Genomic DNA, 1,028,582 nt, shown 5'->3' with positions numbered 1-1,028,582 from the left:
ATATCCGTGAGAGGCTTCAGTTGGAAAATAATTATATTGGTGGAACTGACCACAAGTATAAAATTAGAAGGAATTTTAGCAGAAGCAATTGGGGTAAATTTTCATTCATTGGGAAGGGCGTAAAGGAGTGGAACAGTTTACCAGCGGTAGTGTTTGATACTTTTCCAAAATCTGTGCAAGTATTCAACAAGAGAATAAACAGCAATAGGGAAAATAAATGAAATGTTAGAGGGCATTCGACCAGTGCAGGCTATTGTAAATAAAAAATGTGTGTTAAAAAAAATTAATTCCATCCCATCAATCAATCAATACTGATCTGCATTTAGGGCAGTCGCCCAGGTGGCAGATTCCCTGTCTGTTGCGTTCCTAGCCTTTTCCTAAATGATTTCAAAGAAATTGGAAATTGACTAAACATCGCCCTTGGTAAGTTATTCCAATCCCTAACTCCCCTTCCTATAAATGAATATTTGCCCCAGTTTTTCCTCTTGAATTCCAACTTTATTTTCATATTATGATCATTCCTACTTTTATAAACGCCATTCAAACTTATTCGTCTACTAATGTCATTCCACGCCATCTCTCCGCTGACAGCTCGGAACATACCACTTAGTCGAGCAGCTCTTCTTCTTTCTCTCAATTCTTCCCAACCCAAACTTTGCAACATTTTTGTAACGCTACTCTTTTGTCGGAAATAACCCAGAACAAATCGAGCTGCTTTTCTTTGGATTTTTTCCAGTTCTTGAATCAGGTAATCCTGGTGAGGGTCCCATACACTGGAACCATACTCTAGTTGCGGTCTTACCAGAGACTTATATGCCCTCTCCTTTACATCCTTACTACAACCCCTAAACACCCTCATAACCATGTGCAGAGATCTGTACCCTTTATTTACAGTCCCATTTATGTGATTACCCCAATGAAGATCTTTCCTTATATTAACACCTAGATACTTACAATGATCCCCAAAAGGAACTTTCACCCCATCAACGCAGTAATTAAAACTGAGAGGACTTTTCCTATTTGTGAAACTCACAACCTGACTTTTAGCCCCGTTTATCATCATACCATTGCCTGCTGTCCATCTCACAACATTTTCGAGGTCACGCTGCAGTTGCTCACAATCTTGAAACTTATTTATCACTCTATAGAGAATAACATTATCCGAAAAAAGCCTTACCTCCGATTCCACTCCTTTACTCGTATTTTTTATATATATAAGAAAACACAAAGGTCCGATAATACTGGTCCATGGAGTTTGGACAGCCAAAGTAGGGGACTACCTGTAGGGGTGAAGTACAGTGGGGACTTCGAGGGCCCTGGGATCGCTACGGTAGCTGTGAAGGCCCTTCAGGAACTCTAAAAAGTGGTTGCAAAAGGGGGCTCTGGTTATGACGCAGCAGGGCGTTATGATACTTAGGTTCCAAAATGGGTAAAAAAGTAAATAAATGCAATGTAAATTTTAATCTTATACCAGTTGCATAGTATTATTTGAAGTAATTCCACATACTGTATATGAGTTGACTATGTTTCTAAGTATAGGAGATATTATAAGTAGAATTTTGTAAGCAATATAAATTTATTAAGGATCTGTTTGTTTAATAGAAAAAAATTGTTAGCATAAATTGTATTTTATTGTATTCTAGGAGAAAAATTCTTCTCTTCTTAATTTAAAATTTAGTGCTTGACAATAATGTTTTAATGTACCATTTGCCACCGAGGTAGACACCTCATTTGCAAATAATGAGATTTTGATTTGATTTGAAATACGGCACACTATACTTGTCCTCGAGGTACTTCTGCCAAGTTTCGCTAGAGTTCTCTTTACTGATCTGACTCGCCCGCTCATTGCAACACGTTCGAATATGAAAAACTCTAAAAAATCATTAAAACTAGTAATTTCAGACGGCAGCAAACAGATATGAGATCAAAAATAGACCAAGAGCAATTGTTTGACTTATTTTCTACAACATATTTCTTACAATATGCTTAAACGAAATAAGCAATTCACGAAAGACGCAGAGTAATCTGATAGCGAGTTTGTCACTTCTTACCGATTCCTTTAATTGTGCCTCAGAGTATCCGATATGCGGTTCGAGATTGCGGTCGTAAATAACTTTGGGATTAATCGCCCTTTCACCAATTATCAGCGATCCAATCTTTTCCTCCGCACATCTGATATTTTGACATTCGTATTGAAGCAGCTGTTTGGTGAGCGATGTTATGCCCGTTACGCAAATATTTAGCGTCGTTTCACCGTATTTCTCTTTTTTCTTCCCGTAAAATTAAATTTGTGTTCCCCTCTGTGGTGTAGTGGTTAGTGTGATTAGTTGTCACCCGCGGAGATCCGGGTTCGTTTCCCGGCCCTGCGAAGAAATTCGAAAAGTGGTACGAGGACTTGAACGGGGTCAACTCAGCCTCGGGAGGTCAACTGAGTAGAGGTGGGTTCGATTCCCACCTCAGCCATCCTCGAAGTGGTTTTCCGTGTTTTCCCATTTGTCCTCCAGGCAAATGCCAGGATAGTACCTAACTTAAGACCACGGCCGCTTCCTTTCCTCTTCCCTTCTTCCCCGCCTGTCCTTTCCAATCTTCCCGTCCCTCCACACGGCCCCTGTTCAGCATAGCAGGTGAGGATGCCTGGGTGAGGTACTGGTCATTCTCCCCAGCTGTATCCCCGACCCAAAGTCTGGTACTCCAGGACACTACCCTTGAGCGGTAGAGGTGGGATCCCTCGTTGAGTCCGAGGGAAGAACCGACCCTGGAGAGTAAACGGATGAAGAAAAAATGATTTCGTTCTAATAGGAATAAAGGTCCTAAATGTCCAATTTTAGCATGCTTTTCAATTTGGTTTGCTTTTTGGTCAAGTTCAGATACGTAAAACTTTTTTTTCTGATTTCATTACCCGTATCCTACTTCTCAATTTACAGATAAATGTCTGTAATCTGTTATTTAATTTTCTCATCCGTATATTTTTTTAGATTTAACAGAGATACTCGTAGACTTTCCTTGATATAGAAACTAGACTTGTACTCCTTTTTCGTTTGTGGCTGACGTATGAATATATGGTATGTTCATCGTTATCTGAATCGGAACTCTTACTAAATTCTGATGGAAATACATCATTTTTGGGAGCTGGACGCTTCCTGCGTTTGACATTTTCCTGTTTGTGAACAGAATACACGATGAAAACAAAAGGAAATTTGATTGATGTGCTTACACTGAAATCTGTTTTATGAGAAGAATTGCTAGGTACCTAAAGAGATCCTACTATATCACTTTGCCTAGAAATAGTTTGCTTCCATTTCTCGCTTAAACCGCACTCGGAAGGAAAACTATGGAACGTCAATTTTTATGCTTTTTTAGTGTCATCCGAAATACAGAGATGTACACAACAGTGCACCTTCTTCTCAACCTCACAGACACTCACCGACAGAAACAATATTCACAATAAATTGCACAAAATCAACACAGCATTACAATTACTCCGCATATCACAATGTGAAAGTCCGCCAAGAACAGAACGGAAACCTGACATCTAGCGGCCAAACCGTGAACATGTTCGGGCCGCTTTTTCAGCGACAAATTAGAAGCTATGTCCCGGCCTTGTATATCTCGTAGGCAACGACCCGACACGGTGTGGTCACACGTGGACAGCCGTGGAAGACCTTGCCTTACCAAGTGACCGCTGCCCAACCTCTAGGACCTGCAGATTCCAAGGTGTTGTGTGGTCATCACACCGCATCATCTCGGTCGTATTCTTCGTTTTCTTGCCTCACCGTCAGATGACTCCTCGATTGTAATCACGCAGGCTGAGTGGGTCACTTACCAGCCCTCAGGTACAGCTAAAAATCGCTGACCTGGTCGGGAATGGAACCCGAGGCCTCCGGGTGAGAGGGAAACAGGGTCCTCCTACCCCACGGGGCTGGCTAAATACACGAACACACAAGTAAAATTTTACTTGTGTTCTTATGTTGCATTTAGTACTCAAGAATGAAGCTATGTGTGTCATAGAACCTGGTTGCAGCTCTGCCACTACTAATGACAGTCCTGCTTCAAATTTTCCTTCTTCTGATCCTGGTTATTGGCCTGAGTGCATGATGGACGAGTTTAGAGAGTAATGTATTCAGCTTGGGCCTCAATACTTCCAAAACCGTTCAGTTACGGGATGGTATCTTGAATTCAAACAAGTGCAAAAATCACAAAATCGTTATTTGTCAGACAGTTTATTTATGCGCAAACTCAGGAATGGAGACTCTGTTGAAAGGATTTGGCTTGTATATTCACCATCTACTGGAAAAGTGTTTTGTTACCATTGCAAATTACTTTCAAATGACAAGATGAACTCTACATTTTCTTCACATGGTTTTTGTAAATGTAAAAAGCAGATGAAGCTGTTAGTAGCCATGAAAACAGTATAGAACATGGGAATGTAATTAATTCCTGGCTGTATAGGCTGTATAACGAGTTGATAGTCAGATAGTTGAGTCCCAGTACTGGGGCGAGGTGTTAAAACGAATTGTGGCAGTCATAACATTTTTGTGTGTGCGAGGACTAGCATTTTGTGGAGAAAATGAGATTTTTGGAGTGCATAATAATGGGAATTACTTAGGAATGCATGAACTAATTTCCCAGTTTGACACTTTTCTGAAGGAGCACATTTCAAAACGCGGTAATGAAGGAAAAGGGAATCCTTCGCATTTATCAGAAAAAATTGCCGAAGAACTGATTCATTTAATGGGGAAAAATGTTAAATGCAAATTACTATTCACTGATAGCAGACTCTTCCCCTGATTGTGCACATGTAGACAATTGTCAATCTGCATTCTGGGGAAGTCAAAGAAAGGTTCCTTTATTTTAAGGCTATAGAAAGCCAGACAGGAAACACATTGTTTAATGAATAAAATCATTTTTGGATAGCAGAAGCATACCTTTGAGTCAATGCAGATGTCTTTCTTGTGATAATGCGGTGAATATGTCTGGCCAGTACAATGGGTTTCAGGCATAACTAAAGAAGGAAAATGAATTTGCCCCGTTCGTGCTTTGTGCAGGACACTCATTAAATTTAGTCGGAGTAAGTGCTGTTGAATCCTGTCGTGAAGCTTTGAAGTTTTTCGCTTACCTACAACGACTGTGTGTTTATTTCTCAAGCTCTCCTCGTAAATGGGCTATGTTATTATTTATAAGTTTCATTTTCAGTATTGATTGGAAATACTATACAGACAAGCAAAGTGTTCCACCTATCAATACTTATTTATTAAAATGGATTTACATTAGTACCGGTTTCGGCCTTGTAAACTTCTGGAGCCTTCCACGTGGCAGGCCGAAACCGGTACTAATGTAAATCCGTTTATAATAAATAAGTATTGATAGGTGTAACACATTTCTTGTCTGTATAGTAATGGGCTATGTTGTCGAGAAATTTGGAACCGCACTTAAATTACAAACTTCTTCACCTGAAGAGTTTGAGTCAAACCAGGTGGTGTTGTCATTATGAATCAGTGAAAGCCTTGCGTATCAACTATGAAAATATTTTGTGTGTATTAGATATTATATGTGAGAACATTGAAGAAAAACATGAGTCCCGGGGGGAGCAAAATCACTGAAAAATAAGTTCATGAAATTTGAATCGGCTTTTATGTGTGTCTTTTGGCATGAAATTTTGGAAAGAATTGATAAAGTTAGTGTGAGTTTAGAGAAACCTACACTAGACTTGTTAACAGGTTGTAAAGTTCTGGAGTCTCTGGTCACATTCACAATCAATGAAAGTGGTAATTTTGACAAATATGAAGAGGCAGCTAAAAGGTTATGTGAAAAATACCTCACAGGTTTTGAGCACACATCTGAAAGACAATCAAAGAAGAGATATGCTGATGGTAATGCCCTTAACGAAATTATTTTGAAAGGAAGAACAGAATTTGAAGTTGAAACATTTCTGGTGATAATTGATAGTTTATGTAGTGGACTTAATAATCGCCTTCAGTCTTACAAAACATCTCAGTCATTGTTCCAGTTTCTAGTAGACTGTAAGGCTTCGTGTACTGTGAATGAAACTTATCTTAATAACTGTTTACGATTTTACCGATATGATCTCGATGAAACTTTAAAACTATAAATTAAACGTCTTTATAATATCGTTAAAAGTGTAGACGTAGTTACTGCCCAAGAGATAGCTAAATACATATACGAAAATGATTTGATTTGTATATTTCCAAATGTATTTGTGAAATTGAAATTGTATTTGGTAATTCCAATAACCAATTGCGAAGCAGAGCGTTCTTTCTCTAAACTGGCATTAATCAAAAATAAATTACGGTCAACGATGCTTCAACCAAGGCTTGACGGTTTGACTATCATGTCTTTAGAACATGACATAACAAATGAGTTGTCATTCGATTATGTTTTACAGTCATTTGCAAATCTGAAGGCAAGGAAAAAGACAGTTTTAATGTAAAAGTTATTCAACTACCAATTAGGTCAGTTCACTACAGCACCGATTATTCGAAAGAATTCGGGGATGGGAACATTCAGTTAAGAGAGTTTTCGGGTAGCTAATCATTTGCGAAAAAGTCTGCTCCTACGCCTTAAGAGAAATGCAGTGATACTGAAGACTTTCAAAGTTTTTCCTGTTTCAAGCTTCGGTCCTTATTGTCAAATGGACTTATAATTTTCTAATAGGTATCACTCTTCATTTAAATGTTCATTACTGTGTCCATCCAGCTCCAAATTCTTGAACTCATCTTGATCCGCCAATATCATCTTTAACTACGGTAGTCTATTTTAAATTTATCACAAAAACATAAAATGACATGTGTTCATTCTGACGTCATTTCGAAATGTACAATCATTCATTTCATTTCAGTACCTGCCACATGCGCCACTGACAGCAACGGCAGTATCGTTAACTACGTCGGAGTAAAAAATAGGTGAACTTTGGATGAAAAGAGTTACAATTGGCTGAAATGGACCTAGATTACAATTATAATACATTTTAAAGATATTTCTGTATTTTTGGATACGAGGCTGCTGAGGTAGGAAGGAGAAAACGTTATTTTGTCACAGCACTTGCGGATATACATAACGCAGATATTTGAATTTGCTGACTGTGACACTTTCTGTTCTATTGATCGACATTCGGATAATTTACTGCAGGCAGGAACGAGTTTGCCAATGATATAACGAAGGACGTTGTTCGCCGTGCGGTACGATAGCTCGTGTGTGAGTCTCACTCCTGCACGGGGTTTGGTGACTAGTTTCTTTGTGTGTGTGTAGAGAGTGGACGGTAGGTCATGGCTGCCTCCAGTGGGGGGCCTTTGCCAGTGTCGGGTGATAAGATATTAGTGGAGCGTGAAATTGAAGTTCAAATGGAGGAGGAATCCATCTCTGATAAATCTTCAGATTCCGAGCAACCACCACTACCCAATTTAATCAATAGTGATCAACGAAGTCCATCTACAGTAACTCAACAACGTTCTACTGAAAGCCAGCCCGAACAGCGATCAACAGTACAGCAAGTGGATACTGCACCTGAGTATTATAACAAATTTCACCATGGTCCATATATAGTTTTCGTAGAATCCACTGTAGATAAGAACGTCGGTCGGTTACACCCCATGGCCCTCGGACGACGTTTTTATGAACAGGACTTACACGTAAAATCAATTCAAAGAAAAGGCAAAAACAGGATCCAAGTGACTTTTCATACTGCCATGCAAGCTAATGCGTTTTTGCGTAACCCCATATTAGAAACATTAAAAATCAAGGCGTATATTCCCTCATCACAGGTTTTACGAGTGGGTATAATACGTGGTGTTGTTAAGGATTTTTCCCATGAGGAAATCCTTAACTATTTGGATACTGCAGTACCGGTTAAGTCCGTTCAACGGCTTAATCGGAAAGTCGTACAGGATGGTGTAACAAAGTATCTCCCTACCGGATCTGTTAAGATTATTTTTTGGTTCACAATCGCTTCCTCAACAAGTAGCATTGTATAAAGTATATATGGATGTAAAACCCTTCTTTTCACCTATTCGTTGCAGGAAGTGTCAACGATACGGCCACACCGAAAAGCAATGTCAGGCAAAAAATTACCGTTCTGGTAAATGCTCACAGTTACACGGAACTAACCAGTGTACTGAACAATTTATTCAATGTGCCTATTGCAAAAAAGACCATCTCACGGGATCATTTGACTGTCCCGAACACAAATAAGAAGTTCGAATTAAAAAACTCATGAGTACGGAATACATTCCATTTCCCGAGGCAAAAGCTCGGGTAGCACTTACGGTTTATTATCCGGACCAACAACCGAACCAGTTTCCCCCATTGTCGCAAGAAAGTAGGTCACCTTCGATTGAAAATCCACGGAAGCGAAAGTTCACTCAAGTTGTTATGCAATCTCAGCCCTCAGCACCTGAGCCAGGTTATGACAAACAGGGTTATTTAGCAATTCTCCGTAACGAAAATGTACCTTTAGAACGACTAACTCCGTTACCGAGTACATCAGTAGCAGCTGAACCAGTGTTGACCACTCAGCCTACTCCTCAACACCGAGGACAGAGAAATATTTCAGCCTCTCAGGCCCAAAATTATTCTCCAACGAAGGAATACTTTCACCAAGAAATACAACGCATCATTGTAATGTTAATACAACTGTTGGGTCACGAACCCCAACTCAGTAATGTACTTTATAAATTAACGGATCATATCATGTCTATAAGTTCATGATCAGAATTCTTCAATGGAACGGTAGGAGTGTCATTTCCAAACGACATGAATTATACACGAAACTTCTCATATTTTTACAAGAAACGTGATTTAAACCTCACTCTCGTTTTCGATAAGGTGGCTATCAGATAATAAGACACGATGGAGACGGTTATGACGGGTTAGCCACCTGTATTCAGAATTCTTTAAGTTATACTACGTTATCTATTTAATATCTTTTACCGCACACTTATGCAGTAGAACTCATTTATAATAATATTTGTTTTCTAACTATATATTGTCCTCCGCATATATATATTACCCAAGGCCAATGGGCGCATTTTTGTTCAATTTGAACAGTTTCAATACATTTTCGTTTTAGAAGACTTCAATTGTCATCATACTGAATGGGGAAGTTCAACAGATACAGCAAAAGGATTAAATTTATTATTAATGTCCAATAGACACGATTTTTCAGTTCTCAATGACGGCTCTCCAACTCGTATTTCACCTCCAGGTTCTCCACCTAGCGCGGTCGATTTAACACTTTGCCGAACGAGCACTAAAGAAGGATGCCTAGGAGAAGAAAATCAGCTGAAAGGGATTCATGTGATTCACCACAATCATCAGAGACAGCAATACCAGAAAGCACCGAGTACTCAGGGAAAACTTGTGAGGAAACGATTGAGATCGTCAGTAGCAGTCAGTTGGATGAACGAGGAGAGGAGTAACTGGAGAAGTTGGATGTTGGAGCACCATCAGGACGAACTCAAGGAGGGCAAGCTAAACAACCAGAAATAGGAACGTCAAGTAGGACAAGGAAACGACCAGTATTACTAGAGCAGGATTTTTTAAGGTAAAAGGTAGCAATAGTTATAATCTAAATGGAGAGCTAAATTTGTTCCAACAGAATGTTCAATCTTTAAGAAATAAAATTCTAAGTATAGAGGTTCTGTTGGCAGATAACCTACAAGAGTATGATGTTTTATGCTTAACTGAACATTGGTTGATAGAGGTTGAGATTTCAAACTTTGTATTAGAAGGTTATGCTCTTGCAAGTAAGTTTTGTAGAAAGAAAATGAAGTGTGGAGGTTCATGTATATATGTGAATAATAATATCAAATGTAAGCAGTTGGATAAATTTGAATATCTGAATGTAGAGGAGCATTTCGAGGCTAGCTCAATCAATCAATCAATCAATCAATCAATCAATCAATCAATCAATACTGAACTGCATTTAGGGCAGTCGCCCAGGTGGCAGATTCCCTATCTGTTGCTTTCCTAGCCTTTTCCCAAAATGATTTCAAAGAAATTGGAAATTTATTGAACATCTCCCTTGGTAAGTTATTCCAATCCCCAACTCCCCTTCCTATAAATGAATATTTTCCCCAGTTTGTCCCCTTGAATTCCAACTTTACCTTCATATTGTGATCTTTCCTACTTTTATAGACGCCATTCAAACCTATTCGTCTACTAATGTCATTCCACGCCATCTCTCCGCTGACAGCTCGGAACATACCACTTAGTCGAGCAGCTCTTCTTCTTTCTCTCAATTCTTCCCAACCCAAACATTGTAACATTTTCGTGACGCTACTCTTTTGTCGGAAATCACCCAGAAAAAATCGAGCTGCTTTTCTTTGGATTTTTTCCAGTTCTTGAATCAGGTAATCCTGGTGAGGGTCCCATACACTGGAACCATACTCTAGTTGGGGTCTTACCAGAGACTTATATGCACTCTCCTTTACATCCTTACTACAACCCCTAAACACCCTCATAACCATGTGCAGAGATCGGTACCCTTTATTTACAATCCCATTTATGTGATTACCCCAGTGAAGATCTTTCCTTATATTAACACCTAGATACTTACAATGATCCCCAAAAGGAACTTTCACCCCATCAACGCAGTAATTAAAACTGAGAGGACTTTTCCTATTTGTGAAACTCACAACCTGACTTTTAACCCCGTTTATCAACATACCATTGCCTGCTGTCCATCTCACAATATGTTCGAGGTCACGTTGCAGTTGCTCACAATCTTGTAACTTATTTATCACTCTATAGAGAATAACATCATCCACAAAAAGCCTTACCTCCGATTCCACTCCTTTACTCATATCATTTATATATATAAGAAAACATAAAGGTCCGATAACACTGCCCTGAGGAACTCCCCTCTCAACTATTACAGGGTCAGACAAAGCTTCACCTACTCTAACTCTCTGAGATCTATTTTCTAGAAATATAGCAACCCATTCAGTCACTCTTTTGTCTAGTCCAATTGCACTCATTTTTGCCAGTAGTCTCCCATGATCCACCCTATCAAATGCTTTAGACATGTCAATCGCGATACAGTCCGTTTGACCTCCAGAATCCAAGATATCTGCTATATCTTGCTGGAATCCTACAAGTTGAGCTTCAGTGGAATAACCTTTCCTAAAACTGAACTGCCTTCTATCGAACCAGTTATTAATTTCACAAACATGTCTAATATAATCAGAAAGAATGCCTTCCCAAAGCTTACATACAATGCATGTCAAACTACTGGCCTGTAATTTTCAGCTTTATGTCTATCACCCTTTCCTTTATACACAGGGGCTACTATAGCAACTCTCCATTCATCTGGTATAGTTCCTTCGGCCAAACAATAATCAAATAAGTACTTCAGATATGGTACTATATCCCAACCCATTGTCTTTAGTGTATCCCCAGAAATCTGATCAATTCCAGCCGCTTTTCTAGTTTTCAACTTTTGTATCTTATTGTAAATGTCATTGTTATCATATGTAAATTTTATTACTTCTTTGGCCTTAGTCTCTTCCTCTATCTCGACATTATCCTTGTAACCAACAATCCTGACATACTGCTGACTGAATACTTCTGCCTTTTGAAGATCCTCAAATACACACTCCCCTTGTTCATTAATTATTCCTGGAATGTCCTTCTTGGAACCTGTTTCTGCCTTAAAATACCTATACATACCCTTCCATTTTTCACTAAAATTTGTATGACTGCCAATTATGCTTGCCATCATGTTATCCTTAGCTGCCTTCTTTGCTAGATTCAATTTTCTAGTAAGTTCCTTCAATTTCTCCTTGCTTCCACAGCCATTTCTAACTCTATTTCTTTCCAGTCTGCACCTCCTTCTTAGTCTCTTTATTTCTCTATTATAATAAGGTGGGTCTTTACCATTCCTTACCACCCTTAAAGGTACAAACCTGTTTTCGCATTCCTCAACAATTTCTTTAAACCCATCCCAGAGTCTGTTTACATTTTTATTTACCGTTTTCCACCGATCATAGTTACTTTTTAGAAACTGCCTCATACCTGCTTTATCAGCCATATGGTACTGCCTAACAGTCCTACTTTTAAGACCTTCCTTTCTATCACATTTATTTTTAACTACCACAAAAACAGCTTCATGATCACTAATACCATCTATTACTTCAGTTTTCCTATAGAGCTCATCTGGTTTTATCAACACCACATCCAAAATATTTTTTCCTCTGGTTGGTTCCATCACTTTCTGAATCAGCTGTCCTTCCCATATTAACTTATTTGCCATTTGTTGGTCATGCTTCCTGTCGTTCGCATTTCCTTCCCAATTGATATCTGGCAAATTCAGATCTCCCGCTACAATCACATTTCTTTCCATGTCGTTTCCCACATAACTGACTATCCTATCAAATAATTCCGAATCCGCTTCAGTGCTACCCTTTCCCGATCTGTACACTCCAAATATATCAAGTTGCCTATTATCTTTAGAAATGAGCCTTACACCTAGAATTTCATGTGTCTCATCTTTAACTTTTTCGTAGCTTACAAATTCTTCTTTCACCAGAATGAAAACTCCCCCTCCCACCTTTCCTATCCTATCTCTACGATACACACTCCAGTGCCGTGAGAAAATTTCTGCATCCATTATATCATTTCTCAGCCATGATTCAACTCCTATTACAATATCTGGTAAATATATATCTATTACATTACTTAATTCTAATCCTTTCTTTACAATACTTCTACAGTTCAACACTAACAATTTTATGTCATCCCTATTTGATTTCCAGCTTTGTTGAACTAGTGGATTATAAGTTAATACTTATATGCATTTATAGAAATCCTTATAGTAATGTTGAAACTTTTTATAATTGTTACGGAACCACATTTATTCCATGGACTGCCGTGTCATATCTTACTGGCATATCTATGAACATTACAAGTGACACAACACTGTTTATCTTGTTTGTGTAATCTTTGGTTGTGGTGTAGATGATGGCGTACAATGTATCTCTTGGTCAGTGCAGTGAATTGTAAACTTGTTTTATGTAAATAAATTGGAGCATTTGTGTTAAACTGTGTTAACGTTACTTTATAAGCACTTTTCTCAACATCTGGCGACCGCGACAGGATTAGTTTCCGCGTAAATATGGCAGAAATTACGAAATTGAAAAGTGAACGAACACAATTGCGCCGATTGTCTACACGTGCTGGCAAAAAGCAGAACAACCCACAAGAGAAGAGGTCTCCGCAGGATTCAAGATCTTCGAGGACAAAGCTGAACGATTATTCGTGCTCGATGAAAAAATTCGTCATGTTTGGTACGCCGTAGAGCACGAAGAAGAAGAAGAGATCGCTGCCGAATACGAAATCATGGAGGGATACCGCGAAAGGTGGTTAACCTTAAAGACCAGGTATGAGAATTTTTTGCATGATGACACGCTCAGCGACAATGGGGCAAATAGTATTGCTAGTACTAGTTCTAGTAAATCGAGGAGTAAAAGAAATTTAAGATTGCCTAAATTAGAACTTAAACAGTTCGATGGAGGCGTGCGTAACTGGATAGCCTTCTGGGGGCAGTTCGGAAAGATACATGAGGATGACGAAATCAAGGAAGAGGATAAATTCCAATACCATTGCCAGGCTACTGTACCCGGGACGTCAGCTAGAGAACTCGTGGAAAGTTTCCCACCCTCAGCTTCAAATTATCAGAAAGCTATAGAGCAATTAAAATCGAGGTTTGCAAGAGATGAACTTCTGATTGAGATTTACGTTCGTGAACTCTTGCAATTAGTACTTCAAAGGAGTAGCATGCTAAATGATATAAGTCTACGGAGTCTTTTTGATAAACTGGAGACTCAGTTAAGGGCACTAGAGTCACTAGTGGTTACTAGCGATAAATATGCGGCAATGCTCTTGTAGAATCAGCACTACCAGACGACATTTTGAAAGCATGGGAGCGGTCTCGTATGTCGCAGGCATGTCAGAAGGGTGACCAATCTAATTATCTCGAGACACTTTTGAGATTTTTGAGACAAGAGGTAGAAAGTGAAGAACGTCTCCTTCTGGCTCGTTCTAATTTCCTAGGTGGCTGTGGGAGTGCATCGCAAAACAACAAAGAAAAGCCACCGACAGCAGCAGTAATTTTCTCGAGTGAAGAGAAAAGGGGTGATAGGGCATGTATTTGGTGCGATAAAGGGAACCACATGTCTCAGGACTGTTTTAAAGCTAGAGGTCTCACTACAGAGAAAAAACAAGAAGTTTTAAAAAAGAAAGGAGCATGTTTTCATTGCCTCAAGGTGGGCCATAGTGCAAAAAAGTGCAAAGTTGTACTCAAGTGCTTGATTTGTTGCAAGGGGCATCACACTATTATGTGCAATGGTTTAAAGGATATAATTCCAGTCGATAGCAGCAAGAAAAGTTCAGTTGAGAAAGGAAACGAACCAGGTAGAACAGAGAACTTACTGTTTCATCAAAAGGGTCAGACATTTTTGCAAACTTTGGTAGTTAAAGTGTTGGTGGACAAGGTTGTTAAGTTGGCAAGAGTGTTACTAGACTCGGGATCTCAAAGATCATACATCACGAAGGACAGTGTTCACAAGCTTGGGCTGAAGAAGATAGGGGAAGAGACGTTAATACATAATCTGTTTGGTGGAGTAGAGACAGGGCGAGAAGTGCATGGTATTTATGAAGTTACTCTTAGAAGTTTAGATGAAAATTTTGAGTGCACCATTCCTATGTTGGACCAACAGAAAATTTGTGATTTTGTACCCCGGCTTGAGACACAGCGGTATTACCCAGTGCTTCGAAACCACAACATAATCTTATCAGATGTCGGCTATAATGTTCCTGAGGTAAAGATATTACTTGGGGCAGACGTAATGGGGCAACTGCTAACAGGCTGCAGATTAGTTTTAGATGACACGATGGTTGCTCTCGAAACTAAGCTGGGCTGGACGGTGATGGGGCAGCGTAGAATATTCAGCAACTGCAATACAGTAACTGACCTCTTTTGTATGCCAGGTTTTAATGTAGCTGATTGGTGGCGTCTGGAAGCCATAGGCATTAGCGACCCGGCAGATGTCAAACCCAAAGAAGTTCTGGAAGCAGAGACACTTGAATTCTTAGAGAAGACAGTGAAAGTTGACCAAGAAGGAAGATACGAGGTTTGCCTTCCCTGGAAAGAGGGGCACCCGCAGCTGAGGGACAACTACGATCTAGCGGAGAAGAGATTGTTGAGTGTAAGCAAAAGACTAGAAACCATTGGCAAGTTGGAAGAGTATGATGAAATCTTTCGTGAATGGCTGCGGGAGGGCATAGTGGAAATGATACCCTCTGCCAGCAAGAATGATGGTCACTACCTCCCTCACCAGCTAGTAATAAAGGAATCTAATATGACCACCAAAATTTGGCCTGTGTTCGATGCCTCAGCCCAAGATAAAAGAGGCAACTCACTTAACAGCTGTCTGGAAAAAGGGCCCAATTTGGTGGAATTAATACCCAAGCTGTTGATACAATTCAGAAAACATGCTATTGGAGTGACAGCTGATATCAGAAAGACATTTTTACAAATCAAGCTAGCCCAAGGTGACAAGGATTTTTTAAGATTTCTTTGGTGGAAGGACTGCCGTAACAAAGAGGTGGCAATCCTCAGGCACTGCAGAGTTGTCTTTGGAGTGTCGTCTAGTCCATTTCTACTGGGTGCGACTATATCACATCACTTGAGACATGCGCCTGAGGAACTGAATAGTACTGCAGAGCGACTCAGAGACTCTATCTACGTGGACAACTGTGTTACCAGTGTAGCCAATGAAGAACAGCTGCAGAAATTTGTGAGGGATGCTACTGCACTATTTACGCGGAAACTAGTCCTGTCACGGTCGCCAGATGTTGAGAAAAGTGCTTATAATGTAACGTTAACACAGTTTAACACAAATGCTCCAATTTATTTACATAAAACAAGTTTACAATTCACTGCACTGACCAAGAGATACATTGTACGCACTGATGTCTACAGCACAATTTGATCTTCGCGGATGGATCAGCAGCCCCATTCATCAAGAAGACAGAGCTGCGATGCAAGATGGAGTTGTTCCAGTCCTGGGTCTCTTATGGGATGTCACTACAGATGAGCTTCTCTGTGATGTCAAAACCATTGCGATGACCACTTGTCGAGTTACCAAGAGGAATCTGTTGTCTGAGGCTCAACGTGTTTTCGACCCAATTGGCTTCACATATCCGTCTACCTTACTACCAAAGCTGATGCTGCAAGAAACATGGAAACACAAATTTCGATGGGATGAAGAGCTTCCGGATAGCATTACAAGTAAATTCAAGAACTGGGTGGAGCAGATGCAATGGTTAGCTAGATGTCGCCTTCCAAGGAGAATGGTACAAGTGGACTGGGGAGCGCAAGATATCAGTCTTCATGTATTTTGTGATGCGAGCAAACTTGCTTATGCAGCTTGTGTATTCTTAAGGGCAAGGAGAGGCGCAGAGGTATCGGTCCAGTTGGTCCAGGCTAAGGCGAAGATTGCTCCTGTCAAACATGTCACTATACCACGTTTGAACTGTTGGCAGCAGTCATTGGTACCAGAATTTCTACCCAAGTGAAAGAGGCGTTGGGACTACAACGGTGCAGAACATTCTTTTGGAGCGACTCGTCAGTAGCCTTGACTTGGATAAAGCGGGCGGACAACTGGAGTACAATCGTGGGTAACCGTTGTCATGAAATACGACAGTACACCAATACTGATGATTGGCGCCACCTACCGGGGACTCTGAACGCAGCAGATCTTCCATCAAGGGGATGCAGTCCAAAGGCACTCTTTGAGAGCAAATGGTGGGAAGGACCACGGTGGCTAAAGGATAATCCAGAGCAGTTGCCTTTTTATGAAATTGCCGCACCTGAAGACGAAGTCAATATTGAGAAACGGAAGATAGTTATATCGAGTGTGGCGTGTAGTTCACATGACTTTTGCTCGCGTCTCTTGTATTTCTCAAGTTATGTCAAGAGTCAGAATGATTGGTTGGATCATCAGATTTTTCCGCAACCTTACTAAGGCAAAACAAGCAAGAAGAGGTGAACTCACAGGTGAAGAAATGAAACAAGCCGAGAACACCTTGTTGAGAGTTGTGCAGCAGGAATGCTTTCGAGATCACGAGCAGGAACTTGAGAAGAAAGTCAGGGTATTCAAGGACGAAATGGGAGTTCTGAGGGTTGAAACAAAACTTACCTTTGGGGAAGAAAGTGAAGCATTCACGAAACCCATCTTGTTGCCGTCAAACCATGCCATCGTGACCAGATTGGTTTGGGACGAACATCATCGGTCACAGCATGCAGGGCTACTGACGCTGTTAGCTAGACTCAGGGAAAGATTCTGGATTCTTGGAGTTAGGAAAGTGGCAAAAAAAGTTATTGCAAGATGTGTCAAATGTAAAAGGTACAAGGCTAGTCTTACAGCACCAGCTTTTGCTCCTTTGCCCAAGGATAGAGTGGGCTCAACAGCAGCTTTCGAGGTCTCGGGAGTGGATTATGCTGGACCGCTGTACCTAAAGTCTGGAGAAAAGGCGTGGGTTGTATTATTTACTTGTGCGGTGTATCGTGCGATACATCTGGAGCTGGTGCAGTCTTTGACAACTGATGCTTTCATTCTGGCGTTAAGAAGATTCATTGCCCGGCGTGGCAGAATTTCTGTGCTGTACTCAGACAACGGGACCACTTTCATAGGACTTAATAATGCCCTGAAAGCGTTGGATTGGGATGAGATTGTCACCCACTCGGCTGTGAGAAGGATTACTTGGAAATTTATCCCACCTACAGCAGCCTGGTGGGGAGTATGGTGGGAGAGACTAATCAGAACAGTGAAAGAACTACTGCGTCGAATCTTGGGACGAGCCTCTGTGTACTATGAAGAGTTATATACTGTGTTGTGTGATTGCGAGGCGACGATCAACTTTAGACCACTTACATACATTGCGGACCATTCGTCTGAACTAAAGCCTTTGACACCAGCAACATTTCTGCAGTGTATTGCTACAAATGAGACTCCAGATTTGGATGCAGTTGACAAGGTTGACTATGTTAAACGATGTAGGTACCTCCAGAAACTACGTGAGGACCTACGACAAAGATTCAGGAATGAATATTTGGCGCTCCTAGTTCACCACGGCCAGAGGAAGACCAACAGCATCAAGGTGGGAGATGTGGTATTGATAGGAGCAGATTCCACAAAACGCACCAACTGGCCCCTCGCGGTCGTCGTGGAAGTTTATCCAGCGAAGGATGAAGTAGCAAGAGTAGCCAAACTGAAGACATCTGAGGGAGAGCTGATCAGACCACTCCAGCGTCTCTATCCATTGGAGGTGCACACAACTCCAGAGTATTGGAAGCAGCCTGAAACTGTGACTATCACTTCGCCTGAGACAAAGCCTCCACATGAAGAATTCAAATTGTCAAAAGGGGGGCGGAGAATTAAAGTGCCATCAAGACTTGATTTGTGAATACTCTTGATGTGACCTTGCTTTTGTGTTCATTTATTTATTGTGTTCATTTATTTATTGTGTTATGTGTTTGTGTTTCAGTTGTGGTACGGAGTATTTTGCAATTGAAAATAACAATTGCAAGGTGGGAGAATGTTACGGAACCACATTTATTCCATGGACTGCCGTGTCATATCTTACTGGCATATCTATGAACATTACAAGTGACACAACACTGTTTATCTTGTTTGTGTAATCTTTGGTTGTGGTGTAGATGATGGCGTACAATGTATCTCTTGGTCAGTGCAGTGAATTGTAAACTTGTTTTATGTAAATAAATTGGAGCATTTGTGTTAAACTGTGTTAACGTTACATTATAAGCACATTTCTCAACAATAATAATATTGAAATTATTTTAGATGACCTACAGAATAAGAACAAAAATGTAATAATCATGGGTGACTTCAATGTAAATTTTTTAGGGAATAATAGTGGGCGAGATAAGCAAAGGCTAGAAATGTTGTTTTCCTTGTACGGTCTAAAGGCAGTTGTAAATCAACCAACTAGAATATATGGGGATACAAAGTCAGCAGTAGATCAAGTTGTATTGAATGAGGAAATGTGGAACTATGAAATAGAAGTTTATGATACAGGTTTTTCAGATCCTTTTGCTCAAATTGTGCATCTAAATTTTAGGGTAATAGGAAACCATATTTTTAAAAATAACAATGTAATTTACAGGGAAACTAGAATGTGTAACAAGGAAAATATTTCATAGTGGCCAAGGAAACTTGGGAGAGTGTATATAGATATAACTCAACTAATGAGGCCTTCAGTGAGTTTTTGGGTTTGTTTGATTATTATTATCAAGTGGCAATACCACTCAAAAGGGTAATTGTAAAGAATTATAGGAATGGGTGGATTACAACAGGAATTAGAAATTCAAGTAGACGATTAAGGTTTTTAAGCAAATGTGTGAAAGGGACTAACACCTCATCTGAATTGAAGGATTATTATAAGAAATATAAGAACATATATCAAGAAGTTTCGAAGGATCCAAGAGATTGCATAATGAGAATGAGCTAAAAAATTCGAAAAACAATGTATGTGGAACATTATAAAAAGGGAGAAAGGTACTCCAGTTCCATTAAAAATAATATTACTCTTACAAATGCAGGGAAAGAAGTCAGTGATCCAGAAGAAGTTCCAGAAATATTTAGTAACTATTTTCTAGAAGCAGTTTTGAGGTTAACAGAAAATTTTCAAACATCAGTGATAAGAACAAACTTGAATACAGCTCACAGGAATGTATCATCCATGTTTCTTATTCCTGTGACTGAGCAAGAGATAGATAAGATAATAAAACAGATGGGTAAAAAGAAGTCTTCTGGTTTATATGGTTATTCAAACTACCTTATTAAATGCTGTTACCAATACATAATCAAGCCTCTCTGTTACTTGATAAATTTGTCACTAACCACTGGTAAATTTCCAGACAAATTCAAGGTAACCAAAGTTGTTCCGATACATAAAAAGGGTAGTGAAGAAGATGCTGGTAACTATAGGCTGTCTGCCTCCCCTCTGTATTCTCCAAAATTCTGGAAAGAATTATGTACGATAGACTGTTATAATTCTTGGAGAAGCATAATATATTGGCTGGTTGCCAGAATGGCTTTCGTAAAAATAGATCAACTACCACAGCATTCATTAACTTTATTGAACGGATATATGACACATTAGATGGGAAGGGTGCATGTTTAGGTATTTTCTTGAACTTAACGAAAGCTTTTGATATAATTGACCACAGCTTGCTTTTAGAAAAGTTATACATGTATGAAGTTCGGGGAATGGCCTATGACTGGTTCAAATCATTTTTAGGGGATAGAAGACAGATTGTTGAAATATCATATACGGGAACTGATTTGAGCAAAAATGTAATTAAGAATGTGTATTCCTGTGCCAGAAACATAGATCATGGTGTTCCACAGGGGTCAGTTTTAGGACCATTATTATTTTTAGTATTTATTAATGATATCGTCCAAATTGTCGATGATATTGAAGGAGTGCAATTAACTTTGTTTGCAGATGATATTACTGTTTTGTAGCTGATGAAAGTTCTGAAGGGTTAGAATTGAAAGCAGGCAATGTAGTGAGTAATATCCTGAGCTGGCTTGAAGATAATAAATTAATTTTAAGTAAACAGAAAACTTCTGTGATTAGATTTCACCATAAAATTAATTTAAATATGGAAATTAGTCCAATATCATTTGGAGAGACCATAATTGAGTACTCATCATCAACAAAGTTTCTTGGCTTGTGGATGGATGAATCATTAATCTGGGAAAAACATACAGAGTTTACAGGGAAAAAGCTTAGTAGAATTCATTTCATGATAATATCTTTGAAAAATAGTTTTAATTTAAAGGCTTGCCAAATTATGTATTTTGCAAATGTCCATCCCATACTAACCTATGGAATCATTTACTGGAGGAATTCACGATATAGCGAAGTCATCTTTAAGTTACAAAATAAAATAGTTAGAGGAATGGCTGGTGTCGGCAGGAGGACAAGCTGCAAGAAATAATTTAAACTTTATTTTATTTTACCATTGCCTAGCCTTTATATCTTCCATACACTTGTATATATGAAGGAGAATGTAAACAGCTACACCATAAACTCTGATGTACATAGGTATAATACTAGAAATAGACACAGTCTGCACATAGAACCTCACAAAACTAAAGTATATGAATCAAGTTTGAGTTATGCAGGACTACATTTATTTAATAAATTACCAGACTACATTAAAGCAGATAAAACCATGTTCAAACTTTAAGAAATAATTATTCAAATTTGTTTCTAACCATTGTTTTTATTCTATTGAAGAATACTTAGCTCTTGAAAATTAACTTATGTATCACTTTTTTTAATCTGTGCCTCTTTACCACATTGTATATTTCTCTTTATTTATCTTGGCATGTATATTACTGTTTTATCCTTTGTTACTGTAAATATGATTATTGACGTGTCCCATATTACTGTATGATCAGTTGGACGAAATAAAATACTATACAATACAATACAATACAATACCACATGGCATACTTTGGCAGATACACTAGCGATCATTTTCCCATCCTCATCTCGTATGGTCTTAGTAAATGCGTCACGACATCATTATCACTGCAAACAGTAAGTAATGTACGCTCATATAAACATTTTAATCCGAAATTTATCGTGAATACGTTAATCAAGTTTTGCAACGTAGTCGTGGTAATAATATAACTTTTCCGTCCTTAATTGCCTTTTTGACCCACTATTTAAACACCTTTCACCCTGGCAGACCCATTAAAACATTTAGACCTCCCCCAGTTATCTCAGTGAAATGGTGGGATAAGGTCGGTCATGATCTTACTTCTCGGCGCAAACTGTTATTCAAATTATATCGTAAGTCCATGACTCAATATAATCATCTGCATCATATCCCGAAAACGAAACTAATTTTTAATTCCAAGAGACGTAAGGCATGGCAAAGATTCCTCTCCCCTTTAACCTCTCACCTACCTTCTGCAAAATTATGGAACGCAATTCCATGATTACACGAACCTTTCAACAAAAAACCCAATATTCTTTTCCGCAAACGGTATTAGAAGATTTTCTACAGTCGATCACCCCGGCCTCGGCAATACCCCCATTCATATCCCCGCTAGCTCATGATCCTACATTGTTACAACCGATAACCTATCACGAACTTCATCCACTGAAAATAGTTCATCGCCTGGACGTGATGCCATTACGTATAACATGTTTAAATTACTCCCCTCTCAAGCTCAGTTTTTATTATTGCAGTATTATAATATTATCTTCAATTCCGCTCAAGTGACAACACAATGGAATAATTTTTTATAACTTCAATATTAAAAGCCTGTAAACGCCCAAACGTTCCGGAAAATGTCCGCGGAATAGTTTTAGGTTCGTGCATCCGCAATGTATCAATTTGCTTTTATGCGAGGGCGCAGTAGACAAGATGCTATCATAATATTGATCTTATTAGCTCGATGGGGGAAGCAAACTGGACATCAATTCAGTCTTACTTCATATTTTATGGGAAAAATTATCTAATCATGGTTTTCCCTTTATATTTATATCTATCTTGCACCAATCATTCACTAACCGTACAATAACACTAAAATCTTCTCAATACCAAATTCCCAGTCGTCAAACATCACATGGCTTACCACAGGGATCCATATTGAGTGGAAAGTTATTCGCTTTATGTATGAAAGAACTAGAATCTATTGTAACACCTTACGCCCGTATATTAGCTTTTGCCTATGACTATGTAATTTATTGTTCCCATACTAACATTGACGACTGCAGGAGAACGATATCGCAAGTTATGTGTCTTGTTTTTCAGTGGCTAACTTCACATGGCCTTCACCTTTCACTTCCTAAGTGTGCAGCAATGATTTTCACTCCCAAGCGAGCGTTTGATAAAAGTCCTATAAGTTTTGGTGGCTATAGCATCCCCTTTGCCTCCAACACTCGTGTTTAGGTATTTGTCCCGACCAAAATCTTAATTGGAATTTTCAGCTTCAGTGGCTATATCGAAAGTCAGAAGGTTATTTTAACATCCTGAAAACAGTAACTAAGCGTAATTGGGAAGCTGACCCTTCCTCAGCTTTACAGTTGTATCGAGCCACAATCAGGCTCCGATTCAAGTAGTTAGCGCACGGGACAAACAATATTTAGCCCCCCCCCCCCCGATCGCTTTTCTGTTCATCTAAAAAATATAATCATTTACAAATTAAGGATTACATTTTTCAAGATCGTGAGTTTTAAAACACCACATTATGCAAACAAAGTTAATTCTCATAATTAAATTTATCAAGGCAAATAAAGGTAACAGCCAAATAAGAATCATGCTGTTTTGATTTCTATTTAAAAAGCTATTGGTTCAATTTGATAGTTTGTGTGTAAGTAAATAATTTTAGAAATAAGACACATATAAATTATCATTAATTTATTGTAATATATTTCGATCACATTTTAAAATACAAGTTTTGTATATAGGCTACAAGATTTTTTTCCTAGCAAACTCTTGAAAAGTTTCATCAAAGTTGGTTTTCAAGGTTAAATCTTTTAACATTTCATTAAGAAGTTTTGCCCTCTTAACATTTTTACCAAATACTTTAATATGATAATACCGGACAGCTTGCTGTTTTCAGTGAGAAAGTCGATAGTGCTGCTACCTACATGGCTTGGTGTGACCAACTCTTCAATAACATATTGTCATCTGTATGATTCTTGGCGCACTGCCGTGTTGTTTATAATGTATCAGTGTTTGTCACTAAATAATCTTACATTGCAGTTATATTCCAAGAAAAGTGTTATGCGCTGAACAAATTACCCACAAGCTAATGGGCATGGGAACTGATAAGGACAGCAAGTATTAAAAAAAATTATGACCTCGCATCTGTGTTGAGGTTACATTCTATGACCCTTATATTAAGAAAATCAATCAAATACTCTACTGAAATGTTAGTGGGACGTAACAACAATAATATTAACATATATGGAACTCTAGTATACTCAAACTTGAGGGTCCACATTGTTAAACAGTACCATAAATTTCACAAACGAAAAACTTGTGGGCCTGTAGCGTAATGGTTATCGCGGTAGTCTTAAAATTGAAAATTGAAGGCCATGAGTTTCGAATCCAGTCATTTATTACTGTAAGAAAATAATAATAATAATAATAATAATAATAATAATAATAATAATAATTTTCGTTGCGTCCCACTAAGTACTTTTACGGTTTTCGGAGACGCCGAGGTGCCGGAATATAGTCCCCCAGGAATTCTTTTACATGCCAGTAAATCTACCTACACGAGGCTGACGTATTTAGCACCTTCAAATACCACCGGACTGAGCCAGGATCGAACCTGCCAAATTTGGATCAGAAGGCCATCGCATCAACCGTCTGAGCCACTCAGCCCGGCGTAAGAAAATTCTTCTTCTTTATCTGTTTACCCTTCAGGGTCTGTTTTTCCCTCGGACTCAGCCATGGATCCCACCTCTACCGCCTCAAGGGCAGTGTCCTGGAGCTTCAGAATCTTGGTCGGGGGATATAACTGGAGAGGATGACCAGTACCTCGCCCAGGCGGCCTCAGCTGTTATGCTGAACAGGGGCCTTGCGGGGGCATAGGGAGATTGGAAGGGATAGACAAGGAAGAGGGAAGGAAGCGGCCGTGGCCTTAAGTTAGGTACCATCCCGGCATTTGCCTGGAGAAGGATGACCACTTCCAGGATGGCTGAGGTGGGAATCGAACCCCCCTCTATTCAGTTGACCTCCCGAGGCTGAGAGGACCCCGTTCCAGCCCTCGTACCACTTTTCATTTTCGTGGCAGAGCCTGGAATCGAACCCGGGCCTCCGGGGGTATTAGCTAATGACATGAACCACTACACCACAGAAGCGGGCAAGACAAGTATTTCAGTGTATTACAGGCATAGGCTTGAGCACCAGTCCAACTAATTTAATACGTGTGTATGGTAATGCTTCATGCATAAATTTGTGAAAGAGACTTTAGGAAATTCTGAACACTTCTTCCTTGTCAAGAACATCCTAGTTCACTCACCGTAACCCCAATGTATAATACATATTATGTATTTCTGTCTTCAGAGGTACAACAGAAAATTCAAAGTACAGCAAAAAAGAGAGAGCAGCGTGAGCTGAGTTATCCTGTAGCATTCGGGAAGATCGGCCGCATTGAAGAATAAGAATAAGAAGCAGAAGAAGAAGAGGAGAAGAAGAAGTTAAAATAATGGATCAGAACTCCTGATCCTTAATTACAGCTTCTCTTTCCCAAAATTGCAATAAATCATGGATGTTGTTAAGTTATCTGCCCGCTCTGGCGCTTTGGCTGAATGGTTAGCGCTTCGTGCCTCCCGTTTTTATGATACCTTCATTCTTCGGAGTGTTGGATCTCTTCCATTTCCCTTCTGATTAGTGTTAATAGAGGATGGCTGGCCAGTTGTACTTCCTCTTAAAAATAATCACCACCACGGAAAGGTCAGCGTACTGGCCTTCGGTTCAGAGGACCCTGGTACGATTCCCGACTGAGTCGGAGATTTTATTCGCGTCTGTTAATTCCTGTAGATCGGGGGCTACGGGTTTGTGTTCGTATTCATACGCATCTTCAAATATATACAACACATCACACGAGAAACAACCACAGAAACACGAGGTAGTGAATATATATCCCTCCACATACGATTGGTGGTAGGAAAGGCATCCGGCCGCAAAACTAGGCTAAGTCCATACAACGTCCTTTGTCAGGCTAGAAAAAATTGGAGAGAGTAGGTAGTTCTTAAATATTTCCACCAGAGGATGGTTGGATCCTCAAACAAATGCTGCTTTTAATTTTCAAGACATAGCGAAAGGCACGGGTAACATAATGCTCGTTTGGAGGTTTATGAAAGAGGCATTTCATATTTTAAAATGTCATTCTTAATTATTATGATTATTCAATTTATTATTTTAACAAAAATATTTCCAATGAGTGTAGTGCATTCCTCTCAACTGTAGGATAGACGAGTATGCAGTTCACACCGACACGCTAGATGTCACCACCATCGCTGTTCGCACTCAACTCAATGCTGTTGAGATAGAGCTGTCCGGTATTGGTGTATTAAAGTATTTGTTTTTACTCCGCTTAAAATTGAAAAATCCCTTTCTGCAGTATAGTTAGTTATTGGTAACGTCAAAAACATCCTAATTGTCATTTCAAGGTTGGGAAAAGTACTTAATAAATTGTTTTGCTTAATATAAGAATACACTTAGGCAAGTTTTGGAATCCCTCGTGTTCAACTACATTTGAAAGTTTACACACTCATTTACAAAACCTTGACTGATGTCTTCAGGGTACAGCGAACTAAATTTCAAAGCAGTGTTCTTCACTTCTGATGATTCGGATGAGCAAGTCAGTAGTAGAGGTAACAGTTGAAATTTGGAAGCTACGACATCATATGCTTCTTTTCTTCTTGCTAAGTTTCCTATAAGTGTGCCCATTATTTTATGGAACACATTACTTTTTAAATTTGTTCTTTCATCTAGGTCTCCTTCAATCTCACGTGTTTCATCTGCAAATATTTTCCATTTTCTTACTCTTGAGTATTTTCAAAGCAGTTTGCTCATATAGGTAAAACGCATCCCTTTTCGCTTTGTTGAATCCTTACAGGGTTTTCAATTGTTTTACTGCTCCCTCAAGATTAAGATGTGCATACTGCAAGTTTTTAGAACACTTGGTCATTTTTTTCCAAAATGTCGTTCCACACAACTGACAGAAAAGTGGTCTCGAAATTCTGAAATTTAGTTTCAAGGTTTTGTGCCTAAAGTCTACAAGCAGGTTTTTCACTGGACGCAGCCAAAGAAAACCACTGTGGCAGTGCAGCATTCTGCGGCAGGCGAACCAGCAAGATTTAATTAATGTGCTGCACACGGTATGTATTCAGCGAAGGGACTTTGCTGCTTTATTCGGGACTGAATTCCTGAGTAAGCTCCTAACATATTGGAAGCATTATAATAACTTCGGCCCCTACAGTTCTTGTTGATTTCGAAAGTCTCAAGACAGTCAAATACAGCTTTTTCTAGTCCAGCAGATGTATGCGATATTCCAGACAGAAGCTCAATGAGTCGTTATACAGGCTTTGGCTCTGTTTTAGGTACATATCGAAAAACAATAGCCAACTGGTCAGTGTGAGAGCGATAAGGCGTCGAATCTACAATGCGAGTATAGTATCTAGCTTCTTTTACTGCATCAACTACAGTTTTAAGCACACAATTCCCCATTACTTCAATAAATTCATAACATATTTGAAAAGAAAATCTGAGATGTGCCCTTGACCTTTGTTACCATATTTCCCGACGTGCTGGGCAAGGAAAGGGTCATATTCACTGATTAACTCGAGGCATCCAAGATATAACCATTTGAAGTTGATCCAAAATCCTCATTGTCTCCTTGGAAAGGTAAACACCTAACTGACAAAAATCGCACAACAGAAACTATTCTTGAGATTATACTTCGCCAGTAGTTTACCTCTTCTTCATACTGAGTAAACAGAATTGTATCAACCTGCATTAACTGTTTTTGTCTGAAGATGTACGTAAGAACATTACGCCTGTGATCATGAGAATGTTCATGATGTTTGCGTAGTTCGTAGCTGTGCTTCCAGTCAGTAAAACCGGTAGAGAAACGAGTTTTGCATTGTTTGGTTGAAATAAACAGCATTGAATACAGAATACTTTCCCAGTTGGCTGTGAATACAATAACCAATCTAATAAACAACGTCCTCACTATGAAGAGTACTCTTAAACATGTTTTGAGACAAGGTTCTTTTACCATCATTGTAAGTTCGCAGAGATTTCAAAAATCCACCATTACGTTTTGTTTTGGTCATTCTCAACTACTGAATTAAATCGGCATTCCAAGTAGCAGGATCATCTATAGGAAATGAATTAGGAAAGGTTACCTCAGGTTGTGATTGTGAAATAGTTCCAAACGGCTGCTGGACAACTTCAGGCTCATCGTTCAATTTAATACTAACACAGGGCCGATCAGGTTGTATATCTAGGCCTTGTAAGTCTTCCTGTGTAAAGTTAAATGGGACGGATGACGAAGTCGAAGGTTTTATTAAGTCATCATGGCATTCCGATTCCGAGGTTGGAGTTGAACGAGTCAAAAACTAAAGCACTTCCCCATTTTTGGCACTTTATTAAGTGGTTCAAGTTCTTCACTCTGCCTTTTAGCAGCGCGTTTTTTTGTATTCAGCACCACTAAACTTTTTACTCGTGGTTAAATACTGAAAAACATGTAAGAATTACACGAGACAATGAGTTGGCTAAGTGAGATTATCAGGTGGATGGTGAGCGGATGTAAAGAACAATACGCACACGAACCGTCACGAGCCAATGACAGACAGGGCACTAGCAGAGTTGCCAAGGCACCAACTACAATTGCCTATCCAGCACCCGCAAGAGTTAAATAATACCTTTATTGTTATTTAATTTTCTTCATAAAATTTAAATATATAGATTAAATTCATGTTTTAAAGTTTAGTTTAAAGTGCTTTATATAGGCTAATAAAATAATTGGAATAAAGTAAAAGTAATTTGAGTGTGTTGAATTTAAGACGTAATTCACACAGGCCATAATCAGCCGCCGCCCCTCAAAAACTCGCGCCCTGGGCAAATGCCCAGTCCGCCCATTTGTAATAGGGGCCTGGCCACAATTCGATCTACATTGGATTACAGTGCAATTATAATTGACTTAACACCTAAACAAACTCTCTTAAAATTAGATAGAATACAATATTCCGCATTACGCATAAGTATTGGTGCTCTTAAAACTACACTTACCCGTGCTCTGTTAGTTGAGGCCAAAGAACCACCTCTTCACATTCGTAGGTTAATGCTGGCAAAATAAATTTTTCTCAAACATATCGCTCGATCGAATTCCATTATAATTCATAAACTGAAATTATTGTTTGAATACTATCGGCAGCGTCCCCCAACAAGTAGAAGATACCCAGCGATATATAGCATATGTTGAAATGCAAAATATTCAAGACTCGATCCAACGAACACCTCGCTTAATTATGCATTCATGCAATTATGATACTCTCACTTTCAAACCATCAATAATTATACCTTCTTCCTTCCCATCAGCCCAACCTTCCTACGGAACGGAATCTATTAAGCCAATTCACAAAAAAATTAAAGGATTTTTTAACCCATAAGATTACAATATATTCACCGATGGAGCAAAAAGCCCTATTGGAGTAGGAGCAGATTTCTTTGACTCTCAAGCACACATAAGTTTTAAATATCCTCTACCGAATATTATAACTATATTCGCAGCAGAACTATATGCGATCTATCAAGCACTATTATATGTCCAACGTCTTGGTTTACGGAAGATAAATATCTTTACAGATTCTCAAAGTGTCCTGCACGCTTTACACTCATTTTCGCAATCTCACCATATACGAGGTTAAATACTTGCTCTATCAACTTGAGAAGTCAGGCGTATATATTACGTTGATATGGATAAAAGGGCATACTAATCATTTCGTTAATGATCAAGCTCATTCTTCAGCCAAGGAGGCAAGTCACGATACCTTAAACCCACTACAAATCAAAATTCCGATTTCTGACTTCTTTTCTCGCATTAAACAAGACGCTAATCAAGCTTGGGAAACATTATGGCGACTTTCTTCTGATAATAAGGGAAAATACTATTATCAATTACAGCCCACTATCCCGATACAACCATGGTTTTCCAAAGGTACGTATACGCGCCGACACATTATCAATATAATGCGATTACGTTTTAATCATTCCTTAACCCCAGCCTACAAATTTCGTTTTCATATTTCTAATCATCCATATTGTACATGTGGATACAGCAATGGAGATAGTGAACATCTATTTTTCCAATGTCCTCAATATGCCTTCCAAAAACGATTACTAATTCAGAAATTAATAAGTCTCCACATACCTCTGCCAACAAGTGTTTCAGTATTGTTGTTTGAACCATCACCACATATAATCACTCTTATTAACCAATTTCTTGATTCTACTCAAATACGGTTATAAACATACCTCGCTCATTTGTTATTTGCTACATTCACGGAAATAACACTCCTACATGGCCTTTCAAGTGCTTAGTTTAGCATCTTATCTCGTGTTAATAGTAGTGCAGTGGTTTCTAATAATTTAACATCACACTTGGTTATTCGTGTGCAAATAAACTTTAATAGTGATGCGTGTGCATATCAAATTGAATAATATAATTAGGTGAAATACTACCTGTGACTTGAGACTGGGGAAAAGGATACTTCAATCCCAAACAAACTTCTCAAGAAAGAAAAGAAGAAAGAATGACTTGTAAAAAAAGTAGTACAAGTCATTAGAAGTGTGACGGTCCAGAAATAATGTGTCACTGCTCCAACTGCTCCAGTGACAAGACTGGAGCAGTGACACGTAGCCGGTCCAGTGACAAACAGGTCCAACCACAAATGGAGCTGAGGAGCATGGCAGAGCGCGGTGACACGCTTCCGGTCCAGTGACAACCAGTACAAGCACAAATGGACCTGAGGAACATAGCATAGTAGGTTTACGTAGTCAGCGGAACGTACGATTTGCTCTGTTCCTCGATTATGTCATGATCACGCCCGTCTTATCTGATTCGATAATGGCACACTAGTGGTAGGTTGAAAGAATCGAAACTATTTTTTTATCTTCAATTAATAAATAAATACATAGTAATGTTATCTGTTTTACGTCCCAATAAGTACGGTACATTTACTGTTTTCGGAGACGCCGAGGTGTCGAAATTTTGTTCTACAGGAGTTCTTTAACTTGCCAGTAAATCTACTAATAATGTTATTTACTTTATGTCCCACTAACTACTATTACGATTTTCGGAGACACCGAGATGCCGAAATTTAGTCCCACATGAGTTCCTTTACGTGCCTCTAAGGCCCGGTTTCATCAACACATGTTAAATATATACTAGCAAGTAGTTAGTTAATACGGAGTTAGAAATTTAACATCTTGTTAGGTTTCTTGCGTTTCATCAAACTTTTCTTGTGAAATGTTAACTAATCGACTGTTAACTCTCCCAATATTGCAAACTGGTGTGAATCAAGGAGGCAGTGGTACGAACATGCTGTTTTACAGCGCGCTCCGAAGCGCTTTTGTTTGAACACAGCTGTAAAATATGGCGCATGCAGTGAAACGGAATCGTAGTTCTAATTTTTCCTCCTTCGAAAAAGACTTGTTAATTTAATTAGTTAGTAAATATATATAAGTTATTGAGTGCAAGCGCACAGATGGCTTGACGATAAAGGAAAAGGACGAGGTGCGGGAAAAGTGCGCGAGGGTTTCAATGGGGTAAACAGATACTTTTCTTAGCGGGTATCCGCTGTCACCTAACAAAATCACTTCGTTAATTGTCCCGCTTCAAACTGTGCTCCGATATGGGAGTTATTAAATATTGTATTGTCGTGTGGAGAACCAGTCTACCTAGCAAGTATATCCCTGATTTGGAGGTTAGGCTCACTAATCACCTGAACATTAACAGAGAAATATCCCTCTCGATTACGATATATTTCGGCCCAATTGCCTCCAGGTGATTGGATTCTTACATGTGTGCAATCTATTGCACGTAGAACAAACACCAGAAAAACGGCTTATTTCATAGAAGTCGCGGAAAATTTGCTGACGCTCTTCTACTGAAGGGAATGTAATGTTATATGCCTCCCCCTCATGGATGCTATTGCTGCAGACACTAGTCAAACAACTCTACTAACAGTGGCTTTAGAAATTCCAGCATTGTCTCCGACCATTATATGTAAATAACCAGTAGCAAAAACTGGTAATATTATCAGTACCTGCAACATTGGAGAAAGAGGTAAGTTTCTCTTCGTAGAATATTCTAACCTCACTCGTATTTCGTCAACAACCTTAGCAACGACTGTTTTCGATAACCTGTATCTATGAAGAAATTTCGGATCCGTCAAATTTTCAAAGTCATTACGTCGCTGAACTCTTCTTCGATCAGGATTGTTTTGTAAAAGATCTAAATAGAGCAATTCCGCCTCGAAAGCGAGATTCACAGCAGCCATTTTGGAACAGGTTGCTAAATGCTAATGTTAGCCATTTAACATTGGAAATGGCTGATGTTAACTTTAATACGCAGTTTAACATTTGTTAATGTTAACATTTGTTGATGAAACGCAAATTTTCTTAAATCGTATGTTAAAATTATTTAACACCTTGTTAAGTACTAACATGTGTTGATAAAACAGGGCCTAAATCTACCGATACAAGACTGACATAAATTGAGCACCTTCAAATACCACCCGACTGAGCCAGGTTCGAACCTGCGAAGTTGGGGTCAGAAGGCCAGCGCTGTACCGACCAAGATACTCCGCCCGGCACAATTTTATTTCAAGAAGTACATTACAAGTAGACTTTCTGGAAAAAGTAACGATTACAAGTAATCCGATTACTTTTACCCAGTTACTTCCCAACTAGGAACATGATAATATTTTGTGTGCAATTCTTCCCTAAGATTCTGACATGTGAATGACCTATAATGATTTTTAGAAATCGCCGATGATCATTTTGAAATATCTGACGTTTTAAAAAGTATTCAGTGTTGTGAATTTAAAATGTTCATTGATCATATTCGCCAGATTAAATGATTAGTCATAGTATTAAAAGTGACGTTCAACTATATTTTAACTATGTTAAGAAGAACAGTCATTAATAATAATCACAATAATGCATTATTATTATTATTATTATTATTATTATTATTATTATTATTATTATTATTATTATTATTATTATTATTATTATTGAACCGTGTAAACTGTGATCCCCCTCCCAGACTATCTTTCTTCAGTGTTTTTACAGTGTATGTGCTTGCAAGCTGTACTATGTATTGTGTAATTTGATGTATTTACATGTATTTTATTTCCTATCCTTGCCCCTCTTATGGAATAAATGTATTTTTGCCCGTTCCGCATGTCTTCAGGGAAATGTAGAAGTATTCTCGCCCTGAAGAGTCCTCCCTCCCTTCCGAGCTCTCTCTATCTCTCTTGCTTCGCGCCCCTCTGCAACTCCCTTCTCTTCTAGAGGGGAGTTTCGGTCCACGTGACCGCTGCTCGGCTCGCGGTCGTTCTCCTCGGCCGGCCGGGTCATTCTGCTGTTTGCATTGAGAGCAGTCTGTTATCTCCCGGCCTTGCCTTCTAGCCCCTCGAACCCGGCACGCTAGCGCGGAGGTAAGAGAGATAGAGGGATCTTGCTATTGTACTGTCCCCTTAAGATGTCGAAATTTAAGGTGCCTGAGGTAAAAAGGAGGCTTGTCACTGTGTAATGATAGGAACTTTGTGCTTTGGATTCGATCTTTATTTAAGATTTCTAGTTGATGTGTTTGATTCAGTTTAAAGAAAGTATTTTTATGGCCGAAACATTCCATAGTGGGGTTAAGTAGGTTGCTTTTCTACGTTATTGTAATCCACTACGGATTCTCTATGTGCCTTCGGGCGTTGCGTTGGTTAAGAATTCGGAAGGCCATGCTTAATTTATTCTCAACCTTATTGTAATATTTGAAGGTCTTTCATATTATGTTCGGGAAGTTGCAAAGCGAAACCCTTCACGTATGCATGTGTACTTGTACCTGGTAGAGAGGGCTGGCTCCCTCATTAGTGTTTTGTAATAATTCTGAATGTATATACGGGTATTATCCTCTTAATTGTAAATTGTTGTTACTTGATGTTTTTAAAGCAGTTAAAGTTTCCGAACTTGTAATTAACCCTTTACTGCATACTGTTGCCCTCAGGCAACATACAACTTTTCACCTGTATAAATGGAAATAGATTGTGGACAGAGGTAGTTTTACGGCACACCTTCAACTGTACAGTCATTTAAAGACATATACCAGTGATGCCTTTTTTTTTTTTTTTTTTTTTTAACATAACATAAGACAAAACAGCCCTACAACCAAAGGTACTCCTACCACCCCGTCAGCATCCACGCGTACCAACCACCGTTTATTTTCCGTGGGCCCTCCCCATCACATTACCACAGGCTTCAAGAGTACCTCTGGCTCAACCTCAAAGACATTACCGACCTACGGTCGTGCAAGTATACTTGCGCCCTGCAATACGTACCCATGGCCAGTAGGCAGTAATGTTCGGTCTTTGAATGTTAAAAGCTTAGCGTGAAATCGTGCTGCTGCTTAAATGCTTTCATTCCCCACCCTGAAGGGGTGGGGCGGGCCACCTAGAGGGTGTCGCCCTCTCTCTGGCCAAGAGATGCGGGCGGGTTGGGGAGATGTGATGGAAGAAGGAGGTGGGTAAAGGATGTGGAGAGTTAGGAGATGGGAGGGGAATTGCGTCTATCCCTAAGTATTTATTCTTTATTGAAGTGAGAATACAGTTGTGATTATGTCAAAATGAGCTGTGAACAAAGAGGAGAGGGGTTATACAAGGTGAGAGGAAAATAAATGAAGGGCAAGGGTGTTATAAAAGGAGGAGAAGCTAACAAGCGAAGTTAGAAGAAGGCGAAGGATATCAAAAGAGGGAGGTGGGGGAAAGTAAGGAGGTGGGGGCGGGAAGAGATAAGGATGAAATGATGGAGGAGGTGGTTGGGGAGGTGGGGCCGGCCGGGGACTACTTCGAGGTGTGGAGGGATGAGATGAAGGTTGTGGAGGTGAGCGAGATGGTTCTATGCGATGACGACGGCCGTTGAGGTGGATCCCGGTGGCGATGAGGCGTTCAACGTCTTCAGCAGTCGGCAGATGAAGGCGGACGAGATAGGTGGGTCCAGCGGAGTTATAGATCCGAAAGGCTCGGCGCACTGGTATCCCTGTCTGGCGGAGTGTTTGGATGATAGATGCTGATGGAAGACTGGGCTCCACACCGCAGACGACACAGCTAAAGGTGGTAGTGCCGGTGGAAGGCGGTGGGACCAATGGTGGCTGTACCAAGTTGCCAGGAGTATCTTGATGGGAATATCCCTCTTCAGATGACGGAAGTGATGAGCGCTGGGGGTGTGTGGGGTCAGTGGAGGGAGGTAAGGGGAAAGGAAATGTCATGAGAGGGGAAGGATGAGTGGTAACAGTAGTAGTGATAGGAAGGGAAGAGGAGGTGTGAACTGAGGTAGTAATGGTGGAGGTAGCAGTGGTTAGAGTAGTGGCAGAGGTAACAGGAGGGAAGGACAAAGGGGGCGGGGGTGAGCAGTAGGGAGGTGGTGTGGTCGTAGCGGGCGGATCGATGGTTCCAGGCGGAGGGTCGTCGGTGTCTGGTAGCTCAGCCAAAAGATCCTCTGGAGTAGGTTCAACTGCATAGAGATGGTTGTGGATGCGTGCGCCATTCTTGATGATGGTAGAGACGTCGGCTGGAGTGGATAAATAGAGAAGTACATCGGATAGTGGTTGAGCTTCGTCGTCGACTAGCCGGCAGGCACCATAGGCACCCGCCGGACGAAGAGCAGCGAGGACATCTTGGTCTGAGAAGACGAGAGGAACGTTGCGGGCAAGGCAGGTGTAGAGCATTGTGGGAAGGCCGACCTCCTACGTGGTGCCAGCCTATATGCTTTGTTGTCTCGGCAGGGTGATAAGTAAAGTTGAGCAGTCACCCGGCCGAAGAAAAAATATGCGTTGCGTTGAAGCAGAGGAGAGCAGTCGTCGTGTCCCCAACCAGAGCTCTTGAATGTTAAAAGCCTCTTGGAGATGTCGTCTGAAATCGTGAAAACTCGTATATATACCCCATTATGGCAATCCACATCACATACGAGTGTTAAGCTATTAGTCCTAGTCAAGAATTGCTGTTACATCTAAAACACTGAACGTAAGTTGAACATTGAAGCTCGAAATTTTCTTCACCAAACGAAAACAAAAAAAATTCATGCAGTAAAGGGTTAAGGAAGCTTGGCGAGATATCGTTGTTAATTGATGTTGGTATCTTTCGCTTAATACGACCTTTATCCAGCCCCTTCGGGCCGCCGCTTTTCCTAGCCCGTCCCTGCCGTACCAATTATTATTATTATTATTATTATTATTATTATTATTATTATTATTATTATTATTATTATTATTATCCAGAAATCCAGAAAGGAGTGAGGCAAGGCTGCAGTTTGTCCCCTCTCCTTTTCAATGTTTACATAGAACAGGCAGTAAAGGAAATCAAAGAGAAATTTGGAAAGGGAGTCACAGTCCAAGGAGAGGAAATCAAAACCTTGAGATTTGCCGATGATATTGTTATTTTATCTGAGACTGCAGAAGATCTCGAGAAGTTGCTGAATGGTATGGATGAAGTCTTAGGTAAGGAGTACAAGATGAAAATAAATAAGTCCAAAACAAAAGTAATGGAGTGCAGTCGAACGAAGGCAGGTGATATAGGAAATATTAGATTAGGAAACGAAGTCTTAAAGGAAGTAGATGAATATTGTTACTTGGGTAGTAAAATAACCAACGATGGCAGAAGTAAGGACATAAAATGCAGACTAGCACAAGCAAGGAAGAGCTTTCTTAAGAAAAGAAATTTGCTCACTTCAAACATTGATATCGGAATTAGAAAGATGTTTTTGAAGACTTTTGTGTGGAGCGTGGCATTGTATGGAAGTGAAACATGGACGATAACTAGCTCAGAAAGAAAGAGAATAGAAGCTTTTGAAATGTGGTGTTATAGAAGAATGCTGAAGGTGAGATGGATAGATCGAATCACGAATGAAGAGATACTGAATCGAATTGGTGAGAGGAGATCGATTTGGTTAAATTTGACGAGAAGAAGAGATAGAATGATAGGACACATCTTAAGACACCCAGGACTTGTTCAGTTGGTTTTTGAAGGAAGTGTAGGTGGCAAGAACGGTAGGGGTAGACCAAGGTATGAATATGACAAACAGATTAGAGCAGATGTAGGATGCAATAGTTACGTAGAAATGAAAAGGTTAGCACAGGATAGGGTGGCATGGAGAGCTGCATCAAACCAGTCTATGGACTGATGACTCAAACAACAACATTATTATTATTATTATTATTATTATTATTATTATTATTATTATTATTATTATTATTATTATTATTATTATTATTATTATTATTATTATTATTATTATTATTATTATTTGTAGAAGCGTGTTAATGCTGAAGTAGATTGCTGTGGATTTCTTTCTTTCTCATGAAATATTGAACACCATACCGGTATGTCCCCGTCCTGTTCTTGTCACAACCTCCCTAACGGTACGGGACGCCGACGGCTGTGTCACACGACCGTTTGCGAATAGCAGTAACAACACTTCCCGGTACAGCAAACTGCGAGTCGCATCGCAACACTGCCACAGTAGCAGTGGACCGGTAGTGAAGAGGATCCTGGACAAAAATCTTGCTATTGTACTGTCCCCTTAAGATGTCGAAATTTAAGGTGCCTGAGGTAAAAAGGAGGCTTGTCACTGTGTAATGATAGGAACTTTGTAATTAACCCTTTACTGCATACTGTTGCCCTCAGGCAACATACAACTTTTCACCTGTATAAATGGAAATAGATTGTGGACAGAGGTAGTTTTACGGCACACCTTCAACTGTACAGTCATTTAAAGACATATACCAGTGATGCCTTGTTTTTTTTTTTTTTTGTTTTTTTTTTACATAACATAAGACAAAACAGCCCTACAACCAAAGGTACTCCTACCACCCCGTCAGCATCCACGCGTACCAACCACCGTTTATTTTCCGTGGGCCCTCCCCATCACATTACCACAGGCTTCAAGAGTACCTCTGGCTCAACCTCAAAGACATTACCGACCTACGGTCGTGCAAGTATACTTGCGCCCTGCAATACGTACCCATGGCCAGTAGGCAGTAATGTTCGGTCTTTGAATGTTAAAAGCTTAGCGTGAAATCGTGAAAACTCGTATATATACCCCATTATGGCAATCCACATCACATACGAGTGTTAAGCTATTAGTCCTAGTCAAGAATTGCTGTTACATCTAAAACACTGAACGTAAGTTGAACATTGAAGCTCGAAATTTTCTTCACCAAACGAAAACAAAAAATAATTCATGCAGTAAAGGGTTAAGGAAGCTTGGCGAGATATCGTTGTTAATTGATGTTGGTATCTTTCGCTTAATACGACCTTTATCCAGCCCCTTCGGGCCGCCGCTTTTCCTAGCCCGTCCCTGCCGTACCAATTATTATTATTATTATTATTATTATTATTTGTAGAAGCGTGTTAATGCTGAAGTAGATTGCTGTGGATTTCTTTCTTTCTCATGAAATATTGAACACCATACCGGTATGTCCCCGTCCTGTTCTTGTCACAACCTCCCTAACGGTACGGGACGCCGACGGTTGTGTCACACGACCGTTTGCGAATAGCAGTAACAACACTTCCCGGTACAGCAAACTGCGAGTCGCATCGCAACACTGCCACAGTAGCAGTGGACCGGTAGTGAAGAGGATCCTGGACAAAGAGGATAGAATAGGATAGAATAGAATAGAGATGAAACTCAATGATAAATTTCGGTTCCAAGCCACTTGGCGCTAGTAGTTTTAGTCTCTTTACCGAGATAGCGCCACAGTGTGCATTCTGGTGCAATACCTTAGTATTACTATCAACAAATAGCGCGGAGAATTAACATCCGGCGCAGTGATGCACATCCGTTTTAGCTTAAAGCCCCCCATCCCTTCCCCTGCCACCCCCTTCCCTACATCCTCCCGCCACCCCCCCACCCCCTACCATTCGTCGATTAGAATGCAGTTCTACTATTTGCATGCCCAATACATTGTAATTCATATATTTTTATTTTCAAGTACTTACTATGTTGTAAATAATGATCTGATACCCCTAGTTCGTATGGCATACTATGTTATTGAGAACATAACCTCACACCACAAAGCAGCTTTAACTTAAATGAATGACACATTAACACAAAGCTGATACTATAATAAATAAGAAATCCCTTCAAAACCAAGACAGCAGAGCGAAACATATGCATATGCAAGAGAATGGGGTATCACATCAATATCCAAGTGAAAATGAAAACCTACAACCTGTTTTCCAGTCATTGACCGGGTCAGGGATTGAATGAATGAAGCAGATATAGGCTATTAGTACGGTGGGGTCGCCACTCCCAAAGTGATTTATTAATGAGTGATAGATGCTATGAAATGAGAATGGAGAGTGTTGCTGGAATGAAAGATGACAGGGAAAACCGGAGTACCCGGAGAAAAAACTGTCCCGCCTCCGCTTTGCCCAGCACAAATCTCACATGGAGTGACCGGGATTTGAACCACGGAATCCAGTGGTGAGAGGCCGACGCCCTGCCGTCTGAGCCACGGAGGCTCTCAATATCCAAGTACCATTTGAAAATAAAAATAACAGAATTAAATGCACTGACACATGAAATATATAGAAATGCATCATTATAGAGTCATTTCTCTTCCAGCCATGAGGTGTGCTCAAACAGGAAATACAAGATTTGAAGACTGACAAATAATGATACAAACAAAATAAGGAGACAGAAGTGTATTATTACTACTATAAAACACATAAATAAAAAGTGACCAGCAATGTAGAATAAAATATTAACTTGAAGTATCACATTCACAATCTTAACATTAAGCACAGAACAAATTCCACAACAAGTGTAGAAGACAGTGAAATAGAAGCCTATCTGTAACTGCAGTTCCATTCAGTAGGTATGTTTATAAGCATATTTAGGTGAATGTTGTGATAAGTTGTGAACAATGTCTTGAATATCGTACATCAGTACGCATCTTCAACACAACAGCTAGTGCACAATACATGAAAATTTGCAGGGCAAGTAAAATTTTAACCTTTGATATCAATGTGAACATTTTTTGAAAATATCAGAAAGACAATTTCACACATCACCGACATATCACATGGCAATTTTGACACTTACAATGATAAGTTTGATTAATGCACGATAATCCTGCACAAAATTCACACAGGTGGGAAATAATAATATTCATAGGACCACTTCTATAGGTCATTTATGTTTTAAAAACACTTCACACAGGGTTGTTACAGCCAAATCACATGACTGAGACGAAGGTGACAACTGTAACTGAGTTCAATGAACATGTGATTTACTTACAGGGAAAGTCATGTACTGTATGTTACTCGGGTTTGGATGCCAAGAAGAACTCGAGGTCTCAAGGGTGTGATCATATCACTAGCTGCTGGCTTCTTTTGTGTTTTGAATACATCTGAAGCCATGAAGGAATTGTAAGAACAGTATCAAAGAGAAGAAAATATCACTTCAGTGTATTACTTCACTTTAATGGTTCCTTGTAATTAAATTACTTCCCTGAAAAAGTAATCACTACCACAACCACCACTCATTTAACCACTAAAAGAGGGTGTGGAACTGCAAGGGAAGTGTATTTCTCTGAAATTGAACGTTCCAAAATATGAATTCCTAGTATAAACAATCTTCGGGAGCATCCCATGGTGAAATACATATACAGCAGAGTCTCATTAATCCAAACTAATTGGGACCGGAGTCTGTTCGAAATTTTCGGATTAACTGGAAAATATTTTCTAATAATAATCTTATTATTTTTACATCCCGCTAACTACTTTTACGGTTTTCGGAGACGCCTAGGTGCCAGGATTTTCTCCCGCAGGAGTTCTTTTAAGTGCCAGTAAATCTACTTACACGAGGCTGACGTATTTGAGCACCTTCAAATACCACCGGACTGAGCTAGGATCGAACATGCCAAGTTGGGGTCAGAAGGTCAGCGCCTCACCAATCTGAGGAAAATAGTGTCTACAATACAGTAGAATACATACTGTAATTTGGAATGTCCATTCTTTAGCGTTTACTGATGCGATGTATATGAGACGCTGGTTTAACACTGCATCTTCGAGTAGGTTTCAATCACTACGGCAAAAGAAATTAACACACTTTGTAAAGATAAACGACCAGTGATTGATGGTTTATGATGATTAATTATGTTTCCATTAAGTTATTCTTGTAAAATATGACTAATAAAATGCAAGTAAATCTTCATTCTATAATGTGTTCTTTCATTTCAATAAGGATGTTTAAAAAAATGAATATTTCAGTTTGGATTAACGGGACTCTAGTGCATTATGAAAAGCGTAGAACTTCTAGTATCAGACCAAGACAGACAGCCTACTTAGAAGATACGGAACCACTGAAGCTTATAATACATTGAGTTTTTTAGTTTACGCTGAAGATTAGCAGATTCTTTTACTTCCCTATTATACCTGGTGCACCACCAAGTTTCACAGATGAAGCAAAGAACTCTGAGAAACTTCTGCAGTAAAATATTGCCATGGCCACAACCAACATTGTGAAGCCAAGAAAATTCAATCTCCCTTTCCAAATTCCCTGCTAGAGTTTTAATCAAATCTGCTATCTTTCGATCTGCATCAAGTATTTTCTCAACGAGAGTCACGACCCAAGCAACAGCAGAAATAAGACTTTTCGAGGGATATGTCAAGCGTCTTTGATCGGGGTCCTTCCCTCGAGAGTCAATGACTTCATGCAGAAAAAGATCTGTGTCAGCACAACACAAAACAGACCTGCAACTCTCGCAGGGACCAAGGTCCCAGAGGCTCTTTGCAATATAGCCACTGACATAGGCTGTAGAGCGCATAATGCTGTCACCTGGATATCTGGCCTCATCAGAATCAACAGTGACAGGCATTATGTCATCCACAGGCCTGGAAGTAGGCACATTAGGTTCATGACCACCACAAAGGAACTGTTGTAAATTGGACAGAAGCTCTGCATCATCGTTCATGCAATTGGAACCTCGCATGATGTCTCCAAATACCAAACCACTGATGATGCAGGTCTTCAGTGCATCTACAAACTGCCACATTGTGGGATGATCATTGCAACCACAATGTGATCGAATTAACCCAAACACATTTTCAAGAGCATCCTGCTTGAGATACCTCAGCTGCAAATAGCGAACCTCAGCAGCCAGGTTCTCACAGGTGCGGTTAAAAGACTTGATATTTGTCCATAAAAGTTTCATAGCCTTAATGGATGTAATCCAAGGATGCTGGAAGGGCATTTTCTTCTCTTTTGGGGCCTGACCTACAACCCTGGAAGGTACTATGAAAATCAAAGTGTCCAAACATTTTACGGCCTCTTCCCACATCTTCCAACGTGGACTGTTAACTTCCAATCGCACTTTGAGTGGAGCTCCGTCTGTAAAAAGTACAAGATAAACCAAGTCAGTGATATGTGACAATTATTAGTAACTTTCTGTTACCTAGGTATACTTGCTCTTTCCTATTATAAGAAATATGCTACAATTGTACTCACTCATAGGATACGGCAAACATCCATTGAAGGAGTCCATTAAGTCATCAAACAGTTTGCAGTATTGTGCAGTCGCAAGGCCAGCCGATGGCAAGAGGCCTGATATAAATAATGTGAATGAATGAAACTGGACATTAAATATTGATCGTCAGGAATAATTTTCTACAGCCCGTACATTTAAAATCCCATGAGAAATAGAAGCTCACCATTTCGAACTCTATTTTGCAAGGCACAAACAACAGTGTTACTGAGAACTTGGGCAGCAATGCTGACGTTCATCTTCGCACGGGAATCAGGTGCTATGTGTGTACCGGTCAGTTTCTTGAGTGCGTGTCATCCTCATATACTGCCTCAATGTGCTTCCAGCTTGCTACACCTTCAAACTGCAAGCTGGTAGTCGTGACAACAATTTTCGCATCATACTTCAAGAGACTGTTCCGAGCACACTTAATGAGATGGGGAGGATCAAAAATGGTGACAATGCTCTTGCCTCGGGAGGAGAAAACCAGATTATCAGTTGATAAGAAGTTCTTTCCCGTGAACTCATTCAGTGCTGCTCTGTTGCTGGGACCAAGATCACACACCGTAGCCATGACATTGGCTCCAGCATCAAAACAAGCACCGAGCACCTCCAGGATGAGCTTGCTTAGGTACACTGATGACATCCCACTGTTACTGAAGTAAAAAGCAACGGGCTACTTCCACTTCCGTACCAGTCCACGAAGCATGAACACCAGAGCATACTTCGCCGGAAGGTTAGTCCTACCCAGGTGTCCATGATCCTCCAAACCATCAATGCAATCAAATTTCGAATTGTAACGCAGGCCCGCTCTCAATGACATCTCGTCAAAGATGAGATAGCACAGTCTGTCACGATCCGACATTTCCTTCAGTGAATGCTTGAGTGTGTTGAAGATGGCATCATTGATCCCAGCAGTGTAGGGCACAGAATTAATCAAGGATTGCAGTGTCCTTTTACAAGGGAGCACAAACACTTTACTCAGGACTGGGTAACATCTTGGGCTCCTCTTATAAACAGACAGTGCTAAGATCTTCTCTTATATGGTCCAGCGCCTTCCCCGTGGTCTCTTCATCGAGCAACGTAATTGTGACCTGAAAATAGTAGCTGCAGAAGCTGACGTTTGCATCTGTAAAAACTGCTTGCTTTTACAAAAGGAAATATCTCTCAGCTCCTTTTTCTTAGCCCAATACTTCTTTTGCAACCGAAAGAAGGCATTGTCTCTCATCTGACCTTAATTCAAAAGTTTTTCCTGCCTTAGTACGCATCTTCAGATGAGACAAGGTCAACCTCTTCCTTTTTCTCTTCCCTGAGCCAGTTGATAATGAGGTACTTCCTGCATCAGTATCATTAATAACTGAATCAGTAGCAGAAGAGGCTACAAATGAAGGCTCGGAAGATTCCTCAAGTGGTAGGCATCCTAGACTTGTATCGGAGACATCTGGGATTGGAGGACCAACGGAAAGGCGAGATACACAGCGTGGTGTAGGAGTTGAGGTGCTGGGCAAAGAAGGATGGATCTCAAGATTGCTTGAGGACAGAAATGGAGTTGGGTTACAAGGTTCTACAGGAATCGGGGAGACAGGAGGAGTAGGCTGGACAGGTGGAGATACATGGGGAACATGACTGAGGAGATGAGAAGCTGGACGAAGTGAAGGTACAGCATTCCTATTAAGCCTCACCAGTAACTCGTTCTGATAGCATGTGTTAGTGAAGTGGGCACTGCAGACGTATAAATGCGTACAGTCTTTCGGCGCCAGCCCCGACAACCGCTCGTTTTGGCAAAATGCCACCCACTCCTTAAATCTGCAACAAATGATACAAGTACAATTAGAAACGCTGAATCTATATCATTTAATAGAATGAGTAAAATGGTAACAGTAAACGTTAGTGATTAGACACAGAATAGTTACGTATAAGATCATTCAAAATCGGCAATTTGTACGTGATGTTATGCCGTAAAATATGATCTCACAGGTTTTTGAAATATATACAAATATAACTTCTTACCTTCCTTCGGATTTCTGGAGGAGATGAAACTTCACGTCAGAATTCCGTGAGGTATTCCCACACCCGGAAACTAAACAGTTTTTCTTTCTATCCATTGTTCTCCTCGTTTTGTTTGCTGGATTTCTATTTCTAACAATGCAGGCACATGGATAGGATAGAACGCCAAATAACAACACAATCAAAGCCGAGATCAAAGCAATAGCAGCATGGGAACTATCGCTTAAAATCGATACAAGTTCGAACGAGGTTAATCGATTGGGTAAAGTCGAATTCGATGCAATCCAGCAATCTTATTTCCACAATGCTTGACGTTATATGACTAATTGATTTGTTAAAAGGGCCCACTGAATGAGTTTAGACTTGAAATACTTCACTTCGAAACAAACTGCCTTTAATTATTAACATCGCTCATTTCATGCTTACTTGCGTGCCATCTACTGAACATGTACATAACTATCTACACGTTACGAATGACCTCCAGCGCCATCTAAAACAAGAGACTGAAACTACCTGAAGCTAGCTACAGATTGGAACCAAATACTGTATTTGTTGGAACCAAAAGCCCTCTTTGCTATTAGACTTATTATCTTTGTATTAGACTTTCACCCCCAATGCACTTTTAGTCGAATCCTGCGAAGCTCCCTTACAAGTACGTAGAAAAATACTTGCGACGAAATATTTACTTAAAAAGTTTTCTTTAACAAGCCATCCTTTAATTCCGAAGTTACAGTTACTCTCGGAGTATTATTCCGTACGGCGTCAGGGTTTACGAAGATTGCCAGTACTGTTTCATGCTTTTACTACATTGAAGTCGAAACAGTATACCTTCATACACAGTGTTAATTTAATACCCTATACCTTACCCTATCAGGTTTCTTATTATAAGCCTCAAATCATATGGCCTATACGTAATGGCTCTACTAACGTTACTTGTCTGCAGGGGACCGAGATTTGTCCTGTTAAAAGAGTGAAATTTTCTAATATTCCACGAAGCATAAACATTTTTACAGATGGGGCAAAGAACATTAATGGAGTTGGGTCCGCTTATTATATACCTTCTCTAAATGTTCAAGAACAATATGGTTTGCCTAGTGACTGTTCGATTTTTACGGCGGAGTTATTCGCTATACAGCAAGCTTTACTTTTTGTTCAGCGACAGGGATATACGCGAGTTACACTCTATACGGATTCGCTGAGTGCATTACAATCTTTGGTTTCGTATGAGTTATCCTATAATTGGTATGTATACAATGTCAAGAGTCTCCTTTATATGCTTGACAACGTCGATATTTACATAACTTTAGTATGGGTACCAGGTCATGTGGGTATCGAGGGCAATGAAAAAGTAGATTGTCTTGCAAAACAAGCTTCTCGTCTTCCTGTACCGAATAGGTACTAACAATATTGTTCCTGCTTCTGATTATGTAGTTGTTATCCGACAGGATGGGCGTCAAGAATGGCAGAATTACTGGAGACAGGCTGCACAAGTCAAAGGTAACTTCTATTATCATTTACAACCAACACTTTTAGTTAAACCTTGGTTTATACGAGGATCATATTCTAGACGACATATTATTAACATCATTCGGTTACGGTTTAATCATGCCCTTACACCACAATATAGATCACGTTTCCATTTAACGCAGGATACAAACTGTTTGTGTGGTACAAATATTAGTAATGGCGACTCCAACCACATTTTATTTGAATGTTCTTTATATACTAACCCCCGTAAAAAACTTATGACTAATCTCAAGCGACTCAAGCAGGTTTTTCCAACCAGTGTTTCTTGTTTCCTCTGTAATCCTACAGTCGAGATTATTAGAGTGCTAAATTTGTTTCTAGATGAAGCCAATATCGTGTTATAATTCTGTCTGTAATATAGGGTGAGAATTGAAGGTTCCATTTGAGTGATTCCTCATATCATTAGTGTATTACAGGAGAGTGCTATTTTGGATTATTCGTGTGGGTGAAGCTTTAGAAGAAGTGTGATTGCAAGATTGGAAGTTTCCCGTATGAGAACAGTCTGTTTTTGCAAACTAGGGTTATTATGTGATATAGTGAAGATCAGTGTTTTGTGTTTTCTACTTGCAAGCTCAAGTATCTATTACTGAACTGAAGTTTTTCATTTATACTAGTGTGTTTACATGAGTAAGCGAGTATTGACTGGGTGAAATGTCGTAGACACAGACCATAAACATCAGCAAGCAAGCAAGCAAGCAAGACTTTCACCCCCCTGATAGTCTCGTCCGCGACATCGTACTGTATGGTTCGTTGTGTTCGAGGTTTCGTGTTCGGTGTCTGAAGTTTCTAGAACTTACTCCTGCGTTCGAGTGCTAGCTTGCGTGTGATTGTGCAGTGGTGGCATGAGTTCTGATAGTGGAGGTACTCGGGACTTTCATCCCGCGTCAAATAGTAATGTTGAACGGGAAGAAGAAGTGAAAATGGATACAAACGTGAATGATAGTTCTAATCCTACCTCTTCGTTGCAAACTTCGACCCAATGCAATACTAACCCTCCCCCTCCTGCTCAACCTCCTAATACTAGTGCATGTAATTTATACCCATTAAACCACCCAGGACCGTATCTTGTTTTTGTTTCATCCAAACAAGGTAATAACATTGGCAACCTACACCCTATGGCTATAGGGCGTTTACTCCATGAAAGGAACTTTCCTGTTAAATCCATCCAGTATAAAGGCCGTAACAGAATTCAGGTAAACTTTCACTCTCCTAATCATGCTAATGACTTTCTGCAGAATAAGTTCCTTGATACACACAAGTTGCATGCCTTTATTCCTCACTCCGATATCTTCCGCGTAGGCATTATACGCGGTGTTGAGAAAGATCTAACTGAATCCGATATTCTTACTTTACTTCAGAGTGACGTCAAAGTTCATTCAGTTCATCGCCTACGCCGTAAATCCCTCCAAGATGGTCAGGCAGTACATCTACCTACCGGCTCCGTAAAGATTGTTTTTTGCTCCAAAACGTTGCTCAAATATGTTTCAATCTATCATGTAATGTTAGAAGTCAATCCCTTTATATTTTACCCCATTATTTGTTCCAAATGCCAGCGTTATGGACACACCATACGCAATTGCCAGTCCACTAACTTTCGCTGTCGCAACTGTAGTTTGAATCATCCTACCTCAGACTGCCTTGCTAATGTCAAATTATGTGTACATTGCAATCGGGAACACGAAACGGGTTCATCAGATTGTGCTGTTCATCAGAAGCAAGTGGAAATCAAAAAACTCATGTGCACTGATAACATCTCCTTCTCAGAAGCTTCTGCTCGACTATTTCCACCTACTTATTCTGAGTATAATAACATTCAACAATTTCCTCCCCTACCCTCTCAACATCCTTCTCCTATACCAGACGCCCCTCGCAAACGCAAATTCACACAAGTGATTGTTAAGGATTTGCCACCTAAACCTTCTCCCGGATATGATAGAGCTGGGTATCTCCAGCTAGTGCAATCCACTACATCTTCTCGCCCCTCTCAATCTCTGAGTTATCAATACCCCATTCAACCCAGTCAGCCAACTCCCTCAACATCGAGCCCGTCAATGCCGCTGTAACCCGCACAGCATCACCAAACAGCTACTACACTCCCACAGAGAGAACATGTTCAACAGTGTGTTCTCAATCTTCTCGTGCAGCTTACTCAACTAATTGGCGATCACCCCAATATCTTACCAGTTATTAGTCAACTTCGCGAATGTTTAATAATGGTAGTACGCATCCTTCAATGGAATGCTAGGAGCCTACAAAATAAACAATACGAATTCAAAATTCTCATGCACGAAACATCTCCTCATATAGTCGCTTTGCAAGAAACTTGGTTTTCTCATACAACTCACTTTTATTTTCCAGGATATTCTATCGAACGCCATGACGGACCAGGATTTGATGGTGTCGCACTTATGATACATACTTCGTTATCGTACACTCCATTACATCTACAATACATAATACCAAATACCTATTCCCTAGGTCTTATATATCAGAACACATATGTTATAAACTTGTATAATCCCCCTGATAACTACATCTCTTTTGCCCAATGGTTCAAATTTTTTAATCAGTTTCCACCTGATACCCAACTGTTGTTTTTGGGAGATGTCAATATTCATAATACTCAGTGGGGAGCCCCGCTCAACACCTCCAAAGGCACACAGTTCTTACATGCTGTAACTCAACATAATCTCTTGCTTCTGAACGATGGTTCCCCTACCAGGCTCACTCCTCCTGGTTCGTTGCCTAGTGCAGTCGATCTATCACTTTGCCGCAACTCCATTGCCTCTATAACCACGTGGCGGGTACTCAGTGACACTCATACAAGTGATCACTTTCCTATCCTCATTACTTATGGCCACGGGTATATTACTAAAAACCCACTTAACGACCATTATATCGCTCCACTACGTTCCATGAAACAGTTCAATGCTTCGTGCTTTAACTCCTACATGGTAACCCAATTGGAGACCTTCCCTGTAACAGAATTATCCTATCACTCATTGCTCAAAATAATAACACAATATCTGGACCTCTACCATCCTTTTACACCACCATCAAACTCCATGACAACTGGTGCCTCTCAATTAAAGTGGTGGGACAGTGAATGTCACCAATTAATCCTCAAACGCAAGAGACTCTTAAAAATTTATCGTAAAACTCTAACCCCTTCACACTACTTTCACCTCAAACGTCATATTGCTCATATCAAACGTGTATTCAATCAAAAACGACGACAGGCCTGGAAAACTTTTATATCCTCTTTCCTTAACCATATTTCTGCATCTCAATTATGGAATGCTATCCGTGCTCTCACCCGGGCTTCCACTCACGTCCCACGCCCTCAAATCCCGCCGACTATTCTGAATGACTGTCTAAGGTCCCTCACTCCAGATCATGCACTTCCACCTTATACTCCAGCTATCTCTGCTTCCACTCGTCAGTGTTCAGTTCTTTCTCGTCCCATCACTCTCCCTGAGCTCACGTACGTTCTTAACTCCTGCAAATCATCCACTCCAGGTCCTGATTATATCTCTTATGCTACGTTACAACAGTTGCCGACCAAAGCCCTACAAGTGCTTGTTCAGTACTTTAATTTTGTGTTACATACTATGACTCCTCCTCCCGAGTGGAACACTTTTTTCCTAGTTACGGTTCCAAAGCCTCGACGTCCAATGACCTCCCCTCACAATATTAGGGGAATAATTTTGCCGTCTTGTATACGCAAACTATTTCTTAAACTCCTGCTCCAAAGGTTTCTCTGGTACTTAGAATATTATTCCCTCCTTCCCAAGTATCAGTATGCTTACTGTAAGGGTCGAAATGCTCAGGATGCGATCAATATGCTTATAATAGACATCTTATTAGCTAAATCTCGAAAAGAACACACTATTGCTGTCTTCCTCGATATACGAGGTGCCTTTGATTCCGTCCCCCTGAATATGTTATGGGGTGTGTTATCACAGAAAGGCATCCCAACCACTTTCATAACTCTTCTACATCATCTGTTAACGTCTCGCACTCTACTCTTCAAACCTCCTCTCACTACGCCATCCCCTCGTCAAGCTACTGTCGGCGTCTCTCAAGGTGATATCTTCAGTGGAATACTGTTTGCTTTATATTTAACCGGCCTCGAGCAACTTGCCCTCCAATCTGCCCGAATTCTTATGTATGCCGACGACATAGTTCTCTACTTTTCCCATAAAGACGTAGATGTTGCTCGCAAATGCATAACACGGCTGCTCATTCAAGTTCAGTCCTGGTTACACACTCATGGGTTCTCTTTATCACCCGATAAATGCTCTGCAGTAATCTTTACTACCAAGCGGGTTTACAACTCCGAGCCTTTACTGTTCGATACTTATGAAATTCCCATACGTCCCCACCATAAATATCTTGGCATTATCCTTGACCGTAAATTACAATTTTCCCAACATATACAACACCTACGCAACTGTACTGCCACGTATATTAACCTCCTAAAAGCCATTACACGTCGTTCGTGGGGAGCTGATCCTGCTACAGCAAAATTAGTCTACTGCTCCACCATCCGTGCTCGTTTCGACTACTGTGCACATATAATTGATCTTGCATCACCCTCCGCCCTTCAATCCCTCAATACAACTCAAAACCGAGCACTACGAGTTTGTTTTGGTGCGTTGTCTACCACACCTACTAATGCCTTATTAGTTGAAACTGGTGACCCTCCTCTTCTCCTTCGACGCCGATTTCTAGCATCTAAGTATCTCCTCAAACGACTTCTCGTGCTCTCCAATAACCTTCTACCCAAAATACAATTACTCGCTCAATCATTCTCAACACCTATCACACATCCTTGCCGAGCCCCTGCCTTAATTTGGGCATTTGAGTCTGTCTCCCCTTTTAAATCTACTATTATTCGTAGTCATGTGCTACCATACTATTCTGTAGCATACGACGTGATTCAATATACTCCTACTATTATTCATTCTAAAGAATCTTCTTTTGCTATGCTCCCTTACCGGCTTTCATTTTTTCCTCTACATTCTAAAAACGTTCGCATTTCATCCACTAATGCCTGTCCCAATTTTTATACTGATGGATCGAAAAATTCTTGTGGTGTCGGCGATGCTTTTTATTACGAACAGACTCAGTATGCTGAATTGTTTCACTTATCGTCCCACTTTTCTATTTTTCTGCTGAACTCCTTGCCATAAGACACACATTACTGTACATCAAACATTCATCCATACAATCTGCTAATATATTCACTGATTCTCTCTCCGTGCTCCAAACACTAAAATCTAACAAGTTTACGCTGAACTGGTATGTTTATAATGTCAAACACATCCTCTTCAATTTACACCAATCAGGTATCCAAATAACCCTCATTTGGATACCTGCACATAAGAACATACCAGGCAATGAACGAGCCGATCGCTTAGCGAAAGAGGCTTCCCTCTTATCTACAACCCCAGCTACATTTTCTGTTCCAGCCACCGATTTCATATCTCTCCTCAAATCACAACAACGACACATATGGCAAGACACATGGACAACATCTGCATGTCAGAAAGGCAAATTCTATCATAGTCTCCAACCCATACTACCTACTACTTTCTGGTATCAACACGCCACCTACACTCGTCGTCATATCATCAATATCATACGTCTTCGCTTTAATCATTCCCTTACACCTCTCAATAAATTTCGATTTCGCTTACAACCGCATCCCCTATGTCATTGTGGATCTGTAGATGCTGATATCAATCATCTCTTTTTTCAATGCCCATGTACAACTCTCCTCGCCGATGCCTGTACTCCAGCTTAATACAATACAATTATCCACTCCCTTCGTCAATTGCATGTCTCGTCTACAAGCCCTCTCCCACAATCATACGTATCTTAAATCAGTTCTTAGATCACTCTAATTTACAACTCTAACCCCACTTTCCCACCATACATTGACACTACTTACATATTTCATCATATTCTCATTTGCCTCCCGCCCTCCCTAACGCCTCCTCTTCAAACAAGACACATAGCTACCGTTTATTCTCATCTCCCCCTCCACTGATCGCGTGTACATTTTCATTGATGTTCATATCAACACACTGTCGCCCCTCTTCATCTTTTGTTTACGATTTCACTGACACTTTGCCCTCTCTACATCCCCCATATACACTGACTGACAGAGCAAATGCAACACCAAGAAGGAGTGGTCAGAACTTTATGCCAATTGCAGGGTAGACTGACGTCACTGAGGTATGCTCTTGATGTGAAATGCGCCGCTGTGCTGCGCACGTAGCGAACGATAAATGGGACACGACGTTGGCGAATGGCCCACTTCGTACCGTGATTTCTCAGCCGACAGTCATTGTAGAACGTGTTGTCGTGTGCCACAGGACACGTGTATAGCTAAGAATGCCAGGCCGCCGTCAACGGAGGCATTTCCAGCAGACAGACGACTTTACGAGGGGTATGGTGATCGGGCTGATAAGGGCAGGTTGGTCGCTTCGTCAAATCGCAGCCGATACCCATAGGGATGTGTCCACGGTGCAGCGCCTGTGGCGAAGATGGTTGGCGCAGGGACATGTGGCACGTGCGAGGGGTCCAGGCGCAGCCCGAGTGACATCAGCACGCGAGGATGGGCGCATCCGCCGCCAAGCGGTGGCAGCCCCGCACGCCACGTCAACCGCCATTCTTCAGCATGTGCAAGACACCCTGGCTGTTCCAATATCGACCAGAACAATTTCCCGTCGATTGGTTGAAGGAGGCCTGCACTCCCGGCGTCCGCTCAGAAGACTACCATTGACTCCACAGCATAGACGTGCACGCCTGGCATGGTGCCGGGCTAGAGCGACTTGGATGAGGGAATGGCGGAACGTCGTGTTCTCCGATGAGTCACGCTTCTGTTCTGTCAGTGATAGTCACCGCAGACGAGTGTGGCGTCGGCGTGGAGAAAGGTCAAATCCGGCAGTAACTGTGGAGCGCCCTACCGCTAGACAACGCGGCATCACGGTTTGGGGCGCTATTGCGTATGATTCCACGTCACCTCTAGTGCGTATTCAAGGCACGTTAAATGCCCACCGCTACGTGCAGCATGTGCTGCGGCCGGTGGCACACCCGTGCCTTCAGGGGCTGCCCAATGCTCTGTTTCAGCAGGATAATGCCCGCCCATACACTGCTCGCATCTCCCAACAGGCTCTACGAGGTGTACAGATGCTTCCGTGGCCAGCGTACTCTCCGGATCTCTCACCAATCGAACACGTGTGGGATCTCATTGGACGCCGTTTGCAAACTCTGCCCCAGCCTCGTACGGACGACCAACTGTGGCAAATGGTTGACAGAGAATGGAGAACCATCCTCAGGACACCATCCGCACTCTTATTGACTCTGTACCTCGACGTGTTTCTGCGTGCATCGCCGCTCGCGGTGGTCCTACATCCTAATGAGTCGATGCCGTGCGCATTGTGTAACCTGCATATCGGTTTGAAATAAACATCAATTATTCGTCCGTGCCGTCTGTGTTTTTTCCCCAACTTTCATCCTATTCGAACCACTCCTTCTTGGTGTTGCATTGCTCTGTCAGTCAGTGCGTTGCTCAGATATTTCTTTCCGTCTGTCCAAAGTCATACACTCTCACATATATCCACCCCTCCGTCGTTCCCCTGCCCTCTCCTGCTTGTCCCTTATATGTTGGCCCCGTGTGTATGTTTTGTAGAAGTCGCTGAGACGGCCACTCTAGCGTGAAGATTAGTATACCTTGTGTCCCTGTGCTTTTCCTATATCTCCTAGTCTTGTATACGTATTTCCTCACTCTCAATTGTCTACGTGATACGTCTTTTCCTGAACTACTTCAAGTGCTTTGAACCCATTTTGTGAGTCTGCTGCATGGTCTACTTCCCTCAATCTTCAAGTACTTCGTACTCAGAAAACATTGCCAACTGCATTGGTGTACTACTTTATTGAAATTGTGTGCGTGTGTAGAACTAGTACAAATATAATGCAGTATTGTGTCTGGGTGAAATAACGAGCCCAAATCAACTTCACGAACAGAACAGAACAGAACACCCCTCTGCTCCTGGAGCAGGTTGTCACTGCTCCATTCGGAGATTAGGTGACGCGTACCGGTACGCCAGTACCGCCACACCTCTACAAGTCATAAAACTACAATGTCCTTCGTTATCTCATAATACCACCTGTGCTAGCTTTTTACATGTTGATTTAGTTTTAAATTCAAGTGATGCCAAAAACATGGGAATGAAATCGTATTAAGTTCTGTTTTGTATGTCGATTTGATAGTGATGATGAGACAAATGTAAAATATGTTTAGGCATTATGAAATATTAACAGAAAAACAGAAAAATTGTAGTCTGTTTCAACACCTTAATCCGGCACTGCCTTCCTATAATCGTATCGTTACTTTCAGAGTAAATTGTCTACTGTAATAATCGAAAATGAGTTCTCAAACCGTTTGAACGCTACAGAAAAATCTGTGTTCTAATTTTTTCCTGAAATTTCTCTATCGACTCAAAAGGATGTTACTGCCACAGGAAAAAAAGGGGGAGAAGGGCGTTCTTAAGTACCTACAGCAGGATGCAAATGCGTGTCAGTCTAAATATTCTTTCTTCATTTGTAATTTACAAACATGTAAGAGATCAATTTCATTTAATCATATTGGTATGCTAATGGCAGATGCAGCCATCTTATTTGGGTATCTGCATACTGAGCAAGGTAGAATATTGACAAACATTTTTTTTTAAAAACCGGTGGAATGATGAATTTGATAAACATGATGTTCGGGCTTAGATTGAAAAATATACTATTTCATGGAGGTAATTATGGTTTTCGCATGACCATTTTTGTGATATCAACTATCATACCTTCGAAGCCAGGTATAAAATACTAGTTCCTACTAGACTGCTTGTTTACTTGTCCTGTTTTCTGCGTTGCGGGACGTGGTTGCCAGCGGTATCCACTCTTTCACTCTGTACTGTAATTATTTGTCTGAAAGTACTTGCTTATTGTTGCAACGTCCTTTTTTCTTTCAGAGTACTGTAAGAGCGTGTGGGCGCTTGCGACAGTGGAACGAAACCTTGAGCTTTGTTGTGGATAAGCTGATGGCTCTTTCGGTTCAGCATATTATTGCCAGCTGTTGTTGTTATAAAAATGCTGCCTGTTACATGGAATGTATTATTTATTTATTCTCGTTTTTCCCGATGAATGTCGCGCTGACAATCGGGGTACGACTGGGTATACTAAAGACCTTATAACTCCTATCGATACCATAAGTATGCTATTTACTTTTAAGTCTGTAGAAGTTTTGGTCTGTGCGTTACGAGCTTTATCATTATTTTCCATATTTTCTCCTCCATTTTCGGCAATGTTAGCTTTATATTCAGCTCAATTTATGTTTTATGACCAAATATTTATTGGTACTTCTATATGCTTTCTTTCAGATGACTTCCTGTTTCTAGTATGTGGCTAATGCAGAAAAGGAGTGCTGAGAATTGAACATATGGAGTTCATATTTCCATTAAATTGAAAATCCTGCAACAATGGAAATGTATGGTGGTCCAGTAAAAGTTGAACCAATGGGATTTTATAATTGTATTCCACCTCCTCCACCTCCCCCTTCATTAAGTCGAAGTGATATTGGGAACAGTGCTGTATCTTCTCCAGAGAAGGAGAATCCAGCTCCAGTGTCAAAATCAGACAGTGTTATTCCTCGTTCTAAACCTCAGGCTTGCAAAGTGTGTGGAAAAGTACTTTCCTCAGCTTCGTCATATTACGTTCACATGAAACTTCATTCGGGCTCAAAGCCATTCCGTTGCACAGTGTGTGAAGCAAGCTTCTGTCGTAAACCATATCTTGAAGTACACATGCGCACACATACAGGTGAGCGCCCCTTTCAGTGTGATATGTGCATGAAGCGTTTTACTCAGAAGAGCAGCCTCAACACGCACAAACGTGTGCATACTGGAGAGCGGCCATATTCCTGCGATATCTGCCAGAAGCGCTTTGCTGTCAAGAGTTATGTCACTGCCCATCGCTGGAGTCATGTGGCAGAGAAACCACTCACTTGTGACAGCTGTAATGTGACATTCACTTCTAAAAGTCAGTTTGCTCTACACATAAGGACTCATGCTGCCGGAGCCAACTTTGAGTGCCATGTCTGCGGACGAACTTTTGTGAGAGACAGCTACCTCATTAGACACCACAATCGTGCTCACAGAGATACTCCTACAACCTATGAGGGAGGATGTGATATGCGGTACAGTCTTCCTTTGTTTATTGAGGTTCCTTGTTGATAGCTAGAGTTTTTGTTATGTTTTTATTTTTTCATGAATGTTTGGCTTTTTTGAAGCGATTTTAGTCGTTGAATGTGGTATACCTGAGAATTGTGGCTTTGATATTTAGTATGAATACAGTGTATGAGTACCTAGGCCTTCTTCTTCAGGCACAGATGTTCATGGAAGTCAGTTTTCTACCCTGAGTAAATTAGAAAGATGTGTTGAATTCTATGCTCCTTGAGGGTGTGTTTACAGAGCACATTGACTCCAGGAATTGGCCTTGAAACTTGTACCGCATGCATTCCGCTGCAGAAGATGAAACTTGCCAAGCCTGGAGGAGCTCTATGACGTTTGAAAGTGCCTTTAAAATTACTACTGCCATAAGGATGTCAGTTCAGATTTTAAGATTGTTTGTCAACGTTTGGTGTGCAACAGTAATAAAAAAATTACTGCTGAAGACTTGCTATGTGGTCATTTTCTTTCAATAATGTAAACTGCAACAATTTTGTTGAAAAACTCAAACATAAATTAATATATTGTGGACTTTTTAAACACACTCTGAAGAATGGAGCATTAATTTGCATGTATTTGAGTGCATGAAATGCTGAAGGCTGCAGTGAATTGATATGCATGTTGTAAAACAGCATGGTAGAAATATAGTGTGTACAATTTACGAACTTCATCGTATTGATACAGTTAATACTAAGAAACAATGTTAGGTTTTGGTCCACCCAATCAATACACATCACTTTACAAGTGACAAACTATAAAATTAATAATGTAATATGTTTTTTATGTGTTTTTTAATTAAATAGTTTTTCCACTTGTAAAATGATGTGTATTGATTGGGTGGACGAAAACCTAACATTGTTTCTTAGAAATATAGAGTCTGCCCTGCAGGGATTGTAACATCATATGTTAGTTTCAGTGCTGCTGTTCTTACCTAGAAATGATTCTGGAGGAGAAATCTGTTCATAATGCTTGGCAGAGGTCAACCCGCCCACCCCTAGAAGTATGTTTCCTTTTATAATCTAAAGTAATGGTCCAGGCGCCATTACCCATTACTTCTGGCCGAGATATCAAAGATTAAGACGTCATTCCCACGAATGAAGAGACAGAGATTTCATTACCAACTACTGCAGAAGTAAAATTGCTAAAAAGGCCCACAAAGTAATTTAGTAGTTGTAACCTATCTGTGCACAATCGGACCAATCTCTGACACTCCCTTTGAGAGGCTCTTTTCTATTGCCGCGGTGCATACTGTCTGCACGGCAAGAAAAAGAAAAAGACAGCTATATCAAACCAACAGTTGCCACGAGTGCTATTCTTCTCACTGCAACGTACCTCAGCGCTACTAGTGGAAACATTAAAAGGACAGTCACTTCGCGTGTTACTAACATTTACATTCAAAATTGTTAGGTATGGGGATCCACTATTCAATACAACAAATAGTAATAATTATAAAGTCATCACATATTCATTTTAATTGGGACCAGTTTCGGCAGTAGGGTATGCCATCATCAGCTTAGAAACTAGAGTACATTACATTTCTTAAAGTTATTAACATTACTTTTTTTTTAATGTACATGCTTAAACTGAATTACTTTACATCTGTACAAGGGTTTTTATCATTAAAATTGAATATAGAAAGGTGTACACCAAAATTCAGTTAAAATTACAAAAGTGGAATGAGCTTGTGAGGACAGTAGCTACATATGAAATAGAGTTCCCTACTTCAGTAATAACATTTGTATTCGATGGACCATTTGATGGACTAGTTACAACAAGTTAAAGTTCCTCGTAAATGTTCAATAATTATTCGACTTGGATATAGCAAAGTGTGAAGTTTAAATAAATATCTTACACGGCTGGCTTCTGTGTCACAGGTTATTTTATCCACGTGGATTATTGAACGAGGAACTTTAAGTAAACAACTGGTTGTTGTAACTAGTCCATCAGCCTATCTGTAATGACTACAAATGTTATTACAGTTGAACCTGCTTTATGCGTAACTCTGTTCTGTGTAATTCATATTTGTACGTAATTTCCTTTAGGTCCCGGCAAAATGTAATTTAAAAGCGTGTTATTTAAATCTTATTTATACGTAATCTGTTTGTACATAATTCGCTGTTATACGTATTACGTGTCAGTGAAATATAACTGAGTTTTGCATAATTGTAATGAGCGCGTGCTTTTTAAAAAAAGAAACTACTGTATTTGTGACGTTTCGTAGCACTTTTCGATAGGACCAATAAAATAGGTACTTAAAAATTAAATTTTAAGAGCCTTCCCCTAAACTAGAATTTCATCCAGGATGAATAAAATTGTTTATAACTTAAACTGTAATTTCTTATTGACTACTCTGTATACCAACTTTCATTAAATTCTGTTAACCCATTTTCTCGTGGTTCACGTTGATATGGACTTGGCATCAAAAATACAAATTCATGAATATCTGTGTTATCAAAGCCGGTACGGTAACAATGTATGACATAAACGATCGGAAATTTAATTCTATGTAACTTTCGTTGTGTAGTATTTATTGATAGGACCACTAATAATATAAATATTTGAGAATTACATTTTAGGCCTTCCCCTAAACTGCCATTTCACTCAGCATGAGTAAAATGATTTATAGCCTAGATTGTAGGGGCTCATCCCCCTACTTCACACACCGATTTTCATTAAATTCTATTCAGGCGATTTCTCGTGATGCGTGTACATACATACAGACAGACAGACACAGGCAGAAATTACGGAAAAGTAAAAAGTGCATTTCCTTGTTAGTATGGACATGACTGTTACAGAAATACCATTCTTTTCAAATTCTGAGTAATGTACTGACAAAACTCTTATTTTATATATATATACTAGCTGATGTATCCGTGCTTCGCTACGGAATTCTCAGAAAGACTGACTTTGTGGTTTTCCTAACTGAAATCAACATAGGTCATTACAAAAACGTAAGTATGAATGTAGCGATTAAAAGCAATGCTATCACATAAAATACCGTACTCGATCAAATGGAAAGCCACACGTTTTATCACTTTTAACGAACAGTGCTGCGGTTAGATTGCGGTGCCAATCTAATAGTCCAAAGTTCCAGAGCTGAGATGACCAGGCCGCAGATTGCCATGAACACTCATCTGTCATTATTCTGCTAAATATGCACACTGTTCATTCCAATCAGTGCCTCAGAGTAGGGACTGAATAGTCCGAATGCTATGATGATCCAGTGTGTTACGTACCAGTAGTATGAGAAAATTTATAAACCAGGGGAATGGCATGCTAAAGAAGAAAGTTATCTAACTCACCAGCTACTTCCCATCAGTATTCAGGCAGGCTGTTACACTCTGTCCGACTGGGCGAGTTGACCGTGTGGTTAGCGGTGTGCAGCTGTGAGCTTGCATCCGAGAGATAGTGGATTCGAACCCCATTGTCGGCAGCGCTGAAGATGGTATTCCGTGGTTTCCCACTTTCACATCAGTCAAATGTTGGGCCTGTATCTTAATTAAGGCCTAAGTCACTCCTAGCCCTTTCCTATCCCATCGTCGCCATAAAACCTATCTATGTCGTTGCGACGGAAATCAAATAAAAAATACTCTGTACGCAGCAGTAATCCTATCTACCGGAGATGAGGGGCAACAGAAGACACGAAGCACATCACGACAACCAATGGTCAATGTAATTTTATTGTTGATCAGTGTTATGAGCTTTCTATATTGTAGGCCTTCACATTTAGTTTTCTTTCGACTCTGTGATTTGTAAAATATTTTATACCATAAACTGTAGTTTCTTATTCTCCGACTTTACATACTGATTTTCATTAAATAATGTTTACCCATTTTCTCGTTACTCGGCGCTGATATGGACTTAGTAACAAAAATTCAAATTCATGAATATCTTTGTGATCATAGCCAGTACGGTAACAATGTATAAGACATGAATAATAGGAAATTTAATACTATATAACCTTAGTTATCTAGCATTCATCGACTACACTTCTTATAAGAAATATTTGAGAATTACATTTTAGGCCTTCCCCTAAACTACCATTTCACTCAGCGTGAATAAAATAATTTACAGCCTAGACTATAGCGACTTATCTCCTGACTTTGCATACAGATTTTCATCAAGATAGTACTACTAATAACAACAATATTTGAGAATTAAATTTTAGGCCTTCCCCTAAACTACCATTTTTCTCAGCGTGAATATAATTATTGACAGCCTAGATTGTAGCAATTTATTCCCCAACTTTGCATACCCATTTTCTTTAAAATATGACCACTAATAACATAAATAGTTGAGAATTCAATTTTAGGCCTTCCCCTAAACTACCATTTCACTCAGCGTGAGTAAAATGATTTATAGCCTAGATTGTAGAGGCTCATCCCCCGACTTCACATACCGATTTTCATTAAATTCTCTTCAACCGTTTTCTCGTGATGCGTGTACAGACAGACAGACAGAAATTACGGAAAAGTAAAAAGTGCATTTTCTTGTTACTATGGACATGACTGATACAGAAATACCATTATTTTCAAATTCTGAGCAATATACAGACAAAACTCTTATTTTATATATATAGATAGATTAGATATTGGCTGAGTGGTGAGCCTACTGGACTTCGGTTGAGAGGGTCCCTGATGGAGATGGGGGTTTTAATATTGTCTGGGAGCTCAGAGCCTGGTTTTCCTTTACATACAACCAGAGCCCTTCTTTAAACTTGATATGACTAAATTGCTATTTTTATATAGTGAATAAAGTAATAGAGTGGAATGCCTCCAAGGTAAAATACCACCGATCGAGTTGGCTGTGTGTTTTGGGGCACACGGCTGTGAGCTTGCATTCGGGAGATAGTGGGTCGTCATGCAACCTACCTGTGTTGATGCGATGTAAAAACAAAAAAGTAAAAAATCAAACATTAACACCATTAAATAAGAATAATTCAAGTGAGAGAGCAGACACCTTTCACTTCTGGTAGTTTTTACGAGTTGCTCACATGTCTTCCTCTTCCTTTCTTTCTTTTGTTCAAAGACGTCATGACTCACAAGTTTTATCTTCAGTCTCCGTTGTTCATTCAACATCTCAGTTCGTTCAATCGTGTATGCCCTCGTCATTTTCAGTTGGTTCCAGTGATTTCCCAATAGTCCAGCTCTCACAACCGTAAAGTGGTACACTCCAGACAAAGGATTTTACAAAAGCCTTTTAATTGAAGGGAATGGTTAGTAGGAGCTGTTCTTTTGATTTCCTTGGTGCATCTTCAGTGAATAGCTCATTCCACGTTAAGAAAACTACGGACCTACAAGGAGTGAACACACCCTCTCTGAGACACTCGTAATTCCTCGTCATTAAGGGATATTACATTGTACTTTATAATGAAAGATAGATAAAAACGATGAGGCATTTTTGCCCGTGAGTTATTAAAATAACCACATAACATTTCCTTTTTCATAAATACATTTGAAGGGAGGAAGCACAATGGTAGGAACAGCCATCGCTTCGTCGCCTTGCTCTGGTACAACCATCGTGTAGTCCCTCATTCTGTGAACTGCTGGCAGCGCAAGTCATCTACAGTATTTATTTGTTACGTCTGTTTTCTAGCCTTTATTGCCTGCAGAAATTAATGCATCTTTCACCCCTCATACCTATAAAAATTATTTGGCTATTTTCTCACCCACTTTGCCTTACACTTCAATGCTGAGGTTTTTTATGTGCCGTAGTTTACCCCCGTCCCATTTAGTATGTAAAAATAATTTGTAACTTAGTTTCTTCCGCTTTTTGTCTTGAACTTGAATAAGTACTGAATTTCACAAATTTATGTGCCGCCGTTTTCAGCAGAGCCGTTCGATATGGCAACCCTGTTGTCATAAGAGCAATACTGTTTTCTTAATGTGAAATTAACTATAGGTAACAGAAATGTTGCACTTGTTCTATTTTGGAATTTCCTATTTTTATGTTTGTACTAGCAAGATACCTGTGCTTTGCTACGGTTTTAAACTGAATGTTATTATTCCAAGTTTTACATTTTGGAGCGTGTAAAATATGCCCTCAGTTCGTACGTCAAACGGTTTTGGGAGAATGATTATTTATTTTCTGATCTAACCCTAATTTGAACCCCATATGGAAAAATTTGAATGTTTTAAACCCTATCTTATTTAACATCTAGGGTGTAAAAGCAACCAGCCTGTGAAATTTTGATTTTGTACGTCAAACAGTAATGGAGGAATGAATCCTTTTTTCAAGGGGTGGATGTTTTAAAATATTTATTAACATCTAGGATACAGAAGACCACCCTTCGTGCCTGAAACAGTTTTGGAAGAATGCCTATTGTGTTTTTGAGAATCAACCACCTTCTAAACAACTTAGGGGAGAAATATTTTGAAGTATACGATATTTTACACGTAGGGAGGACCCTTCCCATAAAATTACAAGTATGTCAAATGGTTTTGGACGGATGAATAATTTTGTGTACGGAGCCAACCTCAGTTAACACTTTAGGAGTGGAATGTTTAAAAATATTTCCTACTTCACACCTAGCATTTAAAATATATACCTCTATCGATTTTTTTTTTTTTTTTCATACGTTAAACTGTTCTGGAAGAAGGAATGAATATATTTGTTTTTGGATCTTATCCCACATTTAACTCTCTCTGGGTTAAATTTGTTTCAAACATTCTGTTATTTAACACCTAGGATATCATTTGAAATTTTAACTTGGTAATTCAAACGGTTTCATATAAATGCATATTTCTGTCATCATTTCTCACCCCCCACTCAAAACTCCTTCGGGGTGTATTGTCTTAAGTCCTTTTCCCCCCAAATACGAGTTTCTTTATTTTTAAAGAATATTCCAAATACCAATTTTCATATCGGAACATCCTTCATTTTTGAGGTATAAGTATTCTCGTACAAAGAATTTCACTCGTTTGTCAATTCGTTTACCCCCTCACTCTTAATTGGATTTTTGAAAACAAAAGAACACATGTTTCTTTATTTTTAAAGGAGATTCCAAATACAAATTTTCATGTCTCTACCATCTTTAGTTTTTGAGATATAAGTGTCCTCACAAAAATAAATCAACCCTTTTTTCAGTCCCGTTTATAACACCCCCTTAAGTGTTTTTCTGAAAACAAAAAATCATCTTACTTTATTTTTGAAAGAGATTAGAAATATCAGTTTATACATCTGTAATATGTTACTATAAATATGCTCGTTTTAAAAATTCACCCACTTTAACACTTCCCCTTAAGTGGATTTTCAGAAAACAAGTTATGCATGTTCCTTTACTTTTACAGGAGATTCCAAATACCAGTTTTCAGTATTTGATATATAACCCCATGGCATTACAGCCCTTGAAGGGCCTTGGCCTACCAAGCGACCGCTGCTCAGCCCGAAGGTCTGCAGATTGCGATGTCAAATCAAATCAAATAAAAATCTCTTTATTTACAACTGAGGTGTCTTCCTCGGTGGCAAATGGTACTCTAAAATACATTATTGTCAAGCACTAAATATTAAATTAACTTTTCTTTGCTAGGGGTTTTACGTCGCACCGACACAGATAGGTCTTATGGCGACGATGGGATAGTAAAGGCCTAGGAGTTGGAAGGAAGCGGCCGTGGCCTTAAGTAAGGTACAGCCCCAGCATTTGCCTGGTGTGAAAATGGGAAACCACGGAAAACCATCTTCAGGGCTGCCGATAGTGGGATTCGAACCTACTATCTCCCGGATGCAAGCTCACAGCCGCGCGCCTCTACGCGCACGGCCAACTCGCCCGTTATTAAATTAACAAGAGAAGAAAATTTTCCTATAATACAATATTATACAATTTACGCTAACAATGTTTTCTATTAGACACACAGCTCATCCTTAATAAATTTATATTGTTTACAAAATTCTACTTATAATATCTCCTGTACTACTTACAAATATAGTCAACTGATATACAGTATGTGGAATTACTTCAAATGATACCATACAACTGGTATAAGATTAATATTTACATTGCATTTATTTACCTTTTTTTTTTTTCTTTACCCATTCTGGAACCTAAGTAGCATAACGACCTGATGCGTCTTAACCAGAGCCCCTTTTGCCACCACTTTTCAGAGTTCCTGAAGGGCCTTCACAGCTACCGTAGCGGTCCCAGGGCCCTCGAGGTCCCCACTGTACTTCACCCCTACAGGCAGTCCCCTACTTTGGCTGTCCAAACTCCTTAGACCAGGGGATGGAATTAATTTATTCACACACATTTTTTTATTTATATTAACCTGCACTGGTTGAATGCCCTATAACACTTCATTTATTTTCTCTATTGCTGTTTATTCTCTTCTTGAGTATCTGTACAGATTTTGGAAAAGGATCAAACACTACCCCAGGTAAACTGTTCCACTCCTTCACACCCTTCCCAATGAATGAAAATTTACCCCAATCGCTTCTGCTAAAATTTCTTCTAATTTTATATTTGTGGTCAGTCCTGCCGATAGAATTGTTTTCCAACTGAAGCCTCTCACGGATATCTCCCCATGCTTCTTCTCCTGTATAGGCTCTATATAATCCTGTAAGTCTAGTTTTCTCCCTTCTCTTACTTAAAGTTTCCCACCCAAGTTCCTCTAACATTTCTGATACACTACTCTTTCTCCTGAAATCCCCTGTTACAAATCTTGCTGCTTTCCTCTGCACACTGTCTATTTCTTTGATTAGGTATTCTTGATGAGGATCCCAAACACTGTTTGCATATTCCAATAATGGACGAACCATACTCAAGTAACTTTTTTCTTTTAACTCTTTCTTGCATCCTTTAAGTAGCCTCATTATGACATGTAACGATCTGTATGCTTTCCCAACAATGTCGTCAACATGACCCTTCCAGTGCAAATTACATTCAAATCTCACACCTAAGTATTTGCACTTGCCATCTTTTGGGATAACTACCTCATCCAAAGTATATTCAAATTCAGTTTTAAAGCTCCTGTTTGTAAAAGTTGTAACAGTTGATTTGCCTCCATTAACCTTCATATTATTTTCTTCAACCCATTGTTGGATACTTTCAAGGTCCCTTTGTAACTCTGAACAATCCTCAATGTTGTTTATTTCCCTATAAACAATTATCTCATCTGCATGCAATCTTATTTTTGATGTTATATTGTTCCCTAAATCATTTGCATATATTAAGAAAAGTAACAGACCGATTATACTACCCTGTGCAATTCCCTTCCAAACTTTCTCTTCCTGCGATACATCATTTCCTACTTTGACTTTCTGAACCCTTGAATTGAGAAATGTTTTTATCCAACGTGTAACCCTTACGTCCAATCCTATTCCCTCCAATTTCTTTAATAATATTCCATGTTCCACTCTATCAAAGGCTTTGGAAAGATCTATGGCTATGCAATCTAACTGACCTCCTGAATCCTTTTCTTTATAAATTGGTATTATTATAGATTACTTCCATTCCTTTGGTATTACATTATTATTTATGACATAGTCAAAGAGAAACTTTAAATAAGGCACTATTTACCAACCCATTGTCTTTAATACCTCCGCAGTAATTTGATCAATTCCTGCTGCTTTTCCTTGCTGAAGCAGTTGGATTTCTCTTAAAATATCTTCATTTGTGAATGAGAAGCTTCTTGTTTCCCTCTGTGTATCTCCCTCTCTATCTTCTGTTTCGGTTTCCAACTCCTGACAATCTTGTACTGAATCTCTGTATTCCCTACTAAAGAGGTTTGCTTTCTCAGTATCTGTTAAGTAGTGTTCACGCCCCTCTCCCACCATTGTAGGAATTTCGATTCCTTTTCCTTTTTGATTCCTAATATATGATTACATCTTTTTCCATTTCCCTTTGTGGTCATTACCCTCTTTTATCCTCATAAAAGATATTCAACCCCTGTTTCACTTTTTTTCATCCCACTTCAGGGGATTTTCTAAAAACAATAAAAATATATGTTTCCTTATTTTTAAAGAAGATTCCAAATACCAATTTTGACATCTTAAAACTGTTCAGCTTTTGAGATATAGATACACTCATTTTAAAAATTCACCCCTTTTTCACCCCATTAGCGATGGAATATCCAAAAACTGTCCCTTAGTGAGCACCTACGTTCTAATATAAATGTATCCCCAAAATTTCATTTCTTTATGTCCAGTAGTTCTGGCACGGCGATGATGAATCTGTCTGTCAGTCAGGACATGTTATTTTATATAATAGCCTATAGATTAACTTTCCTGCCATCTTTGCTCAGAATTAAAATTTTGGTTTTCTTACTATTGATTTTAAGTTTGTAATGTTTCAATGTATAACACAGAACAGTCAACATTCTATTGAATTCCTTCTCAGTGTCTGTTACTATGGAAATGTCATCAGCAAATCTAATACTGTGGATTCTTTTCCATTTATCTTTACTCGTTTAGTCCTTTCGTTTAAAACACATATTGCTTCTTCAATAAACAAATTGAAAAGGTATGGTGAGAAAGGACAACCCTGCCTTATTCCTTTCTTAATTCTTGTCATGCTTGTACATCCATTCAGCACTACATTTGTACACTGGTTCTTGTAAATTTTCCAGATGAGCCTCCTATCTTTCCAGTCAGTCTTTTAAACATTAATACGTGATCAGGATGAGAGTGGAAATTCTCATGTTCTGTTAACTGCTGATTTCCATGGTTCAAAGTCAGTTGTTGCCTATTGGGATGTCCCTCCAAAATTATACACATTTTGTAAAGTCTCCATTTAAAAGCTTTCTTTCAAACAGGACTTTTGTCAGAAATCGCTATTTGTCTGGATACATCCAGAAGTTGTCCTGATTTTGTTTCACTCTACTTTTAGCATAGTAGTCACTAAGTAACATTATTCATAAGCCAAAAGTAAGAGCAACCATATGGTTTTTTTTTTAATTCTCTTGGTACTAGATAGTCTTCTTGATTTTCACTTACAGCAGACCAGAGCAAATGCCTGAAAAGCCTTACATCTGATATGTTTTTGACACAACATGGATTGCTGAAAACGACTTTGATAAGTGGTGCAAATTGTCACAAATTAGCAGAAGAGAAGAAGGGAAAGTGAGTGAATTGTGTCTCAAACACCTAAATTAAATTTGTTTTTCCACAGGATCCTACAATGACGAAAATAAAAGTGATGGCACCTGCACACCTGTACACCCACTTTTTGTTGTGTTTCCATTGGTGAACTTATCATAAGCCCTTATAAGAGGCACAGTCTGATAACTGCATACTCTCAGCGTCCCACTCTGACGAGTCTAGTGTCAGACCTAAGACAAAACGCTGGTTTAATAGAGCAAACACCTGAAAAGCCTTACATCTGATGTGCTCTATTGGTGAAAAATATCTAATTCCCTCCATGGGAATTTAGAATTTTCCAATCCATGTTGTGTACGCAACACAAAAATCACTTAATAAAACTCTCACAATGTGAATAAAAATGACTCGCTTTCATGCACTTCTCTGGAACTCTTGATATTATGGAACATTAGCGGCCTTCTCGATTCACTCAGTACGACACGGTTGTCTCTAGGTGGTGTTGGTTCACCGCCCACTTGACTAAGTTGCAGCCCGAAGTCATCTCGATACCCGTACGCTGAGCCAAGGGGGCTGTGTTTCACCATTGTGGTAATGTTATTACCGACAGCTTTGACATAAGTGGAACAAAAATTCCGTTATTCATGTTGGTAGCTTTCGCTTTAGAATAATACGAAAGTGCTCGTTTTCGAACAGCGGGAATGATATCGCCCGTAATGCTTGTCCGAGGACAGCAATCCTGTTGCTGATTTTCTACGTGTTCTAGTCCTTCCGTCAGGCTATCACGCATCCTTGACAGTGTGCAGTCAATCTCTGGAAAATTTCTGTCACTTGAACTCCTTCACGAGCAAGATGTATTGTGCAGTGTAGGGGTGCCGGTGTTCTCCCCAGAAATTTTCGTCAGCTGGGTGGGGAACACTACGCAAAAAATGAATATGATAAAATTTCAATTTATTCTGCTCAGGGCAATAATAATAAACATTGAACTATTTTAGTGATGCTACAAAGAGGACATTATAGAGTATTTTGAACTTCTAGAGTTCCAGTGCTCATTCATAATCCTCGGTTGCTGTGGAGTGCCAGATGTGTTTGTTACATCCCATGGAATCGAGTGCTCGCATGCGATTCCATGCTAATCCAGACACCGCTCGTGCACGACATTAAATGATAAGCTAAACATTTAAACTTCGATGTAACTCGTGCAATTAGGCTGACAATAATGAAGAAAGTTTTACAGTATTTACATTTTACTTTGGAACACACAGTGACTCAAATATGTATTAATAGTATGTAAACCGAGTGAGTTGGTCGTGCATCTGTTAACTTTCATTCGGGAGATAGTGGGTTCGAACCCCCACTGTCGGCAGCCCTGAAGATGGTTTTCTGTGGTTTCCCATTTTCACACCAGATAAATGCTGGGGCTGTACCACTGTTACTTCCTTCCTTTTCTGTCCGATCTTTGCCATAAGACCTATCTGTGTTGGAATGACGTAAAGCAACTTGAAATATTATGTAACTAACACATATTAGGTTATGATAGCCGGGCGGTCAGTGAAAACGGATGGTCCTAGGGAGAACACTGGGTGCACCTGTTGCTCCGACATTGTGAGCATCGCTGACGAAGCGGTTGGAAGTATATAACAGCGGGCTCTCCCCACACCTAACGGCCCCGCCCAAGCATACTAGAAGCACGAGTCCGGTTCTACCAACTGTCGATGGTCAGGAACAAAAATCCTGTTTATATTTGATTGACCGAAGTACATCAGTCAATCCTCTCCCAGCCTTTGTGTCTCTAGTTCCAGGCAGGTATGGAGAACAGAGGATAGAGAGTGAGGAAGAAGGATAGTGTTGTGAAGGAGGTGGGAAGTTTTTGAGCTACAACTTTCTGTGGTGATTGCTGTGGTTTTTTTTTAACAAGTTTTCGCTATAAATCGTAACACTTGCTGCTTCACTATTCAGAATGAACAACCCATCTCGGCTGGCTACAGCTCCCTTATGCTCTAAGCGAAAACCTGTATCCTTCCTGATTTTACCCTAGGGAAATAATAATCATGAACATAAATGGCTTGTTAGTGTCAGAGGGCTCAGTGAACCTTTGAAGCTAATTAGAAGAAATTACATGATAGTGAAAGATGATGACTAAAGACAAAAATGAAAATTAAAGGTTACTTATAAGTAGCATAGCATAACAATCAATCGTACAGGAACTCGCCCAGCTGAAAGGTATAAAATGGCAGGGAGGGATTCAGTTAGGTGGAAATGTAGTAAGCAGCCTGGCCTATGCTGACGACTTGGTCTTAATGGCAGATTGTGCCGAAAGCCTGCAGTCTAATATCTTGGAACTTGCAAATAGGTGCAATGAGTATGGTATGAAAATTAGCCTCTCAAAGACTAAATTGATGTTGCTAGGTAAGAAATTCAACAGAATTGAATGTCATATTGGTGATACAAAGCTAGAACAGGTCGATAATTTGAAATATTTAGGTTGTGTGTTCTCCCAGGATGGTAATATAGTAATTGAGATTGAATCAAGGTGTCGTAAAGCTAATGCAATGAGCTCGCAGTTGTGATCAACATTATTCGGTAAGAAGGAAGTCAGCTCCCAGACGAAACTGTCTTTACATCGGTCTGTTTTCAGACCAACTTTGCTTTACGAGAGCGAAAACTGGGTGGACTCAGGATATCTTATTCATAGAAGTAACAGACATGAAAGTAGCAAGAATGATTGGTGGTACAAACAGGTGGGAACAATGGCAGGAGGGTACTCGGAATGAGGAGATAAAGGCTAATTTAGGAATGAACTCGATGGATGAAGCTGTACGCATAAACTGGCTTCGGTGGTGGGGTCGTGAGGCGAATGGAGGAGGATAGGTTACCTAGGAGAATAATGGACTCTGCTATGGAGGGTAAGAGAAGTAGAGGGAGACCAAGACGATGATGGTTAGACTCGGTTTCTAACGACTTAAAGATAAGAGGTATAGAACTAAATGCAAATCGAGGATTGTGGCGATGTTTAGTAAATTCACAGAGGCTCGCAGACTGAACGCTGAAAGGCATAACAGTCTATAATGTATTCCACTTCAAGTGATGACGTCCGTTCGACGGATGGACAGGTTCTCTCTTATAACCCCCGCTACTTTACCTTATAAAAGATGCTGAAAGTGTCATCGTTGATAATGAGGGACTTCACAAACACCAATAGCGAGAGTTATGTCTTTTCACGCAACCATTAAGATGAAACCAAGCCTCATCCAAAAAGAACGCACATGTCGTGGGTGGAATAAACGATGATTCAGTGATGTCACTCACTCTCGTGGCTCTGTGCAGAAGAAACTAAAACCCCTACTTGCCTTTCCTCTGTTAAAACTGTTGATGCACACGCATGTTCTTTAGTGAGCACTGAGGCAGTAGTTTACTAGCTGATGTACCCGTGCTTCGCTACGGGATTCTCATAAACACTGTCTACCTGAAGTCATCACAAGAAATTTTGTGACCAAAAGCAATGTTATATAAAATACTCGATCAAATTAATAAACCGCACATTTTCTCACTTTTAACAAACAGTACTACGGTGCCGATCTAACAGTCCAAAGTTCCAGTGCTGCAATGGCCAGACCGCAGACAGCCATGAACACTTCTCTGCCATTATTCCGTTAAATATGCACACTGCTCATTCCAATCAGTGCCTCAGAGTAGGAATTGAATAGCTCAAATGCTATGATGAACCAGTTTGTTACGTATCAGTAGTATCAGAAATTTATCTAACTCCCCAGCTACTTCCTGCCAATTTTCAGGCAGGCTGTTATACTCGGTACGACCGGGTGAGTTGGCTGTGTGGTTAGGGGCGCATAGCTGTGTGCTTGGATCCGGGAGGTAGTGGGTTCGAACTCCATTGTCAACAGCCCTGAAGATGGTTTTCCATGGTCTCCAATTTTCACACCAGGAAAATGCTGGGGCTGTAACATAATTAACGTAGGGGCGGATTCCTTCCTACTCCTAGCCCCTTTGTATCCTATCGTCGCCATGAGTCCTATCTGTGCCGGCGCGACGTAAAGCAAATTAAAAAAAACTTGGTATACAGCAGTAATCCCATCTATCGCAGATGAATGGCACCAGAGACACAAAGCAATCACAACAAACAATGGTCAAAGTAATGTTATTGTTGATCAATGTTATGAGCTTTCTGTATTGTAGGCCTTCACATTCACTTTTCTTTCGACTCTGTAATATAAGGCCGTCTTATAAAATTAATTATAGTGTAGACTGTAGTTCGTTATTCCCCAACTTTACATACTGATTTTCATTAAATTCTCTTTACCCATTTTCTAGTGACGGCGCTGATATGATCTTAGCAACAAAAATCCATACTCATGAATATCTCCATTAACATAGCCGGTACGGTCAAAAGTTATAAGACATAAATTGATCGGAAATTTAATACTATGTAACTTTATTTATATACTAATTGTCAGTAAGACCACTAATAACACAAATATTCGAGAATTAAATTTTTGGCCTACCCCTAAACTACCATTTCTTTTCAGAGTGAATAAGATTATTTATAGTTTGTATTGTAGCGACTTATTTTAGAACTTTACATACCGGTTTTCATTAAGATAGGACCACTAATAACATACATATTTGAGAATTAAGTTTTAGGCCTTCCCCTAAACTACCATTTCTCTCAGCGTGAAAAAGATTAATTATAGCCTAGATTGTAGCGACTTATTCCCGGACTTTACGTCCCGATTTTCATTAAATTATCGTCAGCCGTTTTCTCGTGATGCGTGTACATACATACATACATACATACAGTCAGACAGACAGACAGAAATTACAGAAAATAATAAACTGCATTTCCTTGTTACCATGGACATGACTGATAGAGAAATACCATCCTTTTTAAATTTTGAGCAATGTACAGACAAAACTCTTATTTTATATATATAGATTACATGAATCTGTGCTCGTGGAGGTGGCACTTCACCAGGAAATTGCTGGACAAGTGCATCGCGTACCCGTCGAGCCGATTCGTACTTAAAATATCTTTTACGTACGAAAATGCGGTGTTGCAATGAATAAATGTCTCACAGACTGACTACTGATGCTACTCACTGCAACACTTCCGTTACCACTTGTTTTTAATAGACCAGTTTTAAATGGTTAAAATTAGTTTTTATCAATGTAATATTAGACCTTGAGGAACATTTTATATTGTATGAACCGGAGTCCTTGATGCTTATGAAGTATTTCGGTGAAGTGCAGGAACAGCTCATTGTATGGGCGGCACAAAAGAGTGAAGTGCTGCTAACGATATGAAACAAGAACCAAGCGTAGAGTGGCTTCACTTTAGGAGGGGAGCACTTGAGTGTAATTGAATAAAATGGAACAAACAGGTCAGGAAGGAAGGGTTGATATGGAACAGGGATGTACCGCGGAGATGTAAAGGGTGATCAAGCAATTTGCGCAACAAAGGGTTTTGCACAAACATTTTGATGGTGTATGGCATGGATTGACTAGTTGTACAACTGTTTGAAACACATTGGGAGAGACCGAAATAATTTGCGCAACACTCCCTGCTTGACAAGCGGTCCAAACATTTATGGCAGTGTTTGATGACAGTTGGCCGTGTGAAGACGCTTTCCCATATCTACTGTACCCGAGTCCTGTTAGTATAGTGTCAACAAAAAACGTTAATAAAGAATTTTGGAAAGAGTTCATCTCAGTTTGTTGCGAGTTGCCTGAACTGTGGAAAGTGTGAGGTGTATAAAAATAAGAAGGTACGGTATCTCAAAGTGGCTACTAATCTCTGTTCTGCCGATATTAGTTCGCTCGTGACTGTCCTACTTTTTTCATTGGAAGGTGTAATCATTTCTAGCAGCACACCAAACGTATCTGCATCTATTCAAAGATAGTTGTTGTAGTCTACTGCAGAACTTCTGCTACTAAACAGTCACTCCCCTTCTTCAACCATTCCTTCATCCATATTCTCTGCTTTGCTTTTCGCTTTGTTTTCTTTTCAGTCAAACAAGCAATAATTAGCGCGGCACAAGCAGCTTCTGTGTCGGACATACTCTCCTCTTCAAAAATGAACTGGAGTTTGCACAAACCAAAGCAACGTGTACGTAGCGAAGTTTGCGCAAACAGGACGTTGCACAAACCCTTTGTTGTGCAAATTGTTTGATCGTGTATGAAGGCCTTTAAGGAATTATCTACAAGCATTATTTTTTGCTAATTTTGACGTATGGATCAGAAATGTGGGTGATGAAGAAGAGGATAAAAGTAATATACAAGCCAGGGAAATGAAGTTTCAAAGGTGTCGAGTAGGTTTAACAAGAATGGACAGAGTAAGAAATGAGGATAGTGAATGATTCGCTACAGGAAGAGATTTAAAAATCAAGGTTTTGGTGGTATGGACATGTTAAGAAAATGGGAGAAGAGAGGATACCAAGAAAGATGTTAGGGAAGGAGACCAAGGGACAAATCGCTGAAAGGTGTAAAGAAAAGAAGGGAACTGGATGTCAGTGACAGAAAGGAAGTGGTGGATGTTCCAAGCAGACCAAGCCTGTGGTTGGAAACTGCTCCAGATGATGATGATGAAGAACAACATTAAATAAGATAACGAGAATATATCGCATTACAACAAAGAGAGAACATTTTCCTTCATCCATGGAGAATGAAAGCTTTTAATTATTAAGAGACGTGTAATCAGGTAAATTTCTCCACTACACAGAATCATGGACATAAGACAAGAGAGCAAGTAATAATAATCCTCGGTCTGGCTTGTCTACAGCAAGTGTGCCACAGGTTGAGAGAGACAAATCAGTCTCGGTTTTGTGCTGCTGTTCATAAAATGTGTTCCATTAATGGGTTGTAAACATTGTGGCCCGCTTTCTCCAACTGTATGTTAAATTTTACTTAACAAATGTTAACTAACAATTGTTATTAATTTAACACTTTGTTTAAAAGTGCCCTGTTTCACGAACACATTTCCGACATTTGTTGCGAAACAGTTGTTAAAGACAAATCAACACATTTCAGTGAGATTTTTGAACGCGTTTGGCAGTGAGCGTCTTTTTTTTTTTTTTTTTTTTTACATAAAGCGCTCCTAGTGGTGTGTCGAAGAGGTATTTTGTCACACAGACACATGGTTGACATTATTATAGGTTACTGTTAGCGGAGACCGATAAGACTTAAACATGTCAAGTAAGAGGCAACAAAAGCGTTATGATGAATGCAAGTTTTTATTTCGTTTACTTTTAATTTAAAATTATGCGACTGTGCTTAAAAAATGAAAGTATGGACTGTTATATCACAACATTCGATATAGCCTATTCTTATATTCTTAACACCGGGAAAATGTGGTAATTTATGTGTTTTGAATGGTTTTCGAGCATTATTTTATGGCAGGGAAAATAATGTAATGCCTTGTTAATGCTGCAGTGGCAGCAGGAATCCTTTGCAGGATTCTACACACTTTTACTTGCACTCGTGAACATAGTCGCCTACAATTACATGAAAAGTGTCTCAAGCAAGTATAGCCCAGACCCTGCGGTCAACCGATTTCACCGAGCTTCAATGTACCTGTGGGGAGACATTCAATGGTAACTCGTGTATAAGGGTGTAAGTCATAACGGTTTCGTTTTCGAAAAAAAATGAGGTCAGATGTCATTATACAGAATCCGCTTCGGACAAAGAGGAGGTGGTAGAACAAATTTTACTTAAACATGTCAGGTCTGCAACCTAATAACTTCTGAAAAATTGATGAATCCCCGATTCCAATGCAAGGCATATATACTTGGGAGTTACATCACAGCGGAGTGGAGTGGTGGCCACGTGGTCACCGTATTTGTCCGCGAACCTCGTAGACGTGAATTTGAGTCTCGTCGCAGCTATGATTTTTGCACAAAATAAATTAATATGCCCGCCTCTGTGGTGTAGTGGTTAGTGTGATTAGCTGCCACCCCTGGAGGCCCGGAATGGATTCTCGGCTCTGCCACGAAATTTGAAGAGAGATACGGGGGCTGGAACGGGGTCCACTTAGCCTCCGGATGTCAACTGATTAGAGGTGGGTTTGATTCCCACCTCAGCCATCCCGGAAGTGGTTTTCCGTGGTTTCCCACTTCTCCTCCTAACTTAAGGCCACGGCCGCTTCCTTCCCTCTCCCTTCCAATCTTCCCATCCCGCAGCAAGGCCCCTGTTCAGCATAGCAGGTGAGGCCGCCTGGGCGAGGTACTGGTCACCCTCCCCAGTTGTATCCCTGACACAGTCTGAAGATCCAGGACACTGGAGGGTAAAGAGATAAATAAGAATAAGAAGACGATTAAATTAATATTTGAAAGAACGTTAAGATAAAAATTGGAACAAAAATATTACAGAAATCGCAGTACAGTTTATTTTCTACCTCAAATTAATATAGACCTAAACGTTCTCACAGTTACTGCTGGATCTCTTTCTATATATATATATCTGGATCCCTTTCTATTAATTTTTGGTAGAAAATAAAGTTCACCTGCAATTTCATTATTCATTATTCACATTTTACCTTCACATTCCCAGAAACAATGATTTCATTTGTATTAAAAATGTATGTCTATGGCTGGACTCGAACTCATGTCGTCGCGGTTAGGAGACAAGTACGATGACCACTCGTCCACTGCTCCACTTGTCAGGCTTGCAACTCTTCAAGCATATAGATGTTGTATAAGAATCGGGGGATTCATACATTTTTCGGAAATTATTAGGTTGCAGACCTGACAAGTTTGAGTAAAATATGTTCGCATTTTAGTGTTCTATCACCTCCATGTGGTCCGAAGCGGATCCTGCCTCATGATATTTGTCCTCACTGTTGGAAACTCTAACGTATTTTCAATATCGTCTGGTATCTTGTTCATTATGGCTTTGGTAATTAGAAATATGTCTTCTGACAACTGTAGAAAGTAGTTATTTTTTAGTATAGGTCGTCCTTTGTCTTCATACAGCAGTAAACTTACGTCTTATACATGCCTCCATTTTTAAATTTTAGCATTTGTTAAGAGGTTTAACACGGATGCTGGCAGGTTAATTTAACACAAGTATTAACATTTGTTAGAGTTAACAATTCTTGATGAGACGACCATTTTGTTAAATTATGTGTTAAGTCTCCTTAACAGCGGAGTTAACACTTAACATTCGTTGAATAAACCGGGCCTGTGTGGTAAAATGATGCTGTTAATACAGGGGGAACTTTCCATGTGGTGCCATTATAAGTTAAAAAGCCGGGCTTGCTTCGTATAATGATTCCAACTCCTTTATTAAATTTTAAAAACATACTAAACTGCATTTAAAATGATAAATATGAAAATTAATATTCATTAAATAAAATCGGAAATTTACCAAATAAAATAGGAACTTTACCAAATGAATGGAGAGTTGCTATAGTAGCCCCTGTATACAAAGGAAAGGGTGATAGGCATAAAGCTGAAAATTACAGGCCAGTGAGTTTGACATGCATTGTATGTAAGCTTTGGGAAAACATTCTTTCTGATTATATAAGACATGTTTGCAAAATTAATAATAGGTTTGACAGAAGGGAGTTTGGGTTTAGGAAAGGTTATTCCACTGAAGCCCAACTTGTAGGATTCCAGCAAGATATAGCAGATATCCTGGATTCAGGAGGTCAGTTGGACTGTATTGCGATTGACTTATCTAAGGCATTTGATAGGGTGGATCATGGGAAACTACTGGCCAAAATAAGTGCAATAGGACTTGACAAAAGAGTGACTGAATGGGTGGCTCTGTTTCTAGAAAATAGAACTCAGAGAATTAGAGTAGGTGAAGCTTTTATCTGTCCGTGTAAAAATTAAGAGGGGAATTCCTCAAAGCAGTATTATTGGACCTTTATGTTTTCTTATATATATCAATGATATGTGTAAAGAAGTGGAATCAGAGATAAGGCTTTTCGCTGATGATGTTATTCTGTACAGAGTAATAAATAAGTTACAAGATTGTGAGCAACTGCAAAATGACCTCGATAACGTTGTGAGATGGACAGTAGGCAATGATATGATGATAAATGGGGATAAAGGTCAGGTTGTGAGTTTCTCAAATAGGAAAAGTCCTCTCAGTTTTAATTACTGCGTTGATGGGGTGAAAGTTCCCTTTGGGGATCATTGTAAATACCTAGGTATAAATATAAGGAAAGATCTTCATTGGGGTAATCACATAAATATGATTGCAAATAAAGGGTACAGATCTCTGCACATGGTTATGAGAGTATTTAGGGGTTGTAGTAAGGATGTAAAGGAGAGAGCATATTTGTCTCTGGTGAGACCTCAACTTGAGTATGGTTCCAGTGTATGGGACCCTTACCAGGATTACTTGATTCAGGAACTGGAAAAATCAAAGAAAAAAAAGCGCCTCGATATGTTCTGGGCGATTTCCAACAAAAGAGTAGCGTTACAAAAATGTTGCAAAGTTTGGGCTCGGAAGACTTGGTAGAAAGGAGACGAGCTGCTTGACTAAGTGGTATGTTCCGAGCTGTTAGTGGAGAGATGGCATGGGAGAACATCAGTAGACGAATAAGTTTGGATGGTGTCTTTAAAAGTAGGAAGGATCAACACAATATGAAGATAAAGTTGGAATTCAAGAGGACAAATTGGAGCAAATATTCGTTCATAGGAAGGGGAGTTAGGGATTGGAATAACTTACCAAGGGAGATGTTCAATAAATTTCCAATTTCTTTGCAATCATTTAAGAAAAAGGCTAGGAAAACAACAGATAGGGAATCTGCCACCTGGGCGACTGCCCTAAATGCAGATCAATAGTGATTGATTGAATACACAATCGTCGGACCTTGTACTCACTCTTAGTTCTTACCTGCTTACTTACACAAGTTATTTGAAGGGCGCCAGCTACAACTCAGTGCAGCAATAATAGAATGAGAATCTTGAATATCTCTAGGGTGTGGGGTAATAAGCTTACTTTTGACAACATACCATATATGTTCTGGGAAAAGGAGATTGGCATTCGGTTTCCCCATTAAATTTGAGGTTATTTAATTCTGTCATTGAAATAATACGATAAATTCATTTGATAGAACAAAATATATTCTTTAAATAATTTAAATAAAATAGTGAGAACTGCTGCGATTAAAACAGATGAGAATATGAAATTATGACATTGCAACTGAAAGAAACTAGGCATGAATTTGAATTCTTCTTGACCGGACATTTAACAATTATACACAAAATATATCCCTCACTGGTTCACTTGACTGTACCTTCAACACTTTGAGTGTAATTACGACGTATTCCTTTGATCTGATGTTTACTGTAGATGTATCAAGGCTAATTTGGTGATGTATCCTTTTTGTTTCATTGATAACTAAGTATCCATGCGACTGCTTCTTCTCCATCGATATGACTTCTTGGTAAGTCTGTACTGTATGACTTCGTGGTAAGTTTATCCCTCGAACTGAACTGACCGACTGAGGTCTCACCTTCCACTTGGCTCCATCACTGTTCACCTTCTACTTTACTTCTTCTCTCTTCACCTTCCGTTTGATTAATAACTAATGACCGACTGAGGCCTCTCCATCTCGTTCACACTCCGACCAACTGTGGCCTCTGCTTCCAAGTTAATAATGACTGTTAACCTTCCGCTTTACTTCTTCACTCTTCACGTTCCGTTTGATTAATGACTGATGCTACAATATACAGCCACCTTATATAGACTGGTTGACACACCTACGTAATCTCCAGAAATAACTATGATCTACTCCCACCTCGCGACAAACGTTACACCCTATGGCGATATCGCCCGCAGCACCCAATAGGTAACTCCAAGAACGTGAGCTCACCGCTAAATAAGCACGATGACGTAGCAGTGACCTGGCAATATTGCACAATGTAGCAATGTCATATCCACATCTGATATACAGCAACTCTTACTGTACATGTCTTTAGTGTTAATCTACAGACACGTGTATATATATATATATATTGCAGAAGTGAATAAACCAATAATAATAATAATAATAATAATACAATAATAGTAATCTCACAGATAGGGAACAATTTGTGAATTGTATGAATACCAACAGTAATTACCAAACTATCTCAGTCGGAGTCCCACAGGGCTCAGTGTTAGGACCGTTACTTTTTCTTATTTTTATTAACGATATTGGTAACTTACATCTCAGAGGTAGATTATCACTTTTTGCAGATGACACCAATATATTCTATACCGGTAATAACATTCAAGAACTTGAACAAAATATACAGCATGATGCAAATTTAATTGAAACGTGGTTCTGTAAAAATCGATTTACAATCAATCTGAAAAACACCAATTATATTTTATTTCATAAACCTAAAAGTAATTATTTTTTGGATTTACATTTGACGTTTTTTGGGCATTCAGTGCCTAGAGTAAAGGCTGCTAAATTTCTTGGACTAATTATTGATGAATCACTAACGTGGAAGAATCATGTTGAATCTATCTGTGACAAATTGATCCCAGCTATTGGCATTCTAAATAGACTGAAATACAAAGTTTCTCATGATTTATTGAAAAGTGTTTTCCAAGCGCTAATTGAGAGCCATACTACTTATATGATCCATATATGGGCATGTTGTACTAAGGAAGTTGTTATACTGCATAAAAGAGCATTGAAAATACTTTTTAAATTGCCTCTGTTAACTCCTACTGAACAATTGTACAGACTGTGTAATGTCCTTTCACTTGATAGCCTACGACAGAAATCTTCTTTGGTTATGATATATATAATTATTCGTAATTTGGCACACTCAAATACTTTATGTAAAACAAATTCAGTAATTCACAATTATAATACAAGAAATGCTAATAATATCCACTGCATTGTTATCCATTCAAATAAATATGGAATTAATTCCATATGGCATTATTCTGTTAGTCTGTACAATAAACTGCCGGAAGATATAAAGAACGCCTCTTCAATAAAAATGTTCAAGAAGAAGTTAAATAATTATCTTAAGTAGAAAAAATGTAGATTTAATGAATTTTTAAACTGACTTTTACATTTTCTTTCTTTTATATTTAGTAATTGGTGTGACTGCTTGTTTACTCTTACAGGGTATCATTATGAAGCAATTCAACTATATAAAACAAAACATATACCGGTACATATGATTATTTTTATAGGATATATTAATATTTTATGAAACTAATGTAACTTATGTGTGATATGTAGTACTTAGCTCTATTCATGTAAGCAAAATTACTATTAACTGATTTGATGTAACAAACTTGTATTACTGGAGTGTATTAATTTACTTTATAAATACTCTGAAGCCATGATAATATTACAATGTACTGCACCACAGCGAGCTTTAGCTCAGGTGCCTCAGCTAATAAATAAATAAATAAATAAATAAATAAATAGATAGATAAATAAAAACAATAATATTGCAGATGAAATAATAATAATAATAATAAAAGTACAGATATTACCTTGTAACGGGATTTGAACCGTTACAGTCATATGGTTTCAATTGTGGAATAATCCAGAATGAAAACAGGTTATTGAGAAATTGTGTAAACAAGATTGAAAGGTAAAAAAGAACATCAGGCACATCTGAGTACTTACATTTCTTGCTGGTGATTAAGTGTCTTGGCAGGTAAACCGTGTGCTATGTACTCTGGAGGTAACAGCCAAGTAAGGGAAGGCTTGAAGGGTTCGAAGGGCATGGTGAATGAATACACGTTCTGTGGTTGTATAGCGGGTATGGACAACGCATTCATTCACTCTACCCTGAGGAGGTAAAGAGTTCCAATAAGTTAAAAGAAATATGTATCTGTTGAGAGACCAGACTGACGAATGGTTCATCGAAAGGGGGGTAGCAGCCTTTCGGTAGTTGCAAGGGCGGCAGTCTAGATGATTGACTGATACGGCCTTGCAATAATAATCAACATGGGTTAGCTGTGTTGATACTAGTACACGGCTGAAAGCAACGGGAAACTACAGCCGTAATTACCTCCCGAGGACATGCAGCTCTCTCTGTATGAATGATGTACTGATGATGGCTTCCTCCCGGGTAAAATATTCCGGAGGTAAACTAGTCCCCCATTCGGATCTCCGGGTGGGGACTACACGAGAGGGGGCGATCATCAGGAAGATGGATACTGACATTCTGCGAGTCAGAGCGTGGAATTTTAGAAGTTTGAATCGTTGTGGTAGGTTAGAGAATCTGAAAAAGGAGATGGATAGGTTAACGTTACATATAGTTGGTATAAGTGAAGTACGTTGGCAGGAAGAACAAGATTTTTGGTCAGGCGACTACCGAATTAACAACACAAAATCAAACAGGGGAAATGTAGGAGTTGGTTTAATAATGAATAAGAAAATAGGGCAGCGGGTAAGCTACTACGACCAGCATAGTGAAAGAATTATTGTCGTCAAGATAGACACCAAACCAATGCCCACCACAATAGTGCAGGTCTATATGCCTACTAGTTCAGCGGATGGTGAAGAAATCGAAAGAATGTATGAGGAGATAGAAGATTTAATACAATATGTAAAAGGTGATGAGAATCTAATTGTGATGGGAGACTGGAATGCAGTGGTAGGCCAAGGAAGAGAAGGTAGTACAGTAGGAGAATTTGGATTGGGACAAAGGAACGAAAGAGGAAGTCGGCTGGTTGAATTCTGCACTGATCATAATTTAGTCCTTGCCAATACTTGGTTCAAACACCACAAACGACGGCTGTATACGTGGACGAGACCTGGAGACACTGGAAGGTATCAAATAGACTTCATTATGATTAGGCAGAGATTCAGAAACCAGGTGTTGGATTGCAAAACTTTCCCAGGAGCAGATGTGGACTCTGACCACAACTTGTTGGTCATGAAATGCCATCTGAAGTTGAAGAAATTGAAGAAAGGAAAGAATGCAAAAAGATGGGATCTAGACAAGTTGAAAGAAAAGAGTGTGAGGGATTGTTTCAAGGAACATGTTGCACAAGGACTAAATGAAAAGGCTGAAGGAAACACTATAGAGGAAGAGTGGAGAGTCATGAAAAATTAAGTCAGTAGGGCTTCTGAAGAAATGTTAGGAAGAAAGAAAAGATCAACTAAGAATCAGTGGATAACTCAGGAGATACTACACCTGATTGATGAACGACGAAAATACAAGAATGCTAGAAATGAAGAGGGCAGAAAAGAATACAGGCGATTAAAGAATCAAGTGGATAGAAAGTGCAAGGTAGCTAAGGAAGTATGGCTGAAGGAGAAGTGCAAGGATGTCGAAGGCTGTATGGTCCTGGGAAAGGTAGATGCTGCATACAGGAAAATCAAGGAAACCTTTGGAGAAAGGAAATCTAGGTGTATGAATATTAAGAGCTCAGATGGAAAGCCACTTCTAGCGAAAGAAGACAAAGCAGAAAGATGGCAGGAGCATATCCAACAGTTGTATGAAGGTAAAGATGTAGATAATTTGGTTCTGGAACATGAAGAGGCTGTCGATGCTGATGAAATGGGAGACCCAATTTTGAGGTCAGAGTTTGACAGAGCTGTGAGTGACCTCAATAGGAACAAGGCACCTGGAATTGATGACATTCCCTCTGAATTACTGACTGCCTTAGGAGAAACCAGCATGGCAAGGTTATTTCATTTAGTGTGCAAGATGTATGAGACAGGAGAAGTCCCATCTGATTTTCGGCAGAATGTTGTTATACCTATTCCCAAGAAAGCCGGTGCTGACAGGTGTGAAAACTACCGCACCATTAGTTTAGTATCTCATGCCTGCAAAATTTTAACACGTGTTATTTACAGAAGAATGGAAAAACAAGTTGAAGCTGAGTTGGGAGAAGATCAATTTGGCTTCAGAAGAAATGTAGGAACACGTGAAGCAATCCTGACTTTACGTCTGATCTTAGAGGATTACAAGTTGTCCATTTATGACCGTATCGATGTTTCATCAAGAAGTAAGTATTAATAACCACCTAATCGATAATTTATTAATGCCTCAGGCAAAATTGAATAAAATTAAAACTTACAGGACATGTTTCGACCACTTAGTGGTCCTCTTCAGCTGTATAAATAAAGAACTGAAAAGAAAAACATTATGACAATAAGCACAAATAAAAGTTCTTTGGAGACTCCTTTGATAAAAATGGAGGTCATCAGAATAGGTCATCTTGCCTCTCGTTCTTGTTTGGAAAAGATGTTTATTCTGCGCTGTCTAGAGGGTCTGTTTTTGAGCGCGACCTGGTGAAGTAACGATGTGATGCAGTTTGACAGTTCATGGAAAGCTCTGGAGAGAAGGGAAGTAGAGTTTTATCGTCATCTAAAATAACATGTGAGGGAGGAGGGAGATTGGGCTGTGCTTCTGCGATGTCGTGTTTGATTATATCTCTTGTTCGTCTAGTCTGTTTCATGTCTACCCATTCTAAGTATTTGCTAATATTCTCATATAAGATGTTTTTATGCTCGTTGTTTTCGTTGAGATTCTCTTCACCGTTTTCCAATTTATCAAGAACGATGTGGATGTTTTCCAGGTTGTTCATAAGATTACCTTTATTAATCATACAGATAATTTTGATATCTAATTAAGAAGTTCCTTGAAGTGAATTTTACATATCCTTTTTCTTTTTCTGAATGCTGTTTAAGTTTAATTTGTTGTTGGTATTTGCATTTAGTGATTTTATTGATGAATTTCAAACTGAAACCATTATGTAGAGCCTGTTGACGAATGAAAGAAAGTTCCTTTTTTCTGTCTGTAAAATTCACCTTTAATAACCCGAAGATTTACGAAATCACCAACTTATTCAAGAAACACAATACCAAGGTAGCCTTCTCTACAAACAACAACACGAAACATAGATTCTTTAGTCATAATAAAGCTAATAAACTTAAAGATGACGAATTCCAGGAATCGGGTATTTATAAGCTGACTTGTGCTCAATGTAAAAAAACTTACGTGGGACAATCTGGAAGGAACTTCTCAATTAGATATCAAGAACACGTCAATGCTGAAAGATACAAAAGATTCTCTGCCATGGGATCCCATATGAAAGAGTCCAACCACAAATTCACCAATATAAAACAGGACCTTCAAATTAGTTGCAAGGGCGGCAGTCTAGATGATTGACTGATCATAATACTCAACATGGCTTAGTTGTGTTGATACTGCTACACGGCTGAAAGCAATGGGAAACTACAGCCGTAACTAACTCCCGAGGACATGCAGCTCTCTCTGTATGAATGATGTACTGATGATGGCTTCCTCCCGGGTAAAATATTCCGGAGGTAAACTAGTCCCCCATTCGGATCTCCGGGTGGGCACTACACGAGAGGGGGCGATCATCAGGAAGATGGATACTGACATTCTGCGAGTCGGAGCGTGGAATGTTAGAAGTTTGAATCATTGTGGTAGGTTAGAGAATCTGAAAAGGGAGATGGATTGGCTAAAGTTAGATGTAGTTGGTATAAGTGAAGTACGTTGGCAGGAAGAACAAGATTTTTGGTCAGGCGACTACCGAATTAACAACACAAAATCAAACAGAGGAAATGCAGGAGTTGGTTTAATAATGAATAAGAAAATAGGGCAGCGGGTAAGCTACTACGACCAGCATAGTGAAAGAATTATTGTCATCAAGATAGACACCAAACCAATGCCCACCACAATAGTGCAGGTCTATATGCCTACTAGTTCAGCGGATGGTGAAGAAATCGAAAGAATATATGAGGAGATAGAAGATTTAATACAATATGTAAAAGGTGACGAGAATCTAATTGTGATGGGAGACTGGAATGCAGTGGTAGGCCAAGGAAGAGAAGGTAGTACAGTAGGAGAATTTGGATTGGGACAAAGGAACGAAAGAGGAAGTCGGCTGGTTGAATTCTGCACTGATCATAATTTAGTCCTTGCCAATACTTGGTTCAAACACCACAAACGACGGCTGTATACGTGGACGAGACCTGGAGACACCGGAAGGTATCAAATAGACTTCATTATGATTAGGCAGAGATTCAGAAACCAGGTGTTGGATTGCAAAACTTTCCCAGGAGCAGACGTGGACTCTGACCACAACTTGTTGGTCATGAAATGCCATCTGAAGTTGAAGAAATTGAAGAAAGGAAAGAATGCAAAAAGATGGGATCTAGACAAGTTGAAAGAAAAGAGTGTGAGGGAATGCTTCAAGGAACATGTTGCACAAGGACTAAATGAAAAGGCTGAAGGAAACACTATAGAGGAAGAGTGGAGAGTCATGAAAAATGAAGTCAGTAGGGCTGCTGTAGAAATGTTAGGAAGGAAGAAAAGATCAACTAAGAATCAGTGGATAACTCAGGAGATACTAGACCTGATTGATGAACGACGAAAATACAAGAATGCTAGAAATGAAGAGGGCAGAAAAGAATACAGGCGATTAAAGAATCAAGTGGATAGAAAGTGCAAGATAGCTAAGGAAGAATGGCTGAAGGAGAAGTGCAAGGATGTCGAAGTGTGTATGGTCCTGGGAAAGGTAGATGCTGCATACAGGAAAATCAAGGAAACCTTTGGAGAAAGGAAATCTAGGTGTATGAATATTAAGAGCTCAGATGGAAAACCACTTCTAGGGAAAGAAGACAAAGCAGAAAGATGGCAGGAGCATATCCAACAGTTGTATCAAGGTAAAGACGTAGATAATTTGGTTCTGGAACATGAAGAGGCTGTTGATGCTGATGAAATGGGAGACCCAATTTTGATGTCAGAGTTTGACAGAGCTGTGAGTGACCTAAATGGGAACAAGGCACCTGGAATTGATGACATTCCCTCTGAATTACTGACTGCCTTAGGAGAAACCAGCATGGCAAGGTTATTTCATTTAGTGTGCAAGATGTATGAGACAGGAGAAGTCCCATCCGATTTTCAGAAGAATGTTGTTATACCTATTCCCAAGAAAGCCGGTGCTGACAGGTGTGAAAACTACCGCACCATTAGTTTAGTATCTCATGCCTGCAAAATTTTAACACGTATTATTTACAGAAGAATGGAAAAACAAGTTGAAGCTGAGTTGGAAGAAGATCAATTTGGCTTCAGAAGAAATGTAGGAACACGTGAAGCAATCCTGACTTTACGTCTGATCTTAGAAGTTCGAATCAAGAAGGACAAGCCCACGTACATGGCATTCGTAGATCTAGAAAAGGCATTCGATAATGTTGATTGGACCAAGCTATTTATGATTCTGAAGATGATGGGGATCAGATACCGAGAACGAAGAATTATCTACAATCTGTATAAAAATCAGTCTTCAATGATAAGAATTGAGGGCTTTGAAAAAGAAGCAGCAATCCAGAAAGGAGTGAGGCAAGGCTGCAGTTTGTCCCCTCTCCATTTCAACGTTTACATAGAACAGGCAGTAAGGGAAATCAAAGAGAAATTTGGAAAGGGAATCACAGTCCAAGGAGAAGAAATCAAAACCTTGAGATTTGCCGATGATATTGTTATTTTATCTGAGACTGCAGAAGATCTCGAGAAGTTGCTGAATGGTATGGATGAAGTCTTGGGTAAGGAGTACAAGATGAAAATAAATAAGTCCAAAACAAAAGTAATGGATTGCAGTCGAACGAAGGCAGGTGATGTAGGAAATATTAGATTAGGAAATGAATTCTTAAAGGAAGTAGATGAATATTGTTACTTGGGTAGTAAAATAATTAACGATGGCAGAAGTAAGGAGGACATAAAATGCAGACTAGCACAAGCAAGGAAGAGCTTTCTTAAGAAAAGAAATTTGCTCACTTCAAATATCGATATCGGAATTAGAAAGATGTTTTTGAAGACTTTTGTGTGGAGCGTGGCATTGTATGGAAGTGAAACATGGACGATAACTGGCTCAGAAAGAAAGAGAATAGAAGCTTTTGAAAGTGGTGTTACAGAAGAATGCTGAAGGTGAGATGGATAGATCGAATCACGAATGAAGAGATACTGAATCGAATTGGTGAGAGGAGAGCAATTTGGCTAAATTTGACGAGAAGAAGAGATAGAATGATAGGACACATCTTAAGACACCCAGGACTTGTTCAGTTGGTTTTTGAAGGAAGTGTAGGTGGCAAGAACGGTAGGGGTAGACCAAGGTATGAATATGACAAACAGATTAGAGCAGACGTAGGATGGAATAGTTACGTAGAAATGAAAAGGTTAGCACAGGATACGGTGGCATGGAGAGCTGCATCAAACCAGTCTATGGACTGATGACTCAAACAACAACGTCATGATCTACGAACAACAATATGGCAGCTGATCCAGCACGCAACATTTCCATGCGACATCAAAAGATAGCCGCACCTATCAAGATCTCCATACAACAAAATTGTCACTAATTTAGCACACAATTTTATGGCCATAAATATTCGCAAGATACTTTTCATGATAAAAATTCTGCTGCCTTCAGTGATGTTACCGCGTGTAAGGGGCTTTGCTGTGACGTGGTCGAAACGCTAGTCATAGACAGTGGAAATATGTACCTACTGTATATAGCAGTCAGAACATGAGGAAGATGATGAATGTCCATGCAAAATAAATGGCTGTAATTCCTGATTGACACTCAACCATGTTCAAACAGTCGGCACTGCAGCACATGGTGCCTGTTTCCAACCATGTGAAGTCTGAAGAGTGTAGAGCATTGCAAGACGTTCTTTTTGCTATGAAAAGTGACAGTAATATGAGCGGAGTGTCACTTCACACTGCAGCAGACCATGACACTGGATGGGAGTGAAAGAGAAGACCCTGAGGAGAAAGTGGAAGCAGCTCGAGTTATGTGGTCACCATTCTGCGTTCCCAAGTTGAGACACTGTCCAACCGTGTTGGGGAGTGAATTTGTCTTTGGAGTGTGTTATGAAGTGTGAGGAATAACTAGAAAGTCATAAAAGTTAGTTACGGACGTGTTGCATCATATAGTCATCCCAAACTAATTTTTATAAGAGAGAAAAAAAACGAGGAAGAGAGCTTTTTCCCATCTGACAAAACTTGCTTCTTCCAAGCGTACTCAATACAAACAATATTATGCTCTCATAGCTGTGCTAACGTATTCTGAATTTGTTTTAAATTTATCATCTTGCATAAATATTGTGTTTGGTCTTTACAATAAAAAATTATTTTGCAGGGTGATCTGAAAAACTTCATAAGACCCTTCGTAAAATTCCTGTCAACTCTATTAAGTTCTTACAGTGTGATCATACACCCGGTGCGTCCGCTGCACCTAACAAACATTACTGGTCGATTCTCCTTTACCATCCACCAATCGACAGCTGGCCTTAACTATGTAGTGCACCATCACCTTTGCAAAAACATGTATGCGACAGCTAGTTACACAATACAGGGCATTACAGCTTAGAACATCTTGTCTGGTATTCCTTCCCGCTCCACCAGAATCAAACACCTTCTCCACATTCCCCACACTCAGCACTCAATACTTCAACGATCTTTCCTAATCTGCCTCCCAACTTTCTTTAACACTATTAATACGAGACAAGAGCTTTATATAGCATCAAGTAAAATTATATTCGAGAGGGGAGTAAATAGTCTCTTAAGGATAAGTTGATGTGAAGTGGTTATATCGCCCTTTTGACCCACGACGAACATGGACATTCTCACGGTTTTCGATTTGGACAGTTGTCATTAGTATGCTGTGTACCTGATCTTGTTATCTTTTGTTTTATTTGTTATATTTTATCACGAAAGTTTACATTTGTTAATTAGTCTGTCCTCTGCAAACCATGTGACCTTGCTGTAGTGGGGAGGCTTGCGGGTCGCATTGAAGCAGATAGCTGAGCCGCAGGTGCAACCATATCGGATGGGAATCTGTCAAGGGACCAGACTAACGAATGGTTCATCGAATATTATCAATCACTACTGATCTGCATTTAGAGCAGTCGCCCAGGTGGCAGATTCCCTATCCGTTGTTTTCCTAGCCTTTTCTTAAATGATTGCAAAGAAATTGGAAATGTATTGAACATCTCCTTTGGTAAGTTATTCGAATCCCGAACTCCCCTTCCTATAAATGAGTAATTGCCCTAATTTGTCCTCTTGAATTCCAAATTTATCGTCATATTGTGATCTTTGCTACTTTTAAAGACACCATTCAAACTTATTCTTCTACTGATGTCTTCCCACGCCATCTCTCCACTGACAGCTTGGAACATACCACTTAAATGGTAATTCTAAATTCCCATGGAGGGAATTAGATATTTTTCCACCAACAGAGCATATCAAAAATCAGATCAAAAAATTAGATGTATGGCTTTTCAGGCGTTTGCTCTATTAACCAGCATTTCGTCTTAGGTCTGACACTAGACTCGTCAGAGTGGGATGTGTCAGACCCTACCCACTTATGCTGGGGTGTATGCAGGTGAACTTATCAGAAGCCTCTTATGTGGCACAGTCTGCTGGTGCCACATAAGAGGCTTCTGATAAGTTCACCTGCATACACCCCAGCATAAGTGGGTAGGGTCTGACACATCCCACTCTGACGAGTCTAGTGTCAGACCTAAGACGAAATGCTGGTTAATAGAGCAAACGCCTGAAAAGCCATACATCTAATTTTTTGATCTGACATACCACTTAGTCGAGCAACTCGTCTCCTTTGAGTAGCAGCGTTACGGAAGTTGCAAGGGCAGCAGTCTAGATAATAATAATAATAATAATAATAATAATAATAATAATAATAATCGTATGGCCTCAGCTACCGCGTGCAGACATTTCGATTTGACGCCATCTGACTGTCTGCTTGTCAATTTCGAAGTTCCGTTTTACTGTAGGTCCATTAGATGGCAGACAGAGTAAACCGGATCTCTCTTGGGCGTCTATGGCTGAGATTTAATTGATTTTGTCGGGTAAATACCAAATGTATCACCAGAGATCTTTTACATGCCGACATCGTACGACATGGAGTGTCGAATGGACTTTTTTCCGCCCTTCAAAAATCCGACTACCTCTGCCGGGTTTGAACCCGCTATCTTGGGATCTGGAGCCCGACACTCTACCACGGATCCACAGAGGCAGCTTAGCAGTCTAGATGATTGACTGATATGGCCTTGTATTAATACTCAACATGGCTTCGCTGTCTTGATACTGCTACACGGCTGAAAGCAGCGGGAAACTAGCCGTAACTAACTTCCACGGACACGCAGCTCTCTCTCTATGAATGATATACTGATGATGGCGTCCGGCTCCATGGCTAAATGGTTAGCGTGCTGGCCTTTGGTCACAGGGGTCCCGGGTTCGATTCCTGGCAGGGTTGGGAATTTTAACCTTAATTGGTTAATTTTGCTGGCATGGGGCCTGGGTGTATGTGTCGTCTTCATCATCATTTCATCCTCATCACGACGTGCAGGTCGCCTACGGGAGTCAAATCGAAAGATCTGCATCTGGAGAGCCGAACTTGTCCTCGGACACTCCCGGCATTAAAAGCCATATGCCATTTCATTTCACTAATGATGGCTTCCTCCCGGGTAAAATATTCCGGAGATAAAATAGTCCCCCATTCGGATTTCCGGGTGGGGACTACACAGGAGGGGGCGACATCAGGAAGATGGATACTGACATTCTGCGAGTCGGAGCGTGGAATGTTGCAAGTTTGAATTGTTGCTGTAAGCTAGACAATCTGGAAAGGGAGATGAATAGATTAAAGTTATATCTAGTTCAATCAATCAATCAATCAGTACTGATCTGCATTTAGGGCAGTCGCTCAGGTGGCAGATTCCCTACCTGTTGTTTTCCTAGCCTTTTCTTAAATGATTTCAAAGAAATCGGAAATTTATTGAACATCTCCCTTGGTAAGTTATTCCAGTCCTTAACTCCCCTTCCTATAAATGAATATTTTCCCCAGTTTGTTCTCTTGAATTCCAAATTTTTCAGTGTTTACATAGAACAGGCAGTAAAGGAAATCAAAGAGAAATTTGGAAAGGGAATCACAGTCCAAGGAGAAGAAATCAAAACCTTGAGATTTCCCGATGATATTGTTATTTTATCTGAGACTGCAGAAGATCTCGAGAAGTTGCTGAATGGTATGGGGTCTTTCCTACTTTCAAAGACGCCACTCAAACTTATTCGTCTACTAATGTCATTCCACGCCATCTCTCCACTGACAGCTCGGAACATACCACTTAGTTGAGCAGCTCATCTTCTTTCTCCCAATTCTTCCCAGCCCAAACTTTGCAACATTTTTGTAACGCTACTCTTTTGTCGGAAATCACCCAGAACAAATCGAGCTGCTTTTCTCTGAATTTTTTCGAGTTCTTGAAACAGGTAATCCTGGTGAGGGTCCCATACACTGGAATCATACTCTAGTTGGGTCTTACCAGAGACTTATATGCCCTCTCATTTACATCCTTACTACAACCCCTAAACACCCTCATAACCATGTGCAGACATCTGTACCCTTTATTTACAATCCCATATATGTGATTACCCCAATGAATATCTTTCCTTATATTAACACCTAGATACTTACAATGATCTCCAACAGGAACTTTCACCCCATCAACGCAGTAATTAAAATTGAGAGGACTTTTCCTATTTGTAAAACTCACAACCTGACTTTTAACCTCGTTTATTATCATACTGTCCATCTCGCAACATTATTGAGGTCACTATGCAGTTGCTCACAATCTTGTAACTTATTTATTACTCTATACAGTATAACATCATCTGCAATAAGCCTTACCTCCGATTCCACTTCTTTACACATATCATTGATATATACGGTATAAGAAAACATAAAGGTCCAATAATACTGCTCTGAGGAATTCCCCACTTAATTATTACAGGGTCAGATAAAGCTTCGCCTACTCTAATTCTCTGAGATCTATTTTCTATAGCAACCCATTCAGTCACTCTTTTGTCCAGGCCAATTGCACTCATTTTTGTCAGTAGTCTCCCACGATCCACCCTATCAAATGCTTTAGACAGGTCAATCGCGATACAGTCCATTTGACCTCCTGAATCTGCTATATCTTGCTGGAATCCTACAAGTTGAGCTTCAGTGGAATAACCTTTCCTAAACCAAAACTGCCTTCTATCAAACCAGTTATTAATTAGACAAACATGCCTAATATAATCAGAAATAATGCCTTCCCAAAGCTTACATACAATGCATGTCAAACTTACTGGCCTGTAATTTTCAGCTTTATGTCTATCACCATTTCCTTTATACACAGGGGCTACTATAGCAACTCTCCATTCATTTGGTATAGCTTCTTAAACCAAACAATAATCAAATAAGTACTTCAGATATGGTACTATATCCCAACCCATTTTCTTTAGTATGTCCACAGAAATCTTATCAATTCCAGCTGCTTTTCTTATTGTAAATGGCATTGTTATCATAGATAAATTTTAATACTTCTTTAGCATTGGTGTCCTCTATCCTCACATACACACTCCCCTTGTTCATGAGTTATTCCAGGAATGTCCTTCTTCGAACGTGTTTCTGCCTTAAAATACCTATACATACCCTTCCATTTATCACTAAAACTTGCATGACTGCCAATTATGCTTGCCATCATGTTATCCTTAGCTGCCTTCTTTGCTAGATTCAATTTCCTAGTAAGTTCCTTCAATTTCTCCTTACTTCCGCAGCCATTTCTAACTCTATTTCTTTCCAATCTGCACCCCCTTCTTAGTCTCTTTATTTCTCTATTATAATAAGGTGGGTCTTTACCATTTCTTACCACCTTTAAAGGAACATTCCACATTCCTCAACAATTGTTTTAAACCCATCTCAGAGTCTGTTTACTTTTTATTTACAGTTTTCCACCGATCATAGTTATTTTTTTAAAAACTGCCTCATGCCTGCTTTATTAGCCATGTGGTACTGCCTAATAGTCTCACTTTTAAGACCTTCCTTTCCAACACATTTATTTTTAACTATGACAAAAACAACTTCATGATCGCTAATGCCAGCTATTACCTTGGTTTCTCTATAGAGCTCATCTGGTTTTACCAGCACCACATCCAGGATATTTTTCCGTGTAGTTGGTTCCGTCACTTTCTGAATCAGCTGTCCTTCCCATATTAACTTATTTGACATTTGTTGGTCATGCTTCCTGTCATTCGCATTTCCTTCCCTATTGACATTTGGTAAATTCAGATCCCCGCTACTATCACATTCCTTTCCATGTCGTTTCCCACATAGCTGATTATCTTATCAAATAATTCTGAATCAGCATCAGCGCTACCCTTTCCCAATCTGTACACTCCTAAGATATTACATTGCCTATTATCTTTAGAAACGAGCCTTACACCTAGAATTTCATGTTTCTCATCTTTAACTTTTCATAGCTTACAAATTCTTCTTTCACCAGAATGAATACTCCCCCTCCCACCATTTCTATCCTATCTCTACGATACACCCTCCAGTTCCGTGAGAAAATTTCTGCATCCATTATATCATTTCTCAGCCTTGATTCAACTCCTATTACAATATCTGGTAAGTATATATCTATTAAATTACTTAATTCTATTCCTTTGTTTACAATACTTCTACAGTTCAACACAAACATTTTTATGTCATCCCTACTTGATTTCCAGTTCCCTGTTCCCTTATCGGCGATCCGTAGGCCATTCCGTTTCCCTGAATGTACCTCCCTATTACCCTTCCAAACAAATTTCCTAACTTATACGTACCACTGCGGTTTAAATGAAGGCCATCTGAGCGCAGATCCCTATCTCCTACCCACCCATTAGGATCTAGAAATTTCACTCCCAGTTTCCCACATACCCACTCCATAGTCTCATTTAAATCCCCAATCACCCTCCAGTCAGTATCCCTCCTACACAGTATTCCACTGATAACAATCCCCGCTTCCTTAAACCTCACCCGTGCTGCATTTACCAAATCCCACACATCCCCAACTATGTTGGCACTTATATCAGCTTGCCTTACGTTGTTAGTACCAACGTGAAACACTACCACCTTCTCCTTCCCCTCCTCCCTCTCTTCCACTTTCCTCAACATCTGCCTCAACCTAATTCCTGGATAATACTCTACCCTGGTTCCCTTTCTTCCACACACTTTCCCCACGTGTCTAACGATAGAAGCCCCCATGACCAGAGCCTCAACCCTACCCACCTCATTTGATCCCCTCCCCTCCTGGTCAGCTCTATCTTTCCTGATAGCTGCAGAAGCTACTTCCTCCTCCCATTTCTCTTTCCTACCTTTTCCTTTCCTCCTTCTTCCACACATCTCAGCAAGAGTTCCCTGTTCTTCATCTTCCCTCTGTTGTTCTACCTGGAGTGGCTCGTACCGATTTCGCACAGACACCTATCCTGAATTCTGATTCTGAATAGAGCCCTTAGCCTGCAATCTCCTTCCCCTTAGAACATTAGACCACCTGTCTTCTACAACATCCCCTTTCCTTCCTCTCCCTCTTGTACACCTACTGTAACCTGTACATTGTTTGAGCGAGGCCTATCTTCCTTCCTGTCTTCTGTGAGAATCCTAATTATCTCCCTCAAACTCTCCATCTCCTCCCTCTTACCCCTCAATGCCTCGCCACACTCACAGTCTCTACACTTGCACTCCTTAGCCATTCTTTACGGAAAAAAATCAAAATAGAAGAAAAAATAAAATACTTATGTGCAAAAGAAATGAACGGAGGTATATATTGTCTGGAAAAGTACTCAAAGATCGCACAACAATAAGGTTATATACGACCATACTACAATACTACTTAGTCGAACTCTACTTTTATCCTACAACACCCTAACAGGATAAAAACTGCTGTTAATTACTGAATACAGATGGGAATACACAAGAATTGCACAAATCTAAACTGCAATTAAGCCTGTCCTAATTACAACAATAGAATTTTAGTAAGAGTGTTTCTACGGATACCTCTACTATAATACCAATATAAATGGTCTGTGTGCCTTTGCTGGCGGGACCTAGTGTTTACAGTGCACTATGTCTTCTGGTATGGGCTAGAGCAATTTTGTTACTTTCATTGATCTGTCTCGGCTTTATCCTTGGCTTTGACAAAATGAAAGTGACTGAGGTATGAGTGATGCTAGTAATGCCATTCCTTCTGCAGCCAGTCCCTGCTATGAATGGTGTGAAAATATTGCTCATAGGGTTGGTTGGTGCATACATTTCAGTGGGCTTGGCAGACTGATATGTAATGGTAACTTCTGGCTCGTGAGGAAAGCAACGGGAAACTACCTCACTCCTCATTTCCCTAGTACGCCTCTTCAGTGATGCCTAGGCCATATATGACAGCTGATGGCAGAGCTGTTGAGGATCCAACCAGCCTTCGGGCTGAGGACTAAACATACATACATACATAAATGGTCTGTTATTAGACATTATAAATTTTCCAGCTAACTCATTTCCGGTTGCCAGGGTTTCACCCCCCGTGTGCCAGGTCGGGCTCATCAGTTGATTCTATACCATCTGATGGCCAAGCAGGCATCAGTTTTTGGTAGTGAGACAAAGTCTCTCATAGTGCATTGGCACTGCTGGTGGGTTCAAGTAGCCTACACAGTGTCCTTCACGGTATGCACTAGCCATGTGTCTTGGTGGGTGTGCTAGGTACCAACTGGTGAGCCCAACCTAGCACACGGGAGCGAAAACCTGGCAACCAGGAATGAGTCAGCTGGAAAATTCATAATGTCCAATAACTGACCATTTATATTGGTATTATAAATTTACTCATTCGGGACAAATATTTCAGATTCCCTATGGGAATCAACATCTATATCATACCTCTACTATACCAGTAAGTTACTACACAAATATTTTACAATAATAAAATAAGCACGCTAAATTCGAAAAAGATATTACTCCTATACTATCGTACGGTACACTACAATAATTTTAAACTACGTTCAGATGTATCCTAATTACAATACCGGTACCATATGTCACTACTAAGCACAAACAGAAATGAAAATTGCAAGTTTGAAATTTGCAAGAACTACTGTACGCAAAGATTACGAACAAAGCTAAATGCTTAGAGAGGTTATTATTAGTTCTATGCTCTAATTGATTCACATGAATATAGCAGGCAAGATACAGTACTATCTAAATATACTGTATCTACACTACAATTCTCAGCTGAAATGTGGTTATATGAATTTTTACCGCTGGTGGAATTACTATTATTTTCTATACTATGCGGGATGGAGAATAAAAGTGTCCTTAAATGCTGAAAAATAAGAGGTTGTCTACAATAATTTCTGTCAAATACTACGCCGGAGGCTTGAACTGCAATATTATTGGAATATATCAATTTGATTATCAACTTTTACTCAATGAATAAACAAAGGTGGAAAGTACAAAGTATGCAGGGAATTAAGACTACAAATTATCGGAATATAGTAATCGGCTGATTTTGTATTTATTTACACAACTACCATGTGCATGTAGCAACAGTCGTCAACAATGCAAAAACTTTTCAGTCACTACTGATCTGCATTTAGGGCATCGCACAGGTGGAAGATTCCCTATCTGTTGTTTTCCTGGCCTTTTCTTAAATGATCGCAAGGAAATAGGAAAATTATTGAACATTTCCCTTGGTAAGTTACTCCAATCCCTAACTCCCCTTCCTATAAACGAATATTTACCCCAATTTGTCCTCTTTATCATCATATTGTGATCTTTCCTACTTTTAAAGACACCACTCAAACATATTCGTCTACTGATGTCCTCCCACGCCATCTCTCCACTGACAGCTTGGAACGTACCACGTAATAAATATCATTTTTGGTCCGTATTGATGATATTAGATTGAAATAATAACATTAAGTTATTTATTAGACCACCTGATCAATACAAAATCGTCTTGGATGATTTACATCAATTTGTTAGCTAATAATGGGACATGTTTCGCCTTCCCTGAAGGCATCATCAGCCATAGTCTTAACCTTAAATTAAAAATAGGCGTCTAAATAACATGTAGTAATGAAATGAATTTTAAAAATCTTGAAGAGATTTGAAGTAAAATAAAGTTAAAAATAACAATGATGGTTTGAAAATACAATGTGATGAGATACAATAGTGGAAGTATTAACAAAATTAACATTAGAAGGCTGCTAAAATAAGTACAATGGATAAAACAACAGATTGTTATACAACAAGTAGTAAGATTGCATAAAAGTAAAGTTGATAGTCATGGCGGTTATAATTAGACAATGGCGAAAAATCTTATATAATCAAAGTAAAGAGGAGAGAATAAAAGTCAAAGTTAGTCGAGAGATCCAAAGTTCATCATGATCTTGAAGATAAAAGACGAAAGTCAGATGCATATGTTGAAGTTGTAGAACACGTTGAGGATATGAAGTTGGTGAATAGAAGTTGGAGAACAGTTTCAAATAGGATCACTATGGACCATCTCAAAATTTGAAGTGATGTTCAAATGTTGTAAATTGTGAGTTTGTAGATATTCTAGTTGAAAAAGCATATAAAAGTGGAATCATTTGATGGTGACAAAGATAGCTTGTAATATTATGAGTTAGAAGAATTTGCAACCGTAGACTTCTTGCTACGTGTGTTATAACTGAAGTAATGTTAATTTTGTTAATACTTCCACTATTGTATCTCATCACATTGTATTTTCAAACCATCATTGTTATTTTTAACTTTATTTTACTTCAAATCTCTTCAAGATTTTTAAAATTCATTTCATTACTACATGTTATTTAGACGCCTATTTTTAATTTAAGGTTAAGACTATGGCTGATGATGCCTTCAGGGAAGGCGAAACATGTCCCATCATTAGCTAACAAATTGATGTAAATCATCCAAGACGATTTTGTATTGATCAGGTGGTCTAATAAATAACTTAATGTTATTATTTCAACGTACCACGTAATCGAGCAGCTCGTCTCCTTTCTCCCAAATCTTTCCAGCCCAAACTTCGCAACATTTTTGTAACGCTACTCTTTTGTCGGAAATCACCCAGAACAAATTGAGGTGCTTTTCTTTGGATTTTTTCCAGTTCTTGAATCAAGTAATCCTGGTGAGGGTCCCATACACTGGAACCATACTCTAGTTGGGGTCTTACCAGAGACTTGTATGCCCTCTCCTTTACATCTTTACTACAACCCCTAAATAAGCTCATAACCATGTGCAGAGATCTGTACCCTTTATTAAAAATCATATTTATGTGATTACCCCAGAGAAGGTCTTTTCTTATATTAACACCTAGGTACTTACAATGATCACCAAAAGGAACTTTCACCCCATCAACGCAGTAATTAAAACTGAGAGGACGTTTCCTATTTGTGAAACTCGCAACCTGACTTTTACCCCATTTATCATCATACAATTGCCCACCGTCCATCTCAACACTATCGAGGTCACCCTGCAGCCGCTCACAATCTTGTAACTTATTTATTACTCTGTACAGAATAACATCATCTGCAAACAGTCTTATCCTTGATTCCACTTTTCGCATATCATTGATATATATATAAGAAAACATAAAGGTCCAATAATAGTGCCTTGAGGAATTCCCCTCTTAATTATTACAGGGTCAAATGAAGCTTTGCCTACTCTAATTCTCTGAGTTCTATTTTCTAGAAATATAGCCACCCATTCAGTCACTCTTTTGTCAAGGCCAATTGCACTTATTTTTGCCAGTAGTTTTCCATGATCTACCCTATCAAATGCCTTACATAGGTCAATCGCAGTACAGTCCATTTGACCTCCTGAATCCAGGATATCTGCTATATCTTGCTGGAATCCTACAAGCTGAGCTTCAGTGGAATAACCTTTCCTGAACCCAACTGCCTTCTCTCAAACCAGTTACTAATTTTGCAAACATGTCTAATATAATCAGAAAGAATGCCTTCCCAAAGCTTACATACAATGCATGTCAAACTTACTGGCCTGTAATTTTCAGCTTTATGTCTATCACCCTTTCCTTTATACACAGGGGCTACTATAGCTACTCTCCATTCATTTGGTATAGCTCCTTCAACCAAACAATAATCAAATAAGTACTTCAGATATGGTACTATATCCCAACCCATTGCCTTTAGTATATCCCCAGAAATCTTATCAATTCCAGCTGCTTTTCTAGTTTTCAGCTTTTGTATCTTACTGTAAATGTCATTGTTATCATATGTAAATGTTAATACTTCTTTAGTATTACTCACATTCCCTATCTGGACATTATCCTTGTAACCAACAATCTTTACATACTGCTGACTGGATACTTCTGCCTTTTGAAGATCCTCGCATAGACACTCCCCTTGTTCATTAATGATTCCTGGATGTCCTTCTGTGAACCTGTTTCTGCTTTAAAGTACCTATACATACCCTTCCACTTTTCACTAAAATTTGTATGATCAAAAATCAAATCATAATCTCTTTATTTGCAAATGAGGTGTCTACCTCGGTGGCAAATGGTACACTAAAATACATTATTGTCAAGCACTAAATATTAAATTAACAAGAGAAGAAATTTTTCCTATAATGCAATATTATACAATTTACGCTAACAATTTTTTTTTCTATTAAACACACAGCTCATCTTTGATAATTTATAATATTTACAAAATTCTACATATAATATCTCCTATACTTGCAAACATAGTCAACTCCTATACAGTTTGTGGAATTACTTCAAATGATACAATACAACTGGTATAAGATTAAAATTTACATTGTTTTTTAACCTAAGTAGCATAACGACCTGCTGTGTCTTAACCAGAGCCCCTTTTGCCACCACTTTCAGAGCTCCTGAAGGGCCTTCACAGCTACCGTAGTGGTCCCAGGGCCCTCGAAGTCCCCACTGTACTTCACCCCTACAGGCAGTCCCCTACTTTGGCTGTCCAAACTCCTTAGACCAGGGGTTGGAATTAATTTTTAAAAATTTTTTTTGCTATTTGCTTTACGTCGCACCGACACAGATAGGTCTTATGGCGACGATGGGATAGGAAAGGCCTAGGAAGTGGAAGGAAGCGGCCGTGGCCTTAATTAAGGTACAGCCCCGGCATTTGCCTGGTGTGAAAATGGGAAACCACGGAAAACCATCTTCAGGGCTGCCGACAGTGGGGCTTGAACCCACTATCTCCCAATTACTGGATACTGGCCGCACTTAAGCTACTGCAGCTATTGAGCTCGGTATTAATTTATTTACACACATTTTTTATTTACATTAACCTGCACTGGTCGAATGCCCTCTAACATTTCATTTATTTCTCTGTTGCTGTTTATTCTCTTCTTGAATATCTGTACAGATTTTGGAAAAGGATCAAACACTACACCTGGTAAACTGTTCCACTCCTTCACACCCTTCCCAATGAATGAAAATTTACCCCAATTGCTTCTGCTAAAATTACTTCTAATTTTATATTTGTGGTCAGTCCTGCCGATATAATTATTTTCCAACTGAAGGCCCTCACGCATTTCTCTCCATGCTTCTTCTTTTTTCTTTTAATTCTTTGTTGCATCCTTTAAGTAGTCTCATTATGACATGTAACGATCTGTATGCTTTCCTAACAGTGTCATCAACATGACCCTTCCAGTTCAAATTACTTTCAAATCTCACACCGTAGTATTTGCACTTGCCATCTTTTGGGATAACTACCTCATCCAAAGTATATTCAAATTCAGTTTTAAAGCTCCTGTTTGTAAAAGTTGTAACAGTTTATTTGCCTCCATTAACCTTCATATTATTTTCTTCAACCCATTGTTGGATACTTTCAAGGTCCCTTTGTAACTCTGAACAATCCTCAATGTTATTTATTTCCCTATAAACAATTATGTCATCTGCATACAATCTTATTTTTGATGTTATATTATTCCCTAAATCATTTACGTATATTAAGAAAAGTAACGGACCGATTATACTACCCTGTGCAATTCCCTTCCAAACTTTCTCTTTCTGCGATACCTTATTTCCTACTTTGACTTTATCCAACGTGTAACCCTTACGTCCAATCCTATTCCCTCCAATTTCTTTAATAACATTCCATGTTCCACTCTATCAAAGGCTTTGGAAAGATCTATGGCTATACAATCTAACTGGCCTCCTGAATCCAATTGATCTGAAATGTCCTGCTGAAATCCCACCAGTTGTGCCTCACAAGAAAATTTCTTTCTAAATCCATACTGGCTCCTCATGAACCAATTTTTATCATCACATATCCCTCTGATGTAGGCCTACTTTGATATTAAACTCTCCAGTATTTTACAAACTATACTGATCAGGCTGATTGGTCTGTAGTTCTCTGGTTTCCTTTTATCACCCTTTCCTTTATAAATTATGCTTGCCATCATGTTATCCTTAGCTGACTTCTTTGCTAGATTCAATTTCCTAGTAAGTTCCTTCAATTTCTCCTTACTTTCACAGCCATTTCTAATTCTATTTCTTTCCAATCTGCACCTCCTTCTTTGTCTCTTTACTTCCCTGTTATAATATAGTGGATCCTTACCATTCCTTACCACCTTTAAAGGAACAAACCTATTTTCACATTCCTCAACTATTGCTTTAAACCCATCCCAGAGCCTGTTTACATTTTTATTTACCATTTTCCAGCAATCATAGTTACTTTTTAAGAACTCCCTCATGCCTGTTCTATCTGCCATATGGTACTGCCTAACAGCCCTAATTTTAATACCTTCATTTCTTTCACATTTATTTTTAACTACGACAAAAACAGCTTCGTGATCAATAATTCCATCTATTACTTCGGTTTCTCTATAGAGCTCATCTGGTTTTATCAGCACCACATCCAAAATATTCTTCCCTCTAGTTGGTTCCATCACTTTCTGAATCAGCTGCCCTTCCCATATTAACTTATTTTCAATTTGTTGGTCATGCTTCCTGTCATTCGCATTACCTTCCCAATTAACATTTGTTAAATTGAGATCACCTGCTACTATCACATTCCTTTCCATATCATTTCCAACATAGCTGATTATCTTATCAAATAATTCTGAATCAGCGTCAGCGCTACCCTTTCTTGGTATGTACACTCCAATTAGTTTTAGAGAAGAGCCTTACACCCAGAATTTCATGTTTTTCATCCTTAACTTTTTCGTAGCTTACAAATTCTTTCACCAGAATGAATACTCCCCATCCTACCATTCCTATCCTATCTCTACGATACACACTCCAGTTCCGTGAGAATATTTCTGCATCCATTATATCATTTCTCAGCCATGATTCGACTCCTATTATATATCTGGTAAGTTTATATCTATTAAATTACTTAATTCGATTCCTTTGTTTACAATGCTTCTACAGTTGAGCACTAACAGTTTTATGTCATCCCTACTTGATTTCCAGTTCCCTGTTCGCTTAACACCGCTCCCTAGGCCACCCCGTTTCCCTGAATGTATCTGCCTATAACCCTTCTAAACTTATATGTACCACTGCGGTTTAAGTGAAGCCCATCTGAGCGCAGATCCCTATCTCCTATCCACCCATTAGGATCTAGAAATCTCACTCCCAGTTTCCCACATACCCACTCCATAGTCTCATTTAAATCCCCAATCACCTTCCAGTCAGTATCCCTCCTACACAGTATTCCACTAATAACAATCTCCACATCCTTAAACTTCATCCGTGCTGCATTTACCAGATCCCACACATCCCCAACTATGTTGGCACTTATATCAGCTTGCCTTACGTTGTTAGTACCAACGTGAAACACTACCACCTTCTCCCTTCCCTCTACCTTGTCTTCTACTTTCCTCAACATCTGCCTCAACCTAATTCCTGGATAACACTCTACCCTGGTTCCCTTTCCTCCACACACTTTCCCCAAATGTCTAACGATGGAATCCCCCATGACCCGAGCCTCAACCCTACCCAACTCATTTGATCCCCTCCCCTCCTGGTCAGCCCCATCTTCTCTCACTGCTGCAGAAGCTACTTCCTCCTCCCTTTTCTCCCTCCCATTACCCTGTTCCACCTGTCTTTTCCTTTCCACTAGACTACATTTCCCTTTCCTACCTTTCCCCTTCCTCCTACTTCCACACATCTCAGCAAGAGTTCCCTGTTCCTCATCTCCCCTTGGTTGTTCTACCTGCAGTGACTTGTACTGATTTCTAACAGACACCTGTACTGAATTCTGGTCCTGAACAAAGCCCTTAGCCTGCAATCTCCTTCCCCTTAAAACATTACAGTAGACCACCTGTCTTCTGCAATTTCCCCATTTCCTTCCCATCCCTCCTTTACACCTACTGTATCCACTACATTGTTTCGAGGCCTACTTTCCTTCCTGTCCTCTGAGAGAATCCTAATTATCTCCCTCAAACTCTCCAACTCCTCCCTCATACTCCTTAATGTCTGGCCGCACCCACAGTTCCTACAGTTGCACTGCTTAGCCATTATTTACGGAATAATGAAAAGAAAAGGAAAAATAAATAAAATTACTTATTCTGTGCGAATAAAAATGATAGGAAAGAAATATTGTCTAGGATAGTTCACAAAAATTACTCAACAACAAGGTAATTAATATAAGCTACTACTACACTACAATACTACTTAGTTGTACACATTTTTTCTACAACACCCTAAAACTGTTAAGTACCGTAATTATCCAGGGAAATTATCGTGTATTCTCTTTAACTTCTTTTTAAATCGAAGTTTACAGGCGAATCGTGTTATTTAATTTAATAAATTATTACTTTTGTGATAGTTTGAAGGGATATCTATACGAAATATCGGAAAAGTTGCGGCGGAAGTTACAATGAGTTACAATTCTTTATGATAATCTGCCTTTGTAAGTATTATACTAACGAACCTACAGATATTTAAAAATATTGTTTTAAAAGTTAATATTATTACATAAAGTATTTCCTAAACCTAAAATTCGAACAAGGTACACCTAGCTAGCCTGCTTAACCTAGAAAACGTAATCTACTGCACACCAACTGAACTACTTGTTATAAAATTCAAATAAATATCACTACTTCCAATTTCTACCAACAAGCACTAAACACCAATATATAAAAAGCACTAAATGGAACACAATAGGTTTTAACTACTATATCACTATTACTATTTGTTTTACATCACACTGACACAGATAGGTATTTTGGCGACGATCAGATAGGAAAGGCTAAGAGTGGGAAGGAAGTGACCGTGGTCTTAATTAAGGTACAGCCCCGGCATTTGCCTGGTGTGAAAATGGGAAACCAGGGAAAACCATCTTCAGGGCTGCCGACAGTGGGGTTCAAACCCACTATCTCCCGAATACTGGATACTGGCCGCACTTAAGCGACTGCAGCTATCGAGCTCGGTATACGTGATATAGTGCAAGAGCTCTCTCAACAGCCAACCGTTCACAAGCGCATCCAACAGTATAAGTGAAGTACGTTGGCAGGAAGAGCAGGATCTTTGGTCAGGTGACAACAGAATTATCAACACAAAATCAAACAGAGGAAATGCAGGAGTTTGTTCAATAATGAATAAGAAGATAGGGCAGCGGTAAGTTACTAATAATAATAATGTTATTTGTTTTACGTCCCACTAACTACTTTTTAAGGTCTTCGGAGACGCATAGGTGCCGGAATTTAGTCCCGCAGGAGTTCTTTTACGTGCCAGTAAATCTACGGACACAGGGCTGTCGTATTTGAGCACCTTCAAATACCACCGGACTGAGCCAGGATCGAACCTGCCAAGTTGGGGTTAGAAGGCCAGCGCCTTAACCGTCTGAGCCACTCAGCCCGGCAAGTTACAACGACCAGCATAGTGAAAGGACTATTGTTGTCAAGATAGACAGCAAACCAATGCCCACCACAATAGTGCAGGTCTATATGCCTACTAGTTCAGCAGATGATGATGAAATCGAAAGAATATATGAAGAGATAGATGATTTAATACAATATGTAAAAGGTGATGAGAATCTAATTGTGATGGGAGACTGGAATGCAGTGGTAGGCCAAGGAAGAGAAGGTAATACAGTGGGAGAATTTCGATTGGGACAAAGGAATGAAAGAGGAAGTTGGCTGCACTAGTTCTTACCAATACTTGGTGTAAACCCCACAAATCATCATCATCTGCATTTAGGGCGCTTGCCTAGGTGGCAGATTCCCTGTCAATTGTTTACCAAGCTTTTTCTTAAATTTTTTTGAAAGAAGAATTATCATGTTGCAAAAGTGAATAACAGAGTCCAACTTGTTGGCTGAATGGCCAGCGTACTGCCATTCGCTTCAGCAGGTCCCGGGTTCGATTCCCGACCGGGTTGGGGATTTTAATCATTTCTGATTATTCTTCTGGCTCGGGGACTGGGTGTTTGTGGCTGTCCTAACACTTTCCTCTGCATATTCAGACAACACGCGGCACTGTCAACCACCATAAAAACATGCAATAGTGATTACGTCCCTCCATATAGGGTTGGCGTCAGGAAGGGCATCCAGCCGTAAAACAGGATCATATAGACATGTTCAACACATTTCACACCCGCGGCCCCACAGAAGTGCAAAAAGCGTTAGAAAAAGAAGAAAAGTGAATAGCAGAAATGTACCCATTGTCAGAAACATAGTAAACTAGTCAAACCATTCTACTACAACACCAATCAGTACATTTGTATCAAAAAGTGAAAAATCCAATGAAGAGTCTGCTGGAAAAGTTAAGGAAACTGAAATAAAATTACTGTATTTGCTTGTTTTGCTGAAGCTAACGTTGGTCTGTCGTGTCATTATACTTTATTTTAATGTGGATGATGAGTTGTGGGGAAAATCTGGTAAATTTGAGCAATGCAACGGGAATTTCTACTCAAAGTATCTGGCAACACTGATTCTGAGGCACCTCTCTCTGTCAGCGGCTTGTCGTGACGTACTCACTTCCTAGCACTCTGTGGCTTTTTGTAGTTTAATAATTTTTTGTATTATTGCTGATCTTGATTTGATCTCTTCTTTCCGCTATAAAAGAAAGCTACGTATTGGGTTGTAGGCTTTCACATCTTTTGACCGTGATATAAGGACATAAATAACAAGATCTGACTTGACTGATTCATTTTGGGGATACTTTTATATTACAGTGTAGACAGGGTTTGTGGATATTCCATCGCTTAAATGTGTATGTCTCAAAAACTTGACACTTTAGTCATACACATTGATATTTGGAATCTCCATTAAGATGAAAGAAATGCTTATTTTTTCATTTTCTGAAAATACTCCAATGGGGGGGGTGTGAAAAGTGGTAAAAAGCTGGGCTTCAATTCTTTCTATGAAGATACTTATACAGTATATATAAAAACTGAAGACATTACAGACATAAAAATTGGTATTTGAAATCTCCTTTAAAAATAAACATATATTTCTTTGTTTTTGTAAAATCCACTTAAGGAGTGAAAAGAAGTGAAAAAGTGGTGAATTTTTAAAATGAGTGAATTTTTAAAATGAGTGAATTTATACTATACCTCAAAAACTGAAGAGGGTACAGATGTGAAAATTGGTCTATATATATATATTTATATAAGGCAATACGTACCCACTGAGGAAGAGTTTCAAAAATTCCACCCCTAAAGAGATGAAACAGGATAAAGCTCTAAAAACCGTAATATTCATTATTCCAAAGCCATTGCCCCGACAAAATTGAAATTGCACTCAATGATGGCTTCTTTATGTACTTGGTGTTAAGTAAGACAAGTTTAGAAATAAATTCATCCCTTAAGGATAAAATGGGGATTAATGGCAGAAAATAAATATATTCCTGAAACCTTTGAAATACAAGGTTGAAATGGTTCCTCTTGTATGCCTTAGATTTTCAATAAAACGTAGTCTTAAAATAGTACACCCCTACGGGTTTGTGGTGGCTGACAACATACATATTCATTTCTCTCCAACCGTTTGACATATGGGCTTGACATTTCACGTGATGGTTGTCCTGTATGCCTTAAATTTTGAATAAGAAGTGTTCTTAAACAATACACCCCCAACGGGGGGAGAGGGTTGACTAAGGTGTGAGGTCCTGATGACATAAATATTCATTTCTCTCAAACCAATCAACACACAAGTTTGAATTTTTTTTTTTTGCTAGGGGCTTTACGTCGCACCGACACAGATAGGTCTTATGGCGACGATGGGATAGGAAAGGCCTAGGAGTTCAAAGGAAGCGGCCGTGGCCTTAATTAAGGTACAGCCCCAGCATTTGCCTGGTGTGAAAATGGGAAACCATGGAAAACCATCTTCAGGGCTGCCGATAGTGGGATTCGAACCTACTATCTCCCGGATGCAAGCTCACAGCCGCGCGCCTCTACGCGCACGGCCAACTCGCCCGGTAGTTTGAAATTTCACATGACGATTGCTCCTATATACTGTACCTTGGATGGGCGATGACTTATGACAAAATTGACAAAATTATTCATCCCTCCAAACCTTTTGACGTGTGAATTTGAAATTTTTATCTTTGGATGTTGCAGGTATCAAATATGATGTAATTCAAAATATTTTGTGTAAGTTATCAGCTTTGGGATTATGTAAAAGTTGTTGGAGTTGTAAAAGTCTCCACAACAGCCAAGGTACTTGACCAATTTTCTGACTCTCTCTCTGTATTGCCAAATAAAGTTATTTGTAAAACTCTGGGGTTTAACTGAAATAATGTTGAACTTCATACACAACTGAAGGGACATTTGTTTGAGACTGTATACCATTCATGCTACCTACGAATTCTTGCGGACGTTGATTTAAACCTCTCAAGTTACTAATCACTTTCCACAAGCTTAATACATAATATAATATATATACAATGCTTATAAAGTTAAAGGTTTCCACCTATTCAATACATTAACATAATAATTCAATTAAAACATCACATGTTTATTTAAAATATCATGGTATACATTATGGGACCGGTTTCGGCATCCATCGTGCCATCATCAGCCATTGCGATATTGATTGCAAGGTATATTAGAAAAATAAAAAATATAATACTATTAGTGCAGTGTAAAATGTATACTAACAACAAATCTTAAGTCATTATATGTACATTAAAATGTGGCTAAGTGACAAAGAAAATAATATGTCTTAAAAAACACAATATTATCTTGTGCGTCCAAAATTATTGGGGGTGATTAAAAATGTCTATAATTTGGCCTAGCGAAAATACAAGGATGTCCATATAAAACTGATTGTTAGTTCTTGAAAACATCTGCCATGTTGATACACAATTTCTAGAATGTTGTTCTTTGGTTCCTCATAACTGTAAAGTTGATATCATATACAAGTTTTTTCTTTCCTTTTGAAAACAGTCTGTGTTTGACTATTGTGAGAAGTATCTGGTTTTTGATATATTATATTTTATTTTAACTTGAACACTGCTACGTAATATTGTTCAATGTAAGTTAATGATTGGCTGAGGCTGAGGTTTATGGCTGAGATCTTGCCAGGTGGCATTGGGCAGATTAAACCTGATCTCGAACCAGCACGGACCTAAAAAAGGAATTGCGTATTTAGATATTAAGTTACCGAGAGTCAAACGCGGTAGTTTAGAAAGAAAATAATAATATATGAAACTCACCTCTAGGTCGATGTGACTGCGTGTAGTGTAAATGAGGAACTGAATACGAAGTGTCAAGCGACAGCCAGCAGGCGTCAGCTGTGAGGCGGGGCGTATTATGTAGAGGAAGGGGAAGTTGGAGAGGTTGCGGTAGCGTGTAGCTGCATGTCAGGGGGCGTGGGCTTTGCTGGGGATAATAAGCTAAGCATACATTTTACACTGCACTAATAGTATTATATTTTTTATTTTTCTAATATACCTTGCAATCAATATCTCAATGGCTGATGATGGCACGATGGATGCCGAAACCGGTCCCATAATGTATACCATGATATTTTAAATAAACATGTGATGTTTTAATTGAATTATTATGTTAATGTATTGAATAGGTGGAAACCTTTAACTTTATAAGCATTGTAAATCTCGAGTCAATACGGACAAAAAATGAAATTTTTAATATTAAATAAGTCTGCCTACCAGGCAAAAAGCAAAGATCTTTATAAGAGCTTACGTATTAAAATAGGGAAATTGTGCAAGGATATTAACTTTATCAAAAAATGCATTACAAATAAATTAACTCCAAAATTTCTAAAAATTAAAAGGCACATTTTAACACATCAAAGAAAAGTGCAGGAAAAAACTAATAAACTTTGGCTTCAAAATGAATTGAAATTCTTACATAAGAAAAAATCCTTTCCTCCAAAATACAGTGCAGAACACGGTAAATACGATACTTTTCTACAAACAAAACATATTAGACAGAAAATTCCAGGCTCTTCTCAATGAATCCAACTTGAAAAAAGTGCCATTCAGAAATGCAACCCCATACAACACACAAAGTAAAAACCTAGCCCAATTTCACCAGCCATTCGTAAACTTGTCAAAAACCAATTTTAACCAAGAAGAAATAGAAATTCTTTCCAAAGGACCTAAACATAATTGGCCTAATTATAATATCGCTAACATGGCTAAACAACTAATCATTGAAACAGAGGCAGCTATCAGTAAAATGCCTACAGACACTCAAAATGAAGTTAGATATGAGGCTAAAAAACAAATCAAAAACATCTTCAGCACACCAATTAACAATATAAACACATCGCAGCTCAAAGACAGAAAAAAGATTTGTCAACTTAAAAATAAAATCAGAAATTCAAATGTTATTATTACCAAAGCAGATAAAGGCAACACCACTGTTGTTTTAGATCAAACAGATTATATTACAAAGACACAAAACTTTTTCACAGACAAAACTTTCACAACCTTAGACAAAGACCCAAAGACCAAAAACAACTTAAACAAATTCTTAAAAATACAACATGCCTGTTTACTGATAGCGAAAAGAACAAACTGATCAATATGAACCCTGGCCTACCAACCGTAAAAAGCACAACCTAAAATACATAAAAATGGTGTTCCTATACACCCTATAATAAATTTCAGACCGAGCCCCTTATATAGAACAGCGCAATTTATACAGCAATTTTTGAGTAAGCATTACACTTTTCAAGCTAATAAATCATTAAAAAACACTTTAGAATTAATTAAACAACTGGACAATTTCAAATTACAACCATATCATACTATGCACTCATTTGATATCACCAATATGTATGCTAACATTAAACCAGAAAAAGTTATACCTGTCATCCTAAAAAACTTGCGCACTCATAATTGACTCAGCCAACTGGAAATAGACAATTTCATGCTAATTTTGAAGTTTTTAACCAATAATAATAATTTTACATTTAACAAAGTAATATATAAACCAGCATCAGGCCTCCTAGCCGACATTTACATAGATTTTTTGGAACATACAAAAATCGTAAATAACAAGGAATTCAACAATAGAGCCCTATGGTCTAGATTTGTGGATGATACCTTAATAATAATGGACCAACGTATCACTGATGCACCTTCCACCCTAACACACCTCAATAACATCGATAATGATATCAAATTCACAATAGATTCCCATCCTCTTTCAAATATAAAATCTGCAGGAAACCGACACACACAGCTACAACAATCAAACACGATTCTGTACATCCACCCAGTCACAAAAGAGCTACATATAATACATAGAGCATTTAATGTACCCACGTCTAACACAGAACTCAACACTATACGCAAGATCGCAGTACAACAAATGTTTTATAGAACGCATAATTTACAAATTCAAAAACCAGCCCAGGACCAAGTTACAAAAAGAAGTAACTAAAGTAAAAACCTATGCTACTTTCACCTTCAACCACGATATTTTCCGATTAACGAATATTTTTAAAAAAAGAAACATCAATATCTCCTTCAGAACTAACAATAGAAACCTTGACATTTTTCACAATTCCAAATCGATCAAGGTAAAAAATCCATTTGATAGATCAGGCGTATATAGGTTTCATTGCAATGATTGCTCCAGTGTTTACATAGGACAGACCGGGAGATCATTCAATATTAGATATAAAGAACATTTAATGTCATAAGATATAAGAAATTTTCAGCAATAGGCCAGCATATACATGAATACAAACACAATTTTCATGGTATTAACAGCGATGTAGACATCATTGAAACAATGAACAAAGGCCTACTATTAGACCTAACGGAGCAATGTTACATTACATTAGATCAATATTACAACCCCAATTACAATCTAAATGATCTTCCGGAGAAACCCATAATTTTATTTGACATGCGTATTTCAGTGATAAATAATCTAAAAATTCCTAAAAATCAATCAGTACATAAAACATTACGCAGTGCACTGGCTTATTATCCCCAGCAAAGCCCACGCCCCCTGACATGCAGCTACACGCTACCGCAACCTCTCCAACTTCCCCTTCCTCTACATAATACGCCCCGCCTCACAGCTGACGCCTGCTGGCTGTCGCTTGACACTTCGTATTCAGTTCCTCATTTACACTACACGCAGTCACATCAACCTAGAGGTGAGTTTCATATATTATTATTTTCTTTCTAAACTACCGCGTTTGACTCTCGGTAACTTAATATCTAAATACGTAATTCCTTTTTTAGGTCCGTGCTGGTTCGAGATCAGGTTTAATCTGCCCAATGCCACCTGGCAAGATCTCAGCCATAAACCTCAGCCTCAGCCAATCATTAACTTACTTTGAACAATATTACGTAGCAGTGTTCAAGTTAAAATAAAATATAATATATCAAAAACCAGATACTTCTCACAATAGTCAAACACAGACTGTTTTCAAAAGGAAAGAAAAAACTTGTATATGATATCAACTTTACAGTTATGAGGAACCAAAGAACAACGTTCTAGAAATTGTGTATCAACATGGCAGATGTTTTCAAGAACTAACAATCAGTTTTATATGGACATCCTTGTATTTTCGCTAGGCCAAATTATAGACATTTTTAATCACCCCCAATAATTTTGGACGCACAAGATAATATTGTGTTTTTTAAGACATATTATTTTCTTTGTCACTTAGCCACATTTTAATGTACATATAATGACTTAAGATTTGTTGTTAGTATACATTTTACACTGCACTAATAGTATTATATTTTGTATTTTTCTAATATACCTTGCAATCAATATCGCAATGGCTGATGATGGCATGGTGGATGCCGAAACCGGTCCCATAATGTATACCATGATATTTTAAATAAACATGTGATGTTTTAATTGAATTATTATGTTAATGTATTGAATAGGTGGAAACCTTTAACTTTATAAGCATTGTAAATCTCGAGTCAATACGGACAAAACATGAAATTTTTAATATTAAATAATAAAAGAGGTTTCATCATCCGTGCTGCCCTCTGTCTTAGATTTTAAATAAGAAGTGATCGTCAAACAATAACCCCTGAGGAGTGGGAGAAGGACCCATTCAAAGCATTAAACCCAAAGAAACCGAGATTTTCTAGACACATATCGATGGACGTATGGGAGGCAGGCGCGGAATATCTGCCCAATAAGGAATTCATACACAACCTACGATTTGCCTGATCCAGAAGAACTTTTCTCGGAAGAAGAAGTATGGACTGCCATAATTGCAAAGATAATAAAGCATGTGGCCCTGACGAGATTTCCAATGGACATATAAAAGCATTAGTCCAGCATTAGTGGGATTATTAACAGTCTTTTTCAACGAATGTCTGAAAACAGGACAGGAAGATATAGAGGCAGTCCTGTCAAGGCCCAAGGGAAAACTCCATGCCATCTTCATTGATTTTGCAAAAGCATTCGAAATATAATCATACAGAAATTGGAAACTTTGGTCGGTGATCAGAATTTTCTATGCAGGATCATTAGGAATATTCTAAACTACAACTTTATTGAAATCAGTGACGGTCCTTCTCACTCAAAACCTATTAGACAGAATATTGGAATCCTGCAGGGTGACCTTTTGAGTCCCCTTTTATTGATAATAGCCACAGCAGATGTTACTCAGTCCGTGTACTCAGAAAATCCAGACAAGCTACAAATATACATCTAGGCGAATGATAATGGTGTTAATGTCAATGTCACAGGAAACACTTCAAACAACTGAGACTGGGCAGAAGGGAAAGACCGTGTCGATATCCTTTAGACAAGGTGGAAAGCTAGCAGTCTCTCTATACAAGTCACGTCACGTATCTGCTGTGACCAGTTCAAATAACATACCAAATCCAGGGCAATGTACTACATGAACGACAAGGTAAAAGCAGCAATACAATCAATGACATAAAGCAGCTCGGCAAATCCCTCAAAACAGCTATTAAGCTGTTGAATGTGAAGGTATCGCTAGGCCTTACATATGCTCTAGGTAACATCTGGATGTATCTCACAAAGAAACAATTATTAGATATCGAAAGTATAAAATCATCTTTTCCCAAAAAGGCCTTTGCTTGTCAAAATTCACTCCATCCCATCTTGTATACGTGCTAGCCAGGGAATTATACTACATAGAGGAACTACGGTTTAACCCTCTAAGGCACAAAACTGTTTTTTCAATGTTTGTTTCTTTTTAACTGTATAGATTCCACAATAGTGAATACCGACAATTGGTACTGATTTTTAATCCATACAAGTATTTCAGGCCTAAAAATCATCAAATTATATGTGGTTACTTAAGTGACCACTGTCCATTTAAGCACCCAGCCGATACACAAAGGGATAGTGGTTACAAAAGTAACCAGTTACTGTTTCTAAGGTAATTAGAGACTTAAGTATAAAAGGATACATTACTTATAAAAGATAACATTTATATTGAATAAGTCTGTATAAACTAAATATTGAGTTAGCAAGCCCATTACAAGTTACAAGTACACTTTTATTTCTTCTATAGCTCTACAGATTTCTCGTTCTAGCTTGTAATAGAAGAAATATATAACAAAAGAAAAAAAAGGTATGTAAATGTAAAGCCTAGGTTGAATTAGCATGTCTGGTCATCCAACTCTAGTCTTGTAAGCCACAACCTAGAACAATGCTCATATCACCCCGTCCTTGAATCATATTTCACTGATTCTCGACCAGAAAGCTACAACTCTCAATTAAAGTCATCCCAGATCCCTTGATCGTTTGTAAATGCCAAACTCAGGACATCTTTAAAAGCTCATCCAAGAAAGCAGGGTGGTCGTAAAAATTACTATATTATTCAGATTGCCAAAATATCAAGAATTACACGATCCTTTTATTTCCACATTCCATAATTCCGCTCCATGCGCAGTGCCAATTTCTCACGGATAACATCTTTGCGTCAAATTAAAATGATCATTCACGATTAGAAAACAAATCGGTAAAGATGAAAGAACTACGATATCAACACGAAGAAACAGACAGGTATATAAAAGTGTTAACAAAGGGGCAGTAGTGTATATAAATACACTTATTTTGCATTGATTGTGATTTGAAGTCTTCCAAAACACTACCTGGCTACTGTATTACACAGAAACAAATCTTCTGACAACCTACTAACGATCTGTTGTTGATCAAAACAGCGAAAGCTGGGGCTGTACCTTAATTAACGCCATGGCTGCCTCCTTCCCACTCCTAGCCCTTCCCTGTCCCATCGTCGCCATAAGACCTATCTGTGTCGGTGCGACGTAAAGCAACTAGCAAAAAAAAAAAAAAAAAAACAGCGAAGAATGCATAATACCGCTTCACCAACAATAAAACAAGGACAAACTATCCACAAACGATGGCTGTATACATGGATGAGATCTGTAGACACTGGAAGATATCAAATAGTTTTCATTATGATTAAGGAGAGGTTCAGAAACCAGGTGTTGGATTGCAAAACTTTCCCAGGAGCAGACGTGGACTCTGACCACAACTTGTTAGTCATGAAATGCCATCTGAAGCTGAAGAAATTGAAGAAAGGAAGGAATTCAAGGAGATGGGATCTAGACAAGTTGAAAGAAGAGAGTTTGAGGGATTGTTTCAAGAAACATGTTGCACAAGGACTAAATGAAAAGGCTGAAGGAAAAAAGAAAAGATCAACTAAGAATCAGTGGATAACTCAGGAGATACTAGACCTGATTGATGAACGACGAAAATACAAGAACGCAGGAAATGAAGAGAGCAGAAAAGAATATAGGCGACCGAAGAATGAAGTGGATAGAAAGTGCAAGATAGCTAAGGAAGAATGGCTGAAGGACAAGTGCAAGGATGTGGAAGGTCGTATGGTCCTAGGAAAGGTAGGTAGGTGCTGCATACAGGAAAATCAAGGAAACCTTGGGAGAAAGGAAACCTAGGTATATGAATATTAAGAGCTCAGATGGAGAGCCACTTCTAGGGAAAGAAGACAAAGCAGAAAGATGGTAGGAACATATACAACAGTTGTATCAAGGTAAAGACGTAGATGATTTGGTTCTGGAACAAGAAGAGGCTGTTCATGCTGATGACATGGGAGACCCAATTTTGAGGTCAGAGTTTGAAAGAGCTGTGAGAGACCTAAATAGGAACAGGGGACCTGGATTTGATGACATTCCCTCTGAATTACTGACTGCCTTAGGAGAAACCAGCATGGCAAGGTTATTCCATTTAGTGTGCAAGATGTACGAGAAAGGAGAAGTGCCATCCGATTTTCGGCAGAAGGTTGTTATACCTATTCTCAAGAAAGCCAGTGCTGACAAGTGTGAAAACTATCGCACCATTAGTTTAGTATCTCATGCCTGCAAAATTTTAACACGTATTATTTCAGAATAGAAAGACAAGTTAAAGCTGAGTTGGGAGAAGATCAGTTTGGCTTTAGAAGAAATGCAGGAACACATGAAGCAATCCTGACTTTACGTCTGATCTTAGAGGATCGAATTAAGAAGGACAAGCCCACGTACATGGCATTCGTAGATCTAGAAAAGGCATTCGATAATGTTGATTGGACCAAGCTATTTGAGAATCAGAAGGTAATTGGGATCAGATACAGAGAACAAAGAACTGTCTACAATCTGTATAAAAATCAGTCTGCAGTGATAAGAATTGAGGCTTTTGAAAAAGAAGCAGCAATCCAGAAAGGAGTAAGGCTAGGTTGCAGTAAAGGAAATCAAAGAGGAATTTGGAAAGTGGATCACAATCCAAGGAGAGGAAATCAAAACCTTGAGATTGCCAATGATATTGTTATTTTATTTGAGACTGCAAAAGATCTCAAGAAGTTGCTGAATGGTATGGACGAAGTCTTGGATAAGGAGTACTAAAGAAGTCCAAAACAAAAGTAATGGAGTGCAGTCAAACAAAGGCAGGTGATGCAGGGAATATTAGATTAGGAAATGAAGTCTTAAAGGAAGTAGATGAATATTGTTACTTGGGTAGCAAAATAACTAACGATGGCAGAAGTAAGGAGGACATAAAATGCAGACTAGCACAAGCAAGGAAGAGCTTTCTTAAGAAAAGAAATTTGCTCACTTCAAACATAGATATAGGAATTAGAAGGGTGTTTTTGAAGACTTTTGTGTGGAGCCTGGCATTGTATGGAAGTGAAACATGGACGATAACTAGCTCAGAAAGAAAGAGAATAGAAGCTTTTGAAATGTGGTGTTACAGAAGAATGCTGAAGGCGAGATGGATAGATCGAATTACAAATGAAGAGATACTGAATGTAGTCGGTGAGAGGAGAGCAATTTGATTAAGCTAGATTATATCATGTAATTAATTAAACCATTATATAGAAATTGACAAATATTGGAAGGTGGGAATCTCCTTATAAGTTAACCTTAGTTGTGTTGAGCCAATACGGGACAAAATATGAGATTTATAAGCTGTTGGCTAAATTTGACGAGAAGAAGGGATAGAATGATAGGATACATCTTAAGACATTCAGGACTTGTTCAGTTTGTTTTTCAAGGAAGTGTAGGTGGTAAGAACGGTAGGAGTAGACCAAGGTATGAATATGACAAGCAGATGTAGGATGCAGCAGTTATGTAGAAATGGAAAGGTTAGGACATGATATGGTGCTAAGGAGAGCTGCATCAAACCAGTCTATGGACTGATGATTCAAACAACAACAAATTAGTCTGTTGACAGTACAAGTGAAATTTGCTCAGTGTAGCTGTATCTTATGCTTCGTAAACTGTCATACGGTTAGTACGCGACAATTATAAACATTCATTTATTTATTTATTCAGGATGAAACTCCGAATTACAAAGATCCAAGTTATGAACAGAATATATTAATCTAAAACAAAAGATATACAAGGGGAAGTCAGTAAGTATCTACAATCAATATGAAAAGAATACACACTTTTAATTGACATCATGTTTCAACTGAGTCACTCTGCCTTTCGATGCACATGGTCCACCGTTTCACAAGCTTTCTGATAACCTCTGCAAAAAAGGTTTTTCTTTGCACCGCTTCCTTCACCTTTTGATTGGAGCTGAATCGACGGCCTCTTACAGAATTTTTTAAGTGGACCAGACAGATAGCAATCAGACGGGTCGAGATCGGGACTGTACTCAGGAGGCTCCAACACCTCGAAATGTAGCGGTGGACGCGCTTTGTCATGGAACAAAAGAACTCTGTGTCTGTTGCAAATTGCAGGTTTCAGCTTGTTTATCAGCATATCACTGTAATGCTTACTGTTCCCACTTTTCCTGGTAACGTTCCAGGATTGGCCCTTGACAGTCACTTTTGGTTGATTCTTGAATTTCTTTTTGACTGGGGATGCGGGATGCTCTGAAGTTTGCTCTCTGGTTCGGAAGCTATGTTTCATCTCCAGTGATGATCCATTTGAGAAACTTTCCACCTCCGTTAGCAGACGGTCCACTAGATCCTCTTTAAACACATCTCGAACACACTTTCACTAATGTGTACATGGTTTGCCACATCATCAACAGTCATTCGTCTGTTCAATATTGGCATGAGCTTTCCTCATCCTTCACGCTTGTGTCTTCTGGTGTGCCCTCAGACCCCATAAAATGGAACGCTGTTCTTCCTACAGAGAGTGGCGCAAGTTATACTGATCTGATACCACAGATGTAGACAACGTTGGCAGCACACAACGCCAAAGAGCCAACCTAAAGACAATTAGAGCAACATTTCAGAGACTTGCTTACATATAAATATTTACTAAGGACATAAATATACACACAAAATACTGTACAATCCCTTATAATACATATTTACATAAGTGACGACATTAACAAAGGAAAATACACTTACAGTAAATACAGGAGAAGAAACAGAAAAGAACAAGAAGGAAAATTAAGTTATATGAGAAATATCATGACAGATGGAAGGAAACAAAATGAAAGTTTCTGGGTTCTTGTTGATAGGGTATTAAACATAATACGTACAGAAAAGAACCTTTGGGTGAGAGAAAGCTGGGACTAAGGAATATGGAATAGGGTCTTCATTCTGGTACTACGGGATGGGACGTGGAGGGGGAGTTGCTTTAGGTTGGGTACTTTCCTCCGAGCAGAAAGGGTTTTGAGTTTTAGTTTCCTGAGTACTTGGTTAGTGCGTAAGTTGGGACAGGCAGGGACCCTGGGTCTGACGATAGCACAGAAAAAAGATTGTACACAGTCACGGTGGCTGAGGTTTGAAGAAGCAGAAATTGACCAGACTAGGGAGGTGTATTCAACAATTAGTAAGATTGCGTAGGGTATGAAATGAACACTAAAAGTTATGGCATACCAAGAGAAAACGTATGCTCATGTGTGAAACAGAAATGGTTAAGGAGTTGTGTATCTAGTACGCTTTCCGGTAAAATGCTTGCTGGAGTCGCCGTGTGAATCCCACTTGACCCTGATCATCCGCAAAGCCAGTGTATCTTAATGCCCTCACGTCAAGGGTTTATTTATTTCTTCTTTTCCAAATTTGGCAATCTATGGACCACATAGAACTTAAGGCTTCTTGGTCTTTCTTCTGTTCTCAAAACGTCTTCATTCTTTCACTTGTCAATTTTCTCTCTGATCTGTTTTAGTGGTGTCTCTTGAAATGATTTTAGACTGTAGACTCATCTGCAGTGTCTACCCACTTGCAGCTGAACAGGTGTTCGTGTACTTGTAGAGCTCCTCATTTCTCTCTTTCATCAGTAGTCTTCCGAGTTCTTGCAGCTCCTCTTTTTTAAATCACGCACTTGGAAGTGTACAATCCTTACAGTTTTATTACCGAGTTATAATGTCCGATAGCTTTGCCTCTTTATCCAGTCCATTTACTTGGATCCATTCACCCAGGCTGTCCTTTTAATTTACCTCGCTTGGTGCTTGTACTCCATATATTCAGAGACTTAAGATCCACTTTTTTGGTGATTTCATGTAGCCTCTCCAGGATCTTTCGAGCATCTTCTTGGTTTTTAGCAAGGTCATCTGCAAAAGCTAAACACTTGATTTCTAGATCCTGTCCTTTCTTCTGCAGGTGTTTATTTACTAGTTGTAATCTGTGTGGAAATCATTTGTGGTACAGGTGCATTCTGTCTTGGTTCACATGTCAATATGGGTCGAATGTGGCATGAATGGCATTGTATTTGATGCTCAGAAGCTTAAAATGTGGATAAAAATATTAAGCGCTCGTGGGATTCAAACCCACTTATCAACAGCACATGCGCCAGCACATCTGTGCTTAGTGCGTGGACCCACGGTGACTGTTGCCTCGATCTTATCAAAAAGCGTACTTGCTGTAAAACTACTTCCCGCTTCACAAACTTGCATGTTTTCTATCCGTATGCCATCACTTTAGCATTAATTTCACAACCAATCGAAAGCTTATAATTGGCACATATTTTTTACATAACCGAATCATAGTTTGATGCATTGGGTAAATACCTGATGCATGCATGTTTTTGCAAAAGTCTTACTGGGCTTTAAAAGGCAACTATAGCTTGGTACATGCCAAGGCAGAATCTACCATCACACCACTAATGTTTGTTGGGATGCCTAAGAACGGGAAAAGTCAGCCGCAGGTATATTGTGATCTTAACCTTTTAAGTGCTGAGCTCAGTGCCGAGTTTTTCCATTCGTATGTAAAACAATTTGTAGAAGCCTCAATTTTTAACTTATCAGTGGGCTGATTAGCTTAAAATGTTTATAAATTTTGGTTCTTTATAAACCTAAATGCAAATGGAAAATCCTACACTTATGTTCATTTTTTTTTCACAGATAGGTCTTATGGCGACGATGGGATAGGAAAGGCCTAGGAGTTGGAAGGAAGCGCCCGTGGCCTTAATTAAGGTACAGCCCCAGCATTTGCCTGGTGTGAAAATGGGAAACCACTGAAAACCATCTTCAGGGCTGCCGATAGTGGGATTCGAACCTACTATCTCCCGGATGCAAGCTCACAGCCGCGCACCTCTACGCGCACGGCCAACTCGCCCGGTCATATTATTTTGAGAGAAAACAAAATTGTTTAAGAAGCCTTTCTCGTGGACAGTTGAGATTTCTTCTGATGATGCAGAGCGCAGTTCTCTGTGAAACATAAAGAATTTCACCTTATTTTCTTGACACAGCAAAAGCCCAAAAGCCTATACAGTATCAACAAAATTGCACTTATCAATCAATCAATCAATCAATCACTCACTCACTACTGATCTGATCTTCACGTTGGTACTAACAACGTAAGACAAGCAGGTATAAGTATCAACATAGATGGGGATGTGTGGGATCTGGTAAATGCAGCACGGGTGAAGTTTAAGGAAGCGGATATTGTTATCAGTGGAATACTGTGTAGGAGGGATACTGACTGGAGGATGATTGGGAATTTAAATTCGTTGGTATAATACTTACAAAGGCAGATTATCGTAAGGAACAGTACCGTAACTTCCGCCGAAACTTCTCCGGTATTTCATATAGATATCCGTCCAAACTATCGCGAAGGTAATAATTTACTACATTAAAAAACACGATACGCCTGTAAACTTCCATTTAAAAAGTAGTTAAAGAGATTACACGGTAATAGTTAACAGTCGTATTGTTATTGATTATTGTCGCTCCTCATATTCAAATATTTCATTGTTGGCTACAGTCGTGAACAAAGGGAGTAGTGTAGTCAAGTAAATATAAATAAAAATCAGCTGATCTTGTATTCCATTCATTTGTACTTCTGAGTAGGTCGTTAAAGTATCCGTAATTTACATTTCGCTCCCTCGATCCTTCAGTATTTATGAGCGGGGGCTAATAATAATGAAGTTCATATATCCCAGTAATTGCAGTTTAGGTCCCCGAAGCAGTAGGAGTAGTTTTGATAGAAATATTTGAGAAATTATTGTAGACAACCTAGTATTTTTCAGTAGGCCTAATTAAAGACACTTTTATTCTCCGTCCCGTGGAGTAGGGAAAATAATAGTAATCCACCAGCTGTAATAATCACATAACCACATTTCAGTAGAATTGTAGTGAAGATAAGGTATAATATATTAGATAGTATCTTGCCAGTTATATTGGTGTTTTTCTTTGTGTATGGCAATCCTCTCGCTACTTAAGCATTTAAATAAACGCAGTGTACTGTACCGGTAGTGTGTAATAGGAGTTGAATCATGGCTGAGAAATGATATAATGGATGCAGAAATTTTCTCACGGCACTGGAGTGTGTATCGTAGAGATAGGATAGGAAAGGTGGGAGGGGGAGTTTTCATTCTGGTGAAAGAAGAATTTGTAAGCTACGAAAAAGTTAAAGATGAGACACATGAAATTCTAGGTGTAAGGCTCATTTCTAAAGATAATAGGCAACTTGATATATTTGGAGTGTACAGATCGGGAAAGGGTAGCACTGATGCGGATTCGGAATTATTTGATAGGATAGTCAGCTATGTGGGAAACGACATGGAAAGAAATGTGATTGTAGCAGGAGATCTGAATTTGCCAGATGTCAATTGGGAAGGAAATGCGAACGACAGGAAGCATGACCAACAAATGGCAAATAAGTTAATATGGGAAGGACAGCTGATTCAGAAAGTGATGGAACCAACCAGAGGGAAAAATATCCTGGATGTCGTGCTGATAAAACCAGATGAGCTCTATAGGGAAACTGAAGTAATAGATGGTAGTAGTGATCATGAAGCTGTTTTTGTTGTAGTTAAAAGTAAATGTGATAGAAAGGAAGGTCTTAAAAGTAGGACTGTTAGGCAGTACCATATGGCTGATAAAGCAGGTATGAGGCAGTTTCTAAAAAGTAACTATGATCGGTGGAAAACGGTAAATAAAAATGTAAACAGACTCTGGAATGGGTTTAAAGAAATTGTTGAGGAATGCGAAAACTGGTTTGTACCTTTAAGGGTGGTAAGGAATGGTAAAGACCCACCTTATTATAATAGAGAAATAAAGAGACTAAGAAGGAGGTGCAGACTGGAAAGAAATAGAGTTAGAAATGGCTGTGGAAGTAAGGAGAAATTGAAGGAACTTACTAGAAAATTGAATCTAGCAAAGAAGGCAGCTAGGGATAACATGATGGCAAGCATAATTGGCAGTCATACAAATTTTAGTGAAAAATGGAAGGGTATGTATAGGTATTTTAAGGCAGAAACAGGTTCCAAGAAGGACATTCCAGGAATAATTAATGAACAAGGGGAGTGTGTATGTGAGGATCTTCAAAAGGCAGAAGTATTCAGTCAGCAGTATGTAAAGATTGTTGGTTACAAGGATAATGTCGAGATAGAGGAAGACACTAAGGCCAAAGAAGTAATAAAATTTACATATGATAACAATGACATTTACAATAAGTTACAAAAGTTGGAAACTAGAAAAGCGGCTGGAATTGATCAGATTTCTGGGGATATACTAAAGACAATGGGTTGGGATATAGTACCATATCTGAAGTACTTATTTGATTATTGTTTGGCCAAAGGAGCTATACCAGATGAATGGAGAGTTGCTATAGTAGCCCCTGTGTATAAAGGAAAGGGTGATAGACATAAAGCTGAAAATTACAGGCCAGTAAGTTTGACATGCATTGTATGTAAGCTTTGGGAAGGCATTCTTTCTGATTATATTAGACATGTTTGTGAAATTAATAACTGGTTCGATAGAAGGCAATTCGGTTTTAGGAAAGGTTATTCCACTGAAGCTCAACTTGTAGGATTCCAGCAAGATATAGCAGATATCATGGATTCTGTAGGTCAAATGGACTGTATCGCGATTGACATGTCTAAAGCATTTGATAGGGTGGATCATGGGAGACTACTGGCAAAAATGAGTGCAACTGGACTAGACAAAAGAGTGACTGAATGGGTTGCTATATTTCTAGAAAATAGATCTCAGAGAGTTAGAGTAGGTGAAGCTTTGTCTGACCCTGTAATAGTTGAGAGGGGAGTTCCTCAGGGCAGTGTTATCGGACCTTTATGTTTTCTTATATATATAAATGATATGAGTAAAGGAGTGGAATCGGATGTAAGGCTTTTTGCGGATGATGTTATTCTCTATAGAGTGATAAGTTACAAGATTGTGAGCAACTGCAACGTGACCTCGAAAATATTGTGAGATGGACAGCAGGCAATGGTATGTTGATAAACGGGGCTAAAAGTCAGGTTGTGAGTTTCACAAATAGGAAAAGTCCTCTCAGTTTTAATTACTGCGTTGATGGGGTGAAAGTTCCTTTTGGGGATCATTGTAAGTATCTAGGTGTTAATATAAGGAAAGATCTTCACTGGGGTAATCACATAAATGGGATTGTATATAAAGGGTACAGATCTCTGCACATGGTTATGAGGGTGTTTAGGGGTTGTAGTAAGGATGTAAAGGAGAGTGCATATAAGTCTCTGGTAAGACCCCAACTAGAGTATGGTTCCAGTGTATGGGACCCTCACCAGGATTACCTGATTCAAGAACTGGAAAAAATCCAAAGAAAAGCAGCTCGATTTGTTCTGGGTGATTTCCGACAAAAGAGTAGCGTTACAAAAATGTTGCAATGTTTGGGTTGGGAAGAATTGAGAGAAAGAAGAAGAGCTGCTCGACTAAGTGGTATGTTGCAAGTGATAAAAATCATTGCTATCCGTATTGAAGATACTGAATGTAGGATGCTAAAAGGTTAGTTTTTTCCACCTATTCAATACATATAAATTTTATAAATTAGGAATTTATTGTTGATTCCACTTGAGACATGTTTCGCCCTTTGACTGATGATGCCCTCAATGAAGGGCGAAACATGTCTCAAGTGGAATCAATAATAAATTCCTAATTTATAAAATTTATATGTATTGAATAGGTGGAAAAAACTAACCTTTTAGCATCCTACATTAAGTGGTATGTTCCGAGCTGTCAGCGGAGAGATGGCGTGGAATGACATTAGTAGACGAATAAGTTTGAATGGCGTCTATAAAAGTAGGAAAGATCACAATATGAAGATAAAGTTGGAATTCAAGAGGACAAACTGGGGCAAATATTCATTTATAGGAAGGGGAGTTAGGGATTGGAATAACTTACCAAGGGAAATGTTCAATAAATTTCCAATTTCTTTGAAATCATTTCGGAAAAGGCTAGGAAAGCAACAGATAGGGAATCTGCCACCTGGGCGACTGCCCTAAATGCAGATCAGTATTGATTGATTGATTGATTGATACATTGTAGTATACATACAGTACATTTAGATAGTGCCGTATCTTGCCTGCTATATTCGTGTGTTATCTTTGGTGTGTATTAGACCGTAATACTAATAATAATTTGTCTAAGCATTTAGCTTCCTTGGTAATCTTTGAGTACAGTAGTTCTTGCAAATTTCATTTCTGTTTGTGCTTAGTAGTGACATACGGTACCGGTATTGTAATTAGGATGCGTCTGAAAGTAGTTTAAAAATTACTGTAGTGTACTGTACAGTAGTATACGAGTAATATCCTATTAGAATTTAGTGTGCTTATTTTATTATTGTAAAATATTTGTGTAGTAGAGGCATCCGTAGAAACTCGTACTAAAATAATGTTGTTGTAATTAGGATAGGCTTAATTGCAGTTTGGAATTGTGTAGTTCTTGTGTATTCCTTTCGATATTCAGTAATTAACAGCAGTTTTTATCCTGTTAGGGGTTGTAGGATAAAAAATATAGCACGACTAAGTAGTATTGTAGTGTAGTCATATATTAATTACCTTATTGTGTGATCTTTGAGTACTATCCCAGACAACATATCCCTCCGTTCATTTATTTTTTGCAAATAAGTTATTTTATTTTTAATTTAATTTTTTTCCGTAAAGAATGGCTAAGGAGCGCGAGTGTACGAACTGTGGGTGTGGTGAGGCATTGAGGGGTATGAGGGAGGATTTGGAAAGTTTGAGGGAGATAATTAGGATTCTCACAGAAGACAGGAAGACATTTAGATAGTGCCGTATCTTGCCTGCTATATTCGTGTGTTATCTTTCATGTGTATTAGACCGTAATACTAATAATAATTTGTCCCTCAAACAATGTACAGGTTACAGTAGATGTACAAGAGGGAGGGGATAGAAAGGGGGGAGTTGTAGAAGACAGTGGTCTAATGTTCTATGGGGAAGGAGATTGCAGGCTAAGGGCTCTATTCAGGATCAGAATTCAGGACAGGTGTCTGTGCGAAATCGGTACGAGTCACTCCAGGTAAAACAACAGAGGGAAGATGAGGGACAGGGAACTGTTGGTGAGATGTGTGGAAGTAGGAGGAAGGGAAAAGGTAGAAAGGGAAATGTAGAGTAGAGGATAGGAAAAGACAGGTGGAACAAGGTCATGGGAAGGAGAAAAGGGAGGAGGAAGTAGCTTCTGCAGCTATCAGGAAAGACAGGGCTGACCAGGAGGGGAGGGGATCAAATGAGGTGGGTAGGGTTGAGGCTCTGGTCATGGGGGATTCCATCGTTAGACACATGGGGAAAGTGTGTGGAGGAAAGGGAACCAGGGTAGAATGTTATCCAGGAATTAGGTTGAGGCAGATTTTGAGAAAAGTAGAAGAGAGGGAGGAGGGGAAGGAGAAGGTGCTATTGTTTCACGTTAGTACCAACAACGTAAGGCAAGCTGATATAAGTACCAACATAGTTGGAGATGTGTGGGATCTGGTAAATGCAGCAAGGGTGAAGTTTACGAAAGCGGAGATTGTTATTAGTGGAATACTGTGTAGGAGGGATACTGACTGGAAGGTGATTGGGGATTTAAATGAGACTATGGAGTGGGTATGTGGAAAACTGGGAGTGAAATTTCTAGATCTTAATGGGTGGGTAGGAGATAGGGATCTGCATTCAGATGGCCTTCATTTAAACCGCAGTGGTACGTATAAGTTTGGAAATTTGTTTGGAAGGGTAATAGGAAGTTACATTCAGGGAAACGGGATGGCCTAGGGAGCGGTGATAAGGGAACAGGGAACTGGAAATCAAGTAGAGATGACATAAAATTGTTAGTGTTGAACTGTAGAAGAATTGTAAAGAAAGGAATAGAATTAAGTAATTTAATAGATATATACTTACCAGATATTGTAATAGGAGTTGAATCAAGGCTGAGAAATGATATAATGGATGCAGAAATTTTCTCACCGCACTGCAGTGTGTATCGTAGAGATAGGATAGGAATGGTGGGAGGGGGTGTGTTCATTCTGATGAAAGAAGAATTTGTAAGCTACGAAAAAGTTAAAGACGAGACACATGAAATTCTAGGTGTAAGGCTCATTTCTAAAGATAATAGGCAACATGATATATTTGGAGTGTACAGATCGGGAAAGGGTAGCACTGACGTGGATTCGGAATTATTTGATAGGATAGTCAGGTATGTGGAAAACGACATGGAAAGAAATGTGATTGTAGTGGGAGATCTGAATTTGCCAGATACCAATTGGGAAGGAAATGCGAACGACAGGAAGCATGACCAAAAAAAGGCAAATAAGTTAATATGGGAAGGACAGCTGATTCAGAAAGTGATGGAACCAACCAGAGGGAAAAATATCCTGGATGTGGTGCTGATAAAACCAGACGAGCTCTATAGGGAAACTGAAGTAATAGTTGGTATTAGTGATCATGAAGCTGTTTTTGTGGTAGTTAAAAATAAATGCGGTAGAAAGGAAGGTCTTAAAAGTAGGACTATTAGGCAGTACCATATGGCTGATAAAGCAGGCACGAAGCAGTCTCTAAGAAGTAACTATGATTGGTGGAAAACGGTAAATAAAAATGTAAACAGACTCTGGGATGGGTTTAAAGAAATTGTTGAGGAATGCGAAAACTGGTTTGTACCTTTAAGGGTGGTAAGGAATGGTAAGGACCCACCTTATTATAATAGAGAAATAAAGAGACTAAGAAGGAGGTGCAGACTGGAAAGAAATAGAGTTAGAAATGGCTGTGGAAGTAAGGAGAAATTGAAGGAAATTACTAGAAAATTGAATCTAGCAAAGAAGGCAGCTAAGGATAACATGATGGCAAGCATAATTGGCAGTCATACAAATTTTAGTGAAAAATGGAAGGGTATGCATAGGTATTTTAAGGCAGAAACAGGTTCCAAGAAGGACATTCCAGGAATAATTAATGAACAAGGGGAGTGTGTTTACGAGGATCTTCAAAAGGCAGAAGTATTCAGTCAGCAGTATGTCAGGATTGTTGGTTACAAGGATATGTTCAGATAGAGGACACCAATGCTAAAGAAGTATTAAAATTTATCTATGATAACAATGCCAGTTACAATAAGATACAAAAGTTGAAAACTAGAAAAGCGGCTGGAATTGATCAGATTTCTGGAGATGTACTAAAGACAATGGGTTGGGATATAGTACCATATCTGAAGTACTTATTTGATTATTGTTTGGTTGAAGGAGCTATACCAGATGAATGGAGAGTTGCTATAGTAGCCCCTGTGTATAAAGGAAAGGTTGATAGACATAAAGCTGAAAATTACAGGCCCGTAAGTTTGACATCATTGTATGTAAGCTTTGGGAAGGCATTCTTTCTGATTATATTAGACATGTTTGTGAAATTACTAACTGGTTCGATAGAAGGCAATTCGGTTTTAGGAAAGGTTATTCCACTGAAGCTCAACTTGTAGGATTCCAGCAAGATATAGAAGATATCTTGGATTCTGGAGGTCAAATGGACTGTATCGCGATTGACCTGTCTAAAGCATTTGATAGGGTGGATCATGGGAGACTACTGGCAAAAATGAGTGCAATTGGACTAGACAAAAGAGTGACCGAATGGGTTGCTATATTTCTAGAAAATAGATCTCAGAGAATTAGAGTAGGTGAAGCTTTATCTGACCCTGTAATAATTAAGAGGGGAATTCCTCAAGGCAGTATTATCGGACCTTTATGTTTTCTTATATATATAAATGATATATGTAAAGGAGTGGAATCGGAGGTAAGGCTTTTTGCGGATGATGTTATTCTCTATAGAGTGATAAATAAGTTACAAGATTGTGAGCAACTGCAACGTGACCTCAAAAATGTTGTGAGATGGACAGTAGGCAATGGTATGTTGATAAACAGGTTTAAATGTCAGGTTGTGAGTTTCACAAATAGGAAAAGTCCTCTCAATTTAATTACTGCGTTGATGGGGTGAAAGTTCCTTTTGGGGATCATTGTAGGTATCTGGGTGTTAATATACGGAAAGATCTTCATTGGGGTAATCACATAAATATGATTGTAAATAAAGGGTACAGATCTTTGCGCATGGTTATGAGGGTGTTTAGGGGTTGTAGTAAGGATGTAAAGTAGAGGGCATATAAGTCTCTGGTAAGACCCCAACTAGAGTATGGTTCCAGTGTATGAGACCCTCACCAGGATTACCTGATTCAAGAATTGGAAAAAATCCAAAGAAAAGCAGCTCGATTTGTTCTGGGTGATTTCCGACAAAAGAGTAGCGTTACAAAAATGTTGCAATGTTTGGGTTGGGAAGAATTGAGAGAAAGAAGAAGAGCTGCTCGACTAAGTGGTATGTTGATATAGATGTTGATTCCCATAGGGAATCTGAAATATTTGTCCTGAATGAGCAAATTTATAATACCAATATAAATGGTCCGTTATTGGAATTTGCTCATTCAGGACAAATATTTCAGATTCCCTATGGGAATCAACATCTATATCATCTGATGGCCAAGCAGGCATCAATTTTTAGTGATGAGACAAAGTCTCTTAGTGCATTGGCACTGCCGGTAGCTCCAGTTAGCCTACGCAGTGGCCTCCACGGTATGCACTAGCCAGCGTATTGGTAGGTGTGCTAGGTACCAACTGATGAGCCCACCCTAGCACACGAGGGCGAAACGCTGGCAACCAAGAATGAGCTAGCTGGAAAATTTATAATGTCCAATAACGGACCATTTATATTGGTATTAGAAGTGGTATGTTCCGAGCTGTCAGCGGAGAGATGGCGTGGAATGATATTAGTAGACGAATAAGTTTGAGTGGCGTTTATAAAAGTAGGAAAGATCACAATATGAAGATAAAGTTGGAATTCAAGAGGACAAACTGGGGCAAATATTCATTTATAGGAAGGGGAGTTAGGGATTGGAATAACTTACCAAGGGAGACGTTCAATAAGTTTCCAATTTCTTCGAAATCATTTAGGAAAAGGGTAGGTAAGATAGGGAATCTGCCACCTGGGCGACTACCCTAAATGCAGATCAGTATTCATTCATTCATTCATTCATTCATTCATTCATTCATTCACTATGGAGTGGGTATGTGGGAAACTCAGAGTGAGCTAGATCCTAATGGGTGGGTAGTAGACAGGGATCTGCGCTCAGATGGCCTTCACTTAAACCGCAGTGGTACATATAAGTTAGGAAATGCGTTTAGATGGGTTATAGGCAGGTACATTCAGGGAAACAGGGTAGCCTAGGAAGTGGTGATAAGCGAACAGGGAACTGGAAATCAATTAGTTATGACATAAAAATGTTAGGGCTCAACTGTAGAAGCATTGTAAACAAAGGAATCAAATTAAGTAATTTAATATATATAAACTTACCAGATATTGTAATAGGAGTTGAATCATGGCTGAGAAATGATATAATGGATGCAGAAATATTCTCACGGAACTGGAGGGTGTATCATAGAGATAGGATAGGAATTGTAGGAGGGGGAGTATTCATTCTGCTGAAAGAAGAATTTGTAAACTACGAAAAAGTTCATAAGGCTCATCTCTAGAGATAATAGGCAACTTGATGTCTTTGGAGTGTACAGACCGGGAAAGGGTAGCACTGACGCTGATTCAGAATTATTTGCTAAGATAATCGGCTATGTGGGAAACAATAAGGAAAGGAACGTGATAGTAGCAGGTGATCTCAATTTACCAAATGTCAATTGGGAAGGTAATGCGAACGACAGGAAGCATGAACAACAACTGGCAAATAAGTTAATATGGGAAGGGCACCTGATTCAGAAAGTGATGGAACCAACTAGAGGGAAGAATATTTTGGATGTGGTGTTGGTAAAACCAGATGAGCTCTATAGAGAAACCGAAGTAATAGATGGCATTAGTGATCACAAAGCTCTTTTTTCGAAGTTGAAAATAAATGTGAAGGAAAGGAAGTTCTTAAAAGTAGGACTGTTAGGCAGTACCATATGGCTGATACAGCAGGCATGAGGCAGTTTCTAAAAAGTAACTGTGATCGCTGGAAGATGGTAAATAAAAATGTAAACAGACTCTGGGATGAGTTTAAACCCAGTTGTTGAGGAATGTGAAAATAGGTTTGTTCCTTTAAAGGTCCAAAGGAATAGTAAAGATCCACTATATTATAACAGAGAAGTAAAGAGACTAAGAAGGAGGTGCAGGTTGGAAAGAAATAGAGCTAGAAATGGCTATGGAAGTAAGGAGGAATTGAAGAAACTTACTAGGAAATTGATTCTAGCAAAGAAGTCAGCTAAGGATAACATGATGGCAAGCATAATTAGTGGTCATACAAATTTTAGTGAAAAATGGAAAGAGTATGTATAGGTACTTTAAGGCAGAAACAAGTTCCAAGAAGGACATTCCAGGAATCATTAATGAACAAGGGGAGTGTGTATGTGAGGATCTTCAAAAGGCAGACGTATTCAGTCAGCAGTATGTAAAGATTGTTGGTTACAAGGATAATGTCCAGATAGGGGATGTGAGTAATACTAAAGAAGTATTAAAATTTACCTATGATAACAATGACATTTACAGTAAGATACAAAAGTTGAAAACTAGAAAAGCAGCTGGAATTGATAAGATTTCTGGGGATATACTAAAGGCAATGCGTTGGGATATAGTACCATATCTGAAGTACTTATTTGATTATTGTTTGGTTGAAGGAGCTATACCAGATGAATGGAGAGTTGCTGCTATAAAGGAAAGGGTGATAGACATAAAGCTGAAAATTACAGGCTAGTCAGTTTGACTTGCATTGTATGTAAGCTTTGGGAAAACATTCTTTCTGATTATATTAGACAAGTTGTCAGGATTAATAACTTGTTTGACAGAAGGCAGTTTGGATTTAGGAAAGGTTATTCCACTGAAGCTCAGCTTGTAGGATTTCAGCAAGGTATAGGAAATACCCTGGATTCAGGAGGCCAAATGGGCTGTATTGCAATTTACTTATCTAAGGCATTTGATAGGGTGGATCATGGGAGACTACTGGCAAAAATGAGTGCAATTGGACTTGACAAAACAGTGACCAAATGGGTTGCTATATTTCTAGAAAATAGATCTCAGAGAATTAGAGTAGGTGAAGCTTCATTTGACCCTGTAATAATTATGAGTGGAATTCCTCAAGGCAGTATTATTGGACCTTTATGTTTTCTTATATATATAAATGATATGAGTAAAGGAGTGGAATCAGAGGTAAGGCTTTTTGTGGATGATGTTATTCTATATAGCGTACAAGATTGTGAGTAACTGCAACGTGACCTTGATAATGTTGTGAGATGGACAGCAGGCAATGGTATGTTGATAAACGGGGTTAAAAGTCAGGTTGTGAGTTTCACAAATAGGAAAAGTCCTCTCAGTTTTAATTACTGCGTTGATAGGGTGAAAGTTCTTTCTGGGGATGATTGTAAGTATCTAGGTGTTAATATAAGAAAAGACGTTCATTGGGGTTATCACATAAATATGATTTTTAATAATAGGTACAGATCTCTGCACGTGGATTTGACGGTATTTAGGGGTTGTAGTAAGGATGTAAAGGAGAGGACATCTCTGGTAAGACCCCAATTAGAGTATGGTTCCAGTGTATGGAACCCTCACCAGGATTACTTGATTCAAGAACTGGAAAAAATCCAAAGAAAAGCAGCTCGATTTGTTCTGGGCGATTTCCGACAAAAGATTAGCGTTACAAAAATGTTGCAAAGTTTGGGCTGGGAAGACTTGGGAGAAAGGAGACGAGCTGCTCAACTACGTGATATGTTCCAAGCTGTCAGTGGGGAGATGGCGTGGGAGGACATCAGTAGACGAATAAGTTTGAGTGGTGTCTTTAAAAGTAGGAAAGATCACAATATGAAGATAAAGTTGGAATTCAAGAGAACAAATTTGGGCAAATTTGACCCCTTATTTACAATGATATTTATATGATTACCCCAATGAAGATCTTTCCTTATATTAATACTAGATATTTACAATGATCCCCAAAGGGAACTTTCACCCCATCGATGCAGTAATTAAAACTGAGAGGACTTTTCCTATTTGTGAAACTCACAACCTGACTTTTAACTCTGTTTATCAACATACCATTGCCTGCTGTCCATCTCACAACATTATCAAGGTCATGTTGCAGTTGCTCACAATCTTGTAACTTATTTATCACTCTGTACAGAATAACATCATCTGAAAAAAAGCCTTATCTCTGATTCCAGTTCTTTACATATATCATATTATATATATATATATATATATATATATATATATATATATAAGAAAACATAAAGGTCCAATAATACTGCCTTGAGGAATTCCCCTCTTAATTATTACAGAGTCAAATGAAGCTTCACCTACTCTAATTCTCTGAGATCTACTTTCTAGAAATATAGCAACCCATTCAGTCACTCTTTTGTCAAGTCCAATTGCACTCATTTTTGCCAGCAGTCTCCCATGATCCACCCTATCAAATGCTTTGGACAGGTCAATCGCGATACAGTCCATTTGACCTCCTGAATCCAGGATATCTGCTATATCTTGCTGGAATCCTACAAGTTGAGCTTCAGTGGAATAACCTTTCCTAATACCGAATTGCCTTCTATCGAACCAGTTATTAATTTCACAAACATGTCTAATATAATCAGAAAGAATGCCTTCCCAAAGCTTACATACAATGCATGTCAAACTTACTGGCCTGTAATTTCCAGCTTTATGTCTATCACCCTTTCCTTTATACACAGGGGCTACTATAGCAACTCTCCATTCATCTGGTATAGCTCCTTCGGCCAAACAATAATCAAATAAGTACTTCAGATATGGTACTATATCCCAACCCATTGTCTTTAGTATATCCCCAGAAATCTGATCAATTCCAGCCGCTTTTCTAGTTTTCAACTTTTATATCTTACTGTAAATGTCATTGTTATCAGACGTAAATTTTAATACTTCTTTAGTATTAGTCACCTCCTTATGTGCCCACGCGTGCACTATCTTTATACAAAGTAAAGAGACCAAAATTATATTATTTCCTAAAATCCGTAGTCCACTAACACATATAACTTGTTAGGAGTATATAAGTTGATATTTTAAAATACTTTCTAAACCTGGAATGTGGTGATAGTTCTGCACCAACTGCACTGGCACAAAAGTGAATCTCGAGTTGTCATCAAACACTACTTGGCCCTCAGAGCCTGTCACAGTTACATGAAAGTCCGTCCGCCACGAAAATAGTGATGAAGTAGCTTTTGTACTCACAGTGATTTTCTTCTTTCCTTTAGAAGGAGGCTCTGTTTCTCTCTCACATACATTATTTTCGGCACTCTCTCTATTACTCTCACTTTGAAAATCGCTTAACAGTTCATTAAAATCATCATCTTCATCATCACTTTGTGCTGTGGTTAATAACTGAAGGATTCTTTGATCCGAAATAACATCGCTGCAAGAGCGACTAAATTGTTGTTCCGCCATGTTTGTTTACATCACAGATAAACTCCACAGACGTCTACAAAGAGCTCTGTAAGTTACTTCCCGAAGCTATAATCTCTGATCAATTAGTTCTACATAATGCCCAATAGATGGCAGAAAATGTCAGGGATCAAATTGGCACTCGAAAGTGAACCGCGAAACTCAAAAAATTTAAATTCTCGCGCACCGTCTATAGCACTCATCGGGTTTGTCAGAAGCTCATTTTCATTATACACCTAAAGTAAGTTTTTGGAATGGAATATTTGGCTTCCTTTCCGCTCCCATCCCAAGAGGCCAGCGGTGTTCTCAAATAAAAGTGAACTTGTCAAACATGTTTTTGAAGATCCTACAATAAATTAGAAATATAAAAACAAGCATTTGTAAAATAATCTTATAAAATCTGTGCCATCTTTGAATGTGTCTCTATGAATATGGTTAACAAATTTACTGAAAACATAAATGAAATTTTAATTTTGGTGAGATAAACAGATTGTTTGTTTTTTATGTTCTTCATACCTTTTGCATCATAATCAATTTCAATAAACATATAGAAATATTTTCACATTATTGAGCTGCTAGGAAATTTTAAAAAATTAATCAGACCTCTAAATATTTTTATACTTGTGTGAAACATATTGTTAGTTCCACAAATCTTTGTGTACTGCTCTAGAACTACTTCGGACTTTTCTTTTTGTAAAATCTATTTCAAAGTAAAAAGAAATATTTTTTTGTATAGTTTTTGTTTTCGGAACCTCCCCCCCCCCCCCCAAAAAAATATTAAGCTTTTCTGAAAAAATCCTCGATATGGCCTTGTTATGCTCGACTGTTTTTGCCCCCAGAAATGAACCTGGTTCTCATTTTTGGTGTACACCGAGCGAGCATCACGGCTGCGTCTTGTTCCACAAGTAGAAGTCTAGGCAGGTCCTCCTCTCGGATCTCAGCAACCATCACCCATCTAACTATGGTTTCAGTATTTTGATTTTTGTATTCCTGCTGACATTTCTACTTTTAGACAAGTCTTCTTTCTTTCTATATCCGTTTACCCTCCAGGGCTGGTTTTTCCCTCTGACTCAGTGAGAGATCCCACCTTTACTGCCTCAAGGCCAATATCCTGGAGCATAAGACGCTGGGTTTGAGGATACAATTGCAGAGGAGGACCAGTACCTCACCCAGGTGGCCTCGTGGGGGATGGGAAGTTTTGGAAGTGATAGACAAGGAAGAGAGAAAGAAGTGGCCATGGCCTTAAGTTAGGTACCATTCCAGCATTTGCCTGGAGGAGAAATGTGAAACCACAGAAAACCACTTCGAGGATGGCAGTAGGGGGAATTGAACCCCACTCTACTCAGTTGACCTCCTAAGGCTAAGTGAACCCCGTTCCAGCCCTCATAGAGATTTTCAAATTTTGTGGCAGAACCAGGAATTGAACCCAGGCCTCCAGGGAAGTGGCAGCTAATGTCACTAACCACTGTACCACAGTGACAGCTACACATGTCTTGCAAAGCATAATAGGATTGATTTCCACATGCCATCATTTCATGAATTTCTGTTAATGCTTTTTTATCTTCCATATTGTTGACTGTAAATATTTGAATATGCCACATACAAGTGGTGAAGCTGCTTGTCATTATCATGAACATATTTCCAGGACTTGTCTGATTAATAGAACTGAAAAAAAGGATACAAAAGGGTGATTGGTAAATGTAAGAAAGATATAGAAGCTAATAGGAATGGGAAGCGTTTGCTGGTCTTCTGTGCTAGTATGGGTTTAGCTGTTATGAATACATTCTTCAAGCATAAGGCTATTCACTACTACACATGGGAGGCTAGGCGTACCAGATGCATAATAGACGATATCTTAACCGACTTTGAATTCAGAAAATCTGTTAGGAACTGCAGGTATTGTAGAGATTTTTTGATGGTATGAACTAAGTATCTCTAGGCCTAGGATAGAGAACGTGAAATCTGTCTGCAGACGAATAAGGGTAGAATACCTCTACGTCGAGGAAATTAGACAGAAGTTCATGGATATGATTAGTGAGAAGTTCCAAACAGCGGACAGTAAGCAGGTTCAGGATATAGAAAGAGAATCTGTGGCATACAGGGATGCTGTAGTAGAAACAGCAAGGGAATGCCTAGGAACAACTGTGTGTAAAGATGGGAAAAACCGAACATCTTAGTGGAATGATGAAGTGAGAGCAGCTTGTAAATGTAAAAAGAAGGCTTATCAAACAAGAGCTGAGGTAGGCACGGAATTGTACATAGATGAAAGAAGCCGAGCAAAACAAATCCAAGAAGAAGTTGTAGGAAGATTTTGGTAATAACCTGGAAAGACTAGGTCAAGCAGCAGGGAAACCTTTCTGGACAGTAATAAAGAATCTTAGGAAGGGAGGGAAAAAAGAAATGAACAGTGTTATGAGTAATTCAGGTGAACTCATAATAGATCCCAGGGAATCACTGGACAGGTGGAGGGAATATTTTGAAAATCTTCTCAACGTAAAAAAATCTTCATGGTGGTGTTGCGAACATCCAAGCTCATGCGGAGGAGGAAAATTATGTTGGTGAAATTACACTTGAGGAAGTGGAAAGGATGGTAAATAAACTCCATTGTCATAAAGCAGCAGGAATAGATGAAATTAGACTTGAAATGGTGAAGTATAGTGGGAAGGCAGGGATGAAATGGCTTCATAGAGCAGTAGAATTAGCATGGAGTGTTGGTAAGGTACCTTCAGATTGGACAAAAGCAGTAATTGCACCTACCTATAAGCAAGGGAACAGGAAGGATATCAACAACTATCGAGGTATCTCATTAATTAGTACAGTAATTAGCAAAGTATTTGCTGGCATCTTGTAAGGGAGGGTGGAGAGGAAGTTGGATGAAAATCAGTGATACAGTATTTCATAGATATAGAGAAGGCATATAACAGAGTACTGAGGGAAAAAATGTTAGCCATTATGGGGACTATGACGTTAAGGGTAGATTATTAAAATCAATCGAAGGCATTTAAGTTGACAATATTGGGCTGCAGTGAGAATTGTTGGAAGAATATTTTTTCCGGTTCAAGGTACTCACAAGGGGTTAGCCAGGGCTGTAATCTTTCACCTTTGTTGTCCATAGTTTTCATGGATCATCTGTTGAACCATGGCGAATATAAGAACAATGTGAGGACTCCTTGAGTTCAAGTGCGCCCCGCCATTCAGCACTAGAGTGTGGTAGGTCCACAGTACCGATCAGCCGGTCTTAGGAATGGTGACACAGGAAACATATTACTCCGTAACTCATAAGTATATACACTGTCTTTTTAAAAAAAATGAGAGATTACAATTAAAGTACCACGGCAGAGAACAATGGAAAAATATCATACACGGAAATAAGAGCTACGACCTTCATCACATGTCGCGAAAAGCACAAGTTACTCGTGCGTACATAGCATATTTAAAAAAAACCACCCATGACCTATTTAAAGGTAATACTCCACTTGCCAACTCAGTTTGTCGGTTACTGGACTTTCGAAAACTTGCGTGCAGATTTGGCGGATGTTCGAGATTGTAAATCTCGCTGGATTTCTTTCATTCTGAAGAAAAATCGGCACTTCAGATAATGATAAACAAGTCTGGGGATTATATCGATAACATGTTGAAGACAACAGCCAGCTTCTGAAGGATCAGCTGAAATTTTGTATATAGAATCGATACAATCAAAAAATATTTTGCCCCACATCGATTTTGAGTTCACTTTTTCACTAATTACTTTCTCGGCCTGGAAAAGAATGTCACATATACTTTTCGAAGGGCGCTTTAAATACACTTGCTTGAACCGTAGCCTTTTATTTCGGAGAGAGCTGAAAATGTACTTTGATTATTATCATGTAGAGAATGGGCACAGGGCGAACACTTAATAAATTTAGAAGAGTGCTTAACAACGTACCCAGCCAAATGGTACACTAAACACTTCTCAATCGAAGAGTTTCAAACAGCGCTATCAAATTCATGTACAGAGCTTTCCTAGTCTTCGATATTTACTGCATCTTGAACCGCGATTTTTTGCTTAATGGAAGTTTCCACTAATTGTTTTACTGTCTCATTATGCATTTCCACATTCCGGGCTAACATACGAGGTCAAGATCGTCTCCCGCTTAGGTTCGCAATTTCCTCCTACATTTAAAGCCTGCTTTATAGGGACGTACACACACTGAAGTAGATGCAAATGAAGGAAATCTATTGTCGATGGATGATCATCTGAACTGAACGCATAATTCCGAAGTTACATGTTATAAACCTCATTTTAGGTCCGTATTGAAAATTTAACAGTTCAACAATGATAAAGGTGTTTTAATTTATTCCACCTATTCAATACTTATATTTTCACGTATAGTTGTTACATAATTAAATTCTTAGTTACATGGGACATGTTTCACCCTCAATTAAGGGCATCTTCAGCCTAAATACAATAATCAAAAATACAACTAAATTAAAAGTGGAAGTTAAATACAATCATCAAAAATACAACTAAAATAAAAAGTGGAAGTTAAAAGTTTAGTCTGTTATTAAAATTAGGAACAATAAAATTGTGAAAAATGATAAAATAAAAAGATGCTAATGGAAAACTGTCTTATGATTAAACTATAATCTTGTCGGAGACTAAAACTTCTATTAAAATTCTAATTAAAACAGTTCATATAAAATATTGGAAAATCAAAGTGGTAGTAATAAAAAGCCAACGACATGAGGGCGTGTACACAAGCATAAACTTGATTGTCATGAATACAATCTTTTCAAGGCCGCTGATGAAATTCGTAGTAAGTAAGGCAGAAGCGTCTATTGAAAAATTGTAAGAGGCCGTTAGTACCGGTAGGTAATAAAATGGCTGAATCCTTGCCAGAAAATGTCAACAGATGCAGAAATAAGTTTTCTGTAAGAGAAGGAAAAGAAGAAATAAGAAATTGAACGTAAGGAGAGAATTCAGTCTTACATAATTTTGAAACAGATGAGGACTTACATGTAAGTGGAAGTTGTTATTTGTTAACTACTGTTGAGTTGGTTGCTGCCCGTCTGTTGGCTCTAAGTCTGGTGTTATAACTGTGCTGCAGAGGCGGTAGCGAACTCGGAGGGGAAGGAATGGGGGAGTGCGGAAGGGAGGAGAGGATGGGTGGAGTCAAATGTGACGAGGCTGACAAAGGGGCGGAGTCAACTGCATTGCTGGAAGTAGGCCTAATATCTGTAGATATGGGAGGAGTATTAGGGTTTGAAGAATTAAATATATTAGGTATCCTAAATTTATTCGAACTAACTGACTTTAATAATTTCGGCATTAATTCATGTAACATACTTTTATTGTCCGTGGTTTCATTGAGATTCTTTTGCTTATTGTACGTCTGATCTAAATAGATGTATAAACTTTCTAATTCATTCAGCATTCTTCCTTTTTGTATGTTTCTAATTATCGTTAAGTCTTTCTCAATGGATTCAAATCTGTGGCCAGTCTCCCTCATATGCAAACTCATCGCTGAGTATTTCCTATGTTTTTCCGCGTTAACATGTTCCATGTATCTTGTCATAAAATTTCTCCCAGTCTGTCCGACGTATGAAAAATTACACTGAGTACATTTAAGTCTGTATACTCCCGATCCTAAATAACGATTCTTATCATAATTAACTTTTTTATGATTAAAGAATATGGACTGGTTAGTATTAGTAGTTTTAAAAGCTATATTAAAATTATGTTTCTTGAATACGCTAGTAATCTGGTGTATAGCTGGATTATTAAAAGTGAATGTAGCATACTCAGTTTTTTTGGTCTTTTCTGGTATCAGATTCGTAGATAATTTGTTCTTAATTTTATTGATTAATTTGTTGATCATTTCTATTTTGAAACCATTTTGTTTAGCGAGGTATCTAATATAATTTAATTCTTTCTTCAAATTCAAGGGAGATAGAGGGATTCTAAATGCTCTATAAATTAGACTGTGAAAAGATGCTTGTTTATGTGAACTCGGGTGTAAAGAGGAATTGTTTATAGTTGTAGATGATTGTGTCGGTTTTCTAAATATTTGGAAATCAAAAGTGTTAACCTTACGCGTAACTGTTATATCTAGAAAATTCAATGAGTTATCGACTTCGTCCTCTTTCGTGAATTTCAAATTAGGTTCGATTTCATTTAATTTATTTAAGATTTCTTGACTATTAGTGACATCTTTGTTTATGATTACAAATGTATCATCTACATATCTCAACCATAAATCTATTCCTTTAATTTTTGCTATTATTTCATTGTGTTCGATTGAATCCATAAATATGTCGGCAAGGATGCCCGATATTGGGTCACCCATTGCTAATCCATTCTGTTTATAAATATTATTGTTAAATGTGAAGTAGTTATTGTCTAATACGAACTTTAACAATCTAGTGAATTCTTCTACTTCCATTTTACTAAGATTACTGTGTTTACAAATATTATCATGAATGATATTAACAGTTTTATCTGTCAGAATATTCGGGAACATATTCACTACGTCATACGAACACATCATCTGGTTTGGAAGTAAGAACATAAGCAATCCAAGCCATAATGTAACCCAAAATAAGGTAAATGAATTATGGCTTAAAAATGAAATCAAGGCATATTACAGGAAGAAGTCCAAATTGAATTTGCAATTATATAACGTTCACTTAGCGGTGACTCAGGATTTAGCCTCATTAGAATGGCAGTCTTTTTATCAACACATGGAACACAAATTAACATACGCACTTAGTAAGAAACAGGATACATTGAATAAGAAATTGAATCATTTAATAGACACACAAATACGTCGTAGTAAACAAACGAAACAAGAACAAATTAAGGGCCCATCGGACAATGTTACTCCCACGGTAGTTAACTTGACCAAGGTAAAATTTACGGAAGGAGAGAATGACCTACTTAAAAGGGGTCCAAAATACAATTGGCCTAATAAAGATAGAGAAATAGATATCATTAACACAGTTGCAGAAGCGGAGGCGAACATATCAAAACTCCCACGCGATGTACAAGATGAAGTAAGATTGGAGTTAAAGAAGAAATTACCTAGACTGGCTAAAGAGATTTATTCCAATTTTGATCCCGAACAACAGAAAACAATAAAAAACATGAAATCGAAAATTGAAGATAACAATATTATAGTAACCAAGGCTGACAAGGGGGGTGCGATCGTTTTGATGGATAAAGATACATATATCAAGAAAACTGAAGATTTTTTTGATAATAACAAATACACATTAGTAACAAAAAATCCGCTAACTAAAATTCAACGCAACTTAAAAGCCTTACTTAAAAGATCCACATCTCTCTTTACTGAACAAGAACAATTAAAACTTGTCAATATGAATCCTAGGCTCCCGGAAACTAGAGCTATGCCCAAAATACATAAAAAAGATATTCCGATTCGTCCGATTATCAATTGCCGTAATTCTCCCACGTATAAAGTCTCCAAATACATTCACAATTTTTTGAAAAGACATTACACTTTTAATAATAAACAACCATTAAGAAATTCCATTGACTTGTGTGACATATTGCTTGGATTTGGCGTACTTCCAAACCAGATGATGTGTTCGTATGACGTAGTGAATATGTTCCCGAATATTCCGACAGATAAAACTGTTAATATCATTCATGATAATATTTGTAAACACAGTAATCTTAGTAAAATGGAAGTAGAAGAATTCACTAGATTGTTAAAGTTCGTATTAGACAATAACTACTTCACATTTAACAATAATATTTATAAACAGAATGGATTAGCAATGGGTGACCCAATATCGGGCATCCTTGCCGACATATTTATGGATTCAATCGAACACAATGAAATAATAGCAAAAATTAAAGGAATAGATTTATGGTTGAGATATGTAGATGATACATTTGTAATCATAAACAAAGATGTCACTAATAGTCAAGAAATCTTAAATAAATTAAATGAAATCGAACCTAATTTGAAATTCACGAAAGAGGACGAAGTCGATAACTCATTGAATTTTCTAGATATAACAGTTACGCGTAAGGTTAACACTTTTGATTTCCAAATATTTAGAAAACCGACACAATCATCTACAACTATAAACAATTCCTCTTTACACCCGAGTTCACATAAACAAGCATCTTTTCACAGTCTAATTTATAGAGCATTTAGAATCCCTCTATCTCCCTTGAATTTGAAGAAAGAATTAAATTATATTAGATACCTCGCTAAACAAAATGGTTTCAAAATAGAAATGATCAACAAATTAATCAATAAAATTAAGAACAAATTATCTACGAATCTGATACCAGAAAAGACCAAAAAAACTGAGTATGCTACATTCACTTTTAATAATCCAGCTATACACCAGATTACTAGCGTATTCAAGAAACATAATTTTAATATAGCTTTTAAAACTACTAATACTAACCAGTCCATATTCTTTAATCATAAAAAAGTTAATTATGATAAGAATCGTTATTTAGGATCGGGAGTATACAGACTTAAATGTACTCAGTGTAATTTTTCATATGTCGGACAGACTGGGAGAAATTTTATGACAAGATACATGGAACATGTTAACGCGGAAAAACATAGGAAATACTCAGCGATGAGTTTGCATATGAGGGAGACTGGCCACAGATTTGAATCCATTGAGAAAGACTTAACGATAATTAGAAACATACAAAAAGGAAGAATGCTGAATGAATTAGAAAGTTTATACATCTATTTAGATCAGACGTACAATAAGCAAAAGAATCTCAATGAAACCACGGACAATAAAAGTATGTTACATGAATTAATGCCGAAATTATTAAAGTCAGTTAGTTCGAATAAATTTAGGATACCTAATATATTTAATTCTTCAAACCCTAATACTCCTCCCATATCTACAGATATTAGGCCTACTTCCAGCAATGCAGTTGACTCCGCCCCTTTGTCAGCCTCGTCACATTTGACTCCACCCATCCTCTCCTCCCTTCCGCACTCCCCCATTCCTTCCCCTCCGAGTTCGCTACCGCCTCTGCAGCACAGTTATAACACCAGACTTAGAGCCAACAGACGGGCAGCAACCAACTCAACAGTAGTTAACAAATAACAACTTCCACTTACATGTAAGTCCTCATCTGTTTCAAAATTATGTAAGACTGAATTCTCTCCTTACGTTCAATTTCTTATTTCTTCTTTTCCTTCTCTTACAGAAAACTTATTTCTGCATCTGTTGACATTTTCTGGCAAGGATTCAGCCATTTTATTACCTACCGGTACTAACGGCCTCTTACAATTTTTCAATAGACGCTTCTGCCTTACTTACTACGAATTTCATCAGCGGCCTTGAAAAGATTGTATTCATGACAATCAAGTTTATGCTTGTGTACACGCCCTCATGTCGTTGGCTTTTTATTACTACCACTTTGATTTTCCAATATTTTATATGAACTGTTTTAATTAGAATTTTAATAGAAGTTTTAGTCTCCGACAAGATTATAGTTTAATCATAAGACAGTTTTCCATTAGCATCTTTTTATTTTATCATTTTTCACAATTTTATTGTTCCTAATTTTAATAACAGACTAAACTTTTAACTTCCACTTTTTATTTTAGTTGTATTTTTGATGATTGTATTTAACTTCCACTTTTAATTTAGTTGTATTTTTGATTATTGTATTTAGGCTGAAGATGCCCTTAATTGAGGGTGAAACATGTCCCATGTAACTAAGAATTTAATTATGTAACAACTATACGTGAAAATATAAGTATTGAATAGGTGGAATAAATTAAAACACCTTTATCATTGTTGAACTAATTCTGAAGTGCCGTTCCAAGGGATCCTGGGTGAGCTTTCCTGTTAACAAAGCCATTCACACATTTCGAAAGTACTCTGTACAGTAACCATCAGTGATTCCAAGGTTCTGTTGGAGGCAAAGGTGTTGTTAGTAGATCTCACAGTTTGAAGAAAATTAACAAGAGCTGTATGGGAAGGTGAACCTCTACGAAGAGCCTGAGAAGGGATGAATGCATTTAGTGCATCAGCAACAATATTTATATCACTGGTAAATGTTTCAGTGTCCTCACTACCATGTAATCCTGCCAGGCCCATTTTGCAATAAAATTTCATACCTTTGGCAAGACTGTCACTTTCTTTCTTCTTTATTCGTGTCAGAAGTATCAACTTTACTTACAGATATTTAACAAAACCAACAAGATATCTACATTCCTACTATACAAATATACAAGTCTATTATACAATCACAGATAGAGCAACAATATTCGAGAGCTAGATGATGCTTGCCCAGTATTGGGCGACGTCAATAGCGTTGGGGGAGGCTGCAATCAAGTCTTTCATAGTGCACATTGAAGGACATAAAACACACTGACATAGATGTTGGATCGTCTGCTGCTCTCCGCAATCACAAAGTGATGAATCACTTGAGAAGCCCCACTTCCGCAAGTTTACTTTGGTTCTGCCGACTTCTGTACGGAGTCTGTTAAGGGCTTTCTATACTGTCCACTTCTCCTGGTGTCCACATGGAAGACTCTCCTTCGGCTCTATCCAGTTGGAAAGGTGGTGGATTCTTTCTTTCCACATTGTGACTCTAGCATTCTCTGCTTTCCCCTCAAGGTTAACTGATGTGCGGAGAAAACTTTTCCTAGATTTTAGCCTCTGTGTGGCTGGTTGGTATCCATAGAGTGAATGTGCTTCTGAAGAAGATGCCTGGAGCCTTTCTTTGTTAGCTGCTACCTCCCTACGAATCTCACCGGGAGCAATACCAGCTAAAAGTTGGACCTTCTCAATGGGTGTAGGTTTCAAACATCCAGTGATGATCCTGCAGCTTTCGTTTAAAGCGACGTCGACCTGCTTCGTATGAGCTGATCTGTACCAAACTGGGGAGGCATATTCTCCTGCAGAATAGCATAGAGCTAGAGCTGATGTTCTAATTGTTTGTGGTTGTGTTCCCCAACTTGTTCCTGATAACTTTCGTAGAATGTTGTTTCTGGCAGCTATCTTTTGTTTCAGGTTTTGGCAATGTTTCTTATATGTTAATGTGCGATCCAGCATAACTCCCAGGTACTTTGGTGTAAAGCAGTGTTCCAGTAAGTTCCCCTTCCATAGTACTTTGAGTTTCTGAGAGGCCTGCGCATGCCGCAGATGGAACGCACAGATTTGAGTCTTTGCTGGATTTGGTTTGAGTTGGTTTTTCTCATAATAGGTACCTAGCTCTTCTAATGCAGCAGTTAAAGAGATCTCTGCTTCATCAAAGGTATCAGTTTGAGTAGTAAGTGCAAGGTCATCGGCATAGATAAAGCTTTTAGTATTTTCTGGTAATGGCTGGTCATTAGTGTAGATGTTGAAAAGAATAGGAGCCAGTACACTGCCTTGAGGTAGTCCATTCCTTTGATTCCTCCATCTGCTTCGGCGTCCTTGGAATTCGACAAAAAAGCGACGATTTTCCAGGAGAGTAGCTATCATCTTGGTTAGCTTGATGTCTGTAATCATTCTATAAAGTTTGTGTAATAATATCCTGTGATTTACTGTATCGTAGGCGGCTGAGAGGTCCACAAAAGCCACACCAGTAATCTTCTTCATTTCAAACCCGTCCTCGATGTGCTGGGTTAGATGTAAAACCTGTGCTGTGCAACTCTTTCCTGGGCGGAAGCCACATTGCTGAGGGATTAGGACTTGGTCTACTACTCCCATTAAGCGATTGAGCAACATTCTTTCCATTATTTTGTATAGGTGGCAGAGTAAGGAGATTGGTCTGAAATTTTTAGGGTTCGAAGGTTCCTTTCCAGGTTTCAGAAATGCGATCACCTTGGATTTTCTCCATATTTTTGGAATTTTTAGGGAAGTAAAGCAGTTGTTGAAGAATTTTAAAACCCATGCCTGTGTGGTTGAACTGAAGTGTTTTATTTGTTCTATTGTGATATCATCTAATCCTGCCGCTTTTCCATTCTTGGCGCATTTAATCGCTTTCTGTAATTCCGTTATTTCAAATGGCCGGGATAGGTTACTGGATTTCATTACCTCGCTTTTTAGAATATTATATTCCATCTTCTTTATTGGGTGATTTGTTTTCCCATTGATGGCAAGCTGATTTGCGATTTGGTTTGCCGTAACATTTGCATGGACTGGTCCCTTGGTTGGATCGTTGCTAAGTCGTTTGAGAAGCTTCCAAGCCTTTCGGCTATCCCTTGACATGTCAGTTTCCTCCATAAGTTTGATCCAAGCATCTTTCTTTGCCTCTGCAATTGAGGGAAGCAGTTTCCTTCCAGCTGAGATAGTGTCTTCACTTAGTGGATCTTCCTGAAACAGTGAAATATATGTGTTCATTTGGGCAGCTGTGTCTGAAGTTAGACCTTGTATATAGTTAACTCTGCATCCTCGTGGTATGGAAGCGCGGGAAGCTTTCTTCACAGCTTCAACAAACTGATCATAAAACTCTGGTGTTGGGTGGATATCTGATATTATTTTATCAAGGGTTGAGCTGAACTTCTCCCAGTCTGCTTTTTTGAAATTATATCTCCTTCGAAACGGAACCTTTATTGGTTGAATTGCAGAGAAAAGTTGACACATTATGGGTCGATGCTGGGTATTTGGAATAGGATTGCACATTGATTTCACACATTGCTGTGCCACGTGTTCACTCACAAATATCAGGTCTGGGTTGAAGCCTCGTCGCCATCTACTGCTGTTAAAGGATGGAGGTAGTTTGGGGTCATGAATAAGTTGTAATTGGTAATCATCAGCCCATTCTAACTGTCACTAAAAAGTTGGAAGGCAAGCCTAGCATTCATTCTCTGGAACGATGAGCAACTGTCAGCTTGGGGCACGCTCTAAGCCCAGCATATCCTGATAGATCTTCTTTGAACAGTTCCCTATAGAAATTGAAATTAATGATTTTGTCGTTATAGTGAAGTTCTACTTCATCATTAAAGTGGTTTCTTATGCATTTCAATACATGCACGAAGTTGGAGAAAGCCCAGATCTTTCTCTTAATATGTGCAGGATTAATGATGTGAGGTTGTAGAGAACTTGTCTTGCCACTGATTCCTAACGATTTCCAGGCCTTTTCATTTGTCTGACTACCATCACAAGTAAATCCAACCACCTTCACCCCAGCCTCTTCTAACTGCAAAATCACCTGTATTAGAATTTTTGCGAGAATGTCCCCTTGAGTAGCATAAACAGCAACTGGTTGCACCCAATTATGCATAAAAGGTACGAACTTGAACACTAGTGCGTGGCTTGCAAGCAAGGTCTGGCGTGTGTTCACATAAATCCGTCTACTTTATGGCAAACACTCTTCTCTTAGCTTAACTTCATAAAAAATAACAACACCATAACATGAATTATCATTTTCATCCTTAAGAAACTCTGAAATAGCATTTATGCTATGCGAATTAACTCCATAAGGGCACTTAAGCCCTTTACAAAGTTTTCTCAAGTGACTTTCTGAGGGCAGAGGCAAGAGGTCATGTCGCCGACAATGACGGAATCCTTTCGGTGATTTTATTCTCAACAATAAACTCTCTAAAATGAATTCATTGCTATACCTCATTCCATTAGAAGATTTCACCTGGCATTTCTTAAGCTTGGTATTGATTATCATCTTGCTAAGGTGTTTGTTATCTCTATAATTAAATTCCTGTGTATTTATAACCTGCTTCTCCAGTAAATTAATTGTCAATTTTGCTGAGTCTAGACTGGATCTAGCTCGAATTAAATTTCGATTTGCATGTTTTAGGCACCTTTTGAGCGATCATATTGTCTTTTTGGCATCAGAAAGCACACAAGAATAACCCAAATTTTGATCAACATTCTCCATTCGCTGCTACATTCCCGTCTTCAGTCTTCTTTTCCAAGTGGTGTTTAGATTCTTTTCCCTGTTGGGAGTTTTGTGGGACTTGATCTGACTTGAAAGGTATTTTGGCAAATTAGGGAAAATGTGAGGCACTGCTCCTGGACGTAATTTCCATCTTACATGAGACATAACCACTTTTTCACCATTCACTATAAAATTATCTGATTTTACTATCAGAGAAATGAACTTGACAAATTCTACTATTGTGCGTTAACACAGTGTGGAATAGCTCTGGCCCATTTCTCAAATTTATTTCTATCCTTCGGTGGTGAAAAGAATCTTACTCTACCACAGCATGTTGAACTATTAATTTAATGAAGCACAACACACAATGAACTGAGTTTAAGAACTGAAAGCTAAGACAATTCAACTTATTGACTTGAAATATCTTGCACAATAACGTCTCCCGCACTTTTCTTTGCCGGTACTACTGGAGCACGTGTTGGACACCGTCGCTTGCAGTGCTCGCAGTGGCGGGTCCACAAACTGAGTCATCACACTTGGTTCTTCTATTCATCATAGTTGAACGGTAATAAGTGGCAGGGAGGGATTCAGTTAGGTGGAAGTGTAGTAAGCAGTCTGGCCTATGCCGATGACTTGTGCCGAAAGCCTGCAGTCTAATATCTTGCAACTTGAAAATATGTGCAATGAGTATGGTATGAAAATTAGCCTTTCGAAGACTAAATTGAGTCACTAGATAAGAAATTCAATAGAATTGAATGTCTGATGGGTGATACAAAGCTGGAACAGGTAGATAATTTTAAATACTTAGGTTGTGTGTTCTCCCAGGATGGTAATATGGTAAGTGAGATTGAATCAAGGTGCAGTAAAGCTAATGCAGTGAGCTCGCAGTTACGATCAACAGTATTCTGTAAGAAGGAAGTCACCTCCCAGACGAAACTATCTTTACATCGTTCTGTTTTCAGACGAACTTTGCTTTACGGGAGCAAAGGCGGGCTGGGCTCTGGAAATTTTATTCATAAGTTAGAAGTAACAGACATGAAAGTAGCAAGAATAATTGCTGGTACATATAGATGGGAACAATGGCAGGAGTGTACTTGTAATGAGGAGATAAAAGGGTAAGTTAGGAACACACTCTATGTATGAAACCATATGCATAAACCTGCTTCGGTGGTGTGAGGCAAAAGTTTTTGACTATATTAAGGAAATAGGTACAGAACTAATCGAGGCCATGTAATTAGTTAAAAATAGAGGATTGTGGCAGTGCTTAGTGGATCCACAGAGGCTTGCACACTGAACAGGCATAACAGTCTATAATGAAGATGTCTGTATGTTCTCAGATTAAGAGTATTGAGCGGTGTGTCCTAAGTCCGTCCCTCAGTATACTCTCCATCTACAGTTAGTTACATCTAGTGAGGTAATTGGACACATTGACTTTCTGATACATCGGGCATTTCCTCTTCCTTTGTTAGCCTTTGCTTTAATTGCACTTCTCACCTCTTCTAGTGTTGCGTCTTCTTCAATCAGTTCTCTTCTATCTACCAAAATTTCCTCCTTTCTATCATCATCATCATTGTTTCCATTGAACAATTAATAAAAGTATTCTTGCCGTCTTTCCAAGGTCTTGTTTTTGTCTCCAATCAAGTTACCACTGCTCCACCCTCAAATCCTTGTGTTTTCTTGTAAAACCTTAGGACCTCATATCTGTCCTTCATTTGCTCCAATTCTTCAATTTTCTTTCTCTGCTACGCTGAGTGGCTGCCTTATGACCCAAACTTGGCTGAAGGTGTTCAAATACATAAGCCTCGTGTTGTTAAATTTACTGGAATGTAAAAGAACTCCTGTGAGGGAAAATTCTGGTACCCCGGCATCTCTGAAAAAGTCAGAAGAAGTTAGTTGGACATAAAAACAGTCGGGGTTATTCGGGAAGAGCTGAATGAAGTGTATGTGGCTCAACTATTCTGCTCATTGTGATATTCATTGTAGGGAATAGATTCATGCTGTGCAGTAGATGCGTACAATTGAGATCTTTATTTGCCATATACAATGAAATAGGCTTCGCCAAGTGATAATAATTTAGTACTTAATATTAACAAGGCTAAATGAACATACACCTTTTATTAAAACTTAATACTAACATTATGCATTTCTAAGAATTCAGAGGCATTATAAAATGGATTTTCTATTAACGAATCATACAATTTCCCTTTAAATTTCCTTAAAGGAGTGGATTCTGCAAATTATGGAAATTTCTTAAATAATCACTGCTGATTTTATGTGAGTGAGCAGTTTTTGACAGCCTATGAATTGGGATGTCAATGTCTGCTTTGCTCCAAAGTATCATGAAGGTGAATGTTTTCCCTAGTACTGAATTCATTTTTTGTTTGTTTTTTAACATATGTTAAAGAGACATAAATATACAAATTTATAATTGTCAGTACTTCAAGCTTAATGAAGAAAGGTTGGCAGTGGTCAACTGCACCAGTTCTACACAATGTGCAGGCAATCTTTTTTTGTATTAGAAGAATGACCCTACAAGTAAGACTAAAATATGCCGTCCTTCGGTAGTCACTGCTAACTATATTTTTTTTACAAACATGATTAATATGTGTTTCCCAGTTCAGTTTGGCATCAATCTGAGAATCCAAAAGTTTGACTGACTGACTTTCAATATCTTTGGATGAACCTTGTGTGATAGATTGAGTTTTATCCTGATTACACAATAGCCTATTCTATGAAAACCAATGCATTTCAGTAGCAAGAGCTTCCTGCCGGAGATGCTCTGGTATTTTGTAATTAACGTTGTATCGTTCGCATAGGATATAAGAGTATGAGCTGTGACATTTTGCAGTAAATCATTGATTGCCAGAATGAATAAAAATGGACCGAGGACAGAGCCCTGGGGCACACCAGTTGTAACTTTCTTCAAAGTGGAATACCTGCTTTTAATCCAGAGAAACTGGTATCTGTTAGTTAAGTATAACGAGGTTAATAAAGTATGTTAAATATTTATATATATTTGGTACAGTGTTATTAGGACACAGAAAGCATCGAACTTCTACAGTCAAGTCAGGAATCTCCTCTGGGACTGCAAAATACCACAGAAAGTGAAAACAATCATGTACCACAGTTACTTCGAACCAATCCTCATGTACGGTTTAGAGACATGTAACCTACTAAACAAAGACTTCAGTAGAATCCAAGCAACTGAAATGAGATTCATTAGAACCATGAACCAAACAACCAGAAAGGACAAGATCAGAAATGAAGTGAATAGGAAAGTAGCTGGTATTGAGGTTCCTATTATCAGTGTCATAAAGAAACGCAGACTTCAGTGGTATGGGCACATAATGAGAATGAACAGGGAAAGACCTGCCAGAAAATATTTCAACCTTAATCTCGTAGGAAGAAGACCACAGGGAAGACCAAGAAAACGTTGGATAGAGACTGTAAGATCAGATGTGGAGGAGAGAGGATACAAATGGGAGGATACCGGATCAGAAGATGTATGAAGACAGAAGGAGATGGCGCGCGCTTGTACACCACACCGAGGAAACTGGAGTTGGGAAATTATGATGATGATGATGATGATGGTGGTGGTACAGTGTTATTCAGAACGTAACAGTTGGCGATGAGGTGAAAATGTAAATAAGTATTGCTGATATCCTACACAGTACTATGAGGCGACTGTTGTGGTTACACTCAGGGAATGGATGTAGAACAATTTGCTATGCATTCAACAACAAGGCCTGCTTAACAACATTCCAAAGGAAGAGAAGTCTCGCGTACAGGCATTTCAAAATGTTGTTTCTCGGAAGGAAACATTTTGCATGGAGGGCTTAGAGAATTATCTAGCAATGAAAAATATCACAGCATCTCTATAGGTTCTGTGCATTATAATTGGATTGGATCGCAGTAGCTGTTCTCGTAACCAACTGTCCCGTAAAATGTTTATGAACTGATCTCTTAGAAAGACATCCGAAATTGAAACTGTACGTTGACACTGCATTTCTCAGCCCCTATACATCGATTAGAACTCAGCTGTGACTCCCAGAATAACTCAGGAATGTTTGGTTGCTGTAGGAGCGATGACATAGTTCGGCACCAACCTCAGCAGTGTCATTTGATATCAAATTTGGATGTGTTGTTCGGACTTCATCAATACCAGTGCACGTGTCTACCAGTTGGAGCGTGACTGCAGATGGGGTCGAAACTAGTCCCAGTTATATACAAGCTAGTAGTGTGGACCCTTCTCTACCCTTTGATAGGGATTTAAACTTTTCACCTAAATGCTTGTTCCCAGTATTATTGTTTATCAGAAAGAGGGACAGTTCTCACAACTCTCCAACGCAATTCGGCTGAGTGCATATTCACAGTGTCAACGTACAGTTTCAATGTCTTTCTAAGAGATCAGTTCATAAAGTTTTACGGGACAGTTGGTTACGAGAACAGCTACTGCGATCCACTGTCACTACTTTTGATGAATTCCTAACTAAAGCAACATTATTGGAAACTCCTAGAATCAAAAGTAGGGCATTAACCAGACAAGCCTTTTTGTCAACAACAGGGATTACTACGCCGATTTTTGTGACTATTCATGTTCTACTTCAGGTTTATACCAGATTTCTCCACAATGTCATATCCATTACTGTGCCTGCTCCGCAAAGGAATGTGAAGCCGCATTCCTCAAGTTAAAGGCAGAGTTGTCTAGCGATGGGGTCTTAACGCCCTATGATCCAAACTGACTTTAGATGGGCTTGGTAGACTGATGTGTAACAGCACCTTCTGGTTCAGTGAAGAAAGAAACTCCTCCTGTCCCTAATACACAAATTCAGTAATGCTTAGGCTACCTATGACAGCTGTTGAGGATCCATCCAACCTTCGGGCTGAGTAGTAATGCATTTTACTTTTCGTTCTAAATGAATACCTTGCTGATAGTGGTTAAGACTGGTCCAGGATAAATATAGCATGTATCCTAACTGATAGACAGGATGAAGAGAGTGAAGAATGTGGTGACTGACACAGTCCAAAAACGAGCACAATTTTATCACCTTTAAGTACAAAGAAAACCCTTTAGTATCTGCATGGCCGTGCATCTGGGAGCTAGTGCATTCGAATCCCACTTTCGGCAGTCCTGAACATGGTTTCCCATTTTCACACCAGGCAAATGCTGGGGCTGTACCTTAATTAAGGCCACAACTGCTTCCTTCGAACTCCTAGCCCTTTCCTATCCCATCGTCGCCATAAGACCTATCTGTGTCGGTGCGACGTAAAACCGGTAACCAAAAAAAAAAACCTGTATGATTAACAGTAGAGATAGTTAGAGCCCTGTGCGGACATACGCATCTGCTTTCCTTCATCCACATCCACAAATTGTTATCCGTGGATATTGCAAATATTTAACTACAGTATATTACAGCCAGGGTATTGAAATGGATAGATCTGTTAACCCTGGCACCAGACCCTCTTCAGTCTCAGGTTTGTTGTGACTATTGGCCTTCCTTCCATTAACTGAGGACAACAGCCAGTTAGGCTAAGGTCAGATTTACGGCTTTATGGTCTTATATCAGCATTCTCCCATGCTAATGTCAAGGGTCGCCTAACCACAAGCAAAAAATAACAGCGTACAGTAATAATGAACACATCCGCCAAGGCGGATATCTGCAACCGTAGCAGACTTCACTGTCCAGTTCCTGAGATCAATTTTACAGAAAACAAGAAGAGATAAGATCCGGAATGAAGAGATCCGTCATAAAGCACGCGCTAAGCAAAAATGTAAGAACATACATCAGCATTATAGACTCCTATGCCTTTCAGCATTCAGTCTGCAAGCCTCTGCGAATTTACTTTCTTTCTTTTTTTCTTTACGTCGCACTGACACTCATAGGTCTCATGGCGATGATGGGACAGGAAAGGCCTAGGAAAAGGAAGGAAGTGGCGGTGGCCCCAGCATTTGCCTGGTGTGAAAACGGGTAACCACACAAAACCATTTTCAGGGCTGCCGACGGTTCAAACCCACTATCTGCCGAATGCAAGTTCACCGCACGGTCAATTTGCCTGGTAAACGTCTCCACAATCCTCTATTTGTAACTAGTGCTGTGGCCTTCAAGACTCAAATGGTATGGCCATGTAAAAAAAAAAAAAAAAAAAAAAAAAAAAAGTATCAAATGAGAACAGCAAGAAAATGAGCTGGAAGGCAAAAGACCTGCAAGGAAGAGGAGTGGAACGGCGACAGGAGGATGATGCTTAACTGATACAAGTAGCAATTAGCTTTGTGAAGTAAGCTGGCTCCTTTTATAAACCAAATAATGTTCACCTGGAAACAGAAATTAAAATATAGCAATTGACTGCAAGATCATTTCTGTTTCTAGAAAATATTGGAAACTGGGATCTGCTCAAGTCCTTGTCAGCCTGCCTGTCAGTACTTGGAAAGCACACAAATTTTCAACATTGTTTTGTTTGAGTCATCAGTTGGTACCTAGCACAGCCACCAAGACGCATGGCTAGTGTACAGGAGCCACTGGCAGTGCCAATGCACTATGAGAGACTTTGTCTCATTACCCAAAAATTGATGCCTCCTTGGCCATTAGATGATATAGATGTCAATTCTCATAGCTAATGAGTTAGCTGGAAAATTTATATTGTCCAATAACGGACCATTTATATTGGTGTTATAAATTTACTCATTCGGGACAAATATTTCAGATTCCGTATGTATCATAAGTGGTATGTTCCGAGCTGTCAGTGGAGAGATGGCGTGGAATGACATTAGTAGACAAATAAGTTTGAGTGGTGTCTTTAAAAGTAGGAAAGATCACATTATGAAGATAAAGTTGGAACTGAAGAGGACAAATTGAGGTAAATATTCATTTATAGGAAGGGGAGTTAGGGATTAGAATAACTTAGCAACGGAGATGTTCAGCAAATATCCAGTTTCTTTGCAATCATTTAAGAAAAGGTTAGGAAAAGAACAGATAGGGAATCTGCCAGCTCGGTGACTGCCCTACAATTCAGTAGTGTCTGATTGATTGATTGATTGATTGATTGATTGATTGATTGATTGATTGATTGATTGATTGATTGATTGATTGATTGATTGATTGATATCACACCCTATCCTCTGCTACTATTTTAATTTCTACGTAACTAGTGCATCCTACATTTGCTTGTCATATTCATACCTTCGTCTCCCCCTACTGTTCTTACCACCTAGGCCTATACCAACTGCACAAGTCCTGGGTCTCTTCTCCAAAACCATTTCTCTTTCTTTCTGAGCTCGTGCCAAGTTGTCAGTGTTCGAAGTGAACAAAGAAAGGCTAGTCTGCCATTGTTAGTTATTTCACTACTCAAGTAACAATATTCATCTGCTTACTTCCTAACTCCGTTTGACTGCACTCGATTACTTTTCTTTTGGACTTGTAGTCCTTACCCAAGACTCTGTCGACACCATTCAGCAGATCTTCTGCAGACTCAGTATCATCAGCAAATCTTATGGTTTTGATTTCCTTTCTTTGGATTGTGATTCCCTTTCCAAATTTGATTTCCTTTACTGCCAGATCTATATAAACATTGAAAAAGAGTGGGGAACATTAAGATGTCATATTCATAAGAGATTTCTTAACTTTAATAATGTCATCATTGTGAACTCTCTGGGACTTTATATTCAAGAAGGCTTCTTAGTCTGTGAGGATCCTTAGTACTGCAGAGAAAATGATGATGGAGTTTGTTTTGAATTGTGGCCAAGAACCCTGGGTGAGGCAGCTACCGTTCACTCATCTTCTCATGCTACGACTAGTCTCGAGGAGGAATGAGGAGAGGGTCTCGCATATTGCACATCTGCGCAGATGTACCAAAACTCTGGTGTGACTTCTCTTGTAACTTAAACATATTTTTAAAAATTGACTCCTAAGAGAAAATTAGGTTTTTCCAACTTTCAATACACCATTAAAAAATAAGAAATAATGAAGTGATTTTTATAACAGGTTGGACCATTATCAGCTGGCTAGGCAGGTGAAATAAATCAAGATCTTGAGGTATTAGATATTCTAAACAAAGGTTCTTTCCTAGACGTCACTGAAAACCTCTATATTCATTTAGACCAATATTTCAATCCCAACCTAAACTTAAATGATATCTCAGAGAAACCAAAGATCCTATTCAACTTTCTCATTGAATTTTTCAAAAACATGAATATCCCGAAAAACAGATCTGTCTTTCAGATTATGCATAATACTTTGTCACGCCACACACTTTCACCCCATCACCCTCCATACTTCCCCTCCTTCCACTCCTCCCCTCTCCCCTCCTAATCCAACAACGGCCGCTCCTCAGACCTAAACTATCCAACACGCTCTGTTCCTCTTCATCTCACGCCATAGCTTTACCGCCTCATGTCCCGCAATAAACATCATAGAAACCTGCCCCCACCCTACACGTAACGCTACAACAATACACCACAAATACTGGCACAGTCATCCTCCAAACTCTCAACAACGTATTCCTCAATACCTATTTTATATTCTTGTCGAGCTGAATACCGGACCTGTGAAGATTACAAGATTATTTTGTGCATCTACAGAATGGTGTGTTAATGAAGCTATGTAATATAGAGAGAGACTTTCAAATGTGGGTAAGTGAAGAAGTTATATCATGTTCAAGATCATGCTTTCACATCTCTGCACAGTATTTAAAATACAATTTACCATTGGTCTTTTATAGCTATTGTTGAGAGTTAAGGAGAATTTCCTGTTGTGTATGTTTATCAGGAACTCAAGGGAGACTTCACTAGTTAGTCGGAACATAGAAAGAATGATGAACTCTTCTCAGAAGAACTCTTAAGGTTTCACCTTTTTCCTGCCTGCTGGCTCTTTAGAAATGTGTGCGCGTGCGTCTTGTATTCAGAAATCACTCAAGGCAAATATTTTCGCACTGCAAGTTGTGTGGTCAAACTTATTTTTAATATGTAAAATTTTTGCTTTCTCAACGATGGATTTGTTTCTACATTCGTCCCTGTTTTTATCTCCTCGTAAGATGTGTATTGTTTAATGTAACACCTTGTGTAAAAAATTGGGTTAAATGAAGGAGTTATATTATATTCAAGATCATACTTTCACGTCTCTGCACAATATTTAAAATGAAATTCACCGTTGGTCTTTATAGCTATTGTTGAGAGTGAAGGAGAATTTCCTGTTGTGTATGTTTATCAGGAACTCAAGGGAGACTTCATTAGTTAGTCGGAACATAGAAAGAATGATGAACTCTTCTCAGAAGAACCCTTAAGGTTTCACCTTATTTCTTCCCCGCCTGCTGGCTCTTCAGAAATGTGTGCACGTGTGTTTTATATTCAGGAATCATTCAAGAAGAACACTTTCGCACTACAAGATGTGTGGTTAAGGTTATTTTTTTAATATGTATAACTTTTGTTTTCTCAACGATTCATTTGTTTCTATACTTGTCCCTGTTTTTATCTCCTTATAAGATGTGTATTGTTTAATGTAACGCCTTGTGTAATATAAATGCCTGAATGCTTGCCTATTCCCACATTTTGGCTGATGATGACGCAAATCAGCGTTGAAACTAGTACCAAGTACAAATACATGTTGTAAATAAACTATAACATTTTTGTATTGAAAAGGTGGACCATTTTAAGTTTTCCTATCATCCTTTCTCAGTTCAATACGGACAAAAATGAAATTCCTAGGTTTAAATAAAAGATCATTAATAGTCGGAACTCAAGAGGACAAATTGGACGATGAGAAAGTGATTATCAAGGGAAAGTTTCGTCGATAGCGTAGGAAAACAACCGACAGGGAAGCCTTAAATGTAGATAATTCAACTTGTGCACTACGCAAGCCTTATTGGGGGAAAGTTACCACATTCCTGTGCTCGACGGTTTACAACAGCTGCCTTGCACATCTTCAAATTTTTTGTCAGTTAAGACCCTTGTTGCACACCACTTTTCAAACAAAGCACAGACGGTATCAAACTTTCCAGAAATCATTTGCAATACTTCTGCACACCCCTATTTCTATTTTAAAAGATACGTTTCATCAATAAACACTTAATGCTCAGCGATATCAGTGTGTATCACTAGCACTAGACTTACAGGACAGCCTTTGTCGTATTTCCGTGCTAGTTTGGGAGTCATTCATCGAGTTCGATCGTGTCTTTCCCCGTGCCGTTGTACCTCCTATCATTTAATGCCAGGTTATGAATGACATACCCAGAGAGAGTATACACGTGTATTAGAACTATACCGAGGGATGCTCTTTGTGTTACTGCAGTCGGTTTGGCGGAGAAAATGAGGTTACTGTGTTACTTCTGGGGCTTCAGGGAGGGCAAGTGGTGATGTCTCTCACAGGCAATAACAGCCGTAAGTGCACACACAGTACAAGAACACACTTGTACCAGATCGTTCCTCCTCTCGTCTGTTCATTGTAGTAACGTTCTTTATTATTTAACATGCTCGAAGAGCGAATGCTGCTGCGTGTCAGGGAGGGCAAGTGGTGATGTCTCTCACTGGCAATAACAGCCGTAAGTGCATACACAGTACAAGAACACACTTGTACCAGATCGTTCCTCCTCTCGTCTGTTGGTCACAGCAACGTTCTCGATTGCGTATTCCTTCACTCACAACATTGTAAATGCAATGAACGAAGGAAACAATGCCTCCTCCTACGGTGTAGTAGTGACTGTCTTCAGGATCTGTCGCACACGAGCTGGAAAGCTGCCTGTATTCTTCTTCTCTTTCTACGGTGTTCGTACAGTAGTCAATTTGCGCAGAACAAACTGTACTCTGCCCACTGGGGCTGGGAAGCGACTGTGCGAAACAAACGAGAAATTTGTACATTTGCACCAAGCACCCTTCTCTCCTCTGACGGCAAGTTGGCCCGGAAATAACAAAGTAACCTGATTGCACCACTGTTCTTAACAGAGCATTCCTGTTTTTTTGTCGGTCTCTCTTAGAAACGCTGCCTCATGCGTGTCCCCTACTTTAACCATGTATACAGTCTTACATTTTTTTTTTGGTATATTTACTCAAGAAAGGGCACCTGAGCCGAGGCTCTTATGGCGCAATACAAGATTAAATATTGGCAGAGTTACAAAATATTGACAATACAATAATAGCTTATTTCTAAATACGTTACAGTCTCACAAATATAAATACAATATATAATACCACTGTACATTAGTTGGTTGAAAGATTTACTGCTCATTTTCTTTTGCCCATTGATTATTTATTTTTTGTTTAAATTTTGAAATTGTTGTTGCCTGTTGTATATGTTTTGGAAGAGCAGAGTAGTGCCATAAGGAGTTACAATCATACTTACTAGTTTTTACAAATTCGGTATGGACTCTCTTTGCTCCTCGAGTGTTATATGAGTGTGTAATACAGATAGTGTTTGTATGATATACCGTCATAGCTGAAGCTCTATGTGGAGTGGTACAAGTCTGTAGGTGTTAAGGGTGGTAAATTAAAAAGTACTTACGTTATAAAAGATGCTGGAAGTGTCGTCCTTCATAATGAGGGACCAGTACCGAGAGTTATTACACTACCAGGCCTGATCAGCGGCTTGTAAACCTGTACGCTTTGAACAGCTTTGTAGCTCCGTGTGCAGAAAAAACTGAAACCCCTACTTGGTAGGTGACCGTTCAAAATTCCTCTGTTAACACTAGAACCGCGCCGATCTGTATACCCCCTAGAACCGCGGCTGGGTCACTTATGACCCACCTCTCTAATTAATATTTTCTGAGATACCGGAAAGTGTTCACGACATATTTGGACTCTTCATCTACCGCCACCCATATTCGTCTGGTTTTGAGGCCACACATTTCGAAGGGAAGAGCTGCTCGTCAACAGTTACATATGCTCCATTAGGTACTTGCAATGAAGGCGTACCCATGCAAATTTGTCTTATTTTAGTCTTTCAGACCTTGTAGATTTAACGTCATATCTCAAGAAACGTATTATTTCTCTGAATCTATCATGAAGCATTGTTGATATTACAATAGGATTGCCCCACTTCTCTGACCACAGCGAGTCCAGTTCTAAGCCTTTAGCTCCTATGGCGCCGCGAATGTATCCGTTATCGGCAAATTGTACAATCCCTTGACCGTTAGCGATGGCCTCCTCTCCCATTGAAGGAACTGAACAGTGCTCCTGGCCACGCCCCCTGTGACGACCTCAAGAAGTCCCTGACATTTTTTAGATATTTTAGATATTTTAGATATTTTATTCTTCCACCATCAAGTACAGAAAATGTACACTAGGTATTGTCGGTATAAATAAAAATAATCTATATACAATATCTTAGTAATTATGCCTGAGTCATTAGAAAAATTATTTTAGCTACCTATATTACGTCAGTTTTTGAAATACCACATTCTAGATACTCTTCTACACTATAAAATGCCTTTTTCCTTAAGAATTGTGACAGTACCCTGTTAAATGCACTATTGTCTAATGTTCGAATAGGTAGTGGAAGCTTATTGTACATCTTAAGCTGTTGATAACAGTGGCTGTTTGTGCTTTTACTAAGCCTGGAGTAAGGAGTATCCAGATCATTCTTGTATCTTGTGTCGTGCATGTGAACTGTAGATCTTTCTTTAAATTTGGAAAGATTCTCTTTCACATGCATAATATTTGTAAGAATATATAAACAGGGAACTGTCATAATTTTTAGCCTCACAAAGGAAGTTTTACAGGAGTCTCTAAATTCTAATCCAGCAATTAGACAGACTGCCTTTTTCTGCCATATAAATACATTATTTGATGTGGGACAATTTCCCCATAACCTGATCCCATACAGTATATGAGGGTGAAAGAAAGCATGATAGGATGCAAGTAGCATATCCCGACTGATGCAGGTTTTCAGTTTCCGCAACAGATACCACACCCTGGATAATCTCTTACAGAGTTCTGATGTATGTATTTCCCATGTAAGTCTTGTATCTACATGTAGGCCTAATAATTTAACAGAATTACGGCAGCCATTATTTACAGTGTGATCCAAGGTAAATATGATATTTTCTGTTTTAGTGACGTTAATAGTTAATTTATTGTGATGAAACCAGTTTTCAGCAATTTTAACAGATGTGTTGACTTGGTTTTGTAGTGTTGTGATATCAACATTACTGTTTACGAAAGTTGTATCATCAGCATATAGAACTGATGTGCAGGGAACATTACATGCTAGGTCATTGATATAGACCAAAAACAGGAAAGGTCCCAAAACAGACCCTTGTGGGACACCTGCTTTAACCGTTTCCATACCAGATTTTTTATCACTTATTACCACCATCTGTCTCCTTTGATGGAGATAGGATGCCATTAATTTCAGTTCATGACCCCTTACTCCATAATAACCAAGCTTGTGAATTAGGATTTCATGCGAGACACAATCAAAAGCTTTCGTCAGGTCAATTAATGTAGCACCTGTGACTGTTTTATTCTCAAAATTATTTAATATGTCTTTGATGACACATTCAACTGCTTTTATCGTTGAATGACCCTTCCTAAATCCAAACTGTTTGTTGTAAAGCAAATTATTTCTGAAAAAGTACTCGTCGAGTTGTATAAATATACAGGATTCAATAATTTTGCTCAGAATGGGTACTATTGTTATAGGGCGGTAATTTGATGGGCACATTCTATCCCCCTTTTTAAAGATAGGTATCACTTTAGACATCTTTAAACACTCAGGAAAAACACATTGTCTAAGCATTAAATTTATTAAAAATGTCAATGGCATTAATATCATGTCAATAACTGCTTTGATTGTATTGTTAGAGAGACCATAAATGTCTTGGGTACTAGATGAATTCAAATTTGTGACAATACTTCTGACTGTTTGCAGATTTACTTCCACCCACCTAAAATCATTATTCAGTACATTTGAGGGAAGATCAAAGTTATGCAACCAGTCTGAGAAATTATGTTTACTTGCATCCCCATCTGATGAAATGCTATTATCCTGATCACATGTGCTTTCATGTACACTGATAAAATACCTATTACACTGATCAGGTTCTAGAGGAATCACATCTTTGTTATTTAAAGTATGACTAGCACTTCTTATGATGGACCATGCAGCTTTGCATTTATTGTTCGCACTTTGGATATACCTGTCATTTGCTGCAAGTTTAGACTCATGTATAATTTTTATATAATTTCCCGTAGTTTTTGAATATTTCTTTATCCTCTAAATTATTATTTAATTTATACTTATTATAATAAGCTAACATAATGCTATGCATTTTACCCAAATTAGGCGTAAACCAGTTTCTAACTCTATTTCTTGGTTTACAGCAGTTGGCCTTAATAGTTACAACTTTTTCAGGGAAGGCTGAATTAAAATATATAATTATCGTGTTAATGAAATAAGAAAATGCAAAGTTGACATCATTAATGGCATAAAGGCTAGTCCAGTCTGTTCTTATTAATTTGTCTTGGAATTCATTAACCCCTTTAATTGATATGACACGTCTGATGCATTTTAATTCTTTTGATGACTCGATGACTCTTCTCTTACAGTTAACTTTAAATTCAACCCAAATACCACCATGGTCTGACAATACATCTTGTCCTAGAAATGAACATTTGTAAAATGATTTGTGTACATTGGTTACAACATTATCTAGGCATGCATTATTTCTTGTGGGTTCACCATGTGTACAATATAAGTCATGCGATCTTAACATATTAAGGAAGTTTTGCGTATTTTGTGATACCTCTAAGATATTTACATTAAAGTCACCAGCTATAGCAATCTTTTGATCATATTTACAAGTTAAATAAGAAATCAACTTCTCTAACTGTAATATAAATAGTTTTACGTTGGTGTTAGGGGCACAATACACAGATACTACAACAAAATCATATTCACACAATCTAATAGCTACTGATTCACATAGGTTTTTAATGCAAAAGGAGGAAACATCTATTACTTCAAATTTAAGTGATTTCTTAACATATATTGCAGCTCCACCATGTGTTAGTGGGAAATATCTAGTAAAAATACTTCCTAATTCATAATCGTGAGGTTTATATAGATTGGTCTCATCTCTAGTCAGCCAGTGCTCATTTACACACAAAACATCAGTAGGCATTTTATTGAGTATTACATCTAATTCATCCAGATTATTTCTAATTGACTGTAAGTTAATGTGAAAAATAACTATGTTGCTCATGATTGTTTCTACTGGTTCATTGATTTTAGTGAACTGATGATAACCTAACCTAGTCTGTCTACTTTGCACATTAATACTATTCTCCAATACAGTTTTAAAAGTACCTAACCTGTCTAGACTACCATAAGCATTAATATCATTCCTTGACTCTAACACAACAGACCGACCTACATCGGTCACTTTCTCTAGTTTTTTAGAGTATATTAGATACAATGTTAAAGTTCCTTTATCTTTGTTTTTCCACCCGAAAATAATATTTACAACAAGTAAAAACGCACCGGGCTATATAAACCTAATAGCCTGAACATAAAAATCACAGTGATAAAGAAACTACAAACTAAATACTTTAGGCGTAAAATTTGCAAAGTACCGTATCTAAATTATAATCCATATGTTGCGAAATGAAAGTTTAGAAATGAATACCTGCTCTATCACGATTTGCTACAGCTTCATCTTCTGATCGGCGTCTCCGAAGACCGTAAAAGTAGTTAGTGGGACGTAAAACAAATAACATTATTATTATTATCATCTTCTGATGACGAATGTGAAGGTACGAGCTGTGATCCTTCATCAGACGAAAAATCCAGTAGTTCCCCTTCAGATTCCTCATCTGAAATGTCAACCATTTACACACCAATACTGCAAAACTAACAAAGCATGACTAAGCGGCTTCCTCCGCAGCCAACGTGCTCTTGGGCACAGTATATATGCTTAGAGAATCCCGGTCACACACGGACTAAGCTAAATGGAAGAACAGATGACGGGTCAAATCTGACCCAGCCGCAGTTCTAGGTAAATCTGGATTTTTTAAACAGGGGGTTGCCCCCTGAAAGCAAAAATTATGTGTGGTTGTTAAAGTCATAAAAAGTCATAAAATTCTAGCACTCCAGGTAGAGACACAAAGGAGAAAACTAACAGCTGCAGTTCTGGTTCGTGTGCGCGTGTGCTTTTATTTGAGCACTGAGCCACTTGACCAGGAAATTGGGCATCGCGTACCCGTCGAGCCGACTCGTACTTGTTGCAATGATAACTGTCTCACAGAGTGAGGTCGAACACGTGCGCGCCTCTCATCTTGTACTTAAAGGAGGTACACTTTTCATAGCCCTGAGATTGTCCATTCCTAAGATGTGGATGTCATTGTGTGCGGAGAAGTAATTGAAGGATTTTCTCATGTAGGTAGATTGTGAAGAACGTGTTGAGACAAGACAGATGATGGCAGTACAGGGTCAAACTACTTCTCCTTGCATGTGCCTTCGTTGTGGTCGATTTTGCAGGTTCACTTCAGTAACATCACAATAATCAAAATGAGGCAATACAAGTTTGTTTTACTTTCTCTGGAAAAATGTACTTTAGCCTGTTTAGAGAGTGAAGAGAAGAAAATATAGAGTGACCCAAAAGGCGCCAAAACCCGGGAGTCCTGGCACCGGCTCTTTTGTCATCTGGCGCAAATTTAGTTTGTTCGATTGCATTTAAAAAAATTTTTAAACCTAGAGACCTTGGCTTCCACATACCTCTCCCCTCATTACTTGACTTTTGTCTGAGGTCTGTAGCATTGTTGAGAAGGGTGTTCATTGTTGTCTCGCTAGGCCCCGCGGCAGTGGTGTCGTGTCAGTCCCTTGTCGCTGAATGAGACGAGGGTGTTGTGTCTTTTACAGTCTGTGGAGTGAGGATGAACCTCTTTCTCGACGGTTTTGTACCACAACACGAAAGGATGGTGTTACAAAATGGACAAAAATTCCTCCTCCTAAAAACGTGTGCACTCGAGCCCACAACGTAGTCAACTCGAAACTGATAGCAAGAAGTGCATCATCGCCTCAAGAACATTCCAGAATATTTTTCACAAATGATGATTTGTTGCAACTAATTGTAAACTGTACAAACCTGAAACAGTCGGAGGAAATTATTCTTGCAAATGAATTTCTTGTCACTATATGGATTATCATGAAGAGGATAATTATTTCCAGTAAGGTAATTATTTTGGAAGAACCCCTCCGCACCATCCAGGGATAGACTACAGGAATAGCATTTCATGGTTAGAAGAATCTAAAGCAGTCAGCTAAATTATGCAAGATATCGTGTTTAATAAAGTTTATTCCTATGCATGAGAAGTTTTTATATGCTCTGATGTTAATTAGTATACATTTATTTTCAATAAAATATCATGGTATTCAGTTAATAAACCTACACCGCTCACGTCGCACCAACCTGTCCAAGGAGACAATACTTCACAGAATATTAGGCGTAGAGAAGTAATAATTTATTGGCACCAAAATAAAGTACACAAAGTGACCAACACAGTGGAAGTTCCTTATAACATACGCTCAGCGTGTCGCTGTCATTCATCAACAATACCTGGAGTCGAGGGACATCCATAGGTGTGGCGAGAAATTGCCATAAGATGTCTTTTAGCATCCCCAATGAGGTCAGACTATCGTGGTAGACTTGTGACTTGAGGTAACCCCACAACCAGTAATCACACGGATTGAGGTCGGGATGTAGGTGTATCTGACGCCCTCTCTCAGAACATTTCCTTTTACACCGTACACGGGTCTCATGCGGCATTGTCCAGCGCCATCTCTTGACCCATGCCATGTGAACCTTGTCCGGCTCCAGGGCTAAATGGTTAACGTGCTGGCCTTTGGGCACAGGGGACCCGGGTTCAATTCCCGGCAGGGTCAGGAATTTAAACCATCATTGGTTAATTTTGGTGGCACGGGGGCTGGGGGTTTGTGTCGTCTTCACCATCATTTCATCCTCATCACGACGCACAGGACGCCTACGAGTGTCAAATCAAAAGACCTGCACCTGGCGAGCCGAACTTGTCCTCTAAAAGCCATACGCCATTTCATTTCAGGCCAACCATGTGTGTCAATTATTACCTCTCTACCTGCAATATTCTGGGAAGTATTGCCTTGTTAAATACTAATGAACTTTTGGGTCACCCTGTACTTCTTTAATGAGCAATTCAAGACAGCGATTGTCATTTGATACCCCTTGATTAAGACCCCTCCTCTGTAATTCACTTTCTGTTTGGTGTTAATTTAAAAAAATATTAGTAGCAGACTTCTGTGAATATTTAAAACATGGTATTATAAGGATTTGGGGTTACAGCATTGAAGTACTCTGATAAGCAAAAAATGTGGATCATTACAATTAATTTTTAACTTATTTATTTACATCAAACCTTGGAGATGAAGCCATCAACTTTGAGATGCACATCCTCTTGGAGATATTTGAGGGTGAATATCACTCCCCAGTCTTCTCGATACTTTCTACCATTAGGTGATTGAAGACAAAATCACGACTAGTCTGAAAACAGCACCACAGTCCAGGTCCGGTACACACCAAGGGCGGTCTTTGTCGTACAGTCCTCCCACTCACAGGATCGTTCTTACTTCATCGAGACAATGTCAGGCCTGAATTGCGTAACCTCCACATCTTCTCTGATAGGTACAGAGTTCACAGATCATCTCACAGCAGGTTGCTAAGATCCGTCGTTTGTAATTCACTTTCTGTTTGGTGTTACTAGTAGCATAGTAACTTCCAATTGGAGTCATCAGTCACATTAGCAGCGTCTTCTCGGCGTCACTCAACAAATGTGAAAATAGGACTGAAGGAATTTGTAGACCGGATTTGTGTGCAAACTCATAGTTTGTTTGCCGTAATGTAACCTCCATATTTGCATGTATTTGAGATTAGTGCCTACATTTCAAACTTCGGATTTATTGTGCATGTTTTTTACTTTTATTATCCATGTTTTAATGTGTTTTACAAGCATTCCTCAAGAAAATGTAACGTAATAAATGCTGTGTAAACTCTTTTGGCAATGAAAAGGTTCAGAGGCAACTGTACTTATCAAGACACACTTCCAAATCGTACCAGAATCAGTCAAGAAGCTAGGAACACATGGATCGTATCTTGGTGATTCGCTGGAGATTATGGAGTACAGAAACTTGAAATGGATACCTCAGACTCCGCCTGCAAAAAGATGTCGTGATGTCTTTATAGAAAATCCAGGCTATGGCATTGTATTAACTATAAACAAATATTCGCTCCCGAATTCAAGTGCCATCCTGTCACATTGAAGCTGTTGTAGACAAGCGGGGTGTACAGTGACATGTTTCTTCGCACGTTACACGCTGGGAGACGTGTGCATATAGTGTTGTTTGGTGCGGGCGAATCACATGTGTCTAACTTCCTAGCTCATGAAACTTCCCTAAACGCTGTATCGTTTTGTTGTTTATTCCAATTCAATATTTACAAAGTGACCCAGTTCGTAAATCTTCCCGAAACTCTCACCAGCGCAGAAACTGCCGTTTTTTCACTGGGGACGTAAATAGGTTCTTGGCGACTGCTACCCACTGACGTGATGTAATTAGTTCCTGGGACCAACTGTGGGCGCGCTATTTAATAGTTGCTATGGTAATCAACAAGTTATTGTTAACTATGGAGGTTGCTATATCAAAATTACTGACTTTAATGATTTGAAGAGTAAGTTTGAAGATTTGTTGTCGGCCTGATAACTCGGTGTTGCTGTCGCCATTTGATGTTTTCATTCCTCCCGTAAAAGGGCTATACTGACAATAACCATCACGCTTACTTTCCCCTCGATGAAACATTACAGCAGCCCATTTTAAAATATTATTATTTATCCGGCAAAAGTTGAGTTAGTGCAGCATTTTCACCCGGCTGGGCCGCAAGGTGGCTTTACATCGCACCGACACACATAGGTCTTATGGCAGCGATGGGATAGGAATTGGAAGGAAACGGCCGTGGCCTTAATTAAGGTACAGCCCCAGCAATTGCCTGGTGTGAAAATGGGAAACCACGGAAAACCATCTTCAGGGCTACCAACATCCACTATCTCCCGGATGCAAGCTCACAGCTGCGTGGACCTAACCACACAGCTTTAGGCCTCTTGACATCAGCATAATCTACACCTCACTGTGTCCAGATTTAGAATGACCATGCTTTGTTTTCTTCAGACCAAACATAATGGTTCGCCCAGAACCGTTTACAAAGGTTATTACTCCTCCTGTAAAAATTTGTATTTCTATTATTTCTGTCCCATGAATTACAGAAGTGACATCGGCAAATTCTATGCTTTATAGTGACAAGATTCAAAATTGCTGTATGGCTAGCCCTGAAATATTCGAAAATGTTATTTTTTTTCTCCTTGTTATTGATATTATTAATCATGGCTGGTGGTGGCAAGAATGGACTGTGCCATTGGCTGAAGATTTGCCCAATGAAACGTCACTCCCATAATTCAAGACAGCGAGGTGTTATTAATTACATATGCTTATACTTTCCATTCTTCCTCCCGACTACAACGTTGATTAGTGTGCCTGTAACATTGGTTCATCGTTTTAGCACATTTTATACGGCTTAAGTTGGTCATAACATCTCGCTGTGTTCAATTATGGGAATGACGTTTCATTGGACTAATCTTCAACGATGGCAGAGTCCATTCGCGCCACTGCCAGCCATGATTATTACATTATTTATACTGGTGAGGGTTTTCTGAAGTTTTACCATCCACCTTTTTTTTGCTGGCCAGTGTAGTTTCTGGTTGGAATGAACCTTGTAATTTTTTTGCAGAACCAAATGACTCACTCTACCTGGAGGTGGGAGGAGCTGTGGAGGATCTGCCTCATTGTCGTCATTAGAGAGCTGCAGCGTGTGTACTTATTAAAGTGACGTACAAAGTAATGTGCATCTTGTAGTCATACTAGAACTGCTTTTTGTACCTGGTGCCAATTAAAATGTGTGTGTTAGAACAGAGCTCCTTGTTTTACATTTTGATAGAACTTTTATAAATTGTACATAGTTTTGTAGAATGTTATTTTACATAATATTTAGGCGCTTTTAACTGATATCTTTTTCTATAATGTTTCTGTGCCATTTGACATGCTCACCCTTACTCTGTACTTAATGTTTGTATACCAAAGAAATGAATAGCATTTAATGTACGTGTTGACTGACAAATGCATTTTCACTTCTTTTACCCCAAAGAACTTGGTCCTGTAACTAACGGGCAAACTGCTTTCCAGGTTCATGATCATGATGATGCTCGTGGTTTTAAGGGGCCTAACATCTAGGTCATCGACCCCTGATGGTACAAAATGTAATGACAATTTAAAACTCATCCATTGACCAGAATTCAAAACGTGATGATGAAGAATGAATGGATGAATTTAAAGTAATCAGCGGATCCAGCTCACAATATTGAAAGTTGTACCCGTGCTTCGCTACGGGATTCTCAGAAAGACTTGTCTTCATGGTTTTCCTAACTGAAGTCAACTTTGGCCATTACAAAAACATCAGTAGGAATGCACATGTTGTCACTTTAACGAACAACAGGCCACAGACAGCCGTGAACACTCCTCTGCCCTTATCCCGTTAATAGCTCGAATGCTATCAAGAACCAGCATGTTACGTACCAGTAATACCAGGGGAATGGCTTGCTAAAGAAGAAAGTTGTCTCAACTCCTTATCTACTTCCCGCCAATATTCAGGCAGGCTGTTATACTCGGCACATCCAGGATAGTTGGCTGTGCGGTTAGGGGCGTGCAGCTGTGAGCTTGCATCCGGGAGGGAGTGGGTTCAAACCCCACTGTCGACAGCCCTGAGCTGGTTTTCCATCGTCTCCCATTTCCCACCAGGCAACTGCTGGGGCCGTACCGTAATTAAGGCCAGGGCCACTTCCTTTCCACTCCTGCCCCTTTTCCTATTCCATCGTCGCCATAAGATCTAACTGTGTTGGTGCGACATAAAGCAAATTTTTTAAAAACTCGGTATACAGCAGTAATCCTATCTATCGGAGATGAGTTGCAACAGGGATACAAAGCACATCTCAACAAACAATGGTCAGTGTAATGTTATTGTTGTTCAATGTTATGAGCTTTCTGTATTGTAGGCCTTCACATTCAGTTTTCTTTTGACTCCGTGATATTAGGGCGTCTTACAAAATTATTTGTAGCGTAGACTCTAGTTCCTTATTCCTCTACTTTTCATACTGATTTTCATTTAAATTCTCTTTACCCATTTTCTCGGAACTCGGCGCTGATATGGACTTAGCAAAAAAATTAAAATTCATGAAAATCTGTTATCATAGCCGGTACAGTAAATATGTATGACACATAAATGATCAGAAATTTAATACTATATAACTTTAGTTACCATTAGTTACCATTTCACTCAGCATGAATAAAATTATTTATGGCCTAGATTATAGCAACTTATTCGCTGACTTTTCATACCGATTTTCATTAAGATAGGACCACCGATAACATACATATTTGAGAATTAAATTTTAGGCCTCCCCTAAACTACCATTTCTCTCGGTGTGAATAAGATTATTTATAGAATATATTGTAGCGACTTATTTCCGGACTTTACATACCGATTTTCATTAAGATAGTACCACTAATAACATAAATATTTGAGAATTACATTTTTAGGCCTTCCCCTAAACTACCATTTTTCTAGGTCTGAATAAAATTGTTTATGGCCTAGATTATAGCAACTTATTCCCCGACTTTACACACCGATTTACATTAAGATAGTACCACTAATCTCACAAATATTTGAGAATTAAATTTTAGGCTTCCCCTAAATTACCATTTCACTCAGCATGAATAAAATTATTTATGGCCTAGTTATAGCAACTTATTCCCTGACTTTTCATTAAGATAGGACCACTGATAACATACATATTTGAGAATTAAATTTTAGGCCTCCTCTCAACTACCATTTCTCTCGGTGTGAATAAGATTATTTATGGCCTATATTGTAGCGACTTATTTCCGGACTTTACATACCGATTTTCATTAAGATAGTACCACTAATAACATAAATATTTGAGAATTACATTTTAGGCCTTCCCCTAAACTACCATTTCTCTCGGTCTGAATAAAATTGTTTATGGCCTAGATTATAGTAACTTATTCCCCCACTTTGCATACCGATTTCCATTAAGATAGTACCACTAATAAAATTAATATTTGACAATTAAATTTTAGGCCTTCCCCTAAACTACCATTTCACTCAGCGTGAATAAGATTATTTACGGCATAGATTATTGCAACTTATTCCCTGACTTTTCATACCGATTTTCATTAAGATAGTACCACTAATAACATAAATATTTGAGAATTACATTTTAGTCCTTCCCCCAAACTACCATTTCTCTCGGTCTGAATATAATTGTTTATGGCCTAGATTGTAGCGAATTAGTAGCGGACTTTACATACCGATTTTCATTAAATTCTCTTCAGCCTTTGTCTCGTGATGCGTGTGCATACATACATACAGACAGAATTTACAGAAAATTAAACAATGCATCTCCTTGTTACTATGGACACGACTGATACAGAAATACGATCTTTTTTTAAAAAATTCTGAGCAATGTAAACTCTTATTTTTTATATATAGATATAATCCATTGACTAGAATTCAAAAAGAACAGACGAAGAACAATGATTATGAACATTATGACATGCAATTCCTCACATTCCCAGAAACAGTCTTAAAACAATGGGCTGCTTCCAGAGACAGTCATGAATCAATGATGCTTGTTGTCTAGGTATGCTAAGGGTTATTCTGCCCGAAGGCAGGTCCGAACTTCCGCAGAGGTGTTCCTGAGCCGGAGTTTACGTGCGGTAGGGTGGTCAGTTCCTTTCCGCTCCTCCATTCCCTTACCCTCCACCAACAGCGCGTGGCAACCCATCCAACTCCTGACCACACCCAATGTTGCTTAACTTCGGAGATCTCACGGGATCCGGTGTTTCAACACGGCTACGGCCGTTGGCCTTGTTGTCTAAAGGGGTCCTAAATCTAGATCAACGGCCCCTCATAATGGTACTATCGCCAGGAAAGTAAGAATTATGATATTTCTCTTGAGTAACGTAGACTGATGGTGTTCCACACATTGTGGTACTACTCACAGGTAACGCAGACCTGTGGTGTTTCTCACATTACGGCACCAGTCATAGCCAATGCAAAACCATGGTGTTCCACACATTATGGTTCTACTCACAGGTTTAGTTTAGATATTAGCTTCTTGAAGCAATGTATTATGCACAATTTAACACCGAACTTTCTGAAAGGAACGCTCAAAAAACATCGTACCGCACCACATTCCGTCCAAGCCCAACAAAAAACGAACAAAATTTGGTTGAAACACGAACTTTGTTTTTTATATAAGAAAAAAATCGTTTTTAAACAGTAAACTTTACGAGTCTCACCTTGAAGCAGCCAATCTGCTTCCTGGGATTCAATGGAATTTATTTATAAATCAGGTTAATAATAAAATGTTTGACATACTCTCACAAAAACAGTTTACGTTAGAGAAGAAATCAGCTGCATTAAAATGAACAGAAATGCATCAAAAACTAGTTTGCAAAGAAACTCAATCGAGAATTTCCATCCTCCTGTTGTTAATCTTTCGAACGTAATTTTAACCACGGAAGAAACTGCCATTTTAGCGAAGGGTCCGAAGCATAATTGGCCTAATATGAACGAAATAAACGCAGTCACTAACTTAATGATTGAGTCGGAAGCTACAATCAATAAAATGCCGCTAGAAGATCAAGACGAAATTAGATTTGAAGTAAAAAGAAAATTAGAAAAGATGTTCAGTTCTAATAAAGTAAATAAAAGAAATCCCCCTATCAATTCTAATGCCAATAATTTTACTTCCGAACATAAACAAATTGCGGAACTCAAAAAGAAAATTAAAAATAACGATCTGATTGTCACAAAAGCGGATAAAGGAAATACTACAGTTATCATGGACAAAACTAAATACATATCTAAAACCAAAGAATTTTTTAACAACAGCACGTTTACAATAATCAATAAAGATCCTACACAGAAAATACAGCGGCAGTTAAAACAAACATTAAAGAATATATCTTTTCTTTTTACAGATCAAGAAAAATCAAAACTATTAAATATGAATCCAGGTCTACCCACAGTTAAAGCCCTCCCTAAAATACATAAAATTGACGTCCCTATCCGTCCTATTATTAACTATAAACCCAGCCCCCTATATAAAATTGCGCAATTTGTTCAACGATTTTTAACTAAGAACTATCAATTTCTCTCTAAAAAAATCCTTCAAGAACACTACTGAACTAGTTGAAAAAATAAAGTCATTTAATGTACAACCCAACCATACCCTTCATTCTTTCGACATAGTAAATATGTATCCAAGCATACCCACAACCAAACTTTTCTCCATTATTGAAGATAACTTTAACAAACAGAGCTCTCTCAGCAAATTAGAAATACAATATTTTATTTCTCTTCTGAAACTGGTCATCAATAATATTTTCTTTAAATTCGATGAAACCATCTATCAACAAAATGGACTGGCTATGGGATCACCCGCTTCGGGAATTCTAGCGGACATTTATTTAGATTTTCTGGAATATACAAAAATAAATAGCAACACTTTTCCTCATGTGGGCCAGATATGTTGACGACACATTTGTTATAATGGATGAAGAAATCAAGAATGCGACCTCTACCCTGCAAGAACTAAACAATATTGACCCCTACATCAAATTTACACTTGAGTCCGAAAATAATAAAGTAATTAATTTTCTGGATTTAACTATTCTCAGAAATCCATCTGCTCTTTCATATAGAATTTTCAGAAAACTGACACAAACTGCCAATACTATTCGTCAGGATTCCATACGCCCTCAAACACACAAACGTGCAGCGTATAATAGCATGGTTCATCGTGCATTCACGATACCTATGTCTAAAAAAGACCTCAATAGCGAACTCAACACTATAAGAGCAATCGCCAAATTCAACGGTTACAGCGGATCATTTATAGAACAGATAATCAATAAATTTAAACACCGGCCCAAGACTACTCTCACTATAGAAAAACCTATAACTAACGTTTCCTCTACTTTTACATTCAACGACGGTGCCCATCAAATCACCAATGTTTTTCGAAAACATAACGTAAAAATCTTCTTCAGAACTAATAATAGGACCTCAGAATTTATACATAATTCAACATCAGTCAACACCTCTAACAGATTTTCCAAATCTGGAGTCTATAGATCAGTGGCGGCGCGTGGATAAAACGTCTGGGGGTTCACTGCTGTGGAAAATAACGTGTTCAGATTATTATTGTTGATGTTTACATGGCTGTAAAGTAGTGACATTCCTTGATTAAAAACGCGACTTTGCTTTGCAGACTGCTCGAAGAAGTTACCAAAACAATGAAGAATGAAAGACAGAGAATATGAGGTGCAATTACTTAAAGCTGATCCAATTTCCCCTCATTTTGAAGTCGTTGCTTACGTAGGAATAACTTCTTCAAGAACGTGTTAGGCAGACATGTGTTGACGTAGATTGCTGTTTACTTTTCATAAAACACGTATTACTAATCAAAAGTTTCATTTAATTACATAAACTTAGACTACGTACGTCTATTGATGCTATACAATCCGTAGTTTGCAAAATATTCTGGCTCGTTGCGGTTAATTACATCAGAATGGCAAAATCGCCAAATTAAAATCCCTTCAAAACCTACCACATACGGCAAATTTTGACCGCGCGCTCTGACAATGCTTCGGCTAATTTCGGAACTGCTCGATGTAACTCGTGTCTATCGCTGGTCCAGTTGCCAGCGATTCGTGGGCTATGTTTTCCCTACTTCTCATAACCCCTCGCCTTGCGCACCCTCCTTACGTTTCACGGCTCCGCGCCTTCAGTCCTGAAATTGAACCTATTCGCAGGTTCCTGAGAGCAACCGAGCGTTGATGTCAAAAATACCGCTACGCGCGCTGATATACAGAGCAAATTTAAGGAATAGGCTCTGATAAACCATTTTACCTAGACTTGTCTATTTCTAGGGGGTTCACTGAACCACTGAACATATAGAACGCGCCGCCACTGCTATAGATTCAAGTGTATCGACTGCAGCGCCTCCTACGTGGGACAAACAGGACGCAACTTCATAACCAGATATTCAGAGCACGTCAACGCGGTAAGATATAACAAGTTTTCTGCTATAGGCCAACACATTCACGACTCTAACCATAAGTTTACTGATATACAACATGGTTTTGAAATACTTCAAATAGCAAACAAAGGGCCAATTATGAACATCGTCGAAAATTGTTTCATTCATTGCGATCGATATTTCAACCCTAACTATAATTTAAATGAAATTTCCGAGAAAACTAATATTCTTTATGATCTCTTAATTAAATGGCTAAGAAATATTAGACCACCTAAAAACAATTCGATCTTTCAAACCATACGCAGTACATATCCTCATCATTTTGCCCCCACTACCACATCCTTCCGCTCCACCTTAGCTCCGTGACAGATGCTCCGCCTCTACCCCTCCCCTCTCCTCCCTTACGCCTCGCCCCTTAACCTTTTAATTGCATCCATCTGTCCAGCTCTGTCCGCCGATCACTCAGGCTGCTCAAGGCGAGTTCGTTTCTAGTATTCTCTGGGTTTTTCTAGACTTTTCTTTTTTTTCTTTCCTTCCTATCTTTTGCCTAATTCGACTTCTAATTTCTTCCCAAGGTTCCTCAACCCATATTGAAGTGGGAATTAATTCTTTGGATCTTACCAAGTTCATGTTTACTTTTATTTTCCGGAACCAAACTACAGAACACACATAGTGTCAACTTCATATGACAATAAACTTCACAGCATAATTCAACAGTTTTAGAAAACTAAAGTTATATATAAGCTGGACAAACCGCCATGGGTATACAACAACGGAGTCATCATTTTACCGGATTTTAAAATTGAATGCAACTTCATCTACGATATTTTATTTTATATTCATCTGTGCTAATGTTATAGTGTGTTTTTAAGTTGTTTTAAAGTCATATTTCATATTCATCCATGCAGATGTTATAGTGTGTATAAAGTTGTTTTAGGGTTTTATTGTGTTTGCCCGATTTGACTTTGTGGCTGATGATGGCACATATGTGGTGCCGAAACTAGTACCTCATTTGCACGATATGTGATTCTTTCACATTTATAAATATCTTTGTATTGAATAGGAGGAACCCTCTTATTTTTAAATATCGTAGGCAGTGCCAAACCATGGTGTTCCACACATTGTGGCACTACTCGCAGGTAATGTATTACACACAACTAAAGCAGACCTGTGGCGTTTCTCACATTACGGCACCACTCGTAGGCAGTGCCAAACCATGGTGTTCCGCACATTGTGGTACTACTCACAGGTAATGTATTACACACAACTAAAGCAGATCTGTGGCGTTTCTCACATTACGGCACCACTCGTAGGCAGTGCCAAACCATGGTGTTCCGCACATTGTGGTACTACTCACAGGTAATGTATTACACACAACTAAAGCAGATCTGTGGCGTTTCTCACATTACGGCACCACTCGTAGGCAGTGCCAAACCATGGTGTTCCACACATTGTGGTACTACTCACAGGTAATGTATTACACACAACTAAAGCAGATCTGTGGGGTTTCTCACATTACGGCACCACTCGTAGGCAGTGCCAAACCATGGTGCTCGACACATTGTGGTACTACTCACAGGTAATGTATTACACACAACTAAAGCAGATCTGTGGCGTTTCTCACATTACGGCACCACTCGTAGGCAGTGACAAACCATGGTGTTCCACACATTGTGGTACTACTCACAGGTAATGTATTACACACAACTAAAGCAGATCTGTGGCGTTTCTCACATTACGGCACCACTCGTAGGCAGTGCCAAACCATGGTGCTCGACACATTGTGGTACTACTCACAGGTAATGTATTACACACAACTAAAGCAGATCTGTGGCGTTTCTCACATTACGGCACCACTCGTAGGCAGTGCCAAACCATGGTGCTCGACACATTGTGGTACTACTCACAGGTAATGTATTACACACAACTAAAGCAGATCTGTGGCGTTTCTCACATTACGGCACCACTCGTAGGCAGTGCCAAACCATGGTGCTCGACACATTGTGGTACTACTCACAGGTAATGTATTACACACAACTAAAGCAGATCTGTGGCGTTTCTCACATTACGGCACCACTCGTAGGCAGTGCCAAACCATGGTGCTCGACACATTGTGGTACTACTCACAGGTAATGTATTACACACAACTAAAGCAGATCTGTGGCGTTTCTCACATTACGGCACCACTCGTAGGCAGTGCCAAACCATGGTGTTCCACACATTGTGGTACTACTCGCAGGTAATGTATTACACACAACTAAAGCAGATCTGTGGCGTTTCTCACATTACGGCACCACTCGTAGGCAGTGACAAACCATGGTGCTCGACACATTGTGGTACTACTCACAGGTAATGTATTACACACAACTAACGCAGACCTGTGGCGTTTCTCACATTACGGCACCACTCGTAGGCAGTGCCAAACCATGGTGTTCCACACATTGTGGTACTACTCACAGGTAATGTAATACACACAACTAAAGCAGATCTGTGGCGTTTCTCACATTACGGCACCACTCGTAGGCAGTGCCAAACCATGGTGCTCGACACATTGTGGTACTACTCACAGGTAATGTATTACACACAACTAACGCAGACCTGTGGCGTTTCTCACATTACGGCACCACTCGTAGGCAGTGCCAAACCATGGTGTTCCACACATTGTGGTACTACTCACAGGTAATGTATTACACACAACTAAAGCAGATCTGTGGCGTTTCTCACATTACGGCACCACTCGTAGGCAGTGCAAAACCATGGTGTTCCACACATTGTGGTACTACTCACAGGTAATGTATTACACACAACTAAAGCAGATCTGTGGCGTTTCTCACATTACGGCACCACTCGTAGGCAGTGCAAAACCATGGTGCTCGACACATTGTGGTACTACTCACAACTAAAGCAGATCTGTGGGGTTTCTCACATTACGGCACCACTCGTAGGCAGTGCAAAACCATGGTGCTCGACACATTGTGGTACTACACACAACTAAAGCAGATCTGTGGCGTTTCTCACATTACGGCACCACTCGTAGGCAGTGCAAAACCATGGTGCTCGACACATTGTGGTACTACACACAACTAAAGCAGATCTGTGGGGTTTCTCACATTACGGCACCACTCGTAGGCAGTGCAAAACCATGGTGTTCCACACATTGTGGTACTACTCACAGGTAATGTATTACACACAACTAAAGCAGATCTGTGGCGTTTCTCACATTACGGCACCACTCGTAGGCAGTGCAAAACCATGGTGCTCGACACATTGTGGTACTACTCACAACTAAAGCAGATCTGTGGCGTTTCTCACATTACGGCACCACTCGTAGGCAGTGCAAAACCATGGTGCTCGACACATTGTGGTACTACACACAACTAAAGCAGATCTGTGGGGTTTCTCACATTACGGCACCACTCGTAGGCAGTGCAAAACCATGGTGTTCCACACATTGTGGTACTACTCACAGGTAATGTATTACACACAACTAAAGCAGATCTGTGGCGTTTCTCACATTACGGCACCACTCGTAGGCAGTGCCAAACCATGGTGTTCCGCACATTGTGGTACTAATCACAGGTAATGTATTACACACAACTAAAGCAGATCTGTGGCGTTTCTCACATTACGGCACCACTCGTAGGCAGTGCCAAACCATGGTGTTCCGCACATTGTGGTACTACTCACAGGTAATGTATTACACACAACTAAAGCAGATCTGTGGGGTTTCTCACATTACGGCACCACTCGTAGGCAGTGCAAAACCATGGTGTTCCACACATTGTGGTACTACTCACAGGTAATGTATTACACACAACTAAAGCAGATCTGTGGCGTTTCTCACATTACGGCACCACTCGTAGGCAGTGCCAAACCATGGTGCTCGACACATTGTGGTACTACTCACAGGTAATGTATTACACACAACTAAAGCAGATCTGTGGCGTTTCTCACATTACGGCACCACTCGTAGGCAGTGCCAAACCATGGTGTTCCACACATTGTGGTACTACTCACAGGTAATGTATTACACACAACTAAAGCAGATCTGTGGCGTTTCTCACATTACGGCACCACTCGTAGGCAGTGCCAAACCATGGTGTTCCGCACATTGTGGTACTACTCACAGGTAATGTATTACACACAACTAAAGCAGATCTGTGGGGTTTCTCACATTACGGCACCACTCGTAGGCGGTGCAAAACCATGGTGTTCCACACATTGTGGTACTACTCACAGGTAATGTATTACACACAACTAAAGCAGATCTGTGGCGTTTCTCACATTACGGCACCACTCGTAGGCGGTGCCAAACCATGGTGTTCCACACATTGTGGTACTACTCGCAGGTAATGTATTACACACAACTAAAGCAGATCTGTGGCGTTTCTCACATTACGGCACCACTCGTAGGCAGTGCCAAACCATGGTGTTCCGCACATTGTGGTACTACTCACAGGTAATGTATTACACACAACTAAAGCAGATCTGTGGCGTTTCTCACATTACGGCACCACTCGTAGGCAGTGCCAAACCATGGTGTTCCGCACATTGTGGTACTACTCACAGGTAATGTATTACACACAACTAAAGCAGATCTGTGGCGTTTCTCACATTACGGCACCACTCGTAGGCAGTGCCAAACCATGGTGTTCCACACATTGTGGTACTACTCACAGGTAATGTATTACACACAACTAAAGCAGATCTGTGGCGTTTCTCACATTACGGCACCACTCGTAGGCAGTGCCAAACCATGGTGTTCCGCACATTGTGGTACTACTCACAGGTAATGTATTACACACAACTAAAGCAGATCTGTGGCGCTTCTCACATTACGGCACCACTCGTAGGCAGTGCCAAACCATGGTGCTCGACACACTGTGGTACTACTCACAGGTAATGTATTACACACAACTAAAGCAGATCTGTGGCGTTTCTCACATTACGGCACCACTCGTAGGCAGTGCCAAACCATGGTGTTCCGCACATTGTGGTACTACTCACAACTAAAGCAGATCTGTGGGGTTTCTCACATTACGGCACCACTCGTAGGCAGTGCCAAACCATGGTGCTCGACACATTGTGGTACTACTCGCAGGTAATGTATTACACACAACTAAAGCAGTTCTGTGGCGTTTCTCACATTACGGCACCACTCGTAGGCAGTGCCAACCATGGTGCTCGACACATTGTGGTACTACTCACAGGTAATGTATTACACACAACTAAAGCAGATCTGTGGCGTTTCTCACATTACGGCACCACTCGTAGGCAGTGCCAAACCATGGTGTTCCGCACATTGTGGTACTACTCACAGGTAATGTATTACACACAACTAAAGCAGATCTGTGGCGTTTCTCACATTACGGCACCACTCGTAGGCAGTACCAAACCATGGTGTTCCGCACATTGTGGTACTACTAACAACTAAAGCAGATCTGTGGGGTTTCTCACATTACGGCACCACTCGTAGGCAGTGCTAAACCATGGTGCTCGACACATTGTGGTACTACTCACAGGTAATGTATTACACACAACTAAAGCAGATCTGTGGCGTTTCTCACATTACGGCACCACTCGTAGGCAGTGCCAAACCATGGTGCTCGACACATTGTGGTACTACTCACAGGTAATGTATTACACACAACTAAAGCAGATCTGTGGCGTTTCTCACATTACGGCACCACTCGTAGGCAGTGCCAAACCATGGTGTTCCACACATTGTGGTACTACTCACAGGTAATGTATTACACACAACTAAAGCAGATCTGTGGCGTTTCTCACATTACGGCACCACTCGTAGGCAGTGCCAAACCATGGTGTTCCGCACATTGTGGTACTACTCACAGGTAATGTATTACACACAACTAAAGCAGACCTGTGGTGTTTCTCACATTACGGCACCACTCGTAGGCAGTGCCAAACCATGGTGCTCGACACATTGTGGTACTACTCACAGGTAATGTATTACACACAACTAAAGCAGATCTGTGGCGTTTCTCACATTACGGCACCACTCGTAGGCAGTGCCAAACCATGGTGTTCCACACATTGTGGTACTACTCACAGGTAATGTAATACACACAACTAAAGCAGATCTGTGGCGTTTCTCACATTACGGCACCACTCGTAGGCAGTGCCAAACCATGGTGTTCCGCACATTGTGGTACTACTCACAGGTAATGTATTACACACAACTAAAGCAGATCTGTGGCGCTTCTCACATTACGGCACCACTCGTAGGCAGTGCCAAACCATGGTGTTCCGCACATTGTGGTACTACTCGCAGGTAATGTATTACACACAACTAAAGCAGATCTGTGGCGTTTCTCACATTACGGCACCACTCGTAGGCAGTGCCAAACCATGGTGTTCCGCACATTGTGGTACTACTCACAGGTAATGTATTACACACAACTAAAGCAGATCTGTGGCGTTTCTCACATTACGGCACCACTCGTAGGCAGTGCCAAACCATGGTGTTCCGCACATTGTGGTACTACTCACAGGTAACGCATACGGTGTACGTAACATAGGTGTACTAATCACAGGGACTCATACTATCATGTGGTGTTCCTCACATAGGTGTACTAATCACAGGGACTCATACTATCATGTGGTGTACCTAACATAGGTGTACTAATCACAGGGACTCGTACTATCATGTGGTGTACCTAACATAGGTGTACTAATCACAGGGACTCGTACTATCATGTGGTGTACCTAACATAGGTGTACTAATCACAGGGACTCGTACTATCATGTGGTGTACCTAACATAGGTGTACTAATCACAGGGACTCGTACTATCATGTGGTGTACCTAACATAGGTGTACTAATCACAGGGACTCATAGTATCATACGGTGTACCTAACACAGGTGTACTAATCACAGGGACTCGTACTATCATGTGGTGTTCCTAACATAGGTGTACTAATCACAGGGACTCATACTATCATGTGGTGTACCTAACATAGGTGTACTAATCACAGGGACTCATACTATCATGTGGTGTTCCTCACATAGGTGTACTAATCACAGGGACTCATAGTACCATACGGTGTACCTAACATAGGTGTACTAATCACAGGGACTCGTACTATCATGTGGTGTACCTAACATAGGTGTACTAATCACAGGGACTCATACTATCATGTGGTGTACCTAACATAGGTGTACTAATCACAGGGACTCGTACTATCATGTGGTGTACCTAACATAGGTGTACTAATCACAGTGACTCATACTATCATGTGGTGTTCCTCACATAGGTGTACTAATCACAGGGAATCGTACTATCATGTGGTGTACCTAACATAGGTGTACTAATCACAGGGACTCATACTATCATGTGGTGTACCTAACATAGGTGTACTAATCACAGGGACTCGTACTATCATGTGGTGTACCTAACATAGGTGTACTAATCACAGGGACTCATAGTATCATACGGTGTACCTAACATAGGTGTACTAATCACAGGGACTCATACTATCATGTGGTGTACCTAACATAGGTGTACTAATCACAGGGACTTGTACTATCATGTGGTGTTCCTCACATAGGTTTACTAATCACAGGGACTCATAGTATCATGTGGTGTACCTAACATAGGTGTACTAATCACAGGGACTTGTACTATCATGTGGTGTTCCTCACATAGGTGTACTAATCACAGGGACTCGTACTATCATGTGGTGTTCCTCACATAGGTGTACTAATCACAGGGACTCGTACTATCATGTGGTGTACCTAACATAGGTGTACTAATCACAGGGACTCGTACTATCATGTGGTGTTCCTCACATAGGTGTACTAATCACAGGGACTCGTACTATCATGTGGTGTACCTAACATAGGTGTACTAATCACAGGGACTCATACTATCATGTGGTGTACCTAACATAGGTGTACTAATCACTGGGACTCGTACTATCATGTGGTGTACCTAACATAGGTGTACTAATCACAGGGACGCGTACTATCATGTGGTGTACCTAACATAGGTGTACTAATCACAGGGACTCGTACTATCATGTGGTGTTCCTCAAATAGGTGTACTAATCACAGGGACTCATACTATCATGTGGTGTACCTAACATATGTGTACTAATCACAGGGACTCGTACTATCATGTGGTGTTCCTCACATAGGTGTACTAATCACAGGGACTCGTACTATCATGTGGTGTACCTAACATAGGTGTACTAATCACAGGGGCTCATACTATCATGTGGTGTACCTAACATAGGTGTACTAATCACAGGGACTCATAGTACCATACGGTGTACCTAACATAGGTGTACTAATCACAGGGACTCGTACTATCATGTGGTGTACCTAACATAGGTGTACTAATCACAGGGACTCATAGTACCATACGGTGTACCTAACATAGGTGTACTAATCACAGGGACTCGTACTATCATGTGGTGTACCTAACATAGGTGTACTAATCACAGGGACTCATAGTACCATACGGTGTACCTAACATAGGTGTACTAATCACAGGGACTCGTACTATCATGTGGTGTACCTAACATAGGTGTACTAATCACAGGGACTCGTACTATCATGTGGTGTACCTAACATAGGTGTACTAATCACAGGGACTCATAGTATCATACGGTGTACCTAACATAGGTGTACTAATCACAGGGACTCATACTACCATGTGGTGTTCCTCACATAGGTGTACTAATCACAGGGACTCATACTATCATGTGGTGTTCCTCACAGAGGTGTACCAATCACAGGATCTCATGCTACCATGTGGTGTTCCTTCATAGGTGTACCAATCACAGGGACTCATACTACCATGTGGTGTTCCTCACATAGGTGTACTAATCACAGGGACTCATACTACCATGTGGTGTTCCTCACATAGGTGTACTAATCACAGGGACTTGTACTATCATGTGGTGTTCCTCACATAGGTGTACTAATCACAGGGACTCATACTACCATGTGGTGTTCCTCACATAGGTGTACTAATCACAGGGACTCATACTACCATGTGGTGTTCCTCACATAGGTGTACTAATCACAGGGACTTGTACTATCATGTGGTGTTCCTCACATAGGTGTACTAATCACAGGGACTCATACTACCATGTGGTGTTCCTCACATAGGTGTACTAATCACAGGGACTCATACTATCATGTGGTGTTCCTCACATAGGTATACTAATCACAGGGAATTGTACTACCATGTGGTGTTCCTCACATAGGTGTACTAATCACAGGGACTCATACTACCATGTGGTGTTCCTCACATAGGTGTACCAATCACAGGGACATGTACTATCATGTGGTGTACCTAAGATTAGTGTACTAATCACAGGGACTCATACTACCATGTGGTGTTCCTCACATAGGTGTACTAATCACAGGGACTCATACTATCATGTGGTGTTCCTCACATAGGTATACTAATCACAGGGAATTGTACTACCATGTGGTGTTCCTCACATAGGTGTACTAATCACAGGGACTCATACTACCATGTGGTGTTCCTCACATAGGTGTACCAATCACAGGGACATGTACTATCATGTGGTGTACCTAAGATTAGTGTACTAATCACAGGGACTCATACTACCATGTGGTGTTCCTCACATAGGTGTACTAATCACAGGGACTCATACTACCATGTGGTGTTCCTCACATAGGTGTACTAATCACAGGGACTTGTACTATAATGTGGTGTTCCTCACATAGGTGTACTAATCACAGGGACTCATACTACCATGTGGTGTTCCTCACATAGGTGTACTAATCACAGGGAATTGTACTACCATGTGGTGTTCCTCACATAGGTGTACTAATCACAGGGACTCATACTACCATGTGGTGTTCCTCACATAGGTGTACTAATCACAGGGACTCATACTACCATGTGGTGTTCCTCACATAGGTGTACTAATCACAGGGACTTGTACTACCATGTGGTGTTCCTCACATAGGTGTACTAATCACAGGGACTCATACTATCATGTGGTGTTCCTCACATAGGTGTACCAATCACAGGGAATTGTACTACCATGTGTTGTTCCTCATATAGGTGTACCAATCACAGGGACTTGTACTATCATGTGGTGTACCTAACATAGGTGTACCAATCACAGGGACTCATACTACCATGTGGTGTTCCTAACATAGTTGTACTAATCACAGGGAATTGTACTACCATGTGGTGTTCCTCACATAGGTGTACCAATCACAGGGAATTGTACTACCATGTGGTGTTCCTCACATAGGTGTACTAATCACAGGGACTCATACTACCATGTGGTGTTCCTCACATAGGTGTACCAATCACAGGGACTTGTACTATCATGTGGTGTTCCTCACATAGGTGTACCAATCACAGGGAATTGTACTACCATGTGGTGTTCCTCACATAGGTGTACTAATCACAGGGAATTGTACTACCATGTGGTGTTCCTCACATAGGTGTACTAATCACAGGGACTCATAGTATCATACGGTGTACCTAACATAGGTGTACTAATCACAGGGACTCATACTATCATGTGGTGTTCCTCACATAGGTGTACTAATCACAGGGACTCATACTACCATGTGGTGTTCCTCACATAGGTGTACTAATCACAGGGACTCATACTATCATGTGGTGTTCCTAACATAGGTGTACTAATCACAGGGACTCATACTACGATATGGTGTTCCTCATATAGGTGTACTAATCACAGGGAATTGTACTACCATGTGGTGTTCATCACATAGGTGTACTAATCACAGGGACTCATACTACCATGTGGTGTTCCTCACATAGGTGTACAAATCACAGCGACTTGTACTATCATGTGGTGTTCCTCACATAGGTGTACTAATCACAGGGACTCATACTATCATGTGGTGTTCCTCACATAGGTGTACTAATCACAGGGAATTTTACTACCATGTGGTGTTCCTCACATAGGTGTACTAATCACAGGGACTTGTACTATCATACAGTGTACCTAACATAGGTGTACTAATCACAGGGACTCGTACTATCATGTGGTGTTCCTCACATAGGTGTACTAATCACAGGGACTCATACTATCATGTGGTGTACCTAACATAGGTGTACTAATCACAGGGACTCATACTAACATGTGGTGTTCCTCACATAGGTGTACAAATCACAGCGACTTGTACTATCATGTGGTGTACCTAACATAGGTGTACTAATCACAGGGACTCATACTACCATGTGGTGTACCTAACATAGGTGTACTAATCACAGGGACTCATACTACCATGTGGTGTTCCTCACATAGGTGTACTAATCACAGGGAATTGTACTACCATGTGGTGTTCCTCACATAGGTGTACTAATCACAGGGACTCATACTACCATGTGGTGTTCCTCACATAGGTGTACCAATCACAGGGACTCATACTATCATGTGGTGTACCTAACATGGGTGTACAAATCACAGCGACTTGTACTATCATGTGGTGTACCTAACATAGGTGTACTAATCACAGGGACTCATACTACCATGTGGTGTTCCTCACATAGGTGTACCAATCACAGGGACTAATACTACCATGTGGTGTTCCTCACATAGGTGTACTAATCACAGGGAATTGTACTACCATGTGGTGTTCCTCACATAGGTGTACCAATCACAGGGACTCATACTATCATTTGGTGTACCTAACATGGGTGTACTAATCACAGGGAATTGTACTACCATGTGGTGTTCCTCACATAGGTGTACCAATCACAGGGACTCATACTAACATGTGGTGTTCCTAACATTAGTGTACTAATCACAGGGACTCATACTACCATGTGGTGTTCCTCACATAGGTGTACTAATCACAGGGACTCATACTACCATGTGGTGTTCCTCACATAGGTGTACTAATCACAGGGAATTGTACTACCATGTGGTGTTCCTCACATAGGTGTACTAATCACAGGGAATCATACTACCATGTGGTGTTCCTCACATAGATGTACTAATCACAGGGAATTGTACTATCATGTGGTGTTCCTCACATAGGTGTACCAATCACAGGGACTTGTACTATCATGTGGTGTACCTAACATTAGTGTACTAATCACAGGGACTTATACTATCATGTGGTGTTCCTCACATAGGTGTACTAATCACAGGGACTCATACTACCATGTGGTGTTCCTCACATAGGTGTACTAATCACAGGGAATTGTACTACCATGTGGTGTTCATCACATAGGTGTACTAATCACAGGGACTCATACTACCATGTGGTGATCCTCACATAGGTGTACGAATCACAGGGACTTGTACTATCATGTGGTGTTCCTCACATAGGTGTACTAATCACAGGGACTCATACTATCATGTGGTGTTCCTCACATAGGTGTACCAATCACAGGGACTTGTTCTATCATGTGGTGTTCCTCACATAGGTGTACTAATCACAGGGACTCATACTACCATGGTGGTGTTCCTCACATAGGTGTACTAATCACAGGGACTCATACTACCATGTGGTGTTCCTCACATAGGTGTACTAATCACAGGGACTCATACTACCATGTGGTGTTCCTAACATAGGTGTACTAATCACAGGGACATATACTACCATGTGGTGTACCTAACATAGGTGTACTAATCACAGGGACTCGTACTATCATGTGGTGTACCTAACATAGGTGTACTAATCACAGGGACATATACTATCATGTGGTGTACCTAACATAGGTGTACTAATCACAGGGACTCATACTACCATGTGGTGTTCCTCACATAGGTGTACTAATCACAGGGACTCATACTATCATGTGGTGTTCCTCACATAGGTGTACCAATCACAGGGACTTGTTCTATCATGTGGTGTTCCTCACATAGGTGTACTAATCACAGGGAATTGTACTACCATGTGGTATTCCTCACATAGGTGTACCAATCACAGGGACTTGTACTATCATGTGGTGTACCTAACATAGGTGTACTAATCACAGGGACACATACTACCATGTGGTGTACCTAACATAGGTGTACTAATCACAGGGACTCGTACTACCATGTGGTGTTCCTCACATAGGTGTACTAATCACAGGGACTCATACTACCATGTGGTGTTCCTAACATAGGTGTACTAATCACAGGGACATATACTACCATGTGGTGTTCCTCACATAGGTGTACTAATCACAGGGACTCATACTACATTGTGGTGTTCCTAACATAGGTGTACTAATCACAGGGACATATACTACCATGTGGTGTACCTAACATAGGTGTACTAATCACAGGGACTCGTACTATCATGTGGTGTTCCTCACATAGGTGTACTAATCACAGGGACTCATACTATCATGTGGTGTTCCTCACATAGGTGTACCAATCACAGGGACTTGTTCTATCATGTGGTATTCCTCACATAGGTGTACTAATCACAGGGACTCGTACTATCATGTGGTGTACCTAACATAGGTGTACTAATCACAGGGACATATACTATCATGTGGTGTACCTAACATAGGTGTACTAATCACAGGGACTCATACTACCATGTGGTGTTCCTCACATAGGTGTACTAATCACAGGGACTCATACTATCATGTGGTGTTCCTCACATAGGTGTACCAATCACAGGGACTTGTTCTATCATGTGGTGTTCCTCACATAGGTGTACTAATCACAGGGAATTGTACTACCATGTGGTATTCCTCACATAGGTGTACCAATCACAGGGACTTGTACTATCATGTGGTGTACCTAACATAGGTGTACTAATCACAGGGACACATACTACCATGTGGTGTACCTAACATAGGTGTACTAATCACAGGGACTCGTACTACCATGTGGTGTTCCTCACATAGGTGTACTAATCACAGGGACTCATACTACCATGTGGTGTTCCTAACATAGGTGTACTAATCACAGGGACATATACTACCATGTGGTGTTCCTCACATAGGTGTACTAATCACAGGGACTCATACTACATTGTGGTGTTCCTAACATAGGTGTACTAATCACAGGGACATATACTACCATGTGGTGTACCTAACATAGGTGTACTAATCACAGGGACTCGTACTATCATGTGGTGTTCCTCACATAGGTGTACTAATCACAGGGACTCATACTATCATGTGGTGTTCCTCACATAGGTGTACCAATCACAGGGACTTGTTCTATCATGTGGTATTCCTCACATAGGTGTACTAATCACAGGGACTCGTACTATCATGTGGTGTACCTAACATAGGTGTACTAATCACAGGGACATATACTATCATGTGGTGTACCTAACATAGGTGTACTAATCACAGGGACTCATACTACCATGTGGTGTTCCTCACATAGGTGTACTAATCACAGGGACTCATACTATCATGTGGTGTTCCTCACATAGGTGTACCAATCACAGGGACTTGTTCTATCATGTGGTGTTCCTCACATAGGTGTACTATTCACAGGGAATTGTACTACCATGTGGTATTCCTCACATAGGTGTACTAATCACAGGGACTCATACTACCATGTGGTGTTCCTAATATAGGTGTACTAATCACAGGGCATATACTACCATGTGGTGTACCTAACATAGGTGTACTAATCACAGGGACTCGTACTATCATGTGGTGTACCTAACATAGGTGTACTAATCACAGGGACATATACTATCATGTGGTGTACCTAACATAGGTGTACTAATCACAGGGACTCGTACTATCATGTGGTGTTCCTAACATAGGTGTACTAATCACAGGGACTCGTACTATCATGTGGTGTACCTAACATAGGTGTACTAATCACAGGGACATATACTATCATGTGGTGTACCTAACATAGGTGTACTAATCACAGGGACTCGTACTGTCATGTGGTGTACCTAACATAGGTGTACTAATCACAGGGACTCGTACTATCATGTGGTGTACCTAACATAGGTGTACTAATCACAGGGACATATACTATCATGTGGTGTACCTAACATAGGTGTACTAATCACAGGGACTCGTACTACCATGTGGTGTTCCTCACATAGGTGTACTAATCACAGGGACTCGTACTATCATGTGGTGTACCTAACATAGGTGTACTAATCACAGGGACATATACTATCATGTGGTGTACCTAACATAGGTGTACTAATCACAGGGACTCGTACTATCATGTGGTGTTCCTAACATAGGTGTACTAATCACAGGGACTCATACTACCATGTGGTGTTCCTCACATAGGTGTACCAATCACAGGGACTTGTACTATCATGTGGTGTACCTAACATAGGTGTACTAATCACAGGGACACATACTACCATGTGGTGTTCCTCACATAGGTGTACCAATCACAGGGACTTGTACTATCATGTGGTGTACCTAACATAGGTGTACTAATCACAGGGACACATACTACCATGTGGTGTTCCTCACATAGGTGTACTAATCACAGGGACTCATACTACCATGTGGTGTTCCTCACATAGGTGTACCAATCACAGGGACTTGTACTATCATGTGGTGTACCTAACATAGGTGTACTAATCACAGGGACTTGTACTATCATGTGGTGTACCTAACATAGGTGTACTAATCACAGGGACTCATACTACCATGTGGTGTTCCTCACATAGGTGTACCAATCACAGGGACTTGTACTATCATGTGGTGTACCTAACATAGGTGTACTAATCACAGGGACACATACTACCATGTGGTGTTCCTCACATAGGTGTACTAATCACAGGGACTCATACTATCATGTGGTGTTCCTCACATAGGTGTACAAATCACAGGGACTTGTACTATCATGTGGTGTACCTAACATAGGTGTACTAATCACAGGGACTCATACTACCATGTGGTGTTCCTCACATAGGTGTACTAATCACAGGGACTCATACTACCATGTGGTGTTCCTCACATAGGTGTACCAATCACAGGGACTTGTACTATCATGTGGTGTTCCTCACATAGGTGTACCAATCACAGGGACTCATACTACCATGTGGTGTTCCTCACATAGGTGTACCAATCACAGGGACTTGTACTATCATGTGGTGTACCTAACATAGGTGTACTAATCACAGGGACACATACTACCATGTGGTGTTCCTCACATAGGTGTACTAATCACAGGGACTCATACTATCATGTGGTGTTCCTCACATAGGTGTACCAATCACAGGGACTTGTACTATCATGTGGTATTCCTCACATAGGTGTACTAATCACAGGGAATTGTACTATCATGTGGTGTTCCTCACATAGGTGTACAAATCACAGGGACTTGTACTATCATGTGGTGTACCTAACATAGGTGTACTAATCACAGGGACTCATACTACCATGTGGTGTTCCTCACATAGGTGTATCAATCACAGGGAATTGTACTATCATGTGGTGTTCCTCACATAGGTGTACAAATCACAGGGACTTGTACTATCATGTGGTGTACCTAACATAGGTGTACTAATCACAGGGACTCATACTACCATGTGGTGTTCCTCACATAGGTGTACAAATCACAGGGACTCATACTACCATGTGGTGTTCCTCACATAGGTGTACCAATCACAGGGACTTGTACTATCATGTGGTGTTCCTCACATAGGTGTACCAATCACAGGGACTCATACTACCATGTGGTGTTCCTCACATAGGTGTACTAATCACAGGGACTCATACTACCATGTGGTGTTCCTCACATAGGTGTACTAATCACAGGGACTGATACTATCATGTGGTGTTCCTCACATAGGTGTACTAATCACAGGGACTCATACTACCATGTGGTGATCCTCCAATAGGTGTACCAATCACAGGGACTTGTACTATCATGTGGTGTTCCTCACATAGTTGTACCAATCACAGGGACTCATACTAACATGTGGTGATCCTCCAATAGGTGTACCAATCACAGAGACTTGCACTATCATGTGGTGTTCCTCACATAGGTGTACTAATCACAGGGACTCGTAATACCATGTGGTGTTCCTCACATAGGTGTACTAATCACAGGGACTCATACTACCATGTGGTGTACCTCACATAGATGTACCAATCACAGGGACTCATACTATCATGTGGTGTTCCTCACATAGGTGTACCAATCACAGGGACTCATACTACCATGTGGTGTTCCTCACATAGGTGTACTAATCACAGGGACTCGTACTACCATGTGGTGTTCCTCACATAGGTGTACTAATCACAGGGACTCATACTAACATGTGGTGTTCCTCACATAGGTGTACTAATCACAGGGACTCATACTACCATGTGGTGTTGCTCACATAGGTGTACTAATCACAGGGACTCGTACTACCATGTGGTGTTCCTCACATGGGTGTACTAATCACAGGGACTTGTACTAACATGTGGTGTTCCTCACATAGGTGTACTAATCACAGGGACTTGTACTATCATATGGTGTTCCTCACATAGGTGTACTAATCACAGGGACTTGTACTATCATGTGGTGTTCCTCACATAGGTGTACTAATCACAGGGACTCATACTATCATGTGGTGTTCCTCACATAGGTGTACCAATCACAGGGAATCGTACTATCTTGTGGTGTTCCTCACATAGGTGTACCATTCACAGAGACTTGTACTATCATGTGGTGTACCTCACATAGGTGTACCAATCACAGGGACTCGTACTACCATGTGGTGTTCCTCACATAGGTGTACTAATCACAGGGATTTGTACTATCATGTGGTGTTCCTCACATAGGTGTACCAATCACAGGGACTCATACTATCATGTGGTGTTCCCCACATAGGTGTACCAATCACAGGGACTTGTACTATCATGTGGTGTTCCTCACATAGGTGTACCAATCACAGGGACTCGTACTATCATGTGGTGTTCCTCAAATAGGTGTAGTAATCACAGGGACTAATACTATCATGTGGTGTTCCTAACATAGGTGTACCAATCACAGGGACTCGTACTAACATGTGGTGTTCCTCACATAGGTGTACTAATCACAGGGACTTGTACTATCAGGTGGTGTTCCTCACATAGGTGTACCAATCACAGGGACTCGTACTAACATGTGGTGTTCCTCACATCGGTGTACCAATCACAGGAACTTGTACTAACATGTGGTGTTCCTCACATAGGTGTACCAATCACAGAGACTCATACTAACATGTGGTGTTCCTCACATAGGTGTACTAATCACAGGGACTTGTACTATCATGTGGTGTTCCTAACATAGGTGTACTAATCACAGGGACTCATAGTATCATAGGGTGTACCTAACCAAGGTGTACTAATCACAGGGACTCGTACTAACATGTGGTGTTCCTCACATAGGTGTACCAATCACAGGAACTTGTACTAACATGTGGTGTTCCTCACATAGGTGTACCAATCACAGGGACTCATACTAACATGTGGTGTTCCTCACATAGGTGTACTAATCACAGGGACATGTACTATCATGTGGTGTTCCTAACATAGGTGTACTAATCACAGGGACTCATAGTATCATAGGGTGTACCTAACCTAGGTGTACTAATCACAGGGACATGTACTATCATGTGGTGTTCCTCACATAGGTGTACTAATCACAGGGACTCATAGTATCATAGGGTGTACCTAACATAGGTGTACTAATCACAGGGACATGTACTACCATGTGGTGTTCCTCACATAGGTGTACCAATCACAGGGAATTGTACTATCATGTGGTGTTCCTCACATAGGTGTACCAATCACAGGGACTTCTACCAACATGTGGTGTTCCTCACATAGGTGTACCAATCACAGGGAGTCATACTAACATGTGGTGTTCCTCACATAGGTGTACTAATCACAGGGACTTGTACTATCAGGTGATGTTCCTCACATAGGTGTACCAATCACAGGGACTCGTACTAACATGTGGTGTTCCTCACATAGGTGTACCAATCACAGGAACTTTTACTAACATGTGGTGTTCCTCACATAGGTGTACCAATCACAGGGACTCATACTAACATGTCGTGTTCCTCACATAGGTGTACTAATCACAGGGACTTGTACTATCATGTGGTGTTCCTAACATAGGTGACTAATCACAGGGACTCATAGTATCATAGGGTGTACCTAACATAGGTGTACTAATCACAGGGACATGTACTATCATGTGGTGTACCTAACATAGGTGTACTAATCACAGGGACTCATACTATCATGTGGTGTACCTAACATAGGTGTACTAATCACAGGGACTCATAGTATCATAGGGTGTACCTAACATAGGTGTACTAATCACAGGGACATGTACTATCATGTGGTGTACCTAACATAGGTGTACTAATCACAGGGACTCATACTATCATGTGGTGTACCTAACATAGGAATACTAATCACAGGGACTTATACTACCATGTGGTGTTCCTCACATAGGTGTACCAATCACAGGGAATTGTACTATCATGTGGTGTTCCTCACATAGGTGTACCAATCACAGGGACTTGTACTATCCTCTGGTGTACCTAACATATGTGTACTAATCACAGGGACTCATACTATCATGTGGTGTACCTAACATAGGTGTACTAATCACAGGGACTTATACTACCATGTGGTGTACCTAACATAGGTGTACTAATCACAGGGACTTATACTACCATGTGGTGTTCCTCACATAGGTGTACCAATCACAGGGACTTGTACTATCCTGTGGTGTACCTAACATAGGTGTACTAATCACAGGGACTTATACTACCATGTGGTGTACCTAACATAGGTGTACTAATCACAGGGACTCATAGTATCATAGGGTGTACCTAACATAGGTGTACTAATCACAGGGACATGTACTATCATGTGGTGTACCTAACATAGGTGTACTAATCACAGGGACTCATACTATCATGTGGTGTACCTAACATAGGTGTACTAATCACAGGGACTTATACTACCATGTGGTGTTCCTCACATAGGTGTACCAATCACAGGGAATTGTACTATCATGTGGTGTTCCTCACATAGGTGTACCAATCACAGGGACTTGTACTATCCTGTGGTGTACCTAACATAGGTGTACTAATCACAGGGACTCATACTATCATGTGGTGTACCTAACATAGGTGTACCAATCACAGGGACATGTACTATCATGTGGTGTACCTAACATAGGTGTACTAATCACAGGGACATGTACTATCATGTGGTGTACCTAACATAGGTGTACTAATCACAGGGACTCATACTATCATGTGGTGTACCTAACATAGGTGTACTAATCACAGGGACTTATACTACCATGTGGTGTTCCTCACATAGGTGTACCAATCACAGGGACTCATACTATCATGTGGTGTTCCTCAATAGGTGTACCAAACACAGGGACTTGTACTAACATGTGGTGTTCCTCACATAGGTGTACCAATCACAGGGACTCATACTAACATGTGGTGTTCCTCACATAGGTGTACTAATCACAGGGACTTGTACTATCATGTGGTGTTCCTAACATAGGTGTACTAATTACAGGGACTCATAGTATCATAGGGTGTACCTAACATAGGTGTACTAATCACAGGGACATGTACTATCATGTGGTGTACCTAACATAGGTGTACTAATCACAGGGACTCATACTATCATGTGGTGTACCTAACATAGGTGTACTAATCACAGGGACTCATAGTATCAAACGGTGTACCTAACATAGGTGTACTAATCACAGGGACTTGTACTATCATGTGGTGTTCCTCACATAAGTGTACTAATCACAGGGACTTATACTACCATGTGGTGTTCCTCACATAGGTGTACTAATCACAGAGACTTGTACTACAATGTGGTGTTCCTCACATAGGTGTACCAATCACAGGGACTTTTACTATCATGTGGTGTTCCTCACATAGGTGTGCTAATCACAGGGACTCATACTACCATGTGGTGTTCCTCACATAGGTGTACCAATCACAGGGAATTGTACTATCATATGGCATTCCTCACATAGGTGTACCAATCACAGGGACTTGTACTATCATGTGGTGTACCTAACATAGGTGTACTAATCACAGGGACTCATACTACCATGTGGTGTTCCTCACATAGGTGTACTAATCACAGGGACTCATACTATCATGTGGTGTTCCTCACATAGGTGTACCAATCACAGGGACTTTTATTATCATGTGGTGTTCCTCACATAGGTGTACCAATCACAGGGACTCATACTACCATGTGGTGTTCCTCACATAGGTGTACTAATCACAGGGACTCATACTACCATGTGGTGTTCCTCACATAGATGTACCAATCACAGGGACTCATACTACCATGTGGTGTTCCTCACATAGGTGTACCAATGACAGGGACTTGTACTACCATGTGGTGTTCCTCACATAGGTGTACTAATCACAGGGACTTGTACTACAATGTGGTGTTCCTCACATAGGTGTACTGATCACAGGGACTCATACTACCATGTGGTGTTCCTCACATAGTTGTACTAATCACAGGGACTCATACTATCATGTGGTGTTCCTCACATAGGTGTACTAATCACAGGGACTCATACTATCATGTGGTGTTCCTCACATAGGTGTACTAATCACAGGGACTCATACTATCATGAGGTGTTCCTCACATAGGTGTACTAATCACGGGGACCTGTACTATCCTCTGGAGTTCCTCACATAGTAGCACTAATCACAGCGACCTGTATTATTCCGGTGGTGTTCCTCACATAGTAGCACTAATCACAGTATCTCATACTCTCCTGTGGTGTTCCTCACATAGTAGCGCTAATCACAGCGACCTGTACTATCCTGTGGTGTTCCTCACATGGTACCACTAATCACAGGGACCTGTACTATCCTGTGGTGTTCCTCACACAGTAGCACTAATCACAGGGACCTGTACTATCCAGTGGTGTTCCTCACATAGCAGCACTAATCACGGGGACCTGTACTATCCTGTGGTGTTCCTCACATAGTACCACAAATCACAGTATCTCATACTCTCCTGTGGTGTTCCTCACATAGTAGCGCTAATCACAGCGACCTGTACTACCATGTGGTGTTCCTCACATAGTAGCGCTAATCACAGGGACCTGTACTATCCTGTGGTGTTCCTCACATAGTAGCACTAATCACAGGGACCTGTACTATCCAGTGGTGTTCCTCACATAGGTGTACTAATCACAGGGACTCATACCATCATGTGGTGTTCCTCACATAGGTGTACCAATCACAGGGACTTGTACTATCATGTGGTGTTCCTCACATAGGTGTACTAATCACAGGGACTCATACTATCATGTGGTGTTCCTCACATAGGTGTACTAATCACAGGGACTCATACTACCATGTGGTGTTCCTCACTTAGGTGTACTAATCACAAGGACTCATACTACCGTGTGGTGTTCCTCACATAGGTGTACTAATCACAGGGACTTGTACTACCATGTGGTGTTCCTCACATAGGTGTACTAATCACAGGGACTCATACTACCATGTGGTGTTCCTCACATAGGTGTATTAATCACAGGGACACATACTATCATGTGGTGTTCCTCACATAGGTGTACTAATCACAGGGACTTGTACTACCATGTGGTGTTCCTCACATAGGTGTACCGATCACAGGGACTTGTACTATCATGTGGTGTTCCTCACATAGGTGTACTAATCACAGGGACTTGTACTACAATGTGGTGTTCCTCACATAGGTGTACTAATCACAGGGACTCATACTATCATGTGGTGTTCCTCACATAGGTGTACCAATCACAGGGACTTGTACTATCATGTGGTGTTCCTCACATAGTTGTACCAATCACAGGGACTCATACTACCATGTGGTGATCCTCCAATAGGTGTACCAATCACAGAGACTTGCACTATCATGTGGTGTTCCTCACATAGGTGTACTAATCACAGGGACTCGTACTACCATGTGGTGTTCCTCACATAGGTGTACTAATCACAGGGACTCATACTACCATGTGGTGTACCTCACATAGATGTACCAATCACAGGGACTCATACTATCATGTGGTGTTCCTCACATAGGTGTACTAATCACAGGGACTCGTACTACCATGTGGTGTTCCTCACATAGGTGTACTAATCACAGGGACTCATACTAACATGTGGTGTTCCTCACATAGGTGTACTAAACACAGGGACTCATACTACCATGTGGTGTTGCTCACATAGGTGTACTAATCACAGGGACTCGTACTACCAAGTGGTGTTCCTCACATGGGTGTACTAATCACAGGGACTTGTACTAACATGTGGTGTTCCTCACATAGGTGTACTAATCACAGGGACTTGTACTATAATATGGTGTTCCTCACATAGGTGTACTAATCACAGGGACTTGTACTATCATGTGGTGTTCCTCACATAGGTGTACTAATCACAGGGACTCATACTATCATGTGGAGTTCCTCACATAGGTGTATCAATCACAGGGAATCGTACTACCTTGTGGTGTTCCTCACATAGGTGTACCATTCACAGAGACTTGTACTATCATGTGGTGTACCTCACATAGGTGTACCAATCACAGGGACTCATACTATCATGTGGTGTTCCTCACATAGGTGTACTAATCACAGGGATTTGTACTATCATGTGGTGTTCCTCACGTAGGTGTACCAATCACAGGGACTCATACTATCATGTGGTGTTCCCCACATAGGTGTACCAATCACAGGGACTTGTACTATCATGTGGTGTTCCTCACATAGGTGTACCAATCACAGGGACTTATACTAACATGTGGTGTTCCTCACATAGGTGTACTCATCACAGGGACTTGTACTATCAGGTGGTGTTCCTCACATAGGTGTACCAATCACAGGGACTCGTACTAACATGTGGTGTTCCTCACATAGGTGTACCAATCACAGGGACTCATACTAACATGTGGTGTTCCTCACATAGGTGTACTAATCACAGGGACTTGTACTATCATGTGGTGTTCCTAACATAGGTGTACTAATCACAGGGACTCATAGTATCATAGGGTGTACCTAACATAGGTGTACTAATCACAGGGACATGTACTATCATGTGGTGTACCTAACATAGGTGTACTAATCACAGGGACTCATACTATCATGTGGTGTACCTAACATAGGTGTACTAATCACAGGGACATGTACTATCATGTGGTGTACCTCACATAGGTGTACCAATCACAGGGACTCATACTAACATGTGGTGTTCCTCACATAGGTGTACTAATCACAGGGACTTGTACTATCATGTGGTGTTCCTAACATAGCTGTACTAATCACAGGGACTCATAGTATCATAGGGTGTACCTAACATAGGTGTACTAATCACTGGGACATGTACTATCATGTGGTGTACCTAACATAGGTGTACTAATCACAGGGACTCATACTATCATGTGGTGTACCTAACATAGGTGTACTAATCACAGGGACTCATAGTCTCAAACGGTGTACCTAACACAGGTGTACTAATCACAGGGACTTGTACTACAATGTGGTGTTCCTCACATAGGTGTACCAATCACAGGGACTTGTACTATCATGTGGTGTTCCTCACATAGGTGTACTAATCACAGGGACTCATACTACCATGTGGTGTTCCTCACATAGGTGTACCAATCACATGGAATTGTACTACAATGTGGTGTTCTTCACATAGGTGTACCAATCACAGGGAGTTGTACTATCATGTGGTGTTCCTCACATAGGTGTACTAATCACAGGGACTTGTAAATCATGTGGTGTACCTAACATAGGTGTACTAATCACAGGGACTCATACTACCATGTGGTGTTCCTCACATAGGTGTACTAATCACAGGGACTCATACTATCATGTGGTGTTCCTCACATAGGTGTACCAATCACAGGGACTTGTATTATCATGTGGTGTTCCTCACATAGGTGTAACAATCACAGGGACTCATACTACCATGTGGTGTTCCTCACATAGGTGTACTAATCACAGGGACTCATACTACCATGTGGTGTTCCTCACATAGGTGTACCAATCACAGGGACTCATACTACCATGTGGTGTTCCTCACATAGGTGTACTAATCACAGGGACTTGTACTATCATGTGGTGTTCCTCACATAGGTGTACCAATCACAGGGACTCATACTACCATGTGGTGTTCCTCACATAGATGTACCAATCACAGGGACTCATACTACCATGTGGTGTTCCTCACATAGATGTACCAATCACAGGGACTCATACTACCATGTGGTGTTCCTCACATAGGTGTACCAATCACAGGGACTCATACTACCATGTGGTGTTCCTCACATAGGTGTACCAATCACAGGGACTTGTACTACAATGTGGTGTTCCTCACAAAGGTGTACCAATCACAGGGAGTTGTACTATCATGTGGTGTTCCTCACATAGGTGTACTAATCACAGGGACTTGTACTACAATGTGGTGTTCCTCACATAGGTGTACCAATCACAGGGAGTTGTACTATCATGTGGTGTTCCTCACATAGGTGTACCAATCACAGGGACTTGTACTACAATGTGGTGTTCCTCACATAGGTGTACCAATCACAGGGAGTTGTACTATCATGTGGTGTTCCTCACATAGGTGTACTAATCACAGGGACTTGTACTACAATGTGGTGTTCCTCACATAGGTGTACTGATCACAGGGACTCATACTACCATGTGGTGTTCCTCACATAGGTGTACCAATCACAGGGACTTGTACTATAATATGGTGTACCTCACATAGGTGTACTAATCACAGGGACTCATACTACCATGTGGTGTTCCTCACATAGGTGTACCAATCACAGGGAGTTGTACTATCATGTGGTGTTCCTCACATAGGTGTACCATTCACAGGGACTTGTACTAACATGTGGTGTTCCTCACATAGTTGTACCAATCACAGGGACTCATACTAACATGTGGTGTTCCTCCAATAGGTGTACCAATCACAGAGACTTGTACTATCATGTGGTGTTCCTCACATAGGTGTACTAATCACAGGGACTCGTACTACCATGTGGTGTTCCTCACATAGGTGTACTAATCACAGGGAGTTGTACTATCATGTGGTGTTCCTCACATAGGTGTAACAATCACAGGGAGTTGTACTATCATGTGGTGTTCCTCACATAGGTGTACCATTCACAGGGACTTGTACTAACATGTGGTGTTCCTCACATAGTTGTACCAATCACAGGGACTCATACTACCATGTGGTGTTCCTCCAATAGGTGTACCAATCACAGAGACTTGTACTATCATGTGGTGTTCCTCACATAGGTGTACTAATCACAGGGACTCGTACTACCATGTGGTGTTCCTCACATAGGTGTACTAATCACAGGGACTCATACTACCATGTGGTGTACCTCACATAGGTGTACCAATCACAGGGACTCATACTTTCATGTGGTGTTCCTCACATAGGTGTACTAATCACAGGGACTCGTAATACCATGTGGTGTTCCTCACATAGGTGTACTAATCACAGGGACTCATACTACCATGTGGTGTTCCTCACATAGGTGTACCAATCACAGGGACTCATACAATCATGTGGTGTTCCTCACATAGGTGTACTAATCACAGGGACTCATACTACAATATGGTGTTCCTCACATAGGTGTACTAATCACAGGGACTTGTACTACCATGTGGTGTTCCTCACATAGGTGTACTAATCACAGGGACTCATACTATCATGTGGTGTTCCTCACATAGGTGTACTAATGACAGGGACTCGTACTACCATGTGGTGTTCCTCACATAGGTGTACTAATGACAGGGACTTGTACTATCATGTGGTGTTCCTCACATAGGTGTACTAATCACAGGGACTTGTACTATCAAGTGGTGTTCCTCACATAGGTGTACTAATCACAGGGACTCATACTATCATGTGGTGTTCCTCACATAGGTGTACTAATCACAGGGACTTGTACTATCATGTGGTGTTCCTCACATAGGTGTACCAATCACAGGGACTCATACTATCATGTGGTGTTCCTCACATAGGTGTATTAATCACAGGGACTCATACCATCATGTGGTGTTCCTCACATAGGTGTACTAATCACAGGGACTCATACTATCATGTGGTGTTCCTCACATAGGTGTACTAATCACAGGGACTCATACTATCATGTGGTGTTCCTCACATAGGTGTACTAATCACAGGGACTTGTACTATCATGTGGTGTTCCTCACATAGGTGTACCAATCACAGGGACTCATACTATCATGTGGTGTACCTAACATAGGTGTACTAATCACAGGGACTTGTGCTACCATGTGGTGTTCCTCACATAGGTGTACTAATCACAGGGACTCATACTATCATGTGGTGTTCCTCACATAGGTGTACTAATCACAGGGACTCATACTATCATGTGGTTTTCCTCACATAGGTGTACTAATCACAGGGACTTGTACTACAATGTGGTGTTCCTCACATAGGTGTACTAATGACAGGGATTTGTACTATCATGTGGTGTTCCTCACATAGGTGTACCAATCACAGGGACTCATACTATCATGTGGTGTTCCTCACATAGGTGTACTAATGACAGGGACTCGTACTACCATGTGGTGTTCCTCACATAGGTGTACCAATCACAGGGACTTGTACTATCAAGTGGTGTTCCTCACATAGGTGTACTAATGACAGGGACTTGTACTATCATGTGGTGTTCCTCACATAGGTGTACTAATCACAGGGACTTGTACTATCAAGTGGTGTTCCTCACATAGGTGTACTAATCACAGGGACTCATACTATCATGTGGTGTTCCTCACATAGGTGTACTAATCACAGGGACTTGTACTATCATGTGGTGTTCCTCACATAGGTGTACCAATCACAGGGACTCATACTATCATGTGGTGTTCCTCACATAGGTGTATTAATCACAGGGACTCATACCATCATGTGGTGTTCCTCACATAGGTGTACTAATCACAGGGACTCATACTATCATGTGGTGTTCCTCACATAGGTGTACTAATCACAGGGACTCATACTCTCATGTGGTGTTCCTCACATAGGTGTACTAATCACAGGGACTCATACTATCATGTGGTGTTCCTCACATAGGTGTACTAATCACAGGGACTTGTACTATCCTGTGGTGTTCCTCACATAGTAGCACTAATCACGGGGACCTGTACTATCCTGTGGTGTTCCTCACATAGTAGCACTAATCACAGCGACCTGTACTATCCTGTGGTGTTCCTCACATAGTAGCACTAATCACAGTACCTCATACTCTCCTGTGGTGTTCCTCACATAGTAGCGCTAATCACAGCGACCTGTACTATCCTGTGGTGTTCCTCACATAGTAGCACTAATCACAGCGACCTGTACTATCCTGTGGTGATCCTCACATAGTAGCACTAATCACAGCGACCTGTACTATCCTGTGGTGTTCCTCACATAGTAGCGCTAATCACAGCGACCTGTACTATCCTGTGGTGTTCCTCACATAGTAGCACTAATCACAGCGACCTGTACTATCCTGTGGTGTTCCTCACATAGTAGCACTAATCACAGTACCTCATACTCTCCTGTGGTGTTCCTCACATAGTAGCGCTAATCACAGCGACCTGTACTATCCTGTGGTGTTCCTCACATGGTACCACTAATCACGGGGACCTGTACTATCCTGTGGTGTTCCTCACATAGTAGCACTAATCACAGGGACCTGTACTATCCAGTGGTGTTCCTCACATAGTAGCACTAATCACGGGGACCTGTACTATCCTGTGGTGTTCCTCACACAGTACCACTAATCACAGGGACCTGTACTATCCTGTGGTGTTCCTCACATAGTAGCACTAATCACAGTATCTCATACTCTCCTGTGGTGTTCCTCACATAGTAGCGCTAATCACAGCGACCTGTACTACCATGTGGTGTTCCTCACATAGTAGCGCTAATCACAGGGACCTGTACTATCCAGTGGTGTTCCTCACATAGTAGCACTAATCACAGGGACCTGTACTATCCTGTGGTGTTCCTCACATAGTAGCACTAATCACGGGGACCTGTACTATCCAGTGGTGTTCCTCACATAGGTGTACTAATCACAGGGACTCATACTATCATGTGGTGTTCCTCACATAGGTGTACTAATCACATGGACTCATACTATCATGTGGTGTTCCTCACATAATTGTACTAATCACAGGGACTTGTACTACAATGTGGTGTTCCTCACATAGGTGTACTAATCACAGGGACTCATACTACCATGTGGTGTTCCTCACATAGGTGTACTATTCACAGGGACTTGTACTACCATGTGGTGTTCCTCACATAGGTGTACTAATCACAGGGACTCATACTATCATGTGGTGTTCCTCACATAGGTGTACTAATCACAGGGACTCGTACTACCATGTGGTGTTCCTCACATAGGTGTACTAATGACAGGGACTTGTACTATCATGTGGTGTTCCTCACATAGGTGTACTAATCACAGGGACTTGTACTATCATGTGGTGTTCCTCACATAGGTGTACTAATCACAGGGACTCATACTATCATGTGGTGTTCCTCACATAAGTGTACTAATCACAGGGACTCGTACAATCATGTGGTGTTCCTCACATAGGTGTACTAATGACAGGGACTTGTACTATCATGTGGTGTTCCTCACATAGGTGTACTAATGACAGGGACTTGTACTATCATGTGGTGTTCCTCACATAGGTGTACTAATCACAGCGACCTGTACTATCTTGTGGTGTTCCTCACATAGTAGCACTAATCACAGCGACCTGTACTATCCTGTGGTGTTCCTCACATAGTAGCACTAATCACAGTACCTCATACTCTCCTGTGGTGTTCCTCACATAGTAGCGCTAATCACAGCGACCTGTACTATCCTGTGGTGTTCCTCACATGGTACCACTAATCACGGGGACCTGTACTATCCTGTGGTGTTCCTCACATAGTAGCACTAATCACAGGGACCTGTACTATCCAGTGGTGTTCCTCACATAGTAGCACTAATCACGGGGACCTGTACTATCCTGTGGTGTTCCTCACACAGTACCACTAATCACAGGGACCTGTACTATCCTGTGGTGTTCCTCACATAGTAGCACTAATCACAGTATCTCATACTCTCCTGTGGTGTTCCTCACATAGTAGCGCTAATCACAGCGACCTGTACTACCATGTGGTGTTCCTCACATAGTAGCGCTAATCACAGGGACCTGTACTATCCAGTGGTGTTCCTCACATAGTAGCACTAATCACAGGGACCTGTACTATCCTGTGGTGTTCCTCACATAGTAGCACTAATCACGGGGACCTGTACTATCCAGTGGTGTTCCTCACATAGGTGTACTAATCACAGGGACTCATACTATCATGTGGTGTTCCTCACATAGGTGTACTAATCACAGGGACTCATACTATCATGTGGTGTTCCTCACATAATTGTACTAATCACAGGGACTTGTACTACAATGTGGTGTTCCTCACATAGGTGTACTAATCACAGGGACTCATACTACCATGTGGTGTTCCTCACATAGGTGTACTATTCACAGGGACTTGTACTACCATGTGGTGTTCCTCACATAGGTGTACCAATCACAGGGACTCATACTATCATGTGGTGTTCCTCACATAGGTGTACCAATCACAGGGACTTGTACTATCCTCTGGTGTACCTAACATAGGTGTACTAATCACAGGGACTCATACTATCATGTGGTGTACCTAACATAGGTGTACTAATCACAGGGACTTATACTACCATGTGGTGTACCTAACATAGGTGTACTAATCACAGGGACTTATACTACCATGTGGTGTTCCTCACATAGGTGTACCAATCACAGGGACTTGTACTATCCTGTGGTGTACCTAACATAGGTGTACTAATCACAGGGACTTATACTACCATGTGGTGTACCTAACATAGGTGTACTAATCACAGGGACTCATAGTATCATAGGGTGTACCTAACATAGGTGTACTAATCACAGGGACATGTACTATCATGTGGTGTACCTAACATAGGTGTACTAATCACAGGGACTCATACTTTCATGTGGTGTACATAACATAGGTGTACTAATCACAGGGACTTATACTACCATGTGGTGTTCCTCACATAGGTGTACCAATCACAGGGAATTGTACTATCATGTGGTGTTCCTCACATAGGTGTACCAATCACAGGGACTTGTACTATCCTGTGGTGTACCTAACATAGGTGTACTAATCACAGGGACTCATACTATCATGTGGTGTACCTAACATAGGTGTACCAATCACAGGGACATGTACTATCATGTGGTGTACCTAACATAGGTGTACTAATCACAGGGACATGTACTATCATGTGGTGTACCTAACATAGGTGTACTAATCACAGGGACTCATACTATCATGTGGTGTACCTAACATAGGTGTACTAATCACAGGGACTTATACTACCATGTGGTGTTCCTCACATAGGTGTACCAATCACAGGGACTCATACTATCATGTGGTGTTCCTCAATAGGTGTACCAAACACAGGGACTTGTACTAACATGTGGTGTTCCTCACATAGGTGTACCAATCACAGGGACTCATACTAACATGTGGTGTTCCTCACATAGGTGTACTAATCACAGGGACTTGTACTATCATGTGGTGTTCCTAACATAGGTGTACTAATTACAGGGACTCATAGTATCATAGGGTGTACCTAACATAGGTGTACTAATCACAGGGACATGTACTATCATGTGGTGTACCTAACATAGGTGTACTAATCACAGGGACTCATACTATCATGTGGTGTACCTAACATAGGTGTACTAATCACAGGGACTCATAGTATCAAACGGTGTACCTAACATAGGTGTACTAATCACAGGGACTTGTACTATCATGTGGTGTTCCTCACATAAGTGTACTAATCACAGGGACTTATACTACCATGTGGTGTTCCTCACATAGGTGTACTAATCACAGAGACTTGTACTACAATGTGGTGTTCCTCACATAGGTGTACCAATCACAGGGACTTGTATTATCATGTGGTGTTCCTCACATAGGTGTACCAATCACAGGGACTCATACTACCATGTGGTGTTCCTCACATAGGTGTACTAATCACAGGGACTCATACTACCATGTGGTGTTCCTCACATAGATGTACCAATCACAGGGACTCATACTACCATGTGGTGTTCCTCACATAGGTGTACCAATCACAGGGACTTGTACTACCATGTGGTGTTCCTCACATAGGTGTACTAATCACAGGGACTTGTACTACAATGTGGTGTTCCTCACATAGGTGTACTGATCACAGGGACTCATACTACCATGTGGTGTTCCTCACATAGTTGTACTAATCACAGGGACTCATACTATCATGTGGTGTTCCTCACATAGGTGTACTAATCACAGGGACTCATACTATCATGTGGTGTTCCTCACATAGGTGTACTAATCACAGGGACTCATACTATCATGAGGTGTTCCTCACATAGGTGTACTAATCACGGGGACCTGTACTATCCTCTGGAGTTCCTCACATAGTAGCACTAATCACAGCGACCTGTATTATTCCGGTGGTGTTCCTCACATAGTAGCACTAATCACAGTATCTCATACTCTCCTGTGGTGTTCCTCACATAGTAGCGCTAATCACAGCGACCTGTACTATCCTGTGGTGTTCCTCACATGGTACCACTAATCACAGGGACCTGTACTATCCTGTGGTGTTCCTCACACAGTAGCACTAATCACAGGGACCTGTACTATCCAGTGGTGTTCCTCACATAGCAGCACTAATCACGGGGACCTGTACTATCCTGTGGTGTTCCTCACATAGTACCACAAATCACAGTATCTCATACTCTCCTGTGGTGTTCCTCACATAGTAGCGCTAATCACAGCGACCTGTACTACCATGTGGTGTTCCTCACATAGTAGCGCTAATCACAGGGACCTGTACTATCCTGTGGTGTTCCTCACATAGTAGCACTAATCACAGGGACCTGTACTATCCAGTGGTGTTCCTCACATAGGTGTACTAATCACAGGGACTCATACCATCATGTGGTGTTCCTCACATAGGTGTACCAATCACAGGGACTTGTACTATCATGTGGTGTTCCTCACATAGGTGTACTAATCACAGGGACTCATACTATCATGTGGTGTTCCTCACATATGTGTACTAATCACAGGGACTCATACTACCATGTGGTGTTCCTCACTTAGGTGTACTAATCACAAGGACTCATACTACCGTGTGGTGTTCCTCACATAGGTGTACTAATCACAGGGACTTGTACTACCATGTGGTGTTCCTCACATAGGTGTACTAATCACAGGGACTCATACTACCATGTGGTGTTCCTCACATAGGTGTATTAATCACAGGGACTCATACTATCATGTGGTGTTCCTCACATAGGTGTACTAATCACAGGGACTTGTACTACCATGTGGTGTTCCTCACATAGGTGTACCGATCACAGGGACTTGTACTATCATGTGGTGTTCCTCACATAGGTGTACTAATCACAGGGACTTGTACTACAATGTGGTGTTCCTCACATAGGTGTACTAATCACAGGGACTCATACTATCATGTGGTGTTCCTCACATAGGTGTACCAATCACAGGGACTTGTACTATCATGTGGTGTTCCTCACATAGTTGTACCAATCACAGGGACTCATACTACCATGTGGTGATCCTCCAATAGGTGTACCAATCACAGAGACTTGCACTATCATGTGGTGTTCCTCACATAGGTGTACTAATCACAGGGACTCGTACTACCATGTGGTGTTCCTCACATAGGTGTACTAATCACAGGGACTCATACTACCATGTGGTGTACCTCACATAGATGTACCAATCACAGGGACTCATACTATCATGTGGTGTTCCTCACATAGGTGTACTAATCACAGGGACTCGTACTACCATGTGGTGTTCCTCACATAGGTGTACTAATCACAGGGACTCATACTAACATGTGGTGTTCCTCACATAGGTGTACTAAACACAGGGACTCATACTACCATGTGGTGTTGCTCACATAGGTGTACTAATCACAGGGACTCGTACTACCAAGTGGTGTTCCTCACATGGGTGTACTAATCACAGGGACTTGTACTAACATGTGGTGTTCCTCACATAGGTGTACTAATCACAGGGACTTGTACTATAATATGGTGTTCCTCACATAGGTGTACTAATCACAGGGACTTGTACTATCATGTGGTGTTCCTCACATAGGTGTACTAATCACAGGGACTCATACTATCATGTGGTGTTCCTCACATAGGTGTATCAATCACAGGGAATCGTACTACCTTGTGGTGTTCCTCACATAGGTGTACCATTCACAGAGACTTGTACTATCATGTGGTGTACCTCACATAGGTGTACCAATCACAGGGACTCATACTATCATGTGGTGTTCCTCACATAGGTGTACTAATCACAGGGATTTGTACTATCATGTGGTGTTCCTCACATAGGTGTACCAATCACAGGGACTCATACTATCATGTGGTGTTCCCCACATAGGTGTACCAATCACAGGGACTTGTACTATCATGTGGTGTTCCTCACATAGGTGTACCAATCACAGGGACTTATACTAACATGTGGTGTTCCTCACATAGGTGTACTCATCACAGGGACTTGTACTATCAGGTGGTGTTCCTCACATAGGTGTACCAATCACAGGGACTCGTACTAACATGTGGTGTTCCTCACATAGGTGTACCAATCACAGGGACTCATACTAACATGTGGTGTTCCTCACATAGGTGTACTAATCACAGGGACTTGTACTATCATGTGGTGTTCCTAACATAGGTGTACTAATCACAGGGACTCATAGTATCATAGGGTGTACCTAACATAGGTGTACTAATCACAGGGACATGTACTATCATGTGGTGTACCTAACATAGGTGTACTAATCACAGGGACTCATACTATCATGTGGTGTACCTAACATAGGTGTACTAATCACAGGGACATGTACTATCATGTGGTGTACCTCACATAGGTGTACCAATCACAGGGACTCATACTAACATGTGGTGTTCCTCACATAGGTGTACTAATCACAGGGACTTGTACTATCATGTGGTGTTCCTAACATAGCTGTACTAATCACAGGGACTCATAGTATCATAGGGTGTACCTAACATAGGTGTACTAATCACTGGGACATGTACTATCATGTGGTGTACCTAACATAGGTGTACTAATCACAGGGACTCATACTATCATGTGGTGTACCTAACATAGGTGTACTAATCACAGGGACTCATAGTCTCAAACGGTGTACCTAACACAGGTGTACTAATCACAGGGACTTGTACTATCATGTGGTGTTCCTCACATAAGTGTACTAATCACAGGGACTTATACTACCATGTGGTGTTCCTCACATAGGTGTACTAATCACAGGGACTTGTACTACAATGTGGTGTTCCTCACATAGGTGTACCAATCACAGGGACTTGTACTATCATGTGGTGTTCCTCACATAGGTGTACTAATCACAGGGACTCATACTACCATGTGGTGTTCCTCACATAGGTGTACCAATCACATGGAATTGTACTACAATGTGGTGTTCTTCACATAGGTGTACCAATCACAGGGAGTTGTACTATCATGTGGTGTTCCTCACATAGGTGTACTAATCACAGGGACTTGTAAATCATGTGGTGTACCTAACATAGGTGTACTAATCACAGGGACTCATACTACCATGTGGTGTTCCTCACATAGGTGTACTAATCACAGGGACTCATACTATCATGTGGTGTTCCTCACATAGGTGTACCAATCACAGGGACTTGTATTATCATGTGGTGTTCCTCACATAGGTGTAACAATCACAGGGACTCATACTACCATGTGGTGTTCCTCACATAGGTGTACTAATCACAGGGACTCATACTACCATGTGGTGTTCCTCACATAGGTGTACCAATCACAGGGACTCATACTACCATGTGGTGTTCCTCACATAGGTGTACTAATCACAGGGACTTGTACTATCATGTGGTGTTCCTCACATAGGTGTACCAATCACAGGGACTCATACTACCATGTGGTGTTCCTCACATAGATGTACCAATCACAGGGACTCATACTACCATGTGGTGTTCCTCACATAGATGTACCAATCACAGGGACTCATACTACCATGTGGTGTTCCTCACATAGGTGTACCAATCACAGGGACTCATACTACCATGTGGTGTTCCTCACATAGGTGTACCAATCACAGGGACTTGTACTACAATGTGGTGTTCCTCACATAGGTGTACCAATCACAGGGAGTTGTACTATCATGTGGTGTTCCTCACATAGGTGTACTAATCACAGGGACTTGTACTACAATGTGGTGTTCCTCACATAGGTGTACCAATCACAGGGAGTTGTACTATCATGTGGTGTTCCTCACATAGGTGTACCAATCACAGGGACTTGTACTACAATGTGGTGTTCCTCACATAGGTGTACCAATCACAGGGAGTTGTACTATCATGTGGTGTTCCTCACATAGGTGTACTAATCACAGGGACTTGTACTACAATGTGGTGTTCCTCACATAGGTGTACTGATCACAGGGACTCATACTACCATGTGGTGTTCCTCACATAGGTGTACCAATCACAGGGACTTGTACTATAATATGGTGTACCTCACATAGGTGTACTAATCACAGGGACTCATACTACCATGTGGTGTTCCTCACATAGGTGTACCAATCACAGGGAGTTGTACTATCATGTGGTGTTCCTCACATAGGTGTACCATTCACAGGGACTTGTACTAACATGTGGTGTTCCTCACATAGTTGTACCAATCACAGGGACTCATACTACCATGTGGTGTTCCTCCAATAGGTGTACCAATCACAGAGACTTGTACTATCATGTGGTGTTCCTCACATAGGTGTACTAATCACAGGGACTCGTACTACCATGTGGTGTTCCTCACATAGGTGTACTAATCACAGGGAGTTGTACTATCATGTGGTGTTCCTCACATAGGTGTAACAATCACAGGGAGTTGTACTATCATGTGGTGTTCCTCACATAGGTGTACCATTCACAGGGACTTGTACTAACATGTGGTGTTCCTCACATAGTTGTACCAATCACAGGGACTCATACTAACATGTGGTGTTCCTCCAATAGGTGTACCAATCACAGAGACTTGTACTATCATGTGGTGTTCCTCACATAGGTGTACTAATCACAGGGACTCGTACTAGCATGTGGTGTTCCTCACATAGGTGTACTAATCACAGGGACTCATACTACCATGTGGTGTACCTCACATAGGTGTACCATTCACAGGGACTCATACTTTCATGTGGTGTTCCTCACATAGGTGTACTAATCACAGGGACTCGTAATACCATGTGGTGTTCCTCACATAGGTGTACTAATCACAGGGACTCATACTACCATGTGGTGTTCCTCACATAGGTGTACCAATCACAGGGACTCATACAATCATGTGGTGTTCCTCACATAGGTGTACTAATCACAGGGACTCATACTACAATATGGTGTTCCTCACATAGGTGTACTAATCACAGGGACTTGTACTACCATGTGGTGTTCCTCACATAGGTGTACTAATCACAGGGACTCATACTATCATGTGGTGTTCCTCACATAGGTGTACTAATGACAGGGACTCGTACTACCATGTGGTGTTCCTCACATAGGTGTACTAATGACAGGGACTTGTACTATCATGTGGTGTTCCTCACATAGGTGTACTAATCACAGGGACTTGTACTATCAAGTGGTGTTCCTCACATAGGTGTACTAATCACAGGGACTCATACTATCATGTGGTGTTCCTCACATAGGTGTACTAATCACAGGGACTTGTACTATCATGTGGTGTTCCTCACATAGGTGTACCAATCACAGGGACTCATACTATCATGTGGTGTTCCTCACATAGGTGTATTAATCACAGGGACTCATACCATCATGTGGTGTTCCTCACATAGGTGTACTAATCACAGGGACTCATACTATCATGTGGTGTTCCTCACATAGGTGTACTAATCACAGGGACTCATACTACCATGTGGTGTTCCTCACATAGGTGTACCAATCACAGGGACTCATACAATCATGTGGTGTTCCTCACATAGGTGTACTAATCACAGGGACTCATACTACCATATGGTGTTCCTCACATAGGTGTACTAATCACAGGGACTTGTACTACCATGTGGTGTTCCTCACATAGGTGTACTAATCACAGGGACTCATACTATCATGTGGTGTTCCTCACATAGGTGTACTAATCACAGGGACTCATACTATCATGTGGTTTTCCTCACATAGGTGTACTAATCACAGGGACTTGTACTACAATGTGGTGTTCCTCACATAGGTGTACTAATGACAGGGATTTGTACTATCATGTGGTGTTCCTCACATAGGTGTACCAATCACAGGGACTCATACTATCATGTGGTGTTCCTCACATAGGTGTACTAATGACAGGGACTCGTACTACCATGTGGTGTTCCTCACATAGGTGTACCAATCACAGGGACTTGTACTATCAAGTGGTGTTCCTCACATAGGTGTACTAATGACAGGGACTTGTACTATCATGTGGTGTTCCTCACATAGGTGTACTAATCACAGGGACTTGTACTATCAAGTGGTGTTCCTCACATAGGTGTACTAATCACAGGGACTCATACTATCATGTGGTGTTCCTCACATAGGTGTACTAATCACAGGGACTTGTACTATCATGTGGTGTTCCTCACATAGGTGTACCAATCACAGGGACTCATACTATCATGTGGTGTTCCTCACATAGGTGTATTAATCACAGGGACTCATACCATCATGTGGTGTTCCTCACATAGGTGTACTAATCACAGGGACTCATACTATCATGTGGTGTTCCTCACATAGGTGTACTAATCACAGGGACTCATACTCTCATGTGGTGTTCCTCACATAGGTGTACTAATCACAGGGACTCATACTATCATGTGGTGTTCCTCACATAGGTGTACTAATCACAGGGACTTGTACTATCCTGTGGTGTTCCTCACATAGTAGCACTAATCACGGGGACCTGTACTATCCTGTGGTGTTCCTCACATAGTAGCACTAATCACAGCGACCTGTACTATCCTGTGGTGTTCCTCACATAGTAGCACTAATCACAGTACCTCATACTCTCCTGTGGTGTTCCTCACATAGTAGCGCTAATCACAGCGACCTGTACTATCCTGTGGTGTTCCTCACATAGTAGCACTAATCACAGCGACCTGTACTATCCTGTGGTGATCCTCACATAGTAGCACTAATCACAGCGACCTGTACTATCCTGTGGTGTTCCTCACATAGTAGCGCTAATCACAGCGACCTGTACTATCCTGTGGTGTTCCTCACATAGTAGCACTAATCACAGCGACCTGTACTATCCTGTGGTGTTCCTCACATAGTAGCACTAATCACAGTACCTCATACTCTCCTGTGGTGTTCCTCACATAGTAGCGCTAATCACAGCGACCTGTACTATCCTGTGGTGTTCCTCACATGGTACCACTAATCACGGGGACCTGTACTATCCTGTGGTGTTCCTCACATAGTAGCACTAATCACAGGGACCTGTACTATCCAGTGGTGTTCCTCACATAGTAGCACTAATCACGGGGACCTGTACTATCCTGTGGTGTTCCTCACACAGTACCACTAATCACAGGGACCTGTACTATCCTGTGGTGTTCCTCACATAGTAGCACTAATCACAGTATCTCATACTCTCCTGTGGTGTTCCTCACATAGTAGCGCTAATCACAGCGACCTGTACTACCATGTGGTGTTCCTCACATAGTAGCGCTAATCACAGGGACCTGTACTATCCAGTGGTGTTCCTCACATAGTAGCACTAATCACAGGGACTTGTACTACAATGTGGTGTTCCTCACATAGGTGTACTAATCACAGGGACTCATACTACCATGTGGTGTTCCTCACATAGGTGTACTATTCACAGGGACTTGTACTACCATGTGGTGTTCCTCACATAGGTGTACTAATCACAGGGACTCATACTATCATGTGGTGTTCCTCACATAGGTGTACTAATCACAGGGAGTCGTACTACCATGTGGTGTTCCTCACATAGGTGTACTAATGACAGGGACTTGTACTATCATGTGGTGTTCCTCACATAGGTGTACTAATCACAGGGACTTGTACTATCATGTGGTGTTCCTCACATAGGTGTACTAATCACAGGGACTCATACTATCATGTGGTGTTCCTCACATAAGTGTACTAATCACAGGGACTCGTACAACCATGTGGTGTTCCTCACATAGGTGTACTAATGACAGGGACTTGTACTATCATGTGGTGTTCCTCACATAGGTGTACTAATGACAGGGACTTGTACTATCATGTGGTGTTCCTCACATAGGTGTACTAATCACAGCGACCTGTACTATCCTGTGGTGTTCCTCACATAGTAGCACTAATCACAGCGACCTGTACTATCCTGTGGTGTTCCTCACATAGTAGCACTAATCACAGTACCTCATACTCTCCTGTGGTGTTCCTCACATAGTAGCGCTAATCACAGCGACCTGTACTATCCTGTGGTGTTCCTCACATGGTACCACTAATCACGGGGACCTGTACTATCCTGTGGTGTTCCTCACATAGTAGCACTAATCACAGGGACCTGTACTATCCAGTGGTGTTCCTCACATAGTAGCACTAATCACGGGGACCTGTACTATCCTGTGGTGTTCCTCACACAGTACCACTAATCACAGGGACCTGTACTATCCTGTGGTGTTCCTCACATAGTAGCACTAATCACAGTATCTCATACTCTCCTGTGGTGTTCCTCACATAGTAGCGCTAATCACAGCGACCTGTACTACCATGTGGTGTTCCTCACATAGTAGCGCTAATCACAGGGACCTGTACTATCCAGTGGTGTTCCTCACATAGTAGCACTAATCACAGGGACCTGTACTATCCTGTGGTGTTCCTCACATAGTAGCACTAATCACGGGGACCTGTACTATCCAGTGGTGTTCCTCAAATAGGTGTACTAATCACAGGGACTCATACTATCATGTGGTGTTCCTCACATAGGTGTACTAATCACAGGGACTCATACTATCATGTGGTGTTCCTCACATAATTGTACTAATCACAGGGACTTGTACTACAATGTGGTGTTCCTCACATAGGTGTACTAATCACAGGGACTCATACTACCATGTGGTGTTCCTCACATAGGTGTACTATTCACAGGGACTTGTACTACCATGTGGTGTTCCTCACATAGGTGTACTAATCACAGGGACTCATACTATCATGTGGTGTTCCTCACATAGGTGTACTAATCACAGGGACTCGTACTACCATGTGGTGTTCCTCACATAGGTGTACTAATGGCAGGGACTTGTACTATCATGTGGTGTACCTCACATAGGTGTACTAATCACAGGGACTTGTACTATCATGTGGTGTTCCTCACATAGGTGTACTAATCACAGGGACTCATACTATCATGTGGTGTTCCTCACATAAGTGTACTAATCACAGGGACTCGTACAACCATGTGGTGTTCCTCACATAGGTGTACTAATGACAGGGACTTGTACTATCATGTGGTGTTCCTCACATAGGTGTACTAATGACAGGGACTTGTACTATCACGTGGTGTTCCTCACATAGGTGTACTAATCACAGGGACTTGTACTATCATGTGGTGTTCCTCACATAGGTGTACTAATCACAGGGACTCATACTATCATGTGGTGTTCCTCACATAGGTGTACTAATCACAGGGACTTGTACTACCATGTGGTGTTCCTCACATAGTAGCACTAATCACAGCGACCTGTACTATCCTGTGGTGTTCCTCACATAGTAGCACTAATCACAGTATCTCATACTCTCCTGTGGTGTTCCTCACATAGTAGCGCTAATCACAGCGACCTGTACTATCCTGTGGTGTTCCTCACATAGTAGCACTAATCACAGGGACCTGTACTATCCTGTGGTGTTCCTCACATGGTACCACTAATCACAGGGACCTGTACTATCCTGTGGTGTTCCTCACATAGTAGCACTAATCACAGGGACCTGTACTATCCAGTGGTGTTCCTCACATAGTAGCACTAATCACGGGGACCTGTACTATCCTGTGGTGTTCCTCACATAGTACCACTAATCACAGGGACCTGTACTATCCTGTGGTGTTCCTCACATAGTAGCACTAATCACAGTATCTCATACTCTCCTGTGGTGTTCCTCACATAGTAGCGCTAATCACAGCGACCTGTACTACCATGTGGTGTTCCTCACATAGTAGTGCTAATCACAGGGTCCTGTACTATCCAGTGGTGTTCCTCACATAGTAGCACTTATCACAGGGACCTGTACTATCCTGTGGTGTTCCTCACATAGTAGCACTAATCACAGGGACCTGTACTATCCTGTGGTGTTCCTCACATAGTAGCACTAATCACAGGGACCTGTACTATCCTGTGGTGTTCGTCACATAGTAGCACTAATCACAGTATCTCATACAACCATGTGGTGTTCCTCACATAGTAGCACTAATCACGGGGACCTGTACTATCCTGTGGTGTTCCTCACATAGTAGCACTAATCACAGTATCTCATACAACCATGTGGTGTTCCTCACATAGTAGCACTAATCACAGGGACCTGTACTATCCTGTGGTGTTCCTCACATAGTAGCACTAATCACAGTATCTCATACAACCATGTGGTGTTCCTCACATAGTGGCACTAATCACGGGGACCTGTACTATCCTGTGGTGTTCCTCATATAGTAGCACTTATCACAGGGACCTGTACTATCCTGTGGTGTTCCTGACATAGTAGCACTAATCACGGGGACCTGTACTATCCTGTGGTGTTCCTCACATAGTAGCACTAATCACGGGGACCTGTACTATCCTGTGGTGTTCCTCACATAGTAGCACTAATCACAGTATCTCATACAACCATGTGGTGTTCCTCACATAGTAGCACTAATCACAGTATCTCATACTACCATGTGGTGTTCCTCACATATTACCACTAATCACAGGGACCTGTACTATCCAGTGGTGTTCCTCACATAGTAGCACTAATCACAGTATCTCATACAACCATGTGGTGTTCCTCACATAGTAGCACTAATCACGGGGACCTGTACTATCCTGTGGTGTTCCTCACATAGTAGCACTAATCACGGGGACCTGTACTATCCAGTGGTGTTCCTCACATAGTAGCACTAATCACAGTATCTCATACAACCATGTGGTGTTCCTGACATAGTAGCACTAATCACGGGGACCTGTACTATCCTGTGGTGTTCCTCACATAGTAGCACTAATCACGGGGACCTGTACTATCCTGTGGTGTTCCTCACATAGTAGCACTAATCACAGTATCTCATACAACCATGTGGTGTTCCTCACATAGTAGCACTAATCACAGTATCTCATACTACCATGTGGTGTTCCTCACATAGTAGCACTAATCACGGGGACCTGTACTATCCTGTGGTGTTCCTCACATAGTAGCACTAATCACAGTATCTCATACAACCATGTGGTGTTCCTCACATAGTAGCACTAATCACAGTATCTCATACTACCATGTGGTGTTCCTCACATATTACCACTAATCACAGGGACCTGTACTATCTTGTGTTGTTGTTCGCATAGTAGCACTAATCACAGGGACCTGTACTATCATGTCATGTTTCTCACTTAGTGGGAACTAATCGTGGCATCGTAAGGCCCTGTTGTTCCTCACATAGTGGGCACTAATCGCAGGCATCGTAAGGCCCTGTTGTTTCTCACATAGTGGGAACTAATCGTGGTATCGTAAGGCCCTGTTGTTCCTCACATAGTGAGCACTAATCGTGGCATCGTAAGGCCCTGTTGTTCCTCACATAGTGAGCACTAATCGTGGCATCGTAAGGCCCTGTTGTTCCTCACATAGTGAGCACTAATCGTGGTATCGTAAGGCCCTGTTATTCCTCACATAGTGGGCACTAATCGTGGCATCGTAAGGCCCTGTTGTTCGTCACATAGTGGGAACTAATCGTGGTATCGTAAGGCCCTGTTGTTCCTCACATAGTGGGCACTAATCGTGGCATCGTAAGGCCATGTTGTTCCTCACATAGTGGGCACTAATCGCAGGCATCGTAAGGCCCTGTTGTTCCTCACATAGTGGGCACTAATCGTGGCATCGTAAGGCCCTGTTGTTCCTCACATAGTGGGAACTAATCGTGGTATCGTAAGGCCCTGTTGTTCCTCACATAGTGGGAACTAATCGTGGCATCGTAAGGCCATGTTGTTCCTCACATAGTGGGCACTAATCGCAGGCATCGTAAGGCCCTGTTGTTCCTCACATAGTGGGCACTAATCGTGGCATCGTAAGGCCCTGTTGTTCCTCACATAGTGGGCACTAATCGTGGCATCGTAAGGCCCTGTTGTTCCTCACATAGTGGGAACTAATCGTGGCATCGTAAGGCCCTGTTGTTCCTCACATAGTGGGAACTAATCATGGTATCGTAAGGCCCTGTTGTTCCTCACATAGTGGGAACTAATCGTGGCATCGTAAGGCCCTGTTGTTCCTCACATAGTGGGAACTAATCGTGGCATCGTAAGGCCCTGTTGTTCCTCACATAGTGGGAACTAATCGTGGTATCGTAAGGCCCTGTTGTTCCTCACATAGTGGGAACTAATCATGGTATCGTAAGGCCCTGTTGTTCCTCACATAGTGGGAACTAATCGTGGTATCGTAAGGCCCTGTTTTTCCTCACATAGTGGGCACTAATCGCAGGCATCGTAAGGCCCTGTTGTTTCTCACATAGTGGGAACTAATCGTGGTATCGTAAGGCCCTGTTGTTCCTCACATAGTGAGCACTAATCGTGGCATCGTAAGGCCCTGTTGTTCCTCACATAGTGGGAACTAATCGTGGTATCGTAAGGCCCTGTTATTCCTCACATAGTAGGAACTAATGGTGGTATCGTAAGGCCCTGTTGTTCCTCACATAGTGGGAACTAATCGTGGCATCGTAAGGCCCTGTTGTTCCTCACATAGTGGGCACTAATCGTGGCATCGTAAGGCCCTGTTGTTCCTCACATAGTGGGAACTAATCGTGGCATCGTAAGGCCCTGTTGTTCGTCACATAGTGGGAACTAATCGTGGTATCGTAAGGCCCTGTTGTTCCTCACATAGTGGGCACTAATCGCAGGCATCGTAAGGCCCTGTTGTTCCTCACATAGTGGGAACTAATCGTGGCATCGTAAGGCCCTGTTGTTCGTCACATAGTGGGAACTAATCGTGGTATCGTAAGGCCCTGTTGTTCCTCACATAGTGGGCACTAATCGCAGGCATCGTAAGGCCCTGTTGTTCCTCACATAGTGGGAACTAATCGTGGTATCGTAAGGCCCTGTTGTTCCTCACATAGTGGGCACTAATCGCAGGCATCGTAAGGCCCTGTTGTTCCTCACATAGTGGGAACTAATCGTGGTATCGTAAGGCCTGTTGTTCCTCACATAGTGGGAACTAATCGTGGTATCGTAAGGCCTGTTGTTCCTCACATAGTGGGCACTAATCGTGGCATCGTAAGGCCCTGTTGTTCCTCACATAGTGGGAACTAATCGTGGCATCGTAAGGCCCTGTTGTTCGTCACATAGTGGGAACTAATCGTGGTATCGTAAGGCCCTGTTGTTCCTCACATAGTGGGAACTAATCGTGGCATCGTAAGGCCCTGTTGTTCCTCACATAGTGGGCACTAATCGTGGCATCGTAAGGCCCTGTTGTTCCTCACATAGTGGGAACTAATCGTGGCATCGTAAGGCCCTGTTGTTCGTCACATAGTGGGAACTAATCGTGGTATCGTAAGGCCCTGTTGTTCCTCACATAGTGGGCACTAATCGCAGGCATCGTAAGGCCCTGTTGTTCCTCACATAGTGGGAACTAATCGTGGTATCGTAAGGCCCTGTTGTTCCTCACATAGTGGGCACTAATCGCAGGCATCGTAAGGCCCTGTTGTTCCTCACATAGTGGGAACTAATCGTGGTATCGTAAGGCCCTGTTGTTCCTCTCATAGTGGGCACTAATCGCAGGCATCGTAAGGCCCTGTTGTTCCTCACATAGTGGGAACTAATCGTGGTATCGTAAGGCCCGGTTGTTCCTCACATAGTGGGCACTAATCGCAGGCATCGTAAGCCCGTGGTGTTCTGCAGTGAGTGGTAGCAATGACGTGTACTCTATAACCCAAACTGATTCACGCTCTGTTGCTAGTAATCACAAACCTAGTGGTACTATTCACAGGTAAAGGTGACCCATGGTATTCCTCACGTGATGGTACTAATTACAAGTAGTCTCATGGTTTAATTCAATCATCCCTCGGTCGCCTGTTTTGACAGGCAAGGGATACTCGGATGTATTCTTTGTTTGCATCTCCCACCCATAGGGTGTTTTCCTGGTTTTATATAGCGCCCGTATTCACTACCAGCGTGATTTTTGCATGTGTTTATAGGCAGCTGCACATATTCCATACAGTTTCGGTCCCTTGCCTGAGGGTGGTACAGTAGTTTATCTAGTGTCCACTAGAATGTAGCAGTTATCAGGAAGTTCAAACTGAAACCATAAAAAGTGTAGTTTCTCTGTGCGTTGATCTCTACCGATGCACTCGATGTGCTGTCAGCTGGGTTACTGTCCTCGTTTTGATATCTTGGATATTTGCTTACAAACCAGGTCACAAATACACTAGTCCAAGGCAGTACTATGAAATAGAAAGGACAGCAAGTTACCCTCACATAAGGGAAAGAACAAGCTGACATATCGGCTAAAGAAGCAACTCGTCCTCCTGTACATGATCCAAACGTTCTAATTCCGCACACAATTGTTTCTCCTTTTCTTACTACAAAGATCCGAAAACAATGGTTAAGTGACTGGACACGGAAACAACCCACAAGACTTCATGAGATAAGTTTGATGTTTCATTCCTCCAGCGTCAGGAACGTGTGCTCATTACTCGAATACGTATAGGCCATAGCAAACTGATCTTCTCTAAGAAACCTTCACCAATATGTAACACCTGTTAAAAAAGAAAAACTGTTGCCCACGTTTTACTAGAATACCATCTTTACGATCAACAAAGACAATTATGTAACTTAAACCAGAATAATAGTGTACGTGACATGAACAAAGATATTCAGTGTAAAAACATCATTAAGTTTATTAGACAAACAAATCTATTCAAAGACTGTAATCACTATCTGATTAATATGTACTATTGTTATTTGTGCAATTGTACTGTAAATCTATGTAATCAACGTAATTATTCCTTTATTTATAATTATGAATGTCATGATATGACTTTTTAAGCGACAATAAATAAATAAATAAAAAAACAGGTCACATATCAAGTGATAGATCAGGCAAGATTTTTATTTGTTACATCAAGTTTTTAGCTGCATTATTTTTTACTCTGAATACCTTTGCAGAAATTTGGGCTTTCATCGTTTACATGAAGAAAAAAATGAAATGGCGTATGGCTTTTAGTGCCGGGATATCCCAGGACGGGTTTGGCTCGCCAGGTGCAGGTCTTTCTATTTGACTCCCGTAGGCGACCTGCGAGTCGTGATGAGAATGAAATGATGATGAAGACAACACATACACCCTGTCCCCGTGCCGTACGAATTAACCAATTAAGGTTAAAATCCCCGACCCGGCCGGGAATCGAACCCAGGACCCTCTGAACCGAAGGCCAGTACGCTGACCATTCAGCCAACTAGTCGGACAGACGCAGGCTGATGATTGACCTGTACCGCGAAAAGAAAGTAGACGGTAGTGCAAGGTTGGACTGTGTCTATACCTAAACACACTATTCCTAAATAGTTAAATTTTAACTTTTAATTTCGTGTGGCTATTTGTAGCCGAGTGCAGACTCTCCAGTGAGAGGTCAGCATCTGCCATGTGTAAGTAACTGCGTGTTATTGTGGTGGAGGATAGTGTTCTGTGTGGTGTGCGAGTTGCAGGGATGTTGGGGACAGCACAAACACCCAGCCACCGAGCCACTGGAAGTAACCCCTACCCGGCCGGGAATCGAACCCGGGGCCCTCTGGACCAAAGGGCAGCACACCATGGAGCCAGACAATTTTGTATTTAAATAGTAATTGTGTTTATCAGTAGCTACAATCAGATACATTTTTATTGTTTTTATTGGTATAACTTGAATGTAAAAGTTTTTTCCGTACATTTTTTGTTTTTCATAAGACTAGTATAATTGTACTTGCTGATTGGAAACTCCAATTTGGATGGCTGACACCTTCGTATGTTTCGCTGTTGTGTAATAATGTAAGACCCAGAGTCTGTGTTGTAGATGTCATTTACTGTAATGACAGCCTTTGTGGATTAAAGCCACTTATTTGTTACCAAAACAAAGCCGAGCTTTCTGCCATCAGGGCATGTTAAGTTCTGCTTCTGACAGTGAGGAAAGAAATTCTTCGAAGGAACGTGGAAGTTACGACCGCACTGACTGCGCTGCGGTGGTTGGGAGGGAAGTTACTGATTCACCACACTCTGTCGCCAGTTTTTTGAATCCACCGTGCTGTGCCATGGTGGTATTTTGCACGTATTTACGGAAAACAGGTCTCCATATATTAGAAAATTTGAAACCGTCTTCACTGTTGAAGTTATTTGCGCCCAGCTCTATCTCTATGGCTCTCCTCACAAGTCGAGCATAGAAGACTTTATAATAACAATAATCTTATTGGCTTTTCGTCCAACGAACTACTTTTACGGTTTTTGGAGCCACCGAGGTGCTGGAATTTAGTCCCGCAGTAAATCTACGGACACAAGGCTGACGTATTTGAGCACCTTACAGAGTGACTGACCTGATATGTTCTTTCACCCTTTTTGTCATGCCAGTATATGAGCAACCACAACCACATGGAACTTGAGATGCCCAGTTCTTGTTTTACTGGTCAAAAACTGGAATTATATTGTACTTGCTAAGAATGCCACTGTTCCCTCACAGCTCCCGACTAATGTACTCGAGCGGTTATCGGCATTTGCAACGTTCGAACGAGAGCTGCTTTTTGTACCATCTAACACATCGCTAAAGCTAATTTACCTTAATTTTCTGTGAACTTCATCTTACTGTTCATTTAATGTTTCCCTTCCATGTGGCCAGACCGATGACCGTGTCATCTACGTAACAATAGAATGGTGCTGTAGTTAATACAGCAGACTCAAAGTGTTCCATACAGGTGAACCCATTGCTTCTCCTTCCGTCTGTTTGTAATAAGTAGAAGTAGGTTTAAGAAAACTGCTGCCAGATTGGTCAAGTCCTCAGACAGGTATTGTCTGATGTAAGCAAGTGTTTCTTCTACTAGTATATTAGTATAAAGTTACTTGGGAGGAAGGAGATGAGCTGCTCAACTAAGTGGTATGTAATAGCAATATAGTTGGTCTGTTATTGGACATTACTGTATAAATTTTCCAGCTAACTCATTCCTGGTTGCCAGCGTTTTGCCACAGTGTGCTAAATTGGGCTCCACAGTATGCACTAGTCATGTATCTTGGTAGGTGTGCTATTTACCAATTAATGAACCCAATTTAGCATACTGGGGTGAAACGCTGGCAACCACGAATGAGTTAGCTAGAAAATTTATAATGTCCAATAACGAACCAACTATATTGGTATTATAAATTTACTCATTTGGGACAAATATTTCACGTTCCCTATGGGAATCAACACCTATATCATAAGTGGCATGATCCGAGCTGTCAGCGGAGAGATGGCGTGGAATGGCATTAGTAGACGAATAAGTTTGAGTGGTGTCTTTAAAAGTAAGAAAGGTCACAATATGAAGATAAAGCTGGAATTCAAGAGGACAAATTTGGGCAAATATTCGATTACAGGATGGGAGTTAGGGATTGAAATAACTTACCAAGGGAGATGTTCAATAAATTTCCAATTTCTATGCAGTCATTTAAGAAAAGGTTAGGAAAACAACAGATAGGGAATCTGCCACCTGGGCGACTGCCCTAAATGCAGATCAGTAGAGACTGATTTTAACGAACAGTACTTCGGTGCCGCTCTAAGGGTCGTATTCATGAACGAGACTTTGACTTCGACTTACGTAAGTTCACTTAGTTGAGTTTCGTGGAAGTCTGTTTCATAGACGCAACTTTTACAAAGTAGACTCTGGCGTAAGTAGACTTTGGTAAGTTACGATGTGAAGAATTAGATATGAAGTTGGCAATGAAAACAATGGAAGAGCAGTGCAGCGTCTCCCATCACTCAATGATTTTTCTTAATAAAGAATTAGAAGAAGAAGAAATTCAGCTGTCTCCTGCGTTATAGATCGCATTGAACTTTAAACTCAATCCAATACAGTTAATACAATAATTTTTTATTTTTATTTCTCGACGATGGATGGAAAGAAAAAATTGCCAGCCTTCAACAACTATGAAAGGGAGGTTTTACTAGAACTAGTGAAAGAGAAGAAAGATACAGCTGAAAACTTCATCTCGTGGTTGACTATGCCCTGACAATTGAAACTAAAAATTCCTTTCCTATTACGGAAAACCTCAGCATGGTTGCAATATGGACTTATTATTGGTACATGGGTGCAATCAATAGTTGCAACCACTCCAGAGAATCGGGATCTTTTATACACACATCGCACATTATTTTGACATTCAGCTTCATTTGGGAACGAAACAAACTGTGGTCTCTTTCGGGCAGCCAGGATCAATATTCTTCTGATTATTCTATATACTGAGGGCTGGCTTACTCCTCGTAAATCAGCGGAATCAATGTGGAAGTTACCTGAAAACCATGGAAGTGTGAAAGGCTATTGTATTTACCATAAGAATGCATTAATCTGTACTGATCTTCCCTTAACCTAACTAGATAACACAATGAGTAGAAAGTGTAAAAACTTTGCGCTATAGTAAGAATAATTTTAGCATAATATCTTAATGGCCGGGCGAGCTGTTCGTGCGGTTAGGGGCGCTCGACTGTGAGCTTGCATCCGAGAGAGTGCGTTCGAACCACACTGTCAGCAGCCCTGAAGGTAGTTTTCCGTGGTTTCCCATGTTCACACCAGACAAATGCTGGGGCTGTACCTTAATTAAGGCCACGACCGCTACCTTCCCATTCCTGGGTTTTTCCTATCCCATCATCGTCATAAGACCTATCTGTGACGATGTGATATAAAGCAAACAGAAAAAAATTAACGAAATTAGCAACTGTATTATTGGAGGTATGGGTGATCCTCGATTATTATATTTCTGTAATTCGTCTTCAAACATCGTTAACACATCTAATACTGTACGTTAGTCGATCTATATCACTTTCTGAACTCATTTTCTGTATAAAATTCAACTAAGTTCCGTGCATCTCTTATAATACGCTGAGGATTAGGCACAACGTACTGAATAATTCCCTGGATCTCTTCAATTTTGTCTAAAACATTAACTACACCAGCAATATCTACCATTTTGTTATTTTTCCGATCTCAGAGTCTACTTAAGTACGGAACATCGGCGACTTGGAAGTAAAGTCGTCATTTAAGTTTACTTACCTCCAAGTAGCGATTATGAAATGGAAATGGCGACTTACCGCCTTTTAAGTCTAAGTCTAAGTCAAAGTCTCGTTCATGAATACGACCCTAACAGTCCAAAGTTCAAGAAGAGAGTGATCTATCTCCCCAGCCCCTTTCTGCTAATATTCAGGCAGGATGTTACACTCAGTACACAGCAGTAATTCCATCTATTGGAGATGGATGGCAGCAGAAGACATAAAGCACATCACAACAAACAATGGTCAATGTAATGTTATTGTTGATCAATTTTATGAGCTTTCTATATTGTAGGCCTTCACGTTTAGTTTTCTTCCGACTCTGTGATATTAGGGCATCTTATAAAATTATTTATACCGTAGACTCTAGTTCCTTAATCCCCAACTTTATATACTGATTTTCATTATTCTTTTTACCCATTTCTCGTGATTCGATGCAGATATAGGCTTAGCAACAACAATCCAAATTCATGAATATCTCTGTTATCGTATCCGGTATGGTAAAAAGATATAAGACATAAATGATGGGAAATGTAATACCATATAACTTTAGTTAGGTAGTATTTATCGATAGGACCACTATTAACGTAAATATTTGAGAATTAAATTTTAGGCCTTCCCCTAACCTACCATTTCACTCAGCATGAATAAAATTATTTATGGCCTATATTGTAGGACGTAATCCCCGACTTTACATACCGATTTTCATTAAATTCTCATCAGCCGTTTTCTCGTGAAGTGCATACGTACAGACAGACAGATAGAAATTATGGAAAATTAAAAAGTACATTTCCTTGTTACTGTAGACATGACCGATACAGAAATACCATCCCTTTTAAATTCTAGAGCAATGTATAGACAAAACTCTTAATTTATGTACCTCTATAGGCTTTAATCCAGATTTATTTATTTATTTAATATTTATCTATTTATTTATTTATTTATTTATTTATTTATTTATTTATTTATTTATTTATTTATTTATTTATTTATTTATTAGATACAGCCTATGGAGGGCCATTTTACACTAATACTAATAAGTTTAAATATGGTTCATGTTTGTAGGTTACTGTAGTCACGTCCTAGTTTGTGAACCATGGGCAACGGCTGAGTGGCCTAGTAAGTGGTCCTGAGAGTCGGGATACCAGTTGCTATGGAATGGGAGTGGGCATCTCGGACATATTCTGAGTCCTAGCCCTCCTTGTGCTCAGGCGGCTAGGACTATACAATTCACCGGTGGTCCATAACCCGTTAGAGGAGAGATCCTCACTTGGACTATGTGCAAGTAGGGCAGCATCCTGCTTCATGAATTTACCGAGCTCAGAACACTTTAGGCAAGCCTCGGACCTATGGGAGTAATGGAGTCCCACTCCCATTTGACAGGCGAGGGACTCCTTGGAAACAACTTGGCGAACGAAATGGAATTCGATGGGGAGCTGTCAATATTAATGGGGCTTATGGAAGAAAGAAGGTAGAACTGGCTGAGTCAGCAAAGAGGATGCATCTGGATGTGCTAGGAGTAAGTGATATTCGGGTAAGGGGAGATAAGGAGGAAGAGATAGGAGATTATAAAGTGTACTTGATGGGTGTTAGAAAGGGAAGGGCTGAGTCTGGGGTAGGGCTCTTTATCAGGAATACCATTGCACGCAGCATAGTTTCTGTTAGGCACATAAATGAGCGAATGATGTGGGTAGATTTGTCAGTTGGAGGAATTAGGACAAGAATTGTGTCCGTGTATTCACCATGTGAGGGTGCAGATGAGGATGAAGTTGACAAGTTTTATGAAGCATTGAGTGACATCGTGGTCAGGGTCAACAGCGAGGATAGAATAGTCCTAATGGGCGATTTCAATGCGAGAGTTGGGAATAGAACTGAAGGATTCACAATTAAGTATTTATTTATTTTCCACCTAGTCGATACAATGATTGCTTAAGGCAATTTTAAAGGTAATTAATTTTAAGGACACTTCCTCTAAAGCATTACTTTGTCAATTTTATATATTTTTCATCTAAACAGTGTTATGTGGCTGAAGATGTTGATAATATACGAACCATGTACCACTTTTGACCTTTAAAATTGCCTTAAGCAATCATTGTATCGACTAGGTGGAAAAAAAATAAATAAATACTTAATTGTGAATCTATTGAAGTGCGATACGGACCATGAAACTGATTTTATGTAATAGAACGGGATACGAAAGCGTGATTGGTAAATGCGGGGAAGATACGGAAGCTAATGGGAATGGGAAGCGTTTGCTAGACTTCTGTGCTAGTATGGGTTTAGCTGTTACGAATACATTTTTTAAGCATAAGGCTATTCACCGCTACACATGGGAGGCTAGGGGTACCAGATCCATAATAGACTATATCTTAACAGACTTCGAATTCAGGAAATCTGTTAGGAATGTACGAGTTTTTCGCGGATTTTTCGATGATACAGACCACTACCTGATCTGTAGTGAACTAAGTATCTCTAGGCCTAGGGTGGAGAAAGTGAAATCTGTCTGCAAACGAAAAAGGGTAGAAAATCTCCAGGACAAGGAAATTAGACAGAAGTACATGGATATGATTAGTGAGAAGTTTCGAACAGTAGACAGTAAGCAGGTCAGGATATAGAAAGTGAATGGGTGGCATACAGGGATGCTGTAGTAGAAACAGCAAGGGAATACCTAGGAACAACTGTGTGTAAAGATGGGAAAAGGCGAACATCTTGGTGGAATGATGAAGTGAGAGCAGCTTGTAAACGTAAAAAGAAGGCTTATCAGAAATGGCTCCAAACAAGGGCCGAGGCAGACAGGGATTGGTACGTAGATGAAAGAAACAGAGCAAAACAAATAGTTGTTGAATCCAAAAAGAAGTAATGGGAAGATTTTGGTGATAACCTGGAAAGGCTAGGTCAAGCAGCAGGGAAACCTTTCTGGACAGTAATAAAGAATTTTAGGAAGGGAGGGAAAAAGGAAATGAACAGTGTTTTGAGTAATTCAGGTGAACTCATAATAGATCCCAGGGAATCACTGGAGAGGTGGAGGGAATATTTTGAACATCTTGTCAATGTAAAAGGAAATCATCATGGTGGTGTTGCGAACAGCCAAGCTCATGGGGAGGAGGAAAATGATGTTGGTGAAATTATGCTTGAGGAAGTGGAAAGGATAATAAATAAACTCCATTGTCATAAGGCAGCAGGAATAGATGAAATTAGACCTGAAATGGTGAAGTATAGTGGGAAGGCAGGGATGAAATGGCTTCATAGAGTAGTAAAATTAGCATGGAGTGTTGGTAAGGTACCTTCAGATTGGACAAAAGCAGTAATTGCACCTATCTACAAGCAAGGGACCAGGAAGGATTGCAACAACTATCGAGGTATCTCATTGATTAGTATACGAGGCAAAGTATTCACTGGCATCTTGGAAGGGAAGTTGCGATCAGTCGTTGAGAGGAAGTTGGATGAAAACCAGTGTGGTTTCAGACCACAGAGGGGCTGTCAGGATCAGATTTTCAGTATGCGTCAGGTAATTGAAAAATGCTACGAGAGGAATAGGCAGTTGTGTTTATGTTTCGTAGATCTAGAGAAAGCATATGACAGGGTACCGAGGGAAAAGATGTTCGCCATACTGGGGGACTATGGAATTAAAGGTAGATTATTAAAACCAATCAAAGGCATTTATGTTGACAATTGGGCTTCAGTGAGAATTGATGGTAGAATGAGTTCTTGGTTCAGGGTACTTATAGGAGTTAGACAAGGCTGTAATCTTTCACCTTTGCTGTTCGTAGTTTACATGGATTATCTGCTGAAAGGTATAAAATGGCAGGGAGGGATTCAATTAGGTGGAAATGTAGTAAGCAGTCTGGCCTATGCTGACGACTTGGTCTTAATGGCAGATTGTGCCGAAAGCCTACAGTCTAATATCGTGGAACTTGAAAATAGGTGCAATGAGTAACGTATGAGAATTAGCCTCTCGAAGACTAAATTGATGTCAGTAGGTAAGAAATTCAACGGAATTGAATGTCAGATTGGTGATACAAAGCTAGAACAGGTCGATAATTTCAAGTATTTAGGTTGTGTGTTCTCCCAGGATGGTAATAATTGTAAGTGAGATTGAATCAAGGTGTAGTAAAGCTAATGCAGTGAGCTCGCAGTTGTGATCAGCAGTATTCTGTAAGAAGGAATCAGCTCCCAGATGAAACTATCTTTACATCGGTCTGTTTTCAGACCAACTTTGCTTTATGGGAGCGAAAGCTGGGTGGACTCAGGATATCTTATTCATAAGTTAGAAGTAACAGACATGAAAGTAGCAAGAATGATTGTTCGTACAAACAGGTGGGAACAATGGCAGGAGGGTACTTGGAATGAGGAGATAAAGGCTAATTTAGGAATGAACTCGATGTATGAAGCTGTATGCAAAACCGGCTTCGGTGGTGGGGTCATGTGAGGCGAATGGAGGAGGATAGGTTACCTAGGAGAATAATGGACTCTCTTATGGAGGGTAAGAGAAGTAGAGGGAGACCAAAACGACAATGGTTAGACTCGGTTTCTAACGATTTAAAGATAAGAGGTATAGAACTAAATGAGGCCACAACACTAGTTGCAAATCGAGGATTGTGACGACGTTTAGTAAATTCTCAGAGGCTTGCAGACTGAATGCTGAAAGGCATAACAGTCTATAATGATAATGTATGTATGTATGTATGTAAGTATAAAAGTAACAAAGGTATAAACAACAATATTAAGTAACAACAATAAATTAACAATTTTAACAGGAACAATGTATCAACAACGACAACGATAACTGGCAAGTGTTGGTTGAAGAAAGGTCGAGGGTTGGAGGGACGGAAGAAAATAGAAACCTCGAGAGGACTTCAAAGGAATCTTTTAATTTTTTTGTTTGAGGGATGCGAAAGGTGTGAATATGTCGATTTCAGGTAGTGAGTTAACAAGAGTAGGGAGAAGGTGGAAGATAGAGCGTTGTTGTAAGGGACACATGATGAGTGCGCCAGCTGCGTGTAGGAAGGAGTATAAAGATGTACGCCGGAAGAGTATTACATTTGGTGTAGCCATTGATTATTTTGTGAAGGCATGAATTGTAAACGGCTTCTCAGGTCAAGTATACCCAGGTAGTTCATAATGTCAGTTTTAGTTTTGTTCTTAAAAACAGGATTGCGACTCTTAAGAATGAAAGTGAAAACTGACCCACACTAACGTCTTTGTAATGAACGTGCCCCACAGGCATGATTTGAGTAGAGACTCGTGTGTGTACATACAAGTGAACAAGGTCAATACATATATTGTTAAAATTTGTAAACATTTTTGTAATACTCAGGTTATTGAATGCAGCAGTTTCGATAGACACTGTTATACAAAACGTGGACTCCATCTAAACAATTCAGGTAAACGATTTTATTAGAACAAGCTTTTGATAATGTGAACTGGAATATGTTAATGAAGATTATGACTAGTGTTGGTCTAGATTTTAGAGATAGACGAATAGTATATGAACTGTGTAACAACCAAAGAGGCATCATAAACATAAATGGTGAAGTATGGGAGGCTTATATAAAGAAAGGAGTACGACAGGGATGTAATTTGTCACCAGTGTTGTTCAACCTGTATATTGAGAAATGCATTGAGGAATGTACAGAGGAAATGGAAGGAATAAAGATAAATGGAGTAGAAATCAAAATGATAAGATTTGCTGATGACATAGCTGTCACAGAGGAGAACAAAGAGAAACTACAAAGTGCATTAATAAAAATGAATAAGATATAGAGAGATAAATACAGGGTGGCGCACGAATAGTTGACATATTTGAAAAGCAAATATAAAATGCAACTTATGTGCAATGTTGTTAACATTTTGCGCACACCTTCCCTGTTTCATGGAAATATCTGTAGAGGTGACACTGTTGCTTTGTCTCCAAATTCTTGCATTCCAGTGAGCTTTCTGCCACGGCCGACTCTCCGTTCAGCAGTGCGCCAAAACAGTTATCTTTTAATGCAAATCAAAAAGTGTTACGGCGACACAAAAAAAAAAAAATTCGAGCTGTATTTCAGACTAGGTGGGTACCAGCAAGGAACACCACCCTTCGCTTATACAGAAACTTAGAAGAACAAGGCAGTGTGAAGGAAGAAAAGCGACCACGTGCGCCAGGAGTTCGGTCTCCTGAGGGTCGCCATGCAACGCAGCCCACACAAGTCAACACGGGGCTTCAAGATAAAGTGGAATATCGCACTATTCAGTTCAAAGAATGTTACACGGCGACCTGTACAAAATGTCTGTGCTACACAAGCTAACCGACCTTCTCAGGCAGAAGAGTTTGCAGTACTCAAGATAAAGATGAAGTACTGTTCAACACTTGGTTCTCTGACGAAGCCTATTTTCATCTCAAAGGGGCAGTTAATAAACGAAATTGGGCTACAGAAAACCAGACTTTATTCACAAAAGAAACACGTGTGGGGAAAAAAGTGAGTCTGTAGCTCTGTCAAGTCACGGGTTAATTGCACCATTTTTCTTCAGTCAGACAGTTAATGCACAGCGATGCAAGTACATGCTGGAGAATGAATTCATGCCTCAAATTCTCGCTGTACCTATTCATACGCAGTGGTTTATGCAAGATGGTGCAACACCTCACACAGCTAACGATGTTCTTGAGTTTTTGAGGGGAGTATGTGTTGATCGTGTAATGTCTCATCGTTACCCACAGTATAACAATTGAAGCGATGCGCCGAAGAGAGATCTAACCGACATTTTTTCCAAAAGTGAGATTTCAGCGGAATGAGGATCTATATGGACATCTCTGCATAGTGGCGTAGTCATGTGGAAGAATTCGGAACTTGTTGCTGTGCTAGGGGGTGGAGAACATCTGTCTCGCGCGGAAAAGGGATCTAACTCCAGTCCAAGATGGCGGAACATAGTTCTTTGCTTGTGACGAGTGCATTAAAACATGAAAATTCAACTAAGAAACGCAAACGTAATGTGAATGAATGGAAGGACGTCAAGCGCAAACATCTTAGGGATGCTGGATTGGCATCTACTTCAAGGAAAGGTGTCGCAGTTCCAGGGAGGAAAGCACCAGAACCGGTGAGTATGCTTGCATGGAATAGAGATCTATATGTATGGAGTGGAGTTGGTCAGTGTATAGAGTACGATTTTTCAAGCTTTCAGTGACTAGTGCAGCCGTTTACTGAGCTCGTGGTTTACCGTGTTTCACAGGCAACTGCATGGATAGCCGATTTCTTCGTAACTCCTGATCCCAACCAATTATAAAAAGAGTTTCGTGTATGCTTATTGGAAAGTAGAGATATAATTTTTTAACAAAGGCATTATTTCTCTATGACTATTTAGAACAGGGCCGGCCCCGTGGTGTAGGGCTAGCATGCCTAACTCGTACCCGGAGGCCTCAGGTTCGATTCACGGCCAGGTCAAGGATGTTTACCTGGATCTGAGGGCTGGTTCGAGGTCCACTCAGTCTATGTGATTGGAATTGAGGAGCTATTTGACGGTGAGATAACTACCCCGGTCTAGAAAGCCAAGAATAACGGCTGAGAGGATTCCTTGTGCTGACCACATGACACGTCATAATCTGCAGGCCTTCGGGACGAGCAGCGCTCACTTGGTAACCCAAGGCCCTTCAGGGCTGTTGCGCCATGGGGTTAGGGTTATATAGAACAAGACGACATATTATTAAGCGTAAATTCCTCTACTGCTTTATTCATTATAGCCTACTTATTTCCATGCGTATGTTTATATGTAATCGCTAATATATTTCAGTTACTTTTTCCATTACTTAAGAAACATAATAGTATACAGATGGCTCTTACAGCGCATATTTCGAAGCTAAAACATTTTTCCTGTTTTATTGTTACAGAATAAAATATGTAAATGCCGGTATGAAGGATGTGATACACTCACCCCTGCACTGAAGGACGATCTCTTTAGAGAGTACTATGCCGGGAGCTATGATCAGCAATCGGCAATCCTTATTGCGTGCATGTCACTTGTTCCAGTTCAACGTAGAACAGGGGCAGATGCTGAGGAATCCAGACGAAGTGCCACCTACATGTATACAATTTCTGTAAATGGAAAGCGTTTACGTGTGTGCCAGAAAACATTGTGTGACGTTTATGCTGTTAGTCATAAACGTATACAAAACTTACAGAAGAAAATGAAAAGTGGAATATGCAGCCCAGAAGATGGACGGGGATTACATAAAAATCGGCCGCACCGAATATTAGACGACGATAAGCAACTTATACGGGAGCATATCGCCTCGTTTCCAACGTATGAAAACCATTATTCGCGCAGGAAGAATATTGGGAACTCTGAATATCTCAGCCCAAACCTTTCATTGAAAGCAATGTACCGACTATTTTTAGAAAAACATAGTGACTTAGAGTCACTCTACCGAAATGTGTTCCACAACAATTTTCAGCTCAAGTTCGGTCAGCCGAGATGAGACACTTGTGATAAGTTGTACGTAAAACAGCTTGCAGCTGAGACACCCGAGGAGACAGAGAAGATATACAGAGAGAGTGAGCTCCATCATAGGAAGGCTGGGAAAGGCTACACAGCATTAGCAAATGGCACAATTTGTGCAAAGGAAAATTCGAACGTCATTGTGCTGTGCATTGACCTGCAACAAGTTATATTTTTTACCCAAACTCACTCACAGCTCAATGTTCTATCAACGCCAGCATTCGTGCTACAACATGGCTGTTCACAATGCAGGTACAGGTGGAGCGAATATGTTCGTATGGAATGAGACTATTGGAAAAAGAGGTTCCAACGAAGTTGCATCCTGCCTCTTAAAATATGTGAGGTCTCACTTCTCCATTCTTACCCCTCATACCGAAAGGAAATTAATCCTTTGGTCCGACAGATGTGTTGGACAGAACAACAACTGGCAGATTGTGTCTCTACTGCTCTACTTAATTCGACTGGGCTATTTTACTACAGCTGAACGAAAATTCCTCGTATCGGGACATTCATTTCTACCGTGCGACAGGGACTTTGCCCTCTTGGAACGGAAACTTTGTTTGAGTTCAGTGCAAATTCCAACTCAACTATTGGAAATATTTGCCACTGCGAGACCATCAAATCCCTTTGAAGTGACAAGGATGAGCAGAGACGACTTTTTTGATTTTGGACACGTTGAGAAAGGGATAAAGAGAGACCCACACCTCAAAATCACTACAGTAATGTGGCTTCAGTTAAGTGCAGATGACTGTAATTCCATAGGTGTGCGTAAAACTCACAATGTGTTCGAGCCGTGGAATTCGCACCACTTATTTTCACTGAAGAAAAGGAATGCGATCACGAAATCCCTAATTATACCAGAGGAAGTACCTAAGGCGTATCACATGCCCTTACCCCTCAGAGAGGAAAAGAAAAAAGACTTGACTGACATGCTGCAGTATATCTTGCCAGAACATAGGAGTTACTATGAAGGTATTTTGTCTATGTAAACGTGAACTGTGACAATGTGCTACTTTACACCCTCTTTGGGCAATATATTCTGTGTTTATTGTAATTTTTTTCTGTTATTCTTTGTGTTTTTGTTGTTTTAGCTCTAAATACATGCAACCATGAACATGGACAATGTTTTTTGATATATTGTGACCTTTTTATGAAAGAAGGAGAAATAAAAACATTTCTGTGCATAAAATAGCCCACGTTGGAGTATCTGTCCGCTATGACATAGCAACTATCAATAAACGGTACTTGTGAGCCACTTAGATCCCTCTTACACATTTTTTTCCTTTTGTTATAAATAATTTCTTTTGGACGTAGTTGGTGGACTGTCTAATTGTCTCAATCAACATACTAGTTATCAATCTGCACATAATGGCACAATTTTTACCTAAATTAGGTTTAACTACGTTTTTCGCAATTTACTCATAATACAGTTTTTGGTGGATAGACCCCTATTCGGCGCACCACTTCAATTATGGAGGATTCTTCTGGCCTCTTTAAAGCCCAGATTTAAATCGTTGTGATTTCTTTTTATGGGGCTATTTGATAGAAAAAATCTTTGCTTCAAGACCTCAAAGCCGCATGCAAATGCGTGCTCGGTTTGTGCTGCTCTCCAGTGAAATAGATGAAGACCTGTACCGCAAAGTAGTCAGAAACATGCGTACTCGTCTCGAAGAGGTTATCCGCCAAAGTGGAGGCCACATTAAACCTGTGATATCATGAAATGTATTTCCAGGGTCCAAGCTGTCTGTGTCTAAAATTTCATTCGTATTCTGTGAAAAATAAAGTTGTTATTCTAAAATTAAATGTGTCAACTATTCGTGCGCGACCCTGTATAACATGAAAATTAATACAAAAAGACTGAAATTATGGTATGCAACCACCAATATATTGCAGTCAACATCAGAATTAGTGATATACCACTAAGGCAAGTAAATGTCTTTACCTATTTTGGAAGTAAAATCACTCCAGATGGCAAAAGTTCAGTCGACATAAAGAGCAGAACTGCCCAAGCAAACATTGCTTATTACAAGAAAAGGATACTACTTACATCAATGAATTTAAATGTGGAGACTAAGAAGACATTTATTAAGTGCTATGTATGGAGTATGGCCTTGTATGGCTCAGACATCGGACTATTAGTGGAGGTGATAAGAAACATCTGGAAGCATTTGAGATGTGGTGCTGGAGGAGGATGGAAAAGATCTCATGGACAGCAAAACTCATAAATGAAGATGTTCTTCGACGAATAGATGAAAAAAGATCCTTTTTAGCACCAATAAGAAAGAGAAGAGACCAATTAATTGGCCATCTCTGTAGGCACAATGACTTCATAGTTAATGTCATGGAAGAAATGATCCAAGGTAAAAGAGGAAGAGGAAGACCTAGACTGCAATATTCAAGACAGATCAGAGATGACGTAGGAACAGGCTCATATGTGGAAATGAAAAGATTAGCGGATTACAGAGAAGAGTGGAGAAGACGAATTGCAGCGAACCAATCTTAGGATTGAGAATTAAGAAGAAGATATGTACTTTGAAAAATGCAACTTCCTTAGTTTATAATACTCACCAGGAAAACTAGTAGAAAGACTCAGTGAACTAGAAAATGTTATGAATTTTAAAAGGCCATGTAAACCAAAACTAGCATCGGTGACCGAAACAGATTGGTCACCAAATTAAACCATTATCAAAGATAGTTTAGTAAGTAGCCAAACTCAGGTATTTTATTCTCCTATTCATAAAATACCAGTACATGAAACATCAGGTCATAAATCTCCACCAGTAATGAGTGATACAAAAAGTAGTTGCCAAGAGGTAAATGGCATCCAAAATAAGGATAGCTAGGGTAAATCTCCCAATTTATTGCAAGTGAATATCCAATGCATTAGAAATAAGTTGCTGGAATTAGAACACTTTTGCCAAACCGAGAAAGTTGATGTGATTTGTGTATTGGAGCATTGGCTTTCTGAAAATCAAGAAGAATATTTTGTGCGCCGTGGATATACTGTTGCAGATTTGTTTTGTAGGACTAAAAAGAAAAACGGCGGAGCTGAGATTCTAGTTAGAGAGTGTTTTAAATTTGTAAAGATTGATTTAAGTCAATATTGTGTGGAATTAGAGCGAGAATTTAGTTGTGTGAAGCTGGTTGATCAGAATTTGATAATCGTTAGTTTGTGTACATCTCCAAATGCTGATGCTTATGTATTTCTTAAGAATTTTGAACTAGTAATGGAAAAAATTTTGAAGTTTAAGGCCAGAGTTGCTGTTTGTGGGGATTTTACATAGAGAGGCATATTCAGATGGGCAGATTTCTAAAAATTTCTGAAGTTACTAAGAACTCTAAATTTAACTTGCACGAACAAGCTACCTACACGTAATAATGCATGCTTGGATAATATTATTGTAAATTTTTCAAGAGATTTGTATGAACTTAAGACTTGTTGGTGGGGGTTTTACAGATCATGACCCCTTGTTTATATCATTATATCTTAACCAGCCCGACATAATTTACAATCACGAACCTGTTCTGATGTGGGTAAGAAGTCAGAGTGATGATTATATTAACATATTTACTAGAAATCTGAAAAAAATTAACTGGGGCTTTGTATTTGAATTTCAAATGGGCGAAAATGATATTGAAACTGTATTTGGAAACTTTTTAGATAAATTAGTTGAATTGTGGCATTTATGTTCACCACTGGTAAAAATTAGTTGTAATGGTAAACTTAAACTTAAACTGATGAATTGACTCGGTATAGAGAAAGAATGCTTTTGCTGTATAGAATTAGTAAAAACTCTTGTCAAGGAGGAACCGAGCAGAATGGCGTGTATAAAGCTTATCTTAAATAGTACAAGAAAACATCCCTATTCGAACTCAAGACACATTTCTCGATCTTGAAGAACTGAATAATTATTTCTTAAGCTCTGTAAAAGAAATCGGAGATCAAATTACGACAAATTACATAAAATCAGCTTCATGGTCCGTATCGCACTTCAATAGATTCACAATTAAGTATTTATTTATTTTCCACCTAGTCGATACAATGATTGCTTAAGGCAATTTTTAATGGTCAAAAGTGGTACATGTTGACAATATACGAAACATGTACTACTTTTGACCATTAAAAATTGCCTTAAGCAATCATTGTATCGACTAGGTGGACAATAAATAAATACTTAATTGTGAACAGGTACGGCTGCGAGTGACTTTTTTCACATTCAACCCGTCTGCTGAAACACTTTCCATTGGGTTGAAATCACATCTGATGAAGTAATAAAGTTAGCTTAAAATTTTCAAACTCTTGAGTATGGATTGTAATTGGTTATCTAATTACATCATCAAAAGAATAATACATTTGATTTCTGAACCTCTAGCTTTTATTTTTAATAAGTGTTTAGAGTTAGCAGTTTTTCCTGATCTACTTAAAATTTCTAGTTATTCCAGTATTTAAAAGTGGGGACAAAGAATTTCTTCAGAACTATCGTGCAGTCTCAATTGTTCTAATAATTTCTAAAATATCTGAATCACTTTCGTACAGTCAACTTAGCAACTATTTTGAAACTTACAATCTCCTATCTGACAGTCAGTTTGGGTTTCGACAAGGTAAATGTACTACTACTGCTGTTCTTGAAATTGTCAATCAGATATTAACAGCTTTTGAAAACAAGCAGGCCATCTCTTTGGTGTTATGTGATCTAAGTAAAGCTTTTGACTGTATTAATCATGAAACTTTACTTGCAAAGGTTGAGATGTATGGTGTCGAGTATCCCTCACTGAACATAATTACTGTAAGTCATACTTTAACAGGTATCAGTTTGGTATTCCACTTTGAAGAAAGTTACAACTGGTGTGCCACAGGGCTCTGTCCTCGGTCCATTTTTATTCACTCTGGCAGTCAATGATTTACCACAAAATGTCACAGCTCATGCTCTTATATTGTATGCAGATGATACAACATTAATTACAAGCATCTCCAATTTGCATCAGATGTCACAGGAAGCTCTTGCAACTGCAATGCATTGGTTTTCATCCAATAGGCTGTTGTGCAATCAGGATAAAAATCAATTTCTCACACTAGGATTATCCAAAGATATTGAAAGTCAGTCAGTCAAACTTTTGGGTTTTCATATTGGTGCCAAATTGAACTGGGAAACACACATTGATCATGTTTGTAAAAAAATATCACGAGTGGCCTATTTGATATGGAAATTGAGGGATTTAGTTAGCAGTGACTACCTAAGGATGGCATATTTTGGTCTCTTCCAGTCACACATTACTTATGGACTATTATTATGGGGGTATTCTTCTTATTTATATAATATTCTTCCAGTACAGAAAAAGGTTGTCCGAACAATGTGTAGGGCTGGTGCAATTGATCATTGTCGACCTCTCTTCATTCAGCTTAAAATACTGACAATTATAAATTTGTATATTTATATATCTTTGACTTATGTTAAAAACAACATAAATGAATTCAGTACTAGGGAAAACATTCACCTTCATGATACTCGGGGCAAAGCAGACATTGACATCCCAATTCACAGGCTGTCAAAAACTGCTCACTCACATAAAATCAGTTGTTTAAGATTATTTAATGAATTAAGTAATTTTAAAAGGAAAATATGATTGGAAGAATTTTATTCTGTGCTATTTACTCTTTGATTTTCTGACCTTCCCCAGCTTAGAATGTTCCCAATAATGTATATAACGAAGTAGACAGCCACGTTTTCAAGAGTTTGTCCCTGCGTGTCGTGACCTTGCCGTCTGTGCGTACGTTGCCTGTTTTCTTTTAGCAGCATGTTCTGCCATCTGTTGAGTATATTTAGAAACTGGGAAAGGTCAGAGAATTAAAGAGTACGTAGCAAAGAAAAATATTCTTCCATGATCATAGGAAGTGGCTTATGTGGAGCCTCGATAGCTAAAGTACTCCGCTCCTCTATTAATAAAACACTCGCAATGCTATATGCAGTCCTGTAAGCAGTTTAGGGGATTGCACATGGTTCTGGCCGCTAGTCAATTTGAGCTCTTCAGCTGACCAAAATCATCATCTTATGAGGGTGAATTTCGGTTTGAACAAAAGAAAAAAATACAGGGAGGACAAGTAAAGGAGCTTTCATAACAATGTCATGTGAAATTAAAGACATAGTTAATTAAATATAATTTTAATGCCATGTTGTTGATGATAAGAGATGAATAGCAATTGTTTCGTTATTGATCACCTTGCAACACGCACGTTCAGTGCTGCTCACAGCTTGGATCAGACAGTGAAGCAACTCCAGCATAACTTTGTTCCTAAGGGACATCTCACTTGGATGATCCCACATTTTGGGGGTTTGGACCCTTGTTAAAGAGTTTTGGAGTTCAATATATAATGCAACACATCATGTACTTGACTGATCAATCGCCGAGTGGGTTCTTCATTGGGCCCAAGGGACGGAAGTTAGACGGCGTGAGATCCGGGCTGTAGGGTCCAGTCCATGAAAGTTTTGTGAGATCCTGTAAGGTGCGCACACTTGTATGGAGAAGGCGAAGTTCGTTTGCACTTTTGTGGCTCCGAACACACAGAAGTCATTTCTTCAATTTCCTTACATTACCACAACTTCAGATTCCCAGAAGACCACAGCCATGACTACCAGCTGAGGGTAGAGTTTTTAACTTTTTCTTGGTGGGAGAGTTGGTGTGGCGCCACTCCATGGATTGCCGTTTTGTTTCCAGTTTGAAGCGATGTATCCATGTTTCATCGCCTGTGACTGTCTTTGACAAGAAATTGTCACCATCAGCCTCATAACGAGCAAGCAATTCTGCAGACATATTTCTTCTTTGTTCTTTGTTGTCTTCTGTTAGGTGTGGAGGAACCCAGCGGGAAGAAAGCTTTGAATACTCCAACTGCTGGATAAGTGCGTCAGCACTACCAACAGAGACGTCAAGTTCAGCAGCGAGGTGTTCGACTGCGATCCATCTTGTTAAAAATTAAACAATTGAAAAGGAGGTTCAACCTATTCAATACTTAAAAGAAGGAAATGCAGTAATCACATTCCTATTTAAATGGGACCGGTTTCGACCTTAGTCCAGGTCATCATCAGCCGTAAAAAGATGTACAATGTTTATGAATATTGGAGGTCAGAACTAAGGTTAAGTTAAGAGTAAGTTCCCACCTTCCAATACTTATCAATTTCTATATAATAGACTTATTAATTACATAATATAATCCATATAACCTCTAGTACATGTTTCGTTCCGATATGGAACATCTTCAGCTAAAATTGGTAAAATGGCAAGACAATTAAAATACATTGATGTTAAGATGATACATAAGCTAAAAGATATGATAAAATGGCTCGAAAATTAAAACATATGATAAAGATGATGAGATAAAGTTCATTCATGTTGGTTAAAAACACAACAAGTCAGTTTTCAAGTGGCGAATTAAAAACAGCGATAAGGTTCTTCATGTTGGAGGCGTGTACATTTTGTCGATCTTGAAGATAAATTGAAGAATACAGGATTTTCTTATATGTGATTTATCGAGGAAATCTTGATAAAATAACCGTAGTTGAAGTTGAGTTTGGTAGGATTATTAAAATGTGTCTTAAAGACAATCTTGTCGTATTTAACGTCCTCCCTTACGCCGTGTTGTTAACTCACAGTCAGTTAACAACGTGAGTTAACAACACGGCGTAAGGGAGGACGTTAAATACGACAAGATTGTCTTTAAGACACATTTTAATAATCCTACCAAACTCAACTTCAACTACGGTTATTTTATCAAGATTTCCTCGATAAATCACATATAAGAAAATCCTGTATTCTTCAATTTATCTTCAAGATCGACAAAATGTACACGCCTCCAACATGAAGAACCTTATCGCTGTTTTTAATTCGCCACTTGAAAACTGACTTGTTGTGTTTTTAACCAACATGAATGAACTTTATCTCATCATCTTTATCATATGTTTTAATTTTCGAGCCATTTTATCATATCTTTTAGCTTATGTATCATCTTAACATCAATGTATTTTAATTGTCTTGCCATTTTACCAATTTTAGCTGAAGATGTTCCATATCGGAACGAAACATGTACTAGAGGTTATATGGATTATATTATGTAATTAATAAGTCTATTATATAGAAATTGATAAGTATTGGAAGGTGGGAACTTACTCTTAACTTAACCTTAGTTGTGTTGAGCCAATACGGAATAAACATGAGATTTATAAGCTGTATTGGAGGTCAGTTTCACGATCTTAAGGCCCATGTAAGAGAAGGCTTTTTGTTTAGCTTGGTTAGCTTGTGCATTTAAAGATAAAAACCTCATTGTTCCGTACTGAAATTATTGATGTTAAAAATTAAATAAATTAAATTAAATGGGCCTTAAGATCGTGAAACTGACCTCCAATATTCATAAATATTGTACATCTTTTTATGGCTGATGATGACCTGGACTAAGGTCGAAACTGGTCCCATTTAAATAGGAATGTGATTACTGCATTTCCTTCTTTTAAGTATTGAATAGGTTGAACCTCCTTTTCAATTATTTAATTTTTAAGATCAATAATTTCAGTACGGAACAATGAAGTTTTTATCTTTAAATGCACAAGCTAACCAAGCTAAACAAAAAGCCTTCTCTTACATGGGCCTTAAGATCGTAAAACTGACCTCCAATATTCATAAACATTGTACATCTTTTTACGGCTGATGATGACCTGGACTAAGGTCGAAACCGGTCCCATTTAAATAGGAATGTGATTACTGTATTTTCTTCTTTTAAGTATTGAATAGGTTGAACCTCCTTTTCAATTATTTAATTTTTAACATCAATAATTTCAGTACGGAACAATGAAGTTTTTATCTTTAAATGCACAAGCTAACCAAGCTAAACAAAAAGCCTTCTCTTACATGGGCCTTAAGATCGTGAAACTGACCTCCAATATTCATAAACATTGTACATCTTTTTACGGCTGATGATGACCTGGACTAAGGTCGAAACCGGTCCCATTTAAATAGGAATGTGATTACTGCATTTCCTTCTTTTAAGTATTGAATAGGTTGAACCTCCTTTTCAATTATTTAATTTTTAACATCAATAATTTCAGTACGGAACAATGAAGTTTTTATCTTTAAATGCACAAGCTAACCAAGCTAAACAAAAAGCCTTCTCTTACATGGGCCTTAAGATCGTGAAACTGACCTCCAATATTCATAAACATTGTACATCTTTTTACGGCTGATGATGACCTGGACTAAGGTCGAAACCGGTCCCATTTAAATAGGAATGTGATTACTGCATTTCCTTCTTTTAAGTATTGAATAGGTTGAACCTCCTTTTCAATTATTTAATTTTTAACATCAATAATTTCAGTACGGAACAATGAAGTTTTTATCTTTAAATGCACAAGCTAACCAAGCTAAACAAAAAGCCTTCTCTTACATGGGCCTTAAGATCGTGAATCTGACCTCCAATATTCATAAACATTGTACATCTTTTTACGGCTGATGATGACCTGGACTAAGGTCGAAACTGGTCCCATTTAAATAGGAATGTGATTACTGCATTTCCTTCTTTTAAGTATTGAATAGGTTGAACCTCCTTTTCAATTATTTAATTTTTAACATCAATAATTTCAGTACGGAACAATGAAGTTTTTATCTTTAAATGCGATCCATCTATCGCCTCGAATAAGGTTGTCCGAAAATCAGATCAAAAATTAGATGGATGGCTTTTCCGGCGTTTGCTCTATTAACCAGCGTTTTGTCTTAGGTCTGACACTAGACTCTTCAGAGTGGGATGTGTCAGACCCTACCCACTGACGCTGGGGTGTATGCAGGTGAACTTATCAGAAGCTTATTTATGAAGCACAGCCTGATAACTGCATACGGGAGATAAAACTCCACAATGGAATTAATGCCCGCCTAGCAATTCCAAATGGAAATTCTAAGTTCTCATGGAGGGAATTAGATTCTTTTCCACCAATAGAGCATTGGTGGAAAGGAATCTAATTCCCTCCATGGGAACTTAGAATTTCCATAAGGTTGTCCGCACGTTCCACCTTTGCAGGCGTCACAGCTGTGCGCGGCCGGCCGTTACGCGGGAGTTCAGACCTTGTCGGGATGAGGAAACACGCCCCGCCTGACAACTCACTGTGCCAGATCCCCGTAGACATTCTCCAAGCGCCTCTGAATATCTGATAGCTGCCCTCTGTTTGGTATGCACATCCGTTACAGACAAGGCTAGTTCTAGCGCTGCCACGTATCGGAAATTAATAAAACTCTACAAGAAGAGGTGGGAATATTCAAAGATATCCCGAACAAAATTCCAATTCTTTAAAACCGAAATTGGTTGACAAATAAAATGTGTTGCTTTATATACTGAATGCTCCTTGTATAAATTGTTAATCGAAATTTACCTCAAAATCATAATTTTTTAACCACCGCTACTCCTGCTTATTTGACTGAGGTTCACTGAATGTAATATTTTCTGTCATGTCCCTCGTTTCCAATGAAACGGTACGTCAACCATTAGGATCGGATCTTCCACCCAAAAGGGAGCACACAGGTGTAGAATATATTGGAAGTGGAAAGTGTTAAGTAGATATTTGTGTTCCCACGTAACCTGTACAGTGTAAATGTAACTAGTAGATTTCATTTCTATATTTACTGGAACTGTCCAGAAAGTTGTGATATCAATTTTTGAACAGCGTGTGTTACTTGTGTATTCTAGAAAGTATGCTCTGACTATTCTGGAATTGGAAGATTCGCGATCGTATGTATTCGACAAAGTATTTAAACATTACATAAAATAAATTTCATCGTAAAGTTCGTATTGTCGTACATATACTTTGAGGTTAAGTTAATATTACACCTTTACAATACCATAAGTTTATTGTCTATTTATTTAAACAACATTATTAAATAATACGGGACATGTTTTGTCTAACTTGTAGACATCATCAGCCGTAAGATCAAGAAAAAGCTTTAAAAAGGACAAGGACAGAACAAACACATATTAACGGCACACTCAAGAAGAATTTTAACAACAAGCTTTACTATTAACGTTAAAATTGAATAACTGAAAAAGAGGTTCAACCTATTCAATACATAAGAGAAAGAAATGTAGTGATTACATTCTTATTTAATAGTAATTAGAATCTGGACCGGTTTCGACCATGGTCCAGGTCATCGTCAGCTGATCAAAACATAAAAAACATGAAAAACAATGCATATAAAAAAGAAAAAGATTAAGTGAACTCTGGATCGGTATAAGAGGCAATATAAAATGATGATGGGGGTAGAAACTGTGAGTCACTTAAAAGAAAACAGTGTGTAATTTTATGAATGGTAGTACGGCACACGCAATGATAGGTAAAGTCTCACAATGTTTATGAACAGCGGAGAACGGTCAAATGGGTCAGGCACAAAGTCACAACACTATCGAACAACATATGAAGATCTATCAATATATTGAATTCGAAGATTTATCTTTAAAAGCTTTACTATATCGTTCTCATGTGTGTGAATTTAAGTTTTTTTCGTCAACAAGATTTGAATGTTTGTACTTGGAACAATCTGGAACATCCTCGCTATTTTGATTGACGTGTTCGACAACCAATTTATTTTATTGTGTTTGTTCTCCTTGTCCTTTTTAAAGCTTTTTCTTGATCTTACGGCTGATGATGTCTATAAGTTAGACGAAACATGTCCCGTATTATTTAATAATGTTGTTTAAATAATAAACAATAAACTTATGGTATTGTAAAGGTGGAATATTGAAACTTAACCTTAAAGTATTTAAACATCGTGACTGAAGTAAGTGTTGTGATTGGTCAATCCGGGCAAGCTCCTGTGTTCTGATAAGCTACTCCAAGGCCAGGGTCCCCTTTAAAAGGGGCTAGGGAGCATTTCGTGAGAGGCGTGAAGTCTTAAATCTCCGAGCCGTCTTGGTTTTGGCCCGCCGAGCCTGCCAAAGTTTTTGACGTCCTGAACGTCTCCTCGGTACCAGCATGGGTTGCCTAAGGGTAAGCGCTGTTGCTTTTTGTGCATTTTAAGTTCCATTTAATTTTCGTTGGTGTATCAGAGGAGTTTGCCCTAGTCGCCACTCTTTTGATCAGATGTGAAAAGCTGGATTTCATTTCATGTAATAGTATTTTGCACTTCCTCTTACCTTCAATATTGTATTTGTGGAAGTTGATTTGTACTGAGATGTATTTGCACTTGTAGGAAGCTCTCGTCAAAGAATATATAACTTATGTGTCTCTAAGAACATGTATCTGTATCTTACGAAAGGTGTATCAGTATTTTCCACATTGACTGAAACTGTTCGTAATTTATTTATTTTGTAAAGTCCATTTTGTAAATAACATTTTGAAAATCAAAGATCACTGTAATTTTTCTGAAGCGCAACCTAGACATATCCATGCCCCTGGTAGATTCCTAGTTACGTCCCACGTTCGTTATCGTCAAGTTGCCCTCACTCATGTTTACTTCTGCTGTTTTTGCCACAGTTCATTACATGATTACGGTGTGTATAGTGTTTAGGTACCTTGTAATTTGATTTTCTTTCCTCCCTTTAACTGTGTTTATGTAGCCGCTGAAGTACTGGTTACAGAATGTACGTCAGGACGACTTGTTTCCTTTTCCTCTCAAGTGTTCGAGTGGTTCACCATTCATGTTGCAATCTGGCTCCATGGCTAAATAGTTCCAGCCAGGGTGAGGAATTTGCCTGGCATGGGGAATGTCTCCATCCTCTCCACGTTGCACAAATACGCGCTCTCACTTGTGACACACTTTCTTTGGTCTCAGCAAAACTTTTCCACACCGCTGTGAGTCTCCGTAAGTGTTTCGCTAACTGAGAGATAAGCCATCAGTAAATGGCTACTCACATTTCCACAGTTCAGTAATATTGTGGTATTTGACTTGTCAATACATATTCATACATGTTTGTGAAGAGTACTGTAGCATAGTCACTGTGAATGAAGAAGCGTGGCAACACTGTATGTCGTAGTTAAAATGGAGTGAACAATGTGGAACCTCTCCGTATCAATCAACGATTTGTGTTTAAGACAATAGCACGTAGGTCTGTACGCAGAAAAGAAATTTTGAATGATGTTCCTGCAAGCATTCAATGCAATCCTTTGCATAAACAAACAATTTTGCCTCATTAAATGAATCACGTATTTTGAAGGATCATTTATGTGTTGATGCATATAAAAGATACACACGCCATTTACTGACTGAAAAATTGAATTTTATTATTAATTATATACAGTCGTATGAGCACACACTTTTTTAAAACATAACCAGTTTTCGGACATCATCAGTGTTACAATTTAAATTTTATTCCACATGAGTGTGTCGTCAAAATTAGTTGAAATGAGTTTAAAATGTTGCCCTGTTGACATCAGCTGTAAAATAAAAGAAGAAAAAAGTGTAAAAGTATAAAAATAATACGTAATAAATGTTGTTGTACCATAGGAAGGACTGGCTTTTCCTCGTGCTCAGGCTGTTGGTCGAGTACTCACAAACGTTGAGCTTTAAGTACGGAAACGCGCTGCAAGCACATGATGTTACGTCAACTCAAGCTTGTAAACAAAATGTTGCTTGAGACTGTTTTATAACGATAGGTAGCAGGTAGGGACCCTCTTCGGAGGCAGCCCTACCCAGGGAGTGGCGCCCCTGCCTATGTGAGTCCCAGAGCACACTGACCCGGTGTGTAACATCTGGTACGGGTCCCAGCTCAGGGTTACGAGTGAAGACCTCAACGGCATCTACGGCGGAGATGGCCGTACCGATCAAGCATATACTATTTTAAAAACTTTTTAATAGTTTTAGACAGGAACAAACATAGATTTACTCAATAGCAAGGTTGTTTGTAAGTTTTTCTGATGATGGAAATTTTATTTTGCTTTGGGTGCTTTTGTCATTTATGCCACAAGAGATGGTGTATGTGCAGTTCCATTCAGGAGATGGTGGGTTCAAATTCCACTGTCGGCACATTTAACTTTGAATTCCATTGTCAGTCACCACTTTCAACTCCTCATGAGTAGGCTTTCTATAGTCCATCAGGAATGATTCTCAGGCTCATAAAACTGCTACTTACAATAATAGCCTTTAGAGTTCCTATGTCAGAAGAGAATTTAAATAAAGAACTCAATTTAATTCGTGCGATAGCTAGTGAATGTCTTTATTGAGAGAATCATTAACCGTCCTAATACCACCCTTCTGAGAAGAAAACCCAAAGCTAATACTTTTTTGACCTTCACCTTTACAAATAAAATACACAATATCACCAACGTCTTCAAAAAGCATAACACCAAGATTTCTTATAGAACTAACAATAGAAGCATTGACATCCTGCATAACTCCACTTCAGTAAATAGAAATGTTTTCCATAGCTCCGGACTGTACAGATTATGCTGTCATGACTGCAACAGTTCTTATCTTGGACAAACAGAAAAAAAATTTAAAATCAGATACGCAGAACACGTTAATGCCGTCAGATACAATGGGGCAATGGGGCAGCATATGAAAGATTTCCAGCATAATTTTACTAACATTGATCAAGATATCACAGTTCTACAGGTTCTCAATAAAGGTACTGAGAGTTGTTTCATTCACCTGGATCAATATTTTGATTCTCAACGATATTTCTGAGAAACCAACACTACTGTTCGATCTTTTGATAGGATTTTTCAGACTCAGAAAAGTTTCTAATAGCAAATCAAAGCGTACAGAAAACGCCCTACATAATTCCGCTCTCTCTTCCCTCTTTCCCTACCTTCCTGCAATACCTCCCGTGATCAACACAGGTACATTGCTGATGGTGTCTTACGGCTCTAACATCTGATTACACACATCATACACGTCTCACATTCACGTTAATTCTTAGGACAGGACCTTATCTTTATTCAAGAATTTTCTCTTTTCTCGTTATCTGCTTCAGGTCCCAACTTGAACCGAAAACATTGTTTAGCACCCTGGGAAAACACGGCGTCCATCTTGCTATAGAATACTTAGTAGACCGACTCCAGCCACAAGTTCTTATTACTACGTAAAAACAGAGTTTGAAGTTCCTTCATGTTATCTTTAGATGTATAATTTGTCACATCTTAAGACTGGTTAAGCTATTTAAACGACCAATCTTTTTCAATTAATGGTAAAACAAAATGTTTTTTGATTGAAGTTCTCAACATTTGCACCACTTACTTCAAGATTCAGTGAATGTTCATCAAGAAGAAGAAGACTTTCATACAAATATTCTCATGAAAAAGGAAATATGGTGTTAGACTTTTAAGATAGTGATATATAAGTTATTGTCCTCGGCTCATTTTAAGATTCAGTGAACTCTTGTTAAGAGTTTAAGATAATTGGTGCTATATTTTTAGAAGAGAGTACTTTTAGGTTAATGTTCACGGCTCATGTCCTATCATTTATAAGATTTGTGTACACTTGTATGCATTGTTTTTGCAACCTTAAGTTAGCACTGCATGTTTTCCTAATTTTGTGGCTGAAGATGGCAATCGGTCCCATGAATAATGCAATGTTATAATTCATTTCATTGTATTCCACTTTTTTGTTCCCATTACATTCTCAGTTCAATACAGATTTAATATGAAAACTTGAATCTCTTAACATTGTCGTGTGTGGCGTTGCAGTCCAACACCACGTGCGCCAAATCATCGACGAAGGCAATAGGGTGCATGGTACTTCGAGGGAACTTCTTTGTTTTCATATTTTTTGAAAGTCTGTTCAATGCTTCATGTGTGCAATCAACTAGTTTTCTGTTATTTTGAGAAAATGTCGTACTGTTTCATTGCGCTACGGAAGGAAGCCTAATGGTAGACGAGTTTTTATACCGCCAAAAGAAAATTATCTGTTTGCAAAGTGGATGAGAGTTATTCTGCGACAAGATGAGCAAGTGTCAGCCAAAAGCTCAATATGTGACCTGAATTTTTTGCCAGATTTATTTAACTTTGATTGTGAACGTTGAACTTCCTCGTGTGAGGTGGACTAGTGCCTCGTATTCTCCCTATCCAGTGAGGTAAAGGCACCCAGCAATGTCTCTTTCCTCAATTAAAGCCAAACATGTGCTCTGTTTTTAGTATATCAAGTATTCTCTTATCTCCGTCTGTGCGGTCTAGTGGTTACGGCGATTAGCTGCCACCCCCGGCTCTGCCCCGAAATTTGAAAAGTGGAAAGAAGGCTGGAATGGGGTCCACTCAGCCATCCTCCAGGCAAATGCTGGCCATACCCATACCTGCCACTGTTCCCTCGTCTTATTCTTACTTCTTCCAGTACAACCTTCTGTAATTTACACAAGCTCATTTTCAAGCGTATATGCTTCTATCGTCCGTCGCCGCTGGGAATGCGGGACAAAAATCGTCCTACAAGGAAGAGAGTCTAGCGAGACGAAAGAACAAGTTTCATTCTTACTTCATCATTTTAATGAGTTGCATGTATTTTCTCTCCAAGTGTTCAGAGATACCTATAAAATTCTATTTCCATTCATTTTAGAGTCTAATAAAGGGAACTTGTATGTATTTGGTACATTTTCTTAGTACAATGGTCAATTCGCCTTCTATCTTCACCTAGACCGTGATGAAATACAAACTAAAATATCTTCCTATTTTTGATTTCTAAAAGTTGGGAAGTATGCATCCCCGACCCCAAGTCTCACGCCGAGTCCAACCTTGGAGGATAAACAGATAAACAAGTATTCTCTTAGTAAAGATATTTGTTCATGGGGACCGAGACTCTCTGACGGTATAATAATTGGCGTATCAGAGTAAAAGAGCTCGTAACTAAAGTTACTGGACAAAAGTTGCATGCACACAACAAGAATCTGGAGTCTCACATGCTGGAAAGTTGTTTATTAACTTTATCAGATGTTTTACATGAATGGCTCAGGTGGTGACATCCGACAGCTGTAACAAGGAAATGTACAAGTTTTAGAAGTTGAAATAGATAAGAATAGTATCAACATGCACATGAAGTCACAGCAATGGTGTTACATTGTCCACGCTACCAAAGACCACAGTCAGTGTGCTCCAACATAATGGTGTTCGTATCAGTCACTGTCGTGCTGAGGGTGATACAGCGTTGCCATATTGGACTGTTGGAGGATTGGTGGCAGACATCCAGTCCCGTGTCCATCCACATAGGCATCTCCATACACGTTATTGAACAGTGCTCAACAGAAGACTGAGGTAAGACTGTGCAGGAATTTTCTTCAATCAATCAATGAACAATGATATGCATTTAGGGCAGTCGCCCAGGTGGCAGATTCCCTATCTGTTGTTTCCCTAGTCTTCTCTTAAATGATTGCAAAGAAATTGGAAATTTATTGAACATCTCCCTTGGTAAGTTATCCCAAACCCTAACTCCCCTTCCTATAAACAAATATTTTCCCCAGTTTGTCCTCTTGAATTCCAACTTTATCTTCATATTGTGATCTTTCCTACTTTTAAAAACACCAGTCAAACTTATTCATCTACGAATGTCATTCCACACCATTTCTCCACTCACAGCTCGGAACATAGCACTCGGGACAAACATTTCAGGTTCCCATCGGAATCAACATCTATATCAACGTACCACTTAGTCAAGCAGCTTGTCTCCTTTCTCCCAGGTCTTTCCAGCCCAAACTTTATAACATTTTCTAACGCTACTCTTTTGTCAGAAATCACCCAGAACAAATTGAGCTGCTTTTCTTTGGATTTTTTTCCAGTTCTTGAATGAAGTAATCCTGGGTCCACAGATATGTAAGAAGTGTTCAAAATAGGTACCACATCAGTTAACAGAGGCGCACAAGTGATGTCCCTCAATGTTCTCCGGCAGTGATCGTTAACCTGTCCCCTGCCATCATACACAAGGGAGATTAGGGTCATCTTCCCTATCCTTCACTTGAGTAATTCTTGTCTGGCGCATCCATGTTGTGGGGGTGGATATCCTCCACATCAGTAGGCCGGTGTGAAGGAGAGCTAAGTTCAGGCAGGGACCCAGTCTCACGGGGTATAACGAGTAACCCACGCCCAGGGTTACGGGTGAAGACCTTAACAGCATCTTAGGCAGAGAAGGAGATCTTCAGAATGGCGAAGATGGTGGATGAGGCAACCCATCCTCTCTGGGGAAAATTAGAAGAGAAAACCACTGCCTTGTGGAGAAGAAGGATCTTCAAAGGCTAAGAGAAAAAACCCCAAAAGAAAATCCACAGATGTGTTAGGCTTAGCAGGTCAGCAGATGAGTAAATTTGTACTTGCTTTAACACAAGCTGCAGATGGAAGTTTTAAAATGGAAATGGAATTGACAAGTCTCTGGCTGATGTTCGTTAGATCAGCGAACAAAACCTGATTTGGAACAATGAATGGGAAGGAAAATGAACGGATTGACCTAATAGAGAGACAAAAACTCGACATCCTGGGGTTAAGTGAAGTAAAATGGAAAGGGAAAGGAATGAAGAAACTAAGAAAGGGGTACACCTTACTTGATGGGTAACAGTAAAGATAAAAGAAATGGAGTGGGATTTGTAGTGAATCAGAATGTTGAACCAATAGCTGAAGTTGAGTATGTAAATGAAAGAATTATAATAATACAACAAGGAACTACTGAAGATAGTACAGGTGTATGCTCCACAGACTGGAGGTAGTGTGGAAGAAAAGAAGAGTACTTCAACGAACTGGAAACACATATTGTTGGAGATGGGATCATGATAATGGGAGATCTGAATGCTCAGGTGATCATAATTACCTGTGGAATTAAAACAAGTAAAAATCCCTAAAATCATATTCAGGAAGAAACCAAAGATCAGGATTTGGGAATTGGAGGAGGAAGATAAAAGCATTCCAAGATTGTATAGAAAGGAAGTTGCCTAACACAGAAATACGAAGTGGAGAAGAAGAGTGGGACAAATTAAGACAGACATTTGTGGAAGCAGCAATTGAGGTATGCGGAAAAACAAAAGCAAAGCTCAAGGAAAAGGAGACACGGCGATGGACAAACAAAATAAAAACAGAAATAAAAGAAAGGAACAAGGTGAAAAAAGAAATGGATACGGAAAAGAAAAAATGTATCAGAGGGATGAGAATAAGATAGGAAGGTTACATGTGGAATACAAAAGATTGAAACTGCAAGTAAAGAGGAGTATCAAGGAAGAAAAGGAGAAATGTCGGGGAGAGTTTACCAACAAAACTGAGCAAGATAGTCGAGGAAATCAGCAACTATTATACAAAGTAATAAAATCGAAAAGAATCAATCAAGAAAAAATCAAGACATTAGAGAGAGAAGATGGATCCACAGTACATGACGAAAAGGGTCTTCAGAAGGTGATGGCAAAGTATTTTGAAAAACTTTATATTGAGGATGACTGCTCGGAGGAAGAAGGAGATAAGAAAATGGAAATAATAGGTGGAGAAAAAGAAGACATCCCGATAACATGGTTGGAACTTGAAAGGGCAGTGAAACCAATGACCGAAGGTAAAGCAAGTGGAAAAGATGAATTCAATGCGGATATGATTAAGGCAGCAGGAAGCATTGTACCACTGTTCAAAAAAGGAAATATACCGAGCTCGATAGCTGCAGTCGCTCAAGTGCGGCCAGTATCCAGTATTCGGGAGATAGTAGGTTCGAATCCCACTGTCGGCAGCCCTGAAGATGGTTTTCCGTGGTCTCCCATTTTCACATCAGGCAAATGCTGGGGCTGTACCTTAATTAAGGCCATGGCTGCTTCCTTCCCACTCCCAGCCCTTCCCTGTCCCATCGTCGCCATAAGACCTATCTGTGTCGGTGCGATGTAAAGCAAAAAAAAAAGAAATAAGAAGAAATGTGAAATTTATAGAGGTATAACCCTATTATCACATGGGCTAAAAATAATGGAGAAAATCATAGACAATAGACTGAGGGATATAATAGAAATACAGTTAGAGGAAGAACAATATGGCTTTAGACCAAATAGATCAACAATAGACCTGATATTTACAGTGCAAAAACATCTGGAAAGGAACAAGGGAATCATCTTCGTATTTTTGGATTTGGAAAAGCTTATGATACAGTTAAGAGAAAACATGAATAGGAATGCCTACTGAAAAGGAATGTACCAAAATCATTAATTAACAAGATAAAAATGTTGTTTCATGAGAGTAAAAGCAGTGTAGAAGTGGGGAGTGGTGACTCTAAAACGTTTTATACAAAAAAAAGCTCCCGAGCAAGGAAGTGCCATTATTGTTTATTATATTGTTGGGTATTCAGCCCAAAGGCTGGTTTGATATTCCTTAGCTCCGCTAACAGCTGTCATAAATAGCCTAGGCGTCACTGAAGAGGCGTACTCGGAAAATGAGGAGTGAGGTAATTTCCCATTGCTTTCCTCATTTATTATATTGATGGATAAAATCATAAAACATGTAAAACAGAGTATCAATAGTGATGAAGTGAATGCTTTGGTACCTGCAGATGGTGTGGTGATTTGGGGAAAGGGAGAAAAGGAAGCACAAAGGAGACTGGACATTTGGAATGAAAATTTGAAGGAGTTTGGAATGGTAATTAGTAAACAGAAAACTGTAGTCATGCGTTGTGGAGAAGAGAAAGAGAGAAGCCAAGTGAACATAGACGGAGAACAGTGTACATATTTGGGTAGCATTGTTAATGGAAGTAATGAAATCAACCCTGAAATTAATAACAGACTATGTAAAGGTACATTTTTCATGAAGTCAGAGAGCTTTCATGGGATGACAAAATGCCCAAGAGAACAAAATTAACATTATATAAACAATTGTAACATATGGACTAGAAATGCTGCTAACTAATAAGAGACAAGATAGTAAGATCCAAGCAGTAGAAATGAAATTCTTAAGAACATCGGTTAAAATGACAAGAAGAGAGACAATTCAAAATATTAAAATCAGAAAAGAGCTAAATATAGAACCATTAGTACAGAAGATACAAAAAGCAAGACTGAGATGGTTCGGACATGTAGAAAGAATGGGAAAGGAACGGGTAGCAAGAAGGGAATTGGAAAGAGAAGTTAAGGGAAAGAGACCAGTTGGAAGACTGAGAAGAAGGTGGATGGATCAGATTAGAGAAGCTGGATTGGATGTGGCAGAAGTAATGGAGCAGGAAAAGTAGAAGGACAGAAAGGAGTGGAGGAGGCTTGTTAACCACACCCGGGCGACTGGAGTGGAACACTGATGGTGATGACCCTCCCTCTTCTTACAGACGACTTGTCATTGATGTAACTCCACCCCTCTCTGCCTCGGCTCAGCTTACTGGGAAGCTTGGAACATGCCGTTCCTGCAAACTTGCTCCTATGTAGAATTAAATATGTGCTCTGCTTTTATCCCTGTGGTCCTTGGTTCATGTCTCTGGAACAATTCCAGCTCAATCACATTATTGCAATTGACAAAACCTGGAAGCAAGAATGTGAACTAGAACTGAAGCATCACATTGTTAGCAGTACAGCGAGTTTCTCTCCTGACAGCGCAGTTCAGGTCCGAGCCGTTACTCCACACGTGTACACAGGGGAGTCAGAAACAAACTGAGAGGAACTTTTTTTACTCCATAAGAAGTGAAGTACCGGGCGGGCTACGAAAATGACATCTCCTGTCATAAGGCACAATTCTTTACTGATTGTTTTGCCACAGATGCGCTGTACTTGTTGCAGAGAAACTCACTGTACTCCCTATTTACCAGATCTCATTCCATTGTGTCTCCTCTTCATAATGACATATTGGTGACTATATATAACGTAGAGGCAAAAAATATTTTAAAAAGACGTTACCTGTTTCTGTTCAGTCTCTGCTTCACTTATGAAATGATTGTTCCCTCTCTTTTTGATACACTATAGTATTAGCCGTGCCTGTCATGAAAGAGGCTAAACTTGAAAGTCTGCTATAGTGAGGAAATAATGTGCACTTTAAACTCGTGCGCACGTGGACGTGAAACGACCTCAGACACGTTTCATGATTTGTGAACGAAACAGAAGGAACTTGTTGCAGTCGGTCACCTTGCAACAGGCACATAAAGCTGCGTAGCTGCGTGGACAGCAGCTGATTAGCGGAACGTAATATGGCACGTCTGCCAAGCACGTGTGCGAGGTCAGGTTCAAGCCGCAACTGGCTCTGTCATGTTTTGGGTCGTTCACTAACATGAACCAGCATGATCTGCATGATGAGTATGCTATTGATACTCTGAGTTTTCAAGATGACAAAAGCAAAGATCATGTTATTGGTTTTACGAACACTTGATTGCCCTGCAAAGCCACCTGCCTTGAACCCCAATGAAAATCTGTGGGACATTTGAAATAAAATGCAGGCATCTGCATCTCTGCAATTTGGTGGAATTGCGCGATGACACGCTCAACATGTGGAGCGACACGGTTTGTCCACGGGGTCACTGATAACACGAACCAACCAAACAGAAAGTTTGTGGCCAGATACCTAGATTTATTTGCTGCAGATGCCTGGAAACAGAAACATTTCACATTCACACCATCTGCCTTAGTCCGGCTCCACGGTAACAGGGGAGGGGCGGGAATTTTAACCGTAATTGGTTAAGTCCTCTGGCACGGGGACTGGCTGTCATCAGGTCGCCTACGGGCGGCCACATGCTGTTGTTATTATTATTACATCTGCCTTTCTCATCCTGGAGACTATGGTCAGCAGTGCCCCATTCCAACATATTTCAGCCATTGTCACTCCAAGTTTGAACTCCTGCAGCTAAATTATGCACCAATCAAGCTGACCCAACAACACATCCTAAGACACCATCAGTCTCAGGCACAGAGAGTTGTAGCACATTGGACACTCATTTCCCACCTAGCAAATGTGCTTGTGCCGAATACGCATTTCTACGTAACTTCCTGTACACGCAGTAAGATTATATGTCTCTTAGCATTATCCGAGAGGACCCCATATGTTGTTTGCGATTTAAGGTGCGTGTTGGAAAGTTTTGATGAAAATGGCAGGCCACGATTCCTACCGCAATTCACAGTCATGTTCTGGAGTCTCTACTATAATGACAGGTTCACTTGCCTAGTGCCATTCACAATGGAAATATCCAGTTTTCATTATAAAGACAGGCACTTTTTCCTAATGCCAGTCAGAACAGAGTTGGGAGGTTCTGATTATAATCGAGAAATGCAGTTCCATCTAATGCTAAAACCGATGTATTGCAAAAATGAAATGTTCCTCATGGATTTAAGAAAGCGGTAACAGAGTAGAAATTTAAGAGGAGGGATTCTTAGATAAGAAGATGGCTTACGGAGTCATTACTTAACGAGGCAAGGCAGAGGCAAGAAATTACAGCAGAAAACAGAAGTAGAAATATGAAATACACTCCACATACTGTTGAAATATTAACCACCACCCTCAGAGCAGAATGGCAGCTTGACATCTCCCCAACGAACAACCACGAGCTTAAAGGAATAGTGACGAAAATGGCATTACGTTACTTTCATGCAGCCAGAGACCGTTATCGATGCAAAACCCATAGGAAATAGTCATTTTCTCTGTCCGTAAGTGAAATTCTGAACATAACAAAGTTTCTTTAAAATGAAGAGGAGTTTCACACACGGTCTTAAGATTTTAGAGAAAATCAATAGTATGCGATAAAATTGAAAAAACCTCTTCTGATTTTCATATAAACTCCTAGTCTATTCAGGGATTTTAAAATTATATGCATATCTAAACCTGCTCCTGGACAAGTACACTCTAAATACAAAGTTTAATCAAGATCTATCGAGCCATTTCACCGTGATGGTGGAACATCTAGACACGAAAGCTAAAAACCACTGATACAGTCTTGAGTTCACCTAAAACGGATAAATAACTGAACAACTGACAAAGTAAACAAAATTACAGACAGCGAACCCCCTACAAGCTTCCTCGTATATCACAGTGAAGTACTAGTAACTCGCAGGGAACATCTACATTCAGCAGCACATGTCGGCCCAGGTCTGTTTAGAAGGAGGAACAGAACAAGGAAACCTTACAACTCCAACGGAAAACATTTCGGAGGCCTGGTGTGGGGCTAGAGGAGCTGGAAATATTCATTTGACGAGCGCGATGTGCTGGACCAATTATATGATAGCATCACCGTCATTTTGGCTAGGCATTGGTCTATGTAAGGGATGGCCCCAATCGATAATACAACAGCGTATGAGAGGAGAAATTAATAAAAGCGATGAGTGCGTGGGATAGCTACCATATTATTTGGCGAGATTCTGTGCAGGTAACATTGAGAGAAGTATTATTTACGCGAAATCGGGTCAGAACTTATGTTTCTTGATCGTGTGGAGACTTGAACTTTGGTTTAAGACACTCAGTCTGCATTTCATTTATTCAAGATGTTAAACTTTTGAGAATGGCTTTTATTTTTTGGTTTCCAGAGGGAAGAACAGTTTCCGGAGCTGTCAGTGTAAACGGATCTTACGAGGACATCAAATTCAGTCATTTCCAGTCCTGCATTTAAATGGGAAATATTTGACCTAGATACGGGGTAGATAAGAGACGAATTGTTCCGCGCCTGAATGGAACTGGTTTTATCACGGTGAGTGGAAAGTACCCGGCCATAGTATTCTAGTAACTGGCTGACTTAATCTTGACCCAGTTTTCTACATTGTGGACAAGGGGATGTTTCAACAATAACATCCAGGAGCAGCATCGGAGACTTCAACATCAGGAGAATGGAGACCCAAGGATTGATCTCGTTCTTTACTGAAGGCTGTCCCGATGGCTGGCTGCAACGAAATAGATGTGTAACCGTATGTATGTACGATCCCCGAATTTTTAGGCTAGGAAATTTTCGTATTTAGTTTGTAATGTTAAAATCATGTAATTTTGTTTATTTAGAATGTAGAAATGTAATATTATAAGAAGAATGTGTAGGTAGGGAATATTGCATATGTGCATCATTATATTTTGTATAAATTTCCGTTTGGGTAATAGTCTGTAAATATGGCCTAGCCGTAAGGATTGTGCAACCGGGAAAACTGCGACTACATCGGGAAGGACGGTTGAAATCAGTTGAATGTGTTGCGTCAAAGTGGCTTGGAAAAACGGGGTACGGCAGGTAGTATAGGCTGAAGAATTGGAGTGCATCAATGCTGAATGTGTTGCAACAAAGTGGGTTGGAAACACGGAGTACGGCAGGTAGTATAGGCTGAAGATTGGAGTGGATCAATGCTGAATGTGTTGCAACAAAGTGGCTTGGAAACACGGGGTACGGCAGGTAGTATAGGCTGAAGATTGGAGTGGATCAATGTGGATGTACGTGAGTGGACGTTCACGTCACATCAGACGCACGATAGCCAATACGAGGACTTTGTTTTTAAGCGAGGTTGGGTTGACTGAGTGACGCGTCAAGAAGTGCCTGTGAGAGCGTTGCTACCAGTAAACTTTCCAGGACGCTATAACCACGTGTAGCAAGCCTATATAAGCAGGTACGCGTGTGCGGCAAGTCATTCCAATGCTGTTTCTGACTCTGATTCGGATTGTGTTTCTGTCTCTGATTCTGTGTGTTTCTCACTCGGACCGACGCGCGGGAGCTACTTTGCGCATAGTCCTAGGCAATGTTGTATTGTTCTTGAGTATCGATTTTCGGAGTGAGCACGCTATATGTCGCTGATGCTAATGAGTTTCTGGTGGCTGTTAGGTCAAAGACGCTACTTAAGTGTTTATTTGTAACTCCAACTCTATATAGTTGGACTACAATTCTTCTACGAGATTATGTACAGTGGATGTGGTGATGCGTACAGAATCGAGATTTGGTAGTGGATGTGTGAAATCGTTGGCCGAGTATCCAGTTTCAGTTGCAGAAACCTGAGGCGTTACACCAACCTGTGCGGCAGTCGGGAAGGACTCAAGACGTCGATGAAGTGTGTAAATAAGGTTAGGGATGCTCTTCGCAAAGAAGGTTGTATCCGTACGTAGAGAAAGTCGTACTTTTCTTTACCAGAATACAATTTTGATCTGCAACAGTAGAGTGCAGTGAGACTCTTACCTGAAGGTATGTTAAATGTAAATAGTGATAATAATTTTATGGTGGTTTGAAGATGTTTGTAATTAGACCTTGTAAGCGGCAAACACGAGTTGGTCTCGTCAAATTATTTATTTTTGTATGTGGTTTTTAGTGGTCTGTAAAGTTGCCCTTTGTAAACAGCGAACAGGTGTTGGTCTCATCAAGTGGTGATTATTGAGGTAATTTATATATTTTTATTTATTTTGGGAGTAAAGTCATGGAAGGAAACTTGCAGTGAATCTTTTATCAGTAGAGTATGGATGAACCTGGCTTGCTACCCAAATCTAATTTCAGGGGTAAACAGGTAAGGTTATAAAGTAAGTCTGGAGCTTCGTCAGCCTGATGACCGTCGCCTTGGGAGAGGGAGTTACTCATTGCTCTACATAGTTATATATTCCTGTAATTGTTTTACAGGTGGCGCCCATTATTCTTGTCATTTACACTTACTTTAATCACCGATTATTCATTTCATATTTTTAATTATTGCAATAGTTACAGATGAGTACAGAACTGTGAGTGTGAATGTGTTTTAATGTTGAAAAAGGGGCTAGGTTAGTTTGATATTTAATTTCAGCGGGAGGACTACGTTAATGTAAATAAAACTGTAACATAAATGTGGAGCCATTGCATTGCTTGCCTTTAATTTTATCCAGATTCTTTTACGAGTCAGTTTCTTACCTTAGCCTAATTTATTGTGATTTGTTTGGCTTTGATGTTTGAGACACAGTGTACGTCTCGGGGCTTAAATGTAAATAAGGATTCAAATTCAAGTCAGGAAGGACGAGATTAAAGTATTATTAATGGGAGCTCAAAGTGTACGGAAACATGTCATCACGATTTCTGGGATTTCTTGCATGATGTATGAATGGGTATGTGTGAGGTGGTGGAGTTTGGATCCACAAAATTTGATAGCTTCATCTTCATGACTATTTGAATATCAAGATGAGTGTAAATTAGTGTTTGATTCACGAGATCCTCGAACGCAGTTTTGTATTTCAAGTTCCGAATATTAGAATAAATTTTTCTGTAAAATTTTATTATTATTCTTATTCATGTGAGTTTCTCGTGTTGTGAAGATTGAGATATTTCCGATGTTCAGACATGATCGATTGTCTATGATATTACAGTTGGCCACTTTATTATTCAAGTATAACTTTACGACCAGCGCGATCTTGCGAGCGAATGTTAGACGATGTTCAGTTTCCGCAACTTTAGGACAAGTGATACGGCTTAGTGTGAGAGGAGGCGTTCCTCATTTGAAAAGGCCTGCATTTTCTTGTTTGTGTGACTTGCCTTGGGTGAACTGTTGAGCAGCATGTGTTAAGGGTTGGACCCTGTGTGTTTCTGATACTTGCTGCTTTATTTTGGGGAACTGAATCTCTGCTTTTGAGTCATTCCGCCGTGATGTTGGCGAGGGTGATGATGTGTGTCTACCGAGGAGAGTTTTATTTTAGTGGCCTATACTTCGTGATTTTTAGTGATTTTTATCCATGTCACTACGGTTGTTGCAGTAGACGAGAATTTTATATCGCGACGTTTAGTTTGGATTTTCCTTTATGATATAAACGTGCTGAGAAATATTTTTTTGTCATTTAACCTATTTCAGAAACCAATGTTGAATTGTGTGTTGAAAGTTAAAGCCTACTCTGTTATTTTTATGAATTTGTGTCATGTCATTTATTTCAGGAATCCACGTTGATTTGTACGTGTCATTATGAAGTCCACCAGTTGATGAATTTTGTGCCATGTAATTTATTTCAGGACCCTACATTGAATAGGATGCGTTTTTTTTATTTTTTATAAAATTATATTTGTTTGTGGCGTCGACCTCTGTACATCTTTTGCCACTACTTTAACCATATGACAGGAACCTGCGTGTAAGTGGAATTGTGGAAGTGTAGAGTGTTGAATGTGAGGAAAGGAACGTTAAGGATGACACAATCACCCAGTCCCCAGGCCAGGGATATTAATCATTCACAATTAAAAACCCCTAACCCAGCCGGGAATCGAACCCAGGGCCACCGGGTGACAGGCGGATGCATTGCCCCCTACACCACAGGGCCGGACATAGGATGTGTTGCTTAAAGTGTAAAATTATGTTTCCTTATATTTTCCAGCGAGGCTTTGAGTGAATGAGAGTTGCATGAAGCCGCTTGCTTTCTTGATGAGCCCTGGAAAATATGACATCATGTTTTTGTGTATATTTGCCATTTATGTGATTTCGTAGATTAGCGTGTTATATACCGTACAGTTAGATTAGTTTTTGTCCCCCCTTCGTGCATTAAATCACGTCTTTTCTTAAGGTTAAGGACCCCCACTGCAATGTCAATTGTGCAGGAAAAGGGAACGTACTCATCTACAGGTCTAATATATATATTTTTTAATTCTCAAGATGGACTTTATCAACCTGAAAGAAAAGTTCTGAGTTATGTAAAAATTTGGATCATTTGATGCTTTTGGCTATTTTTCTTGTTTATGTTAATAAGCAGATTTTCCTCCAAAACTGATGTCATGCTTCGCCCTCACCGTCTCCATATTAGTTATATCAAAAATCAAATCAAAATCTCTTTATTTGCAAATGGTACACTAAAATACATTATTGTCAAGCACTAAATATTAAATTAACAAGAAGAAAATTTTTCCTATAATACAATATTATACAGTTTTATTGAAACAACTATTCGATTACTTTTTGAAGAATAAAATCAATAATAATTGGTTCAAAGAAGTTCAGGACGATTTGGAAGAATTGGGTATAACTCGGCAACAAATCAAAGACAGAAAAGAGAAGAGGATTTTGAAGAACAAAAGCATAAGTCTCAAACTAAAAGCAGTTGAACGGAAACAATATACTATATCGGACACACAAAGGGCTTCCAGGTCGGAGAGGATGAAAAAGTTCTGGGAGAAGAAGAAGAAGAAATTAACTCAAATGTATTGATTTCAGTGCTCCAATGTGGGCGTAAAATATGTAAATAATAATAATAATAATTATACAGTTTACGCTAACAATGTTTTCTATTAAACACACAGCTCATCCTTAATAAATTTATATTGTTTACAAAATTCTACTTATAATATCTCCTGTACTACTTACAAATATAGTCAACTGATATACAGTATGTGGAATTACTTCAAATGATACTGTACAACTGGTATAACATTAATATTTACATTGCATTTATTTATTTATTTACTATTTCTTTTCTTTACCCATTCTGGAACCTAAGTAGCATAACGACCTGCTGCGTCTTAACCAGAGCCCCTTTTGCCACCACTTTTCAGAGTTCCTGAAGGGCCTTCACAGCTACCGTAGCGGTCCCAGGGCCCTAGAAGTCCCCACTGTACTTCACCCGTACAGGCAGTCCCCTACTTTGGCTGTCCAAAGTCCTTAGACCAGGGGATGGAGTTAATTTATTCACCCACATTTTTTAAATTTACAATAACCTGCACTGGTCGAATGCCCTCTAACACTTCATTTATTTTCTCTGTTGGTGTTTATTCTCTTCTTGAATATCTGTACAGATTTTGGAAAAGGATCAAACACTACCCCTGGTCAACTGTTCCACTCCTTCACACCCTTCCCAATGAATGAAACTTTACCCCAATCGCTTCTGCTAAAATTCCTTCTAATTTTATATTTGTGGTCATGTTCCCTATCATTCCAGGGTGTATAGTCTGGGGGCGCCTGGTTAGTCTCGATGGACAACAGAAATGCTTTAACCCAAAGTGAGTTCAGATCCATTACACGCCTCTTTGGAGCATTGTACACATACTGACCTCTGACAGTGAAATAGTGAGTCTTCCTCTTTGATTTTGGAGGGCACAGTTCAAGATCTGATGATGATGTTAACAACTAGGTTATCGGCCCGTAATGGTGCAACGAAATGAACACTTCAGAATGTGTCCACTGACTAGAATCTAAAACGAGTGATCATGTCCTCGATGTGATGTGGCACAACAACTTGTTTGCAATAACACTAAATTTATGGAGAATTATTTCAAGAACTCGCAAATATACTATTTTTTCTATTATGAAGCTGTACGAAAATATGTACTTTAATCTGAACAGCTTGTAAATCAGATTTAACTTCAGTCACAGATATTGCATTATCATGGACGATGAAGGTTTCGGAGACACTTGTATGTATAACCTTTAATTCACGAGAGAAGAACTGATTCTATCTACTGCATTCGATTTGGTGAATCTGCAAGTCCCTTTCTTCGATAAATACTCAGCAATCAATGAAATACGAAACTGAAGCCAAAAATAAAGCTGGGAATATCCAGGGAGTCGCTGCACAATGCTACGACAGGCACAGTGTTTGTACTGTGCGCTATGGCAACCCTTCTATAAGCATGTATAAATGTATAAAATGTTCACCATTTTGTTGGCAACAATTACCATAAAAATAAAGAACAGAAAGTTATGTACATCTCCCCTTCGGGCATAATCCTTTACTTTGAGTCACTTACAAGAGTTTCTCTTTTCCTACTATGGGCCTGTAGAATGCCACAATTACACTTAGGGCACCAGAAGTTGCATGGCAGGATCTTCCGAACAAACTATGCAGGGAATGTTCATCTTGTTGACTGAGTCTTGAATGTTCAGGCTCAACTCCATCTGCTAAATTTATTACAATGTAGTCCACAAACTCATCTAATGCATCAAATGAGAGCAATGTCGAGAAGTCTTTTCCTATGTTTTTTACTGGTTCTGCTACAGGACAGATGACAAATGCTTTTGTCACTCTAAACAACACGAAACAGGCAATGAACTCAACTATAGATTAGTGCAAAGTTCGATGATATTCATTAAATAATGGTTTCCCAGTGATACTGCTCTGAAAAAATGATTCGTTAACGACTCATATCACTTCGAGGGATAACATGAAACCAGAACTTGAGAAATGAATTTCATTTTATGATTAAACCAAATTAAAATAAAAATTGAGTTATTTCCCCTTTTCAATACAAATTAAAAACTGTTTATTAAATAAACATTTAATGGGATTAGTGTTTACCTATTTAAAGGTCATCTCATGCTTTTATTTTTACAAGATTTTATTTTATTTCCCTCTCAAATTCTTGTCCATTTACCTTATAATCTCTATTTTCTTCTTTTTTCATGTCTTTTGCTTCCTTAGTTTACTACAACACTTGATTATGTAAGGTGAGCCACAATTTGACTTATTTCTTTTCTTTTCTTTTCTTTCCTTTCTTTCATTCTTTTCATTTAAGATTTTACATTCCTTAAATTTCATTAATATTTCCTACATTTTTCTAATTTATTTTCCCTTTCTTTTATGTCAGCATTAGATGAGAATTCATTCCACCATTTTAATACAAAGAATATAAATTGTTTAACTTAATTCATATTTTCAAGTGCCTTTTCACTTCCATTTTTTAAAGTCATTAATCTCCATGTGTACCTTCAATATTTTTTACATTGTTTTCTTTATACACAACTATAGAGAATTTCCTTTCACTGCAATAATATATTTGTTCAACTAACATTTTACTAAGGCAATACTTTGAATATATGCTCAATTCTACGTCTCATCAAGATTATGAATGATTTTAAAGTGTATCTGCGCTTCGCAGTGATAAGAAGAACATCGTAAGACTACTTCTCGTCAAGCACAACAACACTATGTATATACGGCCATTTTGAATTGTATTCACGCTCTTGAATACTACGAAGAATATTATAAGCCTTCTTCTTCTTCTCATATATTCCTACAGCTAAGTGAACAATTTTCTTACAACAAAGGTCTTTTAAAGGAATTTTAAAAACAAACTTTTCATAGTGTCAAACGAGACCACTGTGTTCTACATTAAACACTATTTAATTTATGTTCAAAAGGTGGAATAACTCTCTTAATTTGGTTGCAGTAACAGACGAGATTCAGCTGCCGCTTAGTTTATATGAGGGACCCTCTCTGGCACAACCTACTAATTAGAGGGAAAAAAACAAGCCATACTTTTATGACCAATATAATCTGTTGAAAGCTTTACTGGCAATGATCATGCACATTTAAATTTCATAGAAAAGATATGAACTGTGAGAATAATTTTTTTTTTAATTTACAATTGGCTTTACGTTGCACCGACACAGATAGGTCTCATGGCGACGAGGAGCAGAAAATTAAATAAAGACATCTGCAAAGATGGCTTCTCTCTGTTGTGACATGTTCGAGGGTCTGATCATAAAAATATGCTTTTGAAGAGTAACTATCACAGAAAAGTATCACTAAATGAAGAATTCAGATGGTTTTATTTTTGTTAGTGGCTTTACGTCCCACCGACACAGATAAGTCTTATGGCGATGAAGACATGGGAAAGGCCTGGGATTGGGATGGAAGCAGCTGTGGCCTTAATTAAGGTACAGCCCCAGCATTTGCCTAGTGTGAAAATGGGAAGCCACGGAAAACCACGGGGTTCGAAGCCACTATCTGCGGCCAACTTGCCCGGTGGATTTAACATGAAGGGTTTACCTGAACTATGGTGTGAACAAGATAATGGAAGACACACACGAGCACTCATAGTCATCATCATTAATTATCGTTTCATTTTGTTGCACCTCGTACAGTTGTCATCATCACTTCCAAGGTTTTGTTGTTAGTATATTGATCAAACCCAGCGGTATTCGTTCATTTAATTTTCTCTGATTGTCTCTATTTTGAAGCTCGATATTGTCATCACAGGACAGATAAAGTAGGGGGCCCCACACTACAAGTCCTCAATTGAAGGGCTAAAGAGCTCGCAAAGGTTTCAAACTGTGGGTCTTGGAAAGCACTATCAAGCTAAAAAAAAAAAACAAATTGTGAAAATAACTTCCAGCCTAAATGCAGTTCCTGAAAAACAACCTAAAATCGCTTGTTTCTTAACTCGTGTTCTTTTCTATTCAAATCCTATCTAAAGTAACTTATTTACGTAATTCTTTCTGTAATGTGTCACTTGGTTCAATATCATCAAGCTTTTCTTGATTTTTGAAAAATCTTCCATACAGAATGTGCGGTGGAACTGGAAGTCAATGTTAGTGTTGAACTGTACAAGTATTGTAAAGAAAGGAATAGAATTAAGTAATTTAATAGATATATTGCACCCGACAGGGATATGATCCAAGGACTTTTGGTCAATACTGATCCTTGAAATTATGGACACAATGCTGGTTAAAGAAAGGGAGACCGAAATTAATTAATATCTGCATTATTAAGACAGATAAATTGAGTCTTTTAAAGTTATTTTACAGGATTTCTTTTTTTGCAATCTATTGCGCAATACATTTCTTCATACAGCGGGGACCCACAGCAGAAGGCAAGATCATCTAGACCCAGGAGGGGCTACGATTGGGGATTCACCGTGGCGTAACTCGAGAGAAGACATTCCTTCCTCAAGACTCAGAGAATGAGGGGAAACCAACTTTTTCGAAACGAAATATGGGAGCCATCTTTAATTCGGACTAGCCAACTTAATTATCTACGATGTAAAAATTAATCAAATTTGAATTCTCGAGCCGTTTCTAGATTTAAAAGAGATAAATATAACTGGGTCATTTATTTAGAGTCAATGTTCTCTTACTTGTTAACTTTCGAATGGAGAAAGAATACTGTGTCATTTCTGCGTGGAAAACTACTGAGGGCCATCCGATTATCGTCAGCACACATCCTCAACATGGGAGTTCACCCTAGCAGAGAGGGGGAAGCAGGACAAACATTAATTAATTAAAGGAGATCCAACAAAGGATAATTGAATGGATATGTCTCAACAACGTCAGGTGAATACTGGTCACCTGATAGTCGTACTATTACACCTCTAGTGTGCCGTTGATAGGCAATATACAGATTTGGGGAAGGGGGAATCGCCTCCTTGTAAAAACCACTGCAGTAAGGGAAGCTCTTCACTCAGGATTCTCACCTTGCCAAGGGCGGAGCTATGTTTAGCTAAGCTCCCATTATTTCTTTGTTTAAGTGACTTTAAGCTCAAATTTTAAGTGAATTAGTGAATTTCATGCAAATACTATAATTTCTTTCATAGACGTGATGCCAGTGATTAACTTTTAATACTGTGATGTGTAGCGAACATTGTGTACGAATTGTATTATTATTATTATTATTATTATTATTACTACAGCACGACTGTGATTGGTAGTCACGAAAGTATTGCGGCTGAGAGGCGCACAGAGTTCGATACAGAACTGCGGACAATAAATTAGTATCCGAAACCATGGCTGACATTCACGCTGAACGCAATTAATCGGATTGTGAAATAAATAAGTGTCGTTGTGTGCACAGGATTACTGCTAGCGGCTTCATCAACCAGGAACAATGGATTTCCAGCCTGAAGGTGGAATGGGACAACCAATGATCACCTGGGAGCCAATGGAACAACAGTAAAACCAGGATGAACTTCCCAAGCCGACAAAGGTGTCATCATGAGATAGAGATGAGTATTTAATCATATTTAATATGACATGATTAGATGGGGCGGGAACCATTGATCATAACCTGGTGCTATAATGTTAGAGATTGTAACTTCATTTAATGTAGATGTGCTATCATGATGCACATAGCTTCTATTTCGTATTTTATTTAATTAATAACAGGTCTGAGTGATTAATTGTAAATAAAGGTATTATCAGATAAGTTTGCATGCAGTAGTAGATTGACTTATTCATTTTATTTGGGGAAACTTGTGATCACTGATGTGTCAGGAACAAGAACTACGAGATATGACTATGGAAATGACACCCCGGCCTCCATTGAAATATTTAGATAGGGAGTGTTACGATTTAAGTTGGCAGGTTTATCACAATTTAAGTGCGACTTGAGGATGAGGTAATTATCGTGTGGATAATTAATTGCGAATATTTAATGGAGTAATTATCGTGTGAATAATTAATTGAGTTGATTACTGTGTGAATACTTAATTCATTATCTTGTTAACATGTGATGAATCAATTGGCAATTAATTATGTGTTAATCAGAAAATAATTAGGGTTTGATTATAAATTGATTGCCGTTTGGATATTTAATTACATTATAATTATGAGGAAGGTCCATGCCAAGATGGAAGGATTAATGATAATAATAATAATAATAATAATAATAATAATAATAATAATAATAATAATTGTACCGGGCGGTACACCACCGCTCCGCTAATTCAAACATTGCGCCAGTTGAAACTCCTCTACTGGAGGAAGCCTGAACTTTAACTACAGTGTTAATTCCCTAGTTTCCCAGAAGATGTCCCTACTTGTAAATTTTGAAGTGTTCTGAACGGTGTCGTTTTTGATGTATTTTTGTTTTGCCTGTAGTAAGAAGTGTGAACATTCTCTTCTAGATGGCACTACTGAAGGACTACAATTATGCACCCTAGTGCGAAGTGAAAGAACTGTGTTTTTGGAGAAATTTTGTGTTCATAAGTTTGTTCTTTGTTAAATTACTTTCAGTCATTGTTTAGGTTGGCTGTATAACCCTTCACTTTCCGCCAGTTTTGAATTCGACCAATGAGTAATTTCTGTAATTAATTTTCCATCAATCCTGGTTTTCTTCTTCACTTCTGACATGTAATCTTTTGGTCGTCCAATAAAAGGCTTGTGGGCGGGTGTTCTCACTCCTGAAAGGTCTCGAATGTTCCGCGAGGGTATATAAACTGCTGATTTTCGGGTCTCTGCGCCACTTCAGTAACATCTATCAGTGTGTAAATTATGTAGCAGGGGGCGGGAAGCGCCTCTTTCTTCGGGCAGCAGTTCAACCACCAGGTAATGGCAGTCTTATAACTTCTTTCTTGCTAGCTCAGCAGTTTAACCCTCGGGGCGGGTTCAAAACTTTTATCATGTAACTTTCCTTTAAAATGTAAAAGACACTTGGTATAAATTCTATCTCTTTAAACTACAAATTGGGATGGAGAGTGCCTACCCTCTCGAGCTCCCTTTCATATTGTTCTTGAGGTGATTACGTTTTCTCAACCATTTTTCTTCGTTTCGAAGTGTAATAAGTTTTCCTATCATGTCACGTCTTTAGTATGGGATTAGCCCTTGCATTAACGGCCTAGTGCCAAGTAGGTTTTAAACAAAATGTATTAGGAGTGCAGTTTCGCCTCCTCTCAAGTTGGTATTTTTGGAGGCCATGTAATTGTCCTGTTTCTTCGCTGAATAGGCCTCAGTAGGTTGGGTATTTTTACCCCTGTGTTATTGTAATTGGAGGACAGCTTAAAGGTGGAGTTCGGTGTGGCCTTTGATAGGCTTGAATTTTGAGAGCGGATTTGCTCTTTCTTAAAAGTTGATTGTGTGTGCCTCGAGGAGGCTTTATTAGGTAATTGGGAGCAAGTGCTCCTGGGCATGATTGGGGTTTTCTGCCCCTTTGTCGAATCTTGTATTTGGGTAAAGTTGGGCTTTCTGCTCAAGAATGGTGTGTCTGGCTCTCGGAGCCCAAATCCTGTAACACTGTAATTGTAGATTCTCGATTTGTTGTTAGGCTACTGAGTACCTGTTATATTTGTTATTTCTTGATCTTGAAAGGAAAAATATAATCTTGTTAAATTTTAAAATTAACTTTAATTTCGTAGATTGAGTCCTATTCATCCCAGCACCTTCTTTCACCTCTAACTACCACGGAGAACTCCGTAACAAGTGGTAGCAGAGCGTGGTTGAATGGGTCTCAATTTAGCCCCTTTTGACGGCTAAACATTGCCTTGTTTTCGAACTCTAACAATTTTCTCAGTTGCTGGAATTTTTTGATTTTTCCGTTTGTTTTCAAAATTGCTTTGTCATCATGCCCGGCCCTCGCGATGTTCTCCATCTCAACTATTTGCGCAAGGAGGAGTTAATCTATGAATTAACAATTAGAAATGTGCAATCTGGAGGCACGGTTGCGGTAGACACAAATAAGCTTAGAGAGTCCCTTGATTTGCCCATTTCCATCCCCTCTTTGGGAGAGAAAGAAATTGACGACTCTCTCTCCACGATCACGGACAATACTACTGAGCTGGCATCTGTAATTACCTTTTTTGAAGAAAATGATCCTTCTCCCAATCAAATTAAACATGTGCAAGCCAGGTTATTTCATTTTTCTAATAGAGTTAACGATCTGTTGTCTCTGAAGTTGAATGACGTTCAGAGGAAGGAAGCTAGTGTGGTTCTTGAAAATCTTTCTGAATTGTCCAGTAAGGTTACCCAATTGTTAACTGGGGAAGTTCCTCCCAAAACTGATCAACCCACTACAGTGAACGTAGGTAGCGAGGAAGAGCCTCCTAAGGAAGAAGTCAATAGGAAAACCGTTGGAGCTCAACAAATCTCTGCCCCATTGGATGAGTCTGAACGCCGTACCTCGTTGAATAATGTACGTTCTGAATTAGCTTCCTTGCCACTTAAACCTTTACCTACTATGTCACCCAGGTTCAGCAGCTTGCCTCATCCATTAGCAATGTTGCTCAGAGGTATTTCTAAGTTTTCTGTTAACACTACCAGTGAAGTAATTTCATTCTTAAGGTTTTTAGTTGAGTTTCAGGACCATGCTCTTGTTTTTTCTCTTTCTCCATGTCAAATTTTGCAGATAATTTATCCTTATGCAATTGGTGTTCTCTCAGACAAAATTGTTAGGGCAATAGCGGAACAGTCATCTATTGAAGATTTTCATGCACACCTTCTTGCAAATTTCATTCCTGCTCGTGCAAGGTCCTCACTTATTCAGAAGTACTATCATCGTGTACAGCGGTTGGATGAAAACTTGGCAGATTTCATCCAAGATATTAAGTTCTATACTAGGGTGTTTGCTCTTCACTTCCCTGAAGATCAGATTGTACAGGCTATTGTGGAAGGTATTTCACCATCCTATAGGTCATATTTGTGTTTCGCGGCGTGCCCGCAAACCTTCTCTGAACTTGAAGCATTGGCCGTCTCAGCGGAAGGAGTTAGATACGCCGATACCTTGCGTGTCACGAAAGAACCCCCTCCTTCTTTTAGTAATCCCCGGCCTTCACCTCGCCGACCACTCACACCCCGTAAATGTTATGCTTGCGGGTCGCCTGACCATCTTCGCAATAAATGTCCATTGGTCAAATCTAGTAGGGCAAATAATGGAGCTGGTTCATCACAAGGCTGTTTTAAATGTGGGGCTTTCTCACATATCGCCAAGAATTTCCCAAATTCGAATAGCACCCCCTCCTGCTCAACTTCTGGTGCAACTTCCACCAATGCCAATAATAATAAGTGACTAGGGGCTTCGGCGGAGTCGGCGAACCCACCTTCCCGAGGCTCAGCCCCAAGTAAACATGTTGAAGGATTGGGGAAATGCCAGTCTTCTAATCTATCATTTGAAGGCCCTAAGGAATGTCTTAGGATTGCGGCGGATTCCCCCGCACCCGTACCCTTTCTTAAAATTGAGTTAAATAATGAGCCTATAACTGCTCTTTTAGATTCAGGCAGTGTTTGTTCTATTATTTCGGCTGAATATTATTCGAAATTGAAATCTATCTGTAAAATCCCTGACTATTGCTCATCTTCTGTTCAATATGTTTCGGCTAATTCATCTCCATTAGAAATTCTAGGCTCTTTAAATGTCAATATTCGTATTTCTAAATTTACTTGGAAAGTTAAATTGTTTGTGGCTAAGCATTTGTCTTGCCCCATTATATTGGGAGCCGACTTCATGTCCCATACTGGTCTTGTGCTCGATCTTCAGAGTAGGTCGTGCACTTTCAAATTTGCTTCTAATTGTAAAATCCCCTTATTGAAATGTAATTCTGCACCATGTTCATCTATTTCGCCTACCCAGGATGAGATGTTGTTAGATCTTAGACATCTACCTGAGGAGCAGGCTGACAGTATTCGTAAGTTGTGTCAGTCGTTTCCAGAGGTGTTCTCTGATACTCTTGGTGTTACTGACCTGATCGAATACAAAATTGAGGTCACGGATTCGATTCCTGTCCGTTTTCCACCTTATAGACTATCTCCACCCAAAATGAAGGCATTGAAGGAAATCATCGATCAAATGTTAAAGGATGGTATTATTAGGCCCTCTAAGTCGGCGTATTCTTCACCTATTTTTCTAGTCCCGAAACCCCAAGGTGGCTTCAGGCCTGTCATTGATTATAGGGCTCTCAATCGGAAGGTGGTGTTACAATCTGTGCTCCTTCCTGACCTTCATTCTTGTTTTTCATGGTTTCGCAAAGCTAAGTTCTTCACCATCTTGGATCTAAATCAGGCCTATAATCAAATTCCTCAGGCTGAAGAATCCAAACATCTTACAGCGTTCGCCACGGATTGGAATTTGTATGAATACAACAGCGTGCCTTTCGGGCTCCCCACGGGAGCAGCTGTACTCACTAGACTGCTAGATAGGGTCTTCTCCGACATCAAATTCGAGTACTTGTACCACTATCTTGATGATGTCGTCATATTTTCGGAGACTTTTGAAGAACATCTAGATCATCTAAAGGAAGTTCTCAATCGCCTTCGTAAGGCTGGGTTAACTGTGAAATTGTCCAAGGTCGCCTTCGCTCAACCCTCTATGTCATTCCTAGGGCATATTGTCTCGCCCGATGGTGTCGCAGTCGATCACTCTAGAACACAGGCCATCCGTGATTTTAAACCTCCCAAGGACATCAAAGGTATTGCCAGGTTCATTGGTATGGTGAATTTCTTCAGGAAATTTATTCCTAACTTCGCTAATAGAGCGGCGCCCTTGAACCTTCTTCGTAGGAAAGGCATCAAATTCGAGTGGGGGCCTTCTCAACAAGCCGCTTTTGAAGACCTGAAATTAGCTCTCTGTAATGCCCCTGTCCTTGCTATGCGAGATTTCTTGAAGAAATTCATCGTCCAACCCGACGCGTCATCAGCGGCGGTAGCTGCAGTCCTTCTTTAAGAGACTGAACTAGGGAGGCAACCCATCACCTATGCATCTAGGACTCTATCGGCTCAAGAAGCCAAGTATTCCATCTATGAGCTCGAAGGTTTGGCAGTCTTATTTGCCTTAGAAAAGTTCCGTCTCTATCTGGAACATGTCAAATTCGATCTGGAGACTGATAATCAAGCCTTAAGCTGGGTCTTAGGTAGGCCGCGTCGTACTGGTCGTATAGCCCGTTGGGCCATCCGAATTTCTGCCTTCCAATTTGACGTTAGGAATATCAGAGGTACTGAAAATGTTGTCGCAGACGGACTCAGCCGTATGTTTTCTAATGACGTCGCAACCCATGAATCGGTCGATAGTTCATCACCTCCCGAGTCCATGCTATCTGAGGTTAAAGCTATCTTAACAGATGCTCCCATGCTCTTTAGGGATATTGAGAAATATCAACGTGAAGATCCAACGCTGGCTCCGATCATGGAAACCCTTTCTTCTGGGGAACATGTTGTCCCTTATGTACTGAGGAATGGTGTTTTATGTTGCCCTTCGAGGCATGATCAGATGATGAAAGTTGTAGTTCCAGCTGTTCTCGTACCAATGATCTTCAAGTACTATCATGAGACCCCATTAGGGGGGCATTTAGGCATCTTTAAAACCCGTGAAAAGATCCGTGAAATGTTTATCTGGAAGGGTATGGACGGTGAAATTCGTGAACTAGTTAAAGCTTGTAAATCTTGTTTGCTTAGTAAACCAACCATGTCCACCAAGGTAGGTCTTTTGTCTTCTCATCAAGCGTCGCGCCCCACGGAATGTCTCTACATCGATTACGTAGGACCCTTCCCCCAGTCAAAGGTGAATGCCAACAAGTTCATCCTTGTATGTGTAGATGGTTTTACAAAATTTTCTTGGTTATTCCCAACTAAGCTGGCTACCGCTCAGGCCATCATTACTTGTTTAAATTCAATCTTTGCTTCTTTTGGTCCATGTCAATATATTGTGTCTGACAATGCTAAGGCTTTCACATCTAATCTATTTCGTAAATTCTGTTTTGACCTGTCCATCTCTCATGTGACAAGTTCTGCTTATTATCCTCAACCATCTCTGGCTGAACGGGTTAATTGTAATCTGACGCGTTGATTGCCTATCACCATGAAGATCATTCCAGGTGGGACACGTCCCTGCATTGGTTAGCTTTTGCTTTGAATTCGGCGGTTCATGAATCTCATAAGTTTACTCCAGCTTCTTTGATGTTCAAGTTTGTTCCCAACACGCCGCTCTCTAACCTTTGGTCTCTGAGTGACATTCTACCTGAGATGATAGATCCAGATAATATTAAAGATCTTTGGAAGAAGGCTAAAGCCAATCTTAGAGTGTCTCATGAAAAGGTTAGGGAAAGATATGATCGTGGACGGAGACCCACCACTTTGAAGGTAGGCGACCAGGTGATGGTCAAGAATTTTGTTCCCGCGGGCAAGCTTGCCCCCAGATTTCATGGGCCGTGCATAATCCTTGATTTTCTTACACCGGTTACGTTGTTATTAAGCAATCCAGCCAACGAGAGGATATTTAGGGTTCACCTGTCGCAGGTGAAACCTGTGTAACTTCCGCGCTAACGTAGCTGCATTTATAATTGTTTTAACATTTCGAAGGTATTCAGAAGGTTATATTTTTTTGTGGAGGTTTCATTGTGAGGCCTTCTGCCCTTGGAATCAAGTTCTTTGTAGTTAAGCATTTATTGTAAACCTTCCCCGACCGGTTAAACTGCCATCCTGTCCTTACCATGGCCATTACCATGCTCCCGTCTCCTGCTCAACAACACACAGTGGCTATATAATGAAATAAATATCTCCAAGCCGCTGGCCCCTTAACCTCACTACAAAGTCTGTGCCCTAAAAGAATTATGGTCCAACAAATTCTGCTGCCGAGATCTTAATGTTTCAGTGCCCCCGCAGCAGCGCGGTGCCGTACTGCCACTGAGGTGGGGTATGGGCCCGCCCCTCTTCAGCGAGGCCCACCAGTGTACGGCAAGCCGGAGCCCTCCTCCCGGCCAAGGCTGATGTGCGGCGCACAACCTGCAACTTGCCCGCGACCTGTGTGTTCGCCGCGGGCGCGGCGTGCTTCAACTCCACGGCTCCTCTCATAGTGCGGGCGAGCGGTATCTCAGGGTACTCGAGGGGTCCGAGCGGCCTCCTCTGGACACAAGGAGCAGCGGCTGGTCTGGCCGTCAAGCTTAATCAACATTGAATGTACTCACTGATCTCTATACATGGATGGCTGGTGGCTTGGGTAGCAGTAAGCCGAATAGAAGATGACTGGCGTAGTAAGATGGCAGCGAGTGCACGGTGCAGTAGACCCATTGAATAGACCACGAGGAGCGCGCTTGCTTTGTTTATGCTTAGTTCAGTGACGCCAACCCCCTTGATTGTAGTTCTACGGGTGTTCTGTGCTGTGTTATTTCAAAAGAAATAGTAGTGTATTTTATGAATTTAGGTTTGTTGCCTTGTAGTATGCTTGTAAATTCGTTCGTAATCTGTTTATCCTCCAGGGTTGGTTTTTCCCTCGGACTCAGCGAGGGATCCCACCTCTGGGGATTCAGACTTTCGGTCGGGGATACAACTGGGGAGTATGGCCAGTACCTCGCACAGGCGGCTTCACCTGCTATGCTGAACAGGGGCTTTGTTGGGGGATGGGAAGTTTGGAATGGATAGAGACAAGGAAGAGGGAAGGAAGCGACCTTGGCCTTAAGTTAGGTACCATCCCGTCATTTGCCCGGGGGGGGGGAAACCACGGAAAACCACTTCCAGGATGGCTGAGGAGGGAATCGAACCCCCCTCTACTCAGCTGACCTCCCGAGGCTGAGTGGACCCCGTTCCAGCCCTCATACCACTTTTCATATTTCGTGGCAGAGCCGGGAATCAAACCCGGGCCTCTGGGGGTGGCAGCTAATCACACTAACCACTACCCCACAGAGGCGGCCACTGCTTGTAAATTACAAAATTAAATTTAAATGTGCATGTATTTATGTGAAATCCGAATGAAGAAACATCCTACCGGGTATTAACATACCGCAGTGTTCAGCTTATGGATATACAAACAGAAACGATCTGCAGAAGGAGAAATCATTTCATCGGTGAGTTTTATACTGTACATAATAATCTTCCTAGGGTAGTGTTTTTAGTTTTAGGTTTATTGTATCTTATTTCGCATATTCTGGGAGCAAAATGGCAATTTTTCTAGGTTTCCTTTCTCGAAACCCGAACATCTAAGATCATGAATTAGGAGTATCAGGCGGGAGACTTGGGAGCCTTCTAAAACAGCTGTTCTCTGCTCCCATCACTTTGAGGAAGACTGTTTAAATAAAATTGGACAAACTGCACGCCTCAGAAGTGATACATAGCGAACTGTTTTCAATTTTACTGAGCATTAACTGCAAGTAAAGATTTACTTATATTTTTATTTATTTGTCATAATTAAACTGACGGTTTTGATGAAATAATTGACGTGACCTTATAACAATCTTAGAAAATGAAGTCTGGAGGAATTCTAGACCTTATTTACATCAGTAATAATTACGGGTTTCAGACACTGGAGTGGTGGGAGAAGGCAAAGTGTGGTGGGTGTTTTAGGCTATCCCATTATACTAGTTGTGGTATTTGGGGCTCATTTAACGGGTGTTACATATTTCTGATGATGACCATCAATATTGCTTTGGTAGCTGAATTTAATTAAAGAGGTCTGTAATAGTAAATTAAGCTGCAGGTAATGTGATATATTGACAAGTTTTGAAGTGTGGTAAACTGGTAAACTGGTTTTATGAATATGTACATTTGCTTCAATTATATTTTAATTTGATAAACTGCACGTTATTTCATAGAAACAGGAAACAGGAATTCATTGTCCAGCACCGATTATGGTATGTCGAATTTAGGCCTGTATAGTGAGCTACGTTTATAGGTACATCATTTTAAGAATGCATAATTTCGTGACATACATGTATACAATTTACAGTAATGTTTCCAGAAACTGATTTTCACTCGTATTGTGTTACCGATCGCTAATTGTATGTATTCAGCACCAAAGTTAATATTAGTCGGCCGTTATTATACACTCATTTTTATTGCTATCCCGGAGATTTACTGACCTCGGAACGACGTGTCAGTGATCCCAATGCCCTTATGTTTTGAGTGAACATGTCCCCATATTTTTAATTATTCCAACGCGCCATTAATTGCGATTTAAAATTGACTATATTATCATTGCTTCCCCATAAGGAGAGCTCTAGGATGGGTACGCCAACAAGGCGAACCGCGCGCTCAACTTGGCGTACTTTCTCCTGCAGCGGAGAGCTGCCATCAGCGATCCATGTATAGAGATCAGTGAATGTACTCAATCAGCCACATGGACATTTAATATCAACAATTACTACATTTTTGAATTCAACTGCAATATTTGGTGGACTTAGAAAATTTTTCTTCACTTTCAAGTATTAAAAGTTTTTCCTTCTGAATTCAACTTCTACAAGCATAAAGACATAACATCAAAAGTAACTACAAAGAATTTTGAAACTGGATCCAATCATTTAAGAAAATTTGGTTGTAAATACTTCTGCAATTAACTTCTATATCAACATCATAACTTGGACCTTAATTTAAAACAAATGTTTATGTTCTTCTGTGTTACCCCTTGGAGGGACCTTTGGGGGTGGGGGGGGGAGGTCTGTACCGGGCGGTACACCTCCGCTCTGCTAATTCAAACACTGCGCCAGTTGAAACTCCTCTACTGGAGGAAGCCTGAACTTTAACTACAGTGTTAATTCCCTAGTTTCTCAGAAGATGTCCCTACTTGTAAATTTTGAAGTATTCTGAACGGTGTCGTTTTCGATGTATTTTTGTTTTGCCTGTAGTAAGAAGTGTGAACATTCTCTTCTAGATGACACTACTGAAGGACTACAATTATGCACCCTAGTGCGAAGTGAAAGAACTGTGTTTCTGGAGAAATTTTGTGTTCATAAGTTTGTTCTTTGTTAAATTACTTTCAGTCATTGTTTAGGTTGGCTGTATAACCCTTCACTTTCCGCCAGTTTTGAATTCGACCAATGAGTAATTTCTGTAATTAATTTTCCACCAATCCTGGTTTTCTTCTTCACTTCTGACATGTAATCTTTTGGTCGTCCAATAAAAGGCTTGTGGGCGGGTGTTCTCATTCCTGAAAGGTCTCGAATGTTCCGCGAGGGTATATAAACTGCTGATTTTCGGGTCTCTGCGCCACTTCAGTAACATCTATCAGTGTGTAAATTATGTAGTAGGGGGCGGGAAGCGCCTCTTTCTTCGGGCAGTAGTTCAACCACCAGGTAATGGCCGTCTTATAACTTCTTTCTTGCTAACTCAGCAGTTTAACCCTCGGGGCGGGTTCGAAACTTTTATCATGTAACTTTCCTTTAAAATGTAAAAGACACTTGGTATAAATTCTATCTCTTTAAACTACAAATTGGGATAGAGAGTGCCTACCCTCTCGAGCTCCCTTTCATATTGTTCTTGAGGTGATTACGTTTTCTCAACCATTTTTCTTCGTTTCGAAATGTAATAAGTTTTCCTATCGTGTCACCTCTTTAGTATGGGATTAGCCCTTGCATTAACGGCCTAGTGCCAAGTAGGTTTTAAACAAAATGTATTAGGAGTGCAGTTTCGCCTCCTCTCAAGTTGGTATTTTTGGAGGCCATGTAATTGTCCTGTTTCTTCACTGAATAGGCCTCAGTAGGTTGGGTATTTTTACCCCTGTGTGATTGTAATTGGAGGACAGCTTAAAGGTGGAGTTCGGTGTGGCCTTTGATAGGCTTGAATTTTGAGAGCGGGTTTGCTCTTTCTTAAAAGTTGATTGTGTGTGCCTCGAGGAGGCTTTATTAGGTAATTGGGAGCAAGTGCTCCTGGGCATGATTGGGGTTTTCTGCCCCTTTGTCGAATCTTGTATTTGGGTAAAGTTGGGCTTTCTGCTCAAGAACGGTGTGTCTGGCTCTCGGAGCCCAAATCCTGTAACACTGTAATTGTAGATTCTCGATTTGTTGTTAGGCTACTGAGTACCTGTTATATTTGTTATTTCTTGATCTTGAAAAGAAAAATATAACCTTGTTAAATTTTAAAATTAACTTTAATTTCGTAGATTGAGTCCTATTCATCCCAGCACCTTCTTTCACCTCTAACTACCCCGGAGAACTCCGTAACAATAATAATAATAATAATAATAATAATAATAATAATAATAATAATTAGTGGCAATCATGCAGATATTAGTATCAGGAAACCGGTGTTGTGTTATAAGATAGGTGTGATGTTTGAAGTCACAGGTTGGCCATGAGAAATATTTGTGGAATTGGAAGCCGATGCGATGTTATTAATGAGGAATAGGCCTCAGTTTACGTACTTTGGAACGGGTCCATTTAAGGATACGATTTGTTATGCTTGTCAAGGGCCAGACCGTCGACCACCTGTGGTGAGAGGGTGGAGACGTTTGACCTCGTTTTTGTGTGCGACTTGCCTCTAGTGAGGGAGCACTTTGTTGAGAAAGTAAGGTCCTGAGTCGGCTAATGAGTAGAAATATTCCACACACCAGAATGATGTACTCGATGATAAATGACACGGTGCCTGATACTGGTATTTGCAGATTTACTGTACTTATTTGAGTATAATGTAGCTAGGGATTTCAGTACCCTCTTTCGATCTCAGGGGTCGTCAGTTCGAGTCTACACACAGGCATTGGTATCTCACAATGGTAACATGAAGAATGAGGTGCCTCACGTATTCAGTGTATATAATGTGTGGTTCTTTGAGTTGTTTTATGTGACAAGTTGTGTATAATTAGCATAGGCGATGGCTCTGTTCCATCAGCACGGCAACCTGCTGTATCGTAGTGAGGGTCGGTTCGAACCTGGGTGTTCGTTCCGCACTTATATAATTTCTTTCTTGATATTTCATTGGGCAATTATTGTGTTCTTTAGAATAGGGATCGCTCAGACTTGTGGAATGAATGATAATTTTATTTGTTAATAATGTGATATAGCCTCAGTGTCTATGATAAATATTTCCGCTTGCGTCACGTCATGATAAATCTACTCATCCCTTTACCAAGGACTATAAGTTAAGGAATAATCCACAACGATGATTGCCAATAATTAATGTAATTCATTTGTAAATAGATGCGTCATTCCCATCATCATCAAGGTTGAATAAACCGGTTGTATTAGTTCAAACTTTAATCCGAATGTGTTCTCATTGTAGTTAAGTATGCCCCGTTTCTCCTACCCTGTATGCCTTCAAGGTAACTCTAGTTAAGCACCTATTTTTAATTCTTTCACCCGTGAACGACCCTGTTGATCTCAAGCTGGAGCGTTTCTGGGTAGGGGTGGGTGCAATATATTTACCAGATATTGTAATTGGAGTTGAATCATGGCTGAGAAATGATATAATGGATGCAGAAATTTTCTCACGGCACTGGAGTGTGTATCAGAGTTAGGATAGGAATGGTGGGAGGGGGAGTATTCATTATGGTGAAAGAAGAATTTGTAAGCTACGAAAAAGTTAAAGATGAGAAACATGAAATTCTAGGAGTAAGGCTCATTACTAAAGAAAATAGGCAACTTGATGTTTTGGAGTGTACAGACCGGGAAAGGGTAGCGCTGACACGGATTCAGAGTTATTTGATAATATATATATATATATATATAAAAGCTATATGCAAAACTACATGGAAAGGAATGTGATTGTAGCGGGAGATCTGAATTGATCAAATGTCAATTGGGAAGGTAATGCAAACAACAGGAAGCATGACCAACAAATGGCAAATAAGTTAATATGGGAAGGACAGCTGATTCAGAAAGTGATGGAACCAACCAGAGGGAAAAATATCCTGGATGTGGTGCTGATAAAACCAGATGAGCTCTATAGAGAAACTGAAGTAATAGATGGCATTAGTGATCACAAAGCTCTTTTTTCGAAGTATTATTGGACCGATTCACAATTAAAAATATATATATATATATATTTTTCATCTAAACAGTGTTATGTGGCTGAAGATGTTGATAATATACGAAACATGTACCACTTTTGACCATTAAAAATTGCCTTAAGCAATCATTGTATCGACTAGGTGGAAAATAAATAGATACTTAATTGTGAATCTATTGAAGTGCGATACGGACCATGAAGCTGATTTTATGTAATATTATTGGACCTTTATGATTTCTTATACAGTGGAACCTTGATTCTCTGTTTTTGGAGGGACTGCGAAAAAAAATCGTACAACACCGGAAAACGGAAAATCCGGGAATGAATGAACCATCAACAATTTGGCTGAATTTCACAAAAATGAAATATGTATTATTATAATCTTATAAACACTCCTAAATCAAACTACAGTCCCAATGGACCTTCCGCCTACCAAGCGACCGCTGCTCATCCCGAAAGCCTGCAGATTACGAGGTTACACATGGTCAGTGTGACGAATCCTCTCGGCCGTTATTCCTAGCTCTCTAGACCGAGGTTTCCATCTCACCATTCAATAGTTCCTCAATGAAAGGTAATCGTAGAATGAGTGAACCTGGAATCAGCCCTCATATGCAGGTAAAAATGCGTGACCTGTCTGGGAATCAAACCCGTGCACTCCGGATGAGAGGCAGACAAGTTTTACTGGAGAAACTTCGTAAGTTTCCCATGAAAACTTCTTTTAGTTCAACAACTTTGATCAGCCAAACTTCGAAAAATCAAATACCGGTAACGCCAAGCCAAACAACAATCGACCACAAGTAGTTTTTAATTCTTTAATCTAATAAAATAAAGCACATTGGATACAAAAGCGCCCAATATAATGGTGAAATCCCTTTTTTTTAATCTTCCATTTTAATTTCGTCACTGGTACCGGTATACAGTTCGTAGTCAGTTGATGGAAATCGTGTTTCGCGTAAATTAGGCCTACATGGACTTTTAAAGGTTATGATGAACTCGAGAATATGGTTTTGAATGTAAATATTGATTCTAGAAAATTCTCAAATGCATTATATTCAATTCTGCCCGTCACTAATCACAATCAAATTGGAAAGAGAAAAAATATCATGAAAACTTCAGAAATTACGGTTATTCGTGACCTTGAGCTCAGCTGGAAAGCGCGCTCGCTGTACAAGTTGGTACGAGTGCGAAATGCTAGAAACTTCTTAAATGTAACGTGCGCAAATAGAACGACTGTGGTTTTTATAACATTTTAAAACAAAAAAATGAAATTCCCAGTCTTATGTTAGGACCAAAACAGTAATAGGCAATCCTATGTAAGTTGCAACATCTGTTCTGGTCTTGATAATGATGAAGGAGCAGTTGCGATTCCTGCCCAGTGACTGTGCCGGAAACAATCGTCTCCTTCCAACTGTTGTGGCCACTCTCTGCTTTATGATTTCTGAGGATTCTCTGAACAATACCACCCGAATGCAATGCTAAGATGCAGTGGCGAAGCTGTTAATTAATGGGTAGGCAGGAAATCTTACCTTAAAAATTTTTGTATAGTAGTTCTAAACGTCGAGTTTTTAGGTTGCAAAATGATCAGTCACGCGGTCCTTCAATACTTGATCACTCATCAATTCCTTCACAAGCATTTTCTCAATAGAAATGGTACTAAGACTGCCGAGTCTTTTATTGTTCATTGAATTACGCAAGTGTGTTTTTATCCTCTTCAGAGTGCTCATACTCCTTTCAGAGGAAGCCGCGATCACAGGAAATGTTAATATTAAACGAATCAATTTTGACACTTCCACATACCTACTTGTTTGAGATCACTGAGGACAATATAATGTATAAGTTTTTGAGGGGACAAATGTTTTTCTATATTGGAATAAATATTAATCAATTCATTTTCCAATCTTTCCCTATTAAAAAAGGGAAAATATTCATAAGACTGTTCAGTTTAATAGCAGGGAAGCTCTCTTTGTAAACTATGAACTGAGTTGGATCCAACAACTCAAAAAACTGGATGCTTTCAAAATTGCCAAACTGTATTTCCATTTGCATAATTAAGGTGTCAAGAACTTCATATGTTAACATTTTGAGCGTTTGGAATGTCCTGTCATCTACATTTATCTCGTTATTTATTTTGCGACATTTTACAACGCAAGTTGGAATGGAAAGACAAGGAAGATGTTGTAGGGCCCTTTGGATATGGAAATGTAAATCCAGAAGGCAGGTTGTTGGTGGATTTTTGCATGAGGAATCAAATGATTGTTGGAAACACCAGGTTTAGGAAGAACAGTCAGAAGATTACAAGGTATGGTTGGGGAGACAGACAAACAAAAACCATGATTGATTATATAATCATAGAGAAAGAACACCGGAAGAACCTTGTAGATGTAACAGCCGTGCCTGAAGAAGCCTTTGGTGGAGATCATAGAGTTGTGATAGGAAAATTGAAAGATGGAAAGATTGAAAAACCCCCATTAAGAAGAGGGAAAAGAATTAAAGTAGGGAAGTTGAAGGAGAAAAGCATACAAGAAGAATTTCAAAGGGAAATAATACCCTTGGTACCCAGGACAGAGGTGGGGAATGTTGAAGAGGAATGGAAAAGATTTAAGGAAGCACTGGTTGGATGTGCAGAAAAGGTGTGTGGTAGAACATCAGGAAATGTGAAAGACAAAGAAACACACTGGTGGAATAATAGGGTAAAGATTAAAGTGAAGGAAAAGAAAATTGCATGGAAAACATCTAAGACTGAAGAAAGTAGAAGAAAATATGTGGAGGCAAAGAATTTGGCCAAGAAAGTAGTGGAGGAAGAAAAGGGGAAAAGCTGGGCCTTATTCACACAGAAATGTAGAGATGATACGCAGGGCAGCAAGAAATTACTCTATGGTATCTTAAGAAACAAAAAGAGAGATCAAGTAAACACCAGATTTGTGGTGAAGGTGGCATAATTTTAACAAAGCCAGAAGAAATAAGAAATAGATGGAGAGAGTATTTTCAGAAGCTGCTGAACATAAGAACGGATGACAGTCATTCAATGGACGACCAGGAAAGGCATTTAGTTGATGAAGAAATGGATAAAGAAATTACAATGAATGAAATTGAAATGGCAGTAAGAAAGATGACGAATGGAAAAACTGCTAGAATAGATGAAATTTGAGTGGAGATGATAAAGGCAGCTGGAGCTGTAGGCCTGCAGTGGACATATCGGGTTCTCAGGAATGTCTGGGAGAATAAGGAGGTCCCTGAGGATTGGCAAAAAGGAATAATCATCCCAATTTTCAAGAAAGGTGACAAGAAAGTTTTGAAGAACTACAGGGGAATTACTCCAATATCTCATGTTACTAAGATAATGGAGAGGATACTGGAAAGTAGAATAAGGTTGAGGGTTGAGAATCAGATACAGGAAAATCAGTTTGGTTTCAGAAGTGGAAGGTCAAAAATAGAGCCCATTTTCATTATGAGACAACTAATGGAAAAGCATTGGGAGTATGGGAATGATATGGTGATGACATTCATTGATATTGAAAAGGCATATGACAGTGTCCCCAGGACGAAAGTTTGGGACAGTCTGGTGCAAAAAGGAATTGGACAGGGATTAATAAAAATGATCATGGCATTGTATAAAGAATGTTGTAGTTGCGTGCAAACATAAGTTGGCAGGACAATTTGGTTCAAAATAACTAGCGGGCTGAGACAGGGAAGTGTTCTATCACCAATCCTGTTTACAATAGTAATGGATGACATCATGAGAACGGCAAAAGCAGCATATGGAGGAAATGAACATGATGTTATTTGCAGATGATATTGTGATTTGGGGAGAAGACGACAGGAAGGTTCAAGAACAGTTGAATGTGGTGAATGGGAAGATCGAAGAATGTGGATTGAAAATAAGTGTAGAAAAGAGTAAAACTCTTGTTATGACTAGAGGGGAGAAAGAAGGGAAAGGTCAGATTAGACTTGCAGACAAGCCCCTGGAAATAGTGGAAACGTTTAAATACCTGGGGAGTGAATTAATGGAGAATGCTCGACTGGATGCTGAGATTAGTAAAAGGATTCAAGCTGGAAGTTGTTTCTATCATAGTGTAAGAAACATGTTATGGGACAAAGATGTGCCAATGGAAGCAAAGGAAACTATGTACAAGATGTATTACGTATCCATAACAACTTACGGAGCAGAAACTTGGACAATGACAAAGAAGGGTGAGAGTCGAATACAGGCAGCCGAAATGAAATTCTTGAGGAGTATGATACAGAAGAGTAGAAGAGACAAAATAAGGAATGAGAAAATCCGGGAAGAAATGAATGATAGAATAGAGAAGAGCCGACTAAGATGGTTTGGGCACATAAAGCGAATGAGCAACGGAAGAATGCCAAAAAAGGTGATGGAAATACAAATCCAAGAAAGGCGAGGCCATGGACGACCACGATTGAGAAGGAAGGATACAATCCAATGCAGCATTATAGAAAGAAACCTGGACTGGGACACAGTGTTGGAGGAGGAGTGGTGGAAAGACCGAAGAAAGTGGAGAGGAACCATATTTGCCCCTACCCGGCTACAGCTGGATAAAGAGAAATGATGACGATGATGATGATGGAGAAGAACGAGGTTTAACTTGTGAGCATAACAGTGTAGAAATATTGCCCTTGAGCAAACTTGCTTAATGTAATGCTCAACACCCCCATGTGTTCCTGCCATTGTGGAGCCCCTGTGATATGTTTAACGCACGACTTTATCAATTACTCCCCAGTTTCGCAGAATATCGACAAATAATTCTGATAAGCCTGATGCAGTCTTATCAATCGAAAAATCATAAAAGCCTATGAATCTTTCTGTGGGACCCTGTTTTGAGCACAACCTGAATATTACACTAAATTAAGATATGTTTCATACATCTAAAGTCTCATCTGCCAGAATACCAATGAAACAACAAGAATCTAACTCTGCTTTGGTTGTCTCCTGAATTATGGCAGTTACAGACTCAATTAATTTATTCTGTATTTCGCTTGATGTGCCTTTAAAGCTCGATGTGGACTGGACATGATCTCAAATATTCTGTTCCTGTTTTGAAAGAAGATCTAACAACTCTTAGGTAATTCCCCCTGTTGGCTGAGTCTTCCCCTTCAAAATGACCTCAAAATCCAATCCCAAAAACACACACACAATGTCAACAAGTCTCTCAACAATAAGACAATTTTATTTCACGACTTCGTTATGTTTAATGGCTTGAAATTTTGCACCTTCAGATAAAGAATGTTCTATCCTCCCGCACCCCAGTACATGGAATATCTCTTCATTTTGAATATGTTTATTTGAAGTTTGAAGCTTCTCTGCTTTTCTAAGAAAGTTTTTTGTAACAATTACCCCATTTAAAGTCCATTCCTTTTCACCACCAAACAAAACGCACGTATAACAAAAATGCTTCTTGCTTTCGGAACAGGCTGTTAACCACGAATATCGTGTATACCAAGAAAATTGAAATTTTCTCGCTACTTTACCGTCAGAATATTTAATATCCATATTATGCATACATCTTTTGGTTTTGGATTCACACTTCTCTTCATAAGTCCAAGATGAGAACGGCTTACGTTTTTAAGAGTTCAAAAGACTAGTTAAGTTCCCGAAGGGGCCTACTTCATTCAAAAGACTAGTTAAGTTCCTGAAGGGGCCTACTTCACATATTATTTCAACGTGATTTTCAACCGGTTGATGTCAGCCTCGTTTTACACAACTAACAGTCCATGTCTAAATTGGCAAAAATAAAGCCAATAATGCACGGATTGCCTACTAATTCAAAAGAAAGAAAAACAGACACTTAACAATAGGGTACCGTACCGGTACTTCATTGTCACCTTCGCGCTGGGAGTTACTACGCTCTCAAATAGCACAGGAGGCTTGCCTCTCTGGGGTCTAGACCTTGTGGAGAGAGGAGTGCGGGCGGTAAACCTATCTTCACTCAACCGCCCCGTGCCAGTCGCCAAGCTGACTGAAGGGAAACAAAACAAAAAGTCCTGGGTGAGACAACTTACAGACTGCCTCCCTGTCAGAGCAAGTAGTCTGCTGTCGCCATCTAGCGGGGCGATCAGCGAAGCACATCATCTGCTGTCATCATGTAGCACATATCATAGAGAGATTATTGTTGATTTAACACAGTAACAACAGCAGATAAGTCTGTTACGATATTTATGTTTAATTGTATTTCTTAGGGTAGGTATTGCCTCAAATGACTCCAAGTAGTTTCGCCACTGATAAGACGGTCCGTTATACAAGTGCACCGCCGATCGCTTTCCAGTCCATTACTTCCTCTAATTATCGCAATGATGGGATGTTAACACCAAGATCCGTAAGTATGCTGTAGCCGTCCTTTCGTGAGATACGGTTTCTTGAAAAACGCATGATCGAGGATTTAGCGTTGATGGGACTGAAATTTCTGGACGGTTGATCCGGGAAATTGTTTCTTCAAGGAACGGATAATACGGAATTTTTACAATGTGATTTAATTGGGATGCTTGCAGGACCACGTAATTTGAACGGAGAATATGGGAAAACGTAGTTTCCGGGAACGTATAATCGAGGTTCTACTGTATATATAAATGATATGAGTAAACAAGTGGAATCAGAGATGAGAGTTTCCAGATGATGTTGTTCTCTATAGAGTAATAAATAAGTTACAAGTTTGTGAGCAACTCCAACGTGACTTCGATAATGTTGTGAGATGGACAGCAGGCAATGGTATGTTGATAGACGGGGTTAAAAGTCAGCTTGTGAGTTTTACAAATAGGAAAAGTCCTCTCAGTTTTAATTACTGCATTGATGGGGTGAAAGTTCCTTTTGGGGATCATTGTAAGTATCTGGGTGTTAATATAAGAAAAGATCTTCATTGGGGTAATCACATAAATGGGATTGTAAATAAAGGGTACCGATCTCTGCACATGGTTATGAGGGTGTTTAGGGGTTGTACTAAGGATGTAAAGGAGAGGGCATATAAGTCTCTGGTAAGACCCCAACTAGAGTATGGTTCCAGTGTATGGGACCCTCACCAGGATTACCTGATTCAATAACTGGAAAAAATCCAAAGAAAAGCAGCTCGATTTGTTCTAGGTGATTTCCGACAAAAGAGTAGCGTTACAAAAATGTTGCAAAGTTTGGGCTGGGAAGACTTGGGAGAAAGAAGACGAGCTGCTCGACTAAGTGGTATGTTGATGTAGATGTTGATTCCCATAGGGAACTTAAAATATTTGTCCTGAATGAGTAAATTTATAATACCAATATAATGGTCCGTTATTGGACATAATAAATTTTCCAGCTAACTCATTCTTGGTTGCCTGCGTTTTTCCCTCGTGTGCTAAGTTGGGCTCGTCAGTTGGGACTTAGCACACCTCCCAGGACGCAAGGCTAGTGCATACCGTGGAGGCACCAGCAGTGCCAATGCACTATGAGAGCTATGTTTCATGCCAAGCAGGCATCAATTTTTGGAAATGACTCAAATTTTAATGCCAAATTATAGTTGAATCAATTTTATTTTAACACTGCAAACAATTTTTAGCCAAATTTTCAAATTGTAAAAACTGTGTTTTGGACGTCAATGTGTTTTAGAATTAAGAGTTACTCCATTTTAACATTGCAAATCATATTGTCATAATTTTTAATGTGTATATTATTCTTATGTTTTAAATATTGTTATCACTGAAATTAGATTTGCATTCAATGTAATGAAATTTGTAACAACAATCCAAATATGACAAACCTTGAGGCAATTGTATAGGCTGATGATGCTTGTGAATAAAAGCGAAACATGTCCCGGTAAATTAGTGTTGTAACACAAACTGTAATTTGAATTGAAAAGGTGGATCAAAACAACCAACAAATTGTTAGTATATCATAAGTGGTATGTTCCGAGCTGTCAGCGGAGAGATGGCGTGGAATGACATTAATAGACGAATAAGTTTAAGTGGCGTTTATAAAAGTAGCATAGATCACAATATGAAGATAAAGTTGGAATTTAAGAGGACAAACTGGGGCAAATATTCATTTATAGGAAGGGGAGTTAGGGATTGGAATAACTTACCAAGGGAGACGTTCAATAAATTTCCAATTTCTTTGAAATCATTTAGGAAAAGGCTAGGAAAAGAACAGATAGGGAATGTGCCACCTGGACGACTGCCGTAAATGCAGATGAGTATTGATTTCTCATAGTCCATGTTTCGCAACCATACGTGTTTTTTAATAATTCTTACTTAGTGTTGTCCTTGTCGCCATGCCTGTCAGCCAGCTGATGAGAGACCATTTATTGTGCACTGTAGTTCTAGTCGTGGGAGATGGCAGCTAACGGGCCTAGCAAGCCAGTGATGGATATTAACAAGGAATGACCCTGGCGAGGCACACAATGACCGGAAAAGTAGAAGAGGTTGTAGACATGATGTACAGGATAGGAAATGATGAGGGAAAAAGAAATGGACTAAGAGTGGTACTAAGAAATGGATTGAAAGGGGAAGTAAAAGGGATAAGTGACAGGTTGATAAAAGTCAAAATAACAGTCAAAGAAAAACCTGGGAAATTGTACAAGTGTATGCTCCACAAGCAGAATGCACGCAACAAGATAAGATGACTTTGAGGAAGAATGGAAGAGACAACTGAATGGACAAAATAACGTGGTAATGGGGGACTTGAATGCCCACGTAGGCATGGAAAGGAAGGGTTATGAGAACGTGCTTGGAGCGGACGGATGGGGAAACAGGAATAAGGAAGAAGAAAGACTACTGGATTTGTGCAAAAGAAATGGGGTGATGGTCGGGAACTCGTGGTTCAGAAAGAGAGAAAGGCATAAGATAACGTGGTATAACAGTGACTGCTCTAGGGAATCCATTGTAGATTACAGTACATGATCTACGATTGGGAAATGAAGAGGAATCTTATAGATGTAAGGGTAATACCATCAGAGGCCCACAGACTACTGATAATGAAACTGAGAACAATTACGGAAAGGAAGAAAATAGAAGAGCAAGAAAGACGTATCAAAATATGGAAACTGAAGGAAAAGGAAACACAGGAAAAAATAAGATTGAAAGTACCAACAGATGATACAAAAACAGGAGAGGAGGAATGGGAAAGGTTCAAGAGGCAGAGGAAGTTTGTGGGAGAACTAGTGCCACGAGACCCCATGGTGGAACGACAGAGTCAAAGCGGCAGTTAGGTGTGGTTTCAACAGAGAACAACGGAGGCAAGACAAAAAAGGAAGAAGCTAAAAAGGTTGTAACAGAGGAGAAGAAAAAATGGATTGAAACATGGACAAACATGATGGAAGAGGATAGCAAAGGAAATTAAAAAGTACTGTATGCAATGGTCAAGAGTAAGAAGAAAGGCAAGAGGGAAGATGTTATTATGATAGAAAAAAATGGAAATGAAGTGCAGGAAATGGAATGTGGAAGGAGTATTTTGAAGTTTTACTAAACCCAGAAGGATGCACTGAGGAGGGAAGTACAAGCAGGGAGGAAGTAAGAAATATGGAAGAAGAAAAAGACTTAACATGGGCAGAAGTGGAGCCAGCACTGGACAAGATGAAAGGAGGGAAAGCCCCAGGTTAGATGAAGTGAGTATTGAGATGGTGAAGGCAGCAGGAGAGGTAGGGAAACAGTGGCTTTATCGTGTGTTGAAACTAGTATCGAAGGAAAGGAAGACCCCTGAAGATGGGAAGAAGAGAGTAATCATATCCATTTTCAAGAAGGGGAATAGAAAAGAGTTTAAGAACTATAGGGGAGTCACATTCATATATCACTGTGCAAAGGTATTTGAGAAGATTCTGGAGAATAGAATCAGAAAGCGGGTGGAAGAAAAGTTAAGAGAAGAGCAGTACGGTTTCAGATGACGAAGGTCCACAGTAGACCTTATATTATGAACGGGGTAAGGATCATGTGATGGCCTTCGGGGACTTTGAGAAAGCTTATGACCGTGTACGTAGAAACAAGGTAGGGGAAGCCTTACAGAGAAAAGGTGTCGAGGAACAGACCGTAGAAAGAGTGAAGGAGATGTACAATGGGAGTGTCAGTTGAGGAGAAAGAACAGGCTGGTTTGAGCAAAAAGGTGGTCACCTTTGCTCTTCGCAGTAACAATGGACGAGCTAATGACAAAAGTGGTAAGGAAAATTGGAGAAGGTAAAATTAAAGTGATGATGTTTGCAGATGACCTGTTAGTCTGGGGAGAAAAGGAAAAGGATATCCAGGAACAGTTAGATGGTTGGGTAGATGATGTGGAACAATATGGAATGAAATTTAATGCCCAAAAGAGCGAGATAGTGATCACAACGAGAAAGAAGGAGAGACCTACGAGAGGGATAATGCTTGGAGGGGAACAGCTTAGGAAGGTAGAGAGTTTCAAGTGCTTAGGAAGTATCATAGAGGAAAGTGGAAGAAATGATAAGGAAATAATCGAGTGTGGAAGACAAGCAGAAGCATTCCTGAAAAGTGTCAGAAACCTGGTTTCGAGCAAGGATCCCTCAGAGAAACAAAAGGGTGATATACAGCATGTACTACATACCTATGCTGACGTATGCAACTGAGACTTGGGTAATGAGGCAGAGAGCCGTGAATAGAATACAGGCAAGTGAAATGAAATTTCTGAGAAGCAGGATAGGAGTGACAAGTTGGGATAAAATGAGAAATGAGAAGGTTCAAGATAAGAGCCACTACAAATAGGATAGAAGCCTCTAGACTTAGATGGTATGGACACATGAAGAGAATGACAGAGGAAAAGATACCGAGGAGGATGCACGAAATGGAAATAACAGGTAAACGACCAAGAGGAAGACCCAGAGACAGGTGGATAAAAGGAGTGGAAGAGTGTGTACAGAGAAGAGTAGAGGAGAGGACTGGGCAAGAGAGGGAGAGACAAGAGCAGATGGAGAGGCAGACACAGCCAACAGATGATGATGAGTTCTATGAAAGTGTATTTGACTCGCTAGTTCTATCAAAGTAAGAAAATCGATTTAATATCTTGCGAACCATGTGACCTTGCCATGGTGGGGAGGCTTGCGTCCCAACGAAGCAGATAGGGCAACCATATCGGCTGAGAGACGAGACTAAGGAATGGTTCATCGAAAGGGGGGTAGCAGACTTTCAGAAATTGCAAGGGCAGCAGTCTAGATGATTGAATGATATGGCCTTGTAATAATATTCAACATGGCTCAGCTGTCTTGATACTGCTACACGGCAGAAAGCAACGGGAAACTACAGCCGTAACTAACTCCCGAGGACATGCAGCTCTCTCTGTATGAATGATGTACTGACGATGGCTTCCTTCTGGGTAAAATATTCTGGAGGTAAACTAGTCCTCCATTCCGATCTCCGAGTGGGGACTACACGAGAGGGGGTGATCATTAGGAAGATGGATACTGACAATCTGCGAGTCAGAGTGTGGAATGTTAGAAGTTTGAATCGTTGTGGTAGGTTAGAGAATCTGAAAAGGGAGATGGAAGTTAGATGTAGTTGGTATAAGTGAAGTACGTTGGCAGAAAGAGCAGGATCTTTTGTCAGGCGAGTACAGAATTATCAACACAAAATCGTCCGGCTCCATGGCTAAATGGTTACCGTGCTGGCCTTTGGTCACAGGGGTCCGGCAGAGTCGGGAATTTTAACCACCACTGGCACGGGGGCCGTCTTCTCCTCATCATGATGCGCAGGTCTCCTACGGGCGACATCTCGGAAAAGTAACATAAACAGAATTCTCTCCTTGCGTTCACCATTTTAATACTTCCTTTTCTTCTCTTGCAGTGAACATTATCCCAGCATTTCTCAACAAGGTCTCTGACAATTTTCCTACCGGTACAAAGGGCCACTTCTTCTACAGTAATTCAACTGATGCTTCAGTTACGTGCATCTACCTTCACGCTTACGACTTTAGCAGCGGCCTTGAACATGTTGTATATATGACGTACATTTTTGTGCTTATGTTCCCGCCCTCATTTCGTTGGCATTACATCATCATCACATTGGTTATCCACTAACAATTTTATCTGAACCATTTTAATTAGACTACGTATTTTTAATGGAAGAAGTTTTAAGTCTCTGACAAGATAGTTTTAGTATAATCATTGACAGTGTTCCATTAACATGTTTTTATTAATGTATCAAATTTTAGCAACTAGCTAATCTTTCAGCTTCCATATATGTACTTTTGAACATTATTTTAGGCTGAAGATGCCCTAGACCTGCACCTGGCAAGCCGAACATGTCCTCGGACACTCCCCGCACTAAAAGCCATACACCATTTCATTCCAATTGCAAGCCGTCCACTTCATGACCGTATCGATGAGTACAATCAACAAATTAATTTAAAAACAACCTAATCGATACTTTTTTGTTTTTTGTGCCTTGGGCAAAATTAAAAATACATTAGCATACACAGAACATGTTTCGAGCAGTTAGTGGTCATCTTCAGCTGTATAAAGATAGTTTAGATGAAAACATTTGGACAGTAAGCACATTAAACCTTAAAACTATGTCCCACGGGATCCTAAAAACTATTGCTCTAGGTGCTCTAAAAGAAGGGAGGAGGGGGGGGGGGGTTGGGGAGGTTAGGGGATGATACTTAAATTACAATTTGCGTCTATAATTAAGTTTAAAAAACTTATTAACTTATTAACAACTAGGATGAACTTACAGCATTTCATTTATCACCAATTCATACTTCATTAATCACCTTTCCAGATCACATCTGGAATTGTAAAGCCTGACCTCGATCAGAAATGTTTTGATCGAAATCAGACAATCAATGATGATGAATCTTCTAACGAATAAATCCACTGGTGTGGACAAACAACAACAAGGGTCTGCACAAGGACGCCACTCGGAATCGGTGGGGTGTCAAGTAGAAGACAATCGACAAACCCAACAATGTAAGAAGAGACTTAAGTTCAATAAATCAGGAAAATTTTCATATTTTGCAACATTAAACATTAATTCACTAAGTAAGGTGGGCAAGTTGAAACATTTAAATGTGATGGACCAACATAGGATTTTAATAATGGCTTTACAAGAACTTACCAATTGAATCAGGAGGTTATCGTCTCTACAAAGGACCTTCAGGACAAAGGGTAATGAAGAATGTCCCCCAATTTGGTGTAGGTTTTCTTGTTCATAGTAGCATAATAGACTCAATTGAAGATTTTTCTTCAAACTCTTCGATGATGAGACTTCTAACAGATAAAGTAGGGAATAAAACTTATACTTTAATAAATGTCCATGCACCAACAAATAACAAAAACAATAAAGATAGAGAAAGAGTTGAAAACTTTTGGGAAGAACTTGATTACATATTATCGAAGATCCCTGATGAGCATATAAAAATCTTACTTGGAGATTTCAATGCTAAAATCGGCAGAGAAAAGAAGTATCGCACAGTTGTAGGAAAATGGCCAGCTCATAAATTAACGAACAAAAATGGCCAAAGATTAATTGAACTTTGTGCAGATCATGGACTCATTTTTGGAAACCACCAGATTCATGAGGCGACCACATAAACTTATGACATGGAAATGCCCTAACGTAAAATTGGGAGAGTTTCAGATTGATCATGTTGCTATGGATAACGATTATCATAAAGAAATTTATAATGTCAGAGTCCTCTGTGGGGTAGACATAGACTCAGATCATTATATCTCAAAAATAAAAATCAAGTTAACACCAAAAAGGAAACACAAACGTAATCATCTCAAAGCAAGGAGAAATTATGATCCCAGTTACTTAATAAATAATAAAATATATTTAGAGAGATCCAAAACACCTTTAAATGACAAATTAGAGACGATGATCAACAAACTTAAAACCATAGCTGAAGAAATCGCTCCAATTAAAAGGAGAAAGAAACATGCGCGGTGGAACGGGGAATGTGACAAAGCAACTCAAGCAAGGCACAAGGCATAGTTAAATGATCAAGAATACCTAATAAAAGAAATAGATAGTGTGCAGAGGAAAGCAGCAAGATTTGTAACAGGGGATTTCAGGAGAAAGAGTAGTGTATCAGATATGTTAAAGGAACTTGGGTGGGAAACTTTAAGTAAGAGAAGGGAGAAAACTAGACTTATAGGATTATATAGAGCCTATACAGGAGAAGAAGCATGGAGAGATATCCGTGAGAGGCTTCAGTTGGAAAATAATTATATCGGCAGGACTGACCACAAATATAAAATTAGAAGGAATTTTAGCAGAAGCGATTGGGGTAAATTTTCATTCATTGGGAAGGGTGTGAAGGAGTGGAACAGTTTACCAGGGGTAGTGTTTGATCCTTTTCCAAAATCTGTACAGATATTCAAGAAGAGAATAAACAGCAACAGAGAAAATAAATGAAGTGTTAGAGGGCATTCGACCGGTGCAGGTTATTGTAAATAAAAAAAGTGTGTGAATAAATTAATTCCATCCCCTGGTCTAAGGAGTTTAAACAGCCAAAGTAGGGGACTGCCTGTAGGGGTGAAGTACAGTGGGGACTTCGAGGGCCCTGGGACCGCTACGGTAGCTGTGAAGGCCCTTCAGGAACTCTGAAAAGTGGTGGCAAAAGGGGCTCTGGTTAAGACGCAGCAGGTCGTTATGCTACTTAGGATCCAGAACGGGTAAAAAAAAAAAATTGTAAATAAATAAATGCAATGTAAATATTATTGTTATACCAGTTTTATAGTATCTGTTACCGTGTTTTGGTGGTAGGTAGAGGTGTAAGAAGGTGCGGGCGTGAATGGGTCTCAAACTACGGAATCAAAGTTAATGTAAAAGTTAACAAGGTTATATTTCCTTTTCAATATTAAGTAATAACAAAGAACAGGTACTTAGTAGCCGAAACACAATTTGAAATGTACAATTACAGGGATTACAGAGTTTGGGCTTCGAGCCCTGAGTTCACAATTTTTGAGCAACTAGCCCAACTTTCCGATATACAAATTTTAACAAAGGGGCAGAAGACCCCAATCAAACCCTGGAGCACTTGCTCCAAATTACACAGTAAAGCCTCCTCGAGGCATACAACACTCCGTTTCCAAAAGAGCCACACGCTCTTTAATTTAAGCCTCTCCTAGGCCACACCAAACTCCACCTTCAAGTTGTCCTCAACGGACATAAACACAGGGGTAAAATACCCAATCTACTGAGGTCTATTAAATGAAAAGCAGGTTAATTGAATGACCTCTAAAACAATTTGAGAGGAGGCGAACTTGCACTCCTAATACATTTTGATTTTAAAACCTACTTTGGCACTAGGCCGTTATTACAAGGGCTAATCCCATACTACAGAGGTGACTTAATAGCAATTTACATTACATTACGGAAGAATAGGTTGAGAGAATAAGTTCACCTCAAGACGATGTGAGTGGGAGCTCGAGAGGGTTAAGCACTCTCTATCCCGATATGTCGTTTTAAAATAGAATAGATACCAGTTGTTTTTACATTTTAGGAAAAGGTTACATGGTTGAACGCTTAGAACCCGCCCCGAAAGTTAAACTGCTGAGCAAGAAAAGAAAGAATTTATTAATCGGCCATTACCTTATTGTTGACCGCCGCCGAGGAAAGAGGCGCTTCCCGCCTCCTGCTATGTACTTAATACACTGAAAGATGGAACAGAAGTGGCCCGGAGACCCTAAAATCAGCAGTTTATATACTCTCGCGGAAGTTTCTAGGCGTTAGGGGAATGAAAACACCCGCCCACAATGTTTTTATTGGATAGGACCCCGCAACAGATACAAGTTGGGGGAAGATACACCAGATTGGTCAGAAATTACTAAAAGAAATTCGGGATTGGATAAATCTAAAACAAGGGGAAAAAGAGGGGTATACAGCCAACTTAAACAAATAACAGAAGGAAATTTAACAAGAAACAAACTTTTGAAATAAAAATTTCTCCAACAAAATAGTTCTTTGACTCCGCACTAGGGTGCGCTATTGTTGATCTTCAGTAGTGTCCTCTAGAAGAGAAAGTTCACACTTCTTACTTCAAGCGAAACAAAAACACATCAAAAGTGACACAGTTCAAAAACTCAAAATTTTCCACGTGGTGACATCTTCTGAGAAAGTAGAGAATTAATAGAGTAGATAAAGTTCAACCTTCCTCCAGAAGAGGAGTTTCAACTGGCGCAACTTTTAAATAAACGGTGTAGAGGTGTACCGCCCGGTACAGTATCATTTGAAGCAATTCCACATACTGTATATCAGTTGACTATATTTGTAAGTAGTATAGGAGATATTATAATTAGAATTTTGTAAACAATATAAATTTATTAAGGATGAGCTGTGTGTTTAATAGAAAACATTGTTAGCGTAAATTGTATAATATTGTATTATAGGAAAAATTTTCTTCTCTTGTTAATTTAATATTTAGTGCTTGACAATGTATTTTAGTGTACCATTTGCCACCGAGGTAGACACCTCATTTGCAAATAAAGAGATTTTGATTTGATTTTGATCAACAGAGGAAAACAGAAAAATCTCGAGAAGAACTAATTAATGCCAGAAGACAAACAGCTAAAGAAATTAGGACAATTAAAAGAAATTATCAAAAGGAAATGCTTAACACTATAGAAGAAACATTCAACCAGCATAAAACAAGAGACTATTACAAAACATTCAAGCAATATCAATCTAAGTTTACCCCTCCCACACTTATGTTAAGAAATAAAAATGGAAAAATGGCACACATTAATCAAGATAATGCTAACATCCTTGCAGAATACTTCAAAGAGTTACTTAATTGTGAGGATCCTGTGGAACATTTAGAATTTGACCCTAATCCAAAAAATAAAACTCCATTACAAAAGATTATACCACCAGTTTACAATGAAGTGAAAACAGCAATTAATGCACTTAAAAACTACAAAGCAGCAGGAGAGAATCAAACAGTAGCAGAAATATGGAAGAATGCTAATGATCAGACTATTCAAAACCTACATAAATACATCACTGATATTTTCAACACAGAGAAGCTTCCCGAGGAATGGAATACAGCGATAATCCACCCGCTGCATAAGAAAGGTGATCGCTCCGATCCAAATAATTATCGGGGGATATCCTTGCTTGATATTACATACAAGATTTTATCCAAGATTATATACTCAAGAATCCAAGAACAACTCGACCAAGAACTTGGAGAATATCAGGGAGGATTTCGACCAGGTAGAAGCTGTCCAGATCAAATCATTAGTTTAAAATGGATAATGAAGCACCAAAGAGTTCGAAGTAAGGGTCTAGTCATCACGTTTGTAGATTAAAAAAAAAGCATACGACAGTATTCATCGTGAATCATTACTACACTAAAAACTTGTTAACCTCATTAGTATGACTTTTAAAAATACGAAGGCAAAAGTTATATTTAGAGGTGAATTATCAGAATCATTCACTATAAGAACTGGACTTCGACAAGGAGATGGACTTTCACCATTGTTATTTAATTGTGCATTGGAGAAGGTTATGCGTGAATGGAACAAAAAATGCCGAACAACTATCAAGATCGGTAGAAGTATTATACTCAACAGCCTTGCTTTTGCGGACGATTTAGCATTACTTGCAAATACAATAGAAGGGGCTAAATTTCAAATTGAACAACTAGAAATTATAGCAAAAAAAATAAAAAATAAAAAATGGGATTACAAATTTTATTTGAAAAAACAGAAATGAAGCCAACTTTTAAAGTTGATTTACCAGTTATTCAACTGAACAGTAATAAAGAGATTAAAATTGTTCAGAAATTCAAAATTCAAATATCTTGGGGAAATAATAACATGGAACACAAATGAAAAAGAAGCAATAGAATACAGAACAACTAAATTTAAACAAGCACAAAGACTTACCTGGCCAAACTATAAAAAAAAAAATCTCTTTCGATAAACGCTAAGCTGAAACACTATAATTCCATAGTTAAACCAGAGGCAAAGTATGCTAGTGAAACTTTATTCAAATGAAATGTAAAATCTACAACAGACAAATTACAGAAAACTGATAGAAGAACTCTTAGAACAATTATTAATAAAAAACACCAAGTTGATGGAGAGTGGAGATTGTTGCCTAACAACATTGTCTATCGTGAATGTGAATCAATAATATCTACAATGCGTAAAAGAAGAATTTCCTTTTTCTGTCACATATCAAGATTACCAGACACCAGGATATTGAAACAACTATTTGATTATTTTTTGAAAAATAAAATCAATAATAATTGGTTAAAAGAAGTTCAGGATGATTTGGAAGAATTGGGTATAACTCGGCAACAAATCAAAGACAGAAAAGAGAAGAGGATTTTGAAGAACAAAAGCATAAGTCTCAAACTAATAACAGTTGAACGGAAACAATATACTATATCGGACACACAAAGGGCATCCAGGTCGGAGAGGATGAGAAAGTTCTGGGAGAAGAAAAAGAAGAAATTAACTCAAATGTATTGATTTAAGTGCTCCAATGTGGACATGAATTATGTAAATAAATAATAATAATGTACATATTTAAAATATTTAAAAATGTCTGTTATGATATACTTTTCGTAATAACACTAGGTGGCATGAATAAAAAAGTCAATGTTTGTAACAGTCTTCAGGCATTTGGGAGAAGAATACTTCAATTAAAATTTGCATCTATATGATGTTAAAAAGAACTTATTTACTAATAAACATATTTGAAAAATTATCTTCACTTTTTAAAAAACACTTGGTCTTGAATAAAAATTCTATGTACAGTACATTCCAGTCTTCGGGTATTTGTTGTCTGTATTTTGTGATGATTATCTTCCTTAAATGTAACTCATTATGTTATGGTAAAAGGCCGTGTTGCCTGTTTGCCTTGCGAATTTTGCTCTTTAGATTGTGGTAAAAGGATGTGTTGATTGTTTGAATTGCAAAGGTCCTTTGGTAGCTTCCCTGTTATATAAAACGGCGGTCCTCTAATTAGCGCAGCTTGCCTCACAATCTGCAACCAGCAGGAGATCGTAATATATTAAAATATGGCATATAATAGAAGATCTCCGAATTTAAATAGATCACGGGAAAAGGAATGTATTGAAAATTGTGTTGTCTTAACTCACCTTATCTGGACAGATGTTTATCCCGCACCGCCTTGGGGAACTGTCTTTGTGCACGACCTAGTGTAGTAGAGATGTGACACGGTCTGATTGTTCGTGCGATCCTCCGTAGAAAGGGGAAGTAGAGTTGTGTTGTCATCTAATACGTCTCGTGAGGGGCGGAGGGAGTACTAGCTGTGCTTCCGTGACGTCATGTTTGATTATTTCACTTGTTCTTCTTGTTTGTTTTCTGTTTCCCCATTCCATGTATTTGCTGATACTCTCGTATAAGATGTTTTTTTGCTCGTTCATTTTGTTTAGATTCTGTTCCTTATTCTCTAATTTATCAAGAGTAATGTGGATGTTTTCTAGGCTGTTCATTAGACTACCTTTATTGAAGGTCCTGTCTGATATTAGTGAATTCGTGGCTTGCCTCTTTCATATGAGTTCCCTTGGCAGAGAATCTTCTGTACTTCTCTGCATTGATGTGTTCATGATATCTAATTATAAAGCTCCTACCTGATTGTCCCACGTATGTTTTTTTGCACTGAGTACATGTCAGCCTATAAATGCCAGATTCCTGGAATTCGTCATCCTTAAGTTTATTGACTCTGTCATGATTAAAGAATCTATGTTTCGTATTGTTGTTGGTTACGAAAGCTACTTTGGTGTTGTGTTTCCTGAACAAATTCGTGACTTCATAAATCCTCGGGTTATTAAAGGTGAATTTGACGTACCTCTTTGCCTTCTCCGATTGTTGCTTTAGTTTAATTTGTTGTTGATATTTGCATTTAGTAATGATTTTGTCGATGAATTTCAAACTGAAACCGTTATGTAGGGCTTGCTGGCGAATGTAAGATAGTTCCTTCTTTCTGTCTGTTTCTGTTAGCGGAATTTCAAAGGCCCTGTTGAGGAATTATAGTAAGCGGATTTCTTTTGTGAAATGGGATATAAAGAATTGCTTTTAATTGTGGTCGGTGTAAAAGTGGGTTTTCTGTGCATTTTAAACTGGAAATGGTTGTCTTTCCGAATTGTTTGACTATCTAGAAAATTGAGCGTACCTTCCTCTTCTGCTGTAAATTTAATGTTTGGATCTAAACTATTTAAGGTATTTAAAATACTTTGACTATCATTAAGTTCTTTATTTATTATGGCATAAGTATTGTCAATAAAGCACAGCCAGAGATCTAGTCCTTTAATGTGGCCTACTATCTGAGCGTGTTCCAAGTGATCGAGGTATATGTTAGCTAAAATTCCGGAAGCCGGCACTCCCATTGGTAGTCTGTCCTGCTGATATATTTTATTATTAAAAGAAAAGAAATTATGGTTCAATACGAATTCCAAGATAGTTATGAAGTTTTCTATTTCGGGTTTACTGATGCGTTTGTGATCTAATAATTTCGTTTTTATAATCTTAACCCGCCAGTACTCGCGGGTGAGCGCTGCGCTCACTTTAATTTTTAACAGCTTGTAACTCTAACCTAGTGGTAATTGGCAAGCCAAGCTCTCGTCTACCTTCCTTTCTGAGTATCCCCTTTGACGTATACAGGAAACCGGGAACGTGAGTGCTTCCCAGACGCTTTGATTTCAATCTTGGCGCAGACGTGAATGGAAGTGAGCGCAGCCCTCACCTGCGAGGATCTGTGTAACTTTTCGTGCATGTGCGAAGTAGTGCGAGTCTGAGTGCCGAGTGATGTTTTATTAACATATTGAGTATGGAACGTGCAGAACACATTTGGAAATGGTTGTTAGAGGAATCTGATAATGAAATTTTAGGCTCTCCTCTGATAGTAGACAATGATAGTGAAGATTCGGAGGGAGAGATTGAAAACAACGATTATGACACTAGCAGTGAAGTAGCCGCTGACGATTCTGATTTTGACGAGCACATCGGGCCTCATTATGTTGGTAAGGACAATGTCACGGTGTGGAACATTCATCCCCCTCCACACAACAGGCGAAGGAGCAAGAAGAATATTGTCATTCATCCGCCTGGTGTGAAAACACGTGCTCAGCACGCAGTGACAGTTCTCCAGTCGTGGGACTTGTTCTTTCCTAACGATGTGATTACTGAAATAGTGAACTACACAAACGTTCATTTGTGGAAGTTCAGACAAAATTACACTCGTGAGCGTGACGTATTGGACACAAATATGAACGAGATAAAGGCCATGAATGGTTTGTTATATTCAGCAGGAGTTCTGAAATCATCACATCAAAATATTCAAGACTTATGGGCAACTAATATGACAGCACCAGAGTATTTTCGCCTGGTCATGAGTTACAATAGATTTTATTTGCTTCTTAGTGCCCTGAGGTTTGATGATATTCGTACTAGGCAGCAAAGGAAAGCTCTGGATAAGTTGGCGCCAATCAGAGAAATATTTCAAGGTTTTGTTCAGCGATGTGAAGATAATTACAGTGTTGGGGAATACGTCACACTAGACAGTGGCAGGTGCAGCTTCAGGCAGTACATTCCAAACAAACCATCCAAATACGGAATCAAAATTTTTGCCTTGGTTTGTTCTCGGATGTTTTATACTGCAAAGATGAAGATATATACGGGAAGACAGCCTGAAAGTCCCTTTGTATTAGACAATAGTCCTAGTAGTGTCGTCAGAAGAATGGTTCAGCCAATAGAAAACAGCGGCAGGAACGTGACTGTCGACGACTGGTTTTCTTCCATTGGGATTGTGAATGAGCTTGTACGGCAGAAGAATCTAAGAATGGTCGGAACAATGAAAAAAAATAAGCGGGAGATTCCGCCAGAACTAGTCAACACTAGATCCAGGCCAGTAAATAGCAGCATTTTTGCTTTTGGGGAGCATTGCATGCTGATTTCGAATGTGCCTAAAAAGAATAGAAATGTAATTCTCATATCAAGTATGCACGAATTTCCAGTAATTGACGAAACAACTGGGGACCTTATGAAACCAGAAGGACTTACGTTTTATAATTTGACGAAAGGAGGGGTCGATGTTGTTGATGAAATGAAGTCTTTGTACTCTGTATCTAGAGTGTGCTGCAGATGGCCTATAAGAATATTTTTCACAATGTTGGATATTGCCGGTATCAACAGCCAGATTATTTATCGTTCGAACACATCTGAAGAATTACCCCGGAGGAAGTACCTGAAAACACTCGCTCTGGACCTTACAAAATTCCATCTTGAAGAGAGAGTTGCAAAATCTGGAATTCACTCAGATCTGCATCTGAAAATTCTGAAAGTTCTGGGGAAAAAGCCTGATCCTCCACGAGAGACATCGTCGGGAAGGGAAAAGTGTGCATACTGTCCAAGAAAGAAGAACAGGAAAACAGCAGCCAGATGTGTGAAATGCAATGCACCAATTTGCGGAGACCACATAGTAACTCTTTGTGAACCATGCCATTTTCCACATCCGGATCAAAGCGACTTGGAAACGGAATAAAGGTGACAACAGTGTTGAGTATATTGAAACATGTGTTCCACAAGAAGAGGCAATGTTGCCTAATTTACGAACAGGTTCAACAATGACAGTTCTATTGGCAGAAACATTGATTTATTGACGTTTGTTCGGCTTTTATTTTTTATTTTGTTTGTGCAGAACATGGTTATATGTCACGCTACTATCCATATTTCAATAAATTAATACATTCTAACCTGAATAAAGTGAGCGAACCCCAATTCTAGTAAGATTAACCTAAATTTCTATGAATTGTGCATTCAAACCTATATTAAGTGAGTTAAACCCAAGCATGTATACTGTTATTTCAAAACTGCAATTATAATGAATAAATCTCCTTCTCTGAATGAACGTTGGCAAAAGAAAACGTACACGAGGTGAGCGCCGCGCTCACCCGCGAGTACTGACGGGTTAATAGTGTCTTTTATAGGAATGTTCGTGTACATATTTTTTATGTCGAAAGAACTTGTTACGTGAGAGGAAGTTAATTTGTAGTCTTTAACAGCCTTACAAAATTCCTTGGAGTTTTTTTAATCGAGGTTTTGGTATAAAAAAATAGTTTTGAGTCAAAAACTTATGAATAAATTGAAAGGTTTTGTATGTGGGACTTTTCCGAAAATTAATTACAAGTCTAATATGTGCGTCCTTTTCATGCAATTTAGGCATAGCTCTTGGTTTAGAAAGTCCTGGGTTCATATTTATGAGATTTTGAATTTCTTGGTCATTTAAAAGGAAGGTGCTTTGCTTCAGTATCCCTTTCAAATTCTTTTGAATTTTTAGGGTAGGGTCTTTCTCAATTACCTTAAACTTGTTGCTATTGAAAAAAGTTTCAATGTATTTGGTTTCATTTAATATCACCACTGTTCCGCCTTTATTGGCTTTCGTTGTAACTACGTCACTTTATCAAATTTGGCGCTAAAGATCCTTCTCAATCTTTGTATTGGCGGAATTAGTCAGTAATCCTTTAATTACGAAGGGAAATGTTTTCTTTGCTTCGTACCGTATATCATTTTGAATGTCGACTGGGAGGGTTTGTATGGCCGTTTCTGTTTCTGCTAAAGTTTGTATTAACTCTTGTCTGCTATTGATACTATGCCACCAAACTCGATAGCTGCAGTCACTTAAGTGCGGCCAGTCTCCAGTATTCGGGAGATAGTGGGTTCGAACCTCACTGTCGGCAGCCCTGAAGATGGTTTTCTGTGTTTTCCCATTTCCACACCAGGCAAATGCTGGGGCTGTACCTTAATTAAGGCCACGGCCACTTCCTTCCCATTCCTAGGCCTTTTCTATCCCATCATCGCCATAAGATCTATCTGTTGTGACCGTTCACAACGTCACCTATAGTATGTCATGATATCCAGGAGATGAAATATGCCGTTTTCCGCGTCATTCTACGATAAAAACTGCCCAAGTCAGAATTTTTCTGCCCGCTCCAGGACTCGAGTTGCAATATCCAGAGTCGCGCGACCCAGCTCTAGTTGCTGGTAATTAGCAGCAAGGCGGTGCAAGAGCGCTTGTACTCGAAACTCTCTCACTCCCACCACGAGCGAGATGAAACCATACGCGTTATCACGTGACAAAGAATCTAGGTCACTAACTGAGCCCAGAGAGTAGGTCCAACGTGAAAACTAACATTATACCATGTTTTCCTCGCTCATCCACCACTACCAACTTATCGCGTTCAGCTGTTTTATTTCTGTTAATTTTTATATATCACAAAATACCCACTGGATAATTAAGCGCAAACATTCATTTGAATCAGGGAATTTTACGCATAATTATGAGACCGAGAAGTGCTCTACTTAACTGACAGAGAGATAACTGCGCTGTAAACAAGGGCGCGTCTTAATGACTAACAGATGTTGGACTCTAGCCGTGCCAGGGAACACAAGGAATCCCCTGTGCTCGTCATCATTCACCGCCAGAAAACTAAAGGACGCTTTTAAGATTGCTTCAGAACCTACGAAGTTATTTTAATAACAGTCACTCAGTGGAGATGGGAATACAAGAGCTACATTTTGATATCCTGTTCGTTACTGTACGTTGCGTATTAACGGACCAATGTGTGAGAAAGGATTGCATTTTTCCCCCACCCTCAGCATTCGGGTCTCTAGCGTAGCGCGCCTATATATTCATGAGCTGAGAAGGAGACACCAACCAGTGTGTTCTTATTGTAATGCCAGTACGGTAGTATTTCGTCGTGGCTTGTGAGTGAGTCGTTTGTGAAGAAATAATCTTGTAATTTGAGTAGTGTAATACAGTGATTCATTAAATTCTGTGAGTATGTGGAAATAATCACCCTCTGAGTGAGATGTTAGCGTGTACAGTGTGCCGCAAATTAATAAATAGGAACGGTACGAAACCGTAATAACTGATACCCGTGTGTAGAAAAGGTCATACATCAAGCCTCCTATGTGTCTAAGTTAATACGGCTCAGTTAACATACATAGTGACGTACTTAGCGAAGTGGGTGGAGCGTACGTGCTTGATATCAATATGAATTACCAAGAAAGTCAGTGAACAGCTCAGTTAGACCTAATTGAGGACAGCGCCACGTTAAAATAACCCGCAGTACAGTTGAGAGCTCGACTTACGGCTAAGTGCATTAGAACAGGCCTGAACTAGTGTCATGAATATGAGAATGCTAATACATTAGTGGCCTAACCACTGTCGTTTCTAGGGAAACTAGTGAAATTTCTGGGCCTATAATCGCTGCCTACGAGAAGAATAGATAAATGAGAAGGGATTAATGTCGGGCTTCTGGGACATTACCGACATTAGGTTGGAATGCTCGTGCTATTGAGCAAATCCAACCATATGTTCAAATTGTGGTGTGTGATAAACTAACGTATTCACTTGAGATAATTTCCCCTCATTTACATGTCTACGTGAACGCCGGAGTGAACGCCGACGCCCATCTGAATGCCAGAATTTTGCCTGCATATTAGAGAGAACCAGACGCCTAGCTGTCTTCGCCTGGTGTAGCAGAGAACGTCGAGAACGTCATACCAGATCAAGCCGTCATGTTCGTGACCTGCCAGGAAGTCATCATGGGTCTTCACATCACCGATGACGTGATGCAAGCAGTCTAAAATCCATGGAGTGCCTCCCTGTAAAGCTGTGAACGTGGTATCCAGAAGGCTGAGTACATTTCCAAGTATTTATATCTTTGAAGGTCGTGTCCCATTGTAAATATGTAAATTTTTCACTTAGATATAACGTAGACTGCAAGCACGCCATTTCAGAGGGATAATAATTATAATTTCATTTTTATTTGGGTCTTTTATGGAATACTTTCTTCATGGTTTGGGAACGACCATACTTCCATTTTTTTTTTTTACAAGGGTTTGATAATGCATGACGTAAATTTAAGGACCTCAGATTAATTATGTGTGAAGTACTGTCAAGTAAAAGGGCTTAAATATTTTACGTAAACGACTCCAGTTATCATCGTTCTACAGCCAATAGGATTCCTCAAAGATATCTCAGTAACTGATTTTTTTTTTGTACTTCACAAGCTCTTAGGAAATCCTCCTTACTAGAAATTAAAACTGCTGGAACAACGAATGGAGCATGAGATTGGGGTATATATCTTACATCGCTAATTAGTTCGCGAATGTGCAAATTAACTTGGACCCTGATGGCAGGAGATCATCGTTAGATCTGCATCGTGGTCGATGTACCGAGAGGAAATGAAATGGCTGAACAGGCTGTAGCCATAATATATATTGCGAAATGAAATGTGAAGTTCCCTTGGAATCTGTCATTAAGACACGCGAGGTGCATATCGCGATGTGAATATGTTGATTAGGCCGGATATAGGGCCGTGATTTGTGTGATGCCATTTATGGCCAGTATTGAAAGAAGTGAATAGATTATTTGCCGTGAAGTCATTGCCCGAGAAGGCTAGTGGACTGCTCTTTGAAAGTGTGGCACGGGTAGCTCCCAGCGGGAGTTTTATGAGCCCCTTTAAACGGGGGAGTGAAGGCGTTTCTTCAGTGAAATAGAACAGATACAAGTGGCGAGTTCCTTTTCCTCTCGATACAAAGATTATGTGTGCTAATTTAAATAGAGCCAACATCGCAGAGGTTCCAAATGAGCATTAAATGAAGGACCCCTCCAATTTATTTCTTTAATTATACACAGCGTATAGGGAATTCCAGGTCAGATATACCCCGTCTCAGAAGGTCCTGAGTTCATCGCAGGAGACAGTAAAGCCTCCTGTCACAAGCGGCAGGTGAAATAAGACCACCTGCGGCCCATTATGTGTATGTGAAGTGTATATATTCTTGTCCATTTGTTGCAGGTAGTGCCATAATACTTTGTTTATGATGTCTGGTATTGAAGTCGCTAAATGCTTGTCCATAGGTAACATCGTTGTGTAAATAATGTCCTGATATATGTGTTGATAAAAATCCTAATGAAATGGGCGTGTTTGTCATACTGCATATTTGGCAACGTATAACTTAAAGTACTGTTGTAACGCGACTTTCAAGGGATTGGGAGTGTAAATTGCCTATTTCAGTTCATACGATACTAGCAAACTCATATCATAATTTGATGCAAGTTGAATATATTAATTTTCGACAAACAAACAGAATTACAGCTGGGTATGCCTATGTTGAATAGATGTGTGTGTAAAGTGATTAGTGTAAGTGTAAAGTGAAATAATTAGAGAGAAAACGCCTCTCTAAGTCTGAGGTACCGGTAGTGTAATAGTTCGAGAGGGAGCGCCTTCTTAATTTTGAATATTTAAACGTATAATGAAGTGTAGAAAGGACTACCGAACATTTAAACGTTAAGATCACCCAAGTTAATATATGTAAGGTGTTTGTATGGCATACCCATGTAAATAATGTGTTTCACTAGTATAAGTAAAAATTTATTATACAAGATATTGTCTTTCTTCTCATTAGTAATGAAATGGTATTCCTCTCATAATTAACTTTTCCCCCTACTATAGAGACTATTACTAAAGGACTTACCGCCCCATCGGACAGTCCACAGACCCGAAAATGCGATACCGACTCGGCTAGCGAACTATTCCAGTAGGGGAGGGTGAGGCTTCGACAAACCGGGCTGAGTTCGAAGCTCACCGATGGTACTCCATTCTAACGTCATATTTATGAACAATGGTAACTGGTTTATGTACAGATGCCTTGGAAAGGTTACATAATTGGCGTCCCGTAACGTGTGGCCTTATTGTTGTTTGGGGCGAGCTACATATTGTTCTCGCGACGCATAATTTAGCGTCCCGTTGTTGGGGCAAGTTTGTAAAGCCCTACGGCACCATAAATATTGATATAGCCAATATTAAGGCACAAGTTCGAATACCACTACTATAAAAGGAGTACCTAAGGTAGTAGGATTATGAAATTGATTCGGTTAGAACTGAACGAATGGAAATACCAAATTTTACCCGTATATTAAATTTGCTAGAAGAGAGGAATACAAAATAGAATCAGAGCGTGTGAACGTGATAGTTAATATGGATAATGTGTCGGATGGAGTGCGTAAGCCGCTACCATAGACAGTTACGTCACGCGCAACGATATTTGAATGAGTGACTGGAATAAATTAAATCCGACGGATGTAGGGAGAAGAATGAAGAGATCGTGTACCAGGTTAAGTGGAAATATACACGATGGTCACTCAGAAATATGGCGGACCTGAAAAAAAAGTTATGGAGTTGTGTAACTTCAGGGGAGCAATAAAATGACCTTCCCATTGTTGAGGATAAAATGACTGGACTGAGTTCTTCAAATTCTTCTGGTCACAGGTTCATGCCGAAGGCGATGCGTTTGTAGCAGGCCTTGGTAGTTTAGGGGACTCATCCAATGTAAACAGGGTAGATATCGCGGACAAGAGTGGAAGCCTCATCACTCTTAATTTTTTTCTCTCTCAAATGAACAGTGCAATGTTGTCAGTTCGAGACGGGGAATTGTCTGCTAAAGCATGTTCCAAATCTCGAGGCTGAAAACATCCAATGTTTATTAAGTGCATCACATTTCTGGCACACGTAAAGTACCGAGCCCATTTAGGTCGCGGATTTAGGTAATATTTATTTTTAAAAAAGGGCTACATAAATTTAATTATTAAAAAAAACAATATGTCGGGATAATGTTTATGAATTACGTAGGAAAATACTAGGGAAACACAAGTAATTATTAGGAGGTATGACGCAGCTGTTTTGAAGCTAATTGTGGCGTAAAACGACTTGGTCATTTTCAAAAATTGCACACCTTCCTAAGTTTAGGAAACTGAATCGTATGAACTGAAATACCACGAGCAGCTTAATTCAGGGGGGCACACATTTCTCAAGAAGTGAAGTATTATGGATGTGGAAGGTATTAAACAGTTGATGGCCGCCTTACTGGCCGAACAAAGTGAGAAGCAGGCAGAGCTTTTCAGGGAACAGAGTGCGAAGTTTGATGAGTGTCTTGCGAAATTGGAACAGGCTAATGCGGACAATAGTGAAAGACAGGCAGGACTTTTAAAGGAGCAGCTAAAGGCCGATAGTGAAAGACAGGCAGGACTTTTAAAGGAGCAGCTAAAGGCCGATAGTGAAAGACAGGCAGGACTCTTAAAGGAGCAGTTAAAGGCTGATAGTGATAGGCAGGCAGAACTATTAAATAAACTAGGACAGGCAACCACTCAAATTGAAGAACGTTTAGACCAGCACAATAGTCGAGTAGGTCAGCTCACTGCACGGTTAGACGGATACGAGGCGTCGTGTAAAGCCCAAGCTGCGGAGCTCAAAGAACATGTTAACTCTCGCATTGATGACGTGACGACACGCATAGATTCCCTCACGTTGAAGCTAGAGCAAACCAGTCGCCGTCTGGATGAGCGTACAGCCGAAATAGAAATAAAAATGACAGCTCAGGAAAGCAAAATGGAAGAAATGGAATCGAAGGTTAACGCCAACACGGAAGCCATGATAGACCTACAAACAAGATTTGAGGATCTGTCTTTAAGGACTGAAGAAATGGAAGGACAAATAACGCAGGTTCGGGACGGCACAGAGACTAAATGCAAGGAATATATTGATCAGCACATGGATCGGGCGAAGAATGAATTGAACGTTACCGCCGAGGGAAAACATCGGGAAACGCAGGGAAAGGTCCAGGAGTTGAAGGACAAAATTGATAAATTTGAACTGAAGGCTCATAAAGCTACCATTAAATTAGACGTCCACGAGAGGCTAATCTTGGAACTCCAAGAAGAAGTAGAGAACCTCAAGACGCAAGAATCTCGAGGAGACGACCTGTTGAAGTCCATCTTGAACAAGTCCGATAAGAAGGACCAGGAACCGCCAGGAACGCACAACGAATCTGACTTGACGGGAAAATCAGTTCCAACCCATGAGAACAATCAAACTCACTTTATGTCAGGACGTAGCTCAACACCACAGGATCTTGGTTCGATCCCTTTTTACAACCTTTTGCGTTTCAGCCATGATGAACCTAAGAAATTCGGGTCCAATGCCCATATGACACCGAAAGAGTTCTTAAATGAGATGGACCAATATTTTTCCGACCACAATGTCCCCGCAGAGAGGCGCCTACGGATAGTTGAAAGATATCTCGCGGACCAGCCGTTGATATGGTTCAAGGCATTTAAATACTGCTTTGACGGATACGAAGAATTCCGGCGTAGGTTTTTAGAGAAATACTGGGGGATCGAGACACAGCAAGGGTTACGTCTCGAGCTGTACTCACGGCGATACTCGGCAACTGGACAAACGAGGTTTTGTGAGTACTTCGTCCATCAGCTTCTTCGCATGAAAGAGTTAGACAGCCCACCTTCCGAGTTAGAGCTGATATCAGCGATCGGGAAGCAACTTCCGCCGGAAGTCCAAAAGATTCTCATCTCTGCCAATGTTAAGACCGCAGTAGAAGCTGAGCACATTTTGCGCCAGTTGGACCAGACAACAAGTGGAGGACATGTGAGACAGAGACACCACGAGACGGTGCACACGATAGACGTGAAATCAGGAGGATCACCGAAACGTCGAAATCAGGGCACGAGTACCGAGGAGAGAAGGGAAACTTACTCAACGTCGAGGGATGGTGATAGAAATCCTCCGAGATGGAGTGAGCCGAGAGATAGACGCCGTGAAGAATGGAATTCCAGGAGTTATGACTATCAAAGACGACCTGAACGGAGAAATAGGTTTAGGTATAGTCAGGTCGACCATTGTAGAAGGCCATACGGTAGATGGAGAGGAGAGAGTAGACGGTCATGGGATAGACCGAGGAATATGGACAACCAGATACGGGATCGACAGGCGGAATCGAAGAGGTACGTCGAACAACTCCGAAACCAGCCCGCAAGAACGGACAAATGGCAAAGGCCTATCCAAGAGATGGCATCATCTGAGGAAGTCACAGGAGCTGAGAGTATCGAATTTCAAGCTCAAAGGGAACAAGACCGAGGAAACCGGCTGAACCCTCATGCGTCAGAATACTTCGCAGGGGGCGGAGCTGTTAAAAAAAAGCAGAACTAGGTAGCGAGGAGATAGTTTCTCCACACATTAGCAACCATCGAGACGATTCAGACTTAGTCATTGTCACGATTGACTCATGGAAAATTCAACCCGAAGATTTGTTAGAGGATCCAAGTCCATGTTGTAAAAAGATTATCCGAGAACTTCCAGTAATTTATATTCGTGTCCAAGAGTTACGCGTACGCTGTCTAATAGACACAGGAGCTAGTGTCAGTGTAGTTTCAAGAACGTTTGTACGTGAAATACAGTCAAAATTCAAAATTTCGACTTTACCCGTTTCCAAGGTGAAGGTGCGAGGCATCATTCCGGATCGCACGGCAGTATGTGACACACAAGTGTATTTGGATTTACAAATAGGCAACGCCACACTCGCACATCCATTTCTGGTCATGGACCGAATGGAATACAACGTTATCCTGGGATCTGACTTTTTACGTGAATATAAGGCAGTCGTCGACATGGATCAAAACCATGTTAAGTTGTACATAAATATGATTCAAGAGAACGTGAAACTGAATGATAAACCAGAGACCATGGACGGAGAACGGATATGGACGACCCAGTTGTCACAAGATACAGCGGAAGACTACCATGAATTCTTGAATTGGGACGAACAGAAAGTTGAAGAAATTAGAAAACAATTCGACGAGATGGTTGCTAATCTGGAGAAAGTGGAAGAAGCAGAACCAAAGTTTGAGGATATTGTACAGGTCAAATTGAGCGAGGCGAAGATTGATGACGAGAGCAAGTGTAAATTGAAGGAAATTTTGGAAACTTATCGGGATGTTTTTGGATCTCAACCAGGGAAGATCCTAAATTTCAAATATAACATGGTTGTAACTAGTTGGGAACCATTTAAGAAAAAACCCTACCCTGTACCAGAGAAGCACTATCCTAAGGTGCGTGAGATCATCAAGGAGATGGAAGACAATGACATCATTTCAAAGGCTCCAACACCGTTTCTAAATCCATTGGTCATTGTTGCCAAACCAAACGGATCTCTGAGGGTTTGCTTAGACGCCCGAGCAATTAACGAGAAACTCGTGCCGGAATACGACCGTGCGCCGAATATCAAGGAGCTCCTAAAGAAATTTCAGCATATGCAGTTCTTTTCCAGTGTAGATTTGCGAGCCTCCTACCATCATGTAGAGCTGTCAGCCGAGTCAAAGGTCTTGACTGGTTTTCTGTTTGACCAGCAGACATACGTTTACAAACGTCTCCCGTTCGGACTCAAGAACGCTGGGTCAGCCCTCATCCGAGCACTTGATCGCAACTTAAGTGATAAGGTGAAGAAAATCACAGTCCAATATGTAGACGACATCTTGATAGCTACGCAAACTTTGGAAGAACACATGGAACATTTGCGTCTCGTTTTGGAAGATTTAGGCCGAAACAATTTCAAAATTAACCTTGAAAAATCCCATTTTTGTCAGCGCAGTATCCTCTTTCTAGGGCATGTCATTGATGCCGAGGGTATCTCTCCAAATCCTGTGAAAATCAAGGCGATTCAGAACTTCCCGAAGCCAACCAGAGTGAAGCACGTTCGGCAGTTCTTAGGCTTATGCGGATTCTTTGCGGATCACTGTCCGTCATATACCACCACGGTTGCTCCCTTGCAAGAGCTATTAAAGAAAAACAACCGATGGAAGTGGGATACAGCTTGTGAGGAAGCTTTCCGTAAGACTAAGGATCTGATGAGTAACAGCGTTAAATTAGGATATCCTGATTATAGCCAGAAGTTTATAATACAGACGGATGCGTCCATGATTGGTGTCGGCGCAGTGTTATATCAGGAGAAGGACACTGAGCCACGAATAAATTACTTGGCCTTCATGAGCCGCAAGCTACGCGGACATGAGCAAAATTACACTGTTACCGAATTGGAGATGCTTGCGATCGTAACTGCATTGAAACACTGGCGCAAATACATCTATGGTTTTCCCATTTTGTTACGAACGGATCATCGAGCTTTAACATTTGTACTCAAATCCACCATGGCCTCTGAAAGGGTAAATCGTTGGACCCTGTTCGTTCAACAATTTGATCTGGAGATAGAACATTGCGCGGGCAAAGAAAATATCATTGCAGACGCCCTTAGCAGAAATCCTGATCCCGAGGGCGAAACCATACATCATCTACAGCTAGTTGAGGAAGATCGAGAGACCTTGGATCGACTCAGACAAATTCCTGAAGAACAAGGAAGTTGGCCGGAGACCCGTCGAATGATCCAGTTTCTGCGAAAACAGTTGCAACCAGGAACGCCAGAATATCAAGACGCTGAGAGACATGCGCAAAACTATAACTACATAAGTGGGATCTTGTACAAATATGTGGATGATGCGCATACTCGTCTTAGAGTGGTCGTTCCACCCGCTCTCCAGGTTGACTTAATATGGTTGACGCATCACTCCATAGGACACGCTGGTGTAGACAAAGTCATGGCGACGCTTAGAGAAACCTTTACATGGCCGCGAATGAGGAGGATGACTCGTACAGTTTTAATGACTTGTGACATCTGTCAACGTATTAAGCCCAACGCGTACTTACTCAAACAACCACCGAAGCCGTTGATTCCTGAGAAGCCCCGTGAACTGTTTTCCATGGACTTCTATGGTCCGCTTCCAAAGGCGACCAGGGGGCTCCAATTCATTTTGGTGTGCATGGACGTCTTCAGCAAATATGTTATGCTGTGTCCAGTACAGAAAGCGAATACGCGTACCGTTGTCAACCAGATAAGGAATAAGATCATTCCCAAGATGGGCAAACCCGATAAACTCTTAACCGATCACGGATCGCAATTCACTTCAGCCGCGTTCCGTAGAGACATGGAACAGATGGGAATTCAACACCTCATGAGTTCGATTCGACATCCAGAATCGAATCCGTCTGAAAGGATTATGAGGGAGATCGGGAAATTTTGCAGAATTTATTGCCCGAGACAGCATTGGCGGTGGGTAGATGTTGTTCCAACCATCATGGAATGCATAAACTCAACCGTACACGAATCGACAGGGCAGATTCCTAGCGTCGTGCACTTCAACGAACATCCCGAGAGACCATGGAAAGATGTCGTGCCATGTCCAGAAGATCCTAGACCATCAGTAGAGTTGAGGGTGAGAGATACGTTGGAATCTCTGAAGAAACAGGCGGAGAAGCGGTTACGACGATTGCGACGCAAACGATTCCACAGACCTCTACGTGTGGGAGAACTTGTATTGGTTAAACGTCCCGCAACTTCGGATCCACCACGGAAATTTTACCACAAATTTGCAGAGCTGTATATTGGGCCTTATCGAATAATTCAAAATTTAGAAAATAACGCGTACAAGGTACAATCCATGGATGGAACAACTGAGGCTATCTATAACGCCTCAAATCTAAAACTATACCATGTGCCAGGACAATTACCGGAGGAGAATCCAAACGATCCAGATGACCTAGAAGATGAAGGACAGCCTCCAGAAGAAGACGAGGACGACGACGGAGTGGACGTCGCGGATGAGGAGGATCCTGAAGAAGAGATGGATGGAGTAAACTACATGGAACTGGAAGATCAACATGGGATGGATGATAACACTGGCGAGTCGGGAGATGAAGATTGTCTAGCATGCACGGAAAGACGAGATATCATGACCCAAGAATACTTGCATATCCTTATGTCCAGATACGTTCTAAGACAAGAAAATGCCATCCTACGATACACTCACTTTTAATGATACGAGAACCATGTGATGGGTAAGAAAAATCCCTACCCGTGATTTTTCTTATTTTAAGCAGGGGAGGGATGTGACCGTTCACAACGTCACCTATAGTATGTCATGGTATCCAGGAGATGAAATATGCCGTTTTCCGCGTCATTCTACGATAAAAACTGCCCAAGTCAGAATTTTTCTGCCCGCTCCAGGACTCGAGTTGCAATATCCAGAGTCGCGCGACCCAGCTCTAGTTGCTGGTAATTAGCAGCAAGGCGGTGCAAGAGCGCTTGTACTCGAAACTCTCTCACTCCCACCACGAGCGAGATGAAACCATACGCGTTATCACGTGACAAAGAATCTAGGTCACTAACTGAGCCCAGAGAGTAGGTCCAACGTGAAAACTAACATTATACCATGTTTTCCTCGCTCATCCACCACTACCAACTTATCGCGTTCAGCTGTTTTATTTCTGTTAATTTTTATAAATCACAAAATACCCACTGGATAATTAAGCGCAAACATTCATTTGAATCAGGGAATTTTACGCATAATTACGAGACCGAGAAGTGCTCTACTTAACTGACAGAGAGATAACTGCGCTGTAAACAAGGGCGCGTCTTAATGACTAACAGATGTTGGACTCTAGCCGTGCCAGGGAACACAAGGAATCCCCTGTGCTCGTCATCATTCACCGCCAGAAAACTAAAGGACACTTTTAAGATTGCTTCAGAACCTACGAAGTTATTTTAATAACAGTCACTCAGTGGAGATGGGAATACAAAAGCTACATTTTGATATCCTGTTCGTTACTGTACGTTGCGTATTAACGGACCAATGTGTGAGAAAGGATTGCATTTTTCCCCCACCCTCAGCATTCGGGTCTCTAGCGTAGCGCGCCTATATATTCATGAGCTGAGAAGGAGACACCAACCAGTGTGTTCTTATTGTAATGCCAGTACGGTAGTATTTCGTCGTGGCTTGTGAGTGAGTCGTTTGTGAAGAAATAATCTTGTAATTTGAGTAGTGTAATACAGTGATTCATTAAATTCTGTGAGTATGTGGAAATAATCACCCTCTGAGTGAGATGTTAGCGTGTACAGTGTGCCGCAAATTAATAAATAGGAACGGTACGAAACCGTAATAACTGATACCCGTGTGTAGAAAAGGTCGTACATCAAGCCTCCTATGTGTCTAAGTTAATACGGCTCAGTTAACATATATAGTGACGTACTTAGCGAAGTGGGTGGAGCGTACGTGCTTGATATCAATATGAATTACCAAGAAAGTCAGTGAACAGCTCAGTTAGACCTAATTGAGGACAGCGCCACGTTAAAATAACCCGCAGTACAGTTGAGAGCTCGACTTACGGCTAAGTGCATTAGAACAGGCCTGAACTAGTGTCATGAATATGAGAATGCTAATACATTAGTGGCCTAACCACTGTCGTTTCTAGGGAAACTAGTGAAATTTCTGGGCCTATAATCGCTGCCTACGAGAAGAATAGATAAATGAGAAGGGATTAATGTCGGGCTTCTGGGACATTACCGACATTAGGTTGGAATGCTCGTGCTATTGAGCAAATCCAACCATATGTTCAAATTGTGGTGTGTGATAAACTAACGTATTCACTTGAGATAATTTCCCCTCATTTACATGTCTACGTGAACGCCGGAGTGAACGCCGACGCCCATCTGAATGCCAGAATTTTGCCTGCATATTAGAGAGAACCAGACGCCTAGCTGTCTTCGCCTGGTGTAGCAGAGAACGTCGAGAACGTCATACCAGATCAAGCCGTCATGTTCGTGACCTGCCAGGAAGTCATCATGGGTCTTCACATCACCGATGACGTGATGCAAGCAGTCTAAAATCCATGGAGTGCCTCCCTGTAAAGCTGTGAACGTGGTATCCAGAAGGCTGAGTACATTTCCAAGTATTTATATCTTTGAAGGTCGTGTCCCATTGTAAATATGTAAATTTTTCACTTAGATATAACGTAGACTGCAAGCACGCCATTTCAGAGGGATAATAATTATAATTTCATTTTTATTTGGGTCTTTTATGGAATACTTTCTTCATGGTTTGGGAACGACCATACTTTCATTTTTTTTACAAGGGTTTGATAATGCATGACGTAAATTTAAGGACCTCAGATTAATTATGTGTGAAGTACTGTCAAGTAAAAGGGCTTAAATATTTTACGTAAACGACTCCAGTTATCATCGTTCTACAGCCAATAGGATTCCTCAAAGATATCTCAGTAACTGATTTTTTTTTTGTACTTCACAAGCTCTTAGGAAATCCTCCTTACTAGAAATTAAAACTGCTGGAACAACGAATGGAGCATGAGATTGGGGTATATATCTTACATCGCTAATTAGTTCGCGAATGTGCAAATTAACTTGGACCCTGATGGCAGGAGATCATCGTTAGATCTGCATCGTGGTCGATGTACCGAGAGGAAATGAAATGGCTGAACAGGCTGTAGCCATAATATATATTGCGAAATGAAATGTGAAGTTCCCTTGGAATCTGTCATTAAGACACGCGAGGTGCATATCGCGATGTGAATATGTTGATTAGGCCGGATATAGGGCCGTGATTTGTGTGATGCCATTTATGGCCAGTATTGAAAGAAGTGAATAGATTATTTGCCGTGAAGTCATTGCCCGAGAAGGCTAGTGGACTGCTCTTTGAAAGTGTGGCACGGGTAGCTCCCAGCGGGAGTTTTATGAGCCCCTTTAAACGGGGGAGTGAAGGCGTTTCTTCAGTGAAATAGAACAGATACAAGTGGCGAGTTCCTTTTCCTCTCGATACAAAGATTATGTGTGCTAATTTAAATAGAGCCAACGTCGCAGAGGTTCCAAATGAGCATTAAATGAAGGACCCCTCCAATTTATTTCTTTAATTATACACAGCGTATAGGGAATTCCTGTCACAAGCGGCAGGTGAAATAAGACCACCTGCGGCCCATTATGTGTATGTGAAGTGTATATATTCTTGTCCATTTGTTGCAGGTAGTGCCATAATACTTTGTTTATGATGTCTGGTATTGAAGTCGCTAAATGCTTGTCCATAGGTAACATCGTTGTGTAAATAATGTCCTGATATATGTGTTGATAAAAATCCTAATGAAATGGGCGTGTTTGTCATACTGCATATTTGGCAACGTATAACTTAAAGTACTGTTGTAACGCGACTTTCAAGGGATTGGGAGTGTAAATTGCCTATTTCAGTTCATACGATACTAGCAAACTCATATCATAATTTGATGCAAGTTGAATATATTAATTTTCGACAAACAAACAGAATTACAGCTGGGTATGCCTATGTTGAATAGATGTGTGTGTAAAGTGATTAGTGTAAGTGTAAAGTGAAATAATTAGAGAGAAAACGCCTCTCTAAGTCTGAGGTACCGGTAGTGTAATAGTTCGAGAGGGAGCGCCTTCTTAATTTTGAATATTTAAACGTATAATGAAGTGTAGAAAGGACTACCGAACATTTAAACGTTAAGATCACCCAAGTTAATATATGTAAGGTGTTTGTATGGCATACCCATGTAAATAATGTGTTTCACTAGTATAAGTAAAAATTTATTATACAAGATATTGTCTTTCTTCTCATTAGTAATGAAATGGTATTCCTCTCATAATTAACTTTTCCCCCTACTATAGAGACTATTACTAAAGGACTTACCGCCCCATCGGACAGTCCACAGACCCGAAAATGCGATACCGACTCGGCTAGCGAACTATTCCAGTAGGGGAGGGTGAGGCTTCGACAAACCGGGCTGAGTTCGAAGCTCACCGATGGTACTCCATTCTAACGTCATATTTATGAACAATGGTAACTGGTTTATGTACAGATGCCTTGGAAAGGTTACATAATTGGCGTCCCGTAACGTGTGGCCTTATTGTTGTTTGGGGCGAGCTACATATTGTTCTCGCGACGCATAATTTAGCGTCCCGTTGTTGGGGCAAGTTTGTAAAGCCCTACGGCACCATAAATATTGATATAGCCAATATTAAGGCACAAGTTCGAATACCACTACTATAAAAGGAGTACCTAAGGTAGTAGGATTATGAAATTGATTCGGTTAGAACTGAACGAATGGAAATACCAAATTTTACCCGTATATTAAATTTGCTAGAAGAGAGGAATACAAAATAGAATCAGAGCGTGTGAACGTGATAGTTAATATGGATAATGTGTCGGATGGAGTGCGTAAGCCGCTACCATAGACAGTTACGTCACGCGCAACGATATTTGAATGAGTGACTGGAATAAATTAAATCCGACGGATGTAGGGAGAAGAATGAAGAGATCGTGTACCAGGTTAAGTGGAAATATACACGATGGTCACTCAGAAATATGGCGGACCTGAAAAAAAAGTTATGGAGTTGTGTAACTTCAGGGGAGCAATAAAATGACCTTCCCATTGTTGAGGATAAAATGACTGGACTGAGTTCTTCAAATTCTTCTGGTCACAGGTTCATGCCGAAGGCGATGCGTTTGTAGCAGGCCTTGGTAGTTTAGGGGACTCATCCAATGTAAACAGGGTAGATATCGCGGACAAGAGTGGAAGCCTCATCACTCTTAATTTTTTTCTCTCTCAAATGAACAGTGCAATGTTGTCAGTTCGAGACGGGGAATTGTCTGCTAAAGCATGTTCCAAATCTCGAGGCTGAAAACATCCAATGTTTATTAAGTGCATCACATTTCTGGCACACGTAAAGTACCGAGCCCATTTAGGTCGCGGATTTAGGTAATATTTATTTTTAAAAAAGGGCTACATAAATTTAATTATTAAAAAAAACAATATGTCGGGATAATGTTTATGAATTACGTAGGAAAATACTAGGGAAACACAAGTAATTATTAGGAGGTATGACGCAGCTGTTTTGAAGCTAATTGTGGCGTAAAACGACTTGGTCATTTTCAAAAATTGCACACCTTCCTAAGTTTAGGAAACTGAATCGTATGAACTGAAATACCACGAGCAGCTTAATTCAGGGGGGCACACATTTCTCAAGAAGTGAAGTATTATGGATGTGGAAGGTATTAAACAGTTGATGGCCGCCTTACTGGCCGAACAAAGTGAGAAGCAGGCAGAGCTTTTCAGGGAACAGAGTGCGAAGTTTGATGAGTGTCTTGCGAAATTGGAACAGGCTAATGCGGACAATAGTGAAAGACAGGCAGGACTTTTAAAGGAGCAGCTAAAGGCCGATAGTGAAAGACAGGCAGGACTTTTAAAGGAGCAGCTAAAGGCCGATAGTGAAAGACAGGCAGGACTCTTAAAGGAGCAGTTAAAGGCTGATAGTGATAGGCAGGCAGAACTATTAAATAAACTAGGACAGGCAACCACTCAAATTGAAGAACGTTTAGACCAGCACAATAGTCGAGTAGGTCAGCTCACTGCACGGTTAGACGGATACGAGGCGTCGTGTAAAGCCCAAGCTGCGGAGCTCAAAGAACATGTTAACTCTCGCATTGATGACGTGACGACACGCATAGATTCCCTCACGTTGAAGCTAGAGCAAACCAGTCGCCGTCTGGATGAGCGTACAGCCGAAATAGAAATAAAAATGACAGCTCAGGAAAGCAAAATGGAAGAAATGGAATCGAAGGTTAACGCCAACACGGAAGCCATGATAGACCTACAAACAAGATTTGAGGATCTGTCTTTAAGGACTGAAGAAATGGAAGGACAAATAACGCAGGTTCGGGACGGCACAGAGACTAAATGCAAGGAATATATTGATCAGCACATGGATCGGGCGAAGAATGAATTGAACGTTACCGCCGAGGGAAAACATCGGGAAACGCAGGGAAAGGTCCAGGAGTTGAAGGACAAAATTGATAAATTTGAACTGAAGGCTCATAAAGCTACCATTAAATTAGACGTCCACGAGAGGCTAATCTTGGAACTCCAAGAAGAAGTAGAGAACCTCAAGACGCAAGAATCTCGAGGAGACGACCTGTTGAAGTCCATCTTGAACAAGTCCGATAAGAAGGACCAGGAACCGCCAGGAACGCACAACGAATCTGACTTGACGGGAAAATCAGTTCCAACCCATGAGAACAATCAAACTCACTTTATGTCAGGACGTAGCTCAACACCACAGGATCTTGGTTCGATCCCTTTTTACAACCTTTTGCGTTTCAGCCATGATGAACCTAAGAAATTCGGGTCCAATGCCCATATGACACCGAAAGAGTTCTTAAATGAGATGGACCAATATTTTTCCGACCACAATGTCCCCGCAGAGAGGCGCCTACGGATAGTTGAAAGATATCTCGCGGACCAGCCGTTGATATGGTTCAAGGCATTTAAATACTGCTTTGACGGATACGAAGAATTCCGGCGTAGGTTTTTAGAGAAATACTGGGGGATCGAGACACAGCAAGGGTTACGTCTCGAGCTGTACTCACGGCGATACTCGGCAACTGGACAAACGAGGTTTTGTGAGTACTTCGTCCATCAGCTTCTTCGCATGAAAGAGTTAGACAGCCCACCTTCCGAGTTAGAGCTGATATCAGCGATCGGGAAGCAACTTCCGCCGGAAGTCCAAAAGATTCTCATCTCTGCCAATGTTAAGACCGCAGTAGAAGCTGAGCACATTTTGCGCCAGTTGGACCAGACAACAAGTGGAGGACATGTGAGACAGAGACACCACGAGACGGTGCACACGATAGACGTGAAATCAGGAGGATCACCGAAACGTCGAAATCAGGGCACGAGTACCGAGGAGAGAAGGGAAACTTACTCAACGTCGAGGGATGGTGATAGAAATCCTCCGAGATGGAGTGAGCCGAGAGATAGACGCCGTGAAGAATGGAATTCCAGGAGTTATGACTATCAAAGACGACCTGAACGGAGAAATAGGTTTAGGTATAGTCAGGTCGACCATTGTAGAAGGCCATACGGTAGATGGAGAGGAGAGAGTAGACGGTCATGGGATAGACCGAGGAATATGGACAACCAGATACGGGATCGACAGGCGGAATCGAAGAGGTACGTCGAACAACTCCGAAACCAGCCCGCAAGAACGGACAAATGGCAAAGGCCTATCCAAGAGATGGCATCATCTGAGGAAGTCACAGGAGCTGAGAGTATCGAATTTCAAGCTCAAAGGGAACAAGACCGAGGAAACCGGCTGAACCCTCATGCGTCAGAATACTTCGCAGGGGGCGGAGCTGTTAAAAAAAAGCAGAACTAGGTAGCGAGGAGATAGTTTCTCCACACATTAGCAACCATCGAGACGATTCAGACTTAGTCATTGTCACGATTGACTCATGGAAAATTCAACCCGAAGATTTGTTAGAGGATCCAAGTCCATGTTGTAAAAAGATTATCCGAGAACTTCCAGTAATTTATATTCGTGTCCAAGAGTTACGCGTACGCTGTCTAATAGACACAGGAGCTAGTGTCAGTGTAGTTTCAAGAACGTTTGTACGTGAAATACAGTCAAAATTCAAAATTTCGACTTTACCCGTTTCCAAGGTGAAGGTGCGAGGCATCATTCCGGATCGCACGGCAGTATGTGACACACAAGTGTATTTGGATTTACAAATAGGCAACGCCACACTCGCACATCCATTTCTGGTCATGGACCGAATGGAATACAACGTTATCCTGGGATCTGACTTTTTACGTGAATATAAGGCAGTCGTCGACATGGATCAAAACCATGTTAAGTTGTACATAAATATGATTCAAGAGAACGTGAAACTGAATGATAAACCAGAGACCATGGACGGAGAACGGATATGGACGACCCAGTTGTCACAAGATACAGCGGAAGACTACCATGAATTCTTGAATTGGGACGAACAGAAAGTTGAAGAAATTAGAAAACAATTCGACGAGATGGTTGCTAATCTGGAGAAAGTGGAAGAAGCAGAACCAAAGTTTGAGGATATTGTACAGGTCAAATTGAGCGAGGCGAAGATTGATGACGAGAGCAAGTGTAAATTGAAGGAAATTTTGGAAACTTATCGGGATGTTTTTGGATCTCAACCAGGGAAGATCCTAAATTTCAAATATAACATGGTTGTAACTAGTTGGGAACCATTTAAGAAAAAACCCTACCCTGTACCAGAGAAGCACTATCCTAAGGTGCGTGAGATCATCAAGGAGATGGAAGACAATGACATCATTTCAAAGGCTCCAACACCGTTTCTAAATCCATTGGTCATTGTTGCCAAACCAAACGGATCTCTGAGGGTTTGCTTAGACGCCCGAGCAATTAACGAGAAACTCGTGCCGGAATACGACCGTGCGCCGAATATCAAGGAGCTCCTAAAGAAATTTCAGCATATGCAGTTCTTTTCCAGTGTAGATTTGCGAGCCTCCTACCATCATGTAGAGCTGTCAGCCGAGTCAAAGGTCTTGACTGGTTTTCTGTTTGACCAGCAGACATACGTTTACAAACGTCTCCCGTTCGGACTCAAGAACGCTGGGTCAGCCCTCATCCGAGCACTTGATCGCAACTTAAGTGATAAGGTGAAGAAAATCACAGTCCAATATGTAGACGACATCTTGATAGCTACGCAAACTTTGGAAGAACACATGGAACATTTGCGTCTCGTTTTGGAAGATTTAGGCCGAAACAATTTCAAAATTAACCTTGAAAAATCCCATTTTTGTCAGCGCAGTATCCTCTTTCTAGGGCATGTCATTGATGCCGAGGGTATCTCTCCAAATCCTGTGAAAATCAAGGCGATTCAGAACTTCCCGAAGCCAACCAGAGTGAAGCACGTTCGGCAGTTCTTAGGCTTATGCGGATTCTTTGCGGATCACTGTCCGTCATATACCACCACGGTTGCTCCCTTGCAAGAGCTATTAAAGAAAAACAACCGATGGAAGTGGGATACAGCTTGTGAGGAAGCTTTCCGTAAGACTAAGGATCTGATGAGTAACAGCGTTAAATTAGGATATCCTGATTATAGCCAGAAGTTTATAATACAGACGGATGCGTCCATGATTGGTGTCGGCGCAGTGTTATATCAGGAGAAGGACACTGAGCCACGAATAAATTACTTGGCCTTCATGAGCCGCAAGCTACGCGGACATGAGCAAAATTACACTGTTACCGAATTGGAGATGCTTGCGATCGTAACTGCATTGAAACACTGGCGCAAATACATCTATGGTTTTCCCATTTTGTTACGAACGGATCATCGAGCTTTAACATTTGTACTCAAATCCACCATGGCCTCTGAAAGGGTAAATCGTTGGACCCTGTTCGTTCAACAATTTGATCTGGAGATAGAACATTGCGCGGGCAAAGAAAATATCATTGCAGACGCCCTTAGCAGAAATCCTGATCCCGAGGGCGAAACCATACATCATCTACAGCTAGTTGAGGAAGATCGAGAGACCTTGGATCGACTCAGACAAATTCCTGAAGAACAAGGAAGTTGGCCGGAGACCCGTCGAATGATCCAGTTTCTGCGAAAACAGTTGCAACCAGGAACGCCAGAATATCAAGACGCTGAGAGACATGCGCAAAACTATAACTACATAAGTGGGATCTTGTACAAATATGTGGATGATGCGCATACTCGTCTTAGAGTGGTCGTTCCACCCGCTCTCCAGGTTGACTTAATATGGTTGACGCATCACTCCATAGGACACGCTGGTGTAGACAAAGTCATGGCGACGCTTAGAGAAACCTTTACATGGCCGCGAATGAGGAGGATGACTCGTACAGTTTTAATGACTTGTGACATCTGTCAACGTATTAAGCCCAACGCGTACTTACTCAAACAACCACCGAAGCCGTTGATTCCTGAGAAGCCCCGTGAACTGTTTTCCATGGACTTCTATGGTCCGCTTCCAAAGGCGACCAGGGGGCTCCAATTCATTTTGGTGTGCATGGACGTCTTCAGCAAATATGTTATGCTGTGTCCAGTACAGAAAGCGAATACGCGTACCGTTGTCAACCAGATAAGGAATAAGATCATTCCCAAGATGGGCAAACCCGATAAACTCTTAACCGATCACGGATCGCAATTCACTTCAGCCGCGTTCCGTAGAGACATGGAACAGATGGGAATTCAACACCTCATGAGTTCGATTCGACATCCAGAATCGAATCCGTCTGAAAGGATTATGAGGGAGATCGGGAAATTTTGCAGAATTTATTGCCCGAGACAGCATTGGCGGTGGGTAGATGTTGTTCCAACCATCATGGAATGCATAAACTCAACCGTACACGAATCGACAGGGCAGATTCCTAGCGTCGTGCACTTCAACGAACATCCCGAGAGACCATGGAAAGATGTCGTGCCATGTCCAGAAGATCCTAGACCATCAGTAGAGTTGAGGGTGAGAGATACGTTGGAATCTCTGAAGAAACAGGCGGAGAAGCGGTTACGACGATTGCGACGCAAACGATTCCACAGACCTCTACGTGTGGGAGAACTTGTATTGGTTAAACGTCCCGCAACTTCGGATCCACCACGGAAATTTTACCACAAATTTGCAGAGCTGTATATTGGGCCTTATCGAATAATTCAAAATTTAGAAAATAACGCGTACAAGGTACAATCCATGGATGGAACAACTGAGGCTATCTATAACGCCTCAAATCTAAAACTATACCATGTGCCAGGACAATTACCGGAGGAGAATCCAAACGATCCAGATGACCTAGAAGATGAAGGACAGCCTCCAGAAGAAGACGAGGACGACGACGGAGTGGACGTCGCGGATGAGGAGGATCCTGAAGAAGAGATGGATGGAGTAAACTACATGGAACTGGAAGATCAACATGGGATGGATGATAACACTGGCGAGTCGGGAGATGAAGATTGTCTAGCATGCACGGAAAGACGAGATATCATGACCCAAGAATACTTGCATATCCTTATGTCCAGATACGTTCTAAGACAAGAAAATGCCATCCTACGATACACTCACTTTTAATGATACGAGAACCATGTGATGGGTAAGAAAAATCCCTACCCGTGATTTTTCTTATTTTAAGCAGGGGAGGGATGTGACCGTTCACAACGTCACCTATAGTATGTCATGGTATCCAGGAGATGAAATATGCCGTTTTCCGCGTCATTCTACGATAAAAACTGCCCAAGTCAGAATTTTTCTGCCCGCTCCAGGACTCGAGTTGCAATATCCAGAGTCGCGCGACCCAGCTCTAGTTGCTGGTAATTAGCAGCAAGGCGGTGCAAGAGCGCTTGTACTCGAAACTCTCTCACTCCCACCACGAGCGAGATGAAACCATACGCGTTATCACGTGACAAAGAATCTAGGTCACTAACTGAGCCCAGAGAGTAGGTCCAACGTGAAAACTAACATTATACCATGTTTTCCTCGCTCATCCACCACTACCAACTTATCGCGTTCAGCTGTTTTATTTCTGTTAATTTTTATAAATCACAAAATACCCACTGGATAATTAAGCGCAAACATTCATTTGAATCAGGGAATTTTACGCATAATTACGAGACCGAGAAGTGCTCTACTTAACTGACAGAGAGATAACTGCGCTGTAAACAAGGGCGCGTCTTAATGACTAACAGATGTTGGACTCTAGCCGTGCCAGGGAACACAAGGAATCCCCTGTGCTCGTCATCATTCACCGCCAGAAAACTAAAGGACACTTTTAAGATTGCTTCAGAACCTACGAAGTTATTTTAATAACAGTCACTCAGTGGAGATGGGAATACAAAAGCTACATTTTGATATCCTGTTCGTTACTGTACGTTGCGTATTAACGGACCAATGTGTGAGAAAGGATTGCATTTTTCCCCCACCCTCAGCATTCGGGTCTCTAGCGTAGCGCGCCTATATATTCATGAGCTGAGAAGGAGACACCAACCAGTGTGTTCTTATTGTAATGCCAGTACGGTAGTATTTCGTCGTGGCTTGTGAGTGAGTCGTTTGTGAAGAAATAATCTTGTAATTTGAGTAGTGTAATACAGTGATTCATTAAATTCTGTGAGTATGTGGAAATAATCACCCTCTGAGTGAGATGTTAGCGTGTACAGTGTGCCGCAAATTAATAAATAGGAACGGTACGAAACCGTAATAACTGATACCCGTGTGTAGAAAAGGTCGTACATCAAGCCTCCTATGTGTCTAAGTTAATACGGCTCAGTTAACATATATAGTGACGTACTTAGCGAAGTGGGTGGAGCGTACGTGCTTGATATCAATATGAATTACCAAGAAAGTCAGTGAACAGCTCAGTTAGACCTAATTGAGGACAGCGCCACGTTAAAATAACCCGCAGTACAGTTGAGAGCTCGACTTACGGCTAAGTGCATTAGAACAGGCCTGAACTAGTGTCATGAATATGAGAATGCTAATACATTAGTGGCCTAACCACTGTCGTTTCTAGGGAAACTAGTGAAATTTCTGGGCCTATAATCGCTGCCTACGAGAAGAATAGATAAATGAGAAGGGATTAATGTCGGGCTTCTGGGACATTACCGACATTAGGTTGGAATGCTCGTGCTATTGAGCAAATCCAACCATATGTTCAAATTGTGGTGTGTGATAAACTAACGTATTCACTTGAGATAATTTCCCCTCATTTACATGTCTACGTGAACGCCGGAGTGAACGCCGACGCCCATCTGAATGCCAGAATTTTGCCTGCATATTAGAGAGAACCAGACGCCTAGCTGTCTTCGCCTGGTGTAGCAGAGAACGTCGAGAACGTCATACCAGATCAAGCCGTCATGTTCGTGACCTGCCAGGAAGTCATCATGGGTCTTCACATCACCGATGACGTGATGCAAGCAGTCTAAAATCCATGGAGTGCCTCCCTGTAAAGCTGTGAACGTGGTATCCAGAAGGCTGAGTACATTTCCAAGTATTTGTATCTTTGAAGGTCGTGTCCCATTGTAAATATGTAAATTTTTCACTTAGATATAACGTAGACTGCAAGCACGCCATTTCAGAGGGATAATAATTATAATTTCATTTTTATTTGGGTCTTTTATGGAATACTTTCTTCATGGTTTGGGAACGACCATACTTTCATTTTTTTTTACAAGGGTTTGATAATGCATGACGTAAATTTAAGGACCTCAGATTAATTATGTGTGAAGTACTGTCAAGTAAAAGGGCTTAAATATTTTACGTAAACGACTCCAGTTATCATCGTTCTACAGCCAATAGGATTCCTCAAAGATATCTCAGTAACTGATTTTTTTTTTGTACTTCACAAGCTCTTAGGAAATCCTCCTTACTAGAAATTAAAACTGCTGGAACAACGAATGGAGCATGAGATTGGGGTATATATCTTACATCGCTAATTAGTTCGCGAATGTGCAAATTAACTTGGACCCTGATGGCAGGAGATCATCGTTAGATCTGCATCGTGGTCGATGTACCGAGAGGAAATGAAATGGCTGAACAGGCTGTAGCCATAATATATATTGCGAAATGAAATGTGAAGTTCCCTTGGAATCTGTCATTAAGACACGCGAGGTGCATATCGCGATGTGAATATGTTGATTAGGCCGGATATAGGGCCGTGATTTGTGTGATGCCATTTATGGCCAGTATTGAAAGAAGTGAATAGATTATTTGCCGTGAAGTCATTGCCCGAGAAGGCTAGTGGACTGCTCTTTGAAAGTGTGGCACGGGTAGCTCCCAGCGGGAGTTTTATGAGCCCCTTTAAACGGGGGAGTGAAGGCGTTTCTTCAGTGAAATAGAACAGATACAAGTGGCGAGTTCCTTTTCCTCTCGATACAAAGATTATGTGTGCTAATTTAAATAGAGCCAACGTCGCAGAGGTTCCAAATGAGCATTAAATGAAGGACCCCTCCAATTTATTTCTTTAATTATACACAGCGTATAGGGAATTCCTGTCACAAGCGGCAGGTGAAATAAGACCACCTGCGGCCCATTATGTGTATGTGAAGTGTATATATTCTTGTCCATTTGTTGCAGGTAGTGCCATAATACTTTGTTTATGATGTCTGGTATTGAAGTCGCTAAATGCTTGTCCATAGGTAACATCGTTGTGTAAATAATGTCCTGATATATGTGTTGATAAAAATCCTAATGAAATGGGCGTGTTTGTCATACTGCATATTTGGCAACGTATAACTTAAAGTACTGTTGTAACGCGACTTTCAAGGGATTGGGAGTGTAAATTGCCTATTTCAGTTCATACGATACTAGCAAACTCATATCATAATTTGATGCAAGTTGAATATATTAATTTTCGACAAACAAACAGAATTACAGCTGGGTATGCCTATGTTGAATAGATGTGTGTGTAAAGTGATTAGTGTAAGTGTAAAGTGAAATAATTAGAGAGAAAACGCCTCTCTAAGTCTGAGGTACCGGTAGTGTAATAGTTCGAGAGGGAGCGCCTTCTTAATTTTGAATATTTAAACGTATAATGAAGTGTAGAAAGGACTACCGAACATTTAAACGTTAAGATCACCCAAGTTAATATATGTAAGGTGTTTGTATGGCATACCCATGTAAATAATGTGTTTCACTAGTATAAGTAAAAATTTATTATACAAGATATTGTCTTTCTTCTCATTAGTAATGAAATGGTATTCCTCTCATAATTAACTTTTCCCCCTACTATAGAGACTATTACTAAAGGACTTACCGCCCCATCGGACAGTCCACAGACCCGAAAATGCGATACCGACTCGGCTAGCGAACTATTCCAGTAGGGGAGGGTGAGGCTTCGACAAACCGGGCTGAGTTCGAAGCTCACCGATGGTACTCCATTCTAACGTCATATTTATGAACAATGGTAACTGGTTTATGTACAGATGCCTTGGAAAGGTTACACTGTGTCTGTGCAACGTAAAACAAATAGCAAAAAAAAAAAGATACTATGCCAATTGTGATTTGGCCCTTTGCAGATCTTGTTCTGTAAGTCATGTTCGACACGTTTTTGACAGGGGGTGGGAATTTTTCACAACTGAAGGATGTTTTAGGTTGTGGCTTATCGTTGGGGCATTGTTTTTTATTCAATGTTGCCTGTTTCTTGTCCATTAGACTCTCTACTTTATCTCTGCTGTAGTTTTGCACGGAATCCCATTCTAAAACATCCTTCAATTGTGAAAAATTCCCACCCCTGTCAAAAACTTGTCGAACACGACTTTTACAGAACAAGAACTACAAATATTAGGCAAAGGGCCAAATCAGAATTGGCATAGTATCAATAGCAGACAAGAGTTAATAATGAGTAATAGATGGTATTAGTGATCATCAAGCTGTTTTTGTCGTAGTTAAAAGTACATGTGATAGAAAGGAAGGTCTTAAAAGTAGGACCATCAGGCAGTACCATATGGCTGATAAAGCAGGCATGAGGCAGTTTCTAAAAAGTAACTATGATCGGTGGAAAACGGTAAATAAAAATGTAAACAGACTCTGGGATGGGTTTAAAGCAATTGTTGAGGAATGCGAAAACAGGTTTGTACCTTTAAGGGTGGTAAAGAATGGTAAAGACCCACCTTATTATAATAGAGAAATAAAGAGACTAAGAAGGAGGTGCAGACTGGAAAGAAACAGAGTTAGAAATGGCTGTGGAAGTAAGGAGAAATTGAAGGAACTTACTAGGAAACTGAATCTAGGAAAGAAGTCAGCTAACAATAACATGATGGCAAGCTAAATTGGCCGTCATAAAAATTTTAGTGAAAAATGGAAGAGTATGTACAGGTACTTTAAGGCAGAAACAGGTTCCAAGAAGGACATTCCAGGAATCATTAATGAACAAGCGGAGTGTGTAAGTGAAGATCTTCAAAAGGCAGAAGTATTCAGTCAGCAGTATGTAAAGATTGTTGGTTACAAGGATAATGTCCAGATAGGGGAGGAGACTAAGGCTAAAGAAGTATTAAAATTTACATATGATAACAATGACATCTACAATAAGATATCTATAATCATAAAGAATGGGTACTGTCCACCTAATCAATACTTTATTATATCTTGTTACTAAGCAGTACCGGTTTCGACCTTCACAGAGGTCATCTTCAGCTGATCATAAGATCTAAAGTTAACTTAAAATAATTTTAAAAACATTACTAAATCTAATGAAGAATGTCACATGATGTGAGTGATAAGATTAAAATATACAATATATAAAATATACAATGATATGATGTATCTTCTGGTTTAAAAACAAGCGTCAAAATTCTATGACATGTATGTGTTACGTAAATTTCTAGTGTACTGTTTGTGAGTACACAAACAGTACCGGTACACTAGAAATTTACGTAACACATACATGTCATAGAATTTTGACGCTTGTTTTTAAACCAGAAGATACATCATATCATTGTATATTTTATATATTGTATATTTTAATCTTATCACTCACATCATGTGACATCCTTCATTAGATTTAGTAATGTTTTTAAAATTATTTTAAGTTAACTTTAGATCTTATGACCAGCTGAAGATGACCTCTGTGAAGGTCGAAACCGGTACTGCTTAGTAACAAGATATAATAAAGTATTGATTAGGTGGACAGTACTCATTCTTTGTGATTATAGATACTAAGTATCAATACAGACATGAAACTGATAGATTACAATACAATAAGATACAAAAGTTGAAAACTAGAAAAGCGACTGGAATTGATAAGGTTTCTGGGGATATACTAAAGACAATGGGTTGGGATATAGTACCATATCTGAAGTACTTACCTGATTATTGTTTGGTCGGAGGAGCTATACCAGATGAATGGAGAGTTGCTATTGTAGCCCCTGTGTATAAAGGAAAGGGTGATAGACATAAAGTTGAAAATTACAGGCCAGTAAGTTTGACATGCATTGTATGTAAGCTTTGGGAAGGCATTCTTTCTGATTATATTAGACATGTTTGTGAAATTAATAACTGGTTCGATAGAAGGCAGTTCAATTTTAGGAAAGGTTATTCCACTGAAGCTCAACTTGTAGGATTCCAGCAAGATATAGCAGATATCTTGGATTCAGGAGGTCAAATGGACTGTATCGCTATTGACCTGTCTAAAGCATTTGATAGGGTAGAACATGGGAGACTACTGGCAAAAATGAGTGCAATTGGACTAGACAAAAGAGTGACTGAATGGGTTGCTATATTTCTAGAAAATAGATCTCGGAGAATTAGAGTAGGTGAAGCTTTATCTGACCCTGTAATAATTAAGAGGGGAATTCCTCAAGGCAGTATTATCGGACCTTTATGTTTTCTTATATATAAATGATATGAGTAAAGGAGTGGAATCGGAGGTAAGGCTTTTTGCGGATGATGTTATTCTCTATAGAGTGATAAATAAATTACAAGATTGTGAGCAACTGCACGTGACCTCGAAAATGTTGTGAGATGGACAGCAGGCAATGGTATGTTGATAAACGGGGTTAAAAGTCAGGTTGTGAGTTTCACAAATAGAAAAAGTCCTCTCAGTTTTAATTACTGCGTTGATGGGGTGAAAGTTCTTTTTGGGGATCATTGTAAGTATCTATGTGTTAATATAAGGAAAGATCTTCATTGGGGTAATCACATAAATGGGATTGTAAATAAAGGGTACCGATCTCTGCACATGGTTATGAGGGTGTTTAGGGGTTGTAGTAATGATGTAAAGGAGAAGGCATATAAGTCTCTGGTAAGACCCCAACTAGAGTATGGTTCCAGTGTATGGGACCCTCACAAGGATTACCTGATTCAATAACTGGAAAAAATCCCAAAGAAAAGCAGCTCGATTTGTTGTGGGTGATTTCCGATAAAAGAGTAGCGTTACAAAAATGTTGCAAAGTTTGGGTTGGGAAGAATTGAGAGAAAGAAGGAGAGCTGCTCGACTAAGTGGTATGTAATACCAATATAATGGTCCGTTATTGGACATAGGTTCCCTATGGGAATCAACATCTACATCATTAAGTGGTATGTTCCGAGCTGTCAGCAGAGAGATGGTGTGGAATGACATTAGTAGACGAATAAGTTTGTGTGGTGTTTATAAAAGTAGGAGAGATCACAATATGAAGATAAAGTGGGAATTCAAGAGGACAAACTGGGGCAAATATTCATTTATAGGAAGGGGAGTTAGGGATTGGAATAACTTACCAAGGGAGATGTTCAACAAATTTCCAAGTTCTTTGAAATCATTTAGGAAAAGGCTAGGAAAACAACAGATAGGGAATGTGCCACCTGGGCGACTGCCCTAAATGCAGATCAGTATTGATTGATTGATTGATTGATTGATTTACAAACTTCAGCAGAAACATAAACGGCCATACAAACCCTCCCTGTTGACATCCAAAATGATATACGGTACAAAGCAAAGAAAACATTTCCCTTCGTAATTAAAGGATTACTGACTAATTCCGCCAATACAAAGATTGAGAAGGATCTTTAGCGCCAAATTTGATAAAGTGACGTAGTTACAACGAAAGCCAATAAAGGCGGAACAGTGGTGATATTAAATGAAACCAAATACATTGAAACTTTTTTCAATACCAACAAGTTTGAGGTAATTGAGAAAGACCCTACCCTAAAAATTCAAAAGAATTTGAAAGGGATACTGAAGCAAAGCACCTTCCTTTTAAATGACCAAGAAATTCAAAATCTCATAAATATGAACCCAGGACTTCCTAAACCAAGAGCTATGCCTAAATTGCATAAAAAGGACGCACATATTAGACTTGTAATTAATTTTCGGAAAAGTCCCACATACAAAACCTCTCAATTTATTCGTAAGTTTTTGACTCAAAACTATTTTTTTATACCAAAACCTCAATAAAAATCTCCAAGGAATTTTGTAAGGCTGTTCAAGACTACAAATTAACTTCCTCTCACGTAACAAGTTCTTTCGACATTAAAGATATGTATACAAACATTCCTATAAGACACTATTAAGATTATAAAAATTAATTTATTAGATCACAAACGCATCAGTAAACCCGAAATAGAAAACTTCATAACTATCTTGGAATTTGTATTGAACCATAATTTCTTTTCTTTTAATAATAAAATATATCAGCAGGACAGATTACCAATGGGAGTGCCGGCTTCCGTAATTTTAGCTAACATATACCTCGATCACTTGGAACACGCTCAGATAGTAGGCCACATTAAAGGACTAGATCTCTGGCTGTGCTTTATTGACAATACTTATGCCATAATAAATAAAGAACTTAATGATAGTCAAAGTATTTTAAATACCTTAAATAGTTTAGATCCAAACATTAAATTTACAGCAGAAGAGGAAGGTACGCTCAATTTTCTAGATAGTCAAACAATTCGGAAAGACAACCATTTCCAGTTTAAAATGCACAGAAAACCCACTTTTACACCGACCACAATTAAAAGCAATTCTTTATATCCGATTTCACAAAAGAAATCCGCTTACTATAATTCCTCAACAGGCCCTTTGAAATTCCGCTAACAGAAACAGACAGAAAGAAGGAACTATCTTACATTCGCCAGCAAGCCCTACATAACGGTTTCAGTTTGAAATTCATCGACAAAATCATTACTAAATGCAAATATCAACAACAAATTAAACTAAAGCAACAATCGGAGAAGGCAAAGAGGTACATCAAATTCACCTTTAATAACCCGAGGATTTATGAAGTCACGAATTTGTTCAGGAAACACAACACCAAAGTAGCTTTCGTAACCAACAACAATACGAAACATAGATTCTTTAATCATGACAGAGTCAATAAACTTAAGGATGACAAATTCCAGGAATCTGGCATTTATAGGCTGACATGTACTCAGTGCAAAAAAACATACGTGGGACAATCAGGTAGGAGCTTTATAATTAGATATCATGAACACATCAATGCAGAGAAGTACAGAAGATTCTCTGCCAAGGGAGCTCATATGAAAGAGGCAAGCCACGAATTCACTAATATCAGACAGGACCTTCAATAAAGGTAGTCTAATGAACAGCCTAGAAAACATCCACATTACTCTTGATAAATTAGAGAATAAGGAACAGAATCTAAACAAAATGAACGAGCAAAAAAACATCTTATACGAGAGTATCAGCAAATACATGGAATGGGGAAACAGAAAACAAACAAGAAGAACAAGTGAAATAATCAAACATGACGTCACGGAAGCACAGCTAGTACTCCCTCCGCCCCTCACGAGACGTATTAGATGACAACACAACTCTACTTCCCCTTTCTACGGAGGATCGCACGAACAATCAGACCGTGTCACATCTCTACTACACTAGGTCGTGCACAAAGACAGTTCCCCAAGGCGGTGCGGGATAAACATCTGTCCAGATAAGGTGAGTTAAGACAACACAATTTTCAATACATTCCTTTTCCCGTGATCTATTTAAATTCGGAGATCTTCTATTATATGCCATATTTTAATATATTACGATCTCCTGCTGGTTGCAGATTGTGAGGCAAGCTGCGCTAATTAGAGGACCGCCGTTTTATATAACAGGGAAGCTACCAAAGGACCTTTGCAATTCAAACAATCAACACATCCTTTTACCACAATCTAAAGAGCAAAATTCGCAAGGCAAACAGGCAACACGGCCTTTTACCATAACATAATGAGTTACATTTAAGGAAGATAATCATCACAAAATACAGACAACAAATACCCGAAGACTGGAATGTACTGTACATAGAATTTTTATTCAAGACCAAGTGTTTTTTAAAAAGTGCCTCACCATAGACGCTTGAAGATAATTTTTCAAATATGTTTATTAGTAAATAAGTTCTTTTTAACATCATGTAGACGCAAATTTTAATTTAGGTATTCTTCTCACAAATGCCTGAAGACTGTTACAAACATTGACTTTTTTATTCATGGCACCTAGTGTTATTACGAAAAGTATATCACAACAGACATTTTTAAATATTTTAAATATGTACATTAGTTAATAAGTTTTTTAAACACAATTGTAGATGCGAATTGTAATTTAAGTATCATCCACACATATATACCTTACCCCTAACCTCCCCCAACTCCACCCCCTTCCTCCCTTCTTTTAGAGCACCTAGAGCAATAGTTTTTAGGATCCCATGGGACATAGTTTTAAGGTTTAATGGGCTTACTGTCCAAATGTTTTCATCTAAACTATCTTTATACAGCTGAAGATGACCACTAAGTGTTCGAAACATGTTCTGTGTATGCTAATGTATTTTTAATTTTGCCCAAGGCAAAAAAAAAAAAAAAAAATAAAATAAAAAAAAAAAAATAATAATAATAATAATAATAATAATAATAATAATAATAAAGTAATCGGGTATTGAGGATAAAACCATTCAAGATAAAATGAAATTTAGAAGCTTAGTAAACAAACATAAATTTGCAGAGAAACAACAAGAAAAAATACAGGCTGGACAGAAACACGCAGAAAGGAACACAGTGAAAAAATGAAGAGATATTGGGAAGAAAAGAAGAAGAAACATTGTGCAAAATAAGTTCAAATGCGCTCCACAGTTGGGCACAACGAATCAAAAAAAAAAGTTTCGGTTAGGTGGTTTTTAAATTAATTTGTTGATTACATTTCAACACACAATAAAAGAGGAAATGCAGGAGTTGGTTAGGAGTCAGGATCAGATTTTCAGTATGCGCCAGGTAATTGAAAAATGCTACGAGAGGAATAGGCAGTTGTGTTTATGTTTCGTAGATCTAGAGAAAGCATACGACAGGGTACCAGGGGAAAAGATGTTCGCCATACTGGGGGACTATGGAATTAAACGTTGATTATTAAAATCAATCAAAGGCATTTATGTTGACAATTGGGCTTCAGTGAAAATTGATGGTAGAATGAGTTCTTGGTTCAGGGTACTTACAGGGGTTAGGCAAGGCTGTAATCTTACACCTTTGCTGTTCGTAGTTTACATGGATCATCTGTTGAAAGGTATAAAATGGCAGGGAGGGATTCAGTTAGGTGGAAATGTAGTAAGCAGTTTGGCCTATGCCAACGACTTGGTCTTAATAGCAGATTGTGCCGAAAGCCTGCAGTGTAATAACTGGGAACTTGAAAACAGGTGCAATTAGTATGGTATGAAAATTAGCCTCTCGAAGACTAAATTGATGTCAGTAAGTAAGAAATTCAACAGAAATGAATGTCAGATTGGTGATACAAAGTTAGAACAGGTCGATAATTTCAAGTATTTAGGTTGTGTGTTCTCCCAGAGTGGTAATATAGTAAGTGAGATAGAATCAAGGTGTCGTAAAGCTAATGCAGTGAGCTCGCAGTTGCGATCAACAGTATTCTGTAAGAAGGAAGTCAGCTCCGAGACGAAACTATCTTTACATCAGTCTGTTTTCAGACCAACTTTGCTTTACAGGAGCGAAAGCTGGGTGGACTCAGGATATCTTATTCATAAGTTAGAAGTAACAGACATGAAAGTAGCAAGAACGATTGTTGGTACAAACAGGTGGGAACAATGGCAGGAGGGTACTCAGAATGAGGAGATAAAGACTAATTTAAGAATGAACTTGATGGATGAAGCTGTACGCAAAAACCGGCTTCGGTGGTGGGGTCATGTGAGGCGAATGGAGGAGGATAGGTTACCTAGGCTCTGCTATGGCGGGTAAGAGAAGTAGAGGTAGACCAAACTCGATGGTTAGACTCGGTTTCTAACGATTTAAAGATATGAGGTATAGAACTAAATGAGGCCACAACACTAGTTGCAAATCGAGGATTGTGGCGACGTTTAGTAAATTCACAGAGGCTTGCAGACTGAACGCTGAAAGGCATAACAGTCTATAATGATAATGTATGTACGTATGTATTACTTGGTTCAAACACCACAAACAACAGCTGTATACGTGGACGAGATCTGGAGACACTGGAAGGTATCAAATAGACTTCATTTTATTATACAGACTTCATTATGATTAGGCAGAGATTCAGAAACCACGTGTTGGATTACAAAACTTTCCCAGGAGCAGATGTGGACTCTGACTACAACTTGTTGGTCCTTAAATGCCACCTGAAGTTGAAGAAATTGAAGAAAGGAAAGAATGCAAGAAGATGGGATCTAGACAAGTTGAAAGAAAAGAGTGTGGGGGATTGTTTCAAGGAACATGTTGCACAAGGACAAGTGAAAAGTATGAAGGAAACACTATAGAAGAAGAGTGGAGAGTCATGAAAAATGAAGTCAGTAGGGCTGCTGAAGAAATGTTAGGAAGGAAGAAAAGATCAACTAAGAATCAGTGGATAACTCAGGAGATACTAGACCTGATTGATGAACGACAAAAATACAAGAATGCTAGAAATGAAGAGGGCAGAAAAGAACACAGGTGATTAAAGAATGAAGTGGATAGAAAGTGCAAGGTAGGTAAGGAAGACTGGCTGAAGGAGAAGTGCAAGGATGTCGAAGGTTGTATGGGCCTAGGAGAGGTAGATGCTGCATACAGGAAAATCAAGGAAACCTTTGGAGAAAGGAAATCTAGGTGTATGAATATTAAGAGTTCAGATGGAAAGCCACTTCTAGGGAAAGACAAAGCAGAAAGATGGCAGGAACATGTCCAACAGTTGCATCAAGGTAAAGATATAGATTATTTGGTTCTGGAACAAGAAGCTGTCAATGCTGATGAAATGGGAGATCCAATTTTGAGGTCGGAGCTTGAAAGAGCTGTGAGAGACCTAAATAGGAATAAGGCAGCTGGAATTGATGACATTCTCTCTGAATTACTGACTGCCTTAGGAGAAACCAGCATGGCAAGGTTATTTCATTTAGTGTGCAAGATGTATGAGACAGGAAAAGTCCCATCCGATTTTCAGTAGAATTTTGTTATACCTATTCCCAAGAAAGCCGGTGCTGACAGGTGTGAAAACTACCGCACCATTAGTTTAGTATTTCATGCCTGCAAAATTTTAACACGTATTATTTACAGAAGAATGGAAAGACAAGTTGAAACTGAGTTGGGAGAAGATCAATTTGGCTTCAGAAGAAATCCTGACTTTACGTCTGTACTTAGAGGATCGAATTAAGGACAAGCCCACGTACATGGCATTGTTAGATCTAGAAAAGGCATTCGATTATGCTGATTGGACCAAGCTATTCAAGATTCTGAAGGTGATATGGATCAGACACCGAGAATGAAGAATTGTCTAAAATCTGTATAAAAATCAGTCTGCACTGATAAGAATCGAGGGCATTGAAAAAGGAGTAGCAATCCAGAAAGGAGTGAGGCAAGGCTGCAGTTTGTCCCCCTCCTTTTCAATGTTTACATTGACCAGATAGTAAAGGAAATCAAAGAGGAATTTGTAAAGGGAATCACAATCCAAGGAGAGGAAATGAAAATCTAGAGATTTGCCAATGATATTGTTATTTCATCTGAGACTGCAGAAAATCTCGAGAAGCTGCATTCTTCTGGTGTGATGCAGCTCTCCATGCTGCCCTATTCTGTGCTAACCTTTTCATTTCTATGTAACTATTGCATCCTACATCTGCTCTAATCTGCTTGTCATATTCATACCTTGGTCTACCCCTACCGCTCTTACCACCTACACTTCCTTCAAAAACCAACTGAACAAGTCCTTTCATCTGGAGTGTGGCATTGTATGGAAGTGAAACATGGACGATAACTAGCTCAGAAAGAAAGAAAATAGAAGCTTTTGAAATGTGGTGTTACAGAAGAATATTGAAGGTTAATTGGATAGATCAAATCACGAATGAAGAGATACTGAATGGAATTGGCGAGAGGAGATCGATTTGGCTAAATTTGACGAGAAGAAGAGATAGAATGATAGGACATATCTTAAGACACCCAGGACTTGTTCAGTTGGTTTTTGAAGGAAGTGTAGGTGGTAAGAACGGTAGGGGTAGACCAAGGTATGAATATGACAAGCAGATTAGAGCAGATGTAGGATGCTGTAGTTATGTAGAAATTAAAAGGTTAGCTCAGGATAGGGCGGTATGGAGAGCTGCATGAAACCAGTCTATGGACTGATGACTCAAACAACAACAACTTGTTTAGGTTTTAATCCAAATAAACTAATATATTTTCATCAGTAATTACCAGTCTGCTGCAAGTCGTTATTATTTTAAATAATCATTATTAACAGTCACTTTACAAATAAAATATGCTCTCTTAATTACAAAGGACATGGACAACAAAACATACAAGAAACCATATATACATAGTGATATTTATACATAAAACATATTTACTCAGAACTCGCATTAATAATACTAGGTAGGAACAAATAAATTAACAACAGCAAAATGCCATGACAGTACGTAAGGAATAGAATTCCACATTAAGACACCTTTCCTTATAGGTAATTAAATCCAAGTTCTAAATTTACTATCCAAAATTACTTTACTTCAGTCCTTGAATTCTAAACTCATCATTATTAAATGCATTTAAGTGAAGAACGTTTGAGGAGCACCGAACAAAGAAACTTCTAACTCTTCACCAGTATCAGGGATATGAGGGTCTGAGGAATGATCATGACAAAGTTTAAACCTAGGAAAGAATAAAAGGAAACTACCAAAGTAGCATGTCTATTTTGTCTCCTCTTCTCATGCATCTTCTTCCTCCTCTTGAGAGCTGATATCGAGATCCCCTCCTTCCTCCTCTTCTTCATCGTCATCATCCACCTGAAGGCATAAGTGAGATTAACATTTTACCTAGAAGATGCAAACAAGTAATGAAAAGGAACAAAAAGTAAAAAAAAAAAATCAAGTCAAATACAGAAAGATAAGAACAAGAATAGGAACACAATCACACGTGAGCATTGAAAGCACAATCTCTATATCAACATTTTCTTTTTATGCTGCATCGATGGCGACACAACAGGGCTGTCGAACCTATGATCCCAGAATGCTAGCTGCACGATTTCTCTAAACATCTATATGGCCCATACAAATCATTTGGTGACACATCTTCAAAGCTACTCTTCCTTGTACGGTGGCGTGTCGATAATATTTCCACCACAAGTGATATTGGGCAAGTCATGCTTATGCTTAGCCATGTTTGTGTAATGTGTAGGAAGATGCACCGACGAATTTCATTGGCTGAGACAAGAAAAGAGTTGCATGAAACATACTTCTATCTCAATTTTTGAACCAATATTGAAACTTTAAACGATGTCTAGCTAAACACCGGCTGAACATTGTTTATGCAATGGAAGATCGTGATCGACTTAGACGTTGTTTAAGGTTTATAACGTGTTCTGGAGATGATATGTTTGACTGTCAAGCATTGATTGAAATTTGTGTCAAAACGTACTAAGATGTGTGATATTCTTTGGTTGGCTTTAAAACCCATTTCATTTTCTTGTAATTCTGTCTACTGGACTCTTGGTAGCACATGTGACTGACGTGGAGCGCTAAATGACAGTGGAGTTTGATATCTCCACAAAGACGCACACGAAATGCTGTCAGTTGGTACACTTACTTATTTAACCTGAACTTCACAGAAATACACACATAACCTAATCAACTGCTGTCACTAGCAAAATACATGTATCACCAAAGCTGTCATTTTAACAATTGCCTACCACAGCACATGGAGGTTACTACAACCTTAAAACACAGTTAAAACAGTTGACTGCTGTCTGCTACAGCATGCCGATTGAACACACGACGAGGTCACAAATATATTCCTGTTAAACCATAACTCTACTAAACAATAACTCGTCTCTACCGTCAAGATGACCTGTATGACTGTCAGTCCTGCCCTGTTCGTTGCACACTTCAAGACTTGATTCAAGCCACTGAAGAGGGAATTTCTGTTGCCCATTTCTGGGCAGACATTGTGTGAAACATGTTTTGTGACATAAAATGTATTCTGTTTTATTTGTATATAATACCTTATTTATATTTTTAAGTTTCTCAACACTCTGACACGAAATAATAATAATAACCGTCAAGATTGCTTCCTTATATAGGTGGTTGGCCAGCTTCTAGACAGATATGTTACAACAAATACCTTCTCGAAAATTCTCGAGTGCCTGACAACATGGTTATAATGTACAAAATATTCTACCATCATCTCGTCTGATCTAGTGCCATTCAGGATGTTACAGTGTGTTCCACAATTCTGTAGTGGATTACACATCATATACAGGTAATAATAAATTATATAATCTTAATTTACAGGTATTTACATTAACTGAACTCATACATGACATAACCTCACAAACAACGCGATCGTATCATATGTACAGTACATATGGTGTAATAATAATAATAATAATAATAATAATAATAATAATAATAATAATAATAATAATAATAATAATTGGAGCTCAATACTTGCATTATTTACCCATGGTTGAGGGAATATTGTTTAAGTTATATCAGTTTATCACACTTGCGTCAATTTCCCCCCCTATAACTTGAAACAAATTCTACAGTTATCACACTCATCAACTTGGTCCTCACTGTTTAACTACACCCAGACTACCTCCTGTTGACGCTGCCGAAGTCCACAGTTCGCAGAAGGCGGTTCGATCGAGGGCCACCACATTCCCATGGTGGGTCCGCTGGGTCCAGTCGACGGTGTCTTCATTCCTGGCGATGATGATCCACAGGTCCTCGCGTGGCATTCGAAGCTCCGCTGGCTTTCCCCTCGTTCGTACCTTTGTGTTCTCTCAGGGCCCATGAACCTTCGTACTCCACTGGTGTGATGCATGGGACAGGCTCACATGTCTCGGGCTTGGCTCTGTTGAGTCTCCTCTTTTTCCGGGGTGCTGATCTCAATGTTCTTACTGATACATGGCTTTGTGCCGGGACGAGTGTCCTGGTCAGGTGGCAACCTCGTTTGTTGGTTGTCAGTTCGGACCCCATTGGTTCTCCGTCTCCTATACTGGCTGCGTCATTGCCATCGCTGCCTCCATCTCCTGGGACGTCTGAACCTCCCCATAGTTCTACTCCACGCTGAACATCCTCCCTGGACAGTTCATGGTGCCGTGGAGCTTACTTGGTGTCATACTGGTAGGGCCCAGTGTCGAATACCCGCAGCGTTGAGTCCTCTCCGGCAACTGGACTCGGTAGGTGGACACTGCTGCACCCGCTGAATTCTTCCACGGCTTCCTCACAGGTTGAACATGGCTGCAGGCTGCGTCCTACTTCCATCTCCTGCCCATGAAGTCCAGCGATCGGGTATTCGGCTCCCTCTTCTGAAGTCAATCCGGTCTTGAACTGGGCCTCGATTTTCCCCTCGAGTTTTCCAACCTGGGCCTCAATGTTCCCCTTGAGTTTTCCAAACCGGGCTTCGATGTTCCCCTGGAGTTTTCCAAACCGGGCTTCGATGTTCCCCTGGAGTTTTCCAACCTGGGCCTCAATGTTCCCCTGGAGTTTTCCAACCTGGGCCTCAATGTTCCCCTCAAGTTTTCCAAACCGGGCTTCGATGTTCCCCTCGAGTTTTCCAACCTGAGCCTCGGTGTTCCCCTCGAGTTTTCCAAACTGGGCCTCAATGTTCCCCTCGAGTTTTCCAAACTGGGCCTCAATGTTCCCCTCGAGTTTTCCAAACTGGGCCTCGATTTTCCCCTCGAGTTTTCCAAACTGGGCCTCAATGTTCCCCTCGAGTTTTCCAAACTGGGCTTCGATGTTCCCCTCAAGTTTTCCAAACTGGGCCTCAATGTTCCCCTCAAGTTTTCCAAACTGGGCTTCGATGTTCCCCTCGAGTTTTCCAAACTGGGCCTCAATGTTCCCCTCAAGTTTTCCAAACTGGGCTTCGATGTTCCCCTCGAGTTTTCCAAACTGGGCCTCAATGTTCCCCTCAAGTTTTCCAAACTGGGCTTCGATGTTCCCCTCGAGTTTTCCAAACTGGGCCTCAATGTTCCCCTCAAGTTTTCCAAACTGGGCTTCGATGTTCCCCCCGAGTTTTCCAAACTGGGCCTCAATGTTCCCCTCAAGTTTTCCAAACTGGGCTTCGATGTTCCCCTCGAGTTTTCCAACCTGGGCCTCTATGTTCCCCTCAAGTTTTCCAAACTGGGCCTCGGTGTTCCCCTCGAGTTTTCCAACCTGGGCCTCAATGTTCCCCTCGAGTTTTCCAAACTGGGCCTCAATGTTCCCCTCGAGTTTTCCAAACTGGGCCTCTATGTTCCCCTCGAGTTTTCCAAACTGGGCCTCAATGTTCCCCTCGAGTTTTCCAAACTGGGCCTTGGTGTTCCCCTCGAGTTTTCCAAACTGGGCCTCAATGTTCCCCTCGAGTTTTCCAAACTGGGCTTCGATGTTCCCCTCGAGTTTTCCAAACTGGGCCTCAATGTTCCCCTCGAGTTTTCCAAACTGGGCCTCAATGTTCCCCTCAAGTTTTCCAAACTGGGCCTCGGTGTTCCCCTCGAGTTTTCCAAACTGGGCCTCAATGTTCCCCTCGAGTTTTCCAAACTGGGCCTCGGTGTTTCCCTCGAGTTTTCCAAACTGGGCCTCAATGTTCCCCTCGAGTTTTCCAAACTGGGCTTCGATGTTCCCCTCGAGTTTTCCAAACTGGGCCTCAATGTTCCCCTCAAGTTTTCCAAACTGGGCCTCTATGTTCCCCTCGAGTTTTCCAAACTGGGCCTCAATGTTCCCCTCGAGTTTTCCAAACTGGGCCTCAATGTTCCCCTCGAGTTTTCCAAACTGGGCTTCGATGTTCCCCTCGAGTTTTCCAAACCGGGCCTCAATGTTCCCCTCGAGTTTTCCAAACTGGGCCTCAATGTTCCCCTCAAGTTTTCCAAACTGGGCCTCGATGTTCCCCTCGAGTTTTCCAAACTGGGCTTCGATGTTCCCCTCAAGTTTTCCAAACTGGGCCTCAATGTTCCCCTCGAGTTTTCCAAACTGGGCCTCAATGTTCCCCTCGAGTTTTCCAAACTGGGCCTCAATGTTCCCCTTGAGTGTTCCAAACTGGGCTTCGATGTTCCCCTCGAGTTTTCCAAACTGGGCCTCAATGTTCCCCTCGAGTTTTCCAAACTGGGCCTCAATGTTCCCCTCGAGTTTTCCAAACTGGGCCTCAATGTTCCCCTCAAGTTTTCCAAACTGGGCCTCGATGTTCCCCTCGAGTTTTCCAAACTGGGCTTCGATGTTCCCCTCAAGTTTTCCAAACTGGGCCTCAATGTTCCCCTCGAGTTTTCCAAACTGGGCCTCAATGTTCCCCTCGAGTTTTCCAAACTGGGCCTCAATGTTCCCCTTGAGTGTTCCAAACTGGGCTTCGATGTTCCCCTCGAGTTTTCCAAACTGGGCCTCAATGTTCCCCTCGAGTTTTCCAAACTGGGCCTCAATGTTCCCCTCGAGTTTTCCAAACTGGGCCTCAATGTTCCCTTTGAGTTTTCCAAACTGGGCCTCGGTGTTCCCCTCGAGTTTTCCAAACTGGGCCTCAATGTTCCCCTCGAGTTTTCCAAACTGGGCCTCGGTGTTCCCCTCGAGTTTTCCAAACTGGGCCTCAATGTTCCCCTCAAGTTTTCCAAACTGGGCCTCGGTGTTCCCCTCGAGTTTTCCAAACTGGGCTTCGATGTTCCCCTTGAGTTTTCCAAACTGGACTTTGATGTTCCCCTCGAGTTTTCCAAACTGGGCCTCAATGTTCCCCTTGAGTTTTACAAACTGGGCCTCAATGTTCCCCTCGAGTTTTCCAAACTGGGCTTTGATGTTCCCCTTGAGTTTTCCAAACTGGGCTTTGATGTTCCCCTGGAGTTTTCCAAACTGGGCTTTGATGTTCCCCTCGAGTTTTCCAACTGGGCCTCAATGTTCCCCTCAAGTTTTCCAAACTGGGCCTCAATGTTCCCCTCGAGTTTTCCAAACTGGGCCTCAATGTTCCCCTCGAGTTTTCCAAACTGGGCTTTGATGTTCCCCTGGAGTTTTCCAAACTGGGCTTTGATGTTCCCCTCGAGTTTTCCAACTGGACCTCTATGTTTCTCTTCAAGTTTTCCAATCAAGGAAATTAACTGTTCAAACATCACCATGGTCCTCTGGTCGTTCTTATTTTCAAGTCCAATAGATTCTAAGAGTCCTGTCACGAACAGTCGCCAATGATGTATCCACAATGATGCACAAAAAATGCTGTTAACTTGTGTATACAGATTTATTTACAATTAAATGCATATAACCTTTAATCACTGTAGCACAAACAAAACACATCACTCCGAGAACATCAACAAGCCGCCAATTTAACAATTACCTATCACAGCACCTGGAGGTTCTAACCTAAAAAGACAGCAAAAACAGCTGAGTACCAACTGCCTATATTGAATCATATCTGCCTAATAATAATAATAATAATAATAATAATAATAATAATAATAATTCGAGCTCGATATTTGCATTATTTACCCATGGTGAGAGAATGTTGTTTTCAAGTTATATCAGTTTATCACACTTGCATCAAGTTCCTCCGCTGACCGGACTCTGGCGCTATCTAGCCTTGGCCGTGTTACTTCTTGTGCCGTCACTTGTCGAATTCATTTTGTTGACGACAATGGAGTGAGATGTAGATGTTGATTCCCATAGGCAACCTAAAATATTTGTCCTGAATGAGTAAGTTTATAATACCAATATAATGGTCCGTTATTGGACATTATAAATTTTCCAGCTAACTCATTCTTGGTTGCCTGCGTTTCGCCCTCGTGTGCTAAGTTAGGCTCGTCAGTTGGGACTTAGCACACCACCCAAAACGCAAGGCTAGTGCATACCGTGGAGGCCACTGCATAGGCTATTTGAAGCCACCAGCAGTGCCAATGCACTATGAGAGCTATGTCTCATTTCCAAAAAATAGATGCCTGCCTGGCCATCAAATGATGTAGATGTTGATTCCCATAGGGAACCTAAAATATTTGTCCTGAATGAGTAAATTTATAATACCAATATAATGGTCCATTATTGGACATTATAAATTTTCCAGCTAACTCATTCTTGGTTGCCTGCTAAGTCTCAACTGACGAGCCTAACTTAGCACACGAGGGCAAAACGCAGGCAACCAAGAATGAGTTAGCTGGAAAATTTATAATGTCCAATAACGGACCATTATATTGGTATTATAATGGAGTGAGAGTCGCTTGTTTTTGTCTGGATCATCGGGAAGAAGCATCAACCTTTGCTGCTGCTTCAAGTTTAATTGAATTTTAAGTAAAAGGAAGAGATATGGTAACGAAGTACGCCATCCAGCGATAGGCCAAATTAATTCGTGAATTATTTTTCTTAGTTTAATGTGGATAATCTGTTCAGTCTTCCTTGGTCCCCGAGCTAAATTGAAGTGATGCCTACATACTGAAGATTTGGACAATAATTGGTTTGTTTGTACTGTGTACCTCTAAATTACATTTGGTGAAATTTATATGACTTCCGTGATTAAGAAATTGTTTTAAGCGGAAATAAGATGTGTGTTCAAAACAACGTAAATCTTGTGAATTTATTAGGAGTAATTTTTTGGGGCTTTCCTTATAATTGCTAGACGAGTAATCATTGGTTTGAAAGCTCTTTCTAAATTGATTAAATAATATATATGGGATGAGGTTGTAATTGCAGATATGTGGCTAACTTGCCTCATTATATGACAGCCGTGTTCCTTTTCCTTGATCGCGTGATCTAGTTGTTATAGCTACGGTTGTAAACAGTTTAATGGGGGGAGGGGGTGTCCTCTGTTGTGTAATGACATTTTGACATTCGACCATTGCGTCTACGTTGAACTGTTACATGGTTGTGAATTCTCGTTTTTGACTTGTGTTGCCTGAATCTGTGTGTATGTTTTAAAAATGTATTCATTTCGGGAGTATAACTTACCTGTTTGTCCCTTTATACTGGTTTGGCATTATATACTGTAGCAGGAAAAACTGGTTTCAAAGAGCATGAGGGGTGCCTAGTCCTGTGAAAAGTTACCCTATTATATCGCTGAATTGTATTTATTGGAAAATATATTCCAATTGCAACAACAAAATATCGAAAAAATTATGTTGATCGTGTAAAGACTCAAATGAATAATGTTCTTTTCAACCAGGGTGTTTTCTACATAAATTAAACAAAGTAAATTTTGTAATTCCTTCTCGTGAACTTCTCAAACTATTTTTATTCAAATATAAAACACTTGAAATTAAATTTGATCTTCTGGTAGAAAGTTTGAAGTATTGTCCTATTTACATAATTTATTATACACTTCATATGAATACTGCTAATTAAAAGTTTATTGTACGCCTTCCTATAAATAAAACTCTGAATTGAAATTCTAAAGTTCCAACAAGTGAGAGCATACGATATTACGAGAGCGCATTGTGTTCCAAAAGCCTGTCTGTATTTTTAAGTATTGTAGAATGTTAATTTTTAAACTTTGCAATCTGCTAATAACTGTTCGTCAAAATATTAGGTAAGTGAGCTTGTGAATTGAATTAAAGTTCTTTGTCAGCAATGACATTGTCTATAAGAGTTCTGGTGAAAGCAGAATTATATTTCTGAATGAGAACAGACTTATATAACCTGAATTATGTCTTCTTCATTTCGGGAGTATAACTTACCTGTTTGTCCCTTTATACTGGTTTGGCATTATATACTGTAACAGGAAAATTTATAATGTCCAATAACGGACCATTTATATTGGTATTATAAATTTACTCATTCAGGACAGATATTTCAGATTCCCTATGGGAATCAACATCTATATCATTCTTGTTAAGCTCGAACTGTTGATTACTGCTCTGTAAGCAGCAATCTGGAACTCAGCTAAGAGCAAGCACCACGATGTTCCATAGTACCACGTCCCAGGAACCGTCCCTCGTAGTAACAACTCCACGTTCCGCGTCGATCTGCGTCGTCTTGAGTCAGGATTTCTCATGTTAATAAAAGAGAAGAAAGTCCATCTGAATAGGTCACTGATAGAGTGTCCTATATTGAAATGAGCACAATTTGATTTGTGGTGTTAGAACTGATTGTAATAATCACCATTCACTAGATGAGAAATGTGTCGAAGCACTGTTTCTTTTCGTAAGCTGCGATAATTGGAAAATGAAAAAACACATTTCTATGCATAGTTCATCTTTACACTCACATATTGTAAGAAATAACTCTCATTCAGAAGCACAGTTTATCATGACTCACTTTCACAGTAAAGAAATAAATAGCTCTCTCTGTATATATTGTAATGTTCCTTCTCACTATCATAGTTCCTCATGTATTTGTGTACGAATCCTATAATTCACAATGCCACTGAATTATGAAGTATGCGTAATGTATTACAGAGTATTTACAGTTCATTCAACAGTCTATTCACACGTATTGGTTTCAGATTGGTACAGTCTGTTACAAAAATTAGTAAACAGTCTTTATGTACAAGTTAAAGTGGTTTTAGACTTTGATAATATTCAAAATAGTTAATGTGTTGCAAACCTACACTCGCGATGTTCCAGGCTGAAACAGTTCATGATCATTAAAATTTGAAGGAGTTGTGCTAGCTTCAAGTTTGTTAAAGTTATTCACACGGAAATCGAGGTATTTTATAAGTTCCAATATTCACAATTGGAATTAAGGAAGGTTCAACCTTTCCAATACAAAACGTGTTGTATAAGATGTTCACAACATATTATTTATTATATTATTAGAACTGGTTTCGACGCTTATTGCGTCATCATCAGCTACAAAAATCACAAATGGGCAAAGTACATATCATAAAAATTGCATAAATGACTCTTGCAATGATGGACTGCTTTTCCCCTTAAAGGCTAGAAGAAAATGAGTAAAATATGATGATGAGATGTGACACATTAAAGCGTAGTAGTTTGATGGGTGAGTATTGTGCATAAAATTGGTCTGATGCTTTGAAAATAAAAGTCTGAATGTGATAATAAAACGATGCAGTAAAATTGTCCACTCTTCTGTTGTTGTTCAATTAAGACACCAAGTCCAGGTCCGATGTTAAATGAGGTTGGCAAGACCAACAAAAAGATTTTGTCAAGGCCGGGACACCTGATGTTAAGTGATTGAATAAGGTTGATCTTCAAATTAGTCTCAACTCAACAAGGGTGGTGAATCTTAAAAGAAAGGAAAGAAAAACTAAGTTAGTGAAATGGAAATCTAAATGGAGTCGCGGCCAAGGATGATAGGATATGAGACTCACCTTGTTCAGCATGCTGTGTGTGTAGTGTGAGAAGAGTTGTGGACAAGTGAGATGGGTGTGACTGAGTAACGAAGGTAGAGTGAGAGGGGTGATTGGTTGCTCAAAGGCCGGAGTTTACCTATATATACAGAGAGAGGCAGTGTTCATATAATTGGGTATTCTGAATTCTGTCGGTCTTGGTCTATCTGTCTGTGAACAGCCTATCTGGTTGACGTCGCCTGGTTTCCGGGATGGCACACCTTTGGGTAAGCACTCTTGAATTCAGTTCCTGCTAAAATGTCCGTAATGTTCCGATTTGCTTTTCATATAGGAGTCTGCCCTAGCCTAACCTAGATTCGCCAAGTTAATTATTTAGGACGCCCTAGCTTTTCAGCTGGGCTTGCCTGTTTGTTTTCGAGGCTTCCCCTTTTCTTATTTCACAAAATATGTAGATTGTAAGTTAATATATTTACCTTGGGCTTTGCCTCTGGTAGTTCTATATCACTTGAGGTACGCTAGATTTTGGAGAACCTGTTTCACTTCACTGTAAATTGCATTGTACAACTGCATTGGTAACTAGATGTATAGTTGATTTGAAATTTGAATTTACACTGCTACGAAGGTATTACCAAAGAGCCTCTAAGTTATGTATATCACTGAACTTATAGCTCGTAACTTGGAATTGTATTTGGAATGTATTTGTAAAATTCTTTTGTAAATAATATTTTTCAAATCTAAGGATCACGGCGATTTATTTTGGAATCCGCAATCTAAGCCATGTCCATGCCTTTGGTAGGTTCCCAGCCTTTTCCACCTTCCCGGTTTGTTGTCCATAGTTGGCCGTTCTGTTATTTACGTACATGTTGTTGTTGGATATTCCGCGTAATGCCAGCTAATGTTTTTCTGAGTGTGTAGTGTTCTCTGATGTTGTGTAGTTGCTCTTACCTTCCCCGTTTACTGTGTTTGTGCCTTGTTTTGTGTAACCACTGTTGTAGAGGTTACACTAATAAAACGAACAAAAACAAAAAAACAATGTAATATGTTATTCCTTCAAATACTAGTCGGTGATTTCTTTAAGACCAGCGCTGTATTCCGATTACTTGTTGAAATAAATGTCAGGGGAAGTGCAACCCTTCATTAGTCGTCTTTTCTTCTAATTATTCAGTTTAATAAACCTACGGTAACATGTATTCTAACCGTGTATGGTTGTTCAATGTACTGATGCTTCGTAATGGACCAATAAATGCTGTCGGTTTTGAATCACTCTCAATTCCCAAGTGGACAGTGCGGTGCAATTTAGTTTCAGCAGGGACGATCCTACGGCATCGGGTAGCACGCTCGCCAGTGTCGGTTGCATGAGACCAGCAAGACTCCTATGGAGAAACAATTCCAAATGTCCCTGTTAGATTGCACCATTCTGCGGAGACGACTCGCAAGGGCAATTTCTGCTCCACGCCGTACCGGACCCCCGCAATACTGCCAACCATTTCCTCTTAAAACAAAAATTACCACCACCAATGAACAAAAGGAGGGCAAGTTTTCAATTCAAGTGAGGTAAGAGTAACCATTTCCTGGGTCTTAATATATTTCAGTTTTAATAGCAGAAGATCAAATACATCGATATGATCGGGTGTAGCTTGGGTGCGCCATATTTACATCTTTAAGAAAGAACAATACTTCATTTATGGTTTCCTGGCAGTAAGTATACCATCATTTAATAGTGTTTTTAGACACAAACATGGCAGCCATTTTGTTTTAATGAAGAAAGGCATTCGATATCACATTTACAATCTTACCTAAAGTGTCAGCCATATTAATGGAAACCACGAAGAAGACAGGCACATTGTATGTTCTTCACGGCGTTGCCTAGGCACAGAGGTTACAAAATTTATCCCCGGAAAGTTGGAAACTGGTTGGCGAGAGGAATGGCATCTGGCTTTAAAACTAAATAGCCAAAACCATACAAAAATAACAAGTTCTACAAGATTTGACTGCTAGGGCGTGCCCCTTGTGAGAAATGAGCGAAGGATACTAGGTCATGGGTGGGGACCCTGAAAGTTGGATCTATGACAGGGAAGGGTAGAGAGGTTAATTCTGTGTGATCAAGAAACTAGGTGGAAGGGTAATAAAGCAAGAGTGCTTGGCTGTGGTTTTAAGTTGCTGTACAGCGGAGCAAACAGGGCAGGTTGGAATTATTGGAATTATGGCGTTGGAATTATCCTTTCAAATGACTTTGCAACCTGTCTGGTCAGTGTAGACGAAGAAGTGATAGAATAATGAGTGTGATGCTGTGCCTTGGGGAAGAGTTCACAATTATAACTGCTTATGCTCCACAAGTTGGTTGTGAAGAGGAAGGAAAGGATGATTTTTGGAGAGACCTGGAAGAAGAACTTTCCAGCATACCAGCAAATGAAAAAGTATTCTTGGGTGGAGATCTGAATGGTCGTGGGAACCAGCACGGAAGGAGAAGCATTGAGAAGAGTGCATGGAGGTTGAGGATTTGATACAAGAAATGAAGAGTGTGAGAGAGTGATAAATTTTGCCTTGGCTTCAGATCTGGCAATTTGTAACACCTTCTTCCAGAAAAGCGAGAGGCATCTATAGACAAATGTGGAGGACGGGAATGCCGAATAGATTTCCTCTTGTGTAGAAGAATGCATCTGGAGGAGGTAAGGGACTGCAAAGTCATACTAGGGGAAGACGTGGCTCCATAACACAGAGTGCTAGTGCTTGACTATGAATGCACAGGGATGAAGAAAAGAGCAGTAAGGAAAATGACTCCAAGAATCAAATGGTGGAGGTTAAATGATCCAATTTTGGGAAGTGAGTTCAAGGAAAAGGTGATCCAAGAAACACAGTTAGTGAAAGGTGTTCAGAAACGGTGGACAGTAAACGCGGAAGCTATCAGGAAAGTTGTTATGGAAGTTCTGAGAAAGGCGCTCCACTTGGTAAAGAAACATGGGGGTGGAACGATGAGATCAAGATGAAAAAACAAGCCAAGAAAAACTGGGAAGAATCTGGAATGGCCGAAGATAGCAAAGCAAATCACACTGCGAAGGAAGAGGAAATGCAATGGCATGGAACAAAGAGGGCGAGACATCAAGCAAGTGAAGAACGAACAAGGAATGGAACCTAATTAAGAAGAGATGGGAGGAATATTTTAAAAAGCTGCTTAATGAGGAGAATGAACAGCTTGAGTTTGAAGATGGTATTCCAAATTATAATGTAAGAACTGACATATGCAGGATAAAGGTTGTAACATCTATGAAGAAAATGAAAAGTGGAAACGCAACAGGCCCCGATGAAATTCCTGTAGAGGCCTGGAAATGCCTGGGAAAAGACGGAATATAGAGCTTTCCAACCTTAAAATGTAGTACAGCAGTAATGGTATAATTCCGTCTCTTTCCTTCTCCCATGTTCTGCGGGTAGCACTGTCCTACTCTAATGCAGCGGGTTTGCCAAATATCCGTAAATCAGAATGTTATCGGTTAAAATGGATGAATATCGTGTTATGTACAGAATTTCAAGGCGCGTTTGATGCCGTTAAAAAAAAGTAAAACAAATAATTTAGTGTGAAAGTGGTAATTTATTTATTTACAGAGTTTACGCCCACATTGGAGCACTTAAATCAGACTACAACAAATTTGTCTTCCTTTTCTTCTCCCAAAAAGTCTTGAGTCTGGTTGACCTGGCTGCCCTCTCCGCATCCGTTATAACGTATTGTTTCCTCTGTACAGTGGTCAGAGGAAGCCTGATGCATTTATTCTTCAAAATACTTTTCTCGCCTCTGTTTTCTATGGTTTCCATGGTAATATTCAACTCCTCCAAATCACTTTGGACTTCTTTAAACCAATTGTTTTTTGATTTACTATTTCAAAAGTAATTAAATAATTGTTTTAAAACTCTGTTATCACTTAGTCGAAATATATGACAAAAAAAAAAAAGGCAATTCCTCTTTTTCTCATCGTGTCTGTGATAGACTCACTTTCCCAATAGATAACCTCATTCGGCAACAATCTAAACTGTCCATCCACCTGATGTTTCTTGTTTATGATCGTCCTGAGTATCCTTTGATCAACTCGTTGTAAGCGTTCTGTTGTTGATCTAGTATTGAGTTTAAATAATGTTTCACAAGCATAAGTTGCTTCTGGTTTAATAACAGAGTTATAATGCCTAAATTTAGCATTAATCAAAAGACATTTCTTTTTGTATGTAGGCCAAGTTATCCATTGTGCCTGCTTCAGTTTTTATATTCTGCACTCTATTGATGGTTTTTCATTGCAATTCCAAGTGAGATTTTCACCCAAATATTTAAATGTACTTACAATTTCAATTCGTTTATTATTATTTAATAATAGCTCTGAATTTAGAGTTTTGAAAGTAGGCATTATTTTTGTTTTATCATACGAAATTTGCAATCCAACTTTTTTCGCTACATTTGCAAGTTCTTCCAATTGAACTTTAGCCTCTTTGAAACCATTTGCCAGTATCGCAAGATCATCCGCGAATGCCAAGCAATTTAGTTTGATGAAAATGGTAATATAATGGAAAGTTACGCCAAATGCAAAATCATCATTGCATGGAACTTATCATGCCATAACTCCTATTTTATATTCATTATTTTCCTAATTTTTTCACTGCTGGTAAAGAAACACTTCAGCTCGATGAAGATAAGTTTATTTTTAAATTAAATAATTACAGAATGCAGTTTATGCATGTTCAGGGATATTTATGTGCAGGCACGAAAAAGTCAGTCGTTGGCCAGCGTCTTTCCTATTGAATTTGCATGGGGGGTCAAAGCGTGGCAAATGGACTTCAGATATGGAAGTTATTTTTAAAACAATCCCAAAGTTCTTATCTTGCTTAGTTCTTAATTTGTGACAGGAAGAATATCTCCTTGAATTTTGGTTTCGCGCATGACTCGGCTGGCTGGCTGAAGTACCGGTAGTGATTTCCCAAACATGCACTTTTAACATTTCTAGACAGTCGTATGCAGTGCAGTGCTCATTTTGTCAGTAGCATGTATAATAGTGATTAAATACATATCAGTGACATATGTACAATTCTTGAGGGCAAGTATATTTCGTTTGTGTGGTTCATGAGTTCGTGCTCGTGCGTGGGGATCTTAGTTCGAAGAAAAACTGCAGAAGGATCATGGCGTGGTTAGAGCAAAGCAAACGGTCTTCGGATATGGAAGTTATTTTAAAATCATACCTCAAGTCCTTATCTCGTTATCTCTTAATTTATGACAGGGAGAACGTCTCGATGTACAATGGATCGTCATATGAAAAAAAAAAAAAAAAAGTTCCATAGGTAAACTCAGGGGAAAAGAATGCAATATTATAATGAGTGTCCTGGATTATTTTTTTTGCTATTTTTTGCTATTTACGTTTTACGTCGCACCGACACAGATATGTCTTATGACGACGATGAGAGAGGAAAGGCCTAGGAAGTGGAAGGAAACGGCCGTGGCCTTAATTAAGGTACAGCCCCGGCATTTGCCTGGTGTGAAAATGGGAAACCACGGAAAACCATCTTCAGGGCTGCCGACAGTGGGGCTCGAACCCACTATCTCCCGATTACTGGATACTGGCCGCACTTAAGCGACTGCAGCTATCGAGCTCGGTAGGATTATTTTTTAAAGACTATTAATGTGAGTAGCACAAACAGTGAAACAGCTAAAGCTGCAGGTTTTTCCAAAAGAATAATCTATGCTATAAGGAAGGAACACACACATGGTCCTTTGCGAACTCCTGCCAAAAAAAAAGCAAACAAGAGAAGGGCAGCAGAAATATGCAAGGAAAATTAAATATGATGAAATTGTGAAAGTGGAGTGCGTTGGATGGTTCATTCTCTTTTATTTGCTAACATACCACCGACAGTGAACGTGATTTTGAGTCGGGTAAATGGAGAAGATTCTTTGCCACGATTTTCCAAAACTACGTTGTATCGCTTCTTACATGATATAGACTTCCGTTATTTAAGATGGAGTAATAAAGCAGCTTTCTTAATTGGAGGCAAAGATATCTCAGGGAGATAAAACATTTGAGGGCACAAAATAAAGCTATAATTTACACAGATGAATCAGTGAAAAGTGCACGGCAGGCCAGCAATGAAGGGGTGAGCTTGGAACTTACGCCACCGAAAAGCCGAGGATCGTGATTCGCCTCAGTCCACGCGGGTAATGAACATGGTTTTGTTCCAAATGCTGAACTAACATTTTAATGCCATAAAAACACTGCGGACGCCCACGACAAAATGACTGGTGAAATTTATGAGAAGTGGTTTTGGAACAACTGTTGCCGAACACTCCCAAAGGTGCCGTGACTGTGCTGGATAATGCCGCTTAACCTTCCTGTAAGTTGGAACCTTTGCCGGTGGCTTCTTGGCGAAAATATGACATCGTACAGTGGTTACGTAAAAGCAAATATCTTTTGAGGACGGGATGCTCAAGCGAGAATTGTTGCACATCGCTTCTCAGGATAGGGGCCTGTATGATAAGCAGAGAATAGATGAAATGGCAAAAGCGGCAGGTCGGCAGATTCCACGTCTCCCACCTTATCACTGCGAGTTAAACCCTACTGAGATGGTGCGGTCCCGGGTGAAAAACTACATCCGGTATCATAACGTTTCATTCAAGGAAAATTTAATAACCGTTGTGTATAAGAACATTACGGTGGACAATTGGGAAAATTACATGAATGAAGTAAAGAAAAATGAAAGAGATCTGTGGAAAGCAGACGAATTACAGGACGATGTCGACGATGAAGAGATTTTAATAAGACCTTCTTCCTCGTCCAAATCATCCTCAAGTTCATCTCCCTAACCCGGTTCATCCAAAGCGGGAATATCAGGCCTTGCAGAAATGATAGAAGGTGTATGTCCAATATCTGAGAGCAACGACAGTGATTAAAGTATGTTGTATTTATTTTACCATCCCACAAATATCAATTTTATGAAGGAATGAACTTAAAATTACAAAATTACAAACAAAAAATGCGGAAGTGTGACACCCTGTTTGAGTCACACTCGAGCGTGATCTTCACGAGTCGATTTCGCAACAGTGTACTTCATCTACGCTGTACTGCAATTTAAGGTTGGAATGCTCGATAGATATGTTTCTAAACCTATTCCAACAAATATTCCAAGAGGAAATAATGCCCAATGAATGGCGGAAGAGTACCATAATTCCCATTATTAAAGAAAAGGGCGACATTCAGGATTGTGCAAATTACAGAGGAATAAAACTCATGTCGCACTCTATGAAGATCTCGGAAAATGTCATTGAAAGTAGGCTTAGACAGGAGACAATAACAGGAGAAGAACAGTTTGGATTTATGCCAGGGAAAGGAACCATAGATGCCATTTTTTCTCTAAGACAGCTTATGGAAAGACACAGAGAAAAGAAGAAAGAATTACATATGATGTTCATTGATCTAGAAAAGGCTTATGATCATGTGCCCTGCCAAGAAGTATGGAGATGCAGGAGAGCCAAGGGAGTACCAGAGAAGTATGTGCCCATCATTCAGTATATGTACCATGGGGCAAAGATGCAAGTTAGAAGCAGTGTAGGGCTAACGGAAACCATTCTAGTTGAAGTTGGTCTCCATCAAGGATCTGCACTGAGTCCCTATATCTTTGATCTGATAATGGATGTTCTCCCTGAAAGCCTCTTGGTGCATGCTTTTTGCAGCTGACATCGTACTATGCAGCACTAATAGAGAACAACTTGAACTTAAACTAGAACACTGGAGGATAGAGGTCTTAAAATCAGCCGGAGTAAGACAGAATACTTGTGCCTCGGGGGAAAGGAAAATTATAGTGTGCAAATGGATGGAAATCAACTCCATGCAGAAATAGTTTCAAGTACCTTGGATCAACTGTATCTGATGATGGCAATCTAGATCTGGAAATTACACACCGAATTCAGGCTGCCTGATTAAATTGGACCTCTGTGACGTGAGACTAAATGTCCAAGTGAAGGGGAGAGACCTGCCATGACCAATAGTACATGGATGTAGCCGAAATGAAAATGCTGCGATGGATGTGTGGTGTTACCACATCAAGAACAGCTTCATTCGAGGCGGTTGCTCTGGTAGCGCAGGGATGAGAACTAGTGCTTGACTTGGAGGTGAAGGGCAGAAGGGAAACACCAATTGGGGCCGAGGGAAAAACGTCGACCCCGCATGAGCAGGAAAAGACGAAGAAGAATAGGACTGTAATGATAATAGAGTTTCTTGTTATTTCTGTAAGCTTCCATATAAAAATGAGACATGGAAAATGTCAGTGGTTCAGATACCATCAGGTGCCACTGAGAAATGTACTGGTACTTTTGATCTTGTGTATTGCAAACAACTTTGCACTACATATTGCTGTTGTTGTTTTATGGTCGTCACTATAACAGACATAAATACCTTTTCACCAAGAGCTCGCAACCGTTCCTTGAAGCGATTAGCGCGCATGTCCTGGTCAGCAAGTAGCTCTAGTAAGTCTTCCTGGTCCTTGCGAGCGTTCTCAAGCTCCACAGATTTTGTTTCCAGTTCAGCCGTTTTCTGCTCTAGTTCCGCTCTTAACCTCGTCACCTGCTGTAACAGTATACAACAAGGTCACAACTCTGAACTCTATTTCATTTAAATATACTCAAGGATTATTGAAATAAAATCTCTGAACAAGACTTTCATTTAAAAAATACCAGACATCTTACATATCATTAAGGTTTTGGTTTTGAGCAAATAAATAGCATAAGAAATCTTTAGTTTTGATAAGAATATTTCCCTCCAACTTTATACTCGTGATCAGTTTAGATATACAAGGGCAAGTCAATAAGTATCTACAATTTAGCTCAAATTGTCTTTGGATTGGCTCTATCGTGCTGTGTGCTTACCAGCCGCTAGATGGCACCATTGTCTATGCGTGTGGTAGGTTTCAGCGTTATCATACGAGTACAGCTTGCGCTGTTGCGACATTAAGATGGCCGCCCCACTCGCCGTTTGCACCAAAGAAGAACAGCATTCTGCAATCCGTTCTTTGTTGTCTGAGGGTGACCAGGAGCAGAGTCACTCAGGATCATATCACGCACTTGTTCAATACTGGCATCGGTTACAGTTGCAGATGGACGCCCGGATCTTTCGTCATCCTTAACGCTCATACGACCCCTTTGTCCCCGTATTGTGCTGAAAGTCTCCTGGTACACCCTCAGACTACAAGAAAAGGACAATGTTCTTCCTCGCTGGAAACAGAGTGGCGCTAGACAGTAGTACGGTGAGCACACAACGCCATAGAGCAGGTACTACGTGCAATACAAGTCCATTATAGCGAGAATTCACAACGGCTATAGCACCTTGTCGTTATATTCAATTTTTTATGAAAATTGGGTGGGGGGAACCCACACATTTTAAAATCAATGTGAAACAGCAGTCAGTTTGTTCAAAACTTGTGTTTTCGCATATTTCGCTTACTCGTTAGGTTTTTTTACAAATTGCTTTACGTTGCATCAACACGGATAAGTATAGCGACAATGGGAAAGCACCACAGTGGCTATAATGAAGGCCACGCCCACTTCGTCTCCTATCCCATCGTCACTGTAAGACCTATCTGTGTCGGAACAACATAAAGTAAATTGTAAAAAATTGCCTGGTGTGAAAATGGGAAACCACAGAAAAACATCTTCAGGGCAGCCGACAGTGGGATTCGAACCCACTATCTCCCGAATGCAAGCTCACCGCTATGTGACCAGTAATATTTCCTAATACTGAGACAATGTGAAAGCGTATGCCCAATTTCAATCCGAAAACTTGTAGTAGAATCACTCTAGTTTTCTTACACAAACAGTCTGACCTAACCTAACTTAACACCAGTAGAGTAATGATAAATAGCCTTTCCGAAATTTAACCAGATGTGAGAAAATACAGTGAAGCCTAGTTAGTGGGTTCTCACTTAGCACTTCGTAAATTCTAAAGTCTCGAGTCACGTCTTATTAAATCTCTCACTTAGTGCGTCACCTTTACTGCTTAGTAATAATAATAATAATGCTATTTGCTCTATGTCCCATTAACTAATCTTTTACAGTTTTCGGAGACGCCGAGGTGTCGGAATTTAGTCCCTCAGGAGTTCTTTTACGTGCCAATAAATCTACTGACACGAGGCTGACGTATTTGAGAACCTTCAAATACCAGCGGATTGAGCCAGGATCGAACCTGCCAAGTTGGGGTCAGAAGGCCAGCGCCTGAACCGTCTGAGCCACTCAGCCCGACTTTACTACTGCTTAGTATGATCACATTTTGCCTACCCCTGAACATGTCATCCCTTATGAAAGGAAAGTGATTAGAGCCCTCGCCACAGGAGGCAGGCCAGGGAGCAAGCCATTAGCCTCAGGAAAGTTCAATTTTGCTCTCTGGTTGCTGAATAACCCAGTAAGACTGAGGGAGTTCCGATAACCCAGTTCTGGACACTGAAAAAGACATGATATTGTTTACAAATGAAGACACGAAGTAGACAGGTATCCACATCGGGTATGCTGACTTTTGTTTTGAGTCAATCATTTAAGATAACAATTGAAGAAATAAGACTTCAGCTGATGTTTGCAATAATGGCCGCACTGTAATTTAACAAGCCCCAATTGAGAATGGCTTTCGACTTTTTCACACCTTTTAATTCTCTCATTGTTAGAAACAGTAGATAGCCTAAATCTTACACTTTACCCATTTTAAAATGCACACATGTTGAAAAAAAATATAGTGTTTATATATTCCTGCTGGATAGTTTTTATTTGTGTATTCAATAGTACGTTTTCTCGGTGAAGACATTCTCTTTCCTTGTCCCCTGCAGAAATGTCCTAACGAAGTTTTTCTGACTAAACTAACCTCCGAAATCAGTCCTCCACTCTGCGCCGTATCACATTCTTACTTAATTTCAGTACATAGCATTAAAATTAAGTGATTGTTTACTGCAGCCTTTCTTTCTTATGACTTAACTACTGTTATTGGCCATGATATTTACGTATTTATTACGGAAACACATTCTGTTTCACTTCGAATTGTGTTCACAGAAGACCAGTCGACGAGTATTACTAACCGACTCCGACATCACCTTCGACTTCAAATGTCGACGAAAGCGCTTGCTATTACATATAGTAGGAAATTTATACCGAAGATGATTGAACACATTCAATATAATTGATGGAGTGCATAAATATCAATAACGGAAAAGAAACGCATGCTTAATCCCTTGTAATAATGGATGAATCAGTGATGGGGTTCTCACTGTAACCAAAGAATAATACACAGTTTAATAACGGAATTTTCAAGGGACAGAAAGAAAAACTGTTGTTACACAGAGTTCTCGCTATATGTCATAGCAGACTAATACTGTAATTTTATATACGGAGTACAGTCATTAAGTTCGGAGACTTGACGCCTGGAGGATAGGCATCCACACGACTCTGTATGTTGCACACGATGCCACATTACACGGCGTACACTTATATAGAACCACATCCACCCTCAAAATAGTTGCCGCTGACGATGCAAAACTGTGCAAAGACATCAACTTTTATTTTTATTTTTATTTAATTTTTTTTTTTTTTTGCTAGGGGCTTTACGTCACACCGACACAGATAGGTCTTATGGTGACGATGGGATAGGAAAGGCCTAGGAGTTGGAAGGAAGCGGCCGTGGCCTTAATTAAGGTACAGCCCCAGCTTTTGCCTGGTGTGAAAATGGGAAACCACGGAAAACCATTTTCAGGGCTGCCGATAGTGGGATTCGAACCTACTATCTCCCGGATGCAAGCTCCATCAACTTTTTGAAACAATGTATGATACACAATCTGACTCCTAATTTCCTTGAGGGGCTGATACACCTGGAAATATGACTTTTTCATTTTTTGTTTTTTTGATCTCGACTCAAAGAATACACATTTCTTTACCTAAATCTGAATTTTTATAGCGAAATTTCCAATTTTGATCGAGATATTTTGATTTAAATTCATGCACGTACTGAACTGTCAGGTGTAAGAGTTGTTTTGGGAATACTGGTTTGGAACACAAATGACTGACTCGTCAAGGCATTAAGACTGTTTAATAATTCTATTATTCTGCACCTGTAAGCTAACCATGAGGTTTTGTTTTGAATCGTGTCAAGTTTGTAAGATACAGACAGAAGAAGAAGAAGAAGAAGAAGAAGAAGAAGAAGAAGAAGAAGAAGAAGAAGAAGAAGAAGAAGAAGAAGAAGAAGATGGTAAGGGTGTTGGTGGTGCGGGTCGTCTGACTGATGCTATCATTGACAAGCTGCAGTGTTATTATGACAATGCCAGAAGTGAAAATAAAGTCAAACTGGAAGACATGAGGAAGGCTATGCAAATGGAACTGAGAAGGAGTTTAAGCACCTTCACTCAATTCAAGTGGCTGTAATGAATAAAAGACCTTGCTGCTACTGACCTCCTAAGGAGATGTCCAAACTTAAATTCAGGGAGAATTTGCAGCTGCTGTCTTCTTTAAATGATGGTAATAAAAGTAAACTGGAAGTGCTAGAATGTTTAGGCATCAAAGTTGGGAAATATGCAACATCTGCTCTGTCTGAACATTTGCTGAAAAACGGCATTGAGAGTCTTCAAAGGAGGAAAGAGGCTGAGGATGGAAGGACACAGCAGGTGCCTTCTAGTGTTATGTGTAAGTGGAAATGTATATAATATGTTGGAGCCATTTTCCCAAAAGTTTAAAAATGCAATAACTCAAGAACTAATGGCCCAAAATGCATGAAATTTGGAATTCCCTTTGTTGGAACTAAGTTATAGAGGATGAATGTCAATTACTGAAGTCCTTTGAAAAATGTGCTCAGTGCATCTAAAACCTCATGTGAAATTTTTAACTTTTTTAAATATTCAAATTAAAAACCTATAAAAGGGTAACTTATTCTTCCACGTAACTTATTCTTCCACAAGTTCATAGATGTCTATCCTGGGTAATTTAGTATTGCCATTGATACTTATCAGGAAATGTTGTTTTTTGTAACATTCAAGAAATATTTAAATCTGCAAATTTTATTACACTTGTATACATTTAATGTTTAAACTTTGTACATATAATGAAAGCCCGACATTTGTACTACATGTATGCAAAGTTTAATTCAAATCCCTGTTACGGTTCCATAGATATAGAGTAATATACATTCCAGGTGTATCAGCCCCCTTAAAGTTAACATGAAGAAACAACGCAACTCTTCTCAACACTCGAGAACCCAAAATAACACATAAAGTAAATGCTAAATCTTGTTATTTCCACCTTCTCAATACATATCAATCATGCAATGTTTACAATAACATTACAATATTATAAGGTACTAGTTGCGGTCCTATAAGGACCATCATCAGCCTAGCCAAGACAAATGTAAACTATATTTCTAAAACAGAGTGATTCGGTGAGATGAAAGACGAAATGACCTAAGATGACATACATAAAATGGTAATATATGAAGAGCTGAATGTGACAAAATTATATAAACAGTGACAATGATATCTTTAAAATTACATTATTAGTGGTAGTCTATATAGGTTAGGTTCTTTTAAAACTGTATTGGGGAATAGTGTTATTGTGCAAGGTACACAGACTAAAATCAATGAACCTGTAGAAACAAAAATATCTACTAGTAGGCCTATTGTGGAAAATGACATCCAAGATCTAAGAAAGCACCACACATTAGAGGATACTAGGACTTGGAAGCAAACTAACAGAACTTAGAATTTCTTCATGTTTAGCCGACTATACACTTTAGAGGATACTAGGACTTGGAAGCAAACTAACAGAACTTAGAATTTCTTCATGTTTAGCCGACTATGACTTTATGGTATTAACCGAAACAAACTAGTGATGTGGAACTCGGACTCGAAACGTATTCAATTTTCAGATGTGATGGGTCTTCTTTAACGAGTACGAAGGCATCCCATGATCTGTATTAACAAGAGGTTTAAACCTACTCTGATACCGTGCATTAACACAGTTGAACAGTTGTTTGTGTCTCTGACTTTTAACACCACAAAATTAATCATTGGTGCTGTATACATTCCACCCAAGTCTCCTGTCCAAAAATATTTCGAACATTGCAGTCCTGTTGAAAAAATTATGTCAAATCTTGACAACCATTTATTGCTCATTGTTGGTGACTACAATCTGCCACATCTTAATTGGATAGTAAATGAAGAAACATCTTCTGGCCTTATGTCAGTAGGTAACCACCCTATGCAGTCCAGTTTAGTTATAGACACTTTTTCTTATCTCTGTTTAAATCAGTTTAATGCTATCCCAAATTTCCTGAATCACTTTCTTGATTTGGTTTTCAGTAACTCCAGTTCCATTGAAGTAAAATCTAGTAATGAAAGCATTGTCCCCCTCGATAGACACCACCCAGCATTAGAGATTTCTTTACCTATAAATGAGCTATACAATTCCTTGCCAGCTGATAGTTTTTATTTTGACTTTTTAAATGGTGACTATAATGGACTAAATTATTATCTGTCACAGTTCAGCTGGGAGGAGATGTTTCAAAATGTATCAATTGATAAAGCAGTAGAAAACTTCTATTCAGTACTACATTATGGCATGGAACTTTACATCCCTATACAGAATTTTAAGACTCCCAAATCCCCAAAGTGGTTTAATCATAAATTGAAGTCCCTGATTATTGAAAAGAAGAAAGCACACAAGCAATACAAAATATCAGGTCTCAATAGTGATTATCAGCATTTCTCGAAATGAATGCAAGTCTGAATCTAAATCTTGCTATACAATGTATGTCTCCAACTGTGAACGAAGTATTACTTCCAATCCACAGAAATTCTGGCAATATCTAAGTTCTAAAAGGTCATGTGATAATATTCCTTCAACAATGCATCTTAATGAAGTTACAGCTGATGCTGGAGAAAATATTGTCAGTCTTTTTGCTAACCACTTTACATCTGTTTATTCTTCTTATCAGAATAGTAGTAGTATGTCATATGATTATCCTTTCTCTGTCAATCTATCAGTTATAAACATTAGTAAGGCAGAAATTTACAACAAACTGATATCTCTGGAATTAAAGAAAACTGTTGGACCTGATGGTGTTCCAACTTACCTGTTCAAGTACTGCTCATTTATTTTATGTGAAGCACTCTTTTATCTGTTCTTTGCTTAAGTTATTCTCTTCCATAGTTTCAAACAATTTCATTTCCTATCATTATTATTATTATTCTTGAACAGTACCACCAACCATCACAGAGGTTCCACCAGAATTCAGTTCGTATCTTACTGCCAGAAAACGTAGTTAAACATACCAACAAACCGGAGGGTAAAAAGAACCTCAGAAAAATAAAGAAGGGAAATTAAGAAGGAAAAGAAATTAATACGCCACCAGGAAGTAGAGACCGCCCAATACATATACTTAGAATACAACGTAAAGACCGAATAATAGTAGTGGTGATCAACCCAACCGGTCGCTACCCCATGCGTCCATAGCAACCACCAATATCAAATCAAAAACAACAATGGTACGTAAACAAGAAGAAAAGACATAATTAAAAATGAACACTACAAGATAAAATAAATTAACCGGAATTAGAATGTGGCAGAAAATCAGGCGAAACCTCTCGTGTTCTATAATTTATAAACAGAGTAGTTACCTTTCCAATTATGCATGCCGAAAACGTTAGAAAAGTATAAACTAATTTGCCTCTTCAAACAAGAAGAAATCATAATTCTTATTTGGAAGTAAGCTACCCTCACTTTTCAGAAACAGTTAGGCGATATTATCAAGATACAATAAAGGAACCCGATTTAATGGATACCCTAACTAAATTAAAAAGAATGCGAAGATGGACGCTTTTAGGAGTTCACACACCCAAAATCTTGAGACACGAAGTTTTGTACACCATCTTCCGTAGAATCCAGAAGCCAAAAGGAATAGATTAGTGAAGAGACTTACATGTTGGTTCAAGCTGCAGAAACATGTTACTTGCGTCAAGACACTAGTACTTTACCACATCCAGAAGAAAAGTAAATAGATCAGAGGATGTTCAGTTTTAAAAAAACTATTAAGAAAATTTCTGAGGGCAAGCCTTCACACAAATTCCACCTATCGCATTTGGAAAACAAATGCCGGAGCGGAGTAAATACACGTCCTACTTCCATCTTACACAAGGCACGACTCATGGCGGAGCACACCGATAATCAGCATGGCCCCACAGAGCGGAAAGGGAAAGTAATAGACTCGCTCACAAGAAGACACTACAACTTATGGCACGTAATTTTACCAATCCACGTTTAAGGATTCCAAGAGAAAACATTAAAGCAATATAATCTCATGGTGACAATGACGAAGATGGTATCAAATAAATAAAGTGGGCAGGGCCATGTAGAAAGTACTAGTTGAATACAAGATGGAAATAATTTCCAAATAACACCAATTTCAATAGCACGAAGGCAGTTTCGAAATATGGTTAGGGAGAGCTAAAACTCGTCACACCAACGTGACAGCATATACCTAGAAGAGCAATATATGTAAATTTTGCAACCAAAATAGCAATAAATACTTCTTCAACAGTCACGCACACAGTATTCACAATGAATTGGAGTTTGTCACCACTTTGCCGCCAAAACAAAGACAAAAGAACTCGCATACTTGCATCGAAGTCTGATCGTGTGACGAACAAAGACAACAATTCCACAAGATATACCACTTCACAGGTGCCTATATTTCCGGTACTGGAAGCACACACTGCATTCGGCGGGTGAAAACTCGAAATATTCTTAAACGAGGGACATGAAAGGTGTATAAATGATTACTGAGAAATCCGAAAATAATATTATGATAATTCAAGCTGTAATGGCATTCGTTGATCACTTCACACACTTAGATTTTAAAATCAACAAAAAATCGTAATTTGTGGTGTGTGATTCGTAAAGTTGGCATCTCTGGACTCTGTCATGTACGGTAAGAGACCAAGACAAAGAGGGCTAGACTCGGTATCTAAATGAAGCCACAGCACTAGTTGCAAACAGAGGATTGTGGCGACATTCAGTAAACTCACAGAGGCTTGCAGACTGAACGCTGAAAGGCATGACAGTCTATAATGATGATGTAATTATATCACATGGTGTTCATAAAAGAGTGGTCTAGTTTCGACACTAATTACATGTCATCATCAGCCAGTGATACAATTAAGCAAAATACAAAACACATGACACACATAAAACAGTAATTTAAAACAGTTAAAATTATGGTGGAAAAATATGGAATGAGAATATGGTGCATCACACCATGAAGTTAACATGTTTAAAATCAAAGGTGAGAGTCCATTCACGCATGAGAGATGATCCAGGTTGAAGCATATAAGCCATCTTGTTAAAAGAAAAATGCAAAACATATGTCATTCTTGTGAAGAATAACTCTTGTTTGTGGCATTAACTCAGGTGGAGTGGGGCTGCTCCCATATCGAACTGGGAATCAAGATCTTCAAATGACCATATTCTTGTGCCATAATTTTAAATTACTGTTTTGTGTGTGTCATGTATTTTATGGATGTTTGCATTTTGCTGATGAGGACACGTAATTAGTGCTGAAACTAGTACCACTCTTTTATGAACGGCAGTGGATGCAGAATACCTTTAATTCACTGTATTCCAGTTCAATAGGGGCCACAATGAAATTTCTGACTTTCAAAGTTCATGAATCAAGTAATCCTGATGAGAGTCCCTTACACTAGAACCATACTCTAGTTGGGGTCTTGCCCTTTCCATTACATCCTTACTACGACCCCTAAACACCCTCACAACCATGTGCAGAGATCTGTACCCTTTATTTACAATCCCATTTATGTGATTACTGCAATGAAATTGATCTTGGTACTTCTGGTACTATGGATTTCAGGCTCGCAACGATTATTGCCACACTGTTGCCGAACCAACGTTTTTTTGTTGAATTCCAAGGACAGCGGAGTAGATGGAGAATACAGAAGAACGGTCTCCCACAAGGCAGTGTCCTAGCACCAATGCTATTTAACATATATACCAACGACCAACCTCTTCCACCTCACACAAGGAGCTTTCTGTACGCAGATGACCTGGCCCTGGCAACTAAGAGTAAAAGCTTCGAGCAAGTGGAGCAAAACCTCACTGCTGCTTTGAAGATGCTCTCAGATTATTATGAGGAAAATCACCTCAAGCCAAACCCATCGAAAACTATAAAGAACAAGGAAGCCCTGCGGAAGCTGCGTGTGAATTGGAAAGGAATGGAGCTGGAACATTACAGCGTCAATGAGTGATGCTATCCTAGTGAGGAGGACTTGTTCCAAGAGTTTGTAAGTGCAATTGGGCGGCAGTTTCAGGTCTCTGCTCCGACTTTCCAGGTTTAAGAAGGGCGATCACCTTTGACTGTTTGAACTGCTTTGGCAGGTTGTTAGTCTGAAGGATGTAAGTCAAAAGAGAAGTCATCCACTTTATACTATGTGGACCCATATTGCGAAGGAATTCATTGAGGATAATATCAGGGCCAGCAGCCTTACCAGTTTTCAGCATTTTGATAGCAGCTTCAACTTCTTGAATAGAGAATGGTCTAGACAGTTCCTCATGTTTGAGCTTGGTGAGCTTACGTTTCACAGTTTTCGTGTGGCATTTATCTCTCTTGGCTCAGGTGACTTCTATTTGCAATGGCATCTGGGCTCAAGTTAGCGCACTGCTTTTTAGAATATTATTTTCCAGTAAGTCGATTTAAGACTCTCCAAGCTTTTCTGCTCGATTTTGCAAAGTCCATGTTGTTTCCCACTTTTCTCTCCTATTCTTGTCTAATGACCGTAAAAGCTGTGAACCTACTTCATGCTGCCTGTTGTTTATACAGGGCCTCACTTTCTGGATTCCAACCAGGCACATAATATTTTCTGAAACCTCTCGGAATGTTTGATTTGGCAGCTGAAACGACCATACTGAAGCTCTCCAACTGCGATAAAAATCCACCCTGGAGGACTGTTATCACTTTGTTTTCGTCCCTATTTGGACATATCCGTGTGTGTTCTGAAAATGAACGCGAATCCATCGATGTTCTTTTGTATTCTTCAACGGTAAAGAATAAAGGTTTAGTTGGTAATATACCTGGGTGTGAGGTATTGTTTTGTGGAGCATGGCATGTGTTCAAAAAGTATGTTCCCCCAATTTTTTTTAACAGTGTATTTAAAATTCAGCAAATGTAACTATTCAGGTAGTGGAATTTTTATAATTTTTTTCTTTGTTCCAAGTATTTTGTCTCAAAAATCTAATATGAAAAGTGAGGCTTATACATGTATAAATATGGTATTTATGAACAGCAGTATGTTTTCAAAATTGAAATATTTAATGAAGAGTACACACACCTTTACAGCTTTCTCCAGGGCAAGCTTGTGGTTTGAGGAATACAACATACAAATTGAGGAACTCACCTCACTAAGTCCATTATCTCCACCAGGCTGATCCTGCGCATCAGCTTGAGGTTGTCTGTGCAGTTGAGTTTCCTGCAAGAAGATCAGTCACAGACAAGTGTTTCAGCAACAAATAACCACAATGTCTGGAGGAAATTAGAGATTCACATTATGCAAAACTGAACAAGGTCAAGAGAACAGAACTGTAATTATAAGTCATGTATAGAATATCGCTGGAGGAGACAAAGACAAACATTGATATTCTCCACTATCACAGATATTTTCATTTAAGAAATTATTTTACGAGAAACTACTCTCTCACAAGACTTGAAGTGCGCCTGCGCTGTGAGTGAGTTTCTACATTGGTTGTTCCCCCTCCTGTCCCTTCTCCAACGTAGTCTTGGTGGCTGGTTGCATCCAGCGTTAGACTCTCACTTATTATTTGTCGCTCTCTTGAGCAACTACTGGGAGGTTCCTTTCGAACCCAAGGCTTCTGGGCTGCGAACATCGGAGCGTAAGTCGTGAGTGAATGTTGTATGTGTGTGTATTGAGTGAAAGGTTAATGCTTGTGGCCGCGAATGTGTGTGTAAGTGGATTTGAGTTGTGCTTCTGTGTGTGCTGTGCTGCTTGGATGGGCCGGGTTCGTAGTCCAGGGGCCTATGGCCAGTTGAAGGCCGTTTCTTTTCTTTAATGTTAACTACTTGTCTCTATTATTTTCTGTGGATAACTGATCTTCTGTTCCGTTTTATACGTAAGAGGCCAATAGAGGTTCATTGGTTTACCTGTAACGAGTGTTTCTGCTATAATGTTATACATAATGTTGTACATATGTTGTCTGTGAATAAAAGACAGATGGATTTGCAGATGGAAAGCTCCGATTTTCCTAGGCCCTTATGTTAGCACCTTCTCACCACAACGTGACAGCTTAGGCTTGGTGAATATAAAAGAAATTAGTTTCTGGCTTTGTAGGTTGTTGTCAAACTGGGTTAGCAGCTCCCAACGTTTTACCAGCACGAGACTTAATGAAGCCTTGCTTTGTCGCCATTTCAGCATGATAGGTTCCAATTGATATCTGGACGAAAATAAACACAGTGACTTGATAGAATCTGATGATGCTCCTTTCAGAACAAAACATGTCCTTTTTAGTGTGTATTTTATTCCTTACTAGCATATGTATCCATCCTTTGCATAGGAATTGGTAATCGATTTCATGATTCCTTTATGAATTTATGCAAATTTAAAGTTACAAACTTCATCCTGGGTCCGTATTGAACTGAGAATAACAAAAAGCAATATAAATTGCAAATTTATGCAAATTTATATGCCTTTATTAAAACGTTTAATACGGCATAATAAACTGATGTTCTTCTACGAAAGCTCATGGCAGAAACATGAAGTACAATATAGCTGAGCAAAGTGGTGTCGCGATGCGCCCCCTTTCGTGTCTCGGTGCCGAGCGAGTCTCGAATCCGCAACCTCCAAGACCAAAGATATTGAGTATAGATCTAGAGTTTATATGATTATGTAACAGTGGCAAGAAGTCATAATGTTTCAAATGTTGAGCGAAATTTTATTAACTGAAAGAGAGTTATAGGTATTCAAAGCATAAGACTTCATACAAGTTCTACCAGCCTGACATAATTTACAATGACGAACCTGTTCTGATGTGGGTAAGAAGTCAGAGTGATGATTATATAAACATATTTACTGAAAATCTGAAACAAACTAACTGGGGCTTTGTATTTGAATTTCAAATGGGAGAAAATTATATTGAAACTATATTTGGAAACCTTTTAGATAAATTGGCTGAATAGAGGCATTTATGTTCACCCCTGGTAAAAATTAGTTGTAATGATAAACTTAAAAGCAAGAGATTGAACTGGTATACTGATGAATTGACTCAGTGTAGAAAAAGAATGCTTTTGCTGTATAGAATTAGTAAAAACTCTTGTCAAGGAGGAACCGAGCAGAATGGCGTGTATAAAGCTTATCTTAATTCTAAAATGTTACATGAAAGAAAACTTATCCATACCAAAACTTCAGCTAGTGAAAGAAACTCAAGACACATTTCTCGATCCTGAAGAACTGAATAATTATTTTTTTAAACTTTGTAAAAGAAATCGGAGATCAAATTACGACAACAGGTACGGCTGCGAGTGACTTTTTTCACATTCAACCCGTCTGCCGAAACACTTTCCATTGGGTTGAAATCACATCTGATGAAGTAATAAAGTTAGCTTAAAATTATCAAACTCTTGAGTATGGATTGTTATTGGTTATCTAATTACATCATCCAAAGAATAATACATTTGATTTCTGAACCTCTAGCTTTTATTTTTAATAAGAGTTTAGAGTTAGCAGTTTTCCTGATTTACTTAAAATTTCTAAAGTTATTCCAGTATTTAAAAGTCGGGACAAAGAATTTTTTCAGAACTATCATGCAGTCTCAATTGTTCTAATAATTTCTAAAATATTTGAATCACTTTCGTACAGTCAACTTAGCAACTATTTTGAAACTTACAATCTCCTATCTGACAGTCAGTTTGGGTTTCGACAAGGTAAATGTACTACTACTGCTGTTCTTGAAATTGTCAATCAGATATTAACAGCTTTTGAAAACAAGCAGGCCATCTCTTTGGTGTTGTGTGATCTAAGTAAAGCTTTTGACTGTATTAATCATGAAACTTTACTTGCGAAGGTTGAGATGTATGGTGTCGAGTATCCCTCACTGAACATAAATCGTACTTTAACAAGTATCAGTTTGTCTCAATTAAAAATAGGTATTCCAGTTTGAAGAAAGTTACAACTGGTGTGCCACAGGGCCCTGTACTTGGTCCATTTTTATTCACTCTGGCAGTCAATGATTTACCACAAAATGTCACAGCTCATGCTCTTATATCGTATGCAGACGATACAACATTAATTACAAGCATCTCCGGTTTGCATCAGATGTCACAGGAAGCTCTTGCAACTGCAATGCATTGGTTTTCATCCAATAGGCTGTTGTGCAATCAGGATAAAACTCAATTTCTCAGACTAGGATTATCCAAAGATATTGAAAGTCAGTCAGTCAAACTTTTGGGATTTCATATTGATGCCAAATTGAACTGGGAAACACACATTGATCATGTTCGTAAAAAAATATCACGAGTGGCCTATTTGATATGGAAATTGAGGGATTTAGTTAGCAGTGACTACCTAAGGACGGCATATTTTGGTCTCTTCCAGTCGCACATTACTTATGGACTGTTACTATGGGGGCATTCTTCTTATGTATATAATATTCTTCTAATACAGAAAAAGGTTGTTTGAACAATGTGTAGGGCTGGTGCAATTGACCATTGTCGACCTCTGTTCATTAAGTTTAAAATACTGACAGTTATAAATTTGTGTATTTATATATCTTTGACATATGTTAAAAACAACATAAATGAATTCAGTACTAGGGAAAACATTCACCTTCTTGATACTCGGGGCAAAGCAGACATTGACATCCCAATTCATAGGCTGTCAAAAACTGCTCACTCACATAAAATGAGTTGTTTAAGATTATTTCATAAATTACCACATTCTGCATGGTCCACTCCTTTAAGTAAATTTAAAAGAAAAGTGTATGACTGGTTAAAAGGAAATCATTTTATAATACCTCTGAATTCATTTAAAGTTAAAAACTTCATAATTGTTCCGTATTGAATAGAGAAATAAGAAGATGTACAATATTATACGGAAGGATCCACCTTTCAATACTCCGTAGTAAGTTGAACTAAAAAGTAGTTACAACCTGTTTATTGGGACCGGTTTCAACACATTTCACGTGTCATCATCAGCCAATTAGTGAAGATCTTAAAACAACTAATATATTGAACATAGGCAAAAAATTAACATTGTAACATATCGTAGCATGCTACATCTTCTTATTACCTCTGAATTCTTCGAAATGCATAATGTTAGTATTAAGTTTCACTAAAAGGTGTATGTTCATTTAGTACTCAATTATTATCAGTTGACGAAGCCTATTTCATTGGCAAATAAAGATTCTTGATTCTTGCTAGTGCGTGTAATGTTGTGCAACAGTCAGGGGAAAACAGAAAATGCAAAAGAAAGTTCCGTAAATGTTTCTAGATGGAAATTCTAAGTTCCCATGGAGGGAATTAGATTCTTTTCCACCAATAGAGCATATAAAAAATCAGATCAAAAATTAGATGGATGGCTTGTCCGGCGTTTGCTCTATTAACCAGCGTTTCGTCTTAGGTCTGACACTAGACTCTTCAGAGTGGGATGTGTCAGACCCTACCCACTGACGCTGGGGTGTATGCAGGTGAACTTATCAGAAGCTTATTTATGAAGCACAGTCTGATAACTGCATACGGGAGATAAAACTCCACAATGGAAATAATGCCCGCCTAGCAATTTCAAATGGAAATTCTAAGTTCCCATGGAGGGAATTAGATTCTTTTCCACCAATAGAGCATATAAAAAATCAGATCAAAAATTAGATGGATGGCTTGTCCGGCGTTTGCTCTATTAATTTTTGATCTGATTTTTTATATGCTCTATTGGTGGAAAAGAATCTAATTCCCTCCATGGGAACTTAGAATTTCCATTTGGAATTGCTAGGCGGGCATTATTTCCATTGTGGAGTTTTATCTCCCGTATGCAGTTATCAGACTGTGCTTCATAAATAAGCTTCTGATAAGTTCACCTGCATACACCCCAGCGTCAGTGGGTAGGGTCTGACACATCCCACTCTTAAGAGTCTAGTGTCAGACCTAAGACGAAATGCTGGTTAATAGAGCAAACGCCGGACAAGCCATCCATCTAATTTTTGATCTGAATGTTTCTAGAAGCGAATATCGCGTAGATTGTTGATGCAGTACGAAGTGAATTGTTCGAGTGAATTCCATTAAACTCCCCATCAGTTACAGGAGGAACTCCTGAACCAATCAGACTTACTTCTACCGAGGTAGAGGCTTCGAACAGGAAATATAGGGAACGGCACTCGAGCCGGTAAAGAGGAGAAGAGAGAAATAAGATGGGAAATGTGAGGAAACGAGTACACCAAATAACACGATGTACAGGGAAAGGCCTCAAACTGGAGATACCAAAGGACAAACACTACTATGAATCAAATGCAAATCTCAAGTAAATTGAGGAGAGAGTCGAAACATGCGAAGAAAGACATTGAAAGGAAATACATACATAGCGAGCATAAACATCCAAATTCTATCGCCAAAGAAAGATACTAGTTCGTTCACTCATTTTGGACGGACGTCTAATTTCTATAATGTAAATATTTTTCACAATTAAATGTTTCAGCCAGGCTTCCCACCGAATTACAAATGGTAATAGAGCTCAAATCAAAAAATTCAATTCCACAATACTCTATTCCTTCTCCATCATTTTATAAAAATAATCTCCCAAAACGCCCACACGGTCAATGATCATTTTCTTATATTTTTTCTCTTAGTTAATTATACCTTTCATTAGATGAGCCATCAAAATGGAATTAAAAAAACATGCATCAAAACGAATGAGGTGGTGGGGGGGCGAGCAAATTAGTTAAAAACCTCCATGGCTGAAAGCCACGAGATTGTGCACGCCATAAGTCAAGTATCCCAAAAGAAAAAGAAAACGCGGAACGAGAAATAAAATGACGGCCATTGGAATAAAAAATAAGTCAAACAGACGCCCGGTCAGGTACGATAATAAATGAAAGGTCAATACAGATATATCACATGAATTAATAAGGGCAAAATATACATAATATAGTGCGGCTTCTGCTTCGTCCAATCCATACACATAACACCCACGTATGCACAACCACATCTGAATATAATAATAAATATGTGGCGCGAGGCCATCGGTCCATCAAAGGGTAATATCCCATCGGATTCCCCTCCGGACAGGGTCACCAAATCAGACTGCCTTGATATAAAGGATGCCAGTATCCCGTAGGAACAAGAAACATTGAACACAAGGTTCGTGCGATAGGTGAACTAAGACACACTAGGTGTACAAGGTCACAATTCGTACAGATCCGATTTTACAGGTTCTGACACGAATGACAAAACGTTCATGTAATCGAAGGATAAATGTAGAGAGGCACATAAATACGAACCACTGGGACAGCCCATCAGATGGGCAAATAACACGCCCGACACATCTACGCACACCCAACCGTGTGCTCAAGGACAAAACACTATGCACCAAAGAGTAAAGTAAAAATACACGTACCTGAGAGATATATATGAACAACAAAATGGTCAGATAGGGATAATCACGGTTTAAATTTGCAAAAAAATCTTCTAAAAGGTCAGAAAAGCAGTCTCGTTTAGTGTGGAATCCATCTTGTTGTTCCTCATCGAGATCCCAATAAAATAAAAAAAAAAAAAAAGAGTAACCACCATTACCCAATTTCGACAGGTAGCATGGCCTGGAAATTAAAGATGGCTTAACACTGCCATCTAACGACAAAACTCGTAAATACTGAGCTTTGTAGAGACTTAATTAAGCATAAGACAGATATACAGGTTTGAGTACGAACCAGAACACGAGTAATGAATAACGTGCCATGATGAATGGCGCACACTTCAACAAATCGAAAGAATCTGTCAGACTAGCAAGCGAACAACTTGTGAGTGGCTGTACGCCACCAAGGGAGAGAAACCGTCCAGCTTGCATACAAGTAACGTGTGTGTGGCTGTGAGCCAGAATAGTACAGAATTTGTACGTTATGTGTGTGGCAGTAAGCCACGTAATGAGTAGTGTGTGGCCGTGAGTTATCGAGAGAAACAGTCCAGAAGTTGTAAAGGGTTATGCGAGGCAGTGAGAAAATCACTGCGTACAACATAGTTAACAGGATGCTAGTACAAAGACTTAGAGCTGTAACGACTAAGTCACTTTGTCGTAGCTATGAGCCTAAAGACTAGGAACGAACATCGAAGTGTTTATCAGGAAGGCCGTGTCGTAGTGGGCCTATCCTATCAGTAAACATAACCTTGTAGTCAGAACTGTTGGGAGGTAAACTAATCTGTTCAACGAAGGAGTTTGAGGATGTCGTGTTCGAGTCCCGGAGTTACACATCCACTTCAACTAAACATCGCATCACTCAACGTGACTACGGTATCGTTGGCGCAGAGAAGAAGTCAAGAGAGAAGAAATCTTCAATCGAAAGCTAAGTAATTACCAAAGTTTTTGTAGGATTTGATCTTATTGTATTACAGAGTGTAAATGAACTGGATAGTCAAGGACTATGAGAGACACTATGTAACCAAGAGCTATAAGTATATCTTTACAAAGATTTTCAGGTTTCTCAATTGTGTAATATGTAAATGTATATTGTGTGCCTATCTAATTAACACAGGTGGAGGGAAGAGAGTGTGTGTGCTCAACCGCACCATATCATTTTATGGTACGTTTGCCTTTTCTGAAGTCTTCACGTTCTTAGCGAACGCTTGTATTTATGAACTGTTACTCTTTCCCATCATGTGTTGTTACCACTACGTAATCTTTCCTTATTCCGGTAGATGGCACCTCATATGTTAGCATAGGTCAAAGAATTTCTTTTCCGCCCCGTCTTGTTGGGTTATACTTCTGGTTGGTTGTGTGGAGAGTTTTGACTTGAGAAGATGGAAGGATTGGATTTCCAAGTCGCCTCTGTGGCATATAAAAGATATTTTAACAAATTCAAGATGTCTTTGTACATATCTCGGCCTTTTGAAAATGTTAATTGCTTATGTAATCGAGGTATTTATTTTTCTTTAATCTTCTCTTCGTTTTATTATTGATTCATTCTGTGCTCATCATGGTTGGGTTAGAAAGGCTTCCCTCATTACGTGTGTTTCTAATTCATTTGTGTGTTAACTTTGATTTTCCTTTACTGATTCGCTATGTTTGTTTTGAGAACCGAAGGTGATACGGATTCATGTGTGTGTGTATGAGATTGTTTGCTGTGTGCCACTCATGTCGCTTCATTAACTTTCCGCTTGAGCTCATGTTGTATTATTTTATCGCGTGTTTTTTATAATCCATGTCCACTACATAGACATGGTATGAATACAAGCCAACAACGCCATTGGCCTGTTTCTGTGTGTTTTGGTGTTGGAGACACTCCGTCTATTTAAGATGGACCACTTTCTGGTTCATATTGTCTGAGCTCGAGAACGGTTGTTTATTTTGTTATGTGCTGTGTGTTGACGTTCTTATACCTCCCTTTATTTCAACGACCTAACGCCTTGGTCTCTGTGTGAGCGTGGGTGGTTCTGACGCTTGATCCGTGATACCTTTTGTGTCTAATTTACTTATTTATTGCTCGTTTCACATTGCCGTCATTGGCTTTCTTTACCTATTTTCTAGTTTAATATGTTTTATTCTTTGCGGGATGCCTTTCCATATTATTTAGTTGTTTGGCGTGAAACTGTGGTAACTTCCCCTTTCCTCTTTGATTTAATTTTATGAGCTCGGTGCACCTTTCCCTCTTCTCCCGTTTTAAGCTCTTTTACTTAATGATATTGTATTCCCGGGGGACGTGGATTTTGGATTGTTGAGAGTTTTACCTACCTTATGAATTGCAAGGGAGAATGTTATGATAAGGTGCTGTTACTCCTGTTTAGACCTGAAATACTTTGTACCCACCTAAATTCATATTCTTCATTTAATGATGCTATTGAACCTAACTTTTCATCACGTATTTTATCAAGGTAAGCGAGTGTGAATGATTCTTGTGTATTTTCACGTATGATTATTATCTGTTTGATTTTTGGCCCCCTTGCTTCGCCTATGCAAACATTTTGATTTTCTCTCCATAATAAATTTATGTTGCCCTTATTTCTGTTATATTTTTATTTATTTGCGTCTCTTATATGTGTGTTATCTGTAGGAGGCCCGGGTCCAGTTCCTGGCAGTTTTTGCTAGTTTTGACCAAATCCACCGCACTGGGTCTTCGTCATGTTCTTAGTGTCAGTTCAGTGTGTCTCTGTGTGTGTGTGTGTGTGTGTGTGTGTGTGTGTGTGTGTGTGTGTGTGTGAGCGTAAAGGTGATCTTGTTATTTCTAAGATTAAGCTCCCGAAAAATCTGAACCCAAGTCCCCAGCCTGCTGTATCCTTAGGGTCACGACAGGTGGACTGAAAGTTTGTGGTGTGCAGAAGTAGGGTAATATTGCATAATTAATTTGTGGGAAAATGGTAAAAATCGTTGGTGTCAGATTGTGAGAAAGTGTATTTGCATTTACCAATATTTTGTGTTAATTATTTGCGATCACCGATGTGTATTACACGGTGAACTGCCCTTTTGAAGCTGATTGTTGATTATTTTGAGTATTGTTACAGAGCAACAAACTGTAATTGAGAAACACTTTGCTGGCGTGGGAGAAGGAAGGAGAATTTCAGCGTCACACTGTGACATTGTACAGTCAGAGCAGCAGATAGTGGAGTCAGATCCAGTTCCAGAGTCCAGTGGTCAACAGTAGGATGAGTTGAACAGTTCATAATGGATGGGTCTACTAGATCAAATAGCCCAGGTCCCAGTAATGTTGAAGAGCATCCTGAAATAGTGCATGCATCTGTAACAGAGGCTCTTAATTTGATAGGTACAGAATTTGATGGGACACAACCAGAAAGATTACGCGAGTTTTGTGAGAATGTGGAAACTGCTTTACAGCTGGTTAGGCCAAGTAACTATGATTTATTCTACAAACTGATTTTAACTGAAATCACTAAGGAGTCCTATAGTAAATTATTAGCGAGACTTGACGTACGTACTTAGCAAGATCTTTAGAGGAATATTATAGTGAGATAAGGACCGTATATTTTAATGCTTGTCAATTGTTTGCTGCACGACAAGGGGTAGGCGAAACGGTAGCCCACTGGGCGCATAGAATAGATAAGATGGGAACGGATTTAAGAAACACCGCATTACATGGGGAAATGCCAGTAGCCAAAGAACATCAGGCATGTTTAATCCAAATACTTGTGAAAGCCAGTTTTGTACAGGGCTTGTGCAATGAACGAATTCAGAGCTTGATTAAAAGCTGAAATGCACAAACCCTTGAGCAGGCTATAGACATTGTGCATGAAGAAGAAATGGCTATATTGTCTAGTAGGGCGAAGCAGTAAATGATAGGCCAAGCTAGAAGACCACCTGGATCGTCCGGAATTCTACTGAAACAGAGACCTCAGTTTGCTGCAACCAGTGCACAGTCTACCAACCAGAAATTTTATGGAAGTGCTAAAGTGTGAGTGATCTGTTATAATTGTGATAAGGAAGGGCATATAGCACGAGACTGTAAGGCTTCGAAAGTTTGAGAAAAGAAGCCTCCCTTGTGCAGAAACTGCAATAGGGCAGGCCATACGTAGAAAGAGTGTAGGAATACGCGCCAATAAAGGGAAAAGACAGGTTACACGAAGTTAAAGTTTGCATTATAATTCGCTGCTATAATTGCAACAAAATGGGTCACAAAGAGCCCGAATGTTGGGGATGGCAGAGGTCGACAGGTGAAAGAAAATATTTCACCTGCGGTCGCATGGGCTACCTGCAGTGTAATTTCTGCTTCAATAAGACAGAGTATGTCTCTCAAAATAGACAGGGTAACCACTCGAAAGAGAAAGGGGCATTCTCCCAAACCTCTAAACGCACAGAACAGAAAGGGAGAAAAACTAGTGACAAGGGGTTAAACGAAAGAGGGTCCGCCAGGTTGGGCCGAAGAGCGAGTCCCAAGAAATAGGAGGTCCGTGGAAAGGTGCAGCTATTCCAGTGAAGGAAAAGTCACGTACCCCACCCCAGAGTACGGGCAAAGATATTAACTTTCTTAAACAATGTATCGCACACAAATAACTTGTAACAGAAAACACATTTCTGCTGACCATTCTAGAACCCAAGCCCAAGTTAACAAGAGTGCTCAAGAACCTAAGATATCTACAAAAATTATCTTCACTGAAAAGTGCTACATGAACTTCAATTATTAATTCTTCAAGAAAGTGTCATAAGTGGCCATTTTTTGTATCGGCTGGTGATGACATGGACATATGTCGAAACCGCTCCGAAAACATATTAAACATGTTGCAACATTAATTTGTGCAACAATATTATTGTATTGAATAAGTGGAACAGTTAGTATCCGTAATTTATATTTCGCTCCCTCCATCTTTCAGTATTTATGAGCGGTTAGCTAATAATAATAAAGTTCATATATCCCAGTAATTGCAGTTCAAGTCCCTGGAGTAGTAGTAGTAGTAGTAGTAGTAGTAGTAGTAGTAGTTTTGACAGAAATATTTGAGAAATTATTGTAGACAACCTCGTATTTTTCAGTAGGCCTAATTAAGGACACTTTTTTTTTTCTCTGTGTTACCGTGTTTTTGTGGTAGGTAGGCGTGAAAGAAGGTGCTGGGTGGTGAATGGATCTCAAGCTACTAAAGAGAAATTAATTTCAAAATTTAACAAGGTTATATTTTCTTTTCAAAACAAAGATATAACAAGCATGGCAGGTACAATGTAGCAAATCAACGGGGAGTCACAATATTTACAGGATTTGGGCTTCGAGCCCCGAAAACACAATGCTTGGGCAATCAGCCCAGTTTTACCTCAAAGACACTAGTTTCAACAGAGGGGCAGAAAACCCCATTCATACCTCGGAGCCCTTGCTCCAAATTACACTAAAAAGCCTCCGCGAGGCATATGCCCCTTCATTTTCAAAAGAGCGATCCGCCCTTAAAATTTAAGCTTCTCAAAGGCCACACCAAACTCTACCTTCAAGCTGTCCTCTAAGGACGTATTCACAGGGGTAAAATACCCAACCTACAGAGGTCTATTACATGAAAAGAAGGTTGATTACATGACCTCTAAAATCACAATTTGAGAGGAGGCGAACTTGCACTCCTTAATACACTTTGTTTCTAAGACCTACGTTGGCTCTTAGGCCGCTGATGCAAGGGCTAATCCCATACTACTGAGGTGACTTAAGAAAACACAAACTTACATTACATTACTGAAGAATAGGTTGCGAAAAATAAGTTCACCTCAAAACAATGTGAGTGGGAGCTCGAGAGGGTTAAGCACTCTCTATCCCGATATGTAGTTTGAAAGATAGAATAGATACCAGTTGCTTTTACATTTGAAAGGAAAGTTACATGGTGGAAGACCTAGAACCCGCCGCGAGAGTTAAACTGCCAACTCTAGCTAGAAAAGATGTTATTAAGAGGCCATTACCTGAAGTTGAACAGCTGGTGAAGAAAGAGGCGCTTCCCGCCTCCTGCTATGTACTTTACACACTGAGAGATGGAACAAAAGTGGCCCGGAGACCCCAAAATCAGCAGTTTATATCCTCTCGCGGAAGATTCTAGGCGTTAGGGGAAATAAAACACCCTCCCACAAAATCTTTATTGGTTCGGGAAAAGAAACCCCTACATAGAGGAAAAAGAAACACATTATTGGTGGAAAATTAATTAAAGAAATTCGGGATTGGCTAGATCCAAACTAAGGGGAAAAAGAGGGGTATACAGCCAACTTAAACAATAACAGAAAGAAATTTAACAAAACCCAAACTTTTGAAATAAAAATTTCTCCAACAAAATAGTTCTTTAACTCCGCACTAGGTCGCACTATTGTTGATCTTCAGTAGTGTCCTCTAGAAGAGAAAGTTCACACTTCTTACTTCAAGCGAAACAAAAACACATCAAAAGTGACACAGTTCAAAAACTCAAAATTTTCCACGTGGTGACATCTTCTGAGAAAGTAGAGAATTAATAGAATAGATAAAGTTCAACCTTCCTCCAGAAGAGGAGTTTCAACTGGCGCAATTTTTAAATAAACGGTGTAGAGGTGTACCGCCCGGTACAGACCTCCCCCCCCAAAAGTTCCTCCAGGGGTGACACATGAAATCAGTTTGAAACAAAGTCCAAGTAATGATGTTGATACGAAGATAGATAGCAGAAGCATTTACAAGATTTCTTAATTCAGTTTCAAAATGTTGTTGTTGCAGGTGAATGAAAGTCTTTATGTTTGTAGAATTTGAATTTCTGAAGATAAGCTTTTAATACTTAAAATTGAAGGAAAAATTTGCAATGTCCACCAAATATTGCTGTTGAATTCCCATGAAGCGGAATTAAGGTTGAACAGAAATGTCTATGTAGTTGATGTAGGCTAAGTCGAATGGCCAGACCGGCCGTTGCAGCTTGCGTCCAACGGAGGCCGCTCGGACCCCTCAAGTACCCTGAGATACCGCTCGCCCGCACTATGAGGGGAGCAGAGGTGTTGAAGTACGCCGCGCCCGCGGTGAACAGATACAGGCTGCGGGCATGTAGCAGGTCGTGCGCCGCACATCAGCCTTGGCCGGGAGGTGAGCTCCGGCTCGCCGTGCACATGTCGTCCTCGCTGGAGAGGAGGGGGCCCATCCCCCTCCCCAGTCGCTGCACGGCGCTGCGCGGCTGCGGGGGCGCTGAAACATTAAAGCTAGGCGGCAGAATTGTGTTGGACAATCATTTTCTTTGAGGGTACAGGCTTGTGGAGAGGTTGAGGGGCCAGCGGCGTGTAGATATCCATGGCATTTCCTATTATAAAGCCACAGTGTAAGGTGGAGCAGGAGACGGGAGCGTGGTAATGGCCGTGGCAAGAACAGGATGGCAGTTTAACGGATCGGGGTGGGTTTTACAAAAGGCTTACATCTAAAACCAAAATATTACAGAAGGGGCAGAATGCCTTAAAAGTGAAACTCAAAAAAAAATATAACCTTCATATCCTTTCAAAATAATATGAAGCAAGTTAACACAGAATTTACACCGGTTTCACCTGGGACAGGTGAACTCTAAATATCCTCTCGGTGGCTGGATTACTTAACAATAAGGTAACCGGTGTGAGAAAATCGAGAATGACACAAGGCCCATGAAATCTGGGGGCAAGCTTGCCCGCGGGAACAAAATTTTTGACCATAACCTGGTCGCCTACCTTCAAAGGGGTGGGTCTCCGTCCACGATCATACCTTTCCCTAACCTTTTCATGAGACACTTTAAGATTGGCTTTAGCCTTCTTCCAAAGATCTTTAATATTGTCTGGATCTATTGTCTCGGGTAGAATGTCATTCAGAGACCAGAGGTTAGAAAGCGGCGAGTTGGGAACAAACTTAAACATCAAAGAAGCTGGAGTAAACTTGTGAGATTCATGAACCGCCGAATTCAAAGCAAAAGCTATCCAATGCAGGGACGTGTCCCACCTGGAAGGATCTTCATGATGATAGGCAATGAGTGCGGACCTGAGATTACGGTTAACCCGTTCAGCCAAAGATGGTTGAGGGTAATAAGCAGATGTAGTTACATGAGAGATGGACAAGTCAAAACAGAATTTACGAAACAGATTTGATGTAAAAGCTTTAGCATTATCAGATACAATGTATTGGCACGGACCAAAAGAAGCAAAAATAGAATTTAGGCAAGTAATGGTGGACTGAGCGGTAGCCAGCTTAGTTGGAAATAACCAAGAAAATCTAGTAAAGCCATCTACGCACACAAAGATAAACTTGTTAGCATTGCCCTTTGACTGGGGGAAGGGTCCCACATAATCGATATACAGACGTTCCATGGGGCGCGACGCTTGATGCGAAGACAAAAGGCCTACCTTGGTGGACATGGTGGGTTTACTGAGCAAACAAGATTTACAAGCTTTTACAAGTTCACGGATTTCACCGTCCATACCTTTCCAGATGAACATTTCACGAATCTTCTCACGAGTTTTAAAGATTCCAAGATGCCCTCCTAATGGGGTCTCATGATAATACTTGAAGATCATAGGTACAAGAACAGCTGGAACGACAACTTTCATCATCCTATCATGCCTCGATGGGCAACATAGAACACCATTCCTCAGAACATAAGGGACAACATGTTCCCCAGAAGAAAGGGTTTCCATTATCGGAGCCAGCGTCGGATCTTCACGTTGGTATTTCTCAATATCCCTAAAAAGCATGGGAGCATCTGTTAAGATGGCATTAACCCCAGATAGTATGGACTCGGGAGGTGATGAACTGTCGACCGTTTCGTGGGTCTCGACGTCGTTATGAAACATACGGCTGAGTCCATCGGCAACAACATTTTCGGTACCTCTGATATGCCTGACATCGAATTGGAAGGCAGAAATACGGATGGCCCAACGGGCTATACGACCTGTACGACGCGGCCTACCTAAGACCCAGCTTAAGGCTTGATTATCTGTCTCCAGATCGAATTTGACGTGTTCCAGATAGAGACGGAACTTTTCTAAGGCGAATAAGACTGCCAAACCTTCAAGCTCATATATGGAGTACTTGGCTTCTTGAGCCGATAGAGTCCTAGATGCATAGGCGATGGGACGCCTCCCTAGTTCAGTCTCTTGAAGAAGGACTGCAGCTACAGCTGACGACGACGCGTCCGTTTGGACGAAGAATTTCTTCGAGAAATCAGGCATAGCAAGTACAGGGGCATTACAGAGAGCTAATTTAAGATCTTCGAAAGCGGCTTGTTGAGAAGGTCCCCACTCGAATTTGATGCCTTTCCTACGAAGAAGGTTTAAGGGCGCCGCTCTATTAGCGAAGTTAGGAATAAACTTCCTGAAAAAATTCACCATACCAATGAATCTAGCGATACCTTTGATGTCCTTAGGAGGTTTAAAATCACGGATGGCCTGTGTTCTAGAATGATCGACAGCTACCCCATCGGGTGACACAATATGCCCCAGGAATGACATAGAGGGCTTAGCAAAGGCAACCTTGGACAACTTAACAGTTAACCCAGCCTTACGAAGGCGATTGAGAACTTCTCGCAGATGATCTAGATGTTCTTCAAAAGACTCTGAAAATACGACAACATCATCTAAATAGTGATATAAGTACTCGAATTTGATGTCGGAGAAGACCCTATCTAGTAGCCTAGTAAGCACAGCTGCCCCCGTGGGGAGCCCGAAAGGCACGCGGTTGTATTCATATAAATTCCAGTCCGTGGCAAACGCTGTAAGGTGTTTAGACTCTTCGGCAAGGGGAATTTGATTATAGGCCTGATTCAAGTCCAAGATAGTGAAGAACTTGGCCTTACGAAACCATGAAAAACAAGAATGAAGGTCAGGAAGGGGCACAGATTGCAACACCACCTTCCGATTGAGAGCCCTGTAATCAATGACAGGCCTGAAGCCTCCTTGGGGTTTCGGGACTAGAAAAATAGGCGAAGAATACGCTGACTTAGAGGGCCTAATAATACCATCCTTCAACATCTGATCGATGATTTCTTTCAGAGCTTTCATTTTAGGAGGAGACAGCCTATAAGGTGGAAAGCGAACCGGAATCGAATCCGTGACCTCAATTTTGTATTCAATAAGGTCAGTAACACCAAGAGTATCAGAGAACACCTCGGGAAACGACTGACACAATTTACGAATACTATCAGCCTGCTCCTCAGGTAGATGTCTAAGGTCTAACAACATCTCATCCTGGGTAGGCGAAATAGATGAACATGATGCAGAATTACACTTTAATAGAGGGATTTTACAATTAGAGGCAAATTTGAATGTGCACGACTTACTCTGAAGATCTAGCACAAGACCAGTGTGAGACAGGAAGTCCGCTCCCAGTATGATGGGGCAAGACAAATGCTTGGCCACAAACAATTTGAATTTCCATGTAAATTTAAAAACACGAATTTTGACATGTAAGGAACCTAGAATTTCTAATGGAGATGAATTAGCCGAAACATATTTAACAGGAGATGAGTCATAGTTAGGGAGTTTACAAACAGATTTCAATTTAGAATACCATTCAGCCGAAATAATTGAACAAACACTGCCTGAATCTAAGAGAGCTGTTATAGGCTCGTTATTTAACTCAATCTTAAGAAAAGGAACAGGTGCGGGGGTATCCGCCGCAATCCTAAGACACTCTCTGGGGCATTCAAAAAATGAATTTGAAGATTGCTCATTCCCTGAATTCTTGACCTTTTTGCCCGGGGCTGAGCCTTGGAAAGCAGAATCAGTCGACTCAGCCGAAGCCGTTAGTCACTTTTTATTATTGGCATAGGTGGAATTTGCACCAGAAGTTGAGCAGGAGGAGGTGCTATTGGAGTTTGGGCAATTCTTGGCGATATGTGAGAAGGCCCCACACTTAAAACAGCCTTGTGATGACCCTGCTCCATTCCTTGTCCCACTTGACTTGATCAGTGGACACTTGTTGCGCAAATGGTCAGGCGACCCGCACGCATAACATTTACGGGGATTGACTGGTCGGCGAGGTGGAGGCCGAGTGTTACTAAAAGAAGGCGGGGGTTCTTTTGCCACGCGCAAGGAATCGGCATACCTAACTCCTTCCGCAGAGACGGCTAACGCTTCAAGTTCAGAGAACGTTTGCGGGCACGCCGCGAAACACAAATATGACCTATAGGGAGGTGAAATTCCCTCTACAATAGCCTGTACAATCTGATCTTCAGGAAAGTGCAGAGCAAACACCCTAGTGTAGAATTTGATATCTTGTATGAAATCAGCCAAGTTTTCATCCAAGCGCTGTACACGGTAATAGTACTTCTGAATCAGGGAGGACCTGGCCCTAGCCGGGATAAAGTTAGCTAGCAAATGGGCATGGAAATCCTCAATAGATGATTGCTCGGCAATGGCTCTTACGATTTTATCAGAGAGAATACCAATAGCATACGGATAGATAATTTGCAAGATTTGACATGGCGAAAGAGAAAAAACAAGAGCATGATCCTGAAATTCCACTAGAAATCTTAAAAATGAAATTACATCACTAGTGGTGTTGACAGAAAACTTAGAGATACCTCTTAGCAACATTGCCAATGGATGAGGCAAGCTGCTAAACCCAGGTGACATAGTAGGTAAAGGTTTCAATGGCAACGAAGTTAAATCAGAACGGATGTTACTCAATGATGCACGGCGTTCAGACCCGCTGTCTAATGGGGCAGAGATAGTTTGAGCAGTTATGGTTTTCCTATTGACTTCTCCCTGAGGAGGCTCTTCCTCGTTACCTACATTCACCGTGGCGGGTGGATCAGTTTTGGGAGGAACTTCGCCGGTTAGCAATTGAGTGACCTTATTAGACAATTCAGAAATAGTTTCAAGGAGCGTATTAGCGTCCTTCCTCTGAACGTCATTCACCTTTAGAGACAACAGATCATTAACTCTATTTGCAAAGTGATACAGCCTGCCTTGCACCCGCTTAATTTGATTAGGAGACGGATCGTTTTCATCAAAAAAGCTGACTACAGATGCTAGCCCAGTAATATTCTCGACGATCGTGGAAAGAGAGTCATCAATTTCTTTCTCTCCCAAATTGGGGATGGAAATGGGCAAATCAAGGGACTCTCTAAGCTTGTTGGTGTCGATTGCAACCGTGCCTCCAGATTGCACATTTCTGATAGTTAACTCGTATATCAACTCCTCTTTGCGCAAATAGTTAAGGAGGAGAACATCGCGAGGGCCGGGCATGATGACAGAACAATTTTGAAAAACTCAAAAAAAATTCCAGCAACTGAGACAATTGTTAGAGTTCGAATCAAAGCAATGTTTAGCCGTCAAAAGGGGCTAAATTGAGACCCATTCAACCACGCTCTGCTACCACTTGTTACCGAGTTTTTGTGGTAGGTAGGCGTGAAAGAAGGTGCTGGGTGGTGAATGGATCTCAAGCTACTAAAGAGAAATTAATTTCAAAATTTAACAAGGTTATATTTTCTTTTCAAAACAAAGATATAACAAGCATGGCAGGTACAATGTAGCAAATCAACGGGGAGTCACAATATTTACAGGATTTGGGCTTCGAGCCCCGAAAACACAATGCTTGGGCAATCAGCCCAGTTTTACCTCAAAGACACTAGTTTCAACAGAGGGGCAGAAAACCCCATTCATACCTCGGAGCCCTTGCTCCAAATTACACTAAAAAGCCTCCGCGAGGCATATGCCCCTTCATTTTCAAAAGAGCGATCCGCCCTTAAAATTTAAGCTTCTCAAAGGCCACACCAAACTCTACCTTCAAGCTGTCCTCTAAGGACGTATTCACAGGGGTAAAATACCCAACCTACAGAGGTCTATTACATGAAAAGAAGGTTGATTACATGACCTCTAAAATCACAATTTGAGAGGAGGCGAACTTGCACTCCTTAATACACTTTGTTTCTAAGACCTACGTTGGCTCTTAGGCCGCTGATGCAAGGGCTAATCCCATACTACTGAGGTGACTTAAGAAAACACAAACTTACATTACATTACTGAAGAATAGGTTGCGAAAAATAAGTTCACCTCAAAACAATGTGAGTGGGAGCTCGAGAGGGTTAAGCACTCTCTATCCCGATATGTAGTTTGAAAGATAGAATAGATACCAGTTGCTTTTACATTTGAAAGGAAAGTTACATGGTGGAAGACCTAGAACCCGCCGCGAGAGTTAAACTGCCAACTCTAGCTAGAAAAGATGTTATTAAGAGGCCATTACCTGAAGTTGAACAGCTGGTGAAGAAAGAGGCGCTTCCCGCCTCCTGCTATGTACTTTACACACTGAGAGATGGAACAAAAGTGGCCCGGAGACCCCAAAATCAGCAGTTTATATCCTCTCGCGGAAGATTCTAGGCGTTAGGGGAAATAAAACACCCTCCCACAAAATCTTTATTGGTTCGGGAAAAGAAACCCCTACATAGAGGAAAAAGAAACACATTATTGGTGGAAAATTAATTAAAGAAATTCGGGATTGGCTAGATCCAAACTAAGGGGAAAAAGAGGGGTATACAGCCAACTTAAACAATAACAGAAAGAAATTTAACAAAACCCAAACTTTTGAAATAAAAATTTCTCCAACAAAATAGTTCTTTAACTCCGCACTAGGTCGCACTATTGTTGATCTTCAGTAGTGTCCTCTAGAAGAGAAAGTTCACACTTCTTACTTCAAGCGAAACAAAAACACATCAAAAGTGACACAGTTCAAAAACTCAAAATTTTCCACGTGGTGACATCTTCTGAGAAAGTAGAGAATTAATAGAATAGATAAAGTTCAACCTTCCTCCAGAAGAGGAGTTTCAACTGGCGCAATTTTTAAATAAACGGTGTAGAGGTGTACCGCCCGGTACACTCTGTCCCGTGGAGTAGGGAAAATAATAGTAATCCACCAGCTGTAATAATCACATAACCACATTTCAGTAGAACTGTAGTGAAGATAAGGTATAATATATTAGACAGTATCTTGCCAGTTATATTCGTGTTTTTCTTCGTGTACGGCAATCCTTTTGATACTTAAGCATTTAACCAAACGCAGTGTAGTGTAGTGTAGATACATTGTAGTATATATACAGTACATTTAGATAGTGCTGTATCTTGCCTGCTATATTCGTGTGTTATCTTTCATGTGTATCTATTAGACCCTAATACTAATAATAATTTGTCTAAGCATTTAGCTTCGTTGGTAATCTTTGAGTACGGTAGTTCTTGCAAATTTCATTTCTGTTGTGCTTAGTAGTGACATACGGTACGGTACTGGTATCGTAATTAGGATACGTCTGAAAGTAGTTTAAAAATTACTGTAGTGTACTGTACAGTAGTATACGAGTAATATCCTATTAGAATTTAGTGTGCTTATTTTATTATTGTAAAATATTTGTAGTACTGGTGTAGTAGAGGTATCCGTAGAAACTCATACTAAAATATTGTTGAAATTAGGATAGGCTTAATTGCAGTTTGGAATTGTGTAGTTCTTGTGTATTACTTTCGATATTCAGTAATTAACAGCAGTTTTTATCCTGTTAGGGGTTGTAGGATAAAAAAAAATAGAGCACGACTAAGTAGTATTGTAGTGTAGTCGTATATTAATTATCTTATTGTTGTGTACTATCCCAGACAATATATCCCTCCGTAAAGAATGGCTAAGGAGCGCGAGTGTACTTATTGTGGGTGTGGTGAGGCATTGAGGGGTATGAGGGAGGAGTTGGAAAGTTTGAGGGAGATAATTAGGATTCTCACAGAAGATAGGACTCCCTCAAACAATGTACAGGTTACAGTAGGTGTACAAGAGGGAGGGGAAGGAAAGGGAGGAGTTGTAGAAGACAGGTGGTCTAATGTTCTAAGGGGAAGGAGATTGCAGGCCAAGGGCTCTATTCAGGATCAGAATTCAGGACAGGTGTCTGTGCGAAATCGGTACGAGTCACTCCAGGTAGAACAACAGAGGGAAGATGAGGGACAGGGAACTGTTGCTGAGATGCATGGAAGTAGGAGGAAGGGAAAAGGTAGGAAAGGGAAATGTAGAGTAGAGGATAGGAAAAGACAGGTGGAACAGGGTCATGGGAAGGAGAAAAGGGAGGAGGAAGTAGCTTCTGCAGCTATCAGCAAAGATAGGGCTGACCAGGAGGGGAGGGGATCAAATGAGGTGGGTAGGGTTGAGGCTCTGGTCATGGGGGATTCCATCGTTAGACACGTGGGGAAAGTGTGTGGAGGAAAGGGAACCAGGGTAGAATGTTATCCAGGAATTAGGTTGAGGAAAGTAGAAGAGAGGGAGGAGGGGAAGGAGAAGGTGGTAGTGTTTCACGTTGGTACCAACAACGTAAGGCAAGCTGATATAAGTACCAACATAGTTGGAGATGTGTGGGATCTGGTAAATGCAGCACGGGTGAAGTTTAAGAAAGCAGAGATTGTTATTAGTGGAATACTGTGTAGGAGGGATACTGACTGGAGGGTGATTGGGGATTTAAATGAGACTATGGAGTGGGTATGTGGGAAACTGGGAGTGAAATTTCTAGATCCTAATGGGTGGGTAGGAGATAGGGATCTGCGCTCGGATGGCCTTTATTTAAACCGCAGTGGTACGTATAAGTTAGGAAATTTGTTTGGAAGGGTAATAGGGAGGTACATTCAGGGAAACGGGATGGCCTAGGGAGCGGTGATAAGGGAACAGGGAACTGGAAATCAAGTAGGGATGACATAAAATTGTTAGTGTTGAACTGTAGAAGTATTGTAAAGAAAGGAATAGAATTAAGTAATTTAATAGATATATATTTACCAGATATTGTAATAGGAGTTGAATCATGGCTTAGAAATGATATAATGGATGCAGAAATTTTCTCACGGCACTGGAGTGTGTATTGTAGAGATAGGATAGGAAAAGTGGGAGGGGGAGTTTTCATTCTGGTGAAAGAAGAATTTGTAAGCTACGAAAAAGTTAAAGATGAGACACATGAAATTCTAGGTGTAAGGCTCATTTCTAAAGATAATAGGCAACTTGATATATTTGGAGTGTACAGATCGGGAAAGGGTAGCACTGATGCGGATTCGGAATTATTTGATAGGATAGTCAGCTATGTGGGAAACGACATGGAAAGAAATGTGATTGTAGCGGGAGATCTGAATTTGCCAGATGTCAATTGGGAAGGAAATGCGAACGACAGGAAGCATGACCAACAAATGGCAAATAAGTTAATATGGGAAGGACAGCTGATTCAGAAAGTGATGGAACCAACCAGAGGGAAAAATATCCTGGATGTGGTGCTGATAAAACCAGATGAGCTCTATAGGGAAACTGAAGTAATAGATGGTATTAGTGATCATGAAGCTGTTTTTGTGGTAGTTAAAAATAAATGCGATAGAAAGGAAGGTCTTAAAAGTAGGACTGTTAGGCAGTACCATATGGCTGATAAAGCAGGTATGAGGCAGTTTCTAAAAAGTAACTACGATCGGTGGAAAACGGTAAATAAAAATGTAAACAGGACTCTGGGATGGGTTTAAAGAAATTGTTGAGGAATGCGAAAACAGGTTTGTACCTTTAAGGGTGGTAAGGAATGGTAAAGACCCACCTTATTATAATAGAGAAATAAAGAGGCTAAGAAGGAGGTGCAGACTGGAAAGAAATAGAGTTAGAAATGGCTGTGGAAGTAAGGAGAAATTGAAGGAACTTACTAGAAAATTGAACCTAGCAAAGAAGGCAGCTAAGGATAACATGATGGCAAGCATAATTGGCAGTCATACAAATTTTAGTGAAAAATGGAAGGGTATGTATAGGTATTTTAAGGCAGAAACAGGTTCCAAGAAGGACATTCCAGGAATAATTAATGAACAAGGGGAGTGTGTATGTGAGGATCTTCAAAAGGCAGAAGTATTCAGTCAGCAGTATGTAAAGATTGTTGGTTACAAGGAGAATGTCGAGATAGAGGAAGAGACTAAGGCCAAAGAAGTAATAAAATTTACATATGATAACAATGACATTTACAATAAGATACAAAAGTTGAAAACTAGAAAAGCGGCTGGAATTGATCAGATTTCTGGGGATATACTAAAGACAGTGGGTTGGAATATAGTACCATATCTGAAGTACTTATTTGATTATTGTTTGGTCGAAGGAGCTATACCAGATGAATGGAGAGTTGCTTTAGTAGCCCCTGTGTATAAAGGAAAGGGTGATAGACATAAAGCTGAAAATTACAGGCCAGTAAGTTTGACATGCATTGTATGTAAGCTTTGGGAAGGCATTCTTTCTGATTATATTAGACATGTTTGTGAAATTAATAACTGGTTCGATAGAAGGCATTTCGGTTTTAGGAAAGGTTATTCCACTGAAGCTCAACTTGTAGGATTCCAGCAAGATATAGCAGATATCTTGGATTCTGGAGGTCAATTGGACTGTATCGCGATTGACATGTCTAAAGCATTTGATAGGGTGGATCATGGGAGACTACTGGAAAAAATGAGTGCAATTGGACTAGACAAAAGAGTGACTGAATGGGTTGCTATATTTCTAGAAAATAGATCTCAGATAATTAGAGTAGGTGAAGCTTTGTCTGACCCTGTAATAGTTGAGAGGGGAGTTCCTCAGGGCAGTGTTATCGGACCTTTATGTTTTCTTATATATATAAATGATATGAGTAAAGGAGTGGAATCGGAGGTAAGGCTTTTTGCGGATGATGTTATTCTGTATAGAGTGATAAATAAGTTACAAGATTGTGAGCAACTGCAACGTGACCTCGAAAATGTTGTGAGATGGACAGCAGGCAATGGTATGTTGATAAACGGGGCTAAAAGTCAGGTTGTGAGTTTCACAAATAGGAAAAGTCCTCTCAGTTTTAATTATTGCATTGATGGGGTGAAAGTTCCTTTTGGGGATCATTGTAAGTATCTAGGTGTTAATATAAGGAAAGATCTTCACTGGGGTAATCACATAAATGGGATTGTAAATAAAGGGTACCGATCTCTGCACATGGTTATGAGGGTGTTTAGGGGTTGTAGTAAGGATGTAAAGGAGAGTGCATATAAGTCTCTGGTAAGACCCCAACTAGAGTATGGTTCCAGTGTATGGGACCCTCACCAGGATTACCTGATTCAAGAACTGGAAAAAATCCAAAGAAAAGCAGCTCGATTTGTTCTGGGTGATTTCCGACAAAAGAGTAGCGTTACAAAAATGTTGCAATGTTTGGGTTGGGAAGAATTGAGAGAAAGAAGAAGAGCTGCTCGACTAAGTGGTATGTTACATGCAACTAATCTCATTTTTAGGCCCGTATTGAACTATGCTATGATATATTAACAATTTGTTGGTTATTTTGATCCACCTTTTCAATACAAATTACAGTTTGTGTTGTTAAGTTGTAATGTTACAACACTAATTTACCGGGACATGTTTCGCTTTTGTTCATAAGCATCATCAGCCTATACAATTGTCTCAAGGTTTGTCATATTTGGATTGTTGTTACAAATTTCATTACATTGAATGTAAATCTAATTTCATTGATAACAATATTTAAAACACAAGAATAATATACACATTAAAAATTATGACAATATGATTTGCAATGTTAAAATGGAGTAACTCTTAATTCTAAAACACATTGACGTCCAAAACACAGTTTTTACAATTTGAAAATTTGGCTAAAAATTGTTTGCAATGTTAAAATAAAATTGATTCAACTATAATTTTGGTATTAAAATTTGAGTCATAAATATAAATATTGGATGTTAATATGTAGGAGCTATAGTTTCTGGAGTGCGTTGGTTTCTAGAATACAGTAACATTTCAGTATTGAGAATTTTATTTGAGAATTGTGCTCTCTAAATAATGTTATTTAAAAAGACTGTAATTTTGCATTATGCCACAACAGACAATAGTCACAGTAACGCAATAAGGTCCACAAGATTCTGTAGCAGCAGACAAAGGGATGCTTCTCCCATTCTATAAATTGAAAGAAACATAATCAGATACTCAAAATTTGGATTGAAGCCCCTTTTAACCATAACTCACATCAAAACAATCAACTTCCAACGGAGAGTCTGGCCGCTACAAACAAGAATTAAATATGTCAATATTTTCTCTGATCAAATTGCCAAACTGCAGCAGCAAGCTTCATCAACTCTAGAAGCCACTTTCCAACGAACCTTAGACTTCAATTCTAGATTATCATCAAAACTAATCAAGCATAATGCAAAATTACAGTCTTTTTAAATAACATTATTTAGAGAGCACAATTCTCAAATAAAATTCTCAATACCGAAATGTTACTGTATTCTAGAAACCAACGCACTCCAGAAACTATAGCTCCTACATATTAACATCCAATATTTATATTTATGACTCAAATTTTAATACCAAAATTATAGTTGAATCAATTTTATTTTAACATTGCAAACAACTTTTAGCCAAATTTTCAAATAGTAAAAACTGTGTTTTGGATGTCAATGTGTTTTAGAATTAAGAGTTACTCCATTTTAACATTGCAAATCATATTGTCATAATTTTTAATGTGTATATTATTCTTGTGTTTTAAATATTGTTATCAATGAAATTAGATTTACATTCAATGTAATGAAATTTGTAACAACAATCCAAATATGACAAACCTTGAGACAATTGTATAGGCTGATGATGCTTATGAATAAAAGCGAAACATGTCCCGGTAAATTAGTGTTGTAACATTACAACTTAACAACACAAACTGTAATTTGTATTGAAAAGGTGGATCAAAATAACCAACAAATTGTTAATATATCATAAGTGGTATGTTCCGAGCTGTCAGCGGAGAGATGGCGTGGAATGACATTAGTAGACGAATAGGTTTGAATGGCGTTTATAAAAGTAGGAAAGATCACAATATGAAGATAAAGTTGGAATTCAAGAGGACAAACTGGGGCAAATATTCATTTATAGGAAGGGGAGTTAGGGATTGGAATAACTTACCAAGGGAGATGTTCAATAAACTTCCAATTTCTTTGAAATCATTTCGGAAAAGGCTAGGAAAGCAACAGATAGGGAATCTGCCACCTGGGCGACTGCCCTAAATGCAGATCAGTATTGATTGATTGACTCTCTCTTCTTGGTAATGTCTATGGAAGGTATGATAGATGTATGAGTGAGAGTTGTCCTTACAGCAATCAGTTAGCGAGTAAATTTGAGCAGTCCCGAAGGGAACATGACCGGACTGGTTCTATCGAAGTCTGTATTAGAGGACGAAAAAGGTCCTATCGTTTTCTTGTGGATACAGGGGCTGATGTGAGCCTCATACGAGAGAGGGCTGTGCGAAAAGAAGAAATAAACTACCGAAAGCCAACGGTAGAATTGCATGGTGTGACTGGCCGAACTTCTCGTACTAAAAGGAGTGCTATTTTGAAGATAGGAGACTCCTATCCCGAATTTTATGTTCTAGGAGATGAGTTTCGATTGTCTGTCGATGGTCTAATAGGGAGAGACCTGTTACAGGAAAGTGTTATAAATTGCCGTGTGGAGATTTTTGGAAGAAGATTCTCCTTGGGCATGAGTGTTTGAGAAGTGTGTAGGAAAACTGTACCTCTAAGTAAAATTCCAAATACTATAGAGAGGAGAATAAAAATTGGTGTACCATGTCATGAGAAATTACTTCAATTTGTGTTGGATAGGGGAAGCGAAGTATCTCTCATAAAACGGCAGTTTGTGGCACCTGATTCAAAGGTTGTCAGGCAGACGGTTTCACAGTTAACGAGTGTAGATTCGGAAGAGATCAGACTCAGAGGGAGAGTTGAACGCTGATTTTTAAATAGTTGGTGAGGATGTACACCTTAATAGTGATGGGATTATTGGTAGGAATATATTAAAAGATTGCATAATAAACTTTAAGGAAGATGATGCCATTGTAAAGGGAACTCAAGTGTTACATAACGTATTGCTAGAGTGCATATGATCTGTCTCAAATCCAGCACAGAGATGATCGTCGAAGTAAGAACAGACAAAGAAGAGGCAGCAGGTGTGATTGATAAACAGGAAATTCTGTTAGGGGTGTACATATCAAGCTGTATGACGAGGGCTTGTAATCATAAGGCTTTGGTGAGTATTTTAAATATGAGAGAGACTGAAGTTAAATTTGAGAGCCCGTTCTTTAGTATTCGAGAATTCAAACCCGTTGAAAGGGTACAGTCGAAGGAAGTAAATTGGGCGATTCAGGTGTAAAAAGAAGGTGAAAAACCCCGAGAACAGAGAGTGATAAAACAATTAAGAGTAGATCATTTAGCACCCAGGGACAAGGAGCAATGGTATGCTATATGTGCTGTACACAATGACATATTTCATTTAGAGGGTGATAAGTTGACGTACATGGATTTAGCACACCATGAAATTCGAATTAGGGACAATCAGCCTCCGATTAACGTGAGACCTTATAGGATACCCGAATCTTGGAAGAAGGAAGTTCAAAGGCAGATAGACGAAATGCTGAAAGACAAGATAATTACTGCTAGTACCACTGTTGCTTGTACCAAAGCGAATGGATGCCTCAGGGGAAACAGAAGTATTGTGTGTGTATAGACTACAGAGCTTTGAACTCTGTTTACCCAATGCCGTTAATTTCGGAGTTGTTAGATGCGCTAGAGTTTTCAGCAATGGATTATTGAGGCCTGAGACGGCATTCTCTGCGTTAGGTCAAGAATGCTGATGAGTTTGTATGTTTGTGAGGTTAGTGAATGTAGCAATGTCAGGGTTAATCAGTGTAAAATGTGTGATTTACCTCAATGATATCTTACTGTATGTTAATCAGAGACTTAGAGACGTGTTCCAGAGATTGAGGTAATGTCGGCTGAAGTTTCAGCCAGATAAATGTGAATTCCTTAGAACGGAACTAGCATTTCTAGATCACATTATCACTGTTAACAGGGTACAGCCAGACGAGCAAAAGGTTGAGGCAGTGAGAAACTTTCCCAGGCCTATAACTACTAAACAGTTGAAAGGTTTTTAGGTTTGAGTGGGTACTATCATAGGTTCAACCTGGAATATAGTAAGATAGCAAAACCTCTGTATGAACTTCTAAAGAATAATGTTCCTTATGTGTGGACAGATAAACAGGAGACAGCTTTCTGCACTTTGAAACAGAAGCTGACAGAGAAACCCATCTTACAGTATCCAGATTTTGAGAGTCCATTTATTTTAACTACTGATGCCATTGGCGAGGCATTAGGAGCAGTTCGCTCACAGGGCGAATTAGGTAAGGACTTGCCAATAGCATACGCTAGTAGAACTTTAAACAAGGCAGATAAATATTATTCAGTTACCGAGAAGGAATTACTTGCTATTGTCTGGAGCGTGCAGTATTTTAGACCGTACCTGTTTGGACGGCATTTCACCGTGGTCCAAACCAAACCCCATGGCACTACAGCCCTTGAAGGGCCTTGGCCTACCAAGCGACCGCTGCTCAGCCCGAAGGCCTGCAGATTACGAGGGGTCGTGTGGTCAGCACGACGAATCCTCTCGGCCGTTATTCTTGGCTTTCTAGACCGGGGCCGCCATCTCACCGTCAGATAGCTCCTCAATTCTAATCACGTAGGCTGAGTGGACCTCGAACCAGCCCTCAGGTACAGGTAAAAATCCCTGACCTGGCCGGGAATCGAACCCGGGGCCTCCGGGTAAGAGGCAGGCACGCTACCCCTACACCACGCTCACCGTGGTCACAGACCATAAACCTTTAAAATGGGTATTCAATGTACAGGACCCCTCTTCCATGTTAATGAAATTTAGAATCAAACTAGCTGAGTATGATTTCACCATAGTATACAAGACGGGGAAAATGAATAAGAACGCAAATGCGTTGAGTAGGATCTCCGCCACACCTGAGAAGGCAGTAAGGGTGATAAGTTCCGAAGGGCAGGATTCCAGCCAAGAGATAGGTGAGCAAGGAAAGGTTGAGAGACGGAATGATCTCGAGGACGCGAGAGCAGAGAGGTCAGGATATGAGGATTTAACTCAGGACTCTAATTCCAAGGACGTGGAAGCAGAGGAAGTTGAGTCTGATGGGGAAAAGAGCTTGCCTAATGTTGTAACGAAGGAGTTAACTGAAGAAGAGAAGTTAACTATCTTGCAAGATGCGCATATAAATATGCTTGGCTGAGGTTGTGTCGGTTCGTGCCCCGTATTAATTGTGTTATTTCCTGGTGTATATTGAAGTGAGACGCCTAAAACATGTTTCTACTGCTGCAGTAAGTTGCATAGGAGTATTCAATACATAAATTAAATTGGTAGATATTCATATAATTGCCTAATCGTGCAGTTTTATAGTCGTAATGTGTATGTAAACATTAAAACACCAGTGTTGCCAACCTAATTAAATTGAAGTGTCGTAGTATCCTCACTGTCACGCTCTTTTGTCAAGTCAAGTTGATATATCGAAAGAGTGTAGCGATGAGTACCTGCCTGGAATGTACAAAGGCCGTGCCTAGGCAAGACGTAACAGCAAAGATTCAGTGCAATGACTGTAGTAATTGGTTCCATAGCAAGTGTGTTAATCTTAAGGAAACGGATGTGGAGTATATGTTGTCACAGGGTCAGGTGTGGAGGTGTAAACAGTGTTCTAACGAGAGGCGTACGAGTTTACATAGTGATGCGACAGTGGTGCCATCTGTGGGTGATATTTATAAATTACTGCTAACTATGCAAGAGAAGTTGGACAGTGTAAACAAGTTTACTACTGACATCGAGCGACAACTAGGCAATTCAATTAATGTTTGTCATGAGAGACTGGAAGAAAACAGTAAACTTATTAGTAAACAACAGGAAATAATAGACAGGCAACAAACTATTATAGACAATTTGGTCACCGAAAATAGCGACTGGCGAACATGGTAAACAATCTTGCAATGAGGTGTGATGACCTTGAGCAATATTCAAGGTCTAACACTGTTGAAATATTTGGTGTTCCCGAGTCTCCTAATGAGGATGTAGTGCAGACTGTCATCAATATAGGCAAGGCTTCAGACTTAGATTTGAAGGAGGACATGATTGATGCTTGTCATCGATTAAAAAAGGTCTCTAATCGTCCAACTTCTGGAATTATAGTTAACTTTGTTAGAAGGACCCATAAAGAGCAATTACTCGCCAGGCGCAAGGTCAAGGTTTGTACCTTTAAGGGTGGTAAGGAATGGTAAAGACCCACCTTATTATAATAGAGAAATAAAGAGACTAAGAACGAGGTGCAGACTGGAAAGAAAGAGAGTTAGAAATGGCTGTGGAAGTAAGGAGAAATTGAAGGAACTTACTAGAAAATTGAATCTAGCAAAGAAGGCAGCTAAGGATAACATGATGGCAAGCATAATTGGCAGTCATACAAATTTTAGTGAAAAATGGAAGGGTATGTATAGGTATTTTAAGGCAGAAACAGGTTCCAAGAAGGACATTCCAGGAATAATTAATGAACAAGGGGAGTGTGTATGTGAGGATCTTCAAAAGGCGGAAGTATTCAGTCAGCAGTATCTAAAGATTGTTGGTTACAAGGATAATGTCGAGATAGAGGAAGAGACTAAGGCCACAGAAGTAATAAAATTTACATATGATAACAATGACATTTACAATAAGATACAAAAGTTGAAAACTAGAAAAGCGGCTGGAATTGATCAGATTTCTGGGGATATACTAAAGACAATGAGTTGGAATATAGTACCATATCTGAAGTACTTATTTGATTATTGTTTGGTCGAAGGAGCTATACCAGATGAATGGAGAGTTGCTATAGTAGCCCCTGTGTATAAAGGAAAGGGTGATAGACATAAAGCTGAAAATTACAGGCCAGTAAGTTTGACATGCATTGTATGTAAGCTTTGGGAAGGCATTCTTTCTGATTATATTAGACATGTTTGTGAAATTAATAACTGGTTCGATAGAAGGCAATTCGGTTTTAGGAAAGGTTATTCCACTGAAGCTCAACTTGTAGGATTCCAGCAAGATATAGCAGATATCTTGGATTCTGGAGGTCAAATGGACTGTATCGCGATTGACATGTCTAAAGCATTTGATAGGGTGGATCATGGGAGACTACTGGCAAAAATGAGTGCAATTGGACTAGACAAAAGAGTGACTGAATGGGTTGCTATATTTCTAGAAAATAGATCTCAGAGAGTTAGAGTAGGTGAAGCTTTGTCTGACCCTGTAATAGTTGAGAGGGGAGTTCCTCAGGGCAGTGTTATCGGACCTTTATGTTTTCTTATATATATAAATGATATGAGTAAAGGAGTGGAATCAGAGGTAAGGCTTTTTGCGGATGATGTTATTCTCTATAGAGTGATAAATAAGTTACAAGATTGTGAGCAACTGCAACGTGACCTCGAAAATGTTGTGAGATGGACAGCAGACAATGGTATGTTGATAAACGGGGCTAAAAGTCAGGTTGTGAGTTTCACAAATAGGAAAAGTCCTCTGAGTTTTAATTACTGCATTGATGGAGTGAAAGTTCCTTTTGGGGATCATTGTAAGTATCTAGGTGTTAATATAAGGAAAGATCTTCACTGGGGTAATCACATAAATGGGATTGTAAATAAAGGGTACCGATCTCTGCACATGGTTATGAGGGTGTTCAGGGGTTGTAGTAAGGATGTAAAGAAGAGTGCATATAAGTCTCTGGTAAGACCCCAACTAGAGTATGGTTCCAGTGTATGGGACCCTCACCAGGATTACCTGATTCAAGAACTGGAAAAAATCCAAAGAAAAGCAGCTCGATTTGTTCTGGGTGATTTCCGACAAAAGAGTAGCGTTACAAAAATGTTGCAATGTTTGGGTTGGGAAGAATTGAGAGAAAGAAGAAGAGCTGCTCGACTAAGTGGTATGTTCCGAGCTGTCAGCGGAGAGATGGCGTGGAATGACATTAGTAGACGAATAGGTTTGAATGGCGTTTATAAAAGTAGGAAAGATCACAATATGAAGATAAAGTTGGAATTCAAGAGGACAAACTGGGGCAAATATTCATTTATAGGAAGGGGAGTTAGGGACTGGAATAACTTACCAAGGGAGATGTTCAATAAATTTCCAATTTCTTTGAAATCATTTCGGAAAGGGCTAGGAAAGCAACAGATAGGGAATCTGCCACCTGGGCGACTGCCCTAAATGCAGATCAGTATTGATTGATTTGATTATCCACAACTCAGCTCGGCATGTCAACTCCCAACCCAGTCTATATTAATCAATCACTTGCCCCAGCTAGAAGAGTTTTATTTGCAAAGGCAAAGCAGTTGCAACGTGAAAAGGACTATAAATACCTCTGGGTTAGTAGAAGTGGAAAGATCATGATTAGGAAGGTAGACGGTAGTCCTATACATGTTATCAGTGATAATGAGGACCTCAGTAAGCTCTAATCTCCATGCATTTCCTTATACATTTATTTATTTTTTCTTTGAAATTATTTAATTATTTGTGTGTAAATATTTGCTTCTATTTTCTAATATTTATTATTTTCTACTAATATTTGATGATGCCTGAGAATGAATTAACAATTTATTATCAAAATGTTCGTGGCCTAAGAACAAAAACTGCTGTATATCTTAAAAATCTTATATGTAGTGATTATGATGTAATTGTACTGACAGAGAGTTTTTTGGGTCAGGATATCATGGATAGTGAGTTCTGCGATGATCGCTATGTAGTGTTCAGAAATGACAGGGATCTGTTTTTATCTGGGAAGACTAGAGGTGGTGGAGTTTTAGTAGCTGTCAAAAAGGAGTACAAATCCAAACTTTGTTCTAAATATAATGATCAACGGTGCGAGTCAATAACTCTTTACATTCAGGGTCATACTCGTAAGTTATTCATAAATGCTGTGTACATTACTCCCTCTTCTAAACTGTCTGTATATGAAGGATACTTCAATTACGTTGAAAACATAGAGGGTCGTATAACATCTGACTGCCTTATTGTCCCTGACTTCAACATACCTGAAGTTGTTAATGCCAGTTATAACTTTAATGAAGGATCAATGACCAGTCGTCGTCTATTTCAGTTCATCTCATATCTTGGATTAGCATCACGTAACAATATTCAAAATTGTAATTTCAGGACATTAGACTTAGTATTAGGTAATATTCAAGTTGAACTGAAGCATGACGAATTCACATTAGTATCTGAAGACTTACATCACCCTGCACTTTGTTTAGTTTTACCGCCCGTTAAAAAAGTTCCATTGCCTCCGATAATTAATCGCGAATATTACAACTTTAAAAAGGCTGATTTTTTGCGGCTGTATTGTAACATACGAGACTTCGACTGGAGTTAATTGTATTCTTTCAAAAATATTGATCTTGCTGTTGATTTCTTTTATGCATCGCTGTACAAGTGTTTCGAAAACTGCGTTCCAAAGCAGAAAGTAATTCGAAAATCCAAATATCAAGTTTGGTTCACGCGTGATATTATTCAGTCCATAAAAATAAAGAAGAAATGTGCTATAAAAAGGAGATTTTCGAAATATTACAATACGAGATTTAGACAGATTCGGTCGGAATTGAAAATGAAATTACATGTGGCTTATGCTGTTTATATTCATAATTTAGAAAATGGCGGTGGAAAACGGTAAATAAAAATGTAAACAGACTCTGGGATGGGTTTAAAGAAATTGTTGAGGAATGCGAAAACAGGTTTGTACCTTTAAGGGTGGTAAGGAATGGTAAAGACCCACCTTATTATAATAGAGAAATAAAGAGACTAAGAAGGAGGTGCAGACTGGAAAGAAATAGAGTTAGAAATGGCTGTGGAAGTAAGGAGAAATTGAAGGAACTTACTAGAAAATTGAATCTAGCAAAGAAGGCAGCTAAGGATAACATGATGGCAAGCATAATTGGCAGTCATACAAATTTTAGTGAAAAATGGAAGGGTATGTACAGGTATTTTAAGGCAGAAACAGGTTCCAAGAAGGACATTCCAGGAATAATTAATGAACAAGGGGAGTGTGTATGTGAGGATCTTCAAAAGGCGGAAGTATTCAGTCAGCAGTATGTAAAGATTGTTGGTTACAAGGATAATGTCGAGATAGAGGAAGAGACTAAGGCCAAAGAAGTAATAAAATTTACGTATGATAACAATGACATTTACAATAAGATACAAAAGTTGAAAACTAGAAAAGCGGCTGGAATCGATCAGATTTCTGGGGATATACTAAAGACAATTGGGTTGGGATATAGTACCATATCTGAAGTACTTATTTGATTATTGTTTGGCCGAAGGAGCTATACCAGATGAATGGAGAGTTGCTATAGTAGCCCCTGTGTATAAAGGAAAGGGTGATAGACATAAAGCTGAAAATTACAGGCCAGTAAGTTTGACATGCATTGTATGTAAGCTTTGGGAAGGCATTCTTTCTGATTATATTAGACATGTTTGTGAAATTAATAACTGGTTCGATAGAAGGCAATTCGGTTTTAGGAAAGGTTATTCCACTGAAGCTCAACTTGTAGGATTCCAGCAAGATATAGCAGATATCTTGGATTCTGGAGGTCAAATGGACTGTATCGCGATTGACATGTCTAAAGCATTTGATAGGGTGGATCATGGGAGACTACTGGCAAAAATGAGTGCAATTGGACTAGACAAAAGAGTGACTGAATGGGTTGCTATATTTCTAGAAAATAGATCTCAGAGAGTTAGAGTAGGTGAAGCTTTGTCTGACCCTGTAATAGTTGAGAGGGGAGTTCCTCAGGGCAGTGTTATCGGACCTTTATGTTTTCTTATATATATAAATGATATGAGTAAAGGAGTGGAATCGGAGGTAAGGCTTTTTGCGGATGATGTTATTCTCTATAGAGTGATAAATAAGTTACAAGATTGTGAGCAACTGCAACGTTTTTTTTTTTTTTTTTGCTAGGGTTTTTACGTCGCACCGACACAGATAGGTCTTATGGCGACGATGGGATAGGAAAGGCCTAGGAGTTGGAAGGAAGCGGCCGTGGCCTTAATTAAGGTACAGCCCCAGCATTTGCCTGGTGTGAAAATGGGAAACCACGGAAAACCATTTTCAGGGCTGCCGATAGTGGGATTCGAACCTACTATCTCCCGGATGCAAGCTCACAACTGCAACGTGACCTCGAAAATATTGTGATATGGACAGCAGGCAATGGTATGTTGATAAACGGGGCTAAAAGTCAGGTTGTGAGTTTCACAAATAGGAAAAGTCCTCTCAGTTTTAATTACTGCGTTGATGGGGTGAAAGTTCCTTTTGGGGATCATTGTAAGTATCTAGGTGTTAATATAAGGAAAGATCTTCACTGGGGTAATCACATAAATGGGATTGTAAATAAAGGATACCGATCTCTGCACATGGTTATGAGGTTGTTTAGGGGTTGTAGTAAGGATGTAAAGGAGAGTGCATATAAGTCTCTGGTAAGACCCCAACTAGAGTATGGTTCCAGTGTATGGGACCCTCACCAGGATTACCTGATTCAAGAACTGGAAAAAATCCAAAGAAAAGCAGCTCGATTTGTTCTGGGTGATTTCCGACAAAAGAGTAGCGTTACAAAAATGTTGCAATGTTTGGGTTGGGAAGAATTGAGAGAAAGAAGAAGAGCTGCTCGACTAAGTGGTATGTGTTATTTATAAGTTTCATTTCCGTATTGATGGATATTACTTTACAGAAAAACAATATATATACAAATATATATATAAATTTGTATTGATAAGGTGGAGATTTGTATATATATTGTTTTTCTGTTAAGTGGTATGTTCCGAGCTGTCAGCGGAGAGATGGCGTGGAATGACATTAGTAGACGAATAGGTTTGAATGGCGTCTATAAAAGTAGGAAAGATCACAATATGAAGATAAAGTTGGAATTCAAGAGGACAAACTGGGGCAAATATTCATTTATAGGAAGGGGAGTTAGGGATTGGAATAACTTACCAAGGGAGATGTTCAATAAATTTCCAATTTCTTTGAAATCATTTCGGAAAAGGCTAGGAAAGCAACAGATAGGGAATCTGCCACCTGGGCGACTGCCCTAAATGCAGATCAGTATTGATTGGAGTTAAGAATAATATTAGTCAGTTTTGGACATATGTCAAAAGTAAGCGGGAATCACGTTCATGTGACAACACATTTCTACTGAATGAAAATTGTTATACACCTGGAAACATTGCAAACGGGTTTGCTGAGTATTTTTCATCGGTGTATGTGAACACGGATTTTACTTATAATGTGGAACATCTTTCTTTGAATGAAGTTTTTGTTCTTCCCAGGGTTGATAAATTGAGCATCACTCATATACTGGTAGATGAAGTAAGAACAGTCATTAATAAAAAGTTAAAACCTAAGAAATCCAGCGGACCTGATGGCATTCCACCATACATAATCAAGGGCTGTGCTGACATACTGGTTGCTCAATTAACCTTCTTGTTCAATCTTTCTTTAAAGACATCCTGCTTCCTGGAAAAGTGGAAAATGGCAAAAATTACTCCAATCCTAAAGGGAGGGAACTCAGAGATGATAGCAAACTATCGCCCTGTTTCAGTAATTAATGCTATAGCGAAGATATATGAGCACATACTGTACTCTAGGATTTACGACCATATTAAAGTAGAGCTATCACAATGTCAGCATGGCTTTATGCCCGGCAGATCTGTCATTACTAACTTGCAGGGTTTTACTCAAAAGATTTACAATGCATTAGACACAAATAGAAGAACCGATGTAATATACATGGATCTAGAAAAGGCCTTTGATAAGGTGGACCACAAAATTCTTTTGATAAAGCTGCATCAGTTTGGAGTTTCTAAATCATTACTTCAACTATTAAGTTCCTACTTAAAATATAGGCAGCAATCTGTTTATTTTAAAAGTGAAATTTCACATAATTTTGTAAGTTCTTCAGGTGTGCCACAAGGTTCCAATCTTGGTCCTCTCCTATTTCTCATTATGGTTAATGATTTGCCTGGAATGGTTCGTTCCTCTGATTGTTTGTTATTTGCTGACGACGTTAAGTTATATAAGACCATATATAAATGCAGTGACGGGAATGATTTGCAACAGGATATTAATAATATTATATTATGGTGTGATAGCAACAAATTATTCATAAATGTTAAGAAATGTAAAGTTCTAGTATTTACCCGGAAAAAGGAATATATAAATCCAACATAATATATTGGTGAAACAACACTTGAAATTGTAACGTCTATTAATGATCTAGGAATTACTTTCGACAGCAAGTTAACTTTTAATAGCCATATTGCAAAAGTAATAGGTCAGTCTAAAAAGATGCTTGGTTTTATTATTAGAAATTCCAAATTATTTACTCAACCTGAAGTTATTATTAAGTTGTATACAAGTTTAGTACGAAGCAAGTTAGAATATTCGTCGGTAATCTGGGACCCCCTTTATAAGGACCAAACACGTCACATTGAGATTGTACAAAATAAATTCCTAAGATATTTGTATTATAAAACTTTCAATGTATTTTGTCCATTTGACATTTCAACCTACTATTTAAGAAGTTTATTCAATTTCACGTCTTTGAAAAACAGGAGAACATTAATTTCGTTACACGTATTGAGGAAAATTTTGAATGGAAATATTGACTGTCAAGAATTACTTACCTTCATTCCATTTCATGTACCACAAGTAACATCACGACAGCAAGTATTATTTCACATCCCAAGATCTAGAAGCGTTCATCACTCTAATTCACCACTAGTCAAAACATTGTCAGTTTATAATTCAATTAGTGCACAAGTTGATTTATTTGCTGGCGCTAGGTTGTTCAATAAGCAAATGAAGGCCATTTTTTTACTAAATCATTATTAAATTCCTTTTTGCTGAAATGCTAGGTACTCATAAGTTTTTGTTTGTGTTCTTTTTCAACTTGTTTAGTAATTTTCTATGGCTGATGTATAGCCTATATTATTATGTTTTTCAATTGTAGTAATAATTTTAAAATGTGTCCTGCTTATTCTGCTTATTAGTTTTCTTCTGTACTTCTTTCTATTATTTTTACTATTGTTATTATTTTTGTTTGATGTATTTACACTTTAAAGTCTATATGTCATGAAGGAACGTAATTGGGCTTAGCCTGTGTACCTTCGTATTATCAAATAAATAAATAAATAAATAAATAAATAAATAAATAAATAAATAAATAAATAAATAAATAAATAAATAAATAAATAAATCTCTTGTTGATGGTCATCAAGGTATTAGCAGAACTCTAGCGCGAATCAAAGATGTTACCAGTGGCCGAACATGAAGAAGGATGTAGAAGCCTTTGTATGCTCATGTCCATCATGTCAAAAGAATTAAAATTGTAGGTCCAGAAACTAGAGCACCAATACACTGAGAAGGCGACGTTAGACGTGAAAACACAGATATATACTTACCTGTCAAGATCAGTTGTCTAAATATGTAATAGCAAGGACTTTAGCATATGGGTAGTAATTTCCTACGACAGTTTTCAAGCCACAATCTAATAGAACGCTCACTACGTGTGTGAAGATACCGCGTACAACACTAGTACGAGTTGATATTCGGGCGGAGGTAACCTACGAGTACCAAAATGTGGTAGAAGACTTAACCCGTAGGTTACAAGAAAATTGTGAGATTGCACAGAAAACCTTAATCCAAAATAAACAGCGGCATGAAGTAACCTTACTAGTACTGCTTAGGGATGAGACATTATGGCGAGGACGTAGTTCCAAATTTTTCCACCCGTATAGAGGTCCATTTGTGATAGAGAAAGTTGAAGGCATGAACTGTCTCTTGAGATTTATTAAAAAGGGAAAGATAATTAAAGTACGTAAAAATAGATTGAAATTATACATTTAAGTTGAGCTGAGAAGTTGAGAATAGTTGGGCTCCTTCTTGTTTCAGGTGCCTAGGGATTTTAGTATGCAGTACACATTGCATGTATCTGTATGTATTTGTCAGAAAGGGCTGTGTGAGGCGAGGCCACAGACCGGATTTAACCTTGCAATTCTAGTTCATAAGTCGATCCCCAATATTTTCCTGTTTTATATAGGAAAGCCTCTAGAAGGTGGAGAGAGATTAGCTTTAACTCGAATATGAAACTTGTCACTAAAATACATCACTTGCAGATCTTGGGATAATTTGAAGTGGTTATGCCTTATGAATAAGCAATAGTGAAAGCTTACAGATGTTTGTTGGCAGAGAAGTAGACTGAGAAAGTGAGAGTGAATACCGTTCAGCCTAGTGGAACACACCCATTGCTCTATGGTTAGATGTTTCCTTATGTTGGTAGTAGACAAGATGTGTGGCATCGCGCAGGCACAAACAACACATAGACACTTGGAGATGTAGAGCAAAAGAGAAATACACTCTCGTAGCAGGTGAGGACCATCTTGCTCTTATGCTGTCTATCTTCTTACTCTTTTCATTTCCAAAAGAGCATGTGTGGCTCAGTTGAGGTTGGCAAACCGTATTCACCTACCATCCTCACTTCCTTTGAGAGTAGAAGCAATAATGATTTGAGAAGTAGATTGTTTCTATAGTAAACCACAGAGGCATCTTACTTTTGATTTAAAAAGAGAGAGATCATTTATAAGTGAACGTGACAAACTCGCAGGTGTATAGGTTTAATGCAGGGATTGATTGCCAAATCTCATTAATCCCACATGTATCACTATTGTAGTGTTGATAATTTAGGATGATATGACTATCATCAAAGAGTCTGCTGAATAATTAGTTGATACTCAATTATGATTCCTGTAATAAAGTACTGATATGGGAACGTGAAATCCCAGAGTACAGCAGGACAATTTTTTTTCAATTGCAGGTCATTTCCTTGGAGGTGCAAGATGGAGACTTCCACATGGAAAATAATTTTGATCATAACAGTCATTCACCTAATGACATAATGGAATTATCATGGGAGAAGCATTAGATTTTCAAGTGTTACCATATGAGAAAACCTCAGGGATATATTTTAAAGATCAGGGAGATGTGGCTATATCCACGGTAGATTGGAAATTAGTTACTTATGTGAATGTAAGTAAATTAGACTATGCATTTCAAGTTGTTTAAAAAAAAAAAAACCACTGTGTTATCAATGGCCACAAGAATGAAATCACACATGTCAACACAACATACAGTTAGAGATTATCATTTACAGAAAACACAAGAATTAAAAGAAGTAATTAAGCAGTTTACTCAAAGTACAGAGAAACAGAAGAAACGTGGGATATTTAGCTTCATTGGCACTGTGTCAAAAACTATATTCGGTATTTTAGAGCAGAGTGACATGGATTTTTATCGAGGGCAAATATCTGAGTTAGAAAGAGAAGAGATATCCATGTAAACGATAGCTAAAGAAGAGATGACAGTGGTCAAATCTACATTACAATCTATAAATAGTACTTTTTATGATGTAACAGCCAATGAATTAAAACTGAATCAGAATTTAGATTATATTCAAAATTTTCTTCAGAATGAAACAAGACAATTGACACAGTATTTAAACTGTTAGAAATTGAGATAGAGACTCTTGTATCGCAACTAAATGAGCAGTATCAGGTGGGTGCTACGGAATCATGTGTGCTCAAGTAGGAGTAATACACATGAGCCCTGTTGAGACAAGTTTCCATTAGGATTGACCCTACCATTTGAGCCAGGTACAGCTCAAGACTGTGGATGTTACAGCATTTGGTGTACATTGTGTTAATACCGAGTTATATGGAATACTTCCTTTTCCTACTACAGTTAGAAATCAAAATGATCAATTTGTAAGTGTACAAATGGAAAAAGACTTATGGACTCTGAACAACAAATAAATCATTGTAAACTTGTAACTAAAATGTCTAGAACCGGGCGAGTTGGCCGTGCGCGTAGAGGCGTGCGGCTGTGAGCTTGCATCGGGGAGAATCCCACTATCGGGAGCGCTGAAAATGGTTTTCCGTGGTTTCCCATTTTCACACCAGGCAAATGCTGGGGCTGTACCTTAATTAAGGCCACGGCCGCTTCCTTCCAACTCCTAGGCCTTTCCTATCCCATCGTCGCCATAAGACCTATCTGTGTCGGCGCGACGTAAAGCCCCTAGCAAAAGAAAAAAAAAAAATGTCTAGAGTGTGTAAATCAGAATTCATGGTTCATGGAACAGAAGAATGTGTGTTATTCAATACCCGAAAGTTGTAAAAAGAATGTAGTGCATATAAATATGGTTACCTATAGACACATATAGTATTTGTATTTGGCTCCTAAAGGTAACAGTAAAGAAACTTATTAAATGGTACAGGTATATTGATATTCTATGAATGTTGTACAGTTTTTGGGTCAGACACTAGAATCCAAACTATTAATAATGTTAACACTACTTACGGGAAGGATACAGTTCCCAGTATGCCTCTAGAGTATGACTGTTGGGAATATTAAAATTCTAAAATCATATTACAAGATTTAAATGTAAAAGAAAATGCTCTAAATAGTCTCCTAACACATCCAGATGATTTAAAACATGCAAATGTAGTGATTATATTGACAACATGCTTTGTATTGAAGAATGACATGTTCCTCTATTGTATGTTCAATACAGACCAAAGATGAAGTTTTTAATTTTAAATTAAAACATGCTGGTAGAAAGGGAGAGGAAGTGGACACGTTAATCAGGAGCTGGAAGTAGATGATGTCAGTGATTGTTATTTGGACAATAGTAACTATAGTGGCAATTTTAATCATATTAATCTGTTGCAAATGTTGCCCATAGAGATATTAGGATCATACTACTGGATGTTGCACAAAGATTTCTGTTTAACAGAAGATAGTAAAGGTAAAGTCATCAGATGATGATTTGGTAGTATATTTTGAGATGATTCCTCAGAGATAGTCACTGGTGATACAGTGTACACAACCCGTAGTAGGAAATCCCATGAGAAAATGAGACTGTAAATCAAAGAGTAAATAAGTGCTGCCACACAATAAAATAGATGATGACAGAAATAGTTGAGAAGAGTGGACAGAAATATTCGCATCAAGTAGACGCAAACATTTCTTCCCTGGCAAGGGAGGTGTCACAACGCGCCCCCTTTCGTGTCTCAGTGCCGAGCAAACAGACTCGAGCGAGTCTCAAATCCGCGACCTCCGAGACCAAAGATATTGAGTATTGATCTAGAGTTTATATGATCATGTAACAGTGGCAAGAAGTCATAGTGTTTCAAAGGTTTAGTGATAATTTCATTAAGTTAAAGAGAGTTATAGGTATTCAAAGTTCTACTTGAAGCAAGCTGGTGCAACTCAAGTCAGTGTGTGTAATGTTGTGCAATAGTCAGATACACGATGCAAAAGAAAGTTCTGTAAATGTTTCTAGAAGCAAATATCGCATAGGTTAAGAAGCAAATTGTTCCAGTGAATTCCATGACACTTCCCATCAGTTAGTGGGAAGAACTCATGAACCAATCAGATTTAAAAGCTTCAAGAGGCTTCATACAGGAAATCGACAAATCGAGAGAATCTGTTCGACTACCGTGCGAACAACATATGAGTGGCTGTACGCCACCAAGGGAGAGAAAACGTCCAGCTTCCATACAAGTAACGTCTGTGTGGCTGTGAGCCAGAATAGTACAGAATTTATACATTATGTGTGTGGCAGTCAGCCACGTAACGAGTAGTGTGTGGCCGTGAGTTATCGAGAGACAGTTGTAAAAGGTTATGCGAGGTAGTGAGGAAATCACTGCGTACAACATAGTTAACAGGATGCTAGTACAAAGACTTAGAGCTGCAACGACTAAGTCCCTTTGTCGTAGCTGTGAGCCTAAAGGCTAGGAACGAACATCGAAGTGTTTATCAAGAAGGCCGAGTGTCGTAGTGGGCCTATCCTATCAGTAAACATAACCTGGTAGTCAGAACTGTTGGGAGATAGACTAATCTGTTCGACGATGGAGTTTGAGGATGTCATGTTCGAGTCCCGGAGTTACACATCCACTTCAAGTCAACATCGCATCACTCAACGCGACTACGGTATCGTTGGCGCAGAGAAGAAGTCAAGAGAGAAGAAATCTTCAATCGAAAGCTAAGTAATTACCAAGTTTTTGTAGGATTTGATGTTATTGTATTACAGAGTGTAAATGAACTGGATAGTCAAGGACTATGAGAGAGACTATCTAACCAGGAGCTATAAGTATATCTGTACAAAGATTTTCAGGTTTCTCAATTGTGTAACATGTAAATGTATATTGTGTGCCTACAGGTGGAGGGAACCCAGCCTGCCGTATCCTTAGGGTCACGACATTAAACTGATGTTTTTCTACGAAAGCTCATGGCTGAGCAAAGTGGAGATCACAGAGTTTGCGACGTTGTGCGTAATTCTCCCTACAACTCAGTTACCTACAGTCGTTTATCCGAAACCGGCTGAAGACTCATGAAACCTCCGTTCTCTCGAAAAGAGTAAAATGGCTCTTTAGCCCACCTTAAAATGACATGACAGTCTGCTAACTGCTATCCTCCTGTCGAAATGGTCTGTCCCTTATTAATCCTGGCATCAAAATGATGCACGTTTTAGAAATTCATTTCCATTAAGTTTAGGAGTGCAAAATCACAGTTTCGGTTTTGTATAAACTGCAATTCATTTCAGGGATTTAGAAACAATATTGGCCCAAAAACCTACCCAAAGGACAGGTGGATTCTAAATATGAAGTTTGGTAAAAATATATCGAGTAGTTTTCAAGTTATAGGAACTCAAACAGACATTAAAGCTAAAAATATGCAGATGGTCATTATTACACCTGAAACAGATAACTGAATGAAAATTTTGCCAAATAGTCAATGTAGAGACAGTAAACCAGTTGTTTCCGGTGGTCCAAAGTATGAAGAAGAAGAACTTAGGGCACATCCGATACATGTTATTTGGTATAAGTAGCAAGTTGTACCGTACCATTAGCCCTACTCGACATCGACAAAATGGTTTCAAATGCAAGTATCCATTCTGTTCATCACAAGCCACAAAATTAATTGGAAAAAAAATTCATGGTAACGTAACTTCAGGTGTTTCATGTGATGTGTGGTTGTAATAGTCGTTCACATATTCTGGTTGATTGTGACAAGAGCACTCGACAAGTCTATGCCAAGTTGTGTAAACATACCACGATATTTTACTCAGACCCAAGAATATTAAAGTGCCAAGTTTCGCAGTGGTGTATAAACTTTCAATCAATTAATTTCAACTGCGTTAATGCATTAGTTTTCAGTAGAAAGAAGCAGGATCAGCAGTTCTATTCTGTGTTCCACGAACACATGACAATTTTTGAAACCAGAAACCAGAACTTTAAATACCAAGTAGTTTATCTTTAACATTCAATGCATATTTATTTCACTAGTTTGATCAGGGGAAGCAGGACAGTCAAACCCATAAAAGTTCTTGTAACGCCAATATTTCATATGGTTATAAGTGTTTTCATTTGAACGAGTGTGTTATCAAACAATTCAAGTGTTGCCAGTGTTCCGTGTACATGAACGCGCGACAGTTTAGACTAGATCTATGTCTTTATACATTTTGCTTCATGGTGTGTATTTCATCCAATCTTTTTCAGACAGAAACAGGACTGTCAAATCCAAGAATGCTCTTAGAGAGCCAAGTTTTCCACACCCCTTAATGTGTTTTGTATATATTTTCAATCCAATACATATAATTCCAGTGTTCCGTGTTCTATGAACACAAGACTGTTAGAGCCAGAACTGGGAACTTTCTAAGCTCCACGTTCTCCTTGCCAAGTGTATGTTACATTTCAAGGTAATATCTATCAACTCAATGATGTATTTCCATGCAACCACCTATAGGTCCATGGATTTTTCATTATGATGATTGTTATCAGTTTCGCCTTAATTTAATTTTCACCAAGAACTGATAATGACTCCATGGGAGTCGAAACTGGTCTTCTTATAATTGAATAAATTGTTGTAATGTGTTGAATGGTGGAACATCCCTCAAACTCTACATTATTGGTTAAATGTCAACACGGAAATGAAGATCATAACTTACAATATATTGACAGGGCAGACCAAACCATCGCCCGAGGTATATTTATATCAACTTAGTCAATACTAACCAACACATCATCATAATCATTTCTTCGCTCCAGCAAGCTGTGCACGAGCCTCCTCTAGTTTGTCCTATCCATCCACAGATGCTGCTCATACATGCAACGCCAGTTCACATCTCTAATTTCAAGGTAATTCAATATCTGTGAGGTTCCCAGGAAGATTGTGGTTAAAGTATGTTTGAGGAGTCCTGTGAGGGTCCATTCTTTTCATGTGACCATACCATTGCAATCTCTTCACTTCTAGAGTCTCCAGCAAGCTGTTGTCGGATATCCACATTCCTTATTTTATCCATTTTTGTTTCTTGTAGACAAGAATGGAGGAACTTCATTTCTGTTGCCTGAAGACGACTCTTTGTTGGTCCAGTAAGTGTTGCTGCTTCCGGGCCATACGTCAATATAGGTACTAAATATATTTTGTACAAGCTGATCTTGGAAACTAACGGAAATATTTCATTCCAAAGTATTTGACGAACAGCGTGATAGAATTTGGAAGCTTTCTCTATTCTGTTGCTAATCTCTTGATGTATGGTATTGTCTGATGACAGAACACTACCTAAATACTGGAAGTTGTCTACAATATCCATCTCCTCATCTTCAATACTTAGATGAACAGTTGGAGAGTTTCTACTGATCACCGAGCCAACTGTCTTTGTTTTGCTGACTTTGAGACCTAAGGTTGTAAAAGCTTCATGCCAGAGATCTAGTCTAGTTTGTACTTCCGCTTCTGTCTCACCCCATATCATTACATCATCAGCAAAAATCAGGGCATTAGTTGTTGGATCCTTTCTTTTAACCGCTTTCAAAACTTCGTCCATTATGATTATGAAGAGAAGTGGTGAAAGACAACTTCCTTGCTGGACTCCACTCTGACCTTCCATCCTGGACCTGGACACAACACTTGGTTTCATCATATAATCATTGTACTCGTGCTATGTCTCAAACATTCCCATGTATGCCGGCGTGGTACATGGTCATATGCTTTCTCGATGTCCATAAAAACAGTTATGAGTGTTTTACCTTTCTCCCAATACTTCTCGTAGGGCATTCTGGTGGCAAAAATCAGGTCTAAATCCATCAGCTTACATGGCGGCAAACAGTGATTTAGTTTTTTCTCCGAGTGGTAATAATGTGTATGAAGTTCAATGGATCTATTCACGGAAGTAATGCTAGACTTAATAGTCTTAATGCTTCTTATGAGTGCGTATTTAAGAACACGTTTGGTAGCGAAGTGTCGGATTCGGTAGACGATCTCGTTTCCGATAACTTCACTTTGGAATCCTCGCATTCGAGGTTTAGAATAAGAGATCTGGAAATTGAACTCTCATCCAAAGATGAAATAATTAAAATGTTATCAACAGATCTAGACACTGCTCTGCTGGAATTGAAGAACTTTAAACAAAATAATGTTGAAATGCCGAGACAATACGAAAATGATTTTAAAGAGGTTAAGTCGAAGAATGTTAGGCCTAACCGGGAACATGTTGCATGTAAAGATTCTGTAAATAGTAATTTAGTGACACAAAACAGTTTTCAAGTGTTGGAATCTAATGATCATGAGGCAATCATAGAACATGACTCAGCTGCAGTGTCGAAAAGACAAAAAAAATCCCGTCGGCGACCGGTACATAAACAAGCCCGTACAGTAATAGTGGGGGACTTGATGATAAGAAATGTTGGACCCGAAGTTGAAGAGGGAATTGCGTACTGCTATCCAGGCATACGAGTGGGTCAACTTACAGAACATGTAAACAGTGACAGTATTAAAGAAAATCCTGAAGCCCTGATAGTTCATACAGGCACAAATGACCTTCATAATTTCTCAACACCTAGTGACATAATGGTCGAAACTGATAGGCTTATTACTGCGATAAAAAGGAGGTTTCCAGCGGCAAAGCTTTGTCTCGGTGGCGTTTTATATCGGCATAATGTTGATTATCGCTATATAGATGGTGTAAACTCCACACTTGACTGGTTATGCTGAAATGGAGATGTCCTCTTTGTCGATGGTAATAGTTGGCTTAGTGGTAGTGATTTTAGAAAAGATGGGCTACACCTTAACAGAAAAGGAATCTCTAAGTTTGGTAAACTTCTCAATAGAATATCTAGTAGAATGCTCTCGGGGAAACTAATTAAGAAAATGAGGGGGGATGCTAATCCTAATGGCAAAAACTTAAGTGATACAGAAAGTGATTTAGAGAGTATAACTAATATCAGGAATACAATACAAAATGTAGATAGGGAATCATTTCACAGAGATCAGATACACACCACACTTTACAGGATACTATCAAAATGTAAATGGACTTGGAAGCAAACTAACTGAACTTAGAATTTCTTCATGTTTAGCCGACTATACACTTTAGAGGATACTAGGACTTGGAAGCAAACTAACAGAACTTAGAATTTCTTCATGTTTAGCCGACTATGACTTCATGGTATTAACCGAAACAAACTAGTGATGTGGAACTCGGACTCGAAACGTATTCAATTTTCAGATGTGATGGGTCTTCTTTAATGAGTACGAAGGCATCCCATGATCTGTATTAACAAGAGGTTTAAACCTACTCTGATACCGTGCATTAACACAGTTGAACAGTTGTTTGTGTCTCTGACTTTTAACACCACAAAATTAATCATTGGTGCTCTATACATTCCACCCAAGTCTCCTGTCCAAAAATATTTCGAACATTGCAGTCCTGTTGAAAAAATTATGTCAAATCTTGACAACCATTTATTGCTCATTGTTGGTGACTACAATCTGCCACATCTTAATTGGATAGTAAATGAAGAAACATCTTCTGGCCTTATGTCAGTAGGTAACCACCCTATGCAGTCGAGTTTAGTTATAGACACTTTTTCTTATCTCTGTTTAAATCAGTTTAATGCTATCCCAAATTTCCTGAATCACTTTCTTGATTTGGTTTTCAGTAACTCCAGTTCCATTGAAGTAAAATCTAGTAATGAAAGCATTGTCCCCCTCGATAGACACCACCCAGCATTAGAGATTTCTTTACCTATAAATGAGCTATACAATTCCTTGCCAGCTGATAGTTTTTATTTTGACTTTTTAAATGGTGACTATAATGGACTAAATTATTATCTGTCACAGTTCAGCTGGGAGGAGATGTTTCAAAATGTATCAATTGATAAAGCAGTAGAAAACTTCTATTCAGTACTACATTATGGCATGGAACTTTACATCCCTATATGGAATTTTAAGATTCCCAAATTCCCAAAGTGGTTTAATCATAAATGAAGTTCCTGATTATCGAAAAGAAGAAAGCACACAAGCGATACAAAATATCAGGTCTCAATAGTGATTATCAGCATTTCTCGAAATGAATGCAAGTCTGAATCTAAATCTTGCTATACAGTGTATGTCTCCAACTGTGAACGAAGTATTACTTCCAATCCAATGAAAACATTAGGCAGGCGCAGGAAAAGACTGATGAAAACATTAGGTAGATAGATAGATAGATAAAGCCTTTATTTTCTGTGGCGAAGTTAGGGCTCTTGGCCCTTTCTTACACTTAACCAGGCAGGCGCAGGAAAGAATTAAAGAGGAGAATAGGCAGTCACAAGAGAAACTGTTAGATCAGATAAGGACCTTGAAACTAGAGTGCAACGCCGGTAGGGACGAGCTATCTCAACAGCTTGCGCAAGGTCAAGAGCACGTGGCCCAAATGAAGGGAGAGATAACGGATACGACTTAATGGTCATCGTAAAAAGCTTAAATGGGGTACGAAACAAGGTAGGCACACTCAAAGACGGTATGACGCAATTCAAGGAGGAGGTCAACGTTTCGATCGCCGAAGTCTCCAACAATTTTAAATATAGAATATCAAGTTTTAAGACGGAGATGTTGTCGGTCGTAGAGGCTACCCAAGACAAGACAGAAGGTCAGGTAAACAGGGTCAAAGAAGAGATGACAGCTGAGATCAAGAAGGAAGTCCAGGAAGTGAGACAGTTCGCGGAGGGAGAAGTCGGCCATGTGAAGACAGAAATCAGGGGTGAAATATCTAGTCTCTGGAAGGAGGTTAACGGCAGGATCGCTCAAAACCAGGAAGATAATAGCCAGAATGGCATACAGCTAGGAGAAAGGATCACGTTGTTACCTCTACTACAGCGGTAACACCAAAAGAAGGCACAAACGCAGTTAAAAGGGGAAGGCAAGAGCACAATATCAGAAATCACTACACACTCGGAAAAACATTAGCTGGCATTACGCGGATCTCCAACAAAACATGTACGTAAATATCAGTAGGGCCAACTAGTGAACAACAAACCGGGAAGATGAAAAAAGCTGGGAACCTACCAGAGGCATGGACATGGCTCAGATAGTGGATTCCGAAATAAATCGCCGTGATCCTTAGATTAGAAAAATATTATTTACAAAATAATTTTACAAATACAATCCAAGTTACGAGCTATAAGTTCAGTGATATACATAGGTTATTTCGTAGCAGTGTAAATTCAAATTTCAAATCAACTATACATCTAGTTACCAATACAGTTGTACAATGCAATATACAGTGATGTGAAAAAGGTTATCCAAAATCTAGCGTACCTAAAGTGATACAGAACTACCAGAGGCAAACCTAAGGGAAATAATATTAAACTACAACTACATATTTTAGTGAAACAAGAAATGGGAATGCCTCGGAAACGAACAGGTAAGGCCAGCTGTAAAACTAAGGCGTCATAAGTAACTAATTTGGTGAATCTAGGCAAGGTTAGGGCAGACACCTGTATGAAAAGCAAATTGGAACATTACGGAAATTTTAGCAGGAACGGAATTCAAGAGTGCTTACCCGAGGAGAGTGCCATCCCGGAAACCGCGGGACGTCAACCAGCTAGGCTGCTCGCAGACAGATAGACCAAGACCGACAGAATTCAGGAAACCGAATTAATTCAAACACTGCCTCGCTCACTATATATAGGAAATTCCGGCCTTGGAGGCAGCCAATCAGCGTGCACGAGTTCCCTATCGCCACCAAGACTCACCAATCACAACCTGACTTTCGTTCGCGAACTTTGACTAACATTCTAGAATACGCCTGATCGCGAATGTCGTATTTCCAGAACAGTCAGAAATACATTACCCACAAAACAACACACCCTGTTCCATAATTAATGTAACTTTCTGGGTCCTTCCAGGAACTATAGACTTTATGAATGAAGGTCCTCTAAGGTTACGTTTGAACATTGAAATCATTGTGTTTCATAAAGTCAACCCTCGGTCTCAACCCACCTATATTTAAAGATAATATTGAAATTTTAGCCTCTATTATTATATGACTCGTCAAGTTAAGACATATCAGTAATATTCCAACAACAATTACACTAAGAACAAGCTGTCCACCTGCTCTAAACATCTGAGCAATTTACAATGGCTATCCGAGTTTTACCAAGAGGAATTATTTTTATTTACATTGAATGTACAATGGTTTTCTCTATTTTATACTGTACAGTAATACTCTAAAATGTGATAACTATGTATATAATATTTAACCTTACACGTTAGAACAATATCAATCAATACTGATCTGCATTTAGGGCAGTCACCCAGGTGGCAGATTCCCTATCTGTTGTTTTCCTAAATGATTTCAAAGAAATTGGAAATTTATTAAACGTCTCCCTTGGTAAGTTATTCCAATCCCTAACTTTTTCAATTACCTGGCACATACTGAAAATCTGATTCTGACAGCCCCTCTGTGGCCTGAAACCACACTAGTTTTCATCCAACTTCCTCTCAACCACTGATCGCACCCTCCCTTCCAAAATGCCAGTGAATACTTTGCCTGGTATATTAATCAATGAGATACCTCGATAGTTGTTGCAATCCTTCCTGTTCCCTTGCTTATAGATAGGTGCAATTACTGATTTTGTCCAATCTGAAGGTACCTTACCAACACTCCACGCTAATTTTATCAATCAATCAATCAATCAATCAATCAATCAATCAATCAATCAATCAATCAATCAATCAATCAATCAATCAATCAATTCGGAGTACGTTGTCGCTCCTTATCGATTGAATTTCAAGCAGTTGTGCTCCTCATTTCATAACAAGCGCACTAACATGTAACGAAACCAAAGATTTCCTACCATTTAAAATTTATTCCCCAGGTGAGGCTCAAACTCACAACCCCGGCATTGCTCACGACCACTGTCTTATAAGTACCGATTGCGCTACTGGGGTCAAGGACTCTATATCGTGTCCAAGAGCAATAGAATAATCGTTATTTAACTATATAGATGGTAAAAAAGGAAAAATGAAGATCTTACATAACTAGTAGCTCTATACCACATTATTGGGTGATAAGAACGTACTGAATTGTACATACAAAAAACTCTTATCTTAAATCTAGAATTCCAGAATTTTTAAAATGTTTTCAGATATTATGTGGTCAAATGGTTTATGATGTAATGCGACCATCATTGCTAGCTAACTATGTACATTTATATGTATTTTATTAAGTGTCCTTGCTTGCTTAAATCTTGGGCTGATGATGGCATTATAAAATGCCGAAATCGGTACCCACCAAATGGAATAATAAAATGTGATATTTTAATGATAATACATTGTAAGTAGTATTGAACAGGTGGATAACCTTACCTCTGTTTTTGAATGTAAATCTTTTTTCAATACGGACCATTATGAAGTTTTGACGTTAAATTAAAAATCGCCTGCACATTGTTAAAATAAGGAATCATTTTTCTGTGCCTATTATTGTTACCAGTGGAGTTCCTCAAGGGTCTCACCTTGTGCCCTTTATTTTTTACTCTCTACATAAATGACATTAAAAATATACTTATGAATTCTGAATTGCTTTTGTTTGCTGACGATGCAAAAATTTTTATGCAAATTAATTGTCCACTTGATTGTTTAAAACTTCAAGAAGATTTACATCATCTGGAAAAGTATTACATTCAAAATGGGTTGAAACTTAATCATGAGAAATGTAAAATAATATTGTTTTTTAAAAACAAGAAGAAAATATCATTTCAGTACAAATTTAGTAATAACAACATTCTAACTCCTGTTTCACAAGTTAATGACCTTGGTGTTTTATTCAGTTATAACCTATCGTTTAATGAACATATTGAAAATATTTCTAAGAAAGCATTTCAAAGATTGGGTTGCATTACTAGATATTCTAGAAAATTTTCAAACTTAGCTACCTATCGATTGCTGTATGTGTCTATGGTATGCCCTATACTAGAATACTGTACACCTGTTTGGAACCCTTCTCATCAGACCTCTATCCATACATTAGATTCTGTACAACATAAATTTCTTCGTTTATATTCATTTAGAGCAGGATTCTCATATGATAATGTTGATTATACATCCTTACAACAGTCCTTAAATATGCGTAGCCTTTCACAACGCCATGAATTATTGGATACACTCTTCATTTTTTAATTGCTTCATTCCTTGGTAAATTGTCCACAACTCCTTGCAAAAATTAATGTACATGTACCAGACAGACGCACAAGGTTCAAGAATACATTGTCTACAAATTGGCATAGAACTAACTACGCATTCAATGGGCCAATTGAACGAATGTCAAGATCTCTAAACAAACTGGATATTGATATATTTAACTGCTCATTGTCAAAATTGAGAAATCACTTACATAATCTCCAAATTTGACTATTACTTTCCTGTGATTACTTGTAATATACTTACTTAATCCGGTCCTCTTGTACCATGAGGTGTCGAGGATACGAGAGATCTCCATCTACTCCTATCTTCGGTAATGGCAACGGCCTCTCGTACCGAGAGTCCCCTCTCCTGCAGTGCTTCTCTAATCCCCTCTTCCCATGTCTTCCGTGGTCTTCCTCGAGCCTTCCTTCCTTCCTTCCACTCTCACCTCCCTCATTAACCTCGGCAAGCGGTCTGTCGACATTCGGTGGACATGGCCAAACCATCTCAATTGATATTTTTGGATGGTTTTCTCCAGTGGCTTCATATTCAATACTTTCCGGATGGCTGTATTCCTGATCCTGCCTCTCCTGGTTTTGTCCTCTACTTTCCGGAGGTACCTCATCTCTGCTGCCTGGATTCTGCTCTTGGTTCTTTCTGTTAGCACCCAGGATTCGCAGCCATAGGTCAATGTGGGAATAAAGGTGGATTTGTAAACGGCTAATTTTGTGCCCTTTGAGATCTCCTTCTTGTTGAGGAAGTTTGTTCGGATGGCATTAAACAAGCGTCCTGCTGTTCCTATTCTTTCTGTTATTTCCTCCTTCATCTTCCCATCTGAGCTGATGATTGCGCCAAGATACTTGAACTTGGTGACTTGCTCTAATGGTTTACTATCGACCATGATACAGTGTCTCTCCTCATTCCTGCTGATAACCATAGTCTTTGTCTTGTCCGCATTCACCTCCATACCTTTTTCCTTAAGCTCTTCCACCCATACATTGATGTTGTGCTGCAGGTTTTGTTCGCTGGAGGCAACAACAATCAGGTCATCAGCAAATGCCAGGTCAGAAAATCGTACTGGTCGCATGAGATAATTTCCGATCGTCAATTTCTTGATTTTCTCATGACACAGCTTCATAATATGGTCGAGGTATGCGATGAAAAGAAGAGGGCTAAGACTGCATCCCTGCCGGACTCCTTGTCTCGTAGTGAACTCTGCTGACCTCACATTTCCTGTCCGCACGTAATTCCGACAGTTCTTATACAGACTCATGATTGAACTGCAAAGTGACTTGCTAACTCCATACTCCTTTAGGACTTTCCAGAGTTTGGACCTCGGGACTCTGTCAAATGCCTGTTTCAGGTCAATAAAGGCAGCATGAAGGGTCTTGTTCTTTTCCAGTAGCTTTGCACTGGCCATCCTAACAGTAAATATGAGATCTTGCGTGCTTCTATTTGGGCGGAAGCCACACTGGGCTTCTTCAAGTTTAGCCTCTACCTCCTTTCTTAATCTAGTCTCCAGGATCTTTGAGAAGACCTTCCCAGGCACTGATAACAAGGATATGCCACGGTGATTACTGCACTCTCGATTGTCTCCTTTCTTAAAGATGGGGATGATGACTGCTACTTCCCAATCTCTAGGTACCTTTTTTGTTCTCCAGGCCTCCACCATAATTTTGAATAGAAAGTTTTCTGCTTTCTTTCCCAAGTTCTTAATCATTTCTGGGGCGATTCCATCATGTCCTTGGGCCTTCCCATTCTTGAGTTGTTTAATAGCCAACTGCATTTCATTTATCCTTAAGTCCTCTCCTTCTTCTTGTTCTCCTTCTCCCCCCGTCTCCTCTCTTTCCTCACTTGACCATGGGCTGTCTTCATTCTCATTTCCATTCAGTAAATCATTAAAATATTCTTTCCATCTCTCCATTATTTCTTTCTCTTCTGTTAAGATTTTCCCTTCCTTATCTTTTATAAACTTTAGAGGGCACTGTTTCTCCTTTCTCATGTTTTTCAGTGCTCTATAGAACAGCTTCTGGTTCTCTTTATAATTTTTCTCCATTCTTTGTCCGAATTCTTCCCAAGACTGTCTTTTCGCTGTTTTCACTAGGTCTTTAACCTTTCTTCTTTGTTCCTTATACATCTCATGGTCCTCAGCATCCTTGCTTCTTAAGTATTTCTTCCACATTTCCTTTTTCTTTCTTACTTCTTCCTTGATATCATCATTCCACCAGCTTGTTCTTGTCTTGTACTCCCCCACCTTTGTTGTTCCACATACTTTACTTGCCACTTCTAATAGTATCTTCTTGAACATGTTCCACTTTCCCTCCAGGTCCATTTCCTCGATCCTCTCCTCTATCCTCTGACACCACTCCTCCACTTCCTGTGTGAACTGCTCCTGTACCTCCCTGTTCTCTCTTAACTTATACACCTTAATCTTTTCTTGCTTCTTGTTCTTAGGTTGTTTCCTCTTTACTTGTAATATAACCTGTGTATATATCTGTACATATTTTCCTACTTATACTCCACTGAACTTTCTTTTTAGTGTGTTTTGTTTATTCTTCTCTGCTGTTATGCAAAATGGTATTACCGTTAATAAAGTATTATTATTATTATTATTATTATTATTATTATTATTATTATTATTATTATTATTATTATTATTATTATGTTGTTCCTCCTCAAGTGTAGGTTCAACATATTTTCTAATCCTGCTCTCAAGGATGGATTCGTAGATTTTGAGGCAATGTGACAGCAGAGTTATACCTCTGTTGTTGGTAGATTTCTTTCTATCACCTTTTTTCAACAATGGGATGATGACTCCTTGCCTCCAGTCATTGGGTATTACATTCTCTTTCCAGATTCTATTTACTGTAGTACCCTGTACATCCACTGTTGTCCAACCTCTCTTAGTGCTTTGATCACCCGAACACTTAATTCATCTCATCCAGTTGATGTGCAGTTTTGCAGCTTAGATATTGCTGTCAGACTAGAGGTATTTGTGCTGCCAAAATCATAAGATTCATCGTCTAATGGAGTGACATTTTCATAACAGTTTAGCAAAGTTTCAAAGTGCCTTTGGAACTCCTGTAATATTTTGGTCTTATCCCTAGTCACCTCACCATTAGGAAGTTATACAGATTAGATAGATTCATTTTGAGTTCTTCTATTCTTAACAATACTGTATAAATTTTTTAAAATTTCCATCCTGTTTTATTTTGGTAGCCAGATATTCCTTGCATTTCTGCTTTTCAGCTACAACCAACTGTTTGACCTGTAATTTTTTCCGTCTGTAAAGTGACAGTTTGTCCTCTACTTCATGTTGATTTCCCTGTGTTCTTGCTTGATATAAGGATCTTCTTGCACGATTTCTGTTACTGATAGTCTTTTTAATATCATCATTCCACCAGGCAGTTTCTTTAGGTTTTTTTATTTGACTCCGTCGTCAACATACTTTTTCTGCTGTACCAACCACACTCTTCTTTAGAGTACCCCATTCTTCACCTACTAATTTCAGTTCTTCTCTCGGCAACAACCTGCGGACACCTTCCCTGAATTCTTCCTTTACACTTGGTTCGGTTAGTCGCCAAGATTTTATTTTTGGGACTCTTTTGTTACAGAGGTCTTTCCTCTGCAATAACTGCAACCAACAGTCTATGATCTCCACCAAGGTCTTCACATGGAATGACCTTGAATTCATTGACATTTTTGTATATACCGTATTTACTCATGTATTAGACCCCCTCGCATATTAGAACCCCCCCCCCCCCTGGCTTTTCGAGATGAAGAAAATTAAAAAAATAAATCTCGCCTATAAGAACCCGCCCAACATAATTCGTCAGAGAACGATGACGATTCCACTTTGAAGCGGGTACAAGTCTTATTGCAGCTCTGACATCGCACAAATTTGTGAATAGTTTCGTCCGTACGACCTATGCAATGAAAAACGCATCGAATCCATGCGGTACATCTGTGTTTTGTAGTTATGAAATGTCCGCCTCTGTAGCGTAGGTCTACTGCAGCTCTGATGACGTCGCACAAATAGATGAATAGGCCTAGCTTCGTGTCCGACCCGCACATTGCAAGCATGCATCAGTCATGCTATTTGTCTGCGTTTTGTAGTTAATGATGTCCGCCAGCGTAATCGTTAGCACAATTAGTTGCTGTTTTCGGGGGTCTGACTTCGATTCCCAGTACCATACTGCCAGAGATTTACGAATGGCAGGAAGGTTGATATGCGGGGTGTGTCTAAAAAGAGCTGAACCACCTCGGGATGAGTAGTTGAGAAATATTCGTGGTGGTTGCTATTTATACAGTAGGCGAGATCATTAACAAAGTGGTCGTTTCATAACTCGGGCCCATATAGGTACAGTATATATTTGGAGAGAAGCAAGTTTAAAGCGTGATAAAAGCTATCCAATTAAAACGATTGTTTTACTCACCAAAGTACCTAACAAATAATAATAATATAGATATATATAATTCGCTGGGGCCATCAAGGACCACGTTAAGTCTTGTTGCATTTGACACCGAACTTGGCCTTCTTTAGAGCCCAAATTTCCCTCATTCTTTGTGAGCGGGCCTGCTTACGCTCCTCTGTCCAAGGGGCACTGTGTCTTCTCTTCGGTTGCTCGTCTCGGTTTAGCCCGTTCGTCAATATTTTCTTGCGGAAGAGATCTCTGTTAAGGGCGTCTTCAGCTGAGATATGTAGCATTTGCAGGTCTTCTTTGGTATTTCTAAACCAGGCAATTGTGGTTTTGGGGTTTGAATAAAAAAAGTGAAAGATTTCTTTAGATGACCGTAAAATCGTGCCCCGTCTTTTTCTGATTGCGTCGGTAATTTTCTCTATTTTGCTGTAGACTTCCTTGTTGGATCTCTTTTGATGGATTCCATTTCTGTACTTCGATCCCAAGATTCCTCTCACAATTTTGCGTTCTCTTTTCTCCAGTTCTTCAAGGAGTCCTTTGTTGGCATTTAGAGACAGGGTTTCGGCAGCATATAGAACTACTGGCTTCAAAACTGTTTCATAGTGACGTATCTTGGTGTTTTGGGAAAGGCATTTTTTGTTGTAGATTGTGCGGGATGTTTGGTAGGCTATTTCCAGTTTGCATACTCGCTCCTGAAGTGCTTCTTTGTCCAGTCCATTTTTCATGATGATTTCACCCAGGTATTTGAATTTGTCTACTCGGGTGATGTCCCCGTATTTTGTATGGAGTTTTCGTGGAGCCTCTTTGATGTTAGTCATTACTTCTGTTTTCTCAAACGATATCTGCAAACCAGTTTGTTCGGCAATTTCCTTTAAAATTTCAACTTGAGCTCTAGCGGTTTCTATGTCGGTTGAGAGAACATCAATATCATCGGCAAATGCTAAGCAGTCTGTTGCGATCCCCTTGGATTTGGTTCCTATTCTCAATGGACTGTAGTTGGTTTCCTGTAATCTCACCCGCCAGGTTCTGATGATCTTTTCAAGAACACAGTTGAAGAGTATCGGAGATAGCCCATTACCTTGTCGGACTCCTGTTTTGATGTCAAAGGAATGCGAGAGACATCCGTGGAACTTCACCTTGGATTTTGTATTGGTCAGGGTGGCTCTAATTAATGCCAGCAGTTTCAAATCAACTCCAAATTCATTTAAGATGTTTAGCAGGACTTCCCAGTCAATGGAGTTGTATGCTTTCTTAAAGTCCACAAAGACAGACACATACTGCTTGGACCATAGTGTACAATATCTGATGATCGTTTTGAGATTTTGGATCTGTTCAGCTGTTGAGCGACCTTTTCTGAACCCTCCTTGGTATTCACCTATTTGATGTTCGACTTGTGCTTCCAAACGCTCCAGGATGGCAAGTGATAGAATTTTGTAAGTCACGGGTAGCAAAGATATTCCTCTGTAGTTGTTGATGTTCTTCATGCTGCCTTTTTTGTGTAATGGATGGATCAAAGCTATTTTCCAATCTTTGGGTAGGGTCTCCTTGTTCCAAATTTCTTCTATTTGCTTTTGCAAGATATCAAGTGATTCTTCTGGGGCATATTTCCATAGTTCTGCTACTACTGAGTCTTCCCCCGGCGCTTTGTTATTTTTGAGACGGGCAATGAGGCGCTTGATTTCATCTCTGTCGGGTGGTCTGGAATCTGGGTACCTGAGTAAGGGTTCCTTGGTCTCAATGGCGCTTTGTGGTTTAGAGCAATTAAGTAAATTCTTGAAGTAATCTGCCAGAATGCTGCAATTTTCTTCATTTGACGTCGCCAGTGTGCCGTCCGTTCGCTCAAAGCATAGAGATGGTGGTTTATAGCCAGTGAGTTTGCGTTTGAAGGCTCTGTAGTACTCTCTGCTTTCAATCTTCCTAAAGTTTTGTTCTATCTTTTCAATGAGAGATTTTTCGTATTTACGTTTCTCAGTTCTGAACATCCTAGCTGCTTGGGCACGTTGGGTTTTGTAGGTTTCCCAACCATTTTCTGATTTCGTAGAGTTGTACTGTTTCCACGCATTGAGTCTTTCTTGGAGGACTGATTCGAAGGTACTATTCCACCAGGCATGCTTTTTGCTTCTCTTGATTTCTACAACGTCTTTGGCGGCCTCAACAAGGAGACTCTTGGCGTTGTTAAAGTCACAGTCATTTGGTCTAGCCTTCTCCTGGAACTCCTCGACCCTTTGACGAAGTTTATCACTGTCGAAGCGTGTGATCTGTTTGGTTGTCTTCCTTGTGTTTGCGGGAATTGGTTTGAATTGATAAGAGACATATAATGATCCGAGGCCACATTGATGCCTTTCTTTACCTTGGCATTCATAATCTCAGGGCTGTTTCTCCTGGAGATTGCAACATGATCAATTTGGAACTCTCCGAGAGCTTGGACGGGAGAACGCCAAGTCATTTGCTTTCTGGGTAGTTGGCGAAAGTGGGTCGACATGACCTGCAGGTTGTGATTTTCGCAAATGGTCACCAGTCTTTTGCTGTTGGGATTGGTTCTTTTGTGAGCAGGGTAATTTCCTATAACTTTCTTGTACTTCTGCTCACGACCTAGTTGGGCAATGAAGTCACCCAAAAGAAGCTTGACATGGTGTTAGGGGATTTTGTTCAATTTTTCATCCAGTAGGTCCCAGAAATTATCAACTTCGTCTGGATCAGACTTGTTCTTATCGTTTGTAGGAGCATGTGCGTTAACTAGGGCGTAGGTTTTGTTCGCGCATTTAATTGTGAGTATAGACAATCTGTCATTCACAGGTTCGAAATTTGCAACCGATTTAAGGATCTTGGTTCTAACAGCAAACGCGGTTCCAAGCATCACAGCTCCATTGAGGATTCCTCTTTGCGCTTTGCTCTTGAAAAATTGGTAGCCTTCAGATTCAAAAATCTCTTCATCTGGGTACCTTGTTTCCTGTAGGGCCACTTTGGATATCTGATTTTCGTGAAGAGCTTTGGTGAGGGTTTTCAGCTTGCCAGTTTGTGTAAGTGAATTTATGTTGAAAGTTGCTAGAAAGGTTTTAGATTTTGGCCTGAGTTTTTGACTCTTCGGGGTACACCGGGACGCTCCGACTCGTCTCTTGCACGATGTCGAGTCTCCCCCAGAATCCGAACGAGACTCGTGCGCCGTGGCGTTCACGACGAGGGATTTATCCAAAGATTTACCCCCTGGGGTATGTTTCTCGAAATGTTGTGCCATCATGCTTTTTGACTTGACTTTGCTTTGGACGGGTACCCATCCTTTTACAACTAGGGTTGTTAGCCCTAGAGGTTGCCACAAGATGTTTTCTGGCTTCTGGTCATTTACCAGTCTTCGCCGTAACCCTGGCAACCCCAATTCCAGTGGGACGCGCCCGATGGAGGTAACCGGTGAATCCCCACACGGGAATAATAATAATAACAATAATAATAATAATAATAATTTTATGTCACCACGTACTTTAAACCATTTTAGGAGACACCAAACAGAACATACTAGGGTATGCGTTAATAAAAAAAAGAGACAACGAAGTAAAAAATTAAACATTATGATAATAAAACGCATTACCGCCACACCTGTAGATATCCATTAATGCAGTATATTTTCCTGTTATTTATATTTTCCATCGAACGTTTGGCACTATCAGGGCGATAATATACCTGACCTAAACAATGTGGTCTGTCTTATCTCATGGACAGCTGTTTATGCAAATCCTGATGTGATAAATGTAGAGAACAAGCATGAAATATACTTAAAAATAAGGGTCGGTGTTTCAACAGCCGCAGTTATCAAAATAATGTTTCCACTTACTATGTATTACATTCGGAAGTACAACTCGTAACATACACTAGTTATCAGCTGATGGTTTGGCATGCCTTCTACAGAATGGTTTTATTTGGAAGGAGTGGCTTCTGCTACATATACACCAACTAGGAATATCAGAGACCATCTGGGAATAGATTTACACTGTTTACACTCTATAGTCGGCAACAAAATTATTTTTAAAAGGTTCAAAAAGGTTCAAAAAGACGAGACCTCGTATGCTCTTGATTGCAGTGCATGGCTCAAAGAGAATGAAGCATGGCTGACGCGACTGACGAGAGATAGCAGTGAATTGATGTCACTTAGAATGCCAACATGCCGGTAGCAAGGCAGGGAAGTTGGCGGCGCAAGGCGATAATTCAAATGAAAGCAGTGATCAGGTTTACTGTGTGCTAGGCCTACTACTGAACTGACAGAGACAAATGACTGACCATTAAGTTCTTTTGTGTCAATATTTAATTATGATAACACGATACCCTTATCCCTTTCTTCTACGGGATCGAGTATGAACACTATTTAACAGATACTGAGAAAGCAAACCTATTTAGTAGGGAATTCATAGATTCAGTAGAAGATTGTCAGAAGTTGGAAACCGAAACAGAAGACAGAGAGGGAGATACACAGAGGGAAACAAGAAGCTTCTCATTCACAAATGAAGATATTTTCAGAGAAATCCAACTGCTTCAGCAAGGAAAAACAGCAGGAAGTGATCAAATTACTGGGGAGGTATTAAAGACAATGGGGTGGTACATAGTGCCTTATTTAAAATTTCTCTTTGACTATGTCATATATAATAGTGGAATACCAAAGGAATCTATAATAATACCAATTTATAAAGGAAAGGGTGATAAAAGGAAACCAGAGAACGACAGACCAATCAGCCTGACCAGGTTAGTTTGTAAAATACTGGAGAGTTTAATATTGAAGCACATCAGAGGGATATGTGATGATAAAAATTGGTTCATGAGGGGCCAGTATGGATTTAGAAAGAAATTTTCTTGTGAGGCACAACTGGTGGGATTTCAGCAGGACATATCAGATCAATTGGATTCAGGAGGTCAGTTAGATTGCATAGCCATGGATCTTTCCAAAGGCTTTGACAGAGTGGAACATGCAATATTATTAAAGAAATTAAAGGGAATAGGATTGGACGCAAGGGTTCCACGTTGGATAAAAACATTTCTAAATTCAAGGGGTCAGAAAGTCAAAGTAGGAAATAATGTATCGCAGGAAGAGAAAGTTTGGAAGGGAATTGCACAGGGTAGTATAATCGGTCCGTTACTTTTCTTAATATACGCAAATGATTTAGGGAACAATATAACATCAAAAATAAGATTGTATGCAGATGACATAATTGTTTATAAGGAAATAAACAACATTGAGGATTGTTCAGAATTACAAAGGGACCTTGAAAGTATCCAACAATGGGTTGAAGAAAATAATATGAAGGTTAATGGAGGCAAATCAACTGTTACAACTTTTACAAACAGGAGCTTTAAAACTGAATTTGAAGATACTTTAGATGAGGTAGTTATCCCAAAAGATGGCAAGTGCAAATACTTAGGTGTAAGATTTGAAAGTAATTTGCACTGGAAGGGTCATGTTGATGACATTGTTGGGAAAGCATACAGATCGTTACATGTCATAATGAGGCTACTTAAAGGATGCAACAAAGAATTAAAAGAAAAAAGTTACTTAAGTATGGTTCGTCCATTATTGGAATATGCAAACAGTGTTTGGGATCCTCACCAAGAATACCTAATAAAAGAAATAGATAGTGTGCAGAGGAAAGCAGCAAGATTTGTAACAGGGGGTTTCAGGAGAAAGAGTAGTGTATCAGATATGTTAAAGGAACTTGGGTGGGAAACTTTAAGTAAGAGAAGGGAGAAAACTAGACTTATAGGATTATATAGAGCCTATACAAGAGAAGAAGCATGGGGAGATATCCGTGAGAGGCTTCAGTTGGAAAATAATTATATCGGCAGGACAGACCACAAGTATAAAATTAGAAGGAATTTTAGCAGAAGCGATTGGGGTAAATTTTCATTCACTGGGAAGGGTGTGAAGGAGTGGAACAGTTTACCAGGGGTAGTGTTTGATCCTTTTCCAAAATCTGTACAGATATTCAAGAAGAGAATAAACAGCAACAGAGAAAATAAATGAAATGTTAGAGGGCATTCGACCAGTGCAGGTTATTGTAAATAAAAAAAATGTGTGTGATTAAATTAATTCCATCTCCTGGTCTATGGAGATTGGGCAGCCCAAGTAGGGGACTGCCTGTAGGGGTGAAGTACAGTGTGGACTTCGACGGCCCTGGGACCGCTACGGTAGTTGTGAAGGCCGTTCAGGAACTCTGAAAAGTGGTGGCAAAAGGGGCTCTGGTTAAGACGCAGCAGGTCGTTATGCTACTTAGGATCCAGAACGGGTAAAAAAAAAAAAGTAAATAAATAAATGCAATGTAAATATTAATCTTATACCAGTTGTATAGTATCATTTGAAGTAATTCCACATACTGTATATATCAGTTGACTATATTTGTAAGTAGTACAGGAGATATTATAAGTAGAATTTTGTAAACAATGTAATTTATTAAGGATGAGCTGTGTGTTTAATAGAAAAAATTGTTAGCGTAAATTGTATAATATTGTATTATAGGAAAATTTTCTTCTCTTGTTAATTTAATATTTAGTGCTTGACAATAATGTACTTTAATGTACCATTTGCCACCGAGGTAGACACCTCATTTGCAAATAAAGGGATTTTGATTTGATTTGATGAAGTGAGACAAATCTTCGTAGTGAGTTTTTACAGTCTTATGCCTTTCCTGACAGCACCCTCACCAGAGGAATTAATGAGATGTAACGCATGACGTGATATGAGTAACTAAAACAGACTTTTATATGTACCGTAGGCCTAAAAGTCGTGTTCACCATTTATTGTCTTTTTACGTTTAGAAATACTGCCTTCTGACGGAAATAGCCAGTATAACATAAAAACATTCTAAGTTTGTTAAATAATAGTATAGAATGTTTACACGTACAATTTATAGCTCTTTATAACCTAGAAGTCATGTGTTCGCTGCACAAAATTTTGAGGTTGTCGCATATTGGACCCCCCTTTATTATTTTTGGCTGTAAAAGTGGGGAAAAAGGGGGTCTAATACGCGAGTAAATACGGTACTTTGATCTATCAGAATATAATCTATTACTGTACCTAATTATCATTCCAGCTATATCTTGTGATTTTATGGGAGCCCCTTTTCTTGAACGTAGTGTTACTCACCATCAGGTTGTTTCTCATGCATAGATCTAGCATATATTCTCCCTCTTCATTTCTGTTTCCCATTACATGAGGGCCCAGTGTGGATTCATATCCTGTTCTAGCATATATTCTCCCTCTTAATTTCTGTTTCCCATTACATGAGGGCCCAGTGTGGATTCATATCCTGTTCTAGCATATATTCTCCCTCTTAATTTCTGTTTCCCATTACATGAGGGCCCAGTGTGGATTCATATCCTGTTCGTTGTGAGTCAACTTGTGAATTAAAATCACCAATTATAATTGATTGTCATACTTAGTGCGTTCCTCCAAGTCATTAACACTAGAACGGCTGCAGCGGTCAATTTGACCGATGGGGAACTTTAATACTTTGCCATGTCCATGATTTTGATTCCTATGACCAGAGGTTTAAGAAATGCTCATGTGGTGAGCTGTTCTTCTCGTTAACGTTTTATTTAGACTGAAAACTACAAGCAGTGGCGTAAAAATCATCGACCTACCTAGAACGGCCGGAGCGGTCAAACTGTTACAAGTAACTAATCTCATTTTGTTCCGTATTGAAGATACAATAAGTAAACTCTTTCAAGATTAAAATCATTGTGTCCACCTTTTCAATACAAATATATATTTTTAGTGGTTAAATTCTACATGAATGGAACACACCAGTTAGGGACATGTTTTGCCCTAGTTATGGGCATCTTCAGCCTGATGTCAAGGATATAAACATTGGAACTTAACTTAATACTAAATACAATTGTCTTATGCTATTTACACAGTATGTACAGTATGTACAACAAGTGCATTAACCTTGCCAGAATTTATGAACAATTAATTACATTTTTTACAAATGTCTTCGTTTGAATGGATTTCATTTCCAACTACATGTGGACTATAAATTGAATATTAACGATTTTATCCAAGATTCCGGTGTTGTAAAAATTCTTATGACTCAGGCGACTATAACAGCTGAAGAAACCCCAACTCGCGCAGTGATAAATTCTAGTCAATACTATTGAGAAGCCCCAATTCAAGTTGTGATCAATCCAATCTGCAATTGGAGGTATGGTCATTGTAAACAATGTAATTCATTGTTCATAAATTCTGGCAAGGTTAATGCACTTATTGTACATACTGTACATACTGTGTAAATAGCATAAGACAATTGTATTTAGTATTAAGTTAGTTTACTGTAAGTTCCAATGTTTATATTCTTGACCTTAGGATTAATATAGGCTGAAGATGCCCATAACTAGGGCAAAACATGTCCCTAACTGGTGTGTTTCATTCATGTAAAATTTAACCACTAAAAATATATATTTTTATTGAAAAGGTGGACACAATAATTTTAATCTGGAAAGAGTTTACTTCTTGCGGTCAAACTGACCGGGAATATTTTATAGATCGATGGATTCGTGTTTGAGCTACGATATTGTCATAGAATAATACAGATTTATACACAATAATAGAGCACTGCACTTTGTTACAACTGTACAAATAAATAAGTCCGTTACGACAATGGTCTTCATCCTGCTCGAGATAAACACATCCAGTCCATTATTTTCGCGCACTGGTGGTTGTGTACTGGCAGTAGTACGTCTCGCCGTTCACGTGGGCTCAGCGGGCAAGAGATACTCCGTAGACTGCAAAATATTGCAGAAAATGAGTCTGGTCCTGATGAAACCGATGATTCAGCAGACAGTGATGATCTATTTAAAGTTAAGAACTTCATATTTAGGTTCCGTATTGAAGCAGAATTCACATCAAAGAAAAGTACCCATTTAAATTGTTCATTTCTACTTATATTGATATTTTACATAATCATCTGCTCCCCAAGTCCAAGTTGTAGCCTCAGCTGAACTTTACCATATATTTTAAGTGGAACACCATTAACTAAATGTTTTATCAACTTTTAATTTGTCACACATGGCTATATGTCTCGAGTGTTAAAAATACCAAAATTAAGCCTACAAACATATTTACTACAACCTCAGCTGAACTGCATCACATATTTTAAGTGGAACACCATTTAACTAAATGTTTGAACACCTTTAACTTGTCAAACATAGCTATATGTCTTGAGTGCCAAAACTTCATAGATTTACACCTATAAACATACTCTGCTATAGCTATAATATAACAGCAGATTTTTAACACGTTATTTTAATTAGAAATTTTATAAGTGTACACCCTACAGGACTATGATTTTTCTTAAATCGTGATTTTTTACCTGGACATGTTCACACCTTTTTGTAGATAGATAATGTATAATTTTATATTCACTGTTATATCATACCTGAAGTATTGTAAGGTTTATTGTCCTCGATTAATTGTTCTTGGCTGATGATGACAGGGACACTGTCGAAACCGGTCCCGAGTGTATAAAAATGTGAAGGTTTAACTGTAACGTAAAACTGTCACATAATATAATGTATTGAAAAGGTGGAACTATTGTACTTTTCTTTGAGTGATGATCTGGAATTCATTCCACGTACAGTTCACAGTGATTCCGTGAGTAATAATAATAATAATAATAATCGTATGGCCTCAGCTACCGTGTGCAGACATTTCAATTTGACGCCATCTGGCTGTCTGCTCGTCAATTTCGACGTTCCGTTTTACTCTACGCCCCCACTAGATGGCAGACCGAGTAAACCGAAACTCTCTTGGGCGTCTGTGGCTGAGATTTAATTAATTTTGTCGGGTAAACACCAAATGTGTCACCAGAGATCTTTTACATGCCGACATCGTACGATATGGAGTGTCGAATGGACTTTTTTCCGCCCTTCAAAAATCCGACTACCTCTGCCGGGTTTGAACCCGCTATCTTGGGATCCGGAGGCCGACACTCTACCGCTGATCCACAGAGGCAGCTATTCCGTGAGTGAAAGTGCGGATAGTGATGATGCCATGGAGTGTGATAATGAAATTTATTCACCCCAAAATACAGAAAAACCAGGTTAGTAAACATCATGATGTAATATTGTTAGTGCACTTATATGATTATTTTGTTCTAGTTGTAGGGTTTCACATACGGCTTTCGTTGTTCTGTTAGTTATAGAACCTTACTTTCAGTAATATGAGGGAATTATCAAATTGCTAAAATAGTTCTTTCCCTTTTTCCATTTGAAAGTGCATTTCAGCAGTTGTCAGCTCTTCCTGAAGCTAACAGTACACTGCCTGTGAACAATGTCAACAATCAGTTGATTGCTCATGATGGTTTACCATGGTTTGTTATTGAAGTTGGTGCTTCTTCAACATCAAAACGTACTGAGCAGAACATCTTACGTGAAGCTAGTGGTCCTACTGCATTTGCTAAACGCAGTGTAGCGAGTGCTTTTTGGCTGTTGATTGACAAATCAATTCTTCGTAATATTAAAAAATGTACTGAGGCAGAGGCAAGGGAAGACTTCTGGAGAATATCTGGACCATTTCACTGGAAGAGTTGGATGCATTTATTGCATTACTTTACACTCGTGGTGTATATGGTGTGAAGGGAAAATCTGTCGACTTTCTTTGGTCGAAAAACTGGGGCCCAGCTTTCTTTAGTGAGACAATGTCACGGCAGAAATTCAAAAGTATTATGCGTTACCTGCGTTTTGACATGAAATCTACAAGGTCAGAGCATCTGCAGAATGATAAGTTTGCGTTTATGTCAGAGGTCTGGAATAAGTTCATAGATAACTGTCAACTATGCTACAAGCCAGATGCAAACATGTGCATTGATGAACAACTATTTCCTACTAAAAGCAGATGTAGATTCACCCAATTCATGGCAAACAAACCTGACAAGTTTGGCATCAAATTCTGCGTCAACGTGGATGTAAATTCAAAATATGTCTTGAATGCGTTTCCTTACCTCGGAAAGGACAAATTACGACCAGTTGGCCAGACATTATCTGAGAATGTAGTTCTACGTCTTGTTGCTCCATTCATGGACAAGGGAAAAAATGTAACAACTGACAGTTTTTTTTTTCATCGGTGAGTCTTGCGGAAAAACTGAAAGAGAGGAGAACAAGTATTGTGGGTACAGTGAATAAATCGCGGCGAGAAGTTCCTGAGGCAGTGCGAAATTCGAATGCAGATTTATATAACACCTTAGTGTTGGAGCGTGGTGACACTACACTCACTGTGTATCAAGGGAAGAAACGAAAGAATGTTATCATTCTGAGTACGGTGCATTTAAACGTAAGTGTAGACAGCAGTCACCAAAAGAAGTTGCCTGAAACAAATAAGTATTACAATGCAACAAAATACGGAGTGGACGTAGTAGATCAAATGGCACGCTTTTACACAACGAAAACACCATCCCGACGTTGGCCGGTTCAGGTTTTCTACAATATGCTAGATTTTGCAGGGATAAATGCCCGAGTAGTCTATACAGGTGTCACTGAAAAGAAAATTAGTCGAAGAACATTTTTGCTTCAGTTGGCTCAGGAACTAAGAGACTCATACATAAGGAAGAAACCACAAAAGGCAGCAATACATGATCCAGAAATGTCACGAGGCAACAAGGAAGAACCTACTACAATGGAAAGGCGTCAGTGTCAGATAGCACGTTCTAATGGCAACAAAACAATGGATGTGTGCTCATTGTGTAACAAAGCTGTGTATTTAAAGATAAAAATTTCATTGTTCCGTATTGAAATTATTGATGTTAAAAATTAAATAACTGGAAAGGAGGTTCAACCTATTCAATACTCAAAAGAAAGAAACGTAGCAATCACATTTCTATTTAAATGGGACCGGTTTCGACCTTAGTCTAGGTCATCATCAGCCATAAAAAAAAAAAAAAAAAAAAAAAAAAAAAAAAAAACATGTAACCGGGCGAGTTGGCCGTGCGCGTAGAGGCGCGCGGCTGTGAGCTTGCATCCGGGAGATAGTAGGTTCGAATCCCACTATCGGCAGCCCTGAAGATGGTTTTCCGTGGTTTCCCATTTTCACACCAGGCAAATGCTGGGGCTGTACCTTAATTAAGGCCACGGCCGCTTCCTTCCAACTCCTAGGCCTTTCCTATCCCATCGTCGCCATAAGACCTATCTGTGTCGGTGCGACGTAAAGCCCCTAGCAAAAAAAAAAAAAAAAAAAAAAAAACATGTAAAATGTTTATGAATGTTGGAGGTCAGTTTTTCACTCTGTTAGGCACAAAGACACGACACCACATTCTGTCCTGCATAAAGTCACAACACTACCAATCAACATGCGAAGTTCAAAAAGGCTTGAATTCGCAGACGAACAGATCTGTAGTAGAAAGCTCCCGGTGACCAGCGCGGCAAACTCAAGGTCACGCGCTGCGGCCAAACACCAAAGTAGAGTGGAGAACGTTTCGGACAAACTGGCCGCAACTTCAATATCAGGTACTCTGAACATGTCAACGCCATTAAATACAACAGATTCTCTGCCATAGGACAGCACATACAAGACTCCAAACATAGTTTCACCAGTATTGACAATGACATAAACATACTTAAAATCATTAACAAAGGCCCCCTCTTAAACATTACTGAAAATTGCTTTATCCACCTTGACCAGTACTTCAACCCTAATTTCAATTTAAATGACATTTCTGAAAAACCCAATATCCTTTTTGACTTCCTAATTCTTCTTCTCAAAAATTCCAAATTCCAAAACCCCAATTCTATTTTCCATGTCTTACATAGTTCCCACCCACATTTTCTACCTCCAATAACCCACCCTCCTAACCCACCTTAAACTACCCCTCCTTCATTTCCCTATCTTATCTTTCCTCATTACCATCTAACTTCAATTTCTTTTATTCTTTCTCTTATTTCACTATCACTCTTCCTCGTTTAATTTATTCTCCTCTTTCAAAAATTTTTATCTTGCGCCAACTTCGACTACTTCAATCATAACCTAAAAATTTTTTCTTTTTTAAAAAATAGCGCACTGTGCATATAAGTTTTCATTTGTTTTCCGATATTGCGCTTTTTACTACATTTTTTTCTTCTCTCTACAATTGTTTTTTCAAATCAACTGTTTACCAAGATCTTAGCTGGAGTACGGGTGCTCATTCGGTTGTACTAATTGGCGTTCGTATATTTTTTATATATGTACTTGGCTTCCCGCAACCGTGACAGGTTCTGGACCTTCGAAACGTTCTCCACTCTACTTTGGTGTTTGGCCGCAGCGCGTGACCTTGAGTTTGCCGCGCTGGTCACCGGGAGCTTTCTACTACAGATCTGTTCGTCTGCGAATTCAAGCCTTTTTGATCTTCGCATGTTGATTGGTAGTGTTGTGACTTTATGCAGGACAGAATGTGGTGTCGTGTCTTTGTGCCTAACAGAGTGAAAAACTGACCTCCAACATTCATAAACATTTTACATGTTTTTTATGGCTGATGATGACCTAGACTAAGGTCGAAACCGGTCCCATTTAAATAGAAATGTGATTGCTACGTTTCTTTCTTTTGAGTATTGAATAGGTTGAACCTCCTTTCCAGTTATTTAATTTTTAACATTAATAACAAAGCTGTGTGCGTGAATTGTAATGTCAAGTAGCTAATCACAGCAAGAAAGACTTGTAGGCCTACCCTGTAGGATGTGCCAATAATGTTAAGTTCTATATTGTTGTATAATAACAGTAAAGCATAGTGATGACATAGTTTGGAAATATTTCCTGAGAAATTGTGCTATTAAGATATGCTGTATAATCTTTCCAAACAGTAAATTTCAATGCGTTTTAGGAGTGCCAGAGTGTCGACCGTTCTAGTGTTAAGGAAGTTGGCCTTTTCCTACCTGTGGAGCATAGACTTGCATCACATTGTACTTTTTCCCACCTAAGTTCACAGATAACTTAATTATCCTTTCACTAACAAGCTCAATTTCACTACAAGCATCTTTGTCTTTATGTATTAAAAATCCTACTCCATTCTTAAACTCTACTTCATTTCCAGACCAGTAGAGTCTATAGTCCAATCTAATATTCATTTTCCCACTTTTCTTCCACTCTGTTTCACTCAGGTCCATGATCAGAATTTTCCTCCTTTCCATGAGGTCGACCAGCTCTTCAGTTTTGTTTGTCAATGTCAGGATATTTAATGTTCCCACTCTGATACTTTGTCTTCATTTGGTTTGGGTAGCTGGTGTAACATCAGGCTGTAAACCGTCATTCGCACCAAACTGATATCGTTGTTGTGAATTTCTACATCCGAGGCTCGTATTATTCTTGAATGCAACTTCTTCAGTAATCCCTCTGTTGACCTGCTGAGCCTAACACAGACGGAGATTTTCTTGCAGGGTTTTCTCCCTTAGCCTTTGGTGTCCAGTCACCTCAACCTACAAGGCAGCAGGTTGTACTCATATTAATCCCTGAATACAGGGCTGCCTCTTCCGCCATCCCCACCTTATCAAAGTCCATCTTCTCCACTCTAGAAATCATTGAGGTCTTCACTCGTAACCCTCATGTGGGACCCTCACAAGATGTTACACACTGGGTCAGTGTGCTCTGGGACTCAGATAGGCAGGGGCACCACTCCCTGGGTAGGACTGCCTCCGAAAAGGGTCCCTACCTGCTACCTATGAACCAACTAAACACCAAAAAATGGTCAAATTTGTCAAATCTGGAAAAGAAGTAAATATTTTTTTTGTAAGTACGAACATTCGATGACACTCATTCCGTCAAATAGAACTGTTAGATGTGCTCTGTCTCCTTCCAATTGTTATGGGCACTCCGCTGACTTCCTAGACAATATCAATTGAATGCAATGTGAAGGTGATCCTTAAGCAATTTCATTACCGATTGCTTTTCCAATACTTGTTCTAATTACAGCAAACCGTCAGGACGTAAAGATGAGATCAATAGGTATGACATGGCCGTCCTTTTGTTTGTTATTTGGTTACTCGTTCATGTAGTAAGTCTTGTACTGTATAAATTACCTTTAGGCCTACTTAAATTTTAAAGCTTAACGACCTAATTTATTCCTTTAATGTGATAATATTATTCCATTCATCATCATCATCATCGTTGACCAGGTGTGGTGTACGAGCCCCCTCCATCTTTGTCTGTTCATGAACCACTGTTCTCTCTCAATCTTCTCCCAATCTTGTCCTCTCCTCAACATCTTTCTTCACCAGATCGGTGCATTTTCCTCTGGGTCTGACCACTGGTCTATTTCCTTTTACTTTTCTTGCAGTCCTGGCTCATCCTTCTTACATTAAAGGAATAAATTAGTTAGTTATTCAAAAGTCAATATGAAACAAAAAATGAATTTTATCAATTGAAACTTTTAAAATGATGTTATGTTATACATGGGAATATGATTTGGAGCTCAAAAGTTCTTGAATGCATTATATTAAATTATGAAGATTTTGAAAACTGCTTGATGAAGGATTTTGCATTCCACTGTATATGTTACTACATTTGACACTTAAGGAAGATAAGAACACAAAGAGAGCTCCTACCACAGTTTAATTCATAAGAATACTTACCAATAACTGTATATGTTCCTCTTTCCTGTGATTCTCTACCCTAAGTTCAGTCAGATGCTGCGTTAGGTCCTGTGGTTTGTTAAACTGAGGTGAACTAGCACTGGTTTGTGCTCGCAACAGCGTATTCTCATCACGTAGCATTGAAACAGTGCTGGATAGTTCATTTAACTGCATCTGAGCAACAAAACAAGTCAATAGAAACAAATTTAGATTCTATTACATTATCAATTGAATGTGATCATACTGCTTCTAAACAAAGAGCCTTATTCTGTTAGATATACACAACAATTATTGACATCGGTTGAGTTCTGAGTGACAGTTTCAAATAAAATCTTTTCCAAATCCAAGACGACCCCCACTTCTTCCTTCAAAAACATTAAAAAGTGATTTGTGAAATGATATGAATGCCTTTCTTGTACCGTACATCTTCGTCTTCCCACCAACGCCGAATATTTAGCTGCACCATCATTCTTTATTTGCACGAGTTTCATAACCATTAAATTAAAATTGGCATCATAATGCCGAAGAAAACCCGTTTGCCGGCAAGTCTCTACAATATGACGATCCATCACAAAAATAATCCTATTGTCTATAAAACTGTTCATTTTACTAAGTGTCAGGTAGCGTTATAACTCTGCACTGACAAAGACTCGCAGATTTGAGAAATGAGGCACTTTTTGTGTCTATTGCCCGCCATTATTTCCTCACGCACTGTACAACCGGTTGCGACGTAGCCTACAGCGTGGTAGCTGCCAGTGGTGTTCGTTACTGTTAGGTCGTGAATGCAAAATAACCCTGGAACATGAGAAAACGTCGTCTTGGATTCAGATGGTAAATACAGAAATGATCTAGAATGCAGCATACCTTTACGCAAAGACCTGACACATGCTCTGTCTATCTGAAACAATAACATATTCGTGTAGATGGGCTGAATTAATACATGGACACAGAATTGCTTTGTGGAAAGACTAAAAAATAACTGGAATGAAAACCTACAACCTGTTTCCAGTCAGTGACTGGGTCAGGGATGGAATGTATGAAGCTCTCATCTTGAGGCGACGATAGGAATTGTGCCGACTGCTGAAGCCTGTCACACTCCTCTGGGGCAATGATTAACGACTGACAAATGAAATCAAATGACATTGGTGAGTGTTGCTGGAATGAAAGATGACAGGGAAAACCGGAGTACCCAGAGAAAAACCTGTCTGGCCTCCGCTTTGTCCAGCACAAATCTCACATGGAGTGACCACAATTTCAACAACGGAACCCAGCGGCAAGAGGCCGACGCGCAGCCACCTGAGGCACGGAGTGAAAAATAATTTCTCACTCCTTTTCATTGATATCTTTGTAACAATGAAAGTTGCACATGATGATTCAGAGCTTCCAACAGTCACTGGAAAAAATATATTCAAAATAGAAGGGGAAGGGGAAAAGTATGGGGGGGGGGGGGGGGAATATTCAACATTGCTGATCTCTAAGAATGATAATTCTGTATGACACCTTGCAAATCTACCATTATTTTGCCTCAAGGGCAAAGATCGAAATACGAGGGTAATCCCAAAAATAAGGTCTATTTCTTTATAAATACAGAACTCTGTTCACGTGGCTGTTGGTCACAATAGTGGGAAGAGTGCTTCCCGCGCTCGCATATAACCATGCGCACGCCACACGGAAGCACTCAGTCTTGGCTTGGCAGCCGTTGAGAATGGAGCACCCGTTAGATGTTACCGCCAAGTGCGAAGTGCGCGCAGTTATTCGGTTTTGACTGAAATCCATCGCCAATTGACGGAAGTGTATGGCAAGTCGTGCATGGACGTCAAAAATGTTCGTAAGTGGTGTAAAGAGTTTGCAGCCGCTCACGACGAACAAACAAAGGAGCGGGAGATAGTCAATTTCCGTCGAGATGGTCATGAAGGTCGAGCAAATTATGCGTGAAGATCGGCGGATCATCCTGCACTTTGGTTCCCTAGGTTTCCCGAAGCGCCGCTCACAACTTCCTGAACAGCATGGCGGCGAGCTGATATGACACGGGCATACAAAAACTGTCACAGTGTCTACAAAAATGCATCGACCGAAATGGTGATTATGTAGGAAAATAGCTAAATGTTCAAGCTGTAAAATGATGTAAACCACTGTGGAAATAAACAGGTCTATGTATTTATAAAAAGCAGAAGACCTTCGTATTTTGTTGTGCATACGGAATCAGAGATTAGAAGCCGAAGGCGATGGGAACACCGTATGTAATATGGTGGAGTCGCTTCTTCCACTCCTCTCCCATCGTCACGGTAAGGCCTGTCTGTTTTGTGCGATGAAAAGCAAACTAATAATATAGAAGTCCATGTCAAAATCTTAAAAGGATGTTAAGAATGGTATAAGAAGAAGAGAATTATAATCTTGTAGCATTTAGTAGAGGAAATATGGTATAATCATTTAAGGTTAATTTTGTGTTTTAACTACTACTTTTCTCTTTGACTCTCTATTCTTTCTCTTAATTCCCACATGAAGAAAGAAGGACCCATACCTGCAGCGTTGCTTTCTCCAAGCGTTCCCTCTCTAACAAGTCCTTCATCTCCTGCAGTTTGTAGTCTTGTTCACGGATCAGTTCCTTGTACTGTAACACCAGACTGCTTTCTGAAGCGCTCATTTCCGAGGACCCATTCATCAGGTCGTTCTTTGGCTTAGGAGTAACAGCCTTCACCACCATTCCTGTTAACAATGAATGAAAATAACAAATCACTAAGCTGCTTTGTCTAACAATGAATAACAAATCCTAAACATATTTTCTTTATGTAGACCTCAAAAAAATCAATCCATTTATTTCCACTAGGAAATATTTTATTTTTTCAGTAATTTGCACTAAGATGGTGTTTTGTTTGTCTGCGAGTGCGTGACGCCCAGCCATATCTTCAGCACGCAGACATCTAACATTTTGAACATTTCGGTGAGTTATAAACGAAAAACTGTCGGAAAATATGTATTTATGACAATCCAACATGCTGTTACCAAGATTAGATGTATAGATTCACTGTCGCTATGCTACACAAGTAGAGAACACAAGTCAACGAGTGCATGGTGTAGGAAGAGTCCGTTATATCCGGAAGTGTTTGTCTGTGTGTACGATATGCTGACATAGGCTTATTGTTTGAAGGTGTTTGCATTAATCATTTATTTTACTTTTAATCATTTTACTTATTTACCCAATATTCACTAAAATGTCAGAGAATACTACGAGGATTTCAGTACATCAGCAATAAAATGTGAACTGTATTTTCTTTCAACTAATTCACAGGACGTAGAGATGTGAAAGCTGTGTCAAGGAGTGAAGCTGTCAGTGTCATCAGCAAGCAACTTTTACAGTTTAATAGTACCTAACGTGTTTGAATTAATAAAATCTTATAAATAAAGTTGTATGGGGTCCACTGTCTGCAATGTCATTTACTTTGCCATATTTTCATATATTCATCCGTTTTAGGTTAACTCAAGATCGTATCAGTAGTTTTTAGGTTTTGTGTCTTTGTTTATTTGTATGTTTGTTTGTTGTTCCATTTTTGTTTTTCACCATCATGGGTAAACGGCTGAATAAATCTCCACCAAACTTCATATTTATAGTCTACTCATCCAGGAGCAGGTTTTGATATGCATATCATTTAAAAATCACTGAACAGACTGGGGATTTATAGGAAGACCAGAAGAGGTCTTTTTTTCAATTTTCTCTTACACTATTAATTATATGTCAAATCTGTACTCTATATATGAAACGGCACTTGATGCACTGCAGCCAGTCACGGTCACGCTCGCAGTTATTTGAAGGATCCATAACAGGAGAAAATCAGAGCATGCTCGGCTTGAACAGTGACGTGTGCTTATTCAACCAAACTATGTATTTGTGTTCACATGTGGCATAAATTATACGACTTGAGCCAAGCCTGTGTTAATTGTATTTTGATGAGGATAATGTTTCAATGAATCAATCTGAGGGCATGAATTATCCTACGAGATCTAGGTTAATTCATTAAAGAAGGCTGAAGAAATCAAGATGATTAACGATTTAAAACTAATTTGTGAAGTTTTTGAGAAACTGCTGGAATTTATTTGATAATTTATCATTATTTCTGATAGGCCTGTAATTTAACTCTTACCAAGCGGATAAGTTTTTGCTTGTGAGCATAATTATTTTTTGTAAAAATATTTTTTATTCGTAATACACATGAAAATGCAAATATGTAAGTACTCTAAGGTTTATTAAGTCATTCATACCTGATATCAGGAGGTCAGCTTGTAGGTATCAATATAATCTTGAAAAAACAAATCCTTACAGCTGGTTACAGTGCACAAGGCACAACACAAAGTAGTGTTGATTAAGATCACCAAACAACTTCATAATTCACTGCTATAAATACTGAAGTGGAAAATTCACTAATAAACATGCACAGTAACAATTTGATACAATTTTATGCAAACTTTTACAAACTTTCAAAGCATATACCAAGAATGGCTTTGCTGTGAAACTTTTACAATAATAAATAGTCTCTTTTGAGCTTTACACCGTCCATGCCACTCTATTTCACTCTCGTTTTGAACATAACGCCTAGAAAAGGCAAAACGCAAACTTTCACAAACTTATGCACGGAAAGTGAACTTCGCAACAAAACTTAATCCCTGTGTTTAGCCTGTCTCTACACTCCTGGCAGCTAATATTTCAACGTAAGAGGAAAATTCTACCACTGACGGTTCTCCCATACTCAACTGACATTTACTTGATGGATTCCCGAATGGTCCACACCATATATCGTGGGTTCATGAGCATAACGCATTAAGTCAGTTTTTGACGATTTGGCATATTCATGCTGCCATGGGAGTATTTTCATTGTGTCCCATGCCGTCGTGGATCGCCAATAAGAGCAATAATGGCCTGGTCTCAGTACAGTACAACGCTTACCCTAGAGCCACCATGTCAGACTTGTTTGATCTTGCTTCAAGATGGATGAACAGGTGATCATTTCACTTCAGCAACATGAAGACCTCTATAATTTACAGCACAACAATGACTTACAAGACAACGCCACTTCTAGTACGTCATGTTGCCAATGTGAAGTGATTCATTTGTAATTCTGTAATACTTTCAGCTGAAGAATGTATATTGCTATGATAAGATTGGGGAGCCCTGATCAAGAGAAAAACTGTGCGTGGGCAGAATGTCAAGAAAATTAAAAAATGGATCCAGAGGTATCAACTGTATCATTAAAGCAGCATCTGCATGTACCAATGATTTAGTGATAACGTTAAATCAGTTTATTTCATTCAGCATGACAACTCCACTGCTGCTGGACCCATCGTCGGTTGTAACTCGATCCAAGTACATATAGCTTCTTCCTGCATACATTGACCACTTTAACTCGGTTTATGGATGTGTTTACGATGACAATCCTGGCATAAAACATACGCCCACGCAAATTACACTGAATGGATGGAGGAGGGTGAGGATGTAATTGATGGAGTTTTCTTGCCTGTCGCTTGGCCTCTTGATGTCTACGGTGTTCTCTTTCAAACAAATTGACAGCGGTGCATGTAGTGTTCCGCCACAGTGAGCGGTCCACAGCACATTCTTCTCATGTCTTTATATCTATACCAGTTGTCTTCATGATGTGTTTCAGCTAGTCCTTAAAACGTGTAAGAGGGGCTCCATGAGGTCTACTACCGGAGCAAAGTTCACCACAAAGAATTTAGCGGGGAAGCCTGGTATCACTCATACGGTGAACATGGCCTAACCATCTCAGTTGATGAGCGATGATTGTTGGCTCGATGCTATGTAGCTGCGCTTGGTCCAGAACTGCCGTGTTGGTCACATAGTCCTCCCACTTGATATTCAAGATGAATCTAATTTTCTGTTGGTGGAAGCGCTCAAGTTTTTTGATATCACGGCGATAGTGTGTCCAAGTTTCACAGCCATATAACAGCTTTGTACACCATGAGTTTGGTATGCAGTTTTAGGTCATTATTCATGAAGGCTCTGTGCATTAACCGTCCGAACTCTGCATGAGCAGCCCCAATTCTTCTATCTATGTCTTGTTCACAGGTACACTGTTCAGACAAGATGCTTCCAAGATATTAATGGCAAGACCAAAGCGATCACATGCAGTTGACTGACTGTTCTAGTTCTGCGGGTGTTAGAGCAGGAGATGCAGTGTCATCGGCATACTGCAGTTCTGTCATCCGAATAACCAGACTACGTCGTTGTGAGCAAAGTCTTGCCAGATTGAATCTCCAAGCCTAAGTCGTTTGCAGATGATTCATGCAGCATGGCAGCCATGTACAGTGCAGAGAGTGTAGGAGCGAGCACACAGCCTCGTTTCGATCCACGAGTGATTGAGAACAAATCTGATACGGAGTTACCATGAAGACATGCCATGTACAGTGCAGAGAGTGTAGGAGCGAGCACACAGCCTCGTTTCGATCCACGAGTGATTGAGAACAAATCTGATACGGAGTTACCATGAAGACATGCCGTGTACAGTGCAGAGAGTGTAGGAGCGAGCACACAGCCTCGTTTCGATCCACGAGTGATTGAGAACAAATCTGATACGGAGTTACCATGAAGACATGCCATGTACAGTGCAGAGAGTGTAGGAGCGAGCACACAGCCTCGTTTCGATCCACGAGTGATTGAGAACAAATCTGATACGGAGTTACCATGAAGCATGGCAGCCATGTACAGTGCAGAGAGTGTAGGAGCGAGCACACAGCCTCGTTTCGATCCACGAGTGATTGAGAACAAATCTGATACGGAGTTACCATGAAGCATGGCAGCCATGTACAGTGCAGAGAGTGTAGGAGCGAGCACACAGCCTCGTTTCGATCCAGGAGTGGTTGAGAACAAATCTGATACGGAGTTACCATGAAGCATGGCAGCCATGTACAGTGCAGAGAGTGTAGGAGCGAGCACACAGCCTCGTTTCGATCCACGAGTGATTGAGAACAAATCTGATACGGAGTTACCATGAAGCATGGCAGCCATGTACAGTGCAGAGAGTGTAGGAGCGAGCACACAGCCTCGTTTCGATCCACGAGCGATTGAGAACAAATCTGATACGGAGTTACCATGAAGACATGCCATGTACAGTGCAGAGAGTGTAGGAGCGAGCACACAGCCTCGTTTCGATCCACGAGTGATTGAGAACAAATCTGATACGGAGTTACCATGAAGACATGCCATGTACAGTGCAGAGAGTGTAGGAGCGAGCACACAGCCTCGTTTCGATCCACGAGTGATTGAGAACAAATCTGATACGGAGTTACCATGAAGACATGCCATGTACAGTGCAGAGAGTGTAGGAGCGAGCACACAGCCTCGTTTCGATCCACGAGTGATTGAGAACAAATCTGATACGGAGTTACCATGAAGACATGCCATGTACAGTGCAGAGAGTGTAGGAGCGAGCACACAGCCTCGTTTCGATCCACGAGTGACTGACAACAAATCTGATACGGAGTTACCATGCAGCATGGCAGCCATGTACAGTGCAGAGAGTGTAGGAGCGAGCACACAGCCTCGTTTCGATCCACGAGTGATTGAGAACAAATCTGATACGGAGTTACCATGAAGACATGCCATGTACAGTGCAGAGAGTGTAGGAGCGAGCACACAGCCTCGTTTCGATCCACGAGTGATTGAGAACAAATCTGATACGGAGTTACCATGAAGCATGGCAGCCATGTACAGTGCAGAGCGTGTAGGAGCGAGCACACAGCCTCGTTTCGATCCACGAGTGATTGAGAACAAATCTGATACGGAGTTACCATGAAGCATGGCAGCCATGTACAGTGCAGAGAGTGTAGGAGCGAGCACACAGCCTCGTTTCGATCCAGGAGTGGTTGAGAACAAATCTGATACGGAGTTACCATGAAGCATGGCAGCCATGTACAGTGCAGAGAGTGTAGGAGCGAGCACACAGCCTCGTTTCGATCCACGAGTGATTGAGAACAAATCTGATACGGAGTTACCATGAAGCATGGCAGCCATGTACAGTGCAGAGAGTGTAGGAGCGAGCACACAGCCTCGTTTCGATCCACGAGTGATTGAGAACAAATCTGATACGGAGTTACCATGAAGCATGGCAGCCATGTACAGTGCAGAGAGTGTAGGAGCGAGCACACAGCCTCGTTTCGATCCACGAGTGATTGAGAACAAATCTGATACGGAGTTACCATGCAGCATGGCAGCCATGTACAGTGCAGAGAGTGTAGGAGCGAGCACACAGCCTCGTTTCGATCCACGAGTGATTGAGAACAAATCTGATACCGAGTTACCATGAAGACATGCCATGTACAGTGCAGAGAGTGTAGGAGCGAGCACACAGCCTCGTTTCGATCCACGAGTGATTGAGAACAAATCTGATACCGAGTTACCATGAAGACATGCCATGTACAGTGCAGAGAGTGTAGGAGCGAGCACACAGCCTCGTTTCGATCCACGAGTGATTGAGAACAAATCTGATACGGAGTTACCATGCAGCATGGCAGCCATGTACAGTGCAGAGAGTGTAGGAGCGAGCACACAGCCTCGTTTCGATCCACGAGTGATTGAGAACAAATCTGATACGGAGTTACCATGAAGACATGCCATGTACAGTGCAGAGAGTGTAGGAGCGAGCACACAGCCTCGTTTCGATCCACGAGTGATTGAGAACAAATCTGATACGGAGTTACCATGAAGACATGCCATGTACAGTGCAGAGAGTGTAGGAGCGAGCACACAGCCTCGTTTCGATCCACGAGTGATTGAGAACAAATCTGATACGGAGTTACCATGAAGACATGCCATGTACAGTGCAGAGAGTGTAGGAGCGAGCACACAGCCTCGTTTCGATCCACGAGTGATTGAGAACAAATCTGATACGGAGTTACCATGAAGCATGGCAGCCATGTACAGTGCAGAGAGTGTAGGAGCGAGCACACAGCCTCGTTTCGATCCACGAGTGATTGAGAACAAATCTGATACGGAGTTACCATGAAGCATGGCAGCCATGTACAGTGCAGAGAGTGTAGGAGCGAGCACACAGCCTCGTTTCGATCCACGAGTGATTGAGAACAAATCTGATACGGAGTTACCATGAAGCATGGCAGCCATGTACAGTGCAGAGAGTGTAGGAGCGAGCACACAGCCTCGTTTCGATCCACGAGTGATTGAGAACAAATCTGATACGGAGTTACCATGAAGACATGCCATGTACAGTGCAGAGAGTGTAGGAGCGAGCACACAGCCTCGTTTCGATCCACGAGTGATTGAGAACAAATCTGATACGGAGTTACCATGAAGCATGGCAGCCATGTACAGTGCAGAGAGTGTAGGAGCGAGCACACAGCCTCGTTTCGATCCACGAGTGATTGAGAACAAATCTGATACGGAGTTACCATGAAGACATGCCATGTACAGTGCAGAGAGTGTAGGAGCGAGCACACAGCCTCGTTTCGATCCACGAGTGATTGAGAACAAATCTGATACGGAGTTACCATGCAGCATGGCAGCCATGTACAGTGCAGAGAGTGTAGGAGCGAGCACACAGCCTCGTTTCGATCCACGAGTGATTGAGAACAAATCTGATACGGAGTTACCATGAAGCATGGCAGCCATGTACAGTGCAGAGAGTGTAGGAGCGAGCACACAGCCTCGTTTCGATCCACGAGTGATTGAGAACAAATCTGATACGGAGTTACCATGAAGCATGGCAGCCATGTACAGTGCAGAGAGTGTAGGAGCGAGCACACAGCCTCGTTTCGATCCACGAGTGATTGAGAACAAATCTGATACGGAGTTACCATGAAGCATGGCAGCCATGTACAGTGCAGAGAGTGTAGGAGCGAGCACACAGCCTCGTTTCGATCCACGAGTGATTGAGAACAAATCTGATACGGAGTTACCATGAAGACATGCCATGTACAGTGCAGAGAGTGTAGGAGCGAGCACACAGCCTCGTTTCGATCCACGAGTGATTGAGAACAAATCTGATACGGAGTTACCATGAAGACATGCCATGTACAGTGCAGAGAGTGTAGGAGCGAGCACACAGCCTCGTTTCGATCCACGAGTGATTGAGAACAAATCTGATACGGAGTTACCATGAAGCATGGCAGCCATGTACAGTGCAGAGAGTGTAGGAGCGAGCACACAGCCTCGTTTCGATCCAGGAGTGATTGAGAACAAATCTGATACGGAGTTACCATGAAGACATGCCATGTACAGTGCAGAGAGTGTAGGAGCGAGCACACAGCCTCGTTTCGATCCACGAGTGATTGAGAACAAATCTGATACGGAGTTACCATGAAGACATGCCATGTACAGTGCAGAGAGTGTAGGAGCGAGCACACAGCCTCGTTTCGATCCACGAGTGATTGAGAACAAATCTGATACGGAGTTACCATGAAGAAGAGCTTGAACGAATTCCACACATCGTTCAGGACATCCCCTCTTAAGAACCTGAGGAACTAGGAAATGCCTCTATGGTCCTAGCTAGAATGATGGGGAAATCCAAGCATTCACCTCCCCGTGGTAGAGAGGGGGCAACGAATGTATGTAATGACAATGTTATTACATACAGGCGGCTAACGAATGATGGAACCGAGTGTCTCCCGGTATAAGGAGATCCCTCTGCCAAGTGCCAACACTCTCTTCATAGGGTGGATGAGCGGGAGGAAGTTCTGTGCACCCTATTGCCCATGGGGTGAGAAATTGCCCCTAAAGACGGATGAACCTACTTGTTTTGGTCAACGGCATTGGGATGCAGAAGGCAACGGGAAACCACTGCATTATTATCCCTTGTAATGCAACCATGCAATCGTCTCTACGTGAGCAAATGATTACTGATCATGAGCTTCGGAACTCAAGATCCGGAAGGGGAAGACAGACTTGCAAGGCTTCCCAGGTCGTCAGTCAGCGAAATCCTTGCAAACGACAGGAAGAACAGATGAGAATCGCAACATGGAATGTCAGAACACTAATGAAACCCAGGAAGTTATAAGGGATAAAAGGACTTTGTGAAACACGATGGCAAGGAAATTGTGATTTCATTAGTGATGCATTTAGGATCATCTATAGCAGAGGAACAATACCTGATCAATACGGTGTGCGACTGGGCAAAGAATATTGAGAACACCTATCATGTGATATAGATTTTGATTCCCACAGGGAATCTGAAATATTTGTCCCGGAATGAGTTAGCTGGAAAATTTATAATGTCCAATAACAGACTATTTATATTGGTATTAACACCTATCATGTAAATGATAGAATACTGATGGTGAAGAACCTAGGGATATGACCATTATACATTGAACAGTAATGAAGATGAGGTTGAAGAGCTGTATGAGTGTCTTGATTAGCTACTAAAACTAATTGATGACAAGGAAACTCTGGTGATTATGGGAGATTTCAATGCTGTGGTTGGCTCAAAACCAGACAGAATGGGAATAGGGAACTTTGGACTGGGAAAGAGAAACAGCCGAGGTGAATAGTATGATATGGTAATAACTAACACCATGTTTGAAGTGCCTTTGAGAAGACGATATACCTGGAAAAGTCCCGGAGACATGCAAAGATACCAAATTGATTTCATATTAGTTAAAGCTAGGTATAGAAATCAAATCAAATCAAGCCACAGCTATCCTGGCGCTGAAGTGGACAGTTATCACACACTTGTGATGGCAAATTGCAATTTCTGACTTAAAAAGATAATCAGAAGGAAGAAAGTCAGATGGGATTTAAACAGATTGCAAAACGAACAAATTAAACAGAAATATGCAGAGGATACAAATGCACTCATGGAATATAATAATTGTGAGATGGACTGGGAAAGGATGAAACAAGGAATCTCTGAGGTAGAACTTTAGGGAATAGAAGACTAGAGCCAAGAAAGCCATGATTACTGAAGAGATATTAGACCTCATTCAGAAACGAAATAGACTATAAAGAGTGATATAATAGGAGGAAGAACAGATAGAGCATATAGCATGATCAAATCACTCCAATATAAACCCAAAACAAGAAGTTCAGGTATAAAGGATGAGAATGGGCAACTAGTTATCGATAGTGAAGGTATCGCAGAATGCTGGAGACCTGTACTGGGATGAAGAAGTAATGGCAATTCCAGACTATCTTGAACCTGAACAGATGGTGGAAGAAGACCTAGCACCAGACCGGACGACATACCAGCAGAACTTCTCAAGGGAATAGGGGAAAGAATGAAACAACAACTGTATAATATCATAGCAAGATGCTATTACAATGGCAAAATTCCTGGAGACTTTACTAAAAGTAGGACAGTTACCTTACCAAAGATAAGAAATGCTACTGACTGTTCCAACTATAGAACACTAACACTCCTATCGCACATATGCAAAATACTGCTTAATGTAATTAAGAACAGGATTAAAAAGAAAATTGAACAATATACATCGCAGGATCAGTTTGGTTTTACAACAGGGAAGGGAACAGCATTAAGAACTATTCTAGAAAGAAGACTGAGTGTTAATAGGAAAACATACATTGCATTTGTGGATATAGAGATTGTCTTTGACAAAGTAAACTGGAAACAACTCTTTAGGAACATGAAACATATAGGACTGGACTGGAGGGACAGAAGACTCATTTTGCTCCTGTACAAAAATCAAAACACCACAATAGAGATCAATGGTAATGTTTTTTTTTTTTTTGCTAGGGGCTTTACGTCGCACCGACACAGATAGGTCTTATGGCGACGATGGGATAGGAAAGGCCTAGGAGTTGGAAGGAAGCGGCCGTGGCCTTAATTAAGGTACAGCCCCAGCATTTGCCTGGTGTGAAAATGGGAAACCACGGAAAACCATCTTCAGGGCTGCCGATAGTGGGATTCGAACCTACTATCTCCCGGATGCAAGCTCACAGCCGCGCGCCTCTACGCACACAGCCAACTCGCCCGGTAATGGTAATGTTAAGACAGCATCCATTAGAAGGGGAGTGAGAAAAGGTTGTGTGCTATCTCCGTTTATTGGGGAGGTCATATCAAAACTTAACCAAAAAAACCCAAAGGAATTAAAATTAACGGACAACAAATCCACTGTATAAGGTTTGCCGATGACATTGCATTAATGGCAGATTCAGAGAGGGAAATAAGTATAATGCTACGAGTTTTAACGTCAACACTATAAGAATCAAAATTGAAACTGAACACCTCGAAAAGAAAAGTATTAGTTGTCAAGAAATCAACTGAGGAAATACCAATAAACATTAAGGTAGGCGATGAAAATGTACAACAAGTAAGTCAATTTTGCTACTTGGGAAGCATTATCACTGAGGACAACAGGTGCACCACAGAAATCAGGAGGAGGATTGCTCTAGCTAAACAAGCCTTCAGTAACAGAAAACAGCTTCCGACAAGCAGGAACATCAACATTAAAGTTTGGAGTGTTTTGTTGTATGGTTGCGAAACATGGGTCTTAGCAAAACAGGATATAAAATGCCTGGAAGCAATGGAAATGTGGATATGGAGGAGGATGCTGAAAATTAGTTGGACAGAGAAAAAGTCAAACAATAGGATCCATAAGGAAATAGATGAAACAAGGGAATTGATCAACACTACAGCAAAGAGGAAAAGCAAATTCCTTGGCCACACACTTTGACATAACACATTCCTCACGACCATGCTGGAAGGAAAAGTTCTGGGTAAGAAGGGAAGAGGAAGGCCGAGGAAGAAGTATCTGGATTCCGTGATGGACAGGCTGAAACGCTCAGCAGAGGAGAGACAAGGCCTTGCCTTTAGGATATGAATGAATGAATGAATGGTTCAGGACATCCAAAATGTCTTAATACTTTCCACATAGCAGATCTTGATACTGAATCAAAGGTGTTTTTTCCAGATCATAGCAAACTAAATACAGAGGTTGCTGTTGTTCTCTGCACTTTTTCCAGAGTTATCTAGCGCAGAAGATCATATCTGTTGTGCCTCTGGAGGTTTGGAAACCACATTGAGACTCAGGCAAAATCCTCTCTGAGATAACTCGTTGCCGGTTTACTAGAATTCTTGCGAGAATTTTACCTGCAATTGACAAAAGCGATATACCACAGTAGTTCCAACATACACTATGATCTTCTTTCTTGAAGATAGTTGTGATGGTAGCATTCTTCAAGTCGTCAGGTACTTCCGAGTTTCCCAAATCAGGAGGATGAGTGTGAAAAGTCTAGTCGTCTTCAAGCGTATACCTCCATTTTGTATCAGTTCCAGAGGGATGTTGTGAGGAGCAGGAGCCTTTCTTGGATTTAGTTGATTGAGTGCTTTGGTGAAGTCTCTGTATTGCACCCTACGGGTCAGGGTAACCACAGTATTTTCCCAACTAGTCAGTTACATATCTCAGGGTATTCATGCCTCCAGAAAAATGGTTAATTTTTCTATGTTTTGGTTTAACGTGTGTTCAAAGAGAAAGTAACAGTATCATACACGGTTCAGAATTACGTAATTCAACGCTCAGTAGTAGATTTTGTGAACGTAAACTTCAGTCAACCTTTCGAGAAAAAAAACATATCCGCATAACGAGAACCTTACTCACTAAGTACAACTACTGACTACCATTATAAATGAAAACTCATTCCATTATATAAAAATTAATCAAGAAACACATTTATTAAACTATCAAGATTCGCGAAAGAAATGGTTAATGTCAAATATTGCTCATAATCTTCCAATTACCAACCTAATAAATAACTATTTTAATTACTGAATCAAATATTCTAGGTCAGCGCTGCCTTACTCTTAAACTAAGTTTACATATCTTAACATTCTGGGTCGCGTATTCCTGAAATGAATTGTTGCTTTGTTTCATCTTCCTATTAAAATTTACATCTGGTCACTTAAGTATATATTACATCAAAGTCTTCAGACCACGGTCAAAATTCGGTATACCAATAAGTTATTCCATCACTCACGGTGTTAATTATATACCCTCATCAAAAATACAACCATTACATTGTTCAAGTTATCGTGGAAAAGAACTGAATTTGAATAAAGTGTCCTGAATACAAATATCAGTGACCTAAGTTACATTGAAAATTATCTGAGTTCGTTGGTGCAGACTACAGTGAAGAAAATGAAATATTGAATGACGCACTAAGTTTCTCGGTCCGATTGCCACTTAAATTATGGCTCCTAACTAAATATTCGCTCTAATAATATTTCAGATTAACAAAACATCGATGATATCTTACGTAAATCTCAAATAACTTCCCTACTCTAGCTAGATAATTTCTTATGTAACGTATTCCAGTTCAATATACACATAGCCAATAAGCATTTTTCATATATAGATGTGCAAATGCCTACACAAAGATATTTCAACACTACATTATCATACTAGTTGCATACAAGTTTGATCTTCCACGCAATTACCATTCATTCAGAATATGATACAATGATGTATTCATTTACCCATCACCGGTTGTTATTATTGTCAAACCACTTTCACACTTCATTAAAATATGCGTAATTTTATTGTCCATACCTTGCTATAGTTCCTCCCTGGGGCATACTTATATTCCGTAGTCGCTTTACATGTGCTCCTACATCGCACATTAGATATATCATATACGTTTTACTCCCTGTTAATCTGCGCAATATATCATTTAAAATACCATATATACTTCCATTATTTCATTATTAACCTTCAATTCAACCCATATTTAATTCATTTAACATCTATAATTACCGCGTTTAACCTCCAATATTAATTAAACACAACGATACGTATCTCTTCAATAATACCAATATAATGGTCCGTTATTGGACATTATAAATTTTCCAGCTAACTCATTCTTGGTTGCCTGCGTTTCGCCCTCGTGTGCTAAGTTAGGCTCGTCAGTTGGGACTTAGCACACCACCCAAGACGCAAGGCTAGTGCATACCATTGAGGCCACTGCATAGGCTACTTGAAGCCACCAGCAGTGCCAATGCACTATGAGAGCTATGTCTCATTTTCAAAAATTGATGCCTGCCTGCCCATCAACATCTACATCATTATCTCTTCAATAGCGCAGAATCCGTTCCTCAAAACGCATTTTTGTCATACAATTCAACATATAACCCCAAATTCAGTATCTATTCTTTCAATATATTCACACAGCAAAGAGTATGGTAATTTAACTTAACCAATTCAAACATGCATCCCTCTGTGACGTAACTGGGTTTGACTGGTATTACATCACTCATGGATCTTTCTAACTAACCGGGATTCTTTGAAAACAGCTGTTACACTATGTCACATTTTTAAATCGTATTCTTTCATCCTTGGATAAAATAATGTAGTAAACACGTTACCATTCTGTCACGAGATATCGTCTTAAATATTTCACACTGCACTTTCTTATATTCACAGCACACTTAATTATATCACGCTTAGGCTATTCAGATCTATTGCATATACTGGTAATACTCTACATAAGAAATTATACTACTTAACACTATTACTTAGCTCGCCATTCAATATCTCGGGCCTTAGTTGCTCTTCGGTTTGGTCGCAGGCCTTGGATTGGGAACTGGGCAGGATCTTCACCACTGGTATCTCAGGTAGAGTGACCTCCTCCACACGGGTCGGGTGGTTTTAACAGCCAGGATGACATCTCCCTCCAGGTTGGTCTATGCCAATTTAGCAAGCCATCATCTGTTCAGGAACGCAGTAGACAATATGCGTCGATTCTGGAAAATATGAATTCATCATGGTTCTGCGTAGTATATATATATTTTTTATAGTGATTGCTTCTTTATTTAGGGTGTCCTTGCGATTATTTCCACTTAATATAGCTCAACCTCGAGCTCTCACTTCTCAATCAACTTCTTGTTTCCAAACGACTTTGCGTCTCAGTATTTGGATGGACTTTTCAAAGATTCTGGATTTTATTCCCACTTTACGGTATTTCAACGTTTATCTCTTCGTTTCGTTCAATATTTCCGTCCTCTCAGCTTAAAATTTCACGTTAGATATTGCAAATCTTGCTTATTTTTGAGAGCGATGTTCGGGATTTCTTGTCCTTACCACGTCAATTTTTTAAGTCAGTTTTTATAATAATCTGTTTGATCCTTCTTATTTTTTTAAAAACAATTCTATCGATTCTACACCATTGTACACCGCCTTCATAGTGGTAGGTTTAAGTTAGTCATGGCCTTCTAGCATACATCAATATCGATACCCTATTACACATTTCTTTGCCTTGGCTAGCCTCTACCTTCCGTAGGCGCCATTTTTAATACATCCAGTAAATGCATCGGGTACAGTATGTAGGTGGAAATGCCATCCATGGTTGTTGGGGCTGCTGAGGGACGTTACGAAGAAAGTCCTCAGCAACATTGGAGACACGATTTAGAAGCGCAGAGAAATGTTCCTTCCAATGCTCTAAAATTTCTCCATTATCAGTTAAAATGATGTTGTCAGCAGTCTTCAATGACCCCGATGAAGATCGAATTGGACAATATATCTCTTTTATGCCAGCATAGAAGTTTTGCAGGTCACGGGTATCAGATGGTCTTTGCAGTTCTTCAGCTTTTTGTTGCCACCAGTTATTCTTAATTTCCCAAAAATGTGCCTGACATTTTCCTTAAGTTCCAAGAAATGTGATTTCTTCACATTGGAAGACAGATCTTGAAGATAGGATAGGTGGGCTTCCTGTGTGGCATTGATCAGACACTTAATTTCATTATTTTCATCAACCAGTCCTGTCTTTTTTCCTCACATAACCAATTGTTTCCTCAGCTGACTCAGTGATGACCTTCTGAAGCATGGCCCATTCCTGCTGACTGGATGACTAGTTGGTTTGTTTGAGATGACCCAGATGACAGGAAACCAATATGCTTTGATAACACATTAACTGGGAACAAATGCTCGGATATGCAAACATTATCTGCACCACTCGATTCCATTAAGTCGTAAGAGATCATTTTGGTAACTGAATTTTCTAAATTGCCTTTCTGTTGCTAAATTGCAGGAGAGGAATTTCATTAAGGAAAACATATTAGTACAATTTCAGCTATTTTATGTATCCGTAGGATATTTTACAAATGAATGTGAGAAAGTGAGCAGGTATGCCATTACTGGGGCTACTCCTTTTCTCCTTGTGTTTGCCCCGAATTCCTAGTCTCTGACCACCTGCGTTCACCTTTATCTTTCTACGTATGATTTCATTTTGTCATACTAAACAAAAATGAATAGGAGTAACTTTTAGATTTTCCAAGAAACCCATTGCAAAATTTTAAAAATAAATATTTCTATTCTTAGATCAGTGTATTGTTTGTAAGAAAACTGATGAGAAGGATTCGGAATTTTACAGAAACACCAGTAGACATAATATTACAATTTAAGAAAAAAATCAATTATCCATTCATAGACACAAATAAAGACCTGAGTGACCGCGATCAAAACTCGCACTTCATGGGTGGAAAATACAACACTGATTATAATATCTATAAATAATAATTATGAAAGATTTAAAAAAAAGAATATGTTACTCTGAAGTAGCGTTGCCTCTGTTTGTGTTTGAGTGGTGGTGAATTTTTATTTTAAGAGGAAGTCTCTGAACAAATTAGTGGAAAATAAAAACATATTTATTGAACAAAGGAATTTGGAAACACAGTAAAAAATAAAACAAAAAAATTGCTAACAAATCAAAAGGGAACATGCGTTCACTGAGTAACAGTACATACACCCTTCCACCTACCATTATTTCACTAATCTTTCCAAGAACGGGCATTAATTGCATAAATCATGTATGTGGTAGGAAGTATATGTTCCAGCCAGCTACTCAGGGTAAAAATATCAACTTAGTCCATAAAAATCTGTTAATATAATCGTTGAAGAGTAAAGACATTCGCATATCAATCATTCAACCCTCCATAATCAAGCAATCAATCATGATATCAATATTTATTTATTTATTTATTTATTTATTTATTTAGCGTATGGCATACAAAAATGTTATTACAAATGAACAACAATAACCAATGAACCAATCTACAAATAAATATCTAGATCTTGTATGTACTCAATACATTTTGGGGTTGCCATCAAGAAGTCTCCATACGCTCTGATGCTGCATTCCTCCCTGATGTGTCGCGGTGCACCACAGTGGCATAGCGGCGAGGAGAGCATTCGCCATTTAAAAAGTGAATCCCCACATCTTCCGTGTCCCGTCGTGAGTCGGTTGAGCATCGACCATACCTTGCGAGGTTGATCAAACCCTGGAACTGTCTTATCGATGCATGGCATTTCCAGGCATGTAGCTGGAGCATTTTGCATCCATTCTTCCCTCCAAGAATCGGTGATGTTGAACCCAATGTGATTGATCTTGGCTGCAAGAGGTGGATGTCTCGAACAAAGTCGTTTGATTTTGAGGTCTGAGATGTCAGAGTGTACCGGTAGTCCAGGGTTTGCTAGGATCTTGTTGTATTCTCTGATCAAAGCTACTTTCCTTCGCAGGTCAGTGGGTGGTATGTTACTTAGGACAGGCAGCCAGATGGTAAGAGTAGACCTGATTGTTCCTGTAATAATGCGCATAGTACTATTAAGTTGGACATCAACTTTGTTAGTATGGGCACTGCTCAACCATACTGGTGTACAGTACTCCGCCGCAGAATATACCACGCTCAATGCAGACATCTGCAGAGTTGTGGCGGATGATCCCCACGTGGTTCGACAAAGCTTTTGTATGATGCTGTTTCTTGTTCTCAGTTTCTCAGCAGTTTTTGTGAGATGTGATTTAAACGACAGGGTCCTGTCTAGCGTGACTCCCAGATCTGTTGATTACTTATTCTGGATAAGTTGTGTACCATCAAAGTAGACTTCCAGAGTCCTACTGGATTGTCTGTTGTTGAGATGGAACCAAGTCACCTCTGTTTTTTATACATTAGGTCAAAGCCTCCATTTACGAAAATACTCTGCTAGCACAGACAAATCAGATGTTAGAGTTTTTTCCATGGGTTCGAAGTGAGTGTGCCTAGTTGCAATGGCCCAATCATCAGCATATCCAAACTTTTTGCTGACTGTTTCTGGCATATCAGCAATGTAAAGGCTAAAGAGCAGTGGGGCTAGAACAGAACCTTGAGGGAGACCATTTTGGAGGAATTTCTGGCTACTGGTTTTGTTTCCCATAATGACCTGAAATCCTCTGTTTCCAATCATGTTATCAATAAGCTTCGTAATTTGTTGGCATGGAATGATCTTCATCATCTTGTAGAGTAAGCCTTGCTGCCAGATGGTATCATAGGCTGCTGATAAATCAATGAAAGCCACAGATGTTTTCATCATCTTCTGAAAGCCTGCTTCAATATGTGATATGAGTGCCAAAACTTGATCTGCGCAACTTCGGTTGGGACGAAAGCCAGCTTGTTCTACAGGGATCGCCGAAAGTATTGTTTGGCCAATCCTATTAATCAGTACTCGTTCCAAGAGTTTACATATAACACTAAGTAATGCAATTGGACGGTAGCTTTGCACGTTTTCCTGGTTTAAGGAGAGCAATTATCTTGGCACGTTTAAGCTCTTGAGGTATACTTCCTGTTTTTAGCATTGAGGTAAAGAATTTTGCTAGCCATGTCCTCATATATTTTCCAGATTTGATGAGAAACTCGTGGAGTATGTCATCATAGCCAGGAGCTTTACCGGGTTTTATATCCTTTATTGCAGATGCAACCTCTTCGGGGGCGATGTCTGTCACAAGTGAACTATGTAGTGCAAGTGGAAAGTGTTTTTTTTGAAGACTTTATTTGTAAAGTACGATATGATGTTTCATTTATTATGACCTAACCTGTACTGTTATTTGTAAAGTATGATATAATGTAATGACCTAACCTGTACTGTGTAAGATTTGTGACATACGCATTTGTAAATAGTAGAATTCTGTTCTATATTTCCTGGAAGGATCCAGAAAGTTACGTGAATTGTTGAACAAGGTGTGTTGTTTTGTGGGTAATGTATTCTAGAAAATATTTCTGACTGTTCTGGAAATACGACGTTCGCGATCAGGCGTATTCTAGAATGTTTGTCAAAGTTTGCGACTGAAAGTAGGGTTGTGATTGGTGAGTCTAGGTGGCGATAGGGAACTCATGTACGCTGATTGGTTGCTCCAAGGCCGGAGTTTACTTATATATATAGAGAGAGGCAGTGTTCATAATAATTCGGTATTCTGAATTCGGTCTTGTCTTGGCCTGATCTGCCTTAGTCTGTGTTGGTCTGCCTGAAGTTTTGCGTCGTGTGCGACGCTCGTTTCGGGATGGCGCACCTTCGGGTAAGCACTCTTACTTTCCGTTCCGGTTAAACTTTCCGTAATGTTCGGTTGCTATTTCATATAGGAGTCTGCCCTAGCCTAACCTAGATTCGCCAAATTAGTTACTTATGACGCCGTAGTTTTTCAGCTGGGCTTACCTGTTTGTTTCCGAGGCATTCCCATTTCTTGTTTCACTAAAATATGTAGATTGTAGTTTAATATTATTTCCCTTGGGGTTTGCCTGTGGTAGTTCTGTATCACTTGAGGTACGCTAGATTTTGGAGACCCTGTTCACTTCACTGTAAATTGCATTGTACAACTACATTGGTAACTAGCTGTATAGTTGATTTGAAATTTGAATTTACACTGCTACGAAGGTATTATTAAAGAACCTCTAAGTTATGTATATCACTGAACTTATAGCTCGTAACTTGGAATTGTATTTGGAATGTATTTGTAAAATTCTTTTGTCAATAATATCTTTCAAATCTAAGGATCACGGCGATTTATTTCGGAATCCGCAATCTAAGCCATGTCCATGCCTTTGGTAGGTTCCCAGCCTTTTCCACCTTCCCGGTTTGTTGTCCATAGTTGGCCGTACTGTTATTTACGTACATGTTTTTGTTGGAGATCCGCATAATGCCAACTAATGTTTTTCTGAGTGTGTAGTGTTTTCTGATATTGTGGAGTTGCTCTTACCTTCCCCCTTTACTGTGTTTGTGCCTTGTTTTGTGTAACCACTGTAGTTAAGGTTACAATGTCGTGTGAGTATTTTGTCGTAGAGACAGCTCTTTTAGTTTTTTTAGTTCCTGTTTAATACTGGTTGTAGTTGCACGATGATTTATTCCTTTAGAAGATTTTACAATGTGTGAAGCAATGTTGTTGGGTGTTGCGAGACTATCTTTTCGTACGATACGACTAGCTTCTCCTAATTTTCGTAGCAGAGACCATGCTTTTTGGCTAGATACTTCGAAATCGATTTTCTGAGTAGTATGCTATCAATCATATCATCTCATAGATTATTACTATTAGCATTTATACTATCTTTCTACTTGCAGAAAGAAAACGGATAAATTATCCTAATTCTAGTTTATTAGCTGCTACTATGATAACAAATAAAATCAAAATTGAATTGAGGACTGTAGAGAAAAGAAAATGAAGTTATGTTACATATTTAACTTGAATGCATAAAATTAACATAGTTAAAATTGGATATACTGCATCCTTTCATTCATAATTTGTCGTTAATACTTTGTTGAATCATTTCAGTTCATCACTTCTGCATACAAATAGTTCATGGGGTAAATACTCAAGCAGAAAGGCCTGGTCTCTCATTAGAAAGCTTGACTCATCAAAGCCAGCTGGTGGACAGAAGCTGAGTGTTAACATTAATGATCTAGCCAAACACATGATCTCTATCTCAAAGATCAATAGAGATAATCAAGTTGTAAGGGAAATCCGGTCAGCACTGAAACATACAAAGCAATTAGCAAAACAACAATCATCCCAATTCTCTTGTCCTTTCACAAGAGAGGAAACCCTAGAAGGCATCAAGAACATAAAATCCGGGAAAGCAGCAGGTATAGACGGCATCTATCCTGAATTCCTGCAACAATCAATTGGCTCACCAAATTCTTCTCCAATATTTTGGAGACAGGTAACCTTCCTTCACTATTCAAGAAGACCAAAGTAATATCGATCTTGAAACCCAACAAGGACCCTCTGAGAGAGAAAAGCTACAGACCCATTGTCAAATCAAATCAAATCAAAATCTCTTTATTTGCAAACGAGGTGTCTACCTCGGTGGCAAATGGTACACTAAAATACATTATTGTCAAGCAATAAATATTAAATTAACAAGAGAAGAAAATTTTCCTATAATACAATATTCTACAATTTACGCTAACAATTTTTTCTATTAAACACACAACTCATCCTTAATAAATTTATATTGTTTACAAAATTCTACTTATAATATCTCCTGTACTAATTACAAATATAGTCAACAGATATACAGTATGTGGAATTGCTTCAAATGAAACTATAAAACTGGTATAACATTAATATTTACATTGCATTTATTTATTTACTATTATTTTTTTACCCGTTCTGGATCCTAAGTAGCATAACGACTTGCTGCGTCTTAACCAGAGCCCCTTTTGCCACCACTTTCCAGAGTTCCTGAAGGGCCTTCACAGCTACCGTAGCGGTCCCAGGGCCCTCGAAGTCCCCACTGTACTTCACCCCTACAGGCAGTCCCCTACTTTGGCTGTCCAAACTCCTTAGACCAGGGGATGGAATTAATTTATTCACACACATTTTTTTATTTACATTAACCTGCACTGGTCGAATGCCCTCTAACACTTCATTTATTTTCTCTGTTGCTGTTTATTCTCTTCTTGAATATCTGTACAGATTTTGGAAAAGGATCAAACACTACCCCTGGTAAACTGTTCCACTCCTTCACACCCTTCCCAATGAATGAAAATTTACCCCAATCACTTCTGCTAAAATTCCTTCTAATTTTATATTTGTGGTCAGTCCTGCCGATATAATTATTTTCCAACTGAAGCCTCTCACGGATATCTCCCCATGCTTCTTCTCCTGTATAGGCTCTATATAATCCTATAAGTCTAGTTTTCTCACTTCTCTTACTTAAAGTTTCCCACCCAAGTTCCTTTAACATTTCTGATACACTACTCTTTCTCCTGAAATCCCCTGTTACAAATCTTGCTGCTTTCCTCTGCACACTATCTATTTCTTTTATTAGGTATTCTTGGTGAGGATCCCAAACACAGTTTGCATATTCCAATAATGGACGAACCATACTCAAGTAACTTTTTTCTTTTAATTCTTTGTTGCATCCTTTAAGTAGCCTCATTATAACATGTTACAATCTGTATGCTTTCCCAACAATGTCATCAATATGACCCTTCCAGTGCAAATTACTTTCAAATCTCACACCTAAGTATTTGCACTTGCCAACTTTCGGGATAACTACCTCATCCAAAGTATATTCAAATTCAGTTTTAAAGCTCCTGTTTGTAAAAGTTGTAACAGTTGATTTGCCTCCATTAACCTTCATATTATTTTCTTCACACATTGTTGGATACTTTCAAGGTCCCTTTGTAATTCTGAACAATCCTCAATGTTGTTTATTTCCCTATAAACAATTATGTCATCTGCATACAATCTTATCTTTGATGTTATATTGTTCCCTAAATCATTTGCGTATATTAAGAAAAGTAACGGACCGATTATACTACCCTGTGCAATTCCCTTCCAAACTTTCTCTTCCTGAGATACATTATTTCCTACTTTGACTTTCTGAACCCTAGAATTTAGAAATGTTTTTATCCAACGTGTAACCCTTACGTCCAATCCTATTCCCTCCAATTTCTTTAATAATATTGCATGTTTAACTCTATCAAAGGCTTTGGAAAGATTTATGGCTATGCAATCTAACTGACCTCCTGAATCCAACTGATCTGATATGTCCTGCTGAAATCCCACCAGTTGTGCCTCACAAGAAAATTTCTTTCTAAATCCATACTGGCCCCTCATGAACCAATTTTTATCATCACATATCCCTCTGATGTACTTCGATATTAAACTTTCCAGTATTTTACAAACTAACCTGGTCAGGCTGATTGGTCTGTCGTTCTCTGGTTTCCTTTTATCACCCTTTCCTTTATAAATTGGTATTATTATAGATTCCTTCCATTCCTTTGGTATTACACTATTATTTATGACATAGTCAAAGAGAAATTTTAAATAAGGCACTATGTACCACCCCATTGTCTTTAATACATCCCCAGTAATTTGATCACTTCCTGCTGCTTTTCCTTGCTGAAGCAGTTGGATTTCTCTGAAAATATCTTTGTTTGTGAATGAGAAGCTTCTTGTTTCCCTCTGTGTCTCTCACTCTCTATCTTCTGTTTCGGTTTCCAACTCTTGACAATCATCTACTGACTCTCTAAATTCCCTACTAAATAGGTTTGCTTTCTCAGTATCTGTTAAATAGTGTTCATCCCTTTCTCCCACCATTGTAGGAATTTGGATTCCATTTCCTTTATGATTCCTGATATATGAATACAGCTTTTTCCATTTCCCTTTGTGGTCATTACCCTCTTGAAGTATGCCATTCATATAATTCTCTTTTGCTTCCTTTTTCACTCTATTCAGTTCCCTCATTAGCTGTTTTCTAGTTTCTCTACTCTCCCTACCCTCTTTGATTTTCCTGTTTACTATTCTACATATTCTTTTTAATTTTCTTATTTCCCTTGTATAATAAACAGGGTCTGAGGTCATTTTACCCTTCTTAACAGGTACAAATCTCTTCTCTCCTTCCCAAATGATTCCTTTAAATTTAGCGCAAAGTGTATCCACGTTACTCCCTTCACTTATCCAACAACTGAATTGTGATTTAAGGTAAGTCCCAAATTCATCAACTTTAGTTTTTCTGTACAATTTCTTGTCTTGTGTAACCCTTTTATTAAGCCTTTTTGGTACGAGTCCTACATCCATTATTACAGCCTTATGGTCTCCTATTCCTTCAATTACCTGAGTTTTATCAACAATTTCCCATGGTTTAACCAAGAATACATCTAGTAAGTTATTGAGACGAGTCGGTTCTTGTACTACTTGTGTAAATCCTCCCTCCCAAATTAACTTATTTGCCACTTTCTGTTCATGGGCTTCACTTGCAGCTCCATTCCATTCAACTTCAGGCAAGTTTAGATCTCCCCCAATTATTACCATATCATTATTATTGTTTTTATGAGTATAATCTATTATTTTCTCAAAGATTTCCATGTCTCTTTCCTCTCCTCCAGGCCTGTATGTTCCTATAATTCCCACCTCCTTCATATTATCACAAACTAATTTTATCCCTAATATTTCATCCCTTTCATCGGTAAACCATTCATGTGAACAGTAAGTTTCCTTCACCAGAATAAACACCCCCCTCCCTTTTAATCTCCTCGGTCTCTACGATAGACTGTGTACCCTTCTGGAAATACTTCTCTATTACCCACCCCTTCTTTCAACCACGATTCCACTCCTATCACCACATCAGTCTCATAAGATTCCATCAATGTACCGAATTTTAATTGTTTATTTACTACTCTTTGACAATTTATCAAGAGCAATCTCAGACCCCCTTCCTCCCTAAAACTTGACTGTTGCAATTGGTTAACTTGAAATTCGTTACTATCCTGAGTTTCATTTTCTAGTTGACTGAGCCAGCTTGAAGTACAGCTGGCTCTTTCTACTAGTTTTCCTGGTCAGTATTATAACTCAAGGGAGTTGCCTGTTTTACAGTACATATCTTAAGATTAATAAAATCTAGAACAATATTTGCTATCTTTCATTTACCTGAATTGTTTAGACGGAGGCCATGTTTTGTATAACAGTATCTCTCAAAACTGCTGCATTCAATAACCTGAGTATTCCGAAAATGTTTACAAATTTTAACAATATCTGTATTGACCTTGTCCACTTCAATGTTCACACACGAGTGTCTACTCAAATCATGCCTGTGGGGCACGTTCACTACAAAAACGTTAGTGTGGTTCAGCTTCCCTAGTGTATGTTTAAGTTGTGATCTTACATTCTTGGCGTCGTTGTGAGCTACGTCGTTCGTCCCACCGATGATAAGCACTGCATCGCCGCTCCCGAAGTTCCTAGTTGCTGCTTCTACGTTTTTCACAACACTGCTGATAGAAACTCCTGGATAAATTTCTCCGGTTGCTGCTATATTCTCGTCGTTAATCACTCCCGCAATTCCCCTTCCTTGGCTATCACCAAACACAGCTACCTTCGCTGATTTAGGCCTTACTGGGTCTTGAATCTGAATTCTAGGCCTAAATTTTAAACTCGGCACGGCAACGGCAGCGGATCGCGATGATTTGGTTTCACGAGCTCGATCACTTTCTTCCAGAATTAAACTATTTAGGGCAGAAAACCTATTTCTGATGTTTATTTCCGGAAATTCAGTTGTAGATTTCTTCTTAGCCGGCCATCCACGAACTACTTGACACCACGTGCTCGAGTTTGTTACTTGTACCGGTATATCACTCGAAGAACGGTCAGTCCCAAATTCTAGCGATCGCAGTCTTTCTTTTAATTCTTGATTTTGAACTTTATGAGCCTCATTGTCCTTTTTTAGAATGTTTATAATTTCTAACGCACTTTTATATTCCTCATTCACTGTTTTCGGTGCTTCGTCAACGCCGTCCCCAACAACAACATTCCGAACACACTGCTCACAAATCCAGTCAATATTTTCATTAGTTTTTACGTCTCTAGGGCAATTTCCGCACTTATAATGCCACCATCGATCACATGAATCACACAACATTCCATTTTTCACTAATCTTCGACATTTTCCGCACTTTTCGTCACATTTTACGGTTAATTTACTCGGAGAATAAAACACAACGTCGTCATGACCGGGCGCCATTTTGAAAAAAAAACTGCTAAGTGTTACTCTAAAGCTCCTGGAAAGACTAATATCAAATCAAAAAAATCAAAATCTCTTTATTTGCAAATGAGGTGTCTACCTCGGTGGCAAATGGTACACTAAAATACATTATTTTCAAGCACCAAATATTAAATTAACAAGAGAAGAAAATTTTCCTATAATACAATATTATACAATTTATGCTAACAATTTTTTCTATTAAACACACAGCTCATCCTTAATAAATTTATATTGTTTACAAAATTCTACTTATAATGTCTCCTGTACTACTTACAAATATAGTCAACTGATATACAGTATGTGGAATTACTTCAAATGATACTATACAACTGGTATAAGATTAATATTTACATTGCATTTATTTATTTATTTACTTTTTTTTTTTTTTACCCGTTCTGGATCCTAAGTAGCATAACGACCTGCTGCATCTTAACCAGAGCCCCTTTTGCCACCACTTTTCAGAGTTCCTGAAGGGCCTTCACAGCTACCGTAGCGGTCCCAGGGCCCTCGAAGTCCCCACTGTACTTCACCCCTACAGGCAGTCCCCTACTTTGGCTGTCCAAACTCCTTAGACCAGGGGATGGAATTAATTTATTCACACACATTTTTTTATTTACAATAACCCGATATAATTATTTTCCAACTGAAGCCTCTCACGGATATCTCCCCATGCTTCTTCTCCTGTATAGGCTCTATATAATCCTAAAAGTCTAGTTTTCTCCCTTCTCTTACTTAAAGTTTCCCACCCAAGTTCCTTTAACATTTCTGCTACACTACTCTTTCTCCTGAAATCCCCTGTTACAAATCTTGCTGCTTTCCTCTGCACACTATCTATTTCTTTTATTAGGTATTCTTGGTGAGGATCCCAAACACTGTTTGCATATTCCAATAATGGACGAACCATACTCAAGTAACTTTTTTCTTTTAATTCTTTGTTGCATCCTTTAAGTAGCCTCATTATAACATGTAACGATCTGTATGCTTTCCCAACAATGTCATCAATATGACCCTTCCAGTGCAAATTACTTTCAAATCTCACACCTAAGTATTTGCACTTGCCATCTTTCGGGATAACTACCTCATCCAAAGTATATTCAAATTCAGTTTTAAAGCTCCTGTTTGTAAAAGTTGTAACAGTTGATTTGCCTCCATTAACCTTCATATTATTTTCTTCAACCCATTGTTGGATACTTTCAAGGTCCCTTTGTAATTCTGAACAATCCTCAATGTTGTTTATTTCCCTATAAACAATTATGTCATCTGCATACAATCTTATTTTTGATGTTATATTGTTCCCTAAATCATTTGCGTATATTAAGAAAAGTAACGGACCGATTATACTACCCTGTGCAATTCCCTTCCAAACTTTCTCTTCCTGAGATACATTATTTTCTACTTTGACTTTCTGAACCCTTGAATTTAGAAATGTTTTTATCCAACGTGTAACCCTTACGTCCAATCCTATTCCCTCCAATTTCTTTAATAATATTGCATGTTCCACTCTATCAAAAGCTTTGGAAAGATCTGTGGCTATGCAATCTTAACTGACCTCCTGAATCCAACTGATCTGATATGTCCTGCTGAAATCCCACCAGTTGTGCCTCACAAGAATATTTCTTTCTAAATCCATACTGGCTCCTCATGAACCAATTTTTATCATCACATATCCCTCTGATGTACTTCGATATTAAACTCTCCAGTATTTTACAAACTATACTGGTCAGGCTGATTGGTCTGTAGTTCTCTGGTTTCCTTTTATCACCCTTTCCTTTATAAATTAGTATTATTATAGATTCCTTCCATTCCTTTGGTATTACACTATTATTTATGACATAGTCAAAGAGAAATTTTAAATAAGGCACTATGTACCACCCCATTGTCTTTAATACCTCCCCGGTAATATGATCACTTCCTGCTGCTTTTCCTTGCTGAAGCAGTTGGATTTCTCTGAAAATATCTTTGTTTGTGAATGAGAAGCTTCTTGTTTCCCTCTGTCTCTCTCCCTCTCTATCTTCTGTTTCGGTTTCCAACTCTTGACAATCATCTACTGAATCTCTAAATTCCGTACTAAATAGGTTTGCTTTCTCAGTATCTGTTAAATAGTTTTCACCCCCTTCTCCCACCATTGTAGGAATTTGGATTCCTTTTCCTTTTTGATTTCTGATATATGAATACAGCCATAGGATCTCAGAAACCATCAATAATCTCCTTCCCACAGAACAAGCTGGCTTTAGACCTGGAAGACATTGCGCTGACCAAATTTTTGCATTGACCTCTCATATTGAAAATGGATTTGAGAATCGGAAGATTAGTATGGCTGTCTTCTTAGACTTATCAGCAGCCTACGATACTGTTTGGCGAGAAGGGCTCCTGCTAAAACTTATCTCTGCCATCTCCTGTGTCAAGCTTACAAATCTCATTGGCAATATGATTAGCAACAGAAACTTTCAGATCTTCTCGGATGATGCAGTAAGCAAAACCTACAAACTGAATGATGGACTTCCACAAGGATCTGTTCTGGCACCCTTACTTTTCAACCTCTATACTGCTGACTTACCAGCAACTAAGTCCAGGAAATTTATTTACGCAGATGATATACTACTGGTTAGCCAAACACCAAGTTTTCCAGAAGCTGAACAAATTCTTAAAGCAGATCTAAAAAAGCTAGATACATACTTCCAAAAGTGGTGTCTCCGTCCAAATCTTCAAAAGACTGTTGCATCTGTGTTTCATCTCAGAAATAAATTTGACAACTACAAGCGTACAATAACATTCAGAAATCATTCCTTACAACACTGTCCCTTCCCAAAATATTTAGGTTTCACATTAGACAGATCCCTAACATATAAACATCATATTAACAACACACCCCCCCAAGATTAAAAGCCGGAATAATATTCTTCAAAAATTAGCCGGCACATCCTGGGGCGCAAACAACCAAGTGTTGAGATCTACTGCTCTAGCTCTTTGCTATTCAGTTGCCGAATACTGCGCTTCAACTTGGCTGAACAGTGCTCATACTGCAAGATTGATGCTCAACTAAATCAAGCAATGCGCATTATAACTGGTTGTATTCGCTCTACAAACGTGGCCTGGCTGCCTACACTCAGTAATATTCCACCGCCTTGCTTAAGAAGGTCTGAAGCTCTTCTAAAACTGTTGAAGAAGACCAGCCAGGACTCCAACCTCCCTGTTCACCAGGATATTACTCAACCTGCCCCTCCACGACTTAAGTCTAGATCTCCACCCTGGCGCACTGCACTTACACTGGAAGAATCTGGGTTCTCCATCACGAACGCCTGATTACACCAATGGCAGCAGTCTTCTGTTCCCAATCAACATCTTGTGACTCTACCTCATGTTCAACCTCCTGGATTCCATCTACCCAGACGTCAATGGAGGACTCTAAACAGGATAAGAGTCAATCAAGGAAGATGCGGCTATACTCTTTATAAATGGGGCTGGCAGAAGTCTTCTGGGTGTGATTGTGAAGCTACCTCACAGACCATCCACCACGTAATTGACGAGTGTCCACAGAGAGCATTTCAAGGTCCTTTGGAGGACATTCATAATGCAACTGAGGAGGCCTTAAAATGGATTAATGGACTTGATTTGGAAGTATAGGCTTCTGCTTGTATATATTGTGTATATATTGTATACTTATTTATATAATCTATCTGTGCACATCATACGATAAATAAATAATAATAAATGGGGTAAATGAGGTTTGATTCTTTATTTCAGGTGGAAGCAGGGATTCTTCATGTTTAGTTTGGATTTTTATATTAACTTTTTTTCGAGATTCGAGATAATCAATAAGTTTCCTGAGTGTGGTATCAAATTGTCATCACACTTTAAATTACTATGTCTATAATAATAATAAGTAAATATTGTCATATTCATTCATACATGCCAGTAGAAATCAAATATTTTATCAATAACTGCCATTAATAGAATAACCAATCAGTTCAAACTATGAACTTTGTGATGTACGATTATATATTTATGTGCAACTGCAATTAAAATAAGCTCTTATATCATTTATCGCTGTGCCAATTCTACGTTGTAATACCAATCTACATTCACATTGTGAAACATTTGTTCTGTAATATCTACTCCATGTTATACTACCAATCACCTGACTGTATCTCTAACCTCGCTGCTTGTGTCATACAATAACACTATTGCTCACACAATGAACAAATAATATTCTCCAATACTATCATTACTTCATAATTCTCATATATCCCTTCTTATAGACTCATCTGAATATATAAATTCTCAACTCATTTCTTCTAAACAACGTCTTTGTTACGGGTTACTAGTCCATCGACGACATGTTCTTCTTATTAACTGCGAATTCCCAATATTTAATCCATTTCTTCTTATAATACAGTCATAATGGCCATGTCTGCCGATTTGGTCTCTTCAATATCCAGGTTTTACTCTGTAATTCACAGACTCTCTTCTTGATCTCGCCTAGTTCAACGCTAAATGATCTTTCCAAGTAGATTGGTACATAAACATCGATATTCACATTCTGTATGTGTTTACAATAACCCTAAATCATCTTACGAGCACGGTATAACTATTACTCAAATTGGCACATGCTTGCGGTTAACTTCTTAAAATCTAGCACTGGCATTCACATACTGGCACATATAATTTAATAATTTATCTCGTCTCGATTGGGTCAACTGCTGGCTCCTGCTCGTCCGTTATGCCATCTCTGAGAAATCAGCTACGTCACAATTGGGCATCTCGGCAGTCATAGCATCTCAGGTAGTCCTCCTCCACCAGTTTAAGCATGTTTCATCACATCGCCGGTGTCCATGCAATAAGAAGACAACATTATTTGGGCAGAACACATAGCTAGATCTTCCATTATAAGCCTTCTAGGAAGTATGAATGGCTATTGGTATTTCTTAATACTCTGAAATTGTGCTCTAAATATATATTTCCAATGAAGCTTATTCTCCTCAAAAATATCTTCTGATGACCGTTGACTAATGCTTCTAAATAATATCTTTGCTGTTTTGACGGTATCTGGCCACTTATTATATTGCAACTGGCCCTTTTCTCCTCAATCTTTTACTAGTCCATAGCTTTCCTTAACTTCAATATTTTTAAACGTTTTCCTCTCGTCTCGGCTTATTTTACAGGCGTAAATAACCAAATTCTCCGCTCGAGTGTATATTCTCTTCTCACACGTTGGCTTGTCTTGCAGTAAACTTACTATCTTTTAAAATGCCATCTTCTCTTACAAAGTAGTTAAGAATAGAATGAATTCAATTATTTTTTAAGGACCATAGTTGTCCTATCTAAGAAATTCTTTTCTTTCTCGCCAGTCTTTATAAGTCTCCACCTTCTAATTACGATCAACATACCACATGGATACACTTCACTGTCTGAAGCTGCTCCACGCCATCTGCTACACCTCCATGTTAATGATCACCTCAACTGTAACGTAAAGGTACAGTACACTTGTAATTTATACACCCTTGATTAATTGACTGTCGCACATAAAGCATAAAGCATAAAGTATCGATTAGGTGGTTATTTATACTTACTTCTTGATTAAACATCGATACGGTCATGAAATGGACAACTTGTAATAGATCAGCAGTAGTCGCATCATTGGCTAGTACGTGTTCGAGTGTTTCCTGCAGGCCGAGAATTCGTCTTAGGCCAGAGAGATCGGCGCACTCTGTGAGAATGTGGGTCACGGTGAAGTCGGCACCACAAAAACACACTGGGGGGGGGGGGGGGGGTCTTCCCTCTTTAAGAGATAAAGAGTGGGTAGATCGTAAATGACCTATCCTCAGCCTACACAATACTATGGCCTCTCTCCGTGAAGGCCGGAAAGAGAACTGCCACATGGTAGTTGTCTTCTTAATTGATCTCAGCTTGTTGGGAATTCGGGTAGCTAGCCACTCTGATTCCCAGGACGCCAAGATGGTTTTATGTAACTGAGAACAAATATCTTTAGCAGGTACATTGACAGGTCTTGGAGGTAAAAGTACCGCTCTCTTTGCAGCTTTATCCGCAAGTTCGTTTCCCGCAATCCCAACATGGCTTGGAAGCCATGCAAAAGTGATTCTGGTGCCAGCATCACTTTACCTAGGTAGAAGGTCATGAATCTGCTGCACCAGGGGGTTTTGCAAAAAGCAGGCTTCAATAGACTGCAGAGAGCTTAACGAGTCGGTACACATAAGAAAGTGGCTTCTTTTGTCACCCAGTGCAAACTGCAGAGCCTCTAAGATGGAGTAAAGCTCCGCAGTATACACGCTACATACACTAGGAAGCGAGATCTTCGTGCTCATATCATCGGTGACAAATCAATCAATCAATACTGATCTGCATTTAGGGCAGTCGCCCAGGTGGCAGATTCCCTATCTGTTGCTTTCCTAGCCTTTTCCGAAATGTTTTCAAAGAAATTGGAAATTTATTGAACATCTCCCTTGGTAAGTTATTCCAATCCCTAACTCCCCTTCCTATAAATGAATATTTGCCCCAGTTTGTCCTCTTGAATTCCAACTTTATCTTCATATTGTGATTTTTCCTACTTTTATAGACGCCATTCAAACCTATTCGTCTACTAATGTCATTCCACGCCATCTCTCCGCTGACAGCTCGGAACATACCACTTAGTCGAGCAGCTCTTCTTCTTTCTCTCAACCAACATTATCTCCAATTTTAGAACCATCCGTGAAGATATGTTTTACGGCCCAATATTGGTGAATGAAATCTTGGAAATACCTCCAATAAACGGAGGAATCCATGTTCACCTTGGGTCCACGGAGCAGATCTAGACATATATCCGGATGCGGAACTAAACATGGAGGTACCTCGCTCAAAGTTTGTTCAAGACAACCACTGATATCAATATTCAAATCATGACACAAGCCATCAATTTGAAACCCAACTGGCCGTGTGGCTTTCGGCCGGTTTTGGTACCTCTGGTGGTACTGGGTACTAAAGATGCATTGATTGATAGCTTGGATGTAGCAGTATTTCACAAATTTTGGCAGCATGTGTGAGCAGTAACTGCTACCTCCTTATCCATAAAGGTGGAACTCCCACTTCAGTGAGTGTGCTGGGAATGGGCCTAGTACGGAAAGCTCTCGTTGCCAGCCGAACTCCACTATGGTGAATACTGTCTAAAAGGCTCAGCATTTACTTCCATAGTAAATTTGGGAGAGGACCGTCGCCGTTTAAAATCATAGCAGCACTGCATGGTCAGCCCCCCCACAAAGTGCCGCTGAGAAACTTAAGCAGGCTGATGAAAGTGAAACCCACACTGGTAGTTAGATAAGAGACCTTTCTTTGCCATGGCCCACACAAGACGCCGGTTAAACCACTGATCATCTGGTCAGACAGGAGAGAGCCATTCAGGAGGCCTTTCTCTGGAAGGAACACCTATTCGCTGTGTTTTTTGACCTGGAGAAAGCTTACGATACTACCTGGCGATATGGAATTCTCTCCACTCTACACCAGTGGGAATTTCGGGTAAATATGCCAACGTTTACTGAGAACTTCATGTCCCTCCGGCTCTTTCGAGTCCACGTAGGGAACGCATTTTCTCAATACCACAGATGTTAAACTAAACTATCTTCCGTATGCAGTTATCAGACTGTGCCTCATAAATAGGCTTCTGATAAGTTCACCTGCATACACCCCAGCATCAGTGGGTAGGGTCTGACACATCCCACTCTGAAGAGTGTAGTGTCAGACCTAAGACAAAATGCTGGTTAGTAGAGCAAACGCCTGAAAAGCCTTACATCTAACTTTTGATCTGATTTTTTATATGCTCTATTGGTGGAAAAATATCTAATTCCCTCCATGGGAATTTAGAATTTCCATTTTCATCTTAGCCGGTCATGAAGCAATATATCACTCGGCAAATGAGTCACTCGGCCGCGCGGTGCATATTCCCCTAACACACAGAGCGAGCTAAAATATGACCCGTAACATCTTTTTTTTCTACTCTAAATTGTTGCATTAACTTGAGGTACACTGCTGCATGTGACTTACCACTCAATACAATTAAATATGAACAGGTTCTAAAGCAGCAACTACACATTACATAATTAGCCACTATACACAATGAAAACAATATTCTCTCACCCATGGGAAATTGAACTTGAATTATTATTATTAATTGTAATGTATAGTTATGAAGTGTTACATCCATTTACATACTATCCACTTCATTCGGTATTGATATCGTAATCAAGTTAACTAATGAAAAAGGTTCCACCTGATCGATACTTCCCTTTTTTATTATTTAGCCTTCGGCTAAATTTTTGTCATTAAAACTTACAGTACATGTTTCGATTGCTTAGCAATCATCATCAGCTGTTTCACATAATGCTTAGTTAAAAAGCATAAAACAATTCCATAATTAAGATTTAAAATTATGTTAGTAAGGAGCAATTAGATGGTGGGGGAGGGGGGGGGGGGGGCAGTTGTTAGTTAAAGATTAAAAACTTATACAAATTAAAAAACTATGTTTTGAATTAAAAAGTATTTGGTTTCATTCTATGTCACTGCACTGGTTATTTATTAAATTCGACGGTTTTTAGCATGATGCTCTTGCAAACTTGTCTTGGTTGTATAATGTTCCTTCTTTTGTTAGACCTTTCTTGTTTGTATCTCGTTACTGTCCGGTGGAGAAGATTATGTTTATTGTTGGTCGAATTATTCAGGTTTCATTAAGCCATTAGTGCATATGATCTGAAAAATCGGATCTTGGTATTTCAGGCTTTAATTTCATAATTGTGTGATTTTCTTTTCTTTCCACTTTCATATTTGTTCAGTAATTCCTTCTGAACAAGTCAGTACCATTAGTTAGTGCGTGCAGTTGGACAGACTGATACAGTATTCATTAGAAGACAACATGGCGTCTCAGAGGAGCACTGTTCACAGCATGTGGTAAGTATTTTGCAAAAATATCACTTATTTATAACATATCTGATCTCTTATTTGTTGTAGAAGTATTGTTGAGAATCCATGCTTTTGTTTGATATGTATTTTAGACAAGTACGTTCATACGTTTTGGAAATAACGTGATTTATTTTCGTGGATCCGAAAAATCGGATCACATGCAAAGCAGTCTTACATTGTTCTCCTTATACAATACCAACTAAATGTTGTAATTGTTGTAGGATGTTTCTGATCTCAACATAATGAGTACAATATTTGTTTCTCATTTTGTTTCAGCCTCCCTGTGGCCAAGATAATTTAAATGCTTGAGGAAGAGGACGAGGAAGACAGTGATGACACTGAGAATGTAATGTAATATACGCTGCAGTTCCAGCTGAGGGTAGGGAGACAGACATTGACAGTGATAAAACAGATGACAAACGTGAGGGTAACCTTAACCACCTTGGTTGGAGGATGATGATTAGCTCGTGTGAAATACAGACTAATGACACAGACTTTGAAGAAACCGAAAGTTCTCGCGAACTTACACCAGAACCTATCACGTCTGGTTCAAAAGTTGTTCAGGTATCTGAAACAGATGAAAATGGTGGACTCCCGCGAAATAAGAAACGTGTTCCTGTGAGGGAAAAACAAAATTTTACGTGGAGGAAATCAGATCCTCATCCTGTCTTGAAAACTCAGTGCGAGCCAATACCTGTGTCTGAGACTGCAAAAACATGCCAAACACCATTGCAGTTTTTTCAGTTATTTTTTTCAAAGAATTTGGTACAGAAAATTGTAGAAGAAAGCAATAAATATGCAGCTCAGAAAAATTTTATTCTCGGCCTAACAGAGTCGGAATTTTGGGTGCTGATAGGAGGCCTGCTTTTATCAGGGTATGGTAAATATCCCAACAGAAGGATGTACTGGTCAGCAGATGAAGATGTTTCCAAGCTTTTAGCCAACAGCATCCGCTGTAATATATTTGACAGTATTTTGCATTACCTGCATTTCAATGATAATGACAACATTGACCCGAACGATCGTCTGTACAAGTTGAGACCTATCATCGATATACTGAACGAAAATTTCAGGAGCCATGGTGGACTTGAAGAGCACTTGTCTATAGATGAAAGTATGATTCCATACTATGGGAAGCATTATGCTAAGCAATATATAAGAGGTAAACCAATAAGATTTGGATTCAAGAACTGGGCACTTTGTTCTTCATCTGGTTATATGGTGTCCTTCAAAATTTATACAGGGAAGGAAGAAAATGATGAGAAGCAGTTTGGCTTAGGTGGTGATCAGTTATCTCACTAATAAAATCCACAGATGTACCCCCACACAAAGGGTTCAAGCTATACTTTGATAACTATTTCACGTCAATAAAACTGCTCAAACACCTGTCTGATGAAGGTTACTGTGCAACGGGAACTATTCGAGAGGGCCGTACTGAGAAATGCCCTCTCATCAGCACAGCAGAAATGAAGAAACTGCCGCGTGGATCCAGCGATTTCCGCTCTTCGGGTGAAATACTTGCCGTCAGGTGGAAGGATAACAATGTTGTTACCATAGCAACAAACCACGGTGAAAATAGAGAGGGAACCTGCTCTAGATGGTCCAAGGAAAAGAAAGGAAAGGTGACAATCAAGCAGCCTACACTTTTTTGCTCCTATAATAAAGGAATGGGGGGTGCAGATCTAATGGATCAGTTAGTGGCGATATACAGAACCAGAATACGTCAAAAAAAGTGGTACTGGCCAATCTTTGCATGGCTGATAATGCGTAAAGTCTTGCCGGATGATGATAAATTGCAAAGTCTCCTGAAGTATCGAAGGGATGTATGCGTTAGTTTGCTGAAGACGCATGGAACTGTTTCTAGAAGGGGAAAACAACCGTGTGATCCCAACATAGATAGTCGCTTCGACGGAAGGAACCACTGGATTATTTCCGTGAGCACGGAAAAGAAATGTCGCCAGTGTTCAGGTACAGCAAAATTCATGTGCGACAAATGTGATGTAGGCCTGCACCCGAAATGTTTCAAGGCCTACCATTCATACTAGGAAAATAGTGGTGGTATTATACCTTAGGCAGTTTCTTTGAAGAACTCTACAGAAGTGTGATAGAAGTACAGAATTTTGAGCAAAAAATATTGTTTGTATCAACATTTGATCATGTTTCTTGTATGTGAGTGTATATGTAACTGATGTTCTGACAAAATCAACAATAAAGAAACTATCATTGTGTTGTACTGGTCTTCTATTATTGAGTCTTCTCTTCCTCTCCCTCTTCCTCAGTGTATTTTATCCTTGCATGTGATCCGATTTTTCGGATCGCACCTCCCTACCAAAGTACGCAATATCCCGTGTTCTATGCATAATATATATTTAATGTACTTACAAATGGTTAGGAAAACACAAAAAAATTAACTAAAATGCCACCAGGAAACTTCATGCACTAATGGGTTAAGTTGGATAGTTTGGAGTACGACCTGTAACCTGCAGAAAAAATGCGTCTGTTAATTAAAATTACCTGGGGGTGTGGTGTTTGAATTTTAAATAAACTGAAACTGTAAAAAAAAAAAAAAAATTTAAAACTTGCCCCTATCCAATTGTTCAGTTATGCAAATTCTATTCGGAATGGGATGTTTGGTGTACGACCTGTAACTGGCAGAAAGGATGCGTTTGTGAATTGAGAATACCTGAGGATGTGTTGTTTGTACTGTACAAACTTTTAAAACTTACCCCTATCCAATTGTTCAGTTATGCAAATTCTATTCGGAAATCGTTAAGTTGGGATGTTTCGTGTACGACCTGTACCTGGCAGAATACCTGGGGATGTGTTGTTTGTACTGTACAAACTTTTAAACTTACCCCTGTCCAATTGTTCAGTTATGCAAATTCTATTCGGAAATCATTAAGTTGGGATGTTTGGTGTACGACCTGTAACTGGCAGAAAGGATGCGTTTGTGAATTGAGAATACCTGAAGATGTGAAGATGTGAAGTTTGTACTGTACAAACTTTTAAAACTTACCCCTATCCAATTGTTCAGTTATGCAAATTCTATTCGGAAATCGTTAAGTTGGGATGTTTCGTGTACGACCTGTACCTGGCAGAATACCTGGGGATGTGTTGTTTGTACTGTACAAACTTTTAAACTTACCCCTGTCCAATTTGTTCTTGTTACGATCTCTGCCGTCCTCGACCTTGTGTAGTAGTGGTGTGACGAGGACGTTATGCTAGCTTCGTTTGGAGGGGGAAGGGGAAATGAAGGCGTGTTGTTAAGTGCAGGTGGGTGGCTCCTATTTGTGACGTAGCTGTTTTGTGATTGCTTCCTACCTTTATTGGGTGTATTTGATTGCCTCCTAATAATTCCATGTATCTCAATACACCGTCCTCGTCATTTTCTGAGCGGCAGTATGGCACATGCAGTGTTAGGCAAAGTCTTATAATGTTTATGAAAAGCGGAGAACGGTTAAATGAGCTAGCTTGTATACACTGTTAGGCACAAAGTCATAACACAATCGAACACATATGAAGATCCATAATCGTGCTGAAGCTGAAGATGAGTAGATCAATTGAAGTAACTTGCCAGCTCCCGGTGATCAGCGCGATATATTCAACGTCAGGCACTGTAGTTTCCAATGCCAACGTAAAATGAAGAATAGCTTAATGATCCAGTATTTGCTTCGGTTGCGGGAATGTAGGTATATATAGATACATGTAATAAAATTCAATATAATTGAATAAGTAATTGTGATCCTGTAGAATTTTTGGAACAGTTGACGTGAAAAAACAAATGTGAAGAGAAAAAAATACAGTAAAAAGCGCAATACCGGAAACAAATGAAAACATATATGCATAGTGCGCTATTTTTAAAAATGTAAAAAATTCAGGTTGTGAATGAAGTTTTTTATTTTTTTTTTTTTTTTTGCTAGGGGCTTTACGTCGCACCGACACAGATAGGTCTTATGGCGACGATGGGATAGGAAAGGACAAGGAGTTGGAAGGAAGCGGCCGTGGCCTTAATTAAGGTACAGCCCCAGCATTTGCCTGGTGTGAAAATGGGAAACCACGGAAAACCATTTTCAGGGCTGCCGATAGTGGGATTCGAACCTACTATCTCCCGGATGCAAGCTCACAGCCGCGCGCCTCTACGCGCACGGCCAACTCGCCCGCTTGTGAATGAAGTAGTCGAAGTCGGCGTAAGTCAAGAGTTAAATTTGAATGAGAAGAACCGAAATGAAGGTGGCAGTTCTTCTTCTTCTTCTTCTTTTTTTGAGGTGAAAAAAAAAAGATAAGAGAAATTAATAGAGGAAGAGGAATAGTGGAATAAGAGAAGAATAAAAGAGATTGAAGTTAAACGGTGTTGAGGAAGGATAACGTAGGTAGGTGAAGGAGGGGTAGTTTAGGGTGGGTTATGAGGGTGGGTTATTGGAGGTAGAAAATGTGGGTGGGAACTTTGGAAGGCATGGAAAATAGAATTGGGGTTTTGAAATTTAGAATTTTTGAGAAGAAGAATTAGGAAGTCGAAAAGGATGTTGGGTTTTTCAGAAATGTCGTTTAAATTGAAATTAGGGTTGAAGTATTGGTCAAGGTGAATAAAGCAATTTTCAGTAGTGTTTAAGAGGGGGCCTTTGTTAATGATTTTAAGTATTTTCATGTCTTTTTCAATAATTGTGAAATTATGCTTGGAGTCTTGTATGTGTTGTCCTATGGCAGAGAATCTGTTGTATTTAATGGCGTTGATATGTTCGGAAGCTGACCCACACTAACGTTTTTGTAGTGAACGTGCCCCACAGGCATGATTTAAGTAGAGACTCGTGTGTGAACATTGAAGTGGACAAGGTCAATACAGATATTGTTAAAATTTGTAAACATTTTCGGAATACTCAGGTTATTGAATGCAGCAGTTTTGAGAGATACTGTTATACAAAACATGGCCTCCATCTAAACAATTCAGGTAAACGAAAGATAGCAAATATTGTTCTAGATTTTATTAATCTTAAGATATGTACTGTAAAACAGGCAACTCCCTTGAGTTATAATACTGACCAGGAAAACTAGTAGAAAGAGCCAGCTGTACTTCAAGCTGGCTCAGTCAACTAGAAAAAGAAACTCAGGATAGTAAGGAATTTCAAGTTACCCAATTGCAACAGTCAAGTTTTAGGGAGGAAGGGGGTCTGAGATTGCTCTTGGTAAACTGTCAAAGTGTAGTAAATAAACAATTAAAATTCGGTACATTGATGGAATCTTATGAGACTGATGTGGTGATAGGAGTGGAATCGTGGTTGAAAGAAGGGGTGGGTAATAGAGAAGTATTTCCAGAAGGGTACACAGTCTATCGTAGAGACCGAGGAGATAAAAAGGGTGGGGGGTGCTTATTCTGGTGAAGGAAACTTATTGTTCACATAAATGGTTTACCGATGAAAGGGATGAAATATTAGGGAAAAAATTAGTTTGTGATAATATGAAGGAGGTGGGAATTATAGGAACATACAGGCCTGGAGGAGAGGAAAGAGACATGGAAATCTTTGAGAAAATAATAGATTATACTCATAAAAACAATAATAATGATATGGTAATAATTGGGGGAGATCTAAATTTGCCTGAAGTTGAATGGAATGGAGCTGCAAGTGAAGCCCATGAACAGAAACTGGCAAATAAGTTAATTTGGGAGGGAGGATTTACACAAGTAGTACAAGAACCGACTCGTCTCAATAACTTACTAGATGTATTCTTGGTTAAACCATGGGAAATTGTTGATAAAACTGAGGTAATTGAAGGAATAGGAGACCATAAGGCTGTAATAATGGATGTAGGACTCGTACCAAAAAGGCTTAATAAAAGGGTTACACAAGACAAGAAATTGTACAGAAAAACTAAAGTTGATGAATTTGGGACTTACCTTAAATCACAATTCAGTTGTTGGATAAGTGAAGGGAGTAACGTGGATACACTTTGCGCTAAATTTAAAGGAATCATTTGGGAAGGAGAGAAGAGATTTGTACCTGTTAAGAAGGGTAAAATGACCTCAGACCCTGTTTATTATACAAGGGAAATAAGAAAATTAAAAAGAAAATGTAGAATAGTAAACAGGAAAATCAAAGAGGGTAGGGAGAGTAGAGAAACTAGAAAACAGCTAATGAGGGAACTGAATAGAGTGAAAAAGGAAGCAAAAGAGAATTATATGAATGGCATACTTCAAGAGGGTAATGACCACAAAGGGAAATGGAAAAAGCTGTATACATATATCAGGAATCAAAAAGGAAAAGGAGTCCAAATTCCTATAATGGTGGGAGAAGGGGGTGAACACTATTTAACAGATACTGAGAAAGCAAACCTATTTAGTACGGAATTTAGAGATTCAGTAGATGATTGTCAAGAGTTGGAAACCGAAACAGAAGATAGAGAGGGAGAGAGACAGAGGGAAACAAGAAGCTTCTCATTCACAAACGAAGATATTTTCAGAGAAATCCAACTGCTTCAGCAAGGAAAAGCAGCAGGAAGTGATCAAATTACTGGAGAGGTATTAAGGTACATAGTGCCTTATTTAAAATTTCTCTTTGACTATGTCATAAATAATAGTGTAATACCAAAGGAGTGGAAGGAATCTATAATAATACCAATTTATAAAGGAAAGGGTGATAAAAGGAAACCAGAGAACTACAGACCAATCAGCGTGACCAGTATAGTTTGTAAAATTCTGGAGAGTTTAATATCGAAGTACATCAGAGGGATATGTGATGATAAAAATTGGTTCATGAGGAGCCAGTATGGAATTAGAAAGAAATTTTCTTGTGAGGCACAACTGGTGGGATTTCAGCAGGACATATCAGATCAGTTGGATTCAGGAGGTCAGTTAGATTGCATAGCCATAGATCTTTCCAAAGCCTTTGATAGAGTGGAACATGGAATATTATTAAAGAAATTGGAGGGAATAGGATTGGACGTAAGGGTTACACGTTGGATAAAAACATTTCTAAATTCTAGGGTTCAGAAAGTCAAAGTAGGAAATAATGTATCTCAGGAAGAGAAAGTTTGGAAGGGAATTGCACAGGGTAGTATAATCGGTCCGTTACTTTTCTTAATATACGCAAATGATTTAGGGAACAATATAACATCAAAAATAAGATTGTATGCAGATGACATAATTGTTTATAGAGAAATAAACAACATTGAGGATTGTTCAGAATTACAAAGGGACCTTGAAAGTATCCAACAATGGGTTGATGAAAATAATATGAAGGTTAATGGAGGCAAACCAACTGTTACAACTTTTACAAACAGGAGCTTTAAGACTGAATTTGAATATACTTTGGATGAGGTAGTTATCCCAAAAGATGGCAAGTGCAAATACTTAGGTGTGAGATTTGAAAGTAATTTGCACTGGAAGGGTCATATTGATGACATTGTTGGGAAAGCATACAGATCATTACATGTCATAATGAGGCTACTTAAAGGATGCAACAAAGAATTAAAAGAAAAAAGTTACTTGAGTATGGTTCGTCCATTATTGGAATATGGAAATAGTGTTTGGGATCCTCACCAAGAATACCTAATAAAAGAACTAGATAGTGTGCAGAGGAAAGCAGCAAGATTTGTAACAGGGGATTTCAGGAGAAAGAGTAGTGTAGCAGAAATGTTAAAGGAACTTGGGTGGGAAACTTTAAGTAAGAGAAGGGAGAAAACTAGACTTACAGGATTATATAGAGCCTATACAGGAGAAGAAGCATGGGGAGATATCCATGAGAGGCATCAGTTGGAAAATAATTATATCGGCAGGACTGACCACAAATATAAAATTAGAAGGAATTTTAGCAGAAGAGATTGGGGTAAATTTTCATTCATTGGGAAGGGTGTGAAGGAGTGGAACAGTTTACCAGGGGTAGTGTTTGATCCTTTTCCAAAATCTGTACAGATATTCAAGAAGAGAATAAACAGCAACAGAGAAAATAAATGAAGTGTTAGAGGGCATTCGACCGGTGCAGGTTTTTGTAAATAAAAAAATGTGTGTGAATAAATTAATTCCATCCCCTGGTCTAAGGAGTTTGGACAGCCAAAGTAGGGGACTGCCTGTAGGGGTGAAGTACAGTGGGGACTTCGAGGGCCCTGGGACCGCTACGGTAGCTGTGAAGGCCCTTCAGGAACTCTGGAAAGTGGTGGCAAAAGGGGCTCTGGTTAAGACGCAGCAGGTCGTTATGCTACTTAGGATCCAGAACGGGTAAAAAAATAATAGTAAATAAATAAATGCAATGTAAATAATTATGTTACACCAGTTTTATAGTTTCATTTGAAGCAATTCCACATACTGTATATCAGTTGACTATATTTGTAAGTAGTACAGGAGATATTATAATTAGAATTTTGTAAACAATATAAATTTATTAAGGATGAGCTGTGTGTTTAATAGAAAACATTGTTAGCGTAAATTGTATAATATTGTATTATAGGAAACATTTTCTTCTCTTGTTAATTTAATATTTAGTGCTTGACAATAATGTACTGTATTTTAGTGTACCATTTGCCACCGAGGTAGACACCTCATTTGCAAATAAAGAGATTTTGATTTGATTTTTGATTTTGATTTTGTATCTGATATTGAAGTTGCGGCCAGTTTGTCCAATGTAGGAGGAGCTGCAGTTGTTACATTTGAATCTGTGTACTCCAGATTTAGAAAAAGCATTAGTTTTATTTAGTGATTTAAAGTTGTGTAAAATATCAAAATTTCTATTGTTAGTTCTAAAATAAATTTTCATGTTGTGTTTTTTAAAAACATTAGTTATTTTATAAGCAACTTGAGTGAAAACGAAAGTGGAAAATGCAGTTGGTTTTGTTATGTCTTTTGATAACGTGGTTTTAGGACGGTGTTTGAATTTGTTGATGATACGGTTTATGAAGGAGTTGTCAAAAGCCATTGAATGCAGCGATGTAACGGATGGGGTTTAATTCATTATTTAAATCTTTTTTAGACATAGGGGAGTTGAAGGCACGAAAAATTAAGCTGTTATAAGTAGCACGTTTATGTGCTTGAGGGTGCGAAGAATCTTGTCGTATTGTGGTTGCTGTTTGGGTTGGTTTTCTGAATATTTTGTAAGATAAAGGAGAAGGATGTCTAGTGATAGTTAAGTCTAGAAAATTAAGAGTTTGGTTGTGTTCTGATTCGAGGGTGAATTTAATGTTACAGTCTATGTTGTTAAGATGAAGAAGTGTAGAGGCTGCGTTGGTTGATTCTTCGTTTAAAATTACTAATGTGTCATCAACAAATCTGGCACAAAAGAGGATGTTACAGAAATTATTATTATTATTATTATTATTATTATTATTATTATTATTATTATTATTATTATTATTATTATTAATTTTTGTGTTTTCTAAGAAGTCAAGGTAAATTTCAGCAAGAATGCCTGAAGCTGGTGAGCCCATAGCCAAGCCATCTTGTTGATAGATAGTGTTATCAAAGGTAGAATAATTATTGTCAAGAACCAATTTTAAAATAGTAATGAAGTCTTGAATTTCAAGTTTACTCAGGTTGTTGTTGTTTATTATAGGGAATACTAGGGTACTTGTTTACAATTATTTTGTAGGTTTTAGTTGTCTGTATATTTGCCCTTTGTAAATGGCGAACAGGAGTTGATCTCATCAAGTGGTGATTATTGTGGTATTTGTTATATATTTTTTATTATTTTGGAAGTAAACTCATGGAATGAAACTTGCATTAAGTCTTTTATCAGTAGAGTATGGATGAACCTGGCATGTTACCCAAATTTAATTTCAGGGGTTAAACAGCAACAGGTAAGGTTATAAAGTAAGTCTGGAGCTTCGTCAGCCTGATGACCGTCGCCTTGAGAGAGGGAGTTGCTCGTTGCTCTACAGAGTTAATTATTCCTGCAATTGTTTTGCAGATGGCGCCCATTCTTGTTATTTACACTTATTTTAGTCACCGTTTACTCATTTCATATTTTCAATATCTTTCAGATGTTACAAAACCAAAGACTTTTAATTCAAAACATAGTTTTTTAATTTGTATAAGTTTTTAATCTTTAACTAACAACTGCCCCCCCCTCCCCCCCACCTAATTGTTCCTTACTAACATAATTTTTAATCTTAATTATGGAATTGTTTTATGCTATTTTTTACCTAAGCATTATGTGAAACACCTGATGATGATTGCTAAGCAATCAAAACATGTACCGTAAGTTTTTATGAAAAAAATTTAGCCAAAGGCTAAATAAAAAAAAAAAGAAAAGTATCGATCAGGTGGAACCTTTTTCCATTAATTAACTTGTGTTACATCCAGTTAGTATTTGTATTATTATTACGATACAATCGTGTTGTTTGTGAGGTTATGTCATGAAACATGTGCTGTACATAAATATTTAATTATATGAGTTCAGTTAATGTAAAAACCTCTAAATTAATATTATATAATGTATTCTTACCTGTATATATAATTTGTAATCCACTACGGTATTTTGAAACACACTGTAACTTCCAGAATGGCACTAGATCATGGTAGAATATTCTGTACATCATAACAATGTTGTTAAGCACTCTAGAATTTTTGAGAAGATATTTTTTGTAATTTAGCTTTCTAGAAGCCTGGCCAGGCATGTATGTAAGGAGGTGGTCTTGATGGTAACGAAGAGTTTGATTATTAAAAGTTAATAATCAAATTCCTATAGGGCCTACTGTGATTAATATTGCAGTTCAAGCCCCCGGTGTAGATTTGACAGAAATTATTGTAGACAACCTCTTATTTTTAGGCATTTAAGTACACTTATATTCTCCGTCCCGCATAGTAGGAAAATAATAGTAATCCACCTGCGGTAAAAATCATATAACCACATTTCAATTCAGAATTGTAATGTAGATACTGTATATTTAGATAGTACAGTATCTTACCTGCTATAGTCGTGTGTATCTTTTGTGTGTATCTATTAGAGCATAGGACTAATAATAATCTGTCTAAGCTTTTAGCTTTGTTGGAAATCTTTGCTACTTGCTTTACGTCGCACCGACTCAGATAGGTCTTATGGCGACGATAGGACAGGATAGGGCTAGGAGTGGGAAGGAAGCGGCCATGGCCTTAATTAAGGTACAGCCCCAGCATTTGGCTGATGTGAAACCACGGAAAACCATCTTCAGGGCTGCCGACAGTGGGGTTCGAACCTACTATCTCCCGAATACTGGACACTGGCCTCACTTAAGCGACTGCAGCTATCGAGCTCGGTAGTTAAAGACTTAAACTCCACAGTCCTGATTTCGGACTTTAAAGAATTTCGACACTACGCGAGTGATAGTCTCATTTCGCCAAGTTAAAGACTTAAACTCCACATTTGAACTTATAAATATTTCAGCGAGTTGCAAGTGATAATGTTATTCCCGCGATTCACGAGTGATAGAATCTAGCCTCAGTTAAGACTGATTTAAACTTTAATGGTGATTTATTCGGACAGATGTTTCAAATTTACATTTCTTAAAAGTGTTCATAACCCGTGATTGATGAAACAATCCGAACAGTGATAAATTGTGAACGACATTCACATTGCCAACTAATTGAAATATTTTGCAAATTTTGTGCATCAGAACTGTTCAGACTGTGACAGGTAATTAATTAATGAATTAATTTCAATCTATGACTGTGTCTTCGGATTTATAGAAATCATGAGATAGACTGTGAATTACATATTCGAACCTTACATTCATGGTAGACATTGAACCGTGTTAAGAAATGAATTACATATTCGAACTTTACATTCATGGTAGACATTAGACTGTGTTTAAGGTGTACATTAAATACAAATTAAACTGTTTAATTATGACTAGTAATGAACTGTGCATTTAAACTGTGAGTTTTCAATAGACAGTATTTTCTTTTGTGTAATCAAACCACGGACTGTGGAACAGTGAAACCTATTTCATTTAATATCAAATTAATGAACCAAATTGGTTTACAAGTGAAACATTTTCTTTTTCAAATGACTCAGTTAAATTGCACGTAACCCTAAGCAAATATTTCGCGTGTCAAGTATCACATTTTCTTTAGTCAATTTTATTGACGTTTGATTACGTCACACTACGAGTGATTCTTTGCTCAACATTCAAATCCGTTATTCAAGAAACTCTTTCCGTGTCCCAGGCGCTAATGTGTACAGTCATAAGTCATTCCCCGTGCAACCAAATATCAATGCTCACATTACTACGTTATCCCAATCTTCTGGACGTCGTATGGATATTCCAGAACTTCTAGAATTTCCATCGTGGGAGAAATTGTGGTTCCATGGTGCCGAGAGGAGACTGATGGCAGTATGAGGAAGGCAGCCGGATTTCGAGTACATCTCCAGCCTGGACGAGGGAAGAACCATTTCCTGCATATCTGCTGTATGAAGGTGATATGATTTGAACTTTGTTAATAAATTCAGAATTTTAAAAAAGAACTTAAGAATAATTTCAAGAAACCCCTCATCCCTCTGTAAGCACTCCAATCAGAACGGTACACGCCCTGCGTCTAACTCATGCTCATCAAAGTACCATATTTACTGTTACAATACGGTACTGGTATTGGAATTAGGATGCGTCTGAATGTAGTTCAAAATTATTGTAGTCTACTGTACAGTAGTATATGAGTAATATCTTATTAGAAAGTAGCGTGTTTATTTTATTATAGTAAAATATTTGTGCAGTATAGTAGAGGTATCTGTAGAAACACTCTTACTAAAATTCTGTTGTAATTAGGATAGGCTTAACTGCAGTATAGAATTGTGTAATTCCTGTGTATTCCTTTCGGTATTCAGTAACTAACAGCAGTTTCTATCCGTTAGGGTGTTGTAGGATAAAAATAGAGTACGTCTCAGTAGTATTGTAGTGTAGTGGTATATTAATTACCTTATTGTCGTGTGATCTTTGAGTACTATCCTAGACAATATCTTTTTTTATTCACTTTTATTGCACAAAACAAGTTATTTTATTTTTCCTTTTCTTCTCATTTTTTCCGTAAACAATGGCTAAGGAGTGCGGGTGTAGGAACAGTGGGTGTGGCGAGGCATTGAGAGGTATGAAGGAGGAGTTGGAGAGTTTGAGGGAGATAATTAGGATTCTCACAGAAGACAGGAAGGAAGGAAGGTAGGCTTCGCTCAAACAATGTACAGGGATGGGAAGGAAAGGGGGGAATTGTAGAAGACAGGTGGTCTAATGTTCTAAGGGGAAGGAGATTGCAGGCTAAGGGCTCTATTCAAGGTCAGAATTCAGGACAGGTGTCTGTGAGAAATCGTTACGAGCCACTCCAGGTAGAGCAACAGAAGGAAGATGAGGAACAAGGAACTGTAGATGAGATGTGTGGAAGTAGGAGGAAGGGAAAAGGTAGGAAAGGGAAATTCAGAGTAGAGGATAGGAAAAGACAGGTGGAACAGGGTCATGGGAGGAAGAAAAGGGAGGAGGATGTAGCTTCTGCAGCTATCAGGAAAGATAGGGCTGACAAGGAGGGGAGGGGATCAAATGAGGTGGGTAGAGTTGAGGCTCTGGTCATGGGGGATTCCATCGTTAGCCACGTGGGGAAAGTGTGTGGAGGAAAGGGAACCAGGGTAGAGTGTTATCCAGGAATTAGGTTGAGGCAGATGCTGAGAAAAGTAGAAGAGAAGGAGGAGGGGAAGGAGAAGGTGGTAGTGTTTCACGTTGGTACTAACAACTTAAAGCAAGCTGGTATAAGTACCAATATAGTTGGAGATGTGTGGGATCTGGTAAATGCAGCACGGGTGAAGTTTAAGAAAGCGGAGATTGTTATTAGTGGAATACTGTGTAGGAGGGATACTGACTGGAGGGTGATTGGGGATTTAAATGAGACTATGGAGCGGGTATGTGGGAAACTGGGAGTGAAATTTCTACATCCTAATGGGTGGGTAGGAGATAGTGACCTGCGCTCAGATGGCCTTCACTTAAACCGCAGTGGTGCGTATAAGTTAGGAAATTGTTTGGAAGGGTAATAGGGAGGAACATTCAGGGAAACGGGGTTGTCAAGGGAGCGGTGATAAGGGAACAGGGAACTGGAAATCAAGTAGGGATGACATAAAAATGTTAGTGTTGAACTGTAGAAGTATTGTACAGAAAGGAATAGAATTAAGTAATTTAATAGATATATATTTACCAGATATTGTAATAGGAGTTGAATCGTGGCTGAGAAATGATATAATGGTTGCAAAAATTTTCTCACGGAACTGGAGTGTCTCTTGATTAATTAATTTCATTATGTCCTGTATTGATAATTACCATATATCATAGAAAAGAAAAGAACAAAAGATCCATCTGATCAATACTAATTTTATTATAATTCCTTATATAACAGAACAAGTTTCGACTCTTTACAAAGTCATCTTCAGCTGTATTATACTCTTACAATAGTTATAATTTTAGGTTTTGTGCCTTCCCAAGTGAAAAGATTGTGTGTGACAGACGCCAAATTGACATATTTCAAAGTGGTTAGTCCTATGATCATAAACTTAAGTATGTCTGAAGACCTGAAACTTGTGTTGAAACTTATAAAAATGTTAACTGTATAAACACACTAAATGTTCACATTACATGATAAAATACATCTCAATATACATGTATCTTGTTACAGTTCAAGTTTGCGGGTAAAACACGTTCTTGAAATAAATTTGTCATCTTTCGTACAGTAGTGTTGAACTGTAGAAGTATGTACAGAAAGGAATAGAATTAAGTAATTTAATAGATATATATTTACCAGATATTGTAATAGGAGTTGAATCATGGCTTAGAAATGATATAATGGATGCAGAAATTTTCTGCACGTCAGGCAACCAGGTTGTACGCTTCTCAACCACACAACAACAATATTTATCACTAGTCATAGACAAGGAAAGAGCCACCACCAACAACAACTGATTTTACACACTAATGTCATCTGTATTTAACGCTTTCAAGACTATCAACAACTTCAGCTACACATACCTACCTTCAAATGTACACATATTTAATAATATTAGAAAATTTGCAAGCTATCTAGTGATTGAACTTTGTATAAAGTATAGTGGTACAAAGTACCCCATACGAACTCAAGCATATAACCTCTCATGTTAGACGACCCGTAAACAATCCTTTTCTATGATACTGGAGTGTGTATCGTAGAGACAGGATAGGAATGGTGGGAGGAGGAGTGTTCATTCTGGTGAAAGAAAAATTTGTAAGCTACGAAAAAGTTAAAGATGAGAAACATGAAATTCTAGGTGTAAGGCTCATTTCTAAAGATAATAGGCAACTTGATGTCTTTGGAGTGTACAGACCGGGAAAGGGTAGCGCTGACACAGATTCAGAATTATTTGATAAGATAATCAGCTATGTGGGAAACGACATGGAAAGGAATGTGATTGTAGCGGGAGATCTGAATTTACCCAATGTCAACTGGGAAGGAAATGCGAACGACAGGAAGCATGACCAACAAATGGCAAATAAGTTAATATGGGAAGGACAGCTGATTCAGAAAGTGATAGAACCAACCAGAGGGAAAAATATCCTGGATGTCGTGCTGATAAAACCAGATGAGCTCTATAGGGAAACTGAAGTAATAGATGGTATTAGTGATCATAAAGCTGTTTTTGTCGTAGTTAAAAATAAATGTGATAGAAAGGAAGGTCTTAAAAGTAGGACTATTAGGCAGTACCATATGGCTGATAAAGCAGGCATGAGGCAGTTTCTAAAAAGTAACTATGATCGGTGGAAAACGGTAAATAAAAATGTAAACAGACTCTGGGATGGGTTTAAAGAAATTGTTGAGGAATGTGAAAACAAGTTTGTACATTTAAAGGTGGTAAGGAATGGTAGCTAAGGATAACATGATGGCAAGCATAATTGGCAATCATACAAATTTTAGTGAAAAATGGAAGGGTATGTATAGGTACTTTAAGGGAGAAACAGGTTCCAAGAAGGACATTCCAGGAATAATTAATGAACAAGGAGAGAGTGTCCATGTGAGGATCTTCAAAAGGCAGAAGTATTCAGTCAGCAGTATGTAAAGATTGTTGGTTACAAGGATAATGTCGAGATAGAGGAAGGGACTAATGCTAAAGAAGTATTAAAATTTACATATAACAATGATATTTACAATAAGATAAAAAAGTTGAAAACTAGAAAAGCGGCTGGAATTGATCAGATTTCTGGGGATATACTAAAGACAATGGGTTGGAATATAGTACCATATCTGAAGTACATATTTGATTATTGTTTGGTTGAAGGAGCTATACCAAATGAATGGAGAGTTGCTATAGTATCCCCTGAGTATAAAGGAAAGGGTGATAGAAATAAAGCTGAAAATGACTGGCCAGACAGTTTGACACACGTTGCATGAAAGCTTCGGGAAGGCATTCTTTCTAATTATATTAGACATGTTTGTGAAATTAATAATGAGTTCGATAGAAGGCAGTTCGGTTTTAGGAAAGGTTATTCCACTGAAGCTCAACTTGTAGGATTTCAGCAAGATATAGCAGATATCTTGGATTCAGGAGGTCAAATGGACTGTATCGCGAGTGACCTGTCTAAAGCATTTGATAGGGTGGATCATGGGAGACCACTGGCAAAAATGAGTGTAATTGGACTAGACAAAAGAGTGACTGAATGGGTTGCTATATTTCTAGAAAATAGATCTCAGAGAATTAGAGTAGGTGAAGCTTTATCTGACCCTGTAATAATTAAGAGGGGAATTCCTCTAGGCAGTATTATCGGACCTTTATGTTTTCTTATATATATAAATGATATGAGTAAAGGAGTGGAATCAGAAGTAAGGCTTTTTGTGGATGATGTTATTCTCTATAGAGTGATAAATAAGTTACAAGATTGTGCGCAACTGCAACGTGACCTCGAAAATGTTGAGAGATGGACAGCAGGCAATGGTATGATGATAAACGGGGTTAAATGTCAGGTTGTGAGTTTCACAAATAGGAAAAGTCCTCTCAGTTTTAATTCCTGCGTTGGTGGGGTGAAAGTTCCTTTTGGGGATCATTGTAAGTATCTAGGGTAATCACATAAATGGGATTGTTAATAAAGGGTACAGATCTCTGCACATGGTTATGAGGGTGTGTAGGGGTTGTAGTAAGGATGTAAAGGAGAGGGCATATAAGTCTCTGGTAAGACCTGAAACATGCTCGTTTAACATGTTCATTACATGTAGGTTTATCTGTGATTGCTAAGAGCTTGCATTAGCTCTCGTTTGACTTCACTAAACTGGCTATTAACTATTTCCCAAACTGTACCGCAGAGGGCAGCGCCCCTGCTTTGTAAACGGATGGTCCTTCCTTCCGCGAGTCTTTGACTTTTATCTCCTTGACATGATGTCTTTGTTGTTGTTATGACCTGAAGGAAAGAAAGAAAGATGGAGGCGCCTCTACTCGTAGTAGCATTTTTGAATTATCGATGGGTTTTTATCAGGTTTAAACCCTGCCTGTATTCATATTCTGATTTTTAATTGATCAGCTTCAACCTCAGGTAATGTGAGCTGTATTTTCGCTTTTATTTTATGTTTATCTTGTGGCTGTTTCAAGTGCCTTGTAATCGCGACTGACTGATATACGTCTTTGCCCCGCAATATGAATGGGTGTGTGTTTGCGGGCATTATTGTGGTGGTGGTGACGAGGTAACTGGGTCTCTACGAGAATTGTCATCATGTGCACGACATTATACTTCCTTATTGCCACCAAATGTTAGTAGGCTCTGGGTGTCGACACGGAGATACGTCGTACCCAGCGCCTGTGTTGGTGGGCTTGTACGTGGGCCGTGGGTCCATATCATACTGCTTATACACTGACTGACAGAGCAAATGCAACACCAAGAAGGAGTGGTCAGAACTTTATGCCAATTGCAGGGTAGACTGACGTCACTGAGGTATGCTCATGATGTGAAATGCGCCGCTGTGCTGCTCACGTAGCGAACGATAAATGGGACACGGCGTCGGCGAATGGCCCACTTCGTACCGTGATTTCTCAGCCGACAGTCATTGTAGAACGTGTTGTCGTGTGCCACAGGACACGTGTATAGCTAAGAATGCCAGGCCGCCGTCAACGGAGGCATTTCCAGCACACAGACGACTTTACGAGGGGTATGGTGATCGGGTTGAGAAGGACAGGTTGGTCGCTTCGTCAAATCGCAGCCGATACCCATAGGGATGTGTCCACGGTGCAGCGCCTGTGGCGAAGATGGTTGGCGCAGGGACATGTGGCATGTGCGAGGGGTCCAGGCGCAGCCCGAGTGACGTTAGCACGCGAGGATCGGCGCATCCGCCGCCAAGCGGTGGCAGCCCCGCACGCCACGTCAACCGCCATTCTTCAGCATGTGCAAGACACCCTGGCTGTTCCAATATCGACCAGAACAATTTCCTGTCGATTGGTTGAAGGAGGCCTGCACTCCCGGCGCCCGCTCAGAAGACTACCATTGACTCCACAGCATAGACGTGCACGCCTGGCATGGTGCCGGGCTAGAGCGACTTGGATGAGGGAATGGCGGAACGTCGTGTTCTCTGATGAGTCACGCTTCTGTGCTGTCAGTGATAGTCACCGGAGACGAGTGTGGCGTCGGCGTGGAGAAAGGTCAAATCCGGCAGTAACTGTGGAGCACCCTACCGCTAGACAACGCGGCATCATGGTTTGGGGCGCTATTGCGTATGATTCCACGTCACCTCTAGTGCGTATTCAAGGCACGTTAAATGCCCACCGCTACGTGCAGCATGTGCTGCGGCCGGTGGCACTCCCGTACCTTCAGGGGCTGCCCAATGCTCTGTTTCAGCAGGATAATGCCCGCCCACACACTGCTCGCATCTCCCAACAGGCTCTACGAGGTGTACAGATGCTTCCGTGGCCAGCGTACTCTCCGGATCTCTCACCAATCGAACACGCGTGGGATCTCATTGGACGCCGTTTGCAAACTCTGCCCCAGCCTCGTACGGACGACCAACTGTGGCAAATGGTTGATAGAGAATGGAGAACCATCCCTCAGGACACCATCCGCACTCTTGTTGACTCTGTACCTCGACGTGTTTCTGCGTGCATCGCCGCTCGCGGTGGTCCTACATCCTACTGAGTCGATGCCATGCGCATTGTGTAACCTGCATATCGGTTTGAAATAAACATCAATTATTCGTCCGTGCCGTCTCTGTTTTTTCCCCAACTTTCATCCCTTTCGAACCACTCCTTCTTGGTGTTGCATTTGCTCTGTCTGTCAGTGTATATATATTTTTGCAGTGTGCACGTTTCTACGTCGTGTGCGGGAAATTACTTATGGCCAGGTGAGTCATACTACATGTGTTTGCGATCTGTTTTGAAAAGAGGTTATTGACCCTATTGTTGCCCGATATCGACAATGCCTGAATGTTTGTGTGTATGTGTGAGAGCGAGCGAGGGGCTAAAAGGATGTCGCATCGGTCAGTTTATTTATGTTTCCTTTGTATTTATTCCTCGTACACTTGTTTTTTTACTTCGAGTGCGGTGTTTATTATTTTGTCTTGGTCTATTTTATGACCGTTTTGCTCGTTCTTATGGCCGCCATTTTGTTTCATTTCAATTCGGGTGATGCGCACACCCGCTTTATTTTCTTTGCCTTTTGTGTGCTCTTTGGTACTGAGATGCTGCACCCCTGGCCATCTCGATACCTTCATTGCCTTCATGTAACTATTGTTCGCTCTACTCCGAGAGGCTGCGTTATCTTTTATCCTTGTGTTGGTCATTGTTGATGCTGTAATAATGATGGAGGTTTGAGTAATGTTTGGAAAATATAATGTGAACTGCTTCGCGGAAAGAAATGACCAAAATAAGTCTGTGAGGATCCTTCCTGTTGTAGGTGTTTAAAGATGTTGTGAAAATATCAATTAAGCCGTGAGCACGTCTCAAGGTATTGTTTATCCATGAGTTTATGGTATGTTGTGCTCAAAAGATTACGATGCTAGCTTCTACTAACCTGAAGGACAAAAGCACGTATGTAATAATGTGTCAATATATATATTTTTTTTTTTTTGGTGGCTCCCTTTTTGCATTTACGTTTTATCTTAATAAACCCTCATTTAATTTCATTTGATTTTTTATTGCTGGTAGTTAGTTGTTTTTCCTTGTCATGTATTATTATTATTATTAATCAACGTCTTCAGTTCGAGGCTATTATCTGCCTCTCCTGATCGGAGTCCACGTCCTCGAATCTCCCGTCGGTTATATATGTGTTTTTTTCGTATTGGGTCCGGTGCAGACCCCAACTAGATTATGGTTCCAGTGTATGGGACCCTAACCAGGATTACTTGATTCAAGAACTGGTAAAAATCCAAAGAAAAGCAGCTCGATTTGTTCTGGGTGATTTCCGACAAAAGAGTAGCGTTACAGAAATGTTGCAAAGTTTGGGCTGGGAAGAACTGGGAGAAAGAAGATGAGCTGCTCGACTAAGTGGTATTTCCTCCATGGGAAGTTAGAATTTTCCATTCGGAATTGCTAGGCGGGCAATAATTCCATTGTGGATATTTATCTTCCGTATGCAGTTATCAGAGTGTGCCTCTTATAATGGGCTTCTGATAAGTTCACCGGCATACACCCCAGCGTCAGTGGGTAGGGTCTGACACATCCCACTCTGATGAGTCTAGTGTCAGACCTAAGACGAAACACTGGTTAATAGAGCAAACGCCTGAAAAGCCTTACATCTGATCTGTTTTTAAGTGGTATGTTCCAAGCTGTCAGCACAGAAATGGCGTGGAATGACATTAGTAGATGAATAAGTTTGAGTGGCGTCTTTGAAAGTAGGGATGATCACAATATGAAGATAATGTTGGAATTCAAGAGGACAAACTGGGGCAAATATTCATTTATAGGAAGGGGAGTTAGGGATTGGACTTACCAAGGGAGACGTTAAGTAAATTTCTAATGTCACTGAAATCATTTAGGAAAAGGCTAGGAAAACAACAGATAGGGAATCTGCCACCTGGGTGACTGCCCTAAATGCAGATGAGTAGTGATTGATTGATTGATTGATTGATTGATTGATTGATTGAGTTATTATTTAGTAGGAGAACACGTGTTGTGGTTAACTGACATGCCAATGTAGGCAGTCGGTAGGCAACTGTTTCAACTGTATTTCAAGCTTGTAATCTCTATGTGCTGTGAGAGGCAACTGTCAAAATGTTTTTTTTTTCTTCCTTGATATTCTCAAAGTGAAGTGTTTTGTTTGTGATATTGTGATTAAGGTTACGTGTGTGTTAATTTGTAAATAGATGTGAATAAATAACTGAAAGCAGTTCGTGTACTTACCCTCAAGGGCCTTGAGAAGTCGACAAAACTCGTGGTCCAACAACAACTCGCTGTGGTGTTTAGGTCGCAGCTGAGGATGTTTGGCAGCCTTACTATACTGTTCGTGCTTTGACAACTCTCCCAGTTTATCAAGGAACACCTCTAAACCCACTCGCTTCTCGATGAGCTGACAAAGGTTCTCCTGCATGATTACAAAAAATAATTTTCACATAAATACATGATCATATGTAAAGAGAAACTAAAAGTACAGAAAATGTGAAAACATACCTTTGAGAAACTAGGGACTGAATCATCATTGAAATTGACACATATGCCCATTAGAAAGGCACACAGTCCTTGGACTAGCTCTTCGTTATCATCGCGCTCATTTGAACCTACCTGAAAAATACAGAATTCACTGAAGAACAAAAACAAGATTGTTTCTGAGACAAATAATATATTCCAATCTTTCTCTAATTCTTGTTTATCTCGGAGCTCGAAATACAGAGCATTACTCAAAGAGTTTAGAAACTATTCAACTGTCTCTCTTTTTACGTCAACATGAGAAGAAATGAAAAGGTAGGCACACGATAGCATAGCCAAGGGCACGGCTATGAATGAATGAATGAATGAATGAATGAATGAATGAATGAATAAATAAATAAATAAATAAATAAATAAATTAATATCTTTATAGATTTCGTAAGCCAAAATTTTGCTGAAAGCAGGTTTTAAAAATATGTATTTAATTTGTTAATAAAAATTTTGTGATTTATTTTGTATTTATTTATTTATTTTAATTTCATATTTTATAAAAAATGCTGCTCTTTTCAATTTTCAGAAAATTTATTGAAGATGTTTTTAAACACACTGATCCTGTCTGCTACTAAGGATTGTACATATAATATTTCTGTTCATGTCTATTTTACTGTTTAAGTATTGAATTTTATCAGTGAAATTGTATATTTTGTATAAACTACAACCCTAACATACCTTATGGTAAAATAGGGTTTACAGCACTTTGGAGATTAAATATCTTTGAATTACTAACCTGGAAGACAAGAAGAAATTACAAAGAACAATGAAAGCAATGTGTAGAAAATAGTTGAAGAAAATGATAAATACACACCCAGAAACAATGGAAGTCCAATATTAACCCAACTGAATCTTTTCATATTTCAAACCTTTAGAATACATGTATTTCCTTCAGTCTGAATTATGTGAGACGTAGCTGTAAACACAAGAGACGCTGAACTGTTCAGGCATATCTCCACTATAATCACATCTGCTACTCCTCTTAACAGATCACAGCTATTTCTTCATTTTCACTTCCACTCTGCTCCTCAACAAGCACTTTTCCTTTCGACAATTTTATAAAACGACTAGCAAATGTACCCATCCTTCGCTACGATTTTCTACATTGTGTACAGATATGGAATTTAATTACTGTACGTGCAGTGAATAACATGGTTCTTAGCATTATCCGGGAAACAGCATGGGGAAGTCTCCATACGTTGTTTCCAATGTAAAGTGTGAATTGTGGAGTTGTTAATGGTTATGAATTTCATATTTTTGGTCCGTATTGAACTGAGAATAATATATAGGTAATAATAATAACAACGTAAACGTTTCCACCTTTTCAATACTAAAATATATTCACAAAATTGTAAATTACACGGTACTAGTTTCGACCCATCTAGGGGCCATCATCAGCCGTTTTGGAGCAAAGATCACTTTTGGCGAAATCCTAAGAAAATGTTATTTTAAAGAATAACAAGTGAAATAAGATATTATGGTAATAGTTAATAATACAAGGAATATACATATTAAGAGGTTTTTAACAAAGAATAAAGTATAAATGGGGTGTTGTAAAAATTATAATCATGGAAATCAGTAAGTTCTTGTGTTGAAATGACATATATAAAATTATATATGGGGTTAGGAAGAGGGCTTAAGGTGGGGCTGAGGGGTGCGGGAGAAAGTGTAATTGTCTTGGAAAAGTACCTTTGATTAAATTTAGGATTGAGTTTAGGTTGGCTGCATTATTGTTTCTGAGGAAAGTGATAAATAGATCGAAGAGTATGCTGGGTTTCTCTGAGATTTCATTGAGATTGTGACTGGCATTAAAGTACTGGTCTAGGTGTATGTAGTAATTTTCCATTATGTTGAGTAAAGGGCCCTTGTATGCTAATACGAGGATGTCCATGTCTTGTTCAATATTGGTGAAATTATGGTTATAATCTTGCATGTGTTGGCCGATGGCTGAAAATCTGTTGTATTTTATTGCGTTAGTGTGCTCGTGGTATCTGATAATGAAGTTTCTCCCGGTTTGCCCGATGTAGGATCAAATGTACCACCTGTAAAGAAACCTACATCGGGCAAACCGGGAGAAACTTCATTATCAGATACCACGAGCACACTAACGCAATAAAATACAACAGGTTTTCAGCCATTGGCCAACACATGCAAGATTATAACCATAATTTCACCAATATTGAACAAGACATGGACATCCTCGTATTAGCATACAAGGGCCCTTTACTCAACATAATGGAAAATTACTACATACACCTAGACCAATACTTTAATGCCAGTCACAATCTCAATGAAATCTCAGAGAAACCCAACATACTCTTTGATCTATTTATCACTTTCCTCAGAAACAATAATGCAGCCAACCTAAACTCAATCCTAAATTTAATCAAAGGTACTTTTCCAAGACAATTACACTTTCTCCCGCACCCCTCAGCCCCACCTTAAGCCCTCTTCCTAACCCCATATATAATTTTATATATGTCATTTCAACACAAGAACTTACTGATTTCCATGATTATAATTTTTACAACACCCCATTTATACTTTATTCTTTGTTAAAAACCTCTTAATATGTATATTCCTTGTATTATTAACTATTACCATAATATCTTATTTCACTTGTTATTCTTTAAAATAACATTTTCTTAGGATTTCGCCAAAAGTGATCTTTGCTCCAAAACGGCTGATGATGACCCCTAGATGGGTCGAAACTAGTACCGTGTAATTTACAATTTTGTGAATATATTTTAGTATTGAAAAGGTGGAAACGTTTACGTTGTTATTATTATTACCTATATATTGTGGAGTTGTGACGATAACGGCAGGCTCAGTTGCCGAACGCGGGGTCACAATCGATTTGGAAAGTTTTCGTTACACTTGCAGGCCCTATTTTCTACTTCCAGACAGATTACAGTTGAAGAGTTTTTCTTCTTCTTCTTCTTCTTCTTTTATGACCACATAGGATCACTTTAGTCAGTCCGTCGTTCAGGTCTCTTTGAAGGGATTGTTCGGGCTTTGCGGTCCTCCCAGTACTTCTTCAGACGCTCCGATCTTCGTGCCCTTTCCTCAGTTGAAAATGTGCGTGTTGTTGGTTTGTTTTGTGTAAGGGTAAAGCGGAGGTTTGTATTCTTGAGTTTTGTATTCAATTTTATCTTATTTTTGGTGTCTTCTGTTGTAAGGCCTATTTCCTTCAGATCCTCTCTTACTTCTCTGATCCATTTACATCCTGTTGTGGTATTTTTTGAGACGAGATTGTGTTGTACTAGTTGTTTCAGAAGTCTCGAGTCCTGCATCCTCATGATATGTCCAAAGAATCCCAGTCTCCTCTTACGCATAGTATCTGTAATGGGTTCTAGCTCTTTGTACACGACTTTGTTAGGTATTAACCGCCACTGTCCATCTTTCTGATATTTTTTGTTGATACAGGTTCTTCCAATCCTCCTTTCAATTTTCTGAAGTCTGTCAGTCTTTGATTGTTTATTCAGGTAAAAGAGTGTTTCTGCTGCATATGTAGCTTCTGGTTTTATAACTGTGTTGTAGTGTTTTATTTTTGTATTTATTGATAGACATTTCTTTTTGTAGATATCCCATGTTAATTTTTGTGCTTTAGCTAATCTATTTGTTCTTACTTGGATTGAGATTTTTTCATTTAAGTTATGTGTTATTACTTCTCCAAGATATTTAAACTGAGTTACTATTTTGATTTTATTACCATTTATGGTGACTTCTTTTAGCTGTGTTGGTTTTTGGGGCATAATTTCTGTTTTTTCAAATGATATTTTGAGGCCAATTTTATTTGCAATGTTTTGAAGTTCTGATATCTGGGTTTTTGCTTCTTTTATGTCCACTGCTAGTAATGCTAAATCGTCAGCAAAACCCAGGCAATTTGTTTTGATTTTTCGGCCAATCTTTATTTTGGGGGGACATTTTCTAAACCACTATTATAATGACAGGCAACTTCCGTACTGCCAGTCAAAATTGAGTTGTGCTGTTATCATTATAATAACAGACCCCTTTTCCTAACGCCAGCCAGCTTACTGCCAGTCACACCGAGCTGACAAGTTTCCATTAAAATAGCAGGAATATCACAGTTCCTAGAATATCACAGTAGTATCACATTTAAATTAATATTGGTTCGGAGATTAAGTTTCATACAGGCAACGTGGTAATGAACTCGGTTCCACAAGAACTAAAGTAAGTTATTATTACTATTTAAATGGATAGCAGTATGCTCGTTACGATTTTATTTATGTAGATAGATAAGGAATTTGCTCCACGTAGCCTATATCCGCTGGACCGACCATTGATGATATCTCCCTTATTAATCCTATCAAAATGGTGCACATAAGAAAAAAGTTTTAGAAATTGATTTCCATTAAAGATGGTAATTTCCATTAATTTTGGATGTTCACATTTCGCGGGAGTGTAAAATCATGGTTCAGTTTCGCATAAACCCACAGTAAATTTAGGTATTCAGAAATAATATTGGCCCTAAAACCTACCCATGGACAAGTGGATTCTAAATATCAAGTTTGGTAGAAACATATCCAGTAGTTTTCAAGTTATAAGAACTCACACAGTGCGAAGTAAAGCAAAAAAAAAAAAAAAAAAAAAAACACCTCAGACAAACAGACACCAAAGCTAAAAAATATGCAAATGGTCATTATTATACCTCAAACAAATAACTGTAGGGAAATTTTGCCAAAATAGTCAATGTACAGACACACAGTCGTTAAGATTTTATTTATATAGGTTCAGGAATATTTTTAATAAAATCAGTATTTAAGTAATTATTACAAAAATATATAGAAATGTATTATTAATTATATTGTTACTAGCTCAAGCCAAGGCTTGGAAGTGGAAACCTCGCCTACACATGCTAAAGAGGCATCCATGTTACCTCCACATGCGTGATACGGCGGTTCAGGTGAAGTGGGTGCTGGTGATTGAGGTGCTAAAACCAACACATCACTTTGCCTTACATAGCCTGAACGAGCCGCGGGTTGGGAACGGGGCGAACCCATGGCTGTGCACTCAGTCATGGTAATGCCAAGTGGGAACCATGTGAGTAGGTCTACTGAAGGTGGAAAAAACCTGGTCAGGTTCGGGCCAGGGGCGGACTGCTGGATGGATGGCTGAGGAGCGTGGCGCCTGCTACAGAGAGCCTGAGTTGCGGGAGGACGAAGTCTGGTGGAATGCCTCACCTTGGATGGTGAGAACGCCACTCAGGACCCTAAGAAGGGGCAAAAACCCTATGTCATATGGAACCATGGACATTCCAAATGAAGCACCTAAACAAATACCAAGGGAAGCTATGGAAGCTCCAGAATAGCAGATCCAGTGGCAGGCCCAAGAGGAGAATATGGAGACAGAAGTCCCAGTAGGGCAGGCTGAATCCAAATCTGAAAAAGAAACAGAAGAAGCTACACGAAAGCAGACTTCTGGACAAAAGGAAACAGGAGATTTCACTGAGAAAGACTTGAAAATATCAGCAATGAAACTAAATAGGATGCATATAGATAGACCACCTCGCACAAGTGTCTACTACAAGGAAAAGAAGAAGGCGAGGATAGAAGCCAAGATAGTGGCTGGGACTTGGGTGGAAAAGAAGCCAAGGAACAGGGATCGGCGAGACGCTATGCCAATGACTACGCCCAAAAGACCAAGGTCAGAGGAAAGTTTGGCTACAAAACCACCCTCCAAGAAACAGAAGGAAGAAAAAGTCATGTCCTTTTCGGAAAGAATATCCTCAGTTAAGGTCGCAATAATACCTAAGACCTTTCCAGATGGAAAACTCAAGGAGGAAGATGTGACTGAATTATCATCTGCTCTGATAGCACAAATGAAGCCGCTGTCAGACGGATGTCTGCCAGGCTTCTAAGTCACCAAGGCTGAAAAGTGGAGCTATGGTACTCATCTGTGCAAATCCAGAAATGAAAAGTTGACTAAAACAGACAGTATCAAAGTGAAACCCACGGAAAGGGGAGACCCTAGATGTGGTGGACGCAAAAAAAAGGGCTGAACACGACCAAGGTCATCAACAAGTTCCCACCTCCTTCTGACAAGATGAAAGTAGAGGATGTTCTTCTCAGAATCAATCAGCACGATACCAAATTTCTAACGCAAGAGTGGAGAGTGCTGAATGCCACTTCAATCGACAAAACAGGAAGGACAGTCGTTTTAGCCATTGGTGAAAGAGACTTTGAAGAGCTCAAAAAGAGAAGCCTTAAGGCTAAGCTCAGACTTGAGCAGATCAAGTTTCAGGTCATCAGGGGAAAAACAAAACCCAATGTTGATAAAGTTGGTGCTGCCAGGCCAATCTTTAGCATAAAAAAGCAGCTGTGGCCAATTACACCAGGAAGTTCAAGTCCGAGGCTACTAACGTGGCCCTTATTCAAGAACCATGGGTAGTCAAGGGCAGAGTAGCAGGACTGCCGGAATCTGGAGGTAGGCTGATGTACGATACAACATCAGAAATACCCAGAACATGTCTTCTTGTGAACAAGAAACTAAAATGTCTGATGTTGCAGGAACAATGTTCACGGGACTTAACCGTGGCCCAGATTAAACTTGGAAATTGGGAGGGACCAAGAGAAATAACCATAGGCTCTGCATACCTTCCATATGGCTCAACTAATCTGCCCCATCAGAAGAAGTTGAGAACCTAATTTGCAATGCAAAAGAGGAAAGGCGAACACCTAGTCCTTGGAGCAGATGCAAATTCACACCACACAGCATGGGGCAGCATGAACTGCAATGCAAGAGGTGAGTCCTTACTAGAGTTTATTATTGGAACTGAGTTGACGATACTAAACCTAGGAAACAAGCCTACAGTTATAAATAAAAATCGTAGGGAGGTAATAGACATTACACTAAGCACTACGCATATTGCAAACTTTATTAAAGACTGGAAGGTGCTGGAGGAACCATCATTGGCAGACCACCAGCACATCCAATTTGCAATAGATGCCAGACTATGTGGGACTGACATGTACAGAGACCCAAGAAGAACTAACTGTGATAGACACAGAGAAGTTCTAGGGAAGGCTGTACAAAAAATTCCAACTAACGTGAGAGGACAGAAAGAATTGGATGAGGCAGTGGAACTATTAGAAGAAGCCATTATAGACTCATTCCATGACAACTGTCCTCTCAAAGAAAAGAAAAACACCAAAAAAGTAAGGTGGTGGAACAACAAACTAGCCAAAATGAAAAAAGAGGTAAGGATGTTGTATAGAATATCATCCAGAAATGGTATGTGGGACGTATATCATAGGAAACTCACTGAGTGTAACCTAAGAGATATGGAAAGCAAATAGGAAATCTTGGAGACTGTTCTGTGAGAAAGTGGAATCACACACTGAAATAGCAAGGCTCCAGAAGGTTCTGCAAGCAACCCATATAAATCAAGCGGGGAAACTGGAGAAACCAGATGGGTCATTTACTCAGGCAAGGAGGGGCACGCTGGAGATACTAATGGCGTGTCACTTTCCGAGACTGAGGAGATGACAGAAGAAGAAACGGTTGAAACAGAGACCGGAGCTCGAAGAGCAGACTGGAACTGTGCCAACAGAATAATAAAACATAACCATGTAAAATGGGCAATCGACACGTTTCATCCTATAAAGACTCCGGGGCCAGATGAGATATTTCCGATACTCCCACAGGGAGGACAGGAGATACTCGTCAATGCCCTGACGGACCTTTTCAGAGCTAGTCTAGCTTTAGGGTACATGCCGAAATCATGGTCTGACGCTAAAGCGGTATTCATACCTAAGCCTGAAAGGGAAAATTATGCCCAAGCCAAAGCATACAGACCATTATGTTTAACCTCCTTCATGCCGATAGCAATGGAGAAAATTCTGGATAAATATATCAGAAGAACGGTGCAACTGAACTAAACGTTACATGTAAATCAGTTTGCATATAGACCTGGCACATCCACTGAAGTAGCATTCCACCAGTTGGTTTGTAAACTGGAGGGAAGCCTAGAATATAAAGATATTACACTGGCAGCATTTCTAGATATAGAAGGAGCCTTCAGCAATACAACCTATGACTCTACGATCAAAGCATTGGAAAAGAGCAAGGTGAGTAAAACCAACATCAAATGGATTAAATCCATGTTAGACAGAAGGAGAATAAAAGCAACACTGTCTGTTAGGCTGTGCTCAGGGAGGAGTTCTTTCGCCTCTGCTGTGGAGCCTCGTGGTGAACAAAATCATAGCTATGCCCAACGAATAGGGTTTTTATACACAAGGATACGCAGTTGGTCTAGTGATTGTGGTACGAGGTAAGGTGATGAGTGTTATCCAGGACCTCGTGCAAAGATCACTTAACCTTGTGCAGAACTGGTGTCGGGAAGAACAACTATCAGTCAACCTGAACAATATAACTCTGGTCCCTTTCAAAAGAAGGAGAAAATTAGAGGGAAAGAGATCACTGAAGCTATTTGGACAAGATATATATATGGAAGAACAGGCACTGCACCTAGGTGTAGTGTTATATAAAAGTCTAACCTGGAATCCACATATAGAAAGGAACATAACCCTGGCCAAGAACTTGCTGTATGAATGTAAGAGCCGTCGGGAAGACATGGTGCCTAAGATCATCAATGATAATGTGGATATACACAATGATCATTAGACCGTTGATGGTCTATGCTGCAATCATCTGGTGGCAGAAAGTAAGTCAAGGAAAAGTCAGCTGTAGATTGGATAGTCTTACAGAGAATGGCTTGCATAGCCATAACTGGGGCTATGAGAACTACACCGACAGAAGCCGTGACTACTCTACTACACCTCCCATCACTATGCAATTTCATAACATGACAGGCTAAAATGAGTTCATATAGAATAGCACAATCAGAGTGCTGGAATACACAAAGACCCAATCTAGGTCACTGTAAAATTAACAGAGTAATAACAGAGGAAGTTCTATACATGCCTTCTGATCATATGATACCAAAGTACAACTTTGAAAAACCGTTTGAGACCCAGATAATTAAAAAAAAGAAGACTGGGATATCAACAAATGGAATACTGAAAAAAGAAGATATAGTGTAGTGGATTGATGGCTCAAAGACTGTGGATCAACGGGGGAGGGATCAACGGGGTAAGACCTGAGAGATCAATCCAGATGAGCCTGGGCAAACACACTACAGTCTTTCAAGCCGAAGTGATAGCTATCACAACACGTCTTGAAGAAAATCTGAAAATGAACTATAGGAACAAGAATATTTTCATTTTTACAGACAGCCAAGTGGCCATTAAGGCGCTAGAAGCAGTTCGGATAACATCCAGAATAGTCTGGTATTGCCATTCACTTCTCCTGAAGCTCTCAAAGTACAACATTGTCAAAATAATATGGGTACCTGGGCATGCAGGTATAGAAGGAAATGAAATGGCAGATAAACTGGCCAGGAAAGGGGCAGAAACATATTTTGTAGGCCGAGAACCTGTGTGTGGGATTTCCTATGGACAAGACAAACACTACATAGGAAAATGGGTACAAAAGAAACAAATGAAGAACTGGAAAATTACTCCAGGATGCAGACTAGAAAAGGAACTGATAAAAGAACCAAACAAGAAGCATCCTAAAGAACTGTTGAAACTCAGCAGAGAAAATGTAAGATGGGTAGTGACACTAGTGCGATAACAGGTATAACTTGAAAACAATGTTCTCTCACCCTTGGGTAACTAATGCACATATCGAGCTCAAATAACAATTATCATTATTATTATTATTATTATTATTATTATACAATTATTATTATTGTATGTAAGCTGTGAAGTGTTACATCCATTTGATATTATTATTATTATTATTACTACATCATATGTGCATACGATATGATCACCTTGTTTTTGAGGTTATGTCATGAAACGTGCACTGCACAGACATTAATATCAGTTCCGTTAATGTAAATACCTGTACATTAATATTATAATTTATTCCTACCTGTACATATAAACTGTAATCCATAATTGTGAAACACACTGTAACTTCCAGAATGGTACAGGCAACAGAACGGTTGAGAATATTCTATACATTATAATCTGTGTATTACGCACTCTTGAGTTTTCCAGAAGATACAAGAATATATATTTTTGTAAGGTAACTTTCTAGACGCCTGGCCAGGCACATATATAAGGGGACGATATTGACGGAAAAAATTAGTTGTTTTTTAGTAGAGTTATGGTGGGCTGACGCAATATTTGCAGTCTCCATATTGAAATATGCAGTCATCTGTTTTCAACTGTGTTTCAAAGTTGTAACCTCTATGTGCTGTGTTATTCAGTTGTTTTTAATAATGGCGGCTTTGTTGATATTGCAAGTGATAAATATCATTATGAATCTGTATTAAAGATACTATTGAATGTATTGAATAGGTGATATTATTAATAAACTAATTAGCATCGTACAGTTTGTTGATATTCTCGAAATGAAATTTTTTGACACTGGGATTAAGGTTATGTGTATGTTAATTTGTGAATAAAATTAACTGTATCAACTGACAGCATCTCGTATGCGTCTGTGCGGATATGTTAACTGGCGACCGTGGCAGGACATAAAAATTTACAAGTGAATACGAGTGTAGTAGTTCAAAATGCAAGTCATATTAAAGAATATGTCACTCAAACAGCTCAAGGACAAAATTACCAAGAGGAATCTCCCGACGAACGGGAAGAAGAAATCGCTACAGGCGCAACTACGAGAAGATCTCGTGGAGAAGACAGAAGATCTAAGAAAATTTTGCTACGAAGTCAACGAAGATGCCGACGAAACATCGGAAGATGAGGTAAATAACCAAATAACCAAAATGTGCTCTAACTTAATGACCATGATGCAGACACTGAATGACAAATTTTCAGGCAAAATTTCAGACGAAATTTCTCAAGCTAACTCAGTTTTAACTGGACAAATATCACAAGTGTATATACAGGTTTACAAAACTGAATAGGGCCTGGAATCTAAAATTTCATCGCAAATTAGCGACGTCAACGATCTATTAATGCAGCAGATATAGGACATCAGGTCAAAACTGGAACAGGTTGACCAGATCAATACTAGAGTAAGCCAGCTGGAAGGGGATATCTTGGACCTCAAGGAGGGGGTGGATATCCAGGTTTCCGGCATAAAACAACAGGTTGAGGGGAGGAATTTTAACATTGAGGGAAACTTTGAAAGCTTTATATTGGCCGCCAAGGGAAATCTTGGGAGCCGTATTTCTGCTGTTGAAGGAAGGATAGAAAACTGGATTTCGACCACCAAGGGAGATGTGCAGAATATAAGGGAAAGCATCCTTCAAGCAGTAGAAAATAGATTGACTCAAACAGGGAATACCGCCACACCTCTAACCTCCTTAAACCTATAATACCAATATAAATGGTCCGTTATTGGACATTATAAATTTTCCAGCTAACTCATTCCTGGCAGGCAACCAATAACGGCCCATTTATATTGGTATTATATATTTACTCATTCGGAACAAATATTTCAGATTCCCTATGGGAATCAACAACTATATCATCTGATGGCCAGACAGGCATCAATTTTTAGTAGTGAGAGAGGGTTTCTCATAGTGCATTGGCACTGCCAGTGGCTACAATTAGCCTACACAGTGGCCTCCACGGTATGCACTAGCCAGCGTCTTGGTAGGTGTGCTAGGTACCAACTGATGAGCCCAGCCTAGCACACGGGGGCGAAACGCTGGCAACCAGGAATGAGTTACCTGGAAAATTTATAATGTCCAATAACGGACCATTTATATTGGTATTATAGATTTACTCATTCGGAACAAATATTTCAGATTCCCTATGGGAATCAACATCTATATCATCCTTAAACCTAACCGGCAGTACAGGACACCTAGACCCGAAGGTGAATATAGAGAGCCTTCCAGAATTCCACGGGCAACTGGAGAAGGACCCGATTAGCTTCGTCGAGGGATCGGTCAACCTATTAGGAAGAACTAATTTACCAGAGGACATCTTCGTGCAACTCATCACATCGCGATTAAAGGGGCAAGCCGCTACTTGGTGGAACAACTTGAAGGGATTAAATCTCAACTGGACGTGAAAAGGAAGCTACTGACCGAGGCACAACCCACTGGCATGAGAGCTAGCTCCTTCGTCCTGCAGAAGTACCAACTCTTCAAGCGTCTGCACCCGGAAGGAAGCGAAAATGAGATCTTACCAGATATCACAGAGCTACTCCATGATAAGATTCGGCCCGTTGTGAAAGTATCACAACCCAGATTCGTTGATGATCTACGCAGAATCATCGCTCAGCTAGAGGAGGAACATAAGAGCAAAGCTACAGAAGAGCCCAGCACAGTTAGGAAGTGCTACCAGTGTGGAAGAGCGGGACACCTGAAGAACAAGTGCCCAGCCTTGACGTCAGAGAAACTATGTCTGGGCCATTCTGGATTAAGGAGGGATGGGACCGATAACAGTAAGGTGCCTCAAAACCTGACAGACGAGCAACCCTGGTCAAGTAGGAGAGGTATTGGTCAGATAGTGAGTAGAATAGGCCAACCCCGCCTAGCTATCATCTTAAGGTTTAGTAATGAGAATTTTTCAGCCCTACTCGACAGCCAAGCAAGCCATTCGTCAACGGGACTGTTGCCAGATTACTACCGCCTATGAAGTGTCACCATCTCGGAAGGACAGTGGTAGCAGTGGATGGGGTAACCTATTCCATACAAGGACATATTAACCTAACCGCTAAATGCATGAACATGTCTAGTTAAAAAATTTTTTTTTGCTATTTGCTTTACGTCGCACCGACACAGATAGGTCTTATGGCGACGATGGGAGAGGAAAGGCCTAGGAATAGCAAGGAAACGGCCATGGCCTTAATTAAGGTACAGCCCCAGCATTTGCCTGGCGTGAAAATGGGAAATCACGGAAAACCATCTTCAGGGCTGCCGACAGTGGGATTCGAACCCACTATCTCCCGGATGCGAGTTCACAGCTGCGTGCTCCTAACCACATGTCCAACTCGCCCGGTAACATGTCTATTGTCATTGATGTTGCAGTGATTCAGAACCTGATACCTGACATCATATTTGTAATGATTGTTTAGAATTTTATATCGTGTATTTATTTATTGTCTGCTGTGTTGGTTTATATTTTCAGTGTGTGAAGTTTGGAATTAGTTGATTTTAATATAGTTTTAAGATTGTTTGATTATCGTGTCTAAAATTGAAATAAAATGTAATAATTCTGGCACATACTGTAGTACACACGCCAGATCAGCGTGGGATGTTTCCGGTTTCATAATATTGCATCAATTTCGACGTTTCTGGATGCTACTCGATGTTCCTTATCAGATTGGGTTCCTGGGCCCCTATTGGTCATTATAAAATTAATTGTGATTGGTGGGTGAAGGAAAAAGAACAGACGCTCATTGGTAGTTTTACGATTTCCTAATTTCCGGAGAGAAGCGCTTCGCTAGAGCCTAGCTCTTCCGAGGTGTCTTTGAATCGTGACCACTGAAGGGAGAAGTTGCCTTTCGCAGGTGATGGGTCTTCTTGGCCGCTCCAACAGGTAAGCACTTAGTTGTTTTTCATTTTTCAGGTTATCTTCAATTGTAGTATCCCGTTTAATTTCTTTTGCCAGAGTTTACTCGTTTTTTCCTTCAATCGCCAACATTTCAGTAAAATGCCTTAGCCTACTGGCAAGTCATATCAGAGTAATGTTACAAGACAGTTCCCATGTCTTTTGTTGATTTTGTAAATTAGATAATCAACGCCTTTCGATGTAATCATAATATGTAAATTTCACCTTGGGGCTGTCTCGTTTATCCCGCTTCATCTTGGAGTATTCACTTTTAGGATGGGCACCCTTTCTCAGAAGTGTTTTAGAGGGGGTTGCCTCCTAAAGGTGCCCTGCACTAGGATATTTATTTTATATGTTGTTCTCTTTCTTACATGTACATCTTCATAATAGTGTAACGTTACCTTCCTTTCCTTTCTTTCCGACAGTTTCATGTGTTTTAAAAGTGTCGGCACGAACAGCGGAACGTTGTGTACGATGTTCCGGTACAAGATTAGATAACTAAATGCTACCCTCGGGGTAAATTGCAATTACTGCTGGATTTCGGTTTTCAAATTTTAATGGTGTATTTTGTTGTTTATTTACATTTTAACTTTCATCTAAATTTGTTAAGTAAAGTTTAGGATTACATTTGACTTCACTTCTTCAACATTGCCAATACCTTCCATCGCCTGGATATGGTTCCCAGCTGCTTCCCTGTTATCCTTTCTTAGCCATCATGTTGCAGTGTTCTCCCCAGGACCTTTTTAATGGGCGCACCGCCCGGCTGTTTTTACAGACCGCCCGGCTAACATAACCTAGATGAGTGCTAGTTACTTTATTTGAACACATAGTTGAGTCATTGGTTGTTTCGAATTAAAATATAAATACTGTGAAACTATTTATTTAAATGATAAAAATTCATTGTTGTCAGCATAATTACATTGGAGTTTAAGTGTTTTGCTTTGCTATAACGTAGCGTTGTGCGTGAGCGGCTCTTGGATCAGCGTAGGATCAAGGATAATATGTAGAATCGCTTGCGAGCACTTGTCTCGATTCCGTATGACGTCACAAACCCGCACGGCACTCCACAGCAACGGAGTGGCAAGCACGATGATACACGATTATGAACGAGCGGTAGAACACCAGAAGTTCAAAATTCTCTGTCAATACTTGAATTAATAACGATTAGAACAAATTCCATGCAATACAAATGGAAGAAGTACACCGTATAACATTGGCCAGGATCGTTAGAGACCATTATAAGAACGAGATGGTGATTGTGATATATTAGTAGTGTTCTAAAACACAAAATTCTAACTACATTCTCTCAATATAGAAATTCATTTACGAATCAATTGGAGAGGATTATGTTGCAGCAGCATTATTAAAGTCATGCATCCCAATGTGATGCTTGGTACCGGCTCCCTCCCAGTCACCTTGGTGAATTCATTAACAGTGTTATACTGATAATAATAATGTTGTCTTTTCGTACCAGTAACTACTTTGGACGGTTTTCGGAGACGCCTAGGTGCCGGAATTGTGTCCCGTAGGAGTTCTTTTACGTGCCAGTAAATCTACCGAGGCTGACATATTTGAGCAGATTCAAGTACTACCGGACTGAGCCAGGATCGAACCTGCCAAGTTGGGGTCAGAAGGCCAGCTCCACAAGTCTGAGCCGTTCGGCCGGGCAACAATATCACTAGCAACTACATAGAAATTACTGACATTCAGTCTTTCCATACTTAATTTCATGGGTGGTAACGCGAATACCGGTACCACACTAATATTTGAGATTATGCTAAGTTAAGATTTAACAGAGTTTGGGGTTTTGTTCATTATTTTATTCTTGATTTGAAATATATGTACTTCGCATATATTGAATCATGTCATTGCCTTGGAGTCATTAAGTGTTATTTTAAACATACTTCCTTCGTTACATCACGATTTCATTCCCGCTAGTTTCGTTGTTACAAGTAATTTTACGAACGGTCAGAGATACCGATGCGTATTCCTATGGACTCGATTCCGGCGCAGTGTCCATTTCCAGGCATAGAACTCAACTCGATACAGACTTTCTCGACTCCACTCCATCGCTAGCTTATCACAGTATTTTACCAAATCCTTCAATACAATATTTGGTATTGCGCATTTGCTATGGCAGCCATTTTGACGGAAAATATCGATCTACAATCGAATATGAAATATATGAATCGATAGAGTATGTGTTAGTGTTCAGTGTCACCAACTTAGTTGTTTTCGAAGCAAATCTGTTTGTTCGGTGTTCTTTTGGTTTCTTTAACATTTACTACTGCTAACAATGGACTTCAGTTGAATTATAGTTCCGATTTAATTATATTTTAACTATTGTTGTCAGTGTTTTCCATTTGTGCTTTACTTTCTAATTCATCACGAATATTGGTATTATTTTCAATCTTTTGGCGGGAATTACCTAAATGAACTGCCCGTTTCTTTTTTTTTTTGTGTTTTTGACGCCAAATTATGTGTTCTCAAAATCAGCAGGAAATCTCGTCAAACATCTACTCTTCCAAGTTCCTTTAAGAAAGAACCTAGTAAAAGTAATAATTCAACACCAGGAGAGATTTCCGAAAAGGACATTGCTGAGGCCGCCTTATCTGGTGAAGTGGAAATTATTCAAAATGAAAAACCACAAGTGAAACATTCTTCTAAACACCGCTTATCGGGCATCAGTAATAACTGGTTTAAGCAATTTACGTGGTTAACTGTGAAAGAACATGGTATGTTTTGTTCCACATGTATAAAATGTTCATTGAAGAAACCGACAAAGAAGGAAGTGACTTGGGTGACTATACCGTGTGCAAGACTTCGAAAGGAGAGTTTAGTTGACCATGAACAAAGCAAGCTGCATACCAATTCCTGTTCAAACTTAAGTGAAAGACGTGCATTCGAAGAAACTGGATTGGGGCAAATAGAAAAATCAGTTTCTATTTTAAACAATTTACAGAAAGATGCTTTTCTCGGAGCCCTAAGATCAATGTATTGGTTGGCAAAAAATGAGCTACCACACACTACATTATACGGAAAATAGCTCAAACCCTGTGAGGCTATGGGTTGTACATATCTAAAGCATCTTAATATTGGTGATAATGCTAATTATACTTCAGAAAGAATAATGCAGGAGTTACTTGATGTTATAGCTTCAGAAATTAGATGTGAAATATTAAAGAACATACATTTCTGTACTGAAATAACTTATTGTGTACATAAAATATTTCAGCCAACTTGAAAAAGAGGTTAATGTTAGTTTTGTGTCAACCTGCAACATCATTGATGATAAAGCTGAGACCATAACAAAATAAACTAACTGAAATCCTTGAAAATTTAGGGTTAAAAACTTGTAATTTGGTAGGTCTAGGATCTGATGGGGCAGCTGTCATGATTGGTAAGCAAAAGGGAGTAGCAACACTGCTAAGAGAGGAAACAAATTGACTCATGGTAAACTGTCACTGCATTAACCACAGATTGGCACTTGCTAGTGCCCAGGCAGCAGCTGAAATGCTTTATTTAGTGAAGTTTAATGACATTTTAAGACAACTCTTTTCCTTTTTTCGAAATTCCTTAGTCAGGATGGCTGGTTTAACTGAAATCCAGAATATCATGAATAGCCCTCAAATTAAACTAAAATTGGCCAGTGATACTAGATGGTTGTCTCATGACTCTACTGTACAGTCTCTAAGAAGGTCTATGGTGAGTGTTGTTGCTGCACTTGAAAGATAGGCCACTGAAAGGAATGATACTATAGCTGAAGGCTTAAGCAAGTACATGAAGACATACAATTTCTTAGCTGCAATTATGATGCTTTCAGATATCTTGCCTCTTCTATTCACATTGTCTAGAGCTTGGCAAATGCAAGATATTGACTTGACAGAAATTGAACCAATCTTAGAAGCCACAAAACTCAGCATCTTACAATTGAAAGAGACTCCAGGAAATCATTTTCATAGTCTCTGTCACCATCTTGCTGGTGAATGGTCAGACTTCCACATCACTTATTCAGATGTCGATGTTGTGACCTTCAAGACAACAATTTATAACAAGTACATAGATACTGTTATCCAACATCTAGAACACAGATTTTCAGATATGCCCATCATTTCCTGCTTTTCAAGGGTGTTTAATGCAAAAAGTCAAGATCAGAATGAAGCTTCTGAGTTGCTTCTTGATTTCTACTCTAAAATGGGAAGCCCTCCAGTCATAAATTACAATAGCGCTAAACTGGAATGGTCTGTTGCATCAAAAATGTTCCAAGGAGAGTCCTACATTGGATTAAGACCTAAACAAATAATGATGAAGTTTGCAACAACATGCTAGCTTCAGGAATCTTTTCCAAATTTAGCAAGACTAGCTGCTATTGGACTGTCCAGACCTGTGAGCACAGCTGAATGTGAAAGGGGATTTTCGGCTTTGAAGAGAGTTAAAATCTCTTTGAAGAATCGCATGAAGCAGAGCACACTCAACAATTTGATGCTGATTTCACTAGAGGGACCAGACTCAACAGAATTCAATTATATAAGAGCTGCAGACAACTGGGCCTCAAAGAAGAAAAGAAGAAACAACATATAAAATGTCATGCTAAAAGTAAATTTCAATTTTTTAATGGTAGAAAGAGATATATCTTATTTTGTCTTGTTGGTGATAACAGTGAAAACAATTTTCAGTTTATGTTTACCTCTCTGATATTATTGTCAATCCAAGCATGTGCCCCACCTATATCAACCAGAGGGGAATAAACAATTTATTTATTGAAATTATATCACTCATTTTTGAAGTAGTATTCCCCCACCCGGCTACTTATTCCTGCCACCCGGCTGACAAAAATTTCTGGGGAGAACACTGATGTTGGTTATCCTGTTATTATTTTCTGTGCTTAATGTGCTTATAGTTTTAAGTTCGTACATATTATCATGTCTCGTGTTAGTGTGTAACTATGTGAATGCACAATGGTAGCAAACAATATTTCAGTAAATATGGTAGCAGAGCGTGGTTCATTCTGTAACCTCTGTGATAAGTAAGGTTACAAGTAATAGGAATAATATTGAATGTAGCTCTTTCTCACCCATCAAGCAACATCCATATCCAATCAACCCGGATAAATGTAACTTCGCCATCCAGAAGATTCAAGAGATGGAAGGGCAAGGTCTCATCAAACCCTCTAAATCTTGCTGGGCTACACCTATTGTTCTACTGAAGAAGAAGAATGGGGAGTATCGACTGTGTGTGGACCTCCGCAGGTTGAATGAGAAGACCGTTAGTAATGCCTACCTCATGCCTGACCTGAAAGACTTACTGAAACAAGTAAGTGGGTCTAGGATTTTCAGCACGCTGGATCTCAACTCCAGATACTGGCAAGAGGAGGTCGAGGAAAGTTCTAGACCATTGACCGCTTTCAGGACACCCAGAGGATTGTACCAGGTTGCAGTAATGCCCTTCAGGTTGAAGAATGCTCCTGCCATTTTCATGCAACTATGAATAAGGTATTATCACGATATGTTGATTTTTGCCAAGTGTATCTCGACGACATTTTAATTCATAGCAAGATTTTCAAGAACACCTTGTACATCTGAGGAAAGTGCTGGAATGACTGAAGTTTCGTGGACTGACTTGCCAACTGGAGAAGAACCACTTCACCCAGTCCCACGTAGAATATCTTGTCCATATCCTAACACCTGAAGGCTTAGAAAGGCAACCAGAGAAGAACCAAGCTATCGAAGAAGCTGAACGCCCGCGGACCAAGTACGTCAGTTCCTTGGCTTGTGTGGATAGTATAGCAGCTTTGTGCCACATTTTGAAGAGGAGGCAATACCACTCACCTATCGACTCCATAACAACCGCCCCTTCCGATGGACCAGCAAGGAAGAGGCAGCATTCCAAGGCATTAAGGCTGTAATATGCAATGCTCCCGGTTTAGCCCATCCCGACCCTCAACGGAAGATGTGCCTGCAGACGGACGCCAGCGACTTCGGCTTAGGAGCAGTGTTATTCCAGGAAAGGAATGATGGCGGAAGGGAATTCATCGAGTATGCCAGCAGGAAACTATCTCCCACCGAACAACGCTACTGCACTGCCGAGAAGGAAGCCTTAGCCGTAGTGTGGGTCATGGGCAAATTCAGAGGCTACTTGGAGGGAAGGAAGTTCCAGCTCTACACCGATAATGCCGCTCTTAAATGGTTGAACTCGGTTTCTGGCTCAAAATTTAAATTGATGCGATGGGCTCTGTTAATCATAGAATTTTATTTTGATGTGTGTCACGTCGCAGGATCAATGAATATAGGAGCAGACAGTTTATCTAGGCTCCCGGCGATGGAACCTGAAGCTAGGAGCACCAATGTCGAGAGGGAGTTCCCACAAAAACACCAGAGTGAGCCTAAGGAACCTGTCCTTATGACCATCAAGAAGGAACTTGATCTAGGAGTGGTCAAACAGTGGCAGGAAAAAGACAAGCCCTGTAGGACCATGACACAATGGATTAGGAGACAGAACACCGATAGTCAACTTGTCCCACGGGAATTCAAGATATGCTACAAGAACTTCTGGATTGACAGAGGACTGTAGATGTACAGGTTGCACCTCTTTGACACGCCTGCAGTAGTGGTGATCCCCAGACAGCATGCGACGGACATCCTCGAGAAGTTCCATGACATATATCATAGAAGAGAAAGGATCCACCTAATCAATACAAGATTATTATTATTATTATTATTATTATTATTATTATTATTATTATTATTAAAGCGTCTTTATTGTGGCGAAGTTAGGGCTCCCGGCCCTTTCTTACACTCAACCACTTCATGTATATACAATGTAATTTTTACATAAAATTTAAACATATGAAATTTTTACAACCTAAAGTATAACTAAAGCAACTAAAGTATCACTAACTAAACTAAGGTGAGTAAAGTATAACTAAATTATATACAGGAACACATTGCAATAAACAACCCTATTCACTCTCATTCATGCATCCCATTCACACTCAAGAAAGACTGGAAGTGCTTAAAAGATGACGCTGGCAAAGGATTTTAAATTTTGTCTTAGATTTAGCTTCTCTGATGTAATTGGGGAGTTCATTTCACCAGCTCGTGGCGGTGATCGTGAACGATCTGTTGTAGGTTGCGGTTCGATGCACAAGAATTTCTAGCGTACAGCCTGACTGGGTATTGAACAGGTGTAGGTAACTAAGGTAGCGAAATCTGGTGGATAGGTAAGGAGGAGTGTTTTCAGAAAGCACTTGATACACCAAAGTAGTTGCATGGGTCTACGTCTGCCATTCAGTCGTAACCAAGATAATTGCGTACAGAATGGGGATACATGGGAGTATGGTTGTATGTCGAATGCATACCTGATGCATGCATTTTGGGCACGTTGCAGTCTCATGCTTTGCTCGTTATTGATATCAATAAAAACTATCACAGTATTCGAGAATTGGAAACAAGAGTGATTGAATGAGCTTTAGTTTCAAGGACCAAGGAAATATATTTTTAAACCGCTTCAGAGGATGCAGGCATTGATATACCTTTTGGCACACTTTCGTCACATGTTGCGACCAGTTCAATGTTTCGCTTATAGCCACACCAAGATTCATAACTGTTTCACAAAATGGAATAATGGTATTGTTTAGTGCCACAGGAGGAATTTCATATTGTTTTAAGACGTGTAAGTTTTTCGAAGTACCAATGATTATTGCTTGCATTTTAAGAGGATTAATTTTGAGATTGTTACTCAATGCAAAATTACTTATGAGACTTAAATCAGCATTAACTTTTTCTACAGCACTCTGAATTTTATCAGTTCTTGAGTGGTAGTAGATCTGCAGATCATCAGCATAAAGATGATACTTGCAATGTGTAATCGATCTGGCAACATGATGTAAGTAAATTGCAAACAGCAATGGTCCAAGTACAGACCCTTGGGGGACACCGAGGGGTTTGTTAAGCCACTCAGATCTGCTATTATTTACTTTGACACACTGACGGCGATTTTTGAGGTACGAACTGAAAAAGTTTATTGCCGTCTTGCTGAAATTTAATGAATCCAATTTTGAAAGTAGCAGTTGAGGAACAACAGTATCAAAAGCACTAGAAAAATCAAGTAGAACCAGTACAGTCACTTGTCGAGTGTCCATTGCTTGTCGGATATCATCAGTTACTTTCAGTAGGGCAGTCGTCGTGCTGTGTCCTTTCTTGAAACCAGATTGGTAAGGGTCAAGCAGTGAGAAGTTAGTCAAGTAAGTGAGGACTTGTTCATGTACCAACCGTTCTAGTACTTTGGAAAGGGGTGGGAGAATGGATATAGGGCGATAATCTGATGATAAACTAGGAGAATTCTTCTTAGGAGTAGGAATGACGATACCGTGCTTCCACACAGTTGGGAATACTCCCTGTAAGAGGCAATGATTAAATATATGCGTCAGAATAGGTAATATGGCACCAATAATATTTTTTATGAAAGATTATAAGTTCTTATATTAGAGTACAGGTTTCGACTCTTGAGGGCCTAAAAATCGTGTTGATCAACTTATTTTAAAAGATATAGATACATAAACACATTAAAATATTCACAGTACATATTAAAATGCACATTTCATGCTAAAGTCCAGTGTGATGAATAGGAACACATTCTTGAAATGAATTTGACATCTTGCGTTTGTTTGTTTACTTCATTATCCAACATGAGAGGAAGTGTCCGTGCTTGTGTTCGTATGGAGTGCTCTATATTAGGTTCATCCACTTGTATGATTACAATCTAAAGTTGTCAATAATAAATGCGTGTATGTTCAAAAGTAGGTTGAAAATGTCTTAAAAACATTGAATGCAGTTTGCGTTAGTGTATAAATATCAATTGCTAGGTGGTGGCTCTTTTCTTGCCTATAAATATCTGTAAGAAACGAAAAGTAAAGTTAGAATTTTGTGTTCTGAAAGTGCCTGCTTGTATGTGTATGTTACTTACTGTTGCTGAAGTGGATGAGTTGCATTCAACCTGGCTGCCTGGCGTGTACTGTGCCGTGTTCTCCTGGTGTTGGTATCTGCTGCTGTGAGGGGAATGGAGGGGTGGGTAGGGGGAATTGCTGTCGCATGTATATGGGCGGAGTTGGCTGTGTGCCCTCAGACACACTCAATATTAGGTGTATACACAGCCGGCTTTTACTTTGAAATATGCCAAATTTTAACGCTTGTTACATCCCTCTTTTTACTTAGCAAGGCACAATACCAATTTTGACTAATGTAAAGGTAATGTACAGCTGAAGATGATTTTATAACAAGAGTCGAAACCAGTACTGTAATATAAGAACTTATAATAAACTTGTATTGATTAGGTGGATCCTTTCTCTTCTATGATATATGATAACTATCAATACAGAAAAATGAAACTAATAAATCAAGATATAACAGCCAACCAGGCAAAACGTAACGCATACATATACCGGAACATTAAGATCAAATTAATGAATGCAACCAAAAACATTGCATTTCTGAAAGAATGCCTTGCAAATGACTTAACTCCCAAATTTCTCAGCAAATACAATAACAAACACAGATCTACCAATCAAACACGTAACACAATAATAAAGACCAACAAAATCTGGCTAAAAGCAGAAATAAAATTCTTTTATCGTAAAAAACAGTATCTGAACATGAACTATACCAACTGCATTTGAAAGTATCCCAAGAGCTTCCACATAGCTACTGGGATCACTTCCAACATATCACAAATGATAAAAGAGAAGACTTAGCTATAAAAAAAACAGAACATTCTAAACAAGAATCTAGAGACCTTAAAACAGTCACTAAAAACGAAACCCACGATCCCAACCATGAATATGAACACTTCAACTCACTCTAAAGAAAACACTGAACACAGTTTCCATACACCTGTTAAGAACCTTACGAATACAATGTTTAATGAAACAGAAACCGATATATTGAACGAGGGACCCAAACATAATTGGGGCAATGCGTCAGTCTTTCAGAACATCACAACTACCCTTACAGAAGCCGAACAAGCCATACAGAAGATCCCACACGATTTACGTGAAGAAGTCAGACATGACATCATGAAAAAACTATTGCAGTATATTAACAAAATTAGCAATAATAGTTCAAACAGCAACAAGGTGAATAGAGCACACATAAATAAACTTAAAAACAAAATTAAACAGAACAATCTTCTCATAACGAAAGCAGATAAAGGCAATACAACGGTAATCATTGACAAAGATGAACACATTCTAAAAGCTAAAGAATGTTTCAAAGATGATACTTTCCGAATCATATGCAAAGATCCAACCAACACTGTACAAAGAAATCTCAAAACCCTACTTAAAAATACACATTTCTTACTCACAGAAACAAAATCGACGAATCTCACGACAATGAACCCCCAACTACCGACTGCAAAATCCTTATAAATATGAAAGTTTATTTGTTCCACCTTTTCAATACATAAAAAGATTTTTTTAAAAAAGAATTAAAACTGTAGGGACATGCTTCGCTCTTTAATTAAGAGCACCATCAGCCTATATGTCAAACAGAAAGTTACCTAATTGTAATTAAATTAAATATAAATGTGAAGGTGATGTTACAAATGGGGAGTGAAATGGTTGACAATAGTTTAAAGATTAAAATATGGATAGTCGTAAAATTCATACACCCTCTTGAAAGTCCTTGTTTAAATATAGCAAATAGGTGTCCTGTGGAGGTTGAGAGCGTAATGGAAAACTAATAGATCCTAAACAGATTGATTAACACATTAATGAACAAAATGTAGCATGGTGCATTAATACATTGCTCTCTTCAAATGAGGTCTACGGTAAATTGCTAAGTTTAAACAAGAAGAGTAGTAGAGAAAATTTATCAGTGTTAAATATTTCGAACATTGGGAATAAATCAGAGTGGAGTTCAGATCCAATTCTTAAAATTTATACCATAGAGACGCTTCTGTGGTCCATTTTAAGTGAGGTTTATAATATTATGTGAAGAAATAAAATTGTATTCCTCCAGAAGTCGGAGAGAAGAAAGGTGCTTGATGGGTAGTGGCTTGTCAAATGGTAGTTGGAAGGAGTAACTTGTGTAGAATTGAAGGAGAAATTAGGATTGAAGTCTTTTTAGTAATGTTGAAGTAGGTTGATAGCATCTTGTGTGCATCTGTGGGGATACATTAGTAGTAGGACTGTTGACAGGACACGTGCATAGAATTGGAGTAATAAGAGAGAATATATGTAGGAAATGCAATGTGAGGTGCTGGGTAGAATCAGACTCTCCACTCTAGGACTACAAGGTGAAGAGAGGTGAAGAGAGCAGGTATCTCTAGGTGGGAATAAAGGAAAAACATAATACTTAGAGGCCCCATGAACAATGTCTAGAGGATGGACAAGCAATGTGTGTCTGAAGTTTTGTAAAGGGGATCAACAGGATCAATCAGTTATACAGCAACTCAACATATATGACCTGATAAACAAATTTGACAACAATAAGAAATATGAATATGCTGTTTGAAGGTGAACCTACCTGGGCTGTAAGATAAGGAATGCTTGTGGCTATACTGAGAAACTGCTTCACTGCAAGAGGACAGTGAGACAACCACACACTCAGCAGCATCAGCAGGCCCAACTTCGACTGCACCTTGTTACCCTGTGAACACAATGAATATGCATCATGACTATACCTTGGATTTGTAGGTGGTAATAGCTTAGAATGCAAAGCAATTTGGTTTGTATGAAGTGTCATGCAACCCGCTGTACTGTAATGTAGGAACAGTAGCATAAATTCAAGGAGTTCTATAGGCCGTACCCCTAATATCTATGCAAATCTCATAGCATAACCATTGTACAGTTTAGGGTATACTTGTTACTGGCTGCATTCTAACCTATCAGCACCTAATAATCCGGACTCTAATCATGACACACCCTGGATGGGTCGTGGGCACAAACTGTGTCACCCTGTTTTATGCGTGGATGTCCCTCCTGGTGTCAACCCTATCTTGCCACTTAACACTAATCAAAGGAAGAGGTCCAATCCTTCATAGAATTAAGGTATTAGATCACATATTTTCCACCTTCACAACACAATTTGAGTCTTTATTAAAATCGATAGATGTTTCATCTCTAGTGGGACATGAATAAGAAATATAATAGAGTTTGAGGGATGTTCCACCATTCAATGCAATCCCCATGATGATTGTTTTCAGATTCCCATTCAAGAACTGATGATGACTCCAAGGGAGTCTTCACTTAATAAATTTCAAATATTTTACATTGCGTTGAATGGTGGAAAAACTCGATTATATTAGTTATACGTCAATGAAAATCATAACCTATGACATGAATAAGAGACTTCACATGGATATTGGTACATATACACAGTGAATTATACGTTCACTGTATAAATAAAAATAACGTACGGCATCTTGTTCTTAAAAAATCAAATGGGAGTGCAACTTTGTGATAAAAGTCTTGAGGAGTCTGTCCATATGTTGAGCATAATTGATGTTAATGGATCGAGTTGTTAAGAAAAAACGTGGAACATTCATTTTGTAGGGATACCGTGGATGTATTCTACCATGTCAAATCACAGGGGGTCTAGTGTGTGTTTCTAGGAAGAGATGTGTACTGGGACAGTCACTAAGTCAGACGAATTAAATTCCCAACACGGCCAGGAATCAAACTCAGGACTCTCTGAACAGAAGACCTTGACGCTGATCATTCAGCAAAGGAGCTGGACAAAGTTTATACCTCACTGTGTCTAGTTAATCCCTTGCATATGCATTTGATTTAATTTATTTTAAATAATGAAAGCCTCATTGCATAATTGATAACTATTTACCATATGTATTATTTCCTTTATGAATAGTTTTAAAAAAATCTTCAAATTCCTCCAAGAGCAAATAGTTGAAAACTGAATTGTGGCCTGGCTAAAACAAGGTGCACAGTTGCTCCTGAAAATATTGAATATTATTCTTGGAACAAATAACTTCCAATAAAGTCATAGTGGAATGACAGACTGGAAATGGAGAGCACCATGAACATTGATACCATTTACAGGGGTTTAGTGATACTCAGATAGGAAGATGCAAGAGGAGTTTCCAGAACTTGTCTCACTCCTATGTGCCAATGAACTGATTATTATGTTCTGTTCCTTTTGTATTGGAATACTGTTATAGCCTTGTTACACACTCACAAAATAATGACTATGCAGCAGAAACCTCGGATTTATTGTACTGTTATTTTCATGTTTTCATTTTCTGTTCAGCAAAATGATACAATAATAAAATTCTACACTGCTGTTTGTAGAAACTGAAACACCAAGACCGACAGCTGTGATCACTCCACATATTAGGGAGATGACAAGACACAAATGATTACAATTACAGAACTGTACATGCACGGTGACTGTGGAAATTCAGTACAGCGTAGCGCCACCGCACGCTGCAATCAGAGTCGCTAGACGTCATGGCATGGAATCAAAGGGAGCCTGAATATGCTGCTGGGGAATACTCTGCCACGCGGTTTGTAGGCTCGCCCATAAATCATCAACAGTGGCTGCAGAAAGACCTGAACGAACAAGGTGCCAACTGACCATATCCTAGACATATTCAATGAGTGGCATATCAGGCGAACGGGCAGGCCAGGGAAGCAGTGGTATCCGTCATTCTTCGAAGAAGGCTTGCACATTCCTCGCCATGTGCGGCCGGGCAACGTCCTCCTGGAATATGGCGTCTGGAACGGCCCGCAGGAGGGGAAGTGCCTCAGGCTGTAAAACCTCCCTGATGTAGTGGTAGCTGTTCAGATTGCCCTCAAGATGTAGGAGGTGAGATCGCATGTTATAGGCAAATGCGCCCCAAACCATCACACTTGGCATTTGTCCGGTATGCCGCTCAACAATACAGTCTGCCTGATGGCGTTCACCACGGCGGCGTCTAACGCCTATGCGGCCATCACAGTAGGTCAAGTTGAAGCGGGGCTCGTCCGAAAACACTACATTTTGCCACTCGGCATGCCAGTGTCGGTGTCCACGTGCCCATTGCAGTCTACGGCGTTGGTGGTTGCTGGTCAATGTAAGTCGGCGCGATGGCAGGCGTGCCACCAGTCCGGCCCTCCGAAGACGGCGTCGAACCGTCGATGCAGACATCCCCACACCCGTTGCAGTGCTCCAATGTCGAACCAACACCGTGGACGAAGCTGTTCTGTCCGTTACGGCTAAACGGACAAGATGGCGGTCATCTTGCGCTGTGGTCACATTGTGTCGTCCAGTATCCTGTCGGCACTGTGTACACCCCTCTTCTCTCCACTGGTTCCACATACCCCTCACTGTAAAGCAGCGTACCCTGTACGAGCTACAATGTCACGGGACAACAGACCCATCTCTCGGAGCCCTATCATTCTGCCCCGTTCGAACGCACTCACATGCTGATATTCCCTCCTGTGATGTCGGTGAGGCATAGTGGCACTTAGGTACCTGTTTCCACTTCGTAGGACGGCTCCGCACTGACTGAGCGTTGCATAACACTGCCCTGGCTGGTCACACACAGAAGGGCACGTGCACGCCATCTCTCTGCAATTTAAAACACTTATTATGTTCCACTATTCTGCACGTCCTCTAAGTTTGGCGTGCTTCCGAGTGTTTCACTTTCTACAAACAGCAGTGGACCATTCCCTACAGCTAAGAGGAGGAACAGTGTCATATTTCAGACTTGCAGGGAAAGGCTATGGCTTTCCCTTGGAATCCAAGATGACCCTAAATGAAAGACTTTTTACTTCAAAAAAATTAAATAAGGCTTAAAAAGTGCTTTGTGAAATCATATGAATGCCTTTCTTGTACAGTAAGCATTTTTTAAGCTATCTTTGTCTTCACACTAACGCAGAACACTGGCTTTAGTTATGCCATATTTTCTTGGGGCTGCATAATTATTCTTCATTTCCGGGGGTTTAATAACCATTAACTTAAAACTGGCGTCATAATATCGAAGCGAACCCATTGAAAATTTGCCGGCAATACCAGTTCTTCTCATCTGTACAATACGACGATCCATCAAGAAAATGTTCCTGCTAGTCTATAAAACTGTTAATTTTACTAAGTGTCAGGTACAGTAGACATGTTATAACTCGTCCACTGAGTAGCCGTGACCTTTCTATGAATTCGAAGGCTCGCATGTATTGATGTCATTCTGCGGATTTGAGAAAAGTTTTCGTGGAGGCTATTTCCCGAGAACCAGTGACGTTACACAGAGGCACTGTAGTCACGGCTAGCAATGTATAGTAAAGTAGTGGGCTTTGATGGTTTTGCAGGTGAAGAGAAGCAGCGTGGTTACCGTGGTAGCTGCCAATGGTGTTCATTAATGTAAGTTGGGAATGCAAGACAACCTTTGATTTTTCATGAGACCCTGAGAAAAAAAACTGTCGCCTTGGATTCGGAGAAATACGGTAGGTTCCTCCTTGGTGCATCAGGAATGGTATTCTTGTTCCCATTTTAAAAGATATCTCTCTACATGTTTTAAAAAATCCACTGTTGACGTAAATCTCTATTTGTAAAGTCACGCTCTTCGAGGACAGCTGCACAGAACCGAAACAATTACTGACAGTTGAAAAATACATAAACACAGACTTTGTTAATTCGGTATTTGAAAAAATAATTAGAAAATGTATTTATTTACTTATCCATTTACTTACTTACGGGAGTACCGTTTCAGTGTTGTCTGCAGATGATTTACTAATATGGGGAAACAGTAAGAGTGAAGTGCAGGAATAGCTCAATGTCATCATCAATTCCCCTTTCCAGACACTCTCTGGGTAGCGTAGTGTACCTTACTCGATCTTTCCACCATTCCTCTTCTAGTATAACAGAAGTCCACTATAGCGATACGGCTCATAACGAGAACACCGAGAGTCCCTTCAAAATTCCTATATTAAACTGTGCATTATCCTTCGGTTACAGCGAGAGCCTTTGCACTGATGCATCCGTTATTACGAGCGATTAAGCGCGCGTGATTTCTTCGTTATCGATATTTTAAAACCCCAGCGATTATGATGCATGCAATCGATTATCTTCGTATCGTTTCCTCGCTATGTCCACTAGCGAGTTCTCTCGTCGACATTCAAAAGCGATGTAGGAGTCTATTAGTAATACCCGTCGATTGCTGTTCCGTAAAGAAAATTCTAAATGAAAGAGAACATATTTTCGTAATAAATGCGTAAATAACATGCCCAATAACAATTCTTATCCATTAAAAAAAAGGCTGAATAAACGATCGCTTAATTTTAATGCTAAATACTGCAATTAACTAAGAATGGGATATACCTCAAGATGTGGCAGAATGCATAACTGATTTCACCGGTTAGTTTAAATTTTCTCGCGTCTGGTTAAATTACCAATAATGTAGAGTTTGAGGGATGTTTCACCATTCAACACATTGCAACAATTTATTCAATTATAAGAAGACCGGTTTCGACTCCCATGGAGTCATCATCAGTTCTTGGTGAAAATTAAATTAAGGGGAAACTGATAACAATCATCATAATGAAAAATCCATGGACCTATAGGTGGTTGCATGGAAATACATCATTGAGTTGATAGATATTACCTTGAAATGCAACATACACTTGGCCAGGAGAACTTGGAGTTTAGAAAGTTCACAGTTCCGGCTCTAACAGTCTTGTGTTCATAGAACACGGAACACTGGAATTACATGTACTGGATTGAAAATATATACAAAACACAATAAGGGGTGTGAAAAAAATTGGCTCTCTAAGAGCATTCTTGGATTTGACAGTCCTGTTTCTGTCTGAAAAAGATTGGATGAAATACACACAATGAAGCAAAATGTATAAAGACATAGATCTAGTCTAAACTGTCGCGCGTTCATGTACACGGAACACTGGGAACACTTGAATTGTTTGATAACACATTCGTTCAAATGAAAACACTTATAACCATATGAAATATTGGCGTTACAAGAACGTTTATGGGTTTGGCTGTCCTGCTTCCCATGATCAAACTAGTGAAATAAATATGCATTGAATGTTAAGGATAAACTACTTGGTATTTAAAGTTCTGGTTTCTGGTTTCAAAAATTGTCATGTGTTCGTGGAACACAGAATAGAACTGCTGATCCTGCTTCTGTCTACTGGAAACTAATGCATTAACGCAGTTGAAATTAATTGATTGAATGTTTATACACCACTGCGAAACTTGGCACTTTAATATTCTTGGGTCTGAGTAAAATATCGTGGTATGTTTACACAACTTGGCATAGACTTGTCGAGCGGTCTTGTCACGATCAACCAGAATATGTGAACGACTATTACAACCACACATCACATGAAACACCTGAAGTTACATACTGGTCTGAGATGCTTAGTATTTAAGAGAGATCTTAGGTCTATATTAAAATTGTTACCGTGTGTTAGTGGAACATGTCGGTCCTGAATCAATGAGCTTGCAGTGTTTTACGATAGATGGAATGAACTTGAATTAAGCTGGTTGAAGAGCTGGGGGAACATCCCGCTATTATAGTTGTAGTATGGTGATGGTATGGCCTTGGCTTATGGAAACGTGCATTGAAGCTGTCTGAGGAAAAAGGGAAAGACAGAATGAGAAACTGTTGAGTGTGTCTTCGAGTTAAAATGAAATGTTGTTTTTATTAATTTACTCACTCCATATCCGCTCGTGCTGACCAGCCGTTTGAAGAGTGGGTTGCGATCTGTTCAACTGTGCTTGTGTGTGTGTGTGTGTGGACGCGTGTGGTGCTATTGTTGGTTGGGAGGGGGGAGGGGGGAGGTGTGGCTTGCTTTGGATTGGTTGAGGTGTGGAAGGGGTGGTGAGAGAGAGAGGGGGGGAAGTGCTTTGTTTCGAGCCGTTCTGTCTACATAAGTCTTGATGATGAGGGGATGAATGGCCTCGTAAAGAACGTTTGTTTTTTTTCGGTGGATTCGTTGAGATTATGATTAAAATGAACTTGTTGGTCTAATGATATGTAAAATATTTCTTTGATATTGAGTAGGGGTCCCTTTTCCATGTTATCAATAATTTGCATGTCTTTATCTATGTCGGAGAATTTATGATTGCATTTGTGCATGTGTAGACCCATGGCTGAATGTCTGTTATACTTAAACATACAACGATATTTACTCAGACCCAAGAATATTAAAGTGCCAAGTTTCGCAGTGGTGTATAAACATTCAATCAATTAATTTCAACTGCGTTAATGCATTAGTTTCCAGTAGACAGAAGCAGAATCAGCAGTTCTATTCTGTGTTCCACGAACACATGACAATTTTTGAAACCAGAAACCAGAACTTTAAATACCAAGTAGTTTATCTTTAACATTCAATGCATATTTATTTCACTAGTTTGATCAGGGGAAGCAGGACAGTCAAACCCATAAACGTTCTTGTAACGCCAATATTTCATATGGTTATAAGTGTTTTCATTTGAACGAGTGTGTTATCAAACAATACAAGTGTTCCCAGTGTTCCGTGTACATGAACGCGCGACAGTTTAGACTAGATCTATGTCTTTATACATTTTGCTTCATGGTGTGTATTTCATCCAATCTTTTTCAGACAGAAACAGGACTGTCAAATCCAAGAATGCTCTTAGAGAGCCAAGTTTTCCACACCCCTTAATGTGTTTTGTATATATTTTCAATCTAGTACATATAATTCCAGTGTTCCGTGTTCTATGAACACAAGACTGTTAGAGCCAGAACTGGGAGCTTTCTAAGCTCCAAGTTCTCCTTGCCAAGTGTATGTTACATTTCAAGGTAATATCTATCAACTCAATGATGTATTTCCATGCAACCACCTACAGGTGCATGGATTTTTCATTATGATGATTGTTATCAGTTTCCCCTTAATTTAATTTTCACCAAGAACTGATGATGACTCCATGGGAGTCGAAACTGGTCTTCTTATAATTGAATAAATTGTTACAGTGTGTTGAATGGTGAAACATCCCTCAAACTCTACATTATTGGTTAAACGTCAACACGGAAATGAAGATCATAACCTACGATGGTTAAATTACGGAAAGGTTATTATTAGGGCTCGGATTCGAGGATATTAGCGTATCTTTTTCCTGAATAGTACACATTGAAAGAAGCCTTTCGCGGTGGTATTTTCATCTCTCTGGGACCAACAGAATTTAAATTTACCCAGCATATAAATGCATATTCTTGTGGTTTTCGTCTAAATAGTTTGTTTTTCTTCTAATTCACCCCCGAATTCGGGCCCTGACCATCCTTAAGGTTCTAAAATAGAAATAATTATTGAAAAGCCTATCTGGTGCGAATAATAGAACTGCAGGTTTTTAACCTTTAGTGAGGTCATTCACACACCCTAATTGGCCTCTGCCAGATTAGAGTGCGATTTTTCAGATAAGCGATGGAAGCCCCAAGCATCCTTTCACTTTGAAATGTGAAGTATTTTAGTGGTGTGCCTATTTTGGGAACCAGTATTGTTTAGGTGACTTTTCCCCATGAAGTGGTGGAAGTCAAGTTTCTGCATTCCACTCTCAGTTCTCAGTTCGTAATCGTATCCGTATGTACCTATCAAGTTCTTGTGATTTCCAACTACGCGATGCCTAAAGTTAAGGAATCTCTGAGTGTTTTACTCCAACGATGTGCTAAGGAAGACCCTTACTCGTTTTCTACTAAGGGGAAATTTCTTTCTGCAAAATGGGCGAAAAAGAGGTAAGTTCTTATTGACATTTTCACATCTACATTCTTAAAGATATTACTGGTCAAATGGTTGAAATTTCAAGTAAGCCGTATGTGCAGCATACGGTGCCTACCTGCTAGGTAAGTAGAGATAAGTCTAAGAATTCGGAGTGTAGACCCGTTAGATCCTCAGATTTTACATTTCCGAGGCAGAAATTGACGTTTGGATTTGCTATTTTTCATGGGATCGTTGAGAGGGTGCTCGTATTTCTACTGCAATATTTGAAAATAATTTCATAGTCCACAATGCTTTATTTTTGTTCCTTCAAAGCATTTTTTCTCACTTATGCGTACCTACCTATTTATTTTCAGATCAAGATTTCGAAGGGTTTTCAATTTCCCAACATAACGCCACAAGTAGGCACTCAGCAAAAGTTGAAGAATTAAAAAAAAGGAAATCGAAGAAACAAGTGCTGATACAACATTTGTGCAATCAGCAACAGCACTCGGACGAGTTCTCTTCCAGAGAACCCCTCTACAAGGTCGAACATGGTGAGATTAGAGCTCTCTTCATGGACTTTGCAGGAAGAGAGTTGCCTCATGAGTCGACCCTACGTAAAAAATACGTTTCTTCAGAGTATGAAAAGGTATGAATTCATGCACAATTGCCGTATTCCGCATTCTCGTTTAAACAATTTAGAAGTAATTTTAACATGGATCTGGCTCTGTCGTAATGAAGGTTATCTCTCGATAATACCTTCATTCCATGAAGAATATTCATTCAGGTACTTTCTTCACCAGGTTCTACACGCAATCAGGGACAACATCGGGAGCCACCCAATTTGGTTATCTATCGACAAGACTACAGACAGTTGTGGAAGATACATGGCCAGCGTTATTGTTGGAAAACTCAGTCCCAGTGAACCAGGGAAGGGCCAGGTAATTCTGTGCAGGGAGCTAGATGTGACAAACCATGGTACCAATGTGCGAACACTGCAAGCAGCTCTGCGTAAGTATATTTTCGTTAATTTATTTTTCGAGCATTTTGCCAAAGAAGAATAAGTAGAGTCTGGCTATAATTTCAATGCATTCTACGTATGCTCAGTGAAGACTCTGATAGTTCTGATAGTTAACACATTGGAGACGGCCATATTTGAATGTGCTACCTTCCAGAAATCGTAGGAATTTTAATGGTTTTTGAAAATTTTTCATTGCTAGGGTAAGCCATGATAATAACATCTTTTGGAATGCATAGAAAGATCACACTTTCTTCTACACAAAAATGAGTTTTAATTATCATAGTAGTGCAGCAATTTTTAAATATAAATTTATGAAAATAATATGTTTTAAAAACGAGAAAAAAACTGATGCAGCTATGGATGCCAATTCGGTTAATATTTTGAAATTTGACTTTGTGGGCACATCTACTGAAACACACTAATACAGATTCTAACCTAATTGGTCAATTTGCACCGATGTCCTTGTTTACAACCAGGAATTTGCATTCCCACTGTTCTTTGTTTGATGTCGGGGTTGCATCGAGTGGCTGTAGGTACATGGGAAACACCCTCATTTTTAGGAAGCGGTATAAAGCAGTATTACTGAACCCACTTCAAAGAAGCGATATAAAACTACGTTACACTTCACACCAATTTGAAATTAGCTCATTTTCTGCATTTACTAGGCTGAAGTGCCAGAATCATCACGTTTACTTAGTGTGTAATTGTTATCCTCATCCTTCTACCATAAGCACATCCATTACGGATTCATTGTCGAAATTTCGTACACTTGAATTAGACATGCTAAATATTCACAAGAATACACAAACAAGCCTGCCTCTCGAACACACACTCTTCCTGTCCGCATGTACCGTACGTACTTTCCCGCCCATTTCACAGCTGAGAGTCAACGAAGATGCAGCCTTAGGTTAAGTAGGAACGTGGCTGTGTTATCAATGCCTTGAAAGAAGAGCTCTCGACTTTTGCTCATAACTAATATACTTTATGCCTAAAGAAGCATTCAACAGTATCCTAGTGAAGTCACAGGTCGCTGAAATGGCAGCTACAGTTTTTTGGCTACAGTGAACTCGTGCCCGTAGTTTCTCCGAGCTCCGTCAGCAGCAATAAATTAGCGCCAGTAGTTTCTACGAGCGGCGTCTCCAATGTGTTAAATATCTCTTACAGTTGTACGACATGTCAGAATCCCTGTAACTACTGCAAGCTATTGAAATACTGAACAGATAAACGTTGACTCAAATAAGTGTAAATAACAAGGATAATGGGCGCCACCTGCAAAACAATTGCAGGAATATTTAATTATGTAGAGCAACGAGCCACTCCCTCTCCCAAGGCGACGGTCATCAGGCTGACGAGGCTCCAGACTTACTTTATAACCTTACCAGTTGCTATATAACCCCTGAAATTAAATCTGGGTAACATGCCAGGTTCAGCCTTACTCCACTGACAAAAGACTCACTTTAAGTTTGATTCCATGACTTTACTCCCAGAATAAGAACTAATATGGGACAAACACCAACAAAAATCAACACTTATGCAACCCACTTAGTGCTTGCCGTTTACATAGAGCAAATATACACAATACTATCCAACAAAATAATATCTTCACGAGATTTACTCGTTTGTCGTTTACAAAGGCCAATTACAAACCACTAAAATCACCAATAAAATAAAATATCATTTAACGAGACCAACTAGTGTTTGCCGTCTACAAAGGCAAATTACAAACCATTAAAATCACCAATAAAATAAAATATCATTTAACGAGACCAACTAGTGTTTGCCGTCTACAAAGGCAAATTACAAACCACTAAAATCACCAATAAAATAAAATATCATTTAACGAGACCAACTAGTGTTTGCCGTCTACAAAGGCAAATTACAAACCATTAAAATCACCAATAAAATAAAATATCATTAACGAGACCAACTCGTGTTTGCCGTCTACAAAGACAAATTACAAACCACTAAAATCACCAATAAAAAAATTAAAACATCATTATACTTTTAACATACCTCCCGGTAAGAGCCCCACTGCACTCCACTGTTACCGTGAATCCTAATCTGGTAGAGAAAAGTACGACGACTATTTCTCTACATATGAATGCAACCTTCTTTACGAAGAGCATCCCTAACCTTATTTACACTTCTTCGTCGACGTCTTGAATCCTTTCCAATTGCCGGCTGGACAGAAAGCGTTACATGTCCGGAGGCAAGCAAACAGCAAAATTCTCCATCAACTGAAGCTGCATACTTGGCTGACAAGTTACAAACAAACACTTTCTTTTACAGAAAGTCCACTGCAAAGCCGGTAAGTTGTCGTGATTATACCATGTTCACTCCGTAACAGATACTCACGAACAATAGCAGATCGCATAGCAAACTGCGCAAATACGTAGTTCCCGCAGACCGGTACAAATGAGAAACACACAGAATCAGCATCAGAGTCAGAATCAGAATAAGTATCAGAATCAGAATGAGAATGAGAATGACAATGACTCGCCTCACATGCGTACACACTTATATAGGCTTGCTACACGTGGTTATAGCGTCCTGAAAAGTTTACTGGTAGCAACGCTCTCACAGGCACTTCTTCCCGCGTCACTCAGTCAACCCAAACCTCGCTCAAAACAAAGCCCTCGCATTGGCTATCGAGTATTTGATGCGACATAGATCGTCCACTCATGTATGTCCACATTGATCCACTCCAATTCTTCAACCGATACAACCTGCCGTACCCCGTGTTTCCAAGCCACTTAGTTGCAACACACACAACTGACCTCAACCGTCCTTCCCGATATAGTCACTGTTTTCCCGGTTGCACAATCCTTACGGATAGGCCATATTTACAGACTCTTACCCAAACGGAAATTTATACAAAATATAATGATGCACATATGCAATATTCCCTAACTACACATTCTTCTTATAATATTATGTTTTTACATTGTAAATAAACAAAATTACATGATTTTAACATTACAAACTATATACGAAAATTTTCTAACCTAAAACCTCGGGGATCGTACATACGTACGGCTACATCCCATCAACTGAACGGTTCACCCTTCATTCTATGCATTCCTGTTTCAGGCTTGCTGTGGCCAACCTTTCCAGATGAGGAGGTAAACAAAGTAACTTACTCGCATTGGTGACTGACGCTGCTCCCTACATGATTAAGGCTGGGAAGAGCCTCAAGCTTCTCTACCCGAACATGTTACATGTTACTTGTCTTGCCCATGCAATGCACAGAGTTGCTAAGGAGCTGCGCAAAAAATCGTTCAGCGTCAACAGCGTCATTTCCTCACTGAAGAAAATTTTCGTCAAGGCTCCTTCTCACGTCCGTGCCTTCAAGACGATGCATCCAGAGCTCCCTTTACCTCCCGAGCCCATACTGACACGATGGGGAACTTGGATCTTGGCTGCCTTGTATTACGCTGAAAATCATAGGGCAATTGAAGGCGTAAGACTAGTTGAAATGTTTAAAATCTTCTCATTTTCGAGGTTTTCTCTATCATTCTTTTCATATCTTTTATCTTTACTCCATCATACGGCGCCTAATTATGTAATTTTCTCAGTTATTCTCCTCGGCTAATGTTTTCCATTTATACTTTCTCCAGGTGATCAATACGCTTGATGAGGCGGACAGCAAGTACATCGCGAAAGCTAAGGCTGCTTTTAAAATGAAGGGCTTGATGCCATCCTTGACTTTCATAAAAGCCTACATGAGCGTCATTCCTGAGGCCATCCTAAAGTTGGAATCGCGAGGGATGGAGTTGGTTGAAGTGGTCGCTACAATACAATACTTGTAACAATACAAGGAGCCGACTCATGGCCTGGAGAGACTCGGAAAACCGTGAAACAATAATTGTAGTTCGTGCTAGCTCGAAATCCCGGTTAAAGTGCAGTGTTGGACTTGGAGAGGATGCTGTGTGGCGAGTCTGAACGGTCAGAGGATTTTCCGAACTACTCTGCACAAGAAGCAGCATCATTCAAGTATTTACCTTTTGTGTCAGTTGACGTTGAAAGATCGTTCTCATCATTGAAACTTTTATTGACTGATTTAAGAAAATCATTCAAAACTAAAAACATAGAAAAAAATTCTTGTTGTACAGAGCAATGCAGATCTACTTCATCTTGTAAATGAACTTTTAAACTGTAACTTTCATAAGAAAACTTCTCATATATATACTTGAAACTTGAATGCGAGTATATCGCGTGTATCATACATGCAATTAGAAAATAAAGCTCGTATATAAAGATATGTTATTGGTTTTTTAGTTTCACTTTTCTTTCTATAGTTTTTAACGGTGTTTTTCAAGCATATTCTGCATATTTAACCGCATATAACAGTTTTTTCAAGCATATCTATGGAGCATATAATGGGTTTTCTCGAACATATCTATCGAGTATATAACACATGGTTTTCGAGCATATCTGGAGATTTTATCGAGCATATCGATCCGAGCCCTAGTTATTATCATGTAGATTTATAGTGAGAAGGTTATCATTTCTCTAGTGGCGCTTGAAGTATGAAGGATAGGTGACGCTGTTTGAATAAGGAAACCAAAACGTTTGCCACAAAATGTGATCGATCACCTTTGGTACGGTATAGTTTTCTCTCTATGTGCATTTGCGAACTCTCTCATCGACAATCAAAGGCAATGTTGGAGTCGATTACTAATACCCAATAAACGATTGCTACTCTCTGATAGTTTGATAGTTCGAATTCAAATTGAGAAAATTTGAATGAAAGAGAATACAAAGTTTTCATAATAAATGCGCAAATAACGTGGCCGATGGCAGTTGTTAACTCGTTAAAAATAACGGCTGAGGTAAACGATCTCTTAATTTTAATGTTATATACTGAAATTAAGTAAGAATGTGATACACCTCAAGATATGGCCGAGTACATGACTGATTTCAGAGGATAGTTCATCTTTTCTCGCGTCTAGTTGAATTTCGGAAAGGCTATTCACATGTAAATTTTTAGCGAGGATAACTCACTTCCCTACATGCGTTTAAAATATGATTTTGTGACACATACACGGTTAAGTTAGGCGACGCCATTTGAAGAAGAAAACTCTGGAGTGAAACCGTATTTCTCCGAATCCAAGACGACGGTTTTTCCTCAGAATCTCATGTGAAAAATCAAGGTTCATCTTGCAAACACGGCCTTACAGTAATGAATACCACTGGCAACACTCACAGTAACCACGCTGCTTCTTTTCACCCCCACACGCGCATGCACACACAACCGCGGAGTGCCTGTGTGTAACGTCACTGGACCTCGGGAAATAGTGAAGAGATAATGACATTCTATTAGCCTCTACAAAAACGTTTCTCAAATCTGCAGAATGGCATCAAAACATGCGAGCCTTGAGTTATAACGCGTCTACTGTACCTGACTCTTAGTAAAATTAAGTTTTATAGACAGCAAGAATATTTTCGTGATGGATATGTGGAACAGGCATTGCCGGCAAATTTTCAATGGGTTCTCATTGATATCATGCCAATTTTTAGTTAATGGCCATTAAACACACAGAAATGTAGAGTAATAAGTTAATTTGGGAGGGAGGATTTACACAAGTAGTACAAGAACCGACTCGTCACAATAACTCACTAGATGTATTCTTGGTTAAACCATGGGAAATTGTTGATAAAACTGAGGTAATTGAAGGAATAGGAGACCATAAGGCTGTAATAATGGATGTAGGACTCGTACCAAAAAGGCTTAATAACAGGGTTACACAAGACAAGAAATTGTACAGAAAAACTAAAGTTCATGAATTTGGGACTTACCTTAAATCACAATTCAGTTGTTGGATAAGTGAAGGGAGTAATGTGGATACATTTTGGGCTAAATTCAAAGGAATCGTTTGGGAAGGAGAGAAGAGATTTGTACCTGTTAAGGAGGGTAAAATGACCTCAGACCCTGTTTATTATACAAGGGAAATAAGAAAATTAAAAAGAAAATATAGAATAGTAAACAGGAAAATCAAAGAGGGTAGGGAGAGTAGAGAAACTAGAAAACAGCTAATGAGGGAACTGAATAGAGTGAAAAAGGAAGCAAAAGAGAATTATATGAATGGCGTACTTCAAGAGGGTAATGACCACAGAAGGAAATGGAAAAAGCTGTATTCATATACGAGGAATCAAAAAGGAAAAGGAATCCAAATTCCTACAATGGTGGGAGAAGGGGGTGAACACTATTTAACAGATACTGAGAAAGCAAACCTATTTAGTAGGGAATTCAGAGATTCAGTAGATGATTGTCAAGAGTTGGAAACAGTAACAGAAGATAGAGAGGGAGAGAGACAGAGGAAACAAGAAGCTTCTCATTCGCAAATGAAGATATTTTCAGAGAAATCCAACTGCTTCAGCAAGGAAAAGCAGCAGGAAGTGATCAAATTACTGGGGAGGTATTAAAGACAATAGGGTGGTACATAGTGCCTTATTTAAAATTTCTCTGACTATGTCATAAATAATAGTGTAATACCAAAGGAATGGAAGGAATCTATAATAATACCAATTTATAAAGGAAAGGGTGATAAAAGGAAACCAGAGAATGACAGACCAATCAGCCTGACCAGTATAGTTTGTAAAATACTGGAGAGTTTAATATCGAAGTACATCAGAGGGATATGTGATGATAAAAATTGGTTCATGAGGAGCCAGTATGGATTTAGAAAGAAATATTCTTGTGAGGCACAACTGGTGGGATTTCAGCAGGACATATCAGATCAGTTGGATTCAGGAGGTCAGTTAAGATTGCATAGCCACAGATCTTTCCAAAGCTTTTGATAGAGTGGAACATGCAATATTATTAAAGAAATTGGAGGGAATAGGATTGGACGTAAGGGTTACACGTTGGATAAAAACATTTCTAAATTCAAGGGTTCAGAAAGTCAAAGTAGAAAATAATGTATCTCAGGAAGAGAAAGTTTGGAAGGGAATTGCACAGGGTAGTATAATCGGTCCGTTACTTTTCTTAATATACGCAAATGATTTAGGGAACAATATAACATCAAAAATAAGATTGTATGCAGATGACATAATTGTTTATAGGGAAATAAACAACATTGAGGATTGTTCAGAATTACAAAGGGACCTTGAAAGTATCCAACAATGGGTTGAAGAAAATAATATGAAGGTTAATGGAGGCAAATCAACTGTTACAACTTTTACAAACAGGAGCTTTAAAACTGAATTTGAATATACTTTGGATGAGGTAGTTATCCCAAAAGATGGCAAGTGCAAATACTTAGGTGTGAGATTTGAAAGTAATTTGCACTGGAAGGGTCATGTTGATGACACTGTTGGGAAAACATACAGATCATTACATGTCATAATGAGGCTACTAAAAGGATGCAACAAAGAATTAAAAGAAAAAAGTTACTCGAGTATGGTTCGTCCATTATTGGAATATGCAAACAGTGTTTGGGAACCTCACCAAGAATACCTAATAAAAGAAATAGATAGTGTGCAGAGGAAAGCAGCAAGATTTGTAACAGGGGATTTCAGGAGAAAGAGTAGTGTATCAGAAATGTTAAAGGAACTTGGGTGGGAAACTTTAAGTAAGAGAAGGGAGAAAACTAGACTTATAGGATTATATAGAGCCTATACAAGAGAAGAAGCATGGGGAGATATCCGTAAGAGGCTTCAGTTGGAAAATAATTATATCGGCAGGACTGACCACAAATATAAAATTAGAAGGAATTTTAGCAGAAGCAATTGGGGTAAATTTTCATTCATTGGGAAGGGTGTGAAGAAGTGGAACAGTTTACCAGGGATAGTGTTTGATCCTTTTCCAAAATGTACAGATATTCAAGAAGAGAATAAACAGCAACAGAGAAAATAAATGAAGTGTTAGAGGGCATTCGACCAGTGCAGGTTAATGTAAATAAAAAAATGTGTGTGAATAAATTAATTCCATCCCCTGGTCTAAGGAGTTTGGACAGCCAAAGTAGGGGACTGCCTGTAGGGGTGAAGTACAGTGGGGACTTCGAGGGCCCTGGGATCGTTACGGTAGCTGTGAAGGCCCTTCAGGAACTCTGAAAAGTGGTGGCAAAAGGAGCTCTGGTTAAGACGCAGCAGGTCGTTATGCTACTTATGTTCCAAAACAGGTAAAAAGAAAAAAAAAAAAAAAAAAAAAAAAAAAAAAAAAGTAAATAAATGCGATGTAAATATTAATCTTTTACCAGTTGTATAGTATCCTTTGAAGTAATTCCACATACTGTATATCAGTTGACTATATTTGTAAGTAGTACAGGAGATATTATAGCCCGCCTGGTGGCCATGATCGTTAAGGCGCTGAAGTCTAAAAATGGTCTAACACCGAGGTTAGCCGGTTCGAGTCCCGTTGGTCGAAAAAATTTTCACCATCAGAATGTTGGCCAGCAGGGTAGGGGAGGTGGTGGTATACAATTTCTAATCACTAGATTGCGTGCCAAAAGCCTGGATTAAATTCCAAACCTCTCCGCAGTGCTCATATGGAGTGAGGGCATATGACGCTGTTGATGGTGATTCGTCCGTCGGATGGGGACGTTAAGCCTTGAGCAGACCCCTTGGTGCTATTCGACAGGAGTAGGCTATGTGCCGGCACCGGGTTTCACCCTCTCCCTACTATCATATATCACGTCATTCATTTCATCTCTCATTAACTCCTCTGATGAGGTTGACGTCAGGAAGGGCATCCGGTCATAAAAAACCGCCAAGACAAATTCATCTCACCTCATACCCGACCCCGTAGGTAAACGGGACAAGGGTTGGACAAACAACAACAGGAGATATTATAAGTAGAATTTTGTAAACAATATAAATTTATTAAGGATGAGCTGTGTGTCTAATAGAAAACATTGTTAGTGTAAATTGTATAATATTGTATTATAGGAAAATTTTCTTCTCTTGTTAATTTAATATTTAGTGCTTGACAATAATGTATTTTAGTGTACCATTTGCCACCGAGGTAGACACCTCATTTGCAAATAAAGAGATTTTGATTTTGATTTGATTTGATTTTGTAATTGTGCAGCCGCAAGAAAATATGGCGTTGGCCTAACTAAAGCCAATATTTGGTGTCAGCGCAAAGACAAAGATACAAAAAATGCATTCAGTGGGCCGCAACAAGGATGCTTAAAAGAAGTCGAAAATGAAATTGTGCGGTATGTGCACGAAAAACGCAAAGGCGGAAAGGGCATACCATGGGTTGAATAAACTCATTCGTTGACCTTCAATATCCGCGATTAGGCCTATACATCGCTAGCCGCTGAAGTTGGCCGAACCCGGCAAGTGAGACGTACGTGTAGCGGTAGCGGTAGCCAGTTATATCTGATGCTGAGTAATAGTACCATAACAGTTTTCATAGACAGCGAGAATATTATCCTGATTGATCACCGTATTGTAGAGACGCATGGAATAGGTATTGCCGGCAAATTTTCAACGGGTTCTCTTCGGTATTATGATGCCAATTTTAAGTTAATGATCATTAAACCTGTGGAAATAAACAATAATTGTGCATCTGAAAAAGAAAAAAAAAAAAAAAGGCATAACGAAAGCCAATGTTCGGCGTCTCAAAATAGTATAAAAATGTGTACTGTACAACAAAGGCATTCCTATGATTTTACAAAGAACTTTTTGAACCTGATTTAAATTTTTTGAAGGAAAATGTGGGTTTTGTCTTGGATTCAGAGAAATACGAAACTGTACTTTTTTTCAGAATGAAAGTAAACATACACTTTCATGTTGTATGAGATTTCGAAAAATAACAAACACGTAAGTCGTAGTGTGGATATCATCCGCGGAAACGCAAGTTTTGAACAAACTGATTGCAGTTTCATACCAATTTTAATGTGTAGGGGGGCTTTTCCAACTTTTATACAAAAATCGGATATAACGACAATCCACTATAGCGAGTAAATTTTCCGCTGTTGTGAATTCTCGCTATAACGGACTTCTACTGCACTTTATTGCTGTCGACTCCTATATTTGCAATACAGTCTACAACAGAACTCCTCCATCTCACTCTAGGACGCCCCCTAGGCGTCTTTCCAGTCTCTGTATCCTTGAATGTTCTCTTTGGTATTCTCTCTCCTGGCATTCTCATCATGTGTCCAAACCATTTTAGCTTTCCTATATCAATCTCTTCTTGAAGTTTTCCTTATTTCCTCATTTCGTATTCTATCTCGTCTTGTATTTCCGTGTATGCTCCTTAAGAACCTCATTTCAGCTGCTCGTATCTTACTTTGGTCACGCTTAGTCAATGTCTAGGCTGCTGAAGCATAGGTCAGTATAGGTTTATAATAGGATGAGTATAAAACCTTCTTGCACTTCATTGCACATCTTTGTTCCATACAATGTCTCTCACACACTGGTAGAAACTTGCAGACTGCTGTGTTCTTAAATCAATTCCTCCATCCAAATTTCCATCTTGTGATATCACACTGCCCAAATCTTAAAAATTTTTCACTACTTCACGAGGTTCATTTCTTATTTTTATCAATCCCTTGGATTTTCTGTTACCTCTTGTCATGATCAAAGTCTTACTTTTTGCAGTACTAATCTTCATTCCAAAATTTCTTATCTCCTCATTCCATAAATCAAGTTGTGTCTGTACTTCCAGGAATAGCTCAATGTATGGGAGGAAATTGTGTCATCTTATGGAATGACGTTCTAAGCCCAAAAGAGTGAAGTGCTGCTAATGACACGAAACAAGAACCGAGCGTACAATGGCCTGACATTAGGAAGGGAGCAGTTGAAGAAAGCTCAAAGCTTTAAATACCTGGGAAGTGTAATTGAAGAAAATGGAGGAAACAGGATCGAAATCAATGAAAGAGAAAGGTGTGCAAATGAATTCTTTAAAAGTGTGCGAAGATTGATATGGAACAGGGATGTACTACAGAGATGTAAAGGAATTATCTACTAGACTTATTTTGTGCCAATTTTGTCGCAGATGATGGAGAGGGATAAAACTAGAATACAAGCAGTGGAAATGAAGTTTCAGAGGTGTCGAGTAGGTTTAACAAGAACGGACAGAGTAAGAAATGAGAGAGTTTGCGAAATGAAGTACTTCTACAGGACGAGATAGAAAAAGGAAGATTGCAGTGGTATGACATGTTAAGAGAATGGGAGAAGAGAGGATACCAAGAAAGATGTTCAGATGGCTGAAAGGTGTAAAGAAGAGGAGGAAACTGGATGGAGAGGCTTATGTTCCAAGCAGACCCAGTTCCAGATGATGATGGTGAGTTTATTTCCAGTGCAGTGCTGTGGTTGCAATGGTAACATTTTCATCTGTTGACACATCAAATGCAACGGTCCATTTTTCGCTGGGTTTGCCCTTTTACCTCTCTTTCATATTCTCTTCTTGCAGTCATCCTTCTTATGTGACCAAGTCACTTCAGTCTTGCTCTCTGTAGTAGGGAGTTTCCTATTCCCACCTCCTGTCTCGTCTTCTGTATCATGGTGCGTAGGAGCTTCAATTATGCAGCTTGGCGTTGTCTCATTACCAAGCTATATGTGAGGATGGGTGTATAATATGATTTATGTAGTCATCTTAACTTACTTGGTGGTGCAGTGAGGTTTAAAATATTCAAGACAGTAGATCAACCCACCGACTGTGGGATATGGCCCATGATTCACTTCTTGAATGCAAACCAGCTGACATTCTTCGCCAAGTGTGTGGGGTGTATGGTGAAAATGATGGAACGGTGAGGAAGAAGATCACCAACTTGTGCTGATCTTCTGTCGCACACATGATTTGGTGTAGGTGGTTGAAGAAGAAGTGTGTGATGGCACAGTCTCTCTGCTTTGTGCATCAGAGGCAGTGTACAAGAAGTAGTTTAAGGTATAGAACAGAAAATATTGTTGTGTTTCTTTGAAAAAACAAGTGTGCAACAAGCTTCTCACCTGCTGTAGTAACATGGTGCACTGGTGTAACAATGAGGCTGGCGGCTGTCCAACACTAGTTGCCAAAAGAACTCTTAACAACTGCTCTTTCTGTACAGGGTTCTCCACCAGAGCATGGGACAGAGCAACTGCCGAGAACCAGGTGGACAAGGGATCAGAACTGAAGAGTCCACCGCACAGGAGCTGACCCGTTGTCAAGCTGGCCACTGGAACCGACAGCACAAAAATTTATTACCTTTAATGGCAATTGAGGCGTTATTATACAAAAAAACACTAATTATGTGATATAATTTGGACAATCTACTGTCTACGCAACATATGTTTAAAGTGTGTCTCTTTTCAGCACTAGTAATCTTTGGTGAATTATTGCATTCTGCTATTGGACCGTGTATTTGCGGCCTAGGGCCTGTAAACTGAGCTGAGACTGGAATTCAACACTATTTGAAGTATTGGATGACTAAACTTTGGCTAATTTTAAAGTATGAGCGCTCTGAACTGTTAGCCTATTGGTCATCTATTCAGTCTAAATGTGGCAATTGAGTTTTCTGTATGGTAGTGCCTCTACAGGGTACAGCTACACGGACTTCTACGCCATCTATGAGAGTACATAGCAACGACGTGTGTGTTTTGAACGGTGTCGCGCCTTGTGGAGAAATGCGGAGTGTAGACGCTGATGGCCATGTCTAACGGCTGTGCTGCTCCTAATATAATTATGACTGAATCGGTCAGTATTGGGTAATTAACCCGTAGAGTGGGGCTCGCTTCAGGTGACGCGGCTGGAGCGAGCCCGATGGTGGGCGCGCGTCGTGTGAAGCGCGGAAAGTTTTTATTTTTATCTCCGTTACGAAACAAGCGGTAGGTTTGAAACTTTCTCTGTATGTTCCGAGAGGTGCTGCCATCTGACAGAATTTTTTTCACCTTCGTGTATCTAAGCAGTTCTCGTCTAGGAATCCCCTTATTATCTGCTACATAGCTGCGTAGCGCAAGAACAACCTATGTGGCGCTTGGCGAGAAGCTCAGTCAGTGTGCCGCGAGGAGCGTAGTATTTCGTGTCCCGGTGTGAATGTTTTCAGCTCTCATAAGTTGTTTTGTTGGTATATAAATTTATCTTGTGATTTATTGTTTTAATTCTTCATGTAGTGTTTCCTATTTGTAGTCAATATGTCCAAAAGAATTGTAGAGCTTCCGAGTGATGATATACGGGATATTCTCGAGCTCAGTGAGGAAGATAGTTGCAGTGATTCTAGTTTAGATAGTAATGGTGAAACTATCCCGCTATTAGATGCTCCAAGCACGAGTGCTTCCGTCGGAGTAGGCCTGTTGCCTAGATGCCGTGGACAGGTGTCGAGTTCGAGTTCCGATGAGAGTAGCGAGTCAGAAAGTGAGAGTGATTTGCCTCCTACTCCGCCTAATGACTGGGATGTAAGGGGATGTAGGAGAGCCCGATTTCCAGCTACATACCAAAGTGGAATTCAGGGCGAACTTTTAAATAAAAAAGAACCGGACGAAATATTTGAGCATTTCATTGACGATGAACTGTGCGAACTTTTTGCAGAGCAAACTAATCTGTACGCTCAGCAGTCAATACAAGCTAGTATAGGAACAGCTAAAATGAAAAGGAGAAGCAGGGAGAGGGATTGGGCTCCTACTAACAAGGAAGAAATAAAACTTTTATTTGGGATCTTTCTTCTTCAGGGTATAATTCAAAAGCCAAAGCTGTCTCATTATTTTTCACGTAATAGATTGTTTGCTACGCCCGTGTTTTACGAGACCATGTCCGAGAAACGTTTTTTCCTTCTACTGAAATTTTTACATTTCTCAGATAATGAGGCTTACGATCGGCAAGTATCCCCAAAACTCTACAAAGTGAAGCCAGTTCTACACATTCTTGTATCAAAATTTAAAATGTCCTATTTGCCAGATGATCGTCTATCAATTGACGAAAGTTTACTCCTTTGGAAAGGTCGCTTGGGGTGGAAAATGTACATTCCGAAGAAGAAAGCTCGTTTCGGGATGGAATCTTTTAAATTATGTGAGGCTAAAACAGGATATGTGTGGAATATCCTGTGGTACACAGGCAAGGAAACTGAGCTAGTAAATGAGGTTTGTGGGGTAAATATTTCTCAGTATACCAAGCCCTCGAAAGTAGTGTTTGCTCTAGCCGAACCTTTTCTAAATAAGGGATATCTCATAGCTCTAGACAATTATTACAGTAGCCCGAAACTCTTCGATCTGCTCAATGAGTTTCAGACAGACGCTGTCGGCACTGTAAAATCTAACAGAAAAAATCTTCCGAAGGACGTCATGGGGAAAAAGCTGAAAAAAGGGGAGGTGGCTTTTGCCTATAAAAACAAACTCATGGCCTTGAAGTGGAAAGACAAGAGAGACGTCTGCATGCTGAGTAGTATTCATGACGCGGAAATGCGCACTGTTCTAAACAAGAAAGGAGAAACCAAAGAGAAGCCGGTCGTCTGTATTGAGTACAATGACTCAATGGGAGAGGTGGACTTATCGGACCAATGTAACGTGCCATACAGTATGGCGAGAAAAAGAATGAAGAAATATTACCACAAGATTTTTAGACACCTACTGGATATAACAGTGTTCAATGCTTTTGTGATATACAAGAAACACGGCGATAAATTCACTCAGCTGGAGTTTCGTATTCAAATTGTGCAGAAACTATTTCAGAAGTATGCGAACGCTACCCCTAACGCAGCCTTGCCAATTCGATCAGTGAGACCCACACCCCTTGACTTGTCAACTCGATTCTCGGGAAGGCATTTTCCAGATTTCAATCCAGCCTCGAAATCAAGACTGCACGCAAATAAGAGATGCGTTGTTTGCGTGGCGAAAGGCCAGCGGCGGGACACTCAGTATTGTTGTGTAGTATGCAATGTCGCTTTGTGCCCCTCTCCTTGCTTCAGGCTATACCATACAGTTGAAGTATGAGCATTGCAAATATGCCAGCGAGTCTCAGGTTCCATACTCGGGGAATCTGAGAAGATCGTAGTCTACACTCGGTGACCGCTGTACATTCTGCGTGCCGGCAACTATCAGTGACCATCCTGAAATAGTTCTTTTCAATTTTCCCTCCAGTCATTTGTTATAGCTATTGAGTGTAAATAGTGTTGAACAGTGTAGTGTAATTTTGTGTAATGTGGTGACAAAATTGTGATGAATGAACTCATGGATTACTCGCTGCCCTCTTCAATGGCAAGTTATAGGCCTATGTGGTGAGTAAATTTTTCTATTTTATTTCAGGAAAATGTGATATTTGAGTGAATGTGTCTGTATTATTTGGAGTATATGATACTTTTTTATTTGTGCGTTACGCATTTCAACTTTGAATTAATATAAGCAACACAAATAATACTCCGAATCGGAGTAAATATGAAATGGCACATAAGCAATTTTTGCACTGACACTGGATGAATTGAAAAATCGTTTTAATTGTAAATAATAACACAATTTACACCGCAACGTATAATTTTATGCTAATTTTAACATAATATAATATTTAAGCAGGTGTAGGTTGGCAAAAACTATTTCTTTTCTAAAGAAAAAATTTACTGAAAATGATTCCCCACTATGCAAGAATTCCTCTTTTATGACCTCCCCACTTAACGGGTTAAGGAGGGTATACCTCGCCAAGCGAGGACAAAAATGTGTTTTAAAGTATCTTAGTTACATTAGAGTTAATTATGTAATTTTTTTTTTTTTAATGTTACATGTGAGTGCTGTAGTAATTAGGTGAAACAGGAGGGGATTACCTGGGCATATTGGTCACCATAAAAGTACGCCTTTAGGATTTTTTTACTGTAAATATTATTTTCTTGGTATGTGTTACTGTATTCTATGAGTGTATTTATTGTAGCTGAAATTATGTCACTGTTTGGTGATGGCGTTCAAACCTGAAGTGAGTATTGTGTATAACGGCGAAGTGCATTATTGTGTTCAGGTAACTTAAAATTCTCCATTGTCTTAGTTTAAAAAATTTTGTGTTTCCCTTTGATTTATTCTAATTTCTGGTGTATCTGCGTGTGTTTTCCCTGAGTTTTTGATACGTGTGCGGTTACTATTGGTAAATTTCATATTCATTGTTGTTATTGCTGTGTTTATTTGGTGTACATTATCGTGTTTTCTTTGATGTGATTCTCATATTATTTATTTGTGCATCACTTTGTGTGTTTTGGCCTCCTGTTACCCGTGTTCCAACCCAAGTACTACGTTTGCACTAAACACCACCCCTTTTTTTTAAAAATAAAAATATTATTATTAGTATGATATTTTGTAGATTTTATTATTTGCTGGGTACGTATAGTTAGGAGTTAGGATTGTATATGTCAGCATTCCTGTGGGTGGGTATACCTGCATTAATTTCAAAAATGTAGTTCCTTAATAATGTTGCTTGGGTCTTATCTATTCTTGTGATTGTTATTTGCTTATCTTATCGTCGTGTCCGCTGGTGTGTGCCGCTGTCATTATTGTGTGTTCTGCCTCTAGGGTTGTGTATTTCTTAATTTCCTTGCCTGCTATGTTGGGTGATTTAATTCATTATTTATTTGAGTTGATATTATTTTAATTTTGGTACGGTGTGGACCGCTTTGTGTGGGGTGATGCGTTGTTGGTTTTACGGAGAACGATCCTCCCACTAGGGTGTGTTGGAAGCCCTCTATTAAGCAATTTTTTGTTATTCTAATTAAAGTTTTAATTTTGTTTACTACTAAATTGTGAGGTTTTAAGCAATCCAGTGCACCAGGATTTTCTTTTAAAATGATGAAATAATTTTATTTTAAAGAATATTAATTTTATTTATATTTAAATTATTCATTTTACAAACTCTTAGGTATGCCATTAAGATTTTCATTCTTTCAAGTTCCTTTTATATTAGTAGGGCCCTAAAGATTTGTTTCATTGTAAATATTATTTACTCAAGTATATATTTGAATGTTGGTGTATTCTTTCGCAATTCCTAGTGATCCCCACCTCTCATTTTATTTTAAGGGTAGGTTCTTGCACACTTCCTCTCATCCTTGTTTCCCTATGTGTTATTATCTGATTTATTTTGAATTATTTGCCTTTCTTTAATTGTCTTGTGTGCGCACTTCCCTCTGACGTTGTCTTCAGTACGTCATTCATCATCATTGTTTGCGGGAGTTGCAGTTGATAGCTATAGAGCGTGGTTTCTTTGTTGAAACTACGCTGAATGGCTAGTTTTAGAATTGCGACGCAGGCACCCAAAATGACACCAACTAATAGTGAACTTAAGGCTTGTCTTAAAATTTGTAAAACTGAAATGTTCCCACGTAATTTGTGGTTTTCTGTTTGGTGTTTCGCTGTTCTCTTGCCCTTGTGGTGCTGTTACGAAAATTTGGTTATGTTTATTTGTTCTTGGCCTCAAAAATGGTGGACACTGGCAGGATATCAATGTTTCACTTGGACTCGGTGGTGTGTGATGCCTGATGGGACATTGAAGACAAAAGAGTGATGTATAATGGCGGTAGCCGTGTGTATGTATCATGTTTTGTGTCGTGTGCAATAAATAGTATGTTCTATCTTTGTGGTTAATACTAGTTCAGTGAATTAGTCCCTTAACAAAACAATATGGTGACCCCGACGTGATAATAATGCATACAGTAAGAAAAGTTGCGATAGAATACGGTATGTAAGATTTCTTTCGTCAGTGAAAAATACTGGCACACGACCATGGAAAGATTAGTGAAACAACGTAAACCAATTCGGGCGTCGTTTACAAACGTGTATAACGAACTAATGCGAAGTTTAACTAGTGAAGTAGTTGAGCTGGAATCGACACAGAAGATGCTGATGAAACTGGAGAGGTTAAGTGCTGACCTTTCCTCACTAGATGAAAAAATATTAGAACTAACATTGGAACAAGAGGACGATGTTTATAACCGTGAGTACGAGGCAATTGAAACATATAGAGACAATTTGGACGAAGTTAAGTTAAAGATGACGAATTCATGTACTGAAAATGTAGGCATAGTTAGAGATCACAGTTCAAATATTTCATCTACAGCTAAAAGGAATTTAAAACTACCTAAGTTGGAACTAGCCAAGTTTGGGGGGGAAATAAAGGATTGGCTCGGATTCTGGAGCATGTTTAAAAGAATCCATGATGATTGTGATATAGAATCTGAAGATAAATTTCAGTATCTGATTCAGTGCACCAAACCTGACAGTCAAGCCAGAGAACTGGTAAATAGCTTCCCTGCCACTGCCGAAAACTATCCAAAGGTTATAGAGTGTATGAAGGAACGCTTTGGACGTGAAGATCTTTTGACTGAGTATTACGTTAGGGAGCTTATTGGGTTAGTTATCCAGAATGTGTCCCATAAGAAAGATAAATCAGGGATAGCCGCTTTGTATGATACACTAGAGAGCAAGTTAAGAGCTTTAGAATCTCTAGGTGTAACCAGAGATAAATATGGGTCAATGTTGTTCCCCCTGGTAGAATCGTGCTTACCTGAAGATGTTTTAAGGGTATGGCTCAGAAATCAATCGTCAGGGAATGAAGATTTTATCAGTCCACATAAAGATAAACTGGAGACTCTTCTTAATTTCCTTAAACGTGAAGTGGAAGGAAAAGAAAGGATTACCTTTGCGCAGGCAGGTTTCGGTTTAGCCGATAGGAAAAAACAAGAGAAGGGAAGAGGAAAAATTTCTGAAGATACATCGCTACCAACTGCGAGTTCATTGTTCTCTGTGAAATTTGATGGCAAGAAGCGAAAGTGTGTGTTTTGCAGTAAACCACATGAGAGTAAGGAATGTCATCTTGCTCAACAAATGAGCTTGGAAGAAAAGCGTAACAAACTAGCCAAAGAAAACTGTTGTTTTGCATGTCTGAAGTTAGGGCACAGAGCCAAGAATTGCAAGGCACACATTCGATGCCCCTTGTGTACTAACCCTCATGTTGTTATTATGTGCCATAAACTAAATGTGAAAGGGGCTGAAGAGAAACTTGAACCTAGAACTCGGGAAGGTGGGGAAAACCAGAGCAATATCGCCATGAACATTCAGAGTGCCACAAAGGAGGTGTTCCTTCAAACATTGTGTATCAAGCTGACACATAAGGGGAAACAGAAGAAGGTCCGGGCATTGATAGACAGTGGATCCCAGAGATCCTACATCTTGAAGAAGACGGCTGAGGAAATGGGATACAAACCTTCGAAAACAGAGATGATGATTGATAAGTTGTTTGGAGACGCTGAGACCTGTGAAGAAGACCACCATGTGTACAACGTAGAGGTGAGCAGCTGCGATGGTTCATATAGTACAATGTTGCAGTTAATCGATCAGAAGGTAATTTGTGGTAAAATTCCAAAGTTGAAGTTTGGGCCCTGGATGAAGGAGATGAGAGAGAAAAAGATATGGCTCTTAGATGTGGGAACTGATCCAGCTGACGTGGAAGTTCTTCTAGGAGCTGATGTTGCTAGAAATATTTTGATGGATGAAATGCATAAGCTTGAATCAGGATTGGTAGCCGTTAAGACTGCGCTTGGCTGGACAGTGACAGGCAGACTGAAGGAAGGGGAGAAGGACACTCTAGCTTCATATACAACATCACTGTTCATTCAATCTGCCTCGATAGCTGACTTATGGAACTTGGATACCATAGGCATATCTGATCCGGTGGAAAACAAATCGAGAGAAGAAATGGAATAAGCCGCACGTAACTACTTTCAAAATACAGTAAGAATTAATGGCGATGGCCGATATGAAGTTGCGTTACCTTGGCTGGAGAGCCGTCAGTATCTACGGAACAGCAAGGAGATAGCGGAAAAGAGATTGATCTCTGTTTCGAACAGGCTGATCAAGGAAGGAAAGTTTGAGGAATACGGAAAGGTGTTTCAGGAGTGGGTAAATGAGGACATCATTGAAGAGGTTCCAGAGGAAGAAAACAAAGATCGATGTTACTACTTACCACATTGAGGAATATTTTAGACAACTCTACCACTAAGGTGAGACCAGTTTTTGATGGTTGCTGCAAGTCCAAGGACACGCCTTCACTGAATGAGTGCCTCGAGAAAGGACCTAATTTGCTACTACAAATCTCCACACTTCTTTGGATGTTTCGGAAGAATAGGATAGGGGTGATTTCGGATATTAGAAAGGCTTTTCTTCAGATATCTGTCCAAGAAACGGACCGTGATCGGTTACGCTTCTTATGGTGGAAGGATTTAGAGAGAAGAGAATTAAACTGCCGAGTAGTATTTGGACTGAACTGCAGCCCATTTCTGCTGGAAGCAGTGTTAGATCTACACTTGAAACATAGTACAGACTACCGAGAGACAGCTGAAAGGTTGAGAAACTCCTTTTATGTTGATAATTGTATCACTTCTGTGGACAATGAGGAGGAATTATGTATGTTTATGGAAGAATCTACTGCATTGCTGAGCAGAGCACGGTTCGATCTTCGTAACTGGGAGCACACATGGCTAAATTCTTCTGAGGTAACTTCAGTGTTACGTCTTCGATGGAATAAAGCAAGAGATGTTCTTTCTTGTGAACAAATTGATGTATCGAGGATTGGTGAGAAGATCACTAGAAGGAATGTATTGGCTGCTGCCCAGAGCATCTTTGACCCCATCGGTTTTACTTGCCCTGTCTCTATAGTACCCAAGTTGCTGTTACAGGAAAGTTAGCGGGAGAAATGGAGGACGAAATGAGGAAAAAGTTTGAAAATTGGCTTCAAGAACTGAACGTATTCCTAGACAAATAGCGCCTTGTGAAACACAGGAATCTTGGAGCCTTCACACATTTTACGATGCGAGCGGCGTAGCATATGCCGCAGTTGTATTCCTTCGGTCACAAGATGGTCAAAATTCAAATGTAACACACTTACAGGAGAAATCTCGTGTAGCACCTCTGAAGAAAACTACTATTTCTCGGTTGGAACTCTTAGCTTGTTCAATTGGAGCTCGTCTTGCTTCCTCCGTAAAGGCAAGTTTAGGAATTGGAGATCTTTCAACTTATTATTGGGCGGATTCGACAACATCACTCCGCTGGATCAAGAGGATAGAAGTCTGGGGAACTTTCGTGGCCAACCGGGTGAAGGAAATTAAACAATTGTCGAGGCCTGATAGTTGGAATCGTGTGCGTGGAGTGAATAATCCGGCTGACCTACCCTCCAGGGACTATGTTGAAATGGTGGGAGTGTCCTCAGTGGCTGAGATGCCCCAGTTCTGAGTGGCCTGATGAGGAAAAGGTCAACGAAGAGAAAAAGAAAGGACTTTCTACTGTTTTAGTTTCTGCGAAACCAGAAGAAAAATGGTATCTTCAATATTTTTCAAAGTACACGAAAGTTGTCAGGATGACAGCTTGGATTTTGCGATTCATCCGCAACACAGCCGGAAAGAGAGGACGACACACTTCAAAGTTTAAATCTAAGAATTTCATTTTTGTCCGTATTGAACTGAGAATGGAAGATAGGAAAACTTAAAAGGGTCCACCTTTTCAATACAAAAATGTTATAGTTTATTTATAACATATATTGGCACTTGGAACTAGTTTCGACGCTGTTTGGCGTCATCATCAGCCAAAATGTGGGAAATAGGCTAGCTTGTAGACATTTATACACTGACTGACAGAGCAAATGCAACACCAAGAAGGAGTGGTTCGAAAGGGATGAAAGTTGGGGAAAAAACAGAGACGGCACGGACGAATAATTGATGTTTATTTCAAACCGATATGCAGGTTACACAATGCGCACAGCATCGACTCAGTAGGATGTAGGACCACCGCGAGCGGCGATGCACGCAGAAACACGTCGAGGTACAGAGTCAATAAGAGTGCGGATGGTGTCCTGAGGAATGGTTCTCCATTCTCTGTCAACCATTTGCCACAGTTGGTCGTCCGTACGAGGCTGGGGCAGAGTTTGCAAACGGCGTCCAATGAGATCCCACACGTGTTCGATTGGTGAGAGATCCGGAGAGTACGCTGGCCACGGAAGCATCTGTACACCTCGTAGAGCCTGTTGGGAGATGCGAGCAGTGTGTGTGGGCGGGCATTATCCTGCTGAAACAGAGCATTGGGCAGCCCCTGAAGGTACGGGAGTGCCACCGGCCGCAGCACATGCTGCACGTAGCGGTGGGCATTTAACGTGCCTTGAATACGCACTAGAGGTGACGTGGAATCATACGCAATAGCGCCCCAAACCATGATGCCGCGTTGTCTAGCGGTAGGGCGCTCCACAGTTACTGCCGGATTTGACCTTTCTCCACGCCGACGCCACACTCGTCTGCGGTGACTATCACTGACAGAACAGAAGCGTGACTCATCGGAGAACACGACGTTCCGCCATTCCCTCATCCAAGTCGCTCTAGCCTGGCACCATGCCAGGCGTGCACGTCTATGCTGTGGAGTCAATGGTAGTCTTCTGAGCGGACGCCGGGAGTGCAGGCCTCCTTCAACCAATTGACAGGAAATTGTTCTGGTCGATATTGGAACAGCCAGGGTGTCTTGCACATGCTGAAGAATGGCGGTTGACGTGGCGTGCGGGGCTGCCACCGCTTGGCGGCGGATGCGCCGATCCTCGCGTGCTGACGTCACTCGGGCTGCGCCTGGACCCCTCGCACGTGCCACATGTCCCTGCGCCAACCATCTTCGCCACAGGCGCTGCACCGTGGACACATCCCTATGGGTATCGGCTGCGATTTGACGAAGCGACCAACCTGCCCTTGTCAGCCCGATCACCATACCCCTCGTAAAGTCGTCTGTCTGCTGGAAATGCCTCCGTTGACGGCGGCCTGGCATTCTTAGCTATACACGTGTCCTGTGGCACACGACAACACGTTCTACAATGACTGTCGGCTGAGAAATCACGGTACGAAGTGGGCCATTCCCCAACGCCGTGTCCCATTTATCGTTCGCTACGTGCGCAGCATAGCGGCACATTTCACATCATGAGCATACCTCAGTGACGTCAGTCTACCCTGCAATTGGCATAAAGTTCAGACCACTCCTTCTTGGTGTTGCATTTGCTCTGTCAGTCAGTGTATTACACAAGGCGTTACATTAAACAATACACATCCTACAAGGAGACAAAAACAGGGACGATGTCTACATGCTAGCCTATTTCCCACATTTTGGCTGATGATGACGCCAAACAGCGTCGAAACTAGTTCCAAGTGCAAATATATGTTATAAATAAACTATAACATTTTTGTATTGAAAAGGTGGACCCTTTTAAGTTTTCCTATCTTCCACAAGTGGAAGAGTTGCAAATGGCTGAAAGGAGGCTATGGAAGATTGTGACGCAAGAGATGCTTGGAGGAAAGGAGCAGTTGTCCCTCAAATCACTCCATGTGTTTGAAGATGAAAGTGGGTTACTTCGAGTCAAGACGAGGTTAATAAGTAGAAAGGATGAAGAATTATTCCTTACTCCCATTCTGATACCTGCAAACCATAAGCTAGTTCACATGAAGATCATGGAGAAACATCTGGAATTGTCTCACGCTGGAGTACAAGTTCTGCTCTCTACTTTGCGAGAGCGGTTTTGGATCATCAATGGTAGGAGAACCATAAGAAAGGTGATTTCTGGCTGTGACAAGTGTAGAAGATACCAAGTGAAAGGAATTACCACAGAGGTCGCACCTTTGCCTGAGGATCGAATTCGAGATGCTTCTGTTTTTGAGATTTGGCTGGCCCATTACATCTCTGCGGGGGTGAAAAGGTGTGGATAGTGATATTCACATGTGCTGTTTACAGAGCTGTACACTTTGAGCTCATCAGGACTTTGTCTACTCCAGGGTTCCTTCAAGTGTTACGAAGATTCATTGCTCGGAGAGGGAGACCAAATGTTATTTACAGTGATAATGGAAGGAATTTTGTGGGAGCTGAAAATGCGTTCCGTGATCTTGACTGGACGAAAGTGAGTGTAGAAGCTAGTTGTCTGAGAATCGCTTGGAAATTCAATCCTCCCACAGCTGCATGGTGGGGAGGCTTTTGGGAACGTATTGTTCAGATGCTAAAGAAGTCGTTCCTCTTTGGATTACAAGGAACTGTTGACAGTATTAATGGACACTGAAGCAGTTATTAATTCCCAACCGTTGACTTATTTATCTGAAGACAGTGATGATTTACTAGCATTGACTCCAGCAATGTTTCTTCAGGATATTCCGAGGGGGGGAGTGCCCGATATTGATCACATTGATCAGATAAGCCACGGAAAGAGATTCAGATACATGCAGCATCTGAGCATAGAATTACGCAAAAGATTCAGGATAGAGTACTTAGGACAACTTAAACCAGGGAAAGGTCAGGCGAACCCTCGTCCAGAGTTAAAGGTTGGGGAAGTAGTGATCCTTGGAAGTGACGGAGCACGTAGAATGGACTGGCCTTTAGGAAGAGTGGTTGCTGTATATCCCGGAAAGGACAATGTCATCAGAGTGGTCTGGGTGAAGACTGCTGGTGGTGAGTTGGACCGGCCTGTGCAGAACATCTATCCACTGGAAGCAACTCCCATTACTCAGTGGCAGAATGAAGAAGAGGTCCAGGAGAAGAGCCCTGCTGTGCCTGTCTCTAGCAGAACTGTTCCACGAGTGGTTACTACAAGATGTGGGAGGAAGATACGAATCCCATCTTGTCTCAGTTTGTAGATTTTTCTTTGCTTTTGTTTTGTTTTGATTGTGAATTTAGTGGTTTTAATCATGTGATTAAAAGGTGGGAGGATGTTACGAAAATGTGGTTATGTTTATTTGTTCTTGGCCTCAAAAATGGTGGACACTGGCAGGATATCAATGTTTCACTTGGACTCGGTGGTGTGTGATGCCTGATGGGACATTGAAGACTAAAGAGTGATGTATAATGGTGGTAGCCATGTGTATGTATCATGTTTTGTGTCGTGTGCAATAAATAGTATGTTCTATCTTTGTGGTTAATACTAGTTCAGTGAATTAGTCCCTTAACGAAACAGGTGCTTATGTTCGAGGCCTCCTCCTGTTGATTTTATCCTGTTCCGGTTAATGCTGTATGATGGGTCATGGAATCTGGTTCCTTTCCTGGTGCTGTTCTTATTCTTGACCTGCGATACCTTGGTGAGTCGAAAACCATTATTATGTGATTGCGGAATAGTCTCATATGGCTTACTTAACTGTGATTGGTTCAATATTAAATTTTACAAAATATTCTCCCAGATTTTACTGAAATAAAATTGTGTTTGTTGTCTTCCTTTTAGTAAGTCTTGTTTCTAGTGAAGGAGTTGCTATGCTGGTGGCCCACCAACTCCATGTGAAGATCTTAGGTCTTGTGTTAAATTGATTTCTTTCAGCTTTGCTCGTTGACCTGATCCTGTGCTGAAAATTTTGTTATTATTATATTTCTTTCTCAGTGACTCTGTTCCCGCTTGGCTGTTCGGAGTGGATGTGTGAAAAATTATTTACAATCTTGACCCATGGATAGCTAATTGCTGTCTGTGGTTCTGCTCTGAAAGTCATGTATGGTGATAGTGAGTCTTGCTCAGTTGATAATAATGGTGTTGGTATTATGGATACTTACCTGCTATGGGAAATTGTTCCTGTTTGGCTTATGGCAGTCTTGTGGGGTGATATTGTGTTGTTATTATGGCCTTGTGTGGTATACTTGTACGGATTTTTATTGAAACAGTGATATATTGATGTGAATCTGACGTGGATTTTGTATGTTATGACGGTAACCATGGGCTGTGTTCTTATTCTAATGTACTCTGCGGTGTTTTCGTTGGTTGAATGGTGATAGGCTATGGATGTATGGTCAAAAGAGAGGTTATATTCACCTTTTGATTTAATTCAATGTGTCCATGTCAGGTAGTGCTGTCAATTCTCTCATGCGATATTCCATTTCTACTGGTAATGTTTACCATGTGGTGTTTTGTTCTGGTGTTACTTACCTTCCTTGTGGTATCTAGTACTTGGTGCATGGAGTCAAGTTGTAATTAGGTGGGTTCTAAATTTATTGGACATGTTTTCCTTCTGAACGCCTGTAGTTCTGTGGGACTGGTTCCTGCTTATTAGCTTCTTTCCTCTCACATTCATCTTTTCTGTCATCTGTGAATTGAATTTCTGCTCCTGAATTGTATTTTCTGTAACTCGCCTCGGATGACTAGTGTCATGCATGTGGTGTATCTGCTGGTTCTTTTAGCCTTGTGCTTCCTGGTGCTGGGTGCTTGCTGTATGTTTCCTACTGTAATAATCTGTACGCTGTTACTGGTGCTACTCGGTGGTTATGTGGGTTCGTTGCTGGAGTCTCGGTGTGGATCATGGCCGGCTTATTGCTGAAACGATCATTTGTTTTTACCGTGTTTTCATCCTGGGATTTTGGTTGTGGGTCTCGCAGTTGTCGTGTGGATATCGGTACTCATTGAAAATCATGGAATCTGCTCCTATATTCACATCTGCTTTTATTTTTTTCTTCCTGTTCATTTTGCTAAGGATTATGGGAGTGCATTTAATCATCATAGTCAGTGTAAGGTGTGCTGTTAATTTAGTTGAGTGTGGTGTTGTCGAAATTGATGTAAAGTCTTCTCCTGTGTAACCTTGAGCCTATCTGTTACCGTATGTCCATGTCTTGGCTGGTATATTTATTTATCCTCGAGTCCTCATGTAGGCAAGGTGTCTTTCAGGTGATTCAGTTCACACTATTATTAGCTCATGGATGTTCACTGGCTTCGACCATGTTTAGTTGGATATTGTGAGAGCTTATGATATCTGTAGGTCAGATGTGAACATACTGGGAAGTGTTTCTTTTTCTTTTGCACCCCACATTCGATCAAACTTATTTACAGAATCTGCTCCTTAGTTTATGCTTTGGTCCGCCCATCATCTGGTATTTGGTTGCTTCTTGCTCAAACCGGCATGTTTTAGCAATATGATATTATCACTTGTTTGTCATCTCACTGTTCTGGGTTCCATTCCAATGAGTATGGGATCATGTGGGATAGTTCCTGGCCGGTCATTGGAGGTATGGGATCCAATTGACTGATTGAAGGTTCTTCTCCATCAATTCATGAGCTTTGTCATTGTGTCACCTATCAAGTCTGCATCGTTTATTGTCTTATTATATCCCGTGAATTCCGACTGGCTGGAAGGGTATCTGTGGATTGGCATAATCTCACAGGGTGGACTGTCTTTACGCCACCATATTTTAGTCCTGGGTTATCCAGAGGTTCGTTGAACACTTGATGGTCTTGGTAGAACACCCGTGCTCATTGTATTCAAAGATGGTTTCTATGGAGTGGAATTTTCTTGAATTGTGGCCCTTATTTTTGCTGCTTTGAGTTGGTTCTGCCTGGTGCTATTATCCCATTTTCATTTCTTGTTGTGTTCCCTATCAAATTGCTGGCTGTCATGTGGTTGCTGATCTGGGTAACTGTTGCATGGTGATCTCTTGCGGACACACTTTTTAGATCTCCCCTCCATCTGTTATTGTGCACGTTAAGTCTCCATTTTTTGCCATTGCCTTCTTTACTCTGGGTCAATTTCCATGTGATCTCTACGTTATGGTTATGGATGTTTTGGGGTACTGTGTTTTCTGTCTCTTGGTTGCTCCCTGTCTACCTTTCATTTTTGATTATCTGGTAACTTGTGTTACGTAAATGTGTTGATCGTTGTGGGTGAATTCTGTCCGTCTCGCTGTGTGATGATCCGTCTTTATCTCCCTCCCTGTATCCTCCGTCGTTTTATTATTTCTGATGTGTATCGTGCCTCCCTCCTGATCCGTTTCTCTCTTCTGTAAAATTATGTAAGGTGTGGAAGAATGCTAAGTAGTTTCTTGTAAAAATGAATGTGGAAAACTAATTAATAATGGTCTTCGACCTTGTAGTTGGGAGTCTGATTGCCCTGGTTTGGCCTTTTATATATTGGGTCCTGCTGTGGGCAAAAATAACATTTCTTACCTCGGTATTCCATGACCCAGCATCTGAGTTCTAAATCATTACCCTACGTTTCTGATATTTTATTCCCTTTGTTTGTATATTAAATTATTGGGAACATTCAGTTAGGTTAGGAGCTCTTTTCTTTGTATATATGGATTGCTTTATTCTAATTATTCTTTGGAGTGTACTTGTTCCGTCGCTTGCTGTTTTTTTGTTCCTGTTGCAGCTATACGCGCGCCTTGTTGGAGCTGCTGTTGCAAGAAACTAAGCTGGACTCGTGCATCTAAAAGGCTGTGTCATTGGAGCTCAACATTTGGTGCTGAAATCTTGCAAGTCATGAGTCTGTTTACCATCTGGTGTGTTGTACGCTGTGCTGACTGGCCATTGGTACTCCATCTTCCTGCACATGTGAGCCCTGTGTTGCTTCTTCGATGTCACCTATTACCAAGTAAGACTGTTCCTAAAGTTTATTCTCTTGGCATGAAATGAGATGTACTCGGTGTGACTGAATGGGGGCAACGTCTAAATTATTAATGAACATACCTTGTGGACTACGTCACACTCTTTGGACGTTTGTACTCTGTGACTGAGTGGAACTTTTCTAGTGCATATGACCTCATCTCAGCCCCCTGTGGTCCTCCTTCAGGCGGGGGTGTCTGAGGCGTTATTATACAAAAAACACTAATTATGTGATATAATTTGGACAATCTACTGTCTACGCAAAATATGTTTAAAATGTGTCTCTTTTCGGCACTAGCAATCTTTGGTGAATTATTGCATTCTGCTATTGGACCGTGTATTTGCGGCCTAGGGCCTGTAAACTGAGCTGAGACTGGAATTGAACACTATTTTTATTTATTTATTTATTTATTTATTTATTTATTTATTTATTTATGCCTTTTTTTCAGTGGCGAAGTTAGGGCTTGAGGCCCTCTCTTAAAATTATTTAAAAAACCGTTGAGATCTGGCTAATTGTATTGATTCAATGTTGCTTGGCTTGTATGATTGTCGTTGAAACTCCGTTAACTATATTAACAATTTTCTACAGTTGATAATTTCTTATGTTATGGACATTTAACTTGTTCTCGATGTTGCTAGAGTAACATTTGTACAAAATGTATTGGCATTAATTTTATGCTGTCAATACGAGAACATTGTTCATGAACAAACTTGTTGGTGAATAAACACTTTCTAATGTGATGTAGAATTTGAATTGTTCTTGCATGTTACAAATTGGGCTTGTTGGTATATCTGTAATGAAAGATAAAAAATATATGTTTATGGTTTTGATTATAATTCTGTATAAACTTCTTATCGAAAGAATTGTCACTTACTTTTCTTTCTGCTGCGTAATTGTCTAGTGTTACACCTAGCCTCTTGAGAACTACTTGTTATTCTGTTTGCACTTCTTGTATTATATGAATGAGTGTAGATGAGTTTATGTTTTGGCGGGGAGTGCGAAGGGGAAGTGAAGGTAGGCGGTGCATTGATGGCTGCAGTAGATTGTGGAGGGGATTCCTTAGGAGATATAAGTGGAGGAGTTGAGTTTGTTTGCATCAATAAGCAATTAACTTTTGTCGGATTAAAATGTTTATAGAATTTATTTATATCAGATTTAAGCATTTGTATTAATTCCGGTAATTGTACTAAGATGGGGTTCTTTATTTCAATTTCGTCATTTAGGTTTTCATTTTTGTGGTATTGCCGATCTAAATGAATGTATATGTTTTCCAATTCCGCCATTTCTTATAATATTGTAGATGTTGGTGTGAGGAGATTAATGCTACGTCGAGAATGTGTCAGAGTAGTGATGATTTTGAGATTAATGAAACTTCCGTTAAAAGGGTCGAGAGCAACAGTGTTGATGGCATGAATGATGTGCGAGTGGGAACAACGATGAAAGATATGGAAGATGTAGGAATTGTGGGAGAATTTAGTAGTAATGGTGGGGATCTCGAGGTCAGTGATAGTAATGATTTCAGGAAGAGAGAGAGTGTGAGTGAAGGAAAATGTGAGGAGGGTTGTGTGAATGAGATTGAGGTGATTGAAGCTGGTATGTCCGATAAGGCTGAGTGGATGAAAACTGTCGATGCTGTGGATGTAGGTCTTGGTGAAGTGGAGGTTAGGTCACATTCTGTGCATAATGAGATTCATAAGAGGGGTTGTGAATATTATGGGGATTCAGGAGTAATTGTGTTGGAAATATTTTTGGTATTTGGAGAAAGTTCAAGGAAAGTGAGAGTGACAATGAGTATGAGAGAACAGGAAGTCGATTCAAACGTATGTTGAGTGGAATATCTGATGGTGAAATTAGTACGAATGATTTCAATGAAGTGTTGAAGAGTATTGATGCAAGATGTGCAACTGTGGTGTGTTTTCAGAACAGGAGGGATGTTTTGATTGTGAAATGTATATGTGTTCCGAACGAAAGTCTGTCTAAGTTGTGTGTGAAAGAATGGGAAGAGAGTTTTTATGTGAGATTGGCAACTATGGTAGATCTATCCTCAGCAGAAGTGGTATCTTCAAAGGTGATCGAATTAGCAAAGCAGTATTTAAGGAAGGCAGCTGATAGGAGGATGATGCAACAGGGGAGGCATCATGGACATAGTTTTGAAGTAGGGGAGGAGGTGTTACTAAAGGTTCCACACATTTCATCTGCAGACAATAAGGAAATTCATAAGTTTTTTTTTAAATTGTATCAGGGACCATATGCAATAGGTAAGAAAGTTCGCAAGTGTGCTTATCACCTGTTGAATAACAAAGGTGACATGATTGGTACACACAATATTCACAATCTTAAGAGGTATGTAAGGTGAAGTATTGTAGGTTCAGATGTTCTGTGTATGTTAAGAAGAATGTGTGAATTTTCTTTAAATCATGAGTGAATTTGACTGTGTAGACTTCTGTACTGAAAAGACTGTGATCTGCTCAGATGTATTGCATATGAATATTCACAAATCAACCGTAAGAATGTGCGATCCCCAAATTTTTAGATTAGGAAATTTTCGTAATACAGTTCGTAATATTGAAGTCGTGTAAATCATGTAATTTTGTTTATTTCTATGTAAAAAAAAACATAATACTATAAGAAGAATTTGTAGTAGGGAATTTTGTATATATGTAACTTTAATTTGTGTAAGTGTCTGCACATGGCATGGCAGTGTAGGTTGCTCAAGAATTGTGCAACACGGAGTGGCTATATTGGGAAAGACGGTTGAAGTCTGTTGAATGTGTTGCAACAAAGTGGGTTGGAAACACGGGGTACGGCAGGTGGTATAGGCTGAAGATTGGAGTGGATCAATGCTGAATGTGTTGCAACAAAGTGGGTTGGAAACACGGGGTACGGCAGGTAGTATAGGCTGTAGATTGGAGTGGATCACTGTGTTGCAACAAAGTGGCTTGGAAACACGGGGTACGGCAGGTGGTATAGGCTGAAGATTGGAGTGGATCAATGCTGAATGTGTTGCAACAAAGTGGCTTGGAAACACGGGGTACGGCAGGTAGTATAGACTGAAGATTGGAATGGATCACTGTGTTGCAACAAAGTGGCTTGGAAACACGGGGTACGGCAGGTCGTATAGGCTGAAGATTGGAGTGGATCAATGCTGAATGTGTTGCAACAAAGTGGCTTGGAAACACGGGGTACGGCAGGTGGTATAGGCTGAAGATTGGAGTGGATCAATGTGTTGCAACAAAGTGGCTTGGAAACACGGGGTACGGCAGGTAGTATAGGCAAAAGATTGGAGTGGATCAATGCTGAATGTGTTGCAACAAAGTGGCTTGGAAACACGGGGTACGGCAGGTGGTATAGGCTGAAGATTGGAGTGGATCAATGCTGAATGTGTTGCAACAAAGTGGCTTGGAAACACGGGGTACGGCAGGTTAGTATAGGCTGAAGATTGGAGTGGATCACTGTGTTGCAACAAAGTGGATTGGAAACACGGGGTACGGCAGGTAGTATATGCTGAAGATTGGAGTGGATCAATGCTGAATGTGTTGCAACAAAGTTGCTTGGAAACACGGGGTACAGCAGGTGGTATAGGCTGTAGATTGGAGTGGATCAATGTGTTGCAACAAAGTGGCTTGGAAACACGGGGTACGGCAGGTGGTATAGGCTGAAGATTGGAGTGGATCAATGTGTTGCAACAAAGTGGCTTGGAAACACGGGGTACGGCAGGTAGTATAGGCAAAAGATTGGAGTGGATCAATGCTGAATGTGTTGCAACAAAGTGGCTTGGAAACACGGGGTACGGCAGGTGGTATAGGCTGAAGATTGGAGTGGATCAATGCTGAATGTGTTGCAACAAAGTGGCTTGGAAACACGGGGTACGGCAGGTTAGTATAGGCTGAAGATTGGAGTGGATCACTGTGTTGCAACAAAGTGGATTGGAAACACGGGGTACGGCAGGTAGTATATGCTGAAGATTGGAGTGGATCAATGCTGAATGTGTTGCAACAAAGTTGCTTGGAAACACGGGGTACAGCAGGTGGTATAGGCTGTAGATTGGAGTGGATCAATGTGTTGCAACAAAGTGGCTTGGAAACACGGGGTACGGCAGGTGGTATAGGCTGAAGATTGGAATGGATCACTGTGTTGCAACAAAGTGGCTTGGAAACACGGGGTACGGCAGGTCGTATAGGCTGAAGATTGGAGTGGATCAATGCTGAATGTGTTGCAACAAAGTGGCTTGGAAACACGGGGTACGGCAGGTGGTATAGGCTGAAGATTGGAGTGGATCAATGTGTTGCAACAAAGTGGCTTGGAAACACGGGGTACGGCAGGTAGTATAGGCTCAAGATTGGAGTGGATCACTGTGTTGCAACAAAGTGGGTTGGAAACACGGGGTACGGCAGGTAGTATAGGCTGTAGATTGGAGTGGATCACTGTGTTGCAACAAAGTGGCTTGGAAACACGGGGTACGGCAGGTGGTATAGGCTGAAGATTGGAGTGGATCAATGCTGAATGTGTTGCAACAAAGTGGCTTGGAAACACGGGGTACGGCAGGTAGTATAGGCTGAAGATTGGAGTGGATCAATGTGTTGCAACAAAGTGGCTTGGAAACACGGGGTACGGCAGGTAGTATAGGCTGTAGATTGGAGTGGATCAATGCTGAATGTGTTGCAACAAAGTGGCTTGGAAACACGGGGTACGGCAGGTAGTATAGGCTGAAGATTGGAGTGGATCAATGTGTTGCAACAAAGTGGCTTGGAAACACGGGGTACGGCAGGTGGTATAGGCTGAAGATTGGAGTGGATCAATGTGGATATACGTAAGTCACATCAGACACTCGATAGCCAATACGAGGGCTTTGTTTTACGCAAGGTTGCGTTGACTGAGTGACGCGTCAAGAAGTGCCTGTGAGAGCGTTGCTACCAGTTACCAGTTATGATGTAGATGTTGATTCCCATGAGGAACCTAAATTATTTGTCCTGAATGAGTAAATTTATAATACCAATATAATGGTCCGTTATTGGACATTATAAATTTTCCAGCTAACTCATTCTTGGTTGCCTGCGTTTCGCCCTCGTGTGCTAAGTTAGGCTCGTCAGTTGGGACTTAGCACACCACCCAAGACGCAAGGCTAGTGCATACCGTGGAGGCCACTGCATAGGCTACTTGAAGCCACCAGCAGTGCCAATGCACTATGAGAGCTATGTCTCATTTTCAAAAAATTATGCCTGCCTGGCCATCAAATGGTGTGTTAAGTCCCAACTGACGAGCCTAACTTAGCACACGAGGGCGAAAGGCAGGCAACCAAGAATGAGTTAGCTGGAAAATTTATAATGTCCAATAACGGACCATTATATTGGTATTATAGTTACCAGTTAGTTCACCTGCATACACCCTAGCGTCCGTGGGTAGAGTCTGACACATCCCACTCTGACGAGTCTAGTGTCAGACCTAAGACAAAACGCTGGTTAATAGAGCAAACGCCTGAAAAGCCATACATCTAATTTTTTATCTGATTTTGATCTGCTCTATCGGTGGAAAAATATCTAATTCCCTCCATGGGAACTTAGAATTTCCATTAAGAAGGTTGCATCTGTACGTAGAGAAAGTCGTCGTACTTTTCTTTACCGGATTAGGATTTACTCTTGTAACAGTAGAGTGCAGTGGGACTCTTACTTGGAGGTATGTTAAATGTATAGAGTGAATTTTTTTTTTTTTTTGTGGTTTGTAGATGTTTATAATTTGCCTTTGTAAGCGGCAAACACGACTTGGTCTCGTCAAGTGATGTTTTTTTTTTTTTGTTGTTGTTGGTGGTTTTTTAGTTGTCTGTATACTTGCCCTTTGTAAACGGCAAACATGTGTTGGTCTCATCAAGTGGTGATTATTTGTTATATGTTTTTTATTATTTTGGGAGTAAAGTCATGGAATGAAACTTGCACCAAATCTTTTATCAGTAGAGTATGGATGAACCTGGCATGCTACCCAACTTCAATTTCAGGGGTAAATAGCAAAAGGTAAGGTTATAGAGTAAGTCTTCGAGGGCCCTGGGACCGCTACGGTAGCTGTGAAGGCCCTTCAGGAACTCTGAAAAGTGGTGGCAAAAGGGGCTCTGGTTAAGACGCAGCAGGTCGTTATGCTACTTAGGATCCAGAACGGGTAAAAAACAGAAACAAAAAAATAGTAAATAAATAAATGCAATGTAAATATTAATGTTATACCAGTTGTATAGTATAATTTGAAGTAATTCCACATACTGTATATCAGTTGACTATATTTGTAAGTAGTACAGGAGATATTATAAGTAGAATTTTGTAAACGATATAAATTTATTGAGGATGAGCTGTGTGTTTAATAGAAAACATTGTTAGCGTAAATTGTATAATATTGTATTATAGGAAAAAATTTTCTTCTCTTGTTATTTTAATATTTAGTGCTTGACAATAATGTATTTTAGGGTACCATTTGCCACCGAGGTAGACACCTCATTTGCAAATAAAGAGATTTTGATTTGATTTGAAGTCTGGAGCTTCGTCAGCCTGATGACCGTCGTCTTGGGAGAGGGAGTTGCTCGTTGCTCTACAGAGTTAATTATTCCTGCAATTGTTTTGCGGGTGGCGCCCAAACTTGTTATTTATACTTATTTTAGTCACCGTTTATTCATTTGATAATTTCAATAGCTTGTAGATGTTACAGAGCTGACTTCCTTCTTACAGAATACTGCCGATCGCAACTGTGAGCTCACTGCATTAGCTTTACTACACCTTGATTCAATCTCACTTACTATATTACCATCCTGGGAAAACACACAACCTAAATACTTCAAATTATCGACCTGTTCTAGCTTTGTATCACCAATCTGACATTCAATTCTGTTGAATTTCTTACCCACTGACATCAATTTAGTCTTCGAGAGGCTAATTTTCATACCATACTCATTGCACCTATTTTCAAGTTGCAAGATATTAGACTGCAGTCTTTCGGCACAGTCTGCCATTAAGACCAAGTTGTCAGCATAGGCCAGACTGCTTACTACATTTCCACCTAACTGAATCCTTCCCTGCCATTTTATACCTTTCAGCAGATGATCCATGTAAACTACGAACAGCAAAGGTGAAAGATTACAGCCTTGTCTAACCCCTGTAAGTACCCTGAACCAAGAACTCATTCTACCATCAATTCAAACTGAAGCCCAAATTGTCAAAATATGTACGTTGGGTATTCAGCCCAAAGGTTGGTTTGATCCTCTGCAACTCCGCCAACAGCTGTCATAAATAGCCTAGGCGTCTCTGAAGAGGCGTACTAGGGAAATGAGGAGTGAAGTATTTTCCCCTTGCTTTCCTCACCGAGCCAGCCGTTGCTATTACATTTAGTCTGCCAAGCCCACTGAAATTCATGCACCAACCAACCCTATGAGCGATATTTTCACACCATTCATAAAAGGGACTGGCTGCATAAGCAATGGTATTACTAGCATCACTCATACCTCAGTCACTTTCATATTGTCAAAGCCAAGGATGAGACTGGGACAGGTCAATGAAAGTAACAAATTTGATATAGCCCATACCAAAAGACATAGTGAACTGTAAACACTACATCTCGCCAGCAAAGGCATAAATGCCTTTGAATGATTTTTATAATCTACCTTTAATTCCATAGTCCCCCAGTATAGCGAACATCTTTTCCCTCGGTACCCTGTCATATGCTTCCTCTAGATCTACGAAACATAAACACAACCGTCTATTCCTCTCGTAGCATTTTTCAATTACCTGGCGCATACTGAAAATCTGATCCTGACAGCCTCTCTGTGGTCTGAAACCACACTGGTTTTCATCCAACTTCCTCTGAATAACTGATCGTGCCCTCCCTTCCAAGATGCCAGTGAATACTTTGCCTGGTATACTAATCAATGAGATACCTCGATAGTTGTTGCAATCCTTCCTGTTCCCTTGCTTATAGATAGGTGCAATTACTGCTTTTGTCCAATCTGAAGGTACCTTATCAACACTCCACGCTAATTTTACTACTCTATGAAGCCATTTCATCCCTGCCTTCCCACTATACTTCACCATTTCAGGTCTAATTTCATCTATTCATGCTGCTTTATGACAATGGAGTTTATTTACCAGCCTTTCCACTTTCTCAAGCGTAATTTCATTAACATCATTTTCCTCCTCCCCATGAGCTTGGCTGTTTGCAACATCACCAGGCAGATTTTCCTTTACGTTGAGAAGATGTTCAAAATATTCCCTCCACCTATCCAGTGATTCCCTGGGATCTATTATGAGTTCACCTGAATTACTCAAAGCACTGTTCATTTCCTTTTTCCCTCCCTTCCTAAGATTCTTTATTACTGTCCAGAAAGGTTTCCCTGCTGCTTGACCTAGCCTTTCCAGGTTATTACCAAAATCTTCCCACGACTTGTTTTTCAATTCAACAACTATTTGTTTCGCTCTGTTTCTTTCATCTACGTACAAATCCCTGTCTGCCTCGGCCCTTGTTTGGAGCCATTTCTGATAAGTCTTCTTTTTACGTTTACAAGTTGCTCTCACTTCGTCATACCACCAAAATGTTCGCCTTTTCCCATCTTTACACACAGTTGTTCCTAGGCATTCCCTTGCTCTTTCTACTCCAGCATCCCTGTATGCCACCTCATTCACTTTCTCTATCCTGAACCTGCTTACTGTCTACTATTCGAAACTTCTCACTAATCATATCCGTGTACTTCTGTCTAATTTCCTCGTCCTGGAGATTTTCTACCCTTATTTGTTTGTAGAGAGATTTCACTTTCTCTACCCTAGGCCTAGAGATACTTACTTCACTACAGATCAGATAGTGGTCTGTAGCATCGAAAAATCCCCGGAAATTCCTAACAGATTTCCTGAATTCGAAGTCTGTTAAGATATAGTCTATTATGGATCTGGTACCCCTAGCCTCCCATGTGTAGCGGTGAATAGCTTTATGCTTGAAGAATGTATTCGTAACTGCTAAACCCATACTAGCACAGAAGTCCAGCAAATGCTTCCAATTACCATTAGCTTCCATATCTTCCCCACATTTACCAATCATCCTTTCGTATCCTTCAGTTCTATTCCCAACTCTCGCATTGAAATCGCCCATTAGCACTATTCTATCCTTGCTGTTGACCCTGACCAAGATGTCACTCAATGCTTCATAAAACTTGTCAATTCATCCTCATCTGCACCCTCACATGGTGAATACACGGAGACAATTCTAGTGGGACCTACTGTTCAACAAGATCTACTATCAATTGTGACAAGGTTTCGCACACATCAGATTGCGATGACAGCAGACATTACAAAAATGTACTGTCAGATGAGAGTAGACGACAAGGTGTCTAACTCAACTGGCTGAAGAAGAAGCCCACGTGTTTCCTACAGCATCTTGCGTGTGGCTCTTGTCTAACAAACCTAGCCACTCTGCATAGCTTTGCATCACACGCCACTGCAGCTAAATCGCACCTGGATATCTGCTACGTAGACATTTCGAAAGCTTTCGATGCTGTAGACCATACTCTGTTGCTCCATAAACTCTCTGAACGATTTAATATACATGCAGTCTTCTGACCCTTCTTGCTGGCTTCCTACATAACCGTTGGCAGAGAGTGGTAATATCAGGCACTTCATCCTCATGGTTACCAGTCACATCCGGTGTCCCACAAGGCAGTACTCTTGGCCCCTTGCTGTTTTCTTTGTTTATGGATGATCTGCCGTCCGAACTCAACGAAACAGCGAATACCCTACTCTTTGCTGACGACTGCAAGATATTTAGGGAGATCAGGAATCCAGCAGATGCAGCTCTGCTATAGTCCTCACTTAATGCCCTCTCGAACTGGTGCCGTACTTGGAAACTTATCCCCAATCCACAAAAATGCAGCCACATGGCCATAACACTACGTAAATCTCCTCTACCGACATCATATTACCTAGTTACAAGTAACTATTCTCGACAAGCCCATCACCGTAGTTACGCAACAGCGTGACCTAGGGGTAATATTCGATACGAAATTACAATTTAAGACCCACATAGAAACATATATAACCAAGGCTATGAAATTACTAGGCATTCTCTATCGCTTCACAGAAATTTCTGACCCCATTGCTCTTCATCACTTCTTCCTCACGATCATTCAACCTGTCTTAAACTACAGCTCTCCTATTTGGACAACAGCCTCCCCCTCCAATACTAAGCAGTTAGACAGAGCAGTGTCCTTCTTTGCTGCAATTGTAAGGAACAGAAACCCCAAGCTCAGAAATCTGTCTACGCAGCAGGTATTAATGGCAATTAATATGTCACCGCTGCACATCAGGCGACAGGTAGCTGACCTGAGTTTCCTCCACGGGATCTTAAATGGGCATTACCGCTCGGAACATCTTGTCTCACTCTTCTCTCTCCGTGTTCCTTCCCGCTCCACCAGAACCAAAGACCTTCTCCACATTCCCCACACTCAGCACTCAATACTTCAACGATCTTTCTTAATCCGCCTCCCAACACTCTTTAACAATATTAACAGGAGACAAGAACTTGATATAGCATCAAATAAAAGTGTATTTGAGAGGTGTGTAAATAGCCTCTTAAAGATAAGATGATGTGATGGGATTATACCGCCATCTTGACCTACGACGACTTGGCTATGAATATGGACATTCTTACGGTTTTCGATTTGGACAGTTGTTATTAGTATGCTGTGTACCTGATCTTGTTATATTTTGTTATGTTTGTTATATTTTATTATGAAAGTTTACGTTTGTTAAATAGTCTGTTGACAGTGCAAGTGAAATTTGCTCAGTGTAGCTGTATCCTGTGCTTCGTGAATAAATAAATGGACGATATATTGTGTGGTAGCGATACAGTGGAAAATGCTATAGAGCTGCGAGGAGAACTACAAGAATTGCTGCAACGCGCAGGCTTCCCGCTCCACAAGTGGACTTCGAATCACTCCGCTGTACTTGAGACGATACCAGCAGAACTGAGAGAATCACAGTTACCCCTACGATTTGACAAGGAAGACAATATTAAAACTCTAGGATTGCTGTGGCATCCCTTGCTTGACAAGTTCCAGTTTGAGGTTCACATCAAGGAGAACAATGGAGGCCCTACGAAACGAAAGGTGCTTTCAATTATAGTCTCTATATTTGATCCACTAGGGCTGATAGGACCAGTAATCGTAATGTGTAACATTTTCATGCAGCAGTTGTGGCAAGAAAAACTACAGTGGGATGAACCACTACCATCTCCTTTACTTGAGGGCTGGATTAAAATCTTTACTGATCTTCCAACACTGAACAACATTCATGTTAAGAGGTTGATTCTTTGCACGGGAAGAGTCGTCCAGATACAAGTTCATGGCTTCTCAGACGCTTCGGAACAGGCCTATGCAGCGTGTGTGTATATCCGTAGTACCAATCAACACGGTGAAGTTTCAATACATTTGGTATGTTCGAAATCCAGAGTTCCTCCTCTGAAACAACAATCTCTATCTAGATTAGAACTGTGCGGGGCTCTTTTGTTGGCACGTCTGGTGGATAAGACTACCAACACTCTGAATCTGAAAATTGACAATACTTTCTTGTGGACTGACTCGACCATAGTACTCTCGTGGCTTGCAGATGAACCGACGAGATGGAAAACGTTAGTTGCAAATCGTGTCTCTGAGATACAGCAGTTGACTGGAAGAGCCGTGTGGGGTCATGTTATGTCAGAAGACAATCCGTCCGATGTTCTATCAATGGGAGAAGGACCACTCAGCCTACGACATAATAAACAATGGTGCCATGGACCGGCATGATTAGTGCAAGACGCAAGTACCTGGCCCACTAAGGATTCAAACGATTCTGCAGATGAACTTACAGAAAGAAGGGATACGCTACAATGTTTAGTTAGTGCCACTCCATCTGACGAAGTCACGACACGGTTCTCATCTTTCCGTCGTCTACAGAGGGTGATGGCTTATTACAACAGATTTGTTTTCAATTCCAGAAGACACAATGTAAGAAGAACAGGACCATTATCTGCAGAAGAGCTAGCAATGGGACTTCAGATATGTATCAAACTTGCTCAACGTATGGCATTTGCAAGGGAAATAGAAGAGTTGAAGTCGAACTCATCAGTTTCACTGCAAAGTTCAATAAGAAATCTGGACCCATTCCTAGATGGGAACGATGTATTACGAGTAGGGCGACACTTACAAAACTCTTTGAAACAATTTGCAGAAAGGCATCAAATCATATTACCTCAGCGTCATAATGTAACCAAATTGATTGTGGCTGACGAGCATATTCGGCTGCTACATGGTGGTGCGAATCATGTAGCAGCCTCTCTTAGGACAAGATATTGGGTAGTGAGCATAAAGAAAGTGGTACGGACTGTCATTCACCAATGTGTGAAGTGTTTCAGACTACGAGCCTCAACAGCAACGCAGCTCATGGTGCAGCTACCTTCTCCTCGAGTGACTCCATCGCAGCCATTCTTGAATACGGGAGTTGACTACGCTGGCCCATTGTACATTAAACAGGGTGCAACCAGGAGCAAAGTCAAGGTAAAATGCTACGTAGCGTTGTTCGTTTGCCTTTGCACCAAGGCAATACACTTGGAATTAGTTCGTGACTTGACCGCACAGGCCTTTATTGCCATCTTACGGAGATTGGTGGCCAGGAGGGGGAGGTGTACAAACCTATACAGTGACAATGCTACTAACTTTGTAGGAGCTAGAAATGAATTGTTGAAGGTGCACCAGTTGGAACAGTGGAAGACAGATATGCTGAACAAAGCAGCGCAAGAGGGATTCACTTGGCATTTCATTCCTCCTGATTAGCCTCACTTCAGGGGACTCTGGGAAGCTGGGGTGAAATCCATGAAACATCATTTGCGAAGAACCGCTGGCAATGCCTGCTTTGCCAAATAGAGGCATGCCTAAACTCAAGACCACTCGTTAGACTCTCAGACGACCCTGATGAACCCTCATACCTGACTCCTGGACACTTTCTGATCGGAGCCCCTGCTATCCTTCCCTGAACCTGACCTTAGTGATGATGTGCACTGTCATACTTCCAGCTGGCGCCACATTCAGGCACTGCAGCAGAACGTTTGGAAACAGTGGTCTAATGACTATCTTAATAGTTTACATCAGCGGCGGAAATGGTTGACGAGTCAGCCGAACCTTCAGCCTGGAACTATCGTCTTAGTTAAGGACGACAACATTCCTCCTCTCTCTTGGCGACTTGCAACGGTCGAGGAAACTCATCCTCGGAAGGACGGACGAGTGCGTACGGTTAAAATTCGCACCAGCAATGGAATTTTGAGACGTTCTGTACATATGTTATGTCCATTGCCAGCTCAAGACTGATACTTGCAAATACATTCAGTTTCTCATTTCGTGCTGGTGTTAAATTCTTTGCTCTTGTATTGTAAGATTTTAATTATGATCAGTGTCCTTTATTTTTTGTGTTCAGTGCTGTACTTTTTATTGTAAGATTTGAATTTGTTCATTTAGGTTTCATTATTTGAATATCTGTGTACATTTTTGCTCAGTTATTTTGATTTAAGTTGTGCGTGTCTCGTATCGGCATATGTATTGATGGTGAAAGAACTTCATAATATGACTAGGTGTTCAATTTAAATTCAACATTTCTTGTAATTGTTAAATGTGTGGCGGTATGTTTGTGATTGACCAGAGCGCCACTTCCTGGGGCTGTTTTTATGTCGGCAGTGATCGGGCACCTTCGCGTGCAATCGGGTGAGCGAGGGGTTGACGGTAAAGCAGCATGGCTGCCGGACTATGTTAAAATGTGCTATGCGGACAAGTTCTGTAAATATCTAAACCATCGCGTGAGCAACAGGTTAAACAAATGTATCACGATGTGTATATAGTGTAATAAACCTAGTATTAAGTACAGTTCATCTTTCTATGTGTATGAACCAGCACCACGTGTTCTCAGGGACCTGTCCATATGAGGTCGGAACACCATCTATTACTTCAGTTTCCCTATAGAGCTCATCTGGTTTTATCAGCACCACATCCAGGATATTTTTCCCTCTGGTTGGTTCCATCACTTTCTGAATCAGCTGTTCTTCCCATATTAACTTATTTGCCATTTGTTGGTCATGCTTCCTGTCGTTCGCATTTCCTTCCCAATTTACATCTGGCAAATTCAGATCTCCCGCTACTATCACATTTCTTTCCATGTCGTTTCCTACATAGCTGATTATCTTATCAAATAATTCTGAATCCATGTCAGTGCTACCCTTTCCCGGTCTGTACACTCCAAATATATCAAGTTCCCTATTATCTTTAGAAATGAGCCTTACACCCAGAATTTCATGTGTCTCATCTTTAACTTTTCTGTAGCTTACAAATTCTTCTTTCACCAGAATGAATACTCTCCCTCACACCATTCCTATCCTATCTCTACGATACACACTCCAGTTCCATGAGAAAATTTCTGCATCCATTATATCATTTCTCAGCCATGATTCAACTCCTATTACAATATCTGGTAAATATATATCTATTAAATTACTTAATTCTATTCCTTTCTTTACAATACTTCTACAGTTCAACACTAACAATTTTATGTCATCCCTACTTGATTTCCAGTTCCCTGTTCCCTTATCACCGCTCCCTAGGCCATCCCGTTTCCCTGAATGTACCTCCCTATTACCCTTCCAAACAAATTTCCTAACTTATACGTACCATTGCGGTTTAAGTGAAGGCCATCTGAGCGCAGATCCCTATCTCCTACCCACCCATTAGGATCTAGAAATTTCACTCCCAGTTTCCCACATACCCACTCCATGGTCTCATAAATCCCCAAACACCCTCCAGTCAGTATCCCTGCTACATAGTATTCCATTAATAAGCTGTGTTTATATTCTTCGATGTGTTGGCCTATTGCGGCAGGCACTTATATCAGATTGTGAAGTTTCTACCGGTCCTGGTTGTTTGTACTTGTTGTTACTATTATCCTGGTGTTAGTGCTGCTGTGCATAGTCTTGAATGCTATTTTTAAGTTATGTTTTTTGAAGATAATATGGGATATGTGTGCGTTGTTGTAAGTAAAATCAATACGAAAATGAAACTAATAAATAAAGATGAAAGGACAATCCTCAAATAAAGTTGCGAGAGTCTACTGTGTTCAGTCCAGGCTGTATTGTGAGTTCTGAGACTGCCATTTTGTAATTTATGTGGCTATTTTCTGACATAGGATTCCGTGAGGAGCAACAGATTGCTTCAATTCCAGACTCAACGGATGTAGATGAAAGTGATTTTTCATTCGAAAAATCTGAACACGGAAATTCAAGTAGTGAGTCTTCTCAGTGCAACAGCGTCTCAAGTGCCACGGACAATGAAATAGCAGACAACAGGATTTACGCAAGTAACATGGACCCAGGACTTTCAAGTACCATTCCGATATATAGTGTTACTGAAGGACATTCATATTTTGACACGGTGACTGAGCCTACAGAGTACTTTTCACTTTTTCTGACATCAAAATTTTGACACAATTCACTGGAAAACGGTATTTCAAGGGAAAAAATGGAAACAACAGGCAACATGTAGAATCAAAGACTGGTCATCTACAACACTAACTGATAAAATGGCTTCGAATGGCCTAATAACTTATTTGTGGAATGACACTTATGCCTTTTTGGCACTAAGATGCTGGCGCAAAAAAATTCTATAATATTCTAAGGACCTCTGTGTTTCAGTGCATTCAATATTCCAGGTAATTAATATCACGTACATATGCATCTTAATAGATAGTGTTCAGTAATTCTGGAAGAGTTTTAATGTGCCATATTTTCAGTTCGATTCCGCTCGCGTAGGGTTAAAGCTAACTGAGAAAATTGTCCTCAAATGTTGACACAGCTGCGAGAGCGATTCACAATTTCACTGCAGCTGCAATTCATCTACAGTACAGACCAAGAATACTTCAACAGTGACACCACCCATATGAGAGTTATTCTCACCTTCAGTGCTAGAGGGTAGTAGAGTCTGAACCAGCTGCGACTGCCCCACCTCGTTCTTGAAGAGAAAGCATTGGAAGCAATAAAGAACTGCGCATCGCAACTCAAATGGCTGCTTCTCGTTCACCATGGACATCAGCAAAACCACAATAGCTGGTCTGCAACAGTTACACACAACTCTCTGTTAAAATGCTGTTCAGCGACAACTTAGTCGGTATTTAAAATATTCTAATCCATTGAACATAACATATAAACTGTTTATTAACTATAGAATTACATGTTTATAATTCCAATACAATTGGTCCATTTTTGGAAATTTGATGATGATGATGATGATGACGACGCTTGTTGTTTAAAGGGGCCTAACATCTAGGTCATTGGCCTCTAATGGTACGAAATGAGACTAAATGGAATGACAAATTGAGAGTCCAAAATCCTCCATTGACCAGAATTCAAAACATGAGAACAAAGAAGGAATGGACGGATATGAATTTAAAACAATCAGTGGATCCGACCCATAATGTCTCGCATTCACAGAAACTATTACAAGTTGTCCATTGACTTCACAGAAACTGACATGAAACAATAGTATTACTGACCAAGGGACTGTGTCTATAGCATAATATTGAATCGATGATGCTTTTAGTCTAAAAAGGGGTCCAAAATGCCCCTCATAATGGTACTTATCGCCAGGAAAGTAGAGCCATGTTGCGGTGCTAATCAAAAGTAGCATAGACTCGCAGCATTCCATACAGTATGGTACTACTCACAGGTAATGTAATACAGACCCATGGTGTTCATCCCATACGTGCACTATCCTGTGATGTTCCTCACATAGTGGGTACTTATCATAGGCAAGCCACAACCATGGTGTCTAATCACAGGTACTGTAGAGGCCGGCAACACACACTGTTGCTATTAATCACAAACCTATTTGGTTCCTAACATAGTGGTACTACGCACAAGTAAAAGCGACCCATTGGTTGCCCCTTACGACAGGCAGGGGATACTGTGGGTGTATTATTCGTCTGCGTCCCCCACCCACAGGGGGTTTTTGGAAATTTTCCAGCTAGCTTGTTGGTTTTGCGCCAGTGCGCCAATTCGGACAAATATTTCACTTTCCTGTGGGAATCAAAATCTATATTACATGTTTATACCTGGAAGAAAAAAAAAAAAAAAAAAAAAAAAGAAGTTTATTAATAATAGAATCACATGTTCCACAATGTCCGACTCGTTGGCTGAATGGTCAGCGTACTGGCCTTCGGTTCAGAGGGTCCCGGGTTCGATTCCCGGCCGGGTCGGGGATTTTAACCTTCATTGGTTGATTCCAATGGCCCGGGGACTGGGTGTTTGTGCTGTCCCCAACATCCCTGCAACTCACACACCACACATAACACAACCCTCCACCACAATAACACGCAGTTAACTACACATGGCAGATGCATCCCACCCTCATCGGAGGGTCTGCCTTACAAGGGCTGCACTCGGCTAGTAATAGCCACACGAAATTAATTAATTAATGTTCCACAATTACAATGAAATGAAAACAACTCATCAATAACACATTTACACATTTCCTGTTTCCTTTCTCAGATATGAACTAGGATTTAATAAATGTTTATCTTGTGTTCAACGGACTGTAAAACTTAAAATTTATTTAGTAAAGAGAAGCTGTACACTCTTAGTGAATAAACTGTGCCATCTTGTGGCATTGCAGGCTATATTTATAAAATATATATAAGAGAGAGAGAGAGAGAGATTTTTTTAGGATTTTTTTAGTGGTGTTAATCAGTTCTCTTCTCAACATCTGGGAGTAAACAATGGTTTGTAATGGATCATGGAAAAATTGCCGCAGTGTGGCTGTACTACCGGTATTGCCGTAAAAAAGAAGTGATGATCGCCTTCATTGGCTTCATCCTATCATTGAAAGAAGAGCGTTCCGTATATTTTTCTACACACAGATATTATTTGGGCAGACCAGGACAGATGTTCGTCAAATATTATTTTGGCTATAATGTATGGGAGTACCACTTATGGACAACTGGGGTAATGCTGTTCGATTGAGTTTGCAAAGTAATTTAGGGTAACAAATAATTATTGCCTGGGATTTTGATGGGTTTAATTTTAATCCGTGATTTCTGGCCCATATATCTATGGTTATCAAGTCTTCATTCAGGTGACGTGTTTCTGAGTGTAGGTTTCTGGGTTTGCTGTGTATATATATCTGTAAGTCATCTGCGTATCACTATCACTATCAGCCATATTCAATCGTTTTTATGATGTGGCCTCTTTAAGTCCAAAGCAAGGTAGGTTTCCATGAGGTCTCTCCATCTGGGACGGTCTTGAGCGATGTTCTGCCAATTGATCCCAGTAATCTTCCGGATGTCTTTATCCCATCTGTCCGGTGGTCTTCCCCTTGGTCTGAGATGATCTTTCGGACACCACTCAAGCACAAGCTTTGTCCACCTACCATCAGTTCTCCGAGCAACATGGCCTGCCCACTGCCATTTTAGGGTAAATACCCTTTCTAAAATGTCACTGACCTTCGTGACTGACCTGATGTAATCTGCTCTCTTCCTGTCTTTCTTCGTCAAGCCTAGCATGAACCGTTCCATAGCTCTTTGGGTTGTTCTGAGTTTTTGCTTAACAAACTCGCTCAATGTCCAGGTTTCACAACCGTAAGTCAGTACGGGGAGAACACTCTGGTCAAAGACTATCTTCTTTAGGTGGGGTGGCATGTTGGATTTGAAGACTGAAGAATTTCTTCCGTATAAGTGGTATTTATAGTGTTTTAATCCGGAAGCAATGCCATTTATATACAAAGAGAAAAACAGGGGGCCCAGTACAGATCCTTGTTGTATTCCTACGCCAACCGTAGACCAATTTGAATATTCATTGTTGTTATTAAGTACACACTGCCGGCGGCCAGCGAGATAGAAACTAATTCACTGGAGTACACTCGCGGAGAATTTATTTTTTGCTATTTGCTATATGTCGCACCGACACAGATATGTCTTATGGCAATGACAGGATAGGAAAGGCCTAGAAGTGGAAGGAAGCGGCCGTGGCCTTAATTAAGGTACAGTCCCGGCATTTGCCTGGTGTGAAAAAGGGAAACCACGGAAAACCATCTTCAGGGCTCCAGGCAGTGGGGCTCGAACCCACTATCTCCCGATCGCGGAGAAATTTAAACTATTTAATTTGGATATAAGTATGTCTCTGTCAACAGTGTCGAAAGCTTTACTAAAGTCCAATAACGCTAGAACTGTCAGTTGTTTGTTGTCCGTAGCTTGCCTTATGTCATGCGTCACATGTGTTAATGGCACTGCAAGTGCTGTGTCTTGGTCTAAGCCGGACTGGTGGATGTCGAGGAGATTGTGTTGAGTAAGATAGTTGGTAATCTGCTTGTGAACTATGAATTCTAATGCTTTTGACAATATGCATAAGATGCTAATTGGCCGATAGTCACCATGGTCCTTTGCCAGTCGTATTTTCGGAAGCGGGCGAACTATGGTCATTTTCCATATTTCCGAATAAGTCCCCTGTTGCAGTGAATAATTAAAGATATTCACCAATGGATAAATGATGTGGTGGAGAATTTTCATGAGCATTTCGTAGCCTATATTATTTACACCCCATGCCTTGTCTTGATGTGTTTTATTGAGTCAATCACTTGTTGCGGTGTGACGTGACTGAAATAAAATTTATCTCTGTGCGGTGATGGCGTATTATCATACGTAATTGTTTTCTCCTTCACGACCGGATTAATTCCCTTTGGCGAGATGAAATGATCGTTTAATTCATCTACGTTAACATTTAATTCTACGTCAGATTTCTGGTTATTGATGCCAAAATATTTCATAGATTTCCACATCATCGCAGGGCGTACGTCAGGTCTAATCAAGTTATGGGTGTAACGTAATCTAGCGCTTCGAATTTTACAGGTCGTTTTATTACGCAGTGTTTTATAAGTCTGGTGGTTCACTTCCATTGGGTAATGCTTGTATCGTCTGTGAGCGGCATCTCATTTTGCCATTAAGTGGTGAATTTCGTGTTGTGCATATCGTTACAACACACGAAGCAGGAACTCCAGACAGACCAACGCTGCTAATACAGTAAAATAGATATACATACGGCATATGATATAACCACATTCTATTCATCGATGTTCCACATCTTCAAGAAGGACTACTTTCACATGAAAATCAAACAATTTGTCTAATACTCGGAAGAAACTCGTATCAAAGCAGCTTCAACCAGCACACTAACGTCTGTTTGCAACGGTTATATCAGATAATATTTTAGACCAATCAACTTAATGTGGTTAACATCACAACATTCGCCTTTTCTCTTAGCCAATCTTTTAATGTCGAAATATAAACAAAATACACCCTCAAGTTTTCAACCATTTTACGTTGACAACTGCCCCAGCAAATATATGCTGACTTTTATAACGAAGAGGATCCACTTCAGTACCAGACAAGTGCCATTTTTAGAACTTTATATTGACAAATTTTCTTTTAGACAAGATTTTAAATTAGTTTACAATAATTTTAGCATGTGTTGTACATGTTATATCCCAAAAGCATATTTTATAACCACTATTCTGTAAAGTTAATATCATAGGAAATCATAGTTCAACTTTTACGAATTATAAAGTGTCATTGTCCTCCAAACAATGTTTGTCTTAAGATTAAATTAATATGGCTGATGATGCCCATTAAGAAGGGCAAAACATGTCCCCATAATATTTAGATTTTCTACTCTTTGTCTAATTGACCACATAACGTGGTAATGATTGTATTGAATAGGTGGAACAATAAATGTACTTTTTTTGTAAACTGAGTGGGACATACCACTTATTTAAAGTTAAAAATTTCATGATTGTTCCGTATTGAATAGAGAAATATACAATATTATACAGTACGAAGGATCCACCTTTCAACTTAACAACGGAGTATTGAAAAGTGGATCCTTCCTACTATATAATATTGTACATACCACTTAGTCGAGCAGCTCATCTCCTTTCTCCCAAGTCTTCCCAGCCCAAACTTTGCAACATTTTTGCAACGCTACTCTTTTGTTGGAAATCACCCAGAACAAATCGAGCTGCTTTTCTTTGAATTTTTTCCAGTTCATAAATCAAGTAATCCTGGTGAGGGTCCCATACACTGGAACCATACTGTAGTTGGGGTCTTACCAGAGACTTATATGCCCTCTCCTTTACATCCTTACTACAACCCCTAAACACCCTCATAACCATGTGCAGAGATTTGTACCCTTTATTAACAATCATATTTATGTGATTACCCCAATCAAGGTCTTTTCTTATATTAAAACCTAGGTACTTACAATGATCCCCAAAAGAAACTTTCACCCCATCAACACAGTCATTAAAACTGAGACGACTTTTCCTATTTGTGAAACTCACAACCTGACTTTTAACCCCGTTTATCATCATACCATTGCCCCACCGTCCATCTCACAACACTATCGAGGTCACCCTGCAGCTGCTCACAATCTTGTAACTTATTTATTACTCTGTACAAAATAACATCATCTGCAAACAGCCTCTTAATTAATCAATCAATCAATCACTCACTCAATCACTACTGATCTGCATTTAGGGCATCGCCCAGGTGGCAGATTCCTTATCTGTTGTTTTCCTAGCCTTTTCTTAAATAATTGCAATGAAATTGGAAATTTATAGAACATCTCCCTTGTAAGTTATTCCAATACATAACTCTCCTTCCTATAAACGAATATTTGCCCCAATTTGTCCTCTTGAATTCCAACTTTATCTTCATATTGTGATCTTTCCTACATTTAAAGACACCATCCAAACTTATTCATCTAGTGATGTCCTCCCACGCCATTTCTCCACTGACAGCTCGGAACATACAACTTACATGTAATAAATATCATTTACCTCTAATTCAAATACAACCAAAAAACCCTTAGCCACACCCACCGGAACATCGCTCCCTCCAATAGCCTTACACCGTTACAACACGCGCAGTAATACACTCTCTTCCTTCCCTCCCACCAATAGCAGCCCCCCTCCATTAGTTACATCAACGCAAACAGATCCCCCTCCAGCACAAAACTTCAGTTATAACACACGTAGCAAGAAGTCTACTGTTGCAAATACTTCTAACTCATAATATTACAAGCTATCTTTGTCACCGTCAAATGGTAAGTGCATACGATTCTACTTCAATATTTTTCAAATATCTTTTCACACAATTAACTCTACGTTTCTTGCTTCCATTTACAGATTCCACTTGTAGGCCTATATGCTTTTTCAACTAGAATATCTACAAACTCACAATTTACAACATTTGAACATCACTTCAAATTTTGAGATGGTCCATAGTGATCCTATTTGAAACTGTTCTTCAACTTCTATTCACCAACTTCATATCCTCAACGTGTTCTACAACTTCACCATATGCATCTGATTTTCGTTCTTTTATCTTCAAGATCATGATTAACTTCGGATCTCTCGACTAACTTTGACTTTTATTCTCTCCTCTTTACTTTGATTATATAAGATTTTTCGCCATCGTCTAATTATAACCGCCATGACTATCAACTTTACTTTTATGCAATCTTACTACTTGTTGTATAACAATCTGTTGTTTTATCCATTGTACTTATTTTAACAGCCTTCTAATGTTAATTTTGTTAATACTTCCACTATTGTATCTCATCACATTGTATTTTCAAACCATCATTGTTATTTTTAATGTTATTTTACTTCTAATCTCTTCAAGATTTTAAAATTCATTTCATCACTACATCTTATTTAGACGCTTATTTTTAATTTAAGGTTAAGACTGTGGCTGATGATGCCTTCAGGGAAGGCGAAACATGTCCCACTATTAGCTAACAAATTTATGTAAATCATCCAAGACGATTTTGTATTGATTAGGTGGTCTAATAAATAACTTAATGTTATTATTTCAACATACAACTTAGTCGAGCAGCTTGTCTCCTTTCTCCCAAGTCTTCCCAGCCCAAACTTTGCAACATTTTTGTAATGCTACTCTTTTGTCGGAAATCGCCCAGAACAAATCGAGCTGCTTTTCTTTGGATTTTTTCCAGTTCCTGAATCAAGTAACCACTGTAAGGGTCCCATACACTGGAACCATACTCTAGTTGGGGTCTCACCAGAGAAAAATATGCTCTCTCCTTTACATCCTTAGTACAACCCCACAATACTCTCGTAACCATGTGCAGAGATCTGTACCCAAAATTTACAATCATATTTATGTGATTACCCCAATGAAGATCTTTCCTTATATTAATACCTATGTATTTACAATGATCCCCAGAGGGAACTTTCACCCCATCAACACAGTAATTAAAACTTTGAGGACTTTTCCTATTTGTGAAACTCACAACCTGACTTTTATCCCCGTTTATCATCATACCATTGCTTACTGTCCATCTCACAACATTATCGAGGTCATTTTGCAGTTGCTCACAATCTTGTACCTTATTTATTACTCTGTACAGAATAACATAATCTGCGAAAAGCCTTATCTCTGATTCCACTTCTTTACACATATCACTGATATATATAAGAAAACATAAAGGTCCAATAATACTGCCTTGAGGAATTCCCATCATAATTTTTACAGGGACAGATAAAGCTTCACCTACTCTAAATCTCTGAGTTCTATTTTCTAGAAACAGAGCCACCCATTCAGTCACTCTTTTGTCAAGTTCAATTGCACTCATTTTTGCCAGTAGTCTCCCATGATACACCCTATCAAATGCTTTAGACAGGTCAATCGCGATACAGTCCAATTGACCTCCTGAATCCAGGATATCTGCTATATCTTGCTGGAATCCTACAAGTTGGGCTTCAGTGGATAACCTTTCCTAAACCCCAACTGCCTTCTATCGAACCTATTATTAATTTTCCAAACATGTCTCATATAATCAGAAAGAATGCTTTCCCAAAGCTTACAAACAATGCATGTCAAACTGACTGGTCTGTAATTTTCAGCTTTATGTCTATCACCCTTTCGTTTATATACAGGGGCTACTATAGCAACTCTCCATACATTTGGTGAAGTTCCTTCATGCAAACAATAATCAAACAAGTGCTTCAGATATGGTACTATATCCCAACCCATTGTCTTTAGTATATCCCCAGAAACCTTATCAATTCCAGCAGCTTTTCTAGTTTTCAACTTTTGTATCTTACTGTGAATGTCATTGTTATCATAGGTAAATTTTAATACTTTTTTAGTATTAGTCTCCTCCTCTATCTGGACATTATCCTTGTAACCAACAATCTTTACATACTGCTGACTGAATACTTCTGCCTTTTGAAGATCCTCTGATACGCACTCCCCTTGTTCATTAATTATTCCTGGAATATCCTTCTTGGAACCTGTTTCTGCGTTAAAGTACCTATACACACTCTTCCATTTTTCACTAAAATTAGTGTGGCCACCAATTATGCTTGCCATCATGTTATCCTTAGCTGCCTTCTTTGCTAGATTCAATTTTCTAGTAAGTTCCTTCAATTTCTCCTTACTTCCACAGCCATTTCTAACTCTATTTCTTTCCAGTCTGCACCTCCTTCTTAGTCTCTCTCTACTTCTGTGTTATAATATAGTGGATCTTTACCATTCCTTACCACCTTTAAAGGAACAAACCTATTTTCACGTTCCTCAACAACTGGGTTTAAACCTATCCCAGAGTCTGTTTACATTTTTATTTACCATTTTCCACCGATCATAGTTACTTTTTAAAAACTCCCTCATGTCCGTTTTATCAGCCATATGGTACTGCCTAACAGTCCTAATTTCAATACCTTCCTTTCTTTCACATTTATTTTTAACTACGACAAAAACAGCTTTGTGATAACTAATACCATCTATTACTTCGGTTTCTCTATACAGCTCATCTGGTTTTATCATCACCACATCCAAAATATTCTTCCCTCTAGTTGGTTCCATCACTTTCTGAATCAGGTGCCCATCAAATATTAACTTATTTGCCATTTGTTGTTCATGCTTCCTGTCGTTCGCATTACCTTCCCAATTGACATTTGGTGAATTGAGATCACCCGCTGCAATCACGTTCCTTTCCATATCATTTCCAACATAGCTGATTATCTTATCAAATAATTCTGAATCAGCATCAGTGCTACCCTTTCCCGGTCTGTACACGCCAAAGACATCAAGTTGCCTATTATCTTTAGAGATGAGCCTTACACCCAGAATTTCATGTTTTTCATCTTTAACTTCCTCGTAGCTTACAAATTTTTCTTTCACCGGAATGAATATTCCCCCTCCTACCATTCCTATCCTATCTCTACGATACACACTCCAATTCTGTGAGAATATTTCTGCAACCATTATATCATTTTTCAGCCATGATTCAACTCCTATTACAATATCTGGTAAGTATATGTCTATTAAATTACTTAATTCGACTCCTTTGTTCACAATGCTTCTACAATTGAGCACTAACATTTTCATTCCATCCCTACTTGATTTCCAGTTCCCTGCTTGCTTAACACTGCTCCCTAGGCCACCCCGTTTCCCTGAATGTAACTGCCTATAACCCTTCTAAACAAATTTCCTAACTTATATGCACCACTGCGGTTTAAGTGAAGGCCATCTGAGCGCAGATCCCTATCTCCTACCCACCCATTAGGATCTAGAAATTTCACTCCCAGTTTCCCACATACCCACTCCATAGTCTCATTTAAATCCCCAATCACCCTCCAGTCAGTATCCCTCCTACACAGTATTCCACTAATAACAATCTCCGCTTCCTTAAACTTCACCCGTGCTGCATTTACCAGATCCCACACATCCCCAACTATGTTGGTACTTATACCTGCTTGCCTTACGTTGTTAGTACCAACGTGACACATTACCACCTTCTCCTTTCCCTCTTCCTTCTCTTCTACTTTCCTCAACATTAGCCTCAACCTGATTCCTGGATAACACTCTACCCTGGTTCCCTTTCCTCCACACACGTTCCCCACATGTCTAACGATGGAATCCCCCATGACCAGAGCCTCAACCCTACCCACCTCATTTGATCCCCTCCCCTCCTTGTCGGCCCTATCTTCTCTCACTGCTGCAGAAGCTACTTCCTCCTCCCTTTTCTCCCTCGCATGACCCTGTTCCACCTGTCTTTTCCTTTCCACTACACTACATTTCCCTTTCCTACCTTTTGCTTTCCTCCTACTTCCACACATCCGAGCAACAGTTCCCTGTTCCTCATCTTCCCTCGGTTGTTCAACCTGCAGTGACTCATACCGATTTCTCACAGACACCTGTCCTGAATTTTGATCCTGAACAGAGCCCTTAGCCTGCAATCTCCTTCCCCTTAAAACATTAGACCACCTGTCTTCTACAATTCCCCCATTTCCTTCCCATCCCTCCTTTACACCTACTGTACATACATGCATACATACATACGTACATTATCATTATAGACTGTTATGTCTTTCAGCGTTCAGTCTGCAAGCCTCTGTGAATTTACTAAACGTCGCCACAATCCTCGATTTGCAACTACTGTTGTGGCCTCATTTAGTTCTATACCTCTTATCTTTAAGTCGTTAGCAACTGAGTCTAACCATCGTCGTCTTGGTCTACCTCTACTTCTCTTACCCTCCATAACAGAGTCCATTATTCTCCTAGGTAACCTATCCTCCTCCATTCGCCTCACATGACCCCACCACCGAAGTCGGTTTATGCGTACAGCTTCATCCTACGAGTTCATTCCTAAATTAGCCTTTATCTCCTCATTCCGAGTACCCTTCTGCCATTGTTCGCACCTGTTTGTACCAGCAATCATTCTTGCTACTTTCATGTCTGTTACTTCTAACTTATGAATAAGATATTCTGAGTCCAGCCAGCTTTCGCTCCCGTAAAGCAATGTTGGTCTGAAAACACACCAATGTAAAGATAGTTTCGTCTGGGAGCTGACCTCCTTATTACAGAACACTGCCGATCGCAACTGCGAGCTCACTGCATTAGCTTTACTACACCTTGATTCAATCTCACTTACTATATTACCATCCTGGGAGAACACACAACCTAAATACATGAAATTATCAACCTGTTCTAGCCTTGTATCACCAATCTGACATTCAATTCTGTTGAATTTCTTACCTACTGACATCAATTTTGTCTTCGAGAGGCTAATTTTCATACCATACTCATTGCACCTATTTTCAAGTTACAAGATATTAGACTGCAGGCTTTCAGCACAGTCTGCCATTAACAACAATTCGTCAGCATAGGCCAGACTGCTTACTACAATTCCACCTAACTGAATCCCTCCCTGCAATTTTATACCTTTCAGCAGTTCCTGACAGCCTCTCTGTTATCTGAAATCACAGTGGTTTTCATCCAACTTCCTCTCAATGAATGATCGCACCCTCCCTTCCAAGATGCCAGTGAATACTTTGCCTGGTATACTAATCAATGAGATACCTCGATAGTTGTTGCAATCCTTCCTGTTCTCTTGCTTATAGATAGGTGCAATTACTGCTTTTGTCCAATCTGAAGGTACCTTAGCAACACTCCCTGCTAATTTTACTACTCTATGAAGCCATTTCATCCCTGCCTTTCCACTATACTTCACCATTTCAGATCTAATTTCATCTATTCCTGCTGCTTTATGACAATGGAGTTTATTTACCATCCTTTCCACTTCCTCAAGCATAATTTCACCAACATCATTTTCCTCCTCCCCATGAGCTTGGCTGTTTGCAACACCACCAGGATGATTTCCTTTTACATTGAGAAGATGTTCAAAATATTCCCTCCACCTCTCCAGTGATTCCCTGGGATCTATTATGAGTTCACCTGAATTACTCAAAACACTGTTCATTCCCTTTTTCCCTCCCTTCCTAAGATTCTTTATTACTGTCCAGAAAGGTTTCCCTGCTGCTTGACCTAGCCTTTCCAGGTTTTTACCAAAATCTTCCCATGACTTCTTTTTGGATTCAACAACTATTTGTTTTGCTCTGTTTCTTTCATCTACGTACAAATCCCTGTCTACCTCGGCCCTTGTTTGGAGCCATTTCTGATAAGCCTTCTTTTTACGTTTACAGGCTGCTCTCACTTCATAATTCCACCAAGATGTTCGCCTTTTCCCATCTTTACACACAGTTGTTCCTAGGCATTCCCTTGCTGTTTCTACTAAAGCATCCCTGTATGCCACCCATTCACTTTATATATCCTGAACCTGCTTACTGTCTACTGTTCGATACTTCTCACTAATCATATCCATGTACTTCTGTCTAATTTCCTCGTCCTGGAGATTTACTACCCTTATTCGTTTGCAGACAGATTTCACTTTCTCTACCCTAGGCCTAGAGATACTTAGTTCACTACAGATCAGATAGTGGTCTGCATCATCAAAAAATCCGCAAAAAACTCGTGCATTCCTAACAGATTTCCTGAATTCGAAGTCTGTTAAGATATAGTCCATTATTTATCTGGTACCCCTAGCCTCCCATGTGTAGCGGTGAATAGCCTTATGCTTGAAGAATGTATTCGTAACAGCTAAACCCATACCAGCACAGAAGTCCAGCAAACGCTTCCCATTCCCATTAGCTTCCATATCTTCCCCACATTTACCAATCACCCTTTCATATCCTTCAGTTCTATTCCCAACTCTCGCATTGCAATCGCCCATTACCACTATTCTATCCAGCTGTCTCTGTGGATCAGCGGTAGAGTGTCGGCCTCCGGATCCCAAGATAGCGGGTTCAAACCCGGCAGAGGTAGTCGGATTTTTGAAGGGCGGAAAAAAGTCCATTCGACACTCCATGTCGTACGATGTTGGCATGTAAAAGATCTCTAGTGACACATTTGGTGTTTACCCGACAAAATTAATTAAATCTCAGCCATAGACGCCCAAGAGAGTTTCGGTTTACTCGGCCTGCCATCTAGTGGGGGCCTAGAGTAAAACGGGACGTCGAAAGTGACGAGCAGACAGCCAGATGGTGTCAAATTGAATTGTCTGCACACAGTAGCTGAGGCCATACGATTATTATTATTATTATTTACTATTCTATCCTTGCTGTTGACCCTGACCACGATGTCACTCAAAGCTTCATAAAATTTGTCAAATTCACCCTCATCTGCACCCTCACACGGTGAATACACGGACACAATTCTAGTGCTCATTCCTCCAACTGACAAATCTACCCACATCATTCGCTCATTTATATGACTAACAGAAACTATGTTGCGTGCAATGGTATTCCTGATAAAGAGCCCTACCCCAGACTCGGCCCTTCCCTTTCTAACACCCGTCAAGTACACTTTATAATCTCCTGTCTCTTCCTCATTATCTCCCCTTACCCGAATATCACTTACTCCTAGCACATCCAGATGCATCCTCTTTGATAACTCAGCCAGTTCTGCTTTGTTTCTTCCATAAGCCCCATTAATATTGATAGCTCCCCATCGAATCCCATTTCATTCGCCAAGTTGTTTCCAAGGAGTCCCTCACCTGTCAAATGGGAGTGGGACTCCATTACTCCCATAGGTCCGAGGCTTGCTTAAAGTGTTCTGAGCTCGGTAAATTCATGAAGCACGATGCTGCCCTACTTGCACATAGTCCAAGTGAGGATCTCTCCTCTAACGGGTTATGGACCACACCTACTGTATCCTGTATATTATTTGAGGGAGACCTACTTTCCTTCCTGTGCTCTGAGAGAATCCTAATTATCTCCTTCAAACTCTCCAACTCCTCCATCATACTCCTTAATGCCTGGCCACACCCACAGTTCCTACACTTGCACTGCGTAGCCATTTTTTACGGAATAATGGGAAGAAAGGGAAAAATAAAATAACTTATTCTGTGCAAATAAAAATGAAAGGAAAGAAATATTGTCTAGGATAGTTCACAAAGATCACACAACAAGGTAATTAATATAAGCTACTACTACACTACAATACTACTTAGTTGTACGAATTCTTTTCTTACAACACCCTAACAGAATGAAAATTGCTGTTAATTACTGAAAACCGAAAGTAATGTCCCAGTGGGGACACGTTTCTAGCCTTTCTCTCCAAACATTTTAGGCCTAGGTGACTCAGCTTTGAAATTTGTACCACCTTGGAATTTTATCCCAACTCTGTTTTAATTTTATTTCCTGTGCGACTTATGTCGCTAAATTTAATTGCATCTTCTCCGCCCGTGGGGTTATACTCCATCGTCCATATACGGTGTATTCTGCTCCTATCCTGGTTATTTTCTGCTCCAGTGTTGGACCAACTCTAGAGCGAGTCTATCTCCCGCAGCTCGTTCGCAATCCAGCTAAGTTCGGCTTTGAGTAGCTTATTGGTGTGAGGGCAGTTCATTATCGTCCATTATGGATGTTGGATGCGTTTTGCGTTGGCTCATTGCTAGAGCATCAATATACCACAGCATGCCTCAGTAATTCATAAAGTATGGGGGCTTATGCCCTCAATAGTTGTATATGATTCTTCTGGGAGTGGACATCTGCAACTTACGTACTAATTTCATTCATTTGGAAAGTTGTAAGTATAAGATCCCGGCTGACGCCATGCGTTAGCTTATGTACAAGGACCAAAAGTAAGTTATGTTTTTCGAGATAATTTTATGTTCTTTTCTCCTGTTCCTGGATTGCCTCGCCTCAAAACTTGATTAAATTTGTGGATATTATTCTGTCCTACGAAGAACAATTCTGATTGATCTTCTTTCCGAATGAACTTGAAAATTTGTAAAGTGAAAAGTACTCGGCTTACTGACTGCACCTTTTCAAACTCCGTATCGCAAGAAGAACTCCATCAAAACCTGTTTATCTCTCTGCATTTTTCTGCGAGAAATAACTTCATTGTAAATCTTAACTATTTTTCAGATCATGTTAAAGATATGTTGTTAATAAGAAATGACAGTTTTACTAACGCGTAGTCGTCTGCTGTAAAAATTGAGACCACGCGATTTTCTCAGGAAACCCAAATTTTCTTATTCTTTTAATTTCCATTCTCTTGTTCTCCTTTTCAGTATGCAATATATATTCTTTTTAAATAATTATGGTTCTTGCTCTTATTGGTTGTTTCTATGGCAACTGTTGCCCATGGTGATGAGTTGTTGGCATGATGTTTGAGCTGTTGCTCTTTCCCTTTCTTTATTGGAGTGCATTAGCTCTGTAATTGTGTTGATGTGTTTAAACCCTATATCTTTGGGGTTTGATGATTAATTTGCGCGGGTTGTGGAGGTACCTGGTATCTTTAGTGAAGCGCGGTGAATTTTGAGTCATGTTGGTTAAAGCTAACCTTTGTGTTTCTTTTGGTTTTCAACTAGTACTCGGTCCACTTTCTTTTACTTTTCCTGGAGTCCCCTTGAGTTCTGGTTTCTTCGAGAGAATCCGTGGTCTCTCATTATAAAGTCCGATAATTAATTAAAGGGCAAGAAATCCTGTAATATTTTGAAATTAATGTGCTGGAAAAACTGTTTATTTTAGGGGCTTCTGCCAGGAGATTCTATTCTTTAATGTTAGTTTTAGTTTTTAATTTAGAGGGCGTCGCTCATCTCAGTGGAAAATGTTTTGACTTAATCCAGTCTTATTTTATTTAATTGATTTCTATCTTTTAAATTTAACTTGTCTTAAATGGTGCACCGTAAGTTTTAAAAAAGAAAAAAGGTATTCTTTCAAATAATTGTAAAGTTCTTGTAAATGAATTATTAATTAAATTTTAATTGTTTAGAGAAAGACATTTTGGTGTTTTTCTTTCAAAACTTCATTCATTTCATACCGTGCCTATACTTAATTTTGGATCCAACTATTCTCTGCGTTATGGGCCGTCGGCTAACTAGTTGGCGAGTATTTACTGACAATTTTGATGGTCAATTTTTTTAGGGTTTCTGCCATCTTTGTTCTTTGTTTACTTGTACCAGTAATTGCCGGTACGCTCTACACAATTCTAAACTGCAGTTAAGTCTACCCTAATTACTGCAACAGAATTCTAGTAAGAGAGTTAATACAGATACAACAGATACTATAGATACTGTACTACACAAATATTTCACAATAATAGAATAAACACACTAATTTATAATAAGATACCTACTATAACACACTACAATGATTTTAAACTACATTCACACGTATCCTAATTACAATAGGTTATTATTAAGCACAAACAGAAATGAAAATTGCAATTACACTTAAAGTTTGAATTTTGCAAGAACTACCGTACTCAAGGATTACCAACAACGTTAAACGCGTAGACAGAAGATTATTTCTTTAGTGTTACTTTATCCTACTATGCTCTAATAGAAATGAAACCTTGTGTTTGGTTAAATGCTTAAATATAAAAAGGATTGCCGTACACAAAGAAAAACACGAATATAACTGACAAGATACTATCTAATATACCTTATCTTCACTACAATTCTCACCTGAAATGTGGCTATGTGATTATTACAGCTGGTGGATTACTATTATTTTCCCTACTCCATGGGACGGAGAATAAAAGTGTCCTTAATTAGGCCTACTGAAAAATACGAGGTTGTCTACAATTTCTCAAAAATATTTCTGTCAAAACTACTCCTACTACTCCAGGGACTTGAATTGCAATTACTGGGATATATGAACTTTATTATTATTAGCTAACCGCTCATAAATACTGAAAAATTGAGGAAGCGAAACATAAATTACGGATACTTTAAGTACCTACTCAGAACTACAAATGATTGGAATACAAGATCAGCTGATTTTTATTTATATTTACTTGACTACACTATTTTATACACCCTTTGTTCACGACTGTAGCCAACAATGCAATATTTGAATATGACGAGTGACAATAATCAATAACAAATGACGACTGTTAACTATTACCATGTAATCTCTTTAACTTCTTTTTAAATGGAAGTTTACAGGCGTATCATGTTTTTTAATGTAGTAAATTATTACCTTCGCGATAGTTTGAACGGATATCTATACAAAATACCGGAGAAGTTTCTGCGGAAGTTACGATACTATTTCTTATGATAATCTGCCTTTGTAAGTATTATACCAACAAACCTACAGATATTTACAAATATTTTTAAAGTTAATATTATTACCCAAAGTACTTCCTAAACCTAAATTCGAATCAAGGTACACCTAGCTAGCCTACTTAACCTAGAAAACGCAATTTACTGAAGACCAACTGAATTACTTGTTATAAAATTGAAATAAAATAAATATTATTAGATCAAAAAGGGTGCGACTGCAATCAGTGTGGTGGGTTGGTCTGAGGGGTAAAATTGTCATGTTACATGCTTCAAAAATATTACTAAACTGTCGAGTTGAAGCTACGGTACTGTCTAACAAATTTGTGTTGAAGTCTCCCATTATAATAACATGTTCATAGTCTGGCAGGAGGTTTAATATTTCTGTCTCAAGGTCGGTCAAATACCCTACTTTCGGAGGCTTGTAAACCACTCCTAGCAAGCATTTTGCTCTAAACAGTGTTATCTCTACAAACAAAAACTCCGGTCTACGTTCATAATGTGAAAGTGAATGGCTAATTACTTTAGGGTTGAGGTCTCTGGCAACATAAGCAGCCACCCACCACTGCCTTTACCCTCGTGGTCATTTCGTAGAAGGACGTATCCGTCTGTGTCAACAGCTGAGCTGGGGCATTTGCTGCTCAGCCACGTTTCAGACATAAGAATTGCATGGAACTGGTGCAAAGAAAACAGGTTATGCATTTCATCCATACGCGTCTGGGAGAGCAAAGACTTCGCATTACAGTGACAAACATTAAGAGCTCTTGGAAAGCGTTTCATGGTTTATTCAACATAGTAGGGGCTGAAAGAGGACGTGAGTTTGCTCTAGCAGCTGGGTGTGTGAAGGGAGCGGATAACGGAACAGGGGGACAAGGGGATGGAATTAAAGGAATGCACTTAGGCCTGCTGTCGTCAGAAGCATGTCCTTGTTGTGTTAAAAGCTATGCCAACTTCGGAACAAAGAAAATAACTAAAACAGAACTAACGAGAGGACTATGGTTAAATACAGTTCAAGCAATACTGATTACTGTAGAAATAAAAGACAATGCAAAGCTAATAACAATGACAGACCACACTACAGACAAATTATACAAGGTAAATCACCCAAATGAGTCTATGAAACTTTCAGTTATGACATGAATTTAATTGTTATTTCTAAAAAAAGAAAATCTTAATAACATATTATTGTTACCCACGCCTAATGGAATATCAGCTAAATAGTATGTAAACACACTTGACTACTTCACTACTGTCACTGAAATAACAGAGAAAAAGTGAACTAAATAGGACTTAAATTCTTTACTTGTGACACAACTTGGAGCAGTATTTACTGCACATGATTATAAATTAGGAAAGTTCACATCATCATAAGTGGATGATTGTGGAGATTCTAAATAAGTGGAGTTTTAATAACTATCACTAGCTGGAGAATTGTCTGACTCTTGGGGTGTTGGTGCTAATGAAAGGCATTTCTAGTTGCTACTCTGTCTTTGAATATAACAAGTGTTTTATCCCATATTACACATCTAGCCATCACTAAAGAAATCAAAATGACATTGTTCTACAATTTTACAAAACACAACAAACAACAAGTGTGCTGCAGTAGTGGTCACAAGGTCACAGAACAGACTGGCAGTGGTAATGGCCAGAGCCATAAGCTACTTTACGGCCGACTTTTGGTGTGTGCGAGTGGCCTTCAGCCTGCTAAGCAGACAATAGAAATTAAAATACATTTCATTAATTTTATTTGGAATTGAAAGTATGTTGACTACTTTCGGACAGCTACTCCATCATGGATTCAATTTATTTCAATGGGAATTACTTTGTGGACAATTTGGAGGGAACCACAGTTGACATATCTTGCAGAACATTCGCATTTGAAAATATTCGCGGAGAAATCGTGTGCACAAAACAACATTCAAATCTGACTGTTAAGAAAGATCAATAATGATGCCTTTTCCTTACCTGTCCTGCACTTTCTATCCACTTCATTCTTTAATCGCCTGTATTCTTTTCTGCCCTCCCCATTTTTTGCATTCTTGTACTTTCGTCATTCATCAATCTAGTATCTCCTGAGTTACCCATTCAATCCTAGATCTTTCCTTTCTTCCTAACATTTCTTCAGCAGCCCTGCTGACTTCATTTTTCATGACTCTCCACTCTTCCTCTATAGTGTTTCCTTCAGCCTTTTCATTTAGCCATTGTGCAACATGTTCCTTGAAACAATCCCTCACACTCTTTTCTTTCAACTTTTCTAGATCCTATCTCCTTGCATTTCTTCCTTTCTTCAACTTCAGATGGAAATTAATGACCAACAAGTTGTGGTCAGAGTCCACGTCTGCTCCTGGGAAAGTTTTGCAATCCAACACCTGGTTTCTGAATCTCTGCCTAATCATAATGAAGTCTATTTGATACCTTCCAGTGTCTCCAGGACTCGTCCACGTATACAGCCGTCGTTTGTGGTGTCTGAACCAAGTATTAGCAAGGACTAAATTATGATTGGTGCAGAATTCAACCAGCCGACTTCCTCTTTCGTTCCTTTGTCCCAATCCAAATTCTCCTACTTTACTACCTTCTCTTCCTTGGCCTACCACTGCATTCCAGTCTCCCATCACAATTAGATTCTCGTCACCTTTTACATATTGTATTAAATCTTCTATCTCCTCATATATTATTTCGATTTCTTCATCATCCGCTGAACTAGTAGGCATATAGACCTGCACTATTGTGGTGGGCATTGGTTTGGTGTCTATCTTGACAACAATAATTCTTTCACCATGCTGGTCGTAGTAGCTTACCCGCTGCCCTATTTTCTTATTCATTATTAAACCAACTCCTGCATTTCGCCTGTTTGATTTGTGTTGATAATTCGGTGGTCGCCTGACCAAAAATCCTGCTCTTCCTGCCAACGTACTTCACTTATACCGACTACAGCTAACTTTAGTCTACCCATCTCCCTTTTCAGATTCTCTAACCTACCACAATGATTCAAAGTTCTAACATTCCACGCTCCGACTCGCAGAATGTCAGTATCCATCTTCCTGATGATCGCCCCCTCTCGTGTAGTCGCCACCCGGAGATCCGAATGGGGTACTAGTTTACCTCCGGAATACTTTACCCAGGAGGAAGCCATCATCAGTATACCATATATGCAGAGAGAGCGGCATGTCCTCGGGAGTAGTTTCCTGTTGCTTTCAGATGTGTAGCAGTCTCAACATAGCTAAGCCATGTTAAATATTATTACAAGACCAAGTCAGTCAATCATCCAGACTGCCACCCTTGCAACCTCGAACCCCCCCTTTCGATGAACCATTTGTTAATCTGGTCTCTCGACAGACACCCATTCGATATGGTTGCACCTGTGGCTCCCCTATCTTCTTCACTGAGTGGCATAAGCCTCCCCACATGGTTCGCAGTGAAGGCTTTCAATTCAGTCAGGCAGAATGGGTACCGACTTCAAGCCCTCATATGACATGAAGTTACAGTAGCTTGCATATTAATCCAAACACAGTAATTTCAAGACTTTTTCTAAAGTAATGTTGACAGAATCCTGCATTCGCGCTTTCAAGCGAATTGCACTGTAGGTGTTACTGGTAAGATTATTGGATATTCTTTATAACAATCATTAAGTGAAGGATTTCAAAATTTTGTTGTGTTATTGTACTACACTGATAATAGATGCCTCCCTGCAGAAATGTTAAAAACTTGAAAAAATAGCTAAGTATACCTCTATGACACACAGACTAATTGCTTCATTATTCGGTGTGAGTATGGCTACTGGAAATTCAATTCTGACCGAGAAACTTGGTACTTTTTATTTCTGGAGGAAGGGAACTCTAGTTGGAAGTGCAAGACTACTCCAAACGAAGCTCATTAGGGAGAGTAAAATAAACCCCAGGAGCTCAGTTGTTGACATAAACCCAGGGTGGGTTCACCACAGACTCTTGAAGGCACACTGTAACCGTACGTATGCACGATCCCCAAATTTTTAGGTTAGGAAATTTTCATATATAGTTTGTAATGTTAAAATCATGTAATTTTGTTTATTGAGAATGTAAAAACGTAGTATTATAAGAAGAATGTGTAGTTAGGGAATATTGCATATGTGCATCATTATATTTTGTATAAATTTCCGTTTGGGTAAGAATCTGTAAATATGGCCTAGCCGTAAGGATTGTGCAACCAGGAAAACTGCGACTACATCGGGAAGGACGGTTGAAATCAGTTGAATGTGTTGCAACAAAGTGGCTTGGAAACACGGGGTACGGCAGGTAGTATAGGCTGAAGATTGGAGTGGATCAATGCTGAATGTGTTGCAACAAAGTTGCTTGGAAACACACGGTACGGCAGGTAGTATAGGCTGAAGATTAGAGTGGATCAATATGTTGCAACAAAGTGGCTTGGAAACACGGGGTACGGCAGGTGGTATAGGCTGAAGATTGGAGTGGATCAATGCTGAATGTGTTGCAATAAAGTGGCTTGGAAACACGGGGTACGGCAGGTGGTATAGGCTGAAGATTGGAGTGGATCAATGCTGAATGTGTTGCAACAAAGTGGCTTGAACCACGGGGTACGGCAGGTGGTATAGGCTGAAGATTGGAGTGGATCAATGTGTTGCAACAAAGTGGCTTGGAAACACGGGGTACTGCAGGTAGTATAGGCTGAAGATTGGAGTGGATCAATGCTGAATGTGTTGCAACAAAGTGACTTGGAAACACGGGGTACGGTAGGTAGTATAGGCTGAAGATTGGAGTGGATCAATGTGTTGCAACAAAGTGGCTTGGAAACACGGGGTACGGTAAGTAGTATAGGCTGAAGATTGGAGTGGATCAATGTGTTGCAACAAAGTGGCTTGGAAACACGGGGTACGGCAGGTAGTATAGGCTGAAGATTGGAGTGGATCAATGTGTTGCAACAAAGTGGCTTGGAAACACGGGGTACGGCAGGTGGTATAGGCTGAAGATTGGAGTGGATCAATGTGTTGCAACAAAGTGGCTTGGAAACACGGGGTACGGCAGGTAGTATAGGCTGTAGATTGGAGTGGATCACTGTGTTGCAACAAAGTGGGTTGGAAACACGGGGTACGGCAGGTGGTATAGGCTGAAGATTGGAGTGGATCAATGCTGAATGTGTTGCAACAAAGTGGCTTGGAAACACGGGGTACGGCAGGTGGTATAGGCTGAAGAATTTGGAGTGGATCACTGTGGATGTACGTGAGTGGACGTTCATGTCACATTAGACACTCAATAGCCAATACGAGGGCTTTGTTTTAAGCAAGGTTGGTTTGACTGAGTGACGCGTCAAGAAGTGCCTGTGAGAACGTTGCTACCTATAAACTTTTCGGGACGCTATGACCACGTGCAGCAAGCCTATATAACCATGTACGCGTGTGTGGCAAGTCATTCGGACTCTGATTCTGTTTGTGTTCTTGATTCTGTGTTTCTCACTCGGACCGGCACGTGGGAGCTACCTTGCGCAGATTCCTAGGCGATGCTCTATTTTACCTACGGAGTGAGCACGCTAAATATCGCTGATGCTACAAGTTTCTGGTGGCACCAAAGCGTAGTGGATGTGTGGTTGTGCACAGAGCTAATTCTGGGTAAAGAAGATCGTCGGCCGAGTATCCAGTTACGGTTGGAGAAATGTGAGGCGCCACACTAACCTGTGCAGCACTCAGGAAGGACTCAAGACGTCGATGAAGTGTGTAAATAAGGTTAGGGATGCTCTTCGTAAAGAAGGTTGCATCCGTACGTAGAGAAAGTCGTCGTACTTTTCTGTAACAGTAGTGAGTGTAGTGGGACTCTTACCTGGAGGTATGTTAAGAAATGTGTATCTCGTCAAGTAATGATTTTGTTATTGGTTGTAGTGTGTATATTTGCCTTTGTAAACGACAAACGAGTAGGTCTCTTCAAGTAATGATTTGGTTGTTGTTAGTAGTGTGTATATTTGACTTTGTAAACGACAAACGAGTAGGTCTCGTCAAGTAATGATTTGGTTGTTGTTAGTAGTGTGTATATTTGACTTTGTAAACGACAAACGAGTAGGTCTCGTGAAGTAATGATTAATGTTGGTTGTAGTTGTTTGTACGTTGCCTTTGTGGACGGCAATCAGGAGGGGGTCTCTTTAAGTGATGATTATTTTTGTTATTTATATATTTTTTATTATTTTTTGGAAAAACAATTGGCGCCGCCAACGTGAGGCAGAATGATATCCAGACTTGCTATATGACCTCGATAGGCACATTTGGTCCAGTGTTTTAGTGAGCTTGTGTTAGGAGTTGTGTATCGGTGTGTTGTCAAGTTTTGACTGCTATGTTTATCAGTGGAGCATGAATACTAGTGAGAATAATAGTAATGTTATAAATTTGGGAAGAAGTGTAGTGCATAAAGGAAGCATGTCTGTTAATGATCAGGAGAGCAGCTCTGACACAAGCATACAAAGTTTTGATGAAAGTAGTTGTCTGAGTGAAAATATGTCTATGGAAAAAGTGTATGAATTGTAATGGGGGGTGATGGGGAAGTTAGTGAGCAAAATCAAAGTAACATGGCAGGTAATAATGAGTTTATGAAGTTAGTATTAGAGCAGTTGGCTAAATTGAGTGATCAAGAGAATAATTTGAGTAGTAAAATTAGTAATCAGGGGAAGGAATTAAGTGATAAAATTGAGAGTCAACAGAAGGAGTTGCATAGTTTTGGCAAGACGCTTACAGAGAAAATGGAAGAGAAATTTTCAAGCATTAGCAGAGAACTGCAGAGTGTTAAGGTTAATACAGAAAGGAGGTTTGAACTGGTGGAAGAGAAGTTTATGAAGGTGGATGAGATTAAAATGAGGCAGGATGTTATAGAGAGTAAAGTTGAAGGCCAAATCACTCAATTCCAAAACCAACATGTTCAGATGGAGAAGGACAAAAGTGAACTTAGATCTATTCTTGAGGAGAAAGTGGAGAGCGTGAAGTCTAGTGTGACAGAAGAAATTCGAGGAATGAGAATTAATGTGGACACTAGAATTAAGGAAACAAAAGAGAAAACTGAAAAGTTAGAGTGGGAATTTACTAATTTAAAGTCGAAGGGTTTACACATGACCGAGGTAGTACAGCACAATGAGGTGGTCAAGGAAGTAGAGTTGCCACGGTTCAATAATAGGCAATTAGGTCCTATGGAATTTCTCAAGGGAGTTAAACAGAGATTTGGGAAAGGGCTGTCAGATGGTATCACCCAGTGGGATACCGTAGAGGTTAAGATTTCTGAGGCTCTTATGGGGGAGGCCAAACTCTGGTATGATGTATACAGGGAAACGATTACTTGCTTGAGTGAATTTGAGGTAGCCTTTAAGGCCAAATTTTGGAACAATGATATTCAAGGGAAAGCCAAAGACAAAGTTAATTTTGGCAGATATAGGACTCAGGGAGGGGGTAGCATGACTCAGTACTTCTTGGAGCATGTGTTACTAAATCAGAGCCTGAACTTAAATTCATCAGAACAAGATATGGTGAGAAGTATGTTGGGACATTTTTCTGAAGAGGTTCAGTTGGCAGCATGCATGCAGAGAATTAAAACTATTAAGGAAATGGAACAGCTGTTAGAGGGTTCGATTCCTTAAGTTCTGCTAGGAATAGGACAGTCATTCCAGTATCCGCCAGAATGGTGGACAGAGACAGAATGGTCCAGGAGAGCACCATCGGTACCCTGACCAAAACAATCGAAGTGGCAACCGCAGAGGTCAAGACCCAGGGAGGAATAACCGTGGTTATGGCAGAGGTTCTGAGTCCCGCAGATATGTGGAAAATCGGGACAGGGATGAACAAGGATCACATGGGAATCATAATCCAAATCAAGATGATCAGCCAGCAAGAAGAAATTTAAACGCTTAAGGGGCGGGCGAGATAGGTCAGGCGACTTGTCCCTAAATGAAGATGCTGTTGTAACATGTGCTATGAAGGAAATTAACTATCAAATAGATGTTCAAGAGGATCTGATTAATGACCACATTGCTGACAAGGGTAATTTAAGTAACATGGCCATTAATCCCATTATTGAATTCTTTATTGAAGGGGAGAAGGTGAAAGTGCTTTTGGTAGAGGTAGCCAGAAGTCCTGTATTAATAGCAGATTCTACGAGGAGTTGAAGTGTAAAGGAGTTGAGTTTGAGGAGATTCCTGCGTCTAATGTATATGTGATTCCTGCTGTTGGTAATAAGTCGCAAAGAATCAGGAGCCAAGTCATTGTTAAAATGAGTGTTGGGGATGTCGTGATTGAACAAATATGCTTGGTGGTTCCAAATTTAATTTATTCAGTTATCTTGGGTTCAGACTTTCTGAGTAGGAGTAAGTGTAAATTAGATTATCTGCATGCTGAAGTAAGTTTGCAGACAGGGGAAGATCTGAAATCTGTTAGGTGGCAGAGAACCAATTTGCATATGAGATGTGTCGTATTCAGGTGGTGAAAGAGAAAAACTTGTCTTTGTCGAGAGAGCGAGACTTTGGAGAACATTGTGATGATTCGGAGAGAGAAGATGGTAGTATCCCTGATGGGAAGGGGAACTTTAAGAGTAAAGAGGAGGAGATTAGAGCAGTTGCAGAGAAGGTGGATCTAGATAAAGATCAGAAGGAAATATTATAAGAGTTATTAATAGAATGTAAGGAAGCGTTCTCTGAGAAACCTGGAATGACAAATTCATACGTACATTCGTTCAATGTTACGGACAGGTCGAGTTTTGATAACTATTGGTATCCCATACCCCACGCATATGCTAAGGCTGTAGATGATTTAATTAAGGAAATGTTACTAGATGGGATTATTGAGAAGTCAGTGAGTCAGTATGTGAACCCGTTGATAGTTGTGGGTAAGAAAGACGGGACAGTACGCGTTTGCTTAGATGCTAGGCAGATAAACAAACGCATCACGGCTGATCATGAGAGACCTGAGACCACAGAGGAGCTCATTCAGAGATTCGAGGGTAGACCTTGGTTGACCTCTGTTGACTTGAGTTCAAGATTTTGGCAGGTCCCTCTCAAAAAAGAAGACAGGCCATTGACAGCCTTTTTACATCGTGGGAAGCTGTACCAGTTTTGCTGCATACCATTTGGCACTAAGACGTCGTCTTCTGCCTTGATAAGAGCCTTAGATATTGCACTTGGTCCAGAAACTAATGAGTTCACGACGACGTACATTGATGACTTAGTAATTGCTTCTAGAACATTTGAGGAACATTTAGAAAACTTGTTTACTGTTTTTAGTAAATTGTTGAGATCTGGCTTCACCTTGACATTGAGCAAATCTAAATTTTGTACCCATAGTGTCACTTTTGTGGGGCATGAGATCACACCTGAAGGTGTGACACCTGAGATAACTAGGCTTGATAAGATCTATTTGGCTAAGACATCTAGGAACGTGAAACAGTTGAGATCATTGCTAGGTGTATGTAACTATTTCAGGCGATTCGTGATTAAGTACTCCTATCTCACAGAACCGTTTAGAGAGCTACTAAAGCAGAATGCTCAATGGAAATGGACGAAGAGGCACGAGGAAGCGTTAGAGGCTTTGAAGAAAGGGTTTCACGAGGCAGTCATATTGCGGTACCCTAAGCCAACGCTGGGCTTTTATGTGATGACCGATGCATCTGATTTAGGCATAGCAGCGGCGTTATGTCAACCTGACGAGGGAGGTAATTTTGGTGTAGTTTCTCTGGCCAGTAGAGGGCTTAACCCTGCCGAGAAAAGATACACTGTAAGTGAGAAGGAATTGCTTGCGATTGTATATGCACTTAGAAAATTTAGAGTTTATTTGTTAGGCAGGAAATTTACGATCTACACAGATCATCATGCTCTTGCTTTCATTAGGACCTGTAAATTGATCTCGGGTCGCTTGTCGCGGTGGATACTGGCAATCCAAGAGTACGACTTCGAAGTGGTTCATACAGCAGGGAGCCAGAATGCCTTTGCAGACTATATGAGTAGGCACCCCGCTGACATGCAAGGGGAGGTAAGGAACAAAGAGAAGGAGGGAATACTCATATGAAGCTTGAGGACGGAAGATAGTAAGCAAGAGAAATTAAGACTCTTAAAGATGAGAGAAGAACAGCTCAAGGACAAAGAACTGAGAGAGATTAAACTAGAATTGGAAGTGGAAGGAGAAGGAAAAGATATACTTAGGGGGAGTAAGAAATATAAGTTGATAGGTGACTTGGTGTCAAGAGAGGATTTTAAGGGGCGTTGGAAGGTGGTAGTACCACAGTCCCTCAGGCCAGATATAATTTGGTTTTACCACATAGAGCTGGGTCACTTTGGAGCAGACAAGGTACTGGATGCCATACAGGAGAATTTCATCTGGAAGAATATGGGGAGAGACATTAGGAAGACTTTGGCAAAGTGTGATTCCTGTCAAAGAAGTAAACATCCTAATCGTTATCTGGAGGGCCCGAGGCAAGCGGTGGTGACAGATGGACCTGGAGAGTTGGTTTGTGTAGATCTGTATGGTCCTCTTGTCAAAACTAAGTATGCATATCAGTATATATTTGTTGTTATTGACTCATTCACCAAGTATGTCAGATTGTATCCTTTGCGTAAGGCCACTGCGAGGGCCTCTGTGAGGAAAGTTCTGGAGAGGCACATACCAGAGTTCGGTAAACCAAAAAGAATCTTGTTGGATCATGGATAACAATTTACTTCACGTACATGGAGGGACGGATTGAGTGATATATTTTTTTTTTGCTAGGGGTTTTACGTCGCACCGACACAGATAGGTCTTATGGCGACGATGGGATAGGAATGGCCTAGGAGTTGGAAGGAATCGGCCGTGGCCTTAACTAAGGTACAGCCCCAGCATTTGCCTGGTGTGAAAATGGGAAACCAAGGAAAACCATCTTCAGGGCTGCCGATAGTGGGATTCGAACCTACTATTTCCCGGATGCAAGCTCACAGCCGCGTGCCTCTACGCGCACGGCCAACTCGCCCGGTGATATTGGTGTTAAACAACAACTACCATCATTCAAAGTATTCCTCTGTATTCTTGCTGTTAATCTGTACATATCGTTATAATTTCATGTTTAATGTTATCATTTTACTTTTTATTATGGTATTGTCACTTTTTTAACAATTTTTATCATTCAGTTCAGGGCCCTGACCTAATCCTTGTAAATTAAGGCTGATGATGTTCGCTATGTCGAACGAAACATGTTCCTTTATTTAAGACACCTCATGATTGTTTTATAATTCAATGAGTAATATAATGTATTGAGTAGGTGGTTGTGATTAAAAGGATTTTATAATTTTAATATATTGTCCTCAATACGGTTCCATTATGAGATTAATTACATGATATTGGTGTTAGCGTACATTACTCTTCCATACGATATCCTCAGGGAAATATGTCTGAGAGGGTAATGCGTGAGCTAGGCCGCATGTTTCGCACATACATTAGTGAAAACCACAATTCTTGGTTTAACTAATTGGAAGATGTGGAACATTGGTGCAATATGACAAGACATGACAGCACTGGATTAACACCAATTGAGCTGCAGTTGGGTCGTAAGCATGATCGGCAATTGGCTAGGATTCTAGGTCTTTGTACAGGTGAAGATGTACCGAAGGATTTGGTGATTGATTTAGCGAGGCAGAATTTAAGGAAGGCAGCTGATAGGAGGATGATGCAACAGGGGAGGCATCATGGACATAGTTTTGAAGTAGGGGAGGAGGTGTTACTAAAGGTTCCACACATTTCATCTGCAGACAATGAGGAAATTCATAAGTTTTTTAAATTGTATCAGGGACCTTACACAATAGGTCAGAAAGTAAGCAAGTGTGCTTATCACCTGTTGAATAACAAAGCTGACATGATTGATACACACAATATTTACAATCTTAAGAGGTATGTAAGGTGAAGTATTGTAGGTTCAGATGTTCTGTGTATAGTAAGAAGAATGTGCGAATTTTCTTTAAATCTTGAGTGAATTTGACAGGCTGTGAAGACTTTGAACTGAAAAGACTGTGATCTGCTCAGATGTATTGTATATAAATCTTCACAAATCAAGGGGAGGTATTGTAACCGTACGAATGTACAATCCCCGAAATTGTAGGTTAGGAAATTTTCGTATATAGTTTGTAATGTTAAAATCATGTAATTTTGTTTATCGAGAATGTAAAAACGTAATATTATAAGAAGAATGTGTAGTTAGGGAATATTGCATATGTGCATCATTATATTTTGTATAAATTTCCGTTGGGTAAGAGTCTGTAAATATGGCCTACCCATAAGGATTGTGCAACCGGGAAAACTGCGACTACATCGGGAAGGACGGTTGAAATCAGTTGAATGTGTTGCGTCAAAGTGGCTTGGAAACACGGAGTACGGCAGGTAGTATAGGCTGAAGATTGGAGTGGATCAATGCTGAATGTGTTGCAACAAAGTGGCTTGGAAACACGGGGTACGGCAGGTGGTATAGGCTGAAGATTGGAGTGGATCAATGTGTTGCAACAAAGTGGCTTGGAAACACGGGGTACGGCAGGTGGTATAGGCTGAAGATTGGAGTGGATCAATGTGTTGCAACAAAGTGGCTTGGAAACACGGGGTACGGCAGGTGGTATAGGCTGAATATTGGAGTGGATCACTGTGTTGCAACAAAGTGGCTTGGAAACACGGGGTACGGCAGGTAGTACAGGCTGAAGATTGGAGTGGATCAATGTGTTGCAACAAAGTGGCTTGGAAACACGGGGTACGGTAGGTAGTATAGGCTGAAGATTGGAGTGGATCAATGCTGAATGTGTTGCAACAAAGTGGCTTGGAAACACGGGGTACGGCAGGTGGTATAGGCGGAAGATTGGAGTGGATCAATGTGTTGCAACAAAGTGGCTTGGAAACACGGGGTACGGCAAGTGGTATAGGCTGAAGATTGGAGTGGATCAATGTGTTGCAACAAAGTGGCTTGGAAACACGGGGTACGGCAGGTAGTATAGGCTGAAGATTGGAGTGGATCAATGTGTTGCAACAAAGTGGCTTGGAAACACGGGGTACGGCAGGTGGTATAGGCTGAAGATTGGAGTGGATCACTGTGTTGCAACAAAGTGGCTTGGAAACACGGGGTACGGCAGGTAGTATAGGCTGAAGATTGGAGTGGATCAATGCTGAATGTGTTGCAACAAAGTGGCTTGGAAACAGGGGGTACGGCAGGTAGTATAGGCTGAAGATTGGAGTGGATCAATGTGTTGCAACAAAGTGGCTTGGAAACAAGGGGTACGGCAGGTGGTATAGGCTGAAGATTGGAGTGGATCACTGTGGATGTACGTGAGTGGACGTTCATGTCACATTAGACACTCAATAGCCAATACGAGGGCTTTGTTTTAAGCGAGTTTGGGTTGACTGAGTGACGCGTCAAGAAGTGCCTGTGAGAACGTTGCTACCTATAAACTTTTTGGGACGCTATGACGACGTGCAGCAAGCTATATAAGTATGTACGCGTGTGTGGCAAGTCATTCGGACTCTGATCCTGTTTGTGTTCTTGATTCTGTGTTTCTCACTCGGACCGGCGCGCGGGAACTACCTTGCCCAGATTCCTAGGCGATGCTCTATTGGTCTTAAGTATATTTTACCTACAGAGTGAACACACTAAATATCGCTGATGCTACAAGTTTCTGGTGGCACCAAAGCGTAGTGGATGTGTGGTTGTGCACAGAGCTAATTCTGGGTAAAGAAGATCGTCGGCCGAGTATCCAGTTACGGTTGGAGAAATGTGAGGCGCCACACTAACCTGTGCGGCACTCAGGAAGGACTCAAGACGTCGATGAAGTGTGTAAATAAGGTTAGGGATGCTCTTCGTAAAGAAGGTTGCATCCGTACGTAGAGAAAGTCGTCGTACTTTTCTCTACCACAATACGATTTTTGTTCTATAACAGTAGTGAGTGTAGTGGGACTCTTACCTGGAGGTATGTTAAGAAATGTATATCTCGTCGAGTAATGATTTTGTTATTGGTAGTGGTGTGTATATTTGCCTTTGTAAACGACAAACGAGTAGGTCTCTTCACGTAATGATTTAGTTGTTGTTAGTAGTGTGTATATTTGCCTTTGTAAACGACAAACGAGTAGGTCTCGTCAAGTAATGATCTGGTTGTTGTTAGTAGTGTGTATATTTGCCTTTGAAAAAGACAAACGAGTAGGTAAACAGGTAAGGTTTTAAAGTAAGTCTGGAGCTTCGTCAGCCTGATGACCGTCGCCTTGGGAGAGGGAGTTACTCATTGCTCTACATAGTTATATATTCCTGTAATTGTTTTACAGGTGGCGCCCATTGTCTTGGTATTTATACTTATTTCACTCACCGGTAATTCATTTCATATTTTCTATAGATTGCAAACGGTTACAACACCAGCAAAGGAGCAGCTTCTAATGACCATAATGCAAGTGATATAGGCTGGACTGGGTGAAAGCCAATTCAAAGTATGTGTGTAATGAAACATACTGGCCGATATTCAGTCAGAGTATGATGAACAATGAGAAACCCTCCAGAGCCTGAGTTACAAAAACTCACTCCAGATGGTGAGGAGCGAGATCTTGCACCATGTCACACATTCCCTTGGCCTGTCAACTCACCCGATATCAACTAATTGATGGGACATTTCTAAGAAGAGAGCGTGATACAAACACTTATCCGTGTGTGGTTTCACGGTGAAGGAATAAAGAATATTTGCACATAATTGGTAGAATCCATGCCAAAATGTGACCCTGCTGTTTTGAAGAACAAAGGAGGTCACATCAGGTATAAATGTATAATTTTCTGATATTGCAGAACTGATTTTTCAATTGCTATTTTCATGACTTGTACTATGAGAACAGTTTTTCTTGTTCCGATTAAATTAATTTGCACGTTACTGTACCGATGCGACTAGGTGTGCTGATTGGAAGAGGTGTTGCGCATGCTATGAGGGACACAGATAGCTGGAGTATAATTTTAGAGGCAGAGTCAACTTCATGAAAGCACTGTGATCACGTAAACTATCCGATTTAGATTTAATAAACAGAACTCATTTGTCAAATAATCATATTTTCCTGTAGAGTACGGATGTTTAATCAGAAGTTTTGGTATGGTGATGTGAGTTTGCAAACAAATTTTAGTGGAAAAAACATCCTGTTACAATGGTCGAATCATGCAAGTCTTGCTCAGACTGTAAACAGATGAAGAAAGCTAGGAAAAGGAGTGGATAGTAGTGTTACAAATAAAACACTGTCTGTATTATCAATCTTGCTTAATGTAGGATGAACTGTTAGAGATGACAACTAACTAGTCAGGCTCGGTGGTATAATGCACGACGACTCCAGCCTCCAACGTGCCAACTTCTTACCTTTTAAATTTTTATTTTATTCTTCTTTACAATTTGCTTTACGTCGCACCAACACACATCGATCTTATGGTGACGATGGGATACGAAAGGCCTAGGCGTCGGAAGGAAGCAGCCGTGGCCTTAATAAAGGTACAGCCTCAGCATTTGCCTGGTGTGAAAATGAAAAACCATCTTCAGAGCTGCCAACAGTAGGGTTCGAACCCACTATCTCCCTAATGCAAGCTCAAAACTGCATGGCCAACTCGCCCGGTCACGCCAACTCCGACAACCACAAAGGACGGCCATCCACTGCCATTCATGCACAGTCCGTTTGCAGCAAGATTGTTTTATATCCTCGATGAAGTTCCAGAGTGTTTAGGGTACATTCTGGTTACGCCTTCCAGAAGATGCAAAAGAAATGGAGGCTGCTCAGCACTGACAGCCCTTCCACTGCCCACATGTCAAAATGGCGTGAAGATTACACGTTATAATTCTCATGTTAGGTTGTACTGAAATGTACGAAGTGTTGTCATCTTTTTAATATCCACCTATTCAATACAAAGAGATCTTTTTTAAGAATTAAATATTATTATAAAATGTTACGGGACATGTTTCGCCCATATTAAGGGCATCAGCCTGTATGGTGAAAAATCAGGATCCTGATTGTTCTTACAAGTCGTAAAACGAGGATATCAATATAGATGTTAGTCTAAACATAAAAAATTACTAGAATGTTTTTTGTTAAAATTGTAGTAACAAGCTGCAAGATTATACTTTCCGGAGCGTTGAGTCAATGTGCCCAAAAACCTGTTGTGGGTAGAGCAATAAACAGCTCAATCTTTATAATGAAACAGAAATGTGTTTCCTTGATACCTCCTGTTGGAGGATAAGAAAGAGTAAAGCTGATAGACTGTTAAAGAAGTTAAATTCGTATGTTAAGTCTTAAGTAGCTGTTCAGATGTCTATAGTCTTATTTAACTGGCTTGAAGGAGCGAAAGTCGAATGTGTTATGATAAGATAACAGTCTTCTTTACGTAGTTGTGGGAGCAAGGAAAAGTATTCGGCTGTCTATAGTTGTATTTATCTTGCTTGAAGGAGCGTGTGAAGTCTGTAACAAGAGGTGAGTGAATGCTTAGGAAAGAGAATGTGGGTTTAAAAAAAGAAAACCTGGAGAATGTATAAAACACGTCCCCTTTCGTCTGTAAAGATGAAAATCAGTTATGGAAAGGTTAGTTGAAGAAAAACAATGTTATGTGTATGTTCATTTATTTCTTTGACTGTTATGGTGCTAATCAGTTGATATGGTAGCGTTGAATGACTGACACTTGTGCTTCTAGTATTGTATCGATGTGAGATTGGCGGAGGGGAGCGAGTGGGCGGGGCGTTAAGTTTGTGTGCTGTTGGTCGCCAGAGATTTGCGTGGTCGGACAGGGAGGGAGTTGTGTAGGGTTGCGGGAGAATTGTGGGGGCGGACATGAAGGGAGTCAAGTTAGTTAAAGTAGCGGAGGTTCTAGAAGATAAATTGGCCACTTTTCACAGTTTAATTTACAGAGCTTTAAAAATCCCTCTAACACCCAAAAACCTTGAAACAGAACTAAATTATATAAAGGATTTAGCAAAAATCAATAGATATAAACCAGAAATGATTAACCGTTTAATAAATAAGGTCAAATTCAAATTAACAACAAACCTCATCCCTGACAAACCCAAAAAATCCAAATTTGTTACGTTCACCTACAACAATCCCAACTTTCATCACGTCTTGAACCCAATAAAAAACAAAAATACCGGAATAGCTTTTAGAACAACAAACACTAACCAAAAATTATTTTTTAATCACAACACAGTCAATTCAAGCACGCAATGCAACGTCTCTTATATTGGTCAAACAGGCCGGAGTTTTCAAACTAGGTACTTAGAACACTATAATGCCATTAAGCACAATAAATTTTCAGCTATGAGCTCCCATATGAAAGAAACAGGACATCACTTCACAAGGATAGAACAAGACCTCACAATTATTAAAAGAGTACACAAAGGAAAGTTGATGAATGAACTTGAAACCATCTATGTATTTTTGGACCAATACTACAACAAAAATCTAAACCTCAACGATTTGATTGAAGTCAAGAATCCATTATACGAAAGTTTACCCAAATTATTGCAAACTCTAAATCCAAAACATAACTACATTCTTAAAAATCTTAAATTAACATCTTCTAGAACCTCCACTACTTTAACTAACTTGACTCCCTTCATGTCCGCCCCCACAATTCTCCCGCAACCCTACACGACTCCCTCCCTGTCCGACCATGCAAATCTCTGGCGACCCACAACACACAAACTTAACGCCCCGCCCACTCGCTCCCCTCCGCCAATCTCACATCGATACAATACTAGAAGCACAAGTGTCAGTCATTCAACGCTACCATATCAACTGATTAGCACCATAACAGTCAAAGAAATAAATGAACATACACATAACATTGTTTTTCTTCAACTAACCTTTCCATAACTGATTTTCATCTTCACAGACGAAAGGGGACGTGTTTTATACATTCTCTAGGTTTTCTTTTTTTAAACCCACATTTTCTTTCCTAAGCATTCACTCACCTCTTGTTACAGACTTCACACGCTCCTTCAAGCAAGATAAATACAACTATAGACAGCCGAATACTTTTCCTTGCTCCCACAACTACGTAAAGAAGACTGTTATCTTATCATAACACATTCGACTTTCGCTCCTTCAAGCCAGTTAAATAAGACTATAGACATCTGAACAGCTACTTAAGACTTAACATACGAATTTAACTTCTTTAACAGTCTATCAGCTTTACTCTTTCTTATCCTCCAACAGGAGGTATCAAGGAAACACATTTCTGTTTCATTATAAAGATTGAGCTGTTTATTGCTCTACCCACAACAGGTTTTTGGGCACATTGACTCAACGCTCCGGAAAGTATAATCTTGCAGCTTGTTACTACAATTTTAACAAAAGATATTCTAGTAATTTTTTATGTTTAGACTAACATCTATATTGATATCCTCGTTTTACGACTTGTAAGAACAATCAGGATCCTGATTTTTCACCATACAGGCTGATGCCCTTAATATGGGCGAAACATGTCCCGTAACATTTTATAATAATATTTAATTCTTAAAAGAGATCTCTTTGTATTGAATAAGTGGATATTAAAAAGATGACAACACTTGTAACATGCTTTGTATTTATGGCGTGAAGATGTCGCTAGTAGAGGGAACATCAGGAGAAAGAAGAAACTAGCTTTTGCAGCTGTGTCAGCAATACAGCCCACAAATTTTTTATGTCTAATAATATTGGCTTCATGCCCCACTAAGTACGTTTATGGTTTTCAAAAGATGCTGAGGTGCCGGAATTTAGTCCTGCAGGAGCTTTTTTTACATGCCAGTAAATCTACCAACACAAGGCTGATGTACGAATAATCAGGATGAAATCTGCCAAGTTGGGGTCAGAACGGCATCTGAGCCTGGCTATTTTTTTTTTTTTTTTAGTCTGTTAGAGTAACTGGGCTGACTACCCACGAAAAATCTCTTATTTTTTTCTGCTGTAACCTGTACTTTGGCAGCTGTACTCACGCTACACAAGAATCAATAAAACAAAACAACAGCACAATTTGCGTTCATTACCTGGGAGGATTAGAGGGTGCCAATACGTTGGCAAAGTATTCCTGATTTCCTTGGTTACCACGGATCACTTCCGCTACGGTGTTGATGGTTTCTGTGAGAATGTCAGCAGGAACTCCACTTGCCATCAGGATGTTACATAGAGCCTCTAGAAGTCCACAGGCTTTCATTGTCTTCTGAGACGAGAGAGTCACTTGTGCAGGGTTTCCAGGGGTCACTAATGTCCGTACTACCTGGACAAGAAAAATTATCATTACAGACATTCTTCTATCGTTTGTTCCAGCCAATATAGTGGTCTTAGTGGGCGGATCGCCCGGCTAACATAGATATGTTCTAGTAAGATAATATTAATGCATATTTGAGTCAGTGAGTGGTCCAAATTAAAATGTAAATTTTCAATGATAAATCTTCATTATTATCAGCATAATTGCTTCAATTACATTGCTTTTTTACAATTTGCTTTATGTCGCACCGACACAGATGGGTCTTACGGCGACGATGGGAAGGAACCGGCCATGGCCTTACTTGCCTGGTGTGAAAATGGGAAACCACGGAAAACCACCTTCAGGGCTGCCAACAGTGGGGGTTTAAACCTTTAGCTTTACAATCGCGTAGTGTGATGCGCAGAGCGGTATCTGAATTAGCGTGGAATCGCAGGTGAGCACTCAATTCCGCATGCCACTCCACAGCGACCAAGTGGTAAGCAGTAGAACACTAGAAGTTCAAAATAATCTGTTATGTCTCGTTTGTTTTAATATCACTAAAGTAGTTCAATTTTTCAGTTCATGTTTTCCTGTCTGATATTATTCTTAATGCCCTGAGGGGAATAAATTGAAATTTTATCATATTCACTTTTTACGTAGTATTCCCTACCCGGCTGATAAAAATTTCTGGAGAGAACACTGTAATACTTTGTGCAAAAGTAAGTGGTTGAATCACTAAGGACTAAAGTAGGCAGCTGAGTTCAAGATAAGTCTTATTTCTCAGAAAGTAAGACTATCTACAACAATGGGTGCCCTTTACTCCCATATCATAAGTAGGGTCATTAAATTTTACAGTACCATGAGGTTCTTATGTTTATTTGGTTTCTTTTTCTTTAATATCAAACCGCTAACAATGACAGAAAAATTCAAGTATCTAGCATTAATGATGCCACGTTACATGCCGATACTAAAACACTTGTTAAGGAAGGAAGGGATTTTTTTAAACTACGAATATAGAGCCATGAAAGTATTCACGTAAACGGAAAATTAAAGGTGAACTAAACGATCCATTAAACAGACTATCCCTTGACTTAATTACTTATTTGCTGTTGCTCCCTCTGGAGCATAGACTATTCGTTAGTAATAATAAAAACTACGGTAGCTGTTCGTGTAAACGTAGCCAAGTTACAAAACAAAAATTAAAGAAAAACTAACCAACCTGTTAAAAAAGCTCATTAGACTATACCAAAATAAATCAATAAAATACATAAATTAATGGAGAAAAAATATAGAAAAGCCATTCACATAATCATGAGCTGATTGCGTAGGTTAATGACGTGACAAGGAGAGGACTACACCTCGCAGTTAATCCTGGAGCAAGACATAGTTCCTGAATGTAACTTGATCGACAGACTGAAGGGCTTGACCGAGGTAACATTTTTAGATGAAATTTGTGTTACCGGGGAATTTATTTCCCATTCTTCTTGTTCTCTGTGACTGGATGTCACCTTGCCCCTAGCGCTCATGTTCTCTAATATATCGTTAGTTGGCAGCGAGTCTTGCTCTGCGACTTCATTCTGCTGAACGTTAGCTGTGAGAGAGTTGGTCCACCATTCTGTGGCGATGGAGCCGGGTGTAGGGTGTAATCACTAGAAATGTTTCTCCAGTCGTCTTCATCATTTATTTTATCATCTTTACTGTGGATTATCCTATTTTAGAATGACTTGTATCTTGTGGGAGTGATCTGCATATTATGGTGCAGCTGTCCAAGATACTGTAAGTAACGTTGGTGTCTTTCGGCATCTGATTCAAAAGTCCTCCTGGACCAAGACATCAGCTTCTCGTGGTCATCATTTTGAGCTACCTTGCGGAGCTTGGCAATATTACGTCCCTGTTCGGTACATTTGAAACTTTTCTTCCTAAAATTATTTCCTTTTGATTGGGCTTCTCTTTGTGTAGCTTGAAATTTAAGCCTGCTAACAAGTTGTATTATTTCCATCTATAATCACAAAGAATGGGTACTGTCCACCTAATCAATACTTTATTATATCTTGTTACTAAGCAGTACCGGTTTCGACCTTCACAGAGGTCATCTTCAGCTGGTCATAAGATCTAAAGTTAACTTAAAATAATTTTAAAAACATTACTAAATCTAATGAAGAATGTCACATGATGTGAGTGATAAGATTAAAATATACAATATATAAAATATACAATGATATGATGTATCTTCTGGTTTAAAAACAAGCGTCAAAATTCTATGACATGTATGTGTTACATAAATTTCTAGTGTACTGTTTGTGAGTAGTAGATAATTTGGTGAAATACAATCTCAACAAGTAAAATATTTATGGCGTTCTTGAAGTACACTTTGAAGTTCAGTTCATATTGGTGAATCGTTCTATACATTCATTGATATGTTTATACTAAACATTCTGGAACATTCTATGATATGGATGTAAAAAAAATTATCAAATAATACATTAAAATACGAAAAAATGTACACATGATTCTTGCGGTACGTTTTGGAATTATATTAATTTTGTACATTCACAGATATGTTTGTACCAAGCATTCTAGAATATTCAACTATGTATGTTGTTTTTCTTTTAAGTTCATATGATTAAGAATGTTGAATAATGAACATGAAAATATTATGGTGTATCATTAGTTTTCTTGGTACTAATCTCGTTAAAAGATATTGAGTAGGTGCAGATGCTCCCTCTTTGTAGTTTTGTTGTTGGACATTCAGTAATCTGCGAGAACAGAGAAGAATGAAGTATAAGAATTTTCTCAGTGGAATGTCTAATGAACGTGTGGAATAAGTGTTTATTTACATAATCCTGTTGACTGGTCGAATGTGTACTGTTAGGGAGCACGTCGTGTACTGCTCCGTGTACGTCTAGGGCTAGTACTTGCGGTAACGGAGAGGGGAAGTGGAGGGGCATGAGGGGTATTGATTGGGGAAGGTGAGGTAGAGTTGGTAGAGAGGGGAAGTGGAGGTTCAATAGGGGTAGCGATTGGGAGAGGTGGAGCATGGCTGGGCGTGTCTTCGGGAGGTTCCTTGATATATATTGGATTCTGTTTTTTAACTATTTTTATGTAGGTGTTTTTTAAAATCGGGATGACTGTATTAAAGAGAATATTAACTTTATCTGTAATTTCGTTCAAGTTATAATTTGGGTTTGCGTATTGATCTATAGTAATGTAAAATTCTTCCGTTATATTATATATATCAATACGGACATGAAACTGACAGATTACAGTATTATTTCCATCCGGGTTGAGTTAAACCATTTCACCGCATATAACGTCGGGTTAATTACTTGTTTAATTATTATTATTATTTCCTGCAGACTCCTTTAAAATATTATATAATGCATTATTGATTTCAAAATTATGTTACAGGCGGTTCAACTACCGCAAGAGTTTTTAAATTATGATCTGATCTCTCTTTGATATTAATTTTCTGTTTCCCCTTTTATTATTTTATATTAACTTGTAATTATAACGCATTCTCCTTTGTTTAATCTCGTGTGAGCTTCCTATTGTTGTGTATTTGGTTCAGGATTGGTTGTTCCATCTCGTTGCTATAGTAATGGACATGATGATCGTTGACTGAGCAAACGGCGTGCCTGTTTTCCCTGTTTTTCTGTAGAATGTAAGTGTTTGTGGTATATTTTATGTTAATTCTTCATTCTAAGTGTTTTTTGCACACTTTCTTTTGCTTCTTCGTGGTTATATTTTTCTGGTTTATTTGTAATTTAATCTAAATGATATAAACTCAAACTAGTGGACTCTTGCGGTGACATGCTTTGCGGACTAATTTATGGCATCAAATTGGGAATTTGTTAAGTGAAAGAAGTTAAGGATGTACCTCAAATTATTATTTTAAGTTAAATTTAGGATAATTGGTTTAGCATTTCTAGCATTTCCTTTCTGCGTCAGCCAATTGCGTTTCATTTAGTTTCCTGGTTGTTAATCTTGTTCTAATTTTAAAGTATTATTATTTATACATTCTTGAGTTTTAGTTGAAGATGACCTTAATTTTTGCTTTCTCTTCATTTAATTTTAAAGCTTAATTATTCCTAAATTAAATTTTCCTTTAAAAGGTGTTTTTCTTTTATCTGATACCGTAGACGGATGTTTCCTGATCCACACCTTCCATATTACAGCCTGAGTTTTTCTTTCCCTGTCTTCTTTTGGGCCTTGTTACTTGTGTCTCCTCATTTGAGTACCATGGCAGCGTAACAGTGAATTAAGATGGCGCACATATGTGCAACATATGCCAGTCCCTGAATGTTGGACCAGGAACAAGCAACTTCATTTCACACAGATGTGAATGGCTCTGAAAGGAACTTCTATCACCTATTTATACTCCATTGAACTTTCTTTTTAGTGTGTTTTGTTTTGTTTATTCTTCTCTACTGTTATGTAAAATGGTATTACCGTTAATAAAGTATTAAAGAAGATTGAAGAGAATACGTTCCGCTGGTATGGTCATCTCATACATTGTTCCTTGTACATGGCGGGGAAATATTTTAGATGAAGAGCAAGGCAAAGCTGACGATGCAGAAAGAAGGGGTACCAACAAATCTTGTGGTGGCAGAAGAAGAAGAAGAACTCTAGTGAGAGGGAAGCTGAAATTTCCTCTATGTAAATTAACAACTCATATCTGAATGGAGATAGGGAACCAAAGAGACTGAAAATCATTTCCTAAGAGTTTTATATTCATTAAAACAAGCTGATGAATAAAATGTGGGGAATCGAAATATACTGGACGATGTCAAAAATAAATAAACTGGAGCACATTAGTTGTAGAGTTGAGAAGAGACAGAACACACCCTCACCCATCACATTCTTCCACTGAGTGATATTAAAACATTTGATGCTAAGGCTTCATTCCTTGAGTGATTGTACTGTAACTTCATGTATTTCTTCTCATTTTGATGGTGTTCATTATTTTCCCGATCAGTAAGTTCTCATAAAAAAAACCACCGGCTAGTTTGTTATTATCACGACAGAACAATATTTCCACATGAGCAATGTACAGCATCCGATGTAAAAGAATGATGCATTTTTTATCATTATGCAAGCTCACTCGTCAAAAACTTAGTCACCGTAGTGCACTCGCACAGATGGAACAGCGACCGAGTCCCGTGCTCAACCGCATGTCAGCATAAGGCAGTAGCGATCAGGGAGACATTGATTTTTCAACAGACAGTGTACGTCAATATGGGAGATGTAAGGATGTGACAGACTGCAAAAAGGGGCAATTGTGTTTGGTTGAGCCCGTGGCTATACGGATTAGTTGGTGTTTCAACGTGTCTACAAGCAGTGGTGTACCACACGGGGCTACGAAACACGTCGGAAAATGATCCTGAGACGGACCAGAGACAAGTTTCGCCTAGAAATCCGACAGTCAGTGAATGAAGCTCCATCCCAACCTGTTAGTGAGAGAACATTCGGAGTCTACGAGGCCATTGCTCACACAAGCTGCGTGTTTTCATTGAATGTGGACAGTCGAGTGCACTGGATATGTGCTGTGCTGTTTTGGGCCCGCTCACTGAGGTGACCGCTAGCATATGTGACACTCCCCAATCACTTCTGTGGGACGATATCAGCATCCCCACAATTTGGTGTAAATGCGCGATGGACCCACTTCCTAACCGAATCCAGGCCGTTATCAAGTGGCACAGTATTAAATGATGACTTCTCCAGGGGTAACTCACTTTTTGTCCGGTGAGGTTACATTTTTTAAAAAAAGTTTTTTTTGGAAATATCTAGAAGTTTGTGTAATATGTAATAATTGTAAATATATATCTATTATTATTATTATTATTATTATTATTAAAGTACGGAAGGTGATCATAGATTATTAATTGTGGAATTAAAACAAGTAAAAATCCCTAAAATCGTATTGCAGAAGAAACGAAAGATCAGGATTTGGCAATTGGAGGGGGACGATAAAAAATATTCCAAGATTGTTGCCTAACACGGATATATGAAGTGGAGAAGAAGAATGGGACAATTTAAGACAGACACTTGTCGAAGTAGCAATTGAGGTACGCATGAAAGGAGACATGGTGGTGGACACACAAAATAAAAAAAGAAATAAAAGAAAGGAACAAGGTGAAGAAAGAAATGGATAAGGAAAAGCAAAAAACGTATCGGAGGAATGAGAATAAGATAGAAAGTTTACATGTGGAATACAAAAGATTGAAACTACAAGTAAAGACGAGTATCAAAGAAGAAAAGGAGAAATGTTGGGGAGAGTTTACCAACAAAATTGAGCAAGATAGTCAAGGAAATCAGAAACTATTATACAGAGTAATAAAATCGAAAAGAATAAATCAAGAAAAAATCAAGACATTAGAGAGAGAGAAGATGGATCCACAGCACATGATGAAAAGGGTCTTCAGAAGGTGATGGCAAAGTTTTTTGAAAAACTTTATATTGAGGATGACTGTTCGGAGGAAGAAGGAGATAAGAAAATGGAAATAATAGGTGGAGAAAAAGAAGAGAACCCGGTAACATGGTTGGAACTTGAAAGGGCAGTGAAAGCAATGACCAAAGGTAAAGCAAGTGGAAAAGACGAATTCAATGCGGATATGATTAAGGCAGCAGGAAGCATTGGACTACAGTGGCTATACCGAGCCCTCAATGCCATATGGAAGGATGAAAGGATACCTGAAGACTGGCAACAAGGAAGCATTGTACCACTGTTCAAAAAAGGAAATACAGTGAAATCTCGATACGATACCTTGTGGACGCAAGAAAAAAATATTGTTGTAAAGGAGTTATCGTTATAAACAAAATTTGGAATAACACCTTCTCGTGTCAATTGGTGAACAGATTAAAACCCGGAAACTGCATTACATTAATTACCTACCACATGGTACCATTTAATTTAATTACTACAAATACAGTGTATACGATTTGCAAGAACAGAAACACAGAAAGAAATATGAAATTACAGTACTGTATCTTACCTACGTTCAGCAGAGTACACTCATATTGACAATGTGCAGTACGTACATTTTCGTACACTTGCAGCACCTGTTATTCACACTATGCAGCACTTCACTATTGTAAACTACTTCACTTAAAGAAATCTGAAATGGTAGTCTGTCTGACAGTTTTCTTTACAGATCGCATCGAGTTTCACTAAGTGATGTTCCGGAACACATGGAACACTCGATAGAAAATTCTGCAGCGCTTCACAAGATGCAATAGCTTGTGGAAGAGTAAGCAATGGTTCATTACATCATTCTTCTCCTTCATCTACCGCCTGGATTCCCTGAATTTCCTCCACAATTGTTTCATCCGTGACTTCAGAGAACACAAGGATTTTGTCATCAACTGAAAGGTATTCTTCTGCTGCTGGAACATTCTCATTCTCACCAAGCTGTTAGCCGCACTTAGAAAGAAACTACCCAGTACTTTCACACCTCTTCTTCAGGTGAAAATCCTGTCTTTCTCCAACAATTCCTCACGGTCTCCGGTTTCATTCATTGCCAGCTTGCAGCTATCATGTCACATGCTTGTTTTATATTAACCTGTTGCGCACTTAACAGCTTTCTTTCTAAGTTTGTGATAATCCTCTCGACCAAGTTGGTTCTAGACACTTTATTATTCCCATATCTAAAGGTTGCAGGATTGAAATACAATTTGCCAGCAAGTAGAAGATCTCCACATGCTGCACGATGAGTGCGATGTTCTTTTCCTTCTTCTTCATTTCAGAAGCCACGACGCCCTCTTGTTTGCGTTGTATTGAGGCACAGTGTACAGTACAGTACACATTAAAAAAAAGAATCAGAAAATTTGACAGATGTAATTTTGCAAAGTGATTTTAAAATGACTTACCTGGCAAACTTTTAACATTTTTGTAGCATCTACGCTTAAGACTTCCTCCTATTATAAATGGCCAGAGCTTGTGCACACACAGGAGAGCAGTTTTTGCGTCCACTGCATTTCTCTCCTTTCAAAGACAAGTTGATCAAAAATCCCAGTCTCGTTAGCGTTATAGATATCTGTGCTATTTGCTAATGATCAGCATCACCTGTCGCAGAAGACTTTCTTCTCCTTGAATTGATTCAAAAGTTATACCGTGACAATCTGTACGGTCATTGTGGAATATCTGAAAATGAGAAAGCTGATCTACTGGCGAAAGCAGCGGCTACACGCAATTAGGAAATTTCTTATGACAAAACGTCACCTAGCTACGCTAAAAAAAATCAAAGAAGCACGTAATCCATCAATGGAACAACATTTGGACTTCTTCCACTAGAGGCCAACTCACCACAGAAATATTCTTCCCTGAGGTTTTCAACCACCCGCAAAGTAACGTGTTGGTGCCAAGCTTTGAAATTACTCAATTTTTGACTGGTCATGGCAAATTTGGTTACTATTTTCATTGATTCAGAATCAATCGTCCTGATGGCTACGTGTGAGTTTGCGGATCCTCACAAACTGTGGATCACCTGCTGTTTGAATGTGCTGCATTTAAAAGAAGAAGGCATGACTTGAACTCTCATTTGAATTATTGCGACACTGCATTATCAAAACCCCTGCATCATTTGTTTAAGAAGCCGTGCTGTTACAAATATTCTATTAACTTCATCCACTTCATTTTCCGTCGATTTGATACACAAATTCATTTTCATTGTAAATCTGAATATATATTTTAACTACAACCCTAGTATACTATGTAAAATAGGGTTCCAAACTGCTTTGGATATTCAATAATAATGATAATAAACCAAAATAAGTCGCCTACGCCCAGCACGTTAGAAACTTTCTAGCTTGGGCACAAAGTAGTGGCATGTTAATTGGAATATTGAACCACTTCAACGTTGCAGCATCAACGTCACAGTTTTTATGCGTTTTCTTCCAGAATTTACAGCATTTGATTTCAATGTTTCCTCGATCTCTTTTCTTTTCTTCAAAACGTAGCCACTGTCGATTGCAAAAGGCCGCGTTTTCTTGCTACGTCTGTTTGTTTCATTCCCCCGTCTATTTTGTTAATTTCTGATGTAGACTTATTTGTTTCCGGGAACGTGAAGCTATGCTGCAAAGAGCACTTCGAAACAGCTGCGCCACCTGTCCAGGGCGAAGCGGCAATGACAACAGTAGACTAATGAGAGCTAACAGCTACAGTATTACTGTTGTATGCATTCCTTCTAGACCTTATATAGCTGGTGCATACCTGCCAACTTTACAAAACCAAAAATCGGGAGATTTGGATATGAAAATCGGGAGATGCAATTGGTCAAAACCGCATATTCTACATATTGTGTGCAATACAGGAGTACTAAAACATGACTGTTGCTATATGAGGCTAGTCCCTCACAGGAAGTATGCGATAAGTTCCGAAAATAGTATGAACTCATGCTCCACATGTGTGAATCAGTCGTGCATTTACTGTAGATGCCATTACTTAGCAAATGCATAGAATATATTGCATCACCCGCCCACGTGATTATGCGAATCGCAATACTATTTTTTCAAGCAATAAATTCAAGTTCGCCAGAATTGTCTCCGAATGGGTCCTAAAATCTCTAGAAAAGTCACTAGTCGCTATCTTTGAAATTCTGTCACTAATTTATTAAAAAACTCCAAACCTAGTGACTAGTCTCTACAACTGACTAGACTGATGTGAACGAACACGAACATAGCATGCGAGAACGAGAGATTGACGATCGAAATATGCGTCGTGATATACAGGTTTGAATAAACATCACACATTCTCGTCTTAATAAACGTTCATATTTAATTTAAAAGCGGCAATGAGCGAAGGACTTCCGGTCACTTGCGTGCAGTGCTGAAATGGCGGGATTTGAAAAAAATGTTTGAAGTTCACCAAAAAAAAAGCTAAAATCAGGAGAAATAATGGAATAATCGGGAGGGGTGAAATACTGTCGAAAATCGGGAAAGTTGGCAAGTATGCTGGTGAATTCCTAGAGTTGCACAATAATCAGCAATCACTTGCTTCCTTCATTACACAGTTGCATATGGTCTTTGTGCTTAAATCATCGTAGTACAGAAGGGATGTTCGTCCGAGGAAACTGAAAAATGGATCGAAGTAGAGAGATTTTTCGTTATAGAGAGTATCATTGCATCGAGAAAAAAAATAACATTGTATCAACAGGTTTTATGCCGGGACCACAATATTTTATCGTTATAGAGGGGATAATCGTTCTCTGGAGATTTCACTGTAGGATGAAATGTGAACATTATAGAGGTATAACCCTATTATCACACGGGCTAAAAATAATGGAGAAAGTCGTAGACAAAAGACTGAGGGTTATAATAGAAACACCGTTAGAGAAAGAACAATATGGCTTTAGACCGAATGGATCAGACTTGATATTTACAGTGCAAACGATAATGGAAAAACATCTGGAAAAGAACAAGGAAATCATATTTGTATTTTTGGATTTGGAAAAAACTTTTGATACAGTTAAGAGAAAACATGAATGGGAATGCCTACTGAAAAGGAATGTACCAAAATCATTAATTAACAAGATAAAAATGTTGTATCATGAGAGTAAAAGCAGTGTACAAGTGGGGAGTGGTGACTCTAAAACGTTTTATACAAAAAAAGGTCTCAAGCAAGGAAGTGGACTGTCGCCATTATCATTTATTGTATTGATGGACGAAATCATGAAAAGTGTAAAACAGAGTATCAGTAGTGATGAAGTGAATGCTTTGGTATTTGCAGATGATGTGGTGATTTGGGGAAAGGGCACTGAACCTTTGGAATGAAAATCTGAAGAAGTTTGGAATGGTAATTAGTAAACAGAAAACTGTAGTCATGCGTTGTGGAGAAGAGAAAGAGAGAAGCCAAGTGAACATAGATGGAGAACAGTTAGAGAATGTAGAACAGTTTACATATCCGGGTAGCATTATTAATGGAAGTAATGAAATCAACCTTGAAATTAATAACAGACTAAGTAAAGGTACATTTTATCAAGTCAGAGAGCTTTTATGGGATGACAAAGTACCCATGAGAACGAAATTAACATTATATAAACAGTATTTCATACCAATTGTAACATTTGCTATTTGCTTTACGTCGCACCGACACAGATAGGTCTTATGGCAACGATAGGACAGGAAAGGGCTAGGAGTGGGAAGGAAGAGGCCGTGGCCTTAATTAAAGTACAGCCCCAGAATTTGCCTGGTGTGAAAATGGAAACCACGGAAAACCATTTTCAGGGCTGCCGACAGTGGGGTTCGAATCTACTATCTCCCGAACACTGGATACCGGCCACACATAAGCGACTGCAGCTGTCGAGATGTACAATATAACTATTTATAATAGTTTATTTAAATCCGCCTTGATCAATACACTCATTAAATGAAAGAAACATTATTTATTAACCATACATGTTTCGGGAAATCTCAACCATTCCCTTCATCAGTGGTTAGATCAAAGAATAACATAATGACACAATCTTTTGTTTTACAATTTAAAGGAGTATTGTTTCCCAATACATCATGTCGAGCTCGGTCCAATTGTAACATATGGACTAGAAATGCTGCTAACTAATAAGAGACAAGATAGTAAGATCCAAGCAGTAGAAATGAAATTCTTAAGAACATCGGTTAAAATGACAAGAAGAGAGACAATTCAAAATATTAAAATCAGAAAAGAGCTAAATATAGAACCGTTAGTACAGAAGATACAGAAAGCAAGAATGAGATGGTTCAGACATGCAAAAAGAATGGGAAAGGAACGAGTAGCAAGAAGGGAATTGGAAAGAGAAGTTAAGGGAAAGAGACCAGTTGGAAGACCGAGAAGAAGGTGGATGGATCAGATGTGGAAGGACATTAGAGAAGCTGGATTGGATGTTTTCACTTTACAATGGCGAAAAATGAAAGTATCCTCCTATTCAATACATCATATATTCCGTCATTAGACGGAGTAAACAAATTCAGACATGTTTCGGCTCGTTTGAGCCATCTTCAGTGAAAAAATTAGGGGGGTTGGAATAATTTACATAATATGAGTTGAAAAAATGCTAAAAAACATAAAGAAAGCGCAAATGAAAAAACAAATAAAATAGAGCCTAGACGGAAACAAAATAGCACAAATATACAATATTTACATCAATATGCAGAGCAAAAAACAACTTATTGCGACAAAATTCAGTGAAACAGGTGTTAATTTGAAATAATAATTGATACTAAAAACTGCGTTAACCTAAGAAACAAGGGAATGAGAAAACAAATGATGCAGATGGAAATGAATAATAGTAGCACATGGTGAGGTTGTGGACCTCATAGTTTACAAATTATTAGTTTATAAAAACGACAAAACAGTTTGAAATCGCTGTCAAAATCCTAGTGGAAACCCATCACATCAAAATGGTCAGGAGGAGAGCGGGAGCAAACATTCTGAGAGAAACCAAGCCTGAATTAACCTGCAGGCGAAAAGCCTGTGATAAGGAGAAAAAACACCTTAAATTTAAGGCTTCAGAAATAGCAGCATTCTTAATATCTTCTCAATCTAGCGGTCCCTTTCTTCATTACTGTTTCATAATGTTGGCTGGTGTTTTGCCTTATTATAGAGGGGTCGGAAGGGCCGCATATAAAAATATGAGAAGCTGTGTTAGGTAGAAGACAGATGCATAGTAAATTGTAGTAATCTAGTGGAAACCGTCAATGAAGTTCTAATCTGTAATGGAAAAAATGAGGTTGTATGAGAAACATGGGTTGATAAGTAAAAAGTGTGGAATGGTTGTGAAGAAAGCTTAAACTTACGGTGTGCAGTAGGTGGTTGTCCTCTCTAGTGGCCTGGCTTTCTCAAAGTAACAGTCTCGTTCGCGTGATCGAGTCTATTGTTGGTTCGGCTGTGTCTGCTAGGATGGAAGGAGCGGAGGGGGAAGGGGAGGTACAGGGCTGGTTTGAGGAAGGAAGGGGTGTTGAGTTGGAGAGATGGAGGTGGGTTTGTTTGGCAAATATAAAGAATGAATGTTTCAAGAGGATGATAGTTTACTCGCTGACTTCTAAAACTCGAATGGTGTGGCCTTCTTAAAGTGACGGTCTCGGTCGCGTGATCGAGTCTATTGTTGGTTGGCTGTGTTTGTTAGGTTGGAAGGAGCGGAGGGGGAAGGGAGGTGCAGGGCTGGTTTGAGGAAGGGAGGGGATGTTGAGTTGGAGAGATGGAGGTGGGTTTGTTTGGCAAATATAAGGAATGAATGTTTCAAGAGGATGATAGTTTACTCGCTGACTTCTAAAACTCGAATGGTGTGGCCTTCTTAAAGTGACGGTCTCGGTCGCGTGATCGAGTCTATTGTTGGTTGGCTGTGTTTGCTAGGTTGGAAGGAGCGGAGGGGGAGGGGTGGTGTGAGGAGGGGGGGGAGTGGTGGTGAGTCGGGGAGATGGAGGTGGGGTTTGTTTGTGTTATGGAAATTCTGACAAATGTATGGAATGAATGTTTCAAGTAGAATGTTCTTTTTTCTCGCTGACTTCATTTAAATTGTGAGTGGGGTTCATAAACTGATCTAAATCGATGTGGATGCTCTCGAGAATGTTGAGCAAGGTGCCTTTTTGCTCATAATGCAAGATCTTCAGGTCTTTGTCTATTGAAGTGTATTCGTGGCTGGATGTTTTATGGTGTTCGCTCATAGCTGAAAAACGATTATATTTGAGAGCGTTGTGATGTTCGGCGTATCTTATGACAAAATTGCGGCCTGTTTGACCTATGTAGCTGGAATTACAGGATTGGCACTTTAATTTGTAAACTCCGGAGTTCAAATATTTGTTGTTGATGTTACTATTGTTATTGTTGACAGTGTGTGGATTGAAAATGAGTTTGGAGTTGGTGTGGGAGGTTCTGTAAGCTATTTTGATGCTGTGTTTCTTGAAAATATTAGAAATTTGATAAATGCTACTATTATTGAAAGTGAATGTGGAAAATTTTTCTTTTGGAGCAGAATCTTTTACTAGGGTAGTCTTGGGTCTGCTTTTGTATCTATTGATGATTCTGCTGATGAAGGTTCTATTGTAACCATTGTGTTCTGCAATGTTGTAGATGGTATTAATTTCTTTTTTGAAATTCTTGCGAGATAAAGGGATAGTTAATGCTCTGAGGACCATGCTATTGTAAGCTGCTTTTTTATGTATGTCTGGGTGCACAGAGGTCTGATGGATGGTATTGATGGTGTGGGTGGGTTTCCTGTATATATTGAAGGATAAAGTGTTGTTGCTGTTGCGCATAATGGTTAAGTCCAGGTAATTAAGGGCTTTATTGTTTTCTGACTCTATGGTGAATTTTATATGTGGGTCAATAGAGTTGAGAAATCCAAGTACTGTGTTGCTGTTGGTAACGTGGGAGTCTAAAATAACAAAGGTGTCATCTACAAAGCGTGTCCAGTGTTGAATGCCATTGATCTTGCCAATGATGTGAGAATGTTCTAAATGATCAATGTAGATGTCTGCAAGGATTCCTGAAGCTGGTGACCCCATGGGAAGACCTATCTGTTGGTAAATGACATTATTGAAAGTGAAGAAATTGTTGTTCAAAGTAAATTCCAGAATTCGAATAAATTCATCTATTTCGCCTATACTTAAATTGCTGAATTTGGAGAGATTGTTTTTGATCAGTTGTACGGTGCTGTTAACGGGAACATTAGCGTACATGTTGGTAATATCAAAAGAATGCAGAGTGTGGTGTTTGGATAAATTAAAGTGTTTGATCTTATTGCAGAATTCTAAGGAGTTCTTTACTGATGTGTTGGCTTGAAAACGATAGTGTGACTTGAGGAATTTGTGAATGAAACGAGATACTTCATAGGTCGGACTGTTTCTGAAATTGATAATGGGTCTTATGGGGATGTCTGTTTTATGGATCTTGGGTAGCGCTTTGGCTGTGGGAAGTTTCGGATTCATGATAATCATTTTGGATTTTTCAAGGTCATTAAACAGAAATGAAATGTTCTTGATGATGGTTTTTAGGTCTCTTTGTATTTTATTAGTTGGATCTTTTTTAGAGGTTATGAAGTTGTTGTCTGTAAAAAACGTGTGTGCATTATTACGCGACTCAACTTAAAACCGATAAAATCTGGATTAAAGAGGAAATCAAATTTCTCCATAAAAAGAAATCTCTCCTGAACCACAAACTATATGAAACTCATTTAGAAGTTTCCACTCTCCTTTGCCCCCTCGAATGGACGTCCTTTCAATTCCACGTCTCCAACAAACTTAACCTCACTTTGTTAAAGAAACAAAACACACTTGACAAGAAATGGAATGCTCTTTCAAAAACAAAAACAATACTTAGCAAACATAACAACTCAAATAACACAAGGTCTAATGATTTTCACCAACCTGTAGTAAACTTAAGTAAAATCATTCTCGATGCCGATGATCTTGATGTGCTGAGCAAGGGACCCAAACATAATTGGGGTAATCCTTCTAACCGTGATAATTTAATTTCCACCATAGCTGAATCTGAATTGGCCATTAATAAATTACCAATTAATATACAAGAAGAGGTCCGATATGAAGTCAAACACAAGCTATCTTCCATCCTCAATCAACAACAAACCATTAAACCCAACACAGTGCACGTAGCTAAAGTAAACAAACTTAAGAAAAAAGTGAAACAAAACGACTTAATTATAACAAAAGCCGACAAAGGAAATGCTACCGTAATCATGGACAAAAGTGACTATGTTAATAAAGCACACACGTTTTTTACAGACAACAACTTCATAACCTCTAAAAAAGATCCAACTAATAAAATACAAAGAGACCTAAAAACCATCATCAAGAACATTTCATTTCTGTTTAATGACCTTGAAAAATCCAAAATGATTATCATGAATCCGAAACTTCCCACAGCCAAAGCGCTACCCAAGATCCATAAAACAGACATCCCCATAAGACCCATTATCAATTTCAGAAACAGTCCGACCTATGAAGTATCTCGTTTCATTCACAAATTCCTCAAGTCACACTATCGTTTTCAAGTCAACACATCAGTAAAGAACTCCTTAGAATTCTGCAATAAGATCAAACACTTTAATTTACCCAAACACCACACTCTTCATTCTTTTGATATTACTAACATGTACGCTAATGTTCCCGTTAACAGCACCGTACAACTGATCAAAAACAATCTCTCCAAATTCAGCAATTTAAGTATAGGCGAAATAGATGAATTTATTCGAATTCTGGAATTTACTTTGAACAACAATTTCTTCACTTTCAATAATGTCATTTACCAACAGATAGGTCTTCCCATGGGGTCACCAGCTTCAGGAATCCTTGCAGACATCTACATTGATCATTTAGAACATTCTCACATCATTGGCAAGATCAATGGCATTCAACACTGGACACGCTTTGTAGATGACACCTTTGTTATTTTAGACTCCCACGTTACCAACAGCAACACAGTACTTGGATTTCTCAACTCTATTGACCCACATATAAAATTCACCATAGAGTCAGAAAACAATAAAGCCCTTAATTACCTGGACTTAACCATTATGCGCAACAGCAACAACACTTTATCCTTCAATATATACAGGAAACCCACCCACACCATCAATACCATCCATCAGACCTCTGTGCACCCAGACATACATAAAAAAGCAGCTTACAATAACATGGTCCTCAGAGCATTAACTATCCCTTTATCTCGCAAGAATTTCAAAAAAGAAATTAATACCATCTACAACATTGCAGAACACAATGGTTACAATAGAACCTTCATCAGCAGAATCATCAATAGATACAAAAGCAGACCCAAGACTACCCTAGTAAAAGATTCTGCTCCAAAAGAAAAATTTTCCACATTCACTTTCAATAATAGTAGCATTTACCAAATTTCTAATATTTTCAAGAAACACAGCATCAAAATAGCTTACAGAACCTCCCACACCAACTCCAAACTCATTTTCAATCCACACACTGTCAACAATAACAATAGCAACATCAACAACAAATATTTGAACTCCGGAGTTTACAAATTAAAGTGCCAATCCTGTAATTCCAGCTACATAGGTCAAACAGGCCGCAATTTTGTCATAAGATACGCCGAACATCGCAACGCTCTCAAATATAATCGTTTTTCAGCTATGAGCGAACACCATAAAACATCCAGCCACGAATACACTTCAATAGACAAAGACCTGAAGATCTTGCATTATGAGCAAAAAGGCACCTTGCTCAACATTCTCGAGAGCATCCACATCGATTTAGATCAGTTTATGAACCCCACTCACAATTTAAATGAAGTCAGCGAGAAAAAGAACATTCTACTTGAAACATTCATTCCATACATTTGTCAGAATTTCCATAACACAAACAAACCCCACCTCCATCTCCCCGACTCACCACCACTCCCCCCCCCCCCCCTCCTCACACCACCCCTCCCCCTCCGCTCCTTCCAACCTAGCAAACACAGCCAACCAACAATAGACTCGATCACGCGACCGAGACCGTCACTTTAAGAAGGCCACACCATTCGAGTTTTAGAAGTCAGCGAGTAAACTATCATCCTCTTGAAACATTCATTCTTTATATTTGCCAAACAAACCCACCTCCATCTCTCCAACTCAACACCCCTCCCTTCCTCAAACCAGCCCTGTACCTCCCCTTCCCCCTCCGCTCCTTCCATCCTAGCAGACACAGCCGAACCAACAATAGACTCGATCACGCGAACGAGACTGTTACTTTGAGAAAGCCAGGCCACTAGAGAGGACAACCACCTACTGCACACCGTAAGTTTAAGCTTTCTTCACAACCATTCCACACTTTTTACTTATCAACCCATGTTTCTCATACAACCTCATTTTTTCCATTACAGATTAGAACTTCATTGACGGTTTCCACTAGATTACTACAATTTACTATGCATCTGTCTTCTACCTAACACAGCTTCTCATATTTTTATATGCGGCCCTTCCGACCCCTCTATAATAAGGCAAAACACCAGCCAACATTATGAAACAGTAATGAAGAAAGGGACCGCTAGATTGAGAAGATATTAAGAATGCTGCTATTTCTGAAGCCTTAAATTTAAGGTGTTTTTTCTCCTTATCACAGGCTTTTCGCCTGCAGGTTAATTCAGGCTTGGTTTCTCTCAAAATGTTTGCTCCCGCTCTCCTCCTGACCATTTTGATGTGATGGGTTTCCACTAGGATTTTGACAGCGATTTCAAACTGTTTTGTCGTTTTTATAAACTAATAATTTGTAAACTATGAGGTCCACAACCTCACCATGTGCTACTATTATTCATTTCCATCTGCATCATTTGTTTTCTCATTCCCTTGTTTCTTAGGTTAACGCAGTTTTTAGTATCAATTATTATTTCAAATTAACACCTGTTTCACTGAATTTTGTCGCAATAAGTTGTTTTTTGCTCTGCATATTGATGTAAATATTGTATATTTGTGCTATTTTGTTTCCGTCTAGGCTCTCTTTTATTTGTTTTTTCATTTGCGCTTTCATTATGTTTTTTAGCATTTTTTCAACTCATATTATGTAAATTATTCCAACCCCCCTAATTTTTTCACTGAAGATGGCTCAAACGAGCCGAAACATGTCTGAATTTGTTTACTCCGTCTAATGACGGAATATATGATGTATTGAATAGGAGGATACTTTCATTTTTCGCCATTGTAAAGTGAAAACCGTCAATACGGAATGATTCTAATATCTTGTAATGGATTGGATGTGGCGGAAGTAATGGAGCAAGAAAAGTAGAAGGACAGAAAGGAGTGGAGGAGGCTTGTTAACCACACCCGGGCGACTGGAGTGGGACATTGATGATGATGATGATGATGATGATATGATTATTATTATTCGTAACGTAAAAGTGCATAAAACAAAGTTAGAAATCCTATTTTTTATCAATTTTATGATGCACAGTTTTTGATATACCTGCTTTCCTGCTTTTCCCTCTTCCACTGTATATTAATGAGAAGAAATACAGCCAAGACAAGAACTACAACACCAAGTTTCAGCCATTTCCCTGTGATATTCAGACAGGCAAAAACTGAACTGGACCTATTTTTCAACTTCTATATGCCTAATCTGAGATAAATATGAGGCCAAAATTTGAAGTGTACACATAAAATTAGAATTTTATTTATACAGATGATGTTACTGATGTTTGCAGTAGCCTACAAGTGATGCAAATTGAAAGGACTTACTCACTGCAACCCAGTAAAGCATCATCTGCTTTATTCACTCTTCAATTTCTGCATTCAGCCGAGAATACGCCGACAGCAACTGCAAGTCTGATGTGTCACACAACTGCAATATTGTGCAGGTCAGAACAGCAAAGAATTTACGACATTAACGTTATGGTGAATAACAAGCTGACTGCCGAGCAGTAAGACAGTAGCAATATCATACCTGCCAACTTTTAGAAATCAAACGTGGAATATTTTAATTCTTATCACGTATACTGTGCCACAAGGCATACATTTACAATACGAAAATATTAAACTAAGAAATCAAGAAAAAGTAATAAACACAGAAGAAAATGCTTAATAGTTTCCTTTATTAGACTGTAAAATGAAAGAAAGGTTTTGTGTCCATAAAGTGAAAAAAAAGAAAACCAGAAACTGTCACCGAGAAAACTCTCGGAAATATATTCAAGTCATTAAAATTATGACCTAAGATTGAACACAAATGCAGTGGAATACGCAAAACTACCACACAGAAAACAGATCAATATGTCTCGTACATTATTAACATACGACTTTGACGGGGGAAAAGCACAGAACCGCAAGAAAAAACACGTGGACTACAACTCCAACAAAACTACGCAGAGGAACGATGGTAACAGCGCACGAACCACACAATGACAAAGTAACAAACTCGTTCTTTTGTCCCAATTAACGGAGTCACTAGCGCACGCTAGCCTCTCTCGCTTGTAGGACGATTTCCGTCCCAAATTCGCAGCTGTAAAGCACACACACTGCTGTAGTGAGCAGGAAACACGATACACTCACCAAATAAATACGCTTGAAAATTATACAAGCAGGTAAGAATTTATCCTAGGGAAAGAGTATTGACCATACTGGAGGTTGTATTGGTCAAAAATAGGAAGAAGTAAAAATAAATCGGAAAATCAGAAGAAGAGTTAAAAAGTTTCTGGGTAAACCAGAAGGGTTGCAGAGTCTCTCATATAAACTGCAGTATGGGAGACGTGCATGAGTCTCAGCTCTTAACATGGTGAGACAGTGAGACACCGTATTTTATTGTGTAAAAGTTCTGGTTTCATGTGAAGTTATAACTCTCGCTATTAGTGTGCAGAAAGTTGTAGGTAGAGAGGTAGATCAGTTAATGGAAGAAGATAAACAAGATACAACAGAAGTGTGATCAGTGCTGGTGTGTTTCCCCCTCATTCTGCAGATCTAACAGTGTGTGGGGTAAACTGAACAAATCATCACACATTGGAAGAAATGAGAAACATTAAAGTGGCAGAACTCAGCCAGAATGTGGTTACCAGATACAATGCCTGTATAACGACACTTGCAGCATCTTTTATAAGGTAAGATGGTATACGCGCTTCAAGCAGGGCAGCCACGTGCAACATAAGTTCAGCTGAGGCAAACACTGTGCATTCAGTCTGAGTTTACACAACGGGCGTTCCATAAGTAATGCGACCAACTTTTTTTCTGACGCAACTGTACACCGCAGCGTGTTCTAACCTGCTGGGCTAGGTGGAGGGGGGTGTTAGCTCCAAACTCTCTTTGTCTCATTCGGCAGTGAGCTGCCGGAGAATCAGGACGTCCATTTCCGTCAAGCCCGTTTCGAGTTCATGTAACACGGCACAATGGATCGTTCTGTAGAGCAACGGTACGCTATCAAATTTTGCGTCAAACTGGTGTGAAGTCCGCCACCGAAACGTTTCCATTACTTCCGCAGGCCTTTGGGACTGATTGCTTGTCCAAATCACACGTTTTCCTATGGCACAAGTCGTTCATGGAGGGCCGAGAGGAGATCACAGACGAACCTCGCAGTGGACGGCCATCAACCTCACGAGTCGACGAAAAAGTGACGCGTGTGCGCGATTGTTTGAACTCTGACAGACGGCCGAGCCTTCAATTGATAGCACAAACTCTAAACATGGCAAAAACAACCGTTTTCCGCATTGTGACCGAAGATTTGAACATGAGAAAGGTGTGGGCCAAACTGGTTCCAAAAGCGTTGACTGACGAACAAAAGGACATGCGAGTGCTTCGGTGCCGAGAAATGTTGGAAATGTGTGAAAATGATCCTAATTCTTTTAACTCAGTTATCACTGGTGATGAGTCATGGATTTTTGAGTACGACCCTGAGACAAAAAGGCAGAGTTCAGAGTGGCAGAGCCCATCGTCGCCCCGTCCCAAGAAGGCACGCATGAGCAAGTCCAGGATCAAAACCATGCTCATTGTCTTCTTTGACGTCAGAGGCATTGTCCAACACGAATTTGTACCTACCGGGACTACAGTGAACTCAGCTTTCTACTTGGAAGTGCACAAAAGACTGAAAAAGAGGGTCTCGCGCTGCCGAAGCGACATCAAGGGCACGTGGAAAGTTCATCACGACAACACGGCAAGTAACAGCGCCCTTCATTGTCAATGGCTTCCTGGCCAGGACCAACACCCCATTGGTTCCCCAGCCTCCCTACAGTCCTGACCTGGCTCGCGCTGACTTTTTTTGTTTCCTCAGTTCAAAGGAGTCATGAAAGGAAAACATTGGGACACGATTGAAAGAATCCTGGTGCATGTTACACCGGCTCTAAAGGACATTCCGGAAAAGGCCTTCCAGGCATGGAAACACCACCTCCAGAAGTGTATCAATGCAAGAGGGTGCTGTTTTGAAGATTTTTTATTATTTGTACGAATATATTCAATAAATATTTTTTATGAATCTGGTCGCATTATTTATGAAACGCACCTTGCATGGGAAGAAATATCTCACCAAAGTAAACAAAAAGAAAGAGAATAAATAAATTGAGACATTAAATTCATTAATGAAATAAATATCCATGACTGAATAAGGATTGATGCTAGAACTTGACACCATTTTTTGGTAGAATATTGTTGAACTAACTCAAGATAAGTTTTTAGCAACACAGAATCGAAGTCAAGATAAGGAAAACGTCAGCTACGGGAAGTGACTAATACTAGCGAAGGAGTGGAACTGAAGATATTTACTCTTAATATTCTTCTTCTTGGAGGATGCAAAAGTTGAAAACCAGAAAAGCAGCTGGGATTTAAGATTTTTGGGAATATTCTATAAGTAAGGTGATGAAGTACTGCAACAAGGAGCAGATGCTATAGTAGTACAATAGAGTGGCGAGCATAAAGCCGATAACTTACTGACCGGCAAAGGGACTGACAAGGGACACTACTGATGAAAGAGTGACTCAATGGGTTGGACCTATATGAGAAAAGAACTGGAAAGACAGACGTTACAGGAACGCGAGCAACTGAAAAAAGACATCGATAATAGTACGATGGTACAGTAAAACCTCGTTGGGACGCAAAAATCGCAATTCGAATTACGTGATTTCGAATTAACCGCCAATGCATAGTTCAGAAATCGAATCAAATCAAATCAAATCAAAATCTCTTTATTTGCAAATGAGGTGTCTACCTCGGTGGCAAATGGTATACTAAAAAACATTATTGTCAAGCACTAAATATTAAATTAACAAGAGAAGAAAATTTTCCTATAATACAATATTATACAATTTACGCTAACAATGTTTTCTATTAAACACACAGCTCATCCTTAATAAATTTATATTGTTTACAAAATTCTACTTATAATATCTCCTGTACTACTTACAAATATAGTCAACTGATATACAGTATGTGGAAATACTTCAAATGATACTATACAACTGGTATAAGATTAATATTTACATTGCATTTATTTACTTAATTACTTTTTTTAAACCCATTCTGGAACCTAAGTAGCATAACGACCTGCTGCGTCTTAACCAGAGCCCCTTTTGCCATCACTTTTCAGAGTTCCTGAAGGGCCTTCACAGCTACCGTAGCGGTCCCAGGGCCCTCGAAGTCCCCACTGTACTTCACCCCTACAGGCAGTCCCCTACTTTGGCTGTCCAAACTCCTTAGACCAGGGGATGGAATTAATTTATTCACACACATTTTTTATTTACATTAACCTGCACTGGTCGAATGCCCTCCAACATTTCATTTATTTTCTCTGTTCCTGTTTATTCTCTTCTTGAATATCTGTACAGATTTTGGAAAAGGATCAAACACTACCCCTGGTAAACTGTTCCACTCCTTCACACCCTTCCCAATGAATGAAAATTTACCCCAATCGCTTCTGCTAAAATTCCTTCTAATTTTATATTTGTGGTCAGTCCTGCCGATATAATTATTTTCCAACTGAAGCCTCTCACGGATATCTCCCCATGCTTCTTCTCTTGTATAGGCTCTATATAATCCTAGAAGTCTAGTTTTCTCCCTTCTCTTACTTAAAGTTTCCCACCCAACATTTCTGATACACTACTCTTTCTCCTGAAATCCCCTGTTACAAATATTGCTGCTTTCCTCTGCGCACTATCTATTTCTTTTATTAGGTATTCTTGGTGAGGATCCCAAACACTGTTTGCATATTCCAATAATGAACGAACCATACTTAAGTAACTTTTTTCTTTTAATTCTTTATTGCATCCTTTACGTAGCCTCATTATGACATGTAACGATCTGTACGCTTTTCCAACAATGTCATCCACATGAACCTTCCAGTGCAAATTACTTTCAAAACTCACATCTAAGTATTTGCACTTGCCATCTTTTGGAATAAGTACCCCATCCAAAGTATATTCAAATTCAGTTTTAAAGCTCCTGTTTGTAAAAGTTGTAACAGTTGATTTGCCTCCATTAACCTTCATGTTATTCTCTTCAACCCATTGTTGGATACTTTCAAGGTCCCTTTGTAATTCTGAATAATCCTCAATGTTATTTATTTCCCTATAAACAATTATATCATCTGCATACAATCTTATTTTTTATATTATATTGTTCCCTAAATCATTTGTGTATATTAAGAAAAGTAACGGACCGATTATACTACCCTGTGTAATTCCCTTCCAAACTTTCTCTTCCTGAGATACATTATTTCCTACTTTGACTTTCTGAACCCTTGAATTTAGAAATGTTTTTATCCAACACGTAACCCTTACGTCCAATCCTATTCCCTCCAATTTCTTTAATAATATTCCATGTTCCACTCTATCAAAGGCTTTCGAAAGATCTATGGCGATGCAATCAAACTGACCTCCTGAATCCAATTGATCTGATATGTCCTGCTGAAATCTAACCAGTTGTGCCTCACAAGAAAATTTCTTTCTAAATCCATACTGGCTCCTCATGAACCAATTTTTATCATCACATATCCCATATGCAGCCTACACAAAAAGACAGTACCGGTACTACCTCCTGCAAGTCTGCCTCTGACAACAGGTTAGAATTAACATGGAATGATGTAGAATATGCCTGGAAATACATCAAAACTGGAAAATCAGCAGGTGCTGATGAAATTAATGGAGAAATGATCAAGGCAATGGGCATTTCCGGAAAACATTGGATTTACAAACTCTTTCGTAAGATCTGGAAAGAAGGAGACATACCAATCGATTGGAAAACAGGCATCATAATTCCAAGCTTCAAGAAAGGAGACAAAAAGAAATGTTCCAACTATAGAGGCATCACTTTAACATCTCAAGTTGGTAAACTTTATGAAATAATTATAGAGCGTAAAATCAGACCCCTTATTGAAGAGAACCTCTTCGAAGAACAGTATGGATTCAGGAAGGGGAGATCAACAACTGATTCAATCTTTACAGTCCGTCAGTTAATGGAATAATACTATGAACACAACCGAGATTTGTGGTAAGCCTTTCTGGATATCAAGAAAGCATTTGATGCAGTGAATAGAGAGAAGGTGTGGGAAGCACTGAAGAAAATTGGAATACAGGATGACACGATACACCGGATCAAGAATTTGTATGAAGATACCCGAAGTAAAGTCAAAACACCTGTAGGAATGACAAACCTTTGATATAAAATCTGGGTTAAGACAGGGTGGTGTTCTGTCTCCTCTTCTTTTCATCACTGTGATGAACGAGATTCAGAGAAAAGTTCACCAAACCATTGGAGGTAAGAAAATGAAAGTTATACAGGGTGTTTACAAATGAATATCGGAGTTTTAACGCCTTATAATATTGAATACATTAAACTTACAGTTATAAATTAAATGTCAAATGAAAGAGCAACTCAAACAGTTTTATTACGAACTTTACAAATGTTCAATGTGACTACCATTTGTTACACGGCATACACCAAGTCTATAGTCGAGTTCTTCCCAAACGTTATTAAGTGTGTCTTCAGTAATTTCAGCAACAGCTGCTTCAATCTGGTTTCTTAATTCAGGAAGGTCAGCTGGTAGCGGAGGAACGTACACACGATCCTTGATGAAGCCCCAAAGGAAAAAATCGCATGGCGTTAGGTCGGGAGAATGTGGAGGCCATGCCAAGCAAGTCCTGTCATTGGGGCCCTTGCGGCCTATCCAGCGCTCGGGTACAGTGACGTTCAACCAATCGCGTACGTCGTTATACCAGTGAGGTGGCGCACCATCTTGATGGAAAATGAAGTTCTCTGGCTCATTTTCTTCCAACTGAGGGAAGAGCCATTGCTCTAGTGTATCGAGGTAATAAGTACCAGTACAGTACGTTCACCATAAAAGAAAGGCCCATAAACTTTTCGCCGGGATACGGCACAATAAACATTCACTTTAGGGGAATCTCGTTGTATTTGTACAAACTCGTGAGGATTTTCTGAGCCCCAGATGCGCACATAATGAGTGTTTACATGTCCACTAAGTTGAAAGACCGATTCATCACTGAAAACAACACGATTCATAAACTCATAATCATGTAACAACATGTCGTTTGCAAAGTTGGCACGTAATCTGTGGTCTGCCAGCTTTAGAGCCTGTAATAACTGTAAACAGTAAGGACGTAGCTGTAAGCGTTTTCTTACAACTTTCCAAACGGTCGACGCAGGAAGTTGTAATTCACGACTAGCCTTCCGGACTAATTTCTTTGGGCTACGAGTGAATGACACTCTCACTCGCTCAACAGTCTCTTCACTTAATCTTGGTCATCCCTTGCTCTTCCCTTTACAAAGGCAACCGGTGTCTTCAAACTTATGATACCATCTGCGAATGTTATCACTTGGAGGATCACAACCGAACTTAATGCGGAACGCACGTTGCACAGTAACTACAGATTCTGTCTTTGCAAACTGCAAAACACAAAAAGCTTTCTGTTCACTAGTCGCCATCTTTGCTACTACCGCTGTCTAGCGGATTGCGGCGAAACCATTGCACGTACATGCACACTGGTGCCAACAAACAAAACTGTTTGAGTTGCTCTTTTATTTGACATATAATGTGTAACTGTAAGTTTAACGTATTCAATATTATAAGGCGTTAAAACTCCGATATTCATTTGTAAACACCCTGTATTGTTCGCGGATGATATATGCTTGTGGGGAGACTCTAAAGAAGATCTCCAAGGACAAATAAACTCCTGGGCAGAATCTGCTAAAGAATATGAACTCATCTTCAGCCAAGAGAAAAGTGAGGTTATGGTTATGTCGAGATATGGGCAACCAATGGGACACATTGAAATGGAGGGGAAACAGCTACAGATGAACCATCAATTCAAATATCTTGGAAGTGTTATCTCTGATACTGGTTCTATAGATAAGGAAATTTCCCACAGAATTCAGGCAGGTAGCAACTTTTACAAAATAGTTAAAGACATAATATGGAACAAGAAAATACCAACAAAATGCAAGAGAGTCATATATGAAACTTATTACGTACCAATCCTGACCTATGGTTGCGAAACATGGACCATGAGAAACAAAGATGTTAGTAGAATCCAGGCAGCAGAAATGAAATTTGTCCGTTGCATGATCGACAAAACACGGAGGGACAGAGTCCGTAATGAGGAAATCCGCAAGCCGGCTCAAGACTGCAGGACAAAATAACAGTGCAGTGACTGAGCTGGTATGGACATATGCGACGCATGGGTGACAACAGATTACCAAAAAAAATGTACGATCTAAAACTTGAAGACAAAAGACCAAGAGGGTGACCAAGACTCAGGTAAAAGGACATGGTGAAGATTGAAATTCAACAGAGAGGACATACTTTGGAAAGCATTGAAGAAGGAGAGAAGTTCAGGGACCGCAACTGGTGGAGAAGCCTCGTTTGCCGACCCATCGCTTAAGATGGAATGACGTGGGATATGTATGTATCCCTCTGATGTACTTTGATATTAAACTCTCCAGTATTTTACAAACTATACTGGTCAGGCTGATTGGTCTGTAGTTCTCTGGTTTCCTTTTATCACCCTTTCCTTTATAAATTGGTATTATTATAGATTCCTTCCATTCCTTTGGTATTACACTATTATTTGTGACATAGTCAAAGATAAATTTTAAATAAGGCTTTATGTACCACCCCATTGTCTTTAATACCTCCCCAGTAATTTGATCACTTCCTGCTGCTTTTCCTTGCTGAAGCAGTTGGATTTCTCTGAAAATATCTTCATTTGTGAATGAGAAGCTTCTTGTTTCCCTCTGTGTCTCTCCCTCTCTATCTTCTGTTACTGTTTCCAACTCCTGACAATCATCTACTGAATCTCTGAATTCCCCACTAAAGAGGTTTGCTTTCTCAGTATCTGTTAAATAGTGTTCATCCCCTTCTCCCACCATTGTAGGAATTTGGATTCCTTTTCCTTTTTGATTCCTGATATATGAATACAGCTTTTTCCATTTCCCTTTGTGGTCATTACCCTCTTGAAGTATGCCATTCATATAATTCTCTTTTGCTTCCTTTTTCACTCTATTCGGTTTCCTCATTAGCTGTTTTCTAGTTTCTCTATTCTCCCTACCCTCTTTGATTTTCCTGTTTACTATTCTACATTTTCTTTTTAATTTTCTTATTTCCCTTGTATAATAAACAGGGTCTGAGGTCATTTTACCCTTCTTAACAGGTACAAATCTCTTCTCTCCTCCCCAAATGATTCCTTTAAATTTAGCCCAAAATGTATCCACATTACTCCCTTCACTTATCCAACAACTGAATTGTGATTTATGGTGAGTCCCAAATTCATCAACTTTAGTTTTTCTGTACAATTTCTTGTCTTGTGTAACCCTCTTATTAAGCCTTTTTGGTACGAGTCCTTCATCCATTATTACAGCCTTATGGTCTCCTATTCCTTCAATTACCTCAGTTTTATCAACAATTTCCCATGGTTTAACCAAGAATACATCTAGTAAGTTATTGAGACAAGTTGGTTCTTGTACTACTTGTGTAAATCCTCCCTCCCAAATTAACTTATTTGCCAGTTTCTGTTCATGGGCTTCACTTGCAGCTCCATTCCATTCAACTTCAGGCAAGTTTAGATCTCCCCCAATTATTACCACATCATTATTATTGTTTTTATGAGTATAATCTATTATTTTCTCAAATATTTCCATGTCTCTTTCCTCTCTTCCAGGCCTGTATGTTCCTATAATTCCCACCTCCTTCATATTATCACAAACTAATTTTATCCCTAATATTTCATCCCTTTCATCAGTAAACCATTCACGTGAACAATATGTTTCCTTCACCAGAATAAACACCCCCCTCCCTTTTTATCTCCTCGGTCTCTACGATAGACTGTGTACCCTTCTGGAAATACTTCTCTTACCCACCCCTTCTCTCAACCACGATTCCACTCCTATCACCACATCAGTCTCATAAGATTCCATCAATGTACTGAATTTTTTAACTGTTTATTTACTACACTTTGACAGTTTACCAAGAGCAATCTCAGACCCCCTTCCTCCCTAAAACTTGACTGTTGCAATTGGGTAACTTGAAATTCCTTACTATCCTGAGTTTCTTTTTCTAGTTGGCTGAGCCAGCTTGAAGTACAGCTAGCTCTTTCTACTAGTTTTCCTGGTCAGTATTATAACTCAGGGGAGTTGCTTGTTTTACAGTACATATCTTAAGATTAATAAAATCTAGAACAATATTTGCTATCTTTTGTTTACCTGAATTGTTTAGATGGAGGCCATGTTTTGTATGACTGTATCTCTCAAAACTGCTGCATTCAATAACCTGAGTATTCCGAAAATGTTTACAAATTTTAACAATATCTGTATTGACCTTGTCCACTTCAATGTTCACACACGAGTCTCTACTCAGATCATGCCTGTGGGGCACGTTCACTACAAAGACGTTAGTGTGGGTCAGCTTCCCTAGTGTATGTTTAAGTTGTGATCTTACATTCTTGGCGTCGTCGTGAGCTACGTCGTTCATCCCACCGACGATAAGCACTACATTGCTGCTCCCGAAGTTCCTAGTTGCTTCTTCTATGTTTTCCAGGACACTGCTGATAGAAGCTCCTGGATATATTTCTCCGGTTGCTGCTATATTCTCGTCATTTATCACTCCCGCAATTCCCCTTCCTTGGCTATCACCAAACACTTTGCTGATTTAGGCCTAATTGGGTCTTGAATCTGAAATCTAGGCCTAAATTTTAACCTCGGCACGGCAACGGCAGCAGATCGCGATGATTTGGTTTCACGCGCGTGATCACTTTCTTCCAGAATTAAATTATTTAGGGCAGAAAACCTATTTCTGATGTTTATTTCCGGAAATTCAGTTGTAGATTGCTTCTTAACCAGCCATCCATGAACTACTTGATACCACGTGCTCGAGTTTGTTACTGGTACCGGTATAGCATTACAAGTAATAAAAATCATTTTATTTTCCATATTGAAAGAATCTCAATAATAATATAAGAGTATTCATTGGACTCCAACCTATTTGTCAGTGAGTTATCCAAGTGTGTTGTTTGAATACTGTAAATGCACCGTGTTGGATACATTTTGGAAATATTTTTTTATATGCCATTTGAAAGGTTTAAAGTGTGCATGCAGTAATGGGTCGTAAGAATATTTTGTTAATAAATTTAACCATGATAGGTTAATATTGTGTTTGGTCCATATTGACTAGTCTGAATGTATAATATAACTATTTAAAACAGTTGATTTGAATCCGCCTTGATCAATATACTCATCAAATGAAAGAAAAACTATTTATTAAACCAAACATGTTTTGGGAAATCTCAACCATTCCCTTCCTCAGTGGTCACACAATCTTTTGTTTTACAATTTAAAGAAGTATTGTCCCAATACACCACATCAAAGAGTAAAAAGAAATATTATAAAAATGATCAATACATAACATAACATAGAAGAAAAACTTGGAGATCCTAAATTTATATAGTATTCTCATTCAGTTCAACCAAAATGTTATGTATTGATCATTTTTATAATATTTCTTTTTACTCTTTGATGTGGTGTATTAGGACAAGACTTCTTTAAATTGTAAAACAAAAGATTGTGTGACCACTGAGGAAGGGAATGGTTGAGATTTCCCAAAACATGTTTGGTTTAATAAATAGTTTTTCTTTCATTTAATGAGTGTATTGATCAAGGCGGATTCAAATCAACTGTTTTAAATAGTTATATTATACATTCAGACTAGTCAATATGGACCAAACACAATATTAACCTATCATGGTTAAATTTATTAACAAAATATTCTTACGACCCGTTACTGCATGCACACTTTAAACCTTTCAAATGCCATATAAAAAAAATATTTCCAAAATGTATCCAACACGGTGCATTTACAGTATTCAAACAACACACTTGGATAACTCGCTGACAAACATAATCTCACGCAACAAAAGAAAAGAAAAAAAGCATGTTCACAGACGAGAAGATATCTATGATGACTCCCGTGTGCAAGTCCTTTATTCGTTGTATTACTGTACTGTAAGCATTTTAGATGTCCTGTACTTGCACAGAAACTACCTCATGTTCTTAAAAGATCGTGGCTTATCGAACTTTCCTATGACGAGGGAGAAAGTCTCTCGCTTCCGTCTGCATTAGAAGTTTACAACACAGTACAGTGACTATCCTTGCACGATTTCCCGTTATGGTACTTCTCTCGTAATTCTTCTCCTAATTACCACATTACAAAGTATTCTAAGATCCATTTGCATGCAATCACCTTGATTCACAGTTTATACCTTTCAAATGCCACGGAAAAAGCTATTTCCGAAAAGTATCGAACAAGGTCCATTTACATTATCCAAATACTGCACTTGGATAAATCACCGGCAAACATAACCTTACGCAACGAAAGAAAAATACATATGATTCAAAGACGAGGACAAATTATGCTGACTCCGTTGTGCAATGCTTTATTTCTTGCTTTACTGTACTGTTTGCATTTTTTAGATGTCTTGTGCCCGACGCCTTTAAAACATCGTAGCTTATAGAACTTTCCTAGAACGAGGAAAGGAAATCTCTCGTACCACAGTGCAATGACCTTTGGGCTCAGCATTAAAAAAAGAACAATGCAGTTTCATTGGCACTGATGATACTGTTCGGCCCGTACGAACTGATTACATGCCAACTGTTAGCATCGCCTGCTACGTGATATTGTGGCGTTCCTTAAAATGATGAATACAAAAGAATTGCGATTTTACTCGAACTTAGCAAATATGAAGCACACTGTAGATGCACCAGAGTGAAAGGGAAAATTCCCCCAGCTGGTTCCGGAAGACACATTCTAAATGACGCGGATTAATTCTGAATTGAAATTACTCTGAAAAATACTATTATGTAAAGGCAGTTATAAATTAAGTCTGAATTTCGGTAATAGGGACCAAAATTGTTCTTCGAATTACAAATTATCCGTATTTTGAATTAAACAATCTAAATAACATGCAAAACCCTACCTCATGTTTCCGGGAACGAGAGAATCTTCGAATTAGGTGGGATTTTGAATTAACCAATTTCGAATTATCGAGTTTCTACTGTAAAGAAGAGGAAAAGTCCTCTTCAAATCAAATCACTACTGATCTGCATTTAGAGCAGTCGCCCAGGTGGCAGATTCCCTACTTCTTAAATGACTGCAAAGAATTTCAAAATTTATTGAACATCTTCCTTGGTAAATTATTCCAATCCCCAACTGCTCTTTCTGTAACACTTTCCACCCTGAGATATTTTCTTTGAAATTTGAATTTTTTCCCCCTTGTTTCAATGTACATAATTTTGAGCCTAGATTTCAGGAAAAATAGTAAACAAAAAAAATTTATTCGCCATTCTCGTGGAAAACTACCTGCACGGTCGTGCTAGTTGGGGTTTATTTTAGCAAATTTTCTAGCTGAATGACACATGTTCAGCGTATGGAATTCTGTAAATGAATCAAAGATATGAAGTAAAATACAGTACAGAATATTCTTTGAAAAGTAGTCATCGGTTCGATGCCGGTTGGGGACTCGGTGATTGAGGTGCAGGTAAATGATTAGTTGTAGTAGGGGAATTATTATCAGTAGAATCATTATCTCCTGTGTGTTCTTCCTCGCCACCGTGATGAGAATCCTCAGAATCATTGCCTATGTGTGAAGATATAGGTTCTGGTACCCACTCATCACCATCTTCACTAAATAAATCCTCGTAATCAGATGCGAACCATGTGACCTCGCCGCGGTGGGGAGGCTTGCGTGTCCCAATGATGCAGATAGCCGAGCCGCAGGTGCAACCATATCGGATGGGTATCTGTTGAGAGACCAGACTAACGAATGGTTCATCGAAAGGCGAGTAGCAGCCTTTCGGTAGTTGCAAGGGCGGCAGTCTAGATGATTGACTGATACGGCCTTGTAACAATACTCAACTTGTCTTAGCTGTGTTGATACTAATACACGGCTGAAAGCAACGGGAAACTACAGCCGTAATTACCTCCCGAGGACATGCAGCTCTCTCTGTATGATTGATGTACTGATGATGGCTTCCTCCCAGGTAAAATATTCCGGAAGTAAACTAGTCCCCCATTCGGATCTCCGGGTGGGGACTACACGAGAGGGGGCGATCATCAGGAAGATGGATACTGACATTCTGCGAGTCGGAGCGTGGAATGTTAGAAGTTTGAATTGTTGTGGTAGATTAGAGAATCTGAAAAGGGAGATGGATAGGCTAAAGTTAGATGTAGTTGGTATACGTGAAGTACGTTGGCAGGAAGAACAAGATTTTTGGTCAGGCGACTACCAAATTATCAACACAAAAACAAACAGGGGAAATGCAGGAGTTGGTTTAATAATGAATAAGAAAATAGGGCAGAGGGTAAGCTACTACGACCAGCAGAGTGAAAGAATTATTGTCGTCAAGATAGACACCAAACCAATGCCCACCGCAATAGTGCAGGTCTATATGCCTACTAGTTCAGCGGATGATGAAGAAATCGAAAGAATATATGAGGAGATAGAAGATTTAATACAATATGTAAAAGGTGACGAGAATCTAATTGTGATGGGAGACTGGAATGCAGTGGTAGGCCAAGGAAGAGAAGGTAGTAAAGTAGGAGAATTTGGATTGGGACAAAGGAACGAAAGAGAAAGTCGGCTGGTTGAATTCTGCACTGATCATAATTTAGTCCTTGCCAATACTTGGTTCAAACACCACAAACGACGGCTGTATACGTGGACGAGACCTGGAGACACTGGAAGGTATCAAATAGACTTCATTATGATTAGGCAGAGATTCAGAAACCAGGTGCTGGATTGCAAAACTTTCCCAGGAGCAGACGTGGACTCTGACCACACCTTGTTGGTCATGAAATGCCATCTGAAGTTGAAGAAATTGAAGAAAAGAAAGAATGCAAAAAGATGGGATCTAGACAAGTTGAAAGAAAAGAGAGAAAAGAGTGTGAGGGATTGTTTCAAGGAACATGTTGCAGAAGGACTAAATGAAAAGGCTGAAGGAAACACTATAGAGGAAGAGTGGAGAGTCATGAAAAATGAAGTCAGTAGGGCTGCTGAAGAAATATTAGGAAGGAAGAAAAGATCAACTAAGAATCAGTGGATAACTCAGGAGATACTAGACCTGATTGATAAACGACGAAAATACAAGAATGCTAGAAATGAAGAGGGCAGAAAAGAATACAGGCGATTAAAGAATCAAGTGGATAGAAAGTGCAAGGTAGCTAAGGAAGAATGGCTGAAGGAGAAGTGCAAGGATGTCGAAGGTTGTATGGTCCTAGGAAAGGTAGATGCTGCATACAGGAAAATCAAGGAAACCTTTGAAGAAAGGAAATCTAGGTACATGAATATTAAGAGCTCAGATGGAAAGCCACTTCTAGGGAAAGAAGACAAAGCAGAAAGACGGCAGGAGCATATCCAACAGTTGTATCAAGGTAAAGATGTAGATAATTTTGTTCTGGAACAAGAAGAGGCTGTTGATGCTGATGAAATGGGAGACCCAATTTTGAGGTCAGAGTTTGACAGAGCTGTGAATGACCTAAATAGGAACAAGGCACCTGGAATTGATGGCATTCCCTCTGAATTACTGACTGCCTTAGGAGAAACCAGCATGGCAAGGTTTTTTCATATAGTGTGCAAAATGTATGAGACAGGAGAAGTCCCATCCGATTTTCGGCAGAATGTTGTTATACCTATTCCCAAGAAAGCCGGTGTTGACAGGTGTGAAAACTACCGCACCATTAGTTTAGTATCTCATGCGTGCAAAATTTTAACACGTATTATTTACAAAAGAATGGAGAAACAAATGGAAGCTGAGTTGGGAGAAGATCAATTTGGCTTCAGAAGAAATGTAGGAACACGCGAAGCAATCCTGACTTTACGTCTGATCTTAGAGGATCGAATCAAGATGGACAAGCCCACGTACATGGCATTCGTAGATCTAGAAAAGGCATTCGATAATGTTGATTGGACCAAGCTATTTATCATTCTGAAGATGATAGGGATCAGATACCGAGAATGGGGAATTATCTACAATCTGGATAAAAATCAGTCTGCAGTGATAAGAATCAAGGGTTTTGAAAAAGAAGCAGCAATCCAGAAAGGAGTGAGGCAAGGCTGCAGTTTGTCCCCTCTCCTCTTCAATGTTTACATAGAACAGGCACCAAAGGAAATCAAAGAGGAATTTGGAAAGGGAATCACAGTCCAAGGAGAGGAAATCAAAACCTTGAGATTTGCTGATGATATTGTTATTTTATCTGAGACTGCAGAAGATCTCGAGAAGTTGCTGAATGGTATGGATGAAGTCTTGGTAAGGAGTACAAGATGAAAATAAATAAGTCCAAAACAAAAGTAATGGAGTGCAGTCGAACGAAGGCAGGTGATGCAGGAAATATTAGATTAGGAAATGAAGTCTTAAAGGAAGTGGATGAATATTGTTACTTGGGTAGTAAAATAACTAACGATGGCAGAAGTAAAGAGGACATAAAATGCAGACTAGCACAAGCAAGGAAGAGCTTTCTTAAGAAAAGAAATTTGCTCACTTCAAACATTGATATACGAATTAGAAAGATGTTTTTGAAGACTTTCGTGTGGAGCGTGGCATTGTATGGAAGTGAAACATGGTGTTACAGAAGAATGCTGAAGGTGAGATGGTTAGATCGAATCACGAATGAAGAGATACTGAATCGAATTGGTGAGAGGAGATCCGATTTGGCTTAATTTGACGAGAAGAAGAGATAGAATGATAGGACACATCTTCAGACACCCAGGACTTGTTCAGTTGGTTTTTGAAGGAAGTGTAGGTGGTAAGAACGGTAGGGGTAGACCAAGGTATAAATGACAAGCAGATTAGAGCAGATATAGGATGCAATAGTTGCGTAGAAATGAAAAGGTTAGCACAGGATAGGGTGGAATGGAGGGCTGCATCAAACCAGTCGATGGACTGATTACTCAAACAACAACATCAGATGCATAGGTTAACCTCGCTATTTCTTCATCTGATATCCCTAAAATTCATATAAATACATGTATTTTGTATTCACATAAGTATACTGATGCTTAGTTAGAGAAATTTTCCCAGAATACTAATAATCACTTTTGAGGTAAGAAACAAAATTAAACCCTAACATGCAACATCATGCTAGTTACAGATTGACAGTTTATTATAACTGCTACATTCAAAAAGTATCATTGTTAAGGATATGTATACCTTCTATGATGATTCTAGGATGTTTTATAATGATTCACAACGTAATCAATATGGAAAATAAAATAAAAGGGACAAGTAACCTTGAGGCCAAATGGTATGTTTTGTTTACAAAAGTTTAAACACATATGCTGCCTCCTTGTGCCCGACTATCAAAATATAAACAACTGCAATATGAAGTGCGGAACCCGCACGATAATTGCAGTCCAGTGTGACGCAGGGAAACACACTAGTTTTCTTTTAATAAAATAAAAACCCAACCCGCACGATTGTGTGGTCCAGGGTGGAAAGAGATAAATTAATATTTGCCCCAATTTGTCCTCCTGAATTGCAACTTTATCTTCATATTGTGATCTTTCGTACTTTTAAAGACACCACCCAAACTTATTCGTCTACTAATGTCATTCCACGTGATCTGTCCAAGGACAGCTCTGAACATACCACTTAGTCAAGCAGCTTGTTTCCTTTCTCCCAAGTTCTCCCAGCCCAACTTTGCAACAATTTTGTAGCGCTACTCTTTTGTCGGAAATCACCCAGAACAAATTGAGCTTCTTTTCTTTGGATTTTTTCCAGAATATGAATAAAGTAATCCTGGTGAAGGTCCCATACACTGGAACCATACTCCAGTTGGGGTCTTACCAGAGACTTATATGCCCTCTCCTTTACATCCTTACTACAACTCATGAACACGTGCATAACCACGTGCGGAGATCTGTACCCTTTATTTACAATCCCATTTAGGCTTCGGCCACAGTGCAGGCGGCGAGCGGAGCGTTGCGTTGTGTGGCGGCAAAGATGAGACTCAAACCTGCGTTAGCAAATGCATGTGGCCATAGTGCCAGCGGCGGGTCATTTTGGAGGGGAAGTTGGCTCAAGGACAACGCTGCCTGCCGCCAGCCGCTCACTCCTGTTTGAGATTTCAGCGGCGCCGCTCGCAATGACTGTTCGTGAGTTAACAGGAGAGGAGATGAAAGTGTTAATTTCTGAAGTTCAAACCTGAACTTTCCTATGGAACGACAGAGAGAACAACTTCGAAAACCTAACAGCGACAAGGGAAGCCTGGAAAGAGATTGGAACGATCTTAAATGTACGAGATAAATTCAGTTAAAAATCAATCACGGTTATGGACATAAACAATATTGCCTTTAACGCATCATATAATAATAATAATAATAATCATAATAATAATAATAATAATAATAATAATAATAATAATAATAATAATAATAATAATATTATTATTATTTTACGTCCTATTGTTATTGTTTAATTAATATTATTATCCTTTGTGATATATTGCCAGTATGAAAACTTGTGTTCGTCATTACATCTGACTTTTATGGGTCTCTGAAAGTTGGTGAATTGCTTCTGCAGTCGCGCTTTACGTTTTAGAAAGAAGTCAAAAGTTTGAATGGACATAGAAGTATATTTGAAAAATCTTAGCAGGAAATCAATTCAGTTCTCTATATAAATGATAAAATTCCGCATGCATTTCACATTATTTTTTTACCTACTAGATGATTACGAAATTCTCTCTTAGTCCTGCGTCGAATTCTTCAGTTTAGATTTTTAAAATTCTAAAAGCAGAGACAAACGAGAAACCTTTGAAACTGCCATTATCTAATCACCTCGTGCAGGGGAGACACCGCGCCGCTGACTGACTCTTGCTAGATGTCCACACAGGCGCTCTCTCCTCCCCACTCTTCAACTTTTCGACAGCGGCAACGCTCCGCTCGCCTCCTGCACTGTGGCCGAAGCCTTATGTGATTACCCCAATGAAGATCTTTTGTTATATTAACAGCTAGGTACTTAAAATGATCCCCAAAAGGAACTTTCACCACATCAATGCAGTTATTAAAATGAGAAGATTTTCCTATTTGTGAAACTCAGAACCCGACTTCTGTACTGGATTGCAAAACCTATCCTGGAGCAGACTGTGGTAGTGACGACATTATGCTAACCATGAAAATGCGGATCAAACTGAAACTGACCAAGAAGAAGAGAGTGACACAAGTTCGCGTTACTGACAAAAAGGCTCTCCAAGATTTTGGAGAAAGAATAAGGCCAAAACTCCAGCAAGTACAGGAGGAAGGATCAGCCTCCCAAACATGGGATAACCTCAAGTCAATCATTAACTCTTCTCTCTCTGAACCATTTACTAATTCTTCCCAAGCTAAGCACCCCTGGATATCGAACACCACTCTACTGCTGATAGAAGAGCGGAGCACACTGAAGAAACGTGGCATTCAATCCACGCAAGACGAAGAAACATACAGTGAACTTTGCCACAAAATACAGCGCAATTGCAGAACTGACAAGTCACGGTATCTCACCAGTATTTGTGATGAAATAGACCAACATCATAGGCTGAATCAAACATGTGATCTTTTTAAAAAAGTCAACAGCATTACCTGTGAGTTCAAACCACGCACATGGGTGATTGAAGATGAAGATGGCAACCTCATTACTGATAAGAACAAAGCAATAGAGAGGTGGAAACTATACTGTGAAATGCTGTATTGCAAAGGAAATATTTCTGCCGAACAGGAAATTTCTTTGAGGTATGAAGAAGAACTTGATATTTTATTAACTGAACTTGTGAATTCTATCAATCATTTGAAGAACAACAAAGCCCCAGGTATGGATGGTATTTCGGGAGAAATGCTGAAAGTGATTGGGGAGGAGGGCATGCGTGTTTTGCATTTGGTATGTAATATGGTGTGGAAAACTGGTGAATGGCCCAAGGACTGGACATCATCAATACTAATCCCTCTTCACAAAAAGGGATTGTTCCAATTATCGTACTATCGCATTAATATCCCATGCAAGCAAAGTTCTGCTCTACATAATAAATCAACGCCTAAAACCATTCCTGCAACCTCAGATATCCCCAGAACAAGCAGGCTTTGTTGCACGTAAAGGAACACGAGAGTCTATCCTGAACATGAGACAGATAATTGAGAAATGTCGCGAGTTTTGTGTCCCTGCCTTTATTTGCTTCCTGGACTACAAAAAGGCCTTTGATTGTGTTATGTGGGACAAGTTGAGGCAGGTGCTAACAGAATTTGGGGTTCCACTGCACTTATAAAAACCACGCAGCAACCATAAAGGTGGATGGTGATCTCTCAGGCATTTTCAATGTGACAAATGGAGTAAGGCAAGGTTGTATATTATCACGTCAACTCTACAACATCTATGCAGAGTGTGTCATCGAAAGAGCTCTCAATGGCTGGAATGGTGGAATTTCGATTGGTGGCAGAAAAATTAATAACCTGCGCTTTGCAGATGACACTTCCCTTATCGCTGGTAGTGAAGAGGAACTTCATGACCTGCTCACAAGGGTGAAGAACACTAGTCTTCAGTATGGTCTAGAGATAAACATAAAAAAGACCAAACTAATGGTAGTTGATCGGCAAGGTCAAATCCAACTTACGGGATGCCTAAAGGACCTGGATGTAGTTAAGGAATTTGTATACTTGGGGGCTGTCATCAATGACACGGGAAGCTGTCATAAAGAGGTAAAAAGACGTATTGTCTTAGGTCGTGCTGCAATGGTTAAACTTACTAAGATCTGGCAGAACCGGGCAATATCAAAAGCCACGAAGATGCGCTTGGTAGAATCACTAGTGTTCTCCGTCTTTTTGTACGGCTGTGAGACCTGGACCGTAAATGCTAAAGACAAAAAGCGCATTGATGCCTTTGAGATGTGGTGTTGGCGGAGAATGCTACGTGTACCCTGGACAGAAAAAAGAACTAATGTTTCCATTCTGGACAAACTCTGCATCAAGAAACGCCCGAGTGAGCGTTACCTCCAGTTCCTTGGCCACATTCTAAGACGAGATGGAGGTAATTTTACAAGGCAAAATTGAAGGCAGTAGACCACGAGGAAGAACAGCAAGCAGATGGATAGATCAGGCGAAGAAGATCACTGGGCTACCACTTCAGATCATATTAACAAAATGTGAAAACCGCTCGGGATGGAGACATCTTGTCAAGGTTGCAACAAGGAAATGCTGGAGTTATGAGGTCACGACGCTCAGTAATGAGCACAACGACTAATGATGATGATGAAGATCATCATACCATTGCGTACTGTCCATCTCACAACATTACTGAGGTCAATTTGCAGTCGCTCACAATCTTGTAACTTATTTATTACTCTGTACAAAATAACATCATCTGCAAGAAGCCTTACCTCTGATTCCACATCTTTACTCATATCATTCATATATAAGAGAACTGTGTTGATTAAGCAAAAGTATCCCATGGTAAGTACCCAGGACTAATCACATAAAGACGCTTGTAGTGTTGATGAAGAAGCAGGGACTGATGACGAGAAGGACTGTCGCTTGCCACAATGTCCTGCCATTGTCTTCCTTTTCTTGCTCCTATTTCTCTAAATTTGACTTGAAATGATCCGACGCTCCTACCCTGCCAGCCTACATTCTGATGGCGAGACTTTTTCCACTGCCGAAACTTGAACCAGTTAACTAAGTGACGTCCTAAAGCCGACTGCAGAAACGATGTATAAGTCGAGCACGATCTTCCATTGCATAAATAATGTTTAGCTAGACGTCGTTTAAAGTTTCAATCTTGGTTCCAAAATGGAAATAGAAGTATCTTCCATGGAACTATCTGCTTGTTGCAACCAATGAAATTCTTCGGTGCGTGCGTCTTCCTACACATTACTAAAATATGGCTAAGCATGAGCATGACTTGCCTACAGGTAAGAATATCGCTTACGAGGAAGTGCAGCTTTGAGCTTCTGGGAGAGGAAGACACGTAGCTTCAAAACCTCGCGACGACCAGGTGTGCTTACTTATCTGTAAATGTAATAAATGAATCCCTCCCAACTCGTGTACATGGATATAGTTGAAGTGACCTGTAATTCCACACACATTGTCCCAAACATAATGAAATATATCGGTTGCTAAGAATTGTAGTCGAGTTGACATTTACCAGACTGCCCCTTGTGTCATATGCTTCATTGTACATAACCTCTAATTGTGATTCACACCTTAAAATTTGAGGTTAAACAGTGTTCTCGGCAGTGTTTAAACATGCCTGGTTGAACATCAGTTTTAGACAGTGTCTAAGCCATATTTAGACATTGTTTAACTGAAAACATTGTCTAAATACTGCTTCTGCAATCAGCCCTAAACGTCTTAATGATAATTAGCAGTCATATATGTAAACAACTTTACAAACTGACCCGCAGCATGCAGTGTATGTTGCTGGCTTTCTGGGGAGACCAGCCAGCGGTATCTGCGTCCGAAGGCAAGTTAAACATCGGTGCCAAGCGCTGTATATAACTACCTGCAACAAGTAACACACGCTAGTTACTGCTCTCATTTCATTCATAATAACAATTTCCATAATAAATAAAAGACTACCTTCTTTGAAGAAATTTTGATTAGATGTGTTGTTCCGCAGTAGGTTGAGCATGAGCAGTAGACAATCTTCGACCACAATACCCCCATCCGAGCTTCCTTCTTCAACTATCACATCGAACAGCCTATCAAAAGCATTTTCATAAGCAACAATCTTCTGAATGTTTGCATTTCCCTTTGTGAGTTGAATGAGCAACAGCAGAGCCTGAAACAATCAAATAACAATAAACACACGAGTGAGTCAGACAGTAAAACCTCGTTAATTCGAAGTCGTTGGGACGCAAAAAACTGACTGCCAACTTGTAATTCAGAAATGCCAACCCTTCCCGCGCCATAAAGAATTATAACCGGGCGATTAGGGACGCACGGCTGTGAGCTTGCATTCGCGAGATAGTGGGTACAAACCCCACTGTCGGCAGCCCTCAAGATGGCTTTCCGTGGTTTCCCATTTTCACACCACGTAAATGCTGGGGCCGTACCTTAGTCCTAGGCTTTTCCTATCCCATCGTTGCCATAAGACCTATCTGTGTTGGTGTGACGTAAAGCAAATAGAAAAGAAAAAGTATTCCAAGACTGATTAACGCATTAAATCACCTCAATTCACGGTTTAATCCTCTCAAATGCAATGGAAAAAACTATTTCCAAAATGTATTCAACAAAGTGCATTTATATTCAAATAATGCACTTGGATTAATCACCGGCAAACATAACCTCACGCAACAAAAGAAAAAACCACATGATTCAAAGATGAGGAAAATTATGCTGGCTCCCCTGTGCAAATGCATTATTTTTTGGATTACTGCACTGTTGGCATTTTTTAGCTGCCTTGTACTTGCACGGAAAGAGCCCGACGCGCTTAAAACATCGTTGCTTATCAAACTTTCTATGACGACGGGAGGAAGTCTGTCGCTTCCGTGTGCATTGCAACATACTAACACAGTACAATGACCCTCACCTTTGTATGATTTCCCAGCTGGCACTTCTCTCCTCTAAAATCCATAAGTCCGTTTGGGCTCGGCATTTAAAAAAGTGCAGTTTCATCGGTATTGACACCCGTACAAGAATCTACCTGTTCTTTGCTATGGAAGTGAAACATGGACCCTGAGGAAATGCGATCAGAAAAGAATAACTACAGCTGACATGTGGCAAACAGCAGGTGTCACTAAGTGGGAACACAGAACTGTTGAATGATCTTAAAAGCAGACCTGCATTGGCTAGAACACCTAAACAGAAGCAGTCATAAACTACTGCCCCGGTGGAGAGAAATCTCTGGGACGCCCCAGGAAGAGATGGCGTTAAAATGCAAATCTTCTATAGGCCAAACACATAAAAGGATGATGATCATGATGATGCGTATCAATTGATTATATGACCCATGCTTTTTTGCCAATTGTTGGCATCAACAGTGTTCACGGATTCTGCTTCTCCGCACACTGCCTGCTACATATTGTGGCGTTCCTAAAAATGCTAAACACAAAAGAATTACAATTTTACTCAAAATTAGCAAATATGAAGCACACTGTAGACACACCGAAGTGAGTGAAAGTGTGGAAAGCTACCCCTGAACGTTCCAGAAGACGCGTTCTATCATGGCGCAGATAAATTTTGAATTTAAATTACTCTGTAAAATACTATTTTTTTAAATGTAAAGGCTGTTCTGAATTAAAAGTCTGAATTTCGGCAATGGGACTGACATCGTTCTTCGAATTACGAATTATCCACATTACGAATTAAAGAATTTAAATAACATACAAAACTGTACCTCATGTTTCCGTGAACGAGAACTTCTTCGAATTAGGCAGGATTTTTAATTAACCAATTTTGAATTATCGAGGTTCTACTGCACACGGATGTTACACACACAGAAACAACATTTTTTACATTCCACCAAACATTTGTGGTTTGGAAAAGTCCTCTTACACATAGCACACTAAAGAAAAAACAGGTGTTCACAAGCAAAGTCGCCTTTCATTTGAGGAACTGTAGAGGTATCCTTGCAGAGTCCCCGTGCTACACCACTCTGCATCGCCTGGAGGGCTATAATTTCTTCTGAGTTGGAGCCTTTTTTGATGTAGCCAGTATATTGACCCAGAGGTGTCAAGGGAACAGCGTTGCCAACTTAGTGGATTTTCCGCTAAATTTGGCGGAATTAGAAGACTGTCAGCGGAGAAAAATATCGTTTAGCGGACAGCGGATTTTTTTGGCGGAATTCTAGATTTATTATAGCAGAATTTAGTGTTTTATCAATTTTGCATTTTTTAAAAGATGTGTACTCCAGTCTGTCTCCGAGCTATTCCGTATTTTTTTATCAGGAGCTAGTAATCACATGAGGAAAACGTTTTATTTGGATTTGATGTTATGAGATCATGGTATCATGAGTGGGAAAAGGGTACGATGAATGAGAGAGTAGCATTTATATTTATGCTATGAAGGAAGACTGTTTAATGAACTGTGTGTGACCCTTGAGGTAGGGGATTCACCTAGTTTTAGCTCGCTGCCTCGCAGGCAGGGGGTTAATCCCAGTGAAACTCAATAATCAGGTGAGTACAGACATTTACTTTTATTATTATTATTATTATTATTATTATTATTATTATTATTGCTCATTTTTATTACTCATTATTTGAGATCGGATTTCTTGGTGGAATTTCAGCGGATTTTTTGTAGTATTTAGCAGATCTTGAAAATATAAGTTGGCAACACTGCAAGGGAATATTACCAGTGTGAGGGGAATTTGGCAAAGATGCACGATATTTACAAATATAAGCATTGGTTTCTTTTGTTGTATGATCCCAGAACTGTGGGTTAAGAAATTCATTGACCACTTACAGTTCTGCTGGATTATCTCCTAACCTTCGTCATTACTGACGTTCCTACCTGCACCTTGTCCGTTGGCAATGGCTATTCAGAAATAGAGTCACATTTGCCTTCACCAATATAACTTGAAGATGAATTATTTTCATACTGCACACTTTCATAGTGAATCACAACATATCTGTTTACAAATAACACACAGTGAGATGCGTTCTATTTTTCCTGTTTAAGAAGCTAGTTACAGTTTATGCTACAAAAATAAAGTTCAGGTAGATTGTGACATCTGTTGGTTACATTTCAAAACTTATAATACAAACCTCGCTGGCTCAGTAATTGCAAATATGAATCTGTGAGTAGCCCGTGTGTGCATCTTTCACTTGCTTCCGTCAAAGTATGGCACTGGGTTAAAGATGTTACCTTAATGTTTAGTTTCAAACTTTCTCGCATGGGGTCACTCAGCGCCTCTCTCAGGAGAGAATGCATAGATTGTGCTGAATATCTTGGAACGTGAAAATAGCTGCAATGAGTATGGTATTAAAATTAGGCTTTTGAACACAAAATTGATGTCAGTAGGTAAGAATCAAAAAGAACTGAATGTCACATTGGTGATACAAAGCTAGAACAGATCGATAATTTCAAGTATTTAGGTTGTGTGTTCTCCCAGGATGGTATTATAGTAAGGGAGATTGGATCAAGGTGTAGTAAAGCTAATGCAGTGAGCTCGCAGCTGCGATCAACAGTATTCTGTAAGAAGGAAGTCAGCTCCCGGAATGAACTACCAATACATCAGTCTGCTTTCAGACCAACTTTGCTTTACAGGAGCAAAAGCTGGGAGGACTCAGGATATCTTATTCATAAGTTAAAAGTAACTGATGATGATGCTCATGGTTTAAAGAGGCCTAACATCTAGGTCATCAGCCCCTGATGGTACAAAATGAGATGAAACGTAATGATAATTTAAAATTCTAAAATTCATCAATTGAGCATAACTCAAAACCTGACGAATGAATGAATGAATGAATAAATGAATGAATGAATGAAAATGAATGGAAAATAATCAACGGATCCAACTCACAATATTATAAGTTATCAATACATTGAAAAATCAATCCACTGACTACAATTCAAAAAGACGACGGTGAAAAATCAGTGAATCCAACCGGCAATGCCCCACCTTCCCAGAAACAGAGCTGTATACTGACAAAAGCAAAATCCTGAATCGATGATGCTGGTTGCCAAAGTGGTTCAACGGCCCTTCATATCGCTAGTAAAGAAGAACCATGTTATTTCTGATGTAGCGGTTCTAATCATAAGTAATATAGACTCACACTGCGGTCCTACTCACAGGTAATGTACTATGTACAGGTAAAGTAGACCTATGGTGTTATTCACATAGTGGCACTAATCAGTGGGACTCGTACTACCCCGTGGCGTCCCTCACATAGTGGCACTAATCAGTGGGACTCGTACTACCCCGTGGCGTCCCTCACAGAGTGGCACTAATCAGAGCAAACCGTTGTGCCGTATCAGAGCCATGAATTAGTGATCCAGGCACATAGTGGCACTAATCAGAGTAAACCGTTGTGCCGTATCAGAGCCATGAATTAGTGATCCAGCCACATAGTGGCACTAATCAGAGCAAACCGTTGTGCCGTATCAGAGCCATGAATTAGTGATCCAGGCACATAGTGGCACTAATCAGAGCAAACCGTTGTGCTGTATCAGAGCCATGAATTAGTGATCCAGGCACATAGTGGCACTAATCAGAGCAAACCGTTGTGCCGTATCAGAGCCATGAATTAGTGATCCAGCCACATAGTGGCACTAATCAGAGTAAACCGTTGTGCCGTATCAGAGCCATGAATTAGTGATCCAGGCACATAGTGGCACTAATCAGAGCAAACCGTTGTGCCGTATCAGAGCCATGAATTAGTGATCCAGGCACATAGTGGCACTAATAAGAGCAAACCGTTGTGCCGTATCAGAGCCACGAATTAGTGATCCAGGCACATAGTGGCACTAATCAGAGCAAACCGTTCTGCCGTATCAGAGCCATGAATTAGTGATCCAGGGACATTAAACATGTTCTGCATTTGGCACGCGCAGGTACGAGAGGGGAAACGCGTGAGCATTGAAAGCCAGGGGAAGTTCTAAGTGCAATGGAGATATCTGTCTGACGAAAACAGAAGAGGGCAGGCCACAAAAATCACAGATAGCCAACATTCCGCAGAGAAATTTTATGTAGGAAGCCAGCTTAACGGGACGAAAAGGCGAGGAGAGATTAAATTATACTATGATTAAGAGAACAAATGACACCACATGCATCTTTGGAATTATGTGGAGAGATTGTCTGGAAGGGGTATACTAAATATCCCGTAGAATTTAAATTACGCAGTAGTGACTCTGTCACATAAGGAAAGCATCCCCACGCGATACACTGAACACGTGGCCTGTCATGGGGAGTCCCGCGATTGCTTGAGAGGCAGGGATGATGCTATGGATATGGCGAGATAGTTTACGAATGGATCAGCTCCCGCATACAATCGAGCTACCTCTCGATCGCACTGCCTCACTAATATTCACGATATCAATGGAATAGATTGATATCCCCTCCGGGAGGAGTCTAGAGTCAGCCAATGTGTGCCAGTGTAAATAAATAGGCCAGCAGCAGGCGCACCCCAGGTCAGTCTGGAACTAGTCTTGGAGCCTACTTCACGTCACTCGTCACCGGAATCCGCTCCTTTATACAAAGAAACTGTTCAGATATAAGCTCGAATGCGGAAAACAGTACACAAATGTATGTGTTTTGAGAGTGATCAAATGTGGAATAAGTTCTATAACATTTTAAACGATTGTTAATAGATAATAGGGCATACATAACTTCTGTACGTGACGGTAGCCCAGATATCACTATAAAGGGTGATTGTAACATTAAGTTCATGAGTGGATAATATTCTGTGTTGGTGTAACAGTGCCTTCAGTGGAGATCGAGAGATTCAACAATGTTCCAAGAAACAGCTACCCAGCTCTGCACCCTTGGTATACCAGTGATGATCGTTGCTGATATGGAGGGCTAAAGTCTTCTAGCATGGGCCCACCCTGCAGCTCGAATAGAAGGCATCATGAAGTATACAGCTAAGTGCATTCCAATTTTAGTAATTATGAATGCGTATCTTGTAAATAAGTTAATAGTAGAGTAGGATCGATCTTAAAAAGAAAATTATATTTCAGGGCTTATGTAGGAAGCTTGTTGAGTGAGTTAATGTTATTGATTTGCTAGAAATCATGGTGGAATTGGAGTAATTAATCCACTTTCACCATTGGGTTACAGTAATCGCGTAATTCATTTTGGGAGCAGGTTAGTTGTACAGTTTTTATTATTTTTGAATAGACGCTTTTTAAGATTTACTTTATAATGTATCAGGTTAAAGATTAAGATGGTGGAATATATATCGTAGGCCTATAGTCACTACATGTAAATATAGTATAATTAATGCATGTATTTTCTTTGGAAGTAGGTATGCACTCAATACATTTTCCTTTAAATATCAAATTAGTAGTACATTTATAGCATAAGGTCTTTGGATACAGATATGCTGTATGATGTATGATGAACAACGCTGGGATTCGAATCAACAACCTCCAAAGATAGGGGTTTCCGGAAGGAAGCATTTTATGTTAATTCTACTATTCCCCTGCATTGCAAAGAAGTGTAATGTTTCTTTTAGGCCTAATTATCGAGTTTTAAAAGCATTGTTTCTTTCTTATTCTTTGGCGTGCCCCGGTCACGAACCCGGGTCTGTGTCAGTGTGAATTAAATACTGAAAAGATCCCTGTTAATGATCTAATTAATTAACGTTCTGACTTGCTCTCTTAGCAAAGGGTATTGCTACAGTAATTTATATAAGTTTAAAAGCATATGATTTGTTTTCAATAGAATGAGAAGTTAAGAATAGTATGGAGGGCCATAAGGGATTTTTAAAAAGGGCGTTGTAAGTGAAGGAAGGCCGATTGGAGGGTCGTGTCCCATTTGTATCGGTTGTCACTCTGAAATGGATGACTGAGGGGAGAACAGTGTTATGGTAAAATACAGACCCTTGACCAGAATCGTATTCTCTCTCACAAGGAGTTCTAAAATGCATTATGCTTGTGTCGTATATAGATACAGTAAAACCTCGTTAATTCGAAGTCGTTGGGACTCAAAAATCGGACTTCGAATTACGTGATTTCGAATTAACCGCCAATTCGCAATTCAGAAGTACCAACCCTTGCCGCGTTACAAAATATTCTAAGGCCCGTTACTGCATGCAGTTAACCTTGATTCACAGTTTATACCTTTCAAATGCCATGAAAAAAGATCTATTTCCAAAATGTATCCAAGAAGGTGCATTTACAGTATTCAAATAATGCACTCGGATATCTGATTGCTAAACATAACCTCACGCAACGAAAGAAAGGAAAAAAAAAAAAAAAATTCGAAGATGAGGAGAAATCTATGCTGTCTCCCATGTGCAAGTGCTTTATTAATTGGATTAATATACTGTATGCATTTAGATGCCTTGTATTTACACAGAAAGTAACCGATGCCCGTAAAATCGAACTTTTCTATGACTCTATCCTTGTACGATTTCCCGCCATGGCACTTCTCTCGTACTTCAGAAATGTAAACACTTGCCGCGTCACGAAGTATTGTAAGACCCATTAATACATGCAATCACCTCGATTCACAGTTTAAACCTTCCAAATGCCATGGAGAAAACTATTTCCAAAATGTATCCAACAAGGTGCATTTACAATGTTCAAATAATGCACTTGGATAAATCACTGACAAACATAACCTCACGCAACGAAAGAAAAAATATCGCACAATTCAAAGACGAAGATAAATTATGCCAGTTCCCCTGTGCAAATGCATTATTTTTTGTATTTCTGTACTCTTTGCATTTTTATTATAGATGCTTTGTACTGGCATGGAAAGTGCCCGACGCTCTTAAAACATTGTGGCTTATCGAACTTTCCTATGACGAGGGGATAAAGTATCTCGCTTCCATGTGCATTGCAACGCACTACTATCAAATACAGTAGAGACAATACGCGACACTGAGCGAGATATCGAGGGACAGCTATTGGAGCGCACTCTAGCGGATAGACCTGAACGGTACTGATTCTGTCATAAGAGCATGTGTATTTTTGTGTGAAGTTTTTGGTGTTATTTATGCGTTTTCAGTGAGATGACATAATTAAATAGTAGCGTGTGTCATTCCCTGATATCTCCTCTCAACATGAGGGGAAAGGTATGTGCTGTGTTTGGCTGCAGTAATTACGAAGTAGAGAAAAATGCGCGGTCGTTCTTCAGGTTCCCTCGTGACAAGAACACGTAAGTAATTGTGTTTGCATATATATTCTTCCAGTGACAGAGATTTATATAGTACTTCATAATCTTCTGACCTGCTCGACCCATTTTTTAACGGGCTTAAAATATAATACGCATATTTTATTGTATAGTGCAGCAGTTAACCTTCAATACCGATGTGTTGTTGTAGGTGTGATCTGTGGGTTTTGAAATGTCACAGAAGCGATTTGGATAAAGTGTACAAGAAAGAAGGGACGTTACGCTTGTATAAGAATTATAAGATCTGTTCAGATCATTTCCAGGCCAGCGACTTTAAAAATCCTCGACTATACAGCCAAGGGTATGTTACATTTTTACTCTAACTGTACGTAAATATTCCTCAAAGCATCACTATCGACAACATTTTCAAACTTTTCTTTCTTTAATATATTCTCAGATTAAAGCCGGGATTTTATAGATTTTCTTTCTGTTAGTAGGCTTCATGTTAAGAGGAAAATTGTCCAGCTATTAAATGTTAATTCATTGCATCATATGTGTAAGGAATGTGCCGATATTTTTATTGACAAATGTCTTAATGTGATGATACAATGTTTTTAAATGAGGAAAAAAAACAAATCCAACCGTAAGATTTCAGGCAGGTATGCTAAAGCTAAAAAAGTAATGCATAAATGAAAGATCAAGCCATTTCACAGCAGTCCATTTCACACCTTGTTTATATGTCTAATTTCAGTCTTTGAATAATAACCTTTTAAATAATTCTTCATTCATTTATCCAGAATTGCTTTAGCAACTTCGAAGTTAATATCTCAATACCACTGTCTTTCTAGACGTAATTTATTTATCCATTTCCGTATATACATTTCCATTGATATTTGAATTTAGCGCGATTTGTTCAGGTCAAGTCACTAGGAGCGCCACCGTCGAATTGTCTCCCATTTTAGCAAGGCGAAATCCATAAGTGTCGTGTATTGTCTCTACTGTATTTGCTACTATGACCCCCATACCTCACACTTGTACGATTTCCCGGCTGGCAATTTCTTCTTTAAAACCATAAGACCGTTTGGGCTCGCATTAAAATAAAGCAATGCAGTTTCACCGGCAATGACAATATTGTTCGGTGCCTACGAATTTATTATATGAGCCACGTTTTTTCGTCAACTGTCGGTATCGCCAGTGTTCGCGGATTCTTTTTTCCCGCACATTGCCTGTTGCGTGATATTACGGCGTTCCTTAAAAGGTTGAATTCCAATTTCATTCAACTTAGCAATCATGAAGCGCACTGTAGACCCACCGAAGTGAGTGTAAGTGCAGAAAGCTACCCTCCACATTCCGGAAAGCGCGTTCTATTATGACGCGGAGCGGATAAATTTCGATTTGAAATTACTCTGTAACATGCTATTGATTTAAAATGTAAAGGCAGTTTCGAATTAAAAGTCTGAATTTCGGTAATGGGGCCGACATTGTATTTCGAATTACGAATTATCCGTATTTCGAATTAAACAATTGAAATAACATGCAAAACTGTATCTCATGTTTCCGGGAACGAGAGTTTCTTCGAATTAGGCGGGATTTTGAATTAACCGATTTCGAATTATCGAGGTTCTACTGTAAATAGTTCTGCCATAGGGCCAGGTAATTATTTAATGAATTTAGCCTAGATAGGGTTTTTCTTTCAGCAACCCGCTACAATACTAGAAGACCCATGATTCGAATCCCGGCATATCCAAGGTGGAATCGCCCGGGTCCCTTTGACCTGGACAGATATATTCATACATCCAGTGTCTAAATGTGTATTTTTCTTTTAATTGTTTCCTTTGTGTTTCTTGTCGGTTTATACAAGTGGTTTGATTATGTGTTATGAGTAAATTCTGACTTTACTCAAGTAATGATGTTGGGTTTGTATTCCTTTGTCGTGAGTAGTGGATCATTTTATTGTGTATGTAATTTCATTACTTTTTTTTGTTTGTTTTGTCTATTCATGGTAAAGGGGGATTAACCACTCAACTAGTTTCAAGTGTTTTTCTTGTTTAATTGAAATTTGTTCCCAGTGTCGATGTCATGTAGGTTTCGCTGACGCATTCGTAATTACAGTAACCTGTTAGATAAAATATCGAGGATGCATTTATCTGAATAAAGACTAACAATCATCTTGTCCAGGAAATTTATATTATTTTGTTAATTTATGTAGTTCGTAATCACATGTAATCGGTTGCATGATCCCTAAGGACTTGTATATTATATTATCTTAAAATTTGATTCAATTTCGCCAAGGACATTAAAATTTAGTTTGCTCATTTTGGAAGAATTTCATTTTGCTGTAGAATATTGCATGCTGAATTTCCTCCTAGAAGCTGGATATATATTTTAGATACAGACAATCCACAATACGAGATCTAGTTGTTAAGATCAAGGGTGCGGAGAAGTGTGTTTGAATCCTGCACAGGCCAAGGGCGTTGCCACATTTCTTGTCATGGATACATAAACTTTGCTGTCACTGTGGCTTCGTATCACAGTCCAGAAAGGGTTCACCGTCTACTCCGAAGCGTTCCTCACATAGTGCCACCAATCACAGCGACCCAAACTACCCCGTGGCGTTCCTCACATAGTGGAACTAATCAGAGCGACTCGTCTACTTCACGGCGTCCCTCACATAGTGGTACCAATCACAGCGACCCAAGCTACCCCGTGGCGTTCCTCACATAGTGGGACTAATCAGAGCGACCCGTCTACCCCATGGCGTTCCTCACATAGTAGCACTAACCACAGTGACCTGTAACACACTGTGGTGTTCCTCACTTAGTGGCACTCTTCACAGTGACCTGTAATACACTGTGGTGTTCCTCACTTAGTGGCACTAATCACAGGGACTTGTAATACACTGTGGTGTTACTCACTTAGTGGCACTAACCACAGGGACCTGTAATACACTGTGGTGTTCCCCACTTAGTGGCACTAATCACAGGGACCTGTAATACACTGTGGTGTTCCTCACTTAGTGGCACTAATCACAGTGACCTGTAATACACTGTGGTGTTCCTCACTTAGTGGCACTAACCACAGGGACCTGTAATACACTGTGGTGTTCCTCACTTAGTGGCACTAACCACAGGGACCTGTAATACACTGTGGTGTTCCTCACTTAGTGGCACTAATCACAGGGACCTGTAATACACTGTGGTGTTCCACACTTAGTGGCACTAACCACAGGGACCTGTAACACACTGTGGTGTTCCTCACTTAGTAGCACTAATCACAGGGACCAGTAATACACTGTGGTGTTCCTCACTTAGTCGCACTAACCACAGGGACCAGTAATACACTGTGGTGTTCCTCACATAGTGGCACTAAACACAGGGACCTGTAATACACTGTGGTGTTCCTCACTTAGTGACACTAATCACAGGGACCAGTAATACACTGTGGTGTTCCTCACTTAGTGGCACTAATCACAGGGACCAGTAATACACTGTGGTGTTCCTCACATACTGGCACTAAACACAGGGACCTGTAATACACTATGGTGTTCCTCACTTAGTGGCACTAATCACAGGGACCTGTAATACACTGTGGTGTTCCTCACATAGTGGCACTAAACACAGGGACCTGTAATACACTGTGGTGTTCCTCACTTAGTGGCACTAATCACAGGGACCAGTAATACACTGTGGTGTTCCTCACTTAGTGGCACTAACCACAGGGACATGTAATACACTGTGGTGTTCCTCACTTAGTGGCACTAATCACAGGGACCTGTAATACACTGTGGTGTTCCTCACTTAGTGGCACTACCCACAGGGACATGTAATACACTGTGGTGTTCCTCACTTAGTGGCACTAACCACAGGGACATGTAATACACTGTGGTGTTCCTCACTTAGTGTGCACTAATCACAGTGACCTGTAATACACTGTGGTGTTCCTCACATAGTGGCACTAAACACAGGGACCAGTAATACACTGTGGTGTTCCTCACTTAGTGGCACTAACCACAGGGACCTGTAATACACTGTGGTGTTCCTCACTTAGCGGCACTAATCACAGGGACCTGTAATACACTGTGGTGTTCCTCACTTAGTGGCACTAACCACAGGGACCTGCAACACACTGTGGTGTTCCGCACTTAGTGGCACTAACCACAGGGACCTGTAATACACTGTGGTGTTCCTCACTTAGTGGCACTAACCAGAGGGACCTGTAATACACTGTGGTATTCCTCACTTAGTGGCACTAACCACAGGGACCTGTAATACACTGTGGTATTCCTCACTTAGTGGCACTAACCACAGGGACCTGCAACACACTGTGGTGTTCCTCACTTAGTGGCACTAACCACAGGGACCTGTAATACACTGTGGTGTTCCTCACTTAGTGGCACTAATCACAGGGACCTGCAACACACTGTGGTGTTCCTCACTTAGTGGCACTAATCACAGGGACCTGTAATACACTGTGGTGTTCCTCACTTAGTGGCACTAATCACAGGGACCTGTAATACACTGTGGTATTCCTCACTTAGTGGCACTAATCACAGGGACCTGTAATACACTGTGGTGTTCCTCACTTAGTGGCACTATCACAGGGACCTGTAATACACTGTGGTGTTCCTCACTTAGTGGCACTAACCACAGGGACCAGTAATACACTGTGGTGTTCCTCACTTAGTGGCACTAACCACAGGGCCCTGTAATACACTGTGGTGTTCCTCACTTAGTGTGCACTAATCACAGGGACCAGTAATACACTGTGGTGTTCCTCACTTAGTGGCACTAACCACAGGGACCAGTAACACACTGTGGCGCTCCTCACTTAGTGGCACAAATCACAGGGACCTGTAACACACTGTGGTGTTCCACACTTAGTGGCACTAACCACAGGGACCTGTAATACACTGTGGTGCTCCTCACTTAGTGGCACTAACCACAGGGACCTGTAATACACTGTGGTGTTCCTCACATAGTGGCACTAAACACAGGGACCTGTAATACACTGTGGTGTTCCTCACTTAGTGGCACTAATCACAGGGACCAGTAATACACTGTGGTGTTCCTCACTTAGTGGCACTAACCACAGGGACATGTAATACACTGTGGTGTTCCTCACTTAGTGGCACTAATCACAGGGACCTGTAATACACTGTGGTGTTCCTCACTTAGTGGCACTAAACACAGGGACCTGTAATACACTGTGGTGTTCCTCACTTAGTGGCACTACCCACAGGGACATGTAATACACTGTGGTGTTCCTCACTTAGTGTGCACTAATCACAGTGACCTGTAATACACTGTGGTGTTCCTCACATAGTGGCACTAAACACAGGGACCAGTAATACACTGTGGTGTTCCTCACTTAGTGGCACTAACCACAGGGACCTGTAATACACTGTGGTGTTCCTCACTTAGCGGCACTAATCACAGGGACCTGTAATACACTGTGGTGTTCCTCACTTAGTGGCACTAACCACAGGGACCTGCAACACACTGTGGTGTTCCTCACTTAGTGGCACTAACCACAGGGACCTGTAATACACTGTGGTGTTCCTCACTTAGTGGCACTAACCACAGGGACCTGTAACACACTGTGGTATTCCTCACTTAGTGGCACTAACCACAGGGACCTGTAATACACTGTGGTATTCCTCACTTAGTGGCACTAACCACAGGGACCTGCAACACACTGTGGTGTTCCTCACATAGTGGCACTAACCACAGGGACCTGTAATACACTGTGGTGTTCCTCACTTAGTGGCACTAATCACAGGGACCTGCAACACACTGTGGTGTTCCTCACTTAGTGGCACTAATCACAGGGACCTGTAATACACTGTGGTGTTCCTCACTTAGTGGCACTAATCACAGGGACCTGTAATACACTGTGGTGTTCCTCACTTAGTGGCACTAATCACAGGGACCTGTAATACACTGTGGTGTTCCTCACTTAGTGGCACTAACCACAGGGACCAGTAATACACTGTGGTGTTCCTCACTTAGTGGCACTAACCACAGGGCCCTGTAATACACTGTGGTGTTCCTCACTTAGTGTGCACTAATCACAGGGACCAGTAATACACTGCGGTGTTCCTCACTTAGTGGCACTAACCACAGGGACCAGTAACACACTGTGGTGCTCCTCACTTAGTGGCACAAATCACAGGGACCTGTAACACACTGTGGTGTTCCACACTTAGTGGCACTAACCACAGGGACCTGTAATACACTGTGGTGCTCCTCACTTAGTGGCACTAACCACAGGGACCTGTAATACACTGTGGTGTTCCTCACATAGTGGCACTAACCACAGGGACCTGTAATACACTGTGATGTTCCTCACTTAGTGGTACTAACCACAGGGACCTGTAATACACTGTGGTGTTCCTCACTTAGTGGCACTAACCACAGTGACTTGTAATACACTGTGGTGTTCCTCACTTAGTGACACTAATGAGAGAGACTCGTACTACCCCGTGGTGTTCCTCACATAGTGGCACTAATGAGAGAGACTCGTACTACCCTGTGTTGTTCCTCACGTAGTGGCACTAATCAGAGGAACTCTTATTACCCCGTGTTGTTCCTCACGTAGTGGCACTAATGAGAGAGACTCGCACTACCCGGTGGTATTCCTCACATAGTGGCACTAATCAGAGGGACTATTACTACCCTGTGGTATTCCTCACGTAGTGGCACTAATTACAGAGACTCATACTACCCCGTGGTGTTCCTCACATAGTGGCACTAATGAGAGAGACTCGTACTACCCTTTGGTGTTCCTCACATAGTGGCACTAATGAGAGAGACTCGTACTACCCTGTGTTGTTCCTCACATAGTGGCACTAATGAGAGGAACTCTTATTACCCTGTGTTGTTCCTCACGTAGTGGCACTAATCAGAGGAACTCTTATTACCCTGTGTTGTTCCTCACGTAGTGGCACTAATGAGAGAGACTCGTACTACCCGGTGGTATTCCTCACATAGTGGCACTAATCAGAGGGACTATTACTACCCTGTGGTATTCCTCACGTAGTGGCACTAATTACAGAGACTCATACTACCCCGTGGTGTTCCTCACATAGTGGCACTAATGAGAGGGACTCTTATTACACCGTGGTGTTCCTCACATAGTGGCACTAATGAGAGAGACTCGTACTACCCTGTGTTGTTCCTCACATAGTGGCACTAATGAGAGAGACTCGTACTACCCTGTGTTGTTCCTCACATAGTGGCACTAATGAGAGGAACTCTTATTACCCTGTGTTGTTCCTCACATAGTGGCACTAATGAGAGAGACTCGTACTACCCTGTGGTGTTCCTCACATAGTGGCACTAATGAGAGAGACTCGTACTACCCCGTGGTGTTCCTCACATAGTGGCACTAATGAGAGGGACTCTTATTACCCCGTGGTGTTCCTCACATAGTGGCACTAATGAGAGAGACTCGTACTACCCTGTGGTATTCCTCACATAGTGGCACTAATGAGAGAGACTCGTACTACCCTGTGTTGTTCCTCACATAGTGGCACTAATGAGAGGGACTCTTATTACCCCGTGGTGTTCCTCACATAGTGGCACTAATGAGAGAGACTCGTACTACCCTGTGGTGTTCCTCACATAGTGGCACTAATGAGAGAGACTCGTACTACCCTGTGGTGTTCCTCACATAGTGGCACTAATGAGAGGAACTCTTATTACCCTGTGTTGTTCCTCACGTAGTGGCACTAATGAGAGAGATTCGTACTACCCGGTGGTATTCCTCACATAGTGGCACTAATCAGAGGGACTATTACTACCCTGTGGTATTCCTCACGTAGTGGCACTAATTACAGAGACTCATACTACCCCGTGGTGTTCCTCACATAGTGGCACTAATGAGAGACTCGTACTACCCTGTGGTGTTCCTCACATAGTGGCACTAATGAGAGAGACTCGTACTACCCTGTGTTGTTCCTCACATAGTGGCACTAATGAGAGGAACTCTTATTACCCTGTGTTGTTCCTCACGTAGTGTCACTAATCAGAGGAACTCTTATTACCCTGTGTTGTTCCTCACGTAGTGGCACTAATGAGAGAGACTCGTACTACCCGGTGGTATTCCTCACATAGTGGCACTAATCAGAGGGACTATTACTACCCTGTGGTATTCCTCACGTAGTGGCACTAATTACAGAGACTCATACTACCCCGTGGTGTTCCTCACATAGTGGCACTAATGAGAGGGACTCTTATTACCCCGTGGTGTTCCTCACATAGTGGCACTAATGAGAGAGACTCGTACTACCCTGTGGTGTTCCTCACATAGTGGCACTAATGAGAGGAACTCTTATTACCCTGTGTTGTTCCTCACATAGTGGCACTAATGAGAGGGACTCTTATTACCCCGTGGTGTTCCTCACATAGTGGCACTAATGAGAGAGACTCGTACTACCCTGTGGTGTTCCTCACATAGTGGCACTAATGAGAGGAACTCTTATTACCCTGTGGTGTTCCTCACATAGTGGCACTAATTACAGAGACTCGTACTACCCTGTGTTGTTCCTCACATAGTGGCACTAATGAGAGGAACTCTTATTACCCTGTGTTGTTCCTCACGTAGTGGCACTAATCAGAGGAACTCTTATTACCCTGTGTTGTTCCTCACGTAGTGGCACTAATGAGAGAGACTCGTACTACCCGGTGGTATTCCTCACATAGTGGCACTAATGAGAGAGACTCGTACTACCCTGTGGTGTTCCTCACATAGTGGCACTAATGAGAGAGACTCTTATTACCCCGTGGTGTTCCTCACATAGTGGCACTAATGAGAGAGACTCGTACTACCCTGTGGTGTTCATCACATAGTGGCACTAATGAGAGAGACTCGTACTACCCTGTGTTGTTCCTCACATAGTGGCACTAATGAGAGAGACTCGTACTACCCTGTGGTGTTCCTCACATAGTGGCACTAATGAGAGGGACTCATACTACCCCGTGGTGTTCCTCACATAGTGGCACTAATGAGAGGGACTCTTATTACCCTGTGGTGTTCCTCACATAGTGGCACTAATGAGAGAGACTCTTACTACCCTGTGGTGTTTCTCACATAGTGGCACTAATGAGAGAGACTCTTATTACCCCGTGGTATTCCTCACGTAGTGGCACTAATTACAGAGACTCATACTACCCTGTGGTGTTCCTCACATAGTGGCACTAATGAGAGAGACTCTTATTACCCCGTGGTGTTCCTACATAGTGGCACTAATGAGAGAGACTCGTACTACCCTGTGGAGTTCCTCACATAGTGGCACTAATGAGAGAGACTCGTACTACCCTGTGTTGTTCCTCACATAGTGGCACCAATGAGAGAGACTCATACTACCCTGTGGTGTTCCTCACATAGTGGCACTAATGAGAGGGACTCATACTACCCTGTGGTGTTCCTCACAGAGTGGCACTAATGAGAGGGACTCATACTACCCCGTGGTGTTCCTCACATAGTGGCACTAATGAGAGACTCGTACTACCCTGTGGTGTTCCTCACATAGTGGCACTAATGAGAGGGACTCATACTACCCTGTGGTGTTCCTCACATAGTGGCACTAATGAGAGAGACTCATACTACCCTGTGGTGTTCCTCACAGAGTGGCACTAATGAGAGGGACTCTTATTACCCCGTGGTGTTCCTCACATAGTGGCACTAATGAGAGGGACTCTTATTACCCCGTGGTGTTCCTCACATAGTGGCACTAATGAGAGGGACTCTTATTACCCCGTGGTTTTTCTCACATAGTGGCACTAATGAGAGAGACTCGTACTACCCTGTGGTGTTCCTCACATAGTGGAACTAATGAGAGAGACTCTTACTACCCTGTGGAGTTCCTCACATAGTGGCACTAATGAGAGACACTCGTACTACCCCGTGGTGTTCCTCACATAGTGGCACTAATGAGAGAGACTCTTATTACCCTGTGGAGTTCCTCACATAGTGGCACTAATGAGAGACACTCGTACTACCCTGTGTTGTTCCTCACATAGTGGCACTAATGAGAGAGACTCTTACTACCCCGTGGTGTTCCTCACATAGTGGCACTAATGAGAGAGACTCTTACTACCCTGTGGTGTTCCTCACATAGTGGCACTAATGAGAGGGACTCTTATTACCCCGTGGTGTTTCTCACATAGTGGCACTAATGAGAGAGACTTGTACTACCCTGTGGTGTTCCTCACATAGTGGCACTAATGAGAGAGACTCTTACTACCCCGTGGTGTTCCTCACATAGTGGCACTAATGAGAGGGACTCTTATTACCCCGTGGTGTTTCTCACATAGTGGCACTAATGAGAGGGACTCTTATTACCCCGTGGTGTTTCTCACATAGTGGCACTAATGAGAGACACTCGTACTACCCTGTGGTGTTCCTCACATAGTGGCACTAATGAGAGAGACTCTTACTACCCCGTGGTGCTCCTCACATAGTGGCACTAATGAGAGAGACTCGTACTACCCTGTGGTGTTCCTCACATAGTGGCACTAATGAGAGAGACTCTTACTACCCCGTGGTGTTCCTCACATAGTGGCACTAATGAGAGAGAGACTCTTACTACCCTGTGGTGTTCCTCACATAGTGGCACTAATGAGAGGGACTCTTATTACCCCGTGGTGTTTCTCACATAGTGGCACTAATGAGAGACACTCGTACTACCCTGTGGTGTTCCTCACATAGTGGCACTAATGAGAGAGACTCTTACTACCCCGTGGTGTTCCTCACATAGTGGCACTAATGAGAGAGAGACTCTTACTACCCTGTGCTGTTCCTCACATAGTGGCACTAATGAGAGAGACTCTTACTACCCTGTGGTGTTCCTCACATAGTGGCACTAATCAGAGGGACTCTTATTACCCCGTGGTGTTCCTCACATAGTGGCACTAATGAGAGAGACTCTTACTACCCCGTGGTGTTCCTCACATAGTGGCACTAATGAGAGAGAGACTCTTACTACCCTGTGGTGTTCCTCACATAGTGGCACTAATGAGAGGGACTCTTATTACCCCGTGGTGTTCCTCACATAGTGGCACTAATGAGAGAGACTCTTATTACCCCGTGGTGTTCCTCACATAGTGGCACTAATGAGAGAGACTCTTACTACCCCGTGGTGTTTCTCACATAGTGGCACTAATGAGAGACACTCGTACTACCCTGTGGTGTTCCTCACATAGTGGCACTAATCAGAGGGACTCTTACTACCCTCTGGTATTCCTCACATAGTGGCACTAATGAGAGAGACTCTTATTACCCCGTGGTGTTCCTCACATAGTGGCACTAATGAGAGGGACTCTTATTACCCCGTGGTGTTTCTCACATAGTGGCACTAATGAGAGAGACTCGTACTACCCTGTGGTGTTCCTCACATAGTGGCACTAATGAGAGAGACTCTTACTACCCCGTGGTGTTCCTCACATAGTGGCACTAATGAGAGGGACTCTTATTACCCCGTGGTGTTCCTCACATAGTGGCACTAATGAGAGGGACTCTTATTACCCCGTGGTGTTTCTCACATAGTGGCACTAATGAGAGACACTCGTACTACCCTGTGGTGTTCCTCACATAGTGGCACTAATGAGAGAGACTCTTACTACCCCGTGGTGCTCCTCACATAGTGGCACTAATGAGAGAGACTCGTACTACCCTGTGGTGTTCCTCACATAGTGGCACTAATGAGAGAGACTCTTACTACCCCGTGGTGTTCCTCACATAGTGGCACTAATGAGAGAGAGACTCTTACTACCCTGTGGTGTTCCTCACATAGTGGCACTAATGAGAGGGACTCTTATTACCCCGTGGTGTTTCTCACATAGTGGCACTAATGAGAGACACTCGTACTACCCTGTGGTGTTCCTCACATAGTGGCACTAATGAGAGAGACTCTTACTACCCCGTGGTGTTCCTCACATAGTGGCACTAATGAGAGAGAGACTCTTACTACCCTGTGGTGTTCCTCACATAGTGGCACTAATGAGAGAGACTCTTACTACCCTGTGGTGTTCCTCACATAGTGGCACTAATCAGAGGGACTCTTATTACCCCGTGGTGTTCCTCACATAGTGGCACTAATGAGAGAGACTCTTACTACCCCGTGGTGTTCCTCACATAGTGGCACTAATGAGAGAGAGACTCTTACTACCCTGTGGTGTTCCTCACATAGTGGCACTAATGAGAGGGACTCTTATTACCCCGTGGTGTTCCTCACATAGTGGCACTAATGAGAGAGACTCGTACTACCCCGTGGTGTTCCTCACATAGTGGCACTAATGAGAGAGACTCTTACTACCCCGTGGTGTTTCTCACATAGTGGCACTAATGAGAGACACTCGTACTACCCTGTGGTGTTCCTCACATAGTGGCACTAATCAGAGGGACTCTTACTACCCTCTGGTATTCCTCACATAGTGGCACTAATGAGAGAGACTCTTACTACCCCGTGGTGTTTCTCACATAGTGGCACTAATGAGAGAGACTCTTACTACCCTGTGGTGTTTCTCACATAGTGGCACTAATGAGAGAGACTCTTACTACCCCGTGGTGTTTCTCACATAGTGGCACTAATGAGAGAGACTCTTACTACCCCGTGGTGTTTCTCACATAGTGGCACTAATGAGAGAGACTCGTACTACCCTGTGTTGTTCCTCACATAGTGGCACTAATGAGAGAGACTCGTACTACCCTGTGGTGTTCCTCACATAGTGGCACTAATGAGAGGGACTCTTATTACCCCGTGGTGTTTCTCACATAGTGGCACTAATGAGAGAGACTCGTACTACCCTGTGGTGTTCCTCACATAGTGGCACTAATGAGAGAGACTCTTATTACCCCGTGGTGTTCCTCACATAGTGGCACTAATGAGAGAGACTCTTATTACCCCGTGGTGTTCCTCACATAGTGGCACTAATGAGAGGGACTCTTATTACCCCGTGGTTTTTTTCACATAGTGGCACTAATGAGAGAGACTCGTACTACCCTGTGGTGTTCCTCACATAGTGGCACTAATGAGAGAGACTCTTACTACCCCGTGGTGTTCCTCACATAGTGGCACTAATGAGAGGGACTCTTATTACCCCGTGGTGTTTCTCACATAGTGGCACTAATGAGAGAGACTCGTACTACCCTGTGGTGTTCCTCACATAGTGGCACTAATGAGAGAGACTCTTACTACCCCGTGGTGTTCCTCACATAGTGGCACTAATGAGAGAGACTCTTACTACCCTGTGGTGTTCCTCACATAGTGGCACTAATGAGAGAGACTCGTACTACCCTGTGGTGTTCCTCACATAGTGGCACTAATGAGAGAGACTCTTATTACCCCGTGGTGTTTCTCACATAGTGGCACTAATGAGAGAGACTCTTACTACCCCGTGGTGTTCCTCACATAGTGGCACTAATGAGAGAGACTCTTATTACCCTGTGTTGTTCCTCACATAGTGGCACTAATGAGAGAGACTCTTACTACCCCGTGGTGTTCCTCACATAGTGGCACTAATGAGAGAGACTCTTATTACCCTGTGTTGTTCCTCACATAGTGGCACTAATGAGAGAGACTCTTATTACCCTGTGTTGTTCCTCACATAGTGGCACTAATGAGAGAGACTCGTACTACCCTGTGTTGTTCCTCACATAGTGGCACTAATGAGAGAGACTCTTATTACCCTGTGGTGTTCCTCACATAGTGGCACTAATGAGAGAGACTCTTATTACCCCGTGGTGTTCCTCACATAGTGGCACTAATGAGAGAGACTCTTATTACCCTGTGTTGTTCCTCACATAGTGGCACTAATGAGAGAGACTCGTACTACCCTGTGTTGTTCCTCACATAGTGGCACTAATGAGAGAGACTCTTACTACCCTGTGGTGTTCCTCACATAGTGGCACTAATGAGAGAGACTCTTATTACCCCGTGGTGTTCCTCACATAGTGGCACTAATGAGAGAGACTCTTATTACCCTGTGTTGTTCCTCACATAGTGGCACTAATGAGAGAGACTCGTACTACCCGGTGTTGTTCCTCACATAGTGGCACTAATGAGAGAGACTCTTACTACCCTGTGGTGTTCCTCACATAGTGGAACTAATGAGAGAGACTCTTATTACCCCGTGGTGTTCCTCACATAGTGGCACTAATGAGAGAGACTCTTATTACCCCGTGGTGTTCCTCACATAGTGGCACTAATGAGAGAGACTCTTATTACCCTGTGTTGTTCCTCACATAGTGGCACTAATGAGAGAGACTCTTACTACCCCGTGGTGTTCCTCACATAGTGGCACTAATGAGAGAGACTCTTATTACCCTGTGTTGTTCCTCACATAGTGGCACTAATGAGAGAGACTCTTACTACCCCGTGGTGTTCCTCACATAGTGGCACTAATGAGAGAGACTCTTATTACCCCGTGGTGTTCCTCACATAGTGGCACTAATGAGAGAGACTCTTACTACCCCGTGGTGTTCCTCACATAGTGGCACTAATGAGAGAGACTCTTACTACCCCGTGGTGTTCCTCACATAGTGGCACTAATGAGAGAGACTCTTATTACCCCGTGGTGTTCCTCACATAGTGGCACTAATGAGAGAGACTCTTATTACCCCGTGGTGTTCCTCACATAGTGGCACTAATGAGAGAGACTCTTATTACCCTGTGTTGTTCCTCACATAGTGGCACTAATGAGAGAGACTCTTACTACCCCGTGGTGTTCCTCACATAGTGGCACTAATGAGAGAGACTCTTATTACCCTGTGTTGTTCCTCACATAGTGGCACTAATGAGAGAGACTCTTACTACCCCGTGGTGTTCCTCACATAGTGGCACTAATGAGAGAGACTCTTATTACCCCGTGGTGTTCCTCACATAGTGGCACTAATGAGAGACACTCGTACTACCCCGTGGTGTTCCTCACATAGTGGCACTAATGAGAGAGACTCGTACTACCCCGTGGTGTTCCTCACATAGTGGCACTAATGAGAGACACTCGTACTACCCCGTGGTGTTCCTCACATAGTGGCACTAATGAGAGACACTCGTACTACCCCGTGGTGTTCCTCACATAGTGGCACTAATTACAGAGACTCGTACTACCCTGTGTTGTTCCTCACATAGTGGCACTAATGAGAGAGACTCATACTACCCCGTGGTGTTCCTCACATAGTGGCACTAATGAGAGAGACTCTTATTACCCTGTGTTGTTCCTCACATAGTGGCACTAATGAGAGAGACTCTTATTACCCCGTGGTGTTCCTCACATAGTGGCACTAATGAGAGAGACTCGTACTACCCTGTGTTGTTCCTCACATAGTGGCACTAATGAGAGGGACTCTTATTACCCTGTGTTGTTCCTCACATAGTGGCACTAATGAGAGAGACTCTTACTACGCCGTGGTGTTCCTCACATAGTGGCACTAATGAGAGAGACTCTTACTACCCTGTGGTATTCCTCACATAGTGGCACTAATGAGAGAGACTCGTACTACCCTGTGGTGTTCCTCACATAGTGGCACTAATGAGAGAGACTCGTACTACCCTGTGGTGTTCCTCACATAGTGGCACTAATTACAGAGACTCATACTACCCCGTGGTGTTCCTCACATAGTGGCACTAATGAGAGAGACTCGTACTACCCTGTGGTGTTCCTCACATAGTGGCACTAATGAGAGAGACTCTTACTACCCCGTGGTGTTTCTCACATAGTGGCACTAATGAGAGAGACTCGTACTACCCTGTGTTGTTCCTCACATAGTGGCACTAATGAGAGAGACTCTTACTACCCCGTGGTGTTCCTCACATAGTGGCACTAATTACAGAGACTCATACTACCCCGTGGTGTTCCTCACATAGTGGCACTAATGAGAGAGACTCGTACTACCCCGTGGTGTTCCTCACATAGTGGCACTAATGAGAGAGACTCTTACTACCCCGTGGTGTTCCTCACATAGTGGCACTAATGAGAGGAACTCTTACTACCCCGTGGTGTTCCTCACATAGTGGCACTAATGAGAGAGACTCTTACTACCCTGTGTTGTTCCTCACATAGTGGCACTAATGAGAGAGACTCTTATTACCCCGTGGTGTTCCTCACATAGTGGCACTAATGAGAGAGACTCGTACTACCCTGTGGTGTTCCTCACATAGTGGCACTAATGAGAGAGACTCTTACTACCCTGTGGTGTTCCTCACATAGTGGCACTAATGAGAGAGACTCGTACTACCCTGTGGTGTTCCTCACATAGTGGCACTAATGAGAGAGACTCTTATTACCCTGTGGTGTTCCTCACATAGTGGCACTAATGAGAGAGACTCTTACTACCCTGTGGTGTTCCTCACATAGTGGCACTAATGAGAGGGACTCTTATTACCCTGTGGTGTTCCTCACATAGTGGCACTAATGAGAGGAACTCTTACTACCCCGTGGTGTTCCTCACATAGTGGCACTAATGAGAGAGACTCGTACTACCCTGTGGTGTTCCTCACATAGTGGCACTAATGAGAGGAACTCTTACTACCCCGTGGTGTTCCTCACATAGTGGCACTAATGAGAGAGACTCTTACTACCCTGTGTTGTTCCTCACATAGTGGCACTAATGAGAGAGACTCGTACTACCCTGTGTTGTTCCTCACATAGTGGCACTAATGAGAGGGACTCTTATTACCCCGTGGTGTTCCTCACATAGTGGCACTAATGAGAGAGACTCGTACTACCCCGTGGTGTTCCTCACATAGTGGCACTAATGAGAGAGACTCGTACTACCCTGTGTTGTTTCTCACATAATGGCACTAATGAGAGGGACTCTTATTACCCCGTGGTGTTCCTCACATAGTGGCACTAATGAGAGAGACTCGTACTACCCTGTGGTGTTCCTCACATAGTGGCACTAATGAGAGAGACTCGTACTACCCTGTGTTGTTCCTCACATAGTGGCACTAATGAGAGAGACTCGTAATACCCTGTGTTGTTCCTCACATAGTGGCACTAATGAGAGAGACTCGTACTACCCTGTGGTGTTCCTCACATAGTGGCACTAATGAGAGAGACTCGTACTACCCCGTGGTGTTCCTCACATAGTGGCACTAATGAGAGAGACTCGTACTACCCTGTGTTGTTCCTCACATAGTGGCACTAATGAGAGAGACTCGTACTACCCTGTGGTGTTCCTCATATAGTGGCACTAATGAGAGAGACTCGTACTACCCTGTGTTGTTCCTCACATAGTGGCACTAATGAGAGGAACTCTTATTACCCTGTGGTGTTCCTCACATAGTGGCACTAATGAGAGGAACTCTTATTACCCTGTGGTGTTCCTCACATAGTGGCACTAATGAGAGAGACTCTTATTACCCCGTGGTGTTCCTCACATAGTGGCACTAATGAGAGAGACTCTTATTACCCCGTGGTGTTCCTCACATAGTGGCACTAATGAGAGGAACTCTTATTACCCTGTGTTGTTCCTCACATAGTGGCACTAATGAGAGAGACTCGTACTACCCCGTGGTGTTCCTCACATAGTGGCACTAATGAGAGAGACTCTTACTACCCCGTGGTGTTCCTCACATAGTGGCACTAATGAGAGAGACTCTTACTACCCCGTGGTGTTCCTCACATAGTGGCACTAATGAGAGAGACTCTTATTACCCCGTGGTGTTCCTCACATAGTGGCACTAATGAGAGAGACTCTTATTACCCCGTGGTGTTCCTCACATAGTGGCACTAATGAGAGGAACTCTTATTACCCTGTGTTGTTCCTCACATAGTGGCACTAATGAGAGAGACTCGTACTACCCCGTGGTGTTCCTCACATAGTGGCACTAATGAGAGAGACTCGTACTACCCTGTGTTGTTCCTCACGTAGTGGCACTAATGAGAGAGACTCATATTACCCTGTGGTGTTCCTCACATAGTGGCACTAATCAGAGGGACTCATATTACCCGGTGGTATTCCTCACATAGTGGCACTAATCAGAGGGACTATTACTACCCTGTGGTATTCCTCACGTAGTGGCACTAATTACAGAGACTCATACTACTCCGTGGTGTTCCTCACATAGTGGCACTAATGAGAGAGACTCGTACTACCCTGTGGTGTTCCTCACATAGTGGCACTAATGAGAGGAACTCTTATTACGCTGTGTTTCCTCACATAGTGGCACTAATGAGAGAGACTCGTACTACCCTGTGGTGTTCCTCACATAGTGGCACTAATGAGAGAGACTCGTACTACCCTGTGGTGTTCCTCACATAGTGGCACTAATGAGAGAGACTCGTACTACCCTGTGTTGTTCCTCACATAGTGGCACTAATCAGAGGGACTCTTACTACCCCGTGGTGTTCCTCACATAGTGGCACTAATCAGAGGGACTATTATTACCCTGTGTTTCCTCACATAGTGGCACTAATGAGAGAGACTCGTACTACCCTGTGGTGTTCCTCACATAGTGGCACTAATGAAAGAGATTCGTACTACCCTGTGGTGTTCCTCACATAGTGGCACTAATCAGAGGGACTCTTACTACCCCGTGGTGTTCCTCACATAGTGGCACTAATGAGAGGAACTCTTATTACACTGTGTTTCCTCACATAGTGGCACTAATCAGAGGGACTCCTACTACCCGGTGGTGTTCCTCACATAGTGGCACTAATCAGAGGGACTCTTACTACCCCGTGGTGTTCCTCACATAGTGGCACTAATCAGAGGGACTCTTACTACCCTCTGGTATTCCTCACATAGTGGCACTAATCAGAGGGACTCTTACTACACCGTGGTATTCCTCACATAGTGGCACTAATCAGAGGGACTCTTACTACCCTGTGGTATTCCTCACATAGTGGCACTAATTACAGAGACTCATACTACCCCGTGGTGTTCCTCACATAGTGGCACTAATCATAGGGACTCTTACTACCCTGTGGTATTCCTCACGTAGTGGCACTAATTACAGGGACTCATACTATCCTGTGGTGTTCCTCACATAGTGGCACTAATCAGAGGGACTCATATTACACTGTGGTGTTCCTCACATAGTGGCACTAATCAGAGGGACTCTTACTACCCTGTGGTGTTCCTCACATAGTGGCACTAATCAGAGGGACTCATATTACCCTGTGGTATTCCTCACATAGTGGCACTAATCAGAGGGACTCTTACTACCCTGTGGTGTTCCTCACATAGTGGCACTAATCAGAGGGACTCATATTACCCTGTGGTATTCCTCACGTAGTGGCACTAATCAGAGGGACTCTTACTACCCTGTGGTATTCCTCACGTAGTGGCACTAATTACAGGGGCTCATACTACCCCGTGGTGATCCTCACATAGTGGCACTAATCAGAGTAACTCGTAATACCCTGTGGTATTCCTCACGTAGTGGCACTAATCAGAGGGACTCTTACTACCCTGTGGTATTCCTCACATAGTGGCACTAATTACAGAGACTCATACTACCCCGTGGTGTTCCTCACATAGTGGCACTAATTACAGAGACTCATACTACCCCGTGGTGTTCCTCACATAGTGGCACTAATCAGAGGGACTCTTACTACCCTGTGGTATTCCTCACATAGTGGCACTAATTACAGAGACTCATACTACCCCGTGGTGTTCCTCACATAGTGGCACTAATCAGAGGGACTCCTACTACCCTGTGGTATTCCTCACATAGTGGCACTAATTACAGAGACTCATACTACCCCGTGGTGTTCCTCACATAGTGGCACTAATCAGAGGGACTCATATTACCCTGTGGTATTCCTCACATAGTGGCACTAATCAGAGGGACTCTTACTACCCTGTGGTATTCCTCACATAGTGGCACTAATCAGAGGGACTCTTACTACCCTGTGGTATTCCTCACATAGTGGCACTAATTACAGAGACTCATACTACCCTGTGGTATTCCTCACATAGTGACACTAATCAGAGGGACTCTTACTACCCTGTGGTGTTCCTCACATAGTGGCACTAATCAGAGGGACTCATATTACCCTGTGGTGTTCCTCACATAGTGGCACTAATCAGAGGGACTCATATTACCCTGTGGTGTTCCTCACATAGTGGCACTAATTACAGAGACTCTTACTACCCTGTGGTGTTCCTCACATAGTGGCACTAATCAGAGGGACTCGTATTACCCTGTGGTATTCCTCAAATAGTGGTACTAATCAGAGTAACTCGTATTACCCTGTGGTGTTCGTCATATAGTGGCACTAATCAGAGGGACTCATATTACCCTGTGGTGTTCCTCACATAGTGGCACTAATTACAGAGACTCTTACTACCCTGTGGTGTTCCTCACATAGTGGCACTAATCAGAGGGACTCATATTACCCTGTGGTATTCCTCACATAGTGGCACTAATTACAGAGACTCTTACTACCCTGTAGTGTTCCTCACATAGTGGCACTAATCAGAGGGACTCTTACTACCCTGTGGTATTCCTCACATAGTGGCACTAATCAGAGGGACTCATACTACCCTGTGGTATTCCTCACATAGTGGCACTAATTACAGAGACTCATACTACCCTGTGGTATTCCTCACATACTGGCACTAATCAGAGGGACTCATATTACCCTGTGGTGTTCCTCGTATAGTGGCACTAATCAGAGGGACTCGTACTACCCTGTGGTGTTCGTCACATACTGGTACTAATCAGAGTAACTCGTATTACCCTGTGGTGTTCGTCACATAGTGGCACTAATCAGAGGGACTCATATTACCCTGTGGTGTTCCTCACATAGTGGCACTAATCAGAGGGACTCATATTACCCTTGGTGTTCCTCACATAGTGGCACTAATCAGAGGGACTCATATTACCCTGTGGTGTTCCTCACATAGTGGCACTAATCAGAGGGACTCGTACTACCCTGTGGTATTCCTCACGTTGTGACACTAATTACAGGGACTCATACTATCCTGTGGTGTTCCTCACATAGTGGCACTAATTACAGGGACTCATACTATCCTGTGGTGTTCCTCAGAGAGTGGCACTAATCAGAGGGATTCATATTACCCTGTGGTGTTCCTAGTGGCACTAATCAGAGGGACTCATATTACCCTGTGGTATTCGTCACATAGTGGCACTAATCAGAGGGACTCTTACTACCCTGTGGTATTCCTCACATAGTGGCACTAATTACAGAGACTCATACTATCCTGTGGTGTTCCTCACGTAGTGGCACTAATTACAGGGACTCATACTATCCTGTGGTGTTCCTCACGTAGTGGCACTAATTACAGGGACTCATACTCCCCTGTGGTATTCCTCACATAGTGGCACTAATTACAGAGACTCTTACTACCCTGTGGTATTCCTCACGTAGTGGCACTAATTACAGAGACTCTTACTACCCTGTGGTATTCCTCACATAGTGGCACTAATTACAGGGACTCATACTTCCCTGTGGTGTTCCTCACGTAGTGGCACTAATTACAGGGACTCATATTACCCTGTGGTGTTCCTCACATAGTGGCACTAATCAGAGGGACTCGTACTACCCCGTGGTGTTCTTCATATATTGGTACTAATCAGAGTAACTCGTATTACCCTGTGGTGTTCCTCACATAGTGGCACTAATCAGAGGGACTCATACTACCCTGTGGTATTCCTCACGTAGTGGCACTAATTACAGGGACTCATACTACCCTGTGGTGTTCCTCACGTAGTGGCACTAATCAGAGGGACTCATATTACCCTGTGGTGTTCCTCACATAGTGGCACTAATTACAGGGACTCATACTACCCTGTGTTGTTCATCACATAGTGGCACTAATCAGAGGGACTTGTACTAGCCTGTGGTGTTCCCCACACAGTGGTACTAATCATAGGGACTCTTACTACCCTGCAGTATTCCTCACGTAGTGGCACTAATTACAGGGACTCATATTACCCTGTGGTATTCCTCACAAAGTGGCACTAATCAGAGGGACTCTTACTAATGATCACTTTTGAGGTTAGAAACACACCATTACCTCAAATTAAACCTTAACCCGCAACATAGTGGTATACTGAAATTCAACTCAAGAGCTTAAGAAAAGTATTCCTCTGCATGTTCCCCCTTCCCGTCTCCGCCACAACCAAACGCCGTGCATCTATCTGAAATAGTGAAGCATCAAACAATTCACTTAGCTGTACTTTGATTACGTACCGTACATATTTATTCCTTTACTGACCATGTAAAACCTGACGAATACTAAGGCAAGAGAAGCAAGATTTATTTTTATTTCATAATGCAATTTGTGTGAGACTGACAAATAAGTATCCGATTCCGCTCTTGTGCAACGGCTGGCAGTGGCAGTTTCTCACAGGTCAAAATGCTCAAAAACCCACCCGTGAGTGGGATTGCAAAATACAATGTTTCCAGGAATGTTGTAAATATTGTAGTCTCGACTCATGATCCCCTCATGACAACATTTCTGCAGGTAGAGGGCGGTTACGAATATGAAGTAAAGTACAAATTATTATTATTATTATTATTATTATTATTATTATTATTATTATCATCATCATCATCATCGAATACGCAAAGGATCTTATTCCCATACCGTGTTAAGGCCCTTCCTGTTATATTTACGGCGAGTGCATAGTTTGAACTGAGCTGAAACATCGACTTTTCGCTGGAGACTTGTATTTTCTGTGGAGTTTAAATTGCAAGCGAGTGGCGTAAACACTGTACACAGAAACAACGGTCAGCTGCGTGGTCTTTTTCACGTCGTCCACAGTCCACAGCAGATTCTAATCTCATAGGCTACTGTAAACGTTTAAAACAATTTGGTTTAGATTTCCTACTTAATTTTTCTCCACTTTTGTTACTTTTAAAGTATTTCATAGGGGGCTCAAGCGTCACAGCATCACACATCTTGCTCACAGCTGGCAGCCATTATGAATACTGAACATGCTGTTGCATCCAATATTGCCAACAGTTTTCTTGGATCATTCTTCAATGTCGCACATATTATTCAAATTCATCAGCAATGGAATGAACTCGAACAAAGCTTACTAAATATACAGTGCAATAAGATATCAATATCATATTAAATTATTATTATTTTGCTACATACACCACTGAGAACAATAACTATTCATAGCCGTCTACGTATGAAATATACGAGTTGGTATCAAACCCGAATAACATACAATCTGTGATTTATTTTCCACATTTATACAGGTTCATGTTTGTGAGTTACTGTAGTCACGTCCTAGTTCGTGAACCATGGGCAACGGCTGAGTGGCATAGTAAGTGGTCCTGAGAGTTGGGATACCAGTTGCTATGGAATGGGAGTGGGCATCTCGACATAGCTCCTTGTGCTCAGGCAGCTAGGACTATACAATTCACAGGTGGTCCATAACCCGTTAGAGGAGAGATCCTCACTTGGACTATGTGCAAATAGGGCAGCATCCTGCTTCATTAATTTACCGAGCTCAGAACACTTTAAGCAAGCCTCGGACCTATGGGAGTAATGGAGTCCCACTCCCATTTGACAGGCGAGGGACTCCTTGGAAACAACTTGGCGAAGGAAATGGGATTCGATGGGGAGCTATCAATATTAATGGGGCTTATGGAAGAAAGAAAGCAGAACTGGCTGAGTTAGCAAAGAGGATGTATCTGGATGTGCTAGGAGTAAGTGATATTCGGGTAAGGGGAGATAATGAGGAAGAGACAGGAGATCTGGCTGAGTTAGCAAAGAGGATGTATCTGGATGTGCTAGGAGTAAGTGATATTCGGGTAAGGGGAGATAATGAGGAAGAGACAGGAGATTATAAAGTGTACTTGACGGGTGTTAGAAAGGGAAGGGCAGAGTCTGGGGTAGGGCTCTTTATCAGGAATACCACTGCACGCAACATAGTTTCTGTTAGGCACGTAAATGAGTGAATGATGTGGGTAGATTTGTCAGTGGGAGGAATTAGGACAAGAATTGTGTCCGTGTATTCACCATGTGAGGGTGCAGATGAGGATGAAGTTGACAAGTTTTATGAAGCATTGAGTGACATCGTGGTCAGGGTCAACAGCAAGGATAGAATAGTGCTAATGGGCGATTTTAATGCGAGAGTTGGGAATAGAACTGAAGGATACGAAAGGGTGATTGGTAAATGTGGGGAAGATATGGAAGCTAATGGGAATGGGAAGCGTTTGTTGGACTTCTGTGCTAGTATGGGTTTAGCTGTTACGAATACATTCTTCAAGCATAAGGCTATTCACCGCTACACATGGGAGGCTAGGGGTACCAGATCCATAATAGACTATATCTTAACAGACTTTGAATTCAGGAAAAATGTTAGGAATGTACGAGTTTTTCGCGGATTTTTCGATGTTACAGACCACTATCTGATCTGTAGTGAACTAAGTATCTCTAGGCCTAGGGTAGAGAAAGTGAAATCTGTCTGCAAACGAATAAGGGTAGAAAATCTCCAGGACGAGCAAATTAGACAGAAGTACATGGATATGATTAGTGAGAAGTTTCGAACAGTAGACAGTAAGCAGGTTCAGGATATAGAAAGTGAATGGGTGGCATACAGGGATGCTGTAGTAGAAACAGCAAGGGAATGCCCAGGAACAACTGTGTTTAAAGATGGGAAAAGGCGAACATCTTGGTGGAATGATGAAGTGAGATCAGCCTGTAAACGTAAAAAGAAGGCTTATCAGAAATGGCTCCAAACAAGGGCCGAGGCAGACAGGGATTTGTACGTAGATGAAAGAAACAGAGCGAAACAAATAGTTGTTGAATCCAAAAAGAAGTCGTGTGAAGATTTTGGTAACAACCTGGAAAGGCTAGGTCAAGCAGCAGGGAAACCTTTCTGGACAGTAATAAAGAATCTTAGGAAGGGAGGGAAAAAGGAAATGAACAGTGTTTTGAGTAATTCAGGTGAACTCATAATAGATCCCAGGGAATCACTGGAGAGGTGGAGGGAATATTTTGAACATCTTCTCAATGTAAAAGGAAATCATCATGGTGGTGTTGCAAACAGCCAAGCTCATGGGGAGGAGGAAAATGATGTTGGTGAAATTATGCTTGAGGAAGTGGAAAGGATAGTAAATAAACTCCATTTTCATAAGGCAGCAGGAACGGATGAAATTAGACCTGAAATGGTGAAGTATAGTGGGAAGGCAGGGATGAAATGGCTTCATAGAGTAGTAAAATTAGCGTGGAGTGTTGGTAAGGTGCCTTCAGATTGGACAAAAGCAGTAATTGCACCTATCTATAAGCAAGGGAACAGGAAGGATTGCAACAACTATCGAGGTATCTCATTGATTAGTATACCAGGCAAAGTATTCACTGGCATCTTGGAAGGGAGGGTGCGATCAGTCGTTGAAAGGAAGTTGGATGAAAACCAGTGTGGTTTCAGACCACAGAGAGGCTGTCAGGATCAGATTTTCAGTATGCGCCAGGTAATTGAAAAATGCTACGAGAGGAATTGGCAGTTGTGTTTATGTTTCGTAGATCTAGAGAAATCATATGACAGGGTACCGAGGGAAAAGATGTTCGCCATACTGGGGGACTATGGAATTAAAAGTAGATTATTAAAATCCATCAAAGGCATTTATGTTGACAATTGGGCTTCAGTGAGAATTGATGGTAGAATGAGTTCTTGGTTCAGGGTACTTACAGGAGTTAGACAAGGCTGTAATCTTTCACCTTTGCTGTTCGTAGTTTACATGGATCATCTGCTGAAAGGTATAAAATGGCAGGGAGGGATTCAGTTAGATGGAAATGTAGTAAGCAGTTTGGCCTATGCTGACGACTTTGTTTTAATGGCAGATGATGATGATGATGATGATAATAATAATAATAATAATAATAATAATAATAATAATAATAATAATAATAATAATAATAATAATAATAATTCAATAGAATTTTGTAAAATTATCAAGAACACAAAATTAAAACCATCTTTCACCTTGAACTCATTCGACGTCACTAATATGTATTCTACGATTCCCACGAAAGAAACTCTAAATATAATTAAGAACAACTTAAAGACATACAGAAAACTTAGTAACCATGAAATAGAAGAATTTATGTTACTCCTAGAATTTACACTTAACAATAATTACTTTTCCTTCAATAACACAGTATATCAACAAAGTGGTCTTCCTATGGGATCTCCAGCGTCAGGTATCCTTGCTGAAATATACATGGATCACTTAGAAAAACATAAAATTTTAAATGATGAAAAAGGTATCATTATCTGGCTAAGGTTTGTCGATGACATCTTTGCAATTATAGATGAACAAATCAATAGTAGCACTAATTTATTAGACCAGATCAACAGTTTAGACCCTTTCATAAAATTTACGTTAGAAACCGAGAACAATAAAAAACTAAATTTCCTTGATTTAACAATCGAAAGGAAAGAAGAAAAGTTGGCCTTTACAATCTTTAGAAAACCAACTCAAACTATAAATACCATACGAAAAGATTCGTACCATCCTGAGGCGCATAAAAGGAGTTCCTTTTTAAGCATGTTAAATAGAGCCTTTAACATTCCCTTGTCCAAAAACGACCTCCAAAAAGAAATTAATCTCATTTACAAAATAGCGATAAGCAATGGATACACAAAACACTACATAGATAGATTAATGAATAAAATGAAGAATAAACCTCAAACGCAGCTGGTAAAAGAACATAAAAAGAAAAACTTCGCCACCTTTACTTATAATAACGGGAATATTTACCAGATTACTAACATTTTTAAGAAATTCAATTTTAAACTTGCTTTTCGCACCAATAACAACAATCAACGTTTAATTTTCAATCATCAAAGCATTGCAAGTAATAACAAATATTTAAATTCCGGGATATATAGGCTTAAATGCTCAAATTGTGCCAATTCTTATATCGGACAAACAGGCCGTAATTTCTTAGTAAGATATCAAGAACATATGCTAGTTGTTTTAAGATCTTCGCAAATTGGCTGATGATGACACTTAAAATGTGTTGAAACCGGTCCCATTAAACAGGTTGTAACTACTTTTTACCATCTTATTACGGAGTATTGAAAGGTGGATCCTAACCTATAATATTGTACATCTTATAAACACAGTTTTACATCGATAGAAAGGGACTTAACCATTCTACGAACGCTAAACAAAGGCAAATTAATGAATATTCTTGAAAATATCCATATTGAAATTGATCAGAAGCGAAATCCCAACCAGAATGTTAACGAAATTACGGAAAATATAAATATATTATTAGAAGAGGCTACCAAATTAGATTCATCTAGAAAAACCATCAAAAAGAATCCCAACAAACAACCAACACACCTCCTTCCGATTAGCTTCACCCCACACAATTGTCCCCCTACCTTTCCTTCCGTTTCCCCTAGCCTATCACAACGCCACTCCTCAGTTAGCTCCACCCTACACAACATTTCACCCGCTCTCCTCACGTCACTTACCTCTCCTTCCAATACTCCCCGCCCACCGCAAGTGCCTTACACACGTACACAGGACTCAGTCAGTTAACAACACGACATAAGGGAGGACCAATATAATGGTCTGTTATTGGACATTATAAATTTTCCAGCTAACTCATTCTTGGTTGCCTGCGTTTCGCCCTCGTGTGCTAAGTTAGGCTCATCAGTTGGGACTTAGCACACCACCCAAGACGCAAGGCTAGTGCATACCGTGGAGGCCACTGCATAGGCTACTTGAAGCCACCAGCAGTGCCAATGCACTATGAGAGCTATGTCTCATTTCCAAAATTTGATGCCTGCCTGGCCATCAGATAATTCCCTTTGGGAATCAACATCTGTATTATAAGGGAGGACGTTAAATACGACAAGACTGTCTATAAGGTAATCAACTCCATTATCCTTCATTCTCGCGAACATACATTTTTAACAAGGTTTTCTCCTTAAAATATTTTCTATTTTACTCATTCTTTTCTCGTTTCAGACTCATTTCAATAATCTAACCACAACTCAACTTCAACTACGGTTATTTTATCAAGAGTTCCCCCGATAAATATACATTAAGAAAATCTTGTATTTCTCCAATTTATCTTCAAGATTAACAAAATGTACACGTCTCCAACATGAAGAAGAACTTTATCGCCGTTTTTAATTCGTCATTTGAACACTGACTTGTTGAATTTTTAACCAACATTAATGAACTTTATTTCATCATCATAATTATATGTTTTAATCTTCGTGCCATTTTATCATATCTTTTAGCTTTTGTATCATCATAACATCAATGTATTTTAATTGTCTTGCCATTTTGTCAAATTTTAGCTGAAGATGTTCCATAATCGGAACGAAACATGTACTAGAGATTATATGGTTTATGTTATGTAATTAATAAACCTATTATATAGAAATTGATAAGTATTGGAAGGTGGGAACCTACTCATAACTTAACCTTAGTTACAAAGATTAAGTCAGGGCCCTGAGTTTAAATGATCAAAATTGTTAAAAGAATAACAATGTCGTATTAAAAAGTAATATGACAGCATTAGACTAAATTTGTAACAATATGTACAGATCAACAGCGAGAATTTGTGGTAAAATACATTGCACAATGGCAGTCTGTGAAGTTAAAACAATCATGGGGTTATTAAAGTAAAAAATAGATATTATGGACATTAAAATATACGTCAATGCGTGAAGCGTGGATTAATTATTGAAGATGGAGTTCCTTCAATTGTGCAAATACAAAAGTTAAATAGAGTTCATTGAATAATACGAGTCAAATTGAACTAGTCAAAAGGCGCATGACGACGTAACTAAGGTTGATATAACGTGATCTCCAGTAGTTGCGAATTCTGTAAGAGAGACAATCACAATGCCGGAAGGAAATACAAGTTGAACCAGTCCACATTCACGCGCTAGCAGTAAAATTAAAATCGTATACAATGTAGAACATCAATGATGGACTCGTTAAAGAGTAACTGCGATCTTGAATACGGGGGAGTTCTGGCAATCCGTAGAAGAATGAAGCCGATTATGGTACAAATGAAGTTTGAAATCTGGAATGAAAGAAAAAGGGAGGAAAATGAAGTTATGTTATAACGGAAAATGAAGAAGGAGAAAAGAAAAAGAAGGAGAATAACTTTATGAGAATTTTTAATTATACAATCGCTAATGATATTTCCTCTGTAACAACAGCTACTGCTCTACTGCCCTATCATGCGACACCCCTCCTCCTCACATGACTCACTCCCCGCCTCTACAACACTAGAAGTTACTCGCCAGTTTGCTTCACGCAGCCACCTCACACTAGTCCCAAGGGTAAGCCTCCTCTTTCAATTTTTCAATAGAAGTATAATATGCAGTATAAATACTGCATCATTTTTTAACCTCAAGAACTACAGCAAGAGTGCTCAAGAACCTCTACATGAACTTCTATTTTTAATTGAAGAAAAGTGTCATAAGTGTTACAATTGTGTTGACTTCTTGCCATTTTTGTGTCGGCTGACGATGACATGGACATGTCAAAACTGGTCCCATAACATATTAAATATGTTGCTACATTAATTTGTGCAACAATAATATTGTATTGAATAGGTGGAACATCTTTCTCATTTTAGCATTGTAATTATTAGTTCAATACAGATCAGTGAAGAAGTTTATAACTTTAAATTATTTTCTAATGACAGTTTGGACAAATAGTCGGCCTTAGATTTACTCATGCCATACTCCGGTCAGCTGAAGGAGTTTGTGTGTGCTTCTGACGGGATTGTACAATGGTTGGACAGCTTAGATTTGGGTTTATGAACTGGTTTAGAGATTGGTTGATTGTTTAAGGTGTTATATTGTTTGTTATATTTTTGAATATTTGTATGTACAGTTATGTACTAGCCATAAGCTAAATAAATTAATCAGTCTTTCTGAGATGGGTTTCCAATCAAGGAGGCTCCTCTTTGCAGTTCCATTCAATAGCAATCCTACACCTTCTCTATGTTCTGCATCCTCCCCCATTTGCCCAGAATACAGGAATGTGCACCTATTAAGAGTCTGTATTTCTCCGAAGTCTGGCGACCGTACTTCACTTAATCTAAGGATATCCAGCCTGTATTCCTCCATCACTTTAGCCACCTGCTATTCTCGTTTTCCGTTTCATGCCAAAAGTCGTCAACTTATTATCCATCTGGTTGTGTTTCACTTCGGTTTCTTTAAAGGCTGTGCGAGTTAATAGCCCACAGCAACCTGAGCTTGGTGGTGGGACTGCCACGTAAGCCTCCCTTAGCCTTTGAAGATCCCTTTTCACCACAAGGCAGTTGTTCCCCTTGTTTCTTTAAACTCCACAGGAAGAGGGCCGCCTCGTTTGCCAGATTTGCCGTTCCAAAAGTCTCTTTTTCCGCCACATCTGCCATTGAGGACTTCACCAGAACCCCGTTAGCCGTCACTTTTCAGGGTTCCTGTAGGGTCTTCACAGCTACCGTAGTAGTCATGGGGCACACACAGTCCCCTTACTTCATGCTGTTGCCCACCTCCCACGACTCTTATGGGAGGCAAGTGTATTCTTAGGCTTATCTATTTGCAATGTGTACTGAATCCAATTTCTTCTTAATTTGTGTGTTGTATGAGCTGAGGGTGGTTCCAAGTGAATCGAAACTGATACATATATATTCAACTTGTATCAAAGTATTGTTGGGAGTGTTCATTGGTGGAACATCCATCAGACAATTCCTACACAAAAAGTCATTCATCAACACGGAAATTAAAATACTTAATTATGACTCATCACGTCATTCATTTAATCTCTTAAACTCCTCTAATGAGGTTGACGTCAGGAAGGGCACTCTGTCATAAATCGCTATGAAGATTCGTGACAACGGTTGGACACAAACACACGCATACAAAATTACTCTACAGTTTCCTACAAACATTTTTCACACATTATTGGAAACTAGTCTCAGCGACATGAACTGCAGAACAAGTGTTGCACCTCTTTATATTTGCTTGGATTTCATTTGGTTTCTTTTTCTCTTCAGAAAGTAATGTACAAGGAGTTGTATTTACTATTTTGCGGAAACGAAACGCTGAAACAACACTCCCTCTCCTTGAAATGCCAGAAGCCAACAAAACTCGGGCATACGGTACATTTTGCTTCAGTAACATCATACATATTTCTTGCTGGGCTGTCTGTTTTCAAAATTTTAATGAAGGGAGGAAATTTCTTCATGGTCTAAGTTCAAAATGGCCTTAGCTATATGACCATTTCAATTGTACCTCAAACACAAATACTGCAGTCAGACTCCACTTACAAACATCTGCTCTAAGTTCTGGTTTGAAATGATGTGTATAGATAAGGAAACACATCCAATAATGAGAATTACCCTTAACCAAATTAAAGGGGGCAGTGCCATTTGGAGTAATAAACATTTTTGGATACAACCATGGGAACCAATTTTATAATGAAAAGGATTCTAAGTTACTCCTATGAACATGCAATATTGTTTAAATACAAAGTACAGTACTTAGAGACACTTTCAGCTTTTTTCTAGCATGCTTATGAGCAGATTTGTGACTGCAAATAATGTGCAGTAGAGGGGGGGGGATAAGCCAGCACCAGTCACACAAATTATTAATTTATCTTTTTGTAATCATTTTTCTTAAGCAGTGTTCTGTCCCGCTGCTCTACAGGCGGGTGCATTTCCTGACGTCAACCTCACCAGACGAGTCAGTGAGATGGTAGGAAGGGAGAGCCGAACACCATATGCCCTCCCTCTATATGAGCACTGTGGAGAGGTTTTCTTGCAAGCTGATTTACGTTGGACCGACACAGATAGGTCTCATGGCAACGACTGGATAGGAAAGGGCTAGGAGCGGGAAGGAAGCGGTTGTGGCCTAATTAAGGTACACTTGCGTGGTGCGGAAATGGGAAACCATGAAAAACCATTTTCAGGGCTTGCCGACACAAGCTCACAGCATGGCCAACTCGCCCGGTGGTTTGGCCACGCTAGGCTATAAGCAACACTACCAATTTGTTACAAAATGTAAAGTTTAAAAGTTATAAACTGCTAACTGATAATACTTACATCGTTTCTGATTACTTCCCGACTGTCGCCCAACAGATCCATGAGCTTTGATACTCCTCTCGGACTGACTAGGATTATCTCCTGAATGTCCTTAGGTCTGGAAAATAAGAAACAAATTGTACAAGCTCCCATATACAAGAGTCATCCATTCTAGCCACACTAATCTGTTTGCCTTAACTGTTCCTGCACACTCCACCTTATAACGCCCTGGCCTCAGCATTTCATCGAGTATTTCTAGTCAGGCCAATTGACATGTTGATGTCATCTTAAAAAATCAGGGTATCAACACGTTAGTGAGCGAGACCAGCCCATTGAGAACCGTAGCCTCTCGTCAACAGGTTGCGATGGATTCGCACAACGGTCCCTCTCATTCAAGATCTTTTTCCAATTACATGTCTCATGGCCACATGAAGTATATCATTGCTTGTAGTACAAATCCAGCAACTTGATGCACCGTATTTGCGCTCTGCCACATCCTTACACGCTTTGTAATGTTCTCTTACCTTCCGCCATCAAATCACCATGGCACACATTTCTAACCTTATTTTCTTCCCTGGATCCCTACACTTCTACTTACGCTACACGCGTCATCAACTACTTGTATGTTCTTCAACTTTCCAGTCTCTCTTTCCCCTCTCACCCCTACCATTACGTCTGTTTACGTCACACACTGCCGACTAGAAATTTTCGGCTGTCACTTCCTTCTTCGGCAGTGCGCATCGGATCAGCTCGGGACTGGAACCTATTTCCACTCCGTCTACATGACGGCTCTTTACTTTCTTCTACCTGAAGATTCATCACTGACCCAGGTAGGGGGAGAGACCTTTTAACTTTCTGGGTAAACTGGTTCTTCCCAGTTCAGTTCTTTCTTATAAAGTTTATTCTACTTTTCTGAAGTGCTAGATTATCCTGGGGACCCTAATCCATGGACCAGTAAACTTATCTGCTCTCCTTTGATTTGTGCCTTTGACCTACTTTGCCTGTCGTGCCAATATGCCGAACTTAGTGAGCTCCGTTCTTCTTCTTTTTATTGAACTGTTGTGTGTGGTCAACTTGCCTGGACTGTTGTGTCATGGCTACCCTTATAAACAGTGTGTGATATTTCTCTTCTGAAAATGTTCGGACCTTACTGTAATTTCCCTAATTCTCAGTTATTTATTCACTGTGAGTATTTAAATTGCCAGTTCTTTTCTATTATTTGAAGAAGGAAAGGTTACTCCTCTGGTTATCGATCTTTCGTGTTTTTACGGTACCTAGGCCTTGTTATTCAATGAGTGTTATTGTTAAATCTTTAAATTGTAAATTTTCTTTAAAGATGTGCTAGCCTTTGGATCATTACTTCTTATTACCTATTGCTTGATTACATTTATCCTCCTGGTTCTTAATATCTGCTTTTTTTAAAACAATTATTGTTCCATGATAAAAACACTTATGATTGTTATTAAATTTAATACTCATTGAAACATTTCTTTCGTTCCTTTGTACATCCACAGATCCCAAAAGGGCCTAGATAGTTATATGTTTCCACACCTTTCTCCCGTCTATTTTATCCTCTGTATGACATCAAATATCAGCTTGACACTGATCGCTATCCAGTGAGCAGGGACTCGTTCACTGTACAGAGTGACAACGTTCTTGACCGGTGAGCTTAGTTTGCTTTCAGTTCTGCAAATAATTAATTATAATATGTTTCTAGAGAAGCAGACCCGGCCAACAGCTCAAAAGTGCAGCTGATGATGTTTCTAGAGAGTGAAAGTGAACTGCTTCACTCCATAGAATTTGTAGGTATTACGAGCACAACCCCCAGCCTGCCACCATTTTTGTCCGTGCTATGAGTTGAAGTGAAAAGTTCAAGCATGAACAAGGAAAATCGTTAAAGAGTGGAGAAAACATGAAGATGTTCAATAACAAGGGCAGCTAAGTGGCACTTCACCATAATTATTTTAAAAATGTATGTTGATTTTGATAGGAATATACTGACTCTTACTGTTCTGGCAGCAACCACGGCCATGACGCCCGGAGAAGTCAAGTAAGTCTCCCTCTCAGCGGTCGCTATGACAAGCCCAACAGTTTGAGCTGTAGTGGGGGTGTCTTCTTCCGCTGTGAAGTGCAGCACGCTTCCTTCCTTCCTTAGAGCTGTTTTGTTTACGATACAGTGTTTGTTTTATTTTTAATTTTTTTGCTAGTGGCTTTATGTCGCACCGACACAGGCCTTATGACGACGATGGGAGAGGAAAGGGCTATAAGTTGGAAGGTGTGGAAATGGGAAACCATCTTCAGGGCTGCCGACACTGGGATGCAAGCTCACCCAACTCGCCCCGTGTTTGTTTTATTAGAAATACTATTTTCACGTTGGAAAGGTGAAGATAAGAAGGAATTATTAAGAGAAATGTTTGATAGTTTCGCAAGTTGTTTGAAATGATTTAAGAAAACACTAGGTAATCTGCCACCTGGGCAACGGCTCTATGATGATAGAAGTTTTAAACTGGGGGTGTGGTGAAACCAGGTAAATGCTCCCATCTTAGTTTCAAACGGTTGTGGGATGCTTGTTGTTTAGAGGGGCCTAACTTCTAGGTAATGACAATTCATGCACCGAAGATGAACGTGAATTTAAAATAATCAGCGGATCCATCTTACAATACTGAAAGTTAAAAATAATTCCAAAATCCATCCACTGACTACAATTCAAAAAGACTGTGATTATCCCTGGCAAGCTAAAATGCTGTAGTACTGCTAAAACTGCCAACCTAAATTAAAGACAAATGTAGCCTAAGGTCTTACTGAAAATTTTGCACTCGCCTCAGTTTTGAATCTATATAGATGAATTGTTTTTTTCATGATTCATGATATATCCATGCATATGTCCTGTAATTTACTTTACTTTGTTGGCACATATGTTTTTACATTTAAAAAAGTTAATGACTTGTTAATTTCCACTTTCTGAAATTTTACAAATTTGATTTAGTATTTGCCATATCATATACATGTCAGTGTTTGAAATGTCTATGTTTAAAAATGTCCAAATGATAAGTTCGTTGTTGTCATCTTCACTTTCGACAGTAGTAGTAAACGTTTTCATTCCTCCCCTACCTCCTAGACGGAGACACCGTCTCTCAGGCCAGGAGATTTGTATCGGTGAAGGTGAGCAGCCGTGGCCTACACTACAAACTGTCCCAGCATTCGCCTTAGTGCAGGAGAATGGAAAACAATTCTCAGGACAGCCGATGGGTGGGGCCAGGTGTCAAGTCCGGCACTCCCCAGCCTGGTGGTGGCGGCGGCGGCAGTAGTAGTAGGTGCTGCTATTGAATGGCTGGTGTTGTTTGGTGCTCCACATATTTGCTTAATTAAGTGGTGTTTTAAAAGCTGTGTATATTGTATAGTGCTGCTCTTCAGTACGTGGTATTATCTCTCTTTGAGGAGCTAAAGAGGCATCCCTTTTCTGTCAAGGTAAATACTCCTTTAAATGACTTATCCTCAAAGAGAAAAGAGAGTAGCAATGTCAAATTCAGTGAGATAGAAAACCAAGGCCTGTCACAAGCGGGTGGTGGCCATAGGTACTATGTCGGATGAGGAGCTGGACGTAACCATGGAATTAAAGAGTACGAAGACTACAAACCAAAGAGTAGCATTAGAGGGGATGCGACTAGTCAAGTATAGTGAAGACTTCTTAGCATTAGTTAAGATGACTCCTAATACCAAAGCGGACATAAAGAAAGGTATTAAAGAAATGGGACCAATGGCAGAAATCATTCGTAGTTGTTCGTGGGAATTGGAACAATTTGATGTGAATGAAGATCCAAAGGCTAGGAGTGATTTGGAACAGGGCACTACCTCCAGTAAGAAAATAACCCGTGATGTTGGGACACAGGCGCAATTCAGTGACAGAGAGCTAGATATAGAGCAGACCCTCTTGGAAGCTACGTGCTTTGACGAGTTTGCGAAGCTATGGGCTAAGGAATGGCCTGACTGTGTTTACAGTAATACGCACGTCATCTCCGGAAATATAGGGAAATTGACTGATTGGGATATATCAATGGTTGTAAATCCCAAACATCTTACAGAGGAGGATGGAATTATGAGAAGCTGAACTCCAATCTGGAGGAAGGTAAGAAGGAATTCCTGCGCACTGTTACGCAAACCACACGAGTTGAGGAGAAGAGCGGAAGAAGCTGCGATATGTGTATGTAATACCATATTCATTTAATTAGGATGGAGTAAATGACCTGCAGAGCCTGTATTCATGTCCCACCCGCTGGAGGGAGATAATTGAGACTCATGCCAGAAAGAAGGTGCTGATAACTATCCCGGATACCCTTGATCGGAATTATACAAGGAAAATCTTGGAATGGATGTTTCGTAAGAGTGATATCGAAATAGGGTGCTTAGAGGCGGGTAAAACACAGGTAAAACAGGCTGTTTATGCGGGGTTAACATAAAAAAAGAAACCCTTAAATAATAATACTCAGGAAACAGTTATGTGCAAATCTGCTGGCAAAACGTACGCCGAATTGCTTAAAACAGTAAAGGAAGGAGTAAACATCGAAAAAATTGGCATTAAAATAAAACAGCAAAGGATGACCTTATACTTACTGTAGAAGGCAAAGGAAAGGATGACGTATTACAACGCGAGATAATTAAAAATGTCAAGGAAATACAGGTTTCAACAAAGATGAAGGAGACAACATTTTCTAGTGTACGGTATGGATCCGGATTTAAATGAATATCTTAGAGCAGCACTCTCCTTAGAAGCTGCTGTTGAAGAATCTCAGATCAATATTACATCCGTGAGACCGGGGAGGTCCGAAAATCTGAATGCTACCGTAATCTTGCCAACGGAACCATCAAAAATACTGTTAAAGAAAAATGTGGGATGGGCAACCTGTCTGGTAAAGGAAAGAGTTACAGTTGCAAGGTGTTTTAAATGTCTTGGATTTGGACATAAAGCGCCACACTGCGACGTTAAGGATGACCGGTCGCGGAGCTGTCTAAATTGTGGACAAGAAGGCCATTTGGCGAAGGATTGTGGGAACATTTTGTTTTGCACCATGTGCCAAGTGGAGGGCCACCACTCAGATAAAATGAAATGCCCTACTTACAGGAAGGCAAGGAAGTTGAATTTAAATGACCAATAATGGTCATACTGCAGGCAAATCTCATGAGGAAATCCGACAGTCAGGACATTATGTATGCGACAGCCTTGGAAAAGAAAGTAGACTTAGTGCTTGCTAGTGAGCCAAACAGAAGGTGAGTAGCTGAAGGTGGTTGGTTCACGGACAAAAGATGTGACGTAGCTGCATATTTTTTAAATGATAAGTTGGAGGTGCTAAGCATAAGGGCAGAAGAAGGATATTTGTGTATTCAACTTCAACAATATCAGATTTATTGTTGTTATATCTCTCCTAACATCCCTTTTGATATTTTCAAAGCTGAGGTAGATGTAATAGTTCAGGACTGTATGGCATCAGGTATTGAATCTATCATTCCGGGAGACCTAAATATCAAGTCGCCTCTGTGGGGGGCACCAACTGCAGATCGTAGGGGAGAATATTGGGCAGAATGGATAGCGACCCTAGACTTGGTGGTTCATAACACTGGAATCTTACCAACTTTTTTGAGAGGGAGGTCAGAGTCTTTCATAGACGTCACCTGCTCAACGCAGGGTATAGCATCATGCATGGTTATGGAAGATTAATCTCTCAGCGACCATCGTTTCATTTATTTTCAAGTTAAGGGATCGAAGAAGCTTAATGATATCACAAAAACAGTGTGGAATTATAACTAGGAAATTTTTTAAATTGCAATCGAATGGATGTCACAAACTTTAGATAAAGCGCAACAAGGATCAGCCGATTGAGGGGAACAACAAAATATAAACCATATGCCCCTTACTGACTGCAACCTTACAAGATCTAGGAAACAATCAGCCAGGTCAACTTAAGGCATCAAAGAGGCAACTAATGAAGCTAATAAAGGATTCTAAGAGAGATCTAGACAGTGATATCGGGGGGCGGGATATAAGATAGTGACCGGTCGAATAATCAACAGGGTACCAGTTCAGCTCCCAGCTGATAGAAGGAAAGCCATAGCAATGGTGTTGTTCCCTTATACTAATGACAGACTTGAAATGGATTGTGTTGCAGAACCGTTTACTGTGGTTGAGTTACAAGAGGTGGCACGCAATATGAAGACTGGTAAGGCACCAGGTGTAGATGGCATCCCAGCAGAAGCCATCAAGTATGCAGTTGAGGTGGCACCTGGTTGGATCTTATCAGTCTTCAATGATTTACTGAAAAAGCGTGAATTCCCCGATGAGTGGAAAGTAGCCAGGCTAGTGCTGTTATTGAAGGCAGGGAAACTATCAGGTTGCTAACTGAATGGGTTGCTATATTTCTAGAAAACAGATCTCAGAGAATTACAGTAGGTCAAGCTTTATCTGACCCTGTAATAATTAAGCGGGGAATTCCTCAAGGCAGTATTATCGGACATTTATGTTTTCTTATATATATAAATGATATGAGTAAAGGAGTGGAATCCGAGGTAAGGCTTTTTGCGGATGATGTTATTCTCTATAGAGTAATAAATAAGTTCCAAGATTGTGAGCAACTGCAACGTGACCTCGAAAATGTTGTGAGATGGACATCTCAATAAAGAAAGAAAAAGATAATATCCACCTTTTCAATGCTATATATTACGTGAAAATGTTACATTTTTGTTAAATGATCACGTTTTTTGTACATCTGGTACCGGTTTCGACAAGATTCCATGTCATCATCAGCCAAGAACAAATTACACAAAGACAAAATACATAGAACATGACTCCCATAATAATATCACAATAATAGTTCAAGAAATATACATGATAAAGCTAAAATGATATTTATATATACAAGCTGATTGTCAGTGAGATAAATATGGTTGTTTTTCTATAGGGTGTACACCTTAGTATTACTAATTAAAAGAATGGCTAGTTAAAAGAAATTAATTCTACTTGTAGCAAAAAACAATTGTCAGCTTTTGATCTATGTTGCTTCTATCTGTAGAATTAATTTCTTTTAACTAGCCATTCTTTTAATTAGTAATACTAAGGTGTACACCCTATAGAAAAACAACCATTTTTATCTCACTGACAATCAGCTTGTATATATAAATATCATTTTAGCTTTATCATGTATATTTCTTGAACTATTATTGTGATATTATTATGGGAGTCATGATCAATGTATTTTGTCTTTGTGTAATTTGTTCTTGGCTGATGATGACATGGAATCTTGTTGAAACCGGTACTAGATGTACAAAAAAAGTGATGATTTACGAAAAATGTAAAATTTTCACGTAATATATTGTATTGAAAAGGTGGATATTATCTTTTTCTTTCTTTATTGTGAATCTTGATTCAATACGGAACCTGAAGAATGAAATTCTTAACGTTAAAGATGGACATCAGGCAATGGTATGTTGATAAACGGGGTTAAATGTCAGGTTGTGAGTTTCACAAATAGGAAAAGTCCTCTCAGTTTTAATTACTGCGTTGATGGGGTGAAAGTTCCTTTTGGGGATCATTGTAAGTATCTAGGTGTTAATATAAGGAAAGATCTTCACTGGGGTAATCACATAAATGGGATTGTAAATAAAGGGTACAGATCTCTGCACATGGTTATGAGGGTGTTTAGGGGTTGTAGTAAGGATGTAAAGGAGAGTGCATATAAGTCTCTGGTAAGACCCCTACTAGAGTATGGTTCCAGTGTATGGGCCCCTCACCAGGATTACCTGATTCTAGAACTGGAAAAAATCCAAAGAAAAGCAGCTCGATTCGTTCTGGGTGATTTACGACAAAAGAAAAGTGTTACAAAAATGTTGCAAAGTTTGGGTTGGGAGGAATTGAGAGAAAGAAGAAGAGTTGCTCGACTAAGTGGCATGTAATACCAATATAAATGATCCGTTATTGGACATTATAAATTTTCCAGCTAAATCATTCCTGGTTGCCAGCGTTTCACCCCCATGTGCTAGGTTGGGCTCATCAGTTGGTACCTAGCACACCTATCAAGACGCATGGCTAGTGCATACCATGGAGGCCACTGCGTAGGCTACTTGAAGCCACCAGCAGTGCCAATGAACTAAGAGAGACTGTCTCACTACCAAAATTTGATGCCTACTTTGCCTTCAGATGATGTAGATGTTGATTCCCTTAGGGATACTGAAATATTTGTCCCAAATGAGTAGCCTATGCAGTGGCCTTCACGGTATGCACTAGCCATGCGTTTTGGTAGGTGTGCTAGGTACCAACTGATGAGCCCAACCTAGCACATGGGGGCGAAACGCTGGCAACCAGGAATGAGTTAGCTGGAAAATTTATAATGTCCAATAACGGACCATTTATATTGGTATTATAAATTTACTCATTCAGGACAAATATTTCAGTATCCCTAAGGGAATCAACATCTATAAGTGGTATGTTCCGAGCTGTCAGCGGAGAGATGCCGTGGAATGACATTAGTAGACGAATAAGTTTGAGTGGTGTTTATAAAAGTAGCAAAGATCACAATATGAAGATAAAGTTGGAATTCAAGAGGACAAATTAGGGCAAATATCAATTTATAGGAAGGGGAGTTAGGGATTGGAATAACTTACCAAGGAGACGTTCAATAAATTTCCAATTTCTTTGAAATCATTTAGGAAAAGGCTAGGAAAACAACAGACAGGGAATCTGCCACCTGGGTGACTACCCTAAATGCAGATCAGTATTGATTTATTGATCATTAGATCCATCAGCGTACAGGCCACTTTGCTTATTAAACACCTTGAGCAAGCTTTACGAAGGATTGATTAAAACGAGACTGGAGAAAGAATCTGAACATCAGGGAGGACTTTCTTTGAACCAGTTTGGATTTAGAAAGGGCAGAACCACAACCCAAGCTACTGAGAGGGTGATTCAAATACAGGCAGAAAGCAGTGAGAAATGGGCTGCCTTGATAACGCTAGATGTCAAAAATGCTTTTAACACTGCTTCTTGGAGCATTATTTTGAGAGAACTTCGTAGGAAGAACATTTCTCGATATCTACAACAAATAATTGCTAAGTACTTCAAAGGACGAAGAATACGACTTGATGATTTAGAAGACCTTGAAATGAGTGCTGGCGTTCCACAGGGATCTGTCCTAGGACCCACCTTGTGGAACATTCTATATAATGGCGTCCTACGCCTGCAGCTGACAAAAGGGACAACATCTATCGGTTATGCAGATGACCTTGCAATAGTGGTAATACCAGAGAATGTAGAGGAACTGACCTTCCAAGTAAATGAATCACTGAGATGTGTTAACCTTTGGATGGTAAATAATAAATTGAGACTGGCTCCACATAAGACTGAGGCTGTAATTTTGAAAGGTTCCAGGAATTGGAAGAATGTCCACTTCTTACTAAATGATACAGTGATTATCCCAGGGAAGTCTGTACGATACCTTGGGGTTCTTATTGACAGGAATTGCACATTTGGTGCACATGTGAAGGCAGTAACCCAAAAGGCAGAGAAGAAGGCATCGGCATTAGCCAGACTTATGCCTAACACCGGGGACCAAGAAAAGTTAAGAGACATATTATGTACTCTGCAGTATATTCCATTTTACTTTATGCTGCAACTATCTGGTGCAATGCACTCAGGAGGAAGATTCACCGAAGAGCTATGGAAAGAGTACAGAGGAAATGCTGCTCAGAGTTACCTGTGCGTATCGAACTGTTTCGACAGCAGCTTTACAAGTTGTAGCTGCCAGTATTCCCATTGACCTCCTTGTGGTAGAGAGAAAACTTTAGCATGAAAGGGGTACGGCCATATCTGCTGAAGAAAAGAAAGCCTTGAGGAACCAGCTCTTTCTAGACTGGCAAGGCCGATGGGATGGCACAACCGATGTTGGCCAATGGACAAAAAAGCTAATACCCGACATAAGAGACTGGCTTAAATGTAGACATCGGCAGGTAGATTACTATCTGTCGCAGATCCTGACAGGACATGGAAGATTCGGCGTATACGCCATGAAGATGGGAAAGACGCAGGGAGATGGTTGTCGGTACTGTTCTGAAAGGGATACAGTAGAACACACGTTTTTCTACTGTGTTCGATGCAAGAAGAATGAAGGAAAGCCTGCCAACAACTTGGCCGACAACTCACACCAGGGAATCTGGTTCAGATCATGTTGGAGAGCCCGTTTGCCTGGAACACAGTACCTGAATAAATTGTATTTGAAAAACGGCCTTTATAGCATAGCATCTCATCAGATCACGGCAGGCTTACATTGGATGTTGGCAGCCACTGGATTAAGAACTTAAAACAATCAGTGAATTCGACCCGCAATGCCCACCTTCCCAGAAACTAACTGTACTGACCACGGAGCTGCTTCCTGTTTCGACGATGCTTGTTGTCTAAAGGGGTCCAAAATCCAGGTCAACGGCCCCTCATAATCACCATGGTGTATCACATGTTGCGATACTAATCAAAAGTAGCGTAGACTCACGGTGCTCCACACATTATGGTACTACTCACAGGTATTGTACATCGCAGACCTATGGTGTTTCTCACATATTGGTACTAATCACAGGCAACGTAAGCCCGTGGTGTTCCGCATATAGTGGTACTAATAACAGGTAATGTAAACCCACAGTGAACTACTCTCTGCTGCTAATAATCACAAACCTATTGTGTACCCAACATAGTCGTACTACAGTAGAACCTCGATAATTCGAAATCGGTTCATTCAAAATCTCGTCTAATTCGAAGCAGCTCTCATTCCCGAAAACATGAGGTACAATTTTCAATGCTATTTAAAATGTTTAATTTGAAATACGGATAATTCGTAATTTGAAGAACAATCTCAGTCCCGTTACCGAAATTCAGACTTTTAATTCGAAACTGCCTTTACATTTTGAAAAGAAATAGTATTTTTCAGAATAATTTAATTTCAAAATGTCTCCCCATCATGACAGAACGCATCTTCCGGAACGTTCAGGGGTAACTTTCCGCACTTTCACCCACTTCGGCGTGTCGACAGTGTGCTTCACATATCTGCTAAATTTGAGTGGTATCGTAATTGTTTTGTATTCAGCGTTTTAAGGAACGCCATAATATCACATAGCAGGCAGTGTGCAGAGGTAGAATCCGCGAAAACTGGCAATGCCGACAGTTGGTGAAGAAGCGTAGCTTATATAATCAACCAATACTGTCAATGCCAATGAAACTGCATTGTTTGTTTTATTTGTTTAAATGCTGAGGCCAAACAGATTTATGATTTTAAAGGAGAGAATTGCCAGCCGAGAAATGTACTGTGTTGCTATGCAGCGCACATGGAAGTGAGAGACATCCTTCCCCCCCTCATAAGAAAGTTCGAAAAGCCATGATGTTTTAAGAGCATCGGGCACTTTCTGTGTAAGTACAAAGGCATCTAAAAATGCATACAAAAGATAAAGCTTTTGCACAGGGGAGCCAGCATAATTTGTCCTCATCTTTGAATCGTGTTTGTTTGTTTTTTTCGTTGCATGAGGTTATGTTTGCTATTGTTTTATCCAAGTATAGTATTCGAATAATGTAAATGCAACTTGATGGATACATTTCTGAAATAATGTTTTCCATGGCATTTGAAAAGTTTAAATTGAGAATCAAGGTGATTGCATGCATTAATGGGTCTTAGAAGTGCCATGGCGGAAAATCGTACAAGTATAGTCACTGTAATGTTGTTGTAATGCAGATGGAAGCGAGAGACTTTCTCCCCTCGTCATAGGAAAGTTTGATAAGCCACGATGTTTTAAGGGCATCGGGTACTGTCCGTGCAAGTACAAGGCATCTAAAATGCATACATACAGTAATCCAATTAATAAAGCATTCGCACAGGGGAGCCAGTAGAGATTTCTCCTCGTCTTTGAATCATGTTTTCTTTCTTTTGATTTCATTGCGTGAGGTTATGTTCGCCAGTTAGTTATCCAAGTGCATTATTTGAATGCTGTAAATGCACCTTGTTGGATGCATTTTGGAAATAGTTTTTTCCATGGCATTTGAGAGGTTTAAACTGTGAATCAAGGTTAATTGTATGCAATAATGGGTCAGAATATATTGAGATGCCACAAGGGTTGGCACTTCTGAATTAAGTGTTGGCGGTTAATTCAAAATCATGTAAGTCGAAGTCCGATTTTAGCGTCCTAACGACTTCTAATTAACGAGGTCGTATGAAGATGTGGAGAAGAGAATTGGTGCTGCCCATGCAGCGTTTGGGCGACTATCACACGGGGTCTTTATGAACAAAGATCTGACCGTGAACACGAAGCTTATGGTGTATCAGGCTGTTGTCATCCCAACATTTACTGTATGGCTGTGAAACTTGGACCCTATACTGACATGAACGCTTCCACCAACAAAAGCTTCGATCCATTCTTGGGATCAAGTGGAAGACCACATCACCAACCTAGCTGTTTTTGAGAAAGCTCATGCTAATAGTGTAGAGTCATCCTTCATTGGTCATCAGCTTAGGTAGATGGGACATGTCCGCCGGATGGATGATACAAGACTTCCACGTCAGATTCTGTTTGGTGCACTCTCTTCTGGCACCAGACCCCATGGAGGTCCTAAGAGGTGCTATAAGGCCCAGTTTAAGCATATTATGAAGTTGACAGGTCTGAATCCATAAACCTGGAAATGGCTTACTGAAGATCGTTCAACCTGGCGACAGATCATCCTGGGTACCGTCAAGATGTTTGAAGGGAAACGGCGCAGTTACGAAGAGGCCAAGCGACGAGCACGAAAAATCAGGGCAGCTCAAGCACGCCTTTCTCTTAACAATTCTGTGTGATCTGTGTGGTCGTTTGTGGACTGTTTATTCAGCGTAAACACATCCACAGACAGCCTTGAGTTGGGACTGAAGTGACACGGAAGAAGATTATATTCGGAAACAAGTTAAAACCACTGCTGCCTACTTGCAAGTAAAGGCGATCCATGGTGTTCCCCAGTTGATGGTTCTAATTCAATCATCCCTTGGTCCCCTCTTATGCCAGGCAAGGGGTGTATTCCCCACCGACATGGGGTTAGCATGCTTGTGCTCCTCTCCTACTCTTTAGAAACTGTATTGTTGGCCTTGTTTGCTTTTTGAAAAAGCAGCAACGTTTGGAATAGGCGAGTTCAATTAATAATATAAGTGAATGTAATTAGTTTTCTGTACTCGCTCTTCACCTAACTTCACAGCCATGAGCCACCTAAGTCCAGTAAGGATACAGAGAAGTGTCCATCTGTAACTTTAAACAATAATCATGTTCAAATAATGTCCAAATTCACGAGCATATCAGCATCAGCTGTTCAAATATGTCAGCCTCGTATCGGCAGACTTACTTGCACGTTAAAGAACTCCTGCGGGACAACATTCTGGCACCTCTGTGTCTCCGAAAACCAAAAAAGTAGTTAGTGGGACGTAAAACAAATAGCATTATGTTAATCGAAAAATGTGGGGGAAAAGGCAAAGATCTCTTTATGGTTTTCCTTGATATTGAGAACGCATATAAGAGAGAAGATATGGGAATGCCGGAGCGACTGGTGAGAAAAGTTCAGACGATATACGACCACAGTACCAGCTGTGTGCGCTTGGATGATGGACATTCATCCTGGTTCCAGACCAAAAGTGGAGTGCACTATCCCCATTATGAAGAACATCAAAAAAACCTCTGATCAACTAAATGCAATGGCTTTCGCTGATGATGTTACGATCTGGGGAGAATGAATGGAAGATTAAGTTCCAGGAATTCAATCTCAAGATAAGCAAACTCAAAACATTAGTGATGGCAATAAACAGAGAGGGACGACCAGCGAACAACCACTGGAAAGTACACAAACGTTACATTCCTCAGCAGTGTAATATCTCAAGATACACTAGCCACAAAGGAGAAGAGCTCTCACTTTTTCCAGCAAGTACGAACAGTCCTCTGCGATCCAAAATTTCCAACAAAATCAAAGCTGGTGATGTTCAATCAGTACTTCATACCAATCTTAACTTATGGTACACTCATCAAGGTTGCAGGCTTCTGAGATGAAGTTCCTAAGGTCCAAAATTAAAAAAAAAAAAAAAACTGGACAAGTTAAAGAATGATGTGGTTAGGAAGGAAGCTGGGATTGTTACATCATTGTTAGATCGGGTCAGCATGTCCAGACTGAGGTGGTTTGGGCATGTAATGAGGATGGAGCCAACAAGGACAGCATATGGAGAGATATGTGGCAGGGAAACGGATGGTGGGAAGACCAAGAACCCACTGCATGGATATTGCAGATCGGGGTAGGACCCTGGAGGAGGTCATTAACAACAGAACGTATCTCAATAAGACAGAATGGAAGGGGCCTGCCAACAGTACCCGTGAAGCTAGAACTGTAAAATGATGATGATTATTATTAGCATCAGCTGTTAACAACCTGGACAAAGAATTTGCTATGGTAGAGAAGCTTCCTATACAAGGAAGGAAGCAAAGAGTGCCGATTTGTTTGTGTTTTCAGTTTATTTAGGGAAGGATCATGAATGTTTGCATACAAAAGCACACAGTTTTCTTTTTAGAAAGGAGTCTCTTAACCTAAACAAACTTTTGCGACACTGAGAACAGCAATGGTAGTCTGCCCTGTGTATACCTGTTCCTGTAAAAATCAGATTTGAGTTTATAAGCTAGTATAAGTTTTTTTTTTTTTGTTAGGGGCTTTATGTTGCACCGACATAGATAGGTCTTATGGTGACGATGGGATAGGAAAGGCCTAAGAGTTGGAAGGAAGCGGCCGTGGCCTTAAATAATTAACCACACGGCCCTCTCGCCTGGTAGCTAGAGTAAGAAGCATTTGTGTGGTGGTGAAAATTGGAAACCACAGAAAACCATCTTCAGGGCTGCCGATAGTGGGATTCGAACCCACTATCTCCCCGGATGCAAGCTCACATCAGCGCGCCTCTAACCGCATGGCCAACTCGCCCAGTAGCTAGACTAAGAAGCATTTTATTGTTGATAGGATATCAGAAAGTGGCGAAGGTGCTACTTACAAGAAATTACACAGACAAGGAGAATTTACCTGAGGTTTAAAATGGTGTTCCTTGCTAAGGTATTTTCGACACAACAGAAGTATGTAGTCAGACTGCAGATAAAATATAAAAAGAATTTTTACTAACTGCAGCTTGGAAATAAACAGCAGCAGTTACTTCAACACTGGATAGAAAGTTTTGTTTTTCCCTTAAAAAAGGTGTCAATCACTGACTCAACTTAATGTTACTGTTAACATTATTTTAAAATTCTCTAATCAGATGAAGTTTAAGGCTATGATAAGTTTAATAAAACATGACTCAGTGCTTGGAAGAAACCAATATTACCAACTTTACAACAGTGATTAAGAAAATACCAACTTGTTAGCCAATAGTGAAGTAAGCAACTTGACAGCTGGCCACCGAACATGGAAATCATATTCCTCGAGGAAGCCTAGGATGAGTCCAACATTGTCCGCTTGTTTGATAAATATTTCCGTGAACTGCTCCCCGACATTTGCTCGGCAGGATGAATTGATGCTGGGCTGCTCTGAACATTGTAAACATACATCAAAATACACAAGTATAACACTGAAATTTTCATGAAATGGCAGAAATATACACAAGAATAATCAAGATCTCTGATGAAATCAATCTTTAAATACACAAAGAAATTTAATGCCAAAAATTAATGGTGAAACTGGGAAGAAATATTCCCAGAAAATACATTAAATAACTTTTATAAACTCCATCCATAGTAAACACTTTTACTTTTTTGGAAATTCAGACATTAAAATATTTAAGACTCTTTCCTCTCAAAGGTACAATATCAAACTCATATAAGAGAGAGGGCTGAATTAAATTTGATGGCTGCTTCCAGAAAGTTACTGTATGCTACTGAAGTTTGGAGTTATACAGCAAAGAAGGAGAGAGCAGCGGGATGATGATGATGATGATGATGATGATGATGATAATAATAATAATAATAATAATAATAATAATAAATCACATAAATGGGATTGTAAATAAAGGGTACCGATCTCTACACATGGTTATGAGGGTGTTTAGGGGTTGTTGTAAGGATGTAAAGGAGAGTGCATATAAGTCTCTGGTAAGACCCCAACTAGAGTATGGTTCCAGTGTATGGGACCCTCACCAGGATTACCTGATTCAAGAACTGGAAAAAATCCAAGGAAAAGCAGCTCGATTTGTTCTGGGTGATTTCCGACAAAAGAGTAGCGTTACAAAAATGTTGCAATGTTTGGGTTGGGAAGAATTGAGAGAAAGAAGAAGAGCTGCTAGACTAAGTGGTATGTTCCGAGCTGTCAGCGGAAGAGATGGCGTGGAATGACATTAGTAGACGAATAGGTTTGAATGGCGTTTATAAAAGTAGGAAAGATCACGATATGAAGATAAAGTTGGAATTCAAGAGGACAAACTGGGGCAAATATTCATTTATAGGAAGGGGAGTTAGGGATTGGAATAACTTACCAAGGGAGATGTTCAATAAATTTCCAATTTCTTTGAAATCATTTCGGAAAAGGCTAGGAGAGCAACAGATAGGGAATCTGCCACCTGGGCGACTGCCCTAAATGCAGATCAGTATTGATTGATTGATTGAATTGTACCACGAGGTACACCTCAACTACGCACATTCAAAAGAAGCACCTTAATGAACTCTATTTGTCCAACAAAACGTGAAACTGCTACGGCATGAAGTTGGGACATTAATCAAGAGATGTCACTACTGAATAATTGAGAAGTTTGTCATTTCTAAGTTTCCTAAACTGATTGATTTATTTTGTTTGTTTTGGTGTACATCAAGAAGTTTGGACATTTCTCCATAGATGTCATTATAAAAACTGAGGTCATGCCCTCTGGTGCAAGGTAAAAGAATTTGTTATTGAAAGAAATTTTGTGTTTATGGGTTTTCTCAAATAAATTAACTTTCATTTTTTAAATATATATATATATATTTCGATGTTGGCAACACTTCTTTCTCATTCTGCCAGTTTTGAATCTGGCCAATAAGAATTTTCTGTAATTATTTTTCAGCCTATCACAGGCTTCTTGTTGGTTTTTTGGGTGTAACTTTTGATTCTGCCAATAAAATTGAGAGGGGGGTATCCGGATTAGTCCAGAACCGTCTAGAACCGTCCCCTCGTGTATATAAGCTGCGGCCTTTCCGGCTATCTTGTCTCTTGATCACCGTATTTCTGAGTGTGTGTGTGTGTGCGCGCGCGTACGCTAAGACAGGAGGCGGGGCGTCTCATTCTTCGCCAGGCAGACCAGCAGCCAAGGTAATGACCACCAGACTTATTTTTCTGTATATATATCTCCGCAGACTTACACGAGGGGAAGGCCCTAATTTCTAACTATGTAACCTGTTTTCTAAAATGTAAATTTATTTTCGGCTAATGTAAAATTTCATCAAGTCTTTAATTGCAATTCAGGGATAGAGAGTGCATTACCCTCTCGAGTTCCCCTTCAACATGGTTTGAGGTGACTACGACTTTGTAACTGTTTTTTTCCCTCCTGTAATGCATTAAATTAACCCCAGTAGCTTTGGATTAGCCTCTGCATCATCGGGCCGAGAGCCCAATTAGGCTTTTATATGTAATGTTCTAGGAGTGCAAGTGTTGTGTTCGGGCCATTAATTTAACCTGATCTTCTTTCCACGAATGCCAGTAGTTGGGTAATAGATACCTCTGTGTAAATTGTGCCTAGAGAGGCCAGAGATCGTGTAATGTTGCCTTGAGTAGGCTGTTAATGTTGGAGAGCATGTAAGCTCCTTCCTTGAGGGGTGCCTTTATAAGGTGGTACTGGTAATCCCTGGAGCAAAGTGCTCTTAAACTGGGATATTCCTGTCCTTGTCTAAACATTGAGATTTTGTAAATTTTGTAAACTGGGTCTTGTAGCTCAAAACTTGTAAATCTGGGGCTTGAAGCCCGAAATTGTTAAATTCCCTATTCTGGGGTTCTCTATTTCAATCCCCAAATTTGCCATCTGCATTTAGGGCAGTCGCTCCGGTGGCAGATTCCCTATCTGTTGTTTTCCTACCCTTTTTTAAAATGATTTCAAAGAAATTGGAAATTTATTGAACATCTTCCTTGCTAAGTTATTCCAATCCCTAACTCCCCTTCCTATAAATGAATACTTGCCCCAATTTGTCCTCTTGAATTCCTATTTTATCTTCATATTGTGATCTTTCCTACTTTTATAAACGGCACTCAAACTCATTCGTCTACTGATGTCATTCCACGCCATCTCTCCGCTGACAGCTCGGAACATACCACTTATTACATGTTACAAATCTCATTTTTGGTCCATATTGAAAATTTACAGCTCAACAACAAAGAAGGTGTTTTAATTTAATCCACTTATTCAATACTTTTATTTTCACTAATAGTGGTTATATAAATAGACTATCAGTTAAATGGGCCATGTTTTGCCCTCAATTAAGGGCATCTTCAGCCTAAAAACAATCCGGCAATTCGGTTTTAGGAAAGGTTATTCCAATGAAACTCAACTTGTAGGATTCCAGTAAGATGTAGCAGATATCTTGGATTCTGGAGGTCAAATGGACTGTATCGCGATTGACCTGTCTAAAGGATTTGATAGGGTGGATCATGCCAGACTACTGGCAAAAATTAGTGCAATTGGACTAGACAAAAGAGTGACTGAATGGTACGGCACCTATCGTTGCGTGTGCCGTACTACCATTTATAATATTACGTACTGTTTTCTTTTAAGTGACTCACAGTTTCTACCCCCATCATCATTTTATATTTCATCTTATACCGATCCAGAGTTCACTTCATCTTTTTCTTTTTCATATGCTTGGTTTTTCATGTTTTTTATGTTTTGAACGGCTGACGATGACCTGGACTAGGGTCGAAACCGGTCCCATTTCTAATTACTATTAAATAAGAATGTAATCACTACATTTCTTTCTCTTATGTATTGAGTAGGTTGAACCTCTTTTTCAATTATTCAATTTTAAAGCTAAAAGTTTAGCCAGTGGTTTTTTTTTTGCTTTATGTCGCACCGACACAGATAGGTCTTATGGCGACGATGGGATGGGAAATGCCTAGGAAGTGGAAGGATGCGGCCGTGGCCTTAATTAAGGTACAGCCCCGGCATTTGCCTGGTATGAAAATGGGAAACCACGGAAAACCATCTTCAGGGCTGCCGACAGTGGGGCTCGAACCCACGATCTCCCGATTACTGGATACTGACTGCACTCAAGCGACTGCAGCTATCGAGCTCGGTTAGCCAGTTATTAAAATTCGGGACATAAAAATGTGAAAAATGATACAATATATAAAGATGCTAATGGAACCCCTGTCAATGATTAAACTATAATCTTGTCGGAGACTAAATCTTCTTTCATTAAAATTCTAATAAAAAACAGTTCATTTAAAATGTTAGTGGAATACCAAAGTGGAAATAATATAAAGCCAACGACATGAGGGCGTGAACACAAGCATAAACATGATTGTCATAAATACAATATGTCCAAGGCTGCTGATGAAATTCGTCAGCATAAAGTGAGACTGAAGCATCAGTTGGAAAATTGTAGAAGTGGCCCTTAGCACCGGTAGGTAATATTACTGGCTGGAACCTTGTCAGGAAATGTCAGTAGATACTGAAATAATGTTTTCTGTAAGAGAAGGAGTTGAACGTAAGGAGAGAATTCGGATTACATAATTTGAAACAGATGAGGACTTGCATGTTAGTTGAAAATTGTTATTTGTTATCTACTGTTGTGTTGGTTGCTGCCCTTCTGTTGGCTCTGAGTCTCGTGTTGTAACTGTGCTGCTGAACTCGGAGGGGAAGGAATAGGGGAGTGTGGAAGGGAGGAGATCAACTGTGAAGGGGCTGGAAGTAGGCCTAATATCTGTAGGTATGGGTGGAGTATTAGAGTATGAAGAATTAAATATATTAGGTATCCTAAATTTATAGTAGTTTATACTTTAGTAGTTCTAAAAGCTATATTAAAATTATGTTTCTTGAATATGTTAGTAATCTGGTGTATAGCTGGATTATTAACTCATTGGGCCCGAGCCACAGAACCATTTCGTGCTTCGTCTCGGTGGACCAAACGCTGGACCACGCAACTGTTCCGTTGTCTCATTTTACTACGTAATTCAACTTTCCCTCAAGAGATGGCAGAGTGATTTGCATTTGTGATTTGTGTAGGGACTCTTTCTTTGCAATGTTATATGCTTTTTGCTTATATATATCGATAGTGTGCTTGGTAATATTAGTTTGAAGTGGGGTATCTCTAGCTTTGAGATTTGCTTGTAAACAAGATGGCTGCCACTATAGAACTGATATTTACCGATTTATAACCTCCTTTAGGAAGTAATGATGATTAGGAATTTAATTTTTTCAGTGAAATTAGTAGTAATATTAGTACTAGTGTGAAAAACACTCCTGAAGAACAAATAGATGTGGAAATTGAAGAGGAAGCGCAAAGAGAAGACTGTGTTACAGCTCAGCAGGCGGGCTGAGTACGGCCCCGTGATGCTAATAAAATAAAATGTTTTAGAGTATTCCTTGTTCTGCAGTTTGTGGTATCAAAGCCTTTTGTTTTCATGTATATTTAAATCTTTAATGGTCTTGTAAGTAAGATATTTCTCACGATATGAAGTGACACTATATTCCCTCCAAAATAATCCCAGCGCCAATGCAGTTTCAATCCAACAAATATGCAGGGCTCAATGGGTTAAATGTGAATGTAACATACTCAGTTTTTTTTTTATTTTTTCTGGTATCAGATTCGTGGATAACTTATTCTTAATTTTATTGATTAATTTGTTGATCATTTCTATTCTGAAACCATTTTGTTTAGCGAGGAACCTGATATAATTTAATTCTTTCTTCAAATTCTTGGGAGATAGAGGGATTCTAAGTGCTCTATAAATCAAACTGTGAAAAGATGCTTGTTTATGTGAATTCGGGTGTAAAGAAAAATTGTTTACAGTTTTAGATTTGTATAGGTTTTCTAAATATTTGGAAATCAACAGTGTTAACCTTATGTGTAACCGTTACATCTAGAAAATTCAATGAGTTATCGACTTCGTCCTCTCTCGTGAATTTCAAATTAGGTTCAATTTCATTTAACTTATTTAAGATTTCTTGACTATTAGTGACATCTTTGTTTATGATTACAAATATATCATCTACATATCTCAACCATAAATCAGTTCCTTTAGTTTTTGCTATTATTTCATTGTGTTCGATTGAATCCATAAATATGTCGGCAAGGATGCCCGATATTGGGTAATCCATTGCTAATCCATTCTGTTTATAAATTTTATTGTTAAATGAGAAGTAATTATTGTCTAATACGAAATTTAACAATCCAGTGAATTCTTCTATTTCCATTTTACTAAGATTACTGTATTTACAAATATTATCATGAATAATATTAACAGTTTTATCTGTTGGAATATTCGGGAACGTATTCACTACGTCATACGAACACATCATCTGGTTTGGACGCACGCCAATTTTAAGCAAAATGTCACGCAAGTCAATGGAATTTCTTAATGGTTGTTTATTATTAAAAGTGTAATGTCTTTTCAAAAAATTATGAATGAATTTGGAGACCTTATTCATAGGAGAATTTCGGTAATTGATTATTGGACGAACTGGAACATCTTTTTTATGTATTTTGGGCAAAGCTCTAGTTTCTGGGAGCCTAGGATTCATATTGACAAGTTTTAATTGTTCTTGTTTGGTAAAAAGAGATGTGGATCTTATAAGTAATGCCTTTAAGTTGCATTGAACTTAAGCTAACGGATCTTTAGCCACTAATGTGTATTTGTTATTATCAAAAAAATCTTCAGTTTTCTTGATATATGTATCTTTATCCATCAAAACGATCGCGCTCCCCTTGTCAGCCCTGGTTACTATAATATTGTTATCTTCAATTTTCGATTTCATGTTTTTTATTGTTTTCTGTTGTTTAGGATCAAAACTGGTATAAATCTCTTTAGGTAATCTGGGTCATGTCTTCTTTAACTCCAATCTTACTTCGTCTTGTACATCGCGTGGAAGTTTTGATATGTTCACCTCCGCTTTTGCAACTGTGTTGGTGATGTCTATTTCCCTATCTTTATTAGACCAATTGTATTTTGGACCCCTTTTAAGTAGGTCATTCTCTCCTTCCGTAAATTGTACCTTGGTCAAGTTAACTACAGTGTTCTTGTTTCGTTTGTTTACTGCGACGTATTTGTGTGTCTATCAAATGATTCAATTTCTTATTCAATGTATCCTGTTTCTTACTAAGTGCGTATGTTAGTTTGTGTTCCATGTGTTGATAAAATGACTGCCATTCTAATGGGGCTAAATCCTGTGTCACCGCTAGGTGAATGTTATATCATTGCAAAAATGATATTTATAACATGTAATATGACAGCCAACCAGGAAAAATGTAGATTAAATAAGTTTCTCAATCTGAAAATGAAGATTTGTAAGTTGGTAAAGGATTTAGTTTTTCTTAAACAATGTCTGAGACTAAAACTGGTACCTACTTTTCTTAAATCAACACAACGTAAGAACATAAGCAGTCCAAGCTATAATATAACCCAAAGTAAAGTAAATGAATTATGCCTTAAAAATGAAATCAAGGCATATTACAGGAAGAAATCCAAATTGAATTTGCAATTTTATAACATTCACCTAGCGGTGACACAGGATTTAGCCCCATTAGAACGGCAGTCATTTTATCAACACATGGAACACAAACTAACATACACACTTAGTAAGAAACAGGATACATTGAATAAGAAATTGAATCATTTGATAGACACACAAATACGTCGTAGTAAACAAACGAAACAAGAACAAATTAAAGGCCCATCGGACACTGTTACACCCACGGTAGTTAACTTGACCAAGGTACAATTTACGGAAGGAGAGAATGACCTACTTAAAAGGGGTCCAAAATACAATTGGTCTAATAAAGATAGGGAAATAGACATCACCAACACAGTTGCAAAAGCGGAGGTGAACATATCAAAACTCCCATGCGATGTACAAGACGAAGTAAGATTGGAGTTAAAAAAGACATGACCCAGATTACCTAAGGAGATTTATACCAGTTTTGATCCTAAACAACAGAAAACAATAAAAAACATGAAATCGAAAATTGAAGATAACAATATTATAGTAACCAGGGCTGACAAAGGGGGTGCGATCGTTTTGAAGGATAAAGATACATATATCAAGAAAACTGAAGATTTTTTTGATAATAACAAATGACTAAAGATCCGTTAGCTTAAGTTCAACGCAACTTATCCCTTTCCCGCCCACATTTTCAGTTCGCTTATCCCCAGATTTCACCCTATTATTTAGGAAAAATGGAAGGAGAGCACACTGTTTCAGAAAAAGTTAACTATAATAAAAACAATTGATCACAAAGTATTCAAATTTTCAATAATACCAGAAAACATACCATAACATCCATTTCCATATTCATTGAGTCATAAGGTTGATGGTTCAAACCTCCACCCACCTAATTGTGGTACTCGACACAAAGGTAGGCTCTATTTGTCACATTCTCATGTTGTATGAATCCCTCTAAACCAATAACAACGTGACTCTGGAAGAGGAATGTATACCGTATATCAGCTTCTTTTTCCCCTGAGCAAGTGTCTTCACATTCTGTATCTATGCCTCCGGAATGTGCCTGTTTGAATGCTGCATTGATATATATGCAAGTGGCTATCTCGCTGAATAGTTTGTCTCCTCCCAACATATGTCAAAAATAATATATACTTCTCGTAATACTCTTTTGAAATTATGGACAGGTTGAACATCATCCATATAATCATTCGGAGTAACGAAATAAAATATTTGTGTTACATGAAATACCACGGCATCGCAATCAGTTCCGAATTCTCGATATCCATTTTCACTTATACAATTGTTATCACTAAAATTATCTTCGTTGATACGTTATTCCCTCACTGAAAATTCACCTCCACCTCTACTCAACGATTCTGTGTCACTTTCTCCGCCTATATTCTGCTCATTTTCAATATCCGCAGTATTCAATCCCGCCATGTTTACGAACGAAACAGCTGACCTGCACTCGTGGAAGTTCAAGAAGGTTTCCTAGGCGACGTCAAGACAGATTATCGCTCTTCTCTCATTTCCTAAGCCTTGTAGATCATCCTGCGTGTTCATAAATACCTCATAAACACTCCAAAGCCGGAGAAAATAAAAAAATATCACATAGCTCGTGAACGTGTGCAGATAATACAGCCAGGCGCTTTCGGGCGCTAAGGAGCGGAAGGCAAAGTGAAGAGTCGGGCGCTTTCAGGCGCTAAGGGCAGGAAAGGGTTCAAGGCCTTACTTATAAGATCCACATCTCTTTTTACCAAACAAGAACAATTAAAACTTGTCAATATGAATCATAGGCTCCCAGAAACTAGAACTTTGCCCAAAATACATAAAAAAGATGTTCCAATTCGTCCAATAATCAATTGCCGAAATTCTCCCACGAATAAGATCTCCAAATACATTCATAATTTTTTGAAAAGACATTACACTTTTAATAATAAACAACTATTAAGAAATTCCATTGACTTGTGTGACATTTTGCTTAAATTTGGCGTGCATCCAAACCAGATGATGTGTTCGTATGACGTAGTGAAGGATGACAGGAAAACTTAAAATGGTCCACCTTTTCAATACAAAAATGTTATAGTTTATTTATAACATGTATTTGTACTTGGAACTAGTTTCAACGCTGATTTGCGTCATCATCAGCCAAAATGTGGGAATAGGCAAGCATTCAGGCATTTATATTACACAAGGCGTTACATTAAACAATACACATCTTACAAGGAGATAAAAACAGGGACAAGTATAGAAACAAATGAATCGTTGAGAAAACAAAAGTTATACATATTAAAAATATAACCTTAACCACACATCTTGTAGTGCGAAAGTGTTCTTCTTGAATGATTCCTGAATATAAAACACACGTGCACACATTTCTGAAGAGCCAGCAGGCAGGACAAAGTAAAGTGAAACCTTAAGAGTTCTCATTTTTCTATGTTCTGACTAACTAATGAAGTCTCCCTTGAGTTCCTGATAAACATACAAAACAGGAAATTCTCCTTCACTCTCAACAATAGCTATAAAGGCCAACGGTAAAATTTCATTTTAAATATTGTGCAGAGACATGAAAGCATGATTTTGAACATGATATAACTCCTTCATATAACCCAGTTTTTTACACAAGGTGTTACATTAAATAATACACATCTTACGAGGAGATAAAAATAGGGACGAATGTAGAAACACATGCATCGATGAGAAAGCAAAGTTATACATATTAAAAATAAGCTTAACCACACAACTTGCAGTGCGAAAATATTTGCCTTGAATGATTCCTGAATACAAAACGCACGCGCGCACACTTCTAAAGAGCCAGCAGGCGGGGAAGAAATAAGGTGAAACCTTAAGGGTTCTGAGAAGAGTTCATCATTCTTTCTATGATATGACTAACTAATGAAGTCTCCCTTGAGTTCCTGATAAACATACACAACAGGAAATTAAACAATACACATCTTACAAGGAGATGAAAACAGGGAAAGTTATACATATTAAAAATAACCTTAACCACACAACTTGCAGTGTGAAAATATTTGCCTTGAATGATTCCTGAATACAAAACACACGCGCACACATTTCTGAAGAGCACGCAGGCAGGAAAAAGTAAAGTGAAACCTTAAGAGTTCTTCTGAGAAGAGTTCATCATTTTTTCTATGTTCCGACTAACTAATGAAGTCTCCCTTGAGTTCCTGATAAACATACACAACAGGAAATTCTCCTTCACTCTCAACAATAGCTATAGAGACCAACTGTGAATTTCATTTTAAATATTGTGCAGAGACGTGAAAGCATGATCTTGAATATAATATAACTCCTTCATTTAACCCAATTTTTTACACAAGGTGTTACATTAAACAATACACATCTTACGGGGAGATAAAAACAGGGACGAATGTAGAAACAAATGCATCGTTGAGAAAGCAAAAATTATACATATTAAAAATAAGCTTAACCACACAACTTGCAGTGCGAAATTATCTGCCTTGAGTGATTCCTGAATGCAAGACGCACGCGCACACATTTCTAAAGAGCCAGCAGGCAGGAAAAAGGTGAAACCTTAAGAGTTCTTCTAAGAAGAGTTCATCATTCTTTCTATGTTCCGACTAACTAGTGAAGTCTCCCTTGAGTTCCTGATAAACATACACAACAGGAAATTCTCCTTAACTCTCAACAATAGCTATAAAAGACCAACGGTAAATTGTATTTTAAATACTGTGCAGAGATGTGAAAGCATGATCTTGAACATGATATAACTTCTTCATTTACCCACATTTGAAAGTCTCTCTCTATATTACATAGCTTCATTAACACACCATTCTGTAAATGCACAACAGGGCAAACAGGACGCAGCTTTAAAATCAGATATGCAGAACATGTCAATGCCATAAAACACAACCGTTTTTCCGCGGTCGGCCTACATATAAAAGAATTTAAGCACAACTTTACTGAAATAAATCAAGATCTTGAGGTATTAGATATTCTAAACAAAGGTTCTTTCCTAGACGTCACTGAAAACCTCTATATTCATTTAGACCAATATTTCAATCCCAACCTAAACTTAAATGATATCTCAGAGAAACCAAAGATCCTATTCGACTTTCTCATTGAATTTTTCAAAAACATGAATATTCCGATAAACAGATCTGTCTTTCAGATTATGCATAATACTTTGTCACGCCACACACTTTCACCACATCACCCTCCATACTTCCCCTCCTTCCACTCCTCCTCCCCTACCGCTCCTCCCCTCTCCCCTCATAATCCAACAACGGCCGCTCCCCAGACCTAAACTATCCAACACGCTCTGTTCCTCTTCATCTCGCGCCATAGCTTTACCGCCTCATGTCCCGCAATAAACAACATAGAAACCTGCCCCCACCCTACACGTAACGCTGCAACAATACACCACCAATACTGGCACAGTCATCCTCCAAACTCTCAACAACGTATTCCTTAATACCTATTTTATATTCTTGTCGAGCTGAATACCGGACCTGTGAAGATTACAAGATTATTTTGTGCATCTACAGAATGGTGTGTTAATGAAGCTATGTAATATAGAGAGAGACTTTCTAATGTGGGTAAATGAAGAAGTTATATCATGTTCAAGATCATGCTTTCACATCTGTGCACAGTATTTAAAATACAATTTACCGTTGGTCTTTTATAGCTATTGTTGAGAGTTAAGGAGAATTTCCTGTTGTGTATGTTTATCAGGAACTCAAGGGAGACTTCACTGGTTAGTCGGAACATAGAAAGAATGATGAACTCTTCTCAGAAGAACTCTTAAGGTTTCACCTTTTTCCTGCCTGCTGGCTCTTTAGAAATGTGTGCGCGTGCGTCTTGCATTCAGGAATCACTCAAGGCAGATAATTTTGCACTGCAAGTTGTGTGGTTAAGCTTATTTTTAATATGTATAATTTTTGCTTTCTCAACGATGCATTTGTTTCTACATTCGTCCCTGTTTTTATCTCCCCTTAAGATGTGTATTGTTTAATGTAACACCTTGTGTAAAAAATTGGGTTAAATGAAGGAGTTATATTATATTCAAGATCATGCTTTCACGTCTCTGCACAATATTTAAAATGAAATTCACCGTTGGTCTTTATAACTATTGTTGAGAGTGAAGGAGAATTTCCTGTTGTGTATGTTTATCAGGAACTCAAGGGAGACTTCATTAGTTAGTCGGAACATAGAAAAAATGATGAACTCTTCTCAGAAGAACTCTTAAGGTTTCACTTTACTTTTTCCTGCCTGCGTGCTCTTCAGAAATGTGTGCGCGTGTGTTTTGTATTCAGGAATCATTCAAGACGAATATTTTCGCACTACAAGATGTGTGGTTAAGGTTATTTTTAATATGTATAACTTTCCCTGTTTTCATCTCCTTGTAAGATGTGTATTGTTTAATTTCCTGTTGTGTATGTTTATCAGGAACTCAAGGGAGACTTCATTAGTTAGTCAGATCATAGAAAGAATGATGAACTCTTCTCAGAAGAACCCTTAAGGTTTCACCTTATTTCTTCTCCGCCTGCTGGCTCTTTAGAAGTGTGCGCGCGTGCGTTTTGTATTCAGGAATCATTCAAGGCAAATATTTTCGCACTGCAAGTTGTGTGGTTAAGCTTATTTTTAATATGTATAACTTTGCTTTCTCAACGATGCATTTGTTTCTACATTCGTCCCTGCTTTTATCTCCTCGTAAGATGTGTATTATTTAATGTAACACCTTGTGTAAAAAACTGGGTTATATGAAGGAGTTATATCATGTTCAAAATCATGCTTTCACGTCTCTGCACAATATTTAAAATGAAATTTTACCGTTGGCCTTTATAGCTATTGTTGAGAGTGAAGGAGAATTTCCTGTTTTGTATGTTTATCAGGAACTCAAGGGAGACTTCATTAGTTAGTCAGAACATAGAAAAATGAGAACTCTTAAGGTTTCACTTTACTTTGTCCTGCCTGCTGGCTCTTCAGAAATGTGTGCACATGTGTTTTATATTCACGAATCATTCAAGAAGAACACTTTCGCACTACAAGATGTGTGGTTAAGGTTATTTTTTTAATATGTATAACTTTTGTTTTCTCAACGATTCATTTGTTTCTATACTTATCCCTGTTTTTATCTCCTTGTAAGATGTGTATTGTTTAATGTAACGCCTTGTGTAATATAAATGCCTGAATGATTGCCTATTCCCACATTTTGGCTGATGATGACGCAAATCAGCGTTGAAACTAGTTCCAAGTACAAATACATGTTATAAATAAACTATAACATTTTTGTATTGACAAGGTGGACCATTTTAAGTTTTCCTATCATCCTTTTCTCAGTTCAATACGGACCAAAATGAAATTCCTAGGTTTAAATGACGTAGTGAATACGTTCCTGAATATTCCAACAGATAAAACTGTTAATATTATTCATGATAATATTTGTAAATACAGTAATCTTAGTAAAATGGAAATAGAAGAATTCACTGGATTGTTAAATTTCGAATTAGACAATAATTACTTCTCATTTAACAATAAAATTTATAAACAGAATGGATTAGCAATGGGTGACCCAATATCGGGCATCCTTGCCGACATATTTATGGATTCAATCGAACACAATGAAATAAGAGCAAAAATTAAAGGAACTGATTTATGGTTGAGATATGTAGATGATATATTTGTAATCATAAACAAAGATGTCACTAATAGTCAAGAAATCTTAAATAAGTTAAATGAAATTGAACCTAATTTGAAATTCACGAGAGAGGACGAAGTCGATAACTCATTGAATTTTCTAGATGTAACGGTTACACATAAGGTTAACACTGTTGATTTCCAAATATTTAGAAAACCTATACAAATCTAAAACTGTAAACAATTTTTCTTTACACCCGAATTCACATAAACAAGCATCTTTTCACAGTTTGATTTATAGAGCACTTAGAATCCCTCTATCTCCCAAGAATTTGAAGAAAGAATTAAATTATATCAGGTTCCTCGCTAAACAAAATGGTTTCAGAATAGAAATGATCAACAAATTAATCAATAAAATTAAGAATAAGTTATCCACGAATCTGATACCAGGAGAAACCAAAAAAACTGAGTATGCTACATTCACATTTAATAATCCAGCTATACACCAGATTACTAACGTATTCAAAAAACATAATTTTAATATAGCTTTTAGAACTAACCAGTCCATATTCTTTAATCATAAAAAAGTTCATTATGACAAAAATCGTTATTTGGGATCAGGAGTATACAGAATCAAATGTACTCAGTGTAATTTTTCATATGTTGGACAGACTGGGATAAGTTGTATGACAAGATACATGGAACATGTTAACGCGGAAAAACATAGGAAATACTCAGCAATGAGTTTGCATATGAGGGAGACTGGTCACAGATTTGAATCCATAGAGAAAGACCTAGCGATAATTAGAAACATAGAAAAAGGGAGAATGTTGAACGAATTAGAAAGTTTATATATCTATTTAGATCAGATGTACAATAAGGAACAGAATCTTAATGAAATCACGGACAGTAAAAGTATGTTACATGAATTAATTCCGAAATTATTAAAGTCAGTCAGTTCGAATAAATTTAGGATACCTAATATATTTAATTCTTCATACTCTAATACTCCACCCATACCTACAGATATTAGGCCTACTTCCAGCCCCTTCACAGTTGATCTCCTCCCTTCCACACTCCCCTATTCCTTCCCCTCCGAGTTCAGCAGCACAGTTACAACACGAGACTCAGAGCCAACAGAAGGGCAGCAACCAACACAACAGTAGATAACAAATAACAATTTTCAACTAACATGCAAGTCCTCATCTGTTTCAAATTATGTAATCCGAATTCTCTCCTTACGTTCAACTCCTTCTCTTACAGAAAACATTATTTCAGTATCTACTGACATTTCCTGACAAGGTTCCAGCCAGTAATATTACCTACCGGTGCTAAGGGCCACTTCTACAATTTTTCAACTGATGCTTCAGTCTCACTTTATGCTGACGAATTTCATCAGCGGCCTTGGACATATTGTATTTATGACAATCATGTTTATGCTTGTGTTCACGCCCTCATGTCGTTGGCTTTATATTATTTCCACTTTGGTATTCCACTAACATTTTACATGAACTGTTTTTTATTACAATTTTAATGGAAGAAGATTTAGTCTCCGACAAGATTATAGTTTAATCATTGACAGGGGTTCCATTAGCATCTTTATATATTGTATCATTTTTCACATTTTTATGTCCCGAATTTTAATAACTGGCTAAATTTTTAGCTTCCACATTTAATATCAGTTGTACTCTTGATGATTGTTTTTAGGCTGAAGATGCCCTTAATTGAGGGCGAAACATGGCCCATTTAACTGATAGTCTATTTATGTAATCACTATAAGTGAAAATAAAAGTATTGAATAGGTGGATTAAATTAAAACACCTTTATTGTTGTTGAACATACCACTTAGTCGAGCAGCTCGTCTTCTTTCTCCCAAGTCTTCCCAGCCCAAACTTTGCAACATTTTTGTAATGCTACTCTTTTGTCGGAAATCACCCAGAACAAATCGAACTGCTTTTCTTTGGATTTTTTTCCACTTCTTTAATCAGGTAATCCTGGTGAAGGTCCCATACACTGGAACCATACTCTAGTTGGGGTCTTACCAGAGACTTATATGCCCTCTCCTTTACATCCTTACTACAACCCCTAAACACCCTCATAACCATGTGCAGAGATCTGTACCCTTTATTTACAATCCCATTTATGTGATTACCCCAGTGAAGATCTTTCCTTATATTAACACCTAGATACTTACAATGATCCCCAAAAGGAACTTTCACCCCATCAATGCAGTAATTAAAACTCTGAGGACTTTTCCTACTTGTGAAACTCACAACTTGACTTTTAACCCCGTTTATCAACATACCATTGCCTGCTATCCATCTCACAACATCATCGATGTCACGTTGCAGTTGCTCATAATCTTGTAATTTATTTATTATTCTATACAGAATAACATCATCTGCAAAAAGCCTTAACTCTGATTTCACTTTTTTTACTTATATCATAGTTTGTTTTTTGAAAAGAAATATAACCTTTATTTGAAGTTTTAATTCAATTTTTGATATCGTAAATAGACCCATTCTACCCAGCACCTTCTTTCACCGCTGCGTTCCACAGATACCCCGGCCTAAACGAATAATAATAATAATAATAATAATAATAATAATAATAATAATAATAATAATAATAATAATCAAAGCTTCTACAGTAAACTAACTGCTAGTACCTACATAGAGCAATTTTCTGGTTTTAAACACTTAAACCATAGGACATGTTACCTTCTTCCTCAAAACTCTCTGTGGCTGTAATATTGCACAGTGTATCTAAGGCATAGCCTACAATTTCACAATCTCCACGATCCATCTCGAGTACTTGTCGCAGGGCATCCATACCCTGAGCACCTACTTCGATGCGATACTTCCGTGACAGGGCCTTGAGAGCCCGGCAGGCATCGCGTCTGTCATCGAGGAGAGTTGAAGACTGCACGCGATCAACTAATCTCTCAACCTGAAAACAAGAATAATTTTTATTATGAATTCATACAAAGAATTTTTCACGAAGTCCTCAAGTATTTCCTAGCTGTTATCAGTATGACTGCATACTAGGATCAATGGAGATCATAGTCGCCACAGCCAGCATCAAAGCCCTAAGTCTTCGTGTAACCTGCCTGGAAGTGTTTATGGTGTTTTTTATTTGTGTGGCTATTTCTAGCCGAGTGCAGCCCTTGTAAGGCAGACCCTCCGATGAGGCTGGGCGGCATCTGCCATGTGTAGGTAACTGTGTGTTATTGTGGTGGAGGATAGTGTTATGTGTGGTGTGTGAGTTGCAGAGATGTTGGGGAGAGCACATACACCCAGCCCCCGGGCAACTGGAATTAACCACTGAAGGTTAAAATCCCCGACCCGGCCGGGAATCGAACCCGGGACCATCTGAACCGAAAGCCAGTACGCTGACCATTCAGCCAACGAGTCGGACATTTACGGTGTGACGTGACAAGTCAGTTTTCACGATGTGAATGTTGGCCGGTAGGGTAGGAGAGGTCCCTAGCCTGCTCTCAATTCCAAAACTCTGTGCAGTGCTCATATAACGTTGAGCAGACTCCCTACATCACCACTAAGGGGCAGATGTTGTTTTCCCTTTGCATTAGAACGTTGCTCAGTAGTATAGAAATTCATTTTGCAATACAATATTATCAGATTTTTATTTTGCATTCTTTTGCATTTTTTGTTTATTTGGGATGATCAGTCATTATTTCAACTTTCAAGAACATTTTAGATCAATATATAGCATTTTGAAGAATTTTTATATCAATTTTTTAAAAATGTAATTTATGCTGTATTCCTTGATAAAAGTCTACATCATACATTTCGGTAGCCATACTTGGACTCTGTGAGAGAAGGATACAGGCTGTATTACAGCAGAGGATCATACTTAGAAAGAAATCCAAGAATATGTGGAATCTACAAAATGCGTCAGCGATAGGTGACGGGACTCGTGTTTGAAAATGGCATGAAAGTTTTATTTCAGGTGTATGCCCCACAAACAGGTTGCGCAGATGAACATCTAAAGGACTTTTTAGAGGAAGTGGAGAGACAGATAGAAGATAAGGAAGTGCTATTGATGGAAGATCTAAATGCACAAGTTGGAATGGAAAGACAAGGAAAGGAAGATGTTGTAGGGCCCTTTGGATATGGAAAAGTAAATTCAGAAGGTGAGTTGTTGGTGGATTTTTGCATGAGGAACCAAATGATTGTTGGAAACACCTGTTGAGGAAGAACAGACAGAAGATTGCAAGGTCTGTTTGGAGAGACAGAAGAACAAAGACCATCATATAAGCATAGAGAAAGAACACTGGAAGAACCTTTTAGATGTTACAGCCAAGCCTGAAGAAGCCTTTGGTGGAGATCATAGAGTTGTGACAGGAAAACTGAAAGTGGGAAAGATTGAAAAAACCCATTAAGAAGAGAAAAAAGAATTAAAGTACGGAAGTTGAAGGGGAAAAGCATACAAAAAGAATTTCAAAGGGAAATAATACCCTTGGTACCTAGGACAGAGATGGGGAATGTTGAAGATGAATGGAAAAATTTAAGGAAGCACTGGTTGGATGTGCAGAAAAGGTATGTGGTAGAACATCAGGAAATGTAAAAAAAAAAAAAAAAAAAAACCCCACACACACACACACACACACACACACGCGCGCACGCACGCACGCACGCACGCACACACACACACACACACACACACACTGGTAGAATTATAGGGTAAGGATTAAAGTGAAGGAAACAAAAATGGCATGGAAAGCATGAAAAACATCTAAGACTGAAGAAAGTAGAAGAAAATATATGGAGGCAAAGAATTTCGCCAAGAAAGTAGTGGAGGAAGAAAAGGGAAAAAGCTGTGCCTTATTGACACAGAAATTGAGAGATGATGTGCAAGGCAACAAGAAATTATTGTATGGTATCTTAAGAAAGAAAAAGAGAGATCAAGTAAACACCAGATTTGTGAAGGATGAAGGTGGCATAATATTAACAAAGCCAGAAGAAATAGATGGAGAAAGTATTTTCAAAAGTTGGTGAACATGAGAAGTAATGACAGTCATTCAATGGATGACCAGGAAAGGCAATTAGTTGATGAAGAAATGGACAAAGAAATTTCAATGAGTGAAATTGAAATGGCAGTAAGAAAGATGAAGATTGGAAAAACTACTAGAATAGATGAATTTTCAATGGAGATGATAAAAGCAGCTGAGCTGTAGGCCTGCAGCGGACATATCGGGTTCTCAGGACTGGCTGGGAGAATAAAGAGGTCCCTGAGGATTGGCAAAAAGGAATGATCATCCCAATTTTTAAGAAAGGCAATAAGAAAGTACAAAGGTGTTTTGAAAAGTCCGTACAAAGTCCGCGAGATGGCACCACCGGCACGTATCGAGGTCAGGTTTAGTTAGTAGCATTTCTTGAATGAACGCAGCCAAATTGGTCTATTTCTTTGTGTTTGGCATTCGTGTGAATCAAGGAAGTCAAGTGATTTTCAAGAAATGGACGAAAAAGAATTTTGTGTGGTGATTAAACATTACTTTATGAAAGGCAAAACGCCTCAGGAGACTAAAGAGAAGCTTGATAAACATTATGGTGACTCTGCACCTTCGATTAGAACAGTTTATAAGTGGTTTCAAAATTTTCGGACTGGCCATATGGGCACAAGTGACGCTGAACGCTCTGGACGGCCTGTGAGGTTACGAATCCAGAAATCATTGATTAAATCCATGATATGATGATGGATGACAGAAGAGTTAACGTGCGTGAGATGGGCATCTCGACTGAACAGGTACATTATATTTTCCATAAACATTTGGACATGAGAAAGCTATCCGCAAGATGGGTGCCGCGATTGCTCATGCTTGACCAAAAACGGAATCGTGTGAAGTGTTGCAAGGACAGTTTGCAGCTGTTCCAGAAGAATCCGGAGGACTTTAAGCGTCGTTTCGTCACTGTGGATGAAACATGGATACATTACCATACTCCTGAGACCAAACAACAATCTAAACAATGGGTTACCAAGGGGGAATCTGCACCAGAAAAGGCGAAGACCGTTCCTTCGGCCGGAAAGGTTATAGCAACTGTCTTTTGGGATTCGCGAGGGATAATCCTCATCGACTATCTGGAAAAGGGTAAAACTATTACAGGTGCATATTATTCATCATTACTGGACCGTTTGAAAACCGAGTTGCAAGAAAATTGCCCGCGATTGGCCCACAAGAAAGTCCTTTTCCATCACAACAACACACCAGCACACACCTCAGCAGTTGTGGTCGCAAAATTAATGGAAATAGGATTCCAACTCGTTTCACATCCCCCCTATTCTCCAGACTTGGCTCCCTCAGACTACTATTTGTTCCCCAATTTGAAGAAATGGCTGGCGGGACAAAGATTTTATTCAAACGAGGAGGTGATTGCAAACACTAATGGATATTTTGCAGACTTGGACAAATCCTATTTTTCGGAAGGGATCAACAAACTAGAACATTGTTGGACGAAATGTATAAGCCTAAAAGGAGACTATGTTGAAAAATAAAAAAGGTTTACCCCAAACACGTAAGTAGTTTTTATTTTTGCACGGACTTTTCAAACGCCCCTTGTATTGAAGAACTACAGGGGAATTACTCTGATATCCCATGTTGCTAAGATAATGGTGAGGATACTGGAAAGATGAAGAATGGAAAAACTGCTGGAATAGATGAAATTTCAGTGGAGATGATAAAGGCAGCTGGAGCTGTAGGCCTGCAGTGGACATATCGGGTTCTCAGGAATGTCTGCGAGAATAAGGAGGTCCCTGAGGATTGGCAAAAAGGAATAATCACCCCAATTTTCAAGAAAGGTGATAAGAAAGTTTTGAAGAACTAAAGGGGAATTCCTCTAATATTTCATGTTGCTAAGATAATGGAAAGGATACTGGAAAGTACAATAAGGTTGAGGGTTGAGAATCAGATACAGGAAAATCAGTTTGGTTTCAGAAGTGGAAGGTCAACAATAGAGCCCATTTTCATTATGAGACAACTAATGGAAAAGCAATGGGAGTATGGGAATGATATGGTGATGACATTCATTGACACTGAAAAGGCATATGACAGTGTCCCCAGGACTAAAGTTTGGGACAGTCTGGAGCAAAAAGGAATAAAAATGATTATGGCAATGTACAAGGAGTGTTGTAGTTGCATGCAACACATGTTGGCAGGACAAGTAGGTTCAAAAACATTAGTGGGCTGAGATAGGGAAGTGTTCTATCACCAATCCTGTTTACAATAGCAATGGATGACATCATGTGAACAGCAAAAGCAGCATCTGGAGGAAGAGAAATGAACATGTTGTTATTTGCAGATGATATTATGATTTGGGGAGAAGAATACATGAATGTTCAAGAAGAGTTGGATAGGATGAATGGGAAGATCAAAGAATGTGGATTGAAAATAAGTGTAGAAAAGAGTAAACTCTTGTTGTGACTAGAGGGAGGAAAGAAGGGAAAGGTCAGATTAGACTTCCAGTCAAGCCCTTGGAAGTAGTGGAGACGTTCAAATATCTGGGGAGTGAATTAATGGAGAATGCTCGACTGGATGCTGAAATTAGAGGATTCAAGCTGGAAGCTGGTTCTATCATAGTGTAAGAAACATGTTATGGAATAAAGATGTGCCAATGGAAGCAAAGGATACTATGTACAAGATGTAACCATAACAACTTACGGAGCAGAAACTTGGACAATGACAAAGAAGGATGAGAGTCGAATACAGGCAGCCGAAATGAAGTTGTTGAGGAGTATGATATACTGTAGAAGAGTAGAAGAGACAAAATAAGGAATGAGAAAATCTGGGAAGTTGGAGTAGAAAAAATGAACGACAGAATAGAGAAGAGCCGACTAAGATGGTTTGGGCACATAAAGCGAATGAGTGATGAAAGAATGCCAAAAAAAGGTGATGGAAATGCCAATGCAAGGAAGGAGAGGCCACAGACGACCATGATTGAGATGGACGGACACAATCCAACACAGTATTAGAGAAAAGACCTGGACTGGGACACAGTGTTGGAGGAGGAGTGGTCGAAAGACCGAAGAAAGAGGAGAGGAATCATATTTGCCCCTACCCGGCTACAGCTGAATAATGGGAAATGATGATGATGATGATGATGATGGTCACATTTACTAAATTTCTTTCATGATCAAACTCACAAGTATTTGCTGGTAAGAGAAGGATTTATTCTTGTGTTTCCAGAAATACAATACAGGATTCATACAATTAAGAGGAAGTATTTTGTAACAGTCTCAAGCACCTCCATGCCTTACACCCTCGCGTACCCTCAAGGAACGAGAAGGGATTCAAAACAACAATTTTCTAGCACATCATCATTGTTGTGGTGTCAGCACGCTACACAGCAAGTCTTCGGAAACACGACGAATTTCCATGCTGACGAGACTGTATAGGCGAGCAGGCTGTCCTACACCGTAAGTCGGGCACGCGGACTATCGGCTCTATCACTTGATACATTTTCTTTACTGAGACCAGCCTTCTGCCAGAACTCTTCTCGTGATCAACTTAGGCAGTCAATTATAGGGATACTAACTTACTGTATTAGGTTAGATTTTTATACAGGTATCAAGCTTATTCTCATTACAGATTTAATGTACATTCAGCAAATGAAGCAAGTTAGAGAAACCTTTATTTTGTAGAGTAAAAAAGCTTCAACATTAAACATTTTCTTTGTGTAGAACAATTATGACCATCTTGTGCAGTATCTGGTAAATTAGGAGAAAATTATTAAGCTGTGCACTGAATTGAACACGGATATATCACAGCCACCAGAATTCAGTTTCATCAAATATATTACAGCATTTTCCATAAATGTAAGGGCATTTTATTGATCATTTACAAGTTGCGAGCCCTTTTCATTATGCAGTACTTGGAGTAAATGAGTAAGTAAAGAGCAACTGCTCTACCTTAGTTTCGGACGGAACAGGCACTTCTCGTCTGACATGTGCCCGAGACTCCACGGCCAACTGCCTGGGCACATAGGTTTTTACGCAAGTGTCCAAGTACGTTGCATTGTATTTTGAAAACAAATAAGCATTTCAGCAATATATCTCACAGTCGTAGTTTTCTGACTAAGTAGAGGAGAGAACGATCCCTTTCAGAGAAAAATTCCCTCTCCGCCTGGGAAGTGAAACCAAGAGGTAGCAAGGTGACCATCAGACCATCACTGCACCAGCGCCGTGTTATCACTTCTTACACCAATACTCCTTCATAATGTTTGCATCCACTACCTGCGAATATTAGACACAATCCCTCTCATCGCAAGTTTAAAGTGGTTTTCGCGAGCATTTGCCGAGTAGATCCCGCTGACTTGCTGGTTAATTGTTGAGCGAATGAAAAAATGAATGAGATGAATGAATGAATGAATGAATGAAGTGTACTTTATTTTGTGTATTTTAAAATTAAGGATTCTATTATTATCATTGCTATTAATATTATTTGTTTCATTTCTGTTTGTAAATGTACACTCTTCTAGTGGTGAAGCCATCAATGATGGCATTATCTATCTTAATTTTTATTTATATATTTTTTAAATCTGTCAAGGGCCAGCCATACGGTACGAACTGCGGATCAACTCTTCTCTATAGCACGCCTTTAATGCAATTATCTTATACAGGACAGAAGCAAGCAGCAGGATAATATTTTTCCTGAAGTTTGGACCGCATAGTGAATTTGCTTTGCGCGTGATTGTTTTGATTGAAACATTTGTGGTAGTTGCTTGACTAACTCCCGCTTAATACGCGGATAGTTACAAGACCTTAGATGTACATCTTTTTCATCTTCACTGAGAAAATAAGTATTAAAATCAAAGCCTCAGCGGCTCAGGCGCCAGTCTCTCACCGCTGGGTTCCGTGGTTCAAATCCCAGTTACTCCATGTGAGAGTTGTGCTGGACAAAGCGGAGGTGAGACAGGTTTTTCTCCGGGTACTCCGGTTTTCCCTGTCATCATTCATTCCAGAAACTCTCTCCACTATCATTTCATTTCATCTGTAAGTCCTTAGTCATTGCCCCAGAGGAGTGCGACAGGCGTCGGCAGCTGGCACAATTCCCATCCTCGCCGCTAGATGGGGCTTCATTCAGTCGAATGACTGGAAACAGGCTGACTCGTATTGGATGTGCTACGAATTAGAGAAGATGAAATCAATTTTGATACTATGAAGTTTATCATTTCAGGAGTGGCCTGCCAATCAACAACGGACAGTTAGGTAATGTACGCTTAGATCAGACTTCATTCCTATTCTAAATTACATAATCATTGCAATACAGTATTTATAAGGGGCGATCAAAAACTTTCCGTTCGACGACCATACAGTCCAGAAGCACTGAGGCACGTCTTATATAATGTCTCACTTAATAATAACATATAAAAATAAATAAATAAATAATAATAATAATAATAATAATAATAATAATAATAATAATAATAATAATAATAATAATAATAATAATAATGTTTTTGGGAAGCTCTGATACACTCCTGCATGATGACCAAGAAAACCTAGTGCAATCACTAGGGCCTAAGGTCAGCTCACATTTCCAACATGCTAAAAGGTAATGGGGAACCCGCCAACTGTTGATGTCGACGTTACAAGTAACGTAATGAGCCTTAGAGGATTCTGCTTGGGGTTGGTCCACGAGAGCTATTTTATTTCGCTCAAGTCCACCGGCAAGCCAGTTAGGACCCCCCCTCCATCCGGCACGTGGGAGTATCACCTCTTCCCCTGGTACGACAGGCAAACGCTGATTACTTTTGTGGACTTAAAAAAGGCATATGACTCTATAGGCAGACAGACACTTTTCCGTGTACCGGAAGAATTCAAAGTAGACAGGAAAACAAGAGAATTAATCTTGCAAACACTCCCAAGGTTATTATTAATTATTATTTAAAAAGGCGGTTGAGTGAGGACGTGTGTGAATAGTGCTCCAGTATAAATGTGTTATTTTTGCTGATTGTGCTGGTTTCCTGACTTGGAGGCGTGTCTACCGATGTAGTAAGTTTCAACGAACCGTAATAACACTAAGATTCGCTGGTAGATAGCCGTAATACTGGTTTAATTTGTATTCTTTATAAAGGATATTGTACGTAAACATTGGGCGGTCAGTGTTACAAACCCAACGAATTCAAAACACCGGAGTACGTTCTTCACTGTTTGTTCGAGATATCGACCTTGCCTACGGTTACGATGAGCACCTGTTTGGAGTGTGGAAAATCCGTATCCAGGCAGGATACCACTGCTAAAATACAGTGTTCTAATTGCAGTAAATGGTTTCATTCTAAGTGTGTGAATCTCCAAGACAGAGACTTGAAGTTACTCTCATCTCGTGATCATAAATGGAGGTGCAAAGCTTGTCATAGTAAAAAAAAAGATTGAGCGCTGTGAGTGATGAAATGTCAGTAGCTGACATGCCATCTGTTGGTGACATCTATGAACTTCTGGTTACTCTGAAGGAGGATATGACAGCTCTAAGGAAATCAACTACTGATATTGAAAGACAGTTAGGTAACTCAATGTCTGCCACGAGAGATTAGATGAGCATCAGAAACTTCTTGATAATCAGCAAGCAATAATCACAAGACAGCAAACGATAATTGACAATCTGTTATCGGAAAATCAGTGGCTCCAGAAAACAGTAAATGAACTTTCGATCCGATGTGATGACAATGAAAAATATTCTAGGGTAAATACTCTTGAAATATATGGTGTTCCCGAGGTTCCCAATGAAAACGTTGTTCAGACAGTCATAAATGTCGCTAGGGTCTTAGATGTTGAGCTTAAAGAGAACATGATTGATGTTTGCCATAGATTAAAAAAGGTCAACAATCATACAACTGCAGGCATTACTGTGAAGTTCGTTTCCAGATATCATAAGGAACAGCTCCTTGAGAGGCGAAAAATCAAAAGAAACTTATCTACTTCTCACCTGGGCTTTACAGTTGCTAATCCTGTGTACATTAATCAGTCCTTATCCCCAGGGAGGAGAATTCTGTTCGCTAAGGCAAAACAGCTGCAGCACAACAAAGATTATAAATATCTATGGGTTAATAACAGTGGAAAAATAACGATCAGGAAAGAAGACAGAAGTCCTGTTCATGTCCTTCGTAGTGTTGAAGATTTAGGTAAACTGTAATGTGTTTTGGTTTCCTTTACTACCCTTAATGTTTGAATATTTTCCAACGATCAGTCATTTGAAAACTTCTACATTTATTTAACATTTTTATTGCCTTTTAAATGTCTGTGAACAATTTGTCAATTTATTACCAAAACGTCAGAGGACTTCGAACCAAGCGTGAGTTATTTCTTCAAAATCTTCTTTGCTGTTCATTTGATGTACTTGTGTTAACTGAAACGTTCTTGGCGAATGGTGTATTTGATAGCGAATTATTTGATGATCGATATGTAGTATTTAGAAATGATAGGGACACATCACTAACAGGAAAGTCACGTGGAGGTGGAGTATTAATAGCTATCAAAAAGGGATACCGTGTAAAGCTATCCTCTGTTTACAATAGTCAACAATGAGAATCTCTCACTCTTCAAATTCTCGGTAACAAGCGAAAGTTATTTATAAATGTTGTCTATATAACTCCTTCTGGCTAGTCTGTACATATCAGGATTACATTAACTATGTCGAAAATATTGATCACCTTATAATGTCCGATTGCATCATTATGGGTGATTTTAATTTAGTTGAAATTCATGATGCAAATTATAATTTTACTGAAGGATCAACGGCCAGTCATAGTCTAGCAAATTTCATGTCGTATTTAGGATTGAAATCATATAACAATGTTGTCAATTTTAACTCTAGATCACTAGACTTGGTTTTGGCCAACATACCAATTAATATAAAACACAAAGAATTCGTACTGGTACCAGAAGATCTGCATCATCCCGCACTCTCTTTATTATCGTTACCAACCAGGAAACTTCCCATTTTTAAGAACATATCTCGTGAATATTATGACTTCAAAAATGCAGATTTTAAGAAACTTTACTGTGAAGTGCGTGACTTTAACTGGAACCCGTTGTATTCCTTTGAGAATGCTGACCTCGCCCCTCTACAAATGTTTTGATGTATGCATTCCCAAGAGGAATCTCATTCAAAAATCCAAATATCCCGTATGGTTTACACACGATATTATCCAAACTCTAAAGCGGAAAAAGAAATGTGCCAGGAAGAGAAAGTTTTCAAAATATTATGACGATCGATTTAGGCAGCTTAGAAGTGAACCTAAAATTAACATTGCATATAAAATATAAATTCACAACTTAGAAAATGGAATAAAACACAATATTAATAATTTCTGGACGTTTACTAGTAGTAAAAGAATAACGCGAATATTTCTCATCGGTGTATACCATCCCGGACTTTAATAATAATATCGATAACATGCACTTGGATGAGATTCCTGTATTACCAACTATGGATACACAGAAAAACGATAGTCACAGTGTGTTAACATCCCTTAATGAGCTTGACAATGATCTCAAATTCACTAAGGAAAACGAGATCAATGGTCCTCTAAACTTTTTGGATTTAAACGTTTCAAGAGAGAATAATAAGTTCATTTTTCAAATATTTAGAAAGCCTTCTTGTGCCCCCATCACTATAAGAAACGATTCCTTACATCCGCAATCTCATAAACAGGCTGCATTTTTTAGTCTTGTCTATAGAGCATTAAAAATCCCGCTGACAACTGTAAATCGCAAAAAAGAACTAAACTATATTAAGGATTTGGCCAGAATTAACGGCTATAATTCCTTAATGGTTAATAAAATCATTAACAAGATAAAATTAAAAACCGCAATGAAATTGATTCCGGACAAGCCTAAAAAAACGAAATATGCTCCCTTCACCTACACGAATCCAGGCCTATTTCAAGTTACTAACCCTCTAAAGAAATACGATATCAATATCGCTTATAGAACCCGATATACAAACCGTAATATATTCTTCAATTCAAATATAGTTAACATTAATCACAATAAATTCTCGAACTCTGGTATCTATAGGCTTAAATGCACCCATTGTGGATTCTCCTATATCGGACAGACTGGACGTAGCTTTTTGACCAGATACCTTGAACACTACAACGCTTCGAAACATAAAAAGTATTCCGCCATGAGCACCCATATGGAAGAGACTGGCCACAGTTTTACTACAACTGAAAAAGACCTTCAAATCTTGAAATACGTCAATAAAAGTAAACTTATGACAGAGTTTGAGAACATTTACATATTCCTAGACCAGCATTTTAACGGAAATCAAAATTTAAATGATACTTCAGAAATTAAAAGTCCAATAATCGAGAAAATTCCAGAACTACTCTCTCTTTTCAATATAAATAACAATAACTTTACGAGAATCTTTAATTATACAACTGTTAATAATACAACAACTACTACTCTACTGCCCTCTCATGCGATACCCCCTCCACGAATACCCGACCCGGCCCTCCTCCTCACATGACTCACTCCCCGCCTCTACAACACTAGAAGCTACTCGCCAGTTTGCTTCACGCAGCCAACGCTAGCGAACACCTCACACTAGTCCCAAGGGTAAGCCTCCTTTTTCAATTTTTTTTTTCTCTCCGTTATAACATAACTTCATTTTTCCTCCCTTTTCTTTCTTTCCAGATTTCTAACTCCAATTGTGCCATAATCTGCTCCATTCATCTCTGGTTTGCTGGAACTCTCCCTACTTTCAAGATTATAGTTACTCTTTAACGAGTCCACCATTGGTGTCCTACGTTGTATACGATTAATTTTACTGCTAGCGTGTAAATACGGACTAGTTCAACTTGTGTTTCCTTCTGGCACTGTGTTTGGCTCTCCTACAGAATTCCTAACTCCTGGAGTTCACGTCATATCAACCTTAGTTTCGTCGCCATGCGCCTTTTAACTGGTTCAGTTTGACTCGTACTATTCAATAAACTCTATTTCAACTTTTGTTTTTGCTCAATTTAAAGAACTCCATCGTCAATAATTAATCCACGCTTCACGCATTGACATATATTTTAAGATCCACTATATCTATATTTTTTTACTTTAACAACCTCATAATTGTTTTAACTTTACAGACTACCATCGTTCAATGTATTCCACTACAAATACTTGCTGTTAATCTGTACATATTGTTACAATTTCAAGTCTAATGTTATCATTTTTACTTTTTATTATGGCATTGTCACTCTTTTAACATTTTTTTATCATTTCAGCTCAGGGCCCTGACCTAATCTTTGTAAATTAACGGCTGATGATGTTCGCTATGTCGAACGAAACATGTTCCATTATTTAAGACACCTCATGATTATTTTATAATTCAATGAGTAATGTATTGTATTGAGTAGGTGGTTGTTAATAAAAGGATTTTATAATTTTAATAAGTGGTATGTTCCGAGCTGTCAGTGGAGAGATGGCGTGGAATGGCATTAGTAGACGAATAAGTTTGAGTGCTGTCTTTAAAAGTAGGAAAGATTACAATATGAAGATAATGTTGGAATTCAAGAGGACAATTTGGGGGAAAATATTCGTTTATAGGAAGGGGAGTTAGGGATTGGAATAACTTACCAAGGGAGATGTTCAATAAATTTCCAATTTCTTTGCAATCATTTAAGAAAAGGCTAGGAAAACAACAGATAGGGAATCTGCCACCTGGGTGACTGCCCTAAATGCAGATCAGTAGTGATTGATTGATTGATTGATGTAAGCAGTATGTTACATCAGCAGAAGAACGGGCTGCAAGATCGTCCATAATGAAGAAGTTTTGGAAAAAAACGAAATTATCAAGTGTTAAAAAATGGACTTATTTTTTGAAGATTTTATTGTATAAGGTTGATTTTGGTGCTCCAATGTGGGCGTAAACAGTGTAAATAAATAAATTATGTGGATTCATTGGTTTACTTCACTTCCCCCGGCTAGATCCCTTGGCCCTCAATTTCCTTCCCTTTAAAAACTTAGCCAACCTCCCTTTCCTTGCCCTCTTTCTTGTACCCAGTCTAGCCCTAAATGCTGTTACAACTTAAAAAGTGAAAATGCAAATATTATGAGAAGTATTTTAATTTGCTGCTAGTATGTTGTTCTCACAGGCGTTGTTTACACAAATCACCAATCACTTTTCGAAATGGTCACCTTTGGCACTGATACAGGCTCTGAGTCTCTGTGGCCACTCGTCTATGGCGGAACGGGGGACATCCAGGGGGAAATCCGGCACTGCTGACAATAAGAAGCGCTTTAAACTTTCAATGGTGGGGTGTCTCTTCTTGCAGACGATGCCCTCAAGCACCGACCACAGTCGGTAGTCCAAAGGGTTCACATCCGGACTGCTGGTGGGCCAATCTTCAGTTGAAATGAAGTCGGGGACATGACGCAGTTGACCTCGCCTTGTGGGCTCGAGCGGAAAGTCCAGGGTTGGTTTAGAAACAATGTGCCACTTAAGTTCTTCACAACTGTACTTTCATACACTCTGGCGCTGGTTTTAACACCCTTTTGCTGTTGCCAGAAGAACTCATCCACCATCACAGAGGAGGCCTTTTACCTGGCTTTCTGAGATGATGCATAAACCCTGTTGTTTTGCACACTGAAAGATTCTTCAATAGTAAATACCTTTTCATCGGTGAAGAGGATGTTTCGATGACCATTTTGTGCGTAATGCTGCAAGAGACGCTGACATTTAAGCACTCTCAGCTTCTTTAGGCGCACGTCGGCGATAAGCCCGTAGTCCTCTGACATTGACCTTTTTGAAATGTTCATTTCACGGGCCAGGATAGCCTGCTTCCGCACCGCATTTCTCCGTGTTGGAGTCCTGAAACTGCGTGGGCGACTGTCCCTCGGATGATCCTTTACGGTCCCGGTTGCAGTGAATCGCTCAACGGTCTGCTACACAAACATAGACTGATTTTCAGCTTTTGCAGCGTCTTGAAAATGTTACTTGGAGATTTTCCATATGTTATCACTGCAACACGATTTTCATAATGACCCCATTCCATGCTGAAACCTGGAACTAGATGCTTCCTCTTTCACAGACAAGTTAACAATGGTTCAAGGTTAACATGTGCACACTGGTAGTTCTTTACCTGCCAAACCAGTTGTACAGTGTGTGTCAAAAGTTTGTAACAGTATTTATGGCTAGACTAGGTATATACTGTACACTGTTTGAGGAAGGCCTGTCCTATGTTAGAATCCCAATTATCTCCCTCAAAACTCGCTCATTCTCCTTAATGCCTGCTCACACTTTTAGTCTTTACACCTGCATTCCTTAGCCATTCTTTAATCGTCTTCATGGAAATACGAATAATATGAAAAATCAAAAAAATAAAATAACACACTCTGTGAATATTAAAATCAGAGGAAAGAAATACTGCATACTGACTAATACTAGAGGACGCGTGCTGCTCCGCACCATTCGGTCAGATAACTCGTCTGTTGTTTTGCCTGCCCTTTTCAACGGTTTCATGTACACTGAATAAGAAGCGTGTTATGGTATGCTGAGTTCGTAATCATCCATTCTGTTTGGTAAATTGTTTTCCATAAAGCTGCTTTTTGTCTCGTAAAAGGCAATGGCACTTGTGCCATAGGTTAGTCTTGAAGGAGCATTTTTAAAGCTGCATGGCCTTCACTCTTTCTTGTGTAGCTAGGTTATCTTTCAATAGGTGTTCCCAGATAATGTCTAAGGCATATGTCATGATGGGGTCTCTTTGTATGTAGACTTTAATTTATTAGGAATACTCTGCCATCTGTTGAATATATTTGGAAACTGGGAAAGGTTAGACAATCAAAGAGTATTTAGTAGGGAATCAGTGGAAGTGTATGGTCTCTGGCAGCATGCAATGACATTACTTAGGATGAAAATCACATTTAGTACAGAATGTATTGCGAGTTAGGGTAAGCCACTGGAGTGATCATTTTATGATTACTCAAAGTTGGCTGAACTTAGAGACGTATCAATGTCTCATGATTCATTGGCAGATAATTCTGGAGCGAATAAAACAAATATGAAGCAAATCGGTCCAGTAGAATGGATGAACGGATTTGCCAAAGCTGTTTTTAGTAAACTCTTTAAATATATAGATACTGAGATACATTCTTCTTCTTGTTTCTTGCGTTTCGAATGGGTTATGATGTTTGCCCAGTAACCTCTCCTTTGTCCAGAGGGTACCCATCTTCCTTGGTGGTAGTTTGTTTAAGCGTCCTCCTGAAAGATCACTTTCTGTTACTGCAGATCATAAACCATGGTGACTTGGTCTTCCTCTTTTGCCTAGTTGCTATTTGCTTTACGTCACAAATAGGTCATGTGGCGACGATGGGACAGGAAGGAAGCGGCCATGGCCTTGATTAAGGTACAGCCCCAGCATTTGCCTGGTGTGAAAATGGGAAACCACGGAAAACCATCCTCAGGGCTGCCGAACCCACTATCTCCCACTTAAGCGACTGCAGCTATCGAGCTCGGTAAACGAGAAGTTGGTTGGTCAATTTGGCATGATGCATCCCGCAGACGTGTCCATAAAATGTTAGGCGTCTCTTTCTCGCCATGTCCGTGATTTTTTCACAGTATTTGTAGAGCTCTTGGTTGGGTCGCCTTTTGTATTCATTCCCTTCCTTGACTGGTCCTAATACGTAGGTCGAGTCATAAGTCATGGCAACTATTTTTTCCCTCGTAAACAGGAGACAACACGGAAAATCTAAGATATGCATTTGGAAACATACAGTATGCGCTTCCGTATGATGCCACTAGATGGTGTATGTAAACAACAGTGTAGGTCTAAACATGACCCCAAGTTCAGTGTGTAAGTAAGAGCTTCACAAAATGGAAGTCAACAAGCTGAAGCAACGATCGTATATTAAGATAGCAGTTCTCCGCAGCAGAAATGCACGTCAATGCCATGCAGAGCTGCGGGAAGCATTAGGTGTGCATGCCGTGCCCTATAGAACAGTGGCGAGGTGGCGTTAGCGATACACATGCAGCGAATGGTATTCAAAACCTGCCCCACCGCTGGCAACGCACAGTGGAAACCTTGGGGAATTATTTCAAAGGTCTGTAACCAGTGCAGACCTGTCCTTTGTACGTAGTCTTGTGTAATTGCTGTCTATACCATAATAAAGCAATGTTTACCAATGGCCTGTGTTCTGTCACTTTCCTACGAAAATCTCCTGAAGTCAGAATTTGTCCTCAGGCACTATGCATAAGTACATGCCCTATATTTCCAAATGCATATCTTAGATTTTCCGTGATGTCTCCTGTTCGCGAGAAAAAAAAAATTGCCATGACTTATGACTCGACCCTCATATCTTCCTCAATATTTTTTTCTCCTGGATTTCGAGCTTGTCCGCTTGTCACTTCCTGCTGAATATTAGACCTTCTGAAGCACATAAGACTTCAGGTCGGACGACTGTTTGATAGTGCTTCATTTTAGTGTTTTGGAAGAGACACTTTTTATTGTAGGTGTTCTTGGTCAGTTGGTACGCCAGTTCTAGCTTATTAACTCGAGTTGATAATGCTACTCCTTCTGAGGGATTGGGTTCCTGTTTGTTTTCTTGATCGTTCCTTGCTCCAGACGCACTGTACAAGGAGATTCACTGATGTTCATGATGTATTGTGATTTCTCAAGTGAAATGCATAGCCCTACCTTTGCTGCTTGTCTGAAAACATGAATTAGATAGAAGTGCCAGGACATCGGCAAATGCCAGAGAATCAACATTCAGTCCATTGTGCTTGTGAACCAAAGATATACCACATGGTACCCCTGTCTAGTTTACTCCTTTCGCCATTCTCTTATTACCTTTTCCCGTGCACAGTTAAAGAGGAAGATGTTCGCCATACTGGGGGACTATGGAATTAAAGGTAGATTATTAAAATCAATCAAAGGCATTTATATTGACATTTGGGCTGCAGTGAGAATTGATGGTAAAATGAGTTCTTGGTTCAGGGTACTTGCAGCGGTTATTTGACAAGGCTCTAATCTTTCACCTTTGCTGTTCGTAGTTTACATGGATCATCCGCTGAAAGGTATAAAATGGTAGGGAGGGATTCAGTTAAGTGGAAATGTAGTAAGCAGTCTGGCCTATGCTGACGACTTGGTCTTAATGGCAGATTGTGCTGAAAGTCTGCAGTCTAATATCTTGCAACTTGAAAATAGGTGCAATGAGTATGGTATGAAAATTAGCCTTTCAAAGACAAAATGGATGTCAATAGGTAAGAAATTTAACAGAAGTGAATGTCAGATTGGTGATACAAAGCTAGAACAGGTCGATAATTTGAAGTATTCAGGTTGTGTGTTCTCCCAGGATGGTAATATAGTAAGTGAGACTGAATCAAGGCATAGTAAAGCTAATGCAGTGAGCTCCAGATGCGATCAGCAGTATTCTGTAAGAAGGAAGTCAGTTCCCAGACGAAACTATCTTTACATCGGTCTGTTTTCAGAACTTTGCTTTATGGGAGCGAAAGCTGGGTGGACTCAGGATATCTTATTCATAAGTTAGAAGTAACAGACATGAAAGTAGCGAGAATGATTGCTGGTACAAACAGGTGGGAACAATGGCAGGAGGGTACTCAGAATTAGGAGATAAAGGCTAATTTAGGATTGAACTCGATGGATGAAGCTGTACGCATAAACCAGCTTCGGTGGTGGAGAAATGTGAGGCGAATGGAGAAGGATAGGTTACCTAGGAGAATAATGGACTGTTATAGAGGGTAAGAGAAGTAGAGAGAGACCAAGACGATGATGGTTAGACTCAGTTTCTAACGATTTAAAGATAAGAGGTATAGAACTAAATGAGGCCACAGGATTAGTTGCAAATAGAGGATTGTGGCGAAGTTTAGTAAATTCACAGAGGCTTGCAGACTGAACACTGAAAGGCACAACAGTCTATAATGATAATGTATGTATGTATGTAATGTAGTTAAAGAGGAGAGAAAAAAGATAGTCTCCTTGTCTTACCCCCGTCCTGATTTCAAAACTTTCTGAGAGCGTTCCTCTGAACTTCACTCGAGACCTTGTGTTATTTAAAGTCAGGTGGATAAGGTTATGGGTCTTCTGGTCCATACCTAACTCCTGCAGAATTTTCATGAAAGCAGGTCTGTCAACTGAGTCATACGCCCTTTTAGAGTCAACAAAGATGATGATATATCTCTTACCGGCCAATTTTACCTGACGGAGCACTGACTTCAGGTTGAGTATCTGTTCAGTACAAGAACGCCCTTTTCTGAATCCCACTTGGTATTCTCCTAGTTGTGGATCTAGTTGGGGTTCTGCTCTAATTAATATGGCCTTGGAAAAAATCTTGGGGAATGTGTGTGGAGGACTGGGAACCAGAGTAGTGTGTTATCCAGGAATCAGGTTAAGGCAGATGTTGAGGATAATAGAAGGGAGGGACGAGGTGATAATCGTCTGCATTGGTACCAATAAAATAAGACAAGCAGGAATAGGTCTCCCTTAACTTCCCTGATGCCTACAGATATCACTTCTTTGTTCCAACTACCCTGATCCACCTCCCTCTTCCTATGCTCTACTCCACATTTTCCTGGCCCTCCCCTGATCTCCACCTTCCCTCTGCCGATCTACCTCCAGAGCCTCTACTATTTCAGTTCAGGCAGAAAGGCAGTTTCAATTAGCCGGCAACTGTCACAGTTCCAGTTTTAAAAACTTGACAAGTTCACTGCAACTGAGTAAACAAAAATGAAAAGAGCTAGGACTAACTGCTGGACACTACCAGGTGTATCCATAAGTTTTGCCGGTGTTTTGTAGTAAAGAAAACATGTAATTTTCAAGGGAAATTCTTTTTTTCTTTCTTTATTCAATGTAATGGTCATCGACTTCGCTCATCTTTCAGGTAAGTTATGAAACTACTTGTGTTTTGCAGCAAACCATTCGTCGAGCCATTTTCGTACTGCTCTGCGAGTACGTGCCCAATTGATGCGAAGAGGTGATTAGTCAGGTGACATCATACGGCGGATGCGGAAGGATGTCCCATCCAAGCGATTTCAAGGCATCTTTCGTGTGAGACGGAGCATTGTTGTGTAACAAAATCACTTTGCCATGTCTTCTGGCCCATTCCAGTCGTCTTTTGATCAATGCATGATTTAAATTAATCATTTCTTGGGGACAGCGTTTTGCATTACCGGTTTCGCCGGGCTGCAAGAGTTCATAATACACAATACGGTGCCGCTCTGGTCCTTCCACACACAAACCATGGTCTTCTTGTCGAAGCGATTTGGCCTTGGTGTTGAAGGACTGGTTTCGCCAGGTGACAGCCAGGATTTTCTCCGCTTCAGGCTCTCACAATAAATCCTTTTTTCGTCACACATCAAAATATGATGCAGAAATTATTTTCTTTCATGGTGTTGAAGCAGCATTTCACAAGTGTCTTTGCGATTTTCCATTTGCCATTCATTCAAATCGTGTGGGACTCATTTACCGAGTTTACTGATCTTCCCGATTGCTCATAAATGTCTACTGATTGTTTCTTGTGACATATTTAATGTGTGTGCCAATTGCTGTTGAGTCTGAGTTGGGTCTTTATCCACTAACGCCTGCAATTGCTCGTTTAGCACTTTTGTGGTCTATCATAGCACGCACTGTCTTGCACATTGAAATCACCAGGTTTAAATTGTCAAAACTATGTCTCACAGGTTCTAATCGATGAGGCGTCTTCACCATACGTTTCTACCAGCAAATGATAACTTTCCACAGCCTTTTTTTTTTTCCTTTTGATTAAATAAGAAAAGCAATGCGCACCACAATTTTTTTTTTTTTTTTTTGAAGGCACAAACGTTGACATGATCACTGAACGATACAACACAGATGCTAGTGTTTGGCAGATTCAAGTTGTGTGTGTGGGTAGGTTAATGTCAGACGAACAAACTGACGCATGTGTCAAATTCATTCACTGCATATTGTTCGCTGGCGCCATATTACAGTGAAACCGGAGAAGACTTATGCATACACCTGGTAAATGAGTTGTACAATCATCATTTAGATAAAAAGATACAAAATTAAATAAATAATGTTGTGTACAGTCTTTTAGCTTACATTCAATTAGTAGGTATGACAATTATTAATCAGTCTAAATAATAAAAAAGTTCTAAAACATCTTCCATACTAAATAAATTTATAATATAAAATGTATTTTTATGTCATTTTTGAAGGATTTTCAGGTCGTGTTTCAAACTTACATTTACAGCAGAAGTGAACTGGATAGTTAACTAAATAAGCAGATGTGAAGTTGGAAGCCATGATCCAAAGCTATATAGTTCAGTGCAAATTGTGAGTCAACAAAAATGCTGTTAGATGATTTGTACATATACCTCCTCGACAGTTTCAGTACAATTTGTCACCGCCTTCTGAATTCAGTGTTGCGGCATTATTTCATGGTTTCAAGAATAAATGTATAAGCAGCAGGCAATAATAATAATAATCTAACTATGAATACTTACAACAAGAAGTGTATCTCGATCAATGCAAAACCCAGACACTACCAGACGGCAATCGCCCGGAGGCTTTATATGCAGCTGAAAGTTTGAACCCGATAAAAACAGGACTGGTCAAGAAGTTGGAACAAGTGGAGAGAGAGATTCTGAGGAAGATATTGGGACTCCAAAGAACAGAGGATGGATCACACAGAAAGAAAGGAAACCAAGAATTATATCTCAAGATGGAAAAGATCTCAGATACCATCCAGAAGAGGAGAGCCAAGTTCTTCGGACATATCTACAGAAAGAACCCGGGAAGACTGACCAATCAGGTAACATTTTTTGAGATCAGGAAAACTGCAGTGTGCTGGTACCAGGAGGTGATGGACCTGGAAGAAATGGGAAGAGGAATGGAAATCAGCAACAGGGATGCTTACAAGTCGAGGATCAAGGCGATGAAGAGGTCACAAGAAAACGTTAGATCCTGTACCCAAGGAGATTGCAGAGTGAAAGGATGAAGGAGAAATGGACGAGGAGTAAAGCCCAGAAACAGATGAAGCTGAATCTGAATTAACGTGGTCCATAGTCAACTAAAACGAAAGAAGAAGAATGGTATATGGCCTCCAGAGAGGCTGGGGCAGGTCTTTCCAATCAATGCCTGTAGGTTACCCGTGCATCTTTGAGGATAGAGTCCTAATGCACACACACCCAGTCCCTGAGCCATTTAAGTTTAAAATCCCCGACCCCTTTAGCTTTGGAGCCAGGCGCAGCAAGCATACACGTCTAAAGCTACGTAGTGTATGGTTGAAACACTGAAAGAAACGTTCCGACATTTCTTAGTGGGAGGTCTATGTTCTGCCTCCCTGGATGGGAAGAAGGGAGTAGGGAGTTCGGTTGCCATGGAAACATGGAGGTAAACCTGCAGGCTGGCACGTGTTGCTTGGAGTTGCCAAGCTTCTCACTGCTGAGCGGTCCGAATGAAGCAACAAGTGAGCCGGAAGCGAAGGAAAGAAGAAAGGAATGCAGTAATATGTCCACACCATACAATGCTCCTCCCTTCAGCCTTATCTGTCAGAATGCTTCTTTAGTTACTGGTCATTAGCATGTAGTTATGTGACAGACACGGCCTGATAACATCACTCTCTAGTTGCCCATACAAGATATACAAGTACTCCAGGATTGGTTTTCTCCTATAAATAGACTGCCTTATTCTCTAAAGCAGAGGTCTCCAACCTACAGCCCACGTAACATTCTTTTTTTTTTTGCTATTTGTTTTACGTTGCACCTACGCAGAGAGGCCTTATGGAGACGATGGGATAGGAAAGGCTTAGGAATGGGAAGGAAGCGACCGTGGCCTTAATTAAGGTACAGCCCCAGCATTTGCTTGGTGTGAAAATGGGAAACCACGGAAAACCATCTTCAGGGCTGCCGACAGTGGGGTTCGAACTCACTATCTCCCGGATGTAAGCTCACAGCTGCGCGCTCCTAACTGTATGGTCAACTCGTCCGGTTGTAATATTCTTTAACTGGCAAACAATCACTATCACGGCTGTGGTATTTTTATGTTACACCTAACAGAAAAATTAGCAAACTACTTTTAACTATGCCTTATAGAACACTGCACAGAATTATTTCTTTAAACCTGCAACAAGTGGACTCACAATGTTGTTATTCAATAACTTTCTCAAATCAGCTCTTGTAGGTGGTTAGCTGTCTAGTGTTTCATAATCGTTTGTATGATCCAATGGATGATTAACTAGAAACTCTAAAATACCATTTATGACTCCTGCTTCCTTGCACTTTTTGTTGCACTGGCAATACTAGGCCTACATTGATTTGATATGCATCAACTGTCAGTGGTTGTAAAATTCTTGAAAATTACTTGTGATTCATCCTTTTTTTTTAAATGTGACTCTCTTGCTCTTCCTGCTTAGCCAATGCAGCCCCCTGACAAGAAGGGTTGGAGCCCCTGCTCTAGAAGTTGAATGCTATTTTTACTTTTGATATTTCTTAACTCCTGCTACCTACCTTAGTTTTATCTTTATTATCTTGTTAGGAATATGCTGGAATACCAAAGGACTGTAAGGTTTCTGTTGCAAAAGGGATATGCTGATATTGCTGAAGATGTTCAGATGTTTTGTGTATGTACTCTTTTGTAAAATCTTTAATCTTAAATAAATTTGTTCTCTCAAATCATTATATGGGTGTTATGTACTGATCAAATTTTAGATCTGTGTCTGAATTCTTTCCAGCAAGTAAAAAGATACAGGTATAAGAGGATGAAAACTTTAGGTTGGAAAGACTTGGGAGTAAGGAGAAGAGTTGATTGACTAAGCAGTATGTACAATTTTTGAACTTCATCATACAGATACAGTTAAAAATGAGAAATAATGTTAGGTTTGGTTTCATTAAATATTTCACTTGTAAAGTGACGTGTATTGATTGGGTGGACCAAATCAAACATTGTTTATTAGTTTTAAGCAGTATGTTCCGAACTGTCAGTAGAGAGATGGCATAGAATGACATTATTACATGAATAAGCTTGAGTGGAGCTTTTTAATGAAGAAAAGATCATAATATGAATATAAAGTTGGAATTAAAGAGGACAAAAAAGGGCAAATATTAATTTATAAGAAGAGGAATTAGGGATTGGAATAATTTATTAAGGGAAATGTTTGATAAATTTACAAACTCCTTGAATTCTATCACCTAAGTGCGGATCAATTATGACTGACTGAAATGATTTCCTGGAACTCAAGTAAGACTATCCTCAATAGAGGTAGAATGGTGGTGGGATACATGGATCATGGACAGACCACCATGTCATGAAGTATATTAGGGTATCTCACTAATATTTATATTTAAGATAATATTCTGGTATTGGTACACCTCTCCGGCACTACAACGTAAACAAAACAAAAAAGTAAGGTTATGTATTCCTCCTCAGTTTTGCAACGCTCATCGAGGTTGCGACACTTTACTTAACATTAATAGAAGTATTGAACTAGCATGACTGCGAATTGATAGAAAAAAAACAAAATGCAGTTTTGATATCCCCTGGAAAAAAAAATTACAGCGTGTTCTAGTGTAACACCGTAGTGTCCTGTTATGCGCCTACAGTGGTAGCTACAGCTCGATATAGCGATAGCATGTTAATATTATTATCCCAATTATAATAACGTACAGTTTCTGCTCCACTTGGTTGAGCTCCTTCCTGTGGCCCTCCTAACACAGACTTTAGGCCACTTTTAAAATATTCCATGTTTGTTGTCAGCTGCACTACACGTCACTAAGTAGCAGACATGTTAAAAGTTAAAACAAAACACGATCGTATTGCGAATAGTCATAGTCATTTGTCGTCGGAGGTTGTTTCAACTTGCTTGCTTGCTTGCTGATGCTTATTGGGCTGTGTCTACGACATTTCACCCAGTCAATACTCGCTTACGCATGTAAACACACTAGTCTAAATGAAAACACTTCAAATCAATAATTGATGCCTGAACTTGCAAGTAGAAAAACACAAAACACGAAACTTCACTATATCACATAACTACCCCATTTTGCTAGTATAGACTGTTGTCATACGGGAAACTTCCAATCTTGCAATCACACTGCGTTTAAAGCGTCACCCACACGAAAAATCCAAAATAGCACTCACAAGTAATACACTAATGATATGAGGAATCACTCAAATGGAACCTGAGAAAGCATGAGTAATTCTCACTGGATATTATAGACAAAATTATAACACGATCTTGGCTTCATCTAGAAACAAATTTAGCACTCTAATAATCTCTTCTGTAGGATTACAGAGCAAACAAGAAACACTGGTAGGAAAAACCTGCTTAAGTCGCTGGAGGTTAGCCATAAGTTTTTTACGTTGGTTAGCATACAAAGAACATTCAAAGAGGATGTGATTAGAATCGCCATTACGGATATCTGTACCACACAAACAGTTGGTATCTTGCGTTAAATGGAACCGTGATCGATATTGTGGTGTGAGGGCATGATTAAACCGTAACCGAATGATGTTAATAGGTTGTTTCAACATTTGACTGATAAAAAGATACGGGAATTGCAGCTGATAAAAAGGTACGGAAGTTGCAGTAAACCGAAACCAAAGTGTAGTCGTTGTAGAACTTAAACTCAACTCAGAAAGGATGGGGAATTTTCATTTCACCGTAGGCACATAGAATACTAGATCTGCCGTATTTTCATGATCTACAGTAAATAAATTGTATAAATCGAGCTTCTGTAAGCATATTCTCATCCGTTCAAATTTAAATGTTATTAATATGTTTTTATTTTTATAAAGAGAGATACTCGAATACAAACTCATGCCGATTAACATGTTGTTGCTATGCGCTTTGAACCCTGTCAGTCAAGCGACCCAGTAGAGTAGGCTGTACGGTCACTGTTATTGGTGGAGACCGCAGCCAATGGCTTACAGACATCATCAGCTGACGGCAAGCATTGTACAGAAGCGATGCTTTGTGATTGTGAATAGGGATCGCACTTGAGTCGCTCTCGTAGCTGTCAAGTCGCTGTGCTAGTCGTTAAAGCCGGTTAAATCTTGAAATTAGAAGTCGCTGGATCTATTAATTCCATTGACAGCCTAATACGTTTATGGAATTGATGAATTTTATGAAATAAATATATTGATTACTTTTGTTTCCTATCTAAACGTCTTGTCATTAGGACAGGAAATCAAGAATTTCATTGTTAAGACTTCTAGTGAAGTTTCCAGTAATGATGAAGAAGAGTCAAATGGAACATTTCTTAGAAGATTCTCCAAACCATGAATCTAGATTCCACGAAGTCTTCTCTAAAATTTCGGATATCTGGCACAAACAGAATTCTGTTTCAAGCCAGAAAATGTCATCTGAAGTCATCGAGTCTATTCTACCAGAGCGATTTAGTCTTCCTATTAGTGGATGTAAGTACCATAGGTTTAAATATAACTCTGAACTTCTGCATGTGTCTGCTGCCTTTCCTTCAGAGATGCTGTTCGTTCCATTGCCATAGTTTTCTGTAGAAATCTTGCTGTGTGATAATTGAGTGTTCAAAAGGTACTATTTCCACTTTAAGAAAGTAGTGGGAAAAGCGCAAGAAAACGTAAAATAAAAGACACACGGAACGTACCCATGATCGGGTTTGGCCCAAATTTTAAGGAATTACATCTTCCTGGTCTGGATTGCCTATTCAACTACTGTAATGCATGTGGACTAAATATTTATTTTTTGGAAGTGGAAATAGCAACTCTTGAACAGACGCTCCTCAATTGCTGTTTCGGTCGCAAAATTTAGTAATGAGCCTAATAAATAAATCTGCAAATTAGTGGTACACGAACTACTGAAAGTGATAAAAGTTCCATCGATTTTCTCACGTAATAAATTATTCTTCTGGCGGTATCTTTGTCATGAGACATGATAACTAGGGATGGAATTTTTCTGTTTCCGTGATTATGTGAAAATCTCATTTTGCAAGGTAGTAATCTTTATTGGAAACCAATGCTGAACCTTTAAAACTGTATTTTATTAGACTTATTGTTGTCAGATAGTTCATTGTTTATTTCATTCATTCATTTCTCATTCATTCTCTTCTGTAGTGTTGCCTTTTGTTGTTTTTTGTAATTAGCTCCTAGATGAGAGAAAATAATTTGCGAACATTCTTTTTTTCATGTACAGGTACTTTCCTGTACTTTCAAAACACCAAGTCCAAATTTAAAGGACTCTCGCGTTTCAGAATTAAGTTTGGAGCATGTTAACTTGACAGCATTTCTCGTGCAGATTAATTTTCTATTTCTAGGAATATATTTCTCTGTAGTGTCGTGGTATAATATTCTACTTGATTTATTAACAAGAATTATTTCAGTCTCTACATTGTGTGAAGCGAATAATTTGATTCTTTGACTTAATCTGTAGTACAATAAGAAACGGGATGTAGTCAGTAGTGATCCGAAAGGAGAGTATTGATATTATGAGGCACTTGAAAAGAAGATAATTGTGCAACTCGGTTATAAATGTTTATAAAAACAATATTCGATAAGAGTACATTGAGGAAGGTCACGAACACTGACATTGTACTGTGCAATGAAGAACAGGCTCTATTGCATTCCCTATTCTCAGTGCTGTTCGAAAATTTGTGGGTATGGTAACACACTGCTTGCTTTACTTCTAAAATATTGATGAAAGGATAAATACTTCTTTGACGATCTTGCGACACTAAAAGTAGCACCGTTAACTTCTTTTTTTTTTCTTTCTTTCTTTCTTTATACTGCCTTACGCAAAGCCGGCCGGTATTGCATTGTATAGCATTGGGAGTAAGTTATAATGTGTTATAAAATTGACGTATGGACTTTTCCTTTAGATGATCAATTTTCACTGTGTGTGTAAAATATTCTAGCTGGATATTCGCTACACTGGATTAATTATGCAGTTTGGGTTCTTTTTAGTTTTCACAGAGGAAGGCAACAACTACCGTATATTAGGACCGTTAAGACATTTGTTTTTATTATTAATCGGTGGTTTTAGTTACAAAAAGTAGTCTCCTCGGACGTGCATATGTGGAGTGGAAAGATTTCATTCATTAGGTGCGAACCGAGGATATTCGCGATACAGTATTAGTGAGCTCCAAGTGGGGTTTAGTTTGAAATATCTTTAGTCGAGCTGTTTCTGGTTACTGCTTAACATATTGTGCACTGAAAAGTTTTTACCGATTCTGTTGTTATGCATCTTATTTAAAAACGCCACTAATAGGTTTAATTATATTTTCCGGAGGATATTCCTGTGTAATTATTAATAGTACTGTAGGTGAAATTTTCTTAACTTCCTATTAAATGCAGGAAGAAAGGGATTTTTGAGAAAGAGCCTCATCCCATCTACCTATAACGTAAACAGAATCCTGGCGTTCACTTATGCCATGAAATCTAACTTGGAATACCCATGTCTGGTGCAATGATCATTTTTAAGTGATATCATTACAATAGTTGTTGCCGAAGAACCAAAATGAATGGTGGATATATACCTAATCACTTTGACAACAAAGGAAATTCTCCCTAGCTGGTAGCGAGCCCACCCTCGTTAAGTCACGATTCACGTCGTTGTTCCGAGTATATCCGAAGTAGAGCCGAGTGAATCGTCACGTAGGCCATGGCCGGTTAGGACGGGGAAGTAGAGGCAACGTGGTGGGGATAGGCCAACTGGTTTTATAAATGCTAGAAACAGCTGAGCGTTGCATCAGTTTGAACTTGTAGAGCATAGAAAGAGGTAGTAGTGACTATATCGCGTCTGAAGTTAGCACGGCCAGAGCCGGTGAATTTGATCATTGAGGACAGTTTGCCGTTACGGTTATATACGCGAGTGTGTATTCTTCGGAAAACATGGAAGTTCTTCCTTGTCCAGTTAATGTGGATTTCAATAATTCTCGAGGTGTGTAATAGTTACTTAATGTCTACAATGTATTTATTTTTTTCTTGAGAAAATGTATTATCTTGAGATTAGTCAGGTTTGAAATCTAAAGAATGAGGCTGTATTTTGAGTTTATAATTTTCTTAATCTGTTTTTTCCAGTTGCAAGAAATGTCAATTTTTATCTCTTGGTCGGATTCTGATTTTAAAGGCTTCTAATATTAACTGTATTAATTTTCTTGGTCGGTTGCAATATATGTAACTTAAAAGCTTTCCAGTGAGTCAAACACAATTTAAATATAAATTATAACACTGCAACATACATGTAAAAAGTACCCACTATTAAACAAAGAATAATTCTGTTTTATTTTATTTGTTTAATCAACAGAAATTCCCCCGTGTTTTTTTTTTTCATTCTTTGTTTAATAGTGGGTATGTTTATAGGTATGTTACAGTGGGTATTTTTACTGGTATGTTATAGTGTTATAATTTGTATTGAAATTGTGTGTTTGACAGACTGGAAAGTTTTTCAGTTACATTTAATTAAGTTGACACTGGAAAATACGGCTTCATTCTTAACAAGGCTGTAGTAAAGTTATATGAATATTGCATTGCGCAGGTGGCTATAGCGGGCCCGATGATGGCGAGGACTGCGGTGCATGTCAAGCACTAGCCCGGCGACTGGAAAGCGAGCTTCGCGCTGCCAAATCTGCCCAGCTAGCTTGCGGTGAAGTGCTGTTACCTGCCGACCTACTACCTCGTATAGCTCGAGATGTTCTACGAATGGCTGAAAATGAGCCTTGCGGATTAAGGTAATTATTTATAATTGCTTGCTTGTATTCGGTTTTCACGAAGAGTAAGGGTGGGGGGAGGGGGGCGTTGCAGACACCCTTACAGAATTGTTAGATAATATTTTACTACCGGTGAAGTGTTCAAATTTTTGGGCTTTCTATTCTGAAGTATTTTCACTGTGTTCTTGCCACTTTCAGTAACATTGTTTTAATCATATTAGTATTGCAGTAGGTGTAGTGTAGTTCTGTACTTACCATGAGATAACTGTGAATTGAAGGTTGGCTGGGAACGTGAACCTGGAGGCTCCTTTGCTAACTATTTATTGTATTTAATATTTAGTAGGGTTATATTAAACTAAATGTTAGCTCGCCTGGTGTCTCGCACCGTGGTTAGCTAGTTCGAGTCCCGTTGGTCGAAAAAATTTCACCATCAGAATGTTGGCCAGCATAGTAAAAGAGGTGGTGGTGTACAATCAATTTCTAATCACTACATTTGCATGCCAAAAGACTGGATTCAATTCCGAACCCCTCTGCAGTTCGTGTGGAGCGAGGGTCTTTGAAGCTGTTGATGGCGATTCGTCTGTTGGATGGAGATGTTAAGCCTTGAGTAGACCCCCTTGGTGCCATTCGACAGTAGTAGGCTATGTGCCGGCAGCGGGTTTTATCCTCTCCCTTCAATTATATATCATGTCATTCATCTCATTCCGAGATGCGTTTGACGTCAGGAAGGGCATCCTGTCGTAAAAACTCGCTACGAAGATTTCCTCTTCATTCCTGACACCTTAGTGAAATGGGACAAGGGTTGGGCGTAATTGCATTTTAAACCGAATGATATTTACTCCATAATGGTGAATGTGCTGGACTTGATTGTCCCTAGTTCTCCAAAATTAATTAGGACCTTGTTAGTAATTTTTTTGTTATGGTGAACCATAGTAACTTCAGCTGTGTCCCTGTTCTTTTTATGTGCGTTGTATTATTAAATGTTTGTTTGTTTCAGGGGCTGTACACTATTCATCAACTTTGAAAATGACCAGATGTGCAGGAGGATAGGGACAATCAAGTGTGATCCTAGCACTGTATCGACTTTTGAATTGTACCTAACCCTAAAGCAAGACAGCAGTTCCTGGCATTCACTGCTGCCACAGTTCCTTAAGTAAGTACTTCTTTTATCACTGATTAAAGTTTTGTCTGGATTATTTATATACAGTTATTAATTCTTGAAATGGCCATATTTTCATTGCTGCCTTATTTGATTTCAGAAACCTGACGCGTGGTGGAACCATCATGATCAGCCAGGGGTTTGTGTTAGAGAAGAAAAAACTGTACAGATCGTACCTAGAATAAGCAGAGCCATTCGGAAGCCAGAGAGCCAAGACTGACTCCCAAATTGATGGGAGCTCCCAAACCTCAGGGCATTCTGGGAGGACCCACCAGAAGATTGTACGGCTACCAACTCTCTACAAGCAAGTTAGAGGTGAAGGACTGAACCACGAAATACAAAAAAAAATTCATTGTTTGAAAAAAAAATTAAAAATGTGAAAAACTCTAAAATGCTTTTAAAAATATTAGAAAAATAGTTTTTTAAATCTTTAATTAGGGAAAAATCCAAGCTTCTTGGGAATCTGATGATCAGTTGGTTAATCGGAGCATTTCACAAGATTGTGTAAACCTATAGAGAGTTGGCAAATTATGACTAAGACTGGGGGGGTTTTAAAATTAGTTGTAAATATTAGTGTACCTGCTGTACTTAACCGGTGTTAAGACACTTCTTATAGTGTAGGCTATTACATAATCGTATATTGAGGTGCGAAGCATGTAAACGGATAGACCGAGCCATTTTTATAGTGGTTCAAGCAATATCAGTTTTGTGATTATAGTGTTGGCAGTTTTATGAAAGTGTGTTAATTTGTATGTAGTGCAAGGTGTGTAATTCATTTTCAAATTTTCACCAAGTGAAAATGTTTCCATCACAGAAGGTCCTTATTTTGTGATATTTTTATCAATTTGTCTTCGTTTTAATCTTGCGCCTTTACTATTTCTTCTTAAATCGGGAATTTATTTTGTTGTGTAAATCGGAAATCTCAAGACTGGTGTGTATGCGAGTAAACAGTCTGGATAAAGAGAAGTGCTGTTAACAGTACTTTTCGTTTAACAAAGGCAGGTTAATTTGTTCTTTCTCTCCCAACACCAAAGATTAAAATATTTTAGATGTTATGATCTCAAATTATGTTGAAGTAAGAAAGGCATTTTAAAATATGCTGCTCTTGTTAACCCTAAAATATTGCACATCCTTTTTACTTTGTTTGAACTAAGAAAAGTTACTAAACTGACTTCTTCAGTAAATATCTTCCAGCTAGTCTTTGCATTCTTTAAACTATATCGTTGTGCAAACAACTCGCTCTTCAACATAATGTAAGCTACGTGAAGTTCAAAGTAAATTTTAAGAAGTCAGATCATCGTGATTTGAATCTTGCAATGTGTGTTAGTCAGTTAAGAGAAAGAAAGAAATAATACTCTATGAATATATATTTAACTTTGAAGAATGTTTTTATATATTATAAAAAAAAGCAATGTGATATGTACCCCCCATGGAGTTTTTTAAGCTGTCAGTTGTGAGATTTTTTTGTGATGTATGAAAAGGTACCTGTGGAATAGATATAAAGTATATAGTGCCTGGTTATTCTGTAAGTCACAAATATACAGCACCACTTCAAATAATACTGTGGGCCTCCATTTTCATATTTTATTGCATTGCTCATATTCAGTCACTTCATCGATGTCATTCTCTGAAACAGTATTGTGAATTTTTTGTAACTTTTTAATAATTTTTTCATCTGTTTTATAATCATGAAATTGTCAGTCTGTGTAGTCTTTCATGTACAGAGGAATTAATTATCTTGAAATGCAAATTATAGATACATATATTATGCTTTTTGTACGTTATAAACAGAGTGAAGAAAAAATCAAAACAAAATACAGTTATATCAATCATATATGGTGATTTTGCATTTACAGTTGAAAGCTGTCCCGTTTCCTTCATACTCCTGTCAAAGTGGAGTGTGGGAAAGTTTATTAATGGGCTTAATAGAATATTGACAGTCAAGAATGTCCAAAGATTTTGTAAATCTTTAAGTAAAGAAAGAGAAGGGGAAAATGTTTAGTGGAATATTTGTCGGATCATTTCCTTTGTAACAGCTTAACTGGCCCATTATGAAACCCTCACCCCACTCTTCAAATTGTACAGACATAGACTAGCTGATGTTATTTTGATAATTATTTTCAATCCTTTCCTTCTCTCCTAATTATCACTTGACAAATGACACGAAGGTAGACTATTACGGTTAGAAACTCTTAGCTATTGGAGATCTTGTGACAATTTGTGCTGTTGAGTGATGGCAGCTTTGCCACACATTTAAGTGTAATCTTTGTAACAAAGATTTGATTTTACAAGTAACTAATCTCATGTTTGTTCCGTATTGAAGATAATAAGTAAGATTTGCTTACCGGGCAAGTTGGCCATGCGGTTAAAGGCGCATGGCTGTGAGCTTGCATCTGGGGGATAGTGGGTTCGAATCCCACTGTCGGCAGCCTTGAAGATGGTTTTCCGTGGTTTCCCATTTTCACACCTGGCAAATGCTTGGGGTACAGCCCCAGCTTCCAACTCCTAGGCCTTTCCTATCCCATCATTGCCATAAGACCTGTGTCAGAATGCCATAAAGCCACTAGCAAAAAAAAAAATCTGATTGGCCTATATGCTCTCTGCCTGCTCTCCAAAAAATTGTACTAGCATAGACTGGTCAATATCACTTTACTTTCCTTAGTCTCCTGATTATCTCTTATGATTTAAATTAGGAACATAGAGCTTAGATTTTTTTTTCTGGCGTAAAGCCACTAGCAAAAAAAATGTACTGTTGAGTGATGACAGAAGAGCAGAGGTATGAAGTTAACCACCTTTCAATATTCTACAAGTAAAATGACATATTTTCAGAGCATTTTACAAAATCTGACATTTTGTGTATCGTACCTGTTCTCCTGAATACATGGAAATTAAGTTATGATGGCTGCAAATACCATGTGAAATATTTTAGCTTAGACCTTCAGCCAGTGAGGTTAAGTATTGTCCAGGAATTCTTGCTCTTCATAATGTATGTGCTGTGGGTCAGTATTTCTCCAAAATTATCAGGTAGGGGTTTTTGTAGGTAGAACATTATTTTGATTGGCCTAAAATTCTTGATATAATTGTACAGACACATCAGTTTCCTGTACCTCTGAATATGCTGGTAGAATAGTGATGAAGAGTGTACAAAGGCTTAGCAAAATCTTAATTTAAAGAAACAGAAAGGGAAAATCTTCATACCTTCAAGTACTCTTAGTAACAGTTGAAAACTGTAATGAATATAATCAGAGCTGATAATAGGCCAATTAAAAGCAGATTATCTGCGTTACCTTTTGTTTTAAGGGACTGGAATAGTGTGCATTCTGCTCAGTTGACACAATTTAGGAGCAACTTGCTTAAAATTACACTCCCACAATCTAAAAGATTGAATTTGTTTCCTCATTTGAACTCGTGGAGAACAGCAGGATGGTACTGCTCCCACTTACGATATCTTATCTCATTGGTTTATCAGACTTGAAATACTTGAGCACATGAGCCTGTTGATTCCATCATGCTAAGCACCACCTCACCTCACCCTTCTCAGTACAAACAATACCAATGTTTTCAATTGTTACTTGAGGAGTCATTAATCCGATGCAAACAAGCGGAAAATTTATTTAAGATAGATGGCCCAGGATTAGAAATATTGTACTGTCACATCATTTTGGTAGTCCCAGGTAGTGTGTGTACCTCTACTGCTAAACTGAGGTTTGGGACTTGCATTTAGTCGGCACTCAGAAATAAACTAGGGCGAGTCTGATTTGGTCAAGAAAGTCTTGAACGGATTGATTGAGGATTACGCGTTATAATATTATGTATGGATTGAGGATGCCGCCACACTGGCCCAAGTGACATAGACGCTGTATATTCAATTTCATCAGCGCCAAGCTCTATAGCTGATGTTGCTTAAGTGTGCCCAGTATGCAGCATTCGGAAGATAGTGGGTTCGGGAGCCCTGAAGATGGTTTCCCATTTTCACACCAGACAAATGCTGGGGCTGTACCTCCATAAAGGCCACAGCTGCTTCTGTTTAACTCCTAGCCCTTTCCTGTACCATCGTTATCATAAGACCTATCTGTGTCGGTGCGACGTAAAGCTACTTGTAAAGAAAGCATGTATAACCAGCTTGTGGCAGTTTTGGTTTGCCTAATAAATAAAGCTGTATCAACATTGATCTGTATTTAGGGCAGTCGCCCAGGTGGCTGATTGCCTATCTGTTTTCCTAGCTTTCTCTTAAATGATCAGAAAGAATTTGGAAATTCATTGAACCTGTCTCTTGGTAAGTTATTCCAATTGCTAACTCTTCTTCATATAAATGAATATTTTCCCCAGTTTGTCCTCTTCATGTTGTTTGTTATCTTTCCTACTTTTATAAACACCACTCAAACTTATTCGCCTACTAATGTTACTCCACTGACAGCTCAGAACATACCACTTAGTCGAGCAGGTTGTCTCGTTTCTCCAGCCCAGACTTTGCCATGTAGCTGTGAGCTTTCATTCGGGAGATGGTGGGTAGAGGTGGTAGAATAACACCCATGGTTAAACATGCCTATATAAGGAGAGTGACGGTGCCCTTAGCTGATTCCTGACATTTCTTGTGTCGGACTCCTCACTTTCGTCTATCCTATCCGACCTCACTTGGCCAACTCGTGTTCTTTTCCCACCCCGACGGTGTTATGTATGGAGTCTTAGGGGGTTTTTCATTTTATCGCCCTTCTTGGCTCTTGCCTTCCTTTGTTCGATACCTTCATTTATCGAAGTGTCGGATCTTTCCATTTTTTTCTGTCCAGTTGTACTTCCTCTTAAAACAGTAATCAGCTGGTGAGTCAACATCCACGCACAACTTAATATTTGTCTGGATGTAGAAGCAAGCGGGACATCATGTACTCATCTTGGTTGGTACGCTTGTTCAACTGTTGATCATTGCCCAGTATTGTCACATGTAGCTCCTGTCCAGCGGGTACCGATGTTCCGGACTTCTTTCAGGATATATCTATCTTGAAGATCGTGTGCCTTATTTGTTATGAAGGTTTTCGATAATAATACGTATTAATCCACCTGGATAATATGATGTGCCCAAAGAATTAGTTATGGTAGCTTCGCGTAGTGCAGGGATGCTGTTGGCGTTAGGTACAAAAAAATTCAAGTTCATGCTTACGAGCGCTATAATTTTATAGTTATGGTTCCAATGAGAATGAAAATGGTGCTAACAAGAGAAAGGTGAAATACCTGTAAGACAATATAACAAGTAAAATAGTGATCGTTGTGGTCCGTCTACGTTATACAGTAGCTACTATGTGTGTATAAACTGGTTACGTCTCAAACTCACGACTACAAACTAGTAGATAAATTAACATTCTAATGAGTCTCGACTCCGGACAGCAGGAGGGATAAGGTGCCCTTCAACCCATGTTTTCCCACCCACTTTTAGAAGGGGATATATAACACTGTTCTGGTTGGTGTCATCGAGCAGTGCACAACACACCAGGACTGCTTGATATGAGAACTGGAAGCAGCACGATTTGTTCTGGGTGTGTTACTGAAATGTTGCAAACTTTGGGCAGTGAAGACCTAGAAGTAAGGGGACGAGCTGCTCGACTATGTGGTGTTTCGAGCTCTCGGCGTGGAATGTCATTAGTAGAAGAATAAGCTTGACTGGAGCTTTTAAAAGTAGGTGTGTTGTGCACTGCTCGATGACACCTGAGCCGGAGTTTACGTGCGGTAGGGTGGCCAGTTCCTTTCCGCTCCTCCATTCCCTTACCCCCCACCAACAGTGCGTGGCTACCCATCCAACTCCTGAACACGCCCAATGTTGCTTAACTTCGGAGATCTCACGGGATCCGGTGTTTCAACACGGCTACGGCCGTTCACAGTTCGTTGAAAATATTTAAGAAAAAGCCAGGTTAAGAATTATAAATAAATGGAAATACGAGGTAAACAATATACTGATCGGGAATCTGCCACCGGGGCGACCGCCCTAAATGCAGATTATCGATTGATTACTTCGCAAAAGGATGTACAACGCTTACACATTTTATAAGCAGAGAGAAAACAAGTCGGGGAAACGGTACGGTTTTGTCATAAAAGACTGCCATCCGGGGTGCCGGTACAATTTTAAGAATAGCGTTCTAAGCGATGAGAGACGTGGCAGTTATAAGAGAGCAGGTAACAATGAACCTTCGCACAATTCCGATTACATTTTCAAGTATCGTGGGTGGGGTGGGAGTTTATCCATTCAAGGAAGCAATGGCCCGCCTCATGTGTTTTGAGACTGATCCAAGTAAAGAAACTTCCTCTTACTAATCCTTTTCGTGAATTGTGATACTCGTGAGTTTTAAGACTCGAGTTCTTAGACGACACGTGTAAACTTACAAGTAAAGCACTAATTTATGTTTTCTTTACAGTTTTCTAATTGAAAATGTAAAATCATCTCTATAGAGTCTCTTTTATCATACTGCATGTGTAAGGAAATATTTTTGCTGTTTTAGGGGAGAAACATAGAACTCATGAGTCCTGAAGGGAGATTTACTAATTTTATGTTATGTAATGCCTGCCGTAGCTAACGGTTAGTGTTATTAGCTGCCGGGCTCGGGTTCGATTCCCGGTGTTGACAGAAATGCAGGAGGGCATGCAGCTCACGTGTGACCAGCTCGGGAGGAGCACTCCAAGCAAGCTACGGGGCCTTCACTTTTATGAGAAATGTGACTTTTCATTTTCAAAATCCCACACACTTCGACCAGGATTCGAACCGTGGTCGCCTTGGTGACAGGACGCATCTGCCGAGAATAAGTCGACATATGTCTTCACGTGAACCTCGCTGATGAGCTGAAATTTTCGGTAAGTTCGCCCATCAGTCTGAAGGTTCTTATATCTCCATACAAGATGGAATATCGAGCGTACAACAAAGAATGTAGAAATATAGAGTTCGGTAGGATGAAGGAATAAGCTTCCCCCACCCCACAAGGGAACAATGCCAGATGTATGCTAAGGAGTTGTAACTCATTGTAACTTACGCGGCAACTTTTCCGATATTTCGTATAGATATCCGTACAAACTATCAAGAAAGTAAAAATGTATTAAATTAAATAACACGATTCGCCTGTAAACTTCGATTTAAAAAATAAGTTAAAGAGAATAGACGGCAATTTCACTGGATAATTAAGGTACTTAACAGTTTTTGGATTGTTGCTACATGCACATGGTAGTTGTGTAAATAAATACAAATCAGCTGATTACTATATTCCGATAATTTGTAGTCTTAGTTCCCTGCATACTTTGTACTTTCCACCTTCGTTTATTCATCGAGTAAAAGTTAATAATCAAATTGCTATATCCCAATAATATTGCAGCTGAAGCCTCCGGCGTAGTTTTGACAGAAATTATTGCAGACAACCTCTTATTTTTCAGCATTTAAAGACACTTTTATTCTCCGTCCCGCGTAGTAGGGAAAATAATAGTAATCCACCAGCGGTAAAAATTCATATAACCACATTTCAGCTGAGAAGTGTAGTGTATATACAGTATATTTACATAGTACCGTATCTTTCCTCCTATATTCGTGTGTATCTATTAGAGCATAGTACTAATAACAACCTGTCCAAGCATTTACCTTTGTTCGTAACCTTTGAGTACAGTAGTTCTTGTAAATTTTCATTTCTGTTTGTGCTTAGTAGTGACATAAGGTACCGGTATTGTAATTAGGATACGTCTGAACGTAGTTTAAATTTATTGTAGTGTACTGTACAGTAGTATACGAGTAATATCTAATTAGAATTTAGTGTGCTTATTTTATTATTGTAAAATATTTGTGTAGTACCACTATGGTAGAGGTATCCGTAAAAACTCTCTTACTACAGTATATTTAGATAGTGCCGTATCTTGCCTGCTATATTCGTGTGTTATCTTCCGTGTGTACCTATTAGAGCATAGCACTAATAACAATTTGTCTAAGCATTTAGCTTTGTTAGTAATCTTTGAGTACAGTAGTTCTTGCAAATTTTCTGTTTGTGCTTAGTAGTGATATACGGTGCGGAATTGTAATTAGGATACGTCTGAACGTAGTTTAATAATTATTGTAGGGTACTGTACAGTAGTATACGAGTAATATCCTATTAGAATTTAATGTGCTTATTTTATTATTGTAAAATATTTGTGTAGTACTGGTGTAGAATGGTATCCGTAGAAACTCTTACTAAAATTATGTTGTGGTAATTAGGATAGGCTTAATTGCAGTTTGGAATTGTGTAGTTCTTCTGTATTCCTTTCGGTATTCAGTAATTAACAGCAGTTTTTATCCTGTTAGGGGTTGTAGGAGTACGACTAAGTAGTATTGTAGTGTAGTCGTATATTAATTACCTTATTGTCGTGTGATCTTTGAGTACTATCCCAGACAATATATCTCTCCGTTCATTTATTTTGCACATACGTTATTTTATTTTTCCTTTTCTTTTCATTTTTCCCCGCGTAAAGAATGACTCAGGAGTGCAAGTGTACGAACTGTGGGAGTGGTGAGGCATTGAGGGGTATGAGGGAGGAGTTGGAGAGTTTGAGGGAGATAATTAGGATTCTCACAGAAGACAGGACTCCCTTAAACAATGTACAGGTTACAGTAGGTGTACAGGAGGGAGGGGAAGGAAAGGGGGGAGTTAGAGACGATAGGTGGTCTAATGTTTTAAGGGGAAGGAGATTGCAGGCTAAGGGCTCTATTCAGGACAGGTGTCTGTGCGAAATCAGTACGAGTCACTCCAGGTAGAACAACAGAGGGAAGATGAGGGACAGTTAACTGTTGCTGAGATGTGTAGAAGTAGGAAGAAGGGAAAAGGTAGGAAAGGGAAATGTAGAGTAGAGGATAGGAAAAGACAGGTGGAACAGAGTCATGGGAAGGAGAAAAGGGAGGAGGAAGTAGTTTCTGCAGCTATCAGGAAAGACAGAGCTGACCAGGTGGAGAGGGGATCAAATGAGGTGGGTAGGGTTGAGGCTCTGGTCATGGGGGATTCCATCATTAGACACGTGGGGAAAGTGTGTGGAGGAAAGGAAACCAGGGTAGAGTGCTATCCAGGAATTATGTTGAGGAAAGTAGGATAGAGGGAGGAGAGGAAGGAGAAGGTGGTAGTGTTTCACGTTGGTACCAACAACGTAAGGCAAGCTGATATAAGTACCAACATAGTTGGAGATGTGTGGGATCTGGTAAATGCAGCAAGGTTGAAGTTTATGATAGCGGAGATTGTTATTAGTGGAATACTGTGTAGGAGGGATACTGACTGGAGGGTGATTGGGCTTTTAAATGAGACTATGGAGTGGGTATGTGGGAAACTGAGAGTGAAATTTCTACATCCTAATGGGTGGGTAGGAGATAGGGATCTGCGCTCAGATGGCCTTCACTTAAACCGCAGTGGTACGTATAAGTTACGAAATTTGTTTGGAGGAGTAATAGGGAGGTACATTCAGGGAAACGGGGTTGTCAAGGGAGCGGTGATAAGGGAACAGGGAACTGGAAATCAAGTAGGGATGACATAAAAATGTTAGTGTTGAACTGTAGAAGTATTGTAAAGAAAGGAATAGAATTAAGTAATTTTATAGATATATACAGTACTTACCAGATATTGTAGTAGGAGTTGAATCATGGCTGAGAAATTATATAATGAATGCAGACATTTTCTCACGGAACTGGAGAGTGTACCGTAGAGATAGGAATGGTGGGAGTTGGAGTATTCATTCTGGTGAAAGACGAATTTATAAGCTACGAAAAGTCAAAGATGAGAAACATGAAATTCTAGGTGTAAGGCTCATTTCTAAAGAGGCAACTTGATATATTTGGAGTGTACAGACCGAGAAAGGGTAGCGGTGACACGGATTCAGAATTATTTGATAAGAAAATCAGCTGTGTGGGAAACGACATGGAAAGGAATGTGATAGTAGCGGGAGATCTGAATTTACCAGATGTCAATTGGGAAGGAAATGCGAACGACAGGAAGCATGACCAACAAATGGCAAATAAGTTAATATGGGAAGGACAGCTAATTCAGAAAGTCATGGAACCAACGAGAGGGATAAATATCCTGGATGTTGTGCTGGTAAAACCAGATGAGGTCTATAGAGAAATAGGAGTAATAGATGGTATTAGTGATCACGAAACGGTTTTTGTCGTAGTTAAAAATAAATGTGATAGAAAGGAAGATCTTACAAGCAGGCATGAGATAGTTTCTCCTCTCAGTTTTAATTACTGCGTTGATGGGGTGAAAGTTCCAAGTATTTAGGTGTTAATATAAGAAAAGGCCTTCATTGGGGTAATCACATAAATGTGATTGTAAATAAAGGGTCTCTGCACATGGTTATGAGGGTATCAAAGGAGAGGGCATATAAGTCTCTGGTAAGACCCCAACTAGAGTATGGTTCACCAGGATTACTTGATTCAAGAACTGGAAGAATCTAGAGAAAAGCAGCTCGATTTGTTCTGGGTAATTTCCGACAAAAGAGTAGCGTTACAAAATTGTTGCAAAGTTTGGGCTGGGAAGAACTGAGAGAAAGGAAACGAGCTGCTCGACTAAGTGGTATGTTCTGAACTGTTAGTGGAGAGATGGCGTGGAATGACATCAGTAGACGAATAAGTTTGAGTGGCTTTTATAAAAGTAGGAAAGATCACAATATGAAGATAAAGTTGAAATTCAAGAGGACAAATCGGGGCAAATGTTCGTTTATAGGGAGGGGAGTTAGGGATAATCAAGGGAAATGTTCAACAAATTTCCAAGTTCGTTGAAAATATACAACAAAAAGCCTGGTGAACGATTATAAATAAATGTAAATATGAAGTAAAAAATTCACAGGACCGGGCGAGTTGGCCGTGTGGTTAGGAGCGCGCGGCTGTGAACTTGCATCCGGGAGATAGTGGGTTCGAATCTCACTGTCGGCAGCCCTGAAGAACGTTTTCCGTATTTTCCTATTATCACAGCACTCAAGCTGTACCTTAATTAAGACCACGGCCGCTTCCTTCCAACTCCCAGCCCTTTCCTATCCCATCGTCGCCATAAGACCTGTCTGTGTCGGTGTGGCGTAAAGCCACTAGCAAAAAAAAAAAAAAAAATGGAAACTGCCACCTGGGCGAGAGTCGTAAGGTACAACAGCCCTTAATGAAGTTGTAGGAGTTCTATGGATACGATGCTGGTCTAGATCGAACCCGCCACCTTGGGCTCAGCCACTCAACCCGGCAGTGTATGAATGTTCTATCTTTAAACTAAATGAATATTTTAACGTTCTTTTTCAGGAATGTTTCCTGTTTCAAACTCTTCTTTGTGTATTTTTACGGTGTTTTTCTCTCTGGGAAAGCGAATCATTTATCACTCTAAGAGTGAAAGGAGCGGGCAAGCTGCGTCCGATCTCGGTCGATTTTGAGGGAGAAGTTCCATCTAACAAAGGGCGTTGTTCAAGTTTTCTTATAGCAAGACAATTAAATATCATTGTTCATACAAAGCACGTTGTTTTGCAGCAGAGGAAAAGGCAGGGGCATATGCACAGGGGGATAGATCTCCCCCCCCCCCCCCGCCCCGAAATATTGAAGTTTAGAACTTGTGATTGACTGTGGCAACAATGTGAATGAAGACTTTAGGTGGCTCATTTTTCTTTTAATTTGAACTACGTATTTGCCAACAGTGTGTTGATGCTTCCATTAATATAAATAGTGGAGCTCAGAAAACGACGGATGGTACGTGGAGAAGTGAGGATCTCTACAAGATCACGGACACAATGCGAAAACGAAGACTGAAATTTTACGGACATCTCGTCAGAATGAATGACAAGCGCCTGACTAAAAGAATATTTAAATATATAATTGGATTGAACAGGACAACGAAATGGGTGGAGGAGGTTAAGAAGGACGCAGAAGAAATTAAAATAACATCAGAACTGATCCTCAACAGAAAGAAGTTCAGAACTCGAGTAGATGACCACAAATTCCATGAAGATCAGTGGAAGAACAGGCCCAAATTTGTAATATCTGAGGAGCAGAGAAAAATAAGGAGTGAACGAATGAAGAAGTTCTGGGAAGAGAAAAGAAGAAGGCTGGCCAGAAATCATTAAGTTTCACGCGGTCCACAGTTGGCCAAATTCGGAAGCAAGAAGAAGAATATAAATAACTATGCAAGTTTTTCTTCTAAAACGAATCGTCCTGAACCACTTAACATTTTGCAGCAGTGATATTTTCGGAACGATACATCGAGTAATGAATGAATCAATCAATCAATACTGATCTGCATTTAGGGTAGTCGCCCAGGTGGCAGATTCCCTATCTCTTGTTTGCTAGCCTTTTCTTAAATGATTGCAAAGAAATTGGAAATTTATTGAACATCTCCCTTGGTAAGTTATTCCAATCCCTAACTCCCCTTCCTATAAATGAATATTTGCCCCAGTTTGTCCTCTTGAATTCCAACGTTATATTGTGATCTTTCCTACTTTTATAAATGCCACTCAAACTTATTCGTCCACTAATGTCATTCCACGCCATCTCTACACTGACAGCTCGGAACATACCACTTAGTCGAGCAGCTCTTCTTCTTTCTCTCAATTCTTCCCAACCCAAACTTTGCAACATTTTTGTAACGCTACTCTTTTGTCGGAAATCACCCAGAACAAATCGAGCTGCATTTCTTTGGATTTTTCCAAATCTTGAATCAAGTAATCCTGGTGAGGGTCCCATACACTGGAACCATACTCTAGTTGGGGTCTTACCAGAGACTTATATGCCCTCTCCTTTACATCCTTACTACAACCCCTAAACACCCTCATAACCATGTGCAGAGATCTGTACCCTTTATTTACAATCCCATTTATGTGATAACCCCAGTGAAGATCTTTCCTTATATTAACACCTAGATACTTACAATGATCCCCAAAAGGAACTTTCACCCCATCAGCGCAGTAATTAAAACTGAGAGGACTTTTCCTATTTGTGAAACTCACAACCTGACTTTTTGCCTGCTGTCCACTCTCACTGCCACTGCTGCTGTAATCATAACTCTGTTATTTTGAAAGTTTTACTTTATTGTTTCTCATATGCTAACCCCCCCCCCCCCGTGGCACTACACCCCTTCAAGAGCATTGGCCTACCAAGTGACCGCTGCTCAGCCCCAAGGCCTGCAGATTACGAGGTGCCGTGTGGTCAGCACGACGATTCCTCTCGGCCGTTATTCTTGGCTTTCTAGACTGGGTCGCTATCTCACCGTCAGATAGCTCCTGAATTCTAATCACGTAGGCTGAGTGGACCTCGAACCAACCCTCAGGTCCAGGTAAAAATCCCTGACCAGCCCGATAATCGAATCCGGGGCCTCCGGTTAAGAGGCAGGCACGCTACCCCTACTCCGCCGGCCGGCTCCATAATATGCACCCAACATTATTTTATAGAAGTCCCCAAATTTTAACATTTAATATCCCCCACCCCCGTAAAAAATATAGTAATTTCTGCATACACCCCTGCGAGCAGCAAATTACTCCCAACGCTACAGACATGAGACAGGCGCAAAGTTCTCTGCGAAACGTAAAGAATTTCACCTTATCTTCTTGACAGCCTAAGTGCGGGCCGTGAAAACATCAATGGCAGTACTATATAATTAATTAAAAATAGTAGCAATATAATACAATGAATGTGAGCAAGAATTGTATTGGTTTAAAGCACTTAATATTTCCGGCACTGGACACAATGTTATCATACACTGATAAGATAATATCATGCAGGTCCAAAAAATGCTCCAAATTTGGAAATTATCTTACCGTTTTAAGACCTCTATCCCAACCTTGCTTTTAACAAGAAGTGTCTGAAGACTCCAGTTTGAAAATACTGCATTTAACGCCTTATCGTTTTCAAAAGACAATGCCCAGGGTTTTAAGTTATACAGCTTGTTATTCTTTCTGACCTTTTCCCCCCCAATTTATTGGACTCGGCATTTGGTGTGAATTTGACCCAGTTTTACGACCGAACACAAATACCCAATCCCCAAGCCAAATGAATGAACGACACGCAGTTAAAATTCAGGACCCAGCTGGGAATCGAACTCAGGGACCTCTGAACCGAAGGACATTCAGGCAAGGAGCTCTTTGCTAATACAGCAATTATTATAATAAAAATAAATGAATGCGCACGGCTGCCCCTTAATTCTAGAGAAGCACGGAAAGCAACTTACGTACTCACGAATTAAAACAGAACGCAACAATGTCCTGGAGCGTGAGACTTTGGGTCGGCGTATACAAGCGGGGTGGAGAACCAGTATCACCTGCTAAGCTAAACAGGGGCCTTGTGGGGGGATGGGAAGATTGGAAGGGATAGACATGGAAGCGGCCGTGGCCTTAAGTTAGGTACTATCCCGGCATTTGCCTGGAGGAAAAGTGGGGAACCACGGAAAACCAGTTCGAGAATGGCTAAGGTGGGAATCGAACCCTCATCTATTCATTTGACCTCCCTACACTGAGTGGACCCCGTTCCAGCCCTCGTACCACTTTTCAAATTTCGTGCCAGAGCGGGGAATCGAACCGAGACTCCGAGGGATGGCAGGTAATCACACTAACGACTACACCACAGAGAAGACATTTTTACCTGGCGTCCCTGTAATCTCTTGTTGCTAACAGCACCTCTATCTTTAAAATGTGTTTGCGGATTCATGCTTCCACCACGAGCAGAACAACAAGCCTCCATATGTGGGCAAGTCACCGCCTATCTGTCGCTGCAGGAAGTGTTGCGTCTTGTTATACAGAATTCGAGAAAAACTCTACCTAGGTCGCCTTCAAGATGAAGTTCTGTTCTTTAGTGCTCCTAGCATGGCCAATGCAGACAAGTTCGAGCTTTGGCGAGGCTAAGGTTTCAAATTTCGTGACCAACAATTATTAATTAATTAATTAATGGGTTTAACTACCAAACATTCTTCCTTCTTTCTTAATCTGTTTACCCTCCATAATTGGTTCTTCCCTCTGCATCAGCGAGGGATCGCTCCTCAGCGCTTCAGTGTTCTAGAACTTGAGACATTTGATCGGGGATACAAGTGGGAAGGAGGACCAGTTTGTCGCCCAGGTGGTCGCACCTGCTATGTTGAACAGAGGCATTTTGGGGGGAGGGGGTGGAGGCGTGGAGATCGGAAGGAACAGACAAGGCAGAGGGAAGGAAGCGGCCGTGGCCTTAAGTTACAGTGCGTAACAGTTACTGCAACGAAATAACGGTTAAACTTGTGCATACAATTATTGTGTTGTATTTTATTGCCCATATCGTAACAGATACACTAATAAACAATGTAAACAGATCTGTGAACACCAAAACCGGGCGTTTCATCGTGCAACAATCTTGTTTGTACACTTACAGAAGAAAATTAAAAGTTCACTGAAAAACATTTGTTACCTTGGATTTAATACCTCGATGAGTACAGTCTGGTCTTACGGTTTCACCGCATTCTTCGTTGACTATGCTTCTTAACTGCTCAAGTGATTGAGGTTTCCTTGCATAAACCCTTATTTTCAGATCGACCCACGAATGTTTTATGGGACTCAATTCAGGGTATTGGGCAGGAGTTCGCAGTTGCGTTGGTACGTTCCATATCAGCCACTGCTTGCAAATATCAGCTGTGTGCTTTGGGGTCATGGTCTTGCTGAAAGATGTAGCGGAGGTTCGGACCTGCCTTCGGGAAAAATACACCTTTACCTTTATGTTTTATTCAGTTTTACCGTACCGACTATGATAGGAGTGGTATTTCAGAGTCGGAAGAAAACTAAATGTGAAGGTTTACAATATCGAAAGCGCATAACATTCATCAACAATAACATTATATTGACCATTCTTTGTTGTGATGTTCTTTGTCTCTTATGCTGCCACTCAACTCCGATAGATGGGATTACTGCTGCGTACAGAGTATAACAGCCTGACTGAATATTGGCGGGAAATAGCTGGGGAGTTAGAAAACGTTCTTCTGTAGCGTTCCATTCCTCTCGTTCATAAATTTCCTGATACTGCTAGTACGTAGCACATAGGTTCATCATAGTCTTCCAGCTATTCGATCCCTACTCTGACGCGCTGTTTTGATTGAGCAGTGTGCACATTTAAGACAGAGGCTCACTTAGTAGTAGTAGTAGTATGACCTGGTCTAGAATTACAATTTAGCTCTACTCCAAATTATAGCACCACAATTCACTAAATAATTCAAAATTCAACCCTGGAAAGAGCCGTTTCTTAAGAAAATCTTCTTCCGCTTCACTTTTATTAATTCTATATTCATTTTATTCCAAATTAGCAGTGAAGAGGGGCTTTCACTTCTGGGTTTCAGGAAGAATTTACCTTCAAGTCAGATAGATTTTTTTCGCCCCCAGTGTAGTGAACTGAGATTTTCCGACTCATCGAGTACTCTTAGGAAACAGATTAGTAAAAGGGCATAGTTTTTGCCCTGGAACTCTCCACTATTCAAGCCCCCCGCCCGCCGAAAAAAAGACGAAGCGTCTTCACGAATCACGATTGTCTGCGGCTTGGTCATTCCAGCTCTGAAAATTTGGATTGTTAGATCGGAAGCGTAGTACTGTTCGTTAAAAGTGAGAAAATGCGTGGTTTTTCATTTGAGCGAGTATTTCATGTGAGACCATTGCTTTTAATCGTGTCATTCCTACTGACATCATTGTAATGACCTATATTCATTTCAGTTGGGAAAATGACTAAGACAGTCTTTCTGAGGATGTAAAAAGGCAGGTGGAGATTGAGTGTCTGCTATTATAATGCTCCCCAACTTGATTGTGACTGATAGTAGGCAAGCGGGTCTACCGTTAAATATATATTCCGTAATCCAGTCTTCATATGAGAAAAAACGTGTGGTGACTTCCCCGTCGCGTTTCTAGGCTAACGTTAAGAGCTGTGCAATTTAATACAATCTTGCTCACAACGTGTACACTACTTAGCCTAGAATTCTGTATACAATGTAGAATTCCGTAGCGAAGCGCAGGTACATGAGCTAGCACTTCAGGCAGTTCCTATCGTGGGACAGAGGCGGGTGAAGTGCTCACTGCCGCCACATGGAGTATGATTCGCTGTTCTACCGAGCAAACCGCCCGTGTAGACAAATACCCCATAGTTCTGGTTTGTAGCGGGCGAACAGCGGCGTTTTACCTGAGAATCAGCCTTACAGTTTTTAATAGATCGCGAATGCTGAACGTTTGCCCTGCGCAGAAGTGCCATTGAAGTTAGTGACGTGGTTTTCTCGTAATTAAGCATTCTTAAATATTTATTTTTTTGGAAACCAAAACAGCGAGAAGCCGAATTACAGAGTTGTTTTTTCAAGTTGCTTTGCGTCGCACCAACACAGATAGGACTTATGACGACGTTGGGACAGGAAAGGGCTAGGATTGGGAAGGAAGTGGCCGTGGCCTTAATCAAGGTACAGCCTCAGCATTTACCTGGTGTGAAAGTGGGGAAACCACGGAAAATCATCTTCAGGGCTGCCGACACTGGGGTCTAATCCCACTATCTCCCGAAAACTGAATACTGGCCGCACTTCAGCGACTCTTATATATCTTTTTTTAAATTTGCTTTACGTCGCACCGACACAGATCTGTCTTATGGCGACGTTGGGATAGCGAAAGCCTAGGAGTGGGTAGGAATAATAATCAGTCAATACGCATCTGCATTTAGGGCAGTCGCCCAGGTGGCAGATTCCCTATCTGTTGCTTTCCTAGCCTTTTCCGAAATGATTTCAAAGAGATTGGAAATTTATTGAACATCTCCCTTGGTAAGTTATTCCAATCCCTAACTCCCCTTCCTATAAATGAATATTTGCCCCAGTTTGTCCTCTTGAATTCCAACTTTATCTTCATATTGTGATCTTTCCTACTTTTATAAACGCCATTCAAACTTATTCGTCTATTAATGTCATTCCACGCCATCTCTCCGCTGACAGCTCGGAACATACCACTTAGTCGAGCAGCTCTTCTTCTTTCTCTCAATTCTTCCCAACCCAAACATTGCAACATTTTTGTAACGCTACTCTTTAGTCTGAAATCACTCAGAACAAATCGAGCTGCTTTTCTTTGGATTTTTTTCCAGTTCTTGAATCAGGTAATCCTGGTGAGGGTCCCATACACTGGAACCATACTCTAGTTGGGGTCTTACCAGAGACTTATATGTACTCTCCTTTACATCCTTACTACAACCCATAAACACCCTCATAACCATGTGCAGAGATCGGTACCCTTTATTTACAATCCCATTTATGTGATTACCCCAGTGAAGATCTTTCCTTATATTAACACCTAGATACTTACAATGATCCCCAAAAGGAACTTTCACCCCATCAACGCAGTAATTAAAACTGAGAGGACTTTTCCTATTTGTGAAACTCACAACCTGACTTTTAACCCCGTTTATCAACATACCATTGCCTACTGTCCATCTCACAATATTTACGAGGTCACGTTGCAGTTGCTCACAATCTTGTAACTTATTTATCACTCTATAGAGAATAACATCATCCGCAAAAAGCCTTACCTCCGATTCCACTCCTTTACTCATATCATTTATATATATAAGAAAACATAAAGGTCCGATAACACTGCCCTGAGGAATTCCCCTCTCAACTATTACAGGGTCAGACAAACTACTCTAACTCTCTGAGATCTATTTTCTAGAAATATAGCAACCCATTCAGTCACTCTTTTGTCTAGTCCAATTGCACTCATTTTTGCCAGTAGTCTCCCATGATCCACCCTATCAAATGCTTTAGACAGGTCAATCGCGATACAGTCCATTTGACCTCCAGAATCCAAGATATCTGCTATATCTTGCTGGAATCCTACAAGTTGAGCTTCAGTGGAATAACCTTTCCTAAAACCGAATTGCCTTCTATCGAACCAGTTATTAATTTCACAAACATGTCTAATATAATCAGAAAGAATGCCTTCCCAAAGCTTACATACAATGCATGTCAAACTTACTGGCCTGTAATTTTCAGCTTTATGTCTATCACCCTTTCCTTTATACACAGGGGCTACTATAGCAACTCTCCATTCATCTGGTATAGTTCCTCCGACCAAACAATAATCAAATAAGTACTTCAGATATGGTACTATATCCCAACCCATTGTCTTTAGTATATCCCCAGAAATCTGATCAATTCCAGCTGCGTTTCTAGTTTTCAACTTTTGTATTTTATTGTAAATGTCATTGTTATCATAGATAAATTTTATTACTTCTTTGGCCTTAGTCTCCTCCTCTATCTCGACATTCTCCTTGTAACCAACAATCTTTACATACTGCTGACTGAATACTTCTGCCTTTTGAAGATCCTCACATACACACTCCCCTTGTGCACTAATTATTCCTGGAATGTCCTTCTTGGAACCTGTTTCTGCCTTAAAATACCTATACATACCCTTCCATTTTTCATTAAAAATTTGTATGACTGCCACGTACGTATAAGTTTGGAAATTTGTTTGGAAGGGTAATAGGGAGGTACATTCAGGGAAACGGGATGTCCTATAGAGCATCCAGCGTTAAGAAAAGACTACAGGCCTTATGGGCTTTTACTTCTGTTGGTGTTACCCACTTTAGTTCTACGTGTATATAAACATTATAATGAATTCCTATCAAAATGTATACTTTTTCTTATGAAACAAGGATTGGTTGCGCCATACAATACTAAATAAGACGTAAAATCATTTTGATATCTTTGAGTTTATCCTTTTAAATATCGTATATGCGGTTCAGTACACGGAACAGCCGGCCATGCTTGTCGCATTGCGCGCCACATTTCAGCGTGTAGTGCGGAAGTGTGTACAGTAGACAACACGTGTAATAACTCAGTTTAACCACTGCGAATCATCATTGGTGAGGTCAGTGCGGCATGTTTCCCTTTTTGTGTGTGTCACTCATTACAATGATTGGGAGATATTCGGCAGAGTGAAGTGATCGTCTTCCTGGGGCGCATAGTGTTTTGTTATAAATACAGTATAATTTATTGTGTTTCATTTTTCGTGTATTGCATTGCTTTTGGTTGTGTGTATCGTGTATAGTTTTTGTCTGTTTAGTATTTTTTATATAATCAGTCAGCGAGTAATACATTTAAATTATAGCTGAACATGTGAAAAGGATAAGTAGTGAAGTTGTCAGGAGAAAGGAACGGCAAATGGTGCTTAATTCATTTTCATATTTGAAAACAAAGCATCCAGGACGAAGTGTAAACTGGGTAGTAGATAAAGCCGCAAAGTTTTTAGGAATTTCGAAGACTTCCGTCTTCAAAATAAGGAAGGAAGCCAGCGAAGGGCACTCCAGAGTCCCAGCAAGAAGCTGGAAAGGAAACAGTTAATTCGCAGTAATCCCAGACTCATTAAATACCATGATTTTGTCAGAAGTGGAATACGGCGCACTGTTCATGAATTCTATTTTAGAGATGAACCGCCAACTCTGAACACAATCCTCACTTCCGAAAAACAGCAACTCCGAACTACCTGATTTTAAGAAATCATACGAATAGGTCATTCAGCATTCCGTATTTTATGTTGCGTAAGAATATTTAAGTTATCGTATTTTGTGATAAACATGAAACCCTTGCATCTGTTGTCACTTACGAGTAAATTTATCTGAAATGAGCTGAAGGATACATCACCGAGACAGAGATATCTCGCCGTCAGCTTCCTGTGTTGTAACCACACAGTATATGCCTTAATAATGAAATGTTTCTGGGGGCTAATAGACTCAGCACTGCGCTCCCTTAAAGCAACAACGATCATGAAACTTTCTCAGATATAAGAAACAAGACAATCATTTCGGTTTCTGGATATGCATATTATTATTATTATTATTATTATTATTATTATTATTATTATTATTATTATTATTATTATTATTATTATTATTATTATTATTATTATTTAGTTCGCATCCCTGCATGTTCAAACTCTTCCTCTATTTCGAATGATACAGTCAGTGGGCTATTATCCTTAGAAACGTTATGGCAAAACGAAATTTCATTAATGACTGGAGATAATCTGGCATTTATATTATTATTAGTCTTGCAACAGCTGTACCAAGCGTTGTATAATTTTATGTCATGACTGTATTTCGCAAGCAGTGTCCGAGCCGCGCTGAGTGAGCGAGTATGGCAACAGTGGAAGGCAGCAGGCCCATAAGGCCTGTAGTCTTTTCTTAACTCTGGATGCTCTTTAGGGAGCGGTGATAAGGGAACAGGGAACTGGAAATCAAGTAGGGATGACATAAAATTGTTAGTGTTGAACTGTAGAAGTATTGTAAAGAAAGGAATAGAATTAAGTAATTTAATAGATATATATTTACCAGATATTGTAATAGGAGTTGAATCATGGCTGAGAAATGATATAATGGATGCAGAAATTTTCTCACGGCACTGGAGTGTGTATCGTAGAGATAGGATAGGAAAGGTGGGAGGGGGAGTTTTCATTCTGGTGAAAGAAGAATTTGTAAGCTACGAAAAAGTTAAAGATGAGACACATGAAATTCTAGGTGTAAGGCTCATTTCTAAAGATAATAGGCAACTTGATATATTTGGAGTGTACAGATCGGGAAAGGGTAGTACTGATGCGGATTCGGAATTAGTTGATAGGATAGTCAGCTATGTGGGAAACGACATGGAAAGAAATGTGATTGTAGCGGGAGATCTGAATTTGCCAGATGTCAATTGGGAAGGAAATGCGAACGACAGGAAGCATGACCAACAAATGGCAAATAAGTTAATATGGGAAGGACAGCTGATTCAGAAAGTGATGGAACCAACCAGAGGGAAAAATATTTTGGATGTGGTGCTGATAAAAACAGATGAGCTCTATAGGGAAACTGAAGTAATAGATGGTATTAGTGATCATGAAGCTGTTTTTGTGGTAGTTAAAAATAAATGTGATAGAAAGGAAGGTCTTAAAAGTAGGACTGTTAGGCAGTACCATATGGCTGATAAAGCAGGTATGAGGAAGTTTCTAAAAAGTAACTATGATCGGTGGAAAACGGTAAATAAATATGTAAACAGACTCTGGGATGGGTTTAAAGAAATTGTTGAGGAATGCGAAAACAGGTTTGTACCTTTAAGGGTGGTAAGGAATGGTAAAGACCCAACTTATTATAATAGAGAAATAAAGAGACTAAGAATAAGGTGCAGACTGGAAAGAAATAGAGTTAGAAATGGCTGTGGAAGTAAGGAGAAATTGAAGGAACTTACTAGAAAATTGAATCTAGCAAAGAAGGCAGCTAAGGATAACATGATGGCAAGCATAATTGGCAGTCATACAAATTTTAGTGAAAAATGGAAGGGTATGTATAGGTATTTTAAGGCAGAAACAGGTTCCAAGAAGGACATTCCAGGAATAATTAATGAACAAGGGGAGTGTGTATGTGAGGATCTTCAAAAGGCAGAAGTATTCAGTCAGCAGTATGTAAAGATTGTTGGTTACAAGGAGAATGTCGAGATAGAGGAAGAGACTAAGGCCAAAGAAGTAATAAAATTTACATATGATAACAATGACATTTACAATAAGATACAAAAGTTGAAAACTAGAAAAGCGGCTGGAATTGATCAGATTTCTGGGGATATACTAAAGACAATGGGTTGGGATATAGTACCATACCTGAAGTACTTATTTGATTATTGTTTGGCCGAAGGAGCTATACCAGATGAATGGAGAGTTGCTATAGTAGCCCCTGTGTATAAAGGAAAGGGTGATAGACATAAAGCTGAAAATTACAGGCCAGTAAGTTTGACATGCATTGTATGTAAGCTTTGGGAAGGCATTCTTTCTGATTATATCAGACATGTTTGTGAAATTAATAACTGGTTCGATAGAAGGCAATTCGGTTTTAGGAAAGGTTATTCCACTGAAGCTCAACTTGTAGGATTCCAGCAAGATATAGCAGATATCTTGGATTCTGGAGGTCAAATGGACTGTATCGCGATTGACATGTCTAAAGCATTTGATAGGGTGGATCATGGGAGACTACTGGCAAAAATGAGTGCAATTGGACTAGACAAAAGAGTGACTGAATGGGTTGCTATATTTCTAGAAAATAGATCTCAGAGAGTTAGAGTAGGTGAAGCTTTGTCTGACCCTGTAATAGTTGAGAGGGGAGTTCCTCAGGGCAGTGTTATCGGACCTTTATGTTTTCTTATATATATAAATGATATGAGTAAAGGAGTGGAATCGGAGGTAAGGCTTTTTGCGGATGATGTTATTCTCTATAGAGTGATAAATAAGTTACAAGATTGTGAGCAACTGCAACGTGACCTCGAAAATATTGTGAGATGGACAGCAGGCAATGGTATGTTGATAAACGGGGCTAAAATTCAGGTTGTGAGTTTTACAAATAGGAAAAGTCCTCTCAGTTTTAATTACTGCGTTGATGGGGTGAAAGTTCCTTTTGGGGATCATTGTAAGTATCTAGGTGTTAATATAAGGAAAGATCTTCACTGGGGTAATCACATAAATGGGATTGTAAATAAAGGGTACCGATCTCTGCACATGGTTATGAGGGTGTTTATCAATACTCAATCAATACTGATCTGCATTTAGGGCAGTCGCCCAGGTGGCAGATTCCCTATCTGTTGCTTTCCTAGCCTTTTCCGAAATGATTTCATAGAAATTGGAAATTTATTGAACATCTATTTCTCTATTATAATAAGGTGAGTCTTTACCATTCCTTACCACCCTTAAAGGTACAAACCTGTTTTCGCATTCCACAACAATTTCTTTAAACCCATCCCAGAGTCTGTTTACATTTTTATTTACCGTTTTCTACCGATCATAGTTACTTTTTAGAAACTGCCTCATGCCTCCTTTATCAGCCATATGGTACTGCCTAACAGTCCTACTTTTAAGACCTTCCTTTCTATCACATTTATTTTTAACTACCACAAAAACAGCTTCATGATCACTAATACCATCTACTACTTCAGTTTCCCTATAGAGCTCATCTGGTTTTATCAGCACCACATCCAAAATATTTTTCCCTCTGGTTGGTTCCATCACCTTCTGAATCAGTTGTCCTTCCCATATTAACTTATTTGCCATTTGTTGGTCATGCTTCCTGTCGTTCGCATTTCCTTCCCAATTGACATCTGGCAAATTCAGATCTCCCGCTACAATCACATTTCTTTCCATGTCGTTTCCCACATAGCTGACTATCCTATCAAATAATTCAGAATCCGCGTTAGTGCTACCCTTTCCCGATCTGTACACTCCAAATATATCAAGTTGCCTATTATCTTTAGAAATGAGCCTTACACCTAGAATTTCATGTGTCTCATCTTTAACTTTTTCATAGCTTACAAATTCTTCTTTCACCAGAATGAAAACTCCCCCTCCCACCCTTCCTATCCTATCTCTACGATACACACTCCAGTGCCGTGAGAAAATTTCTGCATCCATTATATCATTTCTCAGCCAGGAAGCGACTGTGGCCTTCATTAGGGTACAGTCCCAGCATTTACCTGGTGTGAAAATGGGAAACCACGGAAAACCATCTTCAGGGCTGCCGACAATGGGATTCGAACTCAGTATCTCCCGAATACTTGGACGCGCTCACACTTGAGCGAGTCTTAAATATCAACCGACTGTATAGGGATTAGCAGTTTTGAACACTAAGCAACTATGATACGCTGCAATGAAATATTGAGGACAGGTTCCCCTCTGGGCCTGTTCCTACCCTCCTATGATGGGCCTTGTTGCCTGTTTGTTCCTCACACTCCTTTCTTAGAATTCAATAGATGCCGCGACTTATCTAGAAACGTGGTCCATTCAAATGTGAAGGTCTTTAAACGGACCTGAATGATTTGTTCCAGAACATGTACTTACCTGACAAGATGTTCATTTGTTTCTGGATCTGTCGGGCTCTTTCACCTCTGTGTGGGCTTAATTTATAATCATTGCAAGGACAAGTGAAAGGTTAAAGTTCGTAAAGGACGGATACTGAATTAGCGCTTTCAATGTCTGATTGTTCGTGTTATAGAAAGGCCGTGATATAAAATGATATTGTATAATATTTAAATTTATTGTGTGACCATGAAGATATACTTACTTAGATACTGGATCGAATGTATAGTTTCATCTCAACTTAATTCTCATTAAGGTTTTCGTTGTTATAATTATTAATTTTATTATTACTGATATTTCATTATTGCAATTAATATTTTTACTAAGATTACTCTTATTTTTATTACTACGGAAATACGGTGGTTAATTTTAATTCTGAATGTAGTAAGTGAATAGGTTTGTATTAATGTTTCCTTATTTACCGTTAGCAAAAGTATTATTGGAAACATTTTTAATAACAATATCGCTTGAAGCACAGTCTAGTGTGTACTGCCACTTGTAGCAGAAATACTTGCATTTCACTTGATTAGTTTCAAAACCCTGGCCATCACCGAGAGACATCGCAAAGAGAAAATGGTTTGTTTTTGCAAGTTATTGGGGTCGGCACGGGTGATGGCATTGGCCCACTTTTACGACCGGATGCTCTTCCCATCACCAACCTCATACTGATGTACGAATTCACTGTTGAGTGTTTCTGTGCAGATCATAAATGGCATGTGTTAGGTAAGTGTATTAAATACCCAGTCCCCGAGTTATAGAAATTAACCGTACCAGTTCAATCCTCGGCCTTGCTTGAAATCGAACCGAGGTCCCTTTGAACTGAGCACCACTCCGTTAACCATTGGACCAACGAAACGGATTGTAGGAAAGCAATAGAAACTGAATTATGTAGAGATTTTTTATTTTTATTTAATATCCAAAAACAATACAGGAACCCCATTTTCCAAAGGTATATCGGGGTTATAGTTTAAAATCATAACAAAGAGAAATTTATAAATTTAGTTTACAAAAAATGTTGTTAGTGAATGTGAGAAACTGGACAGAACACGATACAGTGGTTTAGAAAGTTTCAGGTTACGACCATTCATGTGGCATTGTAAAAACATCTTCTCATTTCAAACACTGGACACTCAAATATCAAATGATTCACCGTCTGAATAGATCCACAAAAGCATAAGCAGTCGTCTGTAACGTTAAGTTTACATTTGCCATGACCAGTTAACAATTGAGTGAAAACGAAGCTCGGCACTAAATCTTTAGACAATAGTCGATTTTGAAATTCCGATTTTGTCCATAAACTATTCGAGTGATGTAAAGATATTGCCTGATTTGTCCTTGAACATAGCATAATGGAGATTTATGGCATGCGATATCCGAAAAGAGACGTAGCAGCTGATTTAGCTAATGAGTGTGCTTTTTCATTACCTCTAATCCAAGGTAAGAAGCAGACCTCAACCATGCACTAGATACAAACCACAAGTAACCAGTTTATAAAACTCAAAGTTCCACTTCCCACTTCCGTTTCGTCGTTGTTCAGCAGCTATGGCATCAAGCAATAGCCAGTTTAACATAGTGGTACGTTTGTTCTATAGTTGAAGTGTTCACATCCAACCCAAGTTCCTGTACCGCGGCTTATCACCAATTAGTCACAATGGCATGTTGTGAAGATGTTGCCCTTTGACCTTTCTGTTTTCTAAATGTACAGGCTGGCAGCATGGTCTTACGGACCCAATGCCAAAATTTTAATAAAATACAACAACATCCAAGGTGCACAGATGTGAGAACACTCGTAGCTATTGCTCTGATATTGACAGCTAAGTCATATTTCTCGTTTACAGTGCAGCTTCTGAAGATTCGTACTCTTTTGTTAGTTTTGCGCCATTGCAATGCGCACTTCAACGCCCAAAGTTCTACCTAAAAAAAAAAAAAAAAAAAAAAGAAAAACAATAGCAGTTGGGAGAAAGTTTCTGTCGAGGTGCAAATATTCTCAGACTACGGCCAACACTGTCAGTTGGTATGCGGGAGCCATATCACAGTCATAGGTCTTAAAGCAACTTTTACGCATACGTTTCTTGAATTGACTTGGATGAGCAGATTCAAAAAAATGACCCTTATGCTCTGTAATAATGTTTTAAACTGGCAAAGGTGTCCGGCTCCATGGCTAAGTGGTTAGCGTGCTGGCTTTTGGCCACAGGGGTCCCGGGTTCGATTCTCGGCAGGGTCGGGAATTTTAACCATCATTGGTTAATTTCGCTGGCACGGGGACTGGGTGTACGTGTCGTCATCTCATGACGACGCGCAGGTCGCCTACGGGAGTCACCTGGCGAGCTGAACATGTTCTCGGACACTTCCGGCAATAAAAGCCGTGCGCCATTTCATTTTAGCAAAGGTAGAGATTTATAACAGTTGTTGTTTCGGAAAAACAATCTGAGTGAAGAAGTCAGGGAAGCAGGTAGTGAGTGGAAAGATGGTTTGTTGTGGAACCATCAACTTCCTGAATTTACACGTTGCCACAATATTACAATTCAAAAGTTCATGTCTAACGGGAAAACTAATTAAGAATATTTATTCAGGTTAAGATCTTGTCATTCTTGACCTTATGACACTGTGCGCCGAATCCGAACATCATCTCCCTGTCTACGGTATCTCGGTCTATATAATTTTCGAAAATCTTTCAATTTCCTCTCAGTTGGATAGATATCCCTCAATTTCTCCATTCCACACATCAGACTAGTGGTACTGCTGCATAGAACCATGAATCTCCGTGCAACTATCATATTCTCACATTTAAAATGAGAGAAAATGGATAAATTACAGGGGGGTTTAAAAATAACCTATTCAACAATTTGTTTTTACTTCTCGTGTTAGTTCTTATGGGGAGGATGGGATAGGAAAGGCCTAGGAGTGGGAAGGAATTGGCCCCCGTCGCCTTAATGGGATACAACCCCCGCATTTGCCTGCTGTGGAAATGGGAAACTACGGAAAACCATCTTCAGGTCTGCGAACCGTGGGGTTCGAACCCACTATGTCCCGGATGCAAGCTCACAGCTGTGCGCCGCTAACGACACGGCCAACTCGCCCGGCGATAACCTATTCACTTCCAGATGGAATTAAATAGTATTGTTATTTTTAAGAGCTCATCTCAGCCGGTTTCTTTTTGATATATCTTATTTTTCATGCTGTGACGTTTGAAGTTGATGCTGTTAGGTGGGGTGCCATTTAAATCCCCCAGCTCTACTGGTTTAATTTTTGTCTTACAATAGGTGCATTTTCTCTGGAAGTATCAGTTCTTTTAACATGACATTTCAGTCGCGAGTTCTTTCGAATTCGTGTATCAATCTGACCTAAACAAATCAGTAACACGATAAAAAATTCCTCTAAAATCATCATCAAATTCAACTAAATGCATTCATTAAAACAAATTTCTTTGAGAAACGAATAGTTTTACCAGATCAGATCTGAGGACAAGAATAGAGATCAGTACCTTGGATGATTACAGGGTAATCAACAGTAAAATCATTGCAGAAAGAAATTATCAATATATAACTTCCCAATTGCTCTGTTCGGTCATGAGCCTAGAGTATAGCACCACCGAGGTTTGAAAAACCAATGGCAGCGCCCAAATACTGGGCAAGATGAGACAAGAAACTGCGATAAGCGGTCAAAGTTTCGTACATATCAATTTTATTAACATCAAAAGGCCGGCTCCGAGGCTGAATGCTCTGCGTTCAAATGGTCCCGGGTTCTATTCGCGGTCAGGTCGGGGATTTTAATCGTGTGTGATTAATTCTTCTCTCTGAAAACGGTAAAAGTAGTGAGTGGACGTAAAGCACATGACATTATTATTAATTAATTATTAATTCTTCTGGCTCGGGGACTGGGTGTTTGTGTTTGTCCCAACACTCTCCGCTTCAGATTCAGACAACGCACTACACCACCAACCACCACAGAAACACGTAATAGTGATTACATCCTTCCACATACGATTGGCGTCAGGAAGGGCATCCTGCCGTAAAACAGAGTCAAAACCACATGTGCTATACCGGTGGCGCCTGTAACCTCACCGGTGTGGAAAAAGCGCTAGAAAAAGAAGAAGAAGTCCAATAACACCAAAACCGAGCGAGTTAGGCGTGTGGTTAAGGTCGCGCAGCTGTGAGCTTGCATTCGGCAGCGCTGAAGATGTTTTTTGTGGTTTCTCATTTCCACAGCGCTCTAGTCACGGAGAACCGAGACGTGAAACAAATAGCACTCATACTGTCCCGAACACCTCTGTTTTCTTTTCCAGGATGCCACTCTCTTTCAGCTTTGACAACGCCCGGCCTACTCTATCTGGACTCGCCTGACTAGAAACCTGGTAAGGTCATTGACAGACAGGTATACGGGGGCTGGTTCCGTCCCATGAGTTCCATTCCCGTGAATTCCGAAAACGAATTGCTTAGGAAAAACGTCACATGAGATCCAATCGCGTAATCACGCCTGAGCAAATAAGCTAATGAGTTCCACTAGTTCCGAATATCTCTGGAAAACCCAGCTGTCAGTTCTGAGGTTTGACCGGCTAATAATAGTAATGAAGAGTTACCACGAGGTACCTAAGGGCTATTTTCGAGTCATTTGTGTTTGTGTCTTTCACAGCTAGCATTAAAGGAAAAACCAAATTTTGATATTTAATGATTACCGTTTTTATAAGAAACGCGACAACAAGTCAAGTGAAGTGTGGGCTTGTGCTGCAAAACCATGTGCCGTAAAAGTGATTTTAAAAAATCGGGAATTGATTAAAGACGTGGACATGATTGTGTTCCTTATGTGGTCAGCGTTGAAGTCTTCAAAGCAGCCAGGAAAATAACACTTCGGCCTCACAGGTAAGGATGATCCATATAACTTTCTTATTGCTTCTCTTGATTTATTTTTAGAAGCTATTTTATTAACCAAATACAGAAAATGACCATAGGGTTGTTGGACTTTTGAGCCACTTTAAATTATTAAACGGTAAATAAGAATGTAAACAGACTCTGGGATGGGTTTAAAGAAATTGATGAGGAATGCAAAAACAGGTTTGTACCTTTAAGGGAGGTAAGGGATGGTAAAGACCCACCTTATTATAATAGAGAAATAAAGAGACTAAGAAGGAGGTGCAGACTGGAAAGAAATAGAGTTAGAAATGGCTGTGGAAGTAAGGAGAAATTGAAGGAACTTACTAGAAAATTGAATCTAGCAAAGAAGGCAGCTAAGGATAACATGATGGCAAGCATAATTGGCACTCATACAAATTTTAGTGAAAAATGGAAGGGTATGTATAGGTATTTTAAGGCAGAAACAGGTTCCAAGATGGACATTCCAGGAATAATTAGTGAACAAGGGGAGTGTGTATGTGAGGATCTTCAAAAGGCAGAAGTATTCAGTCAGCAGTATGTAAAGATTGTTGGTTACAAGGAGAATGTCGAGATAGAGGAGGAGACTAAGGCCAAAGAAGTAATAAAATTTATCTATGATAACAATGACATTTACAATAAAATACAAAAGTTGAAAACTAGAAACGCAGCTGGAATTGATCAGATTTCTGGGGAAATACTAAATACAATGGGTTGGAATATAGTACCATATCTGAAGTACTTATTAGATTATTGTTTGGTCGGAGGAGCTATACCAGATGAATGGAGAGTTGCTATAGTAGCCCCTGTGTATAAAGGAAAGGGTGATAGACATAAAGCTGAAAATTACAGGCCAGTAAGTTTGACATGCATTGTATGTAAGCTTTGGGAAGGCATTCTTTCTGATTATATTAGACACGTTTGTGAATTTATAACTGGTTCGATAGAAGGCAATTCGGTTTTAGGAAAGATTATTCCACTGAAGCTCAACTTGTAGGATTCCAGCAAGATATAGCAGATATCTTGGATTCTGGAGGTCAAATGGACTGTATCGCGATTGATCTGTCTAAAGCATTTGATAGGGTGGATCATGGGAGACTACTGGCAAAAATGAGTGCAATTGGACTAGACAAAAGAGTGACTGAATGGGTTGCTATATTTCTAGAAAATAGATCTCAGAGAATTAAGTAGGTGAAGCTTTATCTGACCCTGTAATAATTAAGACGGGAATTCCTCAAGGCAGTATTATCGGACCTTTATGTTTTCTTATATATATAGATGATATGAGTAAAGGAGTGGAATCGGAGGTAAGGCTTTTTGCGGATGATGTTATTCTCTATAGAGTGATAAATAAGTTACAAGATTGTGAGCAACTGCAACGTGACCTCGAAAATGTTGTGAGATGGACGGTAGGCAATGGTATGTTGATAAACGGAGTTAAAAGTCAGGTTGTGAGTTTCACAAATAGGAAAAGTCCTCTCAGTTTTAATTACTGCGTTGATGGGGTGAAAGTTCCTTTTGGGGGTCATTTAAGTATCTAGGTGTTAATATAAGGAAAGATCTTCACTGGGGTTATCACATAAATGAGATTGTAAATAAAGGGTACAGATCTCTGCACATGGTTATGAGGGTGTTTAGGGGTTGTAGTAAGGATGTAAAGGAGAGGGCATATAAGTCTCTGGTAAGACCCCAACTAGAGTATGGTTCCAGTGTATGGGACCCTCACCAGGATTACTTGATTCAAGATTTGGAAAAAATCCAAAGAAATGCAGCTCGATTTGTTCTGGGTGATTTCCGACAAAAGAGTAGCGTTACAAAAATGTTGCAATGTTTGGGTTGGGAAGAATTGAGAGAAAGAAGAAGAGCTGCTCGACTAAGTGGTATGTTCCGAGCTGTCAGTGTAGAAATGGCGTGGAATGACATTTGTGGACGAATAAGTTTGAGTGGCATTTATAAAAGTAGGAAAGATCACAATATGAAGATAAAGTTGGAATTCAAGAGGACAAACTGGGGCAAATATTCATTTATAGGAAGGGGAGTTAGGGATTGGAATAACTTACCAAGGGAGATGTTCAATAAATTTCCAATTTCTTTGAAATCATTTAGGAAAAGGCTAGGAAAACAACAGATAGGGAATCTGCCACCTGGGTGACTGCCCTAAATACAGATCAGTATTGATTGATTGATTTTTGCTAAGATTAAAACATGAATGATTAAATAATATAATATTTATCTTCATCTAATATGCTTAGGAATAATATCATCATGCTTAGGGATCTAATATGATTCATGTGATATGCTTACTTGTTGTTTGAGTCATCAGTCCATATACTGGTTTGATGAAGCTCTCCATGCCAACCTATTCTGTGCTAACCTTTTCATTTCTACGTAACTATTGCATCCTACATCTGCTCTAATCTGCTTGTCATATTCATACCTTGGTCTGCCCCTACCGTTCTTACCACCTACACTTCCTTCAAAAACCAACTGAACAAGTCCTGGGTGTCTTAAGATGTGTCCTATCATTCTATCTCTTCTTCTCGTCAAATTTAGCCAAATCGATCTCCTCTCACCAATTCGATTCAGTATCTCTTCATTCGTGATTAGATCTATCCATTTCATCTTCAGAATTCTTCTGTAACACCACATTTCAAAAGCTTCTATTCTCTTTCTTTCTGAGCTAGTTATCGTCCATGTTTCACTTCCATACAATGCCACGCTCCACACGAAAGTCTTCAAAAACATCTTTCTAATTCCGATATCAATGTTTGAAGTGAGCAAATTTATTAAGAAAGCTCTTCCTTGCTTGTGCTAGTCTGCATTTATGTCCTCCTTACTTCTGCCATCATTAGTTATTTTACTACCCAAGTAACAATATTCATCTACTTCCTTTAAGACTTCATTTCCTAATCTAATATTTCCTGCATCACCTGCCTTCGTTCGACTGCACTCCATTACTTTAGTTTTGGACTTATTTATTTTCATCTTGTACTCCTTACCCAAGACTTTATCCATACCATTCAGCAACTTCTCGAGATCTTCTGCAGTCTCAGATAAAATAACAATATCATCGGCAAATCTCAAGGTTTTGATTTCCTCTCCTTGGACTGTGATTCCCTTTCCAAATTTCTCTTTGATTTCCTTTACTGCCTGTTCTATGTAAACATTGAAAAGGAGAGGGGACAAACTGCAGCCTTGCCTCACTCCTTTCTGGATTGCTGCTTCTTTTTCAAAGCCCTCGATTCTTATTACTGCAGACTGATTTTTATACAGATTGTAGATAATTCTTCGTTCTCGGTATCTGATCCCTATCATCCTCAGAATCATAAATAGCTTGGTCCAATCAACGTTATCGAATGCCTTTTCTAGATCTACGAATAACATGTACGTGGGCTTGTCCTTCTTGATTCGATCCTCTAAGATCAGACGTAAAATCAAGATTGCTTCACGTGTTCCTACATTTCTTCTGAAGCCAAATTGATCTTCTCCCAACTCAGCTTCAACTTGTTTTTCCATTCTTCTGTAAATAATGCGTGTTAAAATTTTGCAAGCATGAGATACTAAACTAATGGTGCGGTAGTTTTCAGACCTGTCAGCACCGGCTTACTTGGGAATAGGTATAACAACATTCTTCCGAAAATCGGATGGGACTTCTCCTGTCTCATACATCTTGCACACTAAATGAAATAACCTTGCCTTGCTGGTTTCTCCTAAGGCAGTCAGTAATTCAGAGGGAATGTCATCAATTCCAGGTGCCTTGTTCCTATTGAGGTCACTCACAGCTCTGTCAAACTCTGACCTCAAAATTGGGTCTCCCATTTCATCAGCATCAACAGCCTCTTCATGTTCCAGAACCATATTATCTACATCTTTACCTTGATACAACTGTTGTATATGTTCCTGCCATCTTTCTGCTTTGTCTTCTTTCCCTAGAAGTGGCTCTCCATCTGAGCTCTTAATATTCATACACCTAGATTTCCTTTCTCCAAAGATTTCCTTGATTTTCCTGTATGCAGCATCTACCTTTCCCAGGACCATACAGCCTTCGACACCTTTGCACTCCTCCTTCAGCCATTCTTCCTTAACTACCTTGCACTTTCTATCCACTTCATTCTTTAATCGCCTGTATTCTTTTCTGCCCTCTTCATTTCTAGCATTCTTGTATTTTCGTCGTTCATCAATCAGGTCTAGTATCTCCTGAGTTATCCACTGATTCTTAGTTGATCTTTTCTTCCTTCCTAACATTTCTACAGCAGCCCTACTGACTTCATTTTTCATGACCCTCCACTCTTCCTCTATAGTGTTTCCTTCAGCCTTTTCATTTAGTCTTTGTGCAACATGTTCCTTGAAACAATCCCTCACACTCTTTTCTTTCAACTTGTCTAGATCCCATCTTTTTTCATTCTTTCCTTTCTTCAATTTCTTCAACTTCAGATGGCATTTCATGACCAACAAGTTGTGGTCAGAGTCCACGTCTGCTCCTGGGAAAGTTTTGCAATCCAACACCTGGTTTCTGAATCTCTGCCTAATCATAATTAAGTCTATTTGATACCTTCCAGTGTCTCCAGGTCTCGTCCACGTATACAGCCGTCGTTTGTGGTGTTTGAACCAAGTATTGGCAAGGACTAAATTATGATCAGTGCAGAATTCAACCAGCCGACTTCCTCTTTCGTTCCTTTGTCCCAATCCAAATTCTCCTACTGTACTACCTTCTCTTCCTTGGCCTACCACTGCATTCCAGTCTCCCATCACAATTAGATTCTCGTCACCTTTTACATATTGTATTAAACCTTCTATCTTTTCATATATTCTTTCGATTTCTTCATCATCCGCTGAACTAGTAGGCATATAGACCTGCACTATTGTGGTGGGCATTGGTTTGGTGTCTATCTACACGACAATAATTCTTTCACTATGCTGGTCGTAGTAGCTTACCCGCTGCCCTATTTTCTTATTCATTATTAAACCAACTCCTGCATTTCCCCTGTTTGATTTTGTGTTGATAATTCGGTAGTCACCTGACCAAAAATGTTGTTCTTCCTGCCAACGTACTTCACTTATACCAACTACATCTAAATTTAACCTATCCATCTCCCTTTGCAGATTCTCTAACCTACCACAACGATTCAAACTTCTAACATTCCACGCTCCGACTCGCAGAATGTCAGTATCCATCTTCCTGATGATCGCCCCCTCTCGTGTAGTCCCCACCTGGAGATCCGAATGGGGGACTAGTTTACCTCCGGAATATTTTACCTGGGAGGAAGCCATCATCAGTACATCATTCATACAGAGAGAGCTGCATGTCCTCGGGAGTTAGTTACGGCTGTAGTTTCCCGTTGCTTTCAGCCGTGTAGCAGTATCAACACAGCTAAGCTATGTTGAGTATTATTACAAGGCCGTATCAGTCAATCATCTAGACTGCCGCCCTTGCAACTACCGAAAGGCTGCAACCCCCCTTTCGATGAACCATTCGTTAGTCTGGTCTCTCAACAGATACCCATCCGATATGGTTGCACCTGCGGCTCGGCTATCTGCATCATTGGGACACGCAAGCCTCCCCACCGCGGCAAGGTCACATGGTTCGCAGAGGAGGAAGCTTACTTATGTAACAATTATTGTAATTTAACAATATTGTAATAATTAATTACTAAATTACAAGCGGTAAAGCGAACCATTCTAACGCCATGTACTTTTTTCAGATATACGACGAAGAATGCGGACACTTGCATCAGAAAGGATACGAGTTAGTAACTCAAATGCCTCAGTTCCAAAGTTTAAAGAGTTCATTGTACAGACAGCGGAGTAAAGCACAAGGAACCAATGCATCAAGATGTAAATTTAGCTGAAGAAATTCTATGTATGTCCGATGGCACAAACTTCTTATTGGCTGACGTCTGTGAAGGCGAGAGATTTTTTATATTTCCGAGCCCTAGAGGCAAGGATGTATTGAAAAAAAAACCACACTTCTTAATGGACGGGACATTTAAGAGTATCAGTAAGCAGTTCTGTCAAGTGTACTCCATTCATGTAGACTTGGGAAGCAACAAAGAGGAGATAAATGTAACGCCTGCTGTTTTCGCCCTGCTTTCAAACAAGAACAAAGCCACTTATGTTCGCCTCTTAAAAAAAAAACCTTGATGTAACACCTGAATGGTCACCTGAAATAGTAAACATGAATTTTGAGGTTGGAGCTATCAAAGCGATAGAAGAAGTATTTCCAAGGGCGAGGTTGTTTTTTCCACTTAAGCCAAAGTATTTGGAGAAAAGTGCAAGAAATTGGGCTTTCGGGTATGTATAAAAGTAGCCAGGAAATCAGAAACACCATCAGGCAGTGTGCTACACTTGCATTCCTCAAACCAGAAAAAGTAGAAGACGGTTGGCTACGCATTCATATCACGGCCCTGGACAATGAAAAGTTAATCGAGTTTGTCGAGCAATGGCTTGAAAACGTGCATATTCCGATTGAAATGTGGAATTCCCATGGGAAGAGGCATAGAACGAACAACTCTGTAGAAGGTTGGAAACATAAGCTGAATTTGAAATGCGGAAAACCACATCCCCGTGTAAGAGACTTGGTGTTGTGTTTGAAGAAGGAATCTCAAAATTCAGACGAAAAAATTATGCGGGCAGAGCTGAATTTGCAGGCCACAAAAAGGAAAAGAAAATATGTTGCAATACATGACATAATGCAAAGAGCAAGTCAACAGTTTGAAGAGACCGGTGATTTAAAAGTATTTTTAAGATATGTTACTTTTGCTGTACATATTGATTAGAGTATAAAGAGAAGAATAATTCAGTTAAAAGATCGATTTGACGAAGCTACGTGCTGATTACTAGAGAAGGGCCCACGAGAGTTGAAGTCTGACAGGTGAGCGACGAAAGCTGTAAATACGAAGTACGCTGCGTTTTCAGCTACCTCCATTTGCGGCCTACCACCCTTTCAGACAGGCTGAGTGTTGCATTTTGGAAGGCGGGTTTCTCCATTCAACCTAACCTTAGTTGAGTTGATGCCAATACGGGACAAAAAATTAGATTTATATGTTGTCAGAGACTGTATGTAGGCGAGAGAAGATAAGGCACATTTTTGGTCAAAGATTTTGTGAAATCAACTGAAAACTTTCCTGCCGTCTGTTGAGAATGCTGTAAAACAAATTTTCAAAGATATTACTAGGGCCCGGATTTTTAGGTTTTAAACTATTTTATTCCTTGCTAGTTAACTGCAGTATTTTAACTTACTTATCCATTTCATTACCAATGGAGTAAATTACTTGAATCTTATAAAACCTAAAAATAACTAAATAAGACGTTAAAACCTAAGAAAACTAAATGGGCTATTCAAGACAGTATTACGTTATTTCGAAATAGAAGTACCAAATATTAATGAAATTGAATGATTTTTTTTATTAAATAAATATTATTCAAGACTTTTTGAAATGACTTCATGGTTTGGAACTGGAAGTGGTTTGTAAGTATAACTAGTGCGAGCGAAACAACGTGATACGATACTATTCCACTAGGGTACAGCCCAAATCAAGAGACAACCCCCTGGCGTTCACTGACCTGTATCTAGCAGGTACAAGCCCGCCTAACTTGCCAGCTTCAGTCCATCTCTCAGTGTGTACGGTCGACTACCGCCAGCTACGGCGCTGTTCACTGTTTAGCTCTATACACATTATTATGCGACAGACTAAAATTAATTTTCCCTATAAATCAATTTATTATTGAAGGCAGTTTAAGAAGCTTACGCATCTCAGTAGTAGCGATGCCTAAAGGCAAGTCATCTCGAAGTTGGTTGATTCGCCAGTGGATTGGTAACGATCCGTACTTTACTACAGATGGCAAAATTATATTTTGTCAAGTCTGCCAAAAGCAGATAAGGAATTATTTAGCATAACTTCAATTTAAAAAAATCCCCATTACTATAATGAAAAGTAAGTTATTTTTCTATTTGCTTTACGTCGCACTGACATGTCTTACTGCGACGATGGGATAGGAAAGGCCTAGGAACTGGAAGGAAGCGGCCGTGGCCTTAATTAAGGTACAGCCCCGGCATTTACCTGGTGTGAAAATGGGAAACCACGGAAAACCATCTTCAGGGCTGCCGACAGTGGGGTTCGAACCCACTATCCCCTGATTACTGGATACTGGCCGCACTTAAGTGACTGCAACTATCGAGCTCGGTAATATCCGTTTATGTGAAGCGCTGGTTTCGGCAAACGTGCCGTGGAGTACGCTGACCATAGCTTGTACCGTCCGAGATGCTCTTCGCATTCTTTGGCCAAGAAAAAAACAGGATGGCAAGTTTTTACTTCTTTTGCGTGATAGTGCGGCATATATGACCAAAGCTGGTGAAGTATTGAAGAGTTTCTGCCCTAACATGCTGCGTGTAACTTGCATAGGCCATGGCTTACACCGTTGGCTGAAGAGGTTAGAAATAATTTTCCATGAGTAAACAGTATTGTTTATTCTGTGAGAAAGGTGTTTCTTAAAGCTCCTAGCTGCATTCTAACATTCAAGGAAATGTTGCCTCAAACTCCTCTTCCTCCCAAACCCATAATCACTCGTTGGGGGACATGGCTCAATGCAGCCGTATACTATGCCAATCACTTTGAAGACATTAAGAATGTTATAAATTATTTTGATGTCGATGATGCACTTTGCATAGTGTAGGCTAAAACAGCTCTCACGAACAAAGAGCGCTGTTTCACTTGCCTTCATTAGGGCACACTTTGCTGATCTTCCTGCAGCTATTGAGCGTGTTGAGTCGGCATCGTTGCCATTAAAAGATTCAATAGAAGTTGTGGACTCCATTTCGAAAAAGGAAATACCAGGACCAGTGGGTGAAGCCTATTCACTCAAGCTCACTAAAATTCTACAGTGGAACCCTGGATTTTCAGCAATGAACAGTGTGTCTGCAATACTTCAGGGAGAAGAAATTGCTGGCGAGGTACCATGGGGACCGAGAGCTATTGCTTCAATGAAGCTTGCTCCAAGGACTTCTTGTTGTGTGGAGCGTTTATTTTCCTGCTATGAGAATATTTTGAGAGATAACAGAAAAAGTTTTACTCTGAAAAATCTGTAAATGTATTTAGTTGTACAATGTAACAGCAAGTGAAAACTGTGTTCTGTGCTTCTGAAAATGTTTCTTGATGCATTGGAAGTGACAAAAATTTAACCTACATGAACCATTTATTGTATTTGCGCATAAATATTTTATGTTATTTTTAATTTCAGTTGGTATGATGTGTTTGAAATGCTTTCATTAAGCCATTCTGCCCCATGTTTTGAAATGAGTGGTATAGTTTTGTACTAGAGAGGCGTGAAGGTTACAATAAAGTAGACAAAATTTGAATGAATAGTATAACTTTAGTAATGATTGAAATGATCATTAAAAACTATTTCAGGAAGATAAAAACCTAAAAAAACTATTTTGAGCTATTAATAAAACTAAAACGTGGTTTTTAGGAACATAAAAATCCGGGCCCTAGATATTACAATACCCGAGAAAATATCGAGCGATCGCAGAATGAACACTGCAGCTGAACGAACATTTCTCGGGCGGTCACGTTATGGGCAAGCGTGTGCAGCCCGAGAATGTCTCGGACGTGCTACTGAAGAGATTTATGAGTGATTCTGATTTGAATTTAAGAAATTACATAGCTTGAAATAGTTGTGATTTCTACTGATTTTTTGTGAATTGTGTTCAATAAATGTTCTATTTTCGGGCATAATGATATGATTCGTTTCACTTTTTGAAAACTATCGATTACATTCGATAGTAGAGTTAATAATATCGCAAAATATCGAAGGCGATTACTATCGATAGTTTGCCGCCTCTAGCGGGAACCAAGATAATATATTTGTAAAGAAAAGCATCACGTGACTTCCTGTTCCTCATATAAAAAGAGAATGTAATACGGAGCAAGCCTACACGCGGGCGTGGCAGTGCTGTTGTATCTCGGAAACTATTACAGATATATTAAACATTCTTTCACCACTAGAAAGAGCGAAGTCTATTAACCATTTTAGGACCAAAAAATGCAAATTTTTAAACCTTCAAAAGTGTACCTTCCACCTTAATTTGGAAGAGCGGGTTGGCGACCACGGGGCTCTTAGCTGAGTTCTGGCGTTTTTTGTCCTTCTTGTGCCAGGTTCCTTATTTTATTTTTTCCTAAACGACCCCCTTGGGTAAAAATGAAATGAAATGGCGTATGGCTTTTAAGTGCCGGGAATGTCCGAGGACATGTTCGGCTCGCCAGATGCAGGTCTTTTTATTTGACTCCCGTAGGCGAACTGTGCGTCATGATGATGAGGACAACACTTACACCCAGCTCCCGTGCCACCAGCGAAATTAACCAATGTTGGGTACCTGTCGGGAATCGAATCCGGGACCCCTGTGACCAAAGGCCAGCACGCTAACCACTTAGCGATAGAGCCGGACACCCTCTTCGGTAGTTGACTCGGAAACGAACACACTATTATTATTATTATTATTATTATTATTATTATTATTATTATTATTATTATTATTATTATTATTATTATTATACAGTTGTTATTAAATTTATTGCTTCCTTTTTAAATAATATCTTTGTTTAGGAGGTTTCCTAGAATATTTTAAAGGGGTGGTTTAGGAACTTTTAAATAATAATAATAATAATAATAATAATAATAATAATAATAATAATAATAATAATAATAATAATAATAATAATAATAATAATAATTGCTTCACGTCCCACTAAATACTTTTACCGACACGAGGCTGTCGTATTTGAGCACCGGACTGAGCCAGGATTGAACCTGCCAAGTTGGGGTCGGAAGGCCAGCGCCGTTCAGCTCGGCAGGAATGGAGTTACACTTGAGAGATTTCTTCTGTTCAAATTGCGGTTCATCAACATTGTGTCAGAAGAAAATACATAATGGAACGCATAAATTAAAAAAAAAAATCGTTCATATAAACATATGGTTCTTCGGGAATCATTTGAATGTAATAACATGAATGATGTGTAGATGGTCATTTATTACGCGTGGCATTTGTAACCGTAGCAACTCAAATCCCGCCCGTTGACTTATTCTGAGCGTAGCGCAGTTGGGCTCAATATGGCGTGAGAGCGTGACCTTGAATGCAGGGTTATCGATGTGGACACTTAGAGGGTGTTGAACCGAGGAACACAAGTTCATTAGGCTAGGATAACGAGTAAAGAAAGAAGCGATTTTAGGCCGGAACTGATTTGTGTTTTTAGTTTGATCCGAGACTCAGAATTTGAAACCTTTCGACACAACTGATGAAATTGCTTAATTTTGCTAAGAACTGTTTTGAACATAAGGTAAGGAAACAAACATTCTTTTCAAACACATGCATGTGATACTTTCCTCTCCCTTCTTTCACTTTGATTTAAAATTATAGAATTTCAAAATTTGTAAGCGACTGCTGCATGAGTGAAAATATGTGCCAAATGAAAATAAGAAATATATGTAGTTCCACAAAGAACCAGCAACCATCACTGACTGTATGAGGTAAAAGTCAGCACATACCATTTTATTTAAAAACAAAAAAAACGTGCTTTGAAGGTCTGAGCCTCGTCGTCGACGCGCTTTAAGCGTACTTACAGTACGTGTAAAAAGTGTCAATGACAGACCTGCATGCACGAGCTATGGTTCAAGGGGGCTTCGCTTACTGAGGTCACGTGACTGCTCCTGGCCTACTTCCAGGTTCTCAACCCCAGCGTTTCTCTCTCGCTCTAGCCTTCACCTCTCTCTCTCGCTTGACAGCTTGGGAAAAGAAACACCCTTTCTTAAGCATCCACTTTTAAAATGTGTTGCCATGGGCAAAGCATTAATTTTTCTCAGAACGAAACAGCGAGTAGCGCTGATCATTGCTATTAAGACGATGATCAAGAAGAAGTGTGAAGCTGCTCCTTTTTAAAAAAAAATACTACAACCTCAGCTGGTTTCTTCAATTTAGTACTATATCTCAGAGTAGGAGGATACGAGATAATGTCAAAACATTCAGATAAGTTATTAAATCCTCCAACGTGCCGAAGAAGAACGGATGTGGATTCGGTGTTTAAATATTTCGTATTTATTGCCTCGAAACAAATTGGCCCTTGAACGCGCACCCTGGCTTGTTGGATATCAGCGACTAGTCGTCACAAGATAACTACTATCAGGTCATGGTGTGTGCTTGACGACGTACAGGCCACAATTGGCTCACTAGAGAGAGTGGCTGAGTTATAGGGGCTTCAGAATTAAGATGACGTCTTCATTTGCCAGCAGGTGCAAATGCAGAATTTACTGTTGCGTCGCAAATGTGCTAACGCACTGTTCGCAATAAAGTGCATAACAAATAGAATACATTGTCCGGAACTCCTTCAGCTAATACCAGACAAAGAGTCACCTTTCTTGAGACTAAGTGTAGAACTGAAGGTGGTTAACACAGTCAGTATTGTGGATATGAAGACAAAGAGAAAGGCATATGGCAAAATAATAGATCTCTATGTAGTATTGAACGTTACAGTTTGCAATTATTTGAAAATAATAAGTTAGTTGTAGCAAATAGATTACAAGTGTATTACGCCATCTGTGTTGGTGGTTAAATACATCTTCTATCTATTTCTAATCTTCCAACTCTTTTACAACACTTCTCAAACTGGTACAACCTCCCTGGAAACCAATCATCTCTGCTGACACAGGCCGTAATTTAGATATTGATGTAGTTGTTTTCTAAAGAATGTAGGCCTAAAATTCATGGATTGTGCGCGAAATCTTAAAAATACGTTACACGCCTTTTCGTGTTCTTCCTGGCGTCTTGTTCTACTATTTTTTTTTGGATACTTGTTTAATTTTGAAGCCTGGCTCGTGGGCGTGATCGTTAAGGTGTGGTCTGACACCGAGGTTAGCTGGTTCGAGTCCCGTTGGCCGGCACTGGATTGAGTGCCAAACCTCTCGGCACTGGAGTGAGGGCATGTGATGGAGACATTGAGCAGACCCCTTGGTGCTATTCGACAGGGGTAGGCTATGAGCCCTCTCCCTTCACGTCATTAACTCCTCTAATGAGGTTGACTCATACCCGGGAAATAGGACAACACACCAACTTGTTTAATTTCACACTAACAAATTGAAGATGGGAAGGAAGCGGCTGTGCCGGCCCCGTGGTGTAGGGGTAGCGTGCCTGCCACTTACTTGGTCAGGTCAGGGATTTTTACCTGCACCTGAGGGCTGGTTCGAGATCCACTCAGCCTACGTGATTAGAATTGAGGAGCTATCTGACGGTGAGATGGCGGCCCCGGTCTCGAAAGCCAAGAATAACGGCCGAGAGGATTCGTCGTGCTGACCACACGACACCCCGTAATCTGCAGGCTTTCGGGCTGAGCAGCGGTCGCTTGGTAGGCCAAGGCCCTTCAAGGGCTGTAGTGCCATGGGGTTTTGGGGAAGGAAGCAGCTATGGCCTTAATTAGGGTACAGTGCCAGCATTTGCTTGTTGTGGGAATAGGAAAGCATGGAAAACCACCTTCAAGATTGCTGACAGTGGGATTCCACCCACTACCTCCCGAATGCAAGCTCACAGCTGCGCGACTATAACCGCTCTTGACCGTCCTCTACAACACTTTCGTTGCATCTGCTATTTTTTTCTTCAACAACTCCCTTCTATACTGTTGTTGTGTTTTATTCCTTATGTCCTGACCTTCCTTATTCATGAAACTATGAACAATGAACAATCTATCACGTTTGTCGCAACTTCAGCAGCATAATTCACTTCGGGCACCAACGGTAGGAATATGTACTGATAATGAACCGATTTGCTCAGACAAGTCTGTCACAAGAGGCAACCCCTTCTGTTCCCTCCCCGCCCCGCAGCAGGTTGTGCCGTGCAGATATCAGCAAGAGACGTCTCGTTCCCCTACTGTAGTTTCTTGACGAATGTCGTATGAGTATCAGTCTCATTAGGCAGTACGCAGTAATGGCATTCGCGCTACAATGAGGAACCACCTAACTGCTCATCACGTTTTAGTATGGCGCCGATCAACGAGGTAAGAGTCAGGTTGTGAGTTTCATAAATAGGAAAAGTCCACTCAGTGTTGATCACGGCGTTGATGGGTTGAAAGTTCTTTATAGGGATCACCATCTTCGTAATCACATAAATGGGATTCTAAATAAACGGTACAGATCTCTGCACATGGTTATGAGGGTGTTTAGGGGTTGTAGTAAGGATGTAAAGGAGAGGGCATATAAGTCTCTGGTAAGACCTCAACTAGAGTATGGTTCCAGTGTATGGGACTCTCATCAGGATTGCTTGATTCAGGAAATGGAAAAAATCCAAAGAAAAGCAGCTCGATTTGTTCTGGGTGATTTCCGACAAAAGAGTAGCGTTACAAAAATGTTCCAAAGTTTGGGCTGGGAAGAATTGGGAGAAAGGAGACGAGTTGCTCGACTAAGTGGTATGTTCCAAGCTGTCGTGGAGAGATGGCGTGGGAGGACATCAGTAGACGAATAAGTTTGAGTGGTGTCCTTAAAAGTAGCAAAGATGATAATATGAAGATAAAGTTTGAATTCAAGAGGACAAATTGGGGAAACATTCATTTATAGGAAGGGCAGTATGGATTGGAATAACTTACCAACTTACTAACTTACATTTCCAATTTCTTTGCAATCGTTTAAGAAAAGGCTAGGAAAACAACAGATAGGGAATCTGCCACCTGGGCGACTGCCCTAAATGCAGATCAGTAGTGATTGATTGATTGGTTTTAGTTAATATTCTAGCTCGTTGGTACTGATACTGGCTTCTGCAGTTTCCCTAGAACCGCATAATCTTCGGTGGTGCTATCTGAGGATTCGAGCAGCCTCTGGCCAGAACACATATCAGATAGACTCGATCTTGGCAAGAGCATTAAAAGAGAGTATTAGCGTTCCTAACTCGCAGACAGAATTTGTCGGATTAGACAATCTTGTTTAATATTGCACCCATAAGGCGAATAGCCAAGTGAATAAATTAATTAAATCATCAGTTTCAATATGTTGAAACTACAGACGGCAAATTCAGTGAAGGTATTTCACAAGTTCGCAACAAAGAGACCTCCAAGAGAGAGGTTACATCCTCTCAACTTGCTTTAAATCACGTCCCAGAAGACCCAAGAATAATAAACAGCCTCTAATAAAATTAATAAGCCGATAGCGGGGCATCCTAGGAAAACTTTCCCGTGTGAAAGGGGACATTGGAACAAAAGCTGTCACACCTTAAAGAGAGACGAAGAAAGCACTATTCCTATAAGAGACAGAATGATACCTGACACCCCTTGAGAAATTGGTTGGGTCCTTCCTCAATCACGTCAGAACAGCTGTAGGCAGCTTTCGGCCAATCACAGAATTAGAAATTTAATCGCCCTGCCGAAGCAGAAATATTATTTAGTTGTTTGCGATCTGGAGAAGGGAATTAAAGAAGAAATAATGTGCTCTAGTCTTGGACTAAATTATAAGGAATTTCTGTGAAGTTAAGTGATAGATATTCTACACTAGTGTCCAAAAGTTAAGCATAAGTTACGAGTAAGTAAGACAACAGGAAATAGACCGCAAATCACACGACATATTGAACCATTCTGTTCATGGTCAGAATATGCTGATTCAATGATAAATATGTGAGATCACAAAGAAAGGATACTGGGTGGCATTTTATTGTGCAACATTATCTAACATTGCGCGTTTTCCAGAATAACTTGGCGTCAGAAGCGAGCTGAAGTTCCCCTAGATGCTTATTGAAATTTATTACCCCAAGCGAACCTCTTGAAGATAGCGTGGGACGCGAGCAACTCCATGAAAAGCTGCGGGGGATTTTATATTGGAGGGAAACGAATTTATTAAATTTCTTCGCCCACAAGTGGACTATAAAGCAGTGAACGTCAAAATTGCATTTGCCATATTTTCCTGAAAATTAGGAATGTATAATTACGCGGCATGATCATCTTGGCGGGCACGCCCATGTCGAGCTCCCCAGCGTGGGTGCGCAATATACGACCACCGAGAGCGCGAGGTGTATGTCACGCAGCGGCTCAGCGAGGGGAAGACTACCTCTGTCTACAAGCAAAGCATTCAGAGTCACTTGCGACTTGTAAGTAATAAACATTTGTAATATAGATAAGAACTTTGTACAGCAAATAGTGACCTGTTTTTCTGTGAGAATATATCTCTGATAGTAAACTCCATCGTAAAGTCGCATAGCGAAATCTGATGCTAATATTATATGCTAGTGTAGGCTCAGAAGATGCTTACCAATTCTGTTCGGTCAGTATAAATAGCGGTCTTACTGAGAATGGTGTGATTGTATTAGAAAGACAAGTCCTGACATTACGAGATTAAAAGAAAGACTAGTGGAGAGAGCTAGGTATCGAAGTGGGAACATGTTGTAACACGTCACGTGTCTATTGGACGCTGCTCATCCATGACGTTGAGGAGCGGCGCTGGTGAACACCGAGGTGCGAACGTGGACCATCAGCGTCATCAGCGTCACGACGACCACATCGAGGAGGCGGCAATCAAGTCACAGCAGACCAGGGTGTCACCTGTCCACAACGTTAACCACGTCCATAGGAGGAACTGTTCAATGTGATATCACAGGACACAGGTCAGAACTTTCTATTTTTTAGCATGCAACAACTCGCAGAAGGATAGGTCCGTCATAGATAAATTTGGCCTTCCGCCAATATGTAAATACTTAGGTGTCTGAGCGCACAAGTGTAAATAGAGTTTATGCCCAGGACTCAAGCTTAGAAGGTTAGTTAATGTTTGCATGTTGTTGTTCTCATTTTTTTTCTGTTAGTGTCATAATTGTGTAGATGCAGTGTTTTAATATCGGGAAGTTAAGGTCACGTACTTTCATTTATCCGAGACTTGAGCAGTCTCATTTGAATATTGCCAGACAGATTGTTTAGGTATTAGCTTAGTGCATGAGCATGGTAGAATGTAAGGTTAGTTTGTGAGAAGAAGAATGGCGTAAGATCTTTAATGCACTCGGACTAACGTATTAAGGGGAACAGGTCATATCTTGAGATAACTGAGGGATACCCTAGTCTAGAGATAAGGCCCATGAGTAGCATGATGAATAAGGATTACGTGGTACTTTAAAAATGTGAGTGCCAGTCAGAGCAATAGGCTGTATTTACGTGAGGGTACTAGTAAAAGTACTAGGGTGAAGTAATGAACGGGCCAATTGTCTTTGAGTCTTAACTGGATTAGAACAGTGAATTTGAAATCTAAGGAATGTGTTGGCATGCAATAGTTATTATATAATAAAAGGGCAAAAACGGAAGAGTAGAGTAATGGTATGAACGAGGGGAGTGTTGACCCTTGGTTCTGTTTACTAGTTGTCGACCGAGTGAAAGACATGGCTGCTCCTCTCTTACAAAAGCCGAGGGTATTGAAGACTAAATGTAGGTCTTCTGACGTCACTACACGAAAGTCTGCCCTTGGGGGAAGAACACGGTTTTTGTCAAGGGAGAACGAAGAGCAGTGACCATTTTATTTTTAAATACTGCTGTCTGCTGGATAAAATCTCATAGGTGATTATGTGTGTGTCAACAGATGCGTGCGTAACTATTCATGCGTATCTGCACAGTGCAATTACGTTTTCTCATCAGATGTGAAGTCAGATTGTTGTTGGATGTGAGAGTAGTCTCGTGTTGATTCCCAGGCGGTGTAGTGTTTATTGCATGCGTAGTTTAGAGCTTATATTATGGCGAGTACTGTGGCATAGATTCACGTCAGGCATAGGTTACGTTCCATGTAAATATGATTTGGCCATTGTAAGGCTTGTGATTCTTTCTTTTTCTTTTGACGGAGCCAATGTGCTGGCTGTTGCAGAGTCAGGTGTTTCCACAAGGTTAGAAATCTCCTCCACAGGGACGTTAACGACAGGCGCAGTGCCTCTTTACTTCAAGAACGCATTTGATTTTTTTACGACAATTTTGTCCATTGTGTAATTATTATCGAGGTTTTGGTTCATAACAAAGTAATATTATTGTAATGAATTGTTTGTGATAATTAATATGCAGCTCAGTGATAGTTATTTCGGCTAGAGTTAGTTCACAACTTGCACATTTTTTACTCCTCTTCATTCATATTTATTTGTCACGTTGACCCTTATGGTACCCAATATCCCTTGATACTGCTGTTGCGGCCGGAGCTGATGAAGAGGACAGTCGTGCAAGGTAAGCTATGTGCCTGGCGGTGAGTGTATTGTTCACTATAATGCACTTGGTCCGATCTCAGCATTGGATTGACGTTGACGAAGGCATTATAGGGCACAATATGTACCTACCAACCTTACGTGTTCGCTCTGTATAGGAAAGAGTGTTCCCTGCTTTGACTAGCGGCGTAACCGCAGGGCCTGCGCCCCATATTCCCTCAGTCGTGTATGCCCTGGTATAGTGTGCGGAGTGTAGCCTCGTCGTGAACGTGACAACATAATGGCACGACGCCATTTGGACCCCGTTTTTCAGGGTAAAATACTCGGCCGCCTGGAAGCAGACCAGATCACCGTATCCCTGAATGTGCCACAAAGTGTCATTTCCAGGCTTTGGAGACGAGCTCGAGACACAGGAGGTGTTAGTACCAGGTCGACCAAGGGTAACCTCCCCACAGCAGGACCGATACCAGGCCTTAACCGCCCAACGAAATCCGAGTGCACTTGAAGTCGTCTCAGGAGTTGTCGTTTCCTGGCAAACTGTCTACCGGATGCTCAGAACAGCAGAGCTGTTTGCCCGACGTCCAGAGGTGTGCGCGCCGCTCACTCCAGCATAGAGACAGACCCCTTTACTGTGGAGCCGTCAACATGGAAAATGGACCATGAATGAATGGAGGCATGTGCTCTTCAAAGACGAATTCCGCTTTAGTTTGCAGAACGATTCCCGTCGCACATTAATCTGGAGAGAAGCGGGTAGCCGATACAACCACTGGAACATCGTGGAAGGGGACCAGTGTGGTGGTGGTGGCGTCATGATGTGGGGCGGCATCATGTTGAATGGCCGTACGGACCTGCACATATTCATGGGTGGTCCGAGGAACACTTTTAACGCTCGAAGATACAGGGATGAGGTACTGAGACCACATGTTTGACTCTTCAGAGATACGGTTGCTCCAGACTTCCTCTTAATGAACGATAATGCCCGAGCCCACCGCGCTGCTCTGGTGGATGAATTTCTAGCTGGGGAAGACATTCATCGCACGGAATGGCCAGCGAGGTCTGCGGATCTGAATCCTATATAACATGCCTGGGATATATTGGGGACAATAAGGATAATGATGTTGATCAAAACAGTTGTAAAGGGAAAGTAGAAGAAGAAGGAAATCTTAATGTTTCATTGCCATTACAGCTTGATGATTTTACTTCATTTTCTAAGCCTACTGCACGTTCTGTCGCAGTGCAAACATCTCAAGAAGAGATGCAAGGTAAAGAAGAAGAAAATTTCAACGCTTCATTGCTATCGAAACAAGTTAAGTTTGTACCTAGAAACGCTACTGCCGAAGCACGTATTACATCAAAACAAGTCCCTACACATCAACTGTCTGCATATAGACTCAAAGTTCACAACGAGCCTCTGTTACCCTATGTAGATATAAGCTACTGTAAAGACCCCAACGTACTGGTAAAACGTTTACAGCTGCTAAGAGCCTATCATGATGCTGGTTACATACAGTACAAAGCAGATATTTTTGATATAGAGCATGAATTACGTCGTGTAGGTATTATTAAGTAATAGCAAATACTTTAATATGATAATACCGGACAGCTTGCTGTTTTCAGTGAGGAAGTCGATAGTGCTGCTACCTACATGGCTTGGTGTGACCAACTCTTCAATAACATATTGTCATCTGTATGATTCTTGGCGCACTGCCGTGTTGTTTATAATGTATCAGTGTTTGTCACTAAATAATCTTACATTGCAGTTATATTCCAAGAAAAGTGTTATGCGCTGAACAAATTACCCACAAGCTAATGGGCATGGGAACTGATAAGGATAGCAAGTATTAAAAAAGTTATGACCTCGCATCTGTGTTGAGGTTACATTCTATGACCCTTATATTAAGAAAATCAATCAAATACTCTACTGAAATGTTAGTGGGATGTAACAACAATAATATTAACATATATGGAACTCTAGTATACTCAAACTTGAGGGTCCACATTGTTAAACAGTACCATAAATTTCACAAACGAAACCTTGTGGGCCTGTAGCGTAATGGTTATCGCGGTAGTCTTGAAATTGAAAATTGAAGGCCATGAGTTTCGAATCCAGTCATTTTTTACTGTAAGATAATAATAATAATAATAATTTTCTTTACGTCCCACTAAGTACTTTTACGGTTTTCGGAGACGCCGAAGTGCCGGTATATAGTCCCCCAGGAATTATTTTACATGCCAGTAAATCTACCTACACGAGGCTGACGTATTTGAGCACCTTCAAATACCACCGGACTGAGCCAGGATCGAACCTGCCAAATTTGGATCAGAAGGCCATCGCATCAACCGTCTGAGCCACTCAGCCCGGCGTAAGAAAATTCTTCTTCTTCTTCTTTATCTGTTTACCCTCAGCCATGGATCCCACCTCTACCAGCCCTCGTACCACTTTTCATTTTCGTGGCAGAGCCTGGAATCGAACCCGGGCCACCGGGGGTATTAGCTAATGACATGAACCACTATACCACAGAAGCGGGCAAGACAATTATTTCAGTGTATTACAGGCATAGGCTTGAGCACCAGTCCAACTAATTTAATATCTACGTGTGTATGGTAATGCTTCATGCATAAATTTGTGAAAGAGACTTTAGGAAATTCTGAACACTTCTTCCTTGTCAAGAACATCCTAGTTCACTCACCGTAACCCCAATGTATTATGTATTTCTGTCTTCAGAGGTAAAACAGAAAATTCAAAGTACAGCAAAAACGAGAGAGCAGTGTGAGCTGAGTTCTCCTGTAGCATTCGGGAAGATCGGCCTATCGAAGAATAAGAATACGAAGAAGAAGAGAAGAGGAAGAAGTCAAAATAATGGATAAGAACTCCTTTTCCTTAATTACAGCTTCTCTTTCCCAAAATTGCAATAAATCATGGATGTTTTAAGTTATCTGCCCGCTCTGGCGCTTTGGCTGAATGGTTAGCGCTTCGTGCCTCCCATTCTTCATTCTTCGGAGTGTTGGATCTCTTCCATTTCCCTTCTGATTAGTGTTAATAGAGGATGGCTGGCCAGTTGTACTTCCTATCAAAAATAATCACCACCACGGAAAGGTCAGCGTACTGGCCTTCGGTTCAAAGGACCCTGGTACGATTTCCGACTGAGTCGGAGATTTTATTCGCGTCTGTTAATTCCTGTAGATCGGGGGCTACGGGTTTGTGTTCGTATTCATACGCATCTTCAAATATATACAACACATCACACGAGAAACAACCACAGAAACACGAGGTAGTGAATATATATCCCTCCACATACGATTGGTGGTAGGAAAGGCATCCGGCCGCCAAACTAGGCTAAGTCCATATAACGTCCTTCGCCAGGCTAGAAAAAACTGGAGAGAGTAGGTAGTTGTTAAATATTTCCCCCAGAGGATGGTTGGATCCTCAAACAAATGCTGCTTTTAATTTTCAAGACATAGCGAAAGGCACGAGTAACATAATGCTCGTTTGGAGGTTTATGAAAGAGGCATTTCATATTTTAAAATGTCATTCTTTATTATGATTATTCAATTTATTATTTTAACAAAAATATTTCCATTGAGTGTAGTGCATTCCTCTCAACTGTAGCATAGACGAGTATGCAGTTCACACCAACACGCTAGATGTCACCACCATCGCTGTTCGCACTCGACTCAATGCTGTTGAGATAGAGCTGTCCGGTATTGATGTATTAAAGTATTTGGTAATAGCTCTCTCTCGACAGTACAGCAGCTTAAACGCCTTCCTACAATCCCAGCGCTTACCCTCACCTAAGTCATCCTTCTTCTGTATATAGTCGATCGAGTAGCTATATTCGTATAGATTATTTTCCAACATTCTCCCTTCCTTAGGGTATTAACTCCGCCTCTAGTTGCAGAGCCGGTCTCAAGCCCGGATAAAGAGAGGAGAGGTACCCTAGACCATTTGCCCTTTAGCCCATTAGCCCTTTAGCCCATTAGCCCTTTAGTCCATTAGCCCTTTAGCCCTACAAGGAGTGTGCGGTAATCTAATCTTCTTGGAACAAAGGTATCCCCTGACATGTTCTAAACACATGTTGTATCGAGTACAGTGTTCTATTTTAGTCTTGATCACTTATTTAGTGTTCTGAACACTTCAATCAATGTTCCGATCACATGATGAAGTTAACGACATCGAGTGCAGTGTTCGATTCTAGTCTTGTTATGTTCCAATCACTTCTTTTGTGATTTGCATGCATAATAATGTTATCGCCGTACACTCTCGCCTTCGTGATGCAGGTTTAAACTTGTTCGATAGAGCTGTGCCTCGACACAAGAGGAGGCCTTAACAGCTTATGTATAGCCGCTATTGTTTAAAGATAGCTGTTGTCAAGAAAAAGCACGTAGAATTTTTCAAATTACCCACCACCACATTTCAAAGGTATGAGGTTTAGTGCTGTAAAGATACCTGCACGATGCTCTGTTGATTAAAGATGAGGGCTGTAAAAATAGCATGTAGAATTTTACAAACAAGAGCACGTGGAATTTCAAATTGCTCTCCACCGTATGCATAACAGCAGCCGCCATCTTGCGCAGTAGCCTCTAAGCTAGCTTTCTTCATACGAGTAGATGTTATCTTGTGCGAGCACCCCTAGGCTGTCTCATAAGGAGCTGTGTATAGCCGCTATTTTGCGTCCGTCATCTTGCGCAAGCATCCCTAGGGCGTCTCAAGCCATCTTATGCAAACACCCTTAAGCTGTCTCATAAGAAGCTATGTATAGCCGCCATCTTGTAGAGTTGGATAGCCATCAATGTCAAAGGGTCTAAGTAGGAACCGAACCGTTGATCTCATCATTAAACTACTTTTTTCTTATGCTATCATGTTTCTCATTCTGCAAATCTAGGTATTAGGCAGAAAACTTTTGTCGGTTTTGCTCTACGATGCACCGTTTTCGAGATATTTAACATTTTGCATTTAAGCCCCAAATTTAATGAATCGAACCAGCACGGTACGTTATACTCTCTACCATAGGTAGACCTGATCATGTTACAAAAACTTGCTTCAATACAAGCTAAAACAGAGGAAATGCCAAAGGGCCTAAGTAGGAACCGAACCGTTGATCTCATCATTAGACTATGTTTTTCTTATGCTATCATGTTTGTGATACTGCGAACCGAGGTATTAGGCAGAAAAAATTGTCCGTTTTGCTCTACGATGCACCATTTTCGAGATATTTAACATTTTGCATTTAAGCCCCAAATTTAATGAATCGAACTAGCACGACACGTTAACCTCTAAGCTAGCTTTCTTCATAAGAGCAGCGGCCATCTTGTACAAGCGCCCTTAAGGCGTCTCATAAGGAGTCGTGTACAGCCGCCATCTTGTGTCCGCCATCTTGCGCAAGCATCCTCAGGGCGTCTCAAGCCATCCTGTGCAAGCATCCTTAAGCCGTCTTATAAGAGCAACCGCCATCTTGCGCAAGCACCCTTAAGGCGTCTCATAAGGAGCCATGTATAGCCGCCATCTTGCGCAAGCATCCCAAGGGAGTTTCATAAGAACCTATGTATAGCAGCCATCTTCCGTAAGGACCTGTAAGGAGTCATGTATAGCCACCATCTTATGCAATTAGCGTCGAGAGACGGTTGCTGTAGAATTTTTTTAAATTATCCACCACCATATTTCAACTAAAGTGTGCGGCACTGAGGTTTGCGATGCAAGATGGCGGATGACAGCTGTGACGTAGAAATTGTCTACTACTACGATAAAGATAGCAGCACGGTACTCTGTTGATTTAAGTGGCTGCTGTCAAAAAGAATTTTTCAAATTGTCCGCCACTACATGTTAAAGGTTTGTAGCTAAAGAGGGCAGCACGGTGCTCTGTTGATTAAAGATGACGGATGACAGCTATCAAAAAGCACGTGGGTTTGTTTCCAAACAAGAGCGAGTAGAATTTTTCAAATTGCCGTCACCACATTTCCACTAAAGAGTGAAGCACTGTGCTCTCTTGATTAAAGATGGCGGATGGTAGCTGTCAAATAAGCATGCGGCATTGTTTCCAAACAAGAGCACGTGGAATTTTTCAAATTGCCGCCACCACATTTCAACTAGAGAGTGCAGCACGGTGCTCTCTTGATTAAAGATGGCGGATGGTAGCTGTCAAAAAAGCACGTGGGTTTGTTTGCAAACAAGAGCGAGTAGAATTTTTCAACTTGCCGCCACCACATTTCCACTAAAGAATGCATCACTGTGGTCTCTTGATTAAAGATGGCTGCTGTCACGTGTAATTGCCTGCCACCAGAGTGCATCACGGTGCTCTGTCGATTAAAGATGGCTCCTATCAAAAAGTATTTTTCAAATTATTCGCCACCACATTTCAAAGATATGTAGCTAAAGAGGGCAGCACGGTGTTCTCTTGATTAAATATGGCGGATGACAGCTGTCAAAAAAGCACGTGGATTTGTTTACCGATTCAAATCTCGCGCTAGTTAGGTTAAGTTGGTACGACTAAGGTTTAGGCCCGTCAAGATGGTAGCGCTGAGGTTTGCGATACGTTGTTGTCTGTCAAAAAGCACGTGGCTGTCAAAAACACGTGGATTTGTTTACCGATTCAAATCTCGCGCTAGTTAGGTTAAGTTGGTACCACTAAGGTTTAGGCCCGTTAAGATGGCAGTACTGAGGTTAGCGATGCGTTGTTGTCTGTCAAAAAGCACGTGGCTGTCAAAAAAAAAACGTGGCTGTCAAAACAAGCACGTGGCTTTGTTTACCAATTCAAATTTTCCGCGGGAGGAGGAGCAGGCCCCTGGGAAGGCCTCCCGTGCGGAGGAGGAGGAGCAGGCCCCTGGGAAGGCCTCCCGTGCTGTGGTGGAGGAGGAGCAGGCCACTGGGAAGGCCTCCCGTGCTGTGGTGGAGGAGGAGCAGGCCACTGTGAAGGCCACCCGTGCGGAGGAGGAGGAGCAGGCCACTGTGAAGGCCACCCATGTGGAGGAGGAGGAGCAGGCCACTGTGAAGGCCACCCGTGCGGAGGAGGAGGAGCAGGCCACTGTGAAGGCCACCCGTGCGGAGGAGGAGGAGCAGGCCACTGTGAAGGCCACCCGTGTGGAGGAGGAGGAGCAGGCCACTGTGAAGGCCACCCGTGTGGAGGAGGAGGAGCAGGCCACTGTGAAGGCCACCCGTGCGGAGGAGGAGGAGGAGGAGGAGCAGGCCACTGTGAAGGCCACCCGTGTGGAGGAGGAGGAGGAGGAGCAGGCCACTGTGAAGGCCACCCGTGTGGAGGAGGAGGAGGAGGAGCAGGCCCCTGGGAAGGCCACCCGTGTGGAGGAGGAGGAGGAGGAGCAGGCCACTGTGAAGGCCACCCGTGTGGAGGAGGAGGAGCAGGCCACTGTGAAGGCCACCCGTGCGGAGGAGGAGGAGGAGGAGGAGCAGGCCACTGTGAAGGCCACCCGTGTGGAGGAGGAGGAGGAGGAGCAGGCCACTGTGAAGGCCACCCGTGTGGAGGAGGAGGAGGAGGAGCAGGCCCCTGGGAAGGCCACCCGTGTGGAGGAGGAGGAGGAGGAGCAGGCCACTGTGAAGGCCACCCGTGTGGAGGAGGAGGAGCAGGCCACTGTGAAGGCCACCCGTGCGGAGGAGGAGGAGCAGGCCACTGTGAAGGCCACCCGTGTGGAGGAGGAGGAGGAGGAGCAGGCCACTGTGAAGGCCACCCGTGTGGAGGAGGAGGAGCAGGCCACTGTGAAGGCCACCCATGTGGAGGAGGAGGAGCAGGCCACTGTGAAGGCCACCCGTGCGGAGGAGGAGGAGCAGGCCACTGTGAAGGCCACCCGTGTGGAGGAGGAGGAGGAGGAGCAGGCCACTGTGAAGGCCACCCGTGCGGAGGAGGAGGAGCAGGCCACTGTGAAGGGCACCCGTGCGGAGGAGGAGGAGGAGGAGGAGCAGGCCACTGTGAAGGCCACCCGTGTGGAGGAGGAGGAGGAGGAGCAGGCCACTGTGAAGGCCACCCGTGTGGAGGAGGAGGAGCAGGCCACTGTGAAGGCCACCCATGTGGAGGAGGAGGAGCAGGCCACTGTGAAGGGCACCCGTGCGGAGGAGGAGGAGGAGGAGGAGCAGGCCACTGTGAAGGCCACCCGTGTGGAGGAGGAGGAGGAGGAGCAGGCCCCTGGGAAGGCCACCCGTGTGGAGGAGGAGGAGGAGCAGGCCCCTGGGAAGGCCACCCGTGTGGAGGAGGAGGAGGAGCAGGCCACTGTGAAGGCCACCCGTGTGGAGGAGGAGGAGGAGGAGGAGGAGCAGGCCACTGTGAAGGCCACCCGTGCGGAGGAGAAGGAGCAGGCCACTGGGAAGGCCACCCGTGTGGAGGAGGAGGAGGAGCAGGCCACTGTGAAGGCCACCCGTGCGGAGGAGGAGGAGCAGGCCACTGTGAAGGCCTCCCGTGCTGTGGTGGAGAAGGAGCAGGCCACTGGGAAGGCCACCCGTGTGGAGGAGAAGGAGCAGGCCACTGTGAAGGCCTCCCGTGCTGTGGTGGAGGAGGAGCAGGCCCCTGGGAAGGCCACCCGTGTGGAGGAGGAGGAGCAGGCCACTGTGAAGGCCTCCCGTGCTGTGGTGGAGGAGGAGCAGGCCCCTGGGAACGCCACCCGTGTGGAGGAGAAGGAGCAGGCCCCTGGGAAGGCCACCCGTGTGGAGGAGGAGGAGCAGGCCACTGTGAAGGCCACCCGTGTGGAGGAGGAGGAGCAGGCCCCTGGGAACGCCACCCGTGTGGAGGAGAAGGAGCAGGCCACTGTGAAGGCCTCCCGTGCTGTGGTGGAGGAGGAGCAGGCCACTGGGAAGGCCTCCCGTGCTGTGGTGGAGGAGGAGCAGGCCACTGTGAAGGCCACCCGTGTGGAGGAGGAGGAGCAGGCCCCTGGGAAGGCCACCCGTGTGGAGGAGGAGGAGCAGGCCACTGTGAAGGCCACCCGTGTGGAGGAGGAGGAGCAGGCCTCTGGGAAGGCCACCCGTGTGGAGGAGGAGGAGCAGGCCTCTGGGAAGGCCACCCGTGCTGTGGTGGAGGAGGAGGCCACTGGGAGCCGGAGGACGAGGAGGCCGCCGAACTGTCCAATTATATCACTACTACTACTACTACTACTACTACTACTACTACTACTACTACTACTAATAATAATAATAATAATAATAATAATAATAATCCGAATTTCATTATTTTGATGTAAATGGGAGTTAGAGAGCTTAAGTCTATTGGTAGGCAATCATGTTCTAAAAAGAGAATAATATTACGTGTTTAAGTAGGAAGCCATTGCTGACTTGCAGAGATATAAACGTTGAGATGTATTTTGATCAGGAGGTCAGAAATGAAAGTTGGTATAGGTGACTACTAGTATGAAATGGCATCCCTGAATATAATTAAGAAGTAACAGAATAGAGTCTAGAGGACCACGTCGCGTATATTAAATGAATTTCGTGTAATGATTAAGAGGACGACAAAGTGAATCTATGAAGTTATTTAGCTCAAGTGAATTAGAGCAACTCTGCGTTGAAATAATGATAGAAATATTGGAAATGATGATGTTGTTAGCTCAAATCTACGTTGAAGTATATGAGAAGCAGAGGCTGGATTTGCCAGTAAATCAAGTGAATTGGAGCTCATAATTGAATACGCAAAATATAGCAGGGATGATGAGATACTCCAATGAAGGGAGGATGGACCGAGGTAGCAATGAGACAGGAGTTACTTTGTGATTCTTGAGGAAATGATTTAATTTCTAGATTGAAAAATTGTGTTATATGTTATGAGTAAAATTAATTATTTAGATTGATTGCCACCAATAGTACCTCAGCGTCTGTAAAAGATAATAATAAAATTATAACCCTGGGAGTTTACATAATCATTGACTTAATTTGTTTTGATGTAGCGGGAGGACTTGTATTATTCTGTAATAATAACTCAACCAGTTGGCGTAGAAGGTACGCGGATATCAGAGCATCATTATGGGCGTAGTTTAGGTTTTGTTTGCTTTTCCTTCGCTTTTAATGAACACTATGTCGCGTAATATTTGTAAATATAAATTTTAAGCACCGCAAAAATAAACACAAAGGTCACAACTACAATTTATGTAAATTAGGCTTGAATCATGCAAATGAAGCGACCTTGGATTGTATGCAAGTGTAAAGTAACGCCAGTAAGAAGCGGTAAGGCGAGTTCATTTTACATTGTTGTGACCATCACAGTGAACAAGTATTCGTGATGTTTATAAGAATAGAGACAGCAACTTTGAGAAGTAAGGCCTCAACTGTGTTCATGGTATAATTTGGTTCAACATAATCTTCAAGGTAACATTTGAGTTATTTCACCAGGTTGGAGGTCAGAGTGCGAAGTTCTGTAACTATTTGTGATGTTGCAGCTAAATATTAATTATTTTGATTGGTTAATTATTTAACTTGAGACGATTTTCAATCATGTGGTAAATCCAATTTGAGACTTGAGTTTATGACATTGTGAGTCTAGCCTAGATTGCTAGAAGATTTGGAAAAGAATTTAGCGTCATTTCCACGAGTACGAATTAATCCATTTGGCTGGTTGGTTGGTTGTTTAATTTAAGTGAATCCTATTGTTTTTAGTTAATCCCATTTAATCCAGTTATTTTTGTTAATTAATTTCATTTAATCCAGTTTATTGCAATTAAATTTAAATATGCACTGACTGACAGAGCAAATGCAACACCAAGAAGGAGTGGTCAGAACTTTATGCCAATTGCAGGGTAGACTGATGTCACTGAGGTATGCTCATGATGTGAAATGCGCCGCTGTGCTGCGCACGTAGCGAACGATAAATGGGACACGGCGTTGGCGAATGGCCCACTTCGTACCGTGATTTCTCAGCCGACAGTCATTGTAGAACGTGTTGTCGTGTGCCACAGGACACGTGTATAGCTAAGAATGCCAGGCCGCCGTCAACGGAGGCATTTCCAGCAGACAGACGACTTTACGAGGGGTATGCTGATCGGGCTGAGAAGGGCAGGTTGGTCGCTTCGTCAAATCGCAGCCGATACCCATAGGGATGTGTCCACGGTGCAGCGCCTGTGGCGAAGATGGTTGGCGCAGGTACATGTGGCACGTGCGAGGGGTCCAGGCGCAGCCCGAGTGACGTCAGCACGCGAGGATCGGCGCATCCGCCGCCAAGCGGTGGCAGCCCCGCACGCCACGTCAACCGCCATTCTTCAGCATTGCAAGACACCCTGGCTGTTCCAATATCGACCAGAACAATTTCCCGTCGATTGGTTGAAGGAGGCCTGCACTCCCGGCGTCCGGTCAGAAGACTACCATTGACTCCACAGCATAGACGTGCACGCCTGGCATGGTGCCGGGCTAGAGCGACTTGGATGAGGGAATGGCAGAACGTCGTGTTCTCCGATGAGTCACGCTTCTGTTCTGTCAGTGATAGTCACCGCAGACGAGCGTGGCGTCGGCGTGGAGAAAGGTCAAATCCGGCAGTAACTGTGGAGCGCCCTACCGCTAGACAACGCGGCATCATGGTTTGGGGCGCTATTGCGTATGATTCCATGTCACCTCTAGTGCGTATTCAAGGCACGTTAAATGCCCACCGCTACGTGCAGCATGTGCTGCGGCCGGTGGCACTCCCGTACCTTCAGGGGCTGCCCAATGCTCTGTTTCAGCAGGATAATGCCCGCCCACACACTGCTCGCATCTCCCAACAGGCTCTACGAGGTGTACAGATGCTTCCGTGGCCAGCGTACTCTCCGGATCTCTCACCAATCGAACACGTGCGGGATCTCATTGGACGCCGTTTGCAAACTCTGCCCCAGCCTCGTACGGACGACCAACTGTGGCAAATGGTTGACAGAGAATGGAGAACCATCCCTCAGGACACCATCCGCACTCTTATTGACTCTGTACCTCGACGTGTTTCTGCGTGCATCGCCGCTCGCGGTGGTCCTACATCCTACTGAGTCGATGCCGTGCGCATTGTGTAACCTGCATATCGGTTTGAAATAAACATCAATTATTCATCCGTGCCGTCTCTGTTTTTTCCCCAACTTTCATCCCTTTCGAACCACTCCTTCTTGGTGTTGCATTTGCTCTGTCAGTCAGTGTACATTTTTGCTTAATTCCTTTTGCTTTCGTTAATAAATCCTATTAATTTAAATTGAATCAGTCTTTGGTAAAGTTATTTATAGTTACTTCTTTCCACCCCACATAAGCCCTAGTACGAGGAAACAATGGACGCACCACGCCTGAGGTAAGGATCTACGCGTGCAGTGAGTATTTTTATTTTACAGCAGCAGCCAAGGCAAGAGTCTACGAAGGGATCACCGCCACGCATGCCTTAAGGAAATAATTGGAAGTTGTTATCAAGGTAAACAAGGTGATAATGTGGGAGGAAAGAACACTGAATGCATCAGATTTGCCGACGACATGGTGGTCCTTGCAGAGACTGCGAAAATGGTTAATATCATGTTGGAAAAGTTGAGCAGATCGTGTGAAAACTTTGGTATGAAAATGAACAGAAAGGAGACTAAAGTAGTGATCATGAGTAAGATGAAGGATGTAACAGCTACAGCAGGTATCTGCATTCAGGAAGCACGAGTGGCCCGCAGGTTGGTGGGCATGGGGAAGATCAACTGGCAGTAGTAATGGAAAACATTCAAAAGAGGAAGAAGAAGTAAAACTTGGAGGGGGAATGTTGAGAGGAAGAAAGAGGTATCACATGATGAACAGTATGAAAATTATTGGAACGCACTGGAAGACTGAAAAGATGCTAGCGGCTTGGAAAATACATGCGAAAACTTGCGGAGAACCGATCATGATCATGACGTTGATTATTATTATTATTATTATTATTATTATTATTATTATTGTTACCGAGTTTTTGTGGTAGTTAAGCATGAAAGAAGGTGCTGGGTGGTGAATAGGTCTCAAGCTACTAAAGAGAAATTAAATTTTAAAATTTAACAAGGTTATATTTTCTTTTCAAAATTAGGTAACAACAAATAGAACAGGTACTTAGTAGCCGAAATACAACTTGAAATGTACAATTACAGGGATTAAAGAATTTGGGCTTCGAGCCCTGAAAATACAATTCTTGAGCAACTAGCTCAACTTTACGATATGCCAATTTCAACAAAAGGGGCAGAAGACCCCACTCAAACCCTGGAGCCCTTGCTCCAAATTACACAGCAAAGCCTCCTCGAGGCATACAACTCTCAGTTTTAGAAAAGAGCCACTCGCTCTTAAAGTTAAGCCTCTCCCAGGCCACACCAAACTCAACTTTCAAGTCGTCCTCAAAGGACATATACACAGGGGTAAAATACCCAACCTACTGAGGTCTATTAGGTGAGAAAAGATTAATACATGACCTCTAAAATACAACTTGAGAGGAGGCGAACTTGCACTCCTAATACACTTTGCTTTTAAAACCTAATCTGGCTCTGGGCCACTAACGCAAGGGCTAATCCCATACTACAGAGGTGACTTAGAGAAGAACACTTTACATTACATAAACGAAGAAAAGTTTGAGAAAATAAGTTCACCTCAAAACAAATGTGAGTGGGAGCTCGAGAGGGTTAGCACTCTCTATCCCAATATGTAACTTTACAAGAAAAGAAGAAAAGAGTAGTTACATTTTAGGAAAAGGTTACATGATGGAAAACGCTTCGAACCCGCCGCGAGAGTTAAACTGCCGACCTAGCAAGAAAAGAAGATATTAATAGGCCATTACCTGGTAGTAGATCGCTGCCGAGGAAAGAGGCGCTTCCCGCCTCCTGCAATGTACTTAATACACTGAAAGATGGAACAGAAGTGGCCCGGAGACCCCAAAATCAGCAGTTTATATCCTCTCGCGGAAGATTCTAGGCGTTAGGGGAAAGAAAACACCCTCCCACAAAATCTTTATTGGTTCGGGAAAAGAAACCCCTACATAGAGGAAAAAGAAACACATTATTGGTGGAAAATTAATTAAAGAAATTCGGGATTGGCTAGATCCAAAATAAGGGGAAAAAGAGGGGTATACAGCCAACTTAAACCATGACAGAAAGAAATTTAACAAAGAACAAACTTTTGAAATAAAAATTTCTCCAACAAAATAGTTCTTTGATTTCGCACTAGGTTGCACTATTGTAATTCTTCAGTAGTGTCCTCTAGAAGAGAAAGTTCACACTTCTTACTTCAAGCGAAACAAAAACACATCAAAAGTGACACAGTTCAAAAACTCAAAATTTTCCACGTGGTGACATCTTCTGAGAAAGTAGAGAATTAATAGAATAGATAAAGTTCAACCTTCCTCCAGAAGAGGAGTTTCAACTGGCGCAACTTTTAAATAAACAGAGTAGAGGTGTACCGCCCGGTACAATTATTATTATTATTATTATTATTATTATATGACAAAATTTTGAAAACAAAAAAATTCATCCCCAAAATATCACAAAAAAGTAGATGAACTTTCTGTTGTCCACGATATAAAAAAATGGAATGGCGAATGGCTTTTAGTGCCGGCCGGGATTTGTGCGAGGACTTGGGCTCACGACGCCTGCAGGCGACCTGCGTATCGTGATGATGATGATGATGAAGACGATACATACACCCAGTCCCCCTTCCACGGGAATTAACCAGTTATAGTTAACCATGTGACCTTGCCGCGGTAGGGAGGCTTGCAGCTAGCCGAGCCGCAGGTGCAACCATATCTGTTGAGAGACCAAACTAAGGAATGGTTCATCGAAAGGGGGGTAGGAGCCTTTCGGTAGTTGCAACGGCGGCAGTCTAGATGATTGACTAACGGCCTTGTAATAATACTCAGCATGGCATAGCTGTGTTCATACTGCTACACGGCTGAAAGCAACGGGAAACTACAGCCGTAACTACCTCTCGAGGACATGCAGCTCTCTCTGTATGAATGGAGTTTGACAGAGCTATGAGTGACCTAAATAGGAACAAGGCACCTGGAATTGATGACATTCCCTCTGAATTACTGACTGCCTTAGGAGAAACCAGCAAGGCAAGGTTATTTCATTTAGTGTGCAGGATGTATGAGACAGGAGAAGTCTCATCCGATTTTCGGCAGAATGTTGTTATACCTATTCCCAAGAAAGCCGGTACTGACAGGTGTGAAAACTACCGCAATATTAGTTTAGTATCTCATGCCTGCAAAATTTTAACACGTATTATTTACAGAAGAATGGAAAAACAAGTTGAAGCTGAATTGGGAGAATATCAATTTGGCTTCAGAAGAAATGTAGGAACACGTGAAGCAATCCTGACTTTACGTCTGATCTTAGAGGATCGAATCAAGAAGGACAAGCCCACGTACATGGCATTCGTAGATCTAGAAAAGGCATTCAATAATGTTGATTGGACCAGGCTATTTATGATTCTGAAGATGATAGGGATCAGATACCGAGGACAAAGAATTATCTACAGTCTGTATAAAAGTCACTCTGCAGTGATAAGAATTGAGGGCTTTGAAATAGAAGCAGCAATCCAGAAAGGAGTGAGGCAAGGCTGCAGTTTTTCCCCCTCCTTTTCAATGTTTACATAGAACAGGCAGTAAAGGAAATCAAAGAGAAATTTGGAAAGGGAATCACAGTCCAATTAGAGGAAATCAAAACCTTGAGATTTGCCGATGATATTGTTATTTTATCTGAGACTGCAGAAGATCTCGAGAAGTTGCTGAATGGTATGGACGAAGTCTTGGGTAACGAGTACAAGATAAAAATAAATAATTCAAAAACAAAAGTAACGGAGTGCAGTCGAACGAAGGCAGGTTATGCAGGAAATGTTAAATTAGGAAATGAAGTCTTAAAGGAAGTAGATGAATATTGTTACTTGGGTAGTAAAATAACTAACGATAGCAGAAGTAAGGAGGACATAAAATGCAGACTAGCACAAGCAAGGAAGAGCTTTCTTAAGAAAAGAAATTTGCTCACTTCAAACATTGATATAGGAATTAGAAAGATGTTTTTGAAGACTTTCGTGTGGAGCGTGGCATTGTATGGAAGTGAAACATGGACGATAACTAGCTCAGAAAGAAAGAGAATAGAAGCTTTTGAAATGTGGTGTTACAGAAGAATTCTGAAGGTGAGATGGATAGATCGTATCACGAATGATGAGATACTGAATCGAATTGGTGAGAGGAGATCGATTTGGCTAAATTTGACGAGAAGAAGAGATAGAATGATAGGACACATCTTAAGACACCCAGGACTTGTTCAGTTGGTTTTTGAAGGAAGTGTAGGTGGTAAGAACGGTAGGGGTAGACCAAGGTATGAATATGACAAGCAGATTAGAGCAGATGTAGGATGCAATAGTTACGTAGAAATGAAAAGGTTAGCACAGGATAGGGTGGCATGGAGAGCTGCATCAAACCAGTCTATGGACTGATGACTCAAACAACAACAAAAACAACCCAGCCGGGAATCAAAGCCGGCACTCCTGTGACCAAAGGCCATGCGATGGAGTTGCCTGCTATCCTCCTGCTAAACTCTGATCATACGGCCAAAGACGATTTGAGGAAAGGAAATTTAAAAGAAGTAAGTTTGAAAATGAGAGTAGTGATCTGTTTACCCTCCAGGGTTGGTTTTCTCTTGAACTCAGCGAAGGATCCTCAAGGGCAGTGTCCTGGTGCGTGAGACTAAGGGTCGCGGGATACAACTGGGGAGGAGGACGAGCACATCGCCCTGGCGGCCTCACCTGCAAACTTGTGGGGATGGGAAGATTGGAAGACGGAAGGAAGCTACCGTGGTCTTAAGTTAGGTACCATTCCGGCATTTGAATGGAGGAGAAGTGGGAAACCACGCAAAAACACTTCGAGGATGGCTGAGGCGGGAATCGAAACCACCTCTAATCAGTTGACCCCCGAGTCCGCGTGGACCCCGTTCCAGTCCTCGTACCATTTTCCAAATTTCGTGACAGGGCCAGGAATCGAACCCGGGCCTCCGAGGGTGGCAGCTAATCACACTAACCACTAAACTACAGAGGCGGACGAGTGGTATTTTAACATATCATTTATCGAGCAATGGTGAAATATATTATGAAAGAATATATGTTTTTGCCAGAGTCAGAGGAAAAGAAAAGCACTATCCTCAGAACAGAACCAGGTATTCTGAACTGTGTAACGTACTCTGCCTGCTTTAAAACTTCCTTAACGCTCTCCTTAAGGACCTTCCATTTCTGATACCAATTACAGCGTCACAGAACACATACAGCGATATTTACAATTAGATACCAAAGTTGGAAACTAGATGAGCAGCTGGAATTGACAAGGTTTCGGGGGATATACTAAAGACAATGGGTTGGGATATAGTACCATATCTGAAGTATTTATTCGATTATTGTTTGGTCGGAGGAGCTATACCAGATGAATGGAGAGTTGCTATAATGGCCCGTTGCACAAATCAATCAATCAATCAATCAATCAATCAATCAATCAATCAATCAATCAATCAATCAATCAATCAATCAATCAATCAATCAATCAATCAATCAATCAATCAATCAATCAATCAACCAATCAATCAATCAATCAATCAATCAATCAATCAATCAATCAATCAATCAATCAATCAATCAATCAATCAATCAATCAATCAATCAATCAATCAATCAATCAATCAATCAATCAATCACTACTGACCTGCATTTAGGGCAGTCGCCCAGGTGGCAGATTCCCTATCTGTTGTTTTCCTAGCCTTTTCTTAAATGATTGCAAAGAAACTGGAAATTTATTGAACATCTCCCTTGGTAAGTTATTCCAATTCCTAAGTCCCCTTCCTATAAACGAATATTTGCCCCAATTTGTCCTCTTGAATTCCAACTTTATCTTCATGTTGTGATCTTTCCTACTTTTAAAGACACCATCCAAACTTATTCGTCTACTGATGTCCTTCCACGCCATCTCTCCGCTGACAGCTCGGAACATACCGCTTAGTCGAGGAGCTCGTCTCCTTTCTCCCCAGTCTTTCCAGCCCAAACTTTGCAACATTTCTGTAACGCTACTCTTTTGTCGGAAATCACCCAGAACAAATCAAGCTGCTTTTCTTTGGATTTTTCCCAATTCTTGAATCAGGTAATCCTGGTGAGGGTCCCATACACTGGAACCATACTCTAGTTGGGGGTCTTACCAGAGACTTATATGCCCTCTCCTTTACATCCTTACTACAACCCCTAAACACCCTCCAAACCATGTGCAGAGATCTGTACCCTTTATTTACAATCATATTTATGTGATTACCCCAGTGAAGATCTTTCCTTATATTAACACCTAGATACTTACAATGATCCCCAAAGGGAACTTTCACCCCATCAATGCAGTAATTAAAACTGAGAGGATTTTTCCTATTTGTGAAACTCACAACCTGACTTTTAACCCCGTTTATCAACATACCAATGCCTGCTGTCCATCTCACAATATTATCGAGGTTATTTTGCAGTAGTGTCCAGTATTCGGGAGATAGTAGGTTCGAACCCCACTGTCGGCAGCCCTGAAAATGGTTTTCCATGGTTTCCCATTTTCACACCAGGCAAATGCTGGGGCTGTACCTTAATTAAGGCCACGGCCGCTTCCTTCCCAGTCCTCGCCCTTCCCTGTCCCATCGTCGCCATAAGACCTATCTGTGTCGGTGCGACGTAAAACAACTAGCAAAAAAAGAAAAGCATTTTGCAGTTGCTCACAATCTTGTAACTTATTTATTACTCTGTACAGAATAACATCATCTGCGAAAAGCCTTATCTCTGATTCCACTTCTTTACACATATCATTGATATATATAAGAAAACATAAAGGTCTAATAATACTGCCTTGAGGAATTTCCCTCTTAATTATTATAGGGACAAGTAAAGCTTCGCCTCCTCTAATTATCTGAGTTCTATTTTCTAGAAACAGAGCCACCCATTCTGTCAATCATTTTTTTTCTAGTCCAATTGCACTCATTTTTGCCAGTAGTCTTCCATTATCTCCCCTATGAAATGCCTTAGATAATTCAATCGCGATACAGTTCATTTCACCTCCAGAATCCAAGATATCTGCTATATCTTGCTGGATTCCTACAAGTTGAGCTTCAGTGGAATAACCTTTCCTAAACCCAAACTGCCTTCTATCAAACCAGTTATTAATTTCATAATTTTGCCTAATATATTCAGAAAGAATGCTCTCCCAAAGCTTACATTGAATGCATGTCAACCTAATTGGCCTGTAATTTTCAGCTTTATGTCTAATACCCTTTCCTTTATACACAGGGGCTACTATAGCAAGTCTGCATTCATTTGTAATAGCTCCTTCAACCAAACAATAATCAAATAAGTACTTCAGATATGGTACTATAGCTGCTTTTGTAGTTTTCAACTTTTGTATCTTACTATAAATGTAATTGTTGTCATAAATAAATTTTAATACTTCTTTAGTATTGGTCACCTCCTCTATCTGGACATTATCCTATAAACCAACAATCTTTATATACTGCTGACTGAATACTTCTGCCTTTTGAATATCCTCGCAAACACACTCCCCTTGTTCATGAATGATTCCTGGAATGTCCTTCTTGGAACCTGTTTCTGTATTAAAATACCTATACATACTCTTCCATTTTTCACTAAAATTTGTATGACTGCCAATTATGCTTGCCATCAGGTTATCTTTAGCTGACTTCTTTGCTAGATTCAATTTCCTAGTAAGTTCCTTCAATTTCTCCTTATTCCGTAGCCATTTCTAACTCAATCTCTTTCCAACCTGCACTTCCTTCTTAGTCTCTTTACTTCTCTGTTATAATAAGACGGGTCTTTAGCATTCTTTATCACCTTTAAAGGTACGAACCTGTTTTCACATTCCTCAAGAATTGCTTTAAACCCATTCCAGAGTCTGTTTACATTTTTATTTACCGTTTCCCACTGATGATAGTACTTTTTATAAACTGCCTCATGCCTGCTTTATCAGCCATATGGTACTGCCTAACAGTCCTACTTTTAAGACCTTCCTTTCTATCGCATTTATTTTTAACTACCACAAAAACAGCTTCATGATCACTAATACCATCTATTACTTCGGCGTCTCTTTAGAGCTCATCTGGTTTCACCAGCAGCACATCCAGAATATTCTGAAATCAAAGGAATGGGTGATGGACATAAAGCTGGTAATTACAGGCCAGTCAGTTTGAGATGCATTGCATGTAAGCTTTGGGGAGGTTATTCCACTGAAGTATTCCAGCAAGATACATACAGTAGCACTTTTTACAGCAACATGAAGGCATAATGTAGAACACTTGTCCCTGATGGAAATGTGCGAAGAACATTGTGTGTTTGTTATCAAGTTATTTCAAGTGTTTTCCCTGAATCCGGAAAACCGAGCGAGTGGAGGCTGTCATCCGGGAGATAGTGGGTTCGAACCCCACTGTCGGCAGTCCTGAAAGTGGTTTTCCGTGGTTTCCCATTTTCACCCCATGAAAATGCTAGGGCTGTACCTTAATTAAGGCCACGACCGCTTCCTTCTGAGTCCTAGCCCTTTCCTATCCCATGGACTCCATAAGTACGACGTATAGCAACTTGTAAATGTACATATCTGTGATGAGATGTAGACAGTTCTTGAACAACGGTCGATGATGGAACAGCTGTGAATACAACTAATAACAACGACGTGTTGTCTATTTGGTTGTTACATTATATTGAATTGCCATTGAGGAGGTTGCAACTAGTGCATCATCAGCTGAAGGACTCAGACTAAACCCATTATAAAGTTATGTTGGATGGATCTCAGAACTGACCTTAAGATATTATTGTTGGTTGAATAGAGGAAAAATGCACAATGTCACCTTGATTATTTGCAAAATGCTCAACCTTGTGCCTCATATTATTTGTCTTTGTCAACCTGGAGGAGACTAAACAATATAAATATAATTAATTCGTAATACTACAGATTACTGTATTCTTTAACCTAATCAATAAGAATCTTCGCATTTGGAATACTGTTGAGTTTGCCCGCACCACATGCATGCCAGGTGGTTAAGTACAGCTAAAGAGTTTTTTCCGCCTTATGCCTTGGCTTAGAGTTTACAGTATACTGTCTTGTGGTAGGTCAGGGTGCGGTCCTCACAACCATGTTCAGCACATAGTGAACAATAAACAGAATTTTGTAATGTTATTATACATACATACATACATTATCATTATAGACTGTTATGCCTTTCAGCGTTCAGTCAGCAAGCCTCTGTGAATTTACTAAACGCCGCCAGAATCCTCGATTTGCAACTAGTGTTGTGGCCTCATTTAGTTCTATACCTCTTATCTTTAAATCGTTAGAAACCGAGTCTAGCCATCGTCGTCTTGGTCTCCCTCTACTTCTCTTACCCTCCATAGCAGAGTCCATTATTCTCCTAGGTAACCTATCCTCCTCCATTCGCCTCACATGACCCCACCACCGAAGCCGGTTTATGCGTACAGCTTCATCCATCGAGTTCATTCCTAAATTAGCCTTTATCTCCTCATTCCGAGTACCCTCCTGCCATTGTTCCCACCTGTTTGTACCAGCAATCATTCTCGCTAATTTCATGTCTGTTACTTCTAACTTATGAATAAGATATCCTGAGTCCACCCAGCTTTCGCTCCCGTAAAGCAAAGTTGGTCTGAAAACAGACCGATGTAAAGATAGTTTCGTCTGGGAGCTGACTTCCTTCTTACAGAATACTGTTGATCGCAGCTGCGAGCTCAATGCATTAGCTTTACGACACCGTGATTCAATTTCACTTACTATATTACCATCCTGGGAGAACACACAACCTAAATACTTGAAATTATCGACCTGTTCTAGCTTTGTATCACCAATCTGACATTCAATTCTGTTGAATTTCTTACCTACTGACATCAATTTAGTCTTCGAGAGGCTAATTATCATACCATACTCATTGCACCTATTTTCAAGTTCCACGACATTAGACTGTAGGCTTTCAGCACAATCTGCCATTAAGACCAAGTCGTCAGCATAGGCCAAACTGCTTATACATTTCCACCTAACTGAATCCCTCCCCGCCATTTTATACCTTTCAGCAGATGATCTATGTAAACTACAAACAGCAAAGGTGAAAGATTACAGCCTTGTCTAACCCCTGTAAGTACCCTGAACCAAGAACTCATTCTACCATCAATTCTCACCGAAGCCCAATTGTCAACATAAATGCCTTTGATTGCTTTTAATAATCTGCCTTTAATTCCATAGTCCCCCAGTATGGCGAACATCTTTTCCCTCGGTACCCTGTCATATGCTTTCTCTAGATCTACGAAACATAAACACAACTGCCTATTTCTCTCGTAACATTTTTCAATTACCTGGCGCATACTGGAAATCTGATCCTGACAGCCTCTCTGTGGTCTGAAACCACACAGGTTTTCATCCAGCTTACTCTCAACGACTGATCGCACCCTCCCTTCCAGGATGCCAGTGAATACTTTGCCTGGTATACTAATCAGTGAGATACCTCGATAGTTGTTGCAATCCTTCCTGTTCCCTCGCTTATAGATAGGTGCGATTACTGCTTTTGCCCAATCTGAAGGTACCTTATCAACACTCCATGCTAATTTTACTACTCTATGAAGCCATTTCATCCCTGCCTTCCCACTATACTTCACCATCTCAGGTCTAATTTCATCTATTCGTGCTGCCTTATGACAATGGAGTTTATTTACCATCCTTTCCACTTCCTCAAGCATAATTTCACCAACATCATTTTCCTCCTCCCCATGAGCTTGGCTGTTTGCAACACCACCAGGATGATTTTCTTTTACATTGAGAAGATGTTCAAAATATTCCCTCCACCTCTCCAGTGATTCCCTGCGATCTATTATGAGTTCACCTGAATTACTCAAAACACTGTTCATTTCCTTTTTCCCTCCCTTCCTAAGATTCTTTATTACTGTCCAGAAAGGTTTCCCTGCTGCTTGACCTAGCCTTTCCAGGTTGTTACCAAAATCTTCCCATGACTTCTTTTTGGCTTCAACAACTATTTGTTTCACTCTGTTTCTTTCATCTACATAAACTCCCTGTCTGCCTCGGCCCTTGTTTGGAGCCATTTCTGATAAGCCTTCTTTTTATTTTTACAAGCTGCTCTCACTTCATCATTCCACCAAGATGTTCGCCTATTCCCATCTTTACACACAGTTGTTCCTAGTCATTCCCTTGCTGTTTCTACTACAGCATCCCTGTATGCCACCCATTCACTTTCTATATCCTGAACCTGCTTACTGTCTACTGTTCGAAACTTCTCACTAATCATATCCATGTACTTCTGTCTAATTTCCTCGTCCTGGAGATTTTCTACCCTTATTCGTTTGCAGACAGATTTCACTTTCTCTACCTTAGGCCTAGAGATACTTCGTTCACTACAGATCAGATAGTGGTCTGTATCATCGAAAAATCACCGGAAAACTCGTACATTCCTAACAGATTTCCTGAATTCAAAGTCTGTTAAGATATAGTCTATTATGGATCTGGTACCCCTACCTCCCATGTGTAGCGGTGAATAGCCTTATGCTTGAAGAATGTATTCGTAACAGCTAAACCCATACTAGCACAGAAGTCCAGCAAACGCTTCCCATTCCCATTAGCTTCCATATCTTCCCCACATTTACCAATCACCCTTTCGTATCCTTCAGTTCTATTCCCAACTCTCGCATTGAAATCGCCCATTAGCACTATTCTATCCTTGCTGTTGACCCTGGCCACGATGTCACTCAATGCTTCATAAAACTTGTCAACTTCGTCCTCATCTGCACTCTCACATGGTGAATACACGGACACAATTCTAGTCCTAATTCCTCCAACTGACAAATCTACCCACATCATTCGCTCATTTACGTGCCTAACAGAAACTATGTTGCGTGCAGTGGTATTCCTGATAAAGAGCCCTACCCCAGACTCTGCCCTTCCCTTTCTAACACCCGTCAAGTACACTTTATAATCTCTTATCTCTTCCTCGTTATCTCCCCTTACCCGAATATCACTTACTCCTAGCACATCCAGATGCATCCTCTTTGCTGACTCAGCCAGTTCTACCTTCTTTCTTCCATAAGCCCCATTAATATTGTTAGCTCCCCATCGAATTCCATTTTGTTCGCCAAGTTGTTTCCAAGGAGTCCCTCGCCTGTCAAATGGGAGTGGGACTCCATTACTCCCATAGGTCCGAGGCTTGCTTAAAATGTTCTGAGCTCTGTCCTAGCCGCCTGAGCACAAGGAGGGCCACGACTCAGAATATGTCCGAGATGCCCACTCCCATTCCATAGCAACTGGTATCCCGACTCTGAGGACCACTTACTAGGCCACTCAGCCGTTGTCCATGGTTCACGAACTAGGACGTGACTACAGTAATCCACAAACATGAACATGAACCATGAATGTTATTATATTTCATTGTATTCGAATAATTTAGGACTATTATTTACTTTCCTTTAAATTTAAATGTAACCTTTTATATCATATACATTATAAAAGATTATGACACTTGGCTAATAGGTACCACAGTCTGGATCTGGAAACCTAGTCGATTGGCACGGTTGTTGGACTACAAGCCTGAAGATCAGCCTCGACATTTGTATAAGAACACTGGCACGAAGACATTTGATCTATGGATTGTGTTTGTACAATGAAATACTTACAACTTCAATTAATATTGCGGACCCCTTGGTTTGTCGGCGTGGCCCGCCACGGTTTGGGAATTGACCTGTCTCAGTCTCATAAGTGACTGAGCGATGCTGGCAAGCATCCAGTCCCTGTTATGAATGGTCTGAAAATATCGCTCACAGGGTTTGTCAGTTACTCTGAAACGTGGTCGCGGTCTTCAATTATCATCCGAGTGTCATTGTTGATCGAGGTGAGTGTTAAAATAACACAGACAATCATAAGAACTCTGTCATAAACTATGCACTCGTCATTACGCAGCATTCAATGTTCAGTCTTATATTTGGGAAACTGATATGTTATTTAACCAACTTGAGTGACACGAACAGTCTATCGTCAGTTTGGGAAAATGTTGTTTTATCGCGATTTGTAAGACAGCTCTATGGATAGTTACAACATTTAATGAACTTTACTGCACTCAAAATAATAAACATTTTCAGTCACATACAGTCATACCTTTACTGCAATTTGCAAAGCGATAACAATCTATTTTCAACGGCAGTTGTACGCAAACGATACTCAAAAGGGAAGCCTCAGAAATAACAATTAAATATTAACGTTATTGAGAACTTTTTTTGTTGTTGTTGTTGGCCAGTGGATGGGAGCCCCGGGGCGAAAAATGTGCCCCCCTACTCATCTGTTTCCGAGGAATTGCCGATGAGGCGAAAAGTCACTGTTCTCGCTACACTGGCGGGGGAAAAAACAATCTGTCTAGTAGGCTGGGAGGCCTACAGTCAGAAGAGAAACCCTCTCTTCGCTTCAGATTACGTACTCAAAAAAGAAAAGATTGAATCGGAGCAGTATAGGTATCAGAGTGCTTTTTAAGAAACGGCTCTTAACAAGAGAATAATTCAGAGAATATTTAGTGGTATGAACGTTTCAATTTGGAAAAGGCCGAAAAGGTTGGCCGGTTCGAATTTAAAACAGGTCATAGAGGATCCAAGGGCCACGGTACTTCAGGCGAGTACTTGGCTTCTTGGTCCTCATGACCCGCTTTAACAATAAAATACCAGGGTCCTCTGATTGGTTCGAGAGGATCCTAGCCCTGGTCATCCTCACTATTTTATTTATCTGAAATCTAAGTGTGGGGATACGAAGCTCGGCCCGTATCCTCTTGTTAGATTTCAGATATGGTGCTCTGGTCATCATTCGAAGTGTCTTATTCTGGAAGGCTTGTAATTTTGAAAGAGGAGTCTTGGCAATATAGCCCCAGGCCTCGCAGCCATACAGCAGGATGGGCCTGATACATGCTAGGTAAATATTTCTCTTGATGGAGGTAGAGATATACTTATTGCCTAGCAGAGGTCTCAGTGCTTTCATCCGTGCCGTGGCACGCTGACGAGCCTGTTCTATATTGTAGCTCCAGGACATAGTTCTGTCCATTATTAGGCCGAGATATTTAATTTGGTTCGTCCTAGACACGGGGACGTTGTTAATAGCGAGGCGATCAAGGCTAGGCCGGCGCCGGGTGAAAACAATTGCCTGGGTTTTATCGGCATTTATTTTCACCTTGTTCCGGAGACACCACTCCCAGAAGGAATCGATCCATTGCTGTAATCGCCGGACAGCATAGTCATTTCGCTTCATGCCGATGTAAATGGCTATGTCATCCGCGTACTGCTGGATCTCTACACCTTCCCGTGTTGGAAGATCGTTCACATATAGGCCGTAGAGTGTGGGGCTCAGCACGCCACCCTGTGGGACTCCTGCTCTGAGTACCCGAGGGGTGGATTGCTCCCCTTCACAGGAAACGTAGAATTTCCTGTTAGTCAAATATGACTGTATAATTTTGACTAGATAATTAGGGACTCTATATAATTCCAAAAGTTTCACAATTAAATTATCGTGCCAGACAGTGTCAAAGGCTTTTTCTACATCGAAAAATACTGCTGGCACGCTACGGCGCATATTGAACGACCTTGTGACATACTGTGTCAGGCGCAGCACCGCAAGGGGGGCACTGCGCCTGGACCTGAACCCAAACTGCTCAGGTCGCAGTATGTTGCGGGTGTTCAGGTATCCGTTGAGGCGCGAGAGAAGAAGTCTCTCGAAAATCTTAGAGATATGTGATAACAGGGTTATCGGGCGATAATTTTGTGGGAATAATTTATCCTTCCCTGGCTTCGGGAAGACTATCATTTTACCAGTCTTCCAGACGTCAGGGAAGTATCCCAGTTTTATACAGGCCGAAAAGATGGTTGCTAAGAAAATTACTGCCCTGTATGGCAGTGACTTGATTTCCTTGTTCGAAACCCTGTCATCACCGGGAGACTTCTTCTCGTTTAAATTTTTAATAACCCTGCGAACCTCGCGAGGCTGGAAGTCAGGTACGTTAGGGTCTGGTGTCCATTGTCTTTCGAAAGCCAAGGCTTTTCTGCGTATCTCACGGGTCCGTCGTTCGTCATCGTCATCGTCAGCTAAGTTGTGAGTTACGCACTGGCTTTCAATGGTGTCCGCGAAAGCCTCAGCTTTATCATAGGGGGAGAACACCAGGCCGTGCCGGCCATGAATGGCACGCCGGGGCTCCTGGGTTCGAGTCAGACCGCGAGTGACACGCCAAAAGTCGCGTTCTGACTCTTGCTCTGAAAGATGTCGGCAGAATTCCTCCCATCTTTCAATCTTACGTTCCAGCAAGCGATTGCGGACTTCGCGGGCTAGTTCCTGGTGTTCCGCCCGGTCAGCTGGGTCCCGGAATCGTTGCCATCTCTTCCTATATCTATTTTTAATTTGGATCAAATCCTTAAGGAGATCCGGTGTCGTGTCATCCTCAGAACCAGGGCAGTCCTGAGAACGATGATTATTATTATTATTATTATTATTATGATTGAATTTAGCTGCTCGAATTATGTATTTCCGGGCATTGCAGACCTTATTATTAAGGTGCGCAATCGCGCGGTCAACATCATTCTCGCTGGTGATCGAAAAGGTTTTCAGATTTTTATTGACATGCCACGTGAATTTGTGGTAGTCAAGGTTTAGTTTAGAAATAGGAAGAGACGGCTCGTCAAGCCTGGCCCAGGTAAGATTAAAGATGATGATAGGTTTGTGGTCGGAATTTAGCTCATCAGGGACTGAAAAATCAATAGCCCTGCTGTAATACTTGGTAACTGCGACATCTAGGACATCAGGTAGGCCACCATTATCCGGATAGAAGGTGGGCTCCGTGGGGGCATATACACTGATGTCAGTATCTACCATATTGAACCCATGACCTTTGTGCCCTAAGAACATTATGCATAATGTAACAATTAAACTAAAAGTTGGATTCTTGATAGCATGGATTTGACACGTGACGAGGGGGTGATTACCTTCGGTCCCACGCTCTGGGGTACGTGACGTCAACCACACGTGTCGACGGCGGAAGAATCTCAAGTCATTTTTATGAACTATTTCAAAGCGCGTGTACATGGCGTGACCACGCCAAGTCAAAAAAAAATATAGTGCCTATCAAAGGAGGTCAATCATCTCACAAATCGAACCCGTAAAATTTTTAAATGTCCATGAACACTACCGCCAGAAATGTAGCAAGCATGTAGTCACTTTCAAAACTCTTGAAATTACAGTTTAGGTAAGTCAGAAAGTTTATAGGAAATTTCTTGGCGGCAAAAGGGAGAGACCCGAAGAGAGGGGGTAACTGCTATAAATATGAAGGGATGCCATGACGAAGCTTCCTTCTCCGGCATTTGTGATACAAAGCGGACGAAAAATTGTTGAGTTGCTCTGCGAAATCAAACCAACGAAAGTAGACTGAGTTCAACTGCAGATTTTAGCCATTGCGGCTAAGTCTTGACTCCACGAGGAGATAGTTTTCTTGAGTGAAATAATCGTACCAGATAGGACGGTCAAAGTACTGAAATATTCTAATGTGATTAAGTAATTCGTGTGCGGGAATAATTACAATCCATCGTGTGCGCTCCGCAAACAAGTGAAGGGTATTTCTTTTTTTTTATGCTTTATTCCAGGAAACCTGAAGAAACATAATGAGATGTACAGCCATGAATGTAAAGATGGCTAAATAAAATGCCAGGGTCACAGGTGAGCCCTAAGACGAATACTGGCGTGACGACATGAGGTAGGTGGCTTTCCATCTTACTACCTCTTATATCCTGTCTCGTGATTTCTTAAAGTGTATTTGTAAATGGGGATATACGACGCAGTGGTCACCCTACTAAGTTTTGTAAATGTGAGAGTACGACTAAAAGAGTCATTTGTTTTATTTTCCACTTGGATAAAATTTTGAAGTTTTGCGAGGGCCGTATAATGTTATAAAAAGTTATTGAATAGGATTCCGAAGTGATATCACGTCCAATGTAGATCGTCATCCGTGTGAGTGTACCGCCTATATTTTGTGATGTCAAATTAAGATGTTCATTCGACGTAAAATTCTTCTGTCTGCAATTTGACGTTAATAATAATAATCCATGGTCACTCATTTTCAATCGAGTGGAAGCGCGCTGTTGGATGAGAACCTAGGGTGATGAATTTGGTCACGGAGAGAAACGTTTTATTTAATGCCCATTTTAAACTGTGTCTGACTTACAATAAAAGATCTAGTAGAATGTTTCAGTCATTTCTCGTAAAAATCAAGTTATTAAATACGATATCATTTATGCGAAGTTATTCATGATTAATGCATTGTGCGATATTAGACGTCGGGATTTCTAGTGGGGATTTTATTCCAGTTCTTTGTCGAGGATAATTGTGGAGCTGGGAAACAGAGGTTAGTTTTGTGATTCAGGTTGGACCTGTCATTGAAGCCGGGACACGGAAGCCCGAGGAATGTTTTATATGAGTTGAGATGAGATGTGCGAATCAGGTTAGAGTCCTGTCATTTGAAGCCGGGACATGATAATCCGAGGAATATTTTATAATGTTGAGAATGGAAAGAAATTCATAGAAATCCATAGCGGTATAATTGGCGACGCGTATAGTTAGTGTGGGCATCTTGAAGCATATCTGTGCATTTTGTTGGTTAGAATATCGTATTTGTTTAATCATGTCGGCAGAGTTAAAAGGGAGCATTTTGAGAAGTCAGTCAGGTAGAACGAACCGGGTGGTTTATGTAACTGCCAAGCGAGCATGGGGTGAGAGACCTCAGCTATGATAGCGGGAAAGAAGTGGAGTTGAGATTGTACTGTAATTCTCGGCCAGGGGAAACGTTAAAATGCTGGATTTAGTTGAAATTCATAGCCGGTAATGATCTAAGTATTGTGAAATACTGTAAATGGGGACGTAGTGAACATTTGAAATCACGAACTTTGAGTATAAGGAACAGAGTAACCCAATTTCAGGGTTGTCCAAAATATAGAGCGATGGTCGTGACGATCGGTTTGTCTGCGAGGGGTGTGCAAAATTCAGTGATGACGAGATATGACATCGTAATTATATGGCGAGTTGTTTGGTTTGTACGTAGATTATTATGATATCCAAGTGTTAATAACGGTTAGGACTAGATTAGATTTTTAAGCATGATATCACGATATAGGATATATGTAGCTGGACATGAATTATGTAAAATTCTTTTCCAGCCAGATAAACATCGCAATATTGAACTCACATCACCGCTGCGTAGAAATTTGTGAAGAAACCAGAGTCCGCGGAGATAAAATTTGTTGATCTTTAACATTTCGTTAAATCATTTAAATTTATTTAATTATTAAATTCAGTGAAACCGCGTTTTGAAATAACTTTAATCAAGCGAATAACTTGGAGATGCATTCTGGAAATTTTAGTTTGTTTTCTGGGGAATATTAACATGTAAAGTAACGATTAAGGGGACGTATCCGAAGGAAATGGATTTTACTGCCACAAAGTTTGTGAGCATTGCTATTGTTGTAATCATTGAACTTTGATTGATTGAGCAGTGATGTGCTGGGGATAGTAAAGTGGAACTTTGGTCATAAACCGATGTAACTTAATTGTGTTTAGCCTTCAGCCTAGAAACTTGGATGGTCAGGGGGTCATCAACCTCAGTGACTTAGATTAGGGCCATATGCCATTGTAGCATCATTTCCTTGCGGTCATCATCCACAATGACTTTAAAGTAACTTAGAAGATTAGATGTCGGTCCATGACATAGACGCAGGTCACATCGATTCAATTAAGGGTCCATGCCGTAGAACCACTGTGTGGCACACACCAATTGGACTGCCTTAATTATACTCAGAGTCCAGAGTTCGTGTTACGAGGGCTGGACCATAACGAATCACTATGATGGTACATGTGGTCTCACATGGAAGCCGAATTTAAGGATTTCCAGACTTTCCTTTCTTAAATGATTAATAATTGAGACAATGGTTTCTAGTAAGAATGCCCATCAGGCAATTACGTTAAAGTCTCACACCAGTGTTCTGACATTTATGTAAAATGATTGTGGTGTCCAGTGGACACAATTGACTTCTATGATACAATTGACATGCTTCAGAATTTCCTGAATAAATAGGAATCTTTTAAACAGACCTTTCATTCCGGTAGATAGATTAGAATTAATGAACCCTATCTTTACCTCAGCAAGTGACGAAGAACCCGAAACTACCCAAGAGACAGATCTCATGAACTTTGCTGATAGGTAAGGAAGGTAGGTATCCCTCAATATGGACCTAAAGGGTTCAATATGTTGCTGGAGTATTCTCCCCCTAGGATTTATAGTCCTGGAGTTCCAGTCAGTGTGCTTGGAATTCAAGTCGCCTCCGATGATAGAGGGCGTATGGCTAGGATTATTAAGCAAAATATCTAGCTCCGCCGTATGAAGCGGAGCACTGGAGGGAAGATAGGCCGCAAAAATACGATAATGATAATTACTGTGTCTAATCTCGATACCGAGAGACTCAATAGCTCCGAGAGGGAGGGGGTCTATGACGTGATGAGTAAGCTTAGACTTAATCAGCACAGCTACGCCCCCGCCCTCTCTGTCAACTCTATCTTTGCGGTATACCGCAAAGTTCTTAATTTTGAAGGGCATGTGAGGTTTCAGCCATGTTTCCCCTAGTAGGAGGATATCGATGTTATGCTCAGAGATGAACGACTCGAGTTCGTATCTCTGAGCAGAAACACCCTTGCAATTCCACGCACAAATTCTGAGGTCCATAGTCAAAACGTGACAGCCTCATTAAGGTTCTGAAAAGTACTGCATAACAGCACTTAACAGGACTCCAATATTGTCTATCACGGTTTCACATGTCCTCAGTTTAGGCATGGTGTCCTTAATAATTGGCAGAAGTTTAGAAAAATTAATCTGTCTCACGAGATTCAAAATGTCACCCATGCCCGAAAAGTCGGATATGGGTGACGCTTCCACTGAGGGTGCAGGGTTCGATGCAGGGGTGGGGGCGGCCTGGGCGCTTCCGGCAGCAGCAGCATAGGAAAAATTGGGGTCTACTGCCCGGGAGGGGGGGAGGGTCCTCTTTTTCTCGGCTTTGGAGAGCTCCCTGACTACCTTCTGTTCCATAATATTGCGGAACAGTTGGCAGCCCCTCCAGGAGGCGGGGTGGTTGCCCTGGCAATTAGCACACTTAGCTGCTGCCTCCGGTTGTAGAGGGCAGGCAGCAGCTGAGTGGTTTTCTCCACATTTAACACATCGCAAACGCATTTTGCAATAGTTAGTGGTGTGCCCCCACCGCTGACATCGGTAACACTGAGAAGGGCCCTCGCGGCCCCTGAAAGCCTCAATTTTCACGGCACACCCGCATAAGTGTCTAACCGAGAAGATGGTTTCGGAGAATTTCTCCTTAGGGAGGGTGACACTCATGACACTGAGGGGGATCAGCTTCTTAGATGTGGCATCTCGCCTCGTGTATTGATATACGTCTTGAGGCTGGTACCCCAGTGCCATGAGTTCCTCACGAACCCAGTCCACGCTGACAGTAGCTACGATATTGCGGATGATGACTTTTAAGAGCCTCTTACTCGCCAGCTGGTGAGTATAGAAGCTCTTATTGTTGTCTTCAAAATATTGTTTGATGAGCTGATAATCGTTCTCATTTTCAGCGTGGAATTTCAGAGCGTCCCTGGTATTTATCACTCTGATATTCCCAGTGCAGCGTGATATTAAATAGTTGTAGTGTCGCTGATACTCCGATTTATCAGCGACAACAATTGGTGGAACAGCGACTTTTTTAGGGGCCACAACATCCATGGCCTCCCCCTGTCCTTCGTGAGATGGGCTCTTCCCTGTCTCGATGTTATTGACTGGGGTCGAACTCGCGACCTCAGCGGGTCTAGCAGACTGAGAGGGGGCTGTGCTAGTGGAGGGAAGGGGGTTGGTAGCAGGGGTAGATTGCCTAGGGATGAAGTCCGCTAGGGTGAGGTTCCCTTCGGTGGGAAGGGAAGCTAGGACGCTATACTGATTTGAAGTGGTCACAGGCTTTGGTTGAATGTTAACTTGTTTGCTAGATTTAAGGGATTTACGGTCCCTGCGATCAGTGCGATGTAATTTACTGCTACCACTATTAGGTTTGCTATTGGCGCTATTGGGAAGGTGGAAAAGGTAGGCCAGACTTGGATGAATTTCCCCAGTTTTATTATAATTAGCTACCGCTTCCGGCATGCTGGGGAGTAAATTGATTGTTGAGGCAGCCTGGAGAGCCGGCAGGCCCGATTTAATAGTATTGCAAGGATTGGCCTGCGGTAGAGGTGGAAAATCTTTTCCACCACCTCCCGGTGGCGAAGAGCTAGCCATCATCCAATCACAACACTACAAACAGGCACACCAACAAGCAAATCAGCAGGCAGTGAGCACTTACCAGTAATATCCAGATAGGTAGCCAAAAGGATTGCTAAAATCCACTTCAGCACTTCTCTGTATATATACTGCTATGTATTCAAGCTAGCACCACTAGAAACAAAGCTCGCACCAGGTCAAAGCGGGAGAAAGCAGAGCAACACGTCCGTATGAGTCTCCAGATTGTTCTCGAATATATTGAGAACTGTGGTTATGAAAGACAATGTATAAAAGAACTGGTCAGAGGGGAGAAGGGAGTACCGTTAGCAGACAGCCAATTCCTGGAATCAGGTTTGCAAAGACAAATACCCCCAGCTCGCCAGAGGGAGGTGAATGGACGGGCACTTTCTGTTGTTTACAAACATATAAAAGGGAAAGGAGGCGCCATACTGGAACGATATCAGCTGCGCGGGACAGAAGAGAAGAGATAAGCCGTTAGTGAAATTAGGTCATCTTTCACAGTACAAACAATTATCCTAAATTAATCTTTGTAAAAATATGTTAGTCTGTAAGTTATATTATAAGATATCAAGAAATCAAAAAAAGATATGCGTGTGCTACGAAAAATTAAAATGTGGTTAATTAACGAGTGCTACGTAAATAACATCAGAGTCATGAGATTCAAGATGCACTAAACACAAGCTGACGAGGTCCGGCGGAATGCAGTAGCCGCCAGCAGATGGGGTAAAGAGATGCTCAATTTACTATCTTGATAAATTAAGACTCTAGATTAATGCGTTGTTTGATATTGTTATAATGTAGTACACGTTAAGTTCACGTACCGGGCAAAGTAATAATAATGAGAGTTACGTGACGCATCTGGTATAATAATCATATTTTAAATCAAGAAATCAATCACTACTGATCTGCATTTACGGCAGTCGCCCAGGTGGAAGATTCCCTATCTCTTGATTTCCTAGCCTTTTCTTAAATGATTGTAAAGAAATTGGAAATTTATTGAACATCTCCCTTGGTAGTTTATTCCAGTCTCTAACTCCCCTTCCTATAAAATAATATTTGTCCAAATTTGACCTCTTGAATTCCAACTTTATCTTCATATTGTGATCTTTCCTACTTTTAAAGACACCACTAAAACTTATTCGTCTACTGATGTCCTCCCACGCCATCTCTCCACTGACAGCTCGGAACATACCACTTAGTCGAGTACCTCGTCTCCTTTCTGCCAAGTCTTCCCAGCACAAACTTTGCAACACTTTTGTAACGCTCCCTTTTGTCGGAAATCACCCAGAACAAATCGAGCTGCTTTTCTTTGAATTTTTTCCAGTTCTTCAATCAAGTAATCCTGGTGAGGGTTCCATACACTGGAACCATATTCTAGTTGGGGTCTTAACAGAGACTTATATGCCCTCTCCTTTACATCCGTACTACAACCCCTAAATACCCTCAAAACCACTTGCAGAGATCTGTACCCTTTATTAACAATCATATTTATGTGATTACCCAAATGAAGATTTTTCCTTATATTAAGACCCAGATATTTACAATTTTCCCGGAAGGGAACTTTCACCCCATCAACGCAGTAATTAAAACTGAGAGGAATTTTTCCTATTTGTGAAACTCACAACCTGACTTTTAACCCCGTTTATCATCATACCATTGTCCACCGTTCATCTCACAACACTATCGAGGTCACCCTGCAGCCGCTCACAATCTTGTAACTTATTTATTACTCTGTACAGAATAACATCATCTGCAAAGAGCCTTATCCCTCATTCCACTTGTTTACGGATATAATTGATATATATAAGAAAACATAAAAAGGTCCAACAATACTGCCTCGAGGAATTCCACTCTTAATCATAGGGACAGATAAAGCTTGGCTACTCTAATTCTCTGAGTTCTATTTTCTAGAAATATAGCCGCCCATTCAGTCACCCTTTTGTCAAGTCCAATTGTACTCATTTTTGCCAGTAGTTTCCCATGATCTACCCTATCAAACGCTTTAGGTACGTCAATCGCGATACAGTCTAATTGACCTCCTGAATCCAGGATCTCTGCTATATCTTGCTGGAATCCTACAAAATGAGCTTCAGTGGAATAGCCTTTCCTAAACCCAAACTGCCTTCTATCAAACCAGTTATTAGTTTCGCAAACATGTCTTATATAATCAGAAAGAATGCCTTCCCAAAGCTTACATGCAATGCATGTCAAACTGACTGGCCTGTAATTTTCAGCTTTATGTCCATCACCCTTTCCTTTATATACAGGGGCTACTATAGCAACTCTCCATTCATCTGGTATAGCTCCTTCGGCCAAACAATAATCAAATAAGTACTTCAGATATGGTACTATATCCCAACCCATTGTTTTTAGTACAACCACCAAAACCTTATCATTTCCAGCCGCTTTTCTAGTTTTCAAATTTTGTATCTTACTGTGAATGTCATTGTTGTCATAGTTAAATTTTAATACTTCTTTAGTATTAGTCACTTCCTCTATCTGGACATTATCCTTGTAAACAACAAACTTTACATACTGCTGACTGAATACTTCTGCCTTTTGAAGATCCTCACATACACACTCCCCTTGCTCATTAATGATTAGTATGACACAATGAAAGCTCAAGTTAACTTACAATATCTATCACAGCAAAATTATTTGCTCAAGATAAAGCAGTCAGATTGGGGATGGAAGTCCGAATGTTGTAAGCTCGATCCAATAATAATAATAATAATAATAATAATAATAATAATAATAATAATAATAATAATAATAATAATAATAATAATAATAATAATAATAATAATAATAATAATAATAATAATAATAATAATATATTTATTTATTTATTTATTTATTTATTTATTTATTTATTTATTTACATTTGCAAATATGCAGTAGGATATTATGCATTATCTTTGCAATTATTTACACCTGCAAAGCACTTGATGTGCTTATCTGCCGGTGAATTTTTCACATTTGTATACATTGTTGCAATCCTTACTATTTACAACATTAATAAGGTTTGTGCATTTACATTAGCAATGTAATATGGCAACCGAGTAAGAGAGCATTAGTGGTTAGTCTGAAGATTTATTGTGTTCGTATGGATATTAGTGATTCTTGGTGACTAAGTTATATGTAACAACGACCGGTGTGTGTGAAAATTGTCACGGGTGAATAAGAAATATCATTTATTTTACGTGAACTAAGTGTGAAACAGTGTTTGAGATCGGAATTTTTGTTTGAGGTTATGTCCAAGAACAAACAAAAGAATCGCGGTAGCAAGGAGATGGCAAGCTTGGAGCAGCAACAGCTACAGCAGCGCAGTGCAGCGGATTGGAATGTGAGGACTCCACCTAACGTAAACAGTCGCTCAGAGGATCTGTCGGCCGCAGTGAATAAAATACTTCGTGAGTCAACATTTTTAGACTCAATTATGGATCGATTAGTAGACAGAGTTATTGACAGGCTGAAGGAAAGTATTGATTTCAATACTAAAGTAATTGAAGACTTAAAACTGGAAATTAATAAACGGGATGAAAGGATCAAGGAACTTCAACAGGAACTTCACAAGATGAAGGCCGATTCCCATGACGAAGTGGAGAATGTTAACCAATACCTAAGGAGAAACAATATTGAAATCCATGGCGCACCAGAACTTCCGAATGAAGACGTTTATAGTGTCGTGACAAATATTGGTAAAGCTATTGGATTTGAATTAAATAAGTGTGATGTAGACATTGCTCATAGAATTCCCTCGGCAAACAAGACACTACCCAGACCCATCATTGTCAAATTTGTGAACAGATGGAAAAAACAGGAATTTATGGCAGCAAAGAAGAATGTCCGGCAGATATCATCTGTAGCAGTGGGCTTCAATGCTTCAGATCATATGATTTACATCAATGATCATCTTACACCCAGAGCAAAAGGTCTTCTTAAGAGGGCCAAGGATTTAAGAATGAAAGGTTATAAGTATGTGTGGACACGGGAAGGTAAGATTTTTGTTAGGAAGGATGATAACTCTAATGTGATAAGCATACGAAATATCGAAGATGTTCTTAATCTTGAATCAGCTTGAATTATGACATGGAAATTGTAGAGGCTCAGTTAACAAACTTAAGACAACTTAAGACCAGAGATTGCCATCTGAGAATTTTTTATGCTAACTCGCAAAGTATCCGTAATAAATGGCTAAACTTAACTAGTTTAATTGTAGATGTACAGATGCCAGAAATCATTATTATAGTAGAAACATGGTTATTCCCACAAGATGAGAAATATTATAATCTGAAAGGTTATGAATGTTATTTTTGTTCCAGAACAAAAGATAGAGGGGGAGGGATTGCTATATACATTAAAGAACCCTATAAAGCTAAAATATTAGTTTCGATTAACACTCCTGGTACTCCGTACAATTTTTTATTGGTTAAAGTCAGCGGTCTGGAGAGGGATATTCTTATTTTGGGATGTTATAATCCCCATTTGAAATTTTCCAAAGAGTTTCTTAATATACTTGAGGATATATGGAATAAATATAGTAATTATATGTGTTTTACTGTAGGAGATTTCAATATTGACAAACTTCAGCCGAGTCTACTAGCGTCTGAACTTAAGAGGTTATGTGAATGCTATAACCAAAATCCATGTAACAGCAGATTTCCCACCAGGATTACTAACAGTACAGCTAGTCTGTTAGATCATGTTTATGTCAATAAGCTGTACAGGTGCAAACTGTATAATATAATTAATGATTATAGTGATCATAATTTATTAGTCTGCGATATAAATTTGTTATCGAAAGTGAGAACAGAAATTTCATACTTGAAACCAAAAACATGTAATGTGAAGAACATGAATGCTTATATGTCTACCAATCCTCTGATCATCAGTGAAGGTGATAGTTGTGATGTGATAGTAAATAAATTTAACAATTATCTGCAGGAAGCCAATAGTAGCAGTAGGCCTATAAATCAGAATTATAAAGCAAATAATAAGACATTCAAAGGTAGGCAATATTGCCCATGGATGAATGATACACTTTCCAGCCTCATTGATCAAAAGAATAAACTTTACGGTAAAATAAAAAGACAACAACTTAGAGTAAAAATGGGCTGTGATTATGCATCACAGCAATTGATAAATGACTATAAACTATTATGTAATCAGGTAACAAAGCTTAAAAGACAGTTGGAAAATGCATATTTCATAAATAGATTAAGTAATGCCAAAAACAATCCTTGGAAAATTGTCAATGAAATCTTAACATCAAATTTTAACAAAAACAGGAATTTCCAACTCAAAGTTCAAGATAATATTGTGACTTGTCCAGTAGAAATATCAAAATTATTCAATGACCACTTTATTAATATAGGAAAAAAGTTAGCTACCAATACTCCTACCCACAAATCACCTAATATTGGAAATGGGCCAAGTAATTCATTGTTTTTGAAACCTACTAATGACCTTGAAGTTGCGGAAATAATAAAAAAATTAAAAAATAGCAGCTGTAGTGATGTATATGGTGTTAGTAATAACCTACTTAAGAGTCTAGCTGTGCATTTAATTCCATGCATTACGAAGTTAATCAACAAATCGTTAAGTGAAGGTATTGTTCCATGTGAGTTAAAAATTGCCAAGGTCATTCCTGTGTATAAAGGGTCTGATAAATTCGATCTTAATAACTACAGACCTATATCAGTCCTTCCCATTGTGTCAAAAATCCTAGAGATAGTGGTCAAAGATAGGCTATTAAAATACCTACAATGTAATGACTATTTTTATCCATACCAGTACGGATTTTTGCCTAACTCTAGTACCTACAATGCTGTGGAAGACATTATTATTAAGTTACAGGAGTCCTTAGACTCATGTATGGTAGCATCAGGCCTTTTTATAGATCTTCAGAAAGCATTTGACACAGTTGACCATAACATTTTATTACTGAAGTTGGAAGCAGCAGGGGTTAGAGGTTTAGCACTTAACTGGTTTACAGATTATCTCAGAGACAGGGTACAGTTCGTTAGTTGTATGGGAGCAGAAAGCACGTTACAGACTATAACAACTGGTGTGCCTCAAGGTTCTGTTCTAGCACCAATATTATTTCTTGTATTTGTCAATGATATTGGTAACTTGCCGCTGTTCGGCAAGTTGTCATTATTTGCTGATGACACAAATATTTTCTACACAGGGAATTGTACATATAATCTTGAAGAAAAGATGCAACATGACATATCTTTAATTCAGACCTGGCTTACTACCAACCGACTAAGAATGAATCATAATAAAACTAATTATATCATATTTCACAAACCATTATGTACATTTCCTCTGGACATCAACTTGAGTTTCTATGACCAAGTGGTACCTCGTGTTCAATCAACCAAATTTCTAGGACTTAGCATAGATGAGTCGCTAACTTGGGAGAATCACATCACAATGCTGTGTGATAGAATAACTCCTGCTATTGGTGTACTCAGCCGATTAAAATACAAAGTTTCTCGTGGACTGTTGAAGAGTATTTATCATGCACTAATTGAAAGCCACCTGAATTATATGATTCATATCTGGGCATGTTGCAGTAAAGAACAATTTGAAAAGATCAGTATCTTACAGAAAAGAGCACTGAAAATACTCTTCAACTTACCCACCTTAACACCAACCATACAGGTCTACCAGTATTGTAATGTGCTGTCACTAGATGGTCTTCGTAAAAAAGCTTCAGCTATTATGTTGTATAAATTGAAAAATGGACAAACTCATTCGAACACACTTTGCAACTTGAATTCTGACATACATTCATACAGTACAAGAGGATCTACTAAAATTCACTGTAAATCATTGAAGTCTACTAAGTATGGCACTAATTCTTTATGGCATTTTTCTGTAAAGTTTTTCAATAGCCTTCCTGAGCATATTCGAGAAGCCGCTAACTTACCCATCTTTAAAACCAAGCTTGTTAATTTTCTAAAAGTAAAAATGCCAAGCCTATAGAGTACTGATTTAGTATACTATATCACTGCTGTTCATATTTGGTTTCTATCACTAGGATACCTTAATATTATTTTTATTATTCTTCATTGTACAGTATATTATACCTTTGTCCTAGAAGCTGATGTTCTAAAATCTCATCTTTGTTGCCAAATGTAATTAATATTATAATTATTAATTGTACAGTATATTATATTTTTGTCCTAGAAACTGATGTTCTCAAATCTCATCTTTGTTGCCAAATGTAATTATTTGTACTGCACCATTATGAGCCTTGGCTCAGGTGCCTCTTTTGAAATAAATAAAATAAATAAATAAATAAAAATTTTGTCCTGTGGTGTGAGTTTTTCTCAATCCCTGAAAGTATCATTCAAAATAGATAAATCTCTGGTATATTTTTCATTCATGAACAAATATTTAAACAGTAATTTTATTATCTATGATTCATAGCTTGACATGTCTTTTTAGTTGATATTTTGTTTTCACGTGTGTCGATTCAGAGGGTAACTTGTTCAAAAATTTAGGAATTACAACTTGCAGTGTTCTGCATCCATATTTGTTGTAGTATCTGATGACCTGAAAATAACTTATATGGCCCAGTCTTGTTCGATGTGTATGTTCATTTAAATTCCACATTATGGCTTCCAGTAATTTTCTTTAATTATGTTGTACATATAAAGTTTTTAACTCTCAAGAACGTTTCCTTCTGATACATCCCTGTTAACATATCCTCACTTAAGCTAAGTATTCCTCTGTTTTCATACCAAAGAATCCTTTGACAATACGATTTTGTAACGTTTGCACCATGTTTATATCTGTAACAGAAGCCAGTCCCCATACACTTACACCATATGACATAAGTGACTCAACAAGGGAATGATAAACCATTTTAAAGCTGTTATGAGGTATTATATACTTCACCATTTGTATTTTGAACAAGCTTAGCCTGAGTTTTTCACACAACTTATCAATATGTTGCTTTCATGTTATCAACTTCCTCTATTACTTAGTCACAATTGCATGATTTTTGTTCACCATCATGAATGCACTGAACTGAATGGCTTATTATTTTAATGTTTTCCCACTGCATTTTTGGGGTAGTAATGTACAAGACTTTTGTTTTTGTAGTGTTAAGTATTAGACCCTTATCATGGCACCATTCTTGAAAGTAGTTGTAGGTACTCCATTTGTAAATGCTTCTCTGCCACTTTTGGGTTTTTATGTACGGATACAATTAGTTTATCATCTGCATACATGAAATATTTACAGTTTTTAAAACATGAGCTTATATCATTGACAAAGTAATATAAAAATGGGTCCTAGGATAGCTCCTTGTGGAACACCTCTTTTAATATAAGTTATTTCTCCATATACAGTATATTATCAATTTTTACCCTATACGATGGGTAAGTCAGATAACTTTCAAATACTTTTAGTGGTGTTCCTCTTACCCCAATTTTGCTTAAGGCTGCAATAATTTTTTCATAGAAATTGATTCAAATGCCTTAGAGAAATCAATAAATAATAATAATAATAATAATAATAATAATAATAATAATAATAATAATAACTGAATGCACGGATTTTCCACGTAAAATTTCGTTGTATGCGGATAAATTGCAAGATCTAACATATACTTCGTAATCGTAATATTTGATTTTGGTTGCAGTTGAAATAAAAAAAATGAAATGGTGTATGGCTTTGAGTGCCGGGAGTGTCCGAGGACAAGTTCGGCTCCCAGGTGCAGGTCTTTTGAATGGACACCCGTAGGCGACCTGCGCGTCGTGATGAGGATGAAATCATGATGGAGATGATACATACACTGTGCCAAACCAACCCCTATACTATCCCCAAAAAATCAATACGATGATATTACACATAAAGTGACTCATACATCGGGAATAATTTGAGGCGTGGACCCGGGCTACGAAAGGCCGAGACATAGCCCTGAGCTGGAAATGACCCTCGTTGTCGGTGAACAAGGGGTAAAAACTACAACTACCAGCAATGAAAAACAGAATGATTCAAATTTATGTTTTATTAATAAGATTGAAATCAAATATTAAACAAGAATGGAACCCATAATTAAAAATAAAAAGAATATAATGGTTATTAAGAAGAACGTACCTATCAGAAATGAATAACTCCATATCAAGGCGTGAGCGCAAGATTACACTTATTTCAATACTCAATCGCACATATTAACAAGCTCAGCGCCTTCCAAGAACACCTTCATTACATCATAGGGTAGCGTAATTACCATTCTCACATCTCAATTTTGGTCGCCCCTTTTACGAGAAGCTTTTCCATTCATAGCACATCTTTACTTACACCATTATGCAATCAAAAATTTCAATAGCTCGTCAACAATCCGCCCAGCACGGAGAACGAAAGGCAGATAAAAGAATGGAGATATCGGCACGACACTGAGATAAACATCCCTGGACCAAATCAAAGATGATAGATCAATGAATACTACAGGCATGCGAAAAACAGAATACACGCAGCAAACATGGCGGCCACTCGGGCGAGCACACGCCACGGGACGCAAAAATTAATAAACAAATCTGTACCGAGAACAAAATAGGGCATAGATATAAACAAAGCAATTAATCAGGTCGACCGACATACCGCACACACATCCAGCATTCACACACACACATGAGGGTATCGGGAAATAAAAATGCGAACGGCCGTTCAGATAACAAAGTCAAATACGATTCATAAATTACGACCCACACGGTCATCACCAACAGGTCTCACATATTTCAAGTATCAGCGTGCATCGTGCAATTCATTTTTTACGGCCGGGGTGGTAGAATACTTTATTCAAATCCATCAGTATTGGGGGCTCGTGCGACCTGAATGTAGCTTCTCATCGAGACGAAGGGCTTATTATTGGGATGACGAAGTATAAAAGCACGCAGTGCACCAAAAGGTAGCCACGCAGAGGCCCATTTGCCGACATCACAAGATCACAAACAGACACACCCACACAAACCATACCATATAACGGGGTAGAAAAGATGTATGTCAACCAAATGTGAAAGAAAGCAATGAATCATCGCAAAACCAATGATTTAAAACAAACCAACATACTGTACCAGTAAAAGAGCCCGACTTCAAGACTAATTTTAACGTAAGCATGAAATTGTTCTCAGGGCGAAACTGGATGGACACTAGCTAGGGCTTGGTACAGGAGGCAGGGTCTTATCTACAAGAAAAATTTTAATCAGATTGAATAAGACTTTATTCATGAAATGCATATCAAATTTGCACATCACCTCATTGTAGATAGGGGTTGTCTTCAACATCGTCCTTTTAATGGTCCGGGTCTCCAGCTCACCGGGTCGAACAGGCTGGAACACGTTCCGGAAGATGCCAAATATTCCATTAAGATGAGGCCGGAACACCCATGTTGGTCGTGTATGAGGAAGTCTCGAACTTCCGATGTTCTGGATGATCTCCGATGGTCTCTGACGATGTTGCAGATAATCACTCATCACCTCAGTCCAATGTGGCTGATGGACTCAATGTCCACAAAGACTTTGAAAATGTGTTCTTCGTCACTCGCAGAATTTACAAGTCAAAGTTCATAAAGACCTTGAATAATTGGTTTCTCACCACTGGCGAAATTACAAGTCACTGTCCATAAAGACTTAAAAGAATTCGTTCCTTAACACTCGCGAAAATGACAAGTCCATATTCATAACGACTTTGAATAATTTTGGAGTTCATCACTGGCGAAAATTACAAGTCAATGTTCATAAAGACTTTTAATAATTTTAGAGTTCATCACTGGCGAAAATTACAAGTTACTGTCTGTAAAGACTTTGAATAAATTGTTCCTTAACACTCGCAAATATTACAAGTCCATGTTCATGAAGACTTTGAATAATTTTAGAGTTCATCACTGGCGAAAATTGCAAGTCACTGCCTGTAAAGACTTTGGATAAATTGCTCCTTAACACTAGCAAAAATTACAAGTCCATGTTCATAAAGACCTTGAATAATTGGTTTCTCACCACTGGCGAAATTACAAGTCACTGTCCATAAAGACTTAAAAGAATTCGTTCCTTAACACTCGCGAAAATGACAAGTCCATGTTCATAAAGAATTTGGCGTGATCCCTTGAAGCTGGTTATCCCATGAATCCCTCGACGGATTTACTTGAGATTCACGCTTTGCGACGTTTATGTGATTCTCTTCAAAATGACATGTCGCTCAAGTCGCTACCATAATTATTAGGGGAGTTTTCAAATTTTCTTAATCGAATGTTCGTGAAGGTGTGACGCTTGAATCCAGAGCTACACTTGGCGTGTCAGGCGGGTGATCTATCTTGCCCCTGCTGCCACGTCACACACACACACACAGCTGTCCTCGACTCGCTCGTTCCACCGAATGTAAACAAACCAGGCTTGCTCGGAATATTACGCGTGATGATTAAATGCAATTAACTATCAAAAAATACGCATGTACAGGCCGTAACCGGTACATATCCCTCCCTCTCAGGGAAAAGAAAATACTATGAGGATTTTCTTTTGGTCTAATCTCACTCAAAGTATTTTTTGAGATTGGAAGCATTGTAGATGCCTTCAAGGCTGCCATCTAATCTCGTGATCTTACAGGCACCGGGTATGGCTTGCGTTTATAGGGCGAAGTATCCTTGACGTTGAAGTGGTGTTTAAAATTCTTAATCTCTGCAGGCTTTTCATCGAAGACGTCCGGATAGGTCTGATATATCTCTTCCTCCGCCGCTGCTATGTTAGGGTGGTAATCTGGGGCTTCAGTTACACTGGAGACGTAGGTGAGAAAATCAGGCCCTTTGTCATTCAAAATTTCATTGATGGGTCCCTCCTCATTGGGATCACCATCTTCCATTGACATGGGCCCCTCTTCTTCTTCGGGCTCACCCTCTTCTTTTTATACCTGGTCGACTGGGGTGGCATCGCCAATCACACCATCGACTTGAGTACTGTGTACATCAATCCCTAGAAGTCTAAGATCTTCACCGTCTACCAGCTGCAACTCTACAGATCCAATCTTGCATAGGTGAATAGTGTTGGCAGAGTAGTCAATGGTAGCCTTATATTTAGACAGAAAGTCTGAACCCAAGATAAGGTTAAATTTCATAGGCGAGACTATCAGAAAGACATGCTCACACACTTCTTCATTGATAGCAAACTCAAGGAAGACTTGCTGCTTACATTTGATATTCTTGTCAGGAATAATGCCCTTGATCTTAACTTGTGCTACCGGCAAAATGAGAATGTTATATCTATCCTTGATTAATGTTATCAATTTGTCGGAGATTAGGGAAACTTGCGCTCCCGAGTCCACTAGTGATGATACTTGAAATTCCCCAATGGTAATATTGATTATCGGCAAACTTCGTTGGACATGTTGACGAATGGGTAATTCGTCTTCAAATACTAAGTCATCAACGATGTGCCAATAATTTTTTATATCTACATGGAATGACCCGACCTCCTCATTTTCAGGCAATCTTATTTCCGAAAAATTTAAGTTTTTTTGCAACAGCGCCTGTGGACTCTGGATTTGACCAAAGGTGTTGTTTCTTTTATGGTATTCTTGGTATTCAAGAGAAGTCGCTCCAGGAAGATGACCCTCTTGTTTCTTCTGATGGAGGTACTCCTGCGTTTCCTTCCATCGTTGGTGCAAGTCAGAATTGTTTGAGTCTCTACTATCTCCTTGCCTTCTCTCTTGTTTTAACCAGGTAGGTTTGGTTTGGTACGGCGTCTGGCCACGGTATGGGCGTCTCCTAAACCCTCTATACCGTGGAGGTGAAGATTGCGTACTCTCTCTTCCCTTCTATCCGCTCGTTCAGCACTTTGTCGCGTTTGTTCAGAAGTATTAATCTGAACTGGATGGGCGGCTACGTCCTTACTCTTGCTCGGTTTCAAAGTTCCCTGCGCATGAGCAGTATCAAGACGTCGTAATACGGCATGTAATTGGTCCATGTTCTTAATGTTCGCTGCTACTAAGATCTCTTGAACGTGAGAAGGATACTGTAACGTAACGACCTGTATGAGTTCCTTCTCAGGCAAATGAGGGTCTAAGTACTGCATCTTCTTCAACTGAGATAATAAAAAATCTGCGTATCCAGAGGTGTTAATGGAGGTGTTACACCTTCTCGAATATAGTTGAAGTTTGATAAGGTGTTGAGTTTCTGCGTTCCAAAAACATTCAATTAAAGCTTTCTCAAAGTCAGAGTATGTCTTTAAATTAGATTTGAATACGGAGTACCAGGAAAGAGCCTTGCCTTCTAATAATCGGGCAACTGTTCTTAGCTTTCTATCTTCACTGATCTTGTGCTCTTGAAAATATTCCGCTACATTGATCAGAAACTCTTTAGCCGTATAATCTTCTTTACCGGAGAATTTAGGAGGTTTTTCCTCTTGGATTTTAACGATAGTCGTCTGATATGACGTTTCTCTGACTCCCTCTATCGAACTATGAATAGGTCTGGACGTATCTCAAGATTCAAGATTAACAACTTTAGTGGCTAGTTGTTCGAGATTATTCTTGACATCCCCCTACTGGAGTTGGACTATTCCTTCGACTTGTTTGACATCATTATTTAATTCAGTTTTAAGTTCACCAACATCTTTGCAAATACGACTAATTTGTGTGGTCGTATTGTCGGCTTGCTGAGTGAACCGTTTGTCAAACTCGCCCTGTTTAGCTTTTAATAAAGCAACTTCGTTTCCAACTCTGGAAATGTCATTCTTAACCGTGTCCCTAAGAGTATCTTGGACAGAAACAATTTTAGCCTGCATTTGGGAGAGCTGACCATGTGACTCCTGAAATTCGGCCTTGAAATCCTCAATGTCCTGCGAAAGCTGTTGGACTGAAGGAAGAACCTTCTTCAAATCCTCCTTAACAATTTCTATTACTTGGTCTTTAACAGTTTTCTCATCTCCTCGATGTTACGAGTAAGCTGAGCATTAATTTCAGTGAATCGGTCATCAATTTTCTTATTGGACTCAGAGAATCTTTCTTCTATCCTAACACTTGCTTGATCAAAACGAGATTCTAAGTTCGCATTCATTTCAGTAAAGCGCTGTTCTAATTTGGTATAATTAGCTTTAGCTTCGGCATTTGCTTCGACATTTGCTTGGGCTAAGTTATTCAAACGTTGGTCTACATTGGCAAGATTAGCATTAGTTTGAACATTAGCCTCAGCTAAGCTAGAAAGATTACTATTAGTTTCGGTAATACGTCTCTCTAGATTAGTGTTGGACTCAGTAATACGTCGCTCTAAGTTAGCACATGTTGCAGTAAGCCTAGTCTCTAAATTGGCGTTAACCTCATTCATAATAAGCCTAAGGGCTTCAATTGCTGCGAGTATATTATCCATTTTTATGGCAATTTTTAATACCTCAAAATGTGACACATAGAAATTTTCAATCATAAATTGAAATATCAGTGGCTTTAAAAGTTCAAAAGCACTCAGTTCAGCATATATCAACACATAGAAATCAACCATATGACAAGAACACATAAAACACAAATTATTTGCCACGTCCAGGGCATAAGTTTCACTTTGCAAATACCAAACACCACGTCCAGGGTGTTGTGATTGTGTATTACTTGCTAGCACTGTTAACCTAGCTATCGTGCCCCAACGTAGGGTGCCATGTATATTACCATCCTCTCTGACCAGTAAAAGAGCCCGACTTTAAGACTTTAATTTTAACGTAAGCATGAAATTGTTCTCAGGGCGAAACTGGATGGACACTAGCTAGGGCTTGGTACAGGAGGCAGGGTCTTATCTACAAGAAAAATTTTAATCAGATTGAATAAGTGTTTATTTATGAAATGCATATCAAATTTGCACATCACCTCATTGTAGACAGGGGTTGTCTTCAACATCGTCCTTTTAATGGTCCGGGTCTCCAGCTCACCGGGTCGAACAGGCTGGAAACGTTCCGGAAGATGCCAAATACTCCATCAAGATGAGGCCGGAACACCCATGTTGGTTGTATATGAGGAAGTCTAGAACTTCCGATGTTCTGGATGATCTCCGATGGTCTCTGACGATGTTGCAGATAATCACTCATCACCTCAGTCCAATGCGGCTGATGGACTCAATGTCCACAAAGACTTCGAAAATGTGTTCTTCGTCACTCGCGGAATTTACAAGTCAAAGTTCATGAAGACCTTGAATAATTGGTTTCTCACCACTGGCGAAATTACAAGTCACTGTCCATAAAGACTTAAAAGAATTCGTTCCTTAACACTCGCGAAAATGACAAGTCCATATTCATAACGACTTTGAATAATTTTAGAGTTCAGCACTGGTAAAAATTGCAAGCCACTGTTCATAAAGACTTAGAATAATTTGTTCCTTAACACTCACAGATATTACAAGTCCATGTTCATAAAGACTTAATAATTTCAGAGTTCACGCGCGAACAATTGATAAGTCCCATATGGCCGTGATGGTTTAAGTTCCTCATGAAGACTGTAACTACTCGAAGATAGCCTCTGACGACTACGGCAGCGTGTAGAGCCAGGCTGAATACTCAGCTGTGACTGACTGATCAGGCTAAAGTGAGCCCTCCTTATATTCGGTTTGGGGGCTTCTACGTCATCATATAGCGTGATCCCTTGAAGCTGGTTATCCCACGAATCCCTCGACGGATTTACTTGAGATTCACGCTTTGCGACGTTTATGTGATTCCCTTCAAAATGACATGTCGCTCAAGTCGCTACCATAATTATTAGAGGAGTTTTAAAATTTTCTTAATCGAATGTTCGTGAAGGTGTGACGCTTGAATCCAGAACATACCAGGTCAGGCCAGCTACACTTGGCGTGTCAGGCGGGTGATCTATCTTGCCCCTGCCGCCACGTCACACACACAGCTGTCCTCGACTCGCTCGCTCGCTCGTTCCACCGAATGTAAACAAACCAGGCTTGCTCGGAATATTACGCGTGATAATTAAATGCAATTAACTATAAAAATACGCATGTACAGGCCGTAACCGGTACAATACCTGTAATTACCAATAGTTTAAGTTAAAAGAAAAATGCATGTACGTCCAAAGCTTGAAGACGTTAAATGAATATTTGTGATACAAAAACGCCACCTCGATCATCGTGGCTCCCATTGTTGTTATCTGCCACATACACAACGACAAGATGAGCTTCAAAGAGAAAAACGTTACAGCTCTCGTAAAATGAACGAACTCGCTGTTTTACCACTGAGGGTGCTGCCCTCTACTGGACATTACTAGAGATACATAAGTTATTGGGAAATGAGGCTGATATAATCCATTTGCATTTACCTATGTGAACTTGTCACAGGCATGGTTCAACACCCAACCCCAGGGCCAGCGAAAGTAACCAATTATGGTTAAAATTCCCGACCCTGCCGAAAGTCGAACCCGGAACCGTATTGACCAAAGGCCAGCACGCAACCCATTTAGCCATGGAGCCGGACGGTTGCAGTTGAGTTACCACACGAATGATAATAATTATGAGAATGTAAACATCAAATAATTATTTGTCAGATCATTCTAATTTCCATAATAAGTGTGTGCTTATAAATAATAGCCAATGATAATTTGAGTCTACAGAAAATCTAACGCCAGTTTCAGATTAATAATAATTATAATAATGAAAGTTAGCATCGAATAATATTGGTTTTTCAATTTATTCAGGTCTTGTGAACAAGTGTGTGTTTTACAATTGTAATCGTGGTGATAGTTTCGAGGTCACATCAAACCTTAATCAATTTCATAGAATAATAATAATAATAATAATAATAATAATAATAATAATAATAATAATAATAATAATAATGTTATTCTGTTTTCTAACGCGGATAAGTGGAGATAAGATAAGCGTGTTAATTATTTAGTTGACGAATAGAGTGTATTATTGTGAAGGCAATCATGTATGCAGGAAAATGGCCATGATACAGGCTGTGTTAAAGAATCATTGTTAACTCGCAAGATACAGAAATAAATGAAATACAGGTCCAACTGAAAGCTAGAAAAGCTCATTATAAGTGTAGAATACATGATATCCCTGAAAATGTGAGAGGTGAATTTTGTCTTTAATGTAAAGGACAACTGAAGATGATATAATTGAGCCAAGAACTTCTGCACACATACGCGCCGCGATGAATGAGTGAAATACGTCTTTTACGGTCAAGGGCGAATAAGGAAAATATTAATGGCTCTATGGACAGGAGCAAATCTACGATGATATATGACAGGAATGAATATTAAAGACGCAAACGATGAACAGGAATTAATTTCCACAAGCATAGAGACCCATTTGTGAAGGGAAGTAACAAAGGATGTCATTTAAGTGCTGGTTATGAGATGTTAAAATGTCTGATGATAAATGATGAGGTAGATAATGTTTTATTAATGTGAAATGATTACCGACAATGGTAACTAAAATTGATAATTCTTGTAACATTAAGTATTATGTGATTAACCGTGGTAATTCACGAATAAAATAATTCATTATTAATTGATTTGGTGAACATTCATCTCCATACTACGAATTTTGCGTTTATAATAATCATGATTAAATTTAAGGATGTTAATTATCGTAAATTTTTGCAGGCATTTGTGTTACTTATAATAATTTAAATCGACGGTTCGACGATTACTTAAATAAGCTAGGAAAGTCGTAAATGTTAAGTTATGTAAATAATACATTGTAGATAAATTGGGATATTTTGAGTCATTGGTCCTATTTCTGGAATATTACGCTGTAAGTGTTGTGTTATTCTTTCTTGTTTCCGAATTTGGCCGCCTATGGACTGCATTGATCTTAAGGGTTTTTCTTCTTCTTCTTCTTCTTCTTCTTCTTCTTCTCCTCCCAGAACCTCTTCATTCTTTCACTTCTGATCTTCCTTTCCTTCTCAGACATGACCAGTTTGGGTCTACATTTTGGTGGTTTCTCCTGGAATGTTTTGATGCTGTCCACTCGACTTCTAAATTCTTTTCTGTTGTGAACCATATCCACTGCAAGTCCACTTTCTGTTGCATCTCTTTATACCTCTTCCACCCACTTCGTCGAAGCTTTAAATCCAGTGATGTATTTGAATATTTTCTTAGTTAGCCTTTCTCATCCATTCTTTCTAGATGCCCAAAGAATTTTAGCCTTCGCTTTCGCATGGTGACAGTGATTTTTTCGGTGTATTTATGGAGGTCATAATTTTTCCTATTCCTCCACTCCCCATCAGCATTTTTCTGTGGTCCTAAAATTTTCCTTAAGATTCTTCTCTCCTTTTTTCGAGATCTTGAAGCTCACCCTTTTTATTCATTGTCAGGCTCTCTGAAGCGTAGAGGCCCTCTGGCTTTACCACTGAGCTGTAGTGTCTAAGTTTCGCCTTGTAAGATATTGCTCTTTTGTTGTATCTGTTCTGGGTTAACCTGTAAGCCAATTCTAGTTTTCTAATTCTTGCCCTAATCGCCTATTTATCCAATCCATTAGGTTCTATCCATTCCCCTAGATATTTAAATTTCTCAGTTCTTTTTACAGTCCCATGCTTCACTTCAAAGTGTCTCTCCCCTTGATGTCCATATTCCGTGTATTCCGTCTTCTCATATGACACTTTGAGACCTGTTTTCTCAGCGATGTCATGTAGAGTACTCAGCATAATTTGGGCATTTTCTCGGTCGTGAGCCAAGAGTGCAAGATCATCCGCGAAAGCCAAACACTTAATTTCCAAGTCCTGTCCTTTCCTCCCTAAATGTATTCCCTTTATTCCTTTCACTTCCAAGACTTTTTCCCATGTTCTAATGATTTTTTCTAGAACAATGTTAAAGAGAATTAGTGATAGGCAGTCCCCTTGTCTGACTCCTGTTTTTATTTCAAATTGTTCAGAAATTTCACCGAAGAATTTGACTTTTGGGGTTTGTTTTATTAACATTCTTGTTTTCCTGTCAATTCCGAATTCCTCTAGGACGTTAAATAGAGTCTGCCTGTCAATTGAATCATACGCTTTCTTAAAATCAACAAATATTACCACGGTGTTCTGGCTTCTCAAAGCTCTTATTCTGAGAATGCTCTTCAGATTAAATATTTGTTCTGCGCATGATCTTCCTTTTCAAAAACCAGCTTGGTACTCACCAATGAGATGGTCTGCTTGTTCTTCAACTCTTCTCAATAGTACTTTAGAGAGTATCTTATATGTTATTGGGAGTAAAGAAATGCCTCTATAGTAATTGATGTTCGTCCGGAGACCTTTCTTGTGAAGTGTGTGTATAAGAGCACACTTCCAATCACTGGGGATCTTTTCATCTCTCCAGATTTCTCCTATGACGGCGTGGATTGCTTTTGCTGCAGTTTCTCCTCCGAACTTCCACATTTCTGCAATAATTCCATCTTCACCTAGTGCTTTGTTGTTTTTAAGTTCATTTATTATTTCTTTGATCTCTTCTAGACTCGGTGGCTTGGAATCTTGGTTATCCCACAGGTTCTGCACAATTAAGTAACATTTTGAAGTAATCTGCGAGAAAGTGACAATTTTCTTTGTTGTTTGTTACTACACTACCATCCTCCCGCTTGAAACACAAACTTGATGGCTGGTATCCCTGTAGTTCCTCTCTGAAGGTTTTTAAAATGCTCGAGTGTTGTTCTTTCGAAAATCATCTTCTATTTTATCCATCCTACTTCTGTCATAATTTCTTTCCTCTGATCGTATGATCTTAGCTGTTTTCTTCCTCTCTTCCCTGAAAGTTTCCCATCTCTCCTCGGTTTTGTTGGAATGCCACCTTTTCCATGCTTGTAGTCTTCTGTCCAAAGCTTCATCACACTTTTCATTCCACCACCTGTGTTTTCGTTTCCTCGCTGGATTCCCCAAACCTTCAGCTGCTTTAAACATTGAGTTTTTGATATCTTCCCAGCTGTTCATATTTAGCTTCGACAATTTTTCATAATATGTCTTTGCTTTGTTTCAGAGTATCTGCATCAATGTTGTGTTATTATTTTTGTAAATATTCATTTTTCTTGTGGATTTATATTCAAATAGATGATAGAGTTAGGTAGAATGGACAGCCTGTTAGTCTCACTCAGAATAATGGCAGCATAACCTTTACTCCCTAGAACGGCAAAGCAAAACCTATATAGTTAAAATGTCACAATTAATTAAGTGTAATAAAACACTTAAGTTCAGGTCACCAAACCGATTGGTCATGTGTAAATATAATTAAACGCCTAAAACTTAGCTATGAGTTGAAACCGTACAGCGTTTTGTACAGCTCATTGGAATAATAGGTGCCTTTCTACCTTATTAAAATCACTTCTAAAGGTCGCGTCATTGGTAGGATTATGGGCGACGAGGATCGAGCAGCGTCCGGCCTGAACGGAACCCGCGAAAGAGCGCCTGGAAAACAAAGGGAAGGCTGAACAGGAGCCAAACCCGAGCGAAAAGGCCCTCTCAACTAGCAGAGTTGGAGATATGACGCGACGCGAGAGTAGTCAAACACGCCCCGAGGTATGGCCTATTTTTCCAGGGATCCAAACTAACAGAAGGAACTTCCGGTTTTTATGCAGGTTTCACGGGTGCCAACGTCGAATTTTGGCGCGTAAAAATTAAGATATTTTGATCCAGACATGGGAAAATTATGAGAGGCACACCAATGAATAGAGCTGAATTTTCTGCATATCCCAGACTAAAAGTATGGAATACTTTATTCAGGAGACGAAAGGAGGTCACCAGATGTCCAGCCGTGACATATCGCAAACACATGTGAACGAGAAAGCGTCCCCCAAGCTAAGAGTCGCGCTCAAAATTGACTCCACCCGCCAGATGACGCTAATGGAATAATTAAAAGCGGGAAGCAAATTACGTGAAAACTGCCGATCGTCGGTAGACCACACCTGGTTCAAATAAGAGAGGAGAGAGAGGGTTACAATATGCACCATTTAAATATTTTGAATTCCTGGGATGAAAGTAGCTGCGGTCCTTAATGAATCGTGAATCGTTTACGCCCATCATCTTCCGGTGTGTAGACCATAAAAGCTGAGCTGGCCCTCGCTGGACACAGTTCCTAGCGGGTCGCTGAGAGGGGACAGTGTGTCACATTTTGCTCCAGTTTTTACAGTCCGAAACCTAGTGACCGCATACTAAGACAGTGTTATTGTGTCCGTCGCGGCCGTGAAGTAGAAGGCCTTTATGAAGTGTAGACGGGAAGCCAAGCGAGCCTAGGCGAATGTCTCTGTGCCGCATGTCAAACTAATTAAGCTACGAGCATAATTTATAGACGAGTAGCGGAAGTCGGCTATGGACAATGCCGACCTAAATGAGTCCGTGATATTAATAAATTGGTATCACCCGAATTGCTACTCTAAGTCAGGGTTCTCAAGTGTCGTGGTAAACAGAGGGCCGTGTGACCCCTTTGGATTACTCTAAGATTTCAGCAGTGGACGAGCTATCCAGGATGTCGGACTTGTGTGGACCAGGGTTAAAGGACAGCATGCCCGTTTCCAGCGCCGAGGCCATGCAGCAGTAAGCGCCGCCATGGTCTCCCGTGGAAGGACAAACCACGGCCACCAAACAGATGAGTGATTTCAATATAATCTCTTAGCACGTTAATGTTGAACCGGTAGTAGGATGAGCTTTCGTTTGTAATACCTAAATGTTGTAAAATAATGCATGTCCTAATATGGAAATTTTATTTTTCTTTATCATGTTAACGTAAAATTCAAGGGAGCTAACTCCTCGGACGACCCATTTGTTTTTTTCTCTTAATGATTAGTTTATCGTGAGGGGTTATTATTAGTGATATGTAGAATATCCTAGCGAGTAAGGGAGACAAGGATGGGAGAATATTTGAGTTCCCCTAGGGGTGGCTGGAACAATAGTGGATGAGCAGGGAAAACCATGTCCAAAGGTTGTTAGTTAATGTCCAACATGGCTATCGTATTCGCTGGGGAAACTCATGGGTCAATCAGACGATGCATGCGTAACTTACACATATAATAATTGCATGCTGCAAGAGAGAAGAGATCCTGTCTGAGAGAGGTACATAAATATGTTATTTAGGTATAATAGTGAGTTTCCTGTGACTCTTGATTATTTAACCAGAAAGGTATGGAGGTTTTTTGTCTGCAACCGACGGAGATCCAGGGAAGCCAGGGTCGTATGGATGGTAGAAATATAAATATATGCATAACTTTGGGCGGTGAGCAAAGAAGATGAGGAGCGTGGAATTGAATCATGAGAGTCCTGTGCCCAAGGAAAGAAAATATGCGATATGAGACGTAATGAGAGGGCCAGATGGTTTTATGATGAGATGATTCGGAAGTGATGGTACCCATAGTCGAGGAGAATGAGAATGTATGGAATAAATGAGTATTTCTTGGGAATTTTGCGGTAAGATGAATAAACAAATGAAGTAGGCCATAGATATGTGTCTCCGAGAAAGGAGGGTTGGACGTTGTGAGTGAGAGAAGAATCCGGCGGGGCCAATGAATGAGGAATGGTAGTACGAAGCGAATGACCGTCCCTTATTTTTTGTGAGTGTTTGCTCCTCGCGACACGGTGATTTAGAAGGTAATTAATAAATGAGTAGGGATCTCCCCCAATATCCGGTAATATGAGACCGTAGCTAGCTAGGGATTTTTCAGGAATGTACCTTTCAGTGGGAGTCATCTAGTTCGAGCCCAGGTCAGATGGGCTGGGGAAGAAGATACTGATAACCATGTTTTTCTTACAGGAATAGCCTCATTTATGCATGATGTGTATATATCTGTGTGTGTTTAGTATTTAATGTGCATTTATTTTGAGTTCAAACAGAACCGATGTTCAACGTTGTTTTGTCTTGGTGACAAATAAGGGAAGTCCGGAGGTTTTAGCTAAATGGTATGTGTGTTTTGTCTATGTATGATGTAAATATCTCTTTTAATATGGTAATCATGTAGTGCAGGAACCATTTAATTACGTGCTAAGAACAGGAAGTAATATGTAGAGGGACATCAGCTCATCTCACGGTGTGATCGACAGAATATAAAAATGTCATGAACGGTTTGAACTAATGAGGGAAAGATGGACGATAGTGATTGCAAAACCTCAATTACACCGTTGTGCAGACGACGCCCTTAGGCGAGTCATATTTTGAGTGTTAATTATTTTCTTTTCCTCCAGTATGCGTATAATTCATTGTATAGGGATGTATTTTTTTATTATGTCATATTTTGAGTAAATTGGTCTTCGTAACCCCCCATTATATGATTATTGTCATTTGTAGCAGTGCTAAGCAGTATCCAGTAGACAGTTGAACCCAGAGAATCCTACTTTCAGATTACATAAGGCTCCATCTTAATTTCTTTTCTTTCGAACGTACCACTCCCCAAGTGCTCGAGCTGCCGAGGCCAGCACAGAAAGTAGGAAGGGGAGCGGTTCGAAGCTCGTTAGGCCATTCGAGCCGCTCTTCACTCTAGTCTCATCCGTGGGTGTTTACCCTGTTAGGTGGAGGCTTTCTTATGCGCGCGTCACCCACTCGAGGCCCGGAAGGGTGTACAGTGTGAAACATATGCTAGTATCAGTGTTGTATAATGCAGCGGCAGTGGAAATAATTCTCAATTGGAGAGAAGAGTAAGTTGACCACTGACCCAATACATGTAATTCTTTTGATAATTTTGTTAATATTGGTCCGATAAGTTCACAGTGGAATTTCATTTAATTTTATCATGGCTGATAATTATGTTTTTAATATTTTATTTATGGTAAATGTAAAGACAGCCGTGAGTGGCAATATGCAGGTGTGTAAGACTACATTGAACTGAAGTGATGTTTGATGGAAAGAAGTGTGTTCAGGGTTTCTCAAAGCTTAGGACACACGTTTTATATTGTGTGAGTCTAATATTTGACTGCATGGAGTCATTAATTAATTATTGTGTGACAAATTAAATATATAATTGCAATCTTAACAACATTCTTGGGTCATCAGTTTAGTTAAAACCTCTTTTGGAATTCAGTCAGAGGATGTTTGAAGTTTGTTTACAGTTAACCTTGATTTTCTGATATAATTTATTTTTATCTCAGTTTTAAAATATCAATTTTTTATTTGAAGCTGTTATCTTCTATTTCCCCGGGGTTAGTGGGGGAGAAATGTCAGTCAGAGTCCCTCAGTATCTGTATTACTAATTTTTCTAACTCGCAGAATGGAACTTTCGAGTTTTGTAGGAAGTTCGATGTCTGACTAGGGAGGGCGTCCCTTGCTCCGAATAGCAGGCCTCTGACAATCCACCGATCGATGGGTATTTTATACTTAGATGACAGGTAAGGCAAGCATGGTTTTCTAGGTCCACATCCCGAGCGTGATCCAGGTCCCTTTCAAAGCGAATGGTGGGATGAAAGAGCATCGCTCTCTACCATGTCCGCCCTCCGATTAGAGTCATCGGTAGAGACGCAGTGAACCTCCACTCCACGCAATACGTGGTGGCGATGGTCGCGCATTAGTTCAGTGCTCCGGCAGAATCCCAGCACATGTCCAAGGGTTTCTGTCTCATTGCAGCCATTTTGGCGGCAACGGATTGTGTTGAATGACCTACCGGGAACCGACCTGACGGCGGTGAGGTTGCAAGTCATCTTCACTGCATTTATTATTCAGAGGAGGACAGAGGTGATTTATGAGTCATCCAGGCAAGGGCGCTCATACCCGGGGGCAGGGTGGCCACCCCCCCTAGCTCTCAGGGAAAGGCAAAAATCTAATGTAGTCAGGTGTTTTCCTTTCAAGAAAATGTTTTGAAAGTCAGTATTACGTAGAAGTGGTAGTACCGTCCCCAACTAACAGGCAGGGGATACCGTGGGTTATTCTACCGCAGAATACAAGTCGTCATTTATCTTCCAAAATATTAAAAATACTACGTAACCCCAGGTCTGGGCCCCTACCTACAAACTGTCATATGGGCGCCCATGACCAGGAATTTGCCTTCGGGCAGTCTGAATATAACACTACTTACTCCTTTTCCTTTTGTGTGGTAGCTGGCACCACCACTGAAAGGATCGATTTATCATAATTTTACGTAGTTTTCTTCCGTCAATCTTTGGGGGCGGGGGGAGACTTTCTTTTTTATGTCAAGTCTGTGGAGTGCCATATCTTGTCATGTCAAGAAGGGCATTCGGCCGTAAAACAGGGCCTAATCCAAATGTGCAACACAGGGTGTGGGAAAAGGGATAGTACAGATATGGCTGCCTTAAAGTTGTGAACTACCGAGCGGTTTCCCTACGCATTTCGGGCCAATGAACTTGTATTCGGGAGGTGGTGAGTTCGAACCCTCCGTAGTTTGCTACTTGCACAGCGGTCACTTGTTTTAAATGTCGGTTGTGATCACCAGTCGGTCTCTATGTACGACGCAGAAGCTATAGAATTACGTGCGGAGTTCAAATAGCTCAATACCAGTGTCGTATGACAGTTCCTCTGTCAACGTGACACACGAAGCTCTCTATGTTTCATTTGATTGCTTGGTTGTTTGATTTATTTATGTCTTTATTTCGCAGCCCGATGGATCCTCACTCTCAACTTGGGTTTGGCTACCAGGCACTCCCTTCCTCAACTCTTATTTCCCCCTGTAGGTAGGGGCGGCAGAATGCATCCACGGTATCCCCTACCAGTCGTAAGAGGCATCCCAATGGGCTGTAATGTTGGGAAGCGTGGAGAGGTAAGCTCCCACTTACTTCACCTTTTCTATCCGACCTTCTTGGGGCAACTCTAGTTTTCCTTCTCCCTCGACTGTATCACGCCAATTCCGTATCTTCTGCCGCGTTTCTGTTTGAGAGCATGGCTGTACTTGCACCGAGCAAGACGGTCTTCGTGGCGTTTCGCTTCATCTTCACGGGGTTGCCATTCCCTTTCTGATGAGTGCCTCCCTCTTAACAATCAATCAATCAATCAATCAATCAATCAATCAATCAATCAATCAATCAATCAATCAATCAATCAATCAATCAATCAATCAATCAATCAATCAATCAATCAATCAATCAATCAATCAATCAATCAATCAATCAATCAATCAATCAATCAATCAATCAATCACTCACTCAATCAATCAATCAATCAATCAATCAATCAATCAATCAATCAATCAATCAATCAATACTGATCTGCATTTAGGGCAGTCCCTCAGGTGGCAGATTCCCTATTGGTTGCTTTCCTAGCCTTTTCCTAAATGATTTCAAAGAAATTTATTGAACATCTCCCTTGGTAAGTTATTCCAATGAATACTCCCCTTCCTATAAATGAATATTTGCCCCAGTTTGTCTTCTTGAATTCCAACTTTATCTTCATATTGTGATCTTTCCTACTTTTATAAACGCCATTCAAACTTATTGGTCTACTAATGTCATTCCACGCCATCTCTCCGCTGACAGCTCGGAACATACCACTTAATCGAGCAGCTCTTCCTCTTTCTCTCAATTCTTCCCAACCCAAACATTGCAACATTTTTGTAACGCTACTCTTTTGTCGGAAATCACCCAGAACAAATCGAGCTGCTTTTCTTTGGACTTTTTCCAGTTCTTGAATCACGTAATCCTGGTGAGGGTCCCATACACTGGAACCATACTCTAGTTGGGGTCTCACCAGAGACTTATATGCCCTCTCCTTTACATCCTTACTACAACCCCTAAACACCCTCATAACCATGTACAGAGATCTGTACCCTTTATTTACAATCCCATTTACGTGATTACCCCAATAAAGATCTTTCCTTATATTAACACCTAGATACTTACAATGATCCCCAAAAGGGACTTTCACCCCATCAACGCAGTAATTAAAACTGAGAGGACTTTTCCTATTTGTGAAACTCACAACCTGACTTTTAACCCCGTTTATCAACATACCATTGGCTGCTGTCCATCTCACAACATTTTCGAGGTCACGTTGCAGTTGCTCACAATCTTGTAACTTATTTATCACTCTATAGAGAATAACATCATCCGCAAAAAGCCTTACCTCCGATTCCACTCCTTTACTCATATCATTTATATATTTAAGAAAACATAAAGGTCCGATAATACTGCCTTGAGGAATTCCCGTCTTAATTATTACAGGGTCAGATAAAGCTTCACCTACTTAATTCGCTGAGATCTATTTTCTAGAAATATAGCAGCCCATTCAGTCATTCTTTGGTCTAGTCCAATTACACTCATTTTTGTCAGTAGTCACCCATGATCCACCCTATCAAATGCTTTAGACAGGTCAATCGCGATACAGTCCACTTGACCTCCAGAATCCAAGATATCTGCTATATCTTGCTGAAATCCTAGAAGTTGAGCTTGAGTGGAATAACCTTTCCTAAAACCGAATTGCCTTCTATCGAACCAGTTATTGTCTAATACACTGACTGACAGAGCAAATGCAACACCAAGAAGGAGTGGTTCGAAAGGGATGAAAGTTGGGGAAAAAACAGAGACGGCACGGACGAATAATTGATGTTTATTTCAAACCGATATGCAGGTTAGACAATGCGCACGGCATCGACTCAGTAGGATGTAGGACCACCGCGAGCGGCGATGCACGCAGAAACACGTCGAGGTACAGAGTCAATAAGAGTGCGGATGGTGTCCTGAGGGATGGTTCTCCATTCTCTGTCAACCATTTGCCACAGTTGGTCGTCCGTACGAGGCTGGGGCAGAGTTTGCAAACGGCGTCCAATGAGATCCCACACGTGTTCGATTGGTGAGAGATCCGGAGAGTACGCTGGCCACGGAAGCATCTGTACACCTCGTAGAGCCTGTTGGGAGATGCGAGCAGTGTGTGGGCGGGCATTATCCTGCTGAAACAGAGCATTGGGCAGCCCCTGAAGGTACAGGAGTGCCACCGGCCGTAGCACATGCTGCACGTAGCGGTGGGCATTTAACGTGCCTTGAATACGCACTAGAGGTGACGTGGAATCATACGCAATAGCGCCCCAAACCATGATGCCGCGTTGTCTAGCGGTAGGGCGCTCCACAGTTACTGCCGGATTTGACCTTTCTCCACGCCGACGCCACACTCGTCTGCGGTGACTATCACTGACAGAACAGAAGCGTGACTCATCGGAGAACACGACGTTCCGCCATTCCCTCATCCAAGTCGCTCTAGCCCGGCACCATGCCAGGCGTGCACGTCTATGCTGTGGAGTCAATGGTAGTCTTCTGAGCGGACGCCGGGAGTGCAGGCCTCCTTCAACCAATCGACGGGAAATTGTTCTGGTCGATATTGGAACAGCCAGGGTGTCTTGCACATGCTGAAGAATGGCGGTTGACGTGGCGTGCGGGGCTGCCACCGCTTGGCGGCGGATGCGCCGATCCTCGCGTGCTGACGTCACTCGGGCTGCGCCTGGACCCCTCGCACGTGCCACATGTCCCTACGCCAACCATCTTCGCCACAGGCACTGCACCGTGGACACATCCCTATGGGTATCGGCTGCGATTTGACGAAGCGACCAACCTGCCCTTCTCAGCCCGATCACCATACCCCTCGTAAAGTCGTCTGTCTGCTGGAAATGCCTCCGTTGACGGCGGCCTGGCATTCTTAGCTATACACGTGTCCTGTGGCACACGACAACACGTTCTACAATGACTGTCGGCTGAGAAATCACGGTACGAAGTGGTCCATTCGCCAACGCCGTGTCCCATTTATCGTTCGCTACGTGCGCAGCACAGCGGCGCATTTCACATCATGAGCATACCTCAGTGACGTCAGTCTACCCTGCAATTGGCATAAAGTTCTGACCACTCCTTCTTGGTGTTGCATTTGCTCTGTCAGTCAGTGTATAATCTGAAAGAATGCTTTCCCAAAGCTTACATACAATGCATGTCAAACTTACTGGCCTGTAATTTTCTGCTTTATGTCTGCCGCCCCTTCCTTTATACACAGGGGCTACTATAGCAACTCTCCATTCATCTGGTATAGCTCCTCCGACCAAACAATAATCAAATAAGTACTTCAGATATGGTACTATATCCCAACCCATTATCTTTAGTATATCCCCAGAAATCTGATCAATTCCAGCCGCTTTTCTAGTTTTCAACTTTTGTATCTTATTGTAAATGTCATTGTTATCATATGTAAATTTTATTATTTCTTTGCCCTTAGTCTCCTCCTCTATCTGGACATTATCCTTGTAACCAACAATCTTTACATACTGCTGACTGAATACTTCTGCCTTTTGAAGATCCTCACATACACACTCCCCTTGTTCATTATATTCCTGGAATGTCCTTCTTGGAACCTGTTTCTGCCTTAAAATATCTATACATACCCTTCCATTTTTCACTAAAATTCGTATGACTGCCAATTATGCTTGCCATCAGGTTATCCTTAGCTGCCTTCTTTGCTAGATTCAATTTTCTAGTAAGTTCCTTCAATTTCTCCTTACTTCCACAGCCATTTCTAACTCTATTTCTTTCCAGTCTGCACCTCCTTCTTAGTCTATTTATTTCTCTATTATAATAAGGTGGGTCTTTACCATTCCTTACCACCCTTAAAGGTAAAAACCTGTTTTCGCATTCCTCAACAATTTCTTTAAACCCATCCCAGAGTCTGTTTACATTTTTATTTACCGTTTTCCACCGATCATAGTTACTTTTTAGAAACTGCCTCATGCCTGCTTTATCAGCCATATGGTACTGCCTAACAGTCCTACTTTTAAGGCCTTCCTTTCTATCACATTTATTTTTAACTACCACAAAAACAGCTTCATGATCACTAATACCATCTATTACTTCAGTTTCCCTATAGAGCTCAACTGGTTTTATCGGCACCACATCCAGGATATTTTTTCCTCTGGTTGGTTCCATCACTTTCTGAATCAGCTGTCCTTCCCATATTAACTTATTTTTCATTTGTTGGTCATGCTTCCTGTCGTTCTCATTTCCTTCCCAATTGACATCTGGCAAATTCAGATCTCCCGCTACAATCACATTTCTTTCCATGTCGTTTTCCACATACCTGACTATCCTATCAAATAATTCCGAATCCGCGTCAGTGCTACCCTTTCCCGATCTGTACACTCCAATTATATCAAGTTGCCTATTATCTTTAGAAATGAGCCTTACACCTAGAATTTCATGTGTCTCATCTTTAACTTTTTCGTAGCTTACAAATTCTTCTTTCACCAGAATGAACACTCCCCCTCCCACCTTTCCTATCCTATCTCTACGATACACATTCCAGTGCCGTGAGAAAACTTCTGCATCCATTATATCATTTCTCAGCCATGATTCAACTCCTATTACAATATCTGGTAAATATATATCTACACTGACTGACAGAGCAAATGCAACACCAAGAAGGATTGGTTCGAAAGGGATGAAAGTTGGGGAAAAAACGGAGACGGCACGGACGAATAATTGATGTTTATTTCAAACCGATATGCAGGTTACACAATGCGCACGGCATCGACTCAGTAGGATGTAGGACCACCGCGAGCGGCGATGCACGCAGAAACACGTCGAGGTACAGAGTCAATAAGAGTGCGGATGGTGTCCTGAGGGATGGTTCTCCATTCTCTGTCAACCATTTGCCACAGTTGGTCGTCCGTACGAGGCTGGGGCAGAGTTTGCAAACGGCGTCTAATGAGATCCCACACGTGTTCGATTGGTGAGAGATCCGGAGAGTACGCTGGCCACGGAAGCATCTGTACACCTCGTAGAGCCTGTTGGGAGATGCGAGCAGTGTGTGGGCGGGCATTATCCTGCTGAAACAGAGCATTGGGCAGCCCCTGAAGGTACGGGAGTGCCACCGGCCGCAGCACATGCTGCACGTAGCGGTGGGCATTTAACGTGCCTTGAATACGCACTAGAGGTGACGTGGAATCATACGCAAGAGCGCCCCAAACCATGATGCCGCGTTGTCTAGCGGTAGGGCGCTCCACAGTTACTGCCGGATTTGACCTTTCTCCACGCCGACGCCACACTCGTCTGCGGTCACTATCACTGACAGAACAGAAGCGTGACTCATCGGAGAACACGACGTTCCGCCATTCCCTCATCCAAGTCGCTCTAGCCCGGCACCATGCCAGGCGTGCACGTCTATGCTGTGGAGTCAATGGTAGTCTTCTGAGCGGACGCCGGGAGTGCAGGCCTCCTTCAACCAATCGACGGGAAATTGTTCTGGTCGATATTGGAACAGCCAGGGTGTCTTGCACATGCTGAAGAATGGCGGTTGACGTGGCGTGCGGGGCTGCCACCGCTTGGCGGCGGATGCGCCGATCCTCGCGTGCTGACGTCACTCGGGCTGCGCCTGGACCCCTCGCACGTGTCACATGTCTCTGCGCCAACCATCTTCGCCACAGGCGCTGCACCGTGGACACATCCCTATGGGTATCGGCTGCGATTTGACGAAGCAACCAACCTGCCCTTCTCAGCCCGATCACCATACCCCTCGTAAAGTCGTCTGTCTGCTGGAAATGCCTCCGTTGACGGCGGCCTGGCATTCTTAGCTATACACGTGTCCTGTGGCACACGACAACACGTTCTACAATGACTGTCGGCTGAGAAATCACGGTACGAAGTGGTCCATTCGCCAACGCCGTGTCCCATTTATCGTTCGCTACGTGCGCAGCACAGCGGCGCATTTCACATCATGAGCATACCTCAGTGACGTCAGTCTACCCTGCAATTGGCATTAACTTCTGACCACTCCTTCTTGGTGTTGCATTTGCTCTGTCAGTCAGTGTATTAAATTACTTAATTCTATTCCTTTCTTTACAATACTTCTACAGCTCAACACTAACAATTTTATGTCATCCCTACTTTATTTCTAGTTCCCTGTTCCCTTATCGGCGATCCCTAGGGCATTCCGTTTCCCTGAATGTACCTCCCTATTACCCTTTCAAACAAATTCCCTAACTTATACGTACCACTGCGGTTTAAGTGAAGGCCATCCGAGCGCAGATCCCTATCTCCTACCCACCCATTAGGATCTAGAAATTTCACTCCCAGTTTCCCACATACCCACTCCATAGTCTCATTTAAGTCCCCAATCACCCTCCAGTCAGTATCACTCCTACACAGTATTCCACTAATAACAATCTCCGCTTTCTTAAACTTCACCCGTGCTGTATTTACCAGATCCCACACATCTCCAACTATATTGGTACTTATATCAGCTTGCCTTACGTTGTTGGTACCAACGTGAAACACTACCACCTTCTCCTTCCCCTCCTCCCTCTCTTCTACTTTCCTCAACATCTGCCTCAAACTAATTCCTGGATAACATTCTACCCTGGTTCCCTTTCCTCCACACACTTTCCCCACGTGTCTAACGATGGAATCCCCCATGACCAGAGCCTCAACCCTACCCACCTCATTTGATCCCCTCCCCTCCTGGTCAGCCCTATCTTTCCTGATAGCTGCAGAAGCTACTTCCTCCTCCCTTTTCTCCTTCCCATGACCTTGTTCCACCTGTCTTTTCCTATCCTCCACTCTACATTTCCCTTTCCTACCTTTTGCTTTCCTCCTACTTCCACACATCTCAGCAACAGTTCCCTGTCCCTCATCTTCCCTCTGTTGTTCTACCTGGAGTGGCTCGTACCTATTTCGCACAGACACCTGTCCTGAATTCTGATCCTGAATAGAGCCCTTAGCCTGCAATCTCCTTCCCCATAGAATATTAGACCACCTGTCTTCTACAACTCCTCCCTTTCCTTCCCCTCCCTCTTGTACACCTACTGTAACCTGTACATTGTTTGAGGGAGTGCTATCTTCCTTCCTGTCTTCTGTGAGAATCCTCTGCTGAAAGCTATAAAATGGCAGGGAGGGATTCAGTTAGGTGGAAATGTAGTAAGCAGTTTGGCCTATGCTGACGACTTGGTCTGAATGGCAGACTGTGCCGAAAGCCTGCAGTCTAATATCTTGGAACTTGAAAATAGGTGCAATGAGTATGGTATGAAAATTAGCCTCTCGAAGACTAAATTTATGTAAGTAGGTAAGAAATTCAACAGAATTGAATGTCAGATTAGTGATACACCGGGCGAGTTGGCCGTGCGCGTAGAGGCGCGCGGCTGTGAGCTTGCATCCGGGAGATAGTAGGTTCGAATCCCACTATCGGCAGCCCTGAAGATGGTTTTCCGTGGTTTCCTATTTTCACACCAGGCAAATGCTGGGGCTGTACCTTAATTAAGGCCACGGCCGCTTCCTTCCAACTCCTAGGCCTTTCGTCGCCATAAGACCTATCTGTGTCGGTGCGACGTAAAGCCCCTAGGAAAAAAAAAAAGATTAGTGATACAAAGCTAGAACAGGTCGATAATTTCAAGTATTTAGGTTGTGTGTTCTCCCAGGATGGTAATATAGTAAGTGAGATTGAATCAAGGTGTAGTAAAGCTAATGCAGTGAACTCGCAGTTGCGATCCAGCTCCCAGAAGAAACTATCTTTACATCGGCCTGTTTTCAGACCAACTTAGCTTTACGGGAGCGAAAACTGGGTGGAGTCAGGATATCTTATTTATAAGTTAGAAGTAACAGACATGAAAGTAGCAAGAATGATTCCTGGTACAAACAGGTGGGAACAATGGCAGGAGGGTACTCGGAATGAGGAGATAAAGGCTAATTTAGGAATTAACTCGATGGATGAAGCAGTACGCATAAACCGGCTTCGGTAGTGGGGTCATGTGAGGCGGATGGAGGAGGATAGGTTACCTAGGAGAATAATGGACTCTGTTATGGAGGGCAAGAGAAGTAGAGGTAGACCAAGACGACGATGGTTAGACTCAGTTTGTAACGATTTAAAGATAAGAGGTATAGAACTAAATGAGGCTACAACACTAGTTGCAAATCGAGGAATTTGGCGACGTTTAGTAAATTCACAGTGGCTTGCAGACTGAACACTGAAAGGCATAACAGTCTATAATGATAATGTATGTATGTAAAAGTAAAATGTAACATGATTATCTTGAGGAGGTAGTGTACTGAGTGCAGGCTGTGTGCTCAAAGTAGAACGAAATCTCTTCAAGGAACTCTCTAGTTAGATGCATGCACTTTTCAGGAATTAGGAGCTGTACTCTTGCTTTTCCAGTTTTGCACTTGTTTGTGTGATGAACCAGAGGTGGAGGCAAAATGAAAATCTTTCTTCTGCGGTTTTCGGTCCGAAGATTGGCTTGTAGTTAGTAGACCCCGCATATTGTCCACTTAATAGCTAATATCTTCAGCTGAATGGCTGAGGCGCTGGCCTGGCTCAGTCCGGCGGTGTCTGTAGAACTCCCACAAACAACCGTAAAAGTAGTTAGTGGGACGTAAAACGCTTTCAGTTTCACGTGGAATCTGAACCACAGTGACGTAACTCACATACATTGGCCGAGATTCGAACTACGCTTTCACACCTCGTGCGTTTCGGTCAGAATAATTCACAAACATGGAATCTTCCCAGTCCTACCGAGATTCACATCACAGACGTTGATCCTTCACAGAGCCGGAAGGTGCTATCGCAATGGCAAGCTACCTCTCGCCGCGAGCCATTTGTGCGGTTTCTTAATAACTACACAAGCAACTCCGAGCTGACGGAATAACACGTTTACATTCTATGACTTGTAATTATTACTCTTTCTTTTACAAAAATGTAATTTACGTTTTGTGTCTGTGTCTGTGTTGTACTGGTTAGTATGAGTAGCTGTCACCCCCGGAAGCCCAAGTTCGATTCCCGTCTCTGCCACGAAATTTAAAAAGTGGTACGAGGGCTGCAACGGAGTCCACTCAGCTTCGGGAGGTCAACTGAGTAGAGGGGGTTTCGATTCCCACCTCAGCTATCCTCGAAGTTGTTTTGCGTGGTTTCTCACTTCTCCTCCAGGCAAATGCCAGGATGGTACCTACCTTAAGGCCACGGCCGCTTCCTTCCCTCTTCCTTGTCTCTCCCTTCCGATCTCCCCATCCCCCGCAAGGCCCCTGTTCAGCATAGCAGGTGAGGCCGCCTGGGCAAGGTAATGGACCTCCTCCCCATTTGTATTCCCTGACACAATGTCTCACAGTCCAGGACACTGCCCTTGAGGCGGTAGAGGAGGATCCCTACTTGGGTCTGAGGGAAAAACCAACCCTGGACGGATTAAGAAAGAAAATGATCACGAGAGACAGAACGGGTCGGTAAGTTGCTAGAAAATAGAACTCAGAATAGAGTTCCATAAGGCAGCTTGACATGAGTAAAGAAATGGGATAGATAAGGCTTTTGGCGGATGATGTTATGCTATATCGACTGCAAGAAGGCCTCGACAATGTAGTGAAATGGACTGCAGACAAAAAGTCAAGAGGAAAAATCCTCTTTTTTAATTACTGTGTTGATGAGGTGTAAGTGCCGCATAGGGAACACTGTATCTTGGTGTTAGGATAATGACATTAAGGAGATCTCTTCATATGGTCTTGAGGGTATTTAGGAGCTGTAGTGCGGGAGAGACGTATACGTCACGGGTAATTCCTGTGTATGCGGAACTGCTTGTTTTCAGAACTGGAAAAGATCCAAAGGAAGAAAGGACGATTTGTTTTGGGTGATTTCCGACAAAAGAGTAGCGTTACTGTTGCATACTTTGCAAGTTGCTTTGCGTTGCACGGGCATAGATAGGTCTTACAGCTAGGAAACGGAAGGAAGCGGCGTGGACTTAACTAAGGTACAACCCCAGCATTTGCCTGGTGTCAAAATGGGAAACCACGGAAAACTATCTTCACGGCTGCCGACAGTGGGGTTCGAACCCACTTTTTCCCGAATACTGGATACTGGCCGCACTGCAGCTATCGAGCTCGGTGCAAACTTGGAGCTGAGAGCACTTGGGAGAAAAGTGACGAGTTACTGTCACTGGAGTGGTGCTGGAGGTACAAATGAGTGACCATCCTCTTCGAAAAATGAAGGTATCGACCAAAGAAGGAGAAGGGCCACCTAGGCCTCGGAAACGTAATAACGTCGGGGTAGGAAAAAAAACAAGAGTTGACCGAGTAATACCAGATGCTACAAGTAAGTGAAACATGAGCAGGTCTCAGCTAAGTGCCCCGTGATCACCAAGCCACACTCCCAAGTTAAGGGGCCGCTGTTAGTCGCCTCCCCCGACCATAGCGGGTGGTGGCAGATTCCAACTTTATCTTCATATTGTGATCATTCCTACTTTTAAAGACACCACTCAAACTTATTCGTCTACTAATATCATTCCACGTCATCTGTCCACGACAGTTTCGAACATACCACTTAGTCGAGCAGCTTTTCTTCTTTCTCTCAATTCTTCCCAGCCCAAACTTTGCAAAATTTTTGTAACGCTACTCTTTTGTTGGAAATCACCCAGAACACATCGAGCTGCTTTTCTTTGGATTTGTTTCCAGTTCTTGAATCAGGTAATCCTGGTGAGGGTCCCATACACTGGAACCATACTCTAGTTGGGGTCTTACCAGAGACTTATATGCCCTCTCCTTTACATCCTTACTACAACCCCTAAACACCCTCATAACCATGTGCAGAGATCTGTACCCTTTATTTACAATCCCATTTATGTGATTACCCCAATGAAGATCTTTCTTTATATTAACACCTAGATACTTACAATGATCCCCATAACAAACGTTCACCGAGCTCGATAGCTGCAGTCGCTTATGTGCAGCCTGTATCCAGTACTCGGGAGATAGTGGGTTCGAACCCCACTGTCTGCAGCCCTGAAGATGGTTTTCCGTGGTTTCCCATTTTCACACCAGGCAAATGCTGGCGCTGTACCTTAATTAAGTCCACGGCCGCTTCCTTCCCATTCCTGTCTAATTGTAACCGTAAGACCTGTCTGTGTCGGTGCGACGTAAAAAAAAAACTTTTACCGCATCAACGTAGTAATTAAAACTGAGAGGCCTTTTCCTATTTGTGAAAGTCACAACCTGACTTTTAACCCCGTTTATCATCATACCTTTCCCTCCTGTCCATCTCGCAACATTATCGAGATCATTTTGCAGTTGCTCACAATCTTGTAACTTATTTATTACTCTGTACAGAATAACATCATCCGCAAAAAGCCTTATCCCTGATTCCACTTGTTTACTCATATCATTTATATATATAAGAAAAGATAAAGGTCCGATAATACTGCTCTGAGGAATTCCCCTCTTAATTATTACAGGGTCAGATAAAGCTTCACCTACTCTAATTCTCTGAGATCTATTTTCTAGAAATATAGCAACCCATTCAGTCACTCTTTTGTCTAGTCCAATTGCACTCATTTTTGCCAGTAGTCTCCCATGATCCACCCTATCAAATGCTTTAGACAGGTCAATCGGGATACAGTCCACTTGACCGAACCTCCGCAGAACTACTTTATAAGGTAGTCTTCAAAACGTTGCCGAAGAATGGGAACATTTATAGCGGTGAATTAAAAAGTAATCATGGGCAAATATTTTTACTCCTGAAACTATTACTATTAAACCAAAACATATTGCACGTTGCGAGAAACATAGTTACTTCTTACATAACATGTCTGCCAACATTTGGAATACTTCTATTCTCCCTTGCAACACTGTTATTGGCGCATATAGTCGCACTTAATGTTATTCCCCTTCTAATGCCTCACATCCACAAACATATTTAATCAATCAATCAATCAATCAATCAATCAATCAATCAATCAATCAATCAATCAATCAATCAATCAATCAATCAATCAATCAATCAATCAATCAATCAATCAATCAATCAATCAATCAATCAATCAATCAATACTGATCTGTATTTAGGGCAGTCGCCCAGGTGGCAGATTCCCTATCTGTTGCTTTCCTAGCCTTTTCTTAAATGATTTTAAGGAAATTGGAAATTTAATGAACATCTCCCTTGGTAAGTTATTCCAATCCCTAACTCCCCTTCCTATAAATGAATATTTCCCCAGTTTGTCCTCTTGAATTTCAACTTTATCTTCGTTTTGTGATCTTTCCTACTTTTAAAGACACCACTCAAACATATTCGTCTACTAATGTCATTCCACGCCATCTGTCTACTGACAGCTCGGAACATACCGCTTAGTCGAGCAGCTCGTCTCCTTTCTCCCAAGTCTTCCCAGACCAAATTTGCATCATTTTCATAACGCTACTCTTTTGTCGTAAATCACCCAGAACAAAGCGAGTTGATTTTCTTTGGATTTTTTCCAGTTCTTGAATCAAGTAATCCTGGTGAGGGTCCCATACACTGGAACCATACTCTAGTTGGGGTCTTACCAGAGACTTATATGCACTCTCCTTTACATCCTTACTACAACCCCTAAACACCCTCACAATGTTTCAGTTTTTTGAATCTCCTTGTCAGCCAACTTGGTTGGTATCGATAACAACAGACTCCCCATGCAGTGACGTTACGTCAATGATATGAATATTGCTCGCGTGTCACCCGACAGTAAAGGGATTCTATCTACTCATGTAAATTCCCATACTTAGGTGTTTGAACTCTATTGTAGGTGTCTCAAACTGCATTTTAGTGGCATTTTGTATTATTTTTAGAATCTATTTTGGGAATCGAATCCAGGCCCCTCTGAACCAAAGGTCAGTACGTTGACCATTCAAGCAAGGAGACATCATATACTTGTTTGTAATCTATCAACGATAACTTGTAAAAGCAAAGAAAAGAAAAGATGCAAAAACATGTTATTTTATCTGAGGAGGTGTTCATCAGTCAAACAAGTATCCTTTACTAAGGCTTATTTACAATACGATAATCAAATGTTTTGGAACAAGTGACCTAAAATCTATTTGAACTGCACTGGCCGTTTATACAGAACTGCAGTTAATGACTGATGTGTACGTGGTGAAACAATGGACTATTTTCTGGGTAGTTTGGCTGCTCGACTGAAATGGGCCAGGGCTGGCAGCGGGAGCAATGAACTGAGGCCCATCAGCGCACTCTGTAGCAACTAGTTCCCGCAGTCGGACCAGTCACGTTGCCGCGAGCATAAAGCCAACTAGTTCAACACACTCGCAATAAACGTTTTACTGATATAAGAGTTTTCAGAACTGAAATAAAGCGTGAGCATGTTTCTCTGCTGTTCAGAGTTATTATGTTCTTCTTAAATGCCGGCAATAACCGGCCATTCTGCACTTAATTTGTTGAAATTCAGGTCGAAAAGTATTCAGGTATGTCTTGTCGTTTATTTTTCTCCATTGTACAGATTTGCCATTTTCAAGTGGAGTAGCATTTTCATATAAAGTGACATTCCCGAAGTATCGAATAGTGCAGTATACAGTGACATTTAAGATAACATTATTTTGCTATTTTTTTTTTGCTAGGGGTTTACGTCGCACCGACACAGATAGGTCTTATGGCGACGATGGGATAGGAAAGGCTTAGGAGTTGGAAGGAAGCAGCCGTGGCCTTAATTAAGGTACAGCCCCAGCATTTGCCTGGTGTGAAAATGGGAAACCACGGAAAACCATCTTCAGGGCTGCCGATAGTGGGATTCGAACCTACTATCTCCCGGATGCAAGCTCACAGCCGCGCGCCTCTACGCGCACGGCCAACTCGCCCGGTATTTTTTTTTTATTTTGCAAGTAAATGTTTAGGCTTTTTAGGGTATTTCGAATCGTGAAGTAACTATAAATGATTTATACCTATTGTATCAAAAGAATAAGTTTTTTAAAATGGTCAGGTTGTGGGAGTATTAGTTAATTTTCATTTGGAAAACGTCGTGTATTCCGAGGCTCGGGTCACAGCTGCCTTACCAACAAAATATTAATGAAGTATCTGCTGTGAATGATGTAGTTCCGTACGGCTTATGTTCGGCTCGCCAAATGCAGGTCTTTACACCCAGCCCCCGTGCCAGAGTAATTAACCAATGGTGCTCAAAATTCCCGACGCTGCCGAGAAACGAACCCGGGACCCCTGTGGCCAAAGGCCAGCACACTAACCATTTAGCCATGGAGCCGGACGCAGCAGTGTACATTCACTCCCAATAGTTCATTTACAAGATATTAATGACCACATCTGCTTCCTACCGGGGACTGTTTTGTATTCTTCAATAATCTGAATATGAAATTTGTCTATTTCTTCAATATTATGACGAAATGACTTATCTTATTAGTGTCAAAGGATAGAAAGCGTTGACCTTAGTAGGTTACTACAAAAATTAAAAATTAAATAGAAAACTAACGAACAAAAATGGACTTATCTCGTTTTCCTCCTGGATGAGTGAATTGGTTTTCTAACTTTTATTGACGGCAGTGCTTGGCGAGAAAGTAATATTCAAGAGTCTAATTAGTTTTATGCCTATAATTTTGAATACCGGCATAACATAATTATGTTATCACAATCAATATCTAACTTTAGTTTCCGACGAGTAAAAGGAAAATTTGAAGTTACGATCAAAATTTTAGCAGAAATCTTGATAATTATTGCCGGCCTGAGTGGCTCAGAGGGTTGAGGCGCTGGCTCACCCTTGCGTGACCTGGGCGTCTCCGAAAACCGCCGCACTCTGCTAAGGGTTTGGATCTGACAATATGTCAGACATAACTTTTTAAAATAATGTAATATAAATTGTTCAGTTCATTAATTTATTTCTATTTAAAGACTTGTTTAAAATGTAAGTGGTTCAAAATCATAATATATCGCACACCTGCCGCATTACTGTAATTCTTCTTCTTCATCTGTTTACCCTCCAGGGTTGGTTTTTCCCGCGGACGCAGCGAGGGCTCCCACCTCTACAGCAGTGTCGTGGAGCGTGAGACTCTGAGTCGGGGAATACAAGTGGGAGGAGGACCAGTACCTCGCCCAGGCGACCTCATTTTCTGTGCTGAACAGGGGGCTTGTTGGGGAATGGGAACACTGGAAGGAATAGACAAGGAAGAGCGTAGGAAGCGGCCGTGGCCTTAAGTTAGGTATCATCCCGGCATTTGCCTGCAGGAGAAGTGGGAAAGCACGGAAAATTACTTCAAGGATGGCTGAGGTGGAAAAATACCCCCCCACCCCCACCTTCAATCAATCAATCAATCAATCAATCAATCAATCAATCAATCAATCAATCAATCAATCAATCAATCAATCAATACTGATCTGCATTTAGGGCAGTCCCTCAGGTGGCAGATTCCCTATTGGTTGCTTTCCTAGCCTTTTCCTAAATGATTTCAAAGAAATTTATTGAACATCTCCCTTGGTAAGTTATTCCAATGAATACTCCCCTTCCTATAAATGAATATTTGCCCCAGTTTGTCCTCTTGAATTCCAACTTTATCTTCATATTGTGATCTTTCCTACTTTTATAAACGCCATTCAAACTTATTGGTCTACTAATGTCATTCCACGCCATCTCTCCGCTGACAGCTCGGAACATACCACTTAATCGAGCAGCTCTTCCTCTTTCTCTCAATTCTTCCCAACCCAAACATTGCAACATTTTTGTAACGCTACTCTTTTGTCGGAAATCACCCAAAACAAATGGAGCTGCTTTTCTTTGCTTTTTTCCAGTTCTTGAATCAAGTAATACTGGTGAGGGTCCCATACACAGGAACCATACTCTAGTTGGGGTCTTACCAGAGACTTATATGCCCTCTCCTTTACATCCTTACTACAACCCTTAAACACCCTCATAACCATGTGCAGCGATCTGTACCCTTTATTTACAATCCCATTTACGTGATTACCCCAATGAAGATCTTTCATTATATTAACACCTAGATACTCACAATGATCCCCAAAAGGAACTTTCACCCCATCAACGCAGTAATTAAAACTGAGAGGACTTTTCCTATTTGTGAAACTCACAACCTGACTTTTAACCCCGTTTACCATCATTGCCTGCTGTCCATCTCACAACATTATCGAGGTCACGTTGCAGTTGCTCACAATCTTGTAACTTATTTATCACTCTATAGAGAATAACATCATCCGCAAAAAGCCTTACCTCCGATTCCACTCCTTTACTCATATCATTTATATATATAAGAAAACATAAAGGTCCGATAACACTGCCCTGAGGAACTCCCCTCTCAACTATTACAGGGTCAGACAAAGCTTCACCTACTCTAACTCTCTGAGATCTATTTTCTAGAAATATAGCAACCCATTCAGTCACTCTTTTGTCTCGTCCAATTGCACTCATTTTTGCCAGTAGTCTCCCATGATCCACCCTATCAAATGCTTTAGACAGGTCAATCGCGATACAGTCCATTTGACCTGCAGATTCCAAAATATCTGCTATATCTTGCTGGAATCCTACAAGTTGAGCTTCACTGGAATAACCTTTCCTAAAACCGAATTGCCTTCTATCGAACCAGTTATTAATTTCACAAACATGACTAATATAATCAGAAAGAATGCCTTCCCAAAGCTTACATACAATGCATGTCAAACTTACTGGCCTGTAATTTTCAGCTTTATGTCTATCACCCTTTCGTTTATTCACCGGGGCTACAATAGCAACTCTCCATTCATCTGGTATAGCTCCTCCGACCAAACAATAATCAAATAAGTACTTCAGATATGGTACTATATCCCAACCCATTGTCGTTAGTATATCCCCAGAAATCTGATCAATTCCAGCCGCTTTTCTAGTTTTCAACTTTTGTATCTTATTGTAAATGTCATTGTTATCATATGTAAATTTTATTACTTCTTTGGCCTTAGTCTCCTCCTCTATCTCGACATTATCCTTGTAACCAACAATCTTTACATACTGCTAACTGAATACTTCTGCCTTTTGAAGATCCTCACATACACACTCCTCTTGTTCATTAATTATTCCTGGAATGTCCTTCTTGGAACCTGTTTCTGCCTTAAAATACCTATACATACCCTTCCATTTTTCACTAAAATTCGTATGACTGCCAATTATGCTTGCCATCATGTTATCCTTAGCTGCCTTCTTTGCTAGATTCAATTTTCTAGTAAGTTCCTGCAATTTCTCCTTACTTCCACAGCCATTTCTAACTCTATTTCTTTCCAGTCTGCACCTCCTTCTTAGTCTCTTTATTTCTCTATTATAATAAGGTGGGTCTTTACCATTCCTTACCACCCTTAATGGTACAAACATGTTTTCGCATTCCTCAACAATTTCTAACCCATCCCAGAGTCTGTTTACATTTTTACTTACCGTTTTCCACCGATCATAGTTACTTTTTAGAAACTGCCTCATGCCTCCTGTATCAGCCATATGGTACTGCTGAACAGTCCTACTTTTAAGACCTTCCTTTCTATCACATTTATTTTTAACTACCACAAAAACAGCTTCATGATCACTAATACCATCTATTACAGGGCCTCTCAGGGCGCATGCGCGTGGTGCATGCACTGTGCACGGTGCAAAAGACGACTTGCCTTGGTTGACCAGAGTGCAGACCCCCCACTCCTCGATTTGGAGCAATAGCGCTTACTCTCTCGTCCTCACGCCTGTCTCGCTCGCTCCGCCTGTCTCCTTCTGCCCCACTTGCGCCGTAGCGCAACAAATCCGGGCTGAGTTGAGCGGAGTATAGACGAGTAGAGCCGAGCTTAGCCGAGTAGCCCAGAGATGAAGCGGTGATCCGAGCCATGCCGAGCGGCATCGATGCACAGTGCATGGAGCTCTTGCGCCTCGATCTGCACGCGTGGGATTTTGGGCGTTTGAGAGGCCCTGATCTATTACTTCAGTTTCCCTATAGAGCTCATCTGGTTTTATCAGCACCACATCCAGGATATTTTTTCCTCTGGTTGGTTCCATCACTTTCTGAATCAGCTGTCCTTCCCATATTAACTTATTTGCCATTTGTTGGTCATGCTTCCTGTCGTTTGCATTTCCTTCCCAATTGACATCTGGCAAATGCAGATCTCCCGCTACAATCTCATTTCTTTCCATGTCGTTTCCCACATAGCTGACTATCCTATCAAATAATTCCGAATCCGCATCAGTGCTACCCTTTCCCGATCTGTACACTCCAAATATATCAAGTTGCCTATTATCTTTAGAAATGAGCCTTACACCTAGAATTTCATGTGTCTCATCTTTAACATTTTCGTAGCTTACAAATTCTTCTTTCACCAGAATGAACACTCCCCCTCCCACCATTCTTATCCTATCTCTACGATACACACTCCAGTGCCGTGAGAAAATTTCTGCATCCATTATATCATTTCTCAGCCATGATTCAACTCCTATTACAATATCTGGTAAATATATATCTATTAAATTACTTAATTCTATTCCTTTCCTTACAATACTTCTACTGTTCAACACTAACAATTTTATGTCATCCCTACTTGATTTCCAATTCCCTGTTCCCTTAACACCGCTGCCTAGTGCACTCTGTTTCCCTGAATGTACCTCCCTATTACCCTTCCAAACAAATTTCCTAACTTATACGGACCACTGCGGTTTAAGTCAAGGCCATCTGAGTGCAGGTCCATGTCTCCTACCCACCCATTAGGATCTAGAAATTTCACTCCCAGTTTCCCACATACCCACTCCATAGTCTCATTTAAGTCCCCAATCACCCTCCAGTCAGTATCCCTCCTACACAGTATTCCACTAATAACAATCTCCGCTTCCTTAAACTTCTTCTAAACCTTCTCTACTCAGTTGATCTCCGGAGGCTGAGGGGACCCCGTTCCAGCCCTCGTGCCACTTTTCATATTTCGTGGCAGAGCCGGGAACCGAAGCTGGACCTCCGGGGGTGGCAGCTAATCACCACAGCACAGAAGCAGGTGATGGCGGGATCTTGTGGCAGTTATACCTTGTAAAACTTTGATTACCGACAATTATTAGGCTATTTTAATTGTTTGAATAATGTAATAACAATTTGTTTACTCCGCACAAATATACTTTCTGTCGTACAAGCACGCTGCGCTCGTACCAATCTAACTATTTACGATTTCAAAAGTCCCCAAATTGAGATCCGTATATTTTGTGAGTATATTTCAAAAATATGGATCTGTGATGGAGGCGATATGGGCAGGATAATTACCATATAGAGGCGTAGATTTTAACGTCGCACTGACGCTTTGAAGAATTTCGGCGACGTAGGGTGGGAAAGGGCTAGTGTGAAAATGGAAAACTATGGAAAAATCTTCAGGGCTGCCGACGATGGGATCCGAACTCACCCTCTCCCGAATGCTGCCCCTAACCACACAGCCAACTCACACGGTAAACATTATATCAAGACGAGGAATTAGAAGAAACCTTCCATGCGACAAGTTCAATGCTCATGAAGGCTAAAATGACTCGCATAAAGCTAACTTGGTTATATGTTTAGTTTAATTTCTAATGTTAATTTATTAATGCTCAATGTCTTCCAATAAACAAATAAGACCTACAATATAAATGAAACAATCAATTTAATAAACAAATATTAAGCGAACCAGTTTAAAATTATGCTAATGAATTGGTTTTCGTCTTTGAACCTCCTACGTTTGTAACTAGGAGGCCTGGCGACAATGGTATTGCAGGTAAAACTGATTCAGCTCCATATTACTAACATTTCCTATCTCCCACTCGTATGAAGTCCAGTGACGAAGAGATGACGTAACTTTCGATGCTATGACGCCGAGTTCGAATTCCTCCGCTGTCCTACTATATGCGATACAGTCATCATGAACAAGATGCACTTGCTTAACGCGCACCGACACAGATATGTCTTACGACGACGATGGGACAAGAAAGGCCTAGGAATTGGAAGGAAGCGGCCGTGGCCTTAATTAAGGTACAGCCCCGGCATTTGCCTGCTGTGAAAATGGGAAACCACGGAAAACCATCTTCAGGGCTGCCGATTACTGAACACTGGCTGCAGCTATTGAGCTCGGTCATAAGAGTTTTAATCAAGTTCAAAATATCTTTCCATAGTTTACGATGCTTGCTGTTAATGCTGGTTGGCAGGTGCCGTATGTCGGTAAGAGTGGGCTCAGGAGTTCACCACATACCCGTATGTAGCATATGCTCTACATGTCTACTTACAATAAAACAAAATAATTTAAGGAAAACAGTAATAATAACTCTGAGTCCTGATGTAGCATATATGCTACACGAATAAAACAACTTAGTGAAACACACTAATCTTCTATGGTGAATTTTTTAAAATTATTTGAACAAAATATAACGCATTGAATGCATCAACAGGCTCGGGACTGAAGTGGATACAATTGAAATAACAATACTGAAATTTCGGTAGTGGGTCACAAAGTTTATGATCAAAAAGTAATAACAGCGCATGGTCTGAGGAGACGATGAAATCCAATGAACATTAAAATCCCCGACACAGCAGGGAATCGAACCCGCGACTTCCTCGACCAAAGACCAGCATGCTAACCAGCTAGACAACCACTCAGTACATGTTGCAGTTGTATACCAATATGCCTCATGACGATACAGGTGTTTGCACCAATCCTCCTCCCAAATTACATTTTTATTCCCAACCTAAGGTACAATAAAATGGAGGTTTCAACTTATGATGAGGACTTCAGGATAGTTTTCTCTTTCATTGATACTAAGGGATATAAATTATTAATATGGATTCAACACCGTCCTATTTTTATGAGCTGGAAACCCTAAATTTACACTGTAGAATAATAGTGCTTCTGATTTGTAAGGGCTCGAGGGTATGAAATAATATGCATATTTCACTTGCTTAAAACACTATTGAGCGCCCGATAATATCACTTCAATATTTGACAAATGACAAAAAATAAAACTAAGTATCTAAAGACAAACTGAAATACAAAACTTGCTGGGAGTAGTCTGATGTCCACAGTCAGGTTGGCATGGACATACATACATACATACATACATACATACATACATACATACATACATACATACATACATACATACATACATACATACTGAACCCTTTAGGTCCATATTGAGGGATACCTACCTTCCTTACCTATCGGCAAAGTTCATGAGATCTGTCTCTTGGGTCGTTTCGGGTTCTTCGTCACTTGCTGAGGTAAAGGTAGGATTCATTAATTCTAATCTATCTACCGGAATGAAAGGTCTGTTTAAAAGATTCCTATTTATTCAGGAAAATTCTGAAGCATGTCAATGGTATCATAGAAGTCAATTGTGTCCACTGGACACCACAATCATTTTACATAAATGTCAGAACACTGGTGTGAGACTTTAACGTAATCGCCTGATGGGCATTCTTACTAGAAACCATTGTCTCAATTATTAATCATTTAAGAAAGGAAAGTCTGGAAATCCTTAAATTCGGCTTCCATGTGAGACCACATGTACCATCATAGTGATTCGTTATGGTCCAGCCCTCGTAACACGAACTCTGGACTCTGAGTATAATTAAGGCCGTCCAATCGGTGTGTGCCACACAGTGGTTCTACGGCATGGACCCTTAATTGAATCGATGTGACCTGCGTCTATGTCATGGACCGACATCTAATCTTCTAAGTTACTTTAAAGTCATTGTGGATGATGACCGCAAGGAAATGATGCTACGATGGCATATGGCCCTAATCTAAGTCACTGAGGTTGATGACCCCTGACCATCCAAGTTTCTAGGCTGAAGGCTAAACACAATTAAGTTACATCGGTTGATGACCAAAGTTCCACTTTACTATCCCCAGCACATTCACTGCTCAATCAATCAAAGTTCAATAATTACAACAATAGCAATGCTCACAAACTTTGTGGCAGTAAAATCCATTTCCTTCGGATATGTCCCCTTAATCGTTACTTTACATGTTAATATTCCCCAGAAAACAAACTACAATTTCCAGAATGCATCTCCAAGTTATTCGCTTGATTAAAGTTATTTCAAAATGCGGTTTCACTGAATTTAATAATTAAATAAATTTAAATGATTTAATGAAATGTTAAAGATCAGTAAATTTTATCTCCGCGGACTCTGGTTTCTTCACAAATTTCTACGCAGCTGTGATGTGAGTTCAATATTGCGATGTTTATCTGGCTGGAAAAGAATTTTACATAATTCATGTCCAGCTACATATATCCTATCTCGTGATATCATGCTTAAAAATCTAATCTAGTCCTAACCGTTATTAACAATTGGATATCATAATAATCTACGTACAAACCAAACAACTCGCCATATAATTACGATGTCATATCTCGTCATCACTGAATTTTGCACACCCCTCGCAGACAAACCGATCGTCACGACCATCGCTCTATATTTTGGACAACCCTGAAATTGGGTTACTCTGTTCCTTATACTCAAAGTTCGTGATTTCAAATGTTCACTACGTCCCCATTTACAGTATTTCACAATACTTAGATCATTACCGGCTATGAATTTCTACTAAATCCAGCATTTTAACGTTTCCCCTGGCCGAGAATTACATACAGTACAATCTCAACTCCACTTCTTTCCCGCTATCATAGCTGAGGTCTCTCACCCCATGCTCGCTTGGCAGTTACATAAACCACCCGGTTTGTTCTACCTGACTGACTTCTCAAAATGCTCCCTTTAAACTCTGCCGACATAATTAAACAAATACGATATTCTAACCAACAAAATGCACAGATTATGCTTCAAGATGCCCACACTAATTATACGCGTCGGCAATTGATACCGCTATGGATTTCTATGAATTTCTTTCCATTCCCAACATTATAAAATATTCCTCGGGCTATCATATCCCGGCTTCAATGACAGGACTCTAACCTGATTCGCACATCTCATCTCAACTCATATAAAACATTCCTCGGGCTTCCGTGTCCCGGCTTCAATGACAGGTCCAACCTGATTCACAAAACTAACCTCTGTTTCCCAGCTCCACAATTATCATCGACCAAGAACTGGAATAAAATCCCCACTAGAAATCCCAACGTCTAATATCGCACAATGCATTAATCATGAATAACTTCGCATAAATGATATCGTATTTAATAACTTGATTTTTACGAGAAATGACTGAAACCTTCTACTAGATCTTTTATGTGTCAGTCAGACACAGTTTAAAATGGGCATTAAATAAAAACGTTTCTCTCCGTGACCAAATTCCTCACCCTAGGTTCTCATCCGACAGCGCGCTTCCACTCGATTGAAAATGAGTGACCATGGATTATTATTATTAACGTCAAATTGCAGACAGAAGAATATTACATCGAATGAACATCTTACTTCGACATCACAAAATACAGGCAGTACACTCACACGGATGACGGTCTACATTGGACGTGATATCACTTCAGAACCCTATTCAATAACTTTTAGAACATTATACGACACTCGCAAGACTTCAAAATTTTATCCAAGTGGGAAATAAAACAAATGACTCTTTTAGTCGTACTCTCACATTTACAAAACTTAGTAGGGCGACCACTGCGTCGTATATCCCCATGCAAATACACTTTTAGAAATCACGAGACGAGATATAAGAGGTAGTAAGATGGAAAGCCACCTACCTAATGTCGTCACGCCAGTATTCGTCTTAGGGCTCACCTGCGACCCTGGCATTTTATTTAGCCATTTTTACATTCATGGCTTCACAATTGTAATTATTTCTTCAGGTTTCCTGGAATAAAGCATAAAAAAAAAGAAAATACCCTTCACTTGTTTGCTTGAACGCACACGATGGACTATAATTATTTCCGCACACGAATTACTTAATCACATTAGAATTTATTCAGTACTTTGACCGTCCTATCCGGTACAATTATTTCACTCAAGAAAACGATCTCCTCCTGGAGTCAAGACTTAGCCGCAATGGCTAAAATCTGCAGTTGAACTCAGTCTACTTTCGTTGGTTTGATTTCGCAGAGCAGCTAAACAATTTTTCGTCCGCTTTGTATCACAAATGCCGGAGAAGGAAGGTTCGTCATGGCGTCCCTTCATATTTATAGCAGTTACCCCCTCTCTTCGGATCTCTCCCTTTGCCGCCAAGAAAATTTCTGTAAATTTTCTGACTTACCTAAACTGTAATTTCAAGAGTTTTGAAAGTGACTACATGCTTGCTACATTTCTGGCGGTAGTGTTCATGGACATTTAAAAATTTTACGGGTTCGATTTGTGAGATGATTGACCTCCTTTGATAGGCACTATATTTTTTTGACTTGGCGTGGTCACGCCATGTACACGCGCTTTGAAATAGTTCATAAAAATGACTTGAGATTCTTCCGCCGTCGACACGTGTGGTTGACGTCACGTACCCCAGAGCGTGGGACCGAAGGTAATCACCCCCTCGTCACGTGTCAAATCCATGCTATCAAGAATCCAACTTTTAATTTAATTGTTACATTATGCATAATGTTCTTGGGGCACAAAGGTCATGGGTTCAATACATACATACATACATACATACATACATACATACATACATACATACATACATACATACATACATACATACATACATACACACATACATACATACATACATACATACATACATACATACATACATACATACATACATACATACATACATACATACATACATTATCATTATAGACTGTTAAGCCTTGCAGCGTTCAGTCTGCAAGCCTCTCTGAATTTACTAAACGTCGCCACAATCCTCGATTTGCAACTAGTGTTGTGGCCTCATTTAGTACGGAGTCTAACCATCGTCATCTTGGTCTCCCTCTACTTCTCTTACCCTCCATAGCAGAGTCCATTATTCTCCTAGGTAACCTATCCTCCTCCATTCGACTCACATGACCCCACCACCGAACCCGGTTTTTCCATACAGCTTCATCCACCGAGTTGATTCCTAATTCACAATTATCTTCTCATTCCTAGTACCTTCCTGTCATTGTTCCCACCTGTTTGTACCAGCCATCATTCTCGCTACTTTCATGTCTGTTACTTCTAACTTATGAATAAGATACCCTGAGTCCACCCAGCTTTCGCTGCCGTAAAGCTAAGTTGGTCTGAAAACAGACCGATATAAAAATAGTTTCGACCGGGAGCTGACTTCCTTCTTACAGAATACTATTGATCGCAACTGCGAGCTCACTGCGTTAGCTTTACTACAACTTGATTCAATCTCACTTACTATATTACCATCCTAGGAGAACACACAACCTAAATACTTGAAATTATCGACCTGTTCTAGCTTTGTATCACTAATCTGACATTCAATTCTGTTGGATTTCTTACCTACTGACATCAATTTAGTCTTCGAAAGGCTAATTTTCATACCATACTCATTACACCTATTTTCAAGTTCCAAGATATTAGACTGCAGGCTTTCGGCACAAGTCGTCAGCATAGGCCAGACTGCTTACTACATTTCCACCTAACTGAACCCCTCCCTGACATTTTATACCTTTCAGCAGATGATCCATGTAAACTACGAAAAGCAAAGGTGAAAGATTACAGCCTTGTCTAACCCCTGTAGGTACCCTGAACCAAGAACTCATTCTACCATCAATTCTCACTGAAGCCCAATTGTCAACATAAATGCCTTTGATTGCTTTTAATAATCTACCTTTAATTCCATAGTCCCCCAGTATAGTGAACATCTTCTCCCTCGGTACCCTGTCATAGACTTTCTCTAGATCTACGAAACATAAACACAACTGCCTATTCCTCTCGTAGCATTTTTCAATTATCTGGCGCATACTGAAAATCTGATCCTGACAGCCTCTCTGTGGTCTGAAACCACACTGGTTTTCATCCAGCTTACTTTCAACGACTGATCGCACCCTCCCTTCCAAGATGCCAGTGAATACCTTGCCTGGTATACTAATCAATGCCATATCTCGATAGTTGTTGCAATCCTTCCTGTTCCCTTGCTTATAGATAGGTGCAATTACTGCTTTTGTCCAATCTGAAGGGTCTCCATGCTAATCTTACTACGCTATGAAGCCATTTCATCCCTGCCTTGCTCTATACTTCACCATTTCAGGTCTAATTTCATCTATTCCTGCTGCTTTATGACAATGGACTTTATTTACCATCCTTTCCACTTCCTCAAGCGTAATTTCACCAACATCATTTTCCTCCTCCCCATGAGCTTGGCTGTTCCCAACACCACCAGGAAGATTTCCTTTTACATTGAGAAGATGTTAAAAATATTCCCTCCACCTCTCCAGTGATTCCCTGGGATCTATTATGAGTTCACCTGAATTACTGAAAACACTGTTCATTTCCTTTTTGCCTCCCTTTCTAAGATTCTTTATTACTGTCCAGAAAGGTTTCCCTGCTGCTTGACCTAGCCTTTCCAGGTTATTACCAAAATCATCCCATGACTTCATTTTGGATTCTACAACTATTTGTTTCGCTCTGTTTCTTTCATCTACGTACAAATCCCTGTCTGCCTCGGCCCTTGTTTGGAGCCATTTCTGATAAGCCTTCTTTTAACGTTTACAGGCTGCTCTCACTTCATCATTCCACCGAGATGTTCGCCTTTTCCCATCTTTACACACAGTTGTTCCTAGGCATTCCCTTGCTGTTTCTACTACAGCATCCCTGTATGCCACCCATTCACTTTCTATATCCTGAACCTGCTTATTGTCTACTGTTCGAAACTTCTCACTAATCATATCCATGTACTTCAGTCTAATTTCCTCGTATTGGAGATTTTCTACCCTTATTCGTTTGCAGACAGATTTCACTTTCTCTACCCTAGGCCTAGAGATACTTAGTTCACTACAGATCAGATAGTGGTCTGTACCATCGAAAAATCACCGGAAAACTGGTAAATTCCTAACAGATTTCCTGAATTCGAAGTCTGTTAAGATATAGTCTATTAAGGATCTGGTACCCCTAGCCTCCCATGTGTAGCGGTGAATAGCCTTATGCTTGAAGAATGTATTCGTAACGCTAAACTCATACTAGCACAGAAGTCCAGCAAACGCTTCCCATTCCCATTAGCTTCCATATCTTCCCCACATTTACCAATCACCCTTTCGTATCCTTCAGTTCTATTCCCAACTCTCGCATTGAAATCGCCCATTAGCACTATTCTATCCTTGCTGTTGACCCTGACCACGATGTCACTCAATGCTTCATAAAACTTGTCAACTTCATCCTCATCTGCACCCTCACATGGTGAATATACGGACACAGTTCTAGTCCTAATTCCTCCAACTGACAAATCTACCCACATCATTCGCTCATTTACGTGCCTAACGGAAACTATGTTGCGTGCAGTGGTATTCCTGATAAACAGCCCTACCCCAGACTCTGCCCTTCCCTTTCTTACGCATGTCAAGTACAGTTTATAATCTCCTCTCTCTTCCTCGTTATCTCCCCTTACCCGAATATCACTTAATCCTAGCACATCCAGATGCATCCTCTTTGCTGACTCAGCCAGTTCTACCTTCTTTCTTCCATAAGCCCCATTAATATTGATAGCTCCCCATTGAATTGCATTTCGTTCGCAAAGTTGTTTCCAAGGAGTCCCTCGCCTGTCAAATGGGAGTGGGACTTCGTTACTCCCATAGGTCCGAGGCTTGCTTAAAATGTTCTGAGCTCGGTAAATTATTGAAGCAGGATGCTACCCTACTTACACATAGTCCAAGTGAGGATCTCTCCTCTAACGGGTTAGGGACCACCGGTGGATTGTGTAGTCCTAGCCGCCTGAGCACAAGGAGGGCCGTGACTCAGAATATGTCCGAGATGCCCACTCCCATTCCATAGCAACTGGTATCCCGACTCTGAGGACCACTTACTAGGCCACTCAGCCGTTGCCCATGGTTCACGAATTTGGACTTGACTACAGTAACCCACACCATGAACCTTTTAATCAAAAATAATCTTTTCAGCGCAAGCGAATACTTAAAAATAGCAAATAATATTAAAGAATGAATTAGTTTTAACTGGGGTCTATAAGGGGTATAAAAATTAATATATTCTTGAAGGAGCTATGAAACAGGTTCCGTAAATTTTCTTCACATTTCTCAAAACATAATTTTTAAAGCCCTCGCGGATCGCAAAATATGACTTCGCGGGCCGCACTTGAAAACCCCTTGCGCTAGACTATAAGATACCACACACGTTCATGTCATAATGCCATCAACGTAATATGGCAAATTGAAATAGGAAGAATTAAACACGAATGTCATTCAGAAGGTATCAGAAACGAACGGCTATCACTGGTCTCAAAGCTGAGTTTTGCATTGCTTGCCCTGTCTAACCCTCCTTGTCCAAAGCTTGTTCTTCAGGCAATGTTATAAGGGGCTGACAATATCGTTAATTAAATCTTAAGATAAAAATATCGCCTGAGCCTAGGTTGCTGTGTTCGATCCTCACTCATTCCGGTGCTGCTGCTGCTGCAGGTATTCAAATAACTCTTAGAGGACAAAGTTTGCGGCATCTCGGCATCTCTTGAAACTGTAATTATTGAGAAGTGAAACCAATATCATTATTGGCTTCAGTCCTCTGAAATATCCCAATCCATGATGATATTCCTGACCGGCAGAGAAAGAGACATCCGCCAGTGAATCATGTGCGCAATCTACTAGAACTAGAGAGCCATTTTGACGTGAAGGCACTGAGGAAATAAGTCAGCCCTTAGCATAGATCGTTCTACAAGAGAATAGATCTGTTCCTGGATTTGATCTTCCGAGAAGAACATGAACTGCACTTAATAGGATCCGCCCGAATCAGGAATACATGCAAAGGAGGTGAAAGTTCATTCCGCACATCACTGTCATGTTGCCACTGAGTGGACAGCCTTGCCGTATGTTATTGTAGATATGTTATTATATATGTGTGCCATACGATAAATGTATGCAACTGCAGAATATGTTGTGTAACGAGACAGTCTTCGACTCCGTCAAGAAGTAGGCAACTGCCAGCCTTGTTCGAGTCCGTACGACCTGACGCTACACTACACCTACAGACGAACAAGTATCGAATATCATTACTGAAAGATGTCGAAACATAGATAGAAAGATGGTTGTAATATTTGTTTTAAGAGTACGAACATCATCATTTCGTGTCCGGTCAGTATTTCCAAAATGTAGCAACTCCGATGGCCTCGTTCTTCCGGTGTAGTGCAGTAATGTTCTAGTAGGGGACAGATGAGCAGGTGGTTCGGACCTTGTGTTACACCATACTCGCATGATACGTCTCCATCAGCTGGAAGTATGGCCCATTTTTGCATGTTGGTTAAGACAATTAAGTGATCTCCAAATAGGGTAGGGCAGGTCATTTCCTGGAGCTAGCTCTTCCTTTGCAGGAGTATCAGGCGGCAGCATGCTCTTCCACCTGGTGATGCGGTTAGACTCAGGTCTTCCTACCAGTGGTTGAGTCCTGGTGATGAAGCTCTTACAGCCTGGTGATCATGCAGTGGGGGGCGAGAATCATTAGTCTGCTTTGTCCTCTCTGCATCAGCAGCAACAGCCCTTCTGATAGTGGGGGGAGCTATTCCAACAATCGGGTAGAGTTTGTCAACTGGAGTTGGTTTCAGACATCCCGACAAGATACGTACGGTCTCATTGATTGCAATGTCAACCTCCTTGGTGTGAGTGGATGCACTCCACACAGGTGAAGCGTACTCTGCAGCGGACACACACAAAGCAAGAGCAGAGGTTCTCAGGACGGGAGGGCTTGCTCCCCAGGTGGTGGCTGTGAGCTTTCTCAAAATACTGTTCCGTGAACTAACTTTCAGCCTGGTGTTGTGGCAATGTTTCTTGAAGGACAGTGTTCGGTCAAGAGTAACACCTAGATACACAGGTGTTGGACAATGTTCTAGTCGTTCGCCTTGCCGTATAATATCCAGTTCCCGCCGAGCTTCTCTATTCCTTAAGTGAAATGCGCACACCTGACTCTTGTTGGGATTTGGCTTTAGATGATTGCCTTCATAGTAAGAGCCAAGAGTATCTAGTGCAGAAGTCAACTTTCCCTCCACATCTTCAAATATATTTCCTTGGGCAGCCACTGCAGTATCGTCGGCATAGATGAAAAGCCTGGTATGTTCCATTATGGGCTGATCATTAGTGTAAATGTTAAAGAGCACAGGGGCTAGTACACTGCCTTGAGGCAAACCTTCTTTTGTACGCGACATCTGCTCTTCTTACCATGGAGAGAGACTTGGAATCTTCTATTCTGCAGAGGAATGCCAATAAGAGATGTTAGTTGATAATCATTAGTGAGCTGGTAAATTTTCCTCAGCAATTTCCTGTGCTTGATGGTGTCGTAGGCAGCTGGTAAGTCAACAGAGACAACTACAGTTACCTTACGCTGTTCAAAACCATCCTCGATGTGTTGAATAAGGTTCAGGATTTGACTGCAGCATGACTTGCCAGGTCGAAAACCAGCTTGTTGAAGAATGAACTTTCCTTCGAGGATGCCACTAATTCGGTTAAGGATGAGGCACTCGAGAATCTTGAAACAATGACATAACAATGATACTGGGCGAAAGTTTTTAGGATCGTTTGGCTCCTTACCAGGCTTTAGTAGTGCAACCACTCGAGCTTTCCTCCAGAGCTTGGGAATATAAAGCTTAGATACACACTCATTAATCATTGTAAGCAGCCATTGCAGAGTAGTCCTGCCGAATTTCTTGATCTGTTCTACTCTGATATCATCGATGCCAGCAGCCTTATTTAATTTCAAGGTGGAGATGACAGACTCTAGTTCATTCAAGGTGAAGGGTTCTTAGAGATTATGGTTCTCACTTCCTGAGGTTTGTTCCAGTTGCTCCCGTGTATTCCGATCTTTAATCTTCCCGTTCATGAGTAATTTGGTTGCAATCTGGTCTGCTGTAATTGTGGTGAAGATTCTAGGTTTCGCTGGGTCACCGTCGAGGTTTTTCAGGAGATTCCAGGCTCGCCTAGTGTTCAACTTCATGTCCAGATTCTCTACCAGTGAGGTCCACTAAACTTTGCGATTTGCTGAGATAGTTTGCAGCAATTCCTCACCAACCTGGATAGTTTCATCAGCAAATGGGTCAGCCTCAAAAAGATCTTTGTAATCGTTCATCAGCTGTTTGCTGTCATCAGTCATTCCTGGTATGTAAATTGTCCTACAACCTCTTGGAATGGTCCTTCTAGAGGCTGTCTGGACACATTTGACAAATGCCTCATACATCTCAGGTTTCGGTGGGATCTTGGCAAATTCTAAACAAAGTTCGTTGGTGAATCTTTCCCAATTGGCCTTCTGAAAATTAAACCTTCGCTTGAAAGGTACCTCCTCTGGCACTACAATGGCATTCACTTTGCAGATTACAGGTCTATGTTGGGGAGAAGGGATGGGCTTACCCATCATCTTCACACAACTCCCAGCAACTTTTGATGACACTGAGCAACAACCCTCTATTAACACTAACCGGAATGAAAAAGTGGAAGGGATCCGACAATTCCGAAAAAGGAAGGTATCGGCCAACGAATGACTTCCATACGTAATACTGTCGGGATGGGAGAGTTGACCAAGGTAGTGGTGGGGGCTGTCATTTCAGCTGGTAACAGTAGTGGTGGGGGTTGTCACTTCAGCTGGTAACAGTGGTGGTGGGGGTTGTCATTTCAGCTGCTAACAGTAGTGGTGAGGGTTGTCATTTCAGCTGCTAACAGTAGTGGTGGGGGCTGTCATTTCAGCTGCTAACAGTGTTGGTGAGGGTTGTCATATAGCTGCTAACAGTGTTGGTGAGTGTTGTCATATAGCTGCTAACAGTGTTGGTGAGGGTTGTCATTTCAGCTGGTAACAGTAGTGGTGAGGGTTGTCATTTCAGCTGCTAACAGTGTTGGTGAGGGTTGTCATTTCAGCTGCTAACAGTAGTGTTGAGGGTTGTCATTTCAGCTGCTAACAGTGTTGGTGAGGGTTGTCATTTCAGCTGCTAACAGTAGTGGTGAGGGTTGTCATTTCAGCTGCTAACAGTGTTGGTGGGTGTTGTCATTTCAGCTGCTAACAGCACTGGTGAGGGTTGTCATTTCACCTGCTAACAGCAGTGGTGAGGGTTGTCATTTCAGCTGCTAACAGTAGTGGTGAGGGTTGTCATTTCAGCTGCTAACAGCAGTGGTGAGGGTTGTCATATAGCTGCTAACAGTGTTGGTGAGGGTTGTCATATAGCTGCTAACAGTGTTGGTGACTGTTGTCATATAGCTGCTAACAGTAGTGGTGAGGGTTGTCATTTCAGCTGCTAACAGTAGTGGTGAGGGTTGTCATATAGCTGCTAACAGTGTTGGTGAGGGTTGTCATATAGCTGCTAACAGTGTTGGTGACTGTTGTCATTTCAGCTGCTAACAGTAGTGGTGAGGGTTGTCATTTCACCTGCTAACAGCAGTGGTGAGGGTTGTCATTTCACCTGCTAACAGTGTTGGTGAGGGTTGTCATTTCAGCTGCTAACAGTAGTGGTGGGTGTTGTCATTTCAGCTGCTAACAGTGTTGGTGAGGGTTGTCATTTCAGCTGCTAACAGTAGTGGTGAGGGTTGTCATTTCACCTGCTAACAGCAGTGGTGAGGGTTGTCATTTCACCTGCTAACAGCAGTGGTGGGTGTTGTCATTTCAGCTGCTAACAGTGTTGGTGAGGGTTGTCATTTCAGCTGCTAACAGTAGTGGTGAGGGTTGTCATTTCAGCTGCTAACAGCAGTGGTGAGGGTTGTCATTTCACCTGGTAACAGCAGTGGTGAGGGTTGTCATTTCAGCTGCTAACAGCAGTGGTGAGGGTTGTCATTTCAGCTGCTAACAGCAGTGGTGAGGGTTGTCATTTCAGCTGGTAACAGTAGTGGTGAGGGTTGTCATTTCAGCTGCTAACAGTAGTGGTGAGGGTTGTCATTTCAGCTGCTAACAGTGTTGGTGGGTGTTGTCATTTCAGCTGCTAACAGTGTTGGTGAGGGTTGTCATTTCAGCTGGTAACAGCAGTGGTGAGGGTTGTCATTTCAGCTGCTAACAGTGTTGGTGAGGGTTGTCATTTCAGCTGCTAACAGCAGTAGTGAGGGTTGTCATTTCAGCTGCTAACAGCAGTGGTGAGGGTTGTCATTTCACCTGGTAACAGTGTTGGTGAGGGTTGTCATATAGCTGCTAACAGTAGTGGTGAGGGTTGTCATATAGCTGCTAACAGCAGTGGTGAGGGTTGTCATATAGCTGCTAACAGTAGTGGTGACTGTTGTCATATAGCTGCTAACAGTAGTGGTGACTGTTGTCATATAGCTGCTAACAGTGTTGGTGAGGGTTGTCATATAGCTGCTAACAGCAGTGGTGAGTGTTGTCATTTCAGCTGCTAACAGTAGTGGTGAGGGTTGTCATATAGCTGCTAACAGTGTTGGTGAGTGTTGTCATTTCACCTGGTAACAGTGTTGGTGAGGGTTGTCATATAGCTGGTAACAGTGTTGGTGAGGGTTGTCATATAGCTGGTAACAGTAGTGGTGAGGGTTGTCATATAGCTGCTAACAGTGTTGGTGAGGGTTGTCATATAGCTGGTAACAGTAGTGGTGAGGGTTGTCATATAGCTGCTAACAGTGTTGGTGAGGGTTGTCATTTCAGCTGCTAACAGCAGTAGTGAGGGTTGTCATTTCAGCTGCTAACAGCAGTGGTGAGGGTTGTCATTTCACCTGGTAACAGTGTTGGTGAGGGTTGTCATATAGCTGCTAACAGTAGTGGTGAGGGTTGTCATATAGCTGCTAACAGCAGTGGTGAGGGTTGTCATATAGCTGCTAACAGTAGTGGTGACTGTTGTCATATAGCTGCTAACAGTAGTGGTGACTGTTGTCATATAGCTGCTAACAGTAGTGGTGAGGGTTGTCATTTCAGCTGCTAACAGTAGTGGTGACTGTTGTCATATAGCTGCTAACAGTGTTGGTGAGGGTTGTCATTTCAGCTGCTAACAGCAGTGGTGAGGGTTGTCATTTCAGCTGCTAACAGTAGTGGTGACTGTTGTCATATAGCTGCTAACAGTAGTGGTGAGGGTTGTCATATAGCTGCTAACAGTAGTGGTGACTGTTGTCATATAGCTGCTAACAGTAGTGGTGACTGTTGTCATATAGCTGCTAACAGTAGTGGTGAGGGTTGTCATTTCAGCTGCTAACAGTAGTGGTGACTGTTGTCATATAGCTGCTAACAGTGTTGGTGAGGGTTGTCATTTCAGCTGCTAACAGCAGTGGTGAGGGTTGTCATATAGCTGCTAACAGTGTTGGTGAGGGTTGTCATATAGCTGGTAACAGTAGTGGTGAGGGTTGTCATTTCAGCTGCTAACAGTGTTGGTGAGGGTTGTCATATAGCTGCTAACAGTGTTGGTGAGGGTTGTCATATAGCTGCTAACAGTAGTGGTGAGGGTTGTCATTTCAGCTGCTAACAGCAGTGGTGAGGGTTGTCATATAGCTGCTAACAGTGTTGGTGAGGGTTGTCATATAGCTGCTAACAGCAGTGGTGAGTGTTGTCATTTCAGCTGCTAACAGCAGTGGTGACTGTTGTCATATAGCTGCTAACAGTGTTGGTGAGGGTTGTCATATAGCTGCTAACAGCAGTGGTGAGTGTTGTCATTTCAGCTGCTAACAGTAGTGGTGAGGGTTGTCATATAGCTGCTAACAGTGTTGGTGAGTGTTGTCATTTCACCTGGTAACAGTGTTGGTGAGGGTTGTCATATAGCTGGTAACAGTGTTGGTGAGGGTTGTCATATAGCTGGTAACAGTAGTGGTGAGGGTTGTCATATAGCTGCTAACAGTGTTGGTGAGGGTTGTCATATAGCTGGTAACAGTAGTGGTGAGGGTTGTCATATAGCTGCTAACAGTGTTGGTGAGGGTTGTCATATAGCTGCTAACAGTAGTGGTGACTGTTGTCATTTCAGCTGCTAACAGCAGTGGTGAGGGTTGTCATTTCACCTGGTAACAGTGTTGGTGAGGGTTGTCATATAGCTGCTAACAGTAGTGGTGAGGGTTGTCATATAGCTGCTAACAGCAGTGGTGAGGGTTGTCATATAGCTGCTAACAGTAGTGGTGACTGTTGTCATATAGCTGCTAACAGTAGTGGTGAGGGTTGTCATTTCAGCTGCTAACAGTAGTGGTGACTGTTGTCATATAGCTGCTAACAGTGTTGGTGAGGGTTGTCATTTCAGCTGCTAACAGCAGTGGTGAGGGTTGTCATTTCAGCTGCTAACAGTAGTGGTGACTGTTGTCATATAGCTGCTAACAGTAGTGGTGAGGGTTGTCATATAGCTGCTAACAGTAGTGGTGACTGTTGTCATATAGCTGCTAACAGTAGTGGTGACTGTTGTCATATAGCTGCTAACAGTAGTGGTGAGGGTTGTCATTTCAGCTGCTAACAGTAGTGGCGACTGTTGTCATATAGCTGCTAACAGTGTTGGTGAGGGTTGTCATTTCAGCTGCTAACAGCAGTGGTGAGGGTTGTCATATAGCTGCTAACAGTGTTGGTGAGGGTTGTCATATAGCTGGTAACAGTAGTGGTGAGGGTTGTCATTTCAGCTGCTAACAGTGTTGGTGAGGGTTGTCATATAGCTGCTAACAGTGTTGGTGAGGGTTGTCATATAGCTGCTAACAGTAGTGGTGAGGGTTGTCATTTCAGCTGCTAACAGCAGTGGTGAGGGTTGTCATATAGCTGCTAACAGTGTTGGTGAGGGTTGTCATATAGCTGCTAACAGTGTTGGTGAGGGTTGTCATATAGCTGCTAACAGTGTTGGTGAGGGTTGTCATATAGCTGCTAACAGTGTTGGTGAGGGTTGTCATATAGCTGCTAACAGCAGTGGTGAGGGTTGTCATATAGCTGCTAACAGTGTTGGTGAGGGTTGTCATATAGCTGGTAACAGTAGTGGTGAGGGTTGTCATATAGCTGCTAACAGCAGTGGTGAGGGTTGTCATATAGCTGGTAACAGCAGTGGTGAGGGTTGTCATATAGCTGGTAACAGCAGTGGTGAGGGTTGTCATATAGCTGGTAACAGCAGTGGTGAGGGTTGTCATATAGCTGGTAACAGCAGTGGTGAGGGTTGTCATATAGCTGGTAACAGCAGTGGTGAGGGTTGTCATATAGCTGCTAACAGCAGTGGTGAGGGTTGTCATATAGCTGGTAACAGCAGTGGTGAGGGTTGTCATATAGCTGCTAACAGTGTTGGTGAGGGTTGTCATATAGCTGGTAACAGTAGTGGTGAGGGTTGTCATATAGCTGCTAACAGCAGTGGTGAGGGTTGTCATATAGCTGCTAACAGTGTTGGTGAGGGTTGTCATTTCAGCTGCTAACAGTGTTGGTGACTGTTGTCATATAGCTGCTAACAGTGTTGGTGAGGGTTGTCATATAGCTGCTAACAGTGTTGGTGAGGGTTGTCATATAGCTGCTAACAGTGTTGGTGAGGGTTGTCATATAGCTGCTAACAGTAGTGGTGAGGGTTGTCATTTCAGCTGCTAACAGTGTTGGTGACTGTTGTCATATAGCTGCTAACAGCAGTGGTGAGGGTTGTCATATAGCTGCTAACAGCAGTGGTGAGGGTTGTCATTTCAGCTGCTAACAGTGTTGGTGACTGTTGTCATATAGCTGCTAACAGTAGTGGTGAGGGTTGTCATTTCAGCTGCTAACAGTGTTGGTGAGGGTTGTCATATAGCTGCTAACAGCAGTGGTGAGGGTTGTCATATAGCTGCTAACAGTAGTGGTGAGTGTTGTCATTTCAGCTGCTAACAGTAGTGGTGAGGGTTGTCATATAGCTGCTAACAGTGTTGGTGAGGGTTGTCATATAGCTGCTAACAGTAGTGGTGAGGGTTGTCATTTCAGCTGCTAACAGCAGTGGTGAGGGTTGTCATATAGCTGCTAACAGTGTTGGTGAGGGTTGTCATATAGCTGGTAACAGTAGTGGTGAGGGTTGTCATTTCAGCTGCTAACAGTGTTGGTGAGGGTTGTCATATAGCTGCTAACAGTGTTGGTGAGTGTTGTCATTTCAGCTGCTAACAGTAGTGGTGAGGGTTGTCATATAGCTGCTAACAGCAGTGGTGAGTGTTGTCATATAGCTGCTAACAGTGTTGGTGAGGGTTGTCATTTCACCTGGTAACAGTGTTGGTGAGGGTTGTCATATAGCTGCTAACAGCAGTGGTGAGGGTTGTCATATAGCTGCTAACAGTAGTGGTGAGTGTTGTCATTTCAGCTGCTAACAGCAGTGGTGAGTGTTGTCATTTCAGCTGCTAACAGCAGTGGTGAGGGTTGTCATATAGCTGCTAACAGTGTTGGTGAGGGTTGTCATATAGCTGCTAACAGCAGTGGTGAGTGTTGTCATATAGCTGCTAACAGCAGTGGTGAGTGTTGTCATTTCAGCTGCTAACAGCAGTGGTGAGGGTTGTCATATAGCTGCTAACAGTAGTGGTGAGTGTTGTCATATAGCTGCTAACAGTAGTGGTGAGGGTTGTCATATAGCTGCTAACAGCAGTGGTGAGTGTTGTCATTTCAGCTGCTAACAGCAGTGGTGAGGGTTGTCATATAGCTGCTAACAGTGTTGGTGAGGGTTGTCATTTCAGCTGCTAACAGTGTTGGTGAGGGTTGTCATTTCAGCTGCTAACAGTAGTGGTGAGTGTTGTCATTTCAGCTGCTAACAGTGTTGGTGAGGGTTGTCATATAGCTGGTAACAGTAGTGGTGAGTGTTGTCATTTCAGCTGCTAACAGCAGTGGTGAGTGTTGTCATTTCAGCTGCTAACAGTGTTGGTGAGGGTTGTCATATAGCTGCTAACAGCAGTGGTGAGGGTTGTCATATAGCTGCTAACAGTAGTGGTGAGGGTTGTCATATAGCTGCTAACAGCAGTGGTGAGTGTTGTCATATAGCTGCTAACAGTAGTGGTGAGGGTTGTCATATAGCTGCTAACAGCAGTGGTGAGGGTTGTCATTTCAGCTGCTAACAGTGTTGGTGAGGGTTGTCATATAGCTGGTAACAGTAGTGGTGAGTGTTGTCATTTCAGCTGCTAACAGCAGTGGTGAGTGTTGTCATTTCAGCTGCTAACAGTGTTGGTGAGGTTTGTCATATAGCTGCTAACAGTGTTGGTGAGGGTTGTCATATAGCTGCTAACAGTGTTGGTGAGGGTTGTCATATAGCTGGTAACAGCAGTGGTGAGGGTTGTCATATAGCTGCTAACAGTAGTGGTGAGGGTTGTCATATAGCTGGTAACAGTAGTGGTGAGTGTTGTCATTTCAGCTGCTAACAGCAGTGGTGAGTGTTGTCATTTCAGCTGCTAACAGTGTTGGTGAGGGTTGTCATTTCAGCTGCTAACAGTAGTGGTGAGTGTTGTCATTTCAGCTGCTAACAGTAGTGGTGAGTGTTGTCATTTCAGCTGCTAACAGTGTTGGTGAGGGTTGTCATATAGCTGCTAACAGTGTTGGTGAGTGTTGTCATTTCAGCTGCTAACAGTGTTGGTGAGGGTTGTCATATAGCTGCTAACAGTGTTGGTGAGGGTTGTCATATAGCTGCTAACAGTAGTGGTGAGGGTTGTCATATAGCTGGTAACAGTAGTGGTGAGTGTTGTCATTTCAGCTGCTAACAGCAGTGGTGAGTGTTGTCATTTCAGCTGCTAACAGTGTTGGTGAGGGTTGTCATTTCAGCTGCTAACAGTAGTGGTGAGTGTTGTCATATAGCTGCTAACAGTGTTGGTGAGTGTTGTCATTTCAGCTGCTAACAGCAGTGGTGAGGGTTGTCATATAGCTGCTAACAGCAGTGGTGAGGGTTGTCATATAGCTGCTAACAGTGTTGGTGAGTGTTGTCATTTCAGCTGCTAACAGTAGTGGTGAGGGTTGTCATATAGCTGCTAACAGTGTTGGTGAGTGTTGTCATTTCAGCTGCTAACAGTGTTGGTGAGGGTTGTCATATAGCTGCTAACAGCAGTGGTGAGGGTTGTCATATAGCTGCTAACAGTAGTGGTGAGGGTTGTCATATAGCTGCTAACAGCAGTGGTGAGGGTTGTCATATAGCTGCTAACAGTAGTGGTGAGGGTTGTCATATAGCTGGTAACAGCAGTGGTGAGTGTTGTCATTTCAGCTGCTAACAGTGTTGGTGAGGGTTGTCATATAGCTGCTAACAGCAGTGGTGAGGGTTGTCATATAGCTGCTAACAGCAGTGGTGAGGGTTGTCATATAGCTGCTAACAGTGTTGGTGAGTGTTGTCATTTCAGCTGCTAACAGTGTTGGTGAGGGTTGTCATATAGCTGCTAACAGTGTTGGTGAGGGTTGTCATATAGCTGCTAACAGTAGTGGTGAGGGTTGTCATATAGCTGGTAACAGCAGTGGTGAGTGTTGTCATTTCAGCTGCTAACAGTGTTGGTGAGGGTTGTCATTTCAGCTGCTAACAGTAGTGGTGAGTGTTGTCATATAGCTGCTAACAGTGTTGGTGAGTGTTGTCATTTCAGCTGCTAACAGCAGTGGTGAGGGTTGTCATATAGCTGCTAACAGCAGTGGTGAGGGTTGTCATATAGCTGCTAACAGTGTTGGTGAGTGTTGTCATTTCAGCTGCTAACAGTAGTGGTGAGGGTTGTCATATAGCTGCTAACAGTGTTGGTGAGTGTTGTCATTTCAGCTGCTAACAGTGTTGGTGAGGGTTGTCATATAGCTGCTAACAGCAGTGGTGAGGGTTGTCATATAGCTGCTAACAGTAGTGGTGAGGGTTGTCATATAGCTGGTAACAGTAGTGGTGAGTGTTGTCATTTCAGCTGCTAACAGCAGTGGTGAGTGTTGTCATTTCAGCTGCTAACAGTGTTGGTGAGGGTTGTCATATAGCTGCTAACAGTGTTGGTGAGGGTTGTCATATAGCTGCTAACAGCAGTGGTGAGGGTTGTCATATAGCTGCTAACAGTAGTGGTGAGGGTTGTCATATAGCTGGTAACAGCAGTGGTGAGTGTTGTCATTTCAGCTGCTAACAGTGTTGGTGAGGGTTGTCATATAGCTGCTAACAGCAGTGGTGAGGGTTGTCATATAGCTGCTAACAGTAGTGGTGAGGGTTGTCATATAGCTGCTAACAGCAGTGGTGAGTGTTGTCATATAGCTGCTAACAGTAGTGGTGAGGGTTGTCATATAGCTGCTAACAGCAGTGGTGAGGGTTGTCATATAGCTGCTAACAGTAGTGGTGAGGGTTGTCATATAGCTGGTAACAGTAGTGGTGAGGGTTGTCATTTCAGCTGCTAACAGTGTTGGTGAGTGTTGTCATTTCAGCTGCTAACAGTGTTGGTGAGGGTTGTCATTTCAGCTGCTAACAGCAGTGGTGAGGGTTGTCATTTCAGCTGCTAACAGTGTTGGTGAGGGTTGTCATATAGCTGCTAACAGCAGTGGTGAGGGTTGTCATTTCAGCTGCTAACAGTGTTGGTGAGGGTTGTCATATAGCTGCTAACAGCAGTGGTGAGGGTTGTCATATAGCTGCTAACAGCAGTGGTGAGGGTTGTCATATAGCTGGTAACAGTAGTGGTGAGTGTTGTCATATAGCTGCTAACAGTGTTGGTGAGTGTTGTCATTTCAGCTGCTAACAGCAGTGGTGAGGGTTGTCATATAGCTGCTAACAGTAGTGGTGAGGGTTGTCATTTCAGCTGCTAACAGTGTTGGTGAGTGTTGTCATATAGCTGCTAACAGTAGTGGTGAGGGTTGTCATATAGCTGCTAACAGTAGTGGTGAGGGTTGTCATTTCAGCTGCTAACAGTAGTGGTGAGGGTTGTCATATAGCTGCTAACAGTGTTGGTGAGGGTTGTCATATAGCTGCTAACAGTAGTGGTGAGGGTTGTCATTTCAGCTGCTAACAGTGTTGGTGAGGGTTGTCATATAGCTGCTAACAGTAGTGGTGAGGGTTGTCATATAGCTGGTAACAGTAGTGGTGACTGTTGTCATATAGCTGCTAACAGTAGTGGTGAGGGTTGTCATTTCACCTGGTAACAGTGTTGGTGAGGGTTGTCATTTCAGCTGCTAACAGTGTTGGTGAGGGTTGTCATATAGCTGCTAACAGTGTTGGTGAGGGTTGTCATATAGCTGCTAACAGTAGTGGTGAGGGTTGTCATATAGCTGCTAACAGTGTTGGTGAGGGTTGTCATTTCAGCTGCTAACAGTGTTGGTGAGTGTTGTCATTTCAGCTGCTAACAGTGTTGGTGAGCGTTGTCATATTGCTGCTAACAGTAGTGGTGAGGGTTGTCATATAGCTGCTAACAGTAGTGGTGAGGGTTGTCATTTCACCTGGTAACAGTGTTGGTGAGGGTTGTCATTTCACCTGGTAACAGTGTTGGTGAGTGTTGTCATATAGCTGGTAACAGCAGTGGTGAGGGTTGTCATTTCAGCTGCTAACAGTGTTGGTGAGGGTTGTCATATAGCTGCTAACAGCAGTGGTGAGGGTTGTCATTTCAGCTGCTAACAGTGTTGGTGAGGGTTGTCATTTCAGCCTAAGCGCAAACTCTCGAGCCTGTGCTAAATATTTATGGAATATTTTTGGGTAAGAGCCTCCATCGCCCGCCGGTCTCTCACCGCTGGGTTCCGTGGTTCAAATTCCGGTCACTCATGTGCGATTTGTCCTGTACGAAGGTTTTTCTCCAGGTACTCCACTTTTCCCTGTCATCTTTCATTTCAGCAACACTCTCCATTTCACTTTATCTGTCAGTCATTAATCATTGCCGCACGGGAGTGCGACAGGCTTCGGCAGCCGGCACAGTTCCTATCCTCGTCGCTAGACGAGGCTTTAGTGACCAGGTCACTGACTGGCAAGAGTAGCGCGCCTGGAAGCACCAGGTTCGATTTTCGACCAGTCCTAAGATTTTACTTCTGCACTGAACGCTTGTGCACTGCTGTTGCACCACCGGTGTCTTTGTATTTAGTAAATTGATTTTAAAAAAAGGCCAATTTCTAATTTTTTCCGCTGAAGGCAGTTTCAAGAGAAATCTTTAAGAGATAATCCTTACATTTCCAGTCTTATTCTCGCTTGACTTTATTCAGAACAATGGCGAGGTAAGACATCTCCCTCTCAACGTAAACACAATATTTATAATTCAATGCGACACTAAAATGTCCTTGCCATGAGACAGAATTACATGTATTTATAATAAATTTCGAGCCCAAGCTTCTTGGCTGTGATATCCGTACAGATTGTGTCTGACAACTGAAAATTGTGTAATGGTTGTTACAACTTGATCTTCAGGTTGTTTTAATGCTGAAAAAATTGTCAGCAGACAAACTAGGAGTCTTCATACTAAGAAAGACGTAAAACTCAGCAATCTCCTCAATCGTGCAGAAAGTTGAAGGGCTAAAGCTCTAACAAACTGATAAACAACTTTCGATTATCACTTCCGGAAAATTAGCATAAAATCGCTTATTTTTTACTAGTGATCTTTTTTTATTCAAATACAGTAAATTAACGTATTTACATAATTCTTCCTGTAATGTGTTGCTTGGCAGAAAACCCTCAGGCTTATCTGAAAACTGTCCACTCTGCATTGACTCACATTAGCGCTCGTAGTGTAGCTCAATCAATCAATCAATCAATCAATCAATCAATCAATCAATCAATCAATCAATCAATCAATCAATCAATCAATCAATCAATCAATCAATCAATCAATCAATCAATCAATCAATCAATCAATCAATCAATCAATCAATCAATCAATCAATCAATCAATCAATCAATCAATCAATCAATCAATCAATCAATCAATCAATCAATCAATCAATCAATCAATCAATCAATCAATCAATCAATCAATCAATCAATCAATCAATCAATCAATCAATCAATCAATCAACACTAATCTGCAGTTAGGGCAGTCGCCCAGGTGGCAGATTTCCTATCTGTTGCTATCACAGCCTTTTCTTAAATTATTTCAAAGAAATTGGAAATTTATTGAACGTCTCCCTTGGTAAGTTATTCCAATCCCTAACTCCCCTTCCTATAAATGAATATTTGCCCCAGTTTGTCCTCTTGAATTCCAACTTTCTCTTCATATTGTGATCTTTCCTTCTTTTATAAATGCCACTCAAACTTATTCGTCTACTAATGTCATTCCACGCCATCTCACTGCTGACAGCTCGAAACATACCACTTAGTCGAGCAGCTCGCCTTTTTTCTCTCAATTCTTTCCAACCCAAACTTTGCAACATTCTTGTAACGCTACTCTTTTGTCGCGTACCACCAACAACAAACCTAGCTGCATTTCTTTGGATTTTTTCCACTTTCTGAATCCGGTAATCCTCGTGAGGGTCCCATACACTGGAACCATACTCTAGTTGGGGTCTTACCAGAGACTTATATGCCCTCTCCTTTACATACTTACTACAACCCCTAAACACCCTCATAACCATGTGCAGAGATCTGTACCCTTTATTTACATTCACATTTATGTGATTACCCCAATGAAGATCTTTCCTTATATTAATACCTAGGTACTTACAATGATCCCCAAAAGGAACTTTCACCCCATCGACGCAGTAATTAAAACTGAGAGGACTTTTCCTATTTGTGAAACTCACAACCTGACTTTTAACCCCGTTTACCATCATTGCCTGCTGTCCATCTCACAACATTTTCGAGGTCACGTTGCAGTTGCTCACAATCTTGTAACTTATTTATCACTCTATAGAGAATAACATCATCCGCAAAAAGCCTTACCTCCGATTCCACTCCTTTACTCATATCATTTATATATATAAGAAAACATAAAGGTCCGATAATACTGCCCTGAGGAATTCCCCTCTTAATTATTACAGGGTCAGATAAAGCTTCACCTACTCTAATTTTCTGAGATCTATTTTCTAGAAATATAGCAACCCATTCAGTCATTCTTTTGTCTAGTCCAATTGCACTCATTTTTGCCAGTAGTCTCCCATGATCCACCCTATCAAATGCTTTAGACAGTTCAATCGCGATACAGTCCATTTGACCTCCAGAATACAAGATATCTGCTATATCTTGCTGGAATCCTACAAGTTGAGCCTTCCATCGAACGAGTTAATTAATTTTGCAAACATGTCTAATATAATCAGAAAGAATGCTTTCCCTGAGCTTACATGCAACGCATGTCAAACTTAGTGATCTGTAAATTTCAGCTTTATGTCTATCACCCTTTCCTTTATACACAGAGGCTACTATAGCAACTCTCCATTCATCTGGTATAGCTCCTCCGACCAAACAATAATCAAATAAGTACTTCAGATATGGTACTATATCCCAACCCATTGTCTTTAGTATATCCCCAGAAATTTCATCAATTCCAGCCACTTTTCTAGTTTTCAACTTTTGTACCTTATTGTAAATGTTATTGTTATCATATGTAAATTTTAATACTTTTTTAGGATTAGTCACCTCCTCTATCTCGACAATATCCTTGTAACCAACAATCTTTACTGCTGATTGAATACTTCTGCCTTCTGTAGATCCTCACATACACACTCTCCTTGTTCATTAATTATTCCTGGAATGTCCTTCTTGGAACCTGTTTCTGCCTTAAAATACCTATACATACCCTTCCATTTTTCACTAAAAATTGGATGACTGCCAGTTATGCTTGCCATCATGTTATTATTAGCTGTCTTCCTTGCTAGATTCAATTTCCTAGTAAGTTCCTTTATTTTCTCCTTACTTCCACAGCCATTTCTAACTCTATTTCTTTCCAGTCTGCGTGTGTTACTTAGTCTCTTTACTTCTCTATTATAATAAGGTGGGTCTTTACCATTCCTTACTACCTTTAAAGGTACAAACCAGTTTTCGCATTCCTGAACAATTGCTTTAAACCCATCCGAGAGTCTGTTTATATTATTATTTACCGTTTTCCATCGATCATAGTTACTTTTTAGAAACTGCCTCATGCCTGGTTTATCAGCTATATGGTACTGCCTAATAGTCCTACTTTTAAGACCTTCGTATCTATGACATTTATTTTTAACTATGACAAAAACAGCTTCGTGGTCACGAATGCCATCTATTAGTTCGGTTTCTCTAAGGACCTCATCTGGTTTACCAGCAATTCGTACAGGATATTTTTCCCTCTAGTTGGTTCCATCACATTCTGAGTCAGCAGTCCTTCCCATATTAACTTATTTGCCATTTATTGGTCATGCTTCCTGTCGTTCGCATTTCCTTCCCAATAGACATCTGGTAAATTCAGATCTCCCGCTACAAGCACATTCCTTTCGGTGTCGTTTCCCACATAGCTGATTATTTTATGAAATAATTCTGAATCCGTGTCAGCGCTACCCTTTTCCGGTCAATATATTCCAAAGATATCAAGTTGCCTATTATCTTTAGAAATTAGCCTTACCCTTAGAATTTCATGTTTCACATCTTTAACTTTTTCGTGGCTTACAAATTCGTCTTTCAGCAGAAAGAATACTCCCCCTCCCACCATTCCTATCCTATCTCTACGATACTCCAGTGCCGTGAGAAAATTTCTGCATCCATTATATCATTTCTCAACCATGATTCAACTCCTATTACAATATCTGGTAAATATATATCTATTAAATTACTTTATTCTATTCCTTTCTTTACAATACTTCTACAGTTCAGCACTAACAATTTTATGTCATCCCTACTTGATTTCCAGTTCCCTGTTCCCTTATCACCGCTCCCTAGGCCATCCCGTTTCCCTGAATGTACCTCTCTATTACCCTTCCAAACAAATTTCCTAACTTATACGTACCACTGCGGTTTAAGTGAAGGCCATCTGAGCGCAGATCCCTATCTCCTACCCGCCCATTAGGATCTAGAAATTTCACTCCCAGTTTCCCACATACCCACTCCATAGTCTCATTTAAAAGCCCAATCACCCTCCAGTCAGTATCCCTCCTACACAGTATTCCACTGATAACAATCTCCGCTTCCTTAAACTTCACCCGTGCTGCATTTACCAGATCCCACACATCTCCAACTATGTTGGTACTTATATCAGCTTGCCTTACGTTGTTGGTACCAACGTGAAACACTACCACCTTCCCCCTCTCCTTATATGAAATAATGCATTGACTGACATTAGCGCTCGTAGTGGTACTCAAGTGAAACTCTGCATTAATTCACATTAGCGCTCGTTGTGGTGCTTAAGTGAAACAATGCATTGACTCACATTAGCGCTCGTTGTGGTGCTTAAGTGAAACAATGCATTGACTCACATTAGCGCTCGTTGTGGTGCTTAAGTGAAACAATGCATCGACTCACATTAGCGCTCGTAGTGGTGCTTAAGTGCAATTCTACATTAACTCACATTAGCGCTCGTTGTAGTTATAAGGGCTTAAGTAAAACTCTGCATTGACTCACATAAGCGCTTGTAAAAAGCTGCTGGAATTGATAAGGTTTCGGGGGATATACTAAAGACAATGGGTTGTTATATAGTACCATATCTGAAGTACTTATTTGATTATTGTTTGGTTGAAGGAATTTAACCAAATGAATGGAGAGTTGCTATCGTGTATAAAGGATCCCTGTGTATAAAGGAAAGGGTGATAGGCACAAAGCTGAAAATTACAGGCCAGTCAGTTTGACATGCATTGCATGTAAGCTTTGGGAAAGCATTGTTTCTCATTATATTAGACAGGTTTGCGAAATTAATAACTGGTTTGATAGAAGGCAGTTTGGGTTTAGGAAAGGCTATTTGTACTGTATAATTAGCGATTTATACGAAATAAACAACCTCTTTATTGACAGTCGCCATTACATCCAAAGCATAAAAAACAATCATCTTCTCTCTGATCTTACAACACACACATCGATCTCCTGTATATCGATAGTACACTACATCACTCCCTTTTTTCTTTTTTTTTTTTTTTTTTTTACTTTAAATCGTAGTCTGACAAAAATCCTGGGGGTTTCCTCTCCCGTTGACTTCGTCTCGGTCCCGATTCTTGACTTCCTTCTTCTTCTTTCTTCTCTGGTTGATATTCTTCTTCTTCTTCTTCTTCTTCTTCTTCTGGTTCCTCTGGTTGCTCTTTCACACTCTCTGACTCGTCCTCAGACAACAGCTCATGAAAAGGCCGGAAGAAGGTAGAGTTGCGAGTTATTTGTCTACCATCCGAAGTCTCTACTGTCACAGCGTTGCCATTCTTCTTGACGACTTTCAAGGGTGTGGGTCCAAATGTAGTTGAAAATTTGTTTACTTTGGGGTTACGCATCAAAACCTTGTCGCCCTCTGATAATTTATTTTCTCTGGCCCCACGTCTAATGTCCGCGTATTCTCCCTTTTTAAACTTTTGAATAAGGTCTCGTTCCACCACCTCCTCTAATATTTTTTTTGTCTTGTATGGGGCCAGACCGGGAATTTTGTCCCTTAATTTTCTGTTAAAAAATAACTCCGCCGGACTAACTCCTGTAGTCTGGTGCTCATGGTTCCGGTACATCAGTAGGTACTTGTTTAGCTCTAACTCCCAATCTAATTTCATGGCATTGGCAATCTGTAGTCGTTGAGTTATCCCTGGGTTCAGTCTTTCCACTGTGCCATTTGCTTGTGGGTGTAACGGGGTAACTCTGTGGTGATGAATTCCACACTGTTGCAGGTAATTTTCCGTCTCTGCGCTGACGAAGTTCGTGCCGTTATCTGTTGAGAGAACCTCAGGATACCCGTATCTTGCAAAAATACCATCTAGGGCCTTTATTATGCTTTTAGAGTCAGTACTACTTAGTCTTGTTACTTCCATGAAACGGCTAAAATAATCTATCACGATCAATAGTTGTACCCCATTAGGGAAAGGACCCAAAATATCAGCAGCTATTCGTTCCCAAGGCTTTTTAGGAATTACTGTCGGAGATATTTTTTCGGGTTTCTCGGGTTTACTGGTAATCTGACAACCCAGACATGTTCTCACTGTCCGTTCCGCTGCTTTGTCCATTCCAGGCCACCATACTTTAGATCTGAGTCTGTTTTTCATTTCCAAAATTCCCGGATGACCCTCGTGTGCCAAACTAAGGACCCTAGTTTGTAAACTTTTCGGAATTACCAACTTAGTTTCTTTCAGTAATATATTGTCCATGACGCATAATTGTGACATCATCGCCCGAAATGGAAGGAGGTCAACGTCATTACGATCCCAACACCCTGTTAGTAAATGTGACCGGACCTTTTTTAGAGTGGGATCAATTTTTGAAGCTTGCTCTATTTCTTCCAAAGATAATGCAACTGGTGCCAAATACGTAGCCAAGTGCATCAGATAATTGTCCTTCTCGGCTTCACCGATTGAATTCTCACTTAACCGTGATAAAGGATCTGCTATGTTATTTTTCCCCTTTACATACTTAACCTGGAAGTCAAAAGATTGGAGTCTCAGAAGCCAACGTTCAATTCTCGCGCAGGGTTTTGATCTAGGCCCAAAAATTACCTCTAGTGGTTTATGGTCCGTATACAGGCAAAACTGCTTACCCGTCAGGAAAATCCTTAGACGCTCACACGCCCAGACAATCCCAAGTGCTTCTTTCTCCGTCTGAGAGTACCGTTGTTCGACATCCGACAGGCTGCGACTAACGTAGCAAATTATGCGTGGGATCCCTTCATTGTTCCGTTGTATCAGCACTGCACCAAGTCCTTTTGGGCCAGCGTCTGCCATCACTATCGTTTCGTCCTTGGGGTTGAAATATCCTAAAACTGAACTAGATGTAAGTACTTTTTTTATTTTATTAAAAGCTTCTTGGTGTACTTGTTTCCATACAAACTGTGCAGATTTATGTGTAAGCTGTCGCAGTGGTTCTGTCATGTTTGATATGTTCGGAATAAATCTACTTACATAGTTCAGTAGGCCTAGAAAACCTCTCAGCTCAGACACATTTTGTGGTCTTCTGCAATTTTTCAGAGCCGCCACTCTGTCTTCGGTAGGCCTAATGCCATTAGCTGATATTATGTGACCCAAGAACTTAATTGAAGTTTTACCATATTCGCACTTTTCCTCATTCAGTTCAATACCGTGCTCGCGAAAAACTTCAAGAACCTTTTTTAATCTTGAATCATGTATTTCTTTAGTTTCCCCATATACCAGAATGTCATCAATAAATACGTAAACTCCTTTAGGAATCTTGTTCCTTATCAGATGCTCCATTATCTTTTGGAACTCAGGAGCTGCCCGATTCAAACCGAACATTAGCCGCTTGAACCTATATAAGCCTAAATGTGTGCTAAATGTGGTAATCTCCCGTGAGTCTGGATGCAGCTCCACATGGTGAAAAGCTGACCTAACATCCAACTTTGAAAAGTATTTGCTTTCACTAATTTCAGGATGTAGGTCTTCCATGGTTGGTAATGGATGACTAGCCTTTAGTACAGCTTTATTTGCCATTCGCATATCGACACACAATCTAACGCTGTCACCTTTTGGAATTGGTACAAGAGGGGAAACCCATCTTGACGGTCCTTCAACCTTTTCAATTATGTCATTTTGCTCCAGCTCAAGGATACGTTCTGCTATTTTTTGTTTTAATGCCAATGGCACCCTCCGCAGAGGTTGAATAACTGGTGGGACTTTCGGATCGATTGGTAATTTAAGCTGAAAATTCTTTATTTTGCCCACCCTCGATGTGTCACAAACCACCGTCTGGTTAACGTGCTCAGAAATTTGTAATATTCCTAGTTTTGTAGCCGAGGAACGTCCCAAAATAGGTGGTCCCCTACCTTTAATAACTACAACAGTGGTACTAATTTTTCTGTTGGAATGCGTTATGTCCGCCTCGAACTCTCCTAAAATATCCAACGGATCGGTTCTACCATAAGTGAAAAGTCTTTTCGAACTATTTAGTAATTTTACTTTATCGGTTACCTGCTTCCTTTCAAATTCCTTCCAAGTTCCTTGGTCAATAACATCGCAAGTAGATCCTGAGTCAATAATAAAAACGAAGGGTACCCCTGACAATAGGCAAGTGGTCTTCCCCGTTGTCTCCCGTTTTTTTTCGTCATTTGTAAGAAAGGTGTAGTCTAAATCACTACTACATCCAGGGCCGACTTCATATTTGACGTTGCCCACGTACGAAATTTCGTCATCAACTTTTGACTCCCCCGATTCTAACGTATATGTCCTTTTTGTTCTACAACAGTTCCGATAGTGCCCTGTTAAATGACAAGCCTGGCAAACGTTGTTTCTTGCAGGGCACTGGGGGTCTCTTGCTAAGTGATTTGTTTCCCCGCAGCGATAACATTTCCTTTCTTCTCTATTTTGGTAACTATTATAACTAGTTTTCGGCGGAGCACCAGTGTTTTTGCCACTATTGGAAATAGTTCTTTGTGAAATCCCATAATTCTTCCTATTCGACATACTATACACCTCTTGCTCAGAACCGTCGTCCTTACTAAAATGTGATGTCTGTATGTTTATCATTTCGTGAGCCCGTCCAATGTCAACCAAATCGTCTACTGTGACAGAGGATTTTTCCAATATTCTCTTTCTGACTTCAGCTGATTTACAACCCTCTACGAACTGGTCACATATAAACATGTCCTCTAATTCTTTTTTTGTTGTGGTATCTTTAAAATCACATTTGACAACTTGTTGACGCAACCTAGATATAAAGGCGTCAGATGTTTCACTAACATCCTGTTTCATAGACTTCATAATATGCCGCTCAAATAGCGGATTGCTTTTCGGTAAAAAATGTTTATCTAACAATTCTAAAGTATATTCATGCACAGCTTTACCTGTAGGAATAGTGTTGTGTTCAGGGATGGAATAAAATATGTCTTGCAAGCCTTCTCCACCCGAATGCAGGTAAATTGCCTGTTTTCTAGCAGAATCTGTTATTCCTTTTGCGGCAATATACAGTTCGACCGAACGTTTCCATTTTTTCCATCTAGAAGCAAGGCTGGTGACATCTCCATTTACATCGAAAATTGGTATAGGGCTAGTGCTGCTTCTTTCCATTTTAATATTTTCTGAAGGTTTAGTTGACGGATTTAACCAATGGATTTTACCGACTGCGCCAATGTACTGTATAATTAGCGATTTATACGAAATAAACAACCTCTTTATTGACAGTCGCCATTACATCCAAAGCATAAAAAACAATCATCTTCTCTCTGATCTTACAACACACACATCGATCTCCTGTATATCGATAGTACACTACACTATTCCTCTGAAGCTCATTTTGTAGGATTCCAGCAAGATATAGCAGAGATCCTGGATTCAGGAGGTCAATTAGACTGTATCGCGATTGACGTACCTAAGGCATTTGATAAGGTTGATCTGTGGATCCATGGTAGAATGTCGGTCTCCGGATCCCAAGATAGCGGGTTCAAACCCGGCAGAGGTAGTCGGATTTTTGAAGGGAGGAAAAAAGTCCATTCGACACTCCATGTCGTACGATGTCGGCATGAAAAAGATCTCTGGTGATACATTTGGTATTTACCCGACAAAATTAATTAAATCTCAGCCATAGACGCCCAAGAGAGATCCGGTTTACTCGGTCTGCCATCTTGTGGGCCTAGAGTAAAACGGAGCGTCGAAATTGACGAGCAGACAGCCAGATGGCGTGCACACGGTAGCTGAGGCCATATGATTATCATTATCATTACCATGGGAGACTAATGGCAACAATGAGTGCAATTGGACTTGACAAAAGAGTGAGTGAATGGGTGGCTATATTTCTAGAAAATAGAACTCGGGGAATTAGGGTAGGTGAAGCTTTATCTGTGTCTGTAATAATTAAGAGGGGAATTCCTCATGGCAGTATTATTGGTCCTTCATGTTTTCTTATATATATATCAATGATATGTGTAAAGAAGTGGAATCAGAGATAAGGCTTTTTGCAAATGATGTTATTCTGTACAGAGTAATAAATAAGATTGTGAGCAACTGCAAAATGACCTCGATAATGTTGTGAGCAATGGCATGTTGATAAACGGGGTTATAAGTCAGGTTGTGAGTTTCAGAAATAGAAAAATCCTCTCAGTTTTAATTACTACGTTGATGGGGTGAAAGATTCAGATGTGGATCGCTGTAAGTATCTAGGTGTTAATATAAGGAAAGATCTTCATTGGGGTAATCACATAAATATGATTGTAAATAAAGGGCATAAATCTCTGCACATGGTTATGAGGGTGTTTAGGGGTTGTAGTAAGGATGTAAAGGAGAGGGCATATAAGTCCCTGGTAAGACCCCAACTAGAGTATGGTTCCAGTGTATGGGACCCTCACCAGGATTACTTGATTCAAGAACTGGAAAAAATCCAAAGAAAAGCAGCTCGATTTGTCCTGGGTGATTTCCGACAAAAGAGTAGCGTTACGAAAATGTTGCAATGTTTGGGTTGGGAAGAATTGAGAGAAAGAAGAACAGCTGCTCGACTAAGCGGTATGTTCCGAGCTGTCAGCGGAGAGATGGCGTGGGAGGACATCAGCAGACGAATGAGTTTGAGTGGTGTCTTTAAAAGTAGGAAAGATCACAATATGAAGTTGGAATTCAAGAGGACAAATTGGGGCAAATATTCGTTTATAGGAAGGGGAGTTAGGGATTGGAATAACTTAACGAACGGAGACGTTCAATAAATTTCGGATTTCTTTGCAATCATTTAAGAAAAGGCTAGGAAAACAACAGATAGGGAATCTGCCAGCTGGGCGACTGCCCTAAATGCAGATCAGTAGAGGCTGATTGATTAATTTTAAAGGCAAACTGCTAATCTAATCGACCGGATAACGATGATTAAGAAATTGGATTGTAATGTTTACGAGTAAATAAAGTATACATTCTTATACATTGTTATGTTTTATTTACTTAACATTCGTAGCTCATATCCCTGGGCTGTTTTCAACATTCATTTAAGAACCGAGCTTTTTTGCAAATGATGTGTTTCCTTTCACTCTACAAATCCGCAGCTCCAAAGTACAGGCCTTGTATGGTGATTCTTTTGACGGTGAACGGAATTACGGTTCATTATGACCTGTCGACCTCCTTAGGTTTCCAAATCACAGTGTTCAAGTCGAATAGTGGCATTGATAAGTAAATAAATAAATAAGGAAATAATGAGATTGGCTTTACGTCTCACTAGCATCTTTTTCGATTTTAAGAAAATTTAGTACGAAGGAGTTCTTTTACGTGCCAGTAAATCTGCTGACACAGTCACTTCAAACCATCGGACTGAGCCCGCCAGCATGGGTTCAAAGACATGTGCGTCCTAATTTAACGCACTATTTCATTAAAACTAATCGTGTTATAAACTCGTTGTGTTACGACGTGGCCTTGAGATATCGTGTGGCTGCGGAAGGGCGTGTTGGCGATGAGGACCAAGCAGCACAATGGCGGAAGTGTTTCCGGTCACCCTACTGATATGCTTACTCAGCTAAAGTTAATTATTAGTGCAGAATGCCTCAGCGGAGAACTCCATGAATCGACGCCGACTCAAGCTCAATGTGAGATTTGTTTGGACCAAGGCAGCTTTTCCAGCGACACTCTTCAATACCGAGTGCGGCCAGTATCCAGTATTCGGGAGATAGTGGGTTCGAACACCACTGTCAGCAGGCAAATGCTGGGGCTGTACCTTAATTAAGGACACGGCTGCTTCCTTCCCACCCCTAGCCCTTTCCTATCCCGTTGTTGCCATAAAACCTATCTGTGACGGTGCGACGTAAACCAACTTTTAAACAAACAAAACAAAGAAACCGCTCTCCAATAACATTTCATTTCATCTGCCAGTCATTGATGATTGCCCCCGAGGAGTGGGACAGGCACAGTTCGTATCCTCGCAGCTTATGTACAGTCCAGTCAGTTGATAGTGAATAGGTCAATGTTTTAAGATGTTATTTATTTTGCTTTTTGCTGTGTGTGTGTATAGGCTATCAGTATTTTTTATATTCAGAGTCTGACTATCTGACGTAAGACTTCAAAATTTAGGCCTACAATTGACAATCACTGAAGGGACTAGAAATTCTGTGTTGGTAGCTAGGCCTATAAGTGGCATAAAATAGTACAGTGATTGCCTTGTGATCACGGTAAAGTTAGCATTACCATATTCCAGGTTACATGGCTTTTCTATTCAGATATACATCAAACTATATGTACAAATGTTCTTTTTTATATATGACTTATCGAACACACGCAGAAGATAGAAAATAATATCAATCAATCAATCAATCAATCAATCAATCAATCAATCAATCAATCAATCAATCAATCAATCAATCAATCAATCAATCAATCAATCAATCAATCAATCAATCAATCAATCAATCAATCAATCAATCAATCAATCAATCAATCAATCAATCAATCAATCAATCAATCAATCAATCAATCAATCAATCAATCAATCAATCAATCAATCAACCAATCAATCAATCAATCAATCAATCAATCAATCAATCAATCAATCAATCAATCAATCAATCAATCAATCAATCAATCAATACTGATCTGCATTTAGGGCAGTCGCCCAGAAGGCAGATTCCCTATCTGTTGTTTTTCTAGTCTTTTCTTAAATGATTTTAAAGAAATTGGAAATTTATTGAACATCTCCCTTGGTAAGTTATTCCAATCCCTAACTCCCCTTCCTATAAATGTATATTTGCCCCTATTTGTCATCTTGAATTCCAACTTTATCTTCATATTGCGATCTTTCCTACTTTTAAAGACGCTACTCAAACTTATTCGTCTACTAGTGTCATTCCGCGCCATCTCTCCGCTGATAGCTCGGAAAATACCACTTAGTTGAGCAGCTCGTGTCCTTTCTCCCAAGTCTTCCCAACCCAAACTTTGGAACATTTTTGTAACGCTACTCTTTTGTCGGAAATCACCCAGAACAAATCGAGCTGTCTTTCTTGGGATTATTTAGCTGTTTTATTTCTTTTGGATTAGTTAGTTCTTTTGATTAGTTAACCGATGGGTAGACAAAATTGTATTACCTAGTTTATATTAGCATAACACAAGTTAACATAATTTACTGTACTGTACTCGTGGTACTAAAACCTGCTACTCTTTAGTGGTGGAAACAAGCGACTGCCATGTTGTGTATAGTGCTGCTATAGTGTTGGCTACGCAATCAGGAATTAAATATTAGCATCACTATACAACAGGCCTATAGCTTGAGAAAGACCTACTTGTTGCTCGGTGAAAACAAGCAGTTATCCTGGTCCCAGAGTACTTGTATTCAGGACTCACCCGCGCTTGGATCCACGTAATGTGCGTCTACTTCTGAGCACAGCTTCGGTTACTACTGGTAGATATCCGCTGTATTCTATTTGCTACTACTGGTAGATATCCGCTGTATTCTATTTGTTACTACTGGTAGATATCCGCTGTATTCTGCTTGCAACTATACTGGTAGATATCCGCTGTATTCTGCTTGTTACTACTGGTAGATATCCGCTGTATTCTATTTGCTACTACTGGTAGATATCCGCTGTATTCTATTTGTTACTGTACTGGTAGATATCCGCTGTATTCTGCTTGTTACTACTGGTAGATATCCGCTGTATTCTATTTGTTACTACTGGTAGATATCCGCTGTATTCTATTTGCTACTACTGGTAGATATCCGCTGTATTCTATTTGTTACTACTGGTAGATATCCGCTGTATTCTATTTGCTACTACTGGTAGATATCCGCTGTATTCTATTTGTTACTACTGGTAGATATCCGCTGTATTCTGCTTGTTACTACTGGTAGATATCCGCTGTATTCTATTTGTTACTACTGGTAGATATCCGCTGTATTCTATTAGTTACTGTACTGGTAGATATCCGCTGTATTCTATTTGTTACTACTGGTAGATATCCGCTGTATTCTATTTGTTACTACTGGTAGATATCCGCTGTATTCTATTTGCCACTACTGGTAGATATCCGCTGTATTCTATTTGTTACTACTGGTAGATATCCGCTGTATTCTATTTGCTACTACTGGTAGATATCCGCTGTATTCTATTTGTTACTACTGGTAGATATCCGCTGTATTCTATTTGCTACTACTGGTAGATATCCGCTGTATTCTATTTGCTACTACTGGTAGATATCCGCTGCATTCTATTTGTTACTACTGGTAGATATCCGCTGTATTCTGCTTGCAACTATACTGGTAGATATCCGCTGTATTCTGCTTGTTACTACTGGTAGATATCCGCTGTAATCTATTTGTTACTACTGGTAGATATCCGCTGTATTCTATTTGTTACTACTGGTAGATATCCGCTGTATTCTATTTGTTACTACTGGTAGATATCCGCTGTATTCTATTTGTTACTGTACTGGTAGATATCCGCTGTATTCTATTTGTTACTACTGGTAGATATCCGCTGTATTCTATTTGTTAATACTGGTAGATATCCGCTGTATTCTATTTGTTACTACTGGTAGATATCCGCTGTATTCTATTTGTTACTACTGGTAGATATCCGCTGTATTCTATTTGTTACTACTGGTAGATATCCGCTGTATTCTATTTGTTACTGTACTGGTAGATATCCGCTGTATTCTATTTGTTACTACTGGTAGATATCCGCTGTATTCTATTTGTTACTACTGGTAGACATCCGCTGTATTCTATTTGTTACTACTGGTAGATATCCGCTGTATTCTATTTGTTACTGTACTGGTAGATATCCGCTGTATTCTATTTGTTACTACTGGTAGATATCCGCTGTATTCTATTTGTTACTACTGGTAGATATCCGCTGTATTCTATTTGTTACTACTGGTAGATATCCGCTGTATTCTATTTGTTACTACTGGTAGATATCCGCTGTATTCTATTTGTTACTACTGGTAGATATCCGCTGTATTCTATTCGTTACTACTGGTAGATATCCGCTGTATTCTATTTGTTACTGTACTGGTAGATATCCGCTGTATTCTATTTGTTACTGTACTGGTAGATATCCGCTGTATTCTATTTGTTACTACTGGTAGATATCCGCTGTATTCTATTTGTTACTACTGGTAGATATCCGCTGTATTCTATTTGTTACTACTGGTAGATATCCGCTGTATTCTATTTGTTACTACTGGTAGATATCCGCTGTATTCTATTTGTTACTGTACTGGTAGATATCCGCTGTATTCTATTTGTTACTACTGGTAGATATCCGCTGTATACTGTTTGTTACTGTACTGGTAGATATCCGCTGTATTCTATTTGTTACTACTGGTAGATATCCGCTGTATTCTATTTGTTACTGTACTGGTAGATATCCGCTGTATTCTATTTGTTACTACTGGTAGATATCCGCTGTATTCTATTTGTTACTACTGGTAGATATCCGCTGTATTCTATTTGTTACTACTGGTAGATATCCGCTGTATTCTATTTGTTACTACTGGTAGATATCCGCTGTATTCTATTTCTTACTGTACTGGTAGATATCCGCTGTATTCTATTTGTTACTGTACTGGTAGATATCCGCTGTATTCTATTTGTTACTACTGGTAGATATCCGCTGTATTCTATTTGTTACTACTGGTAGATATCCGCTGTATTCTATTTGTTACTACTGGTAGATATCCGCTGTATTCTATTTGTTACTACTGGTAGATATCCGCTGTATTCTATTTGTTACTACTGGTAGATATCCGCTGTATTCTATTTGTTACTGTACTGGTAGATATCCGCTGTATTCTATTTGTTACTGTACTGGTAGATATCCGCTGTATTCTATTTGTTACTACTGGTAGATATCCGCTGTATTCTATTTGTTACTACTGGTAGATATCCGCTGTATTCTATTTGTTACTGTACTGGTAGATATCCGCTGTATTCTATTTGTTACTACTGGTAGATATCCGCTGTATTCTATTTGTTACTGTACTGGTAGATATCCGCTGTATTCTATTTGTTACTACTGGTAGATATCCGCTGTATTCTATTTGCTACTACTGGTAGATATCCGCTGTATTCTATTTGTTACTACTGGTAGATATCCGCTGTATTCTATTTGCTACTACTGGTAGATATCCGCTGTATTCTATTTGTTACTACTGGTAGATATCCGCTGTATTCTATTTGCTACTACTGGTAGATATCCGCTGTATTCTATTTGCTACTACTGGTAGATATCCGCTGTATTCTATTTGTTACTACTGGTAGATATCCGCTGTATTCTGCTTGCAACTATACTGGTAGATATCCGCTGTATTCTGCTTGTTACTACTGGTAGATATCCGCTGTATTCTATTTGTTACTACTGGTAGATATCCGCTGTATTCTATTTGTTACTACTGGTAGATATCCGCTGTATTCTATTTGTTACTACTGGTAGATATCTGCTGTATTCTATTTGTTACTGTACTGGTAGATATCCGCTGTATTCTATTTGTTACTACTGGTAGATATCCGCTGTATTCTATTTGTTACTACTGGTAGATATCCGCTGTATTCTATTTGTTACTACTGGTAGATATCCGCTGTATTCTGCTTGTTACTACTAGTATATATCCGCTGTATTCTATTTGTTACTACTGGTAGATATCCGCTGTAGTCTATTTGCTACTACTGGTAGATATCCGCTGTATTCTATTTGCTACTACTGGTAGATATCCGCTGTATTCTATTTGCTACTACTGGTAGATATCCGCTGTATTCTATTTGTTACTACTGGTAGATATCCGCTGTATTCTATTTGTTACTACTGGTAGATATCCGCTGTATTCTATTTGTTAATACTGGTAGATATCCGCTGTATTCTATTTGTTACTACTGGTAGATATCCGCTGTATTCTATTTGTTACTGTACTGGTAGATATCCGCTGTATTCTATTTGTTACTACTGGTAGATATCCGCCGTATTCTATTTGTTAATACTGGTAGATATCCGCTGTATTCTATTTGTTACTGTACTGGTAGATATCCGCTGTATTCTATTTGTTACTGTACTGGTAGATATCCACTGTATTCTATTTGTTACTACTGGTAGATATCCGCTGTATTCTATTTGTTACTACTGGTAGATATCCGCTGTATTCTATTTGTTAACTGGTAGATATCCGCTGTATTCTATTTGTTACTGTACTGGTAGATATCCGCTGTATTCTATTTGTTACTACTGGTAGATATCCGCTGTATTCTATTTGTTACTACTGGTAGATATCCGCTGTATTCTATTTGTTACTGTACTGGTAGATATCCGCTGTATTCTATTTGTTACTACTGGTAGATATCCGCTGTATTCTGCTTGTTACTACTGGTAGATATCCGCTGTATTCTATTTCTTACTACTGGTAGATATCCGCTGTATTCTATTTGCTACTACTGGTAGATATCCGCTGTATTCTATTTGCTACTACTGGTAGATATCCGCTGTATTCTATTTGCTACTACTGGTAGATATCCGCTGTATTCTATTTGTTACTACTGGTAGATATCCGCTGTATTCTATTTGTTACTACTGGTAGATATCCGCTGTATTCTATTTGTTACTACTGGTAGATATCCGCTGTATTCTATTTGTTACTACTGGTAGATATCCGCTGTATTCTATTTGTTACTGTACTGGTAGGTATCCGCTGCATTCTATTTGTTACTGTACTGGTAGATATCCGCTGTATTCTATTTGTTACTACTGGTAGATATCCGCTGTATTCTGCTTGTTACTACTGGTAGATATCCGCTGTATTCTATTTGTTACTACTGGTAGATATCCGCTGTATTCTATTTGCTACTAATGGTAGATATCCGCTGTATTCTATTTGCTACTACTGGTAGATATCCGCTGTATTCTATTTGCTACTACTGGTAGATATCCGCTGTATTCTATTTGTTTCTACTGGTAGATATCCGCTGTATTCTATTTGTTACTACTGGTAGATATCCGCTGTATTCTATTTGTTACTACTGGTAGATATCCGCTGTATTCGATTTGTTACTGTACTGGTAGATATCCGCTGTATTCTATTTGTTACTACTGGTAGATATCCGCTGTATTCTATTTGTTACTACTGGTAGATATCCGCTGTATTCTATTTGTTACTACTGGTAGATATCCGCTGTATTCTATTTGTTACTACTGGTAGATATCCGCTGTATTCTATTTGTTACTACTGGTAGATATCCGCTGCATTCTATTTGTTACTGTACTGGCAGATATCCGCTGTATTCTATTTGTTACTACTGGTAGATATCCGCTGTATTCTATTTGTTACTACTGGTAGATATCCGCTGTATTCTATTTGTTACTACTGGTAGATATCCGCTGTATTCTGCTTGTTACTACTGGTAGATATCCGCTGTATTCTATTTGTTACTACTGGTAGATATCCGCTGTATTCTATTTGCTACTACTGGTAGATATCCGCTGTATTCTATTTGCTACTACTGGTAGATATCCGCTGTATTCTATTTGCTACTACTGGTAGATATCCGCTGTATTCTATTTGTTACTACTGGTAGATATCCGCTGTATTCTATTTGTTACTGTACTGGTAGATATCCGCTGTATTCTATTTGTTACTGTACTGGTAGATATCCGCTGTATTCTATTGTTACTACTGGTAGATATCCGCTGTATTCTATTTGTTACTGTACTGGTAGATATGCGCTGTATTCTATTTGTTACTACTGGTAGATATCCGCTGTATTCTGCTTGCAACTATACTGGTAGATATCCGCTGTATTCTGCTTGTTACTACTGGTAGATATCCGCTGTATTCTATTTGTTACTACTGGTAGATATCCGCTGTATTCTATTTGTTACTACTGGTAGATATCCGCTGTATTCTATTTGTTACTACTGGTAGATATCCGCTGTATTCTATTTGTTACTGTACTGGTAGATATCCGCTGTATTCTATTTGTTACTACTGGTAGATATCCGCTGTATTCTATTTGTTACTACTGGTAGATATCCGCTGTATTCTATTTGTTACTACTGGTAGATATCCGCTGTATTCTGCTTGTTACTACTGGTAGATATCCGCTGTATTCTATTTGTTACTACTGGTAGATATCCGCTGTATTCTATTTGCTACTACTGGTAGATATCCGCTGTATTCTATTTGTTACTGTACTGGTAGATATCCGCTGTATTCTATTTGCTACTACTGGTAGATATCCGCTGTATTCTGCTTGCAACTATACTGGTAGATATCCGCTGTATTCTATTTGCTACTACTGGTAGATATCCGCTGTATTCTATTTGTTACTACTGGTAGATATCCGCTGTATTCTATTTGTTACTGTACTGGTAGATATCCGCTGTATTCTATTTGTTACTGTACTGGTAGATATCCGCTGTATTCTATTTGTTACTACTGGTAGATATCCGCTGTATTCTATTTGTTACGACTGGTAGATATCCGCTGTATTCTATTTGTTACTGTACTGGTAGATATCCGCTGTATTCTATTTGCTACTGTACTGGTAGATATCCGCTGTATTCTATTTGTTACTACTTTTAGATATCCGCTGTATTCTATTTGTTACTACTGGTAGATATCCGCTGTATTCTATTTGCTACTACTGGTAGATATCCGCTGTATTCTATTTGTTACTGTACTGGTAGATATCCGCTGTATTCTATTTGCTACTACTGGTAGATATCCGCTGTATTCTATTTGCTACTACTGGTAGATATCCGCTGTATTCTATTTGTTACTACTGGTAGATATCCGTCGTATTCTGCTTGCAACTATACTGGTAGATATCCGCTGTATTCTATTTGCTACTACTGGTAGATATCCGCTGTATTCTATTTGTTACTACTGGTAGATATCCGCTGTATTCTCTTTGTTACTGTACTGGTAGATATCCGCTGTATTCTATTTGCTACTACTGGTAGATATCCGCTGTATTCTATTTGTTACTGTACTGGTAGATATCCGCTGTATTCTATTTGTTACTGTACTGGTAGATATCCGCTGTATTCTATTTGCTACTACTGGTAGATATCCGCTGTATTCTGCTTGTTACTACTGGTAGATATCCGCTGTATTCTATTTGTTACTACTGGTAGATATCCGCTGTATTCTATTTGCTACTACTGGTAGATATCCGCTGTATTCTATTTGCTACTACTGGTAGATATCCGCTGTATTCTATTTGCTACTACTGGTAGATATCCGCTGTATTCTATTTGTTACTACTGGTAGATATCCGCTGTATTCTATTTGTTACTGTACTGGTAGATATCCGCTGTATTCTATTTGTTACTGTACTTTAGATATCCGCTGTATTCTATTTGTTACTACTGGTAGATATCCGCTGTATTCTATTTGTTACTGTACTGGTAGATATGCGCTGTATTCTATTTGTTACTACTGGTAGATATCCGCTGTATTCTGCTTGCAACTATACTGGTAGATATCCGCTGTATTCTGCTTGTTACTACTGGTAGATATCCGCTGTATTCTATTTGTTACTACTGGTAGATATCCGCTGTATTCTATTTGTTACTACTGGTAGATATCCGCTGTATTCTATTTGTTACTACTGGTAGATATCCGCTGTATTCTATTTGTTACTGTACTGGTAGATATCCGCTGTATTCTATTTGTTACTACTGGTAGATATCCGCTGTATTCTATTTGTTACTACTGGTAGATATCCGCTGTATTCTATTTGTTACTACTGGTAGATATCCGCTGTATTCTGCTTGTTACTACTGGTAGATATCCGCTGTATTCTATTTGTTACTACTGGTAGATATCCGCTGTATTCTATTTGTTACTGTACTGGTAGATATCCGCCGTATTCTATTTGCTAATGTACTGGTAGATATCCGCTGTATTCTATTTGTTACTACTGGTAGATATCCGCTGTATTCTATTTGTTGCTACTGGTAGATATCCGCTGTATTCTATTTGTTACTGTACTGGTAGATATCCGCTGTATTCTATTTGCTACTGTACTGGTAGATATCCGCTGTATTCTATTTGTTACTACTGGTAGATATCCGCTGTATTCTATTTGTTACTACTGGTAGATATCCGCTGTATTCTATTTGCTACTACTGGTAGATATCCGCTGTATTCTATTTGTTACTGTACTGGTAGATATCCGCTGTATTCTATTTGCTACTACTGGTAGATATCCGCTGTATTCTGCTTGCAACTATACTGGTAGATATCCGCTGTATTCTATTTGCTACTACTGGTAGATATCCGCTGTATTCTATTTGTTACTACTGGTAGATATCCGCTGTATTCTCTTTGTTACTGTACTGGTAGATATCCGCTGTATTCTATTTGCTACTACTGGTAGATATCCGCTGTATTCTATTTGATACTGTACTGGTAGATATCCGCTGTATTCTATTTGTTACTGTACTGGTAGATATCCGCTGTATTCTATTTGCTACTACTGGTAGATATCCGCTGTATTCTATTTGTTACTACTGGTAGATATCCGCTGTATTCTATTTGCAACTATACTGGTAGATATCCGCTGTATTCTATTTGTTACTACTGGTAGATATCCGCTGTATTCTATTTGTTACTGTACTGGTAGATATCCGCTGTATTCTATTTGTTACTACTGGTAGATATCCGCTGTATTCTATTTCTTACTGTACTGGTAGATATCCGCTGTATTCTATTTGTTACTACTGGTAGATATCCGCTGTATTCTATTTGTTACTACTGGTAGATATCCGCTGTATTCTGCTTGTTACTACTGGTAGATATCCGCTGTATTCTATTTGTTACTACTGGTAGATATCCGCTGTATTCTATTTGCTACTACTGGTAGATATCCGCTGTATTCTATTTGCTACTACTGGTAGATATCCGCTGTATTCTATTTGTTACTACTGGTAGATATCCGCTGTATTCTATTTGTTACTACTGGTAGATATCCGCTGTATTCTATTTGTTACTACTGGTAGATATCCGCTGTATTCTATTTGTTACTGTACTGGTAGATATCCGCTGTATTCTATTTGTTACTACTGGTAGATATCCGCTGTATTCTATTTGTTACTACTGGTAGATATCCGCTGTATTCTATTTGTTACTACTGGTAGATATCCGCTGTATTCTATATGTTACTACTGGTAGATATCCGCTGTATTCTATTTGTTACTACTGGTAGATATCCGCTGTATTCTATTTGTTACTGTACTGGTAGATATCCGCTGTATTCTATTTGTTACTACTGGTAGATATCCGCTGTATTCTATTTGTTACTATTGGTAGATATCCGCTGTATTCTATTTGTTACTACTGGTAGATATCCGCTGTATTCTGCTTGTTACTACTGGTAGATATCCGCTGTATTCTATTTGTTACTACTGGTAGATATCCGCTGTATTCTATTTGCTACTACTGGTAGATATCCGCTGTATTCTATTTGCTACTACTGGTAGATATCCGCTGTATTCTATTTGTTACTACTGGTAGATATCCGCTGTATTCTATTTGTTACTGTACTGGTAGATATCCGCTGTATTCTATTTGTTACTGTACTGGTAGATATCCGCTGTATTCTATTTGTTACTACTGGTAGATATCCGCTGTATTCTATTTGTTACTGTACTGGTAGATATGCGCTGTATTCTATTTGTTACTACTGGTAGATATCCGCTGTATTCTGCTTGCAACTATACTGGTAGATATCCGCTGTATTCTGATTGTTACTACTGATAGATATCCGCTGTATTCTATTTGTTACTACTGGTAGATATCCGCTGTATTCTATTTGTTACTACTGGTAGATATCCGCTGTATTCTATTTGTTACTACTGGTAGATATCCGCTGTATTCTATTTGTTACTGTACTGGTAGATATCCGCTGTATTCTATTTGTTACTACTGGTAGATATCCGCTGTATTCTATTTGTTACTACTGGTAGATATCCGCTGTATTCTATTTGTTACTCCTGGTAGATATCCGCTGTATTCTGCTTGTTACTACTGGTAGATATCCGCTGTATTCTATTTGTTACTACTGGTAGATATCCGCTGTATTCTATTTGTTACTGTACTGGTAGATATCCGCTGTATTCTATTTGTTACTGTACTGGTAGATATCCGCTGTATTCTATTTGTTACTACTGGTAGATATCCGCTGTATTCTATTTGTTACTACTGGTAGATATCCGCTGTATTCTATTTGTTACTGTACTGGTAGATATCCGCTGTATTCTATTTGTTACTACTGGTAGATATCCGCTGTATTCTGCTTGTTACTACTGGTAGATATCCGCTGTATTCTATTTGTTACTACTGGTAGATATCCGCTGTATTCTATTTGCTACTACTGGTAGATATCCGCTGTATTCTATTTGCTACTACTGGTAGATATCCGCTGTATTCTATTTGCTACTACTGGTAGATATCCGCTGTATTCTATTTCTTACAACTGGTAGATATCCGCTGTATTCTATTTGCTACTACTGGTAGATATCCGCTGTATTCTATTTGTTACTACTCGTAGATATCCGCTGTATTCTGCTTGTTACTACTGGTAGATATCCGCTGTATTCGATTTGTTACTACTGGTAGATATCCGCTGTATTCTATTAGTTACTGTACTGGTAGATATCCGCTGTATTCTATTTGTTACTACTGGTAGATATCCGCTGTATTCTATTTGTTACTACTGGTAGATATCCGCTGTATTCTATTTGCCACTACTGGTAGATATCCGCTGTATTCTATTTGTTACTACTGGTAGATATCCGCTGTATTCTATTTGCTACTACTGGTAGATATCCGCTGTATTCTATTTGTTACTACTGGTAGATATCCGCTGTATTCTATTTGCTACTACTGGTAGATATCCGCTGTATTCTATTTGCTACTACTGGTAGATATCCGCTGTATTCTATTTGTTACTACTGGTAGATATCCGCTGTATTCTGCTTGCAACTATACTGGTAGATATCCGCTGTATTCTGCTTGTTACTACTGGTAGATATCCGCTGTATTCTATTTGTTACTACTGGTAGATATCCGCTGTATTCTATTTGTTACTACTGGTAGATATCCGCTGTATTCTATTTGTTACTACTGGTAGATATCCGCTGTATTCTATTTGTTACTGTACTGGTAGATATCCGCTGTATTCTATTTGTTACTACTGGTAGATATCCGCTGTATTCTATTTGTTACTACTGGTAGATATCCGCTGTATTCTATTTGTTACTACTGGTAGATATCCGCTGTATTCTATTTGTTACTGTACTGGTAGATATCCGCTGTATTCTATTTGTTACTACTGGTAGATATCCGCTGTATTCTATTTGTTACTACTGGTAGATATCCGCTGTATTCTATTTGTTACTACTGGTAGATATCCGCTGTATTCTATTTGTTACTACTGGTAGATATCCGCTGTATTCTATTTGTTACTACTGGTAGATATCCGCTGTATTCTATTTGTTACTACTGGTAGATATCCGCTGTATTCTATTTGTTACTGTACTGGTAGATATCCGCTGTATTCTATTTGTTACTGTACTGGTAGATATCCGCTGTATTCTATTTGTTACTACTGGTAGATATCCGCTGTATTCTATTTGTTACTACTGGTAGATATCCGCTGTATTCTATTTGTTACTACTGGTAGATATCCGCTGTATTCTATTTGTTACTACTGGTAGATATCCGCTGTATTCTATTTGTTACTGTACTGGTAGATATCCGCTGTATTCTATTTGTTACTACTGGTAGATATCCGCTGTATTCTATTTGTTACTGTACTGGTAGATATCCGCTGTATTCTATTTGTTACTACTGGTAGATATCCGCTGTATTCTATTTGTTACTGTACTGGTAGATATCCGCTGTATTCTATTTGTTACTACTGGTAGATATCCGCTGTATTCTATTTGTTACTACTGGTAGATATCCGCTGTATTCTATTTGTTACTACTGGTAGATATCCGCTGTATTCTATTTGTTACTACTGGTAGATATCCGCTGTATTCTATTTCTTACTGTACTGGTAGATATCCGCTCTATTCTATTTGTTACTGTACTGGTAGATATCCGCTCTATTCTATTTGTTACTACTGGTAGATATCCGCTGTATTCTATTTGTTACTACTGGTAGATATCCGCTGTATTCTATTTGTTACTACTGGTAGATATCCGCTGTATTCTATTTGTTACTACTGGTAGATATCCGCTGTATTCTATTTGTTACTACTGGTAGATATCCGCTGTATTCTATTTGTTACTGTACTGGTAGATATCCGCTGTATTCTATTTGTTACTGTACTGGTAGATATCCGCTGTATTCTATTTGTTACTACTGGTAGATATCCGCTGTATTCTATTTGTTACTACTGGTAGATATCCGCTGTATTCTATTTGTTACTGTACTGGTAGATATCCGCTGTATTCTATTTGTTACTACTGGTAGATATCCGCTGTATTCTATTTGTTACTGTACTGGTAGATATCCGCTGTATTCTATTTGTTACTACTGGTAGATATCCGCTGTATTCTATTTGCTACTACTGGTAGATATCCGCTGTATTCTATTTGTTACTACTGGTAGATATCCGCTGTATTCTATTTGCTACTACTGGTAGATATCCGCTGTATTCTATTTGTTACTACTGGTAGATATCCGCTGTATTCTATTTGCTACTACTGGTAGATATCCGCTGTATTCTATTTGCTACTACTGGTAGATATCCGCTGTATTCTATTTGTTACTACTGGTAGATATCCGCTGTATTCTGCTTGCAACTATACTGGTAGATATCCGCTGTATTCTGCTTGTTACTACTGGTAGATATCCGCTGTATTCTATTTGTTACTACTGGTAGATATCCGCTGTATTCTATTTGTTACTACTGGTAGATATCCGCTGTATTCTGCTTGTTACTACTGGTAGATATCCGCTGTATTCTATTTGTTACTACTGGTAGATATCCGCTGTATTCTATTTGTTACTGTACTGGTAGATATCCGCTGTATTCTATTTGTTACTGTACTGGTAGATATCCGCTGTATTCTATTTGTTACTACTGGTAGATATCCGCTGTATTCTATTTGTTACTACTGGTAGATATCCGCTGTATTCTATTTGTTACTGTACTGGTAGATATCCGCTGTATTCTATTTGCTACTGTACTGGTAGATATCCGCTGTATTCTATTTGTTACTGTACTGGTAGATATCCGCTGTATTCTATTTGTTACTACTGGTAGATATCCGCTGTATTCTATTTGTTATTACTGGTAGATATCTGCTGTATTCTATTTGTTACTGTACTGGTAGATATCCGCTGTATTCTATTTGCTACTGTACTGGTAGATATCCGCTGTATTCTATTTGTTACTACTGGTAGATATCCGCTGTATTCTATTTGTTACTACTGGTAGATATCCGCTGTATTCTATTTGCTACTACTGGTAGATATCCGCTGTATTCTATTTGTTACCGTACTGGTAGATATCCGCTGTATTCTATTTGCTACTACTGGTAGATATCCGCTGTATTCTATTTGCTACTACTGGTAGATATCCGCTGTATTCTATTTGTTACTACTGCTAGATATCCGCTGTATTCTGCTTGCAACTATACTGGTAGATATCCGCTGTATTCTATTTGCTACTACTGGTAGATATCCGCTGTATTCTATTTGTTACTACTGGTAGATATCCGCTGTATTCTCTTTGTTACTGTACTGGTAGATATCCGCTGTATTCTATTTGCTACTACTGGTAGATATCCGCTGTATTCTATTTGTTACTGTACTGGTAGATATCCGCTGTATTCTATTTGTTACTGTACTGGTAGATATCCGCTGTATTCTATTTGCTACTACTGGTAGATATCCGCTGTATTCTATTTGTTACTACTGGTAGATATCCGCTGTATTCTATTTGCAACTATACTGGTAGATATCCGCTGTATTCTATTTGTTACTACTGGTAGATATCCGCTGTATTCTATTTGTTACTGTACTGGTAGATATCCGCTGTATTCTATTTGTTACTACTGGTAGATATCCGCTGTACTCTATTTGTTACTGTACTGGTAGATATCCGCTGTATTCTATTTGTTACTACTGGTAGATATCCGCTGTATTCTATTTGTTACTACTGGTAGATATCCGCTGTATTCTGCTTGTTACTACTGGTAGATATCCGCTGTATTCTATTTGTTACTACTGGTAGATATCCGCTGTATTCTATTTGCTACTACTGGTAGATATCCGCTGTATTCTATTTGCTACTACTGGTAGATATCCGCTGTATTCTATTTGTTACTACTGGTAGATATCCGCTGTATTCTATTTGTTACTACTGGTAGATATCCGCTGTATTCTATTTGTTACTACTGGTAGATATCCGCTGTATTCTATTTGTTACTGTACTGGTAGATATCCGCTGTATTCTATTTGTTACTACTGGTAGATATCCGCTGTATTCTATTTGTTACTACTGGTAGATATCCGCTGTATTCTATTTGTTACTACTGGTAGATATCCGCTGTATTCTATTTGTTACTACTGGTTGATATCCGCTGTATTCTATTTGTTACTGTACTGGTAGATATCCGCTGTATTCTATTTGTTACTACTGGTAGATATCCGCTGTATTCTATTTGTTACTACTGGTAGATATCCGCTGTATTCTATTTGTTACTACTGGTAGATATCCGCTGTATTCTGCTTGTTACTACTGGTACATATCCGCTGTATTCTATTTGTTGCTACTGGTAGATATCCGCTGTATTCTATTTGCTACTACTGGTAGATATCCGCTGTATTCTATTTGCTACTACTGGTAGATATCCGCTGTATTCTATTTGCTACTACTGGTAGATATCCGCTGTATTCTATTTGTTACTACTGGTAGATATCCGCTGTATTCTCTTTGTTACTGTACTGGTAGATATCCGCTGTATTCTATTTGTTACTGTACTGGTAGATATCCGCTGTATTCTATTTGTTACTACTGGTAGATATCCGCTGTATTCTATTTGTTACTGTACTGGTAGATATGCGCTGTATTCTATTTGTTACTACTGGTAGATATCCGCTGTATTCTGCTTGCAACTATACTGGTAGGTATCCGCTGTATTCTGATTGTTACTACTGGTAGATATCCGCTGTATTCTATTTGTTACTACTGCTAGATATCCGCTGTATTCTATTTGTTACTACTGGTAGATATCCGCTGTATTCTATTTGTTACTACTGGTAGATATCCGCTGTATTCTATTTGTTACTGTACTGGTAGATATCCGCTGTATTCTATTTGTTACTACTGGTAGATATCCGCTGTATTCTATTTGTTACTACTGGTAGATATCCGCTGTATTCTATTTGTTACTCCTGGTAGATATCCGCTGTATTCTGCTTGTTACTACTGGTAGATATCCGCTGTATTCTATTTGTTACTACTGGTAGATATCCGCTGTATTCTATTTGTTACTGTACTGGAAGAAGTGACATTTTTTTTTTTTTTGCTAGGGGGTTTACGTCGCACCGACACAGATAGGTCTTATGGCGACGATGGGATAGGAAAGGCCTAGGAGTTGGAAGGAAGCGGCCGTGGCCTTTATTAAGGTACAGCCCCAGCATTTGCCTGGTGTGAAAATGGGAAACCACGGAAAACCATCTTCAGGGCTGCCGATAGTGGGATTCGAACCTACTATCTCCCGGATGCAAGCTCACAGCCGCGCGCCTCTACACGCACGGCCAACTCGCCCGGTGAAGTGACATTTTACTACGAAAGAAAGTCGCTCTGAAGTGTCCGTGGCTCGCCATGTCGAGCATAAAGCACTGCCGATCGTGTGCTGCTTTTATGTCAATTTCGACGTTTCCTTTCACCCTACCATATGCCGCTATCATACATGTTTCTCCATCCTTCAAAAATCAGACTTCTTCCACCAGTTTTAAACCTGCGATATTGTATCTACCGCTGATGCATATAATAATAATAATAATAATAATAATAATAATAATAATAATAATAATAATAATAATAATAATAATAATAATAATAATAAAGTTAGCTAAAAGCAGGGTGATCGAGTATGGTACTTTAATTCTTCTTTTTCCCCGTTCATGCGCGGTCGACGTTTGTGACAAGTCATTTCTATTTCCCTCGCTCCCAAACGGCATTTTCTCTTCATTTCCTTTCCCCGAGATCCTCCCGCACACAATCCGTCCATCTTCTTCTTTCCCCCCACGTCAGTCTACCTTTCATCCCTGCGCTTAATGTGGCCGTACCAGGGCAATCGTGTGTTGGCAGACATGGTGCAGCTGCCGCGTGTCAGAACAGGAGACTTCTCAAGTTGCGTGGCGACCAAAGGGCCTCACTTCAGGAAGTGTCGAGGCCCTCAGCCCTCCAGGCGCCTACCATTTCCTAGTCGTACTCTTATTTTCGAGGAATGGAACCCCATAACTTGTCTTCATTTCATGTCCAAAGAGGCCTGGTGCAGGTCTTTCGAGTTGACGGCTTTAGGTGACCTGCGCATCTGCGAGAATTAGGCTCTTCCTAGAATGATTTCTACGGAATTAACCAATTAACGTCAATCAATCAATCAATCAATCAATCAATCAATCAATCAATCAATCAATCAATCAATCAATCAATCAATCAATCAATCAATCAATCAATCAATCAATCAATCAATCAATCAATCAATCAATCAATCACTACTGATCTGCGTTTGGGGCAGTCGCCCAAGTCACATATTCCTATCTGCTTTTTTTACCAAGACTTTTTTTAAATAATTCGAAAGAATTTGGAAATTTATTGAACATCTCCCTTGATAAGTTATTCCAATCCCTAAATCCCCTTCCTATAAACGAATATTTGCCCCAATTTGTCCTGTTCAATCGCAACTTAATCTTCATATTGTGATCTTTCTTAATATTTAAAGACGCCACTCAAACTTATTCGTCTACTGGTGTCATTCCACGCCATCTCTCTCCTGACCGCTGGGAACATACCATTTAGTTGACTGGCTCGTCTCCTTACCTCCAAGTCTTCCCAGTCCAAACTTTGCGACATTTTCGCAACGCTACTATTTTGTCGGAAAATCACCCAGAAGAAATCGAGCAACGTTTTTTTTTTTTCAGTTCCCGAATGAACTAACGCTTATAAGGGTCCCGTACACTGGAACTATACTCTAGTTGGGGGTCTTACCAGACACTTGTATGCCCTCTCCTTTGCATCTTTACTACAATCCCTAAATACCTTCATAACCATGTGCAGAGAACTGCACCCTTTATTAAAATCCCATTCATTTAAAGATCTTTCCTTATATTAACACCTAGATACTACACCCTACCGGGCGTCGAATGGATGACCCACGCATAAGAATGCCTCCACGTAACGGGGTAAACACCCACGGATGAGATTGGATTGAAGAGCGGGTCGAATTGCTTAACGAGCTTCGAACCGCTCCCCTTCCTACTTTCTGTGCCGGCCCGGCAGCCTGAGCACTTGGGGAAGTGGTACGTTCAAAGAAAAACAAAAACAACAAATACTTAAGATGGAGCCTTATGTCTATAATATGAAAGTAGGATCTCTGGGTTCAAATGCCTATTGGATACTGCTTAACACTGCTACAAATGACAAGAATCATAAAATAGGGGTTACGAATGCAAATTTATTCAAAAATAACAATTTAAAAAGGTTGATACAGCTCTATACAATGACTCTCCACATATGGGATGAAAAGAAAATAATAATCATTTTAAAATACGAATCGCCCATGGGTGTCGTCTGCATAACGGTATGATTGAGGTTTTGCGACTTGCTATCGTTCATTTTTCCTCATTAATTCATACCGCTCATGAAATTTGTACATTATTCTGTCTATCACACCGTGAGATGACTTGATGTCCCGATACACAAATATCACTAGCTGTTCTAAGCACGAACATAACCGGGGCCTACGCTACATAATATCATATTAAAAGACACATTTGCATAATGCACAAACAAACACAAATACCATTTTTGCTAAACCCCGGACTTCTCATCTGTCACCAAGACCACACGTCGTGCACATAGGTTCTGTTTGAACTCAAAAATATGTGCACATCATTACGAAACATACACAAAACATATGGATATATACACTTCATGCACACCGGAGAACCCTTCCTAGAAAAGAAAACAGCATGGTTATCACAGTCTCCGGCCCAAAGCGCAAGCTTGGAAGCAGCTCGCTCAAGGGCGCCGTCATCATCCGGCGTCGAACTGGCAGACTCCCGACCGAGAGGTACTGTGGGTTTCTGTAGATACCGAGAATAGCTACAATCTCATCTCGCCGGATATCTGGGGGAATCCCTACTCATTTATTAAATACCCTTTTAAAAGAAGTTACCGTGATATTATCATTATACAAGTATTCTTAGCTGAGCCATTTAAACCAACCGAGGGGAGCGCGAGGTTGACCCAGGGCTCCAAGTTAGTCTTAACACAATGGTTTAAAGGGATCCCTCTGTCGCGAGGGCGAGAGCCAGTCATTCACAACAGAAGGAAGGCCGGCCATTCACTTCGCACGGCCGTTCTGATTCTTCTCTCGCTCACACGTCTACCCTCTCATCTCGGGGACACACATATCCACAGCCCGCTTCATTTGTTTATTCATATCATTATGGAATTCCCATGAAATACTCTTTTTATTCACTCCCTTCTCATTATTATCATTGAGACTGTGGGCACGATCACTTCTCAATCATCTCATCGTAAGTTCCTATTCGGCCCTTCCACTACGCCTCATACCGCGTATCTTCTTCCCTTGGGCCTATGGCTCTCATGGCTCCTCGTCCATACCACATGACTACACTTATATTTAAATCTTCTGGCCAAAGATTAGGGACTCATGCCCCTGGGTCTTACCCCGGCTATAGATAAAAAAAAATACACTCCAAACCATTATGGCCCATTAATCAAAAATCACGGGAGACTTGCACATGGTCCCTCACACCTATCTAGATCACACAGTATGTACCTCTCCCGGTCGGGATTTTCTTCATTCTTGATGTACATGCACGGATTATATCTGTAAGCTAGGCATGCATTATCTGACTGACCCATGAGTTTCCCTGGCATATCCGACAACCACGTGGGACAGTGACTACCAACATTTCGACAATTTCCCTGCTTGCCAGCACTATGTTTCCAACCGCCCCTACGGGAAACTCAAATATTCTCCTAACCTTGTTCCCATATTTGCTAGGACATTCTACATTAAAAATATAACCCTCACGATAAGCTAACCATTAAGAAAGAAATATGAGTCGTCCGGGAATTCAGCTCCCTTAAATTTTACTTCAACATTATAAAATCAATAAAATTTCCATATAGGACATGCATTAACTTACAACATTTTGATATTTACAAAAGAACGCTAATCCTATCCCCGGGTTATGTCATGCTTAGAAATTAAATTTGGACATCACTCATCTGTTTGGTGGCCGTTGTTTCTTCCGCCACGGGAGACCCATGGTGAAGTTCTTAGTACTCCATGACCACTCGGTAGGTGGCGGGCGTGCAGTCCTTCATCCCTGGTCCATACCAGTCCGACATCATGGGGAACTCGTCACAGCTGAAATCTTACAGTAATCCAAGTGGGTAACACTTTTACACTCGTCACACGTCCTCTATTTCAGAGTTTACACCCGCGTTCACAGTAAGAATCGGGTGGCTCACGAGATTCGAGCCCCTGATTCAAAGTAACACGTTGGGTGATACCAAATTATGAATTTGACTGACTCATTAAAGCCGGCACTGTCTCAGCCGAATTCCAATACTTGTTTGCAAATTATGCCCGCGGGTTTTTACTAGTTTGACACGCAGCACAGGAACAATACCTAGGCTCGTTTGGCCTCCCGTTCACTTCACAAAGCGTGCTGGACACAATGGCGCTTTCAATACACGGTCAAGGGTTTCTGACTTAAACTGGGGCACCGCGGGATATAGTGTCCTCCTCACCGACCCGTAAAAGAACAACTGTCTCTACAATGGCCTGCCCGGCTTATATTATCTTACCCACCGGAAGCTCGGGGGCGTCAACGTTCACGGTTCATTAAGAACAAGAGCTCCTTTCGTACCAAGAATTGACGATATTTGATTAGTGCATCTTGTAGCCCTCTGTCTCCTCTTTCATTTGAGCCTGGCGTGCTGGACCGACGATCAGCAGTTTTTATGTAATTTGCTTCCCGCCTTTGATTAATTCATAGCGTCCTCTGGGGGGTGGAGCTATCTCCTAAGCGCGATTCTTGGCGTGGGTGACGCCGCTGTATCCACATGTGTTAGCGATATGTTACATCTTGACAGCTGGTGACCTCATTTCTTCCCCTGCATAAGTTATTACATATTTTTAGTCTGGAGAACGCAGAAAATTCCGCTCTATTCAATGGTGTGTCTCGCATAATTTTCCTATGTCTGGATTAAAATATCATTCTATTGTTTACGCGCCAAAATCCGACGTTGGCACCCGTGACACGTGCATAAAAAACCGGAAGTTCCTTATGTTCGTTTGGAACTCGGGGAGGCTAGGCTCCACCTCGGGGCGTATCTGACTACTCCAGCATCGCGTCCCCTTCTATCTCTCTCTGCAAGTTGAGAGCGTAATTCCGCGGGGGCTTGGCTGTTGCTTTGTCTTTCCATTGTTCGCAGGCGCTCTTTTCGCGGGTTCCGTTCTGGCCGGACGCCGCTCGATCCCCTTCGCCCATACTGCTACCAATGACGCGACCTTTAGGAGTAATTTTAATGGAGTATAGAGGCCCATATCATTCCCATGGAGCTGTACAGGACACTGTACGGTTTCATCCTCCTCCTACTTCATCAAAGAAAAATCACGAACTCGGGATTTTTCTTTCCCTTTTAACTGTCTCGGAAAGTAGTCATTGGAGATGGTCGCGAAGCTGGTGGACCTTCTCGGTCAACTCTGTGTTCTCCAGTTGTATCTGGTAGCATAGATTAATTAAAGCGTTCCTAAGACCGGTCCTCTCAAAACATTCTGGACAATCTTCACAGGCTGATGCCTCGGACTCGCTCCCTTCTTCCAAAACAATGTGATTCACGGCATCATCTTCTTCATCGGCTTCCATTTCTTCCATTGGATCCGGGTTGTCCTCGTCATCCTCGGCTTCTCCTGGTTCTTCTTCCTCCGGACCTTCTTCAGGGTGTTGTCCTGGTGAATGGTAAAATTTGGTTATCCGCAGCGTCGTATGTGGTCTCTGTTCTTCCGTCCATTGGCCGTACTTCGTAAGTGTTATTCTCTAGGTTCCAATGTAGGGTTCCGTAAACTATGGTAATAATTCCTCACTGTCAGACTCTTCTCGGCCTATGCCTGGACATCTTGCACCGTTGTCTTCACACAAGTTCAGTTTTACTCCTCTTGGGCTCCCGCTGATTCCACCTTGGTCTCATCTGATACATAATTAATAATATATTCGTGCCCCCTTAAAAATATGTGGCAAAAAAAAATTGCTCACACTTATGGTGAAATTTATTTACATAATATACAGCTTCTCATGCGACCACAATTCGCTATTAATCCTGTAGATCCTCTCTTCGCCCTCCGGGATCGTACTCTGAGACGTGGGGGTCTAATTGGATGCCCCTGCCTCTGCATTTCTTAGGATGAGGTTCACAATTCTTCCCTTCTTCCTTCTTTCCTGCGCTAACGCTCCCGTAGCTGCACCGGTCCTCCTTCTTCCGAGCTCTGTTATTACGTAAGGTACGCTGCACGGGTCGCGATCTCATGGTCCTTCCGTAGCGTCGTTCCTCTCTTCCTGACAGCAATTTCCTCCGTCTAGTGAACCATCCGTACTTGTAGCGGTATCGTCTTTTACGTCGACCTAATACATTCTTCTTCCTTCTTCTGGGCTGAGATACCCAGTTCGATTCTCCAGCTGGTTGAAACTGTTTGTTCTCCATCACCTGTTCACTGAGCTCCGTACGAGAATTAGCGCTCGTACTTACTTCTCCCATTACATTTACATTAGCGACCTTTCTTTCATTATAAGCTAGGGATACGCCTGTCGCCTCTTGTCCACTCACAATGGCCTGGGTACTTAAGTATAGCTCGCACCCTTCTTTCAGCTCTGCTCCCCGATGACCCAATGTCTTCCTTTCTTCTCTGGAGTTCACTACCTGCTCCCAGCAGTTCGTGTCCCTCTGTTCCATGGCTACTGCTATGTCCATTAGCGAGCCACACTCCCTGGCTTCATTCTTTGACCTTTCCATCTCGCACTTCCTTTCGACATCTGGGGTCGCATCTCTTTCCACTAAGTCTTCTGGTTTGGGTTCGATCCCTGCCTGATGTACGCGTGACTCCATATCTTCTAGTCCTGAGTTCGACTCCCCAGTATCTTCAACTAACGCTCCTATGTCATTAGCCGTTCTCGCTGTTCCTGCTCTTACCAATTCAGTTTCTACTTCTTCTCTCGGCTCCAGATGGCTTATCGCGACGTCATCTATTATCTCCATTATCTCTTCCACTCTTGAGTACACTCCGCCATCCATGTCACTCATCTCCAAGCCCGATGGTCGCCGTATGTCAGTTTCATCTATCTTGACGTCACCCTGGGTTTCGGATGCGTCTATTTCGGTATCCCTTTTAGTGGCCACCTTCTCTGATCCGTTATTCCTATCTCCTTTCAATATTTGTTCTGTTGAAGCTTTACATATTCTTCCTACTCCCATTTCTTCGGTCATCTCCTTCCGTAGCTTCTCGACCTCATCGTACATCTGCGTCTGGACCTCCTTGAATTTGGTTGTCGCAGTATCCTGCACTTGGGCTATGCTGTCCCTGAGTTCATCTGCCACTTTGTTGAGGGACTCCGTCGTCTGCGTCCTTAGTTCTCGGACTTCCGCTTTGGTATCCTGCACGTCTCTTGCAACATCCTCTACGCGGGTGCTCACCTTCTCCATCTCTCCCTCGCACGCGCTTATCCTGGTGTCCGTCAGGTCGATCTTCTTTGTCACCCTAATCTCCACTTGCTTTATTCGCTGGATGACGTCATCTAACTTCCCCTCTAACGCCTCGGTCATCTTTGCCTCCAATCTCGCGGCGTTCTCGTCGCTACGTTCACGACCTAATCTCACATCCTCTGCGAGCTCGTCTAACGAAGCCTTATTCGTAGCCGCCTGAGCCTGGCAAAGCTCTGCCTGCGTGTCTAATTGTTCTTTCAAAAGTTCCCCCTGCTTCTCGAACTGCGCTTTAACATCCGCTGCCTGCTGATTTGCACGTTCCGTCATTCTGTCTAATCGTTCTTCGAAATGTTCCTTTAAGCCTTCCTCGTGTTTTGCCAATAATTGGCACATCATTTCCCTCATGGCCTCCATGTCCATATTAAATTCAATCTTGGAGAAAGCGGATCTCCCGTGGGCAGAAAATTGACCACCGGTGATCGACAGAAAGCATAGATCCATTTAAATATTTAATACAAATTTCAGCGTGACCTAACTTTACTCGAAATTCCAACAAATCAATCCAAACTGGGCCTACAAACGGCTTGTGTCACGCCCCCTACCATATTAATGTCATAATTCATTGTATAGGAAATTTCGTCATATCATTTGACAATAATAATAACAATAATAATACTGATTCTACGTTAGCCCTGTTATCCTGGAATAAGTTTTCCAACCTCGCGCGCGGCCTACCGTGGGCTCGATTTTACGTATGCCAGAAACATGGCATACCCCAGTCACAAATGAATGTTATCACCTTGAGATTGGTAAGATGACGTTAGCAGACAATTACCCGTCTCAAACTGGCAACATCGCATCTGTCACTGCGCAAAAATTAGAGCCTGGGTTGAGGTACCCTGCTCTATCCGCGGCGTCTAAAGCCCTCTCGAAAAAAAATATTTATATCTGCCAAATGTTGTTACCTCAGCGCACAATCTTTGGCCGATACCCGTAACTGGCGAAATTTGAAGAATTTTGCCGGCCGTTTTAACCTCACACTGAGAGAACCATAACGTTGTCTCCCAAAGAAATGACAGCTTCATAGTCTGTCCCGGGTATCCATTTTACTTTTATGAGCGACACTCATGCGGATTTCCACTTAAACTGGACACATGATTTTTCTGTTCTTGTCATTTTCCTATCCTATTTATTATTCACGTCGCTCCCTTTCATGGCTGATCTTGTGTGAGTTATCATCACGAGTCGTGACTTACGCACGCCCGTACGATGACCATTACAGTCCTGCTGAGTATCACACAATCTGAACAACCCTTGCAGTATCCAATCTATAATTATGAATCTTAGCACTTCGGACATGTGCTTAACGTCTCCATCCGTTCGGTTACGTGGCGGGTACTCCATTCCAAATAATTGCCAACCCGTTCGATACCAAATGTAATCAGATTGTGGCACGAACCTGGCAATTTGACTCCATCATCGCACACTATCCTCCCTGTGGGCGGCCTATCTATTACTAAAAATGCTCCAGCGTAAACTATAAACAATGCCCATCCACGAAGGGCGCCAAGTATACACCCTACCGGGCGTCGAATGGATGACCCACGCATAAGAATGCCTCCACGTAACGGGGTAAACACCCACGGATGAGATTGGATTGAAGAGCGGGTCGAATTGCTTAACGAGCTTCGAACCGCTCCCCTTCCTACTTTCTGTGCCGGCCCGGCAGCCTGAGCACTTGGGGAAGTGGTACGTTCAAAGAAAAACAAAAACAACAAATACTTAAGATGGAGCCTTATGTCTATAATATGAAAGTAGGATCTCTGGGTTCAAATGCCTATTGGATACTGCTTAACACTGCTACAAATGACAAGAATCATAAAATAGGGGTTACGAATGCAAATTTATTCAAAAATAACAATTTAAAAAGGTTGATACAGCTCTATACAATGACTCTCCACATATGGGATGAAAAGAAAATAATAATCATTTTAAAATACGAATCGCCCATGGGCGTCGTCTGCATAACGGTATGATTGAGGTTTTGCGACTTGCTATCGTTCATTTTTCCTCATTAATTCATACCGCTCATGAAATTTGTACATTATTCTGTCTATCACACCGTGAGATGACTTGATGTCCCGATACACAAATATCACTAGCTGTTCTAAGCACGAACATAACCGGGGCCTACGCTACATAATATCATATTAAAAGACACATTTGCATAATGCACAAACAAACACAAATACCATTTTTGCTAAACCCCGGACTTCTCATCTGTCACCAAGACCACACGTCGTGCACATAGGTTCTGTTTGAACTCAAAAATATGTGCACATCATTACGAAACATACACAAAACATATGGATATATACACTTCATGCACACCGGAGAACCCTTCCTAGAAAAGAAAACAGCATGGTTATCACAGTCTCCGGCCCAAAGCGCAAGCTTGGAAGCAGCTCGCTCAAGGGCGCCGTCATCATCCGGCGTCGAACTGGCAGACTCCCGACCGAGAGGTACTGTGGGTTTCTGTAGATACCGAGAATAGCTACAATCTCATCTCGCCGGATATCTGGGGGAATCCCTACTCATTTATTAAATACCCTTTTAAAAGAAGTTACCGTGATATTATCATTATACAAGTATTCTTAGCTGAGCCATTTAAACCAACCGAGGGGAGCGCGAGGTTGACCCAGGGCTCCAAGTTAGTCTTAACACAATGGTTTAAAGGGATCCCTCTGTCGCGAGGGCGAGAGCCAGTCATTCACAACAGAAGGAAGGCCGGCCATTCACTTCGCACGGCCGTTCTGATTCTTCTCTCGCTCACACGTCTACCCTCTCATCTCGGGGACACACATATCCACAGCCCGCTTCATTTGTTTATTCATATCATTATGGAATTCCCATGAAATACTCTTTTTATTCACTCCCTTCTCATTATTATCATTGAGACTGTGGGCACGATCACTTCTCAATCATCTCATCGTAAGTTCCTATTCGGCCCTTCCACTACGCCTCATACCGCGTATCTTCTTCCCTTGGGCCTATGGCTCTCATGGCTCCTCGTCCATACCACATGACTACACTTATATTTAAATCTTCTGGCCAAAGATTAGGGACTCATGCCCCTGGGTCTTACCCCGGCTATAGATAAAAAAAATACACTCCAAACCATTATGGCCCATTAATCAAAAATCACGGGAGACTTGCACATGGTCCCTCACACCTATCTAGATCACACAGTATGTACCTCTCCCGGTCGGGATTTTCTTCATTCTTGATGTACATGCACGGATTATATCTGTAAGCTAGGCATGCATTATCTGACTGACCCATGAGTTTCCCTGGCATATCCGACAACCACGTGGGACAGTGACTACCAACATTTCGACAATTTCCCTGCTTGCCAGCACTATGTTTCCAACCGCCCCTACGGGAAACTCAAATATTCTCCTAACCTTGTTCCCATATTTGCTAGGACATTCTACATTAAAAATATAACCCTCACGATAAGCTAACCATTAAGAAAGAAATATGAGTCGTCCGGGAATTCAGCTCCCTTAAATTTTACTTCAACATTATAAAATCAATAAAATTTCCATATAGGACATGCATTAACTTACAACATTTTGATATTTACAAAAGAACGCTAATCCTATCCCCGGGTTATGTCATGCTTAGAAATTAAATTTGGACATCACTCATCTGTTTGGTGGCCGTTGTTTCTTCCGCCACGGGAGACCCATGGTGAAGTTCTTAGTACTCCATGACCACTCGGTAGGTGGCGGGCGTGCAGTCCTTCATCCCTGGTCCATACCAGTCCGACATCATGGGGAACTCGTCACAGCTGAAATCTTACAGTAATCCAAGTGGGTAACACTTTTACACTCGTCACACGTCCTCTATTTCAGAGTTTACACCCGCGTTCACAGTAAGAATCGGGTGGCTCACGAGATTCGAGCCCCTGATTCAAAGTAACACGTTGGGTGATACCAAATTATGAATTTGACTGACTCATTAAAGCCGGCACTGTCTCAGCCGAATTCCAATACTTGTTTGCAAATTATGCCCGCGGGTTTTTACTAGTTTGACACGCAGCACAGGAACAATACCTAGGCTCGTTTGGCCTCCCGTTCACTTCACAAAGCGTGCTGGACACAATGGCGCTTTCAATACACGGTCAAGGGTTTCTGACTTAAACTGGGGCACCGCGGGATATAGTGTCCTCCTCACCGACCCGTAAAAGAACAACTGTCTCTACAATGGCCTGCCCGGCTTATATTATCTTACCCACCGGAAGCTCGGGGGCGTCAACGTTCACGGTTCATTAAGAACAAGAGCTCCTTTCGTACCAAGAATTGACGATATTTGATTAGTGCATCTTGTAGCCCTCTGTCTCCTCTTTCATTTGAGCCTGGCGTGCTGGACCGACGATCAGCAGTTTTTATGTAATTTGCTTCCCGCCTTTGATTAATTCATAGCGTCCTCTGGGGGGTGGAGCTATCTCCTAAGCGCGATTCTTGGCGTGGGTGACGCCGCTGTATCCACATGTGTTAGCGATATGTTACATCTTGACAGCTGGTGACCTCATTTCTTCCCCTGCATAAGTTATTACATATTTTTAGTCTGGAGAACGCAGAAAATTCCGCTCTATTCAATGGTGTGTCTCGCATAATTTTCCTATGTCTGGATTAAAATATCATTCTATTGTTTACGCGCCAAAATCCGACGTTGGCACCCGTGACACGTGCATAAAAAACCGGAAGTTCCTTATGTTCGTTTGGAACTCGGGGAGGCTAGGCTCCACCTCGGGGCGTATCTGACTACTCCAGCATCGCGTCCCCTTCTATCTCTCTCTGCAAGTTGAGAGCGTAATTCCGCGGGGGCTTGGCTGTTGCTTTGTCTTTCCATTGTTCGCAGGCGCTCTTTTCGCGGGTTCCGTTCTGGCCGGACGCCGCTCGATCCCCTTCGCCCATACTGCTACCAATGACGCGACCTTTAGGAGTAATTTTAATGGAGTATAGAGGCCCATATCATTCCCATGGAGCTGTACAGGACACTGTACGGTTTCAATACTTACAATGATCCCCAAAGGAACTTTCACCCCATCAACGCAGTAATTAAATCTGAGAGGACTTTTCTTATTTGTGAAACTCAAAACCTGACTTTTAACTCCGTTTATCGTCATACCATTGCCTGCTGTCCATCTCACAACACTATCGAGGTCACCCTGCAGTTGCTCACAATCTTGTACCTTATTTATTAGTCTATACAGAAGAACATCATCTGCAAACAGCCTTATTTCTGATTCCACTTCTTTACACATATCATTTATATATATAAGAAAACATAAAGGTCCCATAATACTGCCTTGAGGAATTCCCCTCTTAATTATTGGAAAGCAAAAAGCGAATTCATCTCCGTGAAGGCCCCTGGCGTGGTGGAAGGTAAAGTCTTGCACTCGGCACTTGATGGGGTAGAGTGCTTAGCTCTACGCCCGGCCGCCTTTCCCCACTGGAATTAACCTGGTACTCACTTCCAGGAGTGCAAATGTCGTTTTTAAAATTTTATGACTTCTTGACGGGGATTCGAACCTACGTCCTTCCAGGTGAATCACGTACGCCTTTACCGCCCCGTCCAGGCAGCCCCTAAAGCTTCGCCTACTCTAATTCTCTGGGATCTATAGCCACGCATTCAGTCACTCTTTTGTGTAGTCCAATGTTACAAGACACACCAGAGCCGACTCTGTTACATTGCACGCAACACCAAGTTGTTTCGACAGAGTGAGTAATGTGTTGTATACGCTCTGTGGGTGGGGGCGATATTCCCTGTGCGGTCAACTCTTGTTGTCTTCCGACCAGCACAGTGTTAGCTTTGCGACGCCCTACCGTTTAATTTGCCGATATCCTCATTTTTCGAAGAGTCATACCTAAGACGTCACGAAGATCATCTGTCCGTAAAACTCGACCGAATAGTGCCGACCCCAAAACGCTAGGAACACTGGGCAACCATCCTCTAATAATTTAATAACCATTGAAGGTTAAAATCCTGAACCCAGCCGGGAATAGAACCCGCAACCCCTTCGAGTAAAGACGAGCATGCCAAGAGTGGGCAATAATAATACTTTTCTGTATTTATATGATCTGTGACACACCATGTGTATGCTGCAGATCTTGCAAGACAATATGCACAACGAAATATTAAACTCTCAGGCAGTCACAAGAATTAGCGACCTGCTCAAACAATCAGGCTCTGACAAACGTCGGTAGACCGAGCTCGATAGCTGCAGTGCGGCCAGTCGGTTCGAACCCCACTGTCAGCAGCCCTGGTTTCCCATTTTCACACCAGGCTGTACCTTAATTAAGGCCACGGCGGCTTCCTTCCGGCCCCATCGTCGCTATTAGACCTATCTGTGTCGTCCGTAGGTACATGTTCCAGTGCACCGATCGTTTGTGCTGGCTCACGTCTCAGGATTAGTCATTTTTATGACTTATTAATGTTAATTAGTTTTAATATTAATTTACTAAAATTCTATTAATATATGTAGTTTTAACTATTTCAAGTATTTTATTGAAGATTTTAATTAGTATGTGAAAGGGCCTCGAGCCCTGACTTCGCCACTGTAAAAAGGCACTAATATTAATAATAGTAATAATAATTATTAAACATTTTATTTATTCGTTTTGCAGGTTCGAGGGCAGTGTCTCGGAGCGTGAGAATTTAGGTCAGCTATACAAATGGAGAGGAGGACCAGTACCTCGCCCACGCGGCCTCACCTGCTATGTTGAACAGAGACCTTGTGGAGGGATCAAAGATCAGAAGGGATACGCGACGAAGAGAGAAGGAAGCGGCCGTCGCCTTAAGTTTATCTCGGTATTTGTCTGGAGAACTGGGAAACCACGGAACACCACTTCGAGGATGGCTGAGGAGGGAGTCAAACCCCCTCGACTCAGTTGACCTCCCCAGGCTGAATGGACCGTTCCAGCCCTCGTACCACTTTTCAAATTTCGTGGCAGAGCCAGGAATTGAACCCGAACCTCCGGGGGTGGCAGCTAATCACACTAATGACTACACCACATAGACGGGAATAATAATAATAATAATAATAATAATAATAATAATAATAATAATAATCCGGTCAGCTTACGTGGGGGTCTGGTTCTGAAATGAGTAGGAGCTAGGCATAACCCTGCGTAAGACACTGGGGTGGGGGCCCTCAACCCCGACACGGCGCGTCCCATATGGCTGATAGGGGAAGCTCCTGTAGATATGCAGGACAGGTGTGAATAAGGCTTAGCCAAATAAGCACCCGCGGATCAACTGAGGTAAACAGAGAAATGGTCAACGGCCTCGACGGCAGAAGAGGACATATCCCAATGGCAGAGAGGGCGGAAGAACCGAATCAAATCCACTTCGCGTCTGACTTGTAGCAAGCGGCAAGTGGTCAGCGTCTGATCACCAGAGGTGCGGCTGTAAATATGCTCCAGGAACTAACAATCCCTGGTTCTACACCACTAGCGAAAGCTAGAAGATTGCTTACAAGCAGACATGACTCGTACAAGTAAAGACAAAATTACCCCAGGTGGACAATCCACCCACTCTAAAGTGGCAACCAAGCATTCGGATTCTGGGGAGCTTGGGCGAATACGAGAGAGCAAGTCGGAGTGCTCTGATAAACTTCCACGAAAGACTCACACTTTCATTGGCACATTCAACATTCAGACACTGATTCAAACAGGAAAACTGCACAATCTCACAACAGAACTTACAAAGCAGAAAATCCAAATTCTGGCCCTGCAAGAAACACGCTTCACCGATTCAGAAACGATGGATTACAATAATTATAGGATCTTCAAAAGTGGAACAAACAAGAAAATTGGTAAAGGAGCAGCATTGTTAGGAATGGCCTTCTGTGTAGACAAAAAAGTTTTGGATTCAGTAATAGAGGTGAAACCCATCAACAATAGGCTTATGACCTTAAGAATCAGGCATACAAACAAAAAATACACCTTTATTAATGTGCATGCACCAACAAACGGAGACAATAAAAAGGAGCCTGAAAAAACAGAAAGATTCTGGGAAGAACTTGAAACAGAAATGGCCAAAATCCCTAAAAATGATGTGAAAATTCTACTCGGTGATTTCAATGCACAGCTTGGCAGGGAATACAAATACAGGAGGACAGTGGGAGACTATCCAGCCCACAGATTCACCAATAAAAATGGCACACGCCTCATTGAGTTATGCCAACAAAATAACCTCAAAATTATGTCAACATCACTTCGGAAGAATCCCAAAAAGCAAAAAACTTGGCGATCACCCATCCATCATTTAGGAGAATTTCAGATTGATCATGTGGCAATATCATATGATTACCAAAAGGAAATTCATGATGTGCAAGTGCGCAGAGGTGCTAACATCGATTCGGATCATTATTTAAGCAGAATCAAAATTAAATTCACACCCAAAGGGAAATTCAACAGGAAAACATCGGTGATTCCAAAATTTGATCTGCACAAAATCAAGGACTCCAAAATTTCAGAAGAATGGGAAAAACGACCTGCAGAGAGCTGGGAGAATTTCCAGACTAAAATCATTGAAACGGCGAAGGACCTAATCCCTCTTCGCAAGAAACCAAAACATCCTTGGTGGAATCAAGAATGTGAGACCGCACTAGAAGAAAGGAAAAAGGCATTTCAAAACTACAATTGTAACAAATCAGAAGAAACACAGAAGAAATTCTTCGAAGTTCGCAAGCATGTATCCAAGATTTTAAGACAAAATAAACGGAAATACGTCAATGTCCAACTGAAGTCAATTGAAGACAACTTCGAAAATTACAATACACACGATTTCTACAAGACCTTTGCGAACCAAATTAAAGGATATTCCCCACAGAACCTTTGCTTTCGGAAGCACGATGGTAAACTAGCCTTGACAAATAAGGAAAACTGCCAAGAATTAGCTACATATTTTTCACAGCTTTTAAATTGTCCAGAACCCAAAAAGAGATTCGCGAAAGTACAGCCAGAAATCATACCGGAAAATTCGTCACCACCAACTCAAGAAGAAATTTATTCACATATCAAGAAACTTAAAGACAACAAAGCATCAGGGGAAGACGGAATTGTAGCTGAACTTCTGAAAAATTTAGGCCCAAATTCACTCAGAGAAATTACACAAATAATCCAAAACATTTGGCAAACCGAAAAGCTCCCGGATGACTGGAAGATTGCTCTAATCCATCCACTACATAAAAAAGGCAGCAAGTTAGACGTAAACAATTACAGAGGAATCTCACTTGTATCAGTCACATACAAAATACTATCAGCCTGTCTCTTGCATAGAACACAACAACAATTAGAACCCAAATTATCAGAATTTCAAGCAGGATTCAGACCAAACAGGTCATGCCCAGAACAAATTTTCAACCTCAAAACCATACTTAAACTACGAGCCCTCAGACAAAAGCCTACAGTATGCACATTTGTAGATTTCAAAAAGGCATATGATTCGATAGACAGACCCTCACTATTCCAAATTCTAGAAGAGAGAGGACTAGATCCCAAAACCCTAGAACTCATAAGACAAACACTAACGGGCACAAAATCTAAAGTGAAATTTATGGGAGAAATTTCAGAACCCTTCGACATTCAAACAGGTGTGAGACAAGGTGATGGACTCTCTCCTATTCTGTTCAACGTCGTCCTAGACAAGGTTATGGAAGAATGGGAGAAGGAACTCAAGAAACGTGAATCTTGGAAACCGATCCGATTGGGCTTTCCCAAAAACAACCTCTACGTACCATACCTTGCATTTGCGGATGATCTGGCGATTTTAACAGAGGATGAGGAAACTGCCATCAAGCAGCTTGAGATACTTAAGGAATCTGCAGAAAAAGTGGGACTACAGATTTCATTTGAGAAAACTAAATTCTTCTGTTCAAAGACAGATATCACGAGCCTGAGAACAAAATATGGTAAAATCGACCGGGTCTCGTACTTTAAATACCTCGGAGAATTCATCGAACCGACAGGCCTTGAGAAGATCTCGCAGCAAAACCGTCTCCAAAAAGTCAAGAAGGCATTAGGGTTAGTTCAAGACATCTACAATAAAAAATGCATGTCAAGACAGACAAAAATTCGGCATTACAACACAGTCATAAAACCAACAGTCCTTTACGCAAGTGAAACATTGTCACTTAACAGTAAACAAGATTTAGAAGAAATAAAAAAGCAAGAGAGGAAGATCATCAGGAAAATCCTAGGAGCAAGATATACCCAAGATGGTTACAGGCTACAATCAATCAAAACAACAGAAACAGTTTCAAACATTGAAATTGACATAAAGAAAAGACGAATGAAATTCTTTGGACACCTCACAAGATTGCCAGAAAATCGACTGTCAAAAAGAATATTAAATTATGTTAGCTCACTAAAGAATTCAACACCTTGGCTGGACGAACTTCGAAAGGACCTCAAAAACGCAAACATATGTGCAACAGACATTTTAGAAAGAGACACCTTCAGACACAAAGTCAACAAGTGGGAAGTTACATCAGAGCAACCAAAGCAAAAACAGTGCAGACCGAAATGGTCGGAAGAACGTAAACAAGCCTTCTCAGAGAGAATGAAAGCCTATTGGAAGAACAAGAAGAACCCAAAGAAAGCTTGATTGAGTTGTTTGCTTAACGTCTTCCATTATTGGGAGAATACGCTAATAATAAAAATAATAATAATAATAATAATAATAATAATAATAATAATAATAATAATTAGTTGACTTGTGTGCAGTTACTATGAATTGTAAGAAACGCTGCAGAATGAGAATTTTGGCAAGCAGAATTTCTGACTTGTCCAAAGCCAACGTTGTAAAGTTGTCGCACTCGGATATCATCAGCTAGGATCGAACCTGCTATCTTGAGAAGGGAAGGTCGATTTGAGCATAAAGAACAATACCGCGGAACAACCTTCAGTTGGAATGAGTCAGACCCGCACAGGACGAAGTCTGATTCACTGACCCACTTCAATAACTTTATCACGTGCGGAGTCGGCTGATAATCTAGTCGTTTAGACCATCGTGGAAATGAGACGTTACACTTCCCAGGCTTCGAGTTAACTTATGGAACGAATAAAGAAATGTCGTAATGGAAAGTGTGTCTGGATTTCACACAAAGTAGGTGATATTGAAGTTGTTGGCACTTTGTATGGATTTACCAACGCTAAGTGTGTATGTAAATTACGATGTGTATTAACACGGAAGTCCCCCTCTGTGGTGTAGCTGTAACCTCCTGAGGAACGGGTTCGATTCCCAGCTCTGCGACGAAATTCGAAAAGTGGTACGAGGGCAAGAACGGGGTTTACTCAGCCTCGGGAGGTCGGGGTTCGATTTCCGCCTCAGCCAACTTCGATGTGGTTTTCCGTGTTTTCTCACTTCTCCTGCAGGAAATGCCGCGATGGTACCTAAGTCAAGGTCACGGCCGCTTCCTTCCCTGCTCCTCGTCTCTCCCTTCCAATCTTATCATCCCTCCACAATGCTTCTGTTCAACACACTGCCTGCTCGATCTGCATCCCATCGCCTGCTCATTACAACATTTTAACATGGCACTAAATGAAACGCTCCGTTTACAAATACCTACAGTAGGTGGCAGCACCAACTGGCCACAGACCTGTCGAAATAAAATAGCGGGAAATACGGTAGTACTGTACTTGTTTTCAGAGAAAATGGTGTACTGCTTTTCTGCAAATCAAAGAAAGGGAAACCAGAATGCCGTGGTATATCTTCAAGTAGAGAACTGCGTCGAAAGTGGTTAAGCATTACATCCATGGAAGGAAGTAAATGGAACTATTCCGTAGTTTATAGTCTACATTTCGTAAATGACGATTTCAAAGTGACCAGTAAAGCGCGAAAATTATAAACAGGATTTGTACCCAGCCTTTTCCCTGATTATCCAGCTTATAAACAACCGCTAATTTCAGCGAAGAGGAAGAGAAGGGATTCAAGCACAGAGATGTCTAACGACAGCTGTTCAAACATAATTGCAAAAAATGGTAAGCGTTGTATAAGGTTTGGAGTATTACATACTGACTAATATAATTTCTGGGGACAATTGTACTGTTAATGTGAAGGTTATGTACCTGTCCAAGGCTTCAGTACATAAACAAGTTACCGTGGTTCATTAGCATGGAGCACCTCCGATGAGCTTCGAACTCAGCCCGGTTTTCGAATTCTCACCTTCCCCTACTAGAATGATTCGCTAGCATTTCGGGTCTGACTGGAGCCTGCGATGGGGCGATACTTTTCTAATAATCTCTAATCTCTATGAGAGGAAAACTAGTTCATTACTAATGTATAACAACTTTACTATACTAGTGCAACACACCTTATTATGCCATACAAACACTTTACAAATATTATTTAGATTGATCTTACGTCGTGAATGTTCGTTAGTCCCTCTCTACACCTCATTCGACGTTAAATTATTTCAAATTCAAAGAAGCCTTTCCTCTTGAATTATTTACACTATTTCAAACTTAGAGAGGCGTTTCGTCACGAATTATTTACATTTATCACTTTGCGCACACATTTAATTAGTATAAGCATACCCTGCTGTAATTCTGTTTACCTGTTGAGAATTAATACATTCGAATTATATCAAATTACGATATCCTATGATCAGATGAACTGAAGTAGACTTATGTTACTTATGTATACATTTCCAAATCTTTGAAAGTAGTATCACAACACTTATCATTGCTTCATTAGGATTTTTATCAATACACATAACACGACATTATTTACACAACGTTGCTACTTGTGGACAATCATAGAGCCATTCAAATATCCAAGCATCATAGCACTTCTTGCAAGAGATGGGCAAGAACAAATACATTTCAAGCACACACGATGAGTGACAAATGGTATAAGTCAACTGCTGCTGGTGACTGTGAGTAGAAGCTTTCACTGTCTCCTGGTATGAACTCAGAATCTTCTGAGACGGGGTATATTTAACATGGAATTCCCTGCACGCTGTAAATAATTAAGGAAAGAAATTCGAGGGATCCTTCCTTTAATGCACATTGGAATCTATGCGACGTTGGTAATATTTAAATTGACGCACGTAATCGCTGTGCCGAGAGGAATGCACCAACTACTTGTATTCTGTTCCCTTTCAATGGAGCGAACACTTTACTTCATCCCCTTTGACGGGCTCGTAAATCAGCCAGCTGTCAGTCGCCCCACGACCCACTTCCAAATAGCGGGCCACTGAGTCCTCTCATACAATAATCTCACTTCTTTCTTTCCTGGCCACAATGGCATCCTCGTAGCGCGGTATCCACTTCGCGCATTCCCGGGGAAACTTTACACTTATAGTTCACAATATACATGTTACCTCGTTCCTACTCTCGGTACCTCGAATACAATGCTATTTAATGATGAACCCCTGCCACACGGGTCCGAATTACATCACGCACTCACGAGCTAAATTATTCGACGATATATACCCCAATGTCATGTCTCCATCCGTTGTTTCAGCAGCCTTAATGACTAGTTAGGAGGACTCCCTACCAGGTGTAAAGTGCAAACAAAAAATCAATTACTGAGAGATCTTTGATGACTCATATTTGCTATAGAGAAGATGATAACTGGAGTCATTTTTACAGAATATTTAAGCCCTCTTTACTTGACAGCGCTTCACACTTAATTAATCTAAGGTCCTTAGAATTACGTCATGCATTACCAAAACCCCTTATAAAAACGGAAGTAAAATATGATTGTTCCAAACCATGATGAATGTATTCCATTAAAAAACCCAAAATAAAATGAAATTATTATTATCCCTTTGAAATGGCATATTGGCGATCTACATTACCTCTACATGCAAATTTATGCTATACTTACAATATTATATGCCTTTCAAAGGTACACATAATTGGAAATGCACTCATCCTCCGGAAAACCACGAACACAGCATTACAGGAGGGCACGCCCATGTATTTACTCTGCCATCATGACGCCATCAGCGATGTGGAGTCATTTGATGACCAACTGGCAAGTCACGAACATGACGGCTTGATATCGTGTGAAGTTCCAGACGATCTCTGCTACACCAGGTGAAATTCCGGCAGGCAGCTAGATGTCTCGTTCACTCCGACATTCTTGTAGACTCCTTGTGTAAATGAGGGGAAGTTATCTCATATGAATGCGTTAGTTTATATTACATATGTGGTTGGATCTGCTCAGTAACACAAGCATCCCAACCTAACGTCGGTTGTGTCCCTGAAGCCCGACATTATTCCCTTCTCATCCACCTATCCTTTTTATTGGCAGCTACTCTAAGTCCTGAAGCTCCACTGGTTCACTTAGAACGTCACTGGTTAGGCCATTAATGTGTTAGCACTCTCGTATTACACAACAATAATTCAGGCATACTATATTGCACTTAGTCATACGTAAGTCGAGCTCTCTACTGCGTTAGGGATCGATCTAACGTGGCATTTCCCCTTAATCATGCCGACAATGAGATGTTCGTTCCCTTTCCTTATATTTCACATTCATATCGAGTACACTCGCTCCACGCACTTAGTTATTTATGTTAATTGAGCCGTATTGGGGCTCGATGCACGACCTCTTCGACACACGGACAGCGATCATCACGGTTTCGTACCGTTCCTACTATATTTGTTAGCGGCACACTGTACGCTCAGACAGCTTACTCAGATTGTGGTTATTTCCACATACATTCACAGACTTTAATAAATCACTGCATTACACTGCTCACATTACAGAATGACTTCTTCATAAACGACTCACACACAAATCACGACGAACTGGTAACGAACTGGCGTTGAACTGAAAATGAACTGGTGGTGTCCGTTCCTCAGCTCCTTACTATATAGGCGAGATGCCCTGGTGCTAGCAGTGGGGGCAAAACACGCCCCCTTCTCAAAATGTGCTCCGGTAATACGCAACGTAGAGTGACGAACAGGATATCAAATTGTAGCTCCTGTATTCCCATTTTCACTGAGTGAATGTTATTAAAATAGCTTCGTGGGTTCTCAAGCAATCTTAAAAGCGCCCTTTTGTCTCTGTTGGTGAATGATGACGAGCGCCAGAGGAATCCTTGAGCTGGCTGCCGCGGTTGGGACTCAACATCTGTTAACCATTAAGACGCGCCCCTGTTACGGCGTAACTACCGTTCTTTCAATTATGTAGAGCACTTCTCAGTCTCATAATTATGTGTAAAATTCTCTGATTCAAATGAATGTTTGGACGTGACTCTCCGTTAAGTATTTCGTGATTTATAATAATCATCAGGGGGAAAACAATTGAACTCGATGAGTTGGCAGTGGCAAATGAATGAGGGAAATAGGATATAATGTTAGCTCTCACGTTGGATATACTCCCTGAGCTCTGGTAGATTATCTGTCACGTGATAACGCGTCTCTTTCCGTCTCTCTCCTGGTTGGCGTGAGAAAACTTCGAGTACCAGCGCTCTTGCAATGCCTCGCTGCTAATTACCGACAACTAGAGTTGGGTCGCGCGAGCCGGCATACCGCAAATCGCATCCCGGAGTGGGTGGATAAAATCCTAACTTGCACAGTTTTTACCGCAGAATGACGCGGAAAACAGCATATTTCATCTCCTGGGTATCATGACATACTATAGGTGACGTGAACGGTCACAGTAGAAACAGAATACTATGCTGTCATAGATTCCATTACGAGTCGTTTGTTAGTAGTATGAAATCCTGTCAATACACGTTCTTCTTATTATTCATTACGCAAGTAGGGCCTATTTAGTTGTTTTGGTTTTACAGTTATTGCTAAATTAATGACAGGTTCTCTCTCTTTCCAGTCGACTCTCCGTATACGGATACAGGGGTAGGCCTAAATACTAGTAACAACGAACCGTGTGATGTTGGTTGTCAAGTTGATACGTTGGATGACAGCAGCATGGATAATCTAAAGAGAACAAATAAAAGGCTTCGTGTTGCGCTATTCACAATGAAGAAGAAAATAGTAGATCTGGAAAAAAATTATACTGATCAAGTAAACAGCTTGAAGATTGTAATACGCAACTCAAACCACTGAACATTATAAAGAAAGCTGCAGGTGAGGGTGTTGAAATGGCCATTTATCTTCAAGATCAACTGAATAACTTTCAGAAACTGCCCCCAAGTATGGTCTGTGCGGCATTGTATTTGTTGGCGGATTGCTCCTTCGAGTATGAGCGGATATAATACTGTCACCTTCACGTAGTACATTAGACGGTGAAGTGTGGAGTTGGTATTTCGCCACTAGCACTGCAAGCAGAAGCAACTAATTTGAATGATATGGAGAAAGTTTGCTCCCTTATTTGCGACAAAATGGCAAATAAAGAGCGGCTGCTATAAGAGGACACATTCTATGGACCGGTCGAAGCGGAGGGATTCTATAACGAAGAGATTGGAACAAACCCTCCACTCGCCAACAAATTGTTGTGCTTTGTGATTCATGGGTTGACGAAGAAATTTACAATTCCGGTTGCCTACTTCATGGTGAAGGCATTACAAGGACATGAGCTTTTCGTCCTGGTTCAGCAGGTTTTGAAAGTTGTCGATGAATGTGGATCTATGTTATTCGTCTTGTGACGGACAATCATAGAGCAAATACTTCAATGTTTAGGAAATTTGGTGATGGAGAACTAAAGTCGTGTGTAGTTCATCCATGCAACGCAATGCGACAACTATACCTGTCTTTCGATTGTTGTCAAAATAATAAAAACATCAGATCTCAGTTTCTTGAGCATGATATGGCAGATAAAGACGGCATTATCACTTCATCTTACTTAAAGGCGCTGTATCGTCTCCAGAAGAATTCTTTTGAAAAGATGAATGTACTCTATCCCGTCTAGAAAGCCAAGAATAACGGCCGAGAGGATCCGTCGTGCGGACCACATGACACCTCGTAATCTGCAGGCCTCTGGGCTAAGCAGCGGTCGCCCTTCAAGGGCTGTAGTGCCATGGGGTTTGGTTTGGTTTTTTACTCTATGCTGTGCAAATGCTGACTGTTGTAGCGGAAGGACGTACGTGTCTCTCTCCTTGCCAGGCGCTCGGCACTTCGTGCTCTACTTATTAGTACGACTTCGAAAGAGCTTTTGTCTGAGCGTGCTCGCTTTTCTCTTTCAGGAGGACCAGTGAGACTGCGAGGGAGCTGGTGGTGTACAACCACCAGGGGACGCTCCACGTATACGACCGCGGAGTCCATCGGGGAGCCACTCCTACAGATCATCGGCCATATGATCCCTGCCTGGGCGATCATCATTCGCCCTAACGACGCAGCTCTACGAGAAGCGCGCGTCCCAGCAGTTCCAGGTTGCCGGGCTTCCAGGACTCAGGGAGCACCTGGACGTCTCACGCTACCAGGAGGAAGCCACACAGACGGAGCCAAGGACCGAGGACGACGGCGGCGCTCCCGAACGCCGCGACGGCGCGATCCCAGTTGGAAAGCTGTACTTTACGAAGTACACGCAGACCAACCAGGATCGTTGACCACCTTCCATGGCCAAGTGGACGCAGACGCAGGCCTACCACGAGGAGCCTGTAACCCGGGCGCAAACCAGGAAAGCGCCCGCGATGGTGGTTGGCAGCACGGCAGTGGAGAAGGACGCCCCCTGGCGTGCTGAGACCGTTGTCCAGGCCCTGCCTGCCATCGATGTGCGCCCCACAGGACAGGAACCGCAGTCGAGTGCTGGCACCAACCGACGCCGCCGCCGCCAGCCAGGAGAAGGAAGAAGACGGCGACGCACCGGGGCCACCAGCTATCCCGGGGTCACCAGGCCGGGAGGGGGCCACCAGGACGAGGCCTCTTCCCCTGCCAAGAAGAAACCCCCGGGAAGAAGACGACGCCGGACCAGGAAGTAGAAGGCGACGCCGGCCCACCAGGAGAGGGCCGCCCAGCCGCAACCCAGGACTGCTCGCAGGACAGCAGCTGAGCGAGGAGCCAATCAGGAGAGGACCTCAACGAGTAGCGGCAGTCAGGTGAGATTAAAACGTCCCCCTCAGCAGGTCTTACAGTGTTTCCGCTGTCTGAGGTGGGGCCACCGGCAGGAGAGGTGTGGGCTCCAAGCGAAGTGCAACCGTTGTGATGGTGATCACCACTTCACGGCCTGCGCAGTGCTTAAGGAGGCGCTGGCGTGCGCCAACTGCGCGGGGGGCCACTCGGCCCAGAAAGGAGGCCCGGCGTCATGACCCACCCCCTGCCCCGGCGGGCTTGGCCTTATTCTCCGGGATCGGAGACTGGGTACGAGGGACCCCAAGGAGATGGCGCTGTGGTACTCGACGAATGGCCCGCGCTAGTCATGGTAGTGCCCAGACGGACTGATCCCCTGGCAGATGGAACGGCGAGACTACGGTTCATGGATCGCTGGTGCAACTAACACTATCACTGGCCTTTTTTCCAGCCCACATCCTTGAATGTCAGGTTTTACATGTAGGCTATTTTTCTTTTCTGCCTATGTGGTTTTTCCCTGACCCTTCAATAACATACTTCAACACCACCTTACCTAACACAAAGTCTTGCCGTGGTAACGTGTCTGATACTCTTTGTATCACTTCCCACTCTTCCCTGCTATCTCTTTCTTCTTAGAAATAATAGCATGTCGGAGGCCATGTAGATTGAGTCGATGGTCACGCGGGGGGAGCGGGCTTCCGGGGCCCTCCCTAAAAAACCCACCGCCAGTCACAGCAGCTATGCAGGTCCTAATGGAAAACTCATCGCGCCTGGCGACAAGAGTCGATTTTTCGGAGGTTGGACCTACCATACGATTTATGAAATCTGTGTGTAAATTCTTCAGTGTCCATGACACCAGCTATAAAACACAGCACTTGAGGCAAAATAACCCGGACAAAATGATGTTCTTTTCTCCAGCAGATGAGCGGCTCCAGTGGCTGAAAGACGATTTCTGTCAGTATCTTGAAGAGGTACAAGAAGCGTCCAAAGCTCTCAATAAAAACGGAGTTACCAAAGAAACACATGAAGCTATTATTTTTACTGCTTTATCTACTTCTTCGTGCATTGTTCATCTTCTACAGAATTGATTTTTTTTATGTGCTGACACGGGCCTTTTCAGGAGATCCACTTGAAGCCATGGTACAACGACATGACTGACTCCCGGTATTCTAATGTCCACGAGCCTCAGTATCCTCTCCCGGACTTGACGAAACAGAACCAGTGTGTGCTTGTAATCGAACAAAAAACAGAATGCAACATTTCCACCTCAATTAATGCATCCCCATTGATAAACTTAATGACAGTCGGATAGGCTATCCCCAGCCACGATTTATTGGCCTAATTATGGGGCTACAGACATTTGTTGAGGCTGCTCTACAGAAATCTGCAAGTCTGCTCCAGACTAAAAAAAACTATGTTCTACTTTCTTTTTGCCAGTGTAACATTTTAAAGTGTTTTAGTAACAATCAACACCAGGAACTGTGGTGGCCAAATTCGTGAAACCTCTACTTAGTAATGTAGGGAACTGCCATACAGACCAAGTTTCCAGGTTTTCTTGTTCGTCGAAACCTCTTTGTCGAAAAGTCCTCAAGCTATAAATCCCTAGAGCACCACTTTATACGTAAAATTATTTAATTTTCTGTTACTTTCAGATTTTAAATTTTGCTTGTATGCTTATCTAGTTGTATTCACGCGATAAGTGGGTACGTCTGGTGCTGCCATCTAGCGGCAGATTGTTTGTAAATCGTGTTACACGTTTGAATATGGAATGAGCAGGCAGTGGTTCAGCATAGCAAGTGAGGTCGCCTGGGCGACCTACCCCGACCCAAACTCTGTCCTTGAGGAGGTAGAGGTCCAAGGGGAAAACCAACCCTGGAGGGTAAACTGATTAAATAAATAAATAAATAAATAAATAAATAAATAAATAAATAAATAAATAAATAAATAAATAAATAAATAAATAAATAAATAAATAAATAAATAAATAAATAAATACCCAGTCCCCGAATCAGACGGATTGATCAGACGCAGCTGAAATAATCAGTGGCCTGGGCGGGATTCGAACTCGGGAGCCTCTGAAGCTAGGCTAGTGTTAAAAGAAATTCTTAGACAAATACAGAAACTGTGTGTATAAATGTTTGGAAGCAGTTTCATTATACGTATGTAGGTTTGATTGTTAAACTAAATTGCTGTCGAAGCATGAAAAAGAAATGTTAAGATGAATCAGGTGCTAGATCAGGCCATTGCTTGAAAAGATATCAGAAGCTTCTCCCGTACCAGGAAGAGAGCTGCAGGTTTCCTATCGCCTGGCTCACCTTGTAGGAATGAGTAATACTTGTGAGGTGGTGAAAAGTAGGCTTTCTCTCTCGTCTTTTTGTTGTTGTTCACTGTTCGCTATATTCCCGGTTATTATTATTAAATGTCGCATAACTCCAGGGTTTTTTTTATGTTAACATGTTGTTTTATGGTGTGGCCTGAGCCATCTGGCTGTCTGCTCGTCAATTTCGACGTTCCGTTTTACTCCAGGCCAATAGATATCAGAGTAAACGGAACCTCTCTTGGGCGTCAGTTTTTAATGAACACGAAATGTGTCAGCAGAGATCTTTTACATGGAGTATCGAATGGCTCCAAGTAAATGCTATAATTTAAGTAGCATTTACTTTGGTATTGGAACATACAGAAGAATGAATTCACCTGCTGAAATCCTGAAATTAAACCCTAGTGGTTAGAAGGAAGAACGACATTTGTTAAGCGAGGATGAGAATGATAAACAAAGAATGCTCTGCCTTGCAAGACGCAGCTAGAAGAGGGCCACGCAGGCGAAAAGGGAGAGGAAATCAAAGAGAAAGAGAATCACAGTCCAAGGAGAGGAAATCAAAGAGAAATAGAATCACAGTCCAAGGAGAGGAAATTTGCCGATGATATCGTTATTTTATGTGAGACTGCTGAAGATCTGGAGAAATTGCTGAATCGTATGTGCGTAAGGAGTACAAGATGGGAATAAATAAGTCGAAAGCAAAAGTAATGGAGTGCGGTCGAGCAAAATCAGGAGAGGCAACAAATAATAAATTAGGAAATGAAGTGTTAAAGGAAGTAGATCAATATTGTTACTTGGGTAGTGAAATAACTAACGATGGCAGAAGTAAGGAGGACAGCAGACTAGCACAAGCAAGGAAGGCCAGTTCAAACATTGATATAGGAATTAGAAAGATGTTTTTGAAGATTTCGTGTAGAACGTGGCATTGTATGGAAGTGAAACATGGTCTATAACTAGCTGAGAAAGAAAGAGAATAGAAGCTTTTGATATGTGGCGTTACAGAAGAATGCAGAAGGTGAGATGGATAGATCGAATTACGAATTAAGAGATACTGAATCGAATTGGTGAGAGGAGATCGATTTGGCTGAATTCGACGATAATGATAGGACACATCTTAAGACACCTAGGACATCTTTTGTTGGTTTTTGAAGGAAGTGTAGGTGGTAAGAACGGTAGCGGTAGACGAAGGTATGAATATGACAAGCAGCTTAGAGCAGATGTAGAATACAGTAGTTACGTAGAAATGAGAAGGTTAGCGTAGAGTAGGGTGGCGTGGACAGCTGCATCAAACCAGTCAGTGGAGTGATGACTCAAACAACTCCCTACTTCTTCTTCTTCTTTATCTGCTTACCCTCCAGGGTCGGTTTTTCCCTCGGACTCAGCGAGGGATCCCACCCCTACCAGTGTCCTGGAGTTTCAGACTCTGGTTCGAGGGATACAACTGTGGAGAATGACCAGTACCTCGCCTTGTGGTGGTTGGGAAGTTTGGAAGGGACAGGCAAGGAAGCGGCCGTGACCGGCATTTGGCTGGAAGAGAAGTGGGAAACCACGGAAAACCAGTTCCAGGATGACTGAGGTGGGAATCGAACTCACCTCTACTCAGTTGACCTCCCGAGGCTGAGTGGACCCCGTTCCACCCCTCGTACCACTTTTTCAAATTTCGTGGCAGAGCCGGGAATCAAACCCGGGCCTCCGGGGATGGCAGTTAATCACTACAACACCGAGGCGGACTGTTGTTATTACTCCCAAATGTAATTAATTGTTGAATGTTTGTTCCTCAGCAGCTGGAGTATCTGTTGGTTTGTGGTAAACAACATCGCTATTCATGATGTGAACAAGTAATTGGGAAGCCACTACTTGTGCCGTATGAGCCAGCGTTCGCCTTTCTTCATCAGGAGCAGGTTTCCTCCTAATGAAGGGCACGTCCCTCTAGCCAAAAGTCTGTACATGTTAATAAAGAAGAAGTAGAAGGACAAGAACAATGTGATGTCACCGAGCGAGTACTTTGGGAGACTCCACTATCGGCAGTCCCGGAGATGGTTTTCCGTGATTTCGAATGTTTACTCCAGGTTGTTCCTTCCCACTCCTACCCCTTTCCTGTACCGGCGTCGCCACAAGAAATATCTGTGTCGGTACGATGTAAAGGAAATTGAAAGAAAAAAAGTAATAGGAGCTTTGTATTGGAGGTGACTCCTTAATAACAGCGAACAATGAGATTATTTCCCACTCGTAGAAGAATGAGGTCATCGGACAAGGAGAAACAACAAATACCAACGGTAGGGAGAAGGCGTCACTTCCTTTAGTCAAATGTTGCTGATGTCTTTCACCTCCTTTTATCCTTACATTGGCTAAACGGTTAGCGTGCTGGCCTTTGGTCACAGGGGTCCCGACTTCGATTCCCGACAGGGTAGGGAATTTTAACCGTGATTGGTTAATTTCGTTGGCACGCGGGCTGGATGTATATGTTGTCTTCATCATCATTTCATCCTCATCCCGACGCGCAGGTCGCCTACGGGAGAAAACTAAAAATTATACCTGCCGAGCCGAAGATCTCCTCGGTCACTCCCGGCACTAAAAGCCATACGCCATTTCATTTACCACCAAGTAGACATCCTCAGGCACTAGTCATAAAGAAGTAGGGGAGAGGGCGATCCCCCACCCCCACCCCAATTGGTCGAGAAAACATGACATTTTAATTCCATTTTAACCGGCTAAAACTAAGAAAGCCCTGTTGTCTTATCAGCTAACCATTTCCTTTATTTTATTTCATTAACAAAATGTCGTTCGTCGCGGCGAACACCAAGTAGTAACGTCCTGCAGGATCAAATGTAGTGTTCAATACCCAGACTGCGAGCCGACCTGGCCGGGAATCGAATCAGGGACTCGTGGACGCTCTGTATAGATTGACTATGAGTAAACCCTGATAAAGCTTGCCACAGATGAAGTTCAAATGTACAGTAGAAACTATCCACTATCTAACGACTTAGCTGGCAGTGTAACCTTGTGTGACTCAACTCGGCACGCAGAAAATAAGGTCAACAGCAATTGACCCCCAGACGACTGTAAATAAACTCTATGTGCCACCTGGGCTATTTACTTGTCGCACTAACACATTCAAGGATTTCGCTCACGGAAGCAAGGCAGAGGGCCGTGGCATTAATTCATGTACAGCCCCAGCATTTACCTGCTGTGAAAATGAGAAACCACGGAAAACTTTAGGGCTACCGACCCACTGTCTCCCGAATGCAAGCTCACAGTTGCGCGACCCTAACTGCACGAAACCTCCTGTGGGTAGGGGACGCAGATCAAGAATACACCCACGGTATTCCCTGCCTGTCGTAAGAAGTGACTAAAAGGGGCCCCAGGACCTCTCAACTTGGGAGGGTGGGTTGGCCACCGCGGGGCTCTTAGCTGAGTCCTCACATTGCTTCGACTTACTTGTGCCAGGCTCCTGACTTTCATCTATCCTGTCTGACCTGCCTTGGTCAACTCTTGTTCTTTTCCGACCTCGACGGTATTGGAGCATTCGAGGCCCAGGGAGCCTTGCGTTTGTCCGGTACTTCATTTTGACCTCCTGTGCCTGTCTTAAGAGGCGACTAAAAGGGCCGACCAAGAGATGATTGAATTAGAACCATGAGAGTACTTGTGGTTAGAACCACCATGGGTCGCCTTTTCTTGCGAGTAGTACCACTACCACAATCAATCAATCAATCAATCAATCAATCAATCAATCAATCAATCAATCAATCAATCAATCAATAAACATTGATCTGCATTTAGCGCAGTCGCCCAGGTGGCAGATTGGCTATCTGTTGTTTTCTCCCAAGTGTTCGCAGCCCAAAGTTTGTAACATTTTTGTAATGCTACTCTTAATCACCCAGAACAAATCGAGCTGCAGTTCTTGAATCAAGTGTCCCATACTCTAGTTGGGGTCCTTTACAACCCTTAAACACCCTCATAGCCATGTGCAGATCTTTCCTTATGCTAACAGCAGATAGGAACTTCACCCCATCACCGAAAACTGACAGGACGGAAATCGTGACAAGAAGCATTAGAATGTGGGTTCGAACTCCTCATAGCCACTTTCTTCGCGATAAGACCTTTCTGTGTGCGAATTGTATATGATACCAGCTGTTTCCCGCAAGAATTCCGTGATTTGACAAAATTAATCGTTCCTCGGTGCATGCACTAAGACATTATCTGAAAATTCCTAGAGTATAAAAACTCACTGAAAAAGTGCGCTTCACTTACCCCGGAAGCTCGAGTTAAGTCTGGACTATGTGAGAAACAGGCCTCTCCCAAGTCGGAAACAAAAAACGTGTTTCTTTACTTTTGAACCCCATCTGCAGTCCTTTTCACCCCCACCCCAACCCCGGTTAAGTGAATTTTCCGAAAACCAAAAGAATACGTGTTTATTTTTAAACGAAATGTTACGCCTGTAACATGTTAAGTTTATGAGATATAATTTTGAAAATTGACCACTTTTTCACGTTTTTCATGCCTCTTACGGGGATTTCATATAATACGAATTTTTACGTCTGTAACTTCTTCGGTTTATGAGATATAAGCATCCTCATAAATGGGATTTAACCCCATTTTCACCTTTTATTTTTAACCCCCTTCAGTGTTCGCGTCTGTTGTGTAGTGGTTACTGTGATTAGCTGCCACACCCGGAGGCCCAGATTCGATTCCCACCTCAGCCATCCTCGGAGTGGTTTCCCGTCGTTTCCCACTTCTCCTCCAGGAAAATGCTGGGGTGGTACCTAACTGAGGGCCAAGTCCGCTTCATTGTTCTTCCTTCCAATCTTCCAACAAGGCCCCTGTGAGGCAGCCTGGGCGAGGTACTGGTCATCCCCCCCACTTGGATCCATTACCCAAAGTCTGACGTTCCGGGGCACTGACCTTGAGGCGATAGAGGTGGGATCCCTCGCTGAGTCCGAGGGGAAAAGCAACCCTGGAGGGAGAACAGATTAAGAAAGAAAAAAGAAACCCCCTTATGTAAATTTTCCTAAAACAAAAAAGTACCGTAAAGTGGGGTTACTTTGTCACAGTTTTGGTGATTTCTTCAATAATATCATTATGTATTAAGGTTTTTCTATATTATCATCCTTTATTCATGTTTCGCTAGACGTGTATTTGTATGTAATCACTCAATATTTCAAGAAGAGCTTGTTAATTTGTGACACCACTGCATTTCCACGTTTGGTGCACAATGTGAAGACTTCGGCTAAATGTATAAGGAGAATTTATTTCGCAACCATGATAATGTATGTTTTTTTAACCCTCAGATATGAACACTTGAAATATTCGCATCATTCAAGAGAGAATCGTTTGCAAACTGTTTGCTTTGCGCTGTGTTTTGTGAATTCTGAAATGTCAAAAACTTGAAGTCTTCCGTTTTGTATGGCTGGTTTCATTTTACACCATATTTCGTCATCTGCGTATCAGATTTCGTCCTTGATATCCGGCCATTTCGCACTGACAACTGCACCTTGCCTGCGTTCCAACAGGCTTATCATCACATTCGAAGGTATGATTTTCAAGAAATCGAAGTTCTTCAGAGTCAGAATTAGATTCTTCTTGATGCAATGAATCGTCTTATGACTCAGTACAGATACCATCATTGTCATCTTTACTTGTTGGTCCCACTACAGCCAGGTATCTCAACTCCACTGTCGAAATCTGAAGCTGTCATACCTCTCCCCTTTAGTTGCTACCTCACCTCTTTTGTGATTCAGATGCTCATCACCCTCTACATCCATTGCCCTATTGTACACTTCTTCCTGGCTCCGAGAGCAAACGCCACATCTCGTAAACTCTCTCTCAATTAGATCTAACAAGAGATGAATATTCTTTCTTTGGCACACTGGAACATTGTTTTGCTACTCCAGATTACCAAAAAGGCAATTTTAGAACAGTGGGGTTACTTTGAGACAGAGCCATTGTTGTCACAAAGTTACCCCTTAAACTGCTCCTCGTTATTTTATTTCGACCTAAACAACTGAAACAAAGTTCAAAGCAACATGAGAATTGTGATTGTTTATCAGAAAACCTGAAATTAAGATTTCCACTACCTTTGATATGTGTACCTCATTAACGTTTTCTGTTGCCGACCACACAACCACACAACCACACGCTCAGTACAATATACCAGCTGCCAGCACTTGAGAAGTTACGAATGTACTAGCAGCATTGTTGTCTGTATATATCGCGCGCACCTGCCACAAAGTAACCCCGGTTTACCCGTGGGTAAATGGATTAAGACAGAAAGATAGAGACCCCCTTAAGTATATTTTCCAAAAAAAAAAAAAAAAATGATGTAGTGTTTTATTTTTAAACGAGATTCCAAATAAGAACGCTCACATCCTTAAACTCTTCAGTTTTTGAGATATATACTCATTTTTAAAAATCACACCCCTTTTTCACCGCCATAGTAACAGAATATCGAAAAAATCCTCTCTTAGTGAGCACCTACACTTTAATGTAAACGTATCCTCATAATTTCCTTTCTTTATATCGAGTAGTTTTAGCAGGGCGATGATCAGTCAGTCAGTCAGTCAGTCAGTCAGTCAGTCAGTCAGTCAGGACATGTTTATATATATTCATCGAAGAATTACATTTTTACCGCCTGAATATTTATTTATATTACCTTTGAAAATTATACATCAGTTGTTAAATTGCATTGTTTTATCCAGTTATTCCAATCATAAATCATTAGGAAACTTCAATTTTCTTGTAGCGTTTACACGGAAATTACGTCGCGAAATACTAAGTGAATGTCACACACTGAGATGTCCTTCCAAATTGCAGAGATCGTTGAGTGTGACACACTTAAATTCCTTCGCGATGTTCTCGTTTATTTCCCTATTTTGAACTCGTCATATTATTTCTTCAATAGAAACATTTCCCCCGTCTTTTGGTACGTTTTCACAGCGATTTAACTGGTTTGAAGTCTACAATCTGCGGAAAATAAGAGTTTGAAAACAGGCATTACATTCTTGCCAGCAATGCCCAAGCAAACAAAAACTGGACTTTTGTACGATGCGACAGGGGGCCGTTAAAAGCGATGTCGCAATTCCGCTGTATTTTGAATATCACTTGATATCAAGATATAGGGATATTTTGTTTGATAATATTGTGCCTACTGGCACGTGTTGCTCCAGCTTCTCTCATTCGCCGGCCTCGTATCGCTAGGGAGCTTTACGTCTCACTAGCTACTTTTACAAGGTGTCACGAGCCTCACGTATTTGAGCACCTTCAGTCAGCGCCTCAACCGTCTGAGCCACTGGGCTCAAGACGCAGTAACACGTTTATCGCTTGAATGCGTGTTGTTCCAGCTCGGACTCCCCGGGTTTGATTCGCGGTCTGGTCAGCCATGTTTACCTGGAACTGAGGGCTGGTTGCAGGTCCTCTGAGTCTACGTGTTTACAATTGAGGAGCTATCTGACGGTGAGATAGCGGCCCCGGTTTATAGCGGTCGCACCATGGGGTTTTGTTTTGTTTTTGAACTCCGTGTCATTGGCTTTAAAGTGCCCCATACCAGCTCGTCGAACGTATTCGATCGTGTATGTGATCACTTCAAATATGCTCCATGCATTTGTAGAGTTGGCCGCTGCGTTCCATATGTCGATCAATCAATACTGATCTGCATTTAGGGCAGTCGCCCAGGTGGCGGATTCCCTATCTGTTGTTTTCCTAGCCTTTTCTTAAATGATTTTAAAGAAATTTGAAATTTATTGAACATTTCCCATGGTAAGTTATTCCAATCCCTAACTGCCCTTCCTATAAACGAATATTTGCCCCAATTTGTCCTCTTGAATTCCAACTTTATCTTAATATTGTGATCGTTCCTACTTTTATAAACGCCGCTCAAACTTATTCGTCTACTAATGTCATTCCGCGCCATTTCTCCGCTGACAGCTCGGAACATACCACTTAGTCGAGCAGCTCGTCTTCTTTTTCCCTATTCTTCCCAGCCCAAACTTTGCAACATTTTTGTAACGCTACTCTTTTTGAACGTCTGCAGAACAGTAGAGTGGCTCGCATCGTTTAGTGATAACAAGCGATGGAGGTATTATAAACGTTGCTTGGTGCGGCATGCTGGCCCGTCGTTGGGTTGTTCATCATGTTCGACCGCGTACTGGGAGCTTCAGAACCACTCAGTCCGAGCCTACTCCTCCACTACCCTCTGACATCTTCCAAGACTTGCACGCGGCTGTATATATTCCCTGCATCCTGGCGTCGAACTCGTGCTCCGCTACTAAACCACCTTAGGTGGCTTTGTTCAGCTTTCTCCAGCAACACTCGACCTTATAGCCTGATTTTTCCATTTAGTTTTGCCAATAATTTTGCGGAGGAAACTGATACATGATGCCTGAAGCTTACTTTAGTGGTAGTCACCGTTCAGAAGAAGGTATGGAGTAATATTACTTTGTTGACTCAGAACGTCATCGCTTTAGATGCAATGGAATTATTAAGAAAGTTTCTCTTCAAGACACTGAAGATGCAGTCTGTGGCTAACGAGTACAGCTGAGGGACCCAGTGGCTTTACTCAAGGCTTAACGTCCTCATCACCATCAACACTGAGGACAGCTGTTGGTATACAATGTAGTCATTATAAATTGTATACCGTCACTTCTCCAACCAAGCCGGACAGCGTTCAAATGGTGATATTTTCCAGCAACGGGACTCGATATCGACAGTAAAAGAGCAGTGACTAGTCACATCTACAAATGAAGGAAAGACCGGCTGTTGCTTACGAATTGGCTAGCCATCTTAGGACACAATATTTTCAAACTTTCGTACACTTTCTCTCTTAGTATACTGAACCCATGACCTTTGTATCGTAAGGAACCAGAGTCCTAAATTCATTACATGAGGTCCCATATCAATTTCAAGCCATGAGCTCTGGCTCTGACGTGGAGTAACTGGTGGTGGTTCTTACGTCACCTGCACCTGTAAAAGGATCATGGACTGCTTGTTATAATAAAAAGTACATTTTAAGAAGAGTTGGCGATGAAACTGCCGTAGTAAATTTAAGTGAAACAATTTGGCCATTAACGAGCTCCAGAAGGACGCGCCTGTTTGTTCGAACTCTATAAGAATTAAATTGGTTAAGAGGAATCCTTAAATGTTTATTATCAACACCGTTATTAAAGGAAACAACTATGTGTTACATCGTGTCTTGCCATCACTACATTTTATGTGGTAGAAGAAGTGTCTGTAAACATTTGGCGGTAAATGCAAATGGCATGAAAGTGGGAGTAAATGGTATAAAGGAACGGTGCGCCATTTGCAATCTCGACTCCACATTGCAAACCAGCGTTTGGGAGGCTAAGTCCCAAAAGGGAAGGTGGCTGTAACATCACCTCCAAGTGGATATAGGATGAAAAGTACGGGATCACAGAAATTCTATGAACTACGATTTAAACTGTTGTGCCATAGGGTTGAGGTCGGCAGTTGCCAAAAGTTGCTTAATATAAATCTGTCAGTCAAAGTATTTCCTCCGATAAAAGTAATTGGCGGTATTCCAAATATGGAATCATCACGTAAATTCAGGGACAGGCAACAGTTGGTCATTATAATGCCGCGATCCTGCAACTGAAGCTGTGAATAGAGTTTGCATGTGCAGATCGGTGTTCGGTTCACAAATAGAGAACGTGTGGAAGGCATTTTTTGTTTATGTCATTATTTTCAGGTGAATGGAAATAAAGCCACTATCTGTAGACGTGGCTAAATAAAGGTGGATCTGTAATAATATGAGACGACATACGACTACAGATATGTGAATTATAAGTGATTTTACTTACTTCATGATGTCATCATCTTTTGTGTGTGTGTATCCGTGACGCATTTTGGTCACCCTTTTATTTCGTCAAAATGTCAGAGGAATATGACAAATGTTTTTATGATTCGTGGATAATCGGGAAAGTCGCGAAACTAGCTTGTGAAGTGTCGTAGAGTAGTTATTTGATGGTTGAGAAACGAATATAATGCATAAAGCTAAGTATCATTTCCGTACGTTTAATTTCTATATTTGTGGTTTGTCAACGTTAAGACATTAATTTATCATAATAATTCTGTTCAGTATAAAGATGGAATTCATGTAAGCGTAATTCGCGGTTATTCAGTTAGAGATGGCATAAAGGCACACCGTTTTGTTAAGCGATGTAATATTTTATTGAAGGAAAGTTACGACGCAAGACGGATCAAATTTGTTACAGGCGATTGCTATTCTAAAGTCTGCTGAAATCTGTGTAGAACTGATGAGAGGAAAATAACGGTAACAATTTGTAAGTCAAGTTGTGTGTTTCGGTGGGAAATATTGCCTCAAATATGAGAGGAGAGATGGTTAGTTGTCAGAGAGTGATTTATGTAACAGCATTATGGAGATATTCCATATTATTGTCGAGTTAACGAGTGTTTCAAGTCTTGCGAAAGGCGAAAGGAATGAAGGTTGTTGAAATCCTGTAGAGCTGTTGAGTGCAGGAAACCCGGGGAGTTATTTTTGTGTAATTTATTGACATGGGAATAGGGTCAGTCCATAATTAGGATTCCACGTGAAACCGTATGACTGTGATGGATAAGAATATTTTAGTGACGTCTTAAAGTAAATCTCTTCGCATAATTTATGTGGGTCAAGAATTACGTTGTATATTTCATGTGAATTGCCAGCGAGGCAAGTTTTTTCCCTTCATTTGACGCAGGTTAAAATACGAAAAACATGTGTTTCGTCTCGATATAACGAAGGGAGGCTCGCGTTCGTGTTACTCCAGTCAGCTGTTGGGCAGTCGATTTAGCTCGCTACTCGAAATAAACTAACTGTAACTGAAATTTGTAATTTGTAGTAAAATGTTGGGAATTAGATTTCATTATTTAGAGAGATTCGTTTTAGTAGAGAATTGAATTCATTTGTAAGCGACGGAAATGAGACGATGGTACGATTTATTGGAAATAACCACTTTCAGGGTTGTCAAAATTTGAGAATCGGTAGTGATGTTGTCTGATATCATTTGAGGGTGTACAAAGTTTTATTTGAATGTTACGAAGCGATGCAACAAGGATTTGTTTATTTTGCGTTGTGTGTTAATTTATGCAGATTGTAGGATTTAATGTTAGGATTATTCAAGGTAGTTTCTTAATAATAACGTAAGCTTGCTGAGTGACGTCATGAAATAAATAAATAGCACTGGTAATTATAAAAATGCATCCCGTTTCCAGCAGCGATGAATAAAAATATGAGCAATAAAACAATAATGTAATTAAATAGTTAGGGAGTTTAAAGAAACCATTCGTCCGGTATAGATAACATTTTATTGTTAATTAAGATTATGTGATTACTTCATTTATTAATTTATTTTATTCAGTGAAATCGTATTTGAGAATTAGCTTAAAACCAAATGACTACCTTGGAAATGTATTCTGGAAGTCTTAGTTTAATTTGCTGGGAAATCTCAATGTATTAACGTAACAATTAAGGCGACATGTTCGATGGCAAAGGAACTTTACTGCCACATGTGATGTGAGCGTTTGTTGACTATCTTATTACTATTATTATTTTTATATTGATTTGTTGAGTGTCAAATGTGCTGGGGATTTATTCATGTGGAAACCTTGGTCATCAACTACTGTAACCTAATTGTGTACAGCATTCAGCTTTGAAATTTGGATGGTCATAGGGTCATCAACCTCAGTGACTTATATTGGGGCCATCTGTCATTATAGCATAATTTTCCTTGCAGTCATCATCCACAATGACTTTAACGTAAATCACAAAGTTAAATGTCAATCAATCAATCAATCAATCAATCAATCAATCAATCAATCAATCAATCAATCAATCAATCAATCAATCAATCAATCAATCAATCAATCAATCCATCCATCCATCCATCCATCCATCCATCCATCCATCCATCCATCCATCCATCCATCCATCCATCCATCCATCCATCCATCCATCAATCAATCAATCAATCAATACTGATCTGCATTTAGGGCAGTCGGCCAGGTGGCAGATTCCCTATCCGTTGCTTTCCTACAATTTTCCTAAATGATTTCAAAGAAATTGGAAATTTATTGAACATCTCCCTTGGTAAGTTATTGCAATCACTAACTCCCTTTCCTATAAATGAATATTTGCCCCAGTTTGTCCTCTTGAATTCCAACTTTATCTTCATATTGTGATCTTTCCTACTTTTATAAACGCCATTCAAACTTATTCGTCTACTAATGTCATTCCACGCCATCTCTCCGCTGACAGCTCGGAACATACCACTGAGTCGAGCAGCTCTTCTTCTTTCTCTCAATTTTTCCCAACCCAAACATTGCGACATTTTTGTAACGCTACTCTTTTGTCGGAAATCACCCAGAACAAATCGAGCTGCTTTTCTTTGGATTTTTTCCAGTTCTTGAATCAGGTAATCCTGGCGAGGGTCCCATACACTGGAACCATACTCTAGTTGGGGTCTCCTTTACATCCTTACTACAACCCCTAAACACCCTCATAACCATGTGCAGAGATCTGTACCCTTTGTTTACAATCACATTTATGTAATTACCCCAATGAAGATCTTTCCTTATATTAACACCTAGATACTTACAATGATCCCCAAAAGGAACTTTCACCCCATCAACGCAGTAATTAAAACTGAGAGGACTTTTCCTACTTGTGAAACTCACAACCTGACTTTTAACCCCGTTTATCAACATACCATTGCCTGCTGTCCATCTCACAACATATTCGAGGTCACGTTGCAGTTGCTCACAATCTTGTAACTTATTTATCACTCTATAGAGAATAACATCATCCGCAAAAAGTCTTACCTCCGATTCCACTCCTTTACTCATATCATTTTTATATATAAGAAAACATAAAGGTCCGATAATACTGCCTTGAGGAATTCCCTCTTAATTATTACAGGGTCAGATAAAGCTTCACCTACCTCTAAAGCTCTGAGATCTATTTTCTAGAAATATAGCAACCCATTCAGTCACTCTTTTGTCTAGTCCAATTGCACTCATTTTTGCCAGTAGTCTCCCATGATCCACCCTATCAAATGCTTTAGACAGGTCAATCGCGATACAGGCCAAGATCTGCTATATCTTGCTGGAATCCTACAAGTTGAGCTTCAGTGGAATAACCTTTCCTAAAACCGAATTGCCTTCTATCGAACCAGTTATTAATTTCACAAACATGTCTAATATAATCAGAAAGAATGCCTTCGCAAAGCTTACATACAATGCATCTCAAACTTACTGGCCTGTAATTTTCAGCTTTATGTCTATCACCTTTTCCTTTATACACACGGGCTACTTTAGCAACTCTCCATTCATCTGGTATAGCTCCTCCGACCAAACAATAATCAAATAAGTACTTCAGATATGGTACTATATCCCAACCCATTGTCTTTAGTATATCCCCAGAAATCTGATCAATTCCAGCCGCTTTTCTAGTTTTCAACTTTTGTATCTTATTGTAAATGTCATTGTTATCATATGTAAATTTTATTACTGCTTTGGTCTTAGTCTCCTCCTCTATCTCGACATTATCCTTGTAACCAACAATCTTTACATACTGCTGACTGAATACTTCTGCCTTTTGAAGATCCTCACATACACACTCCCCTTGTACATTAATTATTCCTGGAATGTCCTTCTTGGAACCTGTTTCTGCCCTAAAATACCTATACATACCCTTCCATTTTTCACTAAAATTCGTATGACTGCCAATTATGCTTGCCATCATGTTATCCTTATCTGCCTTCTTTGCTAGATTCAATTTTCTAGTAAGTTCTTTCAATTTCTCCTTACTTCCACAAACATTTTTAACTCCATTTCATTCCAGTCTGCACCTCCCTCTTAGTCTCTTTATTTCTCTATTATAATAAGGTGGGTCTTTACCATTCCTTATCACCCTTAATGGTACAAACCTGTTTTCGCATTTCTCAACAATTTCTTTAAACCCATCCCTGAGTCTGTTTACATTTTTATTTTTCGTTTTCCACCGATCATAGTTACTTTTTAGAAACTGCCTCATGCCTGCTGTATCAGCCATATGGTACTGCCTAACAGTCCTACTTTTAAGACCTTCCTTTCTATCACATTTATTTTTAACTACCACAAAAACAGCTTCATGGTCCTAGTACCATCTATTACTTCAGTTTCCCTATAGAGCTCATCTGGTTTTATCAGAACCACATCCAAAATATTTTTCCCTCTGGTTGGTTCCATCACTTTCTGAATCAGCTGTCCTTCCCATATTAACTTATTTGCCATTTGTTGGTCATGCTTCCTGTCGTTCGCATTTCCTTCCCAATTGACATCTGGCAAATTCAGATCTCCCGCTACAATCACATTTCTTTCCATGTCATTTCCCACATAGCTGACTATCCTATCAAATAATTCCGAATCCGCGTCAGTACTACCCTTTCCCGCTCTGTACACTCCAAATATATCAAGTTGCCTATTATCTTTAGAAATGAGCCTTACACCTAGAATTTCATGTGTCTCATCTTTAACTTTTTCGTAGCTTACAAATTCTTCTTTCACCAGAATGAACACTCCCCCTCCCACCCTTCCTATCGTATCTCAACGATACACACTCCAGTGCCGTGAGAAAATTTCTGCATCCATTATATCATTTCTTATTTCTCATTTCACATTTATTACTCTGTACCGACTAACAACATCTGCAAAAAGCCTTATCTAGTATAAAATTGATTATAATGAGTAGAAGAAAACATACGGATAATAATTAAGCTCTGAAGTATCATCTCTGTATTGCGACTTCTCCATTCACGTACACACATTTAAAATATTAAATAGAATTATACTGAAAAATATTAAAATATTCATGAAATACAATGTTCATTCGTCGGACTATGTACTCACACTTTGCTCTTACCTGATTACTTACACATGTTATATTTGATGGGCGCCAGCTACAACTCAGCACAGCAATAAGAGAATGAGAGTCTTGAATATCTCTAGGGTATGGTGCAATAAGCTTACCTTTGACAACATACCATATAGGTTCTTGGAAAGGATATTGGCGTTCGGTTTCCCCATTCAATTTGAGGTTATCTAAATCTACCATAGAAATACATTAGTTTGAGATAGAACAAGATATGTTCTTTAAATTGTATAAAAAAATAGTAAGACTTGCTGCGATAAAACAGATGAGAAGATGGAATTATGACATTACAACTAAAATATACTAGGCATTTAATTTGAATCCCTCTTGACCGGACATTTAAATGTTGTACAAGAAATTTATCCCTCACTGTTCACTTGACTATACCTTCAACACTTTGAGTGTAATTACGACGTATTCCGTTGAGTTGGTATCTGCTGTAGGTGTCTGAAGCCTAATTTGGTGATGTATCCTTTTTGTTTCACTGACGAGATATAGCATGGCTTGAAAATATACTCACACTCCGAACATTTAATCCATATGGTGACTGGCGACTAAGTATCTATGTAACTGCTGCTTCTCCATCCAGAAGACTGACTACTACCATCTCAGTGGTACTCCGTATGGCAAGGTTCGGTATTCCACTGACTTCATGGCAAGTCTCTCCGTCCATATGACTTTATGGTAAGTCTCTCCGTTTATATGACTGACCGACCAACTGTGGCCTCACTGTCCCAATGACTGACGCTATAAAACGTTGGTCCTAGTCTTTATAGCCATTAGCTGACACACCTACGCAATCTCCAAAAATAACTATGATGTTACTCCCACCCGGCATCAAATGTTACATACTATGGTGAAATTGCCTGGGGCACTCAAGGTATTTCCAAAAATTGAGCTCATCCCTAAATGCACACAATGACAGAGCGATGACTTACGCTAGCAGTATTGCATAATGTTGCAATGTCAAAAGTTCTTACACACAATTCATCCAGATCTGATATCATACAGCAACTCTCACTGTACATGCCTTTAATGTTAATCTACACACACACACATATACGTAACAAATGAACTACAATCACACAAGCGACAATCATTACAGAATGAATTGAACAATAATAATAGTTACAATAATAATAATACAGACATAGTAATAATAATAATAATAATAATAATAATAATAATAATAATAATACAGATATCACCTTGTAACGGGATTTGAACTGTTATCGTATGGGTGTAATCATAACGAAGTTTTTTAACCATGTATGTACATAACACAACTTTGGACACACAGATATGGAACATTTTAGAGTTCAAGTAGTCATAAGTAAGGGCGGCAATGAGTATAATATTAGTATTATGTTCCCTTTCTATATTTGCTCAGTTTTGTTCCTTTGTTCCATACGTATTGTATACACACTTATTAGTAGTATTTTATTTCATTGATATGTAAGCAGTACTGTATTCCTTCTAATTCGGTTGCTTGTTGTTTTTTGTTTGTTTGTTGCTTGTCTGTCTGTTTATTTGTTAGATAGTTTGTTTTGGCTGGTGACGTAAAGCTGGGAGAGGGTGACCTGTCTCAAGCTGAAGTACGTCTGCTCGTGTAGAGTAGAGTAAGGTAGTGAATAGTGTTAGGTTAGAGGAAAAAGGCAGTTAGTGACACAGTGAAAGATGAGCCAAGTTATGGCATCCGTCTCAGCAGAAGAATGCAGGCGTGGCAGCCTACATATAGAGCTGGCAATCCGCTCATTTGTGGGCTGTTACATAAAGGAGTGGTGAGGAAATAACAATCACGAAAAGCCTTACATATGATTCCGTGTTTACTCATATAATTGATATATAAGAAAACATAAAGATCCAATAATACTGCCTTGATGAATTCCCCTCTTGATTATTACAGGGACAGATAAAGCTTCGCCTACTCTAATTCTGTGAGTTCTGTTTTATGGAAACATAGCCACCCATTCAGTCATTCTTTTGTCAAGTCCAATTGCACTCATTTTTGCCAGTGTTCTCACATGATCTAATGCCTTAGATAGGTCAATCACGATACAGTCGCGTTCCGGGACACGTATGTCAGTACGCTGACTCGCGCGACCCAACTCTAGTTGGTGGTAATTAGCAGCGAGGCATTGCAGGAGCGCTTATACTTGAAGTTTTCTCACTCCAACAGCAGGCGAGATGAAGAGAGACGTGTTATCACGTGACTGAGAACCTAGGTCACTAGCACAGCTCATGGGGGATACCCAACTTAAGAACTAGCATTATACCGAAATTCCCTCGTCCATTTACGACTACCAACTCACCGAGTTCAATTGTTATTAACAAGACAATTAATAAACATCGCACGATACTCAACGGATGGTCACGCGTAAACTTTCATTTGAATCAGAGAATTTTACACATAATTATGAAACAGAGAAGTGCTCTATATAATTGAAAGAACGGTATTTACGCCGTAACAAGTGTGCGCCTTAATGGTTACCATATGTTGGGTAGCGAGCTCAAGGATTCCCCTAGCACTTGTCAACGCCCATCGACAGAGACCAAGGACGATTTGAATTTTACTCGAGAATCCACGAAGCGATTTTAATAAGATCAACTCAGTCAAAATGGGAGTACAAGAGCTATAATCTGACGCCCCACTCGTTGCTGTATGTCACGTATTGGCGGAACGCTTTTTGGGAAGGAAGCGTATTTTTCCCTCTCCTCTAGACTCAGGGTGTCTTGCCTATGTATTACGGAGCTGCGAAACAGGCATCATCAGTTCACTTCAGTTCATCATCAGTTCGTTACCAGTTCGTTGTGACTAGTGTGTGAGTTCTTTGTGAAGGAATAATTCTGAAGTGTGAACATTACACTACAGTGATGTATTAAAGTTTGTGATTTTACGTGGAAGTAACCACAATATGATTAAGCAATTTACGTGTACAGTGTGCCGCTAACGAATCTAGTGGAAACGGTACCCGTTGTCCGTGTGACGAGGAGGCCGTGCATCGAGCCTCATACATGGCTAAAGTAGTACGGCTCAATTAACATAAATAGGCACGTATTTAGCTAAGTGCGCGGAGGGAGTGTATCAGAAATGGACGTGAATTATTTAGGGAAGTGAAAGAACGGCCCGTTGTTGGCAATATATAAGGGCAGTGCCTTAACAGATAAATCCCTAACGCAGTAAAGGGCTCGACCTACGTACGCAATATATAAGGGCAGTGCCTTAACAGATAAATCCCTAACGCAGTAAAGGGCTCGACCTACGTACGCAATATATAAGGGCAGTGCCTTAACAGATAAATCCCTAACGCAGTAAAGGGCTCGACCTACGTACGCAATATATAAGGGCAGTGCCTTAACAGATAAATCCCTAACGCAGTAAAGGGCTCGACCTACGTACGCAATATATAAGGGTAGTGCCTTAACAGATAAATCCCTAACGCAGTAAAGGGCTCGACCTACGTACGCAATATATAAGGGCGGTGCCTTAACAGATAAATCCCTAACGCAGTAAAGGGCTCGACCTACGTACGCAATATATAAGGGCAGTGCCTTAACAGATAAATCCCTAACGCAGTAAAGGGCTCGACCTACGTACGACTAAGTGCAGTGGAGTAGGCATGAATTACTGTTATGTAGCACGAGAATGTGAACACAGCAGTGACACTTGAGGGCCTAGAGTAGGACAGGTAGGTGAGGAGGAAGTAATGTCGCGGGGGTGCTCGTGTCATTGAGCAGATCCAGCCATATATTTAATATGTGATGTGTGATATAAACTAACGCATTCACATGAAACAATTTCCCCTCATTTACATAAGGAGTCTACCAGAGCGTCGGAGTGAACGAGACATCTAGCTGCCTACCGGAAGTTCGGCTCGTAAAGCAGAGATCTTCCAGAACTTCGTTCGAGATCAAGCCATCACGTTCGTGAAGCGTCAGTTGGTGCGACCAAGGACTTCACATCGCTGAAGGCATCATGAAGACTGAGTAAATATATGGGTGTGCCCTCCTGTAAAGCTATGTTCGTGGTTGCCGAAGGCTGAGTACATTTTCAAACTATTATTATTTGAATATCGTATCATAATGTAAATACTAAAGCAGTAAATTTGCATGAAGATATAACGTAGATCGCCAGTGTGCCGTGTAAAAACTGTTTTGCTCCCCGGCCTATCTTCTCTTCATCATCGTCTTATTGTATCTGCTTGCAAGCTGTGTTATGTATTGTGTATTTCTTCCATGTATTTACATGTATTTTACCTTACTATGCTTTGCCCCTCTTAAAGAATAAATTTGTTCCCTCCCTTCCTGCATGTCTTCAGAGAAACTCAGATTTTATCTCGCTCTGAAGTGTCCTCCCTGCTTTGCGAGGTCTCTATCTCTCTGTCTCGCTTCGCGCCCCTGTGTTCCTCCCCACTCGTCCAGAGGGGAGTTCCGGTCCACGTGACCGGTGCGGTGCTTACGGTGGCCTTGCCGGGCCGTCATTCATTCTCCTGTTGGCACTGGTGCAGTGCGTTACACTCTGGGCTCACCTTGCGACCTGTCGAACCCGGCACGCTAGCGCGGAGGTAAGACAGAGAGGGACCTTGATATAGTACACTACCCTTAAAATGTTGTAACTTGGAAAGGTTTCTGAGGTAATTATGAAAATTATGAATGTGGAATGGTAGGAGCCTTGTGCTTTCGATCTTATCCTTACTTAAGGTTTCAAGTTGACGTGTTCGATTCAGTTAAAAGAAAGTGTTTTCATGGCTGAAATGTTTTCCCCTTCTGGGAAAGATTCTTGGTAACTCGTTATGTACCTAACTTGTCTCCAGATAATTCGATAGTAGGGTTAGGTTAGTGTTGTTTTTCTAGGGCATTGTAATTCGCTACGCATTTTCTATACGCCTTAAGGCGTTGCTTCTTGTTAAGGTACCGAAAGGCCATGTTTTACTTACTCTCAATATTACTGCTAAGTTTATGAATATTTAATGGTGTTTTCAGAAAGTCTCTATGCCCGGTTTATGTTCGACAAGTTAGCACGAGAAACCCTTCACAAAAGTATGTGAACACGAACCTGATGGTGAGGGCTGGTTCCCTCATTCTTATCTTGTAATTTTGAAAGTGCATACGGGTATAATTTTCTTTAATTGTGAGTTGTTGGTATTTGATACATTTAAAGGGGTTAAAGCTTTCAACATTGTATTTAAAGAAGCCTGGCGAGTTGTCATTGTTAATTAAAGTTTGGTATTTTCACTTAATACGGCCTTTTATCCAGCCCCTTTGGGCCTCCGCTTTCCCGCCCGTACCTACTGCTCACCCAGTACGCTATTTCACCAGGATGACATCATTTAATTTGATGGGTTTTTATAGGAGATTTTCTTCATGGTTGGGACAACCATATTTCATTTCTGTTGTCTTTGTAAGGGTTTTGTTGTGCATGACGTAAGTTTAAGGACCTTAGATTACTTAAGTGTGAAGCGACGTAAATTAAAACGGCGTAAATATTCTGTATAAATGACTCCGATCACCATCGATTCATTAGCTAATAGTGTACCGTACCCAGGGGTAAAGGCCCGCTAGGACGATGCCTTCATTCCTGATCAAACATCCGACTAACTCAGGTATGGGCAGAGAAGTGGGTTGGTTGTCGATGGGCAAGTCTAAAAGTCGAAGTTTATCACTTGATTATAAGCATATGACAGGAAATGGAGGTTTAACACGAATGTGAAACAAGATTATGGGGTAGGATGAGTTTATTTCATAAAATAACCCCGAATCATACAAACACAAATGCATATTATGAAATTATCTCAAAAATAAAACTGAAAAGGACGTGGCCATCCAAACGTTGATTACTCAAATAATTAAATGCAAAATAAAAGTTTAAATACAACATTAAATAATTGTGAACTCAATTGACTTCTCATCATTGTCCAATGTTCAAGTTTGTAACTGTTCCCTCCTCAGCAAAACACTTGAGGAGATGAAAGTTATTATTTTGAAACACATGAATATCAAATAAACTATCTGTGGCTTGCCCGCAAATTGCCACGCAAATAGAAACAATTAACATTCCATGGTTTTCCATTTCTCTATGTAATGTTTGGGCGCCATGGTTACAGTTTTAAATAAAACTGTAAACCAAAATTTATATTTACTAGCATAGAGACTTACACTTAAATCACAGGGGTAGGATTTTAAATAATTAACCATTAAGTATCGCTTAAGAAAGAAAATTAACGCAATTTAAAATACCAATGAATTTATTATACAAAAAAATGAGATGAATCGGAAAAGTTTCCTTAAAGCGTGGAGGGATTTAGAATTTACTGAATTTACTATTGCTTGCTTTATCTAATTGAAGCTCACCAATTACAGCTTTCGTTGACGTCATCTGGTTTCCGTGGTTACTCGTTCTCTTCTTCTCGATGTAGACTCTGCTGCATGGACATCCTTCCTTCCTTCTCTGATATGGTACGGGCTATCTGGACTAACACTCCCTACATGCCTAGTCTTTAAATTAGACATTGGCCCTATACTTGTAAAAACTGATCAGCTTTGATCGTAAGAGGAGAAAATTCAGAGATATGAATTTTTCCATATTAGTAGAAATCTCAATCCAACTGAGCTATACTATTTATACGGTACAGACTTGTACCAAATTCCTTAGACTTGAACTAAACATAGTTCTTCGTCCACAATATTTACTGAATATCACACAAGCCATAAGCTTGTTTCGTTTCTCGTAGATCCGATAACATTACCGCAGCTGAGTACTGTATCGAAGCGATAACACATTGTACAAAAATAATTATGTCGCGGAGCGACCACACACTGTTTCAAAAATCACATCACGTCGTTCAAAGTAGATGTTCACAGTAGAAGTACTAGTGATGGAGTATCTCGTTAGGATGTTAGCTTCACAGCAGAAGTTGTACTTAGTTAGGTGCTGTTCTCGTGGTGAGAATCACTATATATACGGGCTCACCCCCACTCTTGGTAACAGTTCAATCTCAAAACTCATATACAACGAAGTATCTGATTCGATAGATCGAAGCATCAACTCCCCTTCTCTTCCTCGACAAGTCCAGAAGGCGTGGCGATGATATAGCTGACTAGCTTGCAAGCCTCGCGCACGGGTCGCTGTTTACTAGCCTTGGTCATAAAATAAACCCATGACTAACGCAAAATCCCAAGCTTCAAGAATAACCTTCCGTATACACAAACATGAGATGAAATAAAAACAACTATGTCTCAACATATTGACCGTATTTACAACATAATGAATTCTTATCCTTCATAATATAATAATTTAAATAATAAAACGATGTTATCATATATACAATATGATTCCAAAAAGCCTTGATTACAAATGATTGACGTTGAATAAATATGTTATTACAAATAATTGCCGATGGCGGATAAACTTTATATCAAATGATATCGCGTAAAATGATTTATATTACATTAGTAGGGCTGGAGAAGCCTGGACGGTTACAAGTTCATAATAATAGTATTCGTATTGGTAAACTTATATGTATCCGATTCGCATGGAGTAGCACGATGTTAAGTATCACGATGATACGGAGAGTTGTCGCAAATGTTAACATAAAACGATACTTAAGACGCAATTGGACATGATATGAATTATGCTAGTAGCATTTCCCTACGCTATATTTACAATGATCACAATATAAGCAAATTCTCTCAAATATTTACATCGGATTAGGAAAGGAGAAACTTACATACTACACTGACTCAACGTGAAACGCGGTTCACCAAAGGATCTAGTGAGAACTAGATTGGCCATCGTAATTAGCAGTCTACATGCCGATCCGGGATGTGATTAGCTTGCTTTAGGGGTTGAGCTTCGCTTGAGGTGTGGTAATATATAAAAATATCTCCAGAAAAATTTCCCCTTATGGTTACTGCCGATGGCAAATTCCGTACGAGAAGTGGCAAAAGTAGGTAGCGACCACTCATGATGATGGTGATGATGATTGGTGTACTGGAAACATACCTAAAATGAGGCTACGCGTAACTATGTTGGAAACTGAAGCAATGTTTCCATTAGTGGCCTCATGTATGACATCATTAGAGTATAAAAACGTGAGCAACATTAAATTGTTTACAGACGCTTCCGGTTTTAGATGACTGTCATGAAATAATCAGGTGTGGTATTAAACAACCTCTTGCGGGCGCCAGTGGAATTAGATGTGGACAATGGGAATAATGACTGTTCACTTATCCATTTTGGCTTCTTCACTGTACTGCTTCCGTTTAACTAATGACTGACGCTACAATATGCAGCCACCTTTTATAGACGTTGCATGGCACACCTACATAATCTCCAGAAATAACTATAAGATACTCCCACCGCGCGACAAAGATTACATGTAATGGTGAAATCCCTTGGGCCTCCCTGAGTATCTGAGCGCATTGCTAAATGAGCACGATGACGTAGCCATGACGTGGCGATGACTTGACAGAAATGTCAGCAGTATTGCACAATATAGAAATGCCATATCCAACATCTGATATATAACAATTCTCACTGTACATGTCTTGAGTGTTATTCTATACATACGTATATATGCATACATTTAAGTACAATCATGCAAGCGACAAGCATTGCAAAATTGAATTGAATAAGAATGATAATTACAATAATAGTAATAATATCACAGATAAAATAATAATAATTCTGACATAATAATAATAATAATAATAATAATAATAATAATAATAATAATAATAATAATAATAATAATAATACAGATAAAATAATAGAATAATAAAAATACAGATATCATCTTCTAACGCGATTTGAACCGTTACAATTCATACTCTAGTAAGGGTCTTACCAGAGACTTATATCCCCTCTCCTTTACATCCTTACTACAACCCCTAAACACCCTCATAACCATGTGCACAGATCTGTAATCCCATTTATGTGATTATCCCAATGAGGATCTTTCCTTATATTAACACCTAGATACTTACAATGATTCCCAAAAGGAACTTTCACCCCATCAACGCAGTATTTAAAACTCAGAGGACTCTTCCTACTTGTGAATATCACAACCTGACTTTTAACCCCGTTTATCAACGTACCATTGCCTGCTGTCCATCTCACAGCATTATCGAGGTCGCGTTGCAGTTGTTCACAATCTTGTAACTGATTTATTACTCTGTACAGAATAACATCATCCACAATAAGCCTTACCTCTGATTCCACTTCTTTACTCATATCATTTATATATATAAGAAAACATAAAGGTTCAAAATACTGCCATGAGGAATTCCCCTCTTAATTATTACAGGGTCAGATAAAGCTTCGCCTACTCTAATTCTCTGAGATCTATTTTGAAGAAATATAGCAACCCATTCAGTCACTCTTTTGTCTAGTCCAACTGCACACCTTTTTGCCAGTAGTCTCCCATGTTCCACCCTATCAAATGCTTTAGACATGTCAATCGCGATACAGTCCATTTGACCTCCTGAATCCAAGATATCTGCTATATCTTGCTGGGATCCTACAAGTTGAACTTCAGTGGAATAACCTTTCCTAAAACCGAATTGACTTCTATCGAACCAGTTATTAATTTCACAAACATGTCTAATATAATCATAAAGAATGCATTCCGAAAGCTTACATACAATGCACGTCAAACTTACTGACCTGTAATTTTCAGCTTTGTGTCTATCACCCTTTCCTTTATACACGGGGGCTACTATAGCAACTCTCCATTCATTTGGTATAGCTCCTCCGACCAAACAATAATCAAATAAGTACTTCAGATATGGTACTATATCCCAACCCATTGTCTTTAGTATATCCCCAGAAATCTGATCAATTCCAGCCGCTCTTCTAGTTTTCAACTTTTGTATCTTATTGTAATGTCATTGTTATCATATGTATATTTTAATACTTCTTTGGCCTTAGTCTCCTCCTCTATCTCGACATTATCCTCGTAACCAACAATCTTTACATACTGCTGACTGAATACTTCTGCCTTTTGAAGATCCTCACATACACACTCCCCTTGTTCATTAATTATTCCTGGAATGTCCTTCTTCGAACCTGTTTTTGCCTTAAAATACCTATACATACCCTTCCATTTTTCACTAAAATTTGTATGACTGCCAATTATGCTTGCCATCATGTTATCCTTAGCTGCCTTCTTTGCTAGATTCAATTTTCTAGTAAGTTCCTTCAATTTCTCCTTACTTCCACAGCCATTCCTAACTCTATTTCTTTCCAGTCTGCACTTCCTTCTTAGTCTCTTTATTTCTCTGTTGTAATAAGGTGGGTCCTCACCATTCCTTACCACCCTTAAAGGTACAAACCTGTTTTCGCATTCCTCAACAATTTCTTTAAACCCATCCCAGAGTCTGTTTACATTTTTATTTACCGTTTTCCACCGATCATAGTTACTTTTTAAAAACTGCCTCATGCCTGCTTTATTGGCCATATGGTACTGCCTAACAGTCCTACTTTTAAGACCTTCCTTTCTATCACATTTATTTTTAACTACCACAAAAACAGCTTCATGATCACTAATAGCACCTATTACTTCGGTTTCTCTATAGAGCCCATCTGGTTTTACCAGCACCACATCCAGGATATTTTTCCCTCTCGTAGGTTCCACCGAGCTCGATAGCTGCAGTCGCTAAAGTGCGGCCAGTATCCAGTAATCGGGAGATAGTGGGTTTGAGCCCCATTGTCGGCAGCCCTGAAGATGATTTTCCGTGGTTTCCCATTTTCACACCAGGCAAATGCTGGGGCTGTACCTTAATTAGGGCCACGGCCGCTTCCTTCCCATTCCTAGACCTTTCCAAATCCATCGTCACCATAAGACATATCTGTGTCGGTGCGACGTGAAGCAAATAGCAACAACAACAACAACAACTCGTAGGTTCGATCACTTTCTGAATCAGCTGTCCTTCCCATATTAACTTATTTGCCATTTGTTGGTCATGCTTCCTGTCGTTCGCATTTCCTTCCCAACTGACGTCTGGTAAATTCAAATCTCCCGCTACAATCACATTCCTTTCCATGTCGTTTCCCACATAGCTGATTATCTTATCAAATAATTCTGGTAAATGCAGCACGGGTGAAGTTTAAGAAAGCGGAGATTTTTATCAGTGGAATACTGTGTAGGAGGGATACTGACTGGAGAGTGGTTGGTGATTTAAATGAGACTATGGAGTGGGTATGTGGGAAACTGGCAGTGAAATTTCTAGATGCTAATGGGTGGGTAGGAGATAGGGATTTGCGCTCAGATGGCCTTCACTTAAACCCTCACATATATTTTTTCAAGATCTATGTCCAATAATATGGTCATTGATATCCCACACAACTTTACGGCCATGAATATTTACAAAACACATATAACAAGACACTGGGGCCGTCTATTTTTCCAGAGCGCGTGAATTTATGTCCAATAAATAATGTTCTCTTCCTTCCACAGTGTTCAGAGTTACTGCTTTGTCTACAACCTCTCTTCAAGCCTTTCCGTCCACCAACATGGCGTCCTTGTTCCATCCATACGCCCTGTGTATCAGTGTTAGAGTGTCGGCCCCCCGATACCACGATCGATCGATCAATCAATCAATCAATCAATCAATCAATCAATCAATCAATCAATCAATCAATCAATCAATCAATCAATCAATCAATCAATCAATCAATCAATCAATCAATCAATCAATCAATCAATCAATCAATCAATCAATCCTGATCTGTATTTAAGTCAGTCCCCCAAGTGACACATTCCCTATTGTTATTGTCCTGACCTTTTCTTCAACGATTTTAAAGAAGTTATTCCAATCCCCAACTCCCCTTCCTATAAACGAATATTTGCCCCAGTTTGTCCTCTAGAATTCCAAATTAATCTTCATATCCTGATCATTCCTACTTTTAAAGACGCCACTCAAATTCGTCCACTATTGCCATTCCACGCCATCTCTCCACTGACAGCTCGGAACGTACCACTTAGTCGAGCAGCTCGTCTCCTTTCTCTCAATTCTACCCAGACCAAATTTTGCAACGTTTATGTAACGCTACTCTTTTGTCGGAAATCACCCAGAACAAATCGAGCTGCTCTTCTTTGGATTTCTTCCAGTTCTTGAATCAGGTAATCCTGGTGAGGGTCCCATACACTGGAACCATTCTCTAGTTGAGGTCTTACCGGACACTTCAATCATCAATCACTACTGATTTGCATTTAGGGCAGTCTCGCAGGTGGCAGATTCCCTATCTGTTGTTTTCCTAGCCTTTTCTTACATGCTTTTTCCTTTACATCCTTACTACAACCCCTAAATACCCTCATAACCTCGTGCAGAGATATGTACCCTTTATTTACAATTACATTTATGGGATTACCCCAATGAAGATCTTTCCTTATATTAACACCTAGGTACTTACAATGATCCCCAAAGGGAACTTTCACCCCATCAACGCAGTAATTAAAACTCAGAGGACTTTTTCTATTTGTGAAACTCACAACCTGACTTTTAACCCCGTTTATCAACATACCATTGCCTGCTGTCCATCTCACAACACTATCGAGGTCACGCTGCAGTTGCTCACAATCTTGTAACTTATTTATCACTCTATAGAGAATAACATCATCCGCAAAAAGCCTTACCTCTGATTCCACTCTTTTACTCATATCATTTATATATATAAGAAAACATAAAGGTCCGATAATACTGCCTTGAAGAATTCCCCTCTTAATTATTACAGGGTCAGATAAAGCTTCGCCCACTCTAATTCTCTGAGATATATTTTCCAGAAATATAGCAACCCATTCAGTCACTCTTTTGTCTAGTCCAACTGCACTCATTTTTGCCAGTAGTCTCCCATGATCCACGCTATCAAATGCTTTAGACAGGTCAATCGCGATACAGTCCATTTGACCTCCAGAATCCAAGATATCTGCTATATCTTGCTGGAATCCTACAAGTTGAGCTTCAGTGGAATAACCTTTCCTAAAACCGAACTGCCTTCTATCGAACCAGTTATTAATTTCACAAACGTGTCTAATATAATCAGAAAGAATGCTTTCCCAAAGCTTACATACAATGCATGTTAAACTTACTGGCCTGTAATTTTCTGCTTTATGTCTATCAACCTTTCCTTTGTACACAGGGGCTACAATAGCAACTCTCCATTCATCTGGTATAGTTCCTCCGACCAAACAATAATCAAATAAGTACTTCAGATATGGTACTATATCCCAACCCATTGTCTTTAGTATATCCCCAGAAATCTGATCAATTCCCGCCGCTTTTCGAGTTTTAAAGTTTTTATCTGCATGTAAATGTCATTGTTGTCATAAATTAATTTTAATACTTCTTTATCCTTAGTCTCCTCCTCTATCTGGACATTATCCTTGTAACCAACAATCTTTACATACTGCTGACTGAATACTTCTGCCTTTTGAAGATCCTCGCATACACACTCCCCTTGTTCATTAATTATTCCTGGAATGTCCTTGTTGGAACCTGTTTCTGCCTTCAAGTACCTATACATACCCTTCCATTTTTCACTAAAATTCGTATGACTGCCAATTATGCTTGCCATCATGTTATCCTTAGCTGCCTTCTTTGCTAGATTCAATTTTCTAGTAAGTTCCTTCAATTTCTCCTTACTTCCACAGCTATTTCTAACTCTATTTCTTTCCATTCTGCACCTCCTTCTTAGTCTCTTTATTTCTCTATTATAATAAGGTGGGTCTTTACCATTCCTTACCACCCTTAAAGGTACAAACCTGTTTTCGCATTCCTCAACAATTTCTTTAAACCCATCCCAGAGTCTGTTTACATTTTTATTTACTGTCTTCCACCGATCACAGTTAGTTTTTATAAACTGCCTCATGCCTGCTTTATCAGCCATATGGTACTGCCTAACAGTCCTACTTTTAAGACCTTCCTTTCTATCACATTTATTATTAACTACCACAAAAACAGCTTCATGATCAGTAATACCATCTATTACTTCAGTTTCTCTATAGAGCTCATCTGGTTTTATCAGCACCACATCCAGGATATTTTTCCCTCTGGTTGGTTCCATCACTTTCTGAATCAGCTGTTCTTCCCATATTAACTTATTTGCCATTTGTTGGTCATGCTTCCTGTCGTTCACATTTCCTTCCCAATTGACATCTGGCAAATTCAGATCTCCCGCTACAATCACATTTCTTTCCATGTCGTTTCCCACATAGCTGACTATCCTATCAAATAATTCCGAATCCGCGTCAGCGCTACCCTTTCCCGATCTGTAAACTCGAAAGACTTAGGGATAGCGGGTTCAAACGGATGTTTGAAGGATGGCACTCCATGACGTAGGATGTCGGCATGTAAAAGATCTGTGGTGTTTATCAGATAAAATTCATTAAAAACTTAGCCACAGAGATATTTGCTTTGCTCTGCCATCTAGTAGGCCTAAAGTAAAAGGGAACGTTGAAATTGTACAGCAGGCTGCCAGGTCTGGTCAAATTAAAATATCTGCACACGATAGCTGAGCCCGTACTATTATTATTATTGTTATTAATTATTATTGTTATTATTATTATTATTATTATTATTATTATTATTATTATTATTATTATTATTATTATTATTATTATTATTATTATTATTTACACTGGTTGTGTTGTTACGCTGTCGACGCTAAATTGGTTATGCTAATTGCAGATAGTCCGAAAGCACAAAAACGTACCTATTTTAAAATTCTGCTACCTTCAGTAACGTTACCACGTGAAAGGTGCTCTAAAGACAGTGGAAACAGCGCGCCACTTGTATACAGAGTTCTGAAGAAGATGAGAACGCTTGTTACCACGGTGTGTCTACGCACAATTGATATTAATTTTTCATGCTATGAGAGCAGCCAGCGTCCTTAACGTTGAGGGTCACGGTTATTCGTTGTGTTTGTTACATAAGTGAGGCTCTCCTCACTTTCCAGCCAAGGTGAGCCGTCCTTCTTGCGCAATGCATATCAGATTATATTATGAGATAAAGGAGACCACCATCGCCATGTGGACGGAGTTGAAGGGCATGTAGCAACACTCATAGAGCTGAGTTCTCAGTACGTTTGGAATCTGGGTCCAGCCTCGGTGGTGTGTGATTAGCTGCCACCCCCGGAGTACCCATTCGACTCCCGGCTTTGCCACGATGGTACGAGGACTGAAACGTGGTTCACTCAGCCTCGAGAGGTCTACTGAGTAGAGGGGTTCGATTCCCACCTCATCCATCCTCGAAGTGGTGTTCCGTGGTTTCCCACTTCTGCTGCAGCAAATGCCAGGTCTATCGTGTCCACAAGGCCCCTGTTCAGCAGAGCAGGTGGAGCCAACTCGCTCTTGAGGCGGTAGAGTTCGAGGGAAAAAGCAACCCTGGAGGGTAAACAGATTAACGAAGAAAGAAAGAGGATCCTCAGTATCTCGATACTATCGACGTTAGAAATCACGCAGAACGGTCGATACTTTTCGGAATCAGTCAATAATATACACATTTTGTATTTGGAAAGAGATATGATGGCTTAGTAAAAACCAAGGATGGTACATTGAAAGCGAATCTGCCCCCGCGACAATACAGAGAAACATGGCTGCCGTACCGAGGGACAGGCCATATGCGCCACTCCTGTTACATTATCAGTCCACTCACGCTATGACGAATGAAATATCAATTCTGTGTTTGAGCAGAAGATGGAGACATTTATTTTGTGTTCTAAAAATCATAGTAGTATATTTTTTAAGAATTTAATTTCGGAAACCTCAAAAAGAGACTTTAAGGACATTGAAATCTCAGTCGTTGTTATGTATATTTTTTCTTGTCTATCTAAATTTGGAAATGTGAAGAGAAAGAGACATTTGATTTGCAGGGATTTTGTAATATGTTGTAGTTGTGTTTTGGACTGAAAGCATATTGTATAACGTGTCGCACATGTCGTTTTCTCTATGATGAAATAGCGAAAAGTTCTCCAACTTCTCCCGTGGAAATCTGGTGAATTGTGATTGGTCGGAATAACGACCTTTTCATTGCTGATCTGGGGAAATTCTGTGTCCCTCTTGGTTACTTCCGTGTGTTCTGGGTCTTTTCCATCTGAGCGACCCCGTCTGGGGTCCCCGGTCTACGCGCTATGTTATTCTTTTACACTTAATTTAAATTTTTTGTTGCGTTTCGGTCCTTTCTCATCAAATGTAACTTTTGCTAATGATGTAATTTTGTTTTGCGTATGACTGCACCTCGATGTGCAGCCAGTTGGAGGCAAGTCTCTTTCTTTCAGTATTTGTAACTTTTTAACTTCCCTTTCTTGATTAACGATGTTATGTTGTTTTGAGATTGCAGTGTCAAGTTCTAACCGTTTGTGTTTTATGTCCCTTGTTTTAGATGTCGTTTGTTTTGTATTCTCTTCTTTTGTTAATAATTAGATGGTTTTAAGTGTGTTTCGTTGTCCCCACAACGCCATACGTCCCCATGGCCTCGTTAGGGTTCCTTGCACATTTCCACATTATTCCGTAGTTGTCGTTTGTTAGACCTGTAAGTTAAAGTTGTCGCAACGGCGTTTATTTGATTTTAATGTCATATTTTTTCTACTTTCATTATAATAATTATTTTGTGTTCACGCACGGCGCTACAGTTTCAATCATAATATCGCGGTTCGGCGTCCACCTGAGTGACTCAAAAGCTTTCTGAGCTCAAGTCGTCGGCGGGTTCGATTCTGACTCAGTCGGGTGTTATTTGAAGGAACTCATACACACAAGCCTCATGTCAGCAGACATAATTCAGGCACCTAGGCGTGTCCGAAAACCGTGAAAGTAGTAGAATGATTCTTCTTCCTGACCATTCAAAGAGCGAGATGACTTTCGTATTTTCCTCACAAAACCTGTCATGTGCTTTGCTACTAATACTCGCCATGTGGTGAGGCTGTTGTTTCCTGTCCATAGAGCCTCCTGCGTACGATATTAGACTGTAGTGCTCCTCTTCATCCAAATACCATTTTCTTATGTCGGACCAGATATTTTCCTGAGAACTTTCCGTTCTTGTTTCATCATTTCGATCATTAGGGCTTCTCGCAAGACTGTCACAATATCACTCTTTTGTTGTAATAATTCAACGTCAGTTTGGTGGCTCTTTCTGCGTTGGTCGAACTGGCTAAATGATTTCTCTGGGGTTTAAAGGAGGGCAACTGCGAGATCCTCCCGTATTCCAATGCTTTCGTGCTGTTTTTACATGTACTGCGTTTTCTTGTGTAATATTTCGAGGCTTCCAATTGGCACTATCTTGTGTAAATCATTCTACAGAATATCTAGTTTATTTTTTGTTCTTGGTAATGATATCTAGGTCATCTGCGAAAGCTAGGCATTTCACCGTCATTTTGAATGCTGAATTCGGGAAGTTTATACCTCGGAAGTCCTCTGACGTCTTTGTGTAGAACTAAGCTATACGGAAGTTGAGACAGGCCGTCTACTTGTCGGATGCCCGCACGTACTTCGTAAGGCCCCGAGATTTCCCCAAGGAATTTCACTTGCTCGCCAGAGACCGTTCGATTCTCTGGCCTTCCTATTCGGTATGAGTTCTTCTAGCTTGTCAAACAAGGTCTGTCTGTCCACAGAGTCGTATGCAGTCTTAAAAACTACAAACTTGACGACTGTTTTATTCCACACATCTTTAGCATCGTCTTCTGATTCCGTATCTGTTCGGCCGAAACCCGCTTGGTACTCGCTGATCAAATGGTTCGTCTGTTGTTCTAGTCGGTTTAGGAAGGCTTTGGAGATATCCGTAGTACGGATTGGCCTCAGTAATTGTTCGACGTATGCAGTCCTGTAGGGTCGTTTCGGTTTCGCTATTTCTGTCAAGAGTTTGTGGATTTTTCTGGTGAGGTTATCTCCTCTTATTTCGACATCACTGCGCTCATGCTGTCCTCTCTTCGTGCTTTGTTGTTTTTAAGTGATCGGATGATGTCCGCTACTTCCTGTAGGGTCGGGTGTTGTGAGTCAGTGTTTGGCGTAGGTTTTCTGAAGTGTAGCCTTTCTTTTGGTGAATGACACTTGAATAGGTCTCGGAAGTAGTCGGTTATGATTATGCAGTTATCATTAGTTCGGTTTCTAATGTTCCATCTGGTCGACGGAAACATAAGCCCGGTAGTTGAAAGCTGGGTAGATTCTTACGGAAGGTCTTGTAGTAGAACTTTCTGGTGTGGTTCTTGAGGAGGAAATCCTGTTTTATTTCTATGAGTCTGTTTTTGTCTAAGGATTATTTTTGACGCCAATTTCTGGGTGTGGAGGAAGAAATCCAGTTTATTGATCGTGCACCCTTCGATTGTGCTCACTTGTATTACAGGTGTTCAGAGTGAACTGTTAGATTGTGCTCACTAGTGTTCAGAGTGAACTGTTAGATTGTGCTCACTTGTGTTCAGAGTGAACTGTTAGATTGTGCTCACTTGTGTTCAGAGTGGACTGTCTGGATCTGTTAGATTGTGCTCACTTGTGTTCAGAGTGATCTGTTAGATTGAGCTCACTTGTGTTCAGAGTGGACTGTCTGGATCTGTTAGATTGTGCTCACTTGTGTTCAGAGTGAACTGTTAGATTGTGCTCACTTGTGTTCAGAGTGAACTGTTAGATTGTGCTCACTTGTGTTCAGAGTGATCTGTTAGATTGTGCTCACTTGTGTTCAGAGTGATCTGTTAGATTGTGCTCACTTGTGTTCAGAGTGATCTGTTAGATTGTGCTCACTTGTGTTCAGAGTGATCTGTTAGATTGTGCTCACTTGTGTTCAGAGTGATCTGTTAGATTGTGCTCACTTGTGTTCAGAGTGATCTGTTAGATTGTGCTCACTTGTGTTCAGAGTGATCTGTTAGATTGTGCTCACTAGTGTTCAGAGTGGACTGTTAGATTGTGCTCACTTGTGTTCAGAGTGGACTGTCTGGATCTGTTAGATTGTGCTCACTAGTGTTCAGAGTGAACTGTTAGATTGTGCTCACTTGTGTTCAGAGTGGACTGTTAGATTGTGCTCACTAGTGTTCAGAGTGGACTGTCTGGATCTGTTAGATTGTGCTCACTTGTGTTCAGAGTGAACTGTTAGATTGTGCTCACTTGTGTTCAGAGTGGACTGTCTGGATCTGTTAGATTGTGCTCACTAGTGTTCAGAGTGAACTGTTAGATTGTGCTCACTTGTGTTCAGAGTGATCTGTTAGATTGTGCTCACTTGTGTTCAGAGTGAACTGTTAGATTGTGCTCACTTGTGTTCAGAGTGATCTGTTAGATTGTGCTCACTTGTGTTCAGAGTGGACTGTCTGGATCTGTTAGATTGTGCTCACTTGTGTTCAGAGTGGACTGTCTGGATCTGTTAGATTGTGCTCACTTGTGTTCAGAGTGAACTGTCTGGATCTGTTAGATTGTGCTCACTTGTGTTCAGAGTGGACTGTCTGGATCTGTTAGATTGTGCTCACTTGTGTTCAGAGTGGACTGTCTGGATCTGTTAGATTGTGCTCACTTGTGTTCAGAGTGGACTGTCTGGATCTGTTAGATTGTGCTCACTTGTGTTCAGAGTGGACTGTCTGGATCTGTTAGATTGTGCTCACTTGTGTTCAGAGTGGACTGTCTGGATCTGTTAGATTGTGCTCACTTGTGTTCAGAGTGGACTGTTAGATTGTGCTCACTTGTGTTCAGAGTGGACTGTTAGATTGTGCTCACTTGTGTTCAGAGTGGACTGTTAGATTGTGCTCACTTGTGTTCAGAGTGGACTGTTAGATTGTGCTCACTTGTGTTCAGAGTGGACTGTCTGGATCTGTTAGATTGTGCTCACTTGTGTTCAGAGTGGACTGTCTGGATCTGTTAGATTGTGCTCACTAGTGTTCAGAGTGAACTGTTAGATTGTGCTCACTTGTGTTCAGAGTGGACTGTTAGATTGTGCTCACTTGTGTTCAGAGTGGACTGTCTGGATCTGTTAGATTGTGCTCACTTGTGTTCAGAGTGAACTGTCTGGATCTGTTAGATTGTGCTCACTTGTGTTCAGAGTGGACTGTCTGGATCTGTTAGATTGTGCTCACTAGTGTTCAGAGTGAACTGTTAGATTGTGCTCACTTGTGTTCAGAGTGGACTGTTAGATTGTGCTCACTAGTGTTCAGAGTGAACTGTTAGATTGTGCTCACTTGTGTTCAGAGTGATCTGTTAGACTGTGCTCACTTGTGTTCAGAGTGGACTGTCTGGATCTGTTAGATTGTGCTCACTTGTGTTCAGAGTGGACAGTTAGATTGTGCTCACTAGTGTTCAGAGTGAACTGTTAGATTGTGCTCACTAGTGTTCAGAGTGGACTGTTAGATTGTGCTCACTTGTGTTCAGAGTGGACTGTTAGATTGTGCTCACTAGTGTTCAGAGTGATCTGCTAGATTGTGCTCACTTGTGTTCAGAGTGGACTGTCTGGATCTGTTAGATTGTGCTCACTTGTGTTCAGAGTGGACTGTTAGATTGTGCTCACTAGTGTTCAGAGTGGACTGTTAGATTGTGCTCACTAGTGTTCAGAGTGGACTGTTAGATTGTGCTCACTTGTGTTCAGAGTGGACTGTTAGATTGTGCTCACTAGTGTTCAGAGTGGACTGTTAGATTGTGCTCACTTGTGTTCAGAGTGAACTGTTAGATTGTGCTCACTAGTGTTCAGAGTGGACTGTTAGATTGTGCTCACTAGTGTTCAGAGTGGACTGTTAGATTGTGCTCACTTGTGTTCAGAGTGAACTGTTAGATTGTGCTCACTTGTGTTCAGAGTGGACTGTTAGATTGTGCTCACTTGTGTTCAGAGTGGACTGTCTGGATCTGTTAGATTGTGCTCACTAGTGTTCAGAGTGGACTGTCTGGATCTGTTAGATTGTGCTCACTTGTGTTCAGAGTGGACTGTCTGGATCTGTTAGATTGTGCTCACTTGTGTTCAGAGTGGACTGTTAGATTGTGCTCACTTGTGTTCAGAGTGGACTGTTAGATTGTGCTCACTTGTGTTCAGAGTGGACTGTTAGATTGTGCTCACTTGTGTTCAGAGTGGACTGTCTGGATCTGTTAGATTGTGCTCACTAGTGTTCAGAGTGGACTGTCTGGATCTGTTAGATTGTGCTCACTTGTGTTCAGAGTGGACTGTCTGGATCTGTTAGATTGTGCTCACTTGTGTTCAGAGTGGACTGTTAGATTGTGCTCACTTGTGTTCAGAGTGGACTGTTAGATTGTGCTCACTTGTGTTCAGAGTGGACTGTCTGGATCTGTTAGATTGTGCTCACTTGTGTTCAGAGTGGACTGTCTGGATCTGTTAGATTGTGCTCACTAGTGTTCAGAGTGAACTGTTAGATTGTGCTCACTTGTGTTCAGAGTGGACTGTTAGATTGTGCTCACTTGTGTTCAGAGTGGACTGTCTGGATCTGTTAGATTGTGCTCACTTGTGTTCAGAGTGAACTGTCTGGATCTGTTAGATTGTGCTCACTTGTGTTCAGAGTGGACTGTCTGGATCTGTTAGATTGTGCTCACTAGTGTTCAGAGTGAACTGTTAGATTGTGCTCACTTGTGTTCAGAGTGGACTGTTAGATTGTGCTCACTAGTGTTCAGAGTGAACTGTTAGATTGTGCTCACTTGTGTTCAGAGTGATCTGTTAGACTGTGCTCACTTGTGTTCAGAGTGGACTGTCTGGATCTGTTAGATTGTGCTCACTTGTGTTCAGAGTGGACTGTTAGATTGTGCTCACTAGTGTTCAGAGTGAACTGTTAGATTGTGCTCACTAGTGTTCAGAGTGGACTGTTAGATTGTGCTCACTTGTGTTCAGAGTGGACTGTTAGATTGTGCTCACTAGTGTTCAGAGTGATCTGCTAGATTGTGCTCACTTGTGTTCAGAGTGGACTGTCTGGATCTGTTAGATTGTGCTCACTTGTGTTCAGAGTGGACTGTTAGATTGTGCTCACTAGTGTTCAGAGTGGACTGTTAGATTGTGCTCACTAGTGTTCAGAGTGGACTGTTAGATTGTGCTCACTTGTGTTCAGAGTGGACTGTTAGATTGTGCTCACTAGTGTTCAGAGTGGACTGTTAGATTGTGCTCACTTGTGTTCAGAGTGAACTGTTAGATTGTGCTCACTAGTGTTCAGAGTGGACTGTTAGATTGTGCTCACTAGTGTTCAGAGTGGACTGTTAGATTGTGCTCACTTGTGTTCAGAGTGAACTGTTAGATTGTGCTCACTTGTGTTCAGAGTGGACTGTTAGATTGTGCTCACTTGTGTTCAGAGTGGACTGTCTGGATCTGTTAGATTGTGCTCACTAGTGTTCAGAGTGGACTGTCTGGATCTGTTAGATTGTGCTCACTTGTGTTCAGAGTGGACTGTCTGGATCTGTTAGATTGTGCTCACTTGTGTTCAGAGTGGACTGTTAGATTGTGCTCACTTGTGTTCAGAGTGGACTGTTAGATTGTGCTCACTTGTGTTCAGAGTGGACTGTTAGATTGTGCTCACTTGTGTTCAGAGTGGACTGTCTGGATCTGTTAGATTGTGCTCACTAGTGTTCAGAGTGGACTGTCTGGATCTGTTAGATTGTGCTCACTTGTGTTCAGAGTGGACTGTCTGGATCTGTTAGATTGTGCTCACTTGTGTTCAGAGTGGACTGTTAGATTGTGCTCACTTGTGTTCAGAGTGGACTGTTAGATTGTGCTCACTTGTGTTCAGAGTGGACTGTCTGGATCTGTTAGATTGTGCTCACTTGTGTTCAGAGTGGACTGTCTGGATCTGTTAGATTGTGCTCACTAGTGTTCAGAGTGAACTGTTAGATTGTGCTCACTTGTGTTCAGAGTGGACTGTTAGATTGTGCTCACTTGTGTTCAGAGTGGACTGTCTGGATCTGTTAGATTGTGCTCACTTGTGTTCAGAGTGAACTGTCTGGATCTGTTAGATTGTGCTCACTTGTGTTCAGAGTGGACTGTCTGGATCTGTTAGATTGTGCTCACTAGTGTTCAGAGTGAACTGTTAGATTGTGCTCACTTGTGTTCAGAGTGGACTGTTAGATTGTGCTCACTAGTGTTCAGAGTGAACTGTTAGATTGTGCTCACTTGTGTTCAGAGTGATCTGTTAGACTGTGCTCACTTGTGTTCAGAGTGGACTGTCTGGATCTGTTAGATTGTGCTCACTTGTGTTCAGAGTGGACTGTTAGATTGTGCTCACTAGTGTTCAGAGTGAACTGTTAGATTGTGCTCACTAGTGTTCAGAGTGGACTGTTAGATTGTGCTCACTTGTGTTCAGAGTGGACTGTTAGATTGTGCTCACTAGTGTTCAGAGTGATCTGCTAGATTGTGCTCACTTGTGTTCAGAGTGGACTGTCTGGATCTGTTAGATTGTGCTCACTTGTGTTCAGAGTGGACTGTTAGATTGTGCTCACTAGTGTTCAGAGTGGACTGTTAGATTGTGCTCACTAGTGTTCAGAGTGGACTGTTAGATTGTGCTCACTTGTGTTCAGAGTGGACTGTTAGATTGTGCTCACTAGTGTTCAGAGTGGACTGTTAGATTGTGCTCACTTGTGTTCAGAGTGAACTGTTAGATTGTGCTCACTAGTGTTCAGAGTGGACTGTTAGATTGTGCTCACTAGTGTTCAGAGTGGACTGTTAGATTGTGCTCACTTGTGTTCAGAGTGAACTGTTAGATTGTGCTCACTTGTGTTCAGAGTGGACTGTTAGATTGTGCTCACTTGTGTTCAGAGTGGACTGTCTGGATCTGTTAGATTGTGCTCACTAGTGTTCAGAGTGGACTGTCTGGATCTGTTAGATTGTGCTCACTTGTGTTCAGAGTGGACTGTCTGGATCTGTTAGATTGTGCTCACTTGTGTTCAGAGTGGACTGTCTGGATCTGTTAGATTGTGCTCACTTGTGTTCAGAGTGGACTGTCTGGATCTGTTAGATTGTGCTCACTAGTGTTCAGAGTGATCTGTTAGATTGTGCTCACTTGTGTTCAGAGTGGACTGTCTGGATCTGTTAGATTGTGCTCACTAGTGTTCAGAGTGAACTGTTAGATTGTGCTCACTTGTGTTCAGAGTGGACTGTCTGGATCTGTTAGATTGTGCTCACTTGTGTTCAGAGTGGACTGTCTGGATCTGTTAGATTGTGCTCACTTGTGTTCAGAGTGGACTGTCTGGATCTGTTAGATTGTGCTCACTTGTGTTCAGAGTGGACTGTCTGGATCTGTTAGATTGTGCTCACTTGTGTTCAGAGTGGACTGTCTGGATCTGTTAGATTGTGCTCACTTGTGTTCAGAGTGGACTGTCTGGATCTGTTAGATTGTGCTCACTAGTGTTCAGAGTGGACTGTCTGGATCTGTTAGATTGTGCTCACTTGTGTTCAGAGTGGACTGTCTGGATCTGTTAGATTGTGCTCACTTGTGTTCAGAGTGGACTGTTAGATTGTGCTCACTTGTGTTCAGAGTGGACTGTTAGATTGTGCTCACTTGTGTTCAGAGTGGACTGTTAGATTGTGCTCACTTGTGTTCAGAGTGGACTGTTAGATTGTGCTCACTTGTGTTCAGAGTGGACTGTCTGGATCTGTTAGATTGTGCTCACTTGTGTTCAGAGTGGACTGTCTGGATCTGTTAGATTGTGCTCACTTGTGTTCAGAGTGGACTGTCTGGATCTGTTAGATTGTGCTCACTTGTGTTCAGAGTGGACTGTCTGGATCTGTTAGATTGTGCTCACTTGTGTTCAGAGTGATCTGTTAGATTGTGCTCACTAGTGTTCAGAGTGGACTGTTAGATTGTGCTCACTAGTGTTCAGAGTGAACTGTTAGATTGTGCTCACTTGTGTTCAGAGTGGACTGTTAGATTGTGCTCACTAGTGTTCAGAGTGGACTGTTAGATTGTGCTCACTAGTGTTCAGAGTGATCTGTTAGATTGTGCTCACTTGTGTTCAGAGTGGACTGTCTGGATCTGTTAGATTGTGCTCACTTGTGTTCAGAGTGGACTGTCTGGATCTGCTAGATTGTGCTCACTAGTGTTCAGAGTGAACTGTTAGATTGTGCTCACTTGTGTTCAGAGTGGACTGTCTGGATCTGTTAGACTGTGCTCACTTGTGTTCAGAGTGGACTGTCTGGGTCTGTTAGATTGTGCTCACTTGTGTTCAGAGTGATCTGTTAGATTGTGCTCACTTGTGTTCAGAGTGATCTGTTAGATTGTGCTCACTTGTGTTCAGAGTGGACTGTTAGATTGTGCTCACTTGTGTTCAGAGTGGACTGTCTGGATCTGTTAGATTGTGCTCACTAGTGTTCAGAGTGGACTGTCTGGATCTGTTAGATTGTGCTCACTAGTGTTCAGAGTGGACTGTCTGGATCTGTTAGATTGTGCTCACTTGTGTTCAGAGTGGACTGTTAGATTGTGCTCACTTGTGTTCAGAGTGGACTGTTAGATTGTGCTCACTTGTGTTCAGAGTGGACTGTTAGATTGTGCTCACTTGTGTTCAGAGTGATCTGTTAGATTGTGCTCACTAGTGTTCAGAGTGGACTGTTAGATTGTGCTCACTAGTGTTCAGAGTGAACTGTTAGATTGTGCTCACTTGTGTTCAGAGTGGACTGTCTGGATCTGTTAGATTGTGCTCACTTGTGTTCAGAGTGGACTGTCTGGATCTGCTAGATTGTGCTCACTAGTGTTCAGAGTGAACTGTTAGATTGTGCTCACTTGTGTTCAGAGTGGACTGTCTGGATCTGTTAGACTGTGCTCACTTGTGTTCAGAGTGGACTGTCTGGATCTGTTAGATTGTGCTCACTTGTGTTCAGAGTGGACTGTCTGGATCTGTTAGATTGTGCTCACTTGTGTTCAGAGTGGACTGTCTGGATCTGTTAGATTGTGCTCACTTGTGTTCAGAGTGGACTGTCTGGATCTGTTAGATTGTGCTCACTTGTGTTCAGAGTGGACTGTCTGGATCTGTTAGATTGTGCTCACTTGTGTTCAGAGTGGACTGTCTGGATCTGTTAGATTGTGCTCACTTGTGTTCAGAGTGGACTGTCTGGATCTGTTAGATTGTGCTCACTAGTGTTCAGAGTGAACTGTTAGATTGTGCTCACTTGTGTTCAGAGTGGACTGTCTGGATCTGTTAGATTGTGCTCACTTGTGTTCAGAGTGGACTGTCTGGATCTGTTAGATTGTGCTCACTTGTGTTCAGAGTGGACTGTCTGGATCTGTTAGATTGTGCTCACTTGTGTTCAGAGTGGACTGTCTGGATCTGTTAGATTGTGCTCACTTGTGTTCAGAGTGGACTGTCTGGATCTGTTAGATTGTGCTCACTAGTGTTCAGAGTGAACTGTTAGATTGTGCTCACTTGTGTTCAGAGTGGACTGTCTGGATCTGTTAGATTGTGCTCACTTGTGTTCAGAGTGAACTGTTAGATTGTGCTCATTTGTGTTCAGAGTGAACTGTTAGATTGTGCTCACTTGTGTTCAGAGTGATCTGTTAGATTGTGCTCACTTGTGTTCAGAGTGATCTGTTAGATTGTGCTCACTTGTGTTCAGAGTGATCTGTTAGATTGTGCTCACTTGTGTTCAGAGTGAACTGTTAGATTGTGCTCACTTGTGTTCAGAGTGATCTGTTAGATTGTGCTCACTTGTGTTCAGAGTGATCTGTTAGATTGAGCTCACTTGTGTTCAGAGTGGACTGTCTGGATCTGTTAGATTGTGCTCACTTGTGTTCAGAGTGAACTGTTAGATTGTGCTCACTTGTGTTCAGAGTGGACTGTTAGATTGTGCTCACTTGTGTTCAGAGTGGACTGTTAGATTGTGCTCACTTGTGTTCAGAGTGAACTGTTAGATTGTGCTCACTTGTGTTCAGAGTGGACTGTTAGATTGTGCTCACTTGTGTTCAGAGTGGACTGTCTGGATCTGTTAGATTGTGCTCACTTGTGTTCAGAGTGAACTGTTAGATTGTGCTCACTTGTGTTCAGAGTGGACTGTCTGGATCTGTTAGATTGTGCTCACTAGTGTTCAGAGTGGACTGTTAGATTGTGCTCACTTGTGTTCAGAGTGGACTGTTAGATTGTGCTCACTAGTGTTCAGAGTGATCTGCTAGATTGTGCTCACTTGTGTTCAGAGTGGACTGTCTGGATCTGTTAGATTGTGCTCACTTGTGTTCAGAGTGGACTGTTAGATTGTGCTCACTAGTGTTCAGAGTGGACTGTTAGATTGTGCTCACTAGTGTTCAGAGTGGACTGTTAGATTGTGCTCACTTGTGTTCAGAGTGAACTGTTAGATTGTGCTCACTTGTGTTCAGAGTGAACTGTTAGATTGTGCTCACTTGTGTTCAGAGTGGACTGTCTGGATCTGTTAGATTGTGCTCACTTGTGTTCAGAGTGATCTGTTAGATTGAGCTCACTTGTGTTCAGAGTGGACTGTCTGGATCTGTTAGATTGTGCTCACTTGTGTTCAGAGTGAACTGTTAGATTGTGCTCACTTGTGTTCAGAGTGATCTGTTAGATTGAGCTCACTTGTGTTCAGAGTGGACTGTTAGATTGAGCTCACTTGTGTTCAGAGTGGACTGTCTGGATCTGTTAGATTGTGCTCACTTGTGTTCAGAGTGAACTGTTAGATTGTGCTCACTTGTGTTCAGAGTGATCTGTTAGATTGTGCTCACTTGTGTTCAGAGTGAACTGTTAGATTGTGCTCACTTGTGTTCAGAGTGATCTGTTAGATTGTGCTCACTTGTGTTCAGAGTGATCTGTTAGATTGTGCTCACTTGTGTTCAGAGTGATCTGTTAGATTGTGCTCACTTGTGTTCAGAGTGATCTGTTAGATTGTGCTCACTTGTGTTCAGAGTGATCTGTTAGATTGTGCTCACTTGTGTTCAGAGTGATCTGTTAGATTGTGCTCACTTGTGTTCAGAGTGATCTGTTAGATTGTGCTCACTTGTGTTCAGAGTGAACTGTTAGATTGTGCTCACTTGTGTTCAGAGTGAACTGTTAGATTGTGCTCACTTGTGTTCAGAGTGAACTGTTAGATTGTTCTCACTTGTGTTCAGAGTGAACTGTTAGATTGTGCTCACTTGTGTTCAGAGTGAACTGTTAGATTGTGCTCACTTGTGTTCAGAGTGAACTGTTAGATTGTGCTCACTTGTGTTCAGAGTGAACTGTTAGATTGTGCTCACTTGTGTTCAGAGTGGACTGTTAGATTGTGCTCACTTGTGTTCAGAGTGATCTGTTAGATTGTGCTCACTTGTGTTCAGAGTGATCTGCTAGATTGTGCTCACTTGTGTTCAGAGTGGACTGTTAGATTGTGCTCACTTGTGTTCAGAGTGAACTGTTAGATTGTGCTCACTTGTGTTCAGAGTGGACTGTTAGATTGTGCTCACTTGTGTTCAGAGTGGACTGTCTGGATCTGTTAGATTGAGCTCACTTGTGTTCAGAGTGGACTGTCTGGATCTGTTAGATTGTGCTCACTAGTGTTCAGAGTGAACTGTTAGATTGTGCTCACTTGTGTTCAGAGTGGACTGTTAGATTGTGCTCACTTGTTTCAGAGTGGACTGTTAGATTGTGCTCACTTGTTTCAGAGTGATCTGTTAGATATTGCTCACTTGTTCGACTCGGAAACTCGTTTACATGCACTGTTTTGGATCCTCCACTCATTATTTTAGAAGACTGTTGTATGGTCGATCTGGAACTTCTCTAATGACACATTAGACAATTTTCAGGTTGGGGTGTGGTGAGGTATATAGACATGGAAGGGTCTGCAGAGGTCTATTACAGTAGGGTGTTCTCCGTTCCAATGTGCTGGGCGATGTCTGTATTTTCTCTCTCTGTGCGTGATACTTGATGTTTAGGGATGTTGATGGTGGTTTCTTCTTACAGTTCCCACAAGCCTTCCACTTTCTGAGTTTTTTTTACTGCCATTAATCGAAGGCCGAGTTCACAGCGACTATTTGAGATTGGGATGTAAAGCCGAGTGACTGTCCCGAATTGTGGTAGGCTCGTTCTCATCCTTATGGACGGTTTACTCTGGGTTTTCGTCGTTTTGGAAGTCTGTTTCCTGTAGTGCAGCGATTTGGATGTTTGGAGTTGTTAGAGTCTGCCCATCTTGACACTAGGGTGTTTACGTTGATTGTATCTTTAGATTTTTTCTTGATTCGAAGAGATTTTGAGAAGCTCCGATTTCCAAGAATCCGATGATCGGGAGCAACGTTCGGGACCTAGGGCAGTTCATGTGATTACAACTCGAGAGGTGCCTCTTGGTGATCATCGGGCGAGTTGGCCGTGCGGTTAGGACCGCGCAGCTGTGGGTTCGAACCCCACTGTCGGCAGCCCTGAAGAAGGTTTTCCGTGGTTTCCCATTTTTACTCCAAGCAAATGCCCGATGTGTACGTTAATTAAGGTCACGGCCGCTTCCTTCCCATTCCTAGTTCTTTCCTGTCCCGTCGTCGCCATAAGGCCTATCGGTGTCGGTGCGACGTTAAGAAACTTGCAAAACAAAACAAAAAACAAATAAAACCGGTTGAAATCTCTATTACGTTCGACGAACTAACCCTCGGCTTTGGGACAGAAAACATCTCTACTGATCTCCTAATGGCTAGTGCAGAATATACCAAGTGATGGTGAGTTCTGGCAAACAGAGTGTCTGTCGATCTGAAGAACTCTACTACCACTACCGGGTTTGAACTCGCGACACTCTACCACTGATCGACGGAAAACTATCTTCAGGACTGGGGTTCGAACCCACTATCTGCCGACTGACCCAAACAGCACAAAGAAAAGATTTTCTACTTCGAATTTCATAGTCATTTGAGAGAATCTTTGAGAGAAGTGACAAGGGTGGTGGTGGTGATTATTGTTTTATGAGGAAGTACGACTGGGCAATCATCCTCTATTAACAGACAAAAAATGGAAGCAATCCGACACTTCGAAAAATGGAGATATCGACCAAAGAAAGATAAGGGCCACCAAGAGTGGGAAAATGAAGAGGGGCTCTTTACTTCGGAGCGTGAGTTCGCGACCAGGGAGTCCTTAGGTGAGTTTTGACATAGTTGTGCTAGGCTCGTCACTTCCTGTCCGACACTGCTTGGTCAATTCTTGTTCTTTTCCGACCCTAGGCAGTCTTCCCTTTTCACGCCTTTCGTTGACCTATTTCTCGTCCGATCACTTCCATTAGCGTTCTGTAGAGGACCCCGACTCGTTTTCCTTATGGACAGTTTTTGTTCATATTTAAACTTATTGGCGACATATGTCGTGACTTTCTCCACAATTTAGTGCTATTTCTTTCAGGGAGGCTCCCCGCACATTATCTCCAAATGAGGACGAAGGATGGAAAAGAGTCAAACTGCCGAAATTTGAAAAAAAAAAAAAATGTTATAAGGGAATGTTATGTTGGTAAGTTGTGCCTGAAGGTGAACAGTCCCAGCTGAGTCTCGCGTGCTCTCCGTGAGCCACTTAATGCTGTCAGTCCAGAAACATTTCGTCCGTCCTCTGCTCTTCCTCGGTCTTCCAACTGAAGCACGCGCTATTCTTTTAACATGCCCAAACAGTTTTAGTCCGTACGTTCATTTAATCCTAGCTTTGTTTCGATCTCTTCGTTCATCACTTACTTGCCAGGGCAGTTCCTCGGCGCAGGCAGGACGGTCATCACCCAGGAAACTCTTCTTCGTCAACAACAATCCTCTCAATTATCTATGAGGAAGAACAGGTCAAAAGGGGTTACACCACATCATCAAACTTTTGCGACTGTGGAGTTCAAATAACTGTGAGCTGTCGGTAGTCTTCAAGATGGTTTGTCCCTTGTTTTCCATTTTCATACCAAGAAAATACTGGGGATGATCCGTAATTAAGGCTACCGTCGCTTACTTTCCAGAGTTTAATCACTGAAATAAGTAAAACCTACTTTTTTTTTTTGAACGAATGATCAATAAGAAAGAAAAATCACTGATGGCCCACCGTTATAATTCTAGATGTTGCCACATCTTCAGAAATCGCACAAAGCACTCTTCAGTCCTGCCTTGATATTTTCATGACTCTCTTATTAAATCAAGAAGTAAGCTCCAACTTGCTTTCCATCGCACCGACACAAAGTCTTATGGGATAAGTAAGGTCTAGGAGTGCGAACGAAGCGGCCGTGACATTCGTCGGGTGTGAAAATGGGAAACCACGGAAAACCATCTTCAGGGCTGTTCGAACCCACTATCTCCCGAATACTGGATACTGCAGCTATGGATGTTTTCAAGGGAATGCTTGCTTGGACATGACAGGACTCGTGAATGTACGCGGCAAGAAGAGCAGAGAGAAACTTCTCATGGGTTTTGAAAGCGACTTTGTCCATTATTCGACATATCAATTTTTTACGGAAGCTGACGGAAAACCACGACGAACAGTTAGTTCACGCCAAAGGTCGCGAAGAAGATGTTGGACCTCACTTATACAACAGTCGCTGATAGCATTATAGGCTGAAGTGAAGTGGTCAAATACGCTTCAAATGCCTACCGTCATCGGCGTGTTGTCCCACTCCTTGGCTGAATGGTCAGCGTACTGGCCTTCGGTTCAGAGGGTCCCGGGTTCGATTGCCGGCCGGGTCGGGGATTTTAACCTTAATTGGTTAATTCGAATGGCACAGGGCTGGGTGTATGTGTTGTCTTCATCATCATTTCATCCTCATCATGACGCGCAGGTCGCCTACGGCCGTCAAATTGAAAGACCTGAACCTGGTGAGCCGAACCTGGCACTAAAAGCCATACGACATTTGATCGGTGTGTTAGTTTGCACTCGGAGTTTGGAGATGATTATGTAAAGCAGAAAGCAACTTGCTTGAGACAGAGTTCCTTATGTGCGACGGTAATTACTGATGGAATCACTCCGTCCTTACTTATTCCATTAAAAATGCCCGTGGCCGAAAGGAAAAATTATTCAACAGAGTCGTAACTGAAAGAGCTTTTGGACAAGTCAAAGAAACGTTTCGCATTATGGGTAGCGAAAAATGTGTGCTGTGTAGTTTAATATGTTTACAAGACGGCTTGGAGTTTACAGAGGAATATCCAGGTGGAATAGTGATCTACAACGAAAAACATGAAAAAGCGTAATTAAGTAATGGTAATACTCACACACCCTTCTTAACACGTTTGCTATTTTTAGTGTTTTTGTATGTATTTCTTAATTTTTTTCTTTCTTGTAAATGTACAAACTTTATTTAAATAAAGGTACGTCATTTTGTATCGTATGTTCCGGGGTGTCCTGTGGAACGCAGAGGTGAAAGAAGGTGCGGCCTATCTACGACAGTCAAAGATAAATTTAAAACTTTAAAATAAAGGTTAGGTTTCTTTTCAGAAATTAAATTTTAACAAAAAACATTCCAGGTAGAGGTGGTTAGGTACAAAATAGAAAAAAAACGGGAAAACCCCAGAAAAGGCTAGTTACTATTTGAGCTTCAAGCTCATAATTTACCAACAATAATTGTTGCGTTAGACAGGTAGATAAGGAGAGATATCTCCCACAACACAATTTCCAAGAGCACTTTGCTCCAACTGGCACAACTCAATAGCACACAGAAAAGAGCTTTACAACTTCAAAAAGGAGCCTGCGCTCCCAACCCTTACAGCCTCATTCAGGCAACCTTTACATTTCTAGGCGTCTCTAGGGACAAAACGGCAGTACCCATACTACCGAGCCTTCGTGAAGAAGAGCAGCTTACATTACTGGCCCAAACACTTGCGCTCCTCGAAATAAGAAATCAAAACCCTACTTGGGCTCGTGGCCCGACCATGCAGAGGCTCATCCCACACTACTGAGGTGAATAGAAGGACCAGTTAATTTAACATTTGCAGGAGAAAAACGGTTACAAAATCGTAATTGAAGGGGAATTCGAGAGGGTAACGCACTCTCTATCCCTGATTTACAGTTTAAGTCCTTAGGGTTTACATGAAATTTTACATTAGAAAAGAGAAAGTTTACATTTTAGGAATCGGCTGTTATATAGTTAAAGATTGGAACCTTCCCCTCGGGTCAGCTTGCGGAGATAACTACTTATATGGAAAAACTGTTGGCTATTACCTTAGCTGATGTTCTGTCTGTCGAAGAATGAGAACCCCCGCCTCCTGTCTTAACACACACACTCAGTAATTCGTCGATCAATAAGACAAGTTAACTTGAAAAGGCGTCAGCTTTTATACCAGAGAGAAAGCTTCGAGAAGGATCTGGACTAAATCTGGACACACCCTCTCATTTGTATTGGCGGATAAAATAGGTACAAGAAACGTTTGATTGGCTGAAAAATAAATACGTGAAGTTTCTGATTGGTTCGAAACCAACACTGGCGGGATGAATAAGAAGTGTTGCAAACCTTGAAGTACGAAAAATAAGAAAATTCACTTCAGTTGAAGGAACCTATAAACACCAAACTTCTTTAAATCTCTAGTTATTCCACTTTGGACCAGAGTGCATGACCTCAGTTTTTAAAGAGACATCTATGGAGAAAAGTTCAAATTTCTTGAAAGTTGTTGTTGCAACCTGTGATACACCAAAACAAAACAAAACAAAACAAAACAAAACAAAACAAAACAAAACAAAACAAAACAAAACAAAACAAAACAAAACAAAACAAAACAAAACAAAACAAAACAAAACAAAACAAAACAAAACAAAACAAAACAAAACAAAACAAAACAAAACAAAACAAAACAAAACAAAACAAAACAAAACAAAACAAAACAAAACAAAACAAAACAAAACAAAACAAAACAAAGAAATCCAGTCAGTTTAGGAAACTTTAAAATAACACATTACTCCATCATTCAGTAGTGACATCTTTTGATCAATGTTCACTAACATCTTAGTTTTTGAGATACAAGTATGCTCAGAAAGAGAACTCAACCCCTCCTTCACTTATTTTCGATCTCCAGTTTAAGTTGATTTTCCGAAACCAAAAAGTACGTGTTTCTTTATTTTTAAAGGAAATTCCAAATACCAATTTTCACGTCTGTAATGTGTTAAGTTTATGAGATATATTGTAGATATACTGTAGATACACTGTAGATATACTGGAGATATGCTGTAGATATACTGGAGATATACTGTAGATACACTGTAGATATACTGGAGATATGCTGTAGATATACTGGAGATATACTGTAGATATACTGGAGATATACTGTAGATATTGGGACCTTTCCCACCGTCCCCCATGACTCATGGGGCCATGTGACAGCAAACCAACCCTTTCGGGTCACGAACACATGGAGCCATGCTCCACGGAAGTCGATAGTCAAGGGACCTATTCGGCCTGTGCCGATTTCCCCTCATTGGGATTGTATCATTAATCCACTCATATGAGAAGTTATCGGCCATACGGCACGGCCAGGTCAAAGCTACTGTCCTGTTCCTGAGGTCTGAACACGGACTCCTCAGGGTCGAAGACCGTTCGCGGCATGTAGAGGCTATTAAACTTAAACTAACTTAAAGGCCTACAATGAACGGAAGAGGTTTTTGGATACTTGTTTTTCGGTAAAGGATAGGCATAAATAAGTTTCTCTCATTTACTAAAAAGCTCGTTGAAATCTATACAAACACTATGACATTCTTGGTAAAGTAATATAAGTTGACAAGTTGAATACAAATACTTAGCAACGGTAAAATCCGTGCTACCATCCATCAGCTAAACTTCATCCACATTCCATTAGAATATTTATGTGGATGACCACAGTTCCTAAGAATATTTCAAATGAAAGAGGACTTCCATCCGAACCAACAATCTGATGGATACCTGACGATTCTCGTAGACATACTACGTTCGTCTGTCTATCACCCGTTGGATATCAAAACTGTTGAGAGTTACACAAAACAGAATATAACACAGATTACCTATTTACAGTTACAATTACGAACCATTTTCCTCCAAATATCAGTATTCCCTGGGACCGAACCCCATATCATGAAGTTAAAACTTTACTTACACTAACTCTACTACCCCGGAGTGGTCATTTATCTTATATCTACCGCCACCAAATATCTATACGTGAATAACAAGTATACTGGAGAAATAAACATATGTTTTACGTAAACCATGGAAAAGAAAATAATATTGCGCGTCTCCACAAATTAGACGAAAATTGAAATAAAGATCACACGAACACAGGCTTGACAACGAACTCGTCACTTACAACAACTATCAGTGAAATTTCACGAAGTCTAAATTCGCGCAGAACAGTACATAACACAAAACAAGATCACACCCTGAAAAAGAAATACATATTTATACAACAACACAAAATACAAATGGCTGTATTTCATCTCGTAGGACCCGCTACATGTGCGAGTAGTCGTCGTGTCTATGTGCAGTCCAGGTTCGAACTGGAGACTCTGTTCGTCTCCAACAAAGATCCTGCAATCAAACCCTAATTTACCCTACTCATGTGAACACTGTCTTACAACGGGAACATCTACATTGCTTCGTGGTTCGTGGCTTACGGCATATGTGGCAATTACAGAACTCTGCTGTCATTATTTCTTAAAAGCAAAGCAGCCCGTTAGCACGACCAGCTTCGCTCATGCCGGGGCTTCCCCTTGCAAGTCGCTCCCTTTCTTCTGGCTCGTAAATCACTGCGGTTATTCTCTCCACTGTCTGGGAGCTAAAAGCACCAACCAACCTGCTTCACGCTAGGATTATTGTGTCTATAAAATTTAATTCATTAGAGACTGGCGCAATCTATTCATTGCTCAAGCCAGCCCACATACTCTCAATACACGAGAATCATTTCTCAAATTCAATCGTTACCGCACATCAAATTCTTTCATATCTCTGGAGGTCTGGAGTTCGACTCGTATCTTCTCTCCTTCCTAATGTTCGCCATACGTCAGCCACTGACCACAGCAATATTCCCATTTCTTCGCCTCTGAGGCGAGATTGTGTACCTGTCAGATACTACCCTATTGTTCGAGATCTATCGGTATAAAATCACCGATCAAATTACTTTAAGAAAATAATAATAATAACAACAATAATAATAATAATAATAATAATAATAATAATCCTCTAACCTGTTGCTTGAAATGTATCGGTATAAAACACTGATCAAGTTACATAAGAAAATAATAATAATAATAATAATAATAATAATAATAATAATAATAATAATGATATATATTATTATTATTATTATTATTATTATTATTATTATTATTATTATTATTATTATTCAGACGTGATCAACTCAACTAGTAAAACTTCTACTTTATTAGCCTAACTAATGTGTAGGGGGGGGCCATATTCGAACCTTCGCACATATCTTCTCGACCATCTTCAATTACAGCCAAACTTATACACTAGCATGCAAAACAAACTACTGCCTTTACATTTATGGATTTAGTGCTGTCACTATTCCACCTTAATTTCTGTATAGGCACATGTTAATGATCCTGTCACCTACTATTCCCTGCTCGTCTTTTGCAGTCACGCAGATGAAATTTACGGCATTAACCTGTTCAGTTTTCTAGTTATTTTCCCCCTCAAATCTTCTCAGCACTCATAACAAAAATATATAGTATAGCATGCACATGCATCCTCTAAAAGGGGTCCCAAACTCTATACATCCTTCCTGGTTCGCTTCCTTCCCATATCTACTTACAAAAATCAAACTAAACAAGGGTCATCCGACCACTCCAGGTAATTAACCTATCAATTACATCATCATTAACCCTATCTTTACAGTAACTCTATTTACAAGGGGAAATACTAACATTGTAAGAAAATAGCTCATTACTCAACAGTTTTGATGTCTTCTGGCCCCCGCCCGAAGTTTTCAGGGGCCTGCCATTGGTGCTCACTCCATGTCGCTGGCTCGTGCAGTCCTGGGTTCTAGGAGTTTGATGATTTTGCTGGAGTAATCCATCTTCCTGGTCAACAAATCACTGCAATTATATTTACACAATCTTGCACACTTGTTGATCACTCGACACCATCCAACTTCCCCTCTATCGTTCTAGACCGATGCAAGTTCCGTGATGCTAATTATTATGGATATCTCAGCTACTCTATTTCGTTTAAATTAGGCGAGTTGAAAATTTATGATCTCCTCCTTCCCAAGTCTATCGCCTCCTACTTCCGTGACTTATATCAACCGTCCTTCTCCTAATTTCTTGTCTAGATCATTCAGATCCTGTACTTATCATTCCCCGTTACTTAGTGTGATAATCTGATCCTGAAATCCTGCTCTCAATGTTACATGGATTTAAACTGATAGTATTTCTTCACACGATCTGATTTTCTTTTAAAACAAAGTTTACGAAATCCCAAAGTTAGACTCCTCGAAAGATGAGCTCCCTTACTGCTACAGACATCAACCTCGCGATGAGCGTTCTCCGTCTAGAGTTTGATCCCCACGGCGTACTCAACCTTTCACAGTCACTACCTACGACATAATGACAAATATTCAGAGTTTACTTCGCGATCGGATGTCGCACAAATACCTTTGTCATATAGTTACATTTCCTACTGTCACTGCACACTGGAAAACACTTTTAGAACTTCACTCCCGTTTCTTTGTGTCAGTTATTCAGGCAAAGAAGAGGTAGACCTTGCTCGCGGACCGACCGTAGTTCCACCTTCTGAAGCTCGTTCTCGACTGACGACTCCCCCAAGAAACTGCAACAACTTATAGCAAAGCCGGGAATAGGGGTGGCAAGCGTGCCATGTCCCCACTCTGATTTTTACCTCTCCTGGATAAACCAGCCTGTTGACATCAGCAATACGCTAGATTGTGTGACTATGTTACGCACAAGTGCGCTATGACATGCGGAGTTGATTATGTTCGGCGGATCTGCCGTAATTAATTTATAACATCGGAGGGGAAATGGTGAATCCCCAAAGACATCTGGTTTCAGCCATCGCGTCCGTACGCTAACCCAGTTATATAAGTTGTTTACCAACGCCTTTCGCTTGGAGAGTATTTTCTATCAGAACTCCTGACTTCATAATTCAACCAAAATTCTGCACACTGCTCTGACGGATGCAGTTTTGTTAATCAAGCCTTGTTTACGCCGAAAACACATTAAATTTGGCCCGATCGCTCTGGCATCGCTGTACGCTGGCATTTGTTTTTCAATATGGAGTCGCTAAATAGTGTTCTTCTGCTGCTTCTTCTATGACGTGTGCCTAGTTCGGGGATTCTTTAAGCCACCCAGTGGGTGTGTGAGGCGCCGCTTTGGCGGGCGTCCTATTGCACAATCTGATGCTTCTCCCAACATCCACACAAAGAAAGCTTGCTGCCTGCTTCCTTACCAAGCATATCATTTGACATAAATATTACTTGTGCCGATACGGTCACAATATACTGTAGATATACTCATTTTAAAAACTTTTCCGCTCTTTGGATGTGTGGTCAGCATTGAAGCCTTCGGTTCACAGGGTTCAGGTTTCGATTCCATGCTCATTCGGGGAATTAAATCGCGTGTGATTAATTCTTCTGGCTCTGGAACAGGTTGTTTGTGTTTGTCCCAATAATTTCACAACAGGAACACGCAATGGTAATAACTAATTACATTCCTACACATAGGGTTGGCGCCAGGAAGGGCATCCAGCCATAAAACATGTTCAAATACACATATGTTTCACAGTTCGCACCTGCGTCCCCTCGGGTGTGCGAAAAGCGGTTAGGAGAAGAAGATACTCATTTAAAAAAATTCACCCGCTTTTTTTATTATTTCACCCCCTTAAGTAGATTTTCCTCCCGATGGTATCACCACCTTGGAGGCTTGCGTGTTCAAATGATCCTTAGAGCTATGCCGGCGGGAGCATATGCTCCTGGTAGGGCCACCCAAGCCGGACAGGTCTAAGGTGATGCTCCAGACTAAGAGTGATACCCTGGTCCTCCAGGTTGGGGTTAACAACACCACCACAAAACTACATATTGTTCAGAAACCAAATCAAGATAACCGGACGGTCCCAAACTTACGACGACTAAAGCGCGCTAAATGGCAACGATACAGATATATTGGAACATGGAATGTGAGAAGTATCTTTCAGGCCGGGGCTAGTAGAAAATTGGAGGAGGAATTACTTAAATATCAGATAGATGTGGCAGCATTACAGCAGATAAGATGGAAGACAATCGAGGTGACAGATCTACAGCACTACATTTTGTTCAATAGTGGGGAGGAAAAAAATAGAATAGGAACAGGGTTTATGGCCAAGAAATCGGTCAGTCATAATGTGATTGAATATGAAGCAATAAGCCCCAGACTATGCCGGTTAGGATTGAGAGGGAGATTTGCCAACATATCACTAATTAGTGTCCATGCACCAACAGAGGATGCCGATGAGGAAGAGAAAGAACATTTCTATGAAAAAATGGAGCAAGTATATGACAAGTTGCCCCAGTATGATGTTAAAGTTGTCCTAGGGGATTATAATGCCAAAGTAGGCAAAGAAAAAGAAAACCACCCAGTGGCAGGATATCATAGTAAACACCAAGAATCAAATGAAGACGGGTGGGAATTGATTGACTTTGCCTTTAGCAAGGAGCTGGTGATTAAGAGCATATGTTTTCCCCATAAGGAGATCCATAAAGAGATATGGATATAACCGGATGGTCTGACAAAGAACCAGATAGACCATGTGCTGATAGATGCGCGACATGCCTCCAATATAATGGATGTGAGAAGCATGCGTGGTGCAGACAGTGATTCAGATCACATACTGGTGAGGATCAAGTTCCAAGAAAGACTGGCAATTAAACCCAGGGACAGAGCTGAGCAGAGCAAGATCTATAATGTAGAACTGTTAAGGGATGAGAAGAAGGAAGAAGAGTATAGAGACCGGCTGCAAAGAAAGCTACAGATGGGCAGAAACGGAGATGTGGACATCAACACAATGTGGGAGGAAACCAAGCTAGCAATAAATACAACGGCGCAGGAAGTACTTGGAGAGAGATGGAAACAGAGTAGAAATAAATGGTATGACGAAGAAGTGGGTAAGGTTCTGGAAGAGAGAAATCTTGCCCGACAAAGAATGCTACAGAGACCCACTCGAAATAATATTGCAGTTTTTAAAGAGAAACGGAGAATAGCAAAGACATTGATAAGGAACAAGAAAAGAATAGAAGAAAAGGAGAGAGTGGATGAAATGCAGAAGAATTTTGAAAACAAACAAGGCAGAAAATTATTCCATGGGGTTGGACAAGTAAAGAAGGGATATCAACCCAGAGTGAATATGCTTAAGGATGAGACTGATAGACTCATTGTTGGGAAAGAACGAATTCTGGAAAAATGGGCAAAACATTTTGAAACATTACTTTCTGTCAGACCAATAAATGAAGAAAAAGAAGGATCAGACCGTATGGAAACTTCAGAGAGAGATGAGGAGGGTGAATATGGAGATGAGTGTGAGGAGGAAGAGATGGATGAGGAGAATGGAGATGAGGATGAAGACGATATGGGATCACCATCGATTGAAGAAATAAGAGATATTATAAAACAATTGAAGAGCAGTAAAGCCCCAGGGAATGACCTCATAACAGCAGAAATGGTAAAACATGGAGGAGAAGTGTTGGTGAAGAAAATACACGAGATAATTAAAAAAGTATGGGAAACAGGTACAATGCCGGTGGACTGGACACTAGCAAATATATGTCCTATACATAAGGGGTCACGCATGCAATGCAAGAATTATCGAGGTATATCCTTACTGAGTATAGTATACAAAATCCTCTCTACAGACATAACAAAGAGAGTTAGTAGTAGAGCGGAAAGAATTATAGGGGAGTACCAAGCTGGTTTCAGACCTGGAAGATCGACGATGGACCATATTTTCACCACGAGAATGACTCTGGAAAAGACATATGAATACAACGTTCGACTAGGGCATCTTTTTATAGATTTTAAACAAGCCTATGACAAAGTTAAGAGATCGACATTGTGGGAAACAATGAAGGAGTTTAAATTCCCACAGAAGTTAATAAAATTGACTAAGATGACCCTGGAGAACAGCAGAAGTCAGGTAAAAATGCAGGGAAATCTGTCCAGATCTTTCAGAACCGAAGAAGGCCTAAGGCAGTGTTATTTAATCTAGTGTTGGAGAAAGCTGTAAGATCAGTAACTACTAATCCGGCTGGTAATGTTTACAATAGACTGATCCAAATTTTGGCTTATGCAGATGATGTGGTGATATCTGCTAGAAGTAACGAGGCACTCACAACTGCCTTGAGGGAGCTGAAAGATGCGGCTGGGTCCTTGGGCTTGGAGATAAGTGAGGCTAAATCTAAATATATGGTAACAGAGAGAAATGGAAGGAACACTGAAAAACTCCAAGTGGATGGTTACACCTTTGAAGCAGTAGATAGCTTCACATATCTTGGCTCAGTAATAACATCAGAAAATAAAGTTGAGACAGATATTGTAAATCGAATTAAGGCTGCCAACAGATCCTACAGGGCACTGAATCCCCTTCTGAGAAGTAAAAACTTAAGCAGGAAATTAAAACTGACTCTCTACAAAACAATAATTAAACCAGTGCTTATGTATGGGAGTGAGGCATGGGTATTGATTGAGGCCACAGAGAGGAGATCAAATGTGTGGGAAAGGAAAGTACTGAGGAAGATATTTGGACCGGTGAAGGAGGGAGATTTATGGAGAATCAGAACAAATGAAGAAATAAGATTATTGTATAAGGAGCCAGACTTGGTGACATCAATTAAAATGAGACGAATTGGATGGCTGGGGCATGTACAACGGATGGAGGAGGGAAGACTTCCAAGGAAAGCACTGACAGGACACCCTGGGGGCAGGAGAAGGAGAGGTCGGCCCCGGATGAGATGGCTGGAGGATGTGGAGACTGATGTGAGGACCGTTGGAGTCAGGAGTTGGCGTAGGCGAGCTGAAGACCGGGACGACTGTAGGCCAAGGTCCTTAAAGGACCGTAGAGCCATGGAGTAAGTAAGTAAGTAAGTAAGTAAGTAAGTAAGTAAGTAAGTAAGTAAGTAAGTAAGTAAGTAAGTAAGTAAGTAAGTAAGTAAGTAAGTAAGTAAGTAAGTAGATTTTCCAAAAGTGTGTGTGTTCATTTATTCTTAAAGGAGATTCCAAGTACCAATTTTAACGTCTCCAACATCTCCAGTTCCTGAGATAAATGTATCCTCATATAAATGATTCGAATCCTTCTTCACTTCTTTTCACCTGCCCCCCCCCCTCCACTTCTTCTCCCCTTAAGCGGCTTTTCTGAAAACAAGAAAAATATGTTCTTCTATTTTTAAAGGAAATTCCAACGCATGTTCTGTGCTAATCTCGCTGCAGTAAACTGACGTAGCCAAGGTTACGGCAGTTCATTTCGTTATCCGATTCCTACAGCAGGGGTAGTGTGGTGCCAATATCTCCATAACGGTTGGTTTTCGGGCCCGTAGGGCTTTGCGTTGAGCTTTGTACGACAAGCCTGTGCCCGCCCCCTCGAATTGTTTTGAAAATAGAATACAGCCCATGTCCCTCAGGGATAATGAATATTTACATTAGTGAAATAATGTTTAGAATCAGTCCAGTAGTTCCTGAGATTAGCTGTAGACACAAACTAAAGGTTGTTACACAATTTCTTTCCTTTTCGCCTGTAATCTAGCGAGATGTAATTGTTCTAGTAGAACAGTTATTGAGTTGATCATTTTTCGGTTTCTTCTGTTTCCAACTTGATTTTCTTTTTTAATGGTCGCTTGTTTTCCTGTTCAGTGCTTGAGTTGGAGAAAATTGTGGCATTTTCCCTTCTGAGTTGGATATTTTTCTCTTCTATGAATCCAAAACCAACAGCACAGACTCATGAAATTATCTTGAAAACTGGAGTGTGTTCAAAATCTAAAAGTTCTGTTTTGCGCACTCGAGTAACTTTTTTGTTTCCTGTTACATTTTGTGTGTTTCTTCTTCACATCTGTTTTCATATTACTGAGCATGCAGTGCGTTCTTCACAAATGCTTCTGTAATGCTTTACAGTCCCCGGTGTCATTGATTGATGAATTTCTTGCGCTGCCTTTGACATCCACTTTTTACACGTAAATGAAATGGCTTTTAGTGCCGGGATTGTCCGAGGACAAGTTCGGCTCTCCAGGTGCAGGTGACTCCCGTAGGCGTGATGAGAATGCACGCAGTCCCCGTAACCAATGATGGTTAAAATTCCCGACTCTGCCGGGAATCGAAGCCGGGACCCCTGTGACCAAAGGCCAGCACGCTAGCCACGGAGCCGGACAATCTTCTTCACTTGAAGACATGCTACAGTTGGGATTGGTCGAGTTGCGCTGACGGGGTTCGTTGGTTGACTGAAGAGGTAGAGAATTACCTGGGCTCGCTGGTGTCTGGGGAGTCTGAAAGGCAAAAATTTGAATTTTTTGACATTTTTCAAAATAAGTCCTTAGTGTTTCATGAATAAAATGGTATATAATTTATCTCTGTGTGACTGCTAGAAGTATTTTAATTTTATAACATTGCTTGCATATCCGTCAGGCTGGTTGATTTTGGACATGCATCTATTTATTTAGAAATATCTCTGAAACTACTGAACGTAGTAGGCTGTGGTTTTCGCCTATCGATAGAGAATACTCAGCGCTCATTTTTCGTTACTTTTCTCTTTCAAATATGTCTGCCGCTATGCTTGTTTCTGAGTAAAAAACGTTGAATTTCGTGTGAATTAGTGTCTCTGGAAGTGCTTCTGTGTAGTTTGATTGCACTTATTTTGATAAACAAAGTATAAATATGCCTAGAAGTTTGGGAAACGTAAGTTTTGTGGCCACCAGCATACTAAAAAAACAAGATCATGTGGTTCACATGAGGTAGAATCCGCCGACAGTGTAGAAACAGATTGTCAAATGTGACACCAAACAAGAAGATAGACACGCCTCTACCAGTGCAAGAAGTACTGGGAGATGGAAGGATGGAGTTTCAGAAGAGTATTTTGAGCACAATAATTCTATACCTGAAGCTATCGAGACCTTCGCACTCAGAGTCCCAAACGAGTCTTTCAACAATATTATCTGGACTCTAGTGCCCAAAGATGTATTAATTTGCGGGGTTAAGAACTTTGAAATGGGGGTTCAGTGATGCTGTATTAACATTTAATGGTGGGAACATGGGAAGAGTAAGAGTGTTATTGTATCTCAACATCAACCTGGCCGTCATACTATGAAGTGACTGCAACATTTAGACAAATTAAGAATTGTCAAGGAACAGCGTGCAGCAGAGTTCAACACCAAAGCAGCAAGGTCATCGCGAAGGAAAAGGTTTTTAGAGAAGGAGGGGTATCAGGAAGAGGATACTGACTGTGCTGCGGGATGCTTTTCAGCCTTAATTTAAAAATCTGAGCGAGTTCTTATAATTTCAAGTTTTAAACCTGATTTTCTCAAAATGACGTTTTTTTACAATTAATGTTCCTGTATCTGAAAAACTACTTGTGATACATACATGAAAGTTTGTGAGATGCTTTATTATATCTTACTGTCCTCACTGAAGCAGAAACATAGCACAGGCTTCCATAGACATGAAGTAAGGGGTGTCTACAAATATTTTGTGTAAAAAATGGCACCTTTAAAAAAATCATATATCTCGTTATTTTGGTTTCTATATTTTAATTTTCCTTCAGTCCACATAAATAATATAGAAATGTCAGCTGTAAAAAATTCAGAGTCGTATCTTTATTGGTTACAAAAATATAGGAACATAATCTTGGCTTATTTAACATTGGCAGGATAGGCCTTTCAATCTTCCCTAATACAAGTGCAAGTCTTCCCCCTAAAAAGAAACAATGAAAAAGAAGCTGGGAGAGATAGATCTTTTCAGTTACCCCATAAAGGGAGAGGAGTCTCGCAACTCACCTGTATCTTCATCGTGCAACTTGAGCGCAGTAAGATGGGTTCACCATCGAGTAAGGACATCAATTGCTCAAGCCGTGAGGCAGCGTGGAAGAGGGATCTGCAACAAGCTCACGATGTTAATCTGGAAAAACAAGCAGCCAAAGTTCTACCCCGCCGGAGGACACAGCAACTATCCTTCAAAATTTAAAACTTCCTTTTTACGACATAAAAAAATCTTATTACAGATCATAAATTATTCTCTGCAATTTACACAGTTTAATTTATCCTTGAAATAGGAATCTCCTTACGATTAATTTGTCCAGAAAAGATATGATTAAATTATTGTAATTACATACTGTAAGTTATGTATTCCGCACCATTATGGTCGGTAGATGATTTATTCTTTAATAAATCTTACCACCAATTGGAGATAACAACTTGTTTCTTTCAAAACTTTCCAACTGACTTCAAGTAATAAGTTCTTCTTCATCAGCTCAAGCAATGCAAGGACCCACTGTCTTGAGGCGTGTAGTCTTAATATAATGATGTCAGTAGCCTAGTTCGCCTATAGTCTGAGTTGCCAGAGAGACACAGGTACGTGACTCTAGTAGTCATAAGTTAGGTTGCTGATAATTTGAAAAAAGTGGAGTTTATTTAGAAAAGCTTCAAACAAATTTACATAGAATTTAATTTTCAACATGTTTAGTTAAAGTACTTATGTCTCTTTTCTGCAAAGAAAGGAGCTTTAACTAGTACAATTTCATGAACATACAACGAAATGTTCCTGTGCTACTACCAAGAAGAGATTGTACTTCACTACAGCAATAATACAGGACAGTTTTAGTAATCTAAAATTTATCAAGGACTAACAATGGTGTAGGGAACAAGTGAATGTAAATTAAATTGTGAGGAGAACTGATGGTTCAATCCTTGGTGCCTTCTTCCCATGCGATAGTAGGGGTCCTCTTGCGTACCCCGGTGTCACTAGAGTTTGCGTTGCGAGGAAGAATGTCTTGCTGCACGATGCTGTACGCCACTTCAACCCTGAAAACAAGAATACGTATTGAGTTAGCCTGTGCAAGGGGGAACAAAGCTGCTCGAATTGATGTCATGCTTTCAGAAATGAAGAATAGGGTGCCATGGAGAGCTACAACAAAGCAGACTGAACAACAACAAAGTTCGATCATAGGCATAATGCAGTACAGCAAGATATAAAAACATTTCCTGGAATTTCAATTTCTTCTCGAAAGCAACAGCAAACAACACTGTTAATAACGCCCGAGCTCAATCCCTTCCCAGTTACGTGGAGGGCGACACTTTGCGTGCTACTGTACTCTGTTCAATCTCTACAAGTGTTAAATTGTGTTAATAATGTTTTCCTGACACTTGAATCGCTATTTCTTGTAAGGACGAAGTCAAATCCATTTTTTATTTGATAATTTGTACTCCTACTGCCTATTTTTCAACTGTGCTGTTTGATATTGCGATTATAATCAACAATCGATCTGATGGGAGATGGTATTACCTCGTGTTGCATGTGTTAATACAAGATTTGATTGATTGATTGATTGATTGATTGATTGATTGATTGATTGATTGATTGAGTGATTGATTGATTGATTGATTGATTGATCACGGCCCCGAGCTGGAGCAATTAAACAGACACGATCAAAATTCCCGGCCTGGTCGGAAATCGAACCCGCGGCCCTCTGACCTGAAGGGTGGCAGAACATTCAGCCAAGTACTTGGGATAAATGAATATTCCTTTAAAAATGTGTTAATAAATTCGGATAATAGAACATAATAGGATAGAGGAGAAGATAGAATGTTGTGATACCTAACCCGCTGCTGACACGTGTGAAATCTTCTGCACCATTAGTTTAGTATCTCACGAATGCAAAATTTTAACACGTATTATTTACAGAAGAATGGAAAGAGAAGTTGGAAGAGGATCAGTTTGGGTTCTGATCTTAGAGGATCCACGTACATGTGGGTCGTAGATAATATTGATTGGACCAAGCTACTTAAGATAATTTGTGATCAGATACGGCGAAAGAAGAATTATCTACAATCAGTTTGCAGTGATAAGAATCAAAAGCTACGAAAAAGCAGCAATCTAAAAAAGGAGTTAGTCAAGGTTGCACAATGTCCCCTCTCCTTTTCAATGTTTACATAGAACGCAGTTAGTAAAGGAAATCAAAGAGAAATGTGGAAAGGGAATCACAATCCAAGGAGAGGAAATTAAAACTCTGAGATTTATTGATTATACTGTTATTTTATCTGAATTTGCAGAATGAAAAGAGCCTTGGAGAAGGAGTCCAAAACAAAAGTAATGGAGTGAGGTGATGCAGGAAGTGAAGTCTTAGATGAATGTTGTTACTTGCGTACTAAAAGAACTAACGATGGCAGAAGTAAGGAGGACATAAAATGCAGACTAGCACAAGCAAGGAAGAGCTTTCTTAAGAAAAGAGATTTATTCACTTCGAACATTGATATCGGAATTAGAAAGATGTTTTTGAAGATTTTGTCTGGAGCGTGCAATTGTATGGAAGTGAAACATGGACGATAACTAGCTCAGAAAGGAAGAGAATAGAAGCTTTTGAAATGTGATGCTAGAGAAGAATGCTGAAGGTGAGATGGATAGATCGAGTCATGAATGAAGAGATACTGAATCGAATAGGCGAGAGGAGATCGATTTGGCTAAATTTGACGAGAAGAAGAGATAGAATGATAGGACACATCTTAAGACACCCAGGACTTGTTCAGTTGGTTTTTGAAGGAAGTGTAGGTGGTAGGAATGGTAGCGGTAGACCAAGGTACGAATATGACAAGCAAGTTAGAGCAGATGTAGGATGCAATAGTTACGTAGAAATTGAAGAGGTTAGCGCAGGACAGGGTTGCATGGAGGGATGCATCAAAACAGTATATGGGCTGATGACCCAAACAACTCCGACTCCGTTAGAGA

The 1,028,582-nt window shown here is 40.2% G+C and overlaps 3 protein-coding genes across 15 annotated transcripts; 2 read left to right on the top strand and 1 right to left on the bottom strand.

Annotated features, from left to right (window-relative positions):
• Positions 1-54,428: 54,428 nt before the first annotated feature.
• Positions 54,429-168,983, top strand: LOC136858791 (gastrula zinc finger protein XlCGF7.1). Of its 4 annotated transcripts, XM_067138604.2 has the most exons (4): positions 54,433-54,796; positions 54,953-55,144; positions 55,361-56,175; positions 168,607-168,983. In XM_067138604.2, exons 3-4 carry the CDS (start codon positions 55,460-55,462, stop codon positions 168,614-168,616), a joined length of 726 nt encoding a protein of 241 aa, XP_066994705.1. In that variant the 5' UTR covers positions 54,433-54,796; positions 54,953-55,144; positions 55,361-55,459; the 3' UTR covers positions 168,617-168,983. The 4 variants fall into 4 exon arrangements, with proteins under 4 accessions (XP_066994703.1, XP_066994704.1, XP_066994702.1 ...); XM_067138602.2 differs by lacking the exon at positions 168,607-168,983 and having other exon boundaries at positions 54,429-54,796; positions 54,953-55,192; positions 55,361-58,871; XM_067138603.2 differs by lacking the exon at positions 168,607-168,983 and having other exon boundaries at positions 54,430-54,736; positions 55,361-58,871.
• Positions 117,224-755,091, bottom strand: p115 (General vesicular transport factor p115). Of its 9 annotated transcripts, none has more exons than XR_011017628.1 (19): positions 754,964-755,091; positions 731,075-731,303; positions 714,477-714,645; positions 699,085-699,181; positions 658,935-659,136; positions 658,754-658,857; positions 617,238-617,467; positions 581,247-581,401; positions 548,935-549,140; positions 527,872-527,994; positions 502,758-502,868; positions 502,491-502,671; positions 447,051-447,235; positions 444,530-444,703; positions 371,941-372,012; positions 360,918-361,088; positions 343,001-343,109; positions 334,242-334,301; positions 117,224-118,107 (listed from the first exon to the last, which is right to left on the bottom strand). XR_011017628.1 is itself a non-coding variant. In XM_067138596.2 (18 exons), the coding sequence occupies exons 1-17, from the start codon at positions 755,039-755,041 to the stop codon at positions 343,032-343,034; spliced, it is 2,565 nt and encodes an 854-aa protein (XP_066994697.2). In that variant the 5' UTR covers positions 755,042-755,091; the 3' UTR covers positions 117,225-118,107; positions 343,001-343,031. The 9 variants fall into 9 exon arrangements, 7 of the variants coding, with proteins under 7 accessions (XP_066994697.2, XP_066994698.2, XP_066994699.2 ...); XR_011017629.1 differs by lacking the exon at positions 117,224-118,107 and adding an exon at positions 251,848-252,003; XM_067138596.2 differs by lacking the exon at positions 334,242-334,301 and having other exon boundaries at positions 117,225-118,107.
• Positions 755,092-755,945: 854 nt separating this feature from the next.
• LOC136858793 (protein charybde) lies at positions 755,946-762,971 on the top strand. Of its 2 annotated transcripts, none has more exons than XM_067138605.2 (4): positions 755,946-756,715; positions 759,807-759,999; positions 760,976-761,131; positions 761,238-762,971. In XM_067138605.2, the coding sequence occupies exons 1-4, from the start codon at positions 756,529-756,531 to the stop codon at positions 761,320-761,322; spliced, it is 621 nt and encodes a 206-aa protein (XP_066994706.2). In that variant the 5' UTR covers positions 755,946-756,528; the 3' UTR covers positions 761,323-762,971. The 2 variants fall into 2 exon arrangements, with proteins under 2 accessions (XP_066994706.2, XP_066994707.2); XM_067138606.2 differs by lacking the exon at positions 755,946-756,715 and adding an exon at positions 758,977-759,209.
• Positions 762,972-1,028,582: the final 265,611 nt, after the last annotated feature.

This window comes from Anabrus simplex, chromosome 1 (assembly GCF_040414725.1).
Source record: "Anabrus simplex isolate iqAnaSimp1 chromosome 1, ASM4041472v1, whole genome shotgun sequence".
NCBI classification, from domain to species: domain Eukaryota; kingdom Metazoa; phylum Arthropoda; class Insecta; order Orthoptera; family Tettigoniidae; genus Anabrus; species Anabrus simplex.
This window is presented reverse-complemented; position numbering and strand designations above follow the sequence as displayed.

Bases quoted from the DNA above. Each gene is read 5' to 3' on its own strand.
- LOC136858791 (XM_067138602.2), top strand. From the start codon at position 55,460: ATGGAAATGTATGGTGGTCCAGTAAAAGTTGAACCAATGGGATTTTAT.
- p115 (XM_067138596.2), bottom strand. From the start codon at position 755,041: ATGGAATATTTTAAAAGTGGCCTAAAGTCTGTGTTAGGAGGGCCACAG. The intron at 659,137-699,084 runs GTAAGTATTATC...TGATTGTTTCAG, and splicing joins GGGAAGTAATCAGAAACGAT to GCTCTGCTGTTGCTCATTCA. The intron at 581,402-617,237 runs GTAATGAACGCA...TAACTGTTGCAG, and splicing joins GCACCCTCTAATCCTCCCAG to ACCAGCTATTGTGGTTTTGC.
- LOC136858793 (XM_067138605.2), top strand. From the start codon at position 756,529: ATGATGAAGAAGAGTCAAATGGAACATTTCTTAGAAGATTCTCCAAAC. The intron at 756,716-759,806 runs GTAAGTACCATA...TGCATTGCGCAG, and splicing joins TAGTCTTCCTATTAGTGGAT to GTGGCTATAGCGGGCCCGAT. The intron at 761,132-761,237 runs GTAAGTACTTCT...ATTTGATTTCAG, and splicing joins CTGCTGCCACAGTTCCTTAA to AAACCTGACGCGTGGTGGAA.